The following is a 1103210-nucleotide window of genomic DNA, read 5'->3' on the forward strand; positions in this document are numbered from 1 at the left end:
GGGGTGGGGAGTTACTGCTAATGGGAACAGTGCTGCTTTCTGGGGTGATGAAAGTGTTTTGTTTTGTTTTGTTTTTAATTTTTTTTTTAACGTTTATTTATTTTTGAGACAGAGAGAGACAGAGCGTGAACAGGGGAGGAGCAGAGAGAGAGAGAGAGACACAGAATCTGAAACAGGCTCCAGGCTCTGAGCTGTCAGCACAGAGCCTGACGCGGGGCTCGAACTCACGGACCGTGAGATCATGACCTGAGCCGAAGTCAGACGCTTAACCGACCAAGCCACCCAGGAGCCCCGTGAAAATGTTTTGAAGTTAGTGGTGCTGGTCGTACAGCTAACATACTAAAACCCATCAGTACACCCTAAGAGGGTGGATTTTATGGTATGTGAATTTTATCTCAATTATACCGTTACTTAAAAAAAAAAGATGAAGAAAACATGAATAAAAACACGTGGAGAGGTAATGGAAGATGAGGGATTTTCAAATTCTCTGGTGGGGTAGAGAATCAAGTTCTGGTCTACAGGATAAAAAGCCATTATTTAGGGAGGGTAAGAACCTGTTTATCTTGCTAAATTCTACAATTTTACACTCCCAATCATACCTTCTGAAGTTTTATTTTGGTAAGAGGTTCTCCTGCATCCCTTGGGCTAAATTATCAGTGGAATAGTCATATGATGTTTCTGAACAACAGGTGATAGGCAGCTTCTCAGCACTTCTTCACCCGGGGTTTTAGGACATGATGAGAAATACTTATCGACAGCAAAGATTCCATAATCACTACCGCAAACTGCCTCGATGGTGCGGCTTCAATACAAACAACCACAGGCACAACCATTTAGATTTCTAATTTATTATTAAATTACATAACAAAGCTTCTTCTATACAGTCAGAAAATGCATTTAGATGAGAACAAAAATTAAGTACAAATACAATAAATCTGGTTCCAAGAAGCCATTTTAAAAGCAAAAAAAAATTAGAAAGTGCATTTGGAATAGATTTTTAAAAATCTGTATTGGCATTTCTCATGAGGAAACATTTTTTATCATGGCGAAGTGTGACTGGAATGGATGTCCCTCCCTCTCTAAGAGCTAACAGGATATGGACAGATAAAAATACTCTGGTACTGAAGTGAGACACTAAGGACAGAGAAAATGAGAATGATCCCTCAAGACACGGCTCAGCTTTGTCTCAGTTTTTTATCCAATAAACATCCTTAAGAGTCACTTAGTCCTTCCTTATTTTCTTTCCCCATATATGTTTAAGAATATGCACGTCTATAAAAAAAATAACAAGATTAGTTTAGAAAGACCATGATGAAAAGCGCTGTGTCTTTGTAGAAACCAGGCTAAATAACCTCTAACCCAAAAGGAGAATGGAACATAATCATTTTAATTTTCTGGGTAGAATCCATTTGTTCTCGAAGTATTACATTTGCTACCAACTTCAGCACTAATCCTAGACATGGCCATTTACCCTCAACGGCAAGTTAGAAAACTTGGTCAATTTCCAAAAATATCGTATCTGGCTAATGACCAAACATGAGGTATTAGAAGACCAAAAAGGTTAGTCCAGTTCTTTAAAGTCCTTTTCATCAGGTTGAGATTATTAACAGTGAAGAAAACATTAATGGTGGGAATGCAAGTCCAAGGTGCCTCAATTCCATAGAGGCCAAAAGTCATTATTACATCAAAAGGCTCAATAAGTACATTTTCCTATTCAGATGTACTCAGCATCCAATAGGAAAGAACTAAAGTAAATATTTGGTTTCAGGTACAAAAAAGTGCCCGCGTGATGTTTCCTCTCTTCACTTGTCCAATTCTTAGGATTTTACTTCCACACCTGATCTGAGTACTGGGTAGTAGGGAAAAAAAGAGGCATTCTCTGTACAAGTGAATTTTGGTACAAAGGAGAGAGGAATAGTGGAGAAGGAAAGCCCTTTTCTAACATTAGAAAAATAAAGGGTGAGCAATACAGGTTACAGGGAATCCTTCAGCATCACTGAAAACACTAAGAAGATTGTAGAGATAGCCAGGACAGATCACCTGAAGCACTGGGATATCAGGGTTTGAACTTAGTAATAAATTAAACATTTCTAACTAAAGTCATCAGCTCACATTAAGACAAAATCTTAGAAGTATACCTTTGGGAAGTCTGTCCTTTTTGTTGCTGTGGTTTTTCATACTTCTTAGTGAAATGGAAAGTTTTGAATTATTACTAAGATAATCCCAAAGGAAAAGGTCCCCTTTTTGACAATGGCCAAGGAAGAATAACTTCCCTTAAGAGGAAACTTCCTTCCTGAACCCCCAGCTCTGACAGGCAACTTACTGTTGGCCCCTGAGCCTGGCAACAGGTCTGTAAGGACAGAAGAAAAGGTGGAAAACCAATCTGGTTAAAAAAAAACAAAAACAAAAAAAAGTTAAATGGCACCAAACTGAAAGAGTTCAAATCAGCTACCACAGGATCCAAATCCTCTTTTTGTAAATGACACACTTCTATTTCCTTACTCCAGGGTTTCTTTCTGCAAATGAAAGAACCATAAGAGGAAAGGACAAGCCCTGTCCTGGCTAGCTACATTTGGCCCTGGGTCACCTCACTATGGGCTATATAGCACTGGGAGGTTAGTCAGACCTACCAGACACCAACATCTTATACCAAGCCTTATCAACTTCCTTGGAAGAACTAGTTTATTTTCATAAAGAAAATAACCAACATAATTCTATTACTTCATTTAAGCATTACCCTAAAGGAAAGGCTCATCAGCCATCAAAAGTATTTGCTCAGTGCAGCAAGCAGCTCAGCCCCTAGTTTTACTCTCACACAATCAGCTTTAATGAATATACCAAATAATCAGACCAGTAAAAAAGACTGGTAGTATAATTAAATAAATAACTTTATTTATGATACTTCAGATTTTATAAATGCCAACCATATAGCAATGAAAGTCCCATAAATTCTAGCTGAGGCACAACCACCAATCAAGGCCCTTTGAAAAATCAAAGATAATAAAGTGTCAGGGGAGAACAGTCTTGTTCTCCCAACAGAGAATTTAGTAAATGAACTTCTCTGATCCTTTAAGATTTACATTGGGAAAACTTAGACTTTCTTTTCAGGGCATCCCCAATCAAGTTTTCTGATCAATCAACCCATATTTAGAAAAATAAACCCCATAGTTTAAAAAAATGTATCCAATGGCTTTCATACCCAGAACATAATAAAACTTTGACAACAGAATGAAAAAGCTCTCAGTTTCTGTACCAGACCAGGGGTTAGTATAGCCATCAGCTCTTGTATCAAGTTCACCTGAATGTCATCACCGATGCACTGTGATATCGTTAAGAACCACATGCTCATATCCTTTTATTCCCTGTGGCACAGTCTGAGGTCAATACTATAAATACCAGAGTCCATTCCAATGGTGAAGAGCAACCTTCTTTCTTGGTGAGGAGTGTAGATGCTGATGTCTTCAAACTATTTGTGGTAGTTCAGGTGAATAAGTTGTAAGTTTACAGAAATGGAGAAATGGTTAAACCTGAAAAGAATTCTGGTGGGTGGTTTAAAATTCTGTTACCGTCCAGGGATGGTAGTAGAAGACAGGTGCAGATACAGATAGATTCTGTCACATGCACCTTCAACAGTAAAACCATTCTCTGGATGTTTGGAAAGCTTAACAGATTTGGAATGAGTAGGTTTTCATAAAACACAGACTTCCTGGTACATTAGGCAGTATTTCTTGAACTTTTGCTCATAAATCATGGAGCATTTACAAATGGAATAATCTGGATGGTGACCCCTCAATCAATGTCTTTTTACATGTGGCTTGCTGAACAGATCTCACTGAAAATTGAGCAGTCCCCTCACTCAGGGTTAATCCTGACATGATGAGGAATAGTTGGGGGCACTGACAGACACTGGCTGTTAGTTACTTTTACCATGGTAGAACTGAGATTGCATTTTCTCATAGTAGCAAGTATTAATCCAATGAAAGAAATAAACAAAACATGAAAACAAGGACGGACAAAAAAGCCTGTTATTCTCAATGCTTTTCCAGCAATATAGTTAATCCCAGTGTGCATACAATTTAAAAAAAGAGGAAGAAAAAAGCTTTTCTTGCAGTGTTTGTCTTCTGTTTCAGACAACCTCAACTGTGTTGAAGTTGACCTGTTAGCATCTCAAAGAACCTGTGAAAAATGTAATTTTTCTAGAATACCAAAACAGGGGCACAGAGTAGAAATTTATAGCACAGCTTATCAAGAAATGACTTGTGATTTCTCTTCACGACTGTAAAATAAAAGGACAAGAACTATTTTTATTCACAACCCAATCTGGTGGCTGAAAGGAAAACAGTCTTTGGATATAGAGAAACCTGGTTTTCTGGAGTCCAGCTATAAGACCTGGCTTGTTATCAGCCTTCAACACTATTACTGAAGCATAGAAACTCTGTTTCTGATTGGTTTACTTACCTTCTGGGAAGACAAAAGCAACTGAAAACTTTTTTTTTTTTTAAACTAAAAACAGAAGGAAATGTGTGTTAGAAAAGATAGCACAGGAAAACTGTGGCTTCAGCTCAACCTGACCGTATCAGAGTCCATCACCATCAGTCTTGAATTAATCCTGTTGGTCAGGCTAATCATCAGGACAATCAACTTCTCCTTCCTATTTTTCCTTATTCCGGATCAGGGTGTGAAAGTGGTGGTTGTCAAGAGTCCCTGGAGATGTTCCATCAGTGGAAAGCATACAGCAGCAATAGGATGGTACAGACACCAATAACACCGCCCAGGATGAGGGAGTCTCGCCGTTTCCTAAGATTGATTCGTTGGATCAGGCTGTTCACAGCAGGAAAACGATCTTTGGGAAATCTTTATTAAGGTCATATTTGAAGAAGCCTCTTTAGTGAAAAGTCACAGGGGTCACAAAAATAGAGATCAGTGGAGTCCAGAAACAATAAATAATGAGAAGAAATACAGAGGAAGAAAATTACACTGAGGGAGTCTTTAAAAAAACACATACCCAAACTGGGAACATCCTACTGCTCAAGGTCCCAAACCAACCGAGGAATTACAACCAGGCTTGGGGTCAGGGTGGGAGGTAGTGAGCTTAGGAACAGAGGGACTCTGCAGGGCAGGGAGGTGTAAGTACAGCCAATACCACTGCTAACAACACCCTATTCTGTTCTCTTTTCCTTTCTCTCTCTTTTTCTCTCTCTAAACCCCTTCTCTCAGGAAAGTGAGAAGTTTGGCCAGAAGAGTTCTGAAGTTCTTGATCCTCTCCTCAAAGGGTGATAACCCCCTTGGAATCAGGCAATAGGTGGTGGCAACCAACTCTAGGGTCTGAATAAATCAGTCACTGGTGAATTATTTAAATTTTTTAGTTTACTTTGCAGCAGTAGATAGGATATGGTAGGTAAGGGGGCTGCACCGTTCTAGCTGTCCTACTTAGGAAACATAAAAAAAGATAGGAAATTTCCAATTTTAGAGGTTTAAAAAAGCAGTCACAGCTATATTTTACTTAGTATTTCAAAATATCTTCATACTCTTATTTGTATGTTGTAGACCAAAGCACATGCCTGTGCATCCTAACTTGTTTTGCATTTTTTAAAGTTTATTTACTTTGAGAGAGAGCGAGAGAAAGGGGTGGGGGGGAGAGGCAAAGAGAGAATCTCAAGCAGGCTCTGCACCAGCAGTGTGGAGCCTGACATGCAGCTCGAACTTATGAACCATGAGATCATGACCTGAGCCGAAACCAAGAGTCAGACCAACTGAGCCACCCAGGTGCCCCTGTTTTGCATTTCTGACAATATACCTTCGGGTGCCTCCTCTTTGTTAATATAGGTATTTTATCAAAGTCAGGAAAATCACGGACAAAAACCACCTACAATACTAGAGAGCTAGTATAATACCTCCACTCTGTGAATCCTTATTGCATTTTCCTGTAATTAAACCACCCAGCAGGGACTATATTTATTTGTACACTTATATATTCTACATATTATATGATTAGGACCATGTTATCTTCTAATCTTGAATTTCCCTATCCAGAACAGAGCTTTACATATTGTAGGCATTAATGTGTTTTTTGAATTAATGAGAAAAATTTGCAGAAATAATTTTTAAAAATACTGAAGCAGCAGCAGCATGAAATAATAGGCAAAAACTTTTACAAGGTACAAATCTCATATAGAACAAATGCTTAATCTTTTCTTGCTTCGTAAAGAATCAATAATCCCCTTAGAATACTTTTGGCATTAGGGAATTCTGTCTATAATGGGCATATTACCTTTAGAGAAGCCCCCCTCTCTCTCCTTCTATAATAATCTAGTTCAGTCCATGTAATAGTGTAGGCTGACCTTGTCCTCTGCCATCAGGTATATTTATAAACTCGGATTGGCCAGAAAGAATATTCCCTTCTAGTGACTCAAGCTGGGGCAACTACAGTCCTCTTGGGACTTTTATTACAGCTGGTAGAAAAGACCCCCTTTCCATGGGGATTTTTAACTGGCAGAAGGTGATTCTTCTAGCCATCTCTATCACTATGTGGAGAAAACCTCTTTGAGAATGAGGCCAATCACAGGAAAGCAAAAATAAGAGATGGAGTAGGTAGGGGGAAAAGAGAGAGGAAAAGCAGATTCTTGACAATAAAATCTGAGCTCCTGAATTGAGCCATGCCTTAGGTTAAATTCTACCTCTGAATTTTAGATAAATATGAACAAATTAATTCCCTCCTTTCCCCCCTTAAGTCAGTCTAAATGAGGTTTCTGTTACTCTCTCTCTATGGAGTCTCAACTAACACACACATTTTATTTGTTTTTGAACACACATTTTTCCAGAATTATTATAATTTGTGGTAATGGCAAGATGATACAATGTATATAACAGTACTCTGTAAACTGTACAGCCCTATATAAAATATAAACAACTATGGATATGTTGTTTTGCACTTAGGGTGACAAAACAGGAACAAAATTCACAAAAAGTTGGAAAATACAAAATACACTTCAGGATATTCCTTAGGGAAGTAAGTATCAAACTAAAAGTGACCTTAAATTATCTAGGACCAGGGTGCCTGGGTGGCTCAGTCAGTTCAGTGGCTGACTCTTGGTTTTGGCTCAGGTCATGATCTCACTGTTCATGAATTCGAGCCCTGTGTCAGGCTCTGTGCTGAGAGTGTGCAGCCTGTTTGGGATTCTCTCTCTCCCTCTCTCTCTCTGCTCCTTCCCTGTTCATGTTCTCTCTTTCTCTCAAAATAAATAAACTTAAAAAAAAATTATCTAGGACCAGAAGGTACTCAACTTTTTAGGCCCTTCCCCTTACTAATTGGGGAAGGAAACTTTTTCTCTAAAAGTCTTGACTTCTCAGAGAGTAAACAAAATGTTTCAGAGTAGCAGGCTTCCCAGTTTCCCCATTGGGTTTCATGTTAGCATTAGTAATCCTAATTCAAATCAGGAAACTCAAGAATTAAAAATGTAGAGGTCACAATTAACAAGCAGAGAATCTATTCTAATGTTCAGCTTGTGCATAACGAATCACAATGAAAATACTCTAACAGCAGTTACAACTCATCTACATGTATGGCTGTCTCCTTCCTTCTCTTTCTAAGCATCTGACACTGACTTATTCTTCAAACTGGAGAAAGAATAAAAAAGCATATAATTTATGATGTTGAGGTAAGAATAATATATACTGTGGAGTTTTACTGGGGTGCCTGGGTGGCTCAGTTGGTTGAGCATCCAACTTTGGCTCAGGTCATGATCTCATGGTTCGTGGATTTGAGCCCCGCGTCAGACTCTGTGCTGACAGTTCAGAGCCTGGAGCCTGCTTTAGATTCTGTGTCTCCCTCTCTCTCTGCCCCTTCTCTGCTCATGCTCTGTCTCTCTATAATAAAACATTTATAAAAAACTAAAAAAAATAAAAAAACATTTATTTATTTTGGGAGAGAGGGAGGGAGGGAGAAAGAAGCGTGAGTGGGGGAGGGGCAGAGAGCGAGGGAGAGAGAAAATCCCAAGTAAGGCTCCATGCTGTCAGTGTGGAGTCCGACCCCAGGTTTGATCTCACAACAGTGACATCATGACTTGAGATGAAATAAATCAAGAATCAGGTGCTTAACCAACTGAGCAACCTAGGCACCCCAGGAGTTTTTAAAATGTAAAATAATTTGAAAATTCATATTTATAATTTTCTAAATCTACTAATGTCAGACTTCTGGTGTAGAATCTTTTACAAATAGTACTAAACAGTATCAACTTCTATAAAGTAGGAATGCAAGGCATATTCATATGTAACTATTGATGCTCTCAACCACTACTGATGATGGCAACCTGACCAAAACCAAAACCAAAACCAAAACCAAAAAAGCACACACATAGACCCCCACCCCCACCCCCACCTCAAAAACCTAGAGATTTCAAACTTTCAGAAAGGATACTGGCCAAAGTATTCATTTTGCTCTGAATTGACTTCAACATTCCTCTCTGTGAAGTCATATTTTCTTTTGTTGCCATAGCAATGCTGAAGGGGGAAAAGAGAAGATAATTACGTCGGCATTTAAGATTATCCTGCGCAGATCCATCATATTCTTAAAAGTGACGAGAAAACTAAGATGGGCAACATCATCTTGAAAAGCACAGGCAGGAAAAAAAATCATTTCCCAAGTCACCTTCCCACTGTCTTTTCCTGAATGTCCACTCCATCCCTACTGCTATCTTCTGATGTCTTTCTGGACAGTAGGCCATTTCCTGTGATTTTTCCCAAAGTAACAAATGAAATAACAGAGAAATCCCTATTACAAAAGCTTCTTAAAATGGTTTTGAAAGGGGCCAGCTACTAAAAATATCTTTAATCAGGAAAACTGTTGAGAGAGAAGTAGGAAATTATAATCATAGAAAAAGAACCAAAAGCGTTAACACATCACAAAATACCCATATATAACCAGCCCTTAATTTATGAAAAGATTATGTTCCAGAATTCTACTTGAGAACCATCTAGGCAGATTTTAGGAGACACATGCAACATTATGCTGGGTTTCCAAGCCAGGTGACAAAGGTTATGCATGCATTAAATGACTCAAAGAGATGGGGGAACGTCCCTTCTCTTACAGACTATACTATAGTCTCTTCCATGTGACTATTCTGATGTCCTGTTTAAAAGAATCTCACTTAATATCTTTTTGCTTTCATGCCAGGATTAACTTCAACAGTCTTATCTCCCTGGGCATTAGAATCCTAGAGGACAGGTCAGTACCCATTTTTATATATAACACACAGGAGAAAGCTATAGATACTGATAACATAAAAAACAATAGGAAACAGAATGTCCTTGAATAATTCTGAAAATATATCAAACGTTGAAAAAAAAAAAAAAAGCAACAGAGATGAAGAGATTCTGGGAAGATGATGATCAGAGCACAAATTCCTGACCATATCGCTGGTCCAACTTCCTCCATGGAGGAACACATGAACAAAGGCAGATATGATGGGGAGGGGTCCATCTGAGATCCCTCATTCTTTTGAAATATCCAAGGAAGAAAGCCAGGTAGGCTATACTCTCTCAAGCAAGGGAAGAACCAAGGAACTGATGGCAGGGAAGACGAGATTTTTCTTCAAGCCTGGGGCAAAGCCCTAGGTTTCAATCCACCCTAAGGAACCCAACAATGGAAGATATGGACGTGCGTGTACAGGAGCTACAGTGATGCACTGAACTGTAGCTGGTAAAGGGTGGTGCACACAACCACAGAAACCTATGAGCCAGGAGCTGACAGTCCATCAGATGGTGTGATGCCCAGCCCTGAAGAAGAAAAAACTGCTGGGGCACCCACTACCACCTAGTATGCCACTGCTTAGGGGTCTAATAGCCTGACCTATCTGGGAGCTGACTGAATGCACTCTTGAACAGCCAAGACCAGGTATCCTATTGGAGGAAAATGCTAGGAGTACTCTAAGCAAATGACATATCAAAACTGAAATTTCAAGATTTGAGAAGGCAAAGAAGAAACAAAAGTGTGTGGGGAGACAGATCAAAGGATATATATTAGAGCGCTGTTTGGAATAATAAGAGACAAGCAAACAAAAACACCCCCCAATGGAAACAACATTGGAATGGTTTAACAGATTATGATAAAACGAAACTATGAAATAATATTTGGTTATTAAAAAGAATAAGTTGGCATTATTTCTATTAAACTGGAGGAATGTTTATGATACACTGAATAATTAACGCAAGCCACAGAATGTGTAAAGTATGAATCCTTTTTTATTTTAAGCAATAAAACATCATTGTATATGTTTGTATGACAATGAGAACGTATTTAGAAAGATACACAACTGTCAGTGAATACAAGTTACTTAGGGGATAGGAATGGAGGGACACTACCAGATGAACTTTTTTTTACATTTTAGAATGATTTAAATTGCTAAAATAAGAACACTGTACTTTTCTAAACTATACATATCTCACAAAGAAAATTACAGGAATTCCACCTGAGTGATGAAGAAACGTGAATAACATTATCAGCGCCAAATCTACTGTAGTTATTTGCCTCAGTACCGCTAGGAGTTAAGCATGATTTATAAAAGTTTTTCCCAGATCCTAGAAAAGATCAAGATTTAAAGGGATCAGGTATCTCTGAAGGCAAAACTGTGAAATAGGGCTAAAAATGGAAATTTGTGCAAGGAATTGCCAGACCCCTAAATTATCTTCCCTGAACAACACAGTCAGGTGACTGCCCCCAGTTCAGGAGAAGATCTAACCTAGAAAAAGAGACCTTAAAGATCCTGACATTTTGAAGTTCCCCACAAAACAACCAGGTCCCTTTCTGATCATCCATTGTGAGGCCTACTACTTGGCAAGTCCCACCACCCATGTACAGAGAACTAGCTTCCAATTACTGGATTTTCTGGAGCCTCACCCTTAAATATGAACAAAGAATCAAGAATCACTACAAGTTTGAGAAGAGCCTCTAACAGAGATCCAAATAAAAACTAGCAAACAGAAAAGTGAGTCTGAGGAAACAGAGGCAATAACAGAAGTTCAAGAAACTCTAAAACTGATATTTAATGTCTTCAGAGAGAGAAAGAAGGTATCACACCCATGAAAGACATAAATGTATGTGTGTGTGTGTGTGTATGTGTACGTGTGTGTAAGAGTGTACCCACCACTGAGAAAAGAGCCGGTATAAATTTAAAAAAAGAATGGAAATAAAAGTGTAACAGAAATCTCAAAAGGACAAACTGAGTAAACCCCTCAGAAAGTAGAAAAAAAGGTAAGTGGAAAATGGAGAAAGGGTAAAAAAAGGAACAGAAAGCCCAACATGTTACCTTTTAAAATTAAAACCAAAAAAACAGAAAACAAAAACAGTGAAAAAGGAGGTGGGAAAATGACAGTTTAAGAAAATGTCTCAGAACTGAAGAGGAGTTTCCAGACTGTAGGAACTCATCCAATGGCCAGTACAACGAACTGGAAAAGATGCATGATAAGGTTAAAAAACACCAAAAGCATAGGGAAAAAGGGATAATCCTAAAAGCTTCCAGAGGAAAAAGGCTCATCACATACAAAGGAACAGAAATCTTAACTGGCACTGAACTTAAAAACAATACTGCAAACAATGTCATCCAAAATTTCAAAATTATTCCTAACTTAGCTAAACAATGAATCAAGAATAGATGTGAAAAGTCCAAAAGTTGTACCTCCTGTTCTTTCTCAGGAAACCACTGAAGAACGTGGTCCAGCATAATGAGGGAATAAACTAAGAGTTTATGGAAGACACCAAATCCAAGAAATAAGTGATCCAATAAAGGAGGTCACTGAGGTGCCTGGGTGGCTCAGTCCGTTAAGCATCTGACTCTTGATTTTGGCTCAGGTCATGATCTCATGGTTGGTGGGTTTAAGCCACCAAGTCGGGCTCTGCACTGACACTGTGGAGCCTGCTTGGGATTCTCTCTCTTTCCCGCTCTCTCTCATAAATAAGTAAACATTAAAGAAAAAATGGAGGTCATTTTAAGGTAATGGGAATAGAGCATCCCAGGACCAGTGCAGGATGGCAGGTCTAGAGAACAACCAGTCAAGATTAAAATAGAAGGAAACAGACAATGTTAACTTTACACTGAATTTTAGATCCAAAGAACGAAAAGAACACAAGAAGAGTCCAAAATAACAACGTCCTTTTGCATCATTAGCTTCTTTTTCTAAGTTTACTTATTTGTTTTGAGAGGAAAAGAAAGCACTAGTCAGGGAGGGGCAAAGAGAGGGAGAGAGAGAGAATCCTAAGCAGGTATGTGCTGTCAGTGCAGAGCCTGATGTGGTGCTTGAGCCCATGGACCATGAGATAATGACTTTAGCCCAAGGCAGATGCTTAACTAACTGAGCCATCCATGTGCCCCTGCATCATTAGTTCTTATTTATAATTTTTCCCTTAAATGTATGTCTATGATAAAATATAAGGTATTTAAAATGAGGCTTTAAAAATTATTTATTTATTTTAATGTTTATTTATTTTCAGAGGAGGAGGGAGGGGCAAAGAGAGAGGGGGAGAGAGAATCCCAAGGAGGCTCCGTGCTGTTAGTATAGAGCTGGATACAGGGCTCAATTTCATGAACCATGAACCTGAGCCAAAATCAAGAGTCAGACACTTAACCAACTGAGCCACCCAGGTGCCCCTGTTTTATTTTTTCTCTATTTTGTTTTAGAGAGAGAGAGGGAGAGCATGCATGCCAGCGAGGGAGAGGGGCAGAGGGAGAGAGAGGCAGAATCTTAAGCAGGCTCCACACTCAGCACAGAACCCAGCATGGGGCTTGATCCCATGACCCTGGGATCAGGACCTGAGTCAAAATCAAGGGTCGGATGCTCAACCAACTGAGCCACCCAGGTGCCCCTAAAATGTGATTGTTTTAATATAAATTTATAAAGTACTTTAAAACAGGTATTATGGTCTTATATAAAGTAACACAATTTCATTTAAAGCTAGGCTGAGCATCTGAAAGCAATCTTTGAATCATATATGCCTGTTTTTTTACACTGGGACTATCACTATCTCCCATGCACTCTGACTCAGAAGTAGATAAGGAAGATTAAAAAATAATTTCCACAAAGCACTTTGTATTCCTTGGAGAATGGATATTATCATCATACATTATGTTATTATCTTGGTGAATATGCATGATTGCCAGTACCACACAAAGTATATCTAGACATACTTTCCCATCTCACTGCATCATCTGGAGTCAAGCTGAGTGAAATCTAGACTGTTGTTATTTCAAGGGTCAAATACTCAGAGGCAAAACATAAGCTCCAAATAATATATAATGCTTTTAAAATGATAAATCATTGATGTGCTTACTGGAACTGTCTTACCTGTTGTGTGAACTAAACTCAGACACTTATTTTTTCAACAACAGACAATATCAGTTATACATTTAAAGCTTAAGAATAAGTTAATATTAAAAATATCAATTCTTTTCAATTAAGTGATGCCAGAGTCTATATTCAGTTGTGTACATATTCTTAAAATCTATTTTTATCTCCAAGAGTAAAAAGTAAATTGTTACATATAGAATATGCAAAAACAATTATCTGACACTTAAATTTTATATTATCTATAAGTAATCATAACTAGCTTTAGAATCAATAAAATTTTACTTGCGATATCTACCAGATTTTGAAATAAAGGGAAATAGTGAAATAAAAGACCTTATAATTATATTATTTTGCTTTTACCTAGCAAAATAATAGTAGCAGTGATTCAATGGTTCTCAAATGTTCCTATACTAGGAAGTACTCCAAATTTTTTATACTCATATTACCAGCCCTTAAATATGCCAGCTTTGAATTGAAAAGCTTAATTAAGGCAGCCTGGCCCAAAGAAGATCAGGCAGAAAGGAGGGGAAAAAAGGAAGAAAAAAGGAAAAGGATTGTAGAGAAAGTTTAAGTAAAAAGTCCTTAGCAAATGCTATCTTACTTTATGTGCTGTTGAAAGGGAAGGAATCACAAGGAAAATATTTCAGTTGACAATTAGGCAATTTTGCAAAACCTTTGCCCAGATGGACAACCCAATGCATGCAATTTAAACAAAATCCCCAGATATGATAACTACACATTACTATAAGAGATTATAATTTATTAAATAATGATAGAAACATTATAATCTACTAAATAAAATAAGAATCCATGAGCCTGTATCAATACAAATGCATACTTAAAATGTGAACAATGAAATATTTAGTGGTAGAGAGGCATCATGTCTGCAATTTATTTTCAGGTAGTTCAAAAAACAAAAAGTGAAAAAGCAAATGCGGCAAACTGTTAACGTGTGGGGAATCCAGGTGAAGCGTATATGGGAATTCTCTGTACTACTGGAATTTTCCTGAAATCTGAAATATCAGAAGGTACTGGGATCATGACCTGAGCCAAAATCAAGGGTCGGATGTTCAACCGACTGAGCCACCCAGGCGTCCCTAACAAAGCTACCACTTACAGATTACCTAGTATCATTCACGCATTGTATTAGGCATTTTACTCATTGTCTTTCATCTTCACAACGATTTTTTAGGGAGGTATGATCATCAATCCCGGTTTTTGAACACATAAGAAAATGAAGACTCCAAGTAACTTAACCAAGAACAGATATCTAATAAGTAGCACAAACCAAATCACACTCGGAAGCTTGTACACTTTCTACAAGGTGGGAAATACAGTAGTAGCTTAGATAGAGCTCTGGTCCTAGAATTACAGAGATTCAGGTTTGAGCATTTGAATCCTGAACACAATTTATCAATCATGTCACCACAAGCAAATTACTTACCTTAATTTCTTTTTTGTTTTGGACAGTGTTTATTTCATGGGTCATTAAAGAAATTAAATAAAATAAAGCATGTAAAGCATTTGAGACAATACCAAGGCCTACAGTAAGAGTACATGTTTGTTGTTGTTTCCATGTACTTCATTACACCTTTCCCGAAAAATGCTTTAGACATTGCTGAATTCTAACTGTAGAGATCATATCTAGTTCATTTACTTTTTTACCATCACAAGATAGTATCTAAAAATTCACCAAACCTAGAGAATTAAGTAGTTCAAACCAACATAATTGTCCCTTACCTTAAGCAATAAACTACTTCAGTGTTATTATAGATAATACTAAATATTACTGCAGCACATTTTCCGCAGCTGCTGTGACTGAAACCCAATCTACATAAATGGTATATACACCAAATCACATGTCTAAGATGGTTTTCCTTTGAAAAAAAAAAAAAAAAGAATAAAAAGACTGAAGCTGAAAGTACTGAGTATGAATTAATCAGAAAAATTAACCTTGGTAAGTCAGCTTAATTCTACTAATTCTGGAAACAAATATTTTGTGCTTCAAATGTCTCTTATAAGTGAAAGACACAGTAAAAATTCATCACAATCTAGTGAAATTCCCATCTCTAAGGATGATAAATGAACTGTAACCCTAGTTACAGGGTTAACCTGATCTGTTCACTTATGTTGCAAACAAACAAAAAACAATAGAGTAAAACAAATTTTTTTTCCTACCTTATTGTCTCTTCTATCAGACGATCTGAGCTGCAAATAAAATGGAAATTAAAATTCTGGAATTATTAAAGCATTTTAAAACTTGTACTTAATTTTTCTACATTTTAGAGAATAATTTTTCAGACATTTATACAAACAGAATACCCAGACTTTTGAAAGCATCTGGAGTATATTCTGGTCCCCGAAATAAATTTTATTTATCCACATATATAATTTTCATCTTACTTTTGTTAGCTTATATCTATTTCTTTCACAGAGATACTTGATGACTAAAGACAGAACAGGGTTTTTAAAAAATGTTTATTTATTTTTGAGAGAGAGAGAGACAGACAGAGTGCAAGCGGGGCAGGGACTGAGAGAGGGAGACAGAATCCAAAGCAGGCTCCAGGCTCTGACCTGTCAGCACAGAGCCCAATGCGGGGCTCAAACCCACAAACCGTAAGATCATGACCTGAGCCGGTCAGATGCTTAACTGACTGAACTGCCCAGGCACCTAAGACAGAACAGTTTTAATGACCGCATAAAGACATGAAACTTCTTTAATCTAGATAGCTCAAACTTGTCACCACCATCTATTCAAAACTTCAGAATTACAACCAACTTGTTGAGGCAGGATAAGGAAATATAGTTCTGATGCCTATAAGAAGTAATTATTTATACCTTAAAGTTCCTTCCATTTTGGGGAAATAGTTTTTTGTTTTGGAAACGAAACCAAGTTTCAGCTTACAAAATTTACAATTCAAGAATCTGAATAAAGATACTAAATGCGCCTTTGATCTGTACAATGTTTGCCTTTATGCATCAGAGCTTGGAAACAAACAACTCTATTTTAGGGAGGAATTCATAGGTATTTAAACTGGTATAAAGGTGCTGCTTTACAGCAGAAAGTGGGAAAACTAACTCCTAAACATCTGCATCTGCGCAGCACATGCAAGGTGCACAGCAGGTTCTCAACTCAATATTTGCATATTTTCTTCCAACTGCTTCTATCCAAAAGAATTTCTAGGTTCACTGTATAAAATAACTTGAGGTTTCATAATAGGAAACCTAAGTTACTGCATGAACTAGGTGACAAAGATGAGCTTTAAAAATACCATAAAAGGGGCACCTGGGTGGCTCAGTTAAGCATCCAACTCTTGGTTTTGGCTCAGGTCATGATCTCACAGTTCGCGAGACTAAGCACTGTGTCGGGCTCTGTGCTCACAATATGGAGCCTGTTTGGTATTCTCTCTTTCTCTCTTTCCCTGTCCCTTCCCTGTTCACACTCTCTCCCTCAAAATAAGTAAATAAACTTTAAAATAATAATAATAATAATAATAATAATAATAATAATAATAAAAGGATCATACATGATGATTAAGTGGGATTTATTCCAGGGATGTAAAGATGGTTCAACATTTACAATCAGTCAATGGAATACACCACCCTAACAAAATGAAGGATGAAAATCACATAATCATCGCAACAGATGCAGAAAAAGCATCTGACAAAAGTCAACATCCATTTATGATAAAAACTCTCAACGAAGCATGTACAGAGGAAATGTACCACAACATAATAAATGTTATGTACATGGCAAGCCCACAACTAGTATCATTTATGATGAAAAGCTAAAAGCTTTTCCTCTAAGATCAGAAACAAGGATGCCGACTCTTGCCACTTTTATTCAATAGTTTTAGAAGTTCTAACCAGAGCAATTGGGCAAGAAAAAGAAATAAAAGGTATCCAAATTTGAATATTATACATAGAAATATATATATCTATAATTATATCTATATTACATATAGAAAACCCTAAAGACTCCATCAAAAAACTTTAGAATGAATTCAGAAAGCTGCAGAATATAAAACTCATAACTCAAAAATCGGTTGTTTCTATACACTAATAATGAACTATCAGAGAAATTAAGAAAACAATCCCATTTATAATTGCATAGAAAAGAATAAAGTACCTAGGAATATATTTTACCAAGGAGGTGACTTATATATTGAAAATGACAAGACATTAATAAAAAACACTGAAGAAGACACAAATAAATGGAAAGATATTCCATACTCATGGATTGGAAGAATTAATACTATTACAATGTCCATATTGTCCAAAGCAATATGTAGATTCAATGTAATTCCTATCAAAATTCCAGTGGCATTTTTTTTTTTTTTTACAGAAATGAAACAAACAATCCTAAGATGTATAAGGAGTCATAAAGGACTCTGAATAACCAAAACAATCTTAAGAAGAACTAAGTTGGAAGTACCATGCTCCCTGATTCCAAACTATATTGCAAAGCTATAGAAATTAAAATAGTATGGTACTACCATAAAAACAGACATAGATCAATAGAAAATAAAGCCCAGAAATAAACCCATGCATAGATAGTTAATTTATGACAAAGGAGCCAAGAATATACAATAGGGAAAGGGCAGTTTCTTTAATAATATATATACATTATTATATATATATTATATATACATACACACACACACTCACAATGGAATACTACTCATCTGTAAAAAAAAGAATGAAATCCTGCCATTTGCAACAACACTGATGGAGCTAGACAGAGTATTATGTTAAGTGAAATAAGTCAGTTAGAGAAAGACAAATACCAAATGACTTCACTTATATGTGGAATTTATGAAACAAATGAGTAAAGGGGAAAAAAAGAGAGAGGCAAACCAAGAAACAGACTCTTAACTATAGAAAACAGACTGATGGTTACCAGAAGAAGATGGGTAGGAGGTCAGGTTAAATAGGCGATGGGGATTAAGGAGTGCATTTGTGATGAGCATTGGGTGTTGTATGGAAGTGCTGGATCACTACATTGTATACTTGAAACTAATATTACACTGTATGTTAACTAACTGGAATTTAAACAAAAACTTTAAAAAATTATTCAAAAATCGATTTAACTCACCATATATGAACAGGCTAAAAAGCATCTGACAAAATATAACACCTATTCATGAGGAAAATTCTCAGAAAAATAAGAATAGAGGGATATTTCCTCAACTTGATAGAGTATCTACAAAAACTTATAGCTAGCATTATACTTAACAGTGAAAGACTGAACATTTTTCCCTAAGACCTGGGACAGGGCAAGGAAGCCCATTCTCACCACTCTTATTCAAAAATAGTGCTGGAAGTTCTAGGCATGCAATAAAGCAAGAAAAGGAAATAAAAGACATATAATTGGAAAGGAAGAAATAAAATTATCTTTATTTGCAGATGACAAGACTGCCTACACAGAAAATCCCAAATAAACTATAGAAAAACTCCTAGGGGTGTCTGGGTGGCTCAGTCAGTTAAGTGTCCAACTTCGGCTCAAGTCACGATCTCGCAGTTCACGAGTGCAAGCCTCGCGTTGAGCTCTGTGCTGACAGCTCAGAGCCTGGAGTCTGCTTCGGATTTTGTGTCTCCCTTTTTCTGCCCCTCTCCCACCCACACTCTGTCTCTCTCTCTCTCTCTCTCAAAAATAAACATTAAAAAATTTTTAAATAAAAAAATAAAAACTAGAGTAAGTCAGTTCAACAAAGTTGCATTACAAACATGCAAAAATCAACTGTATTTCTATGTACTAGGAAAAAACATGTGGACACCAAACCTAAAAAGACAATGCCATTTATAACTGTTCAAAGAAGAAAAACATAGATGTAAATCTAACAAAACCTGTAGAGGACTTGTATAGGACAATTACAAAATGCTGATGAAAGTAATCAAAGAAGATCTAAATAAATGGAGAGACACATCACATTCAGGGATTGGAAGACTCAACAAAGTAAAGATGCCAATTCTCCTCAAACTGATTTACAAATTTAACACAATTCCTAGATATAGATAAGATCACTGCAAAATATATAAGAAAGCCAAAAGAATTAGAATAACTAAAGCGATTCTGAAAAAAGAATAAATGAAAGTCAGTTTACCCAATTTCAAGACTTATTACATATCTACAGTAATCAAGACTGGGTGGAAAAAAGACTGTGTTACTGGTCGAGGGACAGACACAGAGATCAGTGGAACAGAAAACTGCCCAGAAATAGTCCCACACAGATATGTCCAACTGATTGTTTTTTCTCATTTAGATCTCATAAGTAGCACTTGAGGTGGATATCTAAGAGCTGATTTTTTAAAATACTGAAGTGAAATCATGTAACATAAAATTAACCATTATAAAGTGTACAATTTAGTGGCATTTAGTACATTCACACTGTTGTGCAAATAACTGACACCACCAAATACAGGTGAGGATACGGAGAAACTAGATCATTCACACATTAGCAGGAATGTAAAATGGTAGCCACTCTAGAAAATAATTTTAAAACTAGTTAAAAAGTAAACACACAACTACCATACGACCCAGCAATTGCACTCCTGGGCATTTATCCCAGAGGAAAAAAAAATATGTTCACACAAAAACTTGTATGTGAATGTTCACAGAAACTTTTGTGTGTTAACAGCCAAAAGCTGGAAACAACCCAGAAATCTTTCAATGGGTGAATGGTTAAACAAATTGTGGTACATCCATAGTATGGAATACTACTCAGCAATAAAACAAAACAAAACAAAAAACCAAACCAAACAACAACAAAAAAGGTGCTAGTGATACATGCAACAAGCTGCTTGAAACTCCAGAGAATCATCCTGAGTGAAAAAGTCAATCTGAAATGGTCATTCTTGAAATGACAAAATTACAGAAATGGAAAACAGATGAATGGTTGTTGCCAAGGGTTAATGGGGAAGGGAGAGGCAGGAGGGAAATAGCTTTTAAAAGGGAGAATAGGGGGCACCTGGAAGACTCAGTCGGTTAAACGTCTGACTCTTGATTTTGGTTCAGGTCATGATCTCACAGGTTTGTGAGTTGGAGCCCAGCATCAGGCTCTGTGCTGACAGTGTGAAGCCTGCTTAGGATTCTCTCTCCCTTTCTCTCCCTTGCCCCTCCCCGGCTCTCTTTCTCTCTCTCTCTCTCTCTCAAAAAACAAATAAACTTAAAAAAATAATAGTAAAAAAATAAAAGGGCGATGGAGAAACCTGGTGGTGATGGATAAGCTCTGACAAGTTTATCACTATCTTGGTTGTGATATATAGTGTTATAATTTCACAAGATGCTACCTCTGGGTGAAATGCACATGAATCTACAATTAACTCAAAATAAAAAGTGAAAAATTTAAAAACTGAAGTGTTGACCAATGTACCAATTCTAAGTTAGATTAAATATAATGGTACATACCTTAAATAGTATACAGTGGTGAAGCAATGTTAAAAAAACAACAGAGAAACTACTGTGTAGAAAATACATTTCTAACTAAACTCAACTGAATCTGCCTAGACAGTAATGCAAAAATACAAAGCTAAGCATTTCACACAAATCATGAGAAAATCAGCCAGATATACTTCAATGTTAGTTATCTGATTTCTACAAGATTTGAAAATACACTAGCATTTCTTTTCTATCTGTTCTCAACCATAGATGTCAGGGCTAAATTTCAGTAAACTAGCTAATAAATTAGTCTAAGTATTAGACTTTGGTTGGAAAACAAAGTCATTATGTTTTCTATTCAAAGACAATGTCCTTGCAGAAGTTGAAATGCCCACTAAGGAACAACTTTCTATACCATGACATAGCAAGAAAATTCTTTGATGTTGTTTGTAGCACACAGATATAAGCCTTGGTTTATGTAATAAGTATGTTCCTTAAAAGATCTCCTTTCTAAAAGTAACATTTTGGCCAACTGAAATCGTATTTTAAATGTAGTAAGGGGGCGCCTGGGTGGCTCAGTCGGTTAAGCGTCCGACTTCGGCTCAGGTCATGATCTCGCAGTTTGTGAGTTCGAGCCCCACGTCGGGCTCTGTGCTGACGGCTCAGAGCCTGGAGCCTGCTTCGGATTCTGTGTCTCCCTCTCTCTCTGCCCCTCCCCCACTCACACTCTGTCTCTCTCACACAAATAAATAAACATTAAAAAAAATTAAAAAAAAATAAATGTAGTAAGGCCATTCTACTTACATAAATCAAATTAAAAATTTTACAAGGCAAATACATGCCTCCATTCTTTGTTCTTCATATTTTTTTTGGTATAAAAATAGATCTTCAATAATAGGTTTTCTTAAACTATTTTCATTGAGATAGGTCATTTTATATTTCTTTTTTTTTTAATTTTTTTTAACGTTTATTTATTTTTGAGACAGAGAGACACAGAGCATGAACAGGGGAGAGCCAGACAGAGAGAGAGAGGGAGACACAGAATCTGAAACAGGCTCCAGGCTCCGAGCCGTCAGCACAGAGCCCGACGCGGGGCTCGAACTCACGGACCGCGAGATCATGACCTGAGCCAAAATTGGCCGCTTAACCGACTGAGCCACCCAGGTGCCCCATGTCATTATATATTTCTGAGATTCACAACTTATCTTCATATAATGGTAATTTTACAGCATCACCTGAACTGCAGTCAAATAAAACAGTTTTCTGGCTTTCCCTAAAAAGGAAACCAACCTAATAATAGGTTTTACTTATAAAGAACACTAAAATTATAATCCCAAATATCCTAGTCTATGGAGGAAGGAGGTCCTCCCTCCCCATGGTATCCTTCACTTATACAGTGGCACATACAGAGGAAGCCCAGTGATTTTTAAATTTCTTCTCAGACTGCCCAAAGTCTCAAAGTCCTTAATTAGCTAAGCCCTCCACTGACTAAACATCATTCACTAAGAGCATCCCGGATAGTGTGGATACCCATTTAACAACAGAATGGCTCCATAAAGATGGCATAATCTAGTAAAAGTCAAATTTAAAACTGCTTTCCTTTGGGGCATAACATATACAATCAAGTGGAATTATCCTTCTTAAACAAGCACTTCATAACAGCCCACAGGCATTCATCTGAGTCTGTAATTAAGCAACAAGTTTCTGTTTCTTTCAAGACCAATTTGAACTAGCTGAAAACAATGAGCCAAATTTCATCACTAATTATTGTATGGAGGAATCACTAAAGCCACATTTAAATAATTCTCTTTTTTAAAATAATTCATTTCCTCCAATATACATATTGCAAATGGTACCAATTTCAGGAATGAAAATGGGATTTCAAGCACATTATTTGAAAGCAATTTAAACCAACAAAAATAAGAATGTGGCAAGATCACTCAGATAACACCTAATTAGAACCCTCTTTTATTCTATTAAATAAGTAAACAAGTAAATAAGTAAAATAAGCAAGTACATAATAAATACAATTTTAAAACTGAACCCTTTATAAACTGCAATCGATGAGGCTGTCACCCACTAATCCTACCATTTACAACAAACACTGTAGTAATGTAGTCTTTCACTTATAGTTAACCAGAGAGGCCTTCAAGATCTGGGTCTTATTTCTGTATAAATATCTCTTAAAACATGTTAAGTGAATATAATGAAGCTACAGTAGGATACAAAAACCTGTTTCAGGGGCGCCTGGGTGGTTCAGTCGGTTAAGCATCTGACTTCAGCTCAGGTCATGATCTCACAGTTCATGGGTTCGAGTCCTGCGTTGGGCTCTGTGCTGATAGCCTGGAGCCTGGAGCCTACTTCTGATTCTGTGTCTCCCTCTCTCTCTGCCCCTCCCCTGTTTGCAGTCTGCCTCTCTCTCTCTCTCTCTCAAAAATAAGTAAACATTAAAAAAATTTATATTAAAAAAAACTGTTTTAGAGCCAACAGATGTTTATTTTACAGATAACATCTGGAAGATACAGAAAAACAAAGATGGAAATAGAAATTATTTGTAATCCCTCTTCCATGAATACTGTGGTTTATTTCTTTCCAATCTGGGTTGACCAAGAATATCTTCACTTGCTTTTGTGTGTGTGTGTGTGTGTGTGTGTGTGTGTGTGTGTGTGTGTGTGGCTTATTTGGCACAGTAATTTTTAAAATATTTACATGAAGTTACCTAAGGACAAAAAGTAAGGCATCTGATAGACTCTGAATTCTAATTTAGGGAGAGAAAAAAGAGAAAAGTAAAAGCTAAATTATTAGCAGTGAGTTCCCGGAAAGTCACTTCTTCCATTTTTTAAAATTAGTAGACTTATTTTTTAGAAGAGTTTTAGTATTCAGTAGAAAGTACAGAGTTCCCATATACCCATTTTCCCCCACCTATTATTATTATTTTTTTAATATATGAAATTTATTGTCAGATTGGTTTCCATACAACACCCAGTGCTCATCCCAAAAGATGCCCTCTTCAATACCCATCACCTACCCTCCCCTCCCTCCCACCCCCCATCAACCCTCAGTTTGTTCTCAGTTTTTAAGAGTCTCTTATGCTTTGGCTCTCTCCCACTCTAACCTCTTTATTTTTTTTTCTTCCCCTCCCCCATGGGTTCCTGTTAAGTTTCTCAGGATCCACAGAAGAGTGAAAACATGGTATCTGTCTTTCTCTGTATGGCTTATTTCACTTAGCATCACACTCTCCAGTTCCATCCACGTTGCTACAAAGGGCCATATTTCATTCTTTCTCATTGCCACGTAGTACTCCATTGTGTATATAAACCACAATTTCTTTATCCATTCATCAACTGATGGACATTTAGGCTCTTTCCACAATTTGGCTATTGAGAGTGCCGCTATAAACACTGGAGTACAAGTGCCTCTATGCATCATCCCCCACCTATTATTAACATCTTTTAGTGTGGTATCTTTATTACAATTGATGAGACAATACTGATAGTTAAATAAAACCCATAGTTTATATTAGGGTTCACTCTTTGTGCTGTATAGTACTACAGGTTTTAACAAATGCATAATGTCATGTATCCATCTTACAGTGTTATGTAGAGCAGTTTCACTGTCCTCCCGTGTGCTCCACCTACTCTATCTTCTCACTCTGAACCCCTGGTAATAGCTGAACTTTCTGCTGTCTACAATTCTCTTTTAATGCTTATTTATTTTGTGTGTGTGTGGGGGGGGGGGGAAGGGGAAGAAAAAGAGGAAGAGAGGGAGTATCCCAAAAAAGCTCTGTGCTGTCAGTACAGAGTCCAACACAGGGCTGGATCCCATGAACCATGAAATCATGCATGACCTGAGCCGAAATCAAGAGTTGGATGCTTAACCAACTGAGCCATCCAGGGGCCCCTCTACCATCTACAGTTTTGCTTTTTGTCACATAGTTGGAATTATACAGCGTGTAGCCTTTTCAGACTGGCTTCTTTCGTGCATTTAAGGCTCCTCCATGTCTTCAGGGACTTGCAAGTTTACTTTCTGTATCACTGAATAATATTCCATTGTACAGATACACTACAGTTTATCTGTTCATTTACTGAAGGTCATCTTGGTTGCATCCAAGTTCTGGCAATTATGCATAAAGGTGCTAATAAACATTTGTGTGCAGGTTTTTGTTTGAACATAAGTTTTCAATTCATTTAGGTAAAATACCTAGGAGCATGATTTCTGGATCATATGCTAAGACTATATTTAGTGTTTTAAGGAAGCTGCCAAAGTGGCTATACTGTATTCCCACCAGCAATGAGAGTTCCCTCTGTTCCACATTCTTGCCAACGTTTGGTGCTGTCAGTGTTTTGGATTTTAGCCATTTTCATAGGTGTATGGGGGTATCTTGTTGTTGTAATTTGCTATTCCCTAATGACATCATGTTGAACATTTTTTCATATGCTTATCTGGCATCTGCTTATCTTCTCAGATGAAGTGTCTGTTAGATCTTTTGCTTACTTTTTAATTGTTGAGTTTTAAGAGTTCTTTGAATATTTTAGGTAACAGTTGTTCATCAAATATGTGTTGTGCAAATATTTTTTTTTCAGTCTGTGTCTTGTCTTTTCATTTTCTTGACAGTATCTTTGGCAGGGCAAAGCAGAAGTGTTTAATTTCAATGAAATCCATCTTATCAGTTTTTTTCTTTCATAGATGACATTTTTACTTTTAGTATTATTTTTAATGTTTTTTTTCTTTTTTATTTTTGAGAGAGAGCATGCGCACACAGGGGAGGGGCAGAGACAGAGGGTGACAGAATCTGCAGCAGGCTCTTAGCTGACAGCAGAGTCCTATGTGGGGCTCCAACTCATGAATGGTGAGATCATGACCTGAGCCAAAGTTGGCTGTTCAACCAACTGAGCCACCCAGGTGCCCCCATATATGGTGTTTTAGTGTTGCATCTAAAAACTCACTGCCAAACCCAATATCATCTAGATTTTTTCTACATTATAAAACTTCTAGAAGTTTTATAGTTCTGTATTTTACGTTTAGGACTATGATCTGTTTTGAATTATTTCTGGGAAAAAGACAGTGTTTATATTCGTGTGTGTGTGTGTGTGTGTGCGTGTTTGCATGTAGGATATCCAATTGCTCTAGCACGTTTTGTTGAAAAACTCTTTTGTCCGCTGAATTATTTTTGTTCCTCTATCAAAAATCAGTTGATTATATTTGTGTGCATCAATTTTTGAACTCTCTATTCTATTCCATTGGTGTATTTATTCTTTCACTAATACCACACTGTCTTCATTACATCCAACATACAATATATATACAACAGAAAATCAAATATAAATGGAGAAGAAGTTTTTGTTTCTTTTTCCCTTCTCAAAGTATTTTAATCAAACATTTTGGTGCAAAAAATACTTTTTTTAATGTCAACAAATGTGTTCAACCATAGCAGAAACAGAAAGCTTAAGAAAGAATGTGGGGATGGTAGTTTCCATAGTCTGTTCTTTAGATAAATGGTTTAAGAAGACTGAAAATCCCAAAAAAACTACCCAAATCACAAATCTATGAATTAAAGAAACATTTTCCAAAAAAAAATAAAATAAAATAAAATAAAATAAAATAAAGCATTTCCCAATGTTTCTGAAGCCTCTAAAAAAACCCTCCATTTATCAATATAAGCCAATCTGCTTACATAAGAATGGAACTATACTTTTCATTTTATGTATGTTTCTCTCACATACTTATAACTCAGAAAACAGTTCCATAAATGTAACCACAGAAATTCAATAATACTAGCAATCATGACACTTATGAAACTACACAGAAGAAAATGGCTAGGGGCACCTGGGTGGCTCACTCGGTTAAACATTCGACTTCAGCTCAGATCACGATCTCTTGGCTCCTGAGTTAGAGCCCTGCACTGGGCTCTCTGCTGTAAAGCCTGCTTTGGATCCTGTCTCTGCCCTTCCTCTCTCTGCCATCCCTCCACCCCCTCTCTCAAAAATAAAAATAAACATTAAAAAAAAGAAGAAGAAAATGGCTAATTGCTCTCTCTTACATCCTAGGCCCTGGGTTCTAGTCAAGGCTTTAAGCACCTTGGCTCTATGAATTCACTACACAAAGTTGTCATAAGGCTCAAAGGGATAATGTAAATATAAGTATCTTGTAAACTATATAAGCCTATAGATACGTGGTTGATACAGATCAAGGTACTTTCATGTCTCATAGTGTCTCTCTTGGCCTGGAATCCCTTTACCGGATTCTCAACATAAATTGCTTATGTTTTAAAGTCCAGCTCAAAAGCCAAATCGTCTGTGAGGCCTTTCCCATTTCATCTATATATCCAGGCAGAACTAATTCTTCTTTATACCATAATATTATGCTTTCATAGTTCTTCTTATCAATTCATTCAAGAATATACAAGCATTTAAGATATACCAGACATTGTACTATGCACTGGAGGAAAAATATCTCAAATTTGTAAAGCTTCCAGTTTTTTTCAAATATGTCATCTCAATTAATACTTTTAATTTTTTTTTAACGTTTACTTATTTTTGAGACAGAGAGAGACAGAGCATGAACAGAGGAGGGGCAGAGAGAGAGGGAGACACAGAATCCAAAACAGGCTCCAGGCTCTGAGCTGTCAGCACAGAGCCCGACATGGGGCTCGAACTCACGGACCGTGAGATCATGACCTGAGCCGAAGTCGGACGCTTAACCGAGCCACCCAGGCGCCCCTCATTTAATACTTTAAAAATGTTAACATTTCACAAGATAGCACAATTATGTTTATTATTTCTCCAACCAGAATGAATTCCCAAGGAGTAGAGACTGAGTCTGATTCATCTTTGGTTCCCTAGAGTCTAGTATAGGACCTTGCACACAGGAGACACTCATTAAATGCTTGATAAATGAATAACAGAAACTTGTTACATTAATAAAGTATCAATCAGTTAACAGTTAATCCTTATAAATTCCACGGTGGGGGGTGAGCGGGCCAAGGATGTGTCACATTATGCAAACATGTATTTGGGGAGAGAAAATTCCTCACTATAGCAGAGCATCTCCAACTCAAATTTTACTGTTTAACAAAGCAATGTACCAAATGAAGATGGATTTTATTTTTAATATTTATTTTTGTGAGAGAGAGAGAGAGCGAGTGAGCATGCACAAGCAGGGGAGGGGCAGAGAGAGGGAGACACAGAACCTGAAGCAGGCTCCAGGCTCTGAGCTGTCAGTAGAGTCTGACACGGGACTCAAACTCACGAACTGTGAGTCTGACCTGGGCCAAAGTCAGATGCTCAACTGACTGAGCCACCCAGGCACCCCTGGATTTGATTTCAATACAGCTCCAAGTAAAGAAAAATGAGTTCTCTATAAAAGCTCCTAACTAGGTCATTTTGCTTTGTAAAACTGTACATTACCACATGAATATAAAAATAAGAAAAGTATTATTCAGGGGTTCTATTAATTTGCTTTGTCACCTATTTCAACATGGCAGACAATTGCACCACCTGAGACAAATGGAGCTTTGTTGGCATGTAATTTAAAAATATCCCACAAATAAAATGATAGACACATAGTGAAATAATCCAATGCTAGCAGTCCTCATACATTAAAAATTCAACTATTATACAAAATACCCCTAGTATAGGTAAGGGATATATCTCAAGATCTTTGCATATTCCCATATTTATGGCTACTATTATTCCATAAGCTTCCCATTTTTCTACTTATGAGCACCACTTTTGTAGCATCACTTCACTAGCATTACCTTTATAAAGGCATTTTCTCCTTGGAGTGATGTTTCACAAAGAAACAAAAGTATATGCATGTATATGTATAAATCATTTCATAGTAGTTACCAAGTAAATAACAAAGCAGAAATATGAACACAGAAGTGAGACTGAAGTGTAAATGTAGTTTATACATACTTGTTAGCCAAGTGACTTCCTCAACACCTGCTCATTAGCTCATAACATTCAAGTTTGTATCTCAACAAAACTATACATCATGAACCTTTAGGTTTCATATATAGTTGAGAAAGCTAATGTCAAATCCTGAATGCCAGGAGTCTATTATACTATCCCATTCACAGGTGTTATAATCGGACCATTATTTAATTGGAGTCTTACGCTTTTTATTAAACAATAAATGTACATACGATTACACCAAAAACTTTTGAGATAAAGCCACTCCTTGTGAAGGTCACTAAATTATGGTGATCGTATGTCCCATACTTTTCAAATATGGTCACGGTCCATTAATACAATTAGGATTTAATTTCACAAAGATTATCCTAGCATCACAAGCATTTCAAATTATATTTAAAACCTGAAAACTGTCAGTGCATATAAAAGGTTTTCTCTTTTAGTATTTGCTTTTCTTACTCCTAAAACCCTCATTATGTTCTTTTTTTCTTTTTTCTTTTCATTTGAGAGACAGCGCGTGCAAGTGGAGGAGAGGGGCAGAAGGAGAAAGACAGAGACTCTCAAGCAGGCTCCACACTCAGCATGGATTGAGTACCGTGGGGCTCAATCCCGTGACGCTGGGATCATGACCTGAGCCATAACCAAGGGTCGGATGCTCAAGTGACTGAGCCAGGTGCTTTAACTCTCATTATTTTCTGCTTTATATAGAAAAGCCTCACAGTTTGCAAAGCCTTTTTACGTGAGTTATCTTAGCAACTCTGTGATACAGATACCATAAGAATCAGTTTAGAAGCAGTGCGATATTGTAGAAGCAACACAATCAGAATACCTGGGTTTGAATCTCAGCTTTTACTACTAGCTGTGGGACCTCAGAGAAATCTGCTGAAAATCATGAAACAAACAAAAAGTGAAGCTGTTTTCATTGTTTTTAAGATGCTTATGGAAAATATTTTCATCACCACAACTTTGGATCACCTGAATGACAAGACTGGTGAGTTTAAAAGATTCAAAATATCAATAGTCTAAACATAGGCTAAGAAAGGTCATAAGAAAAACTGTTAGCAGAGAATTGTAAGCCTCTGAGAATATAATAATTCTTTACTCATTCATGGATATATTTATACCTAAGTATACAAATACGTATGCCATCTCAGTAACAATCATGTCAATGGAATGAAAACAAAACAACAAATTCAAAATACTATAACTGATCCTGTTTATTTAAGTGTAACTTGCTTTAAACAAGTCCTATATTTGAAAAGTTATGTGAAACAAATTCTTTAGATTTTTTAAGGTATTTTATAATGCCTTAACTCTTAAGCTATTCTTCCTGAAAATTACATAACATAAAGGGACAGCTACAATCCCATTACAAAAAACTAAAAACCCAAAAAGCAAACAAACAAACAAAAACAGATACAGAGAGACCAGGTCACTTGCTTTCCAGAGAAGTGAAAAGCAACTGATCTTTCAACTCTTAATAGCATTATGCATGCTGGCACCCTAATACAAGAAAAATAAAATTTTAAAGAAGAAAGTCACAGGGAAAGCAATATGATGTGGGACAAATATGGAAATAGTTTGGGAAATGAGGGTTTAGTATATTATTAAATAGTTATGAAACCCTATGTCCTTTCTGAATCTTGTTTCTTATCTGTAAATAAGAGAGATGTTGCCAAAGACTGTTAATATATACCATATAAGAATTTGATTTTTAATAATTCATCACATTAATAATAGCCCCTTTAGTTCTCAAATTCAGATTCTATATGTACATGTAGCATCTGGACCAGTATCTTATACACAGTATGTATTCAATAAATATTTGGGGAGTAAGTAAATGAATGAAACACATTTCCTATATTGGGAAACAGGTGTCCTACATATACATGTATATGAAACCAAAATTAATACCTTCTGTTTACATCCATTTATTTATATAAGAAATAAATATTAAGTGTCTATGATATAACAAACTAGGGGCACAACACTGCCAAGAACTAGACTAACCAAGTCCTTACTCTTATGAAGCTTACATTCAAGGAGAGTCTCCTCCTCCTCCTCCTCATCATCATCATCATCATCATCATACCAAAAACCAAACAGATAATTACATATTTTCATAAATGCTATGAAAGAAACAACAAAAAAAGTTCTTGGTTCAGTTGGTTAAGTGTCTGACTCTTGATTGTGGCTCAGGTCATGATCTCATGGCTCGTGAGTTCAAGTTCCATGTCAGGCTCTGTGCTGACAGCTCAGAGCCTGGAACCTGCTTCAGATTCTGTGGCTCCCTCTCTCTCTGCCCCTCCTCTGCTCATGCTCTGTTTCTCTCTCTCGCAAAAGTAAATAAACATTAAAAAATATACATAAAATAAATATGGAGAGAGATAGGTCATAAAGGTAAAACTCCTTTAAGGGAAAAAAAGAACTTTAAAATACAAAACTAATTCAGATATTTTTTCAAAAAGGAAAATATAAGAGAGAAATGAAAAAGAACAGATTAAAGGAAGAGAAATTAATCTAAATAGCAAGTAAAGAACTCACAGGAATGCATCTACATTATAGCCCAGGGAAAAACAAATAGCTATAAGCTTGACACTAATGCAAAATCAGCATTTTATTCTGACTGATACACTGAAACAGACTCAGATTTCAAAGACAAGTAAGAAATGAAAGCTACCTTATCCACAGGAAGAGAAATTATTATCTTTCATGAGATAAACTGTTACAAGCTAACAACATTTATGTTTAGACAAAAAGTGTTAATGGGAACTGGTAAAAATAATTACAAAGTTAGGATTTTTTAAAGTTTGCATTCATTTATAAAAATCTTTTTCAAGGGAAAAATACATATTTTTGAAATAAGCTGCAGAAATTTACATTAACATAAAAATGTTATGAAGAATCAAATAAAAATCTACATATGTTTTTAGCCATAAAAAGTCCAATGCTACTGCACAAAATCAAACTAGTTACCTGAGTTACTGGGTATTAAATGCCTTTATTCATGAAAGATCAACATAAAAATTACCCTACCAGTAAATTTGGCCTATTAATTACAAATGGTACTGATGAACTATATAATCTATAACCACTATAGGTTTCTATAATCACTTAAAATTTTTTTAATGTTTATTTTTGAAAGAGAGAGAGAGAGAAAGAGAGAGAAAATATGAGTGGGGGGAGGGGCAGAAAGAGAGGGGGACAGATGATCCCAAGCTGGCTCTGCGCTGACAGCAGCAAGCCCGATGCAGGGCTCAAACTCAGGAACTGCGAGATCATGACCTGAGCTGAAGTTGGAAGCTCAACAGATTGAGCCACCCAGATGCCCCTATAATCACTTTTAGGTTAATTTAACTACTACTTCTTTATGCTTCTTTTGCTTGGCCATTTAACTTGTTTTCTCTAATGAAAATGTATTCCTCATATTAAAAAAAAAAAATCTATTACCTGAAAATTTTTGCCTATCTTGCCATAAATTAAAAAAAAAAAATCAAAATTTCAGTGTTACTGAGCACACTGGGGAATGTTTACATATATACTACTAACAGCTCTCTAAACCAGAAAACCTTCAGAGGAAAATTTGACAGTAATATGCCAAAAGCTTTACAAATGAATATATTCCAGTTCTAGGAATTTATCATAAGGAAGTAATTATGGATATTTGTAAAGACTTCAATATGTGCAATAATAAAAACTGGAAATAATCCAAAAGGCCAACTTTAAGGAAATGGTTAAATTTTGGTTTATCTGTATTACAAAATATATGCAAAAACAATAAAAAATGATCAAATAACATGCAAAAAGGCTCACAATATACTGATGAGTAAAAAATGATTAGAGAATCTGTACTAACGAGTGATTTGAATGGTTTTTTTGGTGTTATTCATAGTTTCTACATCAAGGACTTTATTACAAAGAGCACTTATAGCTTTTGTATGGAAAAAAAGTTCTGAAAAGATCTTGCCAATTGTGACTCAAACCACTTAGCCAATGAAATAGAGAGGACATTGAAAAAATAGAGTTTTCTGTATTATTTGTACATGTATCATCCATGATTTTACGTTATTTTATTACCTAACAAATATTCATAATTTACACACAAAAGATTGATTTTTCCAAAATGTATTTCCAACATTGAGAGCAATGACTGAGCTCTTGTTTTCAGTCTCAACAACTTCCCTGATTCATCAGAAGCTCATATTCCATTTAATTCATCCTGCCTCAGTTTCTCTCTATATAGAATGAACACACACAAACTTTTTCACAAGAATATTGAAAGGAATATATATATATATAAAGTATAGCATATATAAAACTGAGAAAAATGGAAAACACATTTTGATTTTCAGTCTTTTCATCACTTTTATAACCATAAACAAATTAGTTATGTGCCCCTGACTGTTGTATTTTTTCTGTAAAATGGACAATACAAAACTCCTGAAAGGCTTTCTTTGATTATTAACACAAATGCAAAACTGCAAATTTTCATATAAAATTTATAATAAACAGTGTGTCTTGAAAGTATGAAACAAAGGATATTAATTTATGTAATTACTCTGGTATACTCTTTAGCAACAAACATATCATTCCTAAAGTAATTCAACTATTGCATTTCTAACTTAAACATCTTTTTTGAGACAATACAGAAACATTGATGCAATCTAACCTTTATTTTGTATAAGATACTTAAGTATTAAGTATCTTATCCCTTAAATTTACTCTATAACTAAAGAATATGTTAACATCGCTTTGGATGTAATGCAAAGTTCTTTATTCTGGTGGCTTTTATCAAATACAAAAAGAATAACCAAAGCTACAAGTAACTATAAACTAAACATACTCTAGGAAAGACTGCCCTCTTGTGCCAATCAATAATATTCAACAGACTAAGAAGGAACACTAATAACTATATCCAACACTAGAAGAACTCAGGCTTCTAAAAAGGTCTTGATTTTTCTAAGTTCTGATTTCAACAGCTTATATTTAGTGGTGATCTTCAAAGAGAAATAAATTGAATAGTACATTAAGCTCATATAGACATGACTAGTTTATGATATTCAGCAGCAAATATCAACATAATTTGTAATGTTTAACTATCATAGATACTAGCTGCTCAAGTGCTTTGAGGCTGACCTCACAGAGATAAGTAACTTTCTGATCCTTAAGTTTTACAACAAAATACAGAGAAAATATTAAAGAAACCAGTAGCTTGCAGAGAAAAACATAGATGAAAAAGGGATAGAATATGGTGACTTGTGTTAAAATATATACACAGTTCATTCAAGTTTCTAGGCATTTTCTTCTGAATTCTTAGATAATATGATATTCTCTTTTTGATGGATTTTTAAAGATTTGGTGTATGGCCTATTACTCTTTATTTTTAATTTTTTTTCATGTTTATTTTTGAGAGAGACTGAGCATGAGCAGGAAAAGGTCAGAGAGAGAGGGAGACACAGATCTGAAGCAGGCTCCAGGTTCTGATCTGTCAGCACAGAGCCTGATGTGGGGCTCGAATTCATGAACCGAGAGATCATGACCTGAGCCGAAGTCAGACACTTAGCCAACTGAGCCAACCAGGCACCCTGGCCTATTACTCTTTATAAAGCTTCTTGGCATAAATAAGTGGTAACAGACCACTCAAACATAAGTCATTTTTAGCATCATTATTATTACTAATAATGTATAGTACTGTACAAATGTATTAGAGGAATAGACTTGCTAAAGAAACATTAAGGTGACAAAAGATGTATTACAAATAACAAGTGATGTAAATGCAGATTTTTGATATTCAATAGCATAATATCTTTCCTAATTATACCTGGAACAGTTACAATTCCATTTCTACCAAAGAGGGTTGTTAGGAGAATTAAATGAATTAGCACTGATAAAGCGCTTGCTATAAAAAACACTACAAAATGTTTGTTATGTCAATAAAGGAATTAGTAAGTATAGGAAACTACATGATATGTATGTGTACAATAATACCTACTTTCGAAGGTGGTCATGTTCTTTCAAAAACAGTTCAGTTCTTCTGTTGTTTACTCCAGACCCACTTTTATATGACCTAGAACAAAATAGAGAAATGGCATTTATGATAAATAGATAAATATTATTGCCTCTTTAATTTAGGGATGTTTATTATTTTCACCAAAATCATCCAACATTCTTTTTTTTTAACATTTATTTATTTTTGAGAGACAGAGAGAGGTAGAGCACAAGCAGGGGAGGAGCAGAGAGAGAGAGGGAGACACAGAATCTGAAGCAGGTTCCAGGCTCCAAGCTGTCAGCACAGAGCCTGACGCGGGGCTCAAACCCACGGACTGTGAGATCGTGACCTGAGCCAAAGTTGGATGCTCAACCGACTGAGCCACCCAGGCGCCCCAAAATCATCCAACGTTCTTAAACAAAAATATTATTTTCCTTTGCCTATTATTATTATTGTCTATTATGGTATCTTTATTGTCTCCAAGTGGAAGTAAAAGTTTAAAACTGATCACTGCACAGCACATGGGGTGGGAAGCTACTGCCATGCAATGTTTTCCTTCACAGTGGTACATGCAGTCTATCAACTGGAGCCTATGGAGCTAAAATGCAACTGAAGATCTGCCCATTTTGGCATACTTAAGGATTTCTATCTTGGTCTTAAGTGCATTAAAATTTATTTTTTATTTTTTTATTTAAAAAAAAAATTTTTTTTTAACGTTTATTTATTTTTGAGACAGAGAGAGACAGAGCATGAACGGGGGAGGGGCAGAGACAGAGGGAGACACAGAATCGGAAGCAGGCTCCAGGCTCTGAGCCATCAGCCCAGAGCCCGACGCGGGGCTCGAACTCACAGACCGTGAGATCGTGACCCGGGCCAAAGTTGGACGCTTAACCGACTGAGCCACCCAGGCGCCCCAAGCGCATTAAAATGTATAAGAAAATGCTTTTTATCATTACTATCAACACTTTCAAGTTTTTGGTCTTTACTCACAATAAAGTATTAAGAACAAAATAAAAAATTCAAGTAACTGCACATATACTGCAGTAAGACAAGAGGGCCATACTGATAAAACTGAACTGCTGGCTAAGGGGAAGTGTTAATTTGCAAAGTATAGTGGAAAAGAAAACCTCAGAAAAAGCAGCATGAAATAACCTAGAGCACACTGGAGTTGGAAGACAGATAATTTAGATTTAAATCTATCTCCCATCACTTACTAGCTAGTCAACCTTAGATAAGTCTCTAAATACCTAGTTTTACAAAATGGGACTAATGATTTCTACCTATACCAAAAGAATGAAGTCAAAAAAGCGGTAATATATGGAATAGTGTACAACTACAAAAAAACTTTTAAATGTCAGTTATTACTGGGACACCTGGGTGGCTCAGTGGGGTAAGCGTCTGACCCTTGGTTTTGGCTTAGGTCATGATCTCGTGTTTCGTGAGTTTGAGCCCCACATGGGGCTCTGCGTGGACAGTATGAAGCCTGCTTGGGATCTCTTTCTCCCTCTCTCTGTGCCCCTCCCCTGTTTGCTCTCTCTTGAAATAAATAAACTAAAAAAAATTTTAAAAATTTAATGTCAGTTATTGCTACTGTATCTCATCTCATTAATCATATTCTGCTTTGTATTATATTAATTTGAGTATGTGTCTTACTCCCTCTAGCTCCTATATTATAAAATCCTAGAGGGCTAAGTTGGTCTTTTCATTTCTACCATCTTCTGTGACTTATCTAGTGTCTTACTCATGGCTGGTAATCAGGAAATAGTTTAATGAATGGATGAACATGTTTCTTTTATGATTATCTTTCAGAAAGCAAGTTATTACAGTGGGCTATATTCTAACAATTCCCACCAATTGTGGGGAAACAAAATGCCTAAACATTAAAGGCTGTCCCCTACACCAGGGGGCACTAAAATGCATATGTAAATAGTCTGTACAGATATTAAACAAAAGACTTACATGTTCCTGAGAACTAAAAATATTACGAAATTCCTAACTATGGCAAAAATGTTTAGATTTTTTACTCCCATGTGTTTTACAAAGTACACAAGACTAAGCATTTAAAAAAGAGATAAAACAGAGACAAACAATAAAAATTAATTTTCCAAGATAATTCTGGGGGACAGAAACATAACTATTAAAGTTATGTTTAATCCTCAATTAGATAATCCTCAATTAGAGTTCTGAGCAAAAAATTTTGAATCCAGTGAATATGAAATTACTTCTGCTGCTGAACTGTCTTACTGGTGTAATAAAATAAAGGAGATCTAGGAAAACATTTTTCAGAATATACATGATACATATCAGTTTATCATATGGTAATGCATATCTTAGACATGTTTATGAAATACAAGGTCACACTTACTTATGAAAAGTGTCATAAATTTCTCACAAGTGAGACAATGATAGGCATCAATAGATAGTCCAAAAGTGGAAAGTCTTCAGTTTTAATTGGAGGCCCAATGGATTTACCTTGTCAGAGGCGAAAAATATTTTAAATGTGTATATGAAATGCTAGAATATATTATTGAAGGTGAGGTAAAGGGATGGAAGAACAAATATTTAAAGTTATGGATTGAGATCAGCATAAAAACATTGGGAGTTCTTAAATAATTTGACATAAGGCTATGAAGTTTGAATAAAACATAGAAAACACAGATATTTCAGATTCTAGAGAAATAAAGGTTACTTTATATATATATTATGTAAAATATATACAAAGTTACAGATGTGTCTTTGCGTGTGTGTGTGTGTGTGTGTGTGTGTGTGTGTGTGTGTGTGTGCGCGCACACACACACACACACACATAATTGTTAGGGCAAAAGAGAGGGTAGAGAGGTAGGTGGTAATCAGAAAGGGAAACATGGACAGCTTCAGCTAATGGAAATTCTTAAGGTGAGTGTTAAGAGATCAGAGAAAAACTTCGGAAGATATCATCTAAGCTAGACTCCAAATTAAAAGAGTAAAGTCAAGATTGGCAGGAGCCAATGGTAAAACTAGGGGAAACTAGAGATAAGTCCAGCAAAGTGGATTAGATCCATATTATAGCAGCAATGTTTAAAGAACAGTGAAATAGGAATTAGAAACCTTGAACTCTAAATCATGGTTCTGCTACTCAGTTTGCTGTTAATCACAGATATGCTCTAAACCTAAATGTGAATAAACATCCTACAGAATAATATAAAAGGTAACTTACTCAATATCCTTTCGTACTGATCCCATGAGATTCTCCCTTTCCCGTATTGCCATGAAGTTTGCTTTGGTTTTATGGAATTCATGTGTATAATCCTGCAATAAATCAACATCCAGTCTCAACACAAGCTAATTATATATTTTCATTTTATTGAGCCCATTATGTATTGTCATTGTACAATTCTGTACAAGAATTTCTGTCAAAGAAATTCTGTACAAATTTCTGTCAAGAAGACTGCTATTTAAGAATCAAATAGTCAGGGCCCCTGGTTGGCTCGGTTGGTTAAACGTCCAACTTTGAATCAGGTCATGATCTCATGGTTCGTGAGTTCGAGCCCCGCATCAGGCTTTCTGCTGTCAGCATAGAGCCCGCTTTGGATCCTCTGTCTCCCTCTCTCTCTCTCTGCCCCTCCCCAGCTTGTATGTGCGCTCTCTCTCTCTCTCTCTCTTTCAAAAATAAACATTAATAAATAAATAAACCTCTAAAAAAAAAAAAGAAAGAATCAAAGAGTCAAGAAGTACAGATAACATTATAATCCTTTTCCTGAAGAGTGACCAACTTCTTTCAAATGAAAACAATTCAGTGGTAGGGTAATAGTGGCACTAGATCACTATCCTTGTATCTTCTAGTACCTTATGAGATAGAATTATGAAGAAGAAAATAATTTTAAGATAAAATGATTCCAAATAGCCTAGAATAAAATCTGAGGGACTCTTTAGTGTACACCAAATGGGGCTTATTTTCAAATTTCATCTTTTTGGAACTCCCACAGAAATTTGATTCCTAAACCAGTCAAAGGAAGAACAGAACCAAAAGAATTGTAATGAATAATCTTTAATATTTTCCTTTTTCTTTTTCTACTACCATACTTTTAAGTTATTAAGGAATATTCATTACTTTTTAAAATTCAGAGATGTATATAAAGAAAATGAAAATCATAATCCAATCTCCCAGAAAGCCCCTACTGCCCTTTAAAAACAAAAATATATATGAACATGGGAGAATACTAAAAGAGCACCAAAAGTAATAAAAATAAAAACCATCCTGCTCTACAGCTCATAACTATTATCACTTTCTTGTATTTTCTTTCAGGAACTACATTTTTGTATATACAAGCTTACCTATTATTTCTTTCACTTATGCTAAAGAAATCATACCACAATTGATTCTTGAACAACACAGATTTGAAATGCAAAGGTCCACTTACATGTGAATTTTTTATAGTATAGTTCTGTAAATGTATTTTATCATTTTTTAAATAACATTTTCTTTTTTCTAAATTACTTTATCGTAAAAATACAGTGAATAATATGTGTAACATACAACGTATGTGTTAATCAATTGTTTATGTTAGGCTTCAAGTCAATACTAGGCTATTAGTACTTAAGTTTTTACGCAGTCAAAAATTATACACAAATTTCTGACTGCACAGGAGTGGAGAGGTGGGGTGTTGGCACCTCTAGTCCCCACACTGTTCAAGGGTCAGCTGTATTCTGCTATATACCTTCTTTTCAGTAGTTCATAAAACATCAAGTAACCTTTCCATATTAACAAATAGAAATCTACATTCTTTTTAATAGGTATATAGAATTCTATCTTATGACTGTCATTTAGTAAATTCCCTACTGGCAAACATTTTAGTTGTTTTTTTGCTGGTTTAAAAAATGCTGTTTGAAAAATAAACATTCTTAGATACATATTTTATTGAAATTTCTTTCTCTTTTTTAAGTGTATTTAAAGAGTAAATGCCTAACAGAATAACTGAATCAAAGAATCTTACATTTAAATTTTGATAGTGCTAAACTGCCTTCTAGAAGGACCACTAATTTATGTTCCCAGCAACAGTGATGGGGACTCATTTTTCTGTATTATTATAATGTGCTACATATGTTTCAACATTTGCTAATCTGACAAGTGAAAAATCATACCTCATATTGATGGGTATATTTTCCTTTCAGCATGTGGTTTAACGTCTTTTTTATGGTTTTGGACATTTTCTGTAAACAGCCAGTTAGTATCCTTTGCCCATTTTCCTATTAGGTTATCTTTTTTTTTTTTTTTTTTAAGTTTATTTATTTAAAGAGAGAATGAATGAGAATGCATGGGAGGGACAGAGAGAAAATCCCAAGCAGGCTCCGCACTAACAGAGATTTGAACTCACAACTATGAGATCATGACGTGAGCTGCAATCAAGAGTTGGAAGCTTAACTGATTGAGCCACCAGGCACCCCTAGGTTATCTCTTTATTTCTATTATTTCTCTGTACATTAAGTAAATTAGACATTTGTTATAGTTTACATTATTAGGTCTTGTTTAGAAAGTTCTTTATTACCCAAAATGTATAATTTTCCATGCTTTACTCTGAACATTTAGAATTTCTTTTTCTACATATAAATCTTTGATCCATTTGGACTTTATTCTGGATGTGAGAGGACGGAGATAGAAATTCAAGTTTGTTTTCTCCCCCCAAATAATTAGCCAATTATTACAGGTCTATTTATTTTATGATCCCTCTTTTTCCCACTGATTTAAAATACCACCTTTATCAGAAACTAAATTTCCATGTGAACTCTATTCAGTTCTATTGGTATATTTTTTCCTCCAGAATCAAACTGTCTTAATTATTCTAGCTTCTTAACAGGTTTTAATATCTGGTAGAACTAGTCATCCTTTACTACTTATCTCCATTTTCACATTTTTTTTTCTTGGTTATACTTGTATCTCTGTGAATCCAAATGAACTTTGGTGTCATTTTGCTAATTAAAAAAAAAAAAAAAAGAAGAAGAAAAAAAAAGAAAAAAAAAAGCCCCTTTTCATTGGGAAGGCACTCAATTTATAGGCTGATTTAGAGAGAAATATTCTTTCCAAAGGCAAAATAATTTTTTCTCTTATTTAAATTAAATCCTTTTGGGGGGCACCTGAGTGGCTCAGTCGTTTAGGCATCTGACTTCCGCCTTCTGCTCAGGTCATGATCTCACAGCTTGTGGGTTCGAGCTGTGCTGACAGCTCAGAGCCTGGAGCCTGCTTCGGATTCTTTGTCTCCCTCTCTCTCTGCCCCTCCCCTGCTCATGCTCTGCCTCTCTCTCTCCCTCAAAAATAAATAAAGATTAAAAAAATTTTTTTAATTAAATTTTTTTTTATGTTCCTCAGTAAAGTTTTATACATGCAAGTCTTAGTCATTCTTATTAAATTTTTACACAAGGATTGTATAGTTTCTTCTATTATATTTTCTAACAGGTTATTGTTTATATGTAGGAAAACTACTTGCTTTGATATGTTAATTTGTAATCCACCATCCTACTTAATTTGTTTCTAATTTTCTCACTGCTACATAATGCAAATTTTGCCTCTTCCTTTCCATTATTTAGATCTTGTTTATTTATATCTCTAATTGTACCACCAAGAACTTCCAAAACAATATTCAACATCTGTGGTGACTGTGGATATCTTTATCTTTCTTCTTTCTTCAAAGGGAATGCTTTCAGTACTTTATCATTAAATGTAATGCTAGCTTTTAATATGACATGCACATTTTTGCATTAGGTAAATAAAGTGTCCTATTCCTATATTTTAAAATTAGAAAATGTTGCTGAATTTTTTCAACATTAAAAACATTTGCCTTCCTATTTTTACTAGATGTTTTTAACATCTCTGAATGTAAATATTTAAGAATTTATTTCATTTTATTGGTACACTTCTAATATTTTCTCAAACAATACACTAAACATAGTATATTACCTCCCTTCCACATTATCTTCAAGGCCTGATGAAAGTATACTCCAAACCACCATATTAGGGCCTCTGCATGACAGCTGGCTATTTCACTATTATTGCTAGTGAAATTGCAAGGTCTTCCACAATAGAAGTTTATTTACCTAGTGATGAATATTACTCATTTTTACCAGGCAAAAGCAAGAGCTATCATTTTCAGAATTTTATTCTACCAAGGGAAAAAAGGTAAAACAAGACAAATTTCTGCAGCATAATATTTATCATTTCAGAAGATTCTTCCCTTTAATCTCTTAAATACATGTGTATACATTCTATTCAGGGATTTAAAAAAAACCTACTACAATCACTTAAAAATCTCCAGTGCAATATACTACCTGCAATATATCTCTATGTCGCTGTAATGTATGCATCAGTGCTGCATTCAAAGACGGGACACCTGCACTGTTGGTATATTCTGCCATTTTATCATTTACTCCTGTAAGCTAAAAAGAAGAGGAAGGAAGTAAGGAGGGAGAAGAAAACCAATAAAATATTTTAAAAAGCAATATAAAGAGATACAAGTCAAATATTTGCCTGTATGTGCTTCTGGCTAACAGCAAGCAAATAAAAAACCACCCCCAAACCAAAAACAAAACGACAGGCAAGGATTCAGTATTTCCCCTCAATAATCTATAAAGCTAAAAATAACACCCAAAAGACTTGAGAATGGCTGTAATGAAAATTCAAGTGTCCTGGGGAGGTACATATCTTGGATGAAAAGGTGATTTCAATAAATATGTCTGCATTAATATAATCTAGTACCATAGCTAACAAGTGACTAACATAGTAACTAGCAAAACAGTCATTTCACAGAAAGTACTTACCCTTGCCAAAAGCTGTTCAATCTCAATGGCCATTGTTTCAAACATTCTGTCTTGGCTTGATCCATTTAAAAGGGGTGTTGTGTCAGAGCTAAAGAGAGGAACCAGTAAAGAGAATCCATTACTTAAACTGAATCCTTTAAAACATACTTAAAATAATAAGGTGATTCTTAAAGAGGTCAAGTGGAATCCCAGAGACTTATTTTTTAAGAAGCTACAATTTTCATAGAAGTTTTCCTATAAAGATCACACATGTCCCAAATATTAAATTCAGTATAAAATATAATTATATATATGATTTTTCTGAGCTTTAATACATCTACTCTTAATAATGTAAAGAAGTTCCAAATGCTTATTTATAATTTCCCAAATGAAAGTAACTTAAGCTATGGCAGTGCCCACTGAATGCTGAATCTAAAAGAACAAATTATGTGAAACAGAACTGTAGAACTAAGTAGTACTACATATAAAAGGAGGTGTAAGAGGTATTATGGATTATTTTATGGGATCTTTGGGAATAGTTTTTTAAATTTTTACCCCTAAGCAATTATGTCTCCTCAAATTAAGTTCTCTCTTCTTGGCTGGACTCTTACCGAAAAGAAATACAATTAAGATTTACATGATCCGTGGAAAACTAGTTATTAAGTAATCAGTACTGGCTTTAAGTCTAATATAGATAGCCATGTCCAGCAAGGAAGTTTCAGTACCAACTCTCTACATTTCTACTTATATTACAAAACTGTTTCAGTTTTGTTTTACAAAAAATGCGAGCTCTTCTAAAATCTGAATAACCAGTCAAAAAAACTAACTTTTTATAAGTGAAACTTATGTTTGACAGATTCAAATTCTAAAACCAGATGTCCAGAAAATTTGTTTTGCCTCTTCAGAAAAACCACTAGCCTTCATTAGATCCGCAAATGGTATGCATTATCCTATGAGCATCTCAAAAGAGATCTCAGTTATACTGAAAACAGATAAGTACTCAGGCAATGACTATGCTCTTTAATCTTACTGAAGACTTTGGCTTGTCCTGTGACAGTGCTTGGGTGTGGTGAATGAAAACAGATTAAGTCATCAGTTTAACATCAAAAAAGTACCTTAGCCATTTCCCTTTTCTACATACAATTTCACAGCAAAAGTAATAAGCAATCAAATAACCAAAAAGTAGCTAATAAAAAGGACTTCTACTTTAAGATGTTTAACTAGGTCCAAATTTTTATTTCTTAAAACATTTCAATTTGTGGGGCACCTGGGTGGCTCAGTCAGTTCAGTGTCTGACTACAGCTCAGGTCATGATCTTGTGGTTCGTGGTTTGAGCCCTGTATGGGCCTCTACACTGTCAACAGGGAGCCTGCTTTGGATCCCCTCCCTCCCTCCCTCCCTCTCTCCTTCCCTCCTTCCCTCTCTCTCTCTCTCAAAATAAATAAACTTAAAAAAAATCTCTATTTGCTACTTGCCTTAAAATATATCAAAATATCTAGTTCTTTATTATACGTTAGGGCCAACCCAAAGTTCTGTGGTTATCTCTCAGAATGTGCTCAGGCAAAAATGCTGAACCTCCTCTACCAGATATATAAAAAAGAACAATGGGTCAATGAAGGTAAGCCTCATGAAGAGGGAAACTGCTTGTCTTATTCACAGATATATGCCAAGCACCTAGAATAGTGCCTGGCACATGGTAGATAACTCATTAAATACTTGAATGAATGAGAAGACAATCTCTATATTCACCATTCAGTTAAATTTAATTCAGGTTCAGTTAAATTTAATTCATTTTATAGATGTGTGATGATTCACTGACCATAAAGTTCTCAAAATAGAGAAAGTAAAAAAAAAAAAAAAATTACTCCTAGACGAAGAATTCTGATCATCACTGAGTTTATGCATTATGACATGCTTTCAATCTGGGCAATAATAAAACACTTTAGAATGTATATCGCATCTTGATCCTCCCTGGCCTTACGTTTCTTATTGAAAGGAGAGTTAGGCTATAAGAACCTACAAAGTCAGTCCCAATTTGTTGTAGAATTTCTGAGGAAATGTTTTCAAGATAGTTTTCCCTTTAAAGGAGTTGTAAAAGTATTAAGTTCATGAAGCACAGAAAATATAGAAAAATCATTATGTAACTGTATCTCTTAACAATTCATAGTTTTAAAACTGTATACTCACTGGCATAGTATATATGGGAGACTTAAATTCAGGAAAAATGCTGTGGTAAAATAAGTTTAAGTTTACTCATACAAAAGAACATCACTCGTTTTCTTTACTTACTAAGTCAAGTCCAAAGCAATGGAATGCAATCAAAGCTATGTGATATACCAACAGCTTACTTTTAGGTCCCAGAATCAATATGTTGGCCTTGCTATCTTTAATTCTTTAATAATGTGCCCTTATTAAAAAGAAGCAATACTTTGGCTGTAGTGTTGAAATGAGTCTTTTGTTGGAATGTGCATAGAAAGGTTTAAGGCATAGGCTCTGAAGATACAAAGATCTGGGCTCAAATCCAGATACTTTTTGATTTATTTATTTATTTATTTATTTATTTATTTATTGTTTTATTTATTGTTTTATTCTTAGTAGCTGAGGATAATCCCACCCCACCGCCAATCCTCAGAAAAGTATGGGAAATAAAGAGCGGATAACAACTAACAGCTCTACTACTAGCAATTCCACTGCTAGATATACAGAAACATTTTTATAGGTAAAGATGTTCTACCAGCCTTCATATAAAGCTCTTAAAACAGTACCTGATACATGATGAACACTGTGTCAGCCCTTAAAATTATTAATTAGCAAAAATTAGAAACAATGTCCATCTACAGATTATAATACACAATTACACTATCACAATATGATACTACATGTAGCAAATAAATATACCACAGTTAAATGCATCCATAGCTTAAACACAAAGATAATGTTAAACAAAAACACGAGCTGCAAAATAACTAGTAAGATACTATAAATTTTTTAGGAACACAAACATAATGTGTAGATTACAGAGAAGTAGAAAATGGGATGATAACAGGGACTTCAACTGAATTGGTAATGATTATTTCTTCAAGTGGGAAACAGGCACATGAGGATCCATTATTCTTCATACCTTCCTAAGTGTTGTGAATATTTCCTAACAGTTTTTTAAACAAGGGGATGGCCTAAGTGAGCATAAGATTCAAAGATAAAAATACATCTTCCATATGTTCAATACAGTAGTATGGAAGCTTCTCAAAAAAAACCCCCAAATTTAAAATAGCTTGGATGATTAATAGTGAGGATACACAATGCATTAGATTCATTCTAAAACACCAGAATAGCAGTATGTACACTTTACATTTGGGTAGTTTCTCAGATCCATTTAGCAATCAGAAGATATAAGAAATACAACGTGGGCAGAGGCTTCTGGGTGGCTCAGTTGGTTAAGCATCCAACTCTTGATTCTGGCACAGCTGAAACCATAATCTCATGGTTTCATGAGTTAAAGCCCTGCGTCGGGCCCTGTGCTGACCATGCAGAGCCTGCTTGAGATTCTCTCTCACTCCCTGTCTCTCTGCACCTCCCCCACTTGTGCTGTCTCTCTCTCAAAATAAATAAGTAAGCTTAAAAAAAAAAGGGGGGGGGGGCACCTGGGTGGCTCAGTTGTTTGAGCATCCAACTTTGGCTCAGGTCATGATCTCACAGCTCCTGAGTTCAAGCCCCGCATCGGGCTCTGTGCTGATAGCCCGGAGCCTGCTTCAGATTCTGTGTCTCCCTCTCTTTCTGCCCCTCCCCTGCTCATGCTCTGTCCCTCTCTCTCAAAAATAAATGAAAGAAAGACAGACAGACAGACAGACAACATGGGAAAATCAACCACATTTCCTTACACTGGCTGAACTAGAAACTTATCTCTGATGCAAACTCATTCTTAAGCCTTAGCATTTTCCTCCTGACATCCTTATGACCTTTACTTAAGGATCCCAAATGAATGCTAGTCTCAAGGGTTAAGAATTTTTATAAACCACTAGAATATAAACAATAACAAAAAAATATCAAAAACTCACTAATAGACCAAGTTACAGAATTACATATTTTAGTTTATTTTTTAATGCTTTTAAGAAATTATATGGTTTAAGGCATAAGAGACAGAATCTGGTAGTACCTATACCTGTCGCGTCTTCCATCTCGAGTACTGCTGTGACTGTAACTTGTACATAGTTTACTGAAGGAAACTAGCTTCAGGTCGAGTTCATTTTCCAGCTGTCGAGCCTGTTTCCTGAGATCTTTAACAAAATCATGAAAGCAAATAATTAAACACAGAGTCCATCAGCAGACATAAAAATCACACAGCTATTCTGAAGAAACAAACTATGAAAATAATCATAAATTGAGGTAGTTTCTCCCATAAAGAATGTTAAAAAAGAAAACCAAAGATTTACCCAGAAAAGCCCATTGTCTCTCATTTAAACTTCAGATGGGTCAAGAAGGGGAGAAACAGGGAGAGGTGAAAAATTTCACCGGTATTCCAAAGACAGCTAGATAACAAATGTTCTAACATCCCTGGATTATTTCTGTAACAATGACTAAAATTTTGTAATTTGGTGGGAAACAGAAGAGAACACAAATCATAAAGAAACCGAGTATGGTTTATGACCAACATTACACCAACTTACCAACTAACTTTATAAAAGAGAAAAACCATCACTGTTTTTGACAGAGATTTTCCTATCTCTTTATATTCCAAAGCTTATGAAATTCTTAGAATGACTTAGTAACTGAGGCTTAAGAAAATATAATCATTAACAAAGGATTAAAAAAATGGTCTTTCAATAAGTTTACTGAAAGAAACTTAGAGGGGCTTAAATTAACAACAAACAATATGCGTTTGACAAGGTCAAATATAAGGATGACAAAATAAGAGCCTAAGTTTTAAAAGAACAGAAGCAAACAGAAACACTGGTATAGTAGTTTGGCCTAGTGGTTGAGGGAGAGAAGCCACAGTCTGGAAAGCTACTTCTAGATGTGAGTACTCTCATTCATCGTAAAGTGGAGGTCAAAATAAAAGGGCTGAAATGTAGAAAGGAACATCGTAAGGATTCATCTTTCATGAATAAGGAATACAAAATATTATTTCAATATGTTTATCAGCAACCAGAAGTAGGAAGCAGTATAATACAGTCTTAGAATCTTAGCTAAGCCTAATGTTCCGAGATTCTGAGAACTGGCTCTGAGATTCAGTGAAAATCTGCTTAATCTATGAACCTCAGCTTTTTGTTTTTTAAACTCCTTACCTTCAGGGTTTTTCTATGCATTAGTAATCATGTGCTTAAAGCACCGGGCACAGAGTAGGTTGTCAATAATAAGCTGCTATAATTATTATAGAATGGAGCTTCAAAAAACTATAGCCTGGGGCGCCTGGGTGGCTCAGTCGGTAAGTGTCTGACTTGGCTCAAGTCATGATCTCGTAGTTCGTGGGTTCGAGCCCCGCGTTGGGCTCTGTGCTAATAGTTCAGAGCCTGGAGCCTGCTTGGGATTCTGTGTCTCCCTCTCCCTCTGCCCCTCCCCCACTCATGCTCTGTCTCTCTGTCTCTCAAAAATAAATAAAAATGTTTTTAAAAAAACCCACTATAGCCTAATGACTAGTATTAAAGATAACAATAGCCACTTGTACATAATTTAAAAATATTTTCTACCTAGTACACACATTTCAAATAGGCATTTAAATACACGTTTTAAACCACGCTTCTCTGTACCTAGTAACTGTCTTCCCTAGTAGAAAACATCAAATAAAAGTATTTTGAAAATATAACAGGCAAGGGGTGCCTGGGTGGCTCAGCTGGTTAAGCCTCTGACTTTGGCTCAGGTCATGATCTTGCGGTTCATGAGTTCCAGCCCCGCATCAGGCTCTGTGCTGACAGTTGAGAGCCTGGAGCCTGCTTGGGATTCTGTGTCTCCCTCTCCCTCTGCCCCTCCCCTGCTCGTGCTCTGTCTCTCTCTTTCTCTCTAAAACAAATAAACATTAACAAAATTAAAAACAAAGAAAAGAAAATATGACAGGCAAGTATGGATGAACTTAGAATTAAGCTCTTAGACCGAGTGGCTGATAGTGACAATACTGTTACTTGTAGTTTCCAAGAGACTTCAGAGGGTAGCAACAGGAAATAGGTTAAAAGAGAAAAAGGATTCAGTGAGTAGTTTCTGTTGTAATAAAGCAAAGAGGCAACTGAAAGAAAAAGATGAGCCTTCACTCATCCTTGGTTGCCGTGGTCCGGGAGTGAGTTTTACATGAGCCCGCTTTATCAGAACATATTTTCAGTAAATAAAGGTACTTGTCAAATCTCAAGACGGTTTTTTGGCAGAAATATAGCAAATGCAATCTTTGCAATTCACAGGGGTTCTCTCAACTTTCTCTTTATAACAAACTCATCTCTACAGCAGAGGGTAAAGTTATTTCCTCTGCCTTCAAACGCGACTCGACACCCAATCCTCGAAGTCGCAGCCTGAAGCTGCCAAGGGGACCCAGTAGGAGACACTTCGTTCATACAACTTCCCCCGATGGACCGGACTGACAAGTTCCTTCTTTCCCTTATCCTACTCAATTGTCCAACAGTGACCTCAACTCTTAAAACGCTGACTCTTCCTGCCTCCTGGGCTTGGGATATTCTCGCTCAAAACTCGTCTCCTCTCAGAGTTCGTGCCCCAAGCCCCTTCGCCCAAGTTCGCTTAGCCTCTCAACCCAGTTCTCCTCCAGCGGCTCAGGACCCTCTGCTTCTGAATCCGCGCTCAGCTCTCTCCGCCCAGCCCCTGCTCCAGGTCCCGAAGCCTCTCAGGTAACCCCTTGCCCCAGACCGTTCGGTCTCCTCAGCCCCCAGGCCCGGGGCTCCCACTAGACAAGCCTCACCCGTTGGCTCGGCCACTCCGGAGGTCAGGCTCTTTTCTCTGCCACCTCCCCCAAGACCCGTCCTCACCCAGCCCTTCTGCCTCTCGGCGAGACCCACACAGCAACGCTCGCCCTTACCTTCCCAATAATTGCTGGTTCCTGCAGCCATCTTTGTTATCCAACGTCAGTCGGGATAGGAGAGTAGAGGCGATGCGAATCAGAGAATTAGCTCCACACCTTCTTCCGCCCCGGCGCCAGGGCCGATGGGATACGTGAGCTTCCACAGACACCGCCACCTGGCGGTCAATTATCATTTCACAGCTTTTGAGCAGTGGGACTGAAAACGAGTTTTACTCCCTGACACTGCCTGAATGTCTGTCCTGGAGCTCATACCCTCGGGCGGAACACCTAACCTGTATCATCGCCTTCGATTCGGCTTATCCTCTCTCTCAGCAGGGGCCTGCTTGACTGAGAAGAAAGTCATCATTAGACATAATTCCCTGTTTTCCTCACCTTTTCTCAATAGGTGTCTTCGGCCAACCTCTTCCCTTCTCAGAGCCAGAGGCTCTTTTCTTCCCAAGGCCAACCCTTCCATCCTCTCTCTGCCTAGTTATTCCACTCTGACATAAGTGCTCTTCTCCACTGGCCGCCTGTTCTCCTGTCTACAGCAGTTCAAGTCCCAGCCTTCTTCTTTTTCAGCTGCCAAATCTAGAAAGTGTATGCTGCTTTTATGTACCTTATCCTTCACCCTCAACCTGTCAAAATCAGCCTTCCAAAGCCACCCTTTCTAGATACGTAAATTATCACAGTCGACCTGTGTCCACATTTTACCAGTTCTAGTGAAATGTACAAGTTACCTCCAGTAAAGGTGTTTAAATGATACCTGTCTGTTTACCCATTCCCAGTTATGACTGTTTTTAAGACTTCCTCTACATTCATCGAGAACCACACCAGATGTTATCATTTTTGCTTTGACTGTCAAACATAATTTATAGAATACAAAAGGAGAAGGAAAGATGACTGTACTTACACTTACTTTACTCTTTCCATTTTTCTTTCTTCATTCCTGACGTTCCAAGTTTCCTTCTTTTATCATTTTTATCATTTCATTTCTGTTTCAAGAATTTCATTTAGTCGTTTTTTTGAGTAAGTGTGCTGTATGTATGTATGTATGTATTTTCTCAAGTTAGTTAACATACAGTGTAATTTTGGCTTCAGGAGTAGATTCCTGTGATTCATCACTTACATACAACACCCAGTGCTCATCCCAACAAGTGCCCTCCTCAAAGCCCATCACCCATTTCCCTCCACTCCCACCCCATCAACCCTCAGTTTGTTCTCTGTATTTAAGAGTCTCTTATGGTTTGCCTCCCTCTCTGTTTTTATCTTATTTTTCATTCCCTTCCCCTATGGTCATCTGTTAAGTTTCTCAAATTCCACATATGATTGAAATCATATATCTTTCTCTGACTGACTTATTTTGTTTAGCATAATGCCCTCTAGTTCCATCCACGTTGTTGCAAATGGCAAGATTTCATTCTTTTTCATTGCCGAGTAGTATTCCATTGTGTATATATATACCACATCTTCTTTATCCACTCATCAGTTAATAGACATTTAGGCTCTTTCCATAATTTGGCTATTGTTGATAGCACTGCTATAAACATCAGGGTGCCTGTGCCCCTTCTAATCAGCATTCCTGTATCCTTTGGATAAATTCCTAGTAGTGCAATTGCTGGGTTGTAGGGTAATTCCATTTTTAATTGTTTGAGGAAACTCCACACTGTTTTCCAGAGTGGCAGCATAAGTTTGCATTTCCACCAACAGTGCAGGAGGGTTCACCTTTCTCCACATCCTCACCAACATCTGTTGTTTCCTGAGTTGTTCATTTTAGCCACTCTGACTAGTGTGAGGTAGTATCTCAATGTGTTTTTGATTTGCATTTATTTCCCTGATGATGAGTGATGTTGAGCATCTTTTCATGTGTTGGTTGGCCATCTGGATGTCCTATTTGAAAAAATGTCTATTCATGTCTTTTGCCCATTTCTTCATTGGATTATTTGTTTTTCAGGTGTTGAGTTTGGTAAGTTCTTTATAGATTTTGGATTAACCCTTTATCCAATATGTCATTTGCAAATATCTTCTCCCATTCTGTCAGTTGCCTTTTTTTTATTAAATTTTTTTTTAATTTATTTTAAAAATAAAATTTATTGTCAAATTGGCTAACATAACAGTGTGTAAAGTGTGTTCTTGGTTTTTGGGGTAGATCCCCATGGTTCATCGCTTACGTGTAACACCCAATGCTCATCCCAACAAGTGCCCTTCTCAATGACCAGCACCCATTTTCCCTCTCCCCCACCTCCCCATCTACCCTCAGTTTGTTCTCTGTATTTAAGAGTCTCTTATGGTTTGCCCTCCTCCCTTTCTGTTTGTAACTATTTTTTCCCTTCCATTCCCCCATGGTCTGCTGTTGAGTTTCTCAAGATCCACATAAAAATATGGAAGCTTCACGAATTTGTGTGTCATCCTTGCACAGGGGCTGTGCTAATCTTCTCTGTATCCTTCCAATTTTAGTATATGTGCTGCCAGAGCAAGCCCTGTCAGTTGCCTTTTAGTTTTGTTGATTGTTTCCTTTGCAGTGCAGAAACTTTTATCTTGATGAGGTCCCAATAGCTCATTTTTGCTTTTATTTCCCTTGCCTTTGGAGACATGTCAAGTAAGAAGTTGCTGTGGCTGAGATAAAAGAGGTTGCTGCCTGTTTCTCCTGTAGGATTTTGATGGTTTCCTGTCTCACATTTAGGTCTTTCAGCCATTTTGAATTTATTTTTGTGTATGGTGTAAGAAAGGGGTCCAGTTTCATTCTTCTGCGTGTTGCTGTTCAGTCTTCCCAGCACCATTTGCTAAAGAGACTGTCTTTTTTTCCAGTGGATATTCTTTCCTGCTTTGTCAAAGATTAGTTGGCCATATATTTGTGGGTCCATTTCTGGGTTCTCTATTGTATTCCATTGGTGTATGGTCTGTTTTTGTGTCAATATCATACTGTCTTGATGATTACGGCTTTGTAAAATGGCATTTAGCCATTTTTTTAAAGAGTAGGTCAGCTGGAGACAAATTCTACTTGTTTTTCTTCATCTGATAACATCTTGATTTCCCCTTCATTCCTGAAAGATATTGTTGCCAGATATAGAAGCTAAGGTTCATATTTTTTTTTTTCCTTTGGCACTTGAAAAATGTACCAATTTCTTCTGGCTTCCACGTTTCTGATGAGAAACTGGCTGTTCTTTGAATGGTTTTTCCTCTATAGCTAAGGTGTCTTTTCTCTATCACTGCTTTCAAAATTTTTCTTTTGTTTTCAGAAAGGTAATTACAATGCATCTTAAGGTGGTTTTCTTTGGTTTTATCCTCTTTAGCTTCTTGAATCCTAGGTTCATGCCAGTTGGCAAAGTTGGGAAATTTTCAGCCATTGTTTCTTCTACTACTTTTTCTTCCCCATACTGTTTCTCCTCTTCCTCTGGGACTCTGATGAGATGAATGCTAGATCTTTTGTTAGTGTCCTACATGTACCTGAGGCTCTACTAATTTCTTTCTGTTTTCTGTTTTTTATATTGGGTAATTTCCATGTTCTATCTTCAAGTTCACTGACAAGCATATCTTTCCTCTCTTCCCTCCATTCTGATAGCGAGCCCATTCACTGAGTTTTTCATTTCATTTTTTGTATTTTTCAGAACTAAAATTTCCATTTGGTTCCTCATATATTCTATTTCCTTTTTTTCTTAAAAAAAAAAAACTTTAGAGAGAACATGCAAGTTAGGTAGAGGAGCAGAAAGAGAGGGAGAGAGATAGAAGCTTAAGCAGGCTCCACGCTCAGCATGGAGCTTGACGTATGGGTCAATTTCATGACCCTGGGATCATGACCTGGGCTGAAATCAAGAGTCAGATGCTTAACCAACTGAGGCACCTAGACAAACCTTCTATTTCTTTGCTGAGACTCTTTTTATCATTTGTTCTAAGTTTATTTATAATTGCTCATTACAATATATTTATTATGTCCTTATCAGATAATTCCAACATCTGTGTCATCTTGATATTCACATCTGTTGATTATCTTTTTTTTCATTCAAGTTGAAATTCTTTGGGTTCTGGGTATAATTAATGATTTTTAAGTTGTAATCCTTGATATTTTAAGACCCTGAATCTTATTTAAAGCTTCTGTTTAAGCAGAACTCCTCTGACATTGTGCTGGTGGGGGTGGTGGGGAACTGCCTTGTTACTACCAGGTTGAAGTAAAGAAATTCAGACTCTCCCCTGGCCTCTGTTGATAGCCCAGGTGGTGGGTGGGGGTGCCTTGTTACTCTTCCACAGATGGCCCTCAGTGACACCATGACGGGGGCCTCATTACCACTGTGCTGTGTGGAGGTCCTGGCTCTCCCCCTGGGCCTTCTTTGACACTACCCACCCATCCTGGCTTTATTACAGCCAGGTGAGGGTGGAGTCTAGGCTTCCTGCTCAGCCATTGCTGTAAGGGGTAGAAATGGGCCTTGTTTTTTGTTTGTTTGTTTGTTTGTTTTTGGTAGCATTTGGCTGGAGCGGTGCAATTATTGTCTAAAATTATTGCACCTTCGTAGGCTGCCCCTTCCGGTATCCTTTGGCTACAGAAGCATTTTCTTTTGGGGTTTTTCTGTCTGCACCCTTTGGCATCTCTGGATTGCCAGCTTCTCCATTATGGGATATATAATGCAACACCCACTATGGGATATATGAGGCAGAAAGAAAACCCAAGGAATTCACCACATGTCGTTTCTTGGGTACAGAGGTCCCTAACTGGTTTGCCTCCGTCTCTCCACCCTTTCTGTGCTTAGTGGGAGGAATTGAAGAGAAATACATCTACTCCATTTTGTCCAGAATCGAAAAACTTCCATTTAATTTTCAATACATTTTAATTGTTTGCTAAAATTCATCTTTTCTTTCTGCATTTATTCATTACCATTATTTTTAAGTTTCTGATAAATGAAAAATCTGTAACTCCTATGGAACTGTTTCTATTTTTTTCTCTTGATCTTTCATCTTTTGATAGTGTCTTTTGACAATAAAAATAACTTTCAATTGGATGCTATATATTCTAAATTAAAATTTGTAGTAATCATTTGAGGCCCCAGATGATATCTTCTTCCAGAGACAGTTTACTGCACTTCACACAGGCAGTTCAGGTAGTGGCACACCAGCTTACTCAAGTATGGGCTGGGACTTTTACCAAGTAGGATTCTGGGTTTGTAAAAATTGGTCCGTTTCTAATTTGCCCTTACTTCTAATGTGCCACCCAAGTGTCCTAACTGAAAGCCTGTTGACCAGTGCCCCCTTTCTTGATAAGTGCTGAATTCATATTTTCCCCCGACCCAGTGATACTGGCTACAGCTTCTGTTTGGATTCTCTGCCTCTTGCCTGCCCTCTCTGCTACTACGTACCTGTAACTCTCAGTTAGTTATGACTCTCAGATTCAGTTATGAATCAACAAATCCCTCAAGGTGAAACTTGACTGTCATGTTCACCTCTAAATTCCCTTTGCTCTAGGATCTTGACCCCATAAGTCCTTGTTACCTTAGTAGTTCTTCACTCTTTCAAACAAGTGTTTTGTTTTGTTTTTAAATCCAGATTTTCTAATTGTTCCTGAAGGGAAGGTCTTTTTGTTTCAAGCCAATTCATCTACAGCTGGAAGTAGAACTAAATTATCTTATTATTTCTAATTTACTTGTAGATTATTTTGTATTTTTCACATGCATAATCAAATCTGCGAGTGGTGACAAGTTTGTTTTTTGTCAATATCCAGATCTGTCATTCGTATTTTCATGCTTCATGGCTGAGGTCTCTTCCATCAATCTAGCAAAATCCAGGTACTTTAGATTTTTTTATGGATTTATTTTGGTGATAGGGAGAGGTTGTAAGTTGCAGGACTCTTAAACATTCCTCTTTGCTTCTTTTCTTTCTCATCACTTGTTAAATTTTCCTTCACCAGAAGCTCTGTGTTTCAAAGCTGTCCCTTTAAATCATGCCTGCCCCCTTTGAACTGTGCTCACTTTGAAGCCTCTTCTCTATAGTTTGTACTCTGATCTACTTGGACATGTTTTTAGACCATTCAGACTAAAGGTGGACTTGGTCTTTCTGGCAGTAGTTTGAGACTAACATTAGGCCCTTCTTTTCTTTCTTGCTGTTCATCTCCATCTGCCTTCTCTCCACAAAGCCTTGCACAGGTGTGGTGTTGGGGCAGGCATATGGAAGTACATGCCGAGATTTGATGATTTTTCTCATTTTATTCAGGTAGTTTGGCATTTCGAAATTCTCTGACTTCAGGTTATGCTGAGAGTGTGGCTCTTGTGTAGGTTTAATTTTTCCTTCCTGTTTTTTGCATTACTTTGCAATGAAATATTGGAAGACAGGTAGCTTGGGCTTCACCAATGTCTTCAGCTACCTGGTCGTTCACCTTTATTCTTGAATGACTTGCTCAATATAGAATTCTATGTTGGAAGCTATTTAGTGTTTTACCCAGCACCTTCAAAGTATAATTTTACTGTACTCTGGTTTCCACTGTTGGGAGTGAGTCTCTAATCTTTTAGTCTAACTGCTTATTTTTTGAAGTTAACTTTTCTCTCTGACCACTTCTCTTTGTCTTTGGTGCTTAGCGGCTTCACTGAGGTGCCTGGTTGTTGGCGCTTACCTTTTTTGCTTAGATTGAGTGCCTTAAATCTACAGATGTCATTTATCAATTTTGGAAAATTCTGCATCATTGTACCAAAATAGTTTATGTTCTATTCTTTCTCCCCTTTTCTTCTAGAACGCTGATGATCAAACATGTATTAGTCTTATGTTCAGTCCACACTTTGACCCTGTCTTTCATATTTTCTACCTTTTTGTCTCTGTGCTGCATAAGAGAGAGTTTCTATGGATCTGTTTTCAAGTTCATTGCTTCTCTGTGTCCAATCCGCCATTATAACTGTGCATTTTAACTTCTGTACTTTCACTTCTGGAAGTTTTATTATTTTCTAGTTTCCTGTTATAGTCTCAGGCTTATCTTTTATTCTTTGAAAATAGTAAGTATATTTGTTTTACAGTGTTTTCAGATGTCAGCATCTGAAACCAGCATAGAACTTTTTCTGCTTTCTTACTGGAGGTGTCTTATTTCCCTACGTGCTTGGTTATCTTTGCCCGTGTTTGGTCATTGCCCTTGAAAAATCAAGAGGTCTCCTCCAAATCTAGGATGGAAATGCCTTCCTCTAGAGAAGAACTGAGTTTAACTCAGTTACCTAGAGGTAGTAACACATGGCGTGACGCCAGGACCACACAGGCTGTGCCTGCCTGGCTAGATTCTAGACACCTTATTTGCTGTGATCAGTCCCTTTGTTCCATTCAAGTTCTGCTGAATACAAGACTATATATACAACCCTTCCCCTGTTGCCCTCTGGACATCCACATCTTCCAAGTAAAAACCCAGTAGTCAATTCTACATTATCTTTGCAACTCTTCTGTAAACCTAAAACTATTCTAAAATTATTTTCTAAAAAATCCACGACTTGTCCAATTCACCCATTACCATAATCAGCCCACTCTCCACCTATCCCATTCTCTATCTTTAGGATCAATTATTATGGGCACCTCACATCTTTCAAACTCTTGGGAAAAAAAAGCCTGTTTGATCTTAAACAACCCTACTGGAATAATACCTAATAGACAATAATAATTATATACATTGGAATAACTTCAAAAACTCAAAAATAGTAGTGGTTCAGATCTAGCAATCTAGATCTTTCCCCATGACCCCTTTGCTTTTGGTCAATCTCGATGACAGTCACAGAATATAACCCATGTTATAACAATTTCTACTTCAGCTGCAATCTCTTTCTACATATTCCATCTTAAATTTCTCCATCGGCTACTATTTTCCACCTACATTTTGATTGCAACACAACCTTTTCCTATTGCTTCTAACTGAATCCATAAATTGTCTTTGCTGACATGGAGGTAATCATCTCGATATACTCCCACTTCCAATTACCACACTTTCAATCTTCTCACCCTTCTGTATTCAGTCTTGTCCAGCCTGGCCTCTAAACTTGAACAACTTTCTGCTCCTTGCTTGCCTTGTGTACATTTGTCTATGCAGCTAATAGGGAATAGGATTCCATCCGACTCCAGACAAAGTGCAAAAGAAATAACATGCTTGTATTTAACATTCTACTGATGAATGTAGGTGGAAACTGTAATATTGAAGTTAAAATTGGGCTTTGTATGCTGATTTCATTGCTTTTAAGTGTGGGTAATAATTAATGATGCATGTATCTGAGGTTTGCAATAAACAGCATACAATCAGTTGGTGTTCTAGCTGCAAGTGAGAATTAGAGGTGAAGGCCTAACACAATGGCATTTATTCATAACTGAGTGCTCATTTAGCACTGAGCATCATGCTTAATTGCTGAGGACAATTAGCTTCTAGAAACCTGAAAAATGAAACATCACTGATAGATTACCATTTATGGTAGAAACCAAAAGGTTCTTGATCAGTTATGAGAAAACTCCTGACAAAAAATTCAGGAAAACATTTCAAACACTGAGGGGAAAAGAACCATTATCACTATTCGGATTTCCTGTAGCAGATTAAGTAAGGCTCTTTTCACTGAATAGGCATAAATACAATCTAATTTCATTTAAAAACAAATCTGAAGCATTTGGCATAATTTTCAAAACTTTACTGCCATGCTATAGACAATCTATGGAACTACATAATGGAAAATTTCATAGCTCTTTTTTTATTTTGTTTTTTAGTATTCACGTGTAGGGATTTCTTCTAAGTTAAAATGACCACCTGTAAACAGATCTCTGTTCATATATTTGATAAAACACCTTTCTTTCAAAAGATCAGACAAATGAAGAAAAATGATGCTGGTTACCATGGGCATTCAATTCTGAGTTAAATACTACGTCAATACAATCCTATCAGGTATTACTCCTTAACAGGCAGAGATATTAAGACTTAGAGAATGTGGAGAAACTTGTACAATGCAAGGTCATGTAGGGAGCAAGTGGTAGAGCAAAGAATCAATCACAGATCGGTCCGGCTCCAAAGTCCACGTTCGAATCTCCATGTTATACTTCCCCTGCCACAGAGATTTTCTTTTTTAGAGGAACCAAACACTATGGAAGTAAAGCATATTTTCATTTCTATTTCTCTGGTCTGGACTAGGAGTTCCTTGTCAGTAGAACCCATATTTTTATATAACTTTGCTTTCCCTATTCCTATTAGACCAGCAATATCAACGAATCATTGCTAAATTTAAAGGGGACAGTGAATTCATCACCACTGTGCCTAAGGTGGCAGGACACATTATAGAATGTGGCTTATTTGGAAAAAGGATAAACTTTTTAACAAACAAGTTTGAAATGCATACATAAACTTTTCAGTGGCCAGCTTTGTGGTGTTTGTTGTGAAATGATTGGACATATAGCAATCTAGCTGAGCCACAAACAGAAAGGAGAACTGTGGCTACTGTAAAATGGGATTATTTCGGAAACAGCTTTCTTTCAAGTCAATTTGTGAAGACAAAAACATTCTACAGGTAACACTCTGTATTCCTAGCCTGGTACTATTTTTTCCCCTTAGCACAGGTAGAAAAACTAAATACATAGCTTTCAAATTGGGACAATAAATTTTTTTTGGTCTGTTGCCTTTGAAAAAAGATTATGAGACAAAACACAAAGAAAGACAAACATCATAAAATAACCTTTATACAGGATTAGTAGATCTGTTTACATATAAAAAACAGAAAGGACCTCATTACAATTAGATTTCACATAAATTACACAGATTGACTTTTTTAAAACTACTATTCAACTTCATTTAAAGTCCCTTTTAAAAATTTCATTTTGAAGGCACAGTGCATGAGATAAACCAAGACTGAAGCACTTGAGATGAATGAGTGTTGGGCACCTCATATGAATAGCTATAGAATTGTTCTGGAGCCTGGGAATGTCACTCTGGAAAAACAAAGAGGCGAAAAGTTGATTTTTACTCTGAGCATAAAAAAAATACCATTATGTCCTACCTCCGGAAAATCTGCAGCATGGCCAGCATAGAGCGTAGCCAGTACACTCATGTTACGCCATTTATAAAAGTCATAATCATACATATTTGCATAATTTATATCCAATTGCCTTAAGATGGTAGCCTAGTTTCAATTTCATAATATGTTCTGTCTAATCAAAATCAACTAGGACAATATTCTGAAAATCAAATGGAATATTAATTAATCAATGCTAAAAATTGGAGAAATGAGTGTTGGGAGATATTTCTTCATGAACGGTAAATCCAAGTTTAGTTGACATTAATCAAGGGCCCTAACCACCCCCAAAGAATCTGCTTTAGTTAAAACAAATCAGAAACTCAAAGAGCTACCAAAAAGTTTCTAGATAGAAAATCACTGAACATCAACCACGGTCGAATTTTTTGTAGTAACAATAAAGTTGCTATTGTTGAAAACAATTCTATCAGAGAACCATAAGGCAGGGCACCATTACAGCATTCATAGCCAAGAAGCTTTTAATACAGCAGGGACAAAACCTAGCACAAGTGCATTTCTGGCAACAAGACGAGAAAACTATTTACTATTGAGAATAAATGGATATAGGGGAGCAAGTCATGGTTACTGAGTAACCTGGTATTAGCTCAGAAACACAATAAGCTGAGGCATACGACTACCTTTTATTTATTTGTCAACTCATAATTAGTTTTAAGTTCAATATTCATTAATTCAGCAAATGCCGTCCAGGTGAAAGTTACCAAAGATTAACCAATCAATCATACTGGGCCGAATATACATTATGTTTGCTTTCTGGAGGATGACAAAGTCCCAAAGCAAATTCCCTCCAATGAAAATTGCAAGCATTCCTCAACTGGATGGAATCCCAAACACTATGCAAGTGTTCAGTGAAATACAGCAAAACCAAAAGGTCTCTCCTTCTGAAATTAACTTGAGTTCATCTTATGGAACTGCATTAACCGTACATTAACAAGTACATTTACACAGGCAGACACTTTGAACATTACCTACTCAATCACTTTGCCTTTATTAAGGAGCTGGGAGGGAAGAAGGCTTACAAACTGATCACCAGGACAAAAAACATGCCTTGTGAGGAAAGAAAGGCACAACTCAGATTTGGGCAAATTCCTTAATACTGTGATACTTACTTGCCTCCATGACTCCAGGGAAATGGAAAGTCTCTAGGAGAAACACTGAAGAAATGCATTCCCTATCCCCTATGGCTTCAATGCCTTAAGCAGTTAATGTGGTCTAAGATTAGATCCACAAATAAAAAACAAAGCAGGGCCGAGAACACAATCTTAGTAGTCATGATTCTATACATTCATGTTCATAGGTAACACAGGCTGAGAAGGTCTTATTTTCCAGAGCAATGCATTATTTAGAAATTCATTAAAGATTCAAGATTTATAGCAGAATTTGGTTTTACTTTCAGGAAAAATTACTAAAAGAACTATTTGTATGTTCATTTCTAAAAAATTTTTATACATGCTTAAAAGGCATGGACTCCAGCCACTGTGATGTACAGTTAAAGATATGTTTAACTCAAAAGAGAAATGAATTTAAAAGGCACCCTCTACTGAAGACCAATGCTAAAAAAGTAAAGGCTGTCATATCAACTTCGTTTCATTTCCACCTGCAATGTCCCAACCAGGGCCAGCCACTCTGGCCTTGTTGGTTTTCTGACTTTGCGCTCTTAAAAGTAAAGCTCAAAAGAGCAATGCCACCACATCATCCCCTTAAAGAAAATGTAAAGTATTATTAGAAGAAGTTAAACCACATATATTTCATGAAGCATTAGCTGTTCTGTGTATGTGGTCAGGTGAGAATGGGGTGGCAAGGGCTCAAAATTTAGAGTTGTTAATGATAGGATTAATACCAGAATGGCTTAACCTTGAACCACCCAAATTTATCGCAGATACTAACAAATATCGTGACCTCATTATTCCTGCTTAGCCAAATCTCTTTTTATAAAGCCACTTCGGGTGCATTCCTCACAAAACGTGGAATGACCTACATGGGTGGTAAACCACTCCAGAGGAAGGCTTTGGGATGACTGATACATTAATGGATATAGAATACAATTTGAAAAGATGAGAGCAAGTTTTTTGATCCCCTGATTTAGTACAAACTCAGCAGCAAGTTGGCCACTAAAAACATTCAAAGGTATTAAACCATTAGATCATTGGTAAGACTCATACTTAAAAAAAGCATCAATTCCATTGAATAGCATGATATGACAGACACAATAAAATGCAAATCTTTCAGGTCTTTGCAATAACCTGACTGGCAGTGAAGATGATACTTTCTCACCACAGTGTTAGAGCACACGGCAATCCACAGTTTACATTTTCTTTTAATGGAGGGAGCCATATTTAAATGCTTTCAATTGAACTTTTAACAAAATTGGTTGATCAAAAAGAGACTGCCAAATGAAACATTAGGACAAAGAACCCAATCACTTGCAGAGACCTATATGAATAAGACTGGCCAAGCTATTTCAGTAACAGTAGGATATCCATAGGCTTGAACTGGAGCATGAACTGTAGTTATTTTGTGTTCAAATGTAGGTTAAGGACGTGCAAGTAGGTCTCTTCCACACTTCCAGATATTTTCAGTAGAATTCAGATCTTGTACATTGCCGGGTCATCTGAAAGCCATAAGTGTACAACACAGAAAAAGTTTCAAATTTAGGAAGTATTAAAGAATTAGGCATTCCTAGAATAAACTAGTGCTTCACAGATAAAAAGCAGCAGCACCTGTGGGATTTTACCAAGTTAAAAGATATGCCGCACGAGTTTTAGCTTTTGGTAGATCTCCCTCTCAGTTCTATTCAAATGGACATTTAGATCTTTTACAACAGAGTCAACAAGTTCTCCCGTAAAATGGGGGTATTAGAACTTTGCCAAACCTTATAAGAGAGGTAGTGAAGTCCCGCTTAGAGCACTGCCCACCAGTTCTGATCTAACCTTGGAACAAGTAGAAAGCCAAATGCGGAAGCCCATGTATTCATTTCCTAATGTTATATATTTAAAAATCAATTCAGCCTCCATTAAACCTGAATAATAAGAGAAACTCCAGCTGCTTAATAACTAGAGAAAAGTACTTCTCAGTAGGTTGAGAAACCTTGAGTTTTTAAAGCTTTATGTCAGATTCTGACTGCTGTCCCTGCCTAAATGTTTCTGGATTCTTTTGGCCATTTAAAATAAAAAAGCTAAAGCCACTAGTAAACACCTGATGTGCAAAATATAAGATCCAAGTGGCTTTATGCAGTTATAACGTAAGCTCCAAACAGCTCATCTTAAATTAAAAAGAAAAACAAAGTGGCTGTCCCATCTCTGCTGCATAAATAGAAAGCAGATTTTTTTTTTTTTTAAGGTAACAGTACTTAAAGGAGGGGAAGTTCAAAACCGCCAGCCAAATTCACAGAGGATACAAATTTAGCAAGTTAACTTCCCAAAGCTCTTTGAAGAAGCAAGAGAGTCTTTCTTCTGAATGCAGTGTCTCCCAAAAGGAACTGTAATTTTGCTGGGTACTTATGCTGGGAGATGTGCGAGGTCTGTTTCAATGTTTGCTAGAATATAAGGTTTCCTCTTCAGTGTCTGTTTCATCCTGGAACTCGTGGCTTAAGAGGGACTTCTTGGAGCCTGTTGACATCATGCGAATTTCATCTTCATACTCATCATGATGCTGCCTAAGCCGATGAAAGCCATCCTTATGTCTGTTAGACTTGATTGAGCAGATGCACCAAATAATGCAAGCTGTTAGGATCAACGCTGACATGGTGGCACCTATCAAACAAAATTGCCACTTGAGTGGTGTTCCACTTTAAGGATATGAATAAGCTGCTTACAGTGATGCTTTTCATAATATGCCCTTTACTTCTTTTATTTTTATTTCACGCACTCAAAAACAACCGTTTATTATTACACAGACAGTACGTGTAGAAAAATACAGATAAACGGGGCGCCTGGGTGGCTCAGTCAGTTAAGCGTCCGACTTCGGCTCAGGTCATGATCTCACAGTTTGTGGGTTTGAGCCCTGCATCGGGCTCTGAGCTGTCAGCACAGAGCCCGGAGTCTCCTTTGGATTCTGTGACTCCCTCTCTCTCTCTGCCCCTCCCCCACTCACGCTCTGTCTCTCTGTCTCTCAAAAAGCAAAAACATTACAAAAATTTTTAAAAAAAGAAAAAAGAGAAAAAATACAGGTAAGGAAAAATACCAAAACCCCAAGCCAAAACTCCACATCACATCTCCATTAACCAGAGATGATTTTTAATAACGCTCATGAATATTTTTCCACAGCTTTCCATGTGCATGTAGGTATGTGTGTGTGTGTGTGTGTGTGTGTGTGTATATATATATATATATATATATATATATATATATATATATATATTAACCACAATGAAGCCAAACTATTGCTCTACAACTGGCTCTATATCAATCAGTGACTTCTGCTCCTTTCCAACAAATTTTATCTCATCCCAAACCCCCATTTATTTAAAATATTTGTACATAAGTTATCAAAATAAGAGTCTTAGTAACAGAAATAATAACAAAATCATAAAAAAAAATTAAGTTCATGACAGTAAATGGGTGGCAAAGCCAGATTTAAACCATTGCTGACTCAGAGCTCCCATGTCCGTCTAACCACTAAGTTATTCACACTTTATCTGGTTCAAGCTAATAGCTGTTTACTTTAAATATTCCACACTAGTATCTATGATTTGACCATATTTCCAATATACCATTCTCTATTAACTAAGACTCTTTCTGCCACACACCCTGTAATAAAACTTGGTTATTTTGTGTCAAGTCCAAATTGCACTTAGAAATGAGCCAAGGTTCTCTGTATCAAAAGGATACAATACAGAGTATTTATTATTGTACTATACTTTTTTTTTTTAACTTTTTAACCTTTCAGTAATTCAAGCTATGGCACATATTAATCTTGGAGAAAACAGGATCCACGATGTACTGTATTGTATTTTAGAGAGAGAGCACGAGTTGGGGAGAGGGGCAAAGGGAGAGACGGAGAGAATTTTAAGCAGGCTCCATACTCAACACAGACCCTGATGCAGGGCTCGATCCCATGACCCCGGGATCATGATCTGAGCTGAAATCAAGAGTCGGATGCTCAACCAACTGAGCCACTCAGGTGCTCCTCTTCCTTCTATGATCTTGAAAAAATAGAATACAAGTCAAAGTCCAAGGGACTTATGATCTTAATATAAAGCAAATCATTCATTCAGTCAATAACTCTTCATTAAGACCCACTATGTGCCAGCCATGGTTCTAGGAGCAGGAGATGTAGATAAACTCCCTCTTCTCTCTGAGGCTTTTATGTTTTAGTGGGAAAGATCGAATATAGACAAGTAAATGACTAAATATATAATATAATGTCAAATGGTGATAAGTCCTATAATAAAAAAAGTGGGGTAGAGAGAGTGACAGGGGTGCTGTCTTAGCTAGGGTGATCAGGGAAGGTGTCTCTCTGGAGGTGACATTTGCGTATAGACCTGAACACGTGAAAGAGCAAGCCATAAGAACATATGGGAGAACAGTGTTCCAGAAAAATCCAAAAAAATGTTTAGATAAGGAGGTATTAGAAGAAAAGTGATTAGCTTCAGGTGATTGGGAGGCAATCCACTCTCAAGTTGAAATGTCAGAACCGGTTTTAACTTCAACTACTAAAAATTTAAATTTCTTTACCTGATACAGTTACCACAAGCTCCCTTGGCAAACCAAATATCCGGTTATCTGTGTCAAAGACTATTACCACAGAGCTAGCTGCATCATGATGCACAAAGACCTAGAGGGACAAAGTGCAAGAATTACAAAAAAAGTTCCCTTAAGGTATACTGTATCCTGGGAATATTCCTAAGGCCTTTATACCAAACCAAGGAGATGAGTCATTGTCATCACAAGTATACAAAATGCTATAAAAATTTCCCTTGTGTTGCCAAAGCCTAGAAAGATAACAAGATATCATAAGCAAGCGTTGGTTATACGTTGTGTTTCTTTATTCCTCACAAGAGTTGCAAAGAAAAATAGAAGTACTATTAAGAATAAGAATTTACATGATACTACTTAGTTTGAGTTTCTCACCTGTGAATGTTGTTGCTGATACCCATCAGCGATGGCGTTGATATTATGGACGCCTGGGGCTAACAGTACATGGAAATAGCCCCCTTCTTTTGTGTGTACCTTTATTCCTTCATTGAGTACAATGACTGCTTTAGAAATTGGTTTTCCAGTCTTATCTTTAACAAAACCATGAACTCCCTTGTGGACCTGAAAAAATATTCAACATAGAAATTTGTGTTTCCAGATATTTCCAGAGGCAACAGCCTGAGGCATGATAAAAAACAATAAACAAATGAACAAAGCAACAGCAAAAAACCCCCATAAACCTGGCTTGTTGGTCCTTCCCCAACTGCTTCTGACCTCATTTGCTACTCATAAACTGCTTCAGAACATAAAGATGAAATATGTGAAAAAAGAACTCTGATAACAGTCAAAGCTTAAAGTGTCGGAACACAAATCTTCTGATATCTTGAATGATTTACTTTCCAGCACAGTATACTTGCTCAAAGTAACTAATGCATGAGATTCAAATGAAAAAAATGTGCAACATCACACAGGGTTAAATTATCTAAATTACAGCAGATTCCAGATATGTGAAGTCACGGCACTGACCTAGGTGATATAAATTCAACAAAACTCTTTCCATACATATTTTTAAAATAAATAATAAAATTTTTAGTAAAAAATTAAGAACATGTTTTGATGAAGATTTTCATTGAACATATTCCTGGGAGCTTGCTTCTAGTTAAAAAGGGAAAGGCTCACCTCCACCAACATGCTAAGAAGAGATTTTTTATTTTCTGCCCACAAGGAAGGGAGTTGTGCTGCACTGGGAAAGTAGCAGCAGCTCGTGTACACTGTGATTTCCGGACAGTGGCCATAGGTGACACTATAATCCTGGAATATAAAATTCAAAAACGAATGTAGAAAAATGAACACATGAAAGTAGGAGTGAGGCTTTGTAATGCAACAATGAATAGAAAGAAAACCTGGGTGATGTAAGCAAAGGATCTGTAAAGCATTTTCTAGCAAATAAACTGCTCGGTATTATAATCAGTCACAAACATGGCTGTTGCTAAGAGAGTCCTTGAGACTAGGGACTAGGTCTAATTCACTTTTGTATCTCCAGTGCTTGCCATGGTGCCTGGCAGGTAGAGGAGGTTGACTAGGGTTTGCTGAATACAACCCTATAAATAAGTGCATGCAGATGGCCAGCTTTCCTCTCAACTCTGGAACGTCAGCCGTTCTCAGAGCTCTGGAGGTAGAAGTACAAGCACTCACCCTCTGGTACCTTCCACTGCTGGTGACGGCAGCCACTGTTTACAGAATAGCAATTATCCAGGCACAGGAACTGCTGCTGTGGACAGGTTCCCAAACCTGTTTTTTTTCCTTATTCAGTTAATGGTATGAACTCATGTCCTCATGCAGACATGAAATCTCTTGTCTTTGACTTCGGTTTCTTGCCATCATCCATAATTTGCCAAATCCTGTCAATTCCACCTCTGCAATATCTCTGAGACTTCATCCTGTGGCTCCATTCCCATCGTCACAACCCTAACCCAGACCCTCATTTTTGTTTGTCTAGGAAATTCTACACTAGTCTCCCCACGCCATTCTCTCCTTCCTCCAAACTATCTCAACCCACTACAGAGAGATTAATTGTTCCATAGCACAGTTCCAATCATGTTACTATATACCTGCTCAAAACCTTCAGTGGCTTCCCATTCCTTACTAAAACAAAGTGTTCAAAGCCCCAAACTCTCTTTCCATTCTTGTCTTCTGCTGCTCTCTGTTACGGCTCTTGTTCTAACTAAACTAGACTGCTTATTGACCTCTGCCCATATTGCTTTCTCTTTCTAGAATGTTCTGCTGCACCATCTCTGCATCCCAAATGCCATTTTCTCTAAGAGAAGACTACATCTCTGATTAGGTGTAATCTTTTCTGTCTTTAATTTCTTATGGCACATTGAGAGTTGCTCTCTTCTAGATCAAATCAATTAATTATGTAAAATAGTTATTTGTACAATGGGACAGGAAATATATTTCATTTATCACTAGTATAGCAAAGTACCTCATACATAGTAAGTTCTTAGTAAATAAAGGAGGGAAGGCAGGCAGAGATGAGAATGAAGTCAAATTTCTAGTTGCACATGTTAATGAAATGATGAGCTAATCACCCATCTAACAACTCCTTACTAATCTGAAGTGGATGGACAACCAATTAAAATGCTATCAAAAAGAAATTAAAGAAGACCTAAGTAAATGGAAAGACATAACTGCATTCACGAATAGAAAGACAATACTACTGAGATGTTAATATAACCCAAAGTGATCTACAGATTCAACACAACCCTTAACAAAATTCCAACAGCATTTTTTGATAAGAAAGAAGGAAAGAAGGAAAGAAGGAAGGAAGGAAGGAAGGAAGGAAGGAAAGAAAAAGAAAGAAAGAAAGAAAGAAAGAAAGAAAGAAAGAAAGAAGGAAAGAAACGAAAAGCAAAGCCAATCTTCAATTCAATTCAAATATAATTGCAAGGCACCTTGAATAGCCAAAAACAATCTTGAAAAAGGAAAAAGTTGGAGTACACACACTTCTTAATTTCTTTTTTTTTTTTTTTAATTTTTTTTTTGTTAACGTTTATTCTATTTTTGAGACAGAGAGAGACAGAGCATGAACAGGGGAGGGCTGGAGAGAGAGGGAGACACAGAATCTGAAACAGGCTCCAGGCTCTGAGCTGTCAGCACAGAGCCCGACGCGGGGCTCGAACTCACGGACCACGAGATCATGACCTGAGCCGAAGTCGGATGCTTAACCGACTGAGCCACCCAGGCGCCCCTCTTAATTTCAAAACTTACTACAAAGCTACAGCACTCAAAACAGTGATACTGGGGGAATAGACATAAAGACCAGTGAAACAGAATTCAGAGTCCAGAAATAAACACATACATCTATGGTCAACTGATTTTTGACAAGGGTGCCAAGACCATTCAAAGGGAAAGAACAATCTCTAAAACAAATAGTGCTTGGACAATTAGATTTCCACATGCAAAAAAATGAAGTTGAAATCCTACTTCCTATCATATACAAAAATCAACTTAAGATGTATCAATGACCTGGGGCACCTGGGGGGCTCAGTCAGTTAAGTTGGAGCCTGCTTTGGATTCTGTGTTTCCCTCTCTCTCTGCCCCTCCCCAACTCGCACTCTGTTCTCTCTCTCTCTGAAAAATAAACATTAAAAAATGTAAAAAAATATATATATACATATATATACACACACACATACACACACACACATATATATATACATACACACACACACACACACACACACACACACACACACACACACACACACACATATATCAATGACCTAAATACAAGAGCTAAATCCATAAAACTCATAGAAGAAAACATGGAGGTAAATCATGACCTTGGATTTGGCTATGAATTCTTAGATATGACAAGAGCAACAAAAAGACAGATAAGTTTGACTTCATCAAAATTAAAAAATTTTGTGCATCAAAAGGCATTATCAAGAAAATGAAATGACAACCAACATAATAGAAGAAACTACTCAAAATCAAACATATGATAAGGGTTTAGCATCCAAAATATATAAAGAATTCTTATAACCTAACAACAAAAAGACAACCTAATTTTAAAATAGGCAATGGAATTTTAAAAATAACAAAATAAGGGGTGCCTGGGTGGCTCAGTTGGTTAAGCATTCGACTTTGGCTCTGGTCATGATCTTGCAGTTTGTGGGTTCGAGCCCCAACGTGGGCTCTGTGCAGACAGCTCAGAGCCTAGAGCCTGCTTTGGAGCCTCTCTTTCTGCCCCTCCCCCACTCATGCTCTGTCTGTCTCTCAAAGGTAAATAGATATTAAAAATTTTTAAATAATAAATAAAAACAAAACAAAATAAAATTGGCAATAGAAAAACAGACATTTCTCCAAAGAAGATGTACAAATGGTCAATAAGCACATGAAAAGATGCTCAACATCATTAGTGTTTGAAGAAATGCAAATCAAAACTACAATGAAGTTCCATTTCATACCTGCTAGGATGGCTATAATTAAAAAAAAAAAAAGAAAAATAATAAGTTTTGATAAGAATGTAGAGAAATTGGAACTCCTATACATTGTTGGTGGGAATGTACCAAATAGTTCAGTGGTCCCTTAAAACGTTAAACATAGAATTAGAACATGGGTAGCAATTCCACATCTAGATATATACCCCAAAGAATTGAAAATGAGGGCTCAAACTTACAGTTGTATGCTGTACAACTTGTTCATTATTCTATAGCCAAAAGGTAGAAACAACTCAAGTGTTAAACTGATAAACAAAATGTGGTATATACACACAATAGAACATTATTCTGCCATAAAAAGCAATAGAGGACTGATACAGGCTAAGAAAATGGTTGAACCCTGAAACCATTACGCTAAGTGAAAGAAGACAGGCACAAAGGACAAATATTGTATGATTGCACTTATAAGAAATATTTAGAATAGGCAAAAACATAGAGACAGAAAGTAGAGAGGCTACCAGGAGTTGGGGGGTTACCAGCGGAATCAGGAGTTATTGCTTAGCAGATGCAGAGTTTCTTTCCGGGGTGATAAAAAAGCTTTGGAAACAGATGGTTTAGAATGGTGATTAGTTTAATTATATTAAATGTAATTAATGTCACTGAACTGTACAATTAAAAATGATTCAAATGGTGAAAAAAAATGCTGCCAGAGGTTAAGTTGAGGGCTGTCTTATCAAGAAAGCCATGAAGCAGCTGCCATTCACTTTGCTTATATCAGAAAAGTCACCTATTCTGTCATTCAATGGCCAACAATTATACGCTACTTTGACTGCATTCTATAAAGCATACCTTCATGCTGCCCAGGTGACTGTGCCATTCTGCTCCACGCATTACGCCTCCTGGGATATTCTCATCTATAAAAGCATTGAGAGACAGAGGCTCAACAAGACCTTAAGGTAAGACACCCTCAGTCCCTGAAAGCACCAACAAGAACAAAGGGTATGGAAAATACTTACCTGATTTATTTGGGCAACTGGGCTGACCCATGTGCATGGATGGATGATTATTTGCATAAAGAGATGCCAAATGCTTCAGAGTCTCTTTGTTTTCCACTATAAAAAGAAAAATTCAGAAGTTGGAGAAATCCAAAAAATCTTACTCCAAGTTCAACTTCATGGATATAAAAGTCCTCTTTCTCTCCTTCTAGTTAATCTTAAACCCCACTGAAGTGCATTGAGGAATTATTAAAATTAATCACATAGTTCTGTTGAGCCCAGGACAATCCGACTAAGAAGATACACATCTTTCTTGTATTAGAAGGTACTAATGGTTAGTTTACACAACAGGACACCACACTAAAATACAAACTTGCTTGGTATGTTTTCTTACATTTAGGGCAATGAAGGCCTAATAACAATATTCCTTATAAGCTGCATTTAAACAACACAAACTACCTCCATATACGATGGCCCCAGAGAGATTCAAGAAGCAATTGTTAAACTCATCTAAGTGCAACCAAGTCACGGGGTGCCTGCATGGCTCAGTAGGTTAAGCATCTGACTTCAGCTCAGGTCATGATCTCACGGTTTGTAAGTTTGAGCCCCGTGTCAGGTTCTGTGCTGACAGCTCAGAGCCTGGAGCCTGCTTTGGATTCTGTCTCTCTCTCTCTCTCTCTCTCTCTCTCTCTCTCTGCCCCTCCCCCACCCACGCTCTGTCTCTCTCTCAAGAATAAATAAACATTAAAAAAATTTTTTGTTTTAAATGCAAGCAAGTCAGTCAAGGTTTAAAGCAGGGAAGGGCGATTCTGTATTGCTAAATTTTTTAATTAATTTGTTTTATTTTTTATTTTTTTAAATTCACATCCAAATTAGTTAGCATATAATGCAACAATGATTTCAGGAGTAGATTCCTTAGTGCCCCTTACCCATTTAGCCCATCCCCCCTCCCACACTCCCTCCAGTAACCCTCTGTTTGTTCTCCATATTGAAGAGTCTCTTACGCTTTGTCCCCCTCCCCATTTTTATATTATTTTTGTTTCCCTTCCCTTATGTTCATCTGTTTTGTCTCTTAAAGTCCTCATATGAGTGAAGTCATATGATTTTTGTCTTTCTCTGACTAATTTCACTTAGCATAATACCCTCCAGTTCCATCCACATAGTTGCAAATGGCAAGATTTCATTCTTTTTGATTGCCAAGTAATACTCCATTGTATATATATATATATATATATACCACATCTTCTTTATCCATTCATCCATCGATGGACATTTGGGCTCTTTCCATACTTTGGCTATTGTTGATAGTGCTGCTATAAACATGGGGGTGCACGTGTCCCTTCGAAACAGCACACCTATATCCCGTGGATAAATGCCTACTAGTGCAATTGCTGGGTCATAGGGTAGTTCTATTTTTATTTTTTTGAGGAACCTCCATACTGTTTTCCAGAGTGGCTGCACCAGCTTGCATTCCCATGTATTGCTAATATTTGCTTAAACACAGTATGAGTTTCTTGAGGCAGACATTGTGTTTTATTCACTTTTGTATTCCCAATATCCACAGACATAATAATTATTCAATAAATGTTTGTGAACTAGATTGAACAAATGTGACAAGATGGCTGCACTGGATAAAGCTGGCCCATCATTAAATCTGACCTCTCTCCTCCAAGTAACTAAGCTGTTGATATAAGCACAATCTTCCCAAGTTGGTTGTTGCTCATGGAGTATGCTCAAATGCTCACAATTTTAAAAAAAAATTTAGAAGGGACATTACCTAATTGGAATTTCCTATCTAAGCTTAGAAAATATATACATAAATTGATATTCTACGTACCTGTTTGTACTGGTTTGTCATACGGGTATGTGACCAGCACTGAACCACCATCTAATGCAACAGAAAGACTGAAGTCCTGTTTTTGAATCAAATTTTCAATGATTGCTTTAGTCTCAGGCTGGGAAGCATTATCTAAAAAAAATGCAAAAGTCAAATATGAAGTACCATTTCAAAATTTTAGTATGAATAGCTAAGAAAATATTCTCTAATGAGCACAATCAGAGGCTAACTTTAAAAATCTGTATATAAACACTGTATGACTCAATACTATCTCAATAGTGTGAAAGATATACTCTAGAAGGTAGATTACTTTGAGTTTTATATAATTCAGGATAGTGTGTAAAGGTTAATGACTCTAAGCAAGATTAAGAAAATTCTTACTGGAAACAAAAAGGGATGAACATATCCTCTATTTTTTTTAAGTTTATTTATTTATTTTTGAGAGAGAGAGAGAGAGAGAGGTGCAGAGAGAGGGGGGAGAGAGAATTCCAAGCAGGCTTTGCACTATCAGTGTGGAGCCTGACATGGGGCTTGATCTCACAAACTGTGAGATCATGAACTGAGCTGAGATCAAGAACCAACTAAACCACCCAGGCGCCCCGAACGTGTCCTCTTAAAAAAAAATAATATTGAGGGGCTCCTAGGTGGCTCAGTTGGTTAAGCATCCGACTCTTGATCTCGGCTCAGGTCATGATCTCACAGTTCATGAATTCGAGCCCCACATGGGGCTCTGTGCTGATGGTACGGAGCCTACTTGGGATTCTGTCTCTCCTTCTCTCTGTCCTTCACTGATTGTGCTCTCTCGCTCTCAAAATAAATAACTTAAACTTAAAAAAAATAATTTTGAGAACATATAACCTATCCTTGAAAGAAAATAAGATTTTCAGAAATCAGGATGTTTTCTGTAGCACTGTTTGCAAGAGCAAAAAATTAGAAAGAAAGCAAATGTCCATTAGTAAGAAAATTGTTCAACAAACTAGAGTATTGGCATACAGTAACAGTGTACTAAGATGTCATTAATAAGAATGTTAGAGATCTGTAAGTACTGAAGTGGAAAGATACCAGTGATATACTCAATGAAAAAAGTTGAAGAACATATGTATAGTTACGATTCTGTTTAAGTAAATAAGAAAGAGGCTCCTTTACATCAACATACACATTAATTGTGTGTGCATGTGCACACACACGCATGTGTGTATGTGTATACGCACATACATGGGGGGATAGAGAGAGAAAAAATATATATCTGTATGACTAGTAATGGAACCCTTCCAATATTATTGATTGAATTTATAAGAAAACACTTGAATTCATTTGCAAATAATAAAGGAGAAAAATTTGACAAGTTTCTAGTTTGTCATTTATACCTTACCTGTACAACCTGGAAGGAAGTTCCCCATTATTCATCTACACAATCTACCAGTTTCCTGGCTAAGAGAAATCAAACTATGTGCAAAGCAGTTTAATGGCTCCAAAATTAGTCTTACTTGTGAAGTCTGTATCCAAGTCTTTGCCATGAGCATTTGTCTGTCCTCTTTTTGAAGTACAGTCTTTCTCTTGTGCCCTCTCTCGCCCATCTGGATTTAGAGATGGGACAATCACAATTCTAGTCCTGTCAACCAGCTAAAAGAGAAACAGAAACCAGTGAAGTTTATTAGCAATATGTGGAATCATAACTTCCCATGCCTCAGAGCCTTTATTGTTTTATTTTATTTTTTATTATTATTATTTTTATTTTAGAGAGAGAGTGCAAGCAGGGGAAAGGGGCAGACAGAGAGAGAGGCAGCAGAGAGAGAGAGAGAGAGAGAGAGAGAGAGAGAGAGAGAGAGAGAGAATGAATCTCAAGAAAGCTCCAGGCTCAGTGCAGAGCCCAACGTGGGGCTCGATCCCAAGATCCTGGGATCATGACTTGAGCTGAAATCAAGAGTCAGATGCTCAACCGACTGAACCACCGAGGTGCCCCAAGTCTTTACTGTTTTACATAGACTTAAAAGGCAGGACTAATATAAATAAAAATAAAATTCTCTCTTGCTTCAAATAAATTTAAAAAGAAATGAAAAACTACTGCACTATTTCCAGACTTCCTAATGACTTACAAAGGGGTCAGAAACCACTGCCTGCAGGCTAAATCCAGCCCGCTGCTTGCTATTGTAAATAAAGTTTTATTGGCACACAGCCATGCCCATTCATATGACTGTTTTTGTGCTGTAATTCAGAGTTGAATAGTTCCAACACAGAACAGCTGTCTCACCAAGCCTGAAATATATACTATATGTCCCTTTATAGAAAATGTTTGCCAAACACTGGCTAAAACCAATAATAATGCTTAAGACTGTATTTTCCAGGTTAAAAACTGGAATGCATATTGTAACAAATATCAGTGTATGTCTGGAAACAATGAGACAGAAGAGTTGAAATCAGCATGACAAAAAAAATGAAGTAAAATATTTGCCTTACCCATAATAATTTCTCCTCCAAATGATCCATATGCATCAATACCTACATATGTGGCATGAACTAATTTCTGATATACTTCATCTTATCTTATATATTTCTGATAGTAATTCAGAATAAATAATCCCTGGTTTATTTATTCTGCTAAAACAGTCCAAAGATTGAAAATATTGGAGACCCTAAATTCATTAGTTCTTAACTTTCTCCACTGGGAGAGAGTTTTTTCTAAAGTGTACATGCTTGAGCTTTGCTACAGGTCTCGGGGTATGTGTATATTTTCTTGACCTTGCCAGATAATTCTGGCCCTTATCTCAAAACAAATGGCAGTCTAAAGTAACATTACGAGGGGCACCTGGGTGGCTCAGTTGGTTAAGTATCTGACTCTTGATTTCAGATCAGATCATGATCTTGAGGTTCATGAGATCAAGTCCTGCATTGGGCTCGGGGTTGGCAGCGTGGAGCCTGCTTGGGATTCCCTCTTCCCCCCACCCCCTCTCTCTGCTGCTCCCCTGTTGGCACGCTCTCTCTCAAAATAAATTAAAAAAATATTTAAAGTACAATTATTGGGGTGCCTGGGTGGCTCAGTCGGTTAAGCATCATGATCAGGTCATGATCTTGCGGTTCACAAGTCCGAGCCCCACGTGGGGCTCTGTGCTGATAGCTCAGAACCTGGAGCCTGCTTTGGATTCTGTGTTTCCCTCTCTCTCTGCCCCTTCCCTGCTCACACTCTGTCTCTCTCTCTCTCTCTCTCTCAAGAATAAATAAACGTTAAAAAAATAATAAAGTATGATTACTAGTTCTAGTCTAATTGGGCCAGTGAGGCAAATTCTCACAAGCTAGAAGTTTTGAAATTGCTGGTAGGTATTTTACGTAGGTCATACAGTCTCTTATAACCATAATATCAGTAGGCAGCCATCTGGCCAAACATTGGAATAACCTAAAAGGCTTTTAAAGGAATACTAATATTTTTAGGGATGGGGCCCAGGCACCGGTATTTTTAAAAACTTCCCAGATGTTTCTAATGTGTAGCCAGGCTTGAGAAACACTATCCTAGACACTCTCCCATTTTTTAAGAACAGAACAAAACATGTCCTTGGAGTACTCTTTACAACTCACATTAAGAAATCAATACAATTTGCTTCACTGAAAATGGTAAAATAATTTCTGGTCAAGTCTGATTTAAGTTCATCTCACTTAATCCCGTAGGTACTTTCTGGTCCTAATCATGATCTCAATTCTCCCCAAATTTCTTTTAGGGGAGGCAGTATCATGTAACAAAACAGCACAGACTTGAGAGTGAGACACGCTTGGGTTTAAACCCCAGTGTTACCACATACTAGCTGTGTGACCTCCTGTAAGTTATCAAATATCTCTGCCTCGATTTTCATATCTATACAATGGAGATAACAAATTGAGAATTAAATTATGATGTATGCAAAGTACTCGGTGTAAGTACCTGACACATAGGGGAGGGCAGAGAGAGAAAGGGAGTCACAGAATCCGAAGCAGGCTCCATTTCTCTGAGCTGTCAGCACAGAGCCCGACGTGGGGCTCGAAGTCACGAACCATGAGATCATGACCTGAGCTGAAGTCAGACGCTTAACCGTCTGAGCCACCCAAATGCCCCACCTCATTTTCAATATAGTGTCCCAATTATAAGTCACTAGCAATGGAAGTCCCTCAAGTTAGAACGTACAGAATGGTAAGTAAAGATTGGAAGGGTAATTCGACTAGTAAATAAAGGAGTAAAAGATTGAATGCAAATCTTTAGTATTTTCTTTCTCTATGCCTCTAATTATATACAAAGAAATACAGCAGAACGACACTGTTAACGGCGAGTATATACAAAGGTGGTCCATTTTCAAAGGGTAAAGTTTACAGTAATGCACTAAAAGTGCCTCTGTGTCAAATTTAACAGGAAATTTGAAAAATTTTTAATGGTGCCTTGATATCAAGGTATGATTGAGTTTTTTCCTTCTAATGCATGTCAAAACAGGCTATTCTCTTACTTGAGTAACAGCTGGGTTCTTTTTGTAGTTTAGGCAAAGAAATTCCGCCAGGGCCAAAAGCAGTTCAGTTCCGACTGGAGCATTTCCATGGATACCAGCAACAAAACGGATCTTTGGTTCTTCGGGTTCAGATATGTTGGGCTTATTGGAGATCTCAAGGGACCAGATGTGACGATATTCGGAACTCTGTCCCAAACTTTCAAAAATCAAAAACATCAACTCAGCAAGTAATCAAGCATTATGTTAAAGCCAACATACAGATTTTTTTAAAAATATGTTTCAGACATGAACACAAACATGAAAAGCCTTTCAAAACAGAAAGAATGCATCATTGTGTCAGAAAATCTGAAGAAAATCGCTTTTCCTTGACCAAAGAAAATCAAATACAAGTGAGATATTATCAGATTTAGGGAAGAGTATGGTTTGGTTCAGCATTCCTCCATATTCAGTCATTTTCATACCATCTTCACAATATTTTCCCTTTCTTCTATAACCTATACTATTTACTTAATGTGTGGCTTTTAAATTAACTCGCTTGAAATTTTAATTGTGGAAAAATTTAAATACACATAAATGTACAGAACCTTACTTTTTAAATGTAAATTAATTTATACAGATAAGATACTTTATACTTTACTATAAATGCAATACCAGTATCGCAGCAAACATCCTAAAGCGCTCTGCTCTTGCCCATGAGCTCTGAGCTTAAGGCCTGGTTTCTTTTACACAAAGGGAGATTTACAAGAGTTACATAGAAAAAAAAATTAGCATTAAATTGAGAAGGATTAATAGAATAGAAATTATTGGTTTCCCATGTTTCTAATCAGTGATACTTAGTACCTGTTGGTGGACCACCTAAAACTGTCTTGTGTCCCATCACTGGCAGGTGTTGCATATTTGGGGGAAAATATTTAACTAAAAAGTGCATCTTGATTTGTAAGGTTGAAAAAGCTTAAATAGATGAAGTAATGGATAGCAAAAATAATGTCCAATTTTGTCTTATAAATAAGAAGGTCTATAAGCTCTATACAGCACTAAGATGGACAATATTAAAACCTGAACTGGACAGAAATATTCAAGAACCAGTTGAAGAAGAGAAGAAAGTGGTATTGCCAAAGTACTGGCAAAAACAAAGTAAAAATACAGAAGGCTAGATAATGTTCATAAGGCATGTAGTAGAGGGCCATCAGCTCGGGGCAACTTGTAGAATAAAACCCTCAATAAGCAGACAACAGGAATCAACAAATGAAGAAAATAATTTTCAAGTAACTGTAACAATTTTTTTCTCATCTTATTTTTATTCTATTTTCTTTTTCTTTTTCCTTTTTTTTTTTAATTCTCAAGTTAGTTAACATACAGTGTAGTCTTGGCATCTGGAGTAGAACCCAGTGATTCATCTCTTACATATGACACCCAGTGCTCGTCCCGAAAAGTGCCCTCCTTAAGTGACTGTAGCAAGATTTAAAGAAGGTTTGTAATGAAACAGTGAAAGTGAGGCAGAGAAGCCCCAGAAAATGAACATAAAGGCTGACTCAGCATCGGTTTTACTTAAGCCAGTACTGGATATTTTCCCAGGACCCTTGATCACAGATATCCTTAAGGCTTCAGGGAAAAGCAACTGTGAATAGAGACTAGAGTCCGGGGAATGGCAGCAACCGGGCTTCATTTTCGATTTGAAAAGAAAGAATGATCTCTGACAGGTGAACTCACAGTTCCAAATTTGTCCCTTGCCCCCAGAAAAATAAAACAAACTAAAAAACAGACAGGATGTGAATCTGCAGCTGAGAAAGTGGAAAAAGCGTTTTTAATTCAAAGTTATCACTAGGAAGAGTAATTTTATGTTTTCCAGGAGGCACAGACCATCCATTGCTAATCTAACAAGTAATTCTCCTCCAATGTTCCTCATAAAAGTTTTCAGATTCATTGTTAGAAAGAACTGTTTCAAAAGAAGTAAATCCAATTCTCCCCATATGCAGTTCCAAATAAATTACAAGAACCATTCAACATGGCTTATGTTGAATGTAACTTCTTTAAAAAAAGAAAAGGAAAGAAACAAAGAGAAAGAAAAGAAAAAAGAACGAACGAACGAATGAAAAAAGCAGTAAGAGGGTGACACTTACTTGGTGAGATTTGTGATGTGTGGGTAGTTCATCACAAGTCCTCTCAGAAACTCTGATAAGTCTTTGTACGAGTGGTATCGGTAAAGAGCCAGATTTGAGGAGGACCGTAACATGAGGCTTTCCAAACCATTCTCGGCTGAAAGGTCTTTAATTAAAGTTTCAAACTCTTTAGTGGTTGGATCACTGGCATCATCGGTGTTGGTGCTGTCCCCCTTTCCCTTCTTTGATTCATTGTTTGAATCTGCTGACGATCGAACAAGTGTGAAGTTGACCTGAATAGCACCTTCACTCTTTACAGTCACATTCTTGGTAACTGGATTATACCTGTAATAAAGGGGAGATTAGAGCCATGCTTCCACAGGTGGAGTACCTATGCTTTGCAGAAACAGAAGGCTGCAGAGGATATGTGAATCCTTGAGATAAATCCTATGAGAGTCAAATTTTTAACTTTGTGATAATTTATTATTTGTTTTAAACATAAATTAACAAAGAACAGACATGGGTAAACTGTAAAATATGAGTGGGTTTTTAAGATAAAATATATGACCTCAAAAGAAAGTTAGTATTTGCAGTAAACTCCACGTCTCCTGGAATCTGAGTTCAGTTGTCTGTCATCAGGGTATACGGTTGGAAAAATTTGAGAGGTACTAACTTAGGACATTAACTACCAAACACATCATTCTTGCCCTATTTTTCAGATATTTTGCTGCTTTCGTTTTTCTAATACTATGACAAAATGGAAGAAAAACAGAAAAGACCTCATTTCTCATTAGTGTGAAGTTCTAATCCATACATTTTATGGACCAATAGATATTTGAAATCTTTTTTAAAAAAGGTAGCAGTAACTAGAAATATTTTCATGTTCTTACCCTTACTTCAATATAATGTCCAAGCTAACTCTTCAGAAATAAGATAACTAGTAAGGGAGGGGAATAATATCCATTTGTAACATCTACACTTGTTAAAACACAAAAAAGAAAACTACAACATGGTAAAAATGATGCATTTTGGATTAAACAGGTGGTTCTGATTCTAAGCTGTTTGTAAAGGGTAGAGAAGATAAAGAAAATTAAGTTTTATCCAAGGAAAAAAGTCCTAAGTTCATTGTCTCTTTTATTTTTTTTTAATGTTTATTTATTTTTGAAGGAGAGAGAGAGACAGAGTGTGAGTGGGGGAGGGGCAGAGAGAGAGGGAGACACAGAATCGGAAGCAGGCTCCGGGCTCTGAGCTGTCAGCACAGAGCCCGATGTGGTGCTCGAACCCACCAACTGTGAGATCATGACCTGAGCTGAAGTCAGACGCTCAACCAACTGAGCCACCCAGGCGCCCCGTCTCTTTTTTTTTTTTAAAGTAAATATATCTTTGTAGAAGTAAAACCTGTAAAAAAATATGAAAATGTCCTTTCTTAGAGAATTAGAAATAAGAAAGAAAATTTCACCAAAGCAATACCTCAACATAATAAAGGCCATATATGAAAAACCCACAGCTAACATCATACTCAATGGTGAAAACCTGAGAACTCTTCCTCTAAGATCAGGAACAAGACAAAGATGTCCACTCTTGCCACTTTTACTTAACAGAATACTGGAAGTCGTAGCCATAGCAACCCCGCCCCCACCCCCCAAAAAAAAAGAGAAAAGAAAAGAAAGAAAAGAAATAAGATGCATCCATATTGGTAAAGAGGTTAAACTGTCACTATTTGCAGGTGACATGATATCATACACAGTAAATCCTGAAGGCTACCCAAAAATCTACTAGTAGTAATCAATGAATTCAGTAAAGTTGCAGGATACAAAGTACCCAGAAAGTTGCAGGATACAAATACTACCCAGTAGCATTTCTACACATTAATAACAAAGTAGCAGAAAGAGAAATTAAGAAAACAATCTATTTACAATTGCATCAAAAAGAATAAAATACCTAGGAATAAAACTAAACAAAGAGGTGAAAACCTGTACTCTGAAAACTATAAAACACTGAAAAAAGATATTGAAGATGACACAAACAAATGGAAAGATATTCCATGTTCGTGGATTGGAAGAATCGATATTTTTAAGATGTCCATACTACCTAAAGCAATTACAGATTCAATGCAATCCCTATCAAAATATCAATAGCATTTATTTTTACTTTTTTTTTTATTTTGAGAGAGAGAGAGCATGTGAGCAGGGGAGAGGCAGAGAGACAGGGAGATAGGGAGAGAGAGAGAATCCCAAGCAGCTTCATACTGTCAATGCAGAGCCCAACATGGTACTTGATCTCACAAACCATTAGATCATGACCTGAACTGAGATCAAGAATTGGATGTTTAACCTACTGAGCCATGCAGGTGCCCCCCCAACAGCATTTTTCATAAAACTAGAACAAATAATATTAAAATTTGTATGGAAACACAAAAGACCCCAAATAGCCAAAGCAATCTTGAGAAAGAAAAACAAAGCTGGAGGTATCACAATTCCAGATTTCAAGATATACTGCAAAGTTGTAGTAATCAAAACAGCATGGTATTGGCACAAAAATAGACAAATATAGATCACTGGAATAGAATAGAGAGCCCAAAAATAAACCCACACATACATGGTCAATTAATCTATGATAAAAAAAAAAAAGGCAAGAATATACAATAGGGATAAGGTAGTCTCTTCAATAAATGGTGCTGGGAAAACTGGACAGCCACATGTAAAAGAATGAAACTGGACCACTTTCTAACACCATACACATAAATAAATTCAAAATGGATTAAAGACCTAAATGTGAGACCTGAAACCATAAAAAATCCTAGAAGAGAACAGAGGTAGTAATTTTTCTAATCTTGGCCAAAGAAACATTTTTCTAGATATGTCTCCTAAGGCAAGGGAAACAAAAACAAAAATGAACTATTGGGACTACACCAAAATAAAATGTTTTTGCACAGTGAAGGAAATCATCAACAAAACAAAAAGGCAACCTACTGAACAAGAGAAGACGTTTGCAAATGATATATTCAGTAAGGGATTAATATACCAAATATATAAAGAACTTATACAACTCAGCAGCCAAAAAACCCCCAAATAATCCTATTAAAAATTGGGCATAGGACCTGAATAGACATTTTTCCAGAGAAGATATATAAATGGTCAATAGGCACATGAAAAGATGCTCAACATTACTAACCATCAGGGAAATGCAAATCAAAACCACAACAAGATATTACCTTACACCTGTCAGAATGGCTAAAATAAAAAAGATAAGAAATAACAAGTGTTGGTAAGGACGAGGAGAAAAAGAACACTTTTACACTACTGGTGGGAATGTAAACTGGTATAGCCACTGTGGAAAACACTATAGAGGTTTCTCAAAAAATTAAAAATAGAAATACCATATAAGCCAATAATGCCACTATTGACTATTTGCCCAAGGAAAACAAAAACAGTAAATTGAAAAGATGCATGCAACCCTATGTTTATCGCAGCATTATTTATAATAGCCAAGAGATGGAAACAACCTAAGTGTCCATCAATAAACCAATGAATAAGGAAGATGTGGTGTATATACACAGTGGAATATAATGTAGCCATTAAAAAAAGATGAGATCGTGCCATTTGCAACAGCATGGATGGACCTATAGGGTATTATGCTGAGTGAAATCAGTCAGACTGAGAAAGCAAATACTGTATGATTTCACTCAGATATGGAATCTCATAAAGCAAACTAATAAACAAACAAAAAGCAGAAACAGATGCATAAATACAGAGAAAAATCTGATAGTTGTGGGGGGCAGGTAAGCAAAATGGGGGAAGAGGAGTAGGAGTTATGGAATGAATAAGTCATAGAAATAACTTATTTCTATGTTATGGACTTCCAGTTATGGAATGAATAAGTCATAGAAATAAATGGTACAGTACAGGAAATACAGTCAATGGTATTGTAATAGCATTGTATAATGACCAACAGTAGCTACACTTACAGTGAGCATAGCATTATGTAAAGACTTGTTGAATCACTGTTGTATACCTGAAACTAATGTAACATTGTGTGTGAACTATACTCAAATTAAAAATACTTTTTTTAAATAGAAAAAAAAAAGAGAATGGTTTAAGTGTGGATAGAAAAAAGTGTGAAAGAGCTTTAAAAGGGAACAAATGTACGGGTGGCTCACTAGGTTGAGTGTCTGACTCTTGGTTTTGGCTCAGGTGATGATTCCAGGGCTGTGGGATTGAGCTCTGCATTGGGCTCTGTGCTGACTGTGGAGGCTGCTTGAGATATTCTCTCCCTCCCTCTGCCCCCTCCCCAATCAATCTCTTTCTCTCTCTCTCTCTCTCTCTCTCTCTCAATAAATAAATGAAAATAAAAGGCAACAAATATAACTTCTAGTCATTGGACATGACTAGAAGTATACAGGAGAGCAGGCGTCCTTTTTTCCCAACTAACAGGTGCTTCCCAGAATTGTTACCAATAGTGAAGGAAATTGCTCACATCTAGACAGGGAGCAGTGGACCTGAGAGGAGGAGGATAAAAGAGGCCACTGTCCAAAGTGCATAATTTCACAGATTTCTTAAATGTGATAATTCATGTACTCACTTTATCACTAGAGGAGATTCAAATGGGTAACCAGCTCTAAACTTCCCAGCATGAAACTCAGGGTTGCTTGGCTTCTCTGGGGCTTTCTGGCAATAATCTTCTAGGATACAACCATGTTTGTCTTTCCTTAAGCACTCAATTTTTTTTCTTTTTTTTTTATTATATGAAATTTATTGTCAAATTAGTTTCCATACAACACCCAGTGCTCATCCCAAAAGATGCCCTCTTCAATGCCCATCACCTACCCTCCCCTCCCTCCCACCTCCCATCAACCCTCAGTTTGTTCTCAGTTTTTAAGAGTCTCTTAAAGCACTCAATTTCAAAGTATTCATTCACTCACCCTCGAGCAGATGCTGTGATCTTATAAGTTCCTGGAACCAAGAGACGCCAGTAATCTCCAGTTTTGTAAGTAGTCACTGGGTGATTAATTTCAGCAACACTAATGGTGGCATTTAATATACCCCTGCCGTCCGTGGCATCTAGGACAAATCCTTTGACACCTTGATGAACCTGGATAAAGTACAAGGACACCCATATGTCAATGGTAAAGATCATCATCTAATTATTTTGGGAGCTTACATCCCAAATAACAGATTGGTAATAAAATAAACATGTGGAGCAAAGAGGAATTTAGGAGTTAACAGTAAAGGTAAACACCCATTAAACAAAGTATTTTAGTTGCTGAAAGGCTAATTTTTCATAGGTTATGTTTGTCTTTATCATGAAGAATATAAATAAGATGGTTTAAACTTTAGCACTTCTGACAATTTCAGTATATAGGGCATTCTACAAGAAAACTGTCCTGGCCTCTTTAAAAGGGAAATGTCATTTTTAAAAAATGGAAGGACTATTATAGATTAAAGTGAATAAAGAGATGTAATAATCAAATGCAATGCATAAACCTTGACTAGATCCTGGTTCTGAAATATAGCTATGAAAAGACATTTTGGGGGAAAAGAAGGAAATCTGAATGTGGGCTAGGTATTAGGTAATATTAGAGAATTACTGTTAATTTTCTTCAGTGAGATAATGGCACTTGAAGATGTCATATAGAAGAATATCCTTATTCTAAAAGATGCATTCTGAAATATTTAGGGGTGAAATGCCATAATAGCTGCAGTTTATATTGAAATAGTTCAGGAATATGTGTGTATGTGGGTAAGTTTATATAAATAAAACAAATGCAGCAAAATGTTAAAAACTATTAAATCTAGGTATTTATTAGTAACGACTTTTCTATGTGTTTAAAATTTTTCATAATAAAGTGTTTTAAAAAATTAGTACGCAAACTCACAGCCTTTATGCCAGTCAATGCAGCAAAAAGAATAAAGCAGAAAAGTACCGGCACAAAGTATGAGATTACCCTACTAATTAACTAATATTAGCATATTTCTTACAGTCTTTACCTATTGGTCACCAAGCATATTCAAACAAAAGGAAATTAACCATTTCAACAGTGAACCACTGGCAAAAAGAAAAAGAATAAAAACACTTACCCCCTAGCCCATCTTTCTATCACTTGACAAATGCTTAGGGGTGTATCCAATTTATGTCAGTCTTTTATAAAGACAGAATAAAAAGTCATTATCCATTAAAAGCAAAACATCACTACCCTGTTTAATCATTTTCAACTCTTGCCTGCATGAGCTCTTCAACTCATTTTCATCCGTGAATTTTCCAGATAAAAATACTTAAAACATGAATAGTCCAAACTGGAATTCAGAAGAGCATATTTGAAAATCACCGTGTGAAAACTACATGTACACACAATACACACATGTATTTTTGCTCTTGGGAGAAATTTCATACTTCACTCCTTAATAGTTACCTGTTTCATAAACTGGATTAGAGATCTTCGATTCTGTTCCCAAAATTTCGGCAGATCTTTCTCGAATGGGTATTTCACACAACCTAGCTCAATAGTCACTTCAAAGCAATTTGTTTGTAAATAGTTCCAGTCCTGCATACCACCTGGAGGATAAAAAATTAAAATCAGTCACTCTGAAGAAGTAGAACTAGATCCCATCCCAAAAGGTAAACAACATTCCTAGTAAAAAGCTAAATCCATCTTTTCTTAGCATTGGTTGAAAAACAATAATATGTTCATTTGAGAGCTCTTTGATGCTTGTAGTACAGGTAAGGCACCTGTACCTTCATGTTCAAGAAGAATTCAAGTGTAGGGGCGCCTGGTGGCTCAGTCGGTTAAGCATCTGACTTCAGCTCAGGTCACGATCTCAGGGGTTGTGAGTTCAAGTTCCACGTGAGGCTCTGTGCTGACAGAGCCTGGAGCATGCTTCAGTTTCTGTTTCCCTCTCTCTCTGCCCCTTCCCTGCTTGTGCTCTGTCTCTCTCTCTCTCAAAAATAAATAAACATTAAAAAAATTAAAAAAAAAAAAGAATTCAAATGTGGCTTACACTCTTCATATCAGCACATCTAAGGTTTTTTGTCATAGCCAGAGATAAAATATAACACTTTCATGAAGTTTTAGTACACTATCTTTACTCAAAATTTTTAAAAAATGTTTTTATTTTATTTTTGAGAGAGAGAGAGACAGAGTGCAAGCAGGGGAAGAGCAGAGAGACAGGGAGACACAGAATTGGAAGCAGGCTCCAGGCTCTGAGCTGTCAGCACAGAGCCCTATGTGGGGCTTGAACCCATGAACTATGAGATCATGACCTGAGCCAAAGTCGGACACTTAACCAATTGAGCCACTCAGGTACCCCAACATGTTTCAAATTTAAAAACAGTTGAAAAGGTTATTTGAATGTTTTAAATTACTTAAACAATATTTTTAAAGGAATGATATTTTCTTAAAATTAAAAAATCAGTAAGAAGTAGCACCATCCAGGGTGACAGAAAATCCAAGTTATATGGCCTTGGTATTAAAGAATGTTTACCTGGGACATTATACCAACTAGCTCCATTTGTTATCCCATGAGGAAAGTATTCATTAGGGTACATATTCTTGCAGGGTCTACCTTGAAACATCTGGGCATTTTCCTGAAAAAAAAAAAATTAAGAATCTTTACTTATACTTGTTTCCATCTACATCAAAAACTACAGGAAGGATAAGGAAAAACAATAAAAGTGGTTACCAATAGGGTGTATGTGGGGGTGGGAATGGGGTGGATGGAAGCATGGGAAGCAGTCAGACTTTTCAATGTATATCTTTCTATGCCATATATAAACAACCCACCTGGATTAAAATACACACACACATACAAATATATATATGTGTGTGTGTATATATATATATGTATATATATATATACACACACATTTGTATATATATATACACATTTGTATATATATATACACATTTGTATATATATATACATACATTTGTATGTATATACATTTTTATGTATATATATACATTTGTATGTACATACATTTGTATGTGTGTATATATATATATACATTTGCATATATATATATATTTGTGTGTGTGTGTGTATATATATATATGTGTATATATATATATATATGAACAATCCCCCCTTTCATAAATTTAACATACCAATTATAAGCTTATGATTCCATTGCTTTCTTTTTTTAATCCCATTGCTTTTTTAAAAAATGTTTATTTATTTTGAGAGAGAGAGAGAGAGAGATAGGCAGAGAGAATCCCAAGCAGACTTCGTGCTGTTAGCACAGATCCCAACACGGGGCTCAATCTCACAAACTGTGAGATCTTGACCTGAGCCAAAATCAAGAGTCAGACACTTACCCAAATGAGCCACTGAGATGTCCCCCACTGCTTTCTTATTGAATAAAAATTATTATTTTAGATTACCTTAATAATTGTGCCATGCTCTTTTGCTTTCTGGTTTTTCCACTAAAGGCTTACATACATCTATGTCTTTATCTCCATTTCCATCAATATCTATCCATTTAATTATAAATTATATAGATATACTACTATATTAATATAACATATATAATATAAACCTACATAAAAAAACATTTAAAGGATAAATTTAAAACTACAAATAGGATTTTTAATATATTTTTCCTACATCTTAGTGGATCATCTAGTATAAATCTGACTCTAGACAACATAGTTCTAGGAAGTAGCTATTAACATTTTGACTTTATTCTCAGAGTAATAAAGAGCCACTAAAAATCTCTGAAGAAGGGATGATATGTGAAGTATTCATGGCTCTAGGAAATTTATCCTAGTAATAATGTAAAAAACAAACCAAAGCCAGGGAGATCCATCAGAGTACTACTGAAACAATCCAAGTGTGAGATCATGAGCCCCTGGATTTGATTTTACCAGTGCATTTTACCATCTCCTTTAATTCTCGTTACTCTGATAATTGTTTTTAAACCTAAATTAATTTTTTTCAAGCAAACAGTTTGACAAGTTAAAGAAGACTGGGGGTGAGGATCTAACTGTCCAGTCTCAGACCACACAGTCTAAAAGTAATATACCAAGATACTAAATGATGGATAGTCTTTAGGTTTCTCTTCTTCTTGTTGCTTGCCTGTATCTTCTAATCTTTTTACAATAACTTCCATTCTATGAAACAGTTTTTCAAAGAGGCATTTACAGAGTGGTGACAGGTAAAGCAATTGGATAAAATTGCCAAGACCGTAAAACGGCTGAGGACAGAAGATGGAGGGGGAAAAAAAAGGAAAAGAGACAATGTCCAGCCAACAAAAGAGAAAAAACAACTTTCTATTATACAATGGGACAGAGATCAAGGGAAGAAGACAATAGTGTCAGACTTCAGAGGTCAAGAAAGGAAAGAAAGAAAGAAAAAAGAAAGAAAGAAAGAAAGAAAGAAAGAAAGAAAGAAAGAAAGAAAGAAAGAAAAAGAAAGAAAGAAAGAAAGAAAGAAAGAAAGAAAGAAAGAAAGAAAGAAAAAGAAAGAAAGAAAAAGAAAGAAAGAAAGAAAGAAAGAAAGAACGAACGAACGAACAGATTTCTGGTAAGCCTCGATGGGGCACCTCCAGGTAAAACAATGTAGGCAGAAGACAGATGACAAGAAACTGAGAGGAGAGAACAATAAGGGAGTGGAGATAAGAGACTACTTCCTTTTCTTCTTTTCTTTTGATTTCTCTTGAACTAATTTTAGACTTGCAGAAAAGTTACAAAAATAGTAGAGTTTTATATACCCTTGATACAGCTTTTCCTAATGTTAGTATCTTGTATATCCATAGTACAGTTACCAAGATAAGGAAATTAATACTGGAATACTACTATTAACTAAAGTAAACTAATTTTTATTAAAAATCAGTAGTTTTTTCCACTAATGCCTCCTTGAAATTTTCTTGTCACTTGATATCTGTCACACTGTACAATAGAAAGCTCTGTTTCTTTCACTTAATTGAATTCATTGAATTTCACTGTACTTAAAATATAATAAAAGTTATTGTAGAAAGATTAGAAAATTTAGGAGCACAAAAGGAGAAAAATATAAGCCTAGAGATCATCAATCAGTTAATATTTTGGTATATAACTTTTAGACTTTTTTTTGGCTTACATATAAACTGGGATGGTTGGGAATGGATGCCCCATCCCTTAGTCTTACGGTTCTCAAAATCTGCTTTATTCAAATATAATTCACGTACAACTCAACTCACCCACTTAAAGTGTGCAACTCAATGGTTTTTGGTATATTCACTGAATTGTGTGACAATCTCCATGGTAAATTTTAGGACATTTTTATCACCCCAAAGAAATCCATACTCATCAGCACTCCTCATTTTCCTCCAACCTCTTCCCTGCCCCTCCCTGCCTCCCAAGCCCTAGGCAACCACCAATCTATTTTCTGTCTCTATGGATTTGCCTGTTCCAGAAATTTCATATAAATGAATCATACAATATGTAGTCTCTTGTGACTTATTCTTTCACTTAGCATAATGTTTTCAAGAGTCATTCAAGTTGTAATTCATATCAGTACTCAATTCCCTGAGTACTCTTCCACTGCATGAATATACCATATTTTGTTTATCCATTTATCAATTGATGGACATTTGGGTTGTTTCCATTTTTGCCTATTATGGAATGCTGCTACGACGTTCATGTATAGTTGACCCTTGAATAACATGAGGGTTAGCGGTGCCAATGCCCCCACACAAAAATCCAGGTATAATTTCTGACTCCCCCAAAACTTAACTAGTAAAAGCCAGAAGTCTTACTGATAACGTAACCAGTGAATTAACATACATTTTATATGTTATATGTATTATATACTACATTCTTACAATAAAGTTAGAGAAAATGTTATTAAGAAAATCATAAAAAAGAGAAAATACATTTGCAGTACTGTGCTGTATTTACAGAAGAAAGTCCACATACAAGTGGACCCATGCAGTTAAAACCCCTATTGTTCAAGGGTCAACTGTACAAGTTTTTGTGTGGACATATGTTTTCACTTCTCTTGGGCATATACCTAGAAGTGGAACTGTCAGGTCATGTGATAATTCTATATTCAACACTCTTAAGAACTGCAATACTGTTTTCTAAAGCAGTTGTGTGCCATTTCACATTTCCACCAGCAATATACAAGGGTTCTAATTTCTCCACATTTTTACCAATACTTGTTATTTTCCATTTTTTAAATTATAAGCAATCCTAGTGGGTACAAAATAGTATCTTATTGTGGTTTTGATTTGCATTTCCTTGACAGCTAACGATATTGAGTATCTTTTTGTGTGCTTCTTGATAATTTGTATATCTTCTTTAGAGAAATGTATATTCAAATCCTTTGCCCATTTTTCAATTAAGTTGTCAATCAGTTCAATTAGTTATAAGAGTTCTTCACATTCTAGATATGATTCTTATCAGATACATAATTTTCTCCTATTTTGTTGGTTGTTTTTATAGTTCCTTGATATTCTGTTATGTGTTGAATTCTGGCCCCCTAAAAAAGATATGTTGGAAGTCCTAACCCCAAAGACTTCAGAATGTGACTATATTTGATTACAGAGGTATTCAGGTTAAAATGAGGTAATTAGAATGGGCTCTAATCCAATATGACAGATATCTTTATAAAAAGAGAAAACTTGGACACAGACACAGGGAGAATGCCATGTGAAGACAGAGGAGTGGAGTAATCCATCTAGAAGCCAATGAATGCCAAAGATTGCAAGCAAAACAACAGAAGATATGAAAAGACAAGGAAGAATTCCCCTACAGGTTTCAGAGACAGCTTGACTTTGCCAACACCTTCATTTTGGACTTCTAGACTCTAGGACTAAAAGACAATAAATATCTGTTGTTTTAGGGCACCCGGTTGGTAGACCTTTGTCACAGCACCCTTAGGAAACTAGTACAGTATTATAGCAAAAATGTTTTTAACTTTTGATGATATTCAATGTATATATATTTTTGGTCACTTGTGCTTTTGATGTCATATTGAGGAAACCATTGTCTAACCCAATGTCACAAAGATTTATTACTATATTTCTTCCAAAAGTTTTTTAAAAAGTTTTAATTAATTAATTAATTTATCTATCTACCTACCTATCTATCTATCTATCTATCTATCTAGAAAGAGAGAGAGAGAATACAAGCAGGGAAGGGGCAGAGAGAGAGAATTCCCAGGAGGCTCTGTGCTGTCAGCACGGAGCCCAATGTGGGCCCGATATCATGAACCATGAGATCATGACCTGAGCCAAAATCAAGAGTCAGGTGCTCAAGCTACTGAGCCACCCAGGCACCTTCTAAAAGTTTTTTTTTTTTTTAAGTTTATTTATTTATTTTGAGAGAAAGTGCGAGCATGAGCGAGGGAGTAGCAAAGAGATGAGAGAGAGAGAATCTCAAGTAGGCTCCATGTCAGCCAGTGTGGAGCCTGATCTGGGGCTCAATCCCATGAACTGTGAGATCGTGACCTGAGCCTAAACCAAGAGTCAGATGCTTAACTGACTGAGCCACTCAGGCACCCCTATTTTTTCTATAACTTTTATGGTTTTAGCTCCTATATTTAGGAATATAATACATTTTGAGTTAATTTTTGGGTGTGGTGTGAGGAAGGGGCCCAAATTCATGCTTTTGCCTGTTCATATCCAGTTTTCCCATCACTATTTGGTGGAAAGATTATTATTTCTCCATTGAATTGTCTTGGTGCTCTTGTCAAAAAATCCATTGACCATACATGTAAGAGTTTATATCTGGACTCAATTCTATTTCATTGATTCCTGTGTCCATCCTTATGTCAGTATCTCAGTACTTAATTACTATAGTTTTATAATAAGTTTCAAATTGGGAAGTATGAGGCCTTTAACTCTTGTTATTTTTAATTTAATTTTATTTTTTTAATGTTTTATTTTTTTATTTTAGAGAGGGGGGGCGGGGCAGAGAGAGAGGGGGACAGAGGACCCAAAGCAGGCTCTGTGCTGACGGCAGAGAGCCTGATGCAGGCTTGAACTCACAAACCGTGAGATCGTGACCTTGAGCCAAAGTCAGATGCTTTGACCAAGAGAGCCACCCAGGTGCCCCTATTTTTCATTTTAGAGATAATTTTGTCTTTTTCTTCTATTTCCTTCCTGAGTTTTATCAACTGTTCTTCATTTGTTCCTATCTTTTTTTTTTTTTTTTCCATTTCTGTTTTCATCTCTTAAATATCTGAGTCTACATGGTTTTTCATATTCTCAATGGGTGTTTGGGTATATTTCATCTGTTTGGAGTGCTGACTTATAGTTTTCTTCTGCTTCTTGATTGTTTTTTGGTCCTAGTAAGGTTTCCTCAGGCAATATGTGTGAAATTTCATTTCCTGATTTTCTGAAATGCTTCTCCATGGATTTTACTTACCTCTTGTTCATTTTTATGATACTGGGCTGTTATACATGATTCTTAGTTAATGGTGCCTTTTTATGTCAGTCTAGCAGTCAAGGCACTTTAGTGTATTTCTGTTTTTTTGTTTATTTGTCTTGATGTAGGATGGAACTGTAGGTCCTCTGATTTTATGGTTCTCTTCTATCTTGGACAACCCTGTATTTCCCCTTTTTCCTTCTTTTACTCTTCACATTCCAATGGTCAAAGAGCACTTCTTCATTTCTTTTCACCTTTTTTCTGCTCCAGAAGTTAAGAGTTTGGAAGATTTCCCTTTGAACCTATTCTTTTAAATTGTGCCTGTCCCTTTAAATTGCATCAGACCATGTAAGTTGTATGTTCTTTGAAATCTCTTCCCAATATTCCCATGCTCTCATCTGCCCAGTTACTATTTTATTTAGGTTTCAGATTTCAGGGGTACTTAAAGTTTGGTGGTCATTTCATCACCTTCAGGGTTGCCCTTCACTAGTCCCCCTCTTCTATCTTCACAGAGTGTCTCAGTCTGCTTTTCCTCATCATGAAGCTATGGCAGGGCACAGGGGGGGTTGGGTGCATGATAGATCATGACACATCACAGCTAAGAGAAAGGAAGCTGTGAGTAAAGACTGAGGATTTTAATTATCACCTTTCCCATTTACAACAGAAAAAACAAAGGCACAAGATTCCAGAGGAGGCAGGATGTGGTAGGATCAAGAAATGGAGGAGAATATGGGAAAGACATCAATCGATAATACCTGAGAAGACAGAATCTGAATGAACTCACATCAGATTATTCAGAGTTCTATCTATTTAGTTCAAGGTACAGTGATCTACTGAGAATAAGGGGAGTAAAGCTGGGTTTAGGAGGCTCAGGTAGAGGATAAAGGCTGAGAATCGCCAAAGTGTCTAGCAGCAAAACATGAAATACTGTCAAGTAGAACTGAGGGTCCAGCTGAGGCTAGAAAGCATACATATGTATGCAGTGTTGTCAATTTCCATGACTGTGTGACTTTTCTGGGATGTAGAAGAGAGACAGTGGCAATTACTGAGGACCGGACATTGGCAAGGCAGGTATGTCAAAGGGTATTCCAAAGTGTAAGTGAGGGCATCACTAAAGTGGATGTCCATGGGTTTAGCTGGGTAGAGAGTAAAATCAAAACAATTCAAGGTCAAAGAAAACAAAAAGAGGCTAAGGAACTAGAGATCACAATAAGGATAAAAAGCAGAACTATAAGATTGGGCACCAAATGTGCAAAATCTGACCACTTAGATTTTATTTTGCTATTTAGAGGGTATCCCACTCTTCTCTTATGCCATGAACATCCCTCTAAAAGTGGTGTGCCCAAACAGAAGACAACTATTCCTTAAAGTGTAATAATAGACATATTCCCCTGTTAGAAACTCTCAACAAGGTCCACTTGTGCAGAATGAAGGTGTGGAAAATGTAAAACAACAGAAAGCTGTGATTAGAGACCAAAGAGTTACAGTATTAATATCCTTTACCTTATAACCAATGGAGTCACAGACTGAGTCTGTAATAAGACCAAAAATTGAAACTAACAAGTCTAGTTTCCAAGCCCCAACTTTTAACACAGTATCTAAGAACAAGTTTTAAATTAAAATTTCACACAAACACACAAATATGACATTTCTGATTGTAAAAGTAGTGTATGTTTATTACAGAAAGTTTAGAAAATATGGTAATTTCTACCTGCTTTCCCTTTCTACGTTAGTATAGTCTTTTCAATAGCTTAGACTAGTGGTTGGCAGTTTTTTTCTGTAAAGGGCCAGAGAGTAAAAATTCTAGGCTTTACAGGCTTGAAAGTGTCTGTTTCAACTACTCAACTCTACCCTCTGCACCTATCGAGATGAATGCTGTGTTTTTATTCTTTAGTCTACTAATATGGTTCATTACACTGACTTATTTTCAAATGTGAAAGAGGAAGAAGCCACAGACAGTACGTAAAAAATAAAATACGGATGTGGCTGCATGTCAATAAAATTTTATTTACAAAACCATTAGTGGGCTGGATTTGGCCCTAGAGCTGTAGCTTGTCAACCCCTACCTTAGACACTTTACTAGATTTATAACTTAAGTACCAGTCAAATGAAATAAACTAGCATGCTAATTTATAATTTTTAGTTTATGAGGATTCAGGTACTATGCTAAAAACTGTAGATGAAAAGACATTACTTGAACTTAAAGGTTAATGGGGAAACACATAGTACATTCACAGTGAGGTGGAAAACAGAAGAAAAAGTGGTAATACTGCCTGAAAGGAATCATGGAAAGACTTAACCGAGGAGAAAGCACTTGGCCTGTGTCTTACAGGACTTTGTTTTAATGCATTTTTTTAATTAAAAAAATTTATAGCATTTTATGTTTAAATATGACCCTACCTTTGAATAAGAAAGTGCTATTTGTTGAAACACAGCATCATCTGGTGATTTACTGTATGTGGCAAGCCCTTGTTCATCATCATCAAAAGGGTAGTTCACTACCAAAGAACCTGCAAGGGAACAAAGGAAAATGTTCTATGATATCTCCTTCAAGATGGATCTTCAACATAAATAAAGTACACTTTCACAATACTGCCAGAGACAGGAAACCAATACACTTTTCCAAGGCTAATTTCCTCATTAGAAATAAAAAAGCTGCTAATTTCCTCAACAGAAAATCAACTGGATAAGTAAAATACTAAACAGCTATGCATGACACTTAGAATTTACCTGAACTTCTAGGTATAATTTACATGTCAGAGCTGAACCAAAAGTATACAGGGTGAATTTAAACAATTTTACTCTTATAATAATTAGGATCAGAAAAGATGAGCAAAATTTGATACTTTTTCAGTAAAATTCAGATATTTATAATGGCATGGAATTTTAAGATAAAAAATGATCCTTGAAGTCCAATTAATCCATCCTCTTCATTTTGCAGATGTGGAGTCTAAAACAGAGAGGTTAAATGACTTATGTATGGACAGCAGAGCCATCCCTGATCTACACTCAGAAAAAACTGCTAAAAATTTCCCATATGCTCACATTAGAAATTAGTCCATTAGAGTTATAGCATATGATATTTCATGACTTAAGGTAAAGAAAGTGATGCTTTAAGAAAGCAAGCAAGCAAGCAAGCAAGCTTTAAAACATATGTAAAGGGTGCCTGGCTGGCTCAGGTGGAAGAGCATGTGACTCTTGATCTCAGGGTCATGAGTTCAAGCCCCACATTGGGTTTAGGGATTACTTAAAAGTAAATAAATAAATAAGTTTTTAAAAAATAGATAAAAAAATAAAACATACATAAAGAATATAAAGTCCCTTCATGCTCCCCATAAAGCATAAACAAGTTAGGGTGCTTCTCAGATGAGAGCCCTGATGGAATCTCTTATTTTCCTATTAGTCACACTGTTTTCCTTTATTCATCTGTCCATTTATCCTTCCTTTACTAAAGCCACTCATCTTTGCCTTTGTTATCACACCACTTCGTGGAATGGAAATGAAAGAACATATTCAACTTGAATTCAGATGAAGTAATCCTGTGGTAACAAATACCAGCAAACATTTATATAGAGAAAAAATTATTTAAGAAGCAAATATGAAGAACTATGCTCACTCTATTCCCCAAAATAGTTCTAACGAGAACAAGTGTACTTCAATACCTCTTCTACAAATTTAATGTACCCCCCAAATTTAATTTCATCCCAGAACTATGACCCATATCTAAAAATTTGAACAGAGAAAAGTCAACATCAACTTCTACTCAATTCTTTCAAATGGCTAATTTTCTAAGGACAGAAAAAAAAAGTCATAAAACATCTATTTCTATGAAACAGTCTACTTTTAGAAAATAATTAGTATCAACTCAAAAAGCAGGGACAACAACAACAAAAGATAAATCTGTCTTCATCAAAATTAAAAACTTCTGTGTGTCAAATGACATTATTAAGAAAGTTAAAATACAACGTATATAGAATGGCAGAAAATATTTCCAAATCAGCAATCTGATAAAGAACACTTAGAGCTATATAAAGAACCCTTAGAGCTCAACAAAAAGACAAAAAATAAATAAATAAATTGGCAAAAGACTTGAACAGATATTTCTCCAAAGCAGATATACAAATGGCCAACAAGTACACGAAAAGATGCTTATTATTAGTCATCAGCAAAATGCAAATCAAAACTACAAAATGGGGGTGCCTGGATGGCTCAGTTGGTTAAATGACTGACTCTGGATTTCAGCTTAGGTCATGATCTCACAGTTCATGGGATTGAGCCCCGCGCACAGATGCTGATAGCAAGGAACCTACCTGCTTGGGATTTTCTCTCTCCCTCTTTCTCTGCCCCTCCCCTGCTTGCACACTCTCTTTCTCTCTCTATCTCTCTCTCCCTCTCTCTCAAAATAAATAAATAAACTTAAAAAATAAAACTACAATGAAAAACCACCTTTTACTCACCAAAATGGCTAGAACATAAAAAACAGAAAATAACAAGTGTTGATGAGGATGTAGAAAAACTGGAACCCCCGTACATTGCCAGTAATGTAAAATGGTTCGGCTACTGTGGAAAATGGTTTGGCAGTTCCTTAAAAAGCTAAACATGTAATTATCATATGGTATTTCCATCAAAAAGCTAAACATGGCTAAATGAAATCAGTCAGAGAAAGACAAATACCATATTATTTCACTCTTATGTGGAATTGAAGAAACAAAACAAAGAAAAAAAGAGACAAGTCAAAAAGCAGACACTTAACTACAGAGAACAAACTGATGATTCTTGGGGTGGGAGGGGAGAGGGGATGAAATGGATAAAAGGGATTAAGAGCACACTTATGATAAGCACTGAGTAATGTATAGATTGACGAATCACTACATTGTACATCTGAAACTATAATAACACTGTATTTTAGCTACACTGCAATTAAAATTTAAAAGAAAAAGCACTAAATATGGAATTACCCAAATTAATTGAAAACAGGGATTCAGCTATCACATGCCATTGCTCAAAGCAATATTATTCACGATACTGAACAAGTGGAAACAACCCAAATGTCCTTCAGTGGAAAAATGGATAAACAAATTGTAGTATATACATACAATAAAATATTATTTATCCATAAAAGGGGATGAAGTACTAATAAATGCTACAATATTAATGAACTGAAAAACAGTATGCTAGGTGAAAGAAGACAGACACCAAAGATCACATATTGTATGATTCCATTTCTATGAAATATCCAAAATAGGCAAATCCACAGAGACAGAACATAGACTAGTTGTTTCCAGGGCTTGAGGGTAGGGGAAAATAGGGAGCAACTCCTTAGTTTCCTTTTGGTGAGATGAAAATGTTTTAGAGCTAAAGATGATAGTTGCACAACATTGTGAATGCACTAATGTTACTGAATTGTTCACTTAAAAATTTTTTTAATGTTTATTTTTATTTTTGAAAGAGAGAGAGTGTGTGAGCACGGGATAGGCAGAGAGAGGGGGGACACAGAATCCGAAGCAGGCTCCAGGCTCCAAGCTGTCAGCATAGAGCCTGACATGGGGCTCGAACTCACAAACTGGAGATCATGACCTGAGCCAAGCTGGATGCTCAACTGACTTAACCACACAGGCGCCCCTGAATTGTTTGCCATAACATGATTAATTTTGTTATGTGAATTTCACCTCAATAAAAAAATAAGTATCAAAATTTACAAAAAGGAATCTTACTTTTCTCTATATTCTCTCAAAATCCTTCTAAATTGTTGACAGTAAAGAAATCCTCTTTGAAATTTCTTTGCTAAGATTTCAAAACCCATTTAAGATTTTATGATGAGTAAACAAAATATGTCATGGACAAAGAGGGGAAGATGGTGGCAGAGTAAGAGACCCTAGGCTTGCCTTGTCCCACAAATACAGCTAGAAAACTATCAAATCATCCTAAACACCCCAGAAATTGATCTGAAGATTGGAGGAACAAATTCCACAACTAAAGGTAGAGAAAAGCCACATCAGAGAAGACATGAAGTGCAGAGATATGGTTTAGGAGAGAAATGGATCATGTCTACTGTGGTGGGGAGGGAGCCACAGTTTGGAGAAGGGTGAAAGACAGACCAACACACAGGGGATGTACAGGGAAAATGAATCCCCATAGCAATTGGCTTGGAAAGCAAGAAGGCCTGAATTTCATGAGTTCTTGCAAACAGTGGGGTGTAAAGCCTAAAGTTGTAAAGGTCAGCATGTTTGGTTCTGGGGGAGCTCAGCGAACACTGGGGTTGTTCTTAGAGAGAAGGCAGGGTAAACAGCCTGTGAACATAGTGTGGAAACAGTGATCTGAAGAGCACCTGGGGCACACAGTAGGGAGGTTATTTGTTCATCTTGGAGTGTGTCCCAGAGAAGCAGCATTCATGTCTCCATGAAGTCTCTCAACTTCTCTAGAAACAAAGAAACTGGCCAGACCCATCTCCCTCCCCTGTCCTTCAGCATAAACACAGAATCATCTTCAGGAACCAGTGCAGCACTAACACATGCTACCTAACTTGCTTACACCAAGCCCCACTCTCTACTCCCTGCCCTCCAACCCCCACCCTTCACCTCCTCTCCTCACCCCACCCCCGTGTTCTGGAAGAACCATCCTTCCCAGTCTTACTTGCTTGAGTCCCACTATGGTGGGCCCCCACCCCCAGATGACCAGCTCAAGCCCCTGCCCATATGACAGCTCTCAAACCTTGAGTTTTGTGGGGTCTTTGTTCTGGTGGTGGCAGCAACAGGTCTCACTTCACAGGCAAACCAGAGCACACCTAGTTAAAACTCACCACATTCAAGGCAAGTACAAAACACTGGCCACAACTGGCAAAGATAGTCTCTGCAGACAACTGGCCTGAAGCATAAAGCAGACAGGACAAAACAGCAGAGCACACACAGCACACACTGAAGACACTCCCGGAAGTGACAAGCCCTGCATAACAGGAAACACTACACTACATGGCAGGGCACTACGGGACCTCTTCATGAGGCCATTACCCTCAAGAACAGGAGACGTAGCTAACTCCCCTAACGCGGAGAAACGGCACAGAGACTTAGACAAAATGAGAAGACAGAAATTTGTCCCAAATGAAAGAACAGGACAAGGTTGGCTGAGGAACTAAGTGAAACAGATATAAGTAACATACCTGAGAGAATTGAAAGCAATGATCATAAGGATAGATATGGAATAACATAGAGACAAAGGGCTTAATAAATGAAATGAGAAGCATACTTGATGGAATAAACAGGACAGAAGAAGCATAGGAATGAATTAAGGACTCTGAAGACAGAGTAATGGAAAGTAATCAACCTGAACAAAAGAGAGAAAAAAGAATTATGCAAAATAAGAATAGACTTAGGGAACTCAGTGACTCCATCAAATGGAACAACATTTGTATTATAGGAGTACCAGAAGAAGAAGAATGAGGAAAGCAGACAGAGAATTTATTTGACGAAATGATAGCTGAAAACTTCCCTGATCTGGGGAAGGAAACAGATACCCAGATCCAGGAGGCAGAGAACCCCCAACAAAATTAACAAAAGCAGATCCACACCAAGATATATTGCAATTAAAATGGAAAAATACACTGATAAAGAAAAATATTAAAAGCAGCAAGACAAAAGAAGACAGTTGCATACAAAGGAAACCTCATAAGGCTATCAGCAGATTTTTTAGCAGAAACTTTCCAAGACAGAAACGAGTGGCATGATATAGTCAAAGCGCTAAATGGGAAAAACCTGTAGCCAAGAATATTCCATTCAGCAAGGCTATTATTCAGAATAAAAGAAGAGATAGAATTTCTCAGACAAACAAAAACTAAAGGAGCTCATGACCAGTAAAGCAGCCCTACAAAAAACATTAAAGAGGACTCTTTGAGTTAAAAGGAAAGACTAAAAGTGACAGTATAAAGGTAGGAAACATAAAAGCAGTAAAAATGAATATTCCTGTAAAAAATCAGTCAAGGAACTTATAAAATAAAAGGATGTAAAATATGACACTATAAACCTAAAACATAGGGAGGAGAGGAGTAAAGAATGGGTTCAAACTTAAACAACCATCAACTTAATATAGACTGTTATATGTAGAAGATGTTATATACAAACCTAATGATAATCACAAATCAAAAAGCACTAATAAATATGTAAAGAATAAAGAGAAAGAAATCCAAATATATCACTAAAGATATATGGAAACCATGGAAGAGAGAAAGACAAGAAAGGATCAGAGAAAATCGTCAGAAACAATCATAAAACAAGTAATAAAATGGCAATAAATACATAGCTATCAATAATTTGAATGTAAATGGACTAAACGGTCCAATCAGAAGACACAGAGTGACAGAATGGATTAAAAACAAGATCCATCTACATGCTGCCTACAAGAGACTCATTTTAGACCTAAAGATAGCTGCAGATTGAAATTGAGGGAATAGAGAAACATCTATCATGTGATGGATGTCAAAGGAAATATGGAGTAGCAATACTTATATCACACAGAATAGACTTTAAAACAAAGACTAAAACAAGAGACAAATGACACTATATAATAATAAAGGGGACACTCTAACAAGAATGTATCACAACTGTAAATACTCATGCACCCAACTTGGAAGCACCCAAGTACACAAAAAGGTTAATAACAAACATAAAGGAACTAATCGATAATAATACAATAATAGTAGGGGACTTTAATACCCCACCTACATCAATGGACAGATCATCTAAATAGAAAATCATCAAGGAAACAATGGCTTTGAATAACACACTGGACCAGATGGATTTAAAAGATATATTCATCCTAAAACAGCAGAATACACATTCTTTTCAAGTCCGCATGAACTATTCCCCAGAACAGGTCACATATTAGGCCACAAAATAAACCTCAACAAATTTTAAAAGATTGAAGTCATACTATGCACCTTTTCTGACCACAGTGTTATGAAACTAGAAGTCAGCTGCAAGAAAAAAATCTAGAAAGACTGCAAATACACGGAGGTTAAATAACATGCTACTACATAATGAATGGGTCAACCAAGAGATAAAATAAGAAATTAAAAAGTACATGGAAACAAATTAAAATGAAAACACAACAGTTCAAACCTTCAGGATGCAGCAAAAATGGTTCTAAGAGGCAAGTTTATAGCAAGATATATAATGGAAAGAAACACGTCCACATGATTGAAGATGTATTTCCCCCCACGCCGATGACAAGATCTTGATACCACATGTTGAAATCTCTAAATTATTTTCACTGGAATGTAACTAGTATTAAGTTTTCAGATTTAGCCAACATGATATGTGACATATACTGAGAATATTCTTTGAAACTCAAATAAAAAATATTTTCTGTCAAATATGGTACGAAATATATTAAAAAATTATTTGCCAACCAGGCTATAACTTCATAATTCCTATTTGGGTATTTGAGAATTGTTCATGATTACCAATTGTAAAGATATTTTTTCCTATTACTGGGAAGCTTTCAAAGCAGTTTTTGGAGAATTTCAATTTACTTCTTAAATACAAATATCATAACTGTGTACTGTCATTCTAAAATGTCAGGTTAAAAAATAAATAGAATTAAAAATAAAATAAAATGGCAGGTTAATCTATATGCCATCAAATTTCAACTGTAATACTTCATTGGATATTCCAACATATGTTGACACTAAATTGCTTCCCCATTACCCCTGGTGCTAATACCTTCACTCTTTTTTTTTTTTTTTTAACAGCTTTATTGAGATGAACAGTTGACCTGTGAACAATAGAGGTTCGAATTACACAAATCCATTTACATGGGGATTTTTATTGATAAAGACAGTACAGTACTACAAATGTATTTCTCTTCTTTACTATTTTCCTAATAACATAACGTTTTCTTTTCTCAAGCTTACTTTATTGTAAGAATACGGTATACAATACATACAACATACAAAATATGTGTTAACCAACTATTATTGTTATCGGTAAGGTTTCTGGCCAACAGTAGGCTGCTATTTAAGTTTTAGGGGAGTCAAAGGTTAAAACGTGAATTTTCAACTGCACAGGGGGCCTGTTCCCCTCATGTTGTTCGGAGGTCAACTGTGATTCACATAACATACAATCCATCCACTTAAAGTATATAATTCAGTGTTGTTTACTATATTCACAGGGTTGTACAACCATCATTACTTTCTAATTACAGATAATTTCATCATGCCAAAAAAACCCCTGTACCCATTAGCAGTCACTCCCATTTCCTCCCACCACTATCCACTATAGCCTGAGGCAACCATTAATCTATGACCTATCTCCATGGATTTACCTGTTCTGAACATTTCATAAAATGTAGTCATATACCATATGGTTTCTAGTGACTGGCTTTTATCACTTAGCATATTTTCAAGGTTCATTTAAGTTATAAAATGCACCAGGACTTCCTTGCTTTTCATGGTCAAATAATATTCAATTGTATGGGTATACTACATTTTATCTATCCAATCATCAGTCCATGGATATCTGAGTTGTTTATACTTTTGGGTTAAAATGAATAATGCTACTATGAATATTCATGTACAAGTTTACATGTAGACATATGTTTTCTGTTCACTTTGGCATTGACACTTTCATTCTTACTTACAAGCCCTAGTTGGACATTGTGATGATTTTTAATCTTGACCTCTCATTCTATTCATCTAATCAATTCTTGCTGAATTATATGAAGGTGTGTAAGCCCAAACACTACATGAGAATAAGGCCAATGTGTTGTAGTTAAATACATAGCAAGGAAAAAATAAAAGCATGTCTTATAAACCTACATAAAAGGGTTTATTAAATTTTAGGGAAAAAAGCACTAAAGATTTCCAATTTGTTAGTGTTTAATTTTTCTGAATCACAAAGAGTATGCTACTAAATTCCCAGTGAGAGAGACAAATATAAAACACATGTGAGGGATAAATATAAAACATTTGAAGAACAAAGCAAGGGCAGGGAGAGAGGCAGGGAAGAGAGGAGGGTGAGAAGGACAAGGGGAGAGAGAGATAGGGAGGAGGATAGGAGGGAGAAGAAAATAGGGAAGGAGTATGTGGGAGGGGAAGGGAGAAAACAGCCAGAAAACTAGCTTAAAAAGCAATGAGAAAAGATCTTTATTACTGTCTGCTGCAAAAGCAGTAACAGGATACCAGTTTTGAGACAGCCTAAGACTATAAACAGATAAAATTCCACCAGGATTTTCAAATGCTCTCAACAAGAATTAATTACTGGAATATCAAGTTGCTATTACCTCCATGCAGGTTTGCTGACAGTACAAATGGATAGGACTTCATCCAGCTCATTACAGCAATAGTTTCTGGTTGGGTAGGATCTGTGATCTGAAAGAACTGGTCTGGGAAATTTCGATTCAGGTCAAAGTTGTTGCTGTTGTTTCTGCCAATTACACTCACGGAATCTCCTGTATGATAAAGAGCTCAAATTTAAGCCATGTTTCACTTACATTTTAATCCAACACATACTACTTCAACTAATCTTAACTCAAAGGTAAATGTGAACACATCAGGCTTCACTCCGAATAAGCACACTATGATTAAAAGACACATCTTTTTTGTATTGTATATTAATAAGGTATTATCTCTTCCAGATCTTTTGAACAGAGAAGTAAAACCATTATCCTTTCATTTCTGCCCTCTGTTCATACTTTGAGAGGAAAAAAATCCAACTATATAAACTATATTGTTAGTACTACTCAACTGTCAATAATCCATATACAATGACATAATTACAATGTTGAGTGGACACGACTGATCAGAAGGAAGTTCTATTTTACCAGTACAGAGGTCACTAAAACATTGTAAAGAAACAGACCAAATGGAAGTAAGAAAATTGTGGTATGCTTACACTAACATATCATGAAAAGCTAATCAAGAACATAGTTGGAAGTTTAACCAGATGGAGAAAAAAGGGTTGAACTTAAGTTTATGTCCCTTTAAAAAGGAGTGGAACCCTATTATTATCATTATGATGAGAAAAATCTGAAAGTGAGTGAAAAAAACATACATTATTTTTTAGTAAATAAGAGCCATTACCAAAGTGGAAAACTCCATTAAATATAAACTTGATAGGGGCACCTGGGTGACTCAGTCGGTTTAGCGTCCAACTTCAGCTCAGGTCATGATCTTGTGGTTCATGAGTTCAAGCCCACATCTGGCTCACTGCTGTCAACTTATCAGCACAGAGCCCACTTAGGATCCTCTGTCCCCCTCTCTCTGCCCCTTCCCTGCTTGCGCTCTCCCAAAAATAAATAAATTTTTAAATTATATATATTTATACATATTTATGTATATATATTTACATATATATATGTATAAACTTGATATCATAATTGTTGACTGAACTAGCCTATCTTTTAAGAATACAAAAGCTGCAACAATTATATATTATAAGAACAAAATAAGAAGAAATTCTGAGGAAACAACCAATTCAAATTCTCTTCTACTTCCAAATAATCATAACATATGATGATCGAAAAGGTCTGCATTAATAGACGCCTCTTCTTTACCTTCCTGGGCCTTTTCATACCCATCAGGATTCATGGATGGCATAAGGTGAATTCGAGTGCTGAGAACTAGATCCGTCACTTCAGGGTCTGTTCCAAAGTTCTTACAAAGGTATTCAATGAGGTTCAACAGCAGTTCTCGTCCAACCACTTCATTTCCATGCATATTTCCAATGTACTTAAATTCCGGTTCACCTGAAAACAAAAAGATTACATGGAAAAGTCTTTTTACCTTTTTATTTGTCATGGACTCTATTTTTTCCCCAACACATACAAAGACCCTGAACTAAAAATTTTTTAAAAGATATATTTTGGCAAAAGAAGCAGTGAAAAGTATGTTATAAAGCAGCTTCCTTACTAACATATATGTCTAAGCAGGCTCAAAGCATACACAAACAGACACAGACACACACACACCCATATAATATGAAAATAAAAATACCATTAGGAAAAGACATGAATAGACACTTTTCCAAAGAAGACATCCAGATGCCTAACAGACACATGAAAAGATGTTCAACTCATCATCAGGGAAATACAAATCAAAACCACGATGAGATACCACCTCACACCTGTCAGAATGGCTAAAATTAACAATTCAGGCAATAACAGATGTTGGCAAGGATGTGGAGAAAGGGGAACACTTTTGCCCTGCTGGTGGGAATGCAAACTGGTGCAGCCACTCTGGAAAACAGTGTGGAGGTTCCTCAAAAAATTAAAAATACAACTACCATATGACCTAGCAATTGCACTACTAGGAATTTATCCAAAAGATACAATTTACACAAAAGATGCACAAATGCTGATTCAAAGGGGCACATACACCCCAATGTTTTTAGCAGTACTATCAACAAGAGCCAAATTATGTAAAGAGCCCAAATGTCCATTGACTGACAAATGCATAAAGAAGATGTGGTATGTATACACACACACACACACACACACACACACACACACACTGGAATGTTACTCTGCAATCAAAAAGAATGAAATCTTGCCATTTGTGACAACGTGGATGGAACTGCAGTGTATTATGCTAAGTGAAATAAGTCAGTCAGAGAAAGTTAAATAGTATATGATTTCACTCATATGTGGAAATTAAGAAAGAGAAGAGATGAACATAGGGGAAGGGAAGCAAAAAGAAGATAAAAACAGAGAGGGAGGCAAACCATAAAAGACTCCTAAATACAGAGAACAAACTGAGTGTTGTTGGAGGGGTGTTGGGTAGCGGGATGGACTAAATGAGTGAGGGCATTACGGAGGGCACTTGTTGGAATGAACATGGGTGTTGTATGTAAGTGATGAACCACTAAATTCTACTCCTGAAACCATTATTACACTATATGTTAACTAACTTGGATTTAAACAAAATTTAAAAAATTTAAAAAGTACTATTAGCAGAAAAAATCTAATCTATACAGTTTATTAAATACATGGATTTTCTTCTTTTCTCGCCAAAGATTGGTTATTTTCTTTATTCCACTCATACATTCTAAAAGTGACATTTCTAGATGAAACATAGAAATATGGTACATAGTTCTGAAAGGCACTACTGAGATTATGTATAAGACCACACAAATTACCTGGTTCATGGACACCTGGGTTATCAGATATCTCCATTACATAAAGTTCTCTTGACTCTACTGATTTTCCCAAAGAATAAAGCCGGGTGATGTTAGGATATTCATTGGCAAACCTTCTCAGGAAGATTTCCATATCAGGGAAATGGTGGTGATGAAAGTCCTTTGGCTGAATTGGCTGGTGTAAGGATTGGGTTCCAGGAAGATTATTAAGCAGAGCAACTGTGCTAGCGGTTACTACCATCTCAGTTGTGTCAGGGATTATTGAAGCCACAGTTGGCCGAAGGGAAAAATTCACCTTTGTGGCTGGTCCTTCTTTCACTATTATGTTATTAATAGTCAGTGGCATATACCTGCAAAAAATTTTTTTGAAAAAGTGGGTGGCTTGCAGTTAAATTCAAACACACGATGCTTTTACATTGTAAAAGCACAATAGCCCTTTCAGACTTTTACACTTAGTGATCTATCAAAATTCGAACGAAATACAGATAAATGGGTAAATTCAAGACTTTTAGGATACGATCTCAGAGAATCCCTGATGACATCTCTAAAGAACTATTTCTCTTACCATATTCTCAGTACCACACATTAGAATGCTTACCAAAAATTGCCTGCCAAGGAGAAAATAATATGAAACACAGAGGTCATTCACCCACTGCATCCCATTCCTTGCTGTGCCTTGTCAAACTGACTTTCCAACTACCTTTCTAAATAGGGGAATTCAGAATTAAATGAAAGGTTTTCAGTTAAATCCTTAGCAAGCCAAGCTTGCAGAAAGGTGCTCAGGGGAGGTCAGAAACCACTCATTTCATATATTAGAAAGCAGATGATAAGACAGCTCTTTAAAATGTCTTTTTCAGAGCTCTGAGTCTGTTCTACTCTGTTATTCATTAGCTTTGAGGCAACGTTTTACACAGCTGACCATCTTTTGAATCAACCTTTTAAACTGGTCCTTCCTCACAATTTTACAACCATACTTCATATCCAGTTGTACCGTTAGACTATGTGACAAAAGCCTCCACAATACTATATTCTCGTTATACAAGGAAAAACAAAGGCCAGATAGAGCAAACAACATTTCCTAGACTATATTTCTGTCTTAGCTATAAACAGAGGCTTGATATTTTTAGAGTCTAGTTTAAAATGTTTTCTTAATGTTTTTATTTATTTTTGAGACAGAGCATGAGCAGAGGAGGGGCAGAGAAAGAGGGAGACACAGAATCTGAAGCAGGCTCCAGGCTCTGAGCTGTCAGCACAGAGCCTGACACGGTGCTCGAACTCATGGACTGTGAGATCATGACCTGAGCCGAAGTCAGACGCTCAACCAACTGAGCCACTGAGGCACCCCTAGAGTCTAGTTTAAATTCTTACCCAGTTAAAACTGCTGTAATGTTGTAAGTTCCAGGAACAAGTAATCTGTGGAAATCACCAAATCTGCCTGTTGTGATATTATGATTAATACCAGCCACTGAGATGGTTGCGTTCTCTAAGCCAGATCCCGTTACTGAATCTTTAACAAATCCTTTAACTCCAATGTGGACCTAAAAAAACAAGAATCAAAGTAGACTGCTCAAAGATAATTTAGAAGGCAAGAGAGCATAACCCCTCTGCATTGATGATAGAATTTCTTTTTTTTTAAGTTTATTTATTTTATTTTGAGAGAAAGAGAGAGCGTGCATGAGTGGGGGAGGGGCAAAAAGAGAGAGGGAGAGAGAAAATCCGAAGCAGTCTCTGTGTTGTCAGAACAGAGGCTGATCCCACAAACCATGAGATCATGACCTAAACCAAAGCCAAGAGTTGGACGCTTAACTGACTGAGTAACCCAGGTGCCTCTGATGCTAGAATTCCTAAAAAAGTATGTTACTACTATTTCCCTGAAATATTTTTCAATGCCTCCAAGTTAAAATAAAATATAAACAAAAATATTAAATCCTTAAACTTAAGTCATATGTGTCTGACATCTAGACTAGTAATAGACTTTTGAAATTCCCTTTCCTCTAAACCAGACTTCTAATTTTCTCGACAAGCAATAATTTCTCATTAAGTAATAATTGCTGGTATATCCAATAGTATATTATCCTGCCTGATGTTTAAATTAAACTTGCGTCCATGGTTCATACAGCGGTAAAGCCTCTCTAGCTCATATGATCACATGACATTGTAAGAACCTGACAGTACAAACCTGATTGTTTCAGTTTATAAAAGTGTTCTAGGACAATCAGAGAAAGCCCTCTGGAGGAAATGAATGGTTAAAGATTGCTACTTATATGCAATTGAATTTTTCCCTTATATCATCCATTATTTCTGTATCCCACCCTTCCAGTCAGCTACTTTTACCTTTTCAATCAATGTGATCAAAGACTCACGATTGTTCTCCCATTCTTGTCGAAGCTGTGAAGCAGGGGGGTACTTGCAACAAGACAGTTCTAATGTGATCTCAAAACAGTTGGCCCATACATAATTGTAATCTTGCATGCCACCTGTAACATAAAGGAAAAAAAGTAAGTTTACTCTTGGAATTTTACTCTCAGAAAGACCAAAGAAATTAAATCAGTCATCTCTGCATGTATAAATTTTCTTTTCATAAAATTGTTTGAAATTGCAGAAAGTTCTTGGATTATAGAGGAGACTAAGAAGGAAGGATAAAGGAATATACACCAAAAAGGAATATGCATACGTAAAGCAAATGTATTTGACTGGTGGGATGAACAGTTAGGAAGAGCATAAACATATGGGTTAATAACAATAGCAATAATGCTAACAGCTCTACAATTTGAGTGTTTACTACATGCCAGACCTATTCTATGAGCTCTATGAGTATTAACATTTAATCTTTACAACAAGTGTATGAAGCAGGTGTTACTATCTCACCCATTTTACAAATGTAAGAAGTAGGATACAAAGAGAGAGGTTAAGATTTTTGATAGCATGAGCATGAAAGATACACATGATCTTAAAGTTGTGAAGGATGTTCATGCCAAGCATTAAGTGCCTACTATTCTAACTGTACTCCCTTTTATGAAGAAGGTGGCAAGAGAAAAAAAGAAAGGCCAAATCCAGGGTGGTGCAGTGACACAAATCGGGGGCGTGGGGGAGAAGACACAACAAACCCTTTCAAAATGTGTTCAATGGGAGAGGGAAGTAAAAAGGGGAAGAGGCATCCATAGCCAACTACTTTCACCACTTCTACACCCATATAAGCCCACTCACTCATTCCGTAGAAAGCTTATTACCTTATCATTCCTGTCACTCGATTTTTAAAAATAGACTTTATTTTTTAGGGCAATTTTAGGTTTACAACAAAACTGAGCAGAAGGTACAGGGATCTGCCATATACCCCCTGCCCATTCACAAGAATGGAGTCTCTCCTTATCAACATCTGCACCAGAGTGGTACATTTGTTACAACTGATAAACCTACATTGTTGACACTTCCTTACCACTCAAAGTCCATAAATTACATTAGGGTTCACTCTTGGTATTGTATATTCTAAGGGTTTTGACAAATGTATAATGACATGTTTCCATCATTCCAGTATCATATAGTGTAGTTTCACTGCCCTAAAAATTCACTGTGCTCCGGGGCACCTGGGTGGCTTAGTCGGTTGAGCGTCTGACTTTGGCTCAGGTCATGATCTCATGTTTTGTGAGTTTGAGCCCCATGTTGGGCTTTGTGCTGACAGCTCAGAGCCTGGAGCCTGCTTCGGATTCTGTGTCTCCCTCTCTCTCTCTGCCCCTTCCTCACTCATGCTCTCTCAAAATAAACAAACATTAAAAAAAAAAAATTCATTGTGCTCCATGTATTTATCCCTTCCTCTTCCTTAACCTCTGGCAACTACTAATCTTTTTACTATTTCTGTATGGTTTTGCCTGTTCCAGAATGTCATATAGTTGGAGTCATACAGTATGTAGCCTTTTCAGATTGGTTCCTTCCATTTAGCAGTAGGTATTTAAGGCCTCTTCATGTCTTTTCATGACTTGATAGTTTTCTTTTTAGTACTGAATAATATGCCATTGTATGAACGTACCACAGTTTATTTTACCTGATCACCTACTGAAGCGTGTGTTGGTCGCTTCCAACATTTTTGGAAACTTTTTTAGATGTTTATTTTGAGAGAGGGAGATGGAGAGATGGAGAGAGAGAGAGAGAGAGAGAGAGAGAGAGAGAGAGAGAGTAAGTGCAAGCGGAGGAGGGACAGAGAGAGAGAGAAGAAGAGAGAGAATCCCAAGCAGGTTCCATGCCCAGCATAGAGCCTGCTGCGGGCTCAACCTCACAACCATGAGATAGTGACCTGAGCCGAAATCAAGAGTTGGATGCTCAATCGACTGAGCCACCCAGCTGCCCCATTGCTTCCAAGTTCTGGCAATTATGACTAAAGCTACTGTAAACATCTGTGTGCAGACTTTTGTGTGGACGTAAGTTTTCAACTCCTTTGGGTAAATACCAAGGAGCATGGTTGCTGGATCATATAGTAAGTATGTTTAGTTTTTCAGAAACAACCACACTATCTTCCGAAGTGGTTGTACCATTTTGCATCCCCCTACCAACAATGAAAGAGAATTCCTGTTGCTCTACATCTTCGTCAGCATTAGCTGTTGTCAGTGTTCTGGATTTTGGCCATTCTGCTAGGTGCGTAGTGGTAACCTATTGCTTTCATTTGCATTTCCCTGATGACATACAATATGGAGCATCTTTGCATGTTTGCCACCCGTTTAACTTCTTTGTTGAGGTATCTGTTAAGGTCTTTGGCCCATTTTTCAATCAGGTTGTTATTTTCTTATTGTGGAGTTTTAAGATTTCTTCATATATTTTGGGTAACAGTCCTTTATCAGATGTGGTTTCTTCCTGTTTTGGGGCAGAATAATATTCCATTGTATGTGTATACCACATTTTCTGTATCCATTCAACTGTCAGTGGACATTTAGGTTGTCTCTTGGCAACTGTAAACAATGTTGCAGTGAACATGGGTGTGTAATTATCTTTTCAAGATCCTGCTTTCAATTCTTTTGTATATATACTTAGAAGTAGGATTGCTGAATCATATGGTAATTCTATTTCTAACTTTTTGAGGAAGCTCCATACCATTTCCTATAGCAGCTGCACTATTTTTATATTCCAACCATGCAGGGTTCCAATTCTCCACATCCTCTCCAACATTTGCTATTTTGTCTTTTTTCAATAGTGACCAACCCAAAGAAGTGTAAGGTGATAAGTCATTGTGGTTATGATTTGCTTTTCCTGATGATTAGTGATATTGAGCATCTCTTCATATACTTATTGGCCATTTGTATATTTTCTTTGAAGAACTGTCTATTCAAGTCCTTTGCCCATTTACTAATCTGTAGGTTGCCTCTGTTGATTGCTACCCTTGCTGAAAAGGACATTGAAGGGTTTTGGGCAGAGGTATGATATGATCTGACTTGCCTTTTTAAAAGACCATTTTGGGGGCGCCTGGGTGGCGCAGTCGGTTAAGCGTCCGACTTCAGCCAGGTCACGATCTCGCGGTCCGTGAGTTCGAGCCCCGCGTCGGGCTCTGGGCTGATGGCTCGGAGCCTGGAGCCTGTTTCCGATTCTGTGTCTCCCTCTCTCTCCGACCCTCCCCCGTTCATGCTCTGTCTCTCTCTGTCCCAAAAATAAATAAAAAAAAAAAAAAAAAAAAAAAGACCATTTTGACTGCTGGTTGGAAAATGACTAGGGGCAGGGGGACAAAGGGGAAGCAGAGAGATGAATTAAAAGAAAACGATGGCTTGGACTAGGTTGGTAGTGGAGATGAAGTGGACAGATTTGGATGTCCATAGGACTTGTTTATATGAATCAAGGATGACCTCTAGATTTCTGGCTTGAGAAACTAGCAAATAGTACTGCCATTAACTGAAAAGATGAAGAACAAAGGAAACAGACAAGACATGCCTAAGCTCTGTCTTTGGTCCTCTTCTCTTATTCCTTTGATGTCTCATGCAGCTCCATGCTTTAAATATTATCTACACGCTGACAATTCTCAAATTTCTAGCTCTAGCCTAGACCTCTTTCCCAGACTCCAGACTCAAACATCTAATTGCCTATTCAACATCTCTACTTGGATAGCACAAACTTAACGTATCTTCATCTTCTCCAAACCTGCTCCACTAGCAGCTCTCTTATCAAGGCTAATGGCACATCTATCCTTCCAGTTGTTCAGGCCAAAAGCCTTTGGAGTCACATTCCAATCTAAAGTATCATAAAATCATGCCAACTCTAACTTCAAAATGCAGAATCCAAAGATTTCTCCTCGCCACTCAGACTAAAAGCCAAAGTCTTTACAGCAGCCTAAGGCCCTACATGATTTGTCTTCCACCATTTCCCTTCCCCCTTTAACCTCCTTTCATACTCTCTCCATCACTCTGCATCCACCACAGTGGCCTCCCTGCTGTTCAGTGGACACACTAGGTACCTCCTGAATTTGGGTCTCTGCTCTAACTCTTCCCTTTGCCTGGTATGTTCTCTCCCAGATAGCCGTGCTTGACTAACGCCCTTACCTCCAGCTCTTTGCTCCAATTTCAACTTGACAGTGAGGCTCGCCCTGACTTCCCCATTTAAAGTTGCTACTTACTTTTTCCCCACCACTATCCCCAAGCCCATCCCACCAATGCTTGCAATTCCCCTCACCCTTTTGTACTTTTTTCTTTTTTTTCTACAGTACTTAACAATTTACCTATTAAGTTTATTATTTACTGCCTTTTTCTCCCTGCTAGATTATAAGCAATGTAAGAGCAGAGATAGCTGCTACACTCACTGATGGACAGTCCAAATACTAGAAGAGTATCTGGCAAACAGTAGTCTTTCAGTAAACATGTGTTGAAGGAATGAAACTAAGTAGCTAATTAAGATTACTGTTTTGAATGTATTAAAATTGAATGCCCATTGAATATCTATGTAGAGATATCAAACAGACTTGTCTTCCTAGAATATAGGCAAGTTCATAACCACCACAAGCCCAGTAACTTGGTCTTTACCTTTTTCTTAGAAGGCAACATATCCATCTTTTGGCTTTTGCTTATTGTCCAACATCTTGGTACTCACTTTGGGTCTGGCATCTATGATTATCTTTGGTTAACTCTCATTTGTATGTACACATGTGGACATACACGTACCATTCATCATACATAATATTTATTAATCTTTTCCAATTCTTAAAAAAAATTTTTTTTAATGTTTATTTATTTTTGAGAGAGAGGAAGAGAGACAGAACACGAGTGGGGGAGGGGCAGAGAGAGAGAGGGAGACACAGAATTCAAAGCAGGCTCCAGGCTCTGAGCTGTCAGCATGGAACCCCATGCAGGGCTCAAACCCATGAACCACGAGATCATGACCTGACCTGAAGTTGGATGCTTAACCGACTGAGCCACCCAGGGGCCCAAATCTTTTCCAATTCTTACTACCATATTGGTCATAGTACAATGGTCATTGTGTGTAAGACATTATACTAAGATTATATGGATTTATAAATAAGAGACATACCTTTTTTCTTAATGTTTATTATTTATTTTTTTATGATTTTTAATGTTTGTTTTTGAGAGAGAGAGTATGAGTGGGGGAAGTACAGAGAGAAGGGGGCACAGAGGATCCGAAGCAGGATCTGTGCTGACATCAGCGAGCCCAATTTGGGGCTGGAATTCACAAACCGAACTCATACACCGTGAGATCATGATCCCATGCGAAGTCTGATGCTCAACCAACTAAGCAACCCAGGCATCCTAAGAGACATACCTTCATTCAGAGTTTAAAGTCTTGGTGAGGAAGCAGAACACAGAACACATAAAAATAACAATTTCAGAAGAATGCAAGTATGACTAATACAAGTTTTTTTTGCATATGTAAAACTTACTGTGTTAAATTGCAAACATGGCCAACTCACACTTGAATTATGCCAGAAGGCAGTGAAGTAGACTGCTTACAACACTATAATCACCAGGCTTGAGTTCTGGCATTCTTTTGTCTGTCCCTTAATTGTCTTACTTCAGTAGCAATTTAAGAAATACTAGCTAAGAGCAACAACAAGACCATGTTTACAGTAATATTTTGGAGTATTATCTAATCAGCTTTTTACACTTAACTTTATTAGTACTGTAATTAGCCAGTGCCAATCAATGACACATATAAATATATTCCTGGAATGGGGGGTGGAGGGTAAGGACAGAAGTCTTTAAGAAATAAGACTTCGGAGCACCCGAGTGGCTCAGTCGTTGAGTGTCCAACATTGGCTCAGGTCATGATCTCGTGGCTCATGAGTTTAAGCCCCATATTGGGCTTGCTGCTATCAGCAGAGAGTCAGCTTCACATCCTCTGTCCCCCTCTCTCTCTGCCCCTCCCCTGCTTACGTACATGCGTGCGCTTTCTCTCTCTCTCTCTCTCTCTGTTTAATAAACATTTTAAAAGTTTATTTTTTTATTTTTATTTTTTTTATTTTTTTTAATGTTTATTTATTTTTGAAAAAGAGACAGAGTGAGAGGCGGAGGGGCAGAGAGAGAAGGAGTCACAGAATCCGAAGCAGGCTCCAGGCTCCAAGCTGTCAGCACAGAGCCCGACACGGGGCTTGAACTCACAGAGTGTAAGATCATGACCTGAGCTGAAGTCAGACGCCCAACCGACTGAGCCACCCAGGTGCTCCAAAAAAGTTTATTTTTTGAGACAGAGAGAGACAGAGCATGAGCAGGGGAGGGGCAGAGAAAGAGAGGGAGACATAGAATCTGAAGCAGGCTCCAGGCTTCGAGCTGTCAGCACAGAGCCCAATGCAGGGCTTGAACCCACGTACCGTGAGATCATGACCTGAGCTGAAGTTGGATGCTTAACCGACTGAGCCACCCAGGTGCCCCCCAAAATAAAATTTTTTAAAAAGTAAATAAAAATTAAAATAAGACTTCAAGAAACTATATCCAGCAGCGTCCAATCCCACAAAGCACACACTATAGCCATTTTTAAAAATCATATAACCCTAAAAACAATCCAAAACTAAAGGTCAGATTCGCGGAGACAAAATTCTTTTTGTAGGTCCCATAGATTTGAGAAAATATTACAGTGAATGTACCTAACTGTAACACATCTTTGTCAAGTTAATGTTAGTTTCACAGCATAGAATCTAGTGGAAACACAAAATATGAATTAAATCTTGGCATACATTCCCCAAATGTTCCTTTGATAAGACACTAACAGAAAGCCATGTAAAATAGTATTGGAAATAAAAGGATGACTATACTACATTAAAAAAATTCAAAAATCAATTCCTTTCCCATATTTTAGCAATAATCAGAAAATATAATGGAAAAAAAGATTTCAGCAACAAAACCCATAATACATATAGGATTAAATGTAATAAAATACATAATCAATAAGTTAATGTAAAATTTTACTGAGGGATGTAGATTTCACACTTCTAGATAGGAGGCTTATACAGATATCAATTTCCCTGAAATTAATTTACAAATATTACTCAGAAAAGTAGATTCTTATTGGGACTGAACAAAATGATTTAGAATCTGGAAAAATAAATGGATGACAACATCCAAAAACCTTAAAAAATAAGAATGATAATAGGGACTTGTATTGCCACATATTAAGATATCATAAAACTATACTTACTAAAGCAGTGCATTAAAATCAAAATAAATGGACCAATAGAACAAATTAGAAAGCCCAGTAACATAAACAAAAGCATTTGCAATGTGATTAAAGACACATTTAAAACCAGTGGGGAATGAATTAGTTGGCAACTGTTACATGAACAACTGATCAACTATGTGACAAAAAATATAGGTGAGTTTACCTCATATCATACCAAATAAACTCTTAAACTCATATGGAATTTGATGTAAAAGTGAAACCACAGACAAAACTAGAAGTTAACATAAATATTTTTATACTTTCAGGATGAGGAAAGTCTTTCTAAGTATGACAGCAAAGTAGTAGGAAAGCATAAAAGGAAAAAAATGATAGATTTAACTAGCTAACAATTGTAAAATATTTGTTGATTCAAAAACTACCTTTAAAACCATTTAAAAAAGAAACTAAGAAAAAAAATCCATAAAAATAAAGGGAGTATAGAACATTCCTGGGTAACAAATGAATAATTATGTGTATAGAATCTTCAAAATAGGCACAACCTTAACACAGAAATGTCTTTTCCAGGAATTTATTCCAAGATAATTGCTATGGGGAATGAGGACTGTAGTGTTTAAACTGAAGGAGAGGGGCACCCGGTGGCTCCGTCAGTTAAGCATCCAACTCTTGATTTTGGCTCAGGTCACAATCTCACACTTTGTGAGTTCAAGCCCTGTGTTGGGCTCTGTGCTGACAGAGCAGAGCTTGCTTGAGATTCTCTCCTTCTCTCTCTCTGCCCCTCCCCTGCTTATGCTCTATTTCTCTGTCTCAAAATAAATAAACTGAAAAAAAAATAAAAATAAACAAATTGAAGGAGAATAACACTGGAAACAACGTGAATACTCAAAAGTGGTGGATCAGTTTATAAATTATCATATAAAATGGGCTACTATGCTACTAGTTAAGGTGTGGCAGACACACATTTATGGGAATGGTATTTACCATGTAATAACAAAAAAAAGGCTATAAAACAGCATGTGGAGACAAATCTTTTTGCATGATACTTTAAATTCTACTCTTTGAAACATACAGAGTTTCTCAGTTCCTCTATACTCAAGTACAAGTTAACTGATTCAAAACAATTTTGACGGTCTCTCTAATCAACAAGCTCCTTTACAGTTTTTTTTTTTTTTTAAGTTAGGTTTATTGAGGTATGGTTTATATACTGGAAAATTCATCCCTTTTAAGTATATAGTTATATGAATGAATTCATATACTTAATGAATGTACACATTCATTAAGTATTTTAAAGTAATTCATTAAGTAAAGTAAGTAATTACTTAATTCATAAAGTAATTCATTAAGTATTTTTTAAAATACTAATGAATGTACATTCATTAAGTATATGAATGTACACATTCATGTAACTATATACTCCACCACAATTAAGATACAGAACATTTGTATCATCCCAGAAAGTTCCCTTCTCTCAGCACCAATCTAATTTCTTTGCCTATATTTTTGTCTTCTCCAGAATGTCATATAAATGAAATCATATAGTGTAAAGCCTTTTGTATCAGACTTCTTTCACTCAGCACAATGCCTTTGAGAATCATTTATATTGTTGCATATGTAAATTCTCCTTTTTATTATACTATGTATTCCACTGCAAGGATGTAGTACAATTTGTTTATCCATTCACATGATGGGTATTTGAGTTGTTTTCAGTTTTTGCTTATTATGAAGAGTTGTGTATAGACCTTACTGTGGGCATATAATTGCATGTTTTTTGGATAAATATCTAGGAGTGGCATCGCTGAGTCATACAGCAAATATAAGTTTAACTTTATGAGAAACTATCAAACTGTTTTCCAAAGTGGCTCACCATTTCACATTCCTACCAGCAATGCGTAAATGTTCCAGTTGTTCTTCATTCTCACCTAACAAACTGCTCAAGCAACTGGTCAGACTTTTTCACTTTAAGTATTCTAGTAGGTGTGCTGTGGGATCTCATTGTGGTTTTAATTTGTAATTTCCCTGGCAATGAATGATACTGCATATCCTTTCATGTCTTTATTTATCATCTATACTGGGAGACCTTAGAAACTAGGGGCTGTTGGTAGTACTGTATAGAGGAGGGACCTTAAGAAAGGGATCCCATAAAGTTGTCTATGAATCCCTGGGCTCAATCCTGAACAGCACATGAGTGGGCATGCCCCTAAAAAGCATACCAAAGGCACTGAGAACTGAATTACAAAACAGACCACTTCCCTGGTCCCACACTGGTCCATGGGAGGTAAGGACACAGAATAGATCTGAACAGAACCACAAAGGCTTTGAAAATTGACATTCAGGGGCGCCTGGGTGGCTCAGTCGGTTGAGCGTCCGACTTCGGCTCAGGTCATGATCTCATGGTCTGTGAGTTCGAGCCCCGCGTCGGGCTCTGTGCTGACAGCTCAGAGCCTGGAGCCTGTTTCAGATTCTGTGTCTCCCTCTCTCTCTGCCCCTCCCCTGTTCACGCTCTGTCTCTCTCTGTCTCAAAAATAAATAAACGTTAGGGGCGCCTGGGTGGCGCAGTCGGTTGAGCGTCCGACTTCAGCCAGGTCACGATCTCACGGTCCGTGAGTTCGAGCCCCGCGTCGGGCTCTGGGCTGATGGCTCAGAGCCTGGAGCCTGTTTCCGATTCTGTGTCTCCCTCTCTCTCTGTCCCTCCCCCGTTCATGCTCTGTCTCTCTCTGTCCCACAAATAAATAAAAAAACGTTGAAAAAAAAAAATTAAAAAAAAAAAAAATAAATAAATAAACGTTAAAAAAAATTAAAAAAAAAAAAAAAAAAAGAAAATTGACATTCAATCACAGCCCACAGGAGGCAAGTCAAAACTTACAACTGAATGCAACTGGGTCACTCACTGCTAAAACAAAAAAATCATCATTTCTTAAAATAAAATTTAAACAAGGTTCAGATTTCATAATGTAAGATCCAAAATGTTGAGCCTACACCCCAACATTATTTGACATTCAGAGAACCAGGAAAATGCATGGGGGGCCTGGGTGGTTCAGTCGGTTAAGCCTCCGACCTTGGCTCAGGTCATGATCTCACAGTTTGTGACTTCAAGCAGGGCATCGGGTTCTGTGCCAACAGCTCAGAGCCTGGAGCCTGCTTCGGATTCTGTGTCTCCCTCTCTCTCTGCCCCTCCCTGTTCACACTCTGTATCTTTCTCTCTCTCTCTCTCTCTCTCTCTCTCTCTCAAAAATAAATAAACATTTAAATAAAAGAAAAAAGAAAAAAAGAAACGTTAAAGGAAGTTCTTCAGGCTAAAAAGAAATGATACCAGAGAGAAACTTGGGATTTCCAGAATGAAAGAACAGCACAAATGGTAAATATCTGGGTAAATATAATAAACTCTTTTTTTCTCTTAAGTTCTTTATGTACAACAGTTGAAAGAAAAAATCATAACATTGTCTGGTGGCGTTTTCAATGTATATATACATAATACATACGACAACTACAATATAAAGTGGGGGAGGGTAAAGATGCGGTGGTAAGATCTATGCATTCCTCCTGAAGTGGCAAAATACCAATTCTAGGTAGAACTGTGAAAAGTTAAGCTGTAAATTGTAATCCTAGAGCAACTACCAAAACAAACAATACAAAGGAGCTATAGTAAAAAAACAAAACAAAAACCACACAATAGATAAAATACTAAACACTCAAAGAATCCCACAGAAGGCAGGAAAGAGGAAGCAGTAGAATTAAAAAATAAAAAAGGGATAAACAGAAAAATAATTTTAAAACTAGGCTTAAATCCAAACATATCAACAATTATATCCAATGTAAATGGTATAAACACACTAGGTAAAAGACAAATTGTCAAATGATTAAGCAAGAGCCAATTAACATGCTGTCCATAAGAAACTCACTTTAAATATAGTAGTATAAGCAAGTTAAAAGTAAAAGAATGGAAAAAGATATACTACGCAAACACAAATCAGATGGGAAAATGGAAGGGCTTTATTAATATCAGATAAAGTAGACTTTAGAACAAGAAAAAGTGCCAGGGATAAAGAGGGATATCACATAATGATAAATGGGTCACTTGACCAAGACAACATTACAATTCAACTCCACCACCAACAAAATCTAAATGATATTTATAGCATATCCCACCCAACAACAGCAGCATAAACACTCTTTTCAAGTAGAAATGGAACATTCATCAAGACAGACAATATCCTGGGTTGTAAAACAAACTTAACAAATGTAAAAGAACTGAAATCATACCAGGTGTATTCTTTGACATGATGGAATTACATAGAAATCAGTAATAGAAAGCTATATACAGAGTATCCTTTTCTTGACGAAATCTTATAAAAGCACATTTTCTTTGAGTCTATAATAAACTATTCTCAGAAAACAACTTATGAGTTGTGATATCTACTGAATCTACCTATTTCTAAACTCATAGGAGCCCTCCAATGTGAATAGTAGCAAAGTAACTTTCACTTGCAAGACAAAAAAAAGATAAATCTCTCCCATCTTTAGAATATCAGAAAGTTTTTATTCACCAATTTCAAATTTCAGTTTAGAAATTATTTCTTTAAGGGTGACCAGGTGGCTCAGTCGACTAAGTGTCCAACTTTGGCTCAGGGCATGATCTCACGGCTAGTGAGTTTCAGTCCCATGCTGGGCTCTGTGCTGACAGCTCAGAACCTGGAGCCTACTTCAGATTCTGTCTCTGGCTCTCTCTGCTCCTCCCCCACTTGCGCTCACATTCTCTCTCTCTCTCTCTCAAATATAAAGAAACATTAAAAAAATTTTTTTAATCATCAAAAAACTGGAAGCAAATTAACATATCAACTGAATTATGAATAACTTAACAATTTTTTTGCAAGATGCCACAAATAAGCATCATTAACATTTATTTTTCCAACACTAAATGTCAAAGACTCTATATAATGAGTAATCTTTACTGAGTAGCTGGTTCAGATCCTATCATCTTGATCTTTTCCTCAACAAAAACCTACCTATACAAAGCTAGAGTTCCCTGTAATAGAGAACAGCCATTCATCTGGAGATAAGCCTGATGTTACTGACAGCTGCAGCTACTTCCAGATTCAGTAATACATGTGCTTTTTTTTTTTTTTTAAGTGGATGTCATGTGGCTCAACATAGACTAAAGGATTAAATATCAGACTTCAGAACAACATCTTTATCCAGTCAAAAAAAATTTTAATTTGGGGAGTAGAACATTCATTATTGGCATGCCTCAAAGCAATAAAGCACCATACTAATAGTATAAAGGATCTGTTATTTGTCCAACTTATTAACAATCATAAATAAGCAAGCCTCTATTATCCATTCGTCTCTCAGGGGGCTATCTAAACCCTTCAAACTTGTTTATTCAAAACAAAATAATTTGGAAAAATCATGCAACACTTCACATATTTTTAAAACATTTTTTAAAGTTTATTTTTAATTTCGAGAGAGAGAGAGAAAGCGCAAGTGGGGGGAGGGCACAGAGAGGACACTGTCAGCGCAGAGCCTGATGCAGGGCTTGAACCCATGAACCGTGAGATCATGACCTGTGCCAAAGTCACCTGTTCAACCATTTGAGTCACCCAGGTACCCCACACTTCACATATTTTTAAGTTGATATCTAAAAGTTTTCATCTTGGGGCGCACTGGGTGGCTCAGTTGGTTAAGCATCCAACTTCAGTTCAGGTCATGATCTCACAGTTCATGAGTTCCAGCTCTGCATGGGGCTCTGTGCTGACAGCTCAGAGACTGGAGCCTGCTTTGGAGTCTGTGTCTCCCTCTCTCTGCCCCTCCTCCACCTCTTAAGAATAAACATTTAAAAAAATTTAAAAAAAAATAAAAGTTTTCATCATAAGTTCAAATAGTTGCAAACAATGTAATTTCAGGGATAGCATAAATTTTTATATTTTTTAAAGTATTTTTTAATGCTTATTTATTTTTGAGAGAAACAGAGAGAGAGAGAGAGAGAGAGAGAGAGAGAGAGAGAGTATGAGCACGGGAGGGGTAGAGAGAGCGGGAGACACAGAATCCAAAGCAGGTTCCAGGCTCTGTGCTGACAGCACAGAGCCCGATGTGGGGCTCAAACTCACAAACTGCGAGATCGTGACCTGAGCTGAAGTCAGATACTTAATCGACTGAGCTACCCAGGTGCCCCTAAATTTTTATATTTTTAAATAAAACTTTTACACTGTATCCAAATAAATAAAAATATAGATTTAATTCCTGGAATCACCTTTTAAAAAATTGTGTGAACATTTCTTTAACATTGGGAATTTTACATCTTCCCTTTTTCTATTTGAGCTTTTATTTCCATTCCATTTCATCCATAGATTATTTGAGCGTGATATACTTGCATGGTTCAAAGTCTTTCACTGATCATCCTATAACACTTCAGTCTATAAATATGTATGTATGTGTATTAAAATTTTCCTTAACATTTTTTTTAATGTTTATTTATTTTTGAGAGAGAGACAGACAGAGCTGGAGCAGGTTAGGGGCAGAGAGAGAGGAAGACACAGAATCTGAAGCAGGCTCCAGGCTCTGAGCTGTCAGCACAGAGCCCGACATGGGGCTCGAACCCAAGAGCCGCATAATCGTGACCTGAGCCGAAGTTGGATGCTCAACCAACTGAGCTACCCAGGCTCCCCTCCTTAATTTTCAATGACTTAAATGTCCTAAGTATTAATTTTTGTCTTCTAGATTCAATTATTACAATAACTACTGGCATAAAACTCATCAGAAAGGCAAAATTATAAATTTTGATAAACAATAAATGGAACAGGTAATAATTACTAAAAATATCTTTCAAAAAATTTCTTATTAAAAATAAGATTTTTTAATGTTTATTTATTTTTGAGAGAGAGAGAGATAGACTGTGAGCAGGGGTGGGTCAGAGAGAGAGGGAGACACAGAATCTGAAGCAGGCTCCAGGCTCTGAACTGTCAGCACAGAACTGGATGCAGGGCTCAGACTCACAAACCGTGAGATCATGACTTGAGCAGAAGTCAGACACTTAACCGACTAAGCCACCCAGGTGCCCCTTAAAATACCTTTTAATAAGAAGTTTGGAGTGATGCTTTATGTATGTATGTATGTATGTATGTATGTACGTACGTATGTATGTATATTTTTGAGAGAAAGAGAGAGAGCGTGAGCAGGGGTGGGGGAGAGAGACAGGGAGACACAGAACCCAAAGCAGGCTCCAGACTCCAAGTTGTTAGCACAGAGCCCCACAGGGGCTCAAACCACGAGCAGCATGATCATGACCTGAGCTGAAGTTGGACGCTCAACCGACTGAGCCACCCAGGGATCCCTGGATTGATGCTTTTATAATACCACTAAAGTAATCACCAAAAGTCACTTTTGTTTTGGTGCCCTAGAAGTTTGTAAAACTGAGTCAACATACCGTAGTGTGGGGTGCCTGGGTGGCTCAGTTGGTGGAGTGACAGACTTCGGCTCAGGTCATGATCTCACAGCTAATGAGTTTGAGCCCTGCCTTAGGCTCTGTGCTGACAGCTCAGAGCCTGGAACCTGCTTTGGATTCTGTCTCTGTCTCTCTTTGCCCCATCCCAGCTCAGGCACTGTCTCTTTCTCAGGTATAGATAAACATTAAAAAACAAAACAAAACAAAACCCAAAACATACCACAGTGTGCTTCACATGGGTAGAAAAGTATGCCTATGTTCAATCAAGAGGAAGAAGAGGATATGTGATTGAACCCCCACAGCAAGCATCTCTTTCAATTTTTCTAGGAAAGAGTAGGTATGGAAGGACTGGAAAATTTATTTCCTTTAAAGTTATCAAAACAAACAGGTCTCTTCCTTCTCCCCACACATACCTCAGTTTGAAAACCACTGATTTAGATTACTTCCTCTACTCATAAGGAGAAATGGCAAAGAAAGAAAAAAGGTATAAAGTTTGCTTTTAAACCTACCTACCCAGGCATCTGGCTGGCTTAGTCAGAAGAGTGTGTACCTCTTGATCTTGGAGTCATGAGTTCAAGACCAGTGTTGGGTACAGAGATTAAATAAAGTTTTGAAAACTTAAAAAAAAAAAATCCTTACTTACTAATCCAGAGCTTTCTATGCTCAGAAAAAACTGAATGCAATGAACCATAAACCCTATAATGCTCTCATTCCTTTACTTGTATCAAAAAATAAGCCTAAAAGTGTAACCATTAGGAATATGTCCAGTAATACAAATTGTGATCACTACTTATTGTTAACAGGTAGCTAAGTGTTCTGATAGAACGATCAACTCATACCCATTAACCTCCTTCATTTGTCTAACAACAAACTTTCATATGCTTTAAGACCCTCAATTCATCTTTACCAAGGAACCAGTCCCAATTACTGTTCTCACTACAGAGAGATCTAGTTCTGTTGGGGGAGGAGAGGTACTTAAAGACATTCAACTCTTCATTCAAAAATGGGACACTCATGAATGACTCACTCTTACGTCATAAGCAGAAAGTCAATAGAAAAAATACAATCAATGCTTCAGTGTTAAGACTTAAACATACCAAGATTTTTTTTTTTAACTTGCCTTAGTAGGCCAAACTACAAACTATCAAACTGTATCATACGAGAACCCTATTAATCATTCACAGAAAACAACTGCAATGTATTTTTTTATTAGGACGAGCATTTTAGAGTGTAGGAATAGAGATAGGCAATTTCTACTCTATTTTTAAATTTGGAGCTTACTGTTATTTCTTTAATAAAACTACTTCAAAGGATAGTGAGAAGTTCTCACAACTTTGACATCTGTGAATAATTTCTTTATAGATAGTGACTTAGTAAGTGATAATCTTGCACTCCCTGAGATATTTTTAAAAGCTAATGAGCACAGGGCTCCTAAAAAATTTTAAGTGGAACATCTGAGTCAAATGAGAGGAAAAAACAGAGGTTGCTCTTGAAAACAATTTCCCTCACTTTGACCAAATCTTAACTGAACTTAGTCTTTGTATTCTCAGCAACTTTATCTTATGAAAATCTATTTCCTTCACCACTCCCACTGAATATATATTTGCTAATGATATGGTTCTACAAAGTTAAACTAAATTACACAGTCCTGCATCTGTTTTCAGTTTTGTTTAAGTTGGTCAACAGGATCTCCCACACAACTTTTGAACTGCATTTTCCTTCTTTTTTAAAGGTATTTTCCCATCCTCTACCACCTGATTTAATTAGAAAAAAGAAGAAAAAGCACATCTAATTTCTAAACATCAGACCTGAAGATTTAGGGACCAAATCCTGAAGTAGTGATTAATGTTTGATTCTCAACCTTCACATAAGTCTATTGCCACATTACAAAATACACAACTGCACAGCTCCTAAAGGTCAGATTTTATATCAGGCTATATTTCAATTTACTAAAGCAAACCCCTGACTCAGGTAGAAGCAAATATTCTGTTGGAGAACAGTTTTACCTTTTGCTTTCCTTTTAAATCAGGCAGCACTCAATGAGAATGAGAAAAAAAGGAAAAGGTCCAATCAACTCCTTAGTGTACAAGATCAGGTAAGACCAAAAGCACATTTACTAATGCACATATGACAATCAATAGTATTCTTAAAGCATGAACGATGGACTGAGAATTAATATCTGAACTTCCAGCATTACTTAAAGAAAACATCTCAGTACAAAACCAGAAGTACATTCACTTTGGAGGTAAAAACAAAAACAAAACAAAACAAAACAAGAAAACAAAAACCCACCCATCTGCTCATTTATATATGCATTCTATTCTATATATATATATATGTATATATATATGTATATGTATATATATGTATATATATATGTATATGTATATACATGTATATATGTGTATATATATATATATATATATATATATATATATATATATATGTATATATATATATTCTAGTTGAATTTCTGGCTCCAGCTCTAAGCAATTAAATTATGCCAGGAAACAATATCAATTCAATTTTCAAAAATCATATATATACCGCATATGCTTTCAACATCTCAAAGGTCCTAAATCTCTTTATCATCTTGATTTCTCTCCCAAGCTCCAGAGCCTATTTCCCAACTGCCCATTGGGTACTTGTAACATCAAGTACCATCCCCAATCTACACTCCTCTCCCTACCTAGAGAGAACACACACACACACACACACACACACACACACACACACACTCCACTCCTCCAATTAGTTTTCCCATTTTCATTATCATTCTTATTTTTCCAGGCTCAAAACCTCCAAGTTATATCTTTGAGTCCTTCTTCTGGACACTCTGTTCTACTGTCTAACTGATGGTCAATCCTGTAATTTTTTTTGTAGTTTCTTATATTCATCCTCCCTTTTCACTCCCACAGAATCCCTCTAGCTAGAGCCCTTATCTCCCAGAAAGACCTTGCTCCAAATAACTGTAAAAACCTCCCTAGTCTCTCTTCCTCTAGCACTGTTTCTGTGCCAATACATTTTGTATAAAGATAACTCCAAATAAATGGTACCACACTGTCCTTATTATCAAATAATTCACACTCTAGCAGAAGACACAAAAACCTATTAACAACATAAATGGATAAACATTATATTGATGGTATTAACAAAAAACCCTGGGAAGGCAAGAGTGACGGTTACTACACTGGAGGTTTCAGGGAACTTACAGGGGAACTGGAGAAAAGCAATCCAGAAAATAGCCAAAAGTTCATATTTTAGGGAAAGGACAAGGAGTACAGGTGTGAAGTAGGAGAGAAGACCAGAAATGTAGGCTTGGGTCAGACTCTGGGACTTGTAGTGTCATAACAGTAAGTTTAGACTTGATATTAAAATGTGAAATAAGCAAAGGTATAAGAACGCTTTAGGTTTTTGTAGGTTTGCTACTTTGCTTGTAATACATAATTTTAAAAACAAAGTAATACGAGCGCTAATAGAACCAGACACATCTTCCATAAGTGTAACTAGTGGTAAATTACCTATCCTCTACACTTCAGATTAGTAAAGACTCTGCATGAAAATTAGATGTGAGGACAGTATTCTGTACATGTTCATTAGGTCAGGTTGATTTATTTATGTTATTTAAATCCACTGTGTCCTTACTGATATTTTTGTCTCTGTGACCCAACAAATACGGAGAGAAACATGTTTAAAATCTACTATATTTACAAATTTGTCTATTCTTAATATCAGATATTGCATTTTTTTTAGTTTTACACTCTCTATTTGATTCTTTTTTGTTTCAAACAGATTCTGATTTTCTGGTGTCATATGATTAACCCATAATGCCCTGGGTTTTCATTTTTGTTTTGCTTTTTGTGTATTTATTTGAGTATAGTTGACACGAAATGTTAGTTTCAGGTGTACAACACAGTGATTTGGCAAGTTTATACATTATGCTGTGCTCACCACAAGTGCAGCTACCATCTATCCCGATACATCTCCATCATGACATCATTGACTGTATTCCTTATGCTGTGCGTTTTATTCCTATGACTTTTTCATTCTATAACTGGAAGCCTGTATTGCCCATTCACTTCACCCACTTTGCTCAAGTCTCACCCTCCTCCCCTCTGATAACCATCAGTTTGTTCTCTGTATTTATAGATTTGATTCAGCTATTTGTTTAGTTATTCATTCGTTTGTTTAGATTCTACTTATGAGTGAAATCACATGGTATTTGTCTTTCTCAGTCTGCCTTATTTCCCTGAGCGTAATACCCTCTAGGTCCACCCATGTTGTCTCAAATGGCACAAATGCATCCTTTTCTAATGGCTGTGTAATATTCCATTGTGTATATACATACACATACATATATGTATACACATACACACACACACACCACATCTTTCTTATCCATTTGTCTATTGATGGACACTTAGGTTGCTTCCATCTCTTGGCTATTGTAAATACCACTGCAATAAACATAGGGATGTGTGTATCTTTCCAAACTAGTGTTTTTATTTTCTTTGGGTAAATACCCAATAATGGAATTATTGGATTATATGGTATTTCTATTTTTAACTTTTTGAAGAACCTCCATACTGTTTTCTACAGTGGCTGTACCAATTTACATTCCCACCAATGGTGCACCAGGGTTCCCTTCTCTCCACATTTTTACCATAATGCCCTGTTTAATGACACAGAAAATGCTCCTCAAGAATAAGCTTTTCAGTTCATTTTTGGAGCAAATATAACTTTCATGTTGTTCAAAACAATTTGGTAATTGTTTTTCCCATGTTTTTCCCTTTCCACCAGCAATCTACTTCAAGCCAAATATACCTCAATATTTAGAGTACATCAGTGCTGCTCAGTCTGACCTCCCCTTTATGCAAAGAATACTTGTCCACATGATCAAAGATGTTTATACTCACAAAAAAACTGAATTTCTTACGTTATATGCTATCTGGTCACATTTCATAACTCTCTGCCCATAAAAGGAGAAGGGGAAAAAAGTCTGAAATAAAGTATAAAAGGAGAAAGAAAAAAGTTTGATAAATCCACACAACATTTTCTTCTTCCAGAGCAGAAAAAAATTCATAATTACCAGTTTGAAAAGACTCAGTCCCAAGTTAATAGTGGTTCAAAAAGACGTAAGTATAAAGCCTCTGGCAGCTGGCTTAATTAATCATAGAATGCATAGACTCACATGAACACACGCAGGCCTGACAATATTTCTGACCAATTTCCTATCTCAGCACTCATTCAAATAACACAGAAAACAATCTAAAAGTAAGTCATTTTAGATAAACATGTATGGCTTAGTCCTCACTGGAAATGGCTGACATATAAACAAGACAGGGCAAAATAAAAAGCCTAAATAGTAAGTTACCACATACAATTTATAAGGTGTTTTGTTCCTACTTAGAATTTGAAAATAAATCAACTTTACCATAGAGTGACCAAAAACAATGCATTTTTAAACTATAGGCCATGACCCATTTGTGGATTGTGAAATATAGAAGTAGGTTCAGATAAGCATTTTTTGTTTAATGAGCTGGTAGAGACTGGAAAACAACAATACCAGAATATGCCACAAAGTTAACTATTGTTTCATGAAATGTTTCAATTTTATACATATATGGAATGTATTTAAATGACTGAAAGGTATTTTACATTGTAGGTCACAATAAAAAAAAAAAAAAAAAAAAGTCTGAAAAATACAGATCTCGGATCTACCAGTAAGACAAGCTTATTTTCTCAGAGTGGGAACGAAACTAGGAGGAACAGTTTTACAAATTTTTGTAAGATTATCTCATCTAAAGATCATCTAAGATTTTAAATAACTGTGTACTCATTTTTCAGGTGCTGAGAATTCACTTATTCAAAATTCAAAAAAGGCTTATTTTTTCCCTTCTATAGACCAGGCATAGTTCTATGAGCTAGAAATAGAAAACTGAAAAAATCAAGTCCTGCCCTCATGAAGTTTAAATTCTACCAGAGAGAAGTTAGCCATTGTGCCAGCTGCTAGGCTCAGTGCTTTACATACATTCTCACTTGGGCCTCATAATACTATGAGGTAGATAGTATTTATCCTCATTTTATATATGCGGGAAATGAGGCTTGGAGCAATTACTTAACTTGTCCAAGATCTCTCCTCCTCCTCCTCCTCCTCCTCCTCCTCCTCCTCCTCTCCTTCTTCTTCTTCTTCTTCTTCTTCTTCTTCTTCTTCTTCTTCTTCTCTCTCCTCTCTCTCTCTCTCTCTCTCTCTCTCTCTCTCACACACACACACACACACACACACACACACTCATGTGTAGAGCTGGAATTCAAACTCAAGGCATCAGGATTCCAAAGCTCTACCCTTAGCCACTATACTACTCTGCCTTCTAGAGTTCTTCTATCGGCAAGAAAATGAAATGTAACAGCATTCTGCCCAAGTAAATTTCTAAAAGCTACATCAAAGGGTGGCTTTTGATCATATAATTTCAATTATAGGTGGTCTGGGGTTACATGCCCTCTTAAAAATTTTATAAGTTGAAAGAAGTCAAGTCTTAGAAGTTGACCTAGAACTACAATTCAGTTTCATCAGTTTGCTTTGGAATAAACATATTAAACCATCAGATGATTTGTATGTCTTCTTAACTGTTTAGAAAGAAAATAAGAATGGTAGACAAAAGGCATACAAATCAGCACACTGTGGTTAAAAAAAAAAAAGTAAGCCTGTTCCATAAATTAAGTTCAGCTTAGGCTCTCACAATAACAAGGCTTTAGCAGCAGAGCATGACTATTCATTCAGAGGCCTTATTAGGAGAGTCATCCCCTAGAGGGATCCTGCAGGTTTAAGAGACGTGTTGAGAGAAGCAAGGCCCACCCCCTTAGTCAGCTAGACCTGCTGAGTCAAGCCCTGCAACCAAGGTGAAGGTGGTGGGGCCAGATGACCCCATACCTCATACTTCTAATACACTGCCTGATCTTGAGAGCAGAAATTGTTCCTGTTTTGCTCCCATCACCTAATACAGTATATGGGATGTGGCAGAGACTCAGTAAATATTTGCTAAAAGAATAAATGATATCGTACAAGTTATTTCCTCTCTGGGGTCTTGATTTCCTATAAAGCAAAAGGATTGGAATAAATCAATATATTCACTTTTAGCCGTAAAAGCGTATACCTCCTTGGGCTAGAATTTCTAAACACATCATAAGGCATCGGTAAAATTACTCCAGGACATCCGGGTCTGAATATATGCCTAGTCACAAGGTTTCACAACATCTTACTCACTGCAGTCCTGTGGAAGATAAACAAAATCTGCCCTGTTGAAACTCCCAAAACTGCTCAGTATTACTGGAGTAGGAAGAAAGATATGCTAGTTGTTGTAGAAATAATAGATAATATGTCTGACCATCCAGCTAGAGAAGGAGGAAAGTTGGTATTCATAAAAACAATAATAATGGCAGCAGCAAAGTTTAGCTTCTTCAGATGTTTGAAGAATCAGGAAAATCTCATATCTGGTTTCTCCAAATAATCTTACTTACTGTGAAGGCAGCACCCTTGTTTTTTTAATAGTATAACACAGATTTACCATCCTCAGTCATCAACTAGAAATTATTTTCTAATCATTTATGATTATCTCCAAAAAAGAAAAGTACATTATTTTTAGCACATTATTTTAAATAATATCTCAAATTAATGAAGCAACTGGACTACATCTTAATACCCCCAGTTCCTGAACAGGCTTTATTAAATATGTTTGCTGAAGATTGAAATGGGATTAAACATCAAACTATGTCCCTTATCTATAAAAAAATTTAAGGGGCGCCTGGGTGGCGCAGTCGGTTAAGCGTCCGACTTCAGCCAGGTCACGATCTCGCGGTCTGTGAGTTCGAGCCCCGCGTCAGGCTCTGGGCTGATGGCTCGGAGCCTGGAGCCTGTTTCCGATTCTGTGTCTCCCTCTCTCTCTGCCCCTCCCCCGTTCATGCTCTGTCTCTCTCTGTCCCAAAAATAAATAAAAAAACGTTGAAAAAAATAAAAATAAAAAAAAAAAAAATTTAAATGGTTTTCAAATCACCTGTAGTTGTTATGGGCAGAAATGGCTTCTAATTATTTTAAACCTCTTTATGGATGTTTGTTACATACAAGAAACATTGGTAGAAACTGTAGGGGAATCAAAACACTCTAGAAAGTATCAAGTCCTCAAACTTAGGACCCAATTTGGGTAAACAGTGCTTGACATAAAAAGTCAAAGAATAACACAAAGTTTTAAATAAAGGCACATTAAAAGAAATATCATAAGACACTTTATAATGTGACTAATGGCCAATAAAAAGTAAGGAAGAGCTAACAAGGCATTTTACCATGTGCAGATTCTAAGAGAAGAAAATGTTTTTACACATGACATTTCCATGAGTTAACTTCTTCCTTCTGTTTAGTCTTAATTAATCTAAGAGTTTATAAAAACAAAAAAGTTATTATTCAAAGGACACAAAAAGTTTAAAAAGCACAATAGCTGTTTACATAACATTTAAAAGGAAGGTAAACAAGCTTACTTTAACAACTCTTTTAAAAATAATATTCCATGGAAAATAAGAACCCTTGTACATTACTGGTGGGAATGTAAAATGGTACAGCCACTGTGTTAAACAATTTGGTGGTTCCTTAAAGCTAAACAGAAAATTACTATATGACCCAACAATTCCATTCTTGAGTACACATCCAAGAGATTTGAAAACAAGGACTTAAACAGATACTTGTACACCAGCATCCACAGCAGCATTATTCACAATAGCTAAAAGGTGAAAACAATCCAGTGTTCATCAATAGATGAATGGAGGGGCACCTGGGTGGCTCAGTTGGTTAGGGGTCCAACTCTTGGTTTTGGCTCAGGTCATGATCTTACTGTTCATGAGACTGAGCCCCACATCAGGCTCCACGCTGACAGCACAAAGTCTGCTTGGGATTCTCTCTCTGCCCCTGCCCTGCTCACGCTCTCTTCCTCTCTCTCAAAATAAACAAACTTGAAAAAATAGATGAATAGATAAATGAAATGGGGTATATACATACAATGGAATATTTCTCCGTCATAAAAAAAGAATGAAGTTTTGATACATGCTACAAAATGGATGAACCTTGAAATCATCGTATTAAATGAAATAAGCCAGATGCAGGACAACATTATATGATTCCAGTTATATGAAATACCTAGAATAGGCAAATTCACAGAGATAGGAGATTAGAAGGCAATGGAGAATTATGACTTAATAGTTACCAAGTTTGTTTGGGGTGATGAAAAAGTTTTGTAAGTAGGCAGTGGGGACATGGTTGTGCAACACTGTGAATGTAATTAATGCCACTTAATTCTATACTTAAATATGGTTCAACTAACAAATTTTATGTTATATATATGTGTGTGTGTTCAACCACAACTAAAAAAACATTCTACGATTGGGGCGCCTAGGTGGCTCAGTCAGTTAGATGTCTGACTTCATCTGAGGTCACGATCTTGTGGTTTGTGACTTTGAGCCCTGCATCAGGCTCTGTGCTGACAGCTCAGAGGCTGGAGCCTGCTTCGGATTCTGTCTCTCTCTCTCTCTCTCAAAAATAAACATTAAAAAATTTTTTTGTAAAAAGTTCACGGTCACCTCACAGATTAAAATATAAAAGGAAAATGTGCCCTTATCTAAAAATGGAGAGAACTAAGAACATCCATTAACTAAGATGTCCACCATGGCCACATGGCACACACACACTTTATGTGCATCCTGATGTGATATGATCTATATAATAGTCTTGCTGGAAAATTTGACCAGATCTACAATATGGGATGTTCTATAGTACAAGAACCTGAAAAGCCTGAACTCTTCAAAGGATTCACCATCATTAAGAAAAGAGAGTATTGATATAATAGTTCTAAACTGGGGAAACTATAAAAACACAAGAGCCAAATCCAATGCTTGAAACTTGACTGGATCTGATCTGATCTGGAAGCAAAGGAGCTATATAGGATATGTGGGGAATAATAAAGGAAATTTGACTTATGGACAGAATATAGGATGGTAGTACTGAATTACTGTCTTTAAAAAAAAAAAAGTTTTTAATGTTTATTTATTTTTGAGAGAGTATGAGTGGGGGAAGGGCAAAGAGCGAGAGAAACAGAATCTGACGCAGGCTCCAGGCTCTGAGTTGTCAGCGCAGAGCCTGATGTGGGGCTCAAACCCACAAACCATGAGATCATGACCTGAGCCAAAGTCGGACACTCAACCAACTGAGCTACCCAGGCGCCCCCTGAATTACTATTGATCTCTCAGTTACAGTAATGATAATATGGTTGTACACAATACTGTGTCTGTGCTTGGAAAATACATGCTGAGGTACTTACAGGTGAAGTATTAAGGAATCTGCCACCTATTTTTGGATGGTTTGGCAAAAGAGAATGTGTGGGAGGAAAGGACGGGAGAGGTGGAGCATTTAGGGTAAGATAACAGATGGGGAATTTAAATGAAGGATATACAGGCTTTCATTGCAGTGTTTCAACGTTACTGGGGGATTAAAAATTTCAAAATAGAAAAAGGAGATTTTTAAAAATTAGAATTCTTCAAATTTTCCTCTTTTCCACTCAGAGTATACATAAGAAAGCTAAATGAGGGGTACCTGGCTGGCTCAGTTGGTACAGCATGCCACTCTTGATCTCAAGGGGTCATGAGTTCAAGCCCCATGTTGGGCGTAGAGCTTACTTAATTTAAAAACAAAAGAAAAGAAAGAGGAAGGAAGAAAGCTAAATGAACAAGGGGGAAAAGATAGCAAATTCAGGCCTTTCCATACCTTCCACGTCATACCAGTGTGCGCCGTTTGTGATCCCATCTTTGAAAGTTTCGTCTTCATCTCCTGGACAATGAGGTGCACCAGTTTTCATTATGGGATGGTTTGATGCATAGGCTTTTGCCAAGTATTTAAAGACTTCATCATCTGAGGTTTTGCTATAGATTCCAGTGGCCTTATGTTCTGGAGAATCATCAAAAGGATAGCTTGCTACCACAGAGCCACCATGCAGATTTCCAGAAAGCACAAACCTTTGAAAACAACCAAATCATGTATCACCAAAAAAAAAAAGGCACAGAAAATGCCATGTATTTAAAAATTCTACATCTTTCATAAATGAACTCAGGTATCTCTCTTAGAGACCCAGAAGACAACTCTATCAGCTATTACAAGCAGAACAACCAAAAAAGAAAATGAAAGAAAGCATCATCAATTTAACAAATTTCAGTCCAATGGTTTTTGTAATTCAACTTAACCTCAATCAACTTTTAAGAATTTTCCCACCATTAAAAAATTAGCTGAATCACAGTATAAATTAACGTTTCAGAAGACATCTTATTCAGGGAATTCAAATTTGGCGTTAGGTTGAACAATATGAACTTCCAAGTGTTCAGTCACTTTTTGAGCTACAAAAGTGGCAATTTCATGTAGTTCAACCTAAGACTTGTATTTTGTAACATGTTAACATTGTAGAAAACATGGCTTGTATAAATAAATACTTGTTGAATACATGAGTTACGTTAGTGACTTTCATGATTTTTTATATTTACTATCCAAAAATGTTTCAGGTAGGAAGTCTAATTTAAAACAGGATGTGTTTTGCCTCACTCCAGTTTCACAATATACTGAATACTAAATTCACATTTTCAAAAGAGAAGCCACAGTTGAGAAGACTGGGGGTGGGGAGAACCTGATACAGTGAGCTGCTTTCAGAGAAAAACAATATAGCACATAAAAGATTAGTCCTCCATTGCGTCACCATAGAAGCAGCTCTAAGCCCAATGTTTCTGATTGGCCCATTAAAAAATAAACTGACATGCAGACAGGGCTGCTCCCATAAAAGAAACATTTTTTTTTATGTTTCTAGTTCTAAGCGAACCAATTTATAATTTGGTGAAATTTATAGATACTGAAATACTGAAGAACTCCTTTTATGGTGAAAGCTAGAGGCAAAAACATGCTCAAGTCCTATTTATACATCCGTCTCTCATGTAACAGTTTAAACTATTACTGTGAGTACAGATTAAACACTCTCCTCTTGGCCCTCTAAACTGGATTTTCTTGCTTCTGCCTTTTTGTGGCTGAAATGAACTGACCTACAGAAGTTCTATATATAACATTTCATTGCTTCAAAGAAAATCAGATCTATCATATGTCTAATTTGAAAGGTTATTTTAAGTATCATCAATACCATCCCAGAGAATATCAAAAAGTGAAAATTACTGGTAACACAGAATCTGGTCATCAGAAGACAGAACTTAGCCAATGAAAACAGTGATTAAATACTAGAATAGACTATGAAAAGAGACTAGTTAAAAACTAATATAATTATTATTAGCAATCTTCCAGACACCAGAGGATGCCATTTGGAGTAGCAGCAATAGCACAAGGTCTGGAGCCAGGCAAATATGGGGGAGAACATTCAGTCTCCCAGACTTGTCACTAACCAGCAACAAAATACGATCAGAAGTTACTGCCTCTAAACCATTGAACCCCAGTTTCTCTCTCATCTGTAAAATGGGGATTAATGCTACCTGCTTCCCAGGATTGTTATAAGAATTAACACACATACAACACCTTCCAGCACAACAGCTTTATATCCTCTGCTCAACAAATGTTCATTCCTTTGGAGCTATCTAACATCCTAGTGACTAGGGAATCACTGCCTTCAGGCTTTCATTTTATTCCCCACTACCAATGCTAGCCCTTGGGTGACAGAATGATACAGAAACAAAACCTAAGTATATATTCTAACATTCTAATTCCATTCTACCCATCTGGCACCCACTGCTAAGGTATTATCAGTTTACTTTCTGATACGTATGCCTTAAATAATTTAAGTGCTTTTCTCTCCCCCTGTGATTTTGGGAGAGCTACAAGAAGCCTAGCCTAGTTCAGGCATCCATTCAGCAACAAATTTTAAGTGTCAACTATGTGTCAAATGTTCTAGGCCCTAGGGAATACATCAGTGAACAAACATAAAAATGCCCTCATGGCATTCATATTCTAGTAAACTAAAATGGATAACTGCATATTCGAAATAAGTGAAGCATGTTGTTTTAATTGTATATTTTTCAATTAAAACTTTAAAGTCCAAGATTCTTGGGGCACCTGGGTGGTTCAGTCAGTTCGGTGTCCAACTTCGGCTCAGGTCATGATCTCACAGTTTGTGAGTTCAAGCCCTGCGTCGGGCTCTGTGCTGACAGCTCAGAGCCTGGAGCCTGCTTCAGATTCTGTGTCTCCCTCTCTCTCTGTCCCTCCCCTGCTTGTGCTCTGACTCTCTCTCTCTCTCTCTCTCTCTCAAAAATAAATAAACATTAAAAAAAATTTAAAGTCCAAGATTCTCTATTAAATGCAGTTTTCACTGTTTGGCATTTTTTTTTGCAATGCTTTTCAGAAATATTAAAATGGCCTAACCACGGGGCGCCTGGGTGGCTCAGTCGGTTAAGCGGCCGACTTTGGCTCAGGTCATGGTCTCATGGTCCGTGAGTTCGAGCCCTGCGTCGGGCTCTGTGCTGACAGCTCAGAGCCTGGAGCCTGTTTCAGATTCTGTGTCTCCCTCTCTCTCTGACCCTCCCCCGTTCATGCTCTGTCTCTCTCTGTCTCTCTCTGTCTCAAAAATAAATAAACGTTAAAAAAAAAAAAAAAAGGCCTAACCAAATACTTGTAGAACAAAATATTTGCAATCTACTTGAGCGATAAAATTCACTTATTAGATCTTCCTTATTTTATTTATGTAGTCTTAAAAGTATGAATGCTACCCTTATAAGGATTTCAAGACAAAGTGATACCTATTACAGTAGCTAGAAATTTACCGCTTTTAGTCTTTATCAAACCAACTTTGCATGTCAATCCAATTTATTTGAAAGGTATTTTATGGCTCCATTCAAATCATTTAAGTGTTTTTCATACTTGACTTTAGTATCATATATTATTTCTTGCATAAGATTTAAAGTAGCTGCTAAATATAAATATTATAAACAAGAATCTATAGATATTTAAAAGTTAATCTCTAAGTTAACTGTGTTATGCTTTCCGGATAACCCTATAACTTTTAAAAATTAAGAGGACTTGAGTATGATAAACTAAATTCTCAAGATTCAGGAAACTGTACATATAATACAAGCTCCTCAAAAGTAAATTGTACCCACCCCCAGCAATAAGATAATGCTTTTCACAAACATACCAAATAATCATTTATATGCTAATCTCCTATATAAGTCTAAGCAGGTATATTTAATTAAAGAAGCCTAGTGTGCTTTCAAAAATGGGGGTGAAGAAAACTATTAAATCTTTATTTTAATAATGGGGTTAAAACCTTGTATATTTTCCTAAGTATATGTGTCAATTACCAATAATACAAAAATACCTATTGGATGAAGTATAAAGTGAAACAAAGAAAATTCACTTTCTTAAGCAGACGGAAATAAGTGTTAAATTCTTACATATCCAAAATAGCAACAAAAATCTATTTCTAATATAGCTAGGTGAGTAGCACATCAAGAAGTTACTCGGGGCGCCTGTGTGGCTCAGTCGGGTGAGCATCTGACTCTTGATTTCAGCTCAGGTCATGATCGCACAGTTCCTGGGATGGAGCCCTGCATCAGGCTCTGCTCTGTGCTGACAGCACAGAACCAGCTTGGGATTCTCTTTCCCTTTCTCTCTGCCCCTCCCCCTGTGCTAGCACTCTCTCTCTCTCTCAAAATAAATAAACTTTAAAAAAATTACTCAAATGATTTCAGAAAATACACTGAAAAAGGTAATTTTCCCATACAGACTAATGTGTTCAGTTCTTAATTTTCCAATTCATAAAGCTAACTCTAAGCATCATCTCAAATTGTGTGTATGCTTGTGTTTTTCATTTTATTCACATATCTGTGTCCTTTATTATTAATTTACCATTAGAGTATGCATTTTGAGTTGATATTTGACAGCTGAAGATGGATGGATGTACTTTTCATGTACACCCTATGTAGGTAGTCACCTACTTTCCCTTCTGATGAGAGTTATGTGTTTGAAACCTGGTTGTGTACGATCAGGATAGTCCATAGCCACAGAACAAAATGACTTTCTGCATAATACCAACAAACACAGATGAACTCAAAATCGTCACAAGCTCCAATCATTGAACTAACCGGCCCAAACCACAACTTATAATTGTTAAATACTGTAATATGAAAAAGTTAACCAGGGAGCAAATTTTTGGCTCCACATTTTAAAGTTTAAAGCTTTTGGTATAGCCTCAAGGTGACTTGCACCAAGGCAAAGCTCATTTTCATTTCTGGTCACCCACCGCAGAACTAACACTGAAGAGAAAAATCTCATCATGGAATTCATATCATATCTGCAAGGGTCATGACGGGGCGTTTTCATTTAAGCAATGCAAACAACGCATTTGATATATCATCTCAGAAAAGCCTCAGCCACCCCAGCTTCTGACAACAAGATATATATATTAAAGTCATGTTTCTTAGGTAAATGATCAGAGATCATGACATGGTTATCTTTAAAAGAAAAAAAAAATCTTCCCAGAATGTATGTGAAGTTAAATATCTACAAGGGAGCTCAAAAAGAGGAGTAAAGTCAAAGGTGGAAGATTAAAAAAAAAAAAAGTAGGACTGTCATAATGCCTATGAATTTTCTAGGTCTGCTATACATATTGAAATCTTATAGAAGCGAGGATTCCCACAGAGAAACTTCTCTGTTCATTATTACCTTTATTGTATCTGTCACTTAGAAATCTTCAAATCAAGACGGCAAGTAACTGTTTATTCACAAGCCTTATGAAAGACACAAAAATGGGGATGTGCTGGCAAAGCTGATGCTTGAAAAGGGAAGAAGTACATGCTCACTCCAGACATTATTCCATCTGGAGTAAGTTCTCTCTCCTTTTATTCCTCCCCTCCTCCTTTTTGCTGAAAATCCTACTCATCTCTCAAGACGCAGTTCAAGTTCTACCTCTTCCACAGAGGATCCTTATTATTGCAGCCCACACACATTTTGCCAGTAGGAACAATTCCTGTAAAGTTTAACTGGGTATATAAACACACCTCATATGTATTTATAATATTCTCTTGTTACACACTATTTTCTTGAGGTCCTCATGCTTTTAATTTTTTACATCCCACATAGTGCTTAATAACACTTATGGTATGTATTAAATGTGACAATTAGCCATTCAGCCCTGGCCCACTAATAGTGTGCGAAGAGCATCAGAAACCTTCCAGAGAGTCTAAAATGAAGCAGCTCACAGATGAAGATACCAGCTCTGTGCAAGTTCTCCAGCCATAGCCATATGCTCCCTAGCTGAGTCAGAGGTAAAGACTGGAAGAGGACCAGTTTCTGTCAAATAACCAAGAAGACCCAGGGAGTGTCATTTATCATTATTGGGCTACAGTCTCCCTCTATAGCTGTTAAAAGCACTGACAAAGAGTCAAAGAATCTAAGTCCCAGCTACACTTCCCACCATAGAAATTACTTAACCAATCTGACCCTCAATTTCCTCTATATGCAAAACAGGGATTTTAATGATGTCTGTTGCATGAGGTTGTGGCCAACATAAAGTGAGATCATGCAGCCCAGGGAAAGAGCTTACTTAGCAGGGTGCCCACAGCAGTAACAGCAATAGCGACAGCTTATCTATAAAATGAGTGAGCTGACCTAAGTTATCCTTAAGTTCTCTTCTACTGCTCATATTCTATGGTCTTGTGACAACACGGACCAGAATGTCAGAAAGGAGTCTCTCTTCCAGCCAAAGAGCTCTTTGCGTTGAACAAATGACAGCCTCTAGACAGCGCTTCTTGGACTATTAGCGAGATAAGAGGCTAAGCGGCCTGGGCCCTGTCCAGGTTACGGCGTGTCGCTCTCCACCTTCACTACCCCGGTCCCTTAGGCCTGCAAGCACTGTTTGAGTGTCTACTGAGTGCCCGCCCCAGCCCCTGCCCGTGGAGGCCCACGTGGATGGGGGTGGGAGGAGAAGGTTCACGACACTCACTTGTTCCTGCGGATCCAGTCCATGAGGGCGCGCACCTCTGGCACTTCATCCAGGGCAGGGGGCTCGCCGGTGCTGAACTGGTCGGGAAAGCTGCGGTTGAGGTCACGACCGCGACTGTTGTCGCGACCGCTGGCCCCGGGGGGGCCACTGTCGCTGAGACCGCAGTCGCCCTCGTGGGCGCGCTCAAAGCCGTCGGGGTTGAGGCTGGGCAGCACGTACACGTCGGTGGTGTTGAGCAGGCGGACGATGCGCGGGTCTCCGCGGCGGTAGCCAGCCGCCAGCTCGCGGGCTAGGTAGATCAGCACCTGGCGCGACACGGTCTCGTCGCCGTGCATATTGCCCACCAGCTTCACCTGCGGCCGGCCCGGCAGGAGCGGCCCCGCCGCGTCGGGCCCCGCTTCGCCGTCAGGAGGCGGCGGCCCCAGGCCGGCGGTGAGGCGCAGCACCCACAGAGGCCGGCCCTCCACCGAGTTGCCGATGCTGAAGAGGCGCGCCAGGCCCGGGGGCCCCGCGGCCGCCGCCTCCCTCAGCGTCGAGCCCAGCTCCTCTTCGTGGTAGTAGCGGTCGAACTGGCCCTCGTCCGCCTCGGCGCCAGCGCTGGTCGTCGTTGTCGTCGCCTCCGCCTTCTTGATGTGCGCTGCCCGGGCCGGGTTCCGCAGCAGCAGCAGGAGCAGGCACAGCAGAAGCGGGAGGCGCCCCGGCCGCCAGGGCGGCCGCGCGTCCCAGCCGCTCGCCATCTTCCAGCAGCGCCGCTAACCCCGGCTCCGCTCCCGCAGCTCCGGGCTCCGGGAGGCAGGGGCCCGCCGGATCCCCTCCGCGCCTAGCAACCCCCTCCCGCCCTCCGGCCGCAGCCAATCGTGGACGGGCCTTCTGCGGCGTCACGCAGCGGGCGGGGTTTTCCTTAAAGCCCCAGATCCCCCTCTGGGCGTGCCTTCCTCTCGTCCCGGACGAGTTTGGTCGCTCTCTTCCTTCCCTAAGATTCCTCTCGCTCGCTTTCCCTCCTCCGCGTTTCCTTTTCTGCGTTTACTCCGCTTTTCCTCTATTCGTCCGATCTCTCCTTTATGGCTTACCCCTTAAATTCTCACCCGCTTTTCTCTGAGTACTCTTATTAGTTCCTTTCCCATCTTTGTTGCAGCTATCTCCCGCTGCGCTTTAACGCTTAGAACCGAGAATCGAAAGAATCAAAAGGTTCCAAAGAATCAAAGGACTCAAAAAAAAAAAAAAAAAAAAATCAAAAGGTTCGAAAGAATCAACCTTTTAAGAGCCGAAGGACGCCTTAGCTCTTTCCACCCTGCACGCTTTCCAACGGAGCCGCCCTGCCTTGGCTTGAGCCCAGTGCCCTGTAAGCTGTTGAAGACAGTGGGACACTTGAAGCTCACCTCACAAAGCAGTCCGTTCCAGTTTTTAGTTTCTGTGTTGACAGGAGGTGTCTCCTTTATGTTTAATGGAAATCTGCTAGGTAGTAGGCTCTCTTTGTGTTAATGTGTAATAATGCATAATGTATATTTTGTCTTTTGGTGTCACTCCAGGCTATTTCGCTGCCACTAATTCTTGTGTGTGCTGGTGTCAGCCCTCAGTACGCAGATTTCATTTCATAGTTCACTTTCTCACCTCTCACACTTATTCCTGAACAAGTTATTTGTTTAACCGTGGCCTTAGAATGACATTTTCAAAGCAGCAGGTATGACATTTCTGGAAACGCTTGGTGAGTATAATTCCTGAACTCCTTAAGGTTTTGTCAAAGCTGGCAAATAATACGGTTTTTATCGTTTAGAGAAAGGGCCTTTTAAACTGGTCTTTAAAATAAGCTTCAGGGGCGCCTGGGTGGCTCAGTCGGTTGAGCGTCCGACTTCAGCTCAGGTCACGATCTCACGTTCGTGAGTTCGAGCCCCGCGTCAGGCTCTGGGCTGATGGCTCAGAGCCTGGAGCCTGCTTCCGATTCTGTATCTCCCTCTCTCTCTGCCCCTCCCCCGTTCATGCTCTGTCTCTCTCTGTCTCAAAAATAAATAAACATTAAAAAAAAACATTTTTTTTAAATAAGCTTCAGTCACTTTAGCTTGAAGAAACATAAAACCTCACAATTCTTTTATCAAGTGTGAAATTCTACTCATCTAACAACATAATTGCAATAAGTGTTGTATTTCCTTCTTTCAGAGCCAGGCATTTCAAGGCCCTTTCTTGAACTCTGATTGAACACTAATATGACCAGTGAAGAATTAGTTCATTCCTTTGTCAAATATTTATTGAGTAACTACTGTATGGCAGAGCTAGGTCCTGGTAAGATAGAGATTGGATACAGTTTGTGATAGTGCTACAACAGAGATATTCAGGTGAGGGAAATCTCATTCAACCTGAGGAGGAGAAAAAGAGAAGAGAAGCTGGAAGGGAGAGGAGGAATTCTGGACAGCAGGAGGAGCAAGCCCAGAAAGCTGCAAGGCTTGAGAGCAAATACTGCATGTTCTGAGGACTGCATGCAGATCAAGATTACTGATCTGAAGGCACTCACAGGTGTGGAAGTGACCTGACAGGATGTAGGCCAGAGAAGCAGGACCAGAACCCAAATAGCCTCACAAGCTAGGCTCTGGGGAGCATTTAATCCAGAAGACCATGGTGAGCCACTGATGGATTTTAAACTAGATGGATTTTAATTTGGAAAAATCGCCTTCACAGTAACACAGAGAATGGAGTGGGAGGCCTAAGACTCTGAGACCGAGAAACCTGTAAGAAAGATATAATCCAAGAAGATGTGATGAAGCTCTTAACCTTTCAAGGGCAGTGCCAGTGGAGGTGGAGAGAAGGAAATGGATTCGAAAGACCTTCAGGAGAGAAAGTATACAGGATCTGGGGACAGAGAGAGAGGATTGTAGGCTGACTTCAAGTTACAGCCTAAGCAACCTGACAGGTGTTCGCCGAGATACAGGACAGGAGAAAGTGCAGGCTTAGGTGAAGATGATGAGTTTAGCACAGTCGCTGTGACCGGTCCTGTGAATGCCTCTTTCTCCTCCACGCCCCATTTGGTTTAGTCCACATCACGCACAGCAGCTGCGACTCATCAGGAACATAAGCCCCAACTGTGTACAAAGACCACTTCCCCCTGGGGAGTGCTTAATCATTACACTATGCACTTTTACAATAATCCAAATCAAAGAAGCCCCAGGGGACATGTTAACCTCTAATCAAATATTTCCTTTTCTACTATTTTCACTCTCCTTTGAAACCTCTTCCTGCCACCTCACTCTGGTAGCCTCACCTAGTGTGGCAGACTTGAAATGTAAATAAACAAGCCTGAGTGCAAGACAACGTGATGTAACTTGAGTCAGCGCCCTTCCAGGAATCCCCAGGCCTCTTTCAGGTCTGGGGGCTCCATTCTAATCAGGTACCCTATGCCAGAAGTTAGAAGTGAAACTCAAAGCTCCTAACCCTGGTCACTGCTCACTGTAGAGGAAACCTCCAGCTAGATACCTCCAGCTGTCCCAGAGAAGTCTTGAACCTTGTGACAGGTGTCCCTTTCCTCCTCCCCGACAAGGAGAGTCTTGGCCTCACAAATGAGGAAACTGAGGAAAAGCTTGAAGGTGAAAAGGCTTCCTGTTCACAGAAGCAGAGCAGTAATGACCTGGATTTTTAAAAACAAGGCAGAGCCATTGGATAGCCTTGTTGACTTTGGTAACTACTTTCTTGAAAAGACTTAAAAGTAACTGAAGCACAGCATAGACCATGAATTTGTAAATGTCACATTATTTGGCACAAACATCCATATACATACAAATTCAGCTTGATAAATATTTATGGAACACCCATTCTAGTGAAAGGTCTGCTTTGCTGGGTGCAGGAGGACTGGAAGCTGAATAAGAGATTCTCCTCCCCCTGGAGGTCAGAGTCTAGTGAGGGAGATAGAGCATAGCCAGGACAGGATATGTCCACAGGGCCAGAGCTAAAGGCACTGTGCTTAGCCCTTTTCATTTGTTGACACATTTAATCCTCACAGCCATCCTGAGGTAGGTGCTATCATCATTCCCATTTCAAAGATAAAAAGACTGAGGCACAAGGTCTTACAGCTGGCAAGCCACAGATCCAGGACTCGAACCCAGGGAGTCTGGCCTCAGAGTCTCTCTGTTTAATCTCTATAATAAAACTGCTTTTATGTAGTGAACTAAAAAAACAAAACAAAACAAAACAAAACAAACAAACAAACAAAAAAAAACCCTGCTATTGGAACACAGGAAAAGACAACTAATTGTGATGAATCAGAGAAATTTTTACCGATACCACCAGATCATGAGCTTTGGCATCAGAACCGAGTTCAAATCCTAAGTCAACCATTTTCTAGCTGTTTTAACTTAAGGAAATTTATTTCATTTTTCTAATAATTAAATGAGATAATACATGTATAATATTTATGTCACATTTGCATATTACAAGCTTTCAGAAATCATTATTTTTGTTTATTTTTTTAATAATAAGAAGAATTCTTGGGGCGCCTGGGTGTCTCAGTCGGTTAAGCGTCCGACTTCAGCTCAGGTCACGATCTCGCAGTCCGCGAGTTCGAGCCCCACGTCGGGCTCTGGGCTGATGGCTCAGAGCCTGGAGCCTGCTTCCGATTCTGTGTCTCCCTCTCTCTCTGCCCCTCCCCCGTTCATGCTCTGTCTCTCTCTGTCTCAAAAATAAATAAACGTTAAAAAAAATTTTTTTTTTAAATAATAAGAAGAATTCTCAAATAGGAAAAAAAAAGTGGAGAAAAGGTCACTCCAGGCAAAATGACCAGCAAGGGTAGAGGGATAGAGGCAGGTGGTGAATGGTGGGAGGAGGACTACGATGACAACAATTTCACAAGCTAGTGAGAGTGACCAGGTAGATGGCCTTGCTATTATCTAAGACAAGAAAGGCAGAAGAAAATCTCCTTGAGATGAGGACTAAATTGGATTGACCATTGTTTAGCAATGCACAGGTTCCTCGTGATGTTTATAAGAGCAGTCATGGCGCAATGGTTCAGGAAAAACCAGAATGGAGTGGCATCAAGAAAGACTAGAAGATGATGAGGTAGAGCTGGTGAAGTAATTCTTTTGAGGAGTCCTGTTATAAAAGAAAGTAGAAAATTGGGACTAAGCTGGAAGGGGGCACAAGGCCAACAGAGTTTTTTGGGTTTGGGTTTGTTTTTTTGTTTTTAAGATGGGAGAAATCATAGTTTGTTTGTGTACTGATGGGAATGATCTCGTAAAGAGGGAAGATTTGATGATGCGTTAGAGAAGGTGGAGAATTGCTGGAGCCATGGGATCTAATCCACCAGTGGAAGGGCTGGCCTTAAGTAGGAGCACAGACACTTCATCCGTAGACACGAATGGAAAGGCAGAATATATGGGCATAGGTACAATTAAGTGGGTAGGCGAGGTGTTGGGAGCTGGTGGATGTTCTCTGATTGCTTCTATTTTCTAATGAAATGGGAAATAAGACCATTAGCCAAGAGTAAGGATGTTATAGTAGGTGTCAGAAGTTTGAGAAAAGAGAGAAAGGTATGAAATAATCCTCTCAAAGAGTGGGAGAGAGAAATGGAGAGTAATAATAGTTTTCAGTCATTGACACTTAATAGGAACTGGCTGTTTTTAAACACATCCTCTAGACCTGAAAGCTAATGGGACATGGAACAGAAGGGTTTGTTCGTTTGTTTGTTTGTTTGTTTGGTTGGTTGGTTGGTTGGTTTTTTGATAAGGAGATTGTCTGGGAGCCTGAAAGGTATAATTAGAGCCCAAAGAATTGGGTTCTGAAAAGCCAGCTTGAGGGGATGTGAGATTCCTGAGAAGATAAACAGAGATGAGGGCAAGACTGGATCACAGTTAAATTCTCCATTTCATTTGAATTTTGCTCCATGCCCAGGTCCCCCCTAGTGTTAACTTACCCAAACAAGTGACCACTTGCTCTTCGTCATCTCTGCAAAAGAAAGTCAAATCCAAGAAACTTGCAGTCCAAGAACCACTAGTAAGAGATCAAGTCATCTCATTCTGACCAAAAGCAACCATCTGAAAGCAAATTGGGGATTTGAAAGATACCGTGTCAGTCACAGTTTGCATAATAATACCTCCTTACATGTGATTTCTCACGTACATATGTTATCTTGCTCACAACTCTGAGGGGTACCAAGGTTGCCTACAAAGATTCTAGCTTTAAGCTGTCACTAACCAGCTCAGACAAGTCACACAGCTAGACACAGGGCAGAGCTGGGAACTCCAGCCCTACCTGCAAAATCTTTCCAGAGCTCCTGCCGTCACACCCCGGGACTCATTGCACTTAACTCACTCTGAGCTGTATGTGTATGCTGTGTGCACATCTAACTTATAATGAGAAAGACTGAAAGAAATAAGCAACCAAGCCTAAAACAGAAGTAGAAATGTACGTTGGTGAAAACTCTTTAAAGAATGTGGAAATAATCTTAAGGTGTTAGTGATCAATAACAAAGAAATGAATGCTTTATTCAGGTGACCAGACACATGGTTAGTGCCTATGGGAGAAGAAACTGAAGAATTAACTGAGGCCCACAGAGACAACATTCATTTAGAGAAGAATTAGAGAAACCGACAAAAAGTTGTCTATAGGTGACAGGGATGATAAAGACATGAAGCAATATCCAATTAGAATTTTCACAAATTTGCTGACATGTTCTAAGTAGCAAAACACAAGAATGGCTTAATTTCTGAAGAGCAATTTTTAAAAATGGAATGAAGTCTCAAGGTGGGTGAATCAAAGGAATTTTCAAGGGATTTGACCACATCAGTTCTTGCAGGTGCTGTTGGTTCCCTGCCCAGATTCTCTGTACCAAGCCAGCATACCCCTTCCCTAGCTGCTGTTACACCTGCACCCTTTTCTGGAAGATTTCCCTTAGCTGACAGGAGATGCTTTGCCCAGAAATCCCTGCCAAGTTACACACACTGCCTGTATGCACGCCCCCTCCTCGCTCCGCTCTCCCACTAGACTCGTCCTACTGTTTCACAGATGCAGGGTGCCTTGTCTCTGGATGGGAGAAACTTTGGAGCAATTTATGCTCCAGAGCTCTCTGTGGAATCAGGCTGAGGTAAGAGTTCTTTCATCTCTACTTAGCTTCTTCCCCTATCATGCTTCCTTTAATCCCTTGTAGGTTTCTCCTGAGGGCACTTCCTCAATAAATCATTCATCCAAGAACCCTGTCTCAGACTGTGCTTCTAGAAAACCTGCCTTAAGCCAGTCGGATCGGATGTAACTCCACAGTATGTCTCTCTATGGATTAGATAGAACACATTTTGCTTTATGTTTTTGTTGTTGTTTGCTGTTTGTTTTTGTTTTCATAAAGTTTGCTGTTGCTTTCTTGGGGTCTGTATCTTTCCAGGCCAAAGAGAAATGAAAGATGTTTATTGAAATCTCTTCTAAAATTTGCCCTTGGCTAGGTAAGCCTCTTCTTAAAATTTTAGTTAGGCCTGTTTCTAGGGCAGAGATAAGCTGTTGTTCAATCACGAGGCTATGACAGTGATTTTGATCTGTATTGCCAAAAAATTCACTACCAGCCAGCACCAAATGGACAGCAGTTCTAGTCTCATGAGGCAGAGAGGGAGGGAAGCAAGTATCAAACACTTTCAGTTATACATATCAGAAAACCTGACTCATTCTAACTTGAATAATAAATGGAATTTATTGGCTCGGATAACTGAGAAGTCCAAAGGAGAAGTTTGGAGTCAGTCATTGCTTTTAACCCTGTGACTAAACAGTCGCCACGCACCTGCCTTCTACAGTGTTCACTTTAGTCTAAGTTTGACTCCACTTGTGGTCCCAAGAGAGCTCCCTGAAGCTCCCCAAAGCACACGCTTTCTCATTCATACTCAGCAAGAAACAGAGGATTCCCTTGTCCTATTAATATTGCTGAGTTTCACTTGGATTGGCTCAGCTTAGGTCACATGCCTACCCGTGAACCAATCACTACAGGGAAGATGGCGTATAATGATTGGCTTAGTTTAGGATACGAACGCCAGGGATGGAATCTGATCCCCAAGAATTGCATGGATCTTCACTGGGAAATCAGGGCCTATGGCAAAAGGTAAGTGGAGAATGGGAGCTGGGAAGACAACCAATCTATACCCACCTGCTTCACCAGACTAGCAGCAGAATATTTTATTCACTCTACATTTATGACATGTATCTGTGTGCCCTGTTCTGGCACGAGGGGTGGGGTGTGGGGCCATGTTACTGTGCATGAGAGGAAAGGAAGAAGGAAGAGAAAGTGCTGCAATGAAGTGAAATAAGCAACATGGTGAAATAAGTAAGAAATAGTGAATAAGTAACTATGTATGCACACGGTGATGATAACTAATACCTACCTGGGCCTTAGAGCTTCCAGTATGCTTATCATACAGTTTGTTTGCTAGTCCTCACAATTTGAAGAGGGACATTTGTCCTTATTTCTGGCTGCCCTGTATCTGAACCTCCTCCCTTATTTTAGGGAATACTCCACCTTATGAGTCTTAGTGGGAGGCAGGACCTTCTCTCACTACACAGGGTGAAAATGCCAGGATGTGGGCACGCACCCTAGGTTTGGCCAAACAGGTGAACCCATGACCAGCTTTGAATTGTGACACAAGGAGGCGGAGACTATGGGAAACTCATTTTGGTTGTACTGGAGCAAGGGTGGCAGCAACCTGTAGTTTCTATGCAACAGAGCAAACAGGTCCCTCCCCCACCCCGCCACTCTGAGCGCCAGCAGTAGTGGCCACGGTGACAATGGTATGTGGTGATGGTAGCAGCAATCCCCTAAATTTGACTGTTTGCTTTGGGGTATTGTTCCCTGCTGGGTCTAATCTCTGGTTTTCCAACCCTCCTAGCAATTCCATGGACCAACCAATATCCTTTAAATAAATTCACCTTCAACCAGAATCAGTTTTGTGGCTGCAGCTTATTGAAATACAACCTTTTGGGGTCAGGTTTTTTTTTTTTTTATTTAAAAAAAAATTTTTAATGCTTTTTTATTTTTGAGAGAGACAGAGACAGAATGCGAGTGGGTTAGGGGCAGAGAGAGAGGGAGACACAGAATCCGAAGCAGGCTCCAGGCTCCGAGCTGTCAGCACAGAGCCCGGTGCGGGGCTTGAACTCACAAACTGTGAGATCATGACCTGAGCAGAATTCGGACGCTCAACCGACTGAGCCACCCAGGCACCCCTGGGGTCAGTTTTATCATCCTCATTTTTCAGGTGAGAATATACAGGCTCTGAAAAAGTAAGTAACCAGTGCTGAGGATCACACTATCTTCCAGCTTGTTTTTTCGGTACATGCCTCATTCGTAGGTAATGGAGAAACTGGGAAAGGCCCCTTCAGTTCCCAAACAGTCCTACCCTCTCCCCGTATGTCTAGGGCCTAAAATGTACCATTAGAGATGGGTTCCTCGAAATCTGAAAGGCTTTTCACAGGCATGCATGGCAGGGATCTTGTGATCTTAGCTGAGACCAGGGATGGGGCAGGAAAGGTGGGGATTCTTACCTTAGAGAGGATTGTCTAACAGCTGCTTGAGAGTGGGGCCCATGAGAATGGATATGGGTGGGTGGCACAGGAGAAGGAGAGAAATACTAAAAGAAGAATAAGGTTGCCATGTGACTGGAGCCAAAAACAGAATTTGCCCCCACATTTCTTTATATATATATATATATATATATATATATTTATTTATTTATTTATTTCTGAGAGAGAGAGAGAGTCACAGAGGGGGTGACAGAGGATCCAAACTCTGTGCTGACAGCAGAGAGCCCCATGTGGAGCTTGATCTCACAAACCATAAGATCATGACCCGAGCCAAAGTTGGATGCTTAACTGACTGAGCCACCCAGGCATCCCTGCCCCTGCATTTCTATGGAGGATCTTTGGCTTGTCTGCTTAGTCTGCCTGGGTAAAGCCTGGAGGTGTCTTGGGGCGCCTGGGTGGCTCAGTCAGTTAAGCGTCCAACTTCGGCTCAGGTCATGATCTCACGGTCTGTGAGTTCAAGCCCTGCGTTGGGCTCTGTGCTGACAGCTCAGAGCCTGGAGCCTGCTTTGGATTCTGTCTCCCTCTCTCTCTGCGCCTCTCCCGTTCGTGCTCTGTCTCTCTCTGTCTCAAAAATAAATAAACATTAAAAAAAAAAAAAAAAAGAGTGGCGATGTCAGCAGGGGAAGCCCCAGGGAAGACAGGATTATTTGCTACTGATGGCTCTCAACCCTGGACACCTTTTAAAATCACCCAGGGAGGGGTGCCTGGGCGACTCAGTGGGTTGAGCGTCCGACTTCAGCTCAGGTCATGATCTCACAGCTCGTGAGTTGGAGCCCCGCGTCAGGCTCTGTGCTGACAGCTCAGAGCCTGGAGCCTGCTTTGGAGTCTGTGTCTCCCTGTCTCTCTGCCCTTTTCTCGCTCATGCTCTGTCTCTTTCCCTGTCAAAAATAAACATTTAAAAAAAAAAGAAATCTTTTAAAATACTACCACCCTGCATCCCCTGAGAGGGGGGAGAGTAATAAAGGGTGGGTATGAGGGTGGAGGAGTCTCAGAGAGAAAAGGAAGATTGGAGGAAGCTCTTAAGAAGTGAGACTTTTAGGGGCAACTGGGTGGTGCAGTTGGTTAAGCATCTGACTCTTGATCTTGGCTCAGGTCATGATCTCATGGTTCATCTCATGTGCTGACATCATGGAGCCTCCTTGAGATTCTCTCTCTTCCTCTCTCTCTGCCCCACTCACATGCTCATGGGTGCACATGCTCTGTCTCTCTCTCTCTCAAAATAAATAAATTAACTTAAAAAAAATGAAGAAGTGGACTTGAAGAGAGAGAATGTGCTTTGTAATAGTAAGGTAAGTTAACCATACTTTACTTTTCAAGGCTTTTATGGGAGTTGGATTTGGATTTCTTTTGGATGTGATTCTGTGCTGAGACAGGGCTAAATACAGCCTAGTTTTATTTGGGTTATACCCTATACCTATTTTACAAGTTTGCCCAAGGCTGGCCCTTGATTCTAGCCACACATTCAAATGGGACTAAGTGCTCCCTTGCCCAGATGTGGTAAGGTATGCCTGAATCCAAAGATACCCTCCAAAAAAAGAGCAAGTAACTGAGACTGTGCACTCTTGCATAAAGCCTCAGAGCACAACTCACACCCCCTTACCAGAAAAGTATTCAGTTACCAGGGATGCTCTGGCAGCCAGCAACTTCAGCCTCTAATTTTGATGAAAATACTTACCGAGACTGAATTGGCACAAACAACGTGCATTCACACCCAGCCAGCTGGACTCCATCTCAAGAGTACACGATAAAGCTCCAGAAGGTGAAGAGATTGATGCTATTTATGGAACAATCTGCAGTCATCTTTCTGTTATAGGTCTGGGTGGAAATGGTGCAAGAGAATATACAAGCTATAAGAAGAAAGCAGCTACTGAAATGGTACAAGCCCACCCAGGAGCCAAAGCTCCCAGGAGACCCTGAGCGCCAAGGACACAGAACAAGGCAGTGGGTTTGCAAAAGGACCCTTGTGAGAAGCAATTGCTAGCTCATATGCTCACTAGAGAAAGGAAACACTTTTTGCAACACCCAAAGAAAGGAAAGAACAGACAATGAAGCCAGATAAAATAGGGTGAACCGATGCAATTAAAGATACGACGGAATGAGTGGAAATTATAGCAAATCTCTAGGGGCACCAGAGCAGATGTTCCCACCAGGTTCTTGAATGCTGCTTCCCAGCACCACCCCACTCCTCGCTCTAATCTTTGTCTCCTTCCCAGCACTTTATTCTGTTCTGCAGACATTCCATCCATTTGTTAGTTCATCCAACAGACCTTGACTAAACACGGCCTCTATGCCAGACCGAGTACAGGCTCTGGACACAAAGAAGTGAAGAAAACACAGTTAAGATCAGATTAAGAAGACCCTCGGGCCTTAAGCACTGAAGAGATTATGGTGTCCCCTTCCTGAAAGAAAATTAAAAAAAATTTTTTTTTTCAAAATGCCACAAACCTTACATATATGCTAAAATTAAAATAGCTTCTTTCTAGATTCGAGGATTACAAAATTCTGGTTCCATTAATTAAAGGTGAACATTTCTCTTGCTTCCACTTTGGTGTTCTTGCTTTGCTGGTGTCTTAAGGGGTGGCCCAGTTATGGATATTTTTTTCCCTGCCCTTCAAAAGCCCATGGGAGGATGACCCTTGCTTTTCTGGCTACCATGACTGCTCTTCTCTTTCCCAATTTCTGGTAGTCATCATGGTTGTTAATGAGTGAAAGGAAGATGGGGCGGCAGCAAGGGAAGAATTAGCATTCTGGAAAAAGGACCAGCCTGCTTGCTGACAAAATCCCACAAAAAGCATTGGTCTCTTGTATGAAGGTACTGAAAGAGCTTTTGGTAGTCGTGCTTCAAGGTGTGGAGAAGGTTTGGAGCACACTAAGTATAGTTTCCATCTTAGAGTGCACTAAGTCATGTTGTACTTTTACCACTAGCTAGAAATACAGAAATTGGGGGGTTATATGACCCCAGGCATAAAGATATGGCTTCAACAAATGTGCCTTCTTTACCATAGCCTTGAGCACTAGAATTATGGTCACTTCTCGAAGCTGAACTCAGGTACCAGTGGAGCCCAGAGACTAAAGCTTGGGGATAATGTTAAACCAGGCAGAACTTGGTGGATAGCAGGTCCAGAGAAAAGCAGTATAGGAATGGGTCAAGGCCATTAAAAAAATAAAGGCAAGATGAAGTAGCCAAAGGAGAATATAGGAAGAGGGAATGTGAACATGCTAGCAAGGGAGGGTAGGCTGTTAGGAGGCCTGGATGGGATTTTGGCTACTTGGCCCAACAGAATGTTGTTTAAGTGGAACCCCCACCTCCCAGTTTTTAAGTTAGCCTGAGAGATCATACAGGAACGTGCCCATGTATGCTTAGATAAACTCATAGCTGAGAGATGTACAAGTTAAGTGAGATTAGAAATGTCTGGGCTATATCTCTGATTTGTGGTTGTCAGTGAAGTGAAGAACAAGGACTCTGAAAGACTTTTGGATATCATGAGAATACAAACATTCTTAAAAATCAAGATGAATATACAGACGTGTATTGTTTTACCTGCCTCAAAGAGTATTCTGCTTCTTTGGAAACTGCCCCTTCCCTATTCCAGACATAGTTATGGTGGGGTAGTCCAATCATAGTTTCCCCATTCTCCTGCTACAAGGCTGGCACACAACCCAGGTCAGTCTCCACCATAAATATGGTGATTGGTTCAGGGACAGTGTGTACTCCAAGCTAGAATAATCAGGGTTTTTTTTTTTTTTTTTTTTTTTTAATGTTTACTTTTGAGAGACAGAAAGACAGAGCACGAGCGAGGGAGGGGCAGAGAGAGAGAGGGAGTCACAGAATCTGAAGCAAGCTCCAGGCTCTGAGCTGTCAGCACAGACCCTGATGCGGGGCTTGAACTCATGAACTGTGAGATGATGAGCCAAAGTCTGATGCTTAACCAACTGAGCCACCCAGGCACCCCAGGAGGGATCTTTTTGAAATGAAGAAATGTAAGAAGGGCATAGCCTCAGGATAAAAAACAGTTATTTCCCCAAAATGACATTTGGATATGTTCTGCCACATTATTCTTACTCTTTTTATTTCATTGCTGATTAATTTTTTAAAAATCTTCCCAGATCACCGATTTGGAGACCCGAGTTTGGAACTAGTAGATACTACAAAGTAGGAATTGATGGCACCACCAGTGATAGAAATCCTGAGCTCACCAAACCATTATTCTCATCCAATATGACATTTCTAGTGTCCTGAAAGCATGCTTTCTTTCATATGGAAGAATCTTTTTTTTAATGTTTGAGTTTATTTTTGAGAGCACGCAGGCAGGGGAGGGGCAGAGAGAGAGGGACAGAGAATCTGCTGTGCTGACAGCAGCGAGCCTGATATGGGGCTTCAGATCATGACCTGAGCCAAAGTCTGGACGCTCAACTGACTGAGCTACCCAGGTGCCCCTCACATGGAAGAATTTAATTAAAAAATGGCCCAGAGACAGCTACTGAAAGACTGAGACCAGAGAGGCCTCTTCACGAGAGGATGACAGTGAAGGCTGGGCAAACAGTATTTTCCTAACCCTGATACCATTAGATAGCACATTCGTGGTTCTCCTGCACCTATGCTCTAATTTGCGTGCTTTTAATGGGTCACCTGCTTAGCCAGCAAAAGCTTCTGCAGCTGCGGCTTCCCAGAAGCCAGGAAGTGAAGCAACCCAAAGTTGACGTAGTCAGAGAGGCTGAGTCTGCGTTGGTGGTGGCAAGGTGAGAAGAAAATATAGCAAGTGTGAAACCACAAGGAAATTCATAGTTGGTTCCAAGGTTCAGCCTTTGCAGCGGAGTCCCAGAAAATCCTGAGAGCCTGAACGCTGACTAAGCTTCATGCACCTGCCTAGGAAAGAGGTGAATGGACATGGCAAAGTGAGGTGGTCCAGGAATTCTCAATGTCTGCAGTCTACCCCCTTCATATTTTATTAAATTAGCATAATTAATGACATTTATGCTGATTTAATAAAATAGCATCACAAAATTCCTTAATGGTATAGCCAAAAGTATTTACATATTAAAAAAGACACAGTTGAAAGGAATCTGTGTCATGTGATTAATATGATACTCCCAGCATTTGTATACATATATATAAAACAAGACTTTATTTTTTAATGTTGATTTATTTATTTTGAGAGTGAAAGTGGGGGAAGGGCAGAGAGAGAGGAAGAGAGAGAGAATCCCAAGTAGGCTCTGCACTGACAGTGCAGAGCCCAACACGGGGTTCTAATTCACAAACCATGAGATCATGACCTGAGCCGAAGCTGGACGCTTAACCAACTGAGCCATCTAGGCATCTCTCAAATAAATAAGACTTAAAATATATTTTCTATGTTTTTTCCTTCTAGGTAAGTAGCTTGCAGCAGAAAAAGGTCTATGCTAAAACACATATAGAAAAATAGTCACATGGGGCTCCTGGGTAGTTCAGTCAGTTAAGCATCTGACTCTTGATCTAAGCTCAGGTCTTGATCTCGGGGTCATGAAATAAAGCCCAGTGTTGGGCTTCACGCTGGGCATGAAGCCTACTTTAAAAAAAAATCACTTGGGGCGCCTGGGTGGCCTAGTCGATTAAGCCTCTGACTTCGACTCAGGTCATGATCTTGTGGTTCACAAGTTTGAGCCCCATGTCAGGGTCTGTATTGACAGCTCAGAGCCTGTAGCCTGCTTCATATTCTGTGTCTCTTCCTCTCTCTGCCCCTCTCCCACTCACGCTCTCTTTCTCTCTCAAAAATAAATGAACATTAAAAATAAAACTTTTTTTAAAATCACGTACTGTCAGAAGAATCACAAATAAGGACTCATTTTTATGCGCTCCATTGGGGATTCCCTCTCACCATGCTCAAGCTCTCATACTCTATGCCAGTCTCTGCTCCTATGGAGAAGCCCTCCTCATCCTACTTGGGCTCTGACACCCTCATCAGATCACCTCCATGCGTGGACACCTTCCCCATCTGGCTCAGACTCTGACACCCTACCCTCAGCCACCACCACCACCACACCACATGGACACCCTTCTCACCCTGCACAGGCTCCAACTCCTTGAACTCAAGCAGCCCTCCAACTCCAGTACCCTGCACAGATTCTGAAACCCACCCTGTGTGGGCCTGCTCCCCTGCATGGATGCCCTCCTTGCTCCACTCAGGCTCTGACACCCTGTGACGGGACACACCACCACATGGATGTCCTCCTCACTTTCCATGCCAACTCTTCTTTGTTCAAACATGAAGGACCTATTTTGTAATTATCTGTATTGTTTTGCTTTATTTATAGATTTACATAGATTTGACTTCATTAGTCCTGTATAATATTTTCCCCATTCCCTAGTTTTTTATTCTGAAATGTCTTAATTGGCTGGATTTCATCATCAGGTAGCTTTTTCAAAAAGTGGTCTCAAAAGAAGTTTGAGTGGGAGAGAGCCAAAGCATAAGAGACTCTTAAAAACTGAGAACAAACTGAGGGTTGATGGGGGGTGGGAAGGAGGGGAGGGTAGGTGATGGGCATTGAAGAGGGCATCTTTTGGGATGAGCACTGGGTGTTGTATGGAAACCAATTTGACAATAAATTTCACATATTAAAAAAAAAACCCAAAAAACAAAAAAAACAAAAAGTGGTCCCATATGCTGTACCTTCGTTGAGCTTAAGCACATGTGAGACTATTTGTGGATTGCCTTCATACACAGGTAGAAATTTGGCTGGGTATAAAATTCTTGGGTCACACTCATTTTTTTTAAAACTCTGTAAACATTGCTCTATCATTTTCTGACATGGGCCATTACTATAAATGAGTTTGAATCCAGCTTTACCTCTTCCTATTACAATTGACTTGTGTTTTTTGCCTAGATATGTGTAGGGTTATTCACTTGTTTATCAAGTTTAGTCATTTCATGTGACTATCATGTTTTTATGCCTCTGGCATTAATTTTTCTTATGACACAATGTATAATTTAAATTTGTAGATTCTGTTCTTCATTTCAGGAAATTATTTCTCTCTTTGAATATTTTTTATTCTGCATTTGCTCAGCTCTATACTTCAGGTATACCAAGTATATATGTATATGGTAGACTTCTGTTGTCTTTTTTCAATGTGTATCATTTCTATGACTGCAAAATTCTATATAGACATAAAATGTCTTAGTTTGAGCTGTTGTAGCAAAAATACAACATAGTCTGGGTGGCTTACAAACAGAAAATTATTTCTCTTAGTTCTGAAAGCTAGGAAGTCCAAGATCAAGGTGCCAGTAGATTCAGTGCTTGGTGAAAGTCCACTTCCTGGTTCATAGATGGCTGTCTTCTCACTGTGTCCTCACATGACAGAAGGGGCAAGAGAACTCTGTAGGGTTTCTTTTATAAAGACACTAATCCCATTCATGAGGGCTCCATCCTCATGACCTTATTACCTTCCAAAGGCCCCATCTCCTAATGCCATCACCTTGGAGGTTAGGATTTCAACATATGAATTTTGGGGAGACACAGACATCCAGTTTATAACATAAGCGTAATTATTATTATAGGTATGATCCAAATATGGGAATGTTAATGTTATTTTTCAGTTCAGGTCTTAGATACTAAAAACTTTGTGGATAGTCTTTAGTGTGTATGTATGTGCTTGTGTGCATGCATGGGAATGTGAGTACATTGTTTTCATATGAAACATTAAAAAGAACCAAATGTGTGCTACATGCCTGCTACTGTTTATAGTAATATTGAAGGGGAGAAAACAACACTTATTTTGGGACAGATATAACACAAGGTCCAAGTTTTATAAGTATGTGAATGTGTAGTCTCTGATATAGTAGGCTGAGGTAAAAGATATCACAGCAGCTAATTTGTTTTCCAAGAACTACAGAGACCAGACAATAATTAGAACCAATTTTTATTTAATGTTTAAATGATGCTTAAAAATTGTACAAGGCAAGGACATAAGTACTTTATGCATTTTATTTGATTTTCATTTGCACAGTAACTATGTAAAATTATTATTATTAAGCCATCATTTAATAATCCCCCATTTAATAATGGGGGGACTATCTTAGAAGGGTTAAATAAGTCTTCAGAGTTGCCTTACTAGTAAGTGGTAGAGTGGGTTTGGAAGCTGAGTTTCCCAGAGCGGTGTCTCCACATTAATCTGGATTCTGGATTCACTCCCTTTCTGCTACCGTAGAAAGTCCTGAAGGAGGAAGAGAGATGCATGTGCCTCTAAAGGGTACTCATATTTTAAGAAGTCAAATCTGTTGGTTCCCATGAATACATATTATCTTTACAGAAATATGTTGGAACTGTAAAACATATGGACTGGAAAGACATTTTTAGTTGCTGTCACCCACTCACTTTTTTTCAACTGCTCCTTTGATCCTCTCTCTTAAGGTCCCAAAAGGCACTCAAGTTCAACATGTTTAAAATTAAATTCATTGTTTTATGCTCCAATAACTTTTTCTTCCTCAGTTCAATCATTGACACCTTCCTCTCTTTGCTTTCTACATGCCATCAGTCACCAAAGCTTATTGCTCTGTCTTCTCATCACTTCGTTTTCTTGAATCTGTCCCTTTCCATTCAAAATGTCACCACTCTTATTCAACCTTTTTTATTACCGCTGACATGGAATGTTGCACACCAGAGGTGCCTGACAGGTCTCCTGGCCTACCATCTTATTGCCTCTCTCTTCCTTTATCTCTTACGTAGGTTCAGACTTCTCTTTCTAAGCAGTGGTTTTCAAATTCTTTTGAAAGCACACTGTCCCAATAAAAATGCTTGAGCATGAATTTCTAGTATATTTCTTTATTTCTAAGCAATGTATACATATGACTAAACATATATGAACACTGCAAAATGGGCATAAGAATATAAATTAAAGGGCCGCTTAGGTGGCTCAGTCAGTTAAGTATTCGACTTGATCTCAGCTCAGGTCATGATCTCATGGATCGAGCCCCAAGTCTGCATCCCAAGTCTATATTGTCAGTGCAGAGCCTGCTTGGGATTCTCTCTCCCTTTCTCTCTGCCCTTCCCCCCCCAACTCATATACACACACACACACACACACACACACTCTCTCTCTATCTCTCTCTCAAAATAAATAAGCTTAAAAAAAAAAAGAATGTAAATTAAAAGGGAATAGAGAGGAAATGAATATTTTTACCTAAATTTGTATTTGATTTTTCAGAGTTCAAAAACATTTTTGTTCTCTATATACCTGAATAAATTTCACTGTTTTTTAAAACTTTATTTATTTATTTTTGTGAGAGAGTGCAGGAGGGGCAGAGAGAGAGAGAGAATCCCAAGCAGGCTCCACACTATTGGTATAGAGCCTAATGTGGGGCTCAAACTCACAAACAGTGAGACCATGACCTGAGCTGAACCCAAGAGTCAGATGATTAACCGACTGAGCCACCCAGGCGCCCAGATTTCACTGTTTTTGTTTTAATGTTGGTTTAATAATTTGTGACTCAGAGATTCACAAATATATTTCTAAGTTCAGTTTATTTTGGAGATAGGTTTTATTAATTGTCATAGCTGAAAATGATACAAAGTAATATAGTATTAAAATGCACTAAAACTACATTACTAAATCCTAATATTCATTTCCATCCACCAATTATGTGAAGTTTTATTGAAATTCAGCCAATACATTTACTGATGTCAAAGAGTTATTCTTGCAAGCCAATTGAAAGGTATTGTAAACCTATGTCTGGAATATTAATAGATTCGAGGGCTGTGTTTCCAATTTTTTTTAAGCACGAAGATACAAATGTTTCTTAGGTAATGTTACAGCTTTGTCAATTTCAGGAATAAAATAACAACGGATTTCCAAGCATCCATTTTCAAAATGGTCTCAGTAAAAAGAGTTTCTTTGCAAAAGCATTTATTTTCACCTTCACTATTAAACACCTTTTTTTTTTTTTAAAGATACTGTTTAAATGTATTTATAATTTTAATATCTACTGTGTAGCACAGTATTGAAGGTCACTTGGCATAAGAGAAAAGGTCAGAAATTTTGGAATCCTAGTCTTTTTGTAAGAGAGAAAAATGTGTAATTCATCTCTAAGTTGGCAATTCTTTTAAGGTCTCTACTCCCAGAATGACCTATGAACCTGTCTGATACAATTGATTTTTATGGTCTCTCCCTATTTCATTACACAATATTATAAAGATTCTACTACTTAGGGCCACAGTATGTAGAGCATGCAACTCTTGATCTCCGAGTCATGAGTTTGAGCCCTGCCTTGGGCATAGAACTTACTAAAAACAAAAACAAATAAACAAAAATCAAACAAAACAAAACAAAAACACCCCCCCCACATACACAAGATTCTACTACTTAAAAGTCTTGGGGGTGTTTGGGTTTTGTTTTTATAAAAATGGCCCTAACAATGATACCCTACAGCACACAAATTCGTCTCAGGAGACTTCACTTAAACCATTTAAGACACTTAACTCACATACAGACAAGTGTGCCTGCCACTATCAATCCACATATTAGATATCAGAAAGGCTTCATTTTTTTAAAGAAATATAAATAGAAGTTATATATTTTTTTCTGTACTCCAGGGCATCCCCAGGGATGAGCACACATACCACCCTCTGATCCTTCACTTTCCTGCCAAGAAACCAACATCACCAACTCACTGTTTGTCCTGAGCCAGTTTTTCTGCTGGGCACAGTCTGACTTCAGCATCTTAGTTACCAGGTACAATTTTCCTGCCTTGTGTCCTCATTCCTTTGTGCTTAGGTTTGAATCCCAGACTTAAAAAATTTAATAAAATAAAATAAAAGCAAGTGCTACAGAGTTTATTCCTGGCCTAGTATTGTTCTGATAAACATATTTATTTAGTCATCACAACTCTATGAAATAACATTACTATCCCTGTTTTACAGAATATGAAACTTAGCGATTACATAACTTCTCCAGAGTTAATACTTACCTAGTGATGGAGGTGAGTGGGTTTGAGTCTAGGCAGTTGAACTCCAGAGGCTATGCATGTGACACCTGATTCTTCTGCCCTCTTTCATGCCATGGCCATGTGCCATGTGTCATGGCTAACTGTGGAAGGGGCAGAGAGACATTTCTAAGCCAGACAGCTTTCAACCCATAGCATGGCCAAGACTAGAAGTCCAATACCAAATTCAATAGGAGGCCATGCTGCTTCTGAGTAGATCAGATACTCTAGTTCAACAACATTGGCACTGGCTGGGAGCTGAAATACAAAAGACTAGAAGCCAGAGATGGTTCAAAAGCTAGAGTGAAAAACGGGCTGTTGCTGACTCCAAGGAAAAGAGCCTGGTAGCCAAGAAATGGACTGACACAGGAATATGAACAATAGCAACCAGTTATTAAGACACTGTCTTAACCACTTTATGTTCCTTGTCCATCTAACTCCCACAATGACCCTGTAAAAGAGATACTATTATGCCTTCATTTCCTAGACAAAGAAAATGAGACTCGAAAAACTCAAGTAATTTTCCTAAGCTGCATAACTAAATTAAGTGGCTCAGCCAGGATTTAAACCTGGCTATGTCTGAATTACATATGCCAAAGAGTGACTTATTGTGGAGGAGTTTGCCACCACCAGCCTCTCCATAATCTCCGTTATATGCCCAAAGCCACCCCAAGTAAATATACATCTAAGGAAAACCAATTGTTAACGCTGTAAATGCAGTTTCAACACAAGACCTCCTTCCAACCAGATTGCTGCACCTTGAACTTCCCCAGTCTTATTCCAAAGGTGAGCTGTGAACAGGGGAGCTCTATACCCACTCACCACTGGGAAACATCTACAGGTAAGAGAGACAAGAGGAGAAGTGAACTTGTACCCTCCTTTCTCCAACTTTGGATTGAGAGCAAGTGACACAAAGAATCGGGAACCGGTTGTGGTGCCTGGTGCCTGACGGTAGTGGTGGCAGAAACATCCATTTGCAGGGGCTACACTTTTAGCAGTGGGGCAATGTCCAGGGCCTCTGGGGAACATTGTCCAATCTCTGTCATTCGATGGCTCAGCAGTCATAGTCATAATATCTTCCTGGACTGATTTATGGTAATATTTAGGCTGTGGTTCTGGTTACTGCTGGGACACCCCTTGTTTTGACTATTTTCAGAGCCTGCTTCTCCATCATTCCCAGCAATATCGCCTTAGTAAATTTTCTTTTGTGCTTAATCACTTAGAGTTAATTTCTGTTGCTTGCAACCAAGAACACTGACTGAACAATGATTAAATTTTCATTTTCATTGCCACTATCACATTACACCTTATTTCCAAAAGTTTTAAAAAAAGAACTAGTGGCTCAAAAGTAGTTCATTAAAATATTAATACAGTCCACACATAATGGTAAGAGACTGAAAACTTTCCTTAAAAACAGGAATAAACCAAGGAGGTCTGCTTTTACTACTTCTGTTCAACATTGTACAGATGTTCCATTTGGGACAATCAGACAGGAAAAAATAAATGAAAGGCATTCACATAGGAAAGGAAAAAGTAAAACTATATTTTCAGGTGATGGAATCTGATCTTTTATACAGAAAATCCCAAGGACTCCACTAATAACTATTAGAACTAATAAACAAGTTCAGCAAGGTTGGAGGACACATGATCAGCATGCAGAAATCACCTGTCTTTTGGCACCCCTGGATGGCTCAGTCCATTAAGTGTCCAACTCTTGATTCCAGCTCAGGTCATGATCCCTGGGTTGAACATAGAGCCTACTCAAGATTCTCTCTCTCCCCCTCTGCCCCTCTCTCCTGCCTGCGTGCACACTCAAAATAAATAAAATAAAAAACAATTAACTGTATTTCTATAAAGTAGCAATGAACAATCTGAAAGTGAAATTAGGAAAACAACTCCATTTACAATGGCATCAAAAAAATTAAAACTCTTAGGAATCAATTTAACAAAGGAAGTGTAAGTCTTGTACTCCAAAAACTACAAGACATCTTTGAAAGAAATGAAAGAATATCTAAAAAACTGGAATTTTTCACATGCTCATGAGTTAAAATTGTTAAGATGACAATACTCCAAATTGCTACACAGATTCAGTGAAATTCCTATCAAAATACCAGTGTTCTCTCCTGCAGAAATTGATAAGTTGATCTTAATGTTTCATGGAAATTCAAGGGACTTGGAATAGCCAAAAAAATAATCTTGAAAAAGAAGAACAAAGTTGGAGGACTCATACTTCCTAATTTCAAAACCTAGTAAAAAGCTATCATCATCAAAACAGTGTGGTAATTGCATAAGAATGGACATATATAAATCAATGGAATGGAATTGAATGGCCAGAAATAAATCTTCCCGTTTTTGGTCAGTTGGTTTCTGGCAAGGGTGCCAACACCATTCGGGGAAGAAAAAATAGTTTTTTCAACAAATGCTGCCCACACAGCAAGATGTCCATATACAAATGAATGAATTTAAATTCCTATCTCACACTGTATGTAAAAAGTTAACTCAAAATGGATCATAAACCTAAATATAGGAGCTAAAACTGTAAAATTCTTGGAAGAAAACATAGCAGTATCTTTGTAATTTTGGATTGGGCAATGTGGTCTTACATATGACACCAGAAGCTTATACTTGACATGACAGAGAAAAAAGGAGGTAAATTACACTTCTTCAAAATTAAAACTTTTGGGGGGGCCTAGCAGCCTCAGTTGTTGGAGCATGTGACTCTTGATCTCTTAAGTTCGAGCCCTACATTGGGTGTAGAGATTACTTAAAAATAAAATCTTTTTAAAAAAATTTAAAACTTTTGTGCTTCAAAGGACACTACCAGGGAAATAGAAGGACAGCCCACAGAATGGGAGAAACTATGTGCAAATCATGTATCTGATAAGGAATTTGTATTTAGAACATATAAAGAATCTTAGAACTCAACAATAAAAAGAAAAACAACTCAGTTGAAAATGGGCAAGATTTAAGCAGATATTTTTCCAAAGACAATGTACCAAAAGCACATGAAAAGATGTCCAACATTGTTCAGTAGGGAAATGCAAATAAAGACCACGATGAGATTGCTAAAGGGAATGGAGTTTCTTTTGAGGATGATGAAAGTGTTCTAAAACTGATTGGGTGATGTTTGCACAATTGTGAATGTATCAAAATCACTTTATTGTAAACTTTTTAAAATAGATTTGATTTTGGGGGCACCTGGATGGCTCAGTCAGGTAAGCATCCAACTCTTGATTTCAGCTCAAGTCATGATCTCACAGTTCATGAGGTCCAGTCCCATATCAGGCTCTGTGCTGACAGTGCGGAGCCTGCTTGGGATTCTCTCTCTCCCTCTTTCCCTGCCCCACCCTCTGCCTCTCTCTCTGTCTCTCAAAATAAATAAACATTAAAAAAATAATAAATGGGTGAATTGTATGGAGGTAGATTATATCTCAATAAAGCTGTTAACCAAATATCCACAATGAGATGCCACTTTATGCCCACTAGGATGGCTAAAATAGAAATGACAGACAATAACAAATAATGATGAATACACAGAAAAATTACAATCCTTGTACACTGCTGATCGTAAAATGGCACAGCGACTTTAGAAGCTTCTCAGATCGTTAAACATAAAATTACTATAAGACCCAGCAATTTGTCTCATAGGTATATACCGAAGAGAAATAAAAACACATGTCCACACAAAAACTTTTACATGCATGTCCATAGCAGTATTATTCGTGATAGCTAAAAAAAGTAGAAACAATCTAATTGTCCACAAACTGATGAAGGGATAAGCAAAATGTGTCATATCCATATAATGGAATAATATTTGGCCATAGAAGGGGATGGAGAAAAATGATACATGTTACAGCATGGATGCATCTTGAAAACATCATGCCAAGTGAAAGAAGTCACACAAAAGACCATATATTGTGTGATTACGTTTATTGCAAATGTCCAGAATAAGCAAATCCATAGAGACAGAAAGTAGATCAATGGTTTTCAGGGGCTGGAGGGAAAGGGGAAATAGGGAATGATTAATAATGGGTAGAGGGTTTCCTTTTGGGGTGACAAAAATGTCCTAAAATTTGATAATAGTGATGGTCGCACAACTCCATGAATATTCTGAAAACCACTGAGTTACACACTTTCAAAGGGCAAATTTTATGTGAATTATATCTTAACCTGTTATTAAAGTTTGGTTTTTTTAATTGTTTTTTTTTATTTTTTTTAATGTTTATTTATTTTTGAAGGAGAGAGAGACAGAGTGTGAATGGGGGAGGGGCAGAGAGAGAGGGAGACACAGAACCCAAAGCAGGCTCCAGGCTCTGAGCTGTCAGCACAGAGCCCGACACGGGGCTCAAACCCACAAACCATGAGATCACGACCTGAGCCAAAGTCGGACGCTTAACCACTGAGCCACCCAGGTGCCCCTGTTATTAAAGTTTTTTTAAAAACCACAAATATAGTAATGTGACTACCACAAGTAAAAATAGCATTATAAATAGTGAACAGGACTCTAGTGAAAATATAAAGTATGATTCTGTATGTTATAGGATAAACACCTGAAAATGTGATTATTTTGCACAAGTGTGCAAAAAAATAGCAGCCAAATTCTAAGAGGGATAGTGAGTACCTGAAAATTGGATATTACTGGGCTAGCAATTTATTCATCTCTATTTCTCAATGTATTATTATGAACTTGTTCATATATAAGCATAAAGCCACCCGTGACTTTTTACTGGCTTTTTTGAACAAAACACGGTGACCCCTCAGTAAAGAAATAATATTTTTTCTAGAATAAGAGCAAAATAATGCTTTCCAAATTGATGAATTTTGTTTCTAAAGGCAGACAGAAAATATCATAACTATAGCAACATGATTGAAATCTACATTTCTGCAGCAAAACAAGGCTATAAATCATTCTATTGCCAAAAAGGTATAAATCCAATTACGGAGCTAATGACACATTTTATGCTTGAAGAGAAAGCAAACAGAAGTCCTTTATCTAGTGATGCTCTAGGCCGTTGCAAAAATTCAACAGCGTACCATGTAAAAGGGCAATTACTATTATGTGTGCATCCTGGAAGATACTTCCCTAGACATAGGAAGGAAACAGCTGATGTTCTATGTACAAAACAGCCTTTGGCATACATGTGCTACATATAGTAATGGGAAGATGCTCCATGACACTTTATTCTATTCATCACTGCAGATCCATGCTGTGGGAGAAGAGAGTTTTCATCTGTAATAATTATTACATGAGAAAATACATGTTGGGGTCAGTACTGATGGAAACCTGGCCATATGCTTAGCAAAGAAGAGCGTTATTCTAGGAATAAAAGGTTGCACCTGAATGCCAATCCACGCACTGCTTCACTCACAGAGAACAAAGCAAACAACAGATGCCCGACCTTGAATCAGGGACGAAAGAAGGAGAGGAGATTGCAAATATGCAATACAACCAATGAGGAAATGTCTTTTCAGCATGTTTGAGAAGGAACAAGATTCTGCTTTTATAAGTGGAGGCATGTCATCTGTTGAGGAAAGGCGTTCCCACACATTTTTTTAAGATAAAGAAAGTGATTTATAGTATTTCTTTGTGACACTCATCCTGCCTGTAGAGATACTTCTCTAATGTCAGCTCTGTGTTCACATTCTTGCATGGCCTGAACTTGGCCCTTCAAGACTGATATAGCAACAAGTTTTAAAAGTTGAGCATGGGATTAAACTAGCAGAATTTCTTAAGACAGAATTTCTTAAGAAGATGTAAACAACCTATATTGGTTATTTATTGCTGTGTAGAAAATCACCCCAAGACTTAGCAGTTGATAGCAATAAACATTTATGATCTCACAGTTTCTGTGGGGCAAGAATCTGGGAGCAGCTTAGCTGGGTAACTCTGGTTCAGGATTCTTCACAAAATTGTGGTCAAGCTATTGGTGGGGGCTGCAGTCATCTCAAGGCTTGACTGGAGAAGGATCCATTTCCAAGTTCACTCAGGTGGCTGTTGGCAGACCTCCATCATCTCTGGCTGTTGGCTGGAGACAGCAGTTTATTGCCATATGCGTCTCCCCATGGCAGCTGGATTTCCTGAGTAAGTGGGCAAGATGGCAACAGAGGGAGAGCAAGACAGAAGCCACTGTCTTTTTGTAACCTAATCTCAGCAGTGACATCCTATAGCTTTTGAATATTCTATTTGTTGGAAATGAGGCAGTGAGTCCTGCCCACACGCAAGGAGAAGTGATTACACACAGGTATGGATACCAAGAGGGAGGGATCATTGAGGCCTTCTCTAAGATTTCCTGTCACACTATCCATATACTTCTATATGTGTGACTTTACCTGGACCAACAGTGCCCCATGATTCACAAGGTTTTGTTCAGTAAAGCTCTCTACTCCTCCATCTGTCATGGCCTGAATTCTCAGTGCTCTGTGATCCAGAGGCATACCTTGACCAACCATGTTAATCACTGAAGGTAGATGCAAGGTCCAATGCCCTTGGGTACACATCTATTATAGAGCTGGTGGGTTTCCCGCTGCCTCCTTCATTGGCATGGCTATTTGGTAGAACAGGTCTAAGTCTATTCTTCTTTGCCATGGCAGGGACAAAGGTTATCTTTAGATAGTAGGCCCTCTTAGCCAGGATACATTGAGAAACTAATTATCCCTATCTTTCAAATGGAGTCAGTCTGACCTGACCTGAGAGGTCAGTGGGTTCAACCTGAGAGGATGCTCTATCTTTATGGCTTGGAAGTTGGCTCTCAAATAAGAGCGGCCTGAATTGAGGCAATGAGTCTCTTATTGATCTGCTTCATCAGGGAGTAGAGACAGCTGGTTGTCCTTCAATTTCCATTTTCCTTGGACTTAGTAATAAAATCTCTGATTATTACCTGGGCACATGGCTGCCTGGAATAAAAACAACAAGGATCAGTCTTCTTGCAGTTAGATGCAGTCTTCATGCGTAACCATGTTCTGGCCAATGAGATATAAGCAGTAGTTGGTATGAGCAATATGAGCAGTTTCTAGGAAACAGCCTTATAAGAAAGTAGTATGCCCTGCTTTGCCCTTCTTCCTTTGTGTTGGCTATAGTAGGGATACGATGACTGGAAGTCTAGCAGCCATGTTGAGATAACCTTGGGAACCATAACCATGCAGGATAAAGCAATATGCAAGAAGGACACTATGGCATATCTTACCAATCCTGAGATGACTATCTCTGGACTTCTTAAATATGAGAGAGAAATAGATTTGTATATTTAAGTTATTTCCAGATTTTTCTGTTACTTCTAACTGATTCTAATCCTAACTAATGATGTGGCTTTATTCAAGAACAGACAATCTTGCCATGACCTTAGCTCCCCCACTATTTCCTACAATATTCTTCTAGTAGGCAGGCATTGTCTCTAAATATAAGGCAAAGAATTAAAGCAAACATTGTTAGGTTTCCACTGGCAATTCTGCAATCTGCAGAAAGCTGGATGCTCCTGCTGAACTGTAGGGATGGGGCTAGTCCTTGGGGTTCTCGTTAGATAAAAGGACCAACAGGTGCCTGTGGGGCTCCAAACTGAGCCCTCCTGCCATCTGTCCTGGGTGTTGCCTAAGTCCAAAGGCCTGACAGGTTCAAGATGTGTAGGTCAAGTCCTTGTCTAACTCAGATATGCAGAGCCAGCAAGTACCTTTAAGAATAAGGAGTGGGAGTTGCCAGGGATGAGGAAGTACAGATAAAAGACAAGTGAAGCTGTCTTCTGGAAGACGGTGGGGACTGGACAAAAACAAAAAGCCCGTATCAAGCACCAACGTGGACAGTGTTTGTGTTGTGTATGCAATGCCAGCCAGAGGGCCTTGGGAAACAAAGACCATGTCTGTTTTCCTTTCATGGCCTCTGCTCCACGGTGTCAATTACTTTCTCTAATGAAACCCACACCAGGCTTATGCCAGGGCTATGCTCAGCTCCCACTCTCCTTTTTACTGCATGCCAAGGAAATAACTTGGCTCTAAGCATACCTAGGAGGCATTTCTGAGGTATTTTGTGCTGATAGAGAACCCAGAGTACCTACCAGTTTCTTCTTCTTCTTTTTTTTTTATGTTTTTATTTATTTTTGAGACAGAGAGAGAGAGACAGAGCACAAGTGGGGGAGGGGCAGAGAGAGAGGGAGACACAGAAACCAAAGCAGGCTCCAGGCTCTGAGCTGTTAGCCAGAGCTGGATGCAAGGCTCAAACCCAAGAACCGTGAGATCATGACTTGAGCTGAAGTCAGACATTTAACCGACTGAGCCACCCAGCCGCCCCTACCTACCAGTTTCTTAAGCCCATAGCACTCCTAATGTAGAATGCAAGTCCTGCCTTGTAGAGAGGGCAGGAAATCACCTTAGGCATTAGGAGAATTTCAGTAATTATAACCTGCTATCAGAATTCTGGACTGTGCACATTTTTTAATGCTTCTGCACTACACTTAGTTTGATAAACTCACTCCAATATCTTGAGACTGTTCTCTGTTGGTATAGGCTGGTCCAAGAATGCCTCTAGTTCAAAATCCATTACCCAGTGCCTACTATTTTTAAATATAGTTCCCAAAATTAGGCAGAGGGACACTCCCTGACCCAGAAGTGGTCTGTGTGAGAGCCTTAGTGGAAACGGTATGGATTCTCAAGTCAGGCAGACCTGCAGTGAAACCAAGACTCTCACAATGGAGTTCAAAGATATTATCTGTAGTTGTGGAAGAGAAATAAAGGAGTATGTGCATTACTTAAGAGTTACAAAGGTGGCCAGCTGAGGAACTAAAAATATCAATAAAGCCTTAATGGGAAGCAGTTGGGGAGGTGAAAGGGAAATGTTAGTACACTAGATCCTTATCTTACATAGCAGAAAGCCAACTGATAAATCAAGAAATGGTGGTATTTTTTTCAACAAATATTTACACTGTGCTAAGGCAATGAGGATACAGACATAAAACAAACTAAACAAAGTCACTACACTCATTATTCTACTAATAAGCCCATTGGGTGCCTACCAGAAGAAATAGTAAAAGTCTAAAAAGAGTTGCCTTGGGGGCGGGTGGAGGGGGTGGGTGGAGAGAAATAGGACAGGGGTTGTTTTTCCTGCAAGCTCTGTTATACTATGCATATATTAAATCTGTTAAGTTACCAACAAATATTCTATTATCTATTAGCTACATATCCTTGAAAGGATTGCTTAAATTCCCTGGGCCTCCATTCTTTTGTCTGGAAATTAGGGATAATAACGGCTTCCTCCAACTGTTTGTTACAGGAGTATCTGCATAAAGTAGGCATGAAAATGTCAGTCCCCTCCCCATGTCTCCCATGTAATATTTTGCAGCTCCAGACTTACAGGCTGAGAAGTGACATATGTTCCTGGGTCTGGCCTGAGCAAGCCACATGACTTTTCTCTGACTGATTCTGTTCATCTGACACAAAGATGCTCATCTAAAATTTCTTCAAGTGCTGGAGGAACAGGATGCACGCTGGTGAAAACCGTGCATCTGGAAAAAACACTGGCCAAATATTAACACAATTTCCATTTGGACAATATTGTGCAATATTGGACAATATTGTTGGTATGGTCTTTACTGCTTACTTATGGGCAGTTAAAGTAATTTGCTGTCCTGTTTTAGTGCCTCAGAATCTCTCACAATTGGCTACTTAGTCCCTGAGGTGCTGAAGATCTCATGATGTAAGAGACAGAACAATTGTGAATTCAAGAGAGAGAGAGACAGAGAGAGAGAGAGAGAGAGAGAGAGAGAGAGAGAGAAAGGGAGGGAGGGAGAGATATCACTGCCTGGGATCAAGATTCAATTAGTAGAAAAACACTGAAAAATATCATGACAGAGCAAGGAGTATTGTGGACATCCAAACTGGTTATGAACGAGAAAGTGGATAAATGTGATCCTTTGTGTGTTTACCCATACACAGATACACGGGGGGCATGCTTGCAGGTTCTGTGATTTGTCAGTGTGGTGTGTTGTGGGGGGTGGTTGCAGGGAGGGGAGGCTTTAGGGGTGAAGCACAGGCAGTGATGTGCTGGTAAAGGTCTAAGAGCCAGTCCTGGCAGTTGCCAATTTCAATGGTGTAAATACTCCCAATGTGGCTGATTTCACACTACTAACTTGCAGTAACTGAATGTAGAATTGAAAGAAATGTGCAGAATCAGCTCTTGCAGCCAGTACCAGTTAGTTCCAACACACTGCTGGCTACAGGTTTCCAGCACTATTCTCTTTCAAAACAGAAAAAAATTCCCAGCTCCTTACACTCATTTGCTTCTAAAGTTGTGGATATGGATTTAGTTTTTATTCCAGAATCCATCTATACCTCCCAAACAGCACTGTTCATTCAACCCTGATTGATTATTCACTCTTTTGTAAAGTTCATGTCTCATCACAGTTCATAGGAATTCTGGGACTGGAGTATTCCACACCCACCCACACACACACACATACACACACACCCCGACTAAATCTACACAATGGTTGGCAAGACCATTTGTTTATTCAGAAAGCAGCCAACAGGATGCTACAGGCCGGACAGTGAACCACCCTGCCTTTCAAGATTTGGCAAACTCCTGCTGGCCAAGGAAAGCTCCAAGCAGGCAAGAGGGAGCTCCCTCACTTCTTGTGCCCCCACCATTACAGCTCTTTGGAAATTAAGTGCTTGCCTGGTTGTTTGGCACATGTATGACTCTCTTCCTCATCCCACAGGAAACTCTCCCTCATTAGTCTTCAGGGCGGTTTCCCTTTGAAACTCCCCCCACTCCTTTCCTCTCTGAAATCCTGTATCCTGGAGCCAGAGGAGCTATGTCTAGGCCTGACATTTATATACTTGGGGTGGGGGGAGGCTTCTTTAAAGAAAAGAATACACCATTATAAATATAAAGCTACTAGGGTCAGGGCCTTTAGAATGGGTCTGGGCCAATGAGGGTCTCCAGAGGAAGCTTCATTAGCTTCCAGTAGATATGCCTCTGTAGCCAGACTATGCTCCAGAGAAAACTGGATGTTTGCCTAGTGATGGGGAGTGGTGGAATGTCCTGTGTTTTTTTTCCTTTTAGAGGAGGAGGAAGCCCCAAATGCTGTTCTGCTTCAAAACTCTGCCTTCGAGCCTGATACTGGAAGACATTATCCAACTTCTGAGGAAGCCATTTTATTCTGTATCACTCCTACTGTATCACATGGCTACTCCCCCAGCGCTTGGCACAGAATACAACAGAATGCCTGTAACAGGCAGAGACCTTCCCCATTGGTCCAAGGAAGTATCTTCTCTAATCCCTTAGCTGGCTAACTTCAGAATCACTGCAGATGAGAAGGGACCTCTAGTGGTCAGTCTCAAAGGTCACATCATCACAACCTTCTCCCTAGTCTCTCAAAGGTGTTCTGGTCTGTCAACTCTGGGTTGTCCATCCCAAGAGGTAGAAGAAGGAAAATACAGAATAGGTCAGAGGAATTTTTGGGTTTTGATATAGGTAGGTTAATGAGGGGTAGGATGACCTCTGCTAAATGGTGTGTAGAGGATGTGGTAGATGTGTTTTTATATGCTTGCTGACAAAATCTACCCAGCTCCTAGTGAGACGGGGCCCAGCATCATGCCAGGGAGTGAAGGGTTATAGGGAAGCAGAAATGTGACTCCAACCCAAAGTAATAGATGTTCTTCATTTTGAAGGCAGAGCATAATATTGTGAAAGAGTGGATTTTAATCCCTTTTTAAAATCATGACTTCTTTGGGGTGCCTTGGAGCCTCAGTTGGTTAAGCCTCCAGCTCTTCGTTTCGGCTCAGGGCATGATCTCATGATCTCATGAGTTCGAGCCCTGCATTGGGCTCTGTACTAATGGCATGGAGCCTGCTTGAGACGTCTCTCTCCTTCTCTCTCTGTCCCTCCCTGGCTTGCCCCCCCCCTCAAAAAATAAATAAGCAAAAATAATAAAATCATGACTCCTTTGGGAAGCTAATTAAAAATCAGAAGCCATCTCCTCAGAAAAATAACGATGTGCACTTGCACACTCAGGCACACATCCACACACCCATTTTTGCCTGAAATTCAGAAATTTCATTGATACTCTAAGGCACATCCACAGTGGTTCCAGAAGCCAAGTTAAACTCTGAAATAAGGCATTTGGATAAGAATGCATTGTGGAAGCCAGGAATCTTGAATGGAATGGACTCTAACCCCTTCACTTTGGACAAGTCCCTTGACCTCTCTGAACTTCATTTCCTCATCTATTAGAAAAAGGAAGGGTGTGGGGCACCTGGGTGCCTGAGTCAGTTGATCATCTGACTTCAGCTCAGGTCATGATCTTGTGGCTCGTGAGTTTGAGCCCCAAGTCGGGCTCTGTGCTGACAGCTCAGAGCCTGGAGACTGCTTCAGCTTCTGTGCTTCCCTCTCTCCCTGCCCGTCCCCCGCTTGTGTTCTGTCTCTCTCTCTCTTTCAAAAATAAATAAACATTGGGGCGCCTGGGTGGCTCAGTCGGTTGAGCGTCCGACTTCAGCTCAGGTCACGATCTCACGGTTCGTGAGTTCGAGCCCCGCATCAGGCTCTGGGCTGATGGCTCAGAGCCCGGAGCCTGCTTCCGATTCTGTGTCTCCCTCTCTCTCTGCCCCTCCCCCATTCATGCTCTGTCTCTCTCTGTCTCAAAAATAAATAAACATTAAAAAAAAATTAAAAATAAATAAATAAATAAACATTAAGAAAATTTTTTAAAAGGAAGGGTAGACAAATGTAGGATTTCTAGATAAAAGACAATACTTGGTTAAATCTGAATTTCAAATAAACACAGATTTTTTTTTTTTTAAAGTACAACTATATCCCAAATATTGACTTTGTCCTGAATGAACAGATAGCGGTTGCACAGGACATACTAAGAAGTATTCATTGTTTACCTGGAATTCAAATTTCACGGGGTGTCCTGTATTTTTATTTGCTAAACTGGGCAAGCCTAGACAGGTGGCCTGTTGGGTCTTGATTTAAGGTCTAAAATTTTTGGTGATGAAGGAATCCTAATGGAGATTGGGAAGTTGGAGTATCATTAATCACTGTTTAAGCTAGAAATGCTGAAGTCCTGCGGCTGAGTTTAAGCAGCTTATTTTTAAAGTTTTTTTTTTTTTTTTGGTTGTTTTTGTTTGTTCATTTAGTAATCTCTACACCCAATGTGGGGCTTGAACTCACAACCCTGAGATCAAGAGTCGCATGTTCTTCTGACTGAGCAAGCCAGGCCCCCTGAGTTAAAGCAGTTTAATGGACACTGTTGGATTCTGGATGGAATAGTCACCACGCTGGCTCCCTGAATTGCTCAAAGAACACTCTATTGTTGCTTAGCTGTGACGGCCAGATTTCTAGCTTTTCTGTCACTTTAAAACCCTCAGTAAATTCCAAGTGACCCAGCTAGATGATCTGTCTGGCCTGCAACCCTCCAGCCATTTGCTGAGCTGCTGCCTCTGTCCCATAAAGCTTGGGGACAGCGGCTGTGAAGACTGTGGCTTAAAGACCTTTGGGAATGGCACTGGTTAAAGTGGCTTAGAAACTGTGCCCCTCAGACTCTTCCCACATTCTGGTTGCTTGTTTCCCTCTCCTGTTGTTCATTCCCATACAACAAGAGGTACTCTGAGTTCTGTGCACCTGCAGAGTCAGTCTCCCTCCAGCCCTCCCCAACTCCCTCCTTTCCTTCTTCCCTTCCCTCCTGTTAATGTTTCTTGAGTACCTGCCATGCAGTAGGGTCTGTGCTGGGCCCCTCCCCCTTGGCTGAAGCTCTTCCACAGCCATCACTCTCATCGACACTTGGTCCGTAGTCTGTGGTTCTCAAAATGAGAATCCTGAACATGGTGTTGGTCACCTGGGAGGCTGTTAAAGATGACAGTCCTGAGTCTCATCAGAGCTGCTGAAGGAGGGGCACCTGAGTGGCTCAGTCAGTTAAACAGCTGACTCTTGGTTTCGGCTCAGGTCATGATCTCACCTGTTTGGTGAGTTCGAGACTCCCCCACTTCCCCGCTGTTCCCCTGCCCCCCCCCCCCCTTCCCCGTGCTGACTGTGAAGCCTGCTTGGAATTTTCTGTCTCCCTCTCTCTCTGCCCCTCCCCCCTCTCACTGTCTCTGTATCTCTCAAAACAAATACACTTAAAAAAAAAAAAAGAACTGCTGAAGGAAAGGTGCCTGGAGACTGTTTCTTAGAAATGCTGTTTCTTAGGCTCACCTAAATCAGAAGGCTGTGTGGGTCACCTGGGTGGCTCAGTCAGTTAAGCCTCCAACTTTGACTGAGGCCCCATGATTTCATGGTTCTTGGGTTCAAGCCCCGTGTCTGGGCTGACGTCTTAGAGCCCGGAGTCTGCTTTGGATTTTCTCTCTCTTTCTCTCTCTCTGCCCCTCCCCCATTTGTGCAGTCTCTCTCTCTCTCTCTCTCTCTCTCTCTCTCTCAAAAATAAATAAATAAACATTAAAAAAAAAAAAAAAAGGCTGTGGCTGCTAGTTCTTGGACCCCCTTCTCTGTCCAGAAGTGCACAGGCCTAATGTGGAGCCAATTGGTTTCTACTCCCAGGAATTTCCAGATGCGAGGCTGCCTCTCTCCTCTCCCTCTGGGCCTGAGCTACTTATAGAAGATGTGAAGTACTAGACTCTATTAATACTGCAACCAGCCAAACTACTTAGGCTTAATGGTTAACTACTAGGCTTAATTATTTATGGCAAAAATAGTTTCCCCATTCTGTCAGTTTTAGGAAAGAGGAATGTTCCAGGAATGACAGTGGACAAATCTTGTCACTTCTCTGACTCTCCAGCAGGGGCACCACGATATCATTTTTAAAATCTGGAACCCCGCCCCAGCACTGAGTGCACTCTACCTGGCTCCTAACCATCATTAACTTTCCCTTCTAGAAGATAAGACCTTTCAAGTTGAGGAACTTTGTTTTGCTCATCTTTGTATCTCTCAGGGTATCCACTTAATGTAGTGAAATTCAGGGAGCACCATTTATCTTGTAGACATCACAGTTTTCCACAGATGGCAGTTGAGTGACTTGAGAAGCCAAGTCTTTTATTTATTCATGATAAAGACACCATATTGGCTTGGATGGCACTGGCACTTCCAATGTTTAGAATACTCAGTACATGGAGGATACTCAATAAATAACTGCTAAATACTTTCCCCCAACATGAACATGCCAAATATACAGAAAAAATGAAAGTGGATATCTATTTAACCCTATATAGATTCTAGATTCAGCACGTGTGAATTTTTGCTATACTTACTGTGTGTGTGTGTGTGTGTGTGTGTGTGTGTGTGTGTGTATTTTTGCTGAATCATTTGAAATTTAATTGCAATCATCGCGACACTTAACCCATAAATATTTCAGCAGGTATCTCCTAAGAATTAGGACATTCTCCTAAACAACTGCAATTCTACTATTACTCCTAAGAATAATTAACCATTACTTCCTAATATCATTTAATATCCAACTGTAGAAGCTGGTGTCGGTGCCCCGCCCACATCCCCTTGGTCTGCTTGCAAACAGTTCCCATATAGCAAAAAGGTGACTTCCTGAATGTCTCTCCCTGAACATTCATGGCTAGACCAAAAGAGTGCACTCTACCCTCATAGGATGGGCTGGAGATGCTGGGGAGTCAATACCCCAAGAGTATTCCTTAATCAATGATGGAGAGAAGTTAGTGGATAAATACCCAAGCCTCCTTCCCCTCATGAGTCGATTCTGAGGTATGTTCCCCAGAGCTTGTCAAAGGGTCCACGGTGACAGTGTCCATAGTTATAACCTATCCATTAACACATACCCTTTCTTAGTTGTCCTTCCTTCCCTGTCTCACTTCCTTACTGTGCTCCTTGAGATCACCTTTAAATAAACTACTTGCAGCCAAAGCTTTTGTCTTAGAGTCTGCTCTGGAGGGACCCAGAACCAAGACATCAATTCATTGCTAAATTCACTTACAAATGATGATAGTAAAACACACTCTTCTTAGATCCACCAAGAAGCAAACTCAAAACTTCCTTAGATGGCGCTTGCAACTCAGCAACAGAAACTGCTCTTAGTTATGATTCTTACTGGAACAATGGTATATACAAAGGCTGTGTTTATTTATTATGCCCTGCCCAGCCTGTATTAATGATAATAATAATAATAATAATAATAATAATAATAATAATAATAGCTACTGTAAATTAGCAGCTTCCTGTATGGCTGCTTCACATACTTTATTTCACCTAATCCTCACAGTGCCTTTGTAGGGAGGGCACTATTACTGTTTCTGTTGTATTGACAAAGAACTTGAGGCTCATAGAAGCTACACAGCTTTTTTGAAGTCACATAACTAGTAAGAAGCAGATCTCTTCTGGTATGCTTACCCATTGTGTTAAAATGTGCTGATAACCATAAATATTCTTTATCCTATTCTTGCATAAATGGGAACAATAGTAGTACCCAGATAACACTGTACAACACAGTGTAATAACACCACAAACATACATTTTTTTAACCAACCAAAAAAAATGTTATCTTCAATTGCTAATTCTTGAAAGTATAATGCAATGATTCCCCCCAATCATGTGAAGGTCTCAAAGGGATAAAACTTCTCCCAGTTGTGCTTGGCTTAGTACATCTTATGCACTGGGCTGGGGTTACCAGCATTGCTTAAGTTGTGGAATCTTCCGATATTTTGGCTGCCATGTTCGAGTTAGATAACTTTGGTAATTTGACAGCCTGAGAATGGTAATGGGGCAAGTTTGAGAAGAGGGTTGGTTTTCACAGCAGCCAGAATATTAGAAGATTCCACAACTTAAATAATGCTGGAAAAATATCACTTCCCACTGATAACCCAAGCCCGGTGCATTATCTAACTTGAACATGGAAATGTTTGGTGAAATGTGCTACAAATTTTTGCACAAGGTCAGGTTTTCTTGGAATAATTACATCACTGTTAGTAATATCTGGCCCCACCTAGTTATTTAGAGACACATGAAAACTTAGGTCTGAAGATGTCTTTCCCAGTTAGTGTCTTCTCTAAGAATCCATAAAAAGAAAGAGACTTTGAACCCAATTTATTTTGTGTACTTGACCCTACTGTCATAAAGTGTTCAAATTCAAGTATTATAAAGATGGTAACAGGGAAAGGATTCAGGGTTCCCAGATGAAGAAACAAGTGGCCAACGAAGTCACCTTTTCAGAGCTTAGCAGGTAAGTGGTAAAACTTTGTCTTCTATATAGAGAGTCGTAAAAATTAAAAACAAGTCAAGTAAGGGAAATTCATTTTGAAAAGATGCTGTCTAATGTGGTAGAAGGGAAGGGGTGACATCCATCCTCCTCTTTAATTAATAGGGTAGGGTATGGTCTGCTAAGAAGCTCACACTCAGCACTTATTAGGCACCTACAGTGGACAGTGCTTGAGAAAACTCTATTAATGACCAGATTCTGAAATCATCACTATTACGGTGGTAGGATAGAAATCTTTTTTTGGCATAGTTTTAAAATTACAGAAGAATCAATGTTAGTACTAATTGCATCTTATTGAAATATTGATGCAGGTTTGCCAGCCAGAAAGGGTGAGTCTGGTGGGAATGAAGCTTGCTCTTGTCAGGACAGGCCTGGGGTGGGGAGAAGCAAAGCCCATCCACACAGTCGTAGGAATGTTACAGCTCTTGAAGGTTAATACTTGTAATACAGGGATGAAACTCCAAGTCACTGAGGTCTATGGAACGGCCAGGGCTCAGAAGGGATTAACAGCAGCTTCTTAAAGGAGGAGAATATCAGTCTAGGCAGTACAGTGATTAAGAGTCTGGCCCTGGGAGTCCTGGGTTCGAATCCTGGCCCTGACATTTACTGTCTTTGGGATCTTGGGCAAATGATATAATCTCTCCAAACCTTTAGAAATGATGTCAAGAGGGTTGTTAGGGACTTCACTGAGATTGGAATAATGTATGTGAAGTGTTTAGTACAGTGCCTGTTGCATAGAAAGCATTCAGTATGTGTTTCTACCATATTCATAGTGGTACTCTTGAAAGGAAGTAATTAAATATATATTTTTCCTAGATGAAGTAGAGAATGTCTAGGGAGATGGATGGCAGCAGCAAAAGCATAGAAGGAAAAAAGAAGGACTTTGTTATCTTTTATTCTTAGTCTATCCTGGGTTGAAGAGAATAGGTATTCTGAGGGAGAGTATGGGGGAGGGGTGGAAGGAAGCAAAGAGATTAACATGGTTTAAGACTAGAGACTAAGGGCACCTGGGTGGTGGCCCAGTTGGTTGAGCGTCCAACTCTTGATTTCCGCTCAGGTCATGATCTCATGGTTCATGACTTTGAGCCCTGAGTCGTTGGGTTCTGCATGTGCAGAGCCTGCTTGGGATTGTCTCTCTTCCTCTCTCGCTGCCCCTCCCCCACTCACTCACCCTGTCTCTCTCAAAATAAATAAATAAACAAAAAAAGTAGGGGGGGGGGGGCGCCTGGATGGCTCAGTCGGTTAAGCGTCTGACTCTTGATTTCGGCTCAGGTCATGATCTCACGGTTCCTGAGATGGAGACCCACGTCAGGCTATTTTTTATTGACAGCAAGGAGTCTGCCTGGGATTCTCTCTCACTTCTCTCTCTGCCTCTCTGCCTCCCCAAATAAATTAAACTTAAAAAAAGAAAGAAAGAAAAAGGACTAGAGTCTATGCTGCAATTGAGTCTTCTCTAAGGTATTAACTTTTTGAGTCTATGGGATTTGGAACAATCTCAACAACTCTCTTTAGCAGAAAGCAACTTTTACAAAAATGACCCGACAGGCTTTCAAGATCAGAATTACTACAGTTCAGTAGAGACTGTCTGTGAATGAAGGAAGTTTCTTTCTCTTTCTGTTAAAATGACATTCAATCAGGGGCGCCTGGGTGGCTCAGTCGGTTAAGCGTCCGGCTTCAACTCAGGTCACGATCTCACGGTCCGTGAGTTCGAGCCCCGCGTCAGGCTCTGGGCTGATGGCTCAGAGCCTGGAGCCTGCTTCCGATTCTGTGTCTCCCTCTCTCTCTGCCCCTCCCTCGTTCATGCTCTGTCTCTGTCTCGAAAATAAATAAACGTTAAAAAATTAAAAAAAAAAAAAACACACACACACACACAAAATGACATTCAATCAATTTCTCCAGGGAAGACTGGTTCTACCTTCCCCGGGGCTGCCCTATAGCTGCCCTATATCTTAAAGCCTATTTCCTTGTGGTTTTCTTTTTCTTGCCTTAAAAAAATATCCTGAATACTAAAAGTACTTTGGACTCAGTAATCAGAACAAGATTGTTTAATTAAAAACTAGAAATAGTACTGTTACAGCTGGGATGACTCATCTGGGATTTTATTTTAAATGCATAATAGGCAAGAGGAAGTTTCATAAACTCAGCATAGACCAAAGTACAGAACCAACTACTCCCTTTTTCCCCCCAGCAGACCAGACGTAAATTTGTTAAAGATGGCCTGGAAGATCAGTTGCCTAATGAGAATGTGCAGATTTCTTCTCTTAGTGATTTTGTTTCTGCCCTGTGAGGTGACAAGTAAGTTCATATTCTTTTGGTCTCTTTTTAAATAAAGAAAAATTTCAGATTAAAAAATTATCAGTGGGCATTGGGAAAATCCAAAATCCAAATCACCAAATACACAGTTGATATGGCTCAGAGTACAGGAGTCAGACAACATGACATAACAGTCAATGGAAAAATATTTTTATGGTTCTGGTAATTATGAGACAGAGTAAATGTTCTGTTCTCTCCAGAGCCACAGCCAGAATTTTCCTACATTTTAATGCATTCCATTACTAATCACATCCCAAACAGGCTATGCTATTTATTTGAACATACCACTTACAGGAAAATCCTTCCTGTACTTGTTCTCTACCCCAGTCTGGAAGTGGATCTCATCGAACCCTTCGCCCCCCCCACCCCACGCACATCCGTTTTAAAAGGAATACATATTGGGGCACCTGGATGGTTTAGTCGGTTGAGCATCTGACTTCAGCTCAGGTCATGACCTCACAGTTTCTGAGTTCAAGCCTTGTATTGGACTCTGGGCTGACAGCTCAGAGCCTGGAGCCTGGAGCCTGCGTCAGATTCTGGGTCTTCCTCTCTCTCTGCCCCTCCCCCGCTAGCACTCTCTCTTAAAAATAAATAAACATTAAAAAAATTTTTTTAAGTAATACCTAGTCAGTAAAAAAAAATTCAGGAAATATATGAAAGAATAAAGAAAATTAAAAGTCCCCCAAATCCCATCATCCAGAGATGCACTCAACAATATTTTGGTATATATTCCTCTAGATTTTTAAAAAATCCTAGGCTGCAAAGTGACATTATTTTCATCAGTAGTTTATGCATTCTAAAGGAAAAGTTCATATGTTTACAGATTATATTAACAAATGTTATGTAGGGGGCAAATCTGTGACAGCTAAAGTCATTCTTAGTTTTTGTTAACTTGCTTCTGAACTAGGAAAGTAAAAATTGAAATTCAGGTATGTTACAGTGAATGTATTTCTGAAAATCAGAGATTAAAAACAACTGTTATATATCCTGATCATCCACTCTATAACCTGTCTACCCTACAAACCAGTTGTTTAACCAACAATTATTTTACCACACTGCCAAAACAATATTAAAACATCAGAAATGCAAGACCCATTTTTCCACAATCCCATCAACAAATCAGAAATCTTTCCAAATCAACTTTTGCCCATATTCAATTGCATATTCAATTTTTTATGTATTTATAGGAATTATTACAGATGTAACTTACATTCTGCCTATTCACCTAAAGTTGTGTCTTATGTATTTTTCAATTTTGTTTTCATTTGTCCTTTCCCACTCCCACCCCCTTGTTTTGCTACTTCCAACCCCTTGAATTAAACAATTTAAGTCTGGAAAGCATTTCTCTACTTTTATTAATTCTATTCAGTATACACAGGGAGATTTTTCCCCCAAATTTTCCTCATAAATGTGTGTGTGTATGTGTGTGTAAATGAGGGTAATTCTGTACATACCCTTTTCTAACCCAGTAGTTCTCAAACTTCACTGTACATTAGAATTGTCTGAAGGTTTTTTACAAACGCAATGCCCAGACTGCACTCATATCAATTAACCAGAATGTCTGGGTGAGGAAGCCAAGCATCAATATGTTTTTAAAGATCCCTAGGTGATTCTGACGTGCAGCAAGATTTTGTAACCATCATTTTAACATTTTCATTTTTTTAGTTAATAATACATTATTTTTATCTGTATTAATCTTTTTCCTTGTAAAATCATATAGATCAATATGACTATTTTTAATTATTGCAGAGTATTTCATTGTACTGATGTAACATGATTTATTTAACCAATCCCCTATTTCTGCTATTTAGAATGTTCAGTCTATGTTAAAAGTTTCTTCCTGCCCTTTCAGGTTCTGTCTTAACTGTGAATGATAAAACTGAGAACTATATTCTGGACACTTGGCTTGGCTCCCAAGAATCTCTGAAATGTGCTGTTAAAAACCACACCAGGGAGGAAGAACTACTCTGGTACCGAGGAGAGGGGACAGTGGATTTGAAATCTGGAAACAAAATCAACTCCAGTTCTGTCTGTGTCTCTTCCATCAGTGAAAATGACCACGGAATCACCTTTACTTGCAAGCTACGGAGGGATCAGTCGGTGTCCATCTCAGTGGTGCTGAATGTCTTTTGTGAGTGAGGGGGAAGAAATTGCAAGTCAATCTGTGTTATCTGCACTATATTAAGTGGTACTTGAAATCTGGGTCTAAAGAGTTACATGCATTTTAACATTTGCTTGGTATTGCCAAATTGCCCAATTTATGCTCCCACAGTGGTGCAGGTGGGGGCCTACTCCCCCACACCCTTGTGAGCATCGAGTATCCTCAACTCAAAGAATTCGCCAGCCTGGTTTGAAATTTTATTTTCACTTTCTAAATTACAAATAAGGGTGTCCACCTTTTTATAAATGTGTTGGCTGTTCATGTTTCTTTTCTGTGAAATGCCTGTTCATGTTCTTTACCCATTCTTCTATTGAGTTATTTGTCTTTTTAAAATTGGTTTGGATAAGGGCTATATATTAAGGAAATTAACCTTTTGTCATTTGAGATTATTGTATTTCTTGTATTTATTTTTGATCTTCTTATAGTTCTTTTTTTGGCCATATTGAAATTTTAAATGTTTATGTATTTAAAACCCTTGATCTTTTCCTTTGTTGTTTCTAGCTTTGTGTTCTACTTAGACATTCATTGGAAATCTTTTTTTTAAACTTTATTTATTTATTTTTGTCTTGGGGGGGCATAGGAAGAGAGTGAAAGAGAATCTTTAAAATTTTTTTTTTAGTTTTTTAACATGTATTTATTTTTGAGAGACAGAGCATGAGCTGGGGAGGGGCAGAGAGAGAGAGAGAGTGAGAGAGAGTGAGAGAGAGAGAGAGAGAGAGAGAGAGAGAGAGAGAATCTGAAGCAGGCTCACTCCAGGCTCTGAGCTGTTAGCACCGAGGCCAACACGGGGCTCGAACCCACAAACCGTGAGATCATGATCTTAGCTGAAGTCGGCCATTTAACTGACTGAGCCACCCAAACACCCCTAAGTTTTTTTTTTTTAAATAAAAACGTATTAAAAGTTTTATTAAAAGCTTTATTAAAAATTACTTTGAGAGAGAGAGAGAGAGAGAAAGCACGAGTGGGGGAGGGGCAGAGAGAGAAAGGGAGACACAGAATTCAAAGCAGGTTCCAGGCTCTGAGCTGTCAGCACAGAGCCCGACATGGGGCTCAGACCCATGAACTGTGAGATCATGACCTGAACTGAAGTTGGACGCTCAACCGATTGAGCCACCCAGGTGCCCCCAGTGAGAGAGAATCTTAAGATCCATGCTCAGCATACGGCCTCACGTGGGGCTCAGTCCCATGACCCTGGGATCATGACCCAAGCTGAAATCAGGAGTCAGACACTTAACTGACTGAGCCACCCAGGCACCCTGGGAATCTCTTAACATCACCTTAACACCCAAAATGAGGAAACTCTTTGATGGTTGGATTCAGGTATTGGTAACCCATTGGTAGACTACATGGGGGCAAGGGAGTCCTACAAGTAATTCCATATAGGTGATCACATAGGTGTTTTGGGTGGAAAGTGGTGCTATGTGAGGGAGGTATGGATAATACAGAGAGGGGTGATGTAGGATAAGGTGACGATGTGGTATGATTTGGTGGAAGAAGTAGCTCTGGACTCAGAACCTAATAATAAAGTCAAAGGCATTTGACTCCATGAGCTCAGCAAACTTTTCTGTGAAAAATGGATGTCATTGCTCTTGAAATAAAAAGGTGGAAAAAAGGCTGAAGAATCCAACTCTGGAAAATACTGGCATCTTACAGTTTGGGTTTCTAGGGTGAAACATTTGCATGTTCGTGGGCAAAGGAGTTTTTTTTTTTTTTTTTTTTTTTCTATGAATCAGTAAAATGTGGTTTTTAGCAAGCTACCTCTTGGCTACTTTGATAGTACTCAAGGCTATCAGGGGATCTTGGAGGTCTTATAATCCTTATAAAATTATAGATGAGGAAACGGAGGCCCAGACTGAGGGCCCAAATTATCACAGCTGGAGCTGAGAACAGAACACCATTCCCCAGGCTCCTCAGTGCCCTTCCATTGTCTTCCTAAGGGAGACATGGCAGATAGCGTGCGGTGGCTTAAAGAAATGATTTTCAGTTTTCCAACCTGAATGCATGTTTCAGACCATCTTTACAACAATCTCCTAAATGTGGCTGTTGCTAAGCACATATAAAAAAGCCAATTGGTCAGTGATTCGTAATGACAACAATTGGCACAAACTCATAATCAATAAATCAAAATAAGCTCATAAAAGTGATAAGAATATAATGTACAATTCTGGGGAAGTATTATTATTGTTATAAATAGCAGATTGAGAACTACATGGAAGCTTGATAATACACAATTTGGGGGAGGGTGTGCAGAAACAAGTTTTTCTCACAGAACCTGACCCTTCTTTCACAGTTGCTGCTGAAAGTATAAATTCAGACCACCTCTTGTACAATTTTTATCAAAATTTAAAGGATGCCTACCCTGTGATCTGGTGTTTCTCCTTCTAGATGGGATAAGCTTGGAGAAACGCGTGCAAAATGTACTTAAAGAAACATATACAAAGATATTTATTAAAGCATTAACATTTTAAAAATGAAAATAATGCCCACCAATCAAAATGATTCAAGAGTCTTATATTGTAGCACTCTAAAAGCAATGAGCTAGATCTCTGTGGTTCAAAGTGGATATATCTCAAAAACATGCAATCTTTTGAGAGAGTAAAGTCTTTATATAAGCTTCCTAAAAACAATACAGTGTATTTCCTATTGATAAATTATATGTATAAAAAACTTTGTTCAGGGTCCCCGGGTGGCTCAGTCTGTTGAACATTGGACCCTTGATTTGTGCTCAGGTCATGACCTTGTGGTTTGTGGATGCAAGCCGTTCGTCGGGCCCTGCACTGACAGTGCAGAGCCTGCCTGGGATTCTCTGCCTCCCTCTCTCTCTGCCCTCCCCCTGCTCATGCGCTCTCTCTCTCTCTCTCTCTCTCTCTCTCTCAAAAATAAATAAACATTTCTTAAAAACCTGTTTTTTCAAAAAAGATCTGCAAGGATTTATGTCAAACTCATAGCAGTGGGTATCTTTGGGGAGGAAGCAAACAATATGGAATCAAGGAGGACCTTAACTTTACCTGAAATGTACTATTTTTACAAAAGGGAATACTCACATATAGCTGATATGATTTAAAATTGACCTTCAATGGTTAAATCAAATGGAACAACTAATAGGACATGTCCATAGGTCCTATGGTATATTTGATAATTACATTCTCTATTGTAGCAGCTTCCAACATATCCGAATACCATATAACATCCTTGTTGGATACGGATACAGAATTCAAGCTCATTCCAAAGAGCAGCAAAATGTCATTCTTCTGAAAGAGTTATTAATAGCACAGCCTACTCAGGGTCTAATTATTCAGTGTGCAGATTACACAAGCTCTTTCTTTCCTCCTTCCCTGACTCTAACTCCTTCCTACTGCCCGCTTTTCAAGCATTTCATTATTCTTCTACACCTTAACCAGAAAATGCAAGGGGCATGGAGAAGAGAAAGAGTCAGCTCAGCCTTTTCTCCCCTTTGGTGGGTGTTGGAAAGCCCTGGTTGGAAAGCCCTGGTGCAGGTGAGGGTTGGAATTATTTGGTGAAGATAAATGTGTTCAAGTATCTATGTCTCTAGGACTGCCCTTATCATGGAGGGAGTACGGACTGGCTCACCCAGAGGGACGAGAGGGACCCAGAATGTCACATTCACCTTCCATAGATGTCAGAGTTGCCACAATCGGAGCACCTTCTGGGAGGGGGACATTATTTCTAGAGAATCATTGAGGAAATGCAAATATGCATTGGGAAATGTGGCCAGGGCAAATGCGGTTAGATAAAATGCAAAAATTGAGGATGTGAGGAGACCTCAAAACCACCGTGGCAGCCGCCGCTTCCGCCGCCGCCGCCACCACCATAAAAATAGTAACTAGCACTGTGGTAAATTCTTTACAGGTGTTATCTCATTTCATCTGTACAGTACCTTGTGAGATAGGTATTGTCCCACTTTTTAGATGAAGAGAGTGAGCAGTTGCTTAGCAATTAAGTAACTTTCTCAAGGTCACAGAAAGTGGTGTAAAATGGAATTAGGGACAAGTGCAATCCCTGCTTTCTTTATATTATACTGTTTTCTCCAACATATTAGTACAGATTGGTTTCAGAGAGCAAAGACTCAAGGCTTATCCTCTTAGGTAGTGCTATAAATGGTCTACTTGGTACAGATTCATCATTATATACATTTGTTTCATGGTTTATCTTCTCTACCACATGGAAGATCTGTAAGGTTTGGAATTGGATGTATGTTATTTACCATTGTATCCCTGGTTCCTAGTCCAGTGCTTGGCGTAAAGTAGGTACTTGATAAATTTTTGTCCAATGAATGAATGACTGCGTGAGACAGACTGAAGGAAGATCTTGAACACTGTTGGTAAACTACTGCTTATCCACTAATTAAGCCTAAATGCTTGAGTTTTGTAGTTCCTCCTCTTCTGAGTGGAGACGACTTGCAAACCGTTGAGGAAGGCAGTGATGTGAAGTTGGTTTGCAATGTGAAATCCAACCCCCAGGCTCGAATGATGTGGTACAAAAACAGTAACATCCTGAATTTAGAGCAAAATCACCAAGTCCAACAGACAAGTGAGTCTCTTCAACTGTCAATCACCAAAGTCAAGAAATCTGACAATGGAACCTATAGCTGCATTGCAAATTCATCTCTGCAAATGGAGACCAAGGACTTTCACCTCATTGTCAAAGGTAACTCTCTTTTTAAGTAATATCCAGAACAGTGCAAAAGTCAGAATAGGTTCTCAGTAAACATTTTGTGTGGCAACAAATGATGATGCTAATTATGGTTAATAGCCAATGATTTTCTTTGGAGAATCACCCCTATCCAAGAAATTTCCACTAAGAATTCTAATTCATGGGGCACCTGGGTGATTCAGTTGGTTAAGCATCCACCTTCAGCTCAGGTCATGATCTCATGGTTCATGAGTTTGAGCCCCACATCAGGCACTGCACTGACCTGATCATGAAAAGCCTGCTTGGGATTTTCTCTCTCTTCCTCTCTCTGTGCCCCTCCCCCACTTGCACACTCTGTCTCTCAAAATGAATAAATAAACCTAAAAAAAAAAAAAAGAATTCTAATTCTTCCATTTAGGGGATCATGCCCATTCCATATGAAACACTGCTTTTTGAGCAAAGGTCCTTTCTAGAACCAAGTGGTAGGAGATAATTCTGGTTGGCTTTTAGGGAGGAGTACTTCTGTAAATTCTCCTGGGCCACTAGGTTTGTAGGAACTGGACTTTTGAGTTTACAGCCTAATGATAAACAGAAAGAGAAGTCAGAAACACATAAAGAAGGGAAGACAGATAAGAAAATGAATCTCTGAAATCACTCCTGACTTGGGGCGCCTCGGTGGTTCAGTTGGTTAAGCATCTGACTTTGGCTCAGGTCGTGATCTCACAGCTCATGACTTCAAGCCCTGTGTCAGGCTTTGTGCTGACAGTTCAGAGCCTGGAGCCTGCTTCAAATTCTGTGTCTCCCTTTCTCTCTCTGCTCCTCCCCTATTCATGCTCTGTCTTTCTCTCTCCGTCCCTCTCTCTCTCAAGAATAAATAAACATTTAAAACATTTTAATAAAAAAATTAAAAAAGTAACACAATCACTCTTGACCCTGAAATTGTAATCTATAGGCTAATCAGTAGTGAGGGAGGGGGAAGATGGTGGAAAAATGTCTTTCTCTTGGGCTTCATGCTTCATCCACACAGACTTTTTACCTCTTCAATAACAGAGAACAAATGAAATTTCAAATGTTCTTCCCTCCTCATATTTCTCATTCATACAAAAAGAGAAAGGGGACCTGAGCAGAGAAAGCAAGGAAGACAGTAGAAAGAAATGAGGTCAGAGAGCAAATGGAATATAGAACGGTGTTCCCACATTTCCACTTACCACTGGCAATTGTGGCAAAATTCGACCTTGAGGTGAGCTGCACAAAAAGAAACTTTCAAGAACGCAGCTGTGATGCCTGAGTAGGAATAGCCATCTTGATACCAGGGTAAAGAAAGCTGCAGTCTTAGCACAGCAGAAAAGACCTGTAGAGGATGTTGGGTCTTGGGGACTTCTTTAGACAATGCCCCAGCCAGGGGAAAAAGCAGGACGGTGTGAGACAGAATTGGCAACAATCAAGCCTGTCAATCATTCTTTGCTGCTGTTCACTGAATAAAAGTTCAAAGATAACTTCCTTTTTGATACAGATCCTGAAAGTTTGGTTAAAATATTTAAGTTTTCTTAGATAACATCTCTTTTAATTTGAAACAAACATTTAGTAAGACCTTTACGTGTTAATTTGCAGGGTGCCTCGTTGGCTCAGTCAGTTAAGAGTCTGACTTGATTTCAGCTCAGGTCATGATCTCACGTTGGGCTCTGCACTGGGCACGGAGCTTGCTTAGGATTCTCTCTTTCTCCTTCTACTTCTGCCCCTCCCCCACTCACGAGCGCTCTCTCTCTCTCTCTCTCTCTCTCTCATGCTGTCAGAAAAAATGTTAATTTTGATTGCTGAATATATAGGCAAAAACATACCGAAAAAATCTTTAAGTTTGTTTTCATGTTAAAACTGCAATTATGAAGCTGAGAGGCATACCCAATTATGTCATCTGCAGACTTGGGCAAGCTAAGTTAATTTTCCAGTTAGAAAGCCTTAGTTTGGGGACATTTATGAACTCCCTTCTTACTCTAATTGGATAATGTTGATCAGTTGAAATAAAATTTTATTTTTCTGAAAAACAAACAAACAATACCAAAAAAAGCCCAAAAAACAAAAAAGAGAAAGGCAAGATACCTGGTGTAGCAGATGCAGAAAATGCTCACACATTTTCTGGTCTGAGGCCAGTACGCCAAGAACAGCCAAACAAGCTGAGGCTCCTATTTCTTGTTAGAACATTATTCACTCTGCCGTTTGCTTCCCTGTGCCCACTCATTGCCTTTCTTGCTAGTTCCTAGGAAGCCAACTGAATCCCTGCCAGAAGGGTTGGACGATGTGACCAGAGGGCTTATTTCCTGCCCCTCAGGGGGGTCTGGGACACCAACAGAGAGGCTGGTGGGGAGAAAGAGGTGCTGCCAGTTGAATGCCCATTACCGTGATTACTGGCATGCTCAGTAATTTGTCCTGCAGGGCAGTGAGAGTACCCCCAGGGTCTGTCCGCTTTAAAAAACCAAACCCACAAATAACCCAAGTACTCATGGGGTAGAAGCAGTGGAAGAGGCAGTTTACTGAAGCTTGTGGCTATTCACCTCCCTGCAAAAGCTCGGTAGGTGGGGCCTCCAGCCACGCCATTCTAACTGGGTGTAAAAAGCTACCCGCAGAGATCAGGGAATTATATCATCCCTCTTGGTTAAGAAGGAATCTTAAGTGCTCCGCGAGATAAAAAACATACAACTTGTGTGGCAAGCAGGATGTCAGCTTGACAAATTGGCTTTCAGGTGGGCAGGATCCTGTTTTGGATGGAACCCTTCCAAGCCAACTTGTTTTTCTTATTTCTTCCTGCTCTATTATTTCCCAGGCTGTCAGCTGCTTTCACAGCAATAAGTGCTCTGCTGCCTGTGCTCAGGCTGAATGTGTTTGCCACGAGCCTCTCCTGGCTTCAGGGCTCCGTAGGGTAGTTTCTAAATGGGGCCATGCAAAGCTAGAAGTGTAATTACAGATCTTGAGCACGAGAGTTTACCCTGTGTGTTGGGATTTTCTTGCATAATAAATATGGAGGGGGAAAAATTACCAAATCTGGTTACAAATAAGAGAATAAAACAGGGGGTGCCTGGGAGGCTCAGTCGGTTGGGCAATTGACTTTGGCTCAGGTCGTGATCTCACAGCTCCATGAGTTCGAGCCCTGCATCGGGCTCTGTGCTAAGCTGTCAGCACAGAGCCTGGAGCCTGCTTTGGATTCTGTGTCTTCTCTCTCTCTGTCCCTCCCCTGCTCGCGCACTCTCTCGAAAATAAACATTACAAAATTAAAAAAAAGAGAGAGAGAGAGAGAGTAAAACAGGACAACAGGAGAGATGCAGTTATACTGACCAAAGTCACTTTCATTGAAATCCAAAGGGAGCCTTAGTGGATCAGGCAGTTTATATCAGCTTGTTTAAGGACTGACAGCTGTCACGTGGGGCTTCATTTAATTCAGCTTGGTAAAAATATCCAGATCTTTGACCAAATTCTAATTTCTTTTCCTAATTGTCCCTCCTTTGCCTCCCCTTCATTTTGACATCTTTCCTTGGCACTGAAAGTAGAAAGGGCCCCTACTAAGGTTAAGGCTCTTCGGTGTCCCCCAGGGCTGGCTCTCACAGGGCCGGTGCTTATAAGAAGGCCCACGGAGCAGAATTTCTCCAGAATATTGGTGCAGCTCACACTCTCATGAAAAAAATTTTTAGTAACAGCTAAAAGAGAGCCAGAGTAAAGGATGCTTAATCTACTTACTCCCCAAAATTATCCTGCACAGTAACTAGACATACAGGAAAGAAGAAAACAAGTAAAAGGTAAGTGGTTTAAGTGTGTCATACATTTACGGAGGGATAAATGCTATTTTATAATCTTGAGGGAAATAGGGCTTGGGCTTTGAAATGAGATTTATCTAAAGTCTTCTCTTCCCCTCCTTTCCACCTTTTGCCCCTCATATACTATTTCACGACCCTTTGTCCTTTATAACACTGATCTCAGTCTGTGGTTTTTGTTTGTTTAATGTCTGTCTTCACTACTAGAATGTGAGCCCCATGAGGCCTTCCATGTCTGACCTATTTTTTGCAGGGCTGAGCACCATACCTACCTCACAGTAGTCATTTAGTAAAAACTTTTTGACCACACTCAATCTACAAACTCAAGGGCACAATAAATAGCACACTTTTTATTTCCTATAAGTTTCTAAAATATTATCTTAGCAAAGATTGGAGCCCTGCTCCCTGCCCCTGGTCCCGGGGTGGCATCAGAATCCAGGGGCTTAGGTGAGGTCATTTAAACATCTTTGTTGATCTTACTTTTAAAAGTTTCATCCCATGTCATATCAAACTTATTAAAATGAATCACACAGAGTATACTTTTTTGCTGTAAAAATTTTGAAAGGATGTTTGTAACTTGCATACATTTTGAGTTTTATTATATATAAGTTATTAATGTGGTTCTTAAGGTTTAAATTTGGCTGTTGGGTTACAGTTGACATAAAGCTACGTTTTATAGATATTTAAACATTTATTAATTTTGACCAATCTGCCACTTTATGTTCATACTTTGGAACCAATATGTATTTTCCAGGTCTCAAATATTTTCATAGGCTTTTGGGAAGCTTGCAAGTGCAGGCACTGTGCCTGCAGTGCCTGATGAACAAAATAGCTCTGAGTTTACCTGGTATTCAGAAAACGATGGGCTGGGTTTTCATTTCCAGGCTGTTATGATTGCTGCTGATCTCTTTCTAACCCAGGTTAGAAGCACACTCTCTGGGACCCCTGGGTGGCTCAGTCAGTTGAGCGACCGACTCTTGATTTCCATTCAGTCACGGGATCGAGCCCCATAGAGTGTGTGACGGCACAGAGCCTGCTTGGGATTCTTTCTCTCTTTCTGTCTCTCTCTCTGCCCCTCCCCCACTCACAGCACCCCCCACCCTTTCAAAATAAATAAATAAACATTAAAGAAAAAAAAAAAAGAAGTAGACTCTCTGTTCTTCCACGTCGTTTAGAAAGGTATGAAAATCTTTGCCAAGGTTAGGAAGGCTGGTGCTCAGAGTCCCATTTCCCTAGGGGCACCGTGCAGTCACCTTATATAATGTCCTCTCCCTGCTTAAGGCACTATCACAGTACAGCTACAAGGGTCCCCACCTCTCCCGGGGCCCACAGGCCTCTCTCCCCTTAGTCCAGCAGGCTCCTCAACTTTTCTTGCTCTTAAAGCCTTCCTCCCTCCTTTTTTTTTTTTTTTTTTTTTTTTTTTTTAATTTTTTTTTTTTTAACATTTATTCATTTTTGAGAGTGATAGAGGCAGAGCATGAGCAGGGGAGGGGCAGAGAGAGAGGAAGACACGGAATCAGAACCAGGCTCAAGGCTCTGAACTGTCAGCACAGGGCCTGACGCGGGGCTCGAACTCATGGACTGCGAGATCATGACCTGAGCTGAAGTCGGATGCTCAATCCACTGAGCCACCCAGGCGCCCCACCTCCCTCCTTTTCTCAGAGATCCCTCCCAGTATCTTTTGGGCTTTCTTTTTTTTTTTTTTTTTTAATTTTTTTTTTTTTAACGTTTATTTATTTTTGAGACAGAGAGAGACAGAGCGTGAACGGGGGAGAGTCAGAGAGAGAGGGAGACACAGAATCTGAAACAGGCTCCAGGCTCTGAGCTGTCAGCACAGAGCCCGACGCGGTGCTCGAACCCACATACCGCGAGATCGTGACCTGAGCCGAAGTCGGACGCTTAACCGACTGAGCCACCCAGGCGCCCCTCTTTTGGGCTTTCAAAGGGCAGGAAAAACCATTGATTTCAGCCTATTTCTACCTTCTGAGTGGAAAAATTTTGGATGAAGAAAGCACAAAATGGTCTGACTACCCGTTTGGGGGGAGTGATTCATATTATAATTATCCTTTCGCAAAGGGATGGATTCAAAACCCATCTCTGCTAATTCCTAGCTCTGTGACTCTGGACAAGAGGTTCCTCACCTGCAAAATGAGGTTACTAACACCTACCTTTCTGGGTTGTTTGGAGGATGACACATGTTGAGTGCAAGGCGCCATGGCTGGGACTTAGTAGAAGCATATAAATGAGAAACATATAGCAGTGCCTGGGTGGCTCAGTCGGTTAAGCATCCGAATTTGGCTCAGGTCACAATCTCATGGTTCATGAGTTGGAGCCCCACGTCGGGCTCTGTGCTGACAGCTCACAGCCAGGGGCCTGCTTCGGATTTTCTGTCTCCCTCTCTGTCTCTTAAAAAATAAATAAATATTTTTAAAAAATTTTTAAAAAGCATATACATGTTAGTTCTTATCTCCTGTGTTTGCATTTCCAACAGATAAAGGTGTGGCTATACCCATAGAACCCATTATTGCTGCATGTGTTGTGGTCTTTCTGACATTGTGCTTTGGACTCATCGCTAGAAGAAAAAGTATAATGAAGGTATTAAAGTATTCTAAGATATTTAGGTAAAAAATCATCTAAATACAGGCAGACAACTGGCTATATAAGTGACTCTAGAATTGGGAACCATACTTGGACAATATGGTCTCTCTAAAGACCTAAAGTGGAAGTTGCTCAAAGGCATAAAAATTGTATGTATGTTATAAGGATGGCTTTAACAAAAGAGTGGAAGTGCATCTGGACAAAACCTGAATGAAGATAGCTGTGGTGCTAGGAGTAGGGGATTTGGGGCTGATTTTTTCTTCCTTTTAAATTTCCCTTTATTGTTGCTATGGTACCTCTGGTACAATAAATAAATATACAGGGAAACATCTGCTGTGGATTCAGAGACCTGCACGAAAAAGGTGGCACTTTTTGCTCACCTCCTGAGGACAGCCACAAGGGCAGCTGCAGCAGCAGGGTTGGGACCGGGGGCTGGGGCGGGGGGGTGGGGGTGGGGGTGGCGACTGGAGTCTGAATTGTTGAATGGTGAATCTTCTTGGTTAGCTTGATGCAGAGTATGTGTGTGTATTGGTGAATGCCTTGCATTTGGCTCCACCAGTTAATTCAATGCCAAAGGGAGGCAAAAGTGGCAGAGAGCCTCGAAGGAAAAGCCAGTGTGGTCTAGGCTCAGTTAATTACACAGCACTATCTCTTTGAAATATATGGTAACTGCATGTAATTCAGGGCAACAATGTCTGTCAAGAAGAAATTCACCCAACCCCCAGTTCTAATCCAAAGCAAATTTTTCCTATAAAAGGAAAGAAGAAAGAAAGAAAGAAAGAAAGAAAGAAAGAGAGAATCAACTACCTAAGAATCCTAGAAGCATTCTGATTCAAGGATTATATCTCTGTAGGTTCAATACAGAAATGATTAACATGGCCAAAACACAAGATCTGGACTAGTGCAGCGGTGTCTGTATTTCCAGGCATCTCTGTATTGATGCGTATTTTTCTAGGTAGGAGATTAACAGACATTTGGGTTTCCTATCCCCTGAACCACCTTGATGCATTCAAAATGTTTATCTGCCTTAGAAAAGCATGCAAACTCATTGCCCTTGTGTTTGCTTTTAGCTCTGCATAAAGGATGAAGATCCTCAAAGAGAAACAGCTTTGTAAGTACTCTGGGCTGGGGCCAATGATTTCCCATAAGCAGATGGGTAACAGTGGTGTGCAACATAAAGGCCATCCTAGGCAAACTCGTCCTGAGATGGGAGGTGCTGGAAGGTGAAGAGAAGAAGGTTCTGACAAGAATGGAGGGTGGAGGAGAATCTGCCTCCACTTCACAGGAAGACAGGCGAGGCTAGGTTGGAAGGTTTTCTAGAACAGGAGAGTACCATTGGTCTTAAGCCTGCTCTCCATTTAGGAAGTTTTGGGCTAATGCTTAAGCCGCACCTTCATTGTACTGCCACGTGATGTAAATGACTGAGAGGGCCTAGCCTGGGGGAAGCCATGCTACATTCTCCCTCACAACAAGGTCAGAAGCCATAGTCCTCATTCTAAATAACGCCTAGTCTGTTGGCTCCAGCATTGGAGAAGTAAGCAGTGGGTTAAAAGAACAAAGGCATTCCTTCCAAGGGCATGACTCTTGTTTTGAATTTTTTTCATATTGCTATGATCATTGTTATAATTGATTTCTTGGTTCATTTCAGATGAGAAAGCTGAGATGCCATCTAACACAGCAAGAGTTTTGCATCAGGACTTCCTTGATTTATGTAGTCCCATCTGTATTTATTGCTATTATTAAATTCACTCCTGTCAAATTGTCAGAGGTTATGAAGAAGTGTTTCATTAAGCACTGAACAGTAGTTGTTATGACTAACTTGATATACTTGCAGAACATTTTTATGAAGAACGCTATTAAGAATGAAAAGTAAGGTTCTGTTAAGGCTTCTTCTTGAAAGGTATGTTAATTGAGATTTGTTCCAGAGAGATTGGTAAACATTTAGCATATATTTTCTAGGTAGGAGATTAATGGACATTTGGGTTTCACAAATAAGGTGCAAAACCAAAATCAAAAGGAGAGCTGAATATAGAGTGATCGGTATTTTAAGTTCGCCAAGAAAGCACATAAATAATATCAATTATCATCTACTTTAGCTGCTGTTTCATAAAAGAAACGTTTTAGGACTCAAAAAAGGAAGGATGCAATCTCAGAATATAAGGCACTCCTTTAAATGGAATAAATTTAGCGTTATGAAAAAGTCAGCATATGTCCTTATTTTTCTCAGTGCATCGTGGTTTGGTGACACAGTTGCAGACCTGGTGAGCTTTACATGGTGACGGAGACAAAACCTGCAGGGCGCGGGGGCTAGCCAGCGGTCTGTTCACAAGCAGCCTCTGCCCTTGTGGAGCAGTTACTTGCCTACATCCAGGGACATTAATTATGAATCAGCCTGTACTCCTTCTCATACACCTGTTTTAAATTGCAGGTCTTCTAATTTGTCTTCGACTTTGCCCATTTCCATTCTTTCTTCATTCTTTTCCCTTAAGAGTCTCTGGTTCGCTTTCCCACACAGGTGGGATGTGTTAGGGAGAGAGACCATCCTGGCCAGAACCACCTTTTTTTTTTTTTTTTAAAGTTTATTTATTTGTTTTGAGAGAGAGAGTGTGCATGCGGGAAGGGGAGAGGCAGAGAGAGAAGAGAGAGAGAATCCCCAACAGGCTCTGCACTGTCAGCTCTGCACTGTCAGCACGGAGCCCAATGTGGGGCTCAAACCCACAAACCACAAGATCATGACCTAAGCCGAAATCAAGGGTCAGATGCGCAACGAGCGGAGTCACCCGGGTGCCCCCGGAACCAACTTTGATGTCCCTGCTGTGCTCACCCTCTCATTTAGAAAAAAAACAATTTTTTTTTCTAATATGGCAGTGGCTAAATGTGCTACAGCAAGAGAGAGAGAGAGATCTGCTATCGGACAGGTGGTTAAAAGCTGGTGGTTAAAAGCTTCTTATTGACATGGAAGCAAAGAGAAGAAATGGACAGAATGTATGAAATCTCAATTGTCTTGTTTGGAAGAGAGACCCCCTTCCCCCCAATCCTCCTGTTAGGCTTCTCGCTGCTTCCTTGGAAAACTTCTGCATGGAATGGAGAGAGAGACTGTTAAAGACTATGATTTACAGATTTCTCTATCTTGTTGGAGGCCCCAGCAGGCTTTTGTGGGATTTCAAATTATGTTCCTCATTCAGGATTTCTCAAAGTAGAATTTGGAAGCCCTGCTAAAAATGGCATAAGAACAAAGTAGGAGGAGTGTGAAAATCCAAAAGTTTAGACAATTAAGGAGAAGCCTGGAGACCAAATGGAAAAAACAGATCTCAGGCACTGGTGGGTTGGGATAGTTTAAAGTGGAAGAGGAAACAGGAAAAACTTACTGGACTCTATCTAACTGGACTTTGGATACAAGAGACCTGAATTGCCGTCTTGACTGTTTTACTTTGGGCATAGTCCTTTTCTCTCTCTTGGGCTTTTGGAAAATTAGAAGAAGGATTGGGATTTATTTTCATGTTAAATTTCATGTTAATTCATGTGATTCTAGAAAGATTCCCAAATAGTTTAGTTAAATGCTGGAAGAAGTTGGCAAGAAAAGCTGAAAATGTAATACCTTTGCCCTACCTGGTAGAAGTATGAATCAGCTTTGTTGTAGGACATATAGCAATTCTTGAGTATTACAAGTCATCAGTAGAGAATTTCGTCACCCTTATAAACTACAGTGACCTTGTACATTAGCATAGGTGAGGAACATTAACTAGTTTTAACAGAGCGTAGCAATATTATAAATGGTCACTGCATTTCATTTTGCCTTGCAGTTTTGAAAAAAAAAACAGCCTTTATTAAAAACTGTGTCTATTATTTATTTATTTATTTTGAGAGAGAGACAGAGTGTGAGCAGAGTAAGGGCAGAGAGAAAGAATCCCAAGCAGGCTCTGTGCTAACAGCACAGAGCCCAATGCGGGGGCTTAGTCTCACAGACCGAGAGATCATGACCTGAGCTGAAATCCAGAGTCGGATGCTTCACCAACTGAGACACTGAGGGTGCCCCCCAAAACTGTGTCTATTATTTAAAATTAGAAGTTCAGCCTAGGGCACCTAAATGGCTCAGCCAGTGAAGAGTCCCACTTTGGTTTAGGTCATGATCTTGTGGTTCATGAGTTCAAGCTCCACATTGGGCTCTGTGCTGATAGCTCAGAGCCTGGAGCCTGCTTTGGATTCTGTGTCTCCCTCTGTCTGCCCACCCCCTCTCGGCCCCCCTCCCCCCTCCCCCGTTCATGCTCTGTCTCTCTGTCTCAAAAAATGAATAAACATTAAAAAAAATTTTTTTAATAAGTTCAGCCTAGAACCTGACTTAGAAGGACATGAAATTCCAGAACTTAAAAGAAGTCCCCAAAGCCTTTCCCTAAATGTGTTCTATATCTACTATGAAATACTTGAAGCTTTGCGCAGTGGCAGTATCGTAGCCAATGAGGTTTATCCGAGGCGCGATTATTGCTAATTGAAATACTTGAAATGCCAACATTCATTATTAGTCTGTTTTTGACACTTTGGACTACAAATACCAGTGGAGAAGTGACAGACAAAGCTACCAATAGGGACACCTTTCATGATTATCATTTCTCTCCTTCTTGGGCCCCATTTTTTGAAAAAAACTGGTCTACCAAGCAGCTTGTGTTTATTAAATAATAGCAATCTGCTTGCCCAATTTTTAAAACATCAGTGGTATCTACTCACCGTCTGAACATCTTTTATGACAACACAATTACCCAGTTGATGTAATTTCATTTAAAAGCAAAGAAATCTGGTACTTTATTTAACCTGGGCAATCTTTCATGGGTTAACAATATAATCACTGCCATTAGGTTTTTGAGTCATTGAAAATAGTTTACAAACTCCTTTGCTCACCAACCTTACCCCTGTAATCGCTACGATCACCACCTTCTCGAACCTACTGGCCAGGAGTCATAAATTCTGACCGGGTCAAGCAGATCTGTTTTACAGGACAGATCTGTAAAACAATAGGGAGTGGTGGAAACTGTGGCAAACGGAGGGCACATCTTTGTCTGAACAAGGGCTAATAGCTACCATTCGGCATAGATCTTTTGATTCTTTGAGAGAAGTCAGAATTCTGAATTTGTATGTATAATTCTTCTAATTAAAAAAAAAAGGTTGTTTTTTTTTTTTAATCCTGGATGTCTAGGAGTAGAAGAATCCTCTCACCCCAATATATGCTAATCTCTGTTAGTTAAGTTACAAACCAGTGTTGCCTTGGGCTTTCATTGTCCTGTGGAGATTTTTGTGAAACAGCTCTTATAATTTTCACAGCTATCCTTTTCTCCTCCAAAGCTCAGGCACGATCATTAAGAACTAAGTCAGAGGACAGTTACTGATACCATACCGAGGACTTTACCTACATTATTCGATTCTGTAAAAAAAAACCTTTAGGAAGTACTCATGGCTGTTCCAACTTCGATGATGAGGACACCTGGGCTCAGAATGCTTAACTGACTTATAGAGAGTGACTAAGCTACAATTCATATTGGACTGATCCAAAGCCTGGGGCCTGGAATGGGGGAGAGGATATCACAAAAGGAGCAAAGGTTGAATAATAAAGACAAAGTTCACATCCAATCCTACTCCTAGTGACCTATATACAGATCATGTATTTTAGTAAGTGAAGGGAATTTAAAACCATCTTGGTTGGCGAGTATTTTGCAGATGTTACAACACTCCTTGAGATAATTTGAGATGTCCTACAGTGTTGTAGTGTTGGAGCTGAGAACTGCTGCCCTAAATATTTGCTTGTCCTTCTGATGATAATAATCACCAAGTATTACTCTTTGCCAAAGGGTTTGCCTAAGGTAGGTGTTGGAATCCTCATTTTACAGATGAGGAAATTGAGGATCAGAGAAACAAAATAACTTGCTCAGACTTGCACAATTAGCATGGGGTGGAGCTGGGATTCAAACCCAGCGCACAAGGGCCTCACAGTTCATGCTCCTTCTCTACACTGCACTGTCCTGGGGTGAGGGACCAGGGATAAAGGTACTGGAATATGATTGAGAGCATCTTACTGACTGGGAGCTTGGGAGTTGTGGCAGAGATCTGTCATTAACTGAATATCCTCATGCACGTCACACTTCCCTGCCCCCTTTGCCATTAGCTAGTCCATGAGACTAGTCGTAGTCAAAGCACTGTGGATAGAATTAACCGTGTCACTTCTGGGCAAAGCAAAACAGAATGGGCACATGTTCTTTAGGTTCTTGGTTCCCCTGACATGGCAACTGTGGAGACACAGTAGAGCATCTGTCAGCCTGGGATTCTGAGTCACTATGTGGACCAGAGCTACCTACTCACATATAAGCGAGAAATAGACCCTTGTGTCAAACCACTAGATTTTAGGATGAATTTGCTACTGCGGCATAACTTAGCTTATCCTAATTGTATTTCATTACAGTAAGAAATCAGGAGGACATTTAATCTACTTTAATGAAATGATGCTTAATTTCAGGCATAAGTTCATAATAATCCCCAACCCCTCCCACCAGGGACCCTGAGTCATTTAAAATGCTGAAAAACCTGCAATAAAATCCCATTTTCCCCAGTGAATTAATTCTCATCTATTGAGAACACATCTTTAAGGAAATAGGGCAGCAGTAGAGCAAGCCAGAAAAAAATTAACCTGTCTCATTAAAAAACCCAGGGACACCTGGGTGGCTCAGTTGGTTAAGCTTCCAACTCTTGATTTTGGCTCAGGTTGTGATTTCATGGTTTGTGAGATGGGGCGCTGTGCTGGGCATAGAGCCCACTTAAGATTCTTTCTCTCCCTCTTCCTCTGTCCCTCCCCTGCTCGCACACACACTCTCTTTCAAAAACATTAAAATGAAAAAAATTCAAAATCCAAATAACATTTAATCTCATGCCAGCAACTATAGAAAACAAAACTTTTACATGAATAACAAATTGTTTAACATGCAGGACTTTTCTCAAGAGTCTATTTCTGCAACACCAAGGTTATCATTTACCAAACAACTTCGAACATAGGTAGTTTTCACTTACAGAATACTGGAAAACGTGGAAGACATCACTGTGCATTCCCAAAAACCTGAATTCTCAGAGAATTGTGTACATGGTAAGGGAAAATTGGAGATCTGGAATCACTGCCAACAGATTCCTACAGTAAAGCTTTGCTGTGGCAGCACACGAAATATGTCTTTATTTCTTCAGACACTCTTGACAGCAATAATAATAGCTTTGGCCTTCTTTTAGATTATGGGTGTTAACAACATTCTCTTACACTTTCAAGCTACCTTGTAGTTTACGAAACATTTTTACGTGTATCTTATTTTGATCCTCACAGACACAGCCACTCTTTGACATAGGTAGCGCTGTCTCTCTTTATGATTTGCAACTGGAGAGACTAAAGTTCAGGGGGTTTAAGTGATCTGTCCAAGGTCACATAGCTAGTAAGAGGAGTCATCCGTCCCATGACCCTGCCTATGGGCTCTACGTAAGTGCTACAATTGCTTTCAGTTTTACATAAGACACTTTTGCCTTATACGTGACCACTGTATGCCAAGAAGGGAGACAGAAGATGAGAAATTACACTAACACATGCAATTAATAGACACTGTCAAAACCGAGTTCTCTGAGTAACCTAAAGTGACATCACATAACAACAGTTACACTCCTACACTTACTGTGCTCCGCCCTAATCACTTTAAATATATTATAACTCCCTTAATCCTCCTAACATTCACACAACAAGGGTCCTGTTTTTATCATACCCATTTTATAGGAGAGGAAACTGAGGCACAGAGACGTTAAGTCATGTGTGTCCTTGGTCATGCAGCTTTTATTAGTGGCTGGACCAGAGTTAGACCCAGGCAGTATGGTTGCTGAGTTTTTAACCACTAGGAAAAATTACCTTTACATTAAGAACTGACTTATACAGTACTCTCTATATGGCAGGAACAAACACATATAGACTGATTTAATCCCTGTGAGTGACACATTTAACATTTGAATTCAAGCAGAAAGTGGATGCAGAGAGACAGGGAGGGAGGGGAGAATGGGTAAAAAAGGGCTGGGGTGAGGAAGGAGAGACAGGTAGCTTCTGAGAAGCCTGCCTTTCAACTCAGAGAACACATGCCCTGGTGTGAGCATCAGATGTGGAGGAGAATCAGCTCTCCTGGCCAGTTCTAGTTCCCTCATAGTTCTGAAAGTGTGAGCATCTCATGTGCTGAGGACGAGTCTAGTGATGATGTGCATTTTTCTTATAACATGGCCCCTAAATGCAGGCCAACTACTCAATTTGATTCTCCACCTAAGAAACAGCAATCTCTTCCCATACTGGAATGAAAACCTGTTCTGCTGTGCACAAGAAGAGGAGCTGTTTGGGTCTCTGAAGTGACACTTTCTCAAAGGATTTCCAAGGATATTGATTATAACCAATTTTTGCCCGACTTTGGAACTTAATCCTTGAGTAAGCCACAACCCACTTGGTATCAGTGAACCTGATTGGTGCCAAAGGGAGTGATTGCATTCCTGTAGTGTGTAATGCAACTTTGCTGTGTATATTCAACATTGCTCACAGAAAAGTTTTAGTTACCAGATGTACATGAAGCTACCAGATGTATGAACAGTTGCTTCGAAAAACAGGCCTCCCTTCTTGGCTCGGCCACTAATGAGCTGCTCAGCTCAAGGATGTCCCATAATCTTCCAGAGATTCCAAATTGAGGTTCTAGACAAAAGATAATCTCTAAGATCCTGTGAGTCCTCATATTAAATGATTGACATTTAAAAAAATATCGATGATAATGAAGTACCTCTTAGAAGCCCTCACTACTTCTTTGTATGGCATTTTGCAAATTGTATGCTTCTTTTGCAACAGATTCTTAGCCCAAAACAGGTCATTTTTCACTCCTGCTGTCATGTCATTTGTAGGCTTTATAGGCAGTTCAAGGACATAATTTAAAACATTCCACCAAAGAGGATATAAACTTTGCTGCTGCTAAAGAATCATAGCCTTGAATTCCTGTATTTTATAGTTATGGTACTCATAAAAGTGTTTAATAACAAACTTGGCTCACTTGGAAATCACCGGTGTAAAGGACTTTGCCCCAATTTGAGATGTGGATCGTATTTGTTTTTAAGAAAATATTTAATGATTTATTAACAAGTTCGTATTTCTGCTAAAGATTTCTGTACACTCTCTTTTGATCACTCTAAATGCAGGCATAATGCGCTTTATGATTCCATAACACTATTAGTCATCTAACTAAGGCTTCTGTCATTGATCCTTTTTTGTCTTGTTTGGTCTTCATGATTTTTTTTTTTAGTGTTTATTTGCTTATTTTTGAGAGACAGAGAGAGAGAGAGAGAGCGCACAAGCATGGGAGGGGCAGACACACACACACACACACACACACACACACACACACACACACAGAATCCAAAGCAGGCTCTAGGCTCTGAGTTATAAGTGCAGAGCTCTATGCAGGGCCTGAACCCACGACCCTGTGAGATCATGACTTGAGCCGAAATAGGACGCTCAACCTACAGAGCCACCCAGGTGCCCTGGTCTTCGTGATTTTCTACCTGTATCAGACAAATTAAAATGGGCCAGTGTGAAAACATAACAGCTGCATATGTAAGCACCCAAGACAAACTTCCTGATTTTATCCCATTTGTCAAAGCCTAGAATAAAGGAACCCATAAACCTAAACCACCCACAAATGGAATATCCACAATGGTTGCCATGTTGCAAATTGAAAAATGACATATAACGTATGTAACAGCAATTTATAAATCTGTAGGCTTATTGTTTAGGCTGACATGTCTAAAGTACTTGAGTTTCAAAATGCTTTCACTTACATTCTGTCTTTTGTGCTTATACTCTTAGTCCCTGGAATCAAACTACCTGGGTGTATATCCTAACTCTACTCTTTCACTAGCTGAGTGAGGATATGCACGTGACCTAACCTCTCAGCTCATTTAATCCTTATCATGACCCTGTGTTAGGAAGTAGCTTCTATTACTATCCCCATTTTATAAATGAGGGGATGCAGGAACAAAGACTTGAACATGGCTTGGCGGGGAGCAGGGGGGGTCTGGGTGGCTCTGTGGGTTGAGTATCTGACTCTTGATTTCGGTTCATGAATTGAGTCCTGTATCAGACTCCCTGCTGTCAGAGCAGAGCCTACTTGAGATCTGTCCCCCATCTCTCTCTGCCCCTCCCTGACTCATGCTCTCTGAAAGAAATAAACACTAAAAAAATAAAGACTTGTACATGATAAGACCTGTAGTACAGCAAGCACTCACTAAATTTTAGTTATTACAGCTGGTACCCTACTTTTTGGAAGAGGAGGCTGACACTTAGTTTAAATGATTGCAGAGGCCCGTGGGTGGCTGAGTCGGCTGAGAATCTGACTTCGGCTCCGGTCAGGATCTCACAGTTCTTGAGTTCAAGCCCTGCGCTGACAGCTCAGCGCCTGGAGCCTGCTTCAGATTCTGTGTCTCCCTCTCTCTCTCTGTCCCTCCCCCACTCTGTCTCTCTCTGTCTCTTGAAACAAAAATGAATAAACGTTAAAAAAAAATGAAAAGATTGTTTATGCCTATAAATAGTAGTAGTTGGGACCAGATTTAACGGACTTCAAACCTTGCCCTCTTAACTCCATGCTGCCTTTCTTATTTAACATAAAAAATTGGGATTTCTATTTGACGGCTTTTAAGAAAATACATTCATATATATATATATATATATATATATATATATATATATACTTCATCTACTTTCAGGGTACGATGTATGTTGTCTTTTTTTTAGTTTTCCATTTGTCCTGTGAATGTGTTCAGTTTTACTTTTATCTGACAAATTATTTTTCTTGGAATAAGCAAGAAAGAAAATTAAATGAAAGAAAAATAAGATGAGATGTAAAATGAAAGTCTAATGAGAAAATAGTAGAAAGGATACAAATTGGAGAAGGTGCTTTCGAGTCACCAACTCCTATGTATTAAACTTTATTTGTGACATGTTTATGCTTTTCATTTGATGCCTTTTATGCATCTCAAGAAACCTCTTTTTTAAAAAAGGCCAAAAATGTCATAATTAATATACTTCAATATTTGCTTTAGATAGTGATGAATGCAATTCACGAACAAAAGAATTACAGAAAGCTCTGGTTTTGTTCATTGCAGGTTAAGGAAAACTGGTCTAACAGCATTCCTAAAAGGAAACCAGGATCTATGGTCTCCAGTGGTATCTAGTTATTATGTTCTCCCAGGTCCAATTTCTTCTTTCTCATCTCTATTATTTTCTCTTTGGTTTGCTTATTTTTTTCTTTTGTTCTCATTTCAACCTTTATGTAATTCCACAAAATTTAGGTTTTGGTGATCTTAAGTGATCCGTTTATGAAACTGATCAATGTAAAGAGAAGCATTTTCAGAGTAGCCCTATTAGGGCCTCCCTGGGGCTAGATTCTCTCGCATTATCTCAGTGCCTTATTTTGTTGTTCATAGGGATCTTCGTTTCTCCCTGGCAAAGGGAAAGGAAAATGGAGGCAGTTTTCCTGCATTTCCAGAATAAGGCCTCAACTCCTTAGTGCACACAGTTGGCCTTCCATGCTTGACTCCTGCCTTCTCAGTTCTAGCTATGCTCAGTGTCTTCAGTTCCCAAAGAGCAACTTGTTGCCTTAAGATCTTTGTATAGGCCATTACTTGCAACTGGAATGCCTTTCCTTAGTCATCATTTAAGGAACCCCTAATTGCCCCAAACTCAGATGATCTGTCATCTCTTCCAAGAAGTTTTCCCTAAAGCTCCCAGTCTGACTTAGATATTCCTCTTCCATGCTCTACATTACATGACACAAACCTCTACCAGAGCATAATGGTAGATGATCAGGATTAGGGTTAGGGTGATTTGCCTCTAAAATATTTCCCATACGTATCCATTTCTTTTCTTATCAGTGCTGCTTTCTGGATCCAGGTCACCATTCACCTTTTGCCTGAGCAAATTCTTGTCTCCTAACAGGTCTCCTGCTTATGTTCATGTCTCTCTTCAGTCCATAATTTACACTACAGCCAGAATAATCTTTTTAAGAAGAAATATTTCATATATACAAAAATACACAAAATTAGGTATAACCATAAAGTGAACAACCACCAGTTTAAAAAATAAAACACTGCCCATACCTTTGAAGTTGATTGTGTCTCTTTCCCAAAGGTAAACACCATCCTGAATGTGTTTAATTTTCCTTTTTTTTTTTTTAAGATTTTATTTTAAGTAATCTCTGCATCCAATGTGGAGCTTCAACTCACAACCGTGAGATCAAGAGTCACATGCTCTATTGACTGAGCCAGCCAGGCACCCATTCCCTTGTTTTTTTGTTTTTGTTTTTGTTTTTTAATTCTTGGAGCATCTGGCTGGCTCAGTCAGCAAAGCTTATAACTTTTGATCTCAGGGTAGTGAGTGCAAGCCCCACATTGGGCATGGAGCCTCCCTTAAAAAAGGGTTGGGGGGGCACCTGGTGGCTTAGTCAGAAGAGCATGTCACTCTTAGTCTTGGGATCTTGAGAGTTCAAGCCTCATGTTGGCTCTAGAGATTACATAAATAAATAAAATTTAAAAAAAATTTATTTTACCATGTAGGCATCTCTAAACAATACATTATTCAAATTTTCTTGTTTTTGAAATTTTAGAAAATAGTTGAATACCATTTGCTTTGCAACTTGCTTTTTGCATTCAACAATCTGTTTCTGAAATTCATCCATGTTGATTTTCACTTCTGTGTAATATTCCATTGTATGACTATGTCACAATTCATTTAAATTCTTGTTGATTCACTATTGGAATTCTTCCAGGTGCTATGCAATCACAAAAAATGTTCGGATAAACAGTTTTGACTATGACTTCCAGTGCACGTATGCAAGAATTTCTCCAGGGCAGGGCTGGCTGTCCAATACTACTTACCATGATGATGAAAATGTTCGATATCTATGCCACCCAATCTGGTTGCATGTGTAGCTACTGAGCACTTGGAATGTAACTACTACAATTGAGAAAGTGGATTTTTAATTTTTTTAAATTAATTTAAAATTAAATAGCCACAAATGGCTGGTGGCTACCATACTGAACAGAGTAGCTTTAGAATATATACCCAAAGGCACGCCTGGGTGGTTCAGTCAGTTAAGTGTCTAACTTCGGCTCAGGTCATAATCACAGCTTGTGAGTTTGAGCCCCGCATCAGGCTCTGTGCTGACAGCTCGGAGCCTGGAGCCTGCTTCGGATTCTGTGTCTCCCTCTCTCTCTCTGCTCCTCCCCCGCTCACACTCTGTTTCTCTCTCTCTCTCTCAAAAAATAAATAAACATTTTTAAAAATTGGAATATACACCCAAGAATAAAGTTGCTGAATTATAGGGGCACCTGGATGGCTCAGTTGGTTGAATGTCCTATTCTTAATGTACACTCAGGTCATGATCTTGCCCCATGCTGGACTCTGGACTGACAGCTCAGACCCTGCTTGGGATTTTCTCTCACCCTTTTTCTCTGACCCACCCCCAACTTGCGCTCTCTCTCCCTCTCAAAAAAAAAAAATAATAATAATAATAACCATTAAAAAACAGTCGCTGGGTTACAGGGTATGTGGGACTTCAATTTTACAAATATTAACAAATGTTTTCCAAAGTGGCAATATTAATTTATACTTCTACAAGCAGTATTTAAAGAATTATCAACAGTACTTTTTAATGTCTGCCTTTAAAATTTTTACCTGTCTGTGGCGCATGGGTGGCTTAGTCGGTTGAGCGTCCGACTCCAGCTCAGGTCATGATCTCCCTCCCGTTCTTGGCTTTGAGCCCTGTGTCAGGCTCTGTGCTGACAGCTCAGAGCCTGGAGCCTGCTTTGGATTCTGTGTCTCCCTCTCTCTGCCCCTCTCACTCATGTTCTGTCTCTCAAAAATAAGTAAATATTAAAAAAAAATTTTAAGTAAAAATTTTACCTGTGTAGATATTAAATGGCATCTTATCCCAATTTTCTTTTGCATTTCCATCATGACTGTTTGCTAGTCATGCTTCTTTTTTTGTGAAGTGCCTGGTGAAATGCCACTATCCTTTGTAAAAAGCCTGTTTTGTCCATTGTTCTACTGAGTTGTCTGTCTTTTTACTATTTATGTTTAGGAATTCTTTGTATATATTTAATTTTATTATTTTTTATTTTTTAAAGATTTTTTTTAAGTAATCTGTATGCTCAACTTGGGGCTTACAACCTTGAGATCAAGAGGCACATGACCCACTGACTGAGCCAACCATGTGCCCTTCTTTGTATACACACATACATTTTTTGTTTTGTTTGTTTTGTTTATTTATTTTGAGAGAGAGAGAGAGAGAGAGAGAGAGAGAGAGAGAGAGAGCATCAGCAGGGGATGTGGGACTCAATCCCATGAACCGTGAAATCATGACCTGAGCTGAAATCAAGAGTTGGATGCTTAACCAACTTAGCCATCCAGGCGCCCCTGTGTATATTTTTAATACTATTTTTCCTAATAAAATATGTTACAAATATCTTCAGTGTATCCTTAACATAAACCAGGGGGCGCCTGGGTGGCTCAGTCGGTTCAGCAACCGACTTCGGCCTCAGGTCATGATCTCACAGTTGGTGAGTTTGAGCCCCCGCATCCATCTCTGCGTTGACAGCTCAAAACCTGGAGCCTGCTTCAGATTCTGTGTCTCCCTCTCTCTCTCTCTCTCTCTCTCTCTGTGTCCCTCCCCCACTTGTGCTCAGTCTCTCTCTCTCTCTAAAACAAACATTTAAAAAAAACCACAGGGGTGCCTGGGTGGCTCAGTCAGTTGAGCGTCTGACTTCGGCTCAGGTCATGATCTCGCGGTTTGTGAGTTCGAGCCCCGCATCTGGCTCTGTGCTGACGGCTCGGAACCTGGAGCCTGCTTCGGATTCTGTGTCTCCCTCTCTCTCTGCTCCTCCCCTGCTCGTGCTCTGTCTCTGTCTGTCTCTCAAAAATAAATAAAGATTAAAAAAAAAACACATAAACAAGAACATGTCCCCTCACTCCTTTCCATCACACTTAGAATAAAATCTAAACATCTTACTATGATGTAGTGAACATTGTGTTTGATGCCCAACAGCCATCCCACCCATCCTGCACTCAGGAGAAGCAATGATGTTTGGGGAATTAACTATGGCATGAGGATAGGCCTGACTGATGTAGGGGTAATCCCATTCCCCTAGCCAATGACTGTTTTGGGAACAGACATGTGACCTCATTGTGGACAATACAATTCAGGATGAAATCTGCTGGAAGCTTCTGGTGGTCTTAACTCTTAGAAGGAAGTGAATGAAGTTCCTAGAAGGAAGTGAAAAAAAGCCAGATTTTTTTCCGCCCACTAGACTTGAAGAAGGAACACAAGGGGAACAAGCCCAAGAATGGTAGTAACACTGTGGATGGTGTTTCCTGGTGCCGGAAAGAAGCTGGGTTCTTTATGACCTTGCTGGCCACTGCTTGTTTCCCTCCCAAGGCCCTTGCCCTTGCTTTCCCCTTTTCTTGCTATTTTTCCCCAGAGATCCTCCCGTGGCCAGATCTTTACGGCCATTCAGTATTAGTCACTTCCTCGGAGGGGCTTTTTATGCTACCACCATCTCTGACCAGTCACTATCAAGTCATGCTGTCTTATTTTCTTTATATCACTGTTGGAATCATCTGCATTTGTTTATTCTGTCTCGCCCACTAGAATGTAAGCACCAGGAGGGCAGGAACTTTGTCTGTCTGGCTTTCCTGTGTATTTCTGTATCTAATACAGTGCCTGACACGTAGTTTTTTGTTTTGTTTTGTTTTTTGTTTCTTATGTTTATTTATTTTGAGAGAGAGAGAGAGACAGAGAATGCACAAGCAGGAGAGGGGCAGAGACAGAGAGAGAGAGAGAGAGAGAGAGAGAATCCCAAGCAAGCTCTACACTCTGTCAATTAGGGGCTCAATCTCAGGATCACAAGATCATGACCTGAGTGGAAATCAAGAGTTGAACGCTTAACTGACTGAGCCACCCAGGTGCCCCACCTGACACATAGTATGTACTCAATGCATATTTTTTGCATTAATCAAAAAATAATGATTACTTTCATTTTTTATTTTCTCTACTAGATTGAAGCTCCTTGAGGTCAGGGACCAAGGTGTTGTCATTTTTGTATTTCAAGTGCCTGGTACAGTTGCTGACAAACAGCAGATGTTCAACAAGCCGTTGACTAAAAGAAAGAAAAAAGGAAAGGAAGAAAGGGAGGGGGAAATGAAATACTTGGGAGAAATAAAACACTAACCTATTGCCTTTATGGGCAATATCACTTGAAGATGATTTTCTCTCCTTACCACCTATGGGGGAATTTTGTGGATATAGTAATATCCCCATGAATAAAAGACACATGATCTTCCAAATGCTTCACAATATGAATATAAAGTCTTTTAAACCTTATTTCTTACCACCTATATATCTTCTCCCCCCACCCCCATAGTTTAGTCTTGCCACACCACATTCCAGTGCAGCTGAATTTTAGAGAAGGGATACATTCCTGAAAACTTTACAGAAAATTTAAAACATCTATAATTCAAGACTATTTAGCAAGATTATTTAGTGATAAATGTAAATTTATTGAAGGGAAGATACTATTTTACTAGCTAAAATGGCTCCGCCATGTGGCAATAGCATAAGTAGTTTCTGATTCACTGAGCCACCACCAGCTTTGAAAATATGCCATTTCTGACAAATGTTAAACATGTGAAGGCTTCACATTGCTTCAAATTTTGTGCGTACACGAAGGTGTTATTAATAGTTTATAATGGTGCCTGGGTGGCTCAGCAAGTTAAGCATCTGACTTTGGCTCAGGTCATCTTACGGTTCATGACTTCAAGTCCCACATCAGGAGAGCTTATGCCCCGCATTGGGTGAGCATGAGCCCTGCTTCAGGTGGGCTCAAGCCCCCTTTGGTGAGCCCTGCTTCTTTCTCTCTCTCCCTCCTCTCCCCACCCTCGCTCACTCGTGACCTCTCTCACTCTCTCTCTCTCAAAAAAAAAAAAAAAGGTTTATAATTGGGGTGCCTGGGAGGCTCAGTTGGTTAAGTGCCCAACTCTTGATTTCAGCTCAGGTCACGATCTCATGGTTCATGAGTTCAAGCTCTACATGGGGCTCTGCACTGACACTGGGGAGCCTGCTTGGAATTTTCTCTCTTTCCCACCCTCTCTGCCCCTCCCCACCTGCTCTTTATCTCCCTTTCTCAAAATAAATAAAATAAACTTTAAAAAATAGTTTATGAACTACTTCAAATTTGTATAATTAAAATATTCGTAAAACTCCAGACTTTCTTACTTTTCCTGAATCACACTTAAGCTCATTTGTGCCTCTTTGCGTTTGCATATGCTGGTTCCTCTACCTGTATATTCTGTGAATTGCTAGCACCCAGAACAGTGAGTGAGTTGCAGAAATGTCATATCCAGAAGTGGGAATAATATTGCTGATATATCGATGTCATTCTAGAACATTGGACAATGTTTCAAAAAAAAAAAAAAGACATGATTTACAATTGATGTCAAATATGTAAAATCCTTAAAATCTGAATCTGAAGGAGGGGTAACAGAGTTGGATTAAGCCTACATGGGGTTTAGGAATAGTAGGGAAGATAGAAGTCCCGAAGTTGCCAGTTACCTGTACTCAGATGGGTACATCTGGAGGAAAAGTGTAGTGAAGGGATATGGGCTTCTTTGGGCCCCCAAAAGTCCCAAGATCCAGTATCTGATCTTATCCAAAGCCTTATCCAAGTCAGCTCCTGCAGACTTTGCACATCTCAGGGAGGAAGGAATTTGGAGGTTATGGGTAGGGATGAGTATAGAAGAGAAGTAGTCTTCCCAAACTCCACCTAGGCCACCCAAAATCAGGGCATGAAAAACTCAAATATAAATAAATGTAATAAATGGAAATGAGTGAAACAAGAAAGCTCGATATAAAGAAAATTATATGCGGGGTGCCTGGGTGGCTCAGTCGGTTGAGCATCCAACTTCAGCTCGGGTCATGATCTCATAGTCCATGAGTTTGAGCCCCGCATCGGGCTCTGTGCTGACAGCTCAGGGCCTGGAGCCTGCTTCAGATTCTGTGTCTCCCTCTCTCTCTGCCCCTCCCCTGCTCATGCTCTGTCTCTCTCTCTGTCTCAAAAATAAATTTAAAAAAAATTTAAAAAAGAAAATTATGTGGGCCCCCTTAACGTGTTTTTTGTTTTTTTCACTTTTGATGGAGAAATGACTATTGTGGGGGAAGAGAATTTTTTTTGAAACAATATTTTCAAGAGAAGCCAGAACCCAGATTTGTATACAAAATGTCCCAATCCTAAATATTGGCTCAACAATTTTAAAACACCATGTAGGCCAAACGATACATCTAGGAGCTGAATTTGGCCCAGCAGGACACCAATATGTGATGTCTGAAGTTTACTGTCAGGTGTAATGAAATACCAGGAGGCTTTCTCCTTTTTTCTTAAAATTTTTAAATGTTTATTTAATTTTGAGAGAGAGAGAGAGACACTGAGCAGGACTGGGGAAGGGGCAGAGAGAGATGGAGACACAGACTCCAAAGCAGGCTCCAGGCTCTGAACTGCCAGCACAGAGCCCAATGTGGGGCTCGAACTCACGAACTGCGAGATCATGACCTGAGCTGAAGTCGGCTGCCCAACCAACTGAGCCACTCAGGCACCCCAATACCAGGAGGCTTTCTGACCAAAGCAAACCTCAGTGTTAAGGCAACATTCATATGTGTTCATATTTGTGTTAGATAATAATCCAGACTTCCATCCAACATAAAAACCTGGTCTTTTCCGCCAAAGTAGAAGCAGGTAACCGACACTTGTCAAAGACTGGTGGACAGTGCAGAAGGGGAACCTGGATGCAGAATTTGCTCAGAGACTTGTCCTGTTGGCTTTAACTGGGTACAGCCCATGGAAGCAACAGGCAGTAGGCACACCCGCAACAGCAGGTGATGCCACTTCACAGGGTTTATAAAGATTTCCTTTTCTAATATTGTGGACTTCATACTGGAATTGTTTCTAGTTGCTTCGTTCCATGAGGTGTCACTGGGCCCAACAACATCTCTTCTGGATGGAGCTAGAGGGGTAGATCCTAAGAATTGTATTTTTGGGGACATGTATGTCTTCCTAGCTAGGTCATTTGGGGTGAGCCCACTGGGAAGCCAGTTTTCTTCCACACCTCTTGTCTGTGCTCATATGGGGGCTGACTGTATGGGTGTGAGTTGCTGGGTGGAAAGCTGGCACTTAAGGGTGTCACCCTGACAATGTGGGCAGAGTAGGAGACCTGGCAAAGTGACGATAGGAATCCCTGAGCATGGGGTGGGGAAATGTAATTATTGGTATGAAAAGGGTGGCAGTAGCTGTAAAACTGGTCCCCTCCACCTACCCTGTTGATTCCATCGCTCCTCTTTTTCTAGGCTCTTATCTTAGCAACTATACCCCTCTGATATCTGGTTCCTGCCTTTCATCCTCCTGGTAGACATAAGTTTTCCTTTCCTCCCGAAGGAGCTTCCTTAACATTTCTTCCCTCTCAACTTACTGTAACATGGCTTCTGCCTGCTGCACCCTTCCACTAAGCTGCCCTCTCTAGGCTGCCCCTGATCCAATTGCCAAACTCTTCTGTAGCTTTCAGTCCTTTCACCGTCTTCTCCTTGCCTTTCTGGGATTCCAAGACATAACACTCCAAGTCTCTTACCTCTCTGTCTGCTCTTTTCTGTCCTTTCCTGCTGGCTCCCCGGTCTTCAATCATTCCTTAAATGTTGCTGTTACTGGAGTTAATGGCACTTCCATATGGATTCCTTGTAATGACCTGTAAAAGATGCAGCATGCTCTGATTGAAGACAGCCATGGGCCAGAGCGCGTGGCTTGGCAAGCAGAGCTTGGAAAACACCCTATAAAACCGCATGCTGCCGCCCAGGGTACTATCCTCAGTCCTCATCCCTTTTTTGCTTTACTCTCTTTTCCTCTGCAACCTTGTTGACTTTCATGGTTCCAAGACTTGCATGTCTTACTTAATCTCTAGACATCCTATCATCTGCTTCCTGTATTTCTCTTCTTGGGGGTCCTGTGGGTGCCCCAAACTTGCCAAGGCCCAAACTGAATTCATTACCTGCTTACTTGCATACTCCCAAATACCATTTTTCTGTACTCCCTCTCTTGGTTAATGACACCACGATCCAGTTTCTCACTCAGTTGAAAACTTCCAGATTATCTGTGTCTCTTCCCTTTCCTCAATTTAAGGATCATTTTCTAAAGACACTACTGGAACAGTCTTCTAACTAGTTTCTCTATCTCTAGAATCTCTCCCCTCTAAGTCGCCCTCCTCAGTGCCGTTGGGTTTCTTTCTTTACACAGAATTGAGCACATCATTCTTTTGTTTAAAAATCAATTTTGGCATCTAATTACTCATAGGTTAAACTACAGATGCTGGGGCATGGCATATAAGTCCTTCATATCCTGACCAAAGCTACCTTTCCAGTTCTATACCTTGCCCCTGATCTCAGACCCTTCCTTGCTCTTAACCACATCAGACTCTGATGCACAGTTTCTTCAACATGATTTTGCTGTGTGCCTTAATGCTCTGTGCCTTCGCTGCTGCCTTGCGTGCCCTTCCTCTTTTTTGCCTTATAAAATCCCATCCATTCTAAGATTATGCTCACCTGTCACCTCTTTTTTCAGGAGCTTCTGGCCCTAATTAACAGCTCTCTGATCACTGTTTCTGCAGTACTATTGGTATGCTGCTATCGATTGTCTAAAAGTTATTTTGCATCTTCCCCACTACACTGTGAGTTTCTTAAGGGGAAGTTGAAGCTTTATTGGTCTCCGTATCATCAGCAACTTGCTTCGTGCCTGGTACCTTGTAGATAATGAATAAAATTTTGAGTTGAATTGGGCAAGATGCTTGGGCATCATTTTGTGAAAGTACTTCTTTCAGCATAATTTCCACCTGTTCCCTTTCTTCAGCCATCAGAAGAATCTCAAAACAGGATAGTCCATGGGCTCTTTTGGAGATAGTTAATATCATATCCCCAAAATGTTAGCTAGGTCTCCGTAGGGACATAAGAGACTGTGCTTTCTCAAATGACTAGTATCTGAGTGTGGATTTTTCCAGATAATAGAATTCTGTAGAACCAGTGATGATTTTCAATATAGCTCCTAGAGTCCAGGTTCCACAATAGACTCCCAGTGTTCTGAGTAGCAGAGTCGGGATTTTCAGCGATAAGGCAGATATATTTGTATTTGCTTTATCATCTGTGGGTCACATCCCAATGGGTTGAGATTTCATAGCGCGAAAAACAAATATTAAAGGGCATCACAATCTCAAAACCATGGAAAATCGCTGAGTTACCTTGAGAGCCTGCAGAGAGGAGGGGGGCAGCTCATTTGCAGTTTTGTAGAGGGCCTGGCAAAACAGTGTTGGTGCATAAGACTGACCTCTGTCATCCCCCTTAGTTAAGCCCACAGTACATGCTGGGCTAAGCAGGAAACACTCACTGACTCCATGAAGCCCAGAATGGATAGTTTTCTTTGAACGAGCAGATGTCTTATTTGTAGAACCGTGATAGTAGCTTCTGAGTGGGTGGGAAAGAGCGTGGTTCCAAATTCCCCTCAAATACAAGAACTTGGTCCTGACTAGAATCCAAGCAACAAGTTGCCATCGAAAACGCAGTGAATGGTCAGCTAAGGATGCCTCCGGGTAGAGCCTTTGGGAACATTTTGTGTGTGTGTCTGCACGAGCCCACCCACCCTAAGCCCTGGGCTTAATGATGCGGCCCCTCAGCTCCGCCTTACTGCCTTGAGCGCCCTTTAGGCTTCCGGGAAGGCTTAATGGGTCCATTCCCCAAGGCCAGAGTATTCGGGCTCCGGGTCCAGCACGGAACGGCTGGGGCGCCCCGAGGGCTAGGAAGCGGGAGCCTGACGCGCAAGGGCGCTGGCGCCACGTGGGCCGACCCCGGGTCGCGCGGAGGTGGGGCGGGGGCGCGAGCGGGATGGAGCTCGTCGGGAGCCCGCCCGGTCGTCCCTCCCCCGGGCGGGGCCTGCCCAGACGGCGCTGACTCAGCAACGCGAGGGGGAGTTTTGTCCCTCCGCGGACCCCGTTTCTCTGGGCTTCAGCTCTCCTCCGCCACCGGGCCGGTTCCCTCTTTCTGGCGTTCGGTGTGTGAGTGGCAGGTCCGGCAGCTGAGGCAGCGAGCCACAGTGTAACCCCGGCGTTCCCCTGAGAACCCCCAAACTACCGTTCCCCTGCCGGGCGGTGTGGCCACCATGAACAACGCGGGTGAGGCGCCGCTCTTTCCCGCCGAGGCCCTGCCGGGGTCCTCTCGGGGGGGCTCAGCTGGGCCCCAGAGGCCCGGCGGCGGAGAGAACCGGGCCTGGGACCGGGGGCGATGGCGGGAATGGAGCGTTCTAGGCGGGCCGGAGCGGCCTTGGTGGGAGACAGCACTTGGGGGAGGTCGCCGGTAAGGGGCCTGTCCGCCGCAAGGGTCACCTCCGGCTGGTCTTCCGAAGTTAGGGCCAAGCTGTGGGAGCCCCGGATCAGCCCTCTTGAGCCCCCTTTTGATACTATCAATACCATTTGGTTTTCCAACAGGACTGAATTCGGAGAAGGTAGCTGCTCTGATTCAGAAACTGAACTCCGACCCTCAGTTCGTACTTGCCCAGAATGTTGGGACCACCCACGACCTGCTGGACATCTGTCTGAAGAGGGCCACGGTACAGGGTGCTCAGCATGTGTTCCAGCACGCTGTGACTCAGGAAGGCAAGCCAGTCACCAACCAAAAGAGCTCAGGTGAGGTCTCAAAACTCCTTGCACACTTTACTTAACCTTCCTGACAGTGCCCCATTTTGAGGTCTTAAGAATGGTACTGAGTAGAAGAAGTTTGCATTGAAAGAACTTGTAAATTTCCAGGGAACAGGCACAGGGAAAGGCAGGTCCAAGAACATTACCTTGTGACTTACTTTGGTCCTCTGTGGCTTGATGGTGTACTTGGCGTTGAGCATTAAAGTGACAAGTCATGTGTTTGAATGTAATTCACTGTATTCTGTCCTGAAGTTATGTGATTGTGGCCCGGTGTCTTGGAGATACATGTTTTTAGTACGAAACAGACCATGCAAAAATGTTCATGCTCTAGAAAACTCCAAAATGTTCTTGCCCTGAAGGCCATATACAAATGTATGGAGTGGAAAAGACACAACGTAATTGTATCAAAACATCATCAAGTGTTTAAATAGGCCAATAGTTACAGTTTGAGTAAATGTGCTAATGGGCTCAATTTCCACCAATAGACCAGTTTGTAATACAGAAAAATACTCAGTTCTCCTGCCTTACTGGTCAAGAGCTCTTGTTTTGCTGTCTAGCATGATTGTTTGAAAAGCAGCAATGTGAAAGATTGGTTAACCAAGAATCTAAATAAGGAGGACATTCTTATGGCAGAACTGTACTAAAAGGACTTTTAAAAGTCTATCCATTTAAAAACTAGTCCCAGTCGGGCGTCTGGGGCTCAGTGAGTTAAGCGTCTGACTTCGACTCAGGTCATGATCTCACGGTTCACAAGTTTGAGCCCCGTGTCAGACTGTGCTGATAGCTCAGAGCCTGGAGCCTGCTTTGGATTCTGTGTCTCCCTCTCTCTCTGCCCCCTTGCACTCTGTCTCCCTCTCTCTCAAAAATAAACAAACATTTAAAAAATAAATAAAAAATAAAAACTACTTCCAGTGTATTTTGACAGAAAGCAGATCAGTGCTTGGTGAGAGCCAGTTAGAACTCAAAGTGTATGTTTAACATGGATATATTTTCTTGTATGGAAATCATAACTCCGTGATTTTTAGATGTTAAGGCCATGACCTTGCCATAATTAATGTTTTGCCATAGTAAGAAGTGCTTGGGATGCAAGTGATCCAGTTAGTAATGTCACAGTGGTCCTACACAGTTTAGATTGCAGTGACCTCTTAGGGAAAAGCCTGGAAATGTGCCTCTGGAATAGATCAAGTCTTATATTTTGTAGTATCACTTTTATTTACAAGAGTTACAAATAGGTTATGAGCTATGTAGTTTTCACATTAACAGTACATACAGGTTTTTTTTTTACTGGGAAATAATACAGTATATATGAGAGGGGTGACATACAGACAGACCCAAGGTAAAAATGAGGTAAGTAATTAGTGGTTTTTGAAAAATACTATAGTTGCTTATTTTTTTTCTTTTTTTAAAAAAATGTTTATTAGCGAGAGCATGAGTGAGCAGGGGAGGGACAGAGAGAGAATCCCAGGCAGGCTCTGTGCTGTCAGCACAAACTCAGACTCAGGGCTCAATCTCACAAACTGTGAGATCATGACCTGAGCTAAAATCAAGAGTCAGACGCCCAACCAACTGAGCCACCCAGGTGCCCCATCGTCATTTATTTTTAATTGTTTTTTCTTGTTACAAATTATTGTTCTTCAATGTAGAATATTTGCAAAATACCAACAGGTACATATTTTTAAAGTCAGGTCTTTATTCTGTGTGTGTGTATATGTGTGTGTGTGTGTTTAATATAGGTGGATACCTTACATATTGTTAGGTAAACTATCTATCTACCTTTTTCGTTTACCAATATAGCGGGAACATGCGTTTATAGCAGTAAAAAGATTACGCCCAGGAGTGCCTGGGTGGTTCAGTCAGTTAACCGTCCATCTCTTTTTTTTTCTTTAATTTTTTTTAATGTTTATTTATTTATGAGAGAGAGAGAGAGAGAGAGAGAAAATGAGTGAGTGGGGGAGGAGCAGAGAGCGAGAAAGACAATCTGAATCTGAAGCAGGCTCCAGCCTCTGAGCTGTCAGCGCAGAGCCCAGTGTGGGGCTTGAACTCATTAACCGTGAGATCATGACCTAAGCTGAAGTCAGATGCTTAACTGAGCCACCCAGGCACTGCAAGTATCCGTCCAACTCTTGATTTCAGCTCAGGTCATGATGCCAGGGTTGTGGGATTGAGCCCTGCATCTGGCTCCACCCTGCTTATGGAGCCTTCTTAACATTCTGTCTCTCTCCCTCTGCCCCCTCCCCCTCTCACTTGTGTGCACTCGCTCGCAAGCGCTCTCTCTCTCTCTTAAAAAAAAAAAAAGTTATGCCAAATAAAGGTCAGGGGTTTTCCCCCCTGAATTTTCCTTTAGTAAAGAGAGTTACCTTATATTTGAGGCCTTACAGAGATCCTCATAATGAACACTTGTGGTTAATTTATTTTGAAGTAAAATACAATTTGGTAAGCACTTAACTCTGAAATGGCCTCAATCTGTGTTAGTTTGGGATGCGTGTAGAGATCATTTGATTGAATCAGTTTTTTAAAAATGCAAAAAATTTGGGGCACCTGGGTGGCTCAGTCGGTTAAGCGTCCGACTTCAGCTCAGGTCATGATCTCGTGGTCCATGAGTTCAAGCCCCGCGTCGGGCTCTGTGCTGACAGCTCAGAGCCTGGAGCCTGTTTCAGATTCTGTGTCTCCCTCTCTCTGACCCTCCCCTGTTCATGCTCTGTCTCTCCCTGTGTCAAAAATAAATAAAACGTTAAAAAAAAAAAATTTTTTTTTAAAAAATGCGAAAAATTTGAACATAATATATTCCTAGGATGTGACCTCACATGGAAATGTTGGATATCATTGTAAATAGACCTTTTAAAGATCACTTAAATCATTAAGGAAATGGTGACATTGTAAAGTTTGTGATTATCTACTTACTGAACAAATGAGAAATGTGATTGTATAATTGATGCTAGCATACGGTTTTCAGGGATAGCATGAAGGATAGATTTAAAACATTGCTGTGACTCAAACATACTAGATGGAAGAAAGATGAAGTGTTCCATTGAAAGAGTACATCTAATGATGGCAAAAGCACTGATGCCAAAATGCAAGTGAAGATATGAATCAATGTGAAAATGACATATGTGAAAGTGGAAGAAGCAGTGTTTCTACGTCAATTTATTGTTAACATGATTTTAAATATCTGTATATATTTAAATTACTAAATTAAATATTATAGGTGGACAGTTACTATTTCGTCTATATTTTCCAGTGTCTGTATGATCCAGTTAGCCAAACAACTTTTTCTTTTTTTCCTGAAGATTTTAAGTAATCTCTATACCCGACATGGGGCTTAAACTCACAACTCTGAGATCAAGAGTTGCACGCTCTACCAACTGAGCCAGTCAGGTGTCCCAACAACCTTTTTTTAATTTGGGAGAATGGGGATTGACTTATGTTAGGGTCACCTTATATTGAAGCATACACTACGTGTTCCAGATTAAAGGGTAGGGACTTTTTGCAGCACCCAGGTGGGTCAGTTGGTTGAGCATCTGACTTCGGCCCAGGTCATATCTCATGGTTTGAGCTCCACACTGACAGTGTGTAGCCTGGTAGAGCCTGCTTTGGATTCTCTGTCTCATTCTCTCTCTGCCCCCTGCTCACTCGTGTCCACGCACACGCCCTCTCTCGCACTTGCTCTCTCTTTCTCTCTCACAAAAATAAATAAAACATTAAAAAAAAGGTAGGGAGGGGCGCCTGGGTGGCTCAGTCAGTTGGGCGTCCGACTTCAGCTCAGGTCACAATCTCGCGATCTCCCGGTCCATGAGTTCGAGCCCCGCGTCGGGCTCTGGGCTGATGGCTCAGAGCCTGGAGCCTGCTTCTGATTCTGTGACTCCCTCTCTCTCTGCTCCTCCCCGGTTCATGCTCTGTCTCTCTCCCTGTCTCAAAAATAAATAAACATTAAAAAAAAAAAAAAAAAAAAGGTAGGGACTTTTTAAAATTTTTGCCATATATTGCCAATTTGCTTTCAGATATTTTGTACCTGTTTGGGTCTATATCCAGAGTGTACAATAATGCTGTTTCCCAAATCCTTCTCAATATTGGGCATTATTAATTAAAAAATAATGTATCCCAACTTAACAGGTATCTTATGATAAACTTCAAAAAATGTTTATATCTTTTTCGGCCATTAAGTTATCTGTCTATTCATGATCTCTGCTCACATCTCTCTGGCAGTATTTTCTTTTTCTAATGTGATTTTCTTAGGCGATTTGTATTGGGTTCTTTAAATGATATGTAAAGAGTTTTTTTCATATGTTAAGGACTTTAAGCCTTTGCGTATATATTTCAAATACTAATTCTGACCTTTCTTGTGTTTTTTTTTTTAAGTTTATTTATTTAAGAAAACTCTACACCCAGTGTGGGGTTTGAACTCACAACCCTAAGATCAAGAGTCACATACTCTTCCAACCGAGCCAGCCAGGCGCCCCTTGTTTTAATCTTTCTGTTCTTTCTGATTTAGTTTTAAATTGTCGAAGATCTTGTCATGCATTCAGTTTTAGGAAACAGGGATAGAACAATGTAATCTATGTGAACACTCATTCTAATTTCTTGGTTTGCTTTCTTGTTACAGGGCGATGCTGGATCTTTTCTTGTCTGAATGTTATGAGACTTCCATTCATGAAAAAATTAAATATTGAAGAATTTGAGTTTAGTCAATCTTATCTCTTTTTCTGGGACAAGGTATGGGATTGATCTTGCAAGGCTTTTTTTTTCAGTATCAGCGTTGGTAGGGACTATCTCTTCATTTCTTGCTTTTCCAGTTATAGTCTGCCTTCCATTATAGATGGGACACCACTTATTCTGATTTCCAAAGTATCAAAGGTTGACTCTCTTCAAACACAGAACTGCTTTTGGTTGGTAGGTGGCTACTCTTTGCAATGAAATAATAAGTCTACTGACTCACCCTGATGCTTCCTTGTTTCTTTCTTAGCTTATTTAAAATTTTTTATTTTGTTTTTAATAATTTCCCCTTTGAGCATCTTTATTTAGGTTCTTTGGTCTTTCTACGGCCTAATTTCCCATCCAGGTAATACTTGTTAGAAAAACAGTAAATAAAAATTTCATTTCATTTTTTAATTTTTAAAGTGTATGTTATATAAGCATCCATTAGATGTTTATTGACTAAGACTTTGTTTCAGATTTTGTATCTAAATAAAATAGTGCATTATTTTGGATAAACTATTGAACGTATCTACAGAAATATACGAAGAAACTTTAAATATGAAGCCAGATACTGATACTTAATTACCAACTTTAGTTTAAAAATACCTATTATGGTGTTAGGTCCAAAAATCCTGTTGTGTTGATAATGTCAATAAAAGTATTAGCTCTCTTTTCCTTTAATTTTATTTAACTTCTTTTACTCCAGGTTGAACGTTGTTATTTCTTCTTAAATGCTTTTGTGGACACAGCCCAGAAAAAAGAGCCCGAGGATGGTAGGCTGGTGCAGTATTTGCTTATGAATCCCGCAAATGATGGTGGACAGTGGGATATGCTTGTCAATATTGTTGGTAAGAGCATTTCTCTAATGGAACTGAAAGTCCGTATGATCAAACAAGGCTCTGTAGTTGGGCGTGGGCCATTTCTTTGGTGGTTATGTACAGAGTAGAATTAGTCTCCCAGAAGGGTATACAGTTAGCTTAAGAACCTTTATCTTACACTCTCGCCTATTAAGTATTTTTCTTAAATGAGAGGTAAGGAGGTAGATACTGTGAAGAGCTGGTTGGAGATGGAATGGTTGTATTAAGTAGAACTGACTTTCTATGAAAAAGTTTATCTCTTGTCCATTGATGTGATCATAAAACTTTGAAACTGCAACTGTTTGAAAGTATTCTCATTCGGGGCACCTGGGTGGCTCAGTCGGTTAAGCGTCCGACTTCAGCTCAGGTCATGATCTCGCGGTCCGTGAGTTCGAGCCCCACGTCGGGCTCTGTGCTGACCGCTTGGAGCCTGGAGCCTGGTTCGGATTCTGTGTCTCCCTCTCTCTCTGACCCTCCCCCGTTCATGCTCTCTCTCTCTCTGTCTCAAAAATAAATAAACGTTAAAAAAAAAAATTTTAGAAAGTATTCTCGTTCAAAAAGTTGTCTTTTGGGAAAACCTCATCATGCTGAGTGTTTTACAAAGTATAGATAAAAAGAACAGAATTCAGTCTCAGATATATGGATAAATATGCAGATTTAATGTCCTGTTTATTAATATGAAGTATAAAATTGTTAAGTTTTCTGATTTAGAATGGCAAAATATGGCCTATTCTTTAAAGCAGTGGTTATTTTTCCAAGGTTTCTAATGCTGGAGTATGCTTTTACCTTACTGAACACCAAAATTTGTTTTCTTTTAGAAAAATATGGTGTCGTCCCTAAGAAGTGCTTCCCTGAATCTTATACAACAGAGGCAACCAGAAGGATGAATGACATTCTGAATCACAAGGTGCAACATATGGAGCAGGGTGGGATTGAATTTAGTGCACATACCTTAAAGCTCTTAACTAATTTTCCAGGGCGATTCCTGGGCATTTCAGTGTACACAGTTTGTGTACAAGGAGCTACTCTGTGTCTGTCAAAGGCAACGTAGCTACATGTTAACTTAAAAATAATTGAGTTTAGAATGTTTTGTTTTATTTATTTTTTTCTTTTTAAAAACCTTCTACTTTTATTTCCATTGATTTAAATATTTTCTCATGGGTACTGAGGAAAGAAAATCTATGCTTAATATGGGCTATAAGTCCACTGGGTTCTATTGGAGGTGGGCTGGGACAAAAAAGAAGTATTTGTGAGACTTTTCTTAAAGAGTATGTGGAGTTCTGAGGCATCCCCAAACCACATCAGTGTATTTACTCACTAAAGATTTTATGTAGTCATTGAACTGCTTTTTATTGCATGAGTTATCTTAATGAATCATTTTCTTCTCTACGTAACCCATTTTCCCAAGGTGGGTTATATATATACATATATACCTACACATACATATACGTTTGAGTAAACTCACAACCCTGAGATCAAGAGTCGCATGCTCTGCTGACCAAGCCAGCGAGGCGTCCCCCCCCCCCCCCAAGGATGGTTATAAATCTTACAGGGACGCTACTCTACCAGACATCGTTTTTTGACAACTGGGAGTCACAAGAATCTGTTCTCTTGGTCTAGGAGGCCGAAATTGGATTTGTCACCCCTGGGAGAAAGATGACGTTTTAAAATATAGATGTGTTTCCCCAATATTAGAAGTAGGTTATTTTCCACCCAGGAAACTGAGGATTCTTATCCACAGGCTAAAAGATCCTTAATAGTATATCATTGAATTTCATTTTAGGGGAGAGCAAGATCCTCTTTAGCACTGTGATTAGATTTAAGACTCACCTCTATCTTAGGTACTTTCAAAATTGAAAACAACAAAAATGAAAACTATCGGGTGGTTGGCATAGCCATTGTTATAACCGTTTGGCAGAGAAAGAGAAGTGAATAATCTGTAAAATTCTAAATAAAAATCTACTGAAGTGACTGAGTAGCATAATCGTCTTAAGTCTCCTGCTTTTCCTAAGGGTGATAGGTGCTATGGAATCAGATGTGTTCCTCATCCAGGCACATACTGTCACAGAGGGTACCATCAGTTGCATAGCAGGAACAGTTGCATCTAGAATTCTTTGGGAATAATCAATGTTTTTTTACCCTTTAGGGATAGTGTTTTTGTCTATGTCTTTAAGTGGACCGGTTGGGGAAAAAATCTATGTGTTTATGAACTTTGCTCTGGGGCTTGACCTATTTACACTTTAAAAGAACTAGCAGTGATCTGCTAGGCTCATTCACAGTTGAAGTTGGGTAACGATTTGGAGTACTGAATAAGTTTCTGTCATAGATGAGAGAATTCTGTATACGACTACGGAACCTGGTACACAGTGGAGCAACCAAAGGAGAAATCTCAGCCACACAGGATGTCATGATGGAGGAGGTAAAAACAATTATTTGGATTTTTTGTACCATTCTAAAGAGCTCTCAGAATATTTCCATCTGTTAAACTGATGAGGAAGCATAACTGTTGCAGTAAATGTAGAATTGAATAGAAAATTGCTTATTTTACGGCTGAAAAAACTGAGGTGTAAACTTTGCATTTTAGTATGAGACTTTCACTTGTATCTTCTAATTCTCAATTTAATATTCTTTATAATTCATTCTTCTACTCATTTCATAAGGCACTAGGGATACAAAAATAGAGAAGACATAGTCTGTACAAAAAGCTCAATCTGTTAGAAAAAGAAACACATGAATAGTTATGGTAAATCTTATGCTAGAGGTGTGTAAAAAAGGATTTGGTGGTCCTAAATGAGGGAGTGACTAAATCAGTGAGCAGAAGGTTTCATGGGGAAAATACTTGAACCAGCTCTTGAAAGAGCTGTAGGAATTTACTGGATGGATAATTGGGAAGACCATTCCAGACAAAGAGAATTGCATGTACGGTGGCATGAACAGAAGTAGAATCTTCAAAGAGTAGCATAGCTGAAACATAACCTTTTGTGAGTGTGATTGGTAGTAAATTAAGCTAGAAAGGCAGAGCTATGAGGGATCTTAGGTAGATGCCAGGCTTTTGGCTTTACTTTGTAAGAGTAAAGATGGGAAACTCTTGATGCTTATATCAGTTAAAATAATGTATGTGTAAACGTTTTAGTAAACTTAAAAAGCATGAAACGAATATTAGGTGGTAATACTGTCAAGAGAGCTAATCTTTACTACTTAATGTTAATCTTTAATTACATAATGCAGCTGAATATGTGTAAAAGTATGAATTACTTTGAGAAAAGAACAAACATTACTAGGAATCACTCAACCAATAGTCTCTTCAAAATTTTATGTAGAATTAAAATGGCCTTATTTTTTCACTGCCATGGATAAAACTAATACTTCACTTGTGTTTTTTTTTGAATTTTATTTGTTTGTTTATTTTTTAATTTTATGTTAGAGAGTGAGAGCACGAGCTGGGGAGAAGGGCAGAGGGAGAGAGAGACATTCCCAAGCAGTCTCCACACTTGATGTGGAGCCTGACGGGGGGGCTCCATCCCACAACCCTGGGATTGCAACCCAAGCCAAAATCAAGACATTCAACTGACGTAGCCACCCAGGCACCCCTCCTTTGAATTTTAGAGAGGTGGAAAAGTGTAGTTGAGAGCATGGTCTCTGGAGTCAGATTGTCTGAGTTCTAATCTTTTCATTATTTAACAGATGTGTGACCTGGAACAGGTTCCTTTAGCTCTCAAATCTGTTCAGGTGTAAAATGTTTAACCCAGTGCTTAACACAGTAACCTGTCTTAGGTTCAGTTTGGGATTCAAAATGTATTCCTCATTGGATTTTTGTGGGGATCAAATAAGGAATTAAATACAAGAATGCAAGATATAGTGCCTGGCACACAGCGGTTGTCCAGTAAGTGTTAGTTCTCTTCCCTTCCAGCTTAGAATGATCTCTCTTGTTGAGGCCATATTTCCTGCATAATTTGCTTTCCATTTATGATTATAGTAAAATGGTGGGGTATAGTAAGAATGAAAATTCTGTAAATAGTTATGGAAAAGAGCCCAGATAATATTTCTTATAGATCATAAGCAACCTATTGGCTTTTTTTGTTTGTACTAATGATCTTCTAAATAATGTATCTAAGATTCATGTCATGACCCTGAGATTGGCTGATAAGAATTAGGGCAGATATATTTCACATATCTTTCTTTCCCTGCTCCTACCTCAGAAAATGAGTAAAATACCACCTTACTGAGTCCTGAGTGTGGATGTTTTATAAGATTATTTACCTCATGATTCTACGTAAACTGTTGACTACAGAATTCTCTGTAGTAGGTCTTTAGATTTTTACAATCCCCCAACCCCCTTTTTATTGATCCTGACTCTTTGGTAATGAAGAGTCTAGCTATGATTTTAAAACCACAAATTAGTACCTGTGATTTGCCTAGCCTTGTAGGCACATCAAAATAATGACTTAATCAACAACCATGAAGCTCAGATAGCTTTGAATGAAATGTTTTTATGCTAAATGCATTATTTAGAGAAGTGCAGGTTGCTTGTTGTGATGACAGACACGGCAGACCCATTTTGGAAATGTAGTCACCTTCATTGCAATGTTTTCTTGGTGTGTCTACTCATTCTTTTAGCCTCCAGATATCCTAAGGATTATTAACGTACTTTTCACCAAAATTCTGTTTAAAATAAAACATAAAACAAAGACTAGAAACAGTATTTATCAATGCCATGAAAAGAGACAGGAAGCCATTATGATTCACCTAAGAAATTCTATAGCAGTGGCTCTCAGCTCTTAAAAACAGAATATAGGTTGGGGTGCCTGGGTGGCTAAGTTGTTTGAGTGTCCGACTTTGGCTCAAGTCTTGATCTCATGGTCTGTGAGTTCGAGCCCCGCATCGGGCTCTGTGCTGACAGCTCGGAGCCTGGAGCCTGCTTCGGATTCTGTGTGTCTCTCTCCCTCTCTCTCTCTCTCTCTCTCTCTCTCTCTGCCCCTCCCACACTCATGCTCTGTCTCTATCTCAGAAATAAATAAACATTAAAAAAAAATTTTTTTTGAAGAAAAAAAGTAGAATATAGGCCTGGGCTTGCTCCAGACGTTTAAGAGATCAGTTTCCCTGAGGCTGGAGCCTAATTATCTACATTTTTATTTTTTTATTTTAAAGACTACTTTGAATAAAAACGTTTTTTATTAGTCTTTTACTATTTTATTATTATTTTTAGAGAGAGAGAGAGTGTTAGTGGAGGAGAGGGAAGAGAGAGAGGTGGGGGTAGAGAGAATCTTAAGCAGGCTCCATGTTCAGTGTGGAGCCCAACACGGGGCTCTATCCCACAACCCTGGGATCATGACCTGAGCCAAAATCAAGAGTCAGAATTTCAACTCACAGAGCCACCCAGGTGCCCCAAAAAGTATTTTTTTTAATCAGAAATATAAAAAGGTGTACAGTGAAAAGTCTTCTTCCCATTCTGTTCTCCGTCCTTTTAGTTCCCACACACCTCCCAACCAGTTTTATTAGTTTCTGTTATTATATTAGCTGTCAGTTATCCTTCCTGACTGAGATCTTTTTTTTTTTTTTTACAATCCATGAATTTATATTATTTTCCTCCTCCTTGTAGAGATGTTAGTATATTACTCATATTGTTCTACACAGTTTTTTTTTTTTTTGTTTTGTTTTTTAAGAATACGTCTTGGTAATCTTTCTATATTGATACATAAAGAGTTTCTGCATTTTAAAAAGTATTTGCATAGAATTCTATTGAATAGATGTACCATAATTAATTTATTTGGTCCTTAGTAACGGACGCTCTGATTTTTCAAGCTTCCATTAAAAATACAGTAAATGATCTTGTGCTTACATAATTTTGCCTATATGCATGTATACTTGTAGATTATATTTCTAGAAGTAGAATTTTTTTGTTTTGTTTTTAAAGTTTATTTATCTGAGAAAGAGAAAGAGAGCAAGTGCAGGAGAGGCAGAGAGAGAGGGAGAGAGAGAGAATCCCAAGCAGGCTCCGCACTTCAGTGGAGCCCGATGTGGGGCTTGAAGCCATGAACTGAGATCCATGACCTGAGCCGAAGTCAGATGCTTAACAAACTGAGTCACCCAGGTGCCCCTAGAATTTTTTTAAAGATAACTTTACACCCAGTGTGTGCTTGAACTCATGACCCTGAGATCAAAAGTTGTATGCTCTACCAGCTGAGCCAGCCAGGTGCCCCAAGAATAATTTTTGGGTCAGAAAAAAGACACATTTGTTTGTAATTTGAATATGCCAAATTATCCTCTTTGGGGATTATACCAGTTTATACTCTCATCAGCAATATCTGATAGAACTTATTTCCCTTTAGTTAGATCAAGGCAATATATCGATCAATTGAATACTTACCACTCTGATAGGTAAATAGTTGATAGGTAAACATCTGATAGGTAAAAGGAGTTTTAATTTATATTTATCTCATTGGTTTTAATTTATATTTTCTTACTCTGAATGGAACTAAGCATCATTTCTGTGAACTGTCACTTCATATCTTTAACTTGTTTTCTTCTCTGTCTTTTGTCAATTTCTAGATACTCCTTACATGTTATAGAAATTAGCCCTTTTTTATATGAATTGTAATTTTTTTCCTAGTTGTTTATGTAAGATATGCTTTTTTGTTATGCAGAATTTTTTACTTGTATGTAATCAAATTTGAAAGCTTTTACATTTTTAATTAGAAAAGCTTTTCTTGGGGTGCCTGGGTGGCTCAGTCGGTTAAGTGTCCAATTTCAGCTCAGGTCATGATCTCATGATTCACAGGTTTGGGCTCCTTGTCAGGCTCTGTGCTGACATCTCAGAGCCTGGAGCCTGCTTCATGGATTCTGTCTCCCTCTCTCTCTGCCCCTCCCCTGCTTGTACTCTGTCTCCCTTTCTCTCAAAAATAAATAAAACATTTAAAAAAAAGGCTTTTCTCACTCTAATTATAAAAGAATTCTTCCATTTTTCTTCTAATACTTATGGGGTTTTGATTTTTGTATTTGAATCTCTAATCCATTTAGAACTTATCCTGGTGTGGGGTATGAGGTATGGATCTAACTTTTTTTCCCCACGTTTTTCCTGAAATACTCCGTCTCTTTATACCCCTTAATTTGAGATGCTTTATCGTTCTAAAGCCTCTGGACTTTAAGTTCTGTTCTATTAGTCTGTTTATTCATTTGCTAATAACTCTGTGTTTTAGTTACTGAAGCTTCTTAATAGTGTTGTAATATTTGTGAAGCTAGTTCCACCTCATTCTTATTGTTCTCTGGCTAATTTTGATTTGGCATCTAATTAAGGCATCTGTACTTTAAATTTTTTTTTTAATGTTTATATTTGACAGGGAGAGCATGAGCGGGGGGAGGGGCATAGAGAGAGGGAGAGACAGAATCAGAAGCAGGCTCCAGGCTCTGAGCTGTCAGCACACAGCCTGATGTGGGGCTCAAACTCACAGACTGCAAGACCATGACCTGAGCTGAAGTCAGACACTCAACTAACTGAGCCACCCAGGTGCCCCTAGGCATCTGTACTTTTAAAAGCTTCTGGTTAAGATCCACTGCTGCAAAGAAATAACATTTTCTAGTATGGCCTTCTCTTCTGGGTTCTGGAAGAGAAAAGGGAATTATTATTTTGATGGCCTTGGAGGACATCTCTGACACTGAGTAAGGGACTAACCTCACATTAGTTCTTAAAGGAAACAGATAATGTTCACATACTATGTGTCCCTTTTTACTAAATAGACATAATCAGGAAAACCAATAAGTACTTAAACCAAAGACTCTGGGGCACCTGGGTGGCTCAGTCAGTTAAGCGTCCAACTTGGGCTCAGGTCATGATCTTACAGTTTGTGAGTTCAAGCCCCATGTCAGGATGTGCACTGACAGCATTATGCCTACTTTGGATTCTGTTTCCCTCTGTCTCTGCCCCTTCTCCGCTCACAGTCTCTCTCTCCCTCTCTCTCTCAAAAATAAATAAACATTAAAAAAAATAAAAATAAAGACTCTCTTTAATAGTTAAAATTCTCAAGTAATAGTAACTAAATATGTAAATTCAGGCAGTCTCTTTTAAGTATTCTGAGCTGAAAGTCAGTTGACTATATTTCTTTAGAGGTGATAATTTCACATCTCCAAACAATATAAAATCCTTAGTTAAAATGGAGATAAACTGTGTATCATGTTTGCTTACAACCCTAAATACATTTTTACAACGTTATCTATCATGAAAATCAAATATAGTGACTTATTCCTTAGCTTTGTGAACTGTCATCATTTAAATATCTTTATTGGATCTCAAGTCACATTTCTCTTTTTAGCCCAATGAGGATCAGAATTATTTTGAAAATAAACCTACATTTCTTCTATCTTAGTTAGTGGATATTATAAAAAGAAGGACAAAAGCCCGGGAACATGCTTTCTTCTTTTTAAAGTAGATCAACAACTTTTAGTCCTCCTCTTCACTTGAAAGAATGTTCAAAATTGCTTGCTAAGTCAGACTTCGATCCATCTGGTTCAAGGTTCTATTTTTCTTTCTTTCTTTCTTCCTTCCTTCCTTCCTTCCTTATTAATTAATTAATTTAGAGAGAGACAAAGGCAGCACGAATGGGAGAGGGGCAGAGAGAGAGAGACAGGGAGAATCCCAAGCAGGCTCCACACTCTCAGCACAGAGCCTGACATGGGTCTCATACTCAGGGAACCATGAGATCATGATGTGAGCTGAAACCAAGAGTCGGATGCTTAACCAACTGAGCCACCCAGACGCCCCAAGGTTCTCTTTGTGATAGTAGCACCCAGGAGGCATATTGTGTGAAGCATTCTGGAGCTACACAGCATTCAGTCAGATATTTCTCAGTGCCTGGTATGTGGAAGGAGTTACAGATAATACATGTTAAGTGGCTTACGTTTAGTAGGGGAATAAAATAAATTACAAAGCAAAGCAAACTAAATGTCTTAAGAGATGTGCAAACATATCTAACTCCAAAGATAGAATTGCTGTGTCTTATTTGGGAGATCAAGAAAGGTTTCCTGGAGAAAGTTGCATTTGAGATGTGGTTTGAATGAAGTGAGTTTGGAGTGAAAAGCATTCTAGACATGCTCAAGGCAGATTTGTTGGGTGATGGGTGGGGTAGTACCTAGAGTCTTAGGGAGGAGCTAGAATGGTATGTCTCAAAAACTAGTCTGAAGTCTATCTGCATTAGAAGCATCAGCAGCTTAGGGGCCTCTGGGTGACTCGGTTGAGCTTCTGACCCTTGATTTCAGCTCATGGTTTGTGATGTCCAGCCTCCTGTTGGGCTCCCCACTGACAACACGGAGCCTGCTTCGGATTCTCTCCCTTTCTCTCTGCCTCTCCCCTGCTTGTGTGTGTGCATACACTCACTCTCAAATATAAATAAATAAACTTGCAATGTATAAAAATTTTTTTAAAAAAGACAAGAAAGACTCATCAAAAGCTTGTCAAAAAATACAAATTTCTGGGTCCCACTGCAAATATACTGAATCTGAATCTCTAGGGCTGGCCCCTATAATCTGCATTAAATTAATGATATGAGGTATATTGAAGTTTGAAGCTAGAATAAGTGGAAAGTTAGAATTAGACCTAACATTGTAAGAGTTTTGAATATTAGGATGAGAGTTCATTTTAATTTAGCAGGAAATGAGAAGTTAGGAAGATTTTTGAGATGTAATTAAAATACAACTGCACTTTAGGAGATTAATTTAGTTAGGTGAAGCTGGAGGGAGGAGAGTTAGGAAGATCAATTATGAAGTTGTAGCAGTTCAGGGTGTAGTAACTTGGTCTGAACAAGAATAGTGACAATAGAAATGGAAAAGAGGAGAGAAATTGAGAGAGATCTTAGAGGAAAAATCTGTATGACTTGGCAGCTTATCTGCCAACTATCCATTGTAAAAATTATGTTAAGGAAATGAATAAAGATAAGCAGAATCAGGTCTATAAATACAGACAACAAACTGATGATTGCCAGAGGGAGGGGGTTGGTGGGACAGGCAAATTGGGTGAAGGGGAGTGGGAGGTACAGGCGTCCAGTTATGGAATGTATAAGTCACGGGAATAAAAAGTACAGTGTAGGGAGTGTAGTCAGTGATACTGTAATAGCGTTGTGTGGTGACAGAGGGTAGCTACACTTGCAGTGAGCATAGCATAACATAGGTATTAGATCACTGTGTTGTACACATGAAACTAATGTAACACTGTGTTATAGTTACAGTTATATTCAAATAAAATTTTTAAAAAAATGATAAGATTAGGGGCGCCTGGGTGGCTCAGTTGGTTAAGCATCTGACTTTGGCTCAGGTCATGACCTTGTGGTTCATGAGTTCCAGCCCCGCATCAGGCTCTGTGCTGACAACTCCAAGCCTGGACCCTACTTCAGATTCTGTCTCCATCTCTCTTTGCCCCTCCCCCACTTGCACTCTGTCTCTGTCTCTCAAGAATAAATAAACATTAAAAAAAATAATAAAAATAAAAAAGTAATAAGGTTTTAAGCCTGGTAGCTGGGCGAATGCTGCTGTGGTTCATATAAGTGAGAGAAATTATTTTCAGAGACCACTGTGAGGAGGAGAAACATTGGCTTTAAAGTGCCTAGTCTCAAGGCACTGTCCAGTTGGAAATGGGTTTCAAGCACATGGGAGCAATTCTGGAACTCAAGAAGGAGAATAATCTAGAAAAGTGATAGTGATGATAGTACAAATGGCTGAAGCCTTGGGGATGATTGAAATCCTTGAAGGAGAATAGAAGGTGTGAGCGCGCTACAAAGACACGCACAAGTTGTGTCTACAATATCAAGCTTTATGCAATCATAAATCAACGTTAAAATAACTGTAAAGCAGGTTCAGGATTCCAAATTCAGTGACATTTCTCCGCACTTTTAACTTGGCTTCATACGTGACACAGAAAACAAAGCAGAATACAAAGTCATACATTAAACAAGATACAACAAGGTAAGAAGTTAACAAATGCAAAGCCAGTCCATGGGCGCATAGTTGAGATGAAGCTCTGAGCATGTGCTGCTTGTTATGTTCAAGCAGTGGAGAATCTGTTATGTTCAGAGATCAGTCAGGCAGAGCCTTCAGTGGCACTGCCTTTTTGATGTGGGGAGATGTGAAAAGGTCAGCATCTGGAGGGTCTGACAGTTTGCTGCAGAAATCTTCCTTTTTAGAGTTTAATCAGCCGTGGGCCTTTGCAGGCTTCCTCTGATTCTGCTGCCTATCAGTTCTGGGTGTCATCAGAAACCAGTGCTGGTTTTGGCAATATCTGGTCTTAGCTGCAACCCCCTTGACTCCTTATGACACTGCTTGACATAAGTCCCTGCTTGACATGAGTGACTCAATCTAGCTATCTACATGGGGATAGAATAGATCTGAATAGAGAATTCTGGAAGATACCTATTTCTATAAAAGTGAATGCCAGAACTATGTTGTGATGTAGGCACCAATCATCAGGGTCAGATGTTGTAGACAGGTCAGAGAATATGAGGACTGAGAAAAGGCTGCTGATTTCCTGAACAAGTGTATAGAATAGTGTTAGTAGAAAGGAGAAGGGAAGGAGCTAGATGGAGAGGAGTCAGACCATGGCAAGAAAAGGAAGGTAGTTTCAAGAAGCTGGGCAATGAAGAGAAGGAGAAAAATTGATACTCATTAATTCCACAAGTATTTATGGAGTACCTACAAATATTAAGCATTTCTAGGCACTAGGAGTACAGTGACGACCAAGACAGATAGGGTCCCTGCTCTCATGGACTTTACATACTAGTGGAGGAAGACAGACAATACACAAATAAATGAACAAGAAACTATCTAATGTGATATGTACTTGGAAGAACATATAATATGGTGATTAATGAGGTGGTCAGGGAAAGCCTTTCTGAGGTCAAATTTGAGCTGAGCCAGGAGTAACAGGAAGACCAACCATGCAGAGAAGTGGACACAGAGCATACCAGGCAGAGAAGACAGTACGTGCAAAAGCCCTAAGATGGGAGAAAGCTTGGTACTTTTGAGGAACAAAGGAAAGCAATGCGGCTTGAGCTGGGCAAAGGTGGGAATGGTTGTGGAATGGGTCTTGTAGAGATGAATTGAGAACTGGCTTATATATGGCCATGGTGGTAATTTTGCATTTTATTGTGAGGTAACATTTCAATTAAAAAAAAAAAAATCCCTCTGTTGGAGCGCCTGGGTGACTCAGTCGCTTGAGCGTCCGACTTCGGCTCAGGTCATGATCTCACAGCTCATGAGTTCAAGCCCTGTGTCGGGCTCTGTGCTGACAGCTTGGAGGCTGGAGCCTGCTTCAGATTCTGTGTCTCCCTCTCTCTCTGCCCCTCCCCTGCTCATGCTCTGTCTCTCACTCTCTCAAAAATAAATAAACATTCAAAAAAAAAAAAAAAAATCCCTCTGAGTGCTTTGAGAATGGATTGTAAAACCATTAGGAGGCTATTGTGGTCATGTAAATGAGAGGTTATAGTGATTTGGATCAGGTTGGTGACACTGAAGCTGAAGAGAAATAAATACATTTTGGAATATATTTCAGAAGTGCAGCTGTCAGGACTTGCTCATGTGGAGGACAATGAAAAAGGAAGAATCAGGTGATGTCACGGTACCTTGAAGGAGAGGGCTTGCAGATTTGAGCAACGGTCTTTTGGCAGTTAGGGCAGTGTGAGGGAACCAGCATGTCAAAAAGGATAGCAAATGCAAATGAGAAAAATAATAAATAATAATTGAATAAGGATTTGAAGGAGGGAAAGAGTAAATGTGCTTTCAAACTTCAATGTACTTATGAATCCACTGGAGATCTTATTAAAATGCAGATTGATTCAGGTCTGGATGCAGCTGGAAAGTCTGCATTTCTAACTATTTCTTTGATTCAAACACTGCTTTAGAAGTAACCTCAAAATCATCATTTGACTATTAGTTATCAGCTCTCTGTATGAGCTCATTTCCTTTAACATCACAGAAAAGGCACCTACCTTTTAAGGGTACTTTTTTTTTTTTTAATGTTTATTATTTTTGAGAGAGACTGACAGAGAGCAAGCATGGGGAGGGGTAGAGAGCGAGAGGGAGACACAAAATCTGAACCAGGCTCCAGGCTCTGAGCTGTCAGCACAGAGCCCAACTTGGGGCTCAAACTCACGAACCGTGAGATCATGACCTGAACCGAAGTTGGACGCTTAACCAACTGAGCCACCCAGGCGCCCCTCAGGGTACTTTTTAATGTCTTTCTCTGCCTGAAAACATATTCAGTGCCTCCAGAAAGTATCTCCTCTGTCTGCTCTTGCAGGCACAGGTGAGTTTTTGATTTTCTTTTTAACAGACTGTTGCCCTTCTTTCATTCCCCACTAGAAAGCAGTAGAGAGCTGTCTTCTTGGCATTATCAGCAGTCCCCAAGGCCCTGCTCCTTCTCTCTTGTAAATAGCTTATTTACCCTCTACACTGAACTTTCTTCAAAGTTCAGCTATTTTCAATGACCCCTTTTGTGTCCTTGTGGCCATTCTACTCTGTGATCAATAGGTCATTTTACCTTTGAGCCTAATTCCTCAATCAGTAAGTTGGAGTAGATCATCTCTTAAGGGCACTGTAGCTTTGCATTTTTTATAGCAGTAAGCAACTAATATTTCTATAGTTCATTAGACTTTATTGTCCACTCTCCCAGCAACCCAGTGTTGTAAAAACAAATGAAGATTCTGTCACTTCTATAGTGGTTCTAGACACCAAAATCTTTTAGCTTTACCAGTTTTCTCCATTTAGTGTAGTTAGGTTGATATCTTTGAACTACCTTGCATTCTAACCCTTCGAATTACCATGGTTTCCTCCATCCTGTGTCTGCCTGTAGCCGGCTTTAAACTCTTGCCCTGGTAAGTGTTCATAGCTGATTGTCAACTATTACATCCTCCCTTCCTCCTCTCACTTGATGTCTGTCTCCCATTGAGCCAGGGCTGTGGGAATTGATTCAGTCCCACATCATTTGTCTTTAAAGTGAGATCCACACATTCCCTGTTCCATGTTGCATGCCTCATGCTTTCTTTGTCCTTTTTTCTTTTTTCCATTCCCTTTATTGATTTTATCATTCGCCATGTAGACTTCAGCAGATCATTGAAAATGAACAGATGTCTCTGGAGAAATTTTTCTAGAGACCCATTATAATGGATCTTTTTTTTATAAAATTAGACTTAAGAGGCAAAACCCTTTATAATTTACATTCTTCCTACTTGTAGACAATATAATAAGAAACATAGGCAATAGTACAAAATGGATATAAACTGGAAATAGGACGTGGGCCATTCTGACACCAGTCGAAGCTTTTCTGATGGATTATAGGTTGGTACACATATCCGCATTTTGGGGTTAGTTTAAATTTTTTTTTATGTTTATTTCTGAGACAGAGAGAGAGTATGAGTGGGGGAGGGGCAGAGAGAGAGGGAGACACAGAATCTGAAGCAGGCTCCAGGCTCTGAGCTGTCAGCACAGAGCCCGATGCGGGGCTCGAACTCACAAACCGTGAGATCATGACCTGAGCTGAAGTTGGTCGCTCAACCGACTGAGCTACCCAGGCACCCCTTGAGGTTAGTTTAAACTCCCTATTTATTTATTTATTGGCCTCTGTGCTCACTGTGGGGCTTGAACTCGCGAGGTCAAGTGTTGCATGCTCTGCCGACTGAGCCAGCCAGGCACTCCATAAACTCCCAATAATTTTAATTAGCCAAGGATATAAAATCATAGAAGCCAGCTGGCCACAAGAGGCAGGTATAGATGCAGCATGTCTCAGCATAGCTTCCCTTTGCTCCCCAAAGTATGCAAGGGAAGGATCTCGGTGAATCCTTCACTGAGATAAATTTTTGGCATACCATTGCCCTCTTATATTTGGCTCATGTCACAATTTTAAGACAACATTCTCTGGTGATCTCTAAGAAATAATTACAAACATTGGATTCCTCTGGGGTTTGTTGTTGTTTAGTTTTTAAACTATATTCAGAGTCAACAGGGTCACCTTGTTATTAGTTTGGGAAGTTAGAGAAAAAGCACTTTCAGTTCCCATGTGTCATTGAGACCCATATTTCTCTGCCTTCAGTATTTTAGTGTTTTAGAGAGCCCATATTCCCTGAATCCACTCCCTTGGCTCTCTTTAACACCTTTTTATCGGGTTGGTTCTTATACTAAGTTTAGTCTAAAATCACATTTACAAATTATTTATTCAGTAGGTATTTCTTTAACACATATCCCTGGTACTGTCTAGGCATTGGGATGTAACAGTGAACAACACAGACAGGAATCCTTGCCTTCACATAGTTTACTTTCTTTTTAAAAAATTTTTTTTTCATGTTTATTTATTCTTGAGAGAGAGACAGAATGTGAGCGGGGGAGAGGCAGAGAGACAGGGAGGGAGACACAGAATCTGAAGCAGGCTCTAGGCTCCAAGCTGTCAGCACAGAGCTCGAAATGGGGCTAGAACTCCCGAATCCCGAGATCGTGACCTGAGCCGAAGTCGGACGCTTAACCAACTGAGCCTCCCAGGCGCCCCTAGTTTACTTTCTAATAGAGATGAATAAAATATGTAAAAAGTGTAATATGTCAGAAGGTTAGTGCTATGGAGGAAAATAAAGGAAAGATAGCAAGTGCTGGGATGGGGAGTGGATAATTTCAATTGAAGTCACAAATATATTTTCCTAAATGGATAATTACGGTTTTTCATATGTACTTATAATCTGAGGTATATGGTTATAGTCTTACTTTATTCAATTGTGTATAATGACTTGTGTTCGATGACTAGTATTTTTCTTTTGTCCTGAATGCCAAGTGCGTCTTGTGAGAAGCAGGTGACATTCCCAGGTTGACCACCAGAGAGCAGACTTGGCTATCTAAAGCTCTCTGTCAGTGGTACCTTTGAGAACAGGGAATGTTATTTCAGAACAGCAGAGCCTCTTATCAAGAAGATACAGTGTCACAGACTCTGGAGATTATACTTTGGAAATATTTTTTTTTAAGTTAGAGCTTATGTAACTATTGTTAGTTTGCTTGGAGCCAACTGTTCTTTCCAAAGTATTACAAACTGACTTGGAAGTGTTACAAACTGGCTTGGATAATTTATAATCACGGTAAACAAATAATATAAAACAAAGCAACATGTCTCAAATTGTAAGAGAGTAGATAAACTATAATATGTTTACACAGTGGACTACTATACAGCAATAAAGAACAAATTAGTAATACCCACAGCACAGCCAGTGAATCTCACAGGCATTATGTCAACAAAAGAATCAGACGCAAAAGAAAATATGCTGTATGATTCCATTTATTTATTTATTTTTAATTTTTTTTTAATTTTTTTTTATTTTATTTTTGAGACAGAGAGAGAGCATGAACAGGGGAGGGGCAGAGAGAGAGGGAGACACAGAATCTGAAACAGGCTCCAGGCTCTGAGCTGTCAGCACAGAGCCCGACGCGGGGCTCGAACTCACGGACCGTGAGATCATGACCTGAGCCGAAGTCGGACACTCAACCAACCAAGCCACCCAGGCGCCCCTGATTCCATTTATATGAAGTTAAAGAACAGGCAAAATTAATCAATGGTTATATAAGTCAAAATGGTACTTACCGTGGGGGAGGTATGGGTTATTGATTGCCAAGGGACCGGGGAACTTCTGGAGCCCCGGAAATGTTCTGTATATTGATATAAATGGTAGTTACATTGGTATGTGTGTATGTAAAAAGTTGAATAGAGCTGTATATTTCAGATTAGTGTACTTTATATACTTACTGAATATATGTTATGTCTCAGTAAAAAAAGTGAGAATAGTAAATAAGGTCATGGAATTTAGATTTGTTGTGGGAGGTAATAGGGAAGCATTATGAAATCTTCAACAGGGAAATGACTTGAAGAAACTAATGTTTCTAAAATTACTCATCCTCTAATGATGTGGAGAATAGAACAGTGTTCAGATCAGCTATTATATCTAGATCAGATATAGTGCTACATGCTATGCTGTAGGAGAGACCAAATATCCATGACCTGGTCCTTATCCTTAAGAAGTTTATGGTCTTTTGAGTAGACAAAGTCTATGAAACCGAGAAAGTTACAGTGTCAAATGCTTGATTCGTGGTGGTTTGGAAACAGCACTGAAATCAGATCTGAATTCAAATCCTAATTCTGCCATTTATTAGATTTCTGTTAGTTTTCCCTTGAAGTTTTCCCTTATTAGTTTTCCCTTGAGTATTGGTTTCTCTATTTGTAAAATGGAAATAACATACTACTTTTGTTTAGAAGATTTAGAGATGTGATATTCAAAGACTATAGTACAGCACGACATTCAGTAAATGTTCCCTTTTCTTAAACCCTGTACCCATAGAGCTTTTAAAACAAAACAAAACAAAAAAAACAACGTATGACCTTAATTCAGACCATGGTTCTGGCATTTATTGGCTATGTGACCTTAAGTAGATCTTAATTTCTTCGAGTCTCAATCTCTTGGGGGAAAAAAAAGAGAGGGGAAATTATACCTTGAGAGAGTGTTATGAGAATTAACAAAGCCTAGCAGATACCTAGTATCTAACATAAAATAGGCACACTCAATAAATATTCATTTCTCTGGAATGTAATGGAGTATACAAATGTGTAGTACAAATAATGCAGATAATAAGTGATGAAATTGGATCAGGGTGGTAACTGTGGGGTAGAGATTATGTTATATTTTTAAAAAGATATAGCAAATTTGATAGAGCAGACCTTATACAAGATATTTCTTTATGCTTCTATTTTTGTCTTTTTATAAGATGAAAATAATGCAAAATATATCCTTGGATTATAATGATAACTTGAAAGGTGTGACATCATTAGAAAATATGTTAGGGTCTCGTGACCCCAAAAATGGTACCTTCCACTAGAAGTTATTTTTGTTCTAATAATACTTTTAATAGGCATTATCCAAGCTCCAACTGAAAAGTTAATGCCTTTTCTGTTAGTGGAGATCCCTGTCATAATCAATGGAAAACCTAGATGCCTAAAGGGAAGGAAATCCATTTATAAAATACATCATTATTTGTCACTTAAAATATAATCACCAGAGTAGCAACCCAGATCTTATTGGGTATCAGTGGTGAGCAGTTTCTTGGCTAAAGAAGTATAATTTGCAGGGAAAATCCTAAGCACTAACTATTAACATTTCAGAATTGTATTGTTTAGAGTGTTTATGAACTCACAAGTTGAATGATCTCAAGTCCTAGACATCAGCCTTCAAATTTTTGGAAGTATTAGATTTCCTGTGAAACTTCTGGCTTGAATAAGCTGCTGATTTCTTGTGTTTCCCAAGCTTGAAGAAAATGACGAGGTAACACTTTTCCCTAGCCATTGCTCATTTGTCCTCCTTTCTTCCAGATATTCCGAGTGGTGTGCATTTGTTTGGGTAATCCACCAGAGACATTTACCTGGGAGTATCGAGACAAAGATAAAAATTATCAGAAGATTGGCCCCATAACACCGTTGGAGTTTTACAGGGAACATGTCAAGCCACTCTTCAATATGGAAAATAAGGTTGGAGACAGGCACTGGCAGCCACTGGCTATTTACTTTCAGATACCTGTTGACTACAGGGAAGGGCATAAGATTCTTGGGTTAACATGCAATCATCAAACAAGACACTAAACACACTTTTTTCCCCCTTCCTCTGACATATTTTATGTACTTACTTATAAAGTTGATCATCTCAGGATCTGTCACCTTTCCTCAGAGCTCCTCTTCAGAGACTTTTCTAACTTTAGGCCAGCAGTCAGTTTAACTCGCACATGCTTCCATGATTTGGGCCCAGAATCAATCTCAAGTGCAAGACCATAAAAGGAGATTAGGTGTTTCTCACTGTGGGTTCAGAGCACCTCTGTACTGTGGGCTCATTAGGAACCCTCTCGTGGAAGGGAGCACTGTCCTCTCCTAGTTTTTTCTGCTCTCTTCATGTCTTCTCCACCAATTTAGCACGATGACCAGAGCCTCTTACTTTGTTGGTATCTTGACCCTCTTATAAGCAAATGACGTTATCAGTGGAATCCCAGCTTGGTTGCTGTATTGCCAGGAGTTGAGCTTGTCTTGTACCTTGAGAGCAAGGATCTTCTAGAGATGTCATCTCTATCTTGCCTTGATACTCCTTGCATACAGTTCTTCAGAATTAGTTTTGGGGCAATTCTTGCCAGTAGGAAAAACAAGTAGATGTAGCTCCCAAAGGGTGTCCCCTACTGGATTCTGCAAGAATCTCTCTCACATGACTCACTTTTTGTTTCTTTGTTATTTAACACAAGGTATTTGTAATGTTTTTTTCTTGTAGGCAGAGGTGATGAGTTTGATGCCCACATATGAACTTAGAGGAGAGGTGTGTGTGTCTTGTTTCACATTCCTGGTTTTCTAATCAACGTGGTATTGATCTCAATAGATTTGTTTAGTGAATGACCCTCGGCCCCAGCACAAGTACAACAGAGTTTACACAGTGGACTACTTAAGCAATATGGTTGGCGGGAGAAAAACTCTATATAACAACCAGCCCATTGACTTCTTGAAGAAGATGGTTGCAGCCTCCATCAAAGATGGAGAGGTTGGTGTTGTTTCTGTGTCTTCCACATTGGGGTTAAAACCTCCACTTGTTTGGTGTATTAGGAAAATAGGATTTATGTTGACTTTCTTTTTTTCCTCTTTCCTCCATTTCTAGGCTGTGTGGTTTGGCTGCGATGTTGGAAAACACTTCAGTGGCAAGCTGGGCCTCAGTGACATGAATGTGTGAGTACAAGAAATTTAAAATAAAAAATCCTTTGTGGGTTGTTACTATTGGAGTGTACTCTTGGTATGAAATGACTCAGCTGAGGTTCACCCAAAGATTAAGGGTCAAGGGTGGATCTCTCTCTTTCCATCTTGTAGAGTTTGAGGACTCATAGCAGAACCTCCACGTACATACATGCTCTAACCTGGGAAGTCAAGATCATACTTCATACTAAGTTGAAATTATTGCATGTTCCTGAAAAGCCATCCTATATGAGAAAAGCATTTTTAAAAATACTTGCTCTTTAAGTCTGCTCAGTGCATTTAAGATGTAATGAAAGGTTTTTTTTAGATTTCTTATTCGCTATTTCATCCTTAACTACTTCTCTTTGATGCCTTATGTATTTTGTCTTTATGACAAGTAGGACTAATTTCCATGTATGCTTTAAAGCATTTTCCTGGTTGTTTATGACAGTGAAGATTCATTTGCTAACTAAATCATACAAAATTCCTTGACTATTATAAAATACACCCCTTTATGCTTTCTTATTGTTACTTATAAAAAGTTGAGAAATTAGCTGACAGTTAACAACAGAGGAAAGAAATCTGCTAAAAGAGAGAATTCATGTTTTTTTTTTTAGCTTTGACAATATTCTTGAATATTTTTGACATTGTTTATTTAAATTTCACCATCAACAGTGATCTAAATGAATTCAGAAACTGAATGAATTCAGCTCAGAAGAGATCTTTTTTATTTTTTTAAGTTACTTCAAAAGTTTGTTTTTTTGTTTCTTCTTGGTGGGGCGGGGCTCCTGGGTGGCTCAATTGGTTGAGCATCTGACTTATGCTCAGGTTCATGATCTCCTGGTTTGTGGGTTTGAGTCCCGCATCTGGCTCTCTGCTGTCAGCGCTGAGCCCACTTCGGATCCTCTGACTCCCTCTCTCTCTGCCCCTCCCCTGCTCGCACTCTCTCAAATATAAACAAACACTTAAAAAAAAAAAAGGCTTTTTTACAGTTTTTCTTGCCAAAATGACCATTACAAACTCATCTTGTCAGCTTTTTGATATGGGGAATGTTTATATCAACATATTGAAGTAATATGTTTAATTACTTCATATTTTAATATCACCATATTGAAGTAATATGTTTACTTCATATTTTTCTCAGTACTCTTGTGACACATAGAGAATGGAATCCCATCGAGAGACTAAATTCTGCATGTGTATTCTCTGAAATGCTACAGCCCATATTTATTTGGAACTGTTGAGCCCCTTCAGTTTCTTCTGTATTCCTTTAAATCCCAAAGCCGGTCTTCCCCCTTGATTGTACTGTCTTTATTCTGTACTACCATTCTTTTTACAGCTATGATCATGAGTTAGTGTTTGGTGTCTCCTTGAAGAACATGAATAAAGCTGAGAGGTTGACTTTTGGTGAGTCACTTATGACCCACGCCATGACCTTCACTGCTGTCTCAGAGAAGGTATGACCCTCAGCATGCCTACTGCAGTGTTTGCACAGATGGACCTACATTCTCCTGTAGACTGTTATCCAAGAGAGCTTCATTCATGTGATTTCTGTTAAAAGTTAACTTCCAAGTAAAACATTGTACTCGCGTCACTTGGGGTTTGGCTGCCTGCTCAGAGGTAATAAAAATAGGAACTTTCCATGAGGAGCAGAATTTGGGTCAAAGAGAGTAGGGAAGGAACAGCTTTTTTGTGACTTTGGAAGTTCTTGGTGTGAAGAGAAATCAGCAAGAGAACCTGGGGGAGAAGATAACTTCTATTTATAAGGAATTAACTTATAAATAAAATAACTTCTATTTATAAGGAATTAAATTATGTTCATATCTTGATGACTTATGTTTTTAGACTTACCTTCTTTTCATTTGTCATTCAGATTCTTCTGCAGTAAAATTTCAGGAACAGTAATTTGAGGATTTTGTGCCCATTATTGGATTTATGCACAGCTATTCAGGAAAATGTAAATATAAAGTATTTAGAATTTCCTATGAAATACTGTGAAAAGTAGTGTCACTATTTCTAGGACACAGTGTTGGAAACAGTAACTGAAATTTTATCTTTCACAAATAAGCTCACCCATTTCTAGGCTGTAAAGTGTATATTTTACTCCTGTGCTAGTGATCAAAGGAAAAAAAGGCTTCAAACTACTTTAATTCTTTACCATCATAGCAGAAATGTTCTTTTTGTAGCCAAATCACTGGAAAGTCACAGAATAACTACCTTGACATTAGAAGCAAAACATTAGAAGGAACTTTTCATAAAATACTATAAAAAATAGAATGAAATACAAAATTAAATAAAATACTAAAATACTTAGAATAAAATATTGAGTTCATATTTGTATGTTTGGACTGCTATATTGTAAAATTTAGTGGATTTATAAATAAAGGTGGATTTCGTGAAGCTCCTTAAATTAAATTTTTAAATTTTTTAGAGGATTATTAAAGGACAAAAATAAATGAAAAGCCTGTAATTTCCAGGAGAGGTTCAGCTTTTTATCAGTTTCCATCTGTGTGATATTCCTGTTTTTCAGAACTAAGAATCATACATACTTACTCAGAAATAAAAATCATACATACTATGTCATTTTCTGTGGAACTTCCATTCTTTGATTGGTATGGTTTATTAAGATGTCATTTTTTCCTCAGGGAAATGGAGCCACTTTATGTGCTAATAGTATAAAGCAGAATTTATATTATCATAACTGGAATTTTATATTGAGATTTCTCTCTTCCTTCCAATTTGGGGTTTGACTGCCAAAACTAGTTTGCACTGCATTTGAACGGTTATACAAAAATAAGCGCTAGTAGCTACACTCTGGGATATCTTTCTTGTTGCTGATTTCTTGGAATCCCTATGAGGGAGGTCCAGGTATTATTCTATATTTGTAGATGACATAGAGAACAGCTGTATGTAGGCCATGCAGGAATTCATTGGCAAAGGAAAGGAGAGGAGACATTTGCAGACTCATTGTAATAAATGACCCTAGGTAATACAGATTCTAACAGATCTAATACAGATATTTAAAAGGAAAATAAATATATTCTACAGTGAGGGGGGTAGAAAACCAGAACACACATCTAATAGGCGAGCCCCAGAATGTAGAGTTTAATTATGTGGTTTTGAAGGTACCTAGGGCTGCGATGCAGGGGTAATACAGATAAGGGTGTTTGAAACTTGTTGATTTGATTTTTGGCTATTTCTGAGACTGAAAATTACTGAGATCTAAGAAAACTGCCAAGAGTAGAGTCAAATCCCATGTAGCTGAGACTCATGCAGTTATATGCAAGTGGGAGTTGACAGATGAAATCATTAGGAGATAATGCAGTAGCCAACTCTTCTTCTCATGCTACAAAGATTTAAGTTGTTTTGACATCAGCAAATGCCCTGGGTAAACATAAAAGAATAAAGTCTTTTCCCAAATGGAGCCTTCCTCTTGTCCCTTTCTGTGTCACTATAGTAAAGGTTATAAATGAAGGTTATCATGGTAAGTGTCATTGTTCCTTTAAGAAGATTATAATTGAGTTTATTTTATTAATGAAGATAGAGGAGGGAGAACGGTAGAACCATCTGGATTTTGTTTTATGAAAATAGTCCTTTTGCTTTGCCATTCAATCTGTATTGTATTAAATTCAGTACTTGTGTAACTGAATCAGTAAAAGTGCACATTTGGAGAGTATCATTACTTGGTTCCCCTAAGGAGAAAATTAGGCTGTATGATGAAAATATATTTGTTTTCTTTTTAAAACTCTGACTAGGTCTTAGAATCATTTCTATAATCAATATAGTGGGAAGCCTTTACAAAGAATGCTAATTGATTAAAAGCAAGGGTCCCCGTCTTCAGATGGTATTCACCACTTTTAGTAATTTAATATTTTGTATTTTCAGCCAAGGAGCATTTTATTATGCTTATTTTTAGTATAGACTACAGTGTAATGGAGAAAATAGTATTTATTAGATTTCTTGCATTTTTACCTCGAGAGTTAAACCCCATTTCTATTAGAGTATCCCTTTAGTTATAGTAGAGAATATTTGGCCCTGGTCATGTAGATCATGGCTGTATAGAGAAGGCTGTTTCTTCTAAGTGGCTGAAGAAGAGCTAAAATTATGTGACACCTCAGCAGGAGGGATCTAGTTTCAGACCATACACTGTTATCCACTTTTTTGCAGGATGATCAGGATGGTACATTTGTGAAATGGAGAGTGGAGAATTCATGGGGTGAAGATCATGGCCACAAAGGTGAGCTTAATCTGATAATACTAACTCGGGGTTGACTGGAGTCGGTGCTACTCTGCCTCCTAAGACATATGAGTAAAAAGCTGCACTAGTGTGGAGTATTTTTCAGTAATTAGTCTATTAGCTAGATTATTCTATGGAAAATCTAAGGATCTGGTGTGCCCCCACGATCCCTGTGACCAGCATGGTGTGCCAGAACCCACAGTTTATCTCTGACACCAATATGTGCTAGCATTCATTCTAAACCATGCTGACCCTTCTAGATCTTGTACCAGAATCACTTGACCAATGACCAAATGCTATTTGGTGTATTTTCACCTACTGCGCTCTCTAGAAAGTTAAAGCCTTCTGAGTGGGAGAATAGGATTGGCAAGAAACTTTAGGCATTTATTGGAGAGTCCTTAGAAGTCCAAAGAGCAGAGGAGCTCTCTGGTTACCGTTTAGAACTGCTCTATTCTGACAAATCAAAACCCAGGCAGAAGTCATAAGGACATTATAGTAATTAGGCTAAAAGCTAACAGGTAATAGGTAATATGAGTTGGAGAAAAATAAATAGATATATAAGCAAAATGAAGAAAATAAAAATTTCTAATAGTGATATCAGCCAGAGATCACCATTGACTAACAGTTTAGGGTATATCCTTGCAAATTTTTGAGACCATATATTTCAAGACAGTTTTTCATAGTAAATCAAAGCCTTCTAAGGTGTTTTTATGCTTTAATATTTAGGGTTTCAAACCCAAAGTGGCAACCACCATAAAGTATTGTACGTGTGTGCTGGTGGCATTTTGTAGCCACTCTTTCCCACAGCCCATATTCTTTTTAAAAAAAAATTTTTTTTTTAACGTTTATTTATTTTTGAGACAGAGAGAGACAGAGCATGAACAGGGGAGGGGCAGAGAGAGAGGGAGACACAGAATCAGAAGCAGGCTCCAGGCTCTGAGCCGTCAGCCCAGAGCCCGACGCGGGGCTCAAACTCACAGACCGCAAGATCGTGACCTGGGCTGAAGTCGGATGTCTAACCGACTGAGCCACCCAGGCGCCCCCCCCACAGCCCATATTCTTAACATTAGTCAGTGGATTCTGGTTAGGAAAAACATCATAACCACAGCTTACTAGACCAGTTAGGAGACTGAGAAGAAGTAGGTAGGAAATCCAGTAGATACCCAAACACTTAGAATCAAACTTCAGCATACATCCCACCAATCAGGAATCAGCCAGAAACATCCTTATTGAAAAAGAAAATAGAGATCTCAGCAGCTCTTTGCCTGTTGCCTCCCTGTATGTTTAGATAGTGATTTCCCAGCTATGTTTTTCAGAGCCGTAGGATTTCCAAAGGTAAAAGATGGAGAAGAAAGGGTGTGGAGGTTTGGAAGTGAGCAGATGGGGCGTCAGTCATTTATATTTTCAAACTACTGTCTTAGAAGAGTCTGTTAACCTGAGTTTTAAACTTGAGTGTGCTGTGATTCAGCAGCACGGGCCCATACATGACAGCCAAAACCTGGAAGCCATTTAATTTGTCTTTCCAAGTCTTTTCATCTCCCCGTGATAGGATCATTGGTAGATTTTGACTAACCATCCCCAGGATCTGCTGTGAAACTCAGCAGCTCGGTGTTTATATGTAAACAAATACCAGGGCTGTTAGTGCAGTTCATCATCAGATAGTTGCATATCTCCCTGCTGTTATTCTGTGATTGTGGGCACTTATTAATTAAATTAACTGGTGTGAATTAAAGTATAATATATTTCAGTGTTTATTTTTGAGAGAGAGAGAGAGAGCATGCATATTAGAGGAGGGGCAGAGAGAGAGGGAGACAGAATCCCAAGCAGTCTCCATACCATCAGCATGAGCGCAGAGCCCAATGCGGAGCTCAAACCCATGAACCGCAAGATCATGACCTGAGCCAAAATCAAAAATTAGACGCTTAACCGACTGAGCCACCTGGGTACCCCCCCAAGTGCAGCATATTTTAAAATTGGTGATTCCTTATATGATGAATTTTGTTTTAAGACAAACACACATAGGGATCAGATGGAGAGGAGTAGAAACCTGAACAAACCTAGCAGAAAGTAACGGACACTCATAATTCAGTTACATCTGCAAATTGGTAGTAGTTAAGAAATGGATGCAGAGGAATAGCTTGTCTTAATTTGGAAGGATTTGATATTTGTAACATTTTACAACATAAGATACTGCTCCAGATGGACCTCTGTAGCTTCTGTTTCATTTTTGGTCTAATTTGGTCCCTTGTAATTGGGCTTGTGTCCATAATGGTTAGTGTCTAGGAAGTGGACTCAAGTTACGGTTTGTTTAGATGAGCCTGGACCTGTTGGCTTGCTTCTGTGATATTTTTCCATCTGTCACAGTCACTCAATTTATAGATAGTAGTGTTTTTTGTTGGTCTCAGCCTGTCCATAGCCGGTGTCGTGGCTTGACCGCCCTTGTGGTTTTTACTATGATTACAGGATACCCTTAAGTGGTAACCATCAGGAAACTTTGAAAAAGTAAAAGTTTATTGCTTACAGAACCTGGAAATTACACAGCTCACGTGGGGCCAGACATTGAGGTCACAGGTAGACAGAGAGCATGCACATGCCTGAGGTTCTGCTTTAAATAGAATTGAGGATGGGAAACTAGGGTTTTGCAGGCTCACTGTTTATTGGTGAATTTAAAACATAAGAGCAGGAACTTAAAGTGTGGGAAGAGAAGAAGCAAGTGGCCTAAATGGTCAGTTATTGAAATCAACTAGGATTTCTAAAACAAAGGAGCCTCAGTTGGGGGAGGTGGCCTGGCTCTTTCTCTAGTCACGTGGCTGACAATGTGTTTATTTGAGATAAACATCTTGGCAGTGGATGCCATTGCAATCAAAGCCTAAGTCAGGCACTTGCATTACAAAACAACAACAACAACAACAACAACAACAACAACAACAAACCTCTCAGGGTTTACACTACATGGTAGTATCCATTTAAGAGAGAATAAACACATAAAGTCAGACAAGTGCTTTCTTCTGTGTAGTGTGAGTTATTGCCTTTATTACTTTGGACCTAAATACTCTTAACGAGGATTCTGGGCCACTATTATTTTTTCTCCCATTCAACTATACCTCTTTACTTACTCAAAAGTTTTATTTTTGCTAACTTATTCCATTATGTTGAGAGAACTGAGGTCTTGATCCTTGTGATCTGCCTGTAATCCTTGGTGAAATCTTCAGCTATCTAGTTAAGATTAAACTAACTTTTTTGTTGTTGTTCTTGAATAACTAAAATGCCTGAGATTATGCAGAGCAAAGCATTTCAGTGGAGAACTAAAAGCTAAGAAATTGAGGAGTGGGGAATAAGGAATAGTTCATTCAAAGCCAAAATAAATAAATTATTTTCATGTGTTTCTTAGTGATGTTGTTTTTTACTTAACAGGAAGGAAGGAAAGAAAACATAAATCTAACTTCATTAGCATACTTGGCCTGACCTTAGGAGAGTGTGTATAGTATGTTGTTATGCTGGCAATATGTGTTTACCCCAGTGAGGCCCTCCTATCTGGCATCCTGGTGGGCATTGGCTGGCATGTGTGAAGCAGAAGCTCTGTTTGTGCTCCCTCTGGAGACATGACAGCCTTAAACAGCAATGCTGGGATTTTGTTTCTGTAGATAACATTGTTAACAGTTTGTTACTATTCTCTTTGGGATTTCTGCCTGTTAAGACTGATGGTTTCTGAAAAAGCAGTGTTGATAATACAAGCCAGATGTAAACAGAGCAGAGATACTTAGGCATGCTGCCCTTGCCCTCTCCTCAGTCCTGGCTTTGGTCTTCCCCATCGGTCCTGTTTCCCCAAGTGAACAAAAGTACTTTCTGACCACAAGAGATATAAAAAGAGAAATTCATTCTTGTCTTACTGGGCCCATTGGGTTACTTCATGTTGGTGAATTCCAGTATTCTTAGTCAGCTGGACTGAAAATTGGATGCATATCTAACATGTTGTATTACCAACAAGGCTTTCTTTTTGCACCTGCTTCTTAAAATACTTAGCTGTGTGTTTTGTACGTTTATGGATCGTATCAGAAAAGGCGGGGGCGTGCCTAGCTGGCTCAGTCGGTAGAACATGTGACTCTTGATCTTAAGGTTGTGAGTTCAAGCCCCACGTTGAGTGTAGCGTTTACTTAAAAAAATTAAAATCTTAAAAAAAAGAAAAAGAAATGAATTTCACAACTGGATAAGGGAACAGACCTTGGGACTTGTTACACTGCCTACCATTTGGAGAAGTTGGTAGACTTATTAGAGTAAAATGGTTTGTAAAGTATTTAAGAATTTAAAATAGAGGAAATAACCTTTGGTGTTTCTCTTAGTCAGAAAATCACTTGAAAAGAGGACACTCTTCAAGCCAAAATAAGCTGCAGGTCATCTAGATAATAAGTGATAGAACCAGAATTATACCCAGAAAGTCTGACACTAGAGCCAGTTTTCTTAACCACTGAACTCTACTTCCTCTCAGTTTCTCTGTTCTTGTAGCTTCTATTCCACTCATGGAATAACAGAACAACAGAACAATTCATGATCTTTGGTGATCGGAAACTAGTGGTTGAGGGAACATATAAAACCATAAAGGATTGGAGACATCGTGTAAATGGCTGATGTCAGGAAACTGGGCTCCTAGAGCACCATTTATGGCTGGGAATGTGAATAATAAGGGAGCAGGGTGGGGTATCTTGTGAAGTTTTATGTTCAAATTTAGCACGTTGTGAGTTGAGCAAGTAAAAAACTATGTAAATATCCCAAATTTCCCAGAATTATTTTGTCCATGCTGCTTTATAATGTGTGTGTTTGTTTCTTTTTCTTATTTTTTTATCATGGATACTTTTAAGCACATATAAAGTAAACAGAATAGTACTAAGGAACTTCCACGTGCCCATCACCCAGCTTCAATAATTATTGGCATTCTGTCATGCATATAACAAGGTGTTTCTGATCATCAATAAATTGAATTCTTGGATGTTCCTCCTAATGAGCCAGTCTTATTATGGAACTTTACTTCTCCAATGCGTTCACTTAGTCATGAAATGGTATTCTAGTTTTAAAATCTGATACAGCAGAGCTCTGAACATGGAGTTGTCATAACATGGTTCTTATTTAGTTTCTCAATATACTAAATAACACAGTCTTTTTTTTTTTTTTTTTAAATTTTTTTTTTCAACGTTTTTTATTTATTTTTGGGACAGAGAGAGACAGAGCATGAACGGGGGAGGGGCAGAGAGAGAGAGGGAGACACAGAATCGGAAACAGGCTCCAGGCTCCGAGCCATCAGCCCAGAGCCTGACGCGGGGCTCGAACTCACGGACCGCGAGATCGTGACCTGGCTGAAGTCGGACGCTTAACCGACTGCGCCACCCAGGCGCCCCAATAACACAGTCTTTAAGTGAGGGTAGGGAGAATATTATTTTCATCCTGCAGTGGTCACTGAAAGAAAATATTTCTTTTAAAAATTTTGTCTCTCCTCAGGCGCCTGGGTGGCTCAGTCGGTTAAGCGTCTGACTTTGGCTCAGGTCATAATATCAGTTTGTGGGCTTGAGCCCCTCATTGGGCTCTGTGGTGACAGCTCGGAGCCTGGAGCCTGCTTTGGATTCTGGTTCTCCCCCTCTCTCTGCCCCTCCCATGGTCATGCTCTGTCTCTCTTTGTCTCTCAATAATAAATAAACGTTAAAAAAAAATTTTTTTTTTAAATTTTGTCTCTCCTAGTTTTCATTTTGAACCAAGATTAGTTTTTCTTTTTTTTTAATATATGAAATTTATTGTCAGATTGGTTTCCATACAACACCCAGTGCTTATCCCAAAAGGTGCCCTCCTCAATACCCATCACCCACCCTCCCCTCCCTCCCACCCCCCATCAACCCTCAGTTTGTTCTCAGTTTTTAACAGTCTCTTATGCTTTGGCTCTCTCCCACTCTAACCTCTTTTTTTTTTTTTTTTTTTTTTTTTTTAGTTTTTCATTTTTCAAATTCCTGTTGTGCCTTTCAGATACATGAACATTTGAATTTGTTTTTAACCTATATTCTTCATCTTTTCTTACAAGTAGCCTCTCTGTTCCTGATTTCATTTTAATGGAATTTTCAGACTTTCTCCTAAAAGAGAGTCTCTTGGTGATTTCAATTAAAGAGACTTCGGCATATTAGAGATTACTCTAGAAAGAAATTTATGTGGCTGATTCAGATTATATCTGGACTTCTCCTACTTCTGGAAAACCAGCCTCACCAGCCAAACTATCCCATATGATTTTGGAGACAGTATGTCCAAAGCTAGGCAAAAAAAAGTCCTCATATCCTTCATCTAATATCATATTGTGGAACCAGGAGAGACAGTGACTACTTTCTTGATTGTAGATCCTGGAAAGTAATTTAAGTCCTTATGGTTTCACATTCCTCTATCAGTAACATGTAATTTCTATTTCCTTATGATGTCCTACAGTTTGTATATACCCATCAAATGAAATAATGTATGAAAGCATTTTTCAAACTGTATGCTATTACATAACTCTGAAGAGTTTAATGGGTATTCTGTATTTCTGTCAGAGGTACTCAGTATATATAGCTCATAGCATCTTGCTTCATAAGAATTCAAAATTTGCTGATGCGTTTGTATTTATTTTTCCTCCTGGTATCAAGGTAGAGTAACTCAGGATAGGAGTATGGGTGATTATGCCCATGTTTTATGTGAAAAAACTGAAACTTGTTGAGAGGTTTTGATTTACTTGGATTGCACTGTGTCAGAGATAGAATTCGGACTCAGATTTCTTAGTTTGACAGAGGCAGCTTCCTAAAAATGTTTATTACCTATAAAAGATAACCTGTTATTTGCAGACCTATTTGAAATTCAGTTTTGTATTTCTGGCACAAGTAATGTAAATTATAGATAATATTGAGCTGAATATACTGAAACGAGAAAATTATATGAGCTAAAAACAGAGGCTTCTGACTTTCTGGAAGGGGGCAAGATACAAATTTGTTATTGCACTGCAATGTTTTCATGTCTCTTCTAGCTTGGGAAAAGTGCTGCTGTTACCAAGTATCAGAGTTCTTTCAAAGGGACTTCTCATCCTCTATCTTTATTAACCAAAGAGGCTGCATGACTTGGGCTAAAAAATAGTACATGTGAGTGAGTGAAACAAAGGAAGCTTGTGATCTCGGATTGACCGCTGCTTCCTTATCAAAGTGTATGACTAAGAAGGGCTACCATTTGTGAGAGGGGACAAACTATGGGACAGTTTGGGCTCCTCTTGACCTGTAACCAGGCATAAGTTTCAGGGACAAATATCCTCATATTCATCGTAGAGTTTTGTGCCATGTGTTTGCTTTCTACTGTTTTCACCTGATCGTCTCCAAGGTGTATTTGCATTAGTTTCAGAAGGATAAAGGTGAAGCACAGAACCCAGAGCCAGACCGCCCAGGTCCTGGCAGTCCCACCTATTGGCGGTATAACCTTGGTCATGGTATTTATCCTACCTAAGCCTTATGCTTCTCATCTATAAAGTAGGGATAATAACCATACCTGCCTCGGGTTGTCGCGACAACTGTACCAGGCATATAAGAAGTGTTCGGAATATTAGCTGTCATTGTGACTGTCGCTACTATTACCTATGGACAAATGAAGGCAGAACAAGAAGAAGGCCCCTTAAACTTTCTCTTCTAGAGGAGAGCTGTTTAACCTGCCCTCGCTTCCAGTTTCAGACCTCTTAAGAATTCAGGACTGTAGTGCAACCATCGTGCTACATCATCAGTTTACCGGATGAGTAACTCATCTTGTGGGCTTAGTTTCGTGAGAGAAAGCAGTGGAGGTGAATAAACCTAGTGCTGTGGAAAAAAACCATTAGCAGGAGCATCACCTCACATTTATTGATGGGGTGCAGGGAACCGTGCTCAGACCACGGTGGAGTGAATGTCTGGCCCACCAAGGAATTTATACTTCTTCATCAGGGATGCAGGAAGGGGATTTGAAGAGGGCCATGATGTGACAGAAGCGGCACTCACGGTGTGCTCCTCAGACTGTAAGATAATAGGATAAGTAGACCCAGAAAAGGAAAAGGAGATGATTTCTCCAAGAGGGGCAGATGACGGAGAAATGGGAACTGGGGAGGGCCCCCACAAAGGGGAGACAGGAGGAAGACACTGAAGCTGAGGTGGGTGAGGGGTTAGCAAGGAGTCAAGGGACTAGATGGCATCCGGGAGAACGTGGTGGTAAATCGTGCTGCGGCAGAGCAGTCAGAAGATGCGTCCAGGGAAAAGGCCTTTAGGCAGGTTTTGGAAACTGTACGAGGGATGGGGATGCTGTTCTGCCACATCAGCAGCAGGACTAATCCCTTCAAATGCTAGGTGCAGTGAGAGGGCAGGAGGATTGAAGCTGGGACGATTGAGGTTGTAAATCTTGCCGCACATGTAGTTTTTAATTATAGGGATGAAGTGCAGCATACTCTAGGGGTAAACTGTAAGGTGGCTGGTGAGTGACTGAGCTGTGAAGGCTCCTTAGTGAGTCTTCAAGGGTGAGTGGAGTCTGAAGAAAGGTGTTAGGGTTGCGACTTTTTTTGGGAAGGAAGTGGGAGGCCAGCCAGAGAAAGGATAGCTGAGGAGGGGTCTTGGCATGTGGAGCGTGCTTCAGCACATCTGAGGAATGAGGCCAAGAAATAGTGTGAGCTTTCGAGATTGAAAAGCAAGCTTTGCCTGAAACAGGAGTCATGATAGTTTTGGGGTCAGAGAGAAGTCATTGAGTTTCAGTGAGAAAATAGACCCTTGGATGATACCTAAATCTGTACTTGCCTCTCCTGTCCATCGTTCAAGATCTGGCAGAATTGTGTGTGTTCTCAGGCTCGCCTGGGTCGTGCTCACGGGTCCAGGAAAAGGAGAAATCAGACTGGTTGGTACGTTGCCATTTCTCCTCAGCCCTGAGGTAGACAGGCTTCTTCTGGACTCCTTAGCAGAGGACACTTCTTTAGTAGCCTGTGCTTCTGCTATAACTAAATTTGGTTGTGATTTGATGGTTTAAAGAAACACAACCCACAAGCCAAAACAGCCCTCTTTCCCTACCATATTTTTCACTCTGTAAGCTCTCTAGCTTTTGTTTCTGGAAAGGAAAAAAAAAAAAAAAAAGCCACAGGTAATACCAAGCTATAAGAGTATCCTTTCTCTTATCAGTGAAAGGTTCAGGAAATTGAATAGCCAAACTCACCGTATAGCCAAACTTTTGTGTTAACTCTGGAGGGAAAAGAAGCCTCTTCTCATATCAGTGTCCAATGTTTGTCTCATAAATGGCACTTGCGGTTCCCTTTCTTTCTCTCTCTCTCTCTCTTTTGTTTTTGAAACATCCACCCCAACCTGTTCTCTGTCTTCTCAATGCATGCCCTGGGAACACATGGCATCTCTGATTTAAAGATACAAAATACCTTATAAGCAAACCTCACAAAAACTGGGCACATGACTGCTGATGTGGAATGTGTGAGCAGGTGAAGTTCAGTTGCCTGAACTAGATTACGTGCTGTTATTTATTGCCTAAGCCATAACTACCTGGCCTCTGAGCACTCTCTAGAAGGAAGCTGAACCTCATGGAAAAGACTCTGAATTTGAAGACGGAGGTTTGAATGCGGGCTTTACTTACTGGCTACAGGACTTTAGACAATTCATACCAACCCTTCCTGCCTTGTAGCATTGTTTTAGGATTAAAATCAAAACAAGGGCAGTGGATGTGAAACTGCATTGTGAAGTGAAGCTTCCTACAGATTTATGCATATGCCTTTGTTTCGTTTTGCTTTTGAAAGTGTAATTCTTTTGACAAATGATAAAATCACATTGTTCCAAAATCAAATTACCAGAAAGCATATAAAGAGAAGGCTTTTTTTCCATTTCTGTCACTCTCCACTCCCTTCCCCTTCCCTTCTTTCAGGTTACCATTTCTGTTAGTTTCGTTGTATGTTTGCAGTGTGGTTTAGTGCAGCAGAGGTAACACACTGTATTACCCTGCTCTGCCTCTTGCTCTCACTCCTCTAAACAGCATGTCTTGGAGGCATTTCATATCAGTATGTTTCCATATCGAGACAGCTTCATTATTTTCCATTGTCTGAATGTACCATAGTTTATTCAATCAGTTCCCTTACTAGTGGAACTTGGGGTACTTCCAGTTTTTTTGCTATTACAAACAGTATTGCAGTGAGTTAGTATATGCACAATGCTTAGAGCAGTGCTTGGCATATAGTAAGTGCTAAAAAAGTATTAGTTATCGTGCATAAATACATACTATGTTCATGCAAGTATTGTGTGTCTGTGGGATAAAGTCCCAGAAATGGCATTAGTGAAGGCGGTGAATGCATTTGAAATTTGTCTAGATATTGCCAAATTCCATTTCAAGGGATTGTGTCATTTTGCACATTTGCAACACACTCAATAGAAATGTAAGGTATTACGACGGCTTTATACAGTGGGTACCCAACAAAAGTGGTTGACAGATTATCACCATGTAATTATCTGTTGAAATTGTATATGTTCCTAATTGGAGACTAGACTGTGCCAAGGCCTTAAGCGAGTGGTGGGTTTTCATTTAGACTATGCTTATAATGTTTTCTTACCATTCATCGTTCTTTTTTTCTCTTATTTTTTATTATAATAGTAGAAAAATGTTTATTAAGCATAGCACCAAAGTTAGAAATCATAAAGGAAAAGATTAATAAATTTGATTTCATGAAAATAAAAAGTTTTAGTTGACTAGAAAGCATCCTAGACTAAATTAGAGTGAAAATTATATGATGGGAAAAAATGTATGCCACCATTATAATATATAAATATATAGTGTGCTATTACTGATCACTACGAAAAAGGCAAACACACCAGGTGAAATAGGCAGAGGTGCCAGACAGGCACTTTACAAAAGAAAACTGTAAATAGCAAGCAAACACACATAAGAAAATTAAATAATTAAGGATGCGTACAAAGATTTAGTTGCAAAAATATTTATAGCAATGTTGTTTCTAAGCATGAAAACACAATCCAGACTTCAACAGTAGGGGATTGGTCATAATTGGTTTACTCATACAAATTCAGCGCTTAAAAACTATGGTGTAGATAGATGTATTTTTTATTAATCAATATGGAAAGAGATGCATTGGAAAACAGCTTGTGTGGTACTTTGTAATAAAAGAGTGTGTATGATGTCTCATTTTATTAAATGTATAGAGTCTACCCGCAGTAACTATCAAAGGCTATATGTGAAATGTGGACAGGGCTTATCCCAAGGTGGTGGGATTGTAGGCTGTTTTTAAATTTATTCTCTTCTTCTCCTCATCCACCTCTTCCTCTTCCTCCTTGTGTTGTTCCTCCTCCTCCCATGCTTCCAAAATCTGTTCTAATATGCGTTAATTATTTGGGTAATCTTTAGTATTTGAAGTCAAAAACCAATATAAGAATTCAGAAATTTTGATAGGAAAATCACCTACCCTGTTGTATAAAATTATTTTGTTATTTTTTGTAAGTTTTTTTCACCTGTGTATCTGGATTTGTAACATGGTTGTAATTATATAGGGTATATCATTTTTAATATACTTTACTTTTATCACTTAAATATTTCCCATGTTGCTACATAGCCTTTGCAACTTCATTTTAAATGACTGGCTATGTTCCATGAAGCTGTTTCTCACTATTTATTAGGAAGTTGGAAATAGAACAATGCCAGTGAGGTTTTGCTTTCCTTTCTCGGAGGCTTTCTTCAACCTTGCATTATCACCATCAGGTGAAAGATTGGCAGTGATTTAATGAGGCCTTGACAGTCCAGCCTCCTTAGGTCCATGCTGCCAGACACATCCATCAGAGCAGAACAGAAACTTGATTTTGTCACATTCTTTTCAAAAATAGCCCTAAAAAACCCACCCCATGTTAACCACAAATCATTTGTTAGTGAGGTGAAGTACCTCGTAGACCAAAGACAGCACAAGATAGAAAATTGACCTAATCATGAATGATGGTGTATTTATCCCCTTAAGTCTGAGAGGTTAAATGTTAGATTTCTGGTAGAATTTCAGAAAACTGTTTTCTCAGGTAAAGATCTTCTTTCCCTTAAACTAACCTATTCACACCTTTTCTGTTTCTGAGTGAATCTGGCCTAATCCGTCTAGAGCTGTATCAACAGACACGGTTTTTCTCTTTACAGACCAACACTACCCTTTTTCTTAACAAATACAGAAACATTGCCAGTTTTTTTGAGGGACTAACTTATTTCTTTCTCACTGCATATAAACAACCACTTTAAAGTTTAAGCAAAATTTAATTTCACCTTCGTTCCTAAAGCTGACTTTATCTATTTACCTGTTTCCCAAAATATAACCTTGGGATCCTTGTTGCAGATTTTTCTGTTCCGTTTTCCCTGGGGAACGCCTGTTCTAGTTACCGAAGTGCTTAAGGGCTAGAAGCTGCAACTTTGTTCAAGTCAAAATGGCCACTTTAAACCTGCCTGAATGGGTACTTTGCTGCTTCCTTACACAGCACTCACTTGGGTTTCAGACATACTGATCCTAATCTCAAACTCCCAAGACACACAGTATACAACAGTTAGAGCAGCCCCAAGTTCATTATCTACTCAGGGTGCAATTACTTGGAGGCCACCTAGACTGTGAGGTTTTTGTAGGCCCCCAGAGAACTCATATCCTGAAGAGAGAGACTAATCAGGCAGGTCCTAAGGGTGGATTGCAATTGATAGGAGTTTTAATTTGTGAGGACTTAATCTGATCTGCTTTTGGAACAAGATAGTGTAGATGTACTTATTGTCCATTTTCTCTGTGCATTCTTTGAAGACTCATTTGATTGTGTGATGATAGTATTGTCATAAGGACACAGAACTTTATTACATGAATCTGCCCCTGTCCTTCACCTGCCTCACTGTCCAGAGCTATGCTAGGGATTGATTTAGCCTGCATTATGTGGGGGCAGGAGGATGACTGGTGTCTCAAATGGTGTGGTATTCAGTAGTCTGGTCTCCATGCCCACTGAAAATTCCTTTTGGAGAGGGCAGATAATGAATTTCTCAGGAAGCAGTTACTTAGTGTGCAGCAAGTACTGGCCCTTCAGCTGACCAAGTTGAGAGTTGATGTCAGTTGATAGAACTATCTGTCCGTTGATAGAACTTACTGGCAGTGGTGCAGGTGACAGTAAGGGCCAGGTCCTTGACTGGCTGACGCAAGCAAAGCAGGGCCTTTGGAGAATATAATTAAGACAGAAACCAGAAACAGCACAGGCTACAGCGTTTGTCTGTGTTCCCCTCTCCTGTCTCCCCTGCCGAGAAGAAGAGAGCCGGATCAGGAGGCTTGCATCCGCGGACAAAGATGTGTTCCCTCACGTGACTTGGAAGGAGCCCTTGGGCACTTCTCTGGGGTGTTTTCTTACGAGATCAGATACCCTGTGCCACATCAGAGCGAGCTGTCTTTGGCTTCTGTCAGAGGTGAAGAGGAGAATTGGGCACAGGGTGACCTCACCAAAATAGTTGTGGTTTTATGTCAGATAATGTCCTCTGTTGCACCATTTAGCTTACCTTCATGTTGCATTTTAATTACTTAAATCAGTCTGGCATTTAGAGCAGCAGTTGTCAAAGTTGTCAACCTCCCTTTGAGGGAGGTTGCAGGGTCTTCCCTTCTCCAGCAGCCTATCTGTATAAGGCCAGATTTTACTTCCTCTACTTCAGCCAGAACAACAGATTGCAGACAGAAGCAGATACAAGAATTCGTCTGTCTTCCATGAAGCCAGACATTAAATTGTAAAACAAAACCACTTTTCTAACTGAAGTTTAGTTGTTTTGGAGAATATAATTATTTTTTCCTAAAAATATGTTATTTACATTCATGTTTTTTGATTCTTATGAATTAGTATTTTTAACTTAAGGTTTTAATTTCAAATACGGTAGGTATCAGCAAGTATTACCCACATAAACAACTTTTCACGATCCTCAGTAATTTTAAGAGAATACATACAGTTTGGGTCCAGGGCTGAGAAGTTTGATAACTGCCACACCAGAGGACCGCCTTGAGAGAAATACCTACATCTGCTTTCCTTCTCTTGGTTCTTTGTAGTGAGAAAGGATACAGCATATAGATTTGCACAAACACTTTGAGAAAAAAATGGCTCAAGTGTCTGGTATAGAACAGGTGCCGTGGGAAGATGGGCGATGGTGACGATAGTGATGATGACGAAGATGATCGCTAGTTCCTGTGAGTCCTTGCATGGGAGGAGCAGGACCCCTGTGTATATTCACAGTTCTGTGCTCTCTGCTCTCTCCTTGGCCAATTCTTGTTTCAAATACACACACTGTAGTCTCTCGCTTTAATTTTGCTCTTTATATTATCAGTGACTCAAGTGAAGCAGTTTTCCTGCTGTTTAAGTTTGTTGGAATACGTTCCTGAAGGGGAATTTGTTTCATTCTAGTGGAGCCCAAGATATGGGTTAATCTTCCCAATGGGAAAGGGCAGATTTCTAAGATGGCTGGATAGCTGATAACGCCATGTTTTCTCTCAGCTGAGCTCCCAGCCTGGGTGCCGGTACAGCTGTGCCGGTCTCCAGTCCGCCCACTGGAGGTCCAGAAACGCTTGGGCCTTCCTGAGGAAGAGAGGTCAGGATGCTGTCTCAGTCTTCCAGTTCTACCTGATCTCACATCAGATTTCCCAGGAGGCCAACAAAGACTGTTATCATTTGACCTATACAGTATCATCTGCTAAAAGGGGCTCCTGGGAATGACGACATGGCCCCCTTGGGTCTCCTCTCAGCTCTCCAGCTTAGCTAGTTGTAGGAATTTACAGTAGCGAGAAAGGTAGGAGAACAGCCAGTGATGGTGAGAAGGTAGGTAAGAATGGACCCTGTGTGCTTGCCCTTCTGACCCTAGATGGAGATTAATCCCCGTGGTGTGGCTGTATGAACAAGAAGCATTTCCACCTATCTTTCAGGGTCATGCTCTCTTTAGCCCTGACAGCCTGGGCAATGGAACAGCATGGGATCTGGTAACAGTCTTAGGTTTAAGGCCCAGGTCTGAACCTCACCTGTGTGACTGGGACATGTCACTTAGTTACTCTGAGCCCCAGTTTTCTAACTGATAAAACTAAAGCCTTGCCTGGCCTGTCTGCTTCACAGAATAGTTAATAAGACTTAGATTAAGTGAGGTTATAGATGAGAAAGCTGAAAAACATGTGCAAATATTAGTTTTGTAGCAAACTTCTTTATAGTGCCTGTGGGGCTTCTGCTCTCTTCCCCTTGCCCTCTGGATTCATGAGGCTTTTGTTCTTTTCTCCAGGTTACCTGTGCATGACAGATGAATGGTTCTCTGAATATGTCTACGAAGTGGTTGTGGACAGGAAGCATGTCCCTGAAGAGGTGCTAGCTGTGTTAGAGCAGGAACCCATTGTCCTGCCAGCGTGGGACCCCATGGGGGCTTTGGCCAAGTGATGCTGCCTGCAGCTCTTTCCTCCTCCCATGGGACCTGAAGTGGCTACAAAGGACAGACCCAGGGACTGAAGCCAAAGTTACACGGGTTCCCACAGGACACAGTCAGATACTTGGATTGCTCTTCCAGGAACCTCTTGGAGAAGTGTGCTTTATGATGAAACAAAATATTCTTAAAGGGAAAGATCAGGTCACACTATGTACTCTCCTCACCTCCAACAGCTCAGGATCTCTTAGCATTTTAATCAGATGTAATTGTGTGTCTTAAGTCTGTCAAAAAGGTTTGGTTTAGTGTCTGTTTTAATAAGACAGGAGAGGATGAGCAATTGTAGAATATGGAGAGAAAATGGACCTGATGCTCCGTGTTTCTAGAGTAGAGTTGGGGGAGGGTTGTCCTAAGATTTGAGCTTTCAAACTGCATGCTGCCTGACAGTATCACTGTCCCTCCTAGATGGCAGTCACTGAATTCAGGTTTTTTCAAGGTAATTTTATATGCCTCTAATAGCCCAGGAATGGGAGGTTGATCAGATCTGACATGATTCCTTCCTGTTGTTTGGAACTGTGGGGGGGGGGAACAGCTCTACTCAAGTCAGGGTTAAGTAGAGGCTTAGAGAAAAAGAGGAGTGTGAAAACAGCCAAAACTATATCATGATCTGAGTTCTAATCATTAAGGGGAGCTTGGCCAAATGGCTTACCTTCTGCCTCTGGAATTGGGAGTTGGGTGGGCAGGAAAAAGTGATACCATTCTTTCTGACAACTAGATGGTGCTGAGAAGCTTTTGAATAAAACACTTTGCTAAATGAGAGTAAGTGGCTTATTTGATCTAAGAGTTTCTTTAGCAACAAAGGAAAGCAGCCAGGTGACTCATGTTCTTCAAAATAGAAAACAGCAAGATAGTTCAGGGCTTCCCTGCTTCAGCTTCTGTATGGGATAGATGATCCTTCCCAGTCTACGCTGATCCTCACTGGCTTCTGCTAGGTCCAGCCTCGGAATTGGCTGAAGACTATGTATTTCACTGAGACTGGACATCCCTTTCATTGAAAGCAAAAAGTGTAGCATCCTAATCAACATTTCCATCAGTGCCTGAGCCCCCTACCTTTCTGACTTTCTAAGAATCTTCTCGGTCCTAGCAGGGGATATTGTCTGTCACAGTACTTTCCAAGATAACATTAGATAAAGGCTCAAGTTTTAATCAAAGTGTTTATAATATTCTAGTATTCCTGTTCCAAGCAAGATAAATAAATCCATTTCTAGACACATCATGGCAAAACCCTAGAACAGATCTTAAAAGCATCCAGGAACACCGATTACCTCCCTCCAAAGAAAAGACAATTAGATTGACAACTAACTTCTCATCAGCAACTATATAAGCAAGAAGAAAGAGAAATATTTCTTCAAGGTGCTATGAGAAGTTAACTGTGAGCCTAGAATTCTATACTCCATGAAACTGTCTTCCAAAGATGAAATAAAATACATTTTCAGTCAAAAACTTGCCCAAGGAGAAGGAAAGTGTTCCAGTATGAAAGATCTGAAATATGATAAATATGTGGATCATCTAAACAAAAAGTATGTGTAGGTAAGTCTAATAGGGTTCAGAGAAAGACAAAACTAAAATACATGAAAGCAGATAATTGTAATTAGGGAGGTGATTGGACTAAACATATTCTTTATATCATTCAAGTAGAAGTATATTGATTAACTTTAGACTTTGATATGTTAATAACATCCTAGATTTCTAGATTTGTATATCTATTTTTAGTTATATAAAACGTATAAAAATATTTGTATCTAGATGTATAAAATGTTTATCTAAATTTATATATCTTTTTAATGTTTATATTTATTTTTGAGACAAAGCATGAGCGGGGGAGGGGCAGAGAGAGAGGGAGACACAGAATCCGAAGCAGGCTCCAGGCTCCGAGCTGTCAGAGCCTGACGCGGGGCTCGAACTCATCAACCACAAGATCATGACCAGAGCCGAAGTCGGACGCTTAACCGACTGAGCCACCCAGGTGCCCCTCTAAATTTATATATCTTATATACCTATTTAATATATCTATATTTCTACATTACTACTAAAAAATAAGCAGGATATAGTTTCTAAGCAAGAATATAATCAATCCATAAAGAGACAACATGGTGAGAGAAAAAAAATGCAGGACAAAGTGTCCAAAATAAGATAGAGATAAATCTAAATGTGTCAATAATTATATATAAATGTGTTAAATGTCCCAGAAAAAAGACACTGTCAAACTGGAGTTTTAAAAAAAAAATTCAGCCATAAGCTGATTATAAGAGACCTCAGCAACCCTGGGATGTAAGAAAGGATAGGAAAGATATATCAGGCAGATACTAACCAGAATAAATCTGGTGTGGCTATACTAATAATTACCAAATTAGGGCTACTCTGAGTAACCAGACTGATTCCAGAGTATGTTATTCACAGCCTCCCTGGAGTTGTACAACACAATGGCCCTGGAAGTAGGCTTTAAAACAAAAAGCATTACTAGAGATAGAGTCACTACATAATTATATGTTTACTTGATTCTCTGGAAAAATATGAAGATTCTAAATTATAAATTAGTATGTACCTAATAACCTCAAAAAATATAAAGCAAAAACATACCTATATGGAAAAATAAGCCAGTATTATAATGGAAGATTTTAATTGTTGATAGGTCAAGTAACCAAAAATTCAAGTGAAAGGTTTAAGCATTTAGTAAGGTTGGTGTAATGGACATCTATTTAGAACACTGCATCGAATAACTGTCCATTCTTTTTGAGCACACATGGAACTTTTTCAAAAATTAACTATACGCTGGAAAGTAGAGTCAACCTCACCAAATTTCCAAGCAGTTAAGTTAGAAACTAAAGAGATAACTAGAAGGTTCCTATATGTTTAGAAATTAGCTCCTAGGTCCAATAAGAAATCATAAAGGAAATTTAACCTAAACAATGATAAATACTGCATATCAAAATGACAGATACAGCTAAAATAGTACTTAAATTTTATAGTATTAAAATTTTATTAGAATGGAAGAAAGACTGAGAATTGAGCTAAGCATCTATGTCAAGAAATTAGAACTGCAAAATCTAAAAATAGAAGGAAATAAAATGTGTGTGCAGAAATTGGGGAACCTGGGTTGCTCAGTCGCTTGAGCATCCGACTTCAGCTCAGGTCATCTCACGGTTTGTGGGTTTGAGCCCCACTTCGGGCTTGCTGCTGTCATTACAGAGCCCACTTCAGGTCCTCTGTCCCCCCTCTCTGTATCCCTCCCCAACTTGTGCTGTCTCAAAAAGTAAACATTAAAAAAATGTGCAGAAATTAAAGATAGGATCAACAAAGCTGTAAGTTAAGTCTTAACAAAAAAAAAAAAAAAAAAAAAAAACATCTTGGCAAGACTAATTAAAACACATACACAAGAAATCAAAAGGAAGATACCATGATAGATACTGCAGATATTTAAAAACTAGAAGATACACTTAACTTTGTTAAATGTGACAGTAGAGGGATTTGTTTAGAAGACCTAAATCCACAACTTGGGAGCAACAGAAGAGGAGAAACAATAAGCTGGAAAGCCCACAGAGGCACTGAACAATTTAGCAGAGCTGAAAAAGTTGAATCCTGAGCCAATGGTGGAGACAGCCAGTGCTAAGCAAACCAATTTACATTGTGTAATTCCCCAATATGGTAGTTCCAGATGACCATTAAGGGAATTGGGAGTGAAAGAAGGGTTACTGAAGGTTGGGTGTGTCTGTTAGATCCCCTCCCTACTTTGGGCAGCTGGTGACTGTCCCTCCCTTGCTCTCTCAGCCCATTCAAGATTTATTCTCAAGAGAGAAAAACGGTTTATGGTCTGGAAGTCAGAAACATAACTGAGGATGAAAGTACCATAAGGGGATTAAGTGAGTAGTTACATTCTGAATGTTCTCTGTCATCTTGGACTCCTAGAACTCTAGTGCCCAGGAGATTGGAAATCTTCTCTGGGGAATCTTGATTAGCCCAAAAGGAAAGACGTAAAGAAGTATTTTATGGCATAAAGCATCATTTTATGAGATTGGCATAACTCTGTCAAGGATAGTAAGAGAAAAAATTACATGTGAATCACACCCATAAGCATAGATGCAAAAGTCCTAAACAAATTATAAACCAAATCTGCAATATATAAAAGAATAATCTTCATAACAACATATTTAATAAAAGCGATTTCCCAAATAAAATCAGGATCAAGTGGGGTGGAACAAACAGCATTGCATATGTCTTCTCTGCTGGAGATAAAGGGAAATGAGCCAAAGGTTTAACCAGAGACCTGAATTGGAGGAACTTGCTAATGTTTGGGTGACCACTGAGCACAGAAATAGGAAGGTGTGACTGGGAACTCTTTAACTGATACTCTGACCTCTGGAAAGTCTTTGCCAGCCAGGATGACTCTGGAGACATGTAGAGTCATGCTGACCCTACACTTCCAAGAAGCCAAGACCTGATAATGAGACATGCCTTCAGGATGTGGTTGAGGACCCATCTGCTTGATCCAGCTTGTCCTTAAAGAGCAGCTTAATTTTAATTTGCTGCTGGCAGAGCCAGGGCCCTTGTGCTCTAATTCCTTCAGTCACATGGTGTGTGTGAGCATTGCTGCTGACTCCAGCCGTAGGCCTCGGTCAAGTGGGACTTCTCTAAGTAATTCCAGATGAGCATTCCCATGTTTAGGACAACTTGTCTGAACCATTGTTGCTGCTCTTGACGCTGACTCTTCCTCCCTGTGGCCTGTGATACAATTTGATTGAAAACTAGGAATAAACCAGCCAGAGTTGTTTTTGTTTCCCTTTTCAAACTCCTAGCCTTCTCCGCATTACCACAAAGGGAAAAGAAGAAAGGGAGGGAGCAAATGTTCAATTCCTACCAGCTGCAGTTATTTGGGAACAGGACTGTGGAGGTGGTGAGCCCATCTGTGCTCCTCTCTCTCAGTGCAGTTTGAATACTAACTGCTCTTTTTCACTTTGCTTACTCCTCTAGAACAACTCTAGTTCCAAGAAAAAAGAAAAAGAAAACCTCTAGTTCCATAACTCCTCTTGATGTGACGGAGCACTCTCTGGAACCATTTCTCAGGCTGCCCCATGACGGTATTTTTGTTTTTTCAAAGTTATTTTTTTGTTTGTTTGTTTGTTTGTTTGTTTGTTTTGAGAGACAGAGAGAGAAACAATGTGAGCAGGGGCAGGGCAGAGAGAGAATCTCAAACACGTTCTGCACTGTCAACGCAGAGCCCAACACGGTCTCAGTCTCACAAAGTGCAAGATCATGACCTGAACCGAAATCAAGAGTCAGATGCTTAACCAACTGAGCCACCCATGTGCTCCATTTTTATTTTATTTTTTAAAATCAGCTGCAGTTCAGCAGAACAGGGAGCTGAGGCAGGGTAGGCATATGGTGGGAACTACCAGCATGTGTTTGACTTACAGCTTAGCCTCCCTGCATCTCACCTGGCCGGGGACCATAAACGTTAACTCATCCAAACTTGTCCAAAACAGTTAAGAAATCCTTGGAGTTTTACTTGGAATGTTCAGTGACAGGAGTCTTATGGCCTATGCCTACCTCCGCAGTCTCAACTTCCTCCCTTTCCTTCTTGTTTGCTCTGCTCCTGCTAACTGCTCTCTTCTTCCTTTGTCCCTCCAACACACCAAGTTCACTCCCGCCTCTTTGCTGTTCCCTCTTCCTAAAGCTCTTCCCGCAGGTCTTTGCATGGCTGGCTTCTCATGACTCAGGTCATGGCTGAGCACCTCACTTAGGTAGCCAGCTTCCCCCCACCCCACCCCCTGACTGCCTCTACCTTTTCCACACCCATCCCTCTCTACTGTGACTGGGGTCTATTTTCCTCACCGCACTTACCACTTTCTGAAATTATCCTATTTATTTATATGTATTTGTCTGTTTTCCCCAAAGTCAATACTCACTGTCAGCTCCCCAAGGGCAGGGGCTTTGTCTTGCTCACCGCAGTGTTCACAAGCCTGGCTCACGGTAAATACTGATTGGCTGGCTGATTGAAAGTGCCCTACATTCAGACAGCAATGCTCAATTAAAAGTTTATACATAGATCTGAAGTCTCCTTTCCTGTAACTTGCTCAATAGGGACGAGTAGCAGGAGAACAAAGCCTCTGTGACCCTCATTTTAGTGCTTAACAGAAAGGTCCAGACTTCATGAAGGTGACTTACTTAAGGGGAGTCGAAAAAAGAAGGAAAACCCACACAGTTTAGTTTGCTTTTCTCACTGCTTGTACCTTCCTCATTTCAAACCAGCCCAGCACAGTGGGATGTGCAGGGCTTTTGGACTCAGACAGGCAGGCTGGTTTTGCTGCTTGGAGTCTGTATAACCATGGACAAGTTACTGAGCCTCTTTGAGCCTCAGTATCCATAGCACTTTTATTGAAAAATCATTTTTAAATGTATTAAATATGAAGGGCACCTGGGCAGCTCAGTCAGTTAAGTGTCCGACTCTTGGTTTCAACTCAGGTCATGATCTCACAGTTCGTGGGTTTGAGCCCTGCATAGGGCTCTGTGCTGACAGTGCAGAGGCTGCTTGGGATTCTCTCTCTCCCTCTCTCTCTACCCCTCCCCCTCCTCTGTCACTCTCTCAAAATAAATACACTTTAAAAAATTTAATTAAAAAGTTTTTAAAATGTATTAAATATGCAGACTCACAACTTGAAAAGGAGGGAGTCTGTCATTTATTTTTAAAACCATTTATAGCAAAATGCAGCCAAAGAGTTTTGCTGTGTATTACCTACAGTAGGAGAAGGACAAAAGACAATGTGTAGAATGACTCTGGTAGATGATAGATGTTCCATAAATGGTAGCTTTTATTAATAACTACTTCTGACAGAGCCTCTCCATGTCCAGTATTGTGCCTGGCCATCTGGGGTCCAAACAGTTCCCTCCCCTCTAGGAGTGTATCATTTTGCTGGGACAGTAAGATGGATATACATGAGCCAGTGGAAAAAGAAGGTGACTTTCTATGAATGAGGTCTTTCTTCTAGTAAGTGCCAGAACAGTTATAAAAGGGCTTGAAGTTGGAGAAAGAAAAGAAATACTGACTGGTTTTAAATTAAAACCACAGTGACCACAGACCTCAAGGATGAGGGTGATGAGCACACCAAGAGGAGACTGAGGGGAAACCTCCCACTACAAAGAGGCACACATTATCTTGAAGCTCCTGGAAGGGAAGAAAAGCCAAAGGAAGGGTGAGTGTTTCATAATCGTGAGCTGGCAAAGGGGCACTGACAGTAGGACTCCAGGCGAGAGGACTGACCTCATGGGGTTGATGCACAGGACAGGAGTTCTAAAAACAATTCTGTCCCTCTTCATCTAATCCTGAGAGAAGCCCTAAACTTCACTTCTTGGCTCACTGCATCCTTGCTAGTAAATTAGTGCAAATAGATGCCCCCTTCCTGAGGGAACAGACTAAAGTACAATGGCGCTGAGTAACTTGGCCTGGAAGTTACCGTCTATACCCGGTGAGGTGCAGCCGCGCCCCTTAGAAAGCCTTCAGGTTCTGCCCTGCTCTGTGATAAGGCTTGGGGCTTCTAGAATGTCTTCCTGTGTTCTTTCTGTCTGTCTTTTTTCTTCCTTCCTTCTCTCTTTTCTCCCCCTCCTCCTGTTCTTCTTTTTCACTGGTATATACTTAGATTTCAATGTACCTCATCAGCTTCCCCCTGCTCGGCAAACTGAGTAACACCTGTTCGGTGGTTTGCTTTTTTTCTCGTTGAACAATAAATCTTGTGAACCTCCCCAAACAGCCCAGACAAATCTGCCTCACCCTTTCCACCAGCTGGGGGGCACTCTGTTGTTGGGTGTGTCAGGATTTCCTTGCCAGCTGCCAGGGCCCTGGTTTTAATGGCACTTCCGAGTCTGTCAAGAGTAAAAAGCATTTCCTTGTCATTCACTGGCAGTACCTGTGCTCGCGGGTCCTCCTGTGTGCTGAGACATGGAGAGAGGTAGAAAGGCCCTTCCCTTGGGAACTCAGAGCCTCAGAGGTGGGCATGTCGGAGAGGTCAAAGGGCTATATCCCAGGTGCACACAGGGCTGTGGGGGCCCTCCCTTGGGACTCCACCCTTTTCCCGACTGACACTTCTCTGCCAAGGTAGAAGGCGAAAAAACAGCTGTCCTCCAGAATGTGGCCCCGGCTAAGGGTGTCCCCAGTCAGAGGAGGAAATTCTGTAGGAAGGAAGTAAACATCAAAACCCTGCTTCAAAGATATTACAGATAGAGCATGGGGTAGTCACCATCACTGTAAACTGTGGGGGAAGAGGGTGGTTTAGCAAAGGCAGGAGGCTCAAAAAGAATGAAAGAGAATGGGGCCAGGAAAGGTGACCAAAGCATCTTTATCAGGACTGAGCCTGACACAGCCTTCCACTCCTGCCCGAGCCCTGGCGAGGTCACCCTCCTGGCACTCCGGATGGGGCTGCCCCTCCCATCCTCTTTCCTTGTTTCATCTGGATCCAGGAGGCCCTGGTGCAGGGGAATGCCTGCCCAGCCCTCTGGGGGTTCACAGTAGCAGCAAATCCTGCCCTGCAGGTGCTGTCTTCTGCACATGCTTGAACATGAACAGAGTCTCCAAAACTGTGTCACCTCCCTGAAAAATCAAGGGGTGGGGTGCTTTGGAAGGGATGGAGCAGACAGACACCATAAAGGCTAGAAAGGCTGGGGAAAGGCCCACAAGAAGGGGTGGGCCTCATCTTCCGTTACTGTGTTAACCAGAACAGAGCAGGGCACACAGAGGGCACTTGGCGTTCTGGAGGGAGAGGATTGGACTTACAGGGTTTCTTCTGGTCTGGCTCCACAGGAGAACGGTTTGCTGAGCCTTGAGACACCCAGAAAGTGGGTCTTCTTGGTAGCAGTGTTTATGTGTGGGGAGGGAGAGAGGGCTGTGTTTATTCTGTGGAGCCCCCGCTATCTCTAGGCTAGTGCTAGCGGAAGTAAGAGAAATTCTTGCTGAACCACAATTGCCTGGCAGGGCTCCTCACCCAGCCACCCAAGTTCACCCAGGTTCACGGAATCTTTGACAGCCCCATCGCTTTGGCAACAGGGTAACCAGTGGCTGGGCTTCACAGGTTCTCCTGATTTCTCACTTCCACCTCCTCCCTGTCTGTACTAGTGCCTCCCGGCCTCACTCCTTACTTGCTAAGGAACCTGTCTGCCTCCAGCACCCCCATTGCCCCGCTGGTCCTCTAGCCCAGGTTGGAGGAGCCATGGGATCCTTCCCTGAAACACCGCTTTCCTCATGCCTCTCCCATTCCAGTCTCCCTGCTGCCTCCTGTGTTCAGCACAGACCTCCTGCCTGACTCCGAAGGGCACAGCTCCTGTCTTCCTCTGCCTGGCATGGAGCAGGTGCCCAGGTCAGGAAGGTGCTGTGTGATGGAGATGGACGATGGGGAAGGGTACAGGCTGCCCTGGCTTGGCAATAGACCATGACATCTGTCCACTCGCCCTGATGTGGAAGGAGGATGGGCAGTGGAGTGGAGCTTCACAGGCAGAGGGAATAGGGTGCCAGAACTGGGGGATCTTCACAGGGGAGAGTCAGCTTCTGGGGATGACTGGGCAGTTGTGGCAGTGAGGGTGAGAAGCAGGACAGGGAAGAGTTCGCTTTAGGGAAGAGAGAGGGGCTGGATTCAGATTCGTTGAGGTGAAGGTGGGGCAGCTGAGGCTAAGTGATGTTTCATTGGTGGCACCCACAGAGACAAGAGGAAGAGAAAGCACGTGTTTAGAGAGAAGATGGACCATCTGGGACATTTTGTATGGACTCTGCCAGGGAGGCAGTGAAGGAACGAGGAAAGGGTGCAGTCTGTATAAGTCTAATAGCTTTTTCTGGTAGCACCCTCAGGCAGGGAGCAAGAGGAGAGACGTTAGGCCTAGGTGGTCCAAGGTGGTCCAAGGCCAGAGAGGAGATGGGGGAAGTCTCCCTGGGGAGGAGAAGTGCACAGTGGGAGGGATCCTTCCCCCCTTCACACCCCCCAGTGGGCGGTGCCCACCACTCACATAATCCCTATTTTACAGACCAGGGACTCAAAGGCCAGAAGGTTGAGGTAAAGGAACTTACCCTGCATGGGAACAAACCCACACAGGCAGTAGAGGGTCAGAGCCGAGATTTAACCCAGATCCATGGGATTCCCACTCTCTAGGCCAGTATAGCACCAAAGAAGGCAGTACCAAGAGGGGCCTGGAGTGGCTGAGCAGAAATGGGTATTAGGATCTAGAAAAAAGGCCAGGAGTGGTGGGGTCAACAGGATCGCGAAACTATCAAGTGGTCTTAAAAAGCCACGTTGGAACCAAGGTGGAGGACAGATCGGGTAGAGCCTTAGCCAAAGGCTGAAGTCACCCCCACTGCTTCCTACAGCCTGTGGTCCCACTCTTGGTCTCCTCCTTCCTTAGCTCTGCCCCTCCCCCTCTTCAGACGGGCGCCCTACTTTTGTGTAGCCCCTTGTTCATACTGTGCTTACACATGAGTTTAAGAAGGCCAAGCAGAGCCCTGGGTGCATCAACTTGTTCATCTGAAAGGGGGAGGTGCTCACATGGGCCCCTGCCTCCTGGGGATTTGGCCTGAGGTGAAATTCCCAATCTTGCGCAGGAATCACCAGCCTGGCTCTGCCGCCCTGGATGCCAGCTGGCTCACCAGAGCAGCCCCGGCCCCTTGCAATCGCCACCCTGACGTCTAGGTGGCACCAAAGCCCCACACTGATTCCTCCCAAGTTGGGGACCCCGCCTGCTCCCGCTGACACTGGCTCCACTCAGCTCAGTGCGCGCTCTGCTTTGTGGGTTCAGTCCCTCCATGCACATACGGGCTGCAAGCTTGTAATTCCTTTCTTCCTTCTACTCTGCCCCATCCCTGGCCCCCTTTGGGAGGAGGGAGGTGGTTTCCCCTCCCCTCTCATCTCTTCCTCAGGGACATCCCAAAGCAAGTACTCCGTCTATTCTTTTCAAATGTAAAATATAATTTTGCTGAAAAGACAATACAGCCAATAACATGAAATTCATTTAAAAAAAATTTTTTTTGTTTTATTTATTTTTGAGAGGGGGATGAGGAGCAGAGGGAGAGGGAGACACAGAAACTGAAGCAGGCTCTAGTCTCTGGCTGAGCTGTTAGCACAGAGCCTGATGTAGGGCTCAAACCCACAAAGCAAGATCATGACCAGAGCTGAAGTTGGAGGCTTAACCAACTGAGCCACCCATCACCCCTGAAATTCATTTTTAAACTTAAAAAAAAAAAAAAGTTATCAAAGGAGTATATTAATATGATTCAAAACAATAAGCTCCTGTTGAACCTCTTGAGATAATTAAGATATTGTAGTAATTTATCCACCCCAGCAACACCACAGGCATATCCACTTCTGCAGATCACCACCCATACTATCTGTTCTGAGACAGCTCTGATGTGTGGCGGGTTAGCAAAACGAGAAAGAATTCATTCATTCTGTCTGCCAGGATTTAGTGTGAGCCACCAGGCTGGGCACTGCTGGGGTTCTTGGAGATAGCCAGAAATTAGACAAGGGCCTTTCTGGCCAAGCGCACATCCCACAGTGGAGCCAGATAAACTCGGGAATGCCAGGTGCAAGTCCTAGGAAAGAAAAACAGAGCAGGATTCGGGACGTGGGTGATGGGGAGGTGTCCGTGGTCTAGAAAGATTGCTCTGAATAAGTGACTTTGAACAGAAACCTAAACCCAGTTCGGGGAGAAGTTGGTGGGGAAGGAAATACACCTGTCGGTTGTGGAGCAGCCCCCTCCCCCGAAAGGTTAGAGCCAGCAAGTTGGGAATCTCTGCTCTGCTCGGCCTTCTGCCAGCCCCCCACCACCCCAGGGTTTCCCCGCCTCCTAGAGCACCGTCCCCCTAGGAAGCGTGTCCCCCTCACGTCCCCCGGGGCCCCGCCCCCTGCTGCCCCTCCCCCGTACGGCGCAGCCCCCCACCCTCGGCGAGCCCCCGGGCGGCCACCCCTACCCCAGGTGGGAGGCCGAGGCACGACCGGGGACACCCGTAAAGTTTCTGCGGCTCAAAGTGACGCAAAAATTCTTAAAGAGCTCTTTGGCGGCAGATATCTAGAGATCAGACCATGTGAGAGAACGAGAGTACAAATACGGCCGCTTGGGCGCCAGCTCCAGTACAGGCAGCGGCGCCCCTGGTGCCTCGAGGGCGCGAGGGTTGCCCCGCCTCAGAGAGCCCCGGACCAGCCTCCCCACGGTCTCCCGGCAGGTGGGTTCGCCTTTCCTCTCTGCGAACTCGCAAGTCAGCCCGCGGTGCCTCCCGGGGCGAGGGCGAGGGCGTGCGCCGCGCGGTGGGCTCCTTGCCCTGCCGCTGCCCTTGCGGGGAGGACGGGTGGGAATAGCCGGCGCGCCCGGGACTAGCGAGCGCCGAGCGGACGAGGGGACCTGGAAGGCTCCTTTGTCTACGGACGCAGGCGGCTTTTTTGATGTCCTGAGCACCAGAGCAAGACCCTGTAAAGACCATATTAAGCTAAGTGCTGTCCTGCGCGTTGGGAAAAGTTGCTTTAGTTTGAACCCACGGCTTCTGTTTGATCCTTACTTACCGCTGTGGTGTGCAGGTGGCTTTGTGCAAAGGCATTTCGGCAGGGTGAGTTCTGGTTGACATAAATGCCCAAACATCTAGAGAAATCTCTGAATGACTCTTAAGTGGGATGAGTCTCCCTGCGCTTGGGTTGTTTAACTGGCAGAGCTGATGCACGCTCAGACAGCTCACAGGCCATTCAGAATTTATGGGAAACTCAACCGCCAACGAGCTGTTTTACATGGTTGAAAGGTGTAACCATCAATTGCTTTAAAAAAAAAATAACTGTACATTTAACTAAATGAAAACACTCTCTGGAGCTAAAGAACCCCGAGGAGCAGTTTCCTTTTTGGGTCTTTTGCATAAAGAATTTCTTTTTCCACTGGGGTTCTGAAGAACTTGAGAGGGGTAGAATTTCTAAGAGTCAGACTTTGCAAACGCTTGTGTGTATGTATTTTTGTGATCATTTTTGCTCAGAAAAATGAACCAGGTCAATGGATTATTTATGAGCCTGCTAGCTCTCATCATGGTAAGACTAGATCAAATATTTAATGTGTTTTGCCTTCAGTTACATAGGAAAAATGTCTAAGAAAGCAACGTTGGGATTTGTGTTTAATTAAACGGAGGGGCACTATGGCAGCATTAGTGTTAGGGTTTTTAGGAGTGGAGGGAAACACACAGCTTTGACTCTGTCGCATTCCTTGCTTTTGTGTGGCCACTGATGCCCAAAGGTGGTTTTCCTACCTGCTTCCAGGCGCCTATGAGAGTCTGGTTCTTAAGGGGCTTTTGCAAATTAAGCAAGCCTTTTCGTGCATGGTTTTTTTGTTTTGTTTTGTTTTGTTTTTTCACGAAAGCTGAATAAGAGCGGATTGAGACTGCTTCGCAATTAATCAAAAGTCCCCTCAGCACTTTGGTGATCCATGTGGGACATTTCAGGAATGTAACAGCAGCACAGATACTCAAACCTGTTTCTTTCAGCCTCTTAAGAAACATACACTGAGGGTGGGCAGAGGGGTGAGGATGAAGACAGAATAATGTTGCAGTTTTAACGGACTTAGCAAAACCTCAGAAATTCCTCTTTGGGGGCTTTTTAGAGTCGTCTGAGCATTTTGATGAAACCTGGAGAGGCATGTCAAAGAGTTCACTAATGGGCGATGTGGCCTCGGAAGAGGGGTGCTTGGCTGGAGGCGGTTGTCTCCAATGGCAGGCTTGCAGAAACATCCCTGATGTTCCCTTCCAAAGAGAAACACAGGTAATTCCAGAAATTCAGTCACTAAGTGGCCGGTCCTTCTCCTTCATAGTCATCAAATGGTTTTATTTGAAAGAACAAAGGCAGGGCTGCCTGAAGACGTTTAATTTTCATTTGGCTTTAATGAATCAGTGGGATATGGTCATGATTTGACTTTTTAAAGAAAGATGTCTGTGTAGCCAAAGGGAAAATTATGCGGTAATTTTTCTGTCCAAGGAGGTACCTCAGACTTCGTGCTTCCTGACGAAGATCAACCCTTCTGGGTGTCACAGTCCTCGGCTCTAAGTGAGGGGCTGGAGGGGGCGCCCTGCCTAACATGAGGTCTGAGTCCCCTCCAACTCATTCTGTGACTGTGACCCTAATCTCTCTGCTTTAAGCAAACAGGACTTGAAACGATAGTGGGAAATGCCTGGAGTGCTGGGACTCTACCCAGATGTTGCAGTCAAATCGGGGCCCACTGGGGACACCTCAGGTTTCACTCTAAGGCACATGCTGCCGTGCACCAGCCAAGTCCCAGACCTCAATGACAAACAAGCCACAGTTTCCCAGCTCCCCACCTCCCTTTTGCAATACGCCCAGGGCGCGGTGTGTTGGAGACAGCTTCTCGGCAGTACAGATTTGGGCTGTGCCGATTTTCTTTCCAGTCACGGAGCTGTGGACAGTCGGCTGTACGCCTCTGAGGTTTGCGGTATCCCATGTAACAGTAACAGGCTTGGGTGTGGAGTCAAAGATACAATAAGTCACCCATGTCTCCATTCCTGGGGCAAGTGAAACTGACTCACCCCACGCCTGTGGTGAATCCGTTTCTGGGCTTAACCTTAACGGGCACGCTAAGGAAAGAAAATTCATCCTAGGAGGGACCCAGCTGGAAAATAGATGAAACCAGCCTTGAGAAGAAACCTAGGCAGAGGGTGAACTGCTTTTCTGGGGTGGGCACAAGACCCACCACAGGCTGACACGGCCCCCTTATTTCTAGGCAGAGCTCATGGTACTGACTTGGGCCCGCTTGCAGAAATCATCTCTGAGGAATGTCTCTGTGCAGGGACATTCCCTCAAGCTTGACCTCCGTTGGCTGTTGGTGAATGGGAGGATGAATGCTCATTTACTGATGTCAATAACATGTTTTTAAGGCAAGCGAGTGATTCCTCAGCCCTGTATCTATGTGGTGACAGAATGAGTAGAGAGAAGGCCAGTGTGGGGCAGTCTGCCTCATTTTCTCCTTCCTGTTGGCTCCCCTGGCACCTGGCAGCAGCTTCCTTGCTGCCACCCCAACCTTGGGCCTAGGGTACTTGTTAGTGGGTATTTAATCATAGGCTTTTTTAAAAATTAATTTATTTGATTTTTATCTTTAAGATCTTATTTATTTTTTAAATGTTTATTTTTGAGAGAGTGCAAGCGGGGGAGGGGCAGAGAGAGGGGGACAGAGGATCTGAGGCTGGCTGTGGGCTGACAGGATGACCATAGCAGCAAGCCTGATGTGGGGCTCAAACTCACAAACCGAGAAATCATGACCTGAGCTAAAGTCGGATGCTCAACCAACTGAGCCACCCAGGCGCCCCTAAGAGCGAATGTTTAAATAATCCCTACGCCCATTGCGGGGCTCACAACCCCAAGATCAAGAGTCACACACCCCACCAACTGAGGCAGCCAGGTGCCCCTAAGCCATAGGCATTTTAAAAGCTAGGAGTGGATATCCTTTCATTAACCCCGGAGCCCCCTAGCCTGCAGAACAGAGATGAACCCCAGCAATGTGTAGACAAGGAGGCAATGTCCCAGAGCCAGCCCAGTGGCCTGGGCCCCAGGCACTGCCAGGTGGTTGATGGCATGGGGGAGGTCTCCCGGGATCCTGAGGTCCAGTTCTTTATGTCCTTTTTTGAGATAGGGAGGGAAGAGGTGAGGTGGGTGCCTGGGGGAGGTTGTGACAAGGCCAAGTGGCAAATCTGGAAAAGTCAGTTGTGTGCTGTGCCAGAGGGGAGTGGGGGGTGGGGTGGCTGGTAGGTGGGCTGGATAGGAGGGAGCAAGTCAGCAGACCTTTGCCTTCTTGCAGTTTTGTGTGATTTTTCTGGGCCTATTCAAAGAAAAAGAACATTTTTTTTCCGTTACTACTAAGCTGCTGAATGAAAATAAACTAAACAGACTTTTTCCCTCTAACTAAGGGACTCCCTCGAATTTAGGGAGGGGCAGAGCTGGAGGTGCTCCAGGTCCCCCGTGGCTTATTCAAGCCCATCCAGAAACTTGAGTCTCCTGTACTTCTGTTCTCTCCTTTCCCCCTGGGTGTGTTGTTTTTAAACGCTAATCAAGTTAGCTGGCTCTTTTCCTGGCTTCAGAGGAAAGGAGCTGGCCCGGAGGAAAGGGGCGGGTAGGCACTGCCGGGAGAGTGGAGATAAGCTATTCTGGGTGCTCCAGCCCGGCCCGCAGGGAGGTTTGACTGACCCAGAGGTTCCCCAGCCCTCCCAGGGCTAGAACTTCTTTCCTCCCGCCAGTTGAAAAACTTCAACTGAAAAGTCAGGGAAATGGTCCAGTGAAACTTCACCCAGAGTCACCAGCTATTAACATATTGTCACATTTGTGCATGTACGCTCTCTAATTTTTGCATGTGTAATATAGTTCAATACACTTTCTGTAATATGTGATATAATTCATGTAATAATTATACGATCTGTATATTATATAATTTTTTGGTTGAATCTCTGAGAATTTGCAGACATCTAAATATGTCCTCTCTTGTCTGCTAAGGACAAGGAGATTCTTCTACATAAGCAGAGCCCCATTATTATCACATTTGGGAAACAACGTTGATAATATATTTTTATCAAATATATAGTCTTTATTTATTTATTTTAATTTCAGTTTATTTTTTTCCTTTTTTTTTCAAGTTTTTACTTAAATTCTAGGTAGTTAACATATAGAGTAATATTGGTTTCAGGTGTAGGATTTAGTGATTCATCACTTACATACAACACCCAGTGCTCCTCACAAGTGCCCTCCTTAATGCCCATCCCCCATTTAGTCCATCCCCTACTCAACACCCCTCCAGCAACCCTCAGTTTGTTCTCTGTATTTGGGTCTCTTCTGTTTTGCTTCCCTCTCTTCTCTTTCCCCGCCTTTGCATATGTTCATCTGTTGTGTTTCTTCAATTTCACAGAGGAGTGAAATCATATTGCTTATCAAATACACTCTAGCTCCATAGATGTCATTGCAAATTATACAGCCCATATTTAAGTTTCCCTTACTATCTCAGTAGTAAGGGAAGTGCAGAGGGTCACGTCTTGAAACCACAAACTCCTAGGGTTTGGAACCTCTTGCCCTCATCTCAGTGCATCTGAGGACTGGATCAGTGCTGTGTAATGCTGAACGGATTTTCATGAATCCAAACTGTGTGTGACACATTGTAAAGCGCATTTCAGAACTTCTTGACCTAAGAGTAAAGGCCCCTTCAAGCAGCGTTACCTGAGTCACAAACATCTTGTGGCCTCTACGGCCCCCTCCGCTCTGCTGCTTGACCCCATGTCTCTCCCCTGTGTGTCCCCCCCACCGCCGCTCCCTGCCCCACCCAAAGAAATGGGCCCAGCTCTTCCTTCCCTCTTGCCTCCATCACTCACACTGTACTTAATTCCACTTCAGATCCCTTTCTCCTGCCTTCTCTCTCCACTTCGTTCAGCTGCCACAGGTAAATCCACCCTCCTTTCATAATACCCCCTCCCTGGGGCTGGTTTTGTCTCTTTCCCGCCAGTCTCTCTCTTGGCTCTCTTTGTGGGTCTAATCATGTCTGTTTTACATGAAAGTAGTTTTAACGCAAGACTTCATATCAAGGAAGAGAAAACCTGTGTTTGGAAATGTTTTTTTAATCTTGATTTCTACTTATTGCATAAATGGCATTATGACAACAATAAAGGTGTCAGCAACACTCCTAACCCCTCCTAACCACATCACCTGTTTGAGTTTCCCAACTCCTTTCCCAGCCTAGGTCACACTGCAACACAGTGGCAGCAATTTTGTTTTCCACAAGAAGTTGTAAATTGTGAAGTTAAATGTAATAACAAAATTGTGTCATCACCTTCTACAGCTCTAATAAAGGAGCCTGAAAGACACCGCCACAGAATCTGCATGGGAGTCTCTGTACTTCCTTGTCCTGTCCTTACATTTAGAGTTTCTTAAGAATCAGAAAGAATGTTAAGAAAGATGATCGGGGCGCCTGGGTGGTTCAGTTGACTGAGCATCTGACTTGATTTCGGCTCAGGTCGTGATCCCAGAGTTCTGGGATCAAGCCCCGCATCAGGCTCTGCAGTGAGTGTGGATTCTCTCTCCCTGTCCCCTGTCCCTTTCCATGGCTCTCTCTCTCTCTCTCAAAATTAAAAAAAAAAAAAAAAAAAGTTAAGCATCTGACTTCAGCTCAGGTCATGATCTTGAGGTTTGTGGGTTCAAGCCCCACATTGGGCTCTGTGCTGACAGCTCAGAGCCTGGAGCCTACTTCAGATTCTGTCTGCTGTCTGTCTGTCTCTCTCTCTCTCTCTCTCTCTCTCTCTCTCTGCCCCTTCCTCACTCATGCCCTGTCTCTCTCTCCCTCAAAAATAAATAAACATTAAAAAATTGTTTTAATTAAATTTTTAAAAAGATAGATAGGTGATAGATGACCAGTAATTCGTAATCACTTTCACTGTCCCCCCACCCCATTCTGTAAGACTTGGCAGGGCTGTGTTCCATAGCTTACATTTTAGGTGTTTCAGTATTTGACAGTTAAACTAGGATTTTGTAAGCTAGTTCAGGAGGCTAACCACCACTTAACAAGATTTATTTCTGTAGGTAGAAAATACATTGCAAGTTCCAAACAAGCAAGGCACAAGTGAGTGTTTGGAACACAGACCGTTGACGGGCGTGCCTGCTGGTACTTGTTTCAAAGTCTAAAAGCACAACCCAGGCTCTTCTTTAATCCCAGACATGTCAGTCTTTTCTGGTCCATAGTCCATTAAAACGATTGCTGTGACAGTCTTCCTTCTGCCCCCAAGATGCACAGCATATCTTCCTGATGGGTGAGGAGGGGCAAGGCCCCTGAGAATGGGCCCCAGAGGGGCAAGAAAGAGGAGTGTCTCTCCTGAGGCTCAAAACTGCCGGCATGGAGGCTGTGGCTCCCTAGGGCCTGCGCCCAGGAAACCCGAAATAGCCCCTCCTCGCTGGGAGCTGCACAGTGCACACACCAGTCAGCGAGTATTTGAGCACAGAGATGTGTAAGCCATGGCCCCTGGTTCCAGGGCATACAAAGTAAATAGACATAGAAGGATAACTAATGGTCCATAACAACCATTGATAAACGACACATTGGTAATTGTGCAGTAATTGGGCTGGGGTGGTAAGCAATGCTTCATGGAGGGTGTACATAGAAACTTAAGCCAGGCCTCAAGGGATGCAGCATAATTGGGGGGGAGCAAGGGTGCAGGGTAGGGATGCACTGGGCATGCTCGGTGGCCCACCTGCCCCTGATAACCTGGGTGCTTGTAAAGCATGCAGCACCCACATGGATCTCTTGAATTATAATCTCTGGGACAGCAGCCTAAGAATCTGCTGTTTGCCAGTTTCCCAGAGACCCCAAGGAGAGTAACTGATGGAGAGGAGCAAGCACAAACCAGGCAGGCGTGGAAGGGGCCGGAAGCCTTTCCTTCCATTGTGCTGTGGGCTAGGAGTCACTTAGCCTTTGGGCCTCAGTTCCCTTGACTGGGGTGTGAAGCTGAAAAGTAAAATGGGTTGCATATATGTGGTGGCATTGTGACCATCAATTCACTCTCATTTATTGATGCTTTCCATGCACTGGATACTAAGTTAAACATTTGTCGTACCTCATTTCCCACAACAGCCTTTAGGAAGTGAGAATTTTAATGGCCTGCTTTTACACATAAGGAAATGAAAGCTCAGAGAGGTTAAGTGACCTGCCCCAAGTCACATTGCCAGTAAGTGGTGGATCTGGGATTCCACTGCGGATTCCACAGGAGAGCCATGAGGTGTGGACACAAGAAATGTTATGTGATGCCTCATGACGGTGGTTAGTCTAGGCTCAGCCACTCATGTTCACTAAAGGAGGGCTATTTATGCCTACCTATGCCAAATCCATTTCTTTTATTAAAGAGAAGTTCACAGCTACTCTGTCCCAGGCAGGGAAAGTTCTGGACAGAGACCCTTGTCCTTTCTCATGGTAACTGGCTCAAACAGCCCTAAGGATTTTAGACTATTTATTAAATGTTTATTTTTGAGAGAGAGAGAGAGAGAGAGAGAGAGAGAGAGAGTGCCAGCAGGGTAGGGGCAGAGAGAGACACACACACACACACAGAATCTGAAGCAGGCTCCAGGCTCTGCTCTGAGAGCAGACGGCCTGATGTGGGGCTTGAACTCATGAACCGCAAGATCATGACCTGAGCCAAAGTCGGAGGCTTAACCAACTGAGCCACCCAGGCACCCTGGTTTTAGACTATTTAATTCCTCTCCAGAAAATTAAACTGTCCGACTGTCTCACATAAGGAATTCTTTGGTTGGGATAGTGGAGTTCATGTCTACCCCCTTTGTCCAGAAACAAGCAGGTTTTCCCTGCTGTCTCCATTCACATCCTGAAGTCTGTTTTGTTTGTAAGGTGAGCCAGGAGTCCCTGCAGATACAAATACAAACCACCGTCTTACAGTGTGGAGACTGTGAGCCAGAACTGACTGCAGTCTGGGGTTCTGGGACAGAAGCTGCACAAAGGAACAAAAGAAGGGCTTTGAAAATCTGAGGGCACCTTGGAGCTGGCAGTGTGAGGCATCTCAACATGCTGCATCAGGTCGGCAGAAACCTCTGTTTACAGAAGGGTGCACAGCAGCACTGTGGAGCAGCGCCCGCCTCTCCCTCCTTAGACAGAAGTACCGTTTCTCCCACAGTCAGATTTTGGCCTTGTGCCGTGAGCTCCGTGAAGGCAGGACAGTGGCTGCCTTGCCTCGAAGAGCCTAGCATGTACTAGGCACACGGTGTGTCTTTGTAGAATTAGTGTTGCTGTGTGGCAGAGGGCCTGGCTCCATGCCGGCCCAGAGCTTTCCTGTCACCCTCGTATAAATAGACACCAGAGCTTTCCTGTCACCCTCGGGAGGTGTCTTGGGAACTTCAGACTCTCTCTCTGAATAGTGAATGCAAATTGCCACTTGGCTATATGACCTATAATTAATCTTATCTCAGTGGTAAACCCATAATTCACATTGGGTTTTGTTTTGTTTTGTTTTGTTTTTGGAAATGAAAACTGAGCGTCCTGAGAAATGAACTCACTTTGATCTCCACAAGTGAAGTCAAAGTACAACATTTCTATAGTGTTTCTGCTTAGAATGTGCTGATGTATGTCAAACAGACAAGTAGGGTCATGGACATTTCCAAAGGTCTGGGTGGTTTCATGACTAATCACTATAATTACACACTTGTTCACATACTGGTTCCCCTGGCTACAGAGACAGAGTTTGTGAAAAGAGGAATAGAGATTTGATCAGAAGAAGTTTAAATGGAAACAATCCCTTTTATACTGGGGTAGAGTTGGGGAGGTGGAGTGAATTAGCCCCCCCTCTAGGCTGGGAGGAAGCAGGGTGTGAGCAGAAAGTTGACTGCCAGCCTGTCAATGACACCGTTGTGCTGCCCGTGTGCAGAGATGGGGATGAGAGTCCTGCATGTGAGGTTGTCATCCCACTGAGGACTGGGGTTATGTGGCACCACCCACAGCCTGTCACCTGCTCAGCCTGGCACAAGGGCACACATTCGAGGTGCAGAGGAAGGGCTTCTGGGGCTTTTTCTGGCCACGGAGAAACTCAAAGGCTACTGAGTGGAGGTCACAGCTGTCATATTGACCTCGTTTGCAATCTCTACCCAGCAGGATAAAAATATCTTGTAAAAAGAAAGCTTTTAAGGGAACATTCTTAGAAACCAATATTCTTAACTCTTACTTCTGTGTTCCCGGGTGGCTTGCTCTCAACTGTTACCTGCTGATCTCAGTAGAAAAGGGTGGCCAGTGCTCTGTCGAATCAGAAAAGTATGAAGGGAGAGTGGGACCCACAAGTAGGAGCATCCTGCAGGCAGAAGGGGGTCCAGGCCAGGCCATCTTCTCCTGGCCAACTGGGTGAGTAACTGGGAGGAGCTTCTTCCAATTGGGAGAGGCAGAGGAATGAATTGAAGAAAAGGAGATGTGCATCTCCCACCTGTCTGGTGGCTTTGGGTGGCTGTAACTTATGTTTGCACATAAGTGATTGGGGGTGCAAGCACAATAGAAGAACCCTAGAAAGCAGAGCTGGGTGGACAGAGAGACCACCTGAAGTCATGGATCGCTCTTAACAGGCTTTCTTACAACTTGAACCATTTCAGGCTGTTGATGCAATTAAAAAAAAGTGCGGGGGGATATTTCAGGAAACAAGATCTTTGTAATGCTCAGAACAAAAATAGAGAGCACGTTATTTGTCTAGAAGCTGCTCATGACAGATGCCAAGAAATCAAGATTGGTTGCCTTAGGGGAAGGTACTGAAGAACATACATTGTCCAAAAAAGTTCACTAACACACACACGTCTTCCAGCTCCCCTGCAGAATGCCCCAAGGGAGAGATTACATGAAATCTAGAACAAATCACTTGACTCTCACATCAGAAAGGCGACAGAGTTGCTAGGATGGCAAAGTGTGTATTCCCTCTGCCACTGTATTCTTCGGAGATGGGTGATGTTTCCGTCCCATAGACCGTGGTGGATGCGCCAGAGGAAGATCTTTGAGCTGCAGTTTTTTGTTTTGTTTTGTTTTGTTTTGTTTTAAGTAACCTCTACACCCAACGGTAGGGCTCAAACTCATGACCCCAAGATCAAGAGTCACACACTCCACCGACTGAGCCAGCCAGGTGCCATGAGTGGCAGTTTAAACTAGAGGAGCATTGAAACTAGAGGAGTATTAAAGATAGGAAGAAGTTCCTGCAGAAAATTTGGGGTACAATTTTGAAGTTGGGGGAAAAAGGAATCTCAGTGATGGGCTGGCTTTGTTTGTTGAGTATCATCTGGCTGCACATGGTAAAGTTCTTTATCTCTGTCATCTGATCTTCAAGTTCTTCAGTATTTAATGTGGAGAACACAGCATTGATATAGGCCAAAGGGAAGTACAGAGACCTTCTTCAAACAACACAGCCAGGGACCACAAAGTTCAGGTTTAATTTAGCTGTGTGTTTAAATACACTGACACCTCATCATCTTTCTCTTGAAAAAAAAAGAACTTTAATTTATTTTATTTTTCTATTAAAAAAAATTTTCTTTAATGTTTATTTATTTTTGAGACAGAGACAGAGCATGAGTGGGGGAAGAGCAGAGAGAGAGGGAGACACAGCATCCAAAGCAGTCTCCAGGCTCTGAGCTGTCAGCACAGAGCCCAACGCGGGCTCGAACCCACGGACCGTGAGATCATGACGTGAGCCAAAGTTAGACACTTAACCGACTGAGCCACCCAGGTGCCCCAAGAACTTTATTTTTTTAAATAAGTTTATTTACTTATTTATTTTTGAGAGAGAGAGGGGTGGAGGGACGGAAGTGGGGAAGGGCAGAAAGAGAGGTAGAGGGAAAATCTCAAGCAGGCTCCACACTGTCAGTGCAGAGCCTGATGTGGGGCTTGATCCGATGAACTGTAAGATCATGACCTGAGCCAAAACCAAGAGCTGGACGCTTAAATAACTGAGCCAACCAGGGGACCTGGGGAAAAAAATGAACCTTCAAAAAAATCCCTCAGCCTGGTACATGGTTACTTATGGTGGATGAGAGAATGTGTGGTTAATTTTAAAAGTCCAGAGAAGCGGACAGGGAGAGGCTGGAGAACAGCGTCAAGATGAGCCAAATGGGGTTTTACCTAGAACACTCTTGGTCAGAAATTCATGTTCTTCGGTGAGTGGTGTTTGCATCCGTGAGCCCCGGATAGGGTCAGGGGGTAGGGACCGAGTAGCTGGATAGGGGAGAACCCAAGACACCCACCCCCATCCACACACACACACACACACACCCTAGATCTATGGAGCTGGTTTCTCTCTTGTTGCTGTAATATTTTTGGCAACAATCAATCCCTTTAAAATTTTCTACTTTACAGAAAAAAGAACCCAATGAACACAAAACGCTAATTACTTGCATCCTCTCGTGTTCATTTCTAATCCTTGCCAGTATTTAGGTATGTCGTCATCGGTGTGAATCTACTACTTTGTGTTCTAATTTTTCACTACATTTTCGTCTTCACGTTCCCACATGTGGATAGTTAAGTTCTAGTCCCTGAAAGCCCCAAGTAGGTAGGAGACATACTCAGCCATTTTTATTAGTTACCAATTTCTAGCCATCCTCCAACTGTTGGCTCTGAAGGGGTAATATCAGATCTTTTCAGTTGTGAATAGTGATACCAGGCATCTAGAAAGGTAGAAAGTGACCTGAGCTAAGCAGAAATGTGTTTCAAGTCCCAGACCATTTCAAGAACTTGAAAAGTTCAGGCCCAGATGAAATGAAGTTAGATGGAAGGTCTTGGCTCCGTACTACTTTATAACAGGTCATAGGTTTAAAGTCCAAAAGGGCTCAGATTTCTACCCCATGTTTGACGTGTGAGGCCTCGATCTGGATTGCCGAGCTGACTTCTCTACACCTCGGCCCCCGGCAGGGATATGGTGGTGCCGAGTTCCCGGCCAGCCCTCTCCACCGAGGCGCTTGGGGACAGAGACACCAGTCATGCTGGCATCTCTACCCTGCATGCTGTTCTCCCTGGCTCTTCCGGCCTAGGGGAGAAGTGATCCCACCTGCCCACGGCTGCGAAGTAACAGGTGGACTCACCTTAGGAGAGGCAGGCAGAATAAATGGTGAGCAGTGGCGCCGCTTCAAGCCTGTCGGACTTGTAGAGGCACAACGTGAACAGCGGAGCGCTGATGGCCTGGACACAGCCAGAAGCAGCTGGCATCTCTAAGAGCTGGGCTGCAGGAAGAGTGAACAAGCCCAGAGCTAAGGAGCTAGTGGTGCCTCCCACAGGGTGGCCTTTTCACCTCGTGCCTTTGCTCTTTTCCTTTCAAAGTCATACTTACAATTTATATAAAACATATGGCATGTTCAGCTTAAAAGACGGAGAGGATTGTCCTAACCTATTTGCAGGCAAAAACCGCTTCTTTCTTTGTTATTCTTTTCCCAGCGCCGCGTCCAGGACAAGGTAAGTGCTCTGCGAAGCTTTGTTGAAGCAAGCCCTCTTCTCACACTCTTCCGAGTTACTGGTAAACCCCAGGATGCAATTCCAGCCCCTCAGAGTGATGTCAGTACTTTGTTCTTAAATAGAGCCTGTGCAAGACCTTGGTGACTTGCTGTCTATTTTGTTTGTTTTGTTGTTTTGGTTTTTCCTTCCCAAATTACTTGATTGTGCTTTGATACCTCATGTAGGTTGAAAACTGTAGTTGATTTTATTGACTATCCTACAGCAGACAGAACGTTTCATGCTTGACAGAGGCATTTGTAATCCCATTGGTTAATGCAGTTTAAGATGTTTGTTGATGTTAATACCAAAGATGAGTAAAATGCATAATTCCGTGCTGTCTGTGCCTTTCCAACAGAGCTCTCAATCCCATTGGTATAAAGCTCTGAGGAGACCCACGCATCTGAGCACTGAGGATTCGGTTCGGGTCCTCGGCAGATGGGTGTCAGTATCATCTCCTAGCCAGCAGGATGGATACCACGCCCTTAAATTCCCAGAAGGAGCTGTCAGCCTGTAAGGATAAAGACGATTGTCAGGAAAATGGAGTTCTACAGAAGGGTGTGCCTGTCCCCGAGGATAAGGTGGAGTCTGGCCAAATCTCCAATGGGTACTCAGCAGTTCCAAGCCCTGGTGCAGAAGATGACACTCAGCACTCCATTCCGGCTGCCACCACCTCCCTAGTGGCTGAGGCTCATCGAGGGGAACGGGAGACCTGGGGCAAGAAGATGGATTTCCTCCTCTCGGTCATTGGCTATGCCGTGGACCTGGGCAACGTCTGGCGCTTTCCTTACATATGTTACCAGAATGGAGGGGGTCAGTATCATGGGCTACGAGCAGAGGCTGTGTCCGAGGGATGGTCTGTAAATCCTCTTGGGAGGCCAGAACAGAAATCATGTCTTTTCTGTCTTAACTGAGGAATCTGGGAACATGATTGCTCAGACTTTCAAGCTAGTCCAAAAGACAAGTCCCCAGGAAGCCAAAATGCTAAGTCAGCATGTCTGGGGCTCTCTGGGTTATGAAGTTGGGTAAAAGCTCTCCCAAACCCAACCTCGCCAGGCTTTCAGCCTCCTTAGTGCGTCGTTTGTGGCAGAGCCCCCTTCTCATCCCTGCATCATCCAAGCTGCACTCTTGCAGCGAGTCCAGAGAGGTTACGTCTGTGTAAGGAAACGTTGGGAAGTGGCTCCAGGGTCCCAGGCCCTCCCGGGTCAGAGAAGGGTGTCAGCCCAGGTCCAGAGTCTGGAGTTAGAATCTGAGCATGATCTAGAGCTGAACCCAGCCACAGCATGGCATTGCTGCTAACCTAAATCATACATGGATATGTCTACATTTTTGTGCTGCATTTTTGAGGCTAGAGACTACTTCTTATTCCTCCTTCTACCTTCAGAGCAGTTAACTTGTAGATTATCAAAACCAGTAGCTGACTGGAGGCATGGATATGGGAGCCCCAAAGAGGAGAGTGGAGAAGAGTGAGTAGGTATGGGGCCTCTGTGTTGACAATGGACTTGCTATCAAAGTGGGAAAAGGACGAGAAATGGAGGTCAAATCAGTCAATCTTTATTTTGACAGAAGCTCTGGACTCTGATTTGGTAGGGCAGCTAAAACAAGGTTTGGGGGAGAATTCATTAGTGTCCTTCCTCATTTCCGATGGCCTGATGCAGAGTGGCCAGGATTTGCCACATTTTTTAAGGACCTTGGTCCTTGCAGCTGCAAAGGCAGTTCAGGGGTGAGGGGTGGAGTGGGGGCTGGGGAAGGCCAGCACCCCCTGCCTGGGAGGAGCAGAAGTTGGAGTCACCTTATCTCCAGCCTGCAAGGGCTCACCTTTAGCCTGAGCTTTATATAAGGGGTTGGGTCACTGGTGACGTTTCTTCTACATCAATTCCCCACTATAAAGCTGGACAGATGCCATCCTGAGAACACAACGTGGTTCTTATTCTCAAGCCAGATTTACCCAGCATGATTCTAAGTCAGGTGGGACCTTTCTGAGTTGCACTGACTTCAGGTTTCTGAGTTCAGAGCACTTTACGGGAGAGAACATTATCAGGGAAAATCACCGCTGACCCACCCTGTGGGCTAAAACTCAGGCTGCAGGTGAGCAGTCGCCACCTAGGTTTTCCACATTCTGCGTCAGCCATGAGAACCAAGATACACCAGCATCTCCAGTGACACAACAACCCCACACTTCCTCATTCTGTGACGAACTACCCTTTTCAGCCACATCTGCAAAGGTGGCCCGGAGGGGAGCATTCCGGCACAGCAGAATTATGGAATTACAACCAAATATCAATAGCAAGTATCTGGAGCCAGGGATAGTACGTACGGATGAACAAAAATACTAATTTGGTGATTGTTGCCACTGTTGTACGGGTTGTCATGGGTGTTCTGTCCCAAGGGTCTCGAACTCCGCTCTGTGTACCAGCTGCATCAGAATCACTTGAGCAGCTTAAGAGTTTTTGTCTTACACCATATCTGGAATTTCTGCTTCAGGGGGATGGTGGGTGTGTGTTCTTAAGCTCACCGGTGATTATTACGTGTGGCTGGATTGGGGAAGCTCAGCCCACCTGAACCCTGTCATTTAAAAAAAATTTTTTTTAATGTTTTTATTTACTTTTGAGAAAGAGAGACACACACAGAGAGAGTGTGAATGGAGGTGGGGCAGAGAGAGGGAGACACAGAATCTGAAGCAGGCTCCAGGCTCTGAGCTGTCAGCACAGAGTCCGATACGGGGCTCAAACTCACAAACCGTGACATCATGACCTGAGCCGAAATCGGACTCTCAACTGACTGAGCCACCCAGGCACCCCTCGACTCTGTCATTTTTATAGGGGAGGGAAAATAAAGGTTCAGAGGGGAGAGGTGGCTCAGGGTCCTCCCGGTGGTTAGAAGTGGGACTAATTCTGGGACCTGGTCTGTTGAGTCCCAAGTCCAGCTTCCTTTCCACGCACTCTCTGCCTCCTTCGTGCACTCCCTGAAACCCCCGTTCACTGTGGCGCTCTGGTAGAGCACTAAGAGCGGGGGGGCGGGGGGGGGGCACAATGTGAGGTCCCTCGGCACACCATGGCTTCATGACACTCGAGCCTCAGGTGGCCCTGTGAATCTTGGTGTGAGCCCAGTCAGTAGGGCTGTCCTGGGAGGGACGTGGGCAGGGAATAAAATTGTCTTTCATCTGTCGCAGGAGCGTTCCTCCTACCCTACACCATCATGGCTGTTTTTGGGGGGATCCCGCTCTTCTACATGGAGCTCGCACTAGGCCAATACCACCGAAACGGATGCATTTCGATATGGAGGAAAATCTGCCCAATTTTCAAAGGTAACTGGAAGGCTTAAGTGGGTGGGTGTATGAGTGGGTCCTGCAGGGCAGAGGTGATTTCTGTCCACATATGGAAGCTAGGGACCCTCTTCTGGAATCAATTAGGCCTTCAGGTATCTCTGGGAGATAAGTTGAGTAATGAAGTTTTTGACTATTTAAGTGGTATGAGATTGTTAAAGGGAAACAATAAATGGCAATTAAAAGTATGCCTGGAGGGGTCACCTGGGTGACTCAGTCAGTTAAGTGACTCTTGGTTTCGGCTCAGGTTGTGATCTCATGGTTCGTGAGTTTGAGCCCCACATGGGGCTCTCTATGTGGAACCTGCTTGGGATTCTCTCTCTCACCCTCTCTCTCTGCCCCTCCCCTGCTCACGTGCACGCGCTCTCTCTCAAAATAAATAAATAAACTTTCAAAAATGTTATATAAAAAAAAGTAAACCTGGGTGTCTGGTGGAGCATGTGACACTTGATCTCGGGGTCATGAGTTCCAGCCCCACATTGGATGTAGAGATTACTAAAAAAAATAAACTTAAAAAAATAATAAAAGTAAAGTAAACATTTTACTTATCAATAAATAAAAGTAAACTTATAAATAAACAAAAGTAAACCTAACAGACCTGTAAGTAAAGAGAATAAACTGATGGTTGCCAGAAGGAAAGGGGGTGGGGGGATGGGCCAAATGGGTGAAGGGGAGTGGGAGATACAGGCTTCCAGTTACGGAAAGAGTAAGTCACAGGGATAAAAGGCACAGCATAGGGAGTACAGGCAACGGTGCTGTAATCGCGTCGTGTGGTGACAGGCGGCAGCTACACTTGTGCTGGGCACAGTATAACATACAGACTTGTCCAGTCATTCTGTTGTACATCTGAAACTAATGTAACATTGTGTGTCAACTACACTGAAATAAAAATATTTTTTCAGGCAAACGAAATAGAAAAAAACGTTTAAAGCATTAACAGCACACGCACCTAGTTTCTAAAATGTGTAATCTTGCAAAAAACATCTAAGGAATTTACCACATTGCCACCTTTCTGCGGCCTCCCAGAGTCTTGGGGAATGAAGTGAATGGCAGCCCCACCTTTCTCCCTCACCTGAGCCGCAGGGCCCTCCGGTGACCCGGGGCCATCTTTCACCATTGGGCTGTCCTTGAGACTTGGCCTCCCTTCCCGTCTCTCCCAGGGATTGGGTATGCCATCTGCATCATTGCCTTCTACATCGCTTCCTACTACAACACCATCATGGCCTGGGCGCTCTACTACCTCATCTCCTCCTTCACGGACCAGCTGCCCTGGACCAGCTGCAAGAACTCCTGGAACACTGGCAACTGCACCAACTACTTCTCCGAGGACAACGTCACCTGGACGCTCCACTCAACGTCCCCTGCAGAAGAATTTTACACGTAAGTGCATGTAAGTGAGGGGGTGGTCTGTTAGAAGCAGGCCACACCCCTGGGGGTTGGCGTCTTAGGAGGGAGGCAGGGGCCAGGGGTGCTTCACCTCTTTCCTGACAGATTTCTGAGGGATGAAGCTCTTAGGGCGGGGTGAGTAAATGTAAGTGAGGGAGTGGCAGGGCGCCCCTGGCAGGTTTGGAGCTGGGAGACTCTGCTTTGAGTCCTCCCTAATCTGGCCCTTTGTGATATCCCCCTTTCTTTTTTTTGCTTTTTTTAAATGCTTTTTTAAATGTTTGTTGATTTTTAAATGTTTATTTTGAAAGAGAGAGGGGGAGAGAGAGAGCAGGGGAGGGGCAGATAGAGAGGGAGACAGAGAATCCCAAGCAGGCTCCACGCTGTCAGCACAGAGTCTGACTTGGGGCTTGAACCAATGAGCCATGAGATCATGACCTGAGAGGAAACCAAGAGTCGGACACAAAATAGACTGAGCTACCCAGGCACCCCTATTTATTTATTTTGAGAGAGAGAGAGAGAGAGAAAGTGAGCACAGGGGAGGGGCAGAGGGAGAGTGAGAGAGACAGAATGCACACTCAGCACAGAGCCCGATGTGGGCTCCACTGTGAGATCATGACCTGAGCCGAAACCAAGAGTCGGACATATAACAGACCCAAGCAACCCTGCCCCCTCCTTCCTGATGTGCCAGGCCAGGCGGTCCCAATGTGCCCAGGGTGATTCCTTCATTCACATTACAAACTTACTCGCCTGTGTCAAAACCGCCCTTCCTCCTGGGCCCTGCTCTCATTCTGTTGTCATGGAATCAGAGCCTCCCGTTGCTTCAATAGTTTAAAACCATCCAGGGTTTCTGGTTTCATGTGTTCACTTCACAAGTGGAATCTATCCTTTGGAAGAAGATGCCTGGGGTGGGTAGTATTCTTTAATGCTGGAATTTCAGGCAGCTGTGGCCCAGGAGAGAGTAATTTTGGGGTGGAGAAGATGCTACCCACACATACAGATGCTGCCCCAGCCTGGAAGTCCACCTTGGGAGCTGCGTGCTCTTCTAGGGTCTGTGGGCTGAATGTACTGCCCTGTCCATCAGGACCCGCAGACCCAGCGCTTCCTGAGGCCTAGCGACTGCTTGGTCCTTGCAGCGTGGTGTCTGTTTCTTCTCTGGACCCCCCTGGAGGTGTTGCAGGTGGTATCCTCAGCTTACTGCTCAGGCCGTTTCATGGGCCTTTCTTTCTCGCTGTCTCCAGGCGCCACATCCTGCAGATCCATCGGTCTAAGGGACTTCAGGACCTGGGGGGCATCAGCTGGCAGCTCGCTCTCTGCATCATGCTGATCTTCACTGTGATCTACTTCAGCATCTGGAAAGGTGTCAAAACGTCTGGCAAGGTGAGGAGGACTCTGGCTGCTGACCCAGGCCTGCCAAGGGGCTCCAGAGGATTCAAACTCAGAACTCAGTAGCCTGGACCGCTATAGACAGAGGGACAATGTTTCCTTCAACACCAAACACAATTTATGATGCTCAGTTTCTCTTTACCGGATACGTGTTAAAAAAATTTCCAGAAACGGGCCAATCCCAGGAACCATTATGTGATTTTTAAAAAATTCTTTTAACCCACTGGTAGTGTCACAATTATTAATAGTGACAATAATTTATTGAAAACCCATGATGAGCCATGATCAGTGCTTTATGTACACTGGCTACTTTATCATCTTTTGCTAGGTGTTTTCCCATATGACGGCTGGGAAGTGGGTTTGTGGTAGTATTGGCAAGCTGTGAATCAGATCACTGACTGATTCTAAAGCTGCTGATATTTCTGCAACGCCACCCTGCCTTCTATAGTTACAGAAAAGAAGAGGTACATCTCCTTCCTTGGAGATTTTCGAGAATAAAAGATACAAACAACCACATGCTGACAACCTGTGTTTCTACCCCTTTCTTTACAGGTGGTGTGGGTGACAGCCACCTTCCCTTACATCATCCTTTCAGTCCTGCTGGTAAGAGGCGCCACCCTCCCCGGAGCCTGGAGGGGTATTCTCTTCTACTTGAAACCCAACTGGCAGAAACTCCTGGAGACAGGGGTAAGATCATGAGGAAAACGATGTGCCCCTGTCTGTCATTTTACTAACTGAAGCTAGTCCCCCCGAGTAGGGACAACTATTGAAATTTGGGTTCAATGGCAAGTCTGCAGTCGTGCTTTAAGTCAGAAATAGAAGCATGAAAAATAGAGTTGAGACCAGTAGATTGGTTTGTGCTTCAATGTTAGGAGGAGAAACCACATTTGTTGGCACTTGGTATGTGGTCATCCCTGGCATGAGCTTTGAGAGCTGGGTTTTCACTTTGCACGTAGCCAGCTGGAAGCCAGAGTACAGGCCCGGGGCCCAGCCCTCACCCCCACCTCTGCTGCCTTCCAGGTGTGGGTGGATGCTGCCGCACAGATCTTCTTCTCTCTTGGTCCTGGCTTTGGGGTCTTACTGGCTTTCGCTAGCTACAACAAATTCAACAACAACTGTTATCAGTGAGTATCTGCCCCCCACCCCAAGTAAAGCCTGAAAGTGGGGTGAGCATAAGTCAGCTGGCCAGGAGGAAGGGGATCGAACTAATGGCTTCAAGCCTGGCTGGGCTCAGGTGTGTCACAGATCCCTGACCAGTTCCCTTGTGGCCAGAGCACCCCCTGGGGTCGAAGCCTCACCCAGACCATTCAGAGATTGAGAGGAGCCCCAGGCCACTTCCGTTTTTTAAGTCTCTGTATATCAAAAAAAAATAAAGAAATGCCAAAGCAGGTTTACAAAAATTGCAACATATATTAAATATTTAGATTTCACTTATTAATGTGTTGAACAACAGTTGTAATGTGATAATTTCCTTATGTACATATGCACAAAAGTATGATGATTGGACTATTTTGACCAATACAAAATGCCATAATTTTGGGGGCAAAATCAGAAATTTGGACTAAACAGTGAGTGTTGTACCAATTATGATTTCAGTATCACTCATCATCTTTATTTATTTATTTTTTAATGTTTATTTACTTTTTTTGAGAGAGAGAGAGATGAGCAGGGGAGTAGAGTGAGAGGGAGAGAGAATCCCAAGCAGGCTCCATGCTGTCAGTGCAGAGCCTGACACAGGGCTCCATCCCACAAACTGTGAGATCATGACCTGAGCCAAAACCAAGAGTCAGATGCTCAACTGACTGAGCCACCCAGGCGCCCCCACTCATCATCTTTAGAGTTAACTTTTTTTTTAATGTTCCACCACAGATGGCAGTGTCCAGCACTCTAATTGTGCTTGTTCATAAGATAATTAATGAATTCTTTTATTCTTAAAAAGGAATTCACAAGTACCCTAAGCAATGTGGCATTGCATTGGGACCCCTGCCTGAAGTTGTATGATGAGGTGTTCTTTTAAAAGTGTCAAGATATTGGGGCACCTCAGTGGCATCTGACTTTGGCTCATGGTTTGTGAGTTTGAGCCCCAAGTCGGGCCCCAGCTCAGAGCCTGGAGCCTGCTCCGGATTCTGTGTCTCCGTCTCTCTCTGCCCCTCCCCCACTGGGGCTCTATGTCTCTCAAAAGTAAGTAAGTGTTAAAAATTTTTTTTTAATTTAAAAGTGTCAGGATATCTCTGTGACACTCTTGTAACCTCATTTGCACATAATTTCAAAAGTCTGAATCTGAGGGCTTCACAAATGTGAGGCCAAGGCCCCCTCCTGGCTCCCACTCCAATCCAGGCCCTGTTTCCGAGCAATTCTTGTTTGAAATAAAAAGGTCTGTGTTATTCCCGTTCACAACAGCACCATCTCTTCAAACCAGTCCTGACCTGCTGCTCTGCCGTGCTGTGCATGGTGGTAACGGCAGCTTGTGCTTCGAGCCACCTTCCCGTCTGAGAGGCTGGGCCTGGGAGGGGCGGAGGGGACACCAGGATTGGCCTGAGGTCCCTGTGAACTCAGCCTGCTCGTCCTTGCCTTGGCTGGTGACAGATGCTCTTTAGACCCTCTGCTTGGTGAACTGAGGTTCATTTGGGTTTTCTGCTCCAGAGATGCCCTGGTGACCAGTGGGGTGAACTGCATGACGAGCTTCGTTTCCGGATTTGTCATCTTCACGGTGCTCGGGTATATGGCAGAGATGAGGAACGAAGAGGTGTCTGAGGTGGCTAAAGATGCAGGTGGGAATGTGGGTTCCATTTACGTCCCTTACTCTTCACTGAACTGCTTGGCTGCTCCATGGATCTTTACAAATATCTAACTTTTAAATTATTTCTAAGTGTTCCTTTAAAATTTTTCCAAAGTTTTAGGGAAACTTATTGCCTCCCATGTACTCCACCCTGGTGGGGATGGGGTAGCTCCCCTGGCACCCAGTTCTGGGGCCTTCAACACACATAGGCTTGAAATATGACTTAGCTGAGGGCTTTTTAAACCAGTAGGTTTGGGTCCAGTGATGGGTACAAGTCTAGTAAGCAAATGATCCTTAGAATTTCCCCTTGGAGAAAAATAAAATGTAGATGACACAGTCACTCTATTGTATTATGAGGCTTTCATGGAAAAGGAGTGACAGATATTGAAAAAGTGGCAGTGGGATCTCCTGGATGGAATCCCAACATGCTTGCCAACATGCTTCTGTCTCTGGCCTGATGCATAGTTCTGATCATGCCTGTACCCCAAACTAAGGCACCCCTATCTAGCTCGTGAGAGGTTGAGGACAAGTCCCTCACACTATCAAAAGGGACTTTAAAATAGCGGGAGGCCTTTATTCCAAAGCTTCTATGACTCTTCTGAAATCAGTTTCACGTCTCCGACTGTTTTGGAGCTAAAGCGATCAGAGAGAGCTAAATGTTGTGAAATGTTAGAGATATCAGTCCTGGCCCTGAAAAAAGCTCTGAGTTGTTATATGGTGGAAACTTATTCTTGTGTGCAGTTTTGCTAGTCTTAGGGTCTTGGGTTTGTTTCCATTCCCCACATTAGTTGAGAGTTCACACTTTCCAAGATGGATACTATTCCCTGCCTGCCTCCCAGGATGTCAGCATGGGTTGGTGAGCTGGTGTGGAGTGTGAGGAAGTATTTGGTAGGTGTCCAAGCCTAATTCACATGTAAGGTCTTGTGACAAGAATTGTAATTGTTGGGGCGCCTGTGTGGCTCAGTCCGTTAAGCGTCCGCCTCTTGATCTTGGGTCATGATCTCGCAGTTTTGAGTTCAAGCCCCACATCAGGCTCTGCACTGGTGGTTCAGAGCCTTCTTGAGATTCTGTCTCTCCTTCTCTCTGCTCCTTCCCCTCTCTCTCTTGAAATAAACAAACATAAAAAATAAAAAAAGAATTATAATTGCTGGTATGGCTGAGTTTTCCCCTGAGACATCTTTGCAGAGCAGGTCCCAGGGACTACCTCCTCCTCTCTCCCTCTCTATCTCAGGCCCCAGCCTCCTCTTCATCACATATGCAGAAGCCATAGCCAACATGCCAGCGTCCACATTCTTTGCCATCATCTTCTTCCTGATGCTAATCACACTGGGCCTGGACAGCACCGTGAGTGGATGGAGAGGGAAACCTGGCTCTAAGGAGGAGGAAGAGGAACAGGAGGAGGGGAATGGGGAGCGGGAGGAAGGGGAGGGGGGAAGGGGAGCAGGAGGGAGGGGGAGCTGCACCTATCCCCCACCCCTCACATCCTGGCCACCCCAGGCGGTCTTGGCTGCTCCCTCCCGGTGCTTTCTCAGCCCCTGTTCAGTCCTCACTGCTGGTGCTCACGGCCCTCTAGTGTGTTAGAGGGTCATAATGGACTAATGAGGGTAAGGTGTCTGCACAGGCCAGGGCTCAGCATATGTGACCTGTTATTATTGGGCACTGTCCCTTAACCAGTTGGCAGTATTTAAGGTGAGAGCAAGGTCACTCTTTTGTCTCAGTACCCTGCTGCCCCACATTCGGCTCAGCACCTTGTACTCATTAGGGTGGAATGAGTCTCAGCTTTGAGTTGGCCTTTCTGGTGCAACCAGCGTCTACCCCAAGAGACGTCACATAAAGAAGTCCTGTCCAGGCCCTATATTTTCTTTCCTTGATGTCATTAGGGTTGGGTTCTAAATGAGATTGTGAAACAGGGTAATATATTTCCAGTGAGGTCTGGTGTATGGTGGGGAACTGGTCATGACCAGCTTGACGGTCACTCCCTCCTGTTCACTGTCCTCAAAGGTGACAGACTTGTCCTGAGCTTCCCCTGTGACTGCTTGTGTGTCCCTTTCAGTTTGCAGGCTTGGAGGGGGTGATCACAGCTGTGATAGATGAGTTTCCGCACATCTGGTCCGAGCGCCGAGAGTGGTTTGTGCTTGGCGTGGTCATTACCTGCTTCTTCGGATCCCTCGTCACCCTGACTTTTGTGAGTACCACGGCCCTCAGCTGTGAGCCAGCCTACCCCGGGGCAGTGGAACAGCACAAGAAGCTATTCCTTTCCTTCCACCCCACATGGTGCCCTGGCTTTGGCCTAAAGTAAGAGGGGTTGTCACTGCTGTTAAAATGTCACCAAGGATAAGAAGAAAAGTTGTTTCTGGCAGCATCTGTTTGTAGAATCTGTGCATGGTATCTGGAGGTCTTAGCATTTTACATTAGACCCAATTTAGATTTCAGGCTTGGCAGGGTATCTGGAGAAAAACTAAGATTTGTTCTTCCAGTCTTTAGGGCTGCTTTCATGGGATTATTGCCGTGATGTCCTCATATGCAGAATATCTGAAGGCTGGCATCTCATGTTTGTCATGTCACCCTGTCTCCTCCAGGGAATTTGCAGTGGTGAGGAAGTCAGACCCTCTCTCCTATGATTTTTTTTTTTTTTTCTTTTTTGTAGCTGAAGCACATATTGTAAAATGTAATCAGGGCCCACAGGCATCCTAGGCTTGTGTCCTCCCGACATAAGGCAGATTTTGAAGATCTGAATCTTCAAGCTATGACCCCAGTGGCTCTGGTAGCTTTGTCAGGGTGGTGGGGCCCTGAGGAGGATCCAAAGGATTTGTGAGTTAAGATAGAAGGCAAACCCATGGCCACTGTGTTCAGTGGGTCTGGTATTACAAACTCTCCCAGGTTCAGTCTTCAGGAACCAAGATTCTTTTTTTTTTAGATTTTTTAAAAATTTATTTTACTTAGAGAGAGTGAGTCCATGGGAGGGGCAGAGAGAGAGAGAAAGAGAGGGAGAATTCCAAGTAGGCTCTGCACTGTCAGTGGCAGTGACCTCAGGCTCAAATTCATGAACCGTGAGACCATGACCTGAGCCAAAATCAAGAGTTGGTCACTTGCCACCCAGGCGCCCTGAGGGACGAGGATTCTTTAGGGTAGAGTACACAGTAGGTATTCAGTAAATTGAAGAAAGTTGAAAAAAAGATCCAGGGGCTCTCTTGAGTTTGTCTCTTAAAACTTAGTGGGATAAAAAACAAGGAGAGAGTGCTCCATAGGACAGGAAGAGGCGTCTGATGGGATGAAATCTGGCCCATACAGTGAGGGTCAGTCCAAGAGGCAGGCTCTGGGATATTTATATTAGGTCCAAGGTGGGACTTTTCTAGAATTATCCTAAGTTAAGAAGCTGCTTTTGGCTTTAATCGTAAAGAGAAGGTAGTGCCTCAGAGGGCCCGCACTCAGGATCATGATGTCGTTTCCAGGGAGGGGCGTACGTGGTAAAGCTGCTGGAGGAATATGCCACAGGCCCTGCAGTGCTCACCGTTGTACTTATAGAAGCAGTTGCTGTCTATTGGTTTTACGGTAAGATGCTTCCTTCCACACTCATGATCTACACCAGCCTGCAGCCACCAGAGTAGAGAAGGGCTGATTTCATTGAAGAAAGTCAGGGCAGGGTACGTCACCTCCCAGTGGGTCTGTAAAATAACCTCAGTGGAGTGCCTTCTTCAGAAACAGGTCACCATTTCCTCCACACTGATTCCCCTTACTCTTGGGAGGATTTTTTTTTTTTTTCCCTTCTGAGTTTAAATGTTCACCCAGTGGAGACAGGCTGAAGCAGTTCCATATAGCTCATCCATAGTGGAGGCTTCAAATACTGATTGTGTCTAAGAATTGAACAATGGACTAGTGCATAGTGAGTGCATTTGTAGAGTATACAATATCCCACTGTTTTATAGAGTAGCCCCAAGTTTAAATTTTGCAAGCAAGAGCTCCCTGCAAAGCCCTGAGATAGAGTTCAAGAGATTATTTTCCAGAGAAGAGGCAAGAATGTTCCTGTTTGTATTATCTGCCTTGGTGAAATCCCCACTTCACCCCCTCTGATCCTGGGATGGATTCTGATAAGGGTGAAACTAGCAGGAGCACAGAGAGTGGGCTAACATGGGTTCTAAGAATTCATGGGTGGGGGTGGGGGTAACCTAGGAGTTGACATGAAGGAAACCAGGTTCAGAGATACCACTCTTCATCTTTATAAAATTAAGAAATGATTATTTTATTCTGAAAATGTATTGACTTTTCCCTCTAATTTCTATGGTAACAAAACAGCTTTGGCATGTTTGTTGTTACACATAATATGAAGAAGGGGAGGCCCCAAATTTCCAGCCCAGTTTTTAAACATGAGGCCAGTTTTTAAAACAGAAGCCCTCCCTACCTCCTCAGTGATTCAGAGTATGTGAATTGCAGTAGACCTGCCCCAGGTATTGCTGGGTCTCTCAGGGAAGCAACTGCCTTGCCCCTCTCGATGTCTTACCAATACTCACTTTCACATACTTTTTATGGAAGAACCTTGATCTTGATCTGGCATAGGAGATGGGCAATACGTGGTTAAAATTTTCTCTTGGAAGTTTCCAACAAAGGGTTGAAGTCAGCCTCTGTCAAATGGGTTCACAATTCCTAGAAATTTTTTTTTTTTTTTTTTTACCATTTATTCATTTTTTGAGAGACAGAGACAGAGCATGAGTGGGGGAGGGGCAGAGAGAGAGGGAGACACAAAAACTGAAGCAGACCCCAGGCTCTGAACTGAGACCACAGAGCCCGATGAGGGGCGGCTCAAACTCACAAACCGTGAGATCACGACCTGAGCCAAGGTGGGACATTTAACCAACTGAGCCACCCAGGCGCCCCTCCTAGAAAATTCTTTTCTACAGTAAAATCAAATATATGCTGAGATCTTAGAAAAGCAGTGTGGGTACCAAGTGGGGAGGCACCAGTGGGGGGGTTTTTAGGTCCCCCCCAAATGTCCACCTATCCTCCCACTCCCACTCTGTGTAGAAAGAAAGTTGCTTGCTATCAAATGCAGTTTTATGACAAGTCCTCTGTCCCACTTTCAGACTAGATGGGTGCCCCTGAGCTCCTGCTGTGGAGAAATTCCAGAGCTGCTACTGTCTCTGAGAATCAAGGGACAGAACAGCCTATGTCCTCCCTCAGTCAATCTCTTTTTCTTTCGGGTGATTTTAGGCATCACTCAGTTCTGCAGTGATGTGAAAGAAATGCTTGGCTTCAGCCCTGGATGGTTTTGGAAGATCTGCTGGGTAGCCATCAGCCCTCTGTTTCTCCTGGTGAGTTGTCATTTCCCTCTCCTTCTGGCCCTGAAGAATGGCCCACTCAAACACTTATAAAAAGTAAATTTTATTGAAGTGTAACAGATACATGGAAAAGTGTGCCAATCTTAAATGTACATCTCATTGAAATTTTATAATGGAGCACACTTTTGTAGCCAAAACTGTGCTAACAAAAACACAACCAGCACTCTAGAAGCCCCTCTGATGCCCCCTCCCAGTCACTGTGCTCCCCACACTTCCCCGCCTCCTTTTCTGACTTCTAACATTGTAGAGGAGTCTGGGCTTCGGTTCCTGATGCATGTATTATATCATTCCCCAACTCAGTGATAATGATAAATAACATTTATTGAACATTAAGTGCCAGGCCAGACTTTGTGCTAAACTTACACCCATTGCTCTATTAATCCTTACAGCAATTCTATGAAGTAGTAATAGTTCTAATGCCCCATTTTACATTTAAGGAAATTGAAGCCTTAAAGGGTCCCAGGTCACATGACAAGTAAGACCTGTTCAAGACCTGGGAAAGATTTACTGAGCTGCTCTTGAAGATCCTGGGAGGGGTCCTTGTAATTTTGTATTCATTTTTTTTTCAATGTTTATGTATTTTTGAGAGAGAGAGAGAGAGAGACTGAGACTGAATGCGAGCGGGGGAGGGACACAGAGAGAGGGAGACACAGAACCTGAAGCAGGCTCCAGGCCCTGAGCCATCAGCACAGAGCCTGATGTGGGGCTCAAACCCACGAACCTGTGAGATCAGGACCTGAGCCAAAGTCAGACGCTTAACCCATTGAGCCACCCAGGTGGCTCATTTTCTTAAAAATACCCCTGCAAGTCCTCAAGCATGGACCTGAGTCAGAAGTAGAATACATTTATTGCTAAAGGACCTGGGTGAGAACATTCAGTTCCAAGGGTTACCTACTTGCCAGGATGCATTCAGCACTCACTCCTTCCTTATAGCACGTGCCTCTGCTTTTCCTCCTGGCATCCCTCTGAAGGAGGTAACTTGCTCAAAGGAGGATAAGTGCCCTGCTGACATCCCCAGTGTGCTCTGAGGTAGTGTGGGGTAAAGTGACTCTGTGCACATCAGCACAAATTACTCTCCAGTTCTTTCATTTATCTGTAACTTTATTTTGGAGGAAATTTTTTTTTTTTTAATTTTTTTATTTTTTAATATATGAAATTTACTGTCAAATTGGTTTCCATACAACACCCAGTGCTCATCCCAAAAAGTGCCCTCCTCAATACCCATCACCCACCCTGCCCTCCCTCCCACCCCCCATCAACCCTCAGTTTGTTCTCAGTTTTTAACAGTCTCTAATGCTTTGGCTCTCTCCCACTCTAACCTCTTGGAGGAAATTTTAAAATCTTTTAGAGCCAAGAAAGTTTGTTGGACTGGTCCTTCCATCCAGCTCCAGCTTGTTAGGAGTGTCTGGGACATCTCTGCCTTTGGCATATAGCTGTTACTTCCTGTCTTTAAAAACAAAAACAAAACAAAAAACCATTTTGTATTCTCTTTTGACTTTCTCTGGGCAGTCCTTTGTTTGGCATTTTATACCCATACATCTGGACAGTAACATAGAAGATGAATGTTCATTCTTGCCTCTGCGATGCTGCCTGTGTCTCTCTCTACCCCAGAATCCCTTCTTGACTTCCATTCCCCTGGACCCTGAAGTTTTCTAAAAACCAAAGCCAACTATTGTCCCAGGCAGCAGATAATTCTCAGGGCCCAGCGGCTCTGGTATGTTCCCCTAGATCTTGGCCTGGTAGTTCCTTATTACCTTATCAGCTCACTGGTGCTTTTTGGTAGATTAAAAACATATATATATATATTTATATATTTCTTTTTTTTTAAGTCAGAAGTTTCAGTTGTTTTCAGTGAGGGTGTTGGCATGAACCACCTAGCCTGCCATTACTAGAAGCATAAACTCTGACATAAGTGGATTATCAATTTATATTATTACCAATGCTTTTAGATAATCTACTTAAATCCTTTCATTTGTTTTTCAAAGCAATTGGAGACATTGCATTATTTCCTTGAGGGAAGAAGCCATGTCTGTTTGTTTACTTTAGTATTTCCTACACAGTGAGGAGATGATGTCCAGAGCTGAGATTTGGGAGAGGCAAGTGAGGCACTCACCACAGGCATAAAATTCAGCGGGGGAGGTGCCGAAAAACTCAGTAATCAAGATAAAGACCATTTTAATGTAATATTTTCTAAAAAACCAAAATTAATGCAAAAAAAGTCTCCATTTGGGGTACCTGGATGGCTCAGTCAGTTAAGCATCTGACTTCAGCTCAGGTCATTATCTCACAGTTTGTGAGTTTGAGCCCCGCGTTGGGGCTCTGTGTTGACAGCTCAGAGTCTGGAACCTGCTTCAGATTCTGTGTCTCCCTCTCTCTGCCCCTCCCCGGCTCATGCTCTGTCTCTCTCCCTCTCATGAATAAACATTAAAAAAAAAAAAAAGTCCCTAATCAACAGATTTCATTTTAAATAAACACAAGATCTGACCCTGTGCTTGCATGTCTCACTTCACCCACCCTACCCTAATCTGGCCCTGTCAGATCTTGTCTATTTAAACTATTGCACCATAGTATTATTTCTTGATTGCTAAAATTTACTTACATGTTGTGCCCAAGGTGAGTGCCTCACATGTTCTACCCTAGTCCTGGCTCTGGGTTCTTAGTACTTTTAATTTCTCTGAACCTCTGGTCGTCTAACAGACTGGGTGAATACTTGGTGTACAGTCAGTGAGTTTCTGTGCCCAGCAGAACCCCTGCACAGATCTGTGTTCAGGCACATCACTCATAATTCCTGTGATGTTTGCTTTACTCACTTCCTCTAAAGGCAAGTGCTCCAGTGCCCAATTAAGAGGAGGCAAGTCTGTCTTCCACTTCTGGGTTTACTTAACAGAGCCCTTGCCCTGGGCTTTTTAAGGCTGCTTTCAGTAAACAATGAGTAGCTTACTAAAAATACTCTTTTTCACTGAGGCCAAGTTACAAAAAGAGAAAATATTATATATGAGCAAGGAGAGAGGGCCCTGCAAAGGTGTGTCTGGAGCAACACTTACTGGCTCTGCCCCAAGAGCTTGAGGCCCCTCTGAACTGTGCTGGATTTCACACACCTGACATCAAGATGAGATCAGGGCTCCTAACTGCATCCAATCCATCTTTCCATGTTCCAAAACTGGCTTCCTTAGTAGCTGGGTCTGGGGTGAGGAGAGTAAGTCCAGAGAAAGGTTTGTAATTGGCCAGGCTCCTGTTTTGAAAGCTTCCTCCTGGACTTAGGACAACTAAAGATGGATATGTGTTTAACAGCTTCCCATTTTATTACCTGCAGACAAAGAAAAAAAGATACAAATAGATGTTTAACCACACAAATAATTTACATTACTGTCTTCTTTATGACTATGAAGTAATAAAATAAAATTAAACCAAGAGCAATAACGATTTCGGCCCAGTGGTTACTGGGCAAAAACTGATATTTACGCTCTCTCTGGAAACCAAACTGAAATAAGAAAACTTATAAACGGAGTGTTGGGAACACACTGTAGAACTTTTCTTGGGAGAAATTTTCACTGAGTTTTCAAGTAAAAAGTATATTAAGCTTTTTCCTTCCATTATTCCTTTCGCGATGAGGGCCTGGGGCAGGTGGGCACCCACTGTTCAGATGCCTCAAGCCATCCTTGTTGAAACCCCAGGCTGAGGTGCTCAATGCTGAAAGCAGAGAGCTCAAGAAAAGGGAAAAGTAGGAACGTGTACCCAGGAGCCCAAGTCCTCTACAGGACTTGAGAACCTTAGTATCTCTCCTGGACAAAGCTAACTTCCATCTGACCAAAAATAATCACAGCTGAGAAATGAAGGAGGAAAAGAGAATAAAGCAGAGAAGTATGAAGCCTTAGGACTGGCAGGAGCCGTGGAGAGGTCATCCAGTTTAGTCTTCACTGTCTGGGAGGACAGGCCCCAAACCACTCTTAGTAGATGCTGGTCTCTTCCCCTTTGCCCTGAAGGGGTTGCTGTAATTCCCCCAGAAACAACTTTCTGAGGCTTGGTGTCCCTGCTCTAAGGGTTAAGGTGGGGGGTGGAAAGGAAAATCAATAGAAGCACCTGTTTTATTGTTGCTGCTTAGGCACAGAAATTTGTGGATCCCATGTGTCAGAGCTCAGTGCAGGATAGATCACATCTGGGGAATTTCCCAAGAGGATCTCAGCCTTAGCATTTGGTGTTCATGGTATCAGAACTGTCCCTGTCTGCACGGATATTGTTAAGATTTTGAATGTTTTTGGTATTTCTGTTTTAGTTCATCATTTGCAGTTTTTTGATGAGCCCACCACAGCTACGACTTTTCCAATATAATTATCCTCAGTGGAGTATCGTCCTGGGTTACTGCATAGGAACCTCGTCTTTTATCTGCATCCCCACATATATAACGTATCGGCTGATCATCACTCCAGGGACATTTAAAGAGGTAGGTGCTAGTGTGTGTGTTCAGGGTAGTTAAATCATTTTGGGAGAAAAGGGTCTTCTTGTTATGCTCTGTTCGAAAGAGATGAGTCCACCACATGAAGCTCACCTACACCATGGTGTAGACCTGTGACAGCTGCCTCTGTCACCTTAAAAGGCATCTCCATAAGCCTCAGATACAGTGGCAAAAGAGTGAGCTGGTTATTTGCATGCGCCACAGCACACAGCTTGAGGTGTGTATAGCATTCTGTACTCATCAGATGACTCCTCTGCCTTCTGCTTGCCATTGGGCATGGACATCAGATCTGTCATGTCTGAAACAGTATGTGAATTTTAAGTAGAGATGATGGTGGAAAATGTCCATGGCCATTTTTCTAACAGCAGTATGACGAGTGCTATTTTGAAAATCATCACTAAATAAGGATGTAGTAGTTTTAGCTTAAGGAATTAGAGTAAAAACAACTTACCATTATAGTAATATTAATACAGTAATGAATAATGTGCTCTAAAATTTTAGGGACACCTGGGAGGCTCAGTTGGTAGAGCATCTGACTCTTGATCTCAGGGTTGTGACTTGATCTCAGGGTTGTGAGTTCAAGCCCCACGTAGGGGTGGAGCCTACTTAAAAAAAATGATAAAATTAATTTTAATCATAGAACCTTACAGTTTATATAAGATTGTATATTTTTCAAAGCGTCTTCATGTATATTATCTCATTATGCTACCAAAATACCTTGGTCCATAACATTCTACCTATAAGGGAGGCCTCATATGCAATTTTGGTATAGTTAAGAAAAAAAAAAAAAGACTAAGAGAAAGGTAAATTTCTTAACTCTTTAGGACCCTAGGCAGATCAAAAGTTGGACTTTTATGTGGAAAGTCTACCACTGTTCACCTGGAATTTGGAGGACAGCATATGCACCTGCATCCTGGAAGTCTCAAGTTTGGAGTCATTCAACTAGATTAGGTCATTGTTGTAAAAACCTCCAGTAAACTACACAAAGATCCTGGGAAGATGTCCCCTAATAAGTAAGCACTCATGAAGACGTCAATAGTGATCCATTTTCTTAGATTATCATCTTGTAAAAGGCCAGGGCCTGGCAAGTTTTGAGAGCAATGGTAGTCCAGCAACTAGAATGCTGCCAAATTATGGCAAAAAGCGGACCTGGCATTTTGGGATATCAGCAACTAGAAGGGCAGCAGAATGGGTGGCTAGGGACTAGAATACAAAAGCCAAAATTCTACTTTACAATGCTGTTCATTCCACCATTCTACCAAACACCTTAGTATACACCATACACCTTCTCTCCCTGCACAACATAGCTCCACTTAAGGGTAGTTAGAATTATTGGGGCACCTGGATGGCTCAGTTCGTTAAACAACAGACTTCAATCTCAGCTCAGGTCATGATCTCACTGTTTGTGAGTTCGAGCCCCGTGTTGGGTTCTGTGCTGACAGTGCAGAGCCTGCTTGGGATTCTTTCCCTCCCTCTCTCTCTACCCGACTTGCACTCTCTCTCTCACAATAATTTAAAAAAATTTTTAAAGAGTAGTTAGAATTATCTGTGTCCAGTTCCAAATTACCAAGACATAATTCTGTTTAATCAGTTATGATTTACATACTCGTCTGTGGGGAAGGATGGTTTGTGAAACTTCACTTTCTATGGCTTGACACGTCCTGGTAGCTGATGAGGACTGGAGCAACTCCTTTTTAAGGGGATTTCTAGTGCGAGATTTCAGTGCTTGAATGGTAAGGTCATTAGAAACACAAAATACATAATTTTATTAATTTCATTAATGGTGCGGCTAGAACTGTTTGGATTCTATAGGCCCTGCTCCTTAAAGAACTCCCAGAACCAGGAAATAAAAAGATTGAATCGGGGGGGGTGCCTGGTTGGCTCAGTCAGTTAGGTGCCCCACTCTTGATTTGGGCTCAGGTCATGATCCCATGGTCCTGAGATGGAGCCCCTTGCTCCCCACCCCCGTCGGGCTCCATGTGGAGCCTTCTTGAGATTCTTTCTCTCTCCCGCTGCCCCTCACCTGCTTGTGTGCATTCTCTCTCTCTCTCTCTCTCTCTCTCTCAATAAATAAATAAGAATAAAAAAGATTGAAGGACTGAAACTAATGTAACATTGTGTATCAACTATACTCAAAAAAGAAAAAAAGATCAGAGGGGACTACATACTTTTTCAACCCAAAATCTAAAGGACGAGAAGCAGAGCTTCACCTAAAATCCGTAAATCAAAAACTACTTTCAGATCCAATTTTGCCCACTTCCTATACATACAGACTTTTGGCCATCAAAAATTTTACTAAGCCACTCAGTAAAGATTTTTCTAAGCCTCTGAAGTGGTGCTGTTTTTCCTTCTTCACAACCCTGAGCTGCTTCATGTCACCTTGATGCTAAGTTTTAAAAGGTGGGCTGTATATTTCATACCCAAGCCCAAACATATTTTAGATCTGTCTTAAAGCTTCTGTGTACTTCAGCTGTTTCTAAGCTAAAGACTCTCAACCTTTTCCCTATAGTGAGTTCTATGTCAACATGAGTTTGCTTTAGGAGTAATGACTTAAATGGTCACATCTTTTTCAACTTAGTTATGATAATCTGTACCCTTGTATGAATTAACCAGTACTCCTTCACAGGTAGATTCATTAAATCAGTAACAGCCCAGCCATTACAGTGACTGCTGGCACTGTGCCCCATGCCTGGGGTGTATATGCCGGGCACAAGGAGGCTGGCTGAGGGGTGAGGGAGCTGGGAGACAGAGGCCAGCACTCACTCTGCTCCCCAGGCCCTGTGTGGCCACAGCAGGCCTCCTATGTCCAGAGAAAAAGATGCCCTTACCCAGGTCATCAAAAGCATGTTATAGGCCAGTGGAGGGTTCTATTGAAAGTTCATTATTTTCTCCCATTAGTGTTACAGTGATATTCTTAGTTTACAGACGGTTATAGTTCCTGAATATGTCATTTTTTAAAGTTTTATGTATGTATGTATGTATGTGATCTCTATACCCAACATGGGTCTCAAACTTCAGATTCCAAGACCAAGAGTTGCATGCTTTCTGACTGAGTCAGCCAGTTGCTCCCTGAATGTATCATTTTTATCTATATTTGAGAGCAAATTGGGAATTCCTTTGTTTAAAAAAAAATTTAATGTTTATTTATTTTGAAGAGAGAGAGAAAGTGGGAGAGGGGCAGAAAGGGTGAGACAGAATCTCAAGTAGGCTCCACACTGTCAGGCGCAGAGCCTGACATGGGACTCAACTCATGAACCATGAGATCATGACCTGAGCTGATATCAAGAGTTAGACACTTAACCAACTGAGCCACCTGGGAATTTCTTTCTTAAGGAAAGTCAATGAGACTATTCCAACTTACTATTAAATGCCATTAACATGCTATTTAAATGTTTCAATACTAAGGTTGAAATATTTTTGCAATACTGTTAAATTATGTTTATAACATCATATTTTCTTCTCAACAGCGTATCATTAAAGGTATCACTCCCGAAACACCAACAGAAATTCCCTATGGGGACGTCCACTTGAACGCCATATAAAACACTTCAATGAGAGGAAAATGGCTTCCCAACAACCTCTCCTCTGGTTCTGACTAGTCATGCCTCGCCTTCTCCCCTCTGAGTCAGAGTTTCCAGCTAAGCCTGACAATGGAAGGGCCTTCTTCATGGAGAGACAGTCCCAAAGACTATGGTGCCCAGACTGTAATGGCCTCCAACTACTTCTTTCTGTGAAATCTCCCCGACATATTACGTTAGCTCTGTGACACAGCTGAACTGGACTATTTTGGATGTGCGAGGGTGTGTATGGAGGTGATGAAAACCACCATCTAGTCAGTTAGGATTAGGTTTAGAATCAAGTTTGTAAAAGTCTCATGTATCATTTCTTGTTATTATCATTGTGACATCCATTTGCTTCTAAAGGTTTCACTGTCATGAATGCATAAACCACGTAGGAGAAAACAGGGATGCTGTTTTGCTAGCCATATATTTTCTGAATAGCATAGAATTCTGTAGCTGGAATCTACTAGAACCCTTTAACCTGTGTGCTGCTGTGGAGTCAGGAGAGGAAGATGTAGAAACTAAACTGAAAAATAATGTATACATGTGAGCATGTGTGTCTGTGTATACTGTTGTTTCAGTGTATCCTTATCTCTATTCCAATACTTTGGGCCCATTCCAAACTATATGAATTTCCTTTAATTTTTCTTACATTAACAAATTCCACCTACTCAAATGTGTATGTATGTTATTATAAGGGTATAACTGCTACACATGTTCTGTCACCTTCTCCTTTTCCTGTGACACTACTGTAGCCACACACCTTCCTTTATGGGTCAGTGTTCAGCGTCTGCTGCACTTCATTGCCATCTTCCTGTCTCTGCCAGCTAAACATTCAGGATAACATTCCACAGGCAAATCTGGCCTATTTCATCAGTCACTGTGGCTTGGCCGTGAACTGCTTTGAAGATGGATACTGACAAATGCATCTTCAGTGCTCAGTTAACTATCTGGTTTAAGCTCTGTTTCAAATGACTGGGTTACTTTGCTCTGTGAAGAGGATAAGTCCAATTCTTGCTTATAGGATATATAGGTCTGGCACCCTGACTATAACCAAGGTCATCCTTAGTCCAGAAGTAATTGGAGACTTTGGGTTAGCCTTAAATGGAACTCCCCCAACCCTTCCTGGTGACAATCAGGACTGTGAGTCCTCCAGATAATTTCCCAAGATTGAGTCTAAACTAAGTAAGGCTGATTGGAAAAGGGTCAGTTAAATGAGTAGCTTTTCATTTCACATAAAGCCTTTAATACATATCAAGTAAACTTGACCTTTTGTGGCTTGTGACTCTCAGATGTGTAAGTAAAGAAGCAAATTCACCTTGTATAAGATTTCCTCATCAAAATCTTAAAGGGAATAAAGCCTAGTCAATGATAAAAGGACTCACTCATCTAGCCCCATATTACTTCACTCCTCTATATAAATCAAATTTGATTCTAACCTTATAGAAAGAAGACCCATATAGCAGAGGCCTGGTTTTATCCAATTATAGATCTTCCTCTCTTGGCTTCCTTTCCCCAACAATCTCTGCCCCAGCCATCTTCCTGTGTTCCCCCTACATCCTTCTATTTCTGATTCTTTGCCTTTCTCGGCGGGATATTTTCCTTATAGATGTGAGCTGCTGAGAAGTTTCCCGAAATATTAGAGGAAAAGAGAAGAGGGATTAAAAAATGTCCCTCACTGACCTACCTTCATTATCTTCACTCTTTCCTTCCTTCATGCTACCGTATTTCCATTTTCTTTGCTTTCTTTCAAGCTGAAAGGAGAGGGATTGTATAAGTGGCAGCGTACTCAGTGGTAAATAGCTTTGCAAATTTTAAGAACTACTTTATAAAGATATTCAGATATGGATTCTTTCCATCCCAGACACACTTATACATGCTTCAAAGATATTATTTTTTAAAAAGCACTTTTTCAAACAGAATTAGAGTTGGCCAAGCCAGGTATTGAGGGAATTATATAGGCATTTTGAAATGTTGTCAGACTTCACTGGACTTAAAAAAAAAAAAAAAAAAAAAAAAAAATCTCTGTTCTGCATAGTTTGCATTTCCTTGATCCCTATTTATCAGTACTACTATGGATTTTTTTTTAAAGGAAAACGTAGAAGTAGGGAGATGGACTTTAAAACAATCTTTTAAAGATCTTTTACATTTAATGTAGTATTTACATAAAAGTAAAAATAAAAATGGAATTGAATTGTAAAGTACTGACGTTAATTTTTTTTTTTTTTTTTTTTTTTTTTTTTTGCTGTGATTTTATTAGTAAGAAATACCCAAGAAATAGGCAAGACACAAGACAAAGGCATGGAGGCAATTCAACTAATTAAAGTTGTTTCCTATATTGATAAGTAATGAAGCCAAAGAATTCATCACTCTTCCAGAAAACTTAACCCATTTAAAATTCGTTCCATTTGTTGTGCAGACTGCATATGACTTGTAACCTAAATTCATTGCCCTGGCTGCCCCATCTGGAGATGGATGCAAGAACCTGACAAGCACAAAGTCTATATAATAGCTCCAAAATCAAATCGTGAAAATCGAATCAAATAATGAAATCTCAAAATAAGGCAAAAAAAGTTCGTTGGTGAGATGAATCACTCCTCACCATCCTTTTTACTAGGCTTGTTAATTTGATGACACTAATCTCAAAATTTAAGCTTAAATATGAATTTCCATTTAACTTATCCACCCCACCCCCCAAGCCTTAAAAGGGAGATTATTCTTCTAGAATTAGGATCATATTCTCCCTGGTAAGTAGGAAAGAGTGACCTGATATGTTCTACTTGTATAATTGATTTGGGGTTCACTGTCAAAGCAAAGCTTAAAACTATGGAATGCAATGGCTTCACTGTGGTGTTCTTACACATATCTTAGTGCTTAGCTACAAAATCATACAACTGAAGCCTGGTTCCTTTCTTAGCAAGTCTCTTTACTCATAAATCAACAACTGATGCTTAAGACACCAGAATTGTTCAGAATGGTTGTCTTCATTAAATAGCAGTAACCAGAGGACATTTTCCACCATCCCTTTTTTCTTTTTTCTTTTTTTTTTTTTTGGTTAGGGAAGGGTGGGGAAGAGAAGCGGTAGTTTCCTCAGAGAGACTATGTTGCAACCTATTATCCCATAAGTAATGCAATAAAAGCAAAATAGTCTTATGCTAAGTGGGAAGAGATACATAGTTTAAAGTCATCATGGAACTCACACAAGGTGAGGAGCACCTGAGTGGCTCAGTCAGCTAAACATCTGACTTCAGCTCAGGTCATGATCTCATGGTTCATGAGTTCAAGCCCTGCATGGGGCTCTCTGCTGTCAGCGCAGAGCTCCCTTCAGATCCTTGGTCTCCCTCTCTCTCTGCCTCTCTCCTGTGCATGTGCACAATCTCTTCAATAATAAACATTAAAAAAAAATAATAAAACACAAGGTGAGTTACACAAAAGGCTCTTAACTAAAAAGTTGAGCTTAGGGGCGCCTGGGTGGCTCAGTCGGTTGGACGTCCGACTTCGGCTCAGGTCATGATCTCGCGGTCTGTGAGTTCGAGCCCCGCGTAGGGCTCTGTGCTGACAGCTCAGAGCCTGGAGCCTGTTTCGGATTCTGTGTCTCCCTCTCTCTCTGACCTTCCCCCATTCATGCTCTGTCTCTCTCTGTCTCAAAAATGAATAAATGTTAAAAAAAATTAAAAAAAAAAAAGTTGAGCTTATAAAGTGCTTATTTGAGAAGGATGCTAGTAAATCCAAGTGTGGGAAAAAGAAACATTACAACAGAGAATATCCCTAAACTGTAGAAAGCTGTTCTGGTTCACATGAAATATTTTAGTTTTTGACTTTTTTTTTTCCAGTATCAGAGATAAGTAAATGATCTTTATTAAAATTTGTCATGATTAGTTCCATGGATGGAGTATTTCAAATCTCTTAACTTTTTCTTTTCTTACTTTCCCTTCATTGCTTACCTTTCTCTAAATTTTAATGACAACAATATTTTAAGGTTTAGGTAACCACAGTACAGGCAGAGCAAACCTGGTGATCTACCTAATTTCTCTGCTCTTTTTGGGCTCTGAAAATTTCTTTTTTTATTAAATTTTTAAAAATGTTTTATTTATTCTTGAGAGACAGATTATGAGCAGGGGAGAGGCAGAGAGAGAGGGAGACAGAATCCAAAGCAGCCTCCAGGCTCCGAGCCATCAGCACAGAGCCCCGATGCGGGCATCAAACTCACAAACCGTGAGATCATGACCTGAGCCAAAGTTGGACACTTAACCGATTGAGCCACCCAGGTGCCCCGGGTTCTGGAAGTTTCTAAATGAAGGTGAGGTTATTTCCTCTGCTAGAATGAAACAATACTCCTCTCAGTTGTTTTAGTGGGCATTTACCACAATGGAAAAGATAAACGTTTTAGGATGGAATCTTAAATATTGTCTCTCCTTTGGATTCATATAACTGGGATCTACTTAGTATTTCTAAATTAGGTGTTTCAAAACAACTCACCTTTTCAAGAGAAGACTTTAAAAAAAATAATTCACAATATATTTCAGTTGGAATTTCAGATGGTGTTTCTCTTACCTACACATCACAATATCCATGCCAAATTGCTCTAACACCAGTGCAAGTTCGTCTTTAGTGTTTTGTTTTGTTTTGTTTCAAGCCATCACAATAGGTTGTCTTCACTGGCCAACTCCAATTTGGAAACTCTGTATTTGTTTGAATACCTCATCAGAAAAAAGTTTTAATGTCTGCTAAATCTTATCATTTATGGGAAAGAATAGATTATAGCAGTCCTTCAATTCTAAAATTGAAGACTCCAATTATAGTAATTTATTTCTAAGAGTTAGTAACCAGTGACAGCCCAAACAACAAATATTTGGGGAGGAAAAGTTATCTCACCTTTATGCTAAAATACCTAAAATACTATAAGCAAATAACAGCATTTCTGGTTGTTTTTTTTTTTCTTTTGTAAAAAAATGTCATTTTGGGAGTGCCTATCTGGGTCAGTCAGTAGAGCATGAGACTCTTGATCTCAGGGTTGTGAGTTTGAGTCCCACGGTATGTGTAGAGATTACTTAAAAATAAAATCTTTTTTTAATGTTTTTTTTTTTTTTTTTTTTTTTTTTTTTTTTTTTTGAGAGAGAGAGAGAGACAGAGACTGCACATGGGGGAGGGGCAGAAAGGAGGACAGAGAATCCAAAGAGGGCCCTGTGCTGCTGACAGCAGAGAGCCCGATGCAGTGGCTCAAACTCACGAACCATGAGATCATGACCTGAGCCAAAGCTGGACATCTAACTGACTGAGCCACCCAGATACCCCAAGAATAAAATCTTAAAAAGAAAAAAAAGGTATTTGAAAAAGAAACATGATTCTTATTCAAACTCTAATCTACAGGTACACCTTATTTTAAGAAAAGTTGATATATGGAAAATGCATATTTTAAAAGATAAAATTAGGGACTTAAGAATTTAGTTATTTCTCCAATGTTATTTAAAATATGATTTGATTATTGCTTCTCGGCCTTTGGCTAAGATCAAGTGTAAATATGATTTAACTCATGAACAAAATTTCAGGATACTTTGTGTGTTGGACATATCAGCGAGGTGTTTCAAATTCTAGATTATGGTTGAGTTATATACAAATGGTATTTCTTCCCCCTCATCTTTATTTCACCTCCCACATTACCTACAGCAAAAATTAAGCATATTCTGGAATACCTGGGTGGCTCAGTCAGTTAAGTGTGTGATTCTTGATTTCAGCTCAGGTCATGATCTCATAGTTTGTGAGATCGAGCCCCACATTGGACTCCGCACGGACAGCACAGAGGTTGCTTGGGATCCTCTCTCTCTGCCCCTTCCCTGCTCACTCACTGCCTTTCTCTCTCTCAAAGATAAATAAATAAATATTACAATTAAGTAAATTTCTTCCTCACTTCTGTCAACAGTGGTAATAGGAAATTTCTCACTGTTCTTTTTTACATGAAACATAATTATTTTAAAACTTTAGTGGCAGAACTAATTTAAGTTTTATTTAAGTAATCTCTATACCCAATGTAGGGCTCAAACTCACAACCCCGAGATCAAGTCACATGCTCTTCCAATTGAGCCAGCCAGGAACCCCAGAACTAAACTACATTTTATTTGTATAAAAGTAGTCTCCTCTTAAAGATTCATAGCATGCCCCTGTATTCATTTATGCAGTTTAGTTGTAAATGGTCCAAGTTAAATGTGAGATGTCAGCAAATGCATTATGTTGTGAACTGTCAACTGTAATAACTTTTCACATTACGATATATAGATTTGTTTTGTCTCACAATAGAAACAAAACTTACAAACTTTTAAGGTTAAGATAAAAATCTTAATCTTAGGGTCCCTGCATGACTCAGTTAAGCATCTGACTTTGGTTCAGGTCATGGTCTCGAGGCTTGTGAGTTTGAGCCCCATGTTGGGCTCTCTGCTATCAGCACAGAGTCTGATTTTGGATCTTCTGTCTCCCTCTCTCTCTGCCCCTCCCCGTGCTTTTGCTCTGTCTCTCAAAAATACACATTAAAAAAAAAAAATCTTAATCTTGGGCATCTGGGTGGCTCAGCTGGTTGAGCATCTGACTTCAGCTCAGGTCTTGATCTTGTGGTTTGTGAGTTCGAGCCCACATTGGGCTCTGTGCTGACAGCTCAGAGCCTGGAGTCTGCTTCAGATTCTATGTCTCCCTCTCTCTCTCTGCCCCTCCCTTGCACACACACACACACACACACACACACACACAACACACACACTCTCTTTCTCTCTCCCAAAAATAAACATTAAAAAAAATTTTTTTTTAATCTCAGTCTTAACTGTACAAAACATTTATACAATTCCCAAACACTACTGCATGTCATTTGCAAATATTTAGTATCGAAACTACCTACAATTGGAAATACTAAATTTCGGTAAAGCTAAATTATGACAATTCTTTGTGTTTTGTGCAGAACTTTAGTTTATAATGTATTTTCACATCTATCATTTCACATGATCATCAGAGCTCTGGGTGGCAGCTGTTATTTCCCTAGTGTTGCAGATGAGGAGCCTGAGGCTCAAAGAAGTTAATTAATTTGCCCAAGTTCACAGCTGACAAGTTCCAGGACAGAATGTGCACCTAGGCTTTCTGATTCCAGGCCAAAGGTTATTCGCATGCTATCTTTAAAATCATCCATAGAAACCTACATACATAGATCTAAATTCAAAAATGAAAATCATGAGGGATGTATTTTCAATAAATAAGGACATCCTCCTACATAACCACATTACAACCATCAAAATCAGGGAAGTGACACTGATACATTAGTGCCATTTAGTCTCAGGCCTCATTTAATGACATCCTCTTAGCAAAAGGATCCAGTCCAGAATCACAGTTTTCATTTAGTTTCATGCCTCTTTTGTTTCCTTTAGGCTGGAAGTTTCCCAGTCTTCCCTTGACTTTCATAACCTCAATACTTCTGAAGATTATAAGTCAGATATTTGGCAGAATGTCCCTCAGTTTGATGTTTGATGATGATTGATTTCTCATGATTAGATTCAGGCTAAGTATTTTTGGCAAATATCACAGGAATGGTGCTCATGCTTCTCTATCTTCACCTGATGCTCCTCTATCGGGTGAAACACAATTTGATCTGTCCCATATTAGTGATGTTAACATCAGTTACCCAAATAAGGTGGTGTCTACCAGATTTTCCACTGTAAAGTTTATTTTCTTTTGTAATTAATATTTTGTAGGGAGTAAGTAACTCTGAGACTGTGCAAATATCCTCTTCCTCTTCTAACATTTATTCATTTATTTTTCATGGATTCTTATTTTGTTCAGTGGACTATAATCATTAATTTTGATGCTCAAATTATCCCACATTTAGCCAGTGAGAGTCCTGGCAAGCTGGCTCCTATCCTTATGACATGTGCCTATCATTTAGAACACTTCCTTACTTTCTGGAGTAAGATGTTCCAGGATCGTCTTGTACTTGCCCTGCCACAGCTTTTTCTCTAAGAAGCCCTGGTTCCTTTTAGTGAAGAATGTATTCAGAAACCAAGATTTAGGGGGTAGGCATGATCACTACTAATGGCTTGTCACTGATCCCAAGTCCTCTCATTGGACAGAATGAAAGTATGTATGTAAATGTGTGTATATCTGTGCACACACATTTGCATCCATAATTATTTCTTGATCTGTACTGTGAAAACTATGAGTTCACACCCAGTATTTCCAACTCTAACCCAACACTGCAAAGTTCTCTCTAGTTTTCTCTGTATTTATAAGCCTTTCTAGGACAATGAGAAACAATGGCTCCCATTTTCCTGAATATATTTACTTATTTGATCAGTACCCCTGAACATGAGCAATATTCTACTGCTGCTGCTCTCCTTATCCCATTCAAGTTCTGACACCTCATGATGGGATGTCCTCTGGACTAATGTCTTTCTCACCTTGCTCAGGCTGACAATGCTTATTGGGCAGTCACCACTGCCACCCACTCAGTGGATGCCTTCCCCACCATACCTGGACTCAACCTCTTGCAGGGGTCTCCTCTCTGCACAGTTACCCCTCACCCTCATTTGGTCTGACACAAAGTGTAGGCCACTCCTACATAGTTCTTTTCTTCGCTGTGTTGGAGTGACCCCCAGCTCTGGGCCATGAGAGCTTTTACCTTTCAGAGTACCACTTAATGGATTGACTAGTTAGGGAAGGGATAATCAAAAGGGGAGAGTATCAATTTGCATTAATAGTTAAAATTATAGCCTAAGAAAGCCATCATATTTTCTTAAGTGACAAAGTGAGGAAAGGGATTAGCAGTATAATGGGATGGTCAGGGCTTGGAAAAAGAAAGCATCTTCCACGGGAGACACTTCAGTGATAAAGTATATTTCTTTTTTTTTTTTTTTTTTTTTTTTTTAGTATATTTCTAAACTTTTTCCCAACCCACAACTTTTCCTGTTAATTATTCCTTATTTCTTCTTTTAGACTTTATCTTCTTAACACAATGAACAAGAATCTAGTACATCTGGCAAAAGGCCTCAATTTGCTAGATACATGAAAACATATCATATTTCATGTCATTCATCTGGCCTATTTTCCCTTCATCATAAGTATGATAGGTGTCATATATTTTGCCAAAAGCAAAAAACTTTCCTGCACTGGTGGAAAGAACCAGATAGGATTGAGGAGACAGGGCTCAAGTTCTTCTCAGCAACCACCAAACTAAGTAACCTTATATAAGTCACTCAACTTCACTGGCCCCAACTCCTCATGGGTTGTCATAACATAACTGATTATGAGTATTTACTGTGTGCTTACTAATATCAGGCACAGCATTATATGCACTGTTTCAAGTAATCTTTATATCAGTCTTAAGAAAGACACACTTTTATTATCCCCATTTTACAAATGAAGAGACTGAAGCTTAGAGAACTTAAACTTGTCGTCCAAGGTTATACAGCTAATAAATAGTAGACCCTAGACCTCCAAGTCTCAGCTCTTAAACATGATGCCTTAAAGACATTAAAAAAAAAAGTTTTCTTAAGTTTATTTATTTTGAGAGAGAGAGTGCACACATGCTCCAGAAGGGCAGAGGGAGAGAGGGAGAGGGAATACCAAGCAGTGCCCTAAGTAGGGCTCGAACTCACAAACCGTGAGATCATGACCTAAGCTGAAATCAAGAGTCAGATGCTCAAATGACTGAGCCACTCAGGTGCCCTGTGCCTTACAGACATTTTAAATTGCAGGGGTTATGTTAGATGTTAGGTCATTCCAGTTTTAAAATTCTGATTTTAAGAAATGCTTAAGGTATATGAAACAAAAACTTTGCATTATAGTAGGCACTAGGCATATAAAGTTGAGTTTAGATCTTTGTCCTCAGACAACTAACATCCTATCATCATACTATAATGCACAGCACGTGAAGGAAACAGAGGTGTTGTTGAAGTGATGAGGGGTATTAAGAGAGGCTTTCTGGAGGCAATGCCACCTCAGGTTAGTTTTAAAAAGAAGTTATGGGGGCGCCTGGGTGGCTCGGTCAGTTAAGTGTTCGACTTCGGCTCAGGTCATGATCTCACGGTCCGTGAGTTCGAGCCCCGCATCGGGCTCTGTGCTGACCGCTCAGAGCCTGGAGCCTGTTTCAGATTCTGTGTCTCCCTCTCTCTCTGCCCCTCCCCTGTTCATGGTCTGTCTCAAAAATAAATAAACGTTAAAAAAAAAAAATTTTTTTTAATAAAAAAAAAAAAAAAGTTGTTATGTAGTGGGGCTCCTGGGTGGCTCAGTCGGTTAAGCATCAGACTTCAGCTCAGGTCATGATCTCACAGTTCGTGGTTTCGAGCCCTGCATCAGGCTCTGTGGTCGGAGCCTGGAGCCTGCTTTGGATTCTGTATCTCCCTCTCTCTCTGCCCCTCCACTGCTTGTGCTCTGTCTCTCTCAAACATAAATAAATGTTAAAAAAAATTTTTTTAAATAAATAAAAATATGTAGAAATATAGGTAGAGTTCTAGGCAAAGCAACAAGTCTGTGAGAAGGCACAGTTATCATGAAACAGTACTATGGATTTGGTATGATTGGAGTAAGAGTAAACAGGAGGAGGGAGAAGGAAAATGAAAACATCTTGAGTTATTTATGTATTGTTAAAAATTGAGAGAGGCGCCTGGGTGGCTCAGTCGGTTGAGCGTCCGACTTTCGGCTCAGGTCATGATCTCACAGTTCGTGGGTTCGAGCCCCACATCAGGCTCTGTGCTGACCTCTTGCTCAGAGCCTGGAGCCTGCTTTAGATTCTGTGTCTCCCTCTCTCTCTGCCCCTCCCCTGCTCACGCTTTGTCTCACTCTGTTTCTCAAAAATAAATAAATGTAAAAACAAATTTCAAAAAAAAATTGAGAAAAAAAATTGAGTTTGAGGAACAGCTATTCATCAATTCACAAAATTTAAGTATACTGTTTTGGAACTTACATATTTAAAAGAACATATCTAGTAAAAAATTTAATGAATCTCTTATTCATACTAGCCCAAATAATACATTATCAAATACTGCGGCCCTGTGCATAAGCCATTCGATTAAGCAACATCTATATACTCTTCCTGTAAAAATGACTAAGATTAACCAGGATGGCCAATAGTTCCTCTGATTCATATATTAGAAATTTTTTACAAAAGTGTTTACTGTGAGATGTATTATGCATACAGAATATATAAAACATATTTACAATTGAAAGAATAGAGCAAACAGCCAAGTAACAACCATCCACATCAAGAAATGAAATATTGTCAATATCTAGAAGCCCCATGTGTACCCCTCCTGTATCACAAATCTTGACTTTAACCAGCATTTCCTTGTTTTTTCTTAGTTTTATTACCTACCCAAGTATCTCTATACAGTATAATTTTGCTTGGTTTTTTTTTTTAATTTTTTAAAGTTTATTTTTTTGACAGAAAGAGAGCAAGTGGGGGAGGGGCAGAGAGAAAGAGAGAGACAATCCTAAGCATACCCTGAGCTGTCAGTGCAGAACCTGATGCGGGTTCTGCAAGCTCACAAACTGTGAGATCGTGACCTGAGCTGAAACCAAGAGTTGGACACTAACTGACTGAGCCACCTTGGCACGCCTTGCTTGTTTGTTTTTTAATTTTTTTAAACGTTTATTTTTGAAAGAGAGAGAGAAAGAACACGTGCATGCAAGGTGGGGAGGGACAGAGAGACAGAGGGACACAGAGGATCCGAAGCAGGCTCCGCACTGTCAGCAGAGCCTGAAATGGTGCTCAAACTCACAAACTGTGAGATTATGACCTGAGCTGAAATCTAAGACTTAACCAACTGAGCCACCCAGGAGCCGCTATTTTGCTTTTTTTTTTTAAAAAAACTATGATAATTACTTTTTGTTACTTACAATACTCTGAAATTCATCATAATTGTATATATTCACACTATATTCATCCTATAGCTCTAGTGTTTTCACTGTATTGTGTATATATACATACCAGATTCACTTACTACTGATAGACATTTGAGGCTGTTTCCAGCTTGATGAAAAACACTATTATGAAAATTCCTGGTTCATCTGTGGAAGAACACAAGTTATAGATAAGGTGCAGCATCAATATTCCTAGGTAAAACTAAATTGTTGTACCAGTCATCTGCCACTGGTAGCATATATGACTTACCTTGGCTCCACATCCTCACCAACACTCGGTAGTGTGTCTAAACATTTTTGCCATTCCTGGTGGATGTTCAATGGTATTCATTATGGTTTTACTTTGAACAAAGTTTTCATTCACTGATGAGTCCTATTTGATGCCCAGATGGGAAACAATAAATCTTCATCTCCATATTATACTACATATAAAAATTCATTCCAGATGCATGGTAAATCTAATTGTGAAAAGTAAACAATAATGCTTCTAGAAGAGTGTTGTCCAGAACTTTCTGCAACAGAAGTGTTCTATAAATCTGCACTTTCCTATATGGTAGCTGCTAGATACATGCGGCTGTTGAGCACTTCAAATGTCTGGTGCAAGTGAGGAAGTGAACTTTAAATTTTAACTTTTGATTGTTTAACTTTATAACAATGCAAGACCTCTGTTCATTAAAAGATACCATTATGAGTGAGAGGGAAAAGGCAAGCCATTGAGGAAGAGAGGTTGCTTACAAAGACAAAAGACAACTCCTACCCAGAATATATAAAGAATCATTTAGGTCATGAAAACAAGGCAGATAATATCTCCCACCCCCCATCCCCAGCCCCTCTAAGATAGGCAAAAGAAACATATTCTTCAAAAGGGAAATATTCTAATGCTAGTAACTATATGACAGCCTGTAGGGAACCATGAAACCATGAGAGATCATCATACCCAACAGAATGACTAAACTCAAAAGACGAAAGAGAAACAATTACCAAGCTTAAGCAAGAAGATGGAGCAACTGGAACCCTCACAAATTGCTAGAGTAGTTTTGGATAACTGATTGACAGTATCTATTAAAGCTGAACACATGTATAACCTATGGATCAGCAATTCCATCCCTAGGAATATCCCCCCCTCCCCCGCCAAAACATATATGCACACACTGGAAGACAAGTACCAGAATGCTCATGGAAGTATTATTTGTAATAATCCCATTCAGGAAATAATGTCTATTCATTCAATAGAATGAATAAATACTATAAAATCTAGAAAACAAAAAACCCAATTTGTGGAGTTGAAAGTCAAAGGGGGAAGGGGTAGTAAGGAGGTCAGGAAGGGGTGTGAAGAGAACTTCTTGTGGGTCAGGTAATGTTTTCACACTGGATGTGTTCACTCTGGGTAAATCCACTAAACTACATACTCAAGATATATGCACTATTTAAAAATGCTTATTATGCTATAATTTTTTAAAGTTTATTAAAAATGTTCCAGTAACTTCTGGCATAGACATCATAGGTAGAACCTTCTATCAAATAGGGCTTTTCTGGCTATAGTGGCAGAAATCCAATTGAAACTGTCTTAAGTAAAAGACAGGAAAAGTAATGGTTTAAATATCTAAAAAATATATGGAGAGCCAGAGAGACAAAAGCAATCATCAGGTGTTTGTCCCTCTCTCCCCTCATTTCTGCTCTTTGTGTGAGCTTTATTCTGTCAGGAACTGAGGCAGTCATTTTCCCATGCAACTCTGGACTTACCTCATCTTCGAAGTCAGCAATGGTAGCGGAAAACTTTTATCTCTTTAAGTCTGACAGTGTCAGAATTGACCTAGGTTAAGTCGCAAACCTTTCCTGGAGCCTATTCAACCCCATTTGAACCAATGGACTAAGTAGTGAAGGGGTACTTTTCCTGAAAGAAAACCAAGGCACTGGTCCTAGAAAAGGGTAAAATGAATGCAAGAGAGGCAAAAGCATCTATATATTTGGAGGAGATAGAAAAGAAAAAAAAAAACACCTTAATTTGTAGTTTGTTCCTGAGTTATGTCGAAACTTTGTTAATTGTTTTTCCTATCCAAAGCATCCAAGCTGCTTTGTGAAAATTTCTGAACTACTGGGGGAGGGAAATCAAATTTCTTATCAAATCTGACTCCAGTCTCTCCCTCCTTGACTGTATCTTGCATACTATGGTCAAATAAATCTTTCCACTATATGGCACTAGTAACTCCAGCAAAGAAACCACATTCCCAACTGAAGGGGAAGATCTACCACTCATGGTCTTCCATCATCTCACCTGAACTTTTTCAGTTACATTACACGACTCCCTCTGTGTACATGTAGCCAGTACTCTTAAGTGTTTGTCACTGTCACTGATCTATGTTAAAGTATTAGGATGCAACTGACATTTAATGTGTCCATCAAGAGACAATGGCATTAGATTTCTTACTTTCCCTTTCTGGCTTTAAAGGTATAATAAAAATTACTTATGAATACTAAATTTGATCCTAAATATATAATGTCTTTTCTGAAAGTCAATATTATTATTTTTATTTAATTCGAGAGGGAGATAGAGAGCAAGCTGGGGAGAGGCAGAGAGAGAGGGAGACAGAATCTCAAGCAGGCTCCATGCTGCCAGCACAGAGCCTGATGCGGGCCTCAAACTCACGAACTGTGAGATCATGACCCAAGCCGAAGTTGAGTCAGACGCTTTTTTTAAAAATTTTTTTAAATGTTTATTTATTTTTGAGAGAGAGACAGAGAGACAGACAGACAGATCATGATCAGGGGAGGGGCAGAGAGAGAGGGAGATACAGAATCTGAAGCAGGCTCCAGGCTCTGAGCTGTCTGCACATGGCCTGACGCAAGGCTTGAACACACGAACTGTGATCATGACCTGAGCCGAAGTTAGATGCTTAACCAAATGAGCCACCCAGGCACCCCAGAGTTCCAGACGCTTAACTGGCTGAGCCACCCAGGCGCCCCTAAAAGTCAATATTATTAAACTAAGTTTATCCTTCTGAAAATAAGACAATGTAACTTCATGATGAAGATATAAACTACTTTCTGTTAGAACTACTTTCTCCATGTCATTCATTTTTTACCCATGAATGAATTATTTAATTTCAAATGCTGTTTCTTTATTGGAATATATAAAAGAAGTCAGGGTCATACATAGGCTACCTGGATCTTTAACCTCATTTAGGCTAAATGTCTCCATCTTTTCACCTCAGCTAAAACTGACTGAAATAACCAATTTACTACCTTGCTAAGGTTTCAGAATTGAAGTGATTTTTAAATAAGAAAACAAAGAGGTGGGGCACTTGGGTGGCTAAGTCAGTGAAGTGTACAACTTTGGCTCAGGTCATGGGTTTGTGGGTTTGAGTCCCATGTCTGGCTCTGTGCTGACCACTCAGAGCCTGGAGGCTGCTTCAGATTCTGTGTCTCCCTCTCTCTCTGCTCCTCCCCAGCTCGCACTCTGTCTCTGTCTCTCTCCAAAAAAATAAATAAATAAACATTAAAAAAAAAAAATTAAAAAAAAAAAGGAATCGTGGCATGACATTACTTTTAAAATATGAGACTGAGGGGCGCCTGGGTGGCGCAGTCGGTTAAGCGTCCGACTTCAGCCAGGTCGCGATCTCACGGTCCATGAGTTCGAGCCCCGCGTCAGGCTCTGGGCTGATGGCTCGGAGCCTGGAGCCTGTTTCTGATTCTGTGTCTCCCTCTCTCTCTGCCCCTCCCCCGTTCATGCTATGTCTCTCTCTGTCCCAAAAATAAATAAAAAACGTTGAAAAAAAAAAAATTTAAAAAAAAAAAAATAAAATATGAGACTGAATTAAATGTACAAACGTATCACTATTTTTATTTGCATTTAAGCCAAATATTCTGTGAGCTAGAAAGTCAGACAATGTATGATCTATATTTTATATATTAACATAAATATCAAAACAAAGTATAGCAATATTCTGTTACTCAAATCCACAAATCCACATATTTTTTATCTAGAATACACTATTTATAAAACTAACAGCTCCTGCAACAAAGCCAACATTATTAGGAGAGTTGTTTGAGGAGTTATTTTTTAATGGTTAGAGTGCAGACAATTTTCCTCATTAAGAACCTGTACAGGGATTTACCACCAACCAAGAATGTGGTAATGATAATAAAATACATATCAATTTAAACATTCAAGACAAAAGGACTTATTTTTACTTAAGCCAATAATGAATTTTGAAAATATATTAAAAAATACCCTCCCAACCACTGTTAACACACTCGTTTATGCTTTCACACAGCATATTTCAGGAGTTTTCATTTTCTGTGCCTCCACAGGTCTTTCTACTGGGGCAGTTATCAATCATCTTCTTTCTCAATATATGTCTTTGCATTAACCCGTGCCATCTGCCTGGCCAGGTACCTATCTCTAGCCGACATTACAGTTTCTTCATTATTTCGCTTTGCAAACTTGTTCCCCACCTCATGTGGCCCCTCTTGTTCTTTGCCCATCTCTTGGTATTCCTCTGTGAGTCTATGTTTTGCTCCTACTGATGTTTCAGAACTAGAGGGTTTCTCTGGGTTTCTTTCTTTGTCCATGTTTCTCATTTTATTGGATTTTTCCTGGTCAAGAAACCTATCCTTTCCCCTAGAATTTGGGCTGCTTTCTTTTTTCTCTCGGTTTCTTTCTGAAGACTGAATACTTATTTCTCGTTGTTCTCTATGTCTGTACTTATCACTGTTTTCATATCTTTCTTTCCTTGCTTTCACATGCTCTTCTTTGCTTTTCTCTTCCTTCTCTCCTCCTTTCTCACTGTATCGATCATGATTATTTCGTTGTCTCTCTCTTTCTTGTTCTCTTGGGGAATATTTCTCCCTGTCTTTCTCCCTTTTCCAATCTCTGTCATTTCTTTCTCTTTGGTCTCTTCCCCTCAGTTTATCTTCTTGTTCATGCCTCTTCCAGTGGGAATCTCTATGGCTGGCTTCTCGGTGCCTATGGGAATCCTTCTTTTCTTTTCGGTAATCACGGTCATTGTAATAGTTCTCATGATCCCGGGATTGTCTCTCTTGGTGCTGATCTTCCCTTTTCTCATGAACTCTTGACTTGGACCTTTTTGTGTGGCATTTGGTACCATGCTCTCTTTCTTCACTAGAAGACCGTGAGTGGATTTGATTCCTCTGATGTTTAGAGTCACTCTTGGAGGTCTCTGTGACCCTCTCCCTTCTTGCGTTTGCTTTTTTATTTTCTTCCATTTCATCATCCTCACTGCTATTAGCATCAAAGTCGCTATCTGCATCTGGGTTTTCCTCTACTTGCACAACAGTTTGGAGAATGCATTTCTCATGTGGTATTCTGTTCTCTGAACTTACTTCATCAGAATAACCCCTTGATTTCTCTTCCTTTATTCCAGACCTTAAAAAAAGTAACATTTAAAAAATGCCACATTATCAATTGTAGTAAGCACATGAAATGTTCATATAATTTTTCTCAATACTTAAATTTAACTACTAAATGTGAAAAAGTGCTATTTACCTTATGAATATTGTAAACTAGTATTTTCTAACCATTCAGGATATTTTCAGAAAAAGGTAGAAGTGAAATAGAGAAAATTAGATTGCTGTATTGGACCGTTAGAACCTTCAGACAGGAGTCTGTACAAGGTTTTGGTTTTTGTTAAGCATGCCAATAATTGGCAAAAGTAAGATATATTCTGTATCTAAGTACTATTTTCATAATATGAAGTTCAAGTTACAGCTCTTTGTTGGATTTTTCTCTTTTTAAAAAATTTAATAATAGTCCTGGGAATAGATGAAGATAATTTTTTTTTATAGCAAAATGCTGGCAAAATCTAATTCTTAAGTATCACTAAATAATTTGTCTTATGATTAAAAAGGCATGAGCACCCCTCCCTTGGCACCTATCACAACAAAATGGGAATATATGAATCTGCTCGATTACAATCAATAACACTAAAAATTGTTCATATCACCTACATTTTCCCAGCTGATAAATGTGGTTAATTTGTCTACATTACTCACACATTCATTCTTACTAATCACTTAATAATTATACTAATAAAACAACAGTGGTTCTTTGGGAATTGGCAGCAGAACTATCTTCTAAAGGATTAACAGTTAGGAATTCTATTATTAGACTGAGAAAAGTACAATATTAAATGACATTATGGAGTTTCATGGCTGGCCTCACAACTGTTCCAGATGAAACTCTAACAGAAATTCTAATTCTCCATTCAAAATCTCTCTTCAAATATACTTTCTTAGACTCATAATTTTCATCAATTTTGTAATCAAACCTAGCAGTTGGCAGCAAAGGAGGTAGGGGTGGAAGTATAAATCTAATTCCTTCTCTTCCCTTTACTTCCATTCTCCTGCCTCTCTCCTTTTCCCAGCAACACAGACACAGATCCTCTAATCTGAATGTCTCTGTTCAAAAAACCATTTACTCAGATACAAGCTTAGGACAAATTCTCCCTTTTACCTTCAGCTATATACTTAGGAGAGTCGTTTAACCATTCCTACAATACTTTATAATTTTATTTTAAAAACCCTCCAATACTTTCTTTTTATACCGGTGCTAATGGAAATATGTACAGAAATAGTAATGTCCATATTTGTGCCATCTGTGGTAGCCACTAGCCATATGTGGCAACTGTATTTGAAATGTGGCTATTATAACCAAAATTTTATTTTTTATTTATAATACATATATTTTTAATGTTTTATTTCTTTTTTTTAAGAGTGAGAGTGCAAGCGGGGAAGGGCCAAAGAGGACAGAGGATCTGAAGCAGGCTCCACGCTGAAAGCTGATAGCAGTGAGACACATGTAAGGCTCAAACTCATGAACGCGAGCCAAGGTCAGACACTAACTGACTGAGCCACCAAAGCGCCCCTAGATTTTATTTAAATAGCCATATGTGACTACTAGCTACATATTAGAGAGTGCATTTCTAGCCCTAAATATGTGAATCTTACATTTTCTGGAGGCCATGTCCTATTTATGAAAATAAACTACTTCTTATGAACATACATGTAGGAATCCTGAAGAATAGAAATAATCTTGAACTAAATCTGTAAGTTTTTAATTAAGAAAGTGTAAATCCTTTGCAATTCAATCAGGTCAGGTTTGGCTGACAACACAACATGCAATGCTGTAATCTTCTATCTTTCAGAGGGTTAAAATAATCCTACAACCACAGATCATGAACAGAATTTTTCTTCTAAATATTCCATATGCCATGTCTCACCTGGCTTCACGAAAGCTGCATGTAGGTACTTCCTCTTCACCAACTGCTTGATTTAATAGGTGTCTATAAAATCCACTGAGATCTTTCTGCTTGGTTACATCCAAATGGGCTGAGAGGGAAAGCAAACATGAGAGGAATATATTCAACAAGGCACAACACAGTTCTGTTTTACAGGTGTAGAGTATGTAACATACAGTATATAAACTGTAGATCCAGAGTTGGCAAACTATAGCCTGTAGACCAAATGTGGCCTACTGTTTTCGTAAATATATTTTTATTGGAATGTAGCCTTGTTCATTTGTTTATTGTTTAAGGCTGCTTTTGCATTAAAAGGCAGAACTGAGGAGCTCCAACAGAGATCATATGGTACACAAAACCTAAAATATTTACTTATCTGGTCCTTCACAGAAAATCTGCCAACTGATACTCTAGATGAACACTTAATACATCCTTAGAACATTAGACTTGATTTTCTTCTATTTAAAGTTGATGAGCATTTGTCAATTAAGCTATTTATATGTATACATTTTACTTAGACCTTGAGAAATGACCATGAGTAGAAAGTACTGAAGTAAAGCACTAAGACATTCTTTGGCTCCTGCACATCTTTTTCTTTTTTGAATTAATGTTATGCTTTTTCTAAATGCCCACACAGTTAATGTTCCTTGAGTGGTATTACTCTAGTTTTCTAAAGCCAGAAAATATAACTAGGATTTAAATCTCAGTTTATATTGCTTCTGACCAAGATTATGGTGTTATGATTTGTAATAAAAGTTCTTACATTTAGAATTTTTCTATGGCAATGACTCGTAATGGTCATAGTTTTAAACAACAAAATGAGATATATGAAAAGTCCAGTAGAAATAAGTTACTGAGAGTAAAACTGTGTTTTTACTCATAATCTCTTCAACGTTTTATAATACTACAAAACATCATATCTTATACCTTAAATCTATATACGTAAATTAGGACCACCACATTATAACCTAGAAGTTCACGGACAGAGCAAATGGCTAAACCAATTTGCTGCTTCGGTTTCCTTCTACCCTTTTCCCTCTTCTATTTCACCTTCAAGTGCAGCAGCCCTTTTTTCTCTTTCTTCCTCTTCAGCTCTCTCTTGCAGTTTTTTCTTATAAGCAGATGTCACAAATGCCTCCTTATCATCAAACTCTCCCTTCTCCATCTCTCGTTCTCTCTGTATTTTCTTTTCCATTCTCTTTTCCTGTTCCTTTTTTCTGATCTCAACTGCTTTTAGTAAGTTGTGAATATACTTGGGCTAGGAGGAAAAATAAGATTATTTAGGGAAGAATCAAAAATAAAAATTAAGAATATTGTTTTTATCATGAATTTATTAAGATAAAAATGGCTAGTCCAAATAGGCGGGACTGTCATCCTCTCAAAATTCAATATAAATTTACTAGCAAGAGTGAAACTAAAATTCTTTACAATAAAAATTTAAGTGTAAAACAAATTATTCAAACTGCTATTTTACTTTTTTTTTTATTTCAAATTAATTTTTCCACTGTGTTTTCACCCTTTTCACAGGTATTGTCTCAATACTTCAAGTAAGTGATTCAGAAGGTTCCTACTACTTTTTCCATTAGGTGAAATATGCTTATTTAAAAGAATAGCTTTAATTTTATACTACCACCCTACCTGCACATACTATAAGATGCAAAGATGTCTGTTTGTGCTTATGAAAGACAAAAAGTGATACAAAATGTGAATGTATTTCAAGCTCCCACTCTCAAGTATTTTTTTCAAACTAAAAATATGATCACATGTGCAGATGATTCTGTTACCAGCTAGAATGCAATAAAAAAATGAGTGAATGATAAAACACAAAAATATGAACAGGAACAGGAGTTACTAGTACAGAGACTTTCTAAGAAAAAAATTTCCAAAATGTGTGAAGGTTTTAAAGCAAAAAACACAACTTGTTGTTTTTATTGTTAGAGAATTTATTCACTCCTGTTAGGATACTTTTAGTAGGGTTTCCTGGGTTCTAAATCAAACCTATATTATCTGCAACTAGGGGCTCTTCTTCACATTTCAAATACCTAAAAGCTTTTTCTCAGATCATCCTCATGCTAAAATAAGATTAAGATATAAAATACAAGTCAAGGTCAAAGAAATTTATACTTTTCAGCTACAAACCTTTCGGTCTTTTCCCAAAAGCAATTTGGGATTATTTTCCTCCCTTTTTTTCTGCATTTCATCATAAATACTGTCATATTCATATACAGTGGAATCTTCTGCAAGGGCCTTCTGGATTTCTAGTTTGGTCTAAAACAAACAAACAAATTTAAAAAATGAGCCAGTTAATACATACCAAAGAAAGTCTTAAGTAATTTTTCTCAGAGAGGATCATGAATCATATATAGATCATAAAAATTCTATCAATCACATTTTAGACTGAAAATATAAACATCAGTCTGAAGCCAGGCTGCTTGGGTTTGAATCCCAGGCTCTATACTTAGCTACTCTGGGAAAGTATGTGTAATCTTTTTGTGCCTCAGTTTTCATCAAAAAAATTGAGGATAATAATTGTATCTACCTTCCAAGTTGTTGTATTATCTATTTTATATAATTCATTCATATAGGACTTTTAAAAACAAACAACAAACAAACCTCAAACCAAGAGGTTTTGGCTTGACAACAGATACCTATCAAATATTGCATTTAATGATAACATTTAATAGCTTTTTCAATGAAATAGGGAGTAAAATAATGTTGCTATCATCAGTTCTGTGCACCTGAGGTTCAGATAAAAGAGCAGAAAGAAAAAGAAAAAAATGTTGTCGAGCTATTAAAAATATGCCATTTCTGGTGGCTCAGGTCACGATCTCACAGTTTGAGTTTAAGCCCCATGTCAGGCTCTGTAATGACAGTGCAGAGCCTAGTTGGGATTCTCTCTCTCTCTCAGTCCTTCCCCTGCTTGAGTACGTGCTCTCTCTCAAAATAAATAAACATTTAAAAATAAATAAATAAATAAAATATCCCATTTCTAAGAGCATTTTACCTTAGATTTAGTAAATATAATTAAGTTAGTATTCTTTACAATAAAAGTTTTGTATTAAAGCAGAACACAAGAGCTCTTTCTCACAAAGAGACATTAAAAAAATTAAAAAAAAAAAAAGAAAAAAGTGGTTCTGGACAGCTAGGGTTAAAAATGAAAGTAGATTTGAGATTTATGCTTTAAGTAAGAAAAGATAACACAAAAATGTCAAAAGAACACAAGGGGTACCGGACTCAGTTGGTTAAGCATCTGTCTTTTGATGTTGGCTCAGGTCATGATCTCACGGTTCATGGGATAGAGCCCTGCAATAGGCTCTGTGCCAACAGTGCTGAGCCTGCTTGGGATTCTCTTTCTCCCTCTCTCTCTGCCCCTACACTGCTTACACACTCTCTCTTTCAAAATAAATAAATGAACGTGAAAAAAAATTTTTTTTAATATTTTAATTTATTTTTGAAGGAGAGAGAGAGAGACAGACCATGAGCAGGGGAGGAGCAGAGAGAGAAGGAGACACAGAATCTGAAGCAGGCTCCAGGCTCTGAGCTGTCAGCACAGAGCCCGATGCGGGGCTCGAACCCATGAACCGTGAGATCATGACCTAAGCCAAAGTTGGATGCTTAATCGACTGAGCCACCCAGGTGCCCCCCTCAAAATTTTAAAGAACACCAGAACACTAGACGCCTACATTATGTTGGAGAAGTCATCACATTCTCTGGAACTAATTCTCTCATTGATATGGTGAAGAAGTTGAACTCTAAAATTCTAACTCAAAGCACCTCAGCATTTATGTTTAAAAAACAATCAGTCTTTTATGTGTGCATTAAACCATCTTGAGGATGCTGAGTTACATTTCCACTATGAAACTAAGATATTACCTTAATATTACTAAATACATAATTCTGTGCCCATTCCCCAGGGTGGCAGTAAACATAGTGGCTAAAAGCATGGGCTCTGCAATTTCAATGCCTGGGTTTGAACTAACTATGAGACCTCATAAAAGTCACATATATCTTTTTGCCTTCATGTCCATCAACTACAAAATGGAGATTATAAGAGCATTTATCTCATAGGATTATTTTAAGAATTAAAGAGAATTCTCAAGAAGTGGTTGCCATAATGTCTGGCACATTAAAAAGTGCTTAACAAATTTATCGTTATGCAGAATTCCAGTTGGACAAGGAACAAACAGATGACAAACGTTAAAGGAAATGTGAAGGAGAAGAGACTTCTACTACTCCTACTACTAGAGACTTCTCTTCTACTAGGCTTGCCTCATCCCTGAACACAGCTAGATAAATATCAAATCATTTTGAACACCCAAGAGATGAATCTGAGGACTAAGAAAAAATGCACTAGACATGAAAAAATTGCCACAATGTTGAAGTTAGGAGCTGCGGAGAGTTGATTTGGGGGACAGAAGAGCTGTGGGTGCTGTGATGGGGAGGGAGTCCTGAATGCAGAGAGAGATCAAAACATATCTACGATCCAGCTTCTTTTTTTCTTTTTTTTGTCCTTGACAATATGATAACACAGAGGAATTCACCCCAAAAGAAGGAACAGGAAGAAATAACAGCCAGGGATTCAATCAATACAGATACAAGTAAGATGTCTGAACTAGAATTTAAAACAATAATTATAAGGATACTAGCTGGGCTTGAAAAAGCATAGAAGACACTAGAGAATCCCTTACTGCAGAGACAAAAGAACTAAAAACTGGTGAGGCTGAAATTAAAAATGCTATAACCAAGATGCAAACCTGAATGGATGCCATGACAATGAGGATGGATGAAGCAGAGGAACGAATCAGTGACATAAAAGATAAAATTATGGAATATAATGAAGCTGAAGAGGGAAAGAAAGGTATTGGATCACAAATGTTGACTTAGGGAACTCAAGGACTCCTTAAAGCTTAATAAGATTCCTATCATAGGAGTCCCAGAAGATAAAGAAAGAGAAAAAGGGGCAGGTTTATTTGAGCAAATTAGAGCTGAAAATTTCCCTAACCTGGCAAAGGAAACAGACATAGAAATTCAAAAAGCAAAAAGAACTCCCATTAAATTCAACAAAAGCCAACCATCACTAAGGCATATCATAGTCAAATTCACAAAATACACAGACAAGTGAAGAATCCTAAAAGCAACAAGGGCAAAAAAGTTCTTAACCTATGAGGGAAGACAGATAAGTTTCATAGCAGATCTGTCCACAGAAGCTCGGTAGGCCAGAAGGCAGTGGCATGATATATTTAATGTGCTGAATGGGAAAAATATGTAGCCAAGAATACTTTATCCAAGGAGGGTGCCATTCAGAATAGAATGAGACATAAACAGGTTCCCAGACAAACAAAAACTCATGGAGTCCATGACCACAAAAACAGCCCTGCAAGAAAATATTAAAGGTTGGGACTCCTTGAGGGGGGAAAAAGCAATAAAGACTAGAAAAGAACACAGAACATCACATACTGGGTCATGAATCAGGCCTAAACAAGCACAAAAAGATTGAGATCATACCATGTATATTTTCAGACCACAACACTATGAAACTTGAAGTCAACCACAAGAAAAATCTGGAAAAACCACAAATACACGGAGGTTAAAGAACATTCTACTAATGAATGAATGCGGGCGGGGGGGAGGAGGAGCAGATGGTGGGGGGTCTGGATGGCTCAGTCTGTTGAGTGTCTGACTTCAGCTCAGGTCATGATCTCATAGCTCATGAGTTCGAGCCCCATATCAGGCTCTGTGCAGATAGCTCAGAGCCTGGAGCCTGCTTCGGATTCTGTGTCTCCCTCCCTCTCTGCCCCTCCCCCACTCATGCTCTGTCTCTCTCTCTCTCTCTCAAAAATAAACAAACATTTAAAAAATTAAAAAAAAAAAGAATGAATGGGTTAACCAGGAAATTAAAGAAGAAATTAAAAAGTACATGCAAGCAAATGAAAATGAAAACATGATAGTCCAAAACCTTTGGAATACAACAAAGGCAATCCTAAGAGGGAAGTATATTGCAACACAGGCCTATCTCAAGAAGCAAGAAAAGTCTTAAATACATAACCTAACTTCACACCTAAAGGAACTAGAAAAGGAACAGCAAATAAAGCCTAAAGCCAGCAGAAGAAGGGAAATAATAAAGATTAGAGCAGAAATAAATGAAACAAAAATAAAACAGGAGAACAGATCAACAAAGCTAAGAACTGGTTCTTTGGAGAATAAAATTGATAAACCTCTAGCCAGACTTAATAAAAAGAAAAGAGAAAGGAACCATATAGATAAAATCACAAATGAAAGAGGGAGAGATCACAACCAACTCCACAGAAATACCATAGATTTTAAGAATATACCATGAAAAATATGTCAACAAACTGGGCAATCTGGAGAACTGGAGAAGCTCCTAGAAACATATAAACTACCAGAATTGAAACAAGAAATAGAAAATTTGAATAGACCCATAACTAGCAAAGAAGTGGAATCAGTAATCAGAAATCTCCCAACTAAAGTCCAGGGCCAGATGGCTTCCCAGGGGAATTCTAGCAAACATTTAAAGAGTTAATACCTATTCTTCTCAAACTGTTCCAAAAATGTAACAATGAAAAGAAACTTCCAAACTCATTCTACAAGGCCAGCATTACCTTGACTCCAAAATCAGACAAAGACCCCACTAAAAAGACGAATTACAGGCCAATATTTCTGATGAACATGGATGTAAAAGTTCTTAATAAGATACTAGCAAATCGAATCCATCAGTATTTGCAAATCAATGTGATACATTAATAAAAGGATAGGAACTATATGATCCTGTCAATAGATGCAGAAAAAGCACTCATTCTTGATAAAAACCCTCAAGAAAGTAGGCATAGATGGAACATATGCAAACATCATAAAAGCCATATACAAAAGACCCACAGTTACCCCATCTTCAATGGGGAAAAACTGAGAGCTTTTCCCCTATGATCAGAACAAGACAGGGATGTCCACTCTCACCATTACTATTTAAGAGTACTGGAAGTCTTAGCCTTGGCAACCAGACAACAAAAAGAAATAAAAGGCATCCAAACAGGCAAGGAAGAAGTCAAAGTTTCACTATTCGCAGATGACATGATACTCTATGTAGAAAACCTGAAAGACTCCAACAAAAAAATTGCTAGAACTAATATGTGAATTCAGCAACGTTGCAGGATATAAAATCAATGAACAGAATTCAGTTGCATTTCTATATACCAATAATGAAGCAGCATAAAGAGATATCAAGGAATTGGTCCCTTCTATAATTGCACCAAAACCAATAAGGAATATTTTGGAATACACCTAACCAGAGAAGTAAAAGATCTCTACTCTGGAACCATAGAACACTTGTAAAAGAAATTGAAGATGACACAAAGAAATGGAAAAACATTCCATGCTCATGGACTGAAAAAACAAACACTGTTAAAATGTCTATACTACCCAATGCAATCTACACATTTAATACAATCCCTATCAAAATACTACCAGCATTTTTCACAGAGCTAGAACAAACAATCCTAAAATTTGTATGGAACCACAAAAGACCCTGAATAGCCAAAGCAATCCTGAAAAAGAAAAGCAAAGCTGGAGGTATCGTAATTCTGGACTTCAAGCTACATTACAAAGCTATAGTCATCAAGGCAGTACACACAACACAAACACAAAAATAAACACATAGATCAATGAAAATAAGACCCAGAAATGGATCCACAACTATATGGTCAACTAATTTTTTCATAAAGCAGGGAAGACTATCCAATGGAAAAAGGTCTCCTCAATAAATGGTGTTGTGAAAACTGGATGGTGACTGGCAGAAGAATGAAACTGGACCACTTCTTACATCATACACAAAAATAAATTCAAATGGATGAAAGACCTAAATGTGAGACAGGAAACCATCAAAATCCTACAGGAGAACACAGGCAGCAACCTCTTTCACCTCAGCCAGAGCAACTTCTTACTAGAAGTTGCCAAAGGCAAGGGAAACAAAATCAAAAATGAACTACTGAGACTTCATCAAAATAAAAAGCTTCTGCACAGTGAAGGAAAACAATCAACAAAACTTAAAAGGCAACCTGAAGAATGGAAGACATATCTAATAAAAGGTTAGTATTCAAAGTCTATAAAGAACTTATCAAACTCAACACTTAAAAAACAAATAATCCATTTAAGAAATGGGCAGAAGACACGAATAGACATTTTTCCAAAGATATCCAAATGGTTGACACATGAAAAGATGCTCAACATCACTCATCATCAGAGAAATACAAATCAAAAACCACAATGAGATACCACCTCACACCTATGAGAATGGCTAAAATTAACAACACAGGAAACAATAAGAGTTGGTGAGGATGCAGAGTAAGGGTTCATCTTGCACTGCTGGTAGGAATGCAAACTGGTGCAGCCACTCTGGAACACAGTATGGAGGTTCCTTAAAAAGTTAAAAATAGAACTACTCTGTGACCCAGCAATTGTACTACTAGGTATTTACCCAAAGGATACAAAACTACAGATTTGAAGGGGTACGTGCACCCCAATGTCCATAGCATTATCAACAGCCAAATTATGGAAAGAGCCCAAATGTCTATCGACTGATGAATGGATAAACATGTGGTATATACATATATGATGGAGTATTACTCAGCCATCAAAAGGAATGAAATCTTGCCATTTGCAATGATGTGGATGGAACTAAAGTGTATTATCCTAAGCGAAATAAGTCACTCAGAGTACCATGATTTCACTCATATGTGGAATTTAAGAAAAAACAAAAACAAAAAACAGATGAACACATGGAAGGGGGAAAAACAAAAGAAAGGGAAACATATCATAACAGACTCTATGATACAGAACTGAGGGTTGATGGAGGATGATAGGTGGGGGAATGGGCTTGGGTGATGGGTATTAAGGAAAGAGCTAATCATTTTGAGCACTGGGTGTTATATGTAAGTGATGAGTCACTGAAGTCTACTCCTGAAAATAACTTTACACTATATTAACTGGAATTTAAATAAAAATTTAAGATAAATATATAAATTTTGTTGCAACAAGATATAGCTAAAGAACTGTCACAGAGGGGCACTTGGGTATCTTAGTTGGTTGAGCATCCAACTTTGGTTCAGTCACGATCTCACAGGTTGTGAGTTCAAGCCCCACGTCAGGCTCTGTGCTAACAGCTCAGAGCCTGTAGCCTGCTTCAGATTCTGTGTCCCCCCACCCACCCCCGTTCCTCTCCCACTCGCACTCTCTCTCTCAAAAATAAACACTAAAAAAACAAACAAACAAAAAACCGTTACAGTTTCTCACCTATATAACCATATATAAATAGCTATTAATTCACTAAAAGATTTACTTACTAGTACTGAACTACTAAAAATTTTACAGGGATAATAAACAATGGTATAAAATGGTTGCTAATATTATACATACAAGAGCTGATATTTGATGTATGCAGGTTGAAACTGCTAAAATAACCAACAAATATTGACTAGAGGGTGTTATGTTTTCTCCTGTATTGATATGGAACAAATACGTTAAAACAAAATTTTTTTAACATTTATTCATTTTTGAGAGACAGAGTACGGGGGCGGAGGGGCAGAGAGAGAGAGAGAGAGAGAGAGAGAGAGACAGAATCTGAAGCAGGTTCCAGGCTATGAGCTGTCAGCACAGAGCCTGTCACAGGGCTTGAACTCACAGACTGAGAGACCACGACCTGAGCTGAAGTAGGACGTTTAAATGACCGAGCCACCCAGGCACCCCTGGAACAAATACATTTAGATGAGTACTTGTCATTCAAGGAGATTTACTCAATTTTGATTCAAATGTTACTACTGACATTGCAAAATATGAGAAATTGTCAAGTGGATGGAGCAAATTGAACCCTATTCCTTACAATTTAACAGTTCCACATGTACGTTATAATGAATACTCCATGACTAAACTATAACAATGGATTAAAAAATATATATATATATATAAATCAATAATATAACCCCCAATGTACTACACATGTAGAATAAAAATAATTTCTTTTTGAGAGAGAGCACAGGAATGGGGGAAAGAGGCAGAGGAAGAGAGAGAAAGGGAGAATATCTTAAGCAGCAGGCTCCATGCTCAGTGCAGAGCCGAATGAAGGGCTTGATCCCACAACCCTGGGATCATGACATGAGCCGAAATCAGTCAGACACTTAACTGACTGAACCACCTTGGCGCACCTGAAGTTTCAGATTTCTTAATCAGGACCACAGGCAAGTTTGCGAGAATTTTAAAAATATAATGTATGTATTAAAAAAAAGTCCTTGTAAATACTATAGAATGCCATATAAATATAAGGCTCTAGGCAAGTCTATCGAAAATTACTAGATATTCCCCATTCTTAGAGAATTTCAGATTATAAACTCATGAAATTACTTCAGGGTGAAAAGACTTTTTTTAAGCAAGTAAGTTCATTAATAAGAATTATTAAACCACATAATCCACTATAAGACTACTGAGTCATCTGAAAGCAGAAATGGGTTTAATCTACAACACAGCAATGAAGAGCTAATTCTTCACTGTGCTTTGCCTTTAAAATTTATCACAAAAACCTGAAATCTATTATGAATCAAGAAACATCCTAAACATTTTCAGAAAACAAGGGTCAAGATAAAAATTTTTTTAAACATTTACTTATTTTTGAGAGAGAGAGAGAGAGAGAGAGAGAGAGAGAGAGAGAGACAGAGCACGACGAGCAGAGGAGGGGCAGAGAGAGGGAGACACAATCCGAAGCAGGCTCCAGGCTCTGAGCTGTCAGTGCAGAACCCTGACGTGGGGCTCAAACTCACGAACGTGAGACCATGACCTGAGCTGAAGTTGGATGCTTAACCAACTGAGCCACTCAGGTGCCCCTACATAAAATTATTTCTTTATATATATTCAGTCTCAAGACCTAGATAACCAGAACTTATACTTAAAAAAAAAACATGAGCTGAAATACTTCACCAAACACATTTAATTCACCCAGTCACCTTACCTGTTTCATTGCTTGCTTCTTAGCAGCTTCCCTCTGAAGGCTTTCACTCACGGAGGTCTATAAAACATAAAAAATACTGTCATTGTTTAAAACTAATTTAAAATTTCGTTTCTAGTATTCTGGTTGGCAGCCAGTTCCTTACCTATAGTTAAAAACAGAAAAAATTATGAAAAAATATTATGAACTAAATTAACATTTTCAAGGTCTTTTACCTAAACCTTAGGAAACAAATGAATTATAAATTATGAGAACAGGCTGTAACATGTAAGAGAAAATAGAGTGGTACAGGAAAAAATGAGGTAACATGGCTTTTTATTCCCAACTTCACCACTAAGGCATTCAATCTCTAACGGATTTCAATTTATTTTGCCTGTACATGTGAGTGTGTGTGTGAGTATGCATGCATTGGGTAGGGGAACACTGGTCCCTTGCAACACGAAAGTGGTATGATTCCCAGCAACAAAAAGCACATTCTTTTAATATTCACCATTGAATAATAGTATCAAGTTCTTGGCATATGTTAAGGCTTAGGGGCTGCCAGAACTATCTGTGGCTATAATCATTCAATAAATATGTACTGAAAAGCCTACATATCAGACACTGTTCTAGCTTCTGCAGATAGCAAGGAAAACAAGAACAGTCTCTATCTCTGAGAGATAAATGGTTTGAAAGGGAAGAAAAAGTGACTAAAGAGATAATTAGAACATAGATGTGATAAGCTATAAAGTGACTTAAAAAAAAGCCTGTGGGAGCACAGAATCAAGAAAGCCTTCCTAAAAGAGATAGGACATTAAACCTGAACCAAAAAAGAATTTAAGAGAAGGCAAGAGGTATTTAGTAATCACATGGGCAAAAGCAAACATTTACAGCTAAGAAAGGAAATATAATTAAAATACTTAAAAAATGTTTTCTTAAAAGGATAAGGCTTTGTAAATATACTAACCAACTTTGAAATGTACACTTTAAAAGTGTGAGTTTTATGGTATGTGAATTTTATATTAAAATAAGGCTGGGTGGCTCAGTCAGTTAAGCGTCCAACTTCGGCTCAGGTCATGATCTCATGAGTTCATGAGTTCGAGCCCCACATTGGGCTCTGTGCTGACAGCTTGGAGCCTGGAGCCTGTTTTGGATTCTGTGTCTCCTTCTCTCTATGCCCCTCCCCCACTCGTGCTCTGTCTCTCTCTCTCTCTCAAAAATAAATAAATGTAAAAAAAAAAAAAATTAAAAAAAAAAATAAGGCTACTGATTGAGTTTATCTCTTAATGAAAAGTGTAACCCCCAGCCTCAGGACTATACTTCTCTAGCATATTGACATTTGCTGCTTTCAGCTGTGTAGTATCAGTTGGTGCCTCCTTTGTTTACCATGGCAACAAAAAGAACAAAATAAATAAACCTAATTCTAGTTCCCTAGAGCCATGGAGATAAATAAAGTTAATACACAAATGCCATACAAGTAATAGAACACACACTTATTAAAAGAATTGTACAGGCAAAGAACTAAGGACATTTTAGGTGACAGTGAATTGACTACAACTAGAGAAAAAGATATCAATAACAAAAACAATAGTAGCTAACATTTACCGAGCCAGGTGCCATGCTAGGTGGATTACTTGTGTATTACATGTATTATTAATTTAATACAAATTTGTTATGTGATACAACACATTTTTACTCATTAGAATACCAATGTTAAATATTAAAATGTTAAATGTACTACTAATAAGCATAACTCATAAATTCTTTCCAATCTATTTTTAATGTCTCAGTCTTTCTAAGTGTAAATTAAATGTTTCTTGATCATTGACTTAGTAATGTCTTTAGGATTGACTAGAAGATTAAGTGTCCAAATGCAATCAACTTCTTTGATTGCTTTTATTATATTATTTTTTCTTATCTCTCTTCCAGCCGGTCACAACTCATCTGCTGTCGCTTTCAGTGTGGTTGCTTCAACCTAAACTACTTAAGTTAGAAAAGTAAAACACAGAGCCAGTACTTTTTAGACTCATGTAATATAGAACAAGGAGACTGGGAAGGGCCTTTCTAATGTAAAGTATATATACTCTGAGACATAACAAGAGGTTTTGTTCCCATGTTTCTAGCTGTTCTGAAGGATGATTTCTGTCTGACTTTTGAAAAACATCAGATGTTCTTACTTAAAGGGTGTTAACAGAATGGAAGGAGTACAGTATTTTACACATTCTATTCACAGACTTATAACCCTGGAATTCCAACAGCATCATCAGTGGAATAAAGAGGCAGCTCTGAACCTAAGCTGAGAAAGTCAGGGAAGAGTACCTCCTTTTGAAGCTCCTTCGATTTTCAGTTTAATTTTTTTTTTAAGTTTATTTATTTTGAGAGAGAGCAAACACATGTGCGCACACGAGGGGAAGGGCAGAGAGAGAGGCGGAGAAAGAATCCCAAGCAGGCTCTGCATTGCTGAACACAAACCACTCACAAACCATGAAATCATGACTTGAGCCAAAATCAAGAGTTGGAGGCTTAAGTGACTGAGCCACCCAGGAGCCCGATTCTCAGTTTTCTAACTAAACGAACTCTGACAGTGACTATTAAAGGTAATAACTAAAATGTTAACAACTGAGGGCCTCTGACTGGCTCAGTGAGTAAAGCACATGACTCTTGATCTTGGGGTCATGAGTTTGAGCCCCATGTTGGGGGTACAGTTTACTTAAAAAAAAAAAAAGCCAATAATTTGTTTAAACACATACACACAAAAAGTTAAAAATAAAGAGTGCAGTAGAACTTTTAGTTGTTTCTATAATTGTGACCTCACATAAAAATCAGTGAATGTATTGAACAATTTTAAATCAATATATAAAAAATCAATAAATGTATTAATGATCATTTAAAATTTTCTGTATAACAAACATAAGAAATTCAAGTCTAGATCCATCCTGGAGATAAAAAACCAGCCAAATTAAAAGCAGGATCAATAACATTTTGTATTTTAAAGGTCAAGTTTTTCTAAGTCTTTAGAGATATCCTTGAATTAAAATATGAATGTTAAGAATCAACTTTTAATTCACGGCTCTTTCTCAACTTATGACAAGGTATGTCCTAATAATCCCATCATAAATTGAAAATATTTTAAGTTGAAATGCATTTAATACACATGACCTATCCAACATCATGGCTTAGGCCAGTCTACCTTAAACATGTTCAGAACACTCACATTAGCCTACAGTTGGGCAAAATGATCTAACACAAAGCCTACTTTATAAAAGTGCTGAATATCTCACATAATTTACTGAATACTGTACTGAAAGTCAGTAACAGAATGGTTGTTTGGGTACAGGATAATTTTAAGTGTATGGGTTGTTTACTCTTGTGATCACATGGCTGACTGTGAGCTGTGGTTCATGGCCAGAGCCCAGCATCATGACAAGAGTACTGCATATCATTAGCCCCGGATAAGATCAAAATTTGACATACAATTTCTATTGAATGCATATCACTTCTGTATCATTATAAAGCTGAAAAATCCTACATCAAACTATCCTAAGTCAGGGACTGTCTATGGTTTCTATAAAAAGAAAGGAGCAGCGCCTGGCTAGCTCAGTTGGTAAAGCACTCAACTCTTGAGCTTGGGATTGTGAGTTCAAGCCCCACTCTGGGCATAGAGCTTATTTAATTAAAAAAAAGAAAAGAAAAGAAAAGAAAAAGGAAGGATAAGTGAGAGAAGATTAAAAAGACAAAAACAAGTCCTCCTGCATAAATCAAGGAAGGCTTCATCTTAATGAACTCAGTAATAGATTTCATGTATATGCCTTATGAATTAAAAAAACTTAGATATATAATAATCACCAAAATATCAGCCTCTAACTTCAGAGTTCCTATATTGTATGGTATAAAAAGGAAGTACAGAATAATGGTTACAAGTGTAGGCTTGGGACTCTGACCGAGTTCAAACTGTTCTTTCCCTTACTAGCTGTGTTATTTCAGGTATGTTACTCATCTATATAATAGTACCTACCTCAAAGGTCCTTTAATCCTCACAAGAATTAAATGAAAATAAAATATAAAAAGTGCTTAGCAAGTTTCTGGCTCAAAGAAGTACTCAATAAGGGGTAGCCATCATTATTACCATTATTATTACTATGCTCATGTTTAAGAACATGAGACTGAAGAAATGTTTATATTTAAACAAATTAAGTTATGGGAAAACAGTTACAGTTAAACCAATGTGCTCACCAGAAAAGCATGTAAACTCTGTCTCATCTTATATTTATTGCTATGCTTAATAAAACACAAGATTGTTATTTAATTAGAACTCTAAATACATATAGTATGATTCAATTTACATCTACTAAAATAGAAAAATCTATTCTGTAGAATATTTAAAAGGCTGTACATGTGTTTTGTGTTAAGATGCCTTAAGGTTTTATATCCAGTATACCAATCAACAGGAAAATGGAGGATGTATACATTCAAGTCCATTGCTAGCCATGGGATCTATGGCATAGCTAAGGAATGGGTTTTTTTAGAACTGATAGTGGCTTTATTAGGAACTCCTTATAAATGAAAATATACCTCTCCAAGCATGAGTAGATCAGAAAGAACCCTTCTTTGAGGGAGTCCTCTACTGTGCTGCTATAGTAATAACTGGATAGTGGGACTTGATCTGGGATATCTGCCTTTAATAATTGCTCTGGTTTAGGGTGGAGTTCTCGTTGAAGTATATTTTCTAAAACTTTGTTTTTCATTAATTGTAAATTCACAGGTAGCTGCAAAAAAATGTACAGGAAGGTCGTTTGCCCAGCTTCCTCCAATAGTAACATCTTAAATAACTATAGTACAATATCAATACCAGGAAACAGACATTGGTACAAACCACAGAGCTTATTCATATTTTACCAGTTATACGTGTATATATTCGTGACAGTACGTGTATAGTTCTATGCTATTTTATGAAATGTATAGCTTCACGTGACTACCACCACAACCAAGATATTTAACTGTACCATCACCACAATATTCCTTTTGTGCTACCCCTATACAGCCATACTCACCTCTTTTCCCCACCCCTAATCCCTGGCACCACTAAGCTGTTCCCTATCCCTATATGTTACTTCATGAATGTTAAATAAATGGAATCATTTTGAACCTGGCTTTTTTCACTCAGCATTATTTTAAAGGAATATATATTGCTTAGTACAGATATCACAAAACACTTTAGTTCTTGCCTCAAAATATTCTAGCCTACAACTGGCCTAAGGAAAAATAGCTGTTAAATAAAATGATTAAAGCTGAATGTGACCAAACCACACAATACAATCACTGATTGATTAGTTTCAAAATTAGCAGGCAGGCAATTATTCTAATTTTATGTCTGAACACCAATTAGTTTATAAAATGAGAGTATTCCTTAATAGTGTCTCCTAATAAAACCACAATTACCATTAGTTTTAAATGTAGGAAGATAAAAATTACTGCCTGTAAGGGCTTTTATCTTAAAGAAAAAATAACTCAAGTTATAAATTGGCTCAAATGTAAACACTCCAACTGGTCCTAAAAGTGTAAAAACTGCCACTGTACCACAATCTTTCAAAATAGGATTTATACCAAAAATCTCAGAGAAATAACTTTTCAGAAAACCTGAAGTAATAGTTCCTTGCAAATGTTTCACTTAATTCGACAAACATGTTTTGAGAGCCTACTAGGTATATAGCACTGAAAGTGAGAGAGGAGCCATATTTGGTTAACACCTTAGTTTTATATGTCTAATCTAAGAGCTGGTAGGTTCCTATTAACTTTAATTCCAAGTAAGAAATTAAGAAATGAACATGAAGACAAATGAGATAAAATGCCAGGTCCATTTTATATATACTAGTAATATATAACAATATATTCTTTCTACACACACACACACACACACACACACACACACACACACACAGAGTAAAGATGTGATTATCAAGTACAGGCACCATAAACTGAAGAATTAAGAAAAACACTGCAACTGGATATTCTTAGTCTTTAGTACTTCATTGTTCTGTGTAGATAATAAAAATTATTTAATCAGTAAATGTCTCAGTAAGCTGTAGACAGATATGATCTAATTAGAAGGGAGATGGGTTTTTGTTTTTTTTTTTAATGTTTATTTTTTAGTGAGAGAGAGAGAGTGTGTGTGTGATCAGGGAAGGGGCAGAGAGAGAGACACAGAATCTGAAACAGGCTCTAGGCTCCAAGCGGTCAGCACAGAGCCTGATGCGAGGCTCAAACTCACGGACTGTGAGATCATGACCTGAGCTGAAGTTGGATGCTTAACCAACTGAGCCACACAGGCACCCCATACAAAAGGGAGATGGTTTTAAACACCTTCACAATCAGTTCAGATAAATGCAAAAGAAACCGTATGTCTGTGCCTTTCTTAGATCACTACACATGTTTAGATGGTTTGTCTCCTGGGCTGTGAGAACTACCAGAAGAGAAATAGCTTTATACTATAGTTTAATGACACTGAGAAAGAAATAAGATACTGGACCCATTAATTTATATTATTGAATTACCTTTCTTCAGTCACAAAATTTTTAAAAATTAAAAATTCAGAAAAGTGTTCTGAATTTTTCTTTTTTGGGGGGAGAAATCAATCTATTTTTCCATAAGTAATAAATCACAATTAAAAAATCACATATGGACTTCTTTATGAAATAAGAGGTTTACCTATCCACTTATCCAAAATAGTTCTCAGCTAAAGAAAAAACAGTTCAAGAATCAATCCTTCTTTTTAAACACATTTTTTTTAAATGTTCATTTATTTTTGAGAGAGAGCGTGTGAGCAGGGAGGAGCAGAGAGAGAGGGAGACACAGAATGTGAAGCAGGCTCCAGGCTCTGAGCTGTCAGCACAGAGTGCGAAGTGGGGCTGGAACTCTCGAACTGCGCGATTGTGACCTGAGCCAAAGTCGGATGCCCAACTGACTGAGCCACCCAGGTGCCCCAAGAATCAATCCTTCTTCAAGTGGCTTATCGCTACAATTGAAAATTGTGCTCTGAAAACTTAGAAATGAAAACTTCCTGTTCTTCATTTTTTAAACTATGTTTTCTTTTTTTAACATTTATTTATTAGTGAGAGACAGAGACAGAGCATGAGTGGGGGAGAGGCAGAGATAGAGGGAGACACAGAATCTCAAGCAGGCTCCAGGCTCTGGGCTGTCAGCACAGAGCCCACTGTGGGGCTCGAACTCACAAATTGCAAGATCATGCCCTGAGCCGAAGTCAGATGCTTAACCAACTGAGCCACCCAGGTGCGCCATTTGTTTTTTAAACTTGAGATCATTTAATAAAGGGCCTACAACTCTGCAATCTCTATTATGAGCTTTATTTGTCCACATTCATATAACTCTTTTGTAAGTACAAAAGCCTATTTAAGAGATGTAAAAAATAGACAAAATTTTTATTACATAAGCTCTGACGGAAAACATGGATATGGCTATCAACAGAAAATTTATAAAAGAGAAAATATGAATGACCATTAGCTATATGAAAAAAGTTCAATCTTATCAATAACTAAGGAGATAAAAATGAAAACATTAACTTTTATCATCAAATTAATAAGAGATTTTAAACATTTTATCATCCAATGTTGGCAAAAGCAAATATATACTCCCACATTGTGAAAATGTGAAATAGTTCCCAATTTGGCAAAATCTATTAAAAGCCTGAAAAAATATCTATTTCTTTTGACCCAGTAATTCCATTTTCAGAAGTTCATTCTATGGATAAAAAGAAAAAAAACAAAAGATGTACAAAAAGATTTAGGTGCTAGGATATTCACTGTATTATATAATGGGGTATCTACTCACACTTGTGAAAACCTTGATGCAACCTAACTTTCAACATCAGAAGATCAGTTAAGTTGTATATCCTTCAACAGCTCTGCAGACACTTAAAGATTTGGTTTCAACAACATTTAATGGTATGCGCAAACTTTAATGCTTTACCCGTATCAGTCCACGTTCACTACTCAAGAAGCTCTGCTCTAATAATCATCCCCTCTCATACTGTGGCCACACTGTTTCTTGTGTCTTTTACCTTGATTAAAACCTTCTCATGAAGTCCAACAATCCCCACATCCTCATTCCCTTTGATGAACTTTAAATTCCTTGATTGAAACCAGCTTTTCCCTAATAATCCCCTTTCTTCTGAGGCTGTTCATGGCTCACATTCTTCAAATTAGGAAAACACTGTGTCATACGCTACGGGTAAAACCCCTACTCCTTTGAACTTCATGCCATATGACTGTTACCTTTATCCTTTTCTTCTCTCGATTTGTGAACTTTTATTACTTACTATCTCTGACATCTTGATTTCAGTTTTCCTCTCTACTCTACATCATGCCATCCTCCATACAACACCCTGACCTGACCTTGTTTTCCTCAGCTCCAGTAATGATGGTTTCGTTTCCTCTCTACTTAGTCACCCTATCATGGTCACTCTTGTCATTATCTGCGACTGCTGAAGCTCTGATTTGAAACTGTAAATCTGGAAAACCAACCCGACAACAACCACTATTCTTCGACCAAATTTCACTGAATATAAGATGTACATTATTTCGCATTGTTACATCTCTGAAATTGGGATACACCTTGTAATCAGTGGCATCATCTAATTGCTACTGACCAAAAGGTATTCTTAATATACTTGGTATTGCCTACATATGTGTGAATATTAAAAGTGTCAGCATCAAAACCTTCAGAATGAGTACCATCAAGTGTTGGTGATGTAGCATTTCTTAAAATTATGCAATTAGGTAGAGATAATTTACTTTGGACTCCCACTTGGGATTATTATTTAACAGGCCTTCTTCACCATCTCCAAACACCCTCTTTACGACCACTAAGTCAGAAAGAGTGATAAATCTGGAAAAATAGTCATCAAGGAGTCTGAGTGAAAAAGTAAGTTCAAAAAAGACTGATGATGACTCACTCACATTCATTCCATGGAAAATCTGAACAAAATGACAATTCACTACCATTAAGAAAAAACCAAAAAACCCTAGATCTGAAGAAGTTTTAGAGATTCCTTAACCAATTATTTTAATTCACATTTTGCTTTTTATATAAGAGTAAGCGAAGATAAAGATTTACATCTGATTAAGACTAAAAGAACTCTTTCAATATTATATTGCATACTAAATATATAGTTAGAACTCTAACTCATGAGGAAGACTATCATAGTTTAATTGGTGGTGTTTTCTTAATGATACATAAAAGTGCAACTTACAATGTTTCAGATTTCAATAAAATAGATAGCTCTCTTGCTCATTTATTTCCACTGTATCTTTTCTTTGATCTTATGGATGCCCTTAATTCCTTGATTTTTCTATTTTCTTTTTTTTTTTTTAAGTTTATTTATTTATTTTGAGAGAATGAGAGAGCCATGGAAGGGTCAGAGAGAGGGAGAGAGAATCCCAAGCAAAATCCACACTGTCAGCACAGAGCCTGATGCAGGGCTCAAACTCATGAACGATGAGATTATGACCTGAGCCAAAACCAAGAGTCAGATACTTAACCAACTGAGCCACCCAGATGCCCCTTCTTTGTTTTTGAAGTTTACTCTTGCCAATAATCTTAACTCCCTTGCAACACTGCCCATCTTCTGCACCTACTTGATAATCACAAATCTTGAATGCATGCAACCATCTGCTGTCTACAGTAAGGCAACCAAGCATTCCTAGAAAATATAATTTCTTAGCTTCCAATTGTAACTGAGCCCTCATGCTATTTACCACTTCTCCTTTTTCACTTATCAAGTCTCTCTTCTTTCTCTACCAACTATATTCAGGTCTCTTCTCTTTTTAAACCTCCTATACTCTGTCAACTTTCCCTATACATGACAACACTACCTTTAAAAATTAAGAAAAATCATTATGTGCAAAAAATAACACATCTGTGAATTTATTACCCAGCCTAAGAAATGGAACATTATCAGTAAAGTCATTATATATCCTTTCCTAATCTCATTTCCCACCCTTTCCACCCTAAATTTTTATATCATCTCCTTGCTTTTTGTTAGTTTTGCTACATATGTATTTAAGGAGCTCAGGACAAGGCCACCCCAAAATATGCTGCTTTGGCATATTGATTATTTTGAGTTGAAGACACTTGAAAAACAGCCAATGCAAGGACACTATGACCTTCCTTTTTCTTCCTAAAAGCAGGAGATAAAATTCCCATGTGAAAGGTGCCTTCTCTGTACTAGGAAGAAGAAGCACACTTATCACCCAAGATGGGGAGTCAAGGTCAAGAGACATCTACATAAACATATCTTGTTAAAATAACTATCTTCCTTTAGTCTACCCACTTATTTTGGTTACTTTCCTACAACTTCTACTTTGTTCAACCTAGTATATAAGCACTTAGGCCTAATCACTTCTTTGGGTCTTCATTTTTCTTGTGAACTTTGCTTTTCTCCTGTTAATCTGTCTTGTGTCCAGAGACTCTATGATAGTAGGGTAATAGTTTACCTCCCTTTCAGCATATCTCTAAATGATGCTGATTTTGCATGATCGAACTTTTATACATTCTCCTGCTGATGAACATTTGGGTTATTTCCCACCCCCTTCAAAGAAAGCAGCTATGAACATTGTTGTCCATGTGTCCTGATACACATGTGTAACCATTTAGGAGAACTGCTACCATGTAGAGCATGTTGTAGGGCTTTTTATACATTCTCCTGCTGATGAACATTTGGGTTATTTCCCACCCCCTTCAAAGAAAGCAGCTATGAACATTGTTGTCCATGTGTCCTGATACACATGTGTAACCATTTAGGAGAACTGCTACCATGTAGAGCATGTTGTAGGGCATGGATCTTCAATTTCACTAAATGCTGACAAATTGTTCTCCAAAGTGGTCTAACCAATTCAAGCTTCCACTTACAGTGTGTAAATTCCCATTACTTTATTTTTGTGAACATTTTATACTGTCCATATTTTTATATATTTCTAAATGGTCTAAAGGAATATGTATTTTTTATGTAACCAGGAGTGACTATAATTATTATGAAACCAGAAGTTATTCTAATTTATTAAGTAACAAAAGCAACTTTAAGATCCTACTCAGAACTTAAAGTTAATTATGCTTAGTATCCACCAGTTGTGGAATATAAAGTGCCATCTGCCTTTGTGTGGTCAGTTTCTAATTCTACACCTTCAGTAAGTACTTAATGTTGCTAGGTCACTCTATGCCAAAGAGAGAATTGAGAGTACACTCTAGGCTTCAGAGAACTTCTTGTCTAGTTAAGGAGACAACTAAACAATACTTTTATGTAACTAAAGAACAATTAACACCAACCTAACAGCATTTATTCATTCACTGAAGTACTTTCTGAACACATACCACGTGCAAGGCACTATTCAAGGTACTGATGGAAAAACAATAAAATAAAGCCCCTGTCCTCAATGAACTTATAAGGAACAATAACAGACTAGTAAAATTTATGTCAGACATATTGCACTCTATGCAGAAAAACAATCAAAGAAAGGTACAGAGACTAATGAGAGGACTGAATTTAAAATAGGACACTCAAGGAAGGTTTCAATGAGAAGGTGCCATTTGAATCAAGACCTGTAAAGTTAAGAAAACAAGTCATAATGAGATCTAGAGAACAGCTTTTCAGGCATTGAGAAAAAGCAAAAGCATGGCTAACATGTCCAAAGAAGTGGGCATGGATGGAATACAGTGAATGGAAAAAATACTACCAGTATTAAGAATTCAGAGGAGGGGAAATCACGGTCTGAGAGAGTCAAAGAAGAATCTATGGAGGAGGAAAGCCTAAGACAAATTTAGAAAGATGGGTAACATAGAAAAAAAAGGTTGTATTATATAAAGGAAACCCTATAAAGATATATCATGACATAAACATAGCAAGAAAGAATGAAGAGATCAACATGATTATAGCAAATGACTTCTGCATGGGTGCTAAGGGCTAAAATTGGACTCAGACTATATCATAAAAACAAGAACTGTAAGAGCGATGCAAAGACAAAAAAGAATTTTTAAATTTTTTTAACTTAATGAAAAGTCATTTAGAAAAATTATCTGGAATCAATGTAATATGGATAATACGAAGTTAGACTAGGGGCAGAGAAGTTATAAGACTATGGCACATGGGAACAGATAAATGGGATAAGCTAGGTCCAAAATATAAACAACTTGGAAATAGATGGACAGAATGAATGCAGAAAACAGGGTCAAACTTGTATTAAAGTTTCTAAGCTAGGAAACTGCAGAAACAGTAATCAGAGATAAAATGACACATATGTTGTCATATGTCTGGATGATCATTTCATCCAGAGCAGTGTGTTTAGAATGGTTACAAAATGAAAAGTTAAACTCCTTATCCAAAAAAGATATGAATGTACATTTTTTTTTTTTAAACTTACATAATAGTTCTCCATTGAGAACTCAATTATACCTCCTATACAGGACATGATCCTCAATTTTACCTCCTTAAAATGCTTTATCACATCATAAATGGAGAACTTATTTATTCTACGTTATTCTCTAGTATCTATACATTTAGATTTTAAAGAATAGGCAAAGAACCTAGAAATGTATTCATTTGAAACAATTCCTTAGGAAGGCAAGTTTTAAATGAGTGGAAATATGATACACATTATTTAATAAAATTATGTGGAGACAACTGTCCAGCCTTCTGAAGGAAAAATTAAAACTGTTTTCTTACCTCACCTCATTCTTTATAACAAACACCAAAATACATTCCAGGCCTTATTAAACATTTAAAGGTAAATACAAGTTGCAGAACATTAAGAGAAGAAAATGTTTTATTAAAAGGTAAAATGACAGTATGTCTATACAAATGACTTAGAGCAACTAAGACTCTCATATATCAATAGTTGAAATAAAAAATGGTGCACCAACTTTGGAGAAGAATTTAGCAGCTTCTTAAAGAGTTACACATACACCTAACATGCAACCCAGCTACTCCATGCCTAGGTATTCATCCAAGAGAAATAAAAGTATATATCCATACAAAGACTCATACACAAATGTTCACAGCCATTTTACTTTTAACAGCCAAAAATGGGAAACAATCCAAATGATCAACAGGTGAACAGATAAGCTATCATGTATTTATAGAATAGAATATTACTCAGCAAGAAAAAAGAGTGGACTACTAAAACACACAGTGTGAATTAACCTCAAAGTAATTATGCTGAAAGAAGCCATCCACACCCCTCAACCACAGTACATAGTGCATGATTCCATTTAAATAAATTCCTCAAAATGAAAATTATAGTTACAGAAATCAGATCAGTAGTTGCCAGGGGCTGGAGAGGGGATGGGAAGGGGCAAGAAGGAGGAACTACAAAGGGACATGAGAAAATTCTGGGGTGTGATGGGTATGTTCATTACCTTTACTGCAGTGATAGTTTCATGATATTTACTTATACTTAGCAAACTGTACACTGTAAATAGGTGCATGTATATATCAATTTTACCTCAATAAAGCTTTTTAAAATGTTGATTTGTCTTAGAGAGAGAAAGAGAGAGAGTGCAAGCAGGGGAGGGGCAGAGAGAGAGGGAGACACATAATCTGAAACAGGCTCCAAGCTTTGAGCTGTCAACAGAGCCTGACGCAGGGCTTGAACTCACTCACAAACTGCAATATCATGACCCAAGCCAAAGTTGGAAATTTAACCAACTGAGCCACCCAGGCACCCCTCAAAAAAGCTGTTTTTAAAAAGTAAAATAACATCAGGCCATACACAAAAAAACTATAGACTATTTTTACCTGTGGTGCGTAGTTTTATGTTTATTTATCTTTCATGGTGGGTAATTTTAAATAAAAAATTAAATAATAGTAACAATTTTAATAAAATGAGCTGTGGTATTACAATTCAAAAATTTGGAAGAAGAGAGGATTTGAACCAGTGACAGGACTGAACAGTGTTTTAGAAAAGAACACCTCAATGAATTACCTCAGGAAGAACAGAAGAACATATTTAAAAATAAAGCCAAGAGCCAAAATATGTCAAACCAAGTACATACGAGGACAGGTACAGAGCAAATTCAAAGGCAGGAATCTAGTAGCAGAAGCAAATTATAATGCAACAGATGAACAGACTGACAGAGACAAGCTAAGGAACACGGTCCAAGTATACGAAGCAAATCATTCCTGGAATGCTTAAAAACACTAAGATATGAGACTGATTTTAAGAACAGAAAGCAGGGTGGCCCAAATCAGGTGGAGCTAGAGAGTGTGTAGCTAAAAATGGGTGATAGTCAAGTAGAGTGCAGAATGAACAAAAGCAGTGTAGCTGTGCACAAAAAATAGGAGCCCGCAAAAAAAAATTCTCCTCAAAGTAAGGATGGCTGCTCCATCTGGCTTTCACTCCTGGTTGCTCAAAGAGAAATGGCCCTAATCCCAACAAAACACCCTTAGTAGCTTCTGAAATTTTAACTTCTCTCAGAAGTGAAGATATTTTAGTTTTAACTTGAATTATATATAAATTCACTTTCATAAAGTATTAAAAAAAAAAAGCTGCTTGAAAGCAGAGATCTTATCTTATTCAAACTTTTATCAGTAACACCCAGTATTATGTCTTCTACACATCACATGCTTAAATGATACTTAAAAGTTTTGAACAAGAAAACCATCAAAAAAAAAAAAAAAATGTGCACTGAAATCTATATTATCCACCTACTTTTTTCAATTAAAAAAATTTTTAATATATATTTTAAGTTTATTTTGAGAGAGAATGCCACAAGGGAGGAAGAGTCAGAGAGAGAGAGAATCCCAAGCAGGATCTGCACTGTCAGTGCAGAACCCACGAACCGTGAGCTCATGACTTGAACCAAAGTTGGACGCTTAGCCGACTGAGCCACCCAGGTGCCCCTACATTATCCACTTTCTGAATTATCACTTAATATTCCTAAACCAGTTTCCTTTCATTGCTCAGGACATCTCTTTTTTCCTTTCCCACTGTCAAGAAAATATGTGATCCCTAAATGGAAAACAACCAGTAAAAGCTTAAATAATTGGAAATGATAATTAGAAAAATTTGTGGCAAAAAAAAAAACACAAAAAACTCATGTAATCAAAAGTCAAACATACATAATTTTTTAAATTAGTCATACTCAGCTTACAGTTCTTGGTAAGATACTAAGCCAAGCTCCCTCCTTTGAAGTTGTTCTACAAGTGAGAGACTGAAGATAAGAAAAAACCAAAAAAATAACAAAACAAACAAACAAAAAACTGAAAAATCCCTGGGAAACAAATGCTGGCTTATCGGGACAAAGGGAGGGAAAAGTAGCAACCCAGAGCTGAACAACTTTGGGGGATGGGGCTGGATGATGGGACAGCTTTTCAGAAATGTCTCTCTCCAGTCTCCTCAGGTAAAAAAAAGCAATTGCTCTGAGGTAATGTCAGGGTAGTACTCCAGTTTGCCTGGGGCAGCAGACCTGATCTCTGTTTGCTGAACAAACTTCCTTGGGAGCTTGGTCTTGATAAAGAGCAACTCTCTGATGGAGTTACTACCCTGAGGGATATAGTTACTAGGTAGATGATACAAACGGCAAGTCCAGACGAACACTGTAGGGCTCTCTGTCCTGAGGTTCTTCTTCCTTCCTCCTGACAACCTTACCACTCCTCTCAAACAATACCAGTTAACTTAATGTAGCTGAAAATCTCAATGGAAAATGTGTTCATGGAGAAGAAAAGAAAACAAAAAAATTCAAGCATTAAAGAAGTATAAGGACAATTAAAACCTTTTTAAAGATTAAAAACAAAATATAGGGGCACCTAGATGGCTCAGTCCATTAAGCAACTGACTTCAGCTCAGGTCATGATTTCTCAGCTTGTGGGTTAAAGCACGGCATCAGGCTCGCTGCTATCCCCCACTCATGCTCTCTCTTGCTCAAAATAAACATTAAAAAAGTACAAAAAATTGTACATACATTAAAAAAAAGTTAATGACCCAGACAGAATTTATTTTTTTAAATGTTTATTTATTTTTGAGGGGGGGAGAGAGAGAGAGAGAGAGAATGAATATGCAAGCAGGGGAGGGGCAGAGAGAGGGAGACACAGAATCCATAGCAGGCTCCAGGCTGAGCTGTCAGCACATAGCCTGACACAGGGCTCAACCTCAAAAACTGTGATATCATGACCTGAGGTGAAGTCAGATGCTTAACTGATGAGCCACCCAGGCACCCCAGAATATATATATTTTTTTAATTTTAGAGAGCGCAGGGGATGAGAGGATCCCAAGCAGGCCCCATGCCCAGCGTGGAGCCTGACACAGGGCTTGATCCCATGACTATGGGATCATGACCTGAGCTAAAATCAAGAGTTGGATGCTTAACTGACTGAGTCACCCAGGTGGCCCCAGAATATAAATTTTAAATGACCCTAATACATAGCCTCAGAAATGAGAGGATATGGGTAACATGAAGTATAAATAGTTTTTTAAAAAAGAAACAAGGGATGCCTGGGTGGCTCAGCCGGTTAACCATCTGACTTCAGTTCAGGTCATGATCTCTCTCACAAAATAAACATTTAAAAAGGAAGATTCTCTCCCTCTACCCCTCCCCCTCTTGCTCTTGCTCAAAAAATAAAAATAGATTTTAAAAAAGATGTATAAATTAAACAGGAATACATGAATGACCAAGAATTTTCTAGAATTAAAAAATGTTAAACTGACATTTATGTATAAGTAAAACATACAGACATACATAAATAACACTTTGATACATACAATGAAATATTAACAGAATCAAAGACAAAAAGAAAATTCTAAAAGCGCTTCTAACAAGGTAGAGTTCACTTATAGAGGAATAAGATCAAAATGACATCAGATATCTCATCAGCAACACAAAGTTGCTGTGTGGAATAATTTTTAAATGTTGATAGACTTTTGAACCAAAAAGTTTATATACAGATAAACTATCATCAAAAGTAAAGACCTCAGGCACACGAAGTCTTAGAAGATTTCCTGTATTAAAGGCCCTCTTTGAAAATACTCATTAAAGGAACTATTTCCAACAAGAATGATGTTGTGACATACATGAAAGTCAACAAATAATTTGGTAAAACTTATTATTTTTTTAAAAAAGGAACAGAACAGGGGCACCTGCCCCTCCCCCATGCTTTCTCTCTCAAAAATAAACATTTAAAGAAAAAAAAAAAAGTGAAATGTGTAACTTTCCAAACTATGAAAAGAAAATTCAATCTATTCAATGGGAAAAGGGGGAGGGGCAGAGACAGGGAGACACAGAATCTGAAACAAGTTCCAGGCTGTGAGCTGTCAGCACAGAGATGTGGGGCTCAAACTCATGAACTGTGAGATCATGACCTGAGCCAAAGTTGGCCCCTAACTGACTGAGCCACCCACGCGCCCAGCAGCATTATTCTTAATAACCAAAAAGTGGAAACAACGCAAATGCCCATCAACTGATGAATGGATAAACAAAATACAATAATATATATCCAACAACAAAATATTATTTGGCCACAGGAAGGAATGAAGTACTGACATGTGCTACAACACAGATAAACTCTGAAAGCATTATGTTATGTGAAAGAAGCCATGTTTTGTGACTATAAAAGGCCACATATTATATGACTCCACTTACTTGAAATGTTCAGAATAGGTAAACCCATTGAGTAGGAGACAGAAAGGCAATCAGTGATTTCCAGGATCTGGGGAAAGGGGCAACGGGGAGTGACTGCTAACAGACAAGTTTCTTTGGGGGTGACAAAAATATTCTAAAATTAGGTAATAATAATGACTGCACCCTGTGAATATATTAACAACCAGTGAACTTTATGGCATGTGAGTTTTATCGCAATAATGTTAGAAATACACATATATACACAAAGCAACAACTCTCACAAGTATAGGGACATCAACAATTTTAGATGGCAATTTTAACTTACTCTTCTCTGAAACTAATAGATCAATAGGAAAAGATTAATTACAGAAAATACAAGTAAGCTCAAACTAACAAATATATATAAAACCTACATACTGTGGAAAGTACACATGGTTTTCAAAGACACAAGAAGCATTTGCAAAAACCAACTATGTGCTGACCACAAAGTCAACAACTTCCCCTCCAAACAAACATTATATAATGTATGTTCTTTGGTCCTAACAAAAAAACTAAAAATCTGTATTAAAAACAAAACAAAACCCAGCAACAAACATTAAAAAACAAAACAAAACAAAACCTCCACCCATATGTCTAGAAACTCAAAAGCCATAGCTCTAAATCCTCAGGTTAACAAAGAAATTATAAAGGAAATTACAAAATAATTTTTTAAAAAGTACAAAAACACTAAATGACAGAATCTGTGAGACAGAATACTCAAAAAAATCAAATACATTTATATGCTTATATAAGAAAGATTAAAGTTCAAGTTGAAAAAGATCACAGAAGAACTCAAGTTGAAAAAGATCATAGAAGAACTAAAAAAAAAAAAACAAAAAAAAAAAAACACCACAGGAAACAAAGATATGGGCAGGAATCAAATAGAGTATAAATCAACAAAATGCAAAAGATGAATAAAATCAGGGGCGCCTGGGTGGCTCAGTCAGTTAACCATCTGACTTCAGCTCAGGTCATGATCTCGTGATTTGTGAGTTTGAGCTGTGTAAGGCTCTGTAATGACAGCTCAGAGCCTGGAGCCTACTTCAGATTCTGTGTCTCCCCCTCTCTCTGCCCCTCCCACGCTCATGCTCTGTCTGTCTCTCAATAATTAAACATTAAAAAAAAATTTTTAATTAAAAAAAATGAATAAAATCAAATGCCGGTTCTTTGAAAAGATTAATATGACAAACTTCTGGCAAGATTAATCAAGAAAAGTGAAAAGGGATGCAAGTGTGATAAATGAAAGATTTAAAAGTACTATTATGATATTACTATGTTTACACTGTCATATGAGATTATAATATTTATGTTAATAAATCTGAAAATCTAAGCAGAATGGATATACTTTCTTAAATGGTTAAAGAACCTGAATAGACCAATAACCACAAAGACATCCTCTCCCAAAGAGCTGTAATCCCTGACAGTTATACAAGCTGAATTCCCCCCAATTTTCAAGGAGCAAATAATCCCTATTTTCTACAATTTGTTACAGATAATAGAATACAAAGAGGGAAATATCTAACGTGTTTTATATGGCTAACATCATTCTGATTTCTAAACTAGACGGTAACAAGGAAAGAATAGATAGCTATTTTGTTTTCTTAGATTCTGTATTTGTCTATTTGGCATCCATCCACCACAAGGCCAATTACATTAACTATATTTTCTTATTTTCTGTATTCTTGATGCTCTGGCATTTGCAACCTGGCAGAGAAACTGTCTCTCCCAGGGTTGGCCATTTGTTGAGAGAGAGTGAAGGGTTCACCCAGGAATATATCTTTCACATGTAAATTAACCAACCTAGAACCCATACTCTGAATCATCTCCTTTATTTGGGTCTTATACTCCAGGAGGTACTATTTCTCAGTCCTAAGCACTAAGAGTCAGGTATCAGCAACCAGAGGTTCCTACCAGTCAATATTCTATGTTGTCATCAGTCAAAAAGAGTTGTGAAAAACTTTGTGAGATCTAGTTAAAACATATTTACTATAATTAATGACCGCTTCCAATTATTAACTTAATTTACCAATAAAAGGAAAACTACATTTTATTCCGTTTAGAAACACAAACTTATTGGTGTGCCTGGTTGGTTAAGCATCTGACTTCGGGTCAGGTCATAATCTCACAGTTCGTTAGAGCCCTGCATCGGGCTCTGTGTTGACAGCTGTTGCCTGGAGACAGCCTACTTTGGATTTTGCATCTCTCTCTCTCTCTCTGGCCCTCCCCCACTTGCACTCTGTCTCTCTCTCTCAAAAATAAAAACATTTTTAAAAACGAAAGAAAGAAAGAAAGAAAAGAGAAACTCAAGCTTATTTTCCAAAAGAACACCATTAACTATGTTGGAAATAACTAGCACACTTATAATCAACAAAGGTCTTGTAGTCCTCCCCACAGGGCAAATTTTAATGAAATACATTTGGCAATGTTTTTTTTTTTTTTTTTTTTCAAAAGACAAGCAACAGTTTGGCACCTAATATATAATCACAATGACCAAGTCAGGTGTGCAGCATCCCCAGTACAGACTTTATTAGAGTTCAGTTATACATACACAGTCTCTTGACACTGAAGATGTAGTTCTTACAGATAATGCCCAAAGGCAGGAAATGAATCTCCTCCCAAATGCTGCTTCTTATCTTTAAAGTAACCTCAAATTATTACTAAACTAATAAAGTAATTTTGTTCCAGAAAATGATCTGATCTATTTTATTTTCAGCTTTTGATAAATCCAAGAATGAGATGAGGGATTATTACTTTTTGTCTCACTATACACACTGAAACACAACAAGAAAATAAAGGAAAAAAAATTGTTAATAATTTTTTATAGTAAAGTTGGAATAGGCAGTATCAAAGGCTGTCAATAGATGAGGAAGATGTGTACAGTTTTGGAAAAATAAAAAGTTAATTTTGTTATTTAAAAGCAAATTTGGAAGTAAAGCTTTTACTGTCTTCTAATCAGAAACTGTCAGTTGTCGGTTTAAAAAAATGAGTGAAAAGAGTGCAGTAAGACTGTACACAATAAAAAAAAATAATTCAAAAATATAATTATGGTTATTATTGCCTTCTTTATGGAATTTTTCCAACATAATGGCCCTTAGCTAATGGCTACAACCCAACATGAAGATCAAGATTCTATTAAAAAGCCAAAAAAAAAAAAAAAAAAAAAAAAAGCCAGGCTACCAAAATTATGACTGTCAAACACAAAGTAGGATGGAGACAGAACAAGAAAATTTCAGATGACTAATGATTAATGATGATATAGTTACTGCACACAGACAACGCATTAGATTTATTGTAGCAATGTGGGCACTATATATTGCACTTCTACTCTCTGCCATGCAATGTACTAGGCATTTAATATTATAGTGATAAAGGTACAATTACACATCTACTCTATACCATATACTGTACTAGGCATTTAAGATATACTCTAAGCCTTAAAATAAACTTTTAGTAGGCAGTATTATAAAACAGGTTTGTTTGTTTTTAATGTGGAACTGAATCTCAGAGAGATTAAACAATTTGCCCAAGATCTTAAAGCTAGGAAAACAATGCAAAGCTTCTGGCGTAACATGGCAAATTAATACACGTTGCAGCCTCCTTTTCCTCCTAATCCAAACCTTCGAAATGACAGAAAAGAAATCCATAATCATGCTAGAAAACAAGAAGGGATACCTTCAACGGACTGGAAACTTGAAGAATATAAAAGGCAAGAAAGCAAACTGCTCAAAGAGACTGAATGCTAGAAAAGGTGGGAGTGGTTCCCAGGGTGCTACAAATTCTGAGATAAGGGATGAAAAGAGCAGGAAAAGACAGAAGACAGATTAACTCATTTTCTGGAAAAGGCAAATAACAGAGATTTCATTTCTGCCTTTAGTTGGAAAGTGAGAACACAGGAACTTGAGTTAGCCTGGTAAAATCTTAGAACACCAAGGATAAAGAGAAAAATCCTTAAAAACAACTGGTGAAGGAAGTTGGGAGTACAAATTACTTACAAAGAATTAGATTGATACCACACACCTCCATTTGGAAAGAGTGGATATAAAAGTAAAACAAAGTATATTTAAAAGTTCTGAAGGAAAGGGGGCACTGGGATGGCTCAGTCGGTTGAGCAGCCAGCTTGGTTTTGGCTTAGGTCATAACCTAACAGTTTGTGAATTTGAGCCCCATATTGGCTCCATGCTGATAGATAGTGTGGAGCCTGCTTGGGATTTTCTCTCTCTCCTTCTCTCTGCCCCTCCCCTTCTCTCTAAATAAATAAATAAATGATTTTTAAAAAATAAAAAAGTAAAAGTTCTGAAGGAAAATAATTTTGAACTTGGAATTCTATACAAAACCAAACTCTTTCAAATATGCCTACCTGGCTCAATCCATAAAACGTGTGACTCTTAATTCTCAGGGCTATAAATTTGAGCCCTATGTTGAGTGTAGAGATTACTTAAAAATAAAATCTTAAAAAAAAAGTTACAAGAAAATAACAAAGTAATAAAATATCATAAAATAGAAGACTAAAAAACTAAAAAATAGCAGATAATCAATAATCAAAAAAGCTGATTCTTGAAAAAGGTAGTAAATAATATAGGCAAACTTTTATGAGGTCTAAGAAAAAGGAGAGAAAGCAAACATCAGGAATAAAAAGCAGACAATTACAAATCCAGAAGAGATTTCAGAAGACATTTTAGCTACTACTGAAATTCTCTACAAATAGGATTTGAATCCTAAAAAAAAAAAAAAAAAAAAGATTACTTAAGAAAATTTAAATGGCCAACATTAGCTGAAAAAGTAGAAATGTGAACAGATTTAAAAAAAGAAGAAATCAAAATAGTGAAGGACAAAATGCAAATAAATTACTTTGCATTTTAACATATTTTAAAGGAAAATACTTTCCTTTTTTACTATTCTAGGGCAGAGGTTGTTAAATATTTTGGTTTCAGGACCTTTTTTTTTTTTTCTTAAGTTTATTTACTTATTTTGAGAGAGACAGAGACAGCACAAGCGGGGGAGGGGCAGAGAAAAAGGGAGAGAGAAACCCAAGCAGGCTCCATGCTGCCAGCGCAGAGCCCGATGTGGGGCTCGAACTCATGAAACGTGAGATCATGACCTGAACTGAAACCGAGTCAGACGCTCAACTGACTGAGCCACCCAGGCACTCCTCAGGACCTTTTTTAATACTTCTTAAAATTACTGAGGACCCAGGGGCACGTGGGTGGCTCAGTTGGTTAAGTGTCTGACTTTGGCTCAGGTCATGATCTCACAGTTTGTGGGTTCCAGCCCTGTGTCGGGCTCTGAACTCTACACTGACAATGTGGAGTCTGCTTGGTATTCTCTCTCTTTCTCCCTCTCTCTCTGCCCCTCCCTGACTTGTGCTTTCTCTCTCAAAATAAACTTAAAAAATAAAATAAAATTACTGAGGACCCAAAGAACTTTTGCTTTCATGTGTTATCCTATCAATACTGACCGCGTTATCTCTGTAACAGAATTGCTAGATTCTCAAATTTGCTGTATTCAATTTGTTGCAATTCACATGTAATGCAGCCTCTGGAAAACCCCACTGTACACTTCTGAGAAAAACGGTAAAAAAGCCAATGTCAAGGGAAGAGCCAAGATGGTGGAACAGCAGGGAAGTTTTTTGTGTGTCTGGTGTCCATGAAATACAGCCAGACCAACACTAAACCACCCTACACACCTAGAAAACTGACTGGAGGATTAACACAACAATCATACAACCTGAACCACAGAATTCAGCAGGTCCATGGTGCAGAGAAGTGAACTTGGGGAGTGAGAAGGTGCAGGAAGGGAGGTGCTTTTGCCAGCAGAGAGAGGATGGAGACGGGGGGTAGGGGAGAATACAGGGAAAAGCACCCCTCCCCAAAAGCAGCTAGAGAGAAAGTGGAAAATTGGAAACAGCTGCAGGGACTAAACTAAAAAGGGAGAAAGGATAAAGGAGACGGTTTAAATTCCATTAAGACTGTTAAGAAGGGGAGTGCAGTCTGCAACTCCGCAGCTCGATACCTGGCAGTGCTCTGGTGGGAAGGGCGAATCCCCAGGAACAGAGTGGGGTCCGGGAGGATCTTGGGCCACACGGGGAAAAGCGGTTCTACTGCTGGAAGGACATTTGGTAGAGACTGTTGAAGCCACCTGGTCCCAGCAGACCCCAGAAAACAGCCACATTCACTGGTGCTGGAACAAGGTCGTTAAGGGTGAAGCCTGGTGCCAGATGTGTGTTGTGATTTTCTATAATCCCTGAAAAGCTGCTGCCATGCTATCTCACCAACTTTTTCTGGGGCGGGCTGGCACCTGGCCATAGTCTCAGGGCACCGGCAGCAGCAGGGTCCAGCAAGCGTTCCTGTGTGCGCCGACATTCAGCCATTGCCAATTCAGCCATTGCTCAGTGAGACCCTCCCACAGAGGGGCAGAACAGGTCAAAGCTGCAGTCCTTCAGAAGTAAGGGGTTGGGGAAAACAGCCGCATCTGAGACAAAACTCGGGAGAGAGGTACTGCCTGGGGCCTGGTCACGGAGAGTGAAAAAGCAGGGAGTGGACGAAGGCTGAAGACAGAGGAGGGGTGCGCGACTGCTGATCCAGGAGAACAGACTGGGTAGCTGGGTGGCGCCATTTTCACTGCTCCCGCGCATGCACATACACACCTACCACGAGCCCAACCCTTCACCCCACTAGGCTAGCAGTGCCATCTAGTGGACAGCAGAGCCATTATGCTGAGCCCCACCCAACTGGGCCAACTTCGCTCTTCAAGAACACAAGTCTCACTGCCAGCTTAGTTTATGGACTCTAAAGCGCTACATAGACTGACTTCTAAGGGAAAACGAAGTATATTCAGTCCTACTTCAATCTGGTAGTAGGTTCATCTATTCAATTTTCTTTTTTTTTCCTCTTTTACACTTCTTTTTCTTGAATACAAAAAGAGAAAAAATTCATTTTTATTTTCAATTTTTATTAAAAATATTTTTATTTAATTTTTATTAATTTTTTACTTTTGTGTAAATTTTTTCAAGTTTTATTTTACTTTCATCATTTTATTTTAGTCTCCTTCAGTGTATTCACCTTTTCAAATTTTCAAACAATCTTTTTCCTTTTTTTTCGTTTTTCTTTTTCTTGAATGCAGAAAGAGAAAAACTTCATTTTCATTTTTAATTTCTATTAAAAATACTCTTTGATTTTTTACTATATTTTTTGCTTTGATGTGAATTTTTTCAAATTCTATTTTACTTCCATCATTTTATTTTAGTCTACTACAGTGTATTCATTTTTTCAAATTCTCAAACGATTTCCTTTTTTTTCTTTTCCCCCTCCTTTTTTTTCTCTAATCTGTCAAACCACATTCAACACCCAGACCAAAACACACCTAGGATTTGGCATCATTTATTTGATTTTTGTGTGTGTGTTTTAAATTTTTTAATTTTAATATTTTTTTGATTTTAATTTTTTTAATTTTAATTTTTCTGCCTCATTAATTCCTTTTCTCCCTTCAAAATGACAAAACGAGGGGCGCCTGGGTGGCGCAGTCGGTTAATGTCCGACTTCAGCCAGGTCACGATCTCGCGGTCTGTGAGTTCGGGCCCCGCGCCGGGCTCTGGGCTGATGGCTCGGAGCCTGGAGCCTGTTTCCAATTCTGTGTCTCCCTCTCTCTCTGCCCCTCCCCCGTTCATGCTCTGTCTCTCTCTGTCCCAAAAATAAATAAAAAAAAAAACGTTGAAAAAAAAATGACAAAACGAAGGAATTCACCCCAAAAGAAAGAGCACGATGAAATGACAGCCAGGGATTTAACCAACACAGATACAAGCAAGATGTCTGAACCAAAATTTAGAATCACGATATAGTAAGAATACTAGCTGGAGTCGAAAATAGATTAGAATCCCTTTCTGCAGAGATAAGAGAAGTAAAAAACAGCCAGAATGAAATTAAAAATGCTATAACTGAGCTGCAATCACGGATGGATGCAGCAGCGGCAAGGATGGATGAAGCAGAACAGAGAATCAGCAATATAGAGGACAAACATAGAGAATAGTGAAGCAGAAAAAAAGAGGGAGATGAAGGCAAAAGAGCACGATTTAAGAATTAGAGAAATCAGTGACTCATTAAAAGGAACAACATCAGAATCATAGGGGTCCCAGAAGAGGGAGAAATAGGGGTAAGAAGGGTTATGTGAGCAAATCATAGCAGAAAGCTTTCCCAACCTGGGGAAAGACACAGACATCAAAATCCAGAAAGCACAGAGGACGCCCATTAGATTCAACAAAAACCAACCATCAACAAGGCATATATCATAGTCAAATTCACAAAATACTCAGTCAAGGAGAGAATCAGGAAAGCAGCATGGGGGGGCGGGGGGGAAGTCCCTAACCTACAAGGAAGACAGATCAGGTTTGCAGCAGACCTATCCACAGAAACTTGGCAGGCCAGAAAGGAGTGGCAGGATATATTCAGTGTGCTGAATCAGAAAAATATGCAGCCAAGAATTCTTTATCCAGCAAAGCTGTCATTCCAAACAGAAGGAGAGATATAAAATATCCCAGACAAACAAAAATTAAAGGAGTTTGCGACCACTAAACCAGCCCTGGAAGAAATTTTAAGAGGGGGGGGGGGGGACCTCTCTGAGGGGAGAAAAGATGGTGGGGGAAATACATATATATATAAATACCAAAAGCAACAAAGATTAGAAAGGACAAGAGAACACCACCAGAAACTCCAACTCTACAAGCATCATAATGGCAATAAATTTATATCTTTCAGTACTCACTCTAAACGTCAATGAACTCAATGCTCCAATCAAAAGATATAGGGTAACAGAATGGGTAAGAAAGCAAGATTCATTTATATGCTGTTTACAAGAGACCCACTTTAAAACAAAAAGAAATTTTTTTTACATTTTATTTATTTTTGAGAGAGAAAGAGAGAGACAGAGCACGAGCGGGGGAGGGGCAGAGAGAGGGAGACACAGAATCCGAAGTAGGCTCCAGGCTCAGAGCTATCAGCACAGAGCCCAATGCAGGGCTCGAACCCACAAACCATGAGATCATGATCTGAGATGAAGTCAGCTGCTTAACAGACTGAGCCACCCAGGCGCCCCACAAGAGACCCACTTTAAACCTAAAGACACCTTCAGATTGAAAATAAGGGGATGGAGAACCATCTATCATGCCAATGGTCAATAAAAGAAAGCCGGAGTAGCCATACTTATATCAGACAATCTAGACTTTAAAATAAAGACTGTATCAAGAGATGCAGAAGGGCATTATATCATAATCAAGGGGTCTATCCTCCAAGAAGACCTAACAATTGTAAACATTTATGCACCAAATGTGGAAGCACCCCAATATATAAATCAATTAATCACAAACATAAAGAAATTCTTCGATGGTAATACCATAATAGTAGGAGACTTCAACACCACACTCACAGCAATGGACAGATCATCTAATCAAAAAATCAACAATGAAACAATGGCTTTGAATGACACACTGGACCAGATGGACTTAATAGATATATTCAGAACATTTCATCCTAAAGCAGCAGAATATACATTCTTCTCCAGTGCACATGGAACCTTCTCCAGAATAGACCAACACTGGGACACAAATCAGCCCTAAGTAAGTACAAAAAGATTGAGATCATACCATGCATACTTTCAGACCACAACGCTATGAAACTCGAAATCAACCACAAGAAAAAATTTGGAAAGGTAACAAATACTTGGAGACGGAAGAACATCCTACTAAAGAATGAATGGGCTAACCAAGAAGTTAAAGAAGAAATTAAAAAGTATATGGAAGTCAATGAAAATGATAACACCACAACCCAAAACCTCTGGGATTCAGCAAAGGCCATCATAAGAGGAAAGTATATAGCAATCCAGGCCTTCCTAAAGAAGGAAGAAAGATCTGATACACAACCTAATCTTATGCCTTAAGGAGCTGGAAAAAGAACAGCAAATAAAACCAAAAACTAGCAGAGGACAGGAATTAACAAAGATTAGAGCAGAAATTAATGCTATTGAAACCAAAAAAACCAGAACAGATCAATGAAACCAGGAGCTGGTTCTTTGAAAGAATTAACAAAATTGATAAACCACTAGCCAGTTTGATCAAGAAGAAAAAGGAAAGGACCCAAATAAATAAAATCAAGAATGAAAGAGGAGAGATCACAACTGACACAGCAGAAATAAAAACAACAATAAAACAAGAGTACAGGGCCAGATGGCTTTCCAGGGGAATTCTACAAAACATTTAAGGAAGAGTTAACACCGATTCTCTTGAAGCTGTTCCAAAAAATAGAAAAGGAAAGAAAACTTCCAAACCTTTCTATGAAGCCAGCATTACCTTGATTCCAAAACCAGACAAAGACCCCACTAAAAAGGAGAACTATAGACCAATTTCCTGATGAACATGGATGCAAAAATCCTCAACAAGATATTAGCCAGCCAGATCCAACAATACATTAAAAAAATTATTCACCACAACCAAATGGGATTTATACCTGGGATGCAGGGCTGGTTCAATATCCGTAAAACAATTAACGTGATTCATCACATCAATAAAAGAAAGGACAAGGACCATATGATCCTCTCAATAGATACAGAGAAAGCATTTGACAAAATACAGCATCCTTTCTTAATAAAAACCCTCAAGAAACTAGGGATAGAAGGGGCATATCTTGGGATTATAGAAGCCATATATGAACGACCAACACTAATATCATCCTCAATGGGGAAAAACTGAGAGCTTTCCCCCTAAGGTCAGGAACAAGATAGGGATGTCCACGGTCGCCACTGTTATTCAACATAGTATTGGAAGTCTTAGCCTCTGCAATCAGACAACACAAAGAAATAAAAGGCATCCAAATCGGCCAGGAGGAGGTAAACTTTCACTCTTTGCAGATGACATGATATTCTATATGGAAAACCCAAAAGATTCCACCAAAAAACTGCTAGAATTGATTCATGAAATCAGCAAAGTTGCAAGATACAAAATCAATGCACAGAAATCGGTTGCATTCCTATATACCAACAATGAAGTGACAGAAAGAGAAATCAAGGAATCGATCCCATTTACAGTTGCACAAAAAATCATAAAATACTTAGGAATGTATCTAACCAAAGAGGTGAAAAATCTATACGCTGAAAACTATAGAAAGCTTATGAAAGAAATTGAAGAAGACACAAAAAAATGGAAAAAGACTCCATGCTCCTGGACAGGAAGAACAGATATTGTTAAAATGCCGATACTACCCAAAGCAATCTACATATTCAATGCAATCCCTATCAAAATAACACCAGCATTCTTCACAGAGCTAGAACAAATAATCCTAAAATTTGTATGGAACAAGAAAAGACCCCGAATAGCCAAAGCAATCTTGAAAAAGAAAACCAAAGCGGGAGGCATCACAATCCTAGACTTCAAGCTATACTACAAAGCTGTAACCATCAAGACAGTATGGTACTGGCACAAGAACAGACACTCAGATCAATGGAACAGAACAGAGAACCCAGAAATAGACCCACAAACATATGGCCAACTAATCTTTGACAAAGCAGGAAAGAATATCCAATGGAATAAAGACAGGCTCTTCAGCAAGTGGTGCTGGGACAACTGGACAGCGACATGCAGAAGAATGAACCTGGACCACTTTCTTAAACCATACACAAAAATAAACTCAAAATGGACGAAAGACCTAAATATAAGACAGGAAGCCATCAAAATTCTCAAGGAGAAAGCAGGCAAAAACCTCTTTGATTTTGGCCGCACCAACTTCTTACTCAACATGTCTCCAGAAGGGAGGGAAACAAAAGCAAAAATGAACTATTGGGACCTCATCAAAATAAAGAGCTTCTGCACAACAAAGGAAACAATCAGCAAAACTAAAAGGCAATCGACAGAATGGGAGAAGATATTTGCAAACGACGTATCAGATAAAGGGTTAGTATCCAGAATCTATAAAGAACTTATCAAACTCAACACCCAAAACACAAATAATCCAGTGAAGAAATGGGCAAAAGACATGAATAGACACTTCTCCAAAGAAGACATCCAGATGGCCAACCGACACATGAAAACATGCTCCACATCACTCATCATCAGGGAAATCCAAATCAAAACCACAATGAGATACCACCTTACACCTGTCAGAATGGCTCACGTTAACAACTCAGGCAACAACAGATGTTGGCGAGGATGCGGAGAAAAGGATCTCTTTTGCATTGTTGGTGGCAGTGCAAGCTGGTGCAGCCACTCTGGAAAACAGTATGGAGGTGCCTCAAAAAACTAAAAATAGAACTACCCTACGACCCAGCAATTGCACTACTAGGCATTTATCCATGGGATACAGGCGTGCTGTTTCGAAGGGACACATGCACCCTCATGTTTATAGCAGCACTATCAACAATAGCCAAAGTACGGAAAGAGCCCAAATGTCCATCAGTGGATGAATGGATAAAGAAGATGTGGTATATATTTACAATGGAGTATTACTCAGCAATCAAAAAGAATGAAATCTTGCCATTTGCAACTACGTGGATGGAACTGGAGGGTATTATGCTAAGTGAAATTAGTCAGTCAGAGAAAGACAAAAATCATGACTTCACTCATATGAGGACTTTAAGAGACAAAACAGATGAACATAAGGGAAGGGACACAAAAATAATATAAAAATAGGGAGGGGGACAAAACAGAAGAGACTCATAAATATGGAGAACAAACTGAGGGTTACTGGAGGGGTTGTGGGAAGGGGGATGGGCTAAATGGGTAAGGGGCACTAAGGAATCTACTCCTGAAATCATTGTTGTACTATATGTTAACTAATGTGGATGTAAATTTTAAAAAATAAAATAAAATAAAAAAAAAACTAAAAAAAAAGAAGCCAAATGTCTAATGAAAATAGTCTTGAATTTACAGACCTCATGAAAGGATCTTGGGGGTCACTGGAACTTCCATATTACAACTTAAAAAGTTTTGGGGCATCTGGGTGGCTCAGTCAGTTAAGTGTCCAACTTCAGCTCAGGTCATGATCTCACGCTTCATGGGTTCAAGCCCCACATCACGCTCTGTGCTGACAGCTCAGAGCCTGGAGCCTGCTTCGGATTCTGTGTCTCCCTCACTCTCTGCCGTTCCCCCCCTCATGCTCTGTCTTTGTCTCTCTCAAAAATAAATAAACTTAGGGGTGCCTGGGTGGCTCAGACGGTTAAGCTTCCAACTTTGGCTCAGGTCATGATCTCACGGTTCATGAGGTTGAGCCCCATGTCGGGCTCTGTGCTGACAGCTCAGAGCCTGCTTCAGATTCTGGGTCTCTTTCTCTCTCTGCTCCTCCCCCACTAGCACCTTGTTTCTCTCAAAATAAACATTAAAAAAATAATAAATAAATAAACTTAAAAAATTAAAAAAGAAAGTTCTGGAGAGTGGTGATGATTGCACAACGTGAATGTACCTAATGTCACACCTAAAAATGGTTAAATGGTAAATTTTATGTTATGTATATTTTTCCACAATAAAAAAAATAGCAAATAAAATCCAGCTGCACATATAAAAGAATAGAAGACTAAGCAGGGTTTATTCTAGTATTTAAATAGTTTCACTTTTTAGAAAAATTATCAATATAATTCACCATAGTAACAGATGTCAAAAAAATGTGATAAAACTCAATCCAAATGCCTAATAAAATTTTTTAGCAATCTAGATTATTGGTCAACTTCCACTAATTTAGCCTGTGTTAACAAACAACATTAAAATCTCAAGCCTTACAACATAAATGTCTATCTGTTGCTCATGATGTGTGTCCACTGTAGATGGTTTGTAGGTCCATACTGTCTTCATTTCAGGCTGAAGGCAGTCCCTATCTACAACATGCTGTTCCTATGGCAGGGCAGGAAAGCAATGGCTCAATCACAAGATGGCTTTGAAAGCTTCTGCTCAGATATAGCTTATCAGTTTCACTCACATTCCAGTGGTTAAAGCAAGATTCATGGATAAGCTTAGTATCAAGGCAGAAAATATATACCAGGAGAAGCATCTGATAGGAGAACTCTCTAGAGATGGACCCAGTAGACAGGATTACCCAATAATTATAAATAAGAAGATTTGGGAATGAATAATCTACAACAGAGGGCAACTCCTCTAACTTGAAAAAGGGTATTTAACATAAACCTAGAGCAAAAACAACTATTGCTATATATCAGCAATAGATGCTTGGAAAATGTATCAATAAATTTTAAAAATTCCAATCAAGCATATGCGCTATGAAATCAAGTGACTACATGATCTTAGGCAAGTTAAACTCTCTTTGCCTGCTTCCTCAACTGTAAAATGAAGATGACAACACCCTATTTCAATGATTCTACAACATATTTTTTCATATTTTAATGTATCAGAAATTGATGATGTCTTAAAAATAACAGCTGTCACCCAGAAGGCAATAATGCTGTGCCAAATGAAAGCTTTCTACTGACACTTTCTGGTAACATCAAGAAAGCATCACTAACAAAGCATCTTAGATTTAACAAAATACGGTAATATTTAGTGTTATTGTGATGACTGTATGAATTTATTCATATAAAACAGAACAATGGCTAACAAATAGCAAGTGCTCAATAAATACTACTTTTTCTTATTCTTTGTACTACTGTATATCAAACCAGATTATAATGCTGAAGTAACTGAAGTAAAACTGCATTACAGAACATCATTAGAGAAAGAAATTAATGGAAGAGAACAGTCTAGAGAACAGACCCACATATGTATCGGAATTTAATATATAATAAATGAGTCATTTTACATCATTGGGAAAGGCACAGAACAGTATTTCTAAGTCCTGTTATACTCAATACCCTTTTATAGGGCCCTTTATCTATACTGAAATGAAACACACATAACTCTCTACATGTAATTTTTAAAAACTATATACATATTTCTTCTTTCTTGTGCAGTTTGGATACACATATATACATCCATAAAGAACTATACAGAATAAAGGGAAGTAACTTATAATGGAAAAACATAAACTATTTCAAAATGTAAATGCATAAGCACATCAGAAGACAGTAGTTATCAAAAGCTTCTACTATGTAGACTCACTGTAATCACTATTAATGCTACAGATACAAATGCTGACTGCAGAACTGGTGACTCAAATACCACAAGTGACACTGGTGACAAGTGACCTGATTTTCTTAAATGGGGAACTCTCTGTAAAGTTTTTTTTTGTAAAGTTTTAAACAAAATAAGATATAATCTTCCCTCAATCTACAAAATGGTCAAATTAGGGGAAATGTTAGCATACACTACACCGTGCAAAATCAATACTTTTTAAAAAGTATTTAAATTTTTATTTTATTAAAATTTATTTGATAAAAATAAAATGTACAAAACGTATTTTGTGTTTATGTGTAAAAAGAACTTAGGTCTAGGCTCATAAAATTATAGTTTTTCATCTATATAAATGTTCAGAGGGATTTAACCTATATGGATGGGGGTCATGAAATGCAGAATATCTATCTTGCCTGGTCTACATCAAAAACAGATGGGTGGGGGGAGGAAAAATAAGATAAAAAGAGAGAGGGAGACAAACCATAAGAAACTCAAATACAGACAACAAACTGAGGGTTGCTGGAGGGCTGAGGGGTGATGGGCATTAAGGAAGGTACCTGTTGGGAGGAGCACTGGGTGTTACATGTAAGTGATGAATCACTGAATTCTACTCCTGAAATCATTATTACACTATTTGTTAACTAACTTGGATTAAAAAAAAAAAATGGTGTAATACTTTCAATACTACAATAAGCAAAAGCCACTCCAAAAATTTCTTAATGCCCCTCTGGAAGTAGTAACACTTCCACTAAAACCCCTGGAATAGACTCATCAAAAAAAAAATTCTGGGGGCACCTGGCTGGCTCAGTCAGTTAAGCATCCAACTTCAGCTCAGGTCATGATCTCATGGCTGATGGGTTCGAGCCCCACGTTCAGGCTCTATACTGACAGCTCAGAGCCTGGAGTCTGCTTCGGATTCTGTCTCCTCTCTCTGCCCCTCCCCTGCTTGCACTCTGTCTCTCTCTCTCTCTCTCAAAAATAAACGTTAAAACAAATTTTTTTTTTAAATATTCTGGACAACTGGATACCCACTTTGTTGAAAATTAATAGCCCCATCTCCTCAAAATATTCCTAAATCACCAGAAGGCAGAGTTGTGTAATCTCACATGGTAAAAACCATGTCTCAACATAACTTCTATTTGTGTTCCTTTTCCAATTAGTAAACAAGATGCACTCTTTGAAGTCTATCTGATCTCTGCCAGTCCCCTGACTAACCCTTTTTCTATTGCTTCTGAAATCCATTCTCTCAAAGTTTTAAAATTCCACTATAGGGGCGCCTGGGTGGCTCAGTCGGTTGAGCGTCCAACTTCGGCTCAGGTCATGATCTCAAGGTTTGTGGGTTTGATCCCCACATCGGGTTCTGTGCTGCCAGCTCAGAGCCTGGAGCCTATTTCGGATTATGTGTCTCCCCCTCTCTCTGCCCCTCCCTCACTCGCGCTCTGCCTCTCTCTGTCTCAAAAGTAAATAAACATTAAAAAAAATTTTTAATACCACTATAAACAAACTACTTCTCATAGGGAGTACATTACAATGTTAAAAGCATGGACTTTGGAATCAGGCAGATCTTCTGGATTCAAAATCTAACTATTACCAAAGGACTCTGTGTGTGATATATGCCAATTTACTTCCTTGACACCTTAACGTCCGTAGCTGTATAATCTTTTTCCTTCAGATTCTTCCCTTCCAGCCTAAACATCCATAATTCACCTCTATCCTAAGAAAACCACAAAAAGGAAAATTCCACCAACTCTATTATTCCTTCAAGTTATCATCTCCATTTCTTCTCTCTTCTCTGTAAAATTCTTTGAAAATAAGATCAAATTAAATCAAATGAGTTAATGGTCAGATAATAAAACAATAAAAGGGATAGAGAGGAGACTGCAGAGCTAAGATATTGAGGACTGAAACACCACCATTAAAGCTAATAAATAAATTAAAAAGAGCAAAAAACATATAACTGAAAAAAAAGATATAACTGAAATACTGACAAAGGTTTAAGATAATAATGGTTAATGCAGAGAAAAAGACAAAAATCAAGTAATTTCCCCAAATATCTATTTAACTCTCTCATCCTACCTGGCTTTACATTTTCTTAGTCCTTGACACCTTCTTTATTATTATTATTATTTTTTTTATTTTAGAGAGAGTGCACAAGTGAGGGAGGGGCAGGAGAAAGAGAAAGAAAGAGACAGAGAGAGACAAAAGAGAAAGAGAGAGAGAATCCCAAGCAGGCTCTATGCTCAGCATGGAGCCCAACACGGGGCTTGATCCCACGACCCTGGAATCATGACCTGAGTTGAAATCAAAAGTCAGAAGCTCAGTCTTTGACATCTTCTAAATTAACATGTAATTTACTTACCTGTTAGGTTAACTATTTATCACCTCTGTTCCTCCCACTAAAATGTAAGTTCCACAAGGGCCATGGCTTTGTTTCACTGGCACAGAACAGGAATCACTAAAGATTTATTGAGTGAAATAATGAATAAATACACAAAGATATGAAAGGCAAAGATAATCTTCCAAAAAGATAACCTAGCAAGTGAATCAGAAAAAATACTCTGATACAATGACAGTAAATTTCTGTGAAATGAAGAAAAAAATAGATATTTAGGTAAAAAACAACAATGCGTTCATTCCAGGAAAAAATTCAAAATGATTTGCATGACAACACACTGAACTTAAAGAAATAAAGAAAATACTAATTGTCCAAGCCAATGAAAAAGTAAGTCATCTTGGAGATTTACAAAAAAAATAAAACACAGTATTGTACTTCCTCACAAGAACATTCAATACCAGGGAAAATAACTAACATCTACAGGATTTTGAAATAATTTATTATTCGTTAGAAATACTACACACATTCAAGTAGATATTAGGTGACAAAAGCAATAAGCAATCATTCCTTAATAATTAAGAACTTAGGAAACAATGCCCTTATGAGCACATACCGAAAAAGTACTCAACAATGAAATTAAGTCAAAGACCTCAGAAATGGAAATCACTGGTAAAAAGATCAGTGCAGTGCCCCAAATCAAAGAAAATAATAAATCAAATATTCTAGGAATACAAGGATGGTTTAACTTCAAAAAATTAATATAAACTCATATTAATAGATGTTAAAAAGATTAAAATTTAATATTCATTTATGATAAAAATTCTTAGTAAACTAGAAACAGTACCAAAAGCCAACAGCCCAAACATCAGATTTAATTATAAAACTTTATAAGCAACTCTCATTAAAGAAACATTAAAGAATGTTTCTATCAGTTTCTGTTTATCACCATATATAGTTTCCAGAGAATGCAATAACACGCACACACATGACACAGAGAAATAATAAATATCAGATAAAAGAACTAAAGACACAAAGAAACTCAAAAAAGATGGGTGTGACCTTAAGTGAGGAAATTTTCAAATTGTACTAAAGGATATATAAAATACCTGAACAAATAAATGAAAAGACTAAAATATTAAAATATCAATTCTCTTCTATAGTACCTATAAATCCAATACAAGTCCAATCAAAATTTCTAGTTTTTTCAATGTGTACCTTGAAAGTGACACTAAAATTCACTTAGATGACCTAAGGCAATTTTAAAGAATAAAATAGGGCAGGGCAGTGGAAAAGACCTAAAGAGAACAGCAAGAAAATGCATAGCTTTGCAGGTAAAAAATAAGATGCTGGTCTTAATTCTAAAAGCAAGGAGAAGTCAATACTGATTTTAAAACCAAGAAGATGACTTTGTCTGAAGTGTTCGAAAATGCACTGGAGAAGCTTAAAAGATAACCTGGAGAGTCACAGTCACTGAAAATGACAGAGTATGGACCAACATAACTCTTTAACACTGGCAAAAATGTCAGAATCAGTTTTTTTTCCAAACTCTGGAAATTAACCAAAGGCTTACAGGAGCTCAGGGAGCATTTATTCAAGAATAGCTGAATTTCACTAAGAACTTTGTGGTGTTTTAACTTTCCCTATTTCCATCATCCCCTCCCTAGTGCCATGGTAGCCTAAAACAACAGCCCACAATCATGGCAGAAACCAGCAGTCTGGCAGCCACTAGAGGAGGCAGAATGGGGTTAGAGCTCCTTCAAAACCCCTATTCCAGAGAATTATTATTGGACCTGTCTGGTGGTTCCCTGAAGACACCACTCAGTAGGCAGTCTTTATTTGACGTGACAGAGTGCCAAAGTAAAACAGCCTCTTCCCTGGGGGTCTCTGTCAAAAACAATCAAAGACAACTGCTGAACTTCAGGGCTGCCTGCGGCAGTGCGCAGTGCGTTAACAGTTGGGGTAAATAATAGGCTAACCAAAAAGCTTAAAAAGAAACGTTGAGAAATAGGATGTTCAATAGGGGGATTTGAAAGTTCCAACATATTCCTGGGGATCATGAAGCCCACATACGTACAAAGACATTTGTGCCTGATCAGGAAAAACCTGAGAAGGTCCTAAACTCTCACAACTGACCCTGAGACTGCACAAGCAAGAAGTGAAGGCTAAGGCAAAGTTGTAAAATGCCTAGTGGTATACTATACACCTGCCCAGCATGCATATAGAGCCTCCTGGCAGACTAGAGACTTAGTTACAAGTATTTAAAGAAAGGTCAGGGGCACCAGGGTGGCTCAGTCCGACTGAGCATCCTATTTGGCTTAGGTCATGATCTTGTGGTTCGTGAGTTCGAGCCCCACGTCTCTGTGCTGAGAGCTCAGAGCCTGAAGCCTGCTTTGGAATCTGCGACTCCCTCTCTCTCTGCCCCTCTCCTGCTCAAGCTCTGTCTCTCTCTGTCTCTCAATAAATAAATAAATATTTTAAAAAATTAAAAAAAAAAAAAAAGAAAGCTCTGTCAAATCATTAGCTAACCACCAAGCTAACCAAGCAGAGACTTCAGTGGCCACACACACACACACACACACACACACACACACACAAATATAAACTTTAAAAATTAGTTCAGAAAAGTCTCTGTGTAAAAGACAAAAACAACAAAAAACAACAAAAAATCCTAATAAACATTGGGAAGAAGAAAGGCTCTGGTTTCCAGAGTTGCCATATTATATTATTTTAAACTTTCAGTTCCGAACCAAAAATTGAGACATGCAAAGAAACGAGAAAAGTATGATCCATACACAGAGTGATTTAAAATAAAGAAAACCATGTCTAAATAACTAAAGTATGAGAACAATGTGTCATCAAATAGAGAGTATCAATAAAGTGACAGAAATTATAAAAGAAACCAAAACTCTGGAGTTGAAAAATAAAATAATGCTTATACATTATATTTCAAACCAAAAAACATTTTTAAAAAATAAGTTCCCCATGTGCCAATGTAAGTAAATTTGGCTAAAAATGCACAGATTTAAACAGAGATTCACAAATCAACTTTACATATCTTCAAGGACTCATGATTATACATCATTTCCTTCCTAAAAAAACCCCAAAAACTCCTACTTTATCTCATCTTCATAATCTGGGTTCTCTCAGCTACTTCTCTAATATTTCCATCCTACTGGGAGATAAAATAAGAATAGAATTCTCAGGGCACCTGACTGGTTCAGTCCATAGAGCATGACTCTTGATCTCAGGGTCATGAGTTCAAGCCCCACACTGTGCACAGAGCTTACTTAAAAAATAAGAATAGAATTCTCTTGTCATCTCTCCCACTCCTAACAGAATTCTATCATTTCATTTAGTGCTGTCCTTTTCTCCCCTCTTACATTTTGTTTCTGTTTCACTCCTGGACAGCAAATCAGGGGATGCATTTTTAGCAAAACTGCACAATAACTTTAAATTCCTCACTGCCTATACTGCTGTTAGATACATTCAGTATCATAAATTTACCAGGAATTCATTTTAATAGCATGAGAAAAGTGTAAAAAATTCTTAGTTACCATTAAAATAACCTAAATTTCCTGCCATTTCCATACATCATACACTTTGTCATGTGTATATAAAACTGTCATTTTAACTGTACCAAACAATATCCAGAGGAATAGAAAATCATATAAGTGATTAAAAAAAAAAAAACTGAAAATTTATTGGTTCAGATAGATTAGTATTTTAACTTTTTCTTACCATCAGCAAGCCAAACAGGCTTCCAACTAAGAACAGTTTTTCATTAGGAAAAACAGAACTATGAAGACTACTTTTCAAGACAATGTTTTTAAAAGATTAGAATTAGGGGCACCTGTGTGGCTCCGTTGGTTAAGCATCCAATTCTTGATTTGACTCAGGTCATTATCTCATGGTTCCTGAGTTCAATCCCCGTGTCAGGCTCCACGATAACAGTGTGGAGACTGCTTGGGATTCCCTGTCTCTCTCTCTCTCAAAATAAATAAAATAATTAAAAAAAAAATAAATGCAGTTAAATTTAAATAAATGATCAGAATTAAAGTGGAGAAAGATCAAGCAATAATGAAAGTGTACTATGTAACCCCATTACTTGCTAATGTTTCTAACTTCAAGAATATACAATTATTGTTATCTTTTTCTTAAGTACTCATTTCCTTCTATTCTTCAAAATTACAATAATAATTTTTTAAATAAAAAAACCAGGGGTGCCTGGGTGGCTTAGTTGGTTGAGCATCTGACTTCGGCTTAGGTCATGATCTTAGTCTGTGGGTTCGAGCTCCACATCAGGCTCTGTGCTGACCTCTTGCTCACAGCCTGGAGCCTGCTTCAGATTCGGCGTCTCCTTCTCTCTCTGCCCCTCCCCCGCTCACACTTTGTCCCACTGTTTCTCAAAAATAAACAAATATAAACAAAATTTTTTTAAATAAAAAAGCCAAATCCTGTCATCCAAAATAATAGTTTTCATTTTTCTATCTATACATGGACATATAGCTTTGTACAATCATACATATTCAATTTTGTATTCTGTTTATTTCACCTTACCTCATGCTTTATGTTTATTTAAATTATTTATTTTAAAAAAATTTTTTAATGTTTTATTTATTTTTGAGACAGAGAGAGACAGAGCATGAGCAGGAGAGGGGCAGAGAGAGAGGGAGACACAGAATCCGAAGCAGGCTCCAGGCTTTGAGCTGTCAGCACAGAGCCCGATGTGGGGCTTGAACTCACAAACCACGAGATCATGACCCGAGCCAAAGTCGGACACTCAACCGACCAAGCCACCCAGGCACCCCTTAAATTATTTTTTTAATGTTTATTTATTTTTGAGAGAGACATACAATCCATATGACGAATTTCCATAAGCCATTTTAAAAATTCCGGTTTCAAGGAATATTAATGGCATGAGAACATGGCCACAGTAAGAGCTTTAATAAACTGTACAAATGCAATTTTTAAAATACATGTAACATTTATTATGTCCTAAATATTATATTAAGTACATTATATACATTATTTAACTTATCCTCTTAAAGGATAAAGATACAAAACTGCAACAACTTTCAGGTTGTATGGATACTTCTTCATGGCATTATGAATTACTGTGCAAAATAGATCTTGCAAGAATATTGTCTAGAAATAAGCATTTCAATTGCCAAGATTAAAAGGAAAAGTCACTATGCTATGCAAAATGAGCAAGCATCCATTACTGAGAAATATCTAAAAGAAAGTTCCTTGTTGAACCTGTCAGGCAACATCAATTTTGGTCAGAGACTATCTTATAAAATTTGTGAAATACTACTGGTTATCACAAGTACTCTTGAGAATAATTGTGTAGACCAGGGGTAAGTTACAACCAAATCCAGCCACCCCTCCTTTTGTAAATAAAGTTTTATTAGAATATATTTATTAATTACGCTCATTCATTCATATATTGTCTAATGGCTGCTTTCACACTATGAAAGCAAAGTTCTGTAGTGGGCTTGCTCTACTACCTGTCTCTTTACAATATAGACAGCTAAAACATCTAAGTAAATAATTGTACTTGTAGTAAAAGTACCAGCATGGGGCACCTTGGTGGCTACTAGTTAAGCCCCTGACTCTTGATTTAGATTTCAACGCAGGTCATGATCTCACGGTTTGTGAGTTTGAGCCCCACAGTGGGCACTGAGCTAAGAACATGGAGCTTGTCCTCTCTCTACTCCTCCCCTGCTCATGGGCATGTGCATGTGCTCGCACTCTCGCTCTCTCAAAATAAATAAATAAACATTTAAAAAAATGTATCAGCATAGATATCCAGATCCTAACTTATGGAGCTCATACTCTGAGCTAGTGACATGATGTATGCAAATAACTTACAACACAAGGTATGAAAAGCTAAGTGCTAAGATAAGTAGAGTGACATAAAAAGGATGAGATTGCACCCACTGTATGAAATCTTGAAGGAAGCAGCTTTTGCAATGGATTTTGAAGGATGGCTATAATATAGACATGTAGGATGGGGAGACTTCCAATGTGAAGAAAAGCAGAGCTGTGAAAAATTACAAACATGACAGTGTACTTTGCATAGAGGAGGACAGTTAGTAAAAAATGCTAATAAGCATTTTGAAGCCAAAGCATAGGGAAGACTTCCAATGTCAGGATTAGCAGTTTAGATTTTAAATACAATCAAGTTCAAAAGCAAGGAGGTTATAAGTGAATACAACTGTGCTTTTAGAAAGATCAATCTGTCAACAGTATTTCAAACGAATTTAAGGAGACAGGTGATAAGGAAACTAATTACAAAGTATTAAAATAAGTAATGAAGGTGGTGGCAATGGCACTGGAAAAAAGGATACACTGGATAAAATGGAATAAACACATTACTATAATAGCAAAACCACTCAAATACTTATGAGCAGACAGTTGCATTTGGATACAATATAAACCTCTTACTCATAAGGGGTAAAAAACTCCATCTCCCCTACCTTTGAACAAAATATTATTTCTAATTAGTTCTGATAATTTAAAACTATTAAACAGTAATTTAAAGTGCTGGGCTACCACTTTCCAGTTTTTAAACTTACTCTGGATATAAGCACATATTAATATTGAATTCATTTACTAGGGCCCCATCTGCTGGACCTGTGGAAGGAAAAGTCTGATCTTAAATTTGGGCTCATAAATGCTTCTGCTAAATTGCTATAAATAACAATAAAAGGATGTGCATTACAGCAGCTCTTCTCCTGGTATACCAAATGCTTTCTTTAGGAAAAGAACCATAAAATTTACCTTTATATTTTATAAAGCACGAAAAACTTTATTGTTGCTTAAACTGTTGATTTTTTAAATAAGAGATTTTGTATTCAAACCTCACAAATATTTAAAAATACTTAACGAAGAAATTTATTTCTCAGTATAAGAATAAGCTGGAATTCATTAGACTGATCTTATTGGTAAGGCATACTGAAGAAAAGTTTTATATCCTGTTCATTAAGAACTAAGCTGCAGCTTGTCAGTTGGCTTCTGGATGAGCTCTACCAATGGAAGACAAAAATGATCTATTGGCTAGAAGAAAGGGAAAAAACAAGGAATTCCACCCTGCCTTTTTCTCTACCTAAAACTGAATCTCCCTAGTGGCTTCAGCTCCTTCGGGAAGAGTCCAGTTCCCACCAGATAACCCTAGCCCTTGGCCTCCAGGACCTGTATCCTACCTGTATCCCTCCATTTATCACCACTGGCTCATCTCTGGGTTGCCTCACCATCTATTCTCTTTTTGGCTTAAGTCTTCCATTACTTATGTAACCAGTTCTCTGCATTAAAGTCCCTTTATGTAAAAGAATGGGAGGAGGCAGGGAGGGACAGAATGAAGAAAGAGCAAAATGGCTTAGCCCTAGCTTTCTCTAGCTCTAGCCTCACTGTACACCAGCCTCATTTCACAATGGAAAAGAAAGAGCAATAATATGACTATACTTTCTAGATCACTTGTGTACATCCATCCTTCTCAAATATTTTGCTTTGTATTATATGGTGTGCCAAGACGATTTATATGAAACATTAGAATAAGCATATCCATGGTAGGATGACTTAAAAAAATATTTGTGGGGCTGGGTGGCTCAGCTGGTTGAGCGACCAACTCTTGATTTTGGCTCAGGTCATGATCCAGGGTTGTGGGAGCAAGCCCCAAATCATGGAGATGGAGCCTGCTTAGGATTCTCTCTCTTCCTCTCTCTCATCCCTCCCTCCCCCCACCGCTATTTTTCAGGTTTTTTTTTCTTTCTTCTTTGAATTCTTTATTTTTTTAAGTTTATTTATTTGGGGGGGGGGGGGAGTGTGGAGGGAGGGGCAGAGATAGGGGAAGAGGAAGAACCCCAAGCAGGTTCCACACTGTCAGCACAGAGCCTGACAATGGCTCAAACTCAGGAACTTTGAGATCACGACCCAAGCCAAGATCAAGAGTCAGACACTTAACCAACTAAGCCACCCAGGTGCCTCCCATCCTCTAAAATTAAAACGAAAAGAAAAGAAAAGGTACATTAAAACAAACTGCAAGGGTGCTATCAATTCAATGGAGGATAGCCTTCAACAAATGCTACTGGGACAATTGGATATCCATATGCAAATAATAGTATTATTACTATTAGGACCTAGGTCCTAATAGTAGGACCCCTACCTCATACCATATACAAAAATTAACTCAAAATGGATCACAGACCTAAATTTAAGAGGTAAAACTACAACACGAGTATAAATCTTCATCACAATGGATTAAGCGGTTTATTAGGTATGACACCAAAGCAATAGAAACCTATGAAAAAAATAAATTGGACTTTCTCAAAATTGAACTTTTGTGCTTCAAAGGATCCTATCAAGAAAGTGAAAAGACAAAAGAATGGGAAAAAATATTTAAATTATATCTAACAAGGGACTTGTTTATATCTAGAATATATAAAGAAATCTTGTAACTCATAAAAGGGCAATAATTCAATTTTAAAATACATAAATGATATGAATAGACATTTCTCCAAAGATGATACATGAATGGCCAACATCCCTGGCCATCAGAGAAATGCAAATCAAAATCACAATGAGATAGCTGCCTGGGGCAGAATGTAGGAAAGTAGACAGTGTCTGGAGCCAATTTCTTCAACAGAAAGAAAGCAAAAGCAAAGAAGTATCAAATATGTTCAATTACCTACCTATGTCATTATAAAATGAGTAAAAAGAGAAGCTATCTTTCTGCCAGACCAAAGGAACTATCAGACTAACTGATGCAAAGGTCTTTCAGAAATACAGAAAATGACTCAAGACATAAGCATACATTTGAGGCTGTTTCTGCTATAAGCTGTAGATTTCACAGGAAAACATAGTTTTGGCTGCTAAAATAGAAAATATTCATATTAGGTGTTATTATTGTAGAACAACCAATTGTAACTTCATGCACTACCATAATTACAAAACTGAACAACTACATTTAGCAGACAATTAATAATCACAAAAGTAGTCTTAAAAGAAACTACTTTGCTAATAAAAATTTCTAGGAAATTGGTGACATATTAATACCTCATTTTCAGGGATCTTTACACTAATAATTTTGTTACTTTAGTATTAGCTGTCTGAAACAGTTTTGTGTAACTACTTAGAAATAACTGAAAATCACAACTTCTGAAAAAAATCTTAGATTCCCATGTAACATTAGTGAAGGAAAAAAAAAATCAGTGAAAAGTCTTTCTTTAAATATTCCTTTTGATGATTCTGTAAATGATAATATACTCCAGATACACTGTAATGACAAACAACTAAGGCAAGCAAAGACATCAAATTCACAAGTTCGATTTAAAAAATTCTATTTCTAATAATGCAATAGAAAAACATAGGTTCCCTTACCTCATCATCATCATCAGAATCATTCCCAAACACTGATGGTTTTTGCAAAACAGGGTGCAACTGCTGTGCTTTCTTTGGCAAAATAAGCCCATACCTGCATTTTGTTTTTGAAATAGAAATTACACCATTATATTTAAATGTTAAAAAATAATACATCCACTACTTCTTCCAGATGAAGCTACCAAGTCAAAACATATCACACAGCTTATGAACACAGAACAGGGTTTCCGCTTTCCAATGATCTCAAAGTTCTAATGTGCGTTAAGATTTTATAATTACTCTTCTAAGTAATTATTTGCTGACACGGGTCAAATTCAAATACCATTTTAATAAAAAAAGAGAAATAACTGAAGAGATCAGAAATGTTTTAGATGATGAAATAATGTTTTAGAAAGAACATGTTAGTGAAACGCTCGTTTCATGCCTACTAAAAATTTTAAAACACTCTAAATTATCCTTGTGGTCGAACAAGAAAATAGCTGTTTTTTTTTTTTTTTTTTTCCAACTGGGTACTTACATAGTTTAAAATAAGTTATTGGGTAATGTGACCCACGAAAAATTTTTAAAAGATTACAGTAACTGAGAAACTTAAGAAGTCACGGGACAAATGCCCATTATATTCTATTGCGCTCATTTGCTCTGTCTTGGAGCAGCTCAGAAAACCATCCCATCAGGTCCAACTCATTTAGTTTCTCACGCTTTGGCCTTTAAAATGCCGAGATGACGGGAAACTCCATCGAAAGTAAGAATTATACATCAAAGATAAAACTTTCAAGAACATACAATATTTGTCTCTCTTGCGGCAACGTATACCCCAGGTCCCTATTATGCCTACCCTTTTGTGACTTCTCAGCACAACATTCCTAAAACAAGGAGGGAGGGCGGGAATCAGGACTTGAGCAGCCAAGGAGAACAAGGCCCTCTAAGGAAGCCAGGAATTGTCTCTTCTCATTGCCCCTGAAAGCATCCAACCAGGGAGAAACTCAAGCGCGGGGTAGGAAGCAAGACTGAGGGGCCTCAGACCGAGCTTTTGGAAAATAGAAAAGTCTCGCTCTCTGCCCCTCAGCCTAACTTCCTTTATTTCCTCACAAGTTTCTCCCTCAAACTTCGGACTTCCATCCTGGAAAATGTGGGGGGAGGGGAATATGTTCCTCAGGATTTCTCGCTTTTCCCCGCCTCTATCCCTGACGACAAAGCCCCTTCACTTCCAGCGCACTTTTACTCGTCGGTCAAAGACTAAGTCGCCGTGATCTTTCATTCCCAGCCTAACCCTAACTCCCGGATCACTCACTGCCTGCCCGGAATCGCCATCTTGCTCCCGTCTCCGCTGAACGTGGCCGACGGCTACGTGACGCTCACGCAGACGTCAACGTCATCACGTACACTCTCGCGCGGATCTGGGCGGCCTGAAACACTTTTAGCGGCTGAATCCGTCTCTTGAGCTGCTTCCGTCTTGCAAGGGCCCGAGTCCGACGGCTTTTGGCTTTGTTTGGAAACCAACTGGCTGCCTGGACGTTTTGAAAAGAAAGGAATTGACAAAATTCTAGGCCAGCAATTCCCAAAGTGTGGTTCCGGGAACATCACCAGGAATTTGTTAAAATGCAAATTCTCTGGCGGTTTCCCAGACTTACTGCATTTGAAACTCCCGGATGGGGCCCAGCAATCTGAATTTTACAGAGCCCTGCAGGTAGCTTTGATAGTCAAGTTTGAAAAACACTGCCGTAAAGCTATCGACTTTTTTTTTTTTTTCCACCGAGGCTTCAGTGTGAGTATACCTGGCTCAGGGTAACTTGGCAACTGAAAATCTGTATGTTAATATAGGACCCATGCTCATAGACGAAATTATTAATAACAGCATTGTGGTAATACTGGATATAGGAATCAAAATTATGTTATATATATATATATATATATTGTTTTGTTTTGGTTTTAAATTCTAGTCGCTTTTCATCTGTTCATCCACCAGCTCTTGACCTGTTCAAAACTAGTTTTCTAGCAGCCAAAGAGATCTTTTCAGTTACTGACAAAAGGATGTTAAAATCTCCAACTGTAATTGTGGATTTGTTTATTTCTCCTTTTAATTCTGTCAGTTTTTGTTTCACCGATTTTGAAATCCTATTATTTAGGTATTTAAACATTCAGGATTGTTAGGTCCTCTTGCATTGACCATGATACCATTAAGAAATGACCCTGTCTTTTTTTCTCTTTATGTACTTTATCTGATTTTAATATAGACAGTTTTTATTGTTAGCATAGTTTATCTTTTTCCATCCTTCTAACCTATTTTAATCTACTTGTGTCTTTATATTAAAAGTGGATCTCATGTTGATAGTATATACAATAAAACCTTTGTGAGTATAATTCATTCTGGAAACATGCTTGTAATCCAAAGCATATGTATATGAAAGTGAATTTCCCCATAAGAAATAATGGAAACTCAGACGATTTGTTCCATAACCCAAAATACTCACATAAAAATGATTATAATACTGTAATAAAATACAAAATAATATAAAATATAAAGAAAAATAAATTAACCCGCACTTAACCTTTGAAAACCTTTGTGGCTGGTGTGAGGGAGACAAGAGAGAGAGGAGGGTTATTGTGTAGGACAACTTTCACTACCACTAACGGGGTCACTGCTGTCTGTTGGCTCAATGGAATCTTCTGCATGGGGGCCATTGTATATGCTCACAGGGATGTTGACTACAGTACAATATTAATAAACTTGTCATATACTGTATTTTATTTGTATATTATTATTTTTAATTTGTATCCAAGTTAGCATATAGTACAATAATGATTTCAGGAGTAGATTCCAGTGAATCATCCCCTATCACACTCAGTGCTCATCCTATTAAGTGTCTTCCTTAATGCCCCTTACCCATTTTGCTCATCCTCCCACCCACAACCCCTCCAGCAACCCTCAGTTTGTTCTCTGTATTTAAGAGTCTCTTATGTTTCCCCCCCTCCCTGTTTTTATATTATTTTTGCTTCCATTTCCTTATGTTCATCTGTTTTGTATCTTAAATTCCTCATAAGAATGAAGTCATATAATATTTGTCTTTCTCTGACTAATTGCACTTAGCACAGTACCCTCTAGTTCCATCCACAGAGTTGCAAATGGCAAGATTTCATTCTTTTTTGATTGCTGAGTAATATTCCATTGTGTGTGTGTATATATATATACATATATATGTATATATATTCCATGTGTGTGTATATATATACACACATATATACATATACACACATAGATTACATATACATGTATATATATGTATATATGTGTATGTACATATGTACATATGTATATATGTAATCTATATATGTATTATACACATCTTTATCCATTCATCTTTCGATGGACATTTGGGCTCTTTCCATAATTTGGCTATCGATAATACTGCTATGGATATTGGGGTACATGTTCCCCTTCAAATCTGTATTTTTGTATCCTTTGGGTATACCTAGTAGTACAATTGCTAAGTCATAGAGTAGTTCTATTTTTAACTTTTAAGGAATCTCCATACTACCATTTTTCAGAGTGGCTATACCAGTTTGCATTCCCATATACTGTTTTTAATGTAACTGGGCAATAAAGCAGCAGAGGAAAAGGTCTATATCTGTAGGCAGCCTGACCTAGAATGAATCAAAGCATTCCTAAGCTTACTCTTGTATGGAAAAGCAAAAGACTGTCCATAGGTGCTTTGAAGTGACAAAAAATACACTAGTGCCAGTTATGGGCACTTCCAAAGTTCAGAAAAATCACTGATTTCTGCCAAACACCATGGTCTGAGACTGAGCATCTGAGCATGGGAGGTGATCACCCACAATCCTGCAGAGAGAGAGAGAGAGAGAGAGAAGAACCATTGGCTCAGTTGTGGTGATTGTGTGACCTTTGGCATCACATACTACTCGTATTTGTAAGACATTGCTCATTTATCAAGTTAAAATTTATTAGAATTGTTTATTAGAGGGGCGCCTGGGTGGCTTGGTCGGTTAAGCGTCCAACTTCAGCTCAGGTCATGATCTCACGGTCCGTGAGTTCAAGCCCCGCATCAGGCTCTGTGCTGACAGCTCAGAGCCTGGAGCCTGTTTCAGTTTCTGTGTCTCCCTCTCTGACCCTCCCCCGTTCATGCTCTGTCTCTCTCTGTCTCAAAAATAAATAAATAAACGTTAAAAAAAAAAATTTAGAATTGTTTATTAGAAATGTTTGCTTGTCTTGCAGAATACTCACAGAACAAATTACTTGCAATCCAAGATTTTACTGTATTTGGGTCTTGCTTTTTTTTTTAAATCTACTCTGATAATTTCTTTTATTAGCGTGTTTAGAACATTTTCTTTTGTTCTTTTTAAGTTTATTATTTATTCTGAGAGAGAGAGAGAGAGAGAGAGAGAGAGAATCCCAAGCAGGCTCCGCACTGGCAGTGCAGTGCTGGAACTCAGGAACTGCAAGATCATGACCTGAGTTGAAACCAAGAGTTGGACACTTAACCAACTGAGCCACCCAGGCACCCCTAGAACGTTTTCATTAAAGTGAGTATGAGTATGGCTGCAATTTTTCTATTTTCCTATCTGTTCTTTGTTCTCTAACCCTCCCTGCTTTTTTTTTTTTTTTTTTTTTTTGCCCTCTTTTGGATTAATCAAGAAATTTTTATGTTTCAGCTTACAATTTTTATGATGCAACCTCTTTGTTGACTTATTAGCCATACTTCTTTGCTTATTGTTTTTTAAGGTATTGCTTTAGGGTTTCTTGTATACATCTTTAATTTATCTCAGTCTGTCTTCAAGTAAAGAATATACCTCTTTATGTATAGTTTAAAAACCTTATGGAACACCTGGATGGCTCAGTCGGTTGGGCGTCTGGCTTCAGCTCAGGTCATGATCTCACAGTTCATGAGTTCAAGCCGCGTGTCCAGCTCTGTGCTGACAGCTCGGAACCTGGAGCCTGCTTTGGGTTTTGTGTCTCCCTCTCTCTCTTCCCCTCCTCTGTTTGCATTCTGTCTCTCTCTCTCTCTCAAAAATAAATAAATGTTAAAAAAAAAAAAACCTTACAAAAGTGTACTTCCATTTTCCCTCACTTAAGTTTTGTGCTATTATTTTCACACATTTTACTTCTACCTATGTTACAAGCACACAATAAATTGTTATTTTTGCTTCAAGCAATTATCTTTCAAAGCTATTTTTAAAATAAGAAAAATATTATGTTTATGCACACATTTACTATTTCTATGTAGATCAGATTTCTATCTAGTACAGACTTTTTTTTTTTTTATGCTTACTTGAGAGAGAGAGAAAGTGTAAGCAAGGGAGGAGCAGAGAGAGAGAGGGAGAGAGAGAATCCCAAGCAGGCCCCATGCTGTCAGCACAGAGCTCAATCCCACAACCCTGAGAACATGACCTGAACTGAAATCAGGAGTCAGATGCTCAACTGACTGACCCACCCAGGCGCCCCACAGCCATTCTTTTTTAAACAGTTTTATAGAGCTATAATTCACATACCATGTAATTCACCAATTTAAAGTGTATATAATTCAATGGTTTTTAATATATTCAAGGAGCTGTGCTACCATCACCATAATCAATTTTAGAATAATTTTAATGTCCAAAAAAGAAAGCATATATACATTAGTCACTCATTTCTGCACAAACCCTTTGACCCTAGGTAACTAGTTATCTACTTGTGTCTCCATGGATGCAGTTCTCTCAGTTTTTGCTTCATATGCTTTGAAACTCTGTTATTAGATGTATAAATATTTAAGATTGTTATGGTTTCTTAATTAATTGACCTATTTTTCATTATGAAATGACCTTCTTTATCATGGTAATATTCTTTGCTCTGAAATCTACTTTGTGTGTTATTATTATAGTCACTCCAGCCACTCTGGACATTGACTCCAAAAGAAACTTTAACTCCAAATATTAACTCCAGGGAAAGTGAAAAGATGTTCAGAAAAGGAAAATGATTGTAATTTACTACATGGCTAAGCCCTAAATAGCATACATAGTCATGATAATGCAAATGCTGAATATCAATCTATTCTAATTTAAATTCTAGTGCAATATATTGAAAAGGATAGAGGAATGGGAAATGTTTGTGTGTGTGTGGACGCACATACTGAGGAAGAAGCTGAATCTTTGTAATGCATACTGAGAAGTTAATAAATATTGCTTAAATCAGGGAAAAAAATGTAGCCACACCACATGTTATTTCACAATATGGAGGTACGTGTCAAAATCAGGGGGTTGGGAAACTATGCAAAGGGTCAGATAGTAAATATTTAGGGGTTGTGGGTCTTGGGGTCTTAGTAGCTATAGCAGCTACTCAACTATGCCCTTGCAGTATGAAAGCAGTCATAAACAATATGGGTATCCTTTTCTTTCTTTTTTTTTTTTAAAGTAAACTCTACATCACATGTGGGGCTTGAACTCATGACCCTGAGATCAAGAGTCACTTGCTCCATGGACTCAGCCAGCCAGGCACCCCTGGGCATGGCTTTTCTAATAAAACTTTATCGTAATAGGCCTGAGCTGTTTATTAATTCCCGACCTAAAGGAATTGAAAGTAGTTGACTCGGAGGTAAGAAAAACAGGGGTGAGGTGGGGCTGGGAAATGTTGTGGTCTTAAAAGACCTTGTATAACAAGATGACTCTTTAAATTATGAGTATGTGTTATTTTGCTTAAAATAAAAAGAATCAATAGAGGGTAAAAATAAAGCCCCCTGCCAAGACTGTCTGCCTCTTGCTTAAAGAGACTGAATGGGGAATTAGTTACACAAAATTACCCAGCTCAATATCCTATATATAATGTGAGCTTTTGAATTGGTGTATTGAATCCTGTATTCTCCCATTGCCTTTGGGATGTCGTAATGAAGCAGTTGTGAGATTCTCCTAAAGGTAGAAGGCTGATTTCTCTGATGCATTGTTTCAGAGAGTTCAACTTCTTCAATCACTTGGCAGAGTTTGCAGCAATGGTGGTACCTGCAGCAGTGAATCAGAGACACGGAAAAGACTCCTAACATTTTGAACCCAAGTTTGGGAACTTTAATTGAAGATGGTGTAAGAACAGAAGCAGAGTGAACCAATAAAAGATGGTATCATTACTACCATACTCCTATTACACAACAGAGAATTCCAACTGTCTTAGACTTCCCAATAAGACCTCAAACACAGAACAGTTGACTAGCATTGGATCCAAGGCAACTGTAGGGACCTCAGCACCCAAACTAATGGATCTTCCATTTAATCTTTTGATATTAATGTTACTGATGTCACTTCCCTACTCTTTCAGTCTCTGCTTCTTTTTGTGCCCTCTGCCTTTTTGTGCATTCTTGTCCCTAACCAACTACGCATTTTCTAAACTTTCTCGCTGCCAACTTGTAGTGTCTGGAAGGCAGTATCCTTTAATTTGTTTAAGGCCTGACGTGACACTTTTGGCCTCTCTAAACTCTTTACTGTCCTTCTAGACACTGCTCTTATTGCTGTTTCCTAGTTTGGATTATCCATGGTTTGGTTACTTTGTATATTAGGCCTTTTCACAAATTGGTCTTCCTTTGGCAAGGGGTCAACCCCAGTTCAAAAAGCTGTGGCTACAGTCAGGGTCACATAGAACAGAATATGGCCACCAAGAGGTACCCTCCTAGTTGTGGTCTATGGAAGGGACAGTCAAAGAGAGGTAAAATAGAGCTAATGACTAAGAGATGGAACAGCTACTGAGGATAATTACTATGCCTAAGGACAAAGAAATAGGCAATATTTAATTGATATCTATTGAGGGAGGTCTTTATAATAAAATCATTCAGGGGAGAGTAAGAACACAGAGTTAATGATGTAGGGTGGGGTTAGGTGGGAGTGGCATTGCATAAAACCTACATGAGAAGAATGAAAATTCCCTAAATTACCTGCAGAAGATCTTCTGAGTCTGGATTGGAGATGTCTGTGGAAGTTAAGGGTAGCTGGTTGCTTAAACATATTTAGATAAAGAGGGAATGGGAAGTGAGTCACAAGAGACCAACATATTGTACGATTCCATTTATATGAAGTGTCTAGAATAGGCAAATCCATAGAAAAAGAAAGATGAATAATTGCCTAGGGCTTAGGTGGGGGAAAATGGACAGTGACTACTAATGGGTATGGGGTTTCTCACGGGGGTGATGAAAATGTTCTAAAATTGATTGTTGTAATGGTTGCAAAACTCTCTGAATACAGTAAAAACCATTGCACTGTACCTGTTAAGTAGATGAATTATATATCATGTAAGTTATATTTCCATAAAGCTTGAAAAGAGGCAGTAGAAGCTTTCCTGAGATTCCAGTATCATTGTCTTAAAATCTTAAGTTGTTGCTGGACCATGGAAAGCCATAATTAAAAAGGAAAATGGTCTGGGCAGACAGTCTCTCCTTTGCTGTCCTGCCCACTGCTCCCTTGCAGTGTATTCAGTAAACTTCTATCTCCTTTGTTCTGCCCTGGGTGAATTCTTTCACTGCCCCTGCCACCATTCTCCACCCAATCTGGATGACCTGGCATTTTGTGGCCCATATGGGGAATCTCTGCTGGGCCCAGACTCTCCCTGGATTCTCCAGGAATTTCTCAGGACTTTTCCTCAGAGAACCATCTCTAGTAGTCATTGAGGAACTGATGACCTTGGCTGAGGTCACTCCTTGGTAAGGAGTCAAAGCCCCCAGAGGGAAATTGCCAGACTGCCCTTGCCTGAAAGGGTGAGGGGTTTCCCCTCTTGACCTTCAGAGGAATCCTTTCTTCCCTCACCTTTCTCTTTTCAGCCCTTTGGCAGTCTAACCCTAGTACTCCACCACAACTGAAGCTTTCTGGCCAGGGCAGCTATCCCCATGTGGTCTGAAGGTCCAAGGGCAAACAGGTTCGACACCTCATGCCTGTGAGGGCGAAGACTGCTTTCCTCTCCTCTCCCACTCCATCCCCCTGAGGTCTCTGTTACCAATTTGCAGCACATTTGGCAGCAGAAGCTCATCCAGGACAAATCTGCACCCATTACAGACTCGGTTGGGACTCTTTCTGATGCTGGCTGACGCTCAGCTGCCTTGCTTCCTCCTCCCCTGCACGCTTTTTTCCTTTGTTCCCTCAGATCCAACACCATCTTGATCTACAGGCAAAATACATTCCTACCTGTCTGAGTGAATCCAACAATTATGTATAGGAATGATTATTCAATAAGGATTCCAGGCCATGCCATCAGAGGGTCCCCTCTCCCTAAATCCCATGGACCTGGCTACCAGTGAATTTCACTCCAATCTCCTTTCAGCACATTAAATAATACCATGTTCTGGTCTATAACTGCACAGAACCCCTGATGGACCCACAAGTTGAGGTAGAGACGTGCACCCACCCTGTCTAGCAAGAAGCAGCTACTGAAGATGAGACCTCTACTCAAATACCAAAGATTTGTCATTGTTGATCTGTCAGGGTGGAATCCAGAGGCTGTTTTATGCAACAGGTTTGAGCAATGGAAACCTGAGTAAGGCAAAAGGGCCCAGAGTGATAACCAGGCTGCATGCAAACAGGCTCATTAAATGACCCACCTCAAAAAAGCCATAGGCCCCAGCTGACCAATGGGCTACTTACAACCAGGCAGTTACCAAAAAAGGAAAATTCCATAGGTTCCCATACCTCATTTCACCCCATAACTATAGGCCCCCACCACCGCCTCCTGGCAGACAGCCTATCCTTTGCTGTCCTGCATGCCACTGCTCCCTTACAGTGTTTTCAAAAAACATCTGTCTCCTTTAAAAAAGGGCGGGGGGGGGGGGGAGGCGTGGCTCAGTTGGTTAAGTATCTGGCTCTTGATTTCAGCTCAGGTCACGATCTCATGGTTTGTGGATCGAGCCCTGTGTCAGTCTCTGCACTGACAGCGCAGAGCCTGCTTGAGATTCTCTTTTCTCCCTTTCTCTGCCCCTCCCCTGCTCATGTGCTCTCTCTCTCAAAATAAATAAACTTAAAAAAAATAAAGGGAAAATGGTCTGGATGGTCAACACCATACCGTGTCCATGTTATGTATAAGCTACAGTAAAGAAAGCCAACAAAAAACTAATCAAGCTTCTGAAGTATATAGAACTATAAGTAAAGCAATGTATTCAATAAACGGATTTAAATATAAATCTGTATGTAAATTTTGTCAAGTATAAATAACATCCTCGTCACTAAAAAAGTAAGCTCCTAGTGTTAAGGGATAGTATTTTACTTGAATGATCATTAAATAAATTCAATTAATCTTTCTTGTTGGTTGCTTAATTTTACTTATTTTTTAAATGTTTTATTTATTTTTGAGAGAGAGAATGTGTGTGTGAGCAGGGGAGGGGCAGAGAGAGAAGGGAACAGAGGCTCTGTGCTAACAGCAGCAAGCCCAATGTGTGGCTCAAACTCATGGAACGCAAGATCATGACCTGAGCCAAAGTAGGACACTCAACCACCAGCCACCCAGGCATCCCTGGTTGCTTAATTTTAAAGTAGTTTCTAAAAGACTGATAGCATAATCATTAGTCTGGTAAAGGTTGAAAAGTGTCAGTGAGATGTCTGAGTGCTGGCAAAAGGTAGGATAGATGGAAGCTAGGTCCCCTGGCTTCTTACCAGCTGTTGTGAAGTAGGTAACTCATGCATTGAGCCTATGTCCTCATTTATAAAGTGAGGATAATGGTATTAGACCGCCTACCTTACAGGTTATTGGGAGGTTATAAGCTTGTGTGTGAAAATACTTCAAACAAGTTAAACTCCATGCAAGTGTATGATACCTGTTCTCATTAAGCTAGATGTCATTTAGTTAACTTAATTCCCATGATAATGGTTAATAAGATAGCATTCTGCAGAAAAAGTCCTCTGCTCGCTGCCTAAAATGCCATTTGTATGCACAGTGAACTCTATAAGCTTGTTCTGCAGCCATCAGGATATGTGGCTATCAGTTTAATATCTTCAAGAACATTGTTCCTAGAAATGTTGTTGCAAATGCCCTGAAAAGCCCTCTTCCAAATATGAAATAGGCTTATAGGTTAAGACTGGGCATGCGATCATCCAAGAGATGAGAACTGGTAATAACTCTGCTGCCACTTTATCAGAGAAGGTTAAGAAGGGAGCTCCAACCTCAAATTATAAGATGTTTGCAACACATCACATTTTGTCAACCAAATAAAGAAAATGAAGTTTAATTTCCCAAATTTTTATTAAAAATGGACTCTCATCAGATATGTTATTGCAAAGATGAAATCTCACAAAAGAGCAGTAAAGTTTGCTGTAATAATAAGCTTTAAATAAATATAAACTCTTTTTGCAGTTCTTTAACTTGAGAGGTTTTTGTTATTAAAAAAAGGTGTTTTCTTTTTTCCATGAGTCATGGACATTTTCCTACAAGAATTTCTATTTATTGAAGTAACTTAAGTTGTTAAAGTCAGTAGGGAGGAGTAGTGATCGTTGGGGAGGGGGAAAAGGTGATGCAAATTTAAGTCTCTGAAAAAATTAGAAAAACAATTCCCAGTTCATGTCTTAAAATCTTTATTATTTGGTACTCCTTTAATGTAAAAATAGCCATTTTTCCATAAATCCTCAGTCTTTACTTTGCACCTTTAAAGAGTTGAAATAATTCTACCCAATTAACCACAATAGTCCCACGGCAGATACAAAGCTAAAACTAAAAGGAAACTTTTCAATATAACTTATAACATGCATTTGGTTATGGCTACCTTAACTGGATATTTTTTAGATCAAATTTCTCCTTAGGTAGCATTTTCGTTTTGGAAAATGCTGAGGTCAATGTCTAGGAGCAAAATATGTCTATGTGACACTCCTTTCCAATTGAAGATATTTTATAGTTAACAAGCAAAACTGAACATGACAAAAATAGCCTGAATACAGTACCAATTCATTAACATTTCCCTGGCAAGCTTCCCTTTGGCATTTTTGCATACACATAGGAGTCAGTTTTGGAGAGCAATGGGGGTGCAATGGCACTACTTGTTTTTTTGCTTAGCTCCATGAGAGTTAAACAGATGTGTGCCCAGTGGTATAGGTATTCGATGACACTATTACCAAACTTCCATACTTCGATTCGAGAATGATCTATACCAAGAAAAAAAAAAGTTAGTATGGATTGTTTTGTACCTTTATTATTAAAATATATAAGTTCCAGTATTATGATGAAAGTTCATCAGATATGCTTTGAATCAAAACCATGGCAGAATTTTGTTTAAATGTATAATTATAAGAAAATGGATAAATAAATTTTGATACATTCATATAATAGAATATTGCATAGCATTTAATGAATAAAGAACTAAAGCTACACATTCCATTGTGGATAAATCTCAGAATGTATTATCACAAAAAGCAAGTTGTAGAATAATACGTTCTTTTGGATACAATTAAAATATAATTTAAAACACTGCAAAATAATTTTGTATTGTTTATGGATTCATAAACATGTAAGTAAAAGTAAGGAATCATGCATAAAACTGATAAACATCAAATTCATAATAGTCTTAGCTCTAGAGAGGAAAAAAAGAGAATGGGAGGGATCAAGGAGAGGTAGAAAGTCTCAACTGTTTCTCTAATGTTTTATTTCTTTAAAAATGTCTGACTCAGGGCGCCTGGGTGGCTCAGTTGGTTAAGTATCTGACTTTGGCTCAGGTCACGATCTCATGGTTTGTGGGTTTGAGCCCTGCATGGGGCTCTGCATTAGCAGCTTAGAGCCTGGAGCCAGCTTCAGATTCTGTGTCTCTCTGCTCCCTCCTCCCCACCCTGCTTGTGCTCTGTCTCACTCTCAAAAAATAAACATTAAAATTAAAAAAAAAGTCTGACTCAAACATGTATAACATTCAGATTGGATACAGAATATGGCTCTGTAATGACTACACAGGTGTTAGTCTCTAACTTTGGTTTGTAAACTCTACACCCAACGTGGGGCTGGAACTCAGGACCCAGAGATCAAGAGTCTCATGCTCTTCCAACTGAGCCAGCCAGGCACCCCTATAATTTCTATGTTTAAAATTTTTCCTAATTAAAATTTATTTTAAAATATGTAATAACTGCACACCATATGTTTCATTTGTTAAATTGTAAACTATTAAACTGCCATTCATAAAAGTTACTTTTTCCCAGGAGTCAGTGACTAATATCCAGATAGAATGGTCCAATGAAAAGAGAATATACTTTAAAATTGAACATATCTGGGTTTCAATCTTGGCACTATCCCAACTAGTTCTGTGACCTTCAGCAGGCCACTTAATTGGTGTTAGCCTGTTTCTTCTTCTACAAAACAGGGATAACACCTCAGAACTGTTATGAGGATTAATAAGAAAAGATATTTAAAAATCTGTCACAGAGTAGCTGCTAAAACAATATTTCTTTCAGGTGCCTCTCACCATTAGCTCAATGTTTTATTCATTTTTGTTACTTCTTATGTCTACCACAGTGACTAATCCAATAAATGTTGGCTAATTTGAGTTGAATAAACCATTAAGTGATACTTATAATTGAATAAGAGTTTTTAAATGTCATCTTCTATCTAATGGCTCATTAATGACAAGTATGTCCTTCATGGATCTGTATTAGAATGACAGAACGGGGTGCCTGGGTGCTCAGTTGGTTAAGTATCTGAATCTTGATTTCAGCTCAGGTCATGATCCAGGATCTTGGGATCAAGTCTTGTGTCTGGCTCTGTGCTGAGCATGGAGCCTGCTTAAATTCTCCCTCCCTCCCTCCCTCCCTCCCTCCCTCCCTCCCTCTCTCTCTCTCTCTTTCTCTCCATCTGCACCTTTCCCCCTGCTTGCACTCTCTCTCTCTCTAAAATAAAATTTTAAAAAAAGGATAACAGGGACACCTGAGTGGTTCAGTCGGTTAAGCATCCAACTCTTGATTTTGGCTCAGATCGTGATCTCACAGTTCATGAGTTTGAGCCCTGTATCGGGCTCTGCGCTGGCAATGCAGAGACTGCTTGGGATTCTCTCTCTCCTCTCTCTGCCCCTCCCCTCCTCTCTCTCAAAATAAATAAATAAACTTAAAAAAAAGAATGACAGAACATTTTATTTCCCTATATTCTATCCCTTCTTTCTATGAAGGAACAAGATTCCCTGAATTAGATTTAGCCTTTCTATGATTTCAGTTTTGACTTCAACAATGAAGCTTTGACTTCAACAAAAGTACAATACAAGATATGAAAGGCACGTAAAAAGTAGGAAACATTCACAAGTCTCAATTTTTATTTGAGGCTGATTTAAAACATGGAGGTACAATTTTCTAAAACTTTTTCTTTCAACACACACAGAGGCACTGTCTTTTCTCTCAGTTGTAACTGTTCAATAAATGTTGAAACAACATTAAATTACAGAATGGTTAAATTAGGTCTTTCAAATATTAAAAGTCTTTTCAGATTATAGCTCAGTAACAAATGAATAAAACAAAAACAGATGGTGGTCATGAGAGCATAGTACAAATATCTGATTCATCTCAAGTTCTGGGCAATCCCAGACCAATCCACATACATACTTAAAATATTGAGGTGCACTAGTTGTGCACTGGAAAGATTGCTTTGATTATCTTAACGTTCCAGTGTTATGAATCTAAAGTTCATCCCAGAACACACCTAAAACCAAACCTAATTCATTTTCTGAGATATCGGCTCTGCTGCACCCCACAGTTTTTATTCTTTCTGCCCTTTCCAAATCCCCATTAAGAGCTCTGTTCCATTGATGCCTGCCTGCCACAGCGTTTTTATCTCAACATCCAAATGAAACAGACCCCTATCTGCAGCCATTATTAAGCTAGTCGGCCATCTCCACGGTGACTCAAGGACATGAGGATGGGGAGGGAGGCCTCTCCCTTTCACAAGCCCCTGTTGCTTATTTCCTGTCTTATTGTTACCCAGGACAGAAGCTCTGAACCTATCTGGGTTGTGATCCCTGTTTGCCTGCGTTTTCCAGTGAGAGAGTGATGTGTTAACAACAGCTGTAATGATTTCTCTAATGAAGCCTCCTTGGCTCTGTTGGGTTCCCATTAACAACGGTTGAGCGCTACTGCCCTCTTGTGGTGGATGGACGCCAGATTTTGCCGCTTGGCAGATGACAAGAGCCAGATTGCACAGGTTTGGTAATTCTTTCAAACAGACCAATTTGTTTCTTTTCTAACTGTTAGAAATTGTGTTTTGTTTTTTTGTTTTTTTGTTTTATTTATTTATTTATTTATTTATTTATTTATTTATTTATTTATTTATTTATTTTGCCTTGGTAAAGCTTATAGTAAATTATTGGAGGAAATCTGAGCTAAAAAAATTGCTGGGTCAAACCCTTGAATCTGTTTATAAACCTATTAACTCAGAAACATTTAATGGTATTTTTGTAGGTTTTAGTTTAATCAAACTTTTAATTACATAAGGAATTGATTTTGCTGAAAGCTGTGGGATAGTCCAGGGTATTTCTAATTCAAACTCCCTTTACAGATCTCTGTTTTAACACTAGATTAGTAAAATCCCCTTTTGGGAATTATAGGCAATTAGAAAGATGGGCAAAGCAAAAATAATGAAGTACTTAAGCATCAAGTTCAAAAGTCAAAGTATAACTGCTCCTTTCAACTAATAACCCAAGTATTTCTTGAATGCTTCTCTCCTTAGCCTTAGTTCTTAGTTTTAGTTCCTTTATTTCTATTGTTTTGTATACCTTGTGCCACCTTTTAACATTACTGCCACATGCAATGGGCTGAATGTCCTGCAACATCATATAGCTAAAAGATCATGTGTGTGCATATTTCAGTCAGTTCTTAAGTAGGTCAGAACACCCATATTTGCCATGGCTTTCAGGCACTTACTATGTTATCATTAACTTAAAGTGATCCAAAATGTACTGTAGAGTGCTGCTTCTAGGATCAGTGTTAAATGGGGAGGTAAAAACACATTTTTTCTCAAATTATCCAAAGTTGGGTAGAAGTTTGTTCCAGACTGAACATTGTGTTCTTGCAGGCATATTAGTTTCATTTCTGTTGGTATAATTTCCTTACAATATCACATTGTATTGGTGCTTTTTTTCATGATATATCTATAAATCAAATATGAGAGGGGCGCCTGGGTGGCTCAGTTGGTTGAGCATCTGACTCTTGGTTTCTGCCCAGTCATGACCTCACCGTTCATGGGTATGAGCCCCACTTGGGATTCTCCCACTCTCTCTCTGCTCCTCCCGACCTCATTCTCTCCCTCTCTTTCTCTCCAAATAAATAAACTTTTTTTTTTAATGTGAGAATTGAAATCAATGCAATTTGCTTTACAAAAATTCATAGTTTAATGCAGTAGACTCTGAACTCTGATTATGTACTTCCATCAGTAACAAATATTGAGCATGAGCCCCAATACATGTATATTTATTTATAAATCATTCATTTTAAAACAAAGTAGGCAGTGATGGGCAATAGGCAATAATTACAAACAAAAGTCCTATAGTATTTTTCTTACACCCCAAAAGTACAGGTATCAGCTGTTTGTCCTTTTGTTTCCTCCTTTTTGTTTGGAGCTTTGTCAAGGAAGCTTACAGAGGGCTCTATATTCAGTAAACACACTCATAATCTCCCAGTTTTCACTCTGGTCCTCTCCCTCTCAACTGTGTCTGATGTCCCCCAGTCCAGAGACTTTCTATGTTATCCCCTTTGAGAAATAAATTTCTAGTGTTGGGGAGAGGAAGTTGCCCAGTGGTGTGATGTAGAAATGAGATACAGACAAAAACACTAAAAACAGAAAGAAAGGAGAAACAACAGGGAAGAGAAAACTTCAAAAAATAATTATTGTTGGGGTGCCCAGGTGGCTCAATGAGTTAAGTGTCAGATTCAATTTCGGCTCAGGTCATGATCTCACGGTTTGTGGGTTCAGTCCCTGCATCCGGTTCTGTGCTGACAGCACGGAGCCCACTTAGGATTCTCTCTCTCTCCCTCTCTCTCTGCCTCCCCCACTCACACCCTCCCTTCCTCCCTGTCTCTCAAAATAAAGCATATGCTCACACAAAAACTTGTAAACAAATGTTCATAGCAGCATTATATACAATAGCCAAAAAGTAGGAACAACCCACATGTCTCCATCAACTGATAAATGGATAAATAAAATGTGCTATATCCATATAATAGAGTATTATTCAGCCATAATAAAAGAATGAAGTATTGATACATAGACCAAAGATGAACCTTGAAACATTATGCTAAGTGAAAGAATCCACCTTGTATGATTCCATTTATATGCAATGTCTAGAACAGGCAAATCCTAGAGACAGAAAGTAGATTAGTGATTGCCAGGGGTAGGGGTAGGGAGGGGCAAAGAATAGAACAGCTAATGGGTGCTGGGTTTCTTTTCCAAGTGATGAAAATATTCCAAAATTAGTGGTGATGTTTGCAAAACTTTATGAATATACTAAAAACTACTGAATGGTACAGGATAAATTGGTGAAATTTGTGGTATATGAATTATAATCTCAGTTTCTGAAAAAAGACAATGGGTCATTGTCTTCAAGATTATGTTCCCTGGGAAACTAAAAATCAAATATGAGGGTTGAATAAAAACATTTTCAGACATGAAAGTCTCAAAAAATTTACCATTCACACACTCTTTCTCAGAAAACTACGAGAGATACGCTACCTCAGAGCAAGGCAAAGTAAATTCTTATGATAGCAGCAAAATGGATTTCAGAAGGCAACTGAGTAGCAGATCTGGGTGGGGGAAGACCCCAGATAGAAGGAGAATCAAGATCTCTAGAGGGATGGCTTCAAGGCAAAAAAAAAAATGGAACTAAAAAAAATTACCTGATAAACCTTCCCCCAAGGGAAATTATATGGAGACAAAATGGATGGGGTGGGAATTGTCAAGAAGTACAAAGAAAATTTAGGAATTTAAAAAATAAAACTAAGGGGCCCCTGGGGGCTCAGTTGGTTAAGCTTCCGACTTCGGCTCAGGTCCTGATCTCACAGTTTGTGGGTTCAAGCCCCGCATCGGACTCTGTGCTGACAGCTCAGAGCCTGGAGGCTGCTTCGGATTCTGTGTCTCCATCTCTCTCTGCCCCTCCCCCGGCTCACGCTCTGTCTCTGTCTCTCAAAAATGAATAGACATTTAAAAAACTTTTTAAATAAATAAAAAAAAAAAGTGAATTATTTACTTCAGGAAAGACAAAAAGTGAAAAAGGAGCAACCAAAATATGTTATATGTTCAGCTGTGGATCATATTTGCATAGGCAAAATCATGTAAACAATGCATTTTGATTTAACTCCAAATGATAATATAATTACATTGGGAGGACAGGATAAGAGAATGGTGGTACAACAGAACTCAACTTTCATCTATAATAAGAGGAAATCAGTTGACGAGGTTTAAAATTGAGGAATGAAAAGATAGCAATGCTCTACAGTATTAAAAAGACAGAAATGTGCACATGCCAGAAGAAATAGTCAAAAGAGTCAAAAAGAATGGCCTCTGGTGAGGGGACCTGGGGAGACTGAGAAGAGAGAAGAGGGATGGGCTAATGACTCTTTTGTTAGAAGGCTTTTAGTTCCAGTTGACCTTTTAAAATACTTTTAAAAAACATATAATTTTTATACTCCTTTGAGATAAAAGATTATTTAACATCCACTAAAATGAAAAAAAAAAAAAAACTGTGTCAAGGAAATCTGGAAAAATATCTTAGCCTTAAATAGAAAAATGTTCTCATTCAACTGATTTTTAACAGACCTTATTGGATATTAAAGCATCAGTGATGGTACCTAGATAAATAAAACCATGTTGTTTCTCTAATTTCAATAACAACTGTTGGAAAACTTCAAAATTTAAAACCAAAAGCAAAAAGAGAATTGATGATTTGATTTTTTTTCTTTCTTTTTTCCCCCAGGATGACTTGGACTAGAGATGGAAAGGGTCTGCATGCATGGGAAATGGGTCAAGCATCCAGGCCCCAGGTCTTTACTGAACCCTAAAATAGTTTCCCAGACAGTGTGTGAGTTGAGTGCTTCTCCAATATCTTTCATACAACACCCTTTAAGAGGTATTTGCCAGAACAAAAGGAATCTATTCTGAAACTAAATGGATGTTTCCTCCTCTAGAGCCTGAAATCTGGTGAGCATCTCATAAAAGGCACCCTCAAAGCTCCCTGTTTAACCCAGGTCTAACTGTGATTGCAGGTGGGAAAACAACAAATCTCAGAAGGAATCACCACCCAAGAAACCAAGTCTAAGAAGGCGGTAGAGAACTGTAACTAAATCCAAACCAATGAGGGTATATAGAGGGTCCAAATTAATAGGACAAAACAATATTCTTGGTATCTTGTTCATTTCACTTTGACTTGTTTAAAAGAACCAGGCATATGATCACAGTTGCATATTCAGTTCAGTGCTGTGTTCACATTTCTTATTTGTGGAAAGTTGGTAGTGTCTTATTAAAGGTTCCTATCTCATCTTCAGCTGTGCCATGAGGAATGAAGGAGAGGCTTGTCCCACTCTTGCAATGGAGGGAGATAGAGAATAGCAATTGCTAGAGCCACCACGATGGTGGCAATAGTGCTTAGGGAAAGATCGCCTGGGGAAGGTGAATCTTGAAGACAGTTAATCAGGGTTGTGAGTCCAGCAGTCCTTCCCCCATGATGGTGGGTCATCTCCCTCCATTGCCATCTCTGGTGGATCATGGTGGTGTTTTTTTTGAGGAAGCTGGTGAGTTTCTTTATAGATGGTAATAGCACATCTATCTGGCTGCTTTGGCAGAGGAGGAGCTCTAGGGCTCCTGCAGGGGAACTTCTGCAGAGACCAGCATCTATAGACTTAGAGACCCTTGGATTTAGGCATGGGGAGGAAGTATGGCCACTTGGCAGAAATACAGGCTCTAGAGAGCAAAGTGATTCTGGTCACACTTGAAATGAGAGATCATTCTTCTTGCTTCCAAGTCTGATAACATTTCCCGGTAGATAACATGTGTCTAACCCCCTGGGATGGGGACATGGGACAGGTATGGGACACCCTACAGAAAGAGCAGGCAAAGTTGGCAGCATAGGTCCAAAGTGGAGTGGGGAAAATAGATCCTTGAGAAGGTGGTCAGGTCATGGGTCTTCGGGAAGAAGAGGACAACTACTGGAAGTGCTTTAGGCAGAGTGACAGAGGTTGTTGATGCACTACTGCATGCACAGCTGTCTGGGTCCTGGTCCAGGGGTCACTGGAGGCACTGGGTTCCCTTACAGGAAAGTATGTCAGCAACATTCACATGCAATGAATGGCACAGCCTTAGGACGCCAAGCTTGCCGAACAAAGCTGTCCAATGCTCCTTCATAGATGACAGCCTCAATCTTAAGGTGGGATTCAGCTGCCTGGAATTCCACCAGAATATAAAATACCCCTTTTGATGCAAATCAAAACCACAATGAGATATCATATCACACCTGTTAGAATGGCTGTTATCAAAAATTCAAGAAATGACAAATATTGATGAGGATGTGGAGAAAATAGAACCCTTGTACACTGTAGGGAAGGTAAATTGGTAGAGTCATTGTAAAAAACAATATGGAGGTTCCTCAAAATACTAAAAATAGAACTACCATGTGATCCAGCAATTCCACTTTTGGTATATATCTGAAGGAAAAGAAATCACTGTCTCAAAGGGATATCTGCACCCCATGTTTATTGCAGTATTATTTACAATAGCCAAGACATGAAAACATCCAAGACTTGGATGGATGAAGAAAATGTGGTGTACATTTCGTATATACAACGAATATTATTCAGCCATAAAAATAAGGAAATCCTGTCATTTGCAACATGGATGGCCCTGAAGTCATTATGCTGAGTGAAAAAAAGTCAAAGTCAAGTACTGTACGATCTCACTTGCATGTGGAATCTAAAAAAACTGAACTCAGAAACAGAGCATGAATTGGTGGTTACCAGAGACAGGGGCTATGTGCAAAGGTGGTCAAAAGGTACAAACTGCCAGTTATGAGATAAATAAATTCTGGGAATGTAATGTACAGCCTTGTGATTATAGTGAACAATACTATACTGTATATATGAAAGTTTCTAAGAGAGTACATTTTAAAGGTTCTCATCACAAGAAAAAAATCTTTTAATTAAAAAATGTTTATTTACTTGGGGGGGGGGAAGGGAGAGAGAGAGAGAGAGAGAGAAGGAGCAGGGGAGAAGCAGAGGGAGAGGGAGAGAGAGAATATCAGCGGGGCTCAATCTCATGAACTGGGAGATCATGGCCTGAGCCAAAATCAAGAGGCAGATGCTTAACCAAATGAGCCACCCAGGTGCTGCCCCCTCAAATCTTTTAATTATGTGAGGTAATGGATGTTGACTAAACCTATTGGTGGTGACCATTTCTCAATATGTAGATATATCAAATCATTATGTTGCATACCTTAAACTAATACAATGTTATATGTCATTATATCTCAATAATAACTGGGAAAAATAAAAAAAAAAGAATAAAAAATAAAGTGTACCTTTTCTAAGACATTAAAAAAATATATATTCCTTTCTAGAACTAGGATGAAGTAGGGTGAAAGTTGACAGCAGAAGTCCTAAGAAAGTGTAGACACATCACCAGCCCTGATTTTATCTTCTTGGCAAAATCATTAGTTTGAAAGGCTTGGTGGGTTAGGAGCTGTGTTAACAGTCCCTCCCCAACCTGGGCAGAAATGACCACTGTTGGTGGTATTTCATGCTAGGTAGTGTTGTTGACCGGGGCTTTAGTTAACACTGCTAGAAGGCTCAGATAAATTTTGAGCCACAAATTGCCCCGCCAGAGGCTCTTCTCTTTCAGGCACAAACAGAAAGGTGCCCCCGTGAGTTCCCCTTCTTTCCCTAAATGGAGAGCTTACAATTTCCTAATACAATTGCGTCTGAAGGAGAGAGGGTTGGTGTCTGGGTGGCCTATGAACTTTCTTGATTGCAGCAGAGACTGCTATAATGCTAAAGGTTTGGCAGTGGTGGTGGAAGGGGGGCCTGAGGGCTATTAGGGTTCTGGCTGAATCCAGCTGTGTTAACTGCAGTTGGAATTCCTGCCACCTGAGGACACTGCTGGAAAAGAGAAAGTGGTGGAAGCTTTGGCAATCAAGGCTGCTCAGGAATTGGCTAGCACAGCTGAAAGGAGAGGAGAGGAGGCAGAAATTTGCATGTTTACCCAAACAAAGGAGCTGCATGTGACTATAGGAGTTAGTTCTGGTAGGCAAATCAGAGGTGGAACCTGAACTGAAAAGATTCCCATAAAGCATTGGGACAATGTTACAGAAGATGTCTTTGTCTGGAGATGAGCTAATTGAGGGTGAGAGCCAAATCCTGAACACACTTGCAAGATGGGGAGTTGTGGGGCTTGCTCCTCATCCCCAGCTCCCATCTGACAAAAGGACTAGATTTTTCAGTGGTGAGCGCCTGTGTCCTTGCCCGAGAAGGTGAAACAGCAGTCTGAGAGGACACCAGTGACCCTAGCAGCAGGGTCTGGCTCTAGGCCAAGGGGCTGGCATGTTGGGGCCTACCAAGTGGAGCAGGGACTCAGGTCGCACGTGGAGGGGAAGGGCCTACTGGTGCTCATGGTGGGGACTAAATCTACCTTAAAGGGAGGAGCAGCAAGCAGGCACTGACACAGAGATGTTTCTTCTGGATTTTTAAGTCTTCAGTGAACAGTGAGTGAACAAGTATGGAACAAGTGTAGACAAGGATAGAGTTAAACAAGTTTTAATCTTTGGTTTTGCTCTTATTATAATTTCCCTTGAATAGCACCTTAAAAGAAGTGATACCTGTGACATCTATAAATTCAGAGGCTCCCATGAATCAGCCCAGAGTCATGAGGCTACAGGAGAAGCCATTCCAAATACACATTCTAATCTTTATTTTTTTAAGTGGATTTATTTATTCTGAGAGAGAGAGAGAGAGAGAGGAAGGGCAGAGAGAGAGGGAGAGAGAATCCCAAGCAGGCTCCACACCTTCAGCCCAGAGCTTGATGCAGGGCTCAGACTCACAAACCCATGAGATCATGACTTGAGCCCAGATCAAGAGTCAGATGCTTACAGATGCTTAACTGACTGAGCCACACAGGCACCCCAGAAATTCTAATCTTAACTTTTATTTGAATGTCATGTTCTCTCCTGTTCTCTAGCATTCCCAAACTTCTGAGAGTATCTTGCTTTCCTAGGCGATTCGATCTCTCCCCTTCATCTATCTGCCCTGGCTCACTGCTACATGCTTCCACTGCCAGAGACACCCTGAGGAGTGTGGTTGCCTTCCCCTTCTCAGACTTTCTCTGGTTCTCAGCCTCTTGGCATAATATGCACATCACAAAAGTCTAGAAACCCTTCTGACTTAGTCCAGAGTCTCTACAGAGAGTTGGAAAGGTGGAAGGGGAGGAAAGGGACAGGTTTAGTAAAAAACTTCTACAGAGCCATTTTCCCAACTGATGGTTAGTTTTTCATCAGTAACAAAATAGATACAAACTTTAAATTTCTTCCTAACTGGTACATTCGCACAAATGGCCTGAGGTCTCTGGTGGGATAACATACACCCATGGAAGAATGTATGCCTATATATGTATAGATATTTCTTTTTTAAAATTTTAATTCCAGTGTAGCTAACATATGGTGTTGTATTAGTTTCAAGTGCACCATATAGTGATTCCACAATTTTATACCCTCCTCAGCGCTCATCATAAGTGTACTCTTAACCCCTTCACCTAATGGGTATTAAGGAGGGCACTTGTGAGGAGCACTGGATGTGATAGGTAAGTGATGAATCACTAACTTCTACACCTGAAACCAATTTTACCAAATATGTGAACTAACTAGAATTTCAGTACAAATTTGAAATAAAGAAAATCCCTTCACCTATTTCACTCTGGATATTTACTCTTATATGTGGTCAGTTCTCTGTGGCCAAAGAGCTCATCACCTTTTCCAACCTGGGAGCTCCCCTACTCTGATTTCTGGTGACTCTCCTTCTCCAAAAAGTCTACATTACTGGCATATAAAGTCTCATGATCTATCATTTTCTTTGGTTCTTCATTGAAACCCGAAGATAGTAATAGCCTTTTTCCTTAATGTACTTGTTTCTTTTCCTCACTGCAGCCCATATCCTCTATTGTTTTTTAGTAAATAATGCACATGTAGTCAATAAAGTGGGAGATGAACATGATTCTGAATTCTCAAAAGTGTGGCATAGACAGTGACTTTGGGTAATGCACTCAATTATAGTGTTCCTCCCTGTAGAGGATTACTATCAGAACTATTTTTCCTAAAAATTGAACTTATGAGGCACTTGCTTTATTGTGATAAAAATATCTGAATATTTGAATTGTAACTATGTTTTATTACTGTTAGATTTCGAACACAATGAAGTGTAAATTTACCTCTGATATATTCACCAATGAGCTTTAAATTAACTTCCACATGCCTAGCAGTTGGATCAAAGGCACAAATGTTCGTGACAAAGTGTCTGTTAACATACTGTGAACAAAAGAATAAAAGTTATGGGAGCATCAGCAAGTGGGAGTATCCAATTCATGAGTTTACATAATTCCATTTCTGTAAATTAAAAAAAAAATTTTAATGTTTATTTTTGGGAGAGAGACACACCCAGAGTGTGAGCGGGGCAGGGGCAGAGAGAGAGACACAGAATCCAAAGCAGGCTCCAGGCTCTAAGCTGTCAGCACAGAGCCAGATGCAAGGCTCGAATCCACGAGCCGTGAGATCATGACCTGAGCTGAAGTCGTCAGATGCTCGACTGACTGAGCCACCCAGGAGCCCCCATTTATGTAAATTTTAAAACAGGCAAAACCAATCTACAGTGTTAGGAGTCAGGATTCTGGTCACTCTTGGGGTGAGGAGAGGGTACAAAGAAAGGCTTTGGGGGTGCCATTAATGTTTCTTGAGCTAGATGCTGGTTACAAATGTTTATTGTGTAAAAAATCTTGCATTTGTACACTTAGGATTTGTGCAATTATGATTTGTATACCTAAACTTGTGTGGGTTATTCTTCAACAAAAAGAACGTTTAAAAAAAAAAACTTACCATTTTACACTTGTCCCAATTTCCGAAGTCACTTGATAATTCCAGCTCTGGATGAATGAACAAGATAACCGCTAACAGGATGTCATGTACTAGTTTTGTGTTGGCCTCCACCTCCTGGGACTTGGTGTCTGGCAGGTATGTGGGCTCTACCGAAGGATGATAGTCATAGAGTAACAGTGATACAAAGTCTAAGGAGGTAAGCAGTTGGAGGCTTTCCTGCAGCTCTTGCAGCATGATTCGGAAAAAGAGAATTCCTGCCCGCTGGACTTCACCTACATTTTCAATCTCTGAAACAACAGAGCAACATCTCACACTGTTGTTCAGTACATATATTGGTTTTTCATAGCATTCTGAACATAATACAGTAAACTTTTTTTTTTCCAGGAAAAAGAGCCATATCCTATGCTTTTAAACAACCTTCGTTTCTCTAGTCATGAAATTAATATGCAGAAATGGAATTACACTGGTGAAGCTCACAGGAAGAGGCTTTGAGGAAAGGTAAAAACTCAGGTTTTGGAGTTGGACCTCAGGTTGAATACCCACTCTTAGGTTTGTCTCTCTGAACCTCCTTTTCCTTTCTGTGAGCATAGGCTGATCCCTACTTCCCTGGTGATCTGGGAATTGAATAAGATGATATAAGTAAAAGTGCTTAGTGGTAAGTACATAGTGGATGCTCAAAAAACATAAATTTTCTTCTTTTTTCTACTTACTCCACCCTACCTGGTGGCAAGAAACCTCTCAGATTAATCCCACGTAGTGTTACTCTCTTTACTCCATTCTAGATAGCCAAAGGTCTCCATGTTTCCTTCTTCCTTCCCTTATGGCCAAACTGATTTTGTACTAAGAGCAGCCTATTGGATGTGGAATCACAGGCACTGGGGTCTAGTCTTGGGTTCTGCCACTAAGCTCCTATTGGACCTTAACTCTGATGGTTTTTAGCTTCTTTATCTGTAAAACAAGATAAGATTCACTTGTCCCAGCAAATGAATACTGTGTAATCTAGTGGAAAGAGCACCAGATTGGGGTGCAAATCCAGGTTTCATCACTTGCTAACTGTGTGATTTGGTGTGAGTTGTTTAGTTTCTCTGAGCTTCACTTTCCTCACCTGTGAAATGAGGTATCACCATTCACCTCACAGAGTTAGGGTAAGGACTAATTGAAATTACATATTTAAAGTGCTTGATACATGATGAGGCTTTTAATAAATGCTAGTTCTATATTGCCTTTATGAGTCCTTCCAGTTCTAAACCATATGATTCTAGCCAAGAAAATGAGACTTAATACCCTTTCCTCTAATTTATAGACCACACTCATCAGCCCAAGACTGCATGAGGGAATTCCTTTCATGCTGTATATTGCTGTATATTGTAACAACTCCTTTTAGAAAGTGCATCCTTCATTGCAATCTGTGATTCCCCCAAATTTATTAAACCCATGAATCCAGAACATTTACGTTCACAATACCTAGGATATAGTTTTTCTTTATTTCTCCAGATATTTCTCCCAATATTTCGTAGCAGGCAGCTTGGACCACCTTTATCATTTTCTGCAGATCTTTAAATTCTCGATACAGTAGCATCTTATTCCTGCCAATGTTAAAGTCAAGAACTCCTAAGGCCTTTCCCGTTCTCTCACGGAGTGGAATTACTATGTGGTTCTCTCCACAGACAGAGGCCAAAATGACTTCTGAAGTGTCTGTACACTTAAAGAGGAAGTCTCTGAAACCAAAACCAAATAAGCATAAGGATATAAGACATCAGCAGTCTCGTAACATTCCACCCAAACATACTGAATCGCTCTTTTGTGCCAGCGATGCTCCAGCCACACCAGCCCTTGTTTCATCTGCCTGGACCGCTCCCCCCTTTCTTTCACAGAGCTCTCTCTCTCAGCTCACTCATTGGAGAGAGAAGCCTTCTCTGACCAAGCAATCTAAATAAAGTAGCAGCACCCGGGTCGCTGTCCATCTGCTACTCTGTTTTATTGTCTTTTGCTATACTTCTACTTGTCTGAAGGTATTTGGTTTTTGTTTACATATTGTCCAATAAGTACCAGTTGAATGCCTGAAGGAACTGATGAGTATGTTAGGTCAGGTTCCCTAGAAGCAGAGCCCGAGACATGAATGCTTCTGCAAAGGATTTATAGAGGGAATGCTTTCCACAGAAACCTGTAAGGGTCTGAGGAAAGCAGAAGAGGGAAGAAGCAGCTAATTAAGAATGTGAAGGCTAGGGCCGCTTGGGTGACTCAGTTGGTTAAGCATCCGACTTTGGGCGTCATTATCTTACTGCTTGTGGGTTCAATGTGAGTTCAAGCCCTGCATCGGGCTCGGAGCCTGGAGCCTCCTTCAGATTCTGTGTCTCCCTCTCTCTCTGCCCCTCCCCTGCTTGCTCTCTCTCTCTCTCTCTCTCTCTCAAAAATAAGTAAACTTATAAAAATTTTAAAAAGAATGTGAAGGCTAGCCTCAGCCTCATCCTAAGGGGAGCTCTGGAAGGCAAATGGTGCCAAGAATCTGCCCCACCTTGGAGAGGTCTTTTATCAGTCATTGGCTCCACCATGCATCTTTGAGTGTGTGTTGTAAGACAAGTGTTTACCTAACTGTGACGCACAGCCAGGTAAGGGGCTCCCATCACTCAAGGGCACTGCTCCAGAGGAAGCTACAGTGTGCAGCCCCTAGCAGAATGTATATTAAGGATCTGGGTAGGGCCTCAGCAGCACTGCTCCCTGGAGGGACCTGAGATTTTCATTGAAATGTAGTAGTGGTTTCTCTCTCTAGTGAGGTATAGACACATCTTTTTCCCCCTTTCCAGTCTATGTTGACATTCAGATGTCATTCTTTTGAGGTATTTGTAAAAATGTTGGTGCTTTGCCTAGCCTCAAAAAGCACATTTATGACTCATAATACCAATCCTATAATGCCAGGGAAGATTATGTCCTTTATGTCTTTTTTTTTTTTTTTTTTTTTTTTTTTTTGCTGTTCCCACTCCTTCCTGCTGCTGAGCCACCACTTTGTGTCTTTATGATAACCACAGTCATGAAGCATCATGCCAAACTTTCCAGGCATAAAGATAAAGCTGATTGGTCAACAAAGTTCCTCAAGAGGCACCTGTTGTAAGTTACACACAGGAGTCCAAGATTGAGTCTGGGTGTGCAAGGACTCTCATAAAATTCGACCAGCACAAGGAATAACTGTGGAAAAGAGGTTGAAACTGAATGAACATTCAGATATGAGGCCAAACTAAAATTTAATTAACACATGTGCTTAAATGTCAAATTAGCCTACTGGACTGGGATAGATTACTGCCTACTCAACCACACTGACCTCTAACAAGCAGTCAGTCCCTTTTGTGATAGGTGCATCCCTGGTTGAGATCAGTTTTGCATCTGTCCGGTTTGTGTTCCTGGCATCCCACAGATGAAAGGCATGCAAAGTAACCCAGAGCTGAGTACTTATTAAAGACAATGTTCTCTGCTTCCTCCCCACCTTTGCCTGGCCTGTTTTCTTCAAATAAAAAATACATGTCCACAGGCTAGCTAACATTAACATGATGAGCTCTGGTAAGTGACATGGATATATTTTTCACAATCATGGTGGATTTTTGTTGAATTCCATGTTTGAAAAAAAACATCACAGAAAAATAAAACACTATCATGCTTTAAAACATGCAATTTTAATATAAAATACCAATTAAATCTGTTTTAAAAAGTACTTGAAGGGGAAAGGAGTTAACATGTCCCACGCAAACAGGAATTTTTCTTTAAAACCTATCAGGGTAAGATTTAAGTATACTAATAATAGACAAAAGCTGTGTCTCTCAGATCTACTATCACAGTAGGGGAATGTGTTTTGGCAGTCGAGCAAAACAAACATGAAAATGCTTCTCATACCTGAAGATGCATGTCTTCCTGAAGATGATAGGGGGATTCCTGTGGATTTTTGTTAGACCCAGGTGCCTTGTAACCATCATATTGCGTAAAACATAGTCTGAATCCTTGAAAACAGGAAGAGATTTCAACACAGAGAGAAATAATTAAACCTTACTTTCCCTTTAGAGAAGTTTGGGGAACAGAAAAATAGAGGAAAAAATTTAGGAAAGTTTAGATGATGTCTAGCTTGAAGTATCAGGACATTTTACTTAGTACTATTAAGAATGAGGTATTCACGGGGCACCTGGGTGGCTCAGTCGGTTAAGTGTCTGACTCTTGACATTGGCTCAGGTCATGATCTTGGGTTTGGGGGACTGAGTCCTGCATTGGCCTCTGAGCTGACAGTGTGGAGTCTGCTTGGGATTCTTTCTTCCTTTCTCTCTGCCCCTCCCCCACACCCCGATCCCCATTCTCACCCCCTGCTCATGGGTGTGTGTTCTCTCTTTCTCTGTCTCTCAAAAATAAACATTTTGATTTTTATTTATGTTTTTATTTAAAAAAAATTTTTTTTAACGTTTATTCATTTTTGAGACAGAGAGAGACAGAGCATGAATGTGGGAAGGTCAGAGAGAGAGGGAGACACAGAATCTGAAACAGGTTCCAGGCTCTGAGCCGTCAGCACAGAGCCTGATGCAGGGCTCAAACTCACAGACGGTGAGATCATGACCTGAGCTGAAGTTGGACGCCCAACCAACTGAGCCACCCAGGCGCCCCAAAAATAAACATTTTAAAAAGAGAATGAGGTGCTCACAAGAGAAAAATTTCAAATTACGACATTCTTTTTTTTTTTTCAACTTTTTTTTTTAATTTATTTATTTATTTTTGGGACAGAGAGAGACAGAGCATGAACGGGGGAGGGGCAGAGAGAGAGGGAGACACAGAATTGGAAACAGGCTCCAGGCTCCGAGCCATCAGCCCAGAGCCTGACGCGGGGCTCGAACTCACGGACCGCGAGATCGTGACCTGGCTGAAGTCGGACGCTTAACCGACTGTGCCACCCAGGCGCCCCACGACATTCTTTTAAATAAACAAACTTATTTTTTATAATTGTGACAAAACTGTGTGTTTATATTATTATTATTATTATTTTTGATGTTCAAATTGCATTGTAGAACATTTGGAAAATACATAAAAGTCCAAAGAAAATAAGAACAATAAAAAATATTCTCCATTGAGGTCTTTGTCTTCACCAAAACTTCAACAAAAACTGTTCTGGTCAAGGTTACTAGTGGCTCTGTCATTGTATTATCCACTGATCTACCCCCAGTCATCATCTTTCTCTATAGCAGCACTTGACTCAGTGAACAACTCCCTTCTTTTTCTTTTTCTTTTTTAATTTTTAAATTTTATTTATTTATTTTTTTTAAAAAATGAGCTGTATTTTTTAAATTTTTATTAATGTTTATTTTTTAGAAGTATTTTAGTTCCTTTATTTCTTTTTTTTTAAATGAAATTTATTGTCAAATTACTTTCCATAAAACATCCAGTGCTCATCCCAACAGGTGCCCTCCTCAATGCCCATCACCCACTTTCCCCTCCCTCCACCTTCCATCAACCCTCAGTTTATTCTCAGTTTTTAGGAATCTCTTATGGTTTAGCTCCCTCCCTCTATAACTTTTTTTTCCTTCCCCTCCCCCATGGTCTTCTGTTAAGTTTCTCAGGATCGACATAAGAGTGAAAACATATGGTATCTGTCTTTCTCTGTATGACTTATTTCACTTAGCATAACACTCTCCAGTTCCATCCACATTGCTACAAAAGGCCATATTTCATTCTTTCTCATTGCCAAGTAACATAAAATACCTAGGAATAAACCTAACCAAAGATTTAAAAGATCTGTATACTGAAAACTATAGAAAGTTTATGGAAACTGTTTATAGAAAGTTATAGAAAACTATAGGAAGTTTATAGAAAATTAAGGAAATTGAAGAAGATATAAAGAAATGGAAAAACATTCCGTGCTCATGGGTTGGAAGAATAAATATTGTTAAAATGTCAATACTACCCAAAGCTATCTACACATTCAGTGCAATCTCAATCAAAATTGCACCAGCATTCTTCTTGAAGTTAGAACAAGGAATCCTAAAATTTGTATGGAACCACAAAAGGCCCTGAATAGCCAAAGTAATATTGAAGAAGAAGACCAAAGCAGTAGGCATCACAATCCCGGACTTTAGCCTCTACTACAAAGCTGTAATCATCAAGACAGCATGGTATCGGCACAAAAACAGACACACAGACCAATGGAATAGAATGGAGACTCCAGAATTGGACCCACAAAAGTATGGCCAACTAATCTTTGACAAAGCAGCAAAGAATATCCAATGGAAAAAAGACAGTCTCTTTAACAAATGGTGCTGGGAGACCTGGACAGCAACATGCAGAAGAATGAAACTAGACCACTTTCTTATACCACTCACAAAAATAAACTCAAAATAGATAAAGGACCTGAATGTGAGACAGAAAACCATCAAAACCCTAGAGGAGAAAGCAGGAAAAAACCTCTCTGACCTCAGCCGCAGCAATTTCTTACTTGACACATCTCCAAAGAAAAGGGAATTAAAAGCAAAAATGAACTATTGGGACCTCATGAAGATAAAGAGCTTCTGCACTGCAAAGGAAACAACCAACAAAACTAAAAGGCAACCAACGGAATGGGAAAAGATATTTGCAAATGACATATCAGACAAAAGGCTAGTATCCAAAATCTATAAAGAACTCACCAAACTCCACACCCAAAAACCAAACAATCCAGTGAAGAAATAGGCAGAAAACAAGAATAGACACTTCTCTAAAGAAGACATCCAGATGGCCAACAGGCACATGAAAAGACACTCAATGTTTGCTCCTCATCAGGGAAATACAAATCAAAACCACACTCAGATACCACCTCATGCCAGTCAGAGTGGCTAAAATGAACAAATCCGGAGACCATAGATGCTGGAGAGGATGCGGAGGAACAGGAACCCTCTTGCACTGTTGGTGGGAATGCAAACTGGTGCAGCCTCTCTGGAAAACAGTGTGGAGGTTCCTCAAAAAATTTAAAATAGGGGCGCCTGGGTGGCGCAGTCGGTTAAGCGTCCGACTTCAGCCAGGTCACGATCTCGCGGTCCGTGAGTTCGAGCCCCGCGTCAGGCTCTGGGTTGATGGCTCCGAGCCTGGAGCCTGTTTCCGATTCTGTGTCTCCCTCTCTCTCTGCCCCTCCCCCGTTCATGCTCTGTCTCTCTCTGTCCCAAAAATAAATAAAAAACGTTGAAAAAAAAATTAAAAAAAAAAAATTTAAAATAGATCTACCCTATGACCCAGCAATAGCACTGCTAGGAATTTACCCAAGGAATACAGGAGTGTTGATGCATAGGGGCACTTGTACCCCAATGTTTATAGCAGCACTTTCAACAATAGCCAAATTATGGAAAGAGCCTAAATGTCCATCAACTGATGAATGGTTAAAGAAATTATGGTTTATATACACAATAGAATACTACTTGGCAATGAGAAAGAATGAACAACTCCCTTCTTGACATACTTTTTTCACTTGGCTTTTGGGACACCACTCTCTCCAGTATTCCTACAAATCACTCATATTTCTTGCTGCTTCTTTGTCTTCCTCACCTCTAAGAGGTTTTCAAGCTGTAGGCCATAACCTACCTATGGGCTGTGAAAACATTTTAATGCCTTTATTTTATGTTATTATTTGAGAGAGAGAGAGAGAGGGAGGGAGGGAGAGAAAGAGAATCTTAAGCAGTTTCCATGCTTAGTGCAGAGCCTGGATGGGGCTCAATCCCACGAACCTAGGATAATGACCTGAGCTGAAATCAAGAGTCAGATGCTCAACTGACTGAGCCACCCAGGCACCCCTTAATGCCTTTTAAAACCAGTTTTATTGAGGTATCATTGATATACAAAAAACTGCACATATTTAATGTTTACAATTTGAAGAGTTTGGACTGAGTCTTGACCAACTTTTTATTTATTTATTTATTTATTTATTTATTTATTTATTTATTGGTGGAGACTGATTTACTTATAAGAAAGTAATATTAACATATCTTGTAAAATATGCAGGATATATCTTATGACTGTATAATATATGACTGTAGAAAAGACTAATTCAATTGGAAGAAGTAAAAAGGGGTTTTTATGTCTGCCTTTAAAAAGTTCTTTGAGGGGTGCCTGGGTGGCTCAGTCAGTTAATACTCTGACTTCGGCTCAGGTCATGATCTCACGGCTTGTGAGTTCGAGCCCCACATCAGGCTCTGTGCTGACAGCTCAGAGACTGGAGCCTGCTTTGGATTCTGTGTCTTTCTCTCTCTCTCTGCCCCTCCCCCACTCACACTCTGTCTCTCTCTGTCTCTGAAAAATAAATAACCATTAAAAAAAAAGGTTCTTTGATTGGAGCACATGGGTAGCTCAGTTGGTTGAGCGACTTCCATTCAGGTAAGATCTCACCCATGAGTTCGAGCTCCACGTGGGGCTTTCTGCTGTCAGCGTGGAGCCTGCTTCAGATCCTCTGTCCCCCTTTCTCTCTGCACCTCCCCCACTCACACCCTCTCAAAGATAAATAAACATTTAAAAATAAAGAAAAAGTTCTTTGATTAAGAGGGAACCTTGACAATAGGATCAATAGGGGCAGCATGATGAATGGTGCCTGGGAGAAGAACAACTGTTTTGCGGTGTGGAACGTTTACTTGCCATGACCTCAAGTGTTCTCCCAAACCCTTTAGATGAAAAATGTTTTCAATAGAATGTTTACCAAACTGTAAAGATTCTCTGATGCTGGCAATGGAGCATCTAGCTTTTCCTAATATATTTCTTCCATGGTTTGAATCCATCTAATTCCATGGTTAGAATCTCACTGTGTCTGTGTTTCTAGGTTTAAATCTTTAGCCCAAACTAAACAATTCCTCTCCTGTTCCCACCTCTCCCCTCAAAATTGTGTCAATTTGGCCACTTTTGTTAAGATTGGAACCATACTGGGCCACCTGGGTGGCTCAGTCAAATGTCTGACTTCAGCTCAGGTCATGATCTCATAGTTCGTGGGTTTGAGTCCCACGTTGGGCTCTGTGCTATCAGTTGCTTCAGATTCTGTGTCTCCATCTCTCTCTGCCCTTCCCCCGCTTGTGCTCTGTCTCTGTCTCACAAAAATGAGTAAATGTTAAAAGAAATTTTAAAAAAAGATTGCACAAAAAACCATAAAATACCTAGGAATAAATCTAACCAAAGAGATGAAAAATCTATACGCTGAAAACTATAGAAAGTTTATGAAAGAAATTGAAGAAGACACAAAAAAAGGGAAAAAGATTCCATGCTCCTAGATAGGAAGAACAAATATTGTTAAAATGTCGACACTACCCAAAGCAATCTACATATTCAATGCAATCCCTATCAAAATAACACCAGCATTCTTCACAGAGATAGAACAAATAATCCTAAAATTTGTATGGAACAAGAAAAGACCCCGAATAACCAAAGCAATCTTGAAAAAGAAAACCAATGCAGGAGGCATCACAATCCCGGACTTCAAGCTGTATTACAAAGCTGTAATCATCAAGCAGTATGGTACTGGCACAAGAACAGACACTCAGATCAATGGAACAGAATAGAAAACCCAGAAATGGACCCACAAACGTATGGCCAACTAATCTTTGACAAAGCAGGAAAGAATATCCAATGGAATAAAGACAGGCTCTTCAGCAAGTGGTGCTGGGAAAACTGGACAGTGACATGCAGAAGAATGAACCTGGACCACTTTCTTACACCATACACAAAAATAAACTCAAAATGAATGAAAGACCTAAATATAAGACAGGAAGCCATCAAAATTCTCGAGGAGAAAGCAGGCAAAAACCTCTTTGATTTTGGCCGCACCAACTTCTTACTCAACACGTCTCCAGAGGTGAGGGAAACAAAAGCAAAAATGAACTACTGGGACCTCATCAAAATAAGGAGCTTCTGCACAGCAAGGGAAACAATCAGCAAAACTAAAAGGCAATCGACAGAATGGGAGAAGATATTTGCAAACGACGTATCAGATAAAGGGTTAGTATCCAGAATCTATAAAGAACTTATCAAACTCAACACCCAAAACACAAATAATCCAGTGAAGAAATGGGCAAAAGACATGAATAGACACTTCTCCAAAGAAGACATCCAGATGGCCAACCGACACATGAAAACATGCTCCACATCACTCATCATCAGGGAAATCCAAATCAAAACCACAATGAGATACCACCTTACACCTGTCAGAATGGCTCACGTTAACAACTCAGGCAACAACAGATGTTGGCGAGGATGCGGAGAAAGAGGATCTCTTTTGCATTGTTGGTGGCAGTGCAAGCTGGTGCAGCCACTCTGGAAAACGGTATGGAGGTGCCTCAAAAAACTAAAAATAGAACTACCTTACGACCCAGCAATGGCACTACTAAGCATTTATCCATGGGATACAGGTGTGCTGTTTCGAAGGGACACATGCACGCCCGTGTTTATAGCAGCACTATCAACAACAGCCACAGTATGGAAAGAACCCAAATGTCCATGGATGGATGAATGGATAAAGAAGATGTGGTGTATGTATACAATGGAGTATTACTCAGCAATCAAAAAGAATCAAAAGAAATCTTGCCATTTGCAACTACGTGGATGGAACTGGAGGGTATTATGCTAAGTGACATTAGTCAGTCAGAAAGACAAAAATCATATGACTTCACTCATAGAGGACTTTAAGAGACAACACAGATAAACATAAGGGAAGGGACACAAAAATAATATAAAAATAGGGAAGGGGACAAAACAGAAGAGACTCATAGATATGGAGAACAAACAGAGGGTTGCTGGAGGGGTTGTGGGGGGGTGGGGATGAACTAAATGGGTAAGGGGCACTAAGGAATCTACTCCTGAAATCATTGTTGCACTATATGCTAACTAATTTGGATGTAAATTTTAAAAAATAAAAAATAAAATTAATTTAAAAAAAGATTTTATGGTAAAAAAAAGACTGGAAGCATACTATAGAAAATAAGGGGTTGGTAAAATAATATGCCTAAAAACAAGCTTTTCATTTAATTTTAGTTGGAGCAAGAAACTATAAATTCAGCAAGTGCCTCAGTAATTATTCAGTAGTGAGATAACTACCATAGTTAAAATTTTCTAGGAAACGGTTTAGAGAAAGAGCTGCAACGATATTTTCCCCCATTTTCTTTCTTCTGCTACTGGCTTGTTATTTCCCCCCTTACCTTTCCAATACAGCTTTGCGCCACTATATGAAAGTAGAGCATTCCTATGAAACCTTTCATAAGCTGGACTGGCATAATGTGAAGAAGCAATTACTATTAAATCATACAGAAAAATTTTTGAGCATTCCCAGACCCCTGAAATAATGATTCTTAGGCTTTTCTGATACCTTAGAATGCACCTTGCTAATGGATGCACAAAATAAATTGAGATAAAGCACAGATGCTCACAGACACAATTCAAAGATGTGGTGGTTTTGCTGAGTGCAGCTGGGGGGAAGGAGGTCTTGGTGGGGACACTCTTGCTGCTCTGGGGGCTAACTGCCAAACAAACAACAAATGCTATTTTCACTTTTTACCTTTTTTCATAAAAGCAAAATCCTCTTCGGATTTCTTTCAGTTAGCAAAAACAGATACTACTGAGGGCCTTTGGAAAACAGAAGTGGGCTAACATGAACTTCTGGAAGGTGGGAATAATAGCATCGGTTCATTCTCACCTTATATATTACACATCATTTAGTATTTACCCTCCTCTGCTTTGTTTTTCTTGTGACAAACATTTTTTAAAGAAAGAATGAAATATATAGAAAATAGCAGAAAACATCACATAGTAAAAGTAGGTATTGTTTTGTGAAACTTCAGTCTTAACTGTGTGTGTATGTATGTGTGTCTGTAAGGGGTCAGGACATAAAATGGTTTTCATATGATAGGTCAAAGTCAATATAATTTTGAGCCACAATGATTCCAAACACTTGGGAGTACCTCAGGGCTTGGACCTCAGACTTTTTTTCTATCCTCACTCATTCTCTTGGTCACTCCTTCTAGTTTCATGGTTTTTGTTTTGTTTTAGGTTATTATGGTAAAATATACATAGCATAATATTATTACTTTAACCATTCAAAGGTGTACAATTTGGTAGCATGAAATACATTAATGATGTTGTATAACCCAGTCTCACAGTTTTCAGTACCATTTATTTGCTAGACTGGATTTTTTCCCCCAATACTAGCTCATATATTCAACTGTCTTTTTAATATCTCCACTTAGATGTCTAACAGGCATTTTAAGTTATAGTTTAAAAATATTTTTCAACTTATTAGGTAAAAAGTTAACTTTTATTTAACTGTATTTATTTCATTATAAGAACAATGGAACATTTTTTCCATATGTTTATTGAGCATGGTTTTTTTAAAATTTTTTTTAGTAGACTTGTCTTTTGCTTTTTTTCTTTTGGATTTTTTAAAAAATCTTATTGATTTGTGTAGAGCAGTGTTAACCCTTTGTTAAATATGTGGCAATTTCCCCCGATTCACCTAAAGCAACTTATTTTGTCTATAATTTTGGTGCAAGGAAGTTGCACATGATTATGCCATCAATGTATCAGCCTCACTTTAATTGTTTCAACTTTGGTGTAGGGTTAGCCATTCTTCCCCAAAGATGGTAAATTCCCTCTCATCCTGCATTTTCTTAGCAATGCTCATGCACTTATTTATTCTTTCTCCGAATGAAAATTAAAATCATTTGGTCAACTTAAAAAATTGGGGGATTTTTCTTAGAGTTTTTTGGAAGAAGTTATATATATTTTAGAAAGAGAGAGAGAGGGAGTGAGCAGGGAAGGGGCAGAGGGAGAGAGAGAGAGAATCCTAAGCAGGCTCCAAGCTCAGCTCAGAGCCCAACCCAGGGCTCCATCCCACGACCCTGAGATCATGACCTGAGCCAAAATCAAGAAATCAAGGACCAAATGCTCCACAGACTGAGCCACCCAGGAGCCCCAATCAGGGACTATTTGTAAAGGCCTGGGTAGTATATAGAATCCCAGGCCTAGTAACAATAGGGAGTTGTTACCACACTTAGCCTGAAGAGGCAAGGGAAGAAAGTGACTACTAGAACCTGGAGAGGACAGCTGTATGGAGAGAGTCACCTGACTGAAGGTGTAGTGGCCTTTAGTAGAAGAGTACAGCCAATCTACAGCAACCTGGCAGAGAGACTGCCAGAAGCAAATTACCCCAGCCTCACTCTCCGCGTGTCCTGCATCTCCTATTGGTATGTCTCATCGGACAAACCTAAACAGAAGCCAAGGAGCCTATTGATACTGTCTACTTTTTGAAGCAGAGCGGGTTGGAGAAGAGAGCAGAATAGACTGGAGAAGCTGCAGATGAGGAAGGAGGAGGTTTAGGAAGTTAGTAGAATTAAGTGCTTGGAAAAAGGTATCCCTACTGTCACCCACAGCCATTTTTAACACCAAAACCTCACCTATCTTCCACTTAGGACAAACCCCTGACTACACCCTTGGACAGGTGCACTGGTCTCTGCCCAGCTGTGACCTCACCCAGACCCTGGGCTGCAGAGTGGTCCTCCTCCTCATTCTGGGGATGATCTTTTTCACTCCATAACATGACTTAGATGGACAGTGACCCTTGTGATCTTGTCCACAGCATTGCGATTGTGAAAACTACATGCCCCTGAAGGCACACTTTTTGTTGACTGCTGTGGGTGATTTTAACTTTCTTCACAGTGCCCCAGATATCATTTCCCTTAAGGCCCAAACAGGGGTCTTCTTAGGTGTGGACACTGGCCAAGTCAAATCCTCCCCAGATCCCACACTATGACAGTGGTCCATCAGACCTGGTGGTCTGTCCCCCACACCAAATGGTCCTCACCCACCTCACCCCCCACTGAGTTGTCCACCTCCCTTCTGAGGGTACTTGGAGGTTCCCATTCCTACCCCACCCCCAGGAGCAGCACCCAGGACTAGGGTTCTCCACCTCCTCAGTCTGTTCGCTCCATCAGAGAGCTCTGTGATTCCGCTCTTTGGCCAAGGCCTCATCAGCTTGGTCCAGCCACTGAGAGAAGAAAGAAGAAGCCCGGAGAGAAGGGGAGAGACACATGTGGAGGGCTAGCCGAGGGACTGAGAGACCACCAAGGTGATGCTATCACCTGATCAGGCACCACGCAGGATTGTTTAGCCTTTTTTTGTTTGTTTGTTTGTTTATTGATTTATTTTGAGACAGAGAGAGAGAGAGAGAGAGCAGGAGGGGCAGAGAATCCCAAGCAGGCTCCACACCCAGAGCAGAGCCCAATGCAGGGCTCTGAAAACTCATGAATTTTGAGATCATGACCCGAGCCAAAACCAAGAGCCAGATGCTTAACTGACCAAGCTACCCAAGCACCCTTCTTTTTTCTTTTTTAATGTTTATTTATTTATTGAGAAGGAGAGAGCAGGAGAGGGCCAGAGAGAGAGAGAGGGAATCCCAAGCAGGCTCCATACTGTCAGTGTAGAACCCGACATGGGGCTCGATCCCATGAACTGCAAGATTATGACCAAAACCAAGAGTCAGATGCTTAATCGACTGAGGTCTCCAGGCACCCCTTTCTTAAAAGGAAGACAGACACCTTTCCACCCATTCTCACTACATGCAAAATCTTAACATTAAAATTAAGTGTCAAAAAAAAAAAAGGAGAGAGAGGCAAACCAAGAAACAGACTCTTAACTATAGAGAACAAACTGATGGTTACTGGAGAGGAGGTGGATGAAGGTGGGGGGGATTGGTTACATAGGTGATGGAGATTAAGGAGGGCATTGGTTGTGATGAGCACCAGGTGCTGTATGTAAGTGATGAATCACCAAATTCTACACCTGAAACTAATATTTCACTGTACATTAACTAGCTGAAGTTTAAATAAAAACTTTGTGGGGGGGGGAGTGTAAAGAAGCACAACAAACATTCAGCAAAAACTCATTACATTATAGATGTGCCTTTTTTCTTTAACTGGTGTGATGTAATCATGTCTTTCCAAAAGAGTAGTGCCTCATTCCTTCCTATTTCACCCATACGATTCTGGTGGGGGCTGCCAGTTACTGTAAACTCTGCCAGCCCCACCCCCAGATGGGGGCCATGTCTCAGGATAGACTAAAAATGCTCTCTTGGATTTTCCAAATTGAAACAAGAGGATTCTTTTTTAGTTACTAAGCATCTGGCTTGCCCTATGGAGAAAGCCTGTCTTAAACTGGAAGGACCAAGCTAAAGTGTAGAGGGAAGCACACATGAGACTTTCAGAGAGAACATGGGAGAGCGCTGATGATATCGAATTCCTGGTTCTTTCTGGTCATCCTGGAAGCCAGCCTGACTCCTGTCCATTCTTCATTTTGATCACACAAGTCAATCAATTCCCTTTTTTGCCTAAGGCAGTTTGAGATGGACTTTTGCCACTCACAACCAAGGATCTTGAGTTGGGATCATGGGAAGTACATCCCCAGTTGGCCTAATAGCTAACTAAATATGCTTTTAGCATATTAGCAAGACAATACTATCTAGAGACTCTGTTAGAGGTCTAACATTGCCCCACCTTGCCTACCTGCTTTGGGCCAGGCTCGATGAAGTATGTAGTGATGGTGGTGATGTCAGATGTGATCTCACAGAGCCAGGCGATGCCAGTGATCACAACATGCAGGATGTGCTCCCTGCTGTGGACGTAGTGATAGGCAGTGCTAAAGACATTGGCAACACCCTGTAGAGACAGAAAATTTTAATTGTCTTTTGAAAAAATTGTTTTTAATGTTTATTTTTGAGAGAGAAGAGAGAAAGAGTGTGAGCAGGGAAGAAGCAGAAACAGGGAGACACAGAATCCTAAGCAGCTCCAGACTCTGAGCTGTCAGCACAGAGCCCAACATGGGACTTGAACCCACAAGCTGTGAGATCATGACCTGAGCCAAAGTCGGACACTTAACTGACGGAGCCACCCTGGCACCCCAACTGTCTTTTCTTTTTAAAATAGCAGAATAATGCACCAATTGGCTTATCTTTTTTTTTAATGTTTATTTTTCAGAGAAAGCACAAATGGGGAGGGGGCAGAGAGAGGGGGACAGAGGATCTGAAGCACGCTGTGTGCTGATAGCAGCGATCCCGATGTGGGGCTCAAACTCACGATCCCTGAGATCGTGACCTGAGCTGAAGTCTGATGCTCAACCACTGGGCCATTCAGGTGCCCCGGATTATCTTTTTAAATTAATGATGACCTACTTCAGACAAAGTATTCATCAGTTCTCAAAAGGCAGTGTTCCAGATTCTACTATGAAAAAAAAAGATCTCAAGAAATCAAAGATGTAAGGAGATATCTACTACAAGATCCGCATAACTTTATTATGTTTCCTGATAATCATCCAGTGAAATTTGTGATATGTGCTATCAGAGAATAGAGTCAGAAGAACAAGATAAAGTTTGAAATGAGAAAAAATATTTAAAAGCCAGGAGCTAATGACAGCCTTGGGCAGATGGGTAGGAGCTGCCCTGATAGGATGCAATTTCAATTTCTGGATCTTTCTGTCCTTTTTGTCATCAGATCAGTACAGGTTGTACTCTGGTCCAAGGCCTGCAACATGCTAGATAACACAGTCTTCTTATAGGCATTAAGAGAGGCTGTTACACAGAAAAGGGGGATGAAGTCCTTAGAACGCATCTGTTGTCTTGTTGTCAAGAGACTCTAGGAACCACAAATTCTTCAAGACTATATGAATTTTATAATACAACCTGAGGCATCTAAGGGTAACTCAGGACACTTTACCTCTAGGTCCTGGAGAATCTATTTAAAGTTCATATTGAGGGGCACCTGGGTGGTTAAGTGTCCAACTTCAGCTCAGGTCATGATCTCACGGTTCAAGGGTTTGAGCCCCACGTCAGGCTCTGTGCTGACAGCAGAGGGTCTGCTTGGGATTCTCTCTCTCTCTCTCTCTCTCTCTCTCTCTCTCTCTGCCCTTTCCCCACTTGAGCATGCTTTCTCTCTCTCTCAAAATAAATAAACTTAAAAAAATAAAAAATAAAGTTCATTTTGACATGGTCTCTAATAAGATTATATATAATTCACCTACTGTTAACTCCATACTCCTCCATTTTCTTCTTGATATCTTTATATCATTCTTATATCAGATAAGAGTGAATCACATTATTAAAAAGATGTCCAGGGGCACCTAGGTGACTCAGTCAGTTAAGGGTCCAGCTCTTGATTTCGGCTCAGGTCATGATCTCACAGTTCATGAATTTGAGCCCCACATTGGGCTCTCTCTCCCTCAAAATAACTAAATAAACATTTTTTTAAAATGTCCAGAGAAAAAGATTCCACCACTTTCCTCAGTTATACATCCAATAAATGGGAAGAGAAAAAATTTTTTTAAGTTTATTTATTTTGAGAGATAGAGAGAGTGGGAGAGGCAAAGAGAGAGGGAGAGAGATTCCCAAGCACAGTGCTCTGTGCTGACAGCACAGAGCCCAATGAGGGGCTTGAACTCACAAACTGTGAGATCATGACCTGAGCTGAAATCAAGAGTTTAATCTACCTGACTGAGTCACCCAGGTACCCTGAGAAGAGAAAATTTTAAATTGTGGTAGATAAACATAAAGAGCCAGACGCTTAGAGGGGAATACGTGGTAAAGGCATAGCAAGTTCCTGATTGTTGCTACATCCCAGTCCATCGCCTCCATAAAGGCTTTCAACCTTTCTTCATTGCAATTACTATTCATAAAATCAAATTAAAACTCTTGTAGAAATAAATGATCCAGTTATAGTCTTAAAAGTGCTTATCTTTTGGAGCACCTGGGTGGCTCAGTCGGTTAAGCATCCAACTTTAGCTCAGGTCATGATCTCCTGGTTCATAGATTCAAGCCCCATGTCGGCCTCTGTGCTGACAGCTCAGAGCCTGGAGCCTGCTTCGGATTCTGTGTCTCCCCCTCTCTCTGCCCCTTCCCTGCTCATACTCTCAAAAATAAAGAAACATTGAAAAAAATTTTAAGTGCCCATCTTTTTTGTGATCTAATTTGAAAACATGAATACTCAAGAAACATTTAGGTTTCTTCCTACATTCTTCATCCTTAAAAATCATGACACTGAAATCAAGAGTCATGGGAATGCATTTGTGGAAAGAGTAAAAGATTTCTAGATTCCCCCTACTAATAAAACATAAATATCTCCCTTCTAAAGATTCATTCCTACTTTGTGGGTCTTAGTTAGTAGTCTAATGGTTGGATTTCAGTGCTACAGCATAAAATGCTGTTCCTATAATTAATGCAATAGGACACATATTAACAATCTTCCCAGAAGCTAAAGCATAGATGAGGCTGAGAGTCCTGTGTGTAATGGAGAACCTCTCCAAAGACTGTTAGACCTACACAGTAAACAGTAACAAGTATGATGACACTATCTATTTTCATCTGGTTTTAGGTTTTGCTTTTTAAAAAGTATAGAAGGAGAGGCCATCTTACCATTTCTCTTGAAGAATTTCTCCATGACTTACCTGATAGAATCTGATCTCATGAGGCACAAAGATGTTTATTTTTTGGGGATCTCTTAGGGTGTCAACAGCCATGACCCCGAAGACCCTCATATATGCATCCTGAAGAGGCAGAGCCAGGAATGAACCATTTTGATCACTCTTGTTGATGGAATTGTTCCAGAAGAAGACGTTCCCATGGTGCTGAACCTGGGGGACATGTATTGGCTTCCCTTCATCCACTACTGTAAAGCTGAGGAATAGGAATTAGAAGGTGGTAGAAAGGCACGGGAGAAGGCTTTAGATGAAACCGTGCAGGAAATTAGATCAATTCTCCATTCATAGTTATTGTCATTATATGTCAGAGAAGTGGACTCATGAAATTACTAGTTTGGAGAGTCTGACTTGAGAAAAAGATTAAAAAACAAGCTTAGCTCATACCAGAGAAAACATATATGAACAGGATGCTGGAGACGTAACTTATAAAGCAGGCAGAAGTAATTGAGCTGATGTTGTGAGGCAGAGTTCCAACATGGCAAATCACTGCCTAGGAGTCAGCTCTAGAATTGACCAGGTGAAATTATTTAAGACTGGAAACCCATCACCTCCCACTCCAGAAGCATTGGTGGCCTGAGGTCTTTCTCTCTTGGGAAGCTAACTGGGATTTCTATACTAGTTTATTTCAGAAAGGGAACTATTTTTTTTAGAAGTGTAAAACCAACCTCTTCAAGAAATTCTTACCTGATTCCCTTCATGTCCCTGTAGAGTACCCTGTTCAGTACAAATGGAGCATCATCTAAAGTAGAAGCTACGTTCCTCAATAGAACATTCCCTCTGTCAGGCAGTAGTCTGTTTTCTTCTAAGAGGGAAATGTGAGCACTGATCTTCTTGTTTCCATGGGATTCAGCATCCTATGTCAAAATGTTTCTGATGATGTATTTGGTGATTAAGAGTTATTCTCTTAATCATGTCTCCCATCATTAGCCAGTTTGTGCATCTGACCACAATAATTACCATTCATGGGCAGTGGGGAAAAGGCTGACACCACAGCTGTCTCCTAAACCTGAGTTTTTGGTTTTTGTTTTTTATTTGAGAGAGAAAGAGAGAGAGAGAGAGAGAATCTCCGCAGTGAGTGTGGAGCCTGATGAGGGGCTAGATTCTACAACTGTGAGATCATGACCTGAGCTAAAATCAAAAGTTGGACGCCTAACCAACTGAGCCACCCAAATGCCCCCCAAATCTGAGTTTTAATGAATGGAATGGATTTACTTTATGTCAACTAGACTAAAAAAAAATCTCTCAAGTCTTCTCAAATTTAGAGGTTTAAAACTTGGATCCCTTTGAACTATAGTCATATTGTCTCGGCTTCAGTTAAAAGTATTTATCTTAGAGGGCCAGGGCAAGAATATGGCTTCATTTAACTCATATTTCTTGAGTACATTTTCACCATCTACTCTGAAGTGAATGTAGGAAAAAATGATCTCAGGGAATTCTTAACATAGTTTGGCTATGATATTTGATTTATGCCAGGAAAAAATTTCTTGGGGTCTCAGATTGCAGAGTTTATGCAACTACTATTTCTAACTAAAATAACAGAAAATTCTCTGTACCTAAAATATTATTATGTTATTAACAATATTGTGTTGACACATTATTGAGCATGTCCATAATTTGGGGACGTGAAAAATGCTTTCCTTGATTTTTGCCTTCCCTTTCTATATATTTGGGTTTGCTTTTTTTTTTTCTTTTCATTTTTGGAAAAATATTGAATGCTTCACAAATTAGCATGACATCCTTGAGCAGGGGCCATGCTAATCTTCTCTGTATTGTTCCAATTTTAGTGTATGTGCTGCTGAAGCAAGCACTGGGTTTACTTTTCATGTATTTTTTTTCTTTTGCCTTTATTCTTTCTTTTCTACATAAAAGATCTATAGAGTAACTAGCAAATGTAGTAAGATTTCTCTTAGGGTACCACAGACCTCTGAAGCAAGTTGGAGTAATACTTCTTTTTCTAGATTGGTCTTCTGCTCCTGGTCACACCATTTCATCAAAGTACATTGGAAAATTCAGCCATTCAGTTGATGAATCCATTAATTAAGTGTTGCTATTTAATTGAGCTGAATGGCTCCAGGTTCCCTGGACTAGTGGAATCTGTGATATCTATCTATCTATCTATCTATCTATCTATCTATCTCTATATGTCTATATATCTATATCTCTATCTATCTATCTATCTATCTATCTATCTATCTATCTATCACAGCCATGCTGGCTGTTTCTGTCCGGGAGGGGCAGCAAGCTGGGAGTGCCTGAGGGGGTGGCAAAGCTGTGGGCAGTGGTCCATCAGAGTCATGTGTTTTAAGTGACATGATTCTATAATAGTATCAGGTTGTTTCTAGGCAGTGCAATGAAATATTGTGTGATATTGGATCCTACTTCCTAATGACCTTATGATTTAAATAGTTTCTTTTAAAAATTTTAATGTTTATTTTGAGAGAGAAAGAGAGTCAGCAAGTGGGGGGAGGGCAGAGAGAGAGGAGAGAGAGAATCCTAAGCAGGCTCCATGCTGTCATCACAGAGTCCAACACGGGGCTCGATTTGATGAACCATGAGATCATGACCTGAGTGGAAACCAAGAGTCAGACACTTAACTGACTGAGCCAACTAGGTGCCCCTTAAATTGTTCCTTTAAAATTTTTTTCATTTTAGAGAAAGAGAGAGACAGTGTGTGCAAGCAGGGGAGAGGGGCAGAGGGAGAGCGAGAAAGAGAGAGTCTTAACCAGGCTCCATACTCAGCGAGAACCCCACACAGGGTCCGATCCCATGACCTTGGGATCATGACCTAAGCCAAAATCAGGAGTTGGATGCTCAACTGACTGAGCCACCCAGATGACCCTAAATAGTTCCTTTTTAAACTGACTCCTAAAACATTTTTCAAGGGAAATGTAGCTTGAACTGCCTGTACCATCTCCTTACTGGTATTTTTCAATATTAGCCTATTGTCTTCTCTAAGCTTATTGACTCTCAGCACAAATGAAATTAGAAATCCCAAGACACAATTCTGTCTCTTATACCTTTCCTCTCTACTGCTACCTTCCCAACCCACAATCATTCCAGTTGTGTCTTTCCTAGGCTTTGGGTCACTGTAATGTTTTGGAATGAACAAAACATCTATAGCAGTACTCAGTAATTTTTCAAGAGAATTTAGTGTGCTCCCCCTTTGCAACCATTGAACATCACATACTAGGAGGAAATTTTTCCTCTTATATTTCACTTTAGAAAAACATACCTGGGTGAGAGCCTTAAAGGTCTCGGTGTACACTGGCTCCAAAGATACCCCACTTGTCTCTGCAGCATGTTGGATTCTGTATAGCCACTTCCGCCTGGCACAATTCCTCAGGTTCTCAGTAGGGCTCCTTTCTAAAGAATTCATCAGGAACTCCACAACACTTTCCAGAACATGATCTTCATTGCCCCTGAGTTCAGATACAACCAACTGTATGTATTTCTGAAATTGTTTTGAAGACATCCTCACTTCTTGACCAGGGTGTGGCTTTGGAAATTGGATGTGTAGTTTAGCTAAAAGACATAAACACAAAATGAAGAACTAATCAAAAGTTCATTTATCTATGGGGGAAATTTTCATTCCCCTTTTATAGCAGACTGAAGCCCCTGACAACTGCTCCCCATGGAAAACCAGGTATATCAAAGGCATCTCAAAGTCTAATGAAACATCTTACAGTGACTTCCTGTATTGAACTCACAATATCCTGTGTCATCTTCCCTGTTTCTGTTTTGTTTTTTTAACTCCACCGCTCAGCCAGATGAAACTCCAGGGTCAACTCTGACTCCTCCCTACTTTTTACCTTCCATATCCAATAGGCCACTTAATCCTATCCTGTTAGCCTTTGGCAATATATCTTGTTGCCACTCCTCTCCATTCCTAATTCCATAATCCCAAACCAGTCTTAGTCATTTTATACATAATTAGATTACCAATAGTAAGTCTCAATACATATTTATAAAATTAAATTAAAACAACTTACAACAAAAAGCAGAATCAGGCCTATAAATACAGAGAACAAACTGATGGTTGCCAGAGGGAAGGTGGGTGGGGAGATGGACAAAAAGGTTGAAGGGGAGTGGGAGATACAGGCTTCTTGTTATAGAATGAATAAGTCACAGGAATAAAAGACATAGCATAGGGGATATAGTCAATAATATTGTAATAGCTTTGTATGGTGACAGATGGTATCTACACTTGAGGGGAGCATAGCATAACAGATAGAAAAGTTGAATCACCATGTTGTACACCTAAATCTAATGTAACATTGTGTGTTGGTTATACTTAAGTAAAAAAATTAATAAATACATACATGCATACATACATACATACATATATACATATCACACAACTGGAATGAACCTCAAAGGCACTAAGACAAATTTATGGCTTTTATTAATCATGGTATTTAAACAATCATAAACACACTCCCCAATTATTCTAAAGAATAAAAATATATCAACATGCAAAAACAAAAACTAAAATGAAAAATAAACACAATTTGCAGTATGCAATTCCCTGGTTCAAACTCCTACCATATTCAGTGACAGATGACGATATACTTGAGGTAAGCATAGCACAATATATTGAGAAGTTGAATCACTATGTTGTACACCTGAACCTCATGTAACATAGTATGTTAACTATGCTGAAATTTAAAAATTAAAGATAAATAAAAATTAAGACATAGGGGAAAAAGTCCTACCATATACAGATCCAGTTCATTTTCCAATAATATCTACCCATAACACCATATAGAAATTATTTGCTCTAGTATCTCCATTCTACTCATGGTCTTGACAATGCCTTACACACTTCTGCATCCATATCTCTTCTATTTTTTTAATTGTACAATTATGAATGTGCTACCAAACTTAAGCATTTGCAATAACACATCTTACTCCATGCTCCTACCCTGTTTCATCCCCTGCCCCCCCACAGTCCCACCAATAACCTGCGATTTTGCTTTTGCATTATCTTTCCCTTCCTTTTATTTTCTTAGTAGTGTTATTGTGTGTGTGTTTGTGTGTGCACTTCTAAACAACATGTAGTTTAGTTTGGCCTATTTGTAAATTTCAGGAAAAGGACATCGTACTATATATGTATATATATATACACACACACACACACACACATACATACATATACACACATACATATGTACATAGATGTGGATGAAGCTAGAATGTATTATGCTAAGTGAAATAACTCAATCAGAGAAAGACAAATACCATATGATTGCACTTATATGTGGAATTTAAGAAACAAAGCAGATGAACATATGGGAAGAGGAGGAAAAAGAAGAGAGGGAAACAAAACCACAAGAGACTTTTTTTTTTAAATACTATTTTATTTATTTATTTGTATTTATTTGATTTTATTTTTTATTTTTTAAAATTTACATCCAAATTAGTTAGCATATAGTGCAACAATGATTTCAGGAGTAGATTCCTTAGTGCCCCTTACCCATTTAGTTCATCCCCACCCCCCCACAACCCCTCCAGCAACCCTCTGTTTGTTCTCCATATGTATGAGTCTCTTCTGTTTTGTCCCCCTCCCTATTTTTATATTATTTTTGCATCCCTTCCCTTATGTTTATCTGTGTTGTCTCTTAAAGTCCTCTATGAGTGAAGTCATATGATTTTTGTCTTTCTCTGACTGACTAATGTCACTTAGCATAATACCCTCCAGTTCCATCCACGTAGTTGCAAATGGCAAGATTTCTTTTGATTCTTTTTGATTGCTGAGTAATACTCCATTGTATACATACACCACATCTTCTTTATCCATTCATCCATCCATGGACATTTGGGTTCTTTCCATACTGTGGCTGTTGTTGATAGTGCTGCTATAAACACGGGCGTGCATGTGTCCCTTCGAAACAGCACACCTGTATCCCATGGATAAATGCTTAGTAGTGCCATTGCTGGGTCGTAAGGTAGTTCTATTTTTAGTTTTTTGAGGCACCTCCATACCGTTTTCCAGAGTGGCTGCACCAGCTTGCACTGCCACCAACAATGCAAAAGAGATCCTCTTTCTCCGCATCCTCGCCAACATCTGTTGTTGCCTGAGTTGTTAACGTGAGCCATTCTGACAGGTGAAGGTGGTATCTCATTGTGGTTTTGATTTGGATTTCCCTGATGATGAGTGATGTGGAGCATGTTTTCATGTGTCGGTTGGCCATCTGGATGTCTTCTTTGGAGAAGTGTCTATTCATGTCTTTTGCCCATTTCTTCACTGGATTATTTGTGTTTTGGGTGTTGAGTTTGATAAGTTCTTTATAGATTCTGGATACTAACCCTTTATCTGATACGTCGTTTGCAAATATCTTCTCCCATTCTGTCGATTGCCTTTTAGTTTTGCTGATTGTTTCCCTTGCTGTGCAGAAGCTCCTTATTTTGATGAGGTCCCAGTAGTTCATTTTTGAAAACCACAAGAGACTCTTAATGATAGAGAACAAACTGAAAGTTGATGGAGGGAAGTGGGTGGGAGATTGGCTCAATGGGTGATGGGCATTAAGGAGGGCACTTGTTTTGATGAGCACTGAGTGTTCATATATATATGTGTGCGTGCGTGTGTGTATGTATATATATATATATATATATATAGTTTTATGGGACTTATTTTTTTTAATGTTTTTATTTATTTTTGAGACAGAGAGAGACAGAGCATGAGCAGGGGAGGGGCAGAGAGAGAGGGAGACACAGAATCTGAAACAGGCTCCAGGCTCTGAGCTGTCAGCACAGAACCTGATGCGGGGCTCGAACTCATGAATCGCGAGATCATGACCTGAGCCAAAGTCAGACGCTTAACGACTGAGCCGCCCAGGTGCCCCGGGACTTACTTTTTTATTCCACATCATGCTACCATATCCATCCATGTTGTTCCTGTAGCTGTGATTCATTCATTTTCACCACTGTATACTATGTCATTCTGTGTGTATACCACCATTGATTTATCCTCCTGTCAGTGGGCATATAGGTTGTCTCCAGTGTTTTGCTATACATGTCTTCCAGTATGCATGTGCAAGTTTCTTTGACATTCATTATAAATTAATAAGTCATAGGGTATGTACCCTTCTTGTTTACATTTCAAAATCTCTCCTTCCTGAAGAAGGCTCCCACCACGATATCTCCTTCCTTTGGAAGACAAGCATCTATTCTATACCATATGTTTGACAATTAACAAATACTGCCTATTATTTTTGGTCCTCCTACTGATGAAGGTTTCTCATTTTTGTGGTTGGACTTTTGTTGATTTTTTTCTGAGTTTATACTATTTATTTATTTATAAGTTTATTTAAATTTTAGTTAACATACAGTGCAATTTAGTTTCAGGAGTGGAATTCAGTAATTCATCACTTACATACAACACTCAGTGCTCTCATCAAAACAAGTTTCCTCCTTAATGCCCATCACCCATTGAGTCAATCTCCCACTCACTTCCCTCCATCAACTTTGTTTGTTCCCTATCATTAAGAGTCTCTTGTGGTTTTGTTTCCCCTCTCTTCTCTTTTTTCCTCCTCTTTCCATATGTTCATCTGCTTTGTTTCTTAAATTCCACAAATGAGTGCAATCATATGGTATTTGTCTTTCTCTGATTGAGTTATTTCACTTAGCATAATACATTCTAGCTAGCTTCATCCACATCTTTGCAAATGGCAAGATGTCATTCCTTCTGATGACTAATATTACATTGTATAGATATACATGTACATCTTCTTTTTCCATTCATCAGTCAGTGGACATTGGGCACTCTCCATAGTTTGGCTATTGTTGATAATGCTGCTATAAACATTGGTGTGTATGCACCCTTTCAAATCTGTATTTTTGTATCCTTTGGGTAAATACCTAATAATGTAATTTTGATAGGGATTGCATTACAAGTGTAGATTGCTTTGGGTAGTATAGACATTTTAACGATGTTCTTCCAATCCATGAGCATGGAATTCTTTTCCATTTCTTTGTGTCCCTTTCAATTTCTTTATACTTTTCAGAGTACAGATCTTTTACCTCTTTAGTTAGGTTTATTCCTAGGTAACATTGTTTTTGATGCAATTGCAAATGGAATAGATTCCTCTATTTCTTTTTCTGCTGCTTCATTATTGGCATATAGAAATGCAACAGATTTCTGCATGTTGATTTTATATCCTGTGACTTTGCTATATTCACGTATTAGTTCTAGCAATTTTTGGTGGAGTCTTTCAGGTTTTCTACACAGAGTATCATATTATCTGCAAATAGTGAATGTCTGACATCTTCCTTGCAATTTTTATGCTCTTTATTTCTTTTTGTTGTCTCATTGCTGAGGCTAAGACTCCCAGTACTATGTTAAATAGTAATGGTGAGAGTGGACATCCTTGTCTTGTTCCTGACCATAGGGGAAAGTTTTTCTCATTGAGGATTATATTAGCTGTGGGTCTTTCATACGTGGCTTTGATGATGTTGAGCCATGTTCCATCTATCCCTACTTTGTTGAGGGTTTTTATCAAGCATGGATGGCATATTTTGTCAAATGCTTTTCCTGCATCTGTTGACAGGATCATGTGGTTCTTATCCTTTCTTTTATTAGTGTGGTGTATCATGTTGATTGATTTGCAAATATTGAACCAGCCCTGCATCACAGAAATAAATCCCAGTTGATCATGGTGAATAAGTCTTTTAATGTATTGTTGGATCCAGTTTGCTAGTATCTTGTTGAGAATTTTTGCATTCATGTTCATCAGGAAAATTGGCCTGTAATTCTCCTTTTTAGTGGGTCTTTGTCTAGTTTTGGAATCAGGGTAATATTGGCCTCAGAGAATGAATTTGGAAAGTTTTTCTCCCATTTCTATTTTTTGGAACAGTTTGAGAAGAATAGGTATTAACTCTTCTTTAAATATCTGATAGGATTCCCCTGGGAAGGGATCTAGCCCAGGACTTGTTTGTTGGGACATTTTTGATTACTGGTTCAATTTCTTTGCTGGTTATGGGTCGGTTCAAATTTTGTATTTCTTTCTGTTTCAGTTCTGGTAGTTTGTGAATTTCTAGGAATTTTTCCATTTCTTCCATATTGTCCAGTTCGTTGGCATATAGTTTTTCATAGTGTTCTCTTATTCTCTTATAATTGTATTTCTGTGGTGTTGGTTGTGATCTCTCCTCTTTCATTTGTGATTTTATCTATTTGGGTCCTTTCTCTTTTCTTTTTGATAGGTCTGGCTAGGGGGTTATCAACTTTGTTTATTCTTTCAAAGAACCAGCTCTTAGTTTTGTTGATCTGTTCTACTTTCTTGTTTGTCTGTTTCTACATCATTTATTTCTGCTCTAATCTTTATTATTTCTCTTCTGCTGGCTTTAGACTTTATTTGCTCTTCCTTTTCTAGCAATTAGGTGCAAGGTTATATTGTTGATTTGGGACCTTTCTTGCATCTTGAGATAGGCCTGAATTGTAATATACTTTCTTCTTAGGACTGCCTTTGCTGCATCCCAAAGGGTTTGGACTGTCATATTTTCATTTTCATTGGCATCCATGTATTTCTTTATTTCTTCTTTAATTTCCTGGTTAACGCATTCATTCTTTAGTAGGATGTTCTTTAACCTCCATGTATTTGAGGGCTTTTCAAATTTTTTCTTGTGGTTGATTTCAAGTTTCATAGTGTTGTGATCTGAAAGTATGCACGGTATGATCTCAATCTTTTTGTACTTATTGAGGACTGGTTTGTGACCCAGTATGTGATTTATTCTGGAGAATGTCCCATGTGCACTAGAGAAGAATGTGTATTCTGCTGCTTTTGGATAAAATGTTCTGAATATATCTGTTAAGTCCATCTGGTTCAGAATGTCATTCACAGCCATTGTTTCCTTGTTGATTTTCTGCTCAGATGATCTGCCCATTTCTGTAAGTGGAGGGTTAAAGTCTCTTAGTATTATTATCAATGAGTTTCTTTATGTTTTTAATTAATTAATTTATATATTTGGGTGTATCAAGTTGGAGGCATAAATATTTATAATTGTTAGTACTTTGTCTTTAAAAATTTTTTAAATGTTTATTTATTTATTTTGAGAGAAAGAGAGAGAGAAAGTGTGTGTGTGTGTGTGTGTGTGTGTGTGTGTGTGTGTGTGTGAGATTGGGGGAGGGGTAGAGAGAGAAGGAGACCAATAATCCCAAGCAGGTTCCACACTGTCAGCATAGAGCCTGATGCAGGGCTTGAACTCACAAAGTGTGAGATCATGACCTGAGCCAAAATGAAGACTTGGACACTTAACTAACTGAGTCACCTAGACACCCCTATAATTGTTAGTACTTCTTGATCAATATACCCCTTAATTATGATATAATGTCCTTATTCATCTCTTGTTATTGTCTTTGTTTTAAAATCCAGTTTTTCTGATATAAGTATGGCTACTCTGGCTTTCTTTTGATGTCCATTAGCATGATAGATGGTTCTCCATCTCCTCACTTTCAATCAGAAGGTGTCTTTAGGTCTAAAATGAGGCTCTTGTAGGAAACATATAGATGAGTCTTGTTTTTATCAATGCTGATACCCTCTGTCTTTTGATTGGAGCATTTAGTCCATTTACATTCATAGTGATTTTTGAAAGACATGAATTTAGTGCCATTATTTTACCTGTAGAGTTGTGGAGTCCTCCTTAAAATTTCTTGCAGGGCTGGTTTAGTGGTCATGAACTCCTTTAGTTTTTGTTTGTCTGGGAAACTCTTTTTATTTCTCCTATTCTGAATGTCAGCCTTGCCGGATAAAGAATTCCTGGTTGCATATTTTTCCCATTCAGCACGTTGAATATTTCCTCCCACTCCCTTCTGGCATGCCAAGTTTCAGTGGACAGGTCTGCCTCTAACCTTATGTGTCTACCCTTGTAGGTTAAGGAACTTTTGTCCCTAGCTGCTTTCAGAATTCTCTCTTTATCTTTGTATTTTCAAATTTCACTATGATATGCCATGGTATTGTTCTATTTTTGTTGATTTTGAGTGGCATTCTCTGTGCTTCTTGGACTTGAATGCCTATCTCCTTCCCCAAATTAGGGAAGTTCTCAGCTAAAATTTGTTCAAATAAACCTTCTGCCTCTTTTTCCCACTCTTCTTCTTCTGGGACTCCTATGATATGGATATTGTTTTTGCTTTCTAGAATCACTGAGTTCCCTAAGTTTCCCTTAGTAATCTATTAGTTTTCTTTCCCTCTTCTTTTCAACTTAATTATTTTCCATAAATTTATCTTCTATATCACTTATTCTCTCCTCTGCTTCTTCAATCCTCATTGTGAATATATCCAGTTGGTTTTGCAACTCCGTTATAGCATTTTTAATTTCAGCCTGACTAGTTTTCAGATCTTTGAGCTCTGGAGGATGGGTTTCTCTGGTGTCTTTTATGCTTTTTTCAAGCCCAGCTAGTAGTCTTATGACTATTGTTCTAAATTCCTTTTCAGATATATTGCTTATATCTATTTTGAGCAAGTCCCTGGCTGTGATTTCTTCTTGACCATTCTTTTGAGGAGAATTCCTCCCACTTGTCATTTTGGCTAAGTTTCTGTCTTTTGCATGTTTTGAAAGCTTGCTATGTTTCCTTCACCTGAGAATAATACTGTATTAAAAAGGGGTAGGGGCGCCTGGGTGGCGCAGTCGGTTAAGCGTCCGACTTCAGCCAGGTCACGATCTCGCGGTCCGTGAGTTCGAGCCCCGCGTCGGGCTCTGGGCTGATGGCTCGGAGCCTGGAGCCTGTTTCCGATTCTGTGTCTCCCTCTCTCTCTGCCCCTCCCCTATTCATGCTCTGTCTCTCTCTGTCCCAAAAATAAAAATAAAAAACGTTGAAAAAAAAAATTAAAAAAAAAAAAAAAAAAAAAAAGGGGTCATACACTGTCAAGAGCCTGGCACTTTAGGAAGTTTTTTTGATGTATGCTGTTTACCCTCTGCTGTTGCATTTTGGCTGCTCTTTCCCACTTGTCAGTCCTCTACAGAGCTCCTCCTTGCTTACAGTTGGGAGTATTTGGATATTCAACTAGGCGTGCTTTGATTTGTCTGTTAAAATGAGCCTCGCACCTGCCGCACTATCTCCTTCCGACCAGGGAGATCCTTCTGCCAGTCCACAGATTGATTTCCTGGGTGCTCCAAGTGACCTGACCTCAATACAGCTGTGTTTGAGGAATGAAGAAGGCCCAAGGTCCCCCTAATTCTCCGTCATCTTAACTTCTCCCCTCTAGTGTGAACTTTTGTTAATTTTTGCTCTATCACATCCATTCGTCTTTCTATTACTAGTATCCCAAATTTTGTTTTGGGGAAACTACTCCATTCTCATCTCACTTCGTTTGTTTGAGTAGGATTCCAATCATGGTTCTAGAGATGTAGCATGCATCTCAGGCCTAAACCAGTCAGGACATTCTATTCCTTCAGGCAGAGTGGTTGGTTTAGTCCAGACTAATGCCAAACTCTTTGCTAGCAAGAGGATATTTTCCTTTTTATTCCCACTGGACTGGAGGATGTGAGATTGTACCTGGACTCAACAAGGGGGAAGGCTGTATGAAGATGAGTCAAAACATAGAAAAGAGCAAGATCAGACTGAAAAAGAAAAAGAAAGAAGCAGACACTTGTCCTCATGTCATTATTTGAACTCCCAAATCTGTGTTCTGAACTAGCCCTGGACTTTTCTATCATATGAACCAATAAAGTTTTTTTTTGTTTGTTTAACCACTCTAGGCTGGGCTTCCTATTACTTGAACTCAAAGGGTCCTAACTGATATAGTCTTGAATTAAATTAACTTGTGGGTTCTTCCTCTTCCATTTCCTCCTCCTCCTCCTCCTCCTCCTCCTCCTCCTCCTCCTTCTCCTCCTCTTTTTATTCCTTTCCCTTCTTGAACAATTAGGTCCTAAAGCCATTGGTGAGGTAAGGCATGGTAAGCATTTGCTCCTGGTCAAAGTAAGCCCAGTGGCGCAGAATAGGGTAGCAGAAATCCCGTGGGGTAAGGAGGGCATTGTTCAGGAAGTGATAGGCATGGGTTGTCAGAGCCTGAGCAGGTGAGGATGTTACCCAGGTGCAAGGGCAATCTCAGCCTATGTGAGTCAAGAGGGTGGCCCTGCAGAGGTGGTTTGGCTTGGGGTGTGAGAACCCAAGCAGGATGAAGAGGATACCCACATGGGGTAGATGCCCAACATGGGGTATTAGGCCTGAGAAGAGTGAGAAGGGTATCCAAATGGAAGGACAGCTTGATTTTGGAAGTCAGAACATAAACAGAGTGAGGAGGGTGTCTGTGTATAGGGGCAGCCCAGCATGGGGAATCAGGACCCAAGCAAAATGAGGTCTTCCAGGTAGGACTTAGCTCAGCATGAGGAATCAGAAGTTTGATTAAGGAGAGCATCTACATGAAAAGGTCTCTTGTCACAGAATGCCAGAACTTAAGGGGATGTATGAGAGGCATCCTCGTGAGGTGTGTGTGTGGGGGGAATGTTGTGGGATGTTAGAGCCTGAGCAGAGTAAGGAGGGCAACTGGGGGAAGGGAGATTAATACAGGGTGTTGAGACTTAAGTGTAGTGAGAAGGAAAGAACATCAGTGTGGGGGAGAGGACAGTGTGATGGGAGATTAGTTCCATACAAGAGGACTGATTAGATAAATAAACAAATTTAGGATAATACAAGCAAGAGAGAAGAAGAGAGCTACAAAAAGGGAGAAAACTAGAATGAACTCTGTTACTATTTTGGACTTGGAGGTATGAGTGTGAACTTACAGTTATTTTTTTCTTTAAAGAGTTTACTTTTAAGTAATCTCTACACCCAATATGGGCCCCAAACCCACAGCCCTGAGATCAAGAGCCACATGCTCCACCAACTGAGCCAGGCAGGTGCCTTGAACTTACAGCTTTTAATATTAATAGATATTTACAGAGATATGTACAGATGTAAATTTTTGTGTACACACACACACACACACACACACTCCCTATGAGAAACTTGGGAGCAGGGACCTGGAAGCAATGAGCATGTATAGAACCAAGATCTTGGGATGTCTGGGTGGCTCAGTCAGTTAAGCATCCAATTTCGGCTCAGATCATGATCTTATGATTTGTGAGTTCAAGCCCCCACATTGGGTAAGCTGGAGCCCTGCTCTGGGCTCTGCACTCTCTCTCCCTTTCTCTGTGCACCTCATGGGATTCTCTTTCTCTCCCTCTCTCTGCCCCTCACTCACACTCTCTCTCTCAAAGATAAACAAATAAATACATAAATAAATTTTTAAAATCATTACAATTGTACATTAAAAAAAAAAAAGAAAAGAACCAAGATCTTGGCCTCTAAATACGATTCTCCACTAAAAGAAACCAAGGTTCCTTAGAGAAATGGGTGATTCCATGCTGGCAGTAGGAAAGTATAAGATGAATCTAGAACATCTCATTGTGCAAAGCAAGGAAGTACTCAAAGAATGATGGATACATGTTAAAAGGACACAGGAAATATTCTGTCAGTTTCTTAATATAACTAAAAATATATCTACCCTATAGCCCAGAAATCATACCGCTTGGTATTTATTATAAAAGAAATAAAAACATGTATCTGCACAAAAGATTTGTGCAAGATTGTTTATAGCATCTTTATTCATAATAGCCAAGAAATGAAATCAGTCTAAATGACTACCAGTTGAAGAATGGACTAACAACCTATAGTTTATTCATACAACAGAATACTACTCAACAAACAAACAAACAAAATAAGGAAATTGTTGGTACACAAAACAACATGTAAGAATCTCAAGAAAAAAAATATGCTGAGTGAAAGAAGCCTTACACAAAAGGGTACATACAAATGATTCCATATATATGAACTCAGAGAGATAAAACATATCTGTAGTGGAAAACAACCAGAAGGGTGGTTGTCTTGGGGATTGGGTGGTGGGGATTGAGTGAGAAAGAGGCATGAGGGAACTTAGTGTTCTATATCTTAATAGGGGTATTGGATACACAATCTATGTATTTGCCAAAACTCAGTGAATGTACACTTAAAATTTGTGTTTCATTTGTTTAATTTTACCTCAAAAGAAAAAAAGCTGTTAACATATATTGAATTCTAATTAAAGATACACATGCCGAAGTGTTTAGGGAGGAGTGTATTGGGGTCAGCAATTTATTTTGAAATGTATAAAAAAATAAGAGAAATGGAGGGATAAAGAGATGAATAAATAATTTTTAAAAGTGTAATAAAATGTTAATGATAGAATCTAGGTGATGGATATATAGGTGTTCACTATAAAATTCTCTCAGCTTTGCTGTATGTTTGAAATTTTTCATAATAGAATATTGGAGGGAAGGGGAAGACATAAAATTCAGACTGAAAGGACTCCCATTGGTCAAATCTGAGACAATAGGAACATTAAAATAAATAATGATAGTGTTGGATTACAACATGTTGAATAAAATAGGAAACCATGAATACATACTGTTATAACAAATAAATAAAAAGTTTGATAAGGAAGAGAATGTTTCTGGGGCACCTGGCTGGCTCAGTCAGTAGAGTGTGGGATTCTTAATCTCGGGGTTGTAAATTCAAACCCCACATTGGGTGTAGAGATTACTTAAAAATAAAATATTTAAAAAGAAAAAAAGGGAAAGTTTCTATGATTTCAAATTACAACCACAAAAAAAAATCTATTAATTACAAAGGGAGAAAGAGTAATTTTTAAATGGAAGGGACTGATAGATATCATCTTTAAAAATTTTTTTTAATTCCAGTGTAGTTAGCATACAGTGTTACATTGGTTTCAGGTGCAACATAGTGATTAAACAATTCCATATGTTACTCAGTGCTCATCAAGATAAGTTCGTCTTTAAGGCCCTTCAGCTACTATTTCACCTAGCCGCGCCACCGCCCCCCCTCCCCAACCATCTATTTGTTCTCTATAGTTAAGAGTCTATTTTTCGGCTTGTCTCTCTCTCTTTTCTCCCCTTTGCTTGTTTGTTTTGTTTCTTAACAAATTATGGCTGAATTATTCAGCTATATAAAAGAATGAAATCTTACCATTTGCAACAACACGGATGGAGCTAGAAAGTATAATGCCAAGTGAAATAAGCCCGTCAAAGACAAATACCATAAGATTTCACTTGTTTATCCATTCATCTATCATGGACACTTGTGCTGCTTCCATAGTTTGGCTATTGTAATAATGCTGCAATAAACATAGGGGTGCATGTACCTTTTTGAAATAGTGTTTTTGTATTCTTTGGGTAAATACCCAGTAGTTTGATTACTGGATTATAGGGTAGTCCTATTTTTAATTTTTTGAAGAACCTCCACAGACATCATGTTATTATCATGGGACTTCTGCTAGGATTCAATGAGAAGAACATAGCATCACTTACGTGACATTCCTGGTAAAGATGAATAATCTGAATTTAATCATAAGGAAACATTAGACCAACCTAAAAGGAGGACATACTATAAACAAACAGCCTATAATCTTCAAATTGTCAAAGACACGACAATCAAGGAAAGACTGAAGAGTTTCTTAAAGATCCCTTGTTGCAGAGTAAAGAAACAGCAGTTGTTTTACACTAACTACTTGTCCGGTTTTCAGTTTCTTTAAAAAACACTATGTGGGATGCCTGGGTGGATCAGTTGGTTAAGCGTCCGACTCTCGATTTCAGCTCAGGTTATGATCTCACAGTTGGTGGGTTTGAGCCCCTCATTGGGCTCTGCGCTGACAGTGTGGAGCCTGCTTGGGATTCTCTTTCTCTCCCTCTGCCCCTCCCCTGCTTGCTCTTTCTCTCAAAAATAAATAAATATTAAAAAAAAAAAAACACTATGTGAGTTTTTCAATGAGATTTTTCTGAATAAACATGGTTCATAAGTGTTCAAGATTTCTGGAATTTGGTTACAAAATGCATCACAAAAATTTCATAACATTTTATTTTATTTTATTATTTTTTTTTTAAATATGAAATTTATTGTCAAATTGGTTTCCATACAACACCCAGTGCTCATCCCAACAGGTGCCCTCCTCCATACCCATCACCCACCCTCCCCACCCTCCCACTCCCCATCAACTCTCAGTTTGTTCTCAGTTTTTAAGACTCTCTTATGTTTTGGCTCCCTCCCTCTCTAACCATTTTTTTTTCCTTTCCCTCCCCCATGGTCTTCTGTTAAGTTTCTCAGGATCCACTGACGAATGGACAAAATTTCATAACTTTAAGAGAGTTAAATGTCCTACTTATATAGAAATTTTTATATTAAAGTAAATTTTATCATTTAATAGGAAATTAGAGGGTATATATATCCAGAAATGTTAACAGCTATTCCATGGGAAGTAATGGGGAAAGAGTGATCTATTCCATTAAGTTCTACAGTGTAGACAGGTCACATGTTTTACAGATTTTATATGTAATATTTCTCCTCTAAAGATTGAGCTGTATTAGACAAGAATAAACAGGGAAATTACCAGCTAAAAGTTTCAAGTTGCCCCCTCTATATAGACAACTTCCATTTTGAGAATACCAGCAGAAACATTTATAGACACTTCTAATTCTGTGGCTTTATCCTATTTCTCCAATTTTTATCCAATTTTTAATCTTGGACACAGAAATAGATAAGAAGGGTAGAGCAAAACAAAACAAAATGAAACAAAGAGCTATTTGAAGATTTGCTGATCAGTTATTAGCTAATGTTTGAATTTGGAATTTTCTCCCTTTTTAAAAGAAGCTAAATCTGCCTTTCTTCTTCCATATGGCCATCAGCTCAGCAATCATCTCCTCAGGCCAGGTGGCTACCAACATGTGTTCAGAGAGAGTCATTTTGTATAAGCCTACCCTTGCAGGGAATAATTTGTTCTTCCTGCTTGCAGAAATTTATTTCTGGCAGCAGTTTCTGTCTCCTCATTACTTTCCTCATTCTCATTTGCTGGGCTTAACCCATTACATTTTATACTTTCTACCTATCCCTACTGCTGTACTTCACTCATATATATTGGAACTTCTTTATAATGTCATCCTCAGGTTTCTTAAATTCTAGAAATTATCACGTCTAACTCCTTCATTTTACAAATGAGGACCCCTGAATCTATTGAGGTTCAGTAACTTCTCTTTGGTCCTGTGACCATTAAGTGAAAGATCCAGTATTGGAACCCAGCTCTCCTGACCATTGTGTGGTGTTTTCCTCTATAGAACATGGTTTTATATTACAAAATTTTCCCACTTTATAAGTGGAAACCATCTCATTGTGCCCTTTGAAATTCCATTCTTTGGATGCAGTCTAAGACAAGTAGTGTAGTTTAATGTCAGGTTTGCAGAAGATGTAGTGAATGAAGAACACATGACAATTGATAAACTTAGGTACATTTGAAGATAAACGAATACAATAATTTTTTAAAAGGTTGAAGAACTTAACTAACCCTGATCATTCTTTCTTTCACTTACTATACACTTTAAGAATTGGAAATCTAATATGCAAGAGTCACCAGATAAATCCTTAAACCCAGTAAAAAGCAAAATCATTTATACTAGAATCTAATCAAATGAATGAGGAAACTTATTATACTAGAATAAGAATTTTAGTAACTTTTTATTGGGAAGTTTGATCAGAAGAGAAAAATGTAGTATAGGACAAGAAAAGTCATTAAGGAGAATTTAGTGGTTAAGTTAGTAAATTCAGGAGAAACTTGCAAGCCAGACCGACTTGAGAGATGAATCGGACCTTGTAGAGGCAGAAAGATACAACAAGAAGAGAAAATAGGCAGAATTGAGGAATGCTTTGGATTTTTTTAACCCCAAGAGTGAGGGTAGCTAGGCACATGGAAGGAATCTAACTAGATAAGAGTTAAGGTCTTGGACAAAGCACTCTACAACACAATACACTCCTGATAGCTCTGACATTTTCTACACTTCCCACCAACAATGTACGAGGGTTGCAACTTCTCTACATCCCTGTCAACACTTGCTATTTTTCTATTTTTAAAGTATACAACATAAGTAACAAAAGCAAAAGTAAATAAGTGAAGTACATTGAACGAAGAGGATTCTACACAGCAAAAGAAGCAATCAACAAAATGAAAAGGAAACCTACAGAATAGAAGATTTTTGCAAATCCTATATCTGATAAGGGGTTAAAATCCAAAATATATAAGGAACTCATGCACCTAAACAGAAAAAAAAATTTAATAATGGGCAAAGAAACTGAATTTTCCAGAGACATGCAGATAACCAAAAAGTGCATGAAAAGATGCTCAACATCACTAACAATTAGAGAAATGCAAATCAAAGTCACAATGAGATGTCATATCACACCTGTCAGAGTTGTTGTTATCAAAAAGACAAGAGATAACAAGTGTTGGCAAAGATGTGGAGAAAAGGGACCCAGTGTGCACTGTCGGTGGGAATGTAAATTGGTACAACTACTATAAAAAACAGTATGGATGTTTCTCAAAACATTAAAAATAGAGGTGTCTGGGTGGCTCAAGTCAGTTGAGCATCTGACTCTTGATTTTGGCTCAGGTTGCAATTCCATGGCTGTGGGATCGAACCTACGTTGAGTTCCATGCTGAGTGCTGAGCATGGAGCCTGCTTAAGATTCTCTCTCTCTCCCTCTGCCCCTCTCCCTCACTTGTGCCCTCTCTCTTTCTCTCTCAAAACAAACAAATAAAAAACATTAACAAAATAGAGTTATCATATTGTCCAGCAATTCCACTTCTGAGTATCTAATGGAAAGAGATGAAATCACAATCTCGAAGAGATACCTGAATCACCATGTTCATTGCAAAATTATTCACAATAGCCAAGGTATGAAAAAAAACTAACCATCAGTGAATGAATGGATAAAGAAAGTGTGATTCACACACACACACACACACACACACACACACACACACGAGTATTAGTCATCCATGAAAAAGATAGAGTGTTGCCATGGATGGATCTTGAAAGCATTATGCTGAGTGAAATCAGACAAAGAAGGACAAATACTGTGTGATATCACTTATATGTGGAATCTAAAAAAGCCAAACTGAGAATGTCAAATGATGGTTCTTAGGGGATGGGGTTGGAGGAAATGGGGGATTGTTGGTCAAAGGGTATAAACTTGCTATAAGATGAATAAGTTCTGTGGATCTAATGTACAGCATGGTGATTATAGTTAACAATATTATATACTTAAATTTGCTAAGAGAATAGATCTCACATGGTCTCACCACAAAAAAGAAATGGTAATTATGTGAAGTGATAGAGGTGTTAACTAATGCTGCTGTGGTAATCATTTCAGAGTATATAAAGATATCAGACCAACACATGTACACTTGAAACTTACACAACATTATATGTTAGTTTTATCTCAATAAAACTGAAAAAATTATAGCCATTCTAATAGCCGTGAAGTGGTGTCTTGTGGCTTCAAAATGAGAGTTTTAACTATGTATGACATAGTACTAGAAAACTTGAAACCAAGTTGTTACCACAGTTTTAATGAGAAAATTCTCATCTTTTTACCTTTCTTCATAGATTCTTTTTCCATTCCCTCCTTGTATGTGTACAAGAGTTCATCAACTTCATTCAGATCCAGGAAGCCTGAGCCATCACTGTCCCACTTCTGAAACAGGGCTTCTAGGAGAAGTTCCCGTCGGACTCTGGAAGCATTATGTCTAATCTAGGATAGAAACCGGATAACAAAGCACAGAAGACACACTATTTATTGTGCTAGCTGCCATCCTAGGTTTATTCCCCCCAAAGTGAAGCACTATTTCTAAAAACAGCTTTATTGAAAAAACTTGGACTAAGCATGATATTAATGGTAAAATGAAGCATTTAATGTTAATACTCTAAATACTATTTCTCTGTTTCACCTCTAGACCAAAAACAAAAACAAAAACAGGCATTCTCTGCATTGGACTAAAACACATTAACTTAGAAAGGGGGCCACACTCCTTAAGAATCTTTGATTCATTCCTTTCCACTCCCTTGCTGTTTGCTCAGGAATGTGATAAACGTATGGTATGCTTGACCTGGGTTCTTGGGGGGTGGGGAGGGGGATATGCTATGTAGTTAAGGAGGATGAGTGGCAGTGTTCAAAAAATGAAAAACAACCATGTTCAAAAATTACTTTTTATATTTAACATTGACCTAACTGGACGTTGGTTTTATTTACCTTTTAGATTTTTTACTAGATTAATTATAATATCAGTCAGATAGTAACTATTATCGGGGTGCCTGGGTGGCTCAGTCTGTTAAGCATCCAACTTCTGCTCACGTCATGATCTCTCATGGTTCATGAGTTTGAGCCTCTCGACCGTGCAGAGCCTGCTTGGGATTCTCTCTTTGTCCCTCTCTCTCTCTGCTCCTCCCCAACTTGTGTGCTCTCTCTCAACATAAATACATAAACTTAAAAAAAAATAGTAACTGTTATCTAGATTTAATCACTAAAAGAAAGTGAATATATAGAATTTGTTTAAAAGGGGGAACTGCAATTGAGGAGGCAAAAGGGATATCAACTCTAGAATTAGGTTGAGAAAACTCATGAGGCTGATGGATATGCCTGGAGAATGTAATTTACATATTTCACAAAAGAGCACATAAATTGTTTATATCAGCTAACATGTATGCATTTATCTATCACTCAAGTAAGTAGTAAGTTTTTAGGAAATATGTAATACCTGGATTCACATGAATAAAAATATATATTCAAATCATAATTGTACTTCTAGGTATGTGCACTTGTAAATGCATTCACAAAGCAGATAAACAGTGCACACACACACACACACACACACACACACATTTTTGCACATACACATATGTGGTCCTCAGAATCTGCTCTGCAAGCTTCAGAGGAGGAAAAACAAAGCTGTACAATAAACCATCTCTTGACACTAGCAATCATGTTATTATTAGGGGAATGAATTCTCTGGAGTGTGATCTTGGACCATTTGACAATAGAATAAAATATTTAATGACTATGCTCATTGAAATAAGATGATAAGTTTGATTGTAAATTTTTAAAAAGCCACATTAGGAGTAACTGAGGTTAGAGATTTACTAATAATAGTAACCTCACCTGTTTTATTTTATTTTTTAAGTTCATGTATATATTTTATTAAAGAATTAAAAATTTTTAATGGATACAGGTTAAAAATTTTAAGTTTATATATATATATATATATATATATATATATATATATATATATTACTAAAGAATTAAAAATTTTTAAACAGATGCATCAGGTGTATTGATGCTTTAAAGTTGTATAAAAGCAATGGGAAGGGGGCCAACAGAAGAACTGCTTATTGGGGTAGAGGCAGCATCAAAGAACTCCTGAGCCCTGTGGAGACTGATGTAACGTCACTTTGCTGAGGATCCTGACTACAGACTGAACTGTAAAATGTAGACCAGCTCTCCAGGCTGAGGAGCAGGGGAGGCAGGGCCAGTGGCTCTTACCTCTTCGGTATAGATGTCTGAGGCAGACGCCAGGGCCTGGGCTGTGTGCTCTATCTAGTAAAAAAGCCTCCATGAGGATCCTAGAGCCCAAGGTTGTAAAAGGAAGTGAAGACCTTGCATTCATATGATCCTCTCTGCCATCTCCAATGCCAAAGGGACCCAAGGTAGCTGAACATATTTAAGACTTTGTCACCCAAGTTTAAACAGATGAATGTTAGTTATAAATGGTTCCTCTACTGTACTTTGCCATTTGGAAGGTCAATCCCTAGAACTGGAGATTCTTTCAGGTCACCAAGAAGGTGCTGGTATAAGCTAGTATACATTGTTTACTGGGAGGGCATCCACTCTTGAGGTCTCTGTCAGCCCTTGGGACATGACCTCGGTCCCCTGGCACCTCAGGGGTCTGATTCTTTCATCTGACTTGATAAACCAGCTGCTGTCTTAGAGGCTCCTTCTGCCCTGCTGACACTGTCCTCAGATGTCCCCAAGGACTAGCCAGGTACTCCAGCCCCTGTTCCAAAGCATTCCTTCTCAAAGCACTTCATAGCATGGCAAACCTCCTGCTGGCTCTTACACCTCTACAACTGGCTCTCAGGGGCTTTGTCTGACAGTCCTTTCCCTGCTTCCTAAGTATTAGTATTCCTGAGGCTCAGTTCTCTGCCCTCCTTTCATGCATGCTTCCTCAGAGACTTATAAATCAAGGCATTTAAAATGGGGACATTTTATTAACAACAGTTCCTTATGAGTCTACCAGGGATGCAACAAAGGCAATCTTTCCCAGGAGCTTGGGGAAGCTGCTAGAGCATCAGGTGTTCCTGCTAGAGACAGTTTTCAAGGTCGTGCCTCATGTATACACCTCCTCCACCTGCTCCCACACAGTTCTGAGGCATTAACTCTGGGACTGTCTCATGGGCCTGAGGGCTAACCCAATTTTGTCAGGCAAAAGGAGGGCTGGGAGCACCTGGGTGGCTCAGTCAGTTGGGTGTCTAACTTCAGCTCGGGCCATGATCTCATGGTTCATGAGTTCGAGCTCTGCATCGAGTTCACTGATGTCAGTGCAGAGCCCACTTTGGATCTTCTGTCCACCCCCCTCCCCCCAGCTCTGCCCCTTCCCTGCTTGTGTTCTCTCTCTCAAAAATAAATAAATCTTAAAAAAAAAATAGGGCTGAACAGAAAGGCCTGCAGCAGCTGGCTTTTTTTTTTGTCCTCTGCTAGGTTTGGTGGTCCTTTACCAAGCAGTCACTGCTTGCAGCTGGGGTGATCATTGGTGCCAGTTGGCCCTTCTCACCTCTACTCCCAAGTAGGAAGGTAACTTCCTCTTTCCAGGCACCTTCCCGGGGACTGGGACTGGGAAAACTCCATCATTCAGTCTGGTTATGAAGCTCAGTTTTAAAAAGTTCTGAACCATAACAGGCAGGAATGAACCAGAGCACATAAAGCCACTTTACACAACTTCTGTATGCTACTGGAGGGGTGGTCAGAGGAGTGGCAGCAGGGGCCTCTGCCTCTCCTTACAAGGGCATCCCTGATCACCCTTACCACTCTCATGTCCTTCACCCAGCCCTGCCCTGCAAAGCATTCCAGACTTTTGGAGATCACTGCCAATGCTTGAAAAGCCCAGACAGAACTGAAGACAAGAGCCTGGGTATCTGAGGTCATCTAGTCACCTCTCATTGGTGGGGACCCTCACTGTCTTTGCTTCCAACAGCTCTGAATACACCAGAACTCATTCATTTAACAAGGGCTATGGGTCTGCACAGGCTTCATCGGTGACTCATGCATATCTGCCCCCACTGTCCCATGAGATGATGACATGGCATTTCTCTCTGTCTCAGCACCGTATGCCCTAGGAATGTGCTGTCTGTTAGGGAAGATGGGGCAGATAAAAATAAGTTAAAAGGCGCTCATTATCCAAAAAGAACTGAGATCTGAAAAGGCTTCTCTGAGTCAACCTACTTAAAATGGAGACCAGAGTGGCATACAATAAATGGTAGAAAAGGTTTGATTGGAACTTCTTGCAAAATAAAACTACTAAACCTAGTATCGCTTAACAAAATGTAATTGCAACTATGGGATAATTCGTAGAACAAAATTATTTTAAGTATATTTCTTACCTAAAATTATATGATTGCCCAATAGGACACCATTTCCATAGGGCAATCAGTCATTTTTGCAAAAGTTAGTCAAGGACTTCCTCAGTTTTCCTGAAGGCCTCTCTCTCTCTCTTTTTGTTATTTACATTTAAGTTAGTTAACATGAAGTGTAGTCTGGCTTCAGGAATAGAAAGAACCCAGTGATTCATCTCTTGCATATGACACCCAGTGCTCATCCCGAAAAGTGCCCTCCTTAACGCTTGTCACCCATTTAACCCACACCCCCGGCCCCCCACTCCAGCAACCCTCAGTTTGTTCTTTGTATTTAACAGTCTCTTATGGTTTCCTCCCTGTTTTTATCTTATTTTTCCTTCCCTTCCCCTATGTTCATCTGTTGAGTTTCTCAAATTCCACATGAGTGAAATCATGGTATCTTTCTCTGACTGACTTACTTTGCTTAGCATAATACCATCCAGTTCCATCCACACTGTTGCAAATGGCAAGATTTCTTTATTTTTTCATTGTCGAGTAGTATTCCACTGTGTATATATACCACATCTGAAGGCCTCTCTTTATCCATTATCTCATTGATACTCAAATCACCCCCATGAAGTACCTACTTGGTTTCATGAAGTTCTTCATTTGTTAATGGACCTGACTCTCAGATCCTCATTTGCCAATGACTGCAATCATTTTGAGCAGTTTTGCAATAACACTTTCATGGCTTTATGAAATTCTAGGTTTTAAAACTTAAATTTTACTTTGACACCATTTTGTTGCATTGTCAATGTCAGAAGTTTACAACATCCCACAGTCGTAAGTATGAAATGGGCTATGATGGATGGATGGTGTTAGGTAGGGAGATGTTAAAAAAGAGACACTAAAAAAAAAAAAAAAAAAAAAAAAAAAAAAGAGACACTAGGCTTGTTCCACGCCCCATGTCAGTAAATCATGGCTTAATAATTAACCTAAGTGCACCTTCGGCTCCCCAGGCATAACCTTTAACCAGTCATCATGGAAATACCCAGTCAGCACTAGTGAGATAATCCACTTGATAGACCCCTTCTGTTCCTGTTAGAAAGGCGACCTTCCTGGAATAATGCATTCTTTAGTAATAATTTGCCTTCCCAGCCCCATTTCTGCCTTTTAAAAAACCTTGCAGCCCTTCAGAGCTCCTTTCTATTGCTGGATGAGATGTTGCTGAACTCATGAGTTGTTGAATCAAGCCAATTTGATCTTTAAAGTTACTCAGTTGAATTTTTGTTGTTTAATAATGTCTATGTGGAAAGTAATTTTTTAAATGGTCAGTTGTTTGGAGAATACTTTTCATGTCTGGTGACGATGACTTTAGCTTTCCTCTACAACTTTATTATTTTTTAAAATAATTTTTTAAAGTTTATTTTATTTATTTTGAGAGAGAGAGAGAAGAGAGCACACAGCAGGGGAAGAGAGTGAAAGAGAGAGAGAGAATCCCAAGCAGGGTCTGCACTGTCAGTGCAGAGCCTGATGTGGGGCTCAAACTCATGAACTGTGAGATCACGACCTGACCCAAAATCAAGAGTCAGACCCTGAACTGACTGAGCCACCCTGGTGCCCCTCCTCTACAACTTTAGAGGAACTTGGATACTGAGATACTTAGAATGGCTCAAAGGAGCTCAAAGGCTCTCTCTGACCAGAGAGCCCGCCTTTGAGGGGCAGCAGTGACTTCAACTGATGGTAGTACTGGGTCAGCATGAGTCAAGTCAGGAGGGCAGGTTTGGGAAACTGAGCTGGAGTGCATGGGTTAAAAGAGGCCAAGAAAGTCTATTTCAGGTTAAACACTGTTCTCAATTCTATAACTATTTAGGGTTTCTGACAAGAGAATTGAAGAAGATGATAATAGTTAAGGTTTATTATGGGTCAGGCACTGTTTAAGTACTTGAATTAACACATCTAACTCTCCTATCAACCTGGTGAGGTCATTACGATTATATCTTCATTTGAAAATAAGGCAACTGAGCCAGCATTGCTGTCAAGGCTCCGGCACAAGGTCACACAGCAAATAAGCAGCAGAACCATGGTTTGAGTCTAGGTGCTCTGCCTCCAGAAGCCATACTCCCAACCACTGCCCTATCCAGTCTCTCCTTAGTCAAGGCCAGCTGGGAGTGAGTGCTAGGAGGATTAAGTGGGAAAAACAGTAAGAGGCCATGTGCAGGATAAAAGGCCTAAATCAGAGTAGAGAAGGCTGAGGAGCAATTCCAAAGGGACCCTTAATGTATTAGTGCTGTTACATTGGATTTACACAGGACTTTTTATTTCCAAAATCCAGAACCATATTACATTATGCATGAAGCAGTCCCTGTTGCAAGAAAGAATTCGCTCACTCAGTGAAATTTTCTGAATTTCTTAGGAGGAGCTCCCCCACTCAACTGCAAGACTTCCACCTCTAACACAGAGACAAATCTGCATTTAAGATCATTGGCAGCAGACACTGACTCCATCAGGGGTCAAGACAACTTCAGCCTGAAGAAGCTAGAGCCTGGGGTCTGTCTATGTGTGTGTAGCCCTAGGCTGCTCTGACCCAGGGATTGTGGGACCTGTGTTCGAGCCCCCTTAATTGCTTATTTAGGGTGTGACCTTGACCATTCTACTCTGCTTTAATTTCTCATCTGCAGGGATGTTTGTCCAGTCAACTCACAAGGCTGTTGTCGTTCTGACCTCACCTGTTTTATTGATAAATAATATTACTCACCTGTTCTAAGCCACTTATTTTCTCCTCTTTTGTTTCAACATAGCCCCTCTTAAAAAAGGATGTGAGGGTCTCACTGACACTCAGGGGGGCATCTTCACCAACAAATGTCTCCAGAAGTTGCACAAACTGGAGCAGATTGAAGGAAACTCCATTGAAAGCACTCCCACCTTTTACTTCCTTGTAAGACTGAATATTTCTGATAATTGCATGTAGGTCTATTAAGCAAGAAACATACAACAAACAGTAAAGTGAACAATTTCTTAAAGCTTAGAGAAAATATACGAGTACTTATTGTAATAAACACCTGCTACTTTTTTCCTGTTAGGAATCCATGCTCCCTTCATGAGGAAAACATCTCTTCCCCACTGTCAGTTTAGATTAATCAGGTGGCACTCAGCCTCCCCCACCCTCGTGACAAGAATGACTACGTGACATAGGTCTGGCCAATGATTTCTATATGACAGCAATGTAATCCACTACATATGCCAATGAGAATGAGCCCCAGAACTTTTTTTGGGAACTATTGGGGAAGAATCACTCTTTTTGTATTCTGATTCCTGAACTAGTAGGATATAGGCTTAGCAATACTCTTATAAATATATCTGCCACAACATGAAGAAAACTACCTAAAACTGAAAGTTACACAGAGAGGAACGGGGCTGAGAAGCAAAGATGGTGTCTCGCTGCTATTATTGAGCCCTTGGATTCATTTGTGCCTGAAGCCAGCTGTAGTCTGGACTTCACAGTTAAACAAATCTATAAATACCATTGCAATCTCTCCCCCAAAGAGTTTTGACTAATATATTTATCTTGAAGCTCAATGTTATGAAGCATATTTCATAAGATATCAGCCCAGTGACTTATGTTTGATTTATTCATCGATTCAATCATTCATGCCCTCATGCCTTCCATATGAGATTGACATGACTTGAAAATAATCACCAATGCAGTTTTTTAGGTCGTAAAGCAAAACTGAAATAAAGAAGTAAGACCAGAAGAATATGAACTAGTATAGGCCACAAGAGCTTGACCAATGCCATGCATTTTTACCAAAATATTTTGAGGATAGGAAGTTTGTTATTTGACCCAGGCTTAAATGAGAAAAAAATTTGCTGATAGGAAGAAAACAATCTTAATATGATTAGTAATCAAATATACTGCTTGTTGATGAAAGATAAAATGATAAAATAGCATTGTAGTAATATGAGTACTGGTTGGAATAATCATTGTTTAATACATGGTTTGAGAACTAAAAGTTAGTCTTTGCTCTCTCTGCTGTTGAGTAGATCTTTCTTTATAAGTCTTCAAAAACATGACATATTCTCACCTGTCTGACATGTTGAGTTATGGGACTACAAGGGAGAGGAATAGCTGGAATGATTTCCACTGAGTTCTAATATCCAATATCTGATTCCTTTTGTACACCTGTATCATAGCTTCAAAGAAGTTGTAGGGCCATGTAATGGTCAAAACAAATTATATACCAATGCATATGACTTAAGGCAGAAAAGCATTCATTAATAGCACATGCCTACATGTACACTACCACCAAAAACATCCACCTTGTATATATTTAGATCCATCAATTCAGTGACAAAATAATGCAAGGATCATCCTGCCATTGTGTCTTGGCTAAGTTCATGGGGTACCACAGTAAATTAAATTCATCAACTGGACTGCCATCTATCCTTCCTAATTTGGTTGCTGACATGTACCTGTGAACCTGGAGCTACTGTAGAGTAAGTTTGCTTGTTCTTCTTCTTCGCATTTGATATAATCCATATTCCAGTTACATGTCAAAAGTTCACCTAAAAAATATACATTCCATAACATGGACAATTTAATTTCACTTTCATAATGTTTTTGTTCTAGAGTATAAATGAAAGGAGGATTAAATGAGGAGTCACCTGACCATGACTTTCCTTCTATTTTTTGGGACTTTTCACAAGATGGATCTTTCTGAACTTCCTTTTTTGTAGTTTCTAAAAGGTATAAGAGAAAGTACCACAATGAACTGGAATTTAAATAAAAACTTGAAAAAAAAATAAAAGGCCTTCGAATTGGACATTATATATTCTATGATAAATTCCTAAGTTAATAAATGAGAAAAATGCTTTGCATACAGAACACTAAAAACTTTCTATCAGATAATTTCCCACATATGTTATATCACACTGAACCATAATGATATCACTTAATAACTCTAGTTGTCGAGAGCAGCTCTATGACAAAAGCTATTCCTGGTACCCAAATCTGGCCACTCAATATGAGGGCTACATTTCCTAGTCTCTGTCACAGCTAGGTGTCATCAAATGCCTAAATTCTGACCAGTGTCATGTGTAAGCAAGTGATGTAATGCCTATCCCTTCTTCTTTCTCCTTACCTTCTGGTCAGAATGTGGATATGTTAGTGAGCCATCCTGGACTATGTGGTTAGGGGAGACACAAGATAGGACTTGAGCCATTGCTGATTTCATGAGACTGAGCTGTCACATGACTTTTATATCAGAAGGAAAGAAACTTCTATGTTGTTTATACATTGCTATTTTGTTTTATTTTTATGTTTTTTTTAGACACTGTCATTTTGAATCACTGCTACACATAGCCAAAGTCAAGTCATCACCAATAACATCTAATTGAATAGTAACTTCACAATTTTTCTAGCTGCATCCCTCCTACACAAGGAGAGCCAGAAATTAGTGGCCCTTTTTGTGAAGAAATAAACATCATGCTGAAAAAATGAGAGATTTCAAATTAGTTAATGATAATGTAGAAACTACAACACAGGTTACTCATTTCTTAGGAGTTTTAAATAAGGATTTTCTTTGGGACCGTGGGACTTTAAAATTAAAGAGCAGAACTTTTAAAATATTCGTGCCTAACTGAGGTCTTAAACGGTATTGAGTTTGGCTCTCTAAGTTAGATTTAAAAAAAAAGGCATACATTGGAATAGGTAATTCAGAGGAAAAGTCTTTTGCAGAATAAATATTTGAAATGCAGGGTGCTTTCTGTCTTCAATGTAACCTTCAGAAATGTTTCTAGAACATATTTTATATAACTGAAAAAAGCAAGACCCATTTTATAGTCGAAACAAAAAAAATTTTGGGGGTGTCTAGGTGGCTCAGTTGGTTGAGTGTCTGATTCTTCTCTTGATTTCTGCTCGGGTCATGATCCCAGGGTCATAGGATGGAGCCCTGTGTTGAGCTCTGCACTGAGCATGGAGCCTGCTTGGAATTCTCTCTCTCCTTCTTCCCCTCTCCCCTGCTCACACACACTTTCTCTCTAGGAAAAAATTTTAAAAAAGAAATAAAATACATTTTTAAAAGTGGCTTCTAATATTACACGCTACATTTAAAACTAAAGGGCTTCTACTGCCTTTTCAGGAGTCCAGTGAAGCTTTCTATATGTAACATCACCAGATTACTTCTTTATGAATGGGCTTCCTGTGCAAAAGGAATTCTAAGTAAATTGACAACAGAAACATTCTGGTTTGCATTTAATTGATTGTTCAAGGCCTAGATGCATATTCAGTAGCTAAATATGTCTAAGGTTTGATTGATCTGATATGCCAGAAAAAATGCTAATTGAAATGATTATTTTCTGAAAAGACTTTAACAATCATTCCACAAAACAGGGAGCCAATGTCATAGAAAAACTGCATTACTACCTGAAAGATGATATTTTCTTCTTGATATTGGAACCTCCTCTTGCAGTTCAGGACTCACAAATAGTTCCTCTTCATATATTTGCTCCTGAGTCCTCTTTTCCTGTGGGAGGATTTCAGTATGTTCAAAGGAAGCAGACTCCCTAGATTTTCTACTTTCTCTGAAGATACTACCTCTTCCTGACTGTAAAGTTGAATCTATGTCCTGTTGTTTTTCTGGAATTATCTCTCCAGATGGTTCTTGTTCCGCACGTGACCCTTTGTGTGGTTCTTGTTCTGTTACTGACTCTCTGTGTGATTCTTGTTCTGAGATTGACCCTCTGTGTGGTCCTTGTGCTGCTATTGATTCTCTGTGGCGTCCTTGTTCTGCAGTTGATTCCATGTGGACTCCTTGTTTTGAAGATGATACTCTTTGTGGTGGTCCTTGTTCTGTTACTGAATCACTATATCCTTGTTCTGTTACTGAATCACTATGTCGTCTTTGTTCTGTTATTAACTCTCTACTTGATCCTTGTTCTGGAGTTGACCCTGTGTGGGTTTGTTTTGTTACTATTTCTCTGTATAGTTCTTTTTTTCCAGTAGACTCTTTGTCTTGTTCTTGTTCTTTGGTTGAAATTCTGTTTGGTTCTTGTTCTGCTGTCGTCCCTCTCTGTTGTTCTGGTGGTGTTGATTCTGTATATTCATCATGTTTATGTTGATCTTCTGGAGTTTCTAACAATTTGCTTTGGGTTTTGCTAGCATGTTTTTCAGAAAGTAATGCATTTATCTCTAAGAGCACTTTGTCAAAGTCTTCATAAATATGTTTCTGATTATCCATGTCTCCCCAGAACTCAGGCAAGTCTATCTCTTCAAATTCAATGAATGGCCCTAATGCAGAAAACAAAATATTTACTTAAACAATTGATCTTATAATGCAGAATCAGAGCCAGTAAATTAATGCAAAACAGCATTGATCACAGTAATTATAACATAGGCTTATTGTTTTAAATAAATGACAGCTTTCCCTCCAACACAAGAGGCAAAAAGATATTCAAAGGAACATAAAAGATGCTCACTACTGTAAGTTAGAAATCATCTCTTCCTAAAAGGTGTGGCTTTGGAAATGAACATGATTCTTCTTTTTCTACTTGCAGAGTTGCTTAAAACTGCCAAAACAAATATAATTTATCCAGATTTGAAGGGGTACACACACACCAATGTTTATAGCAGCATTATCAACAATAGCCAAACTATGAAAAGAGCCCAAATGTCCATTGACTGATGAATGGATAAAGAAGATGTGGTATATTTACAATGGAATATTACTCAGCCATCAAAAAGGACGAAATCCTGCTATTTGCAATGACATGGATGGAGCTAGAATGTATTATGCTAAGCAAAATAAGTCACCCAGATAAAGACAAATATTACACGATTTCATTCATATGGGGAATTTAAGAAACAAAACAGATGAACACATGGGAAGAGGGGGAAAGAAAAGAAAAGAGGGAAACAAATCACAGGAGACTCTTAACTATAGAGAACAAACTGAGGGTTTGTTGATGGAAGGCAGGGGATGGGCTAGATGGGTGATGGGTGTTAAGGAGTGCACGGTGTATGCAAGTGATGAAACCAATATTACACTGCTTGTTAACTAAATTTTAATAAAAATTAAAAAAGAATTTATCTACTCTTGGTCCTCCCACAATAAGCACAGCATAGGGATTAGGGGGAGGACACATGTCTTCCACCTCAAATACCTTTTCAATATCTGCAATATCAAAATAAGGCAAGTCTCTATCCATGACTATCATTCCCTGTACTATGTTTTCCCAATATTAATTTCCCCCCTTTCTTATTCTCCACCTTTCTTTCTTTTTCATTCCTTAATTCTTTTCCTCTTCAACTTATATGAACACCTGTTTCATAAATCTAGGGAAAGATTATATAGCATTCACCAGAACTCCACTTAAACACCACCACCACCACCACCACCACCACCACCACCAACAACAACAACAAAACAAACCTGGTGTCCAGGACCACTCTCTGTAGTGGGATTCATGACACAAAACTGTTCCTTTCTCACCCAAAACATTTAGTAGCCATGCTATAAAAGTGTGATTCCCACAGTTTTCAGGATTACTCTATATCACCCATAGATTTTTAAGTATCCAACTAGTTTTACATAGAACTAAAATATTGACATTCTTTGGAAAACCCATCAATTTAGAGCCTTTTTTCTTTAAAAAATAAAAATAAAACCCATAATTCTATTTGTTTTGGTAGTAACATAAAAAACATTTTACTGGGGCGCCTGGGTGGCGCAGTCGGTTAAGCGTCCGACTTCAGCCAGGTCACGATCTCGCGGTCCGTGAGTTCGAGCCCCGCGTCAGGCTCTGGGCTGATGGCCCGGAGCCTGGAGCCTGTTTCCGATTCTGTGTCTCCCTCTCTCTCTGCCCCTCCCCCGTTCATGCTGTGTCTCTCTCTGTCCCAAAAATAAATAAAAAACGTTGAAAAAAAAAAATTTAAAAAAACATTTTACTGTATTATTTCAATAAAGGCATACAAGTAAAAACGCTTGGGAGAAGAAAACCTAGAAATGTTAGAATTCTAAGTTAGATATTAAAACTAGAATTACCATTACCAACTTAATTTCCAAAATATTCAGATTATCACTCAAGCACCTCTTCATTTGAATGAACTTAAAATTGAGTTCTAACTTGACAACTTTAGTGTTGCACTATAGTGAAAAATACATCTAGTTGTGATGAGTGAATTGTGTGGGGAATGAACAGTTAGATATAGCTATCATGATCTAAGGGAGATGTCATGTGAAGGGATTCCATGGGAATAGAATGGCTTTTATTATGCCGGTGTATTACATCATTCCAGCTTGAGCACACTCCCTTTGAGTGGCACTTACATTGTCTTGGGTTTCGCAGCAAACTTCTGAGCATTTTCGAACTTTGGTCATAGAATGTTTCCAGCAAGGCCAATGTCCTCTGCCGACACAAAAACCCTACCTAAGCAGGAAGTTTGCAATTAGTTGTCACAGAAAATTTGAGATTTTTGTGTAAATGTAATATGGCATATTGAAGCTTTTATCATCACCACTACTACCATCATTACGTAAATAAAAGCTGAGGAGTCAAAGTCAGGAAAGTTATACCTTGTCTTCAGGCTTATATTCTACTTCCCCATTCTGTGACATGTCAAAATACCTTGCACTTAAATATATGCTTAACAAATAGTTACTGACTTAATTGTTAAATCCAATGTACAATGCTCAGTTCTTATCTAATTTGATCTGAGTATGACACTTGAAACAATTAACTGCTCCCTACTTGTTCTATTTTTCGCATTGTTTTTATTTTGAGAAACATTTTAATTATAGAAAAATAGAGAAAATGATAAAACTAACACTTGTGTTCCCAACACCCAGAAATGTTTTATGTACTTTAAAATATATTGTTGACATCATAAAACGTGTACTTCTTAAAATTGCTTTTACTTACTCAACATTGAGATCAATTCATGTATGTAAAGAAATATACTTTATTCCTTTTAGCTGCTGTTTTCTATTCTATAATATGAAAACGCTGTAATTTTTTTAAGTCCCTTTACTGATTGGCATTTCAATCATTTCCAGTGTTTTGATACTCAAATAATGCTGCAATGGATTTCCTTATACACATCTCCTTGAGTACACCTGTAAACATTTCCTTTAGGGAATAATTAAAAGTGTAATTAATGGATTGTATACTATGTGCATTTTCACTATTAGTAGTTATTGCTAAATGTTCAACAAAACACCTATACAATTTACTTCTCACCATTACTGAATAAGAATGTCATTTCTCCATATCCATGCCAATACTAGATATTGTTAAAGGTTACAATTTTTTTTCAATCTGATGGATAAAAAATGGTATCTAGTTATTTTAATTTGCATTTCCCTGATTCTTAGTGACATTAAATATTTTCATTTGTTTACTATGTATTTGCATTCCCTCATCTATGAATGGCTTTTTTACGTCCTTTTCCTTTCTTTAGTTAGAAAGAGTTGCCTATTTCTTACTAATTTGTAAATTTTTGACAATGATCATTCTGTGATCTATATAGCAAATACCCTTTCCCAGTTTATCTCTTATTTTTTAATTTAACTTTTGGTGAGTTTAGTCATATCATAGTTTTTAATTTTGAGGAAGTCAAATATATTGATTATTTCTTTTATGATTTGTGCTTACTAAAGGTATTCTTTAAGAATATTACCTACCTGAGGTTTAAAGGCATGCTCTATACTTTGTATGGGCTTCTAAAATGTTTATAATTTTGTTTTCCATATCTAGGTCTTTGATTAGATAGGACCTATTTTTCCTCATTATGGAGGCTCAAATCTAATTTTAACTTTTTTCCCAGTTATTCCAACTTAGTATTTGTTGATTAGGCTCTTCTTACTGATATCTATTGCTACCTATGTCATATGCTAAATTCTCACATACTCATAAATCTAATGTCAGGTCCAATATTCTGTAAATACAGCTTTATTTTGAAAAACCCGGGAAATCCTCCCCAGCTTGCTCTTCTTTTTATAATTGTTTTTGCTATATTTGGACCTTAATTTCTATATAGCTTTTAAAAAGTAAACCTTTTTTTATAGTACAACATACATACAGAAAAGTATACAAATAATAAGCATATGGTTTTATCACAGTATAATCACACCAGGAGCTGTTTCTCAAAGGAGAATAGTTAACATTAGTAGAGGGTATAATTTTGCTCCAAAACTCAAGTAATCTACACTGTAATTCTTCTATTGCAACTTGCCATAACATTCCAATTCGCCCCATACACTTCAAATACTGTAGGATAATCTAGGTGTTAAGGTATAAAGTAAAGAAGAGTTTTTGCACTGTAGAGTACAAAACCTACAAAGCCTTTTCTTTCTCTAGGACTTTAGTAGCTAACAGCTCATTTAATGTGTAACAACAGAATATAAGAGTAAAGGTTGTTCCTAAAATGTAAAAAGGTCCAATAAGCATTGTTCCTCTTTTTTAGTGGCAGGCGACATATTTGCTTCATATTTGAGATATCCTGTCATGTTTCAGGATATGCTAAAAATATTGCCATGGTAGTAAACCCTGAATTTGTATGGTTTTTATCTCTCACCCTCTGACACATATGGGTTGTACCAAAACATCTAAAGCATCATGCTCAGCAGATCCAATCACCATGATGGAAATCATCGTGGTTAGTAGATCTGACATTCTGTGAAATGTCTGCATAATAGATTTTAATAGAAAGAAAGAGGGCTGCTTATTGCTCTGGCAAGGCAGTAAAAGTATAGTGCTGACAGGTTAAATCAAGCATCTGTTGGTCCTTGTAAACTGCTCTAGAGAGAATAGTATTTGACAAACCAATAGTTGTAAATGAGGAGGTTGTGTCAGTTTGGTTCAATAAAGATTCCACACAGTGGATAACAACTGCAAATGGAGTTGTAATAGTCTACAAACATTCTTTAAGATCTATCTTCTGCATAGGCAAAACAGGAGAATTAGACAAGAATGTGATAGGGTTACTTCTTCTGAACCTTCATTCGTGTGTTTTTATATCTAATTTCTGTGGAATGATTTTGTTTTTGTTATTTTTGTTTATTTTTACCATTCTGGCAGACTGAGAAAGTTCAGGAGTTTCTATGTGGTCCTTCCTACCATGACATCCTTTAGTCCCTAATTTGTGAGGATGCTGCTAGTCGCTGAGTATGTCTATTCTAATTATACATTCAGGAACCAGAAACAAACAGAGCTAAATCCAAAGATTAATTGGGGGACCAAAATAGCATTTATCACTTGACACCTATAAGCTCTAATTTTAACCAGTGGTCCACTGGGGGATTTTGAGATCTTAGGAATTAGTATTAACTTGCAGTCAGTGTCTGGTAATCTCTGAAAGTCTGGGATATTTTCCTTTTTCCAATGTATATCACCCTAGTAAATGGCTACAGGTATTTTGAGGAATGCTTGCAGTAAGATCTACAGTATATGTTTGAGGCAGTCTTGTAGGATTCTTTCTCAAGAGAGCCAGACTCCTGTTCAATCAAAGAATTCTGGGTGTATAAATTGGCTTAAGTCTGGAAAGTGGATGAGAAGCCAAGACTCTCCCTTGAGGTGTCTCAACTCATGTTTTTAGCCTCATAGTTAGAGCTTTTCTGTGAATAACTCTAGTAATAATTTAATAGACATCCTATCTATGTAACTCTAAGGAAACCGGTCAAACTTTTCAGATGGCTACTTTAATTCTTATTGTTCATTGTGGTAATTCCAAGTATACATTCAGTAAGTAGGTAAATAACCACAGAGTGTAAGTCCCAGACAAAATGAATTCATTATAATATGGACCTTGACATTGGGCATTGAGTTAAAATGCCATTTATCTATGATATCTATGAGCACTGACTTTGACCAGTAGATCTTGTCTCTGGCAGTTAAATACCATGTCTTCTATCATTCTGGAATCCCATAATTTCAATGGCACTATCTACTACCATCAACTTCAGCCTACAGAGGACAGCTACCAAAGAGATTTTTTTGGAGATACTAGTCTTCTCCTCATTAACGTACTTCTCAAGAAAGTGTCATCTGTGCCCTCTGGGGGGATATGGTAAAGGTGCATAATGGGCAGGCTACATAAGAGAAATCAACTTTAACAACCTTATAAGCTTTTGGATTTCTTCCTCTATAGTATTCCAAGAATACTATAGAGTATTCAATCTCATTGAACATAAGCCATATTTGAGTCAAGGTTTCAATTTACCTACCAAGAAAACTGTTAAAACCATTCACAGATACTCAAAATATTACTGCTAAGTAAATTTTCTAAGTATAACAATATTGACTAGTTCGAGCCAATCCAAACTTATATCTATCCTTCCTAGTCTAAAAGTTTTATAATCAGTCCCCACACATATTCTCTAGGTTTTTGCTGCTATGAATTAGTAAAAACTTACTATTCCCTTAGAGTACCAACAATCACCTCTCAGTACAGATTTGACTAGTCCTGTTGGGACATGCTGAGATCTGACTCCAACTTTGGGTCTAATGGCAATGAATGTTGGACAGGTGGGCCTTAAGGAAAATAGACATCCCCCTGCAAGCTAAGTGCCTTAAGTGAAGTTATTATGGGGGCTATAAGGAAAGAAAAGCTAATATTCTCAAACAGGAGAGAAGGGATTGCTTCTGCTGCCAAGGAAGGCTTAGAGAGATTTGTACTTCAAGTCTTAGCTTCCATCCAAACGTAAACATTCCAAGTCTCAAGGTCCCTCTATTTTCCAAGTAGCATGCTGACTTTCCTATAAGAGACTTGACAACTCTGTGAATTCAACTTGCATTTTAATCCTGTTACATTAAATTTAGAGGCTGATTTTTCATCCACATCTGCCCTAAAAATAAAAGAAATAGAGATTCCTTCAGAGCCATTATGAAAATTTTATCGTTTTCTGACTGCAACTTGAGCTGAGAATTTAAAGCCCTGAGCTTGTCTTTTACTTTCTACAATATCTCCAATGTAATGAAATGAAGCCCATCCACTGACAGCCCTTGTAGTCAACACTTACTGTAATTATGGTTAAATGCAACAGCCACTTGGTCTCTTAAAGCCCTTCCTTCAAAAGACACTTCATCCCAAGCAACCACAGTGACAATTTAAAAATATTTTTTCATTGAGGAATAATAAATACGTAACAAGGTGTGCAAATACCAAATGTTTATTTCAGCGAATGTTTACCTATACTATACTGTATACTCCATATAAGTACCACTCAGATAAAGATACAGAACATTTTCATAATTGCCCGAAGGCTCCTTCATGGCATCTCTTAGTCAATAATTCCTTCAAAGGTAATTATTATTATTATTATGATGTTTTCACTATAGATTAGTTTGCTTATTTTTGTATTTCATATAAATGAAATTATATAGTATATACCCTTTTGTATCTTTTATGTTCAATATTATATCCATAAATTTTATTCATGTTTTATTTTTCTGTAATTTTTTTCATTGCTACATAATAATCCACTAATATATAAAGATTTATTATTAAAATCTTTAATATATATAGATTTATTAATATATATTAATTAATATATAAAGATTTATTTAATCATACCATTATTGATAAACATTTGTACTATTTTTAGTTTTTTACTATTATAAATAATACTATGAGCATTCTTGTTTTTTTGTCAACCTCAAAGAAGTATAATTTACATCCAATAAAATGAGCCAATTTTAAGCGTAGAGTTCAATGACTTGTGACAATGTATATACACCCACATGACTACCACCAAAATGAAGATATAGATTTTTTCATTAAATCAAAAAGTTCCCTTGTGCCCCTTTGTACTCATGGCCCCAGAAAACTATCATTCTGCTTTCTACTGCTATAGATTAGTTTTCCTTTTTCTAGATTTTCATATAAACGAAATCATGTAGTATGCATTCTTTTATGTCTTCTTTCTTTCACTTAGTATAATATTTTTGAAATTCATCAATGTTATTGTGTGTATCAGTACTTCATCTCCTTTTATCACAAAGTAGTATTCCATTGTAAGGATATAATACAATGTGTTTATCCACAAGTTGATGGACACTTGGGTTGTTTCCAGTTTGGAGGTGTGAATTACGCTGCTAAGAGCATTGGCAAACAAGTCTTTGAATATTCATATTTTTCATTTTTTCTAATTTTATTTCATTTCTTCTTGGTAAATAGCTAGGAGTGGAATTGCTGGTTGCTGGCTCATATGGTAAATATATGTTTACTTTTTCTCTATTAAAAATTTTTAAAGTTATTTATTTTGAGAGAGAGAGAGAGAGTTGCAGAGGGGCAGAGAGAGAGAGAGAGAGAGAGAGAGAGAGAGAGAATCCCAAGGAGGCTCTTCACTGTCTGCACAGAGCTGGACATGGGCTCAAACCCACGAACTATGAGATCATGACCTGAGTCAAAGTCCAAGCTGTAACAAACTGAGCCACCCAGGTGTCCTTATATGTTTAACTTTTTAAGAAACTGCCAAAATGTTTTCCAAAGTGTTTGTTCCATTCCTATCAGCAATATATGAGAATTCTAGTTGCTTCATATCTTTGCCAATATTTGGCATTGTCAGTCTTGTTTTTTTTTTTAATTCCAGTATAGTTAACATACAGTGTTATATTAATTTTGGGTATGCAATGGAGTGATGGAACAATTCTATACGTTACTCAGTACTCATCATAAGTGACTCTTAATTTCCTCCACCTATATCACTCATCTCCCCATCCACCTCTCCTCTGGTAACCATCACTTTGTTCTCTATAGCCAAGAGTCTATTTTCTGGTTTGTCTTTTTTTTTTTTCTTTGTTCATTTGTTTTGTTTCTTAAATTCCACAGATGAGTGAGACCATATGGTATTTGTCTTTCTCTGACTGACTTACTTCACTTAGCATTATACCCTCCTGATTGATCCATGTTGTTGCAAATGGTAAGATTTCATTCCTTTTTATGGGTGAGTAATATTCCATTGTATACATATACCACCTCTTCTTTATCCATTCATCTATCAATGGATACTTGGGCTGCTTCCATAATTTGGCTATTATAAATAATGCTACAGTAAACATAGGGGTACATATATCATTTTGAGTTAGTGTTTTTGTGTTGTTTGTGTAAATACCCAGTAGTGGAATTACGGGATCATATGGTAATTCTATTTTTAATTTTCTGAGGAACCTCCATACTGTTTTCCACCAGTTTGCATTCCCACCAACAGTGTCTGAGCACTCCTTTTTCTCCACATCCTTGCTAACACTTGTTTCTTGTGTTTTTGATTTTAACCATTCTGACAGGTGTGAGGTGATGTCTCATTTTAGTTTTGATTTGCAATTCCCTGATGATGAATGATGTTGAGCATTTTTCATTTGTATGTTGGTCATCTCGATGTCTTCTTTGGAGAAATGTCTGTTCATGTCTCCTGCCCATTTTTTAATTGGATTATTTGGTCTTGGGGGTGTTAAGTTTTAAAAGTTCTTAATACATTTTGGATACTAACCCTTTATTGGATATGTCATTTGCAAATATCTTCTCCCGTTCAAGTAGGTTGTCTTTTAGTTTTGTGAATTGTTTCCTTTGCTGTGCAGAAGATTTTATTTTGATGCAGTCCCAATAGTTTATTTTTGGTTTTGTTTCCCTTGCTTCAGAAGACATATCTAGAAAAATGTTGCTATGGCTGATGTCAGAGAAATAACTGCCTGTGCTCTCTTACAGGATTTTTCTGGTTTTAGGTCTCACATTTAGGTGTTTAGGACATTCTGAGTTTATTTTTGTGCATGGTGTAAGAAAATGATCCAGTGTCATTCTTCTGATTATAGCTGTCCAGTTTTCCCAATACCATTTGTTGAAGAGACTATCTTTTCTCCAATACATATTCTTGCGTCCTTTGTTGAAAATTAATTTACCATACCAACAAGGGGCTATTTCTTGAGTCTCTATTCTATTCCATTAATCTCTGTGTCTATATTTGTGCCAGTATCATACTGTTTTGATTAGTATAGCTTTGTACTAATATCTTGACATTTGGGACTGTGATACCTCCAGTTTTATTCTTCTTTTTCAAGATTGCTTTGGCTTTAAGGTCTCTGTGGTCCCATGCAAATTTTAAGATTATTTGTGCTAGTTCTGTGAAAAATTCTGTTGGTTTTTGATAGTGATTACATTAAATCTGTAGATTGCTTTGGGTAGTATGCACATTTTAACAATATTGGTTCTTCCAGTCCATAAGCATGGGATATCTTTCCATTTGTTTCCGTCTTCATTTTCCTTCATCAGTGTTTTACAGTTTTCACAGTATAGGTTATTTACTGACTTGGTTAAGTTTGTTCCTAGGTATTTTATTATTTTTGGTGCAATTATAAATGGGATTGTTTTCTTGATTTCTTCTTCTGCTACTTCATTATTAGTGTACAGAAATGCAATGGGTTTCTGCATATTGATTTTGTATGCTGCTACCTTACTGAATTCATTTATCAGTTCTAGTCATTTTTTGGTGGAGTTTTTAGGGTTTTCTATAGAGAGTATCATGTCACCTGCAAATAGTGAAAGTTTTACTTCTTCCTTACCAATTTGGATTCTTTTCATTTCTTTTTGTTGTCTGATTGCTATGGCTATGACTTTCAATACTATGTGGAATAAAAGTGGTGAGAGTGGACATCCTTGTTATGCTCCAAGTCTTAGAAGAAAATTCTTAGTTTTTCACCATTGAGTATGATATTAGTTGTGGGTTTTTCATATATGGCCTTTATTAAGTATGTTTCCTCTAAACCTTCCATGTTGAAGGTTTTTAATCATGAATAGATGCTGTACTGGCACTGGCAGTCTTTTTAACTCTAGCTATTCTAAGTGGGTGTAATTTTTAGCTCATGGTTTTAATTTGCATTTCTCTGATGACTGACACTGAAATATTTCCATGTATTGAGCATACATATATTTTCTCTTCTGACATGTCCATGGCATTTTTAACTGAATTATTTCATTAAGTTATAGGAGTTCTTTATGGGTTCTGGATTCAAATTTTTTGTCATTAAATGTATTGCAAATATTTTCTCCCAGTCTATAGCTTCCTTTTCATTTTCTTCATAGTGTCTTTCCAAAAATGGAATTTTAAAATTGCTTTTTATCAAATTTTCTTTTAAGGTTCATGTTTTCTTCTGGAAATTTGATTTTTACCTTAAACATTTAGGTCTAAAGTTTATTTCAAGCTTTTTTTTTTTTTTTTTTTTTTTTTTTTTGTATCGTGTGAGATAAAGCTTGAGGTACTTTTATTTCCCCCTAGAGTTGGTAGCCAGTTTTTCCAGAACCTTTATTTCAAAAGATTATCCTAGGCACCACTTTTTGTTGAAAAGCAATTGCCTGTGCACATGTGGTTTTATGTCTGACTCTACCTGGTTCCATTAGTCTGTTTGTCTATCCTTACACCAATACTGTGTGTTCTTGACTTCTGTTGATATATAGTAAATCCTTAAATCAGGTAGTGCGACTCCTCCAACTTTGTTCTTTTTCAAAATTATTTTGGCTATTCTGCATCCTTTGAAATGCCATATAGATTTTAAAACCAGTCCTGTCAGGGTTTCCTGGGTGGCTCAGTCAGTTAAGTGTCCAACTTTGGCCCACCAACTTTGGCCCAGGTCATGATCTTATGGTCCGTGGGTTCGAGCCCCTCGTCAGGCTCTGTGCAGACAGCTCAGAGCCTGGAGCCTGCTTTGGATTCTGTGTCTCCCTCTCTCTACCCCACTCCACTCACACTCTGTCTATCACTCTCTCTCTCAACAATAAATAAACATTTAAAAAAATGTAAAATGTAAAACTAGTCCTGTTGATTTCTACAAATAAGTTCACTGAGATTTCGGTTGGAACTGTGTTAAATTTATAGGTCAGTTTGGGAACGAATAATATTTAGCTTTTTGATTTATGAATATAGTCTTTGAGACAAATGAGAAATGCTCTCTCTGTTTTTTAGGTTTTTAAAATTTCTCTCAACGGTGTTTTTTAGTTTTTAGTCTATAGGCATTGCAAGTACTTTGTTCAATGTATCTCTATTTCGTGTGTGTGATATTAATGCAAATGGCATTTTATTTTATCTATTTAAAAAAAATTTTAATGTTGTATTTATTTTTGAGAGAGAGAGTGAGTGAGCAGGGGAGGGGCAGGGAGAGGGGGAGACACAAAATCCAGAGCAGGCTCCAGGCTCTGAGCTGTCAGCACAGGGCCTGATGCGGGGCTCAAACCCATGACTCGTGAGATCATGACCTGAGTCAAAGTAAGATGCTTAACTGACTGAGCCACTCAGGCACCCCAGGCAAATGGAATTTTAAAATTTCATCTTCCAATTGTTCATTGCTAATATATAGAAATAAATTGATCTTTGTGTATTGACTGTATGTCCTGAAGCCTTACTAAATCATGTATATGTTCTGGTGGGTATTTCAAAGATTTTATTTCAAAGATTTTACTTCAAAGATAAAAATTTTTATTTCAAAGATTTCTTAGGATTTTATACATAGAAGATTATGTAATTCCTGAAGGAGTTTTCTTTTTCTTTTCATGCCTTATTTCACTGGCTATTACTTCCAGGACAATGTTAAATAAAAGTGGTGAAAGTGGACACCTGATATAAGGAGGAAATCATTAAAATTTTTACCATTAAGTATAACTGTAAGTTTTTGTATAGATGCTCTTTATCAGGTTGAAGAAATTCTATTTCTATTTGCCAAGAGATTTATTGTTTTTGTTTTTTAAATGATGAATAGATGTTGAATTTTGTCAGATGATCATACAGCTTTTCTTTTTTTAATTTCTTAATGTGGTGAGTTGACTTGATTGAATTTTACCATTAATCAACCTTGCATCCCTAGATTAAGCTCCATTTGATACTGATATATTACTTTTTTAATATATTACTGAACTAAATAAGTAAAACTAACTCAAAGATTTTTGTATCTTGTTCAGGGGAGATATTAGTGTATAGTTTTTTGTCTTGGAAGAGTTTTGTCTGGTTTTGATTTAAGAATAATGCTGGTCACATAAAACCAGTAGGATGTATTCCCTCTTCTATATTCTGAAAGACTGCATGGGTTTGGAATTAGTTCTTCCTTAAATGTTTGATAGAATTAATCAGTGAAGCCATCTGGGCCTGGAGTTTTGTTTGTGGAAATGTTTTTAATGGCATTAATTAATTTCTTTATACATATAAGAGTATCTAGGTTTTCTATTTCCTCTTGAGTCAGACTTGGTAATTTGTGTCTTCCAGAAAACTTGTCCATTTAATCTAATTTGCAAGTTTACTGACAAAAAGTTGTTCTAATGCTCTCTCATTGTTCTTTTAATGTTTTCAGGCTCTGTAGTGATGTCCCCTTTTTCTTTCTTGATATCAGTAATTTGTATCTTCCCTTTTTTTCTTTGATTAGTCTACCTAGAGATTCATCAATTATATTAATCTTTTCAAAGAACCAGCTTTTGTTTTGATTGATTTTTACTACTGTATTTTTTCTATGTCATTAATTTCTGCCCATTTCTTTATCATGCCCTTCTTTCTACTTAGTTGTTATTTATTTGGTATTGCTTTACTTTTCTAGCTTTTTGAGATGGAAGCCTAGATCACTGATTTTGGACCTCTCTTATTTTCTTTATAAAAGCATTCTAAGCTATAAATTTCTAAGCACCACTGTATTGCTCCAATTATAATGCATTGTGTTTTAGTTATCACTATTTAATTAGTTTAATTGTCATTAAATTATTAGTTTTAATTATCATTATTTAATTAGTTTAATATTTTAAACTATTTCCTAATTTCTCTGATGATATTTTTTTGTCCATTGGTTAGTTGGAAGTGTGTTTTTAATTTCTAAATATTTGGGCATTTTTCAAGTATCTTTCTGTTATTGGTTTCTAATTGATTCTGCTGTAGCCAAAGAACATACACAATATGATTTCAATTCTTTTAAGTTTATTGAGACCACTTTCATGGTATATCATTTGATCATTTTGGTGAATGTCTCAAAGTAAAATTGAAAATTTATCAATTTTATTGATTTTTTTTTCAAAGAACCAGCTTCTGGTATTATTGATCGGCTTCATTGTGTTGTGTTTTGTTTTTTAGTTTTTTTTTTTTTCAATATATGAAATTTATTGTCAAATTGGTTTCCATACAACACCCAGTGCTCATCCCAAAAGGTGCCCTCCTCAATACCCATCACCCACCCTCCCCTCCCTCCCACCCCCCATCAACCCTCAGTTTGTTCTCAGTTTTTAAGAGTCTCTTATGCTTTGGGTCTCTCCCACTCTAACCTCTTTTTTTTTTTTTTTTCCTTCCCCTCCTCCATGGGTTTCTGTTAAGTTTCTCAGGATCCACATAAGAGTGAAAACATATGGTATCTGTCTTTCTCTGTATGGCTTATTTCACTTAGCATCACACTCTCCAGTTCCATCCACGTTGCTACAAACGGCCATATTTCGTTCTTTCTCATTGCCATGTAGTACTCCATTGTGTATATAAACCACAATTTCTTTATCCATTCATCAGTTGATGGACATTTAGGCTCTTTCTATAATTTGGCTATTGTTGAGAGTGCTGCTATAAACATTGGGGTACAAGTGCCCCTATGCATCAGTACTCCTGTATCCCTTGGGTAAATTCCTAGCAGTGCTATTGCTGGGTCATAGGGTAGGTCTATTTTTAATTTTCTGAGGAACCTCCACACTGCTTTCCAGAGCGGCTGCACCAATTTGCATTCCCACCAACAGTGCAAGAGGGTTCCCGTTTCTCCACATCCTCTCCAGCATCTATAGTCTCCTGATTTGTTCATTTTGGCCACTCTGACTGGCGTGAGGTGATATCTGAGTGTGGTTTTGATTTGTATTTCCCTGATAAGGAGCGACGTTGAACATCTTTTCATGTGCCTGTTGGCCATCCGGATGTCTTCTTTAGAGAAGTGTCTATTCATGTTTTCTGCCCATTTCTTCACTGGGTTATTTGTTTTTCGGGTGTGGACTTTGGTGAGTTCTTTATAGATTTTGGATACTAGCCCTTTGTCCGATATGTCATTTGCAAATATCTTTTCCCATTCCGTTGGTTGCCTTTTAGTTTTGTTGGTTGTTTCCTTTGCTGTGCAGAAGCTTTTTATCTTCATAAGGTCCCAGTAGTTCATTTTTGCTTTTAATTCCCTTGCCTTTGGGGATGTGTCAAGTAAGAGATTGCTACGGCTGAGATCAGAGAGGTCTTTTCCTGCTTTCTCCTCTAGGGTTTTGATGGTTTCCTGTCTCACATTCAGGTCCTTTATCCATTTTGAGTTTATTTTTGTGAATGGTGTGAGAAAGTGGTCTAGTTTCAACCTTCTGCATGTTGCTGTCCAGTTCTCCCAGCGCCATTTGTTAAAGAGACTGTCTTTTTTCCATTGGATGTTCTTTCCCGCTTTGTCAAAGATTAGGTGGCCATACGTTTGTGGGTCTAGTTCTGGGGTTTCTATTCTATTCCATTGGTCTATGTGTCTGTTTTTGTGCCAATACCATGCTGTCTTGATGATTACAGCTTTGTAGTAGAGGCTAAAGTCTGGGATTGTGATGCCTCCTGCTTTGGTCTTCTTCTTCAAAATTACTTTCGGGGGCTTTTGTGGTTCCATATGAATTTTAGGATGGCTTGTTCTAGTTTTGAGAAGAATGCTGGTGCAATTTTGATTGGGATTGCATTGAATGTGTAGACAGCTTTGGGTAGTATTGACATTTTGACAATATTTATTCTTCCAATCCATGAGCAGGGAATGTCTTTCCATTTCTTTATATCTTCTTCAATTTCCTTCATAAGCTTTCTATAGTTTTCAGCATACAGATCTTTTACATCTTTGGTTAGATTTATTCCTAGGTATTTTATGCTTCTTGGTGCAATTGTGAATGGGATCAGTTTCTTTATTTGTCTTTCTGTTGCTTCATTGTTAGTGTATAAGAATGCAACTGATTTCTGTACCTTGATTTTGTATCCTGCAACTTTGCTGAATTCATGTATCAGTTCTAGCAGACTTTTGGTGGAGTCTGTCGGATTTTCCATGTATAATATCATGTCATCTGCAAAAAGCGAAAGCTTGACTTCATCTTTGCCAATTTGGATGCCTTTGATTTCCTTTTGTTGTCTGATTGCTGATGCTAGAACTTCCAGCACTATGTTAAACAACAGCGGTGAGAGTGGGCATCTCTGTCGTGTTCCTGATCTCAGGGAAAAAGCTCTGTTTTTCCCCATTGAGGGTGATGTTAGCTGTGGGCTTTTCATAAATGGCTTTATGATGTTTAAGTATGTTCCTTCTATCCCGACTTTCTCAAGGGTTTTTATTAAGAAAGGGTGCTGGATTTTGTCAAAGGCCTTTTCTGCATCGATTGACAGGATCATATGGTTCTTATCTTTTCTTTTATTAATGTGATGTATCACGTTGATTGATTTGTGAATGTTGAACCAGCCCTGCATCCCAGGAATGAATCCCACTTGATCATGGTGAATAATTCTTTTTATATGCTGTTGAATTCGATTTGCTAGTATCTTATTGAGAATTTTTGCATCCATATTCATCAGGGATATTGGCCTGTAGTTCTCTTTTTTTACTGGGTCTCTGTTTGGTTTAGGAATCAAAGTAATACTGGCTTCATAGAATGAGTCTGGAAGTTTTCCTTCCCTTTCTATTTCTTGGAGTAGCTTGAGAAGGATAGGTATTATCTCTGCTTTAAACATCTGGTAGAACTCCCCTGGGAAGCCATCTGGTCCTGGACTCTTATTTGTTGGGAGATTTTTGATAACCGATTCAATTTCTTCACTGGTTATGGGTCTGTTCAAGCTTTCTATTTCCTCCTGATTGAGTTTTGGAAGAGTGTGGGTGTTTAGGAATTTGTCCATTTCTTCCAGGTTGTCCAATTTGTTGGCATATAATTTTTCATAGTATTCCCTGATAATTGTTTGTATCTCTGAGGGATTGGTTGTAATAATTCCATTTTCATTCATGATTTTATCTATTTGGGTCATCTCCCTTTTCTTTTTGAGAAGCCTGGCTAGAGGTTTGTCAATTTTGTTTATTTTTTCAAAAAACCAACTCTTGGTTTCGTTGATCTGCTCTACAGTTTTTTTAGATTCTATATTGTTTATTTCTGCTCTGATCTTTATTATTTCTCTTCTTTTGCTGGGTTTAGGCTGCCTTTGCTGTTCTGCTTCTATTTCCTTTAGGTGTGCTGTTAGATTTTGTATTTGGGATTTTTCTTGTTTCTTGAGATAGGCCTGGATTGTGATGTATTTTCCTCTCAGGACTGCCTTCGCTGCATCCCAAAGCGTTTGGATTGTTGTATTTTCATTTTCGTTTGTTTCCATATATTTTTTAATTTCTTCTCTAATTGCCTGGTTGACCCACTCATTCGTTAGTAGGGTGTTCTTTAACCTCCATGCTTTTGGAGGTTTTCCAGACTTTTTCCTGTGGTTGATTTCAAGCTTCATAGCATTGTGGTCTGAAAGTATGCATGGTATAATTTCAATTCTTGTATATTTATGAAGAGCTGTTTTGTGACCCAGTATATGATCTATCTTGGAGAATGTTCCATGTGCACTCGAGAAGAAAGTATATTCTGTTGCTTTGGGATGCAGAGTTCTAAATATATCTGTCAAGTCCATCTGATCCAATGTATCATTCAGGGCCCTTGTTTCTTTATTGACCATGTGTCTAGATGATCTATCCATTTCTGTAAGTGGAGTGTTAAAGTCCCCTGCAATGACCACATTCTTATCAATAAGGTTGCTTATGTTTATGAGTAATTATTTTATATATTTGGGGCTCCGGTATTCGGCGCATAGACGTTTATAATTTTTAGCTCTTCCTGATAGATAGACCCTGTAATTATTATATAATGCCCTTCTTCATCTCTTGTTACAGCCTTTAATTTAAAGTCTAGTTTGTCTGATATAAGTATGGCTGCTCCAGCTTTCTTTTGGCTTCCAGTAGCATGATAAATAGTTCTCCATCCCCTCACTCTCAATCTAAAGGTGTCCTCAGGTCTAAAATGAGTCTCTTGTAGACAGCAAATAGATGGGTCTTGTTTTTTTATCCATTCTGATACCCTATGTCTTTTGGTTGGCACATTTAATCCATTTACATTCAGTGTTATTATAGAAAGATACGGGTTTAGAGTCATTGTGATGTCTGTATGTTTTATGCTTGTAGTGATGTCTCTGGTACTTTGTCTCACAGGATCCCCCTTAGGATCTCTTGTAGGGCTGGTTTAGTGGTGACAAATTCCTTCAGTTTTTGTTTGTTTGGGAAGATTATCTCTCCTTCTATTCTAAATGACAGACTTGCTGGATAAAGGATTCTCGGCTGCATATTTCTTCTGTTCAACACATTGAAGATCTCGTGCCAATCCTTTCTGGCCTACCAAGTTTCAAAAGAGAGATCAGTCACGAGTCTTATAGGTCTCCCTTTATATGTGAGGGCACGTTTATCCCTTGCTGCTTTCAGAATTTTCTCTTTATCCTTGTATTTTGCCAGTTTGACTATGATATGTCGTGCAAAAGATCGATTCAAGTTACGTCTGAAGGGAGTTCTCTGTGCCTCTTGGATTTCAATGCCTTTTTCCTTCCCCAGTTCAGGGAAGTTCTCAGCTATTATTTCTTCAAGTACCCCTTCAGCACCTTTCCCTCTCTCTTCCTCCTCTGGGATACCAATTATGCGTATATTATTTCTTTTTAGTGTATCGCTTAGTTCTCTAATTTTCCCCTCATACTCCTGGATTTTTTTATCTCTCTTTTTCTCAGCTTCCTCTTTTTCCATAATTTTATCTTCTAGTTCACCTATTCTCTCCTCTGCCTCTTCAATCCGAGCCGTGGTCGTTTCCATTTTACTTTGCATCTCGTTTAAAGCGTTTTTCAGTTCCTCCTGACTATTCCGTAGTCCCTTGATCTCTGTAGCAAGAGATTCTCTGCTGTTTTCTATACTGTTTTCAAGCCCAGCGATTAATTTTATGACTATTATTCTAAATTCACTTTCTGTTATATTATTTAAATCCTTTTTGATCAGTTCATTAGCTGTTGTTATTTCTGGAGATTCTTTTGAGGGGAATTCTTTCGTTTGGTCATTTTGGATAGTCCCTGGAGTGGTGCGGACCTGCTGGGCACTTCCCCTGTGCTGTGATGTATAACTGGAGTTGGTGGGCGCGGCCACAGTTAGACCTGATATCTGCCCCCAGCCCACCGCTGGGGCCACAGTCAGACTGGTGTGTGCCTTCTCTTCCCCTCTCCTAGGGGGGGATTCACTGTGGGGTGGGGTGGCCTGTCTGGGCTACTTGCACACTGCCAGGCTTGTGGTGCTGGGGATCTGATGTATTAGCTGGGGTGGGTAGGCAAGGTGCACGGGGGCAGGAGGGACAGGCTTAGCTCGCTTCTCCTTCGGTGATCCACTTCAGGAAGGGCCCTGTGGCAGCGGGAGGGAGTCAGACCCGCTGCCGGAGGGGTGGCTCCGCAGAAGCACAGTGTTGGGTGTTTGCCGGGAGCAAGCAAGTTCCCTGGCAGGAACTGGTTCCTTTTGGGATTTTGGCTGGGGGATGGGCGAGGGCAATGGCGCTGGCTAGCGCCTTTGTTCCCCGCCAAACTGAGCTCTGTCGTCCCGCGGCTCAGCAACTCTCCCTCCCTTTGTCCTCCAGCCTTCCCGCTTTCCGAGCAGAGCTGTTAGCTTATAACCTCCCAGATGTCAAGTCCCGCTTGCTGTCGGAACACACTCCATCCAGCCCCTCCGCTTTTGCAAGCCAGACTCCAGGGCTCTGCCCAGCCAGCGGGCCGCCCCTCCACCCTGGCTCTCTCCCGCCCGTCTGTGGAGCACGCCCCGCCTCTCCGCCCTTCCTACCCTCTTCCGTGGGCCTCTCGTCTGTGCTTGGCTCCGGAGACTCCAATCTGCTAGTCTTCTGGCAGTTTTCTGGGTTATTTAGTCAGGTGTAGGTGGAATCTAAGTGATCAGCATGACGCGCGGAGAGCCCAGCGTCCTCCTACGCCGCCATCTTCTGCCGGTCTCCCGAAATACTTTTTGATATAAACTTTTCTTATTTTAAGAAGCAGCATAATACAATGTGGTAAGCTTCCTATTCCCAACAATTTATTTTCTATAGGAAGCCAGCAGCAAAGAGAGTAAGCAAAAACAATCTTAAAAAAATACATTCTTAAGAATGGAAAGAGACAAGTTGTACATTGTAAACTGGCAGTGCCATTGAAGACATGGTCTATAGGCTGGTACCAGTCTGTGACAAGAAAGGTATAGAAATTGAGGATAGTATCTAAAAAATTGTATAGCAATTTGAGAAAGTAACAGATAAATCATATTTGAATCTAATAATAAAAAATGTGGATTGTCTTTTGTACGTGCATTTTTCCCCCCCAGCAATCCGTTTTCGTTGAGTGTTAGTCCACAACGGTTTAGCAATTAAAAACATCACCATCCACAACAACCTAAAATACAGTCCTTCACAAAAAAATAGTTTGAGAAGTATTGCTTTAAGGTCTTATCCTACCTTCCCACGGTCACAACACAGGAAGAGTTCAGCAAACATCTGCCTCCGCATATCCGTTTTTATGATCTCCCGGAATTCATCTGCACAATGACAGAGGTGCTTAAGGAGTTTCTCAAACGTTTCACTTTTAAAGTCTGCAATGTATGAGGAGATGTACTGCAGAGAAAAAGAAGATAAATGATTGATTTAAAACAGGGCTCTTTACTTGGATTTTCCCTGGGATTCAGTTGATGCATATGAAATTATTGGCTACAATTTTTTCCTTATCATTTGCTTGTCACGTGAATAAAGCATTTTCATGTTAGTACTATTCTTCAGCTGTGCTGCAGACAGAGGTAATTAATACAAAACCATACACCAAAACCATACACCAGTGAGACTAAATATTTTTGGAGCAACTCCCCTCTAGACCACAACAGCATTATACGGAGCACACTTTTTACCTCCCAGCATGAAATAGCAGCAGTTATAAAACATTGCCTGTAAGTTAATCATTCTAAAAATTGGATGCAGTTTTCTTTTGATGAATGGCATATAAAACCATGTGTTTTCCGAGACTGGCTACATTTAATTATTGGAGTATAAAGAACGGGGATTGTGCAAAGTTTCTGCATCTTCTGATATTATAATAAGTTATCCTTTGTCTATTTTTTTTTTTTGAAAGTATAGAGTCTGAAGACATCTACACTTATGGGCCATTTCTCTTGGTCCCTATTGAACAGATTCCCGGAAGTGGGATTGTTAGCTTAGAAGGTAAATGCATCTGTTTTTTGGGTAGGATTTTACATCAGGCTTGGGCTTTTTTGTTCTTCCAGTACTAATGAATGAGTGGCCATTCCTCCTCAGCCTCACCACCAGTGTGTATTGTCTTCTGGATTTTCCCTCATTTTATGGGTCAGGAACATAACATTCTTGATCTATACTTGACTATAAAGATCTTATGTTAAGGGACAAATGGATCTAGTGCTGGAAGAGTTTCTGAGGGAACCTTTCTTGAAGTGTTAGCCCAACTCATAAGTAAATGATTTCCTTGTCTGTCCCAGCACAGTGGTAGCCAAATTTGTACTGGGAGTCCAATTTGGATCAAATCGCCCTACTTCCATAGCCATAAATGATTGGAGCAGGGGATGATCCCTGATATAAACAAAGCCATTCAGATTCTCTCCACTAGAAATTGGGACTTAGGACTGGAAAATGGTTGGTTGTCCTCTGAGAGGGGCTGGACTTGTGAATGTAAACTTAAGAGTTTTGGGTGGCCAGATTCCTCCAGGTAAATGGAGGATGCAGGATAAGTCAGTATATAGAGACAGATGAAACAGAAAGCAGAAAGAAGAGTCTTGATTTTTCCAAGTCCCTGACTTCCAGAAGTCAGACCATATTCTTGCTCTTGGACTGCATACATTTCATTTTCATCTACATTAACTCAGGTTGGCTTCTGTTTCTTACCATTAAAGGAGACTAATATAGCTTGCTTAAAATGGAATATTTTATTGGCATATTTCATTGGCATAATTTTTGAAATGAAGAATGTAGTAAACATTTCACTTCCTCACTAATATCATCTAGGCAAATTTAGAATGTACTATGTAAGAGATACATTAGGCTTGAATCCATGCTAATGAATCGTAAACCATATTCAATTGACTTAGAAATCAAAAGAGGAAATTTAAAGCAGTGTAAGAGAGGTTTTCTAAATATTTAGTTTCATTGGCAGCCGAAACCTTCTAATTGTCATTATTTCTGATGGATCAATGAGTACAATTAAGTTCTTATGTGTTCCCTTGGGATGCAGAATAGTGTAATGGTTAAGAACTCACATTTTTCCTTTTCAAAATACCAATGGCATTTTTCACAGAAATGGAACAAAGAATCCCAAAATTTGTATGGGACCACAAAAGACTTCAAATAACACAAACAACCTTGAGAAAGTAGAATCAAGCTGGAGACATCACGCTTCCTGATTTCAAGCTATACTGCAAGACTAGAGTTAGCAAAACAGCATGGTACTGGCATAAACATAGACTCATAGATCCATGGAATAGAATAGAGACCCCAGAAATAAACCTATGCATGTATGGTCAACTGACCTATGACAAAGGAGGCAAGAACATACAATGAGGAAAAGACAGTTTCTTCAATAAACAGTGTTGGAAAAACAGGACAGTTACATGCAATTCTACTTCTGGATCTAGAGAAAATGAAAACACCAATTTGATACATGTACTCCTATGTTCATTGAAGCATTATTTACAATAGCCAAGATATGAAAACAATTTAAGTGTCATCGATAGAAGAATGGACAAAAAAGATGTGGTATATGTATACAGTGGAATGTTACTCCACCGTACAAAAGGAGATTGCCATTTGCGACAACATGGATGGACCCAGAAGGTACTATGATAAGTGAAATAAGCCAGACAGAGAAAGACAAATACTTATGATTTCACTTATATACAGAATCGATGAGGCTTTACCAGGCCTGTATTGCAGCTGACTTCTGCCTAATCATGTTACGCTTCCCTCCCTTCCCAACTATTGATCCCTAATAAATAACCTGTGTACCAGGATCCGTCTCAGCATCTGCCTCATGGGGAAAGTGACATTTGAGTCAAGAAGGAGAAGAGGGAGTAAACCATGTGGAAATATGTGAGGAGCACTGTCCTAGAAAAGTGGTAAGGCCCTGAGGTGAGAACATACTTGGGGGTTTCTAGTAATGGCAAGGTAGCTAATGTGACTGAGGCAGAATGAGTGAGGAGTACAGAGAGAGAGGTGAAGACAGGGGTCATCAGACAGACCAGGTCAAGCCCTGGGGCTTGTTAGGGCTTTGGTTTTTACTTTAAGTAAGATGGGAAGCCCTTGGAGGGTTTTGAGCAGAAGACTGGCTTAATTTACCTATATTTCTTTTTTAAAAAGTTTATTTATTTTTCAGTAATCTCTGCATCAAATGTGGGGCTGGAACTCATGACCCAGAGATCAAGAGTTGCATCCTCTTCCAACTGAGAGAGCTAGGCACCCCTACCTTCCATTTTAAAAGGCAAGAGTGAAAAGCATAAGGGACTCTTAAAAACTGAGAACAAACTGAGGGTTGATGGGGGGGTGGGAGGGAGGGTAGGGTAGGTGATGGGCATTGAAGAGGGCATCTTTTGGGATGAGCACTGGGTGTTGTATGGAAACAAATTTGACAATAAATTTCATATATTAAAAAAAAGGCAAGAGTGAAAATAAGGGTGTCAGTCAGAAAGCTAATGAAATAAGGCAGTTGTGAGATGATGATGGCTTATAACAGAGTGCAGGTGGTGAGAAGACATCAGATTCTAAACATTTCCAGAAGGTGGAGACAAAAAAAAACCCCTCACATTTTGGAACCTATCTGAGTTCAAATCCCAATTCCCATATATACTGGCTGAGTAACCTTGGCTGAGTCACTGAACTTCCCAGTTTCTTAATTGATAAAATGCGTACCACAGTAGCTTTCTCACTGAGTCATGAAGAGGATCTTGTGTATGTACAGAGTGTAAGTATTTCATGTAATAAGTTCTCTGTAGCCATTGCTCCTGCTTCTTTTTGAGGTAGGTAAAAAAATTGACCAAGAAAAAGAATAAAAGTCTTCTCAGTAGACATATCTATTTAGAAGGAAAAATCCAATGAGATCAGGGATTCTCAAAATGTTGCCCCTTGACTACAACTCCTGAGAGCTTGTTAGAACCTCTGAGGGCATCACCTGAGAGCTTGTTAGAAATGAAAAATTGGTATAAACTTAGGGGTGCATGTATCCCTTTTAGTATTCTCGTATTCTTTGGGTAAATACCCAGTAGTGTGATTGCTGGATCATAAGGTAGTTCTATTTTTACCTTTTTGAGGAACCTCCATACTGTTTTCCACAGTGGCTGCACCAGTTTGCTCTCCCACCAACAGTGCATGAGTGTTTCTTTTACAGAAGCATTATTTATAATAGCTAAGATATGGAAGTAGCCTCAGTGTCCATCGATTGATGAATAGATAAAGAAGATGTGGGATACAAATTATGGAAAGAGCCTAAATGTCCATCAACTGATGAACGGATAAAGAAATTGTGGTTTATATACACAATGGAGTACTACGTGGCAAGGAGAAAGAATGAAATATGGCCCTTTGTAGCAATGTGGATGGAACTGGAGAGTGTTATGCTAAGTGAAATAAGCCATACAGAGAAAGACAGATACCATATGTTTTCACTCTTATGTGGATCCTGAGAAACTTAACAGAAACCCAAGGGGGAGGGAAAGGAAAAAAAAAAGAGGTTAGAGTGGGAGAGACCCAAAGCATAAGAGACTCTTAAAAACTGAGAACAAACTGAGGGTTGATGGGGGGTGGGGAGGAGAGGAGGGTGGGTGATGGGTATTGAAGAGGGCATCTTTTGGGATGAGCACTGGGTGTTGTATGGAAACCAATTTGACAATAAATTTCATATATTGGGGAAAAAAATAAGATGTGGGATATACAAAATAGAATATTACTCAGCCATAAAAAAAGAATGAAATCTTGCCATTTGCAACAACAGGGATGGAGCTAGGGAGTATAATGCTAAATGAAATAAGTCAGTAGGAGAAAGACATATATCATATGATTTCACTCATATGTGGAATTTAAGAAACAAAACAAAAAAGTAAAGGGGAAAAAATAAGACAAAGAGAGAGAAACAAATCAAGAAACAGACTCTTAACTATAGAGAACAAATTGATGGCTACCAGAGGGAAGAGGTGAGTAGGATGAGTTAAATAGGTGATGGGGATTAAAGAGAGCACTTGTGATGAGAACAGGGTGATGATATATGGAAGTGTTGTTACTATATTGTATACCTGAAACTAATATGATACTGTATGTTAACTGGAAATAAAAAGAAACTTAACTTTAAAAAAAAAAGAAAGAAACACAATCCTTTGGGTGGCTATTAAAGCAAAATGTGTTTAAAGAAACAAACACTTTTCTCCAAAAAAAAAAAAAAAAAAAAGGAAGAAGAAATGTAAATTTGGGGACCCTACTCTAGATCTACTGAATCAGAAACTCTGAGAGGGGAGTGGGATCCAGAATCTGTGTTTTTAAAAGCCCTCTGGGAGCAAAATACACTTCTAGCTCTTAAACAGGCTCCTTCCTGTCACAAGTGTGCAGAGTCAGAACAGAAATAATATGAGTTAATGTCACATGACCAGACTAGCTGCCCCCAGAGTTCTTGGAGAAGGGAAATCATCTTTCTTTCCCCCTCTTAAAATACGGACGGACCCAAACACTTTTCCGCTGTTATTCTTTCCTTGTATCTCAACACTCAGAAATCCTGTGACAATAGCCAGTGGGGGGCATGTGGTTGTGTAAACTATGTATAGAAATCTAAGTGGGCCCCAGTCAAGGAGACAGACTTGGGTCTTTTTCCTCCAACTTTACACATGGTAACTTGAAATAAAAAGTCCACGCTGGAGTGAAAAAATAAAATAAAATAAAATATAATATAAAAATAAACCCTCTGGGCTATTTTTATGTTTACTAAAGGCTGAGAACCATTGAAATATATGACATGCGGGCGACTGATCCTAATTATTCCAGAATCCTAATATATAAATTAACCTTTTGGGAATTGACCACAAAGACATTTGAGTTTTCTGGATGCGGTAATCCTATTAAACCACGGCTTAGTTTAACTGCCTCTCCAAGAGACACTTCAACATTCTGGATTTATAGAGTATGGGTTTTCTGAGTGAGTGTGTTCTGTAAGTGTGGGCTATATGACGTAAAGACTAGCAATTGCCAACTAACTACAAATTCCAAACAGAACAATTACAGAAGTTTGCCGGTATCTCTTCTAAAAACAGAGAAAGCAAAAACACATGACCTTTGTGTTTGCATAGCCTCCCAAGGAATAAAACAATGAATACCTGCCAGTCCTGAAATGATTGCCTAGTCTAATTTAAGAATATAATGAACTACTAATATCCTTCAGTTTAATAGCTCTGTGAGCTGATAAACACTTGAATTGTACTTAATCAAGTTATCTTCATGTTCTGGGTCCCAGTGTGATGAATTCTGGACTTTTTCTTTCTGACTTGAAAACCAAAATGTTGAGAATGTAGTGAAAGTCACAATTAACAGACTGATAGCTACTGTTAAATTCTACAACTCTGGGCCATTGGGATTCATATTTATTTAATTGTAGACATACTGGAGAGTTGATGAAGTGGGTAATATAAGAGTGATGGAAAGAAAACTATATTTGGAAGCTGTTTTAGGCATTAACTTCCAAACTATATATGTAAGTCCTGGTAGCATATAACATTTTCAGAAATGCCTGCAGATAAGGACTATAAAATATTGAAATACACAGATTATATTGGCTATCTATCATTGAAGAAGTGGTGTGTTCATATAGGATTTGGACAGAAAATTAGATTTCCAGTCTCAGAGAGGGAATTTTTAAAAACAATTAATGCTAATTAATATGCCCAACAAAACAGAAATATACTTTAACTTTTCCAATTTTTGAAAATCAGAATCATTTGTTTAACAAATGAATTTCAACAAAGGCCTTATTCAATTATCCAATAATACATAATATAGTACATATTATATATAATACATATTATATATAATTATCCAATAATAACAAAAGTAATAAAATAAATAAAATAAAAATAATAAAAGTAACAGACTGAAACACACGATTTTCCCCCTATTGGTAAAAGGCAGCTTAGGCAATGTTATGGGTTAGGTTGTGTCCCCCCAAAGTTCATACATTGAAGGCCTAACGCTTAGTACCCCAGATTGTGACTGTATTTTGAGATAGGCTCTTTAAAGAGGTAATTAAGGGGCGCCTGGGTGGCTCAGTCCGTTAAGCGTCCGACTTCAGCTCAGGTCACGATCTCACGGTCCATGAGTTCGAGCCCCGCTCAGGCTCTGGGCTGATGGCTCAGAGCCTGGAGCCTGCTTCCGATTCTGTGTCTCCCTCTCTCTCTGCCCCTCCCCCATTCATGCTCTGTCTCCCTCTGTCTCAAAAATAAAAAAAAAAGTTAAAAAAATAATAAAAAAAATAAAGAGATAATTAAATTAAAATGAGGTCATTAGGGTGGGCCAAAAGCTAATATGACCAGTGTCCTAATAAGAAGAGGAAATTTGGACACAGACATGTGCAGAGGAAAGACCATGCAAAGGCACGGGGAGAAGATGACCATCTATCTATAAGCCAAGGAGAGAGACCCTCAAAAGAAATTAACCCTGCCAATACCTTGTCTTGGACTTCCAGCCTTCAGAACCGTGAGAAATTAAATTTCTGATGTTTAAGTCACCCAGTACGTTGTTATGGTAGTCCTAGCAAACTGATACAAACAATAAGAAATTACTGATCAGCAAATTCCTTGATTTATGTATTTCTTACAGTTGAAGACCACGTAGGAAGACACACACCTGGGAGGACAGTTTACCATAGACCGTCCCATTTCCTGGGCTTAAAATTCCCTCATTTCTCCCTCATTTCCCTCATGCAGTTTTCACAAGATATTGCTACTCCTACCTCTACCTCCACCAAAGCCATCATTCCTTCAGTCAGAAAAAGACAAATATCATATGACTTCACTCATATGATACAAAGCAGATGAACAAAAGGGAAGGGAAGCAAAAATAGTATAAAAACAGGGAGGGACACAAAACATAAGAGACTTAAAATATGGAGAACAAAAAGGGGGTTACTGGAGGGGTTGTGGGAAGGGGGATGGGCTAAATGGGCAATGGGAATTAAGAAATATGCTCCTGAAATCATTGTTGCACTATATGCTAATTAACTTGGATGTAAATTTAAAAAATAAATTAAATTAAATGGTAAAAAAAAAACACAAAAAAAGCCATCATTCTTCCTTCTTCTGTCCTTCCCTGCCATAACTCAAAGCATATGAAACACAAAATAAACAGAACAAAACAACACAAATTACAAAATGTAAAATTATAAATAACAGAATAGAGAGTCACTCAGATACATACCATTTTGGGGAAAATGCACAGCCTGGATTTAGTAGAATATGTTAAAGGAAAGATACAGTCTTTGAGTAATTTGATGAAACCGCTCTATTTTAAAATTTAAACTTTGAGTCACATCAGCTTGAAGGCTGACAAAACAACTGAGCCTAAGAAAGTGGCTATCTCAAAGCAGACCACTACGGAGCAAGAACAGACTAAGCCCCAGAGAAGAGAATTCAGGCAGAGATGTGGCCTTTATTTACTCCTCTTTAACTCCCTAGTTTCTTAGTGTCACAAAATCAGAAGTTAATATCTGAATCCCACTGTATAGTATTTGTAGTTTTTGCATAGAATTCTTCTCAAGCCTATTATATAATTCAGGTGCAGATCTCAGACTGTTTGAAGCCCAGGCCTACTGAAGGATGCTCCCAGGAAACTGACCCTCACTTTACCCAGTCCCACAGTAAACAAGATGCTAGATTGTTTTCACTTGCCTCTGGTGAGCAGATAGGTGCAGCCAGAGTTTCCACAATGACCAGGTAGGAGATAGGATCAAAGCAAAGCAAAGCAAACTCAGAGTGGTTGACTGCCTCAGTTTGCCTGGGACTTCCCTAGTTTTAGCACTGAGAGTCCCATGTTCTAAGAAACCCCTCACTTCCAAGCAAATCAGAACGGTTTGAAACTCTAAACATTGATCCATGCCAATGGTCTAATTCCTGTGGGAAACTCTGGAGGAACCTCTGTTTGGAAGCATACTGTGTTGTATCCTGCTTTATAGAACAAACCATCTCTGTTAATACCTGAATCCTTTGCTATAAAAGAAATTTTACAGCCTTTAACTGTGTGTGAAGCATCTTTCCATTACCATCCCATTGGACAACCACACATAGGACAAGCTGTACAGAGAGTTCTTATTCTATGGTATGCATTCATCCATTCTCAAACCATTTGTTGTATTTATGTAATCACAAGATAAAGAATATGTATTTGTTATAGATAACCGGGAAGGATGATGAACACAAATGACAATTTGAGTCAGGAGTCTGGTGCCTAGAATGAGCAGAACTGATAAGCAGGTCACACTCTCCTAGAGAATAATGCTTTGAAAGACTTCACTCTTGTTTGAGAAGGCCATACTTTGTACTACTTTGAAGGCAAGAGTTCAGGGGACTAACTTTGAAATTATACTAGGGAAGGAATATAACCCAGGCCAGAGCCAGCTGATACAATCAGTAGAAACAGAAGTATGTCAATCTCTGGAGCCCCCAGAGGTAGGGAAGGAGGATCTGCAGTGATAAGAGGTCAGCCTCCCTCAGTTCCTCACTCTGGGATCTTAGAAGATTCTCCTCTACCTGAGGCCATCCTTACCCCTCATTCCATGAACTCTTGTCATACTAAAAGTCTTGTATGTGGCCATCACTAATGGTTTAGAGATAACAAATTTCCTTTCCCTGGTAGTGCATGGTGATGCCTTCTTCAGGTAGCATTTTCCCCACAGAAATAGTCACTTTTATTAAGAACTCCATTTCAGGCACATTCAAACCACAGACTCCAGCCACTACACAAAATATTGCTTCTATTTAGGAAATGGGTTCGAAGTTCCAAACAACCTACGGAAACCTTTTTTTTTTTGGAGGGAGGGCATACAGCCACTTGTGGGACTGTCATTTAAAAATTATGGGCACTTTAGGGGCACCTGGGTGGCTCAGTCTGTTAAGCGTCGGATTTCGGCTCAGGTCATGACCTCCTGGAATTCAACCCTGTGTCGGACTCTGTGCTAACAACTGACAGCCCGGAGCCTGCTTCAGATTTGTGTCTCCCTCTCTCTCTGCCCCTCCCCGCTCATGCTCTGTCTCTCTCTCTCAAAAATAAAAATTAAAACACTTAAAAAATAAAATTAAAAGTATGGGCACTTTAACAACTCACAGTAAATTTTGCTTTGAAATGTACCAAGAAAAATTTAAACATGTCCAACTCTCAGACTTCTCTGGAAGCAAATTAGTAAAAAATTCTTTATCAAAGCAAATGAAATTTGTAGAGCTCAAAGAGTCCAGGAAATGAAAAAAGAAACTTCCTACCTAAAAAAGTTAACTAAATTCTCTATAATCACATTCATGGTGATTTTCCTCTGCTGATAAACAAATTAATTAATCAGATGAAAGGTGAAATGAAAGGTTTGTCCTCTGAAGGATTGAAATCTGGAAATTTCAGGAAGGATACACCTATCAGGAACTGCTTACTTCTGGCCTGAACACAGTAATGCAGTTACTATGCTAATGGGGACACAGTGAAATCTAAGGGTTAAGACTTCCGTTCCTTTTTAAACTTATATTCAATATCGACTTGGACAACTGAACACCAGTGTTAAAATGATACAAATGCTAAGTTTTGTCTCCTGGAATGAGTTGTCTTTTGGAAACCAGAGTGTTCTGAGAATTCAAAACAAGCCTGACACTCTCCAAAAACATATTTCTTTTGTGTCTAAATATCCAACTTACAAAACAAAACAAGAATCCCAGATAAACCAGTACATTCTACATTTTAAATTGTTCTTGTCAATATATTAATGTTTAAAGCACTGTTATTAAGGTTCCTTTCAAAGTAAGGGGCTACAGGTATGGCAGGTGGAAAAAATTCAAACCTCATGACCACCAGATGAGTTTCCTACATGAAACCTGCCCCACTGAAGCCTCGTTTTTCTTTTACAATGGATCCTTTGGCAGTGATGAATATAGTAATCATAATGGTTTGAACCTGTTTGTTGCTTTGTAATTATCTTGTGGTGTGTGTCCTTAATGTGCTTATATTTTGATCCTTCTATTCCCTAGATCCTACTCCAGTTCCACCCAGCATGTGTGGGCATGCATGCCCATACATACACACACACATGCGCGCACACACACACATGCATATGACATATATACTCATAGGCACACTCCCACACAACAAGGCATTATTTGGTCCTTAAGGGTAAGAAATACAACTTCCTATTTTGACATCTCTCCTACCAGAGAGTAAATAAATATTTAGTATATACTTAATAACTAAGAGACTAGACATAAATATTCTTACATAATATATTATAAAGAATAGAAAATATTCTTCTAAAAACAGTTACTTTTGATCTTCATTTACTAGAGTAAAACAGATGGAAAGTGAGAGAGGTTACACTCAACAAAAATATTGTCACCTGTTCATTTATATATCAGAAAACAGAGGGGCGCCTGGGTGGCGCAGTCGGTTAAGCGTCCGACTTCATTCAGGTCACGATCTCGCGGTCCGTGAGTTCGAGCCCCGCGTCAGGCTCTGGGCTGACGGCTCGGAGCCTGGAGCCTGTTTCAGATTCTGTGTCTCCCTCTCTCTCTGCCCCTCCCCCGTTCATGCTCTGTCTCTCTCTGTCCCAAAAATAAATAAAAAACGTTGAAAAAAAATTAAAAAAAAAAAAAAAAGAAAACAGAAACCTAGGAAAATGATATGTATATAGAAGTATCTGTGACCTTTCATTCTCTCCATTTGTCTTTTTCTCTATATTAATTATTACTCAATGATTCCACTTTCTCCAAACACGCTCCATCCTGAATGCTAATCACTCGGCTCATTACAAATGATCAGAGGGGTAATTTCATGGCATAGTATCTTCACTGGATGGCTGGTGTGTGTAATATCTTGCCTTTAAACCCAGCATTTACAATTTTATTGTCTTCCAGTGTCATTAAATGAGTGCTGACAAAATAGCCTGAAAGCAAATCTCTTTATCTTTTTTTAAAGCTTATTTTTTTTAGAGAGAGCGAGCATGAGCGAGTGCACAAGTGGGGGAGGGGCAGCGAAAGAGGGAGAGAGAGAATCCCAAGCAGGATCTGCACTGTCAGCGCGCCACTCAATGCAGTGCTCCACCCTGGGGCTCGGACTCACCAACCGTGAGATCACGACCTGAGCCGAAATCAAGTCGGGTGCTGGGTGCTTAACTGACTGAACCACCCAGGCACCCCAAAGCAAATCTCTTTAAAAGCAAGTGTCCACCCCCTCCACCAAAAAAAAGGCACTGTTCCAAACACTACTTCTATGTCATATGTTATACAGAATGGTTCAATGATTTATTGATCAGATAATTAAATATTTTCAATAAATATTTCTATACAAGAAATATTTTCTTGGTTTCTGTTGATGTAACAGCTCTTCTCTATAATGAAATACCTTAATATGGGCTGTTTATATTTCAGGAAGAGAAGTTGGAAATATTGGGAAAACTAATATTAATGGCTCAAAACACCCATTAAAATTAGAAATAGAAAAATATCTATTCTATTCAGTGTTCTGCCCATTTTTAAATTGGAGTGTTTTTTGGTATTAAGTTATATAAGTTCTTTATATGTTTTGGATATTAACTCCTTATTGGATATATCATTGGCAAATATCTTCTATTATTCAATAGGTTGCCTACTTGTTTTGTTGATGCCTTCCTTTGTTATGTAAAGCTAGAACAAATAGTCTAAAAATTTGTATGGAACCACAAAAGACCCCAAATAGCTAAAACAATTTTGAGAAAGAACTAAGCTGTAGATATCAAAATTCCAGGTTTCAAGATATACTCAAAGCTGTAGTAATCAAAACAATATGGTACTGGCACAAAAAGAGAGATCTAGATCAATGGAACAGAATAAAGAGTCCAGAAATAAACCCACAACTGTATGGTCAATTAATCTTCAACAAATGAGGCAAGAATATACAATGGGGAAAAGACAGTCTCTTCAACAAATGGTACTAGAATGGTACTTCAACAAACGGAAAACTAGACAGCTACACTTTCTTACACTATACACAGACATAAACTCTAAACGGATTAAAGACCTAAATGTGAGACCTGCAGAGTGGAAGAGAGCCAAAGCATAAGAGACTCTTAAAAACTGAGAACAAACTGAGGGTTGATGGGGGGTGGGAGGGAGGGGAGGGTGGGTGATGGGTATTGAGGAGGGCACATTTTGGGATGAGCACTGGGTGTTGTATGGAAACCAATTTGACAATAAACTTCATATATTGAAAAAAAAAAAATAAATGTGAGACCTGAACCATAAAACGCATAGAAGAAAACATGCAGTGATGTCTCTGACATTGGCTGTCAAAACATTTTTCTAGATATGTCTCCTCAAGCAAAATTAAGCTATTGGGACTACACCACAATAAAAAGCACTTCCTGTTCTTTTACAATGGCTTCGCTATTCCTGAAACATTTATTTTGATTCATCAATTAATTCGCTGAATTTATTATAAAATAGTTTTCTTTTTTCAGGAAGGTCACATGGGTATTATATTTTCTGAGTTCTTTTGTGTTGAAAATGTCTGCATATTGCCTCTAAACTATACCATGGATGGATTATAGTGTAATTAGGTCACATTTTCTTTTCTTTTTACCTCAGAACAATATAGACATTGCTTGTTTTCTGGAATTGAATGTTGTGAAGTCTGATGTCAGTCTTACTGTTTTTCTCCCTTCATTTAATTAATTCAACAAATATATACATATACACACATACATGCATTCATACACACAAATCCTATACAAATACATATATATCCACATATAAAACACACATATGTGTGTGTGTGTGTGTGTGTATACATATCTACACATTTAAAATGAGGAAATGGGTATGGGTGATGTATACCCAATAATACTTGATACAAAATCATTAGCATTCTACATAATACCTTTGTGTGTGTGTGTGTGTACACGTATACAATTTTGTTTTAATGGGGGGTTTGAACTATTAATATTAGTTTTCCTGACTTTCCAACTTATCTCCTGATTTCAAGAAGGATTCCAGAATCCTTCACATAGAACCCTGAAACTGTATATAGTACATAGTCATCATCTACAATGGAGCAAGGGTGAGGCGGGAGAAGGAAAAAGTTACTTTGACTCTGGGACTCAGAGAAAAACAAGGGAAATTAGAGGAAAGACATGAACAAATAAAAAAGCAGCCTGTAAAAGACATGACTCTGATACTATTACATTGTTTCTTTTGCTTATCCCAATACAATATCAATACAAAAGTAATCCCATACTTTCACAGATGAAATATTATGTAGACTTTGAAACTAAACTGCCTAAGTACAAATTTCCCCAGCTTCACTAATTTTGAGACCTTGTGCAAATTACTTAACCTTTTTGCACCTTAAGTGTCTTCCTCTATAAAAGCAGGAATAAAGATTGCGGAGAGGGTTGCCTGAGTTAATACATGGATAGCTTAGGACAATGCCTGGCCTATAAGAGATGTTTTTCCATTTTTAGATTTCATTATTATTTGTATAACTAGATTTCACTGAAAAAAAAAAAGAAGCTGGTTTTTCTTGATCCTAACTGAAGGTGTGAGTGGAAGTTTTTCACTTTCACATCATGAGTACCACTAACTGAAAGAAATTGTAAAATGCCTTTGATCATAAAATGTACCCTAACTTCAGAGGAGTTAAAATAATATTGCATCTTAGAATCAAAGTAAGTTAGTATGCTTTAATTTAATGTAATTATAAGTTAATGTATGTGTGACATCCCCCAGAAGTGAAACTGGCAAAAAAATTTGATTCAAATAACAAATAACATAACTTCTTACTTCTGTAAATTCCATTTTGTTCAGTCTTGGTCCCATTGAGTCAGCAATATCCAATTGTTTGCAACATGCTTCTAATTATGGAAGAAAATGTTATTTGCTAGTTAGTTTGGTTGTAATACAGTCAGATTTCATATTCATTTTATAGCTCTTTAAAAGAACATAAAAAAAAGAACATAAAATTATTCCTTAATTAATGTCCATCAGTTTTTACAAGTAAATGATTATATAGTTGAGTAACACTCCAATTCCTACAAAATGATTATTTTTCCTGGCTTTTATTTAACTGAGCAACTCAAACACTGAAATAAACGTGCCTACATTTTTAATGACCAGCCTGAGATAAAGTAAAAACAAATATGCATGTCAATAGCATAAAGATTACAAAAACAACTGTGTTGGCTTATGCTAGCATTTAAGGAAGCAGGTCCTAAAACACACTTCTATAAACTTTCTTTTCAAATATTATGTCTTTAATGTTTCTTAAATTAAATAAAAAATATATGAATATGTTCTTTTAGTAAAAGATTCAAATAATACAAAAACATAAGCAGTAAAACATGAATATCTACCTTTTCCCTCTCCCCACTGCCAGCATTCTCACTCCTCTCTGCCCCAGAAGGAACCACTGTTTTTCAACTGTTGTTGCCACCTTTCAAGCAACTTCTCTAAGCATTTTTAAATATGTTAGACACCTTTTATTTTCCTACACATAAATATGGTTACATTGATCTGCAACTTGCTTTTTTCACTTACTCATCTTGTAGATCTTTTCAAATAGGATCTGGAACTCAGGGAGAAGGTTTGGGATGGGAATGTAGATATACGGATGGGTCATTAGCTAAAGTCATGGGTTTAAATAAGAAAACCCAAGGAGGGTGTATAGTATGTAAAGTGATAATAGAGCCAAAAAGGAAACTCGGAAAGCCACATTTGAGGTACAAATAAAAGAAGAACCGAGAAACAAAAATGCTAAGAGGTGATCAGTGATAGATGAAAAATCAAGATAGAATGATATCACAAAAGCCAAGAAAAAAAGAGTTTCATGAATAACAGAATGATCAATAACGGTAAATGTGGCAGTTAGTTCAAATAAAGATTTTTTTAAACCTCCTTTTGATATAAAATTATGAAACCTTTATTGACCTTACCAAAACACAAACACACAAACTGTTTAGAAGTTCATGATGAAAGCACTGGCTTCCTCTCCTACTTCTAGCAGCAACTTCTCCTGCCTATCATAGTCTGGTACATAAAAGATTCTTTAATACTCTTGATTTTTGTAACGATTTATTATATCAGTTATTGTCATAAGAAGATTGTATAAATGTTAGTATAAGCTTATGCATTAGATGCTGTTAGCCTCATCCTAAACTTCCTCCCAAGCTCTGGATGATTATGCAGTCCAGACTGGTTTCTAATGATAATAGCTGTTATTAAGTGTATGTGTCTGTCTCCTGGCTAGACTTTGAGAAACTTGAGAGGAAACATGCCTTAGTCCTGTCTGCCTCCTCTACCTCATCGCAGTATCTGGAACTAGCTGAGAGCTTAATAACTACTGAATGAATGAATGAATGAATAAATGGTACAGAAAATACTAGATAGTATAGGAGGTAAGAAGAGAAAACAATCACTGTCAATTAGAATGGTCTGGAATTTCTCTAATTTTATCACAATTTCAAATAGAGCTCTCTTCACTCATTCCTTCTGTATACTTATCAAAAACTAAATAAATAAAAATAAAAGAAGTTATTCACAGATTTTTCTGAAGGAGAAGTTGAGGTTGTTCTAACCATGGAAAATTCTATATTTTGGATAGGCTGTGAAAAGGTAGGAGAAAGAGTTGTCAGCAAGGCCCCAATCATGTTTGGGGACCAGTTATCAGGAAGATGGGAAGCATATTTTATTTTTTAAATGAAATATGAGAATAGATTTCAGACAATCTATTGTTATCAATATAATAGCAGTCAAAAATCAATTGAAAAAAAGCAACTTGATATAAATAATGTAAATCTCAGGACCCAAATTCTAGTGCTTTATTCTACAAGTCAGAATTATTTTTATTTATTTATTTATTTATTTTTTAGTAATCTCTACACCCAACATAGGGCTCAAACTCAAAACCCCAAGATTAAGAGTCACATGCTCTTCTGACTGAGCCAGCCAGGCGTGCCTACAAGTCAGAATATTTTGCTTAATCTCATATGAGGAAACAATTCTGAAAACAAAAGCATCAAAATCTATGTTTTTCTGTAGTTATAGTACTGTCTCTTTCTGCCTCTTGTGACCATGGCGGAAATCCGCAGTTTACGTTTTTGTTGCCACAATGATGACGAATTAGAGTCAGGTCAGAAATCCTGCAATTCCTGCACAATGAAGACTTTTTCCATTCAGCCAAATATTCAAGTAGGTAAAAAACTTCCTTAGAATAAATTTGAGTCTAGAAACTATTTTTTTATTTTATTTCTTATTTTTCTAAATTTACATCCAAATTAGTCAGCATATGGTGCAGCAATGATTTCAGGAGTAGATTCTTTAGTGTCCCTTACCTATTTAGCCCATCCCCCCTCCCACAATCCCCTCCAGTAACCCTCAGTTTGTTCTCCATATTTATGAGTCTCTTCTGTTTTGTCCCCCTCCCTATTTTTATATTATTTTTGTGTCCCTTCCCTTAGGTTTATCTGTTTTGTCTCTTAAAGTCCTCATATGAGTGAAGTCATATGATTTCTGTCTTTCTCTGACTGACTAATTTCACTTAGCATAATACCCTCCAGTTCCATCCATGTAGTTGCAAATGGCAAGATTTCTTTTGATTCTTTTTGATTGCCAAGTAATACTCCATCGTATAAATACACCACAACTTCTTTATCCATTCATCCATCCATGGACATTTGGGTTCTTTCCATACTGTGGCTGTTGTTGATAGTGCTGCTATAAACATGGGGGTACATGTGTCCCTTCGAAACAGCACACCTGTATCCCATGGATAAATGTCTAGTAGTGCAATTGTTGGGTCGTAGGGTAGTTCTATTTTTAGTTTTTTGAGGCACCTCCATACTGTTTTCCAGAGTGGCTGCACCAGCTTGCACTGCCACCAACAATGCAAAAGAGATCCTCTTTCTCCGCATCCTCGCCAACGTCTGTTGTTGCCTGAGTTGTTAATGTTAGTCGTTCTGACAGGTGAAGGGGGTATCTCATTGTGGTTTTGATTTGGATTTCCCTGATGATGAGTGATGTGGAACATGTTTTCATGTGTCGGTTGGCCATATGGATGTCTTTTTTGGAGAAGTGTCTATTCATGTCTTTTGCCCATTTCTTCACTGGATTATTTGTGTTTTGGGTGTTGAGTTTGATAAGTTCTTTATAGATTCTGGATACTAACCCTTTATCTGATATGTCGTTTGCAAATATCTTCTCCCATTCTGTCGATTGCCTTTTAGTTTTGCTGATTGTTTCCTTCACTGTGCAGAAGCTCCTTATTTTGATGAGGTCCCAGTAGTTCATTTTTGCTTTTGTTTCCCTCTCCTCTGGAGACGTGTTGAGTAAGAAGTTGCTGCAGCCAAGATCAAAGAGGTTTTTGCCAGCTTTCTCCTTGAGGATTTTGATGGCTTCCTGTCTTACATTGAGGTCTTTCATCTGTTTTGAGTTTATTTTTGTGTATGGTGTAAGAAAGTGGTCCAGGTTCATTCTTCTTCATGTCGCTGTCCAGTTTTCCCCGCACCACTTGCTGAAGAGCCTGTCTTTATTCCATTGGATATTCTTTCCTGCTTTGTCAAAGATCAGTTGGCCATACGTTTGTGGGTCCATTTCTGTGTTCTCTATTCTGTTCCATTGATCTGAGTACCTGTTTTTGTGCCAGTACCATATTGTCTTGATGATTACTGCTTTGTAATACAGCTTAAAGTCTGGAATTGTGATGCTTCCTGCCTTGGTTTTCTTTTTCAGGATTTCTTTGGCTATTCTGGGTCTTTTCTGGTTCCATACATATTTTAGGATTGTTTGTTCTAGCTCTGTGAAGAATGCTAGTGTTATTTTGATGGGGATTTCATTGAACATGTAGATTGCTTTGGGTAGTATCAACATTGTAACAATATTTATTCTTCCAATCCATGTGCATGGATTGTTTTTCCATTTCTTTCTGTCTTCTTCACTTTCTTTCCAAGCTTTCTATAGTCTTCAGCACACAGATCTTTTACCTATTTTGTTAGGTTTATTCCTAGGAATCTTACGTTTTTTGGTGCAATTGTAACTGGGATCAATTCCTTGATTTCTCTTTCCGCTGCTTCATTATTGGTGTATAGAAACACAACCAATTTCTGTACATTGATTTCATATCCTGCAACTTTGCTGAATTCATGTATCAGTTCTAGATTACCAGTGTAATCTTTCAGGTTTTCCACGTAGAATATCATGTCATCTGCAAATAGTGAAAGTTTGACTTCTTCCTTGCCTATTTGGATGCCTTTTGTTTCTTTTTGTTGTCTGATTATTGAGGCTAGGACCTCTAGTACTATGTTGAACAACAGTGGTGAGAGTAGACATGCCTGTTGTGTTCCTGATCTTAGGGGGAAAGCTCTCAGTTTTTCCCCATTGAGGATGGTATTAGCTGTGGGCCTTGAATATTTGGCTTTTATGATGTTGAGGTATGTTCCTTCTATCCCTACATTCTTGAGGGTTTTTATCCAGAAAGGATGCTGTGCTTTGTCAAATGCTTTTTCTGCATCTAATGAAAGTATCATATGGTTCTTATCCTTTCTTTTACTAATGTGGTGTATCATGTTGATTGATTTGTGAATATTGAACCAGCCCTACAGCCCAGGAATAAATCCCACTTGTTCATGGTGAATAATTCTTTTAATGCAATGCATATAATTTTCTTATGTCTTTCCTTGTATTTCTATTTTATATTATAGTTCAGACATTATAACTCTCTTTTAAAATACTGTGTATGTAAGTAATATTTTCTAGGAACTTGATAGGATGATAAAGAGATAATACAGAATATTTATAATAAAACAGCATTTCAAAAGAATTGAAAATTGCTGATTGCTTTTCTGTTTTTCTACATTCTCCATCTGGAAAGAGCAAAAGAACTTAAGTACATTTATAAGAGCTTTGAATAACATATTTCTCAATATTGACTTTTCATCGTAATCCAGCATCCCTCCCCTCACTGCTCCCCTGCAAAAGAGGGACAAGTAGAAATACCACAGGAATAGGCAGGCTTACCAAGCTGGAAATCTGGATTTTGAAAAAATTCATGAAGGACATTCTGAATCTGCAAATTAAAGAAAGTAGACCATATATTACTTCAGTTATCATACATCTAGTATTTTAGACTAAAATCCACGTAGGAACTTTCAATTTAAGTCTTGGGTAACCTTTCTAACTCAGGGACAGAAACAGTAATAATTAACATTTAGTTTATATACTACTTCAAGGTTTATCAAATGCTTTTTCATATATATCCTCAATGACTCCCATTGAGAACATTTTGTTGAGAACTAGGATGCCCAGAGTGATCCTATTTTGTCCCCTCCAAGGACATTTCTAGCAACCCTCAGACACTAGGCACCTTTGGCAACCAGTTTAGCAATCCAAAGAATCCTCTATAATTCATTCCTCAATTACTAAAAAACAAAATTTCAGAGTTCTTCTTGGTCCATTAAAAAAATTTTAATGTTTATTTTTGAAAGAGAGAGAGAGAGAGAGAGGCAGCATGATGGGGGGAAGGGCATAGAGAGAGGGAGATAAGGAATCCAAAGCAGGCTCCAGGGTCTGAACTGAGAGCACAGAGCCCCACGTGGGGTTCGAATTCACAAAACCGTGAGATCATGACCTGAGCCAAAGCTGGACGCTTAACCGACTGGGCCACCCAGGTGGCGTTGGTCCATTTTTTAAAAATAGACTTGAGAGCCTGTTTCCGATTCTGTGTCTCCCTCTCTCTGCCCCTCCCCCGTTCATGCTCTGTCTGTCTCTCTCTGTCCCAAAAATAAATAAAAAACGTTGAAAAAAAAATTTTAAAATAGACTTGAGGGGCCCCTGGCTGGCTCAGTCAGTATAACATGCAATTCTTGATCTCCAAGTCCTGAGTTCAAGTCCCACATTGGGAGTAGAGCTTACTTTAAAAAAAAAAAAAAAGGAGACTTGATTTTTTTAGGTCTTTACATTCACAGAAAAATTGAGCAGAAAGTGCAGAGTTTTCCTTATACTCCCTGCCTCCTGCCACCACATACACAGCTTCCCCTGCAATCAACATTCCGCACCACAGTGGCACATTTGTTACAACTGATGAACCTACATGAAACATCACCACCCAAAGTCCATAGTTTACATTAAGAATCACTGTTTGATGTACATTTTATGAGTTTTGGCAAATGTGTCATGATGTGTATCCATCATTTCGGTATTATACAGAATTGTTTCATCACACTAAAAATCTTCTGTGCTCTGCTTATCCATCCCTCCGTCTGTCTTCACTCCTGGAAACCACTGATCTTTTTACTCTCTCCATAGTTTTACCTTTCCCTGAGCATCATAAAATTGGAGTCATACAGTAGATATTCTTCCAGATTGGCCCCTTTCACTTAGTAATACACATTTAAAGCTCTTTCATGTCTTTTCATGGCTTGACAGCTCATTTCTTTTTAGTGCTGAGTAATATTACATTGTTTAGGTGTACCACAGTTTATTTATCCATTTAACCATGGAGGGAAATCTCGGCTGTTTCTAAGTTTTGGCAATTATGAATAAAGCTGCTGTAAACATCCACATGCAGATTTTTCTGGGAACATAAGTTTTCAGCTCCTTTTGGGTAAATACAATAAGCATTATGGCTGGATCATATGATAAGACTGTGTCTGGTTTTACAAGAAACTGCCAAAGTGGCTGTACCATTTTGCATTATCACCAACAATTCCCACCAACTGCTACACACTTTTGGCAGCATTTTATGTTGTCAAGGTTCCAGATTTTAACTATCCTGATAGGTGTGTAGTGGTATCTCATTGTTTTATTTTGCATTTCCTTGATGTCATGTGTGGAGCATATTTTCATATGCTTATTTGCCACCTACATGTCTTTGGTGAAATGTCTGTTTAGGTCTTTTGCCAATTTTTAAGTCAGTTGTTTGTTTTCTTATTGTAGAAGAGTTCTTTGTATATTTTGGATAATAGTCTGTTATCAGATGTCTCTTTTGAAATATTTTCTTCCAGTCTGTGGCCTACCTTCCTTGGTCTATTTTTAATAATCCATTTTGAATTAAAAATATGCTTGGCCATGTATCTAGCCAAGAAATGTTCTCACACTTATGTACACCTAAAAGAATATGTTTAACTGTTAGAGTACAGTTGTTTTCTAAAGGTAAAAGACACAGGCTCTTAGTCTACAGAAGTAATTAGTCACACATACAATAAACAAAGAGAAAAATAAAAACTATGTCTGTCCTTTTTTTTTTAGATTTAAATCCAAGCTAGTTAACATATAGTGTAGTAATGGTTTCAGAAGTAGAATTTAGTGATTCATCACTTACATTTAACACCCAGTGCTGAACCCAACAAGTGCCCTCCTTAATGCCCATTACCCACTTAGCCCATCCCTCTACACAACACCCCTCTAGAACCCCTCAGTTTGTTCTTTGTATTTAAGAGTCTCTTATAGTTTGTCCCCCTCCCTGTTTTTATATAGAGAGTCTCCCTCTCTGCTTATATCTTTCTTTTTTAAATTTACATCCAAGTTAGTTAGCATATGGTGCAAGAATATGAATCCAGTGATTCATCCCCTACATATAATACCCAGTGCTCATCCCAACAAATGTCTTCCTTAATGCCCCTTGCCCATTTAGACCATCCCCCCTGCCACAACTCCTCCAGCAATCCTCAGTTTGTTCTATATATTTAAGAGTCTCTTATGTTTTGCTCCCTCCCTGTTTTTAAATTATTTTTGCTTCCCTTCCCTTATGTTCATCTGTTTTGTATCTTAAATTCCACATTTGAGTGAAGTCATATGATATTTGTCTTTCTTTCTCTGACTAATTTCGCTTAGCATAATACACTCTAGTTCCATCCACATTGTTGCAAATGGCAAAATTTCATTGATTGACGAATAATATTTCGATGGACATTGGGCTTTTTATATACTTTGGCTATTGTTGATAGTGCTGCTATAAACATTGTGGTGCATGTGCCCCTTTGAAACAACACACCTGTATCCTTTGGATAAATACCGAGTAGTGCAATTGCTGGGTCATAGGCTAGTTCTATTTTTAATTTTTTGAGGAATCTCCATGCTGTTTTCCAGAGTGGCTACACAATTTGCATTCCCACCAACAGTGCAAAAATGTTTCCTTTCTCCTCATCCTAGCCAGCATTTTTTGTTTCCTGAGTTGTTAATTTTAGCCATTCTGACAGGTGTGAGGTGGTATCTCATTGTGGTTTTGATTTGTATTTCCCTGATGATGAGTGATGTTGAGCATTTTTTCATGCGTCTGTTAGCCATCTGGATGTCTTCTTTGGAAAATGTCTGCCCTTAATGAAGAGTTTGGGAACCTCAGCCAGAGTCAATATTTTAGAAATAGCTAGAATTTAGAAATAGCTAGCTAGAATTTTTTTAAAATGCTCAAGAGAAAATTGAAGAAATTAGCTCTCATGGACCAAACAGGTCAAGAATCAGCTTACCTCAGTAACACTGAAAATTTAGAGGTAGGTTTCTGGCACTCCACTCAATATTCCAACAATCATCCTCTTATCACCCACTCTGCCTCCCCTTCACAGATATCCTCCTTTCTTACCACTACCAGAGGAATCATTCCTTTGGGGTCTAGAATCCATTCACTGAACTGCTCCTGCAGAGCCTGCTTCCGTATATTGGCCACCTTGATTTTGACTTCATTTATGCATTCTCTTTCTTCTCGTTTCTGTTTAATACTCTCCTTCATCTTGGATACTCTGAAGGAGGTCAAAATAAAAGACAGGTTGAGTTAAGACTGTTGGGTTTGATTCAGATTGTTCAAATGGCAGAAAACAAGAATTCAGAGCCTCATTTAAAATTTGTTCCTGTCTTTACTCCATGAAATCTTCTTGATTTAGGCCTGAGGTGACCCCCTCTCCCCCCCCCACACTTACTGAATTTGGCACTGATCATAGGCTGTCTTGTAGTATTATTTGAGTTTTTATAGAGGTGGGTCTTATTTTGCCCAAGAAAATATCATACTTAAGAAATACTAAAATAGCCCTAGAGGCTGCCACATATACCTAAAAGCAAAGCTGAATGCACTAAAGACTTACAGTGGTGGGACTCTCTCTTCTCTGGATACAGAAATCATCTGGAAAGATTCTGATTTCCGGTCTACAGTGGAAGTATAGAAGCTGCATTTATAATAAGCATCTTAGGTAGTTCTAATGTCTTGGACCAAACTTTTGATTTCTGTCTAGGAATATATATTGCCAATTTCCTTTAAACATCCAGAGTCAAATACTTTGACAGTCCCTGAGCATCATAGTTATCCTTATATTCAGAGAGAGTTACATTATCCATGTTGGGAATGGGAGAAGAATTGTGATTTTGATTGTTCCCATATTTGTCATCCCTATTAGGACTCTAAAACCCCAAACTGGTTTGGATTGAAACACCAAAATGTCTCAAAGTAATCAAAATATCTGCTGGTTTCGAATACAATTTGCTTGAGCCCGGTATTCTTGCTTTAAAAAAGAAAGACTAAGGTCTTCCAATCTGATCTGATAGATTTGGAAACGCAAAAGAATTTACAATTAGGACTGGTAAATTGGATACCTCTAATAATCCAAAAGAATCAATCGAAACCTAAGTCATTGCTTTATGCTCATACAAGGCCTTCAAAATTTTTGTGACCGCTCAAATTCTATCCATTCACTCAAGCAGTGCAAGGAACATCTTCCTCTTACAGCATCATTTGCCTATATTAAAATTGAATGTTTTATTTCATCAAAACCAATTCTAATCAGCTTATATTGAGAACTGGCTATAAACTTCGAGTGACCGCAGTGTACCAGACCATTGCTGGGCCTAACTGAAGACTCTGGACTGCTGAACAATGGGACTTGTTTTAATCAATCATGTACAAACCTATGGATTCCCTCTGTCCCATACAGTGTGATAGTTTTCAGTTGTTATAACTATAACCATTATAAACTTTTTGAAACTCCTATATTTTCCCCTTCTGTGAAGTAGTTAGTGAATTCCTCACTGCTGTATCTTCCTTTGCCTGGAAAGTTAATAAATTAAGTTTTTGCTTGTTTCTTTTTAAGCTATGGTGGTCTTAGTTTCACAAAGCTAAACTGGACTTCTTGGCATCCCTGGAGCATGTCCATATTATTTCTGTGATGAGTATTCATATAAAAATCCACATATGACATGTGTCTACTTAATTATTATACTTACTTAACTCTTATTTTTGTTTATTCACCCATATCTTATTATGAAAGGTATAATGACTGAAGCAAAGTCTAAGTTACTGGATAATCAAATATTTGAATAGATGAATAATTAGGCTTATCTAGAACTTTATAAAATGATTAAAAACAGTTATCATAGCTTCCTTATTAAATACTGAAAATTAATTCTGAGATTACAAAATTAAATAATTACCCCAAATTAAGACATATCTTGTAATAATCATATGTGCCTAAAAACAAGAACAAAAAGGCAAAAAAAAGCCCACAAAAAACCAAAACAAAACAAAAAAACCCCAAACAAACCCAAAACTCACACAAGAAAACTTTCATCATGAAAACAAAAGCAGGATTAGAATAAGTTAGTTAATTCATTTAACAAATACTTATTGAGCATTACTTATACAACACAGTGTTAGAGACTGGGGATGTGAAGATGAATACTACAGACAGTTCCTGCTTACATTATAGCAGGGGAAACAACCATTACAATTGTCATAAATGCAGTAAAAGAGAAACACAGGGTGCAATAAGAGATCATATAAGGGAAGAATTTCACAATGAAGTGGTATGTGAGCTAAACTCTAAAGGATTGGTAGGATAAGATAAAGAGGAAGGAGAAGAATGATACAGAGGGAATGGCAAACGACAAGACCCTGAGGTGAAAAGAAGCATAATATGTTTGAAGACCTGAAAGTAATCCTGTATGCCTGGAGTAAGTATAGAGTGTGAGAAGAAGAGAGGCAGCAGTGAAGGCTAGAAAGTAAGTCCTATGCTAGCTTGGTTGGATGGTGATGACGTTACCAGGATCCAGTTAACCCATTTGGATTATATTTGGAGTCTCGTGTTCAATGGCCCGGAAATACAGACTAGGTTTTGTTTCTTTATTAAAAAGAAGGATGAAATGATGTCTGAGCTGAGACCTAAAGTTTGTGGAGGATCTAGCCAAACAAAGAGAGGGACCAAGTGGGTCATACAAGGAAAGTCTTATAGGCCTACTTAGGGATTTTGGTCTTTATCTTAAGAGTAAGTGCAGACCATTGAAAGGTTCCATACTGGGGGAAAACGGAATAAGATTAACCTTTTTTAAAAAAATGACTTCTGTTACAAGTAAAGAATGGGTTGCAAGAGGGTAAGAGTGGATATAAATATACCAATCAGGAGCCTGCTGTAATAGTGCAGGTGAGAGCTGATGGTAGTTTAGACTAGGGTGGCAGCAGCAGGGAAGGTCAGAAACGAACAGATTTGAGAGAAGAAGGTAAAACCAATAGGACTTAATGATTGATGAAAAGCACACAGTCAGAAAGTAGAAGGTGTCAAGTTGCATCTCTTGGGTTTGGGCTTGAAAATCTTGATGCAAAACGAAATAAGAAAATGACTTGTGGAAGATGAAGTGCTTATGAAACATCCAAGTACAGATATTGAGTAGATACATATACTGGTCTGAAGCTCAAAAAAGATGTTTGGGCTAGAGATCTAAATCTAAGAGTCATGAAGGTACAGATGGTAACTGAAGTCATGTGTTGGAATGAGCGCACTCAGCAATGATTTTGGGTGACAGGACAACCACAACTTAAGGAACCTTAATATTTGAAGATCAGATGGCAGAGAATGAGCCAGCACAGGATACTGAGAAGAACTAAAATGAGGTAGAAGGAAAAAAAGTAAAGAATAATATCATAGAAGGGTAAGAAAAGAGTATCTCAAGGAGGAAATGGTCAACATTATTGAATATTGCTAAGAGGCCAAGTAAGATGAGGATTGCAAACTTTCCACTGGGCTTGGAAAAATGGAGAACATTGTGATCTCAGTAAGTGACATTTATGAAAGACAGCCTGGAATGAAAGCCAGATATAACAGGTTGAGAAATGTGTTGGGAGTGGGGAAAATGTATATGGACAACTGCTTTAATAAAGTTAGCTATGTTTTAGTTACATTTCTTCAACTTGAGGGTATAAATTCCTCACAACAAGAACCAAATTTTGAATTTTTTCCCTATAAGGTATGGCTCAACATTGAGTACTTGATAGTTATGCAATAAATACTGATTAACTGAGACTCCTCAATAAATCTTAATTTATAAGATTAATAATTAATAATTTATTATCTTAATACTGATTAACTGAGACTCCTTAATAAATTATTAATTTATCTAACACATATTTATTGAGCCCCAACTCATGTCAAGTACTGTGCTCAGTATTAAAAATACAGATATGATAGAAAATAGTCCTTGTCTTCAAAGAGATTATAGGGAGGTAAATCAACAATTACATTAAAAAATGTGCTAAATGCTGACATGAGCTTACAGGTGCTTCAGGAATATAAAGAAAGGGTACCTGACCCAGAGAAGGTGAGACAGAAGGTATCCAGAGGAAGTCATACTTGGGCTGATTCCTGAAGCACAAGGAAAAATTGTCCAGCAAGAGAAAGGAGGGTAAGGATATTCTAGATGGAGAAAGCTGGCACTCTGGATTAGAGGAAAGGACATCTGGCTAGTGGTTTTCTTTAGTTGATATGTAAGAGATAATAAAATTGATGTGCATAAAGAATGTAGCCTATCTAGCCCAGATGAGTGAAGTCAGGGCTTTATGATCTGAGTTCAATCTCACTACATGCTGGGTACCTCATATCTAGTGTCTGCAAGTTTTAAGCTGGACTTGATGGTGAAGATTTCTATTTCCCTCCCCCCACCACCTTTTTTTAGCAACAGTAATTGAAGAGTGGTCAAGATTTCTATTTCCAAATCAGGTGGTTGAACTCCAACTAAACCACCTTCTTGGAAGCATATGAGCAAGGCAGAGGACATTTCCCACTGGATATTTCCCATGGGAGTCCTGGAAAGCATCTATTTTGATGGTGTAGGACTGAGGTTGGGTAGAGGATATATAAACCAGTGTGGTAGCACATAAGGTCTTCCATCTGTTCTCTTCTATAAATAGAAAAAAAAATCCTATTTTCTTCTGAGGATATCAGTTACTGGATAGTTTAAAATGAATCAATAGTTGGGGCACCTGGGTGGCTCAATGGGTTAAGCATCCGACTTTGGCTCAGGTCATGATCTCACCATTGGTGGGTTTGAGCCCCACATCGGGCTCTGTGCTGACAGCTCGGAACTTGAAGCCAGAGCCTGCTTCGGATTCTGTGTCTTCCTCTCTCTCTGACCTTCCCCCACTTGCACTCTGTCTCTCTTTCAAAAAAAAAATAAACATTACAAAATTTTTTTAAATGAATCAATAGCTTTATCTGGCAAATCCTAGGAATTTCTGGATATCCTGGATAGTCTTATTCCAGGACCACCACACCTTGTCATGCATTGTGACAGATATCCAGCCCCAGCTGGAGTGAACTTGACTTAGGAACTTCAGTCTTTTTAACATTAGGAATGTCTATGCCACTGAAGTAGGACCACAGACTCATTCACCATCAAGTTTCAGGGTGTGTGTTTGAAGGATATTAGGATAACATTCAAGGAGACCATGATTTCTCAGTCTGTAAGAACTTGAATTTCTAAGTACTTAATAAGGGGATATATACATATGCAACAAAGTGTGACCTAGAGATGGATAGGAAACTAGTAATATATAAACATTATTATTATGCTTCGGGTTGAACAAAAGTAGAACCTACTTGATAAAGTCCTACCACACACCATTGGCTATAATAGTCATTCAAATGCTATAAAAACACATTTTCCCTATCTATCCACTCACTTTTGGCATAATCTGTTTTACTGGATTGATAAACTATGATATTCAGTATGAATTGACAAAATGATTGATATTAATAATATCACTTGTGGGAGAAGCGCCCATGGGATTTCCTAGCTTAATATAACCATAAGAGTTTGGCTGGGTAAAGAGGTGACAGCTGGTGTGGTGTATGAGCAGACAGACATCTGTCTAGGAAGTCACTGTCTCCTGGCAACCAAAGAAGATCCATATCATTCCTTTAGTCTTGCCAAGTCCTAGTGACTGGCAAGCATGAGTTAGACATTTGGGGTTTTTTTTTGAAACACAAAAAGTAAGTACTTTGAAGTAAATCATCAAACCTTTGCAGATACCAAATTCCAATAGAAACATACACAATGGGTGCTGTCATATGGTCTGCATAAGTTCTTTGAACACTATACAACGAGTTAATTCTCAGGGAATTACTGAGTAAAACATTTTTTAAAATATTAAGTAAAATAAAGAGTGCTGTCTCTTTTCCTTTTAGTTTTTACTTGGCTTATATGTATCCTTAATGCTTGAGCATTTATCCTGACTTATTTTTCTCCTTTTTGTAGCTGTGGTGGAGAAAGTAATTCTATGAAATAGTTTGTCGTGATTCTTCTCTTTGTGCGTTAAATGTTCCATTGTTACTTCATAAGGCTAATAAAGAGTTGTCAAAGGGAAAATGCACAAAAGGTATCTCAAGGTGCTGCACAGACCCCACACTGATTATGCAATAAGCAAAGGATGTAGGAATCTAAGATCGTTACCAAGCCAGAACCTGGTAGGCATCACTATAATTGCCACACAGGAAAAGATCCAACTTTTTGCCTTGCGTCTCTTATATCTACTTCCTAGTTCATTTGAATTCTCATCTACGCTCAGGACTATATATCAGGACTGGTAGAGAAAAGTGAGGACATTTACAGTATAATAGGCCCTGCTTCTCTGGAATAGTAAAATTCTAGCATTAATAGTCTCTTTGTAATTTTTAAAGTTTTTTTTTTTAATTCCAGTTAGTTAATATACATCTCTGTAATATTCTTTACTGTTTAAATTTTTTTATTTTTAGAAATATGATATAGTAAAATTGACCTTTTTTGGTACATAGTTTTATAAATTTAAACACATACATAAATGTGTAACCATCACTATAATCAGGCTATTGGAAGTTCATAATCCTATTTTAAAAGCAAATGCTTTTCATTATCAGTTCACAATAAGGCAGTCGTGACTTATAAAATATGCATTCACAAGCACAGGAGGAATCAAGAGTCAGAGGGAAAAGATACTGAAAGAAAGATGTTAAAAGAAAAGAAAATCTGAAGGAAAGCAAAAGGACAGAAACCTAACATATCAATTTTGCAAAATTACACACAAGAATTAAAGTCCACTTCAATTCTTTATCTGTTGTTCAGAAACCCTGATGAAAAGCAATAAGGGTATATTGCATATGTAAAACTTACAAACAACAGTGATATTTTATTTTTTAGTTAAGTGGCTACCACTATAAAAATTGTTCCAAGTCAGTAAGGAGCATCTTCTCTATCTATTGTTCTTGGGCACCGAACAGAGACGAATCCCTTTTTACCCAGGGAAGTAGTGAGATGAAAAAATTTTGGATCTAGTTGAGGCAAATGAATGCTTTAACATCATCACCAGAAGATAAAGTCTTGACAAACCAAACAAAAATTTTATTTGTCTTTTTTCTTGAATATAAGTAAGAAAAACTCTCATTCCTAAAATAAATGGACTTCTCCAAAACTCTGTAAGATGACCCAAACAATGATATAGTTTAGAGAATTTAAAAGCAAGACTGTTTTAGCTAAGATTCCTGTGTTTCCAAGCTTTAATGAATAGATACTGTGCTGTTGTAAAAGTATGTCAAGGATTTCTGAATATTCTGCAGATGCCTGACACTGTCATATGTTGGCATATAGATCTTGAATTTTTGCAGAAAGAGATAAAGCCCTACTCCTGACAATCTAGGCAAACAAAGCATCTATGATTACTTTAACTCTTTCATGAAATTCCTACAGTATTGCTCCAATAGAAACTAGGGCTCTTATCAACCTTCAAATGACCCTAAATATTCAAACTCTCAATTCAAGAAGCATTACCGAAATAAACTCTGTTGTGTTGTGTCATTTGTTGGCAATGAGACCTAGGCCAGTGTCCAAGTGCGCCCATTACTATTCTTTTATAGATATTGATAAATGACTAGTTTTATGTACTGATTGAGATTTACATATCCCTAACAGGAGGAAGGATTTGTCAATGTATTGACTTACAGCCTTGACACCAGCTCTCAGATTTTAAGTATTTTTCATGGTAATTGATCTAAATACAAATCTAATTTATTGCTTTGCAAGAACAGATGGTGAACAGAAATGTTCTTTAAGCTATTTATTAAATTTAATGACACTGCCCCCTGCTGCTGTTGGAAGTTTTCACTAGTACTAAAATTCCCTTAATTTGGTTTCTCTACATAATTGGTTTTGAAACTTTTGTCAGTGTGCAGAATGACCTTCTGTGGAACTTGTTTTCAATGCATCCCTAAAGGTTCTGATTCAGAAGATCTGAGGAAGAAGCTAGGAATCTGCACTTTTTTACCATGCATCCAGGTAATCCTGATGTCATTCTTAGGCAACCACACTCTGAGAAAGACTGTTTGAACTGAAATTTAAAATGCCATGTCCACCTATAAAATAAAACAAAAGAAGAGTTCTGTACATATCTCTTACTTTATTCTAGAGGAATATATGTACCCAATTTCAAAAGAATTGTTATTCTAAAGCTTCTGATTAGTTCCTTACCCTGTAGGAAGAATACTATAACAAATCACAAGCAATTTTAGATTCTTTTATAAATTTTAAGCAATCCCTATCAAAATAACACTAGCATTCTTCACAGAGCTAGAACAAACAATCCTAAAATTTGTATTGAACCAGAAAAGACCCAGAATAGCCAAAGCAATCTTGAAAAGAAAACCAAAGCTGGATACACCACAATCCCAGACTTCAAGCTGTATTATAAAGCTGTAATCATGAAGACAGCATGGTATCGGCACAAAAACAGACTCACAGACCAATGTTATAGAATGGAGACTCCAGAATTGGACCCACAAAAGTATGGCCAACTAATCTTTGACAAAGCAGGAAAGAATATCCAATGGAAAAAAGACAGTCTCTTTAACAAATGGTGCTGGGAGACCTGGACAGCAACATGCAGAAGAATGAAACTAGACCACTTTCTTATACCACTCACAAAAATAAACTCAAAATAGATAAAGGACCTGAATGTGAGACAGAAAACCATCAAAACCCTAGAGGAGAAAGCAGGAAAAACCTCTCTGACCTCAGCTGCAGCAATTTCTTACTTGACACATCTCCAAAGAAAAGGGAATTAAAAGCAAAAATGAACTATTGGGACCTCATGAAGATAAAGAGCTTCTGCACTGCAAAGGAAACAATCAACAAAACTAAAAGGCAACCAACGGAATGGGAAAAGATATTTGCAAATGACATATCAGACAAAAGGCTAGTATCCAAAATCTATAAAGAACTCACCAAACTCCACACCCAAAAACCAAACAATCCAGTGAAGAAATAGGCAGAAAACAAGAATAGACACTTCTCTAAAGAAGACATCCAGATGGCCAACAGGCACATGAAAAGATGCTCAATGTCACTCCTCATCAGGGAAGTACAAATCAAAACCACACTCAGATACCACCTCATGCCAGTCAGAGTGGCTAAAATCAACAAATCCGGAGACCATAGATGCTGGAGAGGATGCGGAGGAACAGGAACCCTCTTGCACTGTTTGTGGGAATGCAAACTGGTGCAGCCTCTCTGGAAAACAGTGTGGAGGTTGCTCAAAAAATTAAAAATAGATCTACCCTATGACCCAGCAATAGCACTGCTAGGAATTTACCCAAGGGATACAGGAGTGTTGATGCATAGGGGCACTTGTACCCCAATGTTTATAGCAGCACTCTCAACAATAGCCAAATTATGGAAAGAGCCTAAATGTCCATCAACTGATGAATGGTTAAAGAAATTGTGGTTTATATACACAATGGAATACTACTTGGCAATGAGAAAGAATGAAATATGGCTTTTTGTAGCAATGTGGATGGAACTGGAGAGTGTTATGCTAAGTGAAATAAGTCATACAGAGAAAGACAGATACCATATGTTTTCACTCTTATGTGGATCCTGAGAAACTTAACAGAAAACCATGGGGGAGGGGAAGGAAAAAAAAAGTTAGAGAGGGAGGGAGCCAAACCATAAGAGACTCTTAAAAACTGAGAATAAACTGAGGGTTGATGGGGGGTGGGAGGGAGGGGAGAGTGGGTGATGGATATTGAGGAGGCACCTGTTAGGATGAGCACTGGGTGTTGCATGGAAACCAATTTGACAATAAATTTCATATACAAAAAAAAAAAGCTTCTGTACAGCGAAGGAAACAATCAACAAACCTAAAAGGCAACCGACATAATGGGGGAAGATATTTGCAAATGACATATCAGATAAACGTTAGTATCCAAAATCTGTAAAGAATTTATCAAACTCAACACCCAAAAAACAAATAATCCAGTGAAGAAATGGGCAAAAGACATGAATAGACACTTCAAAGTTTATTGAAGATAGATATCCAGATGGCCAAAGAAAATATCCAGATGGCCAACCGACACATGAAAAAATGCTCAACATCACTCATCATTAGGGAAATATAAATTAAAACCACAATGAGATACCACCTCACACCTGTCAGAATGGCTAGAATTAACAACTCAGGAAACAACAAATGTTGGCAAGGATGAGGAGAAAGGGGAACATTTTTGCACTGTTGGCGGGAGTGCAAACTGGTGCAGACATTCTGGAAACCAGTATGGAGGTTTCTCAAAAAATTAAAAATAGAACTATCCTACGACCCAGGAATTGCACTACTGGGTATCTATCAAAGGGATATAGGTGTGCTTTTTTGAAGGGGCACATGCCCCCCAGTGTTTACAGCAGTGCTATCGACAGTAGCCAAAGTATGGAAAGAGCCCAAATGTCCATGGTCGAATGAAGGCATAAAGAAGATGTGGTATCAGTGATCAAAAAGAATGAAATTTTGCCATTTGCAACAACATGGATGGAACTAGAACGTATTATGCTGAGCGAAATGAGTCAATCAGAGAAAGACAAATATCATATGACTTCACTCATATGAGGAATTTAAGATACAAAACAGATGAACATAAGGGAAGGGAAGCAAAAATAATATAAAAACAGGGAGGGGGACAACACATAAGAGACTCTTATACAGAGAACAAACAGAGGGTAACTGGAGGGGTTGTGGGAGGGCGATAGGCTAAATGGGTAAGGGGCATTTAGAAATCTACTCCTGAAATCATTGTTGCACTATATGCTAACTAACTTGGATGTAAATGTGAAAATAAATAAATTATTAAAATATAAATAAATATATATTTATTTTTATGTTTTTATATTATTTATTATTATATTATATATGTAATATATGTTGTTATATATTATATAATTATTATATGTTATATATTATAATTATATTATATTAAATTATATTTAAATTAAAATTAATTAAAATATATTAAATATATTATTATATTATTTTACATATATATGTATATTAAGTATATTATGTATATTTAAGTATAGGCATGCCAGAAGACATTCAGAGGAAAATATGAAGATTTAGGAAGAGAATCAGAAGTGTCTTATTTGTTTGTTGTTGTTCTTAGTTTGTTTTTTCAGATCTGGAAGAGAGCTAGATGTTTTCTAGACCAGGGGTCAGCAAACCAAGTCTAGTGCCCAAATCTGGTCTGCTGCCTGGTATTATATCACTCAAAAGCTAAGATGGGCTGTTATATTTTAAAATACTTTTTAAAAATCAAAATAAGAATAATGTGTTGTAGAATGGTAGAAAATCTACGAAATTCACATTTGGTATTCATAAATAAAGTTTTCTTGTAACATAGCCATGCTTACTCATTTACCTATTGTGTATAGCTACTTTTGTACTACAACAGCAAAATTGAGTAGTTGTGACTAAAGTTTCCAGGCAAAAAGCTTTTAATTTTTATGTAATCAAATTTATCAATAATTTCACAATTTTGGGGTGCCTGGGTGGCTCAGTCAGTTAAATGTCTGACTTCAGCTCAGGTCATGATCTCACAGCCTGTAGGTTCGAGCTCCGCATCAGGCTCTGTGCTGACAGCTTGGAGCCTGGAGCCTGCTTCGGCTTCTGTGTCTCCCTCTCTCTCTGCTCTTCCCCCACTTATGCTCTCTCTCTTTCTCTCAATAATAAATAAACATTAAAAAAATAATTTCACAATTTTGAGTCGTGGTGAAAAAGGTTTTTCTCTGGTAATAAAGGGATTTAACTCCTGGTTTCTTCTAGTTTTTGTATGGTTTCATTTTTCACATACATATACTTAGTAGGATATGTTCTATGGATAAAAAAGCTGCAAATAAATCTAAAACATCATTTAGTAGGGACGCCTGGCTGGTTCAGTCCGTTAAGTGTCCAACTTCAGCTCAGGTCATGATCTCGTGGATTGTGGGTTTGAGCCCCACGTCAGGCTCTGTGCTGACGGCTCAGAGCCTGGAGCCTGCGTCAGATTCTGTATTTCCCTCTCTCTGTGCCCTTACCCCACTCTCTGTCCTTACTCCACTCTCTCTCTCTCTCTCTCTCTCTCAAAAATAAATAATAATAAACATTAAAAAACATTTTTAAACATCATTTAGTAGCTCTATTATTAGTAGGATTATTACCATTGTTATTTTTAAGTTATTTTACGTAAATTGTAGGATAAGACAACTAATTCTGTCAATGTTGTTAGGAGCCAAGATTTTCAGTAAGAAAAAAAAAGAGAGCTACAAATATAAACTCAAGGATAGGTTAAAAAAAAAAAAAACCCTGCAATATTATATTTGATATGAAATGATCAATATTTACTCATTATTTAAAAAAATTATACTTGTTAACCCTAAAAGAGCCTAAAGCAATATGATACAATATTTTTGAGCATTCCTAGTTCTCAGATGAGTGATCCCCATTAAAAGGAACTAAGAATCCTTTTAAAAAATGCATGAAGCTTCCAAAGACTAAAGGAGTAATGTTGGAAGAACACAGGGGCCAAAGTTGGGTCAAGCTGAGGATCAAGTCGGTAAAGTGTCTGACTTCAGCTCAAGTCATGATCTCATGGTCCATGAGTTCAAGCCCCATGTGGGGCTCTGTGCTGACAGCTCAGAGCCTGGAGCCTGCTTCAGCTTCTGTGTCTCCCTCTCTCTCTGCCATTCCTGCACTTGCTCTCTGTCTGTCTGTCTCTCTCTCCATCTCAAAAGTAAATAAACATTAAAACAAAATAAAAATTAACTATAATGGATTAAAATACATTGAATATATATTAAAATCAATGTGTCCATTATGATACTCAAAAGGAACCTTTCCCCCAAAAGGGAAAACAATCTTTCAAATTTGCCCCTCCAGGTGACTATTGATAGATAAATAGGTAGACACATAGATACACAGAGATACAATATACAATACTCTGAAAATCTGCAATTAAAAGGAAAGAATTAAACATTAATTTTGTCTTACTAGTAGGAAGCATATTTCAATGTAACCAAATACATAGCAATCAAATGTGATTTATTGTAGGGATTCCAATGGCTCAAAATTAGGAAACCTATTAATAAAATTCATCATTAACAGGTCTAGGGTGAAAATCAAATGATTATCTTCACAGGTGTTGAAAAAGTGTTTGACAAAATTAACAGTCTTGAGCTTTAAAAATCACTCTATAAAGGAGTTAGAAAGAGAAGAACAATCAAAACACAAACCCAGCAAAAGGAAGGAAATAATAAAGATTGGAGCAGAAATAAATAATATAGAAGCTAAAAAAAGAAAAAAAAAGCTTTTCTTTTCTCTGCCATAATGGTGTGTGCAGTTCAGTGTTCTTTCCATGTCTTCTCACAAGACTTTCAGGATCAAGCAATTCTTGGCCAAGAAACAACTGAAGAAGATTCCATTCTTCAGTGGAATCAGATGAAAACTGGTAATAAAATCATGTACAACTTCAAGAGGAGGCATCGGAGAATAACCAAGCTGGGACTATAAGGGATCACACATGAGATGGCACACATATTTATGCTACATGAAGGGCATGTACTTGTATCTTGGGACTCTGTAAATATTGCTGCTACCTAAACAACAGACGTGTTTTATCCAGGGAAATGATTTTCTCTTACTATATGCTTTAGTAGGTTGCTTCGGTAATAAATATGTGAGACCTCGGTTTGAAAAAATAAATGAATTTTTAAAATTTAAAAACAATAGAACAGATGAAACCAGGAGCTGGTTCTTTGAAAAGGTCAGCAAATTGGGGGTGGGGGAGGAGTTAAGATGGTAGAGCAGTATGGAAACTCTGAGCTTGTCTCATCCCTGAAACACAGCTAGTCAGCACAAAGCCATTTGAATACCTAGGATATTGACCTGAGGACTAACACAACAATCTGCATAACTTGAGCCACAGAACTTGGCAGGTACACGGTACAGAGAGGTAAATTGTGGGAGAGAAAAGCTGTGGAGTGTAGGGAGCCATTTTTGTGGAGAGAGGGCAGAGAGAGAAAGAGAATTGGGGAGAGTGCAGCACAACAGTGTCATGCAGGAAAAGCACTCTCCCCAAAAGTAGCTGGAGAGAAAGAGAGAGAAAGAGTGAAAACACTCACAGGGGACTGAACAAGAAATCTGTGCCCCAAAACCTTTGATGGGGAGAAAAGAGAGGGTTTCAATACTACCTGGATTCTATAAACAGTGGAGCACAGAGTCTGAAGGTTGGGAGCTCAGTGCCTGGTGGTGCTCTGGTGAGGAAGTAGGGTGAATCCCCAGGAGCAGGCAGTGTGGCCTGCGGGGGTCCATGTGCCACACGGGGAGGAGTGGTTCCCCTGCTTGCAGTGAATTTGGTAGAGAGGATACAGCCACCCTGTGGGCAAAGGTCCCAGCAGACAACAGAGAGCAGCCACATTTGCTGGTATTGGAACAAAGATGCCAGAGTGTGGTGAAACCTGGCACTGGCTGTGTGTTGTGATTTACCATACTCTCTGAAACTCTGCTGCTGTGTGATCACATGAACGTTTTCTGGGGCAAGCCAGCATCCAGCCATTGCTCAGTGAGACTCTCCCTCAAAGAGCTGGCTCATGTCCCGCCACAGGGGTTTCTGAAGTGTGGGGTTTTGAAACACTTCCCCATCTGAGATAAAACTCTGGAGGGAGGTGTCACCTGGCTGGTGACAGCTTAGACACAGATAGGGTAGAGGTGGGGAATGGATGGAGGCCTGAGACAAAGGAGGGGTGCTTGATCTTGGGTCAGTGAGAATGTCAAGTTCCTGCACCAGAGACTTTGGGGTTGGGTGAGGCCATTTCTACTTCTGCGCATGCACATGCCTACTGCACTGATCCACCCCACTAAGCTAAGCAGCGCCACCTAGTGGAGAACAGAGCCATTACACGAAGTACCACTCAACTGTGCCCTCCAAGCACATGCCCCACAAGACCAGCACAAGTTACTCCACCTGCTTAGTGTATGGACTATAGAGGGCTTTATATCAGTTCTAGAGGAAACTAGATATAACTTCATTTGGGTTTCATTCTGTTTCCTGGTTCAGTTATTTGTTCGTTTTCTTTGCTTCTGTTTTTGCTTAAATTGTTTTTTTTTTCTTTATTTTCTTTCTCTTTCTTGGATTCAGAAAGAACATGTTATTTTTTATTCATTTTATTTTATTTTTTATTTTAAAAATTTTTATTCTATTTTCTTTATTTCATTTTATTCTATATATTTTTTTAATTTTTAAAAATTTTCTTAACTTTTTTTCTTACCTTTCCCTTTTTTCTCTATTCTATCAAGCTTCTTTCAACAAGCAGATGGAAACACACCTAGGGTCTAGCTACCTTTATGTGATTTATTTGTTTTGTTTTTTAGTTTTAATTTTTTATTTTATTAATTCTTCTGCCCTCCAGAATGACAAGAAGAAGGAATTCACCCCAATAGAAAGAATAGGAAGAAATGATGGCAAAAAATTTAATGAACACAGATATAAGTAAGATGTCTAAACTAGAATTTAAAACCACAATTATAACAATACTAGCTAGGGTTGAAAAAAGAATAGAATATACCATATAATCCCTTTCTACAGAAATAAAATAACTAAAATCAAGGGAGGCCAAAGTTAAAAATGGAATAACCAAGACCAATCTTGAATAGATGTTGTGTAAGCAAGGATGGATGAGGCAGAGCAGTGAATCAGTGATTTGGAGATAAAATTATGGAGAATAATGAGGCAGAAAAAAAGAGGGAAACAAAGGCAAAAGATTACAATACAAAACTTAGAGAACTCAGTACTTATTAAAAAGGAATAATACCCATGGGGTGCCTGGGTGGCTCAGTCAGTTAAGCGTCTGACTTCAGCTCAGGTCATGATCTCACGGCTTGTTAGTTTGAGCCCCGCATCCGAGCCTGGAGCCTGCTTCAGATTCTGTGTCCCTGTCTCGCTCTGCCCCTCCCCTATTCATGCTCTCTCATTCTCTCTCTGTCAAGAATAAACATTAAAAAAAATTTTTTTTTAAGGAATAACATCCGAATCATAGGAGTCCCAGAACATGAAGAGAGAGAGAAAAAGTGGCAGAAGGCTTATGTGAGCAAATTGTAGCAGAAAACTGTCCTAATCTGGGGGAGGACACAGACATCAAAATACAGGAAGCACAGAAAACTCTCATTAGATTCAACAAAAACTGACCATCACCAAAGTGTATCATTGTCAATTCACAAAATACACAGGCAATGAAAGAATATGAAAGCAGCAAGGAGAAAAAAGTCCTTAACCTACAAGGGAAGACAGATCTTGTTCACAACAGATCTGTCCACAGAAACTTGTCAGGCCAGAAAGGAATGGCAGGATATATTCAACATGCTGAATCAGAAAAACATGCAGCCAAGAATTCTTTACCCAGCAAGATTGTCATTCAAAATAGAAGGAGAGATAAAGAGTTTCCTAGACAAGCAAAAACTAAAGGAGTTGTGACCACTAAACCAGCCCTGCAAGAAATTTTAAAGGGGAGACTTTGAGTGGAGAAAAGACAAAACAAAACAAAAGAGACCAAAAGCAACAAAGACTAGAAAGGACTGAGAACATCACCAGAAACAGCAACTCTACAGGTAACACAATTTCACTATATTCATATCTTTCAGTACTCACTCTAAATGCAATCAATCAAAAGACATATGATATTAGAAGGGATAAGAAAATAAGACCCATCTATATGCTGCTTACAAGAGACTCACTTTAGGGATGCCTGGGTGGCTCACTCGGTTAAGCATCTGACTTTGGCTCAGGTCATGATCTCATGGTTCATGAGTTTGTGCTCCACATCAGGCTCTGTGCTGACACCTCAGAGCCTGGAACCTGCTTTGGATTCTGTGTCTCCCTCTCCCTCTGCCCTCCCTTGCTCATGCTCTGTCTCTCCCTCTTTCAAAAATAAATAAAAAAATTTTTAAAGAGACTCATTTTACACCTAAAGACACCTATAGATTCAAAGTAAGGGGATAGAGAACCATCTATCATTCTAATGGACATCAAAAGAAAGCCAGAGTTGTCATACTTATATCAGACAGACTAGATTTTAAAATAAAGACTAACATGAGATGAAGAAGGGCATTATATCATAATTAAGGGGTCTATCCACCAAGAAGATCTAACAACTGTAAATACTTATGCCCCCAACTTGAGGTCCCCAAATATATAAATCAATTAATCACAAACACGAAGAAACTCTTCAATAATAATAATATCATAATAGTAGGGGATTTCAACACCCCACTTACAGCAATGGACAAATCGTTTAAACACAAAATCAACAAGGAAACAATGGCTTTGAATGACACACTGGACCAGATGGACTTAACAGATATATTCAGAACATTTCATCCTAAAGCAGCAGAATACACAGTCTTCCTGAGTGCATATTGAGCATTCTCCATCATAAATCACATACTGGATCACAAATCAGCCCTCAACAAGTACAAAAAGATTAAGATCATACCATTCATATTTTCCAAACACAACACTATGAAACTTGAAATCAACCACAAGAAAAAATTTGGATAGACCATGAATACCTGGAGATTATAGAACATCCTACTAAAGAATGAATGGGTTAACAAGAAATTAAAGAGGAAATTAAAAAGTACATGGAAGCCAATGAAAATTAAGACAGGACAGCCCAAAACCTCTGGGATGCAGCAAAGGCGGTCATAAGAGGGCAGTGTATAGCAATCTAGGCCTTCTTAAAGAAGGCCTACACAACCTAAAATTACACCTAAAAGAGGTGGGAAAAGAACAGAAAATAAAGCCCAAAACCAGCAGAAGAAGGGAAATAATAAAGATCAGAGCAGAAATCAATCATATAAAAAAAAACAAAATAGTAGAACAGATCAATGAAACCAGGAGCTGGTTCTTCGAAAGAATTAACAAAATTGATAATTCCCTAGCCAGATTAATCAAAAAGAAAAAGGAGGGGCGCCTGGGTGGCGCAGTCGGTTAAGCGTCCGACTTCAGCCAGGTCACAATCTCGCGGTCTGTGAGTTCGAGCCCCGCGTCAGGCTCTGGGCTGATGGCTCGGAGCCTGGAGCCTGTTTCCGATTCTGTGTCTCCCTCTCTCTCTGCCCCTCCCCTGTTCATGCTCTGTCTCTCTCTGTCCCAAAAATAAATAAAAAACGTTGAAAAAAAAAATTAAAAAAAAAAAAGAAAAAGGAAAGAACCCAAATAAATAAAATCACAAATAAAAGAGGAGAGAGCACAACAGACACCACAGAAATACAAACAATAAAAAGAGAATATTATGCACAATTATAGGCCAACAAATTGGGAAATCTAGAAGAAATGGACGTATTGCTAGAAACATATAAACTACCAAAACTGAAGCAGGAAGAAATAGACCATTTGAACAGACTCATAACCAGTAAAGAAATCGAATCAGTAATAAAAAATCTCCCAACAGACAAAAGTCGAGGGCCGGATGGCTTTCCATGGGAATTCTACCAAACATTTAAAGAAAAGTCAACACCTAATTCTTTTGAAACTGTTCCAAAAAGTAGAAATGGAAGGAAAACTTCCAAATTCATTCTATGAGGCCAGCAATACCTTGATTCCAAAACCAGACAAAGACCCCACTACAAAGGAGAATTACAGACCAATTTCCCTGATGAACATGGATGCAAAAATTCTCAACAAGATACTACAAACCAGATCCAGCAATACGTTAAAAGAATTACTCACCATAATCAACTGGGATTTTATTCCTGGGATGCAGGGCTGGTTCAATATCTGCAAATCAATGTGATACATCACATTAATAAAAAAAAAAAGAAAAGGATAAGAATCACATGATCCTCTCAAGAGATGAAGGAAAAGCATTTAACAAAATACAGCATCCTTTCTTGAAAAAAACCCTCAAGAAAGTAGGGATAGAAGGATCGTATCTCAAGATCATAAAGGCCATATATGAAAGACCCGTCACTAATACCATCCTCAATGGAGAAAACCTGAGAGCTTTCCCCCTAAGGTCAGGAACATGACAAGGATGTCCACTCTCACCACTACTATTCAACATAGTGTTGGAAGTCCTAGCCTCAGCAATCAGACAATGCAAAGAAATAAAAGGCATCCATATCAGCAAGGAGGAAGTCAAACTTTTACTCTTTACAGATGACATGATACTGTATGTGGAAAACCCAAAATACTCCACCAAAAAACTGCAAAAACTGATCCATGAATTCAACAAATCACAGGATATAAAATCAACAAACAGAAATCAGTTGCATTTATATACACCAATAATGAAACAGCAGAAAGAGAAATCAAGGACTCCATCCCAGTTACAATTGCACCAAAAAACATTAGATACCTAGGAATAACCCTAACAAAAGAGGTAAAAGGTCTATACACTGAAAACTATAAAAAGCTTATGAAAGAAATTGAAGAAGACACAAAGAAATGGAACAACATTCCATGCTCATGGATTGGAAAAACAAATATTGTTAAAATATTGATACCACCTAAAGCTATCTACATGCAATTCAATGCAATCCCTATCAAAATAACACTAGCATTCTTCACAGAGCTAGAGCAAACAATCCTAAAATTTGTATGGAACCAGAAAAGACCCAGAAAAGCCAAAGCAATCCTGAAAAAGAAAACCAAAGCTGGAGGCATCACAATTCCAGACTTTAAGCTGTATTACAAAGCTGTAATCATCAATACAGTATGGTACTGGCACAAAATCAGACACATAAATCAATGGAACAGAATAGAGAATCCAGAAATGGACCACAAATATATGGCCAACTAATCTTTGACAAAGTGGGAAAGAATATCCAATGGAAAAAAGACAGCCTCTTTAGCAAATGATGTTGGGAAAACTGGACAGCCACATGCAGAATGAACCCAGACCACTTTCTTACACCATACACGAAAATAACTCCAAATGGATGAAAGACCTAAATGTAAGACAGGAAACCATCAAAATCCTTGAGGAGAAAACAGGAAGCAATCTCTTTGATCTCAGCGACAGCAACTTCTTACTCAACATGTCTCCAGAGGCAAGGGAAATAAAAGCAAAAATGAACCATTGGGACCTCATCAAGATAAAAAGCTTCTGCACAGCGAAGGAAACAATCAGCAAAACTAAAAGGCAACCGACGGAATGAGAGAAGATATTTGCAAATGACATATCAGATAAAGGGTTAGTATCCAAAATCTATAAAGAACTTATCAAACTCAACACCCAAAAAAACAACCCAGTTAAGAAATAGGTGGAAGACATGAATAGACACTTTTCCAAAGAAGATATCCAGATGGCTAACAGACACATGAAAAGATGCTCAACATCACTCATCATCGGGGAAATACAAATCAGAACCACAATGAGATACCACCTCACACCTGTCAGAATGACTGAAATTAACAACTCGGAAACAACAAATGTTGGTGAGGATGCAGAAAAAGCAGAACCCTTTTTCACTGCTGGTGGGTATGCAAACTGGTACAGCCACTCTGGAAAACAGTATGTAGGTTCCTCAAAAAGTTGAAAATAGAACTAGCCTATGACCTATAGACCTATAGACCTATGACCTATAGAACTAGCCTATAACCCATCAATTACACTACTAGGTATTTACCCAAAGGATACAAGAATGCTGATTCAAAGGAGCACATGCACCCCAATGTTTATAGCAGCACTATCAACAATAGCCCAAGTATGGAGAGAGCCCAAATGTCCATTGAATGATGAGTGGATAAAGAAGATATGGTGTGTGTGTGTGTGTGTATATATATATATATATATATATATATATATATATATATATATACAATGAAATATTACTCAGTGATCAAAAAGAATGAAATCTTGCCATTTGCAACAACATGGGTGGAATTGGAGGGTATAATGCTAAGCAAAATAAGTCAGTCAGAGAGAGACAAATATCATATAATTTCACTCATATGTGTTATTTAAAAAACAAAATAGATGAACCTAGGGGAAAAGAAGCAAAACTAATATAATAACACAGAGAGAGAGAAACCATAAGAGACTCTCAAATACAGAGAACAAACTGAGTTGCTGGAGGCATATTGGGTGGGCGAGTAGGCTAAATGGGTGATGGGCATTAAGAGGGCCACTTGTTGGGGTAAGCATTAGGTGTTATATAAAGTGATGAATAACTAAATTCTATTCCTGAAATCAAAAAAATGTTTTTAATTTTAAAAATAACAATAAAATAGATAAACCCACAGAGATTTTCATAATAAAAAAAGATGTCAACAAAATTGATACTCCTCTCATTTTAAAAAGAGAGGACACAAATAAACAAAATTATTAATGAAAGAGGAGAAATAACAACCAACACCACAGAAATACAAACAATTCTAACAGAATATTATGAAAACCTATTTGTCAACAAATTAGACAACTTGGAAGAAATGTTTAAATTCCTAGAAACATAAAACTTACCAAAACCAAAGCAGGAAGAAATGGAAAAATTGAACAGACCAATCACCAGTAATGAAATTGAATCAGTAATCAAAAAACTCTCCCAAAACAAAAGTCCAGAACCAAATGGCGTCACAGGTTAATTCTACCAAACATTTAAAAAGGAGTTAAAGAATATCCAATGAGAACAAGACTGTCTTTTCAACAAATGGTGTTGGGAAAACTGGACAGCAACATGCAAAAGAATGAAACTGGACCACTTTCTTACACCATGCACAAAAATAAATTCAAAATGGATTAAAACCCTAAATGTGAGACCTAGAAACCATAAAAATCCTAGAAGAGAACACAGGCCATAACTTCTTTGACATCAACTGTAGCAACTTCTTTCTAGATATGTCTCCTGAGGCATGGGAAACAACAACAACAAAAAATACACTAAAAAAGCTTCTACACAACAAAGGAAACAATCAACAAAACTAAAAGGCAACCTATGGAATGGGAGAAGATATTTGCAAGTGACATATCCAATAAAGAGTTAATATCCAAAATACATAAAGAACTTATAAAACTCAACACCTAAAAAATAAATAATACAATTAAAAAATGGGCAGAAGACGTGACCAGACATTTCTCCAAAGAAGATATCTAGATGGCCAACAGACACATGAAAAGATGCTCACCATCACTCATCATCACGGAAATGCAAATTAAAACTACAATGAGATATCACCTCACACCTGTCACAATGGCTAAAATTAACAACACCAGAAACAACAGGACATGGAAACAATGAGGATATGGAGAAAAGGGAACCTGTGTGCACTGTTGGTGGGAATGCAAACTGGTGCAGCCACTGTAGAAAACAGTATAGAGGTTCCTCAAAAAGTGAGAGATAGAACTACCCTACAACCCACAAATTACACTACTATTTACCCAAAGAATACAGAAACCCTAATTCAAAGGGATACATGCACCCCAATGTCTATTGCGGTATTATTTGCAATAGCCAAATTATGGAAGCAGCCCAAGCATCCATCAATTGATGAATGGATAAAGAAGATGTGTTATATATATAGAATGAAATATTCTTCAGCCATAAAAAAGAACGAAATCTTGCCATTTGCAATGATGTTGATAGAGCTAGAGAGTATAGTGCTAAGCAAAATAAGTCAGTGGGAGAAGGACATATTCCATATGATCTCACTCATATGTGGAATTTAAGAGAAAAATAATCAAAGAAAAAAGAGAGAGAGAGAGAGACAAACCAAGAAACAGACTCTTAACTATAGAGAACAAATTAATAGTTACCAGAGGGGAGGTAGATACACTTATAAATAATAAAATAAAAATAAAATAAAATAAAATAATCACTCTATAATGTAGGAATTAGGCACACTTTTCTAATGTAATAAAATATATCTTTTTCGGATCCAAATGGAGTAGAGTTATGACATTAATATATAGTTTTAAAAAACTGTTCATGGTGAGGCAGTGATATAAAAATCATCCTTACCAAAGTCATAAACAAGACAAGGATGCCCATATCATCACAATTATTTAACATTGTATTGAAAATAACATAACAAGCTAAGAGGAAGATATTAAATGTATACAAGTATAAAAATTGGAAAAGAACGAAAACTCCTATTATTTGCGGATAATATGGTTGCCTCACTAGAAAACCCAAATAATCAACTAAAATTATTCTGTAAACAGTTACACTCAGTAAGGTAGTAGCGTATAAAAATATACAGAATTTAATAGATATAAATAGAAAATGTAATAAAATAAAAAATTCCCATTTACAATGGAAATAAAAAATAATAAAATAACTAGTAATAAGTTTAACAAGAGATGTAAGCCTAATGAAAAAAAACAAAACTTTAAGACAACAATGATAGATACAAAATAAGATGAGCAAATGAAAAGACATGTGTTTTCAGAAACACATCATTATTAAAGATGCTGATTTGCCCTAAGTTAATAAATAAATTTAAACATTTCAATAAACATTCCTATAAGGTTTGTTTTTCTGTTCTTTTTTTTTTTCAAGTAGGTGAATGAACCCTAAAGTTCATATTGAAAAGTAAAAACACTAGAGGGGCGCTTGGGTGGCTCAGTCGGTTGAGCGTCTGACTTTGGCTCAGGTCATGATCTCACAGCTCGTGGGTTCAAGCCCCATGTCGGGCTCTGTGCTGACAGCTCAGAGCCTGCAGCCTGCTTTGGATTGTGTCTCCCTCTCTCTCTGCCCCTCCCCCATTCATACTCTGTCTCTGTCTCAAAAATAAACACTAAAAAAATTTTTTTTTAAGTAAAAACACTAGAATAAAAGAAGAATAAATAATAAGGACCAGCACAGTCAGATTTATTGAAATACAGATCTTCCGGGGCGCCTGGGTGGCGCAGTCGGTTGGGCGTCCGACTTCAGCCAGGTCACGATCTCGCGGTCCGTGAGTTCGAGCCCCGCGTCAGGCTCTGGGCTGATGGCTCAGAGCCTGGAGCCTGTTTCCGATTCTGTGTCTCCCTCTCTCTCTGCCCCTCCCCCGTTCATGCTCTGTCTCTCTCTGTCCCCAAAATAAATAAATGTTGAAAAAAAAATTAAAAAAAAAAAAAGAAATACAGATCTTCCTTGACTTATGATAAGGTTTTGTCACATAAACCCATCATAAGTTGAAAATATCCTAAGTTGAAAATGCATTTAATACACCTAAACTACCCACCATCACAGCTTAGCCTAAGCCCACCTTAAATGTGCTCAGAACACTTACATTAGTCTACACTTGGGCAAAATCATCTAACACAAAGCCTATCTCATAAAGTGTTGAATATCTTGGGGCACCTGGGTGACTCAGTCAGTTGGGTGTCTAACTCTTGTTTTTGGCTCAGGTCATGATCTTGCAGTTTGTGAGTTCGAGCCCCACACTGTCAGTGCAGAGCCTACTTAGGATTCTCTTTCTCTGCCCCTCCCCTGCTCATGCTCTCTCTCTCTCTCAAAATAAATAAACTTTAAAAACATATTCATTATCTCATGTAATTGATTGAATACTGTACTGAAAGCGAGTAACAGAATGGTTGTATGGGTACAGAATGGTTAGAAGTGTATGTATGTAATGCATGTAATGTAATGTATGTAAGTGTATGGTATGTGTGTATGTAACGTATGTTAAGTCTATGATATATATGTATGTAATGTATGTAAGTGTATGATACCATGAAGGGTATCATGGTTACATGGCTGACTAGGAGTTGTGGCTCAGTGCTATTGCCCAGCATCATGAGAGAGCATCATACTGCATATTGCTAGCCCAGGAAAAGATCAAAATTCAAAATTCAAAGTACAGTTTCTACTGAACACATACCACTTACGCACCATTGTAAAGTCAAAAAATCCTAAGTGTAAATTGGGGGCTGTCTGTATACTTAAAAGTCTCAATGATTCAAGCAGTGTGGTGTGGTGCATGAACAGGGAGATAGTCAGAGGGATAGGATAGAAAAACCCAGAAATACACTCCAAAATATACAGGAATTTAGTAATAAAATTTCATCTCAAAACAGTGGGGCAAAATACACTATTCGACAGTTGTTGGGATCACTATGTAACCATTTGGAAAAGGAAAAACTTGGATTCATATCTACATCTTATATTAGGATAAATTCCATATGGATCAATACTTAAAATGGAAATTAAAATATTAAAACTCCAGAAGAAAACATGGGAGGATTCTTTTAATATCTTGAAATGTAACAATGACTCTAAGTCATAAAATGAAAGTAAATAAATTCAACCACATAGAAATAATATCTTCCGCATGACAAAAGATAAATAAAAACAGAAGAAAATATTTGTAACTCAGATGCTCTTATATAAAGGAAGAAAATTTAGAATCCAAATTTGCATTTGCTTCTGTATGTATAAAGAAACTGGAAAAAAACCCACTGAAAATGAAGAACACTAGTTATTTATGGCAGAGGTGGAGTATTGGGTACAAGGAGGATAAGAATGGATGAGAAACTTTTCACTGTATAACTATTAATACATTTTGAATTTAAACCAGGTGAATATGCTGCCTATCTGAAAAGTTAAATTTTTAAGAAGTCCCTGCTCTCATGTAACTTACTTTCCAGTGCAGGGAGACAGATGGTAAACAAATAAATATATACTTTGGATCATAGTAAGATAACTAAATCCACAAATTCAAGGAATTTATTTAATATGCTTCATTAATCTTCATAGTGCCTCATAAATAGTGAAGCACATACTAGCAGCTCAATAAATACTTTTTGAATATTTAAGTCCTATTTGTATGATTATGTTATTATTCTACTTCCTTTCAACGAAAGGACCTAGATCATCAACTGAAAATATAACAAATTATGGGGAGCCTGGGTGGCTCAGTCAGTTAAGCAACTGACTTCAGCTCAGGTTATGATCTCATGGTTTGTAAGTTCAAACCCCACATTGGGCTTTCTGCTGTCAGCGCCTTTCTCTGCGCTTTCTCTGTCCCCTTCTCTCTCTCTCTGCCCCTCCCTTCTCATGCTTGCTCTATCTCTCTCTCAAAAAAAAAAAAATTACATATATCAAACTGTACCTGTTGCCAATAGTATTGGGAACATGTATCTTCAGTTCTTCCGTGACATCCCTCATCACCCTCTGATAACCAGACATTCCTGAGTCTTTGATATAATAAGGATTGTTTCTCATTAAATATTCCCCCAAATGATTAATTGGATCAAACTTGGTTGTAATATCAGCTTCTGCCCAAAGTTTCTTCTTTTCCACTTGCATTAACATTTTTTCCACTCCAGGAACTAAGGTGGGTAGAAGTTTGTCAAGCAAATATGCACGAGTTTTAAGTGTCATGTTTTCAGTATTAAACCACTCTTTGGCCAAATTATTCCTAGGGAATTTTTTTTCAGCCTTTTTTTCTAGTTCTTTCTTCAGATTATCCTTATTTATTATTTTCTGCTGCATTGCCTGGGCTCTTGCCTCCACTCTTTTGTAAAAATTTTTCTTCCATGGCTGTTCTAGCTTTGAATTCAGTACATCTGGATCTAAGTTGAAAATCACTTTGGCAGGTTTTCTAACCACAAAATTCTTTGAGACATTAGTGTCAGAGTCCTTTATTAAATAAGTTGAGGCTTTTGTTTGCTCTTCCAAGTGTATTTCTGAGGAGGAAAAAAAAAGTGAAATATAAGAAATACTAGAAGTAGATTTTAATCTATGTTACTTTAGAATATTATTTTTAAAAAGTTTTTTTTACATCTATTTACATGGTGTATTCAAACACAACTGAACATAACAGAAAATTAGGTAACCGTGACTTTAAGCATAAGGACATTAATTGTTGACTTAATCAGATGTCATTCAGCAGCTCACTGTTTTTCATTAAGTACATAGTCTGCTTCAATTGTTCTTTATTAATTTTTTGTGCTTGTCCCTGAGGCTCACGAGATAGCTATTGTAGCTCCCAGCATCCTTTTAAAGGAAGAGATTTGAGAACAAAGGGATTTTTCCTCTTATGGTTCTGTTTTATTATATAAGAATAGAATACCCCAGACTTGCTACTCTAAGATTTTCCTTTACATTTCATTGGCCTTATTCAGTTGCATGTCTACCCCTAGACCAGTAACTGGTAAAGGGAAAAAGAATTACTATGAATAATTTTGACTAATCATAAGTTATTCCTTCATGTTAGGGGTTAGAACAAGTTCTCTGGGGGCACCTGGGTGGTTCAGTTGGTTAAGCGCCTGACTCTTGGTTTCAGCTCAGGTCATGATCTTACCGTGTGCGTGAATTTGGGCTCTGCACTGTGCAGAGCCTGCTTGGGATTCTCTCTCTCTCTCTCTCTCTCTCTCTCTCTTTCTCTCTCTCTCTCTTCTCTCTCTTTCAAAATAAATTAATTAATTTAAAAAAAGAACAAGTTCTATGGTATCAAGTGATTTCCACCTGCTACAGAATTGAGGTTTAGTTGTCAGGCAAAAAGGTGAGTAAATTTCTGCTGAGTAGGCAGTGAAGAGAGTCTACTCTCTCTTGAAGAGAGTCTTGTTATTTCCAGCCTCTTCCAGATTTTCATTTTAAAAATGCAATATGGGTGCCTGGGTGGTTCAGTCAGTTAAGCGTCCGACTTTGGCCCAGGTCATGATCCCGCACTTCGAGGATTCAGGCCCAGCGTCAGGCTCTATGCTGACAACTTGGAGCCTGGAGCCTCCTTCAGATTCTGTGTCTCCCTCTCTCTCTGCCCCTCCCCTGCTTGCACTCTGTCTCTCTGTCTCCCAAAAATAAATAAATATTTAAAAAAAAATTTTAATGCAATATGGAGTGGGGCACCCGGGTGGCTTAGTTGGTTAAGTGTCCAACTTTGGCTCAGGTCATCATCGCACGGTTCGTGAGTTTGAGCCCTGCATCCGTCTCTGCACTGACAGCAGACAGCCTGCTTTGGATCTTCTGTCTCCCTCTCTCTCTGCTGCTCCCTCTCTCTCTGCTGCTGCTGCTGCTGCTCTCTCGCTCTCTCTCTCAAAAATAAATAAACATTTTTAAAAAATCTTTAAATGCAATATGGAGATATTAGACCAAGAGAGTAGAGTAAGAACAGGCACTTACATCCCCTATCTACTAAAATACCTAGAAATGACTAAAAAGTGTGTGTGTGTGTGTGTGTGTGTGTGTGTGTGTGTGTGTGTGTGTAATATAAACATGAGAAAACTGTCAATCATGGCAATTATGAAGGGGGTCTTCAGTAGTCAGAACTTTTGAACTTTTCTGAAAAATGTAAGATAGGGAGAATCAGATTGATTGATAAAACTATAGGATTAAAAAAAAAACAAGAGAAAATCACTGTGAAATTGGGGGGCAACTTTGAGGCACCCCAAGTTTAAAGGATGTGGATATGGGTAGCAGGGGAATCACTGACCATTTGTGTACCTTCATCCCCATGTGAGCTAACCATCAGGCATCAGAGGTGTTCACCCCTGTACTGGGACAAGCGGGTTTGGGCTAGAGAGGCAGGATAATGCCTCTACATAGAGACAAAATGAATTGCTGACAGACTTCACTATTTAAAAATAAACAATAATAGTTTATTTTAAAAAAGAAACTAGGGGTGTCTGGGTGGCTCAGTCCATTAAGCATCTGACTTAGGCTCAGGTCATGATCTTTAAAAAAGAAACTAAATGAACCAAAAAAAAAGAGAAATCACTTGGGAATGAAAAAGAATTACTGTTGCCAACAAAACCATCAATACATTGACTTGAAGATCAGAAAATACTGAACAACTAACCAGCAAACTGGAATGCTAAGCCAAAGCAGATAAAAAAGGCAAAGAGAAAGGAGGATAGATCCAGAACTTTTAATATTCATCTTATACAAGTGTTAAATGGAGTGAGTCAAGAGTATAGAGACAAGGGAATATTCAAAGAGATAATGCAAGAAAATCTTGTAACCCTGAAGAAAGAAACAAATCTTGCACTTTAAAAGGCTTACTAAATGGAATTTCTGTTTGGAATGATGAAAAATTGCTGGAACTAGATAGTGGTGATGATTGTACAACATGTGAATTTACTTAATGACACTGAACTGTACACCCCAACATAGTTTAAATGGTAAATTTTATATTATGTGCATTTTATCACAATTTTTTTAAAGCACCAAATAATCAATGCAAGATACATGATTAAAATACAAAAGTCTTTTGAGGAAGATGCAGTCGGCACTATAGTAAAGCTCTGGACATCTGGCTCCTGCTCCTGACTCACTGCTGTTGACTGTCTCAGAGGAACAAGTTGATCAGGAAATCCACTGCAGCCATGGCTTTTAAAGATGCTGGGAAGACACCCATGGAACCAGAGGTGGCAATTCACGAAATTAGAATACTCTAACCAACCACAATGTAAAATCTTTGGAGAAGGTATGTGCTGGCTTACTTGATCAGAAGAGCAAAAGTAAAGAATTGCAAAGTGAAAGGACCAGTTCAGATGCCTACCAAAACTTTGAGAATCACTGTAAGAAAAACTCTTTGTGACGAAGGTTCTAAGACTTGGGATCATTTTCAGATGAGGATCCATAATCAACTCATTGATTTGCACAGGCCTTCTGATATCATTAAACAAATTAGTTCCATCAGTATTGAGCCAGTTGAGGTTGAAGTCACCTTTGCATATGCTTAAATCGACATTTTTAAGAAATTGTTTATCATTTGTTAGATAGATAGATAGATAGATAGATAGATAGATAGATAGATGATAGGGATAGAGATATCCTGGGTACTAGCAATAACTGATTAAAAATATAATTTTTCAAAATTTCTTCTTATAATAGCAACAAAACTTGAAAATATCTACAGATAAACCTAACAAAAAATGTGTTAAGACCAATATGAAGAAAACTATAAAAATTTTGGCACTGGAATAAGGATAGGCATAAGTAAATGTAATAGAATTAAAAGTCCAGGGGCGCCTGGGTGGCTCAGTCGGTTGAGTGTCCAACTTTGATTCAGGTCATGATCTCAGAGTTTGTGGGTTCGAGCCCCACATCGGCCTCTGTCCTGACAGCTCAGAGCCTGGAGTCTGCTTTGGATTCTGTGTCTCCCTGTCTCTCTGCCCCTCCCCCACTCATGCTCTGTCTCTCCCTCAAAAATAAAGATTAAAAAATTTTTTTTAAAAAAGAATTACAAGTCCAGAACTAAACCCATATGTCCATGACCAACTAATTTTCGACAGAGGTGCCAAGGTCATTCAAAACGGAAAATTTTTTCTCTTCAGCAAATGATGCCTATAACAACTGGCCATCCACATGGGGAAAAAATTAAGTTGGACCTCTACCTCATATCATATACAAAAATTAACTAGCTATCCCTAACAGACATATAGAGAACATTTTACCCAACAAAGCAGAATTCATATTCTCCTCAAATGCACATGGGATATCCTTCAGATAGACCATATGTTAGGCCATAAAGCAAATCTCAATAAACTTAAAAACACAGATATCACATAAAGCATCTTCTTTGACCAAAGCAGGATGAAGTTAGAAATCAATAACAAAAGAAAACCTGGAAAAATCACAAATCTGTGGTAATTAAAACATACACTCTTAAACACAAATGAGCCAAAGAAGAAATCAGAAGGGAAACAGAGAATTCTTAGAGATGAATGAAAATGAAAACACAACATACCAAAACTTATAGGATGCAGTGAATGCAGTGCTCAAAGGGAAATTTATAGGTGTAAGTGACTACGTTAAAAAAAAAAAAAAAAACATCAAAATCAATAACCTAACTTTATATCTTATGGGACTAAAAAAAGAAGAGCAAAATAAACTCAGAACTGAAGCAGAAGGAAAGAAATAATAAAGATTAGAGTGGAGATAAACAAAATAGAGAATAGAGAAACAGTAGAGAAAATCAATAAAATCAAAAGTTAGTTCTTTGGAAAGATCAACATAATTGACAAACCTTTAGCTAGACTGGCAAAGAATAAAAGAGACACAAATAACTAAAACAAAAAATGAATTTGGTGCCTGGGTGGCTCAGTCAGGTGAGTGTCCAATTCTTGATTTGGGCTCAGGTCATGATCCCAGGATTGTAGGATCAAGCCCCGTGTCAGACTCTGTGCTGAGCTTGGAGCCTGCTTAAGATTCTCTCTCTCCGTCTCCCTCTGCCCCTCTGTCCCTCTCCCCAACTCATGGGTGCTCTCTCTTCAATAAAATAATTAATTAAGAAACGAAAATGGAAACATTATCACCAATCTCACAGAGATAAAAAGAATAACCTAGAATAAATGGACAAATTCCTTGAAACGCAAAAGTTATCTAGACTGACTCAAAAAGAAATAGAAAATCTCAACATACTTTAGCAAGTAAGGAGATTGAATTAGGAATCAAAACTCTGCCAACAAAGAAAAGGTCTGGACCACATTGCTTCCCCAGTGCAATCAAACATTTAAAGAATTAAAATCAATCCTTACCAAGATCTTCCCAAAGAATTGAAGGGGACAGAATAATTTCTAACTCATTCTATGAGGCCAGCATTATTCTGATACCAAAAGCAGATAAAGACATTACAAGAAAAGGAAATAGAATGAAGGGGGAAGAAAAAACACATAATCATCTCAATTGATGTAGAAAAGGTATTTGACAGAACCCAACACCATTTCATGATTTAAAAATAAGATAATAAAATAAAATAAAATAAAATAAAATAAAATAAAATAAAATAAACTTCTCAGAAAACTAGGAACAGATGGGAAATTCCCCAAAATAATAAATGATATTTATTTTAAAAACCCACAGTTAATATCATACTCAGTGGTGAAAGACTTAATTAAGATCAGGAAAAAGACAAGGATACCCACTTTCACGGCTGCTATTCAACATTGTCCTGGAAGTTCTAGCCAGAGATATTAGAGAGATATTAAAAGAAAAAGGAATTAAAAGGCATCCAAGTCAGAAAGAAAAAAAACCCCTATATTTACAGATGAGATGACCCTATATATAGAATATCTTGAAAAAAAAGCTACTAGAGCTAATACATGAATTTGGCAAGTTTGCAAGATACAATACCAACACACAAAGTCAGTTGTGTTTCTGTGTTTCTGTGTTTAGGAAAGCAACTCCTTTTTCAGTAGCATCTAAAAGAATTATAGACTTAGGAATAAATCTAACCAAGAGATGGAAGACTTGAATGCTGAAAACTACAAACCATTGCTGAAAAAAATTACAGACATACAGAAATGAAAAGAATCCTGTGTTCATGGATAGGAAGACTTAACATGTAAAGATATAAATACTACTCAAAGGGATCTATAGATTCAATGCAATTTTATCAAAATTCCAATTGTCTCTTTCAAAGAAATGGATAAGTTGGTCCTTGTATTCATATGGAGTTGCAAATGACCCTGAATAGCCAAAAGAGTCTTTTTAAAAAGAATAAACTTGGAAGATTCACATTACTCAATTTTGAAACATACTACAAAGCTAAAGTAGTTAAAACAGTATGGTAGAGGGGCGCCTGGGTGTCTCAGTCGGTTAAGTGTCCAACTTCGGCTCAGGTCATGATCTCGCGGTTCGTGAGTTCAAGCCCCGTGTCAGGCTCTGTGCTGACAGCTCAGAGCCTGGAGCCTGTTTCAGATTCTGTGTCTCCCTCTCTCTCCCTGACCCTTCCCCGTTCATGCTCTGTCTCTCTCTGTCTCAAAAATAAATAAACGTTAAAAAAATTTTTTTAATAAAAAATAAAAAATAAAACAGTATGGTAGAGGCATAAGGACAGACCTAGACCGGCTGAATTGAATAGGCAGCCCAGAAATAAATCTACATATATATATTTATATATGTAAGTAAATATGTGTATGTATATATATTCAATAGGTTCCAAGCCCATTCAATGAGGGAAGAACAGTTTTTCAACAAATGATGCTAGGATAACTGGATATCCCATGCAAAGGAGGTGGAAAGCTGGACCTTTACACCATATACAAAAATGAACACAAATTTATTTAAAGATTTAAATTTAGGAGCTGAAACTATAAAACTGTCAGATGAAAACTTGCAGAAAATCTTTATTACACTGGATTTGACAATGACTTCATGGATAGGACATCAAAAGCATACTAAACAAAAGAAAAAATAGGTAAGCTGAACTTCATCAAAATTAGTAACTTTTACCCATCAAAAGATACAATAAGAAAGTTCCTCTTTCTCTGCATCTTTGCCAAAATCTGTTGTTGCCTAAGTTGTTAATGTTAGCCATTCTGACAGGTGTGAGGTGGTTATCTCATTGTGGTTTTCATTTGTATTACCCTGATGGTGAGTGATGTTGAGCATGTTTTCATGAGTCTGTTAGCCATCTGGATGTCTTCTTTGGAAAAGTGTCTATTCATGTCTTCCGCCCATTTCTTCACTAGATTATTTGCTTTTTGGGTGTTGAGTTTGATAAGTTCTTTATAGATTTTGGATACTAACCCTTTATCTGATATGTCATTTGCAAATATCTTCTCCCATTCCATCGGTTGCCTTTTAGTTTTGCTAATTGTTTCCGTCTCTGTGCAGAAGTTTTTTATCTTGATGAGGTCCCAATAGTTCATCTTTGCTTTTGTTTCTCTTGCCTCTGGAGACATGTCAAGTAAGCAGTTGCTGTGGCCCAGGTCAAAGAAGCTTTTGCCTGTTTTCTCCCCTAGGATTTTGACGGTTTCCTGTCTTATGTTTGGGTCTTTCATCCATTTTGAATTTATTTTTGTGTATGGTGTATGAAAGTGGTACAGATTCATTCTTCTGCATATCGCTGTCCAACACCATTTGCTGAAGAGACTGTCTTTTTTCCATTGGATATTCTTTCCTCCTTTGTCAAAGATTAGTTGGCCATAACATTTGTGGGTCCATTTCTGGGTCTCTATTCTGTTCCACTGATCTGAGTGTCTGATTTTGTGCCAGTACCATACTATCTTGATGATTATAGCTCTGTAGTACAGCTTGAAGTCAAGAATTGTGATGCCTCCAGCTTTGGTTTTCTTTTTCAGGATTGCTTTGGCTATTCTGGGTCTTTTCTGGTTCCATACAAATTTTAAGATTGTTTATCTTAAACATTCTTCAGCTCTGCGAAGAATGCTGGTGTTATTTTGATAGAAATTGTATTGAATATGTATATTGCTTTGGGTAGCATTGACATTTTAACAATATTTATTCTTCCAATCTGTAAGCATGGAATATTTTTCCATTTTTTGTGTGTCTTCTTCAATTTCTTTCATGAACTCTCTATAGTTTTCAGTGTATAGATTTTTCACTTCTTTGGCTAAGTATCTTCCTATGTATTTTATGGTTTTTGGTGAAATTATAAACGGGATCATTTACAAATCATTCCTTGATTTCTCTTTCTGCTGCTTCATTATTGGTATATAGAAATGCAAATGATTTCTGTACATTGACTTTATATCCCGTAAGTTTGCTGAGTTCATCTATCAGTTCTAGCAGTTTTTTGGCAGAGTCTTTTGGGTTTTCCACGTACAGTTCATGTCATCTGCATAAAGTGAAAGTTTGACTTCCTCCTTGCTGATGTGGATACTTTTTATTTCTTTGAATGGTCTGATTGCTGAGGCTAAGGACTTCCAACACTATGTTGTAGAGCAGTGGTGAAAGTGGACATCCTTGTGTTTCTGACCTTAGGGGGAAAGCTCTCAGGTTTTCTCCATTGAGGGTGATATTAGCAGTGGGTCTTTCATATATGGCCTTTATGATCTTGAGGTATGGTCCTTCCATTCCTACTTTCTTAAGGGTTTTTATCAAGAAATGATATTGTATTTTGTCAAATGCTTTTTCTGCAGCTATTGAGAGGATCATGTGAGTCTTATCCTTTTTTGTGTGTGTGGTGAATAATTCTTTTAATGTATTGTTGGATCCAGTTTGCTAGTATCTTGTTGAGAATTTTTGCATCCATGTTCATCAGGGAAATTGATCCATAGTTCTCCTTTTTAGTGGTCCATAGTTCTCCGTTTTAGTCTTTGTCTGGTTTTGGAATCAAGGTAATGCGGACCTCATAGAATGAGTTTTGAATGGGAATGCAAGCTGGTGCAGTCAGTCTGGAAAACAGTATGGAGGTTCCCTAAAAAACTAAAAATAGAACTACCCTACAACCCAGCAATTGCACTACTAGGTATTTACCCAAGGGATACAGGTGTGCTGTTTCAAAGGGACACATGAACCCCCATGTTTATAGCAGCAGTATCAACAATAGCCAAAGTATGGAAAGAGCCCAAATGTCCATCGATGGATGAATGGATAAAGAAGATGTGGTGTATGTATACAATGGAGTATTACTCAACAATCAAAAAGAATGAAATCTTGCCATTTGCAACTACGTGGATGGAACTGGAGGGTATTATGCTAAGTGAAATTAGTCAGAGAAAGACAAAAAGCATATGACTTTATTCATATGAGGACTTTAAGAAACAAAACAGATGAACATAAGGGAAGGTACACAAAAAATAATATAAAAACAGGGAGGGGGGACAAAACAGAAGAGACTCATAAATATGGAGAACAAACAGAGGGTTACTGGAGGGGGTGTGGGAGGGGGTATGGGCTAAATGGGTAAGGGGCATTAAGGAATCTACTCCTGAAATCATTGTTGCACTATATGCTAATTTGGATATAAATTAAAAAAAATAAAATTAAAATAAAAAAAAAAGAACGAGTCTCAAAGTTTTCCTTCCATTTCTATTTTTTGGAACAGTATCAAAAGAATAGGTGTCAACTCTTCTTTAAATGTTTGGTAGAATTCCCCTAGAAAGCCATCTGGCCCTGGACTCTTATGTTTTGGGAGATTTTTGATTACTGATTCATTTTCTTTACTGGTTATGGGTCTGTTCATATGTTCCATATCTTCTTGTTACAGTTTTGGTAGTTGATATGTTGCTAGGAATATGTCCATTTCTTCCAGATTGCCCAATTTGTTGGCATATAATTGGGCATAATATTCTCTTATTATTGTTTGTATTTCTGTAGTGTTGGTTGTGATCTCTCCTTTTTCATTTGTGATTTTATTTATTTGTGTCCTCTTGTTTTTCTTTTTGATCAATATGGCTAGGAGTTTATCAATTTTGTTAATTCTTTCAAAGAACCAGCTCTTGGTTTCACTGATCTGTTCTACTGTTGTTGTTGTTGTTGTTTTGTTGTTTTGTTGTTTTAATTTCCAAATCATTGACTTCTGCTCTAATTTTTATTATTTCCCTCCTTCTGCTGGTTTTGGGCTTTATTTTCTGTTCTTTTTCCATCTCCTTAAGGTGTAACATTAGGTTGAGTTTCTGAGACCTTTCTTCCTTCTTTAGGAAGGCCTAGATTGCTATACACTTCCCTCTTATGACCACCTTTGCTGCATCCCAGAGGTTTTGGGCTGTCCTATTTTCATTTTCTCTTTAATATTTTGGTTAACCCATTCATTCTTCAGTAGGATGTTCTGAAATCTCCAAGTATTCATGGTCTTTCCAGTTTTTTTCTTGTGGTTGATTTTGAATTTCATAGGGTTGTGGTCTGAAAATATGCATGGTATGATCTCAATCTTTTTGTACTTGTTGAGGCTGATTTGTGACCCAGTATGTGATCTTTTCTGGAGAATGTTACCTGTGCACTCAGGAAGAATGTGTATTCTTCTGCTTTAGGATGAAATGTTCTGAATATATCTGTTAAGTCCATCCAGTACAGTGTGTCATTCAAAGCCATTGTTTCCTTGCTGCTTTTGTGCTTAGATGACCTGTCCATTGATGTAAGTGGGGTGTTGAAGTCCCCTATTATTATGGTATTATTATTGATGAGTTTCTTCATATTTGTGATTAATTGATTTATATATTTGGGGACCTCAAGTTGGGGGCATAAATATTTATAGTTGTTAGATCTTCTTGGTGGATAGACCCCTTAATTATGATATAATGTCTTTTCATCTATGGTTAGTCTTTATTTTAATATCTAGTGTGTCTGATATAAGAATGGCTACTTTGGCTTTCTTTTGATGTCCTTTAGCATGATAGATGGTTCTCCATCCCCTTGCTTTCAATCTGAAGCCATCGTTAGGTGTAAAATGAGTCTCTTGTAAGCAGCATATAGATGGATCTTGTTTCCTTATCCATTCTGATACTCTATGTCTTTTGATTGGAGGGTTTAGTCCATTTAGAGTGAGTAGTGAAAGATATGAATTTAGTGCCATTTTGTTGCCTGTAGAGTTAGTGTTTCTGTTGATGTTCTCTGGTCCTTTCTAGTCTTTGTTGCTTTTGGTCTGTTTTGTTTTGTTTTGTCTTTTCTCCACTCAAAGAGTCCCCCTTAAAATTTCTTGCAGGGCTGGTTTAGTGGTCACGAACTCCTTTAGTTTTTGTCTAGGAAACTCTTTATCTCTCCTATTTTGAATGACAGTCTTGCTGGATAAAGAATTCTTGGCTGCATATTTTTCTGATTCAGCATGTCGAATATATTCTGTCACTCTTCTGGCCTGCCAAGTTTCTGTGGATAGGTCTGCTGTGAACCTGATCTGTCTTCCTTTATAGGTTAAGGACTTTTTTCCCCTTGCTGCTTTCATAATTCTTTCCTTGTCTGTGTATTTTGTGAATTTGACTGTGATGTGCCTTGTGATGGTTGATTTTTGTTGAATCTAATGGGAGTTCTCTATGCTTCTTGGATTTTGATGTCTGTGTCCTTCCCCCAGATTAGGAAAGTTTTCTGCTATAATTTGCTCACATAAACCTTCTGCCCCTTTTTCTCTCTTTTCATGTTCTGGGACTCCTATGATTCAGATGTTATTCCTTTTTAATAAGTACTGAGTTCTCTAAGTTTTGTATGGTGATCTTTTGCCTTTGTTTCCTTCTTTTTTCTGCTTCATTATTCTTCATAATTTTATCTTCTATATCGCTGATTTGCTGCTCTGTTTCATCCTTGCTATCATGGCATCCATTTGAGATTGCATCCCAATTATGGCATTTTTAATTTCATTCTGACTATGGTTTATTTCTTTTATCTCCACAGAAAGGGATTCTATTCTTTTTTCAACCCCAGCTAGTGGTTCTCAATTCTAGTTTTCAACCCCAGCTAGTGGTTCTCAATTCTAGTTCAGACATCTTGCTTATATTTGTGTTGATTAAGCCCCTGGCTGTCATTTCTTCTTGTTCTGTCTGTGGGGTGATTTCCTTCATTTTGTCATTTTGGAGGAAGAAAAAAATTAAAATTAAAAATTAAAATTAAAAAATAAAAAACAAAACAAAAAATCAAATAAAGGAAGCTAGATCCTAGGTGTATTTTGGTCTGCTTGTTGAAAGATGCTTGATAGAATAGAGAAAAAAAGGAAGGAAAAGAAAAAATAAGATAAAAGTAAGAAAAAATTTACAAATTAAAAAAATTATATAATGAAATAAAGAAAATGAAATGGAATTTAAAAAATTTTTAAATAAAAATAAAGTAAAAAATAAAAATAAAATTTTCCCTTCATGTATATAAGAGAAAGAAAGAAAAAAAGAAAATAATTTAAGCAAAAACAGAAGCAAAGAAAACGAACAAATAACTGAACCAGCAAACTAATGAAACCCAAGTAAAGTTACACCCAGTTTTGCCTAGAACTGAAACTATGAAGCCCTCTATATTCCATACACTAAGCAGGTGAAGTGACTTGTGTTGGTCTTGTGGGGAGTGTGCTTAGAGGGCGCAGTTGAGAGGGGCTTGGTGTAATGGCTCCATTCTCCCCTAGGTGGCGCTGCTTAGCTTACCGGGGTGGATCAGTGTGGTGTGCATGAGTGTGCCTGCAGTAGAGGTGGAAATGGCTTCACCCTGCCCTCTAGTTTTGGAGCAGGAACTTCTCGCTCTCACCAACCGGTGCACCCCTCCTTCTCTCAGGCCTCCATCCATTCCCCACCTCTACTTTGTCCATGTCCAAGCTGTCCACCTTCCAGGCGACACCTCCCTCCAGAGTTTTATTTCAGATGGGAAAGTGTTTCAAAACCCCACACTTCAGAGACCCCTGTGGCTTGGACATGAGCCAACTCTTTGGGGGAGTGTATCACCGAGTAATGGCTGGGTTTGCCCCCAGAAAACTTTCATGTAATCACACAGTAGCAGAGTTTCAGAGATTATGGCAGATAACAGCACACAGCCAGTACCAGGCTTCACCACACTCTGCCGTCTTTGTCCCAATACCAGCAAATGTGGCTGTTCTCCAGGGTCTGCTGGACCTTTGCCTGTGGGGAGGCCGTGTGGCCTCTACCAAATGTACTCCAAGCAAGGGGACCACTTCTCTCCATGTGGCATGTGGACTCCTCAGACCACACTGGCTGCTCCTGGGGATTTGCCCTAGTTCCTCACCAGAGCACCACCAGGCACTGAGCTCCGAACCTTCAGACTCTGTGCTCCACTGTTTATAGAATCCAGGTGGTATTGAAACCCTCTCCTTTCTTCCCAGCATTGGTTTTGCAGACAGATTTCCTGTTCAGTCCCCTGTGAGTGTTTTCACTCTTTCTCTCTCTTTCTCTCCAGCTACTTTCAGGGAAGTGCTTTTCTTGTGCTATCCCTATGGGTGCACTCTCCCCTTTCTCTTTCTCTGTCCTCTCTCCGCAAAAACAGCTCCTTACCTTCCTCGGCTTTTGTCTCCCCCAGTTTACCTCTCCTCACCGCATACCTGCTGAGTTCTGTGGCTCAAGTTATGTATATTGTTGTGTTAATCCTCAGATCAATTTCCTAGGTGTTCAAAATGGTTTGGTGCTGATCTAGCTGCACTTCAGGGATAAGACAAGCTCAGGGTCTCCATGCTGCTCTGTCATCTTAACTCCTCTCCTTTGCCCAATAACCACTTTTAAAGTGCCCTTTAACCACTTTTATCCATATTGCATAGCAGTAGTTGTTATTCGTTGATGCATGTATTTTACTGTATGAATATACCATAATTTTTAAATTCATTCTACTAATGATGGACATTTTAATAGTTTCCATATTCGACTAGAACAAAAAGTTGCCATAATCATTCTCTACATGTCATTTAGTAGACATATAGATTCACTTCTCTAGGAGTATAAATGCTGATCATGGGGTACATTCAGCTTTATAAATAGTGCCAAACAATTTTCTGAAATTGTACCAGTTTAGATTCCCAACAGCAATGTACGAAAATTCCTGTATTCCATATCTTTGCCAACATTTGGCATTGTCTGTTTTTTAAGTTATTCTGCTGAACACATAATTTTATCTTGTGATTTTAATCTGAATTTTCCTGGTAAATCATAAACTGGAACACATTTTCCTCTATCTATAGGCTATTTGAATGTTCTCTTAAATGAAATATCTGTTTATATCTATTGTCCACTTTTCTGTTGGGTTGTCTGTCTTATTGATTTGTAGGAGTTTTCTATATAGTCAGATGAAAACCTTTGATGAACAAAGGTATTGTAAATAACTTTTCTCATACCTTGCTTGCCTTTTCACTCTCTTAATGGTGTTTTACGATGAACAGGAGTTCTTAATTTTAATGTCTACTTCTGAATTTTTTTTATCATATCATTGGTATTTTTTGCATTTTGCTTAAGAAATCTTTGCCTACTCCCAAGTCATGAGAATATTCTCCAATGTATTTTTCTAAAATGATTTATTGTTTTATCACTCACATTTAGATATAAAATACATGTAGAATTTATTTTTGTGTGTCAGGTAAGGTAGGACTCAAAATACATGTTTTCCATTTGGCATCGTTATTGAGAACACCTGTTTTCAATACAGGACTTTCAATTGGACTATTCTGTTCTACTGGCTTGTCCATCCTTGTGCCATTATCATGCCATCCTAATTTTTGTAATTGTCTTACAAATCTTGATATTTGCTGTTATAAATCCTTCCACTTTGTTCTTCAAGATTTCCTTGGCTTTTCTGGATCTTCTGCATTTCCACATACATTTTAGAATCAACTTGTCAATTTATACACATACAGACATATACAGAGAGCCCTGCAGAAATTTTGATTAGAATCACATTGAATTTAGAGGTCAATTGAGGGACAACTACTATCTTAACAATATGTATTAAAGCTTGTAATTCATGAGTAAGGTGTGTATATTCATTTATTTGAACATCGTTAATTTCTTTTGGCAAAGCTTAATAGTTTCAGTATAGAGGTTTTGCTCATTTTTGGTTAGATTTATTTCTAGATAGTTAATGTTTCTGATGCTATTAAAACGGTATTTAAAAGTTTTTATTTTCTAATTATTTGTTGCTAATATATATAGAAATATACTTTTTTTTTGAGAGAGAGAGCAAGCGTGTGCATGTGTGCAGGTGGGGGAGGGGCAGAGAGAGAGGGAGAGAGACAATCTTAAGCAGGCTCTATGCCCTGCATGAAGCCCGACACGGGGCTTGATCTCATGACTGTGAAATCATGACCTGAGCCAAAATCCAGAGTTGGACACTTAACCACCTGGGCCACCCAGGAACCCCTTTGTTTTCTTTCTTAAAGCCTTTACTTTGAGACATGATGGAAAAATCTCACAGGTACACATAGAAAAGTAAGACATGATCACAGTGAAAAGTGAAGACAATCTAACCAGAAACCTTTAATGCTTGTCAGTGAATGTTGAATCTAAAGTTCTGAGTGTGACATGTTATGGGACTGAAAGGAATGGTAATTAGCTTTCCTCTCCTTCTTCTTTACCTTCTCCTTCAAAAAAATCCACACCAACCAGGGCACCTGGATGGTTCAGATTATTAAACATCTGACTCTTGATCTCAGCTCAAGTCTTGATCTCAAGGTCGTGAATTCAAGCCCTATATTGGGCTCTGTGCTAGGCATGAAGCTTACTTAGAAAAAAAAAAGAAGAGTCCACACCAACTTTCTCATAATCTTTCTCAAGAGCACACCCATGTCTTCATGGGCCTCAGAAAACTCTCCTTCCTCCAAACCCTCACCCACATATCAGTAAACAAGGCATTCTTGACATTAGGTCAAACTTGTGGTTCAGGTGAGCCCAGGTTTTAGCAATGGCTGTGGTGTTCAGCATGCATAAAGGTCACTGTACTTTGGCCAGGTCTCCACCAGGTACCATAGTGGGAGGCTGGTAATGAATACCAACTTTGAAGCCAGTGGAGCACCAATCCATAAGCTGGATGCTACACTTAGTCTTGATGGTGGCAATGGCAGCATTGACATCTTGGGCAATCATAGGCAGCAAGCCATATATTTGCCATGGGGAGGGTCACATTTCACCATCTGGTTGGCTGGCTCAGAGCATGCCTTGGTGATCTCTGCTACAGAAAGCTGTTCATGGTAGGATATCTCAGCAGAGATGACAGGGGCATATGTGGCCAGAGGGAAGTGGGTACAGAGATAAGGCACCAGGTTGGTCTGGAATTCTGTTAGATTAGCACTCAGGGCTCCATCAAATCTGAGGGAAGCAGTGATGGAAGACCAATCTGGCTAATAAGGTGGTTAAGGTTAGTGTAGGTTGGGTGACAGATGTCATAGATGTCCTTGATGTCTACCATGAATGCACAGTCAGAATGCTCCAGGGTGGTACGGGTAGTAAGGATACAGTTGTAGGGCTCAACTGCATCTGTGGGAACCTCGGGGGACTGGGTAAATGGAGAACTCCAGCTTAGAATTCTTGTCATAATCGACAGAGAGACATTCCATCAGTATGGAGGTGAACCCAGACAAGTACCACCTCCAAAGCTGTGGAAAACCAAGAAGCCTTGAAGACCTGTGCACTGGCCAGCCAGTTTCTGAATTTGGTTCAAGGCAAGGCCAATGATCTGTTTGCCAGTGGTGTAGTGACCTCAGGCAGTTATTGGCAGCATCTTCCTTGCCTGTGATGAGTTGTTCAGGGTGGAAGAGCTGGCAGTAGGTGCCAGTGTGAACTTCATCAATGACTGTGGGTTCCAGTCTACATACATCATCCTGGGCACATGCTTGCCAGCACCTGTCTCACTGAAGAAGGTGATGAAGGAGTCATCTTCTCCCCCAATGGTCTTGTCACTTGGCATCTGGCCATCGGGCTGAATGCCATGTTTCAGGCGATAGAGCTCCCAGCAGGCATTGCCAATCTGAACACCAGTCTGGTCAATGTGGATGGAGATGCACTCATGCATGGTGGCTATCAGTAAAAGGTGCTGGCAACAGGAGCAGACAATGGGTCCCAGTTACCATCCCCAATAAGCTAAGAATCAAGATAAGTAAAACACTCATAATTGTTTTTTGTGTGTGTTGTGTATTGACTTTGTATGTAGAAACCTTGCTAAATTTATATCGATTGCCTTATTCAATTATGTCATCTGCAAAAAAAGAGATATTTCCACTTTATTCTTTACAATCTTTATAACTTTATTTGCCTTATTGCACTAGCTAAAACCATGGATTTTTTTAGGAAAATAATCTGTTTCTAACACATGTTAGAAATTAAAACATATTAATGCAAGGACTCTGTGTTGGTTACTACTGATCTCCTAGTGGTTAGAACAGTGTCAGAAACATACTAAGAACTCAAATACTTGATAAATGAATAAATGTGTTTAAAAATATTATGGGCATTGGAATCAGAGATACCAGTTTCAAATTCTACCTCTAACATTTCCTAGCCCTGTGATTTAGAACAAATTACTCAATTTAGACTCAGTTTCTACTTCTGTGAAATGGAAACAATAATTATACTTTGCAGGATAGTCACAATGAAAAAATTATGTACATATATGAAATTATATATACTAAAAAATCTATACTTATTATTATTATTGGATGAGCTCACACAGAGAGAATGTCTAGAGTGAGAAGAGGACCAAGAAAGGAATCTTATGCAACATTTTTAAGGTGGAAAAGGAACACTTATACAGGAGTCTGAAAGTCTGAGAGTGGGAGAAAAATAGGATAGGTTAAAATTGCAGGAGCCATAAGAAGAGTTTCAAGAAGGATGTATTACTAAATATTGTTTTGTTTTGTTTTGTTTTTAATTTAAGTAGGCTTCATGCCCAGCATGGAGACCAATGTGGGGCTTGAACTAATGACGCTGAGATCAAGACCTGAGCTGAGATCAACAGGACGCGCGGTGAGCCCAGCGTCCTCCTATGCTGCCATCCTCCCTCTATCCTAGACCTGAGCTGAGATCAAGAGTTGGACTCTTAACTGATTGAGCCACCCAGGTGCCCCCAAAAGGATGTATTATTAAAGACCCTTTCAATTTCAAGCAATAGAAATCCATCTTACATAAATTAAAAATGGAATGTATTAGCTTCTATAGCTGGAAAATCCAGGAATATGACTATTCTCAGGCATAGCTGAAATCCACTTCTAATTTCTAATTTGCTCTACTGAATTAATTTTTAGGCAGGTTGTCCTCACATGTTGTTAAAAATGATCAACAGCAGCTTTAGATTTGCATAATCTTTATAATCATTGACTTAAAAAATCTGCCATTAAAATTCCAGTATTAAAAATCTGGGAAAAGTTTTACTTGGTATAAATTATATGCCTATTTCTGAACCATCCACAGCATTGAAGGGGTAGTAAGTATTCTGATTGATCAGGTTTGGATTACCACCTATCCCTGGAAATAAAGGGGTGGAGTCAGCCCCATCTAAGCCAAAGGGATTAAGAAGGACAGGATGATAGTTTCCCAAAGAGACATTGGACAGACAAAAAAAATTATCACTGTAGAGGAAGTGGTAAACAGTGTCAAATATTGCAGAAAAATCAAATGATATAAGAAGTAGAAAATATACTGGGGTGCCTGGGTGGCTCAGTTGGTTGAGCGACCAACTCTTGATTTAGGCTCAGGTCATGCTCTCGCAGTTGGGGAGTTCGAGCCCTCCGTCGGGCTCTGCACTGACATTGCAGAGCCTGCTTGGGATTCTCTCCCTCCTCTCTTTCTGCTGCTTCACCCCTGCTCTCTCTTTCTCTCTCTCTCAAGACAGATAAACATTTAAAGAAAAGAAGTAGAAAGTATACATTGGATTTAGCATCCAGTTGTTCTTCACTGACCTTAGGGCAATTTCTGTGATAAGAATGGAACCAGGACTTCAGTGGGTTGAGGAGGGACTTGGGGGTGAAGTGTAGACTAAACAAGTGGACAATTATTTCAAGGAATCGGACTGTGAAGAGAAGGATTTTCTTTAAAGGTGGGATAGTCTTGACTATATAGAGAGAGTGAAAGAAAGGAGCCAATGTAGAAAGGAAAACAGAAGCTACAGACGGGAGATTAGATAATGGTCCTTAGGGTCTGAGGAGATATGAGAGATTGAGATCAAGAATATATAGTAAATTTGGATGAGGTGTTTCCTACACTATATTGAGGACATTCCCTCTAATAGCCTCTATTTTTTTGTGGAATAAAATAAATATTGCTAAAACCAACAAATGGTGGGATCATAGGTTTGTGCATGATAAAAGTTTGAAATAATTTTTGTGGAAGTGGAAAGGAGCAGAAAACAAACACCTAAATGGATTTCCAAGTAATACAGAATGTCCATCTGAGATGGAAGACTATATCTTTATTGGTGTCAGGACATAGAATTGTATGACTTTTTCCTAGCATTAACTGGCTAGCTGGGCTCTGGGTTCCCAGGACCTAGCTAGCTCAGGCTCTGAACAATAAGCTATCAGATGGTTTGTTTGGTTTTTGTTTTGTTTTGTTTTGTTTTGTTTTGTTTTGTTTTGTTTTGTTTATGGATGCCGAGGTGACTGGAATGAAAAAGTTAATGGGAATCTTAAGTTTTTTTCTGACATGGTCATGGAGATGAAGTTATTTCAGGCCTTTTCAAACATTATCCACTAGTCAGTTTGCTTCTGTGTGCTGGAAAAGAATATTAGTGCCCAGCTGAACCACAATAGGATCAGGGCCATTTATTGTTAAAGTCTTTTGTTTTTGATGCAGGAGAAAAGAAGAAATAAATATGAAAATTATTTTTATACTCATTATTTTTAAGATAATCAGAAAGTAGTTACTGATTCATGCCTCAACCATTAATAACTCTCAATAAATATTAGTAGTGCAATAAAAGGCAAGAGACCAGAACCTCCATAACATAGAGCAGTGTTTTTTTAATCTTAATATTAAATATTTAAGACCTATAAGTATAATGATATAATAAATAGCCATATATCTGCTCTTAGCTTAAGAAAAAAATTACCTAAAAAAAGAAAAAGAAAAAAATTACCTAAATATTAAAGCCTCCCATATCCCCCTACTTTGATAGAAACTCTATTCTGAATTTCATGTTTATCATTTCTCTGCAATTGTTTATATTGTATCTAAACAATATAATATTGTTCTTCTTGTTTTTAAACCTTATAAAAATTATTTCATACCATGTGTTTTCTGCAACCTTTTAATACTTAATATTATGTTTGTAAATTCATCTGGAAATTCATCATTCAGTGCAGCTCTAGTTCATTGATTTTTTTAAAGTTTTTATTTTAATTCCAGTTAGTTAACATACAGTGTTACATTAGTTTTAGGTGTACAATATAGTGATTCAACTATTCCATACATCACCTGGTGCTCATCATGGCAAGTGCACTCCTTAATCTCCATCACCTGTTTAACCCCATCATCCCACCCTTTCCTCATCTGTTTTGTTTCTTAAATTCCTCATGATGAAATCATATGTATTTATCTTTCTCTGGCTTCTGTCACTAATAAGTGAAATACAGTATTCACTTATTATATCCCCTTATATTAATAAGTATTATAATAATACACTCTAGTTCCATCCATGTTGTTGCAAATGGAAAGATTTCATTATTTTTTACCACTGAAGAATATTTCGTTGTATACTGATAACACATCTTCTTTATCCATTCATCTGTCGACGGACACTTAGGCTGCTTCCATAGTTTGGGTGCTGTAAATAATGATGCACACATTCATGTATCCCTTTGAATCATTGTTTTTTTATTCAGGGTAAATACCCAGCACTGCTATTGCTAAATCATAGGGTAATTCTTCTTTAACTTTTTGAGGAACCTCCATGCTGCTTTCTACAGTGGTTGCACCAGTTTGCATTCCCACCAACAGTGCACACAGGTTCCCTTTTCTCCATATCCTCGCCAATACATGTTGTTTTCTGTGTTGTTAATTTTAGCCATTCTGACAGGTGTGAGGTGGTATCTTATTGTAGTTTTAATTTGCATTTCCCTGATGATGAGTGATGTTGAGCATCTTTTCACGTGTCTGTTGGCCATCTGGATGTCTTCTTTGGAGAGATGTCTGTTCATGTCTTCTGACCATTTTTTAATTGGATTATTTAGTTTTGGGGTGTTGAGTTTTATAAGTTCTTCTTATATTTTGGATATGAACCCTTTATTGGGTATGTCATTTGCAAATATCTTCTCCCATTCCATAGGTTGCCTTTTAGTTTTATGGATAATTTCCTTCACAATGCAGAAGTTTTTTTTTGTTTTGTTTTGTTTTGTTTTGTTTTTATAGTCCTAATAGTTTATTTTTGCTTTTGTTTCCTTTGCCTCAGCGCATCTATCTAGAAAAAAGTCGCTATAGCCAATGTCAGAGAAAATACTGCCTGTGCTCTCTTCTAGGATTTCTATGGTTTCTGGTCCCACATTTAGGTCTTTAATCCATTTTGAGTTTATTTTTGTGTATGGTGTAAAAACATGGTCCAGCTTCATTCTTTTGCATATTGGTGTCCAGTTTTCCCAACACCATTTGCTGGAGACTTTTTCCCATTGGATATTCTTTCCTGCTTTATTGGAGATTAATTTACCATTTAATTGTTTATTTCTGGATATTCTATTCTGTTCCATTGATCTATGTATCCATTTTTGTTTTGATTGCTACAATTTTGTAATATAACTTGAAGTCTAGAATTGTGATGCCTCTAGCTTTGCTTTTCTTTTTCAAGATTTCTTTGGCTATTTGGAGTCCTTTGTGGTTCCATACAAATTTTAGGATTGTTTGTTCCACTTCTGTGAAAAATGCTGTTGGTATTTTGGTAGTGATTGTATTGAATGTGTAGATTGCTTTGGGTAATATAGACATTTTAACAATATTTGTTCTTCCACTCCATGAGCATGGAATGTCTTTCTATTTCTTTGTATCATCTTCAATTTCTTTCATCAGCGTTTTAAAGTTTTCAGAGTACAGGTCTTACACCTCTTTGGTTAGGTTTATTCCTAGGTTTTTGTTGTTGTTGTTGTTGTTTGTTTGTTTTTTGATACACTTGTAATGAACTTCATTCATTTTTCACTGCTTCATAGTATTTCATTATATGACTATTGCAATGTATTTATTCATTCTCATTTTCGGTGGGGAGCTATCCACAAATATTTCAAATTCGTTTAATTAATTTATTTAAAATTTCCTCTAGCTTAATTGAGAATACTCTGAAGAATACTTTTAAATCCTACCTAGCTAGATAGTGTCCATCTTTCTTCCCAGGAAAAAAATAAGTAGTCTATAAAGAAACTCTTGAAAAGCCAACATTTCATCTGAAGAATGTCTTATGTCCAATAGTAAATAGTATTTATGAACCTCCTCCCAATTTTTGATTTGCTCTTTGGCTAATTCTTTTATCCAATATGGGGGAAGTGAGGAGGGTAGTATAATGCTCTCCCTAATCTCTCAGTTGGATTTGCAAACAAATTAACCACTTTTTTGAGTGTGAAGGGATGTTTACACTCTGGTTGGGTACAATGCTTACTAAGTGTGAAAGAGAGCAATTCTTTAAAGTCTACAGGTTCTGGGGCACCTGGGTGGCTCAGTCAGTTAAGGGTCCGACTTTGGCTCAGGTCATGATCTCATCGTTTGTGGGTTCAAGCCCCATGTCAGGTTCTGTGCTGACAGCAAACAGCGTGGAGCCTGGTTCAGATTCTGTATCTCTCTCCCTCTCAGCCCCTCCCCTGCTCACACTCTGTCTCTGTCAAAAATAAATAAATATTTAAACAAATTTTTAGGGATGCCTGGGCTACTCAGTTAAGCATCCAATTCTTGGTTTTGGCTCAGGTCATGATCTCACGGTTCATGAGTTTGAGCCCCACATCAGGCTTCAAGCTGACAGTGCGGAGCCTGCTTGCGATTCTCTCTCTCCTTCTCTCTCTGCCCCTCCCTCTCTCATTCTCTCTGTCTCTCTCTCTCAAAATAAATAAATAAATAAATAAATAAATAAATAAATAAATAAATAAATAAAATAATTGAAATAAAATTGAAGTAAATTGAAAAAATAATTTAAAAAAACTTTTAAAGCCTGCGGATTCTAATGTTACTCTCTTTGCTTTTTCTCTCTCGGACATAACCCAAAGAGGATCCTCTCCTGTTTTAAAGATACTGCTACAGATGTACAGCAACTTGATATCTACCCATCTGCCACGGCTCATTTGTACACTCACACATGAATTAGGACATTCTGCATCTTGCTGCAGACTGCTAGTGCTTCTCTAGTGTGTTTGGCTATTATAGGTTGCTAAGCAATAATCCTAGTGTTTGCACTGACATGTAGAATAGAAGATGTGTATTTGGTTACAACCCTAGTCAAACACTTCTCTCTTAGAGCCATAAAACCAAGAAAAGAGGAGGCACAGCAATAGCAGGGTTAATAAATCAGGATTCTAAGCAAGCCTAACTGCAGTTCCCTTTTGATTGAGCGACCTCTGAATTCAAGGTTCATAAATTACAGCCCCAGCTGCCCCAAGGGCAAATTAATTCTGAGGTTCAGTTGAATATAGTTTCAAACAGGTATAGGGTTTTTTAGCAGGTCTATGCGTGGACATTCCTAACCCTTTCACAGACTGACTGATTCGTTTATACATTCACTCTAATAAATATTTATAGATGTCTCACTTTGTGCCAGGAACTATGCTAAGCCCTGGAATTCTTTTTCAGGATTATCTTCCTAAACTCTTCATAGTATTAAGAGCCTTTCACATTCTTCCTCGACATGTATACCTTCAACCCTGTATTAATCTACCTTCTAACATGCAAAGACTTATTCAGGTACTTTGGGCATAAATGCTTTCAACTAAATAAGTAGGGACATAAAAGAATTCCTTGTTCATATTTTGAAAGGCCCAGCCTTCAAAGTGACTTTTACCATTTCCAGCACTTAGTTCATGGCCCCCTGCTGGGCATGGCCTCAGTACCACCCTATTTAAGGACATATATAGGAATGAATTATAATCCACATTATAAGCTTTAGCAGATTCTTTCTTCACAAGCGGGCTTATAACATTAGTAGGACTGTCAGCTGATTAAACTGGTGCAAATTGACCCAGCAGGGCTACTCAACTACATGTGTGATGTTCTCCTTAAATATAGGTCCTGTCTTAAACTCAGCTGGCTTGATTTTTTTTTCCACCTGGCTTGATTCTTAACATTTGTACATAAGGAAGAATGATTATAAAGAAACAAGGAGGAAAAGAACCACTATCAAATACTTTTGGAATTAGGATTCAATAACTATAGGAAAATGTATTTTCCTACAAAATTGTTAATCTTAGGGCTGTGAAATAAGAACAGAGTTGAGAAAATATATTTTCTTTCTTTTCTTTTACTATTTTATTTTTAAGTAACCTCTACACCCGACATGGTGCTTAAACTCATAACTGCAAGATCAAGAGTCACATGTTCCACTGACTGAGCCAGCCAGGTGCCCCGAGCAAACACATTTTCAAAAAAAGATTTCTCAAAATGCAAGTTAAGTTCATACCCTGAAATGTATGATGACTAGGGTAAAGAAATGAGGAATTTTCATGGTACATTTAAACACAATATTTTCTTTGCAAAGATACATACTTGAGTGCGTTCTGAGAGCTGCCTGACAAGATAACATCATTTTAATTTTGAAAATATATAACAAGAATAAAGACACTTCCTTTGATATATTGAAATTGCATTAACAGTTCCTCTTCCCACTTCTCACACGCACACACACACACACACACACACATTTACAAAGGGAGATTTAGAATATTAGGCTTAATAGTGCCTGGTCACCAAATAAATAAGTACATTGCCTTGCAACTGATATTGTAATAAGCAACTGCAATGTTTTCAGTATATAACACATACTGGGATGCACAGATTTAAACAAAACACACTTCCCTGTAGCACAAACTGAAAAGCTATAACAGAAATTGAAAATACAGGAACAAGAAATAACACAAACTCTTGATTGATACGTTTTCTAGAGAGGTAATAAATTACATGATGGAATGCATGCGTGAGTGTTGTATGTGCAAATTTGGCCACAAACTGATTAAAGTGAACATCTAATTAAATTTATAACAAATTACCAAGATCCCAATTCTGTTTGGCATATTTAAAATGAAAGAGTTCATTTAAAAACCTGGCTGAGGAGCACCTGGCTGGCTCAGTCAGAAGAGTATGTGACTCTTGATCATGGGGTTGTAAATTTGAGCCCCACCTTGAGTGTTAGAGATTACTAAAAATAAATAAATAAACTTTAAAAAAACATGGCTGAAATGATTAAGGTAAAGGCAAAGTATATGTATGCAGCAATGGTGATGGAGGGTGGGAGTGAGGAAGAAGTAAAATCAAGAAATTGGGGTGGGTGGAGAGGCAGGTGGAGAGGGACTTTCTGAGAAACTTTTTAAAAGTTAGTGAAGCTATGAAAATAGTACAAGTTTATAATAAAAACAGAGTAAGTGTTGGAAAATTTGGTTCTTAATGTGTATGTATTATAATGTGTGTTGATAAGAAGAAATAGTAAATAACTGCTTTTAATTGGTTTAAGAGACAGAAAACCCTTTGGAGAAAAGTAAGTACCTAAAAGCAGTAAGTAGCACCCATATAACAATTTATACTTTAGAAAATGCTTTAAATAATTATTATGGTAACTTGGCCTAGCATTGCCTAGCACATACTTAACACTTAATACTTGAAACTGAACAGAAGCACATTTCAATTAATTAAAATTGTTAAATTTCAAATATTGTAAAGAATTTTTTTGGTACAGGATTTCACTAAGTATCTAAAGTTTGAAGAACTGCAATGAAAGTGATGACTGTCTTTCCCACTTGTGTTTTGTCTTTGATCTGATACACTTCCAAGATGCATAATTACGTGGGATATGGGTTAAGGATGGGGCTAGAAATCAAACACAATAAATGTGTGGTCAAGTACAGAGGTAAAAAGGAGAAACAAACGAACAAACAAACAAAAAACAATAAGCAGGCCAAATCATTTGCGTTCTTCATTTAATGTTTTCATTAATGGGTTGCCTGCTATGTATCAGTCAGATCTCAGCTAAATTTTCTCTTTAAGCACAGGATGAATAGTCATAAAGTTGCTTCAAAAATATTAATAGATGATGAAGGGAATACATTTTAAACTATTTCCCAAATTGTGTTTAAAATACCCCTGAGACTATATTTTTTAAGGCAAAATCTTAAGGAATGCATCCCCAGTGAAAACACAATTGTTTTAAATTCCATTGTGTAGGGGAAAGGCTAGTTCTATACCTTGGGATTTGATTTCATCTGTTGCTGTTTCTGGCACATTGCTGCTGTTGTCTAATGCAGAGCTGCTTGGTACGCTCTGTGAACTCTGAAAAGAGAAAAGAAATCCCAATTGTAAAATGAGTTACTTTTCTTCAAAGTTGCATCAACCCTCCCAATTAAAGAATGCAGATAAATGACTTACAGGAGTTACCAGACATATGTTTGATTTTTCTAGGATTTAATGCTGTGCATTAGAAGCAAAGACTGCTTACTGCATTGATAAGATAAAATACATTGGTTCAACATGTCATCCCATCTTTCTATGGCTAACAAAGTGATATGCAAAGAATATTATTTCAGATGTACATTAATCTTCAAATTATACAATACTTTCTGGAAACAATATTTGAGACCACTGCAAGATGAAAGTGGACTTTTGAAAATGCTACTGTTTTCTTCTACTATTAGAATCATCTTCTATGTTTGTGGTAGAAAGAAAAATATTTCATCTTAATTGAAATTAAAGGTTAGTTTCATGAATAAATGGTGGAAAAATCATTTTTTGTACTCATGTTGATGTAATGTTAAAAGAACGATAACAATATTTTTAAGACTCATATTATTGAACTTAATGGTGAATCCATATAACTATTTTCTTTTTTTTTAAGATTTTTTAAAGTTTATTTATTTTTGAAAGAGAGAGAGAGAGAGAGAGAGAGAGAGAGAGAGAGAGATTGGGGAAGGGGCAGAGAAGAGAGAGAGAATCCCAAGCAGAATCTGCAGTCAGCGCAGTCAGATGCAGGGCTCCAACTCATGAACCATGAAATCATGACCTGAGCCGAAATCAAGAGTCAGAGGCTTAACCAACTGAGTCAGCCAGGAGCCCCATATAACTGTTTTCAATCGCATCCCTTTTTCTATAGAATATTCTTCCTCATTGAAGTCTTGTATTCAAATAAACACAAAGTTACTTAAATTATTAATATGGAAATTATATTTTCAGAATGAATAATGAAGTTATCCTAAAAACTGGTGGGTTTTGTACTTGGGGTAATGGTTCTGACCTTAGAATGCAACCTTTATTTATCTATAACTTGTAATAGCTTTTCAAAAATAATTTATCTGTCCACAGACACTTTCTGCAACTGTCTCAGATGAGTCAGCTTAATGGTTAACATGAATTTGCTCATTTCCATTTGGCATTTTATTTATCCTTTTGGACATCCACATCTTTTCCTTCCTTTTGTAAAAAAAATTTTTTTTGAGAGAGCAAGAGGATGAGTGGGGGAGTGGCAGAGGAAGAGGGCAAGAGAATCTTAAGGAGGCTCCACGCACAGTGCGGAGCCCGATGCAGAGCTCAGTCTCTCAACATGAGATCATGACCTGAGGTGAAATAGAGTCTGATGCTTAACTGACTGAGGCACCCAGGCACCCCTCTTTTCCTTTTTCATAAGAAAATTAATTTGACCAGTGTATTCTCCAGCATTAACATCTGATTATTTATGAAAACTCTACCTCAGTAGGGACTTTCACTTCAGTTGCTTCCTGTTTCCTTTCTTTCTCTTCTTTTCCATTTTCCTGAAATGGAAACAGTATTAGTAAGTGGGATCCAAAAGAAGCTAAAGATAAAACTAACATCTTATACTCTAGTATAGCAAACTTTTTATGTAAAAAAAATTACATAATGGGCAAACATCATACCAAATAAAATCACACAAAGTAGCCATATTAAAAATTCAAACAAGGGGCGTCTGGGTGGCTCAGTCGGTTAAGCGGCCGACTTTGGCTCAGGTCACGATCTCGCGGTCCGTGAGTTCAAGCCCCGCGTCGGGCTCTGTGCTGACAGCTCAGAGCCTGGAGCCTGTTTCGGATTCTGTGTCTCCCTCTCTCTGACCCTCCCCTGTTCATGCTCTGTCTCTCCCTGTCTCAAAAATAAATAAAACGTTAAAAAATTAAAAAAAATTCAAACAATAACAGACATGTTATAAAATGCCAACCAACTAGAAGGTTACTGTAACCCAACTATTATTTGAACCCCTTTTTCCAGTACTTTTGTCATGACCTGAGGCAGAATACTTTGACTAAAAAGAGAAGTAAGTAAATGATAAAATATGATCTTGCATCTCAATTTTCTCAAGAATGTTAAATCTCAAATCCTCTTATAATTAAATGGCTAGAAATCTATGTAAGCCAAGTACCTGAACAGGTTTGGATCCCTCTTGAGATGCTGGCTCACTCATCTGGACCACTAAAAGGTATCATCAAATATTAGGGAACACTATTATCAGACCAATATTAATAACAGAAAGAAAATATTAAACAACAAAAAGTACTGTGGGAGACCAAAGTCACTCCCAACCCCCACTGCATCCCACCATTCTATTGAATGGTACTAAGTTCTCAACTGCTAAACTTTTCAAACTGTACTACTGTTACTGCTGTTGTTACTGACCAAACCTAGATTAATGCTAGGCTAGTGCCCAGGGAGACAGGAAAGCTCAACCATAACAATCACCACCATTATCATTTTAAGAAAGAAACACACACACACACACACACACACACACACACACACACACCACACACACACACACCAGCAGCAGCAGCAGCAGCAGCAGCAGCAGCAGCAGCAGCAACAGTAATGCAAGTGAAGTTTTAAAAACATTATTATCATCATGGGGCACCTGGGTGGGTCAGTCGGTTAAGCGTCCCGACTTCGGCTCAGGTCACGATCTCACGGCTTGTGAGATCGAGCCCCATGTTCAGCTCTGTGCTGACATTCAGAGCCTGGAGGCTGTTTCAGATTCTGTATCTCCCTCTTTCTCTGTCCCTCACCTGCTCACATTCTGTCTTCCTCACTGTCAAAAAAAAAAATAAACACAAAAATTAAAAAAAATTTTTTAAATATATTATCATCCTTAATAATTTTTGAAATAACAAGATTAGGTGAAGTGAAACTCTGATGGCTACCCAATTCATCATGTATGAAAGGCATACAGATATTAGAATAATAATCTCACTACAAAGCATTTTTCTGAGTGGGGAGTTCTGAGAGAAATGTGATTTATCTTGCTTATTTATTCATATTAAGGAATTAAAGTGGATAATTATCTGATGCTTACTTCACTGCAAATGACTACAGTAATCAAAATTACTGCTGTGCCAAAAATCATTTAAGAATTTGTGTATATTTAGGCTAGGTGCTATGTAAAAAGTAAATTTTATATACACGGCCTTTGCCTCTAGGACAGTTACAATCCAGGGACTATTTAATTTAAAATGGTTTCTTTAAACTATGCTAGAGTATTTGCATGTCTTTTTATCAACACATGTTCCAGCAGAATAAACCAGAAGTACTGCCTTTGGAGACAACAGATTCCAGCACTTAAGAATAGCTGCCTCAAAGCCTTTTTGAAGCAGTTCATAAATAAGTAATATAAAATAGATTTCTTTGGTAGGTCCCAATTGTACATTCTCACAGCCTGCTTTCTTTGCTTATGGTGTCCATCTCCTGAAATTACTAGAAGCTCCCTTCCATTTCTTTTAAAATCAGGGTTTTTTTGATGCACCCAGATAAATTCAATGCAATAAACCTTTATTGGGTGACTTCTATATGCAAGCATTGGGGTTAAAAAAGATAAATGAGACCTGTGCTCAGGGAGACAGGAAAACTTCCTTTGAAGAGTTCCTAGTTTAGTGATGAAAAAAAGGATTTACAGGTGCAGTTCCATCTGCACAGTGCAAAAGCAGAGGTGTTAAGGAACACACAGGAGTAAGCAATTAATTTTCCCAGGGAGTTCAGGGAAGTTTTCATAGAAAGATTTCTAAACTGGATTTTAAAGGACTAGTAAGAAATTTTTGTGTAAAGGAGTGGGGAAGGGTATTTGAGGCAGAAGGAACAATACACACTAGGGTATAAAAGTTCAGGAAGTGAAGCATTCATGTACAGAGCTTAGTTATATAAAAGAAAATAGCAGAAGATGAGGCTAAAGAGGTAACTTTTCAGGGCACGTGGATGGCTCAGTCGGTTAAGCATTTCACTTCAGCTCAGGTCAAGATCTCATGGTGCATGAGTTCGAGCCCTGCTTTGAGCTCTGTGCTGACAGCTCAGAGCCTGGAGCCTGCTTCAGATTCTGTGTCTCCCTCTTTCTCTGCCCCTCCTCCACTCACACTCTGTCTCTCAAAAATGAATAAATGTTTTTAAAAATTTGTTAAGGTAACTTTTCAGTCTATAATGTTTATTCATGTGAAATCAAGGAGGATGGACTTTATTCTGTGCTTTTTAAGCACAGGACAGATGTGATCAAATTGGTGTTTTTAAAAAGTTAACTCTGCCAGCAATGACTAGAATTATGAAGGATGGGAGGAGGGTGCGCAGAATAAAGGTAAATTTTGCACCCGTAAATGTTGCACGTTTCAATGCCCCTCACTCTAATCTACTTTCTGCTAGACATTGCCAATACCCTAACTACATCCCTTCAGCTTCACTTTTCAGTACATATGAATGGTCTCTGACTGCAAGCACCTGCAATTCTGTCTGAGGGCTTGTGCCAGTCCAAATGTGGGATGGCAAGAAGTGCCTGAGAGTTGATATCTTCTAGGAGAAGCCCTCAGCCAGTGATGAATAGGAAGCTGCATAGAGTCCCATGGGTGGAACATATCTGTCTCCCAGAGTTCCCCAATGGGATAAAGCCTTAGTTGCCTCAGTGAAACCTGCCTAATAGTACAGGCTTCCCTCACTTTCCTGTATTACTTCCCTACTCCCTTGCCATTGTTTCCTGGAACCACCTCCCAAATGAACTTACATTTAACTCCTTGGATCAAGGTCTGTTCTGAAGGAACCTAAACTAAAACAGATATGATCATCAGGATTGGGGGCAAAGTTGGATCTAAAGAGAAAAAGAGAAATAGTTAAGGTTCACTGAGTGTTTTTTCATATTTATAAGGCTGAATGGATCATGATGCCATTAAATGAAATATCGAAAGGAGAGGAAAACAGGTTAGAGGAATGATAAGAGTTTGAGTTTGTAGGTGTTAACACATTTAAGATACCTGCTCAATAGTCTGATAGAAGTTTGCAGGCAGTAAGAATCTTCATGCCACTGAAATATATTGTGACTGAAATATATTGTAGGACGTTATGCAGAATCAAGTCCATTGGATAATGATAGAAGCACTGTCCAGTCTGAAGTATTAATTTGCATTTTAGTTACCCACAGTGCACAGCATTATTCACACCTCACACACCCCACTCATGAGATTCCAGAGTCATCCTACTTAGATTGTCAGCTCTGAGGCTGGGTTTTTGTGAATCTGGTAAGGGCCTTTCACATGCACTCCCAATAGATTTATAAATTGGTGAATTGCAGCATTTGACATCTTGATTGGCAAGACTGTCAGTCATAGATGAAAGGGTAGCTAGTTATCCTTGAGGAAGAGGTTTCTCAGTATAAGAAAGTAATCATACACAATTCTGATTTGTCAGACTAATAGAAGATAAGCAGTATCATATAGCTGGATTTCATGAATCTTAAATCCCTGGGTACTGACAGAAAGACGCATTTGCAGGAAGATGCTAGTGGAGCTCACCCAATACGAGTATCTTCTAGGAGATGAAAAAAAAAAAAAAAAAGCTAAGGATAAACCCTTGCTGATGAACACTTAAAGGTAAGGCTAAGAAAGAAAAGCTAGTGTAAGACAGATAACTGCTGAGAATGGCAGGAGACTCCTGCAGCTATTGACCTGCATGCTGCTGGCTTGACTCTCATTACCAGCCTCTACTGCTGGGCATATGCCATGGCAAGCTCCTGCAGTCCCACAGGTATATGCCAACAGCCAACATCTGAATAGCTGTTGATGGGTCTGAACTGAACCCTAACCCCTGTCATTGGTCTGAACAGCCCCTCTCACTTGCAGTTAACCCTGTGGTTGTACATCTGCAAGACGCCAGCCTCAACTCCCATCACTGGCCTCCCCTGACAAATGCATGCCTACAGCTGGCCCCAATGGTTACACATGTACACACTGACAACCAGGGCCCCTGCAGGTGCCTATGTGCCTGCAGTTGGCCCCAGCCTCTGCTGAAGGACCTAGCCTTCACCACTGCACATCTGCCTGCAACTGGCCCCTGCAGCCACCCCCCTCAACTAGCCCCATAGCTAGGAGGGTGCACACCACTGGCTATGGTCACCATCACTGTCTGGCATGTCCCTAGCCACTAGACTGGAGATGCCATTAAAGAATCCAACAGTCCTTGCAGACATTGTGGACTGCCTGTAGCTCCCACAAAGGATCATGTAACTGACGTTATGGACCACAGCTTTTGGAGCCAATGAGACACCATGCCACCTCCACCCATACCCATCTACACATGCTACATGCCCTCACACTTGGTATCCTGCAGTACTAGACCATGGGTCACAGCATGTGCCAAAATGCCCCCAACCATAGGTGATAGTCTTTCCTCACCAAACTCATTCCATAAAATCTGGAAGAGATAACTGCTTCTTCAAATGCACAAACACCTATGAAGGTGGCAGGGATCACAAAGAATCAGGGAAACATGAGACCACTAAAGGAATGTAGTAAACTTCTAGTAATGGACCCCAAAGAAGTAAAGATTCATAAACTACCTAACAAAGAATTCAAAATAATTGTATTAAAGATGCTCAGAGTGCTAACAGAGAACACAGATAAACAATTTGATGAAGTAAGAAAAACAATAGAAGAATGAAATGATAAATTCCACAAAGAGAAAATATAAAAAAGAACACCAGAAATTTCAGAGCTGGAGAATACAAGGACTGAAATGAAGAATTCAAAAAAGAGCTTCAATAGCAGATGAGACCAAGCAGAAGAAAGTTAGTAAATCTGAATACAGATTATTTTATTGAAGTATAGTTGACACACAATGTGACATTAGTTTCAAGTGTACAACATAGTAATTTGACAAGTCTGTACATTATGCTATGTTCACCACAGGTATAGCTATCATCTGTTACCATAAAATGCTATCACAATACCACTGACTATATTCTCTATGTTGTACCTTTAATTCCTGTGACTTATTCATTCCATAACCGGAAGCCTGTATTTCCCACTCCCTTCACCTATTTTGCCCATCCCTCAATATCCTCCCCCTGAAAACCATCTCTTTGTTCTCTATATTTATTAGTTGTTTCTGCTTCTTGTTTACTTGGGGTTTTTTGTTTGTTTGTTTTTTAGATTCCACGTATAAGTAAAATCATATGGTATCTGTCTTTCTCTGACTTCCTTCATTTAGTGTAATATCCTCCAGGTCCATCCATGTTGTCACATATGGCAAGACCTCATTCTTTTTTATGGCTGAAGGATATTCGTGTGTGTGTGTGTGTGTGTGTGTGTGTGTATGACATCTTTGTCCATTCATCTGTCAATGGGTGCTTGGGTTGCTTTCACACCTTGGCTTTTGTATATAATGCTGCAATAAACATAGGGGTGCATACTTCTCCTTGAATTAGTGTTTTCATTTTCTTTGTGTAAATACTCATTAGGAACACAGATCATTTGAAATGATCCACTCAGAGAAAAGCAAAGGGGAAAAAAATGAAGGGGAATGAAGAAATCCTATGGGATTGATGGGACGCCATTAAGAGAAACAACGTATGTATTATGAGAATCTAAGGATAGAGAGAAAGGGGCAGAAAGCTTATTTTAAAAAAATATGCCTGAGAACTTCCCAAATCTGGGGGCATATTTGCACATTCAAGTTCATGAAGTTGCAAACAAATTCAACCCAAAGAGATCTTCCCCAGGACACATTATAATAAAACTTTCAAAAATCAAAGACAAAGATAAATCTTGAAAGCAGCAATAAAAAGAAGTGTGCTACTTATAAAGGAACTCCATAAGACTATCAGTGGATTTCTTAGCAGAAGCCTTAAAGGCCAGGAGAGAGTGGGGTGATATACTTTAAGTAACCAAGAATACTCTATCTGGTAAAGTTTTCAGAAATGAAGGAGAGACAAAGTCTTTCCCAGTCAAACAAAAGCTGAGGTTAGTTCACCACCACTAGAACTGCCTTATAAGAAATGATGAAAGGAGTTCTTCAAGCAGGCATGAAGAGACACTAATTAGTAACATGGAAACATGAAAATATAAAACATATTGATAAATTTAATTATATAGTCAAATTCAGAATATTCCAATACTGTAATCTGGTAGTGTGTTAATCAGTTAATTCTAGTATAAAGGTTAAAGGACACAAGTATTATAAATAACTATGGCTACAATATTTGCTAATGGATATATAATATAAAAAGATGTAAATTGTGGCCTCAAAAACAAAATGGGAGGGGTGCCTGGGTGGCTCAGTCAGTTAAATGTCAGACTCTTGATTTTGGCTCAGGTCATGATCTCATGGTTCATGAAATCAAGCCCCACATCGGGCTCTGTGCTGACAGTGTGGAGCCTGCTTGGGATTCTCTCTCTCTGTCTCTCTCTGCCCCCCTGCCCAAATAAATAAATTTTTTTTAAATGGGAGGGTAAAAGGGTAGACTCTTTGTCTGTAACTGAAATTAAATTGTTATCTGCTTAAAATACACTGTTGTATCTATAAGATGTTTTACGTAAGCCCTATGGTAACCACAAAGCAAAAATCCACAGTAGATGCACAAAAGATAAAAAGAACGCAATCAAAGCATACCACTATGGAAAATCATCAGCTCACAAAGGAAGGTGGTAAGAGAGGAAGAAGGCAACAAAGAACTATGAAAACAGCCAGAAAACAATTAACAAGATGACATGATTAAGTTCTTCCCTATCGATAATTACTCTAAATTCATATGGATTAAAATTTCCATCAAAATGCAGAGTGGCTGGATGGATGAAAAACAAGACCCAACTATGTGCTGCCTAAACAAGAGACTCACATCAGCTTTAAGGACACACATAGGCTCAAAGTGAAGGGATAGAAAAAGATATCACATGCAAGTGAAACCAAAATAGAGGAGAGGTAGCTATATTTACATCAGACAAAATAGACTTTAAGCCAGAAGCTGCAACAAGAAACAAAGAAAGTCATTATAGAATGATAAAGGGGTCAATTCATCAAGAATTATGGGTTTCAGTGTTAACTGAATTCACATCCCAGCCAAGTTACTCATGTGAAAATTGGGGCACTGATTGGGAAGAAGGACCTCATTACAAATTTCCAAGATTTAGTGGAACTAGGAGACTAATAATCTCAAACCCCTGAGTCACTCTAGCCTCTCTTGCAAATGGAGGCAGTTTGTCCTCCTGTATTTGTGGAGACTAGCCTTCACTAAATTGAAAACCTTGTAAAAATCTCATCTGAGGCAACTGCCTTGGTAGGGACTCCCATTTTCCTGAAGATTCACCACAACCACCTCTTACTTCTAGTAGACTCATAACTACAGTCAGATGTTCAAATGCCCCAGCAGGGCAAATACAAAGTTTGACCAGGAGGAAATAGCTTTTACAGCAAAAGACTCTCAGGATTTGCATATATAGTGACAAAAATCCAGGGAATATGTGAGAGTATACTATAAGGGAGTTAAAACAAGGAGCACAGAATATAATGTTGAGTTGGTTAGAATTTATTAATATGGGTACACTTATCAGACATTAAGGATTTAATGTTCTAGCATCTACAGCTGTAAGTGATGCTAACCATTTATTTGGTAAACTCACTGAAACTTGGACTCCACAGTGGCCTGTGTTTTAAGTTGAGATACTGGAACATCCCTGGCATCGTGTAGGAAGAAATCCAAAGACTTAGGAAGACAGGAATGTTGGAGTATATTTATCACATTTTGGCTTGCACATCCACTCCCTCCAAGTATATCCTCTGAGAGGATTCTGGGAACATCCCCTTACCAACACACTGAAAATTATATTAGTGAGTGGGAGTATTTACATCCTTGAAAAGCTCTATAGTGGCTTTCTTCTGTAGGTTAGGCATGTGGGATGATCCATTTCCGAGTAGCAGAAGTTAAACATTAGTGTTTAATCACCAAAGACAAAGCAGGCACATTTACTATAAAGAGAAGTAGAAATATAGGGGCACCTGTGTGGCTCAGTCAGTTGGGCATCCGATTTCAGCTCAGGTCATGATCTGACAGTACATGAGTTCGAGTTCCGCATCGGGCTCTGTGTTAACAGCTCAGAGCCTGGAGCCTGCTTCAGATTCTGTGTCTCCCTCTCCCTGCCCCTCCCCTGCTCATGTTGTCTCTCTCTCTGTCTCTCTCTCTCTCTCTCTCTCTCTCTCTCAAAACTAAGTAAACATTTTTTAAAAGAGAGAAGTAGAAATATAGTGGTAATCAGATGCTTTTTTGACACTCACCGATCTTTGTGGCTAAATGATTATGATGGTTGTAGGAATAAAATAGATGACCAGCCTACTGAAATGTTGGTCACCAACATTTAGTATAAAAAATCCATATATGGTGGCCAAAAATATGACTTTAGTCACCACAGTAGAAAGTTCTGACCTCTTACCAGTTACCAGGCCCAAGCCCCATAACTGAAGGCAAGGTTGCATCCCCTTAAAGGAGGCTACTGTAGCACTGCCATTAGTATATACTGAAAATCTTCCTCCAAGTCTTCTTTACAAGGAGCTGTGGCCATCTCCTAAAATGACTGTGTGCCAGGGAAAAAGAAATATTCAGGTTTTTCAGGGATTTCTAAACATTGGCACTAAATTGATGTTAATTCCTGGGGACTCTAAATGCCACTGCAGCCCACCAGTTTAAGTGTGGGCTTTGTGGTGCACAGGTGAGAAACTGAGTCTCTCTCTCTCTTTATGGAACAGCTTAGGATCATTTAATTACAGTTCTCAGAACCCTTGTTTAGGGGCTTATGAGTATAGAGGTTGCTGCTAGTTCCTGGTTGCTAGAAATCTCCAGTCCTCTACAGTTAAGGGGACTTGTCCAAGTGGAGGTTAGTGCCTCATACTCCACAGCCAATGTTGTAGCTGACTCTGGGCTGGTGGGGGTTGTAGAGTCATGAAAGAGTGGGGAGGAATATGTGGAGGTCTAAGAACATGGCTGTGGTATTCCTAGAGTTGCTACATAAACAACTGTAATTGCCTGTATCTTGTTTAAGAAGGCATTGTATGCTAGAAGACAAAAAAAAAAAAAAAATGTTACGATAGCACCACAAAGAGGGTAAAGAGGATGGTCTGGTGAGAACTCAGAAACTTCTGGAGGACACCTGAATCTTCACACTGATCTTTCTCCATTCTGACATCTGCATGGACATGGAAGACTTTGCTTGCTGGGATGTCTAGCAAAGTTAATACTGAACTGCACATGGCCCAACATGAGGGTCTCAGGAAGAAGTATTGCTGCAATGCCCATGACCTGACTTGGGGTCCTTTAAGATTAGCACCATTTCTCCCAGTGGTGATGAAGAGTTTGAACACAGTTGAATTGGGGTCAATTGGTGAGTTAGGTCTTGAGGTCGTAGCTGAGTATTAATCTTGATGATGCATTGACCACCACCTGGTTTCCCTAAGGGAAAGAAATCCAAAGGGATTTTTGCCTTTACAAAAAAAGGCAGAAAGTAAAAATAGCATTCAGCGTTTGTTTTGAGGCAAGTCATTATAGAGGCAGCATGCATCCTAAGCTCCTTCCCAGGAGCCACACTCAGCTCAGCATTCAGCAACCGTAGCTTTGAACTGTGTCTGAAGCATCTGTGCTTTATCTCGACATATATTGTGCATCCATTAACAAGATGTGTCCTGAGGAAACAGAAAAGCCTAAAAGAGTTGATTTTTTGGGGTCTAGGAATGTTCAAAAATTTTTGCCATATAAATAAATGGTAATTGCTTCTTTGCTTTATGTCATTCTGGCTTGCAGAAGGTTTCACAGGAATGTCATACTTTCAGACAGTGGGGAAAACCTGTACTTTCTTCACTTGGCTTCCAAGATAACAATACTTGAGTTTTTCTTTCACTTCCCTAGTCGTTTTTTATGTCTCTCCTGTTGGTTACTCTTCTTTTCTTAGAGTTCTAACATTGGAGTGCTCCCAGAGCTTAGTCCTTGCACCTTCCTTTTATTTTTTAAAAGTTTTTAATTCCAGTTAGTTCACAGTGTGATTTTAGTTTCAGGTGTACAATAAAATGAATCAACAATTCCATACATCACCCAGTACTCATCACGACAAGTGCATTCCTTAATCCCTATCACCTATTTAACCCATTCTCCACCCCACAATCCCCCCGAGAAATTGAGTCTTAACTCAAGTTTGAATCAGTGGATTAAGTAAATCCACAGAACCACTCTATAGTGATTTCATAAGTTCCTGTGTGTATAATTAGAATAGATACATGGTAACTGGCAGAATTTTCAGTTTAGAATTCCAGATCAGAATTTCTGATCGTGAAATAAGGAGGCTTATAGTATGAAGGGTCAAGTTGTAGCCCTTGGAAATTCCCCTCCCCCACATATACATATACCAGGAGAGTAAACAAAAAATATTGTTTTCCTGGGATGACAGAATGGGGATTTACAGAGATTAGTAACACCAATAAAGATTTGAAAGCAGCAGGGAGTGATGAAACCTATCTCATGCCAACTTAACTTGCCCGTTTGGTCTGTGAAGAAGGTGGATGGATTTTGGAGAATGTAGATTATTATAAATTTAATCAGGTGATGTCTGCCTGCAACTGCAGCTGCTTTCTGCATGTAGTATCTTTACTGGAGCAAATCAATGTACCCCCTGCTACCTGGTATGCAGCTATTGACCTAGCAAATGCTTATTTCTCCATACAAATTGGTAGAGAACACCAGAAGCTATTGGCTTTTACTAGGCAAAGCCAACAATGTAACTTCACTGTCTTGCCCCAGGGCTATGACAGTTCTCCTGCTCTCTACCATGATGTAGTCCACAGAGATTTTGAGCATCTTGACCTTCCAATCAGCATTGACTTGGTCCACTACATTGATGACATTATACTCATTGGATATGAGGCGCAGGAAGAAGCAAGGTCTTTAACTATCTTTATGAGATACATGCAAACCAGAGGATGTATGTATGTATGTATGTATGTATATATGTATGTAAACCCCATTTCTGGTACCAGTTTTCACATCAGTCAAATGCCAGTTACTACATCGTTATCTCAGCTCTCAACTCACCCTTTTGTGTTATTCTTTGATGCCGGAGCTGGGACTCTGAAAACCACATTTCTTTGCCTTGCCAGGTGGTCCTGTTAAGCTCTGTTAACTGGTGGCACCAGAGGGAGAACCCGAGACTGTGGGAGGGCAAGAGAATTGTTCCTTCCTGTCTACCTCAAGACTGCCTCCTATAGCCTTTTGGTTTCTGTGTGCTTTATGCCAGCAATGGTTCTTCATCCTGGTAGCAGCAGGCCCTTTCTGCAGCAACAACTGAATCCAGTTTGTAGTTTTTCTACAGTTTTGTCATTTCATCGACTCAAAGACATCAACACCAGCCAGCCATTGTTCCTGCCTTAGAGGTCTGGGTTCCACAGAGTCCCTCCTTTAAGCTCAGGGACACCGACACCAACTGAGCAGCATCTTCTCATACATCTGAGTTTCAACTGAGGGGTCACTCCTCTGTAAGTTTCTTCCTTTGCTTCATTTTTTTTCCCCCAGCTCTAGATGTGGTAACATTTGCTCCCTCTATAATACCTTGGATTTCTCTTTTTAGCTTTGTAGTCACTTCCTTCACTTTATATCTGGGTAACAATTCTTGTTAAATTATGTATTCATGGCACAAAAACAGACACTCAGATCAATGGAACAGAATAGAGAACACAGAAATGGACCCACAAACCTATGGCCAACTAATCTCTGACAAAGTAGGAAAGAACATCCAATGGAATAAAGACAGTCTCTTCAGCAAGTGGTGCGGGGAAAACTGGACAGTGTCATGCAGAAGAATGAACTCAGATCACTTTCTTACACCATACACAAAAATAAACTCAAAATGGATGAAAGACCTAAATGTAAGACAGGAAGCCATCAAAATCTTCAAGGAGAATGCAGGCAAAAACCTCTTTGATCTTGGCCGCAGCAGCTTCTTACTCAACACGCCTCCAGAGGCGAGGGAAACAAAAGCAAAAAAGAACTACTGGGACCTCATCAAAACAAAAAGCTTCTGCACAGAGAAGAAACAATCAGCAGAACTAAAAGGCAACCAACAGAATGGGAGAAGATATTTGCAAATGACATATCAGATAAAGGGTTAGTATCCAGAATCTATAAAGAACTTATCAAACTCAACACCCAAAAAACAAATAATCCAGTGAAGAAATGGGCAAAAGACATGAATAGACACTTCTCCAAAGAAGACATCCAGATGGCCAACCAACACATGAAAACATGCTCAACATCACTCATCATCAGGGAAATCCAAATCAAAACCACAATGAGATACCCCCTTCAGAATGGCTAACATTAACAACTGTCAGAATGGCTAACATTAACAACTCAGGCAACAACAGATGTTGGCGAGGATGCGGAGAAAGAGGATCTCTTTTGCATTGTTGGTGGCAATGCAAGCTGGTGCAGGCACTCTGGAAAACAGTATGGAGGTGCCTCAAAAAACTAAAAACAGAACTACCCTATGACCCAGCAATTGCACTACTAGGCATTTATCCAAGGGATACAGGTGTGCTGTTCGAAGGGACACATGCACCCCCATGTTTATAGCAGCACAATAGCCAAAGTATGGAAACAGCCGAAATGTCCATCAGTGGATGAATGGATAAAGAAGATGTGGTATATATATATACAATAGAGTATTACTCAGCAATCAAAAAGAATGAAATCTTGCCATTTGCAACTATGTGGATGGAACTAGAGGGTATTATGATAAGTGAAATTAGTCAGAGAAAGACAATCATACGACTTCACTCATATGAGGACTTTAAGACACAGAACAGATGAACATAAGGGAAGGGAAGCAAAATAATATAAAAACAGGGAGGGGGACAAAACATAAGAGACTCTTAAATATGAGGAACAAACAGAGGGTTATTGGAGGGGTAGTAGGAGGGGGGATAGGCTAAATGGGTAAGAAGCATTAAGGAATCTACTCCTGAAATCATTGTTGCACTATATGCTAACTAATTTAGATGTAAATTAAAAAAATAAAATTAAAAAATTATGTATTCAAATAACTGGTATGATTTCCATTTCCTATATGGACACTATTGAAGTTAGTAACAAATTATTAAAGTTTAAGAAAAATTACAACCAGGTGAAGGCAATACATGACTCGTTCATACTCTAGCTATTATATATTCCACCTGTACTAATTAATTTATAGTCATGTTACTTTGTAATATAATCACTTCAAATGTAAGGAATTGAATTATTAAAAACAGAAAGTATGATTTCTTTTTCCCCGTTTTAACCAGCTTAGCTATATAAACCATAGTCTTTTAAGTGACACACTTCATTTAGTACATAATAAATGAGTTACAGGTGTACCGCAAGATAGTTACCTATCCAGCCCTATGAGGGCCTGAAAGGACTGGAGTCATTGGTGCCTCTACATAATTCACCCCTGGCCAAAAGCAATTTGTTCGAAGGATTCTCAGAGAGTAGCCCAAAATAATCAGAGACTGATGATCCACTCTAGTGTCCCCCATGGTCCCATAGGAGGCAAGCATAATTAAGAATTTGCTTTATTAAAGCAAGTATCCTTTAATAAAAGAGCAAAGCCAAGGAGTATTCTACTACCAGGGCATCACCTTCCAAAGCCAGTTGCAGTGAGTATTGCTGCTTGTCATAAACACTGAGCCTTAGAGCTGCTGGAAGAGTGCATGTTCCAGGTACCCAAGGGGCAGGACTCACAGCCTAAGGTGTGGCCAGGAAACACAGGGAGGCCTGCCAGATACTCCTTATGGACTCAACCCCCAATATCTCTCTTCCTATATATTGAATTCTTCCTTTTCTTCATGGCTGATATGCCCTTTTAGTTACATACAAATTAGCTGCTGGATTTTCATTTTAATAACATAGTCATACTCTGCAAATTAGAGTTTGACCATTATTTTGTAATATATAATTGATATGAAAAAGTGGATTATGAAACCAGTCATGTTATCATAAGATATTGCCACGTTACATTTGCCAGTAGGAAAAAAGTAAGAGTGATTAGTCAAATATAATTTATACTTGTAACTTTTTAATTGTTGTGAAAATTATTTTAAATTTATCACTTAGTTGCATGAATTATATTCTCATCAATAATGACTACCAAGTGATCATTGTTGAATTGTCTTGTTCAGGAATTATGTGCAGTCATTTTAATCATAAGACTCTACATTTCTTGTGAGACTAGTTTAGTGGTGAGCAACTCCTTTAACTTTTATCTGGGAAAATCTTTATCTCTTCTTAAATTCTGAATGATGACCTGAAATGTTAAATGGAATTCCTCTTTCTATTTGTTTTTGGTTTTTGTTTACAGGGAATTTTTTAGTACTTCACTGTGGGTGCGATGGCCAAGGGGCTGTCTGGGGTCTACTTTTGGGAAGGTGCTGAGGTGGGACTGGCTGGGAAGATGCCAGTGATGGTTTTATGACAGAAAGTGCCTTAATTTCAGTAAGTTGCTGGATCAGTGTGGGAACCAGGAACTCAAGGCTCCTGGAGGAATTGCTACACCCCCAGTGTATGGTCAGCTGTTAGGCTCTATAATGACATGAATAATGGAAGATATCTTTGGAAAAGGATACTATAGAATCTGTAAATTCTGAACTTGGGGGAATTTGGTCAGTAGGACAAAGAATCTGGAGAGAGATTTTCCTGGAATCTACATGACCTTCAACGCACACCAGTGGTCTGAGATGGTCTGGCCAATCATAGAAGCACTTAGAGATGCCACAAAGAGAAGAGCCTTCACCCTAGTCTCTCAAGCCTACACCTCCATAAAGAGCCAATGACTTTGCAGCCGTTGTCAGGCTCCTGTGGAAGAGCCTGTGAAAGGTACATTAGAACAAGGATGGCAAGCCCACTTCACCACAAGAATGTTTTGCCCAAAAAACCAGTTGCAGGGGCCCTGGATGTTTCCTTCAACTGGATCATTCCCTCATCAGAACCTGCCCCAATTCCACCAATCCCTAACAAGCAGCAGTTAGCCAGACCAATTATGTGGCTTTCATCAAAAGCTGATATATCATTCTGAATTCAAGATCCACCTTCAGAATCCTGTATACTGACAAATATAGAAATGTAAAATTTTTATTTTCAATTTATTGGATGGATTAGCACCCCAGCATTCCCTACTGAGTATGTGATAAAATACATATATAAAGTATATTATATGTATTTTGTCCTTAAACATTATGCTGAATAGTTGTTGAAACAATTTTTGTTTTGTAATATTTGACAATTTGGATGGAGCCCGTCAGTATTATGCAGTTTATATTTCCTAGTGACTATAAAACACAGATTTCCTGCTTCATGTGGGACAGTGGTTGTCAATTGTTTGTTCCTGCCACAGCACAGCACACCCCCCAGTCTGCACCGATGGTTAAGAGTTACAGTGATTCATGTGGGATTTGAGAAAGACTGTCCCCAGAGGCAGTATCTGAGCTGCTGAGGATTCCTATCCACCCTCTTCAGAGAATGTGCTCTCCTTTCTCCTCACCTCCTGAATATCACACACAGAATGCTGAAATGTAGATGAGGAACAAAAGACCATTTCCTCAGTAAAGCAGTGTGTTAACTTCACATCATTTCCTGATAGTGTTAGTACATCCGGTGTACTGGCAGTGGAGGGTTTGTCATGAAAATGTGACTATTTAAGACCCTCAGGAGACATATTAGATGTAATATTCCTTGTAGGAGCAGGGAAATGTAGGGTGGAAAGCATTATATTGGCAAAGTTATTAAGATAAGTGATACACTTTGCCCAACTGTCCTGCAGCCTACTGGTTGCTTATATTTATCCTTTGGTTCAAGTTCTGCCTTTTGGAAAAAGAGTGAACAAGTCTTTCAGTTTTTGTGTGATGCCCTCTGAATATCTGGAGATGTTCATTGTATCTTCAGGTTATCTCCCCACACCCCACTTAATTTATTCTGCATTTGTTCAATAAATATTTATGAAAAAATAAAATAAAGGTAATTATTTAAATGAAAAGAAAAGAACATAAATGGAAGAAAATTAAGAAAAAACTTCACTAGTAAAAGCAAACATATAATAAAGGTAACAGATTAATCACTTATAAAGTCAGTAAGGAGGCTAAAACACAAAAATAATAAAATCAATTATATCTACAAAAAAGTAGTCAAGGGATACACAAAATAAAGATGTAAGATATGATATCACATACATAAAACATGCAGGGGGAGTAAAAATTTAGTGCCTTTAGAATGTATTCTTCAGCATACATGTGAACTCAAGTGACCAACTTAATATAGACCGCTAATACACATGTTATATATGAACCCCATATGTAACCACAAATGAAAAACTTATTATACACAAAATAAAAAAATAAACCTGAGCATAACACGAAAGTAAGTCATGAAACCAGAAGGAAAAGTAAGGAGGACAAGAGGATAAGAAAGGAACAAAGAATTAAAAAACAACCAGAAAACAACAAATGGCAATAAGTACATACCTATCAATAATCACTTTAAATGTAAATGCTCCAATCAAAAGACATCAGGTCACTTAATGGATAAAAAACCAAAATGCACCTATACATTGTCTATGATACTTCAGACCAAAAGACACATACAAATTGAAAGTGAAGGGATAAAATAATGATATTCCATGCAATGAAGGTAGCAATATCTACATCAGACAAAACAGACTTAAAAACAAAGACTGTAACGAGAGAAAAAGAAGGGCATTACATAATGATAAAAAGGAATCAATGTAAAAACAGGATTGACACTGTAAATATCTATGCACCCAACATGGAAGCACCTAAATACAAGCAAATATTAATAGATATAAAGGGAGAAATTGACAGTAACACAATAATAGTAGGGGACTTAAATACCCAACTTACACCAATGAATATATCATCTAGACAGAAAATCAATAAGGAAGGAGTGGCTTTGAATAACCCATTAGATCAGATGGATTAACAGATATGTACAGAGCATCTCATCCCCAAACAGTAAAACAGACATTCTTCTCATATGCACACGGAACAGTCTCCAGCATCACATATTAGTCCACAAAACAAGTCTCAATAAAAAGATTGAAATCCTATCAAGTATCTTTTCTGACCACAACAATATGAAACTAGAAACAAGGAAAGAAAACTGGAAAAAACACAAACACATTGAAGCTAAACTACATGCTACTAAACAACCAATGGTTAACAAAGAAATCAAAGAGGAAATCAAAAAATACATGGAGACAGACTTGCAGGTGCCACCATCCCAGAGTCGCCCATGCCACCCAGTCATGGTCAACCCCACTGTGTCCTTTGACATTGCTGTGGATGATGAGCCCTTGGGCCGTGTTTCCTTTGAGTTGTTTGCAGACAAATTCCAAAAACAGCAGAAAACTTTCATGCTCTGAGCACTGGGGACAGAGGATTTGGTTATAAAGTTTCCTGCTTTGACAGGATTATTCCAAGATTTATGTGCCAGGGTGGTGACTTTACATGCCATAATGGCACTGGATCCAAGCCCATCTATGGGGAGAAATTTGATGAGAATTTCATTCTGACACACATAGGTCCTGGCATCTTATCCATGGCAAATGCTGGATGCAACACAAATGGTTCCCAGTTTTTCATCTCAGTGGTTCGATGGCAAGCATGTGGTCTTTGGCAAGGTGAAAGAGGGCATGAATACTGTGGAAGCCATGGAGCACCTTGGGTATAGGAATGGCAAGATCAGCAAGAAGATCACCAATGCTGACTGGACAAATCTAATAAATTTGACTTGTGTTTTATTTTAACTACCAAACCATTCCTTTTATAGCTCAAGAGTACATCCCTTCACCCCTATCTGCTTGAAATATCCTATAATCTGTGCTCTCACTGTAGTTCTATGGGTTCCATATTTTCCTCACTCCCCTCCAAGTCTAGCTGGATTGCAGAGTTAAGCTTATGATTATGAAATAAAAACTAAACAACAACAACAACTAAAGTACATGGAGGCAAATGAAAATGGAAACACAATGGTCCAAAATCTTTGGGACACAGCAAAAGCAGTTCTAAGAAGAAAGTTTATAGTCTACCTTGAGACACAAGAAAAAGCTCAAAACAATGATATAAACTTACAACTAAAGGAACTAGGAAAAGAACAAGCAAAGCCTGAAGCTAGTAGAAGAAAGAAAATTATAAAGACTAGAGTGAAAATAAATGAAAGAGAAACGAAAAAAATCAATAGAAAAGATCAGTGAAACCAATGGCTGGTTCTTTGAAGAGATAAATAGAATTGGATAAACTTACACAAATCCATTAAGAAAGAAAAAAAGAGAGGATTCAAATAAATAAGATCAGAAATGAAAGAGGAGAAATAACAACCAACACTACAGAAATACAAAGGATTATAAAATAAAACTATGAAAAATAATATGCCAACAAATTGGACAACCTAGAAGAAATGGATAAATTCCTAGAAACATACAATCTTCCAAATGGAATCAGGAAGAAATAGAAAATTTGAACAGACCGATTTCTAGTAATGAAATTGAATAGGTCATCAAAAAACTCCCAACAAACACAAGTCCAGGACCTGATGGCTCCACAGCTGAATTCTACCAAACATTTAAAGAAGAGTTAATACTGGGGCCCTCAGGTGGCTCAGTTGGTTAAGCATCAGACTCTTGATTTAGGCTCAGACCATGATCTCACGGTTCTGACAGCGCACAGCTGGCTTGGGATTCTCTCTCTCCCTCTCTCTCTCTGTCCCTCCCCTGCTCACTCTTTCTCTCAAAATAGATAGGTAGTAAATATATATATCTTATATAATATATAAAATATTTAATGTTGTTATATTATATATTAAATACATTATATTTTATATATTTATTATATAATATATTATAAATAATATAATTTATAATTATTATACATAATATTAATATAATATTTAAAGAAGAGTTAATATCCATTCTACTAAAACTATTCCAAAAAATGAACAGGGAAGAAAACTTCCAAATACATTCTATGTGGACAGAAGTACCCTGATATCAAAACCACAAAAAGACACTGTGCCTGGGTGGCTCAGTTGGTTAAGTGTCTGACTTTTGCTCAGATCATGATCTCAGAGCTTGTGAGTTCAAGCCCCACATCAGGCTTTGTGCTGACACAGCACAGCCTTCTTCAGATCTTCTGTCTCTGTCTCTCTCTGCCCCTACCCTGATCACACTTGCACGTTCTCTCTCTCTCTCCCCAAAATAAATAAACATTGAAAAAAAATGTTTTGGCATTGGCAAATATCCCCAATGAACATAGATGCAAAAATCCTCAACAAAATACTAGCAAACCAAAACCAAATTCAACAATACATTGAAAGGATTATTCACCACAGTCAAGTTGGATTTATTGCAAATCCAAAATAAATAAACATTGAAAAAAAATGTTTTGGCATTGGCAAATATCCCCAATGAACATAGATGCAAAAATCCTCAACAAAATACTAGCAAACCAAAACCAAATTCAACAATACATTGAAAGGATTATTCACCACAGTCAAGTTGGATTTATTGCAGGATGGTTCAATATTCACAAACCAATCAATATGATATATCACATTAACAAGAGGGAGGATAAAAACCATGTGATCATTTCAATAGATGCAGAAAAGCGTTTGATAAAATACAATATCTGTTCATGATAAAAACTCTCAACAGAGTAGATTTAGAGAGAACACATCTCAACATAATAAAGGCCATAAATGAAAAACCCACAGCTGGCATTATATTTAATGATGAAACTGAAAGCTTTCCCTATAAGATCAGGAATAAGGATCTCCATTCTCACTACTTTTATTCAACATAATACTGGAAGTCCTAGCCACAACAATCAGACAAAAGAAATAAAACACATCCAAATTGGTAAGGAAGTAAAACTATCCCTATTTTCAGATGACATGGTACTTTATATAGAAAACCCTAAAGACTCCACCAAAAAACCATTAGAAGTAATAAATGAATCCAGTAAAGTTGCAGGGTACATAATTAATATACAGAAACCTGTTGCATTTCTATAAACTAATAAGAAAGTAGCAGAAAGACAAATAAAAAAAATACTCCCATTCATAATTGCAGCAAAAAGAATAAAATACCTAAGAATAAATTTAACCAAGAAGGTGAAAGACCTATACTCTGAAAATATAAGACACTGTTGAAATAAACTGAAGATAATACAAACAAATGGAAAGATATACCATATTCATGGATTGGAAGAAGCAATCTACAAATTCAACATAATCCTTATCAAAATACCAATGGCATTTTTCACAGAATTTGAACAAATAATCCTAGAATTTGTATGGAACCACAAAAGACCCTGAAAAGCCAAAGCTATCCTGAGAAAGAAGAGCAAAGACTTCAGGTATCACAATCCCAGATTACAGGATATATTACAAAACTATAATAATCAAAACAGTATAGTAAAACCACAAAAACATATATAGAGATCAACAGAACAAAATAGAGAACCCAGAAACAGACCCACACTTATATGGTCAATTAATTTTTGACAAAGGTGGCAAGAATATGCAATGAAGACAGTCTCTTCGATGTATGGTGCTGGGGAAACTGGACAGCTACTTGCAAAAGAAAGAAACTGGATCACTTTCTTATCCCATTCACAAAAATAAACTCAAAATGGATTAAAGACCTAAATGTGAGACCTGACACCATAAATTCCTAAAAGAAAACATAAGTAATAGACTCTTAGACATTGACCTTAGCAACATATTTATGGATATGTCTCTTCAAACAAGGGAATCAAAAGCAGAAGTAAACTATCAGGTCTACAACAAAATAAAAACCTTTTGCACAGCAAAGGAAGCCATCAACAAACCAGAGAGGCAACCCACTGAATGGAAGAAGATATTTGCAAACAATATAACCAATAAAGAGTTAATATCTAAATTATACAAAGAACTTATATAAGCCAACGCTAACAAAATTATACTCTGATTAAAAAATAGGTAGGGGCACCTGGGTGACTCAGTCAGTTAAGTGTCCAACTTCAGCTCAGGTCATGATCTCATGGTTCTTGAGTTCAAGCCCCACATCAGGCTCTGTGCTGACAGCTCAGAGCCTGGAGCCTGCTTCAGATTCTGTGTCTCCCTCTCTCTCTGCCCCTCCCCCACTTGCACTCTCTCTCTCTCAAAATAAATAAACATTAAAAAATTAAAAAAAAAAAATAGGCAGAGGACCTGACTAGACATTTTTCCAAAGACATACAGATGGCCAACAGACACATGAAAAGATGCTCATCATCACTAATCATCAGGTGAAGACAAATCAAAACTACAGTGAGATATTGTCTCACACCAGTCTTAATGGATAGTATCAAAAGATAAGAAATAACAAGTGTTGGTGAGGACGTGGAGAAAAGGGAACCCTTGTGCACTGTTGGTGGGAACGTAAATTGGTGCAACCAGTATGGAAAATATTACAGAGATTCCTCAAAGAATTAAAAATAGAACTACCATATGATCCAGTAATTCTACTAGTGGGCATTTACCTAAAAAAAGTGAAGACACCAATTTGAAAAGATATAAGCACCCCTATGTTTATTGCACTATTTACAATACCTAAGATATGGAAGCAATCCAAGTATCCATCTATAGATAGATGAATAAAAAAGATGTGATATATATATATATACACATATACATATACATATTTATTATTCAGTCATAAAAAAAGAATGGAATCTTGCCACTTGCAACAACATGGATGGACCTGAAGAGTATTATGTTAAGTGAAATAAGTCAGACGAAGACAAACACCACATGATTTCACTTATATGTGGAATCCAAAAAACAGAACAAATAAACAAAAAGCAGAAATAGATTCATAAATATGGAAAACAAAGTGATGGTTGCCAAAAGGGAGGGAAATGGGGGTTCAGGTGAAATAGGTGAAAGGGATTAAGAAACTTCCAGTTACAAAATAAATAAGTCATGAAGATGAAAAGTATAGCGTAGAGAGTATAATCAATCATATTGTAATAATGTTTTTAAAAACCCTACGTAAAAAACATTATGCTTATAGAAGCAATCTCAAGTTTTTCATTAAATTTTTGAGAAACTTTATTTGGAAGTTTATACAAATTCAATATTTAATATCCTGAATGTTTTCTTTTCCTCATTATATTATATAAATACAAGTATTTTCACCATGCCCCATTATAGTTGCCTCCCAATCTCCTTTAAATTTATCCCAGTGTGCTATACAACTATTATTTCTATGGATGTCATGATATGAAAAAAGGTTCAGAAGCACTGCTTTAGCTTTAGATAGGACTCTTTACCTGGGGCCTCTCAATGGATTCAGTGGGTGTGTGAAATGCGCACATATATCTTTCTTGAGAGATAGTTAATACTTTTCATAAGTTCTCAAAGCTTAAGAACCAAGTGACTCAAGAATTTCAAAAGTTCCCCTATAATTTCATCCCCAAAGAAGTGATGTTACAAGTTAAGGGTTAAAGGAATTCCAATAGCACAACTAGGCCTCCATTATCACAGGTGGGAAGAATAAAGGTGCTATAAATAGAACTAGGAGGACTTCTGTCTCCTGCTCCCTCTTTTGGGACTCCTGCTCTTGGCCTCTCTCTTCTTAAATTCAACTAACATATTAAGAGGATTCTAGGGTCTTTTCTCTGTTAGAAGTAAATACTTCCTCAGATCACCAGAAAGTACAAACCAGGGTGGAATCCAGGGAAGACAGTATAGATTTCAAATGCTCACATTTGATCTAGCTCTGCAGCCAAAGCCTGAAAGGCAATGTTGTAAAATGTATATTTGCCCAGACCTCTTCCTCTGTGTTTCTAAAGCACTTTGCACATAACTAGACTTCTCCTATATATGTGTCTCCCTTGGGGGCCTAGCAGAGGTGACAAAATCCACAGTGCCACTCTGCCATACTGTCATTATTTGGTGTGTTTTTCCCTAAAAGGTTTTGAGCCCCTGAGAGATAGACTTTTATTTTGTTTTTAAAACAGTCTCTAGTATAAAATATACACTCAGTATTTTCTCAATTAATGACAAATAAATTAATGAACACGCACCATTAATTTCCAAATCTTAGTTTCCTTAAAAGGTTATATGCCAGGAAGAGATACTTCCTCTGTAAATTAATAAATTAATTTCCTGATACAAATAAACTTAATGTGAATCTGGGTACTTTATAATCCCAACTTTTTTATAATCCCAATTTTGACCAGGATTTTATCTTCTCAGATATGTTTAATAGAGATGTTCTATATCTTCCTACAGATGACACATCTCTTGACCACTGATCTACTTCTCTCACTGTTGAGAAAGGCATGAATCATACGTCTTTTTAGCCCTTTTTAGTCCCTTTTTGCTTGATGCTATTTTCTACACATAGGGTACACTCAGCAAAAGCTGACTGAACTTGGAACAAACTTCAAACAATAATAAAGTTATCTTAATTACATACAAGGCTTCACAGATTATATAGGAATTTACCATGCATTATCTCATTTGATCACAAGAATCCTGTGAGTTAGAGCTCCATTGTAGAAACCAATGCTCAAAACGTTTAAGCCATTTGCATAAGGTTTTACAAACTGGAACTAGAAGCCAGGTCTTCTGACTCCTACAGTAGTGATCTTTCCCACTGGGAGATTAATGGAATTCTCTCATCTGCCAAAAGAATTTCTTAATATTATGTTGACACAAAACTAGATAGGCAGTGTTGCTATCCTGAGTCAGTAAGAAAATCAACATACAAGTACATTAAGACCTATTGATCTGTATAATATTTTTTCTAGAACAATACTTTGGCTTATAAACCACGTGTTTCATTTGAGTTCATTCGGCTTTCAGCTATGTATATTTCTTACCTATGCATACAGCTTCCTGTGTGGTCTCCTAAGCATTGGTTCAAAGTTCTTACTTCTGAACTTTGTCTTGTCTTTTCCTGTTTACTTCGCAGCTCTGGGAAAAACACAGATTGTTTAATCTGTGAACCATACATCTTTGTTTAATTTTTGTCTCGCAGGCACTCTTGACCACCACCAGGGGGCAAAAGCCTACCAGCTGGCTTCTCAGCAATTCATTCTACACAGGACTGTACAGTACAGGGACCCTCAGTGTCTGATTCTTGATGGAACCTCCCTGCTAATTATTTCAACCGCAGGGCCCCAGGGAGAGAACAAAGGCTCAGCACAGAGGGCTCTAGTGGCACTTAACCATACAGCAGCCAGAAGGAGCACATGACAGTCCTGTCAGTTTAAAGGAAGCAATGAAATCCAAGAGAGTTTGAGTGACAAACAGGAGGAGGTGGCTTTAATAACTGCAAACTCCTTAATGTGTGTGTTTCCTCAGTTTTGATACATGTGGTGGTATATTCCAGAGCGTCCACTCAAATTGAGAAATAGCTTTGTCAACTCTCTTTCTCTGTGTAAACAATCAATGATATTTGCATAGTGAGACTTCCCCCCTTTTTAAATCTTGATTTTTCATTACTTTCTTCGCTTATGGTCTGCTAATGGTTTATCTTTTTTTTTTTTTTTTAATTTTTTAACGTTTATTCATTTTTGAGAGAGCGAGAGCAGGGGAGGGGCAGAGAGAAAGGGAGACACAGAATCCCAAGCAGGCTCCAGGCTCTGAGCTGTCAGCACAGAGCCCTATGTGGGGCTGAAACTCATGAACTGTGAGATCATGACCCAAGCCCAAGTCCGATACTTAACCGACTAAGCCACCCAAGCGCCCCATGCTGACGGTTTATCTAAAAGATGTTCCTTTAAAATATTTAATAACCTACATTTCACATTTGTCTATGAAATAATGAAATCTAGAGCCGAAGGAGAAAAAAAAAAAAATCTCAAAGAGCAAATGCTTTTTAAGAGAATTTCTTCCCAGCGGGAAGCAAGTGGGAGGTAAATAGCAGGTTGGACCCTTATAACTCTGTGAGCCCTGCTTTCTCGGCCTCCCGGGCTCATACAGTCGCTCTCACCTTAGGAATAATGAATGAGTGAGTCCTTAGGGGCCAGGGTAATAGAGGAAGTGTGAGGGTACCTACCATGAAGCTTCTCAGGGTATAATATGAAAAAGCTTTCTTTCTTTCATGAAGTCGCATCATAAAACATGGACTCTGAGATAGAGGGTGGTACAGCTTTGAAAAAGCCCCCGAGAGCCGGGTCAAAGGGGGATAAACTCGTCTCCTGGTCGCGCCACGAGGGTCTCCAGTCCAGTAAGTCTCACTCCCGCCTAGCGAAAGCCTTTGAAGCCCCGCGGAGCCCTTTCCCACCAGACAACGTGTTTGCCTCAGGATTTTCACCTCAGTTTCCTTTCTCTAAGATCCGTTAAGCTGCGCGCCCCCACCTCATAAAATGGTCGTCTCTCAGGAGTGGGGACTCCAAAGGCTCCCAGAACCGGGGCCCCTCCCCCCATCCCAGTTCACAGCCTCCGGGCGCGGGCAAACCGCGCGATTCCAGAGCAAAGGAGGAAACCCAGGAAGGGGCGGCGGTCAGAAGCGCAAACAACCGGCCGGCTTCCGGCAACTCAAGGGTTACGGCGAGGCGGCGGCGCGCGCCGAGGGGAGAGGCGGTTGCTGACAGGTGGCGCCTGCGCACTGGGAGCGCTCATTGTGCCCCGCTGCTGCCGAACCGCCCGCCCGCCGCCCGTTCGGCGCGTCAGTCGGCGAGAGTCCGGTGGTGGGTGCGGAGCCTGCGGCCGTTCCCTCGGCCTCTTCCTCCTCCCCGTTCCCCTCACCCCCCTCCCACACCCCTTTCCCCATCCCGGCTCCGTCACCCTCCCGCCCCCCATACTCAGGACAAGAATGCCCTGCCCGGAACAACCTAGCAGCGCCTAGATGGCTTTGGTCACGGTCCAGCGGTCGCCTACCCCCAGCACCACCTCCAGCCCCTGCGCCTCGGTGAGTCCCACCCGGCGGCCGCTCCGCTCGCTTCTGTCACTGCGGCTCCGCTTTGCCTCAGCGGGTCCCGCCGAGCGCCACTGCGCACGCGCCGCGCGGCTTCCCAGGCCTTGGCACTCGGCTGCCGCGAACCCCCCACACCCCCCATCTTTAAGACGAGCTACGGGACCTACGGGACGTTGGTTTTTGCCCCCATCACTCTGAACACCTGGCTCTCACAGTCCTCGCCCCGAACCCCCACCCTCGTGGCATGCTTTCCTACGGCTTGAACACTTCCTTTCGCGAATGAGTCATTCTTGCTTTTCACCCTCCCCCTTCCTTGTACCCTCTGTTGCTCTGCTGCAGGGAGAGGACCATGGGACTCCTGCGTTGCCCCTAACACACACCACATCCCTATACCCACACCCATTTCATGGACTCGTTCAGTATTCCCACCCTGCAACCCCTTCTTCAGGCTCTCCGGGGTATGTGCCTTCCCTCTAGTCACTTGCTGTCTTTCTTGGGCTCTGGTACTGTTTGGGCTTCATTGGATTGCTGAGCTGGTAGTTACTCCTTGGTTTCTTCCCTCCTCTCCAGCAGAGAGGTCTCTTTCTTGGACGTCTTACCTTTTCTCTAAGTAGTCCTGAAGCATCTGGCGCTGTTTGATAACCAGGGCCAATTCATTTACATCTTACAGGTATTAATGCCTTGCACTCATTGCTCATGATCGTTCTTGTTCTTGGGTCGTGTTTGTATGCTTCAGATGCGTATGCCAGTGAAGCATGCTTCCAGAAGGAAAATACCCAATAACCAGCCTTTTCCTGCTGGGCCCTTCTTTGACTTGGCTCCTAGCCCCACCTCCATCCCTTTACACCCCACTCTTTTAGGCTTTATTCTTGAAAATGCTTATTTAAAAAATAAAATATTGCATCAGTGGGGCGAAATGGGATCTTTAAAACATGCAAATGTTGTAGAAGGAAATAGAATGAAAATAATGAGCAACTGGAAAAGCCATCTTGAACTTCCTACCGAATTGTAATTTTTAAAACTGTGTTGGTGGATTTAGTAGTTTCAAGTTGCCAAAAGGTATTCACTAAACACTGTACCACCCTTCACTGTAAAACATCAGGTTATTCTTTATATTTATATGTTCACTGAGCTGTGGGCTTTGATATCTTGAAAATACAGTGACTTGTGATTTCAACATAGTTTCCTGAATTTCAAAATTTTGTTCTGTATAGTGGTGGTTTCTTTTTTTTTTCCCCTGAGCTTTCTTGTGAATTTTGTGTGACCAAATTGACAATTATATCCTAATTCTAGAAGTGATTATATTTCGGGGGTTAACTTGTATTGTTGCAGAGAGCAGAACTAGGATCCTTGGGTAGAAGTTCAGGGAGGCAGATTTTCAATGATTGTAAGGAAGAAGAATCTTGTAACAGTGGAGTGGACTGCCTTGCAAAAATAGTGAATGTCCGTTGCTTAAAGTATTAAAAGAAAAGATGGAGGACCTTTTGCCTGGAAGTTAGTATAAAGAATTCCTGCAGTGAGGGACTTCTAAGGCCTTTTCCAACTCTTAAGATTTTGTGATTTGAGAATAGTTGCACTTCAAAGGTGGTAAAACGTTTTTAAGGTCCTCTGAAGACAAGTATCATAGGATAGAAATTTAGTAAAATTTATTTATATGTAGTACTTTATGCTAGATTTTGGAAAGTTAACATTCCATCAGACCATTTTACTTCTCTTTACTAGTAAACCCTTTGAGAATAGTGGTCACCAGGTGTGATTTTGGCTGAGAAAGCAACTGAAAGTTAGTAGAGTCATGCAAATAAATACACTATAAACCAGTATTATAGTAACATCATTTCCCCTGGGCATTGTTTAAAACAGTTTATGCTATAATAATAACATACATACATGTATCGAGTTATCATACTAAATTCCTTGAGGTGAATGATTAGTATACAATAAGGCCATATCTACTTGATATGACTTAATTAGCCAAAACTTAGTTTTTAGAATATTGAGGTATAGTAATAGTCACTTTTGAGATAGGTAATTAAATTGATCATGTGGTAAGCTCAGTTGTTGAGCTGATATTTCTATGTCTACTTACCATGGTAACTTGGTTATTTCAGTTGTGTATGCATGGCCCTCGGAATCCTGGGATGTGTGTGTGTGTAACACTCAATAGTGTTTGTATGACTGATAAGCCAGTTACCTTTCCCTTTAAATTGTCTTCCTATTTCACTTCATCCAGCGCTGTGTTCAGCAGAGTTGTCTTGTGGTTCTTGTATTCCGATATTTGGCTGCTGTCTGACCTGCATATATTTGCTCTTGCATCTCTTGCTGCATGAATAGGTTAAGTTGTTTGTTTTAAAAGTAAAAGAGAGCAAAAAGAATCTAGAGAACCATGAAAGTAGAGATTTAATTTTGTGAGACTGGAGATTTAGATTTTTTAATTAATAATTTTAAGCATTTCATTTTACTTTTTCACTGTGGGAGGTGTAGGACATTTTAATACTGTCAGCTTTTCAATATTCATTTTGGGGATTAAAAAAATCTATTGATCATCTACTGGGTATGTGTGGCTGTTATAGATACTAACATGTATAAGACATTGACCCTGTCTATCAGGATCATGTAATCTTGGAGGGGGCAGAAAGAACAAATGTGAGATGAGAGGGTAGAAAAGGAGAGCGAGGGAAATGATACCGCATGTATATGAATAGCTGGTTTGTAATGGCCAGTATTGTCTGAATTCAGATTAAGATAAATTCACTACTGGCAATAGTAGAAGTAACAGTATCTCACATCTCTTGGGTTTTTGTCTGTGCCAGGCATCATGCCAAGTGCTTTACGTGGATTAACTCATTTACTCCTCACAATATGTCCAAAGGAAATTGCTATTATCCCTATCTTACAGATGAAGAAACTGAAGCAAAGAGCCATTAAGGAATGTGCCCAGTGTCACTTAGCTGTTGAAGATTTGTCTAACTTTAGAATTTTCCATCTGGTAATCAAAGAAAAGTACACATAGTAGGTGGATCTCAAACTAGGCCTTTAAGGATGGGTAGAATATTTATAGGCTGGGATAGAAGCTGGGAAGTAGTATTCCAGGTGGAGAGAAGCTATATTCCCAACACTTACAGGCAGAAAAGTACAAGGCATATCTGAAGGACTTAACTAGACCAGTTTGAAGAAGGATTTCTTTGGAAGAGTAGTAAGAGATAAAGGTGAAGAGGAAGCTGGGACTGCATAGAGACTCCTGAGCTTAGGAGGTTGAACTTGATGGGGAAGGTAATGGAGAGTCTTCAGAGGTTTTGAGCAGATATAATCACAGTGGTGTTTTCAGAAAATTGATCTGGCAGCTGTTGCCAGAGAGATTTGAGAGAGGCAAAGGAAGGCCATGAGTGGAACCAGTTAGAGGCTATTGTGGTAGCTCAGGTGTAAGATAAAAAGGCCTAAACTGGGGATGTGAACTGGTAGTGGAAAGAAAGGGACAGATGTGAGGGATTATGGAGAAAACACAAAGGGCCTGGGAACTGACTGGATATAGGGGAGGAGGAATCAGAGATGCCAACTCTTGGAATGTATTGTTCTTCTAAGATAATAGATGTTTCCTAATTAATAGGAGGCAATTTAAGAATTATCTCTTTCCTTCTTTCTGGTATGAATTTTATGAGTGGATACCTATGTTGATCCAGGGTCATATAAACACAATGAAATACTATAAAAATATTTTACTTTTGTGTAGTGCTTTATACTTTTCAGAGTGTTTTTGTGTTTGTGATCTACTTTAAGTCTAGAGCAGCCTTATAAGTTATGCAGGACAGGTACCAAGGTTAAAAGACTTACTGAGGGTTACAAAACTGGTTGGTGTAAGAACCTGCACTAGAACTAAGTTCCTTGGCTCCTAGTCCACATTTCTTTCCATGGTGTGAAACAGCATATGAGTTTCTGATCCTGAGAACTTGACTGCCAGTATAGTAAAGAAATCAAGACTTAAGATACAATCAAGAACTCCTCTTTGCAGTTCATTTATATTGTAAGCTTAACTAGAACAGAATCATCTAGGTCTGTGCAAATCATTTTTAGGTGATACCCTTATTTGAAGCCTATTATCTCTTAGTTTATACATAATTCCTAAAACTTGGATATTTAGTTTTCTTATTCTTAGAAGATTATCAACAGCAAAAAAGGAATGGAAAGTGTGGCAAGTGCTGCTAAAGACAGGCTGCTAATAGTTCTGGGAAATGATAGCTGATGGTTTTATAGCAAGGGAGGAAGAAGATGATTTCTAAATAGCTGGCATAAGAAAAAATTTGGCAGTTATGAACTACTTAATGTGAGGACAAATCCCTCTCTAAGATGACCCTGAATAATCATAATAAAGCTTCATCTTATTTTCTCTTCATTTAAGCAGTCAGGATTGAGTGAATTGTACTTTTAGATAGACATCCATCCAATTCTCACTGAAGTTTTGATGTTTATAATGTACATTTTAATTAATCAGGAAATTTATTTACATATATGATACTTGATAAATAAGATACTATTAAATTACTTATTTATTATATATATTCAAATATGACTGCATCTTTCCCCAGAGAAAATAAAACCATAGCAAATATGAAATTGATTTATCTGAAGTATAAATACTTAAAAGTGATGCCTTTAAATTTTTAAAAGCTTTAGAAACTTTCTTACACTGTAGAAATAATACATGGGCAGTGTAGGAAATTTTAGAAAATATAGAAAAGCACAGAAAAGATAATAAAATATATGTGTTCTATCTATCTACCTATCTATTTATATATGTGTTATATCTGTATATATATAACATAGCTGAAATGCTGCTGTGTATGTAACTTCATATATATATATTTTTTTAAGTTTGAAATAAATCATAGATGTAGTACCATATCACTCAAATGGCTGCATTGAGCAGTTATATTATAACTCATTCTAACCATTCCGTTATTAGTAAACATCTGATTTTTTCCAAATTTTTTTTATTGCTATTTTAAATCACATTGCAGTGAACATCATTGGGCATAAATATTTGACAGCATTTTGGACCTTACTAAAATTTCAAGAAATAGAATTACTGGATCACAGACCAGCATAGTGTAAGAATACTCATTTATCCTAACCTTGTTAACACTGGATATTCTCATTTCACATTTAATCATTAGTAATTTTCAAAGATAATGAATAGTAGCTCGTTGGTTTTATGTATATCTTATTACTAGACAGGTTGAGTATTTTTCAAATCTTTATTAGGCGTTTCTGTTAACTTTTTAAAAGATAGTTTTTTAAAAGATAGTTTTCGGGGCGCCTGGGTGGCTCAGTCGGTTGAGCGGCCGACTTCGGCTCAGGTCATGATCTCGCGGTCCGTGAGTGCGAGCCCCGCGTCGGGCTCTGTGCTGACAGCTCAGAGCCTGGAGCCTGTTTCAGATTCTGTGTCTCCCTCTCTCTGACCCTCCCCCATTCATGCTCTGTCTCTCTCTGTCTCAAAAATAAATAAACGTTAAAAAAAATTAAAAAAAAAAAAAAAGATAGTTTTATTGAGCTATCGTCTCCAAAGCCTAAAATAGACCCGTTTTAATAATTTTATAATTCAGTGATTTTTAGTAAAGTTACAGAGTTGTACAACCTTCACTATAATCCCTTATTTCCATTATATGAGCTATTTGGTCATTCTTTTCAGCCTGTGTACCCTCTTGATATGTTATGAATATTAACTCTTCATTTATTAGCACTATTTGCTTGGAATTGTTTGTATTGCCCTTAGAATAAAGTCTACACTCCAGAGTTTTGCTAGCAAGACTTCTAATGAGCTAACCTTGCTTTACCTCTTCAGCCCTGTATCTTCCCAAGTTCCTGCCTTGCACACTGCTCAGTCAAGCTGACATGCCATGCTCCCTTTGATCTCTAGGCTTTTGCACATGCTGTTTCCTTTCCCTGGAACACTTTTTCTTCATCTCTTTACCTGACTAATTCCTACTCATCCTTCAGGTCCCAGCTTAAATGTCACTTCTTCTGGGAAGCTTCCCTGGCTCCACTCCCAGACTATGGTAGGTGCTCCTTCTATGCGCACCGTAGTACCTTATACTTACCCATCGTGGCTCTTGTCTCCTTAACATACTTGATTGTTTGACTACTTATCTCCCCAACTAACCTTTAAGCCAGGGACTAGGTCTGTTTTCATAATTTTGTATCATTAGGGTCAAAAATATTGGACATGTGGATCAGCAGATGGATGACTCGATGGATGTAGTATTATTCAGCAGTCTTTTCCATTTTAAGTTCTTCCATTGTTTTTAAGCATTTCTGTTTCCAGAAGCCTTTTAAGACTTTGGGTACATATTGCTAAATTGTCCTCTAGAAAGGCTGAATCAAACTTTGTAGACAAACTGTGAAATATGCCAGAGGTCAGGTGCATAAAATGTTGGCTCTGCTGTTCCCTCGTTAGCCCTGAGTATCATCATCATCATCATCCATTTTCTTTATTATAATAAGTGCTGTTGTTTATTGAACACTTACTCTGTACCAGGCACTATGCTGAGTACTTTACATGCATTGTTACTTAATTTTTACATCACTCCTGTGGTTTAGATATTATTATCCCTATTTTACAAGGAAAATTGATGCTCAGAGAAGTAAAATGAGTTGCCCAAGTAAAATGAGTGATAGGCCTGATGTCTGACCCCAGACATTTTCCTCTTAACCTCTGCTGTTTTATTGCTTACATTTTTTTCAGAGGTTAAACATTTTTTTTTCAAATATTTGCTATTATATATTTTATATTCCCTGTTTGGTAAGTCACTCATGCGATTAGCCCAGCTTTCTCCATGGATAGTTATTTTTGCCATATTGATTTGTAAAGAATTTTAAAGTAATCTCTACACCCAATGTAGGGCTTGAACTCATGACACCAAGATCAAGAGTTGCATGCTGTACCGACTGAGCCAGCGGAGCTCTCCTGATTTGTAAATATTTTTTATACACTAAGAATATTAACCTTTTTCTGTTATGGTGGACATTTGCCTTGGTTTTTCATTTGCCACTTTGTTTTATTCATTTCGATGTGTAGACATTTAAAAAATTTTAATGCCATCAATCTAAAGTCTATGTGTATATGTTTTTCCATTGTTTTTCTGCTTAGTTCAATTTTCCATCATTAGAGAAATATTCACCTGTATTTCTTAAGTTTTTTAATAGTTTATTTTTATGTTTAACTTTTATCACCTGAAATTAATTTTACTACATGGTATGAGGTAAATATTAAACTTATTTTGTCCCAAATAGATAACAACTTGTCTCAGTGCATTTTATGAAACAATCACCTTTTTTTCTTTTCTTTTTTTTTTTTTAATGTTTATTTATTTTGAGAGAGAGCACGAGCAGGGCAGGGGGCAGAGAGCAAGGGAGAGAGAGAATCCCAAGTGTTGACAGCGCAGAGCCCCTCACGAACTGTGAGATCATGAACTGAGCCAAAATCAAGAGTCGGACACTTAACCAACTGAGCCACTCAGATGTTCCCCAATCACTTCTTTTTCTAATGGTGTATAATTCTACCTATGGGAAATACTAAATTGGAGTATAAGCTAGAATGTGTTCCATTGCTATTCCCACAGGAGTTTAGTTTAACACATACTACTTAGTATTCATTAAGAGTTGGATGGACAGACAATAAACTTAAACTAGCTTAGATTTAAAAATTTTGACTCAGGTGCCTTGCGAAGTCCAGAGCAAGAGCATGCCTTTGGTAATCGGAAGGCATCTTCAGGTTTCTTGTCCTTTCTATCTGGTTTTAAGTGAGAGGGAACAGATTCTAAATTATGTGCAGTCTGAAAAAGGTACCATGCAGAGCCCATACTGCTTCCTATATAGCACCATTAAATATCATTCCTAGTACCAGCAGCTTGGAAAAACAGCTTTACTGTTTTTCCATTAAATGCCTGCTGTTTTGCTGGCTACACATTGCCTGGCCCATCGTAGGTATTCACGTGTCCATTTTTTTTTCACCTATTTGCTCATTCATTCAAAAATCTTAGCTATAGTAAAGGAACTATTTCTAATAATAATAATAATAATAATAATAATAGTGTGATTATTGATAAGACCCTTTATCCAATCTGAAATATGCCAGAGCTAAAGTATACATGGGAGAGACCTAAGGAAGCTTGTTAATCAGCAAATATTTAATGAGTGCTGTTTTGCTCAAGTAACCCCATCCATTCTCTTCCTCTGGTTCTTAGCGCTGAGTCCTTTTCAGATTCTTTTACAAACTGCCCTCCATTTTCTTGTCCAGCTGAGCAGCACAGCTGCTGTTCACAGTGCCCTTCATTTTCCTGTTTGTCAAGAGAAAGTCCTGTGAGGTGATCTTGGCTCTGAAATGTAGTGAGAGGTCCCATGGTTCCCTAGATTTCCTGAAAGACGGGAAATATTTCACTTGCTGAATGAGAGAGGATATGCTTAGAAACAAATGGGGGAGAAGTAGCGTACTGTGTTCCAGCCTAGTTTTCATGAAGCTGTTTAATTTAATTTTTTTTTTTAAAGGTAATTTAGTACCTTTTTGTACCCTGGGCTATACTCAGTTCCAGAGTTATCTATTTACTCATTCATGCCAGTGTCAAGGATCCAGCAACCCGTTAGTCCCTGGCTTCAGGAAGCTTTTAGAGTATAAGTAGAGAGATTGGTATTAAGTAAATAGTGTAGTAATCATAGATGATATAAGCCTTGAGGAGGAGAAAGAAGGCCACCAAGGGTTTCTTAGTTGAGGCTTCAATAGTGAGTGGGAGTTGGCTTAGCAGACAGAGGGTTAGGGGTGAGTAGCAGGAGGGAGGGAAGCATTCTCAAGCATGAACTTAAAACACAAGGGTAGAAATGGCAGATGTACGCTGGGAACCACAAGCAGTACAGTGCTGATGTCTTGCAAAGTGCAGAAAATAGGGCTGGAGAAGTAAACATAATTTCTTCTGAACTATAACATCTGTGCTGTTACTTTTACCTTTCATATAGTATGTCTGTTCTCTTGACTTTCCTGTAAAGCGAGTTTGTTAAAGTTTGTGATTAGGGGCAAGTATAACTGTCCTAATAGCTACCATGTTTCAAGTGTCTGCTGTGCTGTAGAAACTAGGTTCAGTGCTAAACAGGCATCACAACAACCATTCAAAGGAGTACCATTATCGTTTCTATTTTACAGATAAACTGATTTTCAGAGAGATGTCTAGATTCCCCCAGCATGGAGTGGCAGAGCTGGGATTTAAACTTTGCTTATCATACTCAGAAACAAACTACTAGACTAAATTATCTTCTGGATATTAGAGTTAGTCTCTCTTCCCAGGTGCTGTTTGATTTCTTCCCCCCTCCCTTTTTTTAAAGTCATTTTTTTCATGTTTGCCCTGTGTTAGTTTGGATCGCTGTGACTTGTGTCATTTTCCTGCTTATGCCTTTCTTGGTAGTTGATAAACTCATTTGAGAGCCTTCTCAGGCACTGTGGAATGATATAAAGCATTATCTTTGTCTTAGAATTTTCAGGTCTAGTGGGGGAAGGCAGCATAACCAAAAAAAGTAGTATAGTGAGGGCAATGGGAGAGGCAAAACCAAGTGTGTACAAGGAAGAAGATACCACTTCCAAAAGGAATAATGGATAGGGAATGTGAAACAGTAATTGGAAAAGATGGAGGAACAAAAGATCTTTGCGACTAAGAAAATGAAAGATATGTTATTTACTTCTAAATATTAATCCCTTCCAGTTCCATTCATAATTAGAAGCAAGTTTTTTTGTTTTTGTTTTTTTATTTTCCTACAGGGTGGTTATTGTGAGATATTGCTGTCTAAGGCATGGTAGCCTGATAATCAAGCTTCTTTTATCTTTGGAAAATGTGTATTTCTGAGTGTTACCTTGCCTCTTACCTACTCTTCCTCTCCCAACTCCATACCTTCCCCTAGTGAAAGAAAAATATAACAACTTCTTTTTCACTGCTTCAGACAGATAGGGGGATATATGAAATTATATTTATTGAAGTTTAAGGAAAGACGTCTTTGTGCAACGTGCTCATTGGAGCAATGATTTTCCGATTATTACTTCAGACATTTTTATAGAAACAGCAACAACTTGGGAGAGCCCTTTTTTTTTCACAGTTATGATACTTAGCATGTCTCAAGCAAAATTAAAGTAAACCACATGTTAGCATCTCATGACGCATCTTAATCTGTTAAGGAAGTTCATTGATTCTTTGGGGTTTGAGAAAGAGATTGTGGTTTAGAGTAAAAATAGTATCTATGATTCTAATATATACCATGTGATGGGGAAGCCCTAATAGTATTTTCATTTCTCTCTTCTTAAGCTTCAAAAATACCTATAGCAACATGAAGCAGTCCACTGTAGTGGTTAATAGTGTAGGGTCTGGAAAATATCTGCCTGAATCTGAATCCTGAGTTTACAATTTACTAGACTTAATAAATAAGTCACTTCAGTGTTCTATGCTTCAGTTTGCCCATCTGTAAAATAGGAGTAATAATAGTACTTCTTTCAGAGAAATAAGCATTAAATGAGAGAATGCCTTAGTACCATGTCTGGCACCAAATAAGCATACATTCATGGAGTATTAGTTGTTTTTACGATGATGGTGATTTAGGATGGCTATTTGTTTATTAAGCAATCTTTCATTAGAGTACACATTTAGTGGAGAAGATACTTTCTTTATGACAATAGAATTCAAACAAATAGCCCGTTTCAGGGGTTAGTTTCTCTATATCTTTTTTCTTTCTGTTTAATTATTTTTTACTTAGCAATAGCTTTATTTTTTAAATCAGGGAGTCTCTGCTCTAGTTGCCAGTCTCCCGGCAGAGTATGTTGTGTGTGATTTTGTAATGACCCTGGAGCACCATACAGAATCATTAATGCAACTGTAATCTTTAAAACTCTCCTTCCCTTGAGAGCTTATCAATTTACTAGGCCATGCTTAGCAGCATATGAATTTATTAGATGTTCTGCTATATGGTAGGATGGATCATTGGAAGTGGTCATCGTAGTTTGGATAGTCAAATAATAGGCTGTGTTGGTGTTTTTAATGATTGAGGGTATAAATCATGTGGCAAAGTAGAACAGAAATTTACAGATATTTTTTAAATATGCAGAATCTGAGGACACTGAATGTATTCATGGGTTTAAATATATCTTTGTACAAAGAAACAATAGGTGAGAAGAATGATCTGTCTAATTCAGCTATACCAAACAGTTGGGAGTTGAAATTGAATGCAGCTTTTAGAAGATGTATTTCTAAAGCAACTGAATGGTGATATAACAAGAGGTCTTTGGTTCAGGCTTTGGCTGCATTTTGATTATAGTTTTTATTATTGAACCCTGTTAGAAAATAAGACAACCTATTTCTTCTTTGAGAGAGTACTTTAAAAAATTGCACTAAGTTTTCTATGAGCACAGTATTTTGATTCTTCTTCTTGATCTATCTTATATAAGCTGCAACTTTTCAACTGTGAGCATTTTTTATGCTGATTCTGTGGTTTTCAATTAAACTTCAAAGGAAACTATACTGACTGTAAAGGAAGTCTGGTTAGACAAGATGTGGCCGAAAAATCCAGGAACTCCTCCACTTGCTTACAAAACATTTTTGCAGGGTATAGAATCTTGAAAATTAAATATAGGGCTTTTAGGAGAAAGAAGATATTCTTAGGAGATTTCCATTTAAGCACTGTTTTATGGAGCTTTAATCCAAAAGATTTTAAAAATTAAGAGAGTTTTATTAATTAAACCATAAAGTCTTATTTTGTTTCTGAAAAATGTCTTATAGAAGACTGTAGTTATGGCACAAAATGAAAATCATTAAAGGCACAAGGTTGATTTGAACCTCTGTACTGGGTGAGCTTGTTTAGAATGCCAGTCTGCCAAAAGTTAGAAATAGAGATATCGCTCACCAAATTAGTCTTTCCTTTGCTTCCAGCTGTCCTTTCAGGTGATTCAAGGCACTCAGAGGAAGACTGTGCTTTACAGGTCCCAGCCTTTTTCTTTCTTTTTCTCATAGATTTTTTTTTCACTTTATTGGATTGCACTCATTTGCAAAACATTTAAGTGTACTGTGCACAAGACTTTGTCATTTAAGCTACTAGTAGTCTACCCTTTTTAAAACAACTTGCCTTATCTTAAGTATGTGATCTAGAAAATTAGATGATTGAGATTCTGTGTTTTATTCTCTTCATCTGCTGATATACTGAAATGTCCCATTTCATTTTGTACTTTTTTATTCTGTATTTTATTTGTGGCTCACATTTCGGAAGTAACCATGATAGTGATTCTCTAATTAGAAATTCTCTAATTAGTGATTCTCTTTTCTGCAATAGTTGTGTGGACTCCAAAGTGAAATCTTATATAGAATTAGATCATATATGGTCCTGCATTCAAAGAGGAAGGAAAAATTATTGAAATGGACAGTTGCCTTTGGAAAATATTTGAACACACACAAATGTTCTTGGAAAATGTATGGGTCAATAGTAGAGAAAATGCCTTATGAGATAGTTATTTCTTAACCCCTCCCTAAAGTTAGAAAGTTCTCTTTCCTCATTTTGCTTTTTACCTACTGTACTTGATTTGTTACTGACTTTCTGAAATATAATTTTGGAAGTAGAGAGCAGAATTTTTTTTAAGATTATTAGGTAATGTGACAGTGATATTGAAATAATGAGTTTTTTTTTGTTTTGTTTTATTTTTTTAATGCTGCTAAACCTTTCTTGATTATATTCCTCTGAAGAAAAAGTATTTTATACACTGGCCCTCATTCAGTATACTTTTCTCCCTGCCACATCCGGATCCAAAAGGACAGTTTCCCTCTCTGGCTAATTTAATAATGATTTTATGTCTTAAGAACTTGTTCTCAAGGAAGTAGGCTGCATTATAGTATAGTGATTAGATTGGCTTTAGGTTCTGGACTCAGATTCTGAAGTTAAAATCCCAGCTCTCCCACTTACTAAGTACTGTCTTTGGGCAAATCACCTTTCTAAGCTTCGCTTCCTTATCTTATAGAATTACTGTTGGCTTTCACGAAATAACTGAATGACTGCTTAGCACAGTGTTTAGCATTATAGCATAATGAGTGTTCAGTAACTGCTCGTGATTACTGTTGTTAAGTAGATTTAATTCTTTGCTTTTTGCACAGTATTACATACATACTTAATTTTAAGAGATTATGATAGCTTGGCTACCAAAGCATATTTATTTTAGGTGATATATTTGGGTCTTTACTGAATTGTGTCCAGTATGTTGTATTCTCAGATGTGTTACTTTATGAGAAGTTGTATACCCTGGATTAAAATGGACACAGCCATCTTTGTAATGGTAATGAAGTAATGTGTAATTGAAGTATATTTGAAGATGGTGAGAACTGTAGTTTGTGGTTACCTACAACTACCATTACAGCTATTAAAATTCTCTTCAGATAAAGATAGGGTGAACTTTTGCACTGAGTGTATGTCCAAATATAATGTTCAGTGGGCACAAATGGGTGATATTTAAGATAATTCAGCCCTTCGTTTATATTATTTTCCAAGGAATTCACGAGAAATAGTCTTCTGGTAGTTGAGATGTGTGTCATTTCTTGGAACTGCTTCTAGTGAAAGTCTACATTATTTAACAATTCTAAATGACAGCCATCTTGAAAGAGCCCCCAACATCATCCCCCACCTGTGACTAATGAGATTTTTGTGAAATTCTGGCTTAATAGCTTTGGCTATCAGAACCCTAAACCTTTTACCAGTAATGTGCAGTAGTGGTGTAAGCTTACCTTGCTAAGACTACAAAATCACAACCCAAATTTCTTGTTTTGGGGATCTTGGATACAATAATTTTTATATTTCTTTGCTACTTCTATGGGGGAAATGCAGGAAGTTTCTTGAAACCTTTGATTACTGTCAAAATCTTAGTGTTTATTTATAAATATTGCCTCCTAGGGTTTCACAGAATTTCAGAACTGGAAAATTGACTACTCTGACTCTTTCACTGTTAGTTTCCAGAGTTTGGCCTCAGGAATAAAGTTTAGAATAACTCCTTTCTTGAGCAGTTTTAGGAGAGTTTTTGCTATACTAAAAACCCTACACTTTGTCTTAGGTAGGAATTGATTGGAGGTTTTCTAGAATGCTAGGCATTCAGTGGCCACCTGGGTTCTAGGCTAGACATACATTGAAATGTAATATAGAAGGTCACATATTTAAATATGGCAGTGGGATTAGGCAGATGAACAAAATTAGTGAAACTGGCCAAATGGGGCCTGTGATAATTTGGAGACTAAGAGCTCTATTATCAGGGGCTGGCAGTTGTAACAAAGTGAGAGTGTAGATACAGTGTTTCCAGAAAAGTCTTCTAGTTCAAGAAATACTAGTAATGCAGATTGTTATGTGAAATCTCCTGATTTTTAAATGTTGGCAACTGAATTGGCTGGAAATGATTTTGGCTGCAAGTAACAAAAGACCAAGTTTAAATCATAACAATATTTTTGGTTTATGTAACAGAAAGTCCAAGATAGATAGTCCAGGACTACTCAGTAGCTGAACAATGTCATAAGGATCCAAGTCCTTTATAACTTTATGTTCTGCCATTAATAGTATACTGATTCCCATCTTAATGCACATTAAAAAAGTATCTGTTGTAGCTCCAGGCAGCCCAGGCAGTACATCCATGTTTGATGCAAGAAGAGGTAAAACGGTACACTGCCAGCATTTCGCTGATTGATTGATTGATTGATTGATTAGGAAAGTACAAATTTTCTCTCAAACAAACCCCCCATTCCTAGCCGACTTCTCTTTTAGTCTCTGGCCAAAACTAGGTTACATGATTACCTAGGTGCAAGAGAGCCTGGGAAGGCAAGTATGTGACTTTCCAGCTTAATCATTGAGTGGCAGGAAGGGAGAAGGATATTTGCAACAGCTGTTTCAGACTTTGTCTATCATAACAACTAATGAAGTTTAATTTTTTTTTAATGATTATTTTTGAGACAGAGATAGATAGAGTGTAGGTGAGGGAGGGGCAGAGAGAGACAGTGAGACACAGAATTCAAAGCAAGCTCCAGGCTCTGAGCTGTCAGCACAGAGCCCAAAGTGGAGTTCAAACTCACGAACCGTGAGATCATGACCTGGGCCGAAGTCAGACGCTTTACTGACTGAGCCACCCAGGCGCCCCACAACTAATGAAGATTTAAAGGAATGTATCCTGAGGGCTAAAGAGAGCTTATCTGTGGCCCCAGATTTATCTTGTGGGCCACCAGTTTGTGAATACTTTATAACAGTATTTTTTTCCCCCATTTACTACTCACTCCTGACTTACATCAGTTAGTTACTTTATTAGGTTTCTAGGATAACTTGGTGGAAAAGAAGCATCTTTTTGTAATGTGGAAAGAGTGTTGAACTTGAAATGAGAAAACTTGAGTTTAAGTACTGGTATAAAGACTTACTGGCAGAGCAATACTGGACAAGTTTGCTTAATCTTTCTGAACTTCTCATTTCCCATCTGGAAAATGGGCATATTGCAATAGAGCATAGTAGTTGAATGCAGAGGCTTTGGAATCAGAAAAACCCAAGTTGGAATCTTACCTCTGCCAAGCAAGTTGCATGATCTCTCTGCCTGTTAATTCTTTTGTAAAACAGGGTTAATAGTTGTACCTACCTCACAGAGTCTTTATGAAAACCCATGAGACACAGTGAAGTCCTATCACAGACACAGAGGAAGTCCTATCCTCCAGAGTTCTAAAGTTAGCATATAAGGCAAAAATCAAATTATAGTCAAAATTATCCCTGAAAAATATCTCTTAAACCACCCATAAAGAACAATATATATGGTTTTGGGCATAAAACTTTGTAACTGAGACTGTCTGAGGGGATGTGGTTTCTTTCATCTCATGCTCACTTTGTTACATGCACTTGTTGAATGTAATTGCAAGTAAAATCATGTGCACTGTAGGATAACTTATATTTTCATTCGTATTTACTCTCTTCCAAGCACATGTAATCAAATTAGCATAAATGAAATGCACAATTGTTGCAACTCCAGAGTTATTATGAGGTACTTGTCACAGAACCTGGGCCTTTTAAGTCTCCCATAATGGTAGCTGTTATTTTTACCATAGGTATAGCACATGATGTGTGAGGATGATGAAATTTAAGTTGTCTAGGGCTCATCTAGACTCCTGATGTGCAATATGGACCAAAGATGGGTTTTTTTCTGTCACACTAGCCAAAACTTAGACAAAGTGATAATGTCACTGTTGAGGGATTAGGACAAAGATTATCAATTGTATATCAAGGGAAAATTCTAACATAACTGCCTCCAAATATATTGGCCAAAGTTAATATGATCTGAAGAAAATATGCTAATTTTCTTTTATATATATATTTTTTTAATTTTTTTTTTTTAACGTTTATTTATTTTTGAGACAGAGACAGAGAGAGACAGAGCATGAACGGGGGAGGGTCAGAGAGAGGGAGACACAGAATCTGAAACAGGCTCCAGGCTCTGAGCTGTCAGCACAGAGCCCGACGCGGGGCTCGAACTCACAGACCGCGAGATCACAACCTGAGCCGAAGTCGGCCTTTTAACCGACTGAGCCACCCAGGCGCCCCTTATTTTTATTGTTTAAATTTTGAAGTGTATCATTTATACAGAGGAATATTTTTATTTTATTATTATTTTTTAACATTTTATTTATTATTGAGAGACAGAGAGAAACAGAGCATGAGCAGGGGAGGGGCAGAGAGAGGGGGAGACACGGAATCTGAAGCAGGCTCCAGGCTCTGAGCTGTCAGCACAGAGCCTGACACGGGGCTCAAACTCACAAACCAAGAGATCATGACCTGAGCCGAAGTCAGATGCTTGACCGACTGAGCCACCCAGGCACCCCTATACAGAAGAATATTTTTAAAGAATATTTTTATTTTAGCAGTGTGGAGGTTCCTCAGAAAATTAAAAATAGACCTACCCTATGACCCAGCAATAGCACTGCTAGGAATTTACCCAAGGGATACAGGAGTACTGATGCATAGGGGCACCTGTACCCCAATGTTTATAGCGGCACTCTCAACAATAGCCAAATTATGGAAAGAGCCTAAATGTCCATCAACTGATGAATGGATAAAGAAATTGTGGTTTATATACACAATGGAATACTACGTGGCAATGAGAAAAAATGAAATATGGCCTTTTGTAGCAACATGGATGGAACTGGAGAGTGTGATGCTAAGTGAAATAAGCCATACAGAGAAAGACAGATACCATATGGTTTCACTCTTATGTGGATCCTGAGAAACATAACAGAAACCCATGGGGGAGGGGAAGGAAAAAAAAAAAAAAAAAAAAAAAAAAGAGGTTAGAGTGGGAGAGAGCCAAAGCATTAGAGACTGTTAAAAACTGAGAACAAACTGAGGGTTGATGGGGGGTGGGAGGGAGGGCAGGGTGGGTGATGGGTATTGATGAGGGCACTTTTTGGGATGAGCACTGGGTGTTGTATGGAAACCAATTTGACAGTAAATTTCATATATTAAAAAATTAAAAAAAAAAAAAAAAAAAAAACTGAGAACAAACTGAGGGTTGATGGGGGGTGGGAGGGAGGGCAGGGTGGGTGATGGGTATTGAGGAGGGCACCTTTTGGGATGAGCACTGGGTGTTGTATGGAAACCAATTTGACAGTAAATTTCATATATTAAAAAATAAAGAAAAAAAAAAAGAATATTTTTATTTTAATGCAAATTTTTTTTTTTTTTTTTTTTTTTTTGCTTCCTTTCAAATTTATGATGTAAAGGTTTTCAAAGGACAAAGTGATATTAAGTGGAGTGCAAGATGTTAGGGTTAGGAAACCCTAATGATAAAATTCATCTGGGACTCATTCATCAAGGATGTTAACCATTTTCAACTAAAGCTATACTGAGCCATAAATAGCTACTGGTGATCTGTTTTACAGTGTTGACACATATGTCCAACAAGATCTTGTACCACTGACAAAAAGTACTTTTTTGTACTTACATTTGTAGCTTAAAATACTTAGGACTTAAGTTGCTTGGGTCATATTGGAGTGCTCAAATATAATGAATCATATATAGGGTAAGGTATAAATATAGCTTAAGAAATTGCCATATAGGAAGACAAATAGGACACCCCCTTTTCTGAGAAGAATTTACTTTGCAGGTTACAATGGGCAGGGGTGCAACCTCTGAATGTTTTTCTTGAAGATCCAAAATTTTAAAATAAGCTTAAGAGTGATAGACAGTAAAACTCTTAAGAGCAGTAGTGTGCTTTTTTTCAAGTGTTATCCAAGTGTTTTCTACTGAATGTAAAGTTGTCTAAACTTGTACCTTATCACTTGTTGCTTGGTATAGGGTTGTCTTGTTTTTAAACAAAGGAGGAAAATCTTGTTTTAAGGTGACTCATATAGTGATGTAGTACATTAGTAACAGGGTGGTGTTTCTTTGCTCAGTATGAGCATTAGTAATAACAGACACTGGCAACTTTCCCATATAATTTAATTCTTATTTGGGAATTCTTAGGAATCTGAGTGTACAGGGACCTGGTTCCAGAAAGTCTTAATAGTAAGAATGGTTAAGTATGACTGCTATGTGACCATGGGAATTTAAGGTGTGACGTTTATAATATATGAGTTATAATTAGCTTATACTTCTAAAACTTTAAATATCTCTCAGTCTCTCTTATCTGTGATTATTTTTTTCCTGCTGTCCTTTGAGACTCATTCATTTATGATTGGCTGATTTATCCATTTACAGTTAATTAAATTCAGCTTCTGAGTCTTATTTTATGTTTTTTTTTTTTTTTTAATCTTACTGTGGTTATGGAACTAGGCCTAATGGAAACTTGATTTTGATATCTTTATAGCTATACAGATATTGCCATGATACCTGGAAATACTGTTTGCTAGTAAAAAGAGGACAGGTATGGATAACTGGAGATATACATAGACATTTATTTTCCTAGTTACAGAGATTTAAGAGATTTTTATGATTTCCTGTAAGAGAAATTGTATTGAAACTTAAACTCAAGCCATTTTTACAGTAATGAAGAATATAGTTTTTAATAATCTTCTATAACTAAGAGAGGCTTAGAGAAACTCAATGAAAACCTTTGGAAAAGGATTGAAACATGATTAAGATTTTGGCAGGATTGATGCATTTTGACTCTTGATTGATTGGCGGTCTTGGAGATAATCAGAGAGTTTTTAAAAGTAACAAAGTGTTTAAGGCCAGATGTTGATGAAAAATAGCCAATTTGGGTTTTGGACCTTAGTGTTTTCTTTATTTCAATTAGTTAAGGAGTTCTAGGATATAGGATAGTAAGACTAGTTCTTTTGACAGACATAACAGAGCTTGTATATTTGAAACACTGTTGTCTAGTCCCTAAAGAAATTAGATAACATACTTGTGCAAAAGATGCAACATTTGCTTAGCATCTTTGGAGCTGCTGTTCTTGGCTTTGCCCTTAGCTCTTCTAAATATCTCCAAGGAAGCAAATCTTCCTTTGAAGGTAAATTTGATTATTGGCAATAGCCAGAAAAATTTGTATCCATGTCTGATGATTAGTAATTAACCAAACCAAAACTTCTTAATCGAGTGTCTTTTATATTTCAGGCCCTATGGGTACAAGAATGTCTGAAATAATTTGTCCCTGCTTTCAAAGCTGTGGGACTTTGGTGGATGTGGATGATGCATAATCTTGGGGCAGAAACCACATCTAAAAACTTGTCTAAGGGTTTTGGCAGAGAGATAAGAACAGGGAAGGGGCCCTAAGTCATAGAACCTAATTCACAAAATTAATAATTTCAGTAAAAGAAGTAAAGGAAATGAAAATAGGGGCACCTGGATGGCTCAGTCAGTTAAGCGTCGGATTCTTGATCTCAGCTCAGGTCTTGATCTCAGGGTTGTGAGTTTAGAGTTAAAAAAAAAAAAAAGCCTTGTGTACAAGATAAATTTCTGTGAATCCAGAACTGGCTTAAACACAGTTTCCAAGCAGATATTCCCAAAATGTTTCAAGTAGTGAGAAATCATAGAACCTCTCAAGATGACTATTTGAAGAGAATATTCATTTAAAAATATACATTCTGTTTTGTTGGTTAAAAAAAGAAACTTTCATTAGTTTATTATTTCATATATTTAAATTGAATATTTTTACCTTGAGAGACATTCTCAAAAAGTATCACCATGTATGGGGCGCCTGGGTGGCTTAGTAAGTTAAAAAAGTCCAACTCTTGATTTCCGTTCAGGTCAGGTCATGATCCCAGGGTTCTGGGATTGTGCCCTGAGTTGGGCTCTGCACTGACATGGAGCCTGCTTGGGATTCTCTCTCTCTGCCCCTCCTCTGCTCAAGCCTGCTGGTACACTGTCTCTCAAAATAAATAAATAAATAAATGTATATTTAAAAGTAATGTATAAATGTATTTTAAATGTATATTTAAAATAAATGTATATTAAATATATATATACATATATACTTTTTAAGTATTTGCCCTGTAAATTAACATAGATTTTGTCTATTGTTTCCTGGCTCTCCTAGATGCCTCTACCACTTACTTTTTTTTTTTTTTTTCTAGGCTAAAAAAGACAGTCTTCTTTCCCAGCAAATATGAAGGGGAGGGAAGGAGAAAGAGGTAGTAAAACTGAAAAATATTTTGAGCTGATCCATCTCAGAGACAGAGTAGTTAAAATTAGATACTTTCCCCTCCTAAAGATGTTAAATGATAGATATAGCCTTCAGAGTGAAAAGAACAAATTACTGAAGTTGTTTTTAGGGGAACAGGAAGTGGATGATAAATAAGGTGAACTTACAATTTATTGTCCAAACTTATAATTTATTACCAAATAATGAGAATGAAAGGGATGCTAGTAATTATTTCACTGTGCAATAGCTGTTAATGAAGATATACAAATGGGGACACATGGTGACCCTAGTGATAAAGCTAGAATTTATCTTGGTATTTATTGGGTGAGTTTTCACAGAGGGGGAGAACATTTATTTGGAATATGTTCTTATTATATTATTTTGAAATCACAGCATTTCTTTGTTTTCTCTTAACAATTTTATACACATATACATCTTTATAGAATTATATTGGGGTTATTTGGTTAAGGGTCAGCCTCCCTCATTAGACTGAGGTCAAGAGATTTTCTTGTTCATTTTTGTGACCTCCTTAGTATCTGGAATATTAAAAATATGTAGTAAACATATGTCAGCAAAGGAATGTTAATCTTAATTATAGCCTTCCTAATTACTAAAATAAGATGGTTCTGGGGCTGATAATTTTACCTAACCAGGTTGAATGTACTGCTTGTATTTTATAGTATTAAATAGGTTGAGAATGAATATTTACATTTATAGGCTGTGTTTTACATTTGTTATAGAGAAAATTTAAAGGCTGGGAATGAAATAACATATAATTAAATTCATGAAAAAGACCATTTGGAATTAACCAGCAGTAAAGTGGGTAGGAGTGTGGTTGAATTGACTTTATGAACAGAAGAATATGATGTGCAAAGACAAGACAGTAATGACCATTTGTAGAAATACACGTGATTTGAGTTGACAGGAGTGGAGAGTATATGTTAGGATTGGACATAGAGGGAGATGAGACATAAGAGGCCAGATCATTAGGAGCCTTACATGATATGTTAGGAGGTTGAATTTTATCCTGAAAACCTTGAGGAAATATTGAGGAATTTTAAACAGAGGGGTGATGTGATCAGATTTTGCACTTTAGAAAGATAGCTATCTGAAAATGTATTGGAGGGAAGTCAGATATATTTAGTTACTAAATTGGTGGGCAGAGAGAATGTGTATGAATGTGAATGAGTATTGCATCAGTGTTTCAGGTTTGGGCAGCTGGGTAGAGAGTAGTGCTATTCACCCAGCTGGAGAGTACAGGAGCCATTTAGATGATAAGATGAGAAGTGAGCATCTTGAATTGGAGGTATATATGAAACAACCAAGGGAAATTCCTAAGTTGGATAGATATATTTGCTGCTCATCAAGAAGATCTAGGCTGGGGACAGAGAAAATATTTGTGACCACTTATTAAACTTTTGCTTAAATGTGTATATATTTTGTAGATGTGTAAATATCTGTGGTAAATGCATTATATATATTATGTCATTTAATCCTTATGCATAGGCATCGTTATTCTCATTTTATAGATTAGGAAACCAAGATCCAAGGTTACACAGTTAGTAAGTGGCAGTCACTTATTGACTCTAAGGCAGGTTAAAAGCATGAGAATATGACTGATTGATTAGGATGAATATATACGGTGGAGACAAGTAGACGACTGAGAGGTGACTAAGGTATGGAATGAGTGAAGCACTAAAAGTGGACTTTTGAGGACCTTGGACATTTGAGAGGCTAGTGGAGGAAGAAGATCTTACAGATAAGACTGAAAAGAACATCAATAAAAAGAACAATAATTTGAGCAATGTTACTCAAATTATGTTCCTCAATTAATTTGTCATATAAGATGGTTCTTTAAAAGGGAGAGAAGGGTTCTAGAGTCAAGTAAGTTTGGGAGACACTGCAAAACCCCATCTTGTACAGTCACAATGAACTCTGGTATTGATATGAGAAATCTGAGAAATCCTGTAGTAAGGAAACTTGTTTAACTTAGTACCACATTTCCCAAACCTGTTTCATCATGAGTCTCCTCCCCCCACCACCTTTTTTTTTTTGTGTGTACATTTCATATACATCCCAGAACTGAAGAATTCAAGTGAGTATGGCTTCACAGACTCTAAGCAAAAAGGGAGTTTCAGGAAGGAAGTGGTCACTGTTGGATCATGTATCTTGGAGAGGTCAACAGAGTAGAAAGAGTAGGCAGTCAGTTACCCTGGTAGTTAGGGCGCTAGTGACCTATAAGAGAGCAGCTATGGTACAGTTGGTGGTCAGAAGACCATTCTGTTGCAGAAGGTTAAAAGATAAATGAATGGTGAGGAAGGGGAGGAAGCAAGCAGAGATTGCCCTTTCCAAAACGTTGTCTCTGAAGGAAAGGAGAAAAAAGTAACTAGAGGAGAGTTTCAGGTAAAAGAAGGGCTTTTGTGTGTGTGTTATTTGGGAGAGATTTGAGAATATTTCTCTGCTGAGAGGAAGGAGTCCTTAGGCAAGAAAAGGGGTCAAGATGTAGTAGGGAAGAACAGATGATTCATGGAATAACATTCCAGAGGAAATGGGAGGAGAGAGGTTCCAGAGGACAGATGGAGAGATTAGCTTTGGAGGGGTGGAAGTATTAAACTGAGCTCTAATACAGTAATGCCCTTAGGGGCATCTTTTCCAAGTAGGATTGTGCTCTTGGTGTTTGTGTTTGTGGCTACTTTTTATAGCTTTACTGAATCTTCTCCCTTACTGTCATAGTGTCAGCTGTTACTTCCTGCTGTCATTGTGTCTTTCTCTAGTAGCTCTTTACTTCTACTAATTTGCTGCTTTACAAAACAAAACAAAACAAAAAAAAACATTTGTTGCTTTATGTCCGCTTCCAACTAGAAAACAAGGAAGCCAAGCTTCGCAGAGTTGAATAGGAAGTAAGAATAAATAAACTGAAGGTTTAAAAGGCATGCAACCCTAAAGCCCCAAGAGATGGAGTTTATAAGCTTTGGGATATGTCTTTTCTGTATTTAGAATCCCTTTTTTTTTAGGGGAGGTGTTAGATTGAAGTTGCTTTCAAATTTCTATGTTTTCCAGATAGAAATACCAGATAAGGAACTACTAGAAGTTTATATATACATATGTCTACTATCTCTTTATTTCTCTACTTTTTAAAATTCTAAAAGCCATTTTTCTCATTTTGAAAAGCTTCTTGATGGTAAATATCTTAAGCTATATGTTGTTCATATAAAATCTCTTCAGTTTAAGGATATTTTTAAACTAGAATCTAGAAAAGTAATGGGACAAACAGGACAAAAAGTATTGAATAATAACCATTAAAATATGCAAGAGTAGGAGCGCCCAGGTGGCTCAGTCGGTTAAGCCTCCAACTCTTGATCTCAGCTCAGGTCTTGATCTCAGGGTTGTGAGTTCCAGCCCTGCATTGGGCTCCACACTGGGTGTGAAGCCTTCTCTAAAAAAAACGTGCAAGAGTAAATATTTTTCAGTTAATACTACCAAGTATTTGTGGTGTGGTCTATACTGAGGACTTTTGATTTAAGTGGGTCACCATATAACAATGCAGTCCTGTTCTGTGCTTTTATAGCTATATATGGTTCTTTTGTCTGCAGCTGGACATCCCTTTCATTCAAATGAGAAGTCTGGAAAATCTGTAGTTAACCTTCGGACTGCTTTTCGCAAGTCATAAGTTTGGAGGCTATTTTTCTTTTTTTTTTTTTTTTTTTTTTTTTTTTTTTTTTTAATTTTTTTTTTTTCAATGTTTTTTATTTATTTTTGGGACAGAGAGAGACAGAGCATGAATGGGGGAGGGGCAGAGAGAGAGGGAGACACAGAATCGGAAACAGGCTCCAGGCTCCGAGCCATCAGCCCAGAGCCTGACGCGGGGCTCGAACTCACGGACCGCGAGATCGTGACCTGGCTGAAGTCGGACTCTTAACCGACTGCGCCACCCAGGCGCCCCTATTTTTCTTTTTCTATGACTAGGGTACCTGTTTGACATTTTAGAATTTATTTAGAAATGTATTCAATCTGGTGGGTTTCATCCAGATAACATAGTGCAGGGAAGTGTTTGTAATTAAATGTAGTCACTAACCATCTGCATTAAACACATGGGAACGTAGCAACATAGATTCGTAGGCTTCATCTCTGTCCCACCAAATCTCTTTTTTTTTTTTTTTTTTTTTTTCAACGTTTATTTATTTTTGGGACAGAGAGAGAGCATGAACGGGGGAGGGACAGAGAGAGAGGGAGACACAGAATCGGAAACAGGCTCCAGGCTCCGAGCCATCAGCCCAGAGCCTGACGCGGGGCTCGAACTCACGGACTGTGAGATCGTGACCTGGCTGAAGTCGGACGCTTAACCGACTGCGCCACCCAGGCGCCCCCCACCAAATCTCTTTTAATGAGGTTTAGGACTGTGAGTTGTTAAACTGCTCTTGGGTGATTCTGGTAGGCACTAAAGTATGAAAAACTGGTACCAGGGATCTAGCCTGTGATTAAGTCTGACCCAGACCGATTCTTCCATTGAATGTGACAAAAGTGTCCATGGTCAGGACCTAAATCAAATGAGTACATGACCAGGTGTTTTTCATAGGATGATCTTTTTAAATTTTGTTGAGACTTGTTATTTTTAAACAGCTTTACTGAAATACAATTCATACTCTATAGTTAACACATTGGAAGTATTCACTGTTTTTTGGTATATTTGTAGATAAGTGCACCTATCACCACAGTCAATTTTTGAACAATTTCAACAGCTCAGAAAGAAACCTTCTCCCCTTTAATTATCACCACCCTCTCTTTCCCTTTCACCACCCAAGCAACCATTAATCTACTTTCTGTCTCTATAGATTTCCCTGTTATGGACTTTTATATGTATGTAATCATACACTATTTTGTTTTCTGTGGCTGGCTTCTTTCACTTAGCATAATAGTTTCAAGGTTTGTCCATATTGTATCATGTATCAGTACTTCATTCCTTTTTATAGAATAATATTTCATTATATGGATGTAGCACATTTTATTTATCCTTTCTTCCACTGATGGACATTTAGGTTGTTTCCATCTTTTGACTATTATGAATAAGGTTGCTATAATCATTTATGTTTTGGAGATATATTTTCATTTCTCTTAGGTATTTACATAAGGAGCAGAATTGCTGGGTAACTCTGTTTAATTGAGGAACTGCTGGACAAGTTTCCCAAAGCAGCTGCACCATCTTACGTTCCCTGTAAAGGAACTTAAGTGTAGAGGGTTCTGATTACTCCATATCCACGTTAACACTTGTTATCTGACTCTGAGTCTAGCAATCTTTTTAAGTATGAAGTGCTATCTCATGCTGGGTTTAGTTTGCATTTCTCTGAAGGCTAATGATACTGAACATCTTTTCATGTGCTTCTTGGCCATTTTTATATCTTCTTTGGAGAAATGTCTATTCACTATTTTTGGGTTGTCTTTTCATTTTTGAGTTGTAAGAGTTCTTTATATATTGTAGATACAAATACCTTGTCAGATATATGATTTGCAGATATTTTCTCCCATTCTGTGGGTTGCCTTTTCACTTTCTTTAGGGTATCCTTTGAAACAAATATTTTTATTTTGATGGTGTGTAATTTCTCTATTTTTTCTTTCGTTGCTCAGCTTTTAATGTCACTTCTAAGAATCCTTTGCCAAACCCTATGTCATGAAGATTTACTCCTATGTTTTTTTCTAAGAGTTTTTCTTTTACTTTTAGTTCTTTGATCCATTTTGAGTTAATTTTTGTATATGGCGTGAGGTAAGGATCCAGCTTCCTTCATTTGCATGTAGCTATCCATTTGTCTCAGTACCATTTGTTCATTCTTTTTAAAAAACTAGGGGCGCCTGGGTGGCTCAGTCGGTTAAGCATCTGACTTTGGCTCAGGTCATGATCTCACAGTTCATGAGTTCAAGCCCCGCGTCGGGCTCTGTGCTGACAGCTCAGAGCCTGGAGTCTGTTTCAGATTCTGTGTCTCCCTCTCTCTCTGCCCCTCCCCTGCTCATGCTCTGTCTCTCTCTGTCTCAAAAATAAATAAACATTAAAAAAAATTAAAAAAAAAATAAAAAATAAAAAACTAGACTTGATTTTTATATAAAATGCTTTTCATTATTTTAAATTAGAAGGATAGAAGTTACCTATGAAAGAATATATATGAATTATATCAATTTTCTTTCTTTAGAGTGACTTTTTTTTTAATGCTTACTTGTTTTTGAAGGAGAGAGAGAGAGACAGTGTGAGTGGGGGAGGGGCAGAGAGAGAGGGAGACACAGAATCTGAAGCAGGCTACAGGTTCCCAGTTGTCAGCACAGATGCGGGGCTAGAACTCGCAAACCTCAAGATCATGACCTGAGCCAAAGTTGGATGCTTAACTGACTGAGCCACCCAGGCACCCCTCTTTATAGTGACTTTTTCTATTTATGTCGTTAAGGTTGCAGTTAAGACTATAGAAATGTAAGCCATTAAAATATTTGGTTTGTAAAAATTACTCAATTTTTATTTTGCATTCGTATAGATCCCAACCCAGAGTGTTGCCTAATTTTCAATTTGTCTCTGCCATGGAACCAAATCTCATGTATAAAGTTCCAACTCTTGTTTTCTTGGATTTTGGAAGGAAAGGAATATGCTTAAAGTCTGATTCTCTTCAAAGGCCTTTCTAGTCATTCCATGGGACCATGAAGACTTCCCACTCTTGAGCTTCGTGGAAGTAGGCTTTTTCTTGCTGGTATATACCCATCTCTATGGTGGGATCAAGTGTAATCTCTAATCAGTTTCCTTTATTAACTTCACATATACTAGCCTATAAAGCTATTATACCTTTTGAAAGATCGTCCTAATTTTTATAAAAGATGAGGGAGGAAATGTTTTCTTCACATTAAATCACAAATTCTTTCTTTCTTTCCTAAAATTACTATTTAGTAATAGAATCCTATGGCCTCCAGTATAGATGACCATTTAAAAATAGGTCTTATTCCCTGTGCTATGATGACCATAAAGTTTCTTCTCTCCAAAGAGAAAGAAGTAAGAATGATGAACATTTACTGAGCACTTACTCTATTCCAGGCACTGAGCTCTTTATAAGTGTGTTGTCCTCACAACAACCTTCTGAGGATAGGTACTGTTAATCACCCTATTTTACAAATGAGGAGATTGAGGCACCAATAAGGGATAGAACAGGGTCAGAATTCAGGCAGTCTGACTTCAGAACCTTAACAGCTCATGCCAAGGATTGGCCTACCTTATCTTTCTTGTCTTAAACTCCAGTCTTGAATTTCATGTCATTTTTGATGGGTCTAGGAAAGAGGATCTAGGAAATACACCAGAAGTGCCTTTTGTTTGTTTTTCTACTAAAGCTGAAGCTTTTTCTCCATTAATCCTCATTAAACAAGTCTATGATGATGAACATCATAGTCTATGTATGAACATAGCTTTTGTAATATTAATTAATTACTTATAGCTTATAGTAATATAATTACTTACAGCCTATAGTAATATAATTAATTAATTAATTAATTATAGCTTTTGTAATATTAATTAATTACTGCTCCTGGGTATTATGTTAAGTTGTTACTGAAATATCATCCATAGGGATGTTACCAAGTAAACAGGTAGCCTCAAAGTAACATAAACTGCACAATGTAAAAGAAATAACATTGGCCTGATAGGAGAGCCATTCATCTGGCTTTGCTGCCATTTAACTCTATGGCCCTGGCTAGTCTCTTCATCTGTCTGGCCATGGTTTTCTCATGTGAGAAATAAAAGTTGAATGAATCTCTAAGGTCCTGTTCAGTTTTAGCATTCAGAGATACTACATACTCTTGGTAAAGTGCCTTCGGGCCCATGGAAGAGAAGTTGAAAGAGTACCATAATTGGGTTTTATTCCTTGGATTTTAAGGTAATTATTGGTGGGCATGCAGAATAGACCGAGAGAGAATTCTCTTAGTTGACCTCTGGATCCATGGAGTAGAAACCCCTGTCCCTGCACAGGAAATGTGATTTATATACTATGTCTTAGAATTGTATTTTTAGATGTTCTTAGTGTTTTGAGAGAGAGTGTGAGTGGGGGAGGGGCAGCGAGAGAATACCAAGCAGGCTCTGCACTGACATTGCAGAGCCAGATATGGCATTCAAACCCCCAAACTGTGAGATCACGATCTGAGTCGAAATCCAGAGTCGGATGTTTAACCAACTGAGCCATCCAGGTGCCCCTAGATGCTCCTAGTGTTTTATTAAGGATCTGTCCAGGGACACCTGGGTGGCTCAGTTGGTTAAGCATCTGACTTCGGCTCAGGTAATGATGCCACAGTTTGTGAGCTTGAGCACCATATCAGGCTCTGTGCTGACAGCTCAGAGCCTGGAATCTGCTTCAGATTCTGTCTCCCTCTCTCTCTGCCCCTCCCATTCTCTCTCTCTCTCTCTCTCTCTCTCTCTCTCTCTCTCTCAAAAATAAACATTAGAAAAAAAAAAAAAAAGGATCTGCCCAAAGACTGTTAAAAGGCTCAAATATATTCTCTAATGAGTTAATACATTAGTAACTAAGAGTTTTTAAAACTTGACTCCAAAATAATTTTTGAGGGGCACCTGGGTGGCTCAGTCGGTTAAGCGGCCGACTTCGGCTCAGGTCATGATCTCGCGGTCAGTGAGTTCGAGCCCTGTGTCGGGCTCTGTGCTGACAGCTCAGAGCCTGGAGCCTGTTTCAGATTCTGTGTCTCCCTCTCTCTGACCCTCCCCTGTTCATGTTCTGTCTCTCTCTGTCTCAAAAATAAGTAAACGTTAAAAAAATTTTTTTAAATAATTTTTGAAAATGTATCTTTTGGTAGAGGTGTAGGAATAGGAAGGGAGATATGGGATAAAGAATAGGATCCAGATTTAGTTTTGGCCTGGGAAACTGACAGTGGTTTCTAGAATATGCTTCCTTGTTTATTTTTCAATATACTGTAGCCAATAAGCCTTTAATAGTAACTACCACTTACAGAGTGCCTACTGTGTGTGACAGCATTGACAAGAAATCTGTAAGACATATATGAAACCTATAGAAAGATATAAAAGAAAACCTGAGTAGATACTTATGCATGTTCCTTAAAGAGAAGACTTAATATTGCAAAGATGTTGTTTCTACCCAAATTAATTTATATCTTTTTAAAAATATAATTTTATTAATTTTTTTAAGTATGTTCTACATCCAACATGGGGCTTGAACTCACGACGCTGAGATAAAGAATTGCATGTTCTACCTACTGGGCCAGCCCACTACCCCTAATTTATATCCAGTGAAGTTCCAGTCAGTATCCCAAAAGGCTTTCTCTTGGAACTCGATAAGCTGATTCTAAAATTCATGTGGAAGAGAAAATGCTCAAGAATAGCAAAATATTTTTAAGTAAGAGAGTGAGAGAAGACGTACTTTAGCAGATGTCAAAACGTATTATTAGCCATTACTAAAGCAATATCAATTAATGGAATAGATACAGATCCATGAATATATCTGGAGATTTACTACATGATAGAAATGATGTTTCAAGTCAGTGGGGATGGGAAGAACTACAACTGGAGTTGGTAATAAGCTCTTGATAAGTAAAAAAGTAGAGCCCCACATTATCTCAATCTCAAAAATAATCCCAGATGGATTATAGGCCTAACAGTTTTTAAGTATATAAAGTTATTAGAAAAATATAGGAAAGTATGTTTATGATGTTGAGAAAGGAAAGTTTTTTTTGAGGGGGGGACAGAGGAAGAGGGAGAGAGAGAATCTTTTTTTTTTTTAATTTTTTTAATGTTTATTTATCTTTGAGAGAGAGAGAGACAGAGTACAAGTGGGGGAGAGGTAGAGAAAGAGAGAGGGACACAGAATCCGAAGCAGGCTCCAGGCTCTGAGCTGTCAGCACAGAGTCCGATGTGGGGCTGGAACGCATGAACCGTGAAATCATGACCTGAATTGAATTCAGATGCTTAACCGACTGAGCCACCCGGGTGCCCCAAGGGAGAGAGAGAATCTTAAGCAGGCTCCACACCCAGCACAGAGCCCAATGTGGGGCTTGATCTCAAGACCCTGAGGTCATGACCTGAACTGAAATCCAGAGTCAGATGCTTAACTGACTGAGCTACCCAGGTGCCCCAAGAAAAGATATTCTTAAGTCACAAAACGCAAAAACCCTAAAAAAGATTAATAAATTTGACTATATCAAAATGTAAATTTTAATGTAGTACAAGATAGTATAATTACACTAGAAGACAAGCAATAATTGAGAAATATTTGTAATATGTATAGCAAATGCTTTGTGTTCATGATATATGAAGAATTCCTACAAATAATTTAAAACTACCTAATAGGAAAAATAAATTCATAGAAGAAAGAATAAAAATGACCAATAAGAAAATATGTTCAACTTCATTAATAATTAGAGAAATTTAAAAATAAGATAAAATTTTCACTCATTGGGTTAAGAAAAATATTTAATGAGAAAATATCCAGTATGATGAGGAAATAGGGAAAGACATATCTTCATAAACTGTGGACATATAAATTGATACAGGTGCTTTGGAGGGCAATTTGGCAATATCTCTTAAAACTTAAAAATACCTGTACCTCATGATTCAGCAGTTCCCTTTCTTGGTATTTACCCTAGAAAAACTTCCTTCCGTGTAATGCAAGCATGTGCCACAAGAATGATCATTGTAGTGTTGTTTGTAATAGCAAAACAAGACAAAATAAAACCAAAAACCCTAAATATCCATCAATAGGGGAATGCTTACATAAACTTTGGAACACCATGCAGTGCTTAAGAAGAATGGGATAAATCCGTATGTACTCAGATACATTGAGTATACAATGAAGAAGAAAAAAAGTCAGACTTGTTCTTTCTCTAGATCCTTAAGGCCAGTTGTAAATCCTTGATGATTTCAAATTTGTTATCTTCATTTGATGGTAATAATAGTAGGAGAAAGAAACATGGCATAACAAAATGGATTTACTAGAAAACAGGCAGCAAACTTTTTAAAGAATTCTGGCAAGTGTGCCAAATTGCTTTCTAGAAAAGTTATATTGTTTACATTTCCAACAGCAATGACAGTGAGTATGCCCCAAACATCATTTTCCAAAAATTAAAAATTATATTCTCATTTTAGGAAAAGTTGAGAAAATTGACATTGTATAGCTGTTCAGGTGGCAGGCAAAGTTGATAGCTATGTACCAAGCTATGGATGTTCTGGAAGCTCCCAGCTATTGAGTTCCATAACCAAACCACATTGTACACATCTTGAGAAGCCAATTATGTAATTTGTTTTTCAGTGGAGATATTTAATATTTTTTCTTCATTGAAGCCTTTAAAAGTTTGAGTTCCTTTTTCAGTTCTTAGGGAATTTCAGGTTCTAATTTCATCTCCCTGGTGTACTTTTCATAATTATTTTGTTATTAACAAAGAAATTGGGAAAATAGGGGCTATAGATGGTTTATGATTCCCTAATTCCATTTAATATAAGGATTTTATTTCTCTTTTTCATTTTATTTTTTATTTTTATTTTTTTACATTTTTATTTATTTTTTGAGAGACAGAGTGAGACAAAGTGAGAGCGGGGGAGGGGCAGAGAGAGAGGGAGACACAGGATTGGAAGCAGGCTCCAGGCTCTGAGCTGTCAGCACAGAGCCCGACGCAGGGCTCGAACCCACAGACCGTGAGATCATGACCTGAGCCGAAGTCGGATGCTCAACTGACTGAGCCACCCAGGCACCCCTCTCTTTTTCATTTTAAAACCATCCTATTACTCTTTGGTAGCTGAGTGATAATAAATGTATTTTGTAGCTACTATAACTAAGGTTTGGGAAATCGTTAGCACTTTGTATATGTGTACATTTTAGCAGTTTATTATTAAATTATAGTTTCTGTCTTTAGTTCTTTAAAAAAATGCTTAGCCATTTAACACTTTGTTCATCTTACATTCCATTTGCGATCATTGGTTATATATTTGTATTTGAAGACATTAGCATGGTTTGGGATATATAATGGGCATACAGATACTACTCTATCTTTTAGATTCCCTATACCTAGTGAAATATATTATTTAGAGTGCATTAGGTTCACTTTTAGTTTGATATAAATGTTTTTCTGGAAGGAAATAATTGAGCTATAGATGAATTGTTTTGGCATATGGTGTCTGGTCCTATGGGCTCAAGGCTTAGTAAAAAGACCCCTGAACTGAGCCAGGAATCCTGGGATCTAGCCCTGGCTCTGTCACTAATTAGCTTTGTAACCTCGAACATATGACTTATCTCTGTATTTTTATAAAATGTCTTACACAAAGAATATAATTAATATTACTCAAATATGAGGTAATATTATTAGAGAGAAGAAAAAACTTTGGCATTTAAGATTTGGGATGGTAGAGAAATAACTTGATTAAATTCAGTATGTCCTGGGGCACCTGGGTGGCTCAGTCAGTTGAGCGTCTGACTTCGGCTCAGGTCATGATCTTGCGGTTTGTGGGTTCAAGTCCCACATCCGACTCTGTGCTGACAGCTCAGAGCCTGGAGCCTCCTTCAGATTCTGTGTATGTGTCTCTGTCTCTGCCCCTCCCCTGCTCACACTCTGTCTCTCTCTCTCAAAAATAAATAAACATTAAAAAAATTAAAAATTAAATAAATTCAGTATGTTCTATTAGAGAAGGCAGCACAGAGTAAATAAAACAGCAACACAGAACTCATTCTGCCAGACCAGGCAGGTAGCATGAATATGTGAATTAGGACTTTATAAGACAGGAAATATTTGGAATCTGTGATATTTGGAGTCAGTCTTTATGTATCTATTGCTTTAAAAATTCAGATTAACAAAGAAAATACTGTGAGGGCTACGCCAAGCAGTTTTTCAGGCAGGATTCTTTCTGAGAGCCTCTGGTGTAAAGGAAAGAATGCTGAACCAGATATGAAAAGTCCTGGGTCTGCCATTGACTAAATGAGAAGTCTTGAGTAGGTCATTAGAACTCTCTCAGCCTCCATTCCCTCATCTGTGTAAGTTGAACTAAATCCATGTGTAATGTCCCTTACACTGCCTGAGAATTACTTTCTTTTATGTTAAGAAGCTTATATTCTGGTGGCAGCAAACTAATTCATCTGAGTGTATTTTCTGTCTCACTATTTCACCTCCCAAGCAGGTGCTGTGTCTTAACCTCTGTTGTTAGTTTAGTAAGGTTAGGACATAGACTGGAGGAGAAAAAAGGATTCTCTGATACTTTATGGAATTATCTTAGTTTTATTCATTAGATTGGCTAGAGTAACTTTGGCTTATAAAAAGACTTATTAAGGAGAAGCTAGGAAAGAAAATGTAATGTGTAAAATTATTTTCTACCTTTTAAAATCCAGGAAAAGAAACTTCCTTTGAGAATATTACTCTTTTGTACATATTAATTACTTCTCACAAAATCCCAGTCAAGGAGGAAGGTGATGCTAGCTTCATTTTACAGGAAGAAGTGGGAAGTATCTCAACATTTATGAGTTAAATGGGCTGAGTTAATAGTAGAATTATGGACTCCAGGGTGTAGCCTGGATTCCATTTAGCCTCTCTACAGTAGTCAGCCTGCCATCCGTACCTAGACAGAATGCACAAGTGTACTCTCCTCACATCTCCATCTATCCACACCTTTGTGTGTGCAGGCCTGATTTAAACACCTTTTCTCCACAAATCCCTCCCTAGTCCTTGAGACGAAAGTAACCTCTCCTTTTTATCTTGGAATTATTTTTTCCTTTAAGTACTAAACTGAAGGCTACTTAGGAATGGACTCCACATTTAATTCATCCTTATATACTGTGGGGAGGAGTGTCCTTTGTAGCAGGCACTCAGTGATGTTTGATGGCCAGCTAGTCAGGTGGATATTAGAAAGATAAATGGATGGATGGGTGGATGGCTAGTGGGCTTTTTATCCTAGCATCATGTGCATAAGTGTATTAATTGTGGCTTTCCACTTGGTTTGCATTTTATTTTTTTATTTGATTCTCAGGAACAAATTATTTTGTAACATTAAGTTTTTAAAAACACCCTTTGTGGGGTGCCTGAGTGGCTCAGTCGGTTGAGCAGCCAACTTCAGCTCAGGTCATGATCTCACAGCTCATGAGTTCGAGCCCCGCCCACATCGGGCTCTGTGCTGATAGCTCAGAGCCTGGAGCCTGCTTGGGATTCTGTGTCTCCCCCTCTCTCTCTGCCCCTAACCCACTCGCATTCTGTCTCTGTCTCTCTCAAAAATAAATTTAAAAAAACATTGATAACACCCTTCATTTTTCTAGTATTCTATTCTCTAACATGTCTAGGTGTCAAAATTTAGAATATCCAACATTATATTTATGGCATTGCTTTCACCAGCTTAATTTCATGACCTTGGTTCGGACTTGGAAACAATGCATCTTGTTTTGATAACTTTCTGATGGACCAGAGGCCTCAAATGGATGTCACATGCTGTTGGAGCAGATCTAACAAAGAAAACGACAGACAGTTGATCCTCTTTGTTTCAAATAGCCTCTCTCTCTCTCTTTCTCATTAGGTTTAGTTTAATTCTGGAAGTAGTTGTTAGCTTTAAGGAAAAGTTATAATTTCCTAATATCCATTAAATCACAGAAGCATCTAGTAGATACTCAATTAATATCAGCATAAATGAAAAAATGAACAGTTGAAAAGCATTGTAACAAATTGGAAACAGCTTGCACCTCTGATTAAGAAAAGCCTATTTTGGATATTAATTTTAACTCTTGTACTCATCATGAGTAAATTATTTGAGTTCTGTACCCTTATTTGTAATATGAAAATGATAATAATTATGGATTTTCATACTCTCTAGTTTTAAATATTCATCAAAATACATTCTGATTTCTTGGTGTTTGGAAAGCATGGTCATCATATTTTAGTTCTTAGACTTTTTCACCATGGAATTTAAAAACTAGATACTCCTAGAAAAAAAAAAAATTAAAAAAAAATAAAACTAGATACTCCTGGACACATTTTAAAAACTAAAATGTATAGACATGAGGTTTAAGGGACATTCATGTACCTTAGTCACCAATTTGTACAATTTGTATAATTATGAAAAATAACACCAAATGCTGTACTTAAGATTGCCTATGATTGATATCAGAAAATCAACCAATCTTGAACCAGACCTTTTCAGTTGTTTACTTGCTGCTTTGAGCTTATTTTTCTACCTATTTCATAATTTATGTAGCTCAGATAATTAATAAGTTGAGATCCTAAGTATCTGCATTATTAATATAAGTTTACTAGTTATAATCATAGTAGATAACTAGTTATAACCATGCAATATACTTAGTAGGATGTGGCTAGATTTTATCTCATATATTTTTTGCATATGCCTTCTCTGATACTTATGACTAGTAATTCATTTAATATGTAATATCTACTATAGTAGAAATCTGGAAGAAATATGAATGCTGATGTATGATATATTGCAGTCCTGATTTTTTTGATATTCTCATTGTTTCCATAGATTTCTCCAGTTGCTTTATAAAAAATCTTAACTTGTTTGTTAATTCTAAAAATATGTGTGGAGCATCTACTAGATGTTACATACTGTGCTAGGCCAATAAATATGTATTGATGAATAAGGCAGACATAGTTCCTTCTCTCATGAAGCTTATTCTGTATAGTAATGAAGATAAAATTAAGCATGTACACAAATTCATAATTACAAACTGACACTTCTATAACTGAAACAAGTAGAGAGCAGTGCTTAGATTGGAGGTTAGGAAAGGCCTCCCTGAAGAAGTCAAACTTATGTTTGAAGAATGCATAGGAGCCACCTGTAGGAAAACAAGGAAGAGAGTAGTCTAAACAGAGAATGACATATTCAAAGGTCCTGAGGTGTAGAGAGTTTGGCATGTTAGAATCTGGAGGAAGGCCAGTGTGCTGGCAGTGACTGAGGCAGAATGAGGAAACTAGTGAAGTATGCAAAGGCCAGATTACATAAGGCTTTATAGAACACAGAAGTTTGTTTCCTCCCCCCCCCCCCCCCCCCCACTTCGCCCAAGAGATACAGGAGAACCACTGAAAGGTTTTCAACAGGGTGTGGCCGTATTTCTGCTTTCAAAAGATGGCTTTAGTTCCTATGTAGAGAATAGATTGTAGGATATAAGGTAGAAACAGGCTGGCCAGTAGGGAGGCCACGAGGGGGGAGACAAGAAGTGCATAGATATGAGGTAGAACCTGTAGAGCTTCGTGATAAGTTGGATAGAGGATTGAGGCAAAGGAATAAGTAAGACATGACTCCAGCTTTCTGATTATTGCAGGTGAGGTGTATATTTGTACCAGTTTCCAAGATAAGGATTTCTAGGCCAGGGCAGATTTCGGGGAGGGAGTGGGAATTGAATTGGGAGTTTACAGATGACTGTGAGACCCCCAGTAGAGGTGACAAATAGTTAAATATGTAAGTCTAGACCATAGAGGAAAGGTTTGGTGCTAAGAATATACATTTGGGTATCATCAGTGAATAGTTGATATTTAAAATCCTGTGACTAATGAAATCACTTGGCGGGGGGAGAGTTATAGAGAAAGAAAAGAAAGCTCAAGACCAAGTCCTTCCACTCAGAGCCCGGAGCCTGCTTCGGATTCTGTCTCCCTCTCTCTCTGCCCCCACCCTTAAAAATAAAAACATTAAAAACATTTTTTTTAAAAGACCAAGTCCTTTATCTTTTGAGAGTCTGCAACATTCTAGTTAGCTTCATTTTCTGGCCCAGTTACATGTTATCTGACAATGAGAATTCTGTATCTCTGTGTTCTCTTTCACAACTCATAAAGCCAATTAATATAAACCCAACTGTGAAATTTTTTTAAAGTGTTAATCTGAAAACTCCTTTTAATTAAATATCTTTCTTTAGTATATTCATAAACTTTTCTGGAAAGCAGCCATTATTTTCAACACTTCTCTTTAGAGGGAGTATAGATTTGGAAAGTGGGCCAAATATCAAATCTCAGAAGTTTTCCTAGCTTGTTTATAAATCAGCCAGTCCATTTGTGTTCTTATAAAACTAGAACACAAAGGGGATGGGGTGGAGAGAACCTTCCCTTGAAATTTCCAGTTAAAATAATAAATTTGCTCCATTCAGATTACATGTCTTATACTGTTTGCCTCAGTAGGTAATGATGAAAAAGCCCAGCTTTTCTTCTGGGTATGTGGCCTTGGTTTTTCTTTTCTTTCTTTAAATATATTTCTTGTCTCTATTTGTTCCAAATGTTTCTTTAGAGGTTTTTGAGCCAGTTATACATTCTAAAGCGTATTCATTGAAAAAATTATGTTAAAAGCTATCCTACTCAATTTCATTTCTCTTGGGGTTTTTTAGGTAACCCATTAGTAAGTATGGATATTTTGTTTTGCTTGCATATGGACTTGCTTCCTTGTTTTATTAACCCTGTAGCTCTGAAGCTCGCCAGAATTATTCAAATTCTTCTTTCAAGCATTAAACATTTCAGAGCCTTGTTACTTGCACCTTACTGTGCCAAAGAAATACCTTTTAGGCTACCAAGAATTTTCGTTGGTTTTCGTTGCCATTGTAAGCCCTCCTGAGCTCAGTATCATCATGTTATAAGAACACTAGCCGCCCCCCCCCCCCTTCCCCTTTAGTTGTTCCTGTGCCCACCTAACCTTATGTAAATATATTTAACCTTTTTTGAGTGAGAGAGAGATTTGGCCTTTCTTTTTCCTTGTAGGATCCAGGCATAGGAATACACACTGATTTTTATTGTTGCTATTGTGTTGTTTATTGGAGGGGAGCCAATACTTCATGCTAATGTTGTACTGTGTGGTATGTCCAGTGAGCACTAATAGTCACCAGTTACAGTTGTGAGATGCTAAAACAAACGTAAAGCTGTAAACTCTCAGTGTTCAAGAATCAAAGCTGGAATTAGTTTAAAGCCAACATTACATAATTCAAAAGAAATAATTTTACCCTTCCATAACTTTAAAAGCCAAAAGCAAGCATGTCTAGTAGACTATCACTTTAGTCACTGTTTTTTCTGTTTTTAAAAAATAATTCAGGCTTATTAAAGGATTTGAAATAAGGGTCTCCCTGTGTTTTACTAAGATAGTCATTTCAACATGCTATAATTTAGCTATTTACCTGTTGGATATTTGGGTTTCATTATATATAATTCTGTAGGGATTATTTTGTACATAAATCTTTATATACATCTCTGATTGTCTCTTTAAAATTAATTATGGAATTTACTGAGTTCAAGACAATGAACATTTTCAAGATTTTTGATACAATGTCATATCACTTTTCAGAAAAACTCTACCAGTTTATACTCTCAGCCATTGTTGGGCAAGTTCCTCTTTTTCTTCAATAGCTTTGGAAACAGTTATAGTCTCTTATCTTTGCCAGTCTGAAGGATAAAAATTATATCCTTTTCTGTGTTGCATTTTTGATTACTAATGGAGTAGGACATGTTTATTTTCAGATTTCTCTGAAAAAAATCAAATGAATCAGAAAGCACTAGTGTAAATAGAATAGTGTATCTTTATTCCACACTGGCGTGAAAAAGATTTGCTTACATACAAATGGCTGCAAGAGAGTATATTTTCAAATCTTGTTATCTTGAGAGAATAGAGGTAAACTTTCAATTCTGCTAGCATATCTCAAGCTATAACCAGTATGCAGAATATTAACATTCTGAATCCAGTATTCCAGAACACAAATTTGCCAGTTCTCTGAAAAAGGTAGAACACAAATGGAAAATTCAAGAGCCCTACTTCAGTGACTTGCTTATGATCCACCAATGGGCAAAATGCAAGCAAGACTGCCAGCTGCTCTGCATCTGCAAACATTTGTGCAGAACTAATTTTAATAGCAGATGTTGGAAATATTAAAAAAAAAAAAAAAAGCAGCTCCCCTCTGAGAAAGTCAGACCTATCCCGTGACTTCTCAGATGCCCCATAACCCTGTTAGCCAGAGTTTCATTCCTAAAATTCCATATTTTGCTTCCCTTCTTTCTCATGTGAGAAGATTTAGAAATGCTGAAGGGAATTTCACAATTTCAGAAGGTCTTGATACTGCTTTAATTGGCCCCCTACGATGTTGTCATATCTAGAAGCCTGTATATAATTAGGGTTTACCCATGGAATGATATACCCAGACTTCATTTATATTATATCCATCATAAGAAAGCCTATTTCTTCATTTTGTATTGAGGTAAAATATACAGGGAATGAAGAGAAACTTTAAGAGAAAACTATTATTTTTGTTTATCAAATGGGCAATGAAGACATGGTAATTGCAGTAGGAATTTGCTAATCATCGCCTGAATGATGGCACATACAGATTTGGGGTTTATGATACCAATATTCCAGGTTGTAAAGGAGTTCACACAGGCACAGATAGGTGCTTTATGACATTTGTCAGTATCTTCACTCATGCGTCAGAGTTTAATCAAATCTGGTTTTTTTTCTGGGGTTTGCTTATGCCGAAAGGCTAATAAGTAAATATTTTCATTGTTGTCTGATTTAAGTTTTTAAAATTTAATTTCTTAAAGTGGATGCATTTCTTAAACATTCATAAGATTCAAAATTCAAAAAGTTCTTTCTGTTTCCCAGCCATCCAATTCTACTCTTAACATACAACTACTTAACTAATGCTACTAGTTTTCTGTGACTCCTTCTAGACATATTCTATGCATATACAAGCTGTGCGTGTGTGTGTGTACACGTGCATGTGTGTGTATGCCTTTCCCCACTTTCACACTAGTGGTACCACACTATACATAATATCTTTGCTTTTTTTCACATAGTCTAACTTAGAAATACTCCATATTAATACATAAAAATCTCCGTTGTTTTTATTATTCCTGGATGGGATTTCATTGCATAGGTGTTCAGTGACTAATTAACTGGTGTCCAGGCTTTTGTTATTAGAATAAATGCTGCAATAAATAACATTAGAAAAATGTCATCTCACATAATTACAATAAATTTCTAGAAACAGAGTTGCTGGGCCAAAGAGAAAATACAGTTTTATTTTAAGTAGACATAAAGCTAGGATGAGACCCAAGGGTTTTTACCAAACCTGAAAAGAAATAGAGGTCATAGTTAGCTGACCAGGGATTCTGATTTGTGTCATTTAATAAGATGACTTTAAAATATTTTTCTTTATGTAAGTAAAAATGGCAGTGAAAATGCTAAATGATTACTTTTTTTTTAAATGTTTATTTATTTTTGAGAGTGAGAGATACAAAGCATGAGCGGGGGAAGGGCAAAGAGAGAGGGAGACAGAATCAGAAGCAGGCTCCAGGCTCTGAGCTGTCAGTACAGAGCCTGAGGCAGGGCTCAAACCCACGAATAGTGAGATCATGACCTGTGCTGAAGTCGTACCCTTAACCCACTGAGCCACCCAAGTGCCCCAAATGATTACTTTCTGGTAATGATTCAGTGATGACCAATAACTTTAATTCAGCGTTTTAAAATATTTTGCCATAGGTATTTCAAGGCAATTATATGATTCTAAGGAGTTCATTTATTCAACTTGCTACTGTCCTAAATACTGCTGTGCACTTTTTAAAACATTAATGTTTGGTATTTTAAATAGCATCATGATTTTAAACTCATTCACATTGCAGCAGGTTTAAACGTTTATTAAGTTCTTATTCTATGAAGACATTGTCCTTGCCCTCAAAAAGTTGACTAAATTAGTAGTTCACAATCTGGGCAAAAATTCAGAAAGGATGCTTTTCATTTTTTTAATGTTATATCATGGTCTATAATTTGTTTCTTTGTTTTTCCTTCAATAAATGGTATACCTGGCTACATCTTTTCATGTGCTTATTTGCTGTCTGTATCTTTTCTTGGTGAAGGATCTGTTCAAATCTTTTGTCTTTTATTCTGGTCTTATTTACTTGTAAGAATTCTTTATATATTCTGTATACAAATACTTTGTCAGACATATTTTGCAGATATTTCTCCTAGTATGTAGCTTCCTTTTTTATTTTCTTAAGTGTGTCTCTTGAGAGCAAGTTTTTAATTTTGTTAAAATCTATCTTATAAATTTTTTCTTTTATGGTTCGTGCTTTTGGTGCCATTAAGAAATCTTTGCCTAACCCATTGCCACAAAGATTTGTTCCTGTATTCTGGAAGTTACACCTATTTTTTTGGTAACCATTTATAGTTCTCACAACTAGTCTTCACAGTTGAGGAAACTAGGCTCAGTGAGGTTGAAACAATTTGTCAAAGGTCATTGAGCTGTGAGTTGTCACTGTGTGTTTTGATTCCAAAGTGCTTTTCCCACTGTGCATGTTATGCCAGAATATATGCATATATAGTAAGATCATAGGCCCATGTAGATCTAATATATCCTGGGAATGATCATTTAGTTTGTCATTTCCCAAGGTCTTGCCTTCTCTTATTTCCTGCTGGGATCTACCATTTATTTTTTTTAAATAATAATTTATTTATTTTTGAGAGAGAGAAAGAGAGATAGAGTGCAAGCGGGGGAGGGGCAGAGAGAGAAGGAGACACAGAATCTCAAGCAAGCTCCAGACTCCGAGCTGTCAGCACAGAGCCCGATGCGGGGCTAGAACCCATGAACCGTGAGATCATGACCTGAGCTGAAGTCGGACGCTCAACAGACTGAGCCACCCAGGCACCTAGGATCTACCATTTATTTAGCACATCAATTAGATGGCAAGTGAAAGAGGAATTAAATTAAATTTAGTAATCAAATGTTATTTTTTAGTGCCTTAATAGAAGATATTTTCTAATTACTTGGATTCAATCCAAATTTTTATTTATGGACCACAGTATTAATGATTTAAGAATGCATATTGAATAATCAGCCAAAAAGTATTTGAGTGCCTATTATAAGTGGCAGGCAGTGTGTGTAATTGCTGGCTAAACAGTAATGAGTGAATCAGGTACACTTGATCTTCTTCCTCTTGAAACTTGTAGTCTAGAGGAGTAGCTTTCATTCTTAAGAATGGAAGATCTCCATTCTTATGATGGAGATCCACGGTAAGAAATACATTTTACATTATGACTTGTTACACTTGTATAGTGCTCTTACACATACATATCTAAAACAGAAGTTTCATGAAACAGTTCTTCCTTTTTATGCAGGGTGCTCTGATATTTTCTATTTGTTGTTTTTTTTGTTTTTTTTTTTTAAAGCTAAGTTGCTGCAAACCACTAAATTGATTTCACAAGCTATTAATGGGTCTCAGTCTGAAGTTTGATTACTGCAGTTTGATGAGTAGAAGCTGGTTGATTACTGCTTTGGGGGAGATTTTCAAACACATGGTTTGTTGCCAAGGGGCTTGCTAGGAGAGCATGAATATGGTGTCTGCCTTTTGAGATTCCCAGCTTCCCATTGCTCAGATGGGACAGAGAATATAACTACATATTCCTCCCAAATACACCAAAACTTTCAAAATTTCAAAGGCAGTGCTAACGTCATAAGATTCTATAGGTCTTCTTATTCTCAAAATGATCAGAGCTGTTTAGATTTAGTAATAAGTGGGAAATAACTAGCTAAGGAAATTTATCCAAGGCTAATGCCAAAACATACACAGAAAACCTGAAAACTTTCAGTAAGAAGTTTAGAAAGTATCTTTCTTCATTTGATTATTTGGAATTGAGGAAACTGGGTATACTTAGTAGTATTACTTGACTGGAAGTAAACTATGAACAATGCTTGCGGAGAGGACTTTTATGATCCCTAACCTCACAAGTGATCTTTTTGTCAAAATATGGAACTGTTTCTTATCCTTTACAGAAGACAGTTCAGAGCTTAGAAACACAAGAGGGGTCTATCCATTCATCTCAGTTTGTAGTTCTTTGAAGATTAGAGAAAAAAGGATATTGCTTCAGAAATTTGAAATTAGAACTTTTAATCTGAGGAAGTTTTATTCTGTGGCACCGTATGTTCTGATTTCTACCCAAATTGGATCCAAAACTTGTCATTTTGGTAGTGGAGGTTTTTGTTTTCTACCCCAATGGGAGCATAACTATTATAGTAGGGTGATTTTTACTTTGAATTTTTCTAATAACCACCTTCCTTTGATAAATCCACATGACAATGACAATGACAGAGCCAATGACAATGATCTGAACTTACAGAAAATATGTTCCAGATTTAAAGTTTCTGGAGGGTGTAGGGTTTCATTACATTTCCTGATGGAAATGTATTTCCATGCATTTCCTGATGGAAATTACATTACAATTCCTAATGAAATTATTTTATTGTGGCAAAGGGATGATAGTAAATTACTGTATTTTAGACAATAATTTTCTAAGATGGACATGGCTTAATTACCAACTAAGAATACCAGTGTTGTTCTCATGCCAATATTTGTTCTCCATCTAGACACTGGAATAGTGAGAATAACAAAATGAGCTAGGACAACTCCCAAGTCAATGGCTTCTCATATTTTGTTTTGCTTTCTTCTTTTTCCCCAGTTAGAAGAAACTAGTATATTTGGAAAGAATTTTCTTGGTTATGAGAAACAGAGACCATCCTTTTCAGAGGATATATTAACATGAGAAAGAACTAAGATTTTTCTCTACATGGAATGAACGTTTTCTTTCAGAGAAATTATCCTCCCAGGAGGGGATTTTTTGCTGGAATATCCCGGTTTCTGACAATCCTGCCCATGCTCAGACAGCTCTGCCTTTCAAAACCTGACTGATGTCTGTAGGACTTGGCACTTATCACTGCTTCCTCAGGGGCATTGCCTGGGCCTGGAGTTCATCCTTGTGCTGACTAATGTCCAATGCAAGAAATCCATGTGTAAGCCCCAAGTTTTTTCTAGGATCAAGACAGTAGCAACCATAAACTCCTGTGCTTTAGTGTCTTTCTCTGCTTCTCATGAAAAGAGCTCTGATTTCTACTGACATGGGTTTTGATTTCTGCAGAGGACCTTCCTGCATTTTGCCTCTGCTCTTGAGAAGAAGCCACTGTCAAAAGCAGTTCATCTTTTTATGCAAGTTTCTTTTCAAAGTAACTCCTTTCTGTGGCAGTAATCAGGGGGCCTTGTTCACAAAGGTTTCTGCTGACCCCTGGCCTGAGCAGAGTGACTCTTCCCTTGTGAGCTCCCTGATTCTGCATCCTCCTTGATGCTCTCTTCTTTGGGGTCTCTAGTATCCTTGCTGTTATCAGTTGGAGATGCATCCTTGTCTGTCTCTTTTTTTTTTTTTGGCCTGAAGCTTAGGGCCCCAAGGTGTTTCCCTTTGGCCTCCATAAGGACACACAGCACCTGGAAAGCTGCCCTGGCCCCAGTGGAAACATTCAGGAGATGGAACTATGAGACCTTAGAAGCCAACCGGAGTCAAGGAGCACTGCATGGGGACAGACCTATGGTTGGTACTAGAGCCCTATCTCAAATTTGAGCTTTGACTCACCAGCAAGCTTCTCTTCGAGGCATTGTTAGCTTGGATTTGGGGCAACTAATATTCTTAAAAAAAATTTTTTTTTCATGTTTATTCATTTTTGAGAGACAGAGAGAGACAGAGCATGAGCGGGGAAGGGGCAGAGAGAGGGAGACACAGAATCCAAAGCAGGCTCCAAGGCTCCGAGCTGTCAGCACAGAGCCTGACGCAGGGCTCAAACTCACGAACTGCGAGATCATGACCTGAGCCGAAGTCGGATGCTCAACCAACTGAGCCACCCAGGCACCCACAACCAATATTCTTGATTGCAGGAGGGACTCCTTTATCACTGGAACCCCTAGACTAGTTTTGGGGATTTTTCTCACCACAGTGGCTCTTATGATGTCTCCGAGTTGTGGTTTAGGAGGTAAGACACCTTGGTATTGACTATCCACCTGGAATCTCTGGCCCTTGAAGTAATTTCTGAATTCATCTCCCAAATCCTTTCTCTAAAGTGGAACTAAACTGAGAGAAATGCTCCCTTTCTTTCGTGGGTTATTTTCTCTAGTCTCTTGCTCCTCTGTTCTCTGGCTGTGGGGTGTTGCTGTTTTATGTCTGGGATCTCTTGAGACACTTCCCCTCTCATCCCTGGGCTCATTTCCTGACATTGCTCAACTTGTAGTCAGCTCTGGGCTGCTGTTAGCCCTCAATAAAGACCCGCTTTTCCAGGTTATTTTCTATAATGCTGGATGAGACAGGCTGAAAAGTCTGTTTTTCTCCTCTTGAGGGTAGCGGGAAGAACTCCTCAGACCCATGACCGATGTTTGAGGGACCTTTCTCAGAATTCTCTGGCAGAAACTGAATTTTATGTGGTCACCTTGTCTCCTACCAGCGTGAGAGTTTCCCCAGGAGTTTAGCAATCTCACCATGGTGTCACCTGCTAAATTGTGGGTGACTGCAGGAAAAAAAAAAGGCAGACTTGGGCAGATTTTGTAATTGGGCTTCTCTCACCATTAACAGTTTTATGAATTCAAGGATCTTGAGTAGTAAGCCCTATCTCTACCAGACCCAAAACTGAATGTGATTTTTAGTACACGTTGAGAGTCAAATCGGGGAAGGAGAGCTCTGGAGAGGTATTCAGGTGATGTTCACCTCAGATAGTTTTAATGGTTGGTATAACTCTTTCTCCAAAGAATAGGGAGTGAATTTTCTAGAAAGATTTTATCTGAAGTTTACAACCTTACAGCTCCTTCTGGGCAGCTTCTTTCGTCAGGTTCAGTTAATTAATTAGAATATAAAAATGACCTTTCTGCAGTATGAAGAGATCTTGTGGTCAAAATAGGAAATTAAGAGACGCCTGGGTGGCTCAGTCGGTTAAGTGTCAGACTTTGGCTCAGGTCATGATCTCACAGTTTGTGAGTTCGAGCCCCACGTTGGGCTCTGTGCTGACAGCTCAGAGCCTGGAGCCTGCTTCAGATTCTCTGTCTCCCTCTCTCTCTGCCCCTCCTCCACTCATGCTCTGTGTCTGTCTCTCTCAAAGATAAATACACATTAAAATAATAGGAAATTAATTACAAGTACAAAATCATCACTCACTTTATTCCCAGTTCAGCTTGTTAGTCCTTAATTTTAAGTATCTCTAGCCTTCCTTGCTAATCAGCCTGGATCCTTCTCTGGTACTAGAGTTCAGTCTTTCAGTTCTCTTACTTAATTGAAGAGGGAATCAAGCTCTTTACTGAGAAATAGGCCTAATCCTTGGTCCTAAGTAAAAACTGCTCTTTTCACAATCATCTGAAACCTGACTTGATAATGTCTTGGGACTCTATCTCAGTAAGAGCAATCTTTCTGCACTTGTCTTTCTTTCCTGGCACACATACCCAGACCTTTGTCCAAGGGAGGCATTTCTCTTCTTTCGTACTCAGTGTCTTCTTGTCTTCAAGTTCTTCTTGTTTTCTGAATTCTCCCAGTTTCTCTAAAATAGCCTTCTCTTTGCTCTTCAAACCTGCATTCCCCAAAGGAATAACAGAGCTTTGCTTCTTTGCACATTCTACAGAAGCATACGGTGGTCATGTTACATGGTATATGCGTTAGCATCTCTAAAACCCAACTCACTTTCATAGCCCAGGTTCCAAATCAAGCTACACACAAAAAAATATTAAGGTGTTTGTGGGGCACGAGTCTATGGCTGTGTTTAAACCACAGGTAGCTCTCATGCGTTGGTCTGAAGAGGGAAATAAAGAATTAGAAGTCTCAGGTTTTAAAGACCATAAAGACAGTATATAAGATGATTTACTAAATAAAAAGGGGACAACAAGAATTGTATGCTTTCAGCACATGTTGGGAGTTAAACTTTCTTTATCTCCTTGTTTTGCTAGCCTGCTGTCAGCTCATGAAGTTGACAGAACAGTCTTTTTTTTCCCCCCAAACTCCTACACAGAACAGGAGGGAAGTAATCAGCTAACTTGTTAATAGCAGAAGCCTAACCCAAAATGGAAAATAATAGATTATTTGGTTTGCCTAAATTAAAACAAATCTATCTCTCTATGGATTATATATCAATTTTGAGCCACTTAATTAGCAACTAGAGACATAAATCCAAAAATTTTCTTTTTTATTTTGAGATTACAGATCTAGAAGTTCTGAGTTACTGCTGCTATTTTATTCTTTTTTTTATGAGATTTCAGTGAAGGTTGAACATCTACCACTGGCTTCTTTGCTTTTTCACGTATTTATGAGCTTACTTGTTACTTGCTTATTAATTTGTTCTTCTGTGGATGATTGCTTTTCAAAATCCACCATGGTACCCTAGTTACCTATGTAGGCATTCAATAAATACGGGTAGTGCCCCTTTTTGTAAATTGAATAGTCTGTATATGAATGGCTGCTTTTATATCTCACTGGTGATTCACCACTTTCCTTTTGTTGGTTTTGCTATAGAGAACTAGTTCAGGACTGATATGATTGCACCATTCTGATTCTAAAGCAGTGACTTAAGTGTTCTCTGTAGATGCAAATACTTTAGACCAGTGTATTTCAAACCTCAATGTTTATCAGAATCACCTGGAGGGCTTGTTAAAAACACATTTCTGGGCCCTACCCCCAGATTTTCTGATTTGTTAGATCCAGGGCAGAGCCTAAGAATTTGCATTTCTAACAAGTTCCCAGGTGATGCTGTTTCTGTTGACCTGGGGACCACACTTTTAAGAAATCACTGCTTGGGGCAGGCAGGGTGTGCCTGGCTGGCTCAGTCAGTAGAGTGTGTGACTCTTGATCTCAGGGTTGTGAGTTTAAGCCCCATGCTGGGTTGTTTTTGTTTTGTTTTGTTTTGTTTGTGAGCTGGGGAGAGGGGACAGAGGGGGGGAGAGAGAGAGAGAGAGTGAGAGAGAATGAGAGAATGAGAGAAAGAGAGAATATCTTAAGCAGGCTCCAGGCTCAGCGTGGAGCCCAACACAAGGCTCAGTCCCATGACCCTAGGATCATGACCTGAGCTGAAACCAAAAGTCATATGTTCAACCAACTGAGCCCTCCAGGCACCCCCAAAAATAAAATCTTTAAAAAAAAAAAAAAAGAATCACTGCTTAGGGATTTTTCTCCTATTTCAGAAACATGGCCTCGTAGGACAGATGGTTATATCAAAAAAAGAGAAGGAAAAAAAAGCCCAAACCTCAAGAAGATGACAGAGTTTGGTGGGCTTTAAAATATATATATTCAAATGATCTCCATGTGAAGATGTGAATTTGCTATTACGAGTAATGTGGCGTTTGTATACGATCTGAGATAGTATCCTAAGTGAACATTCAAAGAATTAAAAAGTGGAATCTCCAAATCTACAAAATATTCATATATCAAGATATCATGTTGTAGACCTTAAACTAATACACGTTATATATCAATTTTATCTCAATAAAATGGGGGGGGGACTTCTTATCACTGTTATTTGTGATAAAAGACTTGGGGAGAGGAGGTATAATGAAAGAGTAGGAATGTTGGTATCTAGGAGACATCAGTTAAAATCCTTGTTCTGCCACTTACATTTAATGAATGACTTAGGAGTGTGTAACTTTACTAGGTTGTTTAGTATTAAATAAGGTAACAAATATGAAATGCTCTGCTTATCGTTGTCCATCGGTTATTTTCATAGAAGCTGGCCTCCTCTGTTGCTTTTGTTGTCCATCGGTTATTTTCATAGAAGCTGGCCTCCTCTGTTGCTTTTGTATACTCAGGAATCTTTTCAAACTCTATGTGATAAGTTTTATCCAAAGTCATTACTTATAATTGGATCCCAACATTTGCAGCCCTGTGGATGCTATAGAAATGCAGACATAGAAGATAAGGACCCTGTTCTCGAACTACGTAAAATCTGCTTAGAGAGTTAGGATCCTTTCCATTGAAACTACCAAACTACTGCGGTGTCTGGGTGCCTCAGTCAGTGAACATCCAACTCTTGGTTTTGGCTCAGGTCATATTCTCATGGTTTGTGAGTTTGAGGCCTGCATGGGGCTCCATGCTGACAGTGTGGAACCTTATTTGGATTCTGTCTGTCTCTGCCCCTCCCCTGCTTGTTCTCTCTATCTCTCAAATAAATAAACTTAAACAAACAAAAAAAAAGTACCAAACTACTATATTAAAAATGGGATAAACTGTGACCTTTTAAACATAAAAAGGTCAGAGGTAAGGCAGTGGCTCAATGCAGTTATCAAGGTTCTGGATTCTTTTCATCTTTTGTGCTCTGTCATCCTTAGCATGTTGCCTTCTGTTCTTGAGCCTCCCCTTTCCAGGTCACAAAATGACTTGTCACAGCTGTAGACCTCATATCTTTGCACCACTGCATCCAAAGGCAGAAAAAGGGCAGGGTTTTTATTGTTGTTTTTCTCAGTTCTCCTTTATCAGGGTGGAAAATCTTTCCCTCAAGCAGACTTGCCTTAGGTCTTGTTGACCAGGATTAGGATACTGTGTGCTAGCCTGCAGGAAGGCTAAAATGACAGATGGTAGGACTAATAGATGACAGAGTTGAGAGATGACTGTTGGTAGACAACAGGGAGAGTCTACTAAGGGGAGCTAAGACTGTGATCTGTAAAGATGACAGTTCGAGGCACTTTCTCATTAGGCAAAATTGTATGCTCTAGGGTAGGGGTTGGCAACCTTTTCATGTTAAAAGCCTGATAGTAAATATTTTAGGTTTTGCTGGCCACAAATGGTCTCTTGCATCTTCTTCCTTGCTTTTTCTTCTTCAAAAAAAAAAAAACAAAAAAAACAAAAAAAAAACCACAACCCTTTAAAAATGTGAAAAACATTCTTAGTTTGCTGGCCATATGAAAATAGGCTATAGTTTGCCAACCCTGCCAAGGTTATGAAGGCTCAGAGGAGAGGGAGATGACTGAGGCTGAAGTCATCATTTTGAAACTCCCTGAAATTCTGAGATTTGAGTGGTCTTTGAAGGATGGGTAAGATTTACATTGAGAGATTCTGTAACTTCTGAAGGGAGCAGTGGGTGGGGAAACATGTCTGTGAAGCTTACCATAAAATAGCTACATGTTACCTGCAAAGAGTGAAAAGCAGCAATACCTCTGCAGGTGAAATGGGCCAAATTGCACATGAAAGTTAGGGAGTGCTGCATACCTGGACTGCCTCAGCCACTGACAAGCCAACCTTCTAAGTATCTCTGAGAAATAAAGATGCTCTTTTGGCTTAAAGCCTCCATGTTGACTTGGAGCCCAAGGAAGGCAGTGTCTCATGTAACAGTTGGCTCTTCAGTAGGAGCTGTTGCTACTATGACTAATTAAAGGACAAACATCTTGTGTTTGGAGAAGATTCTTGGTGTCTTAACCATAGCTATACACAAAGATCATAACTCATCTTCAATTTGTACTATTGTTGTTGACAACAAGGAAGAATTGCATCAACTAATGCTAAGTCACTCATTCACTGAACATTTATTGAATGCTGAGTGTATGCCAGGCCCTAAAGATATAAGTTGAAAACTTATAGTCTAGAGGGAGGGAAACAATATATAGAGAGATAATTATAGTAGAATGAGATAAGGATTAGAAAATATATGTACAAGGAACTGTGAATGCCTAGAAGAAGGAACCATCAGTTACTTAATCCTGATTTAAACTCTAGGTGACTCAGTCTAATTATTGCTGTCCTTCAGTGGACATAGATTATATCCTTTTTTTCTTTCTTTTTTTTTTTAATTTTTATTTAAATTCAATTAGTTAACATATAATGTAACATTGGTTTCAGGAGCAGAATTTAGTGATTCATCACATGTAACACCCAGTGCTCATCATAACAAGTGCCCTCCTTAATACCCATCACCCATCTAGCCCATCCCCCACCCAATCCTTCCATCAACCCTCAGTTTGTTCTCTATGGTTAAGAGTTTCTTATGGTTTGTTTCCCTCTCTCTTTTTTCCCCCTTCCCATATATTCATCTGTTTTGTTTCTTAAATTTCACATATGAGTGAAATCATATGGTATTTGTCTTTCTGTGACTGACGTATTTTGCTTAATATAATACATTCTAGTTTCATCTACATGGTTACAAATGGCAAGATTTCATTCTTTTTGATGGCTGAGTAATATTCCATCGTGTATATATACCACATCTTTTTTTTTCCCAAGTCTAGAAAGGCTTTTATTTATTTTTTTTTAATTTTATTTTTCATTTTTTTAAAATTTACATCTAAATTAGTTAGCCTATAGTGCAACAATGATTTCAGGAGTAGGTTCCTTAGTGCCCCTTACCTATTTAGCCCATCCCCCCTCCCACAACCCCTCCAGTAACCCTCAGTTTGTTCTCCATATTTATGAGTCTCTTCTGTTTTGTCCCCCTCCCTGTTTTTATATTATTTTTGTGTCCCTTCCCTTATGTTCATCTGTTTTGTCTCTTAAAGTCCTCATATGAATGAAGTCATATGATATTTGTCTTTCTCTAACTAATTTCACTTAGCATAATACCTTCCAGTTCCATCCACGTAGTTGCAAATGGCAAGATTTCATTCTTTTTGATTGCCGAGTAATAACTCCATTGTGTATATATACCACATCTTCTTTATCCATTCATTCATCGATGGACATTTGTGCTCTTTCCATAGTTTGGCTATTATTGATAATGCTGCTATAAACATCAGGGTGCGTGTACCCCTTCAAGTCTGTATTTTTGTATCCTTTAGGTAAATGCTTAGTAGTATAATTGCTGGATCATAGGTTAGTTCTATTTTTAACTTTTTGAGGAACCTCCATACTGTTTTCCACAATGGCTGCACCATCCTTAATACTAGCCAGTTGTCTTACAGATCTGTACCATTGATTACAAAGAGGCCTATGTGAAATACTGTGGTTGAATCAAATCCAAATCATCATCCAGAAAAAGCAATTTCAAACATTCTACTGCTGCTGTTAGGTGTTTAGGATCCTCTTTATGTACAGAGTATATGGCTGTAGTGTTATTTATTTACTTAATTTTGTGCTTCCTGCTATACTAGGTATGAATACTGGGTTCTATAAAACAATTATTTTCCCCAGTAAAACTTGCAGAAAAGAAGATTCTGTGGTAGGGAGAACATGTCCTCCTCCCACCCAAAGAGTCTCCTCATCTTAATCCCCTGTGAACCTGCAAATATATCATGTTCCATGGTTGGGGCAGGGGGTGGATTAAGGTTGCAGATGGAATTGATTGCTAATTAGATGACTTTAAAATAGGCAGAGTATCCTGGATTATTGGAATAAGGGGAAATATAATTATAAGGGCCTTTGAAAGTGAAAGATGGAGACAGAGAAGAGGTTGTATTGATAAAATATAAGAAAAACTCACCCTACCTTTGCTGACTTTAAAGATGCAGGAAGGGAGCCACAAGCCAAGGAGTGTAGGTGGCCTCTAGTTACTGGAAAAGGCAGGGAAACGGATTCTGCCTGTATTAGTTTGTTAGGGCTGCCAAAACAAGTACCGTAGACTAGTGGCTTAAACAACATTAATTTTCTCACAGTTCTGGAAGCTAGAAGTCAGAATTCAAGGTGTTGGTAGGGTTGATTTTTTTTTCCCCCTAATATCTCTCTCCTTGGCTGGTAGATGTCTGTCCTGTCTCTGTCTTCACATTGTCTTTCCTCTCAGTGTCTGTGTCCTGATCTCCTCCTCTTACAAGGCCGCCAGTCATATTGTATTAGGACCCACCCTAATAAACCTTATTTTAATTTAATTACCTCTCTAAAGACCATATCTCCAGATAGAGTCACATTATGAGGTCCTAGGGATTAGGAGTTCAACATATAAATGGGGGCGGGGTGGAGAGAGCAAATTCAGCCTGTAATACTCCCCTAGAGCCTCCAGAAGGAACATGGGTCTGCCACCACTTTGATTTTAGGACTACTGACCTCTAGAGCTGTAAAGATAATAAATTTTGTGTTGTTTAAACTTAAGTTTGTGGTATCTTGTTACAGCAAATTAGAAAAATGAATACAGTTACAAGTAATCTGAGTCCATTAATAGGAGACTGATTAAATGAATTTTGGAACATCTATACAATGAAATAGCAGTGATCAAAAATACTGAAATAAATATCCACTGACCAATAAATAGATTTAAAAATGTGATATATATACAATGGAATATTATTCAGCCTTAAAAGGAAAGGAATTCTGACACATGCTAAGTGAAATAAGCCAGTCACAAAAAGAGAAATACTGTATAATATCACTTATCTGTGGTATTCAGAGAAATCAAACTCATAAAAATAAAAAACAGAATAGTGGTTGCCAGGGGCTATGGGAAGGGGAAATTAGTTTTTTAATGGATATAGAATTTTCATTTTGCAGGATGAAAAAGTTCTAGAGATTGGTTGAACAACAATGTGAATATACCTAATACTAATGAACTCTTTACTTGAAAATGGTCAAGATGGTAAATTTTATGTTATATTATTTTACCACAGTTTGAAGTTTTAAAAATAGTGAAATCAAAGACAAGTTTAAAAGGCAATGACAGAAAAATAGGTGTAGTGTGCTTTCATTGTGTATTTTTAGAGAAAGTATACACACACACACACACAATATCTCTGAAAAAATCCCAAGAAACTCACGTAGTGATTACTTATGAGAATGGGATTGTAGAGAATTAGGAAGTGGGAGGACAGGGATGGGAGGAAAACTTACATACTCCTTGACAGCTTCTGAATTTTATTGGCCACATGCATATATTACATATTGAAGTAATGGTTTTTACCATAATTTACAATAATTTTGAGCTCATAGACACAGAGAACCAGAGACACAGAGAACGGATTGGTGACTGCCAGAGGTTGGGGAAAGACTGGGCAAAATGGATAAAGGCAGTCAAAAGGCACAAACTTCTAGTTATAAAATAAGTAATGGAAATATACTGAAAGAAAGAGAGTGAGAAAGAGAGAGAGGAAGGAAGAAAGGAAGGGAGAAGGAAATGGAAGGAGGAAGGGAGAGAGGAAGTCATAAGGTTTTTAAATCTGTAACTTGGGGTTAGGGACTGCAGAGAGGGTTTTCTCACTTGGGTCATGTTTAGACTGTGAAATCGCTTTGTCAATCCAGCTATGTCTAAGTGTCAGGATAAATAAGACCTTCTTGTTTTGGCCTTTAAAGAGTTAAAAGCTTAGTTTCAAAGTGGTCATTAGGCTTTAAGGTACACATGTATGTTATGGTTTGGTATCTAATAGTATATTTTTAAAATCTCTAGTTTCTTTAAGAATAAGTGCAGTGTGTTCACTTAGAACCTCCGAAAAAAGTTGGGGGAGAAAATATAAATGAAAATAGAAAAGACAAAAGAAATATAATAGCCAATATTTTCTGCTTCTTAAAAATCACATAACCTGTATACAACAAGAATAGAATAAAAGACACTTAACAGTAGAAACAGGTTTTGACTCTTGTGGGATTATTTCTTAAGACTTCTGCTTACAAATTGTTAGGTAACTGGACAAGTTAGATTTTAACATTCTTCAAAACATCCTTCTTAGTACATGAGTCCTTGCATCATACATTCCATATAAAGATTGCAACATTTTATTACTATAATTGTTGCTTAGAAGCTATTCTGGATTGAAACTTCTTGTTATATACGGATGTGTTTTCCTTACCAACAATCTTGGCCCTTGTTTTTCTCCAATGCTTAGCCAAAGCATATTTCCATAGAGCCATATACTTCTTTTTGTAGTTTTTCATCTTCATAAAAAACAAAAAACTAATTCTGGAGCCTGTTCAGTTATCTTTCCCTTTTTGTTTAGAATTTTCCTGTAGCTAATATAGCACCCAGAAAATTGCTTAGTACATAGTAGGGGTACAATAAATGGTAACGAATGACTCATTGTGAACTCAAAACTTCAGGGTTATATAGGGTATACAAAATTGTCTGTATTTAGAAGTGAAACTCCTATATATTTTTAAAGTTTATTTATTTATTTTGAGAGAGAGAGTGAGTGGGGAGGGGCAGGAAAAAAAGAGGGGCACGAGGATACCAAGCAGGTTCCGCGCTGTTAGCGCAGAGCCCAACGCAGGGCTCAAACCCACGAACCACGAAATCATGACTTGAATCGAAACCAAGAGTTGGTCATTCAACCTACTGAGCCACCCAGGCACCCCAACACCTATAATTTTATAGAAGCAAAATTCCCCTATATAGTAGAAGTTTCTTTGAAAGGGAATTTAATGCAAATTTATAAGCCTTTTACATCTAATAGGGAGATTATTACTATATTATTATTATCATCATTAACAGCAGCAGCAACAGCAGGAGCAACAGTAGTGACATCAGTAAGTCATGCTGCGTGCTTTTCCTGTATTATCTCTCAGGCAATATTTCCAATGCCCCTATTAGATAAATGCTATTTTCGTGCCTATATTTATGGATGAGGAAATTGAGCTCAGAGTGATTAAGTAATGTGTTCACCATCCCATGGCTAGTAGGTGTCAGAACCAGGGTATGAACTCAATTTAGTTTAGTTAAGATTTGGACTTGGCACTTCTAATGCAAAAATATGAATTTGACATTATCCACTTCAAAATTGGCCAAAGGGACATTTAAGAAGGGAAGGAGGAGAAAGAAGGAAAAGAAAAGAGAATTGACATCTGCACTACAAACTGGGCATGATCACTATCTTCATGCTAGAAAAACACTGGAGGATTTTGTTCAATATGAAATTCAGGCAAGGCCAGGTTGGGGAAGAGCCTGCCAACTTGAGAAGTACTATGTATATATAAAAGTCCACCTGGGAGTGGATCAAGGTAGCATCTTTTATTCCCAGTTTAGTAATGTTAATTTTATCAAGTACTTTTTAGCATCTATTTAGATAATCTTATAGTTTTCCTCATTTGACCTAATATGCTAAATTATATTAATAGAATTCCTAAATATTCATTCATTCTTGGAATAAGTCCTTTATAGTTATAAGCAAGACAGTTCACTCTGCAGAACCCAGGAACAACTCAGGAACTGGAATTACCAAGTACCCCAGAAAGCAGAGGAAAGAACTTGAAATATCCTTTGTCTTCCTTTAGGATTAGATTTTAATTTGGAACTAAATATGTTGTTTGCTAGTAAATATTTGTTCCGTGAACCAATTATTTTTAATGCTGCCAACACACTTAAATTGATACCTTGTAACTTAATGAATTAAATTACAATTAATACGTATGCAGTAAAGTCTTAAAATAACTTTAGGAGTGTGAGTCATCACAGAACCACCTTCTTGGAAGATATTTTAAAAGAAATCATGTAAACATGCTGAAATATTTTTAAGAATGAAAACTTTGAAAATCTTAACTAGTGTAATTTGGATTAATTGTACACTGTGGCAGTGACAAGCCACTATTGATATGCTTAATATTACTTATGTTGTCATCTGTTGTGATCCGAGAATTTGGGAGAATTGAAAGCAGTTTTGATCTCTACCTTATTAATTTCTTCAAATATTTTAGTTTTTTTAATTATGCCTTTAGCTTTTCTAATATGACTTTTATAAGTCTTCAAGTATTTTATAGTCTGATTTTTTTTTTTTAAAGACAAGTGGAAAGTAAATGTTCTTATTATTCCCCCCTCCAAAATTCAAGGGAGTGAGGAATAAAGAGATTTTGCATTTGTAGGATTTAAAAAGTGATTTTAAATGTTTGGTTGTTTCTGTTTATTTTCTAAAAGAGGAAGAGGGAGGGAAAATGGAAGATGAGACTTGGTTGTAAGAGGGAAAACTAAAGTAGGCAAAAGATCAGGGTAGGAAAAAAGAAGATAAACCAGGAGAAGGCACTTACCAGAAATAATAGCTCTGAGCTTTCCTTTTTTTTTTTTTTTTCAGTTGTTTATTTGCACTTCAAAACTCAATCTCTACAGGTATTAAGTGGGTTTAAATGTAGTTTCAGCTTTGAAAAGTCAAAGTAAGAGTCAACTAGGATAGCCACAGAGTAGTTAATGTAAGATTAAGTTTCAGCCACTGGTAGCAAGGTGGGTTTTTTTTTTTTTTTTTTTTTTTGTCATTTGAGAGCTTTATTGAGATATAACTGATATACAAAACACAGACATTGTTAATGTGTACAATTTGATGAGTTTGGACACATGCATACACCTGTGAAACCCATCACTATAACCATCTCTAAACCTATCTGTCACCTCCCAAAGTTTCCTCATGCCTCTTTGCATTTTTTTTTGTTGTTTATTTGTTTTGTGGTAAGAACATTTAAGCATGAGGTATGCCCTCCTACCAAAAATTTAAATACACAATGGAATATTGTTAACAGTAGGCATTATGTCATATAGCAGACCTCTATAACTTTTTTAGCTCACTAAACCGAAACTTTGTACTCTTTAAAGAAGAACTCTCAATTTACTCCTTCCCCCTTAGGCCCTGGAAACCACCATTCTGCTTTGTGCTACTGTGAATTTGATTATTTTGGATACCTCATATAAGTGGAATCGTGTAATATTTGTCTTTCTGTTACTGGCTTATTTCACTTAGGATTTCCTTTTTTTCAGGCTGAATAATATTCCATTGTATGTATATATCACTTTTTCTTTAGCCATTTGTCTGTTGTTGGACATTTGGATTGATTCCATCATCTTGGCTATTGTGTATAGTGCTGCCATGAACATGGTAGTGCAGACACCTCTTCCTGATTTCAGCTCTTTTGGATTTATACCCAGAAGTGGAATTGCTTGATAATACAATAGTGAGAAGTTTTGATGACATAAGCATTTACATCTTTATGTAGGGATAGCTCAGTTTCCAGTAGCTTTTACTCAAACAGCAAACATTTGGGTGGAACTTAATGGGTGAGAGTTGGAGCTTTTTCTCTTCTTCTCTTTTTTGTGGTGTTGTTAGTCATAAGGAAAGAATAGTCTTGTGTTACCAGCTAATTATTTCACTCTTTTGTCTCGTTTTCCTTATCTGTCTTCTAGACAGATTTTGAAAAAGAGATTGGACAGTGGAAGAAAGGTTTTAAATTGTTTTCTGGCATCCATCAGGTGGACTTGGGTAGGGCATATCTTTTGGCTGTTCTTATAAACACTTGTTAGAAGATGGCTGATGAGGCTAGTAGTTAGATACCTCCAGTCATGTCCTATGTTATATTCTGAAGCCTGACTCTAAACAGTCATATTAAATATGTACCTTTGGATATGAGGATAAATGAACACAAGCCTACCCTCTGGGAATAGTCCAGAGGACATACTATAAACAGTTAGTAGTACCATCTTTACAGAAAAGGGACACCCCATTGCCCAAATTGGAAACCATAGAAAATGCTTCAGCTAATCAAACATGCCTCAATCAATTTTCTGGTCACCTAACCAATCAACTTGTTGGCTTTATTCTCTCCAAAATAGCCATCACTAATCAGAATTTCAGCTTCTCACGTATGAGCTAACATGACTCGGTGATGTCTGCTGGCTTTTCCCTCAGGCTTATGGCCCCATTCATCTGGATCTGTGAAATGATCTTGTTTGTATTACAGAGTTCTCATTTGGAAGACAGTGAATCAGCAGTGTTACTTTCCTGTGAATGTGAAGAATCAGATATCTTTAGTGGTTCCAATGTACGTAGGTATATGTTTTTATACAGCCTTTGGTAATTCCAAGTGAAAGCTTTTTGGGTAAACTTGGCTTTCAAATGCAACTGAGATACAGTACCTATTGTTTCATCTGTTTGGCCTCACTCAGCAAAATACATAGTCTGTGAAAGCAAATAAGGGACTTGGAATGAGTATATATATATAAATATAAGCATTATATTTATAAATATAAATATGAGTATATTTGTATGCCTAATAATCTCCATTCAAGGTGTATTTACCAAAGTAGAAAAATGTTGTAACCTGTGAGTGAGTTCTCCCTCAGTAAAGATGATTGTTTTAGTGGGCTTTTTACATTAAAAAAATTTTTTTTAATGTTTATTTTATTTTTGAGAGAGAGAGTGCAAGCAGGGGTGAGGCAGAGAGAGGGGGACAGAAAATCCAAAGTGGGCTCTACGCTGACAGCATTGAGCCCAATGTGGGGCTTGAACTCACAAACCATAAGATCATGACATGAGCTGAAGTCAGACGCTCAGCTGAGTAAGCCACCCACGCGCCCCCTTGCATTTTTTAATGGTCAGTAGTTTCCTTTTCCCTGTGGCAACTGCTTGGTATTGGTGCTCCACTGGACCTTTATGCCCCACAGACGTAGACCTAACACATCCTGGCTGTTGAGAATGTTAAGCCAAATAATGTTTTAATTACTGGATCATGCTATCTAACTAAATACATTTCATGAGATGTTATAAATTTATTTATCTCACTGGACCCCCAAAATAGTTGCTTAATTACCACAAATTGCCCAGGCTGAATCAGGCTGAAGTTAGTTAGAGAAGGACTTAAATTGACTTTTAAAAAATTTAAATATGTCTTGTAACAGGATAACTGCCTTTGCTAGCCATGGCTAATGCTAGGTTCTACAAACCTTGATGATAAAATCTGGATCCTGTCTATTTTAGGATGTTTATTGTATATAGTAGGCACTCTATAAATGTTAAAGTTTTACCAATTGAAACTCTCGAAGTAAGTAGGGCCTCCTAAGTATATCACCATAGTACAGCCTAGCCTGCTCTTAAACTGTCTTCTTTACTTCACCTTCACTTCACAGAGAAGGTGATCGCTACTTCAGGACTTCATCCAACTATTATATTGACTGACCCAGTTGCACTTCCTTCAGCGTTGATGATGAGTCTGAAATGGCATTAAGTTAGTTATTGTGACTCACTAATAGCTGGAGCTGTGCTCATTCCCTAGTGCTTGAAAACATTGATGAATTCACATGAACACTCATTTATTATCAACATTTTGCAGATGACAAACTGAGGGTAGAAAGGTTGTATTCTTTGCCCAGTGTTGTGTGATAAGCAGGGGCAGCGCTGATGTCAGATCTCAGCACCCATCAGTGCTGTCATCAGTGCTCTCATTATCAGCAGGCAGCAACATCATTGATGGAATATGTACCAAGGCTGTTTATATAGTTTCCTCAAGATTTACTTTGCTCAGTCTGCAGTGGCATCTTCTGGATTAGACTGCCTTATTTTTTGGCTGACTTTGTCTTAAAGAGACCAATGTATGACAATCTATATGAAGAAAATTTTTATGAAGTTGTGCACATGTGGGGAAAAGATGACTCTAGTTTTAATGGTTCTCTGAGAAACAATTAATTGGGTATGTATATTTGCAGATTATTCTGGATCGCTTTATTTTATTGCCAGATTTCATTCATTTAAGTCAGGTTTGTTATCTTTTCCTCTTTATAAGGCAAAAGTGGTTACATGTATTTGGCTGGCTCTTAAAAAGTATTGAATTATCCTCCTATTTGGTTGCTTAGGGAGTATTTCCTATATGTTTTCCCCCTTTCCTCAGCTCCCATTCCCACCCTCATGTCAAAGGAGGTTGAAGATCTCCTTCCCAGTTTGATGCCTTAAATTTGAAAACAAAATTGTTTGGAGAACAAACTGATTGAAATCTCCACTTTGAATTTTCTTCAAAGGAAATTGCATGGGATCTTGATAACTATTTGAAATAGAAGTTAACTATTGTAAAGAAGAGTAGCACATAAAGTCAATCACTGAAGAACTTTCTCTTCAATCTCGGGATAACAGAATTATGAACTTTGGTTATCTATATTCATTCATGCATGCATGCATGCATGCATTCATTCATCTCCAAGCACTGATTGACTATCTCGTAGTAATCACTGGGCCCAGGGCCATGGAAGTTAGGCATAAAATATAGAATCTACCCTAAGAGCAAACTTTCAGCTATAAGATGAATAAGTTCTGAAGATCTAATGTAAAACATAGTGACTATAGTTGATAACATTGCATTTGATAATTTGACATGGCTAAAAAAAGCAGAACTTAAATGTTCTCACAGAGAAGATAAATATCTGAAGATGGGGGGAGGGGGATCTTTTCACAATGTATATGTATATCAAAGCACCATGATGTACACCTTAGAATCTTACAGTTTTATTTGTCAATTTTACCTTAATAAAACTGAATTTAAAAAAATCTACCCTAGGAGAATGTATAACTATGCTTCAACAGCTTAGTTTTATGGATTTTTATGGAAAGCCATGAAAAGGAGAGGAGAAAATCATTCATATGCAGTACATGGGGAGAAGAAAAGAAATATGTGGATGAGTAGAAAGAAACTTGGCTGGAGGCAAAGAGGGGATGGCTGCCTTAGATCTCTTGGGGCTTTCTTAGAAGAGAAGGGAGGAGTGTAGAAAAGCTTCTCCCTCTTCTCTGGTCTTATTCAGCCTCTGGGGAAGCAGATAAAGGGTAGAAGCAGCTTCTTGTTCCCTTTGCTGTGTCCAGGGTTGTTGGAGGTCTCCATAATGGGAAGAGGGACTGCCTGCCCCCAGAGCAGGCTTGACAGTATGACTGGAAAAGGTAGCAGAGGAGAAGATACTGGCCTTAGCTGCAGGAGTTTCACTTTGGCTTCAGATAGGAAAGAATGTAGGTAGTGACTAAAGCAGGTTGGGGTACTGTTAGCCACAGTAGCCACTGAGATTCCTGAGAGTCCTCTCTATTCCTCATCCCCATACCTTGCTTTCCTGCCTTAAAGGAGAAAAAGCTCTGTGTAAGCTGGAATTCCAATTACCATGTTTGTTGGGGTTCAGCTAGAACCAAGCAGATTCATTACCATTGCAGGGTTATATCTTCCCCAGCCTGGAGGTCAGGAAAATGCTTGTTATGTTAGTTTTTTTCCTCAGGATACAATTTCTTTCTTTCTCTCCTTCCCCTGGTCTTCTGACCCCCACTCCCACCCTACCAAACAGGAGGAGGGACACATATGGGTGGTCATACTATTTTTATGGTCTATTTCATTCCTATGCTTGGATATTATATCTTTGTAGGGAATGCATTTCCCTTCCCTACAATCAAAACAGCATTTTGTTTGATTAGCCCAGTGAAAGGAAGGAGTGTTAGTCTTCTGTTATTAAAGAGAGAAAAAAAGAAAATGTTACCCTTGAATCAAATGTGGAAAAGGCAGACAAAAAGGGAAATCTAAAATGTAAGAATTATTTGGTGTAGCATACTTTACATTTTTAAACTGTAGATTTGCATTCTTTTCTAGGGCAGGCCAGGTGTCTCAGAATATAGCAGTATCCTTCTAGATGGCAACTTCTATGGAGGTTTTCATGTGTAGTCATTTTGTGGGAGAAATGGCTTTGGAGAGAGAGAGAATGTTTAACCTATGTTTAAGATAAATTTAAGAATTGTAAAAAGTTATTAGCATTAAGATAAGCAAGCCCTAATTCAAGGCCTGCTATTGAGTAGTAGTCAGCCTATGGGTTGAGAACAGAAGGCACTTTAATCTTTAGGATTCTTCTGAAGCATCTTGTTTTTCTTGTATGTTTTACGTTTTAGAATGTGGTATATGGGATGATCAAAACAATGAATTATTTGTCAGCTTAGAAAGTAAAACTATATTTAAGGGGGGAAAATTGGGGCACCTGGGTGGCTCAGTCGGTTAAGCGCCTGACTCAGTTTTGGCTCGGGTCATGATCTCAAGGTTCATGAGTTCAAGCCCCACATCAGGCTCTGCGCTGACAGTGTGGAGCCTGCTTGGGTTTCTCTCTCCCTCTCTCTCTGCCCCACCCCACTTGCACGGTCTCTGTCTCTCTCAAAATAAATAAATAACGTTAAAAAAATTTTTTGGAAAAGGGGGGAGAACTGCTATTGTCATTAAATCTACTTTTGTAAGACTCTAGATATTGTGAGCAGGCACACTAAACAGTAGGTCGTAGATAAACTCAGAGATACAATGATAACCAAAGTAATTGGCTGGAAGGTGGTGATGGTGTAGGCTGATAGTATGTGCACCTAGTCATTTCTGATGGTTTGTATTTACCTTTTTTCTTTTAGCTCTCGGTATTGTATTTTTTTCCATTTTTGCAGGCTGATTTACAGAGATACCATTTCACTAGACAACATACACAAATATAAAAAGGATAAAAATAAGAAAATTTGTTGCCAAAGAGATGTGAGTTTTATTACAGCTCAAGATTCAGACAACCTGGGTCAGAGTCGCAACTCTACTTCCTGGCTCATGATGTCACTTCTCTAAGCCTCCTTTCTCCCATCTGTAAAATGGGATTAATAATAGTACCTGTCTCAGAGTGTTGTTAGAATTAAATAAGATTTATGTAAGGTACTTAGAGGGTCTGGCACATTTTCTGTGCTAAATAGAGAGCAAGGACAGATGTAGGATTCCCTGATGTCACCATGTCTTCCACAGAGTCAGGACAGTGCCACTGTTGTCCGTGGGCACAATTTAAGTTTGTAGTCCATCCAGTGCTGTGAGGGAAGAGGAAAAAGTGGACATCTTGACCATCTTTATTTTTCTTCACCACCCTTGATTTGGCTTGTGGTCCGAATAACTTGTGGCAATTTCTAAAATATATTATTTAAATTTGTAAAATGATTATTGAAGGGCCAGAAGCTTTCTTTTATTCTTCTTTATATTTGCCACAGTGCCTACCGTAGTGATTTGCAAGTTGCATACATATATGGAATGCCTTGGGTAATGGAATCTCAAAATGATGCTTCAGGCACACCAGGCTTTCCCCTGTACTGGTTTTATATTGGTCTGACTTCTGGCCCTTCTTTTGACCAGAGACATACTTTGGCGACATCTGGCACAAGGATATAGAATGTAGCAGTGAGATAATTGTAGGCAGACACCAAGAGCTTGACCTGATTTATAAAATCAACCAAATAAAAGCTCCAACTAGCTGAGTTATCCTGCTTCCATAATCTGAGGCAGGGCCTGTTCGGGTGTACTTGTTCCTTATTTTGGTTTAGGAAAGCAAGAAAAGCAGAAGATGGCATGACTTGTAGGATTTTTCATTAATAAAATTATACAGTTTTTTTAGATTACAGCTTGGAAATGAGTTACCCTTTGGAAGGTAAGCAATCTATTTAGCAATTACTATTTACCAGACATGCTAAGTGGTTTTCATACACATTAGTGTTGAATCCAAATTTTTGAGGTTAAGGACTTTTAGTATTTCCCATTTAAAGCTAAAGAAAAAGAGGCTTGTGTGAGGTATGTACCATGCTGGTAGTGACAGCCAGGTCTGCCTGACACTTATTTGAACTTTTCATCTTATGCTGGATTACCTTTGCCTTTGAATGGAATATTGTTATTCTAGTGCTAGGGGGTTGGGACAAATGGAATAGTGGTTCTCAGCTCTGTTTTTGCACGAGAGTAATCTATGGATCTTCTAAAAAATAGAGACTCAAATCTTACCTTAACGACTTTCTCATTCAGTGGGTCTTGGACATCTGTATTCTTTACAAGGTACGTAGGTGGTTACTTCACACAGCCAATGTTAAGAATCATGGTTCTTAGAAATTCCGTAGGGAAGAATTATAAGATTACAGATCTGGGGGCATCTGAAGACTGAATTTGGGATATTGTAAAGACACACCATTGATAAAAGTATAGGGGAAAAAGAGGTAGCTTAATAATAATAAAGTTTCATGTTTCAAGAGGTAGAATAGTATGTGTCATCAGAAATTGGATATATCACCAGGTTATTTTATAGCCAGATTAATTCTCCATTCTTTCTGTGAATCTCTAGAGTGCTGCCACTATTGTACTTAAGCACAGTCCTTCTCAACCCTATTTTGCTCTCCCAGATATCTTTTTACCCAGTGGTTGGGGTAAAGTTCTAGTGAATTTGCAATTTCAGACTATTAGGCAAGAACTGCTAACTCTGAAGAGAGCAGTGGATGGCAGTGATTAAGACAAATGTGATGGGAGAATGTAAATTTAACAAATTCTTAATCTTAATGGATCCTGTCTTCTGAGTCCCTCCTAATACCTTCTGTTTATTTTTTGTAATCTCACAGTATACTTTGGCAACAGGGAAGGGTTAGTAATTTTTCCTTTCACTTTACAATTAGGAAGCTTGAGTTACAAAGGCCAGGACTTGCTGAGAACTATAACTAAAATAATGGCTAACATTTGTTGAACACTAACCATGTTCCTGGCTCTGTAGGAATGTTTTTACATGTATTATCTCATATTGCATCTCTGATGTGGACAATGTTTTAGGGATAATAAAACTGAGCTCATTTATTCTACAGTTATTTGAGTCTCCTCTGTGGCAGGTACCATGCTAGGCAATGAGTATCCGGTGGTGAACAAACCAAACCCTTTCCCTAATGGAACTTACAGGGGAAGACACATAATAAAAAACAAATAAATATTCAATTATAAAATTTGATAGTGCAATGAAAAATACAAATGGGAAAATAATAATAAAGAATAACAAAACAATAGCCAGTTAGATAAAGGGTGGTCAAGAAGGGCCTCCCTAACATGGTGATATTTTAGTTGAGAATTGTTCAGGGATTTGCTTAGTGTCACACATTTAGGAAGTGATAAAGTTCAAGTCTGATTTCCAAGGCTATGCTCACTAAGCTATACTGCCTGTCAGACGTGTGCTTGGAATCTGCCAGACTCTCCTATCTGGTCTGACAAGCATTCCTGTCATGACACCGTACCAAATTTCCAGAAGGGCATCATAAAATTTATAAATAAGAAATTATAATAATGTTTCTTTCCAAAAAAATCTGCCTCCTAAATACTTCTTTAAAGAGAGCCCTAGGAGGCAGCAAGGAGAAGGGATAGCAAAAAATATTGCAAGCTGTATATGGATTTCAGCAAATGATAGACATAGCTCCAGAGAAGCTGGAAATCTCTGCTATAATTGCACCAGGTACATTTGCATGAGGAAGTGCTCTCTTGGCATGCATGGGCTGGGACTGGGTGTTCCACTTTGGATCAACATCTTATTTCCTGGCCTTACTTGAACTTGAACTTGAAGGTGCTGATCCAGGAGCCAAGCAGAAGACATCTAATGGAAGAAGCTGACTGAGGAGTGTTACGTGGTGGCTAGAACCTCAGGATACTTGGAAAGAATGTTGAAGGAAGGGAAACTGCTCTTGGGAAGGGAAAGAACGAAGTGAACAGTGAAATACAGCCTTGCCTTTAAATGCTGCGGTCTTCTTTTGACTTTACTGCAATGCTTAATTTGCCAAGTTACTTTCTTAGGATTTTCCAGCAGAGTCCTCTGAACTCCCCCTTTGCTCCAGAAGAATTTGTCCACTTAATCTTTTTCCTCCCAGGAAATAACAGTAGTTCTTAAGCTGTTTAGATTCTGTAGAAGTGTAATACAAGTTTTTAAACCCTGGATTATGAACCTAACTGTAGATTTGAATAGTGCTTAGTATAAATTTATGTTTGGAAAAGGTCTGTGCATGATATTCATGTCTATATCTTAACTTGATGATTATACTGGTAAAGATTGTAAATCCTGGCAATCTGACAGTTCAGTCAAAAGTTATAATTACGTTGAAACTCTATGACCCTGAAATCTAATTCTTGAAAACTTCCTCTGAAGAAATTATTTAAATAGTGTAGTACTAAAATTTTAGTGACTATATTTAATAATAGGAGAAAGGGAATGGTTAAGTAAACTGTGGTTAATATTAGACACAAAACCCAGGGACCATAAAAGAAAACATTGATAAATTCAAATACATAAAGCCAAAAATTCTACATTAGAAGATTCTATAAATAAAATCACAAGACAACACGTTGGAAAAAGATTTTCAACACATATGACAAAAGAGCTAATTTCTATAATATGTAATGTGTTATATAATTTTTTTAAGATCAGACACACAATAGAACATGTGCAAAAGAAATTAACAGAGTTTCACAGAAAGATATATAAATGGCTCTTCACCATATGAGAAAACATTCAGTAGTCCTCATACCAATTATTTACCAATCAGATCAGCAAAGGTCATATAAGTATGATACTGCATTGTGTTGGCAGGTACTTAGGGGAAACAGCAATGCTGTATATTGTTGGTGGACTCTAAATTAGAATAAGAGGACATTTTGGAAATATTTATTAAAATTCTGTATGCCAATAGCATTTACTCTAGAAATTTCATTAGGAATTTATCCTCCAGAAATATTCCTATATATGTGAAATTTCATATATTGAAGGATATTCCTTGCAATGTAAATGAATTTGACAAATTTGAATATAAACTTGCTATTTATAATGACAAAAAAATTGAAATATCCTAGATGCCTATCAAGGTGTTTCCATATCAGCTAATATGGAGTTGTCTTCTGTTGTTGAAATACCAAAATGCAAAGCAGTGTGTGTGTTTCATTTGTGTGAAAAACAATTAGAGGAAAAAGAATATATTTAGATCCTTAAATACGCATAGATTGTATCTGGTAATATATATAAAAATTTAAGGGGCGCCTGGGTGGCTCAGTCGGTTGAGCGTCCGACTTCAGCTCAGGTCACGATCTCGCGGTCCGTGAGTTCGAGCCCCACGTCGGGCTCTGGGCTGACGGCTCAGAGCCTGGAGCCTGCTTCCGATTCTGTGTCTCCCTCTCTCCCTGCCCCTCCCCCGTTCATGCTTTGTCTCTCTCTTTCAAAAATAAATAAACGTTAAAAAAAAATTAAAAAAAAAATTTAAAACAGTGGGGTGCCTGTGGCTTAGTCTATTAAGGATCTGACTCAACTTCAGCTCAGGTCATGATCTCGCGTTCATGAGTTTGAGCCCCGCATTGAGAACATCGCCTTCAAGCCTGCCTGGGATTCTGTCTCCCTCTCTCTCTGCCCCTCCCCTGCTTGCTCTCTATCTCTCTCTCAAAATAAATAAAAATAACTTTAAAAATAATTTTAAAAACGGCAATTGTGTTTAGGGAGAAGAACCTGTTGGCTCAAGGAATGGACGTGAGATGGAGACCTATTTAATGTTCATCATGTTGCTGTTTTTTTTAATTGTGTACCATGTGCAAATGATACCTACTTTTATTTATTTATTTTTTTAATATATGAAATTTATTGTCAAATTGGTTTCCATACAACACCCAGTGCTCATCCCAAAAGGTGCCCTCCTCAATACCCATCACCCACCCTCCCCTCCCTCCCACCCCCCATCAACCCTCAGTTTGTTCTCAGTTTTTAACAGTCTCTTATGCTTTGGCTCTCTCCCACTCTAACCTCTTTTTTTTTTTTTTTTTTTTCCTTCCCCTCCCCCATGAGTTTCTGTTAAGTTTCTCAGGATCCACATAAGAGTGAAACCATATGGTATCTGTCTTTCTCTGTATGGCTTATTTCACTTAGCATCACACTCTCCAGTTCCATCCATGTTGCTACAAAAGGCCATATTTCATTCTTTCTCATTGCCACGTAGTATTCCATTGTGTATATAAACCACAATTTCTTTATCCATTCATCAGTTGATGGACATTTAGGCTCTTTCCATAATTTGGCTATTGTTGAGAGTGCTGCTATAAACATTGGGGTACAAGTGCCCCTATGCATCAGTACTCCTGTATCCCTTGGATAAATTCCTAGCAGTGCTATTGCTGGGTCATAGGGTAGGTCTATTTTTAATTTTCTGAGGAACCTCCACACTGCTTTCCAGAGCGGCTGCACCAATTTGCATTCCCACCAACAGTGCAAGAGGGTTCCCGTTTCTCCACATCCTCTCCAGCATCTATAGTCTCCTGATTTGTTCATTTTGGCCACTCTGACTGGCATGAGGTGATATCTGAGTGTGGTTTTGATTTGTATTTCCCTGATAAGGAGCGACATTGAACATCTTTTCATGTGCCTGTTGGCCATCCGGATGTCTTCTTTAGAGAAGTGTCTATTCATGTTTTCTACCCATTTCTTCACTGGGTTATTTGTTTTTCGGGTGTGGAGTTTGGTGAGCTCTTTACAGATTTTGGATACTAGCCCTTTGTCTGATATGTCATTTGCAAATATCTTTTCCCATTCCGTTGGTTGCCTTTTAGTTTTGTTGGTTGTTTCCTTTGCTGTGCAGAAGCTTTTTATCTTCATAAGGTCCCAGTAATTCATTTTTGCTTTTAATTCCCTTGCCTTTGGGGATGTGTCGAGTAAGAGATTGCTACGGCTGAGGTCAGAGAGGTCTTTTCCTGCTTTCTCCTCTAAGGTTTTGATGGTTTCCTGTCTCACATTCAGGTCCTTTATCCATTTTGAGTTTATTTTTGTGAATGGTGTGAGAAAGTGGTCTAGTTTCAACCTTCTGCATGTTGCTGTCCAGTTCTCCCAGCACCATTTGTTAAAGAGACTGTCTTTTCTCCATTGGATATTCTTTCCTGCTTTGTCAAAGATGAGTTGCCCATACATTTGTGGGTCTAGTTCTGGGGTTTCTATTCTATTCCATTGGTCTATGTGTCTGTTTTTGTGCCAATACCATGCTGTCTTGATGATTACAGCTTTGTAGTAGAGGCTAAAGTCTGGGATTGTGATGCCTCCTGCTTTGGTCTTCTTCTTCAAAATTACTTTGGCTATTCGGGGCCTTTTGTGATTCCATATGAATTTTAGGATGGCTTGTTCTAGTTTTGAGAAGAATGCTGGTGCAATTTTGATTGGGATTGCATTGAATGTGTAGACAGCTTTGGGTAGTATTGACATTTTGACAATATTTATTCTTCCAATCCATGAGCAGGGAATGTCTTTCCATTTCTTTATATCTTCTTCAATTTCCTTCATAAGCTTTCTATAGTTTTCAGCATACAGATCTTTTACATCTTTGGTTAGATTTATTCCTAGGTATTTTATGCTTCTTGGTGCAATTGTGAATGGGATCAGTTTCTTTATTTGTCTTTCTGTTGCTTCATTGTTAGTGTATAAGAATGCAACTGATTTCTGTACATTGATTTTGTATCCTGCAACTTTGCTGAATTCATGTATCAGTTCTAGCAGATTTTTGGTGGAGTCTATCGGATTTTCCATGTATAATATCATGTCATCTGCAAAAAGCGAAAGCTTGACTTCATCTTTGCCAATTTGGATGCCTTTGATTTCCTTTTGTTGTCTGATTGCTGATGCTAGAACTTCCAGCACTATGTTAAACAACAGCGGTGAGAGTGGGCATCCCTGTCGTGTTCCTGATCTCAGGGAAAAAGCTCTCAGTTTTTCCCCATTGAGGATGATGTTAGCTGTGGGCTTTTCATAAATGGCTTTTATGATCTTTAAGTATGTTCCTTCTATCCCGACTTTCTCAAGGGTTTTTATTAAGAAAGGGTGCTGGATTTTGTCAAAGGCCTTTTCTGCATCGATTGACAGGATCATATGGTTCTTCTCTTTTTTTTTGTTAATGTGATGTATCACGTTGATTGATCTGCGAATGTTGAACCAGCCCTGCATCCCAGGAATGAATCCCACTTGATCATGGTGAATAATTCTGTTTATATGCCATTGAATTCGATTTGCTAGTATCTTATTGAGAATTTTTGCACCCATATTCATCAGGGATATTGGCCTGTAGTTCTCTTTTTTTACTGGGTCTCTGTCTGGTTTAGGAATCAAAGTAATACTGGCTTCATAGAATGAGTCTGGAAGTTTTCCTTCCCTTTCTATTTCTTGGAATAGCTTGAGAAGGATAGGTATTATCTCTGCTTTAAACGTCTGATAGAACTCCCCTGGGAAGCCATCTGGTCCTGGACTCTTATTTGTTGGGAGATTTTTTTTTTTTTATTTTTTTTTTTTAATTTTTTTTTTTTTCAACGTTTTTTATTTTATTTTTGGGACAGAGAGAGACAGAGCATGAACGGGGGAGGGGCAGAGAGAGAGGGAGACACAGAATCGGAAACAGGCTCCAGGCTCCGAGCCATCAGCCCAGAGCCTGACGCGGGGCTCGAACTCACGGACCGCGAGATCGTGACCTGGCTGAAGTCGGACGCTTAACCGACTGCGCCACCCAGGCGCCCCTGTTGGGAGATTTTTGATAACCGATTCAATTTCTTCACTGGTTATGGGTCTGTTCAAGCTTTCTATTTCCTCCTGATTGAGTTTTGGAAGAGTGTGGGTGTTTAGGAATTTGTCCATTTCTTCCAGGTTGTCCAATTTGTTGGCATATAATTTTTCATAGTAGTCCCTGATAATTGTTTGTATCTCTGAGGGATTGGTTGTAATAATTCCATTTTCATTCATGATTTTATCTATTTGGGTCATCTCCCTTTTCTTTTTGAGAAGCCTGGCTAGAGGTTTGTCAATTTTGTTTATTTTTTCAAAAAACCAACTCTTGGTTTCGTTGATCTGCTCTACAGTTTTTTTAGATTCTATATTGTTTATTTCTGCTCTGATCTTTATTATTTCTCTTCTGCTGGGTTTAGGCTGCCTTTGCTGTTCTGCTTCTATTTCCTTTAGGTGTGCTGTTAGATTTTGTATTTGGGATTTTTCTTGTTTCTTGAGATAGGCCTGGATTGCAATGTATTTTCCTCTCAGGACTGCCTTCGCTGCATCCCAAAGCGTTTGGATTGTTGTATTTTCATTTTCGTTTGTTTCCATATATTTTTTAATTTCTTCTCTAATTGCCTGGTTGACCCACTCATTCGTTAGTAGGGTGTTCTTTAACCTCCATGCTTTTGGAGGTTTTCCAGACTTTTTCCTGTGGTTGACTTCAAGCTTCATAACATTGTGGTCTGAAAGTATGCATGGTATAATTTCAATTCTTGTAAACTTATGAAGGGCTCTTTTGTGACCCAGTATATGATCTATCTTGGAGAATGTTCCATGTGCACTCGAGAAGAAAGTATATTCTGTTGCTTTGGGATGCAGAGTTCTAAATATATCTGTCAAGTCCATCTGATCCAATGTATCATTCAGGGCCCTTGTTTCTTTATTGACCGTGTGTCTAGATGATCTATCCATTTCTGTAAGTGGAGTGTTAAAGTCCCCTGCAATGACCACATTCTTATCAATAAGGTTGCTTATGTTTATGAGTAATTGTTTTATATATTTGGGGGCTCCAGTATTCGGCGCATAGATATTTATAATTGTTAGCTCTTCCTGATGGATAGACCCTGTAACTATTATATAATGCCCTTCTTCATCTCTTGTTACAGCCTTTAATTTAAAGTCTAGTTTGTCTGATATAAGTATGGCTGCTCCAGCTTTCTTTTGGCTTCCAGTAGCATGATAAATAGTTCTCCATCCCCTCACTCTCAATCTAAAGGTGTCCTCAGGTCTAAAATGAGTCTCTTGTAGACAGCAAATAGATGGGTCTTGTTTTTTTATCCATTCTGATACCCTATGTCTTTTGGTTGGCACATTTAATCCATTTACATTCAGTGTTATTATAGAAAGATACGGGTTTAGAGTCATTGTGATGTCTGTATGTTTTATGCTTGTAGTGATGTCTCTGGTACTTTGTCTCACAAGATCCCCCTTAGGATCTCTTGTAGGGCTGGTTTAGTGGTGACAAATTCCTTCAGTTTTTGTTTGTTTGGGAAGACCTTTATCTCTCCTTCTATTCTAAATGACAGACTTGCTGGATAAAGGATTCTCGGCTGCATATTTTTTCTGTTTAGCACACTGAAGATCTCGTGCCAAGCCTTTCTGGCCTGCCAAGTTTCAAAAGAGAGATCAGTCACGAGTCTTATAGGTCTCCCTTTATATGTGAGGGCACGTTTATCCCTTGCTGCTTTCAGAATTTTCTCTTTATCCTTGTATTTTGCCAGTTTGACTATGATATGTCGTGCAGAAGATCGATTCAAGTTACGTCTGAAGGAAGTTCTCTGTGCCTCTTGGATTTCAATGCCTTTTTCCTTCCCCAGTTCAGGGAAGTTCTCAGCTATAATTTCTTCAAGTACCCCTTCAGCACCTTTCCCTCTCTCTTCCTCCTCTGGGATACCAATTATGCGTATATTATTTCTTTTTAGTGTATCGCTTAGTTCTCTAATTTTCCCCTCATACTCCTGGATTTTTTTTATCTCTCTTTCTCTCAGCTTCCTCTTTTTCCATAATTTTATCTCTTCCTCTTCAATCCGAGCTGTCGTCGTTTCCATATTGCTTTGCGTTTCGTTTAAAGCACTTTTCAGCTCCTCGTGACTGTTCCTTAGTCCCTTGATCTCTGTGGCAAGAGATTCTCTGCTGTCCTCTATACTGTTTTCAAGCCCAGCGATTAATTTTATGACTATTATTCTAAATTCACTTTCTGTTATATTATTTAAATCCTTTTTGATCAGTTCATTAGCTGTTGTTATTTCCTGGAGATTCTTCTGAGGGGAATTCTTCCGTTTGGTCATTTTGGATAGTCCCTGGAGTGGTGAGGACCTGCAGGGCACTTCCCCTGTGCTGTGGTGTATAACTGGAGTTGGTGGGCGGGGCCGCAGTCCGACCTGATGTCTGTCCCCAGCCCACCGCTGGGGCCATAGTCAGACTGGTGTGTGCCTTCTCTTCCCCTCTCTTAGGGGCGGGATTCACTGTGGGGTGGCGTGGCCCATCTGGGCTACTTGCACACTGCCAGGCTTGTGGTGCTGGGGATCTGGCATATTAGCTGGGGTGGGTAGGCAAGGTGCATGGGGGCAGGAGGGGCAGGCTTAGCTCGCTTCTCCTTAGGTGATCCACTTAAGGAGGGGCCCTGTGGCAGCGGGAGGGAGTCAGATCCGCTGCCGGAGGTTTGGCTCCACAGAAGCACAGAGTTGGGTGTTTGCGCAGAGCGAGCAAGTTCCCTGGCAGGAACTGGTTCCCTTTGGGATTTTGGCTGGGGAATGGGCGGGGGAGATGGCGCTGGGGAGCGCCTTTGTTCCCCACCAAACTGAGCTCTGTCGTCCGGGGGCTCAGCAGCTCTCCCTCCCTTTGTCCTCCAGCCTTCCCGCTTTCTGAGCAGAGCTGTTAACTTATGACCTCCCAGACGCTAAGTCGCGCTTGCTGTCGGAACACAGTCTGTCAGGCCCCTCCGCTTTTGCCAGCCAGACTCGGGGGGGGGAGGCTCTGCTTGGCCGGCGAGCCGCCCCTCCGCCCTGGCTCCCTCCCGCCAGTCCGTGGAGCGCACACCGCCTCGCCGCCCTTCCTACCCTCTTCCGTGGGCCTCTCGTCTGCGCTTGGCTCCAGAGACTCCGTTCTGCTAATCCTCTGGCGGTTTTCTGGGTTATTTAGGCAGGTGTAGGTGGAATCTAAGTGATCAGCAGGACGCGCGGTGAGCCCAGCGTCCTCCTACGCCGCCATCTTCCCTCTCCGATACCTACTTTTAAAAAATACTAAAATAAGGGACACCTGGGTGGCATAGTTGGTTAAGTGTCCAACTTTGGTTCAGGTCAAGATCTCGAGGCTCATGGGTTTGAGCCCTGCATCAGACTTTATGCTGACAGCTCAGAACCTGGAGCCTGCTTTGGATTCTGTGTCTCCCTCTCTCTGCCCCTCCCCCACTTGGTGCTCTGTCTCTCTCAAAAATAAACATTTTAAAAAATGCTAAAATAATTGAAAAAGAGGAGTAGAACAGAATTTCATAGTCGCCATTCATTCATTCATTCATCCCACAAATATTATTTTATTTATTTTCTTAAAAAAATTTTTTTTAATGTTACTTTTGAAAGAAAGACAGCATGAGCAGAGGAGGGGCAGAAGAAGGAGACAGAATCTGAAGGAGGCTCCAGGCTCTGAGCTGTCAGCACAGAACCCAATGCGGGGCTTGAATTCACAAACCATGAGATCATGACCTGAGCTGAAGTCAGATGCTCAACTGACTGAGCCACCCAGGCACCCCTTACAAACATTATTTTAAAAGAAATAAGACATCTCTTTTCCTTAAACACCCACAGCCTAGAAAAAGAGATACCTAAATAAGATTATTAAAATATAGTATGGTAAGTACAATAATGGAGTAGATGTGTGTACTAAGTACAATGTGGCACAAGAAGAGAATAATTCATTACTTACTTGATATGTCAAGTTTACAAATGAACAAAATTTGGAGGCGCCTGGGTGGCTCAGTCAGTTAAGTGTCTGACTTTGGCTCAGGTCATGATCTTGTAGTTTGTGAGTTCAAGCCCTTGCTTTGGGCTCTGTGCTAACAGCTCAGATCCTGGAGTCAGCTCTAGAGTCTCCCCCTCTCTCTCTGCCCCTCCCCACTCACACTCTGTCTGTCTCTCAAAAATACATAAATGTTAAAAAAAAAAATTTTTTTAAATGAACAAAATTTGGGATGCCTGGCTGGCTCAAGTCAGTAGAGCATACAACTCTTGATCTCAGGGTTGTAAGTTTGAGCCCCACACTGGGTGTAGGGATAACTTAAAAATAAAAAAAAAATCTTGGGGCTTTGGGTGGCTCAGTCAGTTAAGTATCTGATTCTTGACTTCAGCTCAGGTAGTGATCTTAGTGAGATTGAGCCCCGTGTCAGGATCCTGCTTGGGATTCTCTCTCTCCCTTTCTCTCTGAATCTCCCCCACTTGCATTCTTGCTCTCTCTCTCTCTCTCTTTCCCCCTCAATAAACATTTTTTAAATAAAATTTAAATTAAAAGAAATAAAAATGAACAAAATTTACATGTATACTCTGATTATAACTACATTAAAACTATATAAATAAATAACAAAAAGAGGAAACACAGAAGAAGCCTTAAATATAAGAAGTTTCATTCAAATGGTGAGGATGTGAAAGCCTTTTGGAATATCAGAGTTGTCTTATTCATATTTTAAAGACAGTGCTTTTTTTTTTTTTTTTAATTTAGATTTTTAAAAATCAAGTTATCCAGGGGCCCCTGGGTGGCTCAGTTGGTTAAGCATCTGACTTCGGCTCAGGTGATGATCTCACAGTTCATGATTGGCCCCCACATCAAACAGTGCAGAGCCTGCTTCTGATCCTCTGTCTCCCCCTATTTCTGCCTCTCCCCCACATGTTCTGTCTCAAAAATAAATAAATAAACATTTTTTAAAAATCAAGTAATCAGGACTCAGCTAAGCCAGAGTCCCTGGAGTCCCCTACTCATAGTCTTAAAGATGAGAGGGTAAGAAGTACTGTGTTTGCCCTAAGTTAATATATGGAATAAACAGTCTCTTTATCACACATACCTCTTTACTTTCACCTACACAGTTTAAGCCTGAATCTCTCCAGGTTACTGTGAAGAGCCTTGGAACTAATTAGTGTACAAGTTATATCTGTAGAAGTGCTCAGTGATCTTCATGGGAGGTGGGGCGTCTTTTCAATTTTTGGTATATAACAGTTTTTTCCCTTCTCAAAGAGCTTCTTTAACACTAGCAGACCTTTACCAGGGCCATTTTTAGATGTCTTAAAAGTGAGCTACAGAACAGCCAGGACTATATTGAACAATTCTGACACTCAGAATTTATGGCCTTCCTGTTATGAGCTACATATAACAAGTAAACACCAATTAAAACCCACTGTGATGTGTGTCATAATAATTTAAATTCTACCATATGAGTTAGTTCCGGGTCTTATGATCAGCTCTATCTCTCATTAAGTTATATATATATATTTTTAATTTTTTTATAATGTTTATTCATTTTTGAAAGACAGAGAGAAACAGAGCACAAGCAGAGGAGAGGCAGAGAGAGAAGGAGACACAGGATCCGAAACAAACTCCAGGCTCTGAGCTGTCAGCACAGAGCCTGACGTGGGGCTTGAACCCACGAACTACGAGATCATGACCTGAGCTGAAGTCGGACGCTTAACTGACTCAGCCACCCAGGCGCCCCTAAGTTATATTTTAAAGCCCTACCGTTTCATTTCCCTCTCCATTCATGGTTTCCACTGGTCTGGTTCTATGGCTGTATCTTGAATTATTTAAACCGGCTCAACAGGGAGCAGCACTCGGCACAATACCAAAAGTGGAGCAGAACTGGCCTTGGTACTTCCTTCATTGACTATAGTCACACTTCTTTGCCTGACCCCTGTGCCTTAAGGGCATGACCTTAGTTTCTATTTCTTGTGTATATGGTTACCTTTCACTCATTATTCTTTCAGCCAGTAAATATGTAGAGTACCTCCTATGTGCTGGACACTGTTCTGGTTGCTGGGATATAATGATGCTTATGGCAAACATGGTTCCTCCCTTTGAAACTTATATTCTAGTAGAAAAAGTGGCATTAAGCAACTAATTCTACATTGAATATTTAAATTATAATCGTGATGGATTCTGAAAAGGGGAAAGTACACCATACTATGAGATTATAGCAAGCTGAACCTGACTTCCTTAAGTGTTAGTGGTCAAAAAGAGAGCTTCCTTGGAGAACGAGTGTTTTGAGTGGTACACTGAAAGATGAGTCAAAGTCAACTAGAAAACTGGGTGGAGAGAGTGGGGAAAGAAATACAGGTCAGGAAATCTGTGGCAAATTCAAGGAACCAAAAGGAGGCCAATGAGGTTGGAAAATAGAAAATAAGGGAGGAAATAATTCAAGATGATGCTAGGGAGGTCCGCAAAGGCCAGATGGTGAAGACTCTTGTAAACTAAATTAAGGATCTTGGTCTTTATTCCTTAAACAATAAGAAGCCATTGAAGAGCTGGGGAGTGAACCAGTTAACATTTTAAAAAGATCTACCTGGTTTTACTCTGGAGAATGTGCAGAAAAACAAAGCCCCAACTGTCTATGGCTGTTTGCTTTTTTGTGATTTGATTTGATTAACTAATTTGTTGGAGGATGGCATGCTTAATAAGAGGGAAATTGACCAGAAAGTCAGTATGGTGTGGTGGTGAAAAGTGTATGACCCTGGATAAGTTACTTTCCATCTATAAGTCTTAATTTGCTCATCCAAAGAATGGAAATAATAAATAACATACTTGCCTTATGGGATTATTGTGAAGATTAAATGAAATAATGCCTGCAAACGCTTAGATTAAGGCCTGGTTTATTATAAGCCTATAATAAATGTTAGCCACTGTTATAATCCAACAGTCTCACAAAGGGTTCATCTGTTCCTCTGAGAACCGCCCATTCTTGGTGGTCGATGGAGTAGCTTTCCATCTGGAGGTCATGTGTGGATTTGCCTCGCTACCACCACTGGACTGTAGGAATCTAGTGTCGTCAACTGGTAAGGAAACATCATGCTTTTGTTTTACTTTTACAAATGTCATTTGAAGATGGAAATAGAAGCTGAGGAATGGTTGTTCCCTTGAACCCTAGCTATGGTTTTGCTTTAAAGCTGGCTTTTTACAGGGGTGACTAGGTGGTTCAGTCGGTTAAGTGACCGACTTTGGCTCAGGTCATGATCTCTCGGCTCGTGGGTTTGAGCCCTGTCAGGCTGTCTGCTGTCAGCTCAGAGCCTGGAGCCTGCTTCAGATCCACTGTCCCCCTTTCTCTCTCTGCTCCTCCCCTGCTCACGCTCGCTCTCTCTCTCTCCCTCTCTCTCAAAAATAAACATTAAAAAAATTTTTAAAGCTGATTTTTTACAAACACCAATGTGAAGATCTGACACAGGAAGCCCAACAGAATGTAGTTAGTTGCTTGGAAACATCTGTATTTCTTTGTTTCCCACAATACTAGGTAACTAATGTGTGTAATTATACTGCTGAGCAAAGCTTCAGGTTGATAGAGGTTAATTGTTGACAGTATTTGAAATGTTAATAATGTCTCCCCCAAAAGCTGCCTTTCCAAAATAGATTGTTCCAGCTCCACAAAAGATTAAATGCCATTGATTTCTTCATTCAGTGAGATATAATTCTAGGCTTGAAAACTGGGATCTTTCAATTTAATATTTTCTGAGAAATTAATACACAGAAAATGTGTTTTCTCTTTCACTTTAAAGTTTGCCATATCACATGCCTACAGAAATTCTCACCGCCTGACTTTTGCTATCTTTAGCCTGTTCTCTAAAATTATACATTTATCCTTTGATCCATTTTGTGGAACTGGAGAGAGTGGCTGAAGCATGTCATCTTTCATGAGGGTCCTGGGGGTTTTGGGTAGGTGGGAATCTATTCTGAAAGTTTGCAGTGGATTCAGACCCTGCCCGGAAATCCTTTGTTTTGTGTTTAAAAATTGTCTTCTGGCTTGAGAACATAATAGGGCAAGATTTTGAAGGGAGTTTTGCTGCCAAGTGCTACAAAAGAAAAAATTTAACATTTCTCATGTAGTCAATGAGAGTTCACTGCAATCACGTTTACTTACTGAATTTGTCAGAGACTTCCTGTGGTGAAATGGTTCACAGATGGTGAATAATTCCATTTTAAAAATGAAAGTGAGCTTTGTGTCTTGTTCCTTCTCTTGTCCAACATGATGGCTCCACCTGTATAGCTGTTTTTTCTGTCGCTCTGTGCTCTAAGGGAATACCCAAAAGAATCAGCTAAATTGTTCTGGCAGTGGAAAGGGTGTTGAGTGAGAAAGAATTGGCCAAAAACAGGGCTTTACCAGCTGTTGCAAGAAGATAAACGGAGGTTTTACCATATGTAACTACCTTCTTTAAAATTATTAAGTAACGCGTTATATAGCATTACTACTAAAACCTAAGGTAGTGTGGACTTATGTTAATCTAGAAAAATGTTCATATACAGATGTTATAACCATGTTGATTTTTTTAATGTTCCCTTTCATTCTGTTTTCTTTTTCTTTTTCATTGTTTTGTGTTTGTCCTGCTCAGCTTCAAGAAGCAACACTGAGGAAAGTACCAAGTCACAGTTTGTGTTGCCTGGAACTTCCTGGGAGCTGGACATTTTATTTCTGTAGAAATTTGTTTACTCAAATTTTAGAAGAATAACAATGTGAGAAAACCAAGTTTATCTTATTGCTGTTGACTGTTTCTTAAAATAAGAAAAGGAACTTAATCCTTACGCTTTGTTATCAACCACTTAGTGTGTGCCACACACTGTTCTACTTGCTCTAGAGACATCTGTGAACCAAACCAAAAGCTCTGCCCTATAAAGCTTATAGTCTGATGCCTGTTACAATTTCACGTTCTGCCTCCGCCAAGAGAAGTGCTGGGTTCAAATCCTAGTATGACTGCATGTTGTCTGTGACCTTGGGAGGCTACTTCCCATCTTTGATCCTCTTACTTGTAAGCGTAATAATCGTGTTGTCATGTTATTTATCCGGTTATCTCAAAAACGTCCATTGTGTTGGTGTTGGTTGTGTAAGAGGAAATTTCCTTGTTAACTGCTTGGATTTATACTCAGAGGAGCCTTATACAAAATAACTTAAAGAAATTTTGTCCTCGGATTTACCTGTGTATGTTCCCTCCTATGTTTTTACAACGGATCTGGCTTAACATCAGCAACAATTTGTAATATGAAAGCCAAGACCACGAGTTTATGTTTATAGAATTAATCTCACATGTGTCATCACAGTTGCAGGAAATGATGAAGGAAATGAAATAACAGAGTGCTCTAGTTAGATAGCTGCTGCTTTTTTGGTATGGTCTGCTTTCCTTTTAGTAGCTTGTCTGTTCTATTCTGTGTGATTCTGGGGGGGCTGACAATCCCTTGGCCCTACTTTGCTACCATTAGGACAGCCATATGTCAATAGACCCATGTCAAGCTGGTCAAAGTACCCATTTTCCCTAGATTCCATGGTTGGTTCAGAGTAGCATATGACCCAAGCTGGGCCCATCGGAGTATGTTAAGAGACAGATACAGATGCTGGTGGTAAAAAAGGTTTAGTTCTTTCTTTCTGGACTTTCTGATTAAGAGAGTGATACATGCTTGGTGTGGTTTATGGTCATCTTACTACCACATGGAGTCTGCCTAAGAATAAGAAGAAAGAGTCCAAAGGGAGAGAGGGGAAGATGGAGATCTAATAACATCATTGCATTTCTGAGTCCCCCTTACATTTACCAGTTATGCGAACCACTACCTAACTACTACTTTTTGTTTTTTGTTTTTAAGTCAGATTGCCTGTAACCAAAAGCATCTGTATAATACAGTATCCTTATCTGTTACTGGGGTAGTCATTTGTGTTTGCTAGTATTTCCGGTTCTCCTTACTCCAGATAACGGTGGAATTATACAGCCACGGTGACGTGAAATACTTTGGCAAATGAAATTTGTGACTTTTGTCACTTCTAGGTGGAAGTCTTTAAGTCTTAAGAGCTGATGAATGACTTGTTATATTCCATTCTCCCTGCCATAGTGACCAGTCATGTCCTTGGTGAGTGAGGGTAACATGGAGTAGAATCTCCACTAATCTAAGATTGACATATAGCATAAATGAGAAACTGTTATTATTTTAAGCCACTAAGACTTTGATGCTATATGTTTTTCTAGCTGATCTGATTTGATATCCATATGGAATACATTTTTCTATATTAAAATTCTCTAAACATTTCAGGTGAAGAAATATTTTGGTATATAACATCTCAAAATACCAGTGTCCTCAGAATGAGATTCTTAAAATATTTAGTATAAATAGTTATCTTAGTTCCATATTAACGTACAGGCTAGAAGTAAACAGCAGTGTTTCCTTGTCTACTATACAGGAATTAAACCTGCTTTTAGGACTGTGACCCCTGACCAAATTACAGTTGCCTTGTTTCATATTATGTGGCAGGACAAAGTCTATAATGACAGGTGTTTAAAACTCAGACACTATGTAAGCATTCTGGCCTTGCCCATGACAGCTTCTCTTATGTGGCCTGGACAGTGGGGTATCTCCTTAACTAGGCCTTGCTCTCTGAAAATAGAGAAACCAGACAGGTAGGAGGGAATGGTTTAAGGACAGATTGAACAAAAGCCTGATTTGCAGTCATGTAGTATCAGTCGGGAAGCCTTGGAATTAACAGAACCCTTGGCAGATAACCATCAAGGAAGCTGCTGTCGTTGCAGAGTGAGTGTGTGTGTAATATAGGCAGCAATGAGCTCTGTGGGCATGAACATCCTCTTTGAGCCACGCCTCTTTGAGGCAGTGTCATTTGTTCATGCCACACAAAACATGCCCACAGTGCTAGACTTTAAAGGCAGATGTATAAAATTTTTCACCAAAATTTTGGGGAATATTTTATTGTAAGAAAAAAATCATACACACACAGACACTGACACACACCTATTCTTTTTATTTATTTATTGTAATCTTCAGTATCTGTGTTGGATTGTCCAGTTTGTGTGAAGGGCAGCATATTCTCATGGGCAGAGCACATTGGGTAATTCTACCTGTAAAATGGAAAGAAACAAATTTTCCCATTCTTCTCCTTGATTGTGCACATGGGAAAATGTGGTGCATAATGTATTTGTCAGGATTCTTGGTTTAGAGTAATAGAAAACTGGTTTAAGTAGGCAAATAAAGGCTATTTATTGTTGAAAATAAAATTATTTGTTGTTTCATTAGCAGCCAGTCTGAGGGTGCCATCCCTTTGCTAATGGTTGGCTTAACCATGTGATCAGGTCAAAGCAGTGAGATGAGAGGGGAAGCTGGAGGAGGTAGGGTTGCAGGGAGGCTTCTGGGACAATTTTCCTTGTACTGAAGAGACACAGGAAAAGAACTGTTTTCTTCAGCTGACTGTTGCTAGATATATATGTGATGGACCTTGAATGTGGCAGTTATCTTGGGACCATATTAGCCTGAGAGAAATGCTGCTACAATCAGGATGGCAGAGCCAAAAGATGGGAAAAACTGCATTGTTGATAAAGTTCAGCTACAGAATTAAGATGAAACTTTTCTTTATTGTTTAGGCCATTTTGGGGTGGCTTTTTAAATTACTTGAGACTGAAAAACATCCTGAGTAATAAGTAGAGACATTGTGGGCTCCTCAGAAAAGAAGTTCTTGGAGAGCTACATAGTTCCATTGGACCTAGTATATGCCTTGCACATAGTTGAAACACAGTAAATACTTTTTAGAGGAATGTGGTTGTATTTATTTGTGTTTATGAAAAAAGCACTAAAAGAATAAAAGACTTTTCTTCTAACAATTTAGTACAAAAGCCATTAGATGGGACTAAGCATGCTAGGTGTCTTCAGGCACCAAGGCCCCGTGTGAGTGGGATATTGCAACCCTGAAGTGGATTGCTGGAACCTGAATAGGGTGAGGAGGGAGTCTCTGTGGGAAGCAAAGATTGTATGTCCTAATACAGGGGGTGTTAGAGCCTGAGGAACATGAAGAAGGCTTCTATACAGAGGGACATTGGCCCAGTGCAAGGTGTGAGATCCTGAGTGGGATGAGAAAGATATCTGCTTACACTGTTTTGGAAACTTTACTGTAATTTTGTAATCATCTGTGCCTCAAATGCACCTTGTTTCATTTTTTAATTTTCATTTTTTTAATGAAAACATCACAAAATTAACCTTTCCAATGCCCCTTTTCAAAATATGAAACTATTGTTTATTTTAATATATCACATGAAATTCCTTGAAGCCCTTCTATTTAAGTGTCTTCACCTTCCCAGCAATTCAGCTTATTTTCTATAATGCATAAATTTCATTAATTATAATCTGCATCTCATCTACATAGAAAATATTTTTCATTTTAGTTTTCAGTGGAGTAAAACTAACTTTTTCACAATTGTACTTTGGCACTTCTAAAAAGTTTCAAAGGAAACCTGATAGAAATTGTCTTTTGAGGAAAAAAAATTAACCTTACTGATGTTCCAAGCTCTTTGATTTTTGTAAGCAAAAATTTCAGCTCACCCTTGTTACCAACACAACAGCACAATATGGTTGCGATTCTTTTACAAATGTGATCAGGTAGTCAAGATTAGCCTCATTTTATTAGTGGCAAATATGGCCAACATAGGTCCCACTGTGATCTTCAGGAAGAACTACAACTAGGTTAATTTTCCTAAAACCAAGAGCTATTAACTGTCTATTAAAGGTACTTTATGGAAATGAGGATTGGGGAAAACTAGGGCCAGAATAAAGGGAAGGAAAAACAAGTACCTGGCTCATAAGAAGTATTTCTTCAGTTTTTGTACATCATTTTAACAAAATCTTTTCATAGCTAGAAATACATACCACTTAAAATTTGCTTAGTTTCATGAGATTGAGGAAGTGCAATACTTATTAACTAATTGCCAGTCTCAGATAACTGAGCTGGTAGGTTACCCATCACTGGAAATGCTAAAGGGGTAAGTCAGCGTATATGGAGGTAGCAGCGTCGATGAATTCAGAGGACAAGATGCATTGAATGAGATTGCGTTGGTGATTCTGGTTCTAACTGTGATCATATAAAGTAGAGCCTTTGCCCTAACTTAGCTACAAATTTGACCCAGGTTGTTATTTAGTTTCTTTTCCAGTCTCTTATTACCATGAATTCCAAGTTTTATTAGGTATAACACATTAGATATTCTTTACTTATTGCCTTGGTTGACTGATATACTTAAGTCCTTATTGCTATGTAGTAGACCAGAATGTACCCCCTCCATGGTTTTTTCATAACGTCCATGGTTTTTTTCATTATTATGAAGTCTGTTTTACTCATTTGCCTTTCCCTGACCTAGAAACTTTTTTTTCATAATTTGCTCCAATGACTCTCTCATTCAGTAAATATTTAAAGAGCATTTATTAGGTGCTTTACTCTTGTTAAGTCAGGGCACCTGGGTGACTCCGTTGGTTAAGTGCTGGACTTCCGCTCAGGTCGTGATCTCATGATTCATGGGTTTGAGCCCCATGTCGGGCTCCGTGCTGACAGCTCAGAGCCTAGAGACTGCTTCAGATTCTGTGTCTCCCTCTCTCTCTGCCCCTTCTCGGCTCACGCACTCTCTCTCTCTCTCTCTCAAAAATAAATAAATGTTAAAAAAAATTTTTTTTAATAAATAAGGATAAGTCATGATTACATGTAATTGTAATTTTAAAAAGTACATAAATGCAAGAAGAAAGAATAGGACTTTAGGAAAGCGGGGCTCATACCCAATCTGGGGAGATCAGAGACTTTAGAAATTTACATGAGTTTTCTTCCTAAAAAGCAGGAGCCAAGTCCTTGATGAAGGAAGGTCAAAGTAAAATATGTTTTTGACTGAAGCATTTCTCTGGGATGTGGTGCTAAGAATAACTTGCAGTGGTCTGAATTCTGAATGGACATCTTTCTGATGCTTGTAGGAGGTATAGGAGAAGAGAGAAATGAAAGTGCCTGGAGTTCTCATGGCTGACGGTGCCCCCAAATAGCAGAGTCAGAAATTGCTGCACGGTCCAAGGACCAGGGGCAAGAGAGAGGAGGCAACGGGCTGAATTCAATCTAATCTGAATTTTAAATCTATTGTAATTTTTAAAATTTTCCTAGCTAGTTTTCTAGTAGGCTCCTTTATGATTTAAAATCCAAAGCCTACATTAATAGCCTGTGAGGTAGTCTCCATGGCAGCACTCGGTCAGAAATTCAATAGAAATGGTTTATTTAGGGGCGCCTGGGTGGCGCAGTCGGTTAAGCGTCCGACTTCAGCCAGGTCACGATCTCGCGGTCCGTGAGTTCGAGCCCCGCGTCAGGCTCTGGGCTGATGGCTCGGAGCCTGGAGCCTGTTTCCGATTCTGTGTCTCCCTCTCTCTCTGCCCCTCCCCCGTTCATGCTCTGTCTCTCTCTGTCCCAAAAATAAATAAAAAACGTTGAAAAAAAATTAAAAAAAAAAAAAAAAAGAAATGGTTTATTTAAATTTGTTTTATTTTGTAAATGAATGATGAAGAATGAAAAGAAATCGTGAGGAATAACTTCTAGAAGGGAGTTAGGATTTTTACTGTAGACAGCATAAAAACTGGGACCTGGGGTGCATAGTATGTATGTGTGATAAAGACCAGTAATACTATTTTATTTCCCAACTGTTTGTAGTTAACAATTTATTTTTGCTTATTTGCTTATGATTATTTTATTGCTTCCTTTATCAGACTGAAGCAGGGACTATATCTGTCTTACCTCCAACACCTAGCACAGTACTTGGAGACTGGAGTGACTTATGAGACATTTTCTGAATACATGGGCATGTAGGTCTGAAGGATCATGTCCCATATTTCTGTGGTGGATTCATTTTGAATCTAAGAATGTAAAGAATCCTATATTTGCTTTTCTCACATAAGCTTTTTGAAGTGAAGTCTAGAACAAAAGTTGAATATTCACAGCCTGTGGTATACCCTTTAGTTTACATTTATTTTGCCCTTTATATTATTACCATAACTATTGTTGGCATTGGCCTTTATTTTAACCAATATAAGGGGAAGAACCATGACTTTTGAATTAGTTTGCCCAGAACCCCAGTATGAAAATGTCATGGGACTAGTTCATATAAAATAGAATGTTTAAAAAGTGGATTTGTTTTACTTCACTAGAGAAATATTTTTAATATTTTACTTATGTGATGTTGTTTTAAACCCTTGACTTATACAGGTCAAGAAATAAGTATTTGTGAACCCAGCATTGTTATTAAGTTATCTATGCAGTGTAGTTGCTCTAAAGGCTGAGGATCAGATCTGAGTATATTACATAGCTTTCATAATTGTCACAGGTAACTATTAATGACTGCTTACTTGCTATTGGATTGTGCATACTGAGTATTCAGTTATGTGATTCCACAAAGCTATTAAAATTGGAAATTTATAAAAATTTATAAAATTCAGTTCGATGGTGCAGTCTGTAGAAGCACTTACTTAAGACTGATGATGCCTGTGTACATGTGTTCACATCATACACAGAGATACAACTGTAAGCCACTATTGATTTTCTTCAAGGCCCAGGTTTTCTTATTGTTGGTCTCTTAGATCTTTCAGGAAATACAGCATGAAAGCATTTTGTCTGCCATCTCAATTTACTTTGATAGTTTGAGAGTTTTTTTTTTTTTTAAGTTTATTTTATTTTGAGAGAGAGAGCAAGCAAGCAGGAGAGAGATAGAAAGAAAGAGAGAGAGAGAATCCGAAGCAGGTTCCCCACTGTCAGTGTAGAGCCTGACACAGGGCCTGAACCCACGAACCATAATAAGATTGTGACCTGAGCTGAAATCAAGAGTCAGATGCTTAACTGACTTGAGCCACCCAGGTGCCCCTGGAGGGTTTTTTTTTTTTTAATTTTTTTTAACGTTCATTTGTTTATTATTGAGAGAGAAACAGAGCATGAGCATGGGAGGGTCAGAGTGAGGAGGAGACACCAAATCCGAAGCAGGCTCCAGGCTCTGAGCTGTCAGCACAGAGCCCTACGCGGGGCTCAAACTCACAAACTGGGAGATCATGACCTGAGTCAAAGTCGACGCTTAACTGACTGAGTCACCCAGGTGCCCTGAGGGTTTTTTGTTTTTTTTTTTAATCTACAGAATACTTTATAGCTACTATTTTATTCCATAGTTTCAGTTGACTCTAAGTTGTATGATAGTAGTGTGTAATGTTTCATTTTACCAACACTTAGTTCGTAGCCTTCAGTACTCTTTTCATAGGATATTTAAGGCATTGCTTATCAGGAAAGTTATGTTTTCAAGAAATTGGGAAAGCAATAAATATTTCTTGGTAGTTGCTTCAAAGTGTTTAGTGACCAAGATACTGCTGGCAAATGTCTTTTTAAAACTATTTTTGCTTCCAGGAATTGTTCTTATGGAATTGCTGGTGCTTTTATTTTGTCCTTTGGATTTTTGCCTATAGCAAAAATCTCTTTTGGGACTGTGCTAGTTTCTCAAGAAGAAATATCTAACTAATGACATTGAGAGATAAATGCTTTCAGTTAAACTTATTTGCACTAGAATCTGTAAATAGGGAAAGGGGCTTCCTATCAGGTATACCCATCTTGCCTTTTAATGTTTACCTTTTTTTTCCTCCCTTTTCCTCCCCAGCTCTATTCAGTTTGGGGGCAAAATCTAGATCAAAGAATAAGTTACTAATAGATAACATAGGATAATTAGCAAACTATCATCAGAGGCTTCCTGTGGTTACTTGTCTTGATTTTCAGAATTCTGACTATCCAAAGCATCACTAATGAGGTACATTTTGAACTCCCTGCAGATGGAAGAAGAAAAGGATTGCATTGAAAAGTTAGTTTTAATAGTTTCTTCTGTCCTAGACTGTTAACTAGTGAGTGAGTGGTGGGAGAGATGCATCAGTATTTCCCCAAACTTTAGAGTATAAACATTTTCTACAGTTATCTCAACGTATAAAAAGACCAAGGAGAAAACTTTTTGAGATTTGTGCAAAATGGAAGGGAAAGGTGGATAGGAGCCTTAGGGAAGTAAAAGTGAGGCTGGAGGAGAAAATGGGGAGACATTGTGGAAGTTTTTTTTTTTTTTAATATATGAAATTTATTGTCAAATTGGTTTCCATACAACATCCAGTGCTCATCCCAAAAGGTGCCCTCCTCAATACCCATCACCCACCCTCCCCTCCCTCCCACCCCCCATCAACCCTCAGTTTGTTCTCAGTTTTTAACGGTCTCTTATGCTTTGGCTCTCTCCCACTCTAACCTCTTTTTTTTTTTTTTCCTTCCCCTCCCCCATGAGTTTCTGTTAAGTTTCTCAGGATCCACATAAGAGTGAAACCATATGGTATCTGTCTTTCTCTGTATGGCTTATTTCACTTAGCATCACACTCTCCAGTTCCATCCATGTTGCTACAAAGGGCCATATTTCGTTCTTTCTCATTGCCATGTAGTACTCCATTGTGTATATAAACCACAATTTCTTTATCCATTCATCAGTTGATGGACATTTAGGCTTTTTTGTGGAAGTATTTAATGAAAAACAATAGATACATAAGAGTGAGTAGCCAAGAAGCTTCTGAGGTGGGTTAGGTAATCTAAAAATTGACAATACATGATTCTGATGTTTAACAAATTGGTGGGGAAATTCAGGTGACTGAGTGCTTCTCTCTCACAAGATTTTACCTTTTTCTTAAACAGTGTTTTGTAATCATGCAGTTCTGTCTAGTTAGACTTATATTAGTGGGGGAGGCACTCTTGTTATAGTTGAGTTGGTAGGTTGTCAAGGTTAATGGGGACTGTGAGTGTAATTAAAAGTTTCCTGCAATAAGTCGCCAATTTTTTTTTCCTCTGTCATTTATTCCCATTAATAAAATAAAGCCAGGAGTGTTTTAACTGTGGAAGACTATTAATAATTGGATTCCTTATGATGTTCACTGTGTTAGCAAGGTTCACTAGCTAGGCCTAACTTATATTAGGAATTAGATTACATTCTGATTTATAACTTCATATTTTTTCTTCATTTCAGTACCTCTGTTTCACTTCAAGTAAGCTTGGAGGCTTTAGGTTTGTTGGTTAAAGTACTCAGTCAACTTTTTCACCACTTTTGTTTTTCAAGCCTTTTTTATGGAAACCATATTGTTAAGTGTCCCGCCTGTAGTCTTAGAGGTAGATCAAGAAATCTGATCTGATCTTTTCATATTTATTAATTGACCATACTACCCAGAACTTAACTTATATATTAATTGTTCAATATTAGGCACAAGCTTTATTTTATTTTATCTTATATTATTTTTAAAATTTTTTTCATGTTTATTTATTTTTGAGAGAGAGAGACAGAGACAGAGCTGCAGCAGCAGGGGAGGGGCCAAGAGAGTGGGAGACACAGAATTCGAAGCAGGCTCTAGTCGCTGAGTCATCAGCACAGGGCCCGACGTGAGGCTTGAACTTATGAACAGTGAGACCATGACCTGAGCCAAAGTCGGCCACTTAACTGACTGAGCCACCCAGGCACCCCTATTTTATTTTTAAAGATTTATTTTATTTTGAGAGAGAGAGCATGAGTGGCAGGTGGGGGGAGAGGGAGCGAGAGGGAGAATCTTAAGCAGGCTCCACACTCAGCACAGAGCCCTTCACAGGGCTCTGTCTCACAACCCTGGGATCATGACCTGAACCCATATCAAGAATCAGGCACTTGACTGAGCCACCCAGGTGCCCCACAAGCTTTATTTTAGAGTTACATGCAGCAAGCATTGCCTGGCTGGCTCAGTTGGTAGAGCACGTGACTCTTGATCTTGGGGTCAGGAGTTCAAGCCCCACATTGGGTGTAGAACCTATGTAAAAACAAAAAAATAATAATAATACATTACATACATATATACATACATACATACATACATACATACATACATACATAAAGTTACACACAACAGTCCTCTGCAGTGCTCCTCAAATTTTCCACCAGAAGTTTCTCTAACAGCAGAGGGGAGTGAATAGGAAACCCCTAGCTGTCTGGGTATATAGAGTTTAAAGGAGTCTTTATAAGCCTGAGATTTATTTGGATTGTCATGATCTACTTCAAACTTCACATTTATATATCTGTATCTTTGTTACCATAAAAATATTACTTCCCATCAGGGAAAACTGATGCTCTGGGAATATGATTTATATTCATCCTTTGATTTCAGTAATTCCTACCATGTTGAGGCATGACCCTGGGGTACTTCTCTCCTGTTTAAAAAGCATGGCTCTAGAGAAAAAGGACGTTGAATAGGAAAAGTTGTGAACTTGAGTTGAGTTCACATGGCTGTAGCAAGAGTTTAGAAGCTACTGTTCAAAGAGGAAGGAAACGGAGCATATCATTTATTCAGGTAGCCACCTGCCAACAGAGGCTTTTACTAGCTGATGATCTTCCAACTTATTAATTATGTCTCTTTTAAAACAGTGGTTAGACGATGTGTGTAATCTTCTACCTAATATATCAGAAGACATCTAATTAAGAAACGAAAAAGAATAGGAATCTGTACATTCCTCCCATGTTCTACTCCACATTTTTTAGTTTTTTCTGATTATAATACATGATCATTGTAGAAAGTTTAGAGAATATAAATGATCATCAAGAAGAAGGTTACCACTTATAACCACATCCCATAAGAAACCTGCCTTTTTTTCAGTAATCGTTACATTCTGATCATGTTCTCATTTTAAATAGTATAAACTAATGGCTTAATAAAATTCTGTCGTTTAGCAGTCTCTTAATTTACTCAACTTCTCCTGTCTTGATACATTAAAGTGGCTTACAACTTGTTTGTTAAAATGAGTAGTCTGCATTTGGTTTCCTTGTATATAAATAAACCTTTGGAGATATTTCTGATTTTTTTTTTTCACTAGAATACATTTCTAGACATGAAATTATAAGGTAAAAAATATGACCCATTCTAAAGCTGGTAATATAGATTGCTAGAAAGAATGCCCATTTTCATGAATTCTTGACTGTTTTGTGCATTATTATTTATTTTATCTTAAATAATTTAATAGGGAAAATATGGGACAGCATCTTTATTTGAATTTGTGTGTGTGTGTGTGTGTGTGTGTGTGTGTGTGTGTGTGTTTAATTTCATGCTAACCTTGGGCTTCTGGGTGGCTCAGTTGGTTGAGCACCCAACTCTTGATTTCAGCTTTGGTCATGGTGTCAGGGTCATGAGATCGAGCTTCTCATCAGGCTCCACACTGGGTGAGGAGCCTGCTTGAGATTCTCTTTCTCCCTCTCTCTCTGTCTGCCCCTCCCCCTCTTGCACTCTCAAAAAAAAAAAATCAAGCTAATCATATTTTAACTTCCTTTCCAGCCCCTTTGTATCTCATTTGTGAATTATCTTTGACTTTTTATTGATTCATTAGAATTCTTTGTTTATTGAAACTGTTAATCCATTGTTTTATATATGGTGAAAATATTTTTCAGTTTGTCATTAGACTTTTCTTTTTTTAATTTACTGCTTTCCTCTGTACATAGATTTTTTTATATTTGAATATATGGCATGGTTTTAAAATGTGTGACCACAAAGCGTGCCTGGCTGGCTTAGTCAGGAGAGCATGCAACTCTTGATCTCTAGGTCATGAGTTTGAGCCCCATGTTGGGTGTAGAAATTACTTAAAATCTTTTTTAAAAATAATAATAAATAAAATGCATGACCACATACTTAGGAACACATATTTAACCACGTGAAGATACTAAAAAATTAATAGGTAAATTTTATGAGACATAATTCATATGTATCAATAAAGATGTTTAACCAAAAAAAACCCCCAAGACACATACTGTGTGCCAGGTACTTGGATATAAAGGTAAAACATAGTCCCTGCCTTCAAAAAGCTCACAGTTTAGTGGGTCTTTCTATACTTTCTATACTTTTATTTTCTGCAAGGGTAATGTAGGTATTACCACTCCCATAAATAGACCCAAGTACATGAAAATATTTAATGTATAATTAAGGGGGGCATCTGGGTGGCTCAGTAGGTTGGGCATCCCACTCCAGCTCAGGTCATGATCTCACGGATTGTGAGTTCGAGCCCTGCATTGGGCTCTGTGCTGACAGCTCAGAGCCTGGAGCCTGCTTCAGATTCTGTGTCTCCCTCTCTCTCTGCCCCTCCCCCACTCACGCCCCATCTCTCTGTCTTTCAAAAATAAATAAACAATTGAAAAAAAAATTTTTTAATTAAGATAGGATTTCTAGTCAGTGGGGGAAAATTGGCCAATAACCAGATAGTACCGAAATAACTGATTAACTATTTTGGGGAAAAATGAAGTTATATTGCTATATATTAAACCATATACCACAAGAAATGATAGTTGAATTAATGAGCTAAATTTTTAGGGAACTCATTAAATATTTAAGTAATATTAGAGAATCTATAAAGAAAAAGATTGTTGGATATGATTTAAAATAAAATAAATAGAATGCATTTCTAAAAGAAGAGGGTGATGATTAGGTCACTGATAACTAACTGTTATTGCCAACATTGCCCCCATTCATCTTTGTTTCTATCAGAATTCTGTTATGCAAGCCTCTAAAATGATTGGCCATGTGAAAATGTACAATAGGTATGGCTATGAATATTCTTGTGCTGGGAATTACTACTACATTTTTGTATTTAAATTAAAATAGTAAATAATGTTTGAAGACTGAATCTACATTATAGAAAATGGGACACCTTGGTTGAAGGGTCTTTTCCACTATACTTGAGTAGCAGTAGGCAAGCAAAGAGGGGAATGAAGTATATCATAGGCAAAAGGAACAGTATAGCAAAGTCTGAGATTCAAGATGGCCTGGCTTGTTGAAGATAACACCAGAATTTGAGTATAGTAAAATTTACCTGCAGTTGAAATACCTAATACCTGAAACCAAATGTCATTTTTCAAGGAGAAAGAAAATATTTGTGATAATAGCATTGATCAAAAGTGGAAGAAAATTGGGGCACCTTGTCTGGCTCAGTCAATGGACCCTTGATCTTTGGGTCGTGAGTTCAAGCCCCTCATTGGGTGTGGAACCTAGTTAAAATTTAAAAAAATAAAAAAAGAGTGGAAGAAAACTACTTCCAGCTAATAACAGAAAATCGACCTACTACCGCCCTCGTTTCTTTAATGACAGATATTTTGCAAGAGATCAAAACAGAAAAAAGTTTCCCTTTTTTTCCCCCTTCCATATGTTCTGCTCCTTAATTCCACATATGAATGAAATCATGTGGTATTTGTCTTTCTCTGACTGACTTATTTCACTTAGCATAATACTACTCTAGCTTCATCTGTCATGAAAGTGGTATGTGTATACAAAGAAAGCATCTTTCAACTAACATCTTCCTTTTTTTTTTTTTTAAATGATCAGATAATGCATGCGTATGACGCATAGTTATGGAGAACCAGACAAATGTTGGGGGGGGGGGGGTGGATGGGCTAGATGGGTGATGGGTATTAAGGAAGGCATTTGTGGTGAGCACTGGGTATTGTATGTAAGTGATGAATCACTGAATTCTACTCCTGAAATCAATAGTGTACTGTATGTTAACTAACTATAATTTAAATAAAAAATTGAAAAAAATAATAGAAAAAAAAAAACAGAAAAAATGTTTATGTACTTTGCAGAATCTAGCCTTAGCATCTAAAAAGTTTGATGGAATTCTCAACCCTTTTATTTAGATGTTAATATTCATGCTATGTTAGTGAGACCTGAGGACTCCCACTAACACCCCTATATGACAGCTACTCAGCCTGCTGAGTCAAATGTACATAAAAGATCCTCTATCTGGTGACCTCACCTCACTCTGACTTCAAAGGAATGAGTCCCTAAAACCAAGCACATCCCCAGTTGACCAAAAGGAGAACCTAGATTGAAATCACAGTCCAGATAATATACACATTGTTGGGCATTGGCTTGAGCGGTGGTTAGGATGTGCCTGAGATGGGAGGGGAAGATCGAAGTAAGGTAGTCAGTGATGAGTCCTGCTGTTGGCATTCCAGTTACGTTACAATGTATGATGAGCACATGCGCCTGTCACCTAAGCTAGATTCCCAAGGTAGAACTTTTCCACTGGTCCAATTTGCAATTAAGAAGCATTTCACACCACACAAAACTATTCTGTGAAACATTTATATGCTAGCTAAAGGCTCTGTTCAAGGTTAAAAGCACTGAAAATGGTCTTTACACAACACAAGACATTTTCTCTTAATATTTTCTGTGGAGGCAATTTTGCCAGTTAACCACAGAATAAGCTTTGACTTGCCTGCCCTCTAGTGGAGATCTGTGGTTAAACTGAGCAGTGTCTTCTGGCTTTAGGAAAAGGACCTCATTTTTCGTAATTGGCTTTCCAAATTTTAGCCTGTTTCCTTAAAAGAATTTTATTACCACCAAAGCAACATATTTAGGATTTTGTTCCGTTTTCTAAGTTGCTGATAAATACCTTCCCTAGCTTCCCCAGCTTCCCCATAGGATCAGGCCTAGATCCCTGCCCTTTGCAACTTTGCAACTCACATCAAGGCAAGCCCTGGGTTTCAACTCAGCTGGTCAGCTCACCAGCACCCCAATGTGTCAGACATATTCCTGCTTTCCTTCCTTTTGTTCATGTCTCAGATGCCCTGTCAGTCTCTGTGCCTCTTCAGATCTTACGCTTCCTTCAATATTGGACTCATAGCTCACTTGTTCCTATGAACAGTATACCACCATATCTCCTGAACTTCTGTGAAATGTACTCACTGTGCCATGCATTTATACTGTAAATTTTAGATCCACTCTTCAAATATAATAATAACCTTATCTCTTCAGGAAGATAAACTCCTTGACTATGGTACTGTCTCACACTTCCTTTTGTCTCCTGTGGACTCCAGCAGCTTTTAGTGAATATGTTGATTTTTTATTTCCCCGAAGATATCCCAGATCCTCACTCTATCCCTTCCCCTATTGGTGGCTGAATAGCTAATTGTCTAGATTTAAATATGAATACTCGGAAAATAGTAATGCATTTTCCCCTATCAAACTAGTCTTAGCAGTACATCAATGTCTTAAATATTCCAATTTCTAGCACTGGGTGTTGTATGGAAACCAATTTGACAATAAATTTTATATTTAAAAAAATTCTTATTTCTTTTTGGTCAGAGCCATTAACTGTATTTATCAACTCCTCAGTTCGAAAATGACTTTGGAAAACTTGAAATAATTATGCTGTTAGTTTAGTAATATTTGGCAGGTAATCCGTGTTCCTTCATTACCCTTCTGCCTGTGTTTTTGGACAGCTTGCTTGCTAGCTTGCTTGCTTTTTTGAAGTATAGTTGGCATATTTTATTACTTTCAGATATATAACATAATGATTCCACAGTTATATACATTATGAAATGCTCACCAGATAAGTGTAGTTACCATTTGTCACCATACAAGGTTATTTACAATGTTATTGACTATGTTCCCTATGCCGTACTTTACATCCCTGTGATTTATTTTATAACTAGAAGTTTGTACTTCTTAATTCTCTTCACCTATTTCATGAATCACCCCCCCCCCCATCCCTCTGGCAACCACTAGGGTTTTTTTCTATATTTATGAGTCTATTTCTCTTTTTGGTTTTTTGTTGTTGCTGTTGTTGCTTATTTGTTTGTTTTGTTTTGTTTTTTAGATTCCTCATATAAGTGAAATCATATGGTATTTATCTTTCTCTGCCTGATTTATTTAGCATAATACCCTCTAGGTCCATCCATGTTGTTGCAAATGGCAAGATCTCCTTTGTTGCGGCTGAGTAATACTCCATTTTCCATTTATATCACATCTTCTTTATGTATTTGTCTACTTTTGGACACTTAGGTTGCTTCCATATCTTGGTTATTATAAATAGCACTGCAATACACATAGGGCTGCATTTATCTTTTTGAATTAGTGTTTTCATTTTTCTGGATAAATGCCCAAAAGTGGGATTACTGGATTATATAGTACTTATATTTGTAGTTTTTTGAGGAACCTCGATACTGTTTTTCAGAGTGGTTGCATCAGTTGACATTCCTACCAACAGTGCATGAGGGTTCCCTTTTCTACACATCCTTGCTAACATTTATTTCTTATCTTTTTGGTACTAGCCATTCTGACTGGCGTGAGGTGATATCTCATTGTGGTTGTGATTTGCAATTCCCTGATGATGAGTGACGTTGAGCATCTTTTCATGTATCTGTTGGTCATCTATAAGTCTTTAGAAAAATGTCTATGCAGGTCCTCTGCCCATTTTTTAATCATATTAGTTTGGAGTGTTGAGTTCTGTGAGTTATTTACGTATTTTGGATATTAACCCCTTATTGGTTATATTATTTACAAATATCTTCTTCCATTCAGGAGGTTGCCTTTTCATTTTGTTGATGATTTCCTTTGCTGTGCAAAAGCCTTTTAGTTTTATATAGTCCCAACTGTTTATTTTTATTTTCCTTGCATTGGATGACATATCTAGAAAAATATTGCTAAGGTTGATGTCTTAGAGATTATTGCCTCTTTTAGGAGTTTTATGGTTTCAGGTCAGGTCTTACATTTAAGTCTTTAATCCATTTTGAAATATTTTTGTGTATGGTGCAGGAAAGCTCTAGTTTCATTATTTTGCATGTAGCTGTTCAGTTTTGCCAATACCATTTATTGAAGAGACTGTCTTTTCCCATTGTATATTGTTGCCTCCTTTGTTGTAGGAGTACATTGAGCATAAAGTGTGGGTTTATTTCTGGGTTATCAGTTCTTTTCCAGTGATCTATGTGTCTGTTTTTATGCCAGTACCATACCGTTTTGATTACTATAGCATTGTAGTATAGTTTGAAATCAGATACTGCTTGATCTCTACCCAATTTTAAGTACTCATCTTGGATTGACAAACCAAGGATATGACCAATAATTTAACGGAGATGAAGCACATAATATATTGAAGTTAGCCCCAAGGCTTATTCCTAATTCTGCCACTTAGTGGTTATGATACCTTGGGCAATATTTATTAATTCATATAATATCTGCTAAGCATATGACTGCCACTATGCAAACACAGTCCTGCCCTTGCAGACTTTCAGTCTAGGAAGGGGGACAATAGATCCTGTTGGAGAGCTAAGTGCCCATCACCACTGATCTCCCTTGTAACTAGCACAGTTACCTTGAGGGAGTAGTAGCTATGTGTATCCCAGGCTTTAAAATGTTTTTCCAATTGTTTAAGACAAAGATTTTCAATCTTAACTGTTTGTTAGTTATCTATGAAGCTTTTAAAATGTACAGATTCTGGGGTACCTGGGTGGTTCAGTCAGTTGAGCATCAGACTTCGGCTCAGGTCATGATCTCATGGTCCATGAGTTCGAGCCCCACATCGGGCTCGCTGCTGTTAGTGCAGAGCCTGCTTCAGATCCTCTGTCCCTGTCTCTCTGCCCCTTCCCCACTTGTGCCCCCGCACTCTCAACCAAACGTTAAAAGAATAAATAGAATGTATACATTCTTAGGTCCCACACCTCATGATGTACTGGTAATTGTTTAAAAAACTTTTCTCTGGGTGGGGGCTGACTTGCAGCACTTGCTGATTTTCCTGGTAAATACTCCCACCATGGCCAATTTCAGGCTACCAATGTGAGTGTCACAAGATTCCTAAAAATCTAACAACTGGCTCATCATTCACTGCCATGATGATTGTAATATTAATCTAAAAAAGAAAGAAAAAAATGTTGAGGATCTTGTGTTAGAAACACTACTCTGGGGGCAGCTGGGTGGCTCAGTTGGTTGAGCATCTGACTTCAGCTTGGGTCATGATCTCATGGTTTGTGGGTTCAAACCCCATGTCAAACTCAGTGCTGACAACTTGCAACCTGGAGCCTGCTTCAGATCCTGTGTCTCCTTCTCTCTCTCTCTCTCTCTCTCTCTCTCTCTCTCTCTGCCCCTCCCCCACTCACGTGTTCTCCCTCTCCCTCCCTCCCTCCCTCCCCCCCCTCAAAACTAAACTTAAAAAAAAAAAAAAAACGAAACAAAAGAAATACTACTCTGACTTGCTTTTTTGTGTGTGCCAAAAGAAATTTTCCACTCCTTTGGCACTATTTTAAAGTGTTGAAGTCATAGAAAAATGACAGATGATATTATTTTATTTTAAGTCCTGAAAAAAGAAATGCTTTCTTTTATGGCTCACTCCCTAACCCCTGACTCTGGATGTAGGTATTAATGTCAGATTCTTAGATTACAGGAAGCTTGGTTGTAACAGAAAGATAGACGTGAGTTCAAATCCTAACTATACCATTTATTGGCATCATGACTTTGAACACGTCCCACTATGGTGCATATTAAATAAAATAACATGTAAAGCACTTGAGCCATAGTGATGCTCAATAAATGCTAGTTCTCCTCTGCAGATGTAACTAGTTTTGGCTCTGTGTGCCCCCTAAGAAGCACCAAGGGTATTTTTGTTTTTTCCTTCTCCACATACTTTCACAAAAATTCCCTTAGAAAAATCCACCAAAGAACTGAAAATAATTTGAATTATCTCCCTATTGGTCTGCTCATTTTAGGTATGAGGATAAGAGTGTGAAGCTAGCAATAGGCTAGTAATACACTCCTGGTAAGAGTATAAATCAGCACAACCATCTTGGAAAATAATTTGGCAGTATCTTGTAAATGTTAACCTTTGTTTACTATGTGACCCTGCAATTCCAATCCCTGGTACACTCCTATACATGTAGACCAAAAGACATTTACAAGAATGTTTATAGCGGCATGATTGATGTCACCAAAAATTGGAAACAATCTATCTAAGTATTTTACACCAGTAAAAATGAACTATGGCTATATGTAATAAGTAAATGAATCTTGTTAGCATAATACTTAGTGTTAAAAAGCATATTGGGAAGACCACATACATATAATACAATATTTAAAGGTCTCTTTTTAAAATGTGTATTTATTTATTTATTTTGAGAGAGAGTGCTTGTGCACATGAGCAGGGGGACGGGCAGAGAGACAGGATGACAGAGAATCCCAGGTAGGCTCTATGCTGTCAGAGCAGAGCCTGATGCAGGGCTCAAACACATTAACTATGAGATCATGACCTGAGCCAAAATCAAAAGTCAGATGCTTAACCAACTGAGCCACCCAGGCTCAGTTTAAAAATTTAAACATTGGGGCCAATTTTTAAATCTCTTAATCAAAACTAAATAATACATTGTTTAAGAATATAGACATGGGGCACCTGGCTGGCTCAGTCTTTGGAGCATGTGACTTTGATCTCAGGGTTGTGAGTTCAAGCCCCACGTTGGGTGTAGAGATTACTTAAAAATAAAATCTTGAATACAATGGAATACTACTTGGCAATGAGAAAGAATGAAATCCTGCCATTTGCAGCAACGTGGATGGAACTGGAGGGTATTATGCTAAGTAAAACAAGTTAGAGGAAGAAAGATATCATATGTTTTAACTCCTATGCGGAACTTGAGAAACTTAACAGAAGACCATGGGGGAAGGGAAGGAGAAAAAAATAGTTACAGAGAGGGAGGGAGGCAAACCATAAGAGACTCTTAAATATAGAGAACTGAGGGTTGATGGAGGTGTGGCAGGGGAGAGGGGAAAATGGGTGATGGGCATCAAGGAGGGCACTTGTTGGGATGAGCACTGGGTGTTGTATGTAAGCGATGAATCATGGGAATCTTCCCCCAAAACCAGGAGCACACTGTATACACAGTATGTTAGCCAACGTGACAATAAAATTATATTAGAAAATAAAAATAAAAAAATCTTGAAAAAGAATGAATACAGACATGTAATTTAAAAAAACAATGGAATAAAAAAAATAATGAAAAGAGGTAGAACCAATAAAGTAAATTAAGGGACGCCTGGGTGGCTCAGTTGGTTGAACGTCCAACTTCAACTCAGGTCATGATCTTGCGGTCTGTGAGTTCGAGCCCCACTCAGGCTCTGTGCTGACAGCTCAGAGCCTGGAACCTGTTTCGGATTCTGTGTCTCCCTCTCTCTCTGCCCCTCCCCCGCTCATGCTTCGTCTCTCTCTCTCTCTCTCTCTCTCTCTCTCTCACTCTCTCTCTCTCTCTCTCTGTCAAAAATAAATAAACATTAAAAAAAATTAAAAAATAAATAAAAATAAAGTAAATTAAAATGAAATTCTAAAAAATATTCAAATAACATAAAAGAAGACAGAAAAAGAGTAACAAAGGAAAAAGGTAGATGACAAACAAAATAAACAGTAACATTGTAGACCCAAATCTAACTATATCAAATTACATTAAATGTAAATGAACAAAACACTACAATTAAAAGGCAAAGGGGCACTCAGGTGGCTCAGTCGGTTAAGTGTCTCACTTTGGCTCAGGTCATGATCTCATAGTTTGTGAGTTTGTGCCCCACGTTAGGCACTGTGCTGACAGCTTGGAGCATGGAACCTGCTTTGCATTCTGTGTCTCCCTCTCTCTCTGTCCCTTTCACACTTGTGCTCTGCCTCTCTGTCTCTCAAAAATAAATAAACATTAAAAAAAAGTTTTTAAGAAAAAATAAAAGGCAAAGATTGTCACAATGAATAAAATAAAAATAAAGCAAGATACAACTATATTTTGTTTATGAGACATTCATTAAAATATAAAGTGATTGAAAAATATGTCTTGCAAACAGAGCATAAATAAGTGAGCATAAATATGCTCAACATAGTGAGCATAAATAAGTCTGTAGTGGCTCTATTAATATCAGATAAAATAGCTTTCAAGACAAAAAATCTTACAGAAAATAAAGCCATCTTGAAAAAGAAGAATCAAGTTAGAGGATTTATATTTCCTTCAAAACGTACTATAAAGTACAGTAATCAGGATAATGTGGTCCTGGCATAAACATTGACAAATAGATCAATGAAACAGAATAAAGAACCCAGAAGTAGAGATCACCTGTACAGTCATTTGATTTTTTACAAAGGAGCCAAGTAATCCATGGGAAAGGAAAGTCATAAACAAATGGTACTTAAAACTGGATATCCATGTGGAAAAATATGAACCTCACTCCTCACCTCTACCTCACATCATATACAAATATTTATTTCAGCATGAGTTATAGACCTTATATATAAAACCATAAAGCTTTTATTTAAAAAATATGGTAGAGTGGCACCTGGATTGCTCAGTCAGTAGAGCGCATGACTCTTGATCTCAGGTTTATGAGTTCAAGCTCCATGTTGGGTGGAGAGATGACTTAAAATTTTTTTTAATCTTAAAAAAAATATGGTAGAGTATTTTTGTGACTAAAGGCTAAGCAAAAGTTTCTAAGGACATGGAAAACAATAACCATTGGAGAAGAAAATTGCTAATTAAACTGTAATTGCTACTTTCATACATTGTTGATGAGTGTAAAGTGTTAGAATCTCTTTGGGAAAAGGCCTGCACTTTCCTATAAAACTGTGCATGCATCTATCCCATTACCCAGGAGAAACAAAAACATATTTCTACCAAAACCCCACAAAGGAATGCATATAGCAGCTTTATTCATAATGGACAAAAATTCAAACACCCGAAGCATATATATCAATAGGAGATGAATAAACAAACTGGTGAATTCATAGAATCCTCAGGAGTAAAAAGAAATGAACTCCTGTTAAATGCAACATGGATGAATCTTAAAACATAATGCTGCATAAAAGAAGCTTCACACAAGACAGTACATACTATATGATTTTATTTATATGAACAGTGGAATCATATAAATGGAATCATATGCTATGTACTAATTTGGGAGGAAAAGTTTGTAGAAAAATCAGAAGAGTAGTTGCCTCTAGGAGTAGGTGGTACCAGGTGTTGACTGAGAAGAGGCCCAAGAAAAATTTCTGAAGTGATAAAAATGTTTCATTTCTTGATAGAAGTTTGGGTTACACAGATACATAAATTTTCAAAACTCATTGAATGATGCACTTAAGATTTGTGCATTTCATTGTGTATAAATTTTACCGTAAAAGAAAAAAAACTATAATACTGAATTCTAATTAATTATACACATTTAAGGACAAATATACTGATGTCTGTATCCTGCTTTGAAGATGGATTGATGGATGGGCAGAAAAATAATATGTAATAAAACAAGTATATAAAATATTAATGGTAAAATATATATATATGTATATATGTATATATATACATATATATATATATATATATATATGATGAATATACAGATTCACTACAAGAACTTTCAACCTTTCTGTATGTTTGAATTTTTTTATAGTAGAGTGAGAGCAAGAAAATGATAATTAAAATTCAAGATAGTAGTCACATCGGGAGAGGATAGGAATGGGAGATAGCTAATAAGCACAGAGATGCAAAGGGATTGATACTGTTTTAGCTCTTAAGTGGAATGATATTCACAGGTATTCATTATCTTATTGCACCTCGTAACTTACATTTATCTTAAATATAACCTTTGTATAATTGTTCATATAATTAAAAATATGATAAGAATATATCAGAAGTTGAGCTTTATTAACCAGTAATAATAATGAAGCACTATTCGAAAAATGAGATTACAGGAAATCATTTCTATTGATTATAGTTCCTTTGGGAGTCAAAATCTAGCATTTACATTTGCTTATCTGAATCTTTTCACTTGGTTTCTGGGTTCTGACTATTGACTCTAGAGATAATCAGTTCTTTTCCTGTGACACCTTTCTTTTCAATCCCTAAAGGGAATACTTCTGAACCTAAAACCTCCCCTACAGCAAATAGTTGAGCGCACTATGACATTGAATCTGTCTTCCCTCTTTGCTGTGTTCTTCCCTTTGTGGAAAATAATGGGCATGCCTGAAATCAATAATGAAAATAAAATGGGAATAAAAATTGTAGAGTTTTAAATTATAGTAGCTGCTCAGGAATGGAGACAGAATGATAACAGAGGTGAATGGAGATAGTTCCATAAACTCAAAAATGTAGGTGGCTCATTGGCAGACAGTACACATACTGCTTGAAATTCAGCAAAAGTGAATTTTTTTTTATGTTTGCCAAATAGAGCAAAAGTGACCAAAAAACAAATGTAAAATGTCAGGGAGCAAATTTAAAGAAACATTTAGCGCCTTAGTATTATTATTTCTTACATCTTTTCTCACTTTTCCTTTATGTCAATATTCTTGTGTCCATGAAAATCTGTATAATAACTTGTAAGTCCTGACCTAGGCCAGGGAGGGGTAAGCTTTTACAATGTGTTGGGAGGCAGTATTTTTATTAGTTTTAATTCTACTTCACCATGTGAATTTCCTTAAACAACTTATTTATTTCTACTTTCTGGATTTCATTTTCTTCATCTGTAAAATCCATATTTCATTGAGTCTAATTGCCATGTTATAACACCCTCAACTATTTTATGTGCTACTAAGAAAACTAAACATTGTAATTAAACAATGATTCAGTACTTTTTTATTGATTGAAGATACTTATCCTAAGCTGTGTGTGTGTGTGTGTGTGTGTGTGTGTGTGTGTGTGTGTGTTAGAATTCATGAGAAATATAGTACCATCAACCTTCTAGAACTTATAAATAAGTCAATATACTTAAAGTGTTGAGCAAGGTGCCTGGCACATGATAAATACTCAATAAGTAGTAACCATTGTGTTGATGGTGATACTGTTGGTGATTTGAGCATGAGCATTTTGTGAAGTGGTGCTCATTGTTTAGGTTGTTCTTTGGGGATCAGAATTATTAATAGGTCATCTTGATGAGATTTGCTGATAGTAATCAGAATGCCCACTTATTTTGAATTTGAAGTAACATAACAATAGCATAACATCTTTAGTTGGTTTTCAGAGGTATAGTTCTTTTAATTGTTAGTATTTTGTTATCAATGAAATTTGTTTGTAAAACTATTGTTGAAGTTTCCTCCAGAAATAAATTCTGATACATATCAACCTTCTGGGGTGGTTGAAGTTGCTATTTATGGAGAGAATTCGTTCAAGTGCACAAGGTGAATGAGATGCTCCTACATACAAAGCTTAGTAAAATTGCATTGTTGATATTATGATATGAGACCTCAGGTTTTAAATAATTTTTTTATCATTTTTCCTGTTTATGCAGGAGGCAGACAGTGGGGAGGAGGAATGCCGGTCACAGCCCAGGAGGTATGTTTGTTTATTATATTCTATAGCATTTCTGTACTTAATTAAATTAATTCTCTACTTAATTAAATAAACACTAAAAAAAAGAATCCAGTTACCGACTCAAAGATTTAAAATGGCAGATTGTGGGGCGCCTGGGTGGCTCAGTCGGTTAAGCAGCCGACTTCGGCTCAGGTCATGATCTCGCGGTCAGTGAGTTCCAGGCCCGCGTCGGGCTCTGTGCTGACTGCTCAGAGCCTGGAGCCTGTTTCAGATTCTGTGTCTCCCTCTCTCTCTGACCCTCCCCCGTTCATGCTCTGTCTCTCTCTGTCTCAAAAATAAATGTTAAAAAAAATAAATAAATAAAATAAAATAAAATAAAATGGCAGATCGTATTATGTTGTATACATGAATCTGATAGAATGTTGTATGTCAATGATACGTACATACATACAATGGTAGATTGCTTTAAGAAAGTGCAGATATGCCAATATTAGCCCAGTTTTGACTCAAGTCTCCAGAACTATCTTGAGTAATAAAAAAGTACGTTTTTATTGCCTTTTAGGACACTATCAACTGAACATTTCAGCCTTCAGTTTTGTACTTAGGTTTGTCATTCATTTTGATAGATAATTTGAATCCTTATAGATTGGTCAGTATTTCATTTCCTAAATACAAAGCTTAAATACAATGAATATAATGAATACTCACGGAGTAGCGGGCATGTGGTTAAAAGGGTACCAATACCTACTGCCATTAAAAGAAAAAAATTATGAGAGATTATTATCTCCTTTAAATGGTTTTATAAAACAACTTTTTTCCACAAGAAATAGTCCTGGTAAGTTCTAAATGTTTATCAAACTTGGGGCACCTGGGTGACTCAATTGGTTAGGTTTCCAACTTCAGCTCCAGTCACAATCTCGCAGTTTGTGGGTTTGAGCCCCACATTGGGCTCGGTGCTGACAGCTCAGAGCCTGGAGCCTGCTTCAGATCTGCTTCTCCCTCTCTCTCTGCCCCTCCCCTGCTCACTCACGTGCACACACGCTCTCTCTCTCTCTCTCTCTCTCTCTCTCTCTCAAAAATAAAATAAAACATTAAAAAAATTAAAAGGAAAAATAAAAATAAAAAAAATAAATGTTACCAAACTTGTATCCTCTGAACTCAATCACATGAACCATTCTGCACAATACAGAGAATGGATACAATAAGCATGCTCAATGTGGAGAAACTGGCTAAAGGGAATGCTTCCTTAATGATGAATTATCAGGGGTTTGTTGATGTTTACCCCTCTTGTAAACTATAACTTTATATAAAAAGTTTCTTTCATCAGTAACTGAGGTTTATTGACAATATTTTTCTGTGTTGGTTAGCATAAAAAAAATTGGCTTGAAGCTTAATTTCTTACTTTCTCTTAGGGAAAATCTGACAGTGATGTGTCACTCTTTTGCATAGGGCTAAGGGATACAAACCCAGAAAAAATTTTAGCTGAAATTACCAGAGGCACTACAGAGGCATCATAAGCTTATTCCCATTAGAGTTAAAAAAAGATTCCAAAAGATTCTGAAATTTTCTAGTAGGCCAAATGTAAAGATCTTTGGGTTAATTTTCAGCTTTACGTATCGACTTGGCATCTACTGGGATAATTGTTGTTCCAAAAATTACATAATGATGAGGCAATGCAAGTTTATTCTCATTCACAACACTGAATTGTCAAGCCATTAGGAACCATACAGACCACTGTTTTTAAAGTTGTTGGCAATAAATCATTAATATGACTAGCAGAGGGTTTTTGTAGACTTCTATTAATAAGAAAAAAGATCATTTAAGAAATGATACAAAAAACAGTGTGGAGGTTCCTCAAAAAATTAAAAATAGACCTACGCTATGACCCAGCAGTAACACTGCTAGGAATTTACCCAAAGGATACAGTACTGATGCATAGGGGCCCTTGTACCCCAATGTTTATAGCAGCACTCTCAACAATAGCCAAATTATGGAAAGAGTCTAATGTCCATCAACTGATGAATGGATAAAGAAATTGTGGTTTATATACACAATGGAGTACTATGTGGCAAGGAGAAAGAATGAAATATGGCCCTTTGTAGCAACGTGGATGGAACTGGAGAGTGTTATGCTAAGTGAAATAAGCCATGCAGAGAAAGACAGATACCATATGGTTTCACTCTTAGGTGGATCCTGAGAAACTTAACAGAAACCCATGGGGGAGGGGAAGGAAAAAAAAAAAAAGAGGTTAGAGTGGGAGAGAGCCAAAGCATAAGAGACCGTTAAAAACTGAGAACAAACTGAGAGTTGTTGGGGGTTGGGAGGGAGGGGAGGGTGGGTGATGGGTATTGAAGAGGGCATCTTTTGGGATGAGCACTGGGTGTTGTATGGAAACCAATTTGACAGTAAATTTCATATATTAAAAAAAAGAAATGATACAAATAATAAGAAGAAATGAATGAAATAAGAAATAGAAATAATAAATGAAGAAAAACCTGGTAGCACCCATTTTTAAAAATAAAAATTTACTTGTTTATTGCAATTTCTTACATTCAGTATGTTTCCCAGGCTATTTCTAAATCTAATTGCTTTAGTCTTACTCAAAGAAAAGAAACTTCTTAAGTGCCACTTGAATGCCCCTTATAGCTAGAGGTGTGTAAAAAGTTGATTTTTTTGTATGCTTGACCACTACAGATTATTCTGGCATTCTTCACCACTTACCACAGAATAGACCAGCATTGAGTTAGCATCATTTCACTGAGCATGCCTGAACTCATCTTTACAAGTTTGCAGATTCAATTCTGGTTTGTAGTAGAGAATTGAATAGTAAGTAGCATATTATTAAAACGAATGCAGCTCCAGGTAATAAAAAAAGATGTTGTATTCATTATCTCTTTTATTTATTTATTTTTATTTTAGAGAGAGAGAGGGAGCACATGTGAGAGGGGTGGGGGGGGGGCAGAGAAGAGAGAGAGAGAGAGAGAGAGAGAGAGAGAGAGAATCTCCACGCTGAGCATGGAACCTGACATGGGGCTCAATCCCACAACTCTGGCATCATGACCTGAGCTGAAATCAAGAGTCAGACACTCAACCAACTGAGCCTCCCAGGTGCCCCTAATTATCTCTTATTTTATCCAAATGCCATTTATTGGGAAATTCATAAGTTAAAAGTAGTAGTTTAATATAACCAACCCAAACTATGAAGGCTTAAAAACCAGTGTTCACAGACAACAACAAAAACAGATAAATTAAGCTACATCAAAATTTTTGCAAATCATATAGCTGATAAGGAGTCAATGTCCAGAATATATAAAGAACTCTTACAACTCAACCACCACCACCACCACAACAACAAAAACAAAAACAAAAACAAAAACAAAAACAACCTGTCTTATTCAGCTCAGGCTCCTATAACAAAATACCATAGACTGAGTGGCTTAAACAGAAGGAATTTATTTCTTACAATTCTGGAGGCAGGGAAATCCAAGATCAACGTGCTGGGAGATTCAGTTCCTGGTGAGAGCAGGTCTCACATTTAGGTGTATAATCCATTTTGAGTTTATTTTTGTATATGGTGTAAAAAAAAAATTGGTTCAGTTTCATTCTTTTGCATGTAGCTGTCCAGTTTTCCCAATACTATTTAATAAAAAGATTGTCATTTTTTTATTGCATATTCTTTGTCAAAAATTAATTGTATAATTGTAGATTTATTTCTAGACTCTCTTCTGTTCAATTGAACTATGTGTCTGTTTTTATGCCAATATTATTACTGTTTTGATTGCTATAGCTTTGTAGTATAGTTTGAAATCAAAGAGCATTATACCTCAGCTTTACTCTTTCTCAAGATTGCTTTGACTATTCAGTCTTCTGTGGCTACACAAATTTTAGGATTACTTGTACTAGTTCTGTGAAAAATTGCCATTGTATTTTGATAGAGATTGTATTAATCTGTAAATTGCTTTGAGTGGTATAGACCTTTTAACAATATTAATTTTTCCAGTCCATAAGCGTTGTTTACCTTTCCATTTATTTGTGTCAACTTTAATTTCTTTCATCAATGTCTTACATTTTTCAGAGTATAGGTCTTTTACCTCCTTGGTTAAATTTATTCCTGGGCATTTTATTCTTATTAATACAATTGTAAATGGGATTGTTTTCTTAATTTCACTAATAGTTCATTATTAGTGTATAGAAATGGATCAGATTTATGTATACAGATTTCATATCCTGTAACTTTGCTGAATTAATTTATTTTAATAATTTTTTGGTGAAGTCTTGGTTTTCTATATATGGTACCATTTAATCTACAAATAATGACAGTTTTACTTCTTCTTTTCCAATTTGGATATCTTTTGTCACTTTTTCTTGTCTGATGTGTCTAGTAGTGGCAAGAGGGGCCCCCTCATTCCTGATCTCAGAGAAAAAGCTTTTCGCTTTTCACCATTAGGTATGATGTTAGCTGTGGGTTTGTCATAGGTGCCCTTTATTATGTTGAAGTATGTGCCCTCTATACCCACTTTGTTGAGAATTTTTATTATAAATGGATAATTGAGTTTTATCAGATGATTTTTCTGCATCTATTGACATAATCAACTGATTTTTATCCTTCTTTTTGTTAATGTGGTGTATCATACTGATTGATTTGCAGATACTGAACCATCCTTGCATCCTTGAAATAAATCCCACTTGATGATGGTGTATGATTTTCTTAATGTGTTGTTGAATTTGATTTGCTAATATTTTGTTGAGAATTTCTGCATCTATATTCATCAGGGTATTAGCTTGTAATTTTCTTTCTTTGTGGTGTCTTTGATTTTTTTTTTTTTTTTATATTGGGGTAGTGCTGGCCTTTTAGAATGATTTTGGAAGCATTCCTTCCTCTTTAGTTTTTGGAATAGTTTGAGAAGGATAGGTGTTAATAGTTCCATAAATGTTTGGTAGAATTCACCTGTGAAGTTGTCTGGTTGTGGACTTTTGTTTGCTGGGAATTTTTAAATTACTGCTTCAATTTCATTACTAGTAATCAGTCTATTCAGATTTTCTATTTCTTCTTGATTCAGTCTTGAAAGATTGTATGTTTCTAGGAATTTATCTGTTTTTGTAGGTGTCGCATTTATTGTCAAATAATTATTTGTTTATGATTTTTTGTATTTCTGTGGTATCAGTTGTAACTTCTCTTTCATTTCTGATTTTATTTATTTGGGCCTTCCCTCTTTTTTTCTTGATGAGTCTGACTAAAGGCTTATCAATTTTATTTCTTTTTTCAAAGAACTGGCTCCTAGTTATATTGATGTTTTCTATTTTTTTATTTTAGTGTCTATATCATTTTCATTTTAACCTTTATTATTTCCTTCCTTGTACTAACTTTGGGCTTTGTTCTTTCTCTAGTTCCTTTAGGTGTAAGGTTACATTGTTTTGAGATTTTTCTTGTTTCTTGAGGTGGGCCTGTGTCATTGTAAACTTCTGTCTTAAAACTACCTTTGTGTCCCATAGATTTTGTGTTTTTATTTCAGTTTGTCTCAAAGTATTTTATTTCCTTTTGATTTCTTCATTGACCCATTAGTTATTTAATAACATGTTGTTCAGCTGCATGTTTGTGTTTTTCCTGATTTTCTTCTTGTAATTGATTTCAAGTTTCATACTGTTATAGTTAGAAAAGATGCGTGATATGATTTCAGTCTTACTAAATTTATTGAGACTTTTTTGTGACCTAACATGTGATCTATTCTGGAGATATTCCATGTGTATTTGAGAAAAAAAAAATCTATTCTGTTTTTGGATGGAATGTTTTGCAAATATCTATGAAGTTCATCTTGTCTAATGTGTGATTTAAGGCCAGTGTTTCCGTATTGATTTTCTGTCTGGGTGATCTATCCACTGATGGAAGTGGTGGAGTGTTAAAGTTCCCTACTATTATTGTATTACTGTCAGTTTCTTCTTTTATGTCTGATAATACTTGCTTTCTGTATTTAGGCGCTTCTATGTTGGGTGTATAGATATTTACACATGTAAAAATATATCCTCTTCTTGATCTTTTTATCATTATGTAATGTCCTTGTCTGTTCTTACAGTCTTTGCTTTAAAGTCTATCTTGTCTTGGAGCACCTGGCTATCTCAGCAGAGCATAAGACTCTTGATCTTGGGGTTGTGAGTTTGAGGCCCTCGCTGGGTGTAGGGCTGACTTAAAAATAAATACTTAGAAACTAATAATAAAGTCTATTTTGTCTGATATAAATATTTTACACATGTAAAATATTGTTACCCCAGCTTTCTTTTCATTTCCGTTTACATGGAATATCTTTTCTCATCCCTTTACTTTCAGTCTGTATGTGTCTTTAGATATGAAGTGAGTCTCTTGTAGGCAGCATACACATGGGTCTTGTTTTTTATCCATTAAGTCACCCTATGTCTTTTGATTGGAGCATTTAGTCCACTTACATTTAAAGTAATTATTGATAGATACGTACTTATGCCATTTTGTTGGTTGCCTTCTGGTTGTTTTTTGTAGTTCTTCTGTGTTCCTTTTTTCTTCTCTTGCTCTTTTCCCTTGTGATTTGGTGAATTTCCTTAGTGTTATGTTTATTTTCCTTTCTCTTTATTTTTTGTGTATCAATTATAGGTATTTGGTTTGTAGTTACCATGTGGTTCATACATAACATCTTATGTATATAGCAGCCTATTTTAAGTCAGTGATTGCTTCAATTCATGCATTCTAAAAGCACTACACTGTTACTTCCTCTCTCCCCACATTTTATGTTTTTATGTCATGTTTTACATCTTACTATTTTGTATATTCTTTGTAGGTCCTGATGATTTTACTAATTTTGTATTTTGATTACAGACTAGTTAAAGTAGGTGGTTGATCCACCACCTTTATGTTTACTTTTATCATTGAGATTTGTTTCTTTCATAAGTTTCTTGGGGCACCGAAGTGACTCAGTCAGTTAAGCATCTGACTCTTGATTTTGGCTCAGGTCATGATCTCACAGTTCTTGGGTTCGTACCCTGCATCAGGTTCTCTACTGTCAGCACAGAGCCTGCTTAGGATTCCCTCTCTCCCTCTCTCTTTCTCTGCCCCTCCCCTCCCATGCTCACTTGCTCTTACTCTCTCTCAAAATAAATAAACTTTTAAAAAGGCATAATTTTCTTATTTCTAATTTTGTACTTTTCCACTTAAATCCCTTTAATATTTACTATAGGGCCACTTTGGTGTCTCCTTTGACTTTTGCTTTTCTGGGAAAAGCAGAAGTCTCCTTCAATTCTGAGTGATAACCTTGCTGGGTGGAGTATTTTTGGTTGAAAGTTGTTTCCTTTTAGCATTTAGAATATATTGTGCTACTCCCTTCTGGCCTGTAAAGTTTCTGCTGAAAAATCAATTATAGTCTTATGGGAGTTCCTTTGTACATAAATAGATTTTTTTTTCTCTTGCTGCTTTTAAGATTATCTCTTTATCTTTAAATTGATGACACTTTGATGATAATGTGTGTTGGTATGGGTCTCTTTGGGTGCACCTTATTTGGGACTCTTTTTGCTTCCTGGACTTGGGTGTCTGTTTCCCTCACCAGGTTAGGGAAGTTTTCAGCAATTATTTCTTCAAATAGTTTTTCTGTGCCTTTCTCTCCCTCTTTTCTCCTTTTGGGAGCCCTATAATGGAAATGTTAGTATGCTTAATGTTGTCCCAGCGTCCCTTAAACTATCCTCATTAAAAAAATTTTTTTTTCTTTTTTCTCTTCTGAGTGGGTGATCTCTACTACCCTGTCTTCCAGATCGCTGATCCATTCTTCTGCATTCTGATCTGCTGTTGATTCCCTCTAGTATATTTTTCATTTCACTTACTGAATTCTTCAGCTCTGATTGTTTTTTTTTTTTTTTTTATTTTCTGTTTCTTTGTTGAAGTTCTTGCTGTGTTCATGCATTCTTCTCTTGAGTACAGTGAGATTGTTTTATGGCTATTACTTTGAACTTTTTATCTGATTATTTCCATTTCGTTTAGTTCTTTTTCTGAGATTTTATCACATTCTTTCATTTGGAACATATTCCTGCCTTTTTATTTTACGTAACTCTCTGTTTGTTTTTATATATTAGATCAGTTACATGTACCAGTCTTGGCAGAGTGGCTTTATGCATAAGGCATCCTGGGGCCCAGTACTGCGAACATCCCTGAGGCACCTGGCTCAGGTGCCTCAGGGATATTTCTTGTATGGGCTACATGCACCTTCCTGTTGTGGCTTGGTCATGATCAGTGCAATCTCATGGGTCTGTGGGGCAGCTGCAGCAGCTGTAAGCATGCTAGTGGGCTGGGCAGGCCTCTGGCAGAGCTGATTGCCAGGTTGGCTATGACTATTGCAAGCATTCTAAATGCAGGGCTGGCACTCCACGGCAGGAGCACTTGGGAATGGCTCTGGTGCTGAGTATGACTGTGGGATGTGGTGGATCAGGGAGCCATGTGGGAGGGACTCCAGGCCAGGGTGGGCAGGTTGGATGGGGCTAGCTGTACTAGTACAGTAGATGGAGAGCGTCAGAAATGGCACCTGCTATGGCCAGGCAAACCAGGCAAGAAGGGAAGTAAAAAAATTAAAAGTGCCCACCGGTGTTTCTATCTTCAGAGAACATTCCAACAGATCACTGCCCCTCCAGCACACACCATAAAACTAGTCAATGGATCTCCTTCATGTGTAACCCAGGCACTTTCAAACTGCTGCTTCTGCGTTGGGACTAAGAGCAAGAATGTGCACTTGCCCTTTAAGAGCAGAGCCTCGGTTTCCTACTGCCTTCCAGCTCTCCCAGACATTAGTCCCATTGATTTTGAAAGCCAGAGTTTATGGGTGTGTGTCTTCCCAGTGCAGGTCACCTGGACTATGGAGCCAGATGTGTGGCTCAGACTTCTTCTTCCTTAGGAAGAGCCTCTATGGTTGCAATATTCCTTCCATTGGTGGAAGTGTGGGTCCTAACTAAACTGAGTCTCCACCTGTGCTACATGTCTTAATGTGGCTTTTTGTTTATATCCTTAGTTGTATATGATCTATTCTGCTTGCCTTCAGTTTGTTCTCAGAGATAATTGTTTTATATATAGTTGTAGATTTTGGTGTGTCTGTGGGAAGAGGTGAGCTCAGGATCCTCTTACTTTACCATCTTGATCCCACCTCCAGAAGGTGACTTCTAAGGTTACATAGCTATTAGTGGATGCCGGTTATATCCAAAATATGACCAGCAGGAATCTGTTACCCTCTGGAGGAATCCAAAATAATGGGGGCTGGAAGTACTGAACCTTTTCTTTTTAAATTACTCAATGTGAAGTTATTTTTCTTTTTAATTTTTATTTATTTATTTATTTTTTAAAGCAAGCTCTATGCCCAATGTAGGGCTTGAACTCACAACCCTGAAGTCAAGAGTTGCATACTCCACTGACTGAGCCAGCCAGTTGCCTCTGTGAAGTTAGTTTCCATGTCCAACCCAAAACCTCTCCTGTTTTTAAGCCTGGTTTCTTCCTTTTTAGTCTTTCATAGACATGAAGAATTACTCACCATCTACTGAGAAAGTTCTTTACCATTGAAAACATGTTTTTTCCCCATGATACCTCAAACCTAGCAATGAAAACAAAGTTTGCAGTAGATGGGGTAAAGAGAGCAGTGGGGACCAAAGTACTCTCGGGAAATCTCTTGGAAGAGCTGGATCTTGAATGAATGGGATTTAGATAGGAGAACAGAAGAGCATTCCAAATATAGGAGGATGGAGAGAATGGAAAGATACCCTCAAAAGTCTAGAAGTAGGTGTTGATGTGTTTCAGTGATAGAGGATTATTGCCTATATCTTAAAAGCAGAGTTTCTATTTGATAGATCTTTGTCTAGAAGAATGACATGATTGCAGAAAAGAGTATGGCAGTGTTAAGCAGTATGAGAAGAGGCAAGAAAACTATCCAGGAAGCTGTTTCAGGCAAGTGGCTAGAGGTGGGCAATCTTCTTCCATCTGACAGCCCTGTGAGGGCAAGCGTTACATCTTTTATCTCAGTATCCACAGCAATTAGCATGTGTTTGGAAATGCTTGTTGAATGAATAAATGAAAATAGGAGAGTGTTGATAGCTCTACTAGAAATGATGTAGTTGAAAAACAGAACTTATATGAGGAGTTCACCTTTGAACATGTGAAATACCAGTGTGATAGTCAAGTAGACTGCTTGAAGACGGTTGGAAGAAAACAGAATCAGACATGTCTTTGTGTGAGATATAGTTTCACAATGGCATTTTATTATGAGTTCATTCAATTTGTGGCCAAATCTTTCCTCTTTGGTACCTCATCAAGTTGTTGTGTTTTTGTTTTTTTTTATCTTGTATTCATTCTGTTATTTGTACTTTCGAGATATGTCTTCCATTTATTTGGTAAAATAACTTTAGTATGGATTTAAATATCATAATGACAATAAATGTCATTATGCATTGCCCATCTTTTGACTATAAGAAAAGGACACATACACTTCTACCTCAGTGTACGTTCTAGTTAAAGAACATATTGTCCTAGAGAATAAGAGTATTAAATAAAAAAACGAGAAACAAGATAGAAGTCAATTGTAAATGTGAGCTGATGATTTAATCCTAATTTTTATCTCTTTTAAAATTTTGAGGGGTGCCTGAGTGGCTCAGTCGGTTAAGCGTCCGACTTCAGCTCAGGTCACGATCTCGCGGTCCGCGGGTTCGAGCCCCGCGTCGGGCTCTGGGCTGATGGCTCAGAGCCTGGAGCCTGCTTCCGATTCTGTGTTTCCCTCTCTCTCTGCCCCTCCCCCGTTCATGCTGTGTCTCTCTCTGTCTGAAAAATAAATAAACGTTAAAAAAAAATAAATAAAATAAAATAAAATAAAATATTGAAACAATCTTATATTTACAAAAGTTGCAAATACAAGGCATTTTTTCTCCTCAGCCATGTGATAGTAAGATGCTCTATCACCTTGCTTTTCTGTTTTAAGAAATAGAATGATGGCATTAACATTTCAAAGATGAACTGAATATTTATTGAACTTACTGCTGTGAGTTCAGTGTGTGTGTGTGTGTGTGATCTGTTGTTTGCTTACAAAATTAGAGCTTTCCATAAATTAAAAACTTGTTCTAGGGGTGCCTGGGTGGCTCAGTCGGTTAAGCATCTGACTCTCGATTTCAACTCAGATTACGATCTCGCGGTTTGTGGGTTTGAGCCCTGCATTGGCCTCCGTACTGACAGTGCAGAGCTTGCTTCGGGTTCTCTATCTTTCCCTCTGTCTGTCCCTCCTCTGCTCAAAATAAATAAATAAACTTAAAAATTACACACAAAAAAAACTGTTTCTAACTGATCACATTGAAGTATACATCTTCTGCTGTTGGCCCTTCTGAGGTCTCAGTCTCTGCCTCCCACCATGCAGGTTATTCTTCTAATCCAGAGAACTATCAACTGTCTATAAACATTTGGGTCTGGCCAACACAGGGTGTAGTGAGCTGGCTTCTTATTCTATTGAATTCTGCCACTGTATTGAGTTTCCTCTTCAAATTGTTAAGTGCACACTTTTAAAGGCTCTTTGCATTTGTTGACAAGAGTGAGAATTTTCATTTCACTGAAGCATTCTTTGTTTCTGAAGAATGAAGTCACAGGTATTTTGCATTTATCTGGCATGTTCTGCTTCTGGTAGCTATGAAAGGCATTCTTCTTAAATCTAATTTGAAAAGCAAATCTAATTATTGCAGCCAGGATGAAATTATGCATATCTTTTAAAGGTAGGTAAATAGTTTTACCTTTTTTCCAGATGTTGTTCTTCATGGCATTAACAACAACAAAAAAAATGTAAAGTAAATTTCCCCTCACTTATTGACTTTTCTAAACTATGTTTTGGAAAAGTTATTTTCTTAGGTAAATACATAGAATTGTTGAATTTTTATATTAATACAGGAAGTAATATAACACTGTATGTTCCTTACACTTCAATTTTATTTTATTTATTTTTTTTTTTTTAATTTTTTTTTCAACGTTTTTTATTTATTTTTGGGACAGAGAGAGACAGAGCATGAACAGGGAAGGGGCAGAGAGAGAGGGAGACACAGAATCGGAAACAGGCTCCAGGCTCCGAGCCATCAGCCCAGAGCCTGACGCGGGGCTTGAACTCACGGACCGCGAGATCGTGACCTGGCTGAAGTCGGACGCTTCACCGACTGCGCCACCCAGGCGCCCCTACACTTCAATTTTAAAAGAAGATTGCAGGGGCGCCTGGGTGGCTCAGTCGGTGAAGCGTCCAACTACGGCTCAGGTTCTGATCTCATGGTCCCTGAGTTCGAGCCCTGCGTCAGGCTCTGTGCTGACCGCTCAGAGCCTGGAGCCTGTTTTGGATTCTGTGTCTCCCTCTCTTTCTGACCCTCCCCCGTTCATGCTCTGTCTCTGTCTCAAAAATAAATAAACGTTAAAATTAAAAAAAAAAAAAAAAAAGATTGCATACAGCAAGAAGATAGAACAATTGTAAATATTTATGCACCTAATGTCAGACCATCAAAATGTATGAGGGGCACCTGGGTGGCTCAGTTGGTTAAGTGTCTGACTCTTGATTTTGGCTCAGGTCATGATCTCATGATTCGTGAGTTTGAGCCCTGTCTTGGGCTCTGTGCTGACAGTGTGGAGCCTACTTGAGATTCACTCTCTCCTCTTCTCTCTCTCTGCCCTACCCCATTCAAGCACACACACTCTCTCCCTCGTTTTCTCTCTCTCTCTCTCCCCTTCTCTCTTTTTCTCCCTTTCAAAATAAATAAGCTTTAAAAACATTTTTAAATGTATGAAGCAAAAACTAACATAATTGAAGGGAGAAATAGATATTTGTATAATAACAGTTAGAGACTTCAGTATTACACTCACAATAATGGATAGAACAACGAGACAAAAGATAAGTAAAAAATTAGAAGACTTAAACTAACTAGATTTAACAGACATATGCAGAACACCATCCAACAACACCAGAATATATATCCCTCTCAAGTACACATGAGACACTTTATAGGATAGACCATATGTTAGGCAACAAATTAAGTTTCAATAGATTTTGAAAGATAGATCTCATACAAGTTATCTTCTCTGACCACAATGGAGTGAAGACAGTAGTAAGTAAGAAAGGAAAACTGGAAAACTCACAAAATAGTGGAAATTAAAGAGCATACTTTTAAACAACCAATGCATCAAAGAAGAAACCACAAGAGAAATTAGAAAATACTTAGAGACAAATGAAAACAAAACACAGCATACCAAATCTTATGGGATGCAGCAAAAGTAGTGCTAAGGGGAAAATTTTATAGCTATAAATGCTTACATTAAAAAAACGAGATCTCGGGCACCTGGCTGGCTCAGTCGTTAGAGCATGTGACTCTTGATCTCGGGGTTGTGAGTTCGTGCCCCACACTGGGTGTAGAGATTACTTAAAAATAAAATCTTATTTTAAAAAGTTAAAAAAAAAAAATACCCAACATCTCAAACTAGCATCCCACTTTACAACTCAAAAGACCAAACCAAATCCATAACTACCAGAGGGGAGGGAATAATAAAAATTAGAGCAGAGATTAGTGAAATAGAGACTAAAAAACAATAGAGCTGAAGTCAGACACTTAACCGACTGAGCTACTCAGGCGCCCCAGTGAATAAGTGTTAAAAAAAAAAAAACTTAAATGTTTGGTAGCATTCACCACTGAAGCCACTGGGTTCAAGCTTTTCTTTGTTGAGAGATTTCTTTTTTTTTTTTTTTTAATGTTTATTTATTCAGTTTTTGAGAGAGCATGCGCACAAGCAGGGGAGGGGCAGAAAGAGAGACAGAGAGAGAGAGAGAGAGAGAGAGAGAGAGAGAGAGAGAGAATCTGAAGCAGGCTCTAGGCTCTGAGCTGTTGAACCCACAAACTGTGAGATCATGACCTGAGCCGAAGTCGGACACCCAATTGACTGAGCCACCCAGGAGCCCCTGTAATATGCCCCATCAACAGAATAAAGGGAAAAAACACATGATCACGTCATTTGATGCAGAAAGCACATTTAGCATAATTCAGTACTCTTTGATGTGAAAGGTGAAAGACTGAAAGCTTTTCCTCTAAGATCAAGAACAAGACAAGGATGCCTACTTTCACTACTTATGTTCAACATAGGAGTGGAAGTTCTAGCCACAGCAATTAGGGAAGAAAAAGAAATAAAAGAATATCCAAATTGGAAAAGAAGAAGTAAAATTTTTGTGCTTGCAGGTGATACGATATATAGAGAAAACTCTGAAGATTATACACACGTACACCTGCTAGAACTAATAAATGAATTTAGTAAAGTAGCAACATACTAAGTCAACACACAAGTCAGTTACATTTCTGTACACAAACAATGAACAACCTAAAGAGAAAATTATAAAAACAGTTCCATTTATAATAGCATCAAAAAGGATAAATACTTTGGAATTTAACCAGAGAGATGAAAGGCTTTGCACAAAGAAAACTATAAATTGGCGCACCTGGGTGGCTCAGTCGGTTAGGGGAGGAGACTGCTTGGGATTCTTTCTCCCTGCCTCTCTCTCTTTGCCCCTCCCCCACTAGCATGCACACACGCTCTCCCTCTCTCTCTCAAAATAAATAAACATTTAAAACTTTAAAAAAATTTTAACATTTATTTATTTTTGAGAGACAGAGAGAGATACAGCATGAGTGGGGGAGGGACAGAGAGAGAGGGAGACACAGAAACCAAAGCAGGCTCTGGGATCTGAGTTGTCAGCACAGAGCCTGATGCAGGGCTTGAACTCACAAACTGTAAGATCATAAATATATATTTGTTATATATATTTTATTGTGTGTGTATATACACACATATATATGTGTGTGTGTGAGTGTGTATGTGTGTGTGTGTGTGTGTGTGTAGGTATACATACATACAGTGGAATATTATTCAGCCTTACAAAGGAAGGAAATTATGCAATATGCTATAACACAGATAAACCATGAGGACAGTATGTTAAGTAAAATAAACCAGTCACAAAAAAGACAAATACTGTATGATTCCACTTATATGAGATATTTAGAATAGTCAAAATCATAAAGACAGAAAGTATAATGGTGTTTGCTAGAGAGGGGAAAAAAGGAGTTATTGTTTAATGGGTATAGAGTTTCAGTTTTATAAGAAAAGGAGTTATGAGGATGGATGGTGGTAATGGTTACATGTATTTCATACCACTGAACTGTATACCTAAAAAATGGGTAAGATCATAAATGTTATGTGTATTTTACCACAATTACAAAAAGACAAAAAAAATACCTATCAGTGGTGATTATTTAGTAGTAGCAAAATCTTTTTAGCTACATGACTTGTGACTATAGATTCCTGTGGACTATATCCTGGAAATGCGTGAATTTGATATTTTCTTTTTGGCTGGACTATTTCTCTTATTACCAGGGCCAATATTTAGCAGAAATTCTATATTCTGGAGTGAAAAGGTCTGAGGTAAAATTCCTCCACTAGAAGGGAAATAAGAGGTAGGCAGCTCTGGGAATGTGGCCTCTACCTTTTTCCCACCATTCAAAGCATTATACATTCCATAATTCAGTTCTCATCAAAGCACTGAAAAGTGTTAGAATAAATAATATCTTAGTCAATTCAGTGTTTATTTTTTTTCTGCTGGGGAGAGGGCAAATGGGGAAGAACAACAGTACAATCACATCAGAAGAGGAAAGAGTCCCTTTCAGGAGTAGAGGAAAGAGCTGATAGTCAAGAACTCTTGAGCAGTTGAGAGGATACTGTTCCTACTTGTTGTCTCCTCTCCCTGGCAAGCTGGACAGATTACAAGTCAGAGAAAGGTATGGCAATGTGGCCTCTGGCATAGAGACCTTCCAGATCAACCAGTAGCAATAGAAAGAATTGTTCATAATTCAAATTTTCTAAAGACAAAGGTTAGTGATTGGAAGATTCCCTTTCCATTCTTACCCTTTGTAAAATGAACATAGGTGCCAGGGGATTGTGCTTTTACAGTATGGCAGCATACTATATGTTGCCTTATTAGATTGTCCTTGAGTAATACTCTTTTTTTAGTTTTATTGAGAAATAATTGACAAATATAGAATTACATTTTATAGGTAAAGTTTGAGTCCTTAAGCAGAAGGTCCAGTGGCTAAAAATGTATGATTATGCCTCTAGCAAAATAAGTAATTTTCAGTAACTATCAAGTATATATGTGCTAACTACTAGAACCAAGGGGCATCTCCCTATCAGAGCTGGATAGATGCTGTAAGTTATAATATCTAATGAATAAATATCTTAATTTATAAAATAATTAAATATTTAATGATAATAGCAATGAATTTTTAATTTCAGCCACTATCCAGTATGAGGTTTCTGTATTTTTTGAATTAAAAGTCTTCTTTCAGTAATAGCATAGTTTTATACAAATATTCTTTTAAAGTTAATCCTTTTAAAAAAGGCATTTTCAGGGAGCTGTAAGAGAGAGTTGAAGCCACAGCCACTATTACTATCTCCAGTGCTCTATATGTGGGTACAGTACCTCCATGGCACCCACATGACAATCCAGATGTGCTTCTTCAGCTGTGTGGGCTACAACTTTTGTGTCCGTGTCTGTCCATTCCATCAAGGTCCAAAAGATCCAGGCCAAAGACCACAACCCAGGCCCAGAGATTTTGAAGTCAGTGTCATAATGGTAGACAAAAACAATTATTGATTCTCAAATTGGAAATGAGCCGAATTAGAGTGATCTTTTATTATCAGCTATGTATGCCTTTCTGTGGTGGGTCTGTAGAACACAACTGGAGTGTCTGTCACAATAGTGGCTATTACCTGGAAAGCCTTTTTTGCTTGGCTCTTTATGACAACAGCCCTCTACAGAAACAGTTTGAAATTGATAGTGAATCTTTTGAGTTTGAGGACTGTGCACTGAGGCGTGACTCCTAGAAGTGTTTTTCTCATCTCCTATAAGGAAGGTCTTGAGACCTATTCATCTCTCAGATCCTAGGTAAATCAAGTGTCAGAGGAAAAGTGTAATCCATAAGTGTTACCGCTTTAGATGACTAAGTTGTGGCACTCTAAAGGAGCACCTTCAACAACTTTGTACTTTACACAGACCACAGGAAAGGGGCCAGCCTTGGGAAGTTTCTAGCTTTGGGCTATTGTTCTTTGCTAAGACCACCGATGGAAACTTCCCCATTGCTGACCTGGCCCTCTACCCTCAGGGTCAAGGGGCAGCTGGTTTCCAGGGCATCTCAGCAGAAACTCTGCCAAGCTGTTGCTGGAAGGAGTCTGCAGGGGCAAATGTGTGGATTCTACTAACCAGAGCCTGAGTTGAGAAGCTGCTCATGATCCACAGTCCTGCTAGACTTGCTGTCTTCCTTTACCATAGTTTTTGAGGCATATGAAGAGCTATTCCAGATTATGTTTAAAATTAAAACTAAAGCCATGTTGTAAAGAATTAAAGGGCAGAGATAGAGTATTGATAACTTGTGTTGGCATTGGCTTTACCAATTTAGCAAGACCATCAAGTGGAATTGTGTCGGGATAAGGCCCTATGCTACAAACAAAACAGTATGGCCAGGGAAACTCAGGAAATGAGTTTGAAGGCATAAATCCAGGACAGGAGAGTCACTATATTAAGGACTTCCTTTTCTTCCCATCATCATCAACAACAACAACAAATCAGAACATACAAATAAAAGACAACTATGTATATTTTTAAAGACATATTCACAGGATAGTTCTACTCACTCATGAAACAATTTTAGTGAATTTGGTGTTAGTCCTGTTTTAAAACTGTTGAATTTTGCTGGTCTCTTCTGTATTAATTTGATGAATAAACTTAGCAATGGAAGTTCATCATAATTCACAGATCTCTCTGTAGTAAAGGACTTCAGGTTCCATGCTATTATTTGTCTCCCCTTTAGGCACTCAGCTCACATGCATTCCTCGTTTTTGCATTCCCAAGGTCCATGCCAACCCCTAGCAACTAATAGGCATACATTACCTAATTGTTCAATTACTAAGTAAATTAATGATAAATGTATGAATTGAACCTAGGGAAGCTTGTATGGCAACAAGTATCTTGTAGCTTTAAAAGTAATTCATGACTGGATGATTAACTTTTTATAGTGCTATTACCTTCTCCCAAAATGATTTTCCCAATTGAATGAAAAGTGTAATTGACTTCATTTAAAAAAAAAAAAAAAAAAAAAAAAAAAGCTTACAAATAAGAACCAAAGATTTGCCCATCCTTCTTCCCCACTTCCCTACCCTCCTAGTCCAACCCCCCAAATTAGAATCTTATCTTCTTCCAGAAAATATTCAGGGAAACTTTAAAAAAATTAATAAAGTTGATATACTTTCCTTCTTGTTCACTACAAGTTGTTTTGGTTGAAAGGATAAGACACTATTAGGAAAGGTTTATTTTGAATACTTAATTCAGAACTGCTGAGTTCAGTATAAGGTCAAGCTTTTTCTTCTTCTGATACTCTCGTGCTTCTGGATTTAAACAGTATAAATGTAGGAACTCCTCATATACATGATTTTTCTTACCCTGAAACAAGTATACATATATGCATGTGTGTGTGTTTACACACACACACACACACACACACACACATATCTACACACACGTATATATTTCAGGGTAAGAAAAATTTTATATATATGTATATGTATATGTGTATATATGTAATATATATATCACCTGTGTGTATGTTTATGTTTTAAATATATTTTAGGGGAAATGGATGCTACAGAAAGATTTCCTATTATAACCAAAATGAACTCTCAAATTGCCATCATCATCAAATTCCATATTACTTCAATATTTATATTTAATTATTTCAAAAGAGGAGTAAACCCTCTGATGGAGAATTTTTACAAGTGAAATTGAAATTAAGGAGCATTTACTGAAGTGCTTGGGTGTCTCAGTCAGTTAAGTATCTGACTCTTGATTTTGGCTGAGGTCATGCTCTCACTGTCATGAGATTAGGCCCCTGTGTTGAGCTCCACACTGGGCATGGAGCCTGCTTAAGTTTCTCTTTCTCCTTATTGGTGTATAGAAACGCAACAGATTTCTGCACATTGATTTTATCTCCTGCGACTTTGCTAAATTCATGTATTCTAGTAATTTTTTGGTGAAGTCTTTTGGGTTTTCTACATAGAATAGCATGTTGTCTGCAAGTAGGGAAAAGTATGACTTACTCCTTGCCAATTGGGATGCCTTTTTTTCTTTTTGTTGTCTGATTGCTGAGAATAAGACTTCCAGTTCTATGTTAAATAGTAACGGGGAGAGTGCAGCAGAAAAAGAAATCAAAGAATCAATCCCATTTTCTTTTTTTTTTTTTAAATCTTTATTTTTGAGAGAGAGAGACAGAGGGGGAGCAGGGGAGGAACAGAGAGAGAGAGACACACAGAATCCAAAGCAGGCTCCAGGCTCCAAGCTGTCAGCACAGAGCCTGATGCCAGGCTTGAACCCACGAATCATGAGATCATGACCTGAGCCAAAGTCAGATGCTTAACCGACTGAGCCACCCAGGTGCCCCCAATCCCATTTTCAATTGCACCAAAAACAATAAAATACCTAGGAATAAACCGAACTAAAGAGGTGAAAGATCTATACTCTGAAAACAATAGAACACTTATAAAAGAAATTAAAGGGGCGCCTGGGTGGCGCAGTCGGTTAAGCGTCCGACTTCAGCCAGGTCACGATCTCGCGGTCCGTGAGTTCGAGCCCTGCGTCAGGCTCTGGGCTGATGGCTTGGAGCCTGGAGCCTGTTTCCGATTCTGTGTCTCCCTCTCTCTCTGCCCCTCCCCCGTTCATGCTCTGTCTCTCTCTGTCCCAAAAATAAATTAAAAACGTTGAAAAAAAAAAATTTAAAAGAAATTAAAGAGGACACAAAGAAATGGAAAAGTATTCCATGCTCATGGATTGGAAGAACAAACATTGTTAAAATGTCTATACTACCCAAAGCAATCTACACATTTAATGCAATCCCTGTCAAAATATCACCAGCATTTTTCACAGAGCTAGAACAAAGAATCCTAAAATTTGAGTAGAACCACAAAAGACCCTGAATAGCTAAAGCAATCCTGAGAAAGGAAGACAAAATGGAGACATCACAGTTCCAGATTTCAAGATGTATTACAAAGCTGTAGTCATCAAGACAGTATGGTACTGGCACAAAAGCAGACACATAGATCGGTGGAACTGATAGATGGACCCAGAATAGAAAACCCAGAAATGGTCCAACAACTATATGGTCAACTAATCTTTGACAAAGTGGGAAAGAGTATCCAATGGAGAAGAGACAGTCTCTTCAACAAATGCTTTTGGGAAAACTGGATGGCGACATGCAGAAGAATGAAACTGGACCACTTTTTTACACCATATACAAAAATAAATTCAAATGGGTACAAGACCTAAATGTGAGACAGGAAACTATCAAAATCCTAGAGAAGAACACAAGCAGCAACCTCTTTGACCTCGGCCACAGTAACTTCTTACTAGATGCATTACCAAAGGCGAGGGACACAAAAGCAAACATGAACTCTTGGGAATTCATCAAGATAAAAAGCTTCTGGGAGCGCCTGGGTGGCTCAGTCGGTTAAGTGTCCGACTTCAGCTCAGGTCACGATCTCACGGTCCGTGAGTTCGAGCCCCGCGTCGGGCTCTGGGCTGATGGCTCAGAGCCTGGAGCCTGCTTCCGATTCTGTGTCTCCCTCTCTCTCTGCCCCTCCCCCGTTCATGCTCTGTCTCTCTCTGTCTCAAAAATAAATAAACGTTAAAAAAAAATTAAAAAAAAAGAGATAAAAAGCTTCTGCACAGTGAAGGAAACAATCAACAAAACTAAAGTCAGCCTATGGAATGGGAGAAGATATTTGCAAATGAATATTTAATAAAGGGTTAATATCCAAAGTCTGTAAAGAACTTATCAAACTCAACACCTAAAAAACAACCCAGTTAAGAAATGGGTGGAAGACATGAATAGACACTTTTCCAAAGAAGACATCCAGATGGCTCAGACACATGAAAAGATACTCAACATCACTCATCATCAGGGAAATACAAATCAAAACCACAGTAAGATACCACCTCATACCTGTCAGAATGGCTAAAATTAACAACACAACAGGTGTTGGCAAGGATGTAGAGAAAGGGGAACCCTTGGGCACTGTTGGTCGGAATGCAAACTGGTGCATCCATGCTGGAGAACAGTGTGGAGTTTCCTCAAAAAACTGAAAATAGAATTACCCTACGATCCATCAATTACACCATTAGGTATTTACCCAAAGGATACAAAAGTACAGATTCGAAGGGGCACATGCACCCAATGTTTATAGCAGCATTATCAACAATAACCAAACTATGGAGAGAGCCCAAATGTCCACTGATAAATGCATAAAAAAAGATGTGGTATAAATATACAATGGAATATTATTACTCAGCCTTCAAAAAAAAGAATGAAATCTTACCATTTGCAATGACATGATGGAGCTAGAATGTATTATGCTAAGCGAGATAAGTTAATCAGAGAAAGACAAATACCGTATGATTTCACTCATATGTGGAATTTAAGAAACAAAACAGATGAACATATGGGGTTCATCTGAATAGAGGAGAGAGGGAAACAAACCACAAGAACCTCTCAATGATAGAGAAAACTGAGGGTTGATGGAAGGGGGTGAATGGGAGATGGGCTAGATGGGTGATAGGTATTAGGGAGAGCATTTGTTATGATGAATACTGAGTGTTGTGTGTAAATGATGAATCACTGAATTCTACTCCTGAGACCAATATTGCACTGTATGTTAACTAACTAAAATTTAAATTAAAAAGAGAGAGAGAGATAGTCTCCCCTCTCTCTCCCACTCTCCTTGCCCCTCCCCTGCTTGTTCACCCTCTCTCCCTCTCTCTCTTTCAAAAAAATAAATAAATAAAAATAAAGAGCACTTACTAGGACTAATATGAATATTAGTTTTATGTATAGAACATTAGTCTTCTGAAAAGGTAGTTTAAAATGTTTCCCATATTTTCATCTTAGAGATTAAGATTTCTGAAAAACAAAAAATTTTCCAGGTAAAAGTAAAAATTTATTCCAGAGCAGCATGTGTTCTTCAAATTAAATTAAAGCAGAAATGTAGATAAATTATGGGCCTACAATTTCTATCACACCTATTTAATAGCAGGGAATTGGACATTATTATTTTTTCAATCTTAACTGTAGTATTTCTATAAAAGTTTGTTTTAACCTTACTGTCTCATTAGCTAAGATTCTAAGTCTACAGCTGATTTGATTTTCTTTTTATATATACAACGGGGTCATCAAGGGTAGTGTGGATATCCAGCAGTGTAATAGAGGGAAAGAGTGTGAAGTAAGACTAAGAAGACCTAATTTTAATTCTGTCTCGCCATTTCTGTGCTAAGCCTCAGTTTCCTCATCTGTAAAAAGAGGATAACATCCACCCATCTATCCTATAGGTTTGTTGAAAAAGCAAAATAGCCTATAGGAAAGCCTTAATGTTAAGCATCCTATGTTATAGCAAAATGTAAACTGGTGGTACTTTCACTAGTACTTATCTAAATTCTTTTCCATTTTGGGGTGCCTGGGTGACTTAGTTGGTTAAGCATCTGACTCTTGATTTTAGCTCAGGTCATGATCTCAGGGTTTGGGAGTTCCAGCCCCACTTGGGGGCTCTAAGCTGACAGTGCGGAGCCTGCTTGGGATTCTGTCTCTCTCCCTCTCTCCCCCACCCCACTCCCTCTCTCTTAAAAATAAATACATAAACTTTAAAAATAAATAAATAAATTATTTCCCATATTAATTTCACAAACTCACAGGCCTAATTTATCAAATTTTGTTTTGGCTGACACCTTTTTATATTATGTAGTATTAAGATTATTTACTGAGAAAAAATAACAAGAGAAGTTGACAGACTTTTTAGATACCAATATAATTCTTATTTAGTACAAATCTAGTATTGAATTAGAAACGGGAGCTTCCCATCTCCAGGTCAGTAGTTCAGATCTGATTCAGTCTGGATGATAACCTAAAGTTAAAGCCATTGGATGCTATTTGGAAATTCCTGTTTAAAGGTACTGATCATCTTGTTTTATTCATTCAATGAATATTAAGCAAAGACTCATCTACTTGCTTCTCTGACTCACTACTATTCCACTGTCCTGGGGCAGAAAGAATATATTAATAAACATAACTGGCAGACTATCGTGGTGTTAATTATTCACTGGGAATTTCCCCAAGCCAAGCAGTCATTTGGAGAGAGAAGAAAGGACCTGTTATTGATTACCTAGCCCCGCCCTAAAACAGCTATTCTGCTGAAACACCAAACAAAAGGTCGGGAAATTTAGAAACTGTTTAAAACACATGATTGGTTATGAGCCATCTTTGCTTACAAAAATCCGTACTCTTCAGTAGAAAAATTCTTACTTCATGCTCTAACCTTTCCTGCTTTACATGCCCTGCTTTCCTTATACAACACTTCCAACACTGTTGTTACACATTATTTATTGTCTGTTCTTGCCACTTAAAACTAAGTGAGGACAGCAAGGTTCTGATTGTATCCTTGAATTCTGGCACATAGAAGGTATCAGTTACTTTCTGTAGACAGAATAAATAAAGACCCATGCTTTTCATCTATTTTCATGCTTTGGGAAAAGATATTTAGCTTCTTTGAGCCCATTTCCTCAATTCTGTAATAAAAATAAGAATATTTTACAGTTTTTCTTAAGGATTTTCATAAAATATAAAAGTGCCTATCACAGTAATAGGACCTCAAGAAGTAGTGACTATTATTATTTTTACTATTTTTCCTTTTTATCATTATAAACTAAGTTCTTCTAAAACTAGGATCATAATTTTTTGTCCATAATAAATAAATCTTCACAATACATATTTCGGAAACCTTCAAAATCACTACAGCCTAGTTCCTCAAAGCAGGGAGAAAGCAGTTGATTTTAAGGTTAAAGTTGTTTTCAAATAAGTTAAAATATACCTGGGAGGCCGAAGTTGTTTTGTTCTGTTTTGTTTTGCTTAACTGTCCCTCCTCATAACAACTGGAACATATAATCCATGAAATCACTTTTTTAAAAATTGTTTTTAATGTTTATTCATTTTTGAGAGGCAGAGATAGAGCGTGAGTGGGGGAGGGGCAGAGAGAGAGGGAGAGAAGAGGGAGCCTGAAGCAGGCTTCAGGTTCTGAGCCGTCAGCACAGAGCCCGACACGGGGTCGAACCCATGGACTGTGAGATCATGACCTGAGCTGCAGTCGGACACTCAACTGACTGAGCCACCCAGGCGCCCCATGAAATCACTTTTAATATTCAACTGAGTTAAGTGATGATTGTCTTAGATAGGTTGGTATATGAATCTTGTAGAATAGCAAATGACTTAGTTTTAAGAAATCCAAACTTTGGGCTTTCTGTTTAAAAGATGCTTTATAACATATATACATTACACACACACACATTATACTTATACATACATTGCTGCTGCATCTTTAGCCACATGAAACATTTATATCCTCTGGAACAGGAAAATAGAGGCCATATAGAAGATAAGAATGGCATATTTGGGAAGATTGCAAATACTTACATGTAAAAATATTATCCCAATAGGAAGTTCATGTGTGTTACTATTTTTAAGTTGGAGATTTTATCTGTGACTGAGAAAAGGAAACAGTCGTTGTTGTTGTTTTAAATAACCTGTTGGCTAGAAGTTATGAAACTCCAAGTTCCTTAACTGAGATAAGGTATCTATGCAAGAGCTCAATTTTTATAGAGTACCAGGTTCTATCATGCAGAGCGCATTAACTGAATTCTGTCTGCCCCACACATACTGTTTTGTTTTTTTATATATACTATAGTTTATTTGGGGGTGTATTGAACTCTAAATGCCATGTAGTATGCAGGTAGGATTGTCCTATGGAGTTTAGGAACTGGCCTGGAATTGAGAAGGTCAGGATTACTTAGCAGCATTGCAATAATAATGGAAACTAAGAGATTAGTTGAGATTGCCCAGGAAGACGGTTAGCCATTATTTTAATACAATTACCACTGATTGTGTATCTGCTCTTAGGCAAAAGGGGGGAGGGGCAGAAAATGAGCCTATACAGATATCTTTATATGTGAAGCATATGTCAAGAATGAAAACTTAAATTATCCTTAAAACACACATGATTACATTTTTCTGTCACTCTAGAAATTTCTGGAAAATGGCTGACAAGCCAACATGATGTGGATCTTGGAGGTTCAAGTGTGTGAATACATTTTGAAAAGTTTGAATCTGCAAAATATTCTAATAGCCTTAAAAACATTCTAATGGTTTCTTGGAGTTTAGACTCTATAAATATTATATCCTTTAAGTTAAAAATGTTTGCATATCAAGATCAATTATTCTGATAATGTTCTACTTTGTCATTGGATTAAGTATATATTTTATCTTTACTGGCTTGTTTCCCTCATTTTATCAATGTGGTCAGGTCTTTATCGGACATCAATGTGGTCAGGTCTCTATCGGACTAAAAGAAATCAAAATATAATTTTAAAATACCATTCCATGAGAATGCAAGCCGGTGCAGCCACTCTGGAAAACAGTATGGAGGTTCCTCAAAAAACTAAAAATAGAACTACCCTACGACGCAGCAATTGCACTACTAGGCATTTATCCAAGGGATACAGGTGTGCTGTTTCGAAGGGACACATGCCCCCCAAATGTCCGTCAATGGATGAATGGATAAAGAAGATGTGGGGTGTGTGTGTGTGTGTGTGTGTGTACTTTTCAAAATGTATTCACACACTTGAACCTCCAAGATCCACATCATGTTGGCTTGTCAGCCATTTTCCATTTTGTGTATATATAATGGAGTATTACTCGGCACTCAAAAAGAATGAAATCTTGCCATTTGCAACTACATGGATGGAACTGGAGGGTATTATGCTAAGTGAAATTAGTCAATCAAAGAAAAATTATATGACTTCACTCATATGAGGACTTTAAGAGACAAAACAGATGAACATAAGGAAAGGAAAACAAAAATAATATAAAAACGGGGAGGGATACAAAGCATAAGAGACTCATAAATATGGAGAACAAACAGAGGGTTACTGGAGGGAGTGTGGGAGGGGGGATGGACTAAATGGGTAAGGGGCACTAAGGAATCTACTCCTGAAATCATTGTTTCACTATATGCTAACTAATTTGGATGTAAATTTTTAAAAAATAAAACAAGTTAAAATTAAAAAAAATAAAGTACCATTCCATAACTTTGCTTTCACCTCAAACTACAATTTTGATTTCTTGAAAGGACCATCTGTATTTATTACCTCCTTTGTCTACTCCCATTCACTCTTCAATTCATGAAATCTAGCTTTTATCCCCTCTACCGACTCAGACTGCTGCTCTTGTTAAGATCACCAGTGAAGGGGCACCTGGGTGGCTCAAGTTGGTTAAGCATCAGACTCTTGATTTCGTCTCAGGTCGTGAACTCACAATCGTGAGCCTGCTTAAGATTCTCTCTCTCCCTCTCCATCTCCCCCTCCCCTGCTCACATGTACACTTGCTCACTCTCAAAAAAAAAAAAAAAAAAAAAAAAAAAAAACCCAAAAAACACTAGTGAATACTTTTTGATTCCCATTTTAAATGGCACTATTGACCTTTCTTCTCTGCAGGTTCTCACCTCCTTTGGCTTTTTATCATCATTCTATTGCTGGTTCCCCTTATATCCTCTGCACATAGCTTCCCAATTGGTTTCACCAGCAAGTCTGCCCCTGCTCATCTCTTAAAAGTTAATTTTTCCCCAGAAATCATCCTTACCTCTCTTTTATTTTATAGTATAGAGTGACATTTTCAACCTTTTGGAAAACATGGAATCATTTGAAAAGCTAGTTAAAACACTAGACCTGAGGCACCTGGGTGGCTCAGTTGGTTGAGTGACCGACTCTTGGTTTCGGCTCAGGTCATGATCTCATGGTTTGTGAGTTCAAGCCCCACATTGGAGTCCATGCTGACAGTGTGGAGCCTGCTTGGGATTCTTTCTCTCTCTCACTCTCTCTCTCTCTCTCTCTCTCTCTGCCCCTCCCTGCTCACACTTTCTTCTTTGCTTTGTCTCTCAAAATAAATAAGCTTTAAAAAAAAAAAAAAAAAGCTAAATCTTTTCAAAAGAAAAATGTGTGCATACAACTTAATTTTGCATACAGTTTCAAGAGTGCTGATGCTATCCCATTCTCTGCTCTGTATGTTGTCCTTTGGTGACCTTATCCACCCTATTATTCATGCCCATGTGCCAAGAACTTTCACATCTCTGTATTCACCTCAGATCTCTTTTTGGTGCTTTAAACCCTTATTTCTAACTGCCTACAATCTCTCGTATATCTTCTGATTGTCCTTATTGTATTTACGAAATCTGTTTCTCATACAAAGTTTCTTTCTCTTATTATTAAGGACCCCACCATCCACTTATTAGTCTAAGAAACTTCATATTTATCCCTGACTCTTCCCTACCCCCCATATTCAATAAATCCCTGTGTCTGTCACTTCTACCTCCTAACTGCTTACTGATGAAAGCACAAATATGAAAAGGTTATAGACTGAAATAAGGAATTAGTACAGACAGAATCATTTTAAATTAGTGAAAATAATTCTTTTTTTTAATTCCAGTATCATTAATGTACAGTGTTGTATTAGTTACAGGTGTACAATACAGTAAGTCAACAATTCTATACATTATTCAGTGTTCATCATGGTGAGTGTACTCTTAATCCCCTTTACCTATTTTACCCATTTCCCCAATCACCGCAAAAATAACTTCTTGAACAAATATCCAAGTAAGAATAGTAAGCACAGGTTTAAGGTGGATTTGGACAGACCAATCCTTTTATTCTGTGGTGATGCTATAAGGTTTATTATCTTAACATAACAATATAGAGTTTATTTTACTGGCAGGATTTATGTTAATAAAAAAATCCTTTTTTTAAAAAAAAATTTGTTTTTAGAGAAAGTGCATGAAGGGGGAGAAAGAGAGAGAATCTTAAGCAGGCTCCATGCCTGCTACAGAGCCCAACCCAGGGCTCAATCTCACAACCCTGAGATCATGATCTGAGCTAAAATCAGGATGCTTAACTTACTGAGCCACCCAGGCACCCTATGTTATTAGCTTTATAAAGGACTTTAACTCTGTATTTATAGAATCATTAAAGGCAGAAGGGGTTACATAAAGTACATATATGTGTTTTTATATCAGACTTTTCCTTTTCTGTTTACAACCCCTGCCTTCACTATAGTCTAGGCCTTTTCTTGCTTGAATTATTGCCTTCTAACATCATCTCTTTGCATCTAACTGATCCTCATGCTGATACATCCTTCACCCACCCTAAGGCATGATTCAGATTTATTCATGTCACTTTCCAACTTAAAGTCTCCCATTATTCCCCATTGCCTATAGAATGGTCTAGACTTTGTTTATGATATTTAAAAAACTTTAAAAACCGACCCCCGTTCAACTTTCCAGCTTTACCTATTGCCATTCAACCTTACAACCTTTATTCAGGCCTTAAAGAATTAGGTGCTCTTCCCTAAACATGCCTCAAAGCTAACTAGTATATGCCTTCAAGCACCAAATTAATGCTTTGTATTTATTATCTCATTCAGTACTGCTGTCAATCCCAGGGAATTATTATTGTCTGTTCTTCAGGTGAGAAAGAGGAAACCCAAAGAGATTAGTTACTTGCTCAAATCATACAGTACCAAACTCCAATTCAAACTCAGTATATCTTCACTCTAACTAATTAATGCCTTTCCTACTCTCTTCTGGAATGCCTTTTCCCATCCTTTTAATGTCTAGTAACATTCCATTCATCCGTTAAAGTCTATATCTCATATCACCTCCCATGGAGAGTTTTCTCTTTTCATTCATTTATCTTGTGAACTTTTACTGAGCACTTTTTGAGTGTTGGTTAAGAACCTGGATTTTAGAATTAGATGAGATGTGGATTGTCCTGGTTTTCTGATTGTGTGATTTGTAGTTTTTCTTGTATAATCCAACCCATAACGCAAGCATTGTTTTTTAGTCTCCTGTTTTGGTTTCTTTAGAGAACTTATAGATAATTGTGGCAAGAGTTAAGTACAGAATTCTACTAGAAGTTTAGCACTTTCTTTCAGTCTCTTACAGCCCCCTTAGCCACACCTAATTAAACAGCAGTTGTTAAAGTAAGTCTCCTTTATTGATTAGGCTTGTCAAAAACATTCGAGTTCATATTCTTAGAAATAACAACTTTTTATTTCTGTACATGTATGTAGTTAGTTTACATAATACTTAATTAAATTATACAATTATGATAAGAAATGCAATGGATACAACAGTTTTTAAAACAAACATGCAGATTCTTGATAAGCATGCAACTTAACTGGTAAAAGTAGAAGTGAATGGGCATCACTAGAGAGGAGTAGCCTGCTAAGCAGGAGCATCTCTGCTACTATGACAGTGTGCTTTATAGAGAGAATGGAGACTGTCAGTCCAGCAAGTCCTTTAAAAGTAGAAGCTGTTTGGGGGTGCCTGGGCAGCTCAGTCAGTTAAGCTTCCAACTTCAGCTCAGGTCATGATCTTGAAGTTCGTGGGTTTGAGCCCTGCTTCAGGCTCTGTGCTGACAGCTCAGAGCCTGGAGCCTGCTTCGGATTCTGTGTCTCCCCCTCTCTCTGCCCCTCCCCTGCTTGCACTCTCTCTCTTTCTCTCAAAAATAAATAAACATTAAGAAAAAAAAATGTTTTTAAGAAAAAAAAAAAAGCTGGTTAGCAATTCTCACAGATTGCTGTGATGATGAAATGTGACAGAATCCATTTACATAGTTTGGCATAATGCTTAATTGAACATAGTAAATGTTCAATAAATGTTATTTACTATTACTAAGACCCATTATAACCTTTATAGAAGGGGTCTTAAGTAAAGTATTAACCAGACAGCATTGGGTGGTGATGAGTGGAGGGGAGGAATAGGCTTTTCAATTTGGGTGGACAACATCTGCAAATGCAGACCAGTAACGAGAACAGCATTCAGGGAGAACATTGAGTAGTTTGGTGAGCTGAGGGCCAATTTTTCATGTATCTCATCTGTCTCCCCTGCTTTTTTACTGTGAACTGTTTGGTATATAATTATATATCCTCATTTTTTTTTTTGAATGCTTAGCATTAACGGTGCCTGGCAGAGTTGGTTTTCATATTTTGGTATGCCTCTGTTTATCCATCTGTAAAATATGAGCAGTAATTATAGTATATGTTCAAACATGAATTACTATTTGAAAGGACTTTGAAAGCCCTGTTGTGAAGATTCAGTATAAGAAATTTAATATTCTGTCTCCCAGTGTTCTGTTTTTATTATTATAGAGTTTTTCTCTAAAGTATTAGCACTTACCATTTCACTACTTACTAGTATGCCCATGTAAAAGTGTAAGCAGCAGTTCTTCTGTAGAGAATGCTTTAGTTTGACTGACTCAAGCCTCTTTCTTGTGACATTTTTAAAATTATTTTTTTAATGCTTATCTATTTTGAAAGAGAGACAGCAGGGGAGGGACAGAGAGAGAGAGATGGAGAGAGAATCCTAAGCAGGCTCCACACTGTCAGTGCAGAACTTGACTCAGGGCTCAACGCAGGGCTTGATCTCACAAACCTGTGAGATCATGACCTAAGCCAAGATCAAGGGTGGACTGAGCCACCCAGGCACCCCACTTGTGAGATTTTTTAAGAAAAGGTCCTCGGAGCAAACAATGGCTACCTCTTATGTTTTTTGGGATGCAGAACAAAATTTGAACTCTTTGAAAAATGTGAACTTAATGTTTGGTTGAACACATCCGTCATTCAAGCAGTATCACCCAAAATAGTCCAATATCATCAGTATGGCCCTTTGGAGATGGGGTGGCTATGTAGAACTAAAATGCCTGTAAGCAGGGATTGCATTAGACAAAGATGAAATTTAACTGCCCACAAAGGTGGGTATTTGTGTGCTTTTGTTCTTTTTTTAGTGATGGGATTTTTTCTTAGAGGAATTAAGTTTTAAATGTGTATTTAGGTGCCACTTTGGATTCCATTCAACTATGAAGAGTTTCAAATGAAGAGTTTGGGAGCTATGTTTTTGTTATAATTTGACTGTTTAATCATCCACCTCTGTTCCAGTAATAACTAGAATAAATTACTCATGGTAATAATATAAGAAAAAAAAAGCTTTCCTTAATTGTAATTCATTCAGTGTTAGCTAAATCTGTCACCACACTCTCACTCAAAGCCCCAAATTTATTTTCTATGACACTAAAGGGACTATAATTATAAGTGGTTTTCAGCAATCAATAAATTACACTAAGGACTTTATTTTTAACAGCCACTTATTATATCTTCCTATTTGCTCAATTTAAAAAATCAGCTTGGACATATTTTTAAATTTAATTTTAACCTAAATGATTAATTGCAAGAAGTAATTAAAAATTTTTGTTGTTGTTGTTAGAGGAACGCCTGGGTGGCTCAGTCGGTTAAGGGTTCAACTTCGGCTCAGGTCATGATCTCCTGGTTTGTGAGTTCGAGCCTACATCAGGCTCTCTGCGGTCAGCATGGAGCCTGCTTTGGATCCTCTGTCCCCCCCATCCCCACCTCTGCTCCTCCCCTGCTTGCACTCTCTCTCTCTCAAAAATAAATAAAACATTAAAAAAGTGTTTTGTTAGAGTTTGGGTTAAGGCAGTAATATCTCTCATTTCCCAAAACTGAATTGCTATTTTTAACTCAACACAATCCTTTTCCTTAAAGACCTTCCTTTTGAAAGGTAGTATTCTACAATTGAAACAGTCCACATTCAAGCTTAGTTTTCTCTGAATCTATTACTTTACCTATAAAATTATGAAAACATTATCCTCAAGGAGCAATTACTATTAAAATTAGCCCACTTAAAGTGAAGTACCCCACAAACAAATAATAAATAATGCAATTTCTGGCATTTTAGAATGACACCCAAACCAAAAGGCTTATATTCCATTGTTTGCAGTTATGTGAAAAAAGCACTGGTATTGGAGTTAGGAGATGTGTTTGTATTGGTTGCATGACCTTAGATTCATTCCTTGAGACTTAATTTCTTCTTCCTTAAAAAAAAATTAGCATGCTTATTATGGGGCATAAGTAATATACAAATATGAAAATACGTCAAACAGGCAAAGCACTGCATGTTCTATCACAGTGGTATTTTTATCATTAGTGAATCATTTGTTATAGTTCTTCCTGTGGTCAGTTTGTAACAGAGCATTTTCCTAAAATAAGAGTTCATTTAGAAGGTTTATAAAGGGGGACTACAAAAATCTTTTAAAAACTTTTAAAAGTATTTCTCTTCTAATTATTAATAAACTCATTTTATTAGGGATGCTTATCAATCATAAGTAGTTTTCCAGCTCTGGGCTTAAATCATGGTGAGAAAGGGATTATAAAATCATTTCAGATCATTTCATGAACTCCCTAGTAAAGGATGGAAAAGCCAAAGCTGAAATAACTGCTTCACGAGAAGTGGCTATGTGAAGATAAATCTTAGAGGGACTGGTCTTTTTTTTTTTTTTTGTTAGATACCATAAAGCAAGAGCTTAAACAGTAATTAGACTAGCAAGCCTAATTACTGTTTCCTATAACTATACTAGATTCTTAAGTATCTGAAACCAGTTGATATTATTCTTCACTGAGACTTTTTTTTTTATGTGAGAAAGAGCACATGAGTGGGGGCTGGGGGAGAGGGTGGGTGAGAGAGAGAGAGAGAGAGAGAGAGAGAGAGAGAGAGAAAGTCTTAAGCAGGCTCCACGCTCAGCTTGGAGCCTGACGCAGGGCTCAATCCCGTGACCCTAGGATCATGATCTGGGCCAAAATCAAGAATTGGACTGGATGCTCAACCAACTGAGCCATCCAGGCTCTTCTTCACTGAAATTTTTACACAAAATATGAACTAGAGATTTTTGTTTCATTTTTCCAACATTTTATTATTTAAGAAAGTAAATGTGCAGACAAATTGAAAGAACGGTAAACACTGAAATATACACCCCTCCTGGCTTCACAATTAGCACTTTGCTCTATTGGCTTTATCATGTTTCTATTCACCTATCCACCCTGGACTAGAAGTTTTAAACAGGAAAAATGTTTTATTTATTCTTTTATATGTGTTTTATGTAGCAATATGTAAGAAATTTTTTAAAAGTTCAAGACTTTACAAGCTACACTTTTCTGAATTAATTTTACATTTAAAAATATGCCATATGCATAATATAAAAACATGAATGGAAAGATGAACACCAAATTCAGGAAGAGGAGCTATATAAACAGAGAAAGGGGAAAGGGCTCATTGAGAAGTTTACAGGGGGCTTCAGTTGTGATGTTTTATTTCTTAAATTCTGAAGAGTAAAATGTTAGAATGTGATAGTACTGTCTATTGAGTATCTGGCTGCTTGTTATCCTCTCCGTTCTTTGCTGTATGTTTGAAATATTTCACAATTAAAAATTAAAAGATTTGCTACTTAGTTTTGTTTTCCCCTGGCAAAGTATTTTTCACTTCACTTAAGATCCATTGTCCAGTTGGCCTTACAGCTGAGGTGAATTGAATAGAATCTGACAACCCCATATCTTTTCTCAGTTGATGCACTAGCTAAAGAATGATACAATGTACCCCCCTTTCTACTAAGGATTAAGGAGTATAACTTTTGCATACTTCTTGGTTTTGACTAACCCAAAGAGAAAAAAAAAAAAAAAAAAACTTCCTGTATTGTATTTAAATTCCTTGAAGATATTTGACATGGTTTTTGAAAAGCGTATAATTGTATCAGTATGTGATTTTGCATGTTCACCTGATTTTAGAAAAGAAAGACATGGAAAGTGAAATATGGCCAGGGAAGCTGATACATGAAAGCTTGAAGAGATAATGATGCTGCTCAGCCAGGGCCTAGAAACTTGACCAGTCTAAACAAACTGCATAGTACTAAATTGCTTGTGAAAGGGCTGAATCAATCCTGCTGCGATTTGAACTTTTGGCTCCTGAAAGTCTAGGACAAGCCTGAAAATAAAAATAAAGCCCTTACCTAACTGGGTTGTGTTCCAGGCCCTCTACTGGATTCTCTGATGAAGGAAGCATCTATCTATCAGAAAAGAAAGACAGCAGGAGAAAAATGAGGCAGTGAAAAGGAGTCTTATGCCAGCTTATACCTATACCAGCTGTGAGGGAGATCACTAATGTATTGATTCCTTCAGGAAATGTTTATCTAGAGCCCTAAGAAAACTACAGCAGGGTGTGGTATAAGGTTGGATCAACCAACCAACCTAGCACTGTGCTAGGCTCTATGAAGACCACCAGAGAGAGTTACTGTGTCTGATTTGCTCTCACAAAAGATAAGCTATATGGCATAAAAGAGAGAGTAAAAACCTTGAATAATGATATAGATTATAAATTCCAAAGAAACTAGAAAAGTGTCATAGCATACTATGAACCAGGAATTGATCATTGGACTTAACCAGAAGACCTAAGTTCATTTTTTAAAATGTTTGTTTGTTTGTTTGTTTGTTTGGAGAGAGAGAGCATGCACATGCAAGCAAGGGGCAGGGGAAGGGCAGAGAGAGGGAGAAAGAATCCCAAACAGGCTGTGTGCTGTCAGCAGAGTGTCCAACGTGGGGCTTGATCTCTCGAACCATGAGATCATGACCTGAGCCGAAATCGAGTTGGACACTTAACTGACTGAGCCACCCAGGTGCCCCTAGAAGAGCTAAGTTCAAATCCAAGCTCTGACACGTGCTATGTAAACTTGGGCGGGTCGCCTAATTTCTGAGCTTCAGTTTCCTCATCTGTAAAATGAAGCTGATAATCCCAGCTAGCTCTGCTTAGCTATACACAGGATTGTAATGAGAATCAAGTGAGGATAAATGTGAAAACCCTGTAGAGTTTCTAATTATTGAAAAAGCTGAGAATTGAAACTAGACCTTGAGAGATAGGTTTTATATGGATAATTTGAAAGACTAGATGAAAGTGGTCTCAGAGAGGGACAACTTGAACAGAGAATGAGACTCAGATACAGGAGGACAGGATAGAAACCACCTAATAATAGCAAAGATTTATTTTGGGAGAATGGGTAAAAAATAGTTACACTGATTGTGTCTGAGAAGGAATGGAATTGTGGGTAACATGCCATAATGACTGAATTATGGTAGGATTTAAATTAAGGAGGATCTGGAGGCCCGAAGGAAGAGTTTGGACTTGTTCTGAAAGGGAATAAGGAACTATTTGGGGATTCTGAGTAAGGAACTATTATAAAAGTACTTAACTCTTAAGTCATTTTGATAGTATCTTAGAAAGTGCCTGACATACAGCTATTCAGGATTAGTCCAACTGAATTCAGTCAGTCTATCAACAACATATAGGATGAATTAGACACATTTGCACCTAGAGTCTAAGCTTCTTATCACCTAGATATTAGTCTGGTTCATGTTTTTCTTTAACTGCCACAACGAATGATAATACCTGCCTAGCTAGTAGGTTTATTTCAAACATCAAATAAGATGATGATGCCATTATTATCCACAAATACATTAAATGCCTCCTTCACGTAGGATACCATGTAAAGAAACGAGGGAAACAAAATGTAGATATGAATGCCTTAGAGAATCTTGTGATGAATATTAGTTTGAATTCAGAGTTCTGAGGAATTTGGTAGCAAGAGGATGGTATACAACAGCCAAAAGATGTACTATATTTAATATTAGGTTAGGTCCCTATTATTGTCAGGACCTGCTAGACATAGCTAGGATCAAATAGAGGAGAAAATACCAAGTGCAGTCAGGTAAGTAAGGTCTCCAGGAGTCCTTCCCGTTGGCAGTAGAACTTTTCAGACTTAACCTGTTCTGTAGTGAACCTCCATCATCATGGAGACAGTGTAGAATACTGGTTTAAGGAAACAGGTTTTGGAACCAGAATAACTGGCTGGGATCAAAATACTGCTATCTAACAGTAAGCAAATTATTCAATCTCTCTGAGCCTCATAAAGATAAGAATAGAATCATAGAGTTGTTTGAGAGAATTAAGTGAGATACTGCATGTAAACTCTTAATAGAGGATCTGGTACACAGTGAACGTTAGCTCAACAAATGTCAATTAATGTTTTTATTTTCAAGACCTCCTCAACTCGTCTAGCCTCCATTTTTTGTTATTCCCCGATTCACTTTCTATTTTTCTATCTCTTGTTTCACCCCATTCCAGGACACTGAAGGCCACATTTGGCTCATTTGCCTACAGTATGTTCTACAACATTAGCATCAACAAGATCCTTAAATATCTTCTGAATTTAAAATTGTATTATCTTCAAAATAGTTTAAGTATTACCTATATTTATTATAGTCTAAGTAATTCTTTGAAATCAATGATCCTTAACATAGTTTTTCCTTATATTTTTCTTTAACATTTTTTACATTATTTACATTTATGTAAATTTTAAAAATTAACATATTTTTCTTTTTTTTTTTTTTTAATTTTTTTTTTCAACGTTTTTTATTTATTTTCGGGACAGAGAGAGACAGAGCATGAACGGGGGAGGGGCAGAGAGAGAGGGAGACACAGAATCGGAAACAGGCTCCAGGCTCTGAGCCATCAGCCCAGAGCCTGATGCGGGGCTCGAACTCACAGACCGCGAGATCGTGACCTGGCTGAAGTCGGACGCTTAACCGACTGCGCCACCCAGGCGCCCCAAAAATTAACATATTTTTCTTTATAATTTACTCTATTTTTCTAGTTTCTCTCTTTAAGCATGTGTCATATATATACATATATGTATGCATATATACATATATATACATATATGTATATATATATGGTTTTTCTTAATGTAGTATATAAAAGATAGGACGTAGAAGAGGATCTTGGACCCTGAGTTAATTTAATAGCTCACAGGAGAGAGCCAAAGCATAAGAGACTGTTAAAAACTGAGAACAAACTGAGGGTTGATGGGGGGTGGGAGGGAGGGGAGGGTGGGTGATGGGTATTGAGGAGGGCACCTTTTGGGATGAGCACTGGGTGTTGTATGGAAACCAATTTGACAATAAACTTCATATATTGAAAAAAATAATAATAGCTCACAGGAGAGAAGGCGCTAAGGTTCTATGGGAAAATAAAAAACTAAACCTTTTAGGAGGGCAATTTGATCATATCTACCAATTCCTAAGATGTTTAAAATATTTTAACTGCCAATTCCACCTCTAGATGTAAATCCAAGAAATATATTCACATGTATGCATAAAGACATGTTCATGGTGATATTGTATGTAATAGTAAAAATTGTAAACAACCTAAATGTCCATCAGTAGTGGACTGTTTAAATAAATTATATATAATTATAAAATAAAACACTATGAACTCCTTTAAAAGAATGAGGCAAATCTATATACACATAGAAAAACGTCTAAGATGTGATAAGTTTGGGGGGGGAGCAAGAAGCAGAATAATATGTATAATATATATAATTCTATGTTTGTGTGCATGTGTGTTTCTAAAAGGGCAGCTTCAATATATTAACATTTGCATATGCAAGAACATTTCTGGAAATATTAACAGCAATCCCTGGGAGTAGGACGATGGGAATGAAAGAGTGACTTTTATTTTACCTTTCCGAATACTGAAAAAAAGTTTTAATAATTCAGCATGTATTTTACTTTTTTTAACTAGTTTTTAAAAAACAAACTGAACAGATAGAATGGGGATGAAATGGTTAAATGTTTTATAAGGCGTGTTGGATGTGAAAAGTGATCTATAAATGCCTATTATTTTTACTAAACAATAGCACATGGGGCTTTTGTAACCCGAAGAAAGCAGCATTTCAGCATCTTTTCCTACTGGAGCATATGGTGGTTAAGACCATGGGGGTGAATGCCTTAGAGATTGCCTCTCATGGAGTTGATATGCAGATCTTTTCAGTATTCCCATTGCTCTTATGGTGGAAAGTTCCATGGAAAGGACTAGAAGGGTTCAGTGACATTGCTCTATCCAGTGTTTAAAACTATTGTCAGATACTCTTTTAAATAAAACTATTAGCCACATGGTGATTGCAAAATGATTGCTTTTAAGAGCCTTTGTTTACAGAGTTTAGTTTATTGTATTGTATGAAGAGTGCCTTTGACTAAGTGTAGTGAGATACCTCTTGGTGCTGTCTGGGCAACAAGTTTGGAACTTGTGTGTATTATCTTGAGAGTTTTATCCTAGCGTTTTACAGATTAACAGGAGACAGAATGTTGTGCTACTCCAGGTAACAGGCTTTTTGTTTTGTAACTCTTTAAAGTGTTGGTTTTCTCCCTTTTGACACTCAGGGGATTAATTTACTATTTATTTCTGTAGATACACTCTTAGAGAAAACATAAAAATACAAATAGGTCTTCTGACAGGTACAATCATATTTCTTATGACTAGGTATTTTTTAAATAAAGTTAATAAGGTAATACTATTATTTCAAAGGTTATAAATACAAAACTGTAGTGAACACTGCAGATCTCACATTACTACAGAATGCAATATTAAGTTAATGTAATTAGCTACCTAGCAAACAATAATAGTGAAGACTCCTGGAAGAAATAGTGTGGTACATTGGCGAAATCTGTATGTATGTTAATTTTCATTCATTCTTCAACTTCTCATCCCAAATACAAACAAATACGGCTAGCTTTCTGTTAGCCCATTGGATAAAGTCACTAGAATCTATAACTCTGACATCAGACTCACTGACATTTTAATGCTGCCCACCCCGCTTTAGCTATTTTTCAGACTATATTTCATAGAAGATTATTTCTAGTCAACATCTTAATTTCGTCAGTGCATAAATTAAAATGTACAGTCAACTTTACCTCAAGGCTGCCAGACAGACTTCAGAGTCCCCCTGCCCACTCCCAACACACACACACACACACACACACACACACACACACACCACACAGCTTTCTTAATGACCTGAAGAAAGGCACATAGGTCTTTTCCCTATTAAGAATTTTTACCTCAGAGAAACAACCAAAAGATCAGATAAATGGAGGAGTTAGAGAAGCAAAGAAACTTAAAAATAAAAAAGATTTAGGGGTGCCTGCCTGGCTCAGTTGGTATAACATGTGCCTTTGATCTTGGGGTTGTGAGTTCAAGCCCCACATTGGGTGTAGAGATTACTTTAAAAATAAAATCTTTAGGGGTGCCTGGGTGGCTCAGTCAGTTGAGCGTCCGACTTCGGCTCAGGTCATGATCTCGCGGTCCATGAGTTCGAGCCCCGCGTCAGGCTCTGTGCTGACAGCTCAGAGCCTGGAGCCTGATTCAGATTCTGTGTCTCCCTCTCTCTCTGACCCTCCCCGTTCATGCTCTGTCTCTCTCTGTCTCAAAAATAAATAAACGTTAAAAAAAAAAAACCCATTAAAAAAAATAAATAAAATCTTTAAAAAAATAAAATAAAAAGATTTATTACAGCCATGCACTCTGATCTAAGATTGTTCTTTGGAGATTCCAACTCTCTGATTTTATTCCTGAAGGGCAATCTCCTCCTCAACCTTTCTCTTAGCTCTCTTAAGTTTATAGAGCCCTTAAGTCCAAAGAGTAGATTTTTGTGCCACTCTTTTACACTTTACATGTATTAACTTAATTAATCCTTGCAGTAACTTCATAAATTAGGGACTAATACTGAGCCATAGATTAAATAACTATCCAAAATACACAGCTAATGGTGACACTAGGATTCAAACCCATCCAACTAATTCCAAGGCTAGGATTTTTTTCCAAGTATAATTAACATAGTTTTATATTAGTTTCAGGTGTACAATATAATGATTCAACAATTCTTTAAATTTCTCAAGGTTCATCAAGATAAGTGTATTGTTAATCCCCTTTATTTCACCCATCCTCCCCCACCCACCTGCCTTCTGGCAACCACCAGTTCTCTGTATTTAAGAGTCTAGTTTTTTGTCTCTTTTTTCTTTGTTCATTTGTTTTGTTTCTTAAATTCCACATAAATTAAATTCACATGAGTGAAACCATGATATTTGTCTCTCTCTGACTTGTTTCTCAATCTTATTCCCTCTAGCTCTATCTATGTTGTTGCACATGGCAAGATTTCATTCTTTTTTATGATTAAGTAATATTCCATTTTATATATAAAACCAAGATTGAGATTTTTAACTGCTGGGCTCTACTGCTTTCATCTAGATGACTGTTTATCTTAAGTGGATTAAATGTATTTTTCAGGACTTCTAAGCTGAATGATATTCCTTTCCTACGGTTCCTAACTCTCACAAAAACAGATTTGGGGACCTTTCCTTAGGGTTTTATTATCCCATTTTACAGATGAAAATAAGTGACTTAGCCAAAATCTTAGTTTATTAAGTGGCCATGTTAGAACTAGAACTTAGGTCCTCTCTGGTTTCTGGCCTACTGCTTTTGGCACGTTACACTGTCACTTTTTAGTTCATTAGCTACCTTCCCTTCAAGTGATCCACCCATGATGAAATTTTGTTACAGCAGCAAAAACATGCCTACATCCTTCACTCACACTTAAGTGCACTTTCATATCTGTCCTGGAATACCGATTGATCAACAAGTAAGTCTCTGGTTTTACAGTTTTACAGTGTTTGTATCTTATGGAGAGACACATGAAGGCATAGTAATGGAAGTACCGATGGATACAAGAGACATCTATTACTTTAAAATTTTGTTAATGCTTTTACCATATAATTCTATAAAAATTTAATCTGGTCATAGCTGATGCTATCAAGAGCCAGATTAACATTATAGAATATTCATATTTCTGAGCCTTGAAATGGTCAGCAAATGACATGACAAAATTTATTTTAAATCTTCTAACTCAAACAAGAGTGTGAAGAAATGCAACAATTTTTCTTCGGGGCCTTTGTGCACATTTTTAAAAGCCCCTTTGGACTTCATGTGGAGTAGAAAACTAGCTTCATTTATTTCATGTCGCTCAGTCTAATTTAGAATCATTTTTGAATTCCTAGAAGCTTGGGTACAGAGAGCTTGCTCCCTAGAGCCTTGTTTTCTGACAGTGTAGAGTAAAGGATTAAATTGAGCTGAAACTAAATTGATTGACATTTTGACACTCTGCAGATTGTGAAAAGAAAAGGAATTTGTTAAACTTTTAAAACAGTAGCAGAAAGATCTATTCCCTTAAAGGTACCTCACTTTGCAAAGATGATTCCATTTTTTTCTTAAAAACCTATGAGGCACGTTGTAGCACTTTCCCAATTTCCTATATTACAGTTCAAAGCAAGAATTTAACTTTGAAAGCTTTTGAAAAGGCCTAGATGGGGGTGTTAAAATAGACTTCACTGAAAAGGCACTGGCAGAGGTCTTTTGAGGGGAAACAAAGGACTATGCACTTCTGGAGTGTCACTATAGGAACCTATCTATAAAAGACAGATATACATATTTATGAAATCCTTATCTTTAGCGTTTTTTAAATGCCAGAGATATTAAGTGTGAATTGAGTAAGATACATTTCCTGCTGACTTCTTTTTCAGACAGATACAGATGACATTCCATCGTCTTCCGTAAGCAGCATCAGTTAGTATTGACTTCCATAAAATCCCATCTCTGCTGTCATGAAAGGAACTGGACTCACCTTAACAGTGCTCTTCTAAAGAGCCTGCTGCGTTTTTTTTTTTGTTTTTTTTTTTTTTTTGATCACTGCCAGGAGGCTATAATAAATTACAGCCTGGAAGAAGTTTCAAACTGGCAACTTTGCCAGATATTTAAAGCAATTTATTTTGGGGTGTATCAGCAGATTTTTTTTTTCTTACACTGCCATTTGGGTGCCTGCTGACACAGCCTGAATAAATCTTTCAAACATTTTCCTTACCAGAGATGGATGAAGACGATGATGCACTGGACTCCAGACCTTTCATTAACTCTTCACTTGCCAACTGGTTCTTTCCTATTATCAGATCCATAGGAAACTTAGATCCTATTTCCAGTATGAGTTTGCAATATTTCAAATCCCTGGGCAACAACTTTAAGGTTTTTAAAAAAAATCTTTATTTATTTATTTTGAGAAAGAGTGCAAGCATGCGCGCCCACATTGGCACAAGCTGGGGACCAGCAGAGAAAGAGAGAGAGACAGAGAATCCCAAGCAGGCTTTGCGCTGTCAGCTCAGAGCCTGACTAGGAACTTGATCCCACCAACCATGAGATCATGACCTGAGCCAGAATCAAGAGTTGGACACTTAACCATCTGAGCTACTCAGGCACCCCACCAACTTTTAAGTTTTATGGAAGGATAAACTAACAAAAGAGTTTCTGGTTTTAGAAATAGAATGTATAATTTAGATTGATTATTTAATTACTAGTATTTAGAAAATTGCCAAACCTCCCAATAGAAAAAGAGATCTGAAAAATTGTATATATAAAACAAAGACACATTTTGGGGTGCCTCACAGTTCTTGAGTTCCAGCCCCACGTTGGTCTCTGTGCTGACAGCTTAGAGCCTAGACCTGCTTTGGATTCTGTGTTTCCATCTCTCTCTGCCCCTCCCCCACTCGTGTTCTCTCTCTCTCTCTCTCTCTCTCTCTCTCTCTCAAAAATAAGTAAACATTAAAAAAAAATTAAGGGGCGCCTGAGTGGCTCAGGTTAAGCGACCAACATCAGCTCAGGTCATGATCTCTTGGTTCGTGGATTCGAGCTCCAGGTTGGGCTCTGTCCTGACAGCTCAGAGCCTGGAGCCTGCTTCTGATTCTGTGTCTCCCTCTCTCTGCCCTCCCTGCTTGCTCTGTCTCTCTCTCTAAAATAAACATTAAAAAATAAAAATTAAAGACATATTTCTTCTTGATTCTAGCATATGTTGAGTCTTAAAGTGACTTCTTCCTCATTTTAGTCTCTTTTGTCTGGTAATAGGATAGTGAAATCATTTTTTAAAATTATTAATTTCCAGCTCTAGAACTCCTGACAGTTCTATTGATATATAGTTTAGTCAAGTATTCAAAAAGCATAAAATGCTCATACCTGAAAATATTTGTTCTGATGAAACTGGAAGGGCAAGAGGTGAGGGAGCTAACTTTTACTGAGTGCCCACACCAGGTCAGCCCCTTTTGTAAACCACTATATAGCATGCAGGAGAGAAAAGAGATTTTCAGTGAGTTGTTAGCAACATTGATAAAGGATTAAACTCATGAAGGCATCAGGGTATATAGGGTTGGTGGGAAAAGCCCAACCTAGATCAGAAGTCATAAAACTAGGGTTCCTATCTAAGTGATGTCACTTACAAATGAGGTTATCTGGCTAGACCCTTTATATTTATTTCCACATCTGTAAAGTAAGGTTATATTCTCTAGCCTGTCTCCCTCTCCTAGATCATCTGGCACAATAGCTATCTACCACAGCTGCGTATTGGAATCACCCGGGGAGCTTTGAAAAAATATTGATGTTTAGGATCCCAACTTCAGGAGACTCTGATTTGATTGGTCTGTGGTGTAGCCAGGTATTGGAGTGTTTAAAATCCCCACAGGTGATTCATATGTGCAGCTAACGGCTATGAGTCCTTGGTTTGGAGGATGGTTAGGAAAGCCTTTTATAAATTTATTTACAAGGGTTAGCAGATGTTATCGACAATGTAAATAGGTTTTTTCCCCATTATAACTTCAGATGTTTTGCTTTAAAAAAAAAAAATTAGTTTATTACCGAATTTCCCTAGCCCTTAACACCTAGAAAACCGCTGGTAAGTATTCGTTACATTTGTTAATGTACGACCTTTTATTAAAGTTTTAAGATCATTTGAAAAATGGAACTTGAGGTTCAATGTATAGAGCCGTTCAAGATAAGCAGGACCTTTCTGTGGAAACATTCCCAAGAAACGCGAGCCTTTCTTGCTCACCCCAGGCTCGCTTCACTCCTTCACACGAGCCGCGATGTCTTCGTGCCGACCCTCGCTCGCTCGCCCGCCGAGAGGCACGCAGCGTGATCCGGTGGGTGCCACGAGCTCAGGGGCGGAGCGCCCGAAAGGGCCGACCCTCTCTGCTCCTAAGACTCTCCCCGCCCGCTCGGCTCGGCCCGCCCCGCCGCAGCGCCCCGCCCCGGACGCGGGTTGGGGTGGGATGTTTGTGGCGCCCGGCCGCCGAGACTCCACAGCCGAGCCCTAGGGCTGCGGCGACTGCCTCCGTGCGACCCGGCGGGCCCAGTTTGGACGCGGGGATCCCGAGCTGCCCGCGCCTCTGGCCCCGCGGAGCCCTACGCGATCGCCTCGTGCCCGAGCCGGGAGGGGCCAGGATGCGGAGCTGTGCGCCTTGAGCTGGCCTCATGACCCTGAGCACGTTGGCCCGCGAGAGGAAGGCGTCTCCCGCCTGCACCTGCAACCTCGGTAGCCCCGACATGATCCCTTACTTCTCCGCCAACGCGGTCATCTCTCAGAACGCCATCAACCAGCTGTGAGTTCGCGGCGCGCCCTCCCGCCCTCCGCGAAAGCTCGGAAAGTTTGCTTTTCCGGAGCCGCTTTCCCCAGCATCCTGGGGAGCAAGCAAGCGAGGGCGAAATCGCGCCCTGCGTGCTTGGAGGTCTCGAAGTGTCCGGGGATATAGTGGGGTAAAGCTGTGGAGCAGTTCTTGGAGGCAGAAAGTGTTCCTGGGGGTTGGGCGGATTAAAGAACCCTTTGCGAGAATTTCTGGTAAACTTTGAGGGAATCTGAAAGTGCAGTCCTCCCTTGGAAGCTGTCTATGGTGACCGAGTGACAGCCGAGCCGGGAGGCTCTGGGTGAAGGGCGGTCTGTAGCTTCTGAACCGTCGCCCGGAAACGCTTGGACTCCCTCGCGGGTCCTGCTGGAGATCAAGCTCCCGTGTTTGTTGTTTTGGGGTTGCTGTTTCAAATAAATTTGCGTGTGACTATAGGTTTCTTTTCGAAAGCCGTTCACACAAAAGAAGGCTGTCCATTCTTCGCTCCCGCTGGCTGTATGTAGTGTGGAATTATTTAAGAAAATTGAATTTCGGTAATTTGGCTGTTTTTCCTTTAATCTCCCCTTGTACCAGTACGTAATCAAAATCCAAGCCTGCATGCACACCTTCATCCACGAAAGTACAAGATTCAATGCATCTTAAATCGTCGCTGTTTTTTTGAAGTCTCTAGAGTTGTCGTCCTTCCCTTCCATTGTGGTTGAGCTATTTCTGAGAACTGTGTGCCGAAACTTGTGGTTAATCTCGCCTCACAGTTAAGGCGAGGGTTACTTTATGTATCAGCAGTTTGGTCTTCGTAGTGTGTTAGCACTCACTCCGGAGTGGCTTCAGGAGAGTCAGCTACTGAGGTTTTTCCAGACTTTTGGATACTTAGGGAATGTTTCTTTCTCCCTCCCGGGTCAACCCTGAAAAACTTTTTTTAATGTCCAACAACAGAAACTTTCCACTATCTCTTATTAAAAGTCCTAAAATAGCATGTGAAGTGATTTATAATGTTACACATAAGTTATTATTTTAATTGATGGTTTGCTCTCCTACCAAATCAAATTAAGCTCATTTGAGTTTCAGGTTTTTTCTTTGTGTTGATTCATGGTGGAGCTCCTACAAAAAATAGCCACAAAATAAAGTGGTTTTAGTGGTGTGTATATCAACTCTACAGAATTAAATCAGCCACTTACTTGCATTTTTTTCCTTAAAAAAAAAAGAAATGGAGTAAAAGAGAAGGAGAGGAGGGAATAATCAGAAACTGGATAACTTATATCAATAGTGTTAACAATATTTTGAAAAAACAAAACAACATGGGGAGCAACCCACATGTCCGTCAGTAGATAAATGGATAAAACAAAATGTGGTATGCAGTACAACTGAGTATTATTCAACCTTAAAAAAGAAGGAAATTCTGACAAATGCTGCAACAAGAATGAATTTTGAATACATTATTCTAAATGAAATAAGCCAATGACAAAGGACAAATCCCACGTGATTCCACTTGAGGCACCTAAAGAAATCCCCAGGAGTTTGGGGGAGGGGGAATGGAGAGTTTGTGTTTGATAGAATTTCATTTAAAAAGAAGAAAAAGGGGCACTAGGGTGGCTCAGTCAGTTGAGCGACCGACTTCAGCTCAGGTCATGATCTCACGCTCCGTGAGTTCGAGCCCCGCGTCGGGCTCTGTGCTGACTGCTCAGAGCCTGAAGCCTGCTTAGATTCTGTGTCTCCCTCTCTCTCCGACCCTCCCCCACTCATGCTCTGTCTCTCTTTGTCTCACAAATAAATAAACATTAAAAAAAATTTTTTTAAAAGAAGAAAAAGTTTGGGGCGCCTGGGTGGCTCAGTCGGTTAAGCGGCCGACTTCGGCTCAGGTCATGATCTTGTGGTCCAGGAGTTCGAGCCCCGTGTGGGGCTCTGTGCTGACCACTCAGAGCCTGGAGCCTGTTTCAGATTCTGTGTCTCCCTCTCTCTCTGACCCTCCCCCGTTCATGCTCTGTCTCTCTCTGTCTCAAAAAAAAATAAATAAATGTTAAAAAAAAAAATTAAAAAAAAAGGGAAGAAAAAGTTCTAGGGATGAATGATGATGATTATGCAACAATGTGAATGTATTTAATGCCACTGAACATGGTTGAAATGGCAAATTTTATGTATATTGAACTACACTTTTTTTTAATTTTTTTTTTTTTCAACGTTTTTTTATTTATTTTTGGGACAGAGAGAGACAGAGCATGAACGGGGGAGGGGCAGAGAGAGAAGGAGACACAGAATCGGAAAGAGGCTCCAGGCTCCGAGCTGTCAGCCCAGAGCCCGACGCGGGGCTCGAACTCACGGACCGCGAGATCGTGACCTGGCTGAAGTCGGACGCTTAACCGACTGCGCCACCCAGGCGCCCCTGAACTACACTTTTAAAAAACATTAAAAGGCAGAGCTTCTCAGCTTTTGCATTTTAGTTCCTAGTATAATCAAATTAAGCCCAAATTTCTTTTCCTACTTATTATTGCCTTTGAGTAAATCATTTGACTTCAGTTTCTTCCACTGTAAAATGAGGCTCCTACCCCCAGGTTGGATCAAAAGAGATCATATGTGCCAGTAACACTTTGCAAACCATAAATACCTACATTAAAAATGAGTGAATTGAAATTAATAACTAATGCCTGCCATTTGTTGACCTCTTGTCACCGTGCTAAGAGTTTAACGTGTATTGTCTCATATAATCATAACAGCAACTCTAAGAACCAATTTGTTCTATTTACAGACAATGAAACTGAGACTCAGAGATGTTAATTGCTCAAGGCCATGTAGCTAGTAAATGATAAAACTGTCCTTAGAATCCAGAGCTGTTTCCTAGACTGGTGCTTTCAACCACTATAAAAATTATATTCTGAGGAGTTGCAAGGTCACTTTTGAGACTTAATCTTACGAATTGTCTTTAACTGCTGACATCTTCAACTTAGCAGTAAAAAAATGTATTTGCTACACTAAGATTTGCTGCTGACATAGACAGTCTTTTAAAGAATTTGCAGAATATCTCTTTAATTTTTGTCTTTTGCTACCCTTTTTTCTTATAAGAGATGTAATATCCAAATTCACTTCATCTAAAGTATATTCATTAGTATTACACCAGCCATCATTTTTATTTTGCATTTATAGTGTTCCCCAGTTCATCATTATTTAAGAATCTTTAGAGGTCATTCTGATAAAAATAATACCAAAAATTCTGTTGAAACACACATTTTTGGCATGTAATGTAGAAGGTCTTAATTTGGGATCCATGGTCACCTAGAGTTTTATGGATTGGCTTTAGAAGGTCACTGAACTCCTAGGGCCACCTGGGTGGCTCAGTTGGTTGAGTGTCTGGATCTTGGTTTCTGCTCAGGTCATTATCTCATGGTTTGGTGAGTTTGAGTCCTTCATAGGGCTCTGTGCTGGTGGCACAAAGCCTGCTTGGGATATTCATATTCTCTCTCTCTCTCTCTCTCTCTCTCTCTCTCTCTCCCCCTCCCCCCTCCCTCTCCCCCTCCCTCTCCCCCCTCTCTCCCCCCTCTCTCCCCCCTCTCTCCCCCCCTCTCCCCCCCTCCCCCCTCTCTCCCCCCTCCCCCCTCTCTCCCCCCTCCCCCCTCTCTCCCCCCTCTCTCCCCCCTCTCTCCCCCCTCCCCCTCCCTCCGTCCCTCCCTCCCTCCCTCTCTCTCTCTCTCCCTCCCTCCCTCCCTCTCTCTCTCCTCCCCCCCCTCTCTCTCCTCCCCACTTGTGCTATCTCTGTCTCTCTCAAAATAAATAAATAGACTTAAAAAAAGTGAACTCCTTAAGATCATATGAAAATGTTGTGTAGATAAATATATTTTTAAAATTAGATTCTCTAATGTGATCTTATAAAAAGTTAATCTGTTTCCTAAAGGGAAGTATTATTTCTAAGGCTTGATAATGTAGAGCTCAATTGGTGTGAGCATTTCCCTGGTGGTGCCAGATATATAAATAGCTACTAGTGGGAGTAACTAAAAGATTAAGATTTAGGATCATAAGTGGAGACTGACTCAAAAAAAAAAATTTGAAGTGTATGTTTGGGGAAGGGGATACCTTGACACACGTGTACTCTTAGCCAGATAATTCTCTTGTCACTGCTGAGAATCCACTCATGAATTTTTATTCTGTTCTTATTTGCTGCCTGGGATTTGCTGTGGGTTTAGAAACCAAGTAACAAATGCTATGAGAATTGTGTCAGAGGAAAAAGGCCAGCATAACAGACTGAGATCCTTGGGGCTCTCCAATGGAGAAAGTTCATGACCTTTAGAGTATGGTGTTTAGATACCTTTTTGGTGATTTCACAGGTTCATACTAATTTCTTGAGTTTCAACTGTTATATATAGATGAAATTAGAGAATAACTAGGGTATTACTGTATTTTACTGGAAATTATATCATCATTATTACATTATGGTCTCCCTTTGTCATTGCATAAAACTCACCAAATAGGGGGTTAATTTTGAAGTATCAATGAAGAACATTAAGAAGTGATTAAATTCACTCCAGAAACTAAGAATAGTCCCTGCCATAAGCTTAAATCCTACTAGAAAAAAATATGTGAGCGACCCAGAGCATCATAGGATCAAATTTCAGGAGTCTTAAATCAGACTTCTCAAATAATCATGACAAGTTACATGCCCTTTAAGAGTCTATGCATACTTTTTTAATAAAGGAGAAATCAATTTCTGAAAAATATGGGAGCCTATGTTATGTTTCGAGAGCCAACATTCAATCCCTGAGAGGTGGCCACTAAGCAAGGGGTCTTCTAGCATTATTGGTATATGCCAAACAACGTATCAAATAGGTGGCTATTTTTGTGCCTACCAAAAAAGATCAGAAAAAGATCAAGAATTATTAGACAAAATGCTGACAGAGGCTACCATTAAAACAGTATTCCCATTATGAAAACCTCTGATCAGAAATCTTGGAACTTAAGTGCTTGAAACATTGCTTGATTGTGAAATGGGTTACCTTGAGCTTTTTATCCTTGACCTAAAATACTTGTATTTAGTATTTGATTTCATATATGAGTTTGATTTCAAAGCTATACATGGATGCTTTCTAAAGCTCAAGTTTAACAACAGGAGAGCATATCCGGATAATTATCCAAAATATAACTTTTTGTGAAACTGAAAGGTGTTTTGTATCTCTAACAAGTTCCTAGATGATGCTGGTCCAGGGGCTGCACTTGGCAACAACATCCTTAAAGTATTCCTCTGAGGCAGATTGAGCAAGTCCTCATCCACATTTTATGAAGTAATAAACTAAAAAAAAATTGAAATGGTGCAGTGATTTTTGCATAGCAGTTACATGATTTGTTATTGGCAGAACTGAAACTAGAACCAGCATTTCCTGTCTCAAAACACAGAGCTCCTACACTGCTGTACTGGACTGCTATCTTTGTATACATATGGAAACATTTCTTTAGATAAATTTGTAGCAGTGGAATTTCTGGGTCTAATGGTATGTATATGTTAAAAATTTGATACATACTGCCAAATTGCCTTCAAAAAAGACTTTGCTAATTTGCTCTTACCAGCTGTAGGAATAGACCTTCACCAATCCTGGTAATACTAATAATAACATTAAATGGCACGTTATTGAACTCTTACTATGTACTAGGCATTATTTTGAATACTATTCACATTATCTTTCTTTTTTCTTATGAGTTAGATATTCTCCTCAGTTACAGATGAGAGGCACAGAGATGTTGAGTTACTTGTATAAATATAGCCAGGGTGCAAACATAGGCATTCAGACTCCAGGGCCTGCTCTTAAATATTTCTCTATTCGCAATTCCTTTATTACTATAGAGGTTTAAGTATCCTTTTATATTTTTTTATTGGTCTTTTTCACTTTTCTTCTGTAATTTGCATGTTTGTACTTATGACTATTTTTCTGTTGTTATTTGTTTCTTTTTGATGTACTCTACATGATCTTAATATGTAGCCAAAAAAAAACCAAAAAACAAAAAAAACCCCAAAACCCTTTCTACCAGTTTATTATGTGTCTTTTAATTTTTCATCTTGTTATAAAAGTTTTTAGGGGCGCCTGGGTGGCTCAGTCTGTTAAGCGTCCAACTTTGGCTCAGGTCATGATTTCACGGTCTGTGAGTTCTAACCCCATGTCAGGCTCTGATCCGACAGCTCAGAGCCTGGAGCCTGCTTCAGATTCTGTGTCTCCCTCTCTCTCTGCCCCTCCCCTGTTTGCACTCTGTCTCTCTCTCAAAAATAAAATAAAAACATTAAAAACTTAAAAAATGAAAGTTTTTAATTTTTTTTCTTAAGATTTTGTTTTTAAGTAATCTCCACACCCAAGAGGGGGCTTGAACTTGTGACCCTGAGATCAAGAGTTGCATGCTCAGGGGAACCTGGGTGGCTTAGTCAGTTAAGCATCTGACTTCTGCTCAGGTCAAGATCTCATGGGTTGTGATTCGAGCAAGGCACAGGGCTCTGAGTTGGCAGCTCATAACCTAGAGCCTGCTTCAGATTCCATCTCTTTCTCTCTCTGCCCCTCCCCTGCTTGTTCGTTTGTTCTCTCTCTCCCTCTCACTCTCTCCCTCTCTCTCAAAAATACAATTAAAAAAAGAGCTGCATGCTCTAAAAGAGCCAGCCAAGTGCTCCTAAAAGTTTTTAGTATTTATTTAATAAAATCTGATATTTTCTCTTAGGATTTCAGAGTTTTGTATCTTGTTTAAAAAACCCTTCCCACCCACTTTCGGGATTATAAAAGTATTCTTTTATGTTTTTTCTAATAAGTCCATACTTTTTAAGTATTTCACTCTTTAAAATATCTGGAATTTATAATGTGAGATAGGGGTGTTGACTTTACCTTTTTTTCAAATGGATAGTCATTTATCCCAGTATCATTTATTTAGTCCATTCTCACTTTGCTGATTTGAAACACTACAGTTATTGTATATTAAATTCTAATAGATATTTGGAGTTGATTCTGTACAATTAAGTCCTATTGATAGTTTTTCTATTCATACACCAATACCACATTGTGTACTTACTATAGGAATTTAGTGGGTATTTTGATATCTTGTATGGCAAGGCTTGCCTCGTTATTATGTTTTAATGTATCAGGTATTCTTATTTTATTTCCAAATGTCTTAGAAACACCTTGTCAATTTCCACTTAAAAAAAATCCTGTTAAGGGGGCTCCTGGGTGGCTCAGTTGGTTAAGTATCTTGATGATTTCAGCTCAGGTCATGATCTCACAGTTACTGAGATGAAGCCTTGCATGGGGCTCTCCCCTATTGGAGCCTTCTTGGGAGTCTCTCTCTCCCTCTCCCCTGCTCATTTGCATACACCCAGGGACTCTTTCTCTCTCCCCCAAATAAATAAACAAACAAAAGTCCTATTTGGATTTTGACTGAAATTGCGCTGAACTGGTTTTGGAGAGAATTAACAGCTTTATGAAATGAGCCTTTCCAGTGAATAATGTGGTGTGTGTGTGTTTACTATATTTTAAATGCTTTTCATTTAAATTTTAAACTTTTCCTCATAGAGTAGTTACACATTTCTTATTAGGTATATTCATGGGTGTTTCTTAAAGTTTTTGTTGCTCTTGTTTTAATGTATTTCTTGAGCTCTCTCCCATGACATTTTCTAATTAGTCACTGTAACTGTGTAGTAAAAATTTCTATATTTGCTTTTATATCAGACCACCTTGCTGAACTCTTGCTTGGTCCAAATATCCAATAGATTTTTAAGTTGATTTTCTTTACTTTTCTCCATGCATCATTATATCATCTGTAAATGAGTTTTATTTGAAACATTGCTTTGGCTAGGGCTTTAGTGGAATGTTAAATAATAGTGCTAATGGTTTTATCTTGTTTTCCACTGTGAAAGGAATGTTTCTTATGTTTTGTTAGCAGATGTATTGTGTGCTATAGGTTCTGGCATAGGCCATTTCTCAAGTTGAGGATTGAACATTATGGATTTTATCTTTGTAGGTCCACTAATACATGGATTTTTTTATAATCAGTACTATAAATATATTTTCTTAGGATTTTCTTAATACATTCTTTTGTCTAGATTACTTTATTGTAAGAACACACTATAGAATATGTATACAAAATATGTATTATCAATTATTTTTGCTACTGGTAAGGCTTCTAGTCAACAGTAGACATTAAGTTTTCAGAGAGCCGAAGTTATTTGCAGATTTTCAAATGCATGGGGGCTCAGTTCTCCTGACCCCCGCATTGTTCAAGGGTCAACTGTATATCCAATCAAAGATTTTTAGGTGTAGTTATTGAATTTTTTTAAGTGATTTTTGAACATCTATTGGAATGATAATATTTCCCCCCATTTGCTAGTAGTGCAGCAACTTATATTGAGTTACTAAGTTAAATCATCCTTACATGCTATTTGCGTTATTTGTTAAGAGATTGCTGGATTTGGTTTACTATTGTTTACGATTTTTGCTTTTGAGTATTTGTTGAATCTTTGATACAGTCTTTGTCCATCTTATGTCTGATTTGTAGAATAATTTAGGTGTGGCCTTCCATCTTTTTCTAGCTCTGAAACAGTTCTTTAGCAAAAATTACCTGTGTTTGACAAGCCTGGAACCAAGAAGTCCTACTCTCAGTGTTATAATTTTATGAATTTTTTTTTTTTTTTTTTTTGCCTTTCAAGTTTTTAAATTTCTTTGCATAAGTATAGTTATCATCCATGATATTTTTTTAAGTTTATTTATTTTGAGAGAGAGAGAGAGAGAGAGAATGAATGAATGAATCCTTCGCAGGCTCCACACTGTCAAAGCAGAGCCCAATGCAGGGCTCGAACTCACAAACCCTGAGATCATGACCTAAGCCGAAATCAAGAGTCAGTCGCTTAACAGACTGAGCCATCCAGGCACCCCTCATCCATGATGTTTTTTATTTTTTTATTTTCTTGTAATGTTTTATTTATTTTTGAGAGAGAACATGAGTGGGGATGGGCAGAGAGATGGGGGGACAGAGGATCCAAGGTGGGCTTTGTGCAGAGAGCAGACAGCCCAATGTGGGGCTCAAACTCACAAACCATGAGATCACAACCTGAGCTAAAGTTGGCCACTTAAAGTTGGCAACTTAAAGTTGGCCAATTATGTTAAACCGACTGAGCCATCCAGGTGCTCCTCTGTGATACTTTTTAAATCTAAATCATGTATTTTACAGAAATGGACAAACATAATTAGAATAATTGATAGATTATTGATAATGGATTGAAACCAGGCATTTATTTGCAATTTAAGGTCTTTTTTTTCTCTCTTTGGTGGGTAAAGAAACTAATACAGTTAAAAGAAGCATAGGATATTTCTTTTTCTTTGATTTTAAATTACTACCGACTGTTTTTTGTAGTTATCAGATTCTTATGCAGAGAAGATAGCCTCAAAAAGCGGATTGTTTGGGGCATCTGTGTAGCTCAAGTCAGTTGAGCGTCTGGCTCTTGATTTTGGCTCAGTTCATGATCCCAGGGTTGTGGGATCAAGCCCGATATCAGGCTCTTTGCTGAGCGTGGAGCCTGCTTAGGATTCTCCTTCTCTCACTCTCTGTACCCTGTCCCCCACTCACTCTCTAATATAAAAACAAACAAAAAATAAAAATTTTTTAAAAATGTAATGCCTTTAAAAGATGATCAAGTAAATTTACATCTAGTGAATCTTCTAGGTGTTCTGGCCTTCAAATATGAAGGAAAGGTTAATGATCTGCTGTCACAGTATAAAGGTACATTTATGTTTTCGTTGGTGGTGATAATTTTATGTGACTTTATCCACACTTGTGTGTGTTTGAAGTCAGAGCAGTAATTGGCTAGGAACCAAGGAGAAAAAAAACAAAGAGAGCTCTCAACTTTGGTTTTATTGGAACCATGCTTACTTAAGCAGGTTAACTAAAGAGTAAATCTGCACAATGAAGATGAACAGGAATGGTGAGGTTGTAATACATTCAAGTCAAAATTTCTTTTTGATAAATCTAGAGTGGATTTTTTTCCCCTAAAGTACTGCTTTTTGTTTGTGTGCTTATGTGTAATCACTCCTGAAATTGAGCAATTCCTTTTGACTAACACTGAGAAACCACTGCCCAAAGCTAAATAATTAAGGATGTTGTCATTCTCTGTTTCCAAGAGCTGTTGGACCTCAGAGTAATAGAAGGGTCCAAACTTCTATGTATCATGTTGCTCACATCTCTTCTTGGGTCTTTCCAGTAACTGTGAGTCCTCTTCATTATGTTAAACTGCCTTGGTGCTAAAGAGTAGTGGTGTAGATGCTATCCCATAATGTTTCTGAATTTCTAAGGTGAAAGAAAAAAAAATTGGTATCCTAACTACTTTAAGATAGAGTTAAAATTAACTTTGCTTTGTTGAATGGTGCAGGATGTTGCTGCCAGTAATGTAATTAGGTTTAACCTGAAGAAATGTGCTAAGAACATCAGGGACTTCTGGGTGTTCCTGTGATTTGGAAAGGATGTAGCAAATTATTTATAAATAGATTGCTAGTGTTACACACCAAAGGGCAAATATGGGCCCACTTCATTTTTTGCAGGTTTGTGCAAATTGAGTGAGCAACTCTTGTTTTCTGCATTAATCTGTTTCTAGAGGATTGTGATCCTTATTTTAGTAACCTGAGGGATTGGGCATTAGTTATGTCTGTTAAAGCAACAGAATCCAGTGGCTCGAATTACTTTCAAATAAAGAGAAACCTCTGGGTTAGTGTATTTTAGAGTGTTAGGGTTGTTTTTTGGTTTTTTTGGTTTGTTTGTTTTGTTTAGTTGTAACAGTTTAGTTTTTAAATGTAGAAGACTTAGAATTACAGTTGACCTTTGAATGAACGAAGCAGGAGTTTGGGGCATTGACCCCCTTGTTCATAGAAAAATCTGTGTATAACTTAACTCCCCCGGAATTTAACTACTAATAGTCTGCTGTTGACTAGAAACCTTACTAATAAAATAAACAGCCAATTAATATATATTTTGTATGTCATATGTATTATATACTATATTCTTATAATAACTTCTGACTTTTTCTGTGCTGCATGGTTCATCTGTGAATTTTTTCAAGTTGCTGCAGCTTTCTGAAATACCTTCCAGTATATTTGCTGAAAAAATCTGCACATAAGTGGACTTAGGCAGTTCAGACCCATACTGTTCATACTGGTCACCTGTACAATGTTTCTCCTAAGGTTGATATACCAAATTCCCACAACACCAAAAATATTTTAATTTCTATTATTATTAATTTTTTATTTTCTATTGTGGAGAGCTTTAGTTTGAAAAGTTGCAGCATCTGTGGAGAATATAAATTCTCAGTGTATATTTCTGTTCCTAGGAGATGAATGGAATAGGACAAACAGTATGTGAAACTGAACTTCTTTGACATCCCACCTCTGTGATGTTTATCCATCCCCAATAAAATTTCATTCATTTTTTTTTTAATGTTTATTTATTTTTGAGAAAGAGAGACAAGAGCGTGAGCAGGGGAAGGGCAGAGAGTGAGGGAGACACAGAATCTGAAGCAGGCTTCAGCTGTCAGCACAGAGCCTGATGCAGGGCTCAAGCCCATGAACTGCGAGATCATGACCTGAGCCTCAGTTGGACACTTAACCAACTGAACCACCCAGGCACCCCTCACAGTCAATTCTTAAAGTATCCCATTCCTTAAATATTCTTTTTAAAAAGTCTCAAAAGGTCTCTTGGTCACATGTTCAGGATTTTACTTGCCATTTGTTCTTGTTGCTAATAGTAAGAGTCCCATTCAGAGTTTCATCACCTATGTATGAGCTGTGTGACCTTGAATGTATTATATAACCACTGTAAGCCTTATTTTCCTCATTAATAAAATGGAGCTTGTAATACCTATTTGGATTAAATGTGATATGTGTGAAGTACTACTAATAGTAAGCACTCAGTAAATGGTAGCTAATATTTTTGCTCTTTTGACATAAGCTGAAATATAAGAGTAAGAATTAGAATACAGAGTGGTGAGCCTGCCTGATGGTAAAATCCTATCATTTGCATCATTGTAATAATTGCACCTATTCTGGGCAAAGGGTGGGAGATACAAAGAAACACAAGACATGGTTCTTCTGCAGTCAGGATGCTCAGTCTGTTGAAGATATAGGAACTGGTCAATAAAAGGATAACTAAGAAAACAATTTAACAGGTGCTAAGTGTCAGATGAATGGTACAAATGTTAAGTATTCAGAGGACAGAAAGGTATTGTAAATGAGCCAATTAGCAAAGGCATTACAGTAGGATTTGAGCTGGGGCTCTGACCTTTATTTCTTGCTGTCTTAAATGTCTTGATTTGTATAAACAGAGGTAAAGGATACTTGAGTGGTGAGAGAAAAGGAAGATGAATGTGGTGGATGTTATCACCATATTACAATAGTTACTTTTCAGTGAAGGACTGCTATTAATGATTTGTGGTTAGCAGAAGAATCCAGAAAAGCTTTTGTATAGACTGATGATTTTCTTTGGGATATTGCTATGAGCATATTTTGGATCTATCATGGGCAGAATTTATCAAGTTTTATTGAGTACCCACTGAGTACACAGCTCAGTAACATTTGCAGACTTTACATAGCTTATTTAGGAAGGCTGCCAATTTTACAAGGCTGTTAATGAATCAGTACCGGTGGCTGGGAGCATAATGTGAAATCCCCACAGGCAGCATAAGAATAGAAATCATTACACTATCTGCTAGTGGAAGCTTTATGGTTTAAAAAGGGAGGAGAGAGAGAAGAGAAAAGAAAAAGAAAAATGCATTCAAGTAATTCAAAGCAAAACCTTTCTCTGCTTCCTCCAGGTGCTTAGCTCTGGATATTATTACATCAGCATCATGTGGTAGGCAAGGTGGTTCCCAAGGCACAGAGCGCTTGTAATATTTACAGTAGAGTGAGCTATAATGGGTGGAGTGTGCTGATAACTATTTGCCCTTGTTCTTATTGGCTTGGTTACCAGTTTAATGGCCTGGTTGCCTATTAATGGCTCAACTTATTTAGTGTTCTATAAGCAATGTTCAGCTCCTTAGTTTCTAAGTCAGATACCCACCTGGTGCCCCAGTTATTTTTTTTTAATATTTGCAGATAATGTACATTTATTATATAAAAAACAGAAAATACTAAAGCACTCCTTTTCTCCCACAAAAAGCATTACACTCATTCTTATTTCCTAAAGATCTTACTATTAACATCATCCAGGCTTTTTCTATATATGTATATACTTTTAAAAATGGGATTGTCCTCTATCTACTGCTTTGTAATCTGATTTTTTCACTTAGCATATTGCGAACATCCTGCCATTGTCCTCAAACTCATTTCTCTCATATCCTTGTTCAGAGTTGTTTGTTTTCCATAGAACTGATTCAAATTCTGTCCTATTGTTGCACATTTTGATTATGTGCGGTTTTTTTCAGTTATAAAGAAAGCCTCACTGAATGAATATCCTTGTGCCTAAATCTTTGCACGTGTCTTATGCAATCTTTGCATAAAAGAACTATCCTAAAGCTCAATTGTGGGATCGCTAGACCAAAGTATATACCTATTTCTAGGACTTTTGATAGATTGCTAGTTTGCTTACCAGAAATATACCAGTCTCACTGCCACCAGCAGTTTTGGTAATTCATTTTCATAACCCTCCTGAAATGATAAGTGAAATTGAGATAAATAGAATTTTATTCACTAATTCATCTGAACTACTTAGAGACCTAGAAAAACTGATCCTCATTTGCCTTTTTCTATCAGGAAGCTATTTCCTACCTAAACACTAATGGAAAATGCTTTAATTTGTGAACTATTTGAGTAGAACTAATAGGAAGATGAAATAATAATGTATTATCAATACATTATTGTTGGTCAGAGGTCAAAATAAACTAATTATCCTGAGATGTTGTTGAGTATATATGTAGCATTTGTGAATTTTAGTTGGCTCCCCACTTTTTCATTTTATTCTAAAATCATCACCATTTTTGACTTAGAGAATTTTAGACCCCAAAGATAAACTTACAGGAAGCAGCTGGATTTCAGAGAAATCCAGCTTACCTAGAATCCTGCAGCAAATTAATTCAGACCTTGAGCAACATTTCGTTGTTTTCTGTTTAGGAAATGTTAAACAGCATTGAGATTTCCAGTAGTACCATTTTACTCTAAGGATAGTGAAATTTAAAAAGATGATCAAACACATTAGTTTGTAAACAGTTCTAACTGATGAAGTTAGAATTTCCAGATTCTATCTATAGGAAGCAGTGGATGTATTTCTCAGAGTTGAGGAGGTTAACGTTTTTAGGGAACAAACTGCTAAATTCTTGGAATAAAAGTTTTCATCTTAGAGTCTCTATGAGTATTGAGTAATGGAGAAAGGAGAAAGGTGTATTTCCTAAAGCTTTTAAAGCATCTTACCTTGATGGGGCGCCTGGGTGTTTCAGTCAATGAAGCATCCGGCTTCAGCTCAGGTCATGATCTCAGGGTCCATGGGCGCCGGTCCCACGTTGAACTCAGTGCTGATGGTGTGAAGCCTGCTTGTGATTCATTCTCTCTCTCTCTCCCTCTCTCTCCCTCTCCCTCTCTCTCCCTCTCCCTCTCTCCCTCTCTCCCTCTCTCCCTCTCCCTCTCCCTCCCTCTCCCTCTCCCTCCCTCTCCCTCTCCCTCCCTCTCCCTCTCCCTCCCTCTCCCTCTCCCTCTTCCTCTCCCTCTCCCTCTCCCTCTCCCTCTCTCTCCCTCTCCCTCTCCCTCTCTCCCTCTCCCTCTCTACCCCTCCACCCCTCCCCAATTTGTGCCTTCTCTCTCTAAATGAATAAACTTAAAAAAAAAAAAAAAAGAATCTTAACGTTGAAATGTCACTGGCATATCTATATGTGTGTATATATATAGTAACCAAGGGGTCCTCTGGCAGACTTAAAGGGGAAAAAAAAAAAAAAGGAAAGAGAAAGGAATGTTAAGAGTACAGACCACAGTTGCATGCTGGTTTCAGTATTGGTGGTTGCCTGCCTCTCTCTGAAATCCAGCTGCTTCCTTAATGAAGGTGTGGGTTTAAATCACCAGCAGAGAAAATGTTTTTGGGTGAAGTTTCACTTTTTGTAGTGACAGCAGTCCTGGACATGCTGCTGGAACACAGAGGATGAGTTCAGCACCTTCTCTTCAGATCATATCTCTGCCCACAGCTCACCTCTTTTACATAACCAGCCTTTGTTCATGGAGAGTGGACCTCTGTTGGTTGGCCTGTCCAACCACTGTCAGAGACCAAAGGTGACTGATAAGGAATCTAAAGGTCAAAATGGACTAGTATAGGCTCAGTCTGGATTTCAGAGGAAAAGGCATGTTTTTGGCCTGCAGACGTCAAAAACTGAATTGCAGCCTGGGAAATGTTCAGTTCATCAGCTTCAGCCTTTCCGTTTCAGTCAAGGAAAAACAGTCACCAACTGTCTGTAGTCAGCAGGAGCAGAAATAAACAAACCATTATTTAAAGGGTGTGATTTCATTGAATTGGGTTGTGTTAAGGATATCATTCCAGAGATGATTTCTGTGGTAATGTTACTTGGCTTACTGTGAGATAGCAGATATCAAATCAAAACCAAAGACAATCCACATTAAAGGGTCTTTTGTTGGATTTCAGAATGGAAAGTCAATTTGATTAGATTCAGGTATTCGATTTACTCATCACATTTTGGCTCATTATTAGGATGTGATGGAGCACAAAAATAGGAAAGGCATATGGCATTTGTATTTCTAATTGGGGCTAATGCTTTTTAATTAAATTGGCTTCTAAGAAGTATTTTGCTCACTTCAAAATACTTCAAGTATTATAAATGTGTGATCACCAACATGTTTTAAGATCTCCTTTTTAGTGAATGCCCTTTAAGTTAGCAGTGATTCCTGTATACAGAGTCATTGAGACTAAGCTATTGTTCTTGTCCTCTAGTGGAAAGATTATGGGCAGGACCAGCCACATAATTTGCAGGGCCTAGTGCAGAATGAAAATGTGGTACCACTTGTTCAAAAAGAACTGAGAATTTCAAGACAGCGACAACAGCATTAAACCGAGTGCAGGGCCCCTGCGAGCTTCTACCCTGTGCAACTGCACAGATCACACATCCCTGAAGTTGGCCCTGCCTGTGGAATGTGAAATTAAATAGACCTGTAGTTGATCAGAGCTTTGCTACTTATTCACGTCTTTCTGAATCTCTGTTTTCTCTTCCCACTCTCTATCTTCCTATTCTATCATCTGTGTGTTCCATCCTCTCACCAAAGTTGGAGAGCCCGCAGCAAGAATTGGGAGTAGGTATACTTCTGCCTATAGTCTATGTGATCACATTCTTGAATAATACAACCTTCTATTTGACTGGTGGAACAAATAAGATTAGGATTTTCTTTAAGGAATGCCAGTTAATTGATTTTAATAAAAACACATATTCTGCATTATATTCTAAAAGTGCTTTCATAATTAATGGAACATTTGAATCAAACAATTACACTTCTGAGGCAGTATTTTTCCCTCATTTTATAGATTAGAAAATTAAGCCTTAGGTTAAGAGATTTTCTCAAGGTCAGCCAGCTGGTAAGTGAAGTTCAAGCCCATCTTTTCTAACTCAGGGCTTTCTCACTACTTCATTCTCCCTCTACAGTTCTGCAAGACCAAGGATAAGGTGACTTGAGATAACTTGCTTTCTCGAGATTGATCCGTTTTACAGAATTTTCTGCCAGTTTTCCAAGAATAACTTCTTAGATACAATCACGAATATTTGCAACACATTTTTACTTCTGTTACTTTCTGTAATACTTGCAGTAACCCTGTGCAGTAATATTTTAGCATCATTTTAAAGGAAAGAGATTGAGATTCAAAGAGATGTGACTTGTTCAAGGTTCTGTAAACAATAAGTGCAATAACAGTGACTGAAATCCAAGTCGTAACTTCATATCCCATGCTTTTGTGCTGTGCCATGTTTGCCTCTGTTTCAAATCTGTACTTAGTAAATATCTTTTCATTCATTTATTGATGACCTATAATGTTTTAGGCACTGGGAATGCATCAGTGATCCAAAAAGACTCAAGTCACAGCTCTTAGAGCTTACATTCCTTCATGTAAATAAATTATTATTAATAATTAGCTAAAACTATCAACAATAGCCAAATTATGGAAAGAACCCGAATGTCTATCCACTGATGAATGGATAAAGATGTGGGGTGTGTGTGTGTGTGTGTGTGTGCGCGCGCGCACACAATGGAATATTTCTCAGCGATCAAAAAGAATGAAATCTTGCCATTTGCAACAACATAGATGAAACTAGAGTGTGTTATGCAAGGCAGAAGAAGTCAAGGAAAGACAAAATGATTCACTCGTGTGTGGAATTTAAGAAATAAAACAGATGAACACAGGGAAGCAAAGCAAAAATAAAAACAGGGAGACAAACCATTAGATACTCTTAAATACAAAGAACAAACTGAGGGTTGCTGGAGGGTTTTTGGTGGGGGGGATGGAGTAAATGGGCTGTGGGCATTAAGGAGGACACTTGTTGGGATGAGCACTAGGCATTATATGTAAGTGATGAATCACTAAATTGTATTCCTGAAATCATTATTACACTATATGATAACTAACTTGGAATTAAATTAAAAAATAATAAATTAGCTGTAAAGAAAAAGCAGTACAAAGTGATGAAAAGTAAGCTGGGAGTAGGCGATCCTATTTTAGAAAAAATGGTCAGCAACCTGATAAATCATTGTTTGAGCCACAGACTGAAGTGTAAATATTTGGTGTATTGTATAAATCAATTTCTAGGTATAAAAAACTCACCTAAACAATATGAGGCCACTGCATTTATGAACATAACGGCAATAGAGGAGGATTGTTAACTGTGATAAACATTAACCTTTATAGTAACAGTTACACTTTGCATTTAATCTCCTTTCCCGTGTAGCATGCATTATAAAATCATAAGATCAATAAAGTTCGAAACCTACTCATTTCCTTCATGATGAATCACTTACCATAATAAAGCAATGTTTAATGTATTAGTGATACTAGATTTCTCACACTCCTCGAAAATAAGTACTGTAGCAGCATGGTACATGGAATGGCATGCTCTGGGTGGCTGTTAAAATTTCTGGAGTATCCATCAGGTTTAAGAAATGTAACATCTCATTTGCTGGTCTGATTCAACTTTAATGAATTTCAAAATCTTGTCCAGAATTTTTTATTGTACTGAAATTCTGTTATATCTAGTACTTCAGGGGTTCACTGAGTGAAGTTTCACCTAATGCTTGGGGATCTTTGTAATTTAAATGTGTTGGAGAGGGATTTTTCAGAAATAGGGAGAAATGGGGGCAGCATAGTGGGGAGAGGTAGAGGGTCTTTTCATTCGATTTGCCTGTTGTGTGCTTTAGAATTGAAAGAGTCCAAAGTATTAATAAAAAAAGACCCTTAGAAAGTCCCAAACTTTATCTATTGATGTGTGTTTCCTTTGGTTTCAAAGTTAAATCCAAGCATTGATCAGTGTTTGCCTCTTGTTAAAGTGGAGTTGTTAGCTGCTAAAAGATGAGGGGTAATAGTGGGGAGGCTGTTAATTCTCAGCTGCCCATAGTTTCTGTAAAGCAATTACCAGGTTCCTTTAATCCAGAGTTTTAGACTAAGAAATTCATGGATACTTTGAAATCACATGCAAAAGTGGGTTTGTATATGATTAATACATTTATTTTTCTGCAGGAGAGGCCATAGCTTTCATCAAACTGTCAAAGGAATCTAGTGACATTCCCTCCCAATCCCTTCTCATGCCCCAAATTAAGAACCTGGAATAGACTGTCTCAGGCATTTGACTTAGAAATTAAGTCAAAACTCTTTTTTTCTTAATTAAAAAAAATTTTTTTAGTGTTTATTTTTGAGAGAGAGAGACCAAGTGGGAGTGGGAGAGGGACAGAGAGAGGGAAAGACAGAATCCAAAGCAGGCTCCAGTCTCTGAGCTGTCAGCACAGAGCCCAGATGCAGGGCTCAAACTCATGAATTGAGAGATCATGACCTGAGCTGAAGTCAGACGCTTAACCAACTGAGCCACCCAGGCGCCCCAAATCAGAACTCTTTTTAAGCTTTTCGACCTTACCAGTGAGATTCATTTATCCATTTTTAAACAATCACTCATGATTCCCAACTCTGAAAGATCCTGAGCTAACATTTTCTCACTATTGAGAAGGATTGTGCAGCCTCTTGAATTCTCATTCTCTCTCCCTCTCCCCCCCTCCATCTCTCTCACTCTCATAATAATCTTGGAGTAGATATTCCAGAAATGGAATTTGCTTAAGAAAAACTAGGAATATTACTGTAAAGTCTGAATATTGTGTGTTCTTCAACAAATAGTCACAACCTATGTGATGAGTGTAAAGAGAAGCAATAGTGGGTAAAGTATTTCTGGTGCTTTGAACTATATCCTAGAAGGCAAAAATGACTTAAAGTTGTTACTTTGAAGAAAAAGTTATGAGAGGAATTAGAATTTCTAATTTCATTTAATCCAGGTACTTAGTAAATTAATTATAAAGGGCTTGTAAATTAATTATAAAGGGCTTGTTGGGAGGTTTGGGAGACATTGCCCGGGGCTTAGACATTTAGTGGAATGAATGTGCTATTGAACTCAGTTGTGCACTGAAGGTCAAGGATTCTCTAAGCTATTAAACCATTCTTTGCTGTTAAGACCAATTTCTACAGCCTACCACATATAGTTATAAATTTTCAGAAGTGTGACCAGTCAAGTTTTAGGTGCCATTTTTGCTTTCTTGCCATCTCACATTATTTATTTAGGCATTAATCCAATACCTATTTGCTGTGGCAAAAAAAATCTGGGTTTTGCATATAAAGACTTGAGAAAACTCAGACCAGTTTAGCTCTCTTAGAAATTAAACACCTTAGGGGCGCCTGGGTGGCTCAGTCGGTTAAGCATCCAACTTTGGCTCAGGTCATGATCTCGCAGTCCGTGAGTTCGAGCCCCGCGTCAGGCTCTGTGCTGACAGCTCAGAGCCTGGATCCTGTTTCGGATTCTGTGTCTCCCTCTCTCTCTCTGACCCTCCCCCATTCATGCTGTCTCTCCCTGTCTCAAAAATAAATAAACGTTAAAAAAAAAAAGAAAAAAGAAATTAAACACCTTATAAAGAAAAAAAAGTAAAATTTAAAAAAAAAACAGCTTTATTTATCTGTCTTAGGACTTTTTCCCCTAAGAGGATTACTTCAGTTTTCAGTGTCAATTGAGAATACTTAGACATAGGTATTTTTCTTTAAGTGGGGTTTGAGGCAGAGGAAGCAGAAAATGGGGATTTTAAAAATTCACTCTATTTGAAATATTGAACTATTTATGTAACTTTTAGTTTAGAAGTAAATATTGGAAAATGAAGATACAAGTATAATGTCTAACTATATGTTTTGTTTTCTTTTTGGTAACTATTGTTTAACTATGTCACTGTAGAAATGATAAAATATGAAGAGAAAAACATTCAGAATGTTGCCTTTTTAGCATTAACTGTTAACTGAAAAAATGTAAAGCAGATTTCATAAACCTCTTCAGTGACACTAGAGAAACTTTGGGAAAACATCCAACATCTGCTTATCTTACCTACAGTGGAAATGTTCATAACTGCAGTGTGCAGTTTCCTTTGAATAAAGATAAACAGATTTGTTTGTTATACTTATGTTTCAGAAGTATGTTTACTACATTCTTTAAATGTATGTAATCCCCCCCCGCCCCCTGACAGTTGGGGAGGTATCAAAACATCTGATTGTTACTGGAGTTTTCTTAGCTTTCTCTTGAGGGCAATTTTATTTTTCTTTAAGATATTTTCCTCAGAAATTTTCCTAAGATACATTCTTTTGATTCCAGATTTAGAGGCCACTTAAGGAAATATGTTCATCCAAGCAGGTTCCCCATTACCTGCACTACCATGTCTCTGACTCACTTCATCACATCCTTTATTATAAAATCCATGTTCCATAACTTTTTTTTTTTTTTTTTTTTTTTTATAAATACATAAGTCACTTTGTCTCCATTTGGTTCTTCCTTTTTTTTTTTTTTTTTTTAACGTTTATTTATTTTTGAGACAGAGAGAGACAGAGCATGAACAGGGGAGGGGCAGAGACAGAGGGAGACACAGAATCTGAAACAGGCTCCAGGCTCTGAGCGGTCAGCACAGAGCCCGACACGGGGCTCGAACTCACGGACCGTGAGATCATGACCTGAGCCGAAGTCAGATGCTTAACCGACTGAGCCACCCAGGTGCCCCAGTTCTTCCTTTTTTGAATGCTGGGTCCTATTGGCTGTCAGCTGGACACTGCTACAGGGCTGTACCCAGCCAGACCCTGATGTTTTAAAATAATGGTGATTCCTGAGTTGTAAACCTGTTTGTTCCAATTCCCAGGAGACCAGACTGTTGAAATGTTTTACCCTGTTAACCTGGGCAGTTCCTTGTCTCTGGCTAAGACATGACAGGCAGTCATGGCAAGAGAGTTACCCAAAAGATATTCACAGTTTTGCTTTAGTCATGACTATGCCAGAGTTTGTGGTAGAGATTGCTGTATGCATCCTAGAGATTATATGTCTGTTAAGAATGAAATAAAATTGAGCATTGGTTGTTCTCTTGGTTGCCAAGGAATACATCATTATACAGGTTTTTTGTTAGCGTCTTTCCCCCCTAAGCTGAGGTAAAACCCCACTGCTGTGATCCTATGCGTAGATCTGAATCTCCTGTCTTTAATGGGATAGGCATAACTTACCTAAATATAGCGAGGTGTGGACTTGGCTGATATGGTAAGAGACAGAAGAATGACCTTAGCTGGTCTTCATTACTAGTGTTAACAACTAAATTTAAAGAAATAGGGACAGTGTTCTAGTTTTGCTTATAGGCTTAGATGTTCTTTCCAACTGCTCAGCTTCCTTAGGTAAAAAGCTTTCTGCACCAAACCAATAAATTGTTTTAAAAGCTAACATGAGTCCCTTCAGAAGGAAGCCAGAGTTCATTCCATATGAAAACATGCCTAGAGGGTGATTTCTTTTTCCATTTAATTGACCTAAACTTAACATTTATTCAGGGGGCGCCTGGGTGGCTCAGTCAGTTAAGTGTCCAACTTTGGCTCAGGTCATGATCTCATGGTTTGTGAATTCGAGCCCCACATAGGGCTCTGTGCTGACAGCTCAGAGCCTGGAGCCTACTTCAGATTCTGTCTCATTCACTCTCTGCCCCTCGCCCACTTGGCTTTGTCTCTCAAAAATAAATAAATGTAAAAAAAATTTTTTTAATTTAAAAAAACATTTATTCAAGATGTAAATGGTAAAGCCTAAGCTTTATGTACTTTAATAACTTGCATTTATATAGTCCCAATACTTGCTCCATTTTAGAAAGCTTACACCAGTTTTTGTCTACCAAGAAAAAAGGATATTTTATCCCTAAGCATGCGAGACAGGGTAGATCAATCTGATCTCCTGTTTTACAGATGAAGAAATTCAGATAAAGCGAGATATAATGGTTTTCTAGAGGGCTAAATGAATCGGTAATATGGCCAGTGCAGGTAATTCCAATATACTACCCTTTAGCTTAAACAGCCATCTATTACCCTCTTTTTTGAGTGTAAAACTACCCATATGATCTTCCCATCCCTTTTTTTTCTTAATTAACCAACACTGGGGTTGGGGAGGGATGAGATTCCACTTGTAGAAAAACTTTCCAGTGGAAGCCGGAATCTAGTAAACAAATTAACTAAACAGAAACCTATAGGATTGAAGTCATATTTACAGAATAGTCCATCCCATTGTGACATAACTTTTGGGAGTGTTCTTTGAGAGTTCGTCTCTTCTGTGAGAAACCTGGTTGTATTTTTTTCATTGTTTTTTAATACTCTTAAAATATGGTGATGATTTCATCTTGAACTAGTGGAGTGCTTTTAAGGTTCCTAGTGATAATCTTTTAAAAATCATAAACTTGGAGAGTTTATAATGTTCTATCAGAAAATTGAGATCTAATTGTCTCACCTCATTTTATATGATTCATTAGTGACAGACAAGAATTCCAGGTCACCTGTCAGTTCCATGCTTTTCTCCCTACCTTGTGTTTCCCTGCAAGAAGTGAGATACTAACCTTCTCTTTTGTAAATGGAGAATCTGCCTACATGTTAAAACTGACTCAGAAGCATCCAGCCATAGGCAAAGTGAGATTAGAAAACACGGGTCAGGTGAATCCTAGCCAAATGTGCACCTACTGTTTACTGCTTCCCCTAAGTCAGGGAAAACGTGATCTGAGAACTGGAAGTCTATTTGTGGAAAGGTTTGATGTAGCCACCTTATACTTCTCATCCTGTTTCACTCAAACATCTTGTTTAGTGTTATGATCTCATTTGTAGAAGAGAAGAAGCAAAGATAGTTGCCTATTATAGCATGGCAACTATACTGTAATTTACATATATACTGAGGGGCACCTGGGTGGCTAAGTTGGTTAAGCGTCCGACTCTTGATCTCAGCTCAAGTCTTGATCTCAGGGTCATGAGTTCAAGCCCCTCATTGGGCACTGCGCAGGGCATGAAGTCTACTTTACAAAAAAAAATCATAGATGTGTATTGAATCAAATCTTATTCCCCAGACTTGCTCCAGTCCTTTCATCTGGATAGCCTGTGGTTCATCTGTAAAGTAAATTCTTTTAAAATTCTCAAACAGCTGCATTTTGCACAACTACTGATTTTAGAGACAGAGAAATTATCTATGAGAACTGTCTTCTAATAGATAGCTAAATTAAAATATGTTATTAAAAATGGAGAGCCAAAGAGATTTGGCACTACCTGCCTAGCAGTTCCTCCCTACATGTCCTATTCTAATGTAATACAAATGAATTTATAAAATTCATTTGCTTTCCTTTGATGGAAGTACCTTCAGGTTTTGATTCATCTTGCTTGCTATTACTTTCAGACAACTAAGTTTTCTGTCTTTGAGTGCTTTAAAATGGTGATTTCAGAACTTAGCTGCATTATCTTTCATTTCATTTGAGCCCTCACTGTATCATTCAGTATATTGTCATATCCGTTGCATAGGGGATAAGGAAGGAGGGAAGTCCTTTGTGTAAAAGCATTCTCCTCCGCTGTTCTTCCTTGACGCTGGAAGTTTGGTGCCTGGCAGGAAATGATATAGACATGTGTGATAACAAAGTGACATGAACAAAAATTGCCTGTAAGGTTCCCTGACTTGTCCAGGATGATTGGCTGTCAGCTGGCAGATAGAGTAAAACAGATTTTACATCAAAATCTGAGGATTAACAAAGTATAACTTAAGAGAAAGAAACCTATTTTGAGAAAAGTTTGGACAAAGCAGGTGGTATGAAGGCTGTTAGCCATGTAAATATGCTTCTTTCTTGGACCCTCCTGGGTGAGAGTCACAAAGCATTGGAATTTATTAAAGGGAAAAGATGATCAGTCTGGAAAGTCAGGAGGTACACAGAAAAAGACGTTCTTTGAGTGCAAGAAATTTGCACATATCAAAGCTTTTCTCTCGGATTTTTCTTACAATTTGAATTTATTTATGGACAAATTTTCCATCTTACCAGAAAGTAAACCAGACAGATATCCCCAAGATATCCATGTCCTCTTCATTCCCATCAGCTCAGATCAGACCACCCTTCTTTCTTGCCTGGAATACTAATGTAACATCTATCTTCCTTTTTTTCTAAGTTTTAACCCCTTCCAATCCATTCTGCATTTGTAGTTGGAGAAATCTTTCTGGAAATGCTAACTTTGGATCTGTGTTATCAGAGTGAAATCCAAATTCTTTGGCAAGTTGTATAAGACCTTTCAGATCTGTGCCCAGCTTACCGCTCCCCATCTTTACTGCAGACCTGCCACCACTCTTTCACAATATAGTGAGATTATATTAGCAGTTTGGGTAGCTTTATCCTAACAAATTTGTATAAACCTACAGATTATTAGCGACATTGTCATGTTAACAGTAAGTGGAGCTTTTATAGGACCTAGAAGAAGCTCCTGTGCCTGAACAAGAGGTGTCTAAAATCTTTTGCAGTCAACTTGCCCAGAAGAAGCTCCTGTGCCTGAACAAGAGGTGTCTAAAATCTTTTGCAGTCAACTTGCCCAGAAGGCAAATGTAGGACAGTAACCCATACAACCCACCCAACTTCTCAGAAAAGAGAAGTTCAAGACAGAACATTACATAGAACTTTGTAAGAACTTTGCAAGTAAGTTGAAAGTTCTTTTGTTGAGAAGTCCCCCACTCACATCAGGCATGATGGAAGGCTGCAAACAAGAACAAGTAAGGCAGCTTTTCCCTGTGGTCTGTGTTGCAGACATATGGGCTTAGGCACTTCCTACATGAACAGCAGAGAAGAGGTTTCACACAGTGATTTTCCTCCTTTATTATCCTCCGAAGTATACTTGAGTCTTCAGCATCATCCCTGTTATCATTTTCCGATCACATTTATTAAACATTCTGTACGTGATGTTAGACTGGGCAGTACGTAAAGCAAGTGCAAACGCACTCTCCTTTCGTTGCCTGGCACGAAAAAGCAAACGCTGTAGACCTAGGAGTATTCATCTCACTAAACAGAATAAAGTTTAACTTACACGAAAGCAAGGCAGTAGAACAGATGAACGTATTTATTATCTTTGCTTTTACATGAATTTTTTCATACATAATAAGTGTTTTTATTTGGAGTTGGAACAAGAAAGGAGGAGTGGGGCATCTTGCTTCCCGCTCAGATTTTTACATAGACTCTGCCTTATCTCTCCTACCACAGAGTTAGGCAACCACTGCAAAGAGCTGAGTGGCACTGCTAACAGAGAACCTCAGTCACTTGAGTAGAGACATGGGCAGCTTGAGTCCTCTTTGGTTCAGTAGGAGACATCGCTGATAGCAAAGCATTTTGGGCAGAGAGGTGGCTCATAAATGAGGAACTTAGTCTAAGAAACCATGTGTTTCTCAGCCCTCAGGGTTCTAATTGTTGGTTTCTTCACAGCTCACTTTCTCTCAGGCCCCACCCCTCACTTTGGAGAACTTGTTGACAACAGCTTTACTTTTTCAAGTCTTGCACAAAGGCAGATGTCTCTGAAAATGCAGCTTACGCAAAACATCTGTGTGCTTGACTCTGTTCCCACGGTGTGTTTTCCTGTACTGTTAGGCTTTTTTTTTTTTTTTTTTTTGTCCTTTTAAAAAAAAAAATGAAAACCCAGTGTAACAACATCGTTAAAGAGAAATTTGCAAAACAGAAAACTATCACCCACAATGCCACCTTCCTTTGCTAATAGCCATTTCCATTCCTGCCATATTACTTTCCCATTCTTCACATGCATAGCTTTTTGCCTGATTATGTCCTTTTTCTTAAGCAGAAGTTCAGGTACTTTGTTATACAGTCACTTCCCTATTTTCTTCCTGATTCTAGCCTCATTTGGTTTTTGGTCTTGAGTTACCAAAAGGGCATTGCAACTTTATCACTACTTTGTCAGTGAGTTCTAGTTTTTATTTTCCTTTCATAGACCCAAGTATTCTAGTTTTTAGAGTATGGCTGAGACCCAACCTTTATTTTTAAAAGTAAGACATTTATGTGTAGGATTTTTAATTTCGTTAACACTTAAAAACTGGTATTTTAAATTACATTGATTTTTCAAGGCACGTTACTAGGCCCACTCCAGAACAGCCTTATTTAGAAAAAAAACGTGTCTACAGTGTAGAACTGTTGATTTGCTGCATTAAATATACTTATTAAAGTTTTAAGATATACATGTAAAGGTAGAAATAGAATATATATTATTTTTTACCCTAATAAAGTGCACTCTCCTTTCATTGCCTGACACGAAAAGCAAATAGTGTAGACCTAGGAGTATTCATCTCACTAAACAGAATAAAGTTTAACATACACGAATAGATAAAAGATAATATGCAAGAAAATAGATAAAAGAAAATATATAAGAAAAATCAAGTAAATAGAAAACACAAATTAGTCCACATGTCAGTATTTACAGCAAATATAAATAAACTTACCAATTCATACAGCCAAAAAAAAAATGTCTATATCTTTTGTCCCGTATGTGTTACAAGCCTCAACTCTCCCAGTACCTCACTAGTCTTGTTTGGTAGCCATGCTTCACTTGTAACCTTATCATGAGCCATTTGTACATCTCCCCCTTTGTTCTCTAATGGTGAGTGAGGCCATATCCATGTCTCTCATTATTCTTCCTTTCTTTTTTGATGAAAAAGAATGAAATGGGCCATATCTTCTTGTTTTGGTAAAATGGAATATCTTCAGCCACCTTCCTTTTAGAAACTGTGTGCCCTGTGCTTAGATGTTTAAAGGATGAATCTCTGGGGTGTGTAGGGTCCTCTGATGATGACTAAGCAAGTCTGCCAAACTCAGATAGAGCCATGCCAGCTGTCTGCTACCATGTGAAAAAATGAAAGACGCTCTTTAGGATTGCAGCTTTCCTTAGAGTCATTGTACAAAAATTTTGCCTTTGACAGTTAAAATCATTTCCTTTTGTTGTTTACGTTTTCCTATGTCTTGAGTTGCCATTTGTGAGTTTTTAGGACCTAGCTCAACAGAACCTAAAACCATTCTAGGTATGGGATTGTACAGCAATGTCTTCTCCTACACTGGAGCAAATATGTGACTTTTTTTTGCAAGATTTTTATTTTTGAGTAATCTCTACACTCAACGTGGGGCTCAAACTCACACCCCCAAGATCAAGAGCCACATGCTCCACTGACTGAGCCAGTCAGGTGCCCTGAAAATATGTGATGTTTTAACTTTTTTTTTCTTTAAAACACATATGAAACTTTTTTTAAAAAGTTTTTTAAGTTAAAAAACTTTTTTTAAGTTTACTTATTTTGAGAGGGAGACAAAGAGCAAGCATAAGCAGGAGAGGGGCAGAGAGAGGCAGAGAGAGGGAGAATCCCAAGCAGGCTCCATGCTGTCAGCGCAGAGCCCCATGTGGGGCTCGATCTCATGAACTGAGAGATCATGACCTGAGCCAAGATCAAGAGTGTGACACTTAACCAACTGAGCCACCCAAGGGCCCTGTAAACACATATGAAATTTAAATTTACTCTTGGATCAGTTTGATTGGAATTTTTTTTTTTTTTTTATCCAAATCCTAACTAAAATGCTTGGATTTTCATTGCTTCACATTGCACTCTAGAGTGTTGCAAAATACTACTGTATGATCTCTTTGTCTCTAGCTCTCTGATTTCTTATGAATAGTGTTTGGAAAATAGGGAAGAAAGTGCTTTGGGTCACTGCTTCTTCATAAATTTATCTAAAATGTGCATTTAGCAAATTTGAAAAATAAACATTACATCAGGCATCAAGAAAGTTCAATAAATTAAATTTTCAAGAAACCAGTGGAGTAAACTTTTCATCTGTACTGGTGGTACAAGTCTACAATGAGTCAGTAATGATTAAGAAGGAAGAGAGTAGGAAGCAAGGAACACTGGAATTGGTTAAAAACTGAGCTATTTAAGGCCTGAGACTGCCACTTGCTTTCTCTTTTTCCTTTGGCAATTCCTTAAATTGCCCTTTGAACTTTGCCTTTAGCTAATTTTCTTTTCTCTTCCTTCTCCTCTTCCTCCATCATCATCACTATTTTACAAAAGTTCGCTGTTTTTGTTAAGTGTCAGAACCTAAGCAGTGGCAACCCTGTTCCTCCTGGATTTCATTGTGCATCAGTACAGGGCCAAGGGGATCTGTAATATGCATCAAAACAGTTATGAGAATAAGGGTTTGCCCAAGGACTATAAAAAGACAGTAAGGTGATGGTAAAGAAAACCAGGCAGAAGATATTCAACATACCTTGCCATGCCTTTCTCTATTCCCCTTTTTTTGATATTTAAGAATTAGTATTTTGGGGGTGCCTGGGTGGCTCAGTGGGTTGAGCTTCCGACTTCAGCTCAGGTCATGATCTCACGGTCTGTGAGTTCGAGCCCCGCTTTGGGCTCTGTGCTGACAGCTCAGAGCCTGGAAGCCTGCTTCAGGTTCTGTGTCTCCCTCTCTCTCTGACCCTCCCCCGTTCATGCTCTGTCTCTCTCTGTCTCAAAAATAAATAAAAATTTTTTAAAAATAATAAAAAAAAAGAATTTGTATTTTTGATATTTAAGAATTAGCATTTTGAGAGACTTTTTTAAGAATACTAGTTAGCAAATTATTTCATTTTCTTAGCCTAGTAAGGTAGAAAACAACTCTAGGAGAAATGATTTGATAAGGAAAATTGACAGACTAGTGTTTTACAAACTGTATTAAATGTCTATGGCCAGTGACTTTTGAAAATTACTTCTAAGACTACATACAATAATGTAGCACTGAACTGACTCATATAGAAAGAAAGAAAAGAAAAGAAAAGAACAGACAGATGGACAAGACCAGACCAGACCCTGAGTTTTCTGATATTTGAGAATTCTCCTTTAGAGAGTAAAGATACCCTGGTGGGTAGGGTACACAAAGTTCAAACTGCTAAAGAAGCCATGGAATGGAATTAAAAAAAAAAAAAAAAAAAAGAAATAGGCCTAAATTTTTATTCCTGCTCTATCATACTGATTGTGTAATTGGTAAGTTTAGACAAGTTACTCTCATCTCTCTCATCTATGTTTCTTTATGAAATGGGAAGAATGCCTTCCTTTCATAGAGGTGTTGTGAGATAGTGATATGAAGCACTAGACATCATGTCTGACACAGGGTGGGTATTCAATAAATGATAATTACAACATCCTTCTTAAGCTTGTTTGATAGTGCTCAGAACCAACACCTAACCACTTCTACCACCATGACACAATTCCCAAAGAGAACATTTTGATGGATATATCATTGTACCAGATTGCAAGTTTTCACAAATAAAAGTATGTGAAATACTTGTAAAGCTATTGGCATTATTATCAACAAAAAGCTATCCAGTAGACAGCTGATTGTACAGGTTTAGGGCTCTGATGATGGATCTGAGCTCCAGAACCATTGTGGAAGTTGTAGCAGCCAGCTTTTGTGATGGTTCCCATTGATGCTTGACTTCCAGTGTTTACATCCCTATGTAGTCTCATCCTATGTTAAATAAGGATGACCTTATTTAAATAAGGGACACCTGGGCGCTCAGTCAGTTAAGCGTCCAAATTCTCCAACTTTGGCCTACATCATGAGCTCACCATTCCCGAGTTTGAGCGCTGTGGCAGGTTCTGTGCTCATAGCTCAGAGCCTGAAGCCTGTTTCAGATTCTGTGTCTCCCTCTGTCTCTCTGCCCCTCCCCCACTCATGCTCCGTCTCTCTCAAAAATAAACATTAAAAAAATATTTTTAAATAAGGTTGACCTGTATAATAGTATGTTGCAGAAATTATGGTGAACTTCCAAGATTAAGTCCTAAAACCTTGCACTCCTGCCTTGTTCTCTCTGGGGTCACTCTGGGGAAGAACAGCTGCCATGTCACAAGAGTTCTCAAGTAGGACAGTGCAGAAGTATACATAGCAGAGAACTGAGGCCTCCTGTCGATAGCCATCTGAGGGAGCCATTTTGTTTATTTTAATTTTTATCTTTTTTATTTTGTTCTTCAAATTTTTATTTAAATTCTTGTTAGTGAACTTACAGTGCAATGTTGGTTTCAGAAGTAGAATTCAGTAGTTCATCACTTACATACAACACCCAGTGCTCATCATAACAAGTGTTCTCCTTAATACCCATTATCTATCTAGCCCATCGCTCACCCAACCTCCCTCCATCAATCCTCAGTTTGTTCTCTTCTCATTAAGAATCTCTTATGGTTTGTTTCCCTCTCTTCCCCCCCCCCAATATGTTCAGCTGTTTTGTTTCTTAAATTCGACATATGAGTGAAATCATAATGGTATTTGTCTTTCTCTGACTTGTTTCGCTTAGCTTAATACACTATAGTTCCATCCACATCATTGCAAATGGGAAGATTTCATTCTTTTTAATGACTGAATAATACTCCATTATACACACACACACACACACACACACACACACACACACACACCACATCTTTATCCATTCATCAGTCGATGGATATTTGGGCTCTTTCCCTAGCAGATTCCCTTTGAATCTGTGTTTTTTTTTTTTTATTTTTTAATGTTTATTTTTGAGAGAGCGAGTGTGAGGGTCAAAGAGAGAGGGAGACACAATCCAAAGCAGGCCCCAGGCTCCAAGCTGTCAGCACAGAGCCCGATGCAGGGCTCAAACCCACGAACTGAGTTCATGACCTGAGCCAAAGTCAGATACTTAACTGACAGCCACCCAGGTGCCCCTCAGATCTGTATTTTTGTATCTTTGGGGTAAATACCTAGTAATGCAATTGCCAGATCTACAGTAGTTCTTTCTATTTTTAACTTTTTGAGGAACCGCCATACTGTTTTCTAGAGTGGCTGCACTAGTTTGCATTCCCACCAACAGGGCAAGAGAGTTCCCCTTTCTCCATATACTGAGGGAGCCTTTTTAGAAGCAGATCTTTCAGCCCTAGTCAGGGCTTCAGATGTCTGCTGCATCCTGATAAGACACTCTGAGCCAGAACCACCCCTCTAAGTTGCTCCTGAATTCCTAACCCACAGAAACTGTGAGATAATGAATGTTCTTTATTGTTTTAAGCTTCTACATTTTAGAGTAATTTGTTATTCAGCAATAGATAAGTAGTCAGAAGTCATCTGTATATAGGACAGAATGGCCATGAGTGTGGTGAAGAGAGTAAACACATGAGAGTCATAAGAGAGGGGATTGTAGTCGAGAAGTGGGAGTTTTGTTTCTGAAGTTAAGTCCATCAAGATCTGATGCCTTACTGGGAGCCTGGGTGGCTCAGTTGATTAAGCATCTGACTTCACCTCAGGTCATGAGCTCACACATTGTGAGTTTGAGCCCCGCATCAGGCTCTTTGCTGTCCACAGAGATCCTCTGTCTCCCTCTCTCTCTGCCCTTCCCCCTCTTGTGCTGTCTCCCTCCCTCCCCTCCCTCTCTCCCTCTCTCTCTTTCTCTCTCTCTCTCTCTCTCTCAAAAATAAATACATTTTAAATAAATAAGTGAAAAGAGAGATGATTGAGCTAGATTAAATAAAAGATGGTGACAAGGGTGTCAGAAGGTGACAGCAGCAAAGAATAGAAGATGACCTGAGCCTCCTTTGCATTAGAGCAAAAGAGAAATCTGAAAACAGGGTTGGACATTTGGCCAAGTGCTTAAGAGCCAGCTTGCATTCCTTCTGCAGGTGTGTTTTAAATACCTGGAAAGGCATTTGTTGAATCATGCAGATGAAATTATTTTTCAAATGCTGAACAGTTTTTCTGAGTTACTATCATTTTGTTTTATCTATTCCCACCAACTATTTTAAATTTGGTCCCAAGTGATATTGGTCATATCTTGGTAACCAGTACACCTGGCAATTTGAATACTGAGAAAGAACTGTTCAGGTCATTTACTTTTTGGTCCAAACAGCTTTAAAACTTAACCTTTTTAGAAAAAAAAAGTATTTAAGCCTAGAGTTTAGAGCTACAGGACCGAGGAGCTTTGATAATTCGGCCTGTAAAGGGAATGGGCTCCTTTGAGCTGAGGCAGTTTTCTCCTCTCCTTAGAGGAGGACCTTCTCGAGAATAAGACTCCCACTCATATATGGACTTTATTGTATTGAGGTATGTTCCCTCTAAACCCACTTTATTGATATTTTTTATCGTGAAGAGATGGTGAATTTTCTCATATGCTTTTTCTGCATCTGTTGAGATGATCATACAGTTTTTACCCATCATTTTGTTAATGTGATGTATCACATTGATTTGCAGATGTTGAACCATCCTGGAATAAATCCCACTTGATCATGGTGAATGATCCCCTTAATGTGTTGTTGAATTCAGTTTGCCAGTATTTTGTTTAGGATTTTTGCATCAATGTTCACTGGGGATATTGGCCTGTAGTTATCTCTTTTTGTAATGTCTCCATCTGGTTTTGGTATCAGGGTAATGTTGGCCTCCTAGAGTAAATTTAGAAGCTTACCTTCCTCTGCTGTGTTTTGGAATAGTTTGAGAAAATAGGCATTAACTCTTTAAATGTTTTGTAGAATTCACCTGTGAAACCATCTGGTCCTGGACTTATGTTTGTTGGAAGTGTTTTGATTACTAATTCAGTTTTGTTACTAGTAATTGGTCTGTTAAGATTTTCTATTTCTCCCTGGTTCAGTCTGGGAAGATTGTGTGTTTCTAGGAATTTACCCATTTCTTCTAGGCTTTCCAATTTGTTGGCACATAGTTTTTCATACTAGTTTCATATAATCCTCTTCTTTATATTTCTGTGGTGTTGGTTGTTACTTCCTCTCTTTCATTTCTGATTTATTGAGTCCTCCCTCTTTTTCTTTTGCATCCACTTCTTTTGTCAAGTAGTCTTTCTTGCCCTCCTTCCTAGGTCCCATAGTCTTTGTTTTTGGCATCTTGTTTTTGATATTTTTAAAGCAATGTTTAATAGTCAACAAACTTACTAAACAAAAAAGAAAAGAAACAACTTTAAGAAATAGCATGAAAATATTTGCCTCATGGGAATATGTCTAAGCTTTTCCTCACTCGAACCTCAACTTTGTCTTCAGGATGCTGTGAAAAATAGAACAAATATCACACCAGGCTTTGCAGTAAAATCCTGTCTTTGTTCTCTTTAGATGAACTGACCAGATGTGTTTTTAACTGCTGGTTGCTTCAAATTATTAGATCCACAACATGTAGGAACATCGAACTCTGGATAAAGGGTTAAAGTGCTGCCCAGGGTGTCAGATGACATGGGGCCTAGTTTAGGTTCCAGTACTAACTAGCTGTGTGACTTGCAACAAGTCACTAAATTCTTTTTTTTTTTAATTTTTCTAATGTTTATTTATTTTTGAGAGAGAGAGTGCGAGCAGGGGAGGAACAGAGAGAGAGAGGGAGACACAGAATCCGAAGTAGGCTCCAGGCTATCAGCACAAAGCCCGACATGGGGCTCGAACCCACGAACCGTGAGATCATGACCTGAGCTGAAGTCGGATGCTTAAGCAACTGAGCCACCCAGGCATCCCAGTCATTAAATTCTTTGAACTTCAATTGATATATCAGATTCTCTGTTGCAAGCTCAGAAATTAATTTTAACTATCTTAACCAAAATTTTTGTTTGAAGGAGGTCAGAGCTCACCATATGGACAGGGAGGCTTAGAGAACAGGCAGGAGCCAAAGGCATTAAAGGAAGGCCAGGGAGTAGTAGTCTGGTCTATACCTTGCCATTCTCCCCATAGTGAATGTGACCATTCCCCACTATTCTTGCTCCCTTGGGTCACTTGCCTAAGATCCAGGGAGAATTTCCAACTCGCCAAGCCTAAACCACATGCCAGGTTCCTGCAAGCCCCTTACAGTTCCAGAGCTAGAGGCCACCAAGACCATGCACATTTGGAGACTAGAGTGAGATTAGGAAGGAAGATCTATTTCCAGACAGCCAAAAATAACAGATGTCAATTTAGATGTACTCCAGTCTACAGAACTTAGAAGGTTGAGTTGTGTGGTCAGTGGCAAAATTATTGATCCTATGTTATGTTTCTGTCTGAACATTTCTGAGATGCACATGTTTGAGGCAAAATGGAATTGTTACAAGATCTTACCAAGTAAGTGAACATTCAAAATGAACAAAATAAAAGGAATTTTCTGGGTTTGTTTCTTCTCCCGTTTATGATTTATAGGGAAAAGACCAGGAGGATAGTCCTGAAGGAATTTGTTCTCAGTCTTAAACAAACAGACCCTTTCTTTTCTTCTTAGATTGTGGAAAAGTAGGAAAAAGGTAAAACAAATAGCTGCATCTGAGGGTAGTTGTGTTGGATATTGTGCAAGAGAGTTTAAGTGGAAGATTAGCTGGAACTAAAATGATCTGATGGTTATAGTTAATGAGTAAGAACAGGAGTCCTAAGTTCTTCTTCACCTTGCCAATAATTGGTCTACAAATGTACCCAACCTCTACTTGTCTGCTGATGAGAGAAATAATCCTGCTGCCTGCATTCGTAGGCATGTGTCTGGAATTTATGCCTTGGGGGGAGAGGGTTCCAACAGATAGTGATTGCTGTCCTAATACTATCATATGAACATATGGCCATGTATGGTGGGGGTGGGGATGGGATTGGGAAATGTTTAATTACAGAGAAGACTACATATGATATTTGGATTTAAGACTTTCTCCCATTGTAGTGTAGTCCCTAAATTCCTTGAGGATTACAGAATCAAACTTTTTCTCAACTGCCTAGAAGTATGCTTTGACTTTTTGCAGCCATGTTTCAACAGGAAAGCACAATGACTTTTTCCTTCCTGTTTTTGGATTTAGCCAAACTTTTGAGGCGGCAGTGGGAGCTCTGTAGTTTTTGGTAGCTCTTTGGTTTTTGACCTCTCGTCTGATATTTGAAACTTTTTATTATGAAATTTCCTTTCTGTTCGATAATGGTCATACTAAACAGAGACATGAATTCCTTTCCACCTAAGAAACTTATAGAAGCTACCCTACTGCCCTGAATCTGAAAATTAAACAACTTTAAAATAAGCGGAGAACACTTATCAGGAAAGGCAGAATATTAGGGTAGAATATATTTGAAACTTTCCAGTAGATGAATCTTCCTCAAGACAAAAATATAACAGTTTAGATTATGTGTATTTTAATTTTATGTAAATGCTAACCATCTCACTTTGTGCAATTTATAGGTAAAATATAATTTACCTTTAAATTTTAGCGTTATACAGACATACCAAACATTACAAACACTATAAACATGAAAATCTCCTTCCTTCATTTTAATGTTGAAATACAAGCATTACATCCACTTTCTGAAACCCAATTTCCCATTGTAAATAATCCAGTTCTTCGTGTGTATTGTATATAAAACAGAAGAATATGTGTCCAGCTGATATCCTGCAATTTGGTCAGGTGTGTTGCTTTGTTTTGCTTCCTTGGCCTTTCTCCTGGTCATGGATGATCGCCCTGGCCACATTCTTCAGAAATCATTCCAACCTTAGAAGAGTTAAGTATTTTCTTCCATTAGTTGACCTTTTTCTCTATACTTTGCCTGAAAATTAACTGCCAGTTAACAAATTTCATGCTTTAAGAAGTGACTTTGATCAGGAGGTAGTGGTATGGAGTGCTTCCCAAATCTGTTTAAAGCAGAATAGTCTTTCCTACATTTTCGAGACTTTTGAAATGCTACTGCCATTCCCAACAGAAGTTAGAGTTCTCTTCTCTACTGTCCATCCCATTTGGATTCATCTCTCTCAGCCAGATGTTCTTGATTCCCCTCAGTATGGTCTTTCTGCTCCTGGCCTTGATAAGGGAAACAAAAAAGGCATGAGAAGAGTTGAGATCTGGATTTATTTCAGTCTTTTCTTTCACTCCTGTACTCTATTTTAAATTCTATTCTGTTGAAAACTCTGTGGGAAAACATTATATTTCATCCTACATAATATCGTAAAACTAGAACAGCCTAGTGGAGAGAGTAGTAATTCAGAGCATGAACTTCCAAGTGAAATCTTGGTTTGAATTCTTGCTCTGAGTATTACTAGCTGTGTGATCTTGGGCAAATAACTTAGAATCTCTTGAGTCCATCAGTCTCTTACATGTAAATTAGGGGTAAAAAATAGTACCTACTTCATAGAGTTGTTATGAAGATTAAATGAAATAATGTCCCATGCTTAGCTTAGTGCCTTGCACACACACTAGGCTTCTAGTCACATTAGTTATTATTAGCTATTCGTGTCTAACTAGGAATGATCTTCTCTTTGTTGAGCAAGTGAAGAATAGATGAACTTCAACTGTGTTCTGATAGACTGGAGAACTTCATGGTCACTCTGTTAGAAACATGATACTGTGTCATTTTCTTATCAAGCACCTAATCACTTCCTAATAACAATCCGTCTTTAGATTGAGAGAGTGGTATTCTCTTTATCTTGTGTTTTCCTTAATATAGAGGTTCTGGAGTCTTTTTGGGTTTGTGTTTACCTTAGGCATCTGTAATTACCTATGGATGGCTCCGTAAGATTTATTGGAGAAGTCCTGTGTCTGGTCCAGAATTGGTCAACTCAGAAAATGTGTAAATGGTTTCACCTGCCTGTCTAAATTTTTAAGTAGAAATGAACTCTATGTTGATTGAATCTTCAGGAAGCTTTTCAAAAAGAGCAATGAATCTCTTGCTGTTGTAGCAAAATAAGCTTTTACCTTACACTGAAGTACCTGTGATTAAATTTACATATAATTTTATTCATATGTAAATAAGGCATTTAATTTTCAAGTTGAATTTGAACCACCTAAATCCTGTTGGTTGTGAATTTTATTTTTTCACTTCTGTGCCATCATACTGCCATCCCGTCTTTGATAGCACTTACAGAGCTTTGACTTTTGTTCAGTGATGATAAAGGATTTTCGTAATCATCCACACTTTTATTCCGGATCTCCAGTGACCAACAATATATGCCACTTTTGTGTTAACTGGGGAGTCACAATCTGGGACCACAGCATAAAGAGGATTGACTGTACCATCCAGCGCGTGTGTGTCTGCCATGACTCTCTGGGATTCTGTGCTGCACCTGGTATGGTAGTCTCCTGGCCCAGCTGTTTCTGCTCTGCATTTTGTTCTGAAAAGTTCATTGAGATTTGTGTAAATGATTTAAATAGAAAAGCATCTTTTCTCTTATACTAGATGTAAGTTTGACTCCTGGTCTTTCTTTTATTTTATAATAAGGAATTTTCCAAGTAGCTTTGAATTAACCAAGGGCCCTTGCCCCCTACCCCAACCCTCCCCTAGTGAAAAGCACTACCTACATTTAAAAAAATTTTTTTAATGTTTATTTTTGAGAGAGAAAGAGATAGAGCACGAGCAGGGGAGGGGTAGAGAGAGAGGGAGATGCAGAATCCAGAGCAGGCTCTGCACTGTCAGCACAGAGCCTGACCTGGGACTCAAACTCACAAACGGTGAGATCATGACCTGAGCCCAAGTCGGACGCTCAGCCAACTGAGCCACCCAGGTGCCCATCACTACCTACATTTTAAAGAGCACACTTAGATTTGCTTTAAAGCATAAGCAGCAATAAATGTATCAAACGAGGAAGTTAGTTCTTAGATTAGTGTTTGTCAAAGAGAAACTACCTCTGTCTCAAAAGGAACAACTAAAATATGCTTTGTTGTTTTAAGCTCTCTACATATACTTCTTTTGAAGATACTGAAACCACTTTGTTTACTGGAAACCAAAGTGCCCACACCTGTAACTTTGTCTGGGTTAGGTAGAATATTAGCCTATATTTTTAAAATACTTTCATTTGATAAAGCAGACTTGCTGTGTTGGCAGAAGTGTGAATTTCATTTCCTGTCTGTGGTGTACCCCTCTCATCCTGTCACTCAAGACATTTTGTTTTAGGTTGTTCCCGTAATGTGAGTGAAACAGAGTGACCCACAGCAGGGTGACATGTGCATGCCACGAATGTAACAAGAGACAAGACTTGTGCAATAGACCACAAGAGCGCAACACTTTATTTAAAGATGGAAACAAAACAAAATAAAGGCAGTCCCTCCTAGCCAGCATGCAGATTTTTTTTTAAGTGGCATCTGTGGATTCTTCTGTTTGTTTTTAGAAGACATGTTCCAATCTATTTAGCAAGTTAGCTCAAAAGTTTATCAGCTTCATGCCACTTAATTAAAGAATAAAACTGAGTCAACAAGTGACATTATAAAGGTGATTTAATTGTTTGCCAATTAATTTATCGTCAAACATTTGTAGTTACAATCCATTAATTTGCCAAATCTGTTGAGTTCTGTAACAATTATTTTTTGCATGTGAAATTACAGAATTTCTGTGTTCTTGTCCTAAATTATAGTTCCTGCTGCAATGACAGGACAGATAAAACAGTGTGGAAAAAACCCTGAGATGAACTCATTCATTTGTCAAATATCTATTGAACATCTAATGTGTGCTTGACACTATTTCCAATGTTGAGGATATAGTGCTGAGCAAAATAAAATCCTTGCTCTTCATTGAGCTTATATCCTGTCATAAGGAGATAACCACATTAAGTATACAAAGTAAGTAAATGTAATTTTAGTATATGATACATAAATATCCTGAAGGAAATAAAACAACAGGACAGAGTATGATTGGGATAGGTGAGAGGTGATCTATTTGGAGCTGTGACTTAAATAGCGGCAGGGCAAGAGAAATGTGTCCCAAGTAGAAAACAAAAAGCACAAAGACCCTGAGAAGGGGCCTAAAATATAGAAGAAACAAAAGAGACCAGTGCAGCCAGACCACAGTGAACAAAAGGGGAGATAGTGCAAAATTAGAGAAGCAGTGTATTATTGGATGTTACAGGGCCTTGAAGTCTGAAGACTTCAGCTTTTATTTGTTCAGTACAAAGGGAAGCCATTGGAGAGTTTTAAGGAGGGAAGTGGCATTATGTGATATATATGTGTATTTTATATACGTAAAATCACTCTGGTTACTCTTTGGTAAGTGGATAGCAGTGGTGCAGAAGTGGTTGCAGACAGACCAGTTAAGAAATTTTTTGCTGATAGAATGTCTGGGATTTAGTTTCACTTCAGGGACCAGGTGAATAGAGTAAGGATGTAGAAGAAACATCTACATCTACATCTAAGGATGTAGAAGATTGGCCTTCAGTTAAAGCTGAAATGATGAGAACATGGGGGTTCATTATATTATGCCCTTAATTTTCCATAATAAAAAGCTAAAAAAAAAAAAAACTTTAATAGTGGTCTAAATGAAAAATGATGGTGCTATGGACATTGTCAAAGTGGTAATGGAGATAAGTGGGCAGATTCAAGATATATTTGAAAGTAAAACCCCTAGGTCTTACTGATGGATTAGGATACATATTGTTACAGGGAAAAAGAGAAACCAAGGATGACTGCTAAGTATTTGGCCCAGACAGTTTGGGTGGATGAGAATAGGGATCAGGTTTGCAGGGACGCAAGAGCTTTGTTTTGGCAATGCAAATTTGCAATGCCAGTTGGATTTCCAAGTGGAAATGTTGAGTAGGGAGTGTAATTCACAATACATTACCTAACTCTGCATAACATGCTTATAAGCAAACTTGGAACCCTCCGTTCTGAATTTTGCCATTAGTGTTTTAAAAGTTCTATTAGACCTTTTCAGATTTGTGGGTAACGTTAAAAGTCTTAGTCTGTTGATATGAAATAGTTTGGATATATTTTGTTTTCTGTGGATATTCACTAGTAATTATATTACTGCTATCCTGAGTAGTAATTCTCCACCTCCGTTGAACTGTCATTTATTTACATGAAGGATGGTGTTGACCTGGCCAGCTCCATAGGTTAAACACATTTCCTGTGCCTTACTCCTTTCAGGCATATGGGAATACAAGTCTGTAAAAGTAAAATCTTGAGTAACACTTTAGTGTGGTGTATGTGTATTTTTTTTAAGTTTTTTTTTTTAAGTTTTTTATTTACTTATTTTGAGAGAGAGGGAGCAGGGAGGGGCAGAGAGAGGGAGAAAAGAAGGAGAAAATCCCAAGCAGGCTCCACACTGCCAGTGTGGAGCCCGATGTGAGGCTCGAACCCACGAACCGTGAGATCATGACCTGAGCTGAAATCAAAAGTCAGACACTTAACTAACTGAACCACCCAGGCGCCCCAGTGTAGGTGTATTTTAAACAAACAAACAAAAAATAATAAATTTTTTTGGCAAACTTTGAGCCTGTTAAAGTATTATACTTTACATCTGATTAGGACACTAATCAAACACTTATTGGTAATCATAGATCTAATAACAATACCTAATATTTGTTAAGGGTACCACTGTAAGAAACTGTATTTATATTGGCTCCTCATGACAGCTTTGTTTTTACAGATATGGAAATTTAGGGCCCCCAAAATTCACTCAGGTAAGAAGTAGCAGAGCCAGGATTTAAACCCAGGCAATCTGGAACCAGAGCCTTCACCCTCTTTTTTGTTTCCAGAGCCTTCACTCTTAACTACTACCATGTAATATGTAGAGAATATTGTAAGTTATGTTTCAGAAAAATTGTCTAGAGTAGAAATGACTTTGCAAATAATCAAGGTCTCTTTTGATTTTATTTTTACTTCATCCCTTGAAATTGGGACTTTGGAAGATGGGAGAGAGAACAATCCCAAAATGGATCTCCATCATACTCTGATTTCCTTCCTTAAATAATTCGTTTTGTTTTGACTTTTTCCTGACAGCATCAGCGAGAGCTTTCTAACTGTCAAAGGTGCTGCCCTTTTTCTACCACGGGGAAATGGCTCATCCACACCAAGAATCAGCCACAGACGCAACAAGCATGCAGGTAAAGTTCCATGTATACCATTCCTTTCTTGGTTTCTTAGCCTTTTGTTTTGTTCTACAAGGCTGACTACCCCATTCCCATTTCTCCAACAGTTTTGTAATAGTGAAAGAAAGAATTGTACTGTGCTATAATCACTTTTCCTTCATTCTCACTATTTTTCTGGCACTTAGCAGAATGCCTTATATATGTAGTAGGTATTCAGTAAATTTTTGTTGGACAAATACTAAGGTACAAAAATACTCTAATGAATTTTTCTATGATTTAGCAATGAAGGTTCCCAGTAGAATATACCCAGTTTGCTTACTGGCAGTACTTTTCACTGCTAACAAACCTGAACTTCCACATACCCAGCTCACATAAGAAGCCTTACAGTGGGGATAGGGCTCCCTGACTTTTGCCTGACCTTCAAAGAAGCCATCTGGATCTTGGGGCCAGTGGCACTTAGAGTAGGGACTTAGGCCCACTATTGCCCAGAAATGGTTCTCTTCTACAAGTTCTCCATCCTAAAAATCCTTTCCTCAGGCTATTTGTCCTGATAGAACAGAAGAAATCTTAATTTTTAAAAAGCCTCAGCTGCTTAACTCAGTTGTAACATGAAACTTAAGTCACTCTTCATTGTTTATTCCTAACACTTTGTCTTCTCCCCACACTGGTTCTTTTTTTTTTTTTAAACACTTTTAGTGAGATATAATTCACATACCATATAATTCACTCTATTTACTCATTTAAAGTATACATTCAGTGATTTTTTTTCATATATACAGAGTTGTGCAACCATCGCTCTAATTTTAGAATGTTTTCATCACCTCCAAAAGAAACCCAGTTATCCATTAGCAGTCATTCCCTATATTCCCCACCTTCCCTGCCAATCCTAAACAACCACTGATCTACTTTCTCTATATATAGATCTGCCTGTTCTGGGTGTTCCATATAAGTGTAATTATATAAACGCTCTTTGGAGACAGGCTCCTTTCACTTAGCATAATGTTTTCAAGGGTCATTTATATTAATTTTTTTTAGTGCTTATTTATTTTTGAGAGGGAGAGACAGAGTGTAAGCAGGGGAGGGGCAGAGAGAGAGAGGGAGACACAGAATCCAAAGCAGACTGAGCTGTCAGCACAGAGCCCAAAATGGGGCTCAAATTCACAAACCATGAGATCATGACCTGAGCCAAAGTTGGATGCTTAACCGGACTGAGCCACCCAGGTGCCCAGGGGTCATTTACATTATACTGTGTATCACTACTTTATTCCTTTTTATGACCAAATAATATTCTAGTGTATGGATATACTATATTTTATTTTTCCATTCACCAGTTGATAGACAGTTGAGTTGTTTCCATTTTTGGCTGTGATGAGTAATGCCACTATGAATATATATGTATAAGCTCTTATGTGGACATGTTTTAATTTCTCTTGGTTTTATACCTATGAGCCCATATTGGTTCTTACACATGAGACTTAGATTGTGTCTCTGGGTTTGAAATGTAGCAGAACAGACCTGGCCAAACATAATGACTCTGTTTTTTAATTTTGAAAGTTAAAAGATTCTGCCATAATGGAATTGGTCAGAAGCCAGCACTGAAATAGGGGTGGGGTGGGAGTGAGGCAAGAAAACTATTCTTTAAGAAAAGGAAAGAAAAAGGAAAGTCTTTGAGACTTGCCGACCTTTATTTATTTATTTATTTATTTATTTATTTATTTAGAGAGAGCATGAGAGGGACAGAGGGAGAGAAAGAGAGAATCTTAAGCAGGCTTCATGCCTGGTGCAGAACCTGACACAGGGCTCGATCCCATGACTGTGAGACCATGACCTAAGCCAAAGTCACGAGTCAGACACTTAACCAACCGAGCCACCTAGTTGCCCCAGACTTGCTGACCTTTTAGACAAATACCTGTTTGCTAACCTACTTTTTCCTTCTTCCCCCTCACCACTTCTTGCATATATCAGTATTTCATCTCATAGTTAAGAGTTGAAGTTAACCTGGAAGAAAATTTTGTATGCAGATTTCAAGATGAATGTGAGAACATCAGAATCTTTAGACTCTTAAAAAAGAGACAGATCTGGATGGGCACAAATGAAGTTTTTTGTTCTCTGATTGTCATTATTTATAACAGTACATTATCGGGGCGCCTGGGTAGCTCAGTCGGTTAAGCGGCCGACTTCGGCTCAGGTCATGATCTCACGGTTCGTGAGTTCGAGCCCCGCGTCAGGCTCTGCGCTGACAGCTCAGAGCCTGGAGCCTGTTTCAGATTCTGTGCCTCCCTCTCTCTCTCTGACCCTCCCCCGTTCATGCTCTGTCTCTGTCTCAAAAATAAATAAACGTTAAAAAAAAACAAATTAAAAAAAAAACAGTATGTTATCTAATTATCTTCTACTAGCGAAAGCCTCAGGTTTTCTAATACTTTAATACAAAAAAAATTCAACTTAGTTTTATAGAATGTATAGGAACAAGTATGTTTTCAAATACTGATTGTCCGTGTTAAAGTACCTAATAATAGGTTCAGTGGAATATATATTTCTTGGGATCTGCTATATTTAATGAGAACTCTTATTTTAATATCAGCCACTAATATGGAAATCATTAACTATTGATATTATTTTATGGGAAATCTAAAAATCTTCTTAGGTTAAATGCAACAGAAGATTTACAGGAATAAGAATGGCAAAATGGCTAGCTTTTTTTAAAGTTAGGGATAATTCTAACCTCAGTCACATTTTCAGGATTCCTTCCTTGCTACCTTCAGTGTGCCTGAGAGCACAGCCAGTGGTGTCTGTGCCCGGACATATATCACTGTTGCTCTTTTCAGCACCCACTGCAGTACAGAACAGAGGTTGCTCTCAAGTGCACTTTCCGTTGGACAGACACAAAGCAAATTTTAATATAGTACAGGCTAAAAGTAAATGTATAGAGATGCAGTCTGCCATTCTGTCTTTTCACTTAAAAAGAAGTTAATCATATTAAGACATTCACTTAATTTCTAATTACAGTCCTTGAGTGACCCAGAACTTTCTTTTACGCAGGTTATTAAGGTAGAAGGAATCCTCTCTGTTGACATTACAATGAGGAATAATTATTGTTTTGTTTTACCAATTTAACCAGGTGATCTCCAACAGCATCTCCAAGCAATGTTCATATTACTGCGCCCAGAAGACAACATCAGGCTGGTAAGTTAGTGTTATCATTACAACTCTTCCTCAAAAGACTTTCTAAGATAGCAAACATTAAACAGTCATTTTTGTGTACCAGCAGAGTGCTGGGAACTATGTGGAACAAAAAAAAGAATAACATGTCTGCACTACCAGCAAGTTTAGAATATAATTGGGGATAGGAGTTAAGGTGAAATGATGCAAAATAATTTGATGAGTCAGAGCTGTTGATAAGCACCAGTTTGTGAGTTATTGACCATAACAACTGAATTTCAGAAGAAAGAATACTTGGAGACTTGGCTTAGTTAGAAAGGTTTTTATGTAGGGGTGCCCAGGTGGTTCAGTTGGTTAAGTGTCTAACTCTTGATTTTGGCTCAGGCCATGATCTCATGGTTGTAAGATCAAGCCCCACGTCAGGCTCTGTGCTGGGCGTGGAGCCTGCTTGGGATTCTCTCTCTCTCCTCTCTCTGCCCCTTCCCTGGCTGTGCTTGCTCTCACTCACTCTCTCTCTCGCTCACTCTCAAATAATTAAACATTTTAAAAAAAGGGGGGGTTACATATACAGTAAAGCTTGAGCTGGGTCTTGAATGATGATGGATTTACATTAGCAGAAAAGAAGACAGTCCTTCTAGATGAGGACATGACAAAGCAAAAGCACACGTGTTAAGAAGGGACAAGGAGAGAGTAAAAGGACCAGGGATTTGTGCTGGTCTCTGAGTCAGGAGACCTGGGCTTCGGCTGTTACTAATCATGTGATGTTGGACAAGTTACTTAGTTTGTTTGAGTCCATCTCCTTTCTGCCTCTCACAGTTAAGAGGACCAAGTAGACATGAAAGCGTATTGCTGCCTAAATCTGGGGATTATTGTTACTATAAGGAAGATAAAATACCAGAAAAAAGGCAGGCAAATAGGACCTTAATGCTCCATACTAGAGGTCTCAAATTGGCAGATATGTTTTGTTTGGACCACAGGGGTAGTGTTTTTGACTCCAAGCCAGAATTTTAAAGTTGAATGATTTCACATAAAAATCAATACTTGAGGCTTGTCCTCAAAAATCTAAAAATCTGGCAACACTGGAACCTTTTTCTCACATGACAAAACTTGCTAGACCTGGAGGAGCAGGCATTGGTATGGCCCAGGCTCTTAATTTACCATAATCCCCACATATCCTCTGGTCTTCTAGGCACTGAAGCCAGGTATCTCCATTTGTCATCATATCTTCACCGTTTTCTTGTAGTGTAGAACTTTAATTCAAGTAGGAAAACAAAAATGGGATGAGTATGTTTCTTTAAGAAAAGTGAAGAGCATTTTTACCCATTTAGTTTTCATGTGGCCTCCTTCTCTCATTTACATTCCCTATCTGACTGTCTAGATTAATACTTGGAGGTAGTACCTCAGTAAGCAGTAATGAAACATTACAGGGTTCTGAGCAAGGAATTCGATGGAACAGCTATAGTATTTGAGAGGGGTGCCTGGCTGGCTCAGTCAGTAAAGCATCTGACTCTTGATCTCTGGGTTTTGAGTTTGAGCCCACATTGGGTGTAGAGATTACATCTAAAAGAGAGAGAAAGAGAGAGAGAAAGATTCCTCAGAATCTAATACAGAATAGTGGGGTGGAAGAAGCCATTTAAGTCATGGGGGACCACTAAGCAGTTATTGCAGTAATCCAAGCATGTGATGATGGGCCTTTCTAGGTTGGGTGGTAACTTGGAAAGTGGGTTTCTACTGGCACGTTCAGTTCAAATAGTTGATCTCTGCTGTCTGAACGGGGAGAGAGATAATAAGTAGAATACAAGAGTAAATGGAAAATTGATGATCAGGTCTCTGAACTCTCTAGTGATTAACTGATTTTTCATTCACTTATTTGTTCTGTGTTTAAATTAGGTCATTTTGTCCTCTCAGATGCTACCTCTGTCACCTTAAAATGACCACCAATTTTTTTGAGAAACTTCCTTTGAAATTGAAAGAATATGAAATAAATCCTTACATCATTATTTGATGTCCTAATCTGAAAATCACATCATACATTTATGTAAATCCTGTCTATATTTTTATATACTTCTATCTTAACACTTATTTATAATTGAACAAAGTGGGGTACAGCTCTTACAGCAAAAATGCTCTAAAGCGGGGGCACCTGGGTGGCTCAGTCAGTTAAGCGTCCAACCTCGGCTCAGGTCATGGTCTCGTGGTTTGTGAGTTCAAGCCCTACATCAGGCTTGTGCTGACGGCTCGGAGCCTGGAGCCTGCTTCGGATTCTGTGTTTCCTTCTGTCTCTGCCCCTCCCCAACTTGTGCTCTGTCTCTCTCTATCAAAAATAAATAAATGTAAAAACAAATTTTTTTTAGATGCTTGAAAGCAGATACTCAAACCTTGGAGCCCATCAGAATCACCTGCAAAGCTTTGTTGAACTGCCATTTGCTGGACTCCACAATGTTTGATTTGGGAAGGGGTAGGCAGTGATAATTTGCATTTTTAACAAGTTTTCGAGTGATGTTGTTGCTGCTGATCCAGGAGTCACACTTTGAGAACACCTCCTCTAGAACCCATAATAATGGTCACTTGCACGTACTAGATGTCCATTAGATATATTTGTTTATAGTTTCCAAAACTTCTGTGGTTTGGTAGAGCTAAAGTTGAGGTCTGTCATCACTTACTTTATCTTTTTCTCTTTGATAACCTTCTGGAGTTTAGAATGTACCTCTAAATGTTAAAATAATTTTAACCACAGGAGAGCATTAAGGAAGCAGTTAGGAAGGCAGAGTTGGCAATTAACTGTTTTTCTTCCCCTGCTAAAATGTGCAACTTCAGCTGCTTTACATTTATAAAATACAAATTCAGAAAATGTAACTGATGCCTCTGAATTAATTCAGTTTAAATGACCAGCCATTTTACAGTTGTTTTGAATTGTTACAAACACATAGTCATTATGTTTCAGATTATTGAGTGAGTCATCTTCAAGAAAATGAGTGAATACATTGTGTGACTTTGGACAAATTAGCACTTTTCTAACTGAAAGGAGCATTTGTAGACTCAAAGCAAGGCCTTTTGTTTTGAGTTAAATTTGGAATGCTAAAATTCTCATCCTGGGACTTGTACATAAGGTTAAAAGTTTGATAGTCAACTGAAAGCCCTGCCTTTATTTTTTCAGTAACCAAACAACAAATAGAGGCACCAAATCCCACATTTTGCTTTAGCATTGAAAGTAAGAGTGAACCAGTTTTTCCTTCAGGGAAGCTCTGCATTCCAAATACAGTCTCAAGCATTAACTTCAGTACTTAGGAAAACTGTAGCTGATAAAATAAAGACAGTGGGTTTTTTGGTATTCTTGCACATTATCAAAGACCCATTTAACATAAAATGGACTGGAACGGGGGGTACCTGGGGGGCTCAGTTAAGTGTCTGCCTTGGGCTTAAGTTGTGATCTCACATTTGTGGGTTCAAGCCCCACATCAGGCTCTGTGCCGACAGCTCAGAGCCTGGAGCCTGCTTCGGATTCCGTGTCTCCTCCTCTCTCTACCCCTCTCCTGCTCACACTTCTGTGTGTCTCTCTGTCTCTCAATAATAAATAAACGTTAAAAAAAAAAAAAAAAAAGACTGGGAAATAAAAAACTTTCTTAACATTTGAAGTTCAATGTTCTTTACTAGAGGTAAGGTGCTCATAAGATACAGGGAGATGTTTTTTAGTACTTTCACTTTGTAGAAGAGTTTAAGAAAATAAGGAGTTTTTTGGTTTTGTTTTTTATAGTTCATTGATAGTTGCTCAGAATGAAAATGGGTTTATTTTTTCTAAATACAAAAGTTTTAAAAATCATACAAACAGAAAGGTATAAGGAAGAAAGTAAAAATCACTTTGTATCTTACACTCTGAAAAAACAATTCTTAGTAATTTGGATAAGCATCCTTCCAGTCTTATGTGTATATATAAAAGTATGTGTCAGATTCTCTGACTCTGCTCTTGCTGAAGTGGATCAATGATAAAAATAGCCAAATCTGAGTATCAGAAAACCTACTAGTCTCCCTGATGTGTGATCTTGGTTTCAGCTTAGGTCATGATCTCACAGTTTGTGAGTTTGAGCCCCGAGTCAGGCTCTGCACTGGCAGCACAGAGCCTGCTTGGGATTCATTCGTTCTCATTCTCTCTCTCTCTCTCTCTCTCTCTCTCTCGCTCTCGCTCTCGCTCTCGCTCTCTCTGCCCCTCCCCTGCTCATGCTGTCTCTCTCTCTCTTTCTCAAAACAAATACATTTGAAAAAAAAGTGACAGTGAGTAACTGACAACTTGCTCATGGATGAATGAAATTAGGGGAAATGTGTGTATATGAAAGGCTAATCAGTTTTGAGTAACGAAAAGGTTTTACTACTGACCTTTATAACTATGAAGGTTTCGGGGGGGCCTAGGTGGCTCAGTCAGCTAAGCATCTGACTCATGATCTCACGATTCATGAGTTCGAGCCCTGCATCCGGCTCCATGCTGACAGTATGAAGCCTGCTTGGGATTCTCTCCTCCCCACCTCTCTCTGCCCCTCCCTTGTGCATGTGCTCGCTCTCTCTCTCTCTCTCTCTCTCTCTCAAAATAAATAAAAGAAAGAAAACTATTAAAAAAACAAACAAACAGGGGCGCCTGGGTGGCGCAGTCGGTTAAGCGTCCGACTTCAGCCAGGTCACGATCTCGCGGTCCGTGAGTTCGAGCCCCGCGTCGGGCTCTGGGCTGATGGCTCGGAGCCTGGAGCCTGTTTCCGATTCTGTGTCTCCCTCTCTCTCTGCCCCTCCCCCGTTCATGCTCTGTCTCTCTCTGTCCCAAAAATAAATTAAAAAAAAAAAGATTAATAAAAAACAAACAAACAAACAAACAAACAATGAAGGCTTCTTACACTTGATCTGAGCTTAGAATTAAAAGGAAAAGAGAGGGGTGCCTGGGTGGCTCAGTTGGCTAAGCATCTCACTTCAGCTCAGGTCATGATCTCATGGTTTGTGAGTTGGAGCCCTGCAGCAGGCTCTGTGCTAACATCTTGGAGCCTGGAGCCTGCTTCAGAGTCTGTGTCTCCCTCTCTCTCTGCCCCTCCCCCTCTTGCACTCTGTCTCCCTCTCTCTCAAAAATAAATAAATATTAAAAAATAATAATAATAAAAGGGGAAAAGAGTATATGTCAAAGCACCTTTTTTTTTTTTTTTTTTTTTTACAAAAATGAGATAAGGGGCTCCTTGGGTGGCTCACTCTGTCAAGCATCCAACTCTTGATTTCAACTCAGGTCCTGATCTCAGTTTGTGAGATTGAGCCCTGCATTGGGCTCTGTGTTGTCAGTGCCAAGCCTGCTTGGGATTCTCTCTCTGCCCCTTCTCTGCTTGCGTTCTTTCTCTCTCAAAATCAATAAATAAACATTTTTAAAGATGAAATAGAAAAAATATAAATGCTGTCTTATAACCTGCTTTCTTCACACTTTATTATAGATATCTTTCCGTGTCAGCAAATAAATCTGTTTTTAATGGCTACAAAGAATATAATACATAGATTTTTTTAATTGAAGAATTTCATAGAGATAGACTGAAGGAATAAAATCCTGAGACTCCCTCAAGCTCTGTTTCTTTTGAAAACAATGTTCTTTAGTTTATTAGTATCACATCTGAAGTCTATTTTAATTTTATATATTGACTTTGCTTTGTTCTTTTGGCTAGAATTTAATATTTACATACTTTTGAAACCTTTCTCTCTGATGGATTGGGTGAGCTGCCTGTCTAGACATTGGGACTTTATAATGTGGCTTCCTTGAGGATAAACATTGCATGCAGTGGCATGATTTAAGACTCTTAGTAAAAAGAAATTAAAGGCAAAGGTGCAGTATAAGCTTAAGGAATAGTATTTCTTGATGTTGGATGATACTGAAGACAGAAGTTATTTTACCAGGTGGTGTTTGTGAACTGCTTATAATGAGATTAAAAATTTAAATTAGTTACTGAGAGAAATTTTAACATCATTCTTTGATAGATGAGCTTTGCAAACAGGTTGAGTTCTTATCTCTCAGAAATAAAGCAGAGGCAGGTGACTTCTCAGACCTACCCCAGTCCTCAGATTGCTGAATCCAGTTCACCTGAAACTTGTAACAAGATTTCAACTTTAGGCAATAAATGGACTTTCTTGGAATAATTTTCTCAGTTGCTATTATTGCCAAGTTTTGAAATTTAAAATATTGTTTTGGCTGGACAATTAGAATAAATTTCAGTGGTATTCTTTTCAGTGAGAACTTTAGTTGATCAAATGCATCTGAATTGTTGTCTTATTCTAGTCATCTATTCCATGTAAATGTTGGAAACTAAGGAAATGCGCGAATTACTGCCAATTCCAATATTAGGGAATTATGTAAAAAACTGCCATTTTAAATTACATTTCTCTGATTAACTTGTTGGGTTAAATTACATTATTAGATTTTGTCAATCTTCTTCCCAACAGAAGAGTATGAAATAAACTTCAAACCCAGGTGGGTATTGGGTTTTTCTTTATGCTGTGGCTCTTAAATTTTTAATTCCATAACCTAGAATCTTGAACTTTGAAAGGAAATTTAAAACCTTGAGTCCATCCTCAGCATTGCAATTTTTTCTATAAAAGCTTTCATCTCAACCTTCTTGAGTATATAAGTGTTAATGGCTTCTGACTTCCTGATTAAAGCACCACTTCCTTTTAGTAAGAATTAGTTGGGGCACCTGGCTGGCGCAGTCGATAGAGCATGTAACCCTTGGTCTCAGGGCTGTAAGTTTGAACCCCACATTGGGTGTAGAGATTGCCTAAAAATAGATCTCAAAAAAATAAAAAACAAACAAACAAAAACGTATTAGCAATTACACAGATACTCTCTAGAGGTCCGAGATCAAACCCTAGGCCTCTAAGTGCCTTTCTGCCATCTAAAAAGCCTAGAATTGAAGAAATCTGAGATGTACCTATTACTTAATCCTAAATCAGTATAAAATGGGAAATCAGCATTTCCCATTAGGTTTGGGGTCTGATGTTATGATTATATTAATAAGCAAGGGAAGGCCAAATGTTTGAAATTCTCTTGATGTTATGAATAAATAAACCCCTCACATTTACAAAAGAGAACTAATGGGGCACCTGGGTTGCTCAGTTGGTTAGGCGTCCGACTTCAGCTCAGGTCATGACCTTGTGGCTCGTGGGTTTGAGCCCCGTGTTGGGCTCTGTGCTGACAACTCAGAGCCTGGAGCCTGCTTTAGATTCTGTGCCTCCCTCTCTCCCTCCCCAGCCTGTGTGTTCGTTCGTTCTCTCTCTCTCTCTCTCTCTCTCTCTCTCTCTCTCTCTTTGAAAAAATAAACATTAAAAATTTTTTTAAGACAACTAATGTTTACCCTGAATATCCCAAAGAAACTCTTGCTGCCCACCTGCTAACTTAGTCTCATAACTTGTATGATAGGTAATGTTTGTGGAGGTTATTTGTTTTTTCCTTTTATTTGTTTCAGCTTAGCCACTGGTTGGTGTAGAAGCTGTGGATAAATTTCAGGAGCACAGTTCAGTTGTTCCCATTCTGTATGTATTTGAGCCTTGACAGAGGATGAAAGAGCCTCTAACATATTTAGGAAACTGAACAGTTAGCTCAGAGCTTGCCAAGGCAAGCCCAAGTTTAGGTATGTAATAATATATGAGCTCTTGTTGATAAAAAATTCTAGTTTACCTGTACCTGGTTTCTGATTAGTTTAATATTCTGTGTTGTGTTCCTAGAATCAGAGTGTTGATGCTGCCTTCCAGTCTCCTCATGTGCATTTACTCCTATCCATAGCTATATGTGTATAATGCTCGTTTGGCCCAGCCCTCTGTTAGGCCTTTGTCCATTTAAGTATTAGTTCTTAGCTTCTCACAAATGAATTTGATTTGAAATGCTCTGTTGCTTTGTGGAACATAAAGTTAGCAGTACAGCTCTCTCAACCTTGCATACTTGGAATCAGAATGGTGGATGTTACATTCTTGTTGTATCAGCTCTTATTAGAAACAAGCTTTAATATGGCCACTTTTGCCATTTGTGCTTCCCTAACTTTTCCTAGTTGTATCGGATTAGAGACAAAAAGGTAGCCATGGCAGTGAGTCTTACCTCTCTCTGCCTTGCTAAATGGCTCACTTAAGCTGTGTGACTGCATTTCTTTTTCTCTTTGCATGGCTACTTTTGGATTAGTGACAGAATTGAGGGAAAGGAAACTCCAAGAGAAGCACTGAAAGAATCCCAAATAGAAATTTCTGTCAAATTTCTGACAGATATCTTGAGCTAGTTGATGGGATTGGAACTCTGTGTCTCTTATGAGATAAGGAAAGATAAGGAATGGTGGGTATTTTATACAGAGTAAATTGCCTCCAGTGCAGTTTCCTGGATTTTTATTAAAACAAATAAAGAGGGGCGCCTGGGTGGCTTGGTCGGTTAAGCGTCCGACTTCAGCTCAGGTCATGATCTCACAGTCTGTGAGTTCGAGCCCCGCGTCGGGCTCTGTGTTGACAGCTCAGAGCTTGGAGCCTGTTTCAGATTCTGTGTCTCCCTCTCTCTCTGCTCCTCCCCTGTTCATGCTCTGTCTCTCTCTGTCTCAAAAATAAATGTTAAAAAAAAAAAATTTAAAAAAAAAAAAAAAGAGAAGAGCAAACTAGACTATGCACTCTGCAAGGGCAAGGATGGTGTCTTTCTTCTACCGTTGAATCTTTAGCACTTGGCTCTGATTATATATGCAGTAAATGTATAGTAATATTTGAATGGATGTTAACTGGAAGCCATTTTTTTCATGTTTCCCACCCCACCCCCACATTTTTTTCTTTCTTTGTTGGAATTTTTATTTTTTTAAGCTTCAACTCTGTGCCCAATGTGGGGTTTGAACTCATGACCCTGAGATCTAGAGTCACATGCTCTACTGACTGAGCCAGCCAGGCCCCCATCTTTATTGGAAAATTTTGTTAAATTGCTTTATTGAGGCATAATTGATCTTCAAAAAGTTGTGCATATTTAATATGTACAACTGGATGAGTTTGGAGATAAGTATACATCCATGAAACCATCACCACAATCTATGCCATAAACATCTCTATCATTTCCCAAAGTCTCCCCCAACCCTCTTTATTATAATAATTGTTATTATTTATTGTTATAACATAAGATGTGCCCTCTTTTTTTTTTTAATTTTTTTTTTTTTAACATTTATTTATTTTTGAGATAGAAAGAGACAGAGCATGAACGGGGGAGGGTCAGAGAGAGAGGGAGACACAGAATCCGAAACAGGCTCCAGGCTCTGAGCTGTCAGCACGGAGCCCGATGCAGGGCTCGAACTCACAGACTCTGAGATCATGACCTGAGCCGAAGTCGGATACTCAACTGACTGAGCCACCCAGGCGCCCCAAGAAGTGCCCTCTTAACAAAAATTTTAATGGCCTTTTTTTTTTTTTTTTAGCAGTTTTAGGAAAAGTGAACAGAAGGTAGAGATTTCCCATATATTCTCTGTCTCCATTCTTTCATAGCCTGCCCCATTTGTTACAATTGATGGACCTACATTGATTGACACATCATTATTACTCAAAGTCAAAGTTTACCTTAGGGTTCAGTCTTGGTGTTGTACATTCTGTGGGTTTTGACAAATGTATAATGACATGTATCCATCACTTTGGTATCCTACAGAGTAGTTTCATGGCTCTAAAAACTTCTGTACTCCCCTACACCCTGGCAACTACATATCTTTTTACTGACTCCATAGTTTTGCCCTTTATAGAATGTCATATAGTTCGAATCATATAATATGTAGCCTCTTTAGATTGGCTCCTCACACAAAGTAATATGCATTTAAGATTCCTCCATGTCTTTTCATGACTTTATAGCTCATTTCTTTTTAGTGCTGAATAATATTCCTTTGTATGTATTTAGTTTATTCACCTACTGAAGGACATCTTGGTTGCTTCCCATTGTTGGAACATTTTAAAGTAAAACTTGGACACCATGTCATTTTACTCTAGATACTTAAGAAGAAAGCATAACCACAGTGCCATTATCACACTAACAGTAAATCCTTAATATCATTTAATATCCTGTCCATATTCAAATTTTTGGAAGGCCCGTTTAAAGTACTATAAACAAGCAATAAATAAAATTTTTAACAAAAAAATAATATAAGCCTCTGAAAAAGCAATGTCTTTATCACTAAAACTAAAGAAGGAAATCTCATAGTGTATAATCTTTCAATTGAGTACACTCCTCTTATATATTAATAGCTTGCTTTGTATTGAAATTGTTTCTGCAACTTGCATCTATGAGTCCGGTGCTCACATTCATACAACTCACATTTCCCTCTTCGATCTTTAGAACATGCCCTGGTAGTTGTTATTATAAATGCTAGTAGCAAATATTTATAGAGCTTTTACTCTATGCCAAGCACTGTGTTTTACATGCATTATTTCATGTGATTCTTATGATCCAATGGGGGTAGGTATTATTATATCTCCCTCCAGTTAATTTAGTAACTTACTGAAGGTTTCATAGTTAATACATGAGCTGGGATGTGAATTTAAGTCTTCCTGAGCATGCTGTAAGATGCTGATATAAAAAAGGTTGAATGATCTACAACTAACCTTCTAAATTTCCTAACGTATCTGTTGTCTGTTATCTTCCAGGCTGTAAGACTAGAAAGTACTTACCAGAATAGAACACGCTATATGGTAGTGGTTTCAACTAATGGTAGACAAGACACTGAAGAAAGCATCGTCCTAGGAATGGATTTCTCTTCTAATGACAGGTACGGTACCCCAAAAGGAGGATGAGAAGACTCCTTTTTAAATAACCTATTCCAGTTGCCTTTTGAGTTATTACAAAAACATATTTTGCCAATTCTATTCTTAAAGGTCAATGCCTAAAACTAGGGAGCACAAAAGTTATCTTAGCCATACAATCTTGAGGGATGAAAATGATTAGTGAATGTCTTTGATTGTGTTCCTAATTTATCACCTATTCCTCACCTTCCTCTACCCTTAGGTGGTAATGAATATAAAGCAAATGATTTAAACTTCAGTCTCCAGGAATAAAAAGCTACCTTTTCTTTGTAGTTAACTCTATTTTAAGCAGTAATGATTCACATTGCTGATTCTAGGGCACGTACCCTTTAATATAGTGCACCAGTGGGTCTTGGGTTCAAAGAGAGCCCACTTTAACTGCAATCTCTTCTATTTATTCTTGGCCTTACACCTTGCTTTTACCAAATGTTTTACTTCCTTTTTCCTGCTTCTGAGGTAGAAGGGCAGGGTTGGGAGGAATTGATTCTTTAAACTCAGAACAGAACCTTTTATAATCTTGCACCTTTGGCTTTAGCAGTACTTTGCATCCTATATTTAAAGATACCATACACCACTCAGAACCTGGCTCTTTTGTGTCCGTAAGGTTTATTGCTTTCCTTTTTTATTTTCCCACTTCTTCTGGAGAAACCTTGAGAAGACTGTGGAATGTGGCTAAGCAGATCTTTGCACTCCAGATAATAAGCCTCAGGAAATCCTGCCAGATGTCTCAAAGCATTGACTTCCTGGTTCAGGACTAGAATGGAACTGTGGAGTAGCTGGCAGTGTGATCCGGGCCTGGGAGAATTTAGCCACAAAGAGAAGACAGGGAGTGATTCTAATTGTCCTGATCTTGGGAAGAAAAAAATCACATTTGTCATTAGGTTTCCCAAACAAGTGTTTACCTACACTTGTACAGTCAACCTGAAAGTTATTTGTGGTTTCACGAGGCCAGAGTTGTTACCTTGTATAACTCTTACAGCCTTTAATTGTATGCTCTGAAATTACACAGGTTTATAAACCACATTTCGGTTTTCTCCTGCATGGATTTAACCTCTGGTATTAGCTAAGCAATAGACCTTTCAGAAAGTAAGCATTTATCCTTTTAACTACCTACCTTGCCTACATCATTAGTATTTTAAGACCTCTGATTTGGACTTTTCTCTCTCTAGATCTGCGCTGTCCCATACAGTAGCCACTAACCACTTTGTGACCATTTAAATAAGTTAAAATTAAACAAAATTTAAATGTCAGTCCCTCAGTCACAACTAGCCACATTTCAAGTACTTTGGCTATATGTGGCTAGTGGCTGCCATATTGGACAGTACATGTACAGAACATTTCCATTGTTGCAGAAAGTTCAGTTGGGCAGTGCTACTCTATATCTTATTTCCTTTGGTTCTTCCTGATTCTTCTCTTAGAAACCCCATAAAACAGGAACTGGGATTGCGTGGAAACTTATACTTGAGTCTTCCCCTAGGGATCCAAGGCAACAACTTCAGATTCTCCTGACTCAGCATGTGAGAAATGAGCTGTGTAATCTTACCTCTTTTACTTTGTTCCAAATGTTCCCAGAAATCATAAAGAATGCTTATTAATATGGGTGCCCAATAATTTATCCTCAGTGAATTTCATCTGTCTTCAGTAATGGTCCTGCCTGAATCACATCTGACTAACAAAAGAAAATTTTATTTTATGGAAGACAGAATGTAATGTGAAAAGCTATAGAAACTAGTTTTCATTCTGTTTGGTAACCTCAGTATTATGAATTCCCATCTTCTGTTTGATTAATCTCCTTGGATAATAAAAAAAAGTGCTGCCCACTTCAGAATACTGGCACTCAGGTAATCTAGTATCATTTCTAGCTCAACTGCTGTTGAAGGAATTTGTATCATTTTATATCAGAGAATATAAAAAGTTCATGTTTCAAAATAGCACTAAACCAAAGTAGAACCGATTGTTTATGACAGACATATCTTCCCAAATAGTCCCCAAGATATGATATGCCAATTCATTTAGCCTGTTTACAAGTTCTTTCAGTATTGTGTTATATTTCAAGGAAGACATTTTTATTTAATATGAAATTGTCAAACTGGTTTCCATACAACACCCAGTGCTCATCCCAAAAGGTGCCTTCCTCAATGCCCATCACCCACCCTCCCCTCCCTCCCACCCCCCATCAACCCTCAGTTTATTCTCAGTTTTTAAGAGTCCCTTATGGTTTGGCTCTCTCCCTCTCTTTTTTTTTTTCCTTCCCCTCCCCCATGGTCTTCTGTTAAGTTTCTCAGGATCCACATAAGAGTGAAAACATAACAAATATTTAATATACAGTGTAACCTTGGTTTCCAAATTGCATTGAATATATTTCAAATTATAAAATAATAGAGCTTTTTGGTGTCATTTTGTAATTTTCCTTTGAACCCCCAACACCTTGAAATGTCTGGTACAAATAGGCACTCGATAAATATTTGTTGAATGGGATGAGTACTAAAATAAGTACCTATACTCTAAAGGAGAAAAATCTCATGAAACTCAAGGTAAACTAGATAAAAAATACTAGGTGTGCCTAATTCAGGCCTGTCTTTCCTATCATGTGAAAAAGCTATTTCTTAATGTAAAGAAGGAGCCTGGCCTGAATATAAGCTGAAAATGTGATGTTTGATTCCTACATATCACTGCCTCTTGTCCAAAGTTTAACTGGTGTTTGATCACAAGCTCATATATCACACTCTTTTAGACCTCTGCATCCTCTTCTGTAGTTACTTAATGTCAAGATTTGTCACTAGGCTATAAACGTTTTGTGTTTATACCCAAACTATACTTGTTGCTGAGAACCTGGCTAGGCACTCACTTCAAAAAGAAAAAGAAAAGAAGGAAAAAGGAACTACTCTGAAAATAACCCCACTCCATCTGAGGACACCATTTTCAAAACAAGTTTTACTTGTGCTCATCTCATCTTCTCAATGAAAATAGTGGTAGAGTTGTCTTCCTCCCCCCTGGACTCTAGCATGATAGCTGTGTGTCTGGAGTTCAGGCCCAGCCTTCCAATGTGGATAAGCTGTTGCAATCTTGATTTGACTCTCCTGAACTCTGGAATCATTAGTGGAGGGAGCACTGAGTAACACAGACCAGCAAGCACAGTGCAAAGCATTAGACACAGCCCACCTAGGGAATGGCCTTGGTCAGCCCTGCACTGACTCCCAACAGTCAAAGCTTGATATTCTTCATGTTGTTTTCACTGCATCTTTGTGATGTTTCCTGTCTCTCCATGCCCCCACTTTCAGTTGTATTAGAACACTCACCAAAAATTCATACTCAGCATTTGTTTTATGTGACTATTCATATGTATTGTTTCACTTTAAATACTTAAAATATTTATGATAACTCTATGAAAGTAGGTTTTGTTACCTGCATTTTAAGATGAAGGAATTAAGACAGAGAGGGTAAATAACTTACCAAAAAGAATTGAAATACCGAAGGAGATCAAATCCAGATATTTTGATACAGTGTAAGTGTTTTGTTATGTTTTGGTACTGTGATACACATTTTTAGTGTGTTATTTAATCTTCAAAAGAAGGTGTTTTTGGTTTTATAGATGAGAAAACTGGAGCACAAAGCAATTAAATAATTTGCCTAAAATTATACAGTTAGTGCCAGAATCTAGGTTCCAGAGCCCATGTGACTCCAGAGCCCGTGCTCTCAACCATAATTTGCTGTTCTGCCTCCCATATGTACGGTTCCTTCTATACCATGCTGCTCTTCTAGATACATTGGCAGGGAGAGGGCGTCAAAGCCTTTGGGAGACTGGATGGAAGGGGAAATTGGCTTATGGCAACCTTAAGGAGAGAAAGTGGCAGAGGTCCGGGGAAGACTACAGAGAAGTGGTGCAATAGAGACACAATTGAGAACCCATGGCTTTCTTTCTTTTTTTTTTTTTTAATTTTTTCTTTTTTTACATTTTATTTTTTTGAGAGAGAGAGACAGAGAGACAGAGCACAAGTGGGGGAGAGGCAGAGAGAGAGGGAGACACAGAATCAGAAGCAGGTTCCAGGCCCTCAGCTGTCAGCACAGAGCCCAACATGGGGCTCAAACTCACAAACTGTGAGATCATGACCTGAGCCAGAGTCGGATACTTAGCCAACTGGGCCACCCAGGCACCCTGAGAACCTATGGCTTTCTATCCCAACCTATTCCCTTAACTTAAAGCTAATTTCCTCCCTGAGTTAATATGTGACTTAAATAGGATTTCAGTATACTAGGGCTGTCCTTTGGTTGGTTTGTTAACATTCCTATTCGCTCTGCATCTCAGCAGTGCTGGTCTAGTTCAGTGCACTGTCACCAGGCTCTGTTTTATTTAAGTTGCATTGTGTCTATTTTTTCTCTCTAACTTGATCACAAACCATTAACAATTACTTTTTTACATATTTTAATTCCCTTTCTCTTTTAGACAATTGAATGTGTTCTGATGTTTAGTAAATCTACATAAACTTCAGAATTAAATTTGAGCAAATTATATATTCAGAGGTCTTCAGCAACCAGCAGTAGTTCTTGGCATTAGAAAAAATTTTGGAGGGTGCCTGGGTGGCTCAGTCAGTTAAGCATCCAGCTTCAGCTCAGGTCATGATCTCACAGTTCATGGGTTCGAGCCCCTTGTCAGGCTCTATACTCACAGGTCAGAGCCTGGAGCCTGCTTCAGATTCTCTCTCTCTCTCTCTCTCTCTCTCTCTCTCTGCCCCTCCCCCCCAAAATAAATATTAAAAGAAATTTTTTTGTTGTTGTGTTAGGTGCTGTGACTTTGGGGTGAAACCTGCCAATCACAAGTCAGCATGTGGATTTTTAGACAGTGGCCACTTTCGAGATTGCAATACAAGTTGCTCAGTCAATAAGTTTTCTTTGTTAAATATGTAAGGACCTAATAACCACCTGTTTGATACAGCTCCAGAGCACATGCATTAGGTTGATAGTAATATGATAGAAATTCCTCCACTCCTAACATGCCAGAATTTAGAGCTGAGGGGCTTTATCTTTTGTGTTGAAAGAGTTAATAAAGAACTGCTTCCTAGAATAATAGGCATTATTAACCTGTGGACTGTTTCTTGTCTTGCAGCAGCACTTGTACCATGGGCTTAGTCCTGCCTCTCTGGAGTGACACCCTAATTCATTTGGATGGTGATGGGTAAGAGCTTTCCCTTTTTATTCTCCTACAGAAAGCCAAGGGATGGGTTCCATCTTAGTGCCCATTCATTCAGCTGAATGGGAGGCCCAGTGTGCCCAAGTAAACTGTCATGTCAGCAACTCAGTGAGTCCTTTTAAACTTCTGTTTTGTAAAGTGGAGTAAAAATATAACTTGCCAGGGCCTCTCACTTCTGTTCTTCTAGGCTGGCTACAGTAAGAATCCAAACAAAGAAAAACTAGTTTGTTGGCTCACTCTTTCATCTGAGCATGTGGGACTGTTGCAATGCTCTCCCAGAGGATGATATGTTCTGTTTCAAATAACCTCTTGCTGCCTCTGCCAGCTGTCAGCCTACAGTATAACCCCTTTCCTGTGCCAATTCCTTCCAGTGACCCTCCACTCCCACCTCCTGGTGTTTTTAGAATGTGTCCCCAAGAGACCAAGATGTTTGCTCCAGTTTATAAAACCCAGGTCAGGTTTGCTAAGAACCCACAAGACTTCCAAATAGAAATATACAGCAGAACAGTTTGTCTGTAGCTACAGCTGGGAAACTATATGTAATTTCCTAACTCCAGTGTGGGAGTCCATTCGTTTTGCTTGGTAGATAAAATCAGACAATTTGTTGAAGCTTTTCAGTCAAGCTTTTCAAGTCAACTATACTCCAGTTAACTTCTACATGAACCTGGTGATTTCTTCTACCAAGCCAGCAGTTGTGAGCCTGGGAAATGACCTCAAAAACTCAAAACTGAAATAACCTACTCTCATTTGTGGATTTTTGTCTCATTTTTTTCCTTAGTGGGTTCAGTGTATCAACGGATAACAGAGTGCACATATTCAAACCTGTATCTGTACAGGCAATGTGGTAAGAGGACTTTTAATGTCTCTATGAACGTTTTTAAATATAGTATTAGGGCAATATTTTGTGAATAGCAGTATTTGAAATAGCACAGTTCTCTATGAAAATGCTATATGATCTGTTTGTGTGTTTAAGATTTTGTGTGATCTGTTCGTGTGGTCCTCATAGTTAAAGATGACCTAAGAGTTCAGTTTTCAAATTCTCATAGTGGAAGGCCTTAAGCATTGGTAAACAAGTAAAATTCAGAGATGTTCTTAGACTCTGGAAGACACTTAATGGATCAGATTGCCAATTGGAACAGAGTTTTACAGGGACACATTGACTTAAGTTAGTAACAGTCTAGAGCCAAATCTACAACATTGCAGTACTACAATGCATTAGTGTTGAATTTCTTAAGGTAATCAGGGATATTATTGATGGAGTTATAGGTAGATAAGTTTCCATTTAAATTGCTGGTGACTGTTTGCAAGACTACATAATACAAATAAAGCCTACACATTATAGTTGTCAATAAACATCAGCTGGTGTGCTGATGCTTTGGAGCTACTTAACTATGTGTCAGACAGCGTGCTTTATGTGGATTATATCTAGTCATCACACCAACTCCCCAATATAATATTAGTGGCTCCTTTTTATGGATGAGAAAACTGAGGTTTTGGAAAGGTTACATAACTGGCCTGAGAGTATCTCTTCTATTTAGACAGAATCGACTCTTACTTATTCTCGATTATGTAGAAAAATGATCTCATATAACTAGGGAATGGTGTGACTCTAAGATTTAGTCTATCCCTGAGTTCAGGGATTTGAATTTTAGTTTCTCATTCAGCTGCCTGTTCTGTAGTAGAAGTCCCCCTGAGGAACAGAATGGACAGAATGAAAGCCAACAGGAAATAAAGGAGCCTGAAAAAAGATTCCAGAGAGCTCATTTGCCCCTGAATAACAGGATTGATAGAGTTGAGCTGGATAAAACAGAGTCAAATGAGCTTAAGAGTCACCATTTCATGCAGTAATTGAGGTAGAACAGAGTTATGTGTTTAAGCCAGATTTTTAGATTTAGGGCACGTTTCACAGATAAATCTCTCATGGAAAACTTACCTTCTCTGACGAAGACTCCTTTAAAGGCAATTGACCTATATCTGTTCCTAGGTCTCAAGTAAAACCAAACAGCGTAAGTCCCAAAAATGACAGTGTTTTTAGTTATATTTTGAAAAGGAGTACAAAGCAGTCTTAATTCATAAGACAGTGAAGATTCAAGTAATAACCTAGTTCAATCTGGGATGTTCTAAAGCAAATTGACTAGTCCTACTTCTGTTAGCTCATTGTAGAATAAAGTTTTTGGTGTACCACATGGGGAGTAGTGAACTGAAAGTCACAGGGAAAAAAAAAAAAAATGTATGGATCAAAGCAGCATTTAGACCAGGTGTTTCCTTCATAGAGAAGGTGGTTACTGCAGCCTCCCAATCCTGTATGCAGCTAAAATAACTGAGGTGGCTAATAAGCCTTGAGTGTATTTTAGGGCACTTGCCCCAGACACTTGTGGCATATGCTTTTGAAGCACATGTTTCCTGGATAAAGAAAACATGTGTTGAATATCCTGTACATTGCACTCAGCTGGCCCTTACCTTCCAATCTATGTAATGACACTGAAATTCACTGAGAATTCTCAGAATCTGACAAACCTCTCTTGAGAATTTGGCTTACTTTGAGTAATAGAAAGCATTTTAAAAGATTCTGCAACTTTGTTTTTAGGGAAAAATTTGTTTCCCTGATAAAAATGGACTGAAATGTTTTTCCTTTATTAAATTGGCAACTATTTTCTTTTTTAACTTACAATATATGGGGTTGACAAGGACTTAAGGAACAGACGTTGTCATTTACTATTGGTGGAAGAATAAACTGGAACAGCCTTTCTTAAGGATGATTTGCCAATATGCCTAACCATTTTGCATGCCCTTTTAACCTAGTAATTCTTCTTCTAAGAATTTATCCTAAGGTGATAACCATGGGCGTGTACAAAAATTTTAACCATAAGTGTTGTAATAATAGCAAAAAATGGAAAACAATTTAAATGTCTGAAAAGGAGGAATTAAATTATGGTGCCTCCATGTTACTAAATATAATGCAACCATTAAGAATAATCTGGTTGATGGGACACCTAGGTGGTTTAGTTGGTTGAGTGTCCGACTTCGGCTCAGGTCATGATCTTGCGGTTTGTGAGTTCAAGCCCTGTGTCGGGCTCTGTGCTGACAGCTCAGAGCCTGGAGCCTGCTTCTGATTCTGTGTCTCCCTCTCTCTCTGCTCTTTCCCCACTCGCACTCTGTCTTTCAAAAAATAAATATTTTTGAAAATTAAAAAAGAATCTGGTTGAAGAATATTGACATAGACGTTGGTAAGAAGGTACAAAGTAAAATCAAGTTAAAAGGTATATAGAATGTGATCATATCTTTATTATAGATCTATGCATAAACAAAAAAACTGAAAAGATCTATACTAAAACCTTAACAGTGGTTATTTCTAGGTGGCCAGATTATAGGCTATTTCTGCCTTATACTTAAGATCCCTAAATTTTCTAAAGTTAACATGGATCACTTCTGTTTTGAGGCAAAATTTTAGAAGTAAGATGTAAATAGATTGCCTATAGAATTTTCTCATACTGCCCTCTTCCCACAGGAGACCAGCATTAGCTAACAGCTAATAAGACATTTCTTTTAGCAAATACTGTGCTCCAACCATAAACTAGACATTCTTTTAGGTACTTGAAATATGTCAGTAAACAAAATGTAGAAAGATCCCTGCTTTTATGTAACTGACTTCCTAGCATTTCTGGCTTTAGCTTTTCCCAAGCATATAACCAAAAAGGTACTTTTCAAATAAAAAAATAAAAGTTAAAAAAAAAGGTACTTTTCAGTTTTGTTTACCCTTGGGTTCCTAAGTTCAGAGTCAGAGATTTAATTAGTCTTCGTATAACCAGAGCTATTCTTAGAAAGTAGCTCAAGCATATGAATAAATGGTTTAAAGAGACTGGGAAACTTACGCAGCAAGAATGATAAATGTCATTATGGGAATACAAGCTGGTGCAACCACTGTGGAAAACAGTATGGAGGTTCCTCAAAAAACTAAAAATAGAACTACCCTACGACCCAGCAATTGCACTACCAGGCATTTATCCAAGGGATACAGGTGTGCTGTTTCTTTTTTTTTTTTTTTTTTTTTAATGTTTTATTTATTTTTGAGACAGAGAGAGACAGAGCATGAACGGGGGAGGGGCAGAGAGAGAGGGAGACACAGAATCGGAAGCAGGCTCCAGGCTCTGAGCCATCAGCCCAGAGCCTGACGCGGGGCTCGAACTCACGGACCGCGAGATCGTGACCTGAGCTGAAGTCGGACGCTTAACCGACTGAGCCACCCAGGTGCCCCTGGGTGTGCTGTTTCAAAGGGACACATGCACCCCCATGTTTATAGCAGCACCATCAACAATAGCCAAAGTATGGAAAGAGCCCAAATGTCCATCAATGGATGAATGGATAAAGAAGATGTGGTATGTTAGAGTATTACTCGGCAATCAAAAAGAATGAAATCTTGCCATTTGCAACTATGTGGATGGAACTGGAGGGTATTATGCTAAGTGAAATTAGTCAATCAGAGAAAGAAACATCATATGATTTCACTCATATGAGGACTTTAAGAGACAAAAGAGATGAACATAAGGGAAACAAATAATATAAAAAACAGGGAGGGAGACAAAACAGAAGAGACTCATAAATATGGAGAACAAACTGAGGGTTACTGGAGGGGTTGTGGGAGGGGGCATGGGCTAAATGGGTAAGGGGCACTAAGGAATCTACTCCTGAAATCATTGTTGCACTATATACTAATTTGGAGTAAATTTAAAACAAAAATTAAAATTAAAAATTAAAAAAAGTAAAAAATAAAGGTTCTAACACCTTAAAAAAAAAAAAAGAATGATAAATGTCATTAGATTAGTCCTTCCTGGGCATGAAAGGACATGTCCTCAAGGCTTAGGGACATCTAGCTATGTGTTCTTCGTGGACCCTCTGAGAATCATAGGGAATATATGCTGTAAGATGATTCTGCACCAAAGGAAACCAGTCTTTATATAGTTAATATAGTAAATGGTTGAGATCTTTAGTTCTGTAGTGACATAGTACACCCATAGATAGCATGTTCCAACCACAGGGTCATGAGCTCCATAGGTACTTGTTTTTCACTGATGGGTTGTCAGTTCTCCTACCCCCATCTCTAACCCAATCTTAATAATGCATCGTATCTTTCAGCAAGAAGTATCTAGCCGGATGCTATGAATAGGTAATATAGTATAATCAGAATCAGAGAATCTTAAATTCCAGGGAATAGATTCTCCAGAGGCCAAATTCTATAGGATCTAAAAATTGAAAGAATTCTGGGTACACATGGATTATTGGCTTTTTGGTATCCCCACAGTTCTACAGTGTTTATTTCCCAATGTATCTTTCAGGTCTGCATTACAGAGTTTACACAAGGCTTGTGAGGTGGCCAGAATGCATAACTACTATCCAGGCAGTCTGTTTCTCACCTGGGTGAGTTATTACGAGAGCCATATCAACTCAGATCAGTCATCAGTCAATGAATGGAATGCTATGCAGGATGTGCAGTCCCACCGGCCCGACTCTCCAGCTCTCTTCACAGACATGTAAGTCAGTTTACTTAGGATCACGGAATTTTTCTGTACTGTGTCCAAAGTGTCGTAAGCAACATGTTCCCCCCTAATCTCTCCTCTTGGAGAATTAATCTTACCAGTGATATTAGTCATTGTCTACACTACACATCTGCCATACAAAGAACCCTATTCTTTCCATCTGCAAAGGCTTTAGGAGTTTCACTCCTGGGCACACTGGAATCTCCATATTAAAAAACTGCAATACCATAAAATCCTATTCAGATTCCACTAATTTGAAATTTGAATTTAAAGGGAGTTAGGCTGGGACGCCTGGGTGGCTTAGTCAGTTGAGCATCCAACTCTGCTCAGGTCATGATCTCACGGTCATGAGATCAAGTCCCATGTCAGGCTCCACACTCAGTGGTCGCTCAGAGTGGAGCCTGATTAAGATTCTCTCTGTCTCCCTCTGCCTGGCTCCCACGTGCTTGCTCGCTCTCTCTCTAAAATAAATTTTTTTTTTAAATAAAAAAATGTAAAGGGAGGTAGGCTGAAGTCTGCCTTTGCATTATCTGTGAAAGAAGCATTTGGTAAGCAAATTAATGACATAGAGAAGCTTTTAAAGGGATGTTTCTAATGTTTCCAGTCAATTTAAAAGACTGCCTAGGTTGTTATGCTAATTTTAAACTGATTTCTGTTCACGTTTGTCAAAAAATAATTTATAATTCAAGTGTTGGAATCAGCCCCACCTTTGCCTTTTTGGGTCTTTGTCAGGGAGATTTTATTAAATCTCCCTGGTGTACTGTTGAGTTGGATAAAGGCCTGAGGTGGAGATGATGTTTATTTCCTTTTTAGGTCTATGTGTTGAAACTTATGTGACTATTTTGGAAATTAAAAAAGGTGTTTATTTTGCTCTGAACTCATCTCAGCACTTCCAAGGTATTCTACAGCTAGGAAAAAAGAGTAGTTACTTACTGTCTGATCATATAAACCTTCACCTTCAGATTCCTAAAGTCCTATCAAAATAGTTCAGGGGGGTGGAGTTCTTTTGTTTTTTAAGAAAATGCTTAATTTAGATAATAATGTGAACTTATTTTTACTAGAAAAGCTAAAATATCCAAGAATTGTGTGAACAGATCAGTCAAAAAAGCGGTAGAAGCTCTTTTGCATAGGGTGTTACTGATAATAGGACCTCCTTTTTCATTATCCCTAATCCTTTGACGATCCCACAGTAACTGAAAAAATAAGGATTAGTCTGGCTTTCAGAATCTTGGAAAATGTTACTGATTTCATGCTTTATAGCTGGTTGATGGGTATCAAAGGGATGGATGTCTCATCTGACTCAAAAATGGACATTCTATTTTTTTAAGTTTATTTTGAGAGAGTTGGGGGGAGGGGCAGAGAGAGAGAATCCCAAGCAGCCTCTGAGCTGTCAGCACAGAGCCCAACATAGGACGCATACCCACGAACCACGAGATCATCACCTGAGCCAAAGTCAGACAGCCAACTGAGCCACCCAGGTGCCCCGCAAAACTGGACATTCTAAAGCAGACTTGCATGAGAGAGAGAAAACCCTTCTCATTTCTCATGATTTATTGGAGAAAATTTGGGTATTAGAGCAGAAAGAAAGAAAAGGCAAGGAAATTGGCCATTTTCTATCTATATATATCCCCAAGCAAAAAGAGTAATGTAAAGTGTAGTCCCTGGCGCATGGTAGAGGCTCATTAAATGTTAGTTCTTGGTATGTACAACATAACCCCAATTTTAAGATATATTTATATATCTGCCTTAGAAAGAGACTGAAAGCTATAGGTCAGAGTATTGATGATTATCTCTGATGCAGGGATTTTTAGTGATTTTTATTTTTCTTTGCATTTTTATGTATTTTCCAAATTTTTCTCTAGTGAAATTGAGCAAGAAATTGTGTCTGTGTTGTCATGTTTTTTCCATTCCCTCCTCCCTAAATTGACTAGAAAAGCCTAAAAAAGAATGCTGAGCATACAGGGAGAATGTGTGCCAAAATGGATTGAAGTGCTCTAGTGCAAATACAGTTTATATTTTGAAATCCAAGGAAGGGGAAGAAAGGAACATACGTGTGTAGTACCTCCAGTGTATATCAAATATTATGCCAGCCACTTCATACATGGTACCTCATTTAATCCTCAAGAATCTCATGAGGCAGATATTGTCCTCATTTTATAGAAAAGGAAACCTGCTGAGAAAAGGGAAGGAATTTGTTCAAGGTTGTACCACTGGTAAGTAGCAGGGCTCGGATTAAAACCCAGGTGTATCTGCTCCCAAACCACTCTGATCCAAGTGTTGTGAAGGATTAGGAGAAAGATTACTAAACTAGGGAATCTAACTCATGCACATAGGTGGTAAAATTTGTTTTTATCAATATTTTTTAATAAAAGACTGAAATATATAAGTTCCTACCATTAGCTGTGTCTAGGAAAAATCGTGGGGAGCATGATTAAGAATTTTAATCCTGGTCAAGACAGGGATGCCTTGATGGATAGGGAAATGGCACCAGTATTATCTGTATTCTGCAGGGCTCATGAGAAACTAAGAGTCCAAGTGGTAGGGAGCCCCAAGGTTGTGAGGTCAGAGCATCCATCTTTGGAGATTACCGAAGCTATTTTTGCAGCCAGTGATAAGGCTTTAGGCAGCAAAGGCAGGCAGGATGCCTGAAGGCTTAGTCCATTTCCATCTCCAAATAAGGAGGTACAGAGCAGATACCTTCTTGAGTAGGTAAGAGGGAAAGATGAGATGGAAAGTGCTCTTTGTCAGCCTCACTCAAATTCTGCATAATATGAAGTAGTGCTTTTAGAGAGAAGCATCCAGTTACATTGAACCAATGTCTTTCTAGTAATTGGAGAGTCAGCTTCCTAGTTTAATTTCCTTTAGTTCCTGGGGTAATTTTATTTTTGAGAGTCAGAAGATTAAGGGAAGTAACATAATCCTGCAGGTAGGGTGTTAGGCTGGGCTGAGAGTGCTGGTTCAACTGCCAGGGTATGTGATCTGTGGTATGTCATTTAACCTTTCAACTGTGTTTGCTTCCTTCATCTGTAAAATGGGGATAATAATTTCACAGAGATGTTATGAGAACCTTCATGAAAAGGAATGCATTTTGGATGGAAGTCCTCTGGGTAGTTAATTCTTGGAAACCCATTTTGGAAAGAATTTGCCTCATTGAATAAGGCAGAAATCATTCTTTTGTCTTTCCTGTTTTCTAGAACGACAGCAGTGAATGATCAGCATTAGGTGGCATTTTAACCTACAGAAGACCCAGTTCCATAGTGGGTCACAGCATTGTTCTACCCAGCTTGGTATTCTAGTGCAGCAGGTGGTAGCCAGGGGTACTTGATGGAGAAGTATGGCTGTGGTTCTGTGTTAAAGTAGCATACACAGCATAGCCTATTTGTCTTTACTCCTTCATAGATGATTATGCATATATTTAAGGGCTTTTACATGTACAGCCTCTCTATACATGTTTACATTCTATACATTGTGCAAAGAAAGTTTCCTCAATTACTTTTTTTTTTTTTACCATACCTTCAGAATATAAATTTTTGAGGGTAATAGAGGGAAGGTCTGCCAGTTGGGAAACATAATCAAATGGTATGTTCATTAAGCTAGTCAAATGCCTGCCTAAGAAAAAAATCACCATTTCTCTCTTCTCAGACCAACTGAACGTGAGCGAACAGAAAGATTAATTAAAACCAAATTAAGGGAGATAATGATGCAGAAGGATTTGGAGAATATCACATCCAAAGAGGTAAGAAACCTTGAACTCCTGTTCCAAGGCTAGCAATGGAATAGCAGGTGTGGGGTTAGAAATAGTGAATGACTGGGGTGCCTGGGTGACTCAGTCAGTTAAGCGTCCAACTTCGGCTCAGGTCATGATCTCACGGCTCATGGGTTCAGGCCCCGCATTGGGCTCTGTGCTGACAGCTCAGAGCCTGGAGCCTGCTTCCAATTCTGTGTCTCCCTCTCATTCTGCCCCTCCCCTGCTCGCACTCTGCCTCTCTCTCAAAAAGAAAAAAAGAAAATTTTAAAAAGAAAAAAAGAAATAGTGGTTGAAAGTACAGAGGCACTTTCCAGAGAAGTAAAATATGTCCTCTTTGTTTCAGATACGAACTGAGTTGGAAATGCAAATGGTGTGTAACTTGCGAGAATTCAAGGAATTTATAGATAATGAAATGATAGTGATCCTTGGTCAGATGGATAGTCCTACACAGATATTTGAGCATGTATTCTTGGTAAGTCTCAGGCTGCTTTAAGTGATGTGCTGAATCTAGTCCATATTATATTTAAATAAAATGTAACTTAAATTTAAAACAAAGGTAATAAATACTCAAACTTCATTACTTCCTAGTTTTTTGCTACATTTTACTGTTATCTGTGCTCTTAGATTATTTACATCTATTGTATGGTGGAAATGTTATCTAGTAGTATGCTTCTGCTCATCTCTTCCCAGTTCCTCATTCAGTGACATCAAGGATTAAAATTGACTGGTCAGGGGTTGCCTGGGTGGTTCAGTTAGTTAAGCGTCCAAGTCTTCATTTCTCAGTTCAGGTCATGATCTCCCAGTTGTGAGATTGAGCCACTCATCACCTCTGCACTGATAGCGCTGAGCCTGCTTTGGATTTTCTCTCTCCCTCTCTCTCTGCGCCTCCCCTGCTCATGTGCATGCTTTCCCTCTCTCTCTCTCTCAAAATAAATAAATCTTTTAAATGATGGGTGGGAGGGGCGCCTGGGTGGCTCAGTCGGTTAAGTGTATGACTTCAGCTCAGGTTATGATCTCACATGTGAGTTCAAGCCCCATGTCGGGCTCTGTACTGACAGCTCAGAGCCTGGAGCCTGCTTCCGATTCTGTGTCTCCCTCTCTCTCTCTGTCCATCTCCCACTCACACTCTGTCTCTTTCTCTCAAAAGTAAATAAACACTAAAAAAAATTTTTTTTAAATGGGTGGAAAAATTTAGACCAAGGAAGTAGGCAAATGCTATAAATCATGCCCTTCTTCCACCCATCGATTGTTAAGTATCTCGTCTGTTTTTCATGACAGTCAAAAGTCCAAAACGGGAGCCTGGGTGGCTCAGTCGGTTGAGCATCCAACTCTTGATTTTGGCTCAGGTCATGATCCCAGGGTCATGAGATGGAGCTTTAGGGTGGAGCCTGCTTGAAATTCTCTCTCTCTCTATCCTTCTGCTCCTCTCCCCCACTTGTGCACTGTTTCTCTCTCACTGTTTCTTTCTCTCTCTCTCTCTCTCTCTCTCTCTCTCTCTCTCTCAAAAAAAAAAAAAAAATAGTCCATAATAGTTTTATACAATGTATCCAAATAGAATGATCCTTTGAGGTCATCACTCTTTCAAATCTGCCAAATTTGCCTAAGGTCTAATATATCTGAGCAGAGCAGGTGGGAACTACTTATAACTGAGATGCTATTGGACTTTTAAACATTTGGAACCTTATAGCCACATTTTGAGTTCCCCAAATACTTTTGTGATTGCTAAAATTTCAGTGACTTAAAATTGTTTTTTGTGGTTCCTGAACATTTAATGACCTGCGGTTAGCCCAAGGACACCTTTCTGACTGATGGATTGGGAAACCTTCTGCAATCCTAAGACCCATTTTCTTCCCAAATGTTAAGAGTTTTAGTTTTCATCTATACATGGTAGTGGGAATGAGGTTAAAAGGGTCATTAAAATCAGTGGGGAACGTCAAAACTTTGTTTTGTTTCCACTTCCCACACACTTTGACCAAAAATGCTAATAACCAGAAACTAAATTGATTTGGTTTGAATTTCACTTCCTTTCTCCGGTAAGGACATTTGTGAAATGACTAGAAGCTGAGAAACAGGAGATAAGAGGAATAAATGCACAGCAACTGGCTAAATTGGATCATCTCACCCTGAATATTCAAGAGTTTATGTCACCAAGCAGTCAGATTTTATGCCATTGAAGGCTTGTGCCCTGAATTAACTTTTTGACGCTCTGTGTGTGCTTGTAGAGTGATTCACAGTGGTGTATAGCTATGAAATTACTCATGAAAAGCTGTGAGCTGGAAAAGGAACTTTTTTTCCATTACTTTAACTTGACCAATGTGTGTTGCCATGTCTAAGTGTAGATCATACTACAAAGCTGTCATTGACCTTTCCATTTGTAAAGCACTTGACTTTGTTGTCTTTTGTGTGTACCTCCACAAGGGTTCCCTGCTGTTGTATTATTGGAAAGAATTTTTGTGTTCTCTATAGAAAACTTATGAGTCACTCATTCAAATGGATCCTGCCCCTGACTGTGTCTATGTAACATGACTAATTTTTATGAAGGGCAAGTGCCTGTAGCCAAAAATAGCTCATGTTAGAAAGTGACCAGAGCTATAAACTTGGAAGTCACTTTTCCATTAGCTTATATTTTAATACCAAAAAGGACGTAGACATGATGACTATGAAATATAATTAATATCTGACTATTCAACCTGTTTAACTTCAGGTATACTTCCCTGTGTCTCTGATGCCACCCGCTCAAGAACTACCTTCTCCTTGGCTTATTTTAGGACAAATAGAGAAAATTTAATAGTACTCTTAGCAGAAAAAACAATCCAGTTCTTCCCAGACTAGAGTCCCTAATCAAATGCATTTCAGTATTTCTACCAGTATATTGATCCTGTTATTTCGTGATTATTGGCATATCCTTCTGTCTTGGGTGTTTTTACTTATTATAAAAATGATTCATGATCATTATAGAAAGCTTAGACTGCTTATTAGTGAGCTACACAAAGTCCATTCTTTTCTATTTATTTTTTTATTGAAGTATAATTTAATTACCATACAATGTAATGTTTCAGGTGTACAACATTGTTGATTCGACAGTTTTATACATTACTCAGTGCTCACCACAATAACTGCAGTCACCATCTGTCACCATACGACATTATTACAATATTATTGACTGTATTTCCTATCCTGTACATTTTCATGTCTGTAATTTATGACTGGAAGTTTGTAACTCTTGAACTATTTTTTTAAGCTTATTAATTTATCTTGAGAGAGAGAAAATGCAAGCAGGGGAGGGGCAGAGAGAGGGGGACAGAAGATCTGAAGCAGGCTCTGTGCTGACAGTAGAGAACCTGTGGGGCTCGAACTCACAAACCATGAGATCCTGACCTGAGCCGAAGTCAGACGCTTAACCAGCTGAGCCACCCAAGTGCAGAAGTTTGTAACTCTTGATCCCCTTTATCTATTTCACCCATCCCCCCATCCAGCTTTCCTCTGGCAACCACCAGTTTGTTCTCTGTATTTGAGTTGGGTTTTATTTGTTTGCTTTTTATATTCCACATATAAGTGAAATCATATGATACTTGTCTTTCTCTGACTTATGTCACTTAGCATGATTATTGGCATATTCTTCTGTCTTGGGTTTTTTATTCATTACAAAAATAATTCACGTTCATTGTAGAAAAGTTAGACAATTTCAGAAAGCTATAAATAACATTTGCTCATCACCAAAAGAGGTAAGCACTGATATCTTTTGTTATATTAGTCTTTTTTTATTTTTTTAATATGTATCTATAGATTTTTGAAAAAAGGGAAATCTCAGCTTCACATATAATTACATTTTCTAGGAAATGGACATGTTCTCTCCATTCTGAATATTTCTCTTATTTGGGAAAAACTTTCAACTGGAGAATTCTGAAATTTAACTCTTATGCACAAAATGGGTACATGAACACTTCTTCCCCAATGGCTTCCTCCCCTTGTTTGAACCACCATATCCTATATCCAAACCCCTGTCTCTTCTCCAGTGAGTCTGTGCTCTGCTGGCTTTTCCAGCAATTGACACGGAAAAAGGTCTTATCCAAGCTGCAAGTGGTGGTGTTAGTTTTCTGCAAAGTCATTTCATCTTGTGCTTAGCTGCCATGCCTGGAGTGCAAAACAGATTGCGTGAAGGGAGGCAGCAGGATTTTTCCCCTCCCTTCAAAAGAATGCTCAGCTCTGCAGTGCACTGCACAGAGATGTTTATTTAGAAAGGTGTCCAGCTGGTATGGAGAAAAGTATAGAGCACAGTTTAAAGAAAACCTTCAGCAAGAAGAGAGGATTGATTGGTTGGAAGCCAGGGTATTTCCAGAAAAAGTTCTTCCACATCCTTAAGAGTGTACCACTTCTCTGAACTGGAAGCCTTTGCCCAATCAAGTCTTAATATCAACAGCTCTCCTGGATGTTGTCCCATTGGCTGAGAAAAAGCTAAATGTGAACAGAGACCCTTTGCTGAAAGGCAGGCAGCTTTCTTAGTTGAACAAGGGAAACAGGAATATTGGACACAACCAATAATTTTGTTCATGAATAAAAAACTAGTTGATTTTTATTGCTGATTGTAATATTTTTCAATATTTGACATTACAGCTCCTTTTAAAATAATGTTTCATTTCCAAAGAAAAATTAAGCCTCAAATTGTAGTTACTTCTGTAGGTGCAGAGAAATGGAGGGTATATGAACAGATAGAACTTAAAACAGATGGGCTATTTTAATCCTTCATGATTTTGTCCCTCACCTGAAGATGTATAGCATAAACTTTTCTCGGAAGGAAAAATTAATTAGAGATGTTGTGCCTGGTTGTCTCAATAATTTGATTCACAATATTGAGGCTGTTGGTGTCGTATGATGAAGAAGATATGGACAGGATACCAATCCCTGGAGATGATATCACGTTATACTGATCCTAGCAGAACCCCAATACAGTCTTCCTTTAGGTGCTATAAATGTGCTGTCTTCTATTTTGCTTGGAACATTTGGACCCTCACAAGGCTATTTCCTGAGGATGACATTTGAGAAGAAATTAATCACTTGGGGGCGCCTGGCTAGCTCAGTTGGTAGAGCGTGCAACTTGATCTCAGGTCATGCGTTCGAGTCCTACATTGGGCGTGAAGCCTACTTAAAAAATATTTATTTTTAGAAAGAAAGAAAGAAAGGAATTAATCACTTGGGTCTCTGGGAATGGCACAGTATAGGGGAACAAGAGTGAAAGATGGAAATGAACTTACTTAAGAATGTATTGGGGCACCTGGGTGGCTCAGTCGGTTAAGCGGCCGACTTCGGGTCAGGTCATGATCTCGTGGTCCATGAGTTCAAGCCCCGCGTCGGGCTCTGTGCTGACAGCTCAGAGCCTGGAGCCTGTTTCAGATTCTGTGTCTCCCTCTCTCTGACCCTCCCCTGTTCACGCTCTGTCTCTCTCTGTCTCAAAAATAAACAAACGTTAAAAAAAAAAAAAAAAAAAAAAGAATGTATTATAGTCCCAAGATTTCATCTTACACTTCAGTAAGATTAGAATATACTTTGCATAATTACATAGAACATAGTGGAAAAACCCCTTGGAATTGTGTCATTGTAAGCCTGAGAAGCATGGAGGAAAAAAATAGATGGAGTCTGTGGAGGGCCCCAGGTGGCTAATATGCATGGCATTTATATTGAGGACAGAAAAGTAATTACACCACATAGACTCCAGTTCTTTCTTTCAAGTTGAACCTGAAGCAACCCTAAGCACAACCCAAGTCACGTTATATGGACTTCACTGAGTCAGTCAGTAGCCAAAACTTTTAATTTCTTTTGTTTCTGGATATGTGCCATTTCAGATTGTCAGATTGAATTTTCTCTGGACAGGTAGAAGAAAACCATGGACTTTTCCCATCGCGTAAGGGTTATTTCCATCTAGCTGGACAGAGTTCCACAGAGGATTTAGATTTCTAAATTAAGAAGTGAAGTGGTCACATTTCCCTGGCTACCGTTTAGCCACTCAACCCTTATGGCTTGCTTCTGTCTCCTTGAATCCTTTATAGTTCTTAACCTCTTTCTTTGGTGTGGGAGCTTATTTCCTAAGGTTGAGCACAGAGCCTTCAGAATGTCCCATATTTTTTTAAGGCAAGTCAGCTGAGCCCTGGTCTGTAGAAAATATCAGTTGTCCATTAGTCCATTTACCTAAATGCACCTTCACAGCCTCCTTGATCTGTCTCCCAGTTCAACAGCCAAATTAAATTACATATCACTTGTAATACAATGATAGTGCTTGCATAACACTTTACAGTTTCAGAGTGTTTCATTTATTTGTCTTATTTGATCATTCATTCAACAAATATTTGTTGACCCTCTCTTTTGTACCAGACAAGAGGCTAGATATTTGTGCAGTCTGATCTAATTCTACAAGGAGAGGGGCGCCTGGGTGGCTCAGTCGGTTAAGCGTCCGACTTCAGCTCAGGTCACGATCTCACGGTCCGTGAGTTTGAGCCCCGCATCGGGCTCTGGGCTGATGGCCCAGAGCCTGGAGCCTGCTTCCGATTCTGTGTCTCCCTCTCTCTCTGCCCCTCCCCCGTTCATGCTCTGTCTCTCTCTCTGTCTCAAAAATAAATAAATGTTAAAAAAAAATTTTTTTTAATTCTACAAGGAGGGAGTAATGAATCCTATCAGATAGATATTCATGGAAGGCCAATGAGATAAAGACACAAAAGTGACCCCTGGGTTAGACAATTAGAAGAGGTCATTAGTAACATTAGCAATAGTAGTGAGGGCAAAAGCCACAGTGCTGTGGGTTGAGACTTATGGGAAATGAGTAATCAAAGAAGGTATTAGATTATATTTCTATGAATGTTGGCAAGGGATTAGATTTCTATGAATCTTGGCAAGGGAAGGGAAAAAAGGGAAAAGAATTCATGATGGAAAGAGAGTTTTTCCATTTTAATATGGGTGAAACGTTTTGGGTTTGTTTTGTTTTGACAAGGATGGGGAGCAACAGGGACTTATAAACAATAGAAACTTCTCAAAGTTCTGTAAGCTAAAGTCTGAGATCAGGGCACCTGCATGGTCAGGCGACAGCCATCTTCTGGGTCATTAACTTCTCTGTGTGTTCTCACAGGCAGAAGGAATTAGGAAAAACTTTATAATTTGAGAATGTACCCATTAGGTATATAGGACTAGGGTGGGAGGAATGTTCCATTTTATGGATAAGGAAAGTGAAGACAGGTTAAGCAGTTTGCTCAGTGCCCCACAGTAGAATGGGGAGTTGAGATTTGAACCTGAGTCTTGTAATGCTAAATTCCATTTAATACATAATTTGAAAATAGGTAAATTATTTTAAATGTTTGCCTTTTCAAAAGAGATGAACAGATAGTCCAAAGATAGAAAATGAGCCTGAAACATTGAAAAGTTGCTCACTTTTAAGAGAAATGCAAATTGAAATTACACTGAGGTAACATTTTACACCTGTCAGACTGGCAGAAATTCAGAAGCCTAACCCCAGGTTTTGTTGGCAAGGCTCTGGGGAAAAAAAGGGGCACTCTCCCTACATTGCTATGGGAATGCAGATTGTCTCAGCCTCTGTGGAGAGGAATTGAGCAATGCCCAACAAAACTGCTCATTGGCTCAACAGTCTCACTTCCACAGATATGAAACATCATTCACAGGAGACTAGGTGAATCAACTATTCTATGACTATCCAATGAAGTGCTATGTAGGTGTAAGAAAGAGTAAGGAAGGTCTCTGAACTGTGCTGTGGAGTGGTTCTGAGGCTATATTGTCAAGTGAAGCAAGCAAAGAACAAACATATGTATTGTATACTACTTTTACATAAGGAACAAGTGATAATAAGGGCGTATTTGCTTAGAACATAGGTAGAATAAACCGGAAACTAGTTACAGTGGTTTCTCTTGGGAAGATTGGAGTAGGAGTGAGGGTTCAAGTTTACCTTTTAATAAACTTTTGACTTTCAGTCTTATGAAAGTTTTGCATATTCAAAATCAAATGGAAAAGAATGGAAAAATCACACCCTAAAATTGAATACAAACAGGAGCAAATGAATCGAAATGTATATCAAATGGGTAATTTCACAGAAAGAAATTAATTCAAGTAACTTTCAGCATTATATTCTGACTTAACCTCTTCATGGGAAGAGGAAAAAAAAACTGCAAAGAAAGAAAAAAATTTTTGAGAGAGCACGAGTCCGTGTGGGGCAGAGAGAGAGAGGGAGAAAGAATCACAAGCAGGTTCCACACCATCATTGCAGAGCCCAATGCGGGACTTGAACTCACGAACCATGAGGTCATGACCTAAGCTGAAGTCAGATGCTTACTCAACCAATTCACCCAGACACCCCAGAAAATTTGAACTTAATGGGTTTGTAATTGGTGTAATTGGTATTGGAAAAATAATGTTGAAACTATTTTGTAAATAGAGCAAATGAGTTGTTGGAAACCAAGGTTATCCCAGTGGAATAGGGAGCTATAAATGATGGCAAAGGGGCAAGAAAGAAAGGAAATACCTTGTGGTGTTAAATTTGAACTGGAGGTACCAATGTAAATTCAATATTTTTTTAAAAAATATTTCCTAGCTCTGTCCACTGGAAAGTTTAGAAGCAATGATCCATACTTCTAAACATATCTAATTAATGTCCAGATCTTGATTACAAAATACCATTCTTTGCTAAAACCAGGACTCCTTGGGGAAATGGCTAATTCCACTCACAGAGTGATTCTGGAACAACTCTTAAACTAGGAAGCAAGGAAGTAGTGGGGTCAAAGACTAGTGGGGTCAATATCAAAAGGAGCTTGCTTACTTGAAGAGATTCCCACTGGCCAATTCAGGACAATTTGAGTGTCAAAAAAAATGGTAATGGATAAAAACATTCTAAATGCAAAAAGAATTCAAGAGTTCAGAGTGTGGAAGGAATGATTAGGTGAAGCTCTCCTTTACAGAAGAATGCAGGTAGGAATGCAGAAGGAATGATAAAATTAGAAAACCACCATTTTGTAAACCTCCAGTAAAGTAATTTGGGCAAGGTCAGCAGCTGATGCCAAAACTATAGAGTAAGAGATTATTGTGAAACAGGATATTCACATGACTTCAAAAATCACTAATACTGGGGCACCTGGGTGGCTCAGTTGGCGAGGCATCAGACTTCAGCTTAGGTCATGATCTCGCAGTTTGTGGGTTCAAGCCCCACGTCAGGCTCTGTGCTGACAGCTCAGAGCCTGGAGCCTGCTTCGGATTCTCTGTCTCCCTCTCTCTCTGCCCCTCCCCGACTCACACTCACTCACTCGCTTGCTCTCTCTCTCTCTCTCAAAAATAAACATTAAAAAAAAAAAAAGATCATTAATACCTATAGATAACTAGTAATTGTAAAGGAACCTTTACAATAGTGGGATGTGGCAGATACAAGGGAACCTAGCAAGAATTCAAACTCAGCATGACAAATAATGAGACAAACTGACATTGTGTGCCTCAAGATTTCATGCAATAGGAAATACACAGCATCATCTTTGTAATATTCTTGCCAAGAATGTTTGACCTGAATCTAATCAGCAGGAAACAAATCAGACAAATCCAGATTGTGAAGAGTTCTCCAAGATTACAGACCTGTAGTCTACAAAAATGTCATCATGAAAAACAAAGTCCGGGTGGACTGTCCAAGGCCAGATTAAATGAGAAAGAGACATGGCAACTAAATGCAAAGTATAATTTTTTTAATGTTTTATTTATTTTTGAGAGAGACAAGTATGAGCGGGGGAGGGGCAGAGAGAGCGGGAGACCCAGAATCTGAAGCAGGCTCCAGGCTCTGAGCTGTCAGCACAGACCCCGACATGGTGCTCAAACCAGGAGATCGTGACCTGAGCCAAAGCCAGACACTCAACCGAGCCACCCAGGCACCCCTTGTAAAGTATGATTCTTGATTGGATGAATATAAAGAATAGTTTGAGAGGTCAGTTTTTGAAATTCAAATATAATGTATTAGAATATCATTGTGTTAGTGTTCTCTTTCTTAGTTGTAAAAATGGGAATAGGAAAATGTTCTTGTTCATAAGCAATACATGGTCAAGTATTGAAGTGTCATGATTGCTCAAATTACTTTCAAATGGTTCAGGAGAAAAAAGTATGATATATACTGAAAGAAAGGGAAGAGAGAAAGCAAATGTGGCAAAATATGAAAAATTGATCTCCAAATAATCTGTACAACCCTCCCTTTTTTAAGTTTTGCATTATCATATTTCCCTCATTTAACAGAAGCTACTATTTAGCTATCCTTTGATGTAATATAATACACTAGAAAGAATGTGGGCTTTAGAATGAAATCTAGGTTTAATTCATAATAATGCCACTTTGTTCATTTAACACGTTTATTCAGTACCTACCAGGTGCCAGGCACTCACTGTTCAGGGGTTTCCATAGGCAACAAGCTGTCCTCAGGAAGCTTATATTATAGTGGAGGAGAGAGGTAGTAAAGAAACTAATAAATAAATATACAAGTAGAAATTGTGATACATACCTTTGAAAGAAATAAGAATACTATAAACCAGAAAAACAGATGACATTTAACTTAATTGGAGTATGATCAAAGACAGCTTTCCAGAGTATGATCTTGAGCAAAAATTATTTGAATTCTATGGGAGTTGGTTTTCTTATCTGTAAAAATGAAAATAACTTTTTTACACTTTCATTTGTGAAAACTAATTGTTATACGAAGTACCTGAGTTACAGAGAGGAAATGTGATAGATGTTATTGGATCTGCTTCTTCCCTCATATGACACCTTTTCAAATATTGTATTTTGTTCATTTGCTAATACTCTCTAACCTTGTTTTTTTGGTTCCACAGGGCTCTGAATGGAATGCCTCAAATTTAGAGGATTTACAAAACCGAGGGTAAGCACACACAACAGTTGCTTTCAACCCCATGACTGAAATCACTGTTTGTTCTTTACTTTTTCCTGTTAAATATGGTGTCAATGAGTAACTTTAAGCTTAAGAGTTGCTTCCAGTTGATTCTAATCAGGTGGAATCTAATAAAAATTTAAGTGGCTGTTATCCCACTGTTTCATCCAACACCTCCTAAGAAAGATCTTCTGTTTCAATGGAAAGGCTTTCCAAAACAGATGTGCATGTCTTTTGCACTGTTTTAAAACCAAATGTAGTTATTAGTCCCTTTTGTTTGTTTTTAGAACAGTTTGAGGTTCACAGCAAAATTGAGGGAAAGGTACAGAGATTTCCCATATCCCCCTGCTGCCACACATGCATAGCCTCTCCCATTAACACCATCCCCACCAAAGGGGTTGCATGTGTTAACAATTGATGAACTTACATTGATACATTATAATCACCCAAAGGCCATATTTACTGTACAGTTCACTGGTGGTGGTGTACATTCTGTGGCTTTGGACAGATGTATAATATCGTGCATCCGTCATTATGGTATCATACAGAGTATTTTCAATGCCCTAAAAATCCTCTTCTGACCATTTATTCCCACTCCCACTTCTGGCAACCACTGATCTTTTTACTTGTCTTCATAGTTTTACCTTTGGTTCCTATTTTTTATGTAAGAGTACACAGAACTGCATATGTTGGGTTCACAGCTATTCATCAACATTTATTGATCATTTTCTGTGGACTAGGTACAGTGCTAGATACTAGGAATCCAAAGAAAAATAAGACTCAGCCCATCCTTTTTTAGTAAGGTGCTTGAAGTCTAAGTAGTTTTTTGTTTGTTTGTTTTTAAGATTTTACTTTTAAGCAATCTCCATACCCAACGTGGGGTCGAACCCACAACCCCAATTTCAGGCATTGCATGTTCCACAGACTGAGCCAGCCAAGTGCCCCTAAGTAGGTTTTAAATATAAAGTGGACAAGCTTCTGAAATTGAACAAGAATACATTCTACCTTGTATTAAGAAATGTGCCCCTGAGCAGCATGGTTATTGAGTTTGATTGTAGCTGTTGAGACGACCATGAACATTCAGCAACCAAAAAGCTGCCATTCTTCTAACCTTTTTACTTCTTAGCTAATACCTAAATTTTTCATTGAATTTGGCCTTAGGAGGCCAAATTATCCCAGTAAAAGAAGAGAAAGTCATGTCTGAAAATTGGCCACACGTAACTTGATTGTGGACAGCGATCAGACCTACTGAAACCCAGAAGTAGTGATGGCTGCCTGTTTTCTCAGCTGTAAGTCAGCCTTCTGGTTATCTTTAACATGATTAGATACATACTCCCTACTTCTCCCTCAAAAGAAAGATATATCCTAATTGTTAACGTGAATTTGGGACAAGACTTAAGCCAAAGAATTATACAAAGAGTTCTTGGGTTGAGAGAAGGGGGCCTGTGAATCTGGTTATTACTTAATTTAAGATATGAAAATAAAGAGAACTTAGAAATTTTAAATTGATTAGAATTGAGTCTAGAGTTCTTGAAAATAGAGACTGTATCTTAGTTTTGTGTAAAACGTACGTCTACCTTACTCAGAGCTTTATACCAAGGGGGTGCTCAGTAAATGTGAAGGAATAATAGAAAAATTGACTGACTTGCCAGAAACTAGCACAGAGATACAGTATTTTCTGAGACTTGATGCAGCTGTTGCCTGGCAAATGCATTGAAATTACATCATGCATACATCTTTGAGTTTAGAATACACTTTGACAAGATCAGTGGAGATGATACCTGTTCATCTCATTTACTGCTTAAAATGCTAAATTATAAAACACAGATGATCTATCTTAAAAAACAGTATAGTTAGATGCTCAGACATCTACTTAGATCTTGTTTCATAAATTCACCGGTTCTTAAACTCTTGTGGATTAAGAATTACAGTTACAAAACATGTATACTGCCCCTTGTGGATGATTTAAGGGATATTCAAGTTTAATTTTTACATAAGACCATTTTCACCCAATCTTACTGACTTCAGAACCCCAAGTAAAGTGCTACTCCATATAGAGGTGGCAAACAAATTTCAGGGGGTGCTAATCTCAATTGGTAGTGGCTGTGTAGAGTTCTGTAATGAATAGGATTGGGAAACCTTGTACTGCCGTAATCTATTACTAAAGTATGGGATTAGAGGTGGGAGGTGGTTCCATTTTTATTTTAAATAAAATAAGCGTGCTTTCCTTTTTTTTTTTTCTGACCATTATATTGAGATAAAATTCACATATAGTTCACTCATTTAAAATGTATACTTTGGGGCACCTGGATGGCTCATTTGGTTAGGTGTCCAACTCTTGATTTCAACTGAGGTTATGATCTCATGGTTCATGGGTTCGAGCCCCACATCAGGCTCCAGGCTGACAATGAGAAGCTTGCCTGGGATTCTCTCTACCCCTCCCCAGCTTGCACATGCTCGCTAGCTCTCTCTCTCTCTCTCTCTCTCCCTCCCTCCCTCCCTCCCTCCCTCCCTCCCTCCCTCCCTCTCCCCCCCCTCTCTCCCTCTCTCTCCCCCTCCTTCTCTCCCTCTCTCCCTCTCTCCCTCTCTCTCCGTCTCTCTCCTTCTCTCTCCTTCTCTCTCCCTCCCTCCCTCCCCTCCCTGCCTTCTGTCATCCCTCTCTCAAATAAATATACTTTAAAATGTACACTTAAATGGTATTTATTACCATGGTATTAATTTACATTTTTTTAACCCGAAAAAGAAATCCTGTACCCTTTTTCCCCCAGCTTCTAGAAACTACTAATCAGTCTACTTTCTGTCTCTATACGTTTACCTATTCTGGACATTCCATTTAAATGGAATCATATAATATGTGGTTTTTTAAGAATAGTATCTTCCAGGGCGCCTGGGTGGCTCAGTCGGTTAAGCAGCCGACTTCGGCTCAGGTCATGATCTCGCGGTCCGTGAGTTCGAGCCCCGCGTCGGACTCTGTGCTGACAGCTCGGAGCCTGGAGCCTGTTTCAGATTCTGTGTCTCCCTCTCTCTGACCCTCCCCTGTTCATGCTCTGTCTCTCTCTGTCTCAAAAATAAATAAACGTTGAAAAAACAATTAAAAAAAAAAAAAGAATAGTATCTTCCACTTAACATTATATTTTCAAGATCTATCAATGTTGAAACATGTATTAGTAACTTCATTCCCTTTTTTATTGCCAAGTAATGTTCCATTGTTTGGAAATACCACATTTGTCAGTTGATGGACATTTGAGTTGTTGCCACTTTTTAGCTATTAATGTATGAATGCTGTGACCATTCACACACAAATTTTGGGGTAGACTTATGTTTTCATTTCTTTTGGATTTATACCTCAGAGAGGAATATGCTGTAGAGTAACTGTACATACTGTTTTCCACAATTGCATATGCTTGCTTTTTAAATTAAAAAGGAAAAAAATTCTTTGTAGTAATGGACTTTGATGCCGAGATTCAAATGTTTCAGAAAAATTTTGATCTCTGGAACTTAACCACAGAATTGGTTAACTATGACTCTCTCTCTCTGTCTCTCTGTAGTCATTTCTCTGACTTCAGAGATTGGGTTTGTAAGAACCCACGTGTAGTTCTAAGAAGGAAGCGGCTTCTACAGAGAGAAATAAGTAAGTCTGTGTTGTGTTGCTGGAGTAAACTCCAGTGATGTTTAAGTCCACACAGCACTGAGAAAAGATAACCCTGTGGCAAACTAGACCCAAGCATTTATTGAAGTTGTGCAGTGAGAGAGAGAGAGCAGAAGAAATTTATGATACAGAAACCCTTTTCTGCAAGCCTCTCGGTATGGGAGAACTCAGACACATCTCCTGCTGTGGTGGCCAGGAATGCAGCTTAGAGAGTTAAGAGAGTTTTAGGTCCAACTTTCCTCTGACCCTCCCATCCCTCACCTCTTTTGCCTTTCTTGTAGTTTAGAGAGAGTAATAGAGCAAAATCTGACATTTAGAAAGGTAAAGGAGATTTTTCCCTTTCCTGGTTTTTTTTTTTTTCCTTGAGGTAGATGTTAATAGTCGTGATTTAATACAAATGACTTCCAAAGAATAAACTATCTTTCTGGTAATTTTAACAACTCAAGAGGAACCTAGTAGTAGAGCCCATATTCTCCCTTGGTTTCCTCACAGGGTGCGCTATATCTTGAATGTCACTCGAGAGATAGATAACTTCTTCCCAGGAGTCTTTGAGTATCATAACATCCGCGTATATGACGAAGAGGCAACGGATCTCCTGGCTTACTGGAATGACACTTACAAATTCATCTCTAAAGCAAAGTGAGTAATAGTCCCACACACATATTCTGACCTGTGTTCCTTGTGCACCATCCATGGGTGAGGCCTAAAGCTATAGATAACCTGCTTGACTATACTCAGGGAGAAGAAAGTAAAGAGAAAAAGGACACTGAGATTCCTTAATCCTAGGGAAGAGTTGACTAGAGACTTCATCCTTTTCCTGTAAGTAGATGAAGCCCCTGGAAGAAGATCACCTCATGTTGACTGTTTCCATTGAGCACAAAATTAGGGAAAATAAACCTAAGCTGCTGCAAAAGAAATAAGAATGAGAGAAGGAAGAAATTCTGAATGAAATGCTTAAGTTGTCAAGGTGGACATTTGAAAGTTGTGTAATAGAAATTGCCCCGCATGGGCGGAGCACAGAGCTCTTCTTCCTGAAGACGAGGAGACACGTAGTGGGGTTTGGAAGCCTTCTCATTCTTTTACTTTACTTTTATGGTACTCTAAACAGTGAAATTTTTCTCTGGCCCTTCTGTTGATGTCATCTTTAAATTGGTCCTTCTAGTGAAACTATTTAATAGTATTAATTTAGTGTTTAATATTAATTAGTATTAATATGTCAGCACTAATTTTTTTTTAAGTCCCTGGGGATTTCCTTGCCAATCCTACATATTCCTTCAGTAGAAGGAACTGTAAGTGAGCATGCTGGCCGTGCTGCCCTCTTCAATGGGACCACATCCAAATCATCCATGGCAGATGAGAAGCACTTCTGTTTTTAAAGTCCTCCTTCAGCACTGATTCCACATCTCTCTGCAGACCCTCCATAGTCAAGAAGTCCTTCCTCTTAGTTACCCTGAATCCTCCTACACTAGCTTTGAGCCCATACTCTCAGTCCTTAGCTAACACCTGAGTGTTTTATATTTTTGAAGCCTATGAAATTGTTCTCAATAATACCACTCATGGCATGCTTACTGCATGCCAAATACTTTACCCATATTCTCTTATGTAATATTTTCCAAAACCTAGAGAGGCATGTGCTGTCATCCTTTTGTAGAGATGGGGACAGACTGTAGAGATGAGGTTCAGAGAGCTTAAGTAACAAGTGGTGAAGATAGGACTTGAACCTGAGATCATGTCTGATTTCAGAGTCCATCTAGTATATAGTCTAGGTCCTTGAGCAAAGGAGACTGGAAAAGACCAGGCAAGTTGTCAGGATCACTGCCAAAGAGGCTAGAGTTCAGATGAGGCCCCAGTCCCCGTGAAAATAAAAGCCAATTTCAGCAGGGCTGGGATTGAGGTGAGATATGTGAGGCACCCAGGTTGCTGTAAGCGGGCCCTCTTGCTCAGGCCCATGCAAGTGTGGGTCAGCGTCTGTGAGTGAGTGCCTCCTTAAATGGCCCCCTGGACACCTCATGTATTTCATCCAAATCAGGGTCCTGAATTCCAGACACAACCTACATATGCGTGGGTTTAGGATTCCTAAAGTGATACCAGGCTTAATCTAGACAACTGGCTCAGGGAGGGATGGGAGAGATAGGGGAAGTGTGTGGCCAGAACTGAAAGATGAAGTTGGATTAGGTGAGAACTGACTTCAAATCTTTCAGTATGTGAGTTAGAAGCCATCCCCTGAAAAAGCCCAGTTCAAAATGAAGAAATGATTTTATGTGAGTGGGTTTTATAATTGTATTTTTCTTAAAACTGTCCAACTTTGAGTACCTTCAAAGCCTGCAAGTATGGACCTGAAATTTGATGTCAGAGCTTTTGATGGAAAAATATAGAGCACATGTCTGAACTTCGGTCTGAGTCACTGTGCACTGTAGTTTAAATGAAAACCCTGTGGTGTCATAAACAAAACAATATCCTAGTCAGTTGGGATCATCTAAGCACACACAGACAAACACCTGCACCAACCTATGGACTCCAAAATTTTGCCTCTAAATGATGGGTAGCAGGTTAATCTTACTTTCCTTTTTAGACTATTTCAGTTTTTCCAGACCATTATTGCCAACCATTCTCTTTCTTCCTATCACTTATCTGGTTCACTCATTTTGGCACAGAACCTCATGTCTCCTTGCATTGTAGTTAACTCTTCAATGTGTATCTATCTCCAAGAGAAGAATTACAAGCTTCTGGAAGGAAGCTTGTCTACTGTGATATAGTGAATGAGTGAGTGAATAGATTTCCCTATTAGGCGATGTATATATATATATATTTTTTTTTTTTTTTTATAACTTATTGGAATAGCTACTTGGGAAGGATTTTTTTAGCCCATGTATACCGGTAAAAAGAGTAACCATTCTTTTTTCCATATTTTAAAATATTTTTACTTAACAGCTGACAGCTCTAACAGCAGACCACCCCTAAGTTTGTTCATATATTTGGTAAATATTTGAAGACTTACTCTGTGTCACACATTGTGTTATTAGAGAAGTAGCATAACTGAGTAATGTTCATATCCAGCCGTAATGAGCTCTGGCATGTTAAGACTAAAGGGTTTTGTTTGTTTCTTAGTGTCACTTTATGGTAACTTTGTTTTCTCTTTCTTCCACTCCATTAAAACAACAGGTAGTTAATCATTCCACCCTCCTCACTAAGAAAGTCACATAGGGCATCACATGGTCCCATCTAACCTCACAGATTGTCTAGCCAGCCCCTAGGCCGAACAGGGTGGTAGTGTGGTGAAAAATAATATCTAGGGCTACATCTGAGTAAAGAGGAGGGTTAGTTTCATTTGTTTTGTACTTTCCTCCAGGGGCAGAACCTTTACTGGAACTTGAACTAGAAGCAACTCCGAACATTTGGATGAATTAGATGAATCACTGTCACACTCTTAACTCAAGAGTGTGCCAGCCTTGAAACATGTCCCTGAGGCGGTGCGGGGACTGGCCTCCAAACACATAAAATGGAGTCCAGTCTCTAAATTGAAAATTCTTCCCCTCACAATCTGTGATCAACTGTCATTGCAGTTACCATTTTAATTATCTGTTTCTCCCACTGAACCCCCTACCCTTTAGAAGATTTACTTATCTTTGCATCCCAGGACCTTGTACATTGTCTTACATATGATGGTTGCCTGGTAAATGTTTGCTTGAATAAATTAAAAAGAATTAATATTAACATTGAATATTGTTTGAGTACACTAGAATTGCCTACCCTCCCTGCACATTTGACTATACATGTATACAACTACACTAAGGTAGGATGGATTGAAAGAAAATGGAAGGGCAACAGGAGACTTGGAAACATTTAGAACCTAGCTTTTAAAATGTACTCACTATAGTGTTTTTCTCTGTACCTCAATCCCCCAACCTAGGAAACATGGATCTAAATGCCTTGTGCACTGCAAAATGGGGGTGAGTCGCTCAGCCTCCACTGTGATTGCCTACGCAATGAAGGAATATGGGTGGAATCTGGATCGAGCCTATGACTACGTGAAGGAAAGGCGAACAGTGACCAAGCCCAACCCCAGCTTCATGAGACAACTGGAAGAGTACCAGGGCATCTTGCTGGCCAGGTGAGTCCTGCAGTGACTTTCTCAGATCTTCCCTCTGTTACACTCCTTGGACCAAGGTAAAATGTCCTTCCCTGCAGCTAGTTTTCAACCTAATTTGGATATGTGATACATTTTGAAAATTGAAACTTCTCTCAATCTAGTTTTTAAAAAATAAGTACAAGCATTTAAGATTAGTATGGAAGATTGGGTGTTTAAAGACTTTTAAACTGAAAGGTGGAAATACTGTTCTCTTACTTTAGTTCTCAACTAGGTGCTGATTATCATAAACATTTCTCAACATCATCTAAGGCCAGATACAGCTACCTTATCAAAATGGGTACTTCTTGCTCCCGAAGAAATGCTAAGCATAGATGAAATTCTTAGAAATTTTTGGCATTATTTTTTTCAGTGCTTGGTTTCAGTGAGTCGTCTTCAAATTTTTGGTCACGTGACAAATCAGATTTGGGGTATGAAGGCACTTTCCGGAAATAGCTCTCTTGTTTTCTTTTTAAAAATCTTTCCCTCTGCTTTTATATATATGCTTTGCAAAAATGCAGACAATACAAAGGGAAAAATCATTTATAAATTCAATATCCACATACAGTAATCAACATTATCTTACATGTTCTCCAAGTCTTACCACATATATTGGTGGATATTTTCTCACAAAAGCTATTCTTCAGTCTACCTCTTCACCTAATAACCGGTCTTTTTTTTCTTTTTTTTTTTTTTTTTAACTATAGCAACACATATTCAACAGTTATACTGCTTAGCCAGCATTTAACCCCCACCCTAGCTTTATTGAGATAGAATTGACCTATAACATTGTGTAAGTTTAAGGTGTCCACTGTGTTGATTTGATACACTTATATATTGCAAACTGATTATCACCATACCATTAGCTAACATCTCCATCCCTTTAACATAATTACCATTTTTTGTGTGTGGTAAAAATATTTAGGATCTCTCTTAGCAACGCTGTAGTATATGATACAGTGTTATGAGCTATAATCTCCAGGCTGTACATTAGATCCCCAGAATTTGTTACTCTTATAACTGGAAGTTTGTACCCTTTGACCAGCATCACCCCATTTCCCCCATCCTCTACCCCCTAATATACCACCACTCTATTCTCTCTTTCTCTGTTTGGCTTTTTTAGATTACACACATATAAGTGATAACCATCTTCATTGCTTTCAGAGAAAAAGATTCCTATACTAAACTGGATTTAAGCATCAGTTTCCTGAGATGCCACATGCTAAAGTTCTGTGCAGTGCTAGATTTTGCTTTGTTTTTTCCATGTGGGCATGTTCTAGGTGGTTTTGTTCAAATGAAGGCACAGCTGCCTAGAAGCAGTTGGGGCTGGTGCCAGAGTTTGCCTCTAGTGAGTCTCATGACTTGGTCTTGACTGTTGAATCTGGGCTGTGTTTCCCCTGAACAAAATGTTAACTAGCCTTCCAGCCTATCCAGGCAGAGGGACCACCCTCCCACCCCCGAAGTATTGTGAAAATGCAGCCACAGCGTAGCATTATGGTTTCCACTAAAAAACCCCTCCCGTTTACTCAGTACTTGGCATGATTTCATCTGAGCCATTCTTTTAGGAGGCTGGGAGGATACTCAAGTCTCCTCCACTTAAAAAGAATTTATAGGTCTTTGGGGCCAGATTTTGATGACATTTTTAGATTAGATCAGAAGGTAGGACACAGCAGTTCTTTTTGGCACAAGAAGGAGGCATCTGAGTGCTGGATGAGACATAAATATTGTATGTTCCCAGACACACACATGACGGATGTTAGGCAGTGTCCTCACGTGACCCATCAAGAGCAAGGATACTATGTGTCCTGCCAATTTCAGTATTTATTCTGGAATCCCAGGCTACTGCAAGCTGTTGGGTTGGGTTTTTTTAGCATATGTGGTTTTTCTTAGATGTTAAAGGAACTTCAGAAAAATCTTAGATGAGGATAAGAAGGGCAGCATAAATCCACAAATCACAACTGCCTCTTCCTTTCCATTTCTCTTCCATCCTGCCTTTCTGGGCTTGATTCATGGAGGGAGAGGCAAGCCCCGAGGAATGAGAAAACCACAGAATTTGAGTCAGTAGATCTGGTTTCCATCTCTGGTTCATCCCCTTGCTGGAACTTTGAGAAGTTACTTCACAGTCGTGATCCTCACCTGACCCCATCTACAAAATGAAAATCAAGAACCCTATCTCACAAGGTTTTTGTAAATAAAAACATGTATAAATGTATACTCTATACTGGTAAGGGTTATTCTGATGGGATTCCCATCATCTCCTTTCTCCAAGGCTCCCAGAAAACAGACATATACATGTGCCATTTATTTCATCCTCCTTCTACCACCCACAGACACAGTAAGTCCATTAGAAACTAGAATAGGAGGGCGCTTAGGTGGCTCAGCTGGTTAAGCATCCAGCTCTTGATTTCGGCCCAGGTCATGATCTCATGGTTCATGGGTTCCAGCCCCACATCAGGCTCTGTGCTGGCAGCGAGGAACCTGCTTTGGATTCTCTCTCCCACTCTCCCTGCCCCTCCCCCCGCCAAAATAAGTAAAATTAAACATTAAAAAAAAAAACTAGATTAGGAAGTGGTCATGGAATTTCCTATATTGTGATATTTCCTGGATTTTAAGAACTAGAATCTTAGTTCTAGGAATATCATACAAACTGCTTTTAGCTGCAAGTAGTGAAATACCTCCATCACTTGGGATTTCAGCAAGAAACCGCATACTCGGATTAGGATTATTTGAGAAGGGCTTTTTATAAAGCTACTTTTTACAGAGGTGTGGGGTTGTGGTGGAATCAAGGGACTTGGATCAGCAGAGCTGTTTGGTAATAGCTGCTAGGCCCAAAGAGGGAGGGAGCAGTTACTAGAACCTAGAAGGAGACTCCTGAAAAAAGAGGTACCTTCAGAGAGGAGAAATAACCTTCAGTCAAGGGACACACCAGCCTGAAATGGCCCTGTGGGGAGGGAGCTAGGGGAATAAGTGGCCTGTCCCTACTCTTCTCCCTCCAGACTGTCTCCTGCTGGGGCTCCCATGGAACAGTGAATACCCAAACCAAATCAGGCCTCTGCGAGTTAGGAAAAAGTGGGAGTGCCTGCTGGGTGGACAGCCATTAGGGTCTGCAGTCTCTGGTGTGTTGTTAAGAAACAGCACTTGTAGACTACTGCTGAGCTAGCTGCCAAGTGAAGTGGGCCCAGCAGACTCTTGCCAGCTGTAAAGTGCTACTCTAGGACCTGCCTGCTTAGAAGAGCAAAGAGAGAAAAGCCCCAGACTCCTGGAACTGCCTGAAGCTCTATCAGTTACCTGGCAGCTTAGGTAGCCAGAAGAGGAAAGTCCTTCGAAAAATTCCATTCATTGTGTTTGCAAAGAAATCCATTTCCTGTGGAGGTGCTTTGATCTTGTATTCCACATCTTCTCCCAGGAAGTACGTGGTGGTTTTCCCAAAAAAGATAGAGCCCTGATCCTAGCATTCTCTAGCCCCATGGTTGTCTAGGGAGGCACTGGGTACTTAACTTGAGGTGGCAGCCTTCTGTTTGAGGGTGTATTAGCTCTCAGTACTTTGATGTCTTGGTAGAAGTGAAGTTTACCAAAGTGATGCCAGGCCCCGGTAAGTGACTTATGAATTGGTTATAGTCTCTTGATCAGATGTGAGGGTATGGGCCTAACAGTGACCACCTGTCTAAAATGCAAGGGACTTTTTGCATATTTCAGTATGTCTTTAAGAGCCTAGGGAAGACTAATATTTAATATAATCCTTTAGACCTAAAAGTGAGGGTATCATAAGGCCACTGGTAACTGTTTATATCTAACTTTATTTTTTCTGTTATTATAGCTGGGGGATGAGAGTGAGACAGGAAGAGGCTGTGTGTGTGTCCACGCACGCGCATGTGTGTATGTGTATACGTGTGTGTTGAAACCCTCCATTAAACTGCCAACATCCCTGTTTGTTATTCTGTACTCTGATCATGCAGGTATCTGGCAGATTTATGTTCCGTTAGACAAGTTCAGATTTCAGTCATTTGCAAGCTGGACCATGTGTCTATGAGATTAGGTTCCTGTGTACAAAGAGCAGAGAAGAAACACTGGGTTATAGCCAGGGAGAGTTCATGCCACATGTCTTCATGGATGTCAGTTCTGATTCTTTGAACGCCCCTGTCACCAGGGCCAGAAGAGGCAGAGGTGTCTTTTACACTCCCCAGCTTTGCTGGTGGACACATTGAAGTCTAGTTAGCTGGTGCACAGTGGTCAGTCAGCAGAAGGAAACCCAAAAATGCACCCAATTCACAATTGAGATTTAAAGGATTTTCTTAATAGCTTTTTAGTGAAATAATCTTTTAGGTTTTTGTTTTATTGTTGAGAGAGAGCACAAGCGGGAAATGCAGAGAGAGAGAAAGAGAGTCCCAGGCAGGCTCTGCGCTGTCAGCACAGAGCCCAGTGCAGGGCTCAAACTCACGAACCATGAGATCATGTCCTGAGTTGAAATCAAGAGTCAGATGCTTAACCAACTGAGCCACCCAGGTGCCCCTTCAGTGAAATAATCTTAAAGCATTTACGACCATGCATACCACACAGAACGTGCTTGGTTGGTGCTTTTTCTCTTTCTTCTCCCTCCTTTCTTCAGGCTGCCTCATGCCCTAAAAAGTAACCATAAACACTCTGATTTTACTATAACCGATACCCCATTTTTAGCAGTATTTTCTTCTATAAAAACCTTTCTCAAACAAGGTAGGTTAGTGCTTTACCAAACATGTAACAAGAAGAAAGCAAATTAGAGGCAAGAAAATGGATGTCATATGTGTCCGGTCATTAGATTTCCTTACTATTCATTTATGAAGTAAAAGGCCAAATTCTTGCCCAGAATGACCCAGTCATCTTATGTGTGTGTCAGTGTGTTTATGTGAATACAAATTTAGGCCCACGGTCACTCAGGGGAGAAAAGAACCTGAGACTTATTTGCATCATCCAGGCCACAAACCAACTCTGAAGTTCTTTTTGACAACTTGTTTACTTGGTGCCTACCTGAAATAGATGGAAGGAGTGAGCTGAATTTAAACATTAACAGTTTAAAATAATAAATACAATCTAATGTCTTACATCTATCCTACCAGTGATGGAGCATCAGAATAAGCTGGCTTGGAAAAAGCAGCACTGGAAAACAGTTTGGTGTTACTGAGTAAAACTGATGATGCACGTATGCCCTATGACCCACCTTTTCTTCTCATATATATAGCATCTTTTAGAAACCAAAGTATGGGGGCGCCTGGGTGGCGCAGTCGGTTAAGCGTCTGACTTCAGCCAGGTCACGATCTCGTGGTCCGTGAGTTCGAGCCCCGCGTCAGGCTCTGGGCTGATGGCTCGGAGCCTGGAGCCTGTTTCCGATTCTGTGTCTCCCTCTCTCTCTGCCCCTCCCCCGTTCATGCTCTGTCTCTCTCTGTCCCAAAAATAAATAAAAAACGTTGAAAAAAAAAATTAAAAAAAAAAAAAAAAAAGAAACCAAAGTATGCACCAAGTACAGGAATGTCCATGACAGTGCTACTTGTAGTAGCCAAAACTGTTCATCAACAGATGGATACATAAACCGTGGCATATTCATCATACTCGCTGAAATTATAGCTATACACACTGATGAATCTTATTTTTTTAATGTTTATTTCTTTTAGAGACAGAGAGACTGAGTGGGAGCCGGGGAGGGGCAGAGAGAGAGGGAGACACAATACGAAGCAGGCTCCAGCCTCTGAGCTGTCCACGCAGAGCCCGACGCGGGGCTCTAACTCACGAACCACAAGATCATGATCTGAGCTGAGCTCAACCCACTGAGTCACCCTGGCACTCCTGATGAATCTTAGAAACAGTGTAGGCAAAAAGCAGTTACAGAAGAATCCATACATAGAGTATGATTTCATTATGTAAGTTCACAACATACAAAACTAGGCAGTGTATTGAGAACACAACCTGTCGGGGCACCTGGGTGGCTCAGCGGTTAAGCATCTGACTTCAGTTCAGGTCATGATCTCGCCATTCTGTGGGTTCAAGCCTCGCATCAGGCTCTGTGCTGACAGCTCAGATCCTGGAACCTACTTCAGATTCTGTGTCTCCCTCTCTCTGCCCCTTCCTACTTCAGGTGTTCATTCTCTCTCTCTCTCTCTCTCTCTCTCTCTCTCTCTCTCTGAAAAATAAATGAACATCAAAAAATTTTTACAAAAACACAACATGTCGACACTATAAAGAAAGAAGATGATAAGTACAAAATTCAGGACAGAATTTACTAACCTCTGAGGTGGGAGGAGGAGGGAGGGGAGCAGGAAGGGGCCCTAGAGTAGCAGTGCTGCAAAGGCCATAGTAATGAGTGTCTTGTTTGTATCAAAGAGCTGCCCACCACTCTCCCTGCAGGTGCTATTGCAAAAGTGAAAAAGGCAGTGGAATCAGACCTATCTTTGGATTGGGATTTTTCTTTCTCCTTTACAAGAAGGTGTCAGTTTAATTCCAGAGCCCTGACCTAATATTTTCTGATGATTATCTCCCCCAGGAAGAGAATGAAATCCCTGCTGGGCAAAGAAAGCAGCTGTAACATCAGCCACTTCCTCTGAAACATACGCTGTTGGTACCTATTAGTGTAATTTTAGTCTCATTCCCTCCTGATTGATTGGTGATTTGCAGGCAGTTTCAAAAAAATCATACTTTGGAAGGTTCTTGGGATCATGAGAAAAATCCCATTTGCCTGTTAACTGATAAGATAAGCTGTCCTTAGAAAGGTGAGAACAGCTATTCCCTGTCTTCCCAGTCATCTGCATCACAGGAATTGTCCTGCCATGGGGGCTGAGTGGTCTTGGTGCAGGTTTGAACATCATCATGATGGGTGAGGGATAGAAATTGGAGAACAGAGCCATATGTAGGTCAGGAAACAAGAGTGTCCAGATAGAAAGGAAACTTTAAAGGGAAGCACATTGGCCTCTGTTGATCACAATGTACAATTTAAGCCCCACCTATCCAACCATTCAGCTTGCCCCTCCCACAGTCACTCACTTGTTTGGGAAGTGTGATATGTTGTCTCCTCCTAGGGGTGGCTAGAGTTCATGCAGCTTGGAAAGGGTGAAAACCCTATCTTCCTCCCTGCTATTGATTATAGCTTGTCTTCATAAACAGAATGACCTGTTCCCTACTCAGAAAAGCACTCTTCTGCTGTGCAGGCCTGAGTCAGAGCCCCACCCAAGCCACAGCCAGACAGGGGGAGCTGAGAGCAGGTGCAGAGCTGAGAACAAACAGGGGTTCACATTAGTGCAGGCGCATGACTCGGCAGAGATTCATAGGCAGGCGTGGCCCTGAGCAGGCGGTAAATTGTTTTGGGCTGTTTCCCATTCCACCCCGCAGTTAGGTAATTCTTCATCAACTTGTAAGTCATGGAAACCACACCCCTAAATAAGAGACCTGTTTCCTGGGCAGGTGATTCTGACCAGCCACAGGGCCATCACCTTTTTCTTTTTGGCTAGGGCTTTGGAAACTGCTCCCTTGTTAGAGAATATGGTATCAACTAAAATTTCATCCCATCAGACCTTCTCTCTGTAAAATGAGCTAAAGGATGGATCTGTGTGTGTGATCTTCCTTTAGGCCACCTGCTTTTCCAGGTGTCACCTCAGCTTGATGGTTTTTATCCAGAGATCCTTATGGAAGAAGCCTATACTTTATGCATATCCTCTTCCATTCTGTTACCAACCTTTGTGGATTTATTAGCCTCATCTTTGATTTCTAATTCAAGAAAGATTACCACCCTCCTCACATTTCTACTTCAGTGATTAACTGTGTATCAGCTCTTTATCCAAATTATGAGAACTTGGAATGAGCTCCAATAGAATATTTCTCTTTGTATTGTTTAGGTGCTATTTTGTTTTAGTTTCCCCCTCCCCAGTTATTAATGTTAAACATGCTCATTTTTAAATTTTAAAATTTATAGAAATACAGAGTAAAGACAGTAAAGCCCTCTCCAAAAGTATTCTGCCTTCCTTGAAAGAAACCCTGTTACCAATTTGATGATGTACCTCCAAATATTTTCCTGTACTTATTAACCTGGGAACTGACCATTCCAAATGTGGTCAGCATGCTCTTTCACTCATCTTGGACAACATTCTACTAAAGTACCTGTAGCATGTGGGTATATGGACTGTAATTCAAATAAATCCTCTTTTTGAGGCACCTGGGTGGCTCAGTTGGTTGGGCATCCAACTTCAGCTCAGGTCATGATCTCATGGTTCATGGGTTTGAAACCTGCATCATGGTTCATGGGTTTGAAACCTGCATCAGGCTCTGTGCTGACAGCTTGGAGCCCGGAGCCTGCTTCAGATTCTGTGTCTCCTTCTCTCCCTGCCCCTCTCCGGCTCGTACTCTGTCTCACTCTGTCTCTCTGTGTCTGTCTGTCTGTCTCTCTCTCTCTCTTAAAAAGTCTATCAATAAGTAAACATTAAAAAAAGTTTTTTTAATAAATCCTTTCTTTTTCGTGTCTGATCCTTTAGTACCACAGTATTACATAGTAAACATCTTTGTATCTTTGTGCACCTATAGTTGTATTTCTCCAAGAAAAATCCTTAAAAGAATTGATTGCTGGATAAAGGGTTAAATTTTGAGAGCTATTGTCAGATTGTACTCAAGATTGTATGTGAGAGGGCTTGTCTGGCTATGCCATCATCAACACTAGCTGTTAACCATTTTAGATCTTGTCAGTCTGATAGGTAAAAAATCAGATATCATATTGATTTTTGTTGTTTTGTTTTTGTATTTTGCTATTAGTTAAATAGAGCATCTTTTTTTAAACTTTATTTATTTATTTTGAGAGAGACAGATACAAGTTAGGGAGGGGCAGAGAGGGAGACAGAATCCCAAGCAAGTTCCAGGCTGTACACACAAACCTGACTTGGGGCCCGATCTCACAAACCATGAGATCATGACCTGAGCCAAAATCAAGAGTCGAATCCTCAACCAACTGAATCACCCAGGTGCCCCAAATTGAGCATCTTTACAAATGTTTATTGCCTACTTCTTCCACTGGGTATTAACAAAGCATTTTGCAGGTTAAGATTTAATATTATCTGGGAGCGATTTCCTGGGTGGGTGTTGGTTGATTTCACAAACCAGAGTGAGGCATTTCCTGTGTATGTCCCCACAGCAAACAGCGACATAACAAGCTCTGGAGATCTCATTCAGATAGCGACCTCTCAGACCACCACGAACCTATCTGCAAACCAGGGCTAGAACTCAACAAGAAGGAGATCACCACCTCAGCAGACCAGATTGCCGAGGTGAAGACCATGGAGAGTCACCCACCCATACCTCCCGTCTTTGTGGAACATGTTGTCCCACAAGATGAAAATCAGAAGGGCCTGTGTACCAAAGAAAGAATGATCTGCTTGGAGTTTACTTCTAGGGAATTTCATGCCGGACAGATTGAAGATGAATTAAACCTAAATGACATCAATGGATGCCCATCAGGGTGTTGTCTCAATGAATCAAAATTCCCTCTTGACAACTGCCATGCATCCAAAGCCTTAATCCAACCTGGACAGGCCCCAGAAATTGCCAACAAGTTCCCAGACTTAACAGTGGAAGATCTGGAGACAGATGCGCTGAAAACAGATGTGAACGTCCACTTACTGCCTCTGGAAGAATTGACATCTCGCCTGAAAGACCTTCCCATGTCCCCTGATCCTGAATCACCGAGCCCCCAACCCACTTGCCAGGCTGAAGTCTCAGATTTCAGTACAGATCGCATTGATTTTTTTAGCGCCCTAGAGAAGTTTGTAGAGCTTTCCCAAGAAACCCGGTCTCGATCTTTTTCTCACTCAAGGATGGAAGAACTGGGTGGAGGAAGGGGTGAGACCTGTCGACTTTCAGTGGTAGAAGTAACCCCTTCTGAAGTGACAGCTGACGACCAGAGAAGCAGCTCTTTGAGTAATACTCCCCATGCATCTGAAGAATCTTCAATAGATGAGGAACAGTCAAAGGTAAAAACTGTCTTTATAGTTTTCTACCTAATGAAGTTCTCTTTGAAGATAAAATAGTTGGGAGTCTGCTCTGTTCATTGTATTTTTGATGTTGCTAAAGATTTAGGAAGGCAGTACGGGAGAGACTCTATAGCCGAGACTTTCCTTAAAAATTTAGGATTAAAAATTTTTTTTAATCCATTGCCTTTTGAGAAACTTATCTTTCCAGATTTTTGGTGTTTTTAGAAGCACTTCTGAGAGGGGATGTGGGAAGAAGGGATTAGTCAGAATGAATGTCTTGCCTGCACAAGGAGAGGTCCCTTCCCTGATCCTCTGCAGTTCAGACCAGATCTCACCAATAATGAAGTGTCTGGGATAATGAGTAAGGCCTTTTTGTGGAGATGGATTTGTTTGGGAAATTCTTTCTGTCTCAGAAAATGCAAAGACTAGACATGTGTGAATAGTTGTTAGAGTAGGAACCAATGCTGAGTTCTTGATGATGATGTTATTAATAATGTTTCTGGATTGTTCCTCATCTCAGACCCTGTAGTATCCAAGACTTGGGGGATGGTTTGAGGAAATGATTGAGAGCAGACAGAATCCCTGGATTCTTCTCTGTAGCATATGAACTCTTAGGAGCCCAGGGAAAGAATTACTGTGTATCATCAATGCTAAAACTCACACTTATTCTCATTTTGACACTTCTGAAATTGGGATGCATCTTAAAAACAATAATGGTATCTTAGATCAATATAATACAGTAGTTGGGAAGTAAATGATGACAGATTTACTCTCACCTGCCAAATTTCACTTAATGGTTTCAGTGGGAGTGACTACATTTTGATATCTCCTGATATCTATCTACTTATATTTACCACCTTGTCCGTTACTCATCTTTTCTCTGTCTCAGCTATCCCAGGACATTCATTGCCTCTGCTGCTGTCTTCTCTCTACTGGGAAATCAGAATGCTTGAGCTCTCCTTTGGACCAGTGGGTGTAGCAGCTCCGACAGAAATAGCTTTTCTGCAAAGTCCCTAGTCATATGAGCACTCTCCACAGCCCATGCACACACTGGGCTCACTGTGGCTTCTCTCCCAGTCTTGGCTAGTTTACCTCTGCCTAATGTCCCAGGAGATTTCTCCCAAAGGCATAACTGACCTTGTTAGTTTGTACTAGTTCTGACTTTCTCTTGAAGGAGAAAGACCAAAACAATTCGTACGGAAATATTATATGTTGAAGGCTTATAAAAATGTTAACAAAGCAGATTGATGGCTATCATGATGCCACTTTAAGAGATGTCCAATGGCCATTTCCAGATTTTGAAATCCTTATCTTCCCCCCCCCCTCCCCCCCCACCATAGGACTTGATTTTGTGTTGGCCAGTTTTCTTTTGCCTTGTTCTAAATCCATCTAGGAATTGTAACTGGTAGAACAGTAAAATGTCAGAGAGTCACAGTTTCTAAGTTGCTCAGGCATATGGCTGCATAAGCCAAGTAAATCTCTCCCAGAAGGAGCCATGTCAAACTTGGAAATTGTGTGATCAGGTACAGAGTGCCCTCATGTGCTGGAATGCTACTGCCAGGAGGTGCAGGGGGAGGATCAGGAGGAAAGCTGGCAGGACAGAGGAGAGAAGGGAGCAGTGAGTCTCCAAATCAGGCATTAGATGATAACCTCATCCATCTCGCCCTATCACTGGGCATGTTGAAGGTGGCCACTGAGCCCTTGAATGGAACTCCTTTTCTTAAATAAGGTTAGAATCAAAGTGGAAGTTGAGGGGTGCCTGGGTGGGTCAGTCGGTTAAGTGTCTGACTTCGGCTTAGGTCATGATCTCATGGTGCATGAGTTCAAGCCCCGTGTTGGGCTCTGTGCTGACAGCTCAGAGCCTGGAGCCTGCTTCAGATTCTGTCTTCCTCTCTGCCCTCCCCCGCGCTCGCTAGCTCGTGCTCTCTCTAAATAAATAAACAAACAAACAAACAAATAAATAAATATTAAAAAAAAAAAAAATCCAACTGGAAGTTGATAGGCCAGAAAAGAAAAATCTCATCTATCCCAATATGGCCTAAATCCTGAACGCTAATAATCTTAGGAAAGTAAGGATTATAGGAACCTCCAAGGCTATCTGCTATTCATTTTTGGAACAAGATATTGGGTCAGAATTCTGTTTGAGTAAACAGAACAAAAGTTTAGTAGGCAGTGATTCAACCTGTAACTAATTTTGTATCTCTGCCTTTAATGAATCTGGGTTTTTTTTGTATGACAAAACAGATGGCCAGAGGACAGTCCCAGGCACTCTGTGATTTGTGTCCTCATAGCCAGAAGGTTCTCCTGGATTAGAAGATTAATAAGTACAACATCTGGCATTTTTAATTAGACTGCACTTTGCCATAACCATCTCACTGTTTCTCCCTAGGCAATCTCAGAGCTGGTCAGCCCAGATATCTTCATGCAATCTCACTCAGAAAATGCAATTTCAGTCAAAGAAATCGTCACTGAGATCGAATCCATCAGTCAAGGAGTTGGACAGATTCAACTGAAAGGAGACATCCTATCCAACCCATGCCATACACCAAAGAAGCACACCATCCATGAGCTGCCCCTGGAGAGGGCCCAGGCCCTAGAGAACAAACCTGGAAATCTGGAGCAGAATGAAGGTTCCTACACAGCCCAGCCTGAACTAGCCAAAGACTCAGGGAAGTGGGACCTAGAAGGCTGCCTGACTACACACTCATTCACCACAGAGTTGGAAGAAGAAGAACCAGCTGAGGAGGAACAAGAACTCTGGGGCCCAGGGATGCACCCGGGTGCCAAGTGGTGCCCTGGGTCTGTGAGGCGAGCCACCTTGGAGTTTGAAGAACGCTTGCGACAGGAGCAAGAGCACCATGGTGCTGCCCCTGGTTGTACCTCATTGTCCATCCGCAAGAATTCCAAGAATGAGTCTTCTGTGGCAGACCTAGCACCAAAAGGGAAGAGTGATGAAGCTACCCTAGAACATTCTTTTGTCCCCAAGGAACCAGAGATTAACAAGGGCAAAGGGAAATGCAGTGGGTCTGAGGCTGGCCTGCTGCCCCATTCCGAGCAAAATGCCATTGTTCCAGCACTAGAGCCGCTGGAGTTTCAAGAGTACCCAGGGTCAGATATTAGAACAAAGCTGGAAGGAGTCCTGAAGGATCCGAGGACTGTGGTTTCATGCCAGGGATCTGAGACACAGTCGGTCCCTCTTTCCCTTCCCAAGAAGATCGAAATCATTATGTCACCCAGTCACACTGGGCAAGGGGGTGAAAGAGCCACCAGCGAAAAGAGTGGGGAGCAAGGACTGAGGAGCGTGAAAAGGGAGAATTCCATCACCGTCCTCTGTACACTGGATGAAAATCTGAACAGGACTCTGGGCCCCGACCAGCCTGCTCTGCACCCCACACTGCTACCTCTGCCTCATTCTTCCTCTCCTGAGCACGACAGTCCCACCAACCTGACCTCTACCCTGAGCAGCCCTGAAGACTGGGACAACAGCCTGTCAGTGGCACTGGAGACAGGAACACCTTTTGTCAGTCACACAACCCATGTACCGTCTGCCAACTTGGATTACGCACATTCCCGGGCCGTAGTTCACCTGGAAGGCTTCACAGAGCAAAGCAGCACCACAGACAACGAGCCCTCTTTGGAGCAGGGCGGCTGGGAAGAAGGTCTGGACGGTGCACTCTCCAGTGGCAGTGAAGTGCCATATGAGGGCTCTCTGTTAAGGAGTGAAGACTTAAGCAAACTTGGTGATAATATTGGGGAGTTACAAGAAAAACTGGACCCATTACCTGCAGCCTGTCAACCCCCACATAGCTCTAGTAGTGACAGTATGAAGAGTGTCAGCCATAGCCTCAGTGTGGTGAAAGAGCGCACTAAAGACATCGAGTCCCGAGCGATCTGCCAGGCAGGACTCACCAAAACAGCCCAAATGCGGCATTCAGCTTCCCTTGCCAAGTTAGGTTACTTGGACCTCTGTAAAGACTGTTTATCAGATAGAGAGCCTGTCTCCTCCGAGCCCTCTCATCTCAAACTGCTTCAGCCCTTCATCAGAACAGACTCAGGCATGCATGCCATGGAGCCCCAGGAGTCCTCAGAAAACCCAGATGCCCCCCAGAACCTAGAGCCCACCAAGTATTTTATAGAGCAACTCAAAACAACAGAGTGTATCGCTCAGAGCAAGCCAGTGGAGAAGCCTATCGTACAGTATGCCAAAGAATTTGGTTACGGTCAGCAGTGTTTGCTCCCAAGGGCAGAACCCAAATTGACTAGTTCTGAAGGAGGCCTTCCTTTGCTACAACCCCAGGGACTTCAGCGTGCAGGCCCGGCTCCCGGGCTGGCTGTGGCGCCCCGTCAGCAGCACGGCAGAACTCACCCCCTTAGGAGACTGAAAAAAGCAAATGATAAAAAACGGACAACCAACCCCTTCTATAATACCATGTGATTCTGAGCCTACACATGTGACTTTCTAAAAGAAATGTTTGTAAAAGGGGCAGGTGTAATATGTAAAGAACATGCACTTTATTGGTTAATTTTACAATATTTTGGTCATTTTACTGTTCCTGGCGCATGCAGGGTTAGGGTTTTTTTCTCTGTGTATGTGTGCGTGAGAGATTGATTTGGACAGCAAGACCATTTTATCATTTTTTTATTTTTCGAAAAATCAAACCTCAAAAAATACTCATTTTCAAAGAGCACCTTTATCAAAGGCAAATTGCTGTTTTTCAATCAGCTCCCATCAGCTCCTCATTTTTGCCCTCTGAGAAAAAGCACTCTTGCTTGCTTGCTTGCTTGCTTGCTTGCTTGCTTGCTTGCTTGCTTGCAGAAGGAAGCAGATGGGGAGGGTGGGGAGGAAGCTGGGAATTGGAAATGCTCCTCTTCCCCTGGGCCTGTGTGATGATGGTTTGGTCTTCAGACCCAAAGCCTGAGATTGGGCCGAAGGGCAGCCACAAGTCTCTGAGCCTTGGGCCCCCGCCCACCAGGAATTCCCCAAGTTGGCAAATTCCGCTGTGCTTTCGAAGGGGTCTTCCAGAATCCACTTCTTCTGGTATTCCAGAGTATATCATCACAGAAAGGCACAATAGTGGCTGGCTTTGTAAACTTAGCAAGCAAATAGGGTTTTTCCCCCCAAACACATAATTTTTAAGTTCAAAGTGAACCCCAAATGAAACCCGAGGGGTCCTGTGTAGAGGAATGCATACGAGAAGAAGGAGGCGCAGTCTGGAGAGGCTGGGTCAGTGGGCTCCACGTAGGTGGTCATCCTGGCCCTCCCTGCCAGGAAATGCAAGATCCTTTCAACCAAAACGTAATAGGGACAGGTTTGAAAAACAGCAATTGAAAGTCAGTGTGTTCTTGTAAAATGAATACATTACATAGGGTTTTAACACTTCCATTACTTGAATAATTCTGTGGGCCTTCTGAGTTTAATGGCCATATTTTCCAGTTTACTTTCCTCCTTCATGCTGTTTCTTCAATGCTGCCTTTTTTTTTTAAATTTCATAGATGATATTTGAATTGTTACATTACCTATGTATAACCTCCATTGAATGCAAAGTTTTCTTACCAATGTTATCACTGTTAACACTTGACATGGGTTGTTGTTTTTTTTATTTTCCTGAAAGATTTGTCATTTCTCTAGCTTATACACAGTATTTATGTACATAATGTTGTCACTTTCTTACAGTGTTTTGTTGTTGATGTCGTAGGATCTTTTTGATTTATTCTTTTTAAAAAGAAGTAAAGCTGCAACTGGAGAAAACACACAGCACAGAAATAAAACTGATGGGTGTTGGTAGGAATCTGCAGAATATGTTGATGGTGGTTTTAATTGTTTAAATGGAGACTTCTAATCGCCAGCTCCTGCCAAATTATGTGTTAGTAACTTCCTCCTCAGAGAAACCCCTAAAGGCTCCCATTAGATCACAGTTTGACTGAAGTCTGATTTCTCTTTGAGACTGAGATCCCAGGGTAGGTTGTTTGCCAGTAGCTGAACCACAGCCAAGGAGTCTGTGAGTGTTACTGCTGGCCCAGGGTGGAAGCTTCTCATGTGGATTGGGCTGAAAGGTTGTGGGGAGCCCCCCCCCCCCGCTCCCCGCCAAGGGCAGGCACCCATTATGACTCCATTTAGGATGCTGTTGCTTTGCTGCTATTGTGGAGATCCTTAACACAGGAGCACTTGCCATAAACAAGCTTATTTCAGCTGCTTACAAGAAGCATTTAGCCTGGAATGAAACACCCTCTGCAGCTCATCAGAACTGAAGAGGTTTGCACATTGCTTCTGTTGGCTCTGGTTGATGTCCACCTTGCTGAGAGATTGACCAAGTACAGAGTTGAGTTTTGGTTTTTTGGTTCATCACAGCACTGAGAGGAAAAGGTGGATACCTAGACTGTCAAGGGAATGTCAGAGGCTGGAGTTTGGTGGGGGCAGGTAGCAGGGTGACCTGCTACAGAGAGGTGGACTGAGGCTATTCACAGATGCTCCAGGGGAGCTGTGAATCCAGTCGCTGTGTGGAAGCCATGGTTGGGTCTGACATCGCTGCCAGGAGGTGGATTGGACAGAAGCCTCCCGCTCTAGTGTCTTTATGATGTAGTAATTTTGTGTACCTGTGCTGTCCCTAAATAGTTTCCTTACATGTTCACATGTATCATCCACATGGCTTTGTGGTTCCTGGATATTTAATATGTTATGAAGTGTTTTTTTAGGTGGTATGTACCAGTGTGAGGAGGCTTGCAAGACAGGGTTATGAATTTCCAGGGCTCATCCATCTAAACGGCCCTGTCTTGTTGAGGCACTTCCACCACCGCCATTATTGATGGAGAAAAGACAGAAAGTTGTGGTGGGGTGAGAGGTGAAGAGAGTGGTGCCCGCTCATTAACCCTTTGAAATGGTGACATCCCTCACATTAAGTACAAGCAGGATCAACAGTATTGCACTGTTCTCTCTACTCCCCTGCAGTCGTGTCGAACGCTCACTATCCCTGCATTAAGTAAGAACAAAGATGGGGAAGAGATCCTCTAATGCTGTGAAGATGACTTTTTAGAAAAGGAAAAGAAAATAGTCTTGCTCTGCCTTCCTTTTTTTTTTTTTTTTTTAAATCATTTAATTTACCTGCTTAAATAAACATCTTCTACACAGGGCCTGTAATTCAACCTTGCCATGGGGTTTTGCCAGCCCTCTCAAAACTCCCACAACTGAGTGTTCTTGTGTTATATGCATAGCTGAGCGAGGTCCAGGGGAAGTACATGATGAGCACTCTCAAGGACTTCTCGGACTTTCTTGTCTTCAAACTTTCTGATAGTCTTGGGAGGCCTATTTCTCTTTTCCATTCATGGAAAACTCAGACCTGGAACAGCAGGTCTAGTAGATGGACAGGAGTAGGAAAAGTCTTGACCTCTTGCTCTCTTTATTTTGAAAGCCACCATAGTCTGGCTCTCAAGTTACTCTGGAGGAGAGAGTAAGTGTGTATGTGCGTGCACACGTGCAAATATAAAATAACATTTTGGTGCAGAGGGTAAAAGCCCCAGGAGCACACTTTAGAGCTGTAATCTGGAGGGTTACCTGGTCAGTAGGAAGGAGAGAAACCCCAACCCGTTCTGGATTTTAGAAACACTTAGGAGTGGTATATACTATAGTAGAACTATAGTACTGTAGTGGAGTAATCATCATCTCATTTTGGTTGCCTTTCAGATTCTTAATGTTTGGGATCATTCTTAGCATCCCGGGCTCTTCAGGGTCTTTAGCATTTTCCTGATTCTATACCTTTATCCCAATTCTTTCTCATTTGGGGAACTACCAAGCACTCCAAGGACAGCCTGAGGAAGACAGCCCAGGCTCTGAGGTCCCCTCCTACTGAAAGGCCCCAGACAGTTACTTTTGGATAGACCTGAAGTTTCTGAGACATAGCAGCTCACAGAAATCTTCACCCGTTCCATCTGAGGATTTCAGTTTAAAGTGATCTAAGCATGTTTGGTAAAGGTGTTTTTGTGGGAGTTGTTTTCTTTTAAGAAAGCATTATGCAAAGAGGGTTACTTTTAAGGGCATTGAAAAATTTTTAAATAAAGCCATTCTTTGGCTCTTTTTGACAACTATTTGTGGATACTTTGTTTACATTGTGATAATTAAAACATGCATCATCTTGATAGCCACTCAGTATCCTCCTCCAGGCACCCAGCCCTGGCTGTCCTGTGAGTCCTCACACAAAGCAAGGCCAGAGTGGTCAGCCCACTGGTTGGTACATGGGGAGGACCTGGAGCTAATTTTTCCGTCTGTGTCCCACACTCCTGTTTAACACTCTGTATGGAAATCGTCATTTCCCCAGTCAGTGATGGTGTGTCTTTCAGTGATGGTTATAACAGTGAATGGCTAGTGTCATTTTTGTCCAGTTTTGTTATGCTTTTTTTTTTTTTTTTTTTTTTTTTTTTGATGGTAGGTGAAATTGTAGCTCTTTCAGCACCAGTCCAACTTGAAAGTATCTTGGACCTTGTTTTCCCTTCCAGACTAAAAGGTCAAGGCATGTATTAGGCATAAATGTATTTGCTGCCTCAACTCCTCTAACACCCACTTTAGGAAAAGCCTGCCGCCAAAGCAGGAAGCTGCACACTCCTAACCCTGTCCCAGGGCTTTGGGGTTCCTTGATGCCATGGAGAGCTATTGCAAGGTGCTTCTGTACTTTTCCAGCCTGGAAGTGGTGGGTGACCGGGCCTGGCTCCTGCTATGAAAAGAAAACCAGCCTCACTTTCTCAGTGCCCCAGAGATCTAGGACAGGATTTCTAAACTGGAATCATCCCTCATTGGCTTCAAGATGCCTCAGAGGGTATATGACCAGCTGCCATCTGTGTCCTCACAGCGACACTGGTGGCAGTGTCCTCTACACATGCAGAGCTAATACCCAGGGCTTACTTCAAGCTGATGACCCAACCTGGAAACTGGGTAACTGGCCCTGAAATGATTCTCAATCAACAGGCCCACAGGGAATTGTTTGGTTTTTATGTTTTATTGGATTTTGGTTTGCCTGGCATAGCTTGAGGTGCCTTTTTTTTTTCTTTCTTTGTACTTTGTTTTGTAGGACTTGTTTTAAATGTAGGAAATAAGTCCAAAAGACTCTCCCACTGACTGTTACCTTTGCCCCAGGCCAGTCCAAACTTTTATGCTCACATTTTATTAAATAAAGCAGGTGCTCCCTGGAATCTCTGGGACCTTTCTGAGGCATTTGAAGCAGAATATAGAGTGGTCTCATCTCCTCCCTTAATCTTCCTGGTGGTTGGGATGTTCCACTTGTATTATAGGGTTTTTTTATTACTGATGTGCTCTGCTGTTTTTAAATGTGAACTTGTGCGCAAATGTGCAGATTCAATGTTCTTGTTACAGATTAAATAAATTTTTATTTTGAAGATGAAATGTGTACTTGATCAACAAAAGTGGGGTGGTGCTGGAGCAGGTGAAGGGATTGGAAGAGAACACTGATGATAAACATGGAACGATTCTCACTGATCTCCATCATGCACATTCTTAACAGTTAGCTGAACTCAGTGTGGGGGGGGGGGGGGAGGGTGTGGATCTTAACTTTCTACCTCCCACAAAGTAAAGACTGGATGGGAAATAGAATCACTAAAGATTATTTCAGACATTGTGCCTCCAATCAAGTGACCAAGCGGGAACTGGCCTGGTCACCTGAATGTTAGGAGAATGAATAAGCAAAGGAACCAAAAATTCCTCTGCCATGTGTGGTACAGAGCGACTGCTCTGGGACAGCTGCTGTGACCTGCCCCATCAGGGACTAGATTTTCTGGGTGGCTGACCGCTGGACATTAGTGAGATAGAGCTCACAGACTTTGAGCACAAGCCACCTCAGCTCACTGAGTGGTTTCCAGAAATGAGGTGTGACTTTCTAACGAAGTACAAGCTCTTAACCCCCTCCTGCGATTAGAAGCATTGAATGTCAATAGTGGAAGAAGGGAGATGAGGTCAACTGGCAGTTCTCTAAAACAGGCAGTGTGTGGGAGGAGAGATTCTCCACTAATCCCACTCCTCCATAGACCGACCCTTCAGGAGCTATTTGGTGGTGCCAGTCATCATATACAAGGAAGCACTACTGTCTAGGGAGAGCTCAGTTTCCAAATTGCTAACAATGTACTGAAGTTTCCAGAGGAAACACTGCCTTGAACTAAGATGAAGTCTGCCTGCTGCTTTCTGAATTATCCAAATCAAGTAGAAAGGGCACATCACTGGGCTCTGGCTGGAGTGCCAGAATGCATGATAATGGAGGCAAGGTCATTTCACAGATTTTCTAGGGGTTCCCAGAGTCACCAACCTGTCTAGATAAGCTCAGTCTTTCTGGCCAAAGCAAACGAACCAAATCATGTCTAAGTTCCCAGGCCACCTCTCCCAGAAAATGACTTTATGAAAAATGGAATCCATGCTTGTCTTCTACAGATTGTAGTTCAGAGCTCAGCTAATAGTTCAAATGGTTAACCACACAGGAAAGCACCAAACCCAGTGGCTTCTCCTGCTAATTAGTTCTTTATGCCTTGGCTCCACCCACCCAGCTCTCTGTCAATCTTTGGCACTCTGAAGAAAGCCAGAGGGCAGGGCTGACACATGCCTGGTCCAGGTAATTATTGCAACTCCCTGCTCCTGTACCTGGAGAGCACCCTTCCTCTCAGATGATAGAACTGAAGGCAGGATGGATTAAAAGAATCCTGCTTCCTAGTCTCAAACTCTTGTGTCTAGAATGCAGTGCTCCCGGCACCTGGATGGCTCAGTCGGTTAAGCATCTGACTCTTGACTTCCACTCAGGTCATGATCTCACAGTTTGTGAGATGGAGCCCCTTGTCTGGCTCTGCAAGTTTGGCGTGGAGCCTGCTTGGGGTTCTCTCCTTCTCTCCGCCCCTCGCCTGCTTGCTCTCTCTTTCTTTCAGAATAAATAAACTTGAAAAAGGGGGAGGGGGCTTTAGAATGGAGTGCTCTTTAAAGAGGAGGAAAGGAAAGGGAAGAAAAGGTCACTTCAAGGTAGAAGGTGACATGTCAAATCCCTTCTCTGCCAACAGGTCGTGCAGAGTTGGAAAGAACCTGACCCAGCTCTCTTTGTTTTACAGCTCAGAGAACTGCAAAAATGGGGTGATTGAGCCAGGGCTAGAGCTCCAGTTTTCTAGTTAGTCCAAGCATCCTTTGTGCCACAGAGAGTATCTCTCAGGATCAGCACTTGTGAGATAAAGTAGCATTATCCTTCAAGAGGAGGCAGAAATGCATGGTGCTGAAAAGCATGGACCCAGATGCCAGACCACTGGATAAAAGTTTCAGCTCCACCAACTACCAGTTGACTGATGGGTAAGCTACTTAATCTCTTTGTACCTTAGTTTCCTCACCTCTAACATAGCGATAATAATAATAGCTATCACAGAAGACTGTTATCAGAATGTAATTAATATGTGTAAAGACCTTAGAACAGTGTCTGGCACACAATAGGTGTGAGCTATTGTTATTAAGGAGCAACTGACTCACTCAGGTCTTTTCCTCCTAATCATGTACCTGGAATCTTTAGGTAAAAGGGAGACTCTTTGCCCTTAAGGCCCTCCATGCCACGAATTCTTTCTGGAGCACCTGTAACAGTTTCTGGTTCTGTTCCCCTACAAGCCACTGGATACTTGGAATCTTCCTGAGAAGGACCCTTGTGTGGGCCTTTGAGCTTTCCACCATCTTCCCTCCCCAGGGCTGTTCCGTTGATCCCTAGGTGTGCCCTAGAGAAGAAGAGGTAATACCTGGCCTCATGCTGGCCTCCAAGGGCCTTATGATCCAGAGCAAGAAATCCAGGCAGTGGGTGGATACTGGGTGTACAGCAGCTTCAGGGACTAGTTGTTTTTCACTGGCTGTATTTTGATTAGGTTTCTTTTTATTTCCTCCTTAGTCTTTTTTTTTTTTTTTAACTTATTTATTTTGAGAGAGAGGGAGAGCATAAGCAGAGGGAGGGGCAGAAAGAAAGGGAGAGAGAGAATCCCAACCAGGCTCTGCACCAACAGCGCAGGGCCCAACAGGGGGCTCAAACTCATGAACCATGAGATCATGACCTGAGCTGAAACCAAGAATTGGATGCTTAACCTACTGAGCCACCCAGGCACCCCTATTTCCTTCTTAATCTTGATCAGTACTCAGATCCATGGATCCCAGCGGGAGTGAATGAGGGCTGGGACTTCCCTGGAACACAGCTGGCCATCAATTCAAACAAATCCCGGAAGACTTAAGAGTCAGGTTGGGCGTCTAAAATTTGGTTGTTGAAGGCCTGTGGCAGCTGCTTCTCCTTGCATCTGGTGTTCCCATGGGGTCAAGGTGGATTCACTCCCCCACCCAGTCTTTAGGCTGTGTTCTGCCTTGCTCCATGGAATCCTCTCTAAAAGGGTGAAATGCCTACAGTGCCAACGTTTTAGGTTCTGAAGTGGTCGTTACAGCCATTAATAACAACAATGACAGTAACATCAGTGCCCCCTGTCAGGTACTCTGGAGCTGCCCTGGGCCAGCCTAGGCCCTCATCCAAGGGTTGAAATGACTCCCTCAAAGCAGTTTGCGGGACCTCTCCCCAGGAGGGTCTGGGCGTTCAGTCCCGAAGACCGGGACCGCCAGCCGGGACAGGCTAAGTTGGGAGTGCGATTGCAACAGAAATGCGGCGCGAAGGCACCTAATCTTGCTCGGTATGCCCAGCCCACCCAGGAGGCACGGAGGGCGGGAAGGAGTGCGCACAACCCGCGTGTACACATTCAATTACTTTTGACAGTTTTCTTTGGCCAGCGGACTGGCTACCGTGGCGCGGAGTCCACTGCGCTCAACTTTCCCGCCGCTGGAGGGGCGGGGCAGCTCTGGCCCCGCCCCCGCCACAGGCCCCGCCTCCGCAGGTTGATGGCAGCGGCAGCTGGGACTGCAGCGACGCCGGGCCTCAGAGAGCCGCAAGCAGTGGCTGGAGCGCTCAGACGAACACCCGGGCCCCAGACGCAGCGGACACCCGGAGAAGCAGTTCCGTCGCCCTGACGCCTCCCTCGGCCCCCAGCGCACCCCTAGCCCCCACTGCAGAGGAGTCGCAGCGTGAGCGCCCCTCGGCCCACTCAGGACCAGGTACCCCCCGACACACACACGCTGCCACCGCAGCCAGCGGAGCGGGCGGGGTCTCCGGAGAAGCAGAGGTCTGCGCCCCCTCCCCCGCGCCGCCAAATTCGGTCCCGGGCGGGGCGGACTTGGTGTCTATATTTGGCCGGACGGCCCGCGCGCCTGCAGGGCACCGACACCTCGTCTCCCAAGAACGCAGTGCTGGGGCAGGAGGCCCGAGGAGGGTGCGGGGAGGCCGGGCGTCAGGCCTGGGGCCATAGAAGCGGCGTGAAGGGCACGGGGAAGCCTGGGGCTGGGGAGGGGCAGGAGTCCGTGGCTGGGGCTTTGGAAAAGCTCGGCGAGCCCCCTGGGGAAGAGCACAACACAAACCCTGTTTGAAGAAAAGGATCTTCACCCTCCCCACATCACCCACCCCACTCCTGCAAATCTGGCCATAGCCTGGGCGTTGAGGACCCCACCCCAGGAAAGTTGAGTAGGAGAGAGGACGCATAGAAGAACGGGACCAAAGTGTGGTAGGCAAAAGCCAGACCATAGTTAAAACCTCTTAGAGAAGCCAGTGAAGAGAAGCGTGGAAAGAGGAGAGATCCACTTACACTGTGTCCCCCAACAGGATGGGAGGAAATTGATGAAAATAGTAGCAGGAAAGGCTCAGGTTAGCTGACAGGAGGAACTTCTCCTTGGCGTATTTTTAGAAACAGGCAAAAGTCCCTCTGCCTGAACTGTTAAACATACAGGTTTGGGGATCTTGGGGGGGGCTACAAGCTTAGCCCCATAGCTGGCCTTGAGCCAAGATCCCACAACCAGGGCCTCTGATTCTGGACAAGGTGCTGCTGGGAGATAAACACTTCCTGAAGAGATGCTCAGCCAAGGCTGACAGCAGGAGGGCAGCCTGGCATGGACATTCCTCCCCAAATCACTTCAACTTCCAGGAAGCTTTCAGTCCCAAACTCCACTGTCTCCTGCCTGGGTCTCAAAAAAGTCAGTCCCCAAATCCTAATCTCTTGAATTAAGCAGCACTTTATAGGTGGCAAAGATCTCTCCCATACTTTAATCACCTAGAAGAAAGCTCCCTGCTTCTAGGACCTGACTTGTGGCCAGACAACCCTTCTCACTTGCCATCCTCTCCCTACTCTTCCTCCCTCCCACAGCTCACAGGACTAAGGACCAAAGGCATTTCTGGGCACTGAGATCCTCCACTTCTACCCACAGCCATGAGCCGGCGTGTGGTTCGGCAGAGCAAGTTCCGCCATGTGTTTGGGCAGGCAGCAAAGGCTGACCAGTCCTACGAGGATATCCGTGTGTCCAAGGTCACGTGGGACAGCTCCTTCTGTGCTGTCAACCCCAAATTCCTGGCCATTATTGTGGAGGCTGGAGGTGGAGGTGCCTTCATTGTCCTGCCTCTGGCCAAGGTGAGGGATGAAGGGAAGAAAGCAGTGGGGAAGACACTGGCTGTAGCTCCTGGGGACCCCTCCTTCAGTCAGGAGGGCAGTTTGTATCCACTGGCTGCTCCCTGTTCCCCAAGCCCTTGGGGACCAAGTGGGAGGCTCCCTCACCCTTCACAGAGCAGCAGCATCACAGTGCCCTGCACCCACTCATAGCCCATCCCTCACTCCATGCAGCACCCTGTTGCCAGCAGGGACCAGAAGAGTATTATGAAGATAGTTGGGAAGCAGTGGAGCCAGGGCCTGGCCCAGACTCTGTCCCCATCTCTCCTAATGCCATGCCTCCTCATGTTTTGGGTGTGGGATCTTTCTCCCCAGAGCAGGGTGATCATTGGATTAAATCACACCCCAGAGCAGCACACTGAGGACAGAGTCAAGCTCTTTCCAAAGAGTCCCTGGCCACCTCCCCACTGTGGTTCTTACAGTGGGATAGAATGAGAACGAAGGGCAGGGGGACATGACATATAAGGCCAAAGCCCTCCCTACCCCAGAGATGGAGGCCAGCAGTGACTGCCACCTTTGATGAGTGGCCTCAAGCCTCTTAGAAATCTCCACCCCCCAGGATGGCCACCTGAAGTCATGACCTTGACCTGGATCTGGCCCCTATACCTTGTTAAGGGAGGTTCCACAGGTGGCAGGGTCAGAAAGAGGCCTGACAATAGCCAGTGACTCACTTGGGGACAATGCAGACATCATCTAAGGACACCATCCCCAGGGCTCAAATTTCAAGCTGGAGCCACTTCCTCACCCAGTACAACTGCCATTCCAATGCTACACAGCCACCCCACTCCCCTACTGCCTGGTCTGGACTGACTCCAGCCCCTGCAAAGGCTTCAGAGCCCCCATAAAAAGCCCATAAGGACCAAAGTAGATGAGCGCCAGCTCAGGCACTAGGAGTAACTGCTGCTTGTGGTTCCAAGGTCAAACCAGTGACAAGGGGGAGACTTGCCAAGGGGGACAAAGAAAGGGCTATTGGCCACTGCATTCCATATTACCTCACCTTGACCTCTTCTACCAGGGGCTTCCTATAGACATTCTCACTGGGAGAACAGGCCCAAGAACAGCTTCCTCCTAATAGGTATTTTTGCAAGAGCTCTGGACTGAGAGTTCAAGTACTGACTCAACCAGTATCTTGCTCTGTGTCTTTGGCTAAGTCATTACCTCTCTGTGTCTGAGATATTAAATGACTTCAACTCTGCCTTCAGTGAAGTACAGGAAGTAGTTGGATGGGGCTGAAGGTGCAGAAAGGGGTTTGCAAAGAGAAAATAGGTGATAGAGTACTGAGATGTAAACAGGTCCACTGCCTACCCCCAAAAAACACACAGGAAAGTGACCCTATAGCTCCCTCTCTGACCCCTCCAGACAGGACGAGTGGATAAGAACTACCCTCTGGTCACTGGGCACACTGCTCCAGTGCTGGACATCGACTGGTGCCCACATAATGACAACGTCATCGCCAGTGCCTCAGACGACACCACGGTCATGGTAGGAGCCAAGTGGATGCTTCAGGGCAGTTGGACAGGGGAAGGGGGGGGAGGGCTGCCTCACCTGTGTTAGGGAAGGTGGTAAAAGAGTTGCTAGGTCCTAGGGCCCTACCCTGCCCAGCTCCCAGGCTATATTTAGCCACATGCCCACCGGCTCCCAGGATGCACTTCTTAGGACTAATTATAGCCATGGCCAACTTGAGGCCTGAAGAGCAAGGGGGCAGTGCTCTGAAGTCTCCCTGCTGGGGTGTACAGAGAGGTCTCTGGAGAGCTGGCAGTGCCCCCTCCTGGCTCCCAGCTGCTTCTGCCTGGGGCAGGCGCCATTACATCTTGCCCTGCATTTGATTTTTACCACTCAAGAGAGCCTGTAGGGTTGGGGGGCGGGGTGCGGAATAAGGGAGGAGTAGAGGGACAAAGCAGGCCCCTCATCCCACTTACCCTATGCCTTTTCCTCCCCACCTAGGTGTGGCAAATTCCAGACTATACCCCTATGCGCAACATCACAGAACCCATCATTACACTCGAGGGCCACTCCAAACGTGTGGGCATCCTCTGCTGGCACCCTACTGCCCGGAATGTTCTGCTCAGTGCAGGTCTGGGGCCTGGGGGAGGAGTCCCTACTGTAGATTGTGGGGGGGGCAAGCAAAGGCAGGACCCAAGTAATGGTGACTGGCTGCTCTGGACAGGTGGTGACAATGTGATCATCATCTGGAATGTGGGCACTGGGGAGGTGCTCCTGAGTCTAGATGACATGCACCCGGACGTCATCCACAGTGTTTGCTGGAACAGCAATGGTAGCCTGCTAGCCACGACCTGCAAGGACAAGACCCTGCGCATTATAGACCCCCGCAAGGGCCAGGTGGTGGCGGTGAGTGCTTGGCGTGGCCATCCCCCAACCAGCTGTCAGGCCCCTGTACCCTTAATCCTCTGAGCCCCTAGTCCCAGCTCTCGCCTCCCCACCCCAACCCAAGGCCACCCTCCTTCCAGTGTCTGCAACCACTGCTCCCAGCCCTAAGTAAGCCCACAGTCCACAATTTTCTGCCCCCCTCCTGTTCGCTCCACTCCCCTGCATCTCAGAAGCTCAGAGCAGTGCTCTTTCAGTTGTAATTGAGCGAGAACCTGCCAACTCTATCCCTCCACCAGAACCTGCATGAAACCTCCCGCACCCCTCTCCTCTCAGCTGGCACCCAGCGCCATCTTCCAGGGTTTGGAGCCCGACACGGGCTCTCTGGCAGGCCCCTTTCTGCCCTAGTCAACCCACTGGGCGGCAGGGAGAGAGGGGACAACCCTCGTGCCTCATTAGTCCCAGCTCGGTACCCTGGCAGGGCGGCGGCACCTGCCTCACCAGCCTCAATTTTACGCGGGGTGCGGGTGCGTGGGGCACGTGCATGTCTGCGCGGAGTGCGCGTGGAGGGCGCGGCCGGGGCGGGGGCGGGCCGGCGGGCGCTCTAACCCACTAACCCCGCGAGCAGGAGCGAGCCCGGCCTCACGAGGGCGCCCGCCCGCTGCGGGCCGTCTTCACTGCAGACGGGAAGCTACTCAGCACCGGCTTCAGCAGGATGAGTGAGCGGCAACTCGCGCTCTGGGACCCGGTAGGCCAGGCCGCGCTGGGCACACGCGCTCGCTCCTTCGCTGGGCCTGCCAGGAGCGCCCTCCCAGGCCGCGGCCTGTGCCCGAGAAGGCGGAAGCGGAGCGGGGAGCTCCTGTCTGGGAAAAGCCTCGCTGCGACCCGGGGAGCCGGCAGACATCCCCTGCTCTAGGGATCAGCCTCTGAGGGCGCTTAAGGGCTCGGGATCTGCTGAGAGGCCCGCGCCTCCCACTCTCTCTGGGCCCAGACTCTCTCCAGGCCAGCGGCCAGCCAGGGACCCCCAGGAAGCTGAGTAGTTAGGCCCTCTTCTGTCTCCAACCCCCACCCCTACCCTGTCTCTTCCCCACCAAAATCAGCAAGCTGGTTGCTCGGCCCTCCAGGCTCTCCAGAGCAGGCAACTGGGTGACGCCTCTCCCTGTCTCCCCCCTTCCCCCAGGAGAGGTTTGCGGCCCACGAGGGAATGAGGCCCATGCGGGCCGTCTTCACGCGCCAGGGTCATATCTTCACCACGGGCTTCACCCGCATGAGCCAGCGAGAGCTGGGCCTGTGGGACCCGGTAACGCAGCTGGAAGCTTGGGGTGTGTGCCCCGGGGACTGGCATCACGGGAGAGGGGCCAGGCGCCCCCCACCCGCAGGGCATGCCCACCTGGACTGGGCTGGAGGCTGCTGCCCCCTTTGCAGCGCCTGCCATCCCCACACCCACCCCTCTGCCCAGTTTTGCTGCGTCGCCTGAAGGAGCCCACGCTGGCACCTCCACCTGGTGATGCCGAGTCCCTGGGGGTGGTTTGCGGTGACTGCATGCGGCGGCGCAGGGGTATATATGCGGGCGGGGGCGGGGGCGGGGGGGGGGGGTGGTGCTGCGTTCTCCAGAGCTGCCTTGGGAACGCTTGGAGTTTGGAGCGGGTAGGAAGCTTAAAGGGGCTTTCAGGGGGTCCAGAAGTGGCACGTGGCCAGAGCAGGGCTGGTCACGCCTCCTGTGCTCGGGCAGAACAATTTCGAGGAACCAGTGGCACTGCAGGAGATGGACACAAGCAACGGGGTCCTACTGCCCTTCTATGATCCTGACTCCAGCATCGTCTACCTATGCGGCAAGGTGCTTGCGGCCGGGAGGGAAGTACAAGGGCTTGACCGAGATGTTGAAATTCTGCCTGGGAGAGTCTCTGACCCGACTGGTTTTGCAGGGTGACAGCAGCATTCGGTACTTTGAGATTACAGACGAACCACCTTTCGTGCATTACCTGAACACGTTCAGCAGCAAGGAGCCTCAGAGGGGCATGGGTTTCATGCCCAAGCGGGGACTGGAAGTCAACAAGTGTGAGATCGCCCGGTCAGCAGCCTTCTTGCTTGCCATGTCTGTCCCCACTAGCCATTGGGGAAGACACAGGGACTTGGGGGGGGGGGGGGTCAAACAGGCTTGTTTCGGTGCCAGTCTCAGCATTAACTAGCTTAACACTCTCTAAACTTCAGTTTCCTCATCTGTAAAATAATATAAACACCCCATCAGAGATGTTTTACCAGCTGGGCCAATAATGTGTTTTGAAGTACAGAGCATGATAGGGGCTCAGCAAGTGTTGGTCTCCAACCCATTGATCCCAGGCAGAAAAGGGGGTGGGAGCCTGCGGGGGTGTTGAACCCCGCTCCCTTCCAGGTTCTACAAGTTGCACGAAAGAAAATGTGAGCCCATCATCATGACTGTGCCCCGCAAGGTGAGGAGGCTGGAAGAGGGGTTGAGCGAAGGCTCCGAGGAGGAAGGGAGCGGAGCAGGCCAGGCACTCTGCTAACACTAGTCCTCCTCTCTCCCCACGCCGCCCGCAGTCAGACTTGTTCCAGGACGATCTATACCCAGATACGCCTGGCCCTGAGCCAGCCCTAGAAGCTGACGAATGGCTAGCTGGCCAGGACGCGGAACCTGTGCTCATCTCGTTGAAGGACGGTTACATACCTCCCAAGCACCGCGAGCTTCGGGTCACCAAGCGCAATATTCTGGACGTGCGCCCTCCCTCGGGCCCCCGCCGCAGCCAGTCGGCCAGCGACGCCCCATTGTCGGTAAGATGCTGCCTCGCTCCACTCCGGCCCAGTCTACACATCCCCCACTACCGATCCCTTCCAGACACAGCCTCTTCTCTCTCCTGTGCCCCAGCAGCAGCACACTCTAGAGACGCTGCTGGAGGAGATCAAGGCCCTTCGTGAGCAGGTGCAGGCCCAGGAGCAGCGCATCACGGCTCTGGAGAACATGCTGTGCGAGCTGGTGGACGGCACGGACTAGTGCAGCGCGCGGGGGGGAAGCTCCGAGCCTGGGGGGCCCTGCCGGACCGGGAGCACCCTTGGCCCCGCCCTGGTTCTTGGTCTGGAACTCTGACCCCGCCTCTCTGGGCTGGGGCCGGGGGCGGGACTGGGAAGGGAACTCCGCCCCTCGCGGGAGTCCTGGACAAATGGAGCGTCGCAGAGACTCGAGTCTGCCTGGCATCCGCCGGGCTGCGTGCCTCGTCCGGGACTCAGCAGGAGCTGGCCTTGGGAGACCCGGGGTGACAGGGACCTCAGCAATGGTGCTGCACGGCGAAGCGGTGTCCCCTCTGTCCCCCGGTCAGGGCAGGGGAAGTGCTTAGTATTAGCGCTATTCTTGGGGATATCTAGGAGCTTGGGCTTGACCTCAAAGGGGTGGCGGCAATTCGATGGGTCTCCCCAGACTGACTGGGGTTAAGTTACGCTTCTCCTTCTAATCAGTTCACTTGATTTCACTACCCTAAGTGGTAAAACGTATGGGTGTCACCCCAGTTCTACAGACATACACAACCTGTTGGCTGTGGAGCCGAATCCACCGGCTACACCCAGCAGTCTATGGCAGAGGGCTCTCTTCCTTCTTTTCACCCACAGGGGAGAGGGCGGCTTCCTCACTGCACCCCCGCCGGAGAACTAATCAGAAAACTGGCATGGAAGCAGGTTCACGCCCTCCTTCACGCCCCCCCCCCCTTACCCGCCCCCCACTGCCCCCAGCATTCTGCTGTGGCCTTGACCCTAGGAGGAAAACAAGACTTACCGAATGAAATATTTTACTAAGTGCTCTGTCTGTGCCTCCTGCATGGGTGGGGATGAGGGGGGCGAGACCCAAGCCTCTGTAAATGCTGTCCCCAGGCTTGGGGGGGGGGGGGGGCGGTGCCCACAAATGCTCAGGACCCACTAGGCATTCTTTTACCTCAAAACCCTCCCACACTGAGTTTCAGAAAGAACCCCTAACCCGTAGGTGGGCGTTCTTCCCCAGTAAAGCCAGCTAGGAAAAGCCTTGGGTTTGAAGCCTCTTTTATTTGTGCCTCAGAGTCAGTCTGGTGCCCCTGGCATCAGGGAAGGAGGTGAGAGGTTCAGTTTCTCTTTGTTCTTTTCTTCCATCCCTTTTGTGTCCCTACTGAGCCTCACTGGCTGAGCCAGGAAGGCCAGCCTGAGAAGGTGGACAAGGGTGTGCAGTGGGCCCCTGCCCCTAGCGGGGTCTGTGCTTCTCTGGGTGGGTGGGGTGGGGCAGGGGAGAGCCGGGGGTTAGCACCATTGGATGAAGGGTTTTAGAGTCAGCCCCTGGGTGGGGGCAGGTGGGACACACGACCACAGAGGGCTAGCAGCAGCTGGTGGGAAGGGGTGGGTGGTGGTGCCAGGGCCCTGAGCCGGTGAGAGGGCTCCATGGTGCACCTGCCCATAAGCGGGGCCGGGGGACAGGGTCTAGTGCTTGTCCCCAGCCCAAATATGCCCCCCATTTGCCAAGACATCATGAAGGAACCAGGCCTTGCCCAGGCCGGGGGGCCACTTTGGGCACCCTTCCTGATCACAAAAAGCTTGCCTTGGGGATAGGGACTACAACCTCTGGCCGCCCAAGGAGAAACTGGGACCACCCTGAGACCCGGGAGGGGTGTGGGGGGCTGGGGAAGCCGGGCACCCCGCTAAGTGCACTTGACGCTGAAATGCCGGGGTGAAGGAGGAGCTGGGCCCTTGACGTGCTGGTTTGTGTCTGGGACAAAGCAGCAACACAGCACGTGGGGAGCTCAGCTGCCCCCCAGGGGTGAAGAGCGGAGATGCAAAGGCTTCACGGACAGTGTCCTACAGTGGGTTCTGTGAGCAGAAAAGGAGGACCGACCAGAAGGAGCAAGGGATGGGGACAATGCTCCTTTAAGGACCCGGCTCCCCCTTAGGACGGCCTGGCCCCCTTGGACAAGTCTGAGCCCAGGATAGAGTGGTGGGCGTCAGGAGATAGCAAAGCAGGGGGACCGGGCCGTGCGAGCTGCCTACAGGGCCCTGGCCGGGACAGGTAACGCGCGGTCCCCCGAACCCCCTCCCCGCATGGTGCCGGATGCGCCTCTATGCCCCCGAGGCTGCGGCTCCAGTCAGTCTCCGGCCGCAGCCCGGCGGGCGCGCGGGCGCGATCGAGTCTCGCTGCGAGGCGGGTCACGCGGGGCGTGGCCGAAGGGCCCGGCAGTGGGCGCTACTGCTCCGTCAGTGAGAGCCGCAGGATGCGCTCCAGCTCCTCCTCCTCCAGGCGCGCGCGCCGCCGCCGCTCCTCCTGCTCCTGCGCCGACAGCTCCATGGCCAGCCGCAGCTGCTCGTCGTAGCTCCGGAACACATGGCCACCTGGGCCGGGGCGCGGGCTGGGCCGAGGGCTGGGCACCGACGCCAGGGCCGCGGGGGGCGCAGGCTGGCGCTGCGGCGTGGGCGGGGCGCTCCTGGGGGCGGGTAAGATACGTCGAGGGTTCCGGGCGCACCTGCCCGTAAGCGGGGCCAGGAGACAGTGTGGAGGCCCGAAGACAGAGTAGGGCTCGTCACCCGCCGGTGAAGCGATGAATCCCGCATCACCTCCCTGGCTCCCACCCAGATGTGACAAATCTCAGCCCCTACAAAGCCCATCCTCCCAGTTGACGGTGGACCAGCACATGTGGGCATGCATCTTCTAGAACCCTAGCCCCGACATCCTGCCTGGTAAGGGTCTGAAGGCCTTTGAGGCCTGTCCCCTGCTCCCTGGCTGCTTTTGGAGTACTGCTCAGAGTGAGGAAACGGTGGGGGTGGAAGCCTTCTGGAAACCAGCAGGGGCCCAACAGAGGGTACCATGGTTTCCTGGGGCCAAGAAGAGCTGCCCAGCCAGCAGTATCCTCACCCGCTGGGACAGGGCACCATGGTACATGTGCATGTGTTATTTCGGGGTAGGGAGGACAAGTCAGGACTGGCGGGAACTGACCTGTCCTGTCGGCGAGCGTCGTAGGACATGGGGTGAGTGCCAGGCTTGCTGTTGGTTAGCGCCTCCCAGATAGTGACCTGGAGGGAGGGACGTGGGCCAGTCAGCCAGGGTGGCGCTGCAGCCGGGCAGGGGCGGCGGGGTGGCAGGGACGCACCTGATCATACTCACTACCCGCCTCAAGCAGGCTCTGCTGGATGGCAAACTGAAGCAGGTCATCGTCATCATCGCGTGTGGCCGCCTCCCTCTGGCCGCCCAGCACGCTGTAGCCGCGCGGGGCTTCGAACAACGCAGGGGAGATCTCGCAGCCGCGGCAGGAGGCTGAGGGCGCCAGGCTGGGCGTCAGAGCGCGGGCGGCCCCACCCTCCGCCCACCTGGAAAGGGCCCCACCCTCCACCCACCTGGAAAGGGCGCGGGCAAGGGCGGGGCGGGGCGGGGAGGGACGTAAGGGCAGCGCGCAGAGGGTGGGGTCTCACTCGTGGAACTGGAGCTGCTGACGCTGGAGGAGTCGCTGCCTGGGGAAGGGGTCTCACTGCTGGGGCTGCCTCGCACCGATGGCACTGGCTCGTCACAGCCATTGAGGTTCCCGAAGGTAATGCGAGCGTTGAGGATGTGGAAGATTGGGATTTCTGAGGATGAAGAAACTGTCAGGTGCCACCACCCACCTTCTCACACCTTAGGCATCCCCAATCTTTACCTCATCTAAGCCCTACCCCCCCCACCCCCCCCACCCCCCCCCAGCCAACAGCGGCTGAAGAGAAATGGGGGTGGGGTCTCACCAATCTTGACAGGAAAACCAGGGGGCAGGCGCAGGGTAATGAAATCCCGGAGCTTGGCGAAAAGCGCATTGCTGACAGCCATGAGGTCAATGATGGGGGCCACCTGCTCACACAGGGACAGGGGATGCTCCTCACACAGCCACAGCTTGGCCTTGAACCTGCCCCCCCCAGATCCCAAGGGGTGAGGGACATAGTAGAAGCCACGGCCTCCCACCCAATACATTCTGGAGATCCCGTCCAGCCCTGGCCTACCCACCCCTCCCCAGCACCGGCAGGGGGCCTCACTTCTGTGTCTTGGTGGTCAGTTCCATGGGGCGGCCCATGTCCCGGTTGCCAAGCTCAAAGTTGGGGTTGAAGTATTCTTCTGCAGTGATGGCAGTGGGGTTGGCTTGGCTCAGAGTCTGAGTGATCAGGGTCTGTACCACATGAGGAAGTGCCCATGAGCCTGTCAGTCTCTGATGCCAGGCCAGCCATTTGGTATCATGGGCCCCAGAGCTATCCCCCCTGCCACTGTGGAGCTGACACGGCCTCGGGCATTGTGGAAAGTAGTTCCACGCAGGCCATGCTAGGCAGGACGCCTCCCAGGTCTCCTGAGCCACATCCACACCCTTCCACACAAGGGCACCCCTGGCACATACTCACCCCATTTTGGGGGCCCCCATGCTGTTCAGCAATTCCCAGGAAGGACTGCAGAGGTGTCTTACAGCCTACAAGAAACGTAGCATCTCAGAGGGCACTGCAACCCTCAGAAGTGACGCACCCCCGATCTAAGGAGGAGGCTGGTTCCTGGCAGGTAGGGAGGATTGCTCACCCACACCAAACTCTCAGGCACCTTCATCTGAAGGTGACTGAGGACTCCAAAGGCCAGGGGCGAGGAACACTACAGGCACAGTGGGAATAAAAGTAGGCCTGGGGCTTAGGAGAAACTTCCAAAAGTGTCCAGGTTGGTGACACTGGACGAAAAATACCTGCTTTTGGTGAGCAGTTTTAGGGGATGTATGTGTATGTGTGTGTTTTCCTTCAAGCACTTCCATCTTAATTACCTCATTTTGTTCTCCTGTGAGGTAGGAATTGTCTTTCTACCTTAGGCAGCCTAACCAGTGCCCAGAGAGTCAGGTGTAGTATCAAGAGGCACAAAGCATCAGTGACAGACCCCCTGACTTTCTGCTTAGGGTATGTTCCACTAGACTGGAATGGCCAATAAGTAGCATACATGACATTTCCACTCCCAAATCCAAGGCAGACGTCAGTTACCAGTTGTAGAATTCCTTCCCACTGAGCCCAGATGTTGCCTTAGAATCTTCCTAGTTGCACTCCAGACAGTCACTCCCAATTATTAGCACTTGGCACTTGAACTGAAACCTATTTACGTGAATAAACTATCCTGGTTTTTGCTGGGATGTCACAGGGAATACTGATGGAGGTACTCAAGTGGGAGCTGCTTCCTTACACCACCCCTCCCCGGCCACTCCACCACTGCTTATTACCTTTGACCTTGCCCTTGTGCTGTTCTGAAAGATGCTCTGTCCGTGTCCGGGTGATGAGCTCCACATTGGATGCCCCATATACCTGGCGACAGATGAGGAAAGGGCTCAAAGACAATTCCAGTACCCTATCCCAGCCCCCAAGGGCCTTATGAACACTTCCTGCAAGGAAGGGTCCATTGGGGGATGGGGGAGTTGTTTGCTCCATCTCCCAGCCTTTGGGCAAGTAAATATCTGAAGTCATTCATCCATTCTCTTATTCATTGAACAAACATTCTGTGAGGAGACTTTATGTGCCAGGCACTGAGGCAGGCATCAGGGACAGTGATGAACGTGCACCACTCAGTGGTGAACAAGCACTACTAGAGACAATCCCCACCCTTTTGAGGCTCACACACTATTTGAAGAGATAAGGAAATGGGCAGTTATAATATAGTGTGATTCACTCTGGTGAAGGTTGCAGAGGGCTGTGGGAACAAAAAGCAGAGGCCTTAACGCAGTCTGCAGGGCCAGGGAACGCTTCCAGGACACAATGCAGAGCCTGGCAGCATTTGTTAGTTCCTTCCTTTACCAGCGGCACCATGTGGCCCCACAAGGGTGATGTAGGGGTCCCAGCGTGACCAACAAGGTATTCTTAGGAGTAAAGGTCGGGCTTTGGAGTTAGGCAGCCAAGGTCTAAACCTTGGCTTTGTCACCTGTAGCTGTGTGACCCTGGACAGGTCATGGAACCGCTCCAAGCCTCCTTCCTCATCACAGAATGGGCCAATACCCCACCCCACAGAAGGTTCCTGTTGGAAAGGCTCAACAAACACCTGTAAAATGGGAATAATAATAGCACCTACCCAAAAAGGTTGTTGGGATTAAATATGTGTGTGTGTGTACATATGTATTCACACATACATACAAAACATCAGAACACAGTCTCAAACATGAGTATAGTAATAAGCACTTGAACTCGGGCCATTCTCATCAGTTGCCTCTTAGTCTAGTGCCCTTCCCTCCTTGCTGCATTGCCTCTGCACCTCCAAGGCTGAAAAAGAGTGGTCAGGAAACCCCTGCCCAGGGCACTACAGGCAAGAGTTTGGCAGGTTCTGGTACCAGGGAGCGGTGGCCTCACCTTGGCTTCATACCCATTCACCATCTCTGTCTTCTCACTGCGCCAGCCCAGGATGCCAGTCTTGTTCCTGGGGAAGCAGAGTGGTCCAGGTGAGGGGGCATCCAGCAGCCTGGCTCTAGGCTACGAGGGCTGCGCCCACTCACCTCTCAAAGGAGATGTTCTTGGTGTCAAGCTGTGTGGTGACAACAGGCGCGGTAAGCCGGCTCAGCACCTGCTCCTCAGTGGGCTGGGCAGCAGCCAGCAGCAGCTCACGGTCCTGCCCAGCCAGTGCAAGAGTCTCTGTGTACACCACCCGGCGGTCGTGGTCAATCTCCATGACCACGGCGCTTGTGTCTGCCAGCCACAGAATAGCACAGGGGGGTCAGGGGTGGCGTGGAGCTGTCCCCGGCCTTCCCACCTTGCCCCACCTCCTGCCCTGCCTGACCTTGGCCCCTGAAGACGAAGCTGCGGTTCCCTCGCTGCCACGTCATGTGGTCAAAGCCCAAGAGCGTGGTATCTACCCGCAGGTTTTGCCCACTCTTCCACACTTTGTAGGTGTCACTAGGGCAGATCTTGGACACCAAGGGCACTAGGTGGAAGGGAAGGTCAGAGTGGCTTCAATTTGCCTGGTCCACCCAGCCTGGGCCACCTCAGGGCATAGGGGTCAGGGTCAGTGTTGTGGCTAGGCAAGGATAACAGAGATAGTGGGAGAGCAGCCCCTTTCCAAACTCCCCCCAGGTGAATGGAGACCCGTCACTCAGATGTAAGCAACCCGAAGTTGAAGATGGGCACGTCTCAGCCGCTATCAAGTCCCTAATAGCCACCATTTGTTAATTCATTCACTCAACCTTTCAATCTCCCAACAAATATTTATTGAATACCTACTGTGTACCAGGCACTGTTCTAGTCAATGAGGATAGAACACTGAACATGCCCTCTTGGAAGCTTACTTTCTGGCAAGGAGTGACAAGTAACAAACAAATGAGCAAATCATTACAAAGTGAAGGAAATAATAATAATGGAATCAAGACAGTGTCTGAGGCAATGTGGAAAAGCCTAGCCAAGGAGTTGGCACTGAGGTGGGAACTAAAAGATGAGAAGGAGCCACAGGAAGAGCTGTGGCAATAGAGCTCCAGGCAGGGGAGCAGCAGGTGCAAAAGCCCTGAGGTGGGAGAATGCCCAGAGAGGCCCCCATCGGCCCCCTTACCCCAGCTAGTGAACTCCCATTTCATCTCCACATAGAAGTCCTGGGCCTGGAGGATGAAAAAGAGAGTAGCTAAGCCTGTGCTAGAGACAGGGTTCAAATGCATTGTGGGGAGGCTGAGAGGCTGGCCCTCACCTTGCGCAGCTTTTCCAGGAGCACGGGGATGCCCGCCAACCGCTTCACCACCCGCTGGTAGTCCCGGTACCTCAGCACCAACTGCACCAGCTCCAGGTCCCGGGTACTCACAGCCTCCTGAAGCACTGGGGGTGGGGGGAGGAGGCAAAGTCACAGGTCAGGACCCTGCCTGTGGCCCCCGTCAGCAAACCAAGGGTGAGGATATGAAGCTGGGAGACGCTGGCTGTGGGGCTGGGGTGAGCAGGGGTGCCCACCTGTCCAGCCGCTGCGATTCTCCCTGCCCACATCTGCACCGTGTGCCAGGAGCACACGGGCACACTCGAGGTGTCCCAGTGTGGTGGCCAGGTGCAGGGGGGTCCGCCCACGGGGATCCAGCTGCTCGATGTCCACCTGGAGAAGGAGGTGAAGACGTATCCCTGGTCACTTCTGAGGCAGCCCATCTGAACCCAACAGCCTCTAGGGAAGCAGCAACCACCTGGCTGCCCTGCCTTGCTCACCTTACAAGGCAATGGAAAAGACAGACACAATGAGCTGGGGTCAGGTGGGTGAAAAGAGGCTTGTAGGATAGGGCAGGAAGTAGCCCTGAGAAAGGAAGGACCTTCCTCCTTTCCTGTCCACCTCGGTCCCCTGACTGGGTTCACTCTTCCAAGGCCCAGTGGGCTAACTTTGAAGAATAATCCCAGAGCTGAAGGGTGGTCGAGACAGGCTGTTGGCCAAGGAGAGCACTTGAGACTAGATTTATCCTACAGGTCCAAGACCACACTTTCAGGAAGGGCTATCAATTTAGATCATTGACATTATCACTGAGTGAGGTTTAACAAACAATTGCTGTAATATATTGATAGGAATGAAAGAATATGGTACAACTTCAAACCCATGTCCTTTATATGTGGGACACTATGTATTAACACTTTTTTTTTTTTTTTTTTTTTACAAATCCTATTATTGTTTTGTGGATAGCATAATTATATTGCATGAGATTTTTGTTGTGTGATAAAAACATAAATATTTAAATATATTTCAGGAGTCTAAGACCTCTAGCTAAATACAGTGAACTGACCATATGCATGTAACTCCTCCTTCCCCAAACTTGATTAAAATGCCAGTAAATGGCTTCTATTCCAACTATAGTGAGATACCTGAAACCACCCTCCCATTATAACAGATAAAAATACTTCAAAATACATGAAATAATTGTTTTCAGACATTAGGCAACAAGTAGTCCAGGACTATGATCCCTGAAATAAGAGAAACAAATAAGGTAGGCCCTATGATTGCCTAGATTTCTACCTGGGAGTATCATTCCAGACAGCAATGCAGGAGGCGGGGAATCCCTAGCAGAGCATGGTAGACTTGCTGAGGAGTTGAGGAGACAGAGGAGTTCAGGGAGGCTGAGGTAGCAAGAAGTTGCAGGACCAAGTTCCAGGAAGGAGTGAGATATGCAAACAAGGGACTCCAGAAATCTGCATGGGGTTCCTCTGAGTCTTTGCAGAATACCAAACCTCACCTATGTAGAGTGAAACTCAGCAATACTAGACAGAAGAGGAGCAATAAGCTGGTAAATTTCCAGCACTCATGTCTCAGGGCAGGGAGACATTCAAACTCCAACCTGCTAGAATAGAAGGTCTTTGTTGTTTGCACAAGGTATTCAACAGAGACCCAAGAATGGTGATGCCTTTGTAGTAGGATTAAACTATCTCTAGAGAAAAGGCTCACCTAAACCCAATCCAATAACGATTAAAAATAACCTCAAAAGGATCAAACTGATTTACAAGTAACTTAACTCAGTCTGTTAGAACGAAGCCTTACACTCTTTAAAGGAAGACAATAAAATCCAGATGCTTAACATTACGATGTTTGCAGTATCTAACATCCAGTTACAAATTACTAGAAAAAAATTATCAGACATGCAAAGAAATAGGAAAATATGACCCATAATCAGGAGAAAAATCATTTAACAGAAACATAGTCAGAAATGATAAAGATGATGAATAGTTTAATGTGCTCAAGAGTTGAAAGAAAAACATGAACACAATGTTCATGGGGAAAGAAATGAGAGATATGTACAATATCTGAAATGAAAAATTCATAGGATGGAATTAAGAATAGATTAGACAGGGCACCTGGGTGGCTCAGTCAGTTGAGCATCAGACGTCGGCTCAGGTCACGATCTTGCCATTCATGGGTTTGAGCCCCATGTTGGGCTCTGTGCTGACAGCTCGGAGCCCGGAGCCTGCTTCAGATTCTGTGTCTCCCTCTCTCTCTGCCCCTCCCCTACTCACACACTCTCTCTCTGTCTCTCAAAAATAAGTAAAACTTTAAAAAAAAAAATAGGTTAGACACTATAGGGGCACCTGGGTGGCTCAGTCGGTTAAATGTCTGACTTTGGCTCAGGTCATACTCTCATGGTTCATGAGTTTGAGCCCCACATCGAGCTCTGTGCTGACAGCTCAGATCCTGGAGCCTGCTTCGGATTCTGTGTCTCCCTCTCTCTCTGCCCCTCCCTCACTCACACTCTCTCTCTCTCTCAAAAATAAATAAACATCTAAAGAAAAATTTTTTAAAGATTAGACACTAAAGAATAAAAAAAAAATCAGTGAGTTTGAAGACATAACAATAGAACTATAGCACAGAGAACAGAAATGGAGCACAGAAGAGGGAAAAAGTACTGAAAAACATTCAAAGAGCCTCAACAATATGTGAGACACTATAAGGCATTTTAACATATATGTAATTGGAGTCCCAGAGGCTAGGCTAAGAAAGTGGGAGAAATAAGACATTTAAAGAGACAACAACCAACATTTTTCCAAATTTGTTGTTTTAAAAAAGCTACTATAGGGGGTTGAATGGTGGTGTCCCCCCAAAATATATGTTTATACTCTAACCCCCAGAACCTGTGAGTGATGGGTATTTGTGGGTGAAATTAAGGTAAGGATCTCAAGATGAGATCAGCCTGGATTTTGCAGGTGGGCCGTAACTAAATCCAATGACCTGCCTTTATAAGACCTACAAAGGAGAGATCCATGGAGAGAGGAGAAGTTCCATGTAAAGAGGAGGCAGAGACCGGAGTTATGCAGCCACAAGCCAAAAAATGCCTGGAGATACCAGAAGCTGGAAGAGGCAAGGAAGGATTCTCCCCTTAAGCATTTGGAAGGAGTGGAGCCCTGCTGACTCCTTGACTTTGGACTTCCAAACTCCAAAAGAATGAAAGAATAAAATTACCCAATCTGTGGTAATTTTCTGCACAAGCTAACACAATGATAAACCCACAGAACCAAGAAACTCAATGAATCCCAACCAAGACAAACACCAAGAAAACTACACCCAGGCCCATCATAATCAACTGCTGAAAGCTTAGTGATAAAAAGAAAATCTTAAAATCATTTTGAGGGGCGCTTGGGTGGCTCAGTTGGTTGAGCGGTGAGACTGCAGTTCAGGTCATGATCTCACTATTCGTGGGTTCGAGCCCCACATGGGTCTCGCTGCTGTCAGCATGGAGCCCACCTTGGATCCTGTCCCGTCTCTCCACCCCTCCCCTACTTGCGTGCACGTGCTCTCTCACTCTCTCTCTCAAAAATAAATAAATCTTAAAAAAACAATAATAAAATCATTTTGAGAAATGAGACACACTATGTCTAGAAGAACAAATACAGGAAATACTGCATACTTCTCAACAGAAACCATGCAAGTTAGAAAACAATCGAATGAAATGTTTAAAGTGCTGGGGGGAAAAATGTCGACCTAGAATTCTCTGTCCTGTGAAAAAATATCCTTCAAAAATGGAGGGGAAATGAAGACTTTTGTGGACAAACAAAAAAAGCTAAGAGAATTTATCACCAGAAGACATGCAAGAAATGTTAAAGGAAGTTATTTAGGTGGAAGGAAAATGTTAACCGATGGAAACTTAGATCTGTACAAAGGAATGAAGAGTGCCTCAAAAGGAAAATTTCTGAGTAAGTGTAAGAATGTCAATAAAATATTTAAAACCCACAAGAGTAAAGAGAAGAGATGCTAGCAGATGAGAAATGTTAACACATCTTTAGAACATAGAAAGTGGCTGGGGCATTACAACGGACTCAGTGGAGCATAGGGTACTAGAACCCAAACACTCATAGGGGAACCCCAGTGAGTGTCAAGCCAGACCACCCTTGAAATGTCCAGAACATGAAGGCAGTGGGAATGGCAGAGGTATGAGTGAGGCTCAGAGCTAAATCCAGGGGGGTGGGGGAGGCTGGTTAAAATTCAGAACCCTTGGCCCCCTCCCCAATCTTATAAAGCTGGGAGATGTCCCCCTTCCCCTCCATAGGATGCCAGAAATTTATTCTCTGTATAAACTGAGCCTGAGACCCACTGGACTTGGGGACACTGGTCTGAAGATGAGGTCGGTCATGGGGCTGAAAACTAGTGAACGGTGAAAGCCCAGTCCCTTCCTGCCTCAGGTCCTGAACCACTAACAGCCTGACAGTACACGCAACTGCCCCATCCCACCCCAGCAGGAGACTGGAGAATTCTTCTTGGAGAAACTAGAGGCACCGAAAACCTCTGGGTACGGACCTCTGGGGACCCTCCAATAAGCAGGCCAGCTTGCACCCATCGTTTGACAGTAATACCACCCATGCATCAATGAGCTCCACACCCACATTCTTAAATATGCCCCGACAGCCAAGGGTGCCTGGACATTTGAGGAAAGCTGCCAATATGAAAGAGACCAAACCATGCAGATAGATGCTAAAAACCTAGAGGATACACTGTCAATGCAGGAAATACAAGAACACTTTTGGGGAGAGGGGAACAGTAATTTATATCCTCAGAAATATATGAAAAGATAACTGAATTCATGAAACAAGAAGAGACACCTTTATTTTAAATTATTTATTTATTTTAGGTAATCTCTACCCCCAATGTGGGGCTCAAACTCATGACCCGAAGATCAAGAGTCATGCTCTAAGCCAGCCAGGTGCCCTGGTAAAAAGAAACAAAACAAAACAAAACAAAAAAACCACTTTGTAACTGTCTTTATCTCTTCCTTTTCTCTTACCTTCTATATCAAATCCATCAGCGAGGCCTGACCTTATGGGCTCTACCTTCAAAACAGACCCAGACTGTTCTCTGTTTTCATCACCTTCAGGCTACCATTCTGGTGGCAGCCATCCTATCTCACCTGGTGGCCTTGTAGGCCCCTCACTGGTTTCTTCACTCCTCTCTTGGCTTCTTAGGTCTAGTCTCCACATGACCCATCGTAGCCTCCATCATCCTGTGAAATGTCCCTCAGGTCCTGACATCCTTTAGCTCAAAACTTCCCCAAGGCCTCCCATCCTGTTTAGAATAGAATCCAGCAGCCCTGGATGTCTCCTTGAACTCATGTGCTCTCCCACCTCTCCTCCCAGTTCCACTCTGCTGGATACCCTAGATAGCCACAGCACTTTCTCCCTCACTTCATTCAGGTGGCTGCTCAAATGTCACCTCCTTAAAAAGGCCTGCCCTTACCATCCATCTTAAATGACACTTGCTATTTGTCTATCTGTTGCCCCGATCCTGCTTTAGTTCTCTTCCAACATTAAATTACTTGTTCATTTGTTCGTTGTCTCCCTCATCTAGACTGTAAGCCCCACAAAGGGAGGGTCCTTGTGTTTTGTTCAATGCTATATTCCCAGTCTCTAGACAGTGCCTGGCACGTAACTGGTGCTTAATAAATATTTGTTCAACAGATGCATAAATGACTATATTTAAGGGACCTGGGGAGGGGAAAGCAATACAATGTAAAACTGATAAGCCAAGAGGTAGTTGTAGGTGTATATTGTTTGTAATCTTGGAGGTAAATAACAGAACAGCCTAAAGTCCAAACTGGTCGCCTCCAGGGAATGAGGGCGGTAAGTGAGGACTACAGCTTTTCATTATAATTCTTCTAGCAACAGCTAAATATTTTTTAAAACATGAGAATTAACTCCTTTGTCAGAAACAAGACATTTTGAATAATTTAAGTAATTTATATGATTTTAATAACCCTGTGTTGGCATTTATTCATTCTTTATTTTTAATTTTTTAAGTAGGCCCCATGCCCAACATGGGGCTTGAACTCATGACCCTGAGATGAAGTCACATGCTCTAATGACTGAGCCAGCCAGGCGCCCCCATTTCTTCATTTTTAAATATATTAGGAGCCTCAAAAAAAAAAAAAATGTACCTAGCCCACGTGGCGTTCTGAGCTGTGGCTTAGAGATCCAAGCACCCCTCTCCCCACCCCATCTTATGCTCCTCTACATTGGCTCCCCTACAACAAGGACTGCGTTCTTTACTCTTCATCTATTATGGGATGGGCTGAGCCCCTCTGTGTCCAGCCTAAGTGGGGCCCTGAGTCTGGGGGTGGGAGTGCAGGATCCACAAACCCTGAGCCCAGGGAAGTCAGGAGGAGCCTTCCCATGGGGCAGCAGCTGAAAGTCTATGTGTCTATGCGTCCCACCAGCCCTGTCCCAGATGCTACTACTGCTGCGCTGCTAACAAGGCCCCAGGGAGCTGACAGGGCACCCCGCCCAGCCCCAGAGCTCCAGATGCTGCCTGCCACCCTCCGCCTCAGGTGCCTCACCTCCAGGACCCAGAGAGAGGCTGGTGCTGCTAGCTGGGCCTGGCTGCCCCTCCCCACCTCCACTCCTGGGGAGCTCTCCCCAGGGTCCCCAGGGCCCTGTTGTTTTCCAGGGCTAACACAGCCCCCCCTCCCCCCCCACATACACCCAGCCAACCCCTCAAAGAAGCTCCCCACACCTGCTCAAAGCATGGCCTGCAGTGAAAGTGGCACCTTGCCCCACGCCCAGGTGGAAGAATTCATTAATTTCCAAAGCAAAGGCCTGCAGCTATTTAATTGCTAGAATGAAAAGGTTTCCTCTGAAACCTAACACCCAGACCTCACCACCAAGAGAATGAAACTCTGCACCCCAGCAGGCCTCAGCTGGAGTCAAAAGCAGGGGTCTTTTGAGCTCAGGGGCTGAGGCTCCCTGGGCAGAGAGACTCCCTGCTTCCACTCAGGCACACACCTACACACACGCACACGTGAACAGGTACCATAGGAATCCACAAGAATCCACTCCTTTTGCCCCCACACTGAGGGTCCATGTGCTCCCATAAGTGTACCAGCATCTGCAAGCTCAGTTGCCTTCTGGATCTGTAGAGGTCACACCTAAGTTTGCTGCCAGCTTATTGGCACATGCATACCCCTTGAACCCACAGGCACTAGCAGGTTATTTTTCAAACTTATTTAGCATTAGCAGAATCCTTTTGTTAGATGAAACCTTACAAGGGCACACCAAACGTATAGAGCCGGAAAAGAAAGGTGAAGGGCCCAGCGCATAGAGCCATGCATGCTCAGCTTTGATCTCCTTTCCCTGCTCCCTCGCCTCCCCCAGCCAGAAAGAGGACAACCGGTGTCTGGTGTGGTCACTACTTCCGAGCCCCGCAGCCTCCACCAGGTAGGCCTGAGCTCACTCAAGGGGCAGGGAGGCCGGATGCTTCCTCAAGCTGAGTTGGATAGGAGAGGGTGGCACCTGCTCACTCTCCTCCCACCCTACCCCACGCAGCCCCTCCCCATCTGCTTCCCAGACACATTGATTTGGGGTTTCTGGGGTTTGTGGGTCCCTCTCCTGAGCTTCCCCACTCACCAGATGTAGTGATGGCCCACACCTAGGTCTGCCTATGTTAGGGGACAGGGGATCACAGGTGTTCTGGGACACACCAGGTACCTTGGGTGGGGTAACCTCTGTCTGAGCATCTAGGGTCCCCACAGTCCCATCTTGCCTGCCTCTAGGTTAGAAGGATGAACTGAGGAAAGCAGGAAGGAAGACCATGATGGAGGCAGCCCCAGGAAGAAAGAAATGTTTCCTTGGGAACAGTCTGGCCCCCTCCAGAGTCTCTGTTGCCAGGAAAGAACCCTGCCCCCCTTGGCCCTCCCACAGGGAGCCACACAGCCGAACCTCCACCTCCTGCCCCGCAGGGAACACCAGGGACTTCTGACTCAGGAACCCGGGCTGTGCTCAGCTGGCTGTGCCAACCTCAGGGCATTGTTAGCCAAGGGGAAACTAGCACATCCACTGGCCTACAGCCCCATGCCCCCTCCCAACCTGGCAGGGTGTGTGCATAGCAGGACAAAGGGCACCCAGCAACCATCATACTGCTGGGTGCCAACTAGGGGTGGTCATAGATCCTTCCCGTCACCAAAACACCTGATGAGCACCTCCAGTCTCCCCACCACTCCCTGATTCCAGCCCCCAACAGAGCTATGGGGGTGGGGGCCCTAAGCAAAGCCAATGAACCTGCTCTGAAACCTGCCATTCCATCCCCCTCCCCAGCCTGCCAGCATTGCCAAGGCTGCCCATGGGAGGGCCTCTGCGGGGCTTTCTTGGAGCGAAGAACAGGCAGCTATGCCAGGTGAAGACCAGGGAAACCCAGCTGGTATGTGCTTGAGCAAAGCCTGGGTGTTTTCTGTGACAGCTGGTGCCAGGAGAACCAGAGGTCAGGGAACCCCCGCTGGATGGAATGCTTAGGGTCTATGGGGTTTTGTTATGATGTTAGAACGCTGCCCCCAGGATTATCCCCAGCAGTAAAGGGCTGGGTTGGGCACCCTCAGCTCCCCCTGGGACCCTGATGCCTGGAGGACTGAGCAGTGCCTATTTGGATGCAAGGACCACTCTGCATCAGCCCTAATGTGGAGATACAGCCAGGGGCCTCTTCCATGCAGAAGGATTGGCATTCCCCTTCTTGGCAACCCTGGAGCAAGGGAGAGGACTGGCCTGACTCCTTTGTGGTGGAACAAGGGTTAACTTCAACCATTGCCCTATATTCCTGCTATCCTGGATCAGGGTAGGCAGTGTCCATTTCAAGGAGACACAAACACACCAGGGAAGTGGGAGGGATGGGAGGCTGGAGATACTGGTGAACCTGGTGCCTAGTTTCTGTGGCAGCCTGAGGGGAAAGAGGAACACACTCATCAGCCCCAAAGTACCCCTACCTGCAGCGGGTTCCAATGCTCCCCACCTCGACCTCACTTCAGCAAGATGGCTGCTGACTGGAGTACTATCAATCAGAGAGACCTAGGTGAGAGTCTTTTCTTCCAGGGCATTTTGCCTCTCTCCAATCTCAGCAAGAAAAGAACCACCCACCCCTCAGGCAAGGGAGTACAACTGAGACATTCTGGAGATTCAGCCACTAGCCTTCTGCCTAACAATCCTTGGACCAATCATCTATCACCCCATCAGGAAGTTCCTCTCAGATCAGATTTAAATCCCTCCAGCCTTAACCTCCGTCAGAAGCTTGTCTTCTTTTGCCCTCAGGGGAGGAAAACAGAAGACTCAGAAGAGACTGAACTGTTTTAGCACCCAGCACAGCATACTCTATTTCCTGGTTCACACTCACAGCACCAGAACGGGGTCTCCTTGAGAGCGGGGGATGTGCCTGGTTTGTTCATCTTTGTCCCCCAGGACCTACCACTCAGGCCTCGCTTCCTTTACCAGGGCTCTCTGGTTGCAAACCACGTCCTTTATGATGGATAAAACAGAGGCATGGTCTGAGGAGCAACTTGGAGTACCCTTGTTTAAGCAGAGATGGAAAGTAAGTGGACACCCCAACCAGCCCAGAAGCTTGGAGGCTCAGGTCACCCCAACATTTCCTAGGACTGCTCTGCAGAGGCAGATGCCTTGCTACTCTGAGGGCTCAGTAGTGGACTTCAGAGACTCCCCAACCCTCACCTTGCTCCCCCCCTCACTCGTCCTTTGGGAAGCAGGCAGCTCCTCAAAATGAACTTCCTGTGACTCAGGAAGTGGCCCTCCAAAGGCATATTACCAAAGGGGACCACTCCTGAGCAAACCACTCCCATGGCCCTGGGGTCTCAGATCCCGGCCAAGTCTGCAGGCCTCAACCTGAGGCAAACCAGAGCAGGCTGGGCCCAGCACTAGCTCATGCTTCCCCACCCTGGAGGGTGAGTTGTCCACACCCCAAGGGCCCATCTGTGGCCTGGGGACTAAGGGCAGAGTCGGAGCTACCTGTGACCTGTGCCTGCCTTGGTCCTGAAGAATGACCAGGAGACCCCATCCCTTACCTGGTCTTCTTGGAGGCTACTGCCCAGCCAAAGCTGGCTGACCCACTCATTCTCACAGACTGGCAGCAACCAGGGGGCCCACTTTGTGTACAGAACCCCAAATCCTGAGGCCAGCGGCCCCTAGCTTCCTCAGCGCCCAAGAAGCCAGGCCCCAACCCCAGAGGGCAGGAGAGTTCCTTTCAGCACCTGGACAAGGCCCTTCAGGGCTTCCCCACAGGGAGTCTCTCCCCACTCTCCATTCCAGAGCGGGCGCTGAGGTCTGTGGGACCCGGGGGCTCTGCTCAATCTGAGCAAATAGATGAAGAACTCAGCGGGAGGGTAGAGGGCACTGGGTGGGGCTGGGATGCCTTGGAGTGCCACAGCCCATTCTCTGATCCTTGACCTGTGACCCCCTCCCGACGCAGGCCTTGCCCACCTCCGCACACTCACGCGGGAGGTGTCGCTGCTCTGCTGCTCCGCGGACTCTCTCACCACATGGAGCACAGACCGACCCGGCAGCCCCTCCCCGCAGCCCTCCGCCCCGGCCGAGGAGGGGCACAGCGTCCCCTACCCCAACCTGGGAGGGTCCAGAACACGTGTGGGCCGTCCGTCCGAGCCGGAGGGGAGCGGCCGGGGACCGCTCCCATCACCCTCTCCCGGTCAACAAGCACAAAAGCCGCCGCTGCGAACAAAGAAGCGCTGCAAACTCGCCGGGGAGGCGGGACAGCCCGCGCCGCGCCCCCTCCCCACACCCAGCGGGCGTGCCCGGCCGTGGGGTCCCCGCGGCGCCCCGACGGCGCTCTTACCTGGCCGGCGCGGACCTCTTTCTCCAGCTCGCGGTGGCGGTTGTGCCACACGAGGTAGTGCAGCGGGTACTTGCCCTCGGGCCCCTTCCTGACGGAGGCGTTGGCTGGGATCATCGCCCGCTCCTCATGCCAGGGCCGCGGCGCCCGGCCGGGGAGGGGGGACGGCGCCGGAGCCGGGGCCCGGGGCCGCGGGGCGGGGGGCCGGCGCTGCCTGCTCGCAGGGCTGCGGCTCGGGCATGTGCGAGCGGCGCCGGCGGGCGGGGGCGGCGCGCCCGGCGCTGTGCGGGAGGCGCGGGCCGCGGGCGTCCTCGCGAGGCGGCGGCGGGCGGCGCGGAGAGGCCCCCACCCGCCCGGGGAGGGAGCGGGCGCTCGGCGGCGCGGCGCGGACTCGCGCCTCACCTCCCACACCCCCGCACACAAAGACGCCACTCGGCGAAGGGAGCAGGCTCCCGCAGCGGGCGCGGGGGCGCACGGGGCGCGAACCCCGGGGACGCCGCCGCAGGGACGCGCGCCCGCAGCCCCCGGCTCCCCGCAGCTGCATTGCCCGGCCCTCAGCCCGAGCGGCCTGCGAGAGATGCGGGGATGCGGGGAAGAGGGGAGGGGGACCCGGGTGCCCGGGGCAGAGCTTGTTGTAGCTCGGCCCCGCGGCATCATGGGGCATGTAGTCCGCCTCGTGGAACTGGGGGTGGCGGGCGGCCGGAGAGTGTCCCACTCTGTCCCCCTGATCCCCTGAGAGGATGGGGAGGGAGTCAGGCCTGACAGGAACGGAGACAGTGTCCTGACGCCAGGCGGGCTGGGGCGCACCCCCACCCACCGGCGTTTTGCCTTTTGCTGGTGAGGGAGGGGGCTACAGGCCTTGCTCAACCATTGGGGGCACAGGAAAGCGTGGCTTTCAGGATTGAGTTTGGGTCCCAGTGGAACGTGAGATGGGATCCAGATTCCTAGAGTGGCTGATGGGGGAGAATCCCGAGAAAGGTTCGGGGCATTAGGACTAGTGGTCGTTGGAGCAACCAGGGATCTGTCACGTGAAATATTATGTAGGAGTCTTCCCCGCGCTCTTATTAAATTCCATCTTCCACACTTGACATTAGAAAGGGAATGACCACTAAGGCTGGGAGTACAGTCCCTTCCCCCCCTCCGCCCCCCCCCCCCCTTTGCTGTCCTCTGCAAGGACCAGAGTGGGGCTGGGCAGAGAAAGCAGCAGGTGGCAGTTCCCCACCTCCACCCAATGCGGTCCCCTCAAGAGAGGAAGTGACTGATTCCAGAGACTGTCTCCTTCCCGAATAACCCCCGGGGCACAAAGGTCCTTCCAGAAGGGTCCCTGCAGACGCTGTGGTAAAATGGAATTGACCTCTGGGGCTGCCTATTGCAAGGGCTGGAAGGATCTAGAGGCGTGGCCCAGACCTGAAGGGAGAGGGGATTGGGATCTTAGAGCAGTCTGAATTCCCCCTTACTAACCGCCTGACCAGAAGCAAATTGCTTAAATTTTCTGCTTCCTCAGACCACTCACCTCTAAAATGAGACTCGAAATACTACCTACTGGGGTGAGCTAAGGATAGTAACTACCCTGGAAACGGCGCGTCCCGCCCCCAATCAGGCGGACTGAGACAGGTGGCGGGACCAGGCACAGCGCCTTCTTGAGTCCACCCTAGAACAGGACAGGAATTAGGGATTCCATACCAGCTCATGATAGAACAATCCAAAAAGTGTTTGTGTGGGAGGTGATAGCAAAAGCTTGCAAACTCTCCGCGCCTCTCTCAGGTTTCTTTGTGTGGTCTTCTCTCCTTCCTCCTCCACACCCTGCGGTGCCAGGCCTAGGCGGGAAAGGATAAGGGAGGAGTGGACTGCCTCGCCCCTTTCTCCAGCCTGGGAGGAGCCAGCTGGCACCTCAGGCAACCGAGGACCGCTGCCCACCTCTACCGCGAGGGGTCAGCAGAGTGTTGTGGCCGCGGCCAGAGTTGGGGAGGGGGCTGGAGCGGAGTAGGGACGGCTAGGAGTGGCCGGGAGAATGCGTGTACGTTTCCTCATTAAACTGTTTTTAGAACCTTGTCTGAGATTTCTTTTTTACTGTCCTGCTCCCTGAGTTGGCGACATCTCCCAAGGGAAATCCTGAAAACCTTCTATCCCTAGTCCCAGGCCCAGAAGGTCTGCAGTGGTGGGTCTGGGGGCTTCCGGAACAAAGTTTGGACAGTGCCTCTCAGCCTAGGCCACGCCCAGGTAGTCCCTGGGCCACCGAGAGGTGGAGCTGGCGGGCGGGAGGGGGCAGTGGGGTGAATCATCCTGAAAAGCGTTGTAGCTCTGGGAGAGGGGTATCTCAGCCTGGATTGGGGGACCTATCCCCTTAGCAGCCGGGCCTCTTTTTGCCAGGCGGCCATAGCCTAAACCCGGGTCGCTCTTCCTCCGGTCTGCGCGCTCCAGCTGCCACGTGCTCGAGACGCGCCCACACAGCAGAGAAACAAAGACAGCCGAGCGATGGGGCTGCCAGTAGCCGCCTCGACATTTAATAAATGAAATTCCATAGCTGGGGGTCGATCGGGGGTGAATGGGCGGCCACCGCTCGTGGGCTGTGCGCCCGGTAAAGAGCGGCCAAGCCGCTCCTTTTCATCGCCCAGCCTAGGGCCATCAAGCCCACAGACTGACTGCTTGGTGCGGGTGCAGCATGGGGCGGCAGGTGGTGCTCCCCCCGCCGCCGACCCCCACCCCCACTGCGAGGTACCTTTGCTCGCAGAAACCCCGCCAGCTGAGCGGCTGGCTGTGGGGGGAGGGGAAGCCTGCAAAAAAAAAAAAATTTTTTTTTTTAAGGTGCGATTATAAATATACCCCGTGGATCGCGATTTCAAACAAACTTGTCAATCTGGGCTGCAGCAAAAGGCAATGGAGGCAGCTTTGCTTGTATTTCGGGTGGTGTGACTCATGAGCATTACTTGTCTCCCCCAGGGAAGCAGCCTGCCCACCCACAAGTCACTGCTGCTCTGGCACCGCTGGGATAAAATCGACCAACCCCGAACCCCTGCCCAAGGACTTTCCCTCCTCCCTCCTTGTTACTGAGCAGTACCCCCTACCCCCTTGGGAATCTTCCCTTAATTCTGTCACCACCGACCTGGCCCCCAGGCCTGGTCCTGGCCACCCGTGCCCTGTCCCCACAAGCAAAGTGCTCTGGCATTTTGCTGCTGCAGGGATGGGGGTTGGGTGCACGCGGGGCACACGTGTATGGGGGAGCATGCTCAGTGCAGGGGTGCACCCACGTGCGGCCCGCGCCTCCGCTTCCTGTCCCCCCCACCTACGCCAAGTCTCTGTGTGAAGTCCAGGAAGAAAGGCCACCACAAGAAAAGGTCCCTGTGTGTTATGTGCACACGCCCTGGACACACAAACCTGCGGTGGCCCAGAAACACCGTGGACGTATACAAGACGAAATGCCAAGTGGATATTACTGCACACAGGCACAGTGGTCACTCCTCGGGAGGTCCTTAAAAAGTGCCCAGATTCTTTCCTCCTGGGATGGAAGCATGGATGAGGTACAGATGTATTTTTAGCTGGGAGGCAGGGGAACACCTGGGCGTCCATATTGTTGGTGTCGTGCATAATCAACAAGGGTGTGACCACACACACACACCTGGACCCACAGATGAGGACACATGGGGGACCAGGACACACATGCTACCCCAGCCAGACATAGGCGGGTACCCCAAACAGCCTCTTGACGGGGAAGGGGGCCTGGGCCTCCAGCTCCTTACTCTCTTCCCTGTTCCCCAAGGGTCACTGTCCCCGGGGCCGAGCCCCCTGGACCACCCTCCACCTGGAAAGCGAAGCGGATGGGGCTGTGAGGGTAACTCACACTGCCGCGGGGCCGGAGAGTGCCAGAGCAGAGGCCAAGGCCGAAGGCGATGCTGCCCTCTCCGGCCTGTCTAGCGGAGGCCGCGCGGCCCCTTTAAGCACCCCCGCCCCCTCCCGCCCGCGCTCCCGGCTTCCTTTCTCTGGGAGGCGCTGCCCGCAGGGCCGGGCGGCGGGGCGGGAGTGCAGGCTGCCCCTCCCCCGGTGGGCAGGGCCTGCGCCGCTTCCTGCAGGAGCGGCCCGGAGCCGCGCAGGGGGCGGAGAGAGCGAGCGGCGAGCGGCGGCGGGGCGGCGCGGGGCGGCGCGGGGCGGCGCGGGGCGGAGGGCGCCGGAGGGCGAGCGGGCAGGCGGGCACGGCGGGTTCCGGGCCAGCCCCGGGGGCGGACGGTTGGCCGGGCGCGCGGAGCCTAGCCGGGGCCTTGCCGGAGCGGGGCCGGGCAGCAGGGGCCGCCGCCGCCCGGGCCCGCCGCCCGCGCCCCCCACGCTGGCCCAGAGGGCTGCGGCCGCGTCGCCGCTGAGGATGTCCCGGAAGGGGCCGCGGGCGGAGGTGTGTGCGGACTGCAGCGCCCCGGGTAAGCGGGGCCGGGCCAGGGGCGGGACCGCGCGGCGAGGCCGCCGGGCAGGCGCCGGGGCCTGGCGGGAGCGCGGTGCGGGGCCGGAGGGCGGGGCGGGGCTGGGGGCTGCGGCCTCCGGCCTCGGCCCCCGCCCGGGCCACTGCGGAGCCGCGTCCTTGGCGGGAGGGCCGGCTGGGGGCCCCAGTCCCTCGCGTCCGTGGACGAGCAAGGAAGGACATTCCCGGCGCCACATCCCACCCCTCAGTCTGAGAGAGGCAGGCAGCTAGCTGCCCTCCCTCCCCCGCCCCCCCTCCCCCCCGCCCGCCACCACCTTCCATCTCTGTATCCCAACGGAAGCGCCAGCCTGGGGTGGTGGGGTGGCAGGAGGGCTGTGGCAGAGGCCAGCAAGGTTTAGGAAGTGGGGGTGAGTGTGGTTTTGTGTCATCTCAGTGCCACCCCCGCGTCTTGCACCTGCTGCTCGCATGGTCTGCGCGCCCGCTGAGGTGGCGGAGGTCAAGGGGCAGAGAACCGGGCAGATGGGCCAGGGGAGGCCTGGATAGTGTTTCCTCGTGAGCAGACGAGGGGGTGGCTCCTCCTAGGACTCCCTGCCCCTACTTCCCAAGGCGGGGGCTCCTTGCAGGGCCTGGTGCTGAGGGCCAGTACAGTCTGGGCATCTTCCTCTGAGGCATCCCTGGGAGCAACTAGCTCGGCTTTTCCTATGCACCAGTAAGGCCTGCTTGGGAAGGGGGCTTAGCATTGACCCAGCTTGGGCACAGACCCCTCCTAGCCCTCTAGCCCAGTCTGACCAGAAATGGGTAGGGAACAGTACCCAAGGGCGCCTAGGTTCTCAGGATCTGGCTTCCTCGCCTGCCTCCTGGCTGTATTTACCGTGGTGTTTCCCTTCTTCCCAGCACAGTCAGATCCAGGCTGATGCGAACCCCCCACCCCTGACCTGAGGAAGTGAGGAGCAGTGACCTGAGAGGCTGTTATCTTATGATGTGGGAGGACACTGCCAGTGATGGGGCTCAGCAGCTGGCCTGGGGAAGGAAGCCCTGGCTCTTGTCCATCCTCTCTTTTAAAAAGGAGCTATCTCCCTGGGAGACCTCTGGGAAGGCTCAGTGTGTCTGTGAACTCCAGGGGGACTGTGGGCACAATTAAGTGTGAGAGTGTGAAGTGCTGTTTCATGGGCCCATAACTTCTAGCTACCCTTTGGACAGGCCCGGGGCCCCAACAGGTTGGGACCCACAGATACTCTGGTGGTTCTGATGCCTCCAGGCTAGAGAGTTTGGCACTGTGGATGCCTGGAAGAGACGTAGTACTCTGGGTGGTTGTGACCCTGTGACTCCTCTCAGGTCTAGAGGACCCTGAAGAAGCTATCTGGGCTTATGTGTCCTTACCCTAGTGAGCTGGAAACTGTGATCTCCTTCCCCCAACCACATGCACGTCTGGGGATGGAAGGGCTAAGAGGACAGCTTGCCTTCTATGCCTCTCCCAGGCTGGTCTATACCTATGCGGGGCAGGCATAGCATGGGGGTGGGGAGTGATTAGCAGACACCCTATCAGCTTACCCTGTGACCCATGGCAAGACTTTCCTCACTCTGGGCCTCAGTTTCCTCAATTGTGAGGTAAAGAAATTGGAATAAAAATGGTTTTTGAGGACCATCCCATCTTGAAGTCTGTGGTCCTGATTCTCAGCCAGAGGGACATAGGGCAGAATCAGCAAGGCAGTTGTCCCTCTTTCATTGCGTTTGGCAGTGTGAAGCCTCTGGGTGCCCAGTGGGTTCAGGAAGGAGTGGTATGTATCTGATATCTTGGGACTGTCTGGTTCCTATCCATAGTCATTGTCCCACAGAGGCATTTTTGCCCCAGGTACCTCCTTTTCCCCTGATCCAGAATACAGGTCAGAAGAGGCAGGTGGTGAGAAGGTGAGGAGTGAGGTGGGCAGGGTGCTGACAAAGTCTTTACACATCACCCTACCCCAGCACCTGGCAGCAGGCACTCCCTGAGTGTTTGGATGCTTGTCAGGGACCCAGCTGGCTACCCCATTTCCCCACTGTAGGATGCAGGGAGGGGCATCCCCGGTGTGGGACTGTAGCAGTCCAGGTATGAGGCTCGAGGGTAAACAACAGTCTGGACTCCATTGGTGTATGCCTCCTACCTAGTCATAGGCTTCTCTCACTGTGAAGGGGGGTGTCCAGCCCTAGGGGTGGGGCCGTGGCCTTTTTGTGGTTGGTTAATTTGGGGAGGTTAAAGAGGTGAAAGGTGAAGTGCAGGCTGACCCCAAAGGTCTTCATCCTCCCTCTGCTCCCAGGCCTGGGCATATAAGTGACAGGTGGATTTTGTAAGACAGCTGGGCATGGCATGGCTGCTGTGGTACTACCTCATCAGGCCCCACATGTGTACCTGCCTGCCATGGAGGCAAGGGAGGCGCAGCAGTCAGGAACCCTGGAGAATGTGTTCCCCCCACGTCCCCCTCCATTCAGTCTGCCACACAGTCCTGGCCCAGCTCACTTTGGTGGCACAGGAGTGAATACCTCAAGGTACCTGAAGTACCTCGGGTGGCACCTTGGATGAGCATGGATGGCCACTGGCTGGGGACATTTGGAAACCTGCAGGCTCATTTGTTTCTTCACAATGTAGATTGTTGGGTGGGGTGAATGGTGGGCTCTCTTCCTCTTTTACTGAGGTTTAATTTAGGTACAGCAGGGTTCCTGCAGCTTACTGTTTAGACTGTTAAGTTTTTACATGTCTATATACCTGCGTAACCACCACTCCAGTCAAGAGGTAGAGCATTTCCATCACTCTCTGGACCCTTCTTCTGCCCCCTCGCACTCAACAGCCCCCAAAAGTAACCGCCATTCTGATCTTTATCCCCATGGATTAATTACTCTTAGCTGCTTTCAAGATGGTGGACTTCTCCCTCGTGCCTAGTGACAATTTGCTCAGGAGACGCTGGCCCTTAGAGCAGACCTAGAGGCTACTAATGGCTTTGGGTGATGACATGAATTCACCTTAGTAGAGGCCTGCATGGTTAACATTATCCCAGGATCCCTCCTACCACTTGCCCACGCTTCCCAGACCCCCACCCTGAAGCAGAAGCTGCCAGGAGTGTTGGCAGGATACTGAGGAGGTCACCGCATCTTCTCGCCTGGCTGGCTCAGTCAGTAGAGCATACTACTCTTGATCTCATGAGATCAAGCCCCACACTTGGCAGTTGGGCATGGAGCCTGTTAAAACAAAAAAACCCTTATGTCCCTGTCCCTTCCACCCCAAGTTTAGTCTAGGGAGCCTCTTGGGGGCAAGAGTCCCTTAACCTTCAGCTACAATAGCCGTTTGACTTTTCAGAAACTACCTGGCCTTAGGAACTGGCCTAAGTGAGGCTTGGGGGCTCCTGCTTGGGTAGACGCAAGGCCCCTCGGGCATGTAAGAAGTAGATAGTGGGCTTCTCATCTGTGTAGCCCAGTGAGCTGACACCAGCGTTCCCCAGGCCAGGACAGTGCCCCCTGCTCAACCTTCCTGTTTCAGGTCATTGTGGAGGAGAGGGAGGACCCCTCCCCCAGGCTGAGTGGCTAGCAAAGCCTTGGACTACATTCCCCAAATCCTGATCTCTTCTTGGTCATTGCCATGTTCAGAGTCTCACCATGTCTGGTCTGGCTCTCGATATATGTGCAGTTTTCCCAGGCCCTGCTTCTCCGGTAGAGCCATGGGCCTGGGCTGGAGGCCTCAGGGCGGCCCATTTATGATCCTGGCCTGGGCGGCTCCCCATTTACAGGAAACCCCACCGTTTCAACAAGAGGAATTTAGGCTGCGTCATTTCCAGCTTCCTGCTTGGGCTGCCGGAGGTGGCTGGTGGCTGGCAGACCCCTAACCCCAGTGATTTGGGAGTGGGGGGAGGGAGCTTTCCATGTGCCTCACTGGGGTGCCTCACTGTTTGGGTAAAGCCAGTACTAAAGAGTGTCCTTGGGCTCCCCCTCTTGGCACAGATGGTGGATCCCTTCCTCGTGGGCCCCTGGAATCAGCTCCCAGGAAGGTGTATGGCAGGCATCTTGTTGCCCTGTTTTTGGGTAGATGCCTAAAGAAGCTTAGACCCAAAGAGCTGAACCCCCTCTTTCACTTTTTGTTTCTTCCTGTCCCCTATGGAGGGGACACTTGCTGTAGGCAGAACAAAGGCTGCACCCTGACTCGGTCTCCTTACAATTCTCCTGGAAACTTTGATGGAAGTCCTTGTGGGGAAGGGCCTGAGATTGCCTTCTGGTTGGAGAGGCTCTCATTACCCCAAGCCTGTCCCTCCCCTGGGGGGCCCACTTCTGGACTCCCTAAGCACTCCCAGGCAAGGAAGATAGCCAGTCCCTGCTCCCCCACCCAGCACAGGGATTCCTGAGACTGGGGTGGGGGGCCCGGGCAGAGCACAGTGTCCTGGGAGAGAAGCTCCCTGCCCCCACTCTCTGGAGGCACACAATGGCTGCTTTCTCCCCCGTGACCTTTCCACAGCTTAAGCTGTGTGCAGCTGTCTCCTCCCCCTCTCCCAAGGGGCCTGGGATGGGTGGCATCTCCCCTGCCCTTAAGAAGCACCCAAGGAGCTCCCACCCTATCCTGGCCCCACTTCTTGTTTCCAAAGTTTGCTGCTCCCCAGGGAGTAAAGAGTGGCTTCCAGGGCCCTTGCCCACTTGGGCCCGACCCCTTCCAGGCAAGAACGGAGGAAAAGCAGTGGGTGTGAACATGGCGTGGCTTCTGGTGTCTAAAGTGCCTGGGTCCACATCCCAACAATCCTGCTCATCAGCTGTGTGACCTTGAGCAACTGCTCTAACCTCTCTGAGCCACCATTTCCTCATTGGTAAAGCAGGGATAGCATTTCCTGCCTTATCTGACAGTTGTGAGAGACCTCGTACATACAGGTCTATCTAGTACACAGTGGGTATCCAGTGTTAGTTCCTTTGCCCTCTCCATCCCTGTTAAGAGGGGCTCCAGCTCAGCCCATCAGTGATGGTGGCAGGAGGCTCAGCATGAAACAGCCTCTTGCCTGCCAAGATGAGGGCAAAGGCAGGAGCCCATGGAGGATATGGTGGGTCAGGTGGGTGGCCAGTGGTTCCAGCAGAAGCCTGGGTGCAGGAGAGATGTGGCACTGACCCAGACACAGGAGTGTCTAGGATGTCTGGCATGTAGCATCGGTGTCACATCCCCCAGAGGATTCCTGCCTCCCTGGGGAAGGCCTGGGCCAACTGTCTTGTTCCCTGGGAAAGACTGCAGGACATACCCGCTGAGTAGGCCCTGGGGACCACACATTCCTCCCCCCACCCCCTCACCCCCCAGACAGGCAAAGATGTGTAGGAAGGGGCCCAGCTGTCAGTCACCTGCTGCGAGCCTTTGGGGGAATCCCTCCTACGCCATAGCTCAGCTTCCTCCTCAGCAACCTGTGTCCCTGCTGTCCCAGCTTCTAGGTACTTGAAGTGTGTGAGCATAGTGCTAGTGTGGGCCCGGAGTAGGTGCCGGGCACGCACTGCCGACGACCTGGCCTCCGCTGACTGTCGCTTCCCCCTTCGGCAGACCCTGGCTGGGCCTCCATCAGCAGGGGGGTGCTGGTGTGTGACGAGTGCTGCAGTGTGCACCGGAGCCTGGGCCGCCACATCTCCATTGTCAAGCACCTCCGCCACAGCGCCTGGCCTCCTACGCTGCTGCAGGTACGGGGCCAGGCCGCGTGGGCACACTTCCCCCATACCCACACACGCTGCTCTGGATTCTGCGGCTTCCAGAGGGCGGCACCCACCTGGGGCAGAACCTAACCCTGACCCTTTCCATCCATTGTGTTTGCCATGCAGACGGCGGGGGGGGGGGGGGCTTCTGAGACTAGGGTCTCGCAGACCGGGGCTCTCTCCGCAGCTCCGCCACTTACTAGCTTGGCCACATAGCACTGACCAAGTCGCTTTATCTCTCTGAGCCTTGGCACACTCGCCATACAACCTGAGGTGCTGACCAGGACCCACGTGCTTGGGCGGCCCGGCTGGATGGAGGTGTGATGGTGGCAGGCACACAACAGGCCCCTTGGTACTGGTTGCAGCCACGCCGGCTGCGGCCAGCACTTGGAGGTGTTTCCCCCAGTACCCAGTGCACAGTGGGCACTCTCACTTGGCACTTCTTCTCTGCAGATGGTGCACACGCTCGCCAGCAACGGGGCCAACTCCATCTGGGAGCATTCCCTGCTGGACCCCGCGCAAGTACAGAGCGGCCGGCGCAAAGCCAACCCCCAAGACAAAGTCCAGTGAGTTGTGCCGGAGGGGTGGTGGCAGGGGCTGCGTGGTGTGGGACGTGGGTCTGAGAGGTGGCGGGGGGAATAGCCTCTCCCACTCTGCCCCCACCCATTTCATCCTCTGTGTCCCATCCAGCCCCATCAAGTCAGAGTTCATCAGGGCCAAGTACCAGATGCTGGCATTTGTGCACAAGCTTCCTTGCCGGGAAGATGACGGGGTCACTGCCAAAGACCTCAGCAAGGTTAGAGGGGCCCCACGGTGGACAGATGGGTGGGCCTCCCCTCCTGTTGCCCACAGCACCCCGAGGGCTTCTCCATCACCACCGAGCCCTAGGCCCCAAAGGCAGCCAGCCGGGTCAGGCAAGAATCGTGGGCACAGCAGGGGATGGGATTGCGTGGTCAGCTGCATGTGGCCAAGGCCCCTCCGCCTCTAGGTGGACACAACAGGCTGCCATCCAAAAGCTGGGAAAACTTGAGGCGGTTTCTTAGCCACTCAGAGCCTCAGTTTCCTCCTCTGTAAAATGGGAAAGAAGCAACAGCATCTCCCTCATAGATAATGCCTGTTTCAAGCAGAGCCCATAGCACAGGTAGATGGTGACTGATAGCAGCTGTTAGTATTTGGCACTAAAGCCTCTATCCTCCCTGACAACCCAACTTCAGCCGGGCCCTTGGAGCTGGTAGGAGTCCCAGCAGCTGCCTAACTTGGTACGGCTTGGGGGTGCGGTGGGGGGCGGTGCTCGCACACACTTGCTGCACACTCTGCTCCTTGCAGCAACTACACTCAAGCGTGCGGACGGGCAACTTGGAGACATGTCTGCGCCTGCTGTCCCTGGGTGCCCAGGCCAACTTCTTCCATCCAGAGAAGGGCACCACACCTCTGCATGTGGCTGCCAAGGCGGGGCAGACACTGCAGGCTGAGCTTCTTGTAGTGTATGGGGCTGATCCTGGCTCCCCTGATGTTAATGGCCGAACGCCCATTGACTATGCCAGGTGAGGGTCGGATGATGGGTGAGGCTCGGGCGGGTGGGGGGAGTGGACTGCTGCGGCAGGGCTGAGCCATGCCCCCTCCCCACAGGCAGGCGGGGCACCATGAGCTGGCGGAAAGGCTAGTCGAATGCCAGTATGAGCTCACTGACCGGCTGGCCTTCTATCTCTGTGGACGCAAGCCGGGTGAGCAGAATGCGGGGTGGGCCTGGCTCGGCCAGGCAGGTGGGACCCAGACACACCCCAGCAGCAGGTGCCATGGTGACCGAGCCGGCTGGGGAACAGTGTTGCTAGGCAACTGGCTCCTGTGAAATTGATGAAGGCTCTGGGCTACAGCACACTGGGGTAGGGAGTGGGGGGTGGGCATCACTTCCAGCCAGCTCCCAGTGCTCTTGGGGGTGGCCTGCCCTCATCCCTGTCCCCTGACACTTCTGGGTGCCAAGGTCTGCTCGTGGCAGTGAGGTGGGCTCCCAGCTGCTAAGGCCACCCAGCACCAGTGACTTGGCATTTTTATTTTTGTTCAGATCACAAGAATGGGCATTACATCATCCCACAGATGGCTGACAGGTGAGTGCCCACCTGATGCCCCTTCCCAGGGGCTTTTGGACACCATGTGGGTGCCTGAACCCCAGAACCTCTACCCCTCCCAGTCCCTGGGCTTTAGGGACCCCGCCCCGGGTCTGGTGTACAAACATTTCAGTCAGATCCTCACTCCCTAATGCTGGGCCCTAAGGCAGGGAAGGGATGTCAGCTCAGCCCATGGCCAAGCACCGCCTGAGCCCCAGGCCATCACACATAGGCCTGAGTACAAGAAACACCTGCCCCAGGAGGGGTGGCTCACTGGGCTCTGCTCCAGTGGCACTCACCCCACTGTAAAATCTTTAGACGAGCCTCTGCTTTTCATTGAAAAGATGGTGGGCTCCAGGGATTTGACTAACTTTGGGCCTCTGTGGTGTGCTCAGAAATTGGGGAGGGGTGGGAGGTGGGGGCAGGGCCCCTCACAACTGAGGTGTTTCTGCCTCTGATCTGAAAAGCCTCCGCTCGCCTAGGCTGTGGGGGGACACGCACCCAGTTCACAAGATGGATGCTGGCGCCACCTGGTGGCCACATCTGAAGGCCGTTTTTCCAACCTGTGCCTGCTGGCCTGGATCCGAGAGAGGAGGCTCCCTCCCTCTCCAAAGACCAGTATGGGCAGACAGGGATTGTCAGGCCTAAGCGTCTTGAATCCTTGAACCAAGACCTACTCTGTTCTGAGACTCCAAGATTCCCTCCTACTTCTCTGGTCTTATTCTGCGGGGTGTGTGTACCTGCATGTGTGTCTGGTGTATGTGTTTAAACACATATGGGCATGGACTCAGTAAAGGGCTAACCGAGCACCTGCCCGGTGCCAGCTGCCGTTCTTGGCCCTGAGACACACGGGTAACTCAGATATGATCTCTGCCCTTCAGGAGCTCACAGTCCAGAGGAGGAGGCAGCCTGGTCAGATAGCTGTAGTTCAGTGTGGGGAATACAGCAGAAGTAAAGGCATAAATGGTATAAGTGAGAAATGCTGTGCCAGGACCTGCAGGGAGTCATGTGGCTGGAGCATAGTGTGAGAAGCAGGGAATCCCAGGAGCAGCACTGGACTGGAAACAGGCGAGAGAATGGCGAGTCCTGTGAGCCCCAAGAAGAGCTGAGAGGTTCCAAGCCCGGATATGTCAGCTCTGCCATTTACTGGCTGTGTGACTTCAGGCAGGCTACTTAACCTCTCTGAGGCTTAGTTACCTCCTGGGAGTAAAGGCAACAGTACCTACGTTTTCTGGGCTGTTGACAGGATTAAAATAAGATAATGCACACTAAACACGTAGTATATTTTTTAAGGAAGTTTTTTTATTAAAGTACAGTTGAAGTATCCATACATGTGTTTTGTCATTAAGATGTTTTTAAGGCCTGGGGTAGTGTGGCCCAACGTGTCAAAGAGGTGACCCAGGCTGCTGGGTGGGAAAAAAAGTCTTGTAGGGGCAAGACTGGAAGTGGGAAGACACTTGCAAAGGCCCAGGCAAAGAGGGATCGATGGCAGAACCAGAGAAAGCTTGGCTGGGGCTTGAGGGTGAGGGAGGTTTCTGGTGACTCCTAGAAGCAGACGCTGGTGCTGGGTGAGTGGGTCACAGAGGGAGAGAGCAGGCTGGTCTAGGAGCAGGTTGGGAGGGGAGAGGAGTTCGTTTTGCACCCTCCGGGTCTGGCGTATACACGGAGATGGGTCTGAGCTTGCCGTGGAAGGCACGTGGGGCCCTGCTCCCGGGTAATCGCTGCCTCTGTCCTATTCTTTCCTCTGCTGCCTTTCTCTGGACTTAGATCTCGGCAAAAGTGCATGTCTCAGAGGTATATGGTGCCTGCCTCGGGAGCAGGCTCTGGAGGTTGGGGGCAGGGTGGGGGGCGGCATCCGGTGTGCAGCATCTGGGATGTTGTCTTCCTGGGATCCCTGCATGTTTGGGAGTCACAAGTGGGGGCCTGGTCACCTCTCCTGTCTGCCCATTCTCATCTCCCTCCTCCTTCCACAGCCTAGACCTGTCCGAGCTGGCCAAAGCTGCCAAGAAGAAGCTGCAGGCGGTGAGTCCACTTGGATGGGCTCCTTCTACTTGGAGCTGTCCTCACTTCTGAGCCTCGACCCCTACGATTGCTCCTCCTTCCTCTGATGGTCTCCTTTTCCAAGGGTTTGACCTGCCCCTCACTCTGTCTTCCCTGCTCTCTTTCCCCCGCCTCCCCACCCCTGGTCTTTGACCCTGGCTCTGCCCTCCGTAGGCTCCCTGGGCCCTAGCTCCACCTCTGACCTACCAGGGCACTAACTGGTCTGATCTGGTCTCCCTTCCATCCTCTCCCACCTTGGAGCTTGGCAGAGAGACACCTGCCCCAGTTTCCAGTTCTGAGATTGTGGGGGCTGGGCAGCATAAAGGACATAAGCCACTTCCCACATCTTAGGACATCCTGGTTGACCTGGCCTTGTCAGCACTGGGTCCCCCTTTTGTCTCTAGCTCAGCAACCGGCTTTTTGAGGAACTTGCCATGGATGTGTACGACGAGGTAGACAGAAGAGAAAATGACGCTGGTGAGCCAAGAGGGCATCTGAGGCCGAGGGTGGATGAGACACGGGTACCTACCCACCTGCTGGGACCTGGTGTGGCTCTTGGGGCCTTTTGCTGGGACTAAGAAGGGAGGCCTGAGGTTGGTCTGCTCGGCAGGTCTGCCTCTCCGCCCCTGCTGGCTGTGAGCAGCCCGGGCAGCCTCCCCAGCCAGGCGGAGCGTGTTGAGCTGGAGGCAGCCAGCCTGCTCCTCCACCCCCACCCCTGGACTGGGGCTCATCTCTGCTCTGGCTGCCTCCCACTTTGGCTCACTCCCCAGTCCCACTCCACCCCCACCTACATCACTCCTTCCTGGCCACAGCCAGATTCCAGCCCAAACCCTGGGCTGGGCCTGGCAAGGAGGAGTCGCCTCATTCTGTTCGTCGTCATCGGCCTAGCCAGTCTTGCTGGCCTTGCCCAGCCCTGCCCTGACCCAACCTTGCCTCCGGTGTCTGAAGACCACCCCTGGTTTGAACACCAGCACTTGGTGGACGTGGGGAGGATCGAGGAAGGCTGTGCTCAGCACATCCCCACCTCCACCCCGTGGGCCTGGCCACCGTGGACGCTCTGGATGATCTGCTCCCTGCTCCTCCCCCCCCCCCCTCCTCCCCCAGTGTGGCTGGCTACCCAGAACCACAGCACCCTGGTGACGGAGCGCAGCGCTGTACCCTTCCTGCCTGTGAACCCCGAGTACTCGGCCACGCGGAATCAGGTGAGGGGGACGGACAGGGGCCTCTCCTCCCCTGCTGGGGTCCCCAGCTTCGCGGGCCCTGCCCTTCCTCACCGGCTGTTGTGTGGGCTTCTGCCTGGGCCTGCTTTTCTCCTCCCCTGGCCTAGGCCTCTCTCAGGGCCCTGCTGGCACTGGGATTTGGGGGAAAGTTTTTTTTAAGCTCTTCGTGAGCAGCTTCTGGGGGACATTCCAGCCTCTTCTTGGGAGCTCCCCAGGCACCCAGAATCTGGCCGGGTGAGCCAGGTAGCAGGGGATGGCCTTGCTTTGTTCCCACACCCATCTATCAGCTGTAAGGGGGTCCGTCATGCAGGCTGGATTCTTTCTGCCTACCAGGGGCGACAGAAGTTGGCCCGCTTCAATGCCCGAGAGTTTGCCACCTTGATCATTGACATTCTCAGCGAGGCCAAGCGGAGACAGCAGGGCAAGAGCCTGAGCAGCCCCACAGGTGGGAAGGGTGTGGCTAGGGCTGAGGGCAGTGGGCATTTTTCTAGTATATTCTCTTTCATGGCTCCCTTTTGGGGTGGCATGATGGAAGGGTCGTGTGGCAGAATACTGAGTAACTGGACTATGTCCTCAGACAACCTTGAGCTATCCGCGCGGAGCCAGAGTGACCTCGACGACCAGCACGATTACGACAGTGTGGCCTCAGACGAGGACACGGACCAGGAGCCCCTGCGCAGCGCCGGTGCCACTAGGAACAACCGTGCCCGGGTCTGAGCACTGCCCCTCCCCGGGCCTCCATTAAGGCCCGGCTCTATCCCCTTGTAGCCCAGGGCTTCAGGGACTAGTGGGCTGGTTATGGCCTCGAGAACAGTCTTCTGTGGGCATTCACCCCCTGCCCCTGATGGCTAACCAGCTTCTGTCTCACTCTGCAGAGCATGGACTCCTCAGACCTGTCCGATGGGGCTGTGACGCTGCAGGAATATCTGGAGCTGAAGAAGGCTCTGGCTACCTCCGAGGCAAAGGTGCAACAGCTCATGAAGGTCAACAGCAGCTTGAGTGATGAGCTCCGGAGGCTGCAGAGGGAGGTAAGGGCTGCAGCATTGGTGGGAGTGCCCAGGTCGGAGAGGATCCTCCGCTCCCAGAGGTGGGGTGCTGCCTGGATCCTCTAGAGTTTCTGACATCACTGTCCGCTCTCAGATCCACAAGCTGCAGGCAGAGAACTTGCAGATCCGGCAGCCACCCGGGCCAGTGCCCACACCCCCACTGCCCAGCGAGCGGGCAGAACACACACCCATGGGGCCTGGCGGGAGTGCCCATCGCAGGGACCGCCAGGCCTTCTCCATGTATGAACCAGGCTCTGCCCTGAAGCCCTTTGGGGCCCCGCCTGGGGATGAGCTCTCTACCCGGCTACAGCCTTTCCACAGCACTGTGAGTTGCCTGTGGGTCTCAAGGATTGGGGGGAACAGAGGGCTGGGGCTGCCGCAGGGCCCTCCATGACACCTACTGTGCCAATCCCCAGGAGCTGGAGGATGATGCCATCTATTCAGTGCATGTCCCTGCTGGCCTTTACCGGGTAAGTAGGGCCTGGAGGAAGCGGATCCATTTCCGCAGATAGGTCTTGAGCCCCAGTGGGTGTCAGGCTTTGTGCTGCTGGGCACAGGAATGACTAGATATACCTGGTCCCTACCCTCACTGCCGGGAAGCTGGAAGGCGGGTGGCAGGGAGGAGAGACTGACTCCAGTCTTCCTGGGTTTCAGATCCGGAAGGGGGTGTCAGCCTCAGCCGTGCCCTTCACTCCCTCCTCCCCACTACTGTCCTGCTCCCAGGAAGGAAGCCGCCATACGGTAATGTTCCAATCCCCAGGGCCCAAGGGGACAGGTGATGGGCTGTGTGGGTCTGTGAATGTGAACCTCACCCACTACCCCTTCCCTGATCCTCCAGAGCAAGCTTTCCCGCCACGGCAGTGGTGCTGACAGTGACTATGAGAACACGCAAAGCGGGGACCCACTGCTTGGGTGAGACACCCCAGGGAAGAAGGCTGAGTGGGCTCTGGAGGATCTGTGAGGGTACAGGCAAGCGGCTTACCACTGTAATGTCTCTTTCTAACCCTGACCTCAGACTGGAGGGGAAGAGGTTTCTTGAGCTGGGCAAGGAAGAAGACTTCCACCCAGAGTTGGAAAGCCTGGATGGAGACCTTGACCCTGGGCTTCCCAGCACAGAGGATGTCATCCTGAAGACGGAACAGGTCACCAAGAACATCCAGGAATTGTTGCGGGCTGCCCAAGAATTCAAGCATGACAGGTAAAGGGCTCACAGCAGCCCCTGGGTGTTGCAGAGGGCAAGGGCCGGGGGGGGGGGGGGGGGGGGGGTCACCAACGTCCTGTTCCTGCAAACCCTGCCGCTATTTCCCCTCCCCTGCCCCCACAGCTTCGTGCCCTGCTCGGAGAAGATCCATTTGGCTGTGACGGAGATGGCCTCTCTCTTCCCAAAGGTACAGGGGCCAGAGAGAAGAGCAGGATTGAAAGGCTCTCAGGGTGGGGCAGGTGTAGGGAATGTGACCACTACCTGGGTGGAGACGAGGGAGGACACACTGGGCCATGTTCATGGCTCATGGTTTGAAGTCCAAGGCCCAACTCCCTCCTCCCTCCAGAGGCCAGCCCTGGAGCCTGTGCGCAGCTCACTGCGGCTGCTCAATGCCAGCGCCTACCGGCTGCAGAGTGAGTGCCGGAAGACAGTGCCCCCGGAGCCTGGCGCCCCTGTGGACTTCCAGCTGCTGACTCAGCAGGTGATCCAGTGCGCCTATGACATCGCCAAGGCTGCCAAGCAGCTGGTCACCATCACCACCCGAGAAAAGAAGCAGTGACCACTCTCCCTGCACCCTCACCTGCACTGGGACCTCACTGGCCATGGGAGCTGGGCCACTCCAGACACTAATCCCCATCCCAACGGAGCCACTGGCACAAGTGCCCTTAGTGCTGCCACTGTCCCCCAGCAGCCAGGCGCCCTGGTGCCCGCCCCCCTCAAATCCCCAAGGATGGGGAGGTGGGGTGGCAGGAGCTTCTGTCCCCCACATTCCATGCACCTCCCCCTGTACATAGCATCCCCCCCTTCTAGTGTGCAGGGGCCTCTAAGGCATCACTCCCAGCCCCTTCTCCTCTGGGGCACCCTCAGCAAAGGGTCGGGTGGGGACACTCCAAGTGAGGCCAGTTCCCCCTACAGGCACCCCACCCCCATGAGCCAGTTCAGCCCTGTTGGGGGCTGAGCCGGGGGCATCTCCTCCTTTGTACATAATCTCTGTGGATGTCCCCTGCCCTGTAGCCACCAACCCCCCTGCTGCTCTCCTTTAATGCCAAACGGCCCCTGCCTAGGGCACAGGGCCCAAACCTGTGTTCCCAGGGTCCCTAGCAGCAAACACTGGAAAATCTTTTTTTTTTTTTCTCTCCTCTTCCACCCCTTAATTTTAACATTGTGGTAACTGAGTGTCCCTGCGTGCCTGTGTGTGCGTGTGCGGGGCGGCAGTGCCGTTCCGGAGGCCTGGCCCATCTGGAGTTTTGTGAAGGGTGAGGGGACCAGGGCAGCAGGACCAGAGTTAGGGCTCAGTCCCCCACTCTCCCATCCTGGGGCCAGGGACTGCTGGTAAATCATCTGGGGTCCTACCCGTTGCCTTCCCCCATCGGTCCCCTTCTCTATGAACTTACAAAAAAAAAAAAAAAAACCACTTCCCTGCATCTCTCCTCCCCCCCCTCCCTTGTGGAGGGGGCTGTGCTGGCTGGGGCAGAGAACTGAGCACCTGAGCCTGGGGCTGGCTCCCCGGGGTCCCCGACTCAGCTGAGAGCCCCCTCCTATAACCTCTGAGAGGCCAGCACCTGCCCTGCAGTCTCTGGGTATCTGGAATCTGGGCAGCAGCCTGGGAAGGCTGGAGAGGCAGATGGCCGTGCCTACCAGCCCTTCTCTCTGTCCTGCCTCTGCCCTAGGGGCCAGGCTATACCTGTGTGGTGGTGGGTGGGCTGACTGTCAAGACGTGTGTCATGTACATTTGTATCAAAAATAAATAAGTGACCATGTGCTGTTGCTAGTGTTGAAAGAATTTGGGGGTGGGGAGGTGACAGACATGAAAGGGACAAAGACAGACCTGGCAAGAGCATGAAACAAATGAAGACTACAGCTGCTCCAGACCTGGAACTTGCAAGGAAAGCCCTTGTGTTCTAGAAAAGAAGCTGGGAAATAAAAGTGTCAGTAACTACCACCACCACCACTTTCTCCCTCCCCACCGTTGGTCCTACCACACTCCTAAAACTTTGGCTGAGGCCAGGAAGGCTGGAGGAGGCAGGCTGGTGGGTGCCTAACTTGATTTTGTAAGCACCCACTTCAAACAAAACCTAAGTGGCCGAGGACAGTGTCCTGGCTGAGAGTGTCTGTGTGGCAGAGACACAAGCTCAACTCCAAACTCTACCAAAATAATTTAATTAGAAACACAGCCCATCCCTCCCCCCACCCCCGCCGCCCCCAGCCAACCACACCTTAAAGAACAAGCCCGTTTGCAATGCTTAGGCAGGACTGCTCCATCTGGCCACCAGGGGGCGGTCCTGAGCAGGGTCCACGTGGCAGAGGTCGCGGCCTCACCAGGCGCGGCGAAACCAAATCCGCCAAAGTGGCAGGGCTGGGGTCAAGTCAGTCGGAGCTATCCCCATCCGGGCCGCTGTCCGGCGTGGGCGGGAGGAGGGGTCTCCGGCGGGAGCGCTTGACCCGGCGCGGGGGCATCAGTAGCCTGCGCTTCAGCACAGCTACGGGCAGGGTGGGGAAGGGTCGGTGATCGGCAGGGATGCCCTGGAGGTCCAGGGCTGGGTTGGGTGGGTAAGGAGGGTTAACTTCTCACCAGCCACCGTGTCCTGGCTGTCCGCTGTGGGCTCCCAGTAGATGCTATCCCCCCGTCGGAAGTTTCGGTGCAGCCGTGTGCAGAGTGTGGCCAGAGTGAGCAGCACTAACAGGAAGGTCAGGGCCATGGCTGCCCAAGCAGCCTCCTCCGTGCGCGGGGTAGGGCCCCGAGCTACCCGCGGGGGCGCTGCTGCCCGAGGGGCTGGGGAAGCCTCACTTGGACAGGTACAGCCCCCTGGGCTGCTTTGCCCTTTGAGCACTTGAGCCTCTATCCTGGAGCTGGCATTGCCTCTGGGCCCCTCATGAATCAAGGGGAGAGTGGGCACAGATGGGGCATCACTCCCCTCACCCCGGGCTGCCGGCATGGGCTGCTTGGCCTCCAAGCTCCGTGGAGAGGCAGAGGGGAGCCTCAGGGCTGAGGGCGTGGGCTGGAGACCGAGAGCGGCCCGCAGCCCACGCCTCTTGGCACCGCCAGGAGAGAGGTGCCTGGACCCTCCAGCTGCCTCCTCCACACCTGGGGGCCGCCAGCTCCGCAGGGTAAAAGCCAAAGCTGGGGCCTTTGGGGAGAGAGACAGCAGTCACCCTTTTCCTGCCCAGATAACCCAAGGACCCCACCACCAACCAAGCCCAGCACCCCTCACCTGCAGACACCCTCTCCAGCACAGCCTCCCTCTACCTGGCCTTGGCACCGAGGGAGAAGACCCAGAAAGACCGTGAGAGCAGAACCATGCCTTCTCCTTCCTCAGCCTCCTCCGCCGCCGCCACCTCTTCAGCCAGTGGGCAGCCCAGGCTGGCTCTATCCGTGCCATCTCCAGCACCACCCCACATGCTGCCAGCACCAAGGGCTAGGAAAGGAGAACTAAGTTGAAGGTGGGGAGCCAGCAAGAGGAAGTCCCTGAATTTTCCTTTCCTGCACATGGGGCTGCAGCCTCTGCCAGTGCGAAACAACGACCTTTCATCAACTGCTTACCCGCTCCTGAGTAAGGCTGGAGTCCGGGGCCAGTGAGGGCTGGGCCACACAAACGTGGGCCAGGAGGGCAAGCTGGAGCTTCAGCCATGGGTGGGCACAGGGGTGGTAGAGGAAGGTGACATCCTCAGCCTGGAGTAATGGCATGGAGACATTAAGCCAGGCCAGATGACTCTCTGAGAATCCCAAGTTCTCCCATCCTGGAGACCAGCTTTATTAAAGGGATTTCCAAGGCAGCCAGATGACCCACCTTCAGGGCTCAGGAAAGGACAAAGAGCCCTGGGTACTGGTGAGCACTCCCTTCTGCCTCTGAGCATTTTCACCCCTCCTCTCCCTCAAATGCCACACCTCAAAGCTCACAGCTTCCATGACAGCAAGCCTGGTTAACGCTGTCAGAACACACTCTTCAGCTGTATTTCTCTGCACCTGTGACAGTGGCTCTACGGGTCCCCAGTCTAGACTGTAAGCATCCCCCAAATGGAGACCAGGTCTCCTATCTACTGATCTACCTATATATTCAATCTTCCCCAAACATCCAAATGCAGGGCACTCAGGCAGCAGGTGCACGGTTCCACGATGCAAACACTTCATCAATTACTAATTATTTTTGATTGTGCTGACCTAATGCTCCACACTGTGCCAGATGTTACAGGAGATGCCAAAAGACAACGCCTGAACTCTGCTTGCGGGAAATGTAGAGGAAACTCAGGGCAATAGAACTAATGCAAATGAAAGAACTAATAGAACTCAAAGTGATTAGCCATTAAGTTGTAAGACAGAAGTTGTAACCATTACACGAATTTGGAGAAGGTGATGAATAAGGGCTGATGTGATCAGGCAAGTTCTCAGGAAAGAGCTGACTCTTGCACTGGGCTTTGGAGGTGGATGGGATGGATGGCAGGAGGGCAGGGAGCTGCCCACTCCAGCTTCTAGTCAGGATAGGCCAGGTGTGGAGAGTAAGTGGCATTAAAGGTACAGCAGTGGGAATAAGCCTGGCACTCACACGTGTGGTGGAGAAGAACCAAAGATTTGGGGAGGTCAGACAAGGCCCGAAAAGCTGGGGGTGGGAGTGAGGGGTCAGTTGGGTATGACCATGATAAGACGAGAAATAAGATATTGAAGGTTTCCAAACAGTGGAATGACTTAATGAAAGGGCTGTTTGAGGGAAAGAATCAGGTAGGTGGCATGAGGTTTCTTGGCCAGAAGCTATTACAAGGTTTTAAAAAAAAAGTAAGGGGCACCTGGGTGGCTCAGTCAGTTAAGCCTCCGACTTCAGCTCAGGTCACTATCTCACAGTCCGTGAGTTCGAGCCCCGCATCGGGCTCTGTGCTGACAGCTCAGAGCCTGGAGCCTGCTTCAGATTCTGTGTCTCCCTCTCTCTCTGCCTCTCCCCTGCTCATGCTCTGTCTCTGTCTCAAAAATAAATAAAAACCTTAAAAAAAATTTTTTTTTTAAAAGTTAGATATTTCAAAAGGAAAACCAAAGGGACAGGGAAGGTATCTGACCACTGGCCTCGAAAACAGAGAGGCAGCCACGCAAGGTGAAGCCACGGTCTGGTGCCCAGTAACTGAGGCACACTCTTTACCTCATACAGCTTCCTACTTCCCAAAGTGCTATCACACACACTTCATTTAGTCCTGGGGAGGTGGGACATTATTAACAGCCCCTCTTAAGAAAACTGGGGCTCAGAGAAGTCAGGAGACTCTCCACAGTCACACAGCAGAGTTGGGGCATGGGTGGTTTTTTTGCCACTAGGGCCAGAGTTCCCCCTGCAGCCTCCTGCCCACGGGCAGACAGCTACCGGACAGCATTCCTGACACAGCACTGCAGACGACAGAGGCTTGTGGCTCACTGTCCCGGGCCTAAGAACACTGAGGGAGCTGGTGAAGAATGGAGCTGGTGAGCAGAAAAAGCGGAGGAAGCCTGCAAGGAGCTCACTGTTTCGAGGGCAGACACCAAGGATGGCTCCCTGCTTGTACTTACCGGCCATGGGCTCATCCGCGTGTAGGTCACTCTTGGTGACACCTATGCACGAGGGGAAAAGGAGGGCTTAGAGCAGCTGGGGCTCCGCCTGCGGGTGGGGAGGGGACAGCAGGCCCCATCCGGCCAGGCTGGGATGGAGACGCTGGCAACTGAGGGCCAGAGGAACCGGCAGAGGTCCTCAGAGGGTGACGGTGGAGGGTGCAGCGAGGCCAGAGCGGGGCTGGACTACCCCTTCACACCCCTCTCTCCCATCCCCCGCCAAGCTCCTACCTGTGGGGGCAGAGGCCACGGGCCCTCGGGACAACTGGCCCCCGCTTCCTCCTCTGGCTCAGCTACCACCTGTGGGTCCAAGGCACAGAACTGGGAGAACTAGCCTCGGTGTGGGCCCTGCCCTCTCCCTCCCAGGCCCAGCCAGTCAGGGGAGGACTCCTAGTTCCCCCTCCACGCGCCACTCCTTCCAGGACCAACTTTCAACAAAGCGCTTTGAGATCTCAGGCCGAAGCCTGCTCAAGAGCGGGTCGCCTTACCTCACTGGGACCTAGGAGCCCGGCAAGGGCTGCCAGAAGCAGCAGCTGGGGCGAAGGCGGCTGAGGCGCCATCCCGGCGGCCCGGGGCTCGGCCCGAAGTCCCACAAGCCAGAGAACGCGCGCCCCCTCCCTCCCCGCGCCCCCGCGCGCGCCCACGTAGATCCCGGGATCGCGCGCGCGCGCGCGCCCTCCCGCCCCCACCCGCACACGACTCCCAAGATCGCGCGCCTCCCGCCTCGCCCCGCCCCCGCAGCTGCGTACTACTCTCGCCCCGCCTCCGCCCCGCCCCAATACCCGCCCACAACCACCGACCTTGCGCGCACGCGTCGTAAACCCGAAGCCGGAAAAGTTTTGCGTAGGAACCCTGCCCAAGCGCACGGCGCTGCAACACAGGCGGGGACCTCTCCTTCACCCGCGCTTCAGTACCAGCGAGTCTCCACGGCCTGCGGAGGGCAGCTGCAGTGCTTGGGTGGGATCATGGAGCCAGGCGAAGGACGGGAAGTGGGATCCCAGTGGACCGAGTGGCCCAGGAGGGAAGACGGGTACGCTCCTCCCGCAAACCCGCTTCATACACGTCAGTGTGACCTGCAACTAGAAGAGGGGCAGAATCACGAAGTCCGAGCTGCGGGAGGAAGAGCGTCCCCGCTCTAGAGCTTCACCTTCAGCCCATTCCACTCGTGCCCTCGCAAATAGGGCCCGAACCCAGAGGAGCTTCGGTGGGTCTCAGGCCACCACCCTCCCTAGGCCCAGAAGTCCGTGGAACCTGAAGCCGGGCCTGGGGCTGCTTTGTTTCCCCCATGCCCGCCTCCGCTCTTGTCGTCGTTAGTTCACCGATGGCTGGCATGTGCCCAGGGAGACATCTGTCACCGTGAGATGGAGTCACAGGCTTCGCCCCCAGCAGGGAGCGCTGGCGGGACCTCCCCTGCAGGGGGGCGCCGGTTCTGCTGTCTTCTTTCCAATGCCCTTCTCCTTGGCCCGACTCAGGATTTTGACGAAAGAAGGGAACGTGGGTGGAGGATGAGGGTTGAAATGACCAGCCTCAAATTAGAAGTGGAGCGAGAACGGGTTATTTCTAAATAGAGCAAGAACGTGACCTACAGGGGGATTTCTTACCCATCCCTCGTCCCCCCCCCCCCCCCCCCAGTTGCCAGTTACTGAACCGATGAAGGGCCTGCAATCTATCCCCTGCCATGGCCCCATCGTAGGGTGACAGGCATCCTTCTCGCAAGGCACCCGAGTGCGTCTTTTCCCCGAGTTTGGGGCTGTTGCTTCTGGGGAGGTCTTTTTCAGGGAGCGGTGTTGAGGATTTCTTCTATCTGAAGCCAGGCTCCTGGGGAACCCTATGCTCCCGGTGGGGGTGGGGGCGGGGGCGGGATAGAGACCACACGCTGATGCAGGCAAGGGAACGAGCCCCTTGCAGCAAACCAGCTGTTGGGCGGGACGCCGTCCCAGCCCTCGCTGGCGCTGAGCCGGACCCCCGCCCAACTGGGCTCTCGCGCAGTTGAGGGTGCCCGCGGGGCCGAGACGAACACACAGGTCAGAGAGCGCGGCCGAGCCTCGGGAGGGAGGCGCGGCTGGTGGCTCCGGCTGCAGCCGCCCCGCGGGAACGGGAGAGCCCGCGCCCTGAGCTGTGGTTTATGCACTTCTCCCTTTTGCTACTTCTCAACTGTGGCCCCTGAGGGCGCAGCGACTCAGGGTCTACCCTCGCAGCTACACACCAAGCGGGGCAGAGGCGAGGGGTCGGCGCGGACTCTGATGCTCATCCCCGAGTCCGGATCCTCGGTCTCCGAGTCTCCCCACTATCTGCCGACAACACCCCACTCCTCGGCTCTCTGCCCTCCCCACTCCCTTCCGGCCCTCTGGCGCGTCCTCACTCCCTTTTTGTGGCCTAGGCTCCTTTCACCCTCTGCTTCAGCTTGTCGCAATCGCTGTACAAAGGGCCAGGGGCGGGAGTGGGGGGCGGGCGAGGGGAGCCGGGCCCGAACTGGCTGCCTCTGTGGGGCCACGGCCAATCCGGAGCGTCCACCCCCCACCTCCGCGCAGGAGAGCCTGGGGCAGCTGCCCGCCGCCGGGCGGAGCCGCGGGCAGAGCGGGGAGCTCGCCGAGGGGACGGCCCCGCTGCCTTCCACCCGCCGCCCGCTATCCGCCGGGGGCTCTCCCGCCTTGCCATGCCGCCGTGGGGCGCCGCCCTCGCCCTGCTTCTGGCCGCGCTCGCCCTGCTCGGCCTGCTCGCCCCGCGGCTGCGGCGCGCCGTCGGAGCGAGGACTCTGCCCGGGCCTCGCGGCCGGGACCACGAGGAGGAGGTGGACGGCAGAGGCGCCGCGGACGAGTTCAGCGACGGGCGTGAGCCGCTGCCCGGAGGGTGCAGGCTCATCTGTAAGCCGTCGGCGCTGGCCCAGTGCCTGCTGAGCGCCTTACGACATTCAGCAGCTCTGGAGCCGCGCCCGCGTTCCTGGCTCTCCGGGCCCCACCTGCAGACCCTCTGCCACTTTGTGCTGCCGGTGGGGCCGGGGCCTGAACTGGCCCGAGAGTACCTGCAGTTGGCGGACGACGGGCTGGTGGCCCTAGACTGGGTCGTGGGACCTTGCCCCCGGGGTCGGCGGGTCACCAACGCCGGGGGCCTTCCCGCGGTGCTGCTGGTGATCCCCAATGCATGGGGGCGCCTCACTCGCAACGTGCTCGGCCTCTGCCTGCTCGCCCTGGAGCGCGGCTACTACCCGGTCATCTTCCACCGCCGCGGCCACCACGGCTGCCCGCTGGTCAGTCCCCGGCTGCAGCCTTTCGGGGACCCGTCCGACCTCAAGGAGGCGGTCACTTACATCCGCTTCCGACACCCGGCGGCCCCTCTGTTCGCGGTGAGCGAGGGCTCGGGCTCAGCGCTCCTGCTCTCCTACCTGGGCGAGTGCGGCTCCTCCAGCTATGTGACCGGCGCCGCCTGCATCTCGCCGGTGCTACGCTGCCGCGAGTGGTTTGAGGCCGGCCTGCCCTGGCCCTACGAGCGGGGCTTTCTGCTCCACCAGAAGATCACCCTCAGCAGGTGGGTAACGGAGGCCCCAGCCGGGCAAGGGGGCAATAGAGGTCTTAGGGTGACCAAGAAACATTTCTGCCTAGTATTGAATCAAATAGGTTTAGGGCAGTTTGAGCAAAGTTCTCCTCACACAATTTCTGAAGCTGCCCTAACCCTCTGGTCTACACAGAACCAGGGAAACAGGTTTAAAAGCCATAGATGGGCTCGCATCGTTATGCTAAAATAGGGACTCCTGGCCTGGAGCGCGTGGCCTCACCTCAGCCCCAGCGTGTCCTAGCAACCTGATCACCTGCCCCACCTGTAGCAGAGGCAGCAGCTGACATTTACCACTTAATTCACACAGTTTGTCAAATCAGCAAAGAGGCCTCTGGAAGCAATTACAAATGATTATCCAGAATGTTTCCTTCCAGTGTCTGAGACTGGAGGTGACAGGAATCAGAAATTTGGTGTTACGTGATTTTTAACATTCTTTGGACTTGACAAATGTTTTGCATATTCCTAGGTATATTGAATCCCAACATTTAAAGAATATGTCAACATAGTTTTTAAAAAAAAGTCTCCAAAAGGAGAGCAATCTACCATTATTGTGACAGGTGAGACTTTGGCACTGAGAAGGCCTGATCGATGTTCCCACAGCAAATAACCACATCTCAGCATGCACCATTGCTTTCCTAGGAAATGGCAAAATGAGATCAAAGACATTATAGCAGAAAGTGTGGTGTGCAGAAAGACCTGGGATGTGCAGTCAGAACCACTGGGGTTCAAATCCTAGCACTGGGTAGGTGCTCAAAGAGTGGTGGCAATTGTGATTTCTCTTTCCTCTTTTTTTTTTTCTTAATTTTTATTTAAAAATTTTTTAACGTTTTTACTTATTTTTGAGAGAGAGAAAGAGAGAGAGAAAACGAGCAGGGAAGGGGCAGAGAGAGAGAGGGAGACCCAGAATCCCAAGTGGGCTCCAGCCTCTGAGTTGTCAGCACAGAGCCCAGCACGGGGCTTGAACTCATGAACCTCGACATCATGACCTGAGCTGAAGTCGGACACTCAACCCACTGAACCACCCAGGCACCCCTAAATAGATTTTTTAAATGTTTATTTTTGAGAGAGAGAGAGAGAGAGAAAGCACAAGCAGGGGAGGGGCAGAAATATATGTGTGTGGGGGGAAACAGAGGTTCTGAAGCAGGCTCTGTGAGCTGACAGCGGAGAGCCCAATGCAGGGCTTGAATTTGCTGCAAATACTTAACCAACTGAGCCACCCAGCTGCCCCCTCTTTCTTTCCTTGCCCCATTTTGTTGTGAGAAGGCCAATCCCTGAGCTCCACAATGGCCCAATGCTGTCACGGCAACCCAGAACTTGTGAGGAGTCCAAGGGTAAGGTGTTCTTATATGGCTTAATTGCCAGTTTCCATCCCCAAATGACCACCACCAGTGCCGACTCTGGGCACCAGCTGGAGTAAGGTGAGAGAAGTGGAGAGGAAGTCTGGGCCTTTAGGATCTGCCCTGCCCATGGAAAATTGGGATTGAAAAAAAGGGCAAACCTTTTTGAATGTTTGTAGGAGACACACATCCAAATTCAACTGGCTTAAGTTTGGACTGAACCACCCAAAAGACTGAGCTGCCTGTCCTGGCCCCCTTGTCAGGGTGCTGGGCTGTCTCCATGCGGGTGGAAACAGCAAAAATGTCCCTCTTCCCCAGAGCAGTAGCTCTCAGGCTCCCTTGTGGGAGGTTACCCTGTAAAGTAATGATACTCCCAGCCACTTCCTCTGCTGCTGGGCCCTCTCTAGGAATACCTGCATCACTGCTCAAGGTCACACTTATTTGCCATTATCTGGGCACCATATTAGGCTTTTTTTTTTTTAAGTTTATTTATTTTGAGGGGAATGGGGTGGAGAGAGGAAGAGACAGAATCCCAAGCTCGAGGCGGGGCTCAAACTCACGTGAGATCATGACCTGAGCCCAGATCAAGAGTCTGACTCTCAACAGACTGAGCTACCCAGGCACCCCCAGCATATTAGCTTTAAAAAAAAAAAAAAAAAAAAAAAGGCTAATATAACCTAAAGTAAAATGTTAACGATGGGGGATGTCACCTGCTGGTTTGGATAGTCTGAGCCAGGGAGCTCTAGCAGGGGTTCAGGAGGTGAGAATTCAAAGCAAGTTCCCTACAGAGGATCAGAAGTTGTGATCAGGAGGAGAGCTGTCACACTATGGATCATTAGCTGTAAAGTCATTTGCTGCCCCAGGGCTGGGCAGGTCACGTCAAGAGTGGCAGGCCTGGTAGGAACTGTGACACAGGAAAAAGGGAAGAGATGCACTGCTTGTTGCCCTGAGGAATGCCAGCCCACATTGCCAGACCTTTCCATTTCCCTCGAGAACCCAAGTAGCTGCCTTTTATGTACAACCTCCTGGTTTTAAACAATGACGAGGCACCTGGCTTGGTCAGTCGGCAGAGCACGTGACTCTTGATCTCGGGGTTGTAAAGTTGAGCCCCACATTGGGGTGTAGAGTTTACTTAAAAAAATAAAATCTTTAGGGGTGCCTGGCTGGCTCAGTTGGAAGAGCACGGGAGTCTTCATCTCGGGGTCATGAGTTCAAGCCCCACTCGTATAGTGGGTGTAGAGATTACTTAAATAAAACTTTAAAGAAAAAAAAAATAAAATCTTTAAATGATGACAATGAAATGCAAGTTTTAAAAAATATTATATGGCCAAAGAAGGTTTCTGTGGCCGGAATCTGGCCTGTGAACTCCCCCCCCCCCCCCCGCCTCCCCATTACTTCTACTATCAATTTGTTTTCTCATTCTTCCCTCTCCTTCCTACCTTCCCCGTTCACCTTCTTGCTGCCAGGTACGCCTCGGCCCTGCAGGACACAGTGGACACCCACAAACTGTTCAGGAGCCGCTCCCTGAGAGAGTTTGAGGAGACCCTCTTCTGCCACACCAAGAGTTTCCCCATCAGCTGGGACACCTATTGGGACCACAACGACCCCCTCCGGGATGTGGACGAGGCTGCCGTGCCCGTGTTGTGTATCTGTAGTGCTGATGACCCCGTGTGTGGGCCCCCAGACCACTTTCTGCCCACCGAACTCTTTCACAGCAACCCCTACTTCTTCCTCCTGCTCAGTCACCATGGAGGCCACTGTGGCTTCCTGCGCCAGGAGCCCTTGCCAGCCTGGAGCCATGAGGTCATCTTGGAGTACTTCCGGGCCTTGACTGAGTTCTTCCGAACGGAAGAGAGGATGAAGGGGCTGAGCAGGCGCCGAGCTTCATTCCTAGGGGGCCGCCGTCGCTGGGGAACCCTGCAGAAGCGGGAGGTCTCTCCCTCTTCCCATCTGGAGGAGATCTTTAGCTGGAAGCGATCATACACAAGGTGAGACCTGGCCCAGGAACATCCCTAGTCCTGCACAGAAGAGCAGGGCTGGGCACACCAGAGTCCTGAAAAGGTGGTGAGCACTGAAGGCGGCAGGCGGTCCCAGCTCTTGGCCACTGATTCAGCCCCTTCTCTCTTGAACTGGTCCGTGGGAAGAGATGGGATTTCCAGCAAGCTGGTGCTCACTTTACCCGGAGAACACTCCTGCCCCAGGCTTTGCTCAACACATCCTGGCTCTTCCTGGTCAGCAGCTGGGCTGTCACTGTCACTGTCTCTGTCTCCTGTCATCAACCTCCTAAACCAAAGAATAGCACCATTTAAGCCATGGATTCAGGAGAAAATACTCTCTCACTCAAAAGAACTACAGAGAAAATGGGTTTATGTATGTCATCGGGGAGCTGTGTCCCACATAAATAATCAGCTCTGTGACCCTGATTCTTGATCTGGAGCCACTCACTGCAGTGAGGACAGGATGTTTGTGTCTTAGTCCCACTTCCCTCATTTGGTTCTGTGGTTGTGGCTCTCTGCTGACTTCATGCTGTGGCAGCTGTGGAAGCTCCTAGAGCGGTGTGGCTGCGTCAGTCTTGCGTGAGTGTGAGAAAGGCGGCAGAGGCAGTGAATGCTTGCTGAGGCTGGGGTGGTGAGGTTAAGGTATGGAGTGAATGTGTCTGTGCCTGGAAGACTGAGGTCCTGTCTTCCGGACTAGTTCTGCAAATCTTGGTTGGGCAGATCTGGGGCTTCAGGCGAGGACCTCAAGCCTAGAGAGATCGATGATTCTAGGAAGAGGAAGTCCTCACACACAGTCTGCCAGACCATGGTTCAAAGAGCCAGACACTTAGGTACTCTAGCTGCTCCCTCCAGTACCGTTCCTGGAGGTTATTCCGGAAAACCTTAGCCAGAGCTATTTTTCTTCTGCCACGTGGGCTTTCTCTAAGTGGCAAAAAGTATAAATCTTGTATCTTTGGTATTTTCTGGTTAGTTGCCCTCTTTTCTGACCCTACTACTAGTCTCTTCCTCTCCAGAGCCTGGAGAGACACCTGGGGCCAGGGAAAGCAAAAGTTCCAAGAGGTTGGCTGGTGCTGACCCAGTGATTTATGAGTATTTCCCATTACCAAGTTTTTCTGGTCAATTTATTCAAAAGGCCATCTGTGTAGATGTAGAAAAAACTTCCTCCTGGATCTGGCCACTCAGTGACTGGTTTTATGGTGTTTGGTTTCATGAGGAATAATGCTGAAGATCAGAGTAAACTAAGGCATCGTACAGATTGATCCGCACATTCTGGTTTGGATTAGGCCATTAAACAATAGGGCAGGCATCTAGTTCTATGTGTTGGTAAGAGCTTTGCCCTGAAGTTTTATTTTGTCATCAAGAAAGAAGACACCTGCTTTGACCCAAAGCTCCATCCTGGCCTCACAAACAGCAAAGCAATTTTAAAGAGGAGAGATGTTTAAGGCTTGATATGAGGAATTCCTGGAGCCGTAATTTTCAGGTTTAGATGATCTTAGTCCAGCCTTCTTCTTCTTCTAGATCAAATAGGAAGAAACTCTGAACTATCCAAGAATCTCCCCCGAAATGCAGACAACACTCAATTGTATCGAAAGCACATTATCCTGTCATGAAAAAATGTCTTCCCTTCTTTCTCATTTCTTGCTCCTCCTCCTCCACATTCCTCATCTAACATTCTTTCACCATTTTTGAGCAGGAGAAATAGCAAGGAACTGAAATCTAAAGGAGCCGTCCTACTGCTGGTTATCAGCCTCGGCACAGGGCTTGCTGAGCAAGAATTACTGACATCTGGCCACCCCTCTCCCCCAGCATCTGGTATAGTGGGGATTTCAATTAGGGTCCTGCAGTCCCACATGCAGGACCTAGGATCATTCAGAACTGCCTGCAAAATGGGAAGCAGCCCAGTGGTTTTTAAGCTCGCGGCTTACAGAGCCCCCAAGGGCTGAACTCTGGATTGTTTCTGATATCTGGTATCTGGCCATGGGACTCTGGTTCTTTAAGATAATAGCTTTTGGGGAAATTGTAGTTGGCTTTCTTTTCCTTTATTATAAGAAAGTAAGTTTGTGGGGGTGGGGTGCATGTACATACATATAAAAATTTCCTTTCAGTTGTAGCCCAGGCTTCATTAATTCCCTTCGACCCAGGGCCCTAATACCTAAACCCTAAGGTATTTCTCCTCCGTGTCCCTTGCGCCCCATGTGCTTATAACCTATCTCAGGAAGCTACTTCTTTCTCATCTTCCCATCACTGCTTTTTTCAGCTCATTTTGCCAAGAATGTGCAGCCCCTATCGGGGCAGGTTTGGGTGACCCTGTCCTTCAGTGTAACAATGAAGGAATCGCCCATATTGGCTCTGCATTGGTTAATAGCTAATTACATGAAACCAGCCAGAAGAACCCCAGAGAGAATATGTGATCCTTGAACGAAATACCAAGTTATGAGGTTGAGGAAGGAAAAACCAAACAACAAAACAAAACTAGCCTCAGAGAGGGCACCAGAACAAAAACAAAAACAAACAAAACTGAGACAACCCAAGGAAGTACCTCTGAGTTGGGAGTTTTCCAGGTCTCAAGTCTTACATGATCCTCTCAGGCCCTCATTCACTTGCTTGCCTTCCTTTTGGTCTCTTCATTATTTATTAACACCTTCAAATGGTAAGAGAAAACAAAGAAACAAAAAAATTCCCCAAAACCCCATGGCTTAAAGGAGGCACGATCTCAGAAGTAGGCTGAGTCCTCTGTCTCCTCACATTGGATCAGAGTGCCAGGAAGCAAACAGTTGCCTCGGAAGGTTGAGTTCTCAGTAGTGAGTTATGATCTCTGATACCTAAGACTGTGCTAGCTAGAACTTAGATTCTCTTAAAGAGTTAGTATTTTATGTATTTATACGTAGGTGTCTAGGGGGGCTTGGCCAGAGACAGTATGAAAAACAAAGCACCAAATCCTCACTTTGAGGAGATATCATCTCTGTTTTGGGTGAAGGTATCCTTTCTAAGATTTGAGTACTGTTAGAAAAAGTCATGACACAGGAAGTATCATTTTGGCTTTATATATAACCTCAAAATTACCCCAGAGTCAGGATCTCCTCTGTACTTACTTTCCACCCAGACCACAAGAGCCTTTTTCAGTCAGCCACCCTTAGTAACGCCAAGGTATCTTCCTTTGGAAATGAACTTTAGCCTGCATTCCTCTCCCTGCTTAAACAAGCAGACACAATTGGCCACTTTGGTAAGACTTGGTAACAATGCCAATGAGTATTTGTGATTCTATAGTCAAGCCACAATGGATGGCATAAGAAACCTTCCCTAGTTATCACAGTTTTCGAGACAAGATTGAGAAGTTATATGTAGGGAGTGCCTGGAGATGGAATGAATGCCTCAGGAAGCAGCAAGTCCCACGAAACTGGTGGGACATGCAAGCTGGACTGCCATTTGGCACACATCAGAGAGGGGACATGTGCTGAGAAATAAGGGGGGGCCTAAATTAGTTTTCTTTTTTTTTTCTTTTAATGTTTATTTATTTTGAGATAGAGACAACAAGCAGGAGAGGGGTAGAGAGAAACTCCCAAGCAGGCTCTGTGCTGACAGCAGAATATGTGAGATCTCTAAAACGTGAGATCATGACCTTAGTCGAAATCAAGAGTCGGATGCTTAAATGACTGGGCCACCCAGGTGACCCACTTTTTTTTTTTTTTTTAAAGTAAGCCCTACACCCAATGTGGGACTTGAACTCGCAGCCCCAAGATCAAGAGTTGCCTGCTCTACCGACTTTGCCCCAAGCCAGCCAGGTGGCCCAAGGGTGATCTAGATTAGATATAAAGTCTCTTCTCATCTGAGAGTTGGTGAATTGAAATAATGCTAATGAGCTCGGTAAGTTGCAAAGACTTTTGGTTGGTTGGAATCAAGATCACAGACCTGTTCCAGATTCTGGGAATTGGTAGACATAAAGATTTTAATGAAAATAACCTTGCCAAGGGGCACCTGCCTGGCTCTGTTGGTGGAGCATGTAACTCTTGATCTCAAGGTTGTGAATTTGAGCCCCACGTTGGGTGTAAAGATTACTTATAAATAAAATCTTAAAAAAATAATAACCTTGCCAAAGTGACCGAGGATGTTTTTCAGATACCCAACAATTATACTCTAAAGTATCCAGGAAGCACTAAGAGTTTGAAAGAAAAATGGAATTTCATTAAAAGAAACACAAGACACTAACACATCAAAAATAAATGTCTCTAACCCCTCCGTGTCCAGCCTTCCTGTGTAATGACGTAATACCCTAGTACTTATCACCATTGTGGCCGAACAAAAACTTCTAACTTGTTTGCGTCTGAATAATAAATTGCAGTCTCCCTGCAACAATGGAATGTCATTATTTTTTAAATCTCCAGAAACAAAGGCTCTGTTTGTCTTCTGAAGTCCTATGTGTACTGAGCCATGCCTGCTTACCCACCTGCAGAGTTAACAGAGCCTCGCTGCACATTCTGTTTGCTGGCTGTTGCTTCACTTCTGTACATCTAGCTTTGTGTTCTCAGGCACATCCAGTGGCAGCTCTGTTTAATCAAAAACCAGGCCTCCTGCTCTGGGCTAATAATTTCCCAGCAAACTCAAAATTCCCCAATCAATGATACCTACAAAGAGATATTTTCCAGTGAGCAATTAGTTAACTTGGAATAGAGTACTGAAGAGGTAGCTTGGAGATGTGGGTTCTATTTTCTACTTTATCTGTGACTCATAGGACTTTGGGAAAGTTATTTTACAAGTTGTTCCACATAAAGAGATTGAGACTGTAAATAGGCCTTAATTCAGAAGGTCTGTTGGGATAGAATAAAATAATAAAAGTAGGTAGGTCCCCTTGTCCAAGTCTACTTAGTTTGTCAACCAGAGCTCAAAGACCTCTAGGATGAGGTGGCATTTGCCTTCAGACGGAATGTGTTCTCCAATTCTTACAAGGCCAAGAAGTTCCAGTTATTAATTTCATGGTAAAGCTAGGAAGGCCTGGGCTGCTCAGTTGAGGGCAAACTCTCCCCACCCCCTGCCCAAACAACGAGTGCACACACACATTCTCTGATAACCATGTTATAGCTAATAGGTTGCACATTGGTTCATTTGTTCCAGCCCAAAACTGTTTTCCTAGTTCTTATAAATGGTCAGAAAAGACGTGGCTTTAAGATCTCATCATTACTGGTTATGGGGCTAAAGCCCAGACCCCAAATCAGTGCTGTTTATGCCATACTTTGCCTTTTCTAGTCTATCACTGGCTGAGATGACAGTAAATAATGCCCATTTTAGACTTCATAAAGCATGGTAACCAAAGGGGAAATAATTCGTCTTCAGAGCTGCTTAGTGCACAGCTCTGCGGGGAAACCACACACGTTAATCTATAAATGGCACCCGTAAGGTTATTGCATAGCCTGCACAGCCTCAACACCCTCAACACCCTCAGCAACTCTGTTTTCTTTTACCATTAAGAACAAGTATCTGCAGATATAGTAGCAATTAAAGTCACTAATTGGCCACTACACATACAGAGACCCTCATTTTCCAGCTGGCATCTCTGAGATGCAAGTGATAGCCTTAGCTTATCGCCACTGTGGCTGTGGAGCTAGCCAAACGCTATGGCAAGTTTTTATTTATGTTCAAAATTCTTTTACAGTCAGGATAGGTTTTTACAGCTAAAGCATAGCTTAGAGCATCTTTGATGTGTTTAGACAATGACAAATTAGACATTTGGGTTGTTGACAGGGAATATAAGCTACAAGTTTTACAGTACTCTCCTTCCACTACAGTTTGAAGAGCCCAAATGTGGGGAGAATGAAGAAATTTTTTTTCCTTAATGTTTTTTAATGTTTATTTTTGACAGAGTGTGAGTGGGGAAGGGAGAGAGAGGGAGACACAGAAACTGAAGCAGGCTCCAGGCTCTGAGCTGTCCGCACAGACCCTGATGCAGAGCTTGCACTCAAGGACTGCGAGATCATGACCTGGGCTGAAGTTGGACATTTAACCGACTGAGCCACCCAGGCACCCTAGAAATCTTGTTTCTTAAACCTTTTTTGAATTCCTCCAAATTCTAAGTAGGAGGTTGGAAATGCTGGCCATAAGAGATCTGGGATCTAATCTTGGATCTCCTGCATAATTACACTGTATAAAATGTTAATGTAGAAATAGCTCAGTATCAACACACTAGAAGTTAAAAAGCCGTGTTAAAAAGTTAAAAGTACTTTTCAGACAGTATTCTCTTCAATAAAGCAGGTAACAATTCTACTTTTTAAAATGACACTTAAAAGTTTCTAGTTAGGGGCACCTGGGTGGCTCAGCGGGTTAAGCGTCTCTTGGTTTCAGCTCAGGTCATGATCTCACCGTTTGTGGGTTCAAGCCTCGTGTCAGGCTCTGCAATGTCTGCGCAGAGTCTGCTTGGGATGTTCTCTCTTTCCTTCTCTCTGCACCTCCCCTGCTCACTCACTCTCAAAATAAACAAACATTTAAAAAAATGTTTTCTAACTAAAAAACATGAAACTCCCTCTCCCCAAATTAGCCTCTGGCAAAAATAGTCACTTTAACAGTGTTTTAAGCAATGGGGCTAGATTAGAAATTTGCCCCAAACAGGGGCAGAAAATATGATTTTCAAATTAGGGAAGGTAAAACCACCCAGATGAAATGACCTTTTGAAGTTCTGTACAAGGTCCATGAACCACATACATTCATGTGTCTGTGTGTGGTGGGAGGAGCTGCAGTTACACAGACTAGAACATGGGTCTGTATAAAACCGCAGAACCTGCACTGAACCACCAGAACCTAAATGAGGACCACCTCACACCCACAACACAATCAGCGACTTCATTCTCTGGGCAAAGAGAATCTGAGGCCATTAGACTGGAGGGTTTATGTCTGTATCAGGGAGTTCACTCTTCCCTGTATCTTACACATTTTTGTAATAGCCCCAACATCTAGCACTGTGCCTGAGATTAACAGTCACTTAATTGAAATATACTTTATCTTTTGGAAATAAAATTACTTTAAAAAACTAAGCAGAGACTCTGTGTACTAAAATTACTTTATTACAGTTGATTTTTTTTTAAACATTTCCTTTGCTATGATACAAAGGATACTTACAAACAAAATATTACATATGACCTTGTTTTCGCTCTTATGTTCTGACAACTTGGTAACAGCTTTAAATGCACAATCTATACAATTAATACAGGTTATATATGAACTATAAGGTATGTTGAACCAGAAGAATACTGACAATATACTGTACAATAAGCCTTACCAGTTAGTGCTGCGGACCATTTCTACCAAAAGGAAAATGCACATCTGTACAGTCACCTTTACCAGCTGGTGCTGACAGTGAGGGAGAGGCTTCTTCCCCATTGCAACCCTTGATAAGCCTCCACTGTGGGCATCTGTTTGGTCCGAAAATTGAGAGGACTGTGTATATTTAAAATTAGTCATCAGTAAAGTGGCAGAACATCACTTTCAACATGATAATCTCTCACCAAAAAATCAGTTCTAGTTTTAAAAGACCACAAGTCCTTTGTCTACCGCGAAAACCCTACAGGCTCAAGGGCTTTGGGAGATGAGAAGATGAAGGCTGCCAAAAAAGGAGGCAAGAAACCAAGCCAAAATCTAGGTCTTGCAAAATCATCATTTTTCCCTTCACCAAAGGGAAGTAGAAATGTACAAATTCATTGATGAACCTCAATGATAACATATCAGTTAGCTGATAACCCTCATTTTATCTGGACCCCTGACTTGTGGGAATAACGGAAAGAGATCGTGAATAATATAAACCACTTTTAGAAAAGAACTTCTTGCTTAGTTAACATATTCCCTTTAGCCACCAGAGCTGGTCCTGGGCCATTACAGGTGTGCATTCATCTCTCAATGGTCTACTCGGAAATGATAAGGTTACAGCTTTTTTTCTTTTCTTTTTTCTTTTTTAAATAAAAAAGCAATTGACTGAAGCATTTTTCTTTTTCTTTTTTTTTCTTTTTTTAGGTAAATAGCAAAAATAAAAATAAAAACCAACCCTGGCATTTGCACAAATGATGCAAATGGAGCGATGTGGCCTGTAAGGTAAGGGGTTAGTAGAAAGGAAGAGAGAAGTGAAGGAAATTCAGAGAAAACGATGTATTTTAACTTTTCTTAAAAATTTCTACAATACATGTGCAAAAAAATCATGCTGGTTGAGGAAAACAAAGGGAAATGAGTATATAAAACTAAAAACATAAATAATATGTTTGGATGACTGGTGAAAGCAGAAACCAACCTGGGTTACCAAAAGGATTATACATTCAAGATGCTCTTAAACCCAGTGGGATAACTTATGTTAAAACTGTGTTAATAGTTACGTTAAAAATCTCAAGTTTGTTTTTAAATCTTCACAATACAAGCAAAGCTGTTTTAAAATATACACTATACATATTTCTCAAAGTCTCTCCAACCTCATTAATGCGCATTAGGCTTTTTCATACACTAAAACAAGGGGGTTCTGAAAGCTAGGTTGCTCAGAGTAACCCATCCATTATTTAAATGTTCATTTTAAGTTTTAAATGGGTTAAAAATTTTAGCAGACTTACATAAATAGGATTTAGCAACACAAGTGTTAATTTAAAAAACTCTAAAGCATTTACAAATTATCTGGTTGGAACAGTCTGGGAAACGTATGTGCACTATTACTTTAAAATGTTATTTACATCAGACCATTGCTTTTGTAAAAATTTCTCTAAAAGATAAAAAACAAAACTCAATAAATTTGGAGCATTAACCTATTCTAACCTAGCACAGAAGGATCATAAAAGGAAAGGTAAAATACGAAGAAAATTATCTTCTAATAGAAACCCCACATATCCTCTCCACTTGGATTTTGCCCTATGAAACCACCTGCAACTCCTAATAGGCTCATATATCAAGTGTCAAGATAATGTGGTAAAATATCTTGTCAGATAAATTACTGGCCTCAAGTGGACTTTTTAAAAAAATTCTTCCACCTTGTGTCTCTGGCTTGGATTATTTTAGGACACATACATGTAATTAATTGGAGGGGCACTCTAAGTAGGCACAATTCCCATTTAATGTGGAAGAAAATGTGTAACACATAAAATGTTAGGGAGAAGGGTGGTGGTTTCTTTGATATTATGAAATGCAAGGAAGCACATTTGGAATGGGCACCAAAAAAGAGCTATCTGGCAACACACCAGGGGCAGCCAACATCTTAATAAACTAAATATAGTTGTCTATGACAACAAGGGGGTTAGAAGGGTCCAGGACACCCCTCTCCCACTGTTTGATATGTGCCAAATAGTCACATGGACCAGCCAGAATCTGAAAACATTAAGCAGTTACATCTTTTTAAATCACGTAATTCACTCCATGACCATGTGCAACTTATAGTAACAATAATGTTCATGCTGAGGCAATGTACTTGAGGGCTCAGAAAAAGCAAAATGTGCCACTGAGAGAAACCTGTTCCCATACAACTGGTTTTCATGCTTTCAAGTGGCCCTAATACACCTTTGAAGCTAAGCCAAGCCATGCAAAAGCAAAGAGTACACACTTTTCATTAACATTGGTATCTCATTTTGCTAAACTCCACTGACCTCAGAGTTGCCACTGAAACATATCAGTACTGAATGCATACAAACGACGGTTCACGGGTTTTTTAAAATGCATTTCCCTCGTCTATATTTACCAGCCTGTAATACCTTAGGCTACAAGGCATTTCAGAGAAAGGTTTAGTGGGGATAATGACAAAGGAACATATGCAATTCTGGAAATAGAAAAATACTCCAGAAATGGGATCAATGTGCCAGCAATTCACATAGTTCATTTCACTGAAAATTCAGCTACAGAGCCCAATAAACAGTTCCAAGCCATAATGTTATCACCTGCATAATTTACATAAACATTAAAACTCTTGCACTTTATAGACAAAACACACGTCTGTAAACATGGCCACTGGGGGAGGGAGGCTCCCTACCTCATTCATGATCGAAAACATGTAATCATTATATTAAATAAAATGACTTTGCTTCAAAAGATGTAAAACCTGACCGATTAAGCTTCACTTTCCCCTGTTCAACAACAGTTAAGCATTAATTCTAAAAATGTCACCTAGGATGGTTTCAGGATTAGATGCTAGGACCACAACTGGCAATGACAGCAACTCCTCTCTAGCTGGCACAGACTTATAAACTTTAGTACAAAAACAAAAAAATACAGAAACTAGGTCAATTTGTTAGCTACATATTTACAGATAATTACATGATTTTTCACTCATAATTGCTAAAAACTATGAGTGAAAAGGAAACTGTGCAGGCTGAATTACCCGTACTTGGGGGGGGGGAGGGGAGGGCTCCTTGGGCATCAAGACACCCTTTTCATTCATTCAGAAATCTCATCTTCTCTCCACTTTTCCATGGCAAACTACCTACAGATGTCCAGGTTGGTATATCCAGTGGGCATCCTGTTTCAGAGAGGATTCACTTTTTTCTACATTAAAGAAGAATTTCTTGTATATTTAAAATAAAAAAATAAACCTGACACAGACAGACACATACATACATGCAAAAAAAATCTCTCCGCAACTTCAAAAAGTTAGGATTGCTGGGAAACAGTTAACAGTGATGGTGACATAGGAAATGGCTCCCCAGTTTTAATTCTCCGCCTGTATTTCTTTAAAGATATCTATTTTTGGGTGGGTGGGAGGGAAGTGCAAGTTTAAGAAACCCACAAGAGGCAGATAAGGTGCATATTAATTTATATTTCTTGTAATCTGAAGACTGTCATTAGGCCAAACGGGTTCTCTTCCTTTGTGAGTGAAATTTTGGAAATTTGAATATAAACGAGGGAAAACTTAGTCAACGTGACTTTCAAGGGGGCTACCGGAATTCAGCAGAAAAATATAAATGCACAATAACGGAAGAGTTCTCAGCTTCACTTTCTTTTTCTAGACAATATTTAAATAAAACTTACTTCCTTACAAATTAATAGTCATTTCCAATGCAGACCTATTGTGGTGATTTCATAAAAGTGCAGACAACATAACCACACACACAGCAAGACAGACTTCAATCAGTAGTCCTTGCATACAAGAGGCAAGTCTGCTAAGTGTACAGCACAGCCTTCATCCTTTAGGGAATCTGAGGATGGGAAATTTCCAGTTCTCAACTTAAGAGTAAGTGAGCGCCTTCTCAAAGGCAATGCTACAACCTCAGGGGCACTATCATGTTAGGTGAGGGAAAAGAAGAGAGACTTTGTCTCTCTTTAATAATGATCTGTATTTTGGTAAGCAGCTCAGAGATGACAGCCCAAGTTTTGGCTTTGTTCCTTAGAGAAGGTAGTTTTCTATCTAAGAAACAAGAACCTCTTCTTCCATCATTATAGGAGATTCACACTTCTATACCTTAAATATATTATTTTCTGACTTGAATACACACTACACACTTCACATTGTAAGCATGGGACAGAATGCAGGACCATATAAACCTCCCAGGAAAGGGTTGCTGTGTTGGGCCAAATCTGTGCTTGAATAGTAGTGGCTCAGAAGAGCTGGAAGGTGCATGAAGAACTTAACTATTGGCAAGCAAGAAGAGGCAGCTCAAGGGAGAAAGCCCCACACCAATACCATATCCTTCTCTCCCAGTGGCCATTTTCTGTTGATCTCACCGTTTAGGAGAACCTTAGATGCTTTAGCAGTAATTCCTTTCTTGGCTGTTTTGGTCCTTAGCAAAATGTGTAAGTGTTAGTATCAACGGAGTAAAAAGAGCAAGAGGATCAATGGCATCACTACTAAGAAATACACCGAGATCACGCACATGGAGACTGTGACTTACTGGTTCTTTTCATCATCTTGGCAGAGGAATCACCACCAGTGTTTGTAATTTCCACGGTTCATTTCTCTCTGCACCACTTATCGTTTATTGCATCACAACACAAACTCACAGAGACACTAACTGGCTCCTCCCCTGGCATTATTTTACTGCATTGCAACTTATGGTTCCACATTTACTTAACTTTCTTTCCACCCACACAAGTGCTAAGAAGGGAGTAAAAAAGAAAAGATTGCATCTAATGACCACCTTCTCATAAATATCAACCCAGAATACTCATTCTTAAGAAACACATGCATTCTTGCCTTAACTGAGGACTGAAATAACAAAATAACAGAACCTTAAGCACCCTGATGGAAATGTACAGTATGAATTACATCCATCTATCTATACACACATATAGACACTCATATGTATATACAGTATATACATACAAATGATAATAACTATACCAAAATGTGCATATTTAACACAGTTTTAAAAAGCCAGTAGATCATGGTATAATACAATTTATTTCCACTAGTGAATGGCACAAATGGAGAAATGCAAAGGAGGTGTTTCAAGTACAATAGTCATTTTTTCACAGGTGAAAATAAACAGTATTATTCCAGTGTCCAACACAATGTATTCTATAAAAGTTTAAAATGCCAGACATTTAGTACTTAAAGAAGTAGAAAGTTACTAAAGTCAGCCTTACGGTCTGAGAAAGATACTCATAGAGTTTTCAATTTGGGGATGGGGGGTGAGGAAAAATAGGGAGGAGTGTCAAGGACAGTTTTAGTGTACTGAATGGTCTTGATGTCTAGGCAGCTGAAAATCATAATGACTTTGCTAAAAAGTTCAATTTATCAATAAACCCTTGGCTTTGGGTACCAAGCATATTATACCTGTGGGGTGGTTCAAACGCAGGACTATTCATTTCTAGGCATAGAAAGGACTAAAAGGACTGGCAGCTCTAAATAAAAACAATATAAACACATTTTCCAGCTAACATTCTCTATATCATGAAAATACTTTCAGATCCTACAATTTGGGGTTAGAGCTAACTTTAATAAGAAGAGAAAAAGTATGTGCAAAAGGAAGGAAACCCAATTAGGAATAATATATTTCAAGGTATGAGGTTTTGCATTTTTAAAATGCTAACTTAAAAAATGGGAGAGACAGTGAACACAAGAAACTTTTTACTGCCAAGCTCTGGATACCAGATATAGCATTTACAATGTTCTGATATGCTGGACAAATTTCCCATACTTTTTATTTTCTTAAATACATATATACCAAGTGAACACCAACACTGGGGAGGAGGTAGTATTAATTTGATCAAATGTTGACATTTGTACACTGACTCAGAAAGTGCCTGCTTCTTTCTTTAGGATCTCTCAAAACTTTTCATATTTTCCTGCTACAAGCTTTACTCTTTGATGATTCCTACCATGTATGAGATTCCTCAGAAGTCAGATCACACAAACCAATTAAGTGAAATTATTTTTGCAAACTATAAATATTTTAATTAAATTAACTTAATGGAATAATCCAGGTATAGTCATGACCTACATGAAAAACTGGCTGTCATGCAATTCAATCAGATAGATACAAAGCCCTACTGGACAGACATGCGGAGTCAGTACTCAATCACGATTCTAAAAGTATATATGAACTCAGTAACTCGATTTGACTAAGTCCACAAGTAGACTCTAGCATGTATCACGGGTAGTATTTTGGATTTTAAAGAGTTTCGTACGCAAAACTGATCTGCTTCCATATTCCACCCCCTCCAGTAGTACAGATTGGCCAGACTGAATGACAGTTTTTTGAAATATATAAAATTCCATTACATTTTTGGACATTTAATTAATTCTAAAGAGCTCTCCTATCATTTTCCTCCAAACAGGTATATATCTCAGTTTGTCTGAAATACGGTAATATTTTAATGCCAGAAAAGAGAGATTCAGAAAATCAGAAGCCCCTTTCATTAGATAGGACAAGTGCATGTTATGTTCACCTAATAACTAGTGATCGTGAGCATGGTCAAAAGGACAATGTATCATAGTGTTATCTGAAACACTGCCTAAACTGAGTGTGAATTCTACTGTTACCTTGGTTTTTTAAAAATTTACATTAAAATATTAATTTTTCTTCCAGTTACCTTTCAATGAATGCCAGAAACTCCTAAAGGGGAGGCTTCATGGAGATTGGGCTGACATACCTGGGGAAGACTTAAATTTGGTTGAGAAAAACCAAGATTTCAACAGTGATAGATTACTGTTTGGTCATCACTCAGGTCTAGGTGTCACTGAGACTTAGGGAATTCTAACTTGGAGCCCTCTGACCACATGAAAATGAGGACCCAGAGTTAGTAGCAAGGGTTCTTCAAGACAACTGGGGAGGGGGCAGGGCAATAACTTGTAAGAAACTCTGATCTGTCACTGGGAAGGACATTTTTTTTCCTTCAAGTCATACTCATAGCTCCTTAACCACCTTCAACTCAATTTCCACACTGGGTGTGGAATGCCAAGGAACATCTGACTTTTAGCGTTGGGTTGATCCTTCATTGCAAAACATAAAACAAAACAAAACATGCCCCTCTCTGGGGAAAAAAAAAGTTAGCTTTCATTAAGAGATTCCCTGACCACTATAACTTACTTAACCTTTTTTTTTGTCTTTTTTAATTTGCCAAACTTGATAGTTCCTTTTCAGTAGTACTTTAGCACTGAGGCTAGAGACTTCTGGAAGTGGTGTTTCCTACTGTGTGATGTTAACATGATGCCAAATGGTCACTAAGTCTCAAGGAACTAAAAGTTTGTAAAGTATTGCAGCAACAAAAATAGCCAAAAAAAAAAAAAAAAAGAAAAAAGAAAAGAGAGAGAGAGAGAGAGAGAGAGAGACACAAAAGAAAAAAAAAGGACCTGCACATACAGCAAAATCTACAGTGGTGATGAGGATTAGTCAGCAGCTGGTAAAGTCATTGGCTCAGTGACTCCTGGTTCACTATGGCAACTAAATATTTAAATAATTGGCTATTCTACTTGTAAACAGGAAATCCCATAAGCCAAAAGGGGGAGGATAATCAAATTATGTCTATGTAGTGTAATGAGAATTCCAATGGATGGCAGTTTGCAAATATGGCATCCTTCAAACACCTCTGGCATTTGATTTGTATTGGCTATATGTCTGTTTTTGTACAAAGTAAAAGTACTGTTTGGGGTCTTGGGAGTTATAGAGCTTAGCTAGGATGAGATATCACAGTAAAAGCAATAAAACATTAGGATATATAGGCTTCATCTCCTCACTCTGCTGCTGAACATACCCACCACATGAACTTTCAGGGGCCTCTCTCACCTTCCAGTCTCCCCTTTGAAGGCTCACAGGTTTGTTGATGCAATTTCCACACAACTTGTGATCTCCTGAAGCACCTCCATCTCACCATGCCACAAAGAAGGCACAATTGAACGGACAAAACAAAAACAAAAACTGACAAACCTATGCAGCATTCAGAAAAAGAACTAAGTTGTTTTCTACTCTCTGTAAAAGTCAATGCAACCCTTTAGTGTTCGTGAATTTCTACTCTTTTACTCCAAATGAGGCCGAGAAGTCAGACCAATTTAATAAAGAAAATACACTGGTGAGGGGATACAGGTGTGTTTCAATAATCACTTGGTTCAACATATGCTGCCTGCCTGCTGTGAGTGGCTCATAAGAATTTGGGGTGTGGGGAAGGCTTTAGATCTTTTCACAAATTTCTTAGAATACAGTAGCCCCAAAGTGATGACTCACGCCACTATGCTGTATTCTATTTTTGCAGTGTTCAAAAATTACCCCCAATCTAGCCAATTTCTTTTTACATACACACAATTCCCCCTTTCAAAATTTTTCCAGAAGTTAAAGAACAAAACAAAACCCGGCAGCCAAATGCTATGACATCTCAATTAGTAAACACAAAACAGAATGCTTTACAAAAATGAATAAAATATACCATATGCACTCAGCGTCCACACTGTAGTACCCAAGTGAGGAGGCTGCTGTGATGATGTCTGTAGGCAGTTTCTTTTGGCAGACAGCTCCAGCGGAATTGCCACTCTCAATTATTAAGTTATGTATAAGACATGTGTGACCCATTGGATATTTGTGAAGTGACACTCGTGCTTCTGCTCATGCCCTGCTCTGTCCGTCCCCCAGAAGCTGTCCGCCTCAGAGCCTGAGGGCTATTGCGGACTCCCATACTGCTACCTCGGGGTACCCCTTGCATTGGCCCTGAAGGGTGACCCCATGGTTGGGGTCCACCTTGCATTGGATGGCCCCAAGCCTGTGGTGGGCCACCCATGGGATGACCCCAGTGAGGTCCTGGACCCCCAGTAGGATTATGAGACCAACCAGAAGCTCCCGGGTAGCTGTGGCTAAATGCCTCAGGGGAAAGATTGGAAAGGACCATGTTACTAAAACCTAGTCTCATGCTTTCAGAGTCAAAAGCTTCAATTTCTCTGGCTTGGCGCTCCAACAGACTTCTTATTCGTTCTGTGCGTTCATTCTGCAAAGCCAACATCTCTTCCTCAATCTGTTTGGGGTTGGGGAGGAAAGCAAAAAGAAAGGTGATTTATTTAAAAGAAAATCTATAAATTAAGGAAACAGTAATTACTCAGCTTTGAAGTGAATCATAAAATAGTTCATTCTGGCTATTTTTTTTTTAATTTTTTTTTTTTAAACGTTTATTTATTTTTGAGACAGAGAGAGACAAGAGCATGAATGGGGGAAGGTCAGAGAGAGAGGGAGACACAGAATCCGAAACAGGCTCCAGGCTCTGAGCTGTCTGCACAGAGCCCAACGCGGGGCTCGAACTCACAGACCGCGAGATCATGACCTGAGCTGAAGTCGCATGCTCAACCGACTGAGCTACCCAGGCGCCCCTCATTCTGGCTATTTTATGGATGTACGTTTAAAGTTAAAAAAAATTTTTTTTTAACATTTATTTATCCTTGAGGGAAAGAGAGAGTGTGAGTGGGGGAGGGGCAGAGAGAGAGGGAGACACAGAATCTGAAGCAGGCTTCAGGCTCCGAGCTGTCAGCACAGAGCCCGATGTGGGGCTTGAACTCACGAGCCGCGAGATCATGACCTGAGCTGAAGTCGGATGCCCAACTGACTGAGCTACCCTAAAGTTTTTTTGTTTTTTTTTTGAGAGTGCAAGCAAGCATGCATGTGAGTGGGGGAGGGACAGAAAGCAAGGGAGAGAGAATCCCAAGCAGGCTCCACGCTGTCAGCACAGAGCCCAATGCAGGGCTCGATCTCATGAGGTCATGGTGAGATCATGACCTGAGCTGAAACCAAGAGTCAGATTTTTAACCAACTGCGACACCCAGATGCCCTGCACATTTAAGAATTTAAAGAGATGTTGGGCACCTGGCTAGTTCAGTTTGAAGAGTATGTGATTCCTGATCTCAGGGTCATGAGTTCCGGACCCACACTGAATGTAGAGATTACTTAAAAATAAATAAATAAAAACTCAAAACAAAATTCTACAAAGAAATTAAAGAAATGTACTCTAGGAATCATGTACAACTTATTTTTTTTAATGTGTAAGATCAAGTTCTTTTTTAAAAATTAAATTAGGGGTGCCTGGGTGGTTTAGTCAGATAAGTGTCTGACTTCAGCTCAGGTAATGCCTTACGGTTCATGGGTTCAGCCTCGTGTTGGGCTCTGTGCTGACAGCTCAGAGACTGGAGCCTGTTGAATGTTGAATAAACATTCAAAAAACATTTTTTAATTAAATTAGATGATTTTATATTTAATATAGTTGATGTTACATTAGTTTCAGGTTAAAATCAAGTTCTTTTTTTTTTTTTAATTTGGTTTTTAATGTTTATTTATTTTTGAGAGAGAGAGAGACAGAGTGTGAGCAGGGGAGAGGCAGAGAGAGGGAGATATAGAATCCAAAGCAGGCTCCAGGCTCTGACCTGTCAGCACAGAGCCCGATGCAGGCTCAAACTCATGAGCCATGAGATCATGACCTGAGCTAAAGTCAGGCACTTAACTGACTGAGCCACCCAGATGCCCCAAAGTCAAATTCTTAAAAGCAAAGGCAGGGGGGCCTGGCTGGCTCAGTTAGTACAGCAGGTGACTCTTGAGCTCAAGCCCCATGTTGGGTGCAGAGACTACTTTAAAAAAATAAATCAAGGTAATTATCATAAATGGCTATTAAATTCATTAGGTAAAAAAATGAATGAAAAAAAACGTGGGTAAGGGGAAACTAGCCCTATCAGACATCCCATAATGTCACTCTAATAAAATATGGTATTGGTGTGAAACAGATAATTAGTAAAATAGAATTAGAATGAAGATCTCAGTTTGCAGGCTTTTAATGCAAGACAAAAGCAGTACTTAATGGGAAAAAAATAATGGAAGCACAATTGGCTAATATCTAGAAGGAAATGGAACCCCATCTTAATACCATATTCTAGACAGACCAAAACTTTAAGTGAACACAAACAAACCAAAAAACCTAAAAAGTTTTCATTAATAAGTTAGAAGATTCTATGGAGCTAAAGATTCATAGCTGGGTAGCCATCATCATCAGTTCTAAAAAACTGGAAGGTATTACAAATAAAGATAGTTGGCCGTATAGGATTTTTTTTTAATATTAAAAAATACATAATAGTCAATAGATAATGAAAAAAAAAAGGTTGATAGAGAACTCTTGAATGATCAGATGGACAAAACCTGAACCCACTGATCAATATTAATATCATTTAAAAGTGAGACAACTAGACATTATGTATCTCTTGATGTGATGCAAAAGGAAGTACACAGTAACCCTTATGAAAATTACCTGCAAAATTTTTTGAAAGAAAAGAAAGTTTAAATATTATCATGCCTCCAGATTTAATTACCAGTTTACAGGAAATATGAAGTAAAGGAGACAGGAATACATTAAATGACACCACAAAAATGAAATAAGTCAAATTCATATGTGAGAATTCCTACAGAGTAAATGATCCAATCCTCAGTAAAAAAAAAAAAGGGGGGGGGGCAGGAGTGGTTACAGACTAAAAGACTTAAAAGATAATTAACCAGAGGTGCCTGGATGGCTCAGTTGGTTAAGCAGTCAACTCTTGGTCTTGGCTCAGGTCATGATCTCACAGTTCAGGAGTTCAAATTCCATGTCTGGCTCTGCACTAGTGGCATAGAGCCTGCTTGGGATTCTGTCTCTCCCTCTCTCTGCCCCTCCCCAGCTCACTCTCTCTCTCTCTCTCTCTCTCTCTCGCTCTCTCTCTAAATAAATTTTAAAAACTTAAAAAAAAAAATTAACCAAATGCAATGTGTAGACTCTGTCTGGGCCCCAATCCAAATAAACCAACTTAAGACATTTTTGAGATAAAAGGGGAAACTTAGGCACGGACTGAGTATTAAACATTATTAAAATTTTATTATGAATTTTCTTAGATATCACAATGGAATTATCATTATGTTAAATTCAAAAAGTCTTTATCTATATTTAGGAGTCAAATGATGGTATGCTGAAATTTGCTTTAAAATACTCCAGACATTCTTCCCCACCTCCTGCCTCCACCACATAAAGCTGTGGGTGTGGAGCAGGGGGATAGATAAGAAAAAATTAGCAAAATATTAGTAACTGTTGAAGCTGGGTGGTGAGTACTGGGAGATTCCATTGTACTAATTCCTACTTGTGTATGTTTGAAAATTTCCATAAACAGTTTTTAAAAGATAAAAAGAGATAAAGGAGCATTAAATCAGATATCAAGGTATTTGATGATTTAAGCCAACAGTCACTTCTCTGCAGAAGTTTAATTCAACAAATGTTTAGTTCTTATGTATCAAGTTTTCAGAAGTACCCTTTTTAAAGAATATGAAGTTTAGCATGGGAGACACATGCAAATACAAAATCTCAATAGAATGTGGTAAGACATAATAACGAATTTATAAGGTACAAAAATAAAAAGGGATGGAGTGATTCACTCTATAAGGGAGAGAGACGAGGGCAAAGTATTCTCAGAGGAGGTGGCAGAAACTGGATTCTGAAGGAAGAAAACAGATCTACCAGGAAGACAAAGGGGAGGAAAAGATATTTTCAGCAGAAGGAACACGTGTAAGGGCATGAGAAAATGATAAAATAATAATTATTATGGCCAGATGGATTCCAGTAAGAAGAGTATGAAAATTACTGAACATTCTAAGTACTAAAGTGTTACAAAGTTTTACAGTAAGCATCTCATACCAAGGCTGAAGAAGAATTTAAGATTACACATGAATGCTTTTTCTGAGGGAAAGACATCAAATTGTTAACTGTGGTGATTTGAATGGTGGGACTAAAGACATCTTAATTTCTATTTATATTTTTCTAAAGTTGTCAAGTTTTTTTTTAAGTTTTTTTTTTTTAAGGTTTTATTTTTAAGTAATCTCTGCACCCAACATGGGGCTTGGACTCACACACAACCCCGAGATCAAGAGTCGCATGATCTACTGAGTCAGCCAGGTGCCCCTAAACTTGTCAAGTTTTAAGAAAAATGATTGTGAATTTGTAAAATAATTTTCCACTTTTACTCTCTTTATATAAAATACCCGATTTATATAGAATTTACATATCTCTAAGGATTCAAAGAACTTCAAATTTTTCTTTTAAATATTTTTATGTAAAACTTTCAAAAATCCATTTGCTAAAAGCATTTATTTTAATTCAAGGGATCTAATAAATGATGAGAATGTGCTAAGTATATAACTGATCCAGATGTCTTGCATATTATGAAGGAAACTCATGACAAAAGCATTAAACACACTGGAGCACCTGGGCAGCTCAGTTCATTAAGCATCTGACTCTTGGTCTCAGCTCAGGTCTTGATCTCACAGTCATGAGTTCAAGCCCCACACTGGGCTCTGTGCTAGGTGTGAAGCCTACTTAAAAATATATATGTATCTATGTGTCTGGTTGGGGTACAGCAACCAGATACATATATACATATATATTTTACACATTAATGTTTCTCAACCTTTTATCTAGTAAGCACAGTTTTAATTTTGATTAGTTTTGTCACTTAAACTCAGAACATTTTTCAACAAGATAAAAGTGAAAACTAAGATTTGTGATGGGCTATATTAATTCCCATTTCTTTTAAAAGATGTTAGTTATTTCTGAAAATTAGAAAGGTGGTTTCACTGGGTAGGTAAGAATCACCATAATTAAGACTTTTGAGAGGCTCTTCCAACCCATCTCCTTTGAAATTAAATGTGATTTTTATGTTCCACAAAGAAAGGTCCTATAAAATATTCCAATTGTCGATTCTTACTTAAAAACTACTAACCATGTTGTTGGTGCTGTGACATACTGAGGGGTGCCTGGGTGGCTCAGTCAGTTGAACACCCAACTCTTGGTTTCCACACAGGTCATGATCTCACAGTCATGAGATCGAGCCCCACGTCTGGCTCTGCACTGGGCGTGAAGCCTGCTTAAGATTCTCCCTCTCCTTCTGCCCTCCCCCTCAAAAAATTATAAAAACAAAAACAACAATAACAACAACAAAACAAACAAAAAAAAACACCTACCAACCATGTTGTTGATGCTGTGAAATACTGAAAGAAAATTCAATGATAATAAAAAAGCCCATTTATACTTCAAAGACACTGCCACTTTTCATGCATGTCTAAAATTCACATGGAATTTAACATTTATAGTTATGTTATCTTGCTGTTTATGTAAAGGAAGAGCAAGAAAAGTTGTACTAAGACCTCATGTGAGTCAAGTGCAGCTTACATTGTTGGTGTCTCAACAACCTAAAGGAACAATTTTTGGTTCATTTGGAGGCTGAAAGCAATCTTCAAAGAGAATTGTTATTCATCTATGAACAACTCTGATTTCACCTCTATTTTCAGATGATGGTTTCTTATCTGTACAACCAGTAGGTACAAAGTGCAGAAAAATAGCTGTTAAAAATTTTCAAAGTTTTTGTAGAGAAGGTACATGGACTTGGTAGTTGCCAAATGACCCAACTACTTTATAGTCATGTGCTTCACTTGAAATGTAAACATTAGCCCTAAAAATCAAGCAGCAACTCAAAGCACTATTTATCACCCTATTGTTCTTTTATTATTAATACTAAAATATCATAAGCACTTTCCATTATCAAAGTTAATATTTTAAAAATAAAAAACAACCAATTGGGGCACCTGAGTGGCTCAGCTGGTTTAGTGTCTGACTCTTGATTTCGGCTCAGTTCATGACCTCACGGTTTGTGGGTTCGAGCCCTCATCGGGCTCTGCACTGACAGTGCTGAGCCTGCTTGGTTGGGATTTTCTATCTCCTTTCTCTCTCTGTCCCTCCCCCACTCGCTTGTGGGCACTCTCTCTCAAATAATAAAAAAAAAGAAGAATCAATCAAATCTCTGTATTAATATTGCCACTACTAGCATTCTTTCAATTCACTTTAAGTATAATTTGTCATTTTTATTTCATTCAACATATCATAAGCATTTCCCCATATTAATACTGTCTTTGTAGCCATCATTTAAATGGCTGAGTAAGAAGATTTCATTGGCTTGGTCATAATTACTTAATTATATCTCTATTTCAGATGGTTAAGTGTTTTATTTTTTTATTTTTTTCCCATGTTTTTATTTAAATTCCAATTAGTTAACATACAGTGTATTAGTTTCAGATGTAGGATTTAGTGATTTATCACAACACGTGCCATCCTTAATCCCCATCACCCATTTAATCCATCCTCCACCCCTGCCTGAGCCCCCATCCTTCCAGTAACCTAGATGGTTAGGTGTTTTAAACCATTATAAAGTATGTTATAGTGATAATTTTTATGCATATTCCCCCCTATATTTTGGATTTCTTTTTCTTAGACTAAATTCTTAAAATATTAAATACTTAACAATTCTAAAGCTCAACATATACATCCAAATTGCTTTTCAAAATGGACTAACAGTCCCCCTACGCAGTAGGAGCAGTACTCCTACGCAGCAGGAGAGTACCACTGCGTCTTTACCAGTGGGTACAGTTTTACACCAGGCTTTGCAGAACATGTAAACTTTGGTTCATATATTGAAATAAGACTGTACCTAAGTAAGATACTAATTAGCACTGTTTAACTCTCAACCACTAGGTGGAGCTATAAAAATACAAATATATTATAATAGTACCTATATTTCTCTCACAACACTATTTCTACGATACTATAGAAGTTTTCCTTTTGGTGATAATTTTGAAGCATAAGAGACAGAACTTTACAGTGAATTTTAAATATTCAAATTGGAATCATATTTATGAAATCTGTACATAGTACAAACTAGATTTTTCTTTTTTCTTTTAAAGTTTATTTATTTGAGAGAGAAAGAAAGCACAAGCAGGGAGGGGCAGAGAGAGGTGAGAGAGAGAATCCAGAGCAGAGCTTGATGTGGGGCTCAAACCCACAAACTGTGAGATCATGACCCGAGCAAAAATCCAGAGTTAGACACTTAACGAACAGAGCCACCTGCTTATCCCCAAACTAGATTCTTCTCAAATTTTATATGTGTTCTATGTTTCTCATCTTGAGTGAGAAACATAACTGAGATAATTTACAGAAGCAAATACCTCTCAAAGAAGCCAGCAATAAAGACAGCTGTCCCAGGGAAATAGTAACATCTTAGTGGATTTTTTGAGACTATTATTTTTTAATATAAGAAGGCATTGTATTTTTATCCAGAAACAATGACAACTTTCATTAGGCAAGACCATTAGAAAAGTATTCACTTACAATGGACCTAAGACTATACCAGCTGTTGGGAGCTTATGGCCCAGGAATTCTTGAACATAGTTCTGAATCCTAGATAAAACTGATATTCTACTACAGTTGCTCCTTAAACAACACAAGTTTGGATGACATGGATTCTCTTACATGTGGGTTTTTTTCAGTAAATATAGTACAGTACTGTAAATGTATTTTCTCAATAATATTTTTTTTTCTCGGGGCACCTGGGTGGCTCTCAGGTGGTTGAGCTTCCGACTTTGGCTCAGGTCATGATCTCACTGGTTCATGAGTTCAAGCCCACCTCGGGCTTGCTGCTGTCAGCACAGAGCCCATTTCGGATCCATTGTCTCCTCTCTCTCTGCCCTTCCCCCACTTGCGCTCTCTCAAAAATAAACATTAAAAAAATACCTGTTTTATTTTCTCTAACTTACTTTACTGTAAGAATACAGTATATAATACATATAACATACAAAATATGTGTTAATCAACTATGTTGTCGGTAAAGCTTCCGGTCAATTTTATAATGTGTAAGAAAAGTTATACACAAATTTTCAACTGCATGGGTTGTCACAGCCCCTAACCCCTGCGTTAAGGGTTAAGTATACTTCTAAAAACAAATACTTTTCCTCTCAAAATTCTGCCCATCACCCTTTCCCTAAAACATACATAATACTCACACACAGCTCTACTACCTTAAAGGATGAAATGAATTTGGAGATTATAGTTCTGTTCTTTAATATATCTGACAAAGAATAAGTAAAAAATAAGTAAGTGAAGATACGTCTAGAAGTAACATTTTCAGCCTGATTTTTCACCTATGTGGAACTGGTTTTACCTCCTGCCCTCTAATAATCTTCCACCAATCTGTATAGTTACAGGCCCAAGATGTACAAGTATATATTCCTGATGCTTCATTCCTGCTTCTCCCAGGCAATTACTAATGTTCTGTTTCTTCACTATCCAAGTTTTTCTCCAATCTCCTTTTTCACCCCCAATCTCCTTAACGAGAGAAGGTACACAAAAGAAGTGAGGAACACAGAGACAGAACTACTCTCTCCCAATTCAACTGTCTTCACAGAACCCCATATTCCTTTTTCTAGCAATTACTACTTAATTATATTTCCTTGATGTTTAGAACTCAATAATTATAAGGTTAATTATTGGGTCAATAATTTTATTTATTTTTAATTTTAAGTGTTTATTTTTTAAGAGAGAGCAAGAGCAAACCACGGAGGGGCAGAGAGACAGAAATCTCAAGCAGGCTCCACGCTTTCAGAGCAGAGCCCAACTCAGGGCTCGAACTCCAAACCCTGAGATCATGAACTTAGCCAAAACCGAGAGTCAGACATTTAATCAACTGAGCCATCCAAGCACCCAAATCAATAATTTTAAAGAAAAAGCAAAACGCTACCAAAACTAGAATTAAGGAAATATGGTATTAAGAAAACAATCCAATGCCACCTCTGTCAATATGAAAAATATGTATAAAATGCTTTTGCTAAAAGCAAACACTAGCACAATTACCTTCCTCATATTACTTATACCTTTTGTTCTAAGAGTGCCCTGCGGAGGGAGACCCTCTGTTCAAGCTCTCGAAGCTCCCGATCATGTTGTGCCTCGGCTTGCATCTTGATTTTGCTCTGATATGCATTCAATAGCTCCAGTTCCTGCTGCAGCTGCATCTTTAAAACCTGGCATTCTGCTTCCTGTGCTTCATCCAAACGTAGCTGAAAGAAAGAAGGAAAACAAATATATCTAACTGTGAGCGCTCTATTCCTGACCTATGGAAAAGAGGAGGTGTGAAAGAAGACAGACTACTCTTTTGTAGGATATACAATTGTTCTCTCTCATGTCGTGGAATGAACATCTCTGAAAAAGGAACGTCTAGTAACCTTTATCTTTAGGAAGATAAAGCTATCATCAGCTCTTTGGAAGATGGCTAAATAACCATATTTTTCGTAAGAAAAATCTAGAATCTGATCAGGTAATATGTATGACTCTGAATGTTTTCTCTCCAATGAAAATAACTACAGCATAGGGACCAGCAAACAGCTTACTGGCCAAATCTGGGCAGCAGCTGGGTTTTTTTGCTTTCATTTTTTTATATACTCCACTAGTTAAGAATGGTTTTTACATTTGAAGTAGTTACATTTTAAATAGCTATATAAGTATCCACATAATATCCTCAATTTTGCTTCCTGGCCTACAGACTCTAAAATACCAAAAAAACATGTTTATGAAACTTATATAGAAAATATTTTACATTTCTATTCAAATGTTACCATTTGGATTCCAAATATAGTACTACTTTTTACCCACTACCTAACAAAGCTGCTGTTCCAATCTTGATATGCTTTTTGGATAAGCCTCAACAGGCATGTGCTAAGAGGCACTGGCAGAGAGCTTGTTTAAAACTTAGTGTCTAGGGGCACCTGGGTTGCTCAGTCAATAGACCATCCAACTCTTGACTTCGGCTCAGGTCATGAACTCATGGGTTGTGAGTTTGAGCCCCAAATCAGCATCTGTGCCCATAGCGCAGAGCCTGCTTGGGATTCTATCTCTCTCTCTCTCTCTCTGCTCCTTCCCCACTCATGCTTGTGCTTTCTCTCTCTCAAAATAAGTAATAAACTTAAAAAACAAAACAAAAAAATTTTATGTCTGGGGCACCTGGGTGGCTCAGCTGATTAAGCCTCCAACTCTTGATTTCAGCTCAGGTTATGATCTCACAGTTCCTTAGTTCCAGCTGTGAGGGGTGTGGATCTGCTGACATCTCAGAGCCTGCTTGGGATTCTCTATCTGCCCCTCCCCAACTTGCGCGTGTGCGTGCGTGCGTGCGTGTGTGTGTCTGCATGCGCATGTGCATATGTACTCTCTGACTCTCTCAAAGTAAAATTTATAAAAAGAGAAACTTCTCTGGGAAGACTTTAATTAAAAAAATTTTTTTAAAATGTTTATTTTTGAGAGAGACAGACAGACAGACAGACAGACAGACTATGAGCTGGGGAGGGGCAGAGAGAATCTGAAGCAGGCTCCAGGCTCTGAGCTGTCAGCACAGAGCCCGATGCGGGGCCTAAACTGATGAACCGTGAGACCATGACCTGAGCCGAAGTCAGACGCCGAACTGACTGAGCCATCCAGGCGCCCCCTTAATGTTTATTTTTGAGAGAGACACACACGGAGCATGAATAGGGGAGAAGCAGAGAGATAGGAAGACAAAGGATCTGAAACAGGCTCCAGGCTCTGAGCTGTCAGCACAGAGCCGAAGCAGGGCTTGAACTCAGGTCAGCACAGAGCCTGATGTGGGGCTTGAACTCAGGAACAGGAATGGTAAGATCATGACCCAGGCCGAAGTCAGACACTTAACTGACTGAGCCACCCAGGCACCCCTCCCTGGAAAGATTTTAAAAATAAATAAATAAAACTTCATGTCTGAATGTATCAATAAGAATTCTGCATACATCATGCATACTTCCAAGCAATGCTCAGAGAAGGAAGAATATGGACCATCACCATTATTTCCCAAGCTGCGGGAGAAGTATCATTTCTAACTAGTATTTTAATTGCTGGGATTTCATTGCTGGTAGAAAGAAAGGAGCACTAAATTTATTTTGTCTAAATAAAACAAACTCACAGCTTGTGTGGAGAGCATTTCATTAATGCTGTGGTCATACTGCTCAGCCAAGATGGCTAACTTCCGGGTCTGCTCCTCCTTGAGCCGTTTCAGAACAGCTTTGTGCTCGCTCTTTGGTGTAGTCTCCAGTAGGTGATTTCTTAATGCTTTGTACTGTCTGGTTTGGATTTTACAGGTATCCTGAAACTGCTTTTTTATTTGGAGTTCTTTAGACTGGGAAGAAAAAAATAGATGCATATATTTTTAACATTTGGCATTTGGTATACCTTAGGTTTTCATTAAAAGAAAGGCTACTAGGAGAAAGGGAGAAAACAAAAAGGTCAGATCATAACGTCGCAGGTACTTTTACACTTGGCTATTGGGTCAAACCACTGGATTCTATGCATTTTTATAACAAAAGCTCTAATTTAAAACATTAAAATATCAAGAACCTCATTTATCACAGGACTTCAAGCAATAGTCATTATTTTGTTAGTAAATTTAGTGATGAGCAGGTATTAAAATTAGCTTTGATTATGGTATATATTAATGACAGAAAATCAAATTTCTTCTCATTGATTACATGTAGCAAAGTATTTTATTGGCCAGACAATATTTTATCAAATCTCTGAGGCAGAAAATAAGCATATTTACTCTCTTCCATATCTGAAACACTTTGCTTCAATTTCTTTTAATAACAACCTCAACTCTAACTACATAGTGTATGACAGATTCCACAAAAGCAGGGTATTAGTAACAGACTAATATTGCTTCATACAATTCTTTTCCTTAAGGAAATAAATTAGGTAGAAACATCCTTAGCAAAAACTTGAAAGTCAGTCAAGTTAACTAACCTTTTAAAGGTCAAACAAAAGTTATGGGATGAGGTGTTGAGGGGGGGGGGGGACTGGGCCAAATGGGTGATGGGCATTAAGGAAAGCGCTTGTTGGGATGAGCACTAGGTGTTATATGTAAGTGACGAATCACTAAATTCTACTCCTGAAGTCATTATTACACTATATGTTAACTAATTTGGATTTAAATAAAATTTAAAAATTTTAAAAATAATTAAAAAAAATAAAGTCATGGGGCAAGGGAGAGGACATCCTTTCTTGGAGTGATAAGAGCCATGAGCTAAATAAATATTTCTGAGATAAAATAATTGAGCTCTAAGACAGAGAGTTTTGGCTTTAGTTTTTGCTAATCACTGAACTCAGGTTTTAATAAGATTTAACAAGATGAGATATAATTCTGTAAAGTATACTGAGTAAGCCTGTAAATGAGAATATATTCATTTACTACACTAAGGCAGAAACTATACTTGAAATTATTTTACCTAAATATAAATACTGCTAGCTATTGATTGGTTGATTCAGTGTGCAACAAATGCACGTATTACACCAAAGTAAAACACTTGTCAAGGAACTATTCACCACCCCTTGTAATACTACAACCTCAAACAGACCTTTTTTTTTTTTTTTTTTTAAACGTTTACTTATTTTTGAGGCAGAGAGAGACACAGCATGAACGGGGGAGGGTCAGAGAAAGGGAGACACAGAATCTGAAACAGGCTCCAGGCTCTGAGCTGTCAGCACAGAGTCCGATGCGGGGCTCGAACTCACAGACCCGCCAGATCATGACCTGAGCCGAAGTCGGCCGCTCAACCGACTGAGCCACCCAGGCGCCCCAAAGAGACCTTTTCCGTATTTCACACCAACTGAAGCACTATGTCATAGTCATATACTTTATTCTGTGAAGGGTCAAGAATTGTCTAGCTAGAAAGCAAAACTCTTGCTTAGTAGAGACCAAGCAAAACTCTATGCTTGGTAGTACCACACTTAAATGCTGTCCTTGGTTAACAAAATTCTTCCAACTTAGCTAGGAATCAAACAATACAATTTAGACATTCTCTCCTGCCTCTGTATAACATTCGTTCTTTTAAAAGTTTTTATTTCTAAAATATTATATCAAGAAAATTATCATTCTATATTAGCGTAGTAAGAAAAAAGAACTTGAAAATTTTTTCACATGAATAATACTAATACTTATAACCAAGAATAAACTGTATCCCTCAATACTAAACTCAAATGAAAACTAGAACACAGTTACAGTTGTTTCTAATCATTTAACACTATCATCTGGATGACAGATGAAGAAACAGCCGAGTAGGCAATTAAGTGTTTACCCAATCCATTTTACAGAAATGGTACCCCAACTCCAACTTACGTAAGTGCTCAAACTAAAGTCCCCCTAGTCCCCATTAAAGTCTTGAAGAAAGCTGAAAGAGACAACTGTTACGATTTAGTCAAATAAAATTGGAACGACTTAGTGCTAAAATCTAGTCTGTTTTGTTCAAATTGAGCAAGTAGATAGATATATATAACTAAGTAAGTATCGTGATTTTCTTCCCTACTAATGTAACAGGATGATTTCCTTTATGGAAAATCTTGAGCTCACTGGTCATTAAAGGAATCATTCTAGGGATGCCTGGATGGCTCAGTCAGTTAAGTGTCCAACTCTGGATTTCGACTCAGGTCATGATCTCTCGGTTATGAGACTGAGCCCCACATTGGGCTCTGCACTGAGTGTGGAGCCTGCTCGGGATTCTCTCTTTCCCTCTCTCTCTCTGCCCCTCCCCTGCTTGCACACAAGTTTGTCAACTTTAAAAAATAAAGAAAAGGAGGCTTTCTATTCAAAGTCCATGACTATGAAACACTACTTTTTCCTCACTTTTTGTACAGTATCTGTAAAAATCAAATCTAGTGTTTATAAGCTTTCAAATGGAAAAGGCTCCAACAAGAGGAAACAGAGAGGAAGGGTTAAATATCAAACAACTACCTATTCCAAGTCTCAACGAAATGCAGTCATATTAGATTTATGGTATGACTATAGAAAACTCACAAGCTTTCAGTTTGGTTTACTTCTGGGTACTGCTGACTTTAAAATGATAACTGGGGTGCCTGCCTGGGTGGCTCAGTCGGTTGGGTGTCCGACTTTGGCTCCGGTCATAATCTCGTGGTTCATGAGTTCTAGCCCCACGCATTGCAGAGCCTGGAGCCTGTTTTGGATTCTGTGTCTGTCTCTCTCTGCCCCTCCCTTGCTTGCTCTCTGTCGCTGTCTCTCAAAAATAAATAAACATTTAAAAATAAATAAATAAAATGGTAACTAATTTTACAGACATGTTTTAAAAATCTTTTGGTGGGAAATTGTTCTGTAGACAAAGATCTTCATTACAAAGACAAAACAAAGCTGAAAAATCATTATGAATTCCAGTTTTTCTAAGCAATGACTAATGAAGGTTATATGGGTAGTCAACACAAGCTACTCTTTAATTGATGTTAGTTATTTTGAAGACATAGCAAAGTGAAATTTTATCCTTCACAAGGAAAGGGTAAAACACTTTAATTCTGCTTCTATATCTCATTCAAGACAACCTATTAGAATGGAGTTGGGTGGGAATCAGAGTTATGATTGGGTATAGATTTTAACATAGATTACCTCTGTGAATGAACTGCACTTCACTCCAGGACAGTTACTCAGGTAAGACAAAGAACAGTTCTATAGTTAAATTATCAAATAAAAGGGGTCAGGGTAAAGTTTAAAAAGGAAATACTGTGGGATGTAGGCTTTAATGGATGTAAATAAAATTAACTGAGGTACTACTATAGACAACAGCTTATGTAGTAGATGGTTTTGTTTTTGCTCATTAAGATTAATGTGATTGATTATATTCCTTCAAGTATTTATTACAAGTTATAAAATTTGAAAACATCCTAGAATTGTTAACTCTGGTTGATTCAGGGCTAGATCAGCTGGCTGGAGAGGCAGAGTTGGGGAAATCTTTATAATATACTTTGGTATATTTTGAATTTCATATTATATGAATGAGTTCCTGTATTCAAAATAAATACAAAATTTAAAGTCCTTTGTATTATATATCACCAACACTTGTTTTTCCTTATTTTGGAGAGGGAGGCATATAACAATTTGCTTTACCCTGATGTGCCAATTAAAAAAAATATTATACCTCCAACTACCATGGTTTTTACCTACACTACCAAGCAAAGAAAGAAAGCAAGCAGACTGGGGGTAACACTGTGATGATTCCCTTGTTCCTCTTACGGTAAGTATAGATAATGAAGGGAGAGGGGATAAAAAAGCAGTTTTCATTCATTGCTTTTGTGCTGATTAAGAACTTAGTGCCTTTTCTGGAAACAAATCATATTTAGAGGAAATAAGATTCCAAAACTGTATTACTTGGGACAACAGTGAGAAGACAACAGGTTACCATGTTGACATGTAGACCGTAATATCAGCATTGCACATTTTGGGTACATTTAAAGTAAGAATTTTGATTCATGTTTATGGTACTTCCCACAGTCAAAAGTTTTGGTACGCTGCTGAAAAATACATAAGCAAAAAGTCTACAGCTATGGACACTCCACATTAAAACTAACCAAACATTCTTAAAATGAAAAGAAAAAAGTTTATTCAAATTCTGTATGCCAGACCTCTTAGACTTTTACGGTTTACATGGATGCATTTTATCTCTTTTCCCCCTTTATCAAGAAGCTTAGGTTAAAGGGGTACCTTCAGACTCTTAGGCTGTTGTCGAACCTCCATGACATGCTTTCGCCTTAGTTCTCGTTCTCTTCGCTTGTTATATTCCAGCTGGTTTGTGAGCTCAGTCTGATGCTGCAATCTGATCAACTCACAGCGCATCTTCTGAATTGTGTTGAGGTGACGGAACTCCAGTTCTTGCATGGATTCATGTTGTCGCAGTAGCATGGCATGCTCTAAGTCCTTTTGAGTCTGCCTTTTATTTAACTCCTAATCCACAACACAAAAAGCAAAAGTATAATTTACTGCTGTATGATGCCTGGAAAAAAAATCCTAAGAAACAGAATAACCAAGAAATAGATGTAATCCTCCGATGTAATAATGGCTGCATCGTATTAGAGTTTTATAATATTTGCTGTAGTAAATAAACAATTAGCACATTTCCTTACACTGTTCATTTACTATTCATTAACACTACTTCATGCAGTGAGTTTAAAAGGTACCAAATCTATCTCAAGAGGTTTAATGTCCTCCCCTCTTTCCTTTCTTTATTGTTTCCTAGTTTTATATTTGAAGAGGGTTCACAAGTCATCCAGTGTATTTTTTCAGAGTATGCTATTCAAGTCTATTACATGCAGTATACCCAATGTAGTGTAGTGGTTAAAAACATGGACTGTAGAGCTAGGCTGCCTGTATTTTAAATCATAGCTCTGCTACTGATGAGCAGTAAGTCTTTGGATTAGTTATTTAAACTCTTGGCTTCAGCTTCATCACTTCTCAAATGAAGATAATATAGCAATTTCATAGATTTAATGTGAGGATGAAACAAGTTCATAAATGTGAAGTTCTCAGAATAATACCTAGCACATCATGCTCAATAAATTTTTTTCAGAATAAAAGAAACACGTGTATCACATACAACAGACACACCCACACCCAAACACATTGTAGAAGTGTAGAAGTTAAACTTGCCTCCTTTGCCCTTTCTCCAGAAGCCAACAGTTTGGTGCAAATGTTTCCAAAATATCCCCCCATGCTTATCATGACACATCTGTTATACAAAACCTATAGTTTTAAAACTGAATACCAATATACATTATAGGCCTGTAATGTGCTTTCTTCACCTAAAAATATAATGGACATACATCTTCACCAGATCAGTACATAAAGATCTTTTTTTTTAAGTTTCAATGGTAAGGGGTGCCTGGGTGGCTCAGTTGGTTAAGCGCCCAACTTCGGCTCAGGTCATGACCTCACAGCTCATGAGTTAGAGCCCTGCCATCAGGCTCTGTGCTGACAGCTCAGAGCCTGGAGCCTGCTTCAGATTCTGTGTCTCCCTCTCTCTCTGCCCCTCCCCCACTTACGTTCTGTCTCTCTCTCAAAAATAAACATTAAAAAAAATTGTTTTTAAATTTAAGTTTCAATAGTAAGCTACTGCTTTGCAATTCCTAATTTTTCCATTTTTCTGCTTTAAACAAATTTTCAATAAATATCCATGGCATGATAGATACATCATATAACCATGTTACTGTTTCTTTTTTAAAAAAATTTTTTTTGGGGCGCCTGGGTGGCGCAGTCGGTTAAGCGTCCGACTTCAGCCAGGCCACGATCTCGTGGTCTGTGAGTTCGAGCCCCGCGTCAGGCTCTGGGCTGATGGCTCGGAGCCTGGAGCCTGTTTCCGATTCTGTGTCTCCCTCTCTCTCTGACCCTCCCCCGTTCATGCTCTGTCTCTCTCTGTCCCAAAAATAAAATAAAAAACGTTGAAAAAAATTAAAAAAAAAAAAAAAATTAAAAAAAAAAAAAATTTTTTTAACGTTTATTTATTATTGAGAGAGAGAGAGAGAGACAGAGCATGAGCAGTGGAGGAGCAGGGAGAGAGGAAGACACAGAATTTGAAGCAGGCTCCAGGCTCCAGCTGCCAGCACAGAGCCCGATGTGGGGCTCGAACTCACAAACCACAAGATTATGACCTGAGCTGAAGTCAGACGCTTAACCGACTGAGCCACCCAGGCGCCCGATGTTATTATTTCTTTAGGATACAGTCCCAGAAGTAGATTTGGTAAAAATATAGATGCATATTAAATTTTATTTTTTTAAATTTTAAAACCTATTGCTGAATTATACTCCAAAAGGGCAGTATCAGTTTATACTTTATACTTACCAATACTGTCCATTTCCCCATGTTACCAGTCTTTTTAATTGTTCTTATCTAATTGATGCAACGGTTTTAATTTCAATTTCTTTAATTATTACTGAATTTGAACAGTTATGCTATACTTGAAGCTTATTTTAAGCCATCTTGGAAATAAATTTATCTATGTTCACAGTTATCCCTGATATGAAAAAAAATTGTTTTCATTTTGATAAGAGTTTCTACACTTGACCAGTTAATAAATGTATGATTATAACAATGTGTTAAGTGGTAACACACAATTCATGGCACTCATTTCAGATCAAAAGGCATAAATCATCCAATTAATTTTCTCATATTTAAAAATTAATACTTCATTCATGGATAAATAATAAATATTATTTATTTAATAAATATTTATTGAATGCCTACTATGGGCCAGACACTAGGGATACAAAGACCTGTACAAAACCTAGGACTTCACATAATTTCCATTCTAGTTGGGAAGAGAGACTTCCCCCAAAAAGTGTATGTGTAAGAGAAAAAAGTACAAAGAAGAACATTTAAAGAAGGGAGAGGAGAGAGAGCTAGCTATATAGATTGGGTATCTGGGGAAGAAGGATTTAGGCAGAGAGAATGAGTGCAAAGGCCTTATAACTGAAATGTGATGGGACTTATTTCTGATTTCATATCACTCAAACATACCTCCCTGACAAGGTCCTGCTCCAAGTTATGGCGTCCAAGTAACATTCTTCGCTTGAAGCGACGGCACTCCAGCTCTAGGTATTGCCTCTGTCGTCGAAGAAGATTAGCCTCTTCCTCTGCTTGGAAATGTTGTATATTCTCCTTCTGCTTTGAAAGCCATTCTTGTTTTTCCTTTTTTGGGGTGCTCTGGTTTTCATTCAGTTCCTGGCAACAAAAAAACAACTCAGTTCAAAATACATAAAAATTGGGGTAGCTGGGTGGCTCAGTCAGTTGAGCATCCAACTTCGGCTCAGGTCATGATCTAGTGGTTTGTGAGTTTGAGGCCCCACATTGGGCTTGCTGCTGTCAGCCTGCGAGCAGAACCCATTTTGGATCCTGTCCTCCTCTCTCTCTGCCCCTCCCTCACATGCACTCTCCCAAAAATAAACAAATATTAAAACAAAAGAAAGAAAGAAAGAAAGAAAGAGAAAAAGAAAAAAACATAAAAATTAACTACATGAAAGTAGTTAATGTAATATTTGGTAGCTGGTAAATTAATTAATTAATTTATTTATTTATTTTTATTTTATTTTTTTACCGTTTATTTATTTTTGAGACAGAGAGAGACAGAGCATGAACGGGGGAGGGTCAGAGAGAGAGGGAGACACAGAATCTGAAGCAGGCTCCAGGCTCCTAGCTGTCAGCACAGAGCCGGACGCGGGGTCGAACTCACGGACCATGAGATCGTGACCTGAGCTGAAGTCGGATGCTTAACCAACTGAGCCACCCAGGCGCCCTGGTAGCTGGTAAATTTAAATAAAAGTACTGAATTTGTGTTCTCTCTAATGCTCAAACAGGGCAATGACCTTAAGGAGTTAGGTAAATAGTTTCCTTTTTCTTGAGTTACCGGTGAATTAGGACAGGAAAAGAGAAAAATACATTAGAAAACATGCATACCTTTTGGTTCTGCATAACTACAAGTATGATGACTCAAAAGTACATAATAATTGGTAAATGAAGTAAAACATATCTTTCTTTAAATCCATCCCAAGAATAGACAGAAGGTGGTGCTTTCAGGGGAAAATCAAATGTAAATTAAAATTAGGGCTACAATACAGTTATGTCTCAGTTGGTTTTTGACATTCTAAATATCAAGCTTTTGGCAAGATTACGGATGTACTCAATATAAAAGCCTTGGAAATTAAATGGAAAATCAACAAAACCAGGGGAGAACAGAGACATTATTTATGAGTGGTATTTAATATTTGGCATTATAATACCACTAAACAAATAAAAACCAATGCTTTTCTACAGCATTGTATTCATTTTTAAAATTTATTTATTTTTGAGAGACAGAAAGAACATACTTGTGCACGTGAGGGAGTGGGGCAGAGAGAGAGAGGGAAAGAAAGGGAGAATCCCAGGCAGGCTCCGCACTGTCAGTACAGAGCCTGATGCAGGGCTTGAACTCATGAACAGTGAGATCATGACCTGAGCTGAAATCAAGAGTCAGAACACTTAACCGACTGAGCCACCCAAGTGTCCCTCTATAGCATTTTAAATATCATCTTAGAAACGATCTAAAATGAAATTGCATTTATATTGGGCAAGATGAGAACATTCATGATACACTCAATGAGACAAACCCTAGGATGTTAATACTAGCATATTTTCAACCTAAAAAAACATCAATATTGCAGAGAATACAAATCAGCCATCATTCCTAAGTGTAAGTTGATTTTTCAGAGACTACTGACCTTATGGTCCTTCCCCTGTTATTCAAGAAAGAGACCAATTCTTTATAACTTTAGTTCACAAGATATTCAAACACATAAAAACAAACACATAAATTAGTAGTTCTCCAAAGAGGACATATATACACACACAGTATAGAAAGAGACAAGGAGAACACGGGCCACATTATACCCAAGGGTGTCTTTCTCAAAATCTTCCGCCAGGAAACTTCCCCACCAAAACTCTAGTATGTCCCTTCCTCTACACTGAGAATCACTATTCCAAATGAACACACACACACACACACACACACACACACACACACAGGCATACATACACAAGTTATACACCTAAAAGATTATTTAAACTAATATATCCATTAACATTTAACTCTTACTGCACTGGGAAACTGCATGCTGTTGGATATTTATTTACAATTGGGAATCCTATTTATAATCTTTTCAAACCCAATGTTCTAGTATAGAGTTTGACTCCTGTTATACAGAAAGAAATGTGCGGCTTTTTGTTTCACAGCTCACATATTTTTATTTCTAATCATTCAGTTACTTAATAAGTGCTTACAAAAGCTATTATAAATAAAATAACTTCTGTTGGCAGGAGACGATTCTTTTTAGACCCTACTCAACTGAGAATCTCAATCCACTGAAGAGTAATTGATTATAATCAATGTCTTCATTCAAACTGATATACATTTTATGGTGACAAAAAACAAACAAAAATGTTATCTTAGTGGCTCTATGAGTCGATCAACATCACATACAATCAGTAAGCAGACAACTGGCTTGAAAATGTTTATAAAATAAGTACCTCCTTAAGCTGTTCCTTTCGAAGTTTATATTCTCTTTTCTGGGACTCCAAAAAACTATTTAGTTCTTTCTTCTGTTGAGCCTGAATATGTTGCTGAAATTTTTTCTCCTCATTGGCCATCACTTTAGCCTATAGAAATTTAGAAAATGGATCGAATTAGTTAAGTTGATACATTCAAGGCAACAGTTTAATAAGACATTACCAAGGAGGTAATTTTCAACCAAAAATAGAAAATCAACATTGCTTCTCGGCCTTTTGGCTAAGATCAAGTGTAGAAAATCAGCATAAGTATTACCAAAATGAGAATACCCAACAAATTAATTTTTTAAAGTTTATTTGAGAGAGAGAGAGAGAGAGAAAATGCACGCAAACGAAGAAGGGGCAGAGAAAGAGGAGAAATCCCAAGCAGACTCTATGCTCAGCACAGAGCCCCAAATGGAGTTTAATTTCACTAACCATGAGATCATGACCTGAGCCGAAATTAAGAGTCAGACACTTAACTGAGTGAGCCACCCAGGCATCCTCCCCACCAAATTATTCATAATTGTTACTTAGCATCCATATCTGAATTTCAGAGAACCAATAAAATGGAACCTGTCTTTAAGATGATCTTTGGGGCGCCTGGATGGCTCAGTTGGTTGAGCATCCAACTTTTTGATTTTGGCTCAGGTCATGATCCCAGGGTCATGGGATGGAGCCCCATGGCAGGCTCTGTGCTGAGCATGGAGCCTACTTAAGATTCTCTCTCTTCAAGTTAAACCCTGACCCTTTATTTATATGTTAAATAATATGAAAATATTAAATATCAGATATATGCATCATATTGTTATCTTTCTTTTTTTAAAGATTTTATTTGTAAGTGATCTCTACACCCAACATGGGGTTCAAACTTACAACTTATAACAAGAGTTCCACGCTCTAATGACTGACATGCACACCTTATATCTGATTATATATGCAATGCATAAACATTGTAGAACATTTATGAAGTACAGAAAAACACAAAGAAGGAAAATCTTCCATGATTTTAGCACCCAGAGATAACCAATATAAACATTTTGGTACATATTCCTAACTTTTTCTAAGCATATATATATTTTTTTTTTTTTTAATTTTTTTTTAACGTATATTTATTTTTGAGACAGAGAGAGACAGAGCATGAACAGGGGAGGGGCAGAGAGAGGAAGACACAGAATCGGAAACAGGCTCCAGGCTCTGAGCTGTTAGCCCAGAGCCCGACGCGGGGCTCGAACTCACGGACCGCGAGATCGTGACCTGAGCTGAAGTCGGACACTTAACCGACTGAGCCACCCAGGCGCCCCAGCATATATATTTTTAAAACAAATCTGTAATCATATTCTACATCCTGTTTCATAAATTGCTTTCCTAAGTATGTTAGAATCTACCTCTTCCTAAGTTATTGAAAATACTACCCAACGCCCAATAGGGTAGTTTTCTTTCACCAAATGATTTCAAAATCAAATATTTATTTTGATAAATATTTATTAATATGTAAATTAATAAATTTATATTATAAGCCACTACGATAAAGAGATAGTGGTTCTTTTTGGGGGAGAAGAAGGGTGAATAGGGTAGCTATGATAAATAATGCCTCACTGTGGACTAGTCAGACATATCTGAAGGTATTCTGTGAATTTACTGAGAAGCTTACATTGTACTTGACAAATTTGACTATCAAAATGAAACTGATGGGACAACAAAAACCTTTAGAAGAAAAGGTTTCACAAAACATTAATACTAAAAAATGTACTTTTATCATATAGTAGAATGACATTTATTTGTAAATAAACAAATGGGCTAAACCTTAATCTGAATCTCTTAATCTTTAATTATTGTTTGATATAAAAATGCTGGTATAAATTTAAGGAAGATTTCCAAAAAATACACAAGGAAGAGAATCATGAATGATTTTTTTGAGACCTGAGCCACCTTATTGATAGGTGATTTATCAAACTCTTCAGATAACCAGAGTACCTGAGGGCCAGAAAGGTTGAATGATTTACCCACCGTGACACTATAAACCTATCAAGTATCAGGAAACAATCCCATGTCTACTGGTTCCCAGACACAGTATTTCATACTATACATGTTATATAAATGTCCCTCCCTTTCTCCAATCGATTTGCTTGGTTCTGAGGAAAAGATACTCTAATATCAAAATGTTATCTTGGTTAATTCTGGGATGGTCACAAATTAATAATACTGAATCAGTCACCTCTTTTTCCATAGCAGCCTGATGTTTTTTGATAAGTTTCTCCATCTCTGCAGCAAAATTATTACGCTGAGTTTCAAGATCTTTGTCTAATCTGAGGCGATGTTCATCCATCTCAGCCTTTAGCTTATTTTCCAGAGTCATCAGTTGCTTTTGATGTTGCCGCCTCATTCTCTTATAGCCAGACATCTGTTCTCTAAGCTCAGAGTCCTGTTCATGTTCTTGCATTTGCCTTGTAACCTAGACATACAAACAATAGAGAAAAAAGAATAAAATAAAGCAACACATTTCTTTCAAAAGCATTTTAAGACCACTCTGCTGTTAACAAGCAGGCAATTAATGTAAAAGATCCCATTTAGCAGTTTTCAGTTAAATTTCCAGCAGGTCTTTTAAAGAAATAAACAAGTTGGTTCTCAAGTTTATATGGAAATGTAAAAAACAAAGAATAGCCAAAACAATCTTGAGGAGCATACAAAAATTGGAAGACATACACTTCAGCAACCAAAACAGTGTGGTACTGGTATAAGGACAGGCTGAATAGACCAAAGGAACAGAATAAAATCCAGAAGCAGAGCCACACATAGTTAATTGGATTTTCTACCAAGGAGTCAAGTTAATTAAAAGAGGAAAGTATTTTTTAACAAATCCTGCTGAGGGGCACCTGGGAGGCTCAGTCAGTTAAGCTTCAGACTCTTGATTTCGGCTTAAGTCATGATTGCACAGTTCAGTTTGGGAGATTGATCCCCGAGCTGGGCTCCGTGCTGGACACAGAGCCGGCTTAGGATTCTCACTCTCTCTGCCCCTCCCTAGCTCACACTCTCTAAAAAAAAAAAATCCTGCTGAAACAACTGGTTATTTGTATAAAAAATAAAGAAATAAACCTTGGCTCATATATCATTCCATATACAAAAATTACTTTGAAAAGAATCATGTGACCTAAACATAAAACTCAGAATCATAAAGCAAAAGAAAACATGGGACTACCATCATTACTTGGATAAACACATATTTCCTGGACAGGATACAAAAGTTACTGATTATAAAGAAAAAAAATGTATAAATTGGATTTTTAAATTGAACTAAAAATTCACATAATATAAAATTAATCATTTTTAAAAATTTTCTTTATTTGTAAGTAATCTCTACACCCAGTGTGGGTGATGGCATTCTTGACCCCACATGTCATACAGATTCATGGGCCACTGCATGGGATTTATAAAGTCTGCTTATGTAGCTGATAACTCAGATAACTTTTTTACTCAGATACATCTTTTTTTACTTCCTGTCATATTTTCTAACAGCCTACTTTTCGTATGATATCTTAATGTAATTTCTTTTTATCCAGTGTATCCTTTATCATGTTTTGGTCCTACTTAATCTGACTGATAAGGGTAATAAGCACCCCACTACAACAACATCCTTGTTGATGTATGATCCTTTTTTTAAGTTTTTTTTAAGTTCATTTATTTATTTTGAGAGAGAAAGACAGTATGAACAGGGGAGGGGCAGAGGAGGGAGAGAATCCCAAGCAGTCTCCACACTGTCAGTGCAGAGCCCAATGAAGAGGTCAAGCTCACGGACCTTGTGATCATGACCTGAGCCAAAATCAAGAGTTGGGACACTAACCAACTGAGCCAGTCAGGCACCCCCATAATCCACTTTTTATTGTTATTTGGGAAATCAGAACTATATTTTGAATACATCAAACTGAATTACTTGCCATTTCTCAAACATTCCCCCATTTTGGTTAGCCTCGGTTATTTCCTTACTGTTAATTCTTATATTGTAGAAATAACTTTTTCTTCCTCTCTGTGCCTAAAACCAACTAATTATTAAAATCTCAAACAATTTCTTTTATAAATACTTCCTTTATGCCACAAACCAAAAATAATCTGAATTCCTATTTAGTACCTTCTAGCCCTCTTAAGCATTTGATATATTCTAATATATTAGTTATTTCTGTACACCGTGAAGACATTACTAGTTTAATGTCTCTCAGAGTATTCTATATAGTATCTTATAAAAGGCACTTAAATGTTGAATGGGTATTTTACAAAATAATCCTCAGATACAAAAAAATAAGACATAGTCCATAACCTGAGTATAGGTGCCACAATCCAAAATGAAAAATGTATTTCTTCTTAAAAAAATATTTATTTATTTTGAGAGAGAGCAAGCATGCAAGCATGAACAGGGGAGGGGCATAGAGAGAGAGGATGTGAGAGAATCCCTAGCAGGCTCCTTGCTGTCAGTGCAGAGCCCAACATGGAGCTTGATCTCATGAACCGTGAGATCAAGACCTGAGCCAAAACCAGGAGTTGGATGCTTAACCTACTGAGCCACCCAGGCATCCCTGAGAAATGTATTTCTAATTCAAGGGAAGAACATACCAGTGATGCTGTCCGTATAGTAGCAAAGTGTTCCCGATTACGATAGTGTGATTTATGACGAGACACTTGAGGTGGAGATTGTGGATCTGATGCTCTTGTTCTAGGATCTCCCTCTTCTCTGTAATTTTCTTCCTCCTAAGCAAAGAAGGAGACAATACTATTTGAGGTGAACAAATACAGTTCACTTGAACTTTCAAGAAAATTTAGACACCACGTGATCAATTTATCTTAAAGAAATAATTTTAAAAAGTAAAAACAAAAATTGAGAATGCTGACATTTTATTTTCAATATAATTAGAATCAAGAAACATTATTCCCTAAGTGTATGAAATAGCACACAGATTTAGGATAAGGAAATATATGAGGTTAGATTTATATCCTAATTATTATATATAAAATGGAAAAGGTTTAATAATTTTAAACAGCAGTCAAAAATTAATTACTCTAAGGCTCTTGGGTTTTGAAAACAATAATTTATCTTAAAAATACTTTTATAATACTTCTGCCTTCTGTCCAAAGTAAGTAATCAAAAAGTAACTGTAAATATTTTAAGAAATGATGTCTTTCCTTATATATAGCTTAGTTCATTAACTGAAGAGGAAGTAAATTAAGTAGCAACCAACTAATTGTGGGAATAATCTTATTTTACTGCTGATTCTACTGCCTAAGGATGCAAAAATTAAACATGAGTTTGTCCTGAATAATACCACCACTCAACTAAATCATTCCTAAGCACTATTTGTGTGAGTATAGTAAAATATATATAAAATTTGCCATTTTAACCATGTTTAGATGTACAATTCAGTGGCAATAATTATATTCTCAATGTTACACAACTACCACCATTTCCAAAACTTTTCCATCACCCCAAATGGAAATTGTATCTATTAACAAAAACTCTCCATTTTATCCTCCACTCAAGTCCCTGGTAGCCACTAATCTACTTTGTGTCTCTACGAATTTGCTTATTCTAGATATTTTATGTAAGTGGAATTATGCAATATTTCCTTTGCATCTGGCTTAATACCCCTTAGTGTTAACATTTCAAGGTTTACTTGTGTTGTAGCATATATCAGAATTTCATTCTTTATAGCCGAATAATATTCCATTGTATGTATATACCATGGTTTATTTATATATTCGTCTGTTGATGAATACTTGGGTTAGTTCTACCTTTTAGTTCTTGTGCCTAATAAGCTTCTAGGTAATACTGTAAGCTGTGAAGTTAAAAAGGAAGTATTCCTATTAGTTACTAAAAACAAGTTACCTGACTTTCAAATGTTTTCAAGAAAATTAAAAATTTTGCACTCAAAAGTATGAAGAATAATGTAGCAAAAATCATATTTCCTTTTTTTCTAAATATAATTTATTGTCAAGTTAGCTAACATACAGTATATACAATGTGCTCTTGGTTTCACGAGTAGGTTCCCATGATTCATCGCTTACATACAACACCCAGTGCTCATCTCAACAAATGCCCTTCTCAATGCCCATCACCCATTCCCCCCGCCCTGCCCCCTCCTTCAAGCCTTAGTTTGTTCTCTGTATTTAAGTCTCTTATGGTTTGCCTTCCTCTCTGTTTGAAACTATTGTTTTCTCCTTCCCTTCCCCCATGGTCTTCTGCTACGTTTCTCAAATCCCACATGTGAGTGAAAACATGGTATCTGTCTTTCTCTGACTGACTTATTTCACTTAGCATAATACCCTCCAGTTCCATCCACATTGCTGCAAATGGCAACATTGCCAAGTAGTATTTCTCACTGCCAAGTAGTATTCCATTGTAATATGAACCACATCTTTATTTTAAAGATGTAAACATTACAGACAATGCAAGTCACTTTTGATCATTACCCATTGCAATCCTTTTTCCTACTCCCCAAAGACAACCATTATCATGACTTTCAAGTGTATACTTACTATTTGTAAATATTTTAAATACTTTATTTTTCATGAAACTAACTTCAAATTATATATTACCTAGTGTTTCTATATATGTCTTTCTTCTAAGATTTTTAAAATATTCTTTTTGTATTCTCAAAACAATAGGTTCCCAAATGCAGATATTATACTGGGAATTAACAAGCCTAATGTCACTTTAAGTTACCGAAAAATGTTCCAAAGTTCTGAAACATCCAAGACAAGCTCCTTATTAAACTAATCAGATAAAGAAAATTATTTACCAAAGCTGAAATTTTTTTTCACTGAAACCCAAATACTCACAGGTTTTAAATGGATGACAGAACTATTAGACATCACTGTGTGGTCTCCCTCCATCATATCTAGCTCACTCTTGTCATCTGAGGCATCTGGAAGACTGTTAACACTACTACTTTGGCTACTGGCACTGATGGACATACTGGGGATAGACTGATTACTTCCAACACTATTCACTGTTCCTGTCCGGCCAACACCATGATCTTGTTCCTAAGGGAAAAAAGCATTAGGTTCAAGTATCTTTATCTCTTTTGAATTGCTACTTATAATCACTTATCACAGTGCTTGGCACACAATCTTTAAGAAAGAAAGTTAGAGGTCTATTGTGAGAAATTCCCTGTATTTGCCAAGACCAGGAAGGAAGTTTAGCAGCTGAAAAACAAACAAAATAAAAATGACCAACACCTAAATAACAAAAAGCCCAACCATGTCAAAAATTCAGTTAATCATTTATGGGTTATTTCCACAGTGTAGCATTTTCTCTAATTTGTCACTTTTGAAATCTATTTCTACCACACATCTCATGAGGTATAGAGAAAATTTTGCTCATTTCTCAATAACTCCCATACTTAAAATACGCACCAATCATTTTTAATTTTATAAATAACCCCTTTTAATTATTTTTTAAGGAAGCCTTTTAAGTATATTTTCCTTCCTCAGAATATATTATCTAGCCTATCCTTCTTTCATCAATTTAGTATTAATTCCCATCTATTTTTTGTAAATTAAAAATTATGTATTACCTATACATTTAATCACATTCGTAAGAATGTTTTATGAAGTAACCAGGCAAGCCATGTTATCTGGGCACCAAAATTCTGTAAGATACGCAAAATTTAACACAGACATATGATTATATATATATATATATATCCCCAGCCTAAAAGAGATGCTGTTATAGATTTAACTACATTAGAATTTTATTAATTTTACAACTTTACTCAAATATTTCAGATATCTAAAAAAGCTCAAAATAATCTTCTAGTGATCACTGTATGAACTAAAAAACAAAATGAACACCACCAAAACTGTAAGTTAAGAAAGTCTTGTATTTTCTAGTTCGTTAATTATGTAGCACTATTAAAAAAGAAAAAGTAAAGTAAGTAACTATTGCTCCTGGTTTCAGAATGCAAACTGATCTCTCTGAAAAGTAGTAAAAAAGAATCAACAAATTCTGACAGGAACAAAGAAAAATGAAAATATTTAGAGTAAAAAAAGATAGCTCCACAAATATGTAGATTTCCTTGTGAGGAAGTTCTGTAACATTTCTATTGCAAATTTATATTTCCATACCCTACAAAAGGCAACATGGAAAGAACTTGGCCTTGAGAGTGAGAGATACGTGAATTTGAACCCATATGAACCTATGAGGAATTAACCACTGAGCTTTGCTTTACTCATCTGTAAAATTGGTACTTTAGAACTGTGCAGATGGAATGAAATTATATAGAACTTCTGATTCAAGTATCCCTGGTGACAGAGCACAATGCTTTGTAATTCTAACGACTTCTGAATGAGTACTGTCAATTTCTAGAGTCTATAATTTCAAATACTTCCAAAAGCATGTCCCATGGAATCAGGTAATAAGGCAAAACAGGGTTCAGCAGCCAAAAAATTTGATGGAGTCTAGATTAAAGTTGAATAAGTTTCTTTAATAAAAGACTTTGCAGAGCTTTATCAGGTCATTGTGTACTACGAAGGGGTTAGGTTTAAAGAATGCAAAACCTTTTTTCCCTCCTGGGATCTTACAGGACCAATATTAAGAAAACACAATCTGGGAACCACTAATATAAAACATTCATGGCAATACTAGGTGCATAAGGAAAGAAGCCAATAAAGAGGGCTCAATATTTGAGTCATTTCTAAGTTATTACCTCTTCTTCTTCCTGTGCTTCTACTGCTGGTCCGTTATGTGCCTCCTGGAAAAGGAGTTTCTTCATCTTTCGATACTGCAGATTGTCCAGCTCTCTTACTGCATCCTTTGTCCTTTGAATGAGATCTATTAACACTGTTTCAGGGCGCTCCCGAAGAACAAACATGTGCTGGATAAAAGCAGAAGGTGAAAGTCAGGTTGAAATTTATATATATATTTTTAATGCGTACAAATGTACCCCTTTCTCAAACAGTAGTTACTATCCTAATTAATCATAATAGATAATGCATATAATCTATAGCTATCTAATTCTACTACATTTTTGGCTTCTTAATTTACGAAATTGTCTTCTACATACACACACACACACACACACACACACACACACACACACACACTCTATGCATACTTAACTACCTCTGTGCATTTAATAGAAACATGATACCTTTGTTAGCTAAATGAAAATGCAGAGTTGAAATAAACAAAAAGTCCAATTAAACACTAAGAATGAAGTTCAACAGAGCCCTAAATAAAGGCTAAAAAAAGGTTTACATATTCTTAGAACCGATTTCATAGAAAAGGCATGTTCAGTTCTGAGCTGTATTAGGTTTCAACAGAAATGATTTTATGGTAAATTATGGTTAAAATAAAAAATGATTTTATAGTAACATAAACTTGGATAGTATGAGTTTCTTTATATGCTGTATAAACAACACTCCATAAAACACTAGCAGTTGATTAAAAGCCATTGTATAGTGATTTTTACCACTAACATTTAATAAATTTAACCTTATCAAATACAGAAAAGTACAAAGAACAATTCTATCATTATCACTGTTACATTTTGATATATTTCTTCAGAAATTTTCTATGTATAAATTTTGATTTATAGAAACACAGCATACAGGGGCGCCTGGGTGGCTCAGTCGGTTAAGCATCCGACTTTAGCTCAGGTCACGATCTCACGGTCCATGAGTTCGACCCCTGCGTCGGGCTCTGGGCTGATGGCCCAGAGCCTGGAGCCTGCTTCTGATTCTGTGTCTCCCTCTCTCTCTGCCCCTCCCCCGTTCATGCTCTGTCTCTCTCTGTCTCAAAAATAAATAAACGTTAAAAAAAAAATAAAAAAAAAAACAAACAAACACAGCATACAGACTGCAGAAAGAAACCTTTTGCCTTGAGTTCTGTGAAATGTCCTTGAATTCTTGTAATACTTTTTACCTTTGTTAGTTCAAAAGCATTTCTTCTTTCAAGAATTTCTTTTGCCTTTTGATTTTTTTACTACTCAAAAAACTTCATTTTTTTATTTAGCTTTCTGATTCTGTGCTTATGCCTTCAACACTTTAACGATTTTCTGCTCCTCAACAGGAGAGCACACTTGATCCTGTCCCAAACACATATAGCACACCATAGGCCCTGCTGATGTATTTTTCATTTTAGATAATCTCATAAGAACTGTAAGTGTCACAGCATAAACTCCTCAAAGTCAGTCTGGGCACACACCACATGGGGATTTTGGTGCTTTCCCACCCTTCTTTGTATAAAGAAGATTCTATTACCAGGGGTTCAGGACAGCCTAGTTTTGTTAGAACCTATATTGTATGTAGGACAGCCTATGACAGTATGTCAAATGCTGGACCATTCTGAATGCCTAAAGACACCATCCCCAGAAGAGGAAAAAGCTTCTGTAAAGAATTTTAATTATATGATATTTTATTCTACTTTCACTGTCATAAGTATTGTTATTTCAAACTCAAAAACACGAGGCCTATAGATTTTTAATTCTGAGATAGCTTCATAAATTAAAATTTTTTTCTATTAGCTCTTTTTATGATGAACTGCAACAGAAATATAATTAGACCAAAGGGAAAGTACCAAATAGATAATTCCTATAATTTTCAGTAAGGCTGTGCCAATACATGCTATGAACTAGCAAAATGAATACTGTATGCAGACTTGGGATCTAACCACCAAATATCCAGGTCTCATCTCATGGGTTGGGTTATCATCACCAAATCACTTCTTTGCCTATAGTATAAGAAGACAGATCCTTTTTCCTGAGCCTTAGAAAGGTTAAGGTATCATGATTTACAATATTCGGTCTTCTTATCCAAAAATAATAAATCTTAAATTTCTAAGTTTAGTAGTTTTCTACATATAAACCTTGCTTATTTAGGGGCACCTGGGTGGCTCAGTCGGTTGGGCATGCAACTTCAGTTCAGGTTATGATCTCACTGCTCGTGGGTTCGAGCCCCGCGTCGGGCTCTGTGCTGACAGCTCAGAGCCTAGAGCCTGCTTCCAATTCTGTGTCTCCCTCTCTCTCTGCCCCTCTCCCACTCATGCTCTCTTTCTCCCAAAAATAAATAAATGTTAAATCTTGCTTATTTATCACTAACATAATTTCTAGCTACACTAAGCCTTTTGTTACTATTATAAATACCTATTTACCTAGGCTTTCATTTCTGAGACTATGAATGAACTTACTGCCTCAAATCCCACAAGCATTACTGAAACTATATTGTTCTTCTACATACTGTGGTTCTAAATAATACAAATTTCAGTTTCTTTGTATCTTTGATGTGTGTTAGTGAAAATAAATTAAACCTCTCTGAAATTATAAAACATTCATGTAAAAATGGTCTACTTAAATCTTATAGTGAAAAATCAACAATATCCTTTAGGGGCACAAGAAGACAGTCAAATCCTGCTTTATCTAGATGTTTATCTACTAGTGCTTTATCTAGATGTTTTAGGAACTATATTAAGTTCAACAATGTTATTATTGCTATTAATAACATGGCCAACCTCCAAATAAAATAATCAATTTTTGAGAATAAAGAGCATACACTAATCATGTGTTTAAACTAAGTAACCAAACACATTGAAAACTGAATAGAATTTACATGATTCTTAGAATATTTTCATTGCCAAGTTAGAAAAATTATTTCCAAAAAGGAAACAGAAACATGATATGCATTTTTAAGTTTCTTTTATTTTTATTTTTTTTCCTTTTTTTCAACGTTTTTTTTTATTTATTTTTGGGACAGAGAGAGACAGAGCATGAACGGGGGAGGGGCAGAGAGAGAGAGAGACACAGAATCAGAAACAGGCTCCAGGCTCCGAGCCATCAGCCCAGAGCCTGACGCGGGGCTCGAACTCACGGACCGCAAGATCGTGACCTGGCTGAAGTCGGACGCTTAACCGACTGCGCCACCCAGGCGCCCCTAAGTTTCTTTTAAAAGCTCTTTTCTCCCACAATAATTATACAGATATATTATACACCATTTCTCTTTCTTTCATATTATTTTAATATACAACTGATAAATATATAAAGTGTGGCAGACATAAAACTTAAATCAGAGCACCTGGGTGGCTCAGTCAGTTAAGCATCTGACTTCTACTCAGGTTATGATCTCAAGGTTAATGGGTTCGAGTCCTGTATTGGACTTTGTGCTGACAGCTCAGAACCCGGAGCCTGCTTTGGATTCTGTGTCTCCCTCTCTCTGCCCCTGCCCCACTCGCACCCTCTCTCTTTCTCAAAAATAAATAAACATTAAAAATTTTTTAAAAATTAAATCCAAAGTTAAACTTTGTTTTACTAACTTTGAAATATGACATTGTTCCACATGAATTAAAATATGGAGTTATAACTCATGAATATATTCTTGAACTTACAAATGGCCAGTTGGTAGTATATGGAATATACAACTATATATTCTATTCAGACAAGGTACAGCAGTTAATTAATTTTGGAAAAACAAATGAAAAAACTCTAAGAAAAGTTCCAAAAGAGAAGAGTATATAAAATGAGCATTTTAGTAAAAAATTAGTAGAGCATACTTTATACTGACACAAAATCAAAAAAAGAATAAAACACCTTCTTTAAATTATTTTAATTTCTTAAGGGTAGAAAACAGACCAAGTAAAACTGACCTTTAAAAGTTCCTCTGATGTAGGGCGATCTTGAGGGATTTTCTGGAGGCAAGAATCTACAAAGTTGCGAAAATAATCAGACCTATTGTAAAGGAAAGTATCAAGTGAACATATTGCTATTTCCTTTTAAAACACATCCACAAACCATACAGAGAAGATCAGCATAGTCCCTGTGCAAAGACGACATGCAAATTCATGAAGTATTCCATATTTCTGAGCAATAGGTGTTGTATGTAAGTGTCAAATTACTAAATTCTACACCTGGAACTAATTTTACACTATATGTTAACTGGAATTTAAATAAAAACTTAATTAAAGAAAACATCCACAAATCAAGGCATGTGCCTACTGGTGGGAGGGGGAATGGAAAAGGAATTATCAAAAAAAAAGCAGATAAAATATATTGTATATTTTATATAAATCTATGAAAATCTATTTAAAGCAACCAATGAATCTTTACCATTTTCCAAGGACAAATTTACACAGATTATTTAAAAAATCCTGCTCCCACAAGTTTAGACACAAAACAAACGAGCAAAGCAGGGCAGAGAGGGAAGGAGTGGGGGGAGGGGGGAGAGAGAGGCTCAAACCAAGAAATGGACTCTTAACTATAGAGAACTGATGGTTGACAAAAGGGGGGTGTGTGGGGGGATGGGTTAAATAAGTGATGAGGATTAAGGAGTGTACTTGTCATGATGAGCCACAGGGTGATGTATGAAATGCTGAATCACTATATTGTACACCTGAAACTTACATTACACAGTATGTTAACTAGAATTTAAATAAAACTTAAAAAAAAATCCTATTCCCACATATTTAAATATCATAACTTGTTCTATATTGAGGCAAAATTAGGGAAGCCAATCTTTCTTCTTTGCATTCAAATTTAAGATAACATTCTTTTCAATTTTTTGTTTCTTTTCTCTAAGCCATCTCTCTTTCTTGTTTGCCTCTTGGATCATCTTCTCTATTGCAATTTTAGAACATCAATCTATTTGTTTTGGAGGGAGCAGTTTTACACCTAAGTATTTAGTATTCCTAAATAAGTGCATAAACTTCCATTAAGCCCAGAAAATCAATTTAGATATTTTGTAAAACATCAAAAGTCTGCAATGTATTTTTAAAAAATGCTTATTGTTCTGACAGAGAGAAAAAGAGAGGGAGTGAGGATGAGCCGGGGAGGGCAGAAAGGGAGAAAGAATCCCAAGCAGGCTCCATGCTAACATCACAGGGATTGAATGAGGTCACGAACCATGAGCTCGTGACATGATAACTGACTGAGCCACCCAGGTGCTCTAGAAGTCTGCAACATATTATTATACAATGTTACTGATGAGAGTTTAGTGAGGAAGGTAGTAATAATTACTTAATCAATGTTTGTCTTTCCATATTCACGTAAGATTTTAAATTCCTTGAAGGCAAGAATTCTTTTTTGAATTCCTATGTATCAAAGAGTGTAACGATAGTCTGTGTTCAATATATTTATTACTAACATATACCATGATGGTAAACTCTGCCAGAAGATTCCTTCTACATATCTCTAAACAGGTAACAATGATCCACAAATCTACCTTAAATATATAATCTTAAAAAAAATAAAGTTTCACTAATTTATGTAACTACTTGCCAATTTAAAAGTATTTAGCATTTCAGATATCTCCCCAGAACTTTTTAAATGCTAGATATACTTGAATATACTTAGATACATACACTAAAATTTTCTATCAATGATAAAAATTCTAGTTTTCTAAAACTGTCAATCTGTCCTTTATAAAGTTCTTTACATGAATGAGCTAATTTTATCAAATCAAGGAAGCACTAGAACATGGAATAACAAACCATTCTAAATATAAATTATCATAGTAACAATTAGAACAATCGCAAAGTTATGAATTATCTGATAATTTTGATAAATCATTTTATCTATGCTTTAAACTTCATAAATTATAAACCATTCCCCACAAAAATACCACTATAAGTTGTGGCGATCTATGTATTTTAGTTATAAAATACTGTTTAAATTAAGCTATTTATTATATAATCAGGGTTATATGTGTTCAAAAGTTCAAAGAAAAAAATAAAATTTAAAATTTTATAAAAAGCAATACTTTTTGCTTCTCTGTGGCCTCATCTATTCTTTATTTCTGAACTGAGTTACACATATGTTACAAAAAGCAGAATATATAGAGGATAAACATGATGTAAGGGTAAAACAAACCAATTTAATATCTCTTCAAGTAATACACTTTACCTAATTGAATTAAATCATTTTGATAACATTATTTAAAAAGTATTTAATTTATACAATGTTGAGTAATATATGTCCAAGCAATACTCACCATTCATTAGACTGTAATGTAGGGGATTCATTTTGGGCTATGTGATATAAGGCACTCATTGCATTCATATTAAATAAAGGAGGCTTCCTTTCCGCTGTAAAAGAAAGAAAATTTTCCTGTTAAAATATGAGCCTATTAAAAAGAAAAAAATAATAAAATAAAATAAAATAAAATAAAATATGAGCCTGTTATATAGAGGCATGCTTGCAAATACTGTTAAAAAAAATTTTTTTTTTTTTTGGAAATAGTCTCAAACTTAGCAAAAAAATTTCCAAGTAGAGCTCAAAGAACCTCTTCTTTTCTTTTTTCTTTTTAAAAAAATTTTTTTAACTTTTATTTATTTTTGAGAGACAGAGCATGAACGAGGGAGGAGCAGAGAGAAAGGGAGACACAGAATCCAAAGAAGGCTCCAGTGTCTGAGCTGTCAGCACAGAGCCCGATGTGGGGTTTGAACCCATGAACTGCGAGATCATGACCTGACCCAAAGTCAGAGGCTTAACCGACTGAGCCACCCAAGCGCCCCTCAAAGAACTTTTTCAAGTGGGTCAATTTACACTACGTTGCTGGCTTAATACTAAGTTGCTGGCTTAATGCCCTACCACCCCTAAATACTTCAGTGTATACTTCCTATAAATAAGAACATTCCACTAAAGCACCACAATTAAATCAGACCATTAATACTGATACAGGACTATCCTCTAATCCTCAACCCCCATTCAAATTTCAATCAAAGTTCCAATAATGTCCTCTGTAGCAAAAGCAAGCCTTGATCATTTGCATCAAGGAATGGGTGAGTCTTATCTAAATGTTAAATTAACATAAAATTGTTCATAATACCTTCCTATAATCCTTTTAATACCTGTAGTAGTGATGTCACTTCTCATTCTTGATATTGGTAATTTGTGTCTTCTTTTTTTCCTGATCAATTTGGCTAGAGACTTTATTTAATTGATTCTTGCTTTGATTTTTTACATTCTCTTTCTTCTGGTTATTTTGGGTTGAATTTACTCTGTTTCTTTTCTTTCTTTTTTTTTTTTAAAGTAGGCTCCACACTCAACATGGGGTTTGAATTGATGACCCCAAGATCTAGAGTCGCATGCTCTACTGACTGAGCCAGGTGCACCTTGCTCCTCTTTTTCTAGTCTTTTAAGGTAATAGCTGAAGTCACAACCTTGACAATTTTGAAGTGTACAAGACTCTTGAATGTTCCTCAATTTGAATTTGTCCTATGATTAAATTTGAGTTATACATCTTTGGCAGGAATATCAAGAAGTAAAACATATTTTTATCATTGTTACATTTTCTCAAGAGGTGGTGCATGATTTTGAATGATTCCATTATATTAAGTTTATATATTTATTTTGAGAGTGAGCGAGCACGCACGTGAGCAGGGGAGGGGCAGAGACAGAATCCCAAACAGGCTTTGAGCTGTCAGCCCACAGCCCAGTGCGGGGCTCAATCTCATCAACCAGGAGATCATGACCTGAGCCAAGATCAAGAGTCTGACACTTAACCAAGTGAGACACGCAGGTGCCCCTTCCCACTTTTAAATAAAGTTGACTGGAATACTTTTATAAGAAGAAAAAAAAGGAAAGGATATTGGACTGGAAGGGGAGAAGCATGGAGAATCAAGAGCAAGAAGATGGATATCATCATCAATTACAGTGACAGTTCAATTATCTACCTGGCTCACTTACACTGGGAATGTTAGGTCCCACCCTGGGAATGATGGCACACTACCTTTAGCATAGCTCCCTTTATGGGCAACAGAATAAAATGTGTGCAGAAAATCAAACTGTTACAATATGGCATGAGGTCCAATATCTAACCCTCATACTTAATTCAAAGTAAGAAGTATCCTAGGCAGAGGTAAGTAATTCATAAATGCTTTAGACACTTTCTACCTAAGGTAAATATAGTAATCACACATATTTTACATGTTTAACAAATACTCATTAAGTATTGGACATAGATACCTGAAAATTAGCATCACAGTGCAAAATTACTTTAGGCTTAATTTAACAAAGCAAATATAATATACCTAAGGAACAATGCTTACCTAGTTCAATACATGTTATTCCAAGAGACCATACATCTACTTTGCCATCATACTGTCCTTCATCCATGGCTAAAATTACTTCTGGGGCCATCCTAAAACATAAAATGACATTTAAATTAAAAGCAATAAAAGGTATACTATTCTTTTTTTTTTAATGTTTATTTATTTATTTAGAGAGAGAGCACAACGAGCAGGGGAGGGGCAGAGAGAGAGGATGAGAGAGAATCTCAAGCAGGCTCCGAGTTGTCATCACAGCTTGTCATCAAGCCGAAATCAAGAGTCTGACACTTAACTGGCTGAGCCACCCAGGTGCCCCAGTATACTATTCTTTAAAAATATAATGACCATCCAGATAGAGAACACCTGTGTGAATTCTAGACATTATGTCTGGATGTAAGAATTTTTATAATGAGAAATAAATGCACCACAGGTTGTCAGGTAAATATTTACCATTGCATATATAGTGTGAGACTCACTCTCCCCATTTGTCATGATCATGTAACAGCATCCTAAAGAAAGGATGCCCCAGAGCAGGGCTGCATACTGTAACATTATATAATTCCTGGGCTAGTAAGTCTTAACTATTTTGATCTCAGGATCCCACTACAAAAGTCTGATTTATGCTTGAAAGATGGAATTTCATCATTGACAATACTGTCAGTTGTTTTCCTTCATGTGACAAGCTCACTCCATGCATTTAAGAAAATATCTGCCACAATAATCAACACCGAATAACAATAGTTTGTCAGTCTTCCTTTTAAATAGGAATAGTGCTCCATGATACACGTGGCTAGAGTAGCTCATAACGAAGACATTTACACAATTATCAACCTTACAGGTAGGTGTCTTGGTTATAAAATGGAACATTAATTCATGTCTTCAATTAGACATTTTTTTTAAACTGTTTTTTACTGTTTATTTTTGAGAGAGAGCGGGAGAGACAGTGTGAGTGGGGAAGGGCAGAGAGAGAGAGAGAGAGGGAGACACAGAATCCAAAGCAGGCTCCAGGCTCTGAGCTTTCAGCACAGAGCCTGAGGCAGAGCTTGAACTCACAAACTGTGAGATCATGACCTGAACGGAAGTCAGACGCTTACCCGACCGAGCCACGCAGGCGCCCTTAGAGTCTAAACTTTTTTGATGGTACTATACTTCATCTGTTTTTGGTGTTAAGCACAGACTGACCCTTAGAACAGTTGCTAATGTTCAGTAGGATTGTCACCAGACACCCCAGTGTATGTGAGTGTGTGTGTCTGCGTGTAAGTGTAAAGACATCCAAATATGTACCTCGTTACTATGCTCCAAATTCTCTATATACAAATTAACAAGTATGTAAATAAAGTAAATTTTCAATGGTCAATAGAAGAGTGTTTCCAAGGTGTTCTTTAAAATGTTGAAGTAAGTTTGGAAATTACTAAGTTAAGGAGAGCTAAACAGGGTAATTTTGTTTTTTATTTGTAGAACTTTTCAGGGCTTTTTTAGTATCTAATATTCACCATTAATTTCTAAACAGAAGAATCATTAAGAAATATTATTTGCTCACAGAACCCTTTTTTATAGAAGGGAAATAGACTCTATCTAAACTAGAGTTCTACATAAGAAATTTTTGATCATCTAGAGCAGTGGAAGAGTAAAAACTCTTCAAGTTTTTAATTTGTTTACCTCCAATGAATTTATGAAATCTATTTATCCCCTTGTATACTTTTACATTCTCTATATTTTATAATTTGATAGCTACAAAGGATATAATGTGCAGCTTATGTATATACTTTATATTATATATGTGATTTAAAGATATTTAAAACGTGGAGTTACAGAGTTGTTTTATTAAACAGCAGTAACAACAACACACTGCTGTGTGGCCAAATTACCAAAGCCAGTCTTCACTGTCCTATCAATTAGTCAAATCAGAATCACTTTCTGTCAAAAAAGTCTGACTTCATTTTCAATGCCAACATGTTAATGTGTCCCTATGACAGCCATCTCAGTTATGAATTTTACACTAGAAAAAAAGAAGGGAGAGAAGATAACTGGGGAGAGAGAAAAAGCAAGGAGTAAAAGGAAGGGGAGGAAGAGGACTCGAAAGGGACAAGGGCTTGCTAAGACTTTGTATCCTGACTCTTCAGTATTTCTGATAATTACTATACATTCTCTCAAACTGTACTTCTGCTATTGCTGTGAGGCTATTACATCCCAGACCAATGCATCATTGTAATATTCAGGATGGGTAAGAAGTCCTTCCTTTATAAAGTGAGAGAGGGAGATTTGGAAAGTGGGTGGTAAAGAAAATGTAGTGGACCTAAGACATCACTCTCACCATACACAGAGAACATGTGGGAGTTGAAGATCTGGACAATTATTTCCTTCAAACTTGCTGACATTAATAACAAATTATTTACGGATAAAATAGATGATGCCTAGAATTTGCTTCATAATAACTGGCAGTGGGGGGGGGTGGGGAGGAAGGAGAGAGAAATGAGTACATAGGGCAGGACTTTTATTGGGTTGGGTGACTGGTATGTGAGGCTTCATTACACTTTTGTCTACTTTAATGAGTATGTGAAATTCTTCATAATTAAAAATAAAACCAAAAAACTCCAAATCAGCTACCAGCCTTCAGATACTCCTAGTCTGAAGACACAGTATCAATCTAAAGAACACACAGAAATTTCCACTTAGCATTTCTATTTTCTCCTCACTTGGATTTCATTGAATTTTTTCACTCCCACACCCAAAATATGATGCAGGTTATAATATGGAAGAAAATATCAAGAGGACAAATGAAAAAACAGGAGATCCAAGGGCAGCACTCCAAATCTGTATTTGAAACTAACTAGGTTTAAAGTTAAGATGTCCAAAATAACATTATATTACTAGGAAAAAGATAAGACATCTGAAAAAGTATCACCACACATCGCCTATTTCAATTATGAGGATCAATAGCAAATAGGATTATTCTTACCAATATGGCGTTCCCACAAAAGAATTGGCAGGAGATGCCATGGAAGCTGATCCAAAGTCAGCAAGTTTCACCTGGCCTGGTTCTGTCAGAAGGATATTTCCTGCTTTGATATCTCTGGGTTTAAGGAACACAGAAAATTATTTCTCTTTCCTTCATTAGATTATGTTGAGACGATAAAAATCAAATAAAAGTTTTTAAAATAGGGAAGGAGAAATCAAAATAATTAAGTCCTTGGATAATCTCTCAATTAGGACAAGGAGATGTAAGATCCACATTAGAAAACAAGAAATACGGAAGTAATATAAATATACAGTAACAATTTTCTAAAAGAGAACACAAAATGGCAGTAAAAACAAGACAGAAAAATCAAGTAATTAGAGCATAGTTTATATTTGAGTTCCCGTTTATTGTTGCAAATAGTGGTTTTAAAAATGGAATTTAATTAGCTGACCACTCCATAATAATATATACTATACATATATAGTATAGTATAGTACAGTATAGTATAATATAATATAATAATATAATTTGAGTACACCATTTAATGAAAGAAAGAAAGAGAAATTTCATACCCGAAATTTTTTTAAAGGTTATTCTCATTTCCAAACCTTAGCATAGTTCTCCTAACTAAACATGAAATGAAAACTGAAGCACACAGATAGTATTGTATCCAATGATCCCAAATTTATTTCCAAGCTTACTTTTTAAAGTCAGCAAACATACTGTTCATGCAAAATAAGAAAATTATGAGTATTTATATAATGGGATTATATGTCCAACTGGCACCATAACATACATTTAACCTTTCAAAAAAAATTCCAAGCACTTGTCAATTCTTCCTATAGTATTGTAATGGATATAATATTAAATAAATCTTTTTCCTTCCACTTATTTTTTATTTTTTAAAGTTTATTTATTTATTTATTTATTATTTTTTTTAACGTTTATTTATTTTTGAGACAGAGAGAGACAGAGCATGAACGGGGAGGGGCAGAGAGAGAGACACAGAATCGGAAGCAGGCTCCAGGCTCTGAGCCATCAGCCCAGAGCCTGACGCGGGGCTCGAACTCACAGACCGCGAGATCGTGACCTGAGCTGAAGTCGGACGCCCAACCGACTGAGCCACCCAGACGCCCCTAAAGTTTATTTATTTATTTTTGAGATAGCATGCACACGCAGGGGATGGGCAGAGAGAGAGAGGTGAAGGAGAATCCCAAGCAGGCTCTATGCTGTCAGGACATGGGGCTCGGATCCCAAGAACTTGAAGATCATAACCTGAGCCAAAATCAAGAGTTGGACACTTAACCAACTGAGCCACCCCAGTACACCATCCTTCCACTTGTTTTTTGAAAGAGGAGAGGTACTTTGATGTTGATAAGACCTTAGTTTCTAATTCCAACTCTTCCATTCACTTATTTATTAGCATGTGGATTTCTCTTGGACCTTACTATCCTCATCCAAAAAATGGTAAGCCATTTAACTCACAGTGACTCTACTATATGGTTTAATATGTATTGCCTGGCTCACATATATGAAAAAAAAAAGCTAGTTTCCTTCTAAAATAGACAAAACCTAAATCAATGCTAAAAATACATTATAAAAGTTCAGTTTTGTTTTTTTTTTTTTTTTTTTTTTTGAGACAGCAAGAGTGAGACAGCATGTGAGTGGACAGAAGGACAGAAAGAGAGGTGACAAACAATCCCAAGCAGACTCCCCAGTGCCAGCACAAGCCCGGTGGTACGATGGAAGCTCGAGCCTGACACGAAGGTGGATGCCACGAACCGTGGGATCATGACCTGGGCCAAAAGAGTCAGATACTTAACTGACTGAGCCACCCAGACTGCCCTAAAATAGTTCGTTTAATCTTAAAGTATTACCCATGATTATGGATTATCAAGGATTAACGCTCAACAGCATAAAGAGTGTTCAGTCTATGTTGTGGGATCAATGGCACAACTCTAGCATTATCAGTTACTGGAAGGACAAAACACCTCGATTTAGTTCTAGTCTAGTTTATTTGGCTTTGTAAGCACTTCGGAAAAAGTAGTCACGAATTGGGGCTTCAATTCCTTTATTTGTAAAATCAAAAAAGGTAAGACTATATAATCCCCAATGTCTTTTCCATTTTACAAATTAAATGATGCTACAATTAAATTCCTACCACAATCTATAAAGTGCACATATGTCCGAAAACCCAGTAACACATGCAGACAAAGATAAAAATAAACCTAAAGGGAGATCAAATGTTTGTAGGACAACCTAAAAAACATGTTTTTAAGATTCTGAAATGCTTTTATTTGGCTACAACCAACACAATTTACAGGGTTAATAAGTTCCAGGGTTGATAAACGCAATAAGCCATTTGCTGCTAATACATAATAATTTTCAAAGTGCTTACCTATGGATCATGGTATGAGAATGTAAGTAGGCTAATCCCTGGAGAGCACCATGTGTAATTGCTGCTATTTCCACTTCTTGTAATGGCTTTTTGTGAACTTCAAATAAGAATTTATTGGAAAATAATTACTATACAGAATATTTTTGTTCAAAAAGATAAACATACTAATATATGTGGCTATTTTTGAAAACTAACATTTAACAAGAAGATTTACTTCCCAAGACAATAAAACAAGGCTATTGAACTTTATAATTAGTATTACAGTTGTGCTTAGCTGTTAAGTAAATAGTTCACAGCCAATTTTCCCCTAAGCTAACAACATGTAAGAATTAGTTGATTATAAAAACAAAAGTAACAGAAGAGAAGTTCTCCCTTTATTCTCACACATCTTCATTCTGAACAGAAGGAACAGATTAAGCTAAATGACAAAGAAGGAAGAAAAATGCTTGTTACAAAGTCATAATGTAAGAAAACTCACCTAGTTTTGCTACTACAGAATAGTGCATACCACGCTAAGAACCTACAAAAGGCTAAGGTCCTTACTCTTTGTGGAAAGCTTTTATAGTATTTAAGAAAATCATACGGAATTCTCATTTTATTTTGTTAATAATTTTTACCCTTAATAATTAAAGGAAACCTACCTTCCAGTAAATCTGAAGCAGATCCTAAGCAATATTCCATTACCAGCTACATAGGAAGAAAAATTATAAAAGCATTAAATTAGTAAAAAGATTCTATTCGAGATAAAATAAATTCACCAAGGAGATCAAGAACATGGTTTGATGTCAAACACACACTAGTCATCATTTACCTGAAAAAAAAAATATTTATACATTTAACAATTTGTTAAATGATAGAGTTAAGCCAATGATACATTAATTTTTTTATGCCAACATATAATTACATGTATAAGATGTGTATTTCATTCATACTTACTAACTAAAACTATAAAGGAATATAGTTACTTGTTAGGAATTACTGTTAGGAAATGGAAAACTGTCCTCTGGATCTATATGCACAAAGTTTAGGTTACAGTTTAAATGTTTCTTTAAAGCAAACGCAGAGCACCTCCTGTGGGTCAAGTATCTTATGTACATTAACTAATTTAATCCTCACAACCACCTTATAAGGTAGGCCCTATTATTACCCTTGGGGATCATTTCTGTTAAAAGAAAATGTGGCCTTTTCCTCTTTAAAAATGCAGTTACTATGCCTATATCACTGCTAGATTACTACTTTGTCACCTCAATGGTAACAAGACAAAATTAATCTCTACCCTTTGTAATAAAGTGTCTCAATTCTCTACAGTTAGTATTATTCAGCCAAGGAATTATAATCAGTTCATACTTCACCAAGAGTCACTAAGACTTCACCAAGATCTTTGCGGTTAAATAGATTACAATATATTTATGTCAAAAAGGTATGCTAACTTTCATCACTGAATAATAGGATTGTTTTTACAATGTTTGATAAACCATTTGAAAAATGATGCTACTAAAAAATGTCAGAGAGCAGTTTACCATGCACATAAAAGTCAGTTAAATCTCTGTAGTAAACTTGCAAAAGTTCTATTATCTCGTATCGCCAAGGAGTTCTAAGAAAAGCTGCTCTTCCTCTCTCAGAATGAACTAACATTTCAAGGTGTTTTTGCATGGCTTTACACAACCATTTTGAAACATTCTTGAATTAATTAATTCTAAACCAAAACCAACTAAATTATAGCAAGGGGAGAAAACACCTACCCATGCTGTGTGCTCACGTAAATAGCAGCCTTTGTATTCTATACTGTTGGGATGTTTTATTCTTTGTAGAAACTTGACTTCCTTAATAATATCCTGCCATTTCTGTGGGGAGAAAAAAAGAAATAAAAGAAAGAATTATGAAAAGTTGCTTTCCTTTAGAAAGCTATATAAGAAAAAAAGGAATAACTAGAGTAAGCAGGGTTAATGCTTTATTTGTAATATTTAAATATCAAACTAACAAATTTAAAAGAAATCACACTTATATACTTTAAACTCTATATAATTTATAAAAGTATTTTATTCAAGGTAGAACAAATTTATCATCAATGAGTATCATTAAAATTTTACAACCACACACCAAGGATGTTGATAAAAATTACATGCTATATTTAGTGATTTTTCTTCAGTTCAGCTTCCCCTTTCTTATTTGCAGCTTTACTAACATATAATTTACATCTCATAAAGGTGATCTATTCTGTTTCTGGCTTATGTCTTGTACCAAATACTAAGATTGTTTGTTTTTAAAACTCAAATAATTACTGTTCTATTTAAATTCCTAAATGTATACTTGCTAAATGCTAGCAAACAATTGTTATTATGTAGGAATGTTCACAGAAAAAGCAAGCTGTATGAAAACATTTTCTTACAAATTTTACTTAAGAGCCTTCTTCATTGACAGCTATGAGGAAATACAGATAAATCTTTGGACATAAGCTACTCCAAGACAACCTTAGACACTTTCATCATATCCTAAACATACTTACTCTTAAGAAGCAACCAGACAACTCTGAAAAAACAGGTCCTTGGGTCCAAAAATCAAAGAATCTAAGGGTTTAGTAGATGTGGGAAGGAAACTAGGAATCTGCTTTTGGCTCTTGTTCAAGGTTTTCCACTAACAGGCCACATTTCTTAAGGCAGGGAAACTAGCATAATAGAAAACTTTAAGGAATGTTTTGTACTAAAATTTAAGATCATGTATTTCCTATTTTATTTCACAAGTCCTCAACAAAATACAGTGAAATATGTACAGTGTTTTATATAAAATGTGTATGATACAAGATCTTCAATTCAGAAAATATTTCATGGGCTTTAAATTTCATATTTGAATGCTCTGGAACACAAATTCAGAACACAACAAAGCCTGTATTTGTAAACGGAGAAAAGACTTTCATGAGGACTATTCCTAACATTCTTGAAGGAGTATTAGATGTGAAAAGATGATACACTAAAATGATTCTTTCTTCTAGGTGTAACTAATCAAACAGACTCCAACACAGTACCGGTCTGCTGTGAAAACTATTTCTGAAGTTGTGCTATAGAAACGGCAAATAAAATTAGACTGAACTTATAAGAAATGGAATTTTTTTAGGAGTTTTAGGAATTTTTAGAAGATTTTTTTTTGGTATCAAAATAATGGAAGAATGAAATAATCAGTAGTGTTACCACACCCATTGTATGATCTTCACAAAACCCTGATTTACCATAAAATAGAGATTCCAAAGGTATAGAAAACCAAAATGTTTAAAAAGTGAAGACTAACCCAGCAATTCCACCTCTGGGCATACACCTGAAATTACGGAAAGCAGAGATTCACAGAAGTATTTGTATATCCAGGTTCACAGCAGCACAATAACTAAGTGGTGGAAGCAACCTAAGTTTCCACTGACAAATGAATGGATGGATAAACAAAATGTGGTCGTTTATACACACATATAGACAACTATCCAACCTTAAAAAGGAAGCAATTCTGACACATATTATAACAAGGATTAACTTTGAGAACGTTATGTTAAGTGAAATAAGCCACTCACAAAAGGGCAAATACTGCATGATTTCACTTATGTGAGACACCTAAAGTAGTCAAATTCCTAGAGACAGAAAGTAGAGTAATGATTTCCAAGGGAAGGAGAGAATGGGGAATTATTGTTTCGTGGGTACAGAATTTCAGTTTTCCAAGATGAAAAGAGTTCTGGAGAAGAATGGCCATGATGACTGCATGACAATGTGAATGTCTTCAATGCCACTGAACTGTACATTTAAAAATGGTTAAAATGTTAAATTTTGTTAAATGTATTTTATCGCAATTACAATAACTAAATTTAAAAATTAAAGCCTAAAGATTCTGTATTTAAAAAACTACATGTTATAAAATGAATTCATATAATAAATAGAATAAATACAATCTGACAAGAACTAATTGAGTAATAGAGAACTAAAGTGGTATCAATGTAGAATCAGTAATTTTATTTTTTGTTTCTCAAATTATTACACACTGCCCATTTTTCAGACTATACTGCCTGTTGATTATTAAAGTTTGTTTAAAATAAGTCTTACACAATTTCTAAACCACTAAAAAATTATACTCAATATAATTTATTGTTAAATGTATCTTACTCTAGTTTACCTCCTCAGAAACTGGTAATTTCTCTATGATAGAGTTATGTATTAAACCACAGTTTAAAAAAGTAATAAGCTCACTTCAGCAGCACATATACTAAAAAATTAAAAGCAAGGGACACAAGCTGGAAGGCTTTTGGCATGCCACAAATGTCCTGTTTAAGGCTCTAGGCACAATTTTAATGGGTATATTTAGTTTCTGAAAGAAAATTCACTGCGATAGACAATATTTCTACACTTTTCTTTAAGTACATTTTACGTTTTTGAAAGAATTCCCATCTACCCCTAATTTAAACCAGTATGTCATTCTCTAACATACCAGTAAGAATGTATATATTTCACCCACCTCAGTAGACTGCTTCCCACTATAAGACATTTTCTTGATAGCCACCACTTCATTGGTGCGCACATCTCGTGCCTAAAAAAATAAAGGACCGTTGTGAAAATGAACACAATAAATCTGGGCAATTATTTATCTCTCTGAGCATAAAAGCATTTATAAGCTATCATGTCAAAAAGGACATCAAAAGTGCTTTCAAATACCTTAAAAAAATAATAAATATATATGAAAACTTATCAAATTATCCAGGAGCTCATACTTTGGAAAGAAAAATAAAGCAAGTTTATTTTTAGTGATCTACTTGAGAGAAAAAATATAGAAATTTTAATAGTACTATAAACAGAAAGAAAACAAGACTAGTTAGTATATGTAAATCTATGCTAATCGATTTTGAAATCTCAATGAAATGGACAGTTTTCTAGGTAAGAATTAATAAAACTGATCTAAAGAAAAAATGTAAAAAAAAAACAATGGTGGCAGATTGAATACCAATTAATTATCTTTAAAATAGCCTTAAGTGGAAAATAGTTTTACCAGCGGAACTTTCCAAGATATAAGTGGGAACAAAGGAAAAGATATCCCATTAGTTTTATGAAGGCAGTATAACCCAATAACTAAAACCTCACAAATAGCACAAAATAGAGTACCAATTTTGTTTGAAAATATAGATAAAAGCTCTAAATAAAATTTAAAAACCAAATATTACATGGCATTAAAAGAAATTTTCATTTGGATAAAATATACTACAATCATATAAATGAAAAAGACTCTGATAATAGGAAAACACTTCATCATTTCAATTTTTTTTAAGTTAAAGGGGAAAAATATCATGTAAATGCTCAATAAATGCTAGAAATGCAGGAAAGGCCGAATGCTAAATGTACTCAGCTGCAGGAAAGGTAAAATTCCTAGAAAACCCAGATGAGAAAGGTAATTCCTCAACATGACAAATCATGTCTATTGTAAACAACTGCTAATCAGAATTAAGAATGCTACAATGATATCACAATTATTTACCATTCTTATGGAACTTCTGAAAAAAGTAATAAAAATGTAACAGAAATACAATTTTTAACTCTTGGAAAGGAAGGCCAAACTCTTACTATATGTATATATACACACACACAGTATTGAGTTCATAAAAGGGTCAAGACCATCTCAAATCACCTGTGGAAGAAATGATCTTCAGTTTAGACTTTAATAAATTCCAAAAGGTCAAAATACTCTAAAATTAATTATGATGACAGCTATAACTCCTATTTACTAAAATCATTGGAATGCACAATTAAAGTTGGTGAACTTATGGTACGTAATTCATGCCTCAAAACTTGTTAAAAAAATAAATAGCACGTATGTAAATTATACCTCTACAGCATTGCTTTAAAAACTTTTTAAAAAAAGACACTGTTTGGGGGACGCCTGGTGGCTCAGTCGATTAAGTGTCCAACTTCGGCTCAGGTCATGATCTCATGATTCCTAAGTTCAAGCCCTGCATTGGGCTCTGTGCTGACATCTGGGAGCCTGGAGCCTGCTTCGGATTCCATGTCTCTCTCTCTCTCTCTCAAAAATAAACATTAAAAAAATTTTTTTAAATTTTTTTAATGGAACTATATGTGGTCTTTTGTGTTTGCTCCTTTCATTTAGCATAATGTTCTCAAGATTCATGACTAATGCTGTTAAGCATCATTTTTTGTGCTTCGTGGCCATTTGCGTATCTTCTTTGGAGAAATGTTAATTCAGATCCTTTACCCATTTTTAAATTGTCTTTTCATGACTGAGTTATAACAGTTCTTTATATTCTAGACAAATCCCTTATCAGATATGTGATTTAAAAATATTTTCTCCTGTTTTGTAGATTGTCTTTCAAAGTTTTGAAACACAGAAGTTTTTTTTATTTTGATGAAGTCCAGTTTTTTGTATTTAAAACATTTTTTAATGTTTTATTTATTTTTGAAAGAGAGAATGTGAGCAGGGGAGAGACAGAGGGGGACAGAGAATCGGAAGTGGACTCTGTGTAGACAGCAAAGAGCTCAATGTGGGACTTGAACCCATGAACCACGAGATCATGACCTGAGCTGAAGTCAAGACGCTTAACTGACTGAGCCACCCAGACGGCTGTATCTACTTTTTTTTGTCGCTCATGCTTTTGGTGTCATATCTAAGAATCCTTTGCCAAAACCAAGATTGTGCAGATTTACCCCTATGTTTTCTTCTAAAGTGTTATAGTTTTAACTATTACATATAGGTCTTTGATCCATTTTGAAAAAAAAAAATTTTTTGAGGTTTATTTTTTATTTTTGAGACAGAAAGAGAGCATGAATGGGGGAGGGTCAGAGAGAGAGGGAGACACAGAATCTGAAACAGGCTCCAGGCTCTGAGCTGTCAGCACAGAGCGCGACACGGGGCTAGAACTCACAGACCGCGAGATCATGACCTGAGCCGAAGTCAGATGCTTAACCGACTGAGCGACCCAGGCGCCCCTCTTTGATCCATTTTGAATTTTTACATATGGTATGAAGGATCCAATCTCACTGTTTTGCATTAAACAGCTGCACTTTTTAATTAACCTAAGATAAAGCTTGATTTAAAAGTGGGTATACTAGGGGCGCTTAGATGGCTCAGTAGGTTGAACATATGACTTCAGCTCAGGTCATGATCTCATAGTTCATGGTTCAAGCCCCACAATGGGCTGTGTGCTGACAGCTCAGAGCCTGGAGCCTGCTTCAGATTCTATGTCTCCCTGTCTCTTTGCTCCTCCCCTGCTTGTTCTCTTTCTCTCTCTCAAAAATAAGTAAACATTAAAAAATAAAAGAGGGTATACCAAATGCAAATCAATATTCTGGATCAGATTCTAAAAACAGAAGAGACAGTAGTTTTAAAAACTGGAAAACTCTGAGTATGTGGTTTATGGTATCATTTGATCAATATTGATTTCTTAGTTGTGATAAAGGTAATGTTGATAAAACATTATATAACATGTTAACATTAAGAGAAATGGGTGAAAATTACATGGAAAGGGGCGCTTGGGTGGGTCAGTGGGTTAAGCGTCTGACTTCGGCTCAGGTCATGATCTCACACTCCGTGAGTTCAAGCCCCGTGTCGGGCCCTGTGCCGACAGCTCAGAGCCTGGAGCCTGCTTCGGATTCTGTGTCTCCCTCTCTCTCTGCCCCTCCCCTGCTCATGCTCTCTCTCACTCTCAAAAATGAATGTTAAAAAATTTTTTTAAATTAAAAAAAAAAGAAAATTACAGGGAAAAACTCTTTACTGTAACTGCAAAATCTTCTGCAATGTTAAGATATTTTATAATAGTAAATTAAAGGGGCTACTGGGTGGCTCACTCAATCATCCAACTTCGGCTCAGATCATGATCTTGTGGTTTCTGAGTTTGAGCCCCGCATCGGGCTCTGTGTTGACAGCTCAGAGCCTGGAACCTGCTTTGCATTCTGTGTCTCCCTCTCTCTCTGCCCCTCCCCTGCTCACGCTCTGTGTCTGTCTCTCAATAATAAATGTTAAAAAAGTTTCTTAAATAAAATAGTAAATTAAAAAAATGAGTATAATTTATTAAAATCCAAACTTATTAGTAATGATTACATTAAAATTAAATGACAAAATGAGATCCTTTGCCTATTATGTCTAAAAATAAAAATATGTAATGTCTACAAATGTTTTTCTCTCCTTTGGGACCACATGTTGTGCTTCCTCATCATGCCTTATTAGTCTCCTCTAATCTAGAACAATTCCTCAACCTTTGTCTTTTATGACACTGTCATTTTTTTAAAAATATGCAGTGATATTTTATAGAATGTTATTAAATTTGTGCTTGTCTGGCATTTCTTCAAGATTAGATTCTGGTTATACGTCCTTGGCCAAAATACTGCAAGAGTAATATCGTGTCCTTTTCAGTGTAGGTATACAAGGTCTGTCTGTTCCTCCTTGATGTTACTAATTTTTATAACCCACTCAAGCACTGTCTCTTCTTTTCCAATGTATACAGTTAGAGTTACTATTTTCTACCTTGTATCTAACAAGGAATTTGTGAAGAGATATTTTTTTTAAGTTTATTTATTTATTTTAAGAGACTGAGCACAAGCAGGGGAGGGGCAGAGAGAGAATCCCAAGCAGGTTCTGCACTGTCAGGGAGGGGCCCGCTGTGGGATCATGATCTGAGCCAAAATCAAAAGTCAAAGGCTTAACCTACTGAGCCACCCAGGCACCACCGTGGAGAGATACTTTTAAATCACGTAAACATCCTGCTCCAAAAACTTTTCCCCTAGATTACCAACCACTGAAGTTTCTAGCCCCAAACAATCTTCACTATGATGATTACAAAATGTTGATTTTTTCCAACTCTACCATTCCCTTCACATTTAACAGTCAGCATTCTGTTATAAGGAAAAGCCCTCCTTTTTTTTTTTTTTAATTTTTAATGTTTATTTTTGAGAGAGACACATAGGGAAAAGCCCTCCCTTTTTTTTTTTTTTTTTTTTTAATTTTTTTTCAACGTTTTTTATTTATTTTTGGGACAGAGAGAGACAGAGCATGAACGGGGGAGGGGCAGAGAGAGAGAGAGACACAGAATCGGAAACAGGCTCCAGGCTCCGAGCCATCAGCCCAGAGCCTGACGCGGGGCTTGAACTCACGGACCGCGAGATCGTGACCTGGCTGAAGTCGGACGCTTAACCGACTGCGCCACCCAGGCGCCCCAAGCCCTCCCTTTTTATTCATCCATCTATTATCAGTCATGGAAATGATGGATTCCTATTTTTATTCAATAGGCTATAATTGATTACCATTACAATTTTTTTTTTAATGTTTATTTACTATTGAGAGAGAGAGAGAGAGAGAGAGAGAGATACAGAGTGAGCAGGCAAGTGGTAAAGAGAGGGAGACAGAATCCGAAGCAGGTTTCAGGCTCTGAGCTGTAAGCACAGAGCCTGCTGCTGGGTTTGAACCCACAAACTGCAAGATCATGACTTGAGCTGAAGTCAGTTGCTTAACCGACTGAGCCACCCAGGTACCCCAATCCGTTACCATTTTATATTGATGCTCAAATAATTCCAGATTTGGCCAGTGGGAGCTCCCTCACTCTGGTTTCATGTCCTTTTGCCAGGCCCCATCTTTTTTTTTTCTAAAGCATTTTTTAACTTTCTGGCACAAGATTTCCTAAGGCTTATCTTTTAATGTTCTATCCCTGAAACAGAATGAGCCATTACTCCAAGGAGCTCTTGCTCGGTTTAGTGAGGAATTCAAGATCCGAATATTCTCTGGTACTGAGGTATCACTGCGGTGACCTTCTTGCAGCAGATAGGCAGATAGGTAGATAGGTAGATAGGTAGGTAGGTAAGTAGGTAGGTAGGTAGGTAGGTAGGTAGATAGAGACAGACAGACAGACAAAGAAGATATATCCTATCAAATCCCACAGGGTTCTTCCTTACTTTCCCTGATTCCATATTTCTCTCTTCTTTCAAAGTTAGGATCCTGACTCTAAATAACATCAATATTGGGGCCCCTCGGTGGCTCAGTCTGTTAAGTGGCTGACTCTTCATGATCTCAGGGTTGTGAGTTCAAGCCCCACCTCGAGCTCTATGCTCACAGCTTGGAGCCTGCTTCAGATCCTGTCTTCCTCTCTCTGCCCCTTCCCAGCTCCCAAGTGCGCGCTCTCTCTCTCTCTCTCAAAAATAAACGTTAAAAAAATTTTAAATAATATCAATATTATTCACTGCTCAATCCTTTAACACATAGTTTCAGAACTGTCACATCCATCTGAATATGTAAGAAATGTATTAAGAGTTGAAAATTTGTCTCCAGTTTCCTTTTCCCAAGACTGAGGGTATGTAGTTAAAATATGGTGTACAAAAATTACTTGTATTAGTTCTATTCTGTCCTCCAATGTGGTTATACCTGAAATACAGTTGGATTCATTGTTCCTGTTTTCCTTTGATTTCAGTGACATGCCCCACCCCCCACATACTGAGTAAATTTTAATTTTTAAATATGTAAAGCATTTATTACCCAAAGAGGTGAATTCAAATAAGGATCATTCCATCCTCTATCTCTTCCATTCTATTCCCCACAACTGTCACCATTCTATATCTTGAATTGTTGATTGTATAGGGGCATAATTTGTCTAATTTCATCAAACTATATACATTTAATATCTGTATATTTATGTACATAAATTGTACTCAATAAAAACAGTCAATTTAAAAAATACTACTGGCACACTGAATGTCTACAAGTCAGGGTTTTCTCAGTGTGGTTCTTTTATTGGGCCCAATTCTAAGATTCTATGTATATTTTTCCTCTGTTCTGTATTTCTCCACACTAGTGTATATGGAGGAACAAGCATAAATACAGACAAAACTATAATACAAAAAAAGTCTTGTTTTTGAAATAATCTGTTTTCTAGGTCCCTCTTCCTTCAACTAGTGTCCAATCTGGAAAGTAAACAAATGTGATCAACATCAAATGCACACTTACGACATGTGTACATAACAAGATTCTTCAAGGATATATACCTAACTGTTAATAATAGCTGTCCTTGGGTAGTGAAATTACAGATGGAGTTTTTATTCTTTACTCTTTTTGTGTCCAACTTACAAATGGGATATAAATCAAAAGTTCAAATTGTTGGGGCGCCTGGGTGGCTCAGTCGGTTAAGTGTCCTACTTCAGCTCAGGTCATGATCTCACAGTCTGTGGGTCCCGCATCGGGCTCTGTGCTGACAGCTCAGAGCCTGGAGCCTGCTTCCGATTCTGTGTCTCCGTTTCTCTCTGCCCCTCCCCTGCTCATGCTCTGTCTCTCTCTGTCGCAAAAATAAATAAAAACATTAAAAAAATTAAAAAAAAAAAAAAAAAGTTCAAATTGTTAAGAATTTGAAACAAATTTTCTCTAGGGGAATAATATTTTAAATTGTGATTTTATTCCAAAGGTGCCCATTAAAAAAAATTAAATCCATAATAACTGTCAAAATGTTAAACATCTATGTAACATTTGTTGCTTGAGGGGAAAATAAGCAATTTTAATAGGAAGAAGAAATAAAGAATGTGAATGGAGTTTTTCCCCTACAGATTAAGAAAGGAATTCTTAGAGATGTTTTATTATGGCTTTAGAGTGGTAGGTCATTGGTTTGCTTTTATTTATTTGTTTATTTGTTATTATTTGAGAGAGAGCGAGTGTGCGAGCTCAGCATGAGCAGGGGAGGGGCAGAGAGAGGAGAGAGAGAATCCCAAGTAGGCTCCACTCTGTCAGCAGAGCCTAACACAGGGCTCGACCCCACAAACCATGAGATCATGACCTGAGCCAAAATCAAGAGTTGGGCACTTAACCCACTGAGCCACCCAGGCGCCCCCATTGGTTTGCTTTTAAAATTACAATTTTTAGGGGTGCCTTGGGTGGCTCAGCTGGTTGAGAGCATCATACTCTTTTTTTGTTAAGTTTATTTATTCTGAGAGAGACAGAGATCACAGGGGCAAAGAGTGAGGGAGAATCCCAGCAGGCTCTTTGCCACAAACCAACAAAGAGCCTGATGTGGGGCTCAAACTCACAAACTGGGAGATCATGACCTGAGCCAAAATCAAGGGTCAGATGCCTAACTGACTGAGTCACCCAGGTGTCCCAAGCATCCTACTCTTTATTTTGGCTTAGATCATGATCCCAGGGTCATGAAATTGAGCCCCACATCTGGCCCTGTGCTGAGCCTGGAGCCTGCTTAAGATTCTTTCTTTGTCTCTGTCTCTCTCTCCCTCCCTCCCTCTAACCCACTGCCCTGCTCATGCTCACTCATAAAATAACAATCTTAAAAATAATAAACATGTTTCTTTAGCTACCAATTTTATCACCTGGAATCTTTTATTTATGAAGCGTACATTATCTCTCTGAAGTCAAGAGAAACTTCCTTTTCTTTTTTAGAAAAAGTCAATTTCTGGTTACAAATGAGCTTAAAATTTTTTTTTCACGTTGAAATAATTAGACTTATAGAAGTGTTGCAAAAATAGTACAGTTACCATATATCCTTCACCCTGCTTCCCATGTTAGTATCTTTCATAGTACAGTACAATTATCAAAACTAGGAAATTAACAAGTTATTAACTATTAACTAAACTAAGACTTTATTTGAAGTTCACCAATTTTTCCACTAAAACATTTTTTTCTGTTTCAGGATCCTACATTGCTTGGATATCATGTTGCCTTAGTGTCTTTCAGCCTGTGACAATTCCTCAACCTTTCTTTGTCTTTCATGACTTTGACACTTTTGAAAGACTATTGGTTATTTTGTTAACAGTGCCCAAACTGAGTTTATTTCCTCACGATTAGATTAATAAGAACAACACAGAAATGATGTGTCCTCAGTGTCATGTCAAGAGACGGGGTACATGATGTGAACACTGTTGATATTAACCTTGATCACTTAGTTAAGGCAGTCTGTCAGATTTATCCACTGATTTTCCCATTTCAATTAATAAATATCTTTGGGACCATACTTGAGATTATGCATATATCCTGTTCCTCCTCAGACTTTAACCCACTAATTTTTGCATCTATCAGTGGATCCTGGTTGCAACAATTATTTCCCTTAGTCATGTTACATTTAATAACAGGAATTTTCATTATGTGTGTGTGTGTGTATGTATATCACACACACACACACACACACACACACCTCTGTGTTGTGTGAGACAGAAGTACTAATACCTTCACAATTCCAATCCAACGCCAAAAGGTTATACCTAGCCTCCCCCCTTTATTTGTAACTTCTTTCTCAGTAAAAAAACTGGTTTTCATTGTCTATAATATTATAATACATTTACTTATTCAAATCTACAATATAGTTTCAGAATTGCCAAACCATACACCTGTGAGAAACTAGAAACTAGAGTTCCTTTTGCCTTTAGTCTTATTCAGCCAAAATACTGTTTCCAGGGGCGCCTGGGTGGCTCAGTCAGTTGAGCATCTGACTTCGGCTCAGGTCATGATCTCAGAGTCTGTGAGTTCGAGCCCTGCATCGGGCTCCGTGCTGACAGCTCAGAGCCTGGAGCCTATTTCAGATTCTGTGTCTCCCTTTCTCTCTGACCCTCCCCCGTTCATGCTCTGTCTCTCTCTGTCTGTTGTTTAAAAACAACAACAACAACAACAACAACAACAACAACAACAACAACAAAATACTGTTTCCAAAATCATTTAAGAGTAGGTTCTTTTCTTTCCCACCCACTTCTGTGTGTTTATGTTATTCATTTATAATACAGTTAAGGTTCAGGGCACCTGGGTGGCTCAGTCAGTTAAGCGTCTGACTTCGACTCAGGTCATGACCTCACGGTCTGTCCGTTTGAGCCCTGCACTGGGCTCTGTGCTGACAGCTCAGAGCCTGGAACCTGCTTCAAATTCTGTGTCTTCCTCTCTCTCTGCCCCTCCCCTGCTCATGGATGTCTGTCTCTGTCTCTCAAAAACAAACTTTATAATACAGGTAAGGATAATTTGCTATAGTCTGTAGTCCATTTATGTTTCCCCATAACATAGTTTTTTTTTTTTTAATCAACATTAATGAACATTTAATAAACAGGTAAAATTCACTCTTTGTGGCATGCACTGTGAAGTAGATTACAATTTTTGGCAATTATCAACAAAACTACCATTAAATATTTATAGTTTTTAAAAATATTTTTAATGTTTATTTATTTTTGAGAGTGAGCAGGTAGGGGCAGAGAGAGGGGAACAGAGGATCCAAAGCGGGCTCTGTACTGACAGCAGAGAGCCTGATGTGGGGCTTAGACCCACGAATCACAAGAACCAAAGTTAAGAGGCTTAACCAACTCAGTCACCCAGGCACCCCATTTAAAGTTTTTTGTGTGAACTTGAGTTTTCATTTCTCATGGATTAATATTTAGGAGTGAGATTGTTAAACACAATAGTATGTTTAACTTTTTTTTAAGAACTGCCAAACTGTTGGGGCACCTGGGTGGCTCAGTCTGTTAAGCATCCAACTTTGGCTCAGGTAATGATCTCACGGTCTGTGAGTTCAAGTCCCGCATCGGGCTCTGTGCCAACAGCTTGGAGCCTGGAGCCTGCTTCGGATTCTGTGTCTCCCTCTCTGTCTCTGACAGCCCCCCTCCCGCCCCCCCCTCATGCTCTGTTTCTCTCGGTCTCAAAAATAAATAAACGTTTAAAAAAAAAAAAAAAAGATCTGCCAAACTGTTTTCCACAGTGGCTAGACCATTTTACATTCCTGCCAGCAATAAATGAGATTTCTAATTGCTTGACATGTTCACCAGTACTTGGCATTCTATTTCTTTCATCTCATCTTTATTTCTAAGTCATTCTAACAGGCATGCAGTGATATCTCACTGTGGTCTTAACTTGTATTTCCTTTAAAACTAATGATGTTAAGTTTCTTTTTATATTTTTATTAACCATCTGTTTTTTTTTTTTGTTTTGTTTTGTTTTGTTTTGGTAATGTGTCTGTTTAGACTTTTGCTCAACGTTTATTAGGTTGTTTTCTTATCTATGTTTATTAGGGGCTTTAACAACCTTTATTAAGTTGTCTTCTCTGTTTGTTCTGGATACTAATCCTTTGTCATATATGTAACATGAAAACACTTTCTGACAGTCTGTGGCTTTCCTTTTCATCTCTTAAAAGCATCTTCCAAAAACCAAAAGTTTTTAATTTTGATAAAGCTCAATTTATAAATTTTATCTGTTTGGATGGATAATGCTTTTCGTGTTAACAACTTTCTCCTATATTTTATTCTAAGAAGCTTCATAGGCTTTAAATGTAGAATACAATCCATTTTGCATTAATTTTTATGTAAGGTGTAAGTCAAAGTTTATTTTTCTTTTTCTTTTAAGATTTTATCATTATTTTAATGTTTACTTGTTTTTGAGAGAGAGAGCACAGACGCGAGAGCTTGGGGGTGGTGGTGGAGAGGATCTGAAGCAGGCTCTATGTCCAAGCAGAGCCCCAAAACTGTGAGATCATGACCTGAGCCAAAGTTGGACGCTTAACTGACTGAGCCACTCAGGTACCCCTAGATTTTATTTTTAAGTAATCTCTACACCCATCATGGGACTGAAACTCACAATCCTGGGATCAAGAGTCGCATGCTCCACCAATTGAGTCAGCCAGGTGTCCGTCAAAGTTTATTTTTATGCACATGCACGTCCAATTGCTCTGGCACTATTTGTTGAAAAATCTATCCTTTCTTCATTGATCTGCCATTGCACCCTTGCCAGGAATCCGTTCACTACATTTGTATGGGTCTATGTCTGGACTCTAGGTTTTGTTTATGAATTTATCCTTTCAACAATATCATATTATCTTGATTACTGTAGGTTTTTGAAATCAGATGGTTTGAGTTCTTGAACTTGTTCACTTTTTCAGAATTGCTTTGGCTATTCTAGTTCCTTTGCTTTCCCCCAAATTTTAGAATCTGCTTGTCAATATCTATTTTAAAAGCCTGCTGGGATTTTTATTGGGAATGCACTGAATCTATACATCAATCTGGAAACAGCTGACAGCATAACATTATTTAGTCTTCCAATCTATCAACACAGTATATCTCTTCAGTTATTTAGGTTTCCTTGGAATTTTTTCAATGTTTTATGGTTTTCAGAATACAAATCTTGTCCATTTTTTGTTGAATTTAAACTGAAGTTATTTCATTTTGTGGGTATTACAGACAGTACTTCTAGAATAAAACAAGTTCCAGTTGTTCACTGCAGACATACAGAAATACAATAGGTTTTCGTATATTGAGCTTGTATCCTGCAACTTTGCTAAACCCACCTATTAATTCCGGGCATCCTTTTGTAAACTGTTTGGGAATTTCCAAAGTAAATAATCATGTTGTATGTAACACGGTAAATATGTGGATAAATTTTAAAACTATTTTTTCTCTTAGATTCTTTAAAATATATAGGACTAAAGCAAAAATTGTTAACACTGAATTCTGGATTTATAATGCATGCAAATGTGGGGTGCCTGGTGAGCTTAATTGGTGGAGTGTACAACTCTTGATCTTGGGGTGGTGAGTTTGAGCACCACATGGGGTATAGAGATTACTTGGTGCATTTGGGTGACTCAGTTGGTTAAGTGCCTGATTCTTGATTTCAGCTCAGGTCATGACTTCCTGGTTCGTGAGATCGAACCCTGCATTGGGCTCTGTGCTGACAGCTCAGAGCCTGCTTGGGTTTTTCTCTCTCTCTCTCAAAATAAGTAAATAAATACTAAAAAAAAAAATAATATATATATATATATATTTTTTTTTATATATTTATATATATATATTTTATATATATACATATATATATATTTTTTTACATTTGTTTATTTTTGAGAGACAGAGCACAAGTCGGGGAGCAGCAGAGAGAGAAGGAAACACAGAATCTGAAGCAGGATCCAGGCTCTGAGCTGTCAGCACAGAACCCGACGTGGGGCTTGAACTCACAAACTATGAGATCATGACCTGAGCCAAAGTTGGGACGCTTAACCAACTGAGCCACCCAGGTGCCCCTACAAAAAGGATACAGGGAGGAGTACATAATTTCTACATTTTCCTTGAAGTGATTAACAAATAAACTGAAAAGAAGATGGGATATTCTTCTTGTAGAGAATAAGATAATAATAGAGGAACACCTGAGTGGCTCAGTTGGTTAAGTGTCCAACTCTTGATTTTGGCTCAGGTCATGAACTCACAGTTCTTGAGATTGAGCCCCTCCCCTCCCACTGGGCTCTGCACTGATAGCAAGGAGCCTGCTTGGGATTCTCTCTCCTTCCCTCCTTCCTTCCCTCTATCTCTCTCAAAACAAACATTAAAAAAAAAAAGAAAATAATAGAAAAGTTTTAAGTGTTTGTATATACACATAACCAAATGCTATGTAGAACAGAAATAAATGAACTGTAAGTAATTAAAGAGTACAATACTGGGGTGCCTGGGTGGCTCGGTTGGGCAACCGATTTCGGCTTAGGTCACGATCTCACAGTTTGTGAGTTCAAGCCCTGCGTCAGGCTCTGTACTGACAGCTCAGAGCCCGGAGCCTGCTTTGGATTCTGTGTTTCCCCCTCTCTCTGTCCCCTCCCCTGCTCACACTCTGTGTCTGTCTCTCAATAATAAATAAATGTTAAAAAAAAAAAATTAAAAAAAAAAAAAGAGTACAATACTGCATGTCATCTATTCTCACTGCCTGAGAATAAGGTGAAGACAAAACTGGTTATAGGCCTAAAGACAAAGATAATGCTTTAGAGAGAGAGAAAAAAAAAAAAAAGGAAAAAAATATATACAACTAATATATATATATATACATATATACACACATATATATATATACAACTAATATATATATACATATATATATACACATATATATACAACTAATATATATACATACATATATATACATATATATATACAACTAATATATATATACATATATATACGTATATGTAATATATATACAACAAAAAATATATACAACTAATCATTTTGTTCGAAGCCATAAAACTGTGAAGATCCACTTGGGAGCCATTTTAATGAACCAATTAACAATGATCTGAAATCACCACCAAGTGTAAATAGTCTTTCTATATCTTTTTTGTATATTTATATCTTTCATTAACATTAAACAATTTGCTATAACCACTGAAAATATAAAACTTGCCAAGCTCCTAAAAGAATATATATTCACAAAACCTTACACTAGAAAAAAGAGGTAAACATTACATCTCATTTTTTAAAACAAAGAAAATACTTAAAAAATAAATAAATGAATTTGCTAGAATCATACATGGTCTGCCCTATTTGTTGGCAAGTTAGTTGGCTCCTAAGCCAGTGCAATGTAGCCCATCTACTGACATCATGCTGCTTATATTTAAGATACTGGAAACTAAAAGAGAAAATATTTTTTAAATGTTTATTTTTGAGAGAGACAGAGAGAGAGTAAGTGTGAGCAGGGGAGGGGCAGAGAGAAAGGGGGACAGAGGATCCGAAGTGGACTCTTTGCTGACAACAGAGAGCCTCCTGATTCAGGGCTCAAACTCAAGAACTGTGAGATCATCACCTGAGATCTGTCTCAGGTTGGATGCTTAACTAACTGAGCCATGCAGGTGCCCGAGACATTTTTATCTTCCTGGCAATGCAGAGATAGTCCTTTTGGACATCTGACTCTTTGGCTTGGTTTCAAATACTTAAGATACCAGCCCTTGATTAACCTGCCTGATGAGACAGCCAGCACAGCTGGCTCAATCAGAGTATATTTAGACTTAAGGTGATCCTTATGGTCAATTAATGAAAATTCAGAAATATTATACAAAGTACTTTTAGTCATCTAAAAAAAATTTGATGAGAGGGTCCTTCCTCTATATACCCTATAGATAGACACCACACATTAAGCTCTGTCATGGGGTAGGAGTGACAGGAAACAAAAACCAAAGCATGCATTCATGCGTACACACACATGCAACATATACACATACACAGGTTTACTTGATACCACGAAATACGAACGTTAGTAACCTAGAAATGTAACTGTGGCAAAAATATTCAATTCTGGGCTATATTCAAACTGCTCATTTACCTGGTACATGTTTCCTATACATCAAGACATTTAACAGAAAACACCTCCTTTGGGGCCACTGGATGGCTCAGTCTGGTTAAGCATCAAACTTGATCTCGGCTCAGGTCATGATCTCATGGTTCATGGGATGGAGCCTTGCCATCGGGCTCCGTGCTGACTGTACAGAGCCTGCTTGGGATTCTTGCTCTCCCTCTTTTTCTACCCATGCCCCACTCACCCTCTTTCTCTCTCAAAACAAATAAAAAGGAAAGGAAAGGAAAGGAAAGGAAAGGAAAGGAAAGGAAAGGAAAGGAAAGGAAAGGAAGGAAGGAAGGAAGGAAGGAAGGAAGAAAGAAAGAAAGAAAGAAAAGAAAACACCTGATATGAGTAGTTGCCCTTGACTCCTTGAGGCTTTCATGCATGTACCCATGCATTTCCTGATGGGTGGTCCTAATCTGAACCTAGGTTTCCTGACTTCCTAAAACAGCATTTTTCTGGTTTCCCTCCCTCAGACATACAGTAATTAGTATAGGTCAGTGAATCTTTGTTATGCCTTCCAATAAGTCAGAAGTCAGCACACATTTTCTATAAAGAAATATTAGTATTAGTATTTTAGGCTTTCTGAGCCAAATACATATATTATCCTTTTTATGTTGCATCTTCTTCTTCCTTTTTTTTAAGTAATCTCTACATCCAACATGGGGCTCGAACTTTATAACCCCAAAATCAAATGTGGCATGCTCTACTGACTGAGCCAGCCAGGAGTCCCTGTAAAAACCATTCTTAACTTGGAAGTTGAGCAAAAGTGGTTCATAGGCTGGATTTATTTGGCCCATGGGCTATCGTTTCCCAGACACTACTATAGATTAATCCTTAGTTAACACTTTTCCACATTTGGTTCGAAACTTTCTAAAATACATATTATCACCATATTGTCATTACTTAACATTGAAAAGGATTTGAGAATACATATTCTCACCCTTGGTTCCAAAGTACTTCTTCATATATCTCCTGAGAACAAAAACATTCTCTTAAATAACCCCAATACATTATCAAATTTAGAAAATTTAGTATTGATAGAATACTATTATCTAGTGCATATATAGTCCATACTCAAATTTCACCAACTATCTTAGTAATGTCCTCTATAGGAATTATTTTCCAATCTCTGATCACATATTGTGTTTAACTGGGTCTCTTCTAAGCCAGCTCCTGATATCCAGTTTAAACCAATTTGCTTTAGTTGGTCCCATGAGATCCTTACTTTGGGAACTATGCAACTTTCTCTCCCAAACACAGCTCTCTGAAATGTTCTAGCCTGCCTAGGACAATCCCAAAAACTATTGCATAAGGAAGTCTAAGCACTAGAGAATCACCCCCATACACACACAAAATTATTTTCCATGGGTGAGGCACTACAATGTGTACCCTCTTATCAGAAAACAAGTTCTCTTATCCTATCAATTTAAACTTGAGCTCAAAAATATGTATTCATGGGGCACCTGGCTGGCTCAGTCAGTAGGGCAGACAACTCTTGATCTCAGGGTCATGAGTTCAAGTCCCACATTGGGTGTAGAGCTTACTTAATTAATAAAAAAAAAAGTGTATTCACCTCTCTACCCTCAGTGCCACTATCTATTTAAGCTCTCAGTATTTCATAAATTATTATAAAAGCTTCATTACTACAAAAGCTTCTCTTCTTTGATCTTTGACAATGCCAATCTTTCCTCCACACTTTCCTCCACACTTTTTATAACAAATGGAAATGCAATATTTCTCTTGCACTTCAGTGGTTCCCTCAAAACTTGAGAATAAAGCCTACATTTCTTTAGTGTTTGTTTATTTTTGAGAGAGAGAGAGAGAGAAAACGTGAGCAGGGTAGGGGCGGTGGGGTGGGGGTGGGGAGACAACAGAGAATCTGAAGTGGACTGTGCTGACAGCAGAGAACCCAATGTGGGGCTCAAACTCAAGACCCTGAGATCATGATCTGAGTTGACGTTGGACGCTTAACCTACTGAGCCACCCAGGTGCCCCTAGCCTACATTTCTGAGTACAGGGTAGGGGGCTGTCTTCAAAAGCCTTTGCTTGCCTTTCCTTTTTACCTTCCTCTGATACATCCTCAAGTCCCAACTGCAACCTTAATTCAAAACCAACTTGCTTCACTTGCTTCAACAAGGACTACTGACAAGTTATGGATTGGGGTAATACAATTTTATAGATTTAAAATTTTTAAATCGTTGACATTTTGCTAATATGTGATGTAACTCAGTCCCTTTAATGTAAGAAAAGGATAATAACATTACTTCCCCCAATGGATAGATCATATGGGCAGGTCTAAAGAAAAGAGAAAATCTATGGAAATTCTATACTTTCCATTATTAACAATGAAACACCAATTGCTCCAAAAACACATATATTTACAGAATGATATATGAAAAGCCCAAACAAGTACAAATAATATCAAACATTAACCTAAGAAAATCTCACTACTACTTCTTGCCCAAACAACCATAAAAACAGGAAGTATATGCAAAGCAATTGTATGAAACTGTTAAAGAGCAACAAATGCAGGCAAGGCTTTAGAGACGAGAATTAGAATGCTTGCGAGAAGAATAAAACACAAAGTGAGATGTAAATTTACTCCAGCTTTATCCCTGAACACGTGGTACAAGAAAATAGAGTCCAAGAAGAAAGCTAAGGTGAGGAGACAGAGGCCAGAGAATAAGAGTTTCCAAAATGTAAGACTTTACACAGCATCATCTCAGAAAACAAAGCTGAAAAGCAGCAGCAAATTATCAAAAATCTGCAAATTATCCTCAAGTAAATAATCAACTTCTAAGCACATAGCTGCATAAGGCTCCCAGATACCCAGCAGAAAATAGCAGCTGGAAGACTAATCAGCAAAGCTGTCAAAACACAAGAAGTGCTGGAGAGATGGAGATTGGAATTCAAACCCCACCAAAATGATTGAGCCTTGATAAACACCCAAACATTCAGTTGGAATCCCAGAAGGGCCTTGCTTTAAGAGTAAGAATCAGGCCTAGTAACAAAGGCAAAACTGATACCAACTAGTCTTAACAAAGCCTAAAACCAAACCTCAAGGTGATTCACCAATATACCATTAGCTGGCCAAAAGAAAATCCAACTGGGAACACCTAGGTGGCTCAGTCAGTTAAGTGTCTGACTTCGGTTCAGGTCATGATCTCACAGACTCTGAGTTCAAGCCCCTCATCAGGCTCCATGCTGACAGCTTAGAACCTGGAGCCTGCTTTGGATTCTGTCTCTCTCTCTATCTCTGCCCCTCCCCAGCTCGTGCTTTGTCTCTCTCTCTCTCTCAAAAATAAACATTTAAAAAAATTTAAAAAAAAAAAAAAAAAAAAGAAAATGCAACTGTCTTTGAAGAAAAATAACATCACCCAAAATATCTATAAATTGTCCTCTATGATATAGAGTGACCAATCAAAAATTATAAAGCCTGATAAAAGTAGATCAAATACTGAAGAGCAAAAGAAACTATAAACAAACCCAATGAGGACTCAAACACTGGGATTACCAGACAGATTAAACATACACAAAAGGGGCGCCTGGTTGGCTCAGGTCATGATCTCATAGTTTGTGGGTTTGAGCCCCACATCAGGTTCTGTGCTGACAGCTCATAGCCTGGAGCCTGCTTCGGATTCTGTGTCTCCCCCTCCCTCTCTTTCTCAAAAATAAAAGTAAATAAACATTAAAAAAAACTAAAACACACACACACAAGAGAATCAAAGGGCACCTGACTGGCTCAGTTGGTAGAGCATGCAACTCTTGATCTTGGGGCTGTTGAGTTCGAGCCTCAGGTTTGGTGTAGAAATGACTTAAAAATAAATAAAATCTTAAAACAAAAAAAGAATCAGGGGCGCCTGGGTGACTCAGTCAGTTAAGCATCTGACTTTGGCCCAGGTCATGATCTCACGGTTCATGGGTTGAAGCCCCGTGTCAGGTTCTGTGCTGACAGCTCAGAGCCTAGAGCTTGCTTCAGATTCTGTGCCTCCTACCCTCTCTGCTCCTCACCTGCTCACACTCTTTTCTCTCTCTCCATAAATAAACATTTAAAGAAAATTTTTTAAATCAATCAATAAATAAAAAGAATCAAATGGACATTTCGGAAAAATTGCACAAAGAACACGAAACAGCTGAAATAGTATAAAGTTTTCACATTGTATAGTGGTAAAAGTGCTAAGTTAACTATAATAAGAATTATACTGGGGTGACAATTAAAATAATAAAAGAATGCAGGACCAAAATGTTATTATAAGGGAAAACTTATATATAGATATAGATATATACATATACACATATACATATATGTATCTTTCCATGGTGGGGAAAATGTATATTCATGTCTTTTTATTTGCTGTAATTTGAAGTTCTGTCGTCTGGGGCCTTGCTAACACGAAGGGACTGCCACTCCCAGAGTTAGCTAATTCACAGAGACAGCAAACAAGCACATCTTTCACATACAAATCACTAATCCAGAGCCCTTACCTCCAACAACCTCACAGTCTAGGATCCCTATTCTCTGCTTTAATTACCACAGGGCCAAACACTAGACAATTAGGGATAACTCCTGTATCCCAGAGCCTACTGAAAACGTATAAACTGAGTAATCCTATGGGTTCCTGGCTAACTCATAAACAGAGCATGTGACTCTTGATCTTCTGGTTGTAAATTCAAGCCCCAGTACTTAAAAATAAAACCTTAAACAAAACAAAATAAAACCCTAGATAATCTTAAACTTGCTTACCTTGCCTCACTTGCTTCTTCCCATAGAAACCACAATAATGCTCCTGCCCATGTTTTTCCCTTGCTTCTTCTGCCTCCTCACTGACACCAACACTTCCCCATGTGCCCCACTTTGGCGTGGCATGCCTCTCTCACTTGGATCTATTCAGTATAACAAACCACCTTTCCAGTGGCCATTCTTACCTGATCTGTTGGCCTCCCCATGCCTGAGTAAAACCTATATTTAAAACAATAACAACAACAATAAACTCTTGACTAATTAAAAAGATGACAAGAACAGGAGTGCCTGGTTGGCTCAGTCAATAGAACATGTGACTCTTGATCTTGCAGTCATGAGTTTAAGCCCCACACTGGGCATGGAGCTCACTTAAAAAAAAAAAAAAAAAGATGGCAAGAACAAAGAATATCAAAAGAACAGATAGGATAAATAGAAATCATATAAGAAAAAAAAAAACCAGATTTATGCCCAACTATAAATAGTAACTGCATCAAATATAAGTGGGCAAAACACCTCAATTAAAACTAAGATGAAATAGAGAAAAATCTCCTTGCTTTGCTCTTGGCAGAAATTTTCTGGATAGGACACCCAAGTGCAAGCAACAAATGCAAAAATAAGTAAGTGGGACTAAATCAAATTAAAAAGCTCTGCACAGCAGAACAATCAACAAAATGAAAAGGCAATCTATGAAATGGAAGAAAATATTTGTAAATCATGTATCTGATAAGGGGTTAATATCCAAAGCATTTAACAAGTTTTAGCTAAAAATAACCCGATTAAAAAATGAAGAGTACCTGAATAGACATTTTTCCAAAAAAGACAATAGGTAAATGAAAAGGTACTCAATATCACTAATCATCAGGAAAATTCAAATCAAAACTACAATGAAATATCACTTCATACCTGTCAGAATGGCTCTAATTAAAAAGTGATAACAAGTGTTGGCAAGGGTATGCAGAAAAGGGAACTCTGTGCACTGCTGGTAGGAATGTAAATTGGTACAACCACTAAGGAAAACAAATGGAGAGTCCTCAAAAAATTAAAAATAGAATGACTGTATGATCCAGCAATGCCATTTCTGGGTACATATATAAAAGAACTGAATTCAGGATCTTGAAAAGATACGTGCACCCCTATGTTCACTGCAACATTATCATCATCATCATCATCACCATAAGTAGGCTCCACACCCAGTGTGGAGACCAGTGCAGGGCTTGAACCCACAACCTTGAGGTCAAGACCTGAGCTGAGATTGAGAGTAGGACACTTAACCAACTGAGTCACCCAGATGCCTCCACAGTATTATTCACAATAGTCGAGATATGGAAACAATCATATCTTAAAGTGTTTGCCAAACGATGGATAGAAATATGATGTACACACACATACACAGAAATACAATGGAATATTAATTTACCCACGAGGAAGAAGGAAATCTTTCCATTTGCAACAACTTGGATGAAACTTGAGGGCATTCTGCTAAGTGAAATAAATCAGACAGAAAAGGACAAATACAGGGCTTCTGACAGGCTCAGTTGGAAGAGAGAGCGACTCTTGATCTTAGGGTCATAAGTTCAAGCCCCACGATGAGTGTAGAAATTGCTTAAATAAACTTAAAAGGAAAAGAAAAGAGGCAAATACTATATATTATTGCTTATATATGGAATCTAAAGAAAACCTCAGAAAAAGAGTAGAACAGTGATTACCAGGGGTTGGGAGGTGGGGAAAATGGGGAGATACCGGTCAAAGGGTACAAACTTCCAGTTATAAGGTTATCAGGTTCTGGGAATTTAATGTACAGCATCATGGTTATAGCTAATAATACTATATTATATACTTGGAAGTTGCTAACAGAGTAGATCTTAAATGTTCTCACTACAAAAAGGAAATGATAATTATGTGACAGGAAGGAGGTATTAGCTGATGATATAGTGGTTATCATTTTGTAATATATAAATGTATCAAATCAACACACCATACACCTTAAACTTACACAATGTCATATAAATATGATATATTTTATCATATGATATATCATGATATCATATCGCAATATATATATGATAACATATATATCATATCATATCACAATAAAGGTGGGAAAGAAATTTGGGGGAAAAAAGACAACAAAAACAAGAAACACTTTAGATATAAGGTTCCAGAAATAATAAATGAAAAAGGATGGAGGCGTGCCTGGATGGCTCAGCTGGTTGAGTGTACGACTCTTGGTTTTGGCTCGGGTCATGCTCTCGCAGTTCATGGGTTCAAGCCCATATGGGGCTCTGCACTTACTGTGCAGAGTCTGCATGGGATTCTCTCTCCCTCCCTCTCTTGATCACACATGAACTCTCTCTCTCAAAATAAATAAATAAAATTTTTTTAAAAAAGGGATGGAAAAAGAAATACCATGCAAGCATTAGCCAAAGAAAGGTGTCTGATTAACATCAAAGTAGATTTTTTTTTTAATGTTTGTTTATTTTGAGAGCGAGAGGGTGTGTGCATATCTGTGAGAGGGACAGAGAAAAGAGGGGGAGAGAGAGAGCCTGAAGCAGGCTCCAAGGGGTCATCACGGAGACTGACGCGGGATTCAATCCCACAAACCGTGAGCCAAAATCAGGAGTCATAAGCGTAACTGAATGAGCCACGCAAGCACACCCCAAAGTAGATTTTAAAGCAAGAAATACTATGAAAGATAAACAGTGAAATTTTGTAATGATAATGGGACAATTCAAGAAGATACAATCCAAAATTTGTACATTCTTCGTAATTCAGCTTAGAAATGCATAAAGTAAAACAAGAGAGAGCTAAAAGGAAAAGCAGATAAATTCACAATCAGTATACATCTTTGAGTTACTGACAGAACATGCACACCAAAACAAATGAAATCAGAAAGGATGCAAAAGATCTGAAGAACATAATCAATGCATGTTATCAACTTGACATGCATAGATCATTATACCCAACAAACAGCACAATATATGTAATTTTCCAGTTCTGGGAGAAAATATTCACAAATACATAATACGGGTAAGTATCCAGTATGTACAAAGAACTTACAACTCAACAAAAACATCCCATTTTTTTTTAAATGGGCAAAGCACTTGAATAAAAACTTCCCAAAGATATGTGAATGGACTTTAAATCTATGAAAAAGTACCAATCATCAGGGAAATGTATGTTAAACCCTTACTGAAATACTATTACACATCTACCAGAATGACTCAAATTAAAATGACTGTCAACACCTAATGTTGGAAAGGATATGAAGAAAAGAGAATTTTCATATACTGTTGATGAAAGTATAAAATTTCTACTTCTTAATGAAGAAGTCTGACAACTGGTCATAAAACTAAACATATACCTGCCCCATGATCCAACAGTTCCATCCAAGGTATTTACTTAAAAGAAATGAAAAACTGGGTCCACAAAAAACTTGTAAATCAAAAGACTTTAGGTCAAAAAAAGTTACAAAAAACAAAGATATTATATATTAATAAAGGTTCAATACAGCAAGAAGATTTAACAATTATAAACATTTACAATACCTAACGGCAGATCATTAAAATGAATGAAGCAAAGACTGACAGAATTGAAGAGAGATATTAACAGTTCTACAATAGCTGGAGACTTTAATACCCCACTCATAATAATGGTGAGAACAACCAGACAGAAGATGAGCAAGGAAACAAGAGAACTTAATACAATTAACCAATTAGAATTAATAAACATATGAAGAACACTCTACCCAACAACAGAATATACATTCTTCTCAATGGTACATGGGACATTTGCCAGGATAGACCATATGTTAGGCCACAAATCAACTCAATAAATTTAAAAAGATAGGTATCATACAAAGAATCTTCTCTGATCTCAACAGGATAAAGTTAGATATCAGTAACAAAAAAGGAAAACTAGAATATTCACAAAGTTGTGTAAATTATAAACAACATACTTCTAAACAACCAACAGATCAAAGAAGAAATCACAATGAAAATTAGAAATACCTAGAGTTGAATGAAAACAAAAATACAGCAGATCAAAACTTATGGGACCAAGTAAAAGAAGTGCTCAGGAGGAAATTTATAGCTATAAACACACTAAAAAAAATAATAAAGAAGAAAAAAAAAAACCTCAAATTAACAACGTAACTTTACAACTTAAGGAACTAGAAAAAGAAGAACTAAACCCAAAGTTAGCAGAAGGAAGGAAATAATAAAGATTAAAGCAGAGATCAAACAGCGAACACAAAAACAATAGAGAAAATCAATGAAATCTAAAGTCGGTTCTTCAAAAAGACAACAAAATCGACAAACCTTTAGCTAGGTGGACTAAGGAGAAAAGATTACTAAATTACTAAAATCAGAAATTAAAAGGGGGACAGTACTACTGATTCTACAGAAACAAACAGGATTATAAGTGTAGTATGAAAAACTATATGCCAACAAATTAGATGAAAAGGGCAAATTCCTAAAAATACCAAACCTACCAAGACTATATAATGAAAAAATAGAAAATTTGAATACTATTACTTATTACTTACTGTAAGTAGTAACTAGATTGAATCAGTAATAAAACTTTCCCAATAAAGCAAAGCTTTGGACCCAATGGGCTCTTAAAATTGAACAATAACAAACAGCCTGATTTTAAAATGGGCCAAACACCCTAACACTTTACCAAAGAAAATATACAGATGGCAAATAGGCTGATATAAAGATTGTTCACAATATCAGGGAAATAGAAATTAAAACAATAAGATACTATTAAATACAATTAGAATGGCCAAAATGTAGAACACTGACAGTACCCTTTGGTACTGCTGACAATGTGGAGCAAAAAGAACTCTCATTCATTGCTAGTGGGAATGGAAAATGGTACAGCCCCTTTGGAAGATAGTTTGGTCGTTTCTTACAAAATTAAGTATAGTTTACCATACAATCCAGTAATGGTACTCCCTGGTATTTACTCAAAGGAGTTTAAAAACATATCCACACGGGCACCTGGGTGGCTCAGTCAGTTAAAAGCATCTGACTTTGGCTCAGGTTATGATCCTACAGGTTTGTGAGCTCAAACCCTGCATCAGGCTCTGTGCTAACAACTCAGAGCCTGGAGCCTGCTTCCGATTCTATGTCTCCCTCTCTCTCTGCCCCTCCCCTACTCTCACTCTCTCTCTCTCTCAAAAAATAAATAAAAATTAAAAAAAAAAACAAAAAAAAACCCAAAAAGCTGCACAGAGGTTTTTTTCAAGGCAGTGAAAATACTCTGTATGATGATGGGAATTTGTCAATTATACATTACACTAAACCCATGGAATGTACAAGGATGAACCCTAATGTAAACTATGGTGATTATGTCAGTGCAGGTTCATCAGTCGTATTCTGTGGAGGATTGTGATAATGGGGGAGGCTATGCATGTACAAGGGATAAGAATTTATGAGATCTCTCTGTACCTTCCTTTCAATTTTGTTGTGAACCTAACTATAACTGCTTTAGAAAAATAGTTGTTTTTTAAAAAAATTAATGTTTATCCACTTTTGAGAGAGAGAGCGAGAGCGAGAGAGAGAGAGAGAGAGAGAGAGCAGGGGAGGGGCAGAGAGAGAGGGAGACAGATTCTGAAGCAGACTCCAGGCTCTGAGCTGTCAGCACAGAGACCAATACAGGGCTCGAACTCACTGACCACAAGATCATGACAGGAGCTGAAATCAGATGCTTAACCAACTGAGCTACCCAGGCACCCCTGTGTCATAGTTTTTTAAAAACTGACAATTTGGGGCACCTGAGTGGCTCAGTTGGTTAAGTGCCCAACTCCTGCTTTTGGCTCAGGTAATGATCTCATGGTTCAGGAGCCCTGTATCCGACTCTGCACTGATAGCCCAGTGCCTGTTTAGGATTCTCTCTCCCTCTCTCTCTGCCCCTCCCCTCCCAAAATAAATAAATAAACTTTAAAAAATTGGTAATTCAGGGATCCCTTCAATAGTCTCCGAATATTCTTTTTATTTTCTAGGCTATTCACATTGCTTTATTCTCCTTCTTTTTCCCTCCAAACTGGCAAACATGTCCATTAAGAGGAAACATAATGATGTTCATTACAGCATTATTTTTAACAGCAAAAAAACCAGGCAGGGTTGAAAACCTAATATCTAATTATGTGGAATGATAAAGTGAATTATGATATATCAAATAGATACATGACAAAATGTGATATAGCCATTGTTATACATGTACACTTATTCATAAGAAAAATAAGCAGTACTGCAAAATTTTATGAAACAAACTATACACTTTAATTTTAAAAATTAAATGGCAGGGTGCCTGGGTGGCTCAGGTTATAAATATTATGTGGTACAGATATATGTAGGATGAATAATCATCTCATTTGACCTGGGCTATGGGGTTTCTAGGACATGGGACTTTCACCACTGGAACTGGAAAAGTCCTGGCTAAATTGAGGTAACAGTAATCCTAGATATATGTACATTCTTGAAAGGCTGAACAGATGTAAATGAAATAATATCAGTGGGTTATCTGAAGGGAAAATAGTTGTAAGTAATGGTTTCTGTACACTTTTCTTTTTTCAGTGTTAAAGGTGATATGATACATCTTTCTATGAACAAGGAAAGTTTACAAAGGGTCTTTTATTGAAAATCTCAAAATAGAATTATAGTTAAAATTCAGGAGAAAACAGACTGAGCTTATACCAATAAAAAAGAAAAGAGAGAAAAGCCAAATAACTAAAACCAGGAAAAGAACGGGACTATTACAAACAACCTACAGAAATAAAAAGGGCCATATGAGCATACTATTTTCAACTGTATACCAATAAATTAGACAACCGAGATGGAACAAATTCCTAGAACCCACAAATAAAAGTAACTTAAGGGAAAACATCAAAAGATGGGGGCACCTGGGTGGCTCATTCAGTTAAACATTGGACTTTTGATTTTGACTCAGGTTATTATCTCATGGTTCATGGGTTTGAGCCCCACAACAAGCTGTGTGCTGGTAGCATGGAGCCTGCCTGGGATTCTCTCTCTCCCTCTCTCTGCCCTTCCCCCTGCTCATGCTATTTTTCTCTCTCTCTCAAAATAAATTTAAAAAACACTAAAAAAAGAAAGAAAGAAAATATTAACAGACCTATAACAAGTAAACACTGAATAAGTAATCAAAAACAAAGTCCAGAACCAGAAGCCTTCACTGGTGAATTCTACCAAACATTTAAAGAAGAATTAATGCCAATTCTTCGCTAACTCTTCCAAAAACTAAAAAAGAACACTTCCTAACTGACTCTATGAAGCCAGTATTAGCCTGATACCAACACCACACCAAGAAAATCACACACACACACACACACACAAATTACAGTGTCCCTTATGAATAGAGATGTAATGATTATAAACCATGACAAAGTGGGATTTATCCCAGAAATGCAAGAGTGGTTCAATGCAACAAAATCAGTAATGCAATATACTCCATTAACAGAATGAAGGAGAAAAACCATTATGATCATCTTAACTGACATCCAAAAGGTATATAACAGAATGCAACAACCTTTCATGAAAAACAAAACAAACAAACAAAAACCACTCAAAAAATTAGAAACAGAAAAAACTTCCTCAATATGATAAAGGGCATTTATGAAAATCTCACAGCTAACATCATCCTCAATTATGAAAAACTGAAAAAAGTTTCTCCCTAAGATAAGGAACAAGGATGCTCATTTTCATCACTGCCATCAAAGTTACAATTAGAGCAAATAGATAAGAAAAACAAAAGGCATCCAAATTGGAAAGAAGTAAAACTATCTTTATTTACAGGTGACATGATCTTATATACAGAAGTCCACAGTATCCACATAAAAGATACTACAGCTAATAAATTTAGCAAAATTGTAGTGTAAAAACCAACACACATAAATTAGCTGTTCCTATATACCAGCAATGAATAAATTCAAGAGGAAATTAAGAAAATAATTCCATTTACAATAGCATCTAAAAGAATAAAATATTGATGACTAAATTTAAGCAATGAATTAGAACCCCTGTATACTGAAAACTACAAAACATTGCTAAACAAAATTAAAGAAGACCTAAATAAATGTTTAGAAAGACATACTGCGTTCATGGAGTAAGACTCAATATTGGTCAGATGCCAATACTACCAAGCATGATCAACAAATTTAAACAACCCCTAACAAAATTTCAACAGCAGAAATGGAAAAGCTAATCCTCAGATTCATATGGAATGGCAAGGGGCCCCAAACAGCCAAAGCGATCCTTAAAAAGAATAATAAAGTTGTCCCTGATCTCAAACTTAGTACGACAATACAGTAATCAAAACAGTATGATACTAGCATAAAGATAGATATATAGACAAAAGGAACAGAACTGAGAGTTCAGAAATAAACCTATACAATATGACCAATTGATTTCACAAAGATGTCAAGACAATTCAACAGAGAAAGAACAGTCTCTTCAATAGAGGGCACTGGAACACTGAACAACTAGATTTCCACACACAAAAGAGTAAAGTTGGACCTCTACCTCACAACATATCCAAAAATCAACTCAAAATGAATCAGTGACTTGTATATAAGAGCTAAGACCATAAAACTCTCAGAAGAAAACATAAGGGTAAATATTCACAACCTTGGATTTGGCAATGGATAATTAGACATGACACCAAAAGTATAAGCAACAATAAGAAAAAATAGACCAATTGGACTTCATCCAAATTTAAAACTTTTGTATATCAAAGGTCATCATCAAGAAAGTGAAAAGACAAACTACAGAATGGGAGAAAATATTTGCAAATCATGTATCTGACAAGGACTTAATATTCAGAATACATAAAGATCCCTTATAACTCAAAAACAAAGAGACAACCCAAATTTTAAAAGAGGTAAAGGACTTGAATAGACATTTCTCCAACGAAGATATGCAAATGGCCAATAAGCACATGAGAAGATGCTCAACATTGTTAGTCAATAGAGAAATACAAACCAAAACATCAAGATACTACTTCACACCTAGCAGGATGGCTATAATCAAAATAACAAAAAATTACAGGCATTTGTGAGGATGTGGAATAATTGGAACTCCAGTAAATTACTGGTGAGAATGGAAACAGTACAGCCACTATGGAGCAGTTTGCCAGTTCTCAAAAAGTTAAACATAAAATTACCATGTGATCTAGTATTTTCACTCTTAGGTACACACCCAAATTTGAAAACACTGACTCAAACAGATATTTGTACACCAATGTTCATCGTAGCATTTATTCACAATAGCCAGAAGATGGACACAATCTAGTATCCATCAGCAGATGAATGGAGAAACAAACCATGGCACATACAATGGGATATTATTCATCTATAAAAAGGAATGAAGTACTGATACATGCTACAACATGGTTGACCTGCAAAGTGATTATGCTATACATTATGCTAAGTGATACAAGCTATACACAAAAGTACAAATATTGCATGATTCCATTTATATGAAATATCTAAAATAGGCAAATTCATAGACAAAAAGTAGATTAGAGATTGGGTAGAGGGGGAAGGAATTACTGCTAATAAATACATAGCTTCTGCCTGGGGTGATGAAAAAGTTTTGAAATTAGATAATGGTAAAGGTTGCACAACATTGTGCACGTAATTAACGCCACAAATTGTACACTTAAAAATGGTTAAAATGGCAAATTTGATGATTATTTTAGCATAACACACACACATATACACACAAGAAAAAAAGACTCTGGTACATATCCTTCTGTCAAATAATAATCCTAGATTTCCAAAACACTAAAATTGACTGTGTATGAGACTTAACAGAAATCAGAGTTCTTCTGCAATATTTAATTCTGTAGTAATGCAAGTCATTAGACTCTTCAAACCACTGTACTAAAATGCTAAACATGTAAGTTAAAGCAAAATAATATTCTTTCCCATTTTTTTAATAATCCAAGAAGCTCAATAAATAAAACTATCTACTTTCATATTATACACATATATCTATGTAAGTGATTATAAAATGGACTATTGCCTATGTTTCTTTATATTATTTTTTTTTTTACTTTGCCAGGACTAGATATTAAGTAAATGCTGGTCACTGACATTAAGCCTTTAACACTTACAAAATATACTGCTCCAAAGCTTCCATGGCCAATTTCTCTGAGATCTGTGAAGAGCTTCTCTGGGTCTTCTTTGAAGAAGAGCTCTGCAATTTCAGGGTCCTTCAGACTGCCCGCTCGGTTGGTTGATGGCATCCTGCTGGGCAATCAGTTCTCTGATTCTAATTTTATACTGCTATCCCAATCCCTGGTTCATCTGTATGAATGAAGCCACGCTGGCATAAACTATTGAAGAGAAATAAGAGAAAAAAAAAGTCAGGAAAAGCAAAAACCACTAAGAATAATTACAAGATCATTTTCTGACAGCATATACAAAATTATCTGCGGCCTAGAATTTCACTGAGACAGAGGTGTGGTCTACTAGTACAGTAGTTCCTAAATCTGAAAAGATACCATTTACCAGTGTTTAATGAACTCTGATACAGACATTCCAAAGAAAAACACAATGGGAGAAAGTAATGAATTTCACACAGACAACTGTTTCCCTCATAAATCTGATTCACATTAAAATATGGCCTTCATCAAATCTGTATCATTAGATAAGTAGATATTACAGATAACCAGTAATTCCCTGGTGTTCTGTTATCAGTTCCTTTATACCAGAGTACTGACATATACAGATTATAGATAATATAGATATTTTTAAAATACAGATTTTCTTAAATAGAAATTTAAAAACTGAGAGGCTTCAGAACCTCTGGGTTCTGGAATGACACTGCCACTGCCTGGACATGAATCCTGACAACACTATTTACAAACTGTGGACTTGGGTAGCCTCATTTTCCTAATCTGTACAATGAAAATAACATACTTCATAGGATAGCATCCCTCAGGGAAATCAGAGAAATCAGAAATAATGAGGGACATTTCCTCTGCCAAATATCAAAACAGAATGCAAAACAATGGCATCATTAGAATACTAAAAATAGGACAAGCAAATTAATAATCTAAAAGATAGTCGAGAAACAAACCAATGTATGTGTACCTTGGAATTTAGCATACAATTATAAAAAGAAATAAATGCAGAGAAAACTGAGAACACATTCAGAAAAAATATATAAAAATTATAACCCTATCACATATCTTACATAAACATTACTGGCCTATAGAGGTATCCCAAGTAAATGAGGAAAAAAGGAATCAGATATATACAAGTGATGTTTGGAGACTCCAGTAACTATTTGGTAAAAAAATAACACCTGTTCTTCAAACTAAACAATCACACACAGGCAATACAAACATAAATACAACATATGGCAATTACATATGGGAAATACAAACATAAAAAATGAAACTGGGGCACCTGGCTGGCTCAGTTGAAAGAGCATGTGACCCTTGATCTTGGAGTTGTGAGTTTGAGCCCTACACTGGGTGTAGAGATTACGTAAAATAAGTACAATTTTAAAAAATGAAACTATACAAGTAGTAGAAGGAAACAGGTTAAGTTCCTCCATAATCAGGAACTGAGGAAACTTTCCTAACTGTTCCAAATCCAAAACAATAATGACAAAGACTAATACATATTTAACAATATAAAAAGACAACTTGGGAGGAGAAGCCATGGAAAAAGACACACCTCAACAAAAAGACAAAAGATAAACTTGGAAAAAAGTTTGAAACTTATGTTTACAAATGTTAATATCCCTAATATGTAAAGAGCTTTTAAAAAAAAGTGTGTGTCGGGAGTGGGGAGAGGTGCCTGCATAGCTCAGTTGGTTAAGCGTCAGACTTGGGACTCAGGTCATGATCTCACTGTTCATGGATTCAAGCCCTGTGTCTGGCTCCACATCATCAGTGTGTGCCCCTCTCCACTCACGTTTTTTCTCTCTCAAAATAAATAAATAAACGTTAAAAAAAAAAAAAAAAGGAAAGAAAAAAAGACAACAATCTGATATACTTAATATCTGAAAAGTTTCTGAAAACAGCAAATAGAAAAGAATCCAGCAGATATGTGTAATTCACAGAAGAAAAAAAAATAAGGAAACAACCATTAAATATATGAAAATATGTTCAAAATCACTCCAAGTAAAAGAAGACAAATTAAAACTATACTAAGATTTTATTTTGTAATCAGAAAGGCAAAAATTGACCACCTGTTGATGGTGGGGTAGAAGGGAAGTATGTATGCACTCATCCATTAGCAGTGGTAATGGAAAAAAACGATATAAACCTTATGGAGAAAAATCTAGCAAAAACATATGCACTGACCATTTCAAACAAAATACCACTCTACGGAATCTATACCAAAGGTACTTCTAGAAAACATCAGAAATGATAAATGTACAAGGTCAGGAACTGGAAATCATTACAGTGCTCATGGGAGTGTAAAATAGTACAACCATTTTGGAAAATTGTTTAGCAGATGCATATCAAGAAAAATAAGTATTTACTATATGAAGGAGCAATTCCTGAACTAGCTGTCATTTATTCAGTGATAAGAAAACACAGGCACACAAAAACTTGTACATAGTAGCTTTATTCATAACAGTCCAAAACTGCAAATAATACAAATGTCTATCAACAAATAAATGTAGAATAGAATTGTGGTATATTCACACAATGAAATACTATTCACACAGCAATAAAAAGGAATAAACTAACAATACATGTAGCAATACAGATGAGTATCAAAAGCATTATGCTCACTCAGCAAAAGAAGCCAGAAACAAAGAATACATACTTGATGATTCCCCTGATACATTCTCAAATAGGCAAAACTAGTCTAAAGTAATAGATGCATGGTTACCTGGGATGGGTATGGGGGAGTATGTGGGTATGTAAGAGACGAATCACTGGGTTCTACTCCTGAAACCAAGACTACACTGTATGCTAACTTGAATTTAAATTTAGAAAAAAAACAAAAACAAAAACAAACAAAAAAAAAAAACAGGAAGAAGAAAAACATTACTTGCTAATCTAGACATCCATATTATCTGAATTTTTATAGTAACTGTTTTTATAATTTTAAGAAATTTTACATTGTACTTCAAATTAGAGAAAAATAAAATAGAACATTTTTACAACTAGAATAATACATATTCTGAACAGCAGAACATTGAAAAGGCTATTAGCATTTTTTTTTAATTCACAAAAGACTAATGCATTTTTTTAAATGTTTACTTGTTTTTGAGAGAGAGAAAGAGTGTGAGCAGGCGAGGGGCAGAGAGAGAGGGAGACACAGAATCCAAAGCAGGCTCCAGGTTCTGAGCTATCAGGACAGAGTCTGACTTGGGCCTCAAACCCACAAACCCTGAGATCATGACCTGAGCCAAAGCCGGACATTTAACCGACTAAGTCACCCAGGTACCCCAAGACTAATACATTTTAAAATTCTGTATGTCAAAAAAAATTGAGTCAAACACAAAAACTGAAACATCCAGAGAAAACACAATTAAGAATTAATATTCCTTAAATACACAGATATCAGAGAAAGTAGCTAACTCACCAGAGGATATACATCAGCATTCCATAAACAGGTAATAAAAATTACTGGGGAGAAAAGTTAAAATGTGAAGAATGATGGGAATAGCCATGAGTTTCCTAATTCTATTTTCCTCCTTTAACTCCTGGCTTTGACTTAAGAATGGCCTGAGTTACAGAACTATGTTGAGGGTGCTGACAAGGAAACTCTTAAAGAAATCCCCTCTTTCTGCCCAAAGGAGCAGAAAAAGGAAACCCTGTAATCTAAAGACTATAGGGGGGAAAGCCATTTTCTTTTTTCTCTCCTCAGTCACAGAAATGCACTGCCCTAGCAACAGAAAAAAAAAGAAAGAGAGAAAAGAAAAGAAAAGAAAAGAAAAGGAAAGAAAAAAACTGTGAGAAAACCTCTCTTTGAACAGAAAAAATTGGAAAACAGGGCCCCTGATGGTCCAAAAAGTATGAGGGGGAATTCCCGTTATTTTTTTAAACTCCTCTCTCCTTTCCCCACTTCACTTAAGAGTAGCCCCAGTGATGAGTAACTGTACAATGATGCACAGGTCTAAATGCTCATAGAAAAACTTGTCTTTCTGATCAAAAGAACAGGGAGTTTTAGATCCTGTGTCTCCTTCTCTCTCTGTCTCTCCTATCTCTCAAAAATGAATAAACATTAAAAAAAAAAAAAAAAAAAAAGAATATGCGCCTGGGTGGATCAGTTGGTTAAGCGTCCAACTTCAGCTCAAGTCATGATCTCACAGTTCAATGAATTCAAGTCCAGTGTCGGGCTCTGTGCTGAGAGCTCAGAGCTTGGAGCCTGCTTTGGATTCTGTGTGTCCCTCCCTCCCTCTCCCTCTCTCTCCCTCTCCCTCCCTCCCTCTCTCTCTCTCTCCCCCTCCCCCACTTGCACACTGCCTCTCTCTCAAGAATAAACATTAAAAAAAAGACAATGAACCGAGAAAAACCATTGGAAACTGAAAAGAATGGAGGAAAATCATGGAGAAGAGAGAGCTGGAAAAGAGATCCCTAATTCTTTTGTTTTGGTATAAGCCAAAACAAATACTGTATTTGCACTTGTGTAAAATACACTTAAAGAAGCGTAGCAAAGACTATACTAAAGGGAAATAATCTATATTATACACCACTGCCAAGTCTCATACCATCACTGAGAGGCATAGCACAGGGCAAATCCAAAGAGCACAGTAAAGATTTTGAAAATAGAACTGCTACTGGAACTACCACCAACAGAAAGTGAGACAGAACTTTCCATTTAAACCAGTTGGTGTCTACTAAAACAAAGAAAACAAATCAATATTCTCTAGAGGATATTAATATGATTCAGAAATATTCACAATGTCCAGGGTAAAATCCAAATTTATCCTACATGCAAAAATAAATAAACACACATAAACACACACACACAAAACTGGTAAATGTGACAAATTATCAAGGGAAGAGAGGACCAACAGATGCCTATTTTGAGATGACTAATGTTAGAATAATCACACAGACTTGAAAGCAGTTATTATAATCATAATAAATGAGGTAATGGTTAACACTTTGCAAACAACTGAAAAGACATCAAATCAGTTCTTAGTAGAGAAATACAAAATATTTTTTAAAAACAACATGAAAAATTCAGAATTGAAAAATACAGTATCAGAAATGAGGGGCACCTGCCTGGCTCAGTCTTGTAGAGCATGTAACTCTCGATCTTGGATTTTTGAGTTCAAACCCCACATTGCACATAGAGTTTACTTCAAACAAACACCTCCTTGCGTGGCCTTAAGTGCACAACAGAAATGATAGAGGAAAGAGTAAACTTTAAGACAGAGCAACAGAAATTATTAAAACTAAAGAACAGAGAGGGAAAAAAAGATTGAAAAAATAAGAGCCTTGGTGACTTCTCGGACAGTATCAACTTGTCTACATTTCAAATCACTGGTATTGTTAAGGAGAGGAAAAATAAATTGGGAGACAAAAAAACTGTTTTAGTAATTTCTGAAAGCGTCCCAGATTTGAAAAAAACATAAATTTAGAGATTCAACAAGCTCAACCAACCCCAAACAGGACAATTCAAAGAAAATCAGGCTAGACACACCTAGCCAAAATTCTAATAAACGAAAATAAACTCAATGTAAATGACAACAGATTCTGAATAAAAGACACTGGAGTCCACAGAAAGTGAAATATCTTTAAGGCAGTAAAAGGAAAGAACTACCAACCCTGAACAGAATTCTTTATCTAGTAGAAATCTTCTACAGGAATGAAGGCCTGGGGGGGGGGGGGGGGGGGGATCTTAAATGGTAGAAAACAAAAAGAATCTGTTGCCAGCAGACTTATCCCAAAAGAAATGCAATATATTAAACAAAAGAAAGTTAGAGTAGCTACATTAATATCAGACAAAATAGACTTCAGAATTAAGGAAATCACAAGTGATAAAGAGGAATACTATATAATGATATGATTACTTTTACCAAATCCCAAATTTGTCTTCACTGGCAAAAGAGCTTCAAATTCATGAAACAAAAATTGATGCAAGAGAAAAGAGAAATAACAAGTCTATAATTATACTGGGAGACTCCCAATACTCCTCTCTCAGAAATTCAAAGAAAAAGTAGTCTGAAAATATATAGAAACAACACTATCAACCAACTTTATCTAATGACATTTCTAGAATACTCTATCTGACAAAAACAGAATATACATTCTTTACAAGAACACATATGATATTCACACCAAGCCATTATATTCTAGGATATAAAAAAATCTTAACAAGTGTAAAAAATTTCAACTCATACAAAATAATGATCATCTGACCATAGTGTATTTAAAATCAGTAACCGAAATATATCTATAAAACCCACGAAATGTGAAAATTAAACACACACTTCTAAGTAATCCATGGGCCGATAAAGGAGCTTCAAGGGAAATTAGAAATTAGAAAAGAATACAAATTGAATGAAAATAAAATGCAACACAAAATTTGTAAGGTACAACTAATGCAGTGCTTACATAGAAATTCAAGGCACTCGGGGTGCCTGGGTGGTATAGTTGGTTAAGTGTCAGTCTCTTGATCTTGGCTCAGGTCATGATCTCATGGTTTGTGAGTTTGAGCCCCACATCAGACCCCGCACACATGGTGCAGAGCCTGCTTGGGATTCTGTCTCTCCTTCTCTCTGCTCCTCCCCAACTTGTGCTTGCTCTTTCTCTCTCTCAAAATAAATAAACTTAAAAAAATTTTTTTAATTTAATCTTTTTTCACTTTTTGAGAGACAGAGACAGAGTGCGAGCAGGGCATGGGGAGAGAGAGAGAGGGAGACACAGAATCGGAAGCAGGCTCCAGGCTCCGAGCTGCCAGCACAGAGCCCGACGTGGGGCTCAAACCCATGAACCGCGAGAGAGATCATGACCTGAGCCGAAGTTGGACGCTCAACTGACTGAGCCACCCAGGTGCCCCAAACTTAAAAAAAAAATTTTAAAACAAGAATTTAAGGCACTAAATCTGTATTAGAAAAAAAAGGATAGATTTCAAATAAATAATCTAAGCTTCTATCTTAAGAATCTAGAAACAGGGGTGTCTGGGTGGTTCATTCAGTTGACCAACTCTTGGTGTCAGCTCAGGTAATGATCCCAAGGTCTGGGATCCATGCTCAGTGTGGAGCCTGCTTGTGATTCTCTCTCTCCCTCTGCCCCTCCCCTGCTCATGCTCTCTAATACAAAATTAAAAACAAAACAAAAAAACCTAGAAATAGAGAAGTAAATAAAGCCAAAAATAAATATAAAAAAGTAAATATTAAAGAAACAGAGTAGAAATCAATGAAATTAGAAAACAAAAAAGCCAATGGAGAAAAATCAATAAAACCAAAAGATGGTTCCTTTGGGTTAAAAAAAAAAAAATCAACAAAACTGAAACACCTCTGCCAAACTAACCAAGGAAAATAAGAACAGACATAAATTAGCAAAAACACAAATCAAAAGGAAAATGTTACTACATACTCTTAGAAAACTGAAAGAAGACGAGCTTTAAGTTCCTGAATTTAAGTCACCATTCTATATGGGCTAAAGATAAAAGAAACACATGAACATATTAACAGAGGCAGAAAAAGATTTGACAAATTCAACATCCATTTATGATAAAAATGGTCAAAATACTAAGAATAGAAGGGAACATCATTAACCTTGCTAAGGGTATCTACAAAAAACCTACAGCTAACATCATAATGATTAAAGACTAAAAGCTTTCCCCTTATGATTAGAAACTAAGTAAGGTTATCTAATCATTCCTCTTAAACACTGTACTAGAGGTTCCAACCCATACAATAAAAAAAGCAAAGCAAAAAAATACATAATAGAAAGGAAGAAATAAAACTAGTTGCTGACATTACTGTGTATTTGAAAAACCCCAAGGAATATACAAAACAGTAAAAGAAGAAAAAAATATTCAGATATATCTAAAAATATTTGAGGGGCGCCTGGTGGCTCAGTTAAACATCCAATCCTTTGATTTCAACTCAGGTCATGATCTCATGGTTCCTCAGATGAAGTCCCAAGTCAGGCTCTGTGCTGACTGTGCAGAGCCTGTTTGGGGTTCTTTCTCTGTCTCTCTCTCTCTCTCTCTCTCTCTCTCTACCCTTACCCTGTTCCCGCTCTCTCTCTCTCCCACTCTCAAACAAACATTCTGGGGCACCTGGGTGGCTCAGTCAGTTAAGTGTCCAACTTTGGCTCAGATCATGATCTCATGGTCCGTGGGTTCAAGCCCAGCATCAGGCTCTGTGCTGACAGCTCAGAGACTGGAGCCTGCTTTGCATTGTTTGTCTCCCTCCTTCTTTGCCCCTCCCCCTCTCGTGCTCTGTCTTCTTTCTCTCAAGAATAAACATTTAAAAATTTAAATAAACATTTTAAAAAATGTTAATATCTGAATAGAATTTATATATGGGGGGCCTGGGTGGCTCAGTCAGTTAGTGTCTGACTCTTGATTTAGACTCAGGTCATAATCTCATGGTTCATGAGTTCAAGCCCTGCATCCGGCTCTGCACTGACAGCGCAAAGCCTGCTTAGGATTCTCTCACTCCTTCTCTGCCCTTCCTCTTGCTTGCTCTCTCGCTCTCTCAAAATAAATAAATAAACTTAAAAAAAAAAAAAAAAGAGGGGTGCCTTGCTGGCTCTATTGGTACAGCATGCAACTCTTGATCTCAGGGCTGAGTTTGAGGCCTATGATGGGTGTAGAGATTACTTACAAATAAAATCCTTAAAAAAAAAAGAAAAGAAAAAATAAACATTAAAAATAATAATAAAATAAAAATTAAAAGTAAACTTTGCCTCATACCTTATAGAAAAATTAATTCAGGGGAGCCTGGGTGGCTCAGTTAAGTGTCTAACTCTTGATCTCAGCTTAGGTCATGATAACGTGGTTTGTGAGATCAAGACCCACACTGATAGCCCTGCTACCAGTGCAGAGCCTACTTGGGATTTTCTCTCTCTCTCTCCCTCTCTCTCTCTCTCTCTCTCTCTGCCCTCCCCACACTGGTACATGCATGTTCTCTATCTCAAAATAAATAAACAAAAAAAAAATTTTTTTAAGAAAAATTAATTCAAAATAGTCCATTTATCTCAATGAAAAAGTTAACACTTTATGTAAAACATTCAGATGAAACCACAGGAGAAAACTGTTGCAACCTAGGTTAGTCAAAGAGTTCTCAGATACAACACCGAAAGTGTTATCCATAAAAAAAAGGCAAAATTAATAATTTGAACTTCCCCAAAATTAAAAGCCTTTACTCTTGCAAATAAGACTTTTAAAATAATGAAATCAAGGGGCACCTAGCTGGCTCAGTCAGTGTAGCATGCAACTCTTGATCTCAAGGCTGTGAGTTCAAGCCCCATAATCGGTGTAGAGATTACTTAAAAATAAAACCTTAAAAAAATAAAAAATAAGCCACAGGCTGCTAAAAATTATTTTCAAATCATGTAACTGAAAAAGGATTTGTATCCAAAATATATAAAGAACTCTCAAAAGTCAATAATGGGATACAGGAATGCACACTTGGATGATCAAACTATAAAAAAATTTCCCAGAAGTTATTACCACAGTAAACGTCAGATAGTAGTTACTTTAGGAAAAAAGAGTGATTGTGATTGGGGTGAGACATAAGGAGGAACTTCTAGAATGACTGGTGAAGTTCTATTCTTGCCTTAGTGATTACATGGGAATTTTATTTCTAATAATAAATTAACCTATATGTTTGTTTTGTGAATTTTCTCCATCTGTTTGATTTTATAATAAAAGAATGAAAACAGAAATTATATATACTGTAGTTTTTGCAAAGAAGGCAATACACCAAAGTGGTATGAATTATATTTAGGTAGTTATGGCCAGTATTACAGACAACATTCACAAGTCAATACTTTCCTTATGTTCTAATTATCAACAATAATCATACATTCAACTTCCACAACCAGGAAAAAAGATAACAAAAAAATATCTAACATGTGTGCACGTTCTTTGGGCTGTTAGAAGATAGAAAAAAATGAAAATTAAAATAAATACAAATGTTAAAAATCCCTGAAACACTCCATTATACTGTTAGGCTAGAGTTTACAGTATACATTGCATAACTGCTTTTCTATACATCCTTAAATTCCCAAAAGTAAAGTACTTTATTATAAAAATGAGCACCATCTTGGTTGCCTTGCACACATTCAGAATATTGCTGCAACAGAGTCATCAATGTTAAAACTGACAAAGACATTTGATTTGAGTCTTGTCCATTTTAAAAATCTGTCAGGAATAACTATAGAAAAATAAACAGCACAGAGGCGCTTTCACAGCAACCCTACTCATAAACTCCATAATTTCTGCAGAATGCTAAAAATGAATATTAGGCACATGAATAACTAACATAGAGGACTGATATAGCTAGATAAACTACAAGTCAGGCTTAAAAGATATAAATATCTACAATAAGTTCTTAAAGGTATTATTAAACTGTACATGCAATCTTCTTTTAAAAAAAAGGCGGGGGGGGGGGGGGTGGCGCACCTGAGTGGCTCAGTCCGTTAAGCATCAGACTTCGGCTCAGGTCATGATCTCATGGTTTGTGAGTTCCAGCCCTGTGTCGGGCTCTGGGCTGACAGCTCAGAGCCTGGAGCCCACTTCAGATTCTGTGTCTCCCTCTGCCTGACCCTCCGCTGCTTACACTCTGTCTCTAGCATTGTCTCAAAAATAAATAAACATTTAAAATAAATTTTTTTAATTAAATAAAAAACCAAAACAAACAAACAAAAAAACCAGGGGCGCCTCCGTGGCTCAGTTGGTTAAAAGTATTCCACTCTTGGTTTCATCTCAGATCATGATCTTACAGTTTGTGAGTCCGGGCCCAGCACCAGGTTCTGTGCTGACACTGCGGTACCTGCTTGGGATTCTCTCTCTCCCCTCTCTCTCTGCCCCTACCCCCTTCTGCCCTCTTGCTCTCTCTCTCTCTCTCTCTCTCTCTCTCTCTCTCGCTCTCAAAATAAATACACTTAAAAAAAAAACCAGGCTGTTAGGTTATATTTTTTAAATATCTTATCTATTCTCAGAGGATAAATATCGTTAGAGTAACTGATATCCTTCTTACTAAAAGAGAACAGTAAAATGAAATTAACAGTCTTATAAACAGCAATTGAGATCTAATTTGTGCCTGGTTCTACAAAAATAGGCCAAGGAAGCCTATCATTTATTAGATTATTTAGGGTTGAATGTAAAAGACAAACAATTTTTGTAGGTGGTACCAGTTTGTTAATCCTAAAACATACATCTAAGAAAGCTGATTAAACTAGAATAAAAAATCCAATATAATTTATTTTAAAATCTCAGACCAAATTAGGATTTTGAGAATTAAGTAACTGTTCCACATTTGTAAAATATAGTCAAATAGCTGACAATAACATCAGTCAAAGCAAGAGAAAGAAGATGGGGGAAGGGTACTGATAATCAAAGCATATTCAGTATTACTTGAGGAATGCTCCTTGGATGAACAGTGATGATGTCATGCTATTCCATCTTTTAAGAACCTTCAGATTTTCACAAAAAGGACATTGTTGGTCTTAAGCAACTGCTTCAATACCATAAAGCCCTTTTCCCTACATCTGTTAATCAGAGGGCTCAGGCTTAGAAAACAGCCAACTCAGTCAAACATTCAATCCCTTTAGAGAAAGAAAAATTGCCCCCTTACTCAGTCTAATTGGAACATGAACACATAAAATGAAATGGTAACTGATAAGGTTGCATAATTAAGGACCTTCTTGAAAAGAACATAACATTATCTCTGTTTAAAAATTTAAAAAAAAAAGGTAATATATGTATTTGGGGAACAAAAATTTTGAAAGGTAGAAAGAATTGACAAGAAAAACTAAGTCTCCCAAGTACACCTATTTCTATGTATCCTTGCATAGATTACCTGGGTGTGATTGTTAATAACCCTACAATGGGCCTCTAAGTGTTCAAGTGAAAAAATTACACTTCTCTGACTTTAAATCAAAAGCTGGAAATCATTAAGTTTAGTGAGGAAGGCATGTTGAAAGAAATGTTAACAGTGAGACCTTGTGTCAAACAGCTAAGTTATAAAAGCAAAGGAAAAGTTCTTGAAGTAATTGTTACTCCAGTGAACACATGAATGATAAGAAAGAGAAACTGCTTTATTGCTGATATGAAGAAAGGTGGTTTGGGTTTTTTTGTATACTATTTTTGCTTTTTTTTTTTTTTAAGTATAGTTAACATACATTACACAAGTTTCAGGTGTACAACATAGTGATTCAACAAGTCTATACATTAATCTATACTTACCACAAGTGTAGCTACCACCTGTCACCAAAGAACATTATTACAACACCACTGACTGTATCCTCTATGTAACATCCTTGATCCCTATGACTTACTCATTCCATAATTCGAAGCCTGTATCTCCCACTCTGGTTAACCCATTTTGTCTATTCCATCACCCCCTCCCTCTGGCAACTGCCAGTTTGTTCTCTGTATTTATGGGCTTGTTTCTGCTTTGTGTTTACTTATCTATTCGTTTGTTTTATGTTTTAGATTCCACATACAAGTTAAATCATATGGTATTTGTCTTTCTCTTATTTCACATAGCATTATACCTTCTAGGTCCACCTATGATGTCACAAAGAACAAGCTCTTACTCTTTTTTGAGGCTGAGTAATATCCTATTGTATACCAAATCTTCTTTATCCACGCATCTATCAACAGACACCTGGATTGCTTTCATATCTTGGCTATTGTAAATAATGCTGTAATAATCATAGGGGTGCATATATCTTTTCAAATTAGTGTTTTCATTTCCTCTGGGTAAATACCCAGTAGTGGAATTACTGGATCATATGGTATTTCTAGTTTTAATTTTTTGAGGAACCTCCACACTGTTTTCTACAGTGGTTGCACCAGTTTACATTCCCACCAACTGCACAAGACTTCCTTTTTCTCCACATCCTCACCAACGCTCGTTATTTCTTGCCTTTTTTCATTTTTTTTTTTTTTTAATTTTTAGTCATCTCTACACCCAGCGTGGGGCTCAAACTTACAACCCCGAGATCAAAGGTCGTATGCTCCACCAACTGAGCCAGCCAGGTGCCCCAATTTCTTGTCTTTTTGATGCTAGCCATTCTGACAGGTGTGAGGTGATATCTCATTATAATTTTGATTTGCATTTCCCTGATGATAAGTGATGTTGAGCATCTTTTCACGTGTCCATTGGCATGAGTATGCATGCCTTCCTTGGAAAAATGTCTATTCAGTTCCTCTGCCCATTTTAAATCAGATTATTTGGGATTTTTTGTGTTGAGTTGTATAAATTCTTTATATATTCTGGATATTAACCTGACATGGAGAAAGTTTTAGTGGTTTGGATAGAAGATCAAACCAGCAACAACATCCCCTTAAGCAAAAGTCTAATCCAGAGCAAGACCCTACCTCTCTTCAATTGTATAGTCTGAGAGTTGAGGCGGCTGCCGAAGACAAGTTTGAAACAAGCAGAGGTTGGTTCGTGATGTTTAAGGAAAGAAGCCATCTCCATAACATAAAAGTACAAGGTGAAGCAGCAACTGCTGATGTAGAAGCTGCAGCAAGTTATTCAGAAGATCTAGCTAAGATAATTAATAAAGGTGGCTACACTAAAAACAACAGATTTTCAGTGTCAAGTAAACAGTCTTATATTGGAAGATAATGTCTTCTAGGACTTTCATACTTAGGAGAAGTCAATGCCTGGCTTCAAAGCTTCAAAGGGCAGGCTAACTTTCTTGTTTAGGGACTGTTGAAGCTGGTGACTATAAGTTGAGGCAATGCTCATGGACTGTTCTGAAAATCCTAATGCCTTTAAGAAGTACGCTAAACCTACTCTGCCTGTCATCTATAAATGGAACAAAGCCTGGATGACAGCACATCTGTTTACAACATGATTTACTGAGTACTTTTAGCACATTGTTGAGATCTATTGCTCAAGGGGAAAAAAAAAAGATTCCTTTCAAATATTACTGCTCATTGACAATGCATCTGGTCACCCAAGTACATGGAGATATACAATGAGATTAATGCTGTTTTCATATCTGCTAATACAACATCCATTCTGCAGCCCCATGGACCAAAGGTAATTTCAACTTTTGAGTCTTAGATTTGAAAATACAATTTGAGGGGTGCATGGATGGCTCAGTCAGCGAAATATGTGACTCCTGATCAAGGGGCTGCAGGTTTTAGCCCCACGCTGGATTAAAAATTAAAATTTGGGGCACCTGGGTGGCTCAGATGGTTAAGCATCTGACTCTTGATTTGGATCAGGTCATGATCTCACAGTCCTGAGTCCAAGCCCCACATGGGGCTCTGTGGTGATGGTGTGGAGCCTGCTTGGGATTCTCCTCCTTCTCTCTCTGCCCCTATCCTGCTTGTACTCTCTCTCTCTCAAATAAAAAACTTTAAAAAAAATGGGTTTTTTTAATTAAAAAACAAAAATTAAAAAAATAAAAATTAAATCTTTAGGGGTGCCTGGGTGACTCAGTAGGTTAAGTGTCTTTTTTTTAATTTTTAAAAAATGTTTGTTTATTTTTGAGAGATGGAGAGACACAGCATGAGCGGAGAAGTGGCAGAGAGAGGGAGACACAGAATCTAAAGCAGACTCCAGGCTTCACACTGTCAACACAGAGCCCAATGCAGGGCTCAAACTCACAAACCATGAGATCATGACCTGAGCCGAGGCTGGACGCTTAACTGATTGAAACACCCAGGTGCTCCTAAGCATCTGACTCTTGATCTCCGCTCAGGTATGATCTCATGGCAAGTGAGTTCGAGCCCCGGACCAGGCTCTGCGCTGGTGGGGAATCCCTGCTTGGGATTCTCTCTCCTTCTCTCTCTGCCCCTGCCCTGCTCACGCTTTCTCTCAAAATAAATAAATGAACTTAAAAAAATAAATAGGGGCGCCTGGGTGGCTTAATTGGTTGGGTGACCGACTTTGGCCCAGGTCATGATCTCACAGTTCGTGAGTTCGAGCCCCGTGTTGGGCTCTGTGCTGAAAGCTCGGAGCCTGGAGCCTGCTTTGAATTCTGTGTCTCCACCTCTCTCTGCCCCTCCCATGCTCATGCTCTGTATCTGTCTCTCAATAATAAATAAAACATTTAAAAAAATTTTTTAATAAAATATATAAAATCTTTAATAAATAAATATACAATTTGTAAAGCTATAACTGCCATGGATAGTGCCTGATGGATCTAGGCAAAGTAAACAAAACTTTCTGGAAAGGATTCATCATTGTAGATGCCATTAACAACATTTACGATTCATGGGAAGAAGTCAAAATATCAACATTAACAGGAGACTGGAAGAAGTAGATTTCAGTCCTCATGAACGACTTTGAGGTGTTCAAGGCTTCAGAGAAGGAAGTAATGGCAGATGTGATGAAAATAGCAAGAGATTTAAATTTTGAAGTGGAGCCTAAAGATATAATTAAGTTGCTACAATCACATGATAAAATTTTAATGGTTGAGGAGTTCCTTTCTTATGGCTGAGCAAAGAAAGTAGTTCTTGAGATGGAATCTACTCCTATGGAAGATGCTAAGAAGACTGCTGAAATGACAACAAAGGATTTAAAATTTTCCACAGATTTCTCTGAAAAAGGAGTAGCAGGGTTTGACAAGACTTTAGACTTTTGACAAGACTGACTTTAGAGTTTTGAAAAATTAGTTTTGAAAAATTTCTACTCTGGGTACAATGCTATCAAACAGTACTGCAAACAACAGAGAAATGTTTATGAAAGGAAGAGTCCATCAACGTGGCAAACTTCATTGTTGTCTTATTTTAAGAAAATGTCACAGTCCCCCTAACCTTCAGCAACCACCACCCTGCTCAATCAGCAGTCATCTACATAGAGGCAAGATCCTCGACTAGCAAAAAGATTACAATTTACTGAAACGTCAAATAGTGGTTAGCATTTTTTAGCAACAAGGTATTTTTTAATTAAGGTATGTACATTTTTAAGACATAATGCTATTGCAATATGTAATAGACTACAAAATAGTTAAGTATATTTTTATATGCACAGGGAAGCCAAAAAATTCATTTGACTCATTTGATTTCAATACTCATTTCACTGTGGTGATCCAAACCAAGCCCACAATATCTCTGAGGTAATGCTGTATAAATGTTAGTACTATTAAAGGAAATTAGACTAAAATAATCAAATCATTTCAAATGTATCTTGTGACATATACAAATTTTCTTGTACATACAAAAACTATCTCCGGAAAGATACTTGGAAACTGGTAACATTGGTGGCCAATGTAAGGAAGAGACTCAAAAGCCTGAGACACAAAAATGAGAGGAAGACTTTTCACTATTTTGTATTTTTTGAATGGTGAATGTTTTACCTATTTAAAAACAAATGTTAAAAATTAAGGTAAGAGGGGCACCTGGGTGGTTCAGTTGGTTGAGCATCCGACTTCAGCTCAGGTCATGATCTCACGGTCCGTGAGTTCGAGCCCCGCGTCGGGCTCTGCGCTGACAGCTCAGAGCCTGGAGCCTGTTTCGGATTCTGTGTCTCCCTCTCTCTGCCCCTCCCCCGTTCATGCTCTGTCTCTCTCTGTCTCAAAAATAAATAAACGTTAAAAAAAAAAATTAAAAAAAATTAAGGTAAGAAATTCATTTTCTGGCCATAGCACTTACATGAAACTTAGTTCCAAATAAAGTTTAAGATTTTCATAATCTGCAATTCCACAAGCACTCACCTCTCTAATGTCCCCTCATCCCCAATCAACAGATATTCTGAGAACTAGAAAAACAACTGTATGATACAACCATTAAGAATTATTTACAGTACTTAGGAAGAATCTAAATGCTGACTGATAAGAGCTGCTCTTTCCAGTTGTTTCCCATTAATAAGATCATAAAACACTTCTACTTGTCCATTCTTTCATTGTTTAATAATGCAACCACTAGTAAAGGAGGGCAAAGCAAATTACAGCACCGTGTTACAAATCAAAAAAAATTTTTTTTTAAGATTTTATTTTTAAGTAATCTCTACATCCAATGTGGGAGCTGAATTTACAAGCCCAGGATCAAGAGTTGCGTGATCTACCAACTGAGCCAGCCAGACACCCTGATACAAAATTCTTTTAATGTCTCCCACACATACACTTTGATTCCCTCAAGACTGGAAGCGTATAGACTAAAATGCTGACAGCTATTACATGAGTCCTAGAACGTATAGACTTATTTTCTTCATTTTGTTTCTTCATTTTGCTTTCTTCATTTTTAGTTAGTTCTTTCAACGAATGCAGTTTGTAAGAATTTTTACAATGCAAATAAAAAACATTAGAATTTCAATGATTCTTCAAAGTGCTAGAAACTTGCCAGGTAGGAATGATGCAGAAATTTAAGTTTTAGTATAACTCAAAATCTACAAGTGTTACAACTTTGCAGAGGAGATTTATTTTCATTTAGATTTTTCAAAATTTCTTGCATACACTGAAAACCATTCTTTTTTTTCTTTTTTTGAGGCAGAGACAGAGTGTGCACAGGGGAGATGGGGAGACGCGGGGCTCGATCTCACAACCCTGGGATCATGACCTGAATTGAAATCAAGAGGCAGATGCTCAACTGACTGAGCCCCCCAGGCACCCCTGAAAAATATTCTTATAAAAAATTACTGGGTCAAAGATTTGGAGGGAAGAAAAAAGACTACCAAACTATTTAGATATCTACAATTCCATATTAACAAATTTTAAAATCTCACAAAGATGATAATCTGTCAAAATGGAAATTAGTTGAAAAACTAACCTGCATTCTTCAAAATACCATGAAAGACCAAAAAGACCAGGGAAATGTTCCAGAAGTTAAAGAAAACCAAAGACATATGACAAATAAATGCAATGTAGGTCCTCGATTGGGGGGAAAATCCATCCTTAAAAGACATCATTGTGACAAACTAGAAAAACCTGAATATGGGCTGTATATTTGATAAGAGTATTGTACTGTTAAAATTCCTGTGGCACTTTTATTGTGTTTAGTGAGACAATGACCTTGTTCTTACGCAATAAATGCGTAAGTATTTACAATCACGTCTGCAATGAACTCAAATAGTTCAGGGGAATCAAGTCAGTATCTATGTAATACAGCGATAGTTACATACGTTAGCAACTGGTGAATGTTCGTAAGGAGTACAATGGGTATTCACTGCACAATTCTAGCAACTTTCCAATCTATCTTATATTTCTCAAAATAAAAAAGTTAGGAGATGGGGGCAACGCAGCTGGGGCGCCTCCTGGGGATGCAGACTACCACTATCATACCGGAGCTGCCCACTCTGGAGGATCCGAAAAGCGCAGGAGGTAAAAATGACAGTTCTGTGCTTAAAGCTGCTGCCCACCTCTATGGAGCTCAGGGTGATAAACCCAACAAAGACTTCATACTCCAGGGACAATTGGCTGGCTCAGGCAGTGGAGCATGCTGATCTCAGGGCTGGAAGTATGAGCCTCAGGGTGGGTGTAGAGATTACTTACAATCTTAGGGGTGCCTGGGTGGTTGAGTCAGTTAAGTGGCCTATTCTTGATTTCGGCTCAGGTCATGATCTCACAGTTGTGAGATTAAGCCCAGCGCAAACAGTTCCAAAGTATTCAGTATTGAGTGGGCATGGAGCCTGTTTAAGATTCTCTTTCTCCCGGGGCGCCTGGGTGGCTCAGTCGGTTGGTCTGATTCTTGGCTTTGGCTCAGGTCATGATCTCATGGTTCAGGAGTTCAAGCCCCAAGTCGGGCTCTTTGCTTGACAGCCTGGAGTTTGGAGACTGGAGCCTGCTTCAGATTCTGTGTCTCCCTCTCTCTCTGCCCCTCACCTGCTCATGCTCTGTCTCTCTCTCTCTCTCAAAAATAAACATAAAAAATAAATAAATAATTTTCAGAAAGATTCTCTTTCTCCCTCTCCCTTTGCCCCTCCTCCACGCACACTCTCTCAAAAAAAAAAAAAAAAAAAATAGGGGAAGAAAGAAAAGCTAATAACTATTTAAACAACATGAAAAAAGAATGTACACCGATCTGCATTTCAGGAAAGCAATGCAGCGCTAGATATCAATATAAAAATATACTCCCGCCCTTTAACTCAACTCTACCTCTGGAAACTAAAAAAATAATCATAACAAATATGTTCATAATAGCATTATTTTTAAGAGCTAAACAGCTAGAAACAATCTAAAGGTCTATTGCTAGAGAAATGAGTAAATGAATCCATTTGATGAATTTCTGTAAGCCATTTTAAAAATTCCAGTTTCATTCAAGGAGTATTAATGGCATGAGAAGGTGGCCACAATAAAAGCTTTAATAAACTGTACAATGCAATTTTCAAAATACACATAAGTGACATTTATTATGTCCTAAGCACTATATTATTTTTTTTTCTTGTCAAAGATATACACACTGGATGAACTATTTTTATTTTTATTTATTTGGGGGGGGGGGTTAACATTCTTTATTTTTTTCTTAATATATGAAATTTATTGTCAAATTGGTTTCCATACAACACCCAGTGCTCATCCCAAAAGATGCCCTCTTCAATGCCCATCACCTCCCCTCCCCTCCCTCCCACCCCCCATCAACCTTCAGTTTGTTCTCAGTTTTTAAGAGTCTCTTATCTAAGCACTATATTAAGTACATTACATCCATTATTTAATTTATCCTCTTATAGGCATTTGTTTATTTTTGAGAGAGGGACAGAGACAGCGAGCAGGAGAGGGGCAGAGAGCAAGGGAGACACAATCTGAAGCAGGCTCTTGGCTCTGAGCTGTCAGCACAGAGCCTGACTCAGGGCACGTATCCATGAACCCTGAGATCATGACCTGAGCTGAAGTCGTTGACTGACCCACCCAGGCGCCCTATAAAGGCACTATTAAGTGGCTCTTAAATAGAGATGTTATGAAGATTCAGATTTTTCACTTAGTAAAGCAACTGGCACACAGCAAACAGTAGTATTTACTTTTATATCCTCATATTACAAATTTTGAAACTCAAGATTCAGAGAAATAAATTTGCTAAAATCACATAGCTAATAAGTGATGGAACAGAAATCTGAACCTATGGGATTTAATTCTAGAATCTTTCCATTCTTAACTACTACACTCTACATGGTCTGTACATTAAAAATACAGAGAAGTAGCGGCACCTGTGTGGCTCAGTCAGTTAAGGGTCTTACTTCAGCTCAGGTCATGATCTCACAGATCTTGAGTCTGAGAGCCACATCTGGCTCTGTGCTGACAGTGTGGAGTCTGGAGCCTGCTTTGAGTTCTGTGTCTCCCTCTCTCTCTGCCCCTCCCCTGCTTACACTCTCTCTCTCAAAAATGAACAGACGTTAACACAAAAAAATTTTTTTAACAATAAAAAAATAAAAATAAATACAGAGAAGTAACAGTAAAGGAAATACACCAAAACAGTGATATCTCTAGGTGGTAAATTCAGTGATGGCTTTTATCTTCCAAATATTCTATATCTATGTATGAATTATCTTTAAAACTATTTTTTCCAGAGAACTTTAAAATAACAGTAAAACAGCACCTGGCTAGCTGGCTCAGTTGGTGAAACATGCAACTCTTGATCTCAGGGTTGTTAAGTCTGACCCCACTTTAGGTATAGGGGTTACTTAGAAAGAAAAATCTTACAAAAAAAGCTTACAAAAATAAATAAAATATTAGTAACACAGAAACCAACATTACAATACCTACAAGATATAAAATCTTCATCAAAAGCTTAGTCTTGTCCAGTATCACAATACTTTTAAGAGTGGCAATATTTTCTGATAAAGGGAAACTACTGCTCTAAATTCAATAAACAAAATCTAATAATCTGAGAATAGCTTTAACTTAAAGAAATATTAGTCAGACCTCTTCTGTTTTTCAAGAAAATTTAAAGTGAATAGTTAAAATATACAATATGCCTGAATGTATAAAGTAATGCTATGCTGATTTATCAGCACAGCATCAAATGACTATGATGGAGAAATGAAGAAAAAAAAACATTTCGCTTCTGGTATAACTAATCCCACTGTACATCTACAGTAACTTGGGTAATTGTAGTTTAGGTAAGTCAAGAATAATTCCGTTATTAACAAAAGGAAGGAAATATGTAACTTCAATATTCAAACTAGATTGCTCTTAAATTGTCATTTTAGATTTAGATTAGCCTTTTTTGGCCCTCTTTTTCCCTAGTCTCTTATCAGGGTATATTCTTAGTCCTGCCATTATCCAAAGGAGAACTGTCCTAACATACTTGTCTTAATTGCTTTCTAGATTGAAGAATATTTTCACATTCTTTTATTAGCTCTACTGACAGCCAAACTCTATTTACATTCTTTTTTATTACCAGTGATTCAAGAGATAACAACTATGATAAAGCCCTGAAAAAGTACCAATCAGCTATGCTATTAGGGACAAAATAATGGACACCTCATTTATTTACTATACAGAAAGTTCAAAGGTACTATAAAGCTATGTATTTGACATCTCCACTTTAATATCTCAAAGGCACTTCTAACTCAACATAGTCTAATCACTCAAACTAATCATTCTGTGACTATATAGAACAGTGAGCCAACCTAATATATTCAATTCAGCAGTTCAGAAACCTAAGAGTTATTTTTCAACAACTCCCTTTCCTTCACCCATAACCTAATCCATCATCACATTTTGTAGATCTGTCCTCCTAAATCTTTCTCAAATTGACCCACTTTCCTACATCTCCACAATTTCCTCCTTATTCCACCTAGGCTACTACTTTATCTCATTTGGGCTGCCTTACTATAACAACTTCCTAAATAGTGCCATTGCATCCACTCGTGGCCCTTCTCCAATCCATTTGGTCTACTGCAACTAGAATGACCTTTCAAAATGCAAATCTGATTACGTCATTCCCTCTACTTAAGTGTTCGATCCCTTTACATTGTATTTTAGTTGGAACAAAAATCATTAACATTAAAGGAATTACATTATCTGGTCCCACCCTACCTCGCTAGTTTCAACTCCAACTTCCTGTGCTCTGATGACACAGACCTCTCAGTTTATTGTCATGCTCCTTTTACCACAGAGCCTTGAACACACAGTAACTAAAAACACAGGTTCTAGAATTATAATATCTAAATCCCAAAACTGGATCTGCCAACATACCAACTCTTGGCAGTTAACTTATTGGGCAAGCAACTTAATTTCTCTGACCTCAAATTTTTCACAACTCTACAATAGGGGAAATGGTAATACCTATGTCATTTTGTGAGGGTTAAATGAATTATGTGTAGAGAACATAGTGCTCATAACCAGTAAGCACTTCATGCCAAATTCCTCTACTTTTTTTTTAATGTTTATTTATTTTGAGAAAGAGAACACATATATATGGGAGAGGGGCAGAGAGAAAGGGAGAGAGAATCCCAAGCAGGCTCCATGCTGTCAGCACAGAGCCTGACTCAGAGCTCAATCCCACGAACGATGAGATCATGACCTGAGCTGAAATCAAGAGTCAGACACTTAAACCAACTGAGCCACCCAGGTGCCCCCCTTTTTTTATTATTTTTATTTACTTAAAATTTTTAATTCTGTGTCTCCCTCTCTCTCTGCCCCTTCCCCGCTCACACTGTCTCTCAAAATAAAATAAAGACATTAAAAAAATTTTTTTAAAAAGTCTGTCTCTTGGTTTGTGTCTCTACTTTTTTTTCCTTTGCTTATTTTGTTCCTTAAACTTCACATATGAATGAAATCATGTTATTTGTCTTTCTCTGACTTATTTCACTTAGCATTATACTCTCTAGCTCCAACCATGTTGTTGCAAATGGCAAGATTTCATTCCTTTTCACTGCTGAATAATATTCCATTGTATATATATACCACCTCTTTTTTATCTATTCATCTATCAATGAACACATAAGCTGCTTCCATAATTTAGCTATTATAAATAATGCTGTAATAGGGGCAGCATTAGTCAGTTAAGCACCTGACTTTGACTCAGGTCATGGCCTCACAGATTGTGAGTTCAAGCCCTGCATCAGACTCTGCTGACAGTGCAAAGTCGGCTTGGGAGTCTCACTCTGTCCTCTCTGTCCCTCCCTTACTCGTGCTTGCTCTCTCAAAATATATAAACTTTTTTTAAAAAAATAAATATATAAGTAATGCTGCAATAAACCTAGGGGTGCATTAGTCTGAATTAGTGCTTTTGTGTTTTGGGGGCAAATATCCAGTAGTGCGATTACTGGATCATAGGGTACTTCTAACTTTTTTTTTTTTTAAGTTTTATTTAAGTAATCTCTATGCCCAATATGGGGCTTGAATTCATGACCCTGAGATCATGAGTCATGTCTCTTCCAACTGAGCCAGCCAGGCACCCCTATTTTTAACTCTTTGAGAAACCTGTGTACCATTTTCCACAGCTGCTGAACCAGTTTGCATTCCCGCCAACAGTGCACTAGGGTTCCTTTTCCTCCATATCCTTGACGACACTTGTCTTTTTGATTTTAGCCATTCTGACAGGTGTGAGGTGCTATCTCATTGTAGTTCTGATTTGCATTTCCCTGATGAGAAGTGATGTTGAGCATCTTTTTATGTGTCTGTTGACCATCTGTATGTCTTCTTTGGAGAAATGTCTGTTCATGTCTCCTGCCCTTTTTTTTTTTTTTTTGTAAGCTCTACACCAAACATCGGACTTAAACTCATGACCCTGAGATCAAGAGCTGTATGCTCTACCAACTGAGCCCACCAGGCACCCCTCTTCCACCTATTTTTGAATTGGATTATTTGGTTTTGGGGTATTGAGTTGTATCAGTTCTTTATACATTTTTGGATACTAACTCTTTATCAGATATGTCATATGCAAATATCTTTTCTCATTCAGTAGGTTGCCTTTTAGTTTTGTTGATTGTTTCCTTTGCTGTGCAGAAGCTTTTTATTTTGATGTTATCTAAACTCCTCTACTTTCTTCAATCTCTGGTTATCATCTCCACTGGGAAACTTTTCCCACCCTAATTCTTCCAGGCAAAGTGTGTGTGTGTGTGTGTGTGTGTCTGTATGTGTGTGTGATGCTTCCATAAGGTTTGCTTATACCCAGTTAGCACTCATCTGACTGCTCTGAATTGTTTACCGATCTCACCCAACGACTTACTGAGCTCCTTAAAGGCAGAAGCTATCTTATTAATCTTTGATCTGATATACCTAATACAACATCTCTCATAGCAGGCATTCAAGAAATGTAAGAGTCAATACAGAAATCAGGTAAACAATGAAAAATATGGTTTTAATACAAGAATTGTGACAGTAAATAAAAACTCTTTATGTACAGTTATGTTTTTTCAAAGTGTAGTCCACAGCCACCTGCATAAAAACTGCCTAGTATTTTTTTTTTAAATGCATACTCCTGGGCCCTTCATCAAACCTATATATATCTACAATTTTTCATAAACATTTTTTGGTAAACCAAAGGTTGGGAATTGTTGGATTAGAATAAATAATGAGACCTTACACAATTACTAAATGTAAATTTAAGAAAATGAATAATACAAAAAAAAAAAAGAAAATGAATAATACAATAGTCAAATATTACAATTCAAGATCCTTAAAAGTAATGAAGTCATTTAATAGAACCTACTTTTGAATCAGAGTCAATTATTTGTAAGTCAAGGCTACTGGTACATTGTGTTCAACATTTCTGAATAGGAGAATCCAAGAGATAAAATACAACTGTCTTAAGATTATTTCCAATAGGATATTCTCTTTAACCTAGTATGGAAGTGAAAAGGGGCAACAACTTAAAAATATAAACAATTTAACATTTTTCAAATCATGCCCAAACCTGAGAAGCACTAATAAGCAACAAAAAATGAACTACTTAGATTACAGTAAAATTTTAGTTTAAGAGTATAATTCACTCTGGAAATATGCTTTTAAGGGGCACCTGGGTGGCTCAGATAAGCGACCTACTTCAGCTCAGGTCATGATCATGCGGCTTGTGAGTTCGAGCCCCGCATCGGGCTCTGTGCTGACAGCTCAGAGCCTGGAGCCTGCTTAGGATTCTGTGTCTCCCTCTCTCTGCCCCTTCCCCAGCTCACACTCTGTCTCTGTCTCTGTCTCTCTCTCTCTCTCCCTCACTCCCTCAAAAATAAATAAACATTAAAAAAATTAAAAAAAAAAAAAAGAAATATGCTTTTAATCCAAAGCACTTAGGTATATCAAAGCAAATTTCCCCATAAGAAATAGTGGAAACTCAGATGATTAATTCCACAACCCAAAAATACTCATATAAAAATGATTTCCAATACTATAATACAAAATAATAAAGAAAATACAAAATATAAAGAAAAATAAACAAATTAACCTGCACTTATATTTGAAAACCTTCATGGCTGGTGTGAGGTAGACATGGGAGAGAAGGGTTACTGTGTAAGGCGACTTTCACTATCACTGACAGAATCACTGCTATCTATTGGTTCAGTAGAATCTTTCTCTGCACAGGGGCCATTGTATACACTCGCATGGATGTTCATATAGTACAGTATTAATAAACTTGTTATATACTGTATTTAATGTAACTGGCAATAAGGCAGTAGAGGAAAGGGTCTATATGTGTAGGCAGCCTGACCTAGAATGAAGCAAAGCATTCCTAAGCTTACTCCTGTATGCAAATGCAAAGGACTGTCTGTCCGTAGGTGCTTTGAAGTGACAAAAAATACACTAGTGCCAGTTGTGGGCACCTTCCAAAGTTCTGAAAAATCACTGATTTCTGCCAAACACCTCAGCCTGAGACCGAGCATCCAAAAATGGGAGACAATCACTCATGGTCCCACAGCAAGAGACAGAGAGAGACAGAGAGAGACAGAGAGGGAGGGAGGGAGGGAGAGGGAGAGAAAGAAGAACCACTGGCTCAGCTGTGATCATGTGACATTCAGCACTGCATACTTACTACTCGAATTGCAAGACATTGCTTGTTTATTGAGTTAAAATTTATTAGAAATGCTTGCTCGTCTTTCAGAACACTCACCGAACAAGTTACTGGCAATCCAAAGTTTAACTGTATTTAGGATATATCTGTTCTCAATTATCTTCATCATAAATTCTACTATATTAATCTACTTCAAGTTACATTTCTAAGCTTCGTGTCCTCCCTAATATTCCCAAAATGAACAGTTTAACAATACAAATGTTTTGGACTTTCCTTTCAATCATTACATAACTAAATAGAGAATCTGTTAACTAGTATTTACGGAGAAAATGAGTCAAAACACAAACCCTACCTTTTTGTCATTTTTTGTTCAAATAGAAGAAAAAGCTCTTGTGAGTTTCCCCAAATCTCAATATATAGTTTTCCTTTAATGCTAAAGTTACAAGATAAAAATTGAATTTTTTTTACTGTCAACAAGATCTGGTGTATTGATTAGATCTTAAAATCTCTTTCAAAACAAAAAGTATACTGTATGACAGATATAAACAGACTCAGAAAATTAAAACTACAAAATTAAAATTAGATATCCTTTAAGTCAATATTTACATTATGGAGAAGGGCCTGAAGGGTTCAGTGGTTGCCTAAGGTCACACTTGATAACAGACATGGAATTAAAAATCTAAATTTACTAAATGCATGGTAATATCCTGAATTGGATCCTGGAATAGGAAAAATGACCTCAGTGGGAAAATCTGGATAAATCTGAATAAAGTCAATAATTTACAGTTTCATATCAGTATTAACTTTGTAATTCTGACAAATAGAACACTCTTACATAAAATGTTAACATTAGAGGAAGTTGGGTGAAAGGTACATGAGAACTGCACTAGCTATAATTTTTCTGTAAGTCTAAAACTATAAAATAAATATAAAAGGCTTACTTAAAAAACTCTAAATCTAAAACTAATTTCTTTTTTTTTTTAAGTTTATTTATTTTGAGAGAGAGCATGCCCACAAGCAGGGGAAGAGGAAAGAGAGAGGGAAAGAGAGAATCCCAAGCAGGCTCCGTGGTGTCAGCACAGAGCCTGACTTGGGGCTCGATCCCATGAACCCTGAGACCATGACCTGAGCCAAAATCAAGAGTTGGAGCCTCAACTGACTGAGCAACCCAGGAACCCCTAAATCTAAAACTAACTTCTAATCCAGAATGTTTCCTTTCTGTTTGCATAAAATTCGCTAAACAGAAAGGCATTAGATTCTAATACTGTGTATTCAGAGGGAACAACATATAGCACCTCCTTATAGCTTATAACAACATATAAGCACCTCCCAACCAAATACAATCAAAAGAAATCCTCCCTGTTTTTCTGCTTAGCAAGAAAATCTTGTTATATTCCAGGCATTTTGCTTATTTTATTGAATTGTCACAACTGCCCTAAAATAATTATCAACCTAAATTATACCTGAGGTTCAGAAAAGCTAAGTAATTTGCCTACTATCACATGGTTTTCACTATACCTCATCATTGACTTTTTGCCAATCACCTAGTACTTTTAGGATCATGTGTATTTGAATGAGTAAGAAGCATTTGTTACTAAATTTTAAAAATTCTACCTCCACAGTGTTCTTCATTTCCAAACCCTTACTGCCAATCACATAGCCACTACTTTTTGTTGAGGTCTCTGTCACCTCTTGTCTGGTCTAGAGAAAAAAGCCTCCCAAACAAGCATTCTAATCTCGTCTTTCCCCCTTAATCCATTATGACATACACCCATAGTCATATGGGCCTCCCAGAATGTATACCCACATTTTAGTAAAGGTACGGATTTCCTTCTGGGAAATAACCTCTCCTCTGCCTAGACAAAACTATGTATAAATATGCCTAGCTCTGGAGCGCCTGGCTGGCTCAGTCAGTGGAATGTGCGACTCTTGATCTCGAGGTTGTGAGTTTGAGCCCCATGCTGGGTGTAGTGAGAACTTAAAAAAATTAAATCCAAAAGAAATAAATATGCTACTTCTGCTCTTACAGATGATTGGACATGAACCAAGCTAAGCCAACCCCACTCTCTGTTTTCAGAGTCTGGAATCTTGAGCAAAATGAAAAAAGTTTGGGGGGAAAATGGATGGCACTAATTTATTCTGGTGGCCTCCTGTTTAGAATGTCAATTCATTCCTGATATCAAGATCCCAAGAACTGTCCCAGACTGGCTCTCTAGCCTTCCTTTTGAGTCTATGAGCAATTTAGTAGCCTTACAATGACTTTCATTTCTCCATAAGATAGTCACCATCACTTTTCTGCTTGCAAACAAAGACCATAATGAATACAGCACTCTTGATTCATTTCAGATCTCTAAAGCACCTCGAAAGTATCACTCAATCCTCCTGTTCAAAAACTTCAAATGATCCCACAAATTTTCACTATTATAATCTTCTCCAGGGTGACTTTTCAGAGTTCTCCCAACTTGGGTCCAATTGATACTTGTGAGCTTATTTCTCACCAATGACATCATGTATATTAGGGCTATTTTCTTCACTTGGAATGCTATCCGCACCATCTCTGCCTATAAATCTTATCCACCCTTCTAAATATACTTCAATTATTATCTTGTATGTAAATTCTTCATCAATTCCACTAACACAATAAGATACTGTAGAAAAATCCTCATGCAACTTTGTATCTATTTTATTACATATTCTGCATTCACTTACTACTGTATGAGTTATATTCTTCCACTGACCCCACTAACTCTTCCAAAAGGCAAAAGAAAGAGTGGAAATACGTCAAGTATGTGCTGACACAATTCAATCAAAAATAATACCACCAGGGACACCTGGCTGCCACAATCAGAGGGGCACACAACTCTTAGTCTCACGGTCATGAGTTCCAGCCCCATGTTGGATGTAGACATTACTTAAATAAATAAAACTTAAAAAAAAAAAAAAAAAAAGAATATCACAATATTGGCTATTCATATTATGACAAAATTTAAGCCAATCAAACCGTTTTGAAACTTGGTATATGCAATTTCAGGATCAACTTCTGTTTCTGAGCGATGATAGAGTAATTGGGACAGGATTTATATTCCTGTCATAAGATCTGAAAAGCTGGAAAAATATAAAATTCCTTTTTAGACACTGCACAAGAGGCAGTACATGACCACAATCTCTGCTAGAAGTGAAACAAGGTAAGTTCTAGGGTTACTGGCTTTCTACCTAGAAACACTTTCTAGAATGCAGTATAGGCAAAGAGATTCCAAGAAAAGCACAGCAGTCTCTGAGCAAAGAAGACAAATATCAGGGGTGCCTGGGTGGCTCGACTGGTTAAGCATTCGACTCGTGGTTTTGGCACAGGTCATAACCTCATGGTTCTTGAGTTCGGGTCCCATACTGGGCTCAGTGCTGACAGTGTGGAGCCTACTTGGGATTCTCTCTGCCCCTCCCCTGCTCACAGTCTCTTTCCCTCTCTCAAAATAAATAAATTTTAAAGTTATTTAAAAAAAAAAAAAAAAAAGGACAGATCAGAGTTTAGGAAGGCCAAGCCAACTGAAATAGAGAAAGTAGACTTTCTGGAGAAAGAATTTCAGAACTGTTCAGCAGATGCCTTCCAGTATCTCTGGCTGAATACAAAGCTGCACATGCACAGGTTTCCTGAAACTCCGTAAGGCCAGGCAAAGAACAACTACGGGGGAGCTAAACTCCCAGAGGTCACACAGGCTAGAAGATGGTCTCAGTTCCAACTCAACCATGGTGGAGAATCCTTAGAGACTTAGAGAACTCAGTAGAGTCCCCAAAAGGGTCATAACTTACCAGCAGAGCTAAATTAGCATTCCTGAAGGGATTAAGGCAATCCACAAGCAAGTGCCCATCAAGACAAAGTGTAATGTTCTTTAAAAGCAAAAAATTCAGAATAAAAAAAAAAAAAAAAGAGGGGAGAACATACTAAACTCAATCAAAAATTAAAAGATATACCAAAAACTGCTGACTTCAGCAGTACATATACTAAAACTAGAATGACACAGAGATTAGTAAGGTTCATATGCAAGGATGACATGTAAATTTGTGAAGTGTTCCATATTTTTAAAAAAAGGAAAAACTGCAGGGACATCTGACTGGCTCAGTCAGTGGAGCATGTGATTCTTGATCTTGGGGTTGTAAATTCAAGCCCCATATTGGATGTAAAGATTACTTAAAAATAAAATATTTTAGGCAAGCCTGGGTGGCTGACTCAGTTGAGTGTCCAACTTTTGATTTCAGCTCAGGTTATGATCTCACCGTTTGTGGGTTCAAGCCCAATGTCAGGCCCCATGCTGACTGTGCAGAGCTTGCTTTGGATTCTCTCTCTCCCCCTCTCTCTCTCTGCCCTTTCCCCACTCTCACACACATGCTCCCTCTCAAAATAAATAAACTTAAAAAAATTAAAATAAAATAGAATCTGTTAAAAAAGAAAAAGACATACCAAAAAAACCAAGAAATGCTATCCATAACTAACAGAAAACTTGGTCAACAAAAACAGATCTCAGAATGAAAGAGAAATTAGCAAAAAAGAGCATTAGTTATTCTAAATATCTACAATCATTTAAATAAAAACATATACAAAACAAAGAGAGAAAGGAGAAAGGAAAAAAACAACATAGAGCAAAATGGAACTTCAAAAGATGAAAAATACAATTCAGAAATCAAAAAATACACTAGATGGGATTAATATGACATAGGACAGTGAAGAAAACACATAAATTTTTAAAAGATCTATTAATATGGAGACATGAAAATAAAAAACCATATAACAGCACAATTAAAAAAGAAAAAATGTGTAGGATCACAGTGACTGTGGGACAATATTAAATGGTCTAACATATATGCAACTGGAGTACCACATAAGAAGATGAACTAAAAAATTATTAGAAGAAATAATGACCAAAAATTTCTTAATTTTGATGGAAACTTTAATCCCACAGATTCAAGAAACTCAATAAACACCTCCAGGATAACCTCAAATCAAGATGAAGGTACACTATAGTCAATTTATTGAAAAACCAATAATAAAAAACCTTACGACTAGTCAGAGAAAAGACATATTTCCTACAGAAAAAAAATAATAAGAATGTAGAATTCACATCTAAAACTGTCATGTCAAAAACACATCAGCATGGCGGTGCCTCGGTGGCTCAGTCAGTTGAGCTTCCAACTTCAGCTCAGGTCAGGATCTCAGGGTTCGTGGGTTTAAGCCCCGGCAATGGGCTCGCTGCTGTCAGCACAGAGCCCACTTCGGATCCTCTGTCCACCCCCGCCCCCTTCTCTCTGTCCTTCCCTGGCTTGCATGCACACTCTCTCCCTCAAAAAATAAACAAACATTAAAACATATGCCACAATCCTAAATGCATATGCACCTGATAAAACTTCAAAATACATGAAGAAAAACAGACAAAACTTTAAAAAGACAAATGAGGGGCACCTGGCTCAGTTGGTTGAGTGTCCGACTTTGGCTCAGGTCATGATCTCATGGTTTGTGGGTTCGAGCTCCGCATCAGGCTTCCTGCTGACAGCATGGAGCCTGCTTGGGATTCTGTATCTCCCTCTCTCTTTGCCCCTCCCCTGCTTGCGCTCTGTCTCTGTCTCTCAAAAGTAAATAAACATTTAAAAAAATTTTTTTTAATTAAGAACATAAAAAGACAAATGAAAAATTATACTTAACATTCCAAAATTACTCTCTATAACTGAACAAACAAGTACAGAAAATCAATAAGGATACAGAAACTTAACACTCAAATAATTTGACCTAATTCACATTTATAAAGCACTCCATCTAACAAAGAATGCACATTCTTCTCAAATGCTTATGTAACATTAACCAAACCAGACATACACCCAGCCATAAAACAAGTCAAAACAAGGTGCCTGGTTGGCTTAATCAGTGAAGCTTGCAGCTCTTGACCTTGGGGTTGAGTTTCAGCCCCCTATTAGGTGTAGAGATCACTTAAAAAACAAAATCTTTAAAAAAAAAAAAAGTCTCAACAGGAGTACCTGGGTGGCTCAGTCAGTTAAGCATCCAACTTCAGCTCAGGTCAGGATCCCACAGTCCATGAGTTAGAGCCCCATGTGAGGCTCTGTGCTGACAGCTCAGAGTCTGGAGCCTGCTTTGGATTCTGTGCCTCCCTCTCTCTCTGCCCCTTCCCCACTTGTGCGTTCTCTCTCTCTCTCTCTCTCAAAAATAAAAACATTAGGGGCGCCTGGGTGGCTCAGTCGGTTAAGCGGCCGACTTCAGCTCAGGTCATGATCTCGCGGTCCATGGGTTCAAGTCCCGCGTCAGGCTCTGTGCTGACAGCTCAGAGCCTGGAGCCTGTTTCGGATTCTGTGTCTCTCTCTCTCTGACACATTCCCCCCCATTCCTCCCCCATTCATGCTCTGTCTCTCTCTGTCTCAAAAATAAATAAACATTAAAAAAAAAAGTTTTTTTAAAAAAAATAAAAACATTAAAAATAATTTTAAGGAAAAAAAAAAGTCTCGACAAATAGAAAAGAATTAAATTCATACAGAGTGTATTCTCTGACCACACAGAATTAGAAACTAAATCAGGAACGTTCCTAAATATTTGGAAATTAAACAACACAATTCTAAATTTTTTTTTTAACGTTTATTTATTTTTGAGACAGAGAGAGACAGAGCATGAACGGGGGAGGGGCAGAGAGAGAGGGAGACACAGAATCGGAAGCAGGCTCCAGGTTCTGAGCTGTCAGCCCAGAGCCCACGCGAGGCTCGAACTCACGGACGGCGAGATCGTGACCTGAGCTGAAGTCGGACGCTTAACCGACTGAGCCACCCAGGTGCCCCAAAACAACACAATTCTAAATAACATATAGTGGGGGTACTGAAGCCACTGTCACCAAGTCTAGATCTAATGCCACACATGTGCGCACCACCTGGCCTAACAAGTACCCTCAATTCCTTTTGGTTCTAAATCCAATGTGGCAATTCTCAAGGATCAGCTTGGGAGGGAGGGAGGGAGGGAGGGAGGGAAGGAAGGAAGGAAGGAAGGAAGGAAGGAAGGCAGGCAGGCAGGCCGGCCATAACCCCAAGAGTAAGATTACAGTTTTTTGAGTTGGTGCTGTTGGCATGGCCTGTGCCATCAGTCTCTTTTTCTATTTTAGAGAGATAGAGTTTGTGAACGGGTAGAGGGGCAGAGGGAAAGAGAAAGAGAATCTTAAGCAGGCTCCACTCTCAGCACGCAGCCCCACAAGCGGCTCGATCTCACAACTGGAAGATCATGACCTGAGCAGAAACCAAGAATTTAACCAGGGTCCTGCCATCAGTCTCTCAATGAAGGACTTGGAAAATGAACTTGCTCTTACTGATATCATGAAAGACAAACTGAAGGGACAGATGATGGATCTCCAACACGGCAGCCTTTTCCTTAGAACACCAAAAACTGCCTCTGGTAAAGACTGTAACATGACTGCAAACTCCAAGCTGGTTATTATCACAGCTGGGGCCTATTAGCAAGAGACTGTCCAGCGTAAAGCAAACATATTTAAATTCATCATTTCTAATTATTGTAAAATAGAGCCTAAACTGCAAGTTGCTTGTTGTTTCCAATCCGGTGGATCTTGACACGTGTGGCTTGGAAGATAAGCACCTTTCCAAAAACACTGTGTTACTGGAAGTGGTTGCAATCTGGATTCAGTCTGGCTCCATTACCTAATGGGGGAAAGGCTGGGAGTTCAGCCATTAAGCTGTCATGGGTGGGTCCTTGGTGAGCATGGAGACTCTAGTGTACCTGCATGGAGCAAATGTTGCTGGTGTCTCCCAGAAGTATCTGCACCCTGACAGAGACACTAATGCAGATAAGTAACAGTGGAAAGAGGCTTAGAAACAGGTGGTTGACAGTGCGTATAAGGTCATCAAACGGAAAGACTACACATCCTGTGGCAGATTTGGCAGAAAGTATAATGAAGAATCTTAGGTGGGTGCATCCAATTTCCACCATGATTAAGGGATTCTATGGAATAAAACATGATGTCTTCCTCTGTGTTCCTTGAGACAGAATGGAATCTCAGATGTTGTGAAGGTAAATCTGACTCCTGAGGAAGAGGCCTACTTGAAGAAGAGTACAGATACACTTCAGGGGGATCCAAAAAGAACTGCAGTTTTAAAGTTTTCTACTATTGTACCACTTCACTGTTTAGGCTACAAGAGGATTTTAGTTGGAGGTTGTATATATTGTCCTTATTATGTTACTCTAGTAATTATTAAAATGATCTAGGAAAAACATTAGTTTCCTCAAGTTGCAAACAGAATAGCTCATAAAACCCTGCAGCCATATGCTGATACTGGATGATACCTACCTTGTGTAGTCCTAAATTGGTTAATGTAAGATATAAAATAGTTCTACCACCTCAGAGGCACCAGTGACATTGCTGCATATGTTACAGTTGTTCTTCAAATCATATATGTATTTACTGTGTGTGATATATGATTCCTGGTTCTTTCACCCAACATGCCTCATACAACTTTTTTTTCCAGTTAACCACATCCTGGGATCCAAAGTATACATTCAATATTGCATATATTGTGCAGAACTATTCCAACAGATCTTGTGTACTATATATATCAGAATAGTATACATTGCCATACTGTAACAAAACAAAACAAAAAAAAAGATCTACATGTAAACAATGCAACCAACTATCCAAGAGTCATACCAATTAAAATACCAAATAAACTTTGAACAGTAAAAAATAAACAAATAAATAAAAACATGTGGTAGGTCAAAGAGAAGCATATGGGAAAATAAGAAAATATTTTGAATTGAATAAAAGTGGAAACAGGATTCAAACTTTGTGGTTCAGAACTAAACAAGTACTTAAAAGGAAATTTTATAACATTAAATCCCTGCATTAGAAAACAAGAACGATGTAAAGTCACACCATAAGCATCCAGCTTAGGAAATGAACAAAACAAACGAAAAAAAAGCAAATTAAATACAATAAAAGCAGAAGGAGGAAAATAATAAAGAGTAAAACCCAATGAAATTGAAAACAAAACAAACCAAGAGAAAAATCAATTTCACCAAAATCCAGTTCTTTGAAAAGATAAAATAGATAAATCTCAAGCCAATTGATCCAAAAAGAAAGAGAAAGGATACAAATTACTAGTATCAGGCATTAAAAAGGGGCTATCACTTACAGACCCTACAGACAGGGGCTCCTGGGTGGCTCAGTCAGTTAAGCGTCAAACTTCGGCTCAGATGATGATCTCATGGTTCCTGAGTACAAGCCCCACATCAGGCTCTCTGCTGTCATTGCAGAGCCTGCTTCAGATCCTCTGTCCCCCACCTCCCCACCACTCTCGCACTCACACATGGCTCGCTCACTCACTCAAAAATATACTTTAAATAAAATTATAAGAGAATATTATGTATAATTTTATCAGTTAATTTGATAAACACAAACTATCAAAGTTAACTCAAGAATAAATAGACACCCTAAATAACTGTTTTACTTTTTTTTTTTTTTTTAAGTTTATTTACTTTTTTGGTAATCTCTTTACCAAATGTGAGGCTTGAACTTATGACCCCAAGATCAAGAGTCACATGCTCTTTGGACTGAGCCAGCCAGGTGCCCCTAACTATGTTTGTTTTAAATAAACTGCATTTTTTACGGGGCGCCTGGGTGGCTCAGTTGGTTAAAGCATCCGACTTCAGCTCAGGTCACGATCTCGCAGTCCGTGAGTTTGAGCCCCGCGTCGGGCTCTGGGCTGATGGCTCAGAGCCTGGAGCCTGCTTCCGATTCTGTGTCTCCCTCTCTCTCTGCCCCTGCCCCATTCATGCTCTGTCTCTCTTTGTCTCAAAAATAAATAAAAAATGTTAAAAAAATTAAAAAAAAAAATGAAAGGAATGAGAGAAAATATTTTTAATAAATAAATAAATAAATTGCATTTTTTTAATGTTTATTTATTTATTTTGAGAGAGAGAGTGTGTGTGTGCACCACAAGTGTGAGAGTGAGTGAAGAGAGAGAATCTCAAGCAGGCTCCGTGCTAGAAGTACAGAGCCGGATGTAAGGCTCGGATCTCATGAACCATGAGATCATGACCTGAACCAAATCAAGAGTCAGATGCTTAACTAACTGAGCCACCCAGGTGCTCCTAAATAAACTGAATTTAAATGCCTTGTCACAAATAAAATTGGACCCAAATGGTTTCACTGCTAAATTCTACCAAATATTTAAGAAAGAAATAACATCAGGGCACCTGAGTGGCTCAGTTAAGCATCTGACTCTTGATCTCTGCTCAGGTAATGATCTCAATGTTCATGGGATCCAGCCCTGGTCAGGCTCTGTGCTGACAGTGCAGAACCTGCTTGAGATTCTTCTCTTTCCTCTTTCTCTGCCCCTCCCCTGCTCATGCTTGCATGCACTGTCTCAAAATAAACATTAAAAAAAAAAAAAAATCACATCAGTTCTACATAAACAGTTCTAGCATATAAAAACACTTAGCAATTTAACTTAAGAAGTCAACAATACCATGATACCAAAATCAGATATGAACAAGAAATCTACAGACCAGTATCTCCCTTAGATATGAATGCAAAAACTCTGAACAAAGTATTAGTAAATAGAACCTAGCAACTTATGAAAATAATAATGTATCATCACCAAGTGGAGTTCATCCCTGGAGTGAAAATCAACCTATATAACTCACTATATTAGACTTAAAAGAAGTATAATTATATGATTTCAGTAGAGGCAAAAAAAAAAAAAAAAATTGACAAAGTTCAATTCATTCATGGCAGAAACTCAGCAAACTGAAAATAGAAGGAACTTCCTGAACTTGATAAAGAATATCTATAAGACTACAAGAACCCTACAGTTAACATCATATGTAATGATGAAAGACTAAGTACTTTTCCCATAAGATGGGGAACAAGGCAAGGATATCCACTCTCACCACACCTATTCCAGATTGTACTGAAGGATCTAGTCAGTGCAATAAGGCATGCATGCATGCATGCATGCATAAATAAATAAATAAATAAGCATTCACATTGGAAAGGAAGAAAGAAAATTATCTTTAATCATAAACAAAACTGTCTACTTAGAAAATCCCAAATAATCTATAAAACAGCTTCTCAAACTTACTAGTAAGTGATTTCTTAAGGTTGTACAATACAAAGTCAATACACAAAAATCAACGTATTTTTACACAGTAGTAGCAAAACAGAAGTTTGGAGGAAAAAAGTAACATTTACAATAACATCAAAAATCATTACTTAGGAATAAATCTAACAAATATGTGCAAAATTTGTATGCTGATAACTACAAAGCATTGATGACAGAAATCATAGATAACCTAAATAAACAGAGAGATACGCTCTACTGGTAGACCAGTAGACTCAATCAATATTGTTAAGGTATTCATGCTCTCCAAAATGCTCTCCAAGATGCCATATAATCTCAAAAGACTAATGGTCTTTTTTTTTTTTTTTTTTTTTAAGAAACTGACAAACGTATTCTAAAACTTACATTAAAAAGAAAAGCACCCAGGGGCACGTGGGTGGCTCACTCAGCTAAGAGTCTGGACATCGCCTCAGGTCATGATCTCGTGGTTCAGTGGGTTCAAGCCCAATGTCAGGCTCTGTGCTAATTATGCTCTCTGGAGTCTCCCTCTCTCTCTGCCCCTCCCCCACCCACACTCTGTTTCTGTCTCTCTCTTAAAAATAAACAAACATTTAAAAAAAAAAGAAAGAAAGAAAGAAAGAAAGAAAGAACGAAAGAAAGAAAAAAATCAAGGGGCACCTGGGCGGCTCAGTTGGTTAAGCATCCGACTTTGATGTCAGCTCAGGTCACCAGCAGTTCATGGGTTCCAGCCCCGCACTGGGCTCCACGCTGACAGTTCAGAGCCTCCTTGGCATTCTTTCTCTCTCCCTCTCTCTCTCTGCCCCTCCCCTGCTCGTGCTCTCTCTCTCTCTCTCAAAATAAATAAATAAACTTAAAAAAAAGTTTTTTATTTTATTAATTTTTTTTTATGTTTATTCAGTTTTGAAAGACAGAGAGCACAAGCAGGGGTGGAGCGGAGAGAGAGGGGGACACAGAATCCGAAGCAGGCTCTGGGATCTGATCTGTTAGCACAGAGCCCGACACAGGGCTCGACCTCACGAATTGCGAGATCATGACCTGAGCCGAAGCTGGATGCTCAACCAACTGAGCCACCCAGGCGCCCCTCAAAAAAAGTTTTTTAATAAAAAAAAAAATTGATAAACTAGACTTCATCAAAATTGAAAACTTCTGTTCTCTGAAAGGTAATATTAATAAAAAACAATCCTGAGAGAAAAGATTTGCAAAACACATACCTAACATGTTAATTAACTTGGATTTAAGTGAAATTTAAAGAGGCGGCTGGGTGGCTCAATCAGTTAAAACGTCCAACTTCAGCTCAGGTCATGATCTAGCAGTTCATGGGTTCGAGCCCCTCATTGGGCTCTGTGCTGACAGCTCGGAACCTGGAGCCTGCTTTGGATTTTGTGTCTCCCTCTCTCTCTGCTCCTCCCCTGTTCATGCTCTGTCTCTCTCTGTCTCAAAAATAAATAAAACATTTTAAAAAATTTAATTTCTAATTATAATACTCAGAAAACTATAGAACTCCCCCTTTTTTTTTTTAAGTTTATTTTTTGAGAGAGCAAGCGAGCACAGGGAAGGGGCAGAGAGAGGGAGAAAGAATCCCAAGCCGGCTCTGCACTGACAGTAGGGAGCCTCACGCGGGGCTTGAACCCATGAACTGTGAGATTATGACCCGAGCTGAAATCAAGAGTTAAACGCTTAACCCACTGAGCCACCCAGATGTCCCTAGAACACTTATGATAGAAAGTGAAAAAGAGGGGCGCCTGGGTGGCTCAGTTGGTTGAGCGTCCGACTTCAGCTCGGGTCACGATCTCATGGTTCGTGAGTTCGAGCCCCGCGTCGGGCTCTGGGCTGATGGCTCAGAGCCTGGAGCCTGCTTCCGATTCTGTGTCTCCTCTCTCTCTGCCCCTCCCCCATTCATGCTCTGTCTCTGTCTCAAAAATAAATAAACTTAAAAAAAAAAAAAAAACATTTGAAAGTGAAAAAGACACAAAGAAATAGAAAAACATTCCATGCTCATGGACTAGAAGAATAAACATACTTAAAATGTCTATATTACCCAAAGCAATCTACACATATAATGGAATCCCTATCAAAATACCACCAGCATTTTTTCAGAGCTAGAACAAAGAATCCTGAAATAGTGTGGAACCACACAAAAGACTTCGAATAGCCAAAGTAATCCTGAAAAAGACATCACAATTCCAGATTTCAAGCTATATCACGAACCTGTAGTCATCAAGACAGTATGGTACTGGCACAAAAACAGACACACAGATCAATGGAACAGAACAGAAAACCCAGAAATGGACCCACAACTATATGGTAACTAATCTTCAAACAAAGCAGGAAAGAATATCCAATGGAAAAAAGACAGTCCCTTCAACAAATGGTGTTGGGAAAACTGGACAGCAACATGTAGAAGAATGACACTGGACCACTTTCTTACACCATACACAAAAATAAATTCAAAATGGATGTAAGACCTAAATGTGAGACAGGAAACTATCAAAATCCTACAGGAGAACACAGGCAGCAACCTCTTTGACCTCAGCCACAGCAACTTCTTACTAGACACGTCGCCAAAGGCAAAGGAAACAAAAGCAAACATGAACTGCTGGGACTTCATCAAGATAAAAAGCTTCTGCACAGCAAAGGAAACAATCAGCAAAACTAAAAGGCAGCTTACGGAATGGGAGAAAGATATTTACTAATGACATATCTGATAAAGGGTTAGTATTCAAAATCTATAAAGAACTTATCAAATTCAACACCCAAAAAACAAATAACCCAGTCAAGAAATGGGCAAAAGACATGAATAGACACTCTTCCAAAGAAGGCATCCAGATGTCTAACAGATACATGAAAAGATGCTCAACATTACTCATCATCAGGGAAATATAAATCAAAACCACAATGAGATACCACCCCACACCTGTCGGAATGGCTGAAGTTAACAACACAAGAAACAACAGGTGTTGGTAAGGATGTGGTGAAAGGTGAACCCTCTTGCACTGTTGGTGGGAATGCAAACTGGTGCAACCTCTCTAGAGAACAGTATGGAGGTTCTCAAGAAACTAAAAATAGAAATACCCTAGGACCTAGCAATTACACTATTAGGTATTTGCCCAAAGGATACAAAAATACAGATTTAAAGGGGTACATGCACACCAATGTTTATAGCAGCATTAGCAACTATAGTCAAACTATGGAGAGAGCCCAAATACCCATCAACTGATGAATGATAAAGATGTGATACATACACAATGGAATATTACTCAGCCATCAAAAAGAATGAAATCTTGTCATTTGCAATGACGTGCTCAGAGCTAGAATGTATTATGCTAAGTGAAATAAGTCAGAGAAAGACAAACACCATATAATTTCACTCATATGTAGGATTTAAGAAACAAAACAGATGAATACATTGGAAGGGGAGGAAAATAAAAAGAGGGGGACACAAACCACAAAAGACTCTTAATGATAGAGAACTAACTATGGGCTGACAGAGGGAGGTGGGTGGGTGGGAGATGGGCTAGACGGGTGATGGGTACTAAGGAGGGCATTTGTTGTGATGAATCACTGAATTCTACTCCTGAAACCAATATTGCACTGTACGTTAACTAAAATTTAAATTAAAAAATAAAATATGATAACATTTCTAATTATATATAATGTTGGAAGGAGTCTTATACTCTTAAGAAAATTTAAACTAGTGTCACCATATCCCTTCTTTTTATTTTACAATCTCTTCTTTTTAACTACCCATAGTACTTTGTATTTGTACCAAACAGTTTGGCACTTAATTACATAGTAACACCAAATATTTTGTATCTTCCCAGACTTTTTTTTTTTTTGGTAACTTAAGCATACCTCTTTGAGAATCAAAAGTTTTATATTTTTCCATAGAAGATATACAAACGGCCAACAAGCAAATGAAAAGATGGTTAATGTCCTTAGTAGGAAAATGCAAATCAAAACCACAAAGAGGTAGCACTCACACACAGTATGATGGCTTATAATTTTTTTTTAATTTTTAACGGAAAATAACTCTTGGAATGGATGTGGACAAACCAAAATCCCTGTGCACTGCTAGTGGAAACATAAAGTTTAGTCTCTGTGAAAAACACCTGGCAGTTCCTCAAAGTTAAAACACAGAATTACCATATGACCCAGCAATTTCACGCCTAGGTATATACCCACAAGAACTGAAAACAGGTACTCAAAGAAGTACACGTGCACACACACATGTTCATTGTAGCACTATTCACAACAACCAAAGGTAAAAACCGCCCAAACGTCCAACAAATGAATGAATAAACAAACTGTAGTATGTACATACAATCGAGTAGAATTAAGCCATAAAAAGGAATAAAGTACTAATACAAACTACAGTGTGGATGAACCTTTAAAACATTAAGTGAAAGAGGAACCTGGGTGGCCCATTTGGTTAAGTGTCCAACTTCAGCTCAGGTCATGATTTCATGATTTATGAGTTCAAACCCTGCCATCAGGCTCTCTGCTGTCAGTGCAGAGCCCACTTAGGATACCCTGTCCCCTTCTCTCTCTGCCCCTCCCCTGATTGTGCTCTCTTTTTCTCTCAAAAATAAACACTTAAAAATTTTTAAATAAATAATATTAAATGAAAAAGGCCAGATACAAAAGGTTTTATATGATTCCATTTATATGAAATATCCAGAACAGATAAATCTACAGAGACAGAGCACAGATTGGTGGTTACCAAGGCAGCATACTATAGTTAATAATATTGTATTGCATATCTAAAAGTTGCTAAGACACCAGACCTTAAAAGTTCTCATCACAACAAAAAAATATGTGTAACTTTGTATGGTGACAGATGTTAACCAGACTTATTGTGGTGATCATTTTGCTATATAAATATTAAGTCATTATGTTGTATAACTGAAATTAGTATAATGTTATATGTCAATTATACTTCAATTTTTAAAAAAAGATATATTTGCAAAAGTAATTTATGATAATCTGGAATGTTAGAAACTTTTTCTAGCTTAATCTGAGTGATAGGTACATCTGTAAAACTTCATTTGTATAACTAACCATTGTATATTTTACCACAATTGAAAGAAAGACTCACAAATAGTTGCCACATAATACAGTGCCTTTGTAGGTTTGAACAGTTAACAGAAGAGTGGTCTGTCAGGAGATAAATCACACTAATATATAAGAGGAACTGAAATGGGAGAGGAAAAAATAGCCCTTAAAGTAATTTAGAATTGGAGCACCTCGGTGGCTCAGTCAGTTAAGCATCCAACTCTTGATTTCGGCTTAGGTCTTGATCCCAAAGGCATGGCATCAAGCCCCACGTCAGGCTCTGGCTGATCATGGAGCCTAAGATATTCATTCTCATTCTCTCTCTCTCTCTCTCTCTCTCTCTCTCTCTCTCTCTCCCCCTCTGCCCCACTCCCCCTTCTCGTGCGCTCTCTAAAATAAAATAATAAAGTAACTTGGACTCAAGGTAATAATACTAACACTTTATACCAAGTACTGTTCTAAGAACCAACTATACATATAATAATGCATCTAATCCTTCTCATAACTCTACATGACAGGTATTATTATTATCCTCATTTTACAGATGATGAAACTTAAGCCCAAAAAGGTTAAGTAATTTGCTCAAGGTCACACAGCAATGAGAACTTTCCCCATGATAATAAACTTATTTTTTTTTACCATAACATACATACCTATGAATATACAACAAAACAAAAACGAAGAGAAACTAAAACTGGCATTCTCACAACTGGCATTCTCACTAAAACCGGCATTCTCACAACTGGCATTCTCTTTGGTTTCTACAAAACCAGAGACCAACAGTAACATTTCTTTGCCCCATCATGAAACTTCAAAGTCAGCATCATCCTCTGACCAATTTCAGTCTGCAATCCTACCTAACTATAAACCTCACTCAGAAAGGCACCATCTACATCACCCTTGATCTTCTACTCTGAAATAAGGCTTCACAAAATAAAAAGTACTTACTTTCTCACAAGAATGTTAAAGATACTTGGAAAAGGGAACAAAGAATAAAACATATTCCAAAGGAAAAAAATCCATAACTTCATAATCTACTGGATGAATACAGGTGAGAATAGAGGTTAAAAGAATCAAAAACAATCCCAAAGTTTCTAGCTTGCAAGGTTTTAGAAAGGTTAACAGAAATAAAAATAAATGGCCATAAAAGTCTTGCACACAAATGTTCATAACAGCTTTACTTGTAATAGCTAAAATCTGGAAATGATTCAAATACCAATAAGTAAACAGATAAATAAATTATGGTATAACAAAACACTGGAATAGTACTAAGGAATACAAGAAATGAACCATAATACATGCAGCAACATAAATACCACAGACATTATGCCAAAAGAATACAAACAACAACAATACACACTGTATGATTACATTTCTATGAAACTAGAAAAGACAAACCTAATTCACAGTAATAGAAATCACATCAGTGGCTGCCTAGGAATAGAGTGAGTGATTGCAAAGGGTTATAGGGAATTTCCAGGGAACAGAAAAATGCTCTTTGTTGTCACTAGGGTGACGGTTACCTGAACACTAAAAATTTGTGAATTTTACTGCAAGTAAATTATACTTTGGTAATGCTGACTAAAAAAAACATTATTAACTTTGAAACTGGTAAATAAGGGGAACCTTTTGCAAGGGGAAATGAAAAAGATGAGTTCATTTTATATGTGTTGAAACTAGCATATCTATGAATATCGAAGAAATACAAGACATTTCAGGCAGGTATTTGGAGACATTTAGAGTAAGGGGCCAGTAAAATAAAATTTTTAAGAAGGGGACAATAAATAGCACTAAGCATTACAAGGAAGACATTTAGAACCACACATGAATATTTATTCTCCTTGAGACTTCTCAGAAACATTTTTCTAAGTTTATTTATTTATTGGGGGTAGAGGGGCAGAGAGGGGGAAGGGGGGAGAGAGAGGAGGGGAGAGAGAAATACTCCCAAGCAGGCTCCACTCTGTCAGAGCAGAGCTGGACAAGGGGCTCAAACCCATGAACCGTGAAATAATGACCTGAGCCAAAACCAAGAGTCGGATGCTTAACCGAATGAGCCACCCAGGCACCCCGAGTCTCTCTCTAAACTCAAAGTCCTGCTCCCTGAAAATCGACCTAATAAAAAAATTGATGTTTTTTTGGCACTTAAAATATTAAAAAAGCAAACAAGATCAGGAGGACTAAGATCACCGGTATATTTATGCTCTTAGAAAATTTTTTGCATATTTTTGCACACACTAAATTGCTAAAAAATACCAATAACATTTACATATCCTAAATTTCCCATGTGTACCACACAGGTAATTTAGTAACTACAAATTTTTTTTTAAGATATTTTACTTTTAAGTAGTCTCTACACCCAACATGGGGCTCGAACTTATAGTCACAAGACCAAGAGTTGCATGTTCTATCGACTGAACCAGCCAGATGCTCCTAAACTCTAAATTTTTCATGTCTCTCATTTGAAGTGCTTGTAAATGTGTACTGCTGTTCTGCAGACATGCATACTAGGAGGTTTTTCTCCTCCTGCCTAATCCACCATTCAAATGTTTAATACCAACCATCTTTGAAAGGATAGATAAGAAATTATGATTGCTTGTGCAAAGGGGTACAGTGTGGGAAGGGGATAGACATGGAAGGATAACTTACTTTCCATGGTATATCTTTTTTGTATATATATTTTTTAATTTTTCAATGTTTATTTTTGAGAGAGAGAGCGAGCGTGAGCAGGGGAGGGGAAGAGAGAGAGATGGAGACACAGAATCTGAAGCAGGCTCCAGGCTCTGAACCGTCAGCACAGAGACCGATGTGGGGCTTGAACTCACAAACTGTGAAATCATGACATGAGCCGAAGTCGGACTCTTAACCGACTGAGCCACCCAGGCACCCCTGTATATTCTAAATTTTATACCATGAACAGTTATAACTTATTCTAAATAATTTAACCTCTTTCCATTATTTAAGGCCTTTTCCAACTTTAAGGCAAAAGCTGATGATTTCCCAAAGACAACCGTGGTGCCAAGATGCAAGTATGATGGAAATACTTTGACTAATTTACTTCTCACAGGCCTTTGCCATTATAGAGAGCCTTAGCTCTTAGCTCTGTCCATTAACTTCATGTAAAAGTACTATTAGCCTCTAAAAGATAAGCTCTTTCTTTGCCTCGTTAGAAGCTGGAAGACAGTTTTACAAATCAGATTTATTTCCTTTAATCTTTACTAAAGTTTTTTTTTTTTATAAAATCCTGACTCGGCCTTCTCCTTGAGTTTTCTATTCCCAACAGCCACATTCCCTCTAATTCTAATTATCAATACCCCAAGACTAGTAATTCCCATACCTGAAAGGAAATTCTCACTAAGGAAGAGAAATAGAGAAATAAACTGCATACACTAGTATTTCACGTACAAAGAAGTGATGAAAAATTTTCATATTCAAACATTAATAACTCTGTTATGATATAGGTAGATATCAGAAGGTGGTAAAAAGAGAGAATTAATGAATACAAAACAGCAGCTTTTAATCTTTGAATCTTTAAAATGTAGTGAAATAGTCTAAACTTGTGAAATCTCAGTAACATTCTGGAGAAATGTCATTTACAGGAAGAACACCACTGCTAATTCACTTCAGTCTAATTAACAATATTAAGTCTAGGGATGCCTGCCTGGCTGGCTCAGCTAGTGGAGCGTGAAACTCTTGATCTCAGGGTTGTGAATTTGAGCCCCACACTGGGTGTAGAGATTACTTAAAAGCAAAATCTTTTCTAAAAATTAAGTCTAATTAGCAATATGTGATTGATTAGTCAATCAAAAAGTTTTTTTCCTCCCTTTACCTTACTGCCATGTAGATTCTACTTAACCTGGTAGAGTACAACTAGCTCAGGTTTTACAGACATATTCCTGGCTCCATTACTTACTGGCTACACAATCGTAAGTTCTTTAATCTCAAGCATCGGTTTCCCCACTATATAATGGGGCTGCCACCTACCTTGCAGAAATGTTGTAAAAGATTAAAACAAAAATATATCTTAAAGTACCACACACACAAATAAATGTTCAGTAACTGGCAGCTCTACTACTACCAAAACTCTTATCATAAATTTCAACATAATTAACTATTTAAAAGACTAAATAAGCTGTAACTCAACATATGGCAAATATTTACTATGGCTGAAATATTTCAGTTCTCTTCTTCAGAATGCACAGTATGACTGCACTTCCTTACCTCTTCTGTGTAATCTGTTAAGACCATAGGACTTGTTTTGGCCAATGAATAAGCCAAAATGACATGACCCTCTTCTAGACACTTTAAGAGCCAGTGAGTTATTAGCAACAGTTTCCTTCCTATTGCCATGGAGATCGCGAACAATGTGTTAAAATGGAGCCTCTATCAGTCTGAGACCCTGCATAGCAAGAACAAGCAGAAGCCCCCACCAACCCACACTATACATATAGCGTGTCAAGCAAAAAAATGTACTGTTAAAAGCCACTAAAAGTCCTGAACTGTTTGTTACCACAACATAACCTAGTCTTTCCTAATACACAACCAAAGCCAAAATCACTATCTTTCTTGTTTGCTTACAAAACAAAGTCTTCCTCAACACATCCTTTCCCTTACCTCTAGTAAACCCCTATCCTATCAATTTTTCTGCCTTAATGTCTCTCAAATCCATCATGTCAGCTCTCCGTATTTAGACTTCTGTAATAACCTTCTAACCAATCTTCCTACATATAATTTCTGCCCATTTATTCTCCATAATACCTTCAGAGTAATCTTTTCAAAACACAAATCTGATTAATACACTCCTGCTTTTATATGATTCTCACATCGGCAAAAATGGTCCTTCAAAAAATAACTATAAGAACTGCTAGAAATGTTTCATATTCTGCATGGTGTTTACATGACTGTATACATCTGCAAAAATTCAATAATGTTACACTTCATATTTATGCAGTCTGGTGCATTAATTATGCCTCAATTAAACAGTTAAAAGAACTAAGATGGCCCCAAAGTAATTTTTTACCAAATATCCATCCCTAACCCTATAAATAACCTATAGCCACAAACTATGAATCCCTTTCTTAGATATTGATCTTTCATGCTCTCAGGTATTTGATATCCTTTCCAGTCCTACTTTTCTTTAAGACCTAGATAAAATCACACTCCCTCAGGGCTCATTCCAGCTTTCTGAACTCTACCTTTACTTTTGCTATAACAGCTCTTATAACATTAAATTCTACCTTTACTTTTGCTATAACAGCTCGTTGTACATTCCACTTCCCATAACCTTAGCATTGACTAAACCAGTGCATCTCAATCAGAAGTGATTTTGTTCTCCAGGGGACATCTAGCAATGTCTAGACATTTTTGATTGTCACATGCGGCAGGGAGTGCTACTGGCATCTAATGGGTAAAGGCCAGAAATGCTGCAAAATATCATAATACACAGCACAGATCCCCCCATAACAATTAATTATCCTCCCTAACATGTCAATACTGCCATGGTTGAGAAATCTTGCACTGAGTTATTGTATATACCTATTTGCAAATCTATATCCCTAACTAAACTGAACTACAGGAGGAATCCAGTCTTAACTCATTTTTTGTATCCTGGCACAGCACCTAGCAAATAGCACTTGAATGTATAATAAATAGATGTCATTATGATAAACACAGTGCCTAGAATATAGGACTCAAAATATATAATAAATACATGTGTTATTAATGAATCTCATTTTAATTAAAATAAACCTAAAGCTACATAGTGTACTGGCTAAACTGGTAGTCTTTATTTATTTTTTTCTTTTAAAGATATTTTTTCATTTATTTAAAGTGGGCTCCACACCCAGCACAGGCTCAAACTCACAACCCTGAGATCAAGAGTTGCATGCTCTACCAACTGAGTCAACCAGGTGCCCTAAGCTGGTAGTCTTTAAATTCAAATTTCATCAATTACTATTTTGATTTGGTGTTTTCATAGTATATACCAACAAATCAAAAGTTATAACCTGAGTATCTCAAAAGTGTTAAGTGAAAATTGATTTCCATACTAAGATAAGCATGAGTATACCAAATAGCTTAATCACTATGCATCAAAAGGAATAAAAAAAGAACACTGTTTCAAAAAAATGTTTTAATCTCATCACACAGTACCACCTAAGACAAAGTAAAATAATGGATACTAAAATTTAGAATACCAGAGCAACTGGCTGGCTCAGTTGGTGGAGCATGCAACTCTTGATCTCGGGGTAGGGAGTTCAAGCCTGAATGCTGGTTGTAGAGATTACTTAAAAATAAAAATAAAAGCGGCGCCTGAGTGGCACAGTCGGTTAAGCATCTTGACTTCAGCTTAGGTCATGATCTCAGAGTCTGTGAGTTTGAGCCCCGCATCAGGCTCTATGCTGACAGCTCAGAGCCTGAGCCTGCTTCAGATTCTCTGTCTCCCTCTCTCTCTGTCCCTCCCCTGCCTCGCTCTCTCTTAAAAATAAACATAAAACATTTTAAAAATACAAATAAAAAATTTAATACTAAAATTTAAGGATACCATTCCAGAATCCTAACTTTAATCCAATATAATTTATATTAACAGAGTAACAGTGCACCTTAATGTCAAAAATAGACATTTTTATTATTTAATAAACATTTCATATCTCAAAAACAGAATTTTATTGTTAATGACTGGATGTACCACCTCAAAGAGTCATAAGACATATTTTAGGTGTTTGCTTACTGTACCTGTTTTACCATTCCTACCCTAATATATTCCACACCATCACGTAGAAGGTTGAATGAAGATCTGCACTTTCAAGACTTTTAAATCAATCAGATGACCTGTTAAATTTAGTTGTTTAGAGTAAAATATCAGGAGGCTAATTATCCAACTGAAGGTAAATTTTTGAAAGAATGATACATTATTGAAATATCTACATTCCAAATATGGTAAATAAAAGTTATTTGATTCCTACTCAAAGTTCTCAAAACATACAACTTTCAAAGTAGGTCCATTCTTGTGGATTAAAAACATGTTTTTTTCAAATATCATTTTGGCCCTCCTTACAGGCACAAAATCTAATTCAATTCCAATACTAAAACTACCAAATGCAAAAACAAAGTAAAATATAAACCAAAATACTCCCATCCCCCTTATCATTTATTTTTTATTAAATAATAAATAGCACTTACTTCCTATATATTCAACCAGTGACAGAAAAAATTTCATTTGGTAACAATCCTTTATTTAGGATTTTGGGATAACAACTTTTACTATAGTAATAAGCCTCTCTTGCAAAACTTATTCTTCTAATTTACTGTATTATCTAATACATATTACAAAAACAAAATTCACATATCAATATTTTTATTTTCTTCTAAAACCATGCTATTCTTGAATATAGTGGTTCTCTTCACCCAATTTACTATATATTTGTATGTATATGTGTAATTAGTTCAACCAAAATGTCACATAAACGAAGAGATACCCAAATTCTATACTTTCCATCGCTAGCAACCAAGTCTATTATAGGACATTCCTTTTCTAAATAGAAAACTTTCACATCTTTTCCTTCTTGAAGTCCTTTTACTCTAAAGTTTCACAGCATTATTTTACAGAACTTGAATATTCACACATAATACACAAAAACATTTTGTCAGTACCTAAAATGAAGATAAAAGGAAGGATCTTTTCATTACTCTATTTTCTCAATAATGGAAAAATCAGCGCTAACAACTATATATGTCAAAGTAAAGAATCTGAAAACAAGCACATTATGTTGTTCCTCTGGGACTCAGAACCCTTAAATTCTAAGGAACAAAACCAACAAACACCATACTCCTATAATGTGATGATCCGTTATTATAAAACATCACAGTCATCATCTACCATTTACATAGCATGAGATTACTGAAACACTACATGTTAAATACTATCACACATACCATACAGAGTTTCTATGCAACAATAAAGTTTCCTTATCAAGTATAATTACAGGTAAATAAGTAACTTTAGTCTTTCCAATCAACAATATAGATGCGTTTAGCAAAGAGAGAAAGCTTTCCCAAAGAAAAAGCCTTCCCCTTGTTTAGTAATGCTGTTCATCAAGTTTTTCTGAAATTTCTCAGTCTCAGTGGAAATAAATTTGAAGAAATCAGTAAAAAATACAGCCTAGAGACTCATAACTGCTACCACAAGTGGACTAAAAACATCAATCAAAACATAAGGATATGGTAAAATGTCATGCACTGAAGCACACTGAAATTTTAAAAATATACTTAATATACTTATCTAATATACTTAAATAGTCACCTTACAAATCCTGTTAAAATATATGCTGCAATATTTTTAAAATCCACATATACCCCAAATAAAAATAAAAGACATTTTCTCAATATGCTCCAAATAAAAAGTTTTCCTTCCTTAAAAAATAAATTTTGCAATTCCTAAGAAACTGCACTCATACACACAGGCTATGACTCTAGATATGTAATAACATAGGTTCCCCAATATAAACACCTCAAAAGTTACCATCACACCCAAAATGGCTGGTACCCTTACCAGGATCTTTTAGACAGAGTCCTTAGTACCCTAACAAGATGTGCAGCCTAATAAAGGTGAATATGCATAACATAACTATCAAATAGACTAGAGACTAGAATCAGGAAAGACTGAAAGTAGACTTATTAAAAGAAAAAACAAGTATATTATACTTCAGAGGTATTAAAAGTAAATACATAAAGTAAAGGCATAAAAAGATGATGTAGCGCCTGGCTAGCTCAGTCAGAAGACCATGTGACTCCCGATCTCAGAGTCATGAGTTTGAGCCCCACCTTGGCTGTAGAGATTACCGAAAATAAATAAATATACACTTTAAAAAAAGCGGGGAGGGGGTGTGCCTGGATGGCTCAGTTGGTTGAGCATACAACTCTGGCTCAGGTCATGATCTCATGGTTTGTGCGTTCAAACACCACATCAGGCTCACTATCGGTGCAGAACCTGCTTCCTATCCTCTGCCCCCCCTTTCTACCTCTCCCCCAAATACGCTCTCTCAAACAAAGTAAATATTAAAAAAAGGTAGAAAGGATGAGTTGAAAAAGAAATTTTTAAAAAATGTAACTGGGTAACTAACTTGAATGTACATATTTTAAAAATGTAACTGGTTATCCAGAGCACATAAAGATACAGCCAAAAAAAAAAGTTTGTTGGGATGCCCAACTCTGAAGTTTCTTAAGCATCTGACTCTTGATTTTGGCTCAGGTCCTGATCTCATGGTTGGTAAGCTTGAGCCCTGCAGAGCCTGCTTGAAATTTTCTTCCTCTCTCTCTGCCCCCCTCGCCCTGTGTGAGCACACTTTCTCTCTCTCTCTAAAAATAAATCAATAAACATTAAAAAAAAGTTTCTCATTAGAATGCTTACCCTTACATACCACATTCTGATTATTTCCTATTATTTTTCATTAAAAAAAACTGTTATTGTAACTTACTAAATTGAATTCACTAGCCATTATTAAGTCACAACCTAAAGTTTGAAAAACACTAGCTTAGAGGAACTGACAACCCCAAGGAACTGACAATTCCTTGCTTTCATGAGTATCTAGTTTAAGAAAATATTCAGGAGGTGGAAAAAAATGAAAAGACAGAATTCCTCCAGGGCAGGTATCATGTCTTACTGGCATATGATCATCATTTAATGTCTGTTAATTAATATATTGTGGAATACAAACCACTTTCAAGGTAAGGATGTACAAAGGGAACCTATAAAGATAAGCTTAGGAGAGCAGGAGTACTTTGGATGCCTTCAAAGCTAGGAAGGTGAAAAGAGCTCCAGGATGTGGAAGAGTGACATGAAATGACTCTTAAATAAACAAATGAAGTACAAAAGGGAAAGAAAATTTCATTATTTAGGAAAGGTTTATCCACAAAGGAAAAAGAGTATCTCTTGTAGAACTAGCCAGTAGTCCACTATAGGTATAAAAAGTTTGTAAGCTACTCTTAGAATTAGAAATTCTGGGGCGCCTGGGTGGCTCAGTCGGTTAAGCGGCCGACTTCGGCTCAGGTCACGATCTCGCGGTCCGTGAGTTCGAGCCCCACGTCGGGCTCTGTGCTGACCGCTCAGAGCCTGGAGCCTGTTTCGGATTCTGTGTCTCCCTCTCTCTCTGACCCTCCCCCGTTCATGCTCTGTCTCTCTCTGTCTCAAAAATAAATAAACGTTAAAAAAAAAAATTAAAAAAAAAAAAAAAAGAATTAGAAATTCTAATAATTTAGGGGCGCCTGGGTTGGCTCAGTCAGTTAGGCATCCGACTCTGAAGCTCAGGCTTGAGTTCAAGTCCTGAGTTGAGCTCCACGCTCAGTGTGGAGCTGACTTAAAAGAAAAATTCTAATCATTTCTTTCAAAAAGGTATGTCCAGCTCCAAATGTATTAATCCAAATCAAAATTATGTAATGCACTTCAGTGTTAAATATTAGACTCCCTGTATTCATTTGCAAACATTTATTAAACAGCTAGTGTGTGATAGCCAACAACTTACTGGGCACGTACTATGTATCAGGCAATATGCTAAGTACTTAACAAGTTATCCCATTTAAACCTAACAACCTTGTAAAGTAGGTTCTATATTCATTTTATAGATGAAGAAAGTAAGGCTTAAAAAGTCACATAAAGGTGGGGGGGGGGCACCTGGGTAGCTTAGTTGGAAGCGACCAACTCTTGATTTTGGCTCAGGTCACAATCTCCCAGTTTGAGCCCCGCATCAGGTGCTACACTGACAGTGTAGAGCCTGTTGGGATTCTCTCTCTGCCCCTCCTCCCCTTTCTCTCTCAAAATAAATAAACTTTTTTTAAGTTACATAAAGTAATTACACAGCTAATATTATTAAGTGAAATTAAGATACATTACGTGCCACTTTTATCATTATCAGTGGTTGCAAATCAGAATATTTTGTTCCATTCCATTATTTGTCACTGCTTTTCTCAGAAACTAAATTTTGCATATCTTTCTAAGAGTTCTTTTTTAAAGTTTATTTATTTTGAGAGAGAGAGAGAGCATGAGGAGCTGGGTGGTGGGCAGAAAAAGAGAGAGAATCCCAAGCAGGCTCAACCCATCAGTGCAGAGTCCAAGGCAGGGCTCAAGCCCACAAACCACAGGATCATGACCTGAGCCAAAATCAAGAATCCTACACTTAACCGAATGAGCCACCCAGACCCCCCGTGCATGTCTTTCTAAATAGAATAATTCACCTTCTTCTAACTCTGCATTTTGTCAAAAGGAAAAATCAGCTCCTTTTCAACTTTAAAGATGTTAGAGGCCACTTAAAAGTAGTTATGTTTAGGGGCGCCTGGGTAGCTCAGTTGGTTAAGCAGCCAACTGCGACTCAGATCATCATCTCCCAGTTCATGGGTTCAAGCCCCGCATCAGGCTCTGTGCTGACAGCTCAGAGCCTGGAGCCTGCTACAGATTCTGTGTCTCCATCTCTCTCTGACTCTTCCCTGTTCTCTCTCTCTCAAAAATAAACGTTGGGACTCCTAGGTGGTTCAGTCAGTTAAGTGTCCAACTTCAGCTCAGGTCATGATCTCAGGGTTCATGAGTTCAAGTCCCATGTCAGGCTCTGTGCTGACAGTGCAGAGCCTGGAGCCTGCTTCAAATTCTGTGTCTCCCTCTCTCTCTGCCCCTCCCCTACTTGTGCTGTGTGTGTCTCTCTCTCTCAAAAAAAAATATTTAAAAAAAGTAAAAAATAAACATTGAAAAAAATTTTAAATATACAACTCTAAAAAGAATGAGTTGTTTACACTGACATTGGCATTTTTAATAGGCTATATATCTATACTTTTATTTACATGCCAGGTATTTATGTGAGTTCAAGCCCACATTGGGCTCTACACTACAGTGTGGAGACACCTTAGGATTCTCTCTCCCTCTCTCTGCCCCTCCCCCACTGGTGTGCATGTGCACACAAGTGTGCTCTCTCTCTAAATAAATAAACTTACAAAAAAAAAAAAAAGTGCCTAGGTCACTCAGTAGGTTAAACGTCGAACTTCGGCTCAGGTCATGATCTTGTGCTCATAGGTTCGAGCCCCGCATGGGGCTCTATGCTGACAGCTCAAAGCCCACAGCCTGCTTTGGATTCTCCCCCTCTCTCCCTGCCTCTTCCCTACTCAGCAATCTGTCTCTCAAAACAATAAAATACAATGTCAAAAAATTTTTTTCTTCTTAAGAACTGTTTCTAGTCCCTCCATACAACTTTTTAATTCATGTGGATTTTTTAGAAGGTCTGAGACATCTTTAATGAAATTAAACATCAATTTTTACCACTAAAAATTAAAATATTTCAATCCAACAATGGAATGGAATGGAATAATACAGGTTTGTATCTTTCTCACATCTTAGAATTTCAAATCTTGAACAATATTTTTTTAAATTGATGTTTATTTATTCTTGAGAGTAAGAGAGACAGAGTGTGAGCAGGGGAGGGCAGAGAGAAAAGGAGACACAGAACCCGAAGCAGGCTCCAGGCTCCAGGCTCCGAGCAGTCAACACAGAGCCCGATGTGGGGCTCAAACTCACGAACCGCGAGATCATGACCTGAGCCAAAGTCAGATGCTTAACAAACTGAGCCACCCAGGCGCCCCAGAAATTTTGAAGAATATTTTTTTAAAATCCAGCCATAACAAGTATAAAAACCTAAAAGCAGATAAATGTAACGATGGCACTCTGTTTAACAGATCAATCTCAATTTTTCACAAGAAGTTGACTACAGAAATAACACTTTTTAGAAAAGACTCATTCATACATGATTCTGAACATCAGTTAATACATACCAAAAAAACCTCCTAATTTTTTTTTTAAGTTTATTTATTTTGGGGGGGGGGGGGGGGCAGGCAGAGAGAAGGGGAGTGAGAATTATGACCTGAGCCGAAATCAGGAGTTAAGAGTTAAGCCTCCAGGCTTAACCTACTGAGCCACCCAGGCGCCCCAAAACCTCCTAATTTCTAAAAGGTTAAACTAGTATGAGTGCAATTATTATAATAGAGACTACTGATAACCAAAAGTGATACAAAGAAAAAATTAACTGATTTTAATACACAAATCAGTCAGATGAAAAACCCAGAATTTATTTCCTGGTAATATGAATAACAGATTAATCTCAAATCTAATTTCAATGCCAACTGTTGGCCCCTAGAAAATTTCTGAAGTCACTAAGTATTTATATCCACTAAGTATCAGCAAATTACTAAAATAAATTATTCTCTTTATGGTTAATAACAGCATTTAGTCTTCCTGGTGTTCTATAACTAATCAGCTTCTTTCTTATTAATGGACTGACATAACATGGGACCAAATATGTATGTGCCTCGATATACAGAAAGTTTGTTTAATATTAACACACATTCAAGTAACTGCCATATCCATAGTTCTCCTCAAATCTATACTATAGAAAACACAGTAATAATTTTCTATTCAGTTCACTCATACTTTTGTTCTGTACATTGTTCTATTTCTCTAAAACCTCTCAGAGTTTAAATATGTTTGAGAAACTATCTTTTAGTTTGGAAGGTAGGTTACTGTCAAGATAATATTAGACTATTAAACCCAGTTGATTCTTAGAAATTCTTCCATCTATAAAACATGAGAATTATAACCAAATTAACAAATCAGATATCAGAATGCCAAAAGTTAAGTCATTAAAAGGGAATCCAGAGAAAGAGTCAGTTGTGAAAGAACAGGAAGTGATGTACACTGCCATTTTGTAGATGAACTATTTAGAAACCTAAGTACCATACTAAACTGGAATCAACCAAACCCAGCTCTCAGTATTCTCTGACAGTGGCATCAGAGGTCAGCCGAAATAACCCTCAGGCAGTTTTTCCTTAATAATGAATTTATCTAATTGGTAAAGAAGATACTTTTACCACTTTTAGAATTCTTACCAGCTATGGATAATGGGGTTTCTTTTTACTTGTTCTTAAGAGTCTCTCTTAGTTCTAGCATGCTGAAGTATAGCAAGAAGTTTATGTACATTCTGTGTATATTCTCTAAGTTTTGTAGCCTTTACTGACAAATCTTCTCTGCCTGCATCTTTCCAAGACAAAAACATAATCATTCTCTGCTGAGCAGTATGCTTGGGTTTACACGTGCCAATATATATGAATTATCAACAACATACAGAATTAAACTTTACGGCATAATTTCCCATATAGGGAGAAACTCTATACACCAAAACTCTACACACATGGCAGCTTTGTGCCATGAAATAAAAATTCAAATGAGAAGTGCTGTTTAAGTCAAAATAAATTTAGATAAAAATCAAAACGAAATAAAGAAAGCAAGGAGAATTCCATTTTCCGAGGAAAAATAATAAAACTGATTTACCATGTCATTAATGTGCCTCCTTATATCAAAATCATGAAATGACAGAAACGAAATTGTTGCCTAAAACTACTACTACTAACATCTTTAAATCCCTGTCTTAAAACAGGTTTCAAAATGCAACAAACACACCAAAAAACGTCTGATGGGTAACATTAAATGTAGATGACATCCAAAGGTATTTTAAAATAAGTCACCCACTAAGCAAAGCTTAAACACCAAATGCAACTTGTTAGTAAAATATCAAAACAACTCATATCTGTACATATTTCAGTCTTCACTGCTTTGGGAAAAAGTAATTCTACGAACTTTTATATATGAGACATTTTTAAATCACTTCATCAGTAAATCTAAACACTTAAAGAAAAAAAGTACGAACAGTAGACTTCAAGACTATTCTTTGATCACAAAAAGCACTTTGCAACACACTTCCAGGATGTTAAAATTTTTATTTTTATTTATTTCTACTCTAAAAACAAGTACTACTGTAAACCAGATGATTTCTTTTAAATAAATATGACATGAAGCAAAAGAAGTGGAAAATGACTACATAACACAGATCCTTTCACAGAATAATTAGGCAAATTAATGTCTTCTTTTTCATTTCCTTAACAAAGCATCTCCACAGAAAGGTTTGTAACCTAATCATTTTCAGAAAATTCCAATTTCAATGTTATACAAATAGCATTAACCCTAAAAATTCACAGCTCAAAGAGAACGAAGTTCCATTAAACGGCCTGCCTGTATGCATTAATCTTTAATAATTCTTCAAAAACTACAAAAGTCACAAAAGAAAAAAAGACAGGGACATGAAAGAGTACAAAATTATTTCATCTGAATCCCAGTGAAAACCCAACGTGTTCACACACACACACACAAAATGTCAATCTAGTGTTTAAAAAGAAAGCGAGAGAGAGACATCAAAACTGTTCAAACATGGCAGGGTCCCTCTCCAGAGACCATATTTCTCAACAATAACAACAGGAACAGATATGCTTCCCAGGGACAGATCTCAGGGGAAGAATATTAAACCGGTACTGTTATCGATTTAAAACCAAGGGAAAAGGGTAACCTTTCCAAGGGAAGCGCCATTACTTCCCACTCCTGCTCCCCCTCCCTTCAGTGTATACACGGGCCTGTGTATGAAGAAACTGCCTTGGACTTCTGCAGCATTGCAGTAGACTAAAGGATGGGGAAGGGGGAAGGGTAGGGGGGAGAAACGCTTCCATCACCCCTACAGGAGTATAGATTTCCTGAGCGGGGGTGGAATCCATCCAGCAGGCTACCCTTCCCAAGAATACAGACACTACAAAGGAGGAGAGGGAGGAGCAGAGGGATCAGAAGAGAAGGAAAGGGACCTCGCGCCTTTAAATCGGGGTGCACAGCAACCCAGTCTCCCCATGAGAGCCACACCTTCCTCGAGACATCCCCTTCCACCACCCCTTCCGGTGACCCTCAGGAAAGAGAAATGTAATTGCTCTTGCCCCTCAAAACGGGAGGGCGCCCAGCTCACCAGCTTCTTCACCCCACCCACAGAATCACAGACCCTCCTTGTCTCTCTCCCTACCCCACCCCCACATCCCTTCTACTCGGAGAGGCCCGAGTGGGCCGAATTTCCCCGCCCCCTCCATGTCTCCCTTTCCCAAAGCAGAGGTGCCCTTACCCTTTCGCCGACAGGTCTGGGCGGAGTAGGCAAGCGCAGCCCCCTGCAGCGCTCGGGTAGCCGCTACGCTGGAGGGCGAGGAGTGAGGAGGAGGGGGCCTGGCGACCGACCGCCGCCCCCCCCCCCCCCGGAGCCCCAGCAAGCCGCCCAGCCCAAGCTCTGCGACAAGGGGCAGGGGGGGAGGGGGCGAGGGGACGACCGGGGTCGAGGAGGCGCCCTCAGCGCTTGGGCTCAGCTAAGATGGCGCGGGGAAGTGCTGGGAGCCGCCGCCGCCGCCGCCTCGGGGGAACCGGCCCGGGCCTCGGCCGCCTCCCGTCCTCACACAGCCGAGGCCCTCTCGTCCCCCGCCGCGGCCCCTCGGCGGGCGGGCCCACGCACAGCCCTCCGCCACCACCACCACCCCTGGGAAGGGGGCGCTCACAAAGGGAAGAGAGGCCGCGGGCCGGCCGGCCGGCGGCGGCGGCGGGGCGGGGTCCCCAGGGGCCGGGAGGCCTCAGAGGTTCGCCGGTGCCTCGCGCTCTCGGCCCGTGAAGGGCGCAGGCAAGCGGGACCCCTCCTCTCTCCTTAGACAGGCGGCGGCACCAACTCACTACCTTTGCCACCCTCCCTCTCTCTCTCTCCAAGCCCTGAAGCCACACAGCCCGGCCGCTGCCCAGGTTCCCCCCCCTTCCCCGACACCACTCCCCTCCTCCCGACAGTCATCCCAGTCTCCGATCTCGCGAGATTTCCCGCCTGACAGGCCCGACCCTGCGCGAGACACGACTGCGTACGCGTGCGCGCCCTCTCGGGAGCGCGCGAGTGCTTGCACTGGGCGGAGTCTTCCCGGGTGGCCCAGAGTCCCAGCCTTAGTCCAGCCCTGTCTCGCTCAGCTGGCTGAACTCTTCTGCCACGCGGGTGTCAGGTGCATTCATTTCACCCTGAAATCTAAGAAGAGCTTATCTGCTCTCCTTCTCCTTCTCTCTTCCAAAAACATCCGCCCCCCCCCGCCATAACCTTACGAATAAGAAGCTTGCCCTGACATGTAGAACATCCCATTCTTACACATCTTAATTCAACCCCTCCGTGGAATGCAGAGGTAAACTGGTCAGCGTCATCAGTATATAGTTGAGTATTTGAGATTCTAAAAGTTTATAGTAATTTTTGGAACGGTAATAAGAGTTGCGAATACAGATTAAACCACCCTGTATGTTGGTAATGGTAGGAAAGAGACAAATTCTTGAGAAGTTTTTGGTAGGTTGAGTGAAGGTAAGTTGTTGAAACGTGAGCAGTAAACAAACTAGAGTCCTACGGGTCCTGATGCAAGAAACGAATAGAGCTTTTAATTTTTTGTGTGGTGAAAAATTTTTTTAGAGGAACTCCCTTCAGTGGGCTATAAAGAGAGCAGTTTTATTCAAGAACCAAAAAGTGTGCCTGAAGTGCAGTTATAAAAAAAAAAAATCTTGGTTCTTGGGGTACCTGGGTGGCTCAGTAGGTTAAGCCTCCTTGGGCTTAGGTCATGATCTCATGGTTAGTGAGTTCTAGATCCAACAGAGCTCTCTACTGTCAGCACAGAGCCCTCTTCTGATCTTCTCCACCCCCTCCCCGCCCTTTCCCCACTGGTTCTATCTCAAAAATCTCAAAATAAATAAATAAGTAAACTTAAAAAAAAAATCTTGATTCTTCAACTAGTAAGCAGTGAGATAAATATGTGAGACTTATGCATAAAAATGTACTCCAGAAAAATTACTAGAAGTTACAGCAAACTAGGAAAGTAAACTGGCTATGATCAGAAAAACAAGACATCCACTTTAGTGTGTTATACATATAATTTATTCCAAATATGCTTTCTTGTAGTAAGGGGTTTTGCTCTGTCAGTCAGTCATTACTCTTTTCACCTATATTGTCAACAACTATTAAGTGGCAACCTCCCCTCAACATAAAAACATGCCCTAGTTTCTTTGGGAGGAAAAGGATTAGGATCTTCGTCTCTCCTCCCCTTCACAGCCAAGCTTCTTGGAAAAGTTGTGTCTTCCCACCTTCACTGCAGCTGATCTTACCAAGGTCAAGAATGACCTACTTGCTGTGTCTAGTGGAGTTTATTTTAATCCTTTCCTTCTTGACATCTGCAATATTTGACATAGTTGATACTCCTTCCATCTTGAAACTGTGTTCCTCCTTGGTTTTTCAACACAACTCAAAACCAGTTTTCTTAATACCTTCTTGTCCTTAGGGCCCCTCTTCCTCCACCTACCCTCAAATGATCCCCTTCCAAACCTGATCCCTTCTTCTGAAATTTACAGCAAGAATGTTCTAGTTATTTCACACATTTAGGAATGGAAACAGGCTTTTCTATATAATATTTGTTCTTAACTTTGTATAGAAAATTTCAAACATACACAAAAGGAGTGGGATGTAATAATAAACCTCCATGTGTCCATCACCTAGCTTCAACTATTACCACCACTTTATCATTTTTGTTTCACCTATTCTCCCACTACCTTTTCCCGCCAATGTATTTTTAAGTAAATCTGTAGTAAACCATCATAGCATTTTACCTGTAAATACTTCAATATGTGTCTCTAACAAATACCTTTGTTGTAAACATAACCACAATATCATTATCACACCTTTACAATAACTTCTTATTATTTAATACCCAATCCATGTTCAGTTTTTACTATAGTTTCCAAAATGTCTTCTTACAGTCCATTTATCTGAACCAGGATCTGAAGTTCTGCACTCTGCATTTGATTTATTGCGATGTCTTTCATGTCTCTTTTCTTGTATAACAGTTCCCCTTCCTTTTTCCTTCCTTCTTTCTTTCTTTTTTGTACGCAGTTTATTTGGCTATGAAATCAGATACCTGTAGAACTTTCCACATTCTGGACTTGGCCAGTTGCAAAATCTGTGTACATACACATGGGCTTATTAACAGTTTTGATACTGCAAAATGTATCAGTTGTTTAATTTCTAAGATTGTATGCAAACAAGAGAATTACACTCATCAATGGTGGGAAAATAAGTTAATACTTAGAATAAGTGCAGATGTTGCACTTTATGTGATTTAACTCCTAAACATTTCTCTAATCCATCTCTTTCTTCATCCCCACTGGCTCTGCTATGGTGGTTCAAAACTGAGTTTCTTTTTCTTTTTTAACGTTTGCTTATTTTTGAGAGAAAGATAGAGCATGTGAGAGTGGACGGGGGGGCAGAGAGAGGGGGACAGAGGATCCAAAGTGGGCTCTGTGCTGACAGCAGCGAGCCTGACATGGATCTCATAGACCGTAAGATCGTGACCTGAGCCAAAGTTGGATGCTTAACCTACTGACCACCCAGACGCACCCATAACTCAGTTTCTCTCTCTCTTTTTTGAATGTTTTTATTTATTTTTTGAGAGAGAGAGAAAGAGAGAATGCAAGCAGAGGAAGGGTAGAGAGAGGGGGAGACACAGAATCCAAAGCAGGCTCCAGGCTCTGAGCTGTCGGCACAGAGCCCTACGGGGGGCTTGAACCCACAAACCATGAGATCATGACCTGAGCCGAAGTCAGACACTCAACCAACTGAGCCATCCAGGCGCCCCCATAACTCAGTTTCTAACTTGGGGTACTATAATTGCCTTCCAACCACTCTCCTCATCCCCCAGGATGCCCCATTCTCTATATTGAGGTGAGTGGTTTCAATCTTCCTAAGATGCAATTTCTAAAAGCTGAATGTATCATTTCTCTGCTTAAAACTCTTCCATGGCTCCTCAAAGCCCTCCAGATAAAATCCAGACAAAACCCCTGCATACCTCTCTAGCTTTATTTGGGATGTTTGCACTATCTTGAACTATTATTCACTCTTCTGCTAACTGCTAATATGCTGTGAAGAGTATTAAAAAATATTAAAAAAATATTTTTTAAGTGGGGTGCCTGGGTGACTCAGTAGGTTAAGCATCCAACTTTGGCTCAGGTTATGATCTCATGTTTCTTGGTTTCAAGCCCTGCATTGGGCTCTGGGCTGACATCTCAGAGCCTGGAGCCTGCTTCAGGTTCTGTGTCTCCCTCTCTGCCCCTCCCCTGCTTGTGCTCTGTCAAAAATAAATTTTAAAAAAGTTAAAAAAATTTTTTTAAGTTTATTTATTTATTTTGAGAGAAAGTGCAAGTGAGCAGGGGAGGAGCAGAGAGAGAGGGAGAGAGAGAGTCTCATGCAGGCTCTGCACTATCAGTACAGAGCCTGATGTAGGGCTCAAACTCACAGGCCGTAAGATCATGTCCTGAGCCAAAACCAAGAAATGGATGCTTAACCAACTGAACCACTCAGGTGCCCCAAGCATGCCACTCTTGATCTTGGGGTCATTGAGTTCAAGCCCCATGTTGGGCATAGAGATTACTTAAAATAAAAACCTAAAAAAAAATAAATAAAGGAAAGAAAGTTACAGGGTAAAGAATGGGTACCAACCATGTCTCGACCTTGTTAGAAAAGTTACCCAAGCAGTGGCAAAACCAAGAATAAGCTCTTTCCATACACTGTCTTATTTAATCCTCACAACAAACTTGTGAGATAGGTTCGATTATTATTATTACCTCCATATTATAGGTAAGGAAACTACAGTTCAGAGAGCTATGTCACTTGCCCATGATCACACAACTAAGAAGTTATGAGCTAGAATTTGAACCCACTTGTGAGTGAATCTCAACCACACTCTCTTTCCAACATATTGTACTCCTGGCACCATCAACCGAGGACAGCTTGATGCCATGCACATATTTTTAGTATGTGTAAGACATGCCTGACCATGTGTAATGTCAGTGTATTTCTTGTCATGCATGTATCTTTGTGTGTAAAGGCACCTTGACAATGTGTAGGTGAGTACACTGACTGATCTGGTGTCTATCCAATTAAACTGTCTTTTCAGTGTTGTCACTCAGTAAAAGGCCAAGGCACATTCAACTCAATTTAACAAGTACTTGTTGGGGGCAGCCGGCTGGCTCAGTCAGTAGGACATGAGACTCTTGATCTCAGGGTCATGAGTTCAAGCCCCATGTTGCATGTAGAGCCTATTTAAAAAAACAAACAAACAAACAAATAAACAACAAATACTTGAATTCCTACTGTATGATGTTAGCCTTAAATAAAATACAGAAGGGGCAAATGGAACTAATGTTTATAAAGTTACTCTGTGCCAAAAACTGTATGAAGCAAGTGTTTTACATTCATTATCCTTTTAATCTTTCCAACAGCCCTGAAAGAAGGATGATGATGATGATGATAATGATTGTGATGACTCCCAATACAGAAGAAGAAAGTTCAGAAAAATTAAATAACTTTATGCAACATCACTTAGCTGTTAAGTGGAGAGCTAAAATTACACTACAGGTTCAACATGAGCCCCCTTTTTTCTCACTGCCTCTTGGTCCCCTTTCTCAAATCCCTTCCCAGACTAGGAACTCAAAATCCTATTAGAGAGATGAGATCTGCTTGCACAAAACATTTAAATACCAATGCAAAACAACCTGTAAGCAAATGATACACTGAGCCAGACCTTAATTTATGCTTTTCTGGGCTTCAACTTCCTATCTAACTGCAATAGACTAAAATGATCTCTGGAATTCTTTTAGTTCAAAAATCTATAATTATAGGAATGATGCAAATAATATGTACAGATAATTTGAATTCCAGAGTGTGTGCATGTGTGTGTGTGTGTGTGTGCACATATGCATATTTAGAAGAAGAAAGGAAAAAAGCTTCTTTGGGTGTTTTACCAGACTCCTACTAAAATTTGGGGGGGAATTGCATTAGTCATGATGATATCTCCACCAACTTTAACTAGTGTATACATGTTTTGCAATTACATTGTGATTATTTATGGAAACCTCCATTTCCTTACAGTAGACGGCAAAAAACATTAAAGCTGAGTGCATGAGAGGGTAGTTGGTGAGAAGGATGTGTCTTAGAATTTCCATTGTAGAAATGTAGTGAGACACTCCATGAAACTGATAATCAACAAATCAATAAATAAGTATGTTACTGGAAGCCCATTCAGTGCATCCTGGCCTATTGGTTCATCCACAGATTTTGTCTTTAGGTCCTAAGACCAACCAACTAAAGCAGGTTTAAGTCTGGTTGTCATACCTCACTCAGACATATCTACATAAGGCTGTCTGATATAGGCTGGAAAATAAACCTCATCATGTGTAAAGTGGTTTCTTGAGCTCTTCACTCCCATACAATTGGGTTCCTTTTGTGAACATCGTAGAAAAATGCCAATTTTTTGAAAATTCCCTGCATATGGAGACAGCTGGTTCTTCCATTTTAACCCACAGGAATAGATAAATGCTGGGCCAAGGTACCCTTAAGGATAGTAGAATATAACTCAGTTCCATAAAGCCCTGACCTAGAAACCTTTCAGTCTCAGGTAACTATCAGATAAGCATCTGTAGCAAGCCATGAATAAGTTAAATCAGCTGCTCCAGAGTCTCAAAGAAGTCCAACCCTGGGGTGCCTCAGTGGCTTAGCTGATTGAGTGCCCAACATCTTAGATGTCAACTCAGGTCATGATCTCTAGGTCAGGGGATCAGGCCCTGCATTGGGCTCTGCATGTGGAGCCCACTTGGGATTCTCTCTTTCCCTCTCTCTCTGCCCCTCCTCCATGCACGCATGCATGCACACATTCCCTCTCTCAAAATAAATATATATTTAAAAATTTTTTTAAACTTTGTTTATTTTTGAGAGAGAGAGACAGAGCATGAGCAGGTGAGGAATGGAGAGGGAGGGAGACACAGAATCCGAAGCAGGCTCCAGGCTCTGATCTGTCAGCACAGAGCCCAACGCAGGGCTTGAACTCAGGAACCGTGAGATCATGACCTGAGCCAACGTCAGATGCTCAACCGACTGAGCCACCCAGGCACCCCTCAAAATAAATATTTTTTAAAAATTAAAAAAAAGAAGTCCAACCCTGAAGGTGTCAAACAGAGGATGGGAAGATACAGCAGCAGTAAACACTGACTGTGGAGTCCCACCTCCATCACTTACTAGTGTCAAAACTATGCTACTTTGCATCAGTCTCATAACCAGACTGAGTATTCCTTTCCTTATCTGTAAAATGGGGTTAACATTATCTTCCTCAAGGGAGCCTGACTGGCTCAGTTGGTAGAACCTGTGACTCTTTTTTTTTTTTTTTTAAGTTTATTTCTTTGAGAGAGACAAAGACATTAGCCAGGGGAGGGGCAGAGAGAGAGAGAGAGATAGAGAACCCCAAGCAGGCTCAGCACTGTCACACTGAGCCCAATGCAGGGCTCATACTCACAAACCGTGAGATCATGACCTGAGCAGAAATCAAGAGTTGGACGCTTAACCGACTGAGCCACCCAGGCACCAGGAACCTGTGACTCTTGATCTCAGGGTTGTGAGTTTGAGCCCCATGTTGGTATAGAGCTTACTTAAAAATAATAAAATCATTTAATAAATAAATAAAAAATTACCCTCCTCAGAGGGTTGTGTGAGGATTAAATATAACATGAAAAGTTCCTAGCCCATTTAAAGGGTTAGCTCTTTTTTTTTTTCCTCAAAGAGATCAGATTTTATTGGGAGAAATAGGCAAGTAAGCAGACAATTAAAATATTGTGTTGTAAGTACTACAGGAGTGAGCTCAGGATGCTTTGGGAGTACATGAAAGCTCTCCCAGTCTAGCCCCAATGTAGGGGAGACAGTTAGGGAAGGCTTCCTTGGAGGAGGTAGTATCAGTGTTGTACTTCTCCTACCTTTCTCGGGGAGGTTGAAATGTAAATTATTTAACTAGGTGATGTCTAAGTGGGAGATATAACAAGAATTCATTATTTGATTACTTTCAGTTTTATACCACATGGAATTACAAAACATATTTCTGAGACTGGAGGTAGAGGTGAAAAGAAAAGAAAAAAACCAAAGAGACATACAATTTTCATGAACCGAGTAAATAGGGTGGGGACTCAGATGTTCACTGGGAGAATTCCTGGAAATTAACAATTAGAAGGTTGAGGGCACCTGGGTGGCTCAGACAGTTAAGTGTGCAACTTCGGTTCAGGTCATGATCTCGTGGTTCATGGGTTCGAGCCCCGCATTGGGCTCTGTGCCGACAGCTCAGAGCCTGGAGCCTGCTTTGGATTCTGTGTCTCTGTCTCTCTCTGCCCCTCCCCTACTTGCTCTCTGTCTCTCTCTCAAAAATAAATAATCGAATAAGAAAATTTTTAAAAATTTTTAAAAATTAAAAAAAATTTTTTTTAATTAGAAGGTTGAATGCAGTCTGATAAGTGACCATGCTTAGGATCTTTCTGAAAAGGGTGATGTAGTTAGATTTTTTTAAGTAACAAACAAAACACACATTTTGAGTTGTGTGCATTAGCTTGTTTGTTCAAGTGTTAGCTCTTATTACATATGCCTAAGGACGTAAATATTCAACCCACTGCTGTGACGCCCACCCTCTGGCAGGCACCCCATGATCAGTGCATCATGATTGTCTGGGACATCTGTGAATGTAGGAAGGGTTGGGCAGCATGTTTGTGGACTGAGAGGTTTTTGGAATTTATCTTCAGGACCAATTGGTGATTTTGTCATGCCCTTCTCTTTGGCTGACATCTGCCAAGATTAAAAACAAAACAACACAAAACAAAACAAAAAAAACCCACTACACTAATTCCTACCAGTGTCGTGCCACATAGGATATAAAACAAACAGCTGGTAGGGGCGCCTTGGTGGCTCAGTCGGTTAAGTGACTTCGGCTCAGGTCATGATCTCGCGGTTCCTGAGTTCCAGCCCTGCTTTGGGCTCTGTGCCGACAGCTCAGAGCCTGGAGCCTGCTTCAGATTCTGTGTCTCCCTCTCTCGCCGCCCCTCCCCGGCTCATGCTCTGTCTCTCAAAAATAAATAAACATTAAAAACATTAAAACAAACAGCTGGCAATCAAAATATAAAAGAAGTTGCTGCTTTATTGGCTTGGAATTGTCTTTGTGTCTCCTCTCTAGCCTTCTCTTTACTAGGTAGTAATACTATACTAGTAAGAAGTCTTTTGGTTTAAAGTGTCTGTTTAAATCAGTTTCAGAAGGGGGGAAAAAAGGAAATTTATCAGACCCTATAACTGAAAGGTCCAGTGCCTCAGGAATTAAAAGAATTTTGTTAGGTGTCTGACCCCCCCTTTTTCTGTGTCTCCACACATCATCCCAGCTCCCAATTGTTTGCCTGTTTTTCTCTACAGACTGGATTTTGTCATAAGGGTGTCTGTGTTTGTTTTGGGAGCAGTAGAGCTGATGGTTCAGGTGCTTGCTCTCCACTGCTGCCACCTAGTTTAAAATACCCCAGCACTGAATGCTGCCATTGCTACTGTCAACACACAGGAAATGAATCAAGGAGTTTTCTAACATTGGTTTTAACTAGATGCTTCCCTTACTGATAGGTTGTATTATGATCACTAGTGACAGGAACCCCTGTCCCAAAGTTCAGGTGTATACATCCACTCAAACTTGCCTGTTGTGCGATCTTTCCTACATAAGCTGTCAAAAACCCCTGAGCAGGGGACAGAGGTCTAGTCTACTTATCACATGGGACCATACAATGGCTATCGTGAACCTCAGCCTTTCTTTCTCCTCTTCATAAATGTTCTTAATACTGAAATGTTACGATATGGCAAATGTAGACATTGAAGGCATTGGGGACTTTGTGAGGATGAACAGATCAGAATTTGGGGCTTATGTGTCACACACATGTTTCCACGAGAAGTTTAAGCAAGATTCGCATAGATCCTACTAAGGTCGATTTCCATCCTAGTTTATGTCATACAGCAGAAGGATGCTGGACCAGGACAGGGGGCAGAGTGGAGTGGGAGAAATGGCCACAGAAGCATCCCGGGTTACTGACCTCAAAGGCAAAGGGAAGCTTCTTGCTCTCTCAGAGTACATGAAATATAAGGAACAGCTCCAGGCGGCCCAGCTTGGGCTCTTTTGTGGGCTAGTAGCTTCACCAAAGGATGAGACATTTTGATTGCCCTAGCTGGGATTCTGTGTCCACCCAGTGGTGTGAGGCTCAGAGTAACAGCTCCACAAGAACTACATAGAATTGATGCGGTTGGAATGGAATAGATAGAGAGGAAATTCCCCCAAGGAACGTAGGGTACCTTTTGCCAGAAGAAGAGGGAGCAATTGTGGACAGACAAAAACAACAGATGTTCACTACAAGTAGAACAGAACTGCTGGTGAGGCCAAACGATATGGCTCTGTGAGGATGCTAGGGTAGAACGTGTTAACCCTTGCTACGGTCAGGTACAAGAAAGCAACCATCACCCAGATACAATGAACTCCCATATCTATGAGGTCTTCTGACCTTTACCATACGCCTGAGAAATGGACAGGGCACACTCATTTTACAGAATATATTGTGGAGACTCAGGCAACACTAAGAAGCACAGCAGAAAGAAACATGGTTCACAGGACAGGACCAGGTATAAATCTTACACGTACACCAGTTTGGGAGGCAGGTGCCTTCCAGACATTCTCGAAGCCTTAGACAATCCTGAAAATATCTGGCGTGTGCAGGAGCCCAGGAGATGCCCATCAGTCAGGCACTTGGTACCAAGGTGACAGCAACTTCCTGGGAACACAGCATATGTATGCATCTTTTCCTAGAGTTCTCTATCACACCAGCCTTTGTAGTTAGCTGTTCTTCCACATACTCCCTGATAACAGTTTTTATTCACTCATTCTTTTTTTTAAATGTTGTATTTATTTTTGAGAGAGCTCAAGAAGGGGAGGGGCAGAGAGAGAGAGGGACAGATGATCTGAAGCAAGCTCTGCGCCGACAGCAGTGAGCCTGATGTGGGGCTTGAACTCCTGAACCACGAGATGATGACATGAGCTGAAGTCAGACACTCAAGCAACTGAGCCACCCAGATGCCCCTCATTCTTTTTTTTAATTTAATTTAATTTAATTTAATTTTTTTAACCTTTTTTTTTTTTTTTTTTTTTTTTTTGAGACAGAGAGAGACAGAGCATGAACAGGGGAGGGGCAGAGAGAGAGGGAGACACAGAATCGGAAGCAGGCTTCAGGCTCTGAGCCATCAGCCCAGAGCCTGACGTGGGGCTCGAACTCATGGACCGTGAGATCGTGACCTGAGCTGAAGTCGGACGCTTAACCTACTGAGCCACCCAGGCGCCCCCCTCATTCTTTTTTTTTAAAGTAAGCTCTATGCTCACCATGAGGCTTGAACTCAGAGCCCCAAGGTCAAGAGTCACATGCTCTACCGACTGAGCTTGCAAGGCATCCGTATTCACTCATTCTGATTTCCATCTCCCACACCTAAACCAATTTCTGACATGTAGACGACTCACAATAAATGTTTATGGAATACTGAATTGATAAGATAGCAAACATTTATCAGATGTCAATTACATGGATTATACTAGGCTCTGTGGAAATACAGATGAATAAGATACCATTCCCATTCTTGAGATCATCACCTAATGGAAAAGACCAACACATAAACAGTTCTACGTCATTTACGACTCTTTGGTCCCAAATGGCAGAGAACCAGACCCAAAGTAGTTTAAGAAAAATGAGAATATTTTGGTTCACACAAGCTAAACAGTCCAGAGTTAAGATTGGCTTCGGGCAGAGTTAGTTCCATGCCCATAAAGGCTCTGATTTCATCTTCAGGTCTTCCACTGTATTGCCTCAACTACCTAGGCTCCCTCATCCAAAGGTGGTTGTGGTAAAATCCACATAACAAAATTTACCATTTAACCCTTTTCTTTCTTTCTTTCTTTCTTTCTTTCTTTCTTTCTTTCTTTCTTTCTTTCTTTCTTTCCTTCCTTCCTTCCTTCCTTCCTTCCTTCCTTCCTTCCTTCCTCAGTAGGCTTCATACCCAGCACAGAGCCCAGCATAGGGCTTGAGCTCATGACCCCGAGATCAAGACCTGAGCTGAGATGAAGAGTCAGACACTTAGCCGACTAAGCCACCCAGGTGTCCCCCATTTTAACCATGTTCAAGTGTACAGTTCAGTGGCATTAAGTATATGCACACTGTCATGCAACCATCACTGCTCTCTATCTCCAGGACTTTTCTCATCTTCCAAAATGCAAACCCTGTATATTAAACAACGCCTTCCCATCCTACCTTCACCTCCCCAGTCCCTGCTATTCTCCACTGCACTTTCTGTCTCTATGAATTTGACTACTCTAGGAACCTCATACAAGAGGAATCACACAGTGTTTGTCCTTTTATGACTGCCTTATGTCACTTAGCATAATGTCTTCAAGGTTCATCCATGTTGCAGTAGGTGTCAGAATTTCATTCCTTTTTATGGATGCATAATATTCCGTTGCGTGTATATACCATATTTTGTTTAGCCATTTGTCTGCCAGTGAACATTTGGGTTGTTTCCACCTTTGGCTACTGTGAATGCTGCTGCTGTGAACATGGGAGTGTCTGAGTCCCTGCTTTCCATGTTTTGGATGTATAGAGGTTGAGCTTTTTTTTATTATTATTTACTTAATATTTACTTATTTTTTTTTTATTTTTTTTTAAAGTTTATTTATTTTTGGGACAAAGAGAGACAGAGTATGAATGGGGGAGGGTCAGAGAGAAGGAGACACAGAATCTGAAACAGGCTCCAGGCTCTGAGCTGTCAGCACAGAGCCCAACGCGGGGCTCGAACTCACGGACTGCAAGATCATGACCTGAGCCGAAGTCGGATGCTCAACCAACTGAGCCACCCAGGCGCCCCAATATTTACTTATTTTTGAGAGAGAGAGAGAGAGAGAGAGAGAGAGAGCGCACAAGCAGGGGAGGGGCAGAGAAAGAGAGAGAGAATCCCAAGCAGGTTCTGCATTGTCAGGGCAGGGTTCAATGCAGGGCTCAATCCCAGGAAGCATGAGATCATGACCTTAGCCAAAATCTAGAGTCAGAGGCTTAACCTACTGAGGCACCCACGTGCCCCAAGGGGGTAATCATTTTAAGAACAAAATAAATAGCAACTTTACTAAAGGCTGTGTTGGGGCACCTGGGTGGCTCGGTGGGTTGAGCGTCCAACTCTTTTTTTTTTTTTAATATGCTTTTTTTCCTCAGTGCCCTCATCAGCAGGTAACAGCTACATATCTATTAAGAGTCTGGTCAAGACAATCTAGTTTTGTTTTGTTTTTTTAATGTTTTATTTATTTTTGACACACACACACACACACACACACACACACACACACAGTGCGGGAGAGGGGCAGAGACAGAGGGAGACACAGAATGTGAAGCAGGCTCCAGGCTCTGGCCTGCCCTCAAAAAGGTCGATGCAGGACTCGAACTCATGAACTGCAAGATCATGACCTGAGCTGAAGTCAGACACTTAACCGACTGAGCCACCCAGGTGCCCTCAGCGTCCAACTCTTGATCTCAGCTCAGGTCATGATCTCATGGCTCGTGGGCTCGAGCTCAGTGTCCAGCTCTGTGCTGAGCATAGAGCCTGCTTGGGATTCTCTCTTTCCCCCTCTCTCTACCCCTCCCCTTCTCACGTGCACACACACATGTGCCCTCTAGCATGTGCTCTCTCTCTCTCTCACCTTCTCTCTAAAAATAATAATAGTAATAACATTTTTTAAGGCTACGTTAAATTCCCATAGTCCCATGCCACTTCTGGCTTGGATCATTCCCACTCTACTTCCAAAACAAAGAGTCAGCCCTTACCATTGAGGACAGACACGAATCCAGAGGTTTTCCCATCACCACCACTGGCCACTACGTTCTGCTTTGGAATTGGATAATGTACCATGAAAGCTAGCTTTCCTCTCAGATCAGACTCTTTGAATGATAGGAGGAACCTAGGACTGAGCAACTTTGGCTCCCTGGGAGGGAACATGCCAGCTGTGGAAAGCCCATAGTTGTAAATTGTCAGGTGGTGACTGCCTGTGAAACCTGTCAAGGCTCTGACAGCCCAGCTGAGAACCTAATTAGCAGTTACAAAGAGAGACAGGAAAAACATGTTGTCAGAGAGCTCCCCGTCGGAGAGAATGAAGTACAGTGTCCTGCCCTGTCATCAACCTCCTTCTTATTTCAACTGGAGCAAAGCACATTAGTATAATTGACATTACACATGTTTATTATCTGGAACAAAGGAACCATGTCAAACCACAGCCCTGTGTCAGCTGAGTCTTTGGTAATCACAGAAATTGAACAGTGGCATTTGACCTGATTGTATGAGCACTTCCGATCTTCTCAGTGCCAAGGATACTACCAGCCCATGTTCACTTTTCTCCTGGAATTTACACAAACTTCAAACAATCCTCCTCCTTTCCTGGAGCGAAGAGGAACAGTGATCCTTTGTCCTTGTGAAACCTAGAAAGGGATGATAACTTACCCAAAGTCACACGGCCAATCAGCAACCCGGCATCTTATCTTCCAAGGAAAATAAATCTGTAGCAACCATGCTGCAGTGGCAATGTGAGGAAACCAGCAATCTTCACCAAGAATCCCTAAATTGGGGAAAAGCAACATTAGAGTATTCACATGCCAGTTTTTACCAAAGCTTGGTCCTCTACTTTTGCAAAACACTCACTCACACTTCCCACTTGCTTCAATTGTATCAGCAGCACCTGAGCAAGGATGCTAAATTTCTCAATGGGAATTTTTTTCCCCCAAAATCTTGAAAATAAGGGATCTGGTACTTATAGCCTATGGAGATGGGAGGAAAGAGAGTTAACATTTACTGGATACAACTGTTACATTTTAGATACTGTGTTTTGCCTCTAATTTAATCTACAAACCAACTGACAAAGTAGATATTACTATATACAACTTCAGATGCCATACCCAGAGCTCAGAGAGGTTAGGTAAACTGCCCAAGATGACACAGCTAGTAAATGATAAAGCGGATTTAAAAAAATTGGGGGGACGGGGAGTGGGCGCCTGGTTGGGCCAGTTGGTAGAGCGTGTGACTCTTGATCTCAAAGTTGTAAATTCGAACCCTCCAGAGGGTGTAGAGATTACTTAAAAATAAACAATTTTAAATTTTTAAAATTAAGTTTGTGTTTTTTGAGAGAGGAGAGGGGCAGAGAGAAGGGGGGGGGACAGGGGTTCCAAAGTGGACGCTGTGCTGACACCAGATGCCTCCATGCAGGGCTCAAACTCACAAACTGGGAGATCATGACCTGAGCCAAAGTCGGACACTTAACCAACTGAGCCACCCAGGTGCCCCCCAAATTTTTAAAAATCTTTAAAAAATGTATTTGACAATGGTTTTAATGTTTATTTTTGAGAGGGGGAGGGGCAGAGAGAGAGGGGGACAGAGGATCTGAAGCAGGTTCCGTGCTGACAGCTCACACTCACAAATGACCTAAGCAGAAGCTGGACGTTCAACCGGCTGAGCCAACCAGGATCCCTACCCTAAAAAATTTTAAATGTATTTATTTATTTATTTTTTAGGACAGAGCTTGGAACACGCTTCTTTCAGGCTTCAAGTTCTGTGTTCTTTGTAATGCATTATGCTACCTCAGAAGAGAAGAAACTAAAGGGATTCCCAAGAGATAAAGGTGATACAATCAGACACTCTGAACTTCTAGTGCATTTGACTTTCTTACACATGTATGGATTAGAATTAAGTACAAGGCATTCGGCAAAACACTCCATCAGGTTCCAAGCCCCTACAGAGAATAGGGACCCCGGGTGGAAATTGGAAGAAAGGAGGGGAAAAGAAGTGGAAGAAGAAAGGAGGAACAGGAAGGGAAGGTTCCTGGGAAATGTAATGGGTAGCTGGAGGTTGTTCTCAGAGGCCTTCCACCTACACCCAAAGAACAGTGCAGAAGCTGATACTCCTTTTTTGCTCCATTCACCATTTATGTTCTCTTCTTCTACAAAAGGATTAGCAGGATGGGCTCAGTGGGAAAGGAGGCCCCTGTGGGATCCTGTTACCAGCCATCTGTGTTCTGTTCTTTACTTTCGAACAAGACGGCTCCAAAACTCTGAACTGGAGAGGGAGTCGGAGCTGTGTACGGATCAGCAGAGCTGTTGCTAACAGCTCTGACGCCTGCAGGATGACTCAACCCTCTGTGCCTGGCGGAGTCAGCTGTGGTCCCCTGGAGCCTCCTACTCTAGGGACAAAATCAGAGATGCGGAGAAGTATCAAGATCCTTGATCTTGGGCAGGAATTCAGGATACAGAGATAGGTAGGGGCTCCTGAGTCTTTATTTAAGCGTTCTGGCTGATGATGGGGGAGGGATTAAAGGCAACAGGAAGTCACAGTCCTTTATATACTTTAGCTGCTCCACAAAAGGAATGTACCGTCTGGAGGATGGCAGTCAGCAAAAGCCATATGGCTGTGTCACCAGGAATTCAGCCTAAACACAAATATCACTCACTTCCCTGGTGAATTTTACTCAGGTACAAGCATCTCCCGCTGTTCCCTCACTTGGGAGAAAACCAGACTTCCTGTGCTGACATGATACCATGAATACTGACTGAACTGTTGCTCCCCTGGTTACTCTCCCCTGGTTACTTGTTCAGATCTCTGAGATACAGGCAATTAGGAGGAAGCTACTCGTGCATCATGTCGGGAGTCACCTGGATTTACCCCAGACCAACACATAGACACCTTGCTCTACCTCCACCTCCAAACAACCCCGGGCTTCCTCAAAGACTTTTCCTTTCAGTTGGCTCCTTATCACTCACTGATAAACAACCCCCAAAGTTTGGCTTCTTGTTGTCATGGCAACCTGGGAGAACAGGCTGAAGCTGCCAATAAAGGCGTTTGCAAGAGCTCCCTAATCTCAGACTCTTTTAAAAACAATAGTAGGAAGTGGGATCACCACTATCTCCCCTCCCCACCACACTACGTACCCAATTGTCACCAATTGGTGACACCAATTGGTCCCTACCGCCAATTGTCAGTTTTATGGAGTGATTTAGTTCTTGGAATAGCTAAGACAGTGGCTGTTTTGCCCCCACGAAAGGTTTTCATATTTTAATGCAATCCTTTCTTTACACACTAGCCCAGTAATCAGAGCAACCTACTGGGTATTAGCATCTCTAAGGGTTCATGGTTACAAAATACGACTCCTGTGCTCTTTACTCTATTTTCCTGTGCCTGTAGGAAGTATCTGGGTAGTTGGTATTTCAGGGCTAGAACTGCTGGCTAGTTTCCAACCAAGGGTGAGAAGACTCCAGGTGTTCTCATATAATATGGTGAAAGTACTTTGTATAGGAGTGTTCAGATATTCATATTAACTACTATCCCCTGTCCACAAAACCCTTTACCTCAAGGCTATATTGCATAGGAGTTAAGCTCATGGATTCTGGTTCAAAATTCCTGTTTTGAATCCCTTCTCTATCCTCTACCTTCTATGAGGCTTTCTCTGTTTCACTTTCCCCTTCATGAAAGGTAAAAATAATAGTATCCACATCAGAGGGCTTTCATGAGGATTAAATAAATTAAAATATGTGAAGAATTTTTTTTTATTAAAAAAATTTTTTTTTAACGTTTATTTATTTTTGAGACAGAGAGAGACAGAGCATGAACAGGGGAGGGTCAGAGAGAGAGGGAGACACAGAATCTGAAATGGGCTCCGGGCTCTGAGCTGTCAGCACAGAGCCCCATGCGGGGCTCGAACTCACAGACCGTGAGATCATGACCTGAGCCGAAGTCGGCCGCTTAACTGACTGAGCCACCCAGGCGCCCCTAAAATATGTGAAGTATTTAGATCAGTACCTGGTTTTGTATAGCAAGTGTGTCCCTAGACAGAATATGTTGGAGAGAAACACGGACAAGCTACCTTGTCCTCAAAGAGCTCACAGGCTGATATCCACATGGTAAAGATAGACAAACCAATATTTATAGATAACATGACAAGTGCTTCTCTAAATGGAGAAAGGAACAGAGAAGGGGGCCAGAAATTCAGCCCTGAAGGATGCCTGGGTTTTCCTAAATCAGAGAAATGGTTTATCAGTTAGGCACTTTGTGTGGCAGAGGACAACTTATTTCATATATCTCAATAATTTTTTTAAGTTTATTTATTTATTTTGAGAGAGAAAGCATGCATGTGCAAGAGAGGCAGGGACAGACAGAGGAGAGAGAATCCCAAGCAGGCTCTGCGCAGTCAGCATGGAGCCCAATGTAGGGCTCAATCTCACAACTGTGAGATCATGACCTGAGCCGGTATCAAGAGTCGGTTAAGTGTCCAACTTCAACTCAGGTCATGATCTCGCTGTTCATGAGTTCAAGTTCCGCGTCGGGCTCTGTGCTGACAGCTCAGAGCCTGGAGCCTGCTTCAGATTCTGTCTCCGTCTCTCTCCCCTCCTCCATTTGTGCACTGTCTCTCTCTCTCCCTCTCTTTCTCTCTCAAATATAAACATTTTTTAAAAATTTAAAAAAAAAAGGGGGCGCCTGGGTGGCTCAGTCAGTTAAGCGACCGACTTGAGCTCAGGTCATGATCTCACAGTTCGTGAGTTCAAGCCCCACATTGGGCTCTGTGCTGACAGCTCAGAGCCTAGAGACTGCTTCAGATTCTGTGTCTCCCTCTCTCTCTGCCCCTCCCTGCTTGTGCTCTGTCTCTCAGAAATAAATAAACGTTAAAAAACTAAAAAAAGAAAAGAATTTAAAAAAATTAAAAAAAGAATGGAAATACGGATGTAGCAGTCATGACATTAGGTTTAGAACAGAAAGAAGTATTAATATATTCAAAGAGCATGGAAAAGAGAAATACAGTGGAATTGACTCAACACAATTATTGAGGCATTGTTAAATGTCAGTCAGTATGCCAGGAATAGGTAACACATCCGTGATCCATGTTCTACAGCATGCTGTGGGAACCCATTGCAGGGCCACCTGAACCAGACAATGAGGTGCCAAGAAAGCTTTCTTAGAGGAAGGAGACCCAACTTTGGGACGAGAAAGAAGAGTAGAAATAAAAAGGAGTATGGCACACTCCGGAATCTGAAAGTAGCTTAATGGACTTCCAATGAGAGGAGGTAGTAAGCGGCAGGCAGGGACTACATCATTCAGGTCCTAATAATTGTAGTTACCATTTATTGAACACAGACCTGAACATTGTACTATTTTATGTGTAGTAGCTTATGTAATCCTCCCAACAACCCTAGGAGGCAGGAGTAATTATCGCTCACATCTTTTAGATGAGGAAACCAAGTCTCAGTGAGATTTAGTAATTTTCCTCCGATCCCTTACCTAGCAGGTACCCAAGCTTCTAAGTTACACTTCCTTTATGGATCATATATTCTTTTAAAATGTTTATTTTTTTATTTTTGAGAGACAGAATGCAAGGAGGGGAGGAGATGGAAGAGAGGGAGACACAGAATCCAAAGCAGGCTCCAAGCTCCGAGCTGTCAGCACGGAGCCCAATGCAGGGCTTGAACCCATGAACCGTGAGATCATGACCTGAGCCGAAGTCGGACGCTCAACCGACTGAGCCACCCAGGTGCCCCCCTTTATGGATCATATTAAGGATTATGGTCTTTAAGAGCAATGGGAAGCACGAAGAATTTTAAGCAAATTTGCATTTCAGAAAGATCACTCACTGCTACAGAGTATATAAAACAGATTGCAAGGAGCCAAGGGGGACGTAAGGAGACCACTTGGGTTCCTGCTGCAGAGCAGAAAGGAGATGGACTCCTTTCTGGTGGACTAGGATGGTAACAGTGAGCTAGATGAATTCATTCATTTATTATCTTGATCGATAAATGTTTAATGAGCTCCTGTAAGAGTGCTAGGACACAAAAATGACCAAAGTAGATGTGGTCTCCACCCTCAGAGTCTATCTGAGAGAGAGAAGAGACAGGAATTAGTGGAGTTGAATATGAGGGTGATGATAAAGGGGGAGTCTGGGATGATTTACTGGCTTGAGGTTAGCTCCAACACCCTTGCCCTTTCCACCTCATTGCTCTCCTAGGATTGTGTATGTTCAGGTGGGGAGCTGGGAGTGGGGGTGGGGACAGGGGGGTATGGGAGGGGTGCTAACTGGTAAATGGCTTGACCAAATACACATGTTAGCAAGATCAAGATTTATCCTTTCTGAATCTTCGAATTCCTCCAGGGCTATAGAAGCCAATTTGAGAGGGTGAGAAAGCTCAAATCTTCTTTTCACCGTCTGCCCTCTCGTGGCCAGTGGAAAACCAGCAAGTTCCAACTCCACAGGTTTGTAAGGGGCAGCCCCCTCGATTTGCCCTCAGTGTCACAGCTCCTGCACCTCTCAGCGAGTTCTGTTGCTTAGTCTTCAGCAGAGACCAGCCATTCATTCCAGGATTCCGCCAGTTTCATGGACACCACTCTGTCTCCGACTACGGAGAACCCTCTTCTGAGAACTCTCACTAGCCTAGTCCCCAAACTCCCACGCGGACTGCTGCACTTGGTGCTACACTGCCTCTCTCTCAGCAAGCAGCCCTATGGAGGTGGCAAAGGCCAGCACTGCTGCCCTCAGGTGGCAACCTAGTGAAGTGCATATTGCTTTTCTCCTGCAACCGTTCCCTTTCAGGTCAGTTCTTTAAACTTGGTGTTTTATTGAGCATCCACTTCGTTTACATTCTACTTATAAAAGGATCCGAGCGCCTGGGTGGCTCAGTCAGTTAAGCATTCGACTCTTGATTTCGGCTCAGGTCTTGATCTCACTGTTCGTGAGATGGAGCCCTGCTTCCGGCTCTGTGCTGACAGCACTGGGAGTCAGCTTGGGATTCTCTCTCTCCCTCTCTCTCTGCCCCTCCCCCGCTCATGCTTACTCTCTCTCTCTTTCTCTCTCAAAATAAATAAACACTTAAAAAAAAAAAAGGATAGTACCCCCTTCTACTCTCTGGTTCAAATCTAAGGAAGCAATGTGGAGGAAGAAAAAGCAGGAACTCCTCCTCCCCATGAATCCAGCATTGTCATCATCACCATTACCAGCAACAGGCCCCAGAAAACAACTCTTCATGGTCTTGAGAACAGAGAGTAGGGCACATATAGGGTAGCCTTTTCAAGGACATCTGCTTTCCTTGAAAAGAGATATTCTCCTTCTCTCATATCTATATCCTTGTCTCTTTGCCCTAGGGTCCCTGTGCTTCTAAGATGAGGTTCTGATAATGACCATCACAATATAAGGCAGTCTTATTAGTCTATGGACCTTAGAAATAAAAACTGGAATCACTTCTCAAAAATCCAGATTGATTTTAAACACTCTCTGGCAGTGTTCCTTTGGCATCCTTGCCAACGTGCTAACGAACTCAGGCCACAGTCTCCTCCACTCATTGACTCAGCACTTAATGGCAAAGCAACCCTTTAAGTCTCATCTCAGCCAAGACAGCTCCTCTACCTGCTAAAAGGGTGATTTTGTGAATTAAACATTGATGCTGTTTTTCTGATCTAGCAGATACACACCACCCGCAGGTAATTTATTCCAGAACTTCTTTTAAAGCCAGGGGCTTTAAGATTTCTGACCGACAGATTCCCTCCCCCATTCAAGTCCTCTATTCATCCAGGAATTTGCGATGGAAATTGTACTGCTGGCTAGAGTAGAGCACATACCAGTGCTGCTGAGAGCCGAGTGGCCGTTGCCATGGGGGCCAGTATTTGTACAGAACTGCCTATACGAGGTGGTGGCCTTGAGGGCCGCTTAGATTCAGAGGATTCTAGAACTGAGCCAACCCCCCTCATTTTGCCGATGAGGAATTTGAGGCCCAAAGACTTAAGTTAAATAACTTAATGGAAGGTCCAAGGGCAAGTTAGCGTCAGAGTGGTGCTCTTTGCAATGCGTCACCCTTTTCATGAAAACACTCGTGCTGGTTGGATGGGTGTTCCGCCAGCCGCTCCCACTCGTGCCGCTGTGCTATTCCAGCACCACCAATTCCAGAGAAAAGTGCCAGGAACTGTGGGACTGGCAACGGTGGCTCGTAAATATCCTCGCATGTGTATGCATGCGTATTCTTGCACCAAATTACTTGTGCATACCTAGAAGTAAGTGATTGTGCTAACTGGGTATTTGTATAACTGTCTGATTACATGGAATTCCTTAAGCCTCGGTGTCCTCAGGAGTGAAATTCAGATAAGAAATAATACCTATCTCAAAGGATTGAGGTAATGTATTGAAAGCACTTAGGTACAGGGGCACCTGGGTGGCTGTCGGTTAAGCGGCCGACTTCGGCTCAGGTCATGATCTCGCGGTCCGTGAGTTCGAGCCCCGCGTCGAGCTCTGTGCTGGCAGCTCAGAGCCTGGAGCCTGTTTCAGATTCTGTGTCTCCCTCTTTCTGACCCTCCCCCGTTCATACTCTGTCTCTCTTTGTCTCAAAAATAAATAAAACGTAAAAAAAAAAAAAGAAAGCACTTAGGTACAGTAGCTGCCATATAATAAGCGTTGGGCATTATATTGTTTCTACTATGTCTTTCTAATGGAATATGTCAGGGATTGCCCTGAAAGCTTTAATTTTGGGGGCGCCTGGGTGGCTCACTTGGTTAAGCATCCTACTTCGATTCAGGTCATGATCTCACAGTTCGTGAGTTTGAGTCCCGCATCGGGCTCTGTGCCGACAGCTTCGTTTCCTCTGTCCCCCTCTCTCTCTGCCCCCTCTCAAAAATAAACATTAAAAAAAATTAAAAGGTTTTCTTTTTTTTTTTTTTTCATTTGATTTTCACAATAACTCTTTGAAGTAGGCCCTTTCAATTTCTATGTAGCACTGATGAGAAAACTAGGCCTAGGGATGTTGAGTAACTTACATAAGGTCACAGGGCTAGCAAGAATCAAAACCGGGTCTGCGTAACATTAATGCTCTGAATCTTAACCATAAAGTTATACTGTCTCTCCTACAGAAAAGCAGAGGAATAACTGAGCTATTCTAGTATCTTTGGATTTGTTTGCTGGAACTCGAAATTCAAATACATTAGATACATATTGCATGTGAAATGGCCTGGCTCATCCATCTAAATACATTATAATTAAAGCCACTGAAACTATAAGCAAATAATTTGTTCTCACTCCCCTTTAATTACAGTTCTTTACAGAGACACTACTTAGCCATTTTGTACAAGAAACAGTTTCTCAATGAATGAATGCCGTTTTATTCAATATCCTGTTGTTTCTAAACTCCTAGTTGGTCGTGGTGAGACCTATGTAAAATATACTAATCTCCTGAAATCAACACAAAATTCTTGAGATCCTACTTGTCTGGTTATCTATTCTTTAAAATCTCCTTGGGCATAAGAGACAGAAATGAAACATTTTTTAAAAATGTTTATTTGAGAGATAGAGAGACCAGGGGAGGGGCAGAGAGAGATAGAGAGAGAGAGATAGAGAGAGAGAGAGAGAGGGAGAGAGAGAATTCTGAGCAGGCTGTGCTATCAGCACAGAGCTCAACGCAGGGCTCAATCCCGCAAACCACGAGATCATGACCTGAGCTGAAATCAAGAGTCAGACACTTAACTGACTGAGCCACCCAGGCGCCCCAAATCATTTTTCTTTAATAGATATTCTTCCATTCTTATCAAAAATTTCAGCTTTAGGATCTTCAGAGTCCAACCCAAATTTCTCTTATGGTCACACCATTTATTTTCTATCAGATCAGTTTCAATCCGAAATTAGTTGTTCTTGGTTTTTCTCTTTTCCTATTCTCTCTTTCTCCCTCAGTAATTTCTTCTTTTTTTTGCTTTTAATGTTTATTGTTTATTTATTTTTGAGAGAGAGAGAGAGACAGAATGCAAATGGGAAAGGGGCAGAGAGAGGGAAACACATAATCTGAAGCAGGCTCCAGGCTCTGAGCTGTCAGCACAGAGCCCAACACGGGGCTCGAACTCACAAATTGTGAGATCGTGACCTGAGCCCAAGTCAGAGGCTTAACCGACTGAGTCACCCAGGCGCCCCATCTCCCTCAGTAATTTCATCCATTCCTGTACCTCCAACAATCTCTGCTAGATAGAAAACTACCACATCAGAGGTGCCTGGGTGGCTCAGTCGGTTAAGCCTCTGATTTGGGCTCACGGTTTGTGATCTCACAGTTTGTAAGTTCGAGCCCCGTGTTAGGCTCTGTGCTGACAGCTCAGAGCCTGGAGCCAGCTTCAGATTATGTGTCTCCCTTTCTCTCTGCCCCTCCCCTGCTCACATTCTGTCTGTCTGTCTCTCTCAAAAATAAATAAACATTAAAAGAAAAAAACCTACCACATCAATCGTATTTGTTCAATAAATATTAATTAACTTCTTGCTGTGTGCTACGATGTGTATCGCACTGGTCCAGTCAGACATCTATCCTAAACTCCAGTCCAGATATCTGTGGAACATTTTTTCGACAGGATGATGTGAGGTGTTGATACCCCTGTAGAAGTTGATCCGTGTAAAGAACGTACCTTGGCTTCTCTGTACTCCACTCTTGGCGTGACCTCTCTGACCCTCCTTATCCTTGCATTAGAGATACCCACAGTCTCTGGAATTCTCTGCACTCAATCTGTAAATCTTCTTTACCTCAGTCCAATTTAGAGCCTTGGTAGAAGTAACTAGTGTTATCACCCCAAAGTCAATAAAACCTAAACCGATGTTTGTCACCTTCTTCACCAAACCCCACTGTGTTCTTAATTTCCTCCAGTATTCTATTTGGTAGAAGCACTATTTGTCTGAAATTTCCCTAGACCTCCTGATTGCCCTGATGCAATCCATCCCCATTTAGTAACTAAGATAATGTTAAACGCAAAGCAAATCATGTTATTCCCCTGCTTAAAACCAGCCCTTAACTTCCCTTTGCTCTAAGAATATACTTCAAATTCCTTACCGGGGCTTAGAAGAACCCCTGAGTGATCTGGCCTCTACCCACATATCTACTCTCATCTTATGCCACTCCTCTTGCTGTGCTCCAGCCACACTGGTCTCTTTTCAATTCCTGGAAAATGCAAAACTCTTGCTGTGAGGTTTTAGCAAAAGCTCTTCCTTCTGCTCTTGTCATGGTCTCTTTCTTATCCTTTGAATCTTGGTTTGAAGCTATTTCCCTTCTCCAACCTGGCCTCCAACCATTATTCTTTGTCATGGCTCCATTTGTTTCTTCATGGCATGTATCCCAAATTATAACGTTATATATACATTTTTATTATTCGAAAAAAATTTTTAATGTTTTTAAATTTATCTTTGAGAGACAGAGAGACAGAGTGTGAGCAGGGGAGGGGCAGAGAGAGACAGAAATATAGAATCTGAAGCAAGCTCCAGGCTCTGAGCTGTCAGCACAGAGCCCAACTTGGGGCTTGAACTCATGAAGGGGAAGATCATGACCTGAGTCGAAGTCGGCCACTTAACCGACTGAGCCACCCAGGCGCCCCAATAATGTTACATATTTTTAGAATATACCTATTTGTGGTCTGACTTCTCTACCTGGACTGGAGGCTCCATGAAGGCAGGGACCATGTCTGCTTAGCTCATCAATGCATGTCCTGCATTTAGTAGAGTGCCTGGTATATAGTAAGTGCTCATAACTGGTAACTGATATAATTTCTAGTGAACTCCCTTTCTCATTCTGTAAAATGGCTGCTTCAGATTCTCTTTAAACTACCTTCTCTAATCTCCACCTCTTTTTCTTTGTTTATTTATTTATTTTGAGGGAGGGAGGGAGAGAGAGAGAGAGAGAGAGAGAGAGAGAGAGAGAGAGAGAGAATCCTGAGCAGGCTCCACACTCAGAGCATAGCCCAACAAGGAGCTCCATCCCATGACTCTGGGATCATGATAAGAGCTGAAATCGAGAGTTGGATGCTTAACCGACAAGCCACTCAGGTGCCCCTCTAATCTCCACCTCCTTAAAATCTGACCACAAATTGCCATCCTAGTCTCACTTCCTTAATGAGGAAAATTCTCATAATTTCCTTAAATGCCCTACATTTGAGTGCCCCTGGAACACTCAACTATCACACATTCCGTCCATTGTTCATGCTATTTCTCTGCCAGATATACCTACTCTCTACCCACTTCGCAGCCCTTGTTAGCATATTGCCAGTGCAAATGGCACATTTCCTCTTCCACTTTTCCTAATAGCCTATAATAACCTACTCCCTTGTAAGCATTCTCAAAGCCTTTCACAATATTTTTACATAAAAGTTCCCACATTTGGGGCACCTGGGTGGCTCAGTCAGTTAAGCCTCTGACTCTTGATTTCGACTCAGGTCATGATCTCATGGTTTGTGAGTTGGGACTCCATATCGGGCTCTGTGCTGACAGCGAGGGAGTCTGCTTGGGATTCTTTCTCCTTCTCTCCCTGCCCCTCTCCCGTGCATGTGTGCACACATGTGTGTTCTCTCTCTCTCTTTAAAACTTAAAAAGATATTTTAAAAAAGATAAAAATAAAGAAGTTTCCACATTTTATCTGTTGCTTGTGTGGGTCTCTCACCATGGAGAGTGAATTCTTTAGAGATAAAGGATGTGTTTCTTCTTTCTTATTTTTTAAAGTCATCTCTACACCCAACGTGGAGCTCAAACTCATGACCCTGAGACAAAGAATCACATGTCCCATTGAGTGAGCCAGCCAGGTGCCCCTGTTTTCTTTAAGTCCTCACCGTCTAGCACAGCTTTTGATGCATGGTATACAGTCAATATATAGTAATCAAATTAATAAAGCCAGAACAGAACACCTCTAAAAGAAATTCAAAGCTTGTCCCAGAAACTAGTAAAAAGACACTTGATAGTATTCTGAGAAAAGGCAGGTGGTATGTTCTTCTCTTCAAAAGCCACAGAAATCTTCAAGAAGACTCTCTTTGGATATTCTTCCCATATGGAAAAAACAGAGAAATCCAGGAATGAAGTAAAATTGGGTGAAATCAGGGCTCCTTGAGCTGACTGCTAAGTCTTTAAGAAAATTAGTGCTCGTTACTTTTTTTACAAAGTGAATACCACCTCTTTCTTTTCCTCTTTCTTTCTTTCTTTCTTTCTTTCTTTCTTTCTTTCTTTCTTGTTTTATTATTTATTTTTGAGACAGAGAGAGACAGAGCATGAACGGGGGAGGGTCAGAGAGAGAGGGAGACACAGAATCTGAAGCAGGCTCCAGGCTCCGAGCTGTCAGCACAGAGCCCGACGCGGGGCTCGAACTCACAGACCATGAGATCATGACCTGAGCCGAAGTCGGACGCTCAACCGACTGAGCCACCCAGGCGCCCCTCTTTCTTTCTTTTTAAAAAAGATTTTATTTTTAAGTAATCTCTACAGCCAATGTGAGGCTCAAATCCACAACCCTGAGATCAAGAGTCACATGCTCCACTGACTGAGCCAGTCAGGTGCCCCAATATTATCTCTTTCTAACTATCCTTTATTCTATAATGAAGAACTGGGCTCTACCCACAGATAGTCTGATTTAGTAGGTCTAGCATAAAGACATTGATATATATTTTTTTTAAGTTTACTTTTGAGACAGAGAGAGACAGAGCATGAACGGGGGAGGGTCAGAGAGAGCGGGAGACACAGAATCGGAAGCAGGCTCCAGGCTCTGAGCCATCAGCACAGAGCCCGACGTGGGGCTCGAACTCACGGACCGCAAGATCGTGACCTGAGCCGAAGTCGGACGCTTAACCGACTGAGCCACCCAGGCGCCCCAAGACATTGATATTTTTTAAAAGCTCCCTAGGTCATTAATGTGCAGCCAGGATAGAGAACCAATTTCTAGGGTGTTATGGACTGAATGTTTATGTCCCTTCAAAATTCCTATCTTGACGCCCTAACCACCAATGTGACGGTATTTAGAAGTATGGCCTTTGGGATATAATTAGGTTTAAACAAAGTCATGAGGGTGGGAAAACAAAAACTTCTGCATGGAGAAGGAAACCATCAACAAAACAAAAAGACAACCTTCTGAATGAAAGAAGATATGTGCAAATTCATGTCAATAAAGGGTTAATACTCAAGCTATATAAACAACTTGTACAACTCAACACCAATAGACCCAAATAATCCAATAGAAAATGGGCAGAGGAACTGAGTAGACATTTTTCCAAGGAAGATATACAGACGGCCAACAGACAGCTGGAAAGATGCTCAACATCACTCATCAGCAGGGCAATGCAAATCAAAACTATAATTAGATATCACCTTACGCTTGTCAGAATGACTACCATCAAAAAGACAAGAGATCCCAAGTTTGGTAAGGATGTGGAGAAAGAGGAACGCTTGTGACCTTCTGGTAGGAATGTAAATTGGTACAACCACTGTGGAAAACAGTATGGGGTTTCCTTAAAAAATTAAAACTAGAAATACCATATGATCCAGTAATTCCACTACTGAGTATTTACCTAAAGAAAACAAAAATACTAATTCAAAAAGAAATATATGCATCCCTATGCAGCATTATTTACAATAACCAAGATATGGAAGCAAAACAAGTGTCCATTAAGATGTGGTATATACATGTACAATGGAATATAAACTCAGCCATGAAAAGAATGAGACCTTGCCATTTGAGACATTATAAATAGACCTACAGGTTATTATGCTAAGTGAACCTAAAAACCAAAATAAATAAACAAACAAGCAAGCTAAAAGCAGAAACAGACCCATACATACAGAGAACAAACCAATGGCTGCCAGAGGAGCGGGGGTGGGGGATGGGCAAAATGGGTGAAGGAGAGGGGTAGGTATAGACTTCCAGTTATAGAATGAATAAGTCACAGAGATAAAAGATACAGCACAGGGAATATAGTCAATGGTATTGTGATAGCATTGTATGGTGACAGGTGGTAGCTACACTCGTGGCAGGCATAGAATAACACATAGACTTGTCAAATCATTACATTGTACACTTGAAACTAATGTAATAACATGTGCCAACTATGCTTAAAAAAAAAGTGTGAGAGAGAGGCCCCCATGGTGAGATTAATAAGAGGAAGAGACCAGAGCTTTTCCCCAACCTGCCATGGGAGGAAATAGCAAGAAGGCAGCCGTCTAAAAGCCAGGGAGAGAGCCCTCACCAAGAACCCAATCACATTGACATCAGGATCTTGGACTTTCCAGCCTACAGAACTGTGAGAAATCAACATCTTTGTTTAAGACACCCAGTCTACATATTTTATTATAACAGCCTGAGCTGACTAAGACAAATGAGAATCCACTGGCCTTTCATATGCATGTAGTGGTGAACTGATTTTCAGCAAATAACCATTATTTGGAGCACTTTGGAACACTGCCTGGCACATAGCAAATGCTCAATAAATGTTAGCTATTGGAGTAATAGCAATATTAGCATTATCATCACCATCATCAAGTAGATAACCACAGGGTGTTAGACACTTCCTTTAATTTTCAATAATGAATTAAAGATGCATTATTTTTCTGATAAAGACATTAAGACTTAGAAGAGTGAAGTCGTTTGACCAAAGTTTCAGACTCAGGATTGAAATTATGACTGAAATCTGAATGTTTTTAATTCCACTATGTTAATGGCAGGAGAAACAGCTTCCTGTTTAGTTACTTAGAATAACAATTCCCAAGACTAATATTATTATTCATACTTAACTCGATTCCTTGGACATCAGCCACTTTTTTTTTTTTTTTTCCAGATTAGGCCCTCCAATGCTAAAATAAAAGTCATAATGGGCTAAAACCAAATACAGGTGGGCAGACATTTTGGACCTAAAAACCCAACAGTTTTAAAATTCCACTTCTGGTATTTATCCAAAGAAAACAAAAACACAAATTAAAAACGATATATGCACCCCTATGATCATTGCAGCATTATTTACAATAGCCAAGATATAAAAGCAACCTAACTGTCCATCAATAGATGAATGGATAAAAATGATGTGGTATGTGTATATACAATGGACTGTTACTCAGTCATAAAAAAAGAATGAAATCTTGCCATCTGTGACAACATGGATGGACCCAGAGGATACTATGCCAAGTGAAATGAGTGAGACAGAGAGAGACCAATACCATCTGATTTCATTTATACGTGGAATCTAAAACCCAAACCAAACAAACAAAACAACAGAGACGGACCCACAAATACAGAGAACAAACTCGTGATTGCCAGAGGGGAGGTGGGATGGGGAGGTGGGTGATATAGGTGCAGGAGATTAAGAGGTACAAACTTTCAGTTATACAATAAACAAGTCAAAGGATGTAAAGTACAGTGTCGGAAATATAGTAAAGAATATTGTGATAACTGTAGAGTGACAGGCAGTAACCACACTTTTCATGTGAGCATTTTGTAATATATATAAATGCTGAATCACTATGTTGAATACTGGAAACTAATATAATATTGTATCTCAACTATACTTCGTTAAAGAAAAAGAAAACCCTAATGGCCACATCTGGTAACAATTACCCTTGCAACCTATAAGAGACTCTTAAATACAGAGAACAAACTGAGGGTTGCTGAAGGGGAGGTGGGTGCGGGGATGGGCTACATGGGGGATGGGCATTAAGGAGGACTTGTTGGGATGAGCACCGGGCGTTATATGTAAGTGATGAATCACTAACTTCTTCTACACCTGAAAGCAGTTTTACCATATATGTTAACTAACTAGAATTGAAATAAAAATTTGAAAAGAAGTGTTTGCAAATGTACGTGTAGAAAACAACAACAACAATTAACCTTATTTACAATACAGAACCTCCTCCGGTGCCTGGGTGGTTCAGTTGGCTAAGCATCTGACTTCAGTTTAGGTCATGATCTCACCAGTCGTGAGTTCCAGACCTGCCTCCGGCTCTGTGCTGACAGCTCGAAGCCTGGAGCCTGCTTCGGATTCTGTCTCCCTCTCTCTCTGCCCCTCCCCCAATCACATTCTGTCTCTGTCTCTGTCTCAAAAATAAATAAACATTAAAAAAAAAACAAAAAAAACCCCAAAACAATACAGAGCCTCAGGCTCATACGCTATCCCTTGAGGCTTGAAGAAATCAGATTGCTAAAGACAGCCTTTTTCTAGAGGTTCATTTCTTATCGGTACTCATGCCCTTCTACCCTCCTTATTTTCTACAAACTGTTCATTTTCTAAAAACTCAGAGGATAAAGCTCGGAAACGGGTCCAGAAGATGGGAAAAAGTGAGGAGAAGTGCTATTGTTGACATTATCCCAATATTCCCAGAAACCCAGGTCAGGCCAGGACATTTTTGGTGCCCTAACTATTTTACTCTGTCCAAAACTGGATCAGGTTTTTGACAGTCTGACTTCCTTTTGATGAGAGAAAAACCCAGAGATGGGCCAGATTCCTGCCAGGAAGCCCTACATTTCACTTGGCTAATATTCTTTCATAAAGAACCGAATCAAAGTCCTCTCTTTTGTGACATAATGTTAACATTTTTCTCTGTGATCCTCACATTGGAACTACCTTTGTTACAGCATTTGTTATTGTATTACTTTTTAAATGTTTATTTTCATTTTTGAGAAAGACAAAGAGAGAGAGACAGAGAGAACATAAGCAGGTGAGGGGCAGAGAGAGAGGGAGACACAGAATCTGAAGCAGGCTCCAGGCTCTAAGCTGTCAGTACAGAGCCTGACATTGGACTCAAACTCACAGGCAGGGAGATCATGACTTGAGCCGAAGTAGGACACTTAACCGATTGAACCACCCAGGTGCCCCTGTATTAAAAATGTTTGATTACCTGTTGCTCCCCTTCATCTTGCTATGAGGAAATAGAAATTTATCTCTATTCTCCCTCTAACAGTAGCAATTACAAAGTGGTTGATACATTGGAGATGATCAAGAAATGATAGCTAAACAATTTGATGCACAGGGGATGCCTGGATGGCTCAGTCAGTTAAGCGTCCACTCTTGATTTTAGCTCAGGTCACGATCTTACGGTTTGTGAGTTCCAGCCTGGAGTCAGGCTCTATGCTGACCGCAGGGAGCCTGCTTGGGATCCTCTCTCTCCCCCCTCTCTCTCTCACAAAATAAATAAACATTAAAAAAATGCACAGTTGCAGAGGATATACTTTTGCATTATTTGGACCTGTATCTTTGTATCATAGTACATGATTAACTAGATGATAAACTTCAGTTTGCTCTATTCATCCTTATATCTTCCACAGCATCAGTTTTCAAGAAATATATGTTTTTTTAAATTTAATTAGAAAAAAATTTTTAATGTTTATTTTTGAGAGAGAGAGAGAGAGTGCACGTGCATGAGCGAGTGGGGGAAGGGCAGAGAGAGGAAGAGAGAGACAGTCCCAAGCAGGCTTTGCACTGTTAGTGTGGAGTCCGAGGCGGGGCTCAATTTCAGGAACCGTGAGATCATGACCTGAGCCAAAGTCAGGAGTTGGATGCTTCACAGACTGAGCCACCCAGGTGCCCTCGGCAGGGCAGAGGTTTAAATCAAACCCTGGCTCTTCTAGATTCTAGCTGTGAGACGTAGCATAGCAACTGCATAGCATAAACCTTTATTTTCCCATCTCTAAAATAGGGATGATAAAAATAGTACTTACTGTAGCTACCCAATGAAGACTAAGTAAGGTCATGCAATAAAGCACAGAGCACATAGTGATTATTCAGGGAATGTTAGTTCTTGTTATTATTAGTGTTATCAGAAGACGGTGTGAGGAGATCTGCCTGATAGGATGAACACATGGTCCACATCGGGGGCCTGAAGGCTGGAGTGCAGTAAGTGAGGTGGGGCAAATTGATAGAGGCTGTGGTATTTGTATTTATTTTCAAAAGGTACATGGAGATTTAGAGGGAAGAGAAGATCTCCAACCCCAAGAAGGAAAGGAATTAACTGTGGGATTTTTGAGATCAAACACAACAGCTAGGTGGCAATAAAAACACAGAAGGAAAACTGCAGATGGGCAAATTGTTGAGTAAAAAAAGATAGGAAATGAGCACTAGTTGGATGATGATAGCTGTATTGATTCTAGATTCTAGCTGTATTGAGAACCCTTCTCTTTTCTAAATTGGATTTGTATATGGGTAATAAACCTTAATTTTAGGGGCGCCTGGCTGGCTCAGTCGGTAGATCATACAACTCTTGATCTCAGGGCTGTAAATTCGAACTTTGTGTTGGATGTAGAGATGGCATAAAAATAAACTCTTGGGTCGCCTAGGTGGCTCAGTCAGTTAAGCATCTGACTCTTGATTTGGCTCAGGTCGTGATCTCACGGGTGTTGGATTGAGTCCCATGTCAGGCTCTGTGCTGACAATGTGGAGCCTGTTTGAGATTCTCTCTTTCCCTCTGTCTTTGCCTCTCCCCTGCGCACGCACATACGTGCACTCTCTCTCTCTCAAAATAAATAAATATTTAAAAATAAATGGACAAATCTTTAAAAAGCAAACAAAACAAACTCTTAATTTTATTTACTCATGTATTTGCTCATTCACGCATTCATTTATTTAACAAAATGTACACACCAGAGACAATAAGAGTACCTACCATATAGAGTTGTCATGAATTAAATGGATTAATTCCTGTAAAGCACAGTTCATAAAGTTGCTTTTGTACATCCTATTAGGGAATTAGATCTGAGCTTCTAAGAGTTGTTTTCAACCTGTTTATATTAAGGCTCACCAGTTAACTGGCAACCCAGAGCTGTTGTGTTCCATGTTCTTGTTAGAAATATAGTCTAGAACTCACTGCCATTCCATAGTTTTCAAAAGCTTAGCTGGGAAAAATAACCTTTGTGGAGAATATACAACAAGTTTATCCATTTACCATTTTGAGGACTTTTTGAGGTCTTGGAGCTCTTTGAAATTTAATGAAAGCAGGAGTTCTCAATCCAAAAAGTCTTAAAATTCAATGAGCTTTTGTTTATGTGGGTTATATCTACCAATAATTACTATATTAGAAATTACAATAAAGAAATAATTATTTTATTTTAAAATAAGAATAAACAAATTGCTTGTTGACAGAAATAACATATTTTTATGAAATGTAGCTATATTTTCCAAAACAACAAAAAAACGTAATGAAAACAGTGTCACTGTTTTACATTTTTACCAAGTTCTTTAATGTCTGCTTTAGCTAGATTTTCATATGTGCCTCCACATTCAGTCTGTTGCAATATGTTGTTTTTAGCTGAGGTATATGAAGAAAATATGGCCTCATGTAGATATGCATTTGGAAAAGGAAGAATTATTTTAATAGAGTTTTCAGAAAATTGTGGTTATTCTTTGATACTACATGGAAACTTAACAAGTGGTAATTTCTTTTTATTTAGTGTTTATTTATTAATTTGGAGAGGCGGAGAGAGTGCAGTTGGGGAGGGGCAGAAAGAGGGGGAGAGAGAGAATCCCAAGCAGGCTCTATGCTGTCAGCACAGGGCCCCACGTGGGGCTCCATCTTACAAACTGTGAGACCAAGACCTGAGCTGAAACCAAGAGTCAGACATTCAACGGACTAAGCCACCCACGTGCCCCAACAGGTGGTAATTTCTTGAAGTTTAGTGGCAGTGTAGAATCTGAAACCATCATATCAATGAGCTTTTTGGTTTTTTTGTTTCATTAAAATCCGCTGGTCTTTCTTGTTCTTTGAATGGATCTTTTACACCTTAATTGGTCATTTGAAAATATTAGTTCACTGGGTTATGAAGAGCTTCCAAATGCTGACACATTTCATTATACAATATTTTATTTATTTAATTAATTAATTTATTTACTTGTTTATTTATTTATTTTTATTAAAGTTTATTTTTATTTATTTTGAGAGAGAGATAGAAAGCAAACGGGGGAGGCGCAGAGAGAGAGGAACTCAGAATCCCAAGCAGGCCGTGTGCTGTCAGCTCAGAGCCTGATGCAGGGCTCCAACTCACTACCCGTGAGATCATGACCTGATCCGAAGTCAAGAGCTGGATGCTTAACCAATTGAGCCACCCAGGTGCTCCTATTTTTTTTAAGATTCTATTTTTAAGTAATCTGCACACCTAATGTGGGGCTCGAACTCATGATGCCAAGATCAAGAGTCACATGCTTTACCAACTGAGCCAGCTAGGCTCCCCTTCATTATACAATGTTTTTTTTTAAATTTTTATTCATTTTTTTAAGTTTATTTATTTTTGAGCGACAGCATGAGTAAAGAAGGGGCAGAGAGAGGGAAGGAGAGTGAGACTCCCAGGAAGGCTCCATACTGTCAGTGCAGAGCCCGAAGCGGACCTCCAACTCACGAACTGTGAGATTGTGACCTGAGCCAAAATCAAAAGTCGGATGCCTAACCGACTGAGCCACTCAGGCGCCCCTAAGTTTTTATTTATTTTGAGAAAGAGAGAGAGACAGAGTAAAGGAGGTGCAGATAGAGAAATACAGAGGATCCCAAGCAAGCCCCACACTGTCAGCACAGAGCCCAACATGGGGCTCGAACCCACAAACTGCGAGATCATGACCTGAGCCAAAATTGAAAGTCAGAGGCTTCACTGATGGAGCCACGCAGGTGCCCCACACAATATTTTAAAAACAAATGTATCATCATCAGAAAAATCTTTTAAGTACGGGGAAGCTGTTGAGCTCATGGTGGTCGAAATAAGTTTTCTAAAATTCTAATCTTGGTTTGAAAATTCAAATTTTATCATTGGCAGGAAAGGCTGTCAATGATTTTTCGGGAAGTTCAGGCTCACTTTGTTCGCTTCTGAGAAAATTTCAGCCAAGTGTCCAAGTCTGCGCAGCCATAGTTTGTTAGTCATTGTCTCAAGTAAAAATGGTAGTCAATGGGAAAAGTAGCTACCTCAGGTCACGACTCAATGAATCACTTAACTATTTTTCCTCCAGACCAGCCATCAGTTGCTCTTACACATGCAGCGCAAGTGCCTCATAAATCCTTCCCATTCGTCATACAGACCAGTTAAAGGCACAGTTCCTGAAGGGTCAAGACTGAATAAAATTAATAAGTTTCACTGCTTCATAGAGGATATTCTTAAGTGAAACAGCATCCTTTTTTTAAAAATTGCAAGTAGATGGCAGTAAAGAATACAATGAGTCCTAGTATGGTTTGGTGCCACCACTTGATTTGTGTTAAAGCATTTGCAATTTTTTTTAAGTTTATTTATTTATTTTGAGGGTGGGGTGAGGGGCAGGGAGAGAGAGAGAGAGAGAGAGATGCACAGCCTGACAGGGGACTCCATCGCACCATTCAGGAGATCACGACCTGAGATACCAAGAGTCAGATGCTTAACTGAATGAGCCAGCCAGGTGCCAGGCATTTGCAATTTTACCCCATTTGTGCAAATGGCAACATCTTGGTGTTAATATGCATATAAACCATTCTCCCCTACCCCAAAGATTCCCAGATCACACTTTGAATATTACTGTTCCAAAGGCTTTCTACCCAAAGTATTTTCTGAAGATCAGCAGTGGCGTCAGAAGGGCAGACTCTCAGGCCTAACCCCAGTTATACTGAATCAATATCTGCATTTTAACAAAATCCTTAGGTGTTTGGTATCGTATTAACTTTGCACATTAGAATCACCTCATGACAGGGCACCTGGGTGGCTCAGTCAGTTAAGTGTCCGACTTCAGCTCAGGTCATGATCTCACGGTTCGTGGGTTTGAGGCCTGCGTCGGGCTCTGTGCTGACAGCTCAGAGCCTGGGGCCTGCTTCAAATTCTGTGTCTTCCTCTCTCTCTGCCCCTCCCTGCTTGCACTCTGTCTCTGTCTCTCTCTTTCTCAAAAATAAATAAACATTAAAAAATTAAAAAAAAAACACAGAACTACCTTGTGAACTTTTAAAACATTGCCATATCCAGGCTCCCCAAGACTGACTAAATCAGGATATCTGGAGACCCTGGCATTGGTATTTTTTAAAAGCTCCTCAGGTTATTCTAATGTGTGGTTAAATTTGAGGACTACTGCTCTAGACTTTCCCCTCACAGAAAAATACATCTACTCATGGACACATTTTCCGCCTGTTTAAAAAAGACTTTCTTTGGGCACCTGGGTGGCTCAGTTGGTTAAGTGTCCAACTTCCGCTCAGGTCATGATCTCACCAGTTTGCAAGTTCAAGCCCTGCATTGGGCTCTGTGCTGACAGCTCAGAGCCTACAGCCTGCTTCCAATTCTGTGTCTCCCTTTCTCACTTTCTGCCCCTTCCCCGCTCATGCTCTGTCTCTAAGAAGTAATAATTAAATGTTAAAAAATTAAAAAAAAAAAAAAGACTTTTTTTTTTAGAGCAGTTTTAGGTTCACAGGAAAATTGAGAGGAGGGTACAGAGGTTTCCCATATACTTCCTGCCCCCACACACGTAGCTTCTCCCATTATCAACATCCCCACCACAGTGGTACATATGTTGCAATTGAATCCACACAGACACATCATAAACCTTCAAAGTGACACAGCATTTTTGTATACAATTCTAGAGAATTTGGAATACCTTAAATGTTGCTCATGAACCCCAGTTCAAGAACTTTTACACTAATCCTTTAAATAAAAGAAGCGTTGATCTAATAAAACCAGAAGAGAGTTGCTTATCTTCTGGAGAGCAGAATAAAAATAAAATAATAATAATGTAGTAATTAATACAATAATTATTAAATTATTATACTAATAATTAAAATTATTATTCTTATTTGCTTTTACTGAATGGTATATGGCTGTAATGTTTTCAGCTTTTATTAGAGGCACTGTAAGAAACAGCCCTTCAAAATTGATCTCCATGCTTACCATAAGGAGGATGCTGTTGAAGGTGACATTGCTCACAAGATTTGCAATCAGAGAAGACACAGGAAAAATTGATGTCAAGCCTTATCTTCAGGAAAAGTAGTGATTTTCCTAAAAACAAGGCTGCTTTTGCCTGTGAACACTGCCAGTACTGTTGTAACTGATCACATTTTCATCTTTTTGTTAGTTGCCAACGAGCTTAAAGTAAAAGTTGTTTTTGACCTTATTAGCAAGTACATAGAACTTCATGGTATGCATGTTTTTGTAATTCCCTCATTCTTGGCTCTATTTTACTTGCCTCCCCTTATATGCCCTTTGCTTCACCTTTCTTATATATACTTTACATATATATATGTATATATTTAAGTTTATGTATTTATTTTGAGAGAAAGAGAGAGAGATCGTGAGCAGGGGAGGGGCAGAGAGGGAGAGAGAATCCCAAACAGGCTCCATGCTGCTAGCGCAGAGCCTGACATGGGGCTTGAACCCACAAACCATAAGATCAAGACATGGGCTGAAATCAAGAGTTGGAGGCTTAACTGACTGAGCTACCCAGGTGCCCCTTATATATAATATATTTTGTCTTGCTCTTTGCTTTCACAACTTTCTAAGCCACCTTAAGTTCTCTTTGCAATAAGACAAACTATAGATGAATGAATTAATGAGTTCAATTATAAAATAAGGTGATTCCATAAAGCCCCATCCTGGAATCTCCATTAAAGACAGAGCTAGTCATTTTTCTTAGATGGGCTTTTAGATCAGATACTCTAAATGTATTTAATAGCCATGAAATAAATATTTATTATCTACTTTCTGTCAGGCTCTAGGCTGGGCAACTCATCAAGAAGTAAAGGAGCCCACTTTTCTTTTTTGCCCTAGAAAACAAGATGTTTATTCTGCCCCGTAAGCACCCGCTTTTCTTTCTTTCTTTTTAATGTTTAGTTATTTTTGAGAGACAGAGAGACAGAACACAAGCAGAGGAGGACAGAGAGAGGGAGACACACAATCTGAAGCAGGCTCCAGGCTCTGAGCTGTCAGCACAGAGCCTGACGCAGGGCTTTAACTCACGAACCATGAGATCATGACCTGAGCCAACGTCAGACGCTTAACTGACTGAGCCACCCAGGCGCCCCCAGCTTTTCTTTTTTAATAGAAAAGCTAAATAGAAGGGAGGGAGTAGACAAGTCCTCCAAGTGAGAATAGAAAAAAGTTATTGCTGATTTAAAAATCTTTATATTCTTTGACCTGGTAATTCTGCTTCTGAAAATTATCCTATGAAAATAATTCAACAGAAGAATAAAAAAGTATATATGTGAAGGCGGATTATCTTTATCATAGTGAAAAATAGGTTTTTAAGTAAGAGTGTCAGATGGGCAATAGTAACAGCTACTTCTTAGAAACGTGTGATAATTAAATAAGAAAATGCACACAAACTACTTGGTGTAGTGCAAGGCAAAAAATAAATGCTTAATAAAAGATGCCTGGCATATATAGTCAACTAATATTTGACAAGGTGTCAAGAATACACCATGAAGGAAGAATAGTCACTTCAATAAATAGTGTTGGGAAAACTGGATATTCATATGGAAAAAAATAAAACTGGACCCCTATCTCATGCCAGTTGCAAAAATTAATTTGAAATGGATTAAGGACTCCAAATGTAAGACCTGGGACCATATAGTTCCCAGAAGAAAACATAGGGAAAGATGTTCTTGACATTGGTCTTGGCAATGATTTTTTGGATATGACACTAAAAGCACAAACAACAAAAGCAAAAGTAAACCAGTAGGACGACATTGAACTAAAAAGCTTCTGCACAGCAAAAGGAACAGTCAATAAAATAAAGAGGCAACCTATGGAATGGGAGAAAATATTTGCAAATCATATGTAAGATAAAGGGTTAATGCCCAAAATATATAAGGAAGACATAAAATTCAGTAGCAAAAACCCCCCAAATAATCTGATTTATAAATGGGCAGAGAACAGGAATAGACATTTTACCAAAGAAGACTTGCAAGGGGCGCCTGGGTGGCGCAGTCGGTTAAGTGTCCGACTTCAGCCAGGTCACGATCTCGCGGTCCGTGAGTTCGAGCCCCGCGTCAGGCTCTGGGCTGATGGCTTGGAGCCTGGAGCCTGTTTCCGATTCTGTGTCTCCCTCTTTCTCTGCCCCTCCCCTGTTCATGCTCTGTCTCTCTCTGTCCCAAAAATAAATAAAAAACGTTGAAAAAAAAAAAGAAGACATGCAAATGGCAAAAAAAAAAAAAAAAAAAAAAAAACCAAAAAACCATGAAAATATGCTTAGGTATAAAAAATATATTTTAGTTTTAAGTTATTTCTATGCCCAACATGGGGCTCAGATTCATGACACCAAGATCAAGAGTTGCATGCTCCTGGTGTCTGGCTGGCTCATTTGGAGGAGCATATGACTCTTGATCTTCGGGTCATGAGTTCAAGCCCCACGTTGGGTTTAGAGATTACTTAAATGCATAAAACTTAAAAAAAAAAAGATTAGAAAAAAACCTGTCACATACTCTACTGACTGAGTCAGCTAGGAGCCCTAAAAAGATGCTTAATTTTACTAATCATCAGGGAAATGTAAATCAAAACCACAATGAGGTATCACCTCACACTTGTTAGAATGGTTCTTCCTAAAAAGAAAAGATGTAAGAAATGCTGTCGATCGGGGCGCCTGGGTGGCGCAGTCGGTTAAGCGTCCGACTTCAGCCAGGTCACGATCTCGCAGTCCGTGAGTTCGAGCCCCGCGTCAGGCTCTGGGCTGATGGCTCGGAGCCTGGAGCCTGTTTCCGATTCTGTGTCTCCCTCTCTCTCTGCCCCTCCCCTGTTCATGCTCTGTCTCTCTCTGTCCCAAAAAAATAAATAAAAAAACGTTGAAAAAAAAAATTAAAAAAAAAAAAAAAAAAAAAAGAAATGCTGTCGATGATGTGAGGAAAATGGAACCCTTGTGCACTGCTGGTGGGAATGTAAACTGGTAATAGCCACTGTGGAAAACAGCATGGAGGTTCTTCAAAAAATTAAAAATAGAACTACCATATGATCCAGAAATCCCACTTCTGGATATTTATCCCGAGGAAATGAAATTGCTATCTTGTAGAGCTATTTGTGCATTTCAGCATTATTTACAACAGTCAAGACATTGAAACCACCTAAATATCCATTGACGGATAAATGGATAAAGAAAATGTGAGATTATATATATATATATATATATATATATATATATATATATATGGAATATTATTTGGCCATAGAAAGAGAAGGAATTCCCATCATTGGTGACAACATGGAAACTTAGGACATTATGGTATGTGAAATAAGTTAAACAGAGAAATGCAAATACTGTATGGTCCCACTTACATGTGGAATCTAAAAAAGCTCAAAAACAGAGAGTAGATTGGTGGTAGCCGGGGGGGGGGGGGGGGGGGCGGGGGGCGGGAATGGGTGCAGGTGGTCATAGGGCATAAACTTCTAATTATAAGAGGAATAAGTCCTGAGAATCTAAGGTATAGTATGGTGACCATAATTACAATACTGTCATGTATACTCGAAAGTTACGAAGAGACTAAATCGTAATTGTTCTTACCACCACCACCACAACAAAATGGCAATTATGTGAAGCAGGGGAGGGGGGGGAAGGGGTTAACTAACTTTATTGTGGTGAACATCTAACAATATATGTGTATATCAAATCATCGCAGTGTACCTTAAACTTACATAATGTTATATGCCAGTTGTATTTCAATAAGGATGGAGGAAAAAGGTGGCTGGTCTTATGCTAGCAAGCAATCCACACCTCTGCAATGCTGATCTCCCCCTCTCTCCCAATCCTTCACACTCACACTTTAACAGACACTTGTACATTTACAGAGCTGCCTTAGGGAAGGCAGGAGAGCCATACCCAACCTCTGTTCCCCTGTCCTTCAAGTAGATCCCTGCTACCTCAATTTCCTAACTTTTATATATACATTACCTTAGAAATAGAACCTTAGAAGTTTATATATACATTACCTTAGAAGTAGAAGTAGAATTTTTGATGAATTTCTTGGGGGTGGAAGCTCAGAGAAAGAAAAGAATCAAGAATGACTCAGGCTTTTAGTAACTGAGCGGATGGTAGTGTCATTTACTAAGAAGGGACAAGCTCTGGGAAGGTCAGACTTGGAAGAAAATCAAGACTGATAGAAAAGAAAAGAAGGTCCAGGACCAAGCCTCAGGAAGCAACAGTGTGCTAGGTATTTGTCGTGTTTTTAAAATATATCCACAGTGGCGCCTGGTTGGCTCAGTTGGTTACACTTCTGGCTTCGGCTCAGGTCACAATCTCATGGTTGGTGAGTTTGAGTCCTGCATCAAGTTCTCTGCTGTCGGCATAGAGCCCGCTTTGGATCCTCTGTCCCCCTCTTTCTCTGCCCCTCCCCTGCTTGTGCTCTCCCTCTGTCTCTGTCAAAATAAATAAATAAACTTAAAAATATATATATGTATATATGCACAAAATCTTTGATACTCCTGTCTTCAAGCTTGATCCATTTCCCTTTGAATGTGGGCTGGACTTAGTGGCTCGCTTTTATTGAACAGAATATAGCAGGAGTGATGGTGTTTGACTTCAGAGACTAGATCATTAAGGACATTACAGCTTCCTCCTTGCTCTCTCTCAGATCACTTGAGGAAGCATTTGTGGGAGGTGGCACACAAAACAGCCCTATGGAGAACTTGACTTGAGGAGGAACCTGATAGCCTCCTGCTATCAGCCATACGAATGAGCCCTCTTGTTAGCAGTTCCCACAGCCTTCAGGGAACTATAGCCCTTACTGACATCTTGGTCTCAACTTCACGAGAGACTCTGAGCCAGTTAAGCAACTCACTTTCATATTCCTGACCCTCAGAAACCGTGAAATAATAGATAGTTGGTTTCAGCTACTAAATTTTGGGGCAGTTTGTTGACCAACAAAAAATAGCTAATAAAATACTTTGCCTATATTTCCTCTGTTTTTTACAGCACTCAGGTAAATGGTATTATTTACACCCATTCTACCAAAGAGAGAACTGAGGTTCAGAAATATTAACTGGGAGGATGACGGAATACGGGGCATTCTGGGCTCACCTCATCCCCTGGATACAACTAGGAGGCACCCACATCAGGGTAAATAACCAGAGAATAACCCAAAGACTGGCACAACAGATTCTCTATAGCTGAATGTAGAGAGGAGGCCACAGTGAAGAGGTCAAATAAAAAGTGAAGGAATAAAACGTTAACTGATTTGTCCAAAGACTCTTAGCTAGTGATTTTTGGAACAGATGGTAATTTATGGAACTAGATTTGAACTCAACACTAGCAACAACTCTCATGTTGTTTCCTTGCCTTGTGTGTGTGTGTGTGTGTGTGTGTGTGTGTGTGTGTGTGTGTTCTCTCTTTTCCTTTACCCTCTCTTCTTCCCCTCCATACAACTCTCTCCTTTCTATAATTGCAACTCTCACTCTGTGGATGACCCCAAATCTGTATATTTCATTTAAGTTTCTCCTGAAGTCTCGTTTTATGTTTTGATTTTTTGAGTGTACAAAACTTAACCTGTTCAGGGTGTCTGAGTGACTCAGTCATCTAAGTGTCTGACTCTTGATTTCAGCTCAGGTCATGATTTCATGTTTCCTGAGATCAAGTCCTGCGTCGGGGTCTTTGCTGACAGTGTGGGGCCTACTTGGGATTCTCTCCCTCCCTTTCTCTCTCTGCCCCTTTCCTGCTCACACACACACTCTCTCTCAAAATTAACAAATAAATTAAAAGCAAAACAAAACAAAACTTAACCTGTTCCAAACTGAAGACATTAGTTCCTAATCCAGCATCTCTCAGCCTGTCCAAAATAAAAGGGTTCATCATTCTGACTTCCTCTTTCCTTTTTTTTTAAAAGATTTTATTTTTGGGGTGCATAGGTGGCTCAGTCAGTTAAGTGTCCAACTTCAGCTCAGGTCATGATCTCATGATTCGTGTGTTCAAGCCCCACATTGGGCTCTGGGCTGTCAGCACAGAGGCCACTTTGAATCTTCTGTCCTCCTCTCTCTCTGCCCCTCCCCTGCTTGCACACGTGCTCTCTCTCAAAAATAAATAAACATTAAAAAAATTGGTGGGGGGGGGGGCACCTGGGTGGCTCAGTCGGTTAAGCATCTGACTTCAGCTCAGGTCATGATCTCACAGTTTGTGAGTTTGAGCTTTGAATCTGGCTCCGTGCTGACAGCTCGAAGCCTGGAGCCTGCTTTGCATTCTGTGTCTCCCTCTCTCTCTGCTCCTCCCCAGCTTACACTCTGTCTCTCTGTCTCCCTCTCAAAAATAAACATAAAAAAATTTTTCAAAATTATTAAAAAAAATTTTTTTTTTAACGTTTATTTATTTTTGAGACAGAGAGAGACAGAGTATGAACGGGGGAGGGTCACAGAGAGAAGGAGACACAGAATCCGAAACAGGCTCCAGGCTCTGAGCTGTCAGCACAGAGCCCGACGCGGGGCTTGAACCCACGAACCGTGAGATCATGACCTGAGCCGAAGTCGGACGCTTAACCGACTGAGCCACCCAGGCGCCCCTTAATATTTTATTTTTAAGCAATCTCTATACCCAGTGTGGGGCTTGAACCCTCAAGATCAAGAGTCACAAACCAAGCCAGCCAGGCACCCCCAAAAATAAAATCATGAAGAACTAAATTAGTGCTACATGTCTATTGCAGAAAATGTGGACAAGCAACTATTTTTTAAAATTTAAAATTATCTTTTTTTTTTAAGATTTTATTTTTTTAAGTAATCTGCACTCATCGTGGGGCTCGAACTCACATCCCTAAGATGAAGAGTTGTATGCTCCACTCACTGGGCCAGCCAGGAGCCCCTTAAAATTATCTTTAAACAACAGTATGAATAACTGTAAATAAGGAACTTGTGAAATGAGTTAGGGAACATCCATACAATGGAACATCAGGCACCAATTAAACATTTTCAACAAGAAGAAGTAAAGTTTAAATTTTATATTATAGATAAAGTCAACTTTCTAAACTATAGGTAATACTTGCAGGGCAATACTCATTTTCCTAGATATAGGCTGAAAAACAAAAGAAATGGATATATTCTCTTCATTGTCCACAGACTTGCTTCTCTTATATTCTTTAGCTCGGAGAATGGCAGGCAGTACCATCCATTCAGTTGCAAAGCCAGAGACCAAAGAGTTATCTTTAACCAGTCTCCACTGCTCACAGCTACAGCCATAGGCAACTTCTTCCATCGCTTTGTTCTCTTCCTGCTGCTCAACAGATTCCTAGTGCCTCTTGCCCAGACGACCACAGTGTTATCACAGATCTCCAGGATTTTAGAATCTCCGTCCTCCAACCCATCTTCCACATCGCTGCCATAGTTATCAACCCTAGACTCTCGTAATAATAAATAATTTTTCTGCTGTTTGCTTCTAAGACCTACAGGAGAAAGGTTAGCCACATAATAGACTCTCAAAATGACATGACTTTACTTATACCTAGTAATACTGTGGTTTTTTTCTTCTTTGCCTGACAAATTCCATCTCATTGTTTTATGGTGTCTTCATTTTTGAGAGAGAGTGTGTGAGTTGGGGGAGAGGCAGAGAAAGGAGAGACAGAGGATCCAAAGTGGGCTTTGGTTGACAGCAGTGAGCCAGGATGCGGGGCTCCAGCTCACAAACCATGAGATCATGACCTTAGCTGAAATAGGATGCTCAAGCGACTGAGCCACCGAGGCACCCCAATTCCATCCCATTAAAAAACATTTTTTTTAGGGCCACATGGGTGGGTCAGTTGGTTGGGCATCCAACTTCACCTCAGGTCATGATCTCTCATGGTTTGTGAGTTTGAGCCCCTTGTTGGACTCTTTGCTGTCAACACAGCTTTGGATCCTCTGTCCCCCCGCCCCCCTCCACCCGCCCCTCCCCCACTTGTGCTATCTCTCTCTCTCTCTCTCTCTCTCTCTCTCTGTCTCTCTCTCAAAACAGATAAATAAACATTTTAAAAAAGGGTTTTTTAAATTATTTATTTATTTATTTATTTATTTTTATTTATTTTTATTTTTTTATTTTTGAGACAGAGAGAGACAGAGCATGAGCAGGGAAGGGGCAGAGAGAGAGGGAGACACAGAATCGGAAGCAGGCTCCAGGCTCTGAGCCATCAGCACAGAGCCCGATGAGGGGCTTGAACTCACAGACTGTGAGATCATGACCTGAGCCGAAGTCGGACACTCAACCGACTGAGCCACCCAGGTGCCCCAAAAAGGGTTTTTTTTAATGTTTATTTTTGAGAGGGGGGAGGGGCAAAGAGAGAGAGAGGGAGAGAGAGAATCCCAAGCAGGCTCTGCACTGTCAGCACAGAACCTGATGTGGAGCTCAAACTCACAAACTGCCAAGACTATGACCAGAGCTGAAACCAAGGGTCGGTCACCCAACCGACTGAGCTACCCAGGAGCCCCTCCATCTCATTTTTAAACACAGCTCAAATGTCACTTCCTCTCTGAGTCTACCAACATTACCGTACCCTTTGTGTTTCCAAAAGCTCTTTGCCCATACTCCTTTTATGACACTTATTATATTATACCACCCAGTTTAACAATGCTTATTATCTAAGAATTATCTTTATCTCACTTTTTTTTTTAACTTGTTACTTCTTTGTTTCTAGAAGGAAGCACAATACTATATGGGAAGTCAGAAACCCATTTTATATTAATCTTAGCAAATGTTTTAATGTACCATTTAAAATATCTATGTTCTTTTTTATTAAAAATTTCTAATGTTTATTTTTGAGAGAGACAGAGACAGAGAGCTAGTGGGGGAGGGGCAGAGAGAGAGAGGGAGACAAAGAATCTGAAACAGGCTCCAGGCTCTGAGCTCTCTCTCAGCACAGACCCCAACTTGGGGCTCAACTCATGAACTATGGGATCATGACCTGAGCCGAAGTAGGAAGCTTAACCGACTGAGCTACCCAGGTGCTTCTCTATGTCCTTTTAAAAAAATGTTTATTTATTTTTGAGAGAGAGAGAGAGACACAGAGCTTGAGCAGGGGAGGAGCAGAGAGAGAGAGATAAACACAGAATTCAAAGCAGGCTCCAGGCTCTGAGCTATCAGCACAGACCCCAATGCAGGGCTCGAACTCATGAACTGCAAGATCATGACCTGAAGTCAGATGCTTAACCCACTGAGCCACCCAGGCACCCCCACGTTCTTTTTTTAAAAGTAAGCTCTATCCCCAGTGTGGGGCTCAAACTCATAACCCTAAGATCAAGAGTGGCACATTCTACCAACTGAGCCAGCCAGGTTCCCCTAAAATATCCATGTTTATATTTGAATTGAGTTGGGGTTGAAAGCAAAGCACAGAAAATGGAAGGAAATCTCTTATCTTTCACAATTATTTAATTGACTCTGGGATATAGTCATTTTGGGTTTTTTTGTTTGGTTTGTGTGTGCATGTGTGTGTTTTAAAGTAATCTCTAGGGGTGCCTGGGTGGCTCAGTCAGTTAAGAGACTGACTTTGGTTCAAGTCATGATCTCGCAGTTGGTGGGTTCAAGCCCAGTTAAGCATCCAACTCTTGATTTCAGTTCAGGTCATGATCTCACAGTTTGTGAGTTCAAGCTCCACGTTGGGCTCTATATTGAGTGTGGAGCCTGCTTGAGAATCTCTCTCCCTCCCTCTCTCTCTGCCCTTCCCCATCTCATCCTTTTTCTCTTTCTCTCAAGATAAATAGATAAACTTTTAAAAATATAAATAATCTCTATACCCAACATGGGTTTGAACTCATGACCCTGAGATCAAGAGTCGCATGCTCTTCTGACTGAGCCAGCCAGGAGCTCTGTCATTTAGTTTTATTAAGGCCAAATTGTTTTTGTTTTGTTTTGTTTTGTTTCAAAGACCTTATTTTTCAGTAACCTCTAAATTCAACGTGAGGCTCAAACTCACAATACTGAGATTAAGAGTCACATACTCCACCAACTGAGCCAGCCAGGTGCCCCAAGGCAAAATTGTTTTTGAATAGATTTTTTTGAGTAGATATTTAAAATCTATATTTATGACATGGAAAATTTTTTGATAGTTTTTCATCAAAGTGTGGAGTGATGGCACGTCAAAAAAATATCAAGAATTCTGAGTTAATGTTTAAAAATATATCTTTTTTTTTTTTTTTGGTCTATGGCAGCTAAAGATGATTTCATTTGGCTTTTCAACTGTTTATATTTTTACAAGACGTGTTCTTCTTTTCATATATGTTTATTCTTTGTTTCTCTTTTTTAATATATGTGCATTCCCTGCTTCCTCTTTCTTTTTTTTCCCCTTTCTCTTTTTTTATTTATTTTTTAAAATTTACACCCAAGTTAGTTAGCATATAGTGCAACAATGATTTCAGGAGTAGATTCCTTAGTGCCCCTTACCCATTTAGCTCCTCCCCCGTCCCACAACCCCTCCAGTAACCCTCTGTTTGTTTTCCATATTTAAGAGTCTCTTATGTTTTGTCCCCCTCCCTGTTTTTATATTATTTTTGCTTCCCTTCCCTTATGTTCATTTGTTTTATATCTTAAAGTCCTCATATGAGTGAAGTCATATGATATTTGTCTTTCTCTGACTAATTTCACTAAGCATAATACCCTCTAGTCCATCTATGTAGTTGCAAATGGCAAGATTTCATTCTTTTTGATTGTTGAGTAATACCCATTGTATATATATACCACATCTTCTTTATCCATTCATCTGTTAATGGACATTTGGGCTCTTTACATACTTTGGCTATTGTTGATAGTGCTGCTATAAACATTGGGGTGCATGTGCTTCTTCAAATCAGCACACCTGTATCCCTTGGATAAATACCTAGTAGTGCAATTGCTGGGTCATAGGGTAAAAATTTATCTTTTTCTAAGTTTATTTATTTATTGAAATAGAGAGAGAGAGACAGAGAGTGTCGGAGGGGCAGAGAGAGAAGGAGAGAGAGAGAGAGAATCCCAAGCACAGAGCCTGACATGGGGTTTGATCTCATAAACAGTGAGATCAGTGAGATTGTGACCTGAGCTGAAATCAGGGGTCAGATGCTTAACTGACTGAGCCACCCGGGGCCCCTAAAATTGTATCTTTCTATACCTAGTTGCAGTATAGGTTTTTAGATTATAAAACATGGTTACTGGAGGCGCCTGGCTGGATTCTTGATTTCAGCTCAGGTCATGATCTCACAGTTTGTGGGATGGAGCCCTGCGTCGGGCTCTGCGTGGGGAGAGTGTAGAGGCTGCTTGAGATTCTCTCTCTCTCTCTCTCTCTCTCCCTCTCTCTCTGCCCCTCCGGGCTCACTCTCTCTCTCGAAAATAAATAAACTTAAAAAAAAAAAAAAGAAACATGGTTACTGTAGTTTCGTATGCTAGAATTTGTCTGTGTTAGACAGGACTCTATGTTGCAAATGTTAGAAAATCCAACCAGAACTGCCTAAACAAAAATATAAAACAAAACAACAAAAGTTTATTGGTTCACATACCACTCAAACAGTTTCTTGCTTCTGATAGAGTTTGATCCAGGACTCAAACAATGTCTACTTCCTTGGTGATGACTCCATTTTCAGGCAGGCTCTCTCTTCTTGGTGCCAAGCCAGCTGTTAACAGGTCCTGGAGTTATGTACCTCTATCTGGCAGAAAAGATTTCCCTGATAGCTGGAACAACAGTCCCAAAACTTAGGTCTTATTAGCCCTGCATATCCTGTCTTGGGACATATGCCCATTCCTGAACCAATTTGGGCGTTAGGGGAGTTAAGGGGAATATGAGATACGGTAATTGGCATGAGTTGTTATCCAAGAGTTGCATATGCACAGAAAGAGGAAAGTGAAAGGGAAAATATTGGATCAGCCATTATTTTAAAATATGCTTTCCATAGGAGAAATGCCATAGTCATCAACCACAATATTTATGGAGCTTCTAATTTTAGAAACAGCTTGAAGGTCATTAGACTGATTTTTATTGCTTCTGCTTGCTTGCTACAGGAAATTTATTAAGGAAAAAAAAAGACAATCAATAATTGTCTTGATATTTCTTGGTAAAGTGTAAAATTATTTTTCTTTAAAAAAGATTTTGTTCTCATCATTTCCTCCAATCTTTCTGTTTTTTCGTTGTTTGGAATTTTCATTTCTGCCAGCAGGAATTTCATCTTACACAGGTCGAATACTGGGAGTGCTGTTAGTAGATTTCAGGGCAGTATTTTGAGTTCGGGTGGATTGTAGAATAAGGATGGCTTCATCAACTCGGGCATGGAGAGACTCAGGACATTTGAGCATATGAAGAATTTCAGCATCATCCATCTCCAATAATATGCCAGAGTTTTCTCCAACTGGAGTTGGGTGAACAGATTGAATCAGAGGAACCAGCTTCTCACCCAAGATCTTCTGAGTAATAGCTGATGCTAACACAGATACATTCAACATATCATGACCTTGTCTACAAACAGGGTTAGGCTTCTGGATGGATGATGGTCTTTCTACTTTAAACTTTAGAGGCCTGTGAACACCTGAAACACCTGCAACTTTTTTGAATCCTTGAGTCAGACATGGTCTTGAGGCAGAAGTTAGAAGGTGAATAGCCAAGGTCTGGGTTGTTGGACTGGTGATCTGATAGGCTGGCTTGACTGCTAGAAGTTGCGGTGGTCTGCAGGTGCTAAATGATGATTTAGGTGCTGCTGCTGAGGGGATACCACTGCATATATTGGGATAGATGAGGTTTGGCCCTGACCACAGGCTTGCAGAGTTGTGCACTTCCGTGTTGTCTGAAGGACAATTGGCATGAAGTTACTTGATGTTGCTGCTGCCCGTGAGAGTTGATGATAGCATTACCTCCAATTCCCATAGTCTCCATTTTCTCCATTTAGTGCTTGGTGAGAGCCTGGTGCTCCTCCTTGCTTTGTGCAATGGCCACATGCAGTGGTTTGGTGCTCACAGTTCTTCCATCCATTCCCATGATGGCTCGTTTGCTTCCTCGGGAGATGTAACGCAAGTGAAGCTGAAGCCTTGGCTGCAGCCAGCCTCTCTAGTGACCTTGGCACTAGTGATTGTGCCAAAGTGGGAGAATTCTCTTCTTAGCCATTGATTAACAATAGCATCTTCAACATCTTTCACATAAAGATTAGCACCCTTGCACCTGGTGGGTTTACCGTTTTATTTGCTCAAATTTGTGCTTTAATTCAGATCGTCTCTCTGCTTCGTTCTGTGCCCTACCGGCATAAACTGGTTTCCATTAAGGATTTTTCAGTGTGTGCCTTTGATGGCTTTCTGAGCATTTCCAAAATTCTCAAAAGTTACAAACCCAAAGCCTCTGGAGTGTCCACTTTCATCAGTCATTTGGTGTTAATTTATGTATTATGTTTCAAAACCCTAAAGACTTCACCAAAAAAACCCCCATCAGAACTAGAAAATGAATTCAGTAAAGTTGCAGGATACAAAATCAATGTACAAAAATCAGTTGCATTTCTATACATTAATAACACACTATCAGAAAAGAAACTAAGAGGGGCACCTGGGTGGCTCAGTCGGTTAAGCATACGACTTTGGCTCAGGTCATGATCTTGCAGTTCACAAGTTCAAGCCCCACATCAGGTTCTGTACTGACAGCTCAAAGTTTGAAGCCTGCTTCAGATTCTTTGTGTGTGTGTCTCTCTGCCCCTCCCCTACTTATGTTCTGTCTCTCTCTCAAAAATAAATAAAAACATTTTAAAAATCAGGGGCGCCTGGGTGGCTCGGTCGGTTAAGCGTCCGACTTCAGCTCAGGTCATGATCTCGCGGTCCGTGAGTTCGAGCCCCGCGTCGGGCTCTGTGCTGACCGCTCAGAGCCTGGAGCCTGCTTCGGATTCTGTGTCCCCTTCTCTTCTGCCCCTCCCCTGTTCATGGTCTGTCTCTCTCTGTCTGAAAAATAAATAAATGTTAAAAAAAATTTTTTTTAAATAAAAAAAACATTTTAAAAAGTAAAAAAAAAAAAAACAACAAAAGGAAACTAAGAAAATAATCCTATTTGCGAATGGAATAAAAAGAGTAAAATACCTAGTAATAAATTTAATCAAGAAAGTGAAAGACCTGTACATGGAAAACAATAAAACACTGATGAAAGAAATAAGGAAGGCACAAATAAATGGAAAGATATTCCCTGCCCATGGATAGGAAGAATTAATATACCTAAAATGTCCATATTACCCAATGCAATATGCAGATTCAATGCAGTCACTATCAAAATTCCGATGGCATTTCTCACAGAAACAGAACAAACAATCCTAAAATTTGCATGGAACTACAAAAGATCCTGAATAGCCAAAACAATCTTGAGAAAGAAGAACAAAGGCATCACAGTTCCTGATTTCAAACTATATTACAAAGCTATAGTCATCAAAACACTATGGTATTAGCATAAAAAGACACATAGATCAATGGATCAGAATAGAGAGCATAGAAATAAACCCACACATATATAGTAAATCAATGACAGAGGAACCAAGAATATTAAATGGGAAAAGGTAGTTCCTTCAATAAATGGTGTTGGAAAAACTGGACAGCCACAGAAAAGAATGAAACTGGACTGCTATCTCACCCTATAGACAAAAATCAACTCAAAATGGATTAAAGACTTGAAAAGTAAGACCTGAAACTATAAAATCCCTAGAAGAGGGACGCCTGGGTGGCTCAGTTGGTTAAGCATCCAACTTTGGCTCAGGTCATGATCTGACAGTTTGTGCATTCAAGCCCCATGTCAGGCTCTGTGCTGACAGCTCAGAGCCTGGGGCCTGCTTTGGAATCTGTGTCTCCCTCTCTGTCTGCCCTTCCCCCTCTTGTGCTCTGTCTCTGTCTTGCAAAAATAAACAATTACAAAAAAATTTTTTAAATCCCTAGAAGAAAATGTGGATGGTAAGCCCTTTGACATTAGTCTTTGTGATGATTTTCTCGATTTGACACCAAAAGTGAAGGCAGCAAAAGCAAAACTAAACAAGTGGAACTACATCAAACTAAAAAGCTTTTGCATAGCAAAGAAAACCATATGCAAAACAAAAAGGCCATCTATGAAATGGAAGAAAATATTTGCAAGCCATATATCTGATAAAGGGTTAATATTCAAAATATATCAAGAACTCATAAAACTCAATAGCCACAAAACAAAACAAAAAGGCAAACAATCCAATAAAACATAAGCAGAGGATCTAAATAAACATTTTTCCAAAGAAGACATACGGATAGCCAACAGGTACCTGAAAAGGTGTTCAACATCACTAATCACCCAGGAAACGCCAATCAAAACCACAATGAGATATCACCTCACAACTGTTAGAATGGCTGTTACTGGGGAGTCTGGGTGGCTCAGTCAGTTAAGTGTCCGACTTCAGCTCAGGTCATGATCTCACGGTTCATGAGTTTGAGCTTGGCATCGAGGTCTGTGCAGACAGCTCAGAGCCTGGAATGTGCTTCAGATTCTGTCTCCCTCTCTCTCTGCTCCTCCCCTGCTCATGCTGTTTCTCTCTCAAATATAAATAAACATTAAATAATTAAAAAAATTTTTAATCTTTATTTATTTTTGAGAGAGAGAGAGACAGAGCATGAGCAGGGGAGGAACAGAGAGAGAAGGAGACCCAGAATCCAAAGCAGGCTCCAGGCTCTGAGCTGCCAGCACAGAGCCCGACGCAGGGCTCGAACCCACGAACTGCGAGATCATGACCTGAGCCGAAGTCAGATACTTAACTGACTGAGCCACAGGTCAGTTGCCCCAGGTGCCCCAAACATTAAATACATTTTTTAAAAAAAGAATGGCTATTACCAAAAAGAAAAGAAATAACAAGTGTTGGTGAGGATGTGAAGAAAAGGAAACCGATATGTGCATTGTTGGTGGGAATGTAAACTGGTGTAGCCACTATGGAAAGTAGTGTGGAAGTATGGAAGTTCCTCAAAAAATTAAAAATAGAACTACCATGTGCCAGCAATTCTACTTCTGGGTATTCATCCAGAAGAAAGGAAAACACTAGCTTGAAAAGATATCTGCACCCCCATGTTCACTACAGCATTACTTATAATAGTCAAGAGATGGAAGCAACCTAAGTGTCCATTATGTATTAATAGATAAAGAAAACGTGACACAGGTGCACGCATGCACACACATGCACACACACACAATGGGATATTATTCAGCCATAAGAAAGGAATCTTGCCATTTGCAGCAATGTGGAAGGACTTTGATGGTATT

At 39.5% G+C, this 1103210-nt stretch overlaps 14 protein-coding genes, 4 long non-coding RNA genes, 5 other non-coding genes and 6 pseudogenes across 66 annotated transcripts; 18 read left to right on the plus strand and 11 right to left on the minus strand.

Moving 5' to 3' along the window:
* Positions 1-2870: 2870 nt before the first annotated feature.
* GOSR1 (golgi SNAP receptor complex member 1) lies at positions 2871-49505 on the minus strand. Of its 2 annotated transcripts, none has more exons than XM_060646869.3 (9): positions 49395-49505; positions 46545-46659; positions 42407-42494; positions 41918-42025; positions 37815-37906; positions 34622-34696; positions 15517-15546; positions 8417-8499; positions 2871-4843 (listed from the first exon to the last, which is right to left on the minus strand). In XM_060646869.3, the coding sequence occupies exons 1-9, from the start codon at positions 49423-49425 to the stop codon at positions 4719-4721; spliced, it is 747 nt and encodes a 248-aa protein (XP_060502852.2). In that variant the 5' UTR covers positions 49426-49505; the 3' UTR covers positions 2871-4718. The 2 variants fall into 2 exon arrangements, with proteins under 2 accessions (XP_060502852.2, XP_060502851.2); XM_060646868.3 differs by having other exon boundaries at positions 46539-46659.
* Positions 49506-51747: 2242 nt separating this feature from the next.
* Positions 51748-51850, minus strand: LOC132688711 (U6 spliceosomal RNA). The gene has a single exon (XR_009614680.1). It is a non-coding gene; the product is annotated as a U6 spliceosomal RNA (small nuclear RNA).
* Positions 51851-59011: 7161 nt separating this feature from the next.
* Positions 59012-141164, minus strand: CPD (carboxypeptidase D). 2 transcript variants are annotated; one of them, XR_009614410.3, is made up of 22 exons: positions 140362-141164; positions 134151-134398; positions 108655-108797; positions 107689-107858; positions 106321-106670; positions 104741-104932; positions 103469-103636; positions 94598-94707; positions 86331-86433; positions 85262-85404; positions 83774-83943; positions 78874-79197; positions 76754-76949; positions 73778-73913; positions 72291-72422; positions 70475-70570; positions 70308-70372; positions 66193-66324; positions 65449-65634; positions 65053-65152; positions 60487-63129; positions 59012-59276 (listed from the first exon to the last, which is right to left on the minus strand). XR_009614410.3 is itself a non-coding variant. In XM_060646867.3 (21 exons), exons 1-21 carry the CDS (start codon positions 141096-141098, stop codon positions 62903-62905), a joined length of 4128 nt encoding a protein of 1375 aa, XP_060502850.1. In that variant the 5' UTR covers positions 141099-141164; the 3' UTR covers positions 59012-62902. The 2 variants fall into 2 exon arrangements, 1 of the variants encoding a protein (XP_060502850.1); XM_060646867.3 differs by having other exon boundaries at positions 59012-63129.
* Positions 141165-177871: 36707 nt separating this feature from the next.
* TMIGD1 (transmembrane and immunoglobulin domain containing 1) lies at positions 177872-195745 on the plus strand. 2 transcript variants are annotated; one of them, XM_060646865.3, is made up of 7 exons: positions 177872-177997; positions 180225-180328; positions 182199-182477; positions 186900-187175; positions 193452-193555; positions 194629-194669; positions 195207-195745. In XM_060646865.3, exons 1-7 carry the CDS (start codon positions 177951-177953, stop codon positions 195208-195210), a joined length of 855 nt encoding a protein of 284 aa, XP_060502848.2. In that variant the 5' UTR covers positions 177872-177950; the 3' UTR covers positions 195211-195745. The 2 variants fall into 2 exon arrangements, with proteins under 2 accessions (XP_060502848.2, XP_060502847.2); XM_060646864.3 differs by having other exon boundaries at positions 177878-177997; positions 180222-180328; positions 195207-195744.
* A 2238-nt stretch (positions 195746-197983) lies between these two features.
* On the plus strand, positions 197984-198105 carry LOC132688703 (U4 spliceosomal RNA; annotated as a pseudogene).
* Positions 198106-215744: 17639 nt separating this feature from the next.
* BLMH (bleomycin hydrolase) lies at positions 215745-262188 on the plus strand. The gene is made up of 12 exons (XM_060647833.2): positions 215745-215888; positions 216201-216398; positions 221011-221120; positions 221809-221950; positions 222778-222866; positions 224286-224378; positions 240324-240479; positions 241366-241524; positions 241639-241706; positions 243049-243166; positions 245877-245946; positions 261235-262188. The coding sequence occupies exons 1-12, from the start codon at positions 215876-215878 to the stop codon at positions 261384-261386; spliced, it is 1368 nt and encodes a 455-aa protein (XP_060503816.1). The 5' UTR covers positions 215745-215875; the 3' UTR covers positions 261387-262188.
* A 2215-nt stretch (positions 262189-264403) lies between these two features.
* On the plus strand, positions 264404-312302 carry SLC6A4 (solute carrier family 6 member 4). Of its 5 annotated transcripts, none has more exons than XM_081791197.1 (15): positions 264404-266504; positions 268493-268616; positions 286757-287211; positions 289571-289705; positions 290884-291103; positions 292348-292486; positions 293045-293179; positions 293513-293616; positions 295136-295263; positions 296503-296615; positions 297325-297456; positions 298724-298823; positions 300477-300577; positions 304878-305045; positions 308525-312302. In XM_081791197.1, the coding sequence occupies exons 3-15, from the start codon at positions 286869-286871 to the stop codon at positions 308597-308599; spliced, it is 1893 nt and encodes a 630-aa protein (XP_081647323.1). In that variant the 5' UTR covers positions 264404-266504; positions 268493-268616; positions 286757-286868; the 3' UTR covers positions 308600-312302. The 5 variants fall into 5 exon arrangements, with proteins under 5 accessions (XP_081647323.1, XP_081647325.1, XP_081647322.1 ...); XM_081791199.1 differs by lacking the exon at positions 264404-266504 and adding an exon at positions 268272-268411; XM_081791196.1 differs by lacking the exon at positions 264404-266504 and having other exon boundaries at positions 268272-268616.
* Positions 303372-310408, minus strand: LOC132688610 (uncharacterized). Its single transcript, XR_009614616.2, has 2 exons — positions 310305-310408; positions 303372-303911 (listed from the first exon to the last, which is right to left on the minus strand). It is a non-coding gene; the product is annotated as an uncharacterized LOC132688610 (long non-coding RNA).
* Positions 312303-324320: 12018 nt separating the features above from the next.
* Positions 324321-384599, minus strand: NSRP1 (nuclear speckle splicing regulatory protein 1). Of its 3 annotated transcripts, XM_060647825.3 has the most exons (8): positions 384041-384490; positions 383206-383299; positions 356387-356453; positions 338771-338827; positions 329902-330030; positions 328813-329020; positions 327745-327853; positions 324321-325892 (listed from the first exon to the last, which is right to left on the minus strand). In XM_060647825.3, exons 4-8 carry the CDS (start codon positions 338777-338779, stop codon positions 324839-324841), a joined length of 1509 nt encoding a protein of 502 aa, XP_060503808.1. In that variant the 5' UTR covers positions 338780-338827; positions 356387-356453; positions 383206-383299; positions 384041-384490; the 3' UTR covers positions 324321-324838. The 3 variants fall into 3 exon arrangements, with proteins under 3 accessions (XP_060503808.1, XP_060503806.1, XP_060503807.1); XM_060647823.1 differs by lacking the exons at positions 356387-356453; positions 384041-384490 and adding an exon at positions 384497-384599; XM_060647824.3 differs by lacking the exon at positions 356387-356453 and having other exon boundaries at positions 384041-384251.
* On the plus strand, positions 347697-347785 carry LOC132688658 (small nucleolar RNA SNORD116). The gene has a single exon (XR_009614639.2). It is a non-coding gene; the product is annotated as a small nucleolar RNA SNORD116 (small nucleolar RNA).
* A 13-nt stretch (positions 384600-384612) lies between the features above and the next one.
* Positions 384613-402385, plus strand: LOC144614345 (uncharacterized). Of its 2 annotated transcripts, none has more exons than XR_013552051.2 (3): positions 384613-384970; positions 398090-398305; positions 402069-402385. It is a non-coding gene; the product is annotated as an uncharacterized LOC144614345 (long non-coding RNA). The 2 variants fall into 2 exon arrangements; XR_013552052.2 differs by lacking the exon at positions 384613-384970 and adding an exon at positions 387442-387744.
* On the minus strand, positions 394706-582437 carry EFCAB5 (EF-hand calcium binding domain 5). Of its 17 annotated transcripts, none has more exons than XM_078437557.2 (27): positions 582334-582437; positions 580329-580422; positions 559138-559174; positions 557168-557190; positions 556531-556580; positions 555848-555910; positions 554354-554438; positions 528032-528608; positions 502009-502165; positions 498450-498498; positions 493224-493294; positions 478642-478797; positions 460466-460565; positions 457564-458427; positions 455805-455879; positions 455613-455705; positions 453898-454112; positions 447132-447288; positions 429919-430208; positions 427371-427540; positions 426654-426882; positions 423725-423877; positions 412098-412201; positions 409680-409933; positions 408216-408502; positions 407555-407651; positions 394706-395286 (listed from the first exon to the last, which is right to left on the minus strand). In XM_078437557.2, the coding sequence occupies exons 5-27, from the start codon at positions 556570-556572 to the stop codon at positions 395093-395095; spliced, it is 4482 nt and encodes a 1493-aa protein (XP_078293683.1). In that variant the 5' UTR covers positions 556573-556580; positions 557168-557190; positions 559138-559174; positions 580329-580422; positions 582334-582437; the 3' UTR covers positions 394706-395092. The 17 variants fall into 17 exon arrangements, with proteins under 17 accessions (XP_078293683.1, XP_078293680.1, XP_078293678.1 ...); XM_078437554.2 differs by having other exon boundaries at positions 559138-559221; XM_078437552.2 differs by having other exon boundaries at positions 559138-559221; positions 582288-582400.
* On the minus strand, positions 428388-428494 carry LOC132675534 (U6 spliceosomal RNA). The gene has a single exon (XR_009608792.1). It is a non-coding gene; the product is annotated as a U6 spliceosomal RNA (small nuclear RNA).
* Positions 531246-531605, plus strand: LOC132688608 (small ribosomal subunit protein uS10 pseudogene; annotated as a pseudogene).
* LOC145713135 (uncharacterized) lies at positions 544568-552020 on the plus strand. The gene is made up of 3 exons (XR_014136101.1): positions 544568-545106; positions 545887-545972; positions 551177-552020. It is a non-coding gene; the product is annotated as an uncharacterized LOC145713135 (long non-coding RNA).
* LOC132688607 (COP9 signalosome complex subunit 8 pseudogene) lies at positions 570897-571563 on the plus strand (annotated as a pseudogene).
* Positions 573618-574434, plus strand: LOC132687090 (peptidyl-prolyl cis-trans isomerase A pseudogene; annotated as a pseudogene).
* Positions 582109-838944, plus strand: SSH2 (slingshot protein phosphatase 2). Of its 7 annotated transcripts, none has more exons than XM_060647808.3 (16): positions 582109-582364; positions 641308-641388; positions 686768-686811; positions 772396-772499; positions 775603-775667; positions 786282-786403; positions 791542-791610; positions 792404-792469; positions 796959-797153; positions 800802-800895; positions 801251-801379; positions 811752-811798; positions 815949-816095; positions 819367-819567; positions 828722-829556; positions 831946-838944. In XM_060647808.3, the coding sequence occupies exons 1-16, from the start codon at positions 582302-582304 to the stop codon at positions 833989-833991; spliced, it is 4308 nt and encodes a 1435-aa protein (XP_060503791.2). In that variant the 5' UTR covers positions 582109-582301; the 3' UTR covers positions 833992-838944. The 7 variants fall into 7 exon arrangements, with proteins under 7 accessions (XP_060503791.2, XP_060503794.2, XP_060503788.2 ...); XM_060647805.3 differs by lacking the exon at positions 582109-582364 and adding an exon at positions 624035-627333 and having other exon boundaries at positions 791545-791610; XM_060647804.3 differs by lacking the exon at positions 582109-582364 and adding an exon at positions 624036-627333.
* LOC132688611 (uncharacterized) lies at positions 732250-746272 on the minus strand. The gene is made up of 3 exons (XR_013552053.1): positions 746166-746272; positions 745617-745717; positions 732250-732327 (listed from the first exon to the last, which is right to left on the minus strand). It is a non-coding gene; the product is annotated as an uncharacterized LOC132688611 (long non-coding RNA).
* Positions 779619-779699, plus strand: LOC132688676 (small nucleolar RNA U2-19). Its single transcript, XR_009614655.1, has one exon. It is a non-coding gene; the product is annotated as a small nucleolar RNA U2-19 (small nucleolar RNA).
* A 3585-nt stretch (positions 838945-842529) lies between the features above and the next one.
* Positions 842530-850433, plus strand: CORO6 (coronin 6). 7 transcript variants are annotated; one of them, XM_078437570.2, is made up of 13 exons: positions 842530-842646; positions 843786-844046; positions 845442-845564; positions 846027-846156; positions 846250-846431; positions 847036-847155; positions 847588-847707; positions 848140-848244; positions 848333-848478; positions 848800-848857; positions 848967-849197; positions 849292-849389; positions 850026-850433. In XM_078437570.2, exons 2-13 carry the CDS (start codon positions 843849-843851, stop codon positions 850066-850068), a joined length of 1554 nt encoding a protein of 517 aa, XP_078293696.1. In that variant the 5' UTR covers positions 842530-842646; positions 843786-843848; the 3' UTR covers positions 850069-850433. The 7 variants fall into 7 exon arrangements, with proteins under 7 accessions (XP_078293696.1, XP_078293693.1, XP_078293695.1 ...); XM_078437567.2 differs by lacking the exon at positions 847036-847155; XM_078437569.2 differs by lacking the exon at positions 847036-847155 and having other exon boundaries at positions 849295-849389.
* On the minus strand, positions 850432-868465 carry ANKRD13B (ankyrin repeat domain 13B). 2 transcript variants are annotated; one of them, XM_060647812.3, is made up of 15 exons: positions 867922-868465; positions 857310-857445; positions 857056-857180; positions 856924-856969; positions 856162-856305; positions 855881-856070; positions 855738-855804; positions 854624-854705; positions 853779-853843; positions 853422-853552; positions 853137-853294; positions 852834-852986; positions 852515-852678; positions 852361-852437; positions 850432-851851 (listed from the first exon to the last, which is right to left on the minus strand). In XM_060647812.3, exons 1-15 carry the CDS (start codon positions 868033-868035, stop codon positions 851614-851616), a joined length of 1890 nt encoding a protein of 629 aa, XP_060503795.1. In that variant the 5' UTR covers positions 868036-868465; the 3' UTR covers positions 850432-851613. The 2 variants fall into 2 exon arrangements, 1 of the variants encoding a protein (XP_060503795.1); XR_009614613.3 differs by having other exon boundaries at positions 851739-851851; positions 853137-853239.
* Positions 868466-871996: 3531 nt separating this feature from the next.
* Positions 871997-887368, plus strand: GIT1 (GIT ArfGAP 1). 2 transcript variants are annotated; one of them, XM_060647814.3, is made up of 21 exons: positions 871997-872324; positions 877851-877984; positions 878450-878562; positions 878687-878792; positions 879323-879540; positions 879626-879720; positions 880059-880101; positions 881869-881895; positions 882075-882123; positions 882546-882618; positions 883246-883343; positions 883695-883806; positions 883939-884072; positions 884237-884389; positions 884502-884732; positions 884824-884877; positions 885062-885148; positions 885246-885319; positions 885423-885605; positions 885732-885795; positions 885955-887368. In XM_060647814.3, the coding sequence occupies exons 1-21, from the start codon at positions 872273-872275 to the stop codon at positions 886165-886167; spliced, it is 2313 nt and encodes a 770-aa protein (XP_060503797.1). In that variant the 5' UTR covers positions 871997-872272; the 3' UTR covers positions 886168-887368. The 2 variants fall into 2 exon arrangements, with proteins under 2 accessions (XP_060503797.1, XP_060503798.1); XM_060647815.3 differs by lacking the exon at positions 881869-881895 and having other exon boundaries at positions 872150-872324.
* A 384-nt stretch (positions 887369-887752) lies between these two features.
* On the minus strand, positions 887753-892116 carry TP53I13 (tumor protein p53 inducible protein 13). Of its 3 annotated transcripts, none has more exons than XM_060647836.3 (7): positions 891969-892116; positions 891400-891468; positions 891130-891171; positions 889150-889278; positions 888821-889024; positions 888181-888736; positions 887753-888088 (listed from the first exon to the last, which is right to left on the minus strand). In XM_060647836.3, the coding sequence occupies exons 3-7, from the start codon at positions 891142-891144 to the stop codon at positions 887976-887978; spliced, it is 1017 nt and encodes a 338-aa protein (XP_060503819.1). In that variant the 5' UTR covers positions 891145-891171; positions 891400-891468; positions 891969-892116; the 3' UTR covers positions 887753-887975. The 3 variants fall into 3 exon arrangements, with proteins under 3 accessions (XP_060503819.1, XP_060503817.1, XP_060503818.1); XM_060647834.2 differs by lacking the exon at positions 891969-892116 and adding an exon at positions 891657-891816; XM_060647835.3 differs by lacking the exons at positions 889150-889278; positions 891969-892116 and adding an exon at positions 891657-891817.
* A 1294-nt stretch (positions 892117-893410) lies between these two features.
* Positions 893411-900571, plus strand: ABHD15 (abhydrolase domain containing 15). Its single transcript, XM_060647832.2, has 2 exons — positions 893411-894693; positions 897524-900571. Exons 1-2 carry the CDS (start codon positions 893825-893827, stop codon positions 898047-898049), a joined length of 1395 nt encoding a protein of 464 aa, XP_060503815.1. The 5' UTR covers positions 893411-893824; the 3' UTR covers positions 898050-900571.
* Positions 900572-905085: 4514 nt separating this feature from the next.
* Positions 905086-1050222, minus strand: TAOK1 (TAO kinase 1). 2 transcript variants are annotated; one of them, XM_060646861.3, is made up of 20 exons: positions 1049531-1050222; positions 991496-991717; positions 962044-962115; positions 959301-959402; positions 958200-958245; positions 957559-957655; positions 955161-955274; positions 952202-952293; positions 950143-950236; positions 947804-947885; positions 943875-944042; positions 942007-942210; positions 939787-939921; positions 937400-937636; positions 935164-935292; positions 932623-932826; positions 929817-930056; positions 925248-925460; positions 923161-923343; positions 905086-914431 (listed from the first exon to the last, which is right to left on the minus strand). In XM_060646861.3, the coding sequence occupies exons 2-20, from the start codon at positions 991625-991627 to the stop codon at positions 913970-913972; spliced, it is 3006 nt and encodes a 1001-aa protein (XP_060502844.1). In that variant the 5' UTR covers positions 991628-991717; positions 1049531-1050222; the 3' UTR covers positions 905086-913969. The 2 variants fall into 2 exon arrangements, with proteins under 2 accessions (XP_060502844.1, XP_060502846.1); XM_060646863.3 differs by lacking the exons at positions 955161-955274; positions 957559-957655; positions 958200-958245; ... (2 more) ...; positions 991496-991717; positions 1049531-1050222 and having other exon boundaries at positions 947804-947859.
* On the plus strand, positions 947922-948018 carry LOC132688726 (U6 spliceosomal RNA; annotated as a pseudogene).
* On the plus strand, positions 1021312-1021414 carry LOC132688733 (U6 spliceosomal RNA). The gene has a single exon (XR_009614697.1). It is a non-coding gene; the product is annotated as a U6 spliceosomal RNA (small nuclear RNA).
* Positions 1024410-1025482, plus strand: LOC132688093 (L-lactate dehydrogenase A chain-like; annotated as a pseudogene).
* Positions 1050223-1103210: the final 52988 nt, after the last annotated feature.

Source organism: Panthera onca, chromosome E1 (assembly GCF_046562875.1).
Source record: "Panthera onca isolate mPanOnc1 chromosome E1, mPanOnc1 haplotype 2, whole genome shotgun sequence".
Taxonomy (NCBI): Eukaryota; Metazoa; Chordata; class Mammalia; order Carnivora; family Felidae; genus Panthera; species Panthera onca.

Excerpts from the sequence above, each read along its gene's own strand:
- GOSR1 (XM_060646868.3), bottom strand. The coding sequence starts at position 49,425 with ATGGCTGCAGGAACCAGCAATTATTGGGAAG. Across the intron at positions 46,660-49,394 it reads AACCAGCAATTATTGGGAAG|ATCTCAGGAAACAGGCTCGA; the intron begins GTAAGGGCGAGC and ends ATTTTGTTAAAG. Across the intron at positions 34,697-37,814 it reads TCAGTACGAAAGGATATTGA|GTCATATAAAAGTGGGTCTG; the intron begins GTAAGTTACCTT and ends ATTTTGTTCTAG.
- CPD (XM_060646867.3), bottom strand. The coding sequence starts at position 141,098 with ATGGCGAGCGGCTGGGACGCGCGGCCGCCCTGGCGGCCGGGGCGCCTC. Across the intron at positions 104,933-106,320 it reads CCCAGGTGTCCATGAACCAG|GTGAACCGGAATTTAAGTAC; the intron begins GTAATTTGTGTG and ends TTTTGTTTTCAG. Across the intron at positions 79,198-83,773 it reads ATCACAGCATCTGCTCGAGG|GTATAATCCAGTTACCAAGA; the intron begins GTGAGTGAATGA and ends CCTTTATTACAG.
- TMIGD1 (XM_060646864.3), top strand. The coding sequence starts at position 177,951 with ATGAAGAAACAAGTGGCCAACGAAGTCACCTTTTCAGAGCTTAGCAG. Across the intron at positions 180,329-182,198 it reads TCTGCCCTGTGAGGTGACAA|GTTCTGTCTTAACTGTGAAT; the intron begins GTAAGTTCATAT and ends CTGCCCTTTCAG. Across the intron at positions 182,478-186,899 it reads AGTGGTGCTGAATGTCTTTT|TTCCTCCTCTTCTGAGTGGA; the intron begins GTGAGTGAGGGG and ends TGAGTTTTGTAG.
- BLMH (XM_060647833.2), top strand. Across the intron at positions 221,121-221,808 it reads ATCTCTTTTTCTGGGACAAG|GTTGAACGTTGTTATTTCTT; the intron begins GTATGGGATTGA and ends CTTTTACTCCAG. Across the intron at positions 221,951-222,777 it reads TATGCTTGTCAATATTGTTG|AAAAATATGGTGTCGTCCCT; the intron begins GTAAGAGCATTT and ends GTTTTCTTTTAG.
- SLC6A4 (XM_081791197.1), top strand. The coding sequence starts at position 286,869 with ATGGATACCACGCCCTTAAATTCCCAGAAGGAGCTGTCAGCCTGTAAG. Across the intron at positions 292,487-293,044 it reads GTGTCAAAACGTCTGGCAAG|GTGGTGTGGGTGACAGCCAC; the intron begins GTGAGGAGGACT and ends CTTTCTTTACAG. Across the intron at positions 295,264-296,502 it reads TGAGGTGGCTAAAGATGCAG|GCCCCAGCCTCCTCTTCATC; the intron begins GTGGGAATGTGG and ends TCTCTATCTCAG.
- NSRP1 (XM_060647823.1), bottom strand. The coding sequence starts at position 384,516 with ATGGCGATTCCGGGCAGGCA. Across the intron at positions 330,031-338,770 it reads AGAAGCAAGCAATGAAACAG|ACCAAACTAGAAATCCAGAA; the intron begins GTAAGGTGACTG and ends TGTTTGTTTTAG. Across the intron at positions 329,021-329,901 it reads TTTTGGGAAAAGACCGAAAG|CCCAAGTATATTCACAACTT; the intron begins GTTTGTAGCTGA and ends TTTTCCTCCTAG.
- EFCAB5 (XM_078437557.2), bottom strand. The coding sequence starts at position 556,572 with ATGAGTGAGCCAGCATCTCAAGAGGGATCCAAACCTGTTCAG. Across the intron at positions 454,113-455,612 it reads CAGTAGCTCCAGGTTCACAG|ACCTACATGCAATTATCAGA; the intron begins GTACATGTCAGC and ends CTTGCTTAATAG. Across the intron at positions 427,541-429,918 it reads CCTTTAAGGCTCTCACCCAG|GATGCTGAATCCCATGGAAA; the intron begins GTATGTTTTTCT and ends ATTTTGACATAG.
- SSH2 (XM_060647804.3), top strand. The coding sequence starts at position 627,091 with ATGCTCTCTTCTTTGGGGTCTCTAGTATCCTTGCTGTTATCAGTTGGA. Across the intron at positions 627,334-641,307 it reads TGCATGGGGACAGACCTATG|AGTTCTCATTTGGAAGACAG; the intron begins GTTGGTACTAGA and ends TTTGTATTACAG. Across the intron at positions 819,568-828,721 it reads CAGGGCATCTTGCTGGCCAG|CAAACAGCGACATAACAAGC; the intron begins GTGAGTCCTGCA and ends ATGTCCCCACAG.
- CORO6 (XM_078437570.2), top strand. The coding sequence starts at position 843,849 with ATGAGCCGGCGTGTGGTTCGGCAGAGCAAGTTCCGCCATGTGTTTGGG. Across the intron at positions 848,245-848,332 it reads TCGTCTACCTATGCGGCAAG|GGTGACAGCAGCATTCGGTA; the intron begins GTGCTTGCGGCC and ends CTGGTTTTGCAG. Across the intron at positions 848,479-848,799 it reads AACAAGTGTGAGATCGCCCG|GTTCTACAAGTTGCACGAAA; the intron begins GTCAGCAGCCTT and ends GCTCCCTTCCAG.
- ANKRD13B (XM_060647812.3), bottom strand. The coding sequence starts at position 868,035 with ATGATCCCAGCCAACGCCTCCGTCAGGAAGGGGCCCGAGGGCAAGTAC. Across the intron at positions 857,181-857,309 it reads GAATCGCAGCGGCTGGACAG|TGCTTCAGGAGGCTGTGAGT; the intron begins GTGGGCACCCCT and ends CCCCACCCCCAG. Across the intron at positions 852,679-852,833 it reads CAGCAGCTCCAGTTCCACGA|CCTCCTGCCGCGGCTGCGAG; the intron begins GTGAGACCCCAC and ends TGGCGCCCTCAG.
- GIT1 (XM_060647814.3), top strand. The coding sequence starts at position 872,273 with ATGTCCCGGAAGGGGCCGCGGGCGGAGGTGTGTGCGGACTGCAGCGCC. Across the intron at positions 884,390-884,501 it reads TCCGGAGGCTGCAGAGGGAG|ATCCACAAGCTGCAGGCAGA; the intron begins GTAAGGGCTGCA and ends GTCCGCTCTCAG. Across the intron at positions 885,320-885,422 it reads AGCGGGGACCCACTGCTTGG|ACTGGAGGGGAAGAGGTTTC; the intron begins GTGAGACACCCC and ends CCCTGACCTCAG.
- TP53I13 (XM_060647834.2), bottom strand. The coding sequence starts at position 891,728 with ATGGCGCCTCAGCCGCCTTCGCCCCAGCTGCTGCTTCTGGCAGCCCTT. Across the intron at positions 891,172-891,399 it reads CGTGGCCTCTGCCCCCACAG|GTGTCACCAAGAGTGACCTA; the intron begins GTAGGAGCTTGG and ends CCTCGTGCATAG. Across the intron at positions 889,279-891,129 it reads CGCGGATGAGCCCATGGCCG|GCTGAGGATGTCACCTTCCT; the intron begins GTAAGTACAAGC and ends CCATTACTCCAG.
- ABHD15 (XM_060647832.2), top strand. The coding sequence starts at position 893,825 with ATGCCGCCGTGGGGCGCCGCCCTCGCCCTGCTTCTGGCCGCGCTCGCC. Across the intron at positions 894,694-897,523 it reads CAGAAGATCACCCTCAGCAG|GTACGCCTCGGCCCTGCAGG; the intron begins GTGGGTAACGGA and ends TCTTGCTGCCAG.
- TAOK1 (XM_060646861.3), bottom strand. The coding sequence starts at position 991,627 with ATGCCATCAACCAACCGAGCGGGCAGTCTGAAGGACCCTGAAATTGCA. Across the intron at positions 959,403-962,043 it reads GTGGGAAGCAGTCTACTGAG|AAATGGCAGGATATTATTAA; the intron begins GTGGGTGAAATA and ends TTCTCCCCACAG. Across the intron at positions 914,432-923,160 it reads GGGCACTCTTAGAACAAAAG|ATTGAGGAAGAGATGTTGGC; the intron begins GTATAAGTAATA and ends AACCCCAAACAG.